Here is a 1,082,596-nt window from a genome sequence, read left to right as displayed (position 1 = left end):
GACACTAACTTTGCGGTATTATCAATTGTTTTTAAACGATTCTTATTAGATTTCGTCGTTAGTGATTGATTTACAGCTTAAGTTTAGGCCGAGATGATAATTGGGCGGGTTTACCCGTGGTTTAAGCTGGTAGTTGACACTAGTCTAGGGTGTGTCGTTTGCCCAAAAGTATTGGCTATAACCAGAGCCACTAACAAGGCTAAAAGAAGAAAGAAAAAAACATCTCTAGATGAATTTGGAGTGGAAAAATTCACCAGTTAACTTTGTAATAATTAGCTAAGTTGATATGACAATTTGTGACAAAGACAGACAGACATTCTTCTCTCTACAAACGCGTGAACATGCATCCAAGCAATCCAACCTGTTCAATCTATACATTAACAATATCAATCAGTTATATAGATTAACAATAACAATATCAATATCAATCAATACACACTCAAGTCTAGATACTAGGTAAATACTAGGTACAGTCAAGTCTAGATACTAGGTAAATACTAGATAACTACAAATATACTGAGAGATGACGTGGAAAAAGAAGTTTTACAGCCCAGTATAACCAAACTTTAAACTTTTGCTTGGAAAATGAATGCACCACAAAAGATTGTTAATCTTATATGGCAATTAATTTTAGAACAGATAGCGGTCACAATGAATCTCATACGCCGCAATATGCGATGTGATAACTACTAGTGGAGAGCCAGAAGAAACTGTTACTCATGTGATCTTTGAATACCCACCGGCTTTACAAGCATGGGCATTATCATCAACACCGTTAAGCTTTCAAACTTTTCATATCTCGAGCATCTACGCTAACATGGACTATATATTCTGGAGGAAGAATAGTATTATGAAGCCAGAGGATGATAGAGACCCTTATCCTTGGATAATTTGGTACATTTGGAAGGTTAGGAATGATAAACTATTCCGAGGTATAGATAGGGACCCATTAGAGTTAGTCAGATATGCAGAAAGTGAGTGTCAGACCTGGTACGATGCAAAGGATACCATACATGTTCCTCCACAGACACAAATTGTTGAAGAACCACAAGCCTTAACCTTGGAAAATATTTGCATGGTGGATGGTTCAGGGACCTTCACAAATCAATTCAGTGGAATTGGATGGGTTTGAAAGGATAAAATGGGAAAGATCCAACTTATGGGGACACAAAACATAAGGAGGCGTGAGACGACACTACACTCGGAATTGGAAGCACTAAGATGGGCAATGGAGAGCATGCTACAACATTCTGACTGCAAGAGATTTAGGACAGATTGCAAAGGCCTGATTGCAATGGTAAAGGACTCACAAGCTTGGCCAAATTTCTCAACTGAGCTGGAGGTCATCCAAAATTTCAAGATGTGTTTTTCGGACTTCAAGATCAGCTACTTCCAAAGGACGCATAATGAGACTTCAGACTCGCTAGCTAGGAATGCCCGTTTTTTTCATAGATCTCTTTGTTTTATTGGTTGTTCTATTCTGGTCTAGTTAACGAGACTACCTCAAGTTTGAGTAATAGAATAGTCGTTTGCTACCCAAAAAAATAGAAAGAAATAATATAGTATACACCATGCTTTGCAAATCAAAACTGAGAAGAAATAAGAAGAGCCAAACAACAATGACAGATATGATGATTTTGATGGAAATAAGTTGTCTTGAGATAACAAAACATAAAACTGGTTGGTTTTCTTAATTTGGCATGTGCATTCACCGACTTGATCTTTACTTTTTCTTTTTTTTCTTGAGAAAAGGGTTTCTATTAAAATGCAAGTAACCATTACCACCATGAGAAAAGTCATACAGTTTACATTGCCAAATAAAATGCAAGTAACCATGCTAACCACATTACCAAGTTTTACATAAAGCTTATAAATCTAAGAAATCCTAATTTTTCGAATAAAAAAGAAAAAGAAATCCTAACCACATTACCAAGTTTTACATAACAATTTCATTGATCTAGAACAATCAAAACTTTTTAATGCTAGTTTGATCAAAAAAATTAAGAACACGTTTTAATTTAATTTTCTTTTGTTGTTTATTTATTAATTTTAGAAATAATAGTAATTAACTATTATTTTTCTTTTTGTAATAGCATGCAGATGATACTTTGAGATTTGTTACTAACATGGTGTAATTGATCATTCAACAGATGTCATGTTTTAGGTTAAAGATGAGGATTTAGCAAACCACGTTGAAAATGCACCTTATATTCCATTTGAATCAGTGATACTTACACCATACAGCATACAATCTCTACTATATTGTATACTAGTGGTTGGATTGCGCTACGTGAGGAATTACCTTATAATCTCTAACTGTGATGCAGTTTTTATGATTCTTAGTTAATCTTTATATGAGACGTTTTGAATGACATACCTCCTCGATAAATCATTTGAATAGATCACCTAAATGGATTATGAAGATGGCAAATGTACAAACGAATATCCCTAATTTTTTTTGGACACAAAGAGGAGTTTTCTTATAATTTATATGAGACCTTTACATGAACTTGTTGGTGAATGATGAATGATGTGGTCAAGTATCTGTTGAAAGCGATATTGTGCATACTTGTTGGTGAATGATGAATGACTCGGTTGAAAGAAAGATCATGGTTAAAGGATCATTTCTTGAGGGTTTAGGGTTCCTTTAGGTTTTAGGTTTAGGGTTCCTTTAGGTTTTAGGTTTAAAGTTTAGGGTTTTAGAGTTTAGAGTTTAGTTAACATAACAATGTCGGCGTTGGCATCAAAAAAATATTTTTCTTTAGTAATTGTACATGGCATTTCTATTGGTGATAATAGGTGAGGTGAAAATGTAAGTATTGTTCTTATGGGTCCATCACATTGTATCATTGAGATTTTAACAAATATTATAAACCCTTTCAGCCATAAAAAATAAAGTGTGCTAGATTTTTCTTATACTATAATACAATATTATAGTTTTTTTTAATGAAATAACTCATTGTAAAAATTATATAATGTATGGTAATTAAGTTTTCCATTGATTTAAATTATTTTTTCTTAACAAAACAAAATACATTCAAATATGTAATTAATTTGATTTTTAATATTCAAATTCACAAATTTATTACTCCTTCCGTTTCAGTTTAATTGTCATTGTAGAGTAAAATTTTCGTTTCAAAACAAGTGTCATTTTATAATTTTAACCCAAATTTATGAACAATATTCTTTAGTTTATTTTTCAATTTGTTGAAATATGGTTAGGTATATAGTTAATGATGTTTGTATTTCTGAAATATGTAAATATTAATTGTTTTTCTTAATCTATGTCCATAAACCTAAAACAACAATTAAAATGAAACGGAATGAATATGTATGAGCCAAAATAGGATAATCCATCTACTAAATTTTTGGGGAATTTGCCAAATATGACTCAAAACTTGATTCTAAATGCAAAAGTATACCCAAACTTGAATCAAATGCAAAAGTAACCTAAAAGTTTTGTGAAATTATAACCCCTTATGAACAGACAAAAAACTAGAATTTATTTTTACGAATATAACCTTTTCGAAGGATCTGTGGAAGACTTAGGGGGTGTTAGTTATTGAATTAATGAATTTAATTCTATCGAATGTAACTGTCAGTAGGAGTACTTTAGTGGATTTGATTGGATTCTTAAAAAAGACAAAATGAATTTTAATAGAATTCATTGTAATTTCAAAGGAATAGAAACTCAGTTCCAAACGTTTAAAAGCTCATCTATTTTTTATTTCGGTCACATTTCGCTGGTTGATCTCAACGATATTCTTGGTTTTTTCCCATCTGTATCCAAATGAACAACACCATATCACTGAATCTTCAGCTGTTATCAATTACAAGGTCACAAAATAGCATCTTCGACTGTTATCAGTAATTTTTGTTACTTCTTGTGGTTGGACTCTTGTTCAGAATTTCTCTACCAATTACGGGGACATGCTTGTTTCTTCCAACAGATTATACTCTGAAAACTTTAAGAAATGTCAAAATCCATATTATAACGAATGAATAGCATCGAATTACAAGTCACAACTTAACTCGTTTCATACAACTCATGAATAGATTCATCTTTAGCATTACAGAGACACAAGAGAAGGCTGAAGATTATTTTTTTCTGAAAAATGATTTCATATATATAGTTATAAAGAAGCAAGTAAGAACTCAAAAAGAACAGAGGGAGAGAGAGAGATTCAAACATATAAGAAACTTCTGAATAATGACAAATGAGAAGAACATTATTATACCACGTAACCATCCACTTCTGAATAATGACAAATTCTTTTCTACGGGAAAGGAATAATTACATGATTCCTTTACGGAGCCAAATTATATGGGTTAATCGGTAGAGGCGGTAGCTTTAGATTTTTTGCTTTAAAATTTAAACCGTAGATTTTATGGTTTTAGCTTTAAATTTTAGTGTTGTAGGTTTATTTTAAAGTTTTAAAAACACTAGAGCCTGTCCCGAGCTACGCCCGGGTTTTTTTCTATAATTTTAGTTAAATTTATAACTCTAAATTTGTATTTGTAAATGTACATTAGAACCTATCATAAAATACCAATTAATAGAGAAATCAAGTTGTTTATTTATTCGTTGTTCTTTTTCAATGAATTAAAATGGTTAAAACTCACAATTGTTGTGTTGTTCATTAGAAATTGTATATAATATGAAGTTTGTGTTTAAAAAAAAGTGTTTTAAAAAATGGTCAAAAATGGACTGACAGTTATTTAGCTTTAGTAATGTTCAAAATTTTTATTTTATTGATTATTTTTAATGTAAAATAATTAAATTCACAAATGATTTAAAAATTGTTATTTTAAAATTATTGAGTTCACATTTATAGGTCTTCCGTCTTCAAAAGGAACTACAAAGCTACATATTAACCGGCTTCTTACATGGTCTATTTCAATTGATAAATTAAGTTCATAGGTTTAACTAAGTTTATAGCTACGCAATCTTGGTTTATGATACATTTTGAAAATGTTTTATAAGTGACTGAAGAAAAATAATCTCTAGAAAAATTGTTAAATGCCATTGATGAGATATCGGTAGAAATAAAGTAAATGAAATCTGAAAACTATAGTCTTTCTAAGCCAAACCCGGGTTCAAATCTCCACAAAAGCAGCCAATTTTTTATTTTTCAAAAAGAAATTGATTAACATTGTTTCTGACTTTAACAAACAATTATTTAAATCTGTTACTTTTTTATACTAAATCGAACCATCTTCTGATAGAGAATAAGTTGAGTCGAAATATCACCAAAACTAAAAAAAAGTATTATCCTCCAAAACGGGGCATAGTTCATGAGAAGACAATACAAATGAAAAATAGGACACAAGCTAAACCAAACCAAATAACGCCATGACTGCAAATTAAGAAACACGACATTTTCTCAAAAACCTGACCCTCTTTTTTTTCTTAAATAAGTTATTTTTCTTTGCCGGAAAATAAGATCCCTCACTCTTGCTTACTTAGTGAGGAAACTATGCTATTATTTCTTGGCATTGTCCCATCATCACTTGTTAAATAAACGTTCTTCTTCTTTGCTACTGGCTTTTATTTTTTCCTTTTTGGTTGTAAAACATCTAACGTTTGTCAGTAAAAATAACATCTAACGGTTTACGCCTTTCCTCGAGAATCGGAACATTACCTTTGGTATTGATAGTTGATACAAACCTATAAAACAATAGTAATTATGTGAATGCCACTTCATAATCATTCTTCAGCAATTATTATTGTCAATCATCAATCATCATTCATTTTAGTCAGACCAACCCAATATATGATTTGGAGGAACTTGATAACAACATTCATACCTCAGTTAAACAGTGCCATGTTCTTGTACGTCAATATCTTTGATCCAAGTCCTGTGCGTTCATCCAAATTTATGTACCTAATTCTGTTTAATGCAATTTTGTTTATTAGAACGGAGAGACCCCACTGCAGTAGTTGGTATGGTAATTATCTTTCCATGCAAAATTCACTTTACTCCTTTAGTGTTAAAACCATTCTATGAGAACGACCACAACCCGTTTCTTGATTTTCCTGCTGCATAATTCTAAGAAAAAAAAAGGCAATTTATTAGTTTATTGTTAGTGTATTTTGTCTCTTAAAGAACAAATGACAGAGGCAAAAGCTTTGATGCTTTTGCTTTTATTTCCCCTTCTTGGGGTGCATTTGCTTTATTTTCCTTAACATATTAATTTGAATTTGTATATATGCTCTTCTTCGTTGATATCATCCGCATTATCATCATTGTATGTCATCCATCTCAAGGTCGTTTGCGGCAACAGCCTCACCTATGAACCACGAGACACATGGAAGATGATTTTTTTTATTTAATGGGTTGATCTATGTGATAAATAGTGCACATACTCAGATCTTGAAACTAAAGTAACATGCAAAGAGAACTAAAGATAATATACAAAGGTACAAACCCGATATCATAGTCGTGCTCCATTTGCCCTCGGTAAAACTGCTCTTGGGGAATGCCATACCATGTCTACATCAGGATCCTACTCGTCATCAGGAACTTGAGGTGGACTGAAATAATTGAAGAAACTCCCCCTCTCCTCAGTCTTAGTGATGGGATTTGTGAGTTTGTGATTTTGGATCCCTTCTTTGGCTTATTTTAAGGACCTTCTGATCCAAACATTCTATAGGACACCACTCAGTCTCCGTCCTGTACAATAGTTAAGGATGAGTAAATCTTTTTTCTTAAGGAAAAAAAAGGCAAATACATGAGAAAAGAAATAGATCACCCAATGGCCTTCTCGAGGATTGAATCTTCTTCAATCATGTGATTTGTCTTATTCACCACAGTGTTTTCCAAATAAGGGTTCTGAGCAACGAAAAAGTGAAGCTTGAACTCTTTTGAAGGAACTTGATGTTTTACCCAAGTGTCAAAGGAATAAATAAAATAAAATGTATTTTGAAGGAATATATCTATAAGATTCAACGCATATGTATTAAGATTATATACCCAGGTGTCAAAGGAATAAATAAAATAAAATGTAATTAAGTCAAAATGATATTTAAAATAAGAAATGTATAACAATTATTGCCTAAAGTTTTATCTTCTCACCGTTTATCTCTTTAATAACAATATTCTGTTAAACCAGATTTGCTCTTTTTGGTTTTATTTTATCCCGGAGTTTTAGAAAAAAAATAATTTTTATTATATATAATATGGTAATATTATACAAATATAAAACCTGATAGAAAATCAAAATTTGTTATATTTTAAATATAATATATATGAGATGGATAGGAGCAATAATGGGAGTATGCGAAATGAATAAAAAATTAATTAAAATTTATCTCTAAACCATATAATTATTTATTTTACATATTTTGTTTCTCAAGAAAATAAATTGTTAACATTTAATTTGCAAATAAATATTTGCAAACCAACGATGGTAATATAGTGACTGGAGAATAATTTTCAATGGTCTAGAAAGAGAAATACAATCTCAATTTAATGACAAAAGTCAAACAAATGTCCAACAAACAAATCTCAAACCAAACATGGTCATGTTGACCATTCTAATGACAAAAGTAAAAAAAAAAATTAAGAAATGTCAAGTTTCGCTCGATTCGTCATTAGCGGTTTGAATGTTATTGTTAACATGGTTATTTTTGTTTCTTGTTACAAACAATAATAACAGATTCCCGACGGTAATGGAAACAAAACACATAACCAGTTAACTAATGGTCATAAATTGTTTAGAAAACAGGGTAGAGCTACAACGTGAGAGAGGTCTGTTCTTGTTGGTCTCTTGATCGCATTGTCGTGTAAGCTCTTCTATTTCTACGGTCATGGACGGTTTAGAAATTTGTGTAGCAGGTTCACGCAGCCATTGCTTCAACCTAACCGCTCCCATGTTGCATTTGGGGGGGGTGGGGAGGGGGGGGGGGTGGTAAATACATTGCCCTTGAAAAGTGCTTAAACAGCTCGCCTTAGAAATCCATCTTTAAAAACTTTGCTGGAAGTATTGGAGTTATAGTGGGGTTAGGTTGGAAGTTAAGAGAAAAGCTCTCTGTATCTTACCTCATAAATTTCGGTAACTCATTCCCTTCAAAGACGATGAAATATATGTTTAGCAACCAAGCATGGATCACTGGCCATGCAGTACCAAAATATATAAGGTGTAAGTCGAAGCACAAATTAGAGACCACACGTTCTCCCAAACTTGTCAGAAACAACAGACCCAAGCTAAACTTTTACATGAAGATGTAAATATAGATGTTGAACACTTCAAATACCTTGTGAAATCTTCTTTGTCTTCTACAAATCCTTTCTTCTTACCGTTCTGTTCTCTCCATGTTTTCCCATCCAAACTTTCTCGAATGCAGGGTCGCAAGTTCTTCAAGAAGCTATCGTATATATTCTTGAAATGGAAAGTTTTAGAATCAGATATAATAAGCCAGTCATGCTTAAAAGAGACTGAAGGCCAAACAAAGGATTCTGTAATAAAAATCCAAGAGTCATATGGACCAAGCTACTACTTCACAAAAAACCAACATTAAAGGTTACCTTGGCGATTCTCCGCTCAATACGCGAGCTTCGTTTGTTGCTCTCCGCTCATTAGACACATAGGAGCAATTGCTTTCTTCATATGACCAAATTGAAGAGACGACTAAATCAGAATTCAGAAAGATTGATTTGACGATTAAGTTTGTAACACTAACAGATACAACAACAATTATTACCTATCCTTCCTCAATAGCATCTTCCTCCATGTCCCATGAAATACCATCAGCCGTTGATGCTTGCTGTCTTGCTCGGCAAAGTGGCTTGTTGTTCCGACATCTACTATCTCAACTTAGCTACTGTTATTAACTGCAAGTGTTGATAGTAAAATCCAACATCAGAGGCACATCAACAAAAAGTAACGAACAAAAAAAGTTTTTAAAAGTTAGCGATTAACAAAAAAAATTCCAACACTTAGCCTCTACAATATCAGTGTGACTTATACCTGTATGAAATGCCAGAGCATATCTATTTTGCTTAATTATTCACCTGCACCGGTCGGTGTTTCATTTACCATTCGTTGTGATAAGATGCTGCATGTTCAGATCGTGTGATGGATAAGGAGAATGAATGAATTACTAATCAAATAGATGAATGGAGTTATTGAGAAAACAAAAAAAAAATTTAGTGGTTTTGATATTTCTTTACAAGGATCTCACTTGGAGGTGGAAATAGCCTTCCTAGTATCCATGGAAGAGGTGGAACCGGTGTTGCTTAAATCAACCGTGCAACTGATTTCGCCGGAGCCTTCATCAGGGATTTGAACGGTGCTTTGGTGGTGGATTTCTCTGGTAATTTTGGGCTGGTAATCGCCTTCTTGATGCATTAGATTAGGTCTGGGATCGGTGGGACTATATATACATGGAGATTGGTGGAGATGAATGGTTGATATTTTAAACGGCAAAGGATACGAACAGAGACGTCCACATCAGTGACGTGGCCAAAAGTTCTTCTTCTGATTGGTTAACTAAATTTGCTGAGGTGGACATCTTCTCAGCTCACGATATCGCCTTTTTAGTAATGTGATTAAACCTAAAACTGTAGAAAAATTGATTTCTAGAGCCATTATATTTTCTTTTAAAGATTTTGGACTCTAACTTTAGTTTTTATTAATAAAACTTGATTGCTTAGATTTTATTGCTTTAGAAAGAATTATGGTTGTGTAGAGAATTATGGCTATGAAGTCTTCTCGTATAGTAGATCTTAAAAATAATTTATAAATTTTATAAAAATTATTTTGAAAGAAACAAAATTGAAATTATGTAATTATAACCAATCGTAAGTGATATAAATTAAGATATAATAAAATTAGAAGTAGTGAATCATGATATTCTTTGGTTTATGGTTTGACAACATTTGTTGTAGTATTGTATATATTTTTAGGGTTAGATTTTGGAAGCTTAACATTAAAAAAATAAATAAATTTTGATCTATATGTATTTAGTTTTGTGTATATTAAACACTTTTAAGTTGTATTTAAGTTTAATGAATTATTTGAGCTTATGGTATATTTAGGGTCTAGACGACTTCTAGAAAATCTTCTAGATGACTTCCAAAAAGTCTATTTTTACGTTAGAAGACTTCCAAGTCTTCCGAGTTTAAAATATTAAAGTGTTCTTATTCCCGCTAAAAATACTTTAGTTTCCTGTTAAAACTTTGGAAGTGAGAAAGTCTTTTTGTGTGTTTTTTTACGTTAGAAGAAAGTCTTCTGAGTTAAAAATATTAAAGTCTTGGGTAAAATATTTTTAGTTTCCCGTTTAAATATTAAATTAATTTATTTTTGTCAAAAAGTAGTATTAAACTAAAAATATAAAACTTTTTTTTCCCAAATTATGTTATATTAATATTATGGCCCAAATCCCAAGTACCTCAATACCAACAAAAACCACATAAAACCAATGAGCTACAAACGATCAGGCCTAAACCCAAATACACTAAAACGGGCTCAAGGCCCAATATCTAAAGACAGCAAACCATCGGCCCAAGGCCCAAGCGAGAAATAGAATTCAGCCGCTTCCATTGCGAGCCGCAACCTCACGTCCTCCTCAACTACTACCGGAGAATCACCACCGACTCACCGCGCCACACCGGAACACTTAGGCTCCTCACCTTCTTCACCGCGACCGCCAAACCTCCCCGGTACGTCTAATCTCGGAGGGAATCAATCGTGACCGAGATCTCATCCGCGCAAGTTCAAAAGAGAGACCAAGGAGGAGGCTTCGCTCAAACATCGATCTTTCCAACTAAAAATATAAAACTAAAAATGTAAAACTCAAAAGCCTAGTTTCTTTTTGTCCAAAAAAAAACCTCGACTCATAATTTTTTTTTTCTAGTCTCTTCCCTCGTCGTCTCTCTTCTCACCGCTCTACCTGAGACACAAGACATCGAGACAGAAGAGAGACGAAGAGAAGAGAGAGAGGAGACAAAGTCCGGACATGAGAAAGGAAGAAGAAGAGGCGACGGCCGGAGTGGTGTCGACGACGACGGAGAGAAGACAGAGATCTCGGCTTGGTCGGCAAAGGCGATAGCTTGGGTCGGATACTCTGAGATTGAGGCTTCTTCTGTAGATTAGACTCTAAAGGTATGTCTCTCACTCTCAGATTTAGTTTCGTTTTTTTTTCATTTAAGATACTGATTTGGAAGCTGTTGACGATTTGTGTACAGATCCCGAACTTCTCTTTCTGATGAATCTCCTCCTCAGTAAGCTATGAAGACCTAAGGGGAGTAAAGAGAAAGAAGGAGAGATGGGAAACGAGATGAAATCCCCGCAGGAACAGAGCTCTTAAACCGTTGAGCAGATTGCCTTTTCCAGGTGTGGCCACTGCAAGTCTCTTGCTCCTGCAAACAAACGTAATGCTTTTATTTATTTATTTCATATTGTGATTCCTCTTTGGGTTTTACTGAGTGAGTTTAACCTTCAGTGTTATGATTTTCAGGGTTTCAACAAGTAAAAGAAGAAGAGAAAAGCATATTGGTTGGTAATGTTTTCATGAGCTGTGGCTTGCAGAGGCTGTGGAAGGAAAGGTTAGACTCTGTGATATTTTGATCACTAGTAGTATGATTAGCTCGTGTAAAAATTGACACTTTTGGTGGTCTTTTGACTTCAGACTCTTGGGTAGCTGAGTCCATTTGCAGGGACTACACATCTTGATGTGGCCGTGGAACGGGTTAGTGAATACAATTGATCTTCTTCTTCTTTTTTTCTCATAGAGTTTTGTAGTTGAAAATGTCTATTCTCTTGTCATACATATTGTTCAATAGATTATTTTTCAAATGCAGGTGATGTATTTTCAATATATATTAGCTGCCTAGTCAATGTTTATAATATATATATTCATTATATAACAGTTCTTTACAGTGAGAGATTCTGCAATTGAGGTTGTATGTGCGGAGAACAGTGAGATTGTTTTTCAAATGCAGGTGATCACTTGATTTCAGTGGTTATGCAATGCGGACAAGTCACCACATGAACCTTGTTTGGCTTGTGAAGTGAGTCAAAGAAGATCATCGATTGACTAGCTTTAAAAATTCAAGTTGTTGTCTATGTAATGTCTATGTTTTAGCCCCTGTTCGGGAACGCGCTAGTCGGGCGGTCGGATTGGGCCTAGCGCCTAAAGAGAAAATCGAAGATTAATCGGAAATTATACAGGGCGGAATTTTTAGATGGTTTTTAAAATTACTTGTACCTATATTTGTTACGCTCTGTACAGTGTTTGTTACGCTTTGGTACAAGTTGTACAGAGCGTAACAAACACTGTATCTTCATCTTCTTCGAGTGTTCTCTAATTTGAGAGAGAGCTCGACCTTCGTTGATAGTGGATTGCTGGCTCTGTCCAGCCCCGGTGATATATAGCGGCTTCTCCATTTCGGAGGAGTGCGGTGAACACCAGGTGAACATACTTCTTGTGTCCTTTATTTTCTTGCTTCGTTTTCTTTCGTACAAACTGAGAAAGAGAGTTTCTTGAGCTGAGAGAGGAGTGATCGTAATCTGAATAAAATACTTAGGGTTGTTAACTAGAAACATTAATAAACATGAATGTTGTTAACCTCATATTTTCACCAATTAAGTTATGAATTTCATTTAGGAGCCGCAATATTGACTAATATATATGAATTAACGAAAAATGTTAAAAGTCTTTATAGTTTTAGAGAAAATAAAGACTTCTTTGGAAGTCACCCTTTGTAAATATTGACTTACTTTTGTTTTCAAAGAAATCTCGAAAATACCAGAGAAGACTTTTCGGTAAGTCGTCTAAGATAAACATGTTAGTTTTACATTTGACTGGATTGTGTCAGAAATTTGACTTTTCCTAGACGGCATATGTAATGTCTATATCACTAGCTCTTCCAACATATGTAATGTCTACCTTCTTGCTCCCGCTGGAGATATGTGAGAACCTCGCGAATTCCATTGCACAATTCTGGTGGGGTTCAAACTCCCCCCCCCCCCCCCCCCAAAGAGAGGAATTCACTGGGAGAAATGGAAAAAGATCTGTTTACCAAGGGAGGAGGGAGGGATTGGCTTCCGCATGATCCATGAGTTCAACCTGACTTTACTAGCAAAACAACTATGAAGACTTGTTCAATATCTTGATTCGCTAGTGGCTCGAGTTTTGAGGAGAAGATACTACCAAATGAGTTCGCCTTTACGAATAATCTCTGTAAGCAGCCCATCATATGTGTGGACCAGCATTTCAGCGGCTCGAAATCTACTGTTATTGGGAATCATACATAAGATTCATTCTGGAAATCAGGTTAAAGTGTGGGAGGATCCTTGGATCCTTACAATACCAGCTAGGCCGGCTCGCCCTTCAGCCCCAGTTTTGCAGCCGAATATGAGAGTCAATGACCTTATTGATCAGGAATCAAATGAATGGAATGCTCGACTACTGGAGGATTATGTTGCCCCTACAAATATACCTCTCATAAGGAGTTTGACCTAAGCTCAACTCATCGACGTGATTCATTCTGTTGGAACTAAACTAAAAATGACCATTACGCGGTTAAATCTGGATATTGGGTAGCTCATAATTTATTAAGGACCCAAGAAGAGAATGAAGTACTGGAACCCAATATAACTAAGCTCCAAGACTTTATTTGGAAGGTAAAATCACCTCAGAAGATATGTCATCTTATATGGAAATTGATAACAGGTTGTGTGGCAGTAACGAAAAATTTGATACGACGTAACATGAGATGCGATAACTATTGTATGCGATGTGGTGAACCAGACGAGTCTGTTACTCAATACCCCCAGCTTTACAAGCTTGGTCCCTATCTTCAACACCAACAAGTCTAGATATATTTTCGATACCGAGTATCTATGCTAATATGGATTGTCTATTCTGGAGAAAGAACAGCATTGCCGAGCCAGAAGTAGACATGGATCCGTATCCCTGGATAATCTGGTATATTTAGAAGGCACAAAATGACAAGCTCTTTAGGGGGATAGACAGGGATCCATAAGAGCTAGTTCGTTATGCAAAGAGTGGGTGTCAAGTCTGGTTCAACGCAAACGAAATGGTGTCACCTACTCCGCAAGATCATAGTATTGAGGTATCCCAAGTCTTAGTCTTGGGTAATATCTGCATGATAATGGGTCATAGACATCCACATCACTGTTCTGTGGGTGTGGATGGGTTTGGATGGATAGCTTAGGGAAGGTTTAACTTATGGGAATACGAAATTATCTACGGCGAGAGTCTGCCTTGCATTCATAAGTGGAAGCACTAAGATGGGCGAAAGAGCTTTGGGACGGATTGGAAGCATTTATTCGCCATGATTAAGGAGCCCAAAGCTTGGCCAAGCTTTGCAACAGAACTGGAGAGAATAGAGACTCTGCAGAGATGCTATCCGGACTTCAAGATCATTCGTATTCCACGAGTGCAAAACCAGATTTCTGATTCTTTAGCTAGGACTACGAGGTCCTTCCATAAGGAATTATATTTTATCGGTTGTTCTATTCTGGTGTTGTTACCTAGTCTGTCAAAAAAAAAATTGTATTTTTTAAAAAGTACCACAGTACTATTAACACGATCAAAATATATACGCGACAATAAAAACATGAATTACAAAAAAAGACACTTTCAAACATCAGCTCTGCACATAAACAACTTAAAAAGGATTTACAATTACTAAATTCAACCAGTCTACAATTAACTAAATCAAAGTAAAAAAAACTATTAACATTGAAAATGCATCACACTTTATACAAAAAAAATAAACCAACACTAATATCATATGCATAAACAACCATATATTTAAAACCCAAAATCAACAAAACAAAACACAAATGTAAGACATCCTACATGTAGCACGGATCGATCCTAGTCTTTTATATATTAAAGTACAAATCATTCGAGCAATAAAAACTTGAGATGTAAAACATCAAAATTATACACTTTAATTAATTGTTAAATATTTTCTGTAACTAGAAAAAGTTCCTATTTTTATTTTCTATATATTTTATTTCTTTTTCTATATATTTTATCTTTCTCTTTTCTCGATACTTTCAGTAGTTTATTTTAGTTTTGAGTGTGGCAAAGATTTTATTAATTGTTATACTTTCAGTAGTTTTATCAAAATTATACACTTTAATTAATTGTTAAATATTTTCTGTAACTAGAAAAAGTTCCTCACTTTTTCTATTAACTCTTCCATTATATTTTCTCCATGATTCAAGTTGAAGATTTTATGAGAATATACTTTTATTTTTGTAGCTTAAGTTTTCACAAAATGGTAGAAAATCAGAGTTTTGTTTCACAAAATAAACTATTGGAAACATGAAGTTATTATTAGTATAAAAGCTATTCTTATGAAAAAAGATAACTACATATACAATTAAAATTTGTTTAACGAGATGAAACTTAGCTATGTTTAAATATGTTTAAATTGTTTCCTTTGATTGTAGTATCGATCTTTTAATCTATTTGTTGGATTTTTGATATCAAAATATTTTCAGTTAAATTCTAACTCATCATAATTTATTGTTTCTTTTATTTTATTTTGGTCAATGATTTCATTTTTAATTTGTTACTAGGTGATTATTCCGGGCTCATGTACGGATATAAATATTTATAATAATTATTTAATATTTTATTTTCAGTTTAAATGATTTTATAATTATATGTATAATTTATAGGGATAATTTGTAAACTACCCTATTTAAAATTGTAAATTTGAAAAATACATTGTTATAATAATATTTTGCAAACTACACTTATTTATGCACTATAAGACTCTTTTGCCCTTATTTAATTTTAAATTCAAAACGTTTTAATAATAAAACTCAAAATTATTTGTATTATAAATTTTTTGAGATAATTATATTAAATACTAATATCTAAAATTATATATGGATAACAATTGAATATTTATAACGGTATCTCCGAAACATATCTGATATAAAGATTTTTCGAAAAACCCTTCTATCATATTTTCTTATTAAAGCTTTGTGAATATAAAATATGTTGTTTACTCATGAAGTTTAAAAGAGTTGAGTATATAAAACCTAGCCTAGAATATAATAAATGATATGTTAATTGAGTTTTGAGAGACTAAAAAAAGTCAAAGAGTTCGTGATATATAGCACATCCGTTACATATATAGGTCAAAAGATTGCGAATGTTTTCAAGAAAACTGTGGTGATTATAAGTATATTTAAGAGTCTAAATTATAACAAAAAATCATCAAACTCCAAAGTTCATGTTGACAATGACACGATTGTGTATTCCTCCTAAGATACAAAAAAAGAACTACAACTTTTAAAAAAAGTACGAAAACCAAGTTTAAAAAATTACTAAAACCCAGAAGTTTAAAAAAAAAATTAAATTCCGGAACTTTTTGTTGTATAACTTAGAACAAAACACAGAAATCATTATGTTTATTTGTTCTATTTCTATTAACTTCTTATTTAAGTATTGAAATTATTATACTCTTAGTTAGGTTAATTAAGTAATTTCACTTATAAATAAGTGTAGTTTTCAAAAATTTAAAAATATAGTGTACTTTTCAAAATATATTCTCATTTGATGGCATTTTTCCAAATTTTCCCTAATTTATATTAATAATATTATGTTATTTTAAATAGATATATTTTGTATACGTAATATCTAGTCGATTTAGTCATTGTATTTTAGATTGCTTGTACTTTTCTAAATTCAACCATAATATTTTTTGTTCTAAATGGATTTTAAAATTTTGATTAAATTTGCTATATTTTAGTAAGATTATGTATAACATATTTTAGAGTCAAATAGACAAAATAAACTAAAGTATTAATCAATTAAAAATTACATAAAGGAACATAAATATAATATTTTGAAATTTCATTCATATATAGTTTACAAAAGAAACATATTGTAAATTTTTTTAATGTTTTATTTATTTATTAATATGTTTTGAGGTATCCTGTAATTTATATGTATAAAATAAATACATAATTCTGTAAAATAGTATGTTTTATTCTAGTTAGACCTTTGATTTTGGATATAAAAAATGGAATAATTCTGTTACTTACTTTGTGAGTTATTGAGTATATTTTGATAATATTTTTCTTGATATCAAGATTATTTCTTTATCAAAAATTTTAATTAGAAATTTGTTTTGGATATAAGAAATTTGATTATTTCAGTTTCGCATTTTGTGTGTATGTGGAGATACATATATTCCATGTATAATTATTTTTGATTCTAATAAAATCAAACTGAATTGTTTTTTTATTGGATTAGTTCAGTTTTTCATCTTAGATGTATAAGTAAATTTTAATAATATATTTTTAATATTAAGATTATTTTTGTTAATTTTTTTAAAATCACATTACATATATATATATATATATATTTTTTTTTTAAATATCGTTTTTAACTTTATAAATATTTCCTTTTTATTATATACTCCTTCCGTATCAATATACTTGATGTTGTAGGAAAGATTTGTTGTTTCATAATAAATGATGTTTGCACAAATCTATGTAACTTTAACTTTATCAAAAACTATGTAACCAATTGAATTTTTATTATTTTTATTTATAATTAAATACAAAATTTTAAATTGTAACTCAATGATAATTTTGATTAAAAAAAATAGTTTTTCTCAATATTTGTGCATTGGAGTAAAACATCAAATAATATGGAACATATGGAGTATGTTATTTGAAAAAATAAAAAAAAGGAAAGTAAATTAAAATCTAATTAACAGAAACATATAAATAAAAAAGAAACTTTTTAAATAAACGTAATTAGATATAATGTAATATTTTTTAATTCACTAAGGGTCAATCATCATAGGAATTAATACGAGAGAGACATCTAAAAAGTGACTTATCAGATAGTATTATAGAAATGATAACATGAATAGGTTTATATTTTAAAGCAGTATCATAATATTTACTTTTGTGTGTTAGCATATATCTTACTTTTGTGTTGTTTCTTCTAACTCTGTCCAAGGAGTTCTCCAGGTCTTCTCTGGACTAGCCATAAGTGTGGAGAAATCCTGCTTCTTTCCAAGTGGGTTAACTGAAGATGAGACGACTTCCATTGTTTCTACCACTGGCATCCCTGTTGGTCCCCTTCCCGTACGATACCTAGGCCTACCGCTTAACTCCAAGAAGCTCTCAATTGCCAATTGTGAACCACTCCTGCAACAGGTCAGATCCAAAATCAACTCATGGACATCAAAATATTTATCCTTTGCAGGCAGACAAGTGCTCATTTCTACAGTCATAGCTGGCATAACGAATTTCTGGTGTGGAGCTTTTGTCTTACCAAAAGAATGTATCCACGCAATAGATAAAATGCAACGCATTTCTCTGGAAAGGCACCCTTGAAGGTATATATGTGGCTAGAGTTGCTTGGGACAAAGTCACCCAGCCGAAACGTTGTGGAGGCTTAGGTCTCAGGAACCTAGAGCTCTGGAACACAACTTGTACCATCAAACTCTTATGGTTGCTCCTGTTCGAACGGAATCAGTGTGGGTTGCTTGGATACACCAAAATGTTATAAAAGATGAAAGCATTTGGCAAATGAAACCGAAACAGTCTCATACCTGGCTATTCAAGCAGATCCTTGCGATCAGGCAAACTGAAATTCAATGGGCAATAATAGATCCATGCAATGGCATTGATGTTAGCTTCTGGTTTGATCCGTGGACTAAGTGGAGGAACTTCAATCAGCTCGCTCCAACCGAATGGAGGAACTACTAACTCATTTGACAACGATCAACCTCTCAGACACACCAAGCTTCCCACAATGGATTGTCAATGGCAGACAACAGCGATCCTTCTCAAGTTCTCTCATCTACCAATCTCTACAGGAGCCTCTTCCCAATGTTCCTTGGTACCGCCTGATCTGGATCAAGAAAGGTATTCCTAAACACAAATCTCTGGCATGGCTGATGCTATTGAATCGATGCCCTACTCGGGATCGTCTCTTATCATGGAACCTTCAAACAGACCCATCTTGCCTCCTTCGTAATCAAGCGAATGAAAGCAGAGGCCATATCTACTTTACCTGCTCCTTCTCGAGTGATGTCTGGAACCATTTCTCTTCTCGATTTAACATTAACTCAACATCAAGTTCATGGGATGACATTGCTCAATCTCTCCTGTCTCAATCTACCTCTGCGAATCATAAATACCTCTCCATTCTTTCTTGGCAAGCGGTGATTTACAATATATGGTGGGAAAGGAACGAACGGCTTCACCGCGGGAACCACCGATCCGTGGATCAGATCATAGCAAAAATCACCGCAATCATCAAGAACAGAATCTCCGCCATGCGTCCTGAGAACAACTCACTAGCCAGTGATCTGATGCAGTACTGGTTTCTCCATTTCCCGTGATACTTCGTCGTTAGTTTCGAGTCGCGTTCCAATCGGACTAGGGTTCCGTCTCATCTCGTCTCTCGTTTCCTTTCTTTAGTTAGTGATAGCTGGATTGGGCCTTCATTTTCTAAAATGGGGCGGGGGTTCTTATTGAGTTTCTAAAGGGTTTATTTCTATTGTTGGTCTTGTAACCACTCTTGCCACAATATTTTAATTTAATGCACAAATCAGTTCAAAAAAAAAAAAAACAAGTGTGTTGCATATATTTTTCTTATCTAGATTAAGAAAATATACAAGTAAAATAATAAGGGATAATACTAGTCTATATCCCTGTTCTAAAACGCGGGCAAATCGGCCGTTTAATCGGCGCTTAAACGTTACTCGGTTGTGCACCATGGCGGATTGGACCAATTCGTCCTAAAACTCGGATTTTTCAAAAAAAAAAAAATTTTAAGAACATTTTCAGGTTATAATCATAGTTATGGTTGAAATCCCATTACAATTGAACAAAACCATTAGAAAAGAGGTTGAAATCGTGAAAAGAATGGTGAGATTCGAAATTTAGGGTTTGCAGGTCAAAATTGGGGAAGATGAAGAAGAGGGTATTTGTGTAATTACATACTCATTAAAAACAAAAATGAAAAAAAAATGAAGCAAAACAACCATTTCGGGGCTCGATCCCGCAAACCTCCAAAGCTTGGATATGCGCACTAACCACTAGACTACGTTACACTCACTGATTTTTTTTACGGATACTAATATATATATATATATATATATATAAACCCTTATAATTAATCTCCAATTAATCTACGATTAATCTCTGATTTTTTTTTATTTCGCTAGGCTCGGACGGCCGCACGCGTTACGCACAGCGCATTCCCGAACATGGGTCTGTATTAAACCAATGGAGTTTTATTTTGTTTTATTTGCAAAATAATGAAAAACTTTCGAACCCTCGATTTGGTCAATTTAGAAGTGGTCCCATACGACATCGTTTTCTGCGGGTCGAGAAGCGAAGCATAGAAAACCATCGGATATGCGTCATCTCACTTTCCCATTTCCGAAAATTTAGGGTTCGTAAATCCAAAACAATCTCCCTAAATCCAAAAAATCCTCTCAAATGCAAGTCACTCTCGTCCCTGAAGTTCAGGCACACTTGGTTTTCTTGGAGGGGGGAGGCTTCACGGTAGTAATTCCACCTGGTCATGGTTTTACATTGAATGTAAATGCGGCGGACATTGGAGCTGGAGGTGCCGGAGCCGCTGGAGCTGGAGGTGCCGGAGCCGCCGTTGCTGCCGGTGAAGCAATAGCTGCCATCACAGGTGTGTCTTTTATGAATTGCTTACTCTGTAAATTGCAGCGATTTATTTGATTTCTTTCATGTTCGATTTTTGTTCTGCGCTCTTTGTGTCTTGGTAATGGTGTTTAATCACTTGACTTCACATCGCCCGACTCTCTTTTATGTTATATCCCCAGCCGGAATCGAACAGCATTCCACTGAGAACACACTCTCCACAACTCAAATACTGCACATGCTTATGATTGACAACACCTATGAAGTGCTCGACATTCATGTACACACTCCAATTGATGGCCTTTACCTCTACATCACTCCTATTCGACGGCGTCAGGACTTCCATGCGTACGGTTTGTCTTGAAACTTTCTGATACGTGTTGGCATTGGTTGACATGGTAAAATCATGATTTGGGAGGGCTTGATCAATGTTTGGTTATTATACTATATAAGTAACGAGGGAGGATTAGAGAGAGGTATCTAGTGGTTAGATCACTCTTGTAACTTCTTTATATCATCAATAGAAAGTTGTTTCTCTTGTTCATCTCTCTAACTACCAGAATTGATACTTGATCGCATCAACATCACAATGCCTCGAGTTTAAATTCTTTGGTGTCTCTTTGTTAACTTTTTGTCATAACCTTTCTTTTTCTTCTGCTTACAATAGCTTGGTGCCGGTGCTGCCCCATTGGTGATCCGTTACCGTCGTGGAGTAGCCCCACACCCACACCCTGAACTTTTTCCACATCTCCGCGTCGTAAGCCGGCGATATCATATTGAAGGACAACACCGTTTCCTATTGCACTATCTCCTTGAACATCAAGACGACGCTGGCGAAATGCCACCAGAACCACTCATTCCGCTCGAGCCGGTGGTTCCAATACCATTTCTTGCATGAGATCCTTAATTTCTATGAGTAAGATTTCATGTTTTGTAATAAAGAAAAAAGATTTTGCCGGATATTCCCTTGTGTAGACTCTTGTTCCATTTTCCGTCATCAAGACCTGAAAGTTAAAAAAAGTCATTTCGCTGGATATTGTTGTCCTTCATTTTTTCTGTTGAGATCCTTCTTAATTATTCCTTTGATCTCGAGGTTTGTGGAAATTGCCAATCGAAGCTTGAGGATGCCACAGGTGTCACCCTAGGTCACACCATAGGAGCAACTATTTGAATTTGAAATTAAATATAAGCTTATTCTTAGTCCTTTTTTTTTTTTTTTTTTTTCTTGACAACTTAAGTATAAGCTTATTCTTAGTCAACATATATTTTTCTTCTCTCTTAATTAATAAATGTTCATACATGATTCTTTCCCATAAGTAGACAAATGATACTTCTGTTAACTAAAAACAAACCAAAAAAATGATTTCTATTATTACTGTTGCTGGTATATAAATCTTTCTCTAAACGTTATAACCTAAAATATACTTTGATCTAGAAAAACTAGAAAATATCACCAAATTTAGAAATACAGAATCCCCTATATATTAATTGAGGAACATTTGAAAAGATATAACCTCAATTTTGTATTAATTAAAATAGGCCCCAATGCATAGGTGGCACTCAATTAGGTAGTCAATTACATTCAATTGAAAAATAAGTAGGTCCACATTCGATTTTTATATGTTGTTAGATACATAAGTTGGTCAAACTATATGATATAATGATATGATATGTTATTTTCTTTCCTTAAATCAAACCTACGGAATTACCATAAATGACTAATATATATATGACAATTAATGATTTTAATAATAAAGATTTGATAACAATTTATATCTCCTCCATCATTTTTTGTTTAATTTTATATTATTAAAATAAATTAAACAATCAAATTAGCTATAAAAGTAAAATTTAGATTTTTTCGTATATGTTATATTTTGAATTTTTAAAAACGACAATAAATGACTAAAACTATTAAAATTATTATGTTCAAAATTAATGATCAATGGTTTAACATTTTCATTATAAGAAGATACACATGATTTTAAAACCATGTGAGTAAAAAATATCATTTAATAATAAAATAAATATATATATATATATAGATTAAACACTATATACCATAGGATTACATAAATATTTTAATATTAAAAGTTTCAATGAATTTTCAAGAACATTTATAAATTATAAACTTATTAAAGATTTCAGATTGAAAATTTTGTTATCGATGATTTAAATATTTTGTTATAAAATGATATGAATGATCATAGAACCGTATGATTATAAATTCTTATTTAATAAATAACTATATAAAATATACTATTCTTAGAAAAATAGGTTGGTCCATCTTAACTTATATTACACTTTTTATTAAACTAACTATCGAATTGATAAATAACGTACCAAAAAATGTTTTGCACTTTCCTTAAATAAAAGCTACGAAATTACCTAATATGATTAACACATATGTGAAAATTAATTATTATGAATAATAAATATTTGATAACAATTTTTGTATCTTAGTTCTTTTTAAAAATTTTATATTATTAAAAGATATTAAAAATCACATTAAATATATAATAAAAAACATTTATATTTTTTTATATGTTATATTTTGAATTTTTCAAAACGTCTATAAATTATTAGAAATTTGAAGATCACCACTCTTAAAATTTTGTGATCAATAGATTATTTTTTTTGTCATAATAAGTTACAAATGATCATAAAATTGTATTAATATGAACTTTTATTTAATATTATAAGAAGATACACATGATTTTAAAACCATATGAGTGAAAAATATCATTTAATAATAAAACATATATATATATATATATAGATTAAACTATATACCATAAGATTACATAAATATTTTAATATTAAAACTTTCAATGAATTTTCAAAAACATTTATAAATTATAAACTTATTAAAGATTTCACATTGAAAATTTTGTTATCGATGATTTAAATATTCAGTTATAAAACGATATGAATGATCATAGAAGTGTATGATTATAAATTCTCATTTAATAAATGACTATATAAAATATACTTTTCTTAAAAAATAGGTTGGTCCATCTTAACTTACATTATATTTTTTATTAAACTAACTATCGAATATTCGAATTGATAAATAATCTACCAAATATTGTTTTTGCACTTTCCTTAATTAGAAGCTACGAAATTACCTAATATGATTAACGTATATATGAAAATTAATTATTATGAATAATAAATATTTGATAACAATTTTGGTATCTTAGTTCTTTTTTTAATTTTATATTATTAAAAGATATTAAAAAAATCACATTAAATATATAATAAAACATTTATATTTTTTCTTATATGTTATATTTTGAATTTTTCGAAACGTCTACATATTATTAGAAATTTGAAGATTCTCACTCTGAAAATTTTGTGATCAATAGATTATTTTTTTTGTTATAATGAGTTACAAATGATCATAAAATATAACGCATATGAATTTTTATTTAATAAATATTCAAACTAAATAATATATATATATATATATATACTAATGATTTAAAGCAACAAGATTGGCTGATCAATTTAGTTGTCCAGTTGAAATCTTTCAAAAGTATGTGAAAGACTAAAGTCAAAGTAAATATGGATTTAGAATAGTAGTTATATTTTACTAACCAAAATACCGCAAAAACCGAACCGAATCAAAACCAACCCGATATCTGGATTGAACACCCCTAATCCAAATGAAGCCAAACTATTGTTTCATTCTCCAAAATATAATAAAAATAATAACTTAATTCCGCGCAAGGCGCGGGTCTTATCCTAGTCTATATTAAACGATGTATTTAGATTATTCCGAGAAATAATTATATCGGATCACTTTCTCAACATTTTAGCTCACATAAAAGAGAAGGATACAATTTATGTAACAAAACATTTACCAAAATTCTTCTCTTTCTTTCCCTTGCTAACTTTTTCGTCCGCTATCCGCTTTCTCTTGCGGATCTACTAGAACTAACGTGGATCTAGCGGTACAAGTACAAGTCAACCGAATCAAACAGTCTAAAATATTTGTTTGAGTGGTGAAAGTGCATAAAAGATGGTTTAAATTATAATTTCATAATACATTCTATATTCTATATAGAATATTTTTATTGCCCCATAATGCATTTGTAATTTGGAAAAGCATAAATAATCCTCCATTTTTTTTCCAAAATCCAAATGTCATTTCCATAACTGAACGCAAAGATGCATGCCAACGTTTAAAATTTTTTTGCTTGTTATGAAGAGTAGGAGGAGCATTTTTACTGAAATACCATATTTCATGAAGATATGTATGGAGAAAGAAAAACTTGTTTTATTTAGATAGCCAGAGTCAACAACATAATAATTATCCGATGGTGGTAAAGAAAATTCATGATCATTTTTTTTGCGCCATCCTAAGAACTGTTGACAGATCTTGAAGCTCAATTCTAAACATATGTGAACAACATATTTAAATCACAAATGGTCATGATATTAAATGATATTCTATCATGTCGATTCCAATACATTCTTTGTAACACTTTGAAGATTATGAAGCAAAATAGAGATTGAAGATAAGAGAATTTGTAGTTGTGCAGAGAGGAGAGTCAAGATACGATGCGAGCGTCAACCGCGCTGCCACGGCGTCGATTAATGCTAGTGCAAAGTTGTGAGACCGACAACACTTTCAAGAATTGCATTTCCTTATTTGCAAAGAAGGCCCTGGACTTGTAAACCTATTTATTTCTTTTATGCAGCCACTGTTTAGGCTAAGATTTATTTTACTCTGGAGAGGTTTTTGGAGAGAAGATCAGAACTCCTTCAGAGATTGATTGGAATTCCAGTATTTCTTACCTTTCATCTTTATGCAATTATTTCATATTATGATTGTGTTTTTTCTATCATATCTAAATAATTCACTTGTTAGATCTAGGAATTGTCTAAGGTCTTAATGAACTTGTGATAGATAGATCTGCTAATGTAATCCATTGTCTCTTTCATCAAGATTGTTCTTATTGTTTGTTATTATGATTACTTAATAGAACCTGATATTAGGATAATTGGAATAAAATTAGAGTGTGACAGATATCCTGTTCTGAATCTTGCATGAGCTAAGTTGAGAGATACAACAAGAGTTGGCTTAGATAACTTAGTGAACATATCGAATTGAACCTTAATACTTGTCTAGAGAAATTGGTCGCGCAACGAGAATTGGACTTCGAGGATCTAGATTTAGATAGTTGTCGCAACGAGAGTTGGACAGCTTATAATTGAATTCAAGTTCTAGGATTGAACTTAGTAAACCCTTAAAAACTGTTAATCTGAGTTTTGATTACATGTTTGATTTTCCTGGATCTAGTGGTTTCCCTCATTGTCTACGAACTGATAACTTATTATGTTTGCTTTACTGCTTTCCATTTATGTTCTAGCTTTACCTAAAGCTGACAGTCTGTTGTGTGATCCATGCTCTCTCTGGATTCGATCCTCAAGTACTGCATTTGACCTCTTATTTGAGAGAGTGTTCTTGTGGTAATTTGAGCATATCATCTGCTACAACGCATTCTTCTCCCGACAATAAATTCTGCAATGAGTATCATCGTCAATTCAAGTTTGCTGCAACCTTATAAAATGCTTAGAAAACAGACGACTGCTCACTTTCATATTCACCTCTAGAATGTCCGTCGCCATTCCCATCAACCACAATATTTTTCCTTCCAACCATGAAATTGTCTATGCGGTTGAATGGTATTTAGCAACGCCAAAAGCTCCGGCTGTTGCAACGAGAACGAGCTCAGTGAACCACTCTCTAACACTCAACTCATCAGAACGAGTATCTTCTAAGTCTTAGCTACGGTTATCGGGAGTGATTTCCTCTCTAGTTGTCTTGGAATCCACACTGGAAACTGGTAGGAAAAAAGAATCAGAGTCTTTTCTTCTAACACGTACCGCATCCTCATTATGCTCATCAAAGACTCGAAAGTTTCGTTTTTTTTGAATCATCGCCCCAACGCCAACATCATTAGGATCTAGGTCAAATCTTCAGTTGTCGTTATCTTCTCTATTAAACTCTCTACACCACAATTGCACAAACTTCCCCATCTGCAATACTAAACATCGGATTAAGAATACCAGATTTAGGAAAGGAACAACTTAAAGGCTAAAACAAAATGTACCTTGAAATGTCTTTTAGAACGGAAAGCTTTAAATGTTTGATTGTAATAGGATATTAGATCGAAAAAACATTTAGAGTTGGCAATAAGTTGCTCTGAGATTGTTAAGATGGTGATCCTTCACGCCAGCTTAGCCATTATTAGGCATGGAAATTTGGGGTCCCAATCGGGTCTCAGTTTTTTGGGTTTATCAAAATCAGCCTCATTCGGGTTATGTGAAAGTTTGGTTCTGGACCGGTTCGGGTTTTATTGAGTTTATGTTGGGGTTAGTAAATCTTCAAAGAACCGCTACAACCCAATATAGTTTTGGGTTCGGGTCCCAATCGATTCTTCGGTTTAAAAGTACCTGATTTGTACCTATTTTGTAACCAAAACATAAGTAAAATCGGTTCTTCGGTTTTAAGGTACTCGGGTTGTACATATTTTTGTAACCAAAACATAAGTAAAATCAATTCAAAAATAAGAAAAGAACATCAAACGTGATCATTCAAAATCAGACGAAAGGTAAACATAATTATTGATATAAATAAAACCAAATAAATGAAAGCATAAAACAAAAACCTAGTTCTCATGAAATGAGAAACATTATTCAATGAAAACAAAACCAAAATCTAAAAACTTCAAGCTTCAACCGCACACCTTCAACCATCAAAATTCACGTAATATATAAGATTATTTTAGATGTTCAATAATATCTTAGTGTATTTTGGATACATATTAGCAATTGAGTTCATGTTTGGTACAAGTTTTTTTTGGGAATTTTGAATGTTTCAGGTTCAATCGGATATCCATTTAGGTTTGGGTTCGGTTCAGATAATACCCATAATCCAAAATACCATAAAACAAGATATATTCAGTATTTATCTCTGATTCAGATCGGTTCGGATTCATTTTTCTCGGATCAGATTCGATTTAAGTTTTCGGGTTCGGTGTATCTGCCCAGCTCTACCTATTATATAAAGCATAATGTATACACTCGGTGTATAGATTATGTTGTAATGTAAACATGTGTTGTCAGATAATACATGCTATCCATATACACTCACGGTTGAAGATATTCTATAACCGTGACAGAAAAAAGTGATAAAAAATAAGGTTTTTAATTGAAAATATTGTTGCTTTATAACCACATGATTTGTTTAATGAAATTTTTTAGTTAAGTTAATTTTTAAAGAATAAATAATAATATAGGGATATCGATGGGTTTTACACAAGATGAAAATTGTAAAGCGTGTGTAGGAAGAGAGAGAAAAGTGTGTAAGGAGTGAAAACTGCCTCTCCGTGTTATAAGAAGCGTAAAACTGCCCTGCAATGTAATTATTTCCTTTATATATATATACTTGGGTCAGGGAAGTTATAATAAAAATTATTTTATATTAATTTATAAAGTATTTAAAAAATTTTATAGATAAAAAATATTATGAACAAACAAATAATAAAAAAATATGAGATCATAATAATAAATATTTTGTTTAGAATTATAACGACAATAACCTTCACTGTTCTTTGATAAATAGCATTATATTTTTAATATTTATTTTAGTTTCAAATGTTTAGTTTTATAATATATAGTAATCATTATTTATTATTATATAAATGTGCACATTACAATATATATATATATATATATACATATATATATACAGTGAAACCTCTATAAATTAATAACGTTGGGACTACACCAAAACTATAATTTTTATTAATTTATAGAGATATTAATTTATCGATATACTAATTGAACAAAAAACTCAATTTGGGACTATAAAATTTTATTATTTTATAGAGATTTTTAGTGTATATTAATTTATAGAGTATTAATTTAAAGAGGTTATAATGTATATGTTGAAGAAAATGACATAGAAGAATTATTGTCAAAGAAGAGTTATTTATATGAACATAAATTCACTAATCTGTTTTATCGGAGTGTTTTAACAAAAAAATTGAATTGTTTAGACTATTTTTATTTCCTAATAACAAATTTCGTAACACGCAGATTATATACCTAAATTTGTTAAACTTATAAAAAAAGATATGTAATATTTGCATTGTACATTATATTTAATTTAATTCTAAATTTTGAATAGTTTGTTGGTTTGACTTTGTTCTTCGAGTGGGTTAAGTTGATCCATAATTATTTTTTTTGTCTTTTTCATTTGTTTCATAATTATCGTCTCTTTATGAAAATAAAAACCTATCGAGTTTACTACTATTTACGTAAAATATGCTAGTTTGAATCGTCAAAGGCAGAGTCAACATAACAAAAAGTTCATCATGAGTGTAATAAATTGATTTTTTATATAAATTTGGAATTAATTTAACCCTGAAGTAATTTTATAATTCCATTTGCTCTGGACTCGATCCCTTTGAGATACTCGATCAAGATTCGCTTCTGGTATGAACCTCCTTCCTGGTAGGGCCATCAACATTACAATGGTTAAGTGTGAGGAATTTTAAAAACCGGATCAAACAATTGTATTATCATCTGGTTTAAACCCAATTTAAACTCGGTTAGCGTGTTAGACTTTCTTTCACATTTTTGGGTTTTTTATTGTATGTGTAAAGAGACATTACATAAAACAAAGTTTACGTTACGACAGCAGAAAGCTCATCAGACGTTACTTCAACTTTCCCGAGTGTTAATCCTTCTAAGAAAAACTTGTTCCATTGTTCCTCAGGAGCTGGAAAGACATAATAAACCAAATGTGAACTTCTTTGCGTCGACTGACTACATGGAAAATAGGGTTGCATAAAGAGATCTTTGATCAGAGTTTCCAGAAAATGCTCCTCCTTTACAACTTCGTTCCCTGTGATCGGATGCAAACGTGATGAGATTCTGTTTGTGGATGATGGAAGCTTAGAGTGAGCGAGTGACTTGAGAAATGTACCTTTCTTTGTGTAGCTATGCTTGGAGAGGATCGTAGCAGGATAGAGTTGTAGAACTTTTTGAAGCTTACCCGCAAGCCCTGGTTTGTCTTTATCTCCTTTTGCCTGAAAACAACCTCCAGCCTCTCAAACTATCATTAAAAAATACATTGATACTCTATTAAAGGAGAGACCTTTTGAAATAAAAGTCACTGTCTTACACGTGAAAACAACAATCATAACACTTTACCTGCCGTAGCTGAGCACTAACTTCTGAAAGAAACCCTTCGTTTAATTCCCCTTCTTTTCCCGTTGTATCAATTCATGTTAATACATTGATATCATCAGTACCTTTGTATACAAGATGTTGAACGTGGCTTGGTCAAAGGAAAGTGAACATATGTGTACACACCATTTCCATTTGATTGATAGCTTTAGGATTTCTTGGAGGCCATGAAATTTCTTCCACTCCTTCCACAACATGTCTTAATATCCCTTTCAGAACATCAGTAGACAACTCTATCTTCTCCTACATACATGGATACAATAAACGCTCAGTCAACTAACAAAAACTGGATATGTAAGGAAATGGAAAAATAAAAGAAAGAGAAGAAAAAAAAACAGAGTCTTATTCACAACGCAGTCAACTATGGTCATCACAGTTGCAGCTAACTCTTCACAATCCTTCTGCAAAGAGACATAAACGAAAAAAGAGAGCTTTTGAAAGTCTGCTTGATGATTGAAATAATAAAGAAGAATAGAAACGCTTGCCTTGTCATCAAATAATAAATAATAAAGAAAAATAAAGATTCACCCTGCAACATAGTTTCAAAGAGCATTTGCCGGATTTGAGGTCGGAGAAAAAAACTCTGGAATTAGCCATTTGAAAATATTTCAGTATGAGATGTAAGAGATAAGAAGAGGAGATGTGTTCAAGAGGAGGAATCCCACCTCTATTTATACAGATCCTGGCACCACCTCTAAGATCGAAAGGAAGCTTTAAATACACATCGTGATGGAGCCAATAAATATGATTTATGAGGAAGCCATTAACAACACCGTATCAGGTCGCAGAAGAAGCGCAGAGGTCACCGGCTGCCGCACATCGAGAAAAGATGAACTCATTTCCTTCGAAGTAAGATATTAGGGTTAGTGGGGGGGGGTCTCCTTCACGTTGGCCCAAGACCCTTACCAATTAAATAGCCCAATATCACCATATATGTCAAACGAAGCCCAGAAAGATAGATGTTAAATGAAGCGCTGTGTTTTGGATGCAGGGACAGGTGTCGTGCAGACAGAAATCGACTTTCCAAGCTGGCATCCCATGTGGCGCAAGGAGAAGGGATAAAACCCTCTTTTATATATATACTAGGGTCGGCCCGCTCTACGGGCGGGATCAAAATTAAAAAATAATTTAAATAGTTAGAATAAATTATTAATATTTTTTTTATTAATTAAAAATATACATTTTAGTTAAATTTTGTACATGTTATTGTATTTGAATACTAAATAAATCATGCTATCTGGAAAATTTAGATATGATTTTCTAAAATAATATTACTTTTTTAAAAAATATGATTTTTTCTGGTTAAAAGTGTTAAGATGATTTATTTTGTTAAGTAATCTATGTTTTAATTATACACTAGGGTTGGCCCGCCCTACGGGCGGAAAGTTATAATAAAACTATTTTATATGAATTTGAAATAGTTTATGAAACATTTAAAATTGTTATAGATTGAAAATAATGTTATAAACAAACAAATAATGAAATTTTTTTTGAGATCATATTGTTATTTTTAATAATATTTTTGGTTTGAACTAAATGACAATTACTTTCATTATTCTCTATATATATATTCTTACAATTCTATTCCAATTTGACATAATAAACAAATATCTAAAGTTTATATAAAAAATACTATATTTATTTCAACCAATAATTATTTTAATACTATATTTATATAAATTTTATATAAATAATACTATATTTATATAAGTAGTTTGGTGGGTTGTTTTTTATTCTGTTATTTAATAATGCTATATTTATTTATATAAAAAAAATAAAAAAATATTTTTTATTCTTTTTTTATTTTTGTACGGATCTAAACATATATTTGGTTAGAAGCATATTTTGGATACCATAACACCGAATATTCAGATGCTTCACCGAATATTCAGATGCTTCCAGCTCACTAAAGATCGAAAAGCTATCAAATCAGGAATACTTATAAAGTAATATTATAAGTAATATCTAATCAGGAATACTTATAAACATATATTCCAGCTCACTATTATGATATCCGCTCCCACTTCTAAGTAATATTATAGTTGTTTTTTAATGACCTTTGTTTTTTGTTTAATATTGGACGTATAGTTTATGGAAGTGTTTTACTAATTGTTTTGGATGTCATCGGCGCTTATGTGTACGTTGTTGAGTTGCGGTCTATCTGATGGATCTTTGGAATGCGGAGGCTGTCAATTTACTTTATTTAAGTAGTTTGGTGGGCTGGCTTTTAATCTGTTTTTTCTTAAATGGCTCTTCTTATTTGGGAAAAAATGACACTATATATATGTCTTGAATGACAAAACAAATGTCTCCATTGCTAATGTGCTATTAACCAATGTTGTAAACACACAGGAGAATACATGTGTAAGTGTTTGGCCCAGGTCTCACACACATGGCGTATTTGAGGTGGGTGTTAGAGGTTTAGCTGCATGGCAATGTTAGAGCTTATGGTTGCTTGCTGCGTGTCCATGGAGATTGCAAACAGGTGAATATTTAACTGTCAAAATTTGACCTGATTGGAGTTGTCTTAGAAGAGATGAGAATCTGGAATCTAGCAGTTGGTTAAACCACGAAGGAGTAACATTTTCAAAGAAACAGAGGCGACCAAAATGTATGCAAAGCCAATGGTGAAACACGTTTTATAATCTTTCTTCTGAAAGCATAAATTTGTATAGCATAGTAGGTTAATAAAGCAAGGTTGTGTGGAAATGGTCCACTCTTAAATCACCAGAAAATGTTAGTCTTTGAGGGATTAACTATCTGCCACGTCACTTTGACAGATTGTCAATGAATCATTTGTCACTACACTGTGACGACTAAAGTATCTTAGTATTCTTACTTTGGCTTCTTTAGGGATTTGGGGTCACATCCATGTGAAAATTCATAGGTTAACTTCACTCGAGTAATTGGATTTGAGCAATAAGTTTCTGTTTGGATCATACCACCCAAGTTCTCTACAATGGTAAAGCTTGAACTTTCTACAATTGTAAAGCTTGAACTTTCAGATTTGATCATAGCTTCTTCAATTGCATGTTACCTAGCTGGTCTGATTCTCAGTGAAAGTTCCTTATATGGCACGATAAGTTTGATAACATCTTCTCTGTGTGTTTCAGAAATCAGAATCATCATCTTTAGATATAAATTCTTAGACTTGCTTATAAACTTATTGTGCCATATATCTCTTGGATGGTCTTGACGGCATGATTCTCTTATCTGTGTGTCTCTTGAAACTTCCCTCCATCCAGATGCATTGTTATCTGATCCACAAAACAAAATTTTCATGATCAAAGTTAATCTTAAGATTGATCTTTGTGTTGCATACATTAACGTCACTCTGTAGACATACCTTTTTGCAGCCAAGATCAGAGGGAGTAATGGTAGCGGCATCATCAACAGCAAGCTTGAGTCCTGCAACCCCACAATTTGCTTCTTAAAGCTCTTTCTTCCAGCCTCAATGATCACCAGGGACAGAAGATGCATTGTTCCTTCTACAACTTCTTCTTTCACCCTGACCATCCACACAAACTCACCAAAGCATTCTACGATTGGAAAAACTCAAAACATGAATCGAAATGAAAAGAGAGATACCTCATCTGCTTGTTACACGAAATCGAAATCGAAGAAGATGATATCTCATCTGCTCTCCATTCAAAATTTTACCTACAAATTTCTTTGATCAGACCATCCAAACTCTGTTGTTTACTTTCCCCGTTCTTGCTAAGATGGCTCCGAGTAATATCAAATCCGGTGATAAGAGTACATCGAACCCGCTTTGAAAAGATGTTGAATGCATTCAGATGGTGGACATTGACGGTGGATTTCATGAGCGTCTGCTGCAAAACATGAACACAGTTAATCAAAATTAACTAATGAAAAAAAAACAGCTCCCAAAAATTGTGATAATCAGCTTATGTATTTTAAAATCTTTGTTTCTATGTGTTTCTAGGCTGGGAATATCTTAGCTTGCTGATACCTCTGAGCTCGCCACCGATTCCCAAAACTAAGGAGGCGGACAACTGCTACGGCAGACAACTGCTACAGCAGAGAAGAGAGAGTAATGAAACTTTAAAATCAGAAACGCCGAACATGTCTTATTATAGAACATATCTAATTGAGATTAAACATAAAGAAGAAATAATCGGAAGCGTTTCAGTGGTAGAGATGATACAGATGAAGATGACAAGTCTCGTAGAAGGAAGAAGGAGACGATCGCGAGAAGCCTAGGGTATACTTCCTTCAGTTACGGACCTGACTTCATATCAAGCGTAGCCCATCACTTTCACGTCCCAAACACACAGCAACAAATCCCCAAACAAAAAACCCAAACACACACCCGAAATATGAAGTTTAATGAAACGCAACGCAACCGCAACCGGACACTTGTCGACCTGTTAGGAGTTGAATTTCCTCCTAGGTGTCTTTCTAAAGAGAGGCTAAACTGTACTTTATATATATAGATTAAGAATTAGATGTGACATTTAAGGTAGCCTGTGGTTTGGGTACATTGTCATTCAGTTACGCTAATTCACGTTTAACAATTGTTTTTGATGTTTGAATTTTTTATGGTGTATTTTGTATATTTTTATTTTTACAAAAATGGATACTTGTTTGATTGTTGTGAGCAATGACCCTTTTAGAACAATGATTTAGATGTTATCATGTTTGAATTGAATTTGTGGTTGTTGTGAGCAACCACCCTTTTAATCATGTGAAATATTAAGTTAAAACTCCATTGTGAGATAAAATGTGGGGCATAATTATGTTTAGCAGAAAGCTCTTTGAAAACTTATTTAAGTTTTTTGTTATATTTTTGTCAGCGAAAAAGTAGACTTGCATTTTTTTACATTTTACTAATTTGTTAATAGACAACATACATTTTAAATGCATTTCTAACATTACATAGATAACCAATCAAAGTTTTATTTAGTTTTGATCAGTATTAAAATCTGTAATGTAAATATAATTTTAAATTTTAGATTTGATGTTTTGGCATCGGAGAAGAACATATTGGAAAAACCTTAAAATAAGATTGAATTTAAAGACGGCAAAAACCAACTTTAGTTTTTCAATTTTAATATGTTCCCTCAAACAACTTTCTATTTTCTCTACCCAAATTGAAATTACAAAGTGTTTATATATTTAAAAGGGACACGAATCTCTTTCTTTCTTGTTTTGGTTCCATATTGTCTTTGTCACTTTACAGCAAAGAAAAAAAGGACCGATAACAAATTACTAATTGGGACAAAGACTAAACAAAAAGCACAGAAGCTCAATGTGAAAATTATAGGAATCTAATAAATTTCTGTAGAAAAGTCACTCCACAATATTCACATGTCTATAAATGTAGATATATATATATATATATATGTCAAGTCTCCAAGCTATAACCAATTCCTGCAACAATACAATTGCATTAGTAACACATCACGTTGTTTCAATCATCAAGAGCAAATGCTGTCTTAGTTCTTACCTCTGTGTTGCTCATGTATCCAAAACCTCACATTCCTCCTCCACTGGAAATTTTACAACCCGAGCAGCCCATATGCGAATCTCCTCCTCTTGTAGACCTAAACCCATTCTATTGCTTCACCAACTGTTCTACACTTCTCTTATATGCTTCCTACTCCAGAAAAAATCGTGACATATAATAGAAGTTTATTCTTTCTTAACAAAAAAAATCTTACAAAACTGATTAAGCTTCTCGAAACACATTGACCAAAAATACATATCTTAAAACAAACACTCAAGGATCACTTTTTAATGCTTGAGAAGCCTATTGGCTTCCTTGAAACAACTAAACTAAGCACCAAGAATTGTAGAGTAGTGGGTTATATATGTTGCTTCCCCTGCAAACATGGCGTGAAGCTCATGAACCTTGGCTTGATCATGTAACTGACCCGAACACCCTTCTAGTTAACCCTGGGCAATGACTCAGCCATGGCGTCTAGGTCATCCCCACTTGATCTAACCGTGACATATGAATAGAGGTTGACCTTCTATTTTGTTCTTCAAGACCTTGTGATTTTCTCGACTTACTGCATCATCGTTATCATGCACAATGCTTTTTTCACTTCCTTTCCTGTCAAGCAAGAGATCATGGTCAAGACACCATATATGATCTTCTCATCGAAATTAAGAAAGAAACACTTGATCCCTTTCTAACATTTGATATTATATGTCAAGTAGATGCATTCTACTTAGATAAAGAGAGATAGAGTAAGAGAGTAAGGGATTTTAGTAACCATGTCATGAGTGAAATGATTTTGTTGTCTTTTGCATCCGTTTTAACAGTTTTCTCTTCCTCTTCTTCAACATCTTTATCCTTGCATAGTGTCGTTCATCTTTATACTCATCCCTGCCCAAGTCATGGTCAAAATATTCTTCATAGAATTGATCGTCTGCGTCGTCATACTCACCATTCTCCAGTTTGTTTCTGGGAATTTTCTGATTCACCTCTCTTGAATACCCCCTCTGATTGCAGTCCCCTGTTAATGTTTAAGGTCTTTGTTATTTAGAATCAAAGCTTGGGCAGAACATTAGTATAAACTTGTAAATGTGTTGTTACTTGAAAGTGTCTTCACAATTTGACTTACCTTCTTATGAAACCTTCTTCAAATATTTCCAGAAATCCAGTGACCCATCGATATGTATTCTCTATCCACTCGTTGTGCAGCCGTTTTACAGTTTGGATCTGAAAATTTTTGTTTAGAAATTAGCAGAACTTTTTGCTCAACATGATCATTACAAACACACAATATCTCTTTAAGACTAAGATGCGTGATTAACTGATTTGCAGAACCTCTTGTGGAACTCAAAACAAAAAAAAAAACGTTAAAACTAAACCTGGTAAAGTTTATTCTTTCTATTCTGTGGGCTGGACTTCAAATCGGAGAAGACCACCCTCGAGGAAGCCATTAAACAGTGAATTAGTATACTCTAAGGAGATAAGAGAAGAGTGATGAGGAGAGGATGATTTCTAGAAGAGAAATACGAACATATTTATACAGAGCTTCAACGACGCAAACTCAAGGGGGTATAAATATAGTGGGCGTCAGATTTGGGATTAAACACCAAGAAACCATAACTAAAACTGTTTCAGTAACGGTGAAGAAACTCTAGCGTCACCATAGCCGTCGCAGGCAGAAGAGAGAAGGACACACTTTTCCGCCTTATCAGATTAGGATTATGGGCCGAAAATACAGTACAAACTTAAGCCCATTATATCTAATTTAAATGAAACGGAGCGTTTCTTTTACATAGACACGTGTCAACGCAGGAGGCTTCCTATTTCTGACGTGTTGTCCTTGTTGTCAGCACCAGGAGTGATTGAAAGTCTATTATATATATATAGATAGATATATATATATATATATTTTAGCAGAAAATAGTGAAACATCGCTAATATAAATACTCAGATTCTTCATTAAAATTGAATGGAATAAATTTATGCATAATTTGGATAAAAAGTATTGATTATCAGTTTTAATGAATTGTTAGGCGACTTAGAGCATGATTAATGCGGATCTCTTAGGATGAAGTTTTTAGCGTAATATAAGATACGTCTTTTAGTTTTAACTAAGAAAATCTAAGAAATTTCTCTTAAAAAGAGATATAAGAGATGTCTCTTATTTTTTCTTAGTTAAAAGATAAATCAGAATGTCATGCTGCTACCTAATTCTGGTGCCTTATCTGAATGTTTTTGACATTCCATCTTAAAACTCTTCAATGGTTAGGCTAAGCAGGAACACAAGATTTCAAACTTAGTGCCATTTTTTTAATTTTTTGTCATCAAAAGCTTCATTCCAAAATCATATTGTTCCATACATGCTAGCTTCATGAGCTAGCCTCAAGGGGAGTTTAACCTCTACTAAAGGGTAGTCTTCTTCAAGTGTGATTGGGCCTCTTTAGCAAAAGTATCCGCACGAATATTCAAAGATTGGTGAATAAAACTAAGTGAGAAAGTATGAAAGGAAAAAAGTATTGAGCCAATTTCATCCAGTTCAGGATCAAAGGCAGGCCAAGGTTTGACGTGCTGAATAATGTACACCAGCTGTAGGCAATCACACTCAAAACTGATGACTTGTTGGAGACTTCGGTTGCTTATTTCCTTCATCGCCCAGCATATGTTCTCCGCTTCCGCATGAAGTGGAGATTTCAGCTGTTGGCATTTTCTTTGTCCGGTGATCACCTCTTTATCGAGCTACTAACCGCAAAACCTAATAATCCGATTATAATCAAAACAAATCTTCCGAATTTGTTCTCAAAAAAAAAAATCTGAATAATATAAAAATCAAGAAAAATCTTAACTAACTAGTAATTAATTAGCGTGATTTTTTTTTTAAATGTGCTTTGTATTTTGACTTCCGTTTCCTCTCCAAGATCTCGGAAATTTTCCTTTTAAACTTCACGGTCTTTTACCAAAAATTAGGGTTATAACTAGAAATATTAGGGTTATAAATATAAAATAGTAGGGTTATATGCGAGCTGTTTTTTGGGGGTGTGCTCGTATACTTGATACGATCAGGTACAATGTCGATTTCCTTCGAATACTACAAGATCTCTCTTTTGGAATAATTTATAAATCTTTTCAGAAACAATGATTTGGTTTCAGATCTGAAGTTTCTACAATCCACTGTGCTTTTTTTCATGGTGTGTTTTATATGAATTTGCTGGGTTTTTCTTTGACCAAGTTTAGCATCTCCTAGTTCTTACTGAATCTGACAATTCTGGAAGAAGCAAGAGTTCAAAATATCTTATATTTAATTTATAACTTGTGGCGATAATTTACATAATACTTTGCAATATGTCTACAATGTTATGTCTATGGAACTCTAGTAACGTGCACGTGCCTTTCAAACTTGCTCTGGTTTGAAAACATGATACTACTATCATACTATGTATATATGATTTAAGTCTCTCATATTTTAGTGTTTGTGCTTATTTCTTCTTCCATGATTTTTTAGTTATTATTGAGATATGGATCCATAGTTCAGCTAATAGTTCGGTGTTTTTTGTGTAGATATTTATCTTTGCCCACAAATACCTTTTTGACTTATTGGAATAAAATTTAAGTTTCGATTCAGGGCTTATGACGATGGTTGTTCCTGTGTTTGACGGGAGTCATTATGAATGTTGGAGCGTAAAAATGAAAACGTTTTTAAAGGCTATCGATCTATGGGATGTCGTGGAGACAGGAATATTTCAACAAGAGGAAATTTCATCGGCATATCAAAAATTTGAAGAAGGTTATGCATCATCATCATCCACTGGTCCAGCCTCGTGGAAACAATGGATGGAAATGAAGGACACAACAGCGCTTCATATGATCCAAAATGCATTAACCTTTGAGATTTTTCCGTGGATAGCTTCTGCTACATCATCAAAGGAAGCATGGGAGCTTTTGTTAGTGAAATCACTAGGCGGTCCGTTGTTTCAAGCTAGAATTAAAGCTTCTTGATCTCAAGAAAGAGTATGATAACATGAAAATGAGTGATGCAGAAACAATTCATCAATTACTGGGAAGCTAATGAAACTTGTGTTTCATATGAAGTCTTGTGGATGGGAGGTCGAAGATAAAGAAGTGGTGCAGAAAATTCTTTCCTCTTTGCCTTTAAGATTTAATGAATCGTTAGTCGAAGAAGCGGAAACACTTCCTGTTAGTGATTTTATTGATTTCTTGCTGGTTCATGAATACAATAAGAAATGGGCTCAAGAATCTGTAGAAGAATCGGTCACTGGTGTGAAAAAATGTGTCGGTAACAAACGTCAAACGTCAAACTCTTCGGAAAATGTCACTCAAAGCAAACGGAGCATCAGAAAGGTTAAAGTCTCCTAAGTGCCATCGACGGAGAGACCACGGAGAGAAGAGGAGCGGGAAGTAAAAGTTTTTTTGGTTTTGATTTCGTTTTTGGTTTCGATCTATCTTTTGTTCTGAACAAACGTTTTCAATTAAATGCATGAGAAAAAAGGAGAAAAAAATACAAGCCTTTAGTAAAGTTTTTAGTAAGTCTGGTTTGTAGCTAAATTGCATCATGTTAGAGAATAGTTGAGGGTTTGTCTCTGAGAGACATTCCGGTGATTACTGTGCTGTGATTCCTCTCTGTCCAGAGTAAGTAGAGCGTTTGTTTTGCCAGATGATGGGAATAAAGCATTCTTTGTTTTGGTGTTGACTTTAGTCAAGTGCTTTGTTTGGTCTAATTCTAATTGAGTTGATGAATGAATACATGATCTTTGTTAGTGCTGGTTTTATATATATTTTAAGAATTTGAGATATTGTTTGATATTTAAAATTTGTTTTTACGACCAGTTTTAGTTTTCTTTTCTTGATTAGTATCCTTATTAATTGGATCAGATGTTTAAAAACAAAACAAAATTTCGACCAAAGAAAAAGTAAAATACTTATATAGTTTTCTTTGAAAAAAATAATTATTATTTTAAGTAGTTTTTTATTTAAAATTTAAATATTGAGGTATAGTCTTCTTGAGTTACAATGTTGAAATCCTTTGGAGAGCTGTGCGTTAGGTAGATTTTCCATTCATGTGTCTTTGATGTGTATAATTGAGTTAAGAAACAAAGTCTTTTTCTCCTTTTCTTCCTCTTAAAACAGTGAAGAACAGAGTAACAAGTATAGATTTCTCACCGACACAAAGTCGAGATCGTATCTCCCGTTATTGCTTATATCTTTTGTTGCAGCAAAGTTGTTAGCCAGTATGGCTTTGTTATCATCTTTGTAAACAATTCCATAGAGACTACTTATCTATAAAATCTTGTTTGACCAAAAAAAAAAACCCCCCACGTCCTTTAAGTTCTTGAATCTTGTCCATGGTGTTGACTAGAAATCTCCAGGTTTGCTAAGGTAAAAGTAAAAGAAAATGGAGTTTTTGAGCTTAGTGTCTTCGGATCATGTTTAGGATAATTAGAAAACTATAGATCATGTGTGTAGTTTTGTGGATTTGTAGTTGCTTACGATTTTTGGTCTTCTTTTTTTTTTTGAATTATACAGAGGTATCCTGGCCCCACAGAAGTGATCCAGACTAGTCACGTGTTGCCATGTGTCGGTCCTCTGTCCCCCTGGCGATGCCGAAATGTTAATTCCCCAGTGGCCGGGATTCGAACCCAGGTGGCGGTACTCACAGCTGTAAGCCCTTTACCACTATAGCTAGAAGCTCCGGTTAACTTCAACAAGAAGAAGAAAGAATCATAGCTATGGAGGCTCAAACGCAGATGCAACAGCTTGTTCCGGTGTTCAATGGAAACGAATATGAGCTTTGGAGTATCAAAATGAGAACCTTATTGATGTCCCGTGACCTATGGGATGTTATAGAGAGTGAAACCTCGGATCAGCCTATGGAAGAAGAGTTGGTTAAGCCACAGAGAATCAAGGATATGTCGGCACTTTACATGCTTCAAATGTCGGTATCAGACACGATCTTTCTTCGGATAGCAAGAGCTACCTCGTCGAAGCAAGCATGGGAACTTTTGAAGGCGGAGTTCGGAGAAACCGAGAGTATTCGGGATATGAAGAAACAGAATGTTGGGATGATGTATGAGAATTTGATAATGGGAGAAGAAGAAAGTGTTGATGAGTTTGCTTGGCGAGTGATGGATCTTGCGAACCGGCTAAGGTTCTATGGAAGAAACATTCCTGATGATGATGTCATCTTTAGGATTATTACGAAGTTACCCGCCAGTTTTAATGAGTCTGTATCATACATTCGAACTTTAAAACACGTTACTATCACTGAGGTTGTTGAGATGTTGCGAGGTGATGAGTGGGGGCAAAGACTTATGGATGAAGAAGCTTCCGGGAGTGAAAAATGGTGTGAGTTTTGCAGGAAGAAGAGTCACGACACCTCAGAATGCTATTCAAAGAACAAGAAAGTAAGACGGTAGAGAGAATCCTTGGTCGTTTGCATAATTTTAGTTAAAGAAGCATGTAAAAGTTGTTAATCCAGCGACCTAAAGAGTATGATGTGTGTTGTTGTTATTGTGGATGAATTCGCAATTCATATGTTATATTATCTTGGAAGGCAACATTTTATGTTAAAAGAAAACAATGATTAATTTTAACTTAGAAAAAATCACCTATTTCACTAAAAACAAATTTCATTGGACTGGAATTGAAGTAACTGTATAATATGTTGGCATGATAAATCAAACATTGATGGTATATGATAAATCATAAAATCCTAACCATTGTACCCATATGAATCAACATGAATCTTTGACAAGAAAGGAATCAACATTATATTTTTCTAAATGCAGAAGAAGATAGAATCAACATTAATACATTATTATATATGAATCGTCATCATTGTCCTCCAATACTAATTACTAGTTCGACATTCCGAACTAAGCAATCCATATTGCGGACCAATTCTACCATTGATAATAAATAGCTACTTGCTTGTTGGATAGTAGTGCGTTGTCTACTATTGATTAATAATGTTATCGATTACACATATCTTAACAAATCAGGCAATCTTTTAAGTAAAATAAAATATAGTATGTGGATGACTCTTCCGTCCAACTAATATATTGGAAAACATAAGATCCAAATTATATTTACCATCAAAAAAAAAAAATTAATATATAATACGTCTTTGTCGAATAAATAAGGCTCTTTTGTCATTTTCTAGTTTACAAAATAGTAAATTAATGTAGTTTTGTTTTTATTTATTCACATTTTATTAGGTCATCCATGATCCAACTACACACCAGCCCAAGACTATTGGAGGATCCATGTCTTCCCTCTCTCAACCACGAAGCTACATTTCTTATGAAGGATGTAAGCCTTTATATGATACATATTTTTTGTAACTATAATTCATATGTATTCCCTTCTTGTTAATTGCTATGTATACCTCGTTCTCTTTTCAAATCACAGATTCTATAAAACATAAATTCAAAGCAAAATCAAGTTCAAATAAAAAAACTACGGGAAAAATAAACGAAGATTTCATTTTTATGACCACTTCAGTTAGATTATAATCTACATTTTAGTCCATATTAATGACAAAACCCCACTGATAAAGACAGCTTTCCATCCCCCTTTTCTAGCGTAAACTCGCATTTTTATTGGCTAAACATAGAAATACACCAACTTGGACTACATCATTTAAGTTGTTGCATCCTCCAATAAATAAACTTCGCCTATCCAATCATCTTCTATCTCTATGCTCTCCGCCATTCTACATAAACCCCAAAATCTCTCCTCATCATCAACATAATCTCTTTCTTTCTCTTTCCTCTTGCTTATTCATTGCAATGGGCAGGAAATGCTCACACTGTGGAAGCGTAGGACATAATTCAAGAACATGTTTTTCCAACAAAACCAGAGTCATTAAGCTCTTTGGTGTTCATGTAGACACCACAGGCTCTTCACCACCACCAGGTCCCAGTTCTCCTCCACCTCCGTCAATTTTGGCTGCCGCAATGAAGAAAAGCTTTAGCATGGATTGCTTACCCGCATGTTCCTCCCCTTCCTCTTCCTTCGCCGGTTATCTCTCCGACGGTCTCACCCACAAAACACCCGACCGCAAAAAAGGTTACAGCTTTGACATATTTTTACATTCTTGTTTGGGTTTGTCCGTCGGACTATGATAAGTATTGACATGTTATAAAGTTGCAGAATATATTATCATATAAAGTTAAACACTTCTCACAAAGATGTGCCATATAACCGTGTTATAATCAACTGTTCTGACGTTAATTAATCAAACAAGAATGGCATGCAATGCAACCGCTTCATTGCGGACAAAATAATATTGTATTTATAATCGTTAACTTTTGTTAAGGCTTTTTTAATTTCCCTTTATGAGTAGGGGTTCCATGGACGGAAAAAGAGCACCAGATGTTTCTAATTGGATTAGAGAAGCTTGGTAAAGGAGATTGGAGAGGAATCTCTAGAAACTTCGTCGTTACAAAATCTCCGACACAAGTGGCAAGTCATGCTCAAAAATACTTCATTCGTCAAGCCACCACTCTCCATCACAAGAGACGCCGCACTAGCCTCTTCGATATGGCAAGTTCCAATCTTATTTTCTTTTTTGGTCAACGTTCCAATCTTATTTTCTAATTTCTATATAACAAAAGGAAATTAAACTCTACGTAGGTTAGGCCTGAGACTTTTATCCGAGATCCGGATTCGATCCAAGATTCGATCCGGATCCGATCCGAAAATCCGGATATCCGGAGGGGCCGAATCCGGATCCGAATAGTAAAATGTTGGATCCGTCAAAGCCGGATCCGGATCCGGATATCTTAATTTTTAAGTCCGGATATCCAGATCCGTAAGTTTTATTAATAAATATTTCAAAAATAGTAATATCTATATATAAAAATTAATTTTATTTAATATTTTTTTATTTTTATAATAGTATATATAAATTTTATGTAAATTTTGTAATATTATACATAGAAATAATTAAAGACATTATATATATTTTTTTAAAAAATATTGTTAATATTTTATATATATATTAATATTATTTTTATTTATTTTAATAATCCAAATCCGGATCCGGATATCCGTCGGATATTACAATTTTTAGAAGGATATCCGACACTCGGATTTCTAAGAACCCCGAATCCGGATAAAGATAGTAAAATTATGGATCCGCCTTATAAGGATCTGGATCCGGATACTTTAAAATTGTCCGGATATCCGATCCGTCCGAGGCCTATCGTAGGTAAAGTAAAAAATTCAATGGTTTTAAGGAAAGTCCATAACGGAAAAATGTCACATCTTCAAAAGGATCAGGCATAATTTGTATGTTTTTAATAATATAATTTCCAAATATTCTTACCACTTTCTGACAACATTTTTACCACTCCAGATGTCAAAATCTTTATAAGCAAAAATGTGGATATTTTACTATAGTCTAAGCTTTATATAATAAGAATAGTATATGAAAATATATTTTCTTGATTTGTTATAAAAACTTAAAATCTTGAATTATCAATCTATATATTCAACAGGTTTCGGCAGGCAACGTTGAAGAAAATAGTTCCATTCCATGTAATGATGATGATCACACTGGGTCGCCCACAGAGGTTGTTTGGAAACAAGGATTGACTGATCCTTGTCTCGGACATCCAGATCCTGAAATATCCGTGTCGAGTAACACCGGTGGACTCGATCTTGATCTGAAGCTTGCGTCTTATCAGTCTTCCAAATCGAATATTAGACCTATAAGCGTTACGTGAAATACATATAACTCGTTAAATAATGGGTGTAATTAGAATAACTAAAATGCTTACATATATTAACCATCGATCCTATCTAATTTGAATCTGGTCCATCTTAGTTTTGGTGAATATTTCTTTATCATTGTGAGATTTTTGCCTTGCGTCCACATTTATTTCTATAAGCAATGATAAAGTTTTTTTTTTCAATGATAAAGTTTTTAACCAGAGATTTTTGCCTTGCGTGCCCAAAAGCGGTTCAGCAAACCTTTTTTTCTTTTGTCAACTTAACCGAATACAGTAGAGTTGTAACAATGCATACAGAAATCCTTAGTTGCCGAGCTATATCTTCTACATAGAATAATTTGGAATCCACTTTAATACAGAACCGGGAGTACTTTTCAGAATCGAAATAATTTAGTTGTTGGGGAAAACAATACACATTTTAAACATTTCTATAATAAAGTGCAAGCTGTGTTAATAGTGACACTACTATTGGAAAGGAAACAAAGTGATTGGAGGACTAAATGTTCTCCTTTTTATGTCATCAATAGATATGAAAAAGCCATTTTTCTTTTCTTGGTTGAGATTTGGATATTCGGATATCCCACTTGAACCAAGATCATATTACGACTATATTAATGAAACCACTAGCTTAGAGTTCTTTGTTTGTCCTAAAGTTTAGCAAGTTTGATATATATATTATTATTTTTTTGAAAAAGGGATTTCAAATAAAAATGCAAAAAAATACATGTATGAGTTTTCATACATGTATGGTCGCGAATACAGAGCACCAACACTTTGATTCATAATATAATTTTTAAATAACGAAGTTTTATCAGTTTTAATTATATTTTCCTCTTTTAATAGAACTATCTGAATAAAAAAGCTCCTTAATATGCTAACTAGCTTAATTTTCTGTCTTTGTTATTTGGGATGTGGATAACCTTAAATAAAATGAGTCATAGAACATTTTATGCAATCTGATATCTTCTTTTTAAGGAACTTGTCTAAGGTAAAAAAGGGATTTCACATTTGCATAATTGGTTTTTAGATTTAAGATTTGGAGATCTACATTTAATTCTTTGTAAGAAACCGATTTATATAAGTTAAAAAAATATTGGTCTCTTTTTGCGAAATCTAAAAGCAAAAGAAACTTTTTTGGGTAACCCATACATTAATAAAAAGTCTTACCCAATCAAGGATCCAATACAACAAAATGGTTCATGTCTGTTAATATGATATTCTTTTTTTTTCGCATAGCCTAAGAAAAATATTTGATATTCATTAGTGGACTGTAATGCCTTTCTATTAGTATAGACCAAGTTATCTACGGATACAAGCTCAAACAATCCATTTTTGGATCTGAATGTCAAGTTTTTATATGAAAATACCTATCGACCGTAGTCATTATATTAATCTCAAAGCAACAACTTCATAATGTGTGTTTCCGACATTCATCCAAATCTTTATGTTGCATCGACTGGCAACTAAACGAATGAGCAGTAGCGGATTTTGGAGAATTTTTAACTAGAGACATTATTATAAACAATCTTTGAATTAGTCAAATGAAGTTTAAGGAATTTAAGCGAATTATTTATACAAAATTAAAGTTTTTAACAAATTACATTAAGACAATCAAAGTTTTTAACAAATTGGTCCTAAGATACATCCTCTACAAATAGAAAACATCATTAACCAACTACTGTTACAAGTTTTTTAGCAAATCATGAGAGTAAATGAAAGTGTTAATAAACTAAGAGTTCGCTATATTCTATACAATCTCTATTCATCATAGTTTCAAAGTAACTTGGTTCTACTTCTACAAAAAAAAAAACAACTAACAAAAAAATAATTGAGAAAAACTTTACAAATTATCAATATAACCACATGTATAACTTAACAATGGTGCATAAATTCACCGATAAGTGACATCCCTTATGAAGAAGAAGAAAATCAAAAAAAAAAATCTGAGTTGTTTTCATGTGCCAATATGTGAACAACCATTGCACAAGTCTGAATTAAGGCTCGTCGCCCAATAATGAATAAGATCCTTTGTCAACAATCTTCTGTCTTTCACCAGTATGAGTCTTATTTAAGTGTAGAACTATGTCAAATTGTCATTAAAATGCTCAGAATCTACATTACTCGTATAGTGAAAATGTTAATTTTTCATGCAACATTGATTTTTTTGTCACTATAATATAATACACTATAGTGAAAAGCTATACATGACAATTTGTAAAGCTAGAAATGGAACCAAATTAACTTGAAGCAATGATGAATGGACATTTCTATTTTTGTGATTGCGTATAAGCATATCATTGAAAACTATTATTATGTGCAACGATATATCTTTTACAGTCTTGTTTTTAAAAAAAACTGTTCCAATATTATAATCTCAAAATGAAGGTTTGGCTCATCTGCAAAATGTATCAAAGGAGACAAATAAATTTGAGGCTGAAGCTTGTAGCACGATGAACCTATTTTGAGTTCCTTCCATCACAAGAAAACAGGGGAAAAAAATACAGAAGGCTTCATTTTTCAGCAGAACACAAACCTGTTTAAGTTCATTTCCGTGTCAAAAACACTAAGCCTGCAAAACCCACCACAATCAATGCACGCATCACCTGAAAATCACACATATACGATGAACATATTTTAAGTAATATTTGGTTAATGATGTATGTTTATGAAAACCTACATGTACAACAGGTCCTCTAGAACTTTCTGAATCTGCAGATGCCTGAGATTTCTGTTTCTTCAATCTCTCAATGTTCTTCCACTTGTTGTTGATATTCATTTTCTCAATGCTTCTGCAGCTTAATCCCCTCTGAAAATGTTACAGAGTAAACGCAGGATCTAAGATATATCATACACAGATTGTCAAAAAAAAGAAAACTCCAGGGCCACTGCTTTTGTACCTCACCGGTGTTTGCCTTCTTGGATTCTTCTGTCTTCTTCTGTAACACATCCTTTGCCTCATCAGGAAATATCCAGAGACGTGACCCTCGTGCATTCTCAAGATGAGAATCCTTCAAACGCACAGGTTTGCTCTGTTTCTTCTCATCATTGCTTACTTCCACCACCGAGCTTCTCTTTATTCTCTGCTTACTTAAAGAGTCACTTCTTCTAGCGCTCTCTTCAGGGCTCTTATGCTCTATAACCAGTGGCCTTTTCTCTCTTGAAACTGTTACTATATGATCACATATCTCTGTGGTATCAGAACTTATCTTCCTTTCTTTTGGTTTCTCTATATTAGCAGAGCTTTTTGGTTGTGACTGCGCCTTAGCCTTTTCCTTCACATCTTCAATTTGACTCTTCCCCATCAGAAGATTTGTATCCTGTAAAGAAAACCACCTAAAGAATCATTATCCAAAACGTTTTTAAAAGATCTTGATCACAAAGATTCATACTCAAACCTCCCCAAAAAGACATTATACCTGAGTCACTTTAACTTCAAAGGTGCTAATCATTTTCCGAACATTGCTCAAGTTTGTCTCTGACAAACTCCGGCGCATTGGCTTCCTATTAGCGATCTTTTCCGGTTTTCTCAAGCCTTTATCTTCTTGCTTCAGTAATGATACACTCTCTAGTTTCTTAACTTCCGGGAGCTTCTTGCTTAAAGAAACATCTGAAGAAGATGGCTGATTTTTCTTCTTCTTCTCAGTTATACCCTTTACTTCAGCCTTCCAGGTTATAAGATTTGACGAAACCGGTTCTCTATCTGCACTAGTCTAAACAGAATGAAATAATCAATTGCCACATATGAAATATTTTGAAATTTGTATGAGTGAAAGTGATTATCAAAGTGACTGATAATCATACTTTAACCTCTGTCTCCTGAGACAGAGCAAGAGTTGTCTTTGGACTAGCAGCAGCCAAGGTGTCTCGGGTTTGCATTGGACTTAGAGAAGACAGATCTCTCATAACATCAAGAGCAAGAAAAGAAAAACAAAATAAAAACATTTAGAAACAGAAACTAAACAATTTAAAAAACAAAACAAAACAGAGGAGTAACATTCTTGTTTTTTTTTTCATCTACTAACCTGAAGCAATGCTTTTAGATTTGGTAAAAGAACTGCCACCTACAAGCTCCTTGTGATTCTTTCTCAATGCAGATTGTCTCTTTGAAATCAATCAATCAAGAACCAATGGATTCATCAAGATTTTGAAATTTTGCAGAGCTCCAATGAACATAAAAACAGAGCATATCAACAAGTTGTTTACCAGGAAACGTATGCGGTTTCGATCTTCTTCACTAAGAACAAACTGCATTTTCAGCTGGACGTTTCCATAGCCATTGAATGAAAGTTTCTCTTCCAAGAAGCCACTCTCTATGATCATCCTGGTCTCTATCTCTAACCTCCGAAAAAAATTACACAAATTCAGAAACCCACAAGCATTTTTATCTCTAAAGGATTATAAACAAGTTACCTTTGTGTAATATTCCGTTACCATTGACATCTAACAATGTAACAATCAAGTTTTCCTGGAGCCTCGTGACTGGACTGTTGCCGAAGTTAAGTCAAAGAAACAAGAAAGTGTCAGACTTTCAAGAATTTTGAAATTTCAAAATTAATCAGAGCAGATGAATTACAAAATGTAGTCTCCTGAATCCGATGTTCGATACTCTATCTTCCCCATAGCAACTGCCAAGTAAAAAGAAGTTGGATTTTTTTGGTAAAGGAATGTAGAAAGCAATATAGGTAACAGAGTCAAGTTGATACCTTTAATGGAAGTGGTTGAAGAAGCTGTCTGAACATCAACAAGACCCAGAACTGAGGATTTGGACAGAACATGTATTTCAATAAGTGCTAAAACTATGTTAAAAGGGTATCTTTACGAGAAATCGACCGCTGCTGTTACCTGAAACTTGTATAGTTCCTGGCATTGATCGAATGTACACACACGCAGGATTTTTTTTTTTTATATTGTTATGGAAGAAGAGAAAGAGTGAGGGAAAATCGAAAACAGAGGATTAGATGGAAATATATGTTTGCGGTTGTAAATTGATTTTGAAATGTTGAGGGAGTTGAGAGGGGGACCCAATAATTATTTTTTTCTTGATGAGTTTCATTAATTAACTAACTAACTAACTACTCGTAGACGTATAAAATTCTCTTTAAAAACTGGTATTAGTGACTAAATAATTTCTAAAAAAACATTGGATTGAACACTTTACACTTTTTATAGAACCCATACATGGTTAGTAGGACACCATACCGTGGAGTAGGCCTCGGCGTTCGGGGCAAGTCGGTTTGGTGTTCGATTGATTCAGATTTTCGGATTTTCGGTGTTATGCTCATAAGTCTCATTCGGTTTTTACTAATTATCAGGTTGGGTTCGACTCGGTTCCTTCCAAATTCGGTTCGGATCGGATTGTAAATCGTCCAAAAATATATATATAAAACTTCAAAAATTGACAAATTTTTTTCAAAATATAGAAATTATTCATAAATCTAATTAAAAATTAGTAAGCTATCTAAATTAACTAAAAAGTATTCAAAATAACAAATAAAACAAACTACAAAAATATTTTGAATACTCTAAAATATCTAAATCACTTTAACATATATAAAACACTAACATATTTAACTAATTTCAGATATCTTCGGATCATAGTTTGGATTTCGGTCCGGTTCGGGTTATAACCAAACCCCAAAGTACTAAATTCATAAGTCTCGTTCGGATATTTTGTATAACAATTCGGATCCGGTTTCGATTTTTCGAGTTCGAATTTAGGTAGGTAGTTCGGGTTGGGATAAAAACGCTCAGGCCTACCGTGGAGACACTGACCCTATAAACAATAACGTAGCAGGAAAATAAATTAAAGACGAGAAAGGAAAATAAATAAAAACACTTTTTGAATCAGGTCAACCCCATGAAAACAAATTAGTAAGATAGTTTTATGATAAGTAGAATAACAAAATATGTGGGCTTGAAAATTTCTGAAGATCTCTTTTAACTTGATATGTCGTCGCTTTAAATGCAATTACACAAACACATTATCTTCTGCGCACATAATCTCGTCCTATACACACATTCATATGTTCTGATATCAACCATCTTTTCCCTCATCCGTCATAAATATGTTCAGAATATATTTTTTGTTTTTGATAAATATGTTCAGAATATTTTCACAAATGATTTTTATCCAATTGATATATATTTATTTTTAAGCCTTTTTAAGAAAATCGAATGGCTTGTTTATGTCACATTTAAAATCGGTCACAATTTATGATTGATCTAACATTGAGGTGGCATGTATAAAGATGAAAAGATAAATATTTTTTTATATTATTTCTCAAATCACGTAACACAATATAAAGATGGAATAACAAGAAAACCCACATTATCGGTGATCATTGCTCCATCAGGGAAAAAACACACACAACATAAAGTACTAAACCCTAAACCAAAATCTCCCAAAACATAATATAGAGCTATTAATTATTATATTAAACTCTCATACATTCTTATTATAAAATGTTTAGGCTTCTCATATTAGACATACTTGCAAAAACCACATGAATCACTCCAAGATTTAAAAATCTTATCATTATTTTGATTATTATGTATATATTTTTATAAAATTAACCTCCATTTGTCGTCAGAAGACTTTGTCATTATCTGATCAGCCATGCACCATTCCATACGACAAAGCCATGAGCAAAACAGCAGCTTCCTTCTCATCTTGTGGGAACACTTGTTGATAAGCTGAGCTTTTGCTCAACATTATCGTCAAGTCGTCAAAGCGAAGTTTGTTGGATGAAACTGAAGAATCAGAAGAAGTTGTTGATTTACTAATCTCAACAACCGCGGCCGCGTACTCATCTCCTTCTTTGATCTTGCACTTTTTTGTATAGGCCACTACATGGGGAGTAATATCGTAATTGTCTCCTCCGTTAGATCGCTTTTTCTTGTTTTGCAACTTCTTTTTCACCGGTAATTGCCGCATCCGTGCCGCCATCACCTCTTGGTCGCCCTCAGCTGTGGCTGCAGCCATTGCGGCCTGCCTCGCCTTTCTTTGTCTTATGCCACATGCGTTACAAAGAGACTAATAAAAAAAAAAGTTTGTGAATATTAATCATGTGCGTGTATGAGTTGTAGTTGATCAAATTATATAACATAATTTTAAACTCGTGTGTGTATCATTCAGGATAAAAGCGTCATTAAGTCTAAAGATGCATTAAACTTGAATAAACCAAATATAAGGTATAAATAGTATAAGATATAATACCAAAAATTAATTAATTTACCTTGGGACCTCGAGGCCCACTTCGCCAAAGAGGAGTCTTGGTGGTGTTACAATTGGAACAAACCCTAATCAGGCCATTGTTATTACCATAACCATTCTCGTTGATTGTACTGTAGCGATTTTCCCTGGCCACGGCCGTGGTCGTCCTGGGCGAGACTTTCTTGAGATCTTCATCGTGACCTTCTTCCAAACTAATATTCTGGTTTAAAAGGTCGTGATCTTCTTTATGATCATTATTATTTTTACTAGTATGATCGGTGGACTGTTTATTGTTGGTTATTGTATTCTTGATCAACCGCATCTTTGGGGACATCATCCACTTGTCGGAGTCTGAATTGGGTTTTGTCGGGTTTTGATGAAGAAAATCGGTTTGGTCTTCGTGATGATCTTTTTTCCTTATTGTTAGTTTCAGTCTTGTCTCCTTCTTTGGCACCATGTGATCGTAGGATGATGACGATCCACCGTTAAACATCTTGGCCTGATATATATCAAGGATCAAGGTTTATAATTAACAAAACAAAGTAATTATTTATGTGGTTTCTTAAGATTCTCCCTTTAACTCGACAATTTAAGTTTCTTTCATGCAATTTTTTCTCAATACAGATTTAAAAACTAAATATTCATTGTATGAACTTTGCATGATCAGGCATCATATCAACAACTTACTAAAAAGGCCAGATCATTTAAAATAACATATATATATACACGCAATTAATTAAGGTTGATATATGATTATAAACACCTATATATGTGGTGTGTGTGTGTATACCTTGAGGGGTTGAGAAAGATGGACATGATCAACATGATACGTGTTTTTGTATGCAACATGTTGGTCTTCTTGAGAGTTGATAAAGAAAGGAAGGTAAGAGGAAAGAGACGAAATGGATGAGGAAGAACATGACGAATTAGAAAGAACTTGATTATGAAGAAGAGACGAAGAGGATCCAAGAGGATAGAAAAAGGGCTGTTCATGATGGTTTTGTTCTTCGTTTAGATCTATAGAGTAATGAAAATTCGAACCCATTGATGAGAAAGAGAGATGAAAAATCAAATAGAGAGAGAGGGAGAGAGAGAGAGATCTTAGATGAGAAGCTGAGAGAGATCATAGCCGGCAAAACTAAAAGAGTCCAATCTGTACTATATATGATCCCTTTTAGATACGAGCCCAACATGGTTTCTATTATACATACATCAACTTGTGCAGTGAATTCTCGAAGACGTGGATAAAAATTACTGTTTTTAATTTCTACCCTCAGACTAGTCTGATCGTAAACCCACAACAAATATTAGTTCGGATTATCCTTTATATTGAAATTTTTAAATGAAAAGTACATGCTACAAGGATATTTTTAATAATAGATTAAGAGAAAGCAACTAACAGAATAAGAAAATTTATTTATTTTTATTCTTTTAAACACCAGAGAAATTATTTATATTTATAAATTTATCGTTTAAGTTATATGTAACCAATTATGTACCGATCTTGGTTGATCCAATGTTTTAGGATGTCCAATCCAAGATGAAAAAGTTATGCTCTTTTTATACTGTATGTTTTTGCTAGTATGGTCACTGGATAAGCTAGTATTTGTACTGAATAATTGTAACATCGTTATTAAAAGAAAGTAGAAAATTTACGTATATTTAATTAACTTAGCGGTTCACGTGAGTCCATGGCGCCCATAGGTACCAAACACATGCGACAAACCGTGTATATGGAATTGTAGCGGCGACTCCATTCAAAACAAACCCTATCTAATTTCCTTACCCCACTAGAGAAACAGAGAAAACTGAAAAATGAAACCAAATTTTATATAAATATTTGGAGGGTAAGAGCCACACAAATCTTGATAATAATGATTCTTTTAGTCGTAGTCTTTTCAAATCTAGGGTTCCTAGAATTCAAAGTTCTATTACAGTAAGGAAAAAAAGTCAATTTGGATTTCTCATGTTATTTTCATACCCCTTAAACCAAAAACAAAAAGGTTTATTTGGTTTATACTAAAAAGTTTAGATGTATCATCAACTTGCTGACTTTATTTTACCAAAAAAACTTGGTGACTTTTCTATTTTATGATTGTCTCTGATACTAGTATTGCCCTAACTAGTACCGATACTAGTTTAGAATATATTTGGTCAAAAATAGTAAAAATTTTATTCAACATTTATATTTAACCTGATTAATTGACTAGTGTTCATATATTTGTATATTGATAACAAAAACTGAAAACTAGTATTTTAATGGAGATATCCTCTCGATCGTATTAATAAACTAAAAAGTAAAAATCAGTTAGCGAAAAGAGAAAAGAGATAGAAACATAAATGAAAAAAGTTAGTGGATCTATTTAATTAACCCCCCGTAGTAGTAGTGGTTAGTACTTAAAGATTATAGATTTTATTGTTAGGACATTAATCCTAGCATTACTTGCTAAATATATATACAATAATTTATTTATTTATTATTTTTTACAAAAAATTCAATATTATTTTTAATTTACTAATAATAGTTAAAGTTGACCCAATGGATAGATCTTTCGAAACCGATAAATATACTTGATGTAGCTCGTGATCCTTTCAACACATGTGATCCATCAATAATCTCTTCCAGAGGAGAGAGAAACATGATTTGAGAGATTAGAAGTGAGGCAGAGGGAGAGAAAGAGAGAATAACAAAAGACAAGAGATAGGTTTAGAATGGTAAAGGAAGAACAGATCCCCACCTTAGTATTGCCAAACTTATTCAGTTCCTTCTTATCAATTTACAGATCACTGAGGACCCGCACACACACAAAGAGACAATTCGTTTTCATTTTCAAATTTAAAATCAGTCCATCAATATATATATTAATTCCTTAGGCTAAATTATCAAGCAACGATGTATACTTGTTTCTTTGGCAAACGTTAGCCTTGAATGTATGATTGTTGAAAACTTTGTGTTTTAAGTTATTTGAACGAAAGAAATAGTTGACAAAAAAAAAATTATCAAGCAACGATCTATACTTAGTAGTTTTTCTTAGGGAAATGTGAATGTGATCTATCACTCTCTCTCTTTTTACCATCAATTTCAAGTTTTGTTGCTATATTTTACCATATCCGATGACATATATGAAATTGATAAGTAACTTAGCTGTCCTAGACAGAAAATATTTGTCTAAATCACGGAATCCAAGTTCAAGCAACATTTTATGTATGAAGAGAAATAATTTATGCAAAAACATAAATTATCAATGTTTATTCTTAAATTGAAATGATCTAATATTGAAAGTTCCAATTAATAGGATGGTAAAAAAACTGGATTATCCTCTAATTATAAAGAAAACTTTTTAAAAAGTCGTGGATCATGTTGATCCAACTCAAAATTGATCTTATCATCTTTCTTTTTAGAAATGGACTGGTACTATCATCATCATACAAGCAATACTAACAAAATCAAAGGTTTTCATTAAAACTAAAACAAACGAAAGGTAGTTTGACTAGTTCTGTGACTTCTGTCTCATTGACTTGTTTCTTTGGCAAAGGCTAGTTCTCTTCTGCATAGGGTTCTTGAAAATCGAGCTGACAGGGCCGTTAATTGGATGACGGAGCGATGTACTGAGATCAATGTGAGAAGAGAGGTAGAGCCATAGAGGAAAGACAGAAATCTAGTAGAGCTAAATAGATGCTAGCTAAGCTAGCTTCTCTGAGCTCTTAAGGGTTTTGTTCTTTCATATGCTAGAAAAGGACACCATGCGATCTATCAATCTCCCTCAACGTTATGTTTACAATTTTTTTAATACATGTACCTGGAGATCTTTTATACCAAACTGAATCTTTATTCTTTCTCTACCTTTGAAGCTATTGTATCTTCATAATTGCATGGATTCAACATCTTGTAGTGGCTGAAAATTCCACAGCTACTAAACCTAGTAGTATATTAAGCTTCAAATATACATATATATACCACTTTTTTAATTGTTTTATAAAGTATGTATTTTTGTGTTGATTTTAACTTTTACTCTTGAAACCGAGACACTAAAACTGAAAGTCCTAGTCGAAGATGGATTGAACACCCTGCCCTATCTACGTTCAATGAAGAAGAAAATAATAATATGCTCTAATTTTATAATACTAGGAAGAAATGTGTATTACCATGATTTCCGAGGCGTTTTAGTACCTTAGCTAACACCTGTATCACAAACCAAAGTAATTTCAACGTGCAAAAATCGACAAACCGTAATCCCCCCCCCCCCCCCCCCCCCCCTCTTCATTTCATTTTCAAGAGAGAAAGCTCGATATGAACGGATTTTTTTCACATAGATATATCATGAGAAAGGGAAGATGCTAGATATGAACTGGGACCAAGCGAAATTATTAATAAAAGAATAATAAAATATTTGAATAAGAGATTGTAAAAACGGACTGAAAATAAGAGACTGGGACGGCCGCCATATATCATATAAGGTTCACAGAGAATGATGAATTGCCGATAAAGTTTTCGTTCTTTACTTCATATAGATCCCTGAATTTTTTTTAACGGACAGATAATGTTATAATTTATATGTTACATATATTTGCACCCAAAAAAGTTATTTTACATATTTCAGATAAAATATGAACGAGATTTGAGTACTATTATTTATCTGAATCGGAAACAAGAGGCGATATAGAGCATACGAAACTAACTCTTGTTACAAATTTTCTTGTCTCTTTCCGCAAATAAACATGATCTTATATTTGTCTGGAAAGTGGTCACACACTTCTCTTTACCGACAATTATTATAACCCGATCTCGGCTAGTTCGATATTAAAACCAATCTAACGATTACTAGATAGCATGTCTTAACCATGCTTGTTTATGTTAATTTTAAAATATAATAACTCCTAAAACAACTCTTAGATACATTTTCAGAAAATAATATTTTGTGTATTTCCAAACATTAATACCAAAATCCAATACTTCCATCAGTAACACAAATTTAAGTTTTTCGAAGTTTATGAATATGTACTGCTTGCTTCAGATATTCTTATTAACCTTCTAAGAAATCCTTCTTAAACCTATGCTAAGGTATTTGGAATTTCTATTAAAATTTAAAAACTTATGTTAAATCGTATAATTTTGTCTTTTTGCTCACAATTAAAATCGTATAATAAGTTGTCTTATTTTGTTAGCCTATATGTTCATATGTGATACATTGGTTTTGTCCTAAAAGTATAAGCTGGGCTAGTGTACGGGTTATTACACTGAGAAATGAATCACTAAACGTCTAGTCTAAAAAGACTGGTAACTGATATAATTCCGGGTCGGTTTCATCTGGTGCACACATCAAATAAGCCCTAATTAATTGCACCCACTGAAACATATTTTTAAGAAAATAGTCAATTATAGAGATTATAAAACAATGGATCACAATAAATCTAAAGTATATATAATAAGATATATACACGTACATATAACAAAAGATTGAGATCCAAGAAAAAATAAACGATAGAGAGATGGGCAACGTATGCGGCATATGGATCACAATATCCAAGGAAGTAAACACTTCTGGAAGCAACAAGACATAGATGCATATGTATGTATGTATGTATGTATGTGTATTATGAATTATGTCAATTTGAAGTGTCAGTACAAATGGAGCTATGTCCAACATTTTGGTACTCTTCATGACTAGTCTTTTTTGTTTCTTCCTAATAAAATACACTCAAAGGGACCATTGATCTTCTGATCTCCATTACCGTCTCCGTTGTCTCGTGACAGTTTGATTTGTGTGATTTGAAATTCTCTTTCTCTGGATCGAATGAGTCGTTTATTATCACAAATTGATTATTAGTATCTCATTCAATTTACATTAGATCATATTCCTCTCGCATAGAGAAAAAAGCCACATGTTATGATAATGGTGACAGTAATAACTAAATGAGGCGGTACAACTTAGAGGTGCAAAACCAAGCATGATGCTAAGGCGATATGAGAATGTACTGACTATCGGTGATAAACCAGATTTTAGTTTGAAACAGTTGTTTTGAAAAAACTAATTAAAGTAGTACTGAAGCGGTATTAAAATCCATACAAAAAGAAGTAGGATTTTTTCTAATTTTAACTAGGTTAATATCCGCGGAATGAACATTATACATCAAAATGATTTTTACATATTATTATTTATTTTGTATTCATTTACGTATTATGGATATAATTAAATTAAAGTAAGCACATAAATCAAAACATTAGTTCTTGCTTATTTACAATAATTGTTTTGGTAAATAAATAAAAACAATCATTTTATTTATTTTATATAGTATATCATCTAATTTAAATTGTATTGACATAAATATATAGTATATGTTAGTATAAATATTTATTATTGAGATTTTGTACTTATATGATTTTATTAACATTTATATATTTTCTGTAACAAACAAATTTAAACCATTAATCACAAAATTTTCGATGTGAGATTTTTTCAATGCAAAATTTCAAAATTAAAATATGTATGTATTTTGATATAGTATATAGTTTAATTTAAACGATATTAAAATATATATATATATATATATATATATATATATATATATATATTTAATATGAATATCTATTAAATGAAATTTCATATTCATACGATTTAATGATCATTTTATCTTGTTTTAATACAAAAAATTTAACCACTGATCACAAAATTTCCAATGTAGAACTTTTAACATTTTTAGTAGTTTATAGTCGTTTTAAAAAATTCAAAATAGAACATATAAGAAAAAATCTAATTTTTTATTATATAGTTAACGAGATTGTTTAATTTTTTTAATAATATAAAATTAAAGAAAAAAGAGAGGATATGAAAAATTGTTATCAAATCTTTATTATTCGCAATCATTAATTATCATATATATGTTAATCATATTAGGTAATTTCGTAGTCTTTATTTAAGTAAAGAATGTATAATATTCTTTTGTACACTATTAATCAATTTGATAATATATTATATATTAATTGAGAAACATTACAACATTTTTTGTAGCCACGTGTCACCATGAGAATGAATTTCAGAATTCTTAGAAAAATAGGTTGGTCTATCTTAACATATATTATATTTTTTATTAAACTAACTATCAAATTGATTATTAGTGTACAAAAGTATATTCTCGCACTTTCCTTAAATAAAAGCTACAGAATTACCTAATATGATTAATGTATATATGTAAATTAATGATTATGAATAATAAATATTTGATAACAATTTTTGTATCTTACATTTTTAAGTTTATATTATTAAAAGATATTACACAATCACATTAACCATATAATAATAAAAATTAGATTTTTTTCTTATATGTTACATTTTGAATTTTTTTAACGACTATAAATTACTAAAAATGTTAAATGTCTCACACTAAAATTTTGTGATCAATGGCTTAAATTATTTTGTAATAACAAAATACAAATGATCATAAAACCGTACGAATATGAAGTCTCATTTAATAGACATTCATATTATAAACATATAAAAATACATAAATATTTTAATTTCTAAATTTGTATTGAAAAAGTATTGAAACATTAATATTATAATTTTCAAATTTGCATTGAAAAAATCGCACATTAGAAATTTTGTGTTTATCATATGAGTACAAATCCCCAATAATAAATACTTATATTAAAATATTATATATATATATATATATATGTCCATGTCATTAAAATTTAGTTATATACCATATAAAATAAATAAAATGATTTTTTTATTTATTTACCAAAAAATATCATAAATAAACTAGAAGTATTGTTTTGATTTATGTGATTACTCTAATTTAATTATATACATGATACGTAAATGAGCACAAATAAATAATAATGTATAAAAAATATTTTTATATATAACATTCATCCCGCGAAATTGTGCAGGTCTTAACATAGTTAGCTTAATAAAAGTATAATATATGTTTAGATGAACCAACTTATTTTTCTAGATATTCTAAAAATCATCTTAGTGATGACATGTGGCTACAAAATTAAGTTGTAATGCTTAATATATAAGGGATTTGTTGATATATTTATGTGATTGTTGCATAGCTAAAGAGACACATAACATTCTTTATAGCTGGAGATTTTTCTAACCTGCTTGTTAAATATTTACTCTAACTATCACTTCCCATTCTTCTTAATTATTATGCACTCTAATTGCAGGAGAGAATCACACCCTGTGAGCTTAAAATTTATTCCTTAAAGTGCACTGAAATATATTTTAACCAATTTCATCTAGATTTTTATACATACTTTTTTTGCCTACGTAGATTTATTCATACTTTCCTTCTCTAAATTTAAATTCAGTCGTTTAAATAAGTCTAGAAAATAATGATGTAGATGAATTTGATTGGGCAGACTTATAGATATTATATCAAATTTGATTTCGGAAAAAAATCATTTATATATATATATATATATATATGTATTATTCATGATTTATGCTTTAGTTGGTACTAGTATGTCTTCCGTGCTATGCACGGACGTTGCTTTTTTATATATATAGAGAGAGAGGATTTACACTGAACAAATGTCATTGTGAATCATAAACAAATAACTAAAAATTTGTTATTTAATCTTAAACTGACATTGTGAATCATAAACAAAAAACTAAAATATGGATCTCTTATATTTACACATCGGTTTGATTCTTTTGCGGAGTTTAGGATCAGAAACTAAACAGAAAATAATATCACCACAATTCTATAATATTATAAATACATAAAATAAAATATAAGAAAGACCGTGGTTAAAAAATAAAAAAAGGATCAACCTGGTTAGGTTATTTTGATCGAGAGTAAACATGAGTCTTTTCTCGTCTCTCCTCTCACCCGAGCTTCTTAAGCTCTCATTGTTTTTTCTTCTTTTTCGAAAGCATGAAGCTTTATTAGTTACCTTCTAGTTATCACCACAAATCTGGACTGTTCGTGTAGTTTGCGATTGTCATTAAAGACAACGTTTTAAGGCCCAGAAGGTGGACATGGAATTTAAAGCCTGATTAGTTAGAAGCCCAATCATCTTTAATAATCCAAGAACAATGACTCAAAAACCCGAAGCACAATCTACTACCAGCGGACACTGTATACGTATAGAGGATGCACTTCTTTCTGTTTATTAGTTTATATGAGGTTGCACTTCGTTGTTCAAAAAAATGAGTTTGCACTTCAATGTATTTATAATTCCTTTGATTATCTCTGAGACTCTAACCATTATGCAGCTATTCGACACAAGATGGATATTAGTGATATATTCGAGTATTATTTACCTTGTAGAACGTTTTATAGATTTTTTGTTTAGTTCTTCATTTTCTATGATTTTTTAATTTACTTAGTATTTTCTGGTAATGTATATTCTGTAAGTTTTAATTTGTTGAGCTGTTTTGATTAGTATTAAATATTTTGTAACATCATGTGATACGTGGAAAAGGTTTAAGATAATTGATTTGACTATCTACATCACCAAAGTTGATTTATTTTTTCCGTCAAGCATCCGTTTAGAACTTCAGAGTTAAACGTGTTTTGGCTGGAGTAGTGAAAGGATGGATGACATATCGGAAAGTGATTTGCGATACCGTACGAGTGAGGTCAAAACATGGAGAAAGATCGAATGGTGATTGCAGGGTCAGTAAACAATGATTTCGGGTCTCGAAAAAATTAACGGACCGACCGTCGGATGGGACGGGGTCCATGGGCCGAGTGAGCGGACATGGATGATCCATTAGCCATGATGGGAGTTACATATTTTTTTAATAATTTTTTGATGTTCTTTCTTTAAAAGGAGAGAGGATATTTTTAATTTAATTTTTAGTTTTAAACCAGTCTAATAACTTAGTATATAAAGTTGGATACTTTCACCCGAATATAAATAATATAATACATATATAATCAGAATTTTCAAAATGATTTAGAAACCGATGATAGATAACTAAAACACATGGGATGATTGGTTGGGTTATATCGAATGTCTATATCTTTAGTTTCTATTTACGGCCATAAAAATTATTAATTATATTTTATTTATTTTAAAAGCTAATGCTATAAAGAAGAAAATAACTATACGAGCCATGTTTTCTAAAATAAAAATACTTTATTTTTATTTTTTGTAGCTATTACATACATCTATATTAAAAATTATACAAACTAAACTTTATATTAAAATTCTTACCGTTACAGTACAGCCAAACATCTAAATACGTGCATTCATTCATCAACAAAAAAGATGTATCATAAATATTGTGAAAAACAATTTTCGAACTTGAACAAGGTTAGGACCCGACATTCAAAAAACAGTCAGTTATCCACAAAACCATTGGATAAGATTAGTTTATCCATAAAAAGATTGGGTTATCCACTGATTGTTCGAAAGACGCAAGAGTCAATTTCGTAGTATATTTTAAATTATTCATATATTGTGAAGGTTCATCCTAAAAAGATATATGTTATCCACTTGAGTCAATATCACGATTATGAAAGATATGTGTCGCGTCTCCTTATCCTTAAAAGAAAGCAATAACTAATAAGATGATAAAGATATACGTGTTAACACAGACCAACTAGTATTACTTATTCACAATCCTTAAAAGAAAGCAATAACTAATAAGATGATAAAGATATACGTGTTAACACAGACCAACTAGTATTACTTATGTTCATATCATGCGATCTTAACGTTCAGAAGGTTAATATAAGTCGAATATCGTCGCTGCAAATATATATTCATAGGTAATTTACTTTTTTCATTCTCAATTGCTTTGCATGACCATCCATCTAGATGACTTCGATGGCTAAAACCGATATCTAAATGCCCGCGGATGAAATGGAATCACCCTTTTAGCCAAACAAATTACTCTGTACTCCGATTATTTTTAAATTTGTATATTAATATATTTAGTCTTTTGAAAAAATGGCACCTTAGAACATCTTACCGCTGATAAAAAATGGGGTTCTTAAAAATATTTATGGTCTGGGTCCCTACAAAAAGCATAAGACTCGGCTTTTCCGTGTGCAAAATAAGGAACGTTGTTTTTTCGATTTTTACACAGTTTGCGGGTTCCACTGACACGTGGCGGTCCGCGATTGGTTAGCCTTTTAATTTATTTTTTTAAGAAAAAAAAAATCAAATAAGAACCCTAATGTGAGTTATGCCATAAAGATGGTCTTATCTCTTAATTCTATTTTATGTAAATTCAGTAGGGCCTGGGCCCAACCATTTGGATAAACCTCATAAACCTACCACGAAGCTAGGAAAATTTCCAACAACAGAAGGGTAAAGGGAAATTTCTCAGTGACGGGTCATAATATGGAAGTAAATGGACATGATGATTTAAGTAATGAAATTTATCAAGAAAAGTAATGAAATTTATTAGGTTACAAGAAACAGTAATGAATATGGCCATGATTGATGAACACTTTTCCTGATGAAAGTTTTGGCCTTGGAAGATGAGAACGACAGAAAATGGAGTAGTATTGATATAAGATTTATTTGACGGAATGAAATGCACTAGTTTCGCATTTATCTATTCATAATGGTACTACTGGTACATTTACTGTGATGATTATTTTCATTATTCGGTAGTCTAAATTGGGCTCCAAACCTCTTAAGTCCAAACAATAGACTTTCTGAGTACTAGTTTAAGTTTATCATGTCTTTTCTTCCTGTATTTTGGACTAAATAGAATAAATTGAGAAGTTTTTGTAAGGATTAATGACTGAATACTCTATTAAAATAAGGTGTTACACAATATATAGGAGATTACAAGTAGGATTTCCTACGACAAGATATTTACATAAACTTATTTCCATATATACTCCACATACTTTATTTGTTGATTATGATTGCTATATTTTAAAAAAGATTTAGCTAATGCCTAAAACCGTGTGAAAAGGAGAGATTTAGCTAATGCATAATGGGTTAGGCAACTTTGCGTGTGGTGTGGTGATAAAATAAAAAGTTGAGCAATGAACCAAAGTTGGACTGGGTATGAACCATTGGCTCTGTGGGTTTATACGTGTATGGTCCAGTTAACCGACCCAACCAACTAAAAGCACAACACTTTTCGAGCCCCATACATTTTCCTTATATCACAAGACTTTATAAACCAACATATACCGGTAAAATCCATGATCCTCTCGTTGTGATGGTCCAATACTAATTTGTTTTGCCAATGCTAATTTCAGCCAAAATCTAAACATTTGCTAAATACTTCGAAAGGTTGATACGTATCTACTTACATTCTCCACTAAGAGGACACATCAAATCACAACAATGCATTGATGTGTGCGTGATAACAGAATATCACTTTCACAATGATCTATTTGATTATTGGGAGTAGTTTAGTAACCGAAGAAACGCATTAGTTGAAACTTATACATATTAATAAACTTGACAACAATAATGATTGCCGAACATTGTGTTTAAGTAAGAAGACTTATATATGTCACTAAATTAACTAATAAACCATTCAAACTGAACCACTTAAAGATGAAACCATTTTAACTAGGCATAGGACGGATCGGGTATCCAGGCAATTTTAAGATATCCGGATCCCGATCCTTATCCGGCGGATCCATAATTTTACTATCTTTATCCGGATCTGGGGTTCGCGGATATCCGGATATCAGATATCCTTCTAAAAATTATAATATCTGGCGGATATCCGGATCCGGATTTGGATCCTTAAAATAAATAAAAAATAATATTAATATATATAAAATATTAACAATAATTTAAAAATAAAAATATATATAATGTTTTTTATTATTTATATGCATGATATTACAAAATTTACATAAAATTTATATATATACTATTATAAAAATAAAAATTTATTAAATAAAATTAGTTTTTATATATAGATATTACTATTTTTGAAATAATTATTAATAAAATTTATGGATCCGGATATCCGGACTAAAAAATCAAGATATCCGGATCCGGATTCGGCTTTGACGGATCCAACATTTTACTATCCGGATTCGGCATCTCCGGATATCCGGATTTTTGGATCGGATCCGGATCGGATCTCGGGTCGAATCCGGATCTCGGATAAAAGTCTCCGGCCTAATTTTAACTAGTTGGTTTTATTTATCTCATATATTGGTACAATTAATTGAATAATATAAGACGAGAGGGAACTATCCACAGCCGCCTGAAAGAGACACCATTCAACATGCGACTCAATATTTGACCTTATTTCCTTTTTATACTATTTAGGGGACATTATATTTAAATCACTTTATTATGAAATTCTATACATATCCGAAAAGAAGCATATATATATATAATTATCCATATGGTGAGTCACATTAATCAGCATGTGTTTGTCTCATTTAGTATATCCGGCTTCAGTATAAACGAGATCATCTTCTTATTCAAAACAGATCACTTAGAATCTTATCATTTCAACACACACGCATAATATATGCTTTACGTGAAATGATAATTATTTATTTAAAAAATATTCGCCATTTTAAAGCAAAAGAAAAATATTACTGTGCCTAATTAAACCAGTATTTATGTTTATAATAAATATTCAGAAGTGATAATTAATTACCAATTGTAAATTAAGTTCAACGTGTAACTTTTTACCTTTCTATTTTTTTGCCAACCTTTCTAGTTTAAATTAACACCAATACTTGACGCTAGCTGTGCTAATTCTATAAAAATGTTTTTTTAGTAAACAAGAAAAAAATGATTTATCGTTTAACAAGATACGACTCAAACCTAACACCGCTAAAATAATTGACATTTCTTTTTGGTCAAATCTCCAAAATAGCATATTTCTAAGTTTATATCACAAAAATAGCACTCAAAAACTAAAATGACCAAAATAGCACATTTCTAAGTTTATCCTTTGAAAATTTTAATTTTTTTATTTATCAAAATTTGAAATCTTATCCCCAAAACCTCATTTCTCAACTCTAAACCCTAAACCCTAAACTCTAAACCCTAAACCCTAAACCCTAAACTCTAAACCCTAAACCCTAAACCCTAAACCCTAAACCCTAAAATCTAAACCCTAAACCCTAAACTCTAAACCCTAAACCCTAAATCCTAAACCCCACCCTTTAACTCTAAACCCTAAGTTTGTGACTTTTGATAAAACATTAAGTGCTATTTTTGTGACTTTTGACCTTAAGTGCTAGTTTGGGAACATAAACTTGATTTAGTGCTATTTTTATCTTTTTTCTCTTTCTTTTACAACTATATATTAACATATAATAATTTACGAGAGTGTCTCTCTCACGAAAATATGGTGAATGGCTACATAAAATGTGATTAAGACGTATAAGTCTAGCCTAAATATTGGAAAATGAGAGCCAAATTTAAAAGTTTTGTGTCCTTTCACAAAAATAATTAAATCTATTAGTTGGTGATCGAAGTTGTTACGTAACTATCGTTTTCTTTTAATATTTTGTAACTTTTTAAGTTTTGTAGATAAACATCAAAAAATTCATTCGTTAGAAAGACATGATTTGGTGGTTGATTAAGACATCGAATTGAATATTTGATAACACAAATTGTAAGTGATATAAGTATAATATTCAGTTCTTCTCACGGTGAAATTGAATATAGACCTATTAATACATCGGACTATCGGAGTATTTATCTATTTTGTGTCACGAACATTAGGTACCCAATATAGGAAGGATAAAATAGGCGGGACCCACTTGCGACCACTAGGAAGAAACAATTGCGTGACGTGGCTAACTAGTATACTTGGCGGAATGAAAGACAAATATCTGTTAGTAATGAATGTGGAAGGAATCAGACAGGCTTCAAAAGTTATCCAGTAGGTGTTTGCTTTGGGTTATCATTCCGAATCCTAACTGTGATTATGTGGGTCCCATTTTAATCTGACGTGGAGTTATTGGATAGATAAGTGTATAAATCTGTAATTTATGTTTGTGGAAGTAAAAAGATAGGAAATCTTCTTTTATTAACCCACTGGCGGTAGGCCTCAGATTTAATATCCGAGATTCGGATTTGATCAGAGATCCCCTCCGAAAATAGGATATTCAGGGTGCTCGGATCCGAATATAGATAGTAAAATCTTGGATCCGTACAAACCGAATTCGGATCCGGATCCGGATATCTTAATTTTTAGATCCGGATATCCGGATCCAGATCCGTATTTTTAAAATACATTAAATTTTTACATTTTAAAATTTTATTAATATTTATATTTGATATATTAATATTTATACATGAATTAATCTTATAATATTATATTTTAGTTTATACAATATTATAGACATATATAAATATATTTATGAATCTTGTATAAATATTTAATTTATGTATTATATTAAAAATTAGTATTTAAAAAAAATAAATTATTTTTAATTATTTTCACGGATCCGGATCCGGATATCCGCGGGTAATAGAATATCGAGACGGATATCCAAAATCCGGAAACCACGAATCTGGATTTGGATATTAAATCCACATATCCGTCGGATCCGGATACCCTAAATTTTCCGGATATCCGGATCTGTCCCAGGCCTAATTGGCGGTGTTTAGAAACCCGTCCCAGACATTGATCCAGATCACTTGATTATTAGGTCGACCGCAAATAAACCATGTATTAATAAATTAATTAATTTTATTATATAATAATATATTAGTTACTGAAAAATATAATAAATATTTTATGTTTTGAAACACATTTAGAAAAATATGTAACTGTAGTTTTCATTATTTTTATTTTCATTTCACATATAAAATATAAAAAAATTAAACTATTTAACAGTTTTTGTAACAAAGTTATTACATATAATAAAATTTATATTCAGATTTAAAATTCTTAAATATTTAAATGTATAATGTGAATAATAAAATTAAACTTTAAATCCAAATAAGCCAAAAATAAAACATAAAAGTGTAATAGAATATCGATAACAAAAATAACCTAATGTCAAATCACAGCAACTAGCTAGTTTTGTTCATAGATTCATAATCCATATAATCTTTTATTTTTTAAACTAAAAACCTAACTTCTTAATTAGAATACATAACATATTCTAATAAAGTCACTAAAAAATCTAAAACATAATAATTAAAATTTATCTATTGGTTCAATCAATAGTTCAACCGATAACCGAATTTTAGATTTTAACAGGTTTTTGCGGGTTTTATCAGATTTTTAAATAATGTTTTTCTACAATTTTTAAATAACCGGTAGCCGAGTCCAGCTCGGGTCTCAAAGCATTGCTCACCGGTGACGAGATTCCAGACCGCCATCTCAATTATCATAAAGTAACAAAAGAGTCAACCGATTCTGATTACTAATTTCATTTTAGCTATCTGCATAGAAAAATCTGAGATACATGACTTAACACTATTAGAATTATTTTAATTGAAAAGCAGGTTATAACTTAGTTTACAAGCCACTTGTAACTATGAATATTTTTCTATTATATTCTTTCCGATAACTCCAAAATCTTTTTTTAAGATACTGGAAATATTAAAAGTAGAAAATGACGAATAAAGAATAGAATTGTAGTAAGTTTATGAGTATGAATTAGATGTATAACTTCTACAAATTAGCATTTTTGTTATTTTTTCCTTTTATCCCATTTAATTTTATTAAAAAATATAAGCAAATGATGATAAAACGTTAGAGACAAAGAAATGTATTTGTCTATATTCAGTTCAAATAAAATTTATTTGGTCGAAATGATATTTATCCTACAAACTAATCTAAAAAGAAAATTGTTTTTTTTGTAAATTACGGGTTAATCTAAAGATAAATTTATGGCTAAAATCAAAGTGAGCTAAAATTATACTCCTTCCGGATTTAAAATAATGATGTTCTGGATTTTGTAAGATTATCGTTTTATTTTTAATTATTTCACTTTACTTTTAAACTAAAACAGAAATTAAATCTAAAAATATGAATGGTATAACTTTATTGGAAAGAAAATAAAAATTAAAAACATAACCAAAGAACAATAGACAAAAGTGCGTGTTTACTTTTTAATAATATGTATGCAAATGCTAAAACATTACTTTTTGAAATACATAGAGTATATATTAAATTAGAATTTTCTATTTATTTTATTCTTTTGAAAAAAGAGATCCAAACCAAAATAAAATCCAAATTTTTAGTACAAATAGTGAAATTTATTAGAGGTATGCAGGTATGTAATTATAGTCTTCTGGATATATCGTGTAGCGAGAGATATGCAAATTAGATCCGCATGTCTTTCTGATTCTCTAGGCCAAGTGCCGTGGAAGGTAGAGCTTTAACTACGTCATGAATGCGGCAACTTGGCTCGACTTACTTTCTCAAGACGAAACCAAAGAGCAAATACAGTATGTGGAAAAAAACTATCACATTATTACTTTCTTGCATTACGAAGAAAAGCAACACTTTAACATATATGTATGTCCATACACAATTGCTTTTTGCTTACAAAGAAAAAGAAACACCGTTTTGTACTCTTCCAAACTTTTTATATGTATTAGATGGTTGATAATACAATGAAAAGTGTAAATCATACCTTCCAAAAAGGATTGAAATTATAGCACAATGTTTTTGATTAAAATGTTTTTTTCTGTTGACAATATGTATACAGCCGGGTTTAAACCTGAATGGTAATACAATATATTTTAATATAATTCATTAGGCTATCTTTTCAATTAAGAGTATTTTTATTTATTTTCGTAGTAAATATAAAATTTCCAAAGCTTTATTATTCAAAAAGTAATTATTGACCATCATTTCTAGCGTGTTTTAATTTCAGAAGTAAGAATTCAATAGAGAAGTCAATTTTAATTAATTTCATTGTACTTTGACGAAATTATTACTCTCTTGATTCTTTCTCTTACAAATTTTAATTTGCAAGCTTTATCATCAAAATTATTTGTTTAAGCATATTTTATATTCATCATTGATAATTAAAAAAACTAATTCATTTCATATAAATTATTTATTACTCCATAAAACATTTGATTTTTATAACTTTTAAAATTACTGTTTTCAGGAAACAGATTTACAAATATCCGCCAGTGCCCTATTATATTACGGGTGAGCTACGTGGTCAATAATTTCTTTTTAAAAAGAAGTAAAATTACATGTTGCGTGACATTTCAAAGCCACCCGCACAAAGCAGAGAGATTAGACAGACTCAAAATAATTTCTATCTTTAACAGAGAAAATATTACTCTCCAGTCTCCATAAGCTATACATACAGCATCTTATATGTATCACCATCTCTGCCTCTCACCTTATATATATTACTCCAAAACAATTACCAAACCCAAAAACCACATCTTAACAGAATTTTCTTTTATTTGTCTGGGAAATCAAAAGAAATGGGGTCGAATTTTAGAGATAAAGCCTTGATTTTTCTGGCGTTTCTTTGTTATTCATCATTGATTTGTTCAGTAAAAGCAACAGTCTCTTATGATCGTAAAGCTGTGATCATCAATGGACAAAGAAGAATTCTTCTCTCAGGTTCCATCCACTATCCAAGGAGCACCCCTGAGGTAATTATCTTTATCACATTAATCAGTTTCATTTTAATCCAATGTTTCTTCTGCAGAACCTAAATGTGATTTTCTACCTTTCAATGGATTTTTGTAACTTCGGTTAAAGTTTCCTTCATTCTTCTTAGTTTATAAGTAGTAAAAAAAAAAGTTTCCTTCCTTCTCTCTGTTTTCTGAAATTGATCGGCTTAGTTTCATTTGTGTGTTTTTTCTCCAAGCTTTTTACTTCACATGCTTATTATCTACATAATCTATTAATTTTTTTTCTTATTCTAAGCAATAAATGCATGATTCATTGAATGCTCTGTTTTGTGTAGATGTGGTCTGGTCTGATACAGAAAGCCAAAGAAGGAGGCTTGGATGTTATAGAGACTTATGTTTTTTGGAATGGCCATGAACCTTCTCCTGGAAATGTAATTTAAGAAATATTTATTACTTAATTTTCTACTCTCACAAGTCGCATTCTTCTAATTTTTCTGTATTATTATTTTTTGTTCAGTATTATTTTGGAGACAGGTATGATTTGGTTAAGTTCATTAAGTTGGTACACCAAGCTGGTCTCTATGTTAATCTCAGAATAGGGCCTTATGTCTGTGCTGAATGGAATTTTGGGTAATATAGAATTACTATATTTCTAAAAATAATCTATTTGGTTATCTTAATTTTAAACTAATTTTTAATGGTTTCCTAGGGGATTTCCGGTTTGGCTCAAATTTGTTCCCGGTATGGCTTTTAGGACGGATAACGAACCCTTCAAGGTTCAAAATATAACCAACTACTTTTCTCTCATGCACTAACAATATTTCTTCTTCTTATTTGATGATTAATGTTAGCTTTAAATTATATTGTAAAGGCTGCAATGAAGAAATTCACTGAAAAGATTGTATGGATGATGAAAGCAGAAAAGTTGTTTCAAACCCAAGGAGGACCCATCATTCTTGCACAGGTTTGTTTCATACATTTGTTGTTGTTTGTTACAATAAAATACCATCATAAACTAATGATTAAACATGGAGGGCTCAAACTAAAAGATTTTCTTAATTATTGTGTAAAATGATTTTTTGACAGATTGAGAATGAGTATGGACCAGTGGAATGGGAAATTGGAGCACCAGGAAAGGCTTACACGAAATGGGTAGCTCAAATGGCATTAGGACTCTCAACAGGTGTTCCATGGATTATGTGCAAGCAAGAGGATGCTCCTTCTCCTATTGTATGTTCTTTCCTTTTCCTTCTTTCTAATTATAGATATCTTGTCAATAAAGTATTTTGGTTTTGTTAGGGAAAAAAAAACTGAATTTTGTTACTTCTCTAGTGTTTTAACTAATCTTTTGGTATGGCTGTGGGATTGAACTAGAAGAATATGAACCAAGCTTCTCCGATTTATGATAATTTTCTCTCTCTCTCTCCCTCTCTTTTTCGTATGCAAATTATAGATAGACACATGCAATGGTTATTACTGTGAGAATTTCAAACCTAACTCAAACAACAAGCCGAAGATGTGGACAGAGAATTGGACTGGTTGGTAAGTCACAATATATATGCCCAGAAAATAAAATAAAAATACATTTTTCCAGTTTTATACAAGTTGTAGATTTTAAGATAACATTTTTCTTAGCTTTAAAACAACTAACACAATATTTGAACTCTGTAAACTAAATATCAGGTATACAGAGTTTGGAGGGGCTGTGCCGTATAGACCAGTCGAAGATATTGCATACTCAGTTGCAAGATTCATACAAAACGGAGGTTCCTTCGTCAATTACTATATGGTAATAAAATCAAAACAGAGTTACAAATGAATGCACATCAATCTTTTGTTCTTCCGCTCAATCTTTGTGTATATACATTTTTATGTAGTATCATGGAGGGACGAATTTTGACAGAACAGCTGGAGAGTTCATGGCCTCAAGCTATGACTACGACGCTCCTCTTGATGAATACGGTAATAACTAAAACCCGTAAACACTGTTAAATCACCCTAAATGATCAGCTAAATCTGATTATGTTTACTTAAAAAAGGCTTAACAAGAGAACCAAAGTATAGTCACTTGAAAGCCTTGCATAAAGTCATCAAGCTAAGCGAGCCAGCTTTGGTTTCTGCTGATGCAACCGTCACATCTCTTGGAGCTAAACAAGAGGTACAAGATCAAATCATTTTTTGTAACTTGTAGCTGTGCTATACTCTGATCATTTGAATGTTGTTTTTTCAGGCTCATGTGTTCTGGTCTAAGTCATCTTGTGCTGCGTTTTTATCGAACAATGATGCAAACTCTGCAGCTAGAGTTATGTTCCGTGGATTCCCATATGACTTGCCTCCTTGGTCAGTCAGTATTTTACCTGATTGCAAAACAGAATACTACAACACCGCAAAGGTAATAAAATAAATCTTATTTTTCAATAAAAAAGTTATTTAATTTACCTTCTCTAGATTGAATTGACCTATGTGTGTTTAAACAGGTTAATGCACCAAGAGTACACAGGAATATGGTTCCAACTGGTACAAGATTCTCCTGGGAATCATTCAATGAAGCGACTCCTTCTGCGAATGAACGTGATACGTTTGCAAGAAACGGGCTTGTGGAACAGATAAGCATGACTTGGGACAAGTCTGATTATTTCTGGTATCTAACAGAGTAAGTATATAAACTTTGAAACACTCTTGACTTGGCTCAATCCACAAACAAACTCATGGTTCGTTTGGTTGTGGCTATCAGCATTACAATTGGTGCTGGTGAGAGGTTCTTGCAGACGGGTGATTATCCTCTTCTTACCATTTGGTCAGCTGGACATGCTCTTCATGTGTTTGTCAACGGCCAGCTTGCAGGTAATATAAGAGAAACAAATGGAAGCTTCTCATGTCTCATTTTTCTAGTCTAGTCATGTAACTTGACAACGTTGTCGGTACTTGTTTCTTTCAGGAAGTGCTTATGGAGGACTTTCTCACCCTAAACTAACCTTTAGCCAGAAGATCAAACTACATGCAGGTGTCAACAAGCTTGCTCTGTTGAGTGTTGCAGTTGGTCTTCCGGTTAGTTCCTCATGGGATACTCTATCTCTCTTAAAAGATAGGCTTAGGTTTTTGAGCTTTGTGGTTTTTGGTTTGTTTTCAGAACGTCGGTCAACACTTTGAGACGTGGAACAAAGGTGTTCTTGGACCTGTCACACTGAAGGGAGTTAACTCGGGAACATGGGATATGTCGAAATGGAAATGGTCCTATAAGGTATCTTCCCTGAAATTCAAAACCAACTATTAGCTCTTAGTTTCCTGGTAATAACAAAAAAATCAATCATAATAACGGATTATTTTTTTAAACAGATTGGTGTGAAGGGTGAAGCTATGAGTCTTCATACGGACAGTTCCTCTGTGAGTTGGAATCAAGGATCATACGTGGTCAAGAAGCAACCATTGACCTGGTACAAGGTAAAAGAAAACACTAGAATTACCATTCATGTTCCTAAATAAAACTAGATTTAATACAATGCAGAATAAACTGAAAAAACTTTCTCTTTTGGTTGCAGTCTACTTTTTCCGCACCAGGAGGAAACGAACCATTGGCCTTAGACATGAACACAATGGGGAAAGGTCATGTTTGGATAAACGGTAGAAACATTGGACGTCACTGGCCTGCTTATAAAGCTCAAGGAAACTGTGGACGTTGCAACTACGCAGGAACATTCGACGCAAAGAAATGTCTGAGTAATTGTGGTGAAGCTTCTCAAAGATGGTGAGTGAAGCCAAAAAGCTTCTTTGTATTTCCATCTATTTAGTACATATCTTGATTCATAGAGAGTCCCCTCGCTGTCTTTTTTTGCAGGTACCATGTACCTCGTTCATGGCTCAAGTCCCAAAACCTTATAGTTGTATTTGAAGAGTGGGGTGGTGATCCTAGTGGAATCTCGCTGGTCAAAAGAACATGAAAGCTTTCTTCTGGTTGATCCTGAGTTTTTATGACAGAAGAAAGCTTGTTTCATTGTTTGTCTCTCTGGCTCTGCTTTGAAGATAGAGACAGAGTTGGACAACAACAATTATTGAATTGTGCAGTTACTGTTACTACAACATACTATTATACAACATGTACATTACTGATTATAATCCAAATAAAATAAAATAATACCAGTGAGGTTTGTATATTTGTTAGACTTTCCCGCCAGTGTAAACGCGGATTAAATAAAGTTACTGGGCCCAATTAAATAGATCCATATCTTATCAATCACTGCTTTAGACGATTATCAATACAATACTCAAAGCAGAATAAGGGCTCCTCTCATGCTGTCCACGTTATCAATTATAATCAGCCAATAGGAAACCACCGTTGAGCCACGTCAGACGCGCTGCGCATTGCATTTGGGCCTCGCATCATATCGGCCCGATAATGATCGGAATCTGAAAGCCCGGAGAGTCCATGTCTCGATGAAGCTTCCTGATCGATTTTCGATCCCCTTTCTCTTTTTCTTCTTCGTTCCGTTGATCCCCTTTCTCTTCCTCTTCTCCGTTTACTACGTTTCACAAATCTTTCTCTTACCTTTCGACTTCCATTACTCTTCTCTCCAATTCCGTTTCAATGCATATCTCACCAGGCATATTCTAATTCTTCTACTCACCTCTTTCTGAGAAACTGAATCGTAAAGCGTTTTCTGAAACACTCGATCTCCTTCCCTCATAAAGCCAAATCCGATCACATATCTATATAAATAGAGATAGATACATGTTCAGATTCCTTAAAAAGCTAGGGTTTTATTTGAGATTTGGTAGATTGTATAATCGCGAGATGTCTTCCTCCGAAATTAGGGCACATAAGAACCAACCGCCATCTCTGATCTCATCTCTCCCTGAATATTTCTTCGTCGACATCGTAGCGCCGTGTCTCTCGATCCTATTACCCGAATCTCTCCCAAGCCTCCATGTGTTTCCGATCACTCATTGCTTCCCCGGAGCTTTACACGAGACGATCCTACTTGTAGCGCACAAAGAAATGCATCTACGTCGCCATCTCCAAGGATCAAACCTATGACATCCATTGGTATACTCTCTACGTCAAACCTAACGGAGAAACGAGTGAACATCGATTGGTGCACATCCCTTCGCTCCCTTTGATGCCTCTACATGGAAGCTACGTCGCCGTTGGTTCCAACATCTTCGTGATGGGTGAATTTCAAGATTGGAGCATCACGTCGACTGTTTCCCTCATCGTCTGTAGATCTCAGACGACTCAGCCTCTCTCTGACATGCTCAAGGCATGCAAGTTTCTTTTAATTACCAACTCCGGCAAAACTTTCCCCACCTTTTCAATGAGGAGAGTCACACTTTCCTGTGATTGATTTCTCCAAGATCAATGGTGAAGAAAGGGAGAAGACACTCTCTGACATCGCCAAAGCATGCGAAGAATGGGGTTTCTTTCAGGTTCGTATCTCCAACACACACACACACAAAACAGAGCTTTATCTCTCTGTTTTCATGAGATTTATGTCTCACTCTGTTCTCTCTGTGTAGCTGGTGAGCCATGGGACTCCACTGGAGCTTCTGAACAAAGTTAAGGAGCTGAGCTCAGACTGCTACAAAATAGAGAGAGAAGAAGCGTTCAAGACTTCAACACCCGTGAAGCTGCTCAACGAACTGCTTGAGAAAAACTCTGGAGAGAAGCTCGAAAGCGTTGACTGGGAAGATGTTTTCACTCTCCTAGACCATAACCAAAACGAGTGGCCATCCAACATTTCTGGCCTCAAGTAAACATTAAAACGCTTTTAAATAAATCAAATTCGAATTCAAAGGTTGTAACTTTATATGTACTCTGTTTTCTTCAAAAAACAGAGAGACGATGTTGGAATACATAGGAGAAGTGATGAAGCTAGCGAGCAAGATGATGGAAGTGATGGATTAGAATCTGGGTTTGCCTAAAGGTTACATAAAGAAAGCTTTAAACGAAGGGATGGAAGATGGTGAAGAGACGGCTTTCTTTGGAAAAGTTAAATGTGACAATACATTAACTATGGAAGGCATTTCCAGTGGGGTCTTTGGTTGTCCTTTTGTACCTCATACTACTTCTGGTTTCAGATTTTAACTCTGCAGGCATCAAATTTGACATCTGAAGATCTGTCTTTAACGGTTCTTGCTCCAACATCCTTCACATCACCTATAAGCCCATTCCTAAGATTCTTTGAGTTCACAGAGAGGGTACAAACCGAAAACGCAATACTACAACGTATAAGTTCCAGTCGTTACCCTCAATTCCACTAGAGCTTTTGTTTAAAGCTTCGAACTTGAAGGTTGGATTTTGTGGTTACTATTCTTAGAGGTTCACACAGTAGTCTAGAGGAGATTCAGTGCCGTAAGAACTGCTAGACAGACTGTGGAGCTGTTCTTGCTGTTGGCGCAACTTTAAGATCTGAAGCATTGAAGGTATATAAAATTTAATCTACTAGACAAATCTTCAAGCCTTCTTTATGCCTTTTTATCAAGGTTTAGTTAGAATTGCTACTTTTTCATTTTTCAGGAATAAGTATTAGCAACGAGTCTTCTAGAAGACAATCCCTTGGCGGAGCTGATATTATACTCAAACTGAATGGCTTCTTCACCACTTACTATCCTTCGGAGGCCACTAGAGCTATTGTAAGTTAAGTTTGTCATTTTATTTTATGTGGTTGACATATACCTAGATTAATCTCTCTCTGTCTCTTGCAAAATTGTTGATTTAGTTGATTTGTGGCATTTTATTTTACGATTTCTATGGCTGTTTTGAAAGAATTTTTGCATTTTACAATTATGTTTCTTACTTTGGTTACTTTTTTGTGTGTATATTCTTCACAAAATTACACAAAAATATTTGTTGCCTTTTTGTGTAATTTTCTTCATTGTTTGATTGAGGCTGATTTGTATTGCGTTCTTTGTGTTGCAGTTTTAGTAGCGACAAGAATCTATATCCTACAAATAAAGATGACGAACTCCCCAATCTCCCCGCTTCATCCAAGTCATTACAATATATTCCTTACAAACCTTAGAACTTTGAAGATATGTGGAGATTCCCTCTTTCATGTAGGATGCAACCAAATTGCAGTTACATTACATACTCATCTTAACTGCATAAGATTCGACCGAACCATCTTCAACTTCCCTCACGCCGGCTTCCTAGGCAAAGAGACTGATTCAGGTCTTACAGACTAAGAAACGCTCCAGCGTCGTTTGTTTTTCAAATAAACCACGACTGGTATCAAGACAACTTAAGACATCTGGATACGCTTAGATATACTGAAAGAAGCAGCATCCGGTTTCATGAGGAAGAGCGGTTCCTTGAATGCTCCGTTTCAGTGGAGTTCTGCTTGATATTTATAACTGGAATACACATAGTATGCTAACCCGGACGAGCTATCCTCATCAGTACACTGGAGAATCACAAGAAAGACGCCATGTCGCCATCTGCTTCGTCAAGACTTTCCGGTTCAAGATAGTCAAGAACCTTACTCGGAACGCTCTAAACGTTTAAGTATTATATATGTTTTTTAATGTTTTCGTTGTTACTATGTGGAAACTGAAAATGAGATGTTAGATTATATAGGAAAATATGTACTTTCATTCAATACAGTCAACACTAAAAAGATTAAAAAGTTTAGTTATTTCTTTATTTTTATTCTTTAAATAGAAAAACAATTCCAGAAAACATTTGTATGGAGTTTGGTTCACCTTAATTTCTTGATTATTAATGATTAAGGTACATTTAAATTATTTGATATAATGGTATATGAAACTCAAGTAATATTTTGTTAGAAATGTAATACTTTTAACTATAAAAATATTTTCACATGAGAGAAATTTCCAACAAATATTTTGAATAAAAGTTCAACAAATGCTAAAGTATTTTACAGAAGATAATTAGTAAACACTAAAATTAAAGAAACTTTCATTATAAATTGAAAAACTAATATAAACTGAAACAAACATGTATTATAAAACATCATTTGTTGTTATATAATAAATACAAATTAATATTTTGACATTATTAAAACTATTTATATATTACTTTAAAATATAAATTTTGTAACTTTATCACATTATTTTTAATTGGTTTAGCTTGGAGGTGGGTGTATTAACTTATTATCATGAAAAATTTGTTAGAGTAATAATATTAAAATCTAATACTCTTAGAAGTAAAAAATATTAATTATTCTCACTTAAGATTTTCTTCAACTATATCAAATTGAAATAGAAATCAAATAGAAAAATAAAAATCATTACATTTTCATAATTTTCTTAAATTTAATAATTTTGTGTTCTCTTACAATAATCAGTTGATAACTCAAAACAATAAGTTTAATTAAATTTACAATATAATTTTTAGAATAAAACAGATTACATTTATTAGTTTCAACATATTGTAAATTTTAAATAATTATAAAATTAATATTTTAAAATAAAATAATTTTATTATAATTTTACTTTTATACTAATTTTTTTATGATATTGATATGATTTTATAAAATAAAACTAAAAACAAAAAGATATACAGATACTTTATGAAATTGAGATTGAGATTTATATAAAAGGGATTTTTTTGTTGTTAAATTACATGTTTTAATATTTTTACTTTTAAGATATTGATTTTTTGATACTTAATTTCTGTATGATATTTATATGATTATTTATATATACACACATATATATATATATATATATATTAAAAACGAAAATAAAAATAGAAAAAACATATTTTAAAAATATATAGATATTTCTTTTTTTTTGTTTAAGAAAAAAATATTAATAAAAACTAAAATAGAAATCTTGATAGTGGCAATTAACAAAAAAAAAATTATTAAGGTTAACAATGTAATTAACCATCATGAAAATTAAGGTGAGGACGGCACATAAGAAACTGACTTCTCAAATAATATTATAGAGATCCGTTTGTTTTAATTAATTTCTTAGTCTTATCATAAATTCATATCCAAAGCTGGTTTAGGTTTCAATACGATCTTTCTCATTAGCTCATCATTTAGTCTATCGTGTGTAAATTTATAAAAAAATATAGAAAAGTTAACGAACTCAACTTGCTACGAATCATATTTTAGTTAAACCCAACGATGATGTTTATTGGCAGTTTCAGAAAAAAACATATGCATCAAATTAAACAATATATAATTAATATGAAAATGCAAAAAGAATATAGAAGATCAAACATTAAATTCAAAAAGACAACAATATAAAAAATCTATTTTCATTTGCGTTAATGTTGTTGGCACTTTCCGATTTATTGATTTTAAATTATTTATAAATAATAAAAAAATTATAAATAAATAATCGGGGCGTAGTCCGGGCAAACCCTCTAGTAATGATAACAACCAAATATAGAGATTCGTTCGTTACTTTAACGGGGGATTTAATACTTGCAAAATTTACATAATAGCTCCCTGAAGCTAAAACCATATACTCATTAGTACCGTCACGTGACATGATTTAGCATAATGGTCAACATTAAATTACGCAGCTACTCTACTCCTTAGTCCTTGCTACCATTCGCTGATTTTTTCCTTTTTCTGCTCCTATTAACAACCAGCGGTAAGATCATTTTCACTTAGCTACAGTCCATCGAATTGACCAAAATGCCCCCGACCTCTTGGAAAGCTTTCTCCGCAAGACGACACACATTGGTCAAACACTGTCTTCACCTAGAAACCTTGCCAGCAAATCGTCGTCCCACTCGCACTCACTCGCTCCTACATTGTTTGCACCCCACGCTCCGCCTTTTTCGCCGTTGAAACCGAGGCAGCAACCTCTGAACAGTCCACTTGCGTCGACGCTCGCCATGGCGGAAGCGTCGCTGTCCGAAAACGAAGGACCACAGCTCTCCTCGTTCACGTTGATCGTGATGTAGCCGGAAGATGACTGGACAGCCACCGGAATTTCGTACGGATCGTCGATGAACCTCACTCTGAAACTCGCTTCGCCGGGAAAGTTAGTTCCCTCGGTGTTCGTCGTCGTCGGTGAAGAAGACTCGACGAGCTGCATGATTTCGTCCGGGGTATACTCGTCCTCGTTATAGTCTCCTCCGGAGATTATCACCGGCGTCGGCATTTCCTTCTCCGCCGTGTCTTTTCCCCTCTCATCTTCTGTCTTCCGCGTTTTGTCCATTTCTCTCTTTGTTAAACTCTGACGAGAGAGAGAGAGAGAGAGAGAGAGAGAGAGAGAGCGAGAAGACAAGACAGTAATTGTAACTTTTGTTGTGATCTCTTCTTGCACATTTAAATACACAAATATAAATATAATATTTTATGATAATATCCATTAATACAGTGATTAGGTTTGTAATGAGTATGAAATTATGTCTGTAATCAAATCAATTATTAGATGTCTGTGGCAAGTATAAACGCTTTTTTTTGTTGGAATATGTTTCACGTTTGTCGTTTTGATAATAGGTTATTTTGTTAGTTAACATAACCAAATCAAAACACATGTTGATTGTCGTTTGGATAGAAGTCGTAAAGAAATAATTATAAATAGTTTTTTTTTTGTTTGCTGCTAAATAACCATCTCATAATTCATATTTGATACTATTATCTATAATTTGTAAGAGAAAATAAATTCCAGAAAAGGTGTGGAAAAGTTAATGAGGAGATACCAAATTTAGGAAGGTGGTCGGTGAGTAATTTTTTGAAAAACTGGACTTTTCTTTGATAAGTCCAAAGTGGGTAGATTTTTCTTTAATGTCACCCACCATATAGAACGAAAATGCAAATAAAGTCGACAAAACTAGTGATGTGAAAAGACGTTAACAGGCATTTGAATTGATGTTGAAACATACAGGGACGTGCCATCTGTTTGGTCAGTGCGTAGAGAGAGTTCAGACCTTTCTTCTCTCGCTATCTCTTCCCAAATATTATACCCTTGTCGATATAATTCATATAACATAAACTAAATTCAAATATGTCACGCTTTTATATCATATGATTCCAGTGGCCATACGAAGTTTACAAATCAGAATATGAATGGCTTCATGAGCCTCAGAATCGAATATAGACTGCCGAACGGGTCTGTACCGGAGATGTAAAGGAAGGTGCGATGCCTTTTGCATGCAAAGTGATATGTACAGTCAAATAGTCTCTTGTTTCTTGTAAGATACAAATATCTTTCAACCAAAAATTGAACCGGGAGTGATCTATTCCGATTGTTGCTTAACCGGTCTCCAGAAGCACTGTGTGAACAATAGAAGCAAATTAAAAAAAATGAAACGAATAAAATTAAAGGAATGAGTGGAAATAATTGTTATTCCTCAAATATAATGAAAAATAATTTTGCTTTGTTATTTTCTAGAAAAAAAAAAGAATGATAAGTAATAGAAAAAAAAATTAATTATTTATGAATGGTGTATTTTTATGGAAACCATAAAGAATTGAATATTTCTTTTCATTCTCTTGGTCACCAATTAGACCTCGTACAAGACACCTTTCTTTTCTTACCTTAAAAGGCAATCAAAAACTTGAATGTTCTGTAACCGGCAGAAGACCGCTCAACGCGAACCAGATAGTATGACCGATGATAAGTCGTGCTCCCTCAAGCTTCCGGATGATAATCTCCTATCTTTTACTAAAAATCTCTTGCCTCGACCCGAGTTAGACTGTCTCTCTAAGACTATGACCTCCCGGAACCGGTGAACATTTCCCACACAGGAAGTCCTCTCCCGTGTCAGGCTCAGATTCGTAATTAGGTTGCAACGGATACTGAGCCATCCTCCTAGAGCAGTCAAGAGCTCTCAGCTCGAGTGTCTTCTCTCAGACCATCTTGAGTAAGCAAAGTTACACAGTTAAGTTCGGTTCTTTCGAGTCCCGTAAATTTGGACCCATATAGTTACCTATAATTTTTCGGGTCGGTTCTGGGTCGGATCTTGTCGGGTATGGATCGGTTCGGGTCCATAATTCCAATATCCGTAAAATAGCCATAATTTTTGAGTCTATTTCGGATACGGGCCGGTTCAGGTATTTAGGACCCGAAAAGAACCCGAAATACCCGAACTGGATCTGAAAGTTCAAAAAAAATATTCGAAAACCCTAAAAATACCTGAAGAATACCCAAAATTTACCCAATATTAGACCCAAAAACCCATAGCCAAAATTTACCCGAATACCCAAATTATATTTTTTAAAAATCTAAAATTTTACCCGAAAACCCAAACCCGAAACTTAAAAATATCTGAAATACCAAAAATATACCAAATCACCCATATACCTAATATATATAATAAATTTTGGGTACTTTGGGTACCCAAAAGGTCTCGGGTAGGATCCGGACCCGAACCGAGACCCGCGCGCGGGTCCAAAGAAAAAAGATCCAACAGGTACTTTATCATGGAATCTGACCCGGACCAGAACCTATATTTTTTGGTAAATTCCAATTCGGGTCTTCGGGTCCGGGTAAAATACCAATGCCTGATAAAAATGATTATGAGATTGAGAATAATTATATTGGTGTTGAAGAAGAATTTTAAGTAGTATTTAAAACGTCGTTTAGCAAGTTAACAGACGTTTACGGTTTAATAGTTGACTTTCTAAGTTTCTACAATGACCGATTTTTTTTATTTAATTTGAAAGTTGGAGGTTTTTGGCAGTTTTCTCGATCTAAAAGTCCTATAGGAGGTTTCTTTTTTTCATATTGTTTCCTTTACTCGTTTGCTAATGCTGCCATACTAAAAAGGAAATTTGGTTAAACCTTCTAATGAAAAAAAAAATTTTTTTTATGTTTTATAGGCTTAAAATCAATTCGTGATAACTAGATTAGCTCAAACCTTTTATATTATTTACGTTCCATCTACATTATTAAAAGAGAAGTACCCATTAAAAATATCCCTAAGTTTTCTAACTTATTTATATTTCAATGCCACTGAGAATTAAATTTAACTACCTATTTTAATGTTTGTCTTTTCCAGTTAAATTAATGAGTTTTCCTTAATCAAATTTAAATTTAATGTCATTAAATGAACCTAAATATTTTAATGTTTGTATTTTTCAGTTAAATTAACGAATTTTCCTTAATATGATTTTTTGGTTTACATGTCTGTCTATGTTTCTCATGGATAATGACTACTTTAGGTGAAAACAGGCTGATCACATGCTTAGGCGGTGATTACTCTCTTCTTAAAGAAGTAGTATTACAAAGAAAGTGACTACAAGAAAATAGTAAAAGTAACTAACTAAACACATGCAAGAGGCTTTTAACTAGCCAAGATAACTAAACTGTTGATGAACATGTTCCTAAAGATAGAAAGACGAACAAAGCTTTCGTAGACATCGCATGATTCAACTTCCGACATAGACAAGATATATATAGTGCGAAGAGCGTTAGTTTGGAAGCGTAATTATCAAAATATATCGGGCCGTATGCAGCCTACGAGACCCGTGACGGGCTTTTCGGGTGATGTTATTGAGTCCTTTATATATGTTTCTTCACGGACAAGTTTCTCGTTTCTTTCTGTAAAAAAAACGATTAATTATTCTCTTCTCCTCCAAGAAAGTGCGTTAGGGTTTGGAACATGGAGGATTCGGTTTTGGCGGAGGTTAACGTTCGTCCTCTTAAGATACCGAAATATCACGGAGCTTTCGAAGGATCATCGAAATCAGTTAACAAAAAGCGCGATCTCAAGTACAGAAAATTGGGAGACGATGAATATTTGAGGCAGTACTTGCAGTTTTACTATCAGTTCCAGAAATCTGAGGTAAAAAACCACCCCTATATTCATTTAACTATCCTAATCTCGTATGAAAGTTAGTATTATGTTTGGCTTAATCATGTTTTGGGGGTTCTGATATATTGGAATCTGTTTGTTTGGTTAATTAGGGTTTCGCGGTTGAATGGGATCAATTTGATTACGCCTTCCACACTAGATCGTTGGACAATCCACCACGAGGTTTTTGCACTACACGAAGCCCTGCCGAGTTGGTTCGTGAGGTGACACTCCTTACCATAGAGAAACAAAACGAAGCTAAGGTCAGTCTTTGGATCCTTCTTCCTTTGTTGGTTTTGATTTTGGAGAGGATTAACACATTTAAGTTTTAATTAATTAATTCAGGGAACAAAACTCGTGTTGGTGGAGCACATTCAGGCGAATTTCCAATTTGCTAATGGTCTTTTGTGCTGGCTGTCATTCTGGGCTATGGATATGAATTCATCATCCACCCCTGAGTCCAAAATCTATCAAGCTAAACTGTGGAAACGCGGAAAAGAGCTTGAACTTCACCTTTTCAAGCTCAAGCCGACAGAGGAAGGTGATTTTTGGCTGCTCTCTCTATATTATATTCCCATCTTAACTTGTGTGTGTGTTTGTTCGTGCGCAGAGATTGTTTCTATTGAAGTGCAGCCTCCTTCTCCCATGCAATGTGAAGACTCTGGTACTCATTCTCTTCACTCTCTGACCTAAGTTTAGTATGAGTTTTATATTCTAATCAAAATGTGGTGTATGACGAAGGGAAAGAAAAAAAAACATTAGCAGAATATAAGTATTACATTGAGTGTGTTGTGTTTTTCTCTTGTGTAGAGGAAATAGCTGTAGTGTTTGCCCGAGCTGGTCCTGAAGATGATCCTGGAGTTCCCTTTGTTTTCCATCGAACTGGAGTTGATCCTGGAGTACCCTTTGGCTGGTCTCGATCCTGATAGCATAGTTCCCTAAGAGAAAAAAATTAGGATAAACCATCGATAGTGTTTTTTCGAGCTAAAACAAATTTAGGTTTTGTAAAATAAAAATAGACAGTAGTGATTTCAAAACATGTTAACTTGGGAGGACCAATATACTTAATCGATGATATAGAGTCGGTGTAATTGTTAGTTTATCTTCAGATTATTTGTTTCTGGCTTTCATCGTAATCAAGTTACTTGTATCACAAGTTTAGTTTCCTGCGTGTGTTGGTATGCGGATACACCTCTCGTAAAACGAAGGAAAATGATTGCGGCCCTGTTCGTTTGTCAGTCGCTAGCGGCAGCGATCAGCGGCAGCGGTTAATCTCTTGTTCGTTTACCTATCGCTGTACGAGCGATCAAACGCGGCGGCTTATCGCTAGCGGCAGCGACAAAAAATTTCAATCGCTATTTTTTCCAGCGTTTGTTTTATTATTTTAATAATGAACCCATTAAATGACAATGTTACCCTTGGTTTTTTAATGAAACTACTAATGAACCTAAACCTAAACGTAATATTTTTTATAATTCTCTTGTCGCCGTCAAGCTGTAACGATTCTCAATCCTCCACTTTGATTCTCTCTCGTGGCCAAGCTTGTTGGGTTTCTCAGTACTCCACTTCGATTCTCTCTCGCGGCCAAGGAGCTTCGAGCCGCGGCCAAGCTTGTCGGTTTTCTCTCTTACGGTAGCTCTTTCGTTTTGCTCTTTTTGGTGCTTATGGATCTGTTGTATTCTTGGCTATTTGTGATTTCAATTTGGTTGGTGGTCATGGGTCTGTTTCAAGTTTAGTTTACCTCATACTTGTTGTGTCTGTTTGTGATATTATGGTTCTGAATTCGTATATGAGTATGTTTGTGCTAGTGTTGAGTTTCTGTGAATGAATACATAACGCATTGTTTTTGATGTTTATTGTTGCTCCTTCTTGTATCCTTTCCAGGTTTTAGGAGGAATCACTCTTAAACAAGGATGTCAAAGTTGACTAATGACGTAAGTCTTTTTTTTGTTAATTATTCTTTGGCTGAATTTGTGCTGCTTGGTTTGGTTGGTTTTTTATTTCATGGCTGAATTTGTCTTGATTGGTTTGGTTGGTCTTATGATTTCATGGCTGATTTATTAAATTAAAACTGGACCGATGAGGAATGTCGTTTCTTTTTTCAACTGTTCTTGGAAGAGAAAAAAAAGGGAAACAAAACAAGGAATGGATTGAATCCAACTGCAAAAGAGTTCATTGTGAAGACATTTGAAGAGAAATACGGAGAGAAGCATATATGGGACAGATTTAAGAACAAGTATGATACTTGTAGAAGGGTTTACGTAAGCATTAAGAAGCTGATTCATAACAAAACCGGAATGGGCTATGATGATATGGGAAGAATAAACATGTCTGATGATTGGTGGTAAGAACGCATAAAGGTAACTTTTGTACGTTTTTGTTTTTAAACTATTTTCTTTTCCATTGTAGTATTTGTTATGGTTAAAAGCATAATGTTTTACATTGTTTAGACATGTGTATTGTTTTAGTATCATTTGAATTGACCATGTGATGATTTGTGCTCTGACCCACCATCCACTTTATGCCGTTTAGTGCTCTGATAATATTTTTATAATCATGAGGTGGTTGAGGAACATGACTCATGCTACGTAAGAGATTATTAATCAGTAATTTTTTTCAATCTTACAGGAGTGGCCTGGAGCTAGGAAATACAAAAACAAGCATGTTCCTAATATTGATCTTTTTGAGGAAGAGTTTGGTGCCATTACTGTCACTGGGGCAGAAGGGTGGAGTGCTCAGCAAGGAGAAGCTAGCTTAGATTCCAGAGTGAGTGGAAACAATGATGAGGAAGACGACTGTACAGATATGCCACCACCAGTTGGGGATATACAAAAAAAAAATGGAGGTTCAAGATCAAAAAGGAAGAGGAAGGAAGTTGATCCGAGTACTGAAAATGCTGCTAGATGTAATGTAATTCTTGATGAGAAGAATCAACTGATGGGAAAAATGATCTTACTGATGGAGCGTGAGAACTTACGTAGCGGAGAGCGTTGTGTGGAGATCCTTAATGATTTGCCTGGAGTAAAAAAATGGTCTAAGTTTCATCTGGCTGCAGTTGATCATTTGCTAGCTGATCCAGCAAATAGACAAGGGTTTCTTGCATTTTCTAGTGCTGAAGATAAGATTACCATTTTAGAACATAGGATGGGCATAAAACTTGACGATTGATGTTTGTTTACGACTCTTCTTATTGATGGCTTTTGGTTAATGTTTTGTTTATTTACGACTCTTTTTATTGATGGATTATTATTATTATGAAAAGATCAGCTTATTAATTTTTGGATTATTATTTTGGTTTTGTAGATGATTAGATGGATGTGGTTGAATGATGATGATGATGATGATGATGATGATGATGATGAACGTGATTTGTCGAATACTCACAGAGTGATTCAAAGGACTGATAGAGGTGCAGGATGGCGTCATGTTCAACAACTGATGCATGGATCAGATTAGCAATGTTATGATATTCTGCGAATGAATCAAAGGACATTTGAAGATTTATGTAGGATGCTCTCTACAAGGTATGGATTACGAGAGACTGATAATGTCTACTTGGAGGAAAGTGTTGCAATGTTTCTTGAAGCGGTTGGTCAAGATAAAACTAAGCGGGTTCTTGCAGACAGATATCAAAGGTCACTGGATACAATACAAAGAAAACTTGATGAAGTTTTGAGTGCTCTTCTCAAGTTTGCAGTTGATACGCTTAAGCCAGAAGAAGGAGAATTCGCAAGGGTAAACCCTATCTTGAGGAATGATGACCGTTATTACCATATTTTAAAGACTGCATTGGAGCACTTGATGGAACTCACATCTCAGTTCGTCCTCCAAGTCACAATGCAGAAGCATACAGAGGTAGAAAGCAAGAACCGACAATGAATGTCCTTGCTATATGCAACATGGTGATGGTGATGATGATGAATCATGCTCATGGTGGATATACATCATGGTGATGGTGATGATGATGAAGATGAATCACCTGATGATAGTAGTGATGATGATGATCATGCTCATGGTGGATATACTCCTTATGAACCAACAGGTGATAGAGCTATGGAAGGTGTACGTGACTACATTACAAATGAGATGGGTAGAGGAGGTCCTTTGCCATACTAGAAAACCTTTTGTAACGCTTTATTTAAGTTTTATATTTACTTTAGACTTTGTCTTTATGAAACTATAATATTTCATTTGAGGTTGCATTTATATTTTTATGTCATTTATAAGTTTAAAGTAATTTTATTTAACGTTCAGTCATAGAGATAGCATAACAAACAACTTAGCAGCAGATCAGTCGCTAGCGGCAGCGATTACTAACCGAACAATCGAGCGACTATCGCAGCGACTATCGCATTGAGTAAAAAACGGGTTGGAAATTAAGTGATGTGTTGATGCCTTGATGGTCTTGTGCAGAAGAAGCTGAGCAAGCTAGTCATCTATGTTTGATCTGCTAGACCTTCAAAAACCGTACCAGACAACACAAGTCTATTTCATGCAGAGACTTCTTAGTTAGTCTTCTGATATCTTGCATATTTGCATTGTTTTATCCATTCATTCATAAACATTTTCATCATAGAGATTAGGATTTAGACATGTTTAGGTTGCATTTTGCATACATGAGTCTCTATTAGGTACTGGAGTGCCACATGGAGTTCTTGGGGACATTTGGATGCATTTGGAGCTCGAAGGAGGTGAAATAGGTGATCATTAAACGAGCAGAGCATGGGAGCAACCTCCCGGAGCGACATCACGAAGTCGCTGTGTCCCACCTCTCAGAGCGACCTTCCTAAAGCGACGCCATGAAGTCGCTCGCGTTCTCGTTACTCCGAACCGTCTTAGATGACCCTGGAGCGACCTCTCAGAGCGACCTACCAAGGTCGCTCCCGATCCAGAGCGACCCGTTGGAGCGACACACCAAAGTCGCCCGCGACCTCTCACCCGGAGACACCAAAAATCGGCCTTGGAGCGACTTCCCGGAGCGACACCTGCAAGTCGCTCCGCGTTACTTTGCTGCCGAAAATCATGATTTCCCGAGGACCTTTTTGCAATTTATTTTGGACGTTTTGCACTTGGAAAAACCTATGTTTTAAACATCTTTTGTAGCCACGAGGCAGACTATCTTTTGATCTATGGAGAGATACACAAAAACTCTCTTGAGAAGTTCATCTCTTGGATTTTGATTGTTATGTTCTTGTGTTATTGTTGATTTCTTATCGATTTCTCTACATGATTAATCTGAAATCCAATATGGGTTTAAGAGGAATCATGGAGATTAGTGAGTAATCACCTTTTGAATTCATGGGTTAGGGAGATTAAGGGTGATTAGGTTAGTTCTAGGATGTTTTAGTGTAGATAATTCTTGTTCCTTGCTAGTAGAGTATTCTTAATGCATCTTCTGAGTTGGCCACTCAAAAGTTGATCAATAGGCATTTTCCACCCGAAAGTTGTTTGATGAAATGCCTGAGACAACTCTCCTAGGCTTTTAGTATACTTTGCCAAAGACATTAGTTGTTAAAGATGCTAAGATAGCTAATAGACTTGTTAGTAATGATTGCTTTCATATTATTCAACCAAAGACATTTGATGTTTGGGATATGTTAGCAAATGAGCATTCATCTAGACATAGAGCTTGTTTAGAATTGTGTCTAGGCTTAAGGTTGATAGTTTGATTGATCATTTGCCATCCTTAGTTCGATACTTGATCACCCAAGGTCTAATCCCTATGCCCATGAGTTCTCTTTTCCCTTAGTCAAGAAAGTATCATTATGTTATTGCTTTCTAGTTTTAGTCATAGCTTAAAACCCATCTAAATCATTGGTTGCACTTAGATTAAGTGAGTACTTGCATTCTCAGTGCTTTGATATCCCTCAGAACTGGTTCGACAATCACTATACTACAACATTTGTCTTAGGAGCCTTGAAAACTCCTAACATCAAATTGGCGCCGTTGCCAAATTCTGAGTAGATTTAAACATTGAGATTTAGTCACTTGTTCGGGACTAAGTCATTTTAATTTTGTTTTGTTACTGATTCTTCTTCTTCACCTACCTTTCACTTTCAGGTGTATGAACTTGAGGAGCAGGGGTCCATCAAACCTAATTCCAATAGTAGCAGACATCAGAGCTTTTGAGAGGGAGTGTGCTAGAGCTAGAAGAGAAGAAGAACACCAGGCCCACTTGGATATTGATATGGCAGATCCACCGCAAGGGGCAGAACACCAACCGCGGGCAGCTCGACCCATTGGCACTTACGACCGCCCCAACATACATGGTCACAGATTCGGAATCCGAGCACCAGCTGTGGCAGCCAACAACTTTGAGGTCAAGTCAGGACTCCTCAACGTGATCGAGAACAACAAGTATCATGGCTTGGCTCTGGAGGACCCATTTGATCACTTGGATAGGTTCGACAGCTACTGTGGGTTGTCAAAAACCAATGGTGTGTCCGAAGATGCCTTAAAGCTCAAGCTATTCCCTTTCTCTTTGGGGGATAAGGCACGTCAGTGGGAGAAGTCTCTACCCAGCGACTCTATCACCACTTGGGATGAGTGCAAGAGAGCATTCTTGGAGAAATTCTTCTCATCCTCAAGAACTGCTAAGCTGAGAAATGAGATCTCCAGTTTCCAACAGAAGAACTTGGAAGGATTCAGTGAAGCCTGGGAGAGATTCAAGGGCTACCAAGCTCAATGCCCACACCATGGTTTCTCTAAGGAGAGCTTGCTGAGCACATTCTACAGTGGTGCTCTTCCTAAGTACAGGGCCAGACTGGATACAGCTAGCAATGGGTTCTTCTTGGGGAGAACTGAGGAAGATGCAGAGGAGCTGGTTGACAACATGGTAAAAAGTGATGCAGTCTACAGTGGAGACCACGACAGAAGCAGTCGAACAGATGATAAGCAGACGAGGAAGGAGTTGAAAGCTCTACAGGATAAGATAGACATCCTCCTTGCTGATAAAGCCACACAAGAGCAGCTGCACTTTGTTGGTAACCCAAGCCAAGATACACCACATGTTGTCCATGAGGTTGAGGGTTTGGAAGGTCAGGAAGAGCTGTGTTTCATCAACAACAATGGTAGCTGGTACAAAAAAGAGCCCAACTTTCAGTACAACAACTACCAACAGAAATCCTATCCCAACAACCAACAGAGTGGTTATCCGCCTCGAAACAACCAGCAAGGCAGCTATCAACCTCAGCAAAACCCTCATCTGGTTCCTCTGCTCCTCAAGAGAGCAGCACTGACACCCTGCTGAAACAAATCTTGGAGTCTCAGACTAGAAGTGAGAAGCATGTTGGATATGAGTTGAAAAACCTTCATTCCAAGATTGATGGGAGCTACAATGAGCTCAACAACAAGTTCTCACATCTTGCTTCTACAGTCAAGAATTTAGAGAATCAGTTTGCTTCCATGAACACTCACCAGACTCGCCAGCAAGGATCTCTACCTGGAAAATCTTACCAAAACCCCAAGGAGGCCAAAGCTATCACCCTTAGGAGTGGTAAGCAGTTACCTCCTACAACCCTCACCAGGGATGCTGAGAAACTAGGTGAGGAGGTGGCCATCAACTTAGATGATGAAGTGGTGATTGTTGATGAGAAAATCAATGATGAAATCTTGGAGAAGATTGTGGAAGCCAAGGGTAAAGAAAAGGTTGGGGAAGAGAAGAAAACAGTGAAGGATGGTGAAGTTCTTGCTCCAGCAAGTGAGAATTCTTTTGTTCCTCCTCCCTATGAACCCAAACTACCATTCCCTGGTAGATTCAAGAGGCAGCTGCTAGAGAAGTACAAGGCTTTGTTTGACAAGCAAATGAGTGAAGCTCAGGTTGCAATGCCCATCATCGATGCTTTCATGTTGATTCCTCAATACAACAAGTTCCTGAAAGATGTTGTAGCTGCAAAGAAGAAGGAAATGGAAAGCATGATGATTCTTACTCATGAGTGCAGTGCCATCATCCAAAGGCTTGATGTTCCAGAGAAGTTAGAGGATCCAGGATGCTTCACACTACCTTGTGCTCTTGGACCTATGGTATTTGAGAAATGTCTCTGCGATTTGGGAGCTAGTGTCAGCGTGATGCCTTTGTCTGTTGCAAAGAAGCTTGGATTCACTCAGTACAAGAAGTGTAAACTCTCTCTGGTGTTAGCTGATCGTTCAGTGAAGTACCCTGTGGGCATCTTAGAGGACCTACCTGTGAAGATTGGAAAATATGAGATACCTACAGATTTTGTGGTGCTTGAGATGGGTGAGGAGGCTCAAGACCCATTGATTCTTGGAAGGCCATTCTTAGCTACAGCAGGAGCAATTGTTAAGGTGAAAGAGGGCACGATTGATCTCCATTTGGGTAAAGGGCATGTTCTCCACTTTGACATCAAGGAGAAAATGAAGAAACCAACTGTGTTCGGGCAAGCCTTCTACATTGAAGAGATGGGCACTCTTACTGATGAGCACCTTGAAGAGTTACCACCTGAGGACGACGAGGAGGGAGCATCTCCCTCTACTCATTCTCCATAGAAGGTAACCCACTACTTTCCCTTGTATATACCATTTCGTTTTTGCATATTAGTTTTCTCTTTTTGGGTATCTCTCTCTCCTTGACAACACAGAGACTGTGTCATTTAAGTTTGGGGGAGGTACCAAGTATTTGATCACGTTTGCTTTGATGATTTGAGTCTCATGCATTGCATTATACATATATATTTGCATAAAAAAAAATTCATTTAGTTTGCATCATTGGCATTTCTAGGAGAGTCTAGAGCATATAGGTTGCATTGGGAGCAATGACTTTAAATGCCTTGTAAAGAACACTACGTTGCACCTGAGTAGCTTTTGCACCTCTCAAAAACACTTGTATGCTTCGAGCCTTGAAGACTCTTCCTGAAACTTGTTGATTGCTGAAACTCAGTCTTTGAAGCCAACTACAACCTTATTTGAACTGAACGAACTTAATGCTTCTTGCTCATGGTCCCTTGTGTACTGAGTCATGGCTATACACACTTGAGTTGTCACATCCTTTATGCCAATCTTATTTTGACAAACTCTAGTGGTAGACCACTCCCAAAACATTTCCCTTCTTTTAAGCTTTCATTGTTTGATGAGTGAGGCCCTCTTCGGAAAGTCTTACATGTGCATAATGTTGAGAGTATCGGGAACGACAATGCTTGATCTTCATTCTTGCTAGATTGGGCACTTTATTGTCTAGCTATAGGTGGGGGTGAGAGTTGTGATTATGATTTGGGAGCAATGAAAAAAGAAAAGAAATGACTCTTTGTGTTTAAGTGAATTGTCTTATGGGATAAGTAGAAAAACCTCTAGCTCAAGTTATGAAAAGTCTTGGCCCCCATTAAAAAAAAAAAAAAAAAAAAAAATGAAAAGAAAAGAAAAAGAAAGAAAAAGGGGGCTAGCAAAGTTGTTAGGAGCTAAGTAATGTTTTGAGGTTGTGAAAAATCCCTTGTATATTTCAAAGAGAAATAGTTAATGTTCTTAGGATCTTTTGGTGAGAGATGTGAGTTGGTTTTGACATTGGGAATGATTGTGTGATTTGTATGTTTGGGAAAAGGGTAGAACAATGGAGATTGAGCATTGTATGCATGAGTTGGTCTCTTTCTTAGATATATTATGTGCAATGTCAAGGCTACTTGTTTCGAGAGTAAACCACCTTAAAGATCATATATCTTGAACCTCTTGACTCTCTTGAATAAAAGCCTTCCCCTACCCAACCAAATGATTTGGACCAATTGACCATTTGCAAGAATTCACCTGATGTTTTGTGCTTAATGAATGTGAGAGTTGGTTGATTTGAATGTGTGGATGCTTGATGACGAATGTAAGGGCAAAAAGAGTTGAGATAGGCCTAGAGAAGCTAGAGTGTAATAAGAGAGTGTGCTCATGTTGGATTAGATGTTGAATTGAGTTCTAGTTGTGTTTCTTTTGGCTAAGAGCTCCCATCTTCAAACCTCTCTCCCTATGAGTTCTAGAAAGTTCACTTGTGGACAAGTAAAAGAACAAGTTTGGGGGAGTTGATATCTTGCATATTTGCATTGTTTTATCCATTCATTCATAAACATTTTCATCATAGAGATTAGGATTTAGACATGTTTAGGTTGCATTTTGCATACATGAGTCTCTATTAGGTACTGGAGTGCCACATGGAGTTCTTGGGGACATTTGGATGCATTTGGAGCTCGAAGGAGGTGAAATAGGTGATCATTAAATGAGCAGAGCATGGGAGCGACCTCCCGGAGCGACATCACGAAGTCGCTGTGTCCCACCTCTCAGAGCGACCTTCCTAAAGCGACGCCATGAAGTCGCTCGCGTTCTCGTTACTCCGAACCGTCTTAGATGACCCTGGAGCGACCTCTCAGAGCGACCTACCAAGGTCGCTCCCGATCTAGAGCGACCCGTTGGAGCGACACACCAAAGTCGCTCGCGACCTCTCACCCGGAGACACCAAAAATCGGCCTTGGAGCGACTTCCCGGAGCGACACCTGCAAGTCGCTCCGCGTTACTTTGCTGCCGAAAATCATGATTTCCCGAGGACCTTTTTGCAATTTATTTTGGACGTTTTGCACTTGGAAAAACCTATGTTTTAAATATCTTTTGTAGCCACCAGGCAGACTATCTTTTGATCTATGGAGAGATACACAAAAACTCTCTTGAGAAGTTCATCTCTTGGATTTTGATTGTTATGTTCTTGTGTTATTGTTGATTTCTTATCGATTTCTCTACATGATTAATCTGAAATCCAATATGGGTTTAAGAGGAATCATGGAGATTAGTGAGTAATCACCTTTTGAATTCATGGGTTAGGGAGATTAAGGGTGATTAGGTTAGTTCTAGGATGTTTTAGTGTAGATCATTCTTGTTCCTTGCTAGTAGAGTATTCTTAATGCATCTTCTGAGTTGGCCACTCAAAAGTTGATCAACAGGCATTTTCCACCCGAAAGGTGTTTGATGAAATGCCTGAGACAACTCTCCTAGGCTTTTAGTATACTTTGCCAAAGACATTTGTTGTTAAAGATGCTAAGATAGCTAATAGACTTGTTAGTAATGATTGCTTTCATATTATTCAACCAAAGACATTTGATGTTTGAGATATGTTAGCAAATGAGCATTCATCTAGACATAGAGCTTGTTTAGAATTGTGTCTAGGCTTAAGGTTGATAGTTTGATTGATCATTTGCCATCCTTAGTTCGATACTTGATCACCCAAGGTCTAATCCATATGCCCATGAGTTCTCTTTTCCCTTAGTCAAGAAAATATCATTTTGTTATTGCTTTCTAGTTTTAGTCATAGCTTAAAACCCATCTAAATCATTGGTTGCACTTAAATTAAGTGAGTACTTGCATTCTCAGTGCTTTGATATCCCTCAGAACTGGTTCGACAATCACTATACTACAACATTTGTCTTAGGAGCCTTGAAAACTCCTAACATCATCTTCTCGATAATCTTGTTCAGAAGCTCACAACATTTCGAGATGCTCATTTCTGTTGGGTTTAGCTTCACATACTCTTCCCTCACCCTCCTCAAGCAATCGACGGTTTGGCCAATGTAGAAAATTTCGAAAAAAGTTTCAGGTGTGATAAAATGAGTAAGCGTGAAGAACAAACAAACCTATATTGAATAACATCAATAACAGAGCATTTCAAAGCTCAAAATAAACTCAGAAAATTGAAAAAGATTATAAAGAATCGTGAACAGTTATGCGTGGAATGGTTGTCCAATTCCATAATTCACAGGAAAAGAAAAGAAGCTACAAAAATGAGAATGAAATAAATAAGAATTGAAAAAAGATTGGTAGTTTATTTTATGTTATATACATTTTTCCTAAATTATATCTACTAGATTATTAAGGAAATTTAACTATCAACAATATTTTAAACTTAATGTTAACACTTCAAATTAAAATCTATTTTAGTTTGAGAATTTCTATATATTCTTATTATATTTTTTATATAACTCTAGGTTACTTTGATAATATCATATTAGCGCATTATACATTTTGAGCTTTGCCTTACTAGTTGAATATACTTGGCTAGAATAATTTTAGATAAGTAAATTGGATCGAGAAAGCTTAGTATATTATATATGTATAACTGGCCGAAATCCAAATCAGTTTTCTGGTGCGCAAATGAATTTGTTTGCACGATCAATTTTCCTTCATGTATTTATTTGTTGAGCATCCGAACAAGAGAAGGTCTTCAAGTTTATAAATCTTAGTCACATTTGATTGAATTATTTTAAAATCACAGAATAACCTATACTTTCACTCGTAGAATATTTAGGAATATATGTAAATTGATTACAGGAAAGGAACAAAAAGAAGATGATTATCATTTAGAGATCACAAATCATATGAACTTGGGACATCGAATGAATTTATGTATTACATATACGTTGTGTTTACTATTATCGCATTAAGCTAAATATGTTGTGTGTCTTGGTCTTTAGTTCATATTATGTTTTGGATATGCCTTTATTCAATTTGAATGTATCAAATGGCATTAAAAAAAGTTTATAAAAATGGATTTCTTCCAATGCAAAACATCGAGATAAAAAAGATAAGGTAATTAAAAGATAATATACTTGAAGAACATATACCAAGTTTACTATAAACATTAGAGGGAAGCCGCTGAACACAAATGTAACTTTGACTATCATGCGGGAAACCAACGAGAGAGAAAACTCTTAACTTTTAATTGCGTGTAGAACAAGAGGTAATTTAGGATAACGCAAATCTCCATAGTGGTTAGCCAATCCCATAAATCACATTACCACATGAGGAGAAGAAACGGAACTATACTTTTTGTTTTTTTTTTTTAACGTCTGATTAATTATGCTATTACAACGATGATAAATATTACATACACGATTCTACAGCCGACAATTCTACCATCATATGAGAATGCACGTCTGACTGCATCGCTCGAGCCGCCCTATGAGATCCATGTTCGATGATACGCCCTTGCACCATGCTGAAGACCTCTTGTAATCATTTTCTCCATGATCTGCATAATTTGCGTTTTCTGGGGTTTGAACCCCAGACCTCCTGGTGTAGAAATATTAATGAACCCTTAGTCAAACCACTGGACTAAGGGGTCTTCCACAACTAGGCTTTTTGTTTGAAACCGGTAAAACGAAATTAAAATTTTAGTTGATAGATTTAAATTTAAAATTAACCAAATAATAGTTGGGAAGGTTGTCATTAAATTACAAAAGCTAGATATGGGGTACGATCTCACAAAATTTAAAACATTTGGGGCTTAGTGCTATTAACTGTAAAATGCGAACCAAAATAAAAAAAAAAAGTATATAGAGAAGATAGATTTTGAGGGAGAACGAGGAACAATAGTTTTGGCGGTATTAGGGTTTGACATGGCTTCATCGAGTAGAAAAGATTACGAAATCATCAGTGATCCGTTCGATCCACGATGTGTGGTTGCATGCTTTATACGTCTCCAACGACAGACCGACAAGGAGAAGCTTCTGTTGGAGAGGATCCGAGGGAAAGAGGACAGTACGAGTCAGAAGTACACAGATCAGGAGGAGCGCAGTCTCATCAACGAACAGATAAGTAAGAGCCAGGTCTCTCTCTCTCTCGATCTATTACCTTCTCAGAATATCTGATTTGATCTGATTTGATAGTTTCTAGGTTGTTTTTACTTTTGTTTAAATAAGGGCTTTGACGTCGATTTTTCCATGTTCCGATGCCTTTTCAATTTCTACCCTTTGTTTCTCGATGAAAACAATTCAACCTTAATAAGAGAAACTGATAGGCAGTTTTTCGGAAGATTGGCTCAGGAATCCATTGCAGCTTACAACATTAGAGAGGTGTGTCCTGTTTCCTACCAATTACAAGTTCAGTTCAGTTGTCCATTTCTTGTTATTTTATTTATTATATTTGTTTTTATTTTTTTTTCTAAAAAACAGGGGACCAGTTTTGAATTTGTTGAGGTCGAGAAAGCAAATCTGTACAGGAATAAAGGGTACATTTACTTCATCACATTTGTAGCCAAGGATCTTTGCGACCAGACCAAAGTCTTTCAAGCTAAGGTCTGCAATGTTTTCTGTAGAGAGATTGAGCACAGCTTCTGCAGGCTTAAACCAGGTCAACAAGGTACTATAACCATATCTCAAGTCTGTTATAGACATTGTAGAAAGTCTTAGAGAGGAAACTTGTCCTGTGTGTTTGCAAGAGATTATGTTTTAATGTTTCATTTCGTTTTTGGCAGTAGAATGCAAGGAAGATTCTAAGAGAGTTGTGAAGAAACCAAGGTATAATACAAGATCGAACAAGCGTGCGTGCCGATGTCATTAAGGGATTGATTTCCTATTTGTAGGACAACTACTAAAATATAACAAAAAAAATTATCCATTTGTTTTGTGTCCAGACGTTTACATCTTACGATGATAGGATACCAGCCAATAATTAATTAGCGGTAGATAATCATCACAAACGAGTTTTGAGTTTTTGGGCTCGTGAGCTCATAAGCTTGATGGGCATTACTATTCCATGTTTCTCAAAACCATACATTACAAAAAAAATATACTTCCAAACAAACGTTTGAGTTCAAAAACCCGTTTCTAATGATCTTGGAGACAGAGCATGTTTCGAGGCTTGCCTGAGGTAGGAGTGAAGAAGAACATGATATAGCCTCTTGACAATATGAAACGATACAGAATTGTGGACTTTGTTGAACAATGTATCCTTCGATTTTGTATGCTTGACACTTGTTTGGTATAGTTTTTGATAATCACCGATTTGAATGGTTTGATTGTAATTTTCCTTCTACGATTAATAGTTCTGATTTTGTAAATTATTGATGTGATATGCTTAAACAAGGGAATGGTTGGATGCTTTTCAGTTGTTGCGTTTATGATTTTGAGCAAAATTGGCAGCCATTCATCGTGAATGATGATGACATGATATATCTCCTGAAAAATAGTTGTTTACCGGTTAATAAGCTTTGCATGAAGTTTGAAAAAGAAGATATGCACATCACGACAATGAACATAGGCCACAACAAATTTTAAATTTTCGCTTTTCATTATGGAATAATGCACGTGAAAGTTTTTGAATAAATTAAAAGCATCTAATTTGGTGTGAACTGGATATACTCATCCACCATTATGTGTTTTTTGTAAGACTATTTCAACTGATGTGTCCACTCCACGAGATGGTTTCACATAGGTACAACTAAGAGTGGCCCAAGCTTGAAGAAAATAAGCTGTGATGAAAATAAGTGGGTCGGAAAACCGGGCCTCGTGGTCTGGTGGTAAATGAACTTCGGCTGAGGAGCCCGTCATCACGAGTTCGAGCTCCGGTCACAGCGGATTTAACATAGTTTCCGTTTGGCCTCCAAGACCTTCCTCGCCAATTCCGGTTGGACGCAGTGAGATAGTCGGACTAAGTGAAAAATCCAGATACCTGGATTATCAAAAAAAAAAAGTGGGTCGGTTGCACTAATGCGAACGATGATAAGAGAATAATGTTGTTCATATCGATGATGACCTTAATTATCGGTTGCCCATAATTAAACCTGATTCTAACAAAGAATTTATTTTTCAAAGCAATGCTGGAGTTAAAGATTTGAAGGTTGTATAAATAAAATAAAGAGTGACTCTAAATACCATACTAAAAATATAGTTTTTCATATTGAATTACGATAAACGTACACAATTAAAAACAATCTTATGAAATGCAAAACGTTGAGAAAAAATATACCAATTAAATAAAAGATGATATACTTGTGAAAATATATCAAGTTTACTACCAAGTACCAACTTTAGAGAAAACTCTTAATTTTTAAGTCTATGTAAAATAAAAGATAATTAAGATTACGGAAAAATTCCATAGTTGTTATCCAATCTTACAAAATTCCAATTTTAGTTGACGGGTTCAGAGTTGGCCATGGGTTCAAACTTTACCAATGGATAGTTGGGAGGTTTTCATTAAATTTCAAAACTAGTTATGGGGTACATCTCACATAAGCTGATAATTTGGGGGCTTTACTGCTATTAAATGTAAGATGCGAACCAAAATAAAAAGAGTATCTTATAGTTTTGTTTTGAGGGAGAACGGGAACAATTAGTTACGGCGGAAGTAGGGTTCGTCATGGCTTCATCGAGTAGAATAGACTACGAAATCATCAGTGATCCGTTAAATCCTAGATGCGTGGTTGCATGCTTTAACTACTCTATCTTTGGAGAAGTGACCGAGGAGGATAAACTTCTGTTGGAGAGGATCCGAGGGAAAGAGGACAATACGAGTCCAAAGTACACAGATCAGGAGGAGCGCAATCTCATCAACAAACAGATCAGTAAGTCACAGGTTTCTCTCTCTTTCGATCTGTTATTACATTCTCAGAATCTCTGATTTGATTCGGCAGTTTCTAAATTGTTTTTACTTTTGTTCAATAAAGGGATTTGACGTGGATTTTTCCAAGTTCCGATGCCTTTTCGATTTCTACCCTTCGTTTCTTGATGAATGCCATTCAACCTTAATAACAGAAACCGATAGGCAGTTTTTCGGAAGATTGGCTCAGGAATCCGTTGCGGATTACAACGTTAGAGAGGTGTGTCCTGTTTCCGACCAAACACTACTTCAGTTCAGTTGTCTATTTCTTATTACTTTTATTTTAATATATAATATATATTTTTTTTTTAACTAAAAAACAGGGGACCAGTTTTGAATTTGTTGAGGTCGAGAAAACAAATCTGTACAGAAATAAAGGGTACATTTACTTCATCACATTTGTAGCCAAGGATCCTTGCGACCAGACCAAAGTCTTTCAAGCTAAGGTCTGCAATGTCTTATGTAGAGAGATTGAGCACAGTTTCTGCAGGCTCAAACCCGGTCAGAAAGGTATAATCATTATATGGAGGTTTTTTCAGCCTGTCTAATTAATTGTTCACTTGTTTTGGAGAGGAAACTTGTGTTTTATCTTTTAATGTTTCATATCGTTTTTGGCAGGAGAATGCAATGAAGATTCTAAGAGAGTTGTGAAGAAACCAAAGTGTAACACAAGATCGAACAAGGGTGTCATTACCAATGTGTCTTAGATAATGCATCAACCATTGTCGGAGATATTGTCCTATTTGATGGGAATTATGTCCCTTTTATATGTTATCATAACTTTATGTATGACTTTTCTAGGACCAACTACTAAAATATAAAAAACTAGGGGGTGTTCGCGCGGAATATTGTTTTATTGTTGTTAAAAGTATGATTTTTTGGATAATGTAATTATGTGATCACTTTTATTTGTTAAGAATGTTATTTGGTGTTTTTATTGTGTTATGTAGTAGTAATAGTGATATGTTAATATATTTTGTCTTTGTTTTTTTAATAATGTGTTTTGTCTGTATAGTATTTGTTAGCAGTGAAGTGAGCCTCTAATATAAAAATATATTGAATTTCAATAACTTTGCATTTATGCATTTGTTGATTCTAAGATTTACGGTTTCAGCGTCAAAATTTTCTTTTAATTTTTTTATATTTTTGAACATTATAACTTTCAAGATGTTTTCGTTTTTTCCCATATTTTTACATTGAGCCTTCAACATCTATGTATTTTCTTTACGTTTCTGGTATGCGGTGTTTCTCATCATCACCAAAAAAGACTCACCTCATGCTCTTGTTCTTTATCGCTTTCTTCACCTTGAGATTTCTGGTATTTATTGTAGATCGGGTTTAGGAGTTCCCAGTTGTGCGGTTGTTTCTCGCATCATTTTAGGCTACTCCATGCAATATTGGATGCTCCTCTTCTTCCTTAGATTTTAGCTGATGTTAGGAACTGCATCTCTTTGGGTTGAGTCAGAGTTTAGTCGTCTTTGAAGTTGTTTTCCTCGTCGTTGGCTTACCATTGTTACTCCCCTCTCGTCTTGGTTTTCAAGATATGGTTTTTGGTGATCTGACTTCTATAGCTCGAGGACGGCTCCACGATTTGATGATTTCGTTTTGTCTACCTTTCCAGCTATGTTCTTTCATCTCGTTGCAGCTTTCAACCCTGCTTGCGTCTCTGTGACTCTCTCTCTCTTTCGCCATGTTTGCCACTCTAGGTTTGGATAGTGTTCTCCTCCGAGTATGCTCTAAAGATTTGGAAGATTGTTTCTGGTCTCAAGTCTGGACTCATGTTTCTCGGGGGTTGGCTTCATTTCTCCCTCACTCATGTTGTTCTCTTCTTCCCTTAGTATAAATGTGTGATATTAGACTCTTGGAGCTTTGGTCCCTTCTATCCAGAATTTTGTGGTTCTTCCCCGGCATAGGTGTCTTGTTTGTGCTTGTTTAGTTTGTGAGATGCTTCTTACCTCTTAGCTGGTGGTTGTGCTTATCGTTTGTTATGTATGTCTCTTCCTGCTTCGTGGTGATTTTGGCCTTCTGTTGATTATTCTTACTCTAACCCGCTTTCTTGGTTCTTTGCATTGGTCCTTGATCACGCTCATTTGTGTTCGAGGGATTGCTTTATCTGAAGATTATATTTCTACATTTTACTGACTTTTGATTGTTCTGGCCAAGATACTCTATGATAAAGTGGGGTAAGTTAGTTTTCGTTCTTGATCGCCTTTGAGCTCTGGACCTTTATTGAGTTAGTGTTTCTTTGGCATTTTTTTCTCTGGGATTATGGTGGTTTTATGTTTAAATTATGTGTTCTGCTTTAGTTTGGTTAATATTAAGATAAATATATAGTTGTAAATGAAACAATAGAAAATAGTAAAAAATAATAAAATAACGAAAGTTTATGTTATTTTTAGCTGCGAATAAATTAAATATTTAAAGTACATTTATATTTTTTACTTATTTCTTTATTTGTTTTGCAATTTTTTGAACAATAAAATAGATTAAAATATATTAGCAAAATTCAAATGATGATGGTTAGTGTGAGAAGGATTAGATAATGTATAATTAGAAAATAGTGAACCAAATTGCAATAATCTAAAAGAAGAAGGATCTAAAATGTAAAAAGACAAAAAGATGACACGTGGCAGCAAACCCCCCCTGCCACTTGTCGGAAGAAGGGAAAAAGTCTACTTTATATATAAAGACTAGGGATTAACCCGGGCTACGCCCGGGATTTTTATTTTTTTTTCTAATTTAAGTTGTTAAATTATTTATATTTAGGTTATGATACATATTTATATAAATGTTAAGATGCATGTCATAATTAAAATTTATTTTTAAATTTTAACAAGTTAAATTAACATATTTTTTACTATTTATATATTTTTTTGTAATTTTGTTGGCTATCTAGTTATCATATTTAGCAAAACTATCTGTTGAGTGTTGGAATAAATGTTTAAGATATTTAATTAAACTGCAAAGTATTTTCGGATCGACCACATGCTCGACAATCGATCGATCCGTAAAAAGATGGTCGATCTCCTTGGCCAGGTAAGTACAATTTTAGCAAAAATATCTTTGATTTTCAAATATTAAGTATATAACTATTCTTTTGAATATTTTTTTTGAATTGTATTTTTTGATTAAATTATTGTATTATAATGTTTATGTAAATATTTTTTGTGATGTTTGAATTTCTGCTGTTAGTATACTTAACCTAGATGATATTGATGTTTAACAATTTTTTTTTCCTGGAAATAGAAAATAATGATATATCAAAACGTATCTAATACTTGTTAAATGATAGTATAATGTAAATTACATCCATTATTTGAAAATAACCATTTGTTGTTTTTATTTTTTTTAAATCAGAAATTATTTTTATTTAAAAACATTATTAATATATAATATAATAGTTTAAGTTTGGAAGATTAATCTATATATATAAATTATGTATATTTAAAAAAAAAATAATTTAAGATATTATATATTGAGTAACTGAATAAAAGCTGAATTTCTTATCTTGAAAATGAAACATTTATATTTTTGTCTTCATGTTATACTCACCAGTCCAGCATTGATATTTATAACTCAGTATGTTTTTTAAAAAAACTTAGTTTTAAGTAATAAATGAATTTAATAAATTAAATTCATCACCTATAATGTTCTGTAAACTATATTTGAAAATTCTCTAAAATTATATTTTAAGCATAATATTACTATTATTTAATTTAAGTTATTTTAAGCATAATATATGCTAACCAAACTTAAATTATATTTACAATAGGACCATCCTAAACCGGTTAATAAACTAAAAACAATACTAAACCAACATGAACCAATACCTAATTCTGCGAGGAAATAAGTGTTTCGGGATAAACGCTTGAATGGTTATTAACTGTAATGGTTTGATCATGAAAGAGTAATATGAATATTAACAATAAAATTATGGATTAGATTAATTTAAATTTGTAAGAATACCTTTGAGTCTATGAAAAGCAATTCAATTTCCATGAATAAGTTTGGCTTTTGGAAGTTGCGGGTTTTCCAACAATGAATCCACCTAACAAAAAGTTCGTTGTTATAAAAAATCTCCTTCAAGGTCATTAAAGGTTTTTGGGACGGCAAGAGTTGATGGTGGAACCATTTTTTTGCTCGAGTGCTTTGAAGTTTTCCTTAATAGTGTGAGGTTGATGTTGATGGAATAATGAATTTTATAGGGACTTTCTTGTTGTAAAACTATACATTTTTTTTTTTTGTCTAATGTGGTATTTCCAGTTTTATATAATTTACTACCATTTTAAGATAGATGTACATTTTAAGATAGATGTTTAAATCTTAATGTACTTTTTCCATTTTTAAAAATGTTTATTTCCATTTCTTATATTTTTTATTTACGTAATATCTATATTTATATTTTATATTTTAAAATAGATATTTAAATCTTAATGTACTTTTTCCATTTTTTTTTAAATTGTGTATTTACTTATATTATATATTTTACATTTTAGGATAGATGTTTAATGCTTAATGAACTTTTTCCATTTTAAAAACAAAATTGTGTATTTACTTATTATTATATATATAATTCATATATTATATATTTACATTATTTACTTATTATTTATTTTCCTGTATATGTATTTCCATTTCTTATACTTTTTATTTACTTAATATCTCTATTTTATATTTTAAGATAGATGTTTAAATCTTAATGTACATTTTCCATTTTCTTTAAATTGTATATTTCCATTTGTTATACTTTCTATTTACGTAATATCTATATTTTAAATTTTAAAATATATTTTAAAATCTTAATGTAATTTTCCATTTTTAAATTGCGTATTTACTTATATTATATATTTACTTATTATTTATTTTTCTTTATATTGTGTATTTCTATTTCTTATACTTTCTATTTACTAATAATTTTATATTTTAAGATAGATTTACATTTTAAGATAGATGTTTAAATACTAATGTACTTTTTCCGTTTTTTTTAATTGTGTATTTCCTTTTCTTATACTTTCTATTTGCGTAATATCTATATTTTACATTTTAAGATAGATGTTTAAATATTAATATACTTTTTCCATTGTTTTTAAGTTGTGTATTTCTTTTTTTTATACTTTCTATTTACTTAATATCTATATTTTACATTTTAAGATAGATGTTTAATATTTAATGTACTCTTTCCATATTTTAAAAATTGTGCATTTACTTATTATTGTATATATAATTCATATATTTATATATTTATAATATTTACTTATTATTTATTTTTTTACATATTGAGTATTTCTCGTTCTTATACTTTATATTTATTTAATATCTACATTTTATATTTTAAGATAGATCTTTAAATCTTAATGTTTTTTTTCCATTTTTAATGTAAAACGGCAATGTTTAATAGAAGAACTTGGACAAATTGTCAAATAGTTATATTTATGTTTTTTTTTCTTTTTTTATAAAATGGTAGTGTTACATTATGGAGATAAGCCATTATTTTTAGTGAAAAATGGTAATCTTACATATGTTTAATGTAGATTTTCCATTTTTTTATGTTGTATGTTTACATATTTTTGTTATTTTTAAATGTAAAATGGTAATCTTACATATGTTTAATGTAGTATTTCTATTTTTTATGTTGTATGTTTACATATTATTTATTATTTTCGAAAATATATATAATGTGTTTTTTTTTACAAAATAGTAATGTTACATTATGGAGATAAGCCGTCTTTGTTTTAGTGAAAAATGGTAATCTTACAAATGTTTAATGTAGTTTTTCCATTTTTTATGTTGTATGTGTACATATTTTTGTTATTTTTAAATGTAAAATGGTAATCTTACATATGTTTAATGTAGTATTTCCATTTTTTATGTTGTATGTTTACATATATTTATTATTTTCAAAATTATATATAATGTTTTTTGTTTTTTTTTTATAAAACGGTAATGTTACATTATGGAGATAAGCCGTCTTTTTTTTAAGTGAAAATGGTAATTTTACATATTTTATTGTAGTTTTTCCATTTTTTATGTTGTATGTTTACATATTATTTATAATTTTCGAAAATTAGTAATATTAAAATGTAAAACTATATTTTATGCCACGTGTCATCTTTCGGGATAAGTTTTTTTGCTGATGTGGACGCTCTATAGAGCCTCAAAAGGTCCCTTTTATTAGTAAGGAAGGTCCCTTTTATTAGTAAGGATTATTTTTCTTTATATTGTGTATTTCTATTTCTTATATTTTCTATTTACTAATAATTTTATATCTTAAGATATATTTACATTTTAAGATAGATGTTTAAATACTAATGTACTTTTTCCATTTTTTTAAATTGTGTATTTCCTTTTCTTATACTTTCTATTTACTTAATATCTATATTTTACATTTTAAGATAGATGTTTAATATTTAATGTACTCTTTCCATATTTTAAAAATTGTGCATTTACTTATTATTGTATATATAATTCATATATTTATATATTTATAATATTTACTTATTATTTATTTTTCTATATATTGAGTATTTCTCTTTCTTATACTTTATATTTAGTTAATATCTATATTTTATATTTTAAGATAGATGTTTAAATCTTAATGTTTTTTTCCATTTTTAATGTAAAACGACAATGTTTAATAGAAGAACTTGGAAAAATAGTCAAATAGTTATATTTATGTTTTTTTTTCTTTTTTTATAAAATAGTAGTGTTACATTATGAAGATAAGCCATTTGTTTAGTGAAAAATAGTAATCTTACATATGTTTAAAGTAGTTTTTCCATTTTTTTTATGTTGTATGTTTACATATTTTTGTTATTTTTAAATGTAAAATGGTAATCTTACATATGTTTAATGTAGTATTTCCATTTTTTATGTTGTATGTTTACATATATTTATTATTTTCAAAATTATATATAATGTTTTTTGTTTTTTTTTTATAAAACGGTAATGTTACATTATGGAGATAAGCCGTCTTTTTTTTAAGTGAAAATGGTAATTTTATATGTTGTACGTTTACATATTATTTATTATTTTCGAAATTATATATAATATTTTTTTTTACAAAATAGTAATGTTACATTATGCAGATAAGCCGTCTTTTTAGTGAAAAATGGTAATCTTACATATGTTTAATGTAGTTTTTTCATTTTTTATGTTGTATGTTTACATATTATTTTTTAAAAATAAAAATGTAAAATGGTAATCTTACATATGTTTAATGTAGTATTTCTATTTTTTATGTTGTATGTTTACATATATTTATTATTTTCGAAATTATATATAATATTTTTTGTTTTTTTTACAAAACGGTAATGTTACATTATGGAGATAAGCCATCTTTTTTTTTAAGTGAAAAATGACAATTTTACATATGTTTAATGTAGTTTTCCATTTTTTATGCTGTATGTTTACATATTATTTTAATTTTCGAAAATTAGTAATATTAATATATAAAACTATATTTTATGCCACGTGTCAACTTTCGGGAGAAATTGTTTTTGCTGATGTGGACGCTCTATGGAGCCTCAAGAGGTCCCTTTTATTACTATTGTATATATAATTCATATATTTATATATTTATAATATTTACTTATTATTTATTTTTCTTTATATTGAGTATTTCTCTTTCTTATACTTTATACTTAGTTAATATCTATATTTTATATTTTAAGATAGATGTTTAAATCTTAATGTTTTTTTCCATTTTTAATGTAAAGCGGCAATGTTTAATAGAAGAACTTGGACAAATAGTCAAATAGTTATATTTATGTTTTTTTTTTCTTTTTTTATAGGTAATGTTACATTATGGAGATAAACCTTTTTTTAGTGAAAAATGGTAATCTTACATATGTTTAATGTAGTTTTTCCATTTTTTTTATGTTGTATGTTTACATATTATTGTTATTTTTAATGTAAAATGGTAATCTTACATATGTTTAATGTAATATTTCCATTTTTTATGTTGTATGTTTATATATTATTTATTATTTTCGAAATTATATATAATGTCTTTTGTTTTTTTTTATAAAACGGTAATGTTACGTTATGGAGATAAGCCGTCTATTTTTTAAGTGAAAAATGGTAATTTTACATATGTTTAATGTAGTTTTTCCATTTTTTATGATGTATGTTTACATATTATAATGTTTTTTTTTTACAAAATAGTAATGTTACATTATGGAGATAAGCCATCTTTTTTTAGTGAAAATGGTAATTTTACATATGTTTAATGTAGTTTTTTTCATTTTTTATGTTGTGTGTTTACATATTACTTTTTAAAAATAAAAATGTAAAATGGCAATCTTACATATGTTTAATGTAGTATTTCCATTTTTTATGTTGTATGTTTACATATATTTATTATTTTTGAAATTATATATAATGTTTTTTTTTTATAAAACGGTAATGTTACATTATGAAGATAAGCCGTCTATTTTTTAAGTGAAAAATTGTAATTTTACATATGTTTAATGTAGTTTTTCCATTTTTTATGATGTATGTTTGCATATTATAATGTTTTTTTACAAAATAGTAATATTACATTATGGAGATAAGCCGTCTTTTTTTAGTGAAAATGGTAATTTTACATATGTTTAATGTAGTTTTTTCATTTTTTATGTTGTAAAATGGTAATCTTACATATGTTTAATGTAGTATTTCCATTTTTTATGTTGTATGTTTATATATATTTATTATTTTTGAAATTATATATAATGTTTTTTGTTTTTTTTTATAAAACGGTAATGTTACATTATGGAGATAAGCCGTCTTTTTTTTAAGTGAAAAATGGTAATTTTACATATGTTTAATGTAGTTTTTCCATTTTTTATGATGTATGTTTACATATTATTTATAATTTTCGAAAATTAGTAATATTAAAATGTAAAACTATATTTTATGCCACGTGTCATCTTTCGGGAGAAGTTTTTTTTGCTGATGTGGATGCCCTACAGAGCCTCAAAAGGTCCCTTTTATTAGTATAGATTCTAATATTACGATAAATATTTAATTTAATATTTAATTTAATATTTCTATTTCTTATATTGTGTATTTAGTTATTATTTATTATACTATATATTTTTTCAGATATATGTTTAATTTAGTTTTTTTATTTCTTAATTATATATTTACTTATTATTTATTTTTCTTATATTGTATATTTACTTATTATTGTTTAATGCAATGTTTCTATTTCTTATATTGTTTATTTACTTATTATTTATTTTCTATTTTTGAAATAATAATGCCACGTGTCATATTTTGAGAGAATTTTTTTCCGCTGATGTGGACGTCCTACGGAGCCTCAAAAGCTCCCTTTTATTAGTAAGGATTTATCCATTTGTTTTCTGTTTTCTCACTTTCTGGTATCTTCTTTTTCCAAAACATGCTTTCTTATTTGTATCCAAACCTATAATCGTAACAAACGGCATTTGAGCTCATAATGATGGGCCCAATAGATAAATAAGCAAATTCTTCCAAACAGACGTCTGAGCGCAAGAGCCTTTTCTACGAATTTGTATTTTTATTTTATTCTGATTAACCAAAAAAAAATCATTTTGAGTTAAATTGGATCGAAAAAAAGCTTAGCATATGATATGTTAACTGGTCAAAATCCAAATCAGTTCCCTCGTGAGCAAATGATTTTTTTTCACGATCAAATTTTCTTCATGAATTTGCTTGTTTGAAACAAGAAAGGGTCTTCAAGTTTATGAATCTAAGTCACATTTGACTGAATTGTTTTTAAATTGCAAAATAACACATACTTTCACTTGTCAAAAGGTTAGGAAATGAATATATGTAAATTGGTTGTCATAAAGAAAAGGAACAAAATGAAGATGCTAACAATTTAGAGATCACAACTCATATGGATTTGGGGACATCGAATGAATTTATGTATTACGCATGAGTTGTGTTTACTATTATCGTTTTACACTGAATATGTTGTTTCTTGCTCTGTTTTGGATATGCCGTTCTTTAGTTTGAGCTTTTTGTAGATAAAATGGTATTAATAAAAAAAAGTTTATCATATCACCACTTTTTTTGTAACTGACCACATATTCTCTATGGTTTTCTTCCAATGAAAAGCATCGAGTCGACATATAAAAAGACCACGTACATAATAGATAATATACTTGTGAACATATACCAAGCTTACAACCAACTTTAGACGCTAAACACAAACGTAGCTTTGACAGCATGAAACAAATAAAAGGGAAAACTTTTAAACCTTAATTGTGTAGAAGTAGAACAAAAGATAATTTAGGATAATGCAATCCTCAATTGTGGTTATCCAATCCAATGAATCATAGGAGGAGAAGAAACATTTTTTTTTTAACAAACCAAACTAAATGGTGACCAATTGAATGAAAAGATAATTTAGGAGGAGAAGAACCAAACTAAGGTTTTTTATTTTATTTTTAAAAATCGGTAAAACAAAATTACAGATTTTAAATGGTGATCAAGTCAATGAATGAAAATAAATTTCCTTAAAATTACACTATTTATTTGAATTTTTCATATGATTCTCTTCCATTCATCCTTTTTTGTATAAAAAAAATTATAGAACTAATACATTTCTTATCAAATTTGATAAGAAACAATTGATAACATATATTCTTTTTCATTCTTATTATTTTGTTTTCTTTCATTCTTTTTATATTCATTTCTATTGTTAGTTTAGAGCCTACAATTTTAGTTAATGGGTTCAAACTTCAAAGTTAACCAAATGATAGTTCGGAAGTTTTCATTAAATTACAAAAGCTAAATGATGTGTACGATCTCTTAAATATAAAACTTTGGGGGCTTTAGTGCTATTAACTGTAAAATGCGAAGATTAAAAAAAAAAAAAAAAGTATATAGATTTTGAGAAGAACGGGGAGCAATTAGTTACGTCGGAATTAGGGTTTGACATGGCTTCATCGAGTAGAATAGATTACGAAATCATCAGTGATCCGTTCAATCCACAATGTGTGATTGCAGGCTTTATACCTCTCTGGAGAGATAACGAGAAGGAGAAGCTTCTGTTGGAGAGGATCCGAGGGAAAGAGGGCGATACGAGTCTAAAGTACACACCACAGGAGGAGCGAGATCTCATCAACGGACAGATAAGGAACTCGCAGGTCTCTCTCAGAATCTCTGGTTTGATTTGATCTGATAGTTTCTAAGTTGTTTTTACTTTTGTTTTAAAAAAGGGCTTTGACGTGGATTTTTCCAAGTTCCGATGCCTTTTCAATTTCTACCCTTCCTCTCTTGATGAAAGCCATTCAACCTTAATAAGAGAAACCGATAGGCAGTTTTTCGGAAGATTGGCTCAGGAATCCATTGGGGATTATAACATTAAAGAGGTGTGTCCTTTTTCAGACCAAATACTAGTTCAATTCAGTTGTCTATTTCTTATTATTTTTATTTTATTATATTTGATTTTGGTAAAAAAAAAAAACAGGGGACCAGTTTTGATTTTCTCGAGGTTGAGAAAGCAAATCTATACAGGAGTAAAGGTTACATTTACTTCATCACGTTTGTAGCCAAGGATCCTTGCCACCAGACCAAAGTCTTTCAAGCTAAGGTCTGCAATGTTTTCTGTAGAGAGATTGAGCACAGTTTCTGCAGGCTTAAACCCGGTCAACAAGGTACTATAACCATATCTCAAGTCTGTTGTACACATCGTATAAAGTTTCAAAGAGGAAACTTGTGCTGTGTCTTTGCAAGGGAAGTATGTTTTGATGTTTCATTTTCGTTTTTGGCAGTAGAATGCGATGAGGATTCTAAGAGAGTTGTGAAGAAACCAAGGTATAATACAAGATCGAACAAGCGTGCGGATGTCGGAGATATATTAAGGGATTGATTTCCTATTTGTAGGACAACTACTAAAATATAAAAAATAAATTATCCATTTGTTTTCTGGTGTCCAGACGTTTCCATCTTATGATGATGATAGGATCATAGGATACCAGCCAATAATTAGCAGTAGATAATCATAGCAAACGAGTTTTGAATTTTTGGGCTCATGTGCTCATAAGCTTGATGGGCATTACTATTCATCAAAACCATACATGGCTCATGATTGAAAAATAAAATAAACATCAAATTTGGTATAGATGAACTGGATATACTCATCCACCATCTGTGTTTTTTAGACACACTATTTCAAGTGATATGTCCACTCCACGAGATAGTTCACATAGGTGGCCCAAGCTTTGAGGAAAAGAAGCTGTGGTGAGAATAAGTGGGTCGATAGCACTAATTAAAGCGATGATAAGAGTATACCTTAGAGTACTCAAGGTTCGTCTCTTCAATGGCTCAAATGGTGTGTTGAAAAAGAATAAGTCCTTAGAGATTCCATGTCAAGTGTTTTTTTTTTTTTTGAAGATAGTTTGATAATGTTGTTCACGTTGATGAGTACCTTAATTTTCAAAGCAATGCTGGAGTTAAAAATTTGGAGGTTGTATAAATAAAATAAGACTGACTCTAAATACCATACTAAAAATATAGTTTTTTCATATTGAATTATGATAAACCTAGACAATTAAAAACAATCTTATGCAATGCAGAACGTTGAGAAAATATACCACTTAAATAAAAGATGTGATACACTTGTGAAAATATATCAAGTTTACTACCAACTTTAGAGGCTTATATGATGACATGTGAAACAAGGGAGAAAACTCTTAATTTTTTTTAATTCTATGTAAAACAAAAGATCCCACAAAGTTACAATTTTAGTTGACGGGTTCAAAGTTGGCCAAGAAAAAGCTATAATGGGTTCAAACTTTACCAATGGATAGTTGGGAGGTTTTCATCAAAATTTCAAAAACTAGTTATGGGGTACATCTCGAAAACGCTAAAACATTGGGGGGGCTTTAGTGCTATTAAATGTAAGATGCGAACCAAAATAAAAGGAGTGTCTATAATAGTTTTTGAGGGAGAACGGCGGAAGTAGGGTTCGTCATGGCTTCATCGAGTAGAATAGATTACGAAATCAACAGCGATCCGTTCGATCCAGAATGTGTGATTGCGAGCTTTAATGCTCTACTTGGAGAACTGACCGAGAAGGAGAAGCTTCTGTTGGAGAGGATCAGAGGGAAAGAGGACAATACGAGTCCAAAGTACACAGATCAGGAGGAGCGCAATCTCATCAACAGCCAGATCAGGAAGTCACAGGTCTCTCTCTCTCGATCTATTACCTTCTCAGAATCTCTGATTTGATTTGATTTGATAGTTTCTAAATTGTTTTACTTTTGTTTTAAATAAGGGATTTGACGTGGATTTTTCCAAGTTCCGATGCCTTTTCGATTTCTACCCTTCGTTTCTTGATGAATGCCATTCAACCTTAATAACAGAAACCGATAGACAGTTTTTCGGAAGATTGGCTCAGGAATCCGTTGCAGATTACAACGTTAGAGAGGTGTGTTCTTTTTCCGACCAAAAAACTAGTTCAATTCAGTTGTCTATTTCTTATTATATTTATTTTATTATATTTGATTCCTGTAAAAAAACAGGGGACCAGTTTTGAATTTGTTGAGGTCGAGAAAGCAAATCTTTACAGGAATAGAGGATACATTTACTTCATCACGTTTGTAGCCAAGGATTCTTGTGACACGACCAAAGTCTTTCAAGCTAAGGTCTGCAATGTTTTCTGTAGAGAGATTGAGCACAGTTTCTGCAGGCTTAAACCCTGTCAGAAAGGTATGAAATATGAATCATTTCTCAAGTTTGTTATAGACATTGTTTTGGAGGGAGAGGAAATTTGTGTTTAATCTTTTTGCAAGGGAAGTATGTTTTAATCTTTCATTTCTTTTTCTCAGGAGAATGCCATGAAGATTCCGAGAGAGCTGTGAAGAAACCAAGGTATAACACAAGATCAAACAAGCGTGCGGGTGTCTTTACCAATGTCTCTTAGATAATGCAACAACTACTGTCGAAGATATTGTCCTATATGATGGGAATTATGTCCCTTTTATGTTATCATAACTTTATGTATGACTTTTGTAGGATTAACTACTAAACTAAAATATTTAAATTGTTTCCATTTGTTTTCTGGTATCACCAATGATTAGACATGAAGGGCTCAAATTAAAAGTTCATGTAACCTTAGGGATTTGAATGCTATTAACTAAAATATGCGAACCAAAATAAAATAAATATAGATTTGAGGAAGAACGGGGACCACGAGAACAGTAATCGATTGGCTGTATTTCGGAAGATTGGCTCGGGAACTAGGAAGCCATGGCGGATAACAACATTAGAAAGGTGTGTTGTTTCCTACCAAAGACCAAAACACTAGTTCATTTATTGTCTGTTTCTTATTTATTATTATTATTATTATTATTATTTGATATTGTCAAAACCGTGAATTTGATTTGCTTGTTTGTTTTTATTAAATGTCTCTTAGATAATGCAACAACCATTGTTGGAGATATTGTCATATTGGAGGGGAATTATGTCCCTTTTATCTCTATGTTTACATAACTATAAAATCAATTATCAACGTTTTGCAATTCATCAAATTTTAAAATTTTAGGATAGCTTAAGTTTGTGAATTCTAAAGATCTCTTCAATATGTCTTGAATTTTGATTTCATTCAGTTATTCTTAAATTCCACAATAGATAATTTAAAATAAGTTTAAAATACAAATAAATTAAAATCTTTAAAAATTTAATAACACTAGATTTTAAAATTTTGATTTAAATCATTCATTAATTAACACTAGATTTTGATTCAATGGGTAATTTAAAAAAAAATTAAATTAACACTACATTTTAAAATAAATTTTAAAATAATCATTCAAACAACAATGTGGAACTATATTAAATGTAGAACGCAAAAATTTAAACTATATTAAAATACATGTTTGAATAAAATTCCTTAATCAAATGTGGAACGTAAAATAACTACTAAATAGTGTTTTTGTAAAACATACCACATGGTAGACAATTTATGAGAATGGAGAATGATAGCCTTTACCACGGCTAATTTTTCGAGCTATTCTCCCAAATCATTTATCTCCCCCACTTAACACCCCACATGTTTTGTATGATTCAGTAGTGTTGACCATTTGTACTATTGTACCCGGTAACTAGAACCAAATGATTGCATTGAGTCTTTTCTTTGAACATATGAGCTATATAAAATATCTCACAGTTTCTCGAAGGGCTTTCAGTTCATCTGTTGCATGTATGCTTGCCATCAAATGGCTATCAATTTCTCTTCGTTAACCATTTTGGTTGAAACCCACTCATCCATCTTCAGTACACCTACATTTGGTTCCCTAACATGTTTAGTCATTTGTTCAGTCTCATCTATCAATTTATTTTTTCCTTCATTTTTCATTTAATTTTCCTTTTTTTTTTTTCAATTTTCCTTTATTTTTTAATTGCCAACTTTGAAAATAAGCTTGGTTATATGCCAAAGTTAGTTGAAACAACATCAAACCTTACAATATGTGTTTCGATGTTACGAAATAAAAAATTTCAAATGTGGAGGACATTTTTAGTACACTAATTTTGAAATAAGCATCATACGGAATAAGTATGTTTCTTGTATAACAAATGATATATGTGATTGATTCCAATATATGTGATAATAAATATCAGAAGCTATAAGATTAATCTCTAAGTCAATTTCATCTCATCCATTTTATATATAACCAATGATGTATTTGCTCTTAATTTTATTGAAAAAATTGTAACTATTTCATAGTTCGCCATTGTCATTACTCTTACATATTTGGTGTCAAATGCTTCTTCTAGAACTTTTTAAATAATTATGAAAGTTTATTATCGAGCTAGTCATGGAATTATTAGATAGTTACACATACCCAAATCATTCATCTCTCTAACTCTCTCACATTCACAATCTTTATCTTGAACAAGCCTTCATTCTTCAAGAAACTCTTAAATTCTTCGAAATTTTTGATCACTTCGTTGCTCATTTTCTAGTAAGGTTATGGTAAAGATGTTTCACCGATAGCGATACATTTAGGCTGAATTTGATCTTTAGCAATGCTTCTAGATTTTTAGTGGTTGCACGAACCCAACATGTATCTCCAAAAAATAATAATATGTAAAATTTTATAATTTTTTTCTTTTGATTTATGTAAGAAAAGTAGACAAATAAAGTAAAGTATAGTCTATTAAACTGAAGCACAAAACAATATTTGCCTATTTTTCAGTTAATTTTTGACACATTTTCATTCCATTTTTAATTAGTTCTAACCACTTTATTTATAATATTTTCTAAATAATTACACATCACTTATTACAAAACTACAAAACAAAACTAACCTATTTTGAAGTGTTTTATATATCTTTTACATTCTTTTTCTCACTCTTTTTAAGTACCTCATTAATTATCTTTAATATAATATTTTGACATCATTTATTTACATATAACCATAATAATTTGACATGTTTGAATGCAATTATTCCATTTGTGACAAGAATTCAAAATGATTAACAATGAGTTATTTTTTATTTGTTTACAGAATCAGTTGCACATACATTCGGGTACCCGCTTAGGTACGAATTGTTTATCTTGGGTGTTAATTTTTGTTTTGTTTTGAAATTAGACTCATTCAAGTATTATAAATTTTCCGGTGGGTTTGAGTCGAGTATTCAGTTTTGATTGACATAAACCTAAAAATATCCAAAACTAATATGTCTGAAAGATTAATTGTTAGATATTTGTATCAAAATTAACCATATTTCGGTTTGGGTATTTGAATCAAACTAAAAATAACTTAAAAACAAACAAATAACCAACATCAACCATGTTATCTAGTTTGATTATGGTACAATTTTGATGTATAGGAATCTGAAAATATTCAAATACTTATACAACTAAATATACGATGACACATAGAATATGTAACACTTATCACAAAAACAAAATAACAATTTATAAAATTAAAAGTGTGACACCCGCAATAACTTCTCCATATAAAAATAATGGGGTTGGCAATTTGCTATTGAGGTAAACAAAATCTATACTATGGGTGTTTGAGGCTGGCGATAGAAAAAAGAAGTTTAAACCTATTTGTCAAAGTAGTAATAGTATTAAACTATTAATAAAGCTAAGGAATAGTGAAAGGACAAATTAAACTTTCTAGTTAGATATACTAGATTTTTTATTCGCGCCCTGCGCGGATTGTTTGTTATAATCAAACTTATATTTAATCATTTATTTATGTTTATTTTAAATAATTTATAATATTATTTGTGAAGTGAGTTTTTTCATCTTCTAAACTTTCACTTTAAAATGTAGAGCGGCTAAAATATTTATTATTCTTAATGAATAATTAGATTTGTTAATATATAATTAACCATAAAATTTTTAAAATATTAGTTTGATAATTATCATTGTCCAAAACTAAATTATACTGTGTTACAAAGTCTTTATTAACTTTAATAAATAATTAAATTTGTTAATATATACTTAACCATAAATTAGAAATGAATTTTATTGATTTGATAATTATCATTATATATAGTTTGTATTGTGTTATCATTAAAAAATATTTTACATCATATATTTTTTAATATTTTTTCAAAAGAGATAAATGTCTACACAGATTGTATATAATTTTATACATGGATGTTTTCAAGTTTTTAGGTGATAAAAGATATTTTTTTGTCATATTAAAAAACTGGATACTTAATTCTTACTAAATATTTCAAATGCATTTCAATTTATTTTACGTGATAAAAATACTTATGTTATGATGAAAATTTTGTAGATATAAAAAATTTGTTGTTTAATTTATTATTAAATATTTAGAACGTATGAACAATAACTTATTCTAATGGGATTTGAATTGATAATGTATTTGTTTCTAAGACTTTGGGAACGTGTTTAATGAATAGATGTGTTCAATTTCAAAACGTGAATAAATGTATCAATCCGAGAAGTGTACAAACTTAATTCAAACGTCCACTATATCCACTATTTAATACAACTTCTATTACCTTTTCTCAAACTTCTAAAAATTACCAAACGCTTTCCAAATCCGACTTCATCTTCTTCTATAGAATATAGTAGCCTCGTGATGATGATTCGTAGTGATAAGATTGATCATGAGAAGCTGAGTTTTACAAAGATATAAAAATACAACTGGTTCTAATCGTTTTGCTTCGTTCTATTAAAATTTGACTGAACTGGTTTAGTAATGTTTTAAACACTCCACTATGTAACAATAACAAAGAAGCATTTTGGCAGGAATATAGATTTCTGGTTTCAAAATCGAAGAATCATCAAGCCATCTGACACTACAATATGCTTATAATCTTTTGAGAGAAAGGATTCCATTTCTTAAAACCAATCAACCGGAAAAACAAAGAAGAAACAAAACTCTAAGCTTATATTGTATGAATCTACCAATTGATGTCTCTAAACTCTAACTCATTGGTCTCCAATATTTCAAGCAGAAGAGGCGACCCATGCTGAGCAGTCCCTTGATTTTCCCAAGAGTGATTATGTCTATCGACATCTCAACCACCGCAAAGAAAAGTGTAGCCATGTGCATCGAGGAAGTGAAAGAGAGTCACAATCACACCTAATCAAGGTCAAAACGCAGCTGTATTTTGGTATTGACAATGAGCCTAGAGGTAAAAGAAAAGGTTTATAGCAGAACATGTAATAATGTGGATGAGTCTTTGTTGTGGAAGACCAATACTTGTGTGAATCGAACATAAGAAAGCCAAAGAGAGCACTGAAGAGACTCGCACACAAGCCTTTGACGCGAAGGAACTTTGTTTCTTGATTCTAAACACAGGAGCCGGATTCATATGTGTACCTGCTTGACTTGGAATGGACAGAAGCCTTTGTCACTGAACGGAACAACTCAAACGTTAATTCAAGACTTAGACCACGTGACCCTCTCAGCTGTATGCGCGGTTGTCTTTTGTATCAGCTAATTAACGCCAGACTCTGTTTGTTAATCAAATGACAGTTATGACTAAACCGGTGTAGGGAGATGGCTACAGAGTTCGGTTTTGACATGCACAGGTAAAATTGTACCTTCACTGCCTTGATGTTCCGCAGTTATTGTACCTCTGATGAGATCATCATCTTCGAGCTGTTTCTTCAGATTTTCAAGGTCGTGGTCCTCCGCCTCTCCAAATCCTATACATATTGGCTTCACATACTTGTTGGTAACTGGAAGCTTCCGAGTAAGCCCTTCAGGAAATGTATCGATACACCACAAAATCGAATTAGAGTATTGTCGGAAGAAGACTTAAAACTTCGATACATTATCACATATTAAAGGTCCAGAGAGTCCCATATCTAAAATACCTGAACTTGAGGTATCTTTTGTGATAGCTTGTCATTTTTATCGTCAACCACACTTATAAAAAGTCATAAAATACACAACTAATTATAAATCATGTAATATTACTTGATGAAAATTCGATAAGTAAGGTTGTATTGTGATAACTGCTTCCCATAACGAACATGAGTTCTTATCTTCGGTACAAAACACAACGTCATTCACCAAAACTTAATCTGGAATTTTACCAAACTATGACATTAGTGTGGCATCCACTTGCAAGAGATAGAGAGTTGTTTCAGGTTACCTTCATGAATTCTCTTCTCCATGGAGATCCGTAAGAAGCTTTTGTATCTATCTACATCACAAGATTATAGATTAATCCAAAGACACAGAGAATATTTGCAAAGTGAATTCCTGTTTCCTTTTATATACTACGTTCTGTGCTTCATGAAATAGAAAGCCAAGTAACAACCTGAAAAAGAAGACATATGCAAGCGAGTTATTTTTGATCACAGTAATGAACATTAGGCAAAGATTAAAAAAGTGAAAGAAATTGACTGGAGGCTGAACAGAGGACGAATTTGGAATCTTACTTTAGTTGCTGTTGAATCGTAATCTGTGTGTATTGGCCCATAATTATGTATACTAAGAGCGTACGATTTCAAAGTCAATCTCTCCGGTTTGAACTCGAAACAAAATCTCCCAGAGTCGATCTCATCCTCCCAGCCAAGTAAATCAAAAACATCACTGCGGAACAAAAGTCCCATGTCGTATCTTGTCGCCCTTCAAGCCGGGGTTGAAGAACTCCGGCACCGGACGATACAGCCTCAACGCAGCCGATAAAGCCTCTTTAAGAAGACGAAGCGAGCCCAAAGAAGTGAGAGCTTACGATTGTGAAATCCATTTTCGGGTTTCAATTCCAAACAATAACCTCCTCTCCCCAAGTCGATCTCATCCTCTCCGCATATTAAATTGAAAACATCACCAACAGGCAACAGCATGGTTGAAGAAAACATTGAAGGCTTTATGAGAGCACATTGAAGTACCTTGGCCGCTAAAGAAAATCAAAATTTGGGGGAGAGAAAGAGAATCGACAAAGAGATCGAGAACGGTGATTAGGGTTAGTGATTTTGATATTTCAGAGAGGACAGCGATGTAACCCGAACCGTATCAAGAGATGGGTAATGGGCTGCCACCAATACGGTATGAAGAGAGGCTCGGGAGAGATGGGTCATACGGGCCACGTAGGTGACAAATTTTTTTAAAATTGTAAGCCCACAAAGATGACCTGGCACTTTGGTTGGTCCTGAATATTTGTGCACACGTGGATAGCTTTAGGAAGCTCAAATTTAGCTTCTTTTATATAGTGGGATGTTATGATCAAATGAATGATAACGGGCCTTATACAGCCAATGAATGATAACGGGCCTTATGCAGTATTAAAAAAAAAAACAGAAACGATTTATTATTATCTTCTCTCCTCTGCTCTCTTGTCCTCCAAGAAAGTGCATTAGGGTTTTTGTGATCATGGCGGACTCTGTTTTGGCGGAGGTTAACGTTCGTCCTCTTAAGATTGCGAGGTACCATGGAGGTTTCGAAGGAGCATCGAAATCAATCAACAAAAAGCGCGACCTCAAGAGCAGAAAATTGGAAGAGGATGAATACGTGCGACAGTACCTGCAGTTTTACTATCAGTTCCAGAAATCCGAGGTATGAATCGATCTTTAGGTTCATTCAGTTATCCTAATAATCTGATATGAAATTTGGGGTTCTGTTTGCTCAATCAGGAGTTGTTTAAGTAGCTCGATCTCTATCACTTTACTGTTTTGATACATTGGAATATATTTGTTTGGTTAATTAGGGTTTTGCGGTTGATTGGGATCGATTTGATTACTCCTTCTTCACTAAATCGTTGGATAATCCACCACGAGGTTTTTGCAATAGAAGAAGCGCTGCCGAGATTGTCCGTGAGGTGACACTCCTTGCCATAGAGAGACAAAACGAAGCTAAGGTTAGTCTTTTGGATCTTGCTTCCTTTGTTGAATGTATATGATTCTGTAGAGAATAGACTCCAAGCTTTTAATTAATTATTTAATTCAGGGAACAAAACTTGTGTTGGCGGAGCACATTCAGGCGAATTATCAGTTTGTTAGCGGTATTTTGTGTTGGTTGTCATTCTGGGCTGTCGATATGAATTCATCATCCACCCCTGAGTCCAAAATCTATCAAGCTAAAATCTGGCAACGCGGGAAAGAGCATAAACTTCTCCTTTTCAGGCTCAAGCCCACCGACGAAGGTGGTTCCTTATTTGTTTATGCTTTACTCTTCTTTTGGCTTTTATCTTTATATTCCCATCTTAACTTGTGTGTGCAGAGATTGCTTCTGTTGAAGTGGTGCCTCCTCCTCCCATGCTATGTGAAGACTCTGGTACTCTTTTTCTCTTCACTCTCTCAAAAACACATTAGTTGATAAATCGCTACTTTACCTGATTACGTTGTGTTTTGCTCTTGTGTAGACGAAGAAGCTGTAGTGTTTTCCCGAGCTGGTCCTGAAGATGATCCTCGACTCCCCTTTGTTTTTCATCGAACTGGAGCTGATCCCCGACTCCCCTTTGGCTTCGTTCCGTGAGAGAAAAAAAAATGTGGATGTATCTCGTTTACATTAATGTTTCCTAATTTAGTTGTCAAATCTGGGCAGATTAATACTTTATTGCTTTTATATTTAAAATGAAGATCTTGAATATGATATCAGTGATTACCCCAAATCTTACCTTTATATATGGGTTTTGTAACGAACAAGTGATTTCTACTTCTAATCACATGAGATAGCAGATATAAATCCAAATCTTGCCCGACTTATAACATAAGTTCCCATTTGAAAAACAACCCTTTCTCTTTCTTCTTCAAATGTTCTATAGACAGACATTTTCCTCTTTCTCCACAGACTCTTTTGTCCGGAAAGAAACCTTACTTACAGGCACAAGTACAATAAGAATTTGCGAATCAGGTAAAACCACAATAGCAGCCTATTTGTTTCATGAAAACCACCAAAAGGCCCTGTTAATGTCTACCAAAACTTATATAGATTCGATTTCATCTTTGCTTAGTTCTAAACGAATAAATACCGTAGCTAAATCTCTCCTCTCTCTTATGTTTCTAATAAACTAGTCAAGCAAAACTGACTGAATAAAGTGTTACATTATTCTGTTCATATTCTTGTCTTCTACAAAAGGACACAATGACCACATCAAGTTCATGTCGTCAAACCAAATTGCACGATCTCTCAAATTTTTCATGCAAAATAGTAGTATCATCATTCACGATCATCCATGTCTCTTCAATAAGACTTTTGAAAGTTTAAAGATCAAACATGCACAGTGTCTAAAGGATCAAAATCTCATACACATGCATGAGATTGAGAGACCAAATTAAACCATCATGCTCCGCTCTTTGGTCCGGGAGGTCTCGGATGATCTCTCTTGTTAGGAATAATGATCTCAGTGAACTGAGAGATAGAGCGACCACGTATTGGCTGACGATACACATACGCATATCCTCCATCTCCCCAATCTTCTCCCCATGAATTTCGCACAATCCAGTAAGGTCTTCCGTTGCGGTTTCCAAAGCCAACAATAAGGACGTTATGCACTGCTGGGTCAGGTGGATCTGTGGTACGGTCATGTTGATATATCATCTGCAAAATAAACATATCATTAGATTTAGCTTAGACCAAAATAATCAATAATAAAACAAGTTTGAATTTTAACTTACGTCTCTTTTAAAGTCATAGTAATGTAACTCGTCATTGATTGGTATGAGACCAATAACAGGTTGCCTCCTAACTATGTCTTCAAGGTCTGCATCTTCAACGTCGATCAAATGAGTGAAGCCATCCACCTTGTGATAATTGATATGCTGAAAACATAAACAAGATTTAGTCAAAACCTGTTATCTGTATAGTATCATTACACACCTGAGAAAATAAATAGTTTAATTACTTACCTGTTGATGAGTGCAGTTCTTCCTCACTAGTTGTCGACCGTGACTACTGCATCGACTTTCCAAGCAAACTCCGGATGATTTCATGAAACTAAGGGCGTTTCTGATGTTGTTGATGTCTCTTTCTGCATCAAAATTCACATGGTTGACTATGTGTTGAATAGACAACTCAAGTTGTTGTGGCACAACGACGCCAATGTTCAATAATGCTTGAACCACTCTCACTATCGCTACTGCCCAACAAGTTGCTTCATAAAGGAAAATGTAAAATAAATCAAACATCAAATCCCATTGCAAAAGTGAAAAATAAATATCAGACTACAAGACTAATAGTCAAAAGCTCCAAGCAAGACGTTAGAAGTTCAAGAAGATGGTTCAAATATAGCTATGGTTAGTATAGAGTTTGATTAAACAAACCCAAAAATTTCAGGAAATGAAGTGGACACTTGTCAAGGGAAGAGAAAAGCATATCTCTAGAGGTCGAGGTAACCGCAATTCCTAAGACGTTGACGTTATTTCATTATCTAGGTGTTATTAAGATTTGTTTGGGTTTGCAAATTAATGTTGTAATACTCTATGGTTTCCATTAAACTTGTAACAAACTGTATAGCCTAAAAGTTATATCAGTTACATTTATTTTAATGCATCAAATTAGTTTAAGAGAAAAGACTAATTGCAACGTTGAATGAAAGTAGTCTATTTAGTTTTTAATACAACAATATTAGTCTTCAGTTTTATATCAATTTATCAATTTTGAAATTCTGTTTTTTTTACCAAAACTGAAGCATTTACTTTGTGTTATTAATCTTAATGTGTTATTAAGCTTTGTTTGGGTGTGCAAATTAATGTTGTAATACTCTATGGTTTCCATTAAACTTGTAACAAACTATATAGCCTAAAAGCTATACCAGTTACATTTATTTTAATGCATCAAATTAGTTTAAAAGAAAAGACTAATTGCAAAGTTGAATAAAATTAGTCTATTTAGTTTTTAATATAACAATATGAGCCTTCAGTTTTACATCGATTCATTAATTTTGACAAGTCTATGTTTTTCTAAAATTGAAGCATTTACCTTGATCTCTTTGATCTATTACGGGTCCGAGAACACCATCGTAATCCCTCCAGTCCCAACAATCGTCGCTCTGCATATATGAATTATAAAATACTAAGACACTCTTTTTGTAACTATAGACATTGTGGAATTGTTTTAATAAACCATAACATTTTACCTCGTAATCATAATAGTCATAATAGGCTCCTGACCCCACATTTTCGTAGTCTACTTCAGTATCCTCGACTCTAGATGAACTAGTTTCTCCAGTAGTAAAGACCTATTTAAACATATAGATATCAATAAAAATTAGCTAAACAATGAGAGAAACTAAATAGACTTAGATCTAACTAGGGTTTATGACTTACGGTTTCTGGTTCTTCATATATCTCTTTTCCTTTCCTTTTGTTGTTGTCCATCTGTAGTTACAGCTTGTATAACCGAGAGACAGAGATCTTTCTTTACTGATTGGAAACGAGCGAGAGAGTGTGACAGAAAGAGTGATTTGAACGAGAGATTAGAGAGAGAGAGAGAGAGAGAGAGAGAGAGAGAGAGATTCCTTTACTGACCAGAATTAAACCGAACTAAAACTCAAATGAAATTAACAATTATAGCAAGACGGAATGATTTTGGAAGACGGAATCATCCACCATGTGGTAATTGATTCACTAAAACCACAAACCAGATTTAATCAAAACTACTTATAAAAAATATCATTACATAGCTAGGAAAATAAAGAATATAGTTTACTTACATGATGCATGACGACACCGATGTTAGAAGACATACTTATTTTTCGACTTTCTTTATTGTATTGTTATTCGTTTGTGTGTATGGTACATGTCTTTGTTGTTGGTTTCCAAACAACTAATTGTTAAAAACAATTTTATTGGTCTTAACTTACGTATTTTCTTAGTGCACAAAAAATGTATGTATGTTCTGCTTGCATACTCTGAAAAAATAAGACCAATAGCACACTGTGAAGCCTATGGTATAATGGTTTGGGACCATTACGTTGATGATTGAATGATAAAACTACCAAAATAGGCTTGTACAACTGTATGTTAGAAATTTTATTTTGCCTTGCTTGTCTCGATCAAAGTGTTTTATATTTCCAAAACGCTTACCAAAATACTTACATTTTAATTAGAAAATCTAGTTTCTAATCTGAGCATTGAATTTAAAGAAGTCAAAAGAAAAGTGTTCATTGAAGATCTTTCTTTGATGCATTTTTATTTCTTACATAAGAAAAAAAAATCAAAACTTTGTTTAAGATCCATGTTCGTAGTATAACTTGTGAGTTCCTCTTTACTTTAAACATCCAATTTTATAACCATATTCCATGGTCTACAGTCTTTGAATCCACAAGCTGAGATCTTTAAAATTAGAAAACCATACCAAAAAAATGATTTGCCTTTGACCAAAAAAATGGATCAAACACTAATTTGGTATCAATGGTTGGACCAAGTTCTTATTATATAATGTAAAAACTATTTACGTAAATAAAAACATTTCACTAGATGCAAAAAATACATATAGACACCAAAAAGAAAAATGAGAAATAGCAAAGCATTAGGGATATTTAAATAGTGCATCTCAACTCTCGTCTTTAATTCATTATTTGTTGAAAGACATTAATAACTAGGACATTACGGTTCGACGATGTGTTCGCGCCACATTTTTTAATCAAGTGGGTGAATCATATCTTACAAAATTCACAATTCTTTCAAATTATATTAATATCGGCTGCAATTGTTGAGTTTGATTTAACAAAATTCTGTCGAGGGGATTTAACAATCTGAATCAATTGCTTTTGTATGTCACTGAAACACTGCTAAAACTCAAATTTGTAAGACACATAGGAGTTGATAATATAATCAGCAACATAAAATTCAATCTCCTTTACCTACATTCAACACCAGAACAAGTAATCTTACTTGCCTCATCTCTTTTTTTATTCAATACCTCTTGTGAGACATGAGACTCATCCTGCCTTTTGACTGGTAGATCATCCTATAAGCATGTTGTCGTTATCATCCCATTCGTCAGACATTTTCTTGTACGACCATCGGAGGAATATTAGAATTTGCCAAAACCTGACTATTAGTATCATGTTTCTCCAATTCCATCTCTTCATTGTTATAGTCTCCAAGAGTACTTTACAACTTACAACTTCATTAGATTCAACTAATGTGGACTCTTCCTCTATTACTCCCACTACTATATAGTAGTAGATTCTGAAATCTTGTTATAATATTCTACTTAATTTACGTGAACTTCAATTATAATATGTTCGATTTGACATATGCGAAAGCGGAGCGATAGAAAATTTCATTTCTTTACCAGAAAACATATTCACATTTGTTTAGCCGTGGAGCTATTTATTAATGGGATTATTTGTGAAATAACAAAAAAAAAAAAATCATAATTAAATAACAGAAAAGAGAAGGTGATTTTGATTAATCGGTGAATTTAAGTTTTTTATTTTCAGGATAATGGAGGCAATAATGTCTGTTTATTAGTTCTCTTGGAAACACCCTCTTCAAAACTTAAACTGCGCCGTGAAAACTTCTTCTGATAAATATGGTTTCGACTTTTGACTTGCTAGACGAAAACGTTAGAGCTGATGTCGTGAAACGGTGTCGTTCCGAATAAAAGACAGAACCCCTAATTACAAATTTATCAGAACTGAAGCTCCTCAGTCTCCCCCCACTCTTTCTATCAACCAAAATCGAATTTGGTCATTTTATAACTTTACAGCGAACATGGTTGTACGGCTGCGACTATCGAGAGACTAGGATGCAAGAATCGACCGAGATCACCCCGAGACGGGAAGCAAATCGAGGTCTTTGGGTTACTTCAATCCTTTGCCAGGTGAGTTCATCAATTAAAGCGTATTCTGTCTTTGGAGTTGATAATTGCTATCTTCGTTTGGTATTTAAACGATCAAACTTGAGACCCATTCTCTTACCACCGTCCTGCTTTACGGTTGAATATGTGAATCAAAGTTGGATTAGTTAGGACACTCTGTTATAACGAATCTCTCTGGTTGTATTAATCTGTGAATCTCTCTGGTTAGGATACATTACTCGGAAGCAGTCTTAGTTTGGTTACAATTTACGTTTTGGTTCTTTGCTCAAAGTAGAAGAGCGATGTTTTTTTTAAAAAAAAATTTCTTCTTCTTCTTCTACTTACTTGAATCACTGTTCTGAACCTCTAGGTTTATGCATGTGAATGTTTTGGTGGATTGACATAAGTCATGGCTTAGCTACCTCTAAAAATCTTAAACCTATGGTTCTGTAGTCACCTTGAATGGTATGTATTACCAAAAGGTTAATGTACATGTTTGTTTTAGATCATTTTTCTTTCTAATCATATGCTATTTAAGTTGTTAGCTGAAGGAATGCTGTAACTCATTGAAATCCAACCTATTACTACTTTAAGGGGGCAAAAAAAAAATGAATTTTGTGGAAATGCTTTAACAAACGTCAAGTGTTAGCTGAAGGAATGCTTTACAAAAAAATCCAACCAATTACTATAAATCTGTGAATGGAGCTGGTTACGCTACATTATTTGGAAGCAGTCTTAATATGACTCTGAGATTACATGTTAGTTTTGTGAAAGTAGGTTCTTTGCTCAAAGTAGAGGAGAAGCAATACGTTTTTGAATTCTTTTTTCTTCTTAAGATTCTGTTCTGCTTACTTGAATCACTGTTCTGACCTCCTGGTTTTCTGCATTTGCAATTTTTATGGTTGATTGCTTAATTAGCCCTAAGATATCAGTCAGGGTTTAGCTGCCTCTAGAAATTTCAAATGCATGGGTTCATAGTCAAATTTTCGTTATACTTAACTGTTTTTCGACCTAATACAAAATGATATTAACTGTTAGCTGAAGCTATGCCGTAACACATTGAAATCCAATCAATTTTGTGTAAATGTACCATATCAAATGAAACTCTTCCTGGAGTCTTGTGTGAACTTCTGAATTTCTGGGCACAGTTGCTTCCCACTGCTGTAAGATGACGATGTTTATAGATTCTCTGTTCTTAAATATGCTTGCATTCCTATACAACCTCTTTGTTTAAGTAATATATATGGTCATTTAGCTTTAGAATCTTGTCATGCTCTTTTGCATCATTATAAGTTAAAGAGTTTATGACATCAGGATAGTAGCTGAACTCATGCCAAGATTAACTAGAGGCTAGAGCCTGGTCATATAATCAAATTTCTTGTTCTGAATGGGATCAACGAAAGATGCGTCTAGTTTTGATTAATGGAAATCTTGTTCGTTTTTTTTTCCAAAATTAGTTCTTCAATCTGTTTGCAGCTCTTAAAGACGAGGACCGAGAAGGCCTTGTCAACGCTCTCAAGGTGAGCTTCGTGCTCTATGTTTGTGTTGATTTGTTGTATGTTTTTGATTCACAGAACAAGTTGCAGATTCTGGCTGGACAGCATTCGGACGTGCTTGAGAATTTGACTCCTAAAATCAGAAGGCGTGTTGAGGTCTTAAGGGAGATTCAGGTTAGGTAGTTTGAAGTTTATGCTGCTCTTATTACCTACCTATATATGAGCTATTGTTTTATGGATTAGTGTAGATTGATACGGTTTCTTCTTGTGAACATGAACCCGTTTGGTAATTAATATAAGGATATCTTTTGTTCGTAGTCTAAGATGATGAATGTTAAATTTGTAAATTGATAAGTCTTCTTGTGGATGTGATCTTGAATTTGTGCTCGTTAAGAATATCTTTTGTGCATAGTCTAAAAAGATTAACAAAGGCATATCACATGATCGATGAAGATGAGCCTCTGCTTGAGAAGGCTATTGGGTTCTTCTATTGTTCCATAACATATTTCGTTCTGAGATGCGTACGAGGAGCTACAGAATCTTTCACTGATCTATATTGGGTTCTGTTTCTGTGTTATGTCTCTCAGGAGAGAGATTGATTGGTATCCTGGAAAATGCTTAACTCAGAAGATTCTCAAAAAGAAGCCTAAGAAAGGGGCGAAGAATGCCAAGCCAATCACCAAAACTGAAGATTGTGAAAGCTTCTTCAATCCTCCCCAAGTTCCTGATGATGATGAAGACATTGACGAGGATAGAGTACGTTTGGTTTCAAGACACGCCTTTGATTTGACCATGTTTAAATAAAACCTTGTACTAACGCTTTTTCTGTCCTTTGTGCAGGCTGAGGAACTTCAGAATCTGATGGAACATGATTATGACATTGGGTTCGTTTTCTTCTTAACATTTAACTCTGTCCGTCTTTATATTTTTGGGTCTATGTGGTTAGCTCTAGTTAGTATCCAGTTATCCATTCTTGTGAAGCTATACATTTTTTAATATATGATTTGAATATTCATCGCTTCCTGCAGTTCTACAATCCGGGAGAAGATTGTACCTCATGCCGTCTCATGGTTTACTGGTGAGGCTATTGAAGGAGAGGAGTTTGAAATAGACAATGACAAAGATGATGATGATGATGACGAAGATGATGACCAAAAAAAGAAGGTGTTGAATTCTCCTTTTATTTAAAGTAAACCGCATCTATTTCTCTTAAATTGATTACTAATTTCTTGAAATTGGTTAAATGTTAATGCAGCCGTCAATCCTACACAAGGTACATAACCGGTTTCCTCCCTCATGTTAGTATTTCTATGAGTTGAAACGTAAATGTTAAATCGGGCCAAAATGTTGAAAACTAGTGAGATTTTAGGCTTGAACAGAACCATGAACACAAAATGAGAGAACCGGAGTCGTATATAATTAGAGATAGCTGAAATAACTGTTTAGGTACATTAATGCACGGATCTGTGAATCATAGAAGCTTGAACATTTATATGACTGAAGTTGAATTACACAGACAGACTTATTGTCATGCATATACAAGCGTAGACTAAATCTAGTATTGCAAATCAATGTCTTATGTTTGTGATGATGAGAGAAGATCAATATTTATGTTCTCTTTGGAATCAAATTGCAGAAAGGAGGCAGACCTCAGCTTCACGATGGGCAACAAGGGGAGAGGCCTCCTGAATGTAAGCAACAGTAAACAAAATCAGGCAAAAGAGCGTTGGGTTTTGAGTGAGTTCCATGTAAAATGTTTATGAGGACTGCACATTTAAGTTTAGCTGTATGTTTGATGAATTTACTTTTTTGGCTCTTCGTTTTTGTTGTTGTTTTTTAAAAAAAAAACAACCTTCGTGTAAAAATCAAGTAATTATTAACAGTTTTAAATGATATAAATTAAGATATGATAAAATTGATTTATTTTGAAGATAGATGAGTGGAAGTAGTGAATCATGAAATACTTTGGTTTAGGAGTTTGACAAACATATGTTGTAGTATTGTATGTATTGTTAGGGTTAGATTTTGGAAAACTAAAATGTTTTTTTCAAAAATTAGTTTTCACCTATATGTGTTTATTTCTGTGTATAGTAAACACTTTTCAAGTTTGATTTGGTTTTATGAAGTGTTTAATTAGATAAATAAGTTTAGGGGTTATGTTTAGGGTGTGGACGACTTATATTTCAGTCGTCTGTTGAATAATTTACCCGGACGACGTATATTTCAGTCGTCCACATCGTACCGAACCTTTAATTTTACCAATGTACGTTTTAACCTAACCGGATCATTTTACTCGGACGACTTACATTTCAGTCGTCTGGTGAAGAAATTAAAACAGACGACTTACATGTAAGTCGTCCAAATATTCCCGCCTAAATTTTTTTTTAAAAATTATTTTCCCGCTTAAATAATTTAAACCAGACGACTTACTTGTAAGTCGTCTGGAAAGTCTTCTATTTTAGTTTCCCGCTAAAAATATTTAATTTCCCACTAAAAATATTAAACTCTTCTGTCTGTTTTAATTTCTTCAACAGACGACTGAAATGTAAGTCGTCTAGGAAGTCGTCTGAGTCAAAAATATTTAACCTAATTGGATTTTTTGTCTCCCTATATAAAGAAAAATTTACACATTCTCTCTCCTCCTCTCAAATGGCTGCAACAAAAATGTAATGTTCATCATTCTAAAACTCTCAAACCTCTCTCTAATCTCTTTGAATTGAAAACACCAAACTTTATATGAATTTTTCAGTTTTGTCACATGTATTTCTTACTAATCTATCTCTTTTGCAGGTTTTTAATCAAATGGTACTCATCTTCCACTAATTTAAAGGTAGATCTATTAATTTTAGATATGTATTTTTGTGTGTTCTATAAATGTAGATTTATCTAATTTTCCACTCATTTTCTCTATTTTTAAGTCATTTGAACGTTTTTGGATATGCAGGTTTTTCAGATCTGGATTTGATATGCAGGTTTTTCAGATCTGGAAGACTTTTGAGACGACTTACTTGTTAGTCGTCTGGAAGTCGTCTGGAAGTCGTCTGGACTTCTTGGAAGTCTTCTGACAAAGTCGTCTGGACTTCCAGGAAGTCGTCTGGACTTCTAGGAAGTCGTCTGGATTTTTCTGAGCGTTTTGGTAAGTTCTTATGTCTGATTTTTCTTCATTTGGTAACTTCTTGTTGTATAAAGTTCTTATTTTTTTCCCAAACTAAAACTCTCCAAACCCACTCTAATCTCTTTGACTTAAAAACACCAAACTTTATATGAATTTTTCAGTTTTGTCTCATGTCTTTCTTACTAATCTATCTTTTTTGCAGGTTTTTAATTAGATGGTACTCATCTTCCACTAATTTAAAGGTAGATATATTATTTTTAGATATGTATTTTTGTGTGTTCTGTAAAGGTAGATTTATCTAATCTTCCACTTATTTTTCTGTTTTTAAGCCATTTGAACGTTTTTGAATATGCAGGTTTTTCAGATCTGGATTTAATATGCAGGTTTTTCAGATCTGAAAGACTTCTGGGACGACTTACTTGTTAGTCGTCTGGAAGTCATCTGGAAGTCGTCTGGAAGTCGTCTGGAAGTCGTCTGAAAGTCGTCTGGACTTCCTAAAAGTCGTCTGGACTTCCTGTAAAGTCGTCTGAACTTCCTAAAAGTCTTCTGACAAAGTCGTCTGAACTTCCTGGAAATCGTCTGGACTTCTTAGAAGTCGTCTGGTCTTGTCTACTCAAGTGGAGTCCAAGCTTGTCTACTCAAGTGGAGTCCAAGCTTGTCTTTGTAGAGGAATGATCTATAATAGTTTTGTTTGTGGTCTGTTTTGTGAATTGCATGTCTACTCTTTTAGTTGTGAATTTTTTGTAAAATCAGTAATAATGTTTTCCAAGATGTATTAAATGTGCTAACAATGTGTTTACACATTTACAAATCATTGAAATAATAGACTTCAGTAGCCTTTTTCTTATCTTTGGATCTCTCATATGCAATAATAAACTCCAATGGCCTTTTCTCATCTTAATAAACAAGAATGTTGGTAGCTTCATATTGATACAACATTTTAAGAAGCATTTAACCCTTCTTCCAACTCATAACAATAGTCATCATTATTGTCTATAACAATAATACTTAAGAGATAGAAACAAACAATAGTAACTAGTCAAAGCATATCATATTTTTTTATAAGTTTGCGTTGAAAAACTTAGTCAAATTTAGTAAAACTAAGGGAGAGAACATATTTTGTAAATATGAGTTTTACATATCTTGAAGTTATTTATCACTCTTAAAAATACAAGTTATTCAAAAACTAACGTAGAAGACTTAAAAACTAGCGGAGAAGACGCGGACGACTTCAATCTAAGTTGTCCAGACGACTAAACTATACGTCGTCTGGTCAACGCAGAAGTTATTTTTGCAATTGGCTTTGAAATCTGTTATTTCGGACGACTGAAAAATAAGTCGTCTACTATTGTTTGGTTAAAAAAAAACTCCAAAAAAGCTAGACGACTTACATTTCAGTCGTCATAAGTTAGTTTTGCATTTGACTGGATTATTTCAGAAGTTTGACTTTTCTGGACGACTTACATTTCAGTCGTCTAGTGAAAATTAAAATAATAATATTTTTTTTAAAGTAGACGACTTACAGTTAAGTCGTCATAGGTTAGTTTTGCAATTGAAAAAAAAACTTCAAGATTTAATTATATACAGACGACTTATAATTCAGTCGTCCACGAGACGACTGAAATGTAAGTCGTCCAGGATTTACGAGGTTTGACCAGAATCTCGGAAAAAAATCCTCGACGACTTACAAGTAAGTCGTCTGGTGGATGACTGAATTATAAGTCGTCTGTATATAATTAAATCTTGAAGTTTTTTTTTCAATTGCAAAACTAACCTATGACTACTTAATTGTAAGTCGTTTACTTTTAAAAAAATATTATTATTTTAATTTTCGACAGACGACTGAAATGTAAGTAGTCTGGGGAAGTCAAACTTCTGTAATTATCCAGTCAAATGCAAAACTAACCTATGACGACTGAAATGTAAGTCGTCTAGGTTCTTTGGAAATTTTTTTGAAACCAAACAATAGTAGACGACTAAACTTTCAGTCGTCTCAGGTTACAGATTTCAAAGTCAATTGCAAAAAATAACCTTTGCGTTGACTAGACGACTTCCAGGTAAGTCGTCTACAGCCAGACGACTTCTAGTTAAGTCGTCTACAGCCAGAAGACTTCCCAAGTAAGTCGTCTGACGAACAGATCTGGAAAAAAACTCGATGTCATACCTTAAATTGGTGAGATAAGTTCCTTAGCATACATAAGGCTTCTCCAAGCACACAGAATCACAAACGAAAGTCACCCACCCAGAATCGTTAGCTTCTATGACTCTATGAACCATAAAAATTTTAGAATCAAAATCTTGGGTTTTTTAGCTCATTGTGGAGAGAAAGTGAGAGATATGTTGTGTTTAGTTCACAAGAATGGAAAAAGAAGAAGGGTAAATCGATTTTGGGAGCATTAAGAGCTTCAAATTGGTTGTTCATGGTGGTTGTGGTATTGATGACAATGGCAATCTTGTAATTACTTGAAGATGATGAGGGTGAGAGAGTAAAGATGTCATTTTCGAAAAAAAAAGAAAAAAAAAAATTGATGGCATTTTCGTAAATTATATGAACTTGTGGGGTGAATAGGGCAAAACCAATTTTCAAAAAAAAAAGAGGTTAGTTTTGTGTTTGACTTTAAGTTGTAGGTCAATTTTGCAAAAAGCCCGATTTTGTAATACAAATAGTGCGTATAAATCCAGAAACAAGGTAGAAGGACCGAGGCTTAAATATGAACAAAGTCTGTTAATGTAACAATTCAGTGCCTACAAAGCAACAAACTCAATGAAACTCAACCAAAGTTTGTTCACAACAATTAGCAAACAAGTTCATGATCATCAGTCAAAATGAATATAACTCAATCGTTTTTATTATTCCCCCAAGGAGCACAAATCTTTTCCAGCCCCTTTCCAAGAGAGCATCCGAATCCAGCTCTCTCCTTCTCCGGTGAGACAGACCGGGAACGCTTAGGAGAATAAGAACCGTCAGTCTCCTTCTTCTTGGAATGGATGGTGTCGATGACGGCCTCGATCTCTTCCTTGGCTCTCTCGAAAACATTGGGAGCCTTCACTTCATCTACATGTGTGTTCTCATCGATATCATCACTCCTTCCATGAGTTTCTTTCTGATGACGAGTATTAGAGTACACAAGACAAGCCCAAGACAATATCAACAAGCCCATTTCTATGTTATAAACCCATGTGTGTTAGGGTTCCTTTGCAAGTGAATTAGTAGTATAAATAGGATTGTAATGTGTTATGATAAGAAAACTTGGCTGCCATGAAAGACAGCCACTCTTATCCTTAATGAAATATCAGTTTAAGTTCTTGTGTTCTTGGTGACAAAGCTAAAGCATTTTCCTTTCTTTACTTTCTTGTTCAATAAAGCAAGCTATTTCACTTCTGTTTAAATAAAGCTCTTTGAGCTCAATCTTTCTAGTTTCATAAACGTTCACAACGAGGTTTCTCCTTGGAATGGAACAGAGATTTGATTTCCTCCTTGGCCTTTCTCATCATATTCGGTTTCTTATTCTCATCTTCTGTTTAAACCATGTGAAACAAAACAAGAATCAAGAACAAAGACACAAAACTCATAAACTACACAAACGTTGGTGTTATTGATGTTTATGCAATGATGCGAGACAAATCGAACCTGGTTTCTCGGATTTGAATTCCATTTGATCAGACTCGTCCCTGAAAAAAGAAACAGGATTTATAACACATGAGAAAACTTCTTGTACACGTTAACTGATGCCAACGTAACCAATTGCATAATCAACATGATTATTGAATCCTCCTCAATCATCAGCATTAGACAGAGAGAAAGAAAACAAACTTGGAACTCTTGCGTTGATGAACAGCCCCAACAACAGCATCGAACTCCTCTTTGGCCCGTTCAAACATGTTTGGCGCTTTGACTTTGCTCTCATCAATCTCACCACCATTAACCTTCATGTCACCTAACACACACACACCAAATTTCAAATCATCACTAAACCATAGAAAAATCTGTAATAAGTAAAATGGCTTGTAAGAATTACAAAAAAAAAAAAAAATTCAATCATGGATCGAGTCAAAAGCGAAGAAGGAGATTTCATCGTATCGATTTGATAAGAGAGAAAGAATAAATCAACTAATGAGCGAGATTCATCGCGACTGTGAAAGAACATAAACCCTCGAGAAGAATTTACCAGTCATCTTCTTGTTTGGATGACGAGAAAATGGGAGAATTTAGGATTTTCTAAGGGTTTTCCTGGGAAAATCCGTCGAAGGAATTTGTAAATTGGTCTCTCCAACATGGAATTGGTCTCTTCTTATTTGAAACACAACAACCTGTAATAAAAGAGCCAGACTGTATTACCAAAATATTGGGTCCCACACTTAATAATGTTTTTAATGCTAATTAATCCCTCATTTCTTAATTTGCACCGCCACATCATAATTCATAACCACCTTCTTATGGGCCTCCAATATTATTTGTGCCACGGACACTCGCCGAGTTACAAATGGTGTTGGGGATTAGCATTTTTGGGAATGGGATCAGGACCTTTAGAAGCAGAACGAAAAGCTTTGTTAATGGTTTATTCAAAATGTAATGCTTAATTATGTGGTTTGTCTATCAATTCGTTTATTTTCTCTTATCAGAGCTTTCCCTTGATTATTTTGGGTATATGCTCTAAAAGTTCGGAATAGTTTAATTTTGTAGTTTCACGGCCATAAAACCTTTTTATTTACTATGTAACATCCGGTTTTATAAAACCTTGTTAGAATGATGTCAAAAAAAAAAACCTTGTTAGAACAATTATAATAGAATCACACATACTCTTCTTAACGGTAGATTCACATAGAAATATAGAATTTGAGTATGAATGCCGGATGTAGAAAATGTTTAGATCATACTCCATGTTAATGTATGATTAATTGCTCCTCGAAACCAGTTATTATTCCAACCGACCACTGTACAATTATTTAAATCTCCTCGTACGACGTATGATTAGAATTTAGACCAGCAAAGTCAAAATACGGTGGAAAATATGCATCACGTGCGTATTACTTTTGACTCGGTAGATATTTTAGAAGGGTGGAAGACACGTGACAAACGACCTTTACCGCTCACCCAACGAGCACGCGTAGCTCTCACGCTTGGTCACCCATTTCTCCCTCGTAGCCAATCCCAAATTAATTATTTTTCTTTTAGTTTTTTTTAAAATGTTTTTTTCACTCCCACGCGTGATGTACGTATAAACCAAATAACCGATATACATCACTCATATTTAATACCAGTTAATAATTCGAAATTCGAATTAGTGAGATCCTATATCCACGAATTGGTGACATAACGTATGGTTTGAAAAACAAAAAAAATGATTATTGACAGTGTTTAAATGGAGAATCATTAACCGGTTTAACGGTTATATCGAACCGGGATATTTGGAATCGTGTAGAGGTGAGAATACACTTACCCGCAAGGAAAAGAGAAAAGAAAAGACCCAAACTTTGAGAAACGACACCTTTCTTCTTCATTCATTCATCAAAGCTTCCTTTTTATCCATTGCGCGTGAAGAGAGAGAGAGAGATAAAGCGAAGGAGACAATCTACATTCCTTTTGTTGTTCCCCAGATCACGAGAAGGTGACTATTGGGTTCCTCTGTTTTCCCCTGTTTCAACCCTAATTCCCCAGAAAATTCGATCTTTCCTTGCTTCTTTCCCTGAGATAATTCTGGGTTTGCGGCTCTGACTCCGTTGGATTAAAGGGTTTTCTTCGAAGACGCATTTTGGTTTCGATAGAGGATAAAAGTTTCCTCTTTTAAGTCGGCTTTGGAGTTGATGGAGGCTCGTGTGGGAAACAAGTTTCGTCTCGGACGCAAAATCGGGAGCGGTTCTTTTGGAGAGATCCATCTCGGTTCGTCTTTTTACTCCCAATTGATTCTGTTCACATCATGTTCTTGATATTTTCTCAATCCCTTCCTAACATTGTTCTTGTATTTAGGTACTCATCTTCAAACCAATGAAGAAGTTGCCATCAAGCTTGTGAGTTCTTGCTGCTAATATTCATTTTTGTATCTTGTTAGTATCATGTGAAGGTTTTAATTGCAGATAGAGACAACGTTTGTTCTTTACTATAAAAGAGAACATTGGCTAGAGCTTAAATACATTTTAATAAGTTACTTGAATTAGATCAACATTGAAGATAATGTGGTATTGTTTACTATATAGATGACATTGGCTAGAGCTTTACAAACATTTACTAGAGTTACTTGAATTAGATCAATATTGAAGATAATGTGGGACAGACAATAGTCTGATTTTCACTTATTTTTCACAGTTTCTTTCACATCTATGGACAATGTGTATGTCAATTTAGTATGATTTTCTTACTTTTCCGGGTTTATTTGTTACTTCTTGTAGCCTTTTGATGAAATATTCAGCGTGTTGTCTTTATTTGTTTTTGCAGGAAAATGCCAAGACAAAACATCCGCAGCTGCTCTATGAATCCAAGTTATACAGACTTCTACAGGGAGGAAGTAAAATGCTCATCTCTTGATTCTCTGTTTTTTTATTTTTGTAACTATGTCCTTAGTCTCTAATGAACCTTTGATTATGGCAGCTGGTGTTCCAAATGTCAAGTGGTTTGGTGTTGAAGGCGACTACAATGTTCTGGTCATGGATTTGCTTGGACCTAGTCTTGAAGACTTGTTCAATTTCTGTAGCAGGAAACTTTCTCTCAAGTCCGTCCTCATGCTTGCTGATCAAATGGTACATCTCTCTCGCTTATCCTTTATATGTAACTCTTTTTTTCCTTTAGAGACTAGTTTACTGATTTTGACTCTTTTACTGTATTCAGATAAACCGTGTTGAGTATTTCCATTCGAAATCTTTCCTTCACCGAGATCTCAAGCCTGACAACTTCCTCATGGGGTTAGGAAGACGCGCCAACCAGGTTTCCTTCTCACCTTCTGTTCTCACTTTACTTTTGAAGTTATTATCTCGGAAGTGACTCCTTTTTTAACTTTCTGTCTAAAGGTATACATCATCGACTTTGGTCTTGCTAAGAAGTACAGGGATAACACTACTCATCAGCACATTCCTTACAGGTGGGATGATTGGATTGTAATCAGTCTTCCTACGCACAACTCTAAACTCGGTTCTCATTTTCTATCTTGTAGAGAAAACAAGAATCTCACTGGAACTGCAAGATATGCTAGTATGAACACTCACTTAGGAATTGGTAAGCTTTGACTACAAAACTGCTCTAGATTCTTGGTCTTCTTATATTAATACCTTTTATACTATCATACAGAACAAAGCAGAAGGGATGATCTGGAATCTCTTGGTTACATTCTCATGTATTTCCTTAAAGGAAGGTGAGTACTATTTACATGCCTCGTTTGTCTCACTTCCTTCTTCACATTTACTTATTATAAATCTCTTTTCTCAGTCTTCCATGGCAAGGACTTAAAGCTGGAACCAAGAAACAAAAATATGAGAGAATCAGCGAAAAGAAAGTCTCTACATCCATTGAGGTAAACTCTCTCAACCACAAAAGTTTGATCCTTCTACTTCTTCTTTATTAACACAAACTTGTTTCATCTTCCCTCCAGTCCTTATGCCGTGGCTACCCATCTGAATTCGCATCTTACTTCCATTACTGCCGCTCCCTCCGGTTTGATGATAAACCGGATTACGGTTATCTCAAAAGAATATTCAGAGATCTCTTCATCCGCGAAGGTTCTTGAAAGCTTTTGTCTTCTTCCTTCTTTCCCACAAATGCGCACACTTTCTTACGTTTTGTATGACCACAGGGTTTCAGTTCGATTATGTGTTTGACTGGACCATACTGAAGTACCAACAGTCACAGCTAACAGCTCCTCCAACACGTGGCCCTGCGGCTGGAACCAGTTCGGGTTTGCCTCCAGGATTGACCAGCATTGACAGATACGGAGGTGAATATTTTTCAAAACAGAGGAGCACACTTTAGTTCAATGAGATCTTTAACGCTTTGATTGTTTTTTTGTGTTTAGAGGAAGATGGAGGGAGACCACCGATGGATTCATCAAGAAGGAGAACATCAGGAGCTCTCGAGAACTCATCAGCTGCTGTTAGAGCTCCAATGGTATCAAACACTGCTCTCTTTTCTTATTTTTTTTTCTCAAGGAGAGTAAAAAAGCTTATAGACTTTTTTTTTTTATATTGTTGACAGATGCCAAGCTCGTCGCTGTTCGGACAATCAGCAGGATCATCGAGGAGAGTAACGTCTGAGGAGCTGCAGAGAAGCCGTACGGGCAGTGGATTGAGAAACTCTGCGATGGTTTCAACGTCTGAGAGGAAGAGATCTTCTTCCACTAGGAAACAGTATGATTCTGCTATTAAAGGCATTGAGACTCTCCATGTCTCTGACGAAAGGTATCACCACCATTGATCTATCGGTTAGAAAGAGAAAAAAAACATGTCATATTTGTATTAATCATATAAAGCTTCGACTCTCTATATTAGAGAAACCAGTAAATTTGCTGATTTTTTTTTTTGTGTTGTTTTTTAATCTTCTCATTTTTACGTGCAAGTCTTCTTTGTTTTTTTTGTTTTTTTTGTTTTACTACGAAGTTACATTAAATTCAGTGTTTGGAAATGGAATCATTGTGTATATGTATGTTGTAATTGTGGATCTTTTAGCAATAGTAAAAATGTTTTCTCTTTACGGAAGATAATAATAAGCCTGCAGGCTATAAAGCTTAGTGAGAAGACAGACATGATGGTTTGAAAAGCATACTGGTTGCAGCCATATTCATCGTTTACCACATTAAATTCTGAAAACTAAAGACCATATCAAGCCATTCCAAAATGGAAACTGCTTCACAGATTCTCAACAAACTTAAAAAAGATTTTGTTTTGTTCTTATTTATCGGATCCCATGAATTAACTGAGTTTAGTTATTTTCTTACAAGTTGTTAAGGTGGACATTGATATTGCCTATAGCCTTTAATTCGAAATGAGGGTTTGATCTAAATGATCTACCAAAGAGGAATATGATTCATGATTCTCTTATTTTGGGATCTTGTGTGTCTAACCTATGAACATCTTCTCCCATACTCTTGAGGTCATGTCTATGTGATCCACTACCTTTGTATCCGTAACCTAACTTTCTTACGTGTTGGATTTAACCTACTATATGTGGAAAATGTAGCCAGTCTTTTCTTGAGAGCTGCTCGTATCTAAGATTTCTTATCTTGGGAGTGTGAGGAGGGAGTTAGTAGTATCTTTCCTGGACCACATGGGGTGTCTAACATCCCTAGAGTATGTTACATTATAATATGCATAGGTAATTACAGAAACAAGGAAGATTCTGTCATTGTTAAGCAACTCCTTAACTTTGCAAGACAAAAAAAAAAAAAAAAACTTTGCAAGACTCTCTACCTCACGCCTAAGTAATGATTATTCTTTGTTTTTCATGATTATCATAGGTTGTTAGAGAATCATGTTTGTTACTTTTTTGTCAAGACCGAATGTTAGTCTAAAACAAAAACACAAAAAAGATTAATTTGCATGATTTGTTTCTTACATTTTCGTTTTACTTGAACCTGAAACTCATCATTTATTAACGAATAAACCTTTCAAAACTTTATAACAAAATAATAAAACTCAAAGATATATAGTCCCTCCTAGTTAAAATAACGGTTTAAGTCATAACCAAACATCAAATGGAAATTGGATTAGCCCAACAATACTTTCATGTATTAAATACATTTGGTACTAAAGATAAAGGCCCGTTCCTCATATAGCCCAACAATACACGTTGGTAACGTCCTTTTTTGCATCCGACGTAAATAAGCACGAGCCAATCAAATCACTAACACGTGTCTGTGTAGGCGAAGTACGTTTACGCAGAGCATGTTCATGTCTTAACGAATGAAATCATTACACGTGGCGAATAGAGTCCCTGTGGTTCTATCCTTCTTATCGTCCTCTCGTCTCTCTAAAGCCCTTTTCCAAGTCATTGTGAAAAGGAAACATAACGAAGGAAAAAGCCAGATTCCCTTCCCTTCTCTGCTACTTATACTCTTCAATAGAACAGCAACAATGGTGTGAGAGTTCGTCCTCTTCTCGCTGAACTTGTAAAATGGAGTGTGTTGGTGCTCGCAATTTCGCTGCAATGGCGTTCACAGCTTTTCCTTCTCGGAGCTCCCGACCGGCGGTGAAGAGATACAGTTTTAAGAATCTTCGCTGCGGTTTGTGTAGTAGAGTCGTCAGAGCTAGCGTCGGCAGAGGAGGAGGAGGCTCCGGTAGCGAGAGTTGCGTTGCGGTGAGGGAGGATTACGCTGACGAAGAAGATTTTGTGAAGGCTGGTGGTTCGGAGATTATGTTCGTTCAAATGCAGCAGAACAAAGACATGGATGAACAGTCTAAGCTCGTTGATAAGGTCAGTTCATGTTCTGCCTTTGACTTGTTTAGGAAGAAAACGAACTGTCTTATATAATCTAGGTTACATTCATAGCCGGCGTAAGTAATTAAAACATTGGCTGCCTAAACCTCCAAATATTTTACAACTCATACACATAAACATAGTCTCTGAATTAATAAAAAAAATATATATATTAACTTTATTAAAAAAAATTACTATTTGTCTATATAACCAGCTCTCTTACATTGCTTGAGAAAAGGAAACAATTGAATTGATGTCTGGATTTTAAGTTTTTTTGGTTGTGTTATGTTTATAAACAGTTACCTCCTATATCAGTTGGTGATGGTGGTGCTTTGGACCTAGTGGTTATTGGTTGTGGTCCTGCTGGTTTAGCCTTGGCTGCAGAGTCAGCTAAGTTAGGACTAAAAGTTGGACTGATTGGTCCGGACCTTCCTTTCACTAACAACTACGGTGTTTGGGAAGATGAATTCAACGGTAATAAAACAAGACTCAATGGGATCTATTGTCTAGCAGTCACTATCTTGTAATAACTAGTTTGTGTTTGTTGTTCACTCTTTTAAAGATCTTGGCTTGCAAAAATGTATTGAGCATGTTTGGAGAGATACTATTGTCTATCTAGACGATAACAATCCCATTACCATTGGCCGTGCTTATGGAAGAGTTAATCGACGGTTACTCCACGAGGAGCTCTTGAGGAGGTAATGAATGGTTTTCACTTTGCAAATACTTTTCACTAGCTTATTGTTCATCTTCTGATTAGATGCATATTCTGTTATTAATGTTTCATATAGGTGTGCCGAGTCAGGTGTCTCGTATCTTAGCTCAAAAGTTGAGAGCATAACAGAAGCTCCTAATGGCCTTAGGCTCGTTTCCTGTGAAAGAAACACCGTTGTTCCGTGCAGGTACGTGAGTGGAATACTATTCTAGTTTTAATAAGAACGTTTTGGGAACAATGTCTAGGTTCTGACTCTTTTAGCAATCCAGACTTGCCACTGTTGCGTCTGGAGCAGCTTCAGGGAAGCTCTTGCAATACGAACTTGGAGGACCTAGAGTCTGCGTCCAAACTGCATATGGCGTGGAGGTTGAGGTATAATATGAATATGAAATTCCAGTGTAATTATTAAAATCATTATTGTAGAAATTGTTAGTCTTTCGACACTATTTAATTTGAAAACTTTTAGGTGGAAAACAGTCCATATGATCCAGATCAGATGGTTTTCATGGACTACAGAGATTATACAAACCAGAAAGTTCGATGCTTAGAAGCTGAGTATCCAACGTTTCTGTACGCCATGCCCATGACAAAGACAAGAGTCTTCTTTGAGGTTCTCCTCTCTTGTTTCTTTCTCTCCTTCTATTATTCACGCAAAAAGTCTGTTGCTCATCAGCTTGAATAACTTGCAGGAGACATGTCTAGCCTCAAAAGATGTCATGCCCTTTGATTTGCTTAAAAAGAAGCTCATGTTACGATTAGATACACTCGGAATCCGAATTCTAAAGACTTACGAAGAGGTAAATAAATCTATACAATTATGAACAAAAAATAGACCTTTACTTTGTTAAAATTTGTTAATTTTGTTTGAGCATTGCACTACAGGAATGGTCTTATATCCCAGTAGGTGGTTCCTTACCAAACACTGAACAAAAGAACCTCGCCTTTGGTGCTGCAGCTAGCATGGTACATCCCGCTACAGGTTGTAAGAACAAAGCCTTAACTTGAGTTCTTGTATTCAACATCTTTTAGTAGCATTAGTGACATAACTTTCTTTAATAACAGGCTATTCAGTTGTGAGATCTTTGTCTGAAGCTCCAAATTATGCATCAGTCATCGCGGATATACTAAAACATGATACTACTTCCTTCACCAAACACATCAACACCAATATTTCAAGACAGGGTAGAGAGCTTTTACACCTTTCAGCTTTCAGACAATTTATAAAACCTTTTTTTTTATAAACTTACATTTTTGTTTTGGCAGCTTGGGATACTCTATGGCCACAAGAAAGGAAACGACAAAGAGCATTCTTTCTCTTCGGCCTTGCGCTCATAGTTCAACTCGATATCGGAGGCATTAGGAGCTTCTTCCACACTTTCTTCCGTCTTCCAAAATGGTAAAAAAAATCCTCATTGATTCTTGATGCATATATAACAAAACGATGTAAAGAATATCAAGAAAAAATGATGTTTTTGGTTTCCTTTTGCTCAGGATGTGGCAAGGGTTTCTAGGATCAACATTAACATCAGGAGATCTGGTTCTGTTTGCTTTCTACATGTTCATCATTGCACCAAACAATTTAAGAAAAGGTCTCATTAATCATCTGGTCTCTGATCCAACCGGAGCAACCATGATTAAAACCTATCTCAGAGTATGATTATCTCTCATCCACTCTTGGGTTTGTATATAACAAGTTATCGATCTAAGGATGGTATGGTATGTTGGTTACTAGGAAAACTGGTTACATTCGTGTATAGAATCTACGGGTCATTTTTCTTTTTGTGCTGCATTCTCATTAAGAGTTAGATTCAAAGTAATGTATGTCAATCACTAGTCACCAATGAGTGATACAGTCATTTATTTGTATTGGTATATAATGCTTCAAATGTTTAAATTAAATCTTGATTCAGGCTTTTAAGGCTCATAAGTATTTTTTTTACTTACAAAACTTTTAGGTAATATAAATCTAAGTTTTGTACATAATTAATATATTTTTAAGATTTTACATAATTTTAAGCAGCGACCAAAATAATCATGAACTTGAGAGATCTTTGTTCTGAATATCTATCCTCTTGGAATGCAGAGAGGATATAAATCTTATATACTATAATAAAAGGTCTTGAGATTCGGAAAATAAAACCCATAAACTACAAAAATAAAGTCAGAGAAAAGGGAAGAAGAAACCTAAGAATCTCATGCGTCTTCTAGAGAGACACACACACCACATCACATAAGAGTTTAGTCAAACAATAACTGACTTGTCTCTGAAACTCTGTTTAGATTCTTCAACTTTCTGAGCATGTTGTGATGTTTGTCTCCACATCTTGTTGAGAATGTTGCCGTCTTTAAACATGTAGCGTTTGCTAGTATGTACGCAGCCATACTCCTCTCTTGCTCTGTGCCTTCATATTGTCTCCATTCCATGATCTCGAGATGCGTCGATAAACATTCCGGAACAGCTGTTGGTTCCTTCCAGAGTATCATCTGATCATTGTAATGGGCACCATGTTGCTGAGAGAAACATTATGTGTTAGTATTATAGGTTGTTACTATACTGTTCATAATAACATACTAGTAAAAAAAAAAATCACATACTACATACCGACTTAAGCTTGAGATATTTGAGTGTTGGAGCGTCTTTAAGTATACAAACAAGTAGATTGGCCCATCCGGCACAACGTGTACATAGCTCTAGATGTTCAAGATAAGGGAAGGTAGTGCCACTAGGATATGGAGTCTGCAATTGAAGTATGAATAATTCACTAAATACATGTTTTAAAAAAAGAATAATTCACTATATTAGAAACAATCTAACATAGAAGGAAATCCTGAGTTATTGACATTTTTTGAGTAACAAAGTTTTTACCTCTGAAGATAGGGAACATAGAGAGAGATGACAGATTGAGGTAAGAGACCCTATGAAGTTCTCAGGCTGGCCACAAATAACGTGGATATTCGCCTCGATCACCTCCGGCATATGCTCAAACACTAGACAGTTACTGAATGTATCTTTAAAGTTCATTTTCTCCAAAGAAGGAGCATTTATCACAAACCCATGATTCTCCTCAACGTAGGTACGTTCCCCTATAGAGTTATCAATAGATAAGCTCCTCAAAGAAGGCGCGTTGATGTTGAATATCATCACATTGTCATCTCTGGTTTTGTTTATAACCAAATCTTCAAGAACCGGACACCTTTGTATAAGCTTGGAAAAAGATTCATCGCCCGAGAAATTAACCGATAAAAGGTGCAGACTCTTTAGTGATGGCAAACAAAACCAAACCGGAACATCTTCCAACACCACACTGTCGTCTTCGGTTTGGTCTACAACCAAATATTCAAGAACAGGGCAAATCTGTAAGAAACTTGCAATGGATTCTTCACCCGAGAACTTGACCGATAAAAGGTGCAGACTTTTGAGCGATGGCAAGCGAAACCAAGGCAGAACCACCTTGATACTTAGTTCACTGAGCGTCAACGTTTTTAGTTTTCCGCAACTACTCATAGTACACTCATTACTATCGAATACTTCTGTTTGGTTTACGACCAAACCTTCAAGAAGAGGACAGATCCTTAAAAGACTTTCAACTGATTCGCCTCCCGAGAACTTAACAGATAAAAGTTGCATAGCTTTGAGTGATGGCATGCAAAACGACGGTGGAATAACGTTGATAGTTAGTCCACGGAGTATCAATGTTTTTAGGGCTCTGCAAGTGATAGAAGCAGGCACGTTATTACTGAATACTTTGGTCTGGTTCACAACCAAATCTCCAAGAACTGGACAGATTCTTAAAAGACTTGCAACAGATTCGTTTTCCCAGAAATTACTCGAAAGAAGGTGCATGGTTTTGAGTGAGGGTAAAAGACACCAAGGCAGAACAGTCTTGAACAACACGTTCTTTACAACCAAGCATTCAAGATCCGGGCACGATTTTAAAAAAATTTCAAGAGACTCGTAGGCTGAGAACTTGACCGAGAAGAGGTGCAGACTCTTGAGTGATGGGAAACGAAAGCAAGGAGGAACAACCTTGATCCTTACTTGATTGAGTATCAATGACTTTAGGGTCACGCAAATATTCAAGGAACTCGGCAGTTCTAGGGTTTTTCCAGACGTCTGGATCCTCAGCCTTCTCACTGACCGCTTAACCGCAAGTTTTACCAAAAAGTTGATGTCTGAAGCTGGCTAAGCTTGATGTCTAGAATTTGAGACTTATTGAACACCAAAGATCCGTAAACAAAACTCGTAAATTTCACTAAACTCTCATATGATTTATCATTATCATCAAACATGAGATCCTCCCAACGTTTTGTTAAGAGATTTGTTGCAACGCTCTCTTTGAAAAACGGAAGCAATGAGAATATCTTCAAGATCAAATCATCTGGCAGCTCAGTGAGGCTCGGTTCCTCCATCTTTTTTTTTGGTGTCTGAGAGAGTTTCGCCCTCTGTTTAGGAAAAACCTAATTAAACTGGAGGACGCTGACAAATAACCCTAGTCAAATTCTGTTGCGATTTTTTTCAGAATGTACTTGTGGAAAAAAAGTTAGTTGTAAATCGTAATTTAAGGGGTGTTCGATTTGGGTTTTGCTTTGGTTTTGACTCGGTTATGATTAGATTTGTTTGATTTTTTGGTTTATAAAAATTAACTATCGTACTATTGCTATATTTATTTTGGTTTGGTTCGACTTAAATATTTTCAGTTTTAAATTTTATTCGGTTTTAAACTAAATTCTTTTTTTTTTAAATAGAAATATGAATTTTATTCTTATATAGTTAGAACTAAATTTATTAAAAATGAAAAATATTTTTTGCTCTAATTTTTAAATATATTATTTGATATTATTTAGTAGATAATGGTAATAAAAATATTAAAAAGAAACTTAAAATTGTTCATTAAAAACCACGCCAGAAATGTATATTACTAATAATTAGAAATCAAATAGATAAATATTGAATAGCATACGATTTGTATAAATAATATTCTCTTTTAGTACTAAGTGTGGCCCACAATATTTTGATCCAAAAAATTGATGCCAAAATTATTTATAATGACTTATTAAAAATGATATAAATTTCAATTTTCAATTTTCCGTAATAGCCCACATAAATTTAAGGTTAGTTTCATATTAGTACTTTTGTTTTAAAAGTACAGATGATAAAATAATGTTTTTTGGTAAAAATGATAATATAATGTTTATAATGATTTACTAAAACTCATCAAATGATGGATGCATTGCATTAATCTACTGATAACAAATTACAAATGCTACGAGTTAAGATCTGTGTATGAAATTTAATGCATTATTTTACTGGTTGTACAAAGTTTTATTTCATACATAATATGAATACACAAAACTAATTACGTGTCCCACAATGTTGAACATCGTTTTGACCCAGCTTATTTGGTAGAGAAATTCGACGGTTGACATTTATTTAAATACGATGAATTTCGTTGTTATTTGTTGCAAATACTCATTGTAATCTTTGCACTTTCTCTTTTTATACCTTATAAATTTTCGTATCGGAGACTGAGAATATCGGATAGTGGAAATTGCAAGTGGTTTATGTGCCGTCTTAAATCATTTAATTAACAAGTCCTAAGAACAAGTATATGTTCGATGCATCACAGACAGAATCTTAGAACAAGCTATATATATTAGATAATTAAAATTTCTTAGTCCAATGAAAATTCTATTCACCCTTTATAAAAGAGTTGCTAATCATAGTGTCATTTTAAAATTCACTATATGCACATTTATTCAAATGTATTATATGAAGTGCCGTGCAAAGGACTTTGGAGGCCTAAGACAAATAATATAGTTTTATCTAGTTAATTTTTTAAAATTCTTTATTTTAGAAAATAAAGCTATATAAGTGTTTATTAATATATATTTGTAAAAAATATACTTTTATAATTATAAAATAATATATATTTTTTGAAAATTATAAATAAGATAAGATAAATATAAAATAGTAAAGATATATATTTATATTTATCTACAAACATGATAAATAAAACTACATATCAATTTATAAATTTATATCGTTAATTCACAAATTTAAATAGAAAAAGTTAGTTGTAAATATATTTTATAAAACATGTATAAACAAAAATAACTAAAAGGGTAAATATATAAACTTAGCATATAAACTAGTTTATAGTAATAAATAAGACAAATAAAAATAAAAAGATTGTCTTAAAGAAATGTTTTTGTACAAACTACCATGTGATATATAACAGATAAACTAAATTATAAAAGTAAATGTAATCTTTATAATATTATTTGAGAAGTCAGTTTCCTATGTGTCATTCTCACGTTAACTCTCACGATGGTTGATTACACTTATACCTTTAATGAATTTAAAATATTATATATAACATACTATTATTTATTTTTTGTTTAGTTTCCTTTTTAAAAATTTTCAAAAACATATACATATAATAAAAAAGGATTTTTTTTATAAAGTAAAAAAAAAATACGAATTGAAAAATAAAAATATATGTATATATAATATGATTCCATAAAAAAGGGAATTTCACAAAACTAATAATATTACATTTAAAAAAGATATTTTCAAATAACATAATAAAATACTTAATTTATATCTATATTTTCTGAGATGTAAAATATAAATTTGTATATAATGTTATTAGAAAAAAAATTTAAAACATAATTTAAAACAATACGAAAAATTCAAAGTAAAAGAAATATTTTTATATATCTATCTATTTTCTTAGATGATTAAATAAAATAATTAAGTAACATAAACTGATATATGTTTAATTGAATAAAAATAGTTTATAATTAGTATTATTGAAATGTTTTATTTATTTTCATATATTTAGTTGATTATAATATATTTCAATTACAACAAAAATATCGATAAAATATATTTTACTTAATATAATATTATTTTCAAATACAATCACAATTTTGTTTACTACTTACTTTTAAGAGTTATTAAAAAACTAAAAATAAATTTAAAAATAGTTACAAAATAGTTTAATGAGGTAGATATATTATATTTTATAATTACTGAAGTTATTTGCTTTCTTGATATTAAGTTTGCTTTTAAATTTTATGTTTTTATGTTTGTAGAACTTAATAGAACCATAATCAAAATACCAAAGCAAATCTGAATTCTCATTTTTAAGATTATTTAAAATAAATTTCAGTTTCCATTCAACAAATCAAAGGCATAAAGTTATTTAGAATTTATAAAATATTTTTAATTATTGTAAATATTGATATGTGTTGATAAGCTTCCAAAAATATATCATCTACTTATGCATGTAACTTCCTATTGATCATCACTTTATTTTTCTAATATTTTTTTTTAAAAAAACATCAACATATAATTTGATAAATATTATGAAAATACATGGACATTTCAACAATAAACAAAATTGATTTGCTTTTACTTAATTATAATAAAAATAATTATACTACATTTTCAATTTAAATAATATATGTAACTACGATATCTAAAATCATAGATTTAAATATGATAAAATATATAATTTTATAAGAATAGTAATTTATTTTATAAATATAAATCATAGGACAACTCAAAACATATTAAAAATGAAAACAAAATATTAAACAATTGTTACAATTTAGTTCTTTTTCAAAATTTATATATATGCATGAGACTTCAGAATATTATCGTTATTATTAATTTATGTAATTTGGAATCAGACAATTTAGTTAATTTTTTATTTCGTTCTAAGCAAAATATATCTTAAGTTATACATAATATTCATAAAATATATTTACATTTCTAAGACAACAACCACGTAAATGCAAATAAGAAATTAATCAAAATTTTAATATAGTTAGAATAAAAATATTACAGTTGAATTGAGAGATGCAATCCAATTTACCCAAATGATAACTAAATCGACTGTAAAAACAACAAAACCGATTAGATATAACATATATAAAATCATGTATATAATTAAAGTAATATAATATTATTAATATAAATGATGCATACAAATTATAAATTAATTTAAAATTAAAAGTAAATAGCAATCAATTATTATAGTATATTTACTTTAGAAATATTTATACATTTGGATGAGCACGGAAAATCACCTAGTTTACCTAATTAATTAAACCAAGTAATAGGGAAAAGAGGGGCCCTGAATTTAACAAGTTTAGAGGGGGCCTAAGGCAATTGCCTCATTGTATGCTTAATGCACGCCTCTGATTATATGCTTGGTAATGTCAACCCCTATAATTTACGGAACATTCTTTTAACGATTCCTTAATCATCTTGCATTTTTTACAATTAAATTAATCAATTACGTAGTCCGAATGTTATAATATATCAATATATTGGGGATAATTGTTGAAACAAAAACTTATGAATGTATATTTTAATTTTGTCTGAAATTAATACTCATCTCAAATTGTAGATTTGTTAGGTCTAATCTGTTAAAACCAAAACAAAAACGTACAATCGTAAATTTAACCTAAATATAAGCCCCACAATAACAAAAAAACCCAAATAATTTTCGAAAAAAGACTTTTCTAATAAAGTAGGCGCTTTAATTTAATAGTTCCCACGAGTCGATAAATACATCACCAAACCAAACTTTTCTTTTCTTCAATCCATAAAAAGTCAAAATCGAGAAGAAAGTTTCATGGTGGTGATGTCGAACAAGTTCTTCGAATCGATCGGCGGAGCTCCGACTTACTCAATGGTAGCCGTCGCGGTCAAAGGATCCGTCGGCGACGCAGTAGGAGGAGCTGCTAGCCGCCGCGCTCTTCGCTGGACCGTCGAGAATCTCCTCCCCAACGTCGATCGGTTGGTTCTAGTTCACGTCATGCCTACCGTCACCACTATTCCATCTCCTTGTAAGTTCGATCTCGCGACTCAATCACTATCCTCCATTTCGTGATCTCTCACCGTTGATTTTGTTTGTTTTGAAGCTGGATCGAAGATTCCGGTGGAGGAATTGGAGGAGAGTGTTGTGTCGATGTATAAGCGAGATCTGAGGAAGGAGTACGAGCAGGTCTTCGTGCCGTTCAAGAAACTCTGCGGTTCGAGTAAAGTGAGTTTCTCTCTCTATTGGTTATTCGAATTTTTGTGAAACTGTTGAGTGAGTCTCATGGAAGTTTTTACTGGTTCAGATTGAGACGTTGTTGATGGAACATGATGATCCCGCGAAGGCGCTTTTGAAGTACGTATCAGATAGTGAGGTTGAGTGTTTAGTGCTTGGCTCTTGCTCCTCTAGTTTCCTCACAAGGTATTGTTTCCACTTTGAGAGATTTGCCGAATGTTGTATCTGTGGAATCTTGAATATCTTTTCTAGATAGAGACTTATGATCGGAACTTACTAATTGCGCCACTCTCGAGTTAGCTTTTGGGTGTGAGTTATGCCCATTAGCAAAATATGATATCTTAGTCCAAAGATTCAGTTTCCTGATTGTCGCATATCGGTGGATTCCACTCTTGAGTTAGTTTTGGGTGTGAGTTAGGTTCATTACTAAATGGGTATCAAAGTCCAAAGGATTCAATTTTCTCGATTGTGGCTTACTTATGGATGTCTAGTCCCACAAACTAATGCTGAGCGTGAGAGGGTGTATTAAAAGTCTCACATTGAGTGTTTAATGCGAATGAGAGTGATATATAAGTTTGTGGTAATTTTCCGCTCTTGAGATAACTCTCGGGTGTGAGTTAGGTTTATTACTAATTGAACGATTTTTGGCATGATCAAATTGCTTAGACGTTTGACTTTGTTTTGCCAGGAAAAAAGGACAAGAAATGCCATTAAGAGTATTACGAGAAGCTCCAGAGACATGTGAGATATATGTTATCTGCAAAGATAGAATATTAACCAAATCAACCAATCAGTTATCTCCAGGTATTTATATGCATCAGTCCCTTGAATTTCACGTTCAGTGATCTAAAATGTGAATTCAAGATAATGAATCTATTACACTTTCGCCAGATTCATCATCTAGTTTCCGTATACCACAAGGAGCAGAAGCTTATACAGAAACTTTCAGCCGCACACGCTCAGATAGGACAGGCTTGTCAGCTTCATCCATGTCATCCTCAGGCAGGAAGCACAGTCGAAGGCCTGCCTCTTTGCCGCATAGTAATCCAGTCTCTCGAGTGTTTTCCGATGCACAGTCTTCCACTGACATCGGTTTGGTCGATGACGAACACACCCGTTCTGTTATTAGACATAGTATTGTCTCCGGTAATAAAATGCAGTTGAATCCTGGAGCTAACATAAAAACACCAAAGGTAAAAGCATTTCACGTTTACGTTTTTACCCACTCTGTTGCGTGGATTCTGTGATTTTAATCTCAAGGCCTGTTTTTGCAGTCTGATGTTAAGTCTGAAGTAGCGCAGCTAAGGAAAGAAGTAGAAACCACTCTTTCCATGTACAAACAAGCTTGTGAAGAGCTAGTTCATAAACAAACACAGGTACAAGCTTGTCTTCAGTCCTTTAATTGATTCATAAACTAAACCAACCCACATTGTGATCTCAGGTCAAGTCTCTTTCCTCTGAGTGTATTAAAGAAACGAGAAGGGTCATAACTGCTCTGGAAAAGGAAGAAATGCTGAGAAAAGCAGCAGCAGAAGAGAAAGAAAAGCATCTAAAAGCCGTAAAAGAAGTCCAAGAAGCAAAATCAATGCTGGCCAAAGAGTTCTGCGACAGGCAACTAGCCGAGCTAAGCGCTCTCAAGCAATCCATAGAGAAACAGAAAGTCATCGACCAGCTCTTCCTGAAAGACGGGCGATACAGAAAGTACACAAAAGAAGAGATAGCTGCAGCCACAGATAACTTCTCTTCCCGTAAAATAATCGGTGAAGGAGGATACGGTAAAGTATACAAATGCAGCCTCGATCACACCCCGGTGGCTCTCAAAGTTCTCAAACCTGATTCTATCGAGAAGAAAGAAGAATTTTTAAGAGAGGCAAGTTACAAACTAAACTGCCTTTTAATTCTCCTAAGATCTCTGAAATAACCTGTCCAATTATACTTTACAGATCTCTGTCTTAAGCCAGCTTCGACATCCTCATGTTGTCCTTCTCCTCGGTGCCTGTCCTGATAATGGCTGCCTTGTCTATGAGTACATGGAGAATGGTAGCTTAGATGCTCACATCTCTCCCAAAAAGGGGAAACCATCTCTGTCATGGTTCATAAGATTCAGAATCATCTATGAAACGGCATGTGGCTTAGCTTTCCTCCACAACTCAAAACCCGAGCCAATCGTCCACCGCGACCTCAAGCCGGGAAACATTCTCTTAGACAGAAACTTCGTTAGCAAAATAGGCGACGTCGGACTCGCCAAACTCATGTCAGAAGAGTCACCAGACAGCGTCACGGTTTACAGAAACTCGATCATCGCCGGTACACTCTACTACATGGACCCTGAGTACCAGAGAACCGGGACCATCAGACCGAAGTCGGATCTTTACGCGTTTGGAATCATAATCCTCCAGCTTTTGACCGCCAGGCATCCCAACGGTCTTCTTTTCTGCGTTGAGGACGCGGTTAAGAGAGGCTGTTTCGGAGATATGTTAGATGGATCGGTCAGAGACTGGCCCATGGCCGAAGCGGAAGAGCTGGCTCGCATCGCGATCAAGTGTTCGCAGCTCAAGTGCAGAGACAGACCGGATCTTGATACGCAAGTCTTGCCTGCTCTCAAACGGATTCTTGAATCTGCAAATGAGAGACTCAAGAGAGAACAAGATAACGTACGACCACCAAGTCATTATTACTGTCCAATTCTTAAGGTAAACCGAAGACAACGAACATATAATTCTCTCACAAGAAAACACAATACTTAAATGGTCCAGGTTTAAAATTTGCAGGAGATAATGGAAGATCCATATATAGCAGCTGATGGATTCACGTACGAAGGAAGAGCGATAAGAGCTTGGATTCAACATAATCAAAATGTGTCTCCTGTGACTAAACATCGGCTCAAACATTGCGATCTCACACCAAACCATACACTCAAATCAGCTATACAAGAGTGGCGATCTCGTTCACGCCTAGACCTCTCTACTACTCTTGGCTCCTTTTGATCACAAACATATATCTATAATAGTTTAATTTGTATATATACTAAATACCCTGAAACTTGTTTGAATCGTGTGGTTCATCATCATCATGTCTGTCTGTAACTTCAACCAGTTTATGTTCTCTTGTGTTGTGGTAAAAGAAAAAGAAAAAGAGTAAACTATATTTACAAGTTAGGAATTGTGGTTTCGTTTTAGTGTTCAACTCACACATGAATACTTTTCATATTCTTCTTATCTTTTACTTTTGGTTTGATTGTAATGTTCAGATACACTTAATGGATATAAATAAAAAGGTAGGATGGTTAATGGAATTGATCCTAACACAATTCGGAGGTGAGACTTGAGCAGTATCGAGTATCAACAACTTATATCACCAAAGAGGAGAGACTCAGAATCAAACTTGAGTAAACTCAAGAGCGTTTGTGTCTGGATCACGAGTGAATATCGCTGGCCTCCCTGACTTACTCATCGTATACGCAATCCCTGCACACACACAAACCATCTTCATTTAGAACAAACAAATAAATAAAAAACATCCTTAATTGAATGATAAGAAAGAAAAGTATACACATACCAGCTTTATCCAGAATCTCTTTCAGAACTGAAACATCTCGGATTGCGATACAAGCATGTCGATCTCGACCACCGTGCTCGGGTCTACCAGTTAATGGATCAGGATTTGGAAGCTCCATTAGATGAATCATCTCTGAACCTACCCATAACCATGCTCCTCTATAGGGAAGCTTATCGTGTGGCCTCGCCTCGTTGATCTCAAGGCCTAGAATCTTCTGGTAAAACTCGAGTGACCGTTCTAGGTTTTCACACAGCAGACCAACATGGTGAACCCCTACAACTCCATAATCTAAGTACCAAACACAACCAATAAATTACAAAACGGCACGGTTTAATCCAAGATTAAGGTTGTAAGATTTTAGTTACCGGTTTTGTTGTTAAGCTCTTTCTCTTCTGTAACCACACTAGTCCCTTGTGCTTGATTAGCTTTAACTCCACGTAACCTAATGTTGAGCTTCTCTTTTCTCAGACTCTTGTTGTGAAACTCAAGTCGTTCTTTTGTGGAGAGATTCGTGCAAGTCACCTTCCAGTTACCAAAACGATTTATCATCAGTCACAATCCTAATTTTCTCATCTTAATTTCAATTTATTAAAAACTGAGCACAAAATTAGCGTCTAAAAGAACTATGAGTGACTGAAGAAGCTTGAGTATTACCTTTGGTCGTAGGTCTAGTGAAATTGAAGGTCTGAAAATAGACGCCATTCAAGAGAAGCTTCGATGTCTGTTTTTTTAAGACTCAACACACAAGAGATTCGTGTCTCTGCAAAATGTAAACTCATATTTCTTATTTTATTTTATTTTACGTGTCAAGAATATTGACGAGCTCAAAAGAACCTGAGCCGCAGGTTAGAGGTAAGGTAAGTGAGAAGAATATGACATCTGTGCTGATCCTCATTGATGGATGATTTATTTTCGTACTATTTACACAAATATCGGTCCATCATCACATGTGAAAACCAATTTTGTATTGTGTACTGAGAATTAATTGTTTTCAAAAACAATATCTAAGTAAGTTATGATGGTGGGTAAATCTCTTTTAGAAAACCCAAAACAGGTACTCAGGTAGTAACATTATTACTAATTTTCATGCTTAATTTTCTAACTTTCCTATCATCATTTAATATTTCCTACTAATATGAATGAGTGTATATCATATTTTGGGTCTAAAAAACAATTTTCCTTATAATTTAACAGTATGGGAGTTTTCTTTTTTTTTTAAAAAAAAACAAAAAAACTCCCATACTGTTAAATTATAAGGAAAATTGTTTTTTAGACCCAAAATATGATAATTATGTCCTATTAGGCTAATCTCATATACTTTATGTTCTATTAGTCTAAATATTTTCAAAACGGCAATACTGCCATTAATTCCAATTAAAAATTCAAAATTACGATTAATAAAACAATTGTTAAATATTAAAATATAATTTTTAATTAAAATAATTAAAAATATATAAAAATCCCCCCAAAAAAACTTAAAGTTCGAAGTTTTTTTCTCAAAGGAATCGATCGATCATGTAAGCAACCGTTCGATCTGAACGGGTCGATCCTGATAAATATATCCAGAACAACGAAAATATGCGGACCATATACTGATCGACCAAGCCCATGTCAGTCGATTGCAAAAGCTCGATCCCACTTCGATCGATCGATCGCGTCATCGGGATCGATCGATCCCGTGCCCAGGTAAGTCTTTCAAATTGATTTTCTGGTTTTCGTCGGTTAAATCCGGTTGAACTCTTAAAACTCGATTTCTAATAAATCAAACCCGTTTTTCTCTTTTCCTTGGAGAACAAAGGGGAGAAGAAGATGGCATGAGAGGAAGTTTCCAAATCGATGTTTTAATTTTTTTAATTTAAAAATTGATTTTATAAATCACGATATTTTTTAAATCGATTTAATAAATATGAGGAAACTGAATATTTCTAAATATTATATTCCCATATTTTTGGAACTGATTATCATTATCCGTAGAATCTGTATTCTACTATATGTAGAACATAGTAAACATGTTTGAAATCGATTTCTACTAGTTTTAGATTTATAGTAATGTGTAGATTCCGATTTCTACAGGTTTTAGATTTATAGTAATGTGTAGATTCCGGATTCTACAGTTTTTAGAACGATAGGTTAAGCGCAGAATGTGTTTTCCAAATATTTTTATATTACTATTATTTACGTAGATCACATATTCTAAACATATTAGATTCAATGAAAAGGGTGGATTACATTTTCTACTGTGTAGAATGTCAATTCTACTTTTTGTAGAACAAAATATGAAATTATGATTTAAATTTTTTAGAACTGGAAAAAATACCAATAAGTTGATATATGTATTTTATCAGTAGTTACTATTTTTTGAAAAAAAAATTTGTTTGTATAACTATTTATTTGATCTATTTTGAAAAAATACTAAAGAGTATTAGAGGAAAAATGATACAAAAAAATAGCCTAATAGGACATAGTTATCGTTTTTTTGGCAAAAAAAAACAATTTTCCCTGTAATTTTCCCATAAGGTTATTATTGGTTAATACCAACTTTAGAAATTTCTTGATTTTCTTTCTGCTCTTTTATGTTTAGATGTCTCTCTTTTATGTAACGCACATAAGATGTTCGATGAATTTCCCATTAGAGATTTGTAATCAGGTTTGCTCTTTCCTTTATTGTGCAGAGTTTACCCACCGGTGGAAAGTGGAAAAGTGCCTAACAAGGAAGGTGCTGCCAACAAAGTTTGAAATGTCTTTCAGTAATACTATCAACTTCTTGTTTTGGATATCTAAAAACTTTTAAGTTACTTTATTTTTATTTTTCTGCTTAAATTTTATGTTAAACAAACATGGATTAGAGTTAAAATCCAACAAAGAGAAAACATACAAATAAAGTTTTTTTTTTCTCCATTAGTTATTGTGTTCTCATTTTAGCAATTCTAGAGATAGGTCGAAGTAAAAATCGTGTCTTATTGATGCGGGGGTAAAAATTAGGACAAACTAGCTTCACTAACCGTTCTTGCAGAAGTCTCAAAGCCTGATGGGAAACTAGTCCTATATTGGACTTTATACAATACTATAAGCTACTCTCTGTATCTCAACAATCAACATAGATGATATTCTGGTTAAAAAATGTCTTTCCTCCCTAGTTATTAATTTAAATAAATCAAAATCATTTAACTAATCATAAAAATTTGTGACACAGAATCAATCAATTTTTAAATATAAATTTAATCTAGAAATCTGAAAACATAATCATAGATGTTATTCTGGTTAAAAACCTTTTTTCTTCCAAAAATATTATTTAAAATAAATTAAAATCATTTAGCTAATCATAAAAATTTGTGACACAGAATTAATCATTTTTTAAGTAAAGTTAAATTTATTCTACAAATATCAAAACATATTATGTTTTGAAACGTCATACATTCTTTATAACATCATCATATATTTATGTGACATATAATTGAACATAATTTTATTAAAGTTGAATTAATCTAAGAATATCAAAACATAATACATCATAAATTTTAAAACATAGGAAATATTATTTTTAGCTTATTTTTTTTTCTTTTTAGTATATTTCCATGGAGTTCACTTACATCAGTTCTAGTTCCTTTTTCACAAGGTAAGATCTCGTCCTTTATGTGCTACAAACCTGTTGCACGGAAGCTTCATCGGACGTTCGTTTCCTGCTTCGGAACCGGAATCGGAATCAGAACCTTGTGGAAACTTACGGAATCTCGCTTCCAAAACGCTTCTAAAATATTCTCTTTAAAAACACGTTGGAAGCTTACGATTCCGTTTTGGAATCACGCTTCCATTCTTTAAAAAAAAACTCAATGTCTTATATCAATAAAAATATAAAATTATAATTTTTAATTTATATAAAATCTAAATTTTAATAGTAGTGAATAGAGAGAATAGATATATACAAATATTAAAATTAATATTATAAATTATGTCAATTAATTATAAAGTATTAAAATAATTAATATAATAATTTATTTTAAATTTAATTTATGTGTATTTCACAGTTTTAATATGAAATCATTTCAAAATTATTATAAATATAAATGCTTTATTTTAAATTTAAATCATATAATTTTTAGTTGTACATTAAAAAAATTTGTATATATGTGTGTATATATATATGCATACGCTTCCAATACGTACCCGTTTCCTAATTTTTTTAAAAATCTCGCTTCTGCGTTTTCATATGCTTCCGCTTCCACGTACCAGTTCCCGTTTCCATGTAACAGAAAATTACTTCTAGTCCTTTGGTTTTATCAATTCAGATTTCAGATGACCAAAAAGGGAAACTAACCGAATACGGTACTTATAAAAGTTGACAAAAAATTGTATACAGTACTTGAGAGACGCGGGATGTTCAGCTTTATGAGAAATTTAAAAAGTCCACTAGGCCCAATCAAAGCGGCGTGATGAATACGTCTGCGCAATATGAAAATACGACAATTTAAATATGAAAGCAAGGAGGCTAATTATTCATCTGGTCCGATCACCAATGTCCTTGACCATAATTAATAAAATCATTAAGGTTTCAAATTGAAGAAAGAAACATTATCTTCTTTTCTTTTTTTGAAAAAGGGCTTAAAGAAACATTATCTTAGAGTAATGAAGATGCAAATTTCAATTACAAAACTACAACGGTCTAAAATTAAATTAATTTCGTCCTTATCAAAAACCAGATCTTTAATTGTATTCTTCCTGATTAAATATCAGATCTTTACAGAAACCGCAGATCGCTCAGAAACTTTCAGTAGATGCCATCAACACCATGTGCATGCATCAACCTTCGCCGTATCAATAGCTTACACACAAGTTTTATTTTTATATGATATAAAATATCTAAATTTACCATCTAATACTTGTATATTGAATTACGTATCTATCTCTATTTTAAGAATCTAACATTTGTGTTAATATAATCTCCAAAACATTAATTTCATCATATTATAGACCAATCCTCCTTATCCCAAGACAAGATTCCCTGTTTCTTTTTCGTGTTTAAATATAGCAGCTTCGTGCAGAAAAAATGCTATATTTTTTTCTTTTTTGAGGAACCCTATGATCCAGTCGGTTTCGGGAGGAACAAACTTAGTTCTACATGCTATACTTGAGGTTCAAAATTTCTTAAATCCTTCCTTATAACTATATACACATACCTAGGGTAAGAAAATAATGTGTAATATAGTACGTGATTTGATCATTAATTGCGTACATACATATATAATTTTTTATGCAATTATATGATCTAGAGGAATACATTTTCTAAGGCAACTCTACAAATTTGCATTTCATTAAAACAAAAATAATTGTATTTTGATTTAGTATGACCATATTCCACAGTTTAAAAAGTTTGATTTTTGTATTAATGTTAAGAGTTTTATTAAGTTACCAATAAAAATATCGCAAACACGTCTTGGTTTCTATTTTGCTTAATAATATTCATTGTTTGAACACGAATCACATGCATTATTATACTATTAACATTTATGAATAACACAAACATCATTAATTAATATCCTCTAAAATGAAATCCTACCAAAAAATATCCTCTAAAATGAACTTCACTTCCTCCATAAATACCTTATACCACTCCACAACCTTCTTTTCTGTCCATCTTTGATCTCTTCTCTCGTCTCCCAGGGAAATAAATCAAAATGATCACCGGCAAAGACATGTATGACGTACTAGCGGCAATGGTGCCGCTATACGTAGCTATGATGCTTGCCTACGGTTCGGTACGGTGGTGGGGAATATTCACACCGGACCAATGTTCCGGTATAAACCGGTTCGTTGCGGTTTTTGCGGTTCCTCTTCTGTCTTTCCATTTCATTTCCTCCAATGATCCTTATGCCATGGATTACCAATTCCTCGCCGCCGATTCACTTCAGAAAGTCGTCATCCTCTCCGCACTCTTTCTTTGGCAGGCCCGTCTCTTATAATAATCTCTATATGCATATATCATAGCATAATAGTTAATTTTCAAGCACCTAGTCTAGTTTCATTTTTATGTGTGAAGTGTTGGTAGTCTAGGAATAATTAACCTAACCGCATCTGGTTGGTCATTTAATTAGCTTTGAGAATGAGCATCTAGTCCTCTTTTTATGTTCGTATTTTAAGTTTAAAGATTCACCACCAGCATTTGATAATACAATGAAAATATACTTAATTATCAAACCTTAAGAGATATGAAGCTTGTTAATACACTCACACATATGTTTTTGTTTTGGTAACTAGAAGTTCCGGACTTTATACGAACATATGTTGATTTGTATTTTTGCTATTATTTTTCAGGCGTTTAGTCGGAGAGGAAGTCTAGAATGGATGATAACGCTATTTTCCCTATCGACACTGCCCAACACGTTGGTAATGGGAATTCCATTGCTCCGGGCGATGTACGGAGACTTTTCAGGCAACTTAATGGTGCAAATCGTGGTGCTTCAAAGTATTATATGGTATACACTAATGCTCTTCTTGTTCGAGTTCCGTGGTGCTAAGCTTCTCATCTCCGAGCAGTTCCCGGAAACCGCCGGTTCCATCACTTCTTTCCGAGTTGATTCTGACGTTCTATCTCTCAATGGCCGTGAACCCCTCGAGGTATACGGATAATTTACACAAATGGCTCTTTGTATGTATGTTCAAATTAACCACGCGGTTAACTCAAGTAAACGAGAAACTTATTAATTACACTTGATAAATATAGTACTTAATTAATGAAATGTCGTTGTTGGGTTTCTATATATATCAACTTATTAGAAATATTTTGACTAATTCATTTAGCTTGATTAATGGACAAAGTAGAAATTTCGAGTAAACGGCATTGAACTTCCGGTTCGGTTATTAATTTGGTTATGTCCGGTTTATTTCCTAGTGACTCAAAACATCGTTTTGTTAATCAGACCGATGCGGAGATAGGTGACGACGGAAAGCTCCACGTGGTGGTCCGAAGATCAAGCGCTGCCTCATCGATGATCTCATCGTTCAACAAATCCCACGGCGGAGGACTTAACTCCTCCATGATCACGCCACGTGCCTCAAATCTCACTGGCGTCGAAATATACTCTGTCCAGTCGTCTAGAGAGCCAACGCCGAGAGCTTCGAGCTTTAACCAGACAGACTTTTACGCTATGTTTAACGCAAGCAAAGCTCCGAGCCCTCGTCACGGCTACACCAATAGCTATGGAGGCCCCGGATCAGGCCCCGGAGGAGATGTTTACTCTCTTCAGTCGTCTAAAGGAGTGACGCCGAGAACGTCAAATTTTGACGAGGAAGCTTTGAAGAACGCGAAGAAAGGAGGTAGAGGAGCGAAAAGTATGAGTGGTGAATTATACAACAATAACAGTGGTACGTTTTTAAGTTTTATATAGATTTAGGGTGCAACTGGTTATTCCTAATAGGAATGTTAGGAATAAAAGGAATGATTTTTTATGGAATAGGAAAAATTGGAATGATGTTAAAAATGGAATCAAAACTAAAATTATAAATGGAATAAAGATTCCATACATTCCATTCATTCACGGAGGTTTAGAATCATGAATAAAAGGAATGATTTTTACAAAGGATTTATTTTTTTGTTCCATTCCAAAAATGGAATAAGTGGAATTGATTTTGGAAAACATTCATAATAACTGGTAACTAATTCATGGAATCCCATGGAATGATGCATTCCAAATGATTTTATTCCAAAAAATGTCACTCCAGTTGCAGCCTTAATATCATTTCATAAACTGTTAGAAACTCGTCATAAACTTAATATTTATCGGTTGACAAAAAAAAACTTAATATTTATCGTATTTAAAATTTAAAATTGATTTTTTTAAAAAAATTATTGAAAATATAATATTTATGTTTTTTTTTAAGCATGGAAATGTAAAATGTAAAATTTAAAATATTATTGGACATATTTTCTTCAGTTCCGTCGTACCCACCACCGAACCCGATGTTCAAGGGGTCAACGAGCGGAGCAAGTGGAGTCAAGAAAAAGGAAAGTGTAAGTGGTGGAGGAGGCAGCGGCGGAGGAGGAGAGCAGAACAAGGAGATGAACATGTTTGTGTGGAGTTCGAGTGCTTCTCCAGTGTCGGAAGCCCACGCGAGGAACGCTATTACCAGAGGTGCCTCCACCGATTCATCCACCGACCCTAAAGCTTATCTTCCACCTCACGAAAACCTCGCTTCCAAAGGTTAGTTGATCTTCACACTCATTATTATTAATTCGATTTTTTCTAAGAATTTTATACGCTTTAAAATCGTTTTTAGACTTGAGTTTAAGTATATTTGATTTATTCGGACATAGATGAATGAAACTCATCGTCCATTTCTGTTTCCAAATCCATTTTCAAGTCAACAGTATGAATTGATATTATGATCGGATTACTTTATTGAATAGGGCATCAATGCATTCAATACTAAAAATGAACTTATAAAATATACTATATAGTAATAGTTTCTCTTCGAGTAAAGGACATAATCAAAGAATAATAATATTAATTCTTGAAACCTTGATGATGACAGCGATGCACAATCTGATAGAGAACATGACACCCGGAAGAAAAGCACATGTGGAGATGGACCAAGAGGGTAATAACGAAGGGAAGTCAGGGGTAAATTCGTCACCTTACAACGGAAAGAAAGGCAGTGACGTGGAAGACGGTGGTCCCGGCGGTCCGAGGAAACCACAGATGCCGCCGGCCAGCGTGATGACGAGACTAATATTGATAATGGTTTGGAGAAAACTTATTCGAAACCCTAACACTTACTCTAGTCTCTTTGGCCTTGCCTGGTCCCTTATCTCCTTCAAGTAAGTACTTACCATATATCACAATTCTAACCCTTTCTCAATATTTCTACATTTTCTTAGCCATTTTGCATAGATTTATAATGGCAAACTGAAGTTGATTATTAATGATTTCATGGGACAGGTGGAATATAAAGATGCCAACAATAATGAGTGGATCGATTTCGATATTATCTGATGCAGGTCTTGGCATGGCTATGTTTAGTCTTGGTATTGTTCGCTCCTCATCGTATGTTATAAGTCATTTATTTTTGTGTTGCTCAGTTCTACTAATGATCATGGTTAACATTACATAAGTGATAAGTCATTTATTTTTGTGTTGCTCAGGTTTACTAATTTATTGATTGTTAATAACATATAGGTCTCTTTATGGCATTGCAACCGAAGATAATTGCATGCGGAAAATCAGTGGCAGTCTTCGCGATGGCCGTGAGGTTCTTGACCGGACCAGCTGTAATCGCAGCCACCTCGATTGCAATTGGTCTTCGAGGCAGTCTCCTCCATGTCGCCATCGTTCAGGTTCATTAATCTTAAATTTTTATAACCCTTTTTCTTTAATTATCTCATATATATATGCACAATTATTGAGAAGAAAAACATATATTTTTGAAGGCTGCTCTTCCTCAAGGAATCGTTCCTTTTGTTTTCGCCAAGGAATATAACGTCCATCCTGATATTCTCAGCACTGCGTAAGTTTGTATTTATTTGCTTTGTCATACTAAGCTGATCAACATCTAAATATATTACATTTGTGGATTAATAATACATTCTAAAAAACATTTATATTCCATAAATCGAATTGCTTACGGTTTTCCTTGGTCTGAAATGTTTCATTTTTAAAGAAAATTCTCAAACTTCATTTGAGATGTATATTTTTTTGTCGAAGCAAACTATTCAATATTTTTAATTCTAACTTAGATGTATAATGTTTTGCAGGGTTATATTCGGAATGCTGGTTGCTTTGCCTGTAACAGTACTCTACTACGTTCTTTTGGGCATTTAAGCTATAATCAAAACGTAGTGGCAAATCAAAGGCGATCGATACGACCAAAGGTGAATTTTTAAAACATAAAGATTTACTAAGAAAAACCAAGACTAATTCATCCAGGTCAGGCTTAGGTGGATGGACCATCATGCAATGTCGCATTAAATTAATTTATAGCATTTGGTAGTAGAGATTTTAGTTAGTTTGGTGTAATTTATACGCACATGCATGTACGTGACTCTATGTAACATTTATTAAAATTTTGGGATGTGCGTACAATATTTTTTTTTTAAATTTGTTTTTGTTTCTTCTGTTTATCGGTGATCTTGAATTATGTTATTAAATCGTAGTAATAACTCAATCATATATACTAGATCGCGCAGAGTGTGTTTAGATTAGGTCATGTGCTTTTGCACATCTCTAGACCATCTAAAATGCATTAATCCTTCCAAATTCAGCCTTTTTGCAGTTCTTTTATCTTATTTTCGTCTGTATGCGAGCGAATCGGAATATTCAATTGAAGGTTTAGTCGAATTTTAATATATTGATGAGTAAAGAACAAGGAAACTTAATATATATGATTTAATTTTTTTTTCTATATAAATATTCAAAAGAACATATGAATAATATATGAGGTGACAGACTATGACTAGCTAGGGATGGTAGACTTTTTCTCTCTCTTCTCTCTCTGAGATTCCGAGAGATTAAGAGTCGCGGTGGTCCCTTCGACGGTGAAAAATTTCGATTCTGGTACACGGTGGTCCTCTCGACGGCGTGTAGCCGGCTCTTGTTTCTAGTGGTTCGCGCTCCCTCTAGCGGAACTATCTGGCTTCCGTTTCACGGCGATGAAGCTCTGACGGCGTTTATGTGCTCTATCTTGAGCCAGTTCGGTCGTCTGCGGTGGTGATCGCTGGTTATAGTATCAAATGTTTGGGTTGGTGCGACCGAGATGTGTGACGGGTTCTTGGTGTGTGAGGGCCTGAGCTTGGATGAGCTCTCGATTTCGTTTTTCGATTGAGCTCTCCATCGCGTTCGATTGAAGAAGCTGATTCCAACAATCTTCCAATACAGTCGTTGGAGGTAGATTCGGTGGCTTTGGTTAAGGTCCCGGTTGATTTCGGTGTTGTGGGTATGATTCCGGTGTGGTCCGGCGAATCTTGCAGTTCTTTCTCGTCTTCGCCGACGGTAACTTAGTGATTCGGCCACGTTCGGTGACGGTGTTTGGTTGGGTGACGTGTGTCTTCCCTTGTTGTTAAAGGTTGACATGTGTCCTTCTTTTTCGTTAATCTTAACACGCGTTTTGTTGGTGTGTTTTCGTCGGTTAGGCCGATTAGGTAGTTTGGGCCGAAGACCCTGTTTTGTGTTTGGGTTTTATTTGGTCTTTTGGTTTAGGTTTTGAGAAGATGAGCCTTGTTGTACGGTTTTGTTTTTGAGCTGTTGCTTTTAAATAAAATTTAGATGGAAAAAAAAAATGAGGTGACAGACTGACAATTATTAGATACATTGTATGTACGTATGAGGTGCTCATAAATAAAACTTATGCACCAACATAAACGTATTTTTCACCTCTAAGATAATGTTACACTTACACCGACGGTTCATTGAATGATAGATAGAACTCGAGTGGATAAAGATGGATGTGTTCAGAAGTGAAAGTGAATCAGATTCTTATGTATATGGACTTCCAGAATATACAAGTGCACTTGTCACTCTTTTTGTCTGGATCGATGAAAGCATTATGGGTAATAAATTACTCCCTCCGTTTTTTAAAGATACATATTATAGAGAAAATTTTTGTTTCTAAAAGATTCATTTTTTACATTTTCAATGCACGTTTTATTAACTAATTGCAAACTTTAAAAAACTTAATTGCACTAATTGATTTTTTATTGGCTTAAAATTATAGAAAGAAGATAAACACAAAAAATTATGTAAATTTAATGTGTTTTATTAAAATGTGTGAAAAAACTAGAATATAAATCTTTTAGGAACAGAGTGAGTATGTACTTAAACACATGCCAATATTACGTATTTCACGGTTCCAGACAGATTGTGTAGACTTGCTCAATGATATGAGAGCATTATTAAGAATGGTTAAATTTTTGTACTATGTAATTCTCAAGCTAGCAAGTTTAATTCTGTTAACATTTAATCACGAAGGGTTAAACCCGGATCTATTAAAGACACAAACCTAACCTCCGAGTGTGAAGGGCAGTCCACGGATAAACTTTCTTCCGGGTATTCAAATGGACTGAAATGCAATAGTCCATATCCGTATAGGGTGACCAAAAAAATGTGATTTAGTTTCGCATGTAAGGTAGATTGAACCTAAAATGTGGTGACATCCCAAGCTTTTCCTCTTAACACTTGACCACAAGCTCCCAAACATTTAACCATGAATCCACGATATGTGTTTTTATTTTCTAAGGTATTCCGCTCTATATTTGTTTGCTAATTCTGCTTAATAATGTATAATATAGTATTTTGATAAAAAAAATGTATAATATAGTAATAAATACGTTAGAAAGAAGAAGACTATTGCTTTGCGTCGTCTGGAGGCGTTGACTGTATGTATAAAGTGAAAACGATCACGTGGGATATGAGAACGAAGCGATAAACGTTGGAATTCGCTCTCTGGTCGGGACGTAAATTGAACGAACAACATGACCACATGAAATTCAGTAACCATTTTCCTTTTGCTATGTAGCTGTCCTGAATTGTGACTTAGGCCCCGTTCGTTTGTGCATCAGGAAGATTCATCCGGATGATGTATCTAGATGTCTTATCCAGATGCTTCATCTGGGTGTTGTTCGTTTCTTCATTTCGTTTATGCATGTAGATGAATCATCTGAATGCAGCTATGTTCATTTTTTTAACTTGTATTTACATCTAGGTGGACTTGTTAATAAAATGACTAAAATATATTTTTTTATGTTTCGACGGAAAAATATCATTTTTATGTTTCGACAGAAAAATAGTATTTTTACGGTTTTGGCGGAAAATGTGTTTTTAACGAAAAAATGCGTTTTGCGGGTTTGACGGCAAAAGTTTTTTTTCGCGATTTTGGCGGGAAAATGCATTTTGCGGTTTTGGCGGAAAATGTACATTTTTGCGTTTTTGACGGGAAAAGTGCATTTTCGCGTTTTGGCGGAAAATATTTTTTGCGGTTACGGCGAAAAAATATGTTTTTTTCGGTTTTGGCGGGAAAATACGTTTTTTTGGTTTTGGCGGAAAAAGCGTTTTCCGGTTTTGGCGGAAAAATGCGTTTTCCGATTTTGGCGGGAAAATCCATTTTTCCGGTTTCGGCGGGAAAATGCGTTTTCCCGGTTTCGGCGGGAAAATTGCGTTTTTCGGTTTCGGCGGGAAAATTACGCTTTTCGGTTCGGCAGGAAAATGTGCTTTTCGGTTTTGGCGGAAAAATGTGTTTTTCCGGTTTTGGCGGGAAAATCGGTTTTGGCGGGAAAATATGTTTTTCCGGTTTTGGCGGGAAAATGCGTTTTTCGGTTTCGACGGGGAAATTGAGTTTTTTTTTTAGTTTTGGGGGGGGAGGGAATGTGTTTTTCTGGTTTTGGCGAGAAAATGTGTTTTTCCGATATTCACAGGAAAATTGTGTTTTCCGGTTTTCGCGGGAAAAATGAGTTTTTCCGGTTTCGGCGGAAAAATGCTTTTTGCGGTTTTGGCCGGTAAATGCTTTTTGGAGGGTTTGGCAGGAATATGCGTTTTTGGGTTTTAGCGGAAAAATGCGTTTTTCCGGTTTCGGCGGAGAAATGCGTTTTTCCTGGTTTTGGCCGAAAAGTGCGGTTTTACTGGTTTGACCGAAAAGTGCGGTTTTACTGGTTTGACCAAAAAGTGCGTTTTTACTTTTTTTGCAGAAAATGCATTTTTGCGGTTTTTGCGGGAAAATTTGTTTTTAAGTTTTGGCGGAAAAATGCATTTTTCAGTTCTGGCGGAAAAATGTATATGCAAAAAAATAGAATTTTTGGTTTGAAAATAATATTTTGATTTTAAAAGATTATTTTTGTCATTTATCATTTTGGACTGAACTAGATGCATCTGCATCCAGATGTACCATCAAGACTCACCTTCGTTTGGGTGAGAATTTGAGATGAGGTTTTAAAAATTCAGTTGGGTGATCCATCTGGATGTAGCATTATAATGCACAAAACGAACATCGCTTTGCATCTTCAACCCAGATGGATCACATGGACGAGCAAACGAACAGCAATTTATATGACAAGGATATTTTTAAATTTTAAGCGTAAATTATTGATGGGTAACAGAATAACATATTTATACTAGGAGCACAATATTTATAACGTTTTGAAGTTTACAGAAGTTTTTGTGAATAGAGTAGGAAACAAAATCTGTTGAGAAAGGGCCTTCCTTAATGTTCATACTGTTTCAAATTTGATATGATCAGACATGAGCATGTTATAGTCACCAAATCTTGTTTTAAAACATAAGTTTAATTAATCACATGCGAAATCATCGTTCACTCGTTATCATACAATTTAGGTACGGATAAGAAAACTAGTATTTCACTTCGACGTGTTTTTTATTCACTGCATAAGTTTGTATGGTAGTAACTAACGTACTATAGTTTAGAGTTAGAATTTTTTTAATTTGATAAATTGTGAGATTTCCCATTCCTGCTTGTGCACACTATCTCACCAAAGCAAAAAGGAAAAATAACACAGAATCCAACTCGTCCATACATCTTAATATTATTCCTCATGATTATAATGCTGCTCATATAGCAGATTAAAGGGAAAAGGACTCAAAATCGCAGATACTGTTGTCTGGACCTGAAAGATTTACAGAATAATTTTTGTTTGTCTTGAGAACTCAGTGACACCAAAATACCGAGCCTGAAACTAAGATAATCAGTATTCACTATTTGATAACTTGAAGATTATTAGTAGAGTACCTCAACTTAAGGGAGAGAGGATGGTGAGTGGGTTCAGTTTACTTTTTCCTTTCTGCTTAAGAGTAATCTTATCTCCAAGACTAGGAGAGTAAGAGCAATCCCTTGTGTATTGCTTTGGATACTTATGTAACCGCTCAGCTTTTCATCCGTTGTTTGTTTCTCGATACTCTCATTCAGATGACATTAGTTTGTTACATCACGCATTAAGAACGAAAAAAACAAATGAGCCTCAAAACTGGCCCATTTCATTTTGTAAGTTACTCAGCCCTCAAAGCCTAGATCATTCAGATGACATTAGTTTATTTGTTTTTTTTTTGAGTAAAAAAAAAAAAGGTATTTTCAGTGTTCTATGCATACTGAATGTTTCATTTGCTAATGTATTCATACCAAATGCAGGCAGGCAAGAAACATTAAAAATAGTTTACACTTTTGTTGAATTTAAACTATGAGATATGTGATTATATTTTAATAATATAAACAGAATAAGTTAGTATATAACTGTTGTATTCACCTGTCAAATACCGTTATATATACATACAGAAATACCAATTTGATTATTAAAGTCTTTCTGGATTCTTATTTTGTTAGAAAAAAAATTCCAAAACATATATTATAACTTGAAATAGTGGGAAACTAAATTCTTCATCTGAAAAATTATTAAAATTTCAAAATACAGCACATATACATCTCCAAAACTTGACAAAAGAAAAACAGAACATAACCGTTTAATTGAAAACACTTGCTACCAAAATGGTTTACTTTCAGGGATAAAATTAGAAGTTAGAATCAACACAGAAAAAAAGAGACCAAAAAGTTGAAAATACGAATCTAATAAGTAGTGAACGTGGAAAAAAAATCAATTAAAACTATACTAGAAAAGAAACGTTAAGAGACTAGGCTAAACCGCGTCAGAGCCGTAAGGTTCAAGAAGATTCTTCTCATCATCCTTAAGCTCACTGAATCTTGACTTCTTGTCCAAAAGAGAAGAAGAAGAAGACGAAGCCTTAAGAGATTGACCTCTCGTGTTAAGGTAAGTATACAAAGACGTCCCAATAATCGCCACAATCGCACCGCAAACGCTAACCACACCACTATTCGACCCGAAGATGTAGAAATTCCCAAGGAGGAGGACACATGTCTTGAACTGTCCCAAGACAACGTGCGTGATCGCAGAAGTTGCTCTGCAGAAAATGGACAACATATAAGTATTGCGTTCCGACCACACTAATTAACATTACATGAAAAAGGTTAACCCACCCGAGAGCTAAGGCTCCTGACCACTGAAGAAAGAAACCAAGAAACGCTGAAAGGAAAATGGCGGAGGTATTGGCAAGGCTCCAGTCGAAGGACAGAGCGCCAGGTGGATCCAAGAACGGTATCATTGACACTAGAAACAAGAGGGTGATTGGTGTTGTCTTCCACATCAACCTGTTTAATTCATAAAGAGATATGTTGATGATACAGGGAGAATAAATGAAATTAAACATAATAAGAATATGATTTTGATTCAAACATACGCTAATGCGGTCCAGTTCTCTCGTTGTTGCATATTAGACCATAAGATTTTGTTGGTAGCGCTGGGTATGATCCACGCTAAAGCCACACAAGCACCAAAAAGACTAAACTGTAAATCCGTTACAGTCGCAACCGCAACTCCCACTGATACAACTGTCAGTGCAACCACCTGGAAAAAAGTAACATCAGCCACAAAGTTAGTTACTATACCAAAGCCTTTCTCTTTGCTCCTAATGAATCATTGCAAATCCAATTAATTAAATTTTGCACAAGTGATGATTAATTAAATTTGCATGTCACACCCCTTAATATTTCTAATGCGCCTTAACCTTTTTGTAACTGCACCCCTAGCAATATGTGCAACTAATTTTAGAGAGAGAATCTCAGCTAACCTTCATGAAAGAAACTCTCTTTCTATACCACAAGAACTCTGCAAAGACTATAGAAGGCGTGACCGCGATTTTGGCCATCTGGTAGAATCCAACACTGTGAAACAAAACACCACCGTGGTGAGAGAAACGTAATGAGACTTACCAGAGGAGATAGAGAGGATAATTCACAAAACCTGTTGTACTTGAGGCTAACATTAGCGAGACCAGTAGAGAGCGACATAACAATGCCGAGAGTGTAGAGGGAAAGAGAGGATGACTTGGAGGAAGGAGGTGGAGCGGGGAGAAGGGAGAATGATTTGAGAAGAGCCATTAGAATAAAAGCTACAACGTAGTGGATGAAAGTGAGGAACACTGGGAACTCAAAGCCTATGTTTTTAAGCACCTGCCGAATTAAAAAAAAAAACAAAATTCTTGATTAGTTTTGATGAATAGAAAAGAGTTTACAAAAAAAAGTGAGAGTTACCCATTTGTTCATGAAGATAATGCTAATAGCAACGAAGAAGTTGAAAGTGAGAGCAACGGTTGGGCCACAGACACGGTGTGTCTGCTGCTGCTGCTGCTGTCTCTTTGGAGTCTCCGGCGAACGGAATCTGTTGAACAACGAAGCTCGCAAGTCCTCTAACGCTTTCCCTGAAACCGAGAATCAAATCAAATCACAGCTCAAAGATCGTTTCTTGATTTAGTAACAAAAACCCTAATTGAGTAAAAAAAAAAAAAGGAAGTACCTTTTTCACCAGCATCACTGTCTTTGCGTTTGAGAATCTTCTTCGCATCTTTGCCGAGCCAGGAGCTAATCATCATCTTCGGCGTCAATAACATTGTTCAGATTCGCAACTCGAGCGCCGAGAGGAGAGAGAAATCAACACTGACCCACCATAGCAAAAAGGGTCTCTCTCTGTTTCGATTGACTCAGAGAGAGAGAAGAGACAGATGGGGAGAAACACGTGGCGGTAATAACGGGAGGATGGAGATTGATAAATTGAGAGAGAGAGAGACTTTTGTGTTATGTTTTTGTCTAGATTTGGAGCAAATCACGGTTCTTCACCGACCATTAAAGAAAGAAACAGAGTGACGATGATGTCTCTAAAGAAGGAGAGAGTAGAGTAGCAGTGTTTGTAGAGTAAACGCGCTTCTCTGTACATTTCACGCGTGATTTTTTTTAACCTATTCTTTTTTCTTTCCTCGGCGTCCTTTTTTTATTTTTGAAAAAAAAAAAAACTTTATATTTATCGACCGCATAATTAAAGGGATGAGTCGACAGAAAAACAAAAGACCGACTGTCTCTTATTTGGCTTTTCGTCGAGTGATTTCCGTGTCCGATAATGAGAATAAATCTGACCTTGACTTGAGAGAATGTGGGACCAAACCTTACGGTTTCTAACGGTTATTCACCCTCCGTTTTGATCGATGTTTATCCTATAGTGTAGGATAGACTTTATCCCTAGTGTTTGGGCCAATCTAAGGCCTAGGTTGATGAGGCCTCGATTTAATTTCAATTCCATTTTTTTCTTCTTACAACACAATTATAATGATATATATATCATTCTAAGTTGACCAAACTTCGTAGTAAAGGTTTATGAGCTTCTCAACATAGTTACGTAGAGAATAAGGCTATATACACTGGAGCTGTTGAATGAATATTTTCAACAGTTGAAAATATAAGAGTCAAAATAATGAGGCGGTTGGATGCTTGCTCGGATTTAACCGGTTGAAAGAACAGATAGTGAGCCTCATTTTTCACATGTGTCTTTTTGTTGTACGGAGAACTTTTAACAATATAATAGATTTGAATTTTACTTAACAAATTTATTGTAAAATAAATAAAAAATGAATGGGTGTTGAATTGTTAGGTGGAAAAGAGAGAAAATGAAATGGAACGTAAAAAGTAGAAATTAGGATGTTGAATTTTTCATACCAATGTACATATAGTCTAAGATATGAAAATAGTACCCCATAAAGCTTTCTTATGCAAGAAATGTAAAGGAAAAAAACTTCATGATAAAGCTTTATGAGCTACTATTTTTCATATTTTATTCTTTATATTGTTAAACTCATTTGAGCACAAATCCTTTGCTTTCAAACTACTTTCAGTGAGCATCTAACTCTAGTACAAGTAAAAACTATCTAATTTCCTCTTTATGAAAACAATCTAGAGATTTGATCTTGAAGACACTCTAAAGTTTTTCTTCTTCCTTTACATTTCTTGCATAATAAAGCTGTAAAGCTTCTATATTTTCTATCTTAATAAGCTTATCTGAGCACAGATCCTTTGCGTTCAAACTACTTTCAGTAAGCATCTAACTCTGGTACAAATACAAACAATGTAGTCCCTCTATGTTCCAAAAAGAAAACAATGTAGTCCCCTCTTATGTATTAAACAAGCATTTGGTATGTGGGCCCAAATTGATTGGGTTTAGGCATAGACAAGCTTTCTGTATTCGGATACATATTGCCTTCTTAAGTTTGGGCCGATGCTCGATTCTATTTTCACAACCCAAAAAACAAAAATATCGTTTTGAACATGAAAATAGTTAAAGCTTAGTCTTCGACATCACCAATTCACCATCATCTTTTGGGTTGCCATATAGCTTCAGGTGTACTTAAAACTTAAGAGAATAAGAGAAACTTGTTGAGGGATCATCATCTTTTTGTGTTGTTCTCGCGGTCTCTATGCTTTTTTTAATCCATTTGAGATGGTTAAAGAAGCTAATATGGTGATTCAATAGTGAGAAATGATTTCAAGGTCAGGGCATGGTTGTTCGGAAAGAGATGTTTAGCTTCAGGATTTATAGTTGTTCAAAAAAAAAAAAAAAAAAAGGTTCAGGATTTATTCATACCATCAGACTAGCTCATGTTTATAATATGATTTTGATAATATAAAGTCTAGCGTTGGGTTTCTGTTGATTTTTTCGATATCGTGATTTGCGTTTGCTGATGCCAACTAAATTTATCAACTCATGATCTCTATGTCACATTGTCTGTGTGTTTGGGAAGTGAATTTCAAAAACAAAATATACTAAGAAACTGGAAAATCTTGAACCGAAGCCTAGACTAGTCTACAAAACATATGTAAAATGCATGATAATTGAAGGCATTTTTTTCTTTTTAAGTTAGAAAATTGATGAGAACTCCTCTTGTCAGTATCAAAGTCGATTTTACTTGTTAATTTTAGATTGGTTATGCCTTTTTCCACATGTGAATATTTGATAATGTATACATTCTATATGTGTACAAGTGTCCAAACACCTTTTTATCAGAGATTTCTCACAAAATTTTCAACACCTTATATCAAGAAATTCTTTGGTAGAAGCATACTTTGAAAGAACATGAAAACAACTGAAACTCTGTTGGCTGAAAAAGAAGAATACAAACTTATATAGCAAAAAATATTATTAGGTAATAAAAAAAATCATATTTTAGAACCATGTATAGATGCAGCCTTTTACAGCCTGTAATATTTGACGGCAAAGAAAATAAATCTGAATTTGTTTCTTCATGCGGCTCAGAAAGAAATACGATTCTGGCCCACGTTCGTATACAAATTCTATAACTAGTTTATCAATATTCTACGTGCTTTGTTTCAGAATACTTAGTACATGTCTCTTAGAAAAAGTCTTTTAACAAATATAGGAAATATTTTTTTAGCTTTTAACTAAAAAACATCTCTTATATCTTTTATTGAAAAAATGTCTCTTAACTTTTTTTAATTAAAAACTAAGAAACGTCTCTTATATTTTCTAATAGATCTTCCTTAAAAGACCTGCATTAATCGTGGTCTTATAACATTAATAGAAACGTGGTTTACTATAGTTAGATTTAAATCCAGCTATCGGTAACTTAGTGTAGAACTGGCATACATATTATTAAAAACTGTTATGGACCTTAATGAGAATCAGAAACCTAAAGTTTTATCGTTAGGCAAAAAAACATAAGAGTTTATATAAGCTATCATTTACACAATCTATATAGATAAGAACTGTTTCATAATTTTCATTTCGTTTTTCACTAGATATATAAGAGTATAGAGCTGTTTATAACCTCCCAAAATAAGAGTACTATTTTCTTTTCCCTGTATTTATTTTCTTTTGAAATTTTCAGAAAACAGTTTCTGTGCTCCCGACTTAAAAAGTAAATAAACCACTCACTGACTCTGATGTCATATTGCATGTGACAGAATCAGTTGTGATCTTTTCACGAGAAAATATTACACAACCATCACAACAAGTGAATCTTAATTTGTTTAAAAAAAATATCTTCAGAATTTCATACTGTATTTAATTAGAAGATCCGTATCGATCATTAACTGTGATGTGACGCTACTACCGTATCAACGCAAATTAAGATGTTGATACGCAAATTAAGATGTTTTTTTTTTTTTTATGTTGAAACGATCATAATCTTGAATTAGGGACCTCGAGATATCGTCTAAACATTACTTAAATATTAAAGATTTGTCCGCGATCGGTGGTATTCCTACTATCATTACAAATTGATACATATCTTACAAAGGTTTAATGCTATAAATGTGCATTAAGCATTTTAGTGTACGAATGGTAAATTGTTTGAAGTAATAGCGTTGTTAGCGTAATAAATGTAGTCACCATTTACACCATTGATAAACTCGGGTTCAATCCAACATTTTCGACACCGTTCTTGTTTTCTCTCGTCGTGATTTGTACTTTTCACGCGATAAAAATAACAAGACGTCCAAAAATCTTATCGAACTGAGATCAAGCAGATTTGACACCCGTACTTGCATGCAAAATTATTTGTTAATATATACATAAAGTAAAGTACACAAATGAAATGGATTGCAAGATTGTAGACACTAGAGATCATATACACTGACGGTTCGAACATGCTACCGTATAGAAAAGGAAATCGCCAGAATTAAGTATACCAAGCTAGAGATTTATCATTACATTTAAAAGAACCATTACACATAACATTAATTTTGGACCGACTTAAGAAGACACTGCAGACAAAAGAAAAGTACATCATATTTGAACATCATATCGAGAGACTTCTAACTTCTAAAAGATCAATGTCGGTTTTACACGACACATAATACTAAAAACGTACCAAAAGCCACCGACTAAAATTATTTAAAATGCTAATTAATCTACTTTAATATATCAATATTTAATGATACAAAACGAGACGACGATCACAAGAAGAACACAAATACTTCCTCTTGATCTTGAAACAGAGGGGAACGAAACAAAACATCCATTTTCTTTCGACATCAAGCATTTGCACTTTACCTCCACAATAAGGACATAACCCAGGTGCTTGTTGTCTCCCTAACTCTGTCTCTTCGTCATCGCATAAACACACCAGACACATTTTTTTTCTCAGATCTGATGCTTCTCTTTTTCTGTTTTTTCTTTCTGGGGATATTTATAGTTTTTTTCCGTCTTCTCACTGTTTCTGAGAAACTTCTTACGGAGGCTTTTATTGAAAATATAATGTCTTGAAGTTTTTTTTTCCTGCGTCTCATATGGCATATGAACGAGACTTTATAAAGAAAAGATGAGAAATACGGATTTGCTTTTTTAGCCGTATTATTATTACTTTATTTAGGGTATGATTGGTTTTCCGCTAACATCTGCAAATATAGTTTTTACTATCAGTAACGGTTGTTGAAGTTTTGAAACAATCACTGAAAACGCTATAAATTGATTCAAACCGTTATGAACTTCATAAATTTAAAAGCGGGTTCTAGTTAGCGTTTGCGGAAGCGGAAGAGTAATCTTTTTTACAAAAAACTATATAAATATAAAAATAAAATATTCAATTAAATTTTAAAACTGAAATAACAGTAATACTAAAAAATATATATATTATATTTTAATTTATACTATATCTATATTTTCTTAGATGAAAATATATATTTGCATATAATGTGATTTCATAAAATAACATTCACACACATAATCTTGATATTAGAAAAAAATATATTATTTCTTTTAATACATAATTTTAAACAATACAAAAATATATATTTTCAAAGTAATAGAAATAATTGTTGTATATTTATCTATTTTCTTAGATGATTACATATAATAATTAAGTAACATAAACTGATATATGTTTAATTGACTAAAAATAGTTTATAATTAGTATTATTGAAAAGTTTTATTTATTTTTCATATATTTAGTTGACTATAATATGTATCAATTACAACAAAAAAATCTATAAATTATATTTTTACTTATATAATATGATTTTTTAAAATACAATCACACAATATTTTTAAACGGTTTATTTTTAAGAGATATTAAAAAAGCATTGACAATAAACATCTTTGAAACAAATAATTACAAAATATGTAGATATATTATATTTTTTATCATTATTAAAATTATTTGTTTTCATAATTTTAAATTTGCTTTTAAATTTTATGTTTCTATGTTTGTGGAACTTAATATGACTAGAATTAAAATACCAAAGAAAATATGAATTCTCATTTTTAAGACTATTTAAAATAAATTTCAGTTTACCATTTTAGTTTAATTATGGTAAATATTGACATGTGTTCATGAATTTCTAAAAAATGTATTAGTTACTTATATATGTAACTTCATATTGATCATCGCTTTATTTTATGACATTTTTTTAAAAAAATCAACATATAATTTGATAAATATCATGAAACTATATTCACATTTAAACGATAAATAAAATTAATTTGATTTTACTTAATTATAATAAAATAATTATACTTCAGTTTGAATTTGAAAAAAAAATATATAACTCAATATACTCACAACATGAGTGACTCGACTAATCCAACTTATATCTAATATCATTTATTTAACTACAATAAGAATATCTAATTTATAATAATAATTTATTTTATAAATGTAAATTATATGATGACTCAAAACATATTAACAAATGAAAATAAAATATTATCCAACTATTATAATTTAGTTATTTTGTAAAATTTATATATATGCATGAGACTGTAGAATATTTTCGTTATATTAATTTACATAATTTAGAATCAGACATTTTAGTTTATTTTATATTTCATTCTAAGACCAATATATCTTAAGAAAATTTATCATAATTTTAATATATTTAAAATTAAAAAAATGGTATTGTTGAATTCAGAGACATAGATGCAATCTAATATACCTAAATGATAACTAAATTGACTCTAAAAAACAACAAAACCAACTAAATATAACATATCTAAAATCATATGTCTAATTAAAGTAATACAATATTATTAATATAAATTATGCATACAATTATAAAGTAATTTCAAATTAAAAATAAATAACAAGAAATTATTATAATATTTTTATTTTGTAAATATTTATATCCGTGCATGAGCACGAAAAAATCACCTAATATGTCATATTTGGTCATTTATATTGAAATAAAAGTAATAAATAGTTTGAGAATAATATATTGCGAAATGCCTTATATATATTCTTGTTACTTAATTCAATTTTTCTTATCAATGCAGGTACAATTTTTATATTTCAAAAGTATGTTAATTTTCTTCTTAAGCAGTTTCAACCCTAATCCTGAAAGTTGGTTAAAGAAAACTAAAATTAATTAAAAAGATGATTCAGTCATATAATTATATATTTATATATATATATATTAATTAACTATAAGTTTTCAGATTTTGGTTCAGTGTATATTTTAGTTGAAAACCAAATTTGATGATATGGAGCATATTCAAAAATAATAAACAACTAGGTGATTATATATTCGCGCACATGCGTGGAATGAAATGCATATTTTAATAATTGTTGAATATGAACTTTGACCATAATTATATCATTCATAAGCCACATATATATATTAGTCTGAATATCTATTAAATGTGATTTTTGTTCATATGGTTTTATGATCATTGTATTTTAATATAACAAAAAATTTAAACTATAGATCATAAATTTTTTAGTTTGAGACTTTTAACAATTTTTCGTTATTTATAAGCATTTTAAAAGTTCAAAATAGAACATATACAAAAATCTAAATTTTTATTATATGGTTAATATGATTGTTTAATTTATTTTAATAATAAAGCATTAAAAATAATGGAATATATGTAAATTGTTGTCAAATCTTTATTATTAAAATCATTAGTTGTCAAATATATATTAATTCACTTTTGGTAATTCCGTAGCTTTTATTTAAGGAAAGAAAAAAATAATAATAATTTTAGATTATTAATTAATTTCATGGTTAGTTTAATGAGAAGTATATAATATATGTTTAGTGGACCAATATTTTTCTCTAAAAAGTTTAAAAAGCATCGTAGTGATGACACGTGTTATAGTTAAAATGTTGTAATGCTTCAAATTTAATATATATGAGATATTCTATAACATCTTTAGAAATAAAAGACTTAAAAACTAGTAGAATTATTTTTTTTGTTAAAGTGAGTAAAACTTAATGCATACTGTAGTTTTTTTTTTTTTTTTGAAAAATTGCGTACCATCGTTGCAATTTTTTAAATGTGGGAACCACCCGTGCGTGTTGGATTGAAAATATACAAGTAAAATCGAAGGGAAACAATGCAAGCTTAAATTGTACATTTAAGAGCAAACAAAAAGTATGATTACGTTAATGGTCGGGGCTCATGTGTTCGTAATGCGATAACACAATTACGTTAAAAAGGTTAGAATGTAGTAATGCATGTTGACGTCTACAACCCCACAAGTTTACAAGACGACAATGTTCTCTGTTAGCTTTTACTTTGATTTCATCGCCTATTAATTGTCACTTTTCATATAGAGTGCAGTGAATTACGATTTTTTCTTTGTGTGGGAGATGATAAGCTTGATAGCTTAGGCAATAATGGCTTGAGAAGACATTTAAGCAGTAGTTCCGACGTTGGGGCAATGGTTACCTTTCGTTGAAATATTCAAAAATCTTCTCATTGTGCATGGCGATGACGGCAATTCCAAAATTTCCCATTAATCTTCTTTCAAATTATCACTATATCTCACCATAACTTCCATCTATTATCCTTTATGTTATTTTCCGGCTCTCTTCAGTGTATATCTATTACAGTATATCTCTCTCTAGTATTTATTACAGAAACATCAAAAATCTATATGATATAGGCCTTAAAATGTTATATGAAACAATGCATGGATTTGGCATTTCATTAGACATTAAAAATTGGCACTACTTGGCAGTCTATGCCAACCAATTATAGAATATGTAAAGTGACTGTTACAACTTACAAGTGGTGCGTGTGCCAAGAAAACGCTTAAAAAGCTTGCCAAAGAAACATTTGGTAAGGTAAGTTCGAAGAAAATGGATCATGACCGTTAGATCGGCATCTATACACTGGATATCGAGGATCCAATAGGAAAAAATCGACGGCTCAGAATACTATGGTCCCATTCGCCATAAATTTTAGTAACGTACCCTCTTGTATTTACAAGCCAACAGAATCTCTGGCCCAAGGTTTTACACCACACCAAAAGTTTTCTTTGCTTAGATAGTTTTTTTTTTGCTATTTGGTTTAAGAAAACATAGATTATTACTTGCTCAGAAGTTAAGTACAATTTTCTGGTTAATGCTGGTGGAATATATTTGTTTGTACTATACTACATATTTTTACATGAGCTTATGGAAAACTTTCCTTAGAAGAAATGTATCATATGGTGAAAGATGTTAAGACCCAAGTTTTTTCAAATCATTGACACCAATTTTTTTTTTTGTTCATTGACACCAGTTTTAAACTACAAGCAACTTAAAAATGATCTCATGCGACAGACAACATTATAAAAAAGTATCTCGTGTGCTAGCAAATGTTTACACTAAAGAGATTACATATTTGTTTGGCGTAAACGATCATCCAACTTCTGAGTGCTGGGGAAAGTCACACGGCGCAGCGGAAATACTAATGGTCGTGTTTCCATGACCTTGTGTGAACCTGTGAAGAAAATACTTTGACGATGGCGGAATGTGATATGTAGAAAAACGTAAATGAGACACACAATTTTTACGTGGAAAATCTCCTCGATGTGAGAAGGAAAAACCACGGGACCATAGTCCACTCAAAAATCCACTATATAAATAGTATGAGTACAACCACGTCCTCCCTGTTCAACAGCCTGAACAGAACAGAGAGTATAGCTACAAAGAGCTATCACCAACACAAGCAACAACAATAACAAGAGAGCAACACAAATTAAGCTTCAAAACTGGCAGCAACCAAACGACCTCAGCTCACAATGATTCCAGCATCCAGAGACTAATCCAACCATACAAATCCAAGATAAACTAGTCAACAATACATCTGCCAAGTTTCAGCTCAAGAAGAGAATATCTCACCGTCGGATTTACCAAACACTCAAGACTGCTCAGCTGAAGAACTGTGACGATCCGCTTCACCAAAACCCAGACAACAGAAGATCCAACCGTTGAAATCCAAATCCCTTCGGCGAATCTCTAACCCACTGACTGAACAAGCTTCCAACAAAATATCAGCCCGATCAAGTTCCGTTTGATCCTCCAAAACCAGTCTTGAAATAGTCTGACGAGTTTTCTCCTTCTCTCTTCTTTTTCTCTTTTTTCTCTCTCTCTAAACTATATTATTGTGAGTATACAGTGCAAAGGGGAACATCAATAATTACTTAAGGTCATGAGAATTATTATGTCTCATGACCACTTGGTTCTCTCCATCTAGGAGGGACCCAACAAACTCCCCCTCCGACTAGATGGAAGAAACAACCATTTCGGCTATCTCTCGGCATACCTCAAGCTTCCCCCTCGGTAATGACTTCGTCATCATATCAGCTCCATTATCACCCGTATGAACTTTCTCAAGTTCCACTTCCTTAGAAGCAACCACATCACGTATCCAATGATACCTCCTCTGAATGTGTTTTAACTTCGAATGAAATGTAGAATTCTTCCCGAGACAAATAGCGCTTTGACTATCACAAAGCAACATATATTTTTCTTGCTTGAAACCGATCTCTTCACAGAAGTTCTTCATCCACAACAGCTCTTTACAAGCTTCAACTGCAGCAATGAACTCTGCCTCAGTGGTAGATAGTGCAACACACTTTTGCAACCTTGACTGCCATGCCACAGCTCCACCCGCAAATGTTGCCAAGTAACCCGAAGTAGATTTGCTAGAATCAGCATCTCCCGACATGTCAGAATCAGTGTAACTGACAAACAATGGCTTCTTACCTCCAAATGTAATCTTCAAATCAGAAGTCCCTCGGAGATATCTCAAAATCCACTTCACATCATTCCAATGTTCTCTTCCCGGATTGGAGAGAAACCTGCTGACAATTCCAACGGCGTAGGCTAAATCCGGTCTTGTACAGACCATGGCATACATCAAACTACCCACTGCAGAAGCATATGGAACCTTCGCCATATCTTCATTCTCCGCATATGTCTTCGGAATTTGTTGACTGCTCAGTCTTAAGTGTGGAGCAAGAGGAGTACTCAACACGTTAGACTTGTCCATGTGAAACCGCTTAAGTACTTTTTCAATGTACTTCTCCTGAGATAAGTGAATCAGCTTCTCACCTCTATCTCGAATAATTCTCATACCGAGAATCTATTTCGCTGGACCCATATCTTTCATGGCAAAGGGCATGCTTAGCTGCTCTTTCAGCTCCTTAATTCTGTCCATGTTTCTGTCCACAATCAACATATCATCGACATACAACAACAAGATGATAAAATCATCCTCGCCGAACACCTTCACAAATACACAATGATCTGAATCAGTCTCTGCATAACCATGCTCCCCCATAATAGACTTGAACTTCATGTACCACTGCATTGGTGCTTGCTTTAATCCATAAAGGCTTTTCTTCAAGCGGCAAACCAAATTTTCTTTGCCCTTTTCCACATAGCCTTCCGGTTGTTCCATGTAGATCTCTTCCTCCAAATCACCATGAAGGAAAGCAGTCTTCACATCCATTTGCTCAACCTCTAGATCAAGGCTCGCTGCCAATCCAAGTACAACCCGAATGGATGACATCTTCACAACAGGAGAAAAGATTTCATCATAATCAATTCCTTTCTTTTGTTTGTAGCCTTTCACAACCAATCTAGCCTTGTGTCGAGGTGGCAAATTCTCATCCTCATGCTTAATTCTGTACACCCACTTATTAAGCAGAGCCTTCTTGCCCTTAGGTAATTCCACCAACTCAAAAGTATGGTTCTCCTCAAAAGAATCCATCTCCTCATCCATGGCTCCAAACCACTTATCCTTGTGTTCATCCTCCAAAGCTTCTTCATAGCTTTCTGGCTCTCCCCCATCAGTAAGTAATACATACTCACTAGGATCATACCTTGTCGACGGTCTAAGACCTCTCTCGGATCTTCTAACAGTAGTAGGTTACGTTGGTTCTTAGCAGCTGGTGTCTCACCATGATCGTCACCATGATCACCACTACCATCTTCATGTGCGAGAGCATCTGCACTGGGTGTATTATCCTGAACCTCAACCTCAACCGATGTAGAATGAGTAGCCTCTGTATCGATCAAACCCTCAAAAATCTGAGTTGGCTTTTTGGACTTGTCAATGTCCCTAATCGTTTGATCTTCCATAAACACAACATCTCTGCTCCTTACGAGTTTCCTCTCAACGGGATCATAAAATCTGTACCCGAACTCATCCTGACCATAACCAATGAACACACACTGCCGCGACTTCATCTCAAGCTTCGATCTATCAACCTTGGGAATATGAACAAATGTCTTACACTCAAAGACCCTCAAGTGACTGTAAGAAACATCCTTACCACTCTAAACCCTCTCTGGAACATCACCATCCAATGGAGCAATTGGTGACAAATTCAGCACATGAACCACCGTGTTCAAAGCTTCTGCCCAGAAAGTCATCGATAAGCCTGACTGTGAGATCAAACATCCCATCCTCTCGACAATCGTCCGATTCATCCTTTCAGTCAACCCATTCAACTGTGGAGTATGAGGTGGCGTGAACTGATGCCTTATTTCATGCTCTTTGCAATAAGCATCAAATGGTCCAAGATACTCTCCACCATTATCACTGCAGATACACTTCAGCTTCTTCCCCGTTTGTCTCTCATAGGAAATATCCCAGTACATGATCCTTCGTCCTCATAGGAAATACCCACGACTTCCTTGAATGATCATCAATGAAAGTCACAAAATATGATGGCCGCCAAGAGATCTTGTCTTCATTGGACCACACACATCTGAGTGTATCAAATCCAGTACCTCGAGTTTCCTATAAGGTGCGGAAGACTTGAACGATACTTTGTGTTGTTTTCCCGCAAAGCAATGCGAACACTTCTGTAGGTGCAAACCAGAGATTCTTGGAATCACCTCATTCTTAGACAACACAGCCATTCCCTTCTCACTCATGTGACCGAGTCTCTTATGCCATAACTCCATGGCATTATCATTCTCCACCGCGTTAACAACATCTTTGGAGACCTTAGCCTGCATCCAATAGAAAGATGAAGACTTCTCACCTCGAGCCACAATCAAAGAACCGCAAGAGAGCTTCCATTTACCACCACCGTGCAAACTGAAATAACCCTCATCATCAAATCTTCCCGTCGATATCAGATTCATCCTAATATCCGGAACATGCTTAACATCCTTAAACACCAGCCTAGTACCAAGACTAGTCTCCAAGCAAACATCACCAATGCCAGCAACCTGAGCCATCACATCATTCCCCATCTTCACAGAACCATAATTACCTGTAGTATAGGTAGAAAACAAATCCCGATGTGATGTAGCATGAGTAGTAGCTCCACTGTCAATCACCCAACTGGTGTCCTGGCATGCGACATTAATGGCATCACCCTCAAGAAGAATCCGAAACTGATCTTCGGTGACATTCACCTGGTCCACCTTTTCTTCTTGATTTCCTTGCTGCTTATTTTTCAACTTCCAGCAATCCTTCTTCATGTGCCCTTTCTTATGACAGAAATAGCACTCCATATTTGCAAATCAATTAGACTTTCTCCTGCTCCTGTTCTTGTGTCTCTTGGGATCTCTACTTGTACTTCTCCCCCTTGACTCAGTAACAAAGACATCTGAACGCGAATTGCTAGCATTCGACTGCTTTCTTGCTTCCTCATTAAGAACACTGTTCTTCACTGAATCCATCGAAATAACACCTTCCGGCGCGGAGTTACAAAGAGACATCCTGAAAACTTCCCAAGAGTCCGGTAAAGTACCGAGAAGCCACAGACCGTGAATCTCATCATCAAACTTGATGCCCATATCAGACAACTTGTTGAGCAATCCCTGAAACGCATTCAAGTGATCCGTCATTGGAGTCCCCTCCTAATACCTCAGCTCAATCAACTTCTTGATCATGTACATCTTGTTGTTTCCGGTCTTCCTAGCATATAACTGCTCCAGCTTCTTCCATAAAGAACGAGCATCCGTCTCAGACTCAATATGATGCAACACATTATCATCTACCCATTGCCTTATCAACCCACACACTTGGCAATGCTGCAGCTTCCACTCTTCATCTGTCTTTTTCTCATGTTTCTACTCCTCGAAGACTGGAACATGGAATTCTTTAACAAAGAGCAAATCCTCCATCTTACCCTTCCATAGATGATAGTTAGCACTATTCAAGCTTATCATCCTGCTCATATTTTTCATCTTTCACACAAGCAAATAATAACCCAAAGTTATCAAAACCAAAGCTCTAAAACTAGAAGCTCTGATACCACTCTGCTGGGGAAAGTCACACGGCGCAGCGGAAATACTAATAGTCGTGTTCCCCTGACCTTGTGTGAACCTGTGAAGAAAATACTTTGACGATGGCGGGATGTGATATGCAGAAAAACGTAAATGAGACACACAATTTTTAAGTGGAAAACCTCCTCGATGTGAGAAGGAAAAACCACGGGACCGTAGTCCACTCAAAAATCCACTATATAAATGGTATGAGTACAACCACTTCCTCCCTGTTCAACAGCCTGAACAGAACAAAGAGTATAGCTACAAAGAGCTATCACCAACACAAGCAACAACAACAACAAGAGAGCAACACAAAGCTTCAAAACCGGCATCAACCAAACGACCTCAGCTCACAAGGATTCCGGCATCCAGAGACTAATCCAACCGTACAAATCCAAGATAAACCAGTCAACAATACCTCTGCCAAGTTTCAGCTCAAGAAGAGAATATCTCACTGTCGGATTTACCAAACACTCAAGACTGTCCAGCTGAAGAACTGTGACGACCAGCTTCACCAAAACCCAGACAACAGAAGATCCAACCGTTGAAATTCAAATCCCTTCGGTGAATCTCTAACCCACTGACTGAAGAAGCTTCCAACAAAATATCAGCCCGATCAAGTTCCGTTTGATCTTCCAAAACCAGTCTTGAAATAGTCTGACGAGTTTTCTCCTCCTTCTCTCTTTTTTTTCTTTTTTGTCTCTTTCTCTAAACTCTATTATTGTGAGTCTACAGTGCAAAGGGGAGCATCGATAATTACTTAAGGTCATGAGAATTATTATGTCTCTTGACCACTTGGTTCTCTCCATCTAGGAGGGACCCAACAAACTCCCCCTCCGACTAGATGGAAGAAACAACCATTTCGGCTATCTCTCGGCATACCTCAAGCTTCCCCCTCGGTAATGACTTCGTCATCATATCAGCTCCATTATCAACAACCATTATGTCTCATGACCACTTGGTTCTTTCCATCTAGGAGGGACTCAACACTGAGATCTAAAAAAGAGATGCTCAAGTTTTACGAGTATGTGTAAGGTGATAATTTAAGAAAAATATATTTTTTAAGTTTAACTCTTATAAAATTAAATTTATAATGACTTTTTCTAATATTCTACCTTTTCTCAATATCTCACAAAATATAAATTTACTCTCACATTGATTTCCGTCCCCACTATCTCTTACAGTTTGGAATTATTGACGAAGTACGAACCCATAATGTCGACAAGTAAAAATCAAATAATGGACAATGGTCAAGGACATAAATCTAACACATGGCTAGTAAGCCTAGTATAGATGCTCTCGTGTTCAGTTCTAGGGTTTCGTACATTTAAAGTCTCCGCTAAACGACAAACAATAGCGAATTATTACTTCAAATTTGAATTTCATGACCAATAACGAAAGAATTTCGTGACCAATAACGAAACATACTCGTGTATCATACGGTCATACGGACGATGTATGAGTATGATGGCTTTCAGGACTCAAGTCGGGTTTCGCTGATACCAACAAAAATTGATGGGCTTGATCACTGTTTTATAACCAATGTCCAATCCAATATCGAATGTCTTTTGGAACGTTGGAACAGGCCTGGAACCACATAATTCGTTTCCTAATGTGCTATACAGTCATCGAGTTTTGGATGATTATATAACTTGTTTCTTTAAAAGGGTTTTGTTAAGATACTAGCTTCTTTAAAAGGTGGTGCCAAAATTCATATACGATGATTGATAGCTATCAGATACCAACGTATCCCTAGAAACCATATCAAAAGCTTAATTTGCATTCCTCGCTAAACTAATAAGAGTTTAAAACTAACTAGATCTCGATCCGCGCAACCGCACGAGTTTTTGTTTTCATTTATTTTTATATAAATATTTTGTTTTTAACTCTAAATTGGTATATATTATAATATATGTGTCTATCAATTTTTAAAACATAATAAATTTACGGTATATTTTTTTCATTGAATAGATTGTTTCAAACTTTCACATGTATTTGTATCTTCTTATATATATATATTTTTGGATTATTATTTCATTGTTAAAATCGTAATTATATATGTAAAGATTAGTAAAATATTGTTTTATTGTCATATTCAAAGATATCGTAACATTTCACAAATTTAGAAAGTTTTTAAAAAATTAAACTTTTCGCTTCATAGATTTATATTATCGTGTAAATAATTAAATATTTAGTTTTTGTTTAATTTTTAAAATAAATTATATAGTTTAAAATGTGTTTTCATTGGTTTAAGGTAGTAAAGATTAATCATTATAATATAATATAATTTATGTTATTTAAATATTTTTTTTTATAATTTTAAAAGTTAACATCGACAAATATTTAACATATGGAGGTATAGTATTACAACATTAAATTATATCTATTTAATTTATACTCTCTATAAATCCAATGGATCATCTATTGTTTAAATCCAATTATTGAGAGCCGAATAAAAATTTCTTGTAGGTCCAAAATTTAAATGATAAAATTAGAGATTAAATGTAACATGATTTTCTAAGAATAAGTTCATTAGGTCCATTAATCACACATAAATCAAGGTTGTGACTTATGTTTTAATATATAAGATGAGAGTTTAAAGCTAATGAAAAGTTATATTTTGTACATTTAAAAATTAAATAAAAATCTGTTAATTCGGAATAAGTAAATTGAATATCTTTTTATTAATTTCTCACATGTACAAAGTTTTTAAAATTAGGAATAATTATGTTAAATTGGTGCATATATTTAATTTTAATTCGAAGATACGGTCTATTTTGCTTATTTAGATTTCAATTTTTCAATAATTAACCCATTTTAAAAATATTCATTTTTTTGTCACTGAATTTTCATTAGAAAACTAAGATAATGAAAAGAACAAAAAACGATGGCCCAAATCATGATGTCCATTACAAACAGAAATGTGCTTGGAGAGCCTTTTTGCTAAAACAAGTACCTAAGATGTGCGATCTACAAACATGATAACAATAAATTGCTGCAAACCCAGAGGAAATCGATCGGATGTCTTTCACAATTCCGATGACTTCTTTTGATTGGAAATTGCCGGAGATAGCTTTGATGAGCGTTAAACTGTCGAAGAAAACCTTGAGTGTGAAGAACTCCAAGGTTAGCTCCATGCTAAGCGGGGATCGAATCGCGATGGCCTCTGCAATAAGGGGTGAGCTGATGAAGATCTCGACCGTAAGTCCATGGAATGGAGTCTCCAGACCTGGACCCAAGAAGACCCATCCCAAACCTGGGGTCAATCTGTCTTTGTTCCAGGCAGTGTCGGGATGGCTCCTTGGTGCTTGTCTGACCCGATCTTGATACGTATCATCAAATCAGTTTTCTTATAATTAATAATATTTTATACGTACAATTATATAAATAATCACATATATTATATTTTTAAATTTCAATGTGAAATATAAAAAATCATAATTTAAGTTGGTGAATTGGACTTTGTATTGTATTTTTCTTATATATATTGAAAATATTTTTATAATGGTTATTGGAAAATATGTTAGTAAAAATCAAATTTTGAATATATATGTATATTTTTGAATGAATTTTTGGTATAAATTAATTTTAAATTATTATTTTGATTTGAATACGTATATCAAGTAACATAAACCCATTACTTTTTAATATAATGTAATGGACTTCCAATTTTTTTAATAGTATAAACCCATTACTTTTTTTCTTTTTAACTTACTGTTATTTATGTTTTCAAACAACACTATTTTTTTAACTGCTATTTATGTTGTGAGACAAAAACTTAAAGTACTTCTACTTTAATAGGAGAGATAAAGAACGGAAATTTATTTGAAAATTGAATAAATAAAATAGTATAATTTTTTGTTTATTTTTTTCATCAAAATTGAAGGAATGTCATTTTCGTAGATTCTTTTATAAATGAGGAAATAGAAGAAAGAAAGATCAGTGTGTCGATAATTTGACAAAAAAAGTTCAATCTGATCAGTATAAAATTTAAGTAACAAGAAATTCATCATTTTCTAGTCACTAATTGAAGCTGTATTTGTAATTAAAAACAAATTAAAAAATGCTGAAACATGAACAAGCTCTTTTGATTCAGAGCCAGGGAAATGAAATTGGGAAGCTGAACGCTGCTGTTCGTTATCTAGCTAGCAAAGACTACCGTGGCTGTTGACTGGTGTAAAACTCCTTTTATCTTCGTTCTTGTGTAATATAAAATTATCTCAATTATAAATGCGTTTTAAATTTGGCAAAAAGAAAATGTGTTTCAGTGGAATCGTCCGCTTTGTTTGTTTTTGAGCGACATTTTTATTACATACGAAAGAAGGGGTATGCTTTTGTTAAATCAAAAGGGAAATTTGACCTCATGTCTATAACAACTCAAAAATAAGATTCTAATCATAGAGGTTTTTAGGGTACGATATTGTGTATATTTTATGTATAATACCCAAAATATCTCATTATGCGCGTGAAAAATGGTAAGGTCCACCGTCTCTTTACTTTTCGATAACCTCTGAAAACTTTGTAAATGATCCCAATTTTCTATTGAAACGAAGGAATCAAGGTAAGTCCGGTAAGATTGAAGAGCATGGTAGTCTATCTCAGAACTTTCGAAATCATCCCACTGTGTATTACATGCACTTACATTGGAACCGCCGTTTTTTTTTGCAGATCCAATTTTAATGGTTTTAAGAAGATGAAGAATCAGAGGATTGACTAAATTGGAGAAGATAAACAGTAGTTTTGTGTAATGTATTATATTCTATTTTATACTCATAATATAGTATGTTACGATTCTCCTCTTGCTCTTTGGCAAATTGTATCTTTTTCGCCTTCTGACTCTTCTCCTTCACTACTCCACTAGCTCCATTGTGTTTTTCTTCAGCACCGTCGCCACTCATCGCCATCCCAGAGTCAGATGCTGGATTGCATTTGAGAAGTAGAACAATGCTCTCTATTAATATGTTTAATTCTATACTATTGTAACAAATGGAATAGAATGCAAAGTCAGACAAATGTTAAAAGTTGCGCTGAAATAAATCGTCTGTTTTGAGTTCTCTAAAGATAAAAATTTATATCTACTGCGCACAATTTTTTTCCATGAACAATCCATTTCGATGAAGAATATATATCAATTCTTGCATAAATTATCGTAAATTTTATAATATACTATTCTATTGTCAAAGTATAATATATATCAATATTTCTTCTTCTCTTTTGTTTCTAGTCTGCATTCTATTCCCCATCTTTTTCTTCTCTTAACTTATATTTGTCTTTTTTTCATCCTCAATATTTTTCTCTCTCAGCAACAATGCAATTAATTTTTTTTTGCTAACATAATCTGTATTATAGTTGTTATAGTACTAGTATAAAGTAATTGCAACAATGCAAATAAGTTTTGTTGATATACTATGTATTCAATATAACAGTATAATACCATGTTAATTGTGCAGATCATGTCTAAGGCCGTCATTTTTTTTTTCTTTTTCATTCTCCTCGAACATATCATTGTCACCATCGCCACTATTGATTGTTTCATGGCAGCCGTCATCTTCTCTTTCACCACAGTCACCACCCATCATCTCTTCCGCTTCTAGTGTACAAACGTACCCACGCCTCCACTTGAATTACTTGTTATACCTTCTCCAACAAAATGTTTTTCTATAGCAACATCGGCAGACTATACTATATCACATATAGTATACTAAAATTTCCACCCTTATCGTCCTTATCTGTTAGCATATATATGTCTCGTACACAGTACAGTCCAGCACTTTCAAGCCTTTTATGGTCACCACTGCTATAAGGTTTATCTTATTGCACTGGAGTCCACCTTCGCGCCCCAGAAACACCTAGGCTAATGGTCTTTTTAGCTTTTGTGGTGCTAATACTACATCATATATATTATAGTATAGTGTTGCTTATCGTGTAATACACTTATAAAAGACGTGTTTCCAGTTACATGAATATAGTAAGCTAATGGTTACGATAGAAATGTGCCACTCTCTTTATCTTCACGCGCATGCGAGTGCAAGGTGAAAAATATCAAGAATTGGCTCTAATTGTCACATCCCATGACTTCCATTTTACTATGGCTATATTCTTTATTTTGGAGGTTGTTACGAATATTGAGCAAAATCACCCAAATCTAAAAGGGGTATGGTTTTGTTACGGTGGCACGTGCACATGTCTCAACCCAAAAGTTAAACATAATGAGGAAAAATCAGTGCGGTGGAGGATTTGGATACCATGTTTATGGATCGAAAGACCATATATGTACTAACACATGAGCAATATTGATAGAAGCTAATTAGCTTGGGAAAGGACGAGACACATGGACAGGAGTTAAACGTGTCAAGAAGTGGAAACGTCTCCACGATGAAGACTTGATTAAGGTAGAAGAACAAGTCTTATGGGAAGCGACTGTTGAGACTTGAGCAAGATAGAGGACCAAGTCTTATGGTGAAGCTTCCTACACAATTCTCAACTGACCGAGGGACAAGGAAAGTAAGGTATTTATTTCGTTATTTCATAATTACCCCCATCTTTTTGATGTTTTGTGTGAGAAATTTTCCTAGTCTCTGCCGTTAGGCTTGGGTACCTAACGTCATGCATTGCTGTGGATACATCTGTGTCTGTTGGTCGTTAAAACGTTTTTCAGATGGTCACAAACGAGATCCTTTTTGACATCATCTCTCGTTAGGGACCATTCCTGCCGAAACATATGTGAAATGAAACACCGAGTTTGTTTGATATTCTTTGACTTTGGCTCTTTCGGTGTGATCCATTTGACTATTATATTCATTTTGTTGATTATGAATAAAATTATTTGATATTTTTAAAAATGTGGTTTTGATTTTTTATTACCTAAAATTATTTAATACTTTTTTAAAAAAATATTTGTTTTTTTTGTAGAAATAATTTCCTTATTTTTGGTTTTGTTTTTGCTATTTGTTGGGTTCACCATTTTTTGTTAGTTTGTTGCTAGCTTGTCTTAAAATTGTTTGTTTCTACACTTATTTTTCCTATCTTTTTCTTTTTGATCATATTTTTAAAGTTATTATTTTAATATTTTTAGGGGGGTTTTTTTGGGTGCTCACATTGTAGATATTGACACCGGGTACTGTACAGTTAAGCTAAGACTACGAAGAATAAAGTCCTCGTGTCGAATATCATCCTAAATACTCTCTATAACGTTAGACTAAGTCTTATTTGGTTTTTTATATTTTAAAATATAAAATATCTAGATTTTTTTATTAGCCAGTTACTGTGTACATGTTTTTTATAATTAACATTAATTTTGTATAATGTTATAATTAACATTAATTTTATATTTTTTTCAGTAAGAAACAACGCAGCGGGTGTGTACATGTGTATAGTAACTGGAAATCCAGGTTGTTGTCTCCCGAGATTTGGTGTGTCTCATTCTCTCTTTGGCCTTTCTCTATATAAAGTTCACAGGTCGAGAGAGACAAGGGACACCACTTAAACGATCAGACAGTTGATTAGAAAGAGAACTGTCGGAAAATGGACGATATCAACCAAGAGTTCAACAATTACTGGGAACCCAGCTCCTTCCTCCAAAACAAAGAGTTTGAATACGACAGGTTTTCCTTCTTTTTCTTGATTACTTTCTTTGAAGCACTTGAGTTTTTGATAATTTTTCTTGTTGATATAAAAAGCTGGCCGTTGGAGGAATATGATTCGAGTTCTCCTGATGGTGCGGCCTCGTCCCCGGCTTCAAAGAATATTGTGTTGGAGAGAAACAGAAGGCAAAAGCTTAACCAGAGGCTCTTTGCTCTTCGATCTGTTGTTCCTAATATCACTAAGGTTCGCAACTCAAAACTCTTTGTCTTCTAGTTCCAAGATCCATGCTTATTATTATGGATTTTATTTTTATTTTATGGTAGATGGATAAAGCATCAATAATCAAAGATGCTATAAGTTACATACAAGGGTTACAATATGATGAAACGAAGCTTGAATCCGAGATTAGAGAACTTGAATCTACACCAAAGAGTAGCTTGAGTTTCGGTAAAGATTTTGATCGTGATCTACTGGTTCCTGTCACATCCAAGAGGATGAGGCAGCTTGATTCTGGCTCTTCCCGTTCTCTCATAGAAGTTCTTGAAGTAAGTTTCTTGGTTCCTAGTTGCACCTTGAATCACAAATTTAAAAAACGGTTGGTACTAAAAAAATAGTGGGGTTTTGGGTGATTGAAGTTTAAGGTAACATTCATGGGAGAGAGGACAATGGTGGTGAATGTAACATGTAATAAGAGGACAGACACAATGGTGAAACTGTGTGAAGTTTTTGAGTCATTGAATCTAAAAATCATCACTTCCAATCTCAACTCTTTCTCCGGCATGATCTTCAACACTCTCTTCATTGAGGTCAGCAATTAGTTAATTAATATTAAGAAGTAATGATTACAATTAGTCAAGTAGTGGATAGTAAACTTTTCAAGAAAAAAAAAGTAAAAGGAAGCATTCAAATAGTAGTATATTATTACTTTAGTTAACTTTTCTTAAAGTCTCCATCATCCAATGCTAATTATGTTAATCGCACCATACTACTAGTTTCTCTTGTTTCTCAAGAGATTCCTAATTTTTTTTAATATAATCTCGTCTAGATTTTTGAAGGATTTTGTGTGGTTTAAATGCTCTTGCCAAATTATTTTAACACTAAATGCCTTGTGGCTTGTTGGTGACGCTAGCAATGATCCATTGTGGTATTACTTTATTCGTTTACTTGAGAAAAGAAATATAAATACTTTTCCATAATGTAAGATTTATTGATTTGATACTGATTTAGACGACATAGACCTTTCTGGTTGATTTAAAGTAAAATCTTATTAGAGTAAAGTAATGATTAAATTAGGAGAAATATATTCGGGTTAGCTTAAGTTTTTTGGGTTTGGTAGTCTGGGTACTAATACATTTTCATGTTTTTCTGTCAGTTGATTTTTTTTTTAAATCCTTTGTTATACTAGTTTCTAATGGTTATAACATAAATAGATTCCATATCGGAAGCTTCCAGTGCGGACCAAACATTTATTGGAGTGTTGTTTCAGTTTATCCTTTTTAAGAAATTTGGTCCCACACTCATTGGCTGGTCCATTTGGCTACTAAAAATAAAATAATGCTATCTATGTGGTAAGCAGAATCTGATTGCTTTGTAGTGAATGTTGCGAATTAAATAACAGTGCATTATAAATGATACAACATATATAATTCTGCTAAATGTGTCATATTGTCTGGAGTTAATAAAAGTATAGCTGATTCCACCAAATGCCTCATAAAGAAATAGAGAAATAAAGAAATTTATTTTATCAAAAAAATGAAATAAAGAAACTTAGAGTCAAAAGTATTGGAAATGAGATTATGATCGCAATTGCTAATATAATAATACGTGGTGGCTTTATCTTTGGTGAAACCTGTCTCTTACATGACTATGTCTAGGTCCGGTTCTATGTATTTGGATGCCTAAACACGAAAAATATTTGTCCATTGATGCCGTAAATTTTTTATATAATTTTACAAATTCTGGCACTTAAATAGGTGTTTTGTGAGCTTTAATTCAGAACCAGTCCTGCTCATTTCTTCATTTCAGTTTTCAATTTGTAATGTCCTGTTAAAGCATTGATGATATAATTAATAATAAAAATATTCTTTCATTTAACAGGCAGATGAAGAAGAACAAGATGTGTTGAGGTTGAAAATAGAATCAGGAATAGGAGCTTATAATGGAGCTCAGAGCCCCACTTGGAGCATGGAGTCTCTATACTAAAAAGTTTGTATTTTTTATTCTCTCTTTACAAAGAAAAAAATAGTATGTTTTTTTTTTCATTTTCTCCTCCCTTCGTTTTGTTTTTCCATCACGAAGACTTCTTTGCGTTTATGCAATGTCTATAATAATCGTACACATTGTTTTTTTTTTGTTAATTTTTATTTAATTTTGGGGGAGGGGGGAATGGTATGTTCGTCCTAAATAGAAATCAAAAGGAGATTTGCTTCTTATTTTTCACTGCTAGATAATGCAATCTTAATAGTAAGGTAAATGAAGAGAGTGGACCAATGATTGATTTACGCTTTTGTCAACAAAAGAAACTGATAACATGCCATTTTTGTTAAGTCAAGATAACAAGCCATTTTACATAAAGTGTGTGACTCATAAGTGACTCATCCGTTCATGAATACGGATAATAATGGTTTGGGATAAAATATTTAGATCTTGTTCTATGGGGTTTTGTGACAAATGGATTAGTTGAGGATGTGTGTTTATCTAGTGGAGGGGATGACGAACGATCTTCTGCATGGGCAGTTGGTTGTTCTTATGGCCATCAGGGCATGCCCACAAAGATCTATGAAAATGAGAATAATGAATTTCTCACTCGAGAACTCTTTAATACTTAAGTTAATATACTTAACTAATACGTAAGTTCTTAACATTTTTACCAAAAAAAAAAAAAAAAAAAAACAAATACGTAAGTTAAAATATTTCAAATTCGAGTTTTTTTTTTTTGGGCCGGTTATTTTTGGTTAGGGTTATTTTACCTCTTTTTATTTTATCTATGAGAACATTCCTATACTTAATAACGCTTGTTCAATTAAACATAATATATTCAGAAAGTATGTAGGGTTCTAGCGAGGAACCTTGTTTGTATATCATAACTCCTTTCTGCTTTAAATGTTTAGATGTGAAACATGGTGGAATTGTAGCGTGTTGAAACTCTCATCTCTATCCGAATTATATGAAAAATGAACCTCTCCCGTCGTCTTTCTTGGTATTTCTCTTCTTCAGACAAAACAGAAACAGTGCTTTTTAGATTGTGGAAGTTGAAATAACGGTTAAGTAACGCAAAGGCTGACCCCCACCAATCCGCTTTTAATTTAGTGCTATTTTCTTTTCTTTTTTAATCGAATCAGATTTAATATGAACCAATCCGAAAATAATAATTTTAATGGACTAGTGACTACCATACGGACCATCAGCATTTACATGCCCACTCTAAAGCCCATTTACAGAAAAAGGAAAGCAACCAGCATTACAAACTATTTTCATAACCTCTTCTTTCTGTGTAAAAAAGATAATGTTGGATTGAAGTAACCTTCACCATTGATAGACAGTGATGACTTACTGCCACTGGTGACTCTTCTTCAATACATCTACGCATTGTAAACTAACCACTCAGTGAGCCTTTTCCTTGGGTGGGTGCTGGGTCTAAATAAAATAAACCCACAAGCCGCAGAGATAGAACAAAAAAAAAACGCATTGGCTCTTGCAATATATCCACCAGGTAGAAAGAAAAACATATAGTAAAATCTAAACATTCTCATACATTTCCATTGTAGGAAGAGATCAAAATTGATAAACACTTTCTTTGCAGGACATGAAACTTCAGGCCCATCTAATAGTTTTAGCTTAAGAGGCTGGAGGAAGTGGTTGGCAGCTTGCACTAACAACAACAACAATCCTCGTCTCGCAATAGCAACAAAACTCGTAAGTCATCTCATTCGGATTTAAACTAAAGAGAACTTTCTAGTTCTAACTCACATGATGTCATTGTTTATAGGGCAGAGGATTTGACAATCTTCTGCTAGACAGTCTCTACAAAGACGATATAGCAAGCAGACAGATTCAATTAACCAATGCTGGTTACGGATTTGGAGCAACGGCTACAACCGGAGAACCAGCCTCATCTAACCCCAACCCGCTCCGGATGCAACAAGATATTTTCTGTAAATATCCGAGACCACTTTACTGTTCTCTAAGCAACCCAAATCCGAGTTAAAGATTTGAGTTCATAATTTCACATACAATACAATACAATACAATTTCACATATTAGAGTAAAGGCCCAAGTGAGTGAAGACAAGCCCAAGGTCCATGTAACTAGGGTTTCTTAACACGAAGAGTTCATATAAATATAACTATAATGGTCTTGTGCAGGGGAACAAAAGGCTGCGTTTCTAGCAGCCAAACCTTCGTCTTTATGATTATCAATAAACAATATATTTGTGCTTGGTGACAATCTCAAAGCTTCTTCCTTTCTTATTTATGCATCTAAATAAAGCTCTCTGAGCTATTTCTATTTCAATAAAACTTTACAAAGCTATAATCTTTCTAGGTTTCTCAAATGTTATCAAAATATTCACTATGTTGTGATTCGTTTACTTTTTAGGTGGTAAATAAATATTATCGTATAATTAATCGTAAAAGAAAAAAAGAAAAACTGTGTTTAAAACAAGAAAGATATGATTTCTCCACAAATCATCAACAAACTGAATATTCCTACAATATACGGATATATACAGATCATATGATCAGTCAGTCATATCAGATGATACGTATATACGACTACCTCACAGTTTCCTGACCACGTCACATTTTTATATATGTGAGGCCACTATCTCAAAATCTTGTATCACCTCTATTCGATGGAAATATTTTATTCGTATTTAGACTTCTTAGGTACAGTTAACGTTAAGAAAATGATAACTAATACACACTTTATAGCCTGGCTAATAATTATAAGAATTCATATGCAACTTTCGATCGTAGTGAACAAAAGATATATAATAGCATATTTATTGCAGGTCTTTTAGGTTGGATAGGTTTCTTAACGTAATATAAAACTAGATTTTGACCCGCGCTTAAAAAGCGCGGATTTTTCTTTGGACTGTAAACAAAATTTTTGAATTAGTATTTTAAAATTGTTTTCTAATATCATGTTAAAAAGTCATATTATATTCAAAAGAAATTTTCTTAAAATTATATAATTTACCAATTAGTTTATTTAAGATTTTGTATACATGATCTTATATAACTCTCTCTTAGGCCTAGACATTTACCAGACCCGGAAATTAAACCGAAATATAGGTGCTATTTGGGTTTCGATCCATGGTAAAGTACATATTTTTCTGGACCCGCGGATCCTTGTTCGAGTCCGGATCCTACCCGAGGGTTGATTAGTACCCGAAGTACTTGAAATGTTTTGTGTAAATTAGGTATATTTGGATATTTTGAGGTATTACATATACTTTTTAATTTTGGGTTCATTTTTCCGATTACGGGTTTCGGGCAAAATTCCATATTTAAAAAACATATTTCGGGTATTGAAAAAATTTCGGTATTTTTCGGTTCCCCTGGTCAGATTTTAGGTAAATTTATGGGTCTTTTAGGTATTTAAATATTTTTTTGTATTTGTTTGAGTTTTCAGGTTTTTTGGTGTTTTGGTATTTTTTAGGTTTTCGGGTACTTCAAATTTTTCGGGTCTTAAATACCCAAACCAATCCATTCCCATTTTTTAACACATCCAGTCCCGTTGCATATCCAAAAATTATAGGTGTTTTACAGGTATTTGAATTATGAACCCGAACATATCGGAACCCGAAAGAACCGACTTGGACACATACCAGAAATTTTCAAATACCTAGTTATGTCCAGATTTTTAGGATCAGAAGAACTCAGACCCGAAAGAAACCGATTTGTACCCGACTCGAATGCCCTAACCTACTCTTTGATTATTTTTGTGTGCATTTTATAAGACCTTAAGATTTATTTAGCAGATTTTTTTGGCTAATTTAATAGTATAGATTTGTAAGGTTTTTAATAAATTTTAAATTTATCTTAAATAACATTTTTTATTATAATTTTTTTATAGAGAATAATTTAATGTAAAATATATAATTTTGTTTTTAACAGGTGGTTACTTAAGTTTTTTTTATTAAATTTGATTTTGTAAAATATTTGGATCTATATAATGTAAGATGACATAGTATAATATAACGTATGATATATGTTAACTTTTAAATAAGTTTCAAAATATATTAATTGGTTTAGAAGTCGATAGTATAGGAATGATATTGTTTTGGTTCGTGGGTTAGTCGACCAAAATAGTTGTATTGTTAGCAAATTGTCCAAGTAAGATTACCGTAATATTTGATAAATAATATGGTTAACTCACTAAAGGAAATGAGTAAAAGTTGGTATATACGGTGTAATGTTATAGACTAACATTTTGTTACAAAAATATAAGGTAAGACCAAAAAAATAGGTAAGTCTAGTGAAAGAGTCCAAACAACCTTTTATAAGTAGATTTTTTAGAACTCCTTCCCTTTTAATAGTATTGATATATAATATTATATATAATATTACCTCAGTAGATTCAACCAACTCTGCAAGATTTTTCTCCTGGCATTGCATCCACTTGTGGCTGACCAATTTTTTATCCAATTTGTTATCGCCTGAATCGGATATGGTGATGGCTAGACTGTCACCAGAATCACTGAAAAAAATCGTATTTGTAAGTAATATACATTACGTTTTCAATAAATATATTAGAAAAATATAGATCAGGAATGACAAATCACATTTTTCTAAATGCTTGTGCTTCCTGTATGTCTGGATTGATGAAGATTTTACTTGAATCATAAGCATTTGAGATTTGGACTTCTCCTATCATTGTTGAACAATTTGAATGTTATTTGTCACAAAACAAAAAAAAACGTGAATATAGGATATAATCTGATTTATAGGAAATTATTTTTATAGTATTGATACCTCTAAAATGACCAATCTTAGCGAATCTTAGAAGGCATACAATAAACCCATCTTCAGCTTCTTGGCAAGCATTGTAAACATTCTCAGCATATGTTCCCCAAAGGCAGCAAGGCAACCTTAGATCACTTTATTTACAAACAAAAAAAAAGACAACTAATTAGAGCTTATATATCTTAAAAACGGGTCAAAATCCAAAGGTGGTGTTGAATTCACTCAATTAATGTCTCTAAGTGTAAACTCCAACTTTTTCCTTTCTTTTCCTCCAGTACAATGAACTGTATCAAGATCACCCAAGTCCAAAACCTGTCCAATTAAATCTGAAAAAAAAAACACAATGCATATGATTATCTATCAAACTTTGCTAATATAATCAAAACTTTAAATATATCGAAAATGAATTGCCAATAAGGATGTTCGTATTATGCTTGCCAGTTAGTATGGTTTCAAAATCAACCAAATCCAGAAAATTATCATCAATCCGGAGAGTTGACTCCGAGATGTCCGTGTTGTGAAGGAAATTCATTTTCAAAGGATTTTTGGTTGTTCGAAATGTACGGGGAGCATTCGTCAAACTGAAGTTATCAATGTTGATCCACTCTCCAACAGGAACTTTCGTAGCCAACTCATCCATGTAAGTCTTCTTACACGATGCATGAATTTTTGTACCCTAAAAATACCATAGATTCAAAATTTACGTTGATTAGAATATAGACCAAAATCTTGAAAATAACAAAAACATATAAAGAATAACACACTTACATGAGCATCAGAAAGGACTAATTCGAGTGAGTCACCAGCCATTTTAGTCCATTGTCTCCATGAATGCAGAACTTTGACTTGTACCCGATAAGATGTAAAACGTGGTTTGATATCGTTCAAGAAGGTAATCTGCATATTGTTAACCATGATTTTCTGAATCGTTTTTTCTTTTCTTGTGAGGAGTTTGAGTTTGATTTTGATAAAGATGGATGTTAAAGGGTTGAGAGTAAGATTGTATTTATAATATAGGAGGGGTTTATAGTCGATCAACCATAATTGAATATTTTGTAATCAAATTGGTTATCTTATTTTAAGGAATAAAATCTAAGCAAGCATCAATTAGTTATTTTGGTTGATAGATTTTAGGTAAATTGTGTAGTTAGCCGTAATAAATAAACTTGTAGAGGAAAGAATTTAGAATATTGGTTAAGGTAATTACGTGATTGAGAATAATATCATTGATTCTTAATAATGATTATTTAAACGTGATCTTAATCAATAATATCCTGTGGAGGAAGGAATTAAGATTTTTGGTTTAGGTAATTACGGGATTGTGAATATATACTATTGATTTTTTTGTTTACAAAATCACTATTGATTCTTAAACGTGATCAATATTCAAAAAAATCTTCGAATATATACACTTAGCATATTTAGTTTTCTCTTCGTGATCATTTCGTATCAATGTAAATAAATGTTAGTTACCGTATTTATAGAAATAAAATCTAAGCTTTTAAATTTTTTTGTTGTTGACAATAATAAATAAACTTGTAGAGGAAGTAATGAAGATATTTTGCTTTCACTTAGCATATTCGTTAGTTTTTCAGTGTTCACATTTATTTAGTTGTTAATTCTTCTATAGTTATTTTGCTTTCTAAACTTATGATAAATTGTCTACTCAAATATAAGCAAGAGATAAAAGCAAGTCATTTCTATAGTTATTTTGCTTCCTAAACTTATGATAAACTTGTAGAGGAAGTATTGTAGTTGTTTTGCTTCCACTTAGTATATTCGTTTGTTATTCAGATTTCACATTTATTGAGTTGTGTTTCGTGCTTCAAACCGCAATTTTAATGCCCCTTTATTATTAATATAAATTTATGACAAAATAAAATCCCCCTTTGTGTTTCGTGATATTTTATTGTTTGACAAAATCAAATTGTAAATCTTCATAAGAAAACAAATGAAAAGTACAAATGCATTTTCCTCTCACGTACTAATAATATAATCTTCATAAGAAAACAAATGAAAAGTACATTTAGAATATTCTTCAAATCTCGATGTTTGCTTCCCAGGTAAGAGATATTGGATTCCAAACAAAATTACATTTGGCACAGCAATCTGGATTATCATTATCTTCTACTTCAATAATATCCTTGTTATTTTCCATCCAAACCATAAACTTGTTGTTTTCTGAGGTTGTGGACAAATCTTTTTGTTTTGTGGAGAGCTGAAACATATAAGAAAACCATAATAAGAGATCTGAATATATAATGAAAGTAAACATGTTAGCCGCGATTTCTAAACACATAGTCCCATAGTTCAACCATGTAAAAATGTAATACCTTATCATGAGGGGGAGATGAGGATTGCAATGACTTAAAAAAACAGGATATGAACCACTTTAGCATTTTTTGGTTTCCTTGGGTCTGAGCCTCGGGTTTTATGTTTTTGATATTGGTGATATATGTGATGCTCTTGAGTTTGGTGAGAGGTGGGTTATATAGGATATGAGATGGCGATTTCTGGTTAGATAATAGTCTATTTTATTAAAATGAAATTTAAAGTAGATGTCAACTTAGAATATTCTTTTCGAATTATTTGGGTTACAAAGGTCGTAGATGCTGTTATAATAGATATGGTTAGACCCAAAAATGAAAAAAGGAAAAGGTCCAAAATGACTTTCATAGGTAGCTTTATTTAAACTCCTTCTCTTTTAATAGTATAGATACATTTTCTTAGCTTTTAATTACGCTAAGAGACCGTATCTTATATTACGCTAAGAGACCCAACCTAAAAGACCTTAGATAAACATGATGCTCTGTCTCCTCTTTTTATGGCATCCTCATTTTTCTCAAATTTACATTCCACCTTTTGTTTCAAAAAAAAATATATAAGTAATTTGACCGCAATAGTTGAATATTTAATCAAGCAAGACTTTACCAATTGAGTTTGTACCGTGATACTGATAACGAGACCTTGAATTATTGATACAAATTGAAAAAAAATCTTGAGTTTGGCTTACTTAAGATGGCGGGTCAATACGACTACCTCCATGTTGCATTATCATCAGTCATACAAGCTTACGCAGCTATAAGCTTAAGGAAAGAAGAAAAGAACTGTTTTTACATCTAAATTTTTTTCTTAACTAAATTAACTATTGATTATTAGTTTGCAACAGTTTGGTATATATAGGGAACCAAATTTTAATCTCTCTATTTTCCACATTGAAAATTTAAAGAAAAATATGAGAATATGTATTTTAATAAACAATTTATTAATGAAATGAGAAATTATAGGTTTCACCCATTTCAGTTAGTTCTAACTTGAAAATTCATAAAAATTATTATACTTCACAACTTATAATTCTAATTTTCTGACCATGGGCTTATTCACAGTATGATAAACTCCATGTTTTAGATTTTCTTTTTTAAAAATAAAAGTTTGAATTATAATATTATAGATATTTCATATCAAAAATTGAAAGATTTGTAAACTAATATATGAAAGTTTGTAAACCAGTTTATTTATTATTATTTGGTATGAGTTGTAAATCTGTAAGAATTAACTTGTTATCAAAATCAGAATTTGTGGAGGTAGGACAGCCCAAATAAAACATATTGTACATCTATATAACACATGATATGTCGACAACAAAAAATAACACATGGTATCAAAATCATTGATATTATTGACTATAAAGGGAGATTCAGTCCAACATAAGTTAAAAATTATCATTTAAAACAGAGAAATTTTAGAAATTTCATTCATTACTAATCAGTTCAAATTAAAGGCTCACAAAAAAACTTAAAAATTGATGATGTGTTAATGATAAACTAAGTTTCATATAGGTAGTTGGAGAAATAAATAAGTTAGAGCCTATCCAGTTATAATTTACTGATTTTATGTTCGAATATCAAAAAATAGTATTATAATTACTCGATATTGGTCTATTCTGTATATGTTTTTATAGTTTCCCACGCTTAACGTATAGAAAAGTGTTAATGAATGAACTAGGCGTCACATATTGGTAGGTGAAAAAAATAATTAACTGTTATCAATCCACTTATAACTTCGCTTTAAGTTAGAAGATGAGAAAACTTAACATGATGGATCTATAACTCATATGTACTAAACTGAATTATACCATTACTAGTAAATATAAACGTTGTTGGACCAAATCCAAATTTGACCACCACTAGCAACTGATAAGCAAAAATCACAAAAGTGTAAGTTTTAAATTCAATCAAATTGTTACAAAATTCCATAGTTTTTTGTTTGTTTGCTAAGATACAAATTTAATACTTTTTTTTTTGAAAATAAATTTAATACTTTCATTTATTACTATCAAATTTTCTCGAATTTAATACTTTCATTTATTAATATCAAATTTTCGCGATGGCAAATCACAACAGAAAAAAATTGTGGTCGCAAAGTTGTCTAAATTTTGCTTCTGATTGTTTTGATCGGTCAATTACGGCGGACACGCATAAGCACATATTGGTTACCATTGCAAGTTTGTTGTAAATTATATTTTGTTTGGATCAAATTGTAAATTAAAATTTAATACATGATTTTTGCTTATAGCTATCAAAGCTTTGTCACTATTGCTGAACTGTAATTTTATGTAGTGATACATAGTCATAATTCACATTATACGAAACCATGGTCTTCGCAAATACATATCATAAATCATGGTAAGGTAATATTTTTCTCACTAAACTATAGAGTAGATTTGATCTCCTTACAACAAAACACTTTTTTGACAATATTGAAACAAAATAGCTAGCATCCTACTTTGACGCAGTTAATTTTATTTTTCTTTCAACAGAGAAAATTTCTTAAGAAAAGACTTATAATTCAATAAATCATTTTTTCTAAATAAATCATTTCTTATTCATTTATATTAAGTTCATTAAAATCACTTAATTGTTTGTTTTTCCAACGGATATCTAGAGTGGCGGGCGCGAGCCGATTGCTTGATACATACGTAAATCGGAATATGTACTTCATAAATAAACAATTACCTTTTTTGTCAACTTCAATATAAATAGTTTTATTTTATTATGTTGAAATGATTCATCGTCACATTCTATCCAAACTAATAATAATATTAATCATAAGTATAATTATTATTATTATCTGAATTGTTGTTTTTTTTTTTTTTGCTAAACATTGTTGTTGTTGTTGTGGTATTCTAAACTTAACGAGCAGCCATATTTGAGAATTCATAAAGGGGGATTAGTTTTGCATATGAACACTATCATTACTTTTTTCAAACTGCTACTAATTACAAAAAAAGTAAATTATTATTGTTATATTGATATTCAGGTAATTACAAAACGAATTAATTAAAAAAACAGACAATAATAATTTACTTTTTTTTGTGTGCACAATTTATCCTTACAGATAATAATATTAATTTGAAATGATATTTTGAAATTTATAAAGAGAATAAAAGTCACATAAGTTCTATGAAACTCAAATCATTTCAGAAGACTGATTGAATACTCACTTTGTAATTAAAAAAAAAAAGAATACATACAACTCTGTAATGTTTGGACTAGAGACCAACAATAAAATCCACCATATCCTTGTATCAAAAATATCAAATCAAACATCTCTCCTCAGATCTCTATGTCAAAAGTTCAAGGAGAATTCATATGTTCATATGTCCACCACCCTTTTCATAATTAATAACCCAAAGATAGCACAATAACCAGTGAAACTCAAAGAACAGTTGTATGAACAAGGTATCACTTTTTCATCGTGAACAAGGTATCACATAAAAAGCTTGATTTGGTATGAATAAAAAGGAGAAAGAAAACATAAAAAAAGACTGAAGAGTTCACGTTCAAAACATGCAGTCTTATTTAAATTTATTTTCACATACAGTAAAATCTCTATGCATTAATATATTTGAACTTTAAACGTTTATCATTATATAGATATTATAATCAATCAACAAATAATATTTATTAATATATAGAAAACTGTTTAATCTATACATTAATTTTAAATGATATTATTAAAATAAAATGGTGAATCTACTAACAAAATGAATTACAAAATTTTGAAATTATAATTAACAATCTGACATATCATAACAGAATAGATGATGATATTCTATTTGCCTATAATATAAAAGTGATGTATGTTCATCAAATCAAAATTAATAAAAATAATGATCATTATTATTAATGTTGATGATCTATGATTTATTTAAAAGCAATTATGCATAAAAGTTAGTTATTGCATTTAAAATTGTTGAAAATTTGGATATAAATTGAAAGATAAAAGTTTTTTTATGCAATAAGTAACACAAAATTAGAAATTTTCACTAATAAGATTTCAGCTTTAAATAGAAACAAACAACATTATATTCTTATTTTAGTATATTCTATGTCAGTTATATAAGAATAATTTTACATAATTACGATTTATGTTTTAAAAAAAAACATATATTCATATAGGAGGTTCTGAAATAATTATTTTATACTGTAAATTATTTTACATTAGTTCAACTCATGACCAGCATAATTTATATTTTATACTTTAATTTAGTGAATATTAATTTATAGAAGCTTTACTCTGTAACCAATCCATATATATACATACATAGCCAATCACCTTTTTGCACTTAAACCTTTGTTAGCTAAAACAAAACCAAACAAAAAAAAACATGGATTACGTTTTGGTTTTGTTGCCAATCGTATTGTTTCTATTAGCTTACAAATTCTTATTCTCCACCAAAACCAAGCGTTACAATCTCCCACCAGGACCAACTCCCTTTCCCATCGTCGGCAATCTCCACCTCGTGAAACCGCCGGTCCACCGTCTCTTCCGCAACTTTGCGGCAAAATATGGCGAAATCTTCTCCCTACGTTACGGCTCTCGCCAAGTCGTCGTGATATCTTCTTTGCATCTCGTCAGAGAATGCTTCACCGGTCAGAGCGACGTCATTTTAACAAACCGGCCGCATTTTCTGACCGCCAAATACGTCGCCTACGACTATACCACGATCGGAACCGCCGCTTACGGCGACCATTGGCGTAATCTCCGCCGTATTTGCTCTCTTGAGATCCTTTCCTCTCATCGTCTCACCGGACTCCTCTCCGTTCGTAGAGACGAGATCCAACGGTTGCTCACGAGACTCTCGCGTGACTATAATGGCCATGTCGTTGAGCTTGAGCCTCTTCTTGCAGATTTAACTTTCAATAATATTGTCCGTATGGTCACAGGAAGACGCTACTACGGAGACCAGGTTAGTTTCATCTAAACAAACATGTATCAACGTTTAATACAAACAAATATTAAAAAAAAACCGTTAGTAATTGAGGTTTATAGGAATTAGTGCTTAGCTGTATGCATGGGTCGCATAGACCGATTTTCTAAATATTGTTTCGTAATCGTTTTGCCTTTAGACACCGTCTATATCGATTTTTAAAACGCTGAATACTAATAACCTCACTCTTCCGATATACTTCTAAATTCTAATGTTGTTGTAGAATATATTAAATGTTTACATACCAAACATGGACCTGCTATATATGTATTTATGTAATTGGTTTCTCTACTTTTTGTGCATGCGAATTCATTCGATGTCGAATATATCGGCTAATTGTTTTGCTTATATGTTTGTTTCTTAAAGGTTCACAACGAGGAAGAGGCGAATCTATTCAAGAAATTAGTGACAGAGATCAACGACAATAGTGGTGCGAGCCATCCAGGAGATTATCTACCGATTCTCAAAGTTTTTGGCCACGGCTACGAGAAGAAAGTGAAAGCACTTGGCGAAGCCATGGACACTTTCTTGCAGCGGCTACTCGATGATTGCCGAAGAGATGGGGAAAGCAACACAATGCTTAGTCATTTGTTGTCTTTACAACAAGACCAACCCATGTACTACAGTGACGTCATCATCAAAGGCCTCATGCTCGTAAGTACTCTCTCGTACATATAGAATTTAGACAAATCATATAAATTGACCCCTTTTGTTTCTCGACCTGTGTATGCGTTCACATGTTATATGCTTTTCTTCTATTAAATATTAGTATTTTTGTGTGTCTAGTCAAAATGTAATTACAAATGCAAACATAAAGAACTGAAGAAAGATTGATGCATGGTTTGTGCTTTACATTTTATATTTACAAAATATGAAATATAAGATGAACTAACATATTTGAATATGTATTATATGTTTTTCTCCAATAAAATATTAGTATTTGGTGTGTGTTTATCAATATTTAGTTATAAATGCAAACATAAAGAACTGAATGAAGAAAGATCCATGGTTTGTGTTTTACATATAATATTTACAAAATATGTATATGTAAAGATGAACTAACATATTTGAATGTGCATATAGAGTATGATGCTTGCGGGAACGGATACTGCAGCCGTGACGCTAGAATGGGCCATGGCGAATTTGTTAAACAACCCTGAAGTGTTGAAGAAGGCAAAGGCCGAGATAGACGTTAAGATCGGACAAGAACGTTTAGTCGACGAGCCGGACATTGTGAATCTCCCTTATCTCCTGATAATTTGTGGGATTATGAGAGCTTCTAAGTGTTTTAACCGTGATGAAGCACACGAACAAAGTAAAAAAAGGAGTGAAGTAACCGTAAGTATTTGAGAGAGAAGAGAAATTTGAGAATTTAAGAGAATGAGAGGATTTGTGAGATTGAGAGAATGAAAGAAATGTTTGTATTGAATTGTATGTTTAATTGTGTAACATACATGGTGTATTTAAAGGAAACAAAAGCAATAAGCACTCAATGGTGGAAGAATAAATAACTAGTAGTGGACTAGCCACTCCTCCCCATTTGGTAAGTGATATGGCCACTCCTCCCACTTCCTCCACTAACTAGTAGTGGACTAGTCATTCCTCCCCATTTGGTAAGTGATATGGCCACTTCTCCCACTTCCTCCACTAACTAGTAGTGGACTAGCCATTCCTCCCCATTTGGTAAGTGATATGGCCATTTCTCCCACTTCTTCCACTACTTCCCTTTATTTAATTCTTCATGTCAACACTCCCCCTCAAGCTTGACAGTAGTGAGTGTCAAGCTTGGAAAGCCATGAAGTATTCCCTCATTAAAACCTTTTCTTGGAAAAACCACTTGGGATAAAAACCAAGCAAAGGAAAAAGAGTAGAATACTCCACGGTGAGGAGATCATTGACATGGAAGGTTTATGAGTCCAAGTCTTGGAAGAATGGACTCACAAACTTTGCTACTGGCCGCCTTGGTGAAGATGTCAGCCAGCTGATCTGCACTTCTTGTATAACATGGGAGAATCACTTGCTGCTCCACTGCTTGTCTGACCTTGTGGCAGTCTACTTCTATGTGCTTTGTCCTTTCATGAAAGACTGAGTTGGATGCAATGTGTATTGCGGCTTGGTTGTCACAGTGCATGGTCATGGGAGAGGTGATCTCAATTCCCAAGTCGCCTAAAAGCCCCTTTATCCAGATAAGCTCACTGGTTAGCTTCCTCATTGATCTGTACTCTGCTTCTGCGCTTGAACAAGATACTACTTTCTGTTTCTTGCTCTTCCAAGTGACAAGATTCCCTCCAATGAATGTACAATAACCGGTGGTTGACCTTCTGTCTACTCTATCTCCAGCCCAATCTGCATCACAGTATCCTATCACCTCAGTGTTCTTGTTGCAAGCCATCCATACACCTTGTCCTGGCGCTTCTCTTAAGTATCTTAGAATCCTCTCCACCATGTTCCAGTGATGAACCTTGGGAGTTTGCATGTGCTGGCTCACTTGATTAACTGCGAAACACACATCTGGCCGAGTGATGGTTAGATAGATCAGCTTCCCAACCATCCGTCTATACTGCTTGACATCTTCAAATGGAGTGTCTTCATACTCCCCCTCTCGCAATACCTTGTAACCTTCTTCAAGTGGTGTCTTGGCATGTCTTCCTCCAAGATCTCCTGCCTCCTTTAATATGTCCAGGGTATACTTTCTTTGGGACATGAATAATCCTTCCTTTGATCTGCACATCTCAATGCCAAGGAAGTACTTCAGTTCTCCCAGGTCTTTGATGTCAAATGCGGCCTTGAGAAATGTCTTGGTTAAACTGATCCCCTCCTTGTCACTACCCGTGATGATGATGTCATCCACATAGACTAGAATTACCGTAATTCCTTGCTTGCTGGTGAGAGTGAAGAGTGTGTGATCCGCTTGAGACTTCACAAATCCCCTTCCATTCAATGTAGTGCTTAGCTTGTGGTACCAAGCTCTTGGTGATTGCTTCAAGCCATAAATTGCCTTTCTGAGTCTAAGAACATTCCCTGGTTTCACCATTTCTTCCATCCCCGGAGGTGGTTTCATATACACTTCATCTTCTAGTTCTCCTTGCAGGAAAGCATTCTTCACATCCATTTGCCAAAGGTCCCATTCTTGGTTCACTGCTAATGAGAGTAGAATCCGGATTGTATGAAGCTTGGCCACTGGTGCAAAGGTGTCTAGATAGTCCTCTCCATACACTTGTGTGTATCCTCTTGCCACCAGTCTGGTCTTCTTTCTTTCTGGCTTCCCATTTGCAAGATACTTAATGGTATGTATGAGTCTGCTGGTCACGGCTTTCTTCCCTTTTGGAAGTTCTGTCTCATACCAGGTGTTGTTCTTCTCCATGGCCCTCATTTCATCATCCACCGATATCCTCCATTCATCATCTTCCATAGCTTCTGCATATGTTCTTGGTATCCATTCCAGGTCCAATGAACTCATAAAGACTTGATGTTCTTCTGGATAGTGAGCTAGGGAGCATAATCCACTTTCTGGATGTGCCACAGCTTGAGCATTGTAGTAAACAAAATCATTTTTAACCCAATCTGAGGCTGGTCTTCTGATCCTTGTACTTCTCCTTAGGACTTGTGTCTGCTCAGGTTCATTACTGCTGCTTGGTTCTCCTTCTTGAGCTTCAGTGTCTGCTTGTCCCGTCTCATCTTGATCATGAGATAATACTGGGTTTTCTTCAGGTTGAGCTTGCGCCGGTTGATCTTCATTCCCCCCTTCATGGTCAGGATGAGAGTCTTCAGTGTTATGAACCATGGTCTCTTTATAAGGAGTAGTGTCCCGCCCTTTCTCTGGTTCCTTTTCTAGGTTAATGCCGAGTCTTTCCATAAGAATCTTCAGGTTGTTAGCTCTGTCCGAGGCAGAATGAGATAGATCTTTGAGTTCCTCCCAACTCTTCTCATCATAATAGGCCTTGGATTCCATGAACTTAACATCTCTGGATACTAGGACTCTCCTTGTCTCTGGTACATAGCATTTGTACCCCTTTTGGTGCGTAGAGTATCCAATGAACATTGCCTTTGTGCTCTTTGCCTCCAGTTTGTTTCTTAGTTCTCCTGGAATCAAAACAAAGCACACACACCCAAACACACGCAAATGATCAATTGATGGTCTAGATTTGTTTAGTACCTCATATGGGGTGGCATCAAAGAGGACTCTTGTAGGTGTGCGGTTGATTAGGTAGGTGGCTGTGACTACTGCATCCCCCCAAAACCGCTTGGGTACATTTGTATGGAACATCATACTCCTTGCCACTTCCATCAAGTGTCTATTCTTTCTTTCAGCCACACCATTTTGTTGGGGTGTGTAAGGACAGCTGGTTTGTTGAATGATTCCATGTGAGGCTAGATGTTGTTTGAAGGCTGTGCTAGTATATTCACCACCATTATCTGATCTAAGAATTTTAATCTTAACATTGAAATGGTTAGTAATATAGTTCTGAAAATTTTTAAATGCTTCTAGCACCCTATCCTTAGATTGCAACAAAGTGATCCATGTGTATTTAGATTTTTCATCAATGAATGTCACAAAATATTTATGCTGTTCTCTAGATACACATGGAGCAGTCCACACATCAGAGTGAATCAAATCAAAGCAGTTTTCATATTGGGTTTTTGATTTAGGAAACACAGTTCTGCAATGTTTTCCTAATATACACGCTTCACACTCATTTTTAAAAGAAATACTAGGCAACAGGATGTTCAAGGCACGAGAATGGGGATGTCCTAGTCTAGCATGCCAGATTTCATCTTTAGGGAATTCAGAAACAGAATGAAACACACACGATAATTGAGATACAGGTCTTGTGTCCTCAAGTAAGTACAAGTCTCCCTTGGTAACACCTTTGCCAAGCAACTTACTAGAATCAATATCCTGAAAGTATACACTGTTAGGCGTGAAAGTAACTTGACAATTGAGATCATTAGTTACTTTTTTTTTAACAGACAGTAGGTTTGAGGCAAATGTAGGCATATAGAAAGCTTTAGATTCTTTATCAAACAATCTAAGTTCACCTACACCTTTTATTGGAATTTGATATCTTGTGAATTTACATGTTTTTAACTTCTTATTCTTGCATGGTTTGGTCATTTAGAGCATCATTTAGGCACATTTAGGTTGCATATCATTGCATTTGTACATATCAGGTGTTGGAGAGCACCATGGATGAATTAGAGGACCATTGGTGGGATTTTGAGTGCAATTGGAGTCCAAAAGAAATGTTAAAAGTGATCATTGGGCGAGCACCTTACCAGAGCGACCATCTGGGAGCGACACCACCAAGTCGCTCTGATCACCAGTCTGGAGCGACCTCCCTAGAGCGACAGGGAAGAGTCGCTCGCGTATTGATCACCCGGAGACAACGAATCCGGAGCGACCTCTCGCAGCGACACAGCGAGGTCGCTCCCGAATCCGGAGAGTGAAAGATGAACACGGATGAAAGCCTTAAAGATCTTTTCTGAAGCTCAAAATTGGTGGAGACACTGGAAATTGAGTTAGCTTTCCAATGGAAGTGGTTTCAAGTCATTTGGAGCTGTATTGGATAAGTTATAATCGATTTACTACAGGTGTATCAACCCTTGCCGGGGACCACTGGAAAGTTGATGGGATTAACCAACTTCCCACTTTCTTCCACCCACCTTACCTTTGCACGATTTTTCTTACTTTTATGTATAATATCTGCTTTCTTTTTATCATAAGAGTGGGCAAGAAACATCATTATCCAACTTTGTAATAATTTAACTTGTCAAAACTCTCTCTCTTTGAAATATCATTGTTCTTAGTGTTCTTGAGCTGTTCTTCAATTGTTCATCATCTGTTCTTGAGTTTTAATTTCGTTTTGCTTATTTAATCCTTGTTTATCTTTATTCTCTGTTGTATCTACTTGAATATGCTTCAATCTATTATGAGATTAAGTGTTTTCATGAAGATTAGTGAGTAGTTTTCTTAAGAATTCATGGGTTAGGGAGATTAGAGTAACTTAGTGAAGATCTATGGTGTTATTGTATTAGATCCTTGTATGAACTTGCTTGTTGAGTATTTTTAATGCTTGTTTAGTCTTGATCACTCTAAACCTGATTTCTAAACACTTCTCATCAGACATGATTAGATGAAGTGTTTGAATCAACTCAACTAAGCTCTAGTGAGATTAGCCAAGGACACTTGATGTTAAAATTGCTAGATAGTTATTAAACTTGAACTTAAAGATTGCTTGATTGAATTAAGCCAAAGACATTTGATGTTTAATGATTTCTAAGCAAATGGACATTTACCTAGACATAGGACTTGTCTAAAATTGTGTTTAGACTTAAGAGATTACTTTGATTGAAAGCTTGTCACCTAGATTGGATCTTAGTTACTTGAAGTCAATTCCCTTAGCCCATGGATTCACTTGTTTATATTTCTAGGATATTAGTTTGTTACAAATCATCTATCTTCTTGTTTGCTTAGATTAGGAAGGTTTGTGTATTCTTGGTGTTATAAGTCTCTAGTTCTCTGTGGATTCGATCCTAAAATGCTACAATGACATACCATTCGATTGTGGTATTGTTGGCACATTAGGTTAATTGGTGTGTGCTTAAACGCGTAATCAATTTGGCGCCGTTGCCGGGGAACTAAGTAGATTTGTCATTAAGATTTCAAACTTTCTTGAGATTAAGCTTTATTTTCTTATGCTTTGTTTTGCTTTTGTATAGCTACTAACCTCTTCTTCTAGCTTTTGTTATTTGTAGAGATGGCTTCAAGCTACTCTGAGAAGCCACAAGAAGAGGAAGAGACATTTGAAGATCGCATTGAAGATCAGCCATATGTGAAGCCACCACCCTTTGATATACGCATACTCACACCAGACCAAAGGGATGAGTTGCATCGGCTTCAGAGAATGAAAGAGAATCGGGACAAGACAAAGAGAAACCTAGCACAACTTATCCGGATACACCTCATTAGGGACCGAGCAGAGTTTGAAGAAAGGGAGGTTACCCAGTATGAGTTAGATGCTGCTTGTGCCCTTAATGAGGTAATGTATTGGGCTCCACCACTCCAACTGGAAGGTATAGAAATTTCCACTTTAAAACTTCAACTCGAGGAAATATGCTTGCCTTGTGGTGAGAATAATATCTCTGGTCTTAATTCTCTTGTGCTCATGAATGAATGTCTTGATCTGATATGTGAAACTAAGAAACTAGATGAGTTGAGAATAGAAAAACTTGTTAGAGATCATATTGAAGTTTGTTTTGACAAGAGCTATCTATGTGCTTCATTTGATCTTGAATCTGAGTTTTTCATTCTTGATGAACCTAGACCTCTTCTTGAACTTCCTGATTTAGGGGATGAACTTGATGTGGATAAGCTCTTGCTTGAGATAGAAAACCCCCATGCTGAAAACTATCATGAGAATGTGAACATTGTGTATTATTTGATTGATGGAGATAGAGTTGACTACTTTGTTAAAACCTCATTTGAACATGTAGTTGATTTTGTGTTTCCACCTAATGCTTTTGATTCTCATGATCATCTGAACCTCAAGGAGCATTTCATAACTCATGTCATATCTTTAGTGAAGCTCTTTGAGGAAAAATCTGTCTATTTTCTATGGACAGTAGTGTGCTCCTTTGCATACTTGGTTCCTTGTTCTTGGAGGAGAGGGACCAAAGGTGCATTGGCTCAACCTTTTGATACTTATGATTAGCAAGCACACAAAGTCAAGCTAGAGACTTAAAACAAGCTCACTTGGGAGGAAATCTCAAGAGTATCCTTTGTATATATGTGTGAATGTTTTTAATAAATTGTGTGAACTATCCTTGTTTGTGTGTTTGTTTGTGTGAATTGTGTGTCATTTCAGTTTGGAAGGTGCTCAGGAAAAGGAAAGGATTCAAAAGAGGCTAGGAAAGAAACACAAGTGTTGTGGAGACATGCTCATAGCGACATATCCATAGTGACATGCTCAAGTCGCTACAGTCACAAGGTAAGTACTCTAATCCGGTTTAAAATCTCTCCACATCTCTAGTAATTTTTATTTTACTTATCATGTAAACCACTCCAAATTCAAAGTCACACAAGAGACTGTGTGATTCGAGTGTGGTGGGGGTACTATAAAAACTGATCATTTTGCTTGGTTTTATTTGGATGATTTGCATTTGACATATCTAGCACTTTGCATCTGTGTGGATTTTAATGATTTGCATTTTGGATTTTCTTGTGATTTCTAAAAAAAAAAAAAAAAAAAAAAAAAAAAAAAATTTAAAAAGAGTTGTGAGTTTTGAATTATGCATAGGGAGCCATGATTGAAATTGCCATGAAAAGAACATATCTACAAGCATCTCTTGAGCCTTGAAAACTCTTTTTGAAACATGTTGCTCATATGATATTGACATTGTTCTTGAAACCAATTACAAACTGAACTTGAGCATAATGAATTTAATCTCTCTTGCATATGGGCACTTGCATACTTGATCATGGATTTCATACACATTTGGGTTATCTTATTCCATGTCTTATCCTTTGATTAACCCAAATAGCACTCCCCTACCCTTGAACCCTTGCCATTCTTTGAAACCAATATCGATTTGTTGAGTGAGGTCTCTTATTGATAGCTTGTCATGTGCAAAATCTTGAGAGTATTGGGAGCGACATATGTTTGTTCTCATCTATTGCTAGCATAAGATCCTCATTTGAACTAGCATCTAGGATAATGAGTGAGTTTGTGTGTTTTTAAGTTGTTATATCTTGGGTTTGAGAGAAGAGAAAAAGATCAAAGAGTGTCAATAAGAAAAGAAAACCAATAGGAACCAAGAAAATAAAAGAAGAAAAACTCTTAAGTGTGTCAATTAGAATTCCCCAAAGTAAAAAAAAAAAAAAAAAAAATGAATGAAAGATCATAATGGGGAAAGAAAAAGAGTGTCAAGTTCTTAGTTGGTTGATCATGTAAAAAAAAAAAAAAGAGAGTTCACTTGGTGAGAAATGTGAGTGAAGTGTATATACTTGGGTTTTGAAATATAAAAGATGGGTAGAATTTGTAATCACTTAGGAAGAAGAGTAGAATGATGAGAATGAGCTATGTATGCATGAATTGCTCCTAGTCTTAGATAAATTTTGCATAATGATCATGCTCCTTGTTCTTGAGTGATTGCCACCATTAAAAAGATTGTATTTGAACCTTTCTTTTTATTCATAAAAGACCATTAATCTACCAAGCCAAGTGATTGAGATCATGTGCCCATTTGTGAGAATCCACCTTGTGTGTGTGTGTGAATGAATGTGAGAATTGGTTGAAGTTACTTGTTGATTGATGAGCATTGCACTTTGTATAAAGAAATAAAAAGAGGTTGATAGGCATTGAGAAGCTAGACTGATAAAAGAATGACCAATGATTGTTTGCTATGATCATTTGGAATGTTGTAGAAGAGCTAAGATGTGTGTCTTTTGGCTATGAGCTCCCTTTTTCAAACTTCTTCCTTCTTAGGACTTGAAAGTTTACTTGAGGACAAGTAAAGGACTAGTGTGGGGGAGTTGATATCTTGTGAATTTACATGTTTTTAACTTCTTATTCTTGCATGGTTTGGTCATTTAGAGCATCATTTAGGCACATTTAGGTTGCATATCATTGCATTTGTACATATCAGGTGTTGGAGAGCACCATGGATGAATTAGAGGACCATTGGTGGGATTTTGAGTGCAATTGGAGTCCAAAAGAAATGTTAAAAGTGATCATTGGGCGAGCACCTTACCAGAGCGACCATCTGGGAGCGACACCACCAAGTCGCTCTGATCACCAGTCTGGAGCGACCTCCCTAGAGCGACAGGGAAGAGTCGCTCGCGTATTGATCACCCGGAGACAACGAATCCGGAGCGACCTCTCGCAGCGACACAGCGAGGTCGCTCCCGAATCCGGAGAGTGAAAGATGAACACGGATGAAAGCCTTAAAGATCTTTTCTGAAGCTCAAAATTGGTGGAGACACTGGAAATTGAGTTAGCTTTCCAATGGAAGTGGTTTCAAGTCATTTGGAGCTGTATTGGATAAGTTATAATCGATTTACTACAGGTGTATCAACCCTTGCCGGGGACCACTGGAAAGTTGATGGGATTAACCAACTTCCCACTTTCTTCCACCCACCTTACCTTTGCACGATTTTTCTTACTTTTATGTATAATATCTGCTTTCTTTTTATCATAAGAGTGGGCAAGAAACATCATTATCCAACTTTGTAATAATTTAACTTGTCAAAACTCTCTCTCTTTGAAATATCATTGTTCTTAGTGTTCTTGAGCTGTTCTTCAATTGTTCATCATCTGTTCTTGAGTTTTAATTTCGTTTTGCTTATTTAATCCTTGTTTATCTTTATTCTCTGTTGTATCTACTTGAATATGCTTCAATCTATTATGAGATTAAGTGTTTTCATGAAGATTAGTGAGTAGTTTTCTTAAGAATTCATGGGTTAGGGAGATTAGAGTAACTTAGTGAAGATCTATGGTGTTATTGTATTAGATCCTTGTATGAACTTGCTTGTTGAGTATTTTTAATGCTTGTTTAGTCTTGATCACTCTAAACCTGATTTCTAAACACTTCTCATCAGACATGATTAGATGAAGTGTTTGAATCAACTCAACTAAGCTCTAGTGAGATTAGCCAAGGACACTTGATGTTAAAATTGCTAGATAGTTATTAAACTTGAACTTAAAGATTGCTTGATTGAATTAAGCCAAAGACATTTGATGTTTAATGATTTCTAAGCAAATGGACATTTACCTAGACATAGGACTTGTCTAAAATTGTGTTTAGACTTAAGAGATTACTTTGATTGAAAGCTTGTCACCTAGATTGGATCTTAGTTACTTGAAGTCAATTCCCTTAGCCCATGGATTCACTTGTTTATATTTCTAGGATATTAGTTTGTTACAAATCATTTATCTTCTTGTTTGCTTAGATTAGGAAGGTTTGTGTATTCTTGGTGTTATAAGTCTCTAGTTCTCTGTGGATTCGATCCTAAAATGCTACAATGACATACCATTCGATTGTGGTATTGTTGGCACATTAGGTTAATTGGTGTGTGCTTAAACGCGTAATCAGAATTTTATCTCCATTTGCTATCATCACATTTCCTAAAGCCGGTTCTATGTTCTTAATCAGTTCTAAATCACTTATCATGTGATGAGAAGCACCAGAGTCTATAACTAAGGGCTTAGCCGATTTAAAACTATTCATAGAACCATTTGCATTGTGAGAAGTATTAAGGGAGATACCAAGAGTTTTAGATATACCAGATTCCTTGAGAGCCTTGATGAGAGCGGTTAAGTCAGACTTCTTGATGGTCTCATCTAGATTGGCTCTTGGCGTGGCATAGCCTGATGTGGAGGCAGTAGCTCTTCCCACACCTAGGTTGCTTATACCCATGGTGATTGGTGTTGTTGGCTCAGCACCATCAGTTGAGAAGTTGGCTCTTGCATCTTGGTATTGAGGGCGGTTGTCCCTAAATTTGTTGGGCTTGAGGTGCGGATGTAGTATCCAGCATTTGTCCTTCATGTGGCCCTTCTTCTTGCAGTGATCGCAGGTCAAGTTTTTCTTCTCATCTAGCTTGTAAGCTGCCTTGTTTGACACGGCTCGTTCAGCTTGATGTGCCATGTTTAAGTCTCCCTTGCCTCCAAATAAGCCCACAGAGCCTTCTTCCTTCTGAATTTGAGCGCATACTTCATCCAGGTCAGGTAACTTGTCAGCTCTCAGGATGTGCTTGATTAAGCTCCCATAAGATGGATTAAGCGTGAGCAGTAGTCCAAACACTCTGTCCTCTTCACGCCTGGTTAAGAGAGTGGCGGGGTCGGTAGTATGTGGTCTGAGTAGTTCCATCTCTGCCCAAAGAGACCGGAACTTGCCAAAGTGACGCTGGAACTCCATATCTCCTTGGTTGAGGGTATTGATAGCTCTTTTTACTTCAAAGACCCTTGTAAGGTTGGAGGTATTTCCATACACTTTGTAGAGTGTATCCCACAGCTGCTTGGTAGTTTCACAGTAGGAGTAAGACTCCATGATGGCGGGTTCTAGGGAGCTAAGGAGCACTGTGAGAACCATGAGATCTTCCTGAGCCCATTTGTCTTCATCAGTAGCTACCACAATCTCCTGTCCATCTTCTCCTTGGGTGGTTTGTTTTGGAGCTGCTTCTGCTGAGACATGACTCCACAAACCCTTTCCTCCAAGGGCAATCTTCACCATCCTGGCCCACAAGAGGTAGTTAATCCCCTTCAGGGTCACAGGTATGCTGATGCGGTTGTTGTTATTGTTGTTGTTGTTCTCCATCTTGGGGATTTACTTGGTCAGAGGTAGAGTTTAAGAACTAGAAACAGAGTTTTGATTTTGCGGAATTTAGAAAGGTTTCAAGATTGTTGCTGCTCTGATACCATGATAATTTGTGGGATTATGAGAGCTTCTAAGTGTTTTAACCGTGATGAAGCACACGAACAAAGTAAAAAAGGAGTGAAGTAACCGTAAGTATTTGAGAGAGAAGAGAAATTTGAGAATTTAAGAGAATGAGAGGATTTGTGAGATTGAGAGAATGAAAGAAATGTTTGTATTGAATTGTATGTTTAATTGTGTAACATACATGGTGTATTTAAAGGAAACAAAAGCAATAAGCACTCAATGGTGGAAGAATAAATAACTAGTAGTGGACTAGCCACTCCTCCCCATTTGGTAAGTGATATGGCCACTCCTCCCACTTCCTCCACTAACTAGTAGTGGACTAGTCATTCCTCCCCATTTGGTAAGTGATATGGCCACTTCTCCCACTTCCTCCACTAACTAGTAGTGGACTAGCCATTCCTCCCCATTTGGTAAGTGATATGGCCATTTCTCCCACTTCTTCCACTACTTCCCTTTGTTTAATTCTTCATGTCAACACAAAACATAGTCTCCGAGACTTTTAGGCTGTGTCCTGCCGCACCACTCCTTGTCCCGCGTTCTCCTTCTGAAGATCTCAAGATTGGTGGACACGACGTGCCACGTGGCTCTATCGTAATAGTGAACTCTTGGGCCATACATAGAGACCCGAAGCTCTGGGATGAGCCCGAGAAGTTCATGCCCGAGCGGTTCGAAGACAAAGAAGCGGCGAACACTAATAAGCTGATGATGTTTGGGAATGGACGAAGGACGTGTCCGGGTGCGGCTTTGGGACAAAGGATGGTGTCGTTGGCTTTAGGATCGTTGATTCAATGCTTTGACTGGGAAAAAGTCAACGGTGAGAAGATTGATATGACCGAGAATTCTGGAATGGCTATGCGTAAGCTCGTGCCGTTACGAGCCGTTTGTTATCAGCGTCCCATTATGGCTAGTCTCTTTGCTTAAAGTTACAATATATTAAGTTACTTGGTTCACCCTTTAAAAGTAAGCGCTTCAAGTGTCATTTTCGGGTTTCTTTTTAATAAGTTTGGTATGATTGTTTTAAGGATTAAATAATACTTAGAAAATGTAAGATTCGATGGATGTTATGATGTTAATACTAAGATTCGATTCACGATAAAACGATAGTTTGTTGATACTGTGCATTGGATACTACCAATAAAATAAAGAGCTGTAGATGACCAAATTCTTAATAACATGAAAATAACATATGTAATTCAGTAACGAAAAAAATAACATTTGCACATCGATCATGCTCTACTTTCTGAGGTAGCCGGACACATGGAATGACGTGAAAGATCATGTGAAGATATAACGGGTCACATGGAATATGTCACATTGAGATGTTGCATCATAAATAGAGTGAAAACATTATCCTATATAGAATGGAATCAAAACAGTAACCAATTATATTTTCAGTTAAATTGGTGGCATTTTTTAGAAAAAATAAATAAATATGTGTTTATTTAGACAAACATCATATATTACAAAACAAAAGAAATATTGAATATGAATTTTTTTTTTTTGAAGAATATGAATTTTGATTTGAACGCTTTGGTTCTCCCTCCAAAAGTAAATGTGATTTTTAAAATCTAATAGTATATGACTTATTATATAAAAAAATATTTTCATCGTAATCAGTCGATCTCTTTATTTGGTGAATAAATAATATTATCATTATAATATATTCAACTGACATATCATACCTACATTATCAAATTGGTTACACATCCGGGGGGGGGGGGGGGGGGGGGGGGGGGGATGTCATAAAAATAATACTTATAAATTTGAGCAAAACACAACACCAACTTTTTCATCAATCAAAAATGTCAATTACTTGAATCCCCAATTTTGTTACATCGTCAAAGAGAGTTTACCTGGACAACTATGAATTCTAATATAATTTAGCAAAAAAAAAAAAAACAAACTATGGATTCTAAAGCATTTCTCTGTCGTTCGAGCTGGTAAGAACTAGTTCATTCATGGTTATATGAAAAAGGTTAATGTCTAGACAAAAGTAGTTTGCAACATGTATCATACATTTTTCTGTTATTAAATTATGTAGTTTTTGAAGTGTGTAGTCATTTAATATAACTCATGTAAGTAGCAATTTTTCACTACAAACTCCAAAAATCAAACAAAAAAACTGGAATAGACACCCGTTGGGTTGTGTCTAAATCTTTTACACTTTATTCGTTACAATGTCTAAATTTTTTACACTTTATTCGTTACAATTTATTTCATAAAGTAAACTATAAACTATAGACTTAGTTTTATTCGACCAAACAAAATATAGGCTTAGTTTAGATCAAAGATCTAAAGATTTCACAGGAACAAGTAGAAGATCATGTTTCTTATGGGAAGTTAGTCCAGAAGCTTCATCCATGTCAATATCTTCAACACCTTCTGGTATCTTCCAATCAAATTGATACAAGAGATTCGCAAGACCAAACTCAACTGTTGTCGCCCCCATGTACATTGCTGGACAAATTCTTCGACCACCTCCAAACGGTAGCAACTCAAAGTGTTGCCCATTTGCCTCAATGTCACGGTCCATAAACCTCTCTGGGATAAACTCTTCTGGATCTTTCCATATCTGGGGATCGCGTCCAGTACCCCATGTGTTGACATGAAGCCTTGTCTTTGGTTGAATCGTGTACCCGTTGATCTTGAACTCAGATATTACTTCTCTTGCCACTAGAAGAGGTGACACTGGATGTAACCTCCATGTTTCTTTGATCACCATTTTCAAGTACTTGAGTTTATCTGTCTCATCTAAGCTTATGACTCTTGCTTCTTTGCTTTTCCCTATCTGCTCTCTGATTTCGGATTGAACTTTCTTCATCACTCGTGGGTTTCTTGCGAGTTCCGCCATTGCCCAAGTCATGGTTATTGCAGAAGTATTGATTCCCCCTAGAAGAATGTTCTACAAACAAATATAGTTAGTATCAAACATTAAAAACCCTACATGACAAAAACTAATTTTTATTTTTATTTTTATGAATGAATAGAAAGTTATGAGTCCAATAGCGCTTACATTCCTTATAGCGAGGCCTATACCATGTTAACAGAAATTAAATCTATGATTCTAAAGACTTCTACTAGGTAAGTCAAAAAATATCTGTAGTAAATACATGAAACTATTTGCTTATTGCTAAATGATTCTCTTACCTCATCCTTGATTTTTTTATGGCTTATTATACTTACCATCAAGATAGCTTTGATATGGTTTCTTGTGAGTTTGCCATATCCAAGGACAGCTTCTTCCTTCTCCAGCTTCAGAAGCAAGTCCACAAAGTCATCTTCACTTCTTTCTTCTCTATTTTTCTGTAGATGTAAATCAATCATCTGTTCATAGAAAGCATCAAGATCTCTCACACTTCTCTCTCTCCTAGCATGTAAACCTGTGAACCAATCAAAGATCCACCCTATATAGGGGAAAAAATCTGAAGCAGAGAAGCTCCCCAGCATCTCAATAGCCTCATGGACTAAACCTTGGAACTTTTCATTGTTGAGCACAGTCCCTTGAAAACTCACACCAAATGATGCCTTGCAAACCACGTTAACATTTAGGGAAAGAAACGTCTCGCTAAAGTTAACCGGAGTTTTCTTATAAGCAGATTCAGTGATTGAGTGAATCAGCTTCTTCATCTCCATCTTCTTGATGGGTTGAATCAAGTTCACTTGCTTAGTACTAAAGAGTTCCTGAACACACAGCTTCCTTAACTCTTTCCAGTAATCATCATATCTAGAGAAAGCAATGTCTCTAAAGTTATAAGAAAGCTTTCTTGCGCCTGGAGACAATCAGAACCTAATTAATAGAATCAGAGAAAGACATAGAATAAATATCATGAAAACATATATAGATACCTTCCACGCTTGGACGGCTACAACAATTTAGGTCATGATCTCTAAGAACTTGTTTTGCGGTTTCAGGGGAAGAGACAATAACGGTTGGAACTCTTCCAAGATTCACTAACATTACAGGACCATGCTTCTTTGAGAGTTCCCACAGAGACTGATGTGGTAATGCTCCCAGCTGGTGCAAGTTCCCGATGAACGGTAAACCAGGAGGAGATGGTGGTTGCCGACCGCCGCGCTGCTTAGTGCGCTTCACGGCGGTGATAAGGATAGAGATGATGAAGAGAAGCGATAGAAGCCAAATCACTGCCATGTTCTTAACACGTTTCACGTTTGTAAATGAGCAAGTGATGATGAAGCAAAGCTCTTGTTTTTTATATGCATAAACTTTGTAACAGATTTGTGAAGGGATAATGCTTTTTTAAACTTGACATTAATTATCATGATGTCAACAACAAAAATAGTCTAAACTGGCATTTACTGCTTCACAGAGCAAAATTATATTATATTTGTATCATATTATATGGCACAGAATTCTTCAATATATATACATATATATGGCACAAAACATAGCAAGAATGAACGCAAGCCAAATACGTGCTATTCTACGTACATTTGACAATTGGTTTATTTTGTACGAATAATAATTTTCACACTTGTACTTGATTTGTCGAAAAAATACTACAAAAAATACTTGTTATTTATTTCCAATAACTTACACAAAAATATATTTCTTACATGTTATTTGTCTCACTTGATTACTTGCTACTTGCAATGTACTTTTGAATGATGTAGACATATTTTTGAGTCTTTAAAAATTAATTTCTAGATAATATTTCATTAGAAAGGGATATGAAAATTTGTTTTCATCAACATGAAAAAACACGAGAATTACTCCTAACAAAATACTTGTATCTATTATAATGAAGAAGAAAAAAAACAAAAGACAAAAAATTTGGTATGAAAATATTTAATACTTCTTAGAGCATCTTTATCCCTGGGGTTTCTTATTTTTTTTTTCTGATTAAAAAAAAAAATTAAAAACGCACTAATCGCGGGCTGCCATGCGTCGGTGGAGCCCCGCGAACAATGCAAAAAACACACAACACCCATCTCTTATTTTGCACACTTAGCATACGGTTTTTTTTCTGAAACGTGGTCTCCCTTTAGAGACGCTCAAAAGTGAGCGATGAAGATGCTCTTATGACAGAAAAGTATTTTCTATTTTAAGACATCCATTCTTATGTTCTAAATATCATTATTCTTATACAAAACAACTAACGGACAATATTAAATCGAATCGCTAATTATTTTTGTTATACTTGTTAGTTGCCATGTATTTCAAGTAGCAAAACTTAAGAATTTGATATTTGACATGACAATGAGATGTACTTGAAAAATCTAGACAAGTCAGGGATATAAAACAGTGACAAATATTGTGACAACCCGTCCCACGACAGGTCTCAAGACGCCTCTCAGGTCAGAACTGAGATGGCTAACCAGCTCTGATACCACTTATAACGCCCCGACCGCCCACAGCTAATGGGACACCCACGTCCGCTCTCTCGGCCCGTGGGCCCATCCCGTTCCAGCGATCGGTCCGTTAATTTTTCTAAAGGCTCGAAATCATTGTTTACTGACCCTGCAATCACCACCCGACCTTTTCCCATGCTTTGGCGAGTGAATCACTCGCACGCTATCGCGAATCAATTCCCGATAGGTCACTCATCATTCCACTACTCTAGTTCAAGCACACTTAACTCTGGAGTTCTTTCAGGATGTGCTCCGGAAAAGGTAAGTCAACTTTGGTGACATAGGTAGTCAAATCAATTCTCTTAAGCATTTTCACATGTTACAAATATTTGTACCCAGGCTCTAGAACATAGTAACTCCTTGTCCTTAAAACTACTAATAGCTCAAGTTACAACAACACAAAACGGTACACGCTAACCGAACCATGGTTAACATCATAAATAACCAATCCTTAAACCAAAAAAAACCTCTGCTTATACTACTACTGAAAGCAGAGTAACCTGTCTCATCAACAAGCATTTTCAGATTCTTCAGAAAATTTAGCCATCCAATCCAATCTCAAGATAATCAGGAAGTGTTTCGTTCCTGTTTCAAGAATCGTATGGTTCAGTTGCGAGAACTTGAGTCTGGCTTCATCTCTCTCAGACCACTGTGCTGGTGTAGTTTGGGAAGAGTCTGACAAGTTTGTTAACAGAATCTGAGTGGAACTTCCTTGCGAATAGATAACATGGTCTTCTTATACCGTTCCATGTACATGGCCAACGAAGCTCTTCTCCACGCTAAGACAAAACAAAACAGAAGATAAATGAAGAGAAAAAAACATCACAGTTTCAGTGTTTTGGAATACGAAAAACGAGCAATGTACCTTGCCAACGCTTGTCACATGTACACTCACGTCATCAGACTACAAGAAACCAACGAAGGAAAGTATAATGTCAAATAAAAAAGGCTAAGAAACATAACAAGATGTCATGTATTGAAAGGAATGGTGTTGTGACATTATTATTACCGTGATATTTTTCAAGAACTTGAGTGAGATATCGCGAGCTCTGTATGTCTTTGGATGCCATCTACGCTCAGACCAATCAACATATGTGACTGACCAGTTCGAGATTCCTCCCGGATCAAGCATCTTTTGAAGAAGACCAACAAACATATCATTAAGGAGGAGTAGAATCAAAGTTATATAAGAAAGAGAGAGTTGCATTAATAGATCCACTCACATGGAAGAATGTAGGTAGGTAATGTTCATCCGCAATGCAGTTCTTATTTGCTTCTACCCCAGGCTGCAAATTTTGTTAAGATTTATCAAAATCAAAACTGATACTTCAAACTACAGAGCTAAGGCGATATAATGGCTACAACTATGCAAACTTACTCTGCAGAACTGGCGGAATTTAGAGTAGTAGAGATTATCAGCCATCACTATCAAAGCGTGTTGACGCTTCATTGTGAACCACTGCACCAAAAGAAGAATAGTGAGAACTATAGTTCACAAATTTTCAAACTTTCATAACTAAACATAAACTCAGGGAAGAAGTTAAAAGAGTAGTTTTACCTGAGCACCCTTTCTGAAATCTTGCCTTGGGATCTCAGGTAACATGTGATCCATGTGTCTCCCTGTCCCATGAGGTCCACGATCCTCAAAACTTGACACGGAGAGAAAGAGAGCAAGCATTGGTGAATATTAATGGTATAAAGATGTTCTAAATGTTTTCTAAGAGTCATTTACTTTACCTATCAATGAAGCTGACATTCCCCTGCATCAAATATCTATAAGTGTAGTCAAACGTATGCAATGGTATGCAGCTGCAAAGTTACAAAGAGAGAGTTGTAAGGACAATGTTTTGGTGTAAATGCGATAAGTTTAAGATGAATCAATCACCTCTCAGAAAGAAGAACAAAGTGTTGGTTATCAGGATCCTCAAGAGCATTTGCAAGAAGCCGTCTCTCAGCATCAACCATAGAGATCCTCCCCCACGTGACCTGATCACTATGAATCTCCCGGTCCGAAAAGTGACGGCTGATGTGAACCGGTCTCAGCCTCGACGGGTGGATGTAAACACTGAACCTCCCTTCTTGACCCTGGAGAAACTTATCCCACAGCTTCTCAAACGGCAGAGTCCCAGGGGTCAAGAACATGAAAGCTATCTTCGATTTAGAGGTCAGAGCAGGTGGAGTTCTGAGTATGTCTCTGATCACGACTCGAGCCGCGACTTCCTCGTCAGTGTGTTTCCTCACGTGAACATCAAGCCATCCGGAGAGAGCAGCTTGGCAGCCTCTGGTGGATAAGCCCTCGCAAGCGAGGCTCTTGACTTTGTGCTGTGGGTACATGTAAGTGCAGACCAAGAGGATGCTCGTGGTGCAGACTAGTAGAACTATCAGTAAAGGCTTCTTGAGAGAAGAGCGGTTACGTAGAGGCAAGTGCAGGTTCTGTGACTCCCCCATTGAAAGTTTGAATCTTTATTAACTTTCTTTTACATTTAGCTAAAACCTGAAGATGGAAATGGAGTTATTTTAGAAAGAATTGTATTGAAAAGCATGAATCTTTATCAGTTTTTAACACAAATCCTTAAATCTACTATATCTTCAGAAACAAGCAACTAGAAACATGAATTAAATACGCAAGTCCCCCACACGTTTGGTGTAACCCTGTTTTAAGGGAGCAAGTGCACGTTGTTCTTGTGGTTGAAACAAAAGATTCTCACCCCACAACGTACGACGCAATCAAGACTTTACTTCCTCGTGATTCTTTTTGCTCCACAAGCTAATGCAAAGACAAACAACACACAACGTAGAGTTAATTTGCAAATTAATCAGATTCGGTTTTACAGAAAAAAAAGAGTAAAGTTCACATTGGACCAAAGCATTTTATCAGAGGAACGAAACTAGAGTTATTACATTACCTGTTTGATTCCAGCAGAATAGGTAATGAAAGAGAAGATGGGTAGATAAAAATAGAATCTTTACACGAGCCCAGATCTCAAAAATGAAAGCTTGATTATCTTACGTTAAAGCAAAAAAATAAAAAATAAAAACGACAAGTCAAGAACTTAAAGGAGAAAGAGATAAGAGAGTGATAGAAATGAATGTTTATATATGGGATTTGTGAGTGGCGAGTGAAGAAGATACAAGTGTGTGTATTTGTTTATTGAGAAGACGATTCAGATCCTCGATTTGTTTTCTCTCTCTTCGCTTTCAAATTACGAAAAATAAAGAAAGAAATCAGACAAGTGTGTTCAGAGACTTTTCTTTTTCCTTTTTAATTTTGGATGAGACTAGAAGCATTATTATTATTGGTCTATAATTCATCCATCGGTTCTAAAAATACATGATGTTTTGCGAAAAAAATTATGTTTCAGAACTCGTAATATTTGATATTTTTATGTTATTTTAATTTTATTGAAAACTGGACGACACTTATAAATTTTTGATGATGGACTGAATTAGTTTTTGTTTATTTTTTAGTGCTACTTTTTTTTAAAAGATGACATCTCTTAAATTTTGAACTTTCAACTAAAACATTTTTTTAACATCAACTAAAACATTTTTTTAATTTTAGCTATTTTGAAACAAATGAGTATATATTAATAGACTTTTTGGTTACTGTTAAATTGTAAATATCAAAAATATTTCTCCTACGGTTTATCCATAATGTTGCAGCTTACCAAAAAAGTTTCCATAATATTACTATAAATATTGTTCAACAAAAGTTGAAATTTGTTACCTGCAACTGTAATGTAAATAAGTCATACAATGAAAATTCACTGAATTAAACTAATAACTGGAAATGAATTGATTTTTTTTTCTGTCGACTAATTCTGGAATGATACAATGAATTGAATTTAGGCCGAAGAAAGAAAATAGAATTTTAAACTTTTGTCAGTTAAAGCTAAACAATGACTACAGAAAGCTAACCATTTAAGCCCAAACAAACTTTTTAAGTTTAGGCCCGTAAGAGAAAACTGGAGAAACTAACCAAACCGAAAAATCTGAAAACCACACTGATAGAGTTGATATAACCGGTCCGACCACGATCATCAACCGGACTTTGGCAAATATAAGTTTTGATTATTTCCCTTCGTTTTCCTAAAACCCTAAAAAGATTCATCGCCGTTCGTCTTCTTCCGCCTCACGCTCGTCTCTTGGTAAGAACCTTCTTTGATTCCCAGCTCAAATCAGTAATATTCGTATTCGTTTATCTCAGCTCCCAAATTAAATCCACAGTTTTGCGCAGCTCCAGAATCGGGACAGCTCTAAAACGCTTAAAATGTCGAGTCGACCTGAGTTTCTAGCGCCGCCGGAGATATTCTATGACGACTCCGAGGCCCGCAAATATACTTCTTCCTCACGTATCGTCGAAATTCAGGTGCTTTAATTCTTGCCCCTGAAGAAAATAGCTCTCATCAGTTTCTTCTGAACTCAGGCACTTGTTGTGATCTCTTACATATGTAGTCCTTATGGTTATTGTAGGCGAGGTTGTCTGAGAGAGCTTTGGAGCTTCTTGCTTTGCCTGAAGATGATGTTCCTAGATTCTTGCTCGATATTGGTAAAAAAAAAAAAAAAAACTTAATTCCTTTTCATCTACTTAATATGATGAGCAATGTTGATGATGACTAAGAGCAAAAGAATCTGTGTATCTAAATCCGCTTAGCTGCTTTCTGTATAGTCAATGGATATTAGTCACATCCAAAGATTTCTTCTTTTTTATATTTGGATGGTGTGCAAGCTTATCTGTTGCAAACGTTGAGTGTGACTAATAGTGTTTGTTTAGGTTGTGGATCTGGCCTGAGCGGGGAAACAATCTCTGAGAATGGGCACCAGTGGATTGGTCTTGACATCTCAGCCTCAATGCTTAGTAAGTTAGAATCATTAGTTTGCCAAGGATTCTTCAAGCCTTAGAATCTCTATGACAACTGTTATCCTTTAATAACAATGTAGACGTTGCTGTTGAACGAGAAGTTGAGGGTGATCTTTTACTTGGTGACATGGGCCAGGTATCTCTCTCTCTCTCTCTAAGATTTTGTGGGTGGTAATATTCTTTTGAAAGATGGATGATTGATGTCTTAGCAAATTGCTTATCCGTGTTTTATTATGTCTCAGGGCTTAGGTTTCCGTGCAGGAGTCATAGACGGAGCCATCAGTATATCGGCTGTTCAGGTCTTACTTCTCACACTACCTTATGCTTTCACTTGATTATCCGGAAGATATGATTCTTTGTAATATATACTACCATTGTTTTTAACCAGCCATTTCTCTGTTTTTTTTTTTTTCATATGATTTCAGTGGTTATGCAATGCGGACAAGTCATCGCATGAACCTCGTTTGAGGCTAAAGTATGTGCAAATCATTCTACTTCAGCTTGAATCAATAAGACAGCGTCTAATATTTGATCATTCAGGGCTTTCTTTGGGTCACTATACCGATGCTTATCAAGAGGAGCAAGGGCAGTTTTCCAAGTGTACCCTGAGAGTATCGCTCAGCGTGAGTTGATCCTTCGCCAGGCCTTACAAGCTGGATTTGGTGGTGGACTCGTTGTTGACTACCCTCACAGGTACGTTCTTGTGGAAGCTATTTTGTTTTGGTTTCACATTTGACTGCGCATTAACACGTTGGATGTTCTCCAACAACCTGTAGTACTAAGAAGAGAAAAGAGTTCCTGGTCCTCACATGTGGTTCTGTTCCAACTAGTATTAACGATGGGCATAAAGAGGGTGACTCGGATGATGACGATGATGATAGCGAAGAAGAAGAGAATGGAATGGTAAATGATATATATATATATATATATTGAAGTCTCCTTACCGTCTTACTTGCTACTATATATATAGAAGTGTTTGTTTACCATTCTTTGTTTTGTTTGTGGAAAGGTATGTGTGTCGGATAGGAGTAGGCCAAGGAAGAAGCAGAGAACGAACAAGAAAGGGAAAGGAAGGGAATGGGTTTTGAGGAAGAAGGAACAGAGTAGAAGGAAAGGAAACGATGTTCCTGCTGATTCCAAGTACACCGCAAGGAAACGCAAGTCGCGTTTCTGATTTTTTTTTACTAGTCTTAAAAAAGCGTTTTATTATGTTACGTCCTTACTCTTTCTACATTTCGTGTACTCGGAAGTCAAAACCTGTGGCTACTTCTCAGGTGCGTCTTGTGATTTGCATTAAGCTTTGTCCTCTTCTATTTTAAAAATTAAATCCATTAGTTAAAATGATTAAATCAAACGAGTAAAACAGTAAAAGGAAAGATGTATCTTTCTCGTCAAGGCAAAGCAGCTAAGAATAAAGAGCATTGCCTAATCTGTCTCAACGATGTAATCCTGATCTCAATGTCCAAAACCGAGCCTTTTCGTTGTGGATCATCTTCTGGACTTGGAAGATTTTTCAGATGCAGTGGCAAGTATATAGTAAGCTATTGTTTGTAACTAGAAGCTGTATCCAAATCCTTGGCAATTCTAAATGGGTTTGAAACAAGAAACCAAACATGATATTGAATTATATAGTCTACTGAATCTTTGACGTTCCATCTCAAAACAGAGATCAAAAACTAAAGAGTGGTTGACGTTTGTTAGCTTAACCAAAGAGATCAAATCCAAAGTCTCCTTCCTCCTCTTCAGATTCTTCCTTCTTCTTCTTCTCTTCCTCCTTTGTGGCTGCGGCGGCCTCACCTCCACCACCGCTTCCTCCAGAAGCTGCACCTCCACCAACAGCACCACCGATGATCACCTGCTCCATTTTCATTTCCTATTATTAGCTCAACAGATTCCAATACGCATTTCAACAACGGAAACAAGCATCTTCACCAAATTCAAAAATAACTTCTTGTTAGGCATATATATATATATATATCACTAAGGATTAAGAAACAATGTAGTAATTATATAAGATAATGAGATTTTGAACATTTGATCAAGATTCATAGATTCATCTTAACCAATTCCTATCACAAAGTGATCGTAACAGATCTAGCTATATGCATTCTATAATGAGAGAGAGAGAGAGGGGAAGCAATTAAGAAACCTGGCAGACGGCGGAGGTAGGGCAGACGAGAGAGAACGAAAACTGAACGCCACCGGAGGAATCGGCTGAGAGAGCAGTCTGTACAAGCTTCCGCTGGAGATCGTAGGTGGAAGAAGCGGATGCTTCGAGGTCTCCCTCGTGCTGCTTAGCGGTCCCTCCATTCTCCGCCTTTGCTCTCGCAAACGAATGTGAAAACTCCCATCTTCTTCTTCTAACGCCGGCGAGGTTTCTCAGCTGAATCCGACGGGGACAAGTGCTTACTATATTTATATATGAATGATTTCAGTGAGCCCATCAAGAGAGTACTCTATTGGGCCCAATACAGAGCCCATTCAGTAATGGTCTCCTTGTCTGTGTACTGTAGTTTTTTTAGCCAGGTTTTAACAACAGTGCAAGTCTTTTAGTTTTATGTAATTTTTATTTAGTTTGCTTGTATGGTACGTCTGCTTAGTTGTAAAGCTTAATTGTTGTTAGGGAGACTTAAACCTCAACAATTGTGAATCAAATTCTCTCTTTATTTCTACCTAAGAACTTTTACAGTTTGGGGTTTTGAAACAGAGAAAATGGACAAGCAAAAGAAATGAGAGAAAGGTCAGAGCTTTATGGCAGAGTGGATGGCGACAACTCCACCAACAAGGTTCTCGTACTCTACCTTCTCAAATCCTGCATCCCCTATCATCTTTGCAAACCGCTCCTGCATTCATTTTTATTCAATCTAGGCATTACAAACAGAGGCTTAAAACTTAAAAACGACACTATCTAAACTTCAAACCCATCTTCTTACATGAATCTAACACCAACCATCAACTACGGATTCGATCACTGCATGTTACTAATGTTGTTCAACAAACCCACCAGTGAACTACTACATCATTTTTATCCAAACCATGCAGTAAACAATCTCTATAAACTACTAAGAAATTTTCCAAGAAAGGTAACAAAAAGTTGAACCTGAGGAGGAAACCGACGAACACTCTCAACCAAGTACTGGTAAGAATCCCGGTCACCGGCAATTAGTTCCCCTAAGTTAGGAATTACCTGGAACGAATACAAATCGTATCTGCAACACAAGAAGAAACAAAGTGAGATCATCAAAGAAAAATAAAAGACTTAGGGACTTGCTTACTTCTACTGTTCGACATCATGTCTAGTCATCAAAACTTACAGTTCTTTGAAGACTGGAATGTCTACATGGCTGAGCTCAAGGCACAAGAATCTCCCTCCTCGTTTTAGTACCCTGACACAGTGTGAAGAGTGTTACAAGATCATACATAAAACACTGAGACATGATATTACATCCGAATGAATGCTTTCCCAAGTCACTAAAATCAAGCTGGTGTGTATATATTTGTGTACCTATAAGCCTCTGCGAGAGCCTTTTCGATGTGTGTGACATTCCTTATCCCAAATGCGATAGTGTATCCATCCATTGAATTGTCATCGAAACTCAAGGCCTCTGCATCTCCTTCGACCCATACGAGTGACTTGTTGTCTCTCAAACCTATTCAAGATAGCAGAGGAAGCTTGAAATGTAAGGGATTCAAAGAGGAAAGAGATGTGATGCACAATCAGCACAAACAAACATGTGAGGTGGTATCACCTCTGTCAGCAGCACGTTGTTTCCCAACGTTCAACATGTTGGGATTAATGTCACACACGTAGATCTGAGTTTCTTCGAGTGAAGCCTCGTCAACTTTCCGCAACGCTCTTCGTTTGACACTGTTAACAGCATCAAAGATCCTAAACGCAACATCACCTGCACATTAGAAACAGCCCCTTAGCAATATCTACGACAAGAGTATAGTTAAACAAAAATCAGTTGTATGGACTAACCTGTTCCACCGGCTACATCAAGATGCTTCATCCCTGCGAATGGGCTAAGCTTCCCAACGAGTCTGAGATCAAAAAGACCACCAAAAGTGACAATCTTTATACAAGAGGATATCATAAAACACTTGTGATATAAAAGTATCACCACAAGAGTGTAAACCTTTCCTTCCATAGCCTATGCAAGCCAGCGCTCATGACATCATTCATAATATCATAACTGGAAGCTACATTGGTGAAAACGTTGCCAACCAACTTGCTTTTCTCTTCTTCCTTTACTTGTTGAAACCCTGAAAATCAAAACAGTAAAGGTTAAACTCAGACAGAAGAAATCACAATCTGAATACAACTTGAACACACATGATCTTTAGGCATTCAAGAGAATACTAAACAGACAAATGAAGAGAGTGATACCAAAACTTGTGGCATGAGAATGAAGCGAGGCACGGTAGCTCAAAATCCTGCTCCCAAGCGTCCTCCTGCTTAGTAATCGAAGTGCCATAGCTTGTGTTCTGCACACCGGAAAGAAAACCAAAATCCTAAATTTGACAACGTAACCTTCAAAATTTTAAGCTCGACGACGAAGGGACTCGAGAACTAACGAGGAATCAAGTGTAATAGAAATGGGAATCTAATTCATGAAAAATCCCAAATTTCGTCGACTCGCAGCTCCGAGATCGAGTCAGTGCAGACGTCGTTACAGAACATACCGGTGCCAGAACCAGACCAAAGTTTGACCGAGCGAGTATTTGACTCTCTAATCGCGAACGGAGTACATATTGGGCTTTTGTAAAATAAGTTTAGGCCCATTATGAGTTTTTAAAACTGTTAATTAATATGAGACCCAATTAGTAAAAGATCATTTGTGGTTTTACGCCGCCGCGTAAAACAAATCGCCGCTCAAGGCTACGGTTAAGGTTGAAATTGATCGACGATTGTTTGGATCCGCGATGGGGGAAGAAGAAGGGGAAGACGAAACCGAAGGAGAAAAACTGACCTGCGACGGAGGAGGTCAAGTGAAAGTGACGAACTGGTTTACACGTTAGTGCATTCTTCTAATTTTGTTTTTGGCATGAGAGAGTATGCGTTAATTTAGGGTATATGGAGGGAGGGAAGCACGATTAATCATGCCATTCATAGAAATTGAAAACTTCTCTACTTTTTTTTGTTTTTGCAAGTCAAACGAATTTTAATTTAAGTTTTTTTTTCCTATGTCCTCCTCGAATTTAATATGAAGCTCAATCTAGTAATAAAAAATAAAAAGAAAAAGAGAAAACTAATAATGGGATGAAACATTTGATTTTGTCTCCACCTGAAAAAGCGGGAAGTCTCACCACAAAGTTCGTTTTTACTTTCTCGGATCATCACATTTTCCCTTTTCCTTTTTACTTTCTCCGCAAAATAATTTTTAGAAGCATTGCACCTTGTTCTTGACAAAATTCTGTAAAAAAAAAAAGGTATTATCTTTGTTTTAGTTCATGGTTTGATTTACAGAGACAATTGATTCGTAATCCATGTGACAACAACACTAACAAATTGTTTTGAAGTCCCACCTTCATGCATCAAGTTTATCATCGTCCAGCTTGTTTTTTTTTTTTGTTTTGCATGTGGGGTTTGATCGCCTCCAAATCAATTTTATTTTTTCTTGCGAATCTGGCTGCATGTCCATTTCTGATATGAATCTACTTGCTTGTATTGAATTTTGCTTTCCATTTCTTGTTGTTTGATAGTGTATATCCTCTGTTGTGGCTTCTTTTTGGGATCATGGTACTTTTATCATGTTTTCGTTGAGTGGATTGATAGAAAAATGTTTGTGGTGGTAGTAAAATACGAATCCCTAGAAGCTTTGTGTCTCAATTACTATGGTGATTCTGGAGAATTCTCCTTTGGTTTCAAGTACATTGTGTAGATTAAGAATAATCTCCTTTTGTGTGTGTTTCTTGTTACATGCATTGATACATCTAGAAGAACTCTGCTGTTTACCTTTCTTCCTCCCAGTTCAAATGTTGTCCCTTCATTGCTCGTTAAATTGTATTTGCAGGTTTGGTTTGTTTTATAAAACTTAAGAAGCTGAGGAGAGTTTAAGCTTTTCAAAAAACTAGAATGACGACGTTTTCGATGAGAGATTTAGATGAGGCTCTCCAAGGATGTGGCCAGAAATCGTAACCTTCTCTCTCACTCTTTTTTTTTTTTTTTTTAATTTTATTCCTTGCTGTATTGCTTTTAGATCATCTGCATATTCTTGTTTGTTGCATTTGCAGAGGGGTTGAAATATGGCGCATTGAGAACTTCAAACCTGTCGCTGTTCCAATAGAGTCCCATGGCAAATTTTTCAGTGGAGATTCCTATATCGTCTTAAAGGTTTGTGTTTATATCTCTGGTCGATCATATCATAGTTCTCGATAGTATCTAAAACCTTCTTAATCTAACTATCTCATGCCAGACTACTGCGTCAAGAAGCGGTTCTCTGCATCATGATATTCACTACTGGCTCGGTAAAGGTTCCAGTCAGGTAACAACAGTCTCTTCATATTCTTGCTTATTCTTTAATGAATAAGAATAATGGTGGTCTTTGTGTTGATTAAAACAGGATGAACATGGTTCTGTAGCCGTTATGACAGTCGAACTAGATTCAGCCTTAGGTGGGCGTGCTGTTCAGTACCGAGAAGTACAGGGTCAAGAGACCGAGAAGTTCCTTTCCTACTTCAAACCTTGCATTATACCTCAGGAAGGTGGAGTTGCTTCCGGGTTTAACCATGTCAAGCCTGAGGAGCATCAGACGCGTCTGTATATCTGCAAAGGAAAACATGTCGTCCGTGTCAAAGAGGCAAGTCATTTTACAGTGTCCTGAAATGGTTTTGGTTGGTTTTCTATGTTTCATCTTCGTTTGCCTTCCTTTTCTCATTTACAGGTTACGTTTGCTCGATCGACGCTCAACCACGACGACGTTTTCATTCTTGATACAGAGTCTAAAATTTTTCAGTTCAGTGGTTCCAGTTCGAGTATTCAAGAAAGAGCAAAAGCTCTTGAGGTTGTTCAGTACATTAAAGACACGTACCATGATGGAAAGTGCGAGATCGCAGCTGTGGGTGAGTGAACTTAACTGTCACATAACAAATGGAGGCTAAGGTTGTCACCAACTTGATTGAGTTTTAATGACTTTCTTTCTTGTAGATGATGGGAGGATGATGGCTGATGCTGAAGCTGGAGAGTTTTGGGAATTGTTTGGCGGGTTTGCTCCACTTCCTAAGAAATCAGCAGTGAGTGATGACCAAACCGCTGAATCTGACGGGATCAAACTCTTCAGGTAGAACACCTTTGATCTTGCATTGTAACTAACCAATTACTGGCACAGATGATTATGTTCTGACATGAAACATGTTTGGTCTTTTCTAGTGTGGAGAAGGGACAGACAGAAGCCGTAGAGGCTGAGACTTTGGAGAAAGAGCTTTTAGACACTAACAAATGTTATATTCTCGATTGCGGTCTCGAAGTGTTCGTTTGGAAGGGACGAAATACTTCAATTGATCAAAGAAAGAACGCGAGTGAAGCTGCAGAAGTACATTACTTCACATGCACCAAACCAATAGTCTTGTTTTGATGACTTTTGTTCACTCACTGTCATATTGTCACTCTTAATTTTTTTCAGGAATTTTTCCGTTCGTCTGAACGTCCAAAATCAAACCTGATCAGTGTGATGGAAGGGTTTGAAACAGTGATGTTCCGATCTAAGTTCGATTCATGGCCGACTACAAGTACAGTTGCTGAGCCCCGGCAAGGCAGAGGAAAAGTTGCAGGTGTAGTAGACTATTAGTTATACTAATCAAATTGCTGAAGTTTTAAAGATTCAGTAGTGAGATACTTAATCTCTGTTTGTTTCTTCACCAGCCCTTTTGCAAAAGCAAGGAGTTAACGTTGAGGGCCTGGTTAAGACTTCTTCACCTTCTTCTAAAGACGAACCCAAGCCATACATTGATGGCACAGGAAATCTACAGGTAGTTGCTAATACATTGATATGTTCAAGTAATCAAATCTTTTGGTTGGTAACTATGAAACTTTGCAGGTCTGGCGAGTCAATAACGAGGAAAAGATCCTTCTCGAAGGAGCTGAGCAATCAAAATTCTATAGCGGAGATTGTTACATACTGCAGTACTCATACCCCGGAGATGACAGAGAGGAATATCTAGTGGGCACCTGGTTAGGAAAGCAAAGCGTCGAGGTAAATTTCATCACATATATATAGCTTATTTCTCTCTATATTTGTGCTCACTGATGATGATGATATATATAGGAAGACAGAGCGTCTGCCATTTCCATGGCAAGCAAGATGGTTGAATCCATGAAGTTTATGCCGGCTCAGGTGCTTCTTCCCGTTGTTTCCGTTATAGATTCTAATATCAATATACATTTTGGATATGAATGTATTAAGTCTAATCCGTGCAGGCTCGCATTTACGAGGGAAAAGAACCGATTCAGTTTTTTGTGATCATGCAAAGCTTCATCACATTCAAGGTATTTATCTAAGTTTGAATTGATCTTTTGTCGCAATCTCTGTAAAAAAAAAGTCGTTTTCATTGTCTCAGGGTGGTCTAAGTGATGCGTTCAAGAAGTACATAGCAGAGAACGAAGTCCCTGATAATACTTATAATGCAGAAGGTGTTGCGCTGTTTAGGGTCCAAGGTTCTGGACCAGAGGACATGCAAGCCATACAGATAGATGCGGTACGCATACTGAAACTCTCAACTAAACAGCCTTCTGGTTCGTCAGTTTAGTACAGGTAATTCAATTGGTATCTGGTTGCCAACAGGTTTCCACAGGGTTGAATTCTTCGCACTGTTATATATTACATGGTGATTCTACTGTTTTCACTTGGTGTGGCAATCTAACTACCTCGGATGATCAAGAACTTATGGAGAGAATGTTGGATCTGATTAAGGTAATATGTGTTAAATGAGTCTTATTGTACATTTGGGAGCTTGCCTCCTCATATCTCCTCATTTGCTGGAACCTCTGGCTCTTGTTTTTTCCTTTTGTTTTCTTCTATACAGCCAGATGAACACACCAAGGCACAAAAGGAAGGTATAGAGTCTGAACAGTTCTGGGAATTATTAGGAGGAAATTCAGAATATCCGAGCCAGAAGATCAAAAAGGATGGAGAGAGTGATCCTCATCTCTTCTCTTGCACCTTCTCAAACGGTAAAAACCATTTGCCAGCACATGTTCCTGCTTTGTTGTCCCAATCCAAGAATTGATCTAAATTGTTGGTTGCATTTTCCGGTGGTTTTTGTTCTTGTGGATGTTGCTATCTTACCAGAAACTCTAAAGGTAATGTATGATTTTCATTTTTATAAACCATATTTATGTTATGATCTTATTGAGACTCTTCTTTCTTTTTATTCCCATATATAGGTTACAGAGATCTTCAACTTCACTCAAGATGATCTGATGACTGAAGATATCTTCATTCTTGATTGTCACACTGAAGTATATGTCTGGGTCGGGCAACAAGTTGACCCCAAGAAGAAACCGCAAGTGTTAGCCATTGGAGAGGTACTTTAAGATTCATTCAACTAGATATAGATTAAACGTTACTCTTCTTATAGATCCTCTTCCTCAACAGAAATTCCTTGAGCATGATTTCCTCCTAGAGAATCTAGCAAGCGAAACACCGATATACATTGTAACGGAAGGAAACGAACCTCCATTCTTTACTCGGTTCTTCACCTGGGACTCTTCTAAATCTGCAGTAAGTCACTTCTCTATATACACTTGCTCGCTTGCCGATGTCTAACTCGTATATGTAACCTCTTCTTGCAGATGCATGGAGACTCTTTCCAAAGAAAGCTCGCAATACTCACAAACAAAGGAAAGCCGCTTCTAAACGTAAAAGCTTCGCCTCATTTAGTTACATGTTTGCAGAATCATTCTTTTGGTTTCTGTCTTTAGATGTTGTGTCCGTTTTTCTACTCAGAAACCTAAAAGGAGAGTACCAGTGTACAGCGGCAGGTCCAGCGTTCCAGACAAACCGCAGTCCCGGTCAAGGAGTGTGACCTCTAGTACAGACAGATCACGTGTGAGGGGACGGTCTCCAGCTTTCAACGCACTTGCAGCAAACTTTGGGAACGTAAGCACAAGAAACCTATCAACTCCACCTCCTATGGTTGGCCCAATGGTCCGAAAGCTTTACCCCAAGTCTCATGCACCAGACCTCACAAAGCTCGCACCCAAATCCGCAGCTATTGCTGCCCGCACAGCGATTTTCGAGAAACCCAAGCCTACTCCTCCTCAAGAAACACCAACTAGCCCCGGTTCATCTGAAGGTCTGCTGCAAAATAAAAACTTTACATTTGAACACCCCAAACTGTTGATTTGGTGAGATAACTTGAGTTCTAGAGCTTAACATTCTTTGATCTTTTTTTTTTTGATGTATGAAGCTACAAACGGAGCAGAGACGGCAGAGGATGGATCAATGAGCAACATTAAAGAAGAAGAAGCAGAAGAGGAAAGCAACCTCCCTACATTCCCATACGAACGCCTCACAACCGAATCAGAGGATCCTGTTCCAGATATTGACCTCACTAGAAGAGAGGTTAGATTCTTTTAAACACTTATAACATATTACAAGATTCGTTTATCGGATTTGTGTGTTAATGGAGACAGATTCTGTTTGCAGGCATACTTAACTGCAGCAGAGTTCAAGGAGAAATTTGAGATGACAAAGAGTGAGTTCTATAAACTGCCAAAGTGGAAACAAAACAAGCTCAAAACGGCTGTTCAATTATTCTGAACACACTTCCCTCATGAACTCAAGTCTTCTTCTTCTTCATCATCATCAACTTAACCCCAAAACCCGTAAGTTGGATCCATTTTTCGTCTTGTGTTTACTCTTATTGATAGATTTGATTGATAACTCAAAATCTTCATCATGTTTTGATGCAATGTTTTATCTATTGATAGACCAAGAAATCATGTTTAGTATAGTCTTAATCTTTTCTTTTTTTTTTTTACAACAAAAGGCTAAGAAACTAAGAAGAAGATCTCTTAATGTTTTCTTCCTCTTCTTTTGCAGGGGAGGGCATCATACATATTTCAGTTTTAAGCTACTTTCAAATAATCAAATATATATATTCTCTATATATTTTTATATATACATAATTCAATTTTTTTCTAAAATGATACTTAGGATTACATTTTTGTATTTGTTTGTTTTATTATCTATCAGACTATCAGTGTGTGTGGCTATGGTCTTTTTTCCCCTGGACTTGACTTTTCTCTGTTGGTTTTTATACTATTATTGAAGAAACAATGTGAATAAAATCTAATCTTTAATCAGGTGGTCAGTAAATCTTCATTAATCCCATGTTTTAAAATTTAATTCTGTTACTTTATGTTATAATAATAACCCAAATAAAACGGAGTATAAAAAAATAAAATAAAAACATCAAAAAAGTTGCAAAAAGTGAGAGGAGTAGTGAAGACGAAGTAGAAGTAGAGTAGAAGCGACGGTGGGTGTACACGGTGATATCGATCTCGTTAATTGATTCTAATAGTTTCGTTCTGTACTATTATCCATGGCGACGGAGCGTCCTTCTTTTGAGCTCGCCAAAGGCATCAATGGCCTCGACAAAATCATCCTACGCGAGTCTCGCAACCGCTCCGCCGAGGTAGTTGCTGCTTCTGCTCCGCGGAGATTGATCTGAGATTTTAGATCTTCGATGTTCTCGTTTGATTGCGATTGTTGATTCTCCTAGCTCGTGTGATTGTGTTATGTATATAGTTTATGCATTTGATTAACCGGATCTGTGCCTTTATATTGCTGATCAATGTTTAAATGTAAGCGTAATCTATGAATCTACAGGATAAGATAAAGAGTATTGAGAAACCATTTGGCGATGATGATAGATTGAGTTTTCTTAGAGAGATGATGTGAAATTAACAAACAGAGTGTTACTCATCTCTGTATCAAAACTTTTCCTTTAATTTTAGTGATCTTGATCGAAATGCAGGTATACTTGTATGGAGGACATGTGACTTCTTGGAAGGATGAGAATGGAGAAGAGTTACTTCACCTCAGTAGCAAGGTATTGCAGATCAATACCATCTTATTTAAGATTGTTTCAAACTACATTAGAGATGCTTAAGGTTATGTCCCTTTTAACTTGACTTTGTGGAGAAAATAAAATGGTGCCTAAAGAATTCGAAGTTGGATGCTAAAAATTTATCGTTATATGCATCTCATGTTCTTTCTCTGTTTGGTTTTAGGAAGTTGATGAAAGATTTGGGGAAAAAATTGTTTAAATTTCATTCTTTACATCGATTGTTACTTTAAAGGAAAGGAATCTTCACTTCTTTAGCTTAATTTCCTAAAGAAGTATGTGAATGAATAGATATTTTTTTTTATTTTGCAATCTAGTGGTTTGCTCATACCAGAGTAGTTTTTGTTTTGCCTGGTTACGTGTGTGTATGAGCTCAAAGCAATAGAGATCTGATACCATGCTCTATGCATTGTGCAGGCTGTATTCAAGCCTCCAAAACCAATCCGTGGAGGGATTCCACTATGCTTTCCACAAGTAAGTGTATATATTTCTTCCTTTGTTAGTTTCATTTTAATATTCAAATATGCTCACAAAATTATGTTTTTTTTTTGCACGTGCAGTTCAGTAACTTTGGCACACTCGAATCACATGGATTCGCTAGAAACAGGATCTGGGAAGTCGATTCTAGCCCACCTCCTTTGCCAACGAATTCTTCTTCTAATGCTTACGTTGACCTGATCCTAAGGCCAAGTGAAGATGATCTGAAGGCATGGCCTCACAAGTAAGGTTCTTCACTACTGAACAGTATCCACGTATTAAGCTAAAAATGTCTACATAGAATGCTGAATACTTTTTCTTCATCAACTCTCACAAAGAAGAGCTGAAGAACATTACTAACTATCATCTTGGTATGTATTCAATTTCAGTTTTGAGTTCCGGATGAGAGTAGCCTTGGGGTCTGAAGGAGAACTGACACTGACATCCCGTATCAGGAACACCAACTCTGATGGAAAGCCGTTTACATTCACATTTGCTTATCACACCTATTTCTCTGTCTCGGACATCAGGTAATCTCATTTTGACATTCATGTATTTTCATGCCAACTTGGTGCAATTTTACTTGTCATTTTACCAAAGTTTGGAGCTATCTTGTATTGAACTCCTACATCTATCGCTCCAGGAAGGTCTAGAATAGAGATACTAACATGCATTGGTTTGCTTGTGTTCAGTGAAGTACGGGTTGAAGGGTTGGAGACGCTGGATTATCTAGACAACTTGACGAACAGAGAACGTTTTACGGAACAAGGTGATGCTATAACTTTTGAATCCGAAGTAAGTTTGCAATCCCAATCTCTCCGTTCTTTCTGAGATATCTATTTGTATCATCACTCAAAAAAAAAAAAAACTTTTACTTGTTCAAGACTGACAAGATCTACCTGAGCACTCCTGCGAAGATTGCTATTTTGGACCACGAGAAGAAGAGGACGTTCGTTGTTCGCAAAGACGGACTTGCTGATGCCGGTAAGACGTAAAACTAGTTTTATATACACTATATCACGAAGCAAAAACTGAGCCATACTCATATTTTCAGTGGTGTGGAATCCATGGGATAAGAGGTCAAAGACGATATCAGACTTGGGAGATGAAGACTACAAGCATATGCTTTGTGTTGAAGCTGCAGCTATCGAAAGGCCGATCACATTGAAACCGGGTGAAGAATGGAAAGGAAGACTCGAGCTCTCTGCGGTTCCTTCTAGTTACTCCAGTGGACAGCTTGACCCCAAGAAAGTCCTCGAGTGATACTCCTCCCTTTCTCGTACAGGTAACTTCAATTTACATTTCTTTACCTTTAGGTATTTTCTGAACACTTTTGCGTGTTTCAAAACTTCAAATATTTCGTTTATACAAACAGAATACTAGTTTTTTCCTCTATTTTACATATTGTGTCATTTCTTCAAATGATTTTGCTAATACCGTAGGGTTGATAAAATTACATTTGGATTGTGCAGTACTATGAAGAAATGAGTGAAGCGTGGTGTGAAGATGTTCATCGGATTATTATACTATAGAAAGAAACTGAGTTTGAATAAAAAAATATCGATTTGTGGATCAAAGACGAGAGACTTGCACTCGTTAAAGTATTGTGGTTTCATTATATTTAAAGGTACATTTGACCAGCAACCAGTGCTTGTGTCTAGTAGCCCTTTGTCCGAGTCAGATCCAGAGGTATTTCAAACATCTCACGCGAACTGTTAATTTTATGTGCGTGATCTCCATGCTCTTAACTTTTAGAGTAGAACTTAGTTGAAATTGGGCTATTTCGTTTTGAGTTTTGCACTATAAATTAAAAGCAAAGTTGTGTTAGAGAATTTCATATTTTCATTCCAAAATATCGTTATGGTTTAGATAGATTAAGCAAGTTTGATAGGGGAAAAAAGACGGATTTGTAAGGATTTAATGCCAGAGCTTTAGGCAGATTCCAGCAGGTACACCACCAGTTGTTGATGATCTCTTGCTCTGTACACATTCTGAGAATGTATCCACAAGCTGTTGTCCCAAAGAAGACAGATCATCCTTGAAAGTCTCTACAAAAACCTTCACTACTTTAACTTCTCTATGAGTAGCTCTTAAGCTATACCATGTCAAGAACCTTTCCCTGAAACTCTTGTCTATATGCCCTTCTTGCTCTAAACATCTAATGGTCTTCACTATATGACCCAAGTCTTTATCTCCTCCCACTCCATTTTCTGCTACATTGGTCTCAGGTTTCTTGGTTGATGTTCTTGATTTGGATCTTTTATTCCCTCCTTGCTTGCCGTCAAATGCGTCTCTCTTGCAGGGTGTTATTACAAGCAAGTCTCCTCCCTCTATCTCGTTGACTTTCCTTTTTAAGACCCTCTCCTCTTCAATCTCAGATTCTACTTCTCCTGCACTACAGTGTTCAGCGTTGTTATTGTCGCTATTTTCTTTGCAGCAGCTTTTACTGACATTGTTGGATTCATCTTCAGGCAAAGATGGATTACTACAAAGACCACTGCTAGAGTTTGTCAATAGGCGTTGCCTGTTCCCTGCTTCATCTCCATCATCCTTCACACCCGTGATCTGGTTTTGCGAAGAAGAAGACGGCTCCTCTGAGTCTAATCTCACAGTGACTGATCTTGCTTGGATCTCTTCTACTCTCACGCTCAATATGTCACCTAACGAGAGCCAAAGTCAACATCTTCGGACTTCAAAACATAAGTAACGAGTGAACAGAGAACTAACCTTGTCCTGAAACAGATTCTGACAATGGTGAGACCATTTTGTCAAGAGCTTCCATTGCCAGATAACACAGCTTCTGAACTTGCGATCCCGAAGCAAGTCTATTGACGATACCTCGAGCCATCTTCATCTCCCAACTCACTAACGGACCCACATCACCCTCCAGCTTCTTCACCGCCTCATCCATGAGCTCCAACAGATTCTGATACCTCCTTGTACCTCTCAACAGCTTCTGTCCTAAAGAAACACGGTAACAAAGAACATCTACATGCCGAGTCTCCTTCGCCACATTCACTTGCTTCCTCCAGCATCTGTAAGTCCACACACATCATTATTACATTACCTTCTCCCAACAAATCTATACCAAAAGAATCTTACCCGAGAAGATCACTATCTTTGCCGCAAAACACGCAGTGAAAACTACCATCATTAAACCCAATCCCATACCCATCTTCCTTCAAAGCACACTCCAAATGACAAGACAAACCACAACCCTCACAAGCAATCCATAGACTCAGATCTTTATTCTCATCAAAGTTCTGACAAACACAGCAAGAACATCTTCTACAAAAGGTATCTTCACTTCCGAGCGCTGCTCTACAAGCTAAATTCTCGCAGCAGATGATGTAACTAGTAGTCGTCTTCTGTTTCTTCCTCGAGCCTTTACGGTTAGGACACGAGGTTTCACCGAGAGGACGAGAGACGAGATTGAGTAGGTTTTCAATGAGTTTTGGTTTGGCTAGACCAGTGTACTTTCTCTCTTTACCCATCTCTGCGCATATGATCTTCATTATCTCATCTCGGCTCCACGAGTTTAAAAGCTCCGAAGCTTCTTCTGGCTGCTTGGACAATGCGTGGATCAGTTCTCTTCTCTCGCTTACACTCAAACCTTTCTTTTTAGGAAACTCGGTGCACACGACACCTGCAAAGGCAAAAGCAAAAGCTCAATACTTTAACCCTAGAACAAGTGTGGTAAGAACAAAAGTTTTAAGCTTTGTCAACGAAAACGATAAGTCTCAACAACCCAAGAACCAAAAAATTTCAACAATGACGACGAACGAAAGAATCCAACGCGAGAAATAAAGCGTTTATGTTCATATATTAAACAGTTTCGTCAATGAAAACGACGTCGTGTTAGCGACCTAAAAGCTTCACAAAATAGACGCATGAAACTAGAACAGTGAGAAGACAAAAGACGTTCACGTCGACATGAAGAAGAACTCGTACGTTGAAATGAAGAAGGATCCATGTCTTCTTCTGGGCCCACATTACTATCAAAACGCCAGATCTTTGAGAGCTGCAGATCAGTTTTCGGACAAAGAATTAAATAATGTAAAGTTAAGAACCCATCACAACAAAGTTCTATGAAAAAAACAAGGGATCAAAAATGTATTAGTACCCATGATCCGGAAGAACAAAAGAGATCGATAAAGCTCAGATTTTTATTTTTCAAATTTTTTTTTTTCCAAAATTAAAATATTTAAACAGCCAAAAGGCAAAACCATGAAGCTCTCATTCTCTTAAAGAACATGTATAAAATGAACGTATAGACATAGAATCCAGGAGTACTCGGTCTTCAAGCTCTATAAAAGAGCCATACAAGAATAAAACATTGAGAATTTTAGAATATTAAAAAATAAGTGTATAAAAATAAAATAAAATAAAATAAAATGAGGATTGGTTCTTTGTTCACCGAATGAAAAACTTCCAACAACAACATCGAACAAAGAAAGGCTTATTACCGAAGCAGCTTGCATTTTTCTTCTTCTTTGTGTTCTTCGTTCTTTTTGTTTTCTTCGGTCTTTCTTTCTTTCTAGGTTATCTTGTGTGTGTAGTTTGTGGAAAAGAAAATATATTCCCTCTTTTTCTAGATGTTTCTATTACAGAACCCTCTGATGAATAATGAATCATCTTCTTCTCTGATGAAAGCTTTTTTTCTTTAAAGTTTGGTTTTATTCTTTAAATATAAAGACAAAAAAAGTTGTAAATATCTGATAACTTCACGTGGTCTCGAAGATATTATACATACACAAATACTTTGAAGTGACTGGCAACCAGTGCTGGGCTTATAATCTTTAACTTTTTATTAATATATCCCAAGATATTACAGAATATTCCAATAATGATACATGAACCAAAAGAATTGACTACGTGTAGAACAACTTGAGATCGAAATAACATTGACACTTAATTAGTAAATACTTGGGTTTATGTCATTAGCAGTTTAGCAGCCTATTTGGTTAGCAATCCCATTGCAAACCATTTGAATTTTATTTTGTTAAAATGTTATATAAGTATTGATTAACTTACATAATTTATTGCCTCAGTTTTTAAAATGTATCCACTACGTCGGTCACTCTACAAATATAGCTTACTATTTAGCTATATATAGTACAAATAATGATAGTAACACTTTAATAGATGTCAAAAGTTAGAAACATATAAATTTGCCCATAAAGGTCGGTCCGAAAACCAAGAAAGGTACTACTTGCCATGAGATGGTGTTATCTTATTAGCATAGTGCATTCGATTTCTTCGACTAGTTCTAGAGCGGATAAAGTTTTGGTAAAAGATAATATAGTAAGAAATATTCGATTAGGTAATTGTGCTAGAATACACAAACTAGTGATTTGGAATAGAACGTTTACAGTTAAAATCAATGTTTTAAAACCCAATCCGAACCTACAGTCAAACCGGTATATCCGATGAACCAATATGTAATCAAATATTTTATTTTATGATGAATGAAAATTGAAATTAAAACAAACTTTAAAATATATATTTGATTATGTAAATAAAACTTGATATCATCTTATATTTTTTAATAGTTAATAATATTATGTTTATATATGTATTACAATTTATTAATCTATTGACTCACTATCCAACTACGGTTGATCCAGTGATCCAATGATACAAAGTGTAATTCGGTTTCACGTCCGAATCGGGTTTAAAAACATTACAAGGAAGAACGCGAGAAAATCACATTGAGATATTATTAAGTCAAATATATATACATATATAATTAACAATATTAAGTATATTGATAAAAGTATAATGTCATTTGTATTCTTATTTCTGAAATGATTTTTTTGTTTAAGAGATCTCACTGTAATTTAGGTTAACGTCGTTAATATATTTAATCAAAAGTTATATATAAACAAATAATTTCGAATTTGTAAATAAACGGCTTATTTCGACTTTAAGATAAGTTATAAATACGAAATTTTAACTGTACTTTTTACAACTGCAGTATGAACTTGGTAGGCTAGTAAGATATAGCTTTCTAGTGAGCTTGTGCTTGGTTTAAAACAAATAGTAGAGTCCATCATACATAATAATAATAACTAGATAGTGATCTGCGCGCAGAGTGAACTACTTAGAATTTTTTTTTTTTTTATCGTCTACCCATCTATGCTAGATCAAGTGGAGAACAGACGAGCCGATTGTCCGAGGAGCATCTCCATCTGTCCATGTCTGATCTATATGGGAGAAAATATAGCTTCTGGCCCTTGCATTTTTTGTTAATGCATCTGCCCAGCCATTCCGACTCCGAGGAATATGAGACAGTCTCACATCGTCGAAATCATTCTGTAACCTCTGGAACTCCTCGATCTCTGTCGCGAATGCTGGCCAGTCCATCGGATTTGTAGTCATGTCCACTTAGTCCGAGCAGTCCGTCTCGAACCTTACCGAAGTGATCCTTCTGTCTCTCATACACGAGGTTGCCCAAAGTAACCCTTTCATCTCTGCATGCAAAGCTGAGAGGCTCCTGTTATACGCCCGTAATCCGAAGTATTCTAAGCCCATTTGATCCTTAAGACTCCACCCTAAGCCAATGACCTTGCCATTATTGATCCATGATGCATCAATTTGACATGTAGAGATTTGAGGTATCCAAGGGGGCACTGTCTCAAACTCTCTGGTAGGAGAATCGTCATGATCCTCATTTGCTTCCTCTTTTTCGGTAGCCTTCCTCCAACATTCTGCTTCAAGAGACGCATGTTGGAGAGTGTCAATCGGGGATACGACTTTTCCATTAAAAAGTTTGTCGTTTTTCGCCTTCCAAATGGACCAGCAGATCCATGGGAAGGTATCGAACTGTGGTCTGAGTGGAACCACTTCTTTTCTCTTCCAAAACAGAAAGTTCATGTTTTGGTACATAGATGTACTTAGAAAATATTTATGTTACATAGTTGTAATTTTGTTTAAATGTTTTAATTTTGTTGATTTTTCAGTTAATAGAAGTTTAATTAAACATGCATAAAACCAGAAAATATATTCACTGCTATTTTGAACAAAAATTGATTAAAAAAAATATTAAAGGCATTTTATAATGGACAATTCTCATAAATAGACAATTTTCAAGTTTTGGTCACAAAAATAGATCACAAAGAGGAAAATGACCAAAATGTTTCATTTAATAGGTAAAAAGACACTAATAACCTAGATATATAAAAAAATAAATAATATAAAAATATAAAAAAAATATAAAAATATAAAAAAAATATAAAAAAATAATTTTTTTTATATAGTTTTCGATTATATGTTTTCAAATTCGAACTTTTTATAATTTTTTTTTGAATTTTTTTCGAATTTTTTTTTTATTTTTTTTCAAATTTTCTTTTTGTAATTCGAAAATACTTTTTGAAACTATTTTTAAAATTTTTATTTTAAAATTTCCAAATTTTTAATATTTATTTTCTATTTTATAAAATTTTAAACATCAATCTTAAATCTCCACCCTTTAACTCTAAACCTTAGTTAAACCTAGGGGTATAAATGTATATTTACCTATTTAATGAAACATTTTGGTCATTTTAATTCTTAGAATGTATATTTGTGACATAAATTTTTTTAGTGTTATCATAGGCTATTTCCCATTTATAATCGTACATGTATCATAGAGACTTAACAAATATCAAATGTTTTAGGCTTTACTTCATGGGCCATCCACAGTATAGTTATTGAAACTCGCCAAACTAAAAACGGAAATAAAATCTGATTTTATCATATAAAGTAGACTAATTGATTCGTATATTGAGTTACCATATAAGACTATAAAATCAATTATTACTTACCAAATTTAGCAATATTTTCGATGTTACATCGATAATATTACGTTATTACTTCTTGGAAACTATGGTCGTACACTCCATATGTTATATACGTATTTTTAAAAACTTAACCATATAAGTGATATTTAGTTTATAATTTAATAATATCATTTAGCTCCTGGGACTGAAAATGTTGGTTCAAGGGATGCATTCCGAGCCACGCCTTCGTGATGGAAATAGAGCTGATCACAAACCATGTAGAATTAAAACTTTGATTACGTTAACAACATATATATGGTTACGTTTCAGTGGTTTAAACTTGTTCGAATATTTCTGTTGACATTCATAATGATCAAGCTTGGTTCACCACTGTTTTTTTTTGTATGTCTCATTTTTTGATAATAGTTTCTCATGAAAAAAAAAACACTTTTAAAATCAGCTACAAAATCAAATCTATGGTATGCATATTAAAACTTCGTATACAAATATTACTCGTTAGTCATAAAAAAAGTCCAATGGTAATGTTAAAAAAAATGACCAATGATATTAATATATCGTGACTTATTCTTTGACTTAAAATCTTTATATATAAAAGAATGTTTACTCTCTCCTTAGAGAGACACCTCAGCATCCAATAAGTCGTGCGTCACGGAGCTGACACGTGTCGGCTCTCTCAAAACACAGCGTTTCATTAATTGGCAATCCTGACAAATTGGGCTAAATTCGTTTGACGTCTAACCTGAAGTATTTTGGACCAATAAATTGGATGGGTGTGTGCAGCGGGATGACCCATTATATTGAACCTTAATTGTACCAACGCGAAGAAATCTTCAATGCGGTGTAAGCCGTCGTTGTGTCCAACCGACTGTTCTTTTCCTCCTGCAATGCAAAATTGGCAACGTTACATAACTCAATCAGATTCAATCAATGTCATTTAAGTTCTTTTTAACTCCATATCTCCACTCTTTCCGCAATTTCTTATTCAATGTTCTCATCTTCAAGTCGGTGAATCTACATATATAAATAGGGGAGTCTTTGATCTGTAAACCTCATCATTTTATCCCCCCACAATCACACTAACTCTAAAAACTTTTACAGAGCACGATGGCAAACAGAGCTCTCGCATATAAGAGGAATCCCGAGACTTTCCAGAGATAGACATTCGTTGGAAAGCGATAGCAGAGGAGAGGAGGATCAAGGCAATGAAGGATATGGCCAAAGCCATTGACGATTGTGAAGAGTATAGAGAGAAGAGAGTATAAATGGAGAGTGTGACAGGAGGTTTCGAACGTCGCTACATCACAACCATCGCCACCACAATTCTCTGATATTTCTACAACACATTCAAAACTCGAAATCCAAAAACAAAACAAAGAGCCAATGTCTTACCGATCTGAAGGTGGTTAACGCGGCGATAGAAGCTGTGTTGTGGTTTAGACGGTGAAGAAGTTTGCCGGTGGCTAAAAAAGGTGAAATCAACGGTTGTGCCGGTGAATAGCATGAAGACGCTGAAACTGCCAGCGATTGATAACGTGAAAGAAGAGTTGATGCTAGCGATACATCAAGATTAATTGGAGACGAAGAAGCGATTCTAGATAAAAAAAAAAATGAGTGTACAATTAACAATAGTTCTGAGATACGAAACTGGATAAAGCATTCACTTATCTTTAGATGATCTTCTTTTCCTCACTGTCCTCATCTTTCTTTGATTATCGGCTCCTCGAAAGTAACTCCGGATCCGTCTCGCATGCAAATTTTCCGCCGTCACTTTTCTATTGGGTTCAAAAGAGATCTTTCATGAGTTCTGTATTTGGGCTGCTTAATTTACGGGGCTTTTATCATTTAACTGGGTTGTAACATTGACTTTTAGGCATATAGCTTGCACCATTTTATCTTTCACCTTTTAATATGAAAAATTTGAGATAAAAAAGAAGACTGAACATTTAATAAATTGACTCATCATCTATCCAGTTTCAATCACAGTCTAAACTCTAAAGAAAAGAACCCAGTTTCAGTTTTGGAAAAAAAGGAAAATAAATAAATATAGATTAGTTTTTCATATAATATTTGTAATTTAAAAAATATCACAAAGCCAAGTGCTACTGATTTAAGCTACAAAAAAAAAAGTGTTCCTGATCAAATAAATAGAACAATAGTTTTTCCACAGTTAGTAACTCCAATGGTTAATTTAGACTATAAATTAAAAATATTAAAAAGTTACATTATGTTTTCCTTTAATTTTTTCTAAAAAAATTATTTTGTTAACTCCAACTGTTATTTTAGAACTTGCTTTGGATATTGAAAGTCGACTAAGTTTATAAACAAACAAAATATAAACTACTATGATAGTTTTTAAAAAAAAAAAAAAAACTATTAGAAGAGCTGTTAACAGAAAACCAAACTTGATCAAATATTCGGAATGTAATGTGGTGACATACACCCAACATCATCTCTTATTAACATATATCTACAATCCCTGTTCCGGAACGCGGTAGGCGCCAGTCGGGCGGTCGGGTTGGGCCTAGCGCCTAAACAGAAAATCGGAGATTAATCGGAAATTATGCGGGGCGGAATTTTTAGATGGTTTACTATGTTATAAAACATGTTAATCTTTAATTGTGTATAACATTAATACATTTTCATGTTTAAGATTGTATAAAACACACAAATAGAATATATAAACTTAATATAGTGTAATTTTCATCAAAATTATGAATATAAATGATATTTATAAAATTTTAGATCAAATAAACAAATAAAAATATTATTAAAACTAAAAAAAAAAAAAAAAAAAAAAAATAAATAAATAAAAAAATAAATAAATAGATTAGACGGCCGCCTAGGCGGCTAGGCGGTCATTTAGGCGGCTAGGCGGTCATTTAGGCGGTCTAGGCGAAAAAAATCGGATATCCGATTTTTTAAACCGATTTGGTATAAATCGGGGCGGAAAAGTGACGCGTAGCGCCTAGGCGGCCGATTTTTAGAACAGGGTCTACAATCTTAACATCCTTTTTTCTCCCACTACTTAAAGATACTATAACCGAGAATTTTTTTAACAAACAGAACATCGACACACATAATCAACCACTTTCTTAACACAACAAAACAAAAGATATGTTTGCATCCCGCGCGAAAATCATGATCTAAAAGAAGTGAAGTTCAAGGAGGAGTCTGCTTTCTTCCCCAGGCCAGGAGTCGTTTACTTTTGGGAGAGTGGACAAGACCGTCTTGGTAACGGTAAGTATGGCTCAAACCAGTACCAGAGCCACCATGTTTTTCAAATGGGAATCAGTGGTCGGACGGAGCTGAAAACGTGACGTAGTGTCCGATTAGACCAAAGAAGAATCATATTTATAATATTGATCTTAAGGTCAAAGAAGGAACGATTTGGTTTCACACCCATAACCAATACATGCCATAGTCCATGGAGCGTTTATTCTCTACCCATTTGCGCCTCATCTAACCTTTTTCCAAGTCTCGCCTCTAAATTCTTCTCATCTTAGGTACCCATATACTGCTGGGACGTAAAGCGTCTTCTGTCACGATAGTTTTGTGTGCTAAGCATGTAATAACAATAAATCAAGTTTTTAATATTGTCAAAGAAATCATGATAATGAAACATATTTTGACAACTAACAAGTGAATGGTTGAAGAAGCAAAAACATAATGGAAATTACAGAAAACCAGAGGTGAACGGGCGATCTCGATATATATACCATAAAACAATATGGTTTATCTTTACCCTTTCTCAAAATCAAGCAAGTCTCTTCCGGATTATAACACAAGCTCAAAACTTTAATCAATCTAAATGGCACCAACATTATATTTTTGTGAATTTAACTCAGGGATCCCACTTCCTAAGAAAAGAATTATACTTACTATTCGAATTAAGATAAAAAAAAAACAGGCATATTTTATATATGTATATTTTTAGTTATTAATACTTTCAAATTATGTTATTCATTATTCGTTTATTTACTTTTGTAAATATTCCACCTAATTAAATATTTATTTCAGTTTTAGAATAATATATATATATATATATTTCTCAAAATCAAGCAAGTCTCTTCCGGATTATAACACAAGCTCAAAACTTTAATCAATCTAAATGGCACCAACATTATATTTTTGTGAATTTAACTCAGGGATCCCACTTCCTAAGAAAAGAATTATACTTACTATTCGAATTAAGATAAAAAAAAAACAGGCATATTTTATATATGTATATTTTTAGTTATTAATACTTTCAAATTATGTTATTCATTATTCGTTTATTTACTTTTGTAAATATTCCACCTAATTAAATATTTATTTCAGTTTTAGAATAATATATATATATATATATATATATATAAATATTTGATGCCAGATTCCAGTTCTTAACCCCTGGAAAACATGACGCTTTGTTGTCCTCTACATTTGAAGATCATATATTACTTTTATTGTTATATAATTTATCATCTGGGATTGTAGTTTCAACCTCTCAGATTTAATCTCTTTTAGAACGTGGGTGGTAATCAAATGGTTCGAGGACCAACAATACGATCAAAAAAATTCTTACTCTACTGATCAACTGTCTTATGCAATAGCAAAGAGAGTTAAGTTCAAAAAAAAAATAGCAAAGAGAGTTTTTTAGTTTTTGATTGATCATTTTGTCTTAAAGAGTTGTAAATTGTTTTTTTTTTCATTTTAATTTTTATCTAAGAAACATATTTTTGTGAATAAACGTTGATTAATCGGAAGTTATAGTAAATATTTATTTTACCATGTTAAATATAGACTAGAATTTTATTTTAAATAATGGATAAATTTTAACAAATAATTAAAATATTTAATAAAAATGTAATAAGCTTCTCAAAATATATATGAATTTATTCTATATGAGATAGTCAATTTTTAAAAAAAAATATTCGAAAATAATGAGTAAATTTATTTTTAAAAATATAATCGATTATGTGGATAATAATGTTTATTTAGTCTCTAGATATAATAATATAAAAAATCCAGTAATATATTTATCTGAATAATAATAATTCATATTTTGTTTTCATTGTATTTACCAAACTTAAAACAGTTTAATTTTCATTGTATTTTATAAATTCCTAATAAAAAAGTTATATTCCATTTGCTATATATATATATATATATTTATTTATTTTTTAGAAAACATTTAAGAAACTATATAACAATTACAATAATGAAAATATTTTCTTCCTAATACAAATTATTATCTCTAACAACACTAATAAAAATATAAAAAAATGTTAATTTTAATTAGAAGTATACAAAGATGAGTTGAGGATGTGTTTACATTAAAATAAAAAGACACAACAGATAATAATTAAAATAGTACAATGTCGTAAAATATATTTGACAACAAGCAAAAAAACGGAAAACACATAAAAAAATAAACAAAATATATAATTTAGTAAACATAGAATACAAATAGATATGCAAGACCTATTATAAACACTAAAAGTATTGATCATAATTATATAAAAGATCGTTTCAGAATATGTAAAAATAAGATAAAGTTATACTTGAATTGTACACAAATATATTTAAATAATTCAGAATAATTAATCTTTTAAGTTGAAGAATTAGAATATTATCTTCACATTAATTTTTTAAAGAAAACGGCTGAATTTAATAAGATTATTAAAATCTTTAAAATAAACTAATGAATAAACTAACATATATCCTCTACACACCAACATTCTAAAAAAACTTAAATATTATAATACATGTCTCTTCCAAAAACTCATAGAACACATTAAAAATAAGATGCAATTCTATAGCTTCATACATCATGCATAAATCATATCCCGCGCGTAGCGCGGACCGACCCTAGTCTATATATATAAAGTAGATTTTTTTCTCTTCTTATGACATGTGGAAGGGGGGTTTGTTGACATGTGTCCTCTTTTTCTGTCATTTTACATTTCAGATCATTCTTCTTTTAGACTATTGTAATTTGGTTCATTATTTTCTAATTATGCAGTATCTAATTCTTCTCACACCAACTATCATCATTTGAAACTTGATAATCTATTTTATTGTTCAAAAAATTATAAAACGAATAAAGAAATAAGTAAAAAATATAAATGTATTTTAATATTTAATTTATTCACTGCTAAAAATAACATAAATTTTCGCTATTTTATTATTTTTTACTATTTTCTATTATTTCATTTACAACTATATATTTATCTTAATATTAACCAAACTAAAGCAAAACACATAATCTAAACATAAAACCTCCATAATCATAGAGAAAAAAAATACCAAAGTAACACTAACTCAATAAAAGTCCAGAGCTCAAAGGCGATCAAGAACGAAAATTAACTTACCCCACTTTATCATTGAGTGTCTTGGCCAGAACAATCAAAAGTCAGAAAAATGTAGAAAGATAATCTTGAGATAAAGCAATCGCTCGAACACAAAGGAGCGTGATCAAAGACCAATGCAAAGAACCAAGAAAGCGGGTTAGAGGAAAAATAATTAACAGAAGGCTAAAATCACCACGAAGCAGGAAGAGACATACATAACGAACAATAAGGACAACCACCATCTAAGAAGTAAGAATCACCTCACGAACTAAACAAGCACAAACAAGACGTTTATGCAAGTGACGAACCACAAAACTCTGGATAGAATGGACCAAAGCTCCAAGAGACTAATACCACACACTTATACTAAGGGAAGCAAGGGAAGAAGAGAACAACCTGAGTGAGGGAGAACGGAAGCCAACCTCCGAGAAACCAGAACCCAAACTTGAGACCAAAAACAATCTTCCAAATCTACAGAGCATATTCGGAGGAGAGCACTATCCAAATCTGGAGTGGCAAACATGGCGAAAGGGAGAGTCACAGAGACGCAAGCAGCCATGAAAGTTGCAACGAGATGAGGGAACATATATGGAAGGGTAGACAAAACGAAATCATTCAATCGCGGAGCCGTCCTCGAGCTATAGAAGTCAGATCACCAAAAACCATATCTTGAAAACTAAGACGAGAAGGGACTATCGATGGTAAGCCAACGACGAGGAAAACAATTTCAAAGACGACTAAACTTTGACTTAATCCAAAGAGATGCAGTTCCTAACATGAGCCGAAATCTAAGGAAAAAGAGGAGAAAAAGGTGAGGAAAAATAAGAGCACATATGTGAGTCTTTTTCGGTGATGGCGAGAATCACAGCATAACGGAAAGGTAAACGAAATGCATAGATGGTGACGACTCAACGTAAAAATATAGGGAGAGAGCACAAAACATCTTTAAAAAGTAATATTCAAATAATTAGAAAAAAATATTAATTTTTACCCTGAAACTATTAGCCTTAAATTCAACAAATGCATAAATGTAAAATTATTGAAATTCAATATGCATTACATCACAAGCTCACTCTACCACTAATAAGGTACTATTATACCTACACCAACATACTATTAAAAAAACAAATACATAATATGTTAGCATATCACCTATTACTACATAACATAATAAAAATACCAAATAATGTTCTTAACAAATAAAGACGATCACATAATTAGCTAGCTATATCATCCGAAAAATAATAATTAACAACGATAAAACAATATTCCGCGCGAAGCGCAAACATCCGCTAGTAAGTAATAAAAGATAGCATTTTCTTACTCATAAGTATCATGATTACATCATAAACATAGTCAATAGCATATACAATAGGTAAGACAAATAGCATGTTTTGTAGTTAGTCTAATAAATGATGGCTTTTTAATTTAATGATGTGAAATAGTCTACTAAAATGACATATCAGCATAATTGCTAGCAATTTTGTTAATAACTCACAAAAAAAGAAAGATTTTGATTCTCCAAAAGGAGTAAGCATCTTTGATAGTGACACAACTAAAAGCTGAATATACATAACTAAGATAATCCAAGGAGAGAGGTTTGGTGATGGTCAAATACAATACTACCACGACTACTACATTTTCTGACGGTCTCTTAATGCAAACTAACTTCACTTGGATCCATGGTTTTCGAGTTCCAACATCCTCATACTCCCTGTAGATAGAGAGATACATTATATAAGTAAAAGATGATACACCAAAACAGTTTAATAAGAGTACAACAGAGATATGAAGACGAGATACCTCAGCTGTCAATGGAACCATGGATTCCCTGCAACAAGTTTGTCAATTGTTAATTTGATTCGCACTATCATCTTTGTTTAATCCAAAGCTATGTGCTAGTTTCAAAGATAGAATACCTTTCGCTGCTCTGATTTTGGGAGGTGTTTACACATTATGGACTCCTGCAAGGATAAAAAGAACATCATTGTAGAAGGAAATAGATGCTGGACAAAAATGTCTAAGTGGGCAAGTAAAGAAAGAGGACCTGTTCTTGGATTATGCTTCTTGCCTCGGCTAGCTGAGCTTCAAGTTCAAGCTCTCTCTCTGTTGCTTCAGAAGTGACAGATGCTCCTTTAGGTGCATCTTGTAACTGAACCATGCGTTCCTTTATTTTATCCCACCAAGGGAAATAAGAAGAAAGAAGTTAGTTAGGCACTGACAAAGATTGATATTGCGTAAATGGAAATGCCCGTGATAAAAAAACCTTTATGGAAGCCATCTTAGTGCGCAAACTTTCTTCTATTTGACCTCTAGCCATACGGAAAGGTAGATCAAAGACATCCTGTGTAATGACTACAATTAGATATTGGCCAATCAATTATCTACCATGAAGAAAGATTCAAACATACCGTCTTTCCACCCAGTGGAGATTGTGAAGGATCAGCCTCACGTTTCTCATTGCCAGCCAATGAAGGATTAGCTGACCCGTTTGGAGCGTTTAAGAAATCACGCATATCTGTCTGCAATATAACCAAAGACAAAAACTTGCTTATGAATAAACATGTTACCACACTGAGATTAAACCAAGTGTGAAGATAGAGCTTACCTGCATGGATCGAAGCAGTGCTCTTAGGTTTGTGTTCTCAGCCATTAACTCTTGGTTTTTTGCTTCATATGCATCCACCTGCAGGGATGACATTTTTAAAGAAATGACGTTGAAACTCTGCGTAATGTTGATGAAATTTTTATAGTTAGACTCTTACTATCTTTTTGTAGAAGTCAGTATCAGTCTTCTTGCCATTCCAGGTCCCACGCTGCCTCCCTTCTTTCTGTATACGCACATCAGATTATCAGTCAAGTGGAGAGTCCAACATGCATCATCAAGGATCGACAAAAACAATAGGGATGCTAGTAAAGGACCTGTAGCAAATTCATGATCTCCATTCCTGATTTCGATTCTTTCTTTTTCTCCATCAATACTTGATTCAACCGTTCCTGCAAGAGAAACACAATTTATCTTTCATGCTGCAGATCAAACATAATACAGAAGAGTCACGGCACGAAACAGAACCTGTAATTTAATGTAATCCTTTTCCTTTTTCTTCATTTCATGGATCTGTTGAGCTTTGACTTGCTATTCAGAGATTGGAATAACAAATGCAAGACAATCCATCAGTACAGTTACATCAAAATGAAGTAGTAAATCCAAGCAGCATCAAGAACTAAACAAACCTGGTTACCGATCACCATTCTTTGAAACTCATCTCTCTCCTGCTGTAGCTTTTCAATCTGCGACTTCAAAGCCGCTGTGTTTTTCGCTTCCTGTACATCGAGTTAATCCACAATCAATCAAGAGTCTAAGCAAAATATCCAAACCAGCTGAAACTTGACAAGACTCACTGTTCTAGTAATCGTGGCGATTTCCCTGTCCTTGTGTTGGAGCTGCGCATCGAGCCTCTCAACTTTAGCTTCAAGTCTAGCTATATCCGATTGTTGTCTACATACAAGGCAACCCACACAAACCATAAGGAAACCATTTAACAGTTCCAAGAACCAGCGTATGTTTGAACATCAAAGTAGCACAAAACCAATACAGCTACAACATTTAGCTAATAAACTAAATACGATAATCTTGAACTCTGTATATGTTCCATGGGACCAAGATCCCAAATTTATTGATGGACGTAAAATATTATCATAGCTGAAAACACTAAATAAGTAAACAATGACTAATATCCATACCCCAATCATCAACCCATCTAAGTGTAAAAGGTTCAGTAAACGCAAATGCAAAGCATATTGACAAAAAAAAAAAAAAAAAATCGAAAAGCATTCACTCACCTCTGCCTCAGCTCATTAGCAGATTCTCTAAACTCCAAGTCGCGCTGTCGCTGCTGAAGCAACGAGTACATGCAATTACAGGTCCTCGAGATAGAAACCTAATCAACAATAAACCGTCACCACAACAAAAGATTGCAGGAGTTAAAGACGAATCAAACAAACAATTAAACACACACCGGATCGTTGGAGAAGAGATCGAGCGAGGCCGGGAATCCAAATGTAACCATCGTCTGGTTCAAGTACTTTGCACAATGCTCCAGATTGTCAACGTTCGCGAATGTGTAATCGCTTCTCAAATCCCAGAACACACACAAAGTCATAAACCCCTAACTATTCGGAGAATATATAAAACCCTAAGGAGGAAGGGAGAAGAGAACTAACCCCGTCGCGGACTGAGGCAACACCTGTGAGGCAAGCAAGAAACGAAATGAATTACGAGAGGTTCAAATTTCGAGAGGGATATAGAGAGAACGCATCGGAAGAGAGAGAGAGAGAGAGAGTAATCTTACTTTGGGATCGAACTCAGCATCAGTCGGCGGCATTTTCGAATGAAAGCAACGGCGTGAGGCGACGATGAATCACAGGAACAGATCTAATCGAGCAGAGAGAGAGAGCGAAAGGAAATTCAAAAATCAAATTATCTGAAACGGAATGTTTCTGGAGAATTGCAGAAAAAAGGTTTAATTAAAAGTTTAAAACCTCTCTCTCTCTTTGCTTTTTATTTCAGTAATAATCATAGTGATTTTTTTTTTTTTAATTATGAGCTCTCATTTGCTGATGGTGGTGACTGTGATTCAGTGTAGTACTCATCTTCAAGCAAGGAGAAACATGGGCCCACGCAGTTTAAATTGGGTATAATGGGCTTATGTTAGGCCCAAATTGGTGATGTTTTTGACTTGTGCTGTGCTAATGTAGAATGAACACATTGACAAAATGAGGAGTATCATTGTATAAGAGATGAAAGGAAGGACCGAAAAACATTTATTATATTGCTACAACGAATCTCAAATACAGAATCAACCTACAAGACATGAAATGAAACCGCATTTTTCTACATAACCGAGACAGAGAATCAAACCAAGGCACAACCACGTTCATGCATCTAGACCAACAGTTCGCCAGACAAAGCGGGGAAGAAGACAACACCGTATCTGGTCCTTCCACCACATAAATTTGAAGAGGTCAAAGATATGTGACTAAACCTCACCAAATCAACCACAAAGCTAATAGCAATCACAAGGCTCAGGCAAAAGAAGAAAAAAAAACCAGCAGAACGTAGACAGAAACAAAGAAAACCAAAACCAGAAAAATACTAAAGAGGCACAACACTAGTGCTAAAACGTTACGTTGGCCAGACAACCAGAGCCGACTAAAAAGTTTGTTTAGGACATTTGAGTTGCCAATATGCCAAAAGAAGACAACAAAGTATATTATTAGTGGCACTCCTTAAGGCATGCATTACCGTTACAGAATCAGAGAACAAAATGAGAAGCACGCAGTAAACTTCCATTGCAAATCATTATCAATATAATCAACTGTATAGGATTCATACAGAAAGCAATGGCTTGAGGAATAAAGTTTATAGCATGATTATAAACTAAAGAAAAGCAAAAAATGAGATTCTTAAATATCACATGTACACAAGAGGAGAAATATGAAAGAACCTGACTTGCTGCAACCCATCTCCCTCAGAAAAAATCTACATAAACATCACTCAAAAGTCCAAAAAATCGTGATGCTCCACCTAAAACTACCTTGCATAGCACCATGGATCACCTAACTCCACAAATACCGTCTCGTGTGATCATGAACTCGCAAGACGAAGGAGGCAAATGAGGTGAGAAAACAATGTCAAGCCGTCTCCTTGCTCTTCCAGACACCAAACTCGAACCACTCTCATCATCATCCCTTCTCTCTTGGCAGACAATATCATCACTTCGTGAGATGAAAACTCTAGAGTTCACACAATTGGCCCAAGCCAACCCCAAAGCAGGAACAACTCGTCTCCCAGACGAATACAAACACCTCAAATTCCCAATCCTCAACCCACTCAACCCATCAGAAGACTCAACAAAATCAGTGACCTGATTCGTAATCACCACAGCCAAACCAAACTTATTCGCCAGCTGCTTCAACTTCCCAGATATCTTGAAAAAACAAGAAGCTCTCTTCCTGAGATCAGACGGCGTGTTCTCAAACTCCGATCTGAACAACGCCGCGACGGAATCAAGCACAATCAGCTTCAGAGGAAGCCTCGTTTTCGAGTTTGTAACAAAAGATTCTATTTTAGACATTACGTCGAACAGGTGGTCTACAGAGTGGACGTTTTGTATAAACACATGATCGCAAGGATTATCGTTGTGGTCCGCGTAGATGCTAGGGTTCGATAGATGAAACGATCGAGAGAGCTGATGGAGACGGCGAAACGGGAAGGGAAACTCGGAGTGGAGATAGAGAGCTGAGCCGTCGAGCCCGCCGTTTGAAATCGGAAGCTGGGCGCAGAGCGAGAGCTGAAGGCAGAGCTGTGTTTTCCCGCAGCCGCTCTCCGCTACGATTTCTGTGAGAGAGTCGCAGGGAAATCCGCCGCGGAGACATTCGTCGAGGGTTTCGCAGCCGGTGGTTAGCTTCAGGCTCGTCGGCGATTGTGAGAGGAGACTCCGCGGCTTCATTTTCCCATTTCACCGCCAAAAGCTATCATTTCAAATAGAAAACAAAAGTAAAAGTTGCTCTTCAATTGGGCTTTTCAAAACTTATCCGTAGGCCCAAAAAGGTTGAGAGTGGTGTAGTAAACAATGTCGTATTATGGATACCACCCCTTCAAAAAAAAAACCCCCATTAGTTAGACATGGCAAAAAAATCCTGAAACCTGACGTGCGTATTCAAGATGTAAAAGTATCTGAAATTCATATCTATACTCGATCTAAGCTATAAAAAATAGTAATCTATACCCGATCCGGTCCAAGTTGTAAGAATATTTGAATGCATCAACATAATATAGTATTTTAAATTGGGGGTATTATACAATGTTTTAAACCAGACCGGCAATCGAACCACAAAGCTTTTAGATCATAGTCCAACCCGTTTCAACTAAGTTTAATATTTTTATTAAAAATAATATTATAATTAATCTTATACTTAGGAATATAATATTTGGTGCATATATATATATTCAATAAAAATATCTATATATGCGAAAATTTGTTAGGTGCTATCAGTGCAGCAATGTCGGGCCTAACGATTTATCAGAAACTCGAAGAGCATTTGGAAATTTCTTTCTGTTTTTGAGACTTTAATATCTATATTATTTATATATGTGTAAAATAACAATAAGTTCAGCTTGGTCTAGTTGTCCGTTTATTATATATAACACTTTGGAACTTGAGTATTTGTTAGTTTTAACAAATGAATTTCAAAAGATTGTTATGTCCTTGTCTTCAAACTAAGCTATATCCATGGAGGCTGTAACTTTTTGGATATTTCCGATTTGGTTCTATTCGCCATAGGTCTCTACCAGCAAGTTTGTGATCTTCTCATCTGAGTTTTAGAACATGGGAAAATATTAACCAAAATATATCATAATTTTAAGATTTAGAAAGTGACACACTTGAATTATCTTCCATTCAATATTACAATACAAAAGAATTTGAAAATAAAAAAATACATGAAATGATAAGTTAAGATAATTATCTTCATTAGAAATCATTGAGAATCCAAAATAAAGTGAAAAAGTTGAGTAAGTTCCACATGATATTTTAGTTTAGGTTTCAAGTTTAGATTAAAGGTTTGTGTAACTTGTAGAAATTGTGTAAAATAGTTAAAACCTTGAACAAGTATAATGGTGAAAACTTAAAAACTATGAAAAGTTCTTCGAAGATTAATATATCTAAAAGAGATTGTTAGACAAAAAGAAAAATAGTTTAGGAAGTAAAAGTAATTGTCAAGCTAAAGTTCAAAATTTTGCATTTAATAATCAAACTCAATTCAAAACTAGTTCAATAGTTCGTCGATTTTCTTTTTCTCCTGGTTAATTTCCTTTAGATTCTATCATCAATCTAAATTGACTATGTTTTCGGTTAAAGGTTGAACGTTGGTCTAGTCCGGTATTATATAAACTCGATACAAGTCTAAATTGGTATTAAAAAATAATTTTAAATATTCAATATAACATTCATTTTATCTGTGAGGGTCTACAACTGAATCTGAAATGAGCTATGATCAGAAATAAATATAAACTAAAAGTATAGATTATGAAACTGAATTTTGATTATTTATGAAAACTGATTAGTTGGTAGATCAAAATTATTTATGAAAACTGATTAGTTGGTAGATCTCTGATAAAGGAACGAGAGGATGCCTATAGAATTAGAGATGAGATCAAGCTACAATCAAAGATTGATAAAAGAAAGAAACATAAAATATATGCTACTTCTGCCATTAGCTATGGGTTCGAATCTAAGGGGAGTGTTATTGAAATGATGAATTCAATAGAATTTAGTGTAATTATAACGGAAAGTTTTTTATTGGACTTAATTGAACCTTTTAAAGTGCCTTCAGAATTTTAGTTGTTTTGATTGTTATGGATTTTAGTCGACTTCTTTGGAATTACAAGTCAATAATTTTTAATAATTTATTTATTAGAAATCAGGGGTTTGTAGAGAAAATATCTCAGAAGACATGCTTGGTTCAAAATATATCTCAATTCATTTTCCAAATCACATACCCTCTTCATCTGTTCATACCTAGCATGTGACCTCTCTTTTCTTTTGACCTTAAATCTCATTTTCATCCTCAAATTGAGTGAGATGATGATAGCCTCATAAGCAATGTTGAAAATAAATGATTGCTGCTCATCTCAATGAACCTGGTGATGAAACTGAGAAATGTAATAAATCTGACCTAGTTACTCTTTAACGTTAACGGCCTGGACGTCCTCTTTAATAGTTGATTATAGTGAAAATGATGTTTTTTCTTATGTTTCCAAATGAAATGAGATTAGTCTCTTTATATATAGATCATAAGAAATAATGAATTTTGATATATATTTTTTTAAAAAAATTATATAATAAATGAGTTCGAATTATTGGGTGTGGATAAAAAAAACTGCACAATATTTCTACACATTCAATTTGTGTCACATCGCTAAGCGGGGTCACATAAAATTTTATCAACATGTTGAAACTTTACAACACCCTCGAAGCCACCTAGATAAGATACAAAATTTCAACAACCTCATTGTGGAGTATTCAACAATTGAAACTTGGTTTCAACGCCCCCCCTTCCCCTTCCAGAGACACGCTCGTTGCCGGATTGATTTTGTTGCTTTCCCAAGAACAAGAGTGTTCCCAAGCATGTCCTATGGCCGCAGTCATCCCAAGCCTCCCCAGCCATGACCATCACCTATCGGTCCTATGGGTGGTTGCCGCCGCGTCCCTTGTACCACCGTCCAGTCGAAGCTAACAGGAACCACCTTGACCCATTCATCCTTCCTTTCATCCTGGCAATAGTGGTGGTTCTCCTAGTACGCTCCACTTAAGTTCTTAGCAGAAGTGGCGGTGGTTCAGGTTATGATCTTATTATTAAAAAATCAATGTCAAAGGGTTATTTTGAATGTGATTGATCTCTTCCTCGACAAAACTAGATATTAACTTTCTTTCTTCTTTACATCAAATCTAGTTTCCCTCATTATCTTGTTCGTCAATTTCGATGATGTTTCTTAGGACGTCGGGGAACCATATGTTTGTTGTTTGATCTTTTTGATGCAGACAAAAAAAAAACTTTCTTTCTTCTTTTCTGGGTGTAAAAGTTGTTATTAATCTCGGTTATCTAATCTTATAATGAGGTTATCTAATCTTATAATGTTGGTTATTTAATCTTATAAAAAAAACTTTCTTCCTTTTGATACAGTTAAAATGGATTTGAGGTCAAATCATTTTCAAGAGGGAGGGAATGATGCGCCCTTGGATAGTGCACCGAACAAAACAGACATGCATGGCTTGATCATGGGGAGCTGTAAAGATATATGTTCATTGTTTGATTTGTATCTTCCAAACCACGAGGCTTATACGTATGAAATCACTTGGATAATGTTATCAACTCAATTACGGAACTACTCGAAGAAGAATCAGATCAAATGGAGTTCATATGTGGTAGTTATGCCATTTGCAAATCAGGTGATCTTCAGTTCTCGCGAATTCAGACCACCCGAGAACGTGGAAATGGTTAACCTTCTTTCTGATGAACCAACGACAAATTCTATCATTCCAAAGGTGATTATTCATGTTCTAAATGTCTACTAAGAAAGCCTTGGGCTTGATGGTTTTCAAAAAAGATTCAAAAACAAACTTGTTTGGGCCAAATGGAGAAACTGATAAAAATTGGTTAAGGAAAAAACATGGATTTCGACCAGGCTTTAAAGAGACATGTCTTGGCCCATTTCAGGAGTATATTCTTCACTTCACCAAGTCAAAGTCGTGGCTATATCAAGAGGCAGTCCAAGTTTTAGTCAAAGACTTTATTTAGTCAAGTCTTTGTTTCTATTTTCAATGTTTTGTTTTTAGCGCATTCTTCTTTGGATTTTTATAACTTGTAATCCTATAAATAGGGCCTATGAGCCAAAAAATAAAACATTATGTTTTCCCCTTTTTTTGTGAGTTTATCTTATTTGTTCTTTGTAGAACAATTCTTGTTTCTTGTTGAGGTTCCTCCAAGTAAACATTCTCTATTTCGTTGGACTTGTGCGTCATATCAAGCAACGTTTAGAAACCCTTCTTTTGTTGGACTTGTGCGTCATATCAAGCAACAACTGAAGTGTGGTAGTATCAAGAGACTTTCCACACCTCTTGTGTCACCAGTCAATCCACCAGTTCTCCCTTTTGGCTAGTTCATATCCCTTCAGTCCATTTGAGTGATTCTGTTCGATCTAGGACGTATCAAGTGGTATCAGAACCACTCAACCGGTACTATCTTTCTCATCTTCCATAAAACACTTCTTCTTCTTCTTCTTCCTATCTCAAATCTGGACCATTACCTTATCTATCGTCATTCTTCTATAAAAAAAAAAAAAAAAAGAGTAAAAGACCTATCGAGAAAAAAAGAGAAAAAAAAAGAAAGAAACAAAAGTTTGATTTATTTGGCTAGACGGTGGAAGATAAATTCTGCTGGCCGAGGAGAAATCTAGTCTTCGAATGGTTAATACGGATTTCAAAAACAATTCTCTTTTCTTTCTATCTTGTGTTAATCTCTTGTTTCTTTGGAGAAGCCATTAGATTACTTGATTTATTCTCTTAAAGTTTTTATCGTTTTTCTTTGTCGTGGATTGTCCAGAGAGAACAACAAAGCATCATCTCTGCTTAAATTACGTCAAAAACCAGATAAAAAGCATGGATTTGTTTGCTCTTGTTCTTCAAATCCACAAGTTGAATAATATTGGATTTCACTTTAGATTTAAATTCCATCAAAATATTTGGATTCAAAATATTATTAACCGAAACATACAAAACCCGAATGGACCTTGATGCTGAACCAGAAACCTGAAAAGTGGCAAACCATTTCTCTTCAATTAGGCCTATGTTCCAGCTCAGTTTTAGGCCCAATACAGTAAAACAAGAATAATGTAGCAAACGATGTCGTTTTACGAATATCGCTTTCTTTTCCTTTTCCTTTTCCTTTTCATTCTTCTTCCCCGATTGTTCTCAGATCTGATGATGCTCTGAATGATTGATTAATCGAACGGAGGCTACATCGAGATTGAAGATTCGCGAGCTATAGAATCTCACAGATCAAATTCGAATCGCGATCATGTCGTGCCTAGCCCTAGCTCTTCAACCGGTTAACGGATCTGACATTCTACTCCAAACCAGAGAATGGTTCCCACCGGCACGAGCCCTAATCGCTCTCTCCTACTTCCGCCAAACGCGCCAAGCATTCTCCTCCTCTAAGCAGCAACAACCTCCTCCCAATCGGAAACACACTCAACCTTCCTCCTCCTCCTCCTCCTCCGCCGCAGATCCCGACGACGCAGCCGCGGCGGAATTCGTAGGCGACGATCCCCTCGCTGCTTCAAACGGACAAGTAATCGTCGGCGTGGAGAGCAAGTACCGCGTCGTCTACCGCCTCGTGAACTCGATCTACATCCTCGGCGTAACCGTCGCCGATCACGACAACTCGATCAACGTCTTCGAGTGTATCCACATCGTGAACCAGGCCGTTAGCGTTATCGTAACCGCGTGCCGCGGAGTCGAGGTGACTCCCGAGAAGCTTGGGAGGAAGTACGCTGAGGTCTACATGGCGCTTGACATCGTCTTGCGTGGTGTTAGTAACATTCGTCTTGCAGCGATGCTTGGTGCGATGCACGGAGATGGGATCGCGAAGATGGTCCACTCGGCTTTGGATACGGAGAACAAGATCAGAGGAGCTGATAGCTGGATGGCGGTGGAGTCTCACGCCGCGGAGCATCAGGCCGCTGTGAACGCGTTCTCCAACGCGAGATTCGAGTTGCCGGCGGAGACTATCGCCGCGGGGGATGAAATGGCTGCGAGCTTGGCTCCTGTGGTGCAAGAAGCAGAGCAGGTGAAGGAAGAGCCGGAGGTGGAGAATAAGGATCCTTTCGCGGCGAGTGAGGAGATCAATAAGGAGAAAGAACTTGTAGGCGGGTTCAAGAAGACGAAGGATCCTTCCTCACAGGATCTGACTTTAGCTTTGGCGGGACTTGAGGTGACTACATTGCCTCCAGCGGAAGCAACGCAGTCTACACACATCAACGTGGAAGGGTTCGAAGGGGAGTACGGTGGGATTGCGTTCAGCAACGAGCAGGCCACGATTGGAGAGACTTTTGAAGCGTTTAGTGATGCCTGGGGAGGTGGGTTGGATCCTTCGGAGTTCATGGGACCAAAGAAGATTCAAAAGAAGGAAGGACTCGGCGGGCTTGAGCTCTTGCACACCAGTGATCCCAAGGCAGTGGAGGGAAAAGATGGAGGTAATGTCGATAACCTTGTTAAGAAGCCTGAGATGAAAGGTCCTGAAATGTATATCTCTGAGGAAATTAGAACCGAGTTTAGGGAATCATTGCTTGCTAGAGTAGGACTAATGGGTGTGATCTATCTGAAAACAATGCCACCTAAAGGCTCTGGTGAAGAGAAAGAAACAGAGTTCTCGTTCCGTGTTGAAGGTACTACTCCTGTTAAGAGATTCTCTATGCAGAGTTCTCGGATCAGTAGCTTAGGGAACGGTTTGTTTCACGTGAGAACCGCTCCTTCAGAGGAACCAATCCCTATCTTGAAGTATAGCTTGCAACCTAAGCTAACACCTTTGCCTCTTAGAGTCCGTATGGTGAAACGAATCAGTGGGACTTTACTCTCGCTGATGATACAATACGTCTCAAGCCCGGACCTACCTCAGCCTCTGAAAGACGTCGACTTTATTCTGAAACTCCCTGTTGATCCCACGTTGCTTAAGGTTTCTCCTAAAGCGATACTGAACAGAACCGATCGAGAACTGAAATGGCAAGTCCCTGAGATTCCTCTCAATGGAAGTCCCGGGAGGCTAAGAGCTCGGATGCCTTTAGACACAGATAACAGCGAGGAAGAACCAGAGATCATCTGCTACGTGAAGTTCTCAGTTCAGGGAAAGAGTTCTTTGTCTGGTATCAGTCTACGCCCAGCTGCTGAAGGCAATACTGACTTTTATGAGGTAGATCACAGGTTCGAAACCGGAGTCTACATGTGCAATTGATAAAGTTTCTCTTAAGAGAGTTTCATTTGTCTATAATTTTTTTCTCAAATGTCATAATGAGTTTGGCCGTTGTTGGAAGTTAATTCTGTTTTTCTCTTTTTCATGTAAGGTTTTGTGTACTTGTGTATCTTGACATCCGACTCATTGTTATGTTCTGTTTTTATTACATTTGTTTTTACATTTAGTTTCGATTATCATTACTGGAATATGTTACACAATATTAAGTTTATCATAAAATATACTTGGCAAAATTCTTTCAGTCTGTTAATCATTCGCAAATGATAGTTGATATAATTGAATAATTGTAGTTTTTTTTTTTTTTTTTTTTTGAATAATTGTAGTTTTGTTGAAAAGATAAGCTATTTTATCCTATAAAGACAACATACAAACAATTTTGAAATGGTTTCTCACTAAATATTATTACATTGCAAATATAAGCATAACAAATGCAAAATGTTATACACTGACATGAACATATAATGTGTCGTGTGTGCAAGTTTACACGCATAAAACAAAAAAAATCTGATCATGAGGATGTTTTGGTTAATGACATTTGCTCTATGGGTTTAGGCCTTTGCATGTTTCTATAATAAGGCTTTGTTGAAGGGTCGTAACTCCAGTAACGATATACATTTCTTTTCTTTTTTAAAATATGAAACGCACTATACCAGCCGAAATACAGCAATGAAACATGTCATTCTTATGCCCTTTTTCAAAGAAGAAAAAAACATGTCATTCTTAGGTCAAATATCCACCATGACATTTCTTTATTTTCTTTAAAATAATAATGTCATGTGAATATTAACACCAATTGCAATCCGTCCTAACTACGGTTTGCAGAAATAAAACAATAACAAGAATTTACAAATTTGTGTTTTATTCTAGAGTGATGTCTAGTGGTCAAGTTGATTATAAGAAATCAATTGAATAATAACATAACTATTTTAAACACAAACCTCCAAAGAGATGAAAACAGAGATTTTGAGCAACTTGGTCTACCAAATCGTTAACTTTAAGTCTTTAACACTTCACTTTTGATTAAAAGAACATATAAAAACATGTGTTCATTGACATATAAGAACCTACGCATATTAATATATTATAGTGGAAAGATGATTATAAACTCCTTACCTAATAATACATGACAGCTATATTGTCACCACACAAAACTACCAATTATAACAATCACAGGATTAACAAATGGCATTGCATGCGTTACATGAAGGTAGCGAGATGTCTGAAACCGTTTGCAATTATCCATTATCGTCTTAGTGCGAGAATCATGTGTTCTTTAGAGCTTTAGGTACTATAGTAATCAGTTTGATCCCTTATCATCTATGAAAAGACAATTGTAGTTATTGTGATTTTAATATTTTAGTAATTGAGTTAAATCCTTGAGACTGGATAACTTATGTTTGAAAATATGTTTTGGAACTTAATTGGTTGAACTTTCAGATATTACAATATTTCAAACTATAGAGATTTCAAATATCTTGACTTAGACCATAGACTTTTAAAAGAATAGTTTGAATCGGTTGTTTCAGATATTATAATATTTTAAAATATATTTCCGAGTTCTGATATATTTTCAGTCATGGTTGGCTTACACTTAGTTTTAAGCACAGTACCTATCCAAATTCTTGTATAGGTTTTTGATAAATTCCGTCAATATTTTCTTAAATCATATAAACTTGTTGAGTAAAAATAACAATATTACTTTGGATGGATAATTTAAGTACTTAACATGTGATTACTATTCATTATCCAACCCAAATCCTACAAATAGTATGATAATCAAACCATGAGTGTACATGATATAATAACCGTTATAAAACGAATCAGCTGGTACAATCATGTACATATGGCTATATAACTGAGTAACGTTGGAAACAAAAACTAACACTATATACATATGTTTTAATTTAAATTTAGGAGGATCCTCGATTTCAATCCAAAATTTCGCAGTAATATAAGAATGTATACTTTAAATACTATAATATTGACAACACATGGTTATAATTTGACTAATTTTTGGTCCAATATTATTTTATAGTTGACAATGCTAATTAATAGTACCCAATGAGATAAACATTTTGCATTTTTCATTCCCATTTCCCACATACAATATCCTCATCAACCATTTGCCTTACTGACCACCTTTGTGAGACTTTTCCATCACTTTCGTTTAGTTAAAACTTTCACAACTCTAACATGTTCTAGCTATGTCACTTTCAGGGTTTCAACTACCACTTCAACAACCAAAATAAAAAAAATAGAAAACCCATATCAAGTAAAGAAAAGAAGAAAGATAACAAGTTTTCACCATTTTCTTGTACATTGTTTATTTTGAATCCTCTCTAGTCTTTACCAACATTGTCCACGAGCTCAGTTTCATCTTCAACATCATCACCATCTTCATTTTGACTATCTATAGCCCTCTTCTCTTCTTCCTCCACAATTTCCAACTCCCTCAAATTTCCACTTTGACCCCTCAACTTCCCACCTTTCACATTTCTCTCCCATCTACTCTTCAACTCCACCAACAACTCCCTAACCGCCTTCTCCTTATCCCTCCTATTCTTGATCAAAGCCTCACTTACATCCGCAGGCGTCATCTCCGCCTTCTCAACCACTCTCTCCATCTCCTTCAAAACGTCGTCGTCCACGTCTTCCTCCTCGTACCCTAAATAGTTCCTCAACAAAATCTTCAACGACGAGAAATCACAGTAACTCATGCACACATGCATGTCCATCCTCCCACTCCTAAGCAACGCAGGATCAAGCTTCTCTATATGATTGGTCGTAAAGATAAAGATCCTCTCGCTTCCACAACAAGACCAAAGCCCGTCCGTAAAGTTCAACAAACCAGACAACGTTATTGTGTTCCCATTACCAGACTCTTCACCCGAACCTGACCCACTTCGTGTTTCAGAGCCGATCCTGAGATTTTGGAGGTCTTAAACGATTTAGTATAAATAATTTTTAAAACAATTATTAAAACTAATATTTCACTTGCCTATGCTCAGGACCGGCTTTGAGTCCACTGCTCTTGTTCCGGTTCGTCAAGTTGATAGAACAGTCGATGTCTTCGATAACAATTATCGACTTAGAACTCGTTTTCATCAGCAGCTTCCTCAACTCCGAGTTGCTATGCACCTCAGTGAGTTCAAGATCGTAAATATCATAGCCTAGATAATTCGCCATGGCTGCGATCATACTAGACTTACCGGTACCCGGTGGCCCATACAGCAAGTAACCTCTCTTCCAAGCCCTACCTGTCTTCTGATAAAACATTTGACCTAACACAAAATCCTTAAGATCATCCATGATCTCTTGCTTCTTTTTCGGATCCATCGCAAGAGTCTCGAACGTGCTCGGATGCTTGAAAGGAACAGACTCCCAAGGATGCCCTCTCGAGTCCAGAGACCCGCCTCGCGTGTTCGTGTAAAGCAACCGGTCCTGGTTCTTCCGACGGATCTCCTTAGCTTTCTCCGCGATGAAATCAAGATAAGAGTTTAAGATCAATGTTTTGTCTCTCTTCTTGATACGGAGAGTGAACCCACGTTTCTCTTCAGGTAACGGTCTCCACGCGAACGTCTGAGTTTGTCTCTGAGTGACGACGTGCTCCCAGAGGACGGTGGCGTTGTTGAAAGTGTCGACGATGGAGTCGTTGTTGGAGAGACCGAACGTGATGGAGGAGGAGTTGACGGCGCGGGTGAGGCTTAAACGGTTGCCGGCGATGGAAACGGAGGTGCTGAGGTAGAGCTGGACGGCGTTGTAGAGCTCGTTGGTGTTGACGCCGTCGAGCTCCGTTATGTCGAAGTAGCAGTAGGAGGAGAAGAGGTGGAAGGTTCGGTTGAAGAATTTGAGGAAGGCGAAACGGAGCTCCGGTGGGATTATTGATTGCATTAGGCTCTGACAGAAAGCTAAGACGCCGAGGAGTGATGCTAGTGATGTCCAATACTCTTTCATTTTTTTTTTGTTTATTTAGATGAGATCAAAGCAGAGACAAAAGGGAGAAGAGAAAACAGAGGATTTTTGAGAAAAGTGTGTGAACTAAGGAGAAGATTCTTTTAAAAAGTGAAAGCTTTGAGAGATCAAGAAGAGATGGTCTCTTTCAATTTATAATAAGGGTTCTTTTTTCATTTTCTTTGACAAATTTCGCGAGAAAAACTTTACAGAGAGAGTTAAATAGAAAAGGAATAGTTCAGAAAAAAATGTAAAGCTATGTTAGAGTGTGGTGAATGGTGATAGTGACAAATGCAAAGAGGTTAAGGAACAAGTGTAAAATGAAAGAGAAGAGAAAAACAAATTTGAGTTTTGTAATTTTCTTTGAATTTATGACTATTAATGAGGTTGCTGAATTTGAATGATTTATGGTCAAGATTTGTTTGAGACATTTCTGTTCTTTTTTTTATTATTGGTCAAATTTTTCGTTTTTTTTCTTTAAAAAAATGAATCAATGTTTACTATTAAAGTTTAGATATTATAAACCGTAAAAAGTTATTTGATTTTAAGATTAGTCTCATAGGAAAGAAAATTTTAAAATATGGAAGGTAATTACTATTATGGAAAATGCAAGTATACTCAATGCTGAGGTGGTGAAAACTGATACCTTTCAAACATCACTCCGTTTGTTTTGCTTAGATTATTTAGGTAGTGAACTCTCAAATCTCAGTGAGACAAAAAAAAGATAATAGAAAAGACTGGCTAGATCTTTTCACCAAGGAATGCGTTGTCAGAACAGATCTCTTTGGTAGACTAATGAATGATTGGTCTTAATAAGCAAGACAGAAAAGTTTGAATTTGCAGAATTACTCTTAGCCAAATCTTTTATTGATTGATGATATCAGCCCATCCTGATGGACTATATCTATGTTGGCCTACTGTATTTGTATCTCTACAAACTGATCAACTTGAAACAGAAGTCTAAAGAAACAAAAACAACTTTCTTTTCCAAAAATGGGGTTTTCTCACTCCCTTTTCTTTCATATCACACCATGAAAATAAATAAAGCAAAAGATTAGTGCAAAAGTGATTTAATAACCCAAAATACATTTCTTTGGGCATGGTGAAAAAATTGTATTCCAAGTTGAGAGAACACTTGCTTCTTTTATGGTTTGAGGGCGAGAGCGAGACCAACCCTCGGTGAAGAGTTCACAGCCTTCGAGTCATATTCAGCTGAGAGAGTTATGAGAGACTTGGGTCTCCATTCCCTTTGTACCACCATCCCTGCTTTCCCATTGTTAGAGAGTCTTGTCTTCACCGTTGTAAAAGGATCCACGGAGTAAGAGCTTCCGATGGTGAAACTGTTGGCATGATTGGAAAAGCGACGGATCAGTTCTGCACCAACGGATGTGGTTGGATTCACCGTGTGGACGTAAGTAGCTCTTAGACTCTCCCCTTTATCCTCCCTACAAGTTATATCACTCTTTTCAGTTCCATAAAAGGGTTTTAAAGGGAGGAGCATGGTGTTTGTTGTTACTTACAGCATGAGCGCAGCAGAGAAGTCTGGCTTGTTGAAACTAATTCCAGCGTTGTACTTGGTTAGTGACGAGGAAGCTGTGTCGAAACCAACTTCACCACCAAGGGAAACAGTCTGGCTTCCGATAGTTGCTGACAGATCAAGCAGAGGAGTTGGGTTGAGGCCAATGCTGGAATTGAGCGTCGCATGGGGATGAACGTATTGCACATCCAGCTGAATTATAACAGAGACACATGTTAAGACTAAAGCGTGCAGAAACTGACTGAGACTAGAGTAGTCGTTTCTTATATGGGTTATAATGCACTGACCTTGCCAGACTTGTGATCAGGTATTTTGAAGCTGATAACAGCTTTAGCAGATGGCATGAGATTTTTGACAGTTACTTTTGTCGACACCTGCATAAATACGTTTCGGTAATATGGTTTAAGGACAGTTAAGGTGCAAAAGATCAGAAAGCATGCATCACTACATATATTTACTTACACTTGAGTGGCTGTCGATTTTCAGATCAACAATGGTGTTTTGACCTTTATATAGTGTGCTTATGTCGCCAAAAAATAAATCATCCTTCTGCAAACCTGTCGCCACGAATTCCTGTTGGAAAGAAAATTATATTACGGTATAGTTAAATAGGTTCAAAGTTAATTAAGTGCAACTGTTTGAAGTAGAAACTGAGCCAAACAATCATAATTAGCTGACAACAAAACTACAACAAATGTTCTCCAGCTTACGAAGTCCATGTTTTTGGAAACCAGAGTATGTACATTAACTACGAAATACGAGCTATCAAAGAACCTGCTTCTACGAACTAGTGCAACAATTTTACGAATCAAATCAAAGGCATGCAGAGCAGCTATTCTGAAGTACTCCTATTTTTAATTGAGTTGACTGCTTCTTTCTAATAACGAATTTTATGGTATGCATCTCTAACTTTTGAACCCCCACCCCCAAAAAAACATTTACCCGCAGAGATTCTACATTGAAGGCATGATAATTTTCAGCAGGTCATATAAGCATTTAGCCTACTAAGATTGCAGCTGATATACGACATACCGTTCCAGTGGCACTCAGCATTGTCAGAGTAAACTTCTGGTCGAAAATGTAATCCTTGTTCAGGAGATCTGCAAATTATCAAATAGTAAATAAATGGCCAGCACTGAGAAGCAAAAGGGAACCACAAACACAGAAAAAGCAATGACAACGATCTGCTAAACTTACCTTTGGCTTTCCTGCCAATATCCGGAAACGGAGCTGGACTGCTTCCCATCTTCTAGTGTAGAAAAGAAGCTCAGCAAACAAACACTGACCATTCAGAAGCAACACATAATCAAAGGCATGTCATCAATATTGAACAATTCACAAAAAGATATGTTCCAAGTTCTAACACTGCTCTGAGCTAATCAACCAATCAGAATCTTCAAATACCTAAAAGTTAAAGCTATCTTATAGCAACCGCAACAACAGAGGCTGCAGCAGAAAGCAATTCTTCATTGCCACAAGAACCATGCCTATACATATGAAACTACAATCACGAATAAAATCAAAGAGAATCACAACAAGCAATGAGTGTAATCACAATACGTACTCCTCAGGTTTACCGAAACTATCTATGGAAGTAAACACACACACACATACAAATGGCGAGAAACAGATCGACAGAATCGAATCGAATCGAATCGATCAAAAGCCAATCTCACGAAGTCCACATGAATCAACAAAGAACGTTAGCTCGTTATCTAGATTCCTTACCAAATCGGAAGATCGACGAATAGTATCACCGAAACGGTTCACGGTCGATTGATAAACCCTAGCTGCTCCGTCGCCCTCGATGATGGTGGAATCAGGCGACGGCGGCTTTGAAGAAGAAGACAGTAAGTAGTAAAAAAGGCCTCGATAAACTCAAAGGGAGACGAGACGAGGAGGCCAACGTTCTCGCCGTGAGCAATGATAATGTCACCTGGCGTTGAGGTTCGTTAGGTCACGAGCTCGCACGCTTTTTTTTTTTTTCTTGTTTGAGAAAAGCCTTTTTGCTAATTCGCCTGTGATATAGTGTAGGTTCTGTCACAGACAAAGCTGTGTCCAGCTCGTGAAGCCCATTTTGATGGCCCAAGCCGACTCGCTTCGTCAGCTGCACGAAATGACGATACGACCCCTGCAATCGGTTTGCATGGAGCTTCCCTTGTTAACCCGGTTTTGTTTTATAATTTCAGTAAGCAGATTAGTGAAGAAAAATAAAATTTCTAACATTGTGCAAACAAAACCGTGAGACATAAAATTTTATCAAATGGTTCAGTTTAGTTTGGTGTGAATAAAATTATTTTATAGAATTATTGGATGTAAATATCGTCTATATTTTGGTGTATAATAAATTAGCATTAAAAAGTAATGTAATGTACTTAAACTGATTATAAGATAATATATATTGATGTTGAACATTGTTTTTTTGGGCCACCATGAAAACGCCCACAAGTATTCTAAGACTATTGAACATATCTGAAATCCTTAGTTAGACAAACGATTGTTTAAACTTTAAAAAGACATTAACGATCACAAAACCAATTAAAAAACAAGTATGAATTATAATAAATCAGATGGATCTATCTACGGTATGTGGTATAATTTAGAAGGCTTAAGATTGCTAGTAACATTGAAATAGTTCAATGTCCGTATCCACTTCTCTTGGTTCTTCAACAAATGAACCGCAATAGTATCAGGCCATAGCTCATGTGTGCATCTAGTCGGTGGCTCGGGGAAATTATACATGGACCATTTAGCATTAAACCGGTTCTTCCCTCGTCTTCCTTCTCGAATCCAGTCGCCAAACACTTTGTCTTCAGGACCTTCTAGATGTTTCTTGGGAATTTCAGAGTCTTTGAGCCAAACTGCGATGTCCCACGAGACTAAGTAGCCCATTCCTGACATGTAATGTACGAACGGGTCCATGCTTGGACATGGAATGACATAGCCGTAGTAGAGATCTTCTCGAGGTAATGGTCTTAAAGATGCTACGAGGCTTTCTTGTCTTATATACGTGTCATCATCGGCTTTCATTACGTAGTGGTATGGTGGGTTTGGTGCATCGGTTTCGTTGAATAAGTCTGGTAAGCTTGAGAAGTATGTGTAGGTCTTGCCTGTAAATAGAAGAATTAAATTAGTTAAAAAGTGTTACAACTATTCCAATCGGTTAAGCTAGTCCAAATCGAACTGAAAACTGAACCGAAAGAGATAGAATAAATTCAACTGGAATTTTGTGTGTTTATATAGTAACAAATCCTAATATAAAGTGAAACAAACTTCTTTTGTTTTTTTGCTAAACTGAAATAAATTAAATATATAGAAAATTATAGCCTAACTGCGCTTGTAAATTCTCTAAATAAACGATTTTTTATAAAACAAAAATTGAAACCATGTTAAACTGAATTGAACTATAATCTAAAATGTTTTTTTTCAAAAAAAAACTTTATTCTAAAATGGTATACCAAATCAGAACCAAGCCTGTATATACCAAACCAAAACCTAACAAAAATAACAGTTGCTTGAATTGGGAAATTCGTTTTCAAAGCGAACTAAATAAATCAACTTCAACCCAAATCGAACCGAAATTGACTATAAACCGAGATAAACCAATTACCTTTATTCATATTCTCGTTGCAATTGAGTATAATGATGTCATCATAACGCATGATCTCCAAAGCGACAAGCACTTTCTGGTCTTCTTTAGTCAAGTTACAGAACACAAACTTCACGTCGATCTTAACGCCGGCGGGAACATCCTGCGTGCCGTAGATCATCCGGAGAAAATGCCGACGTGGGTACTGATCGGGAAGTGTAAGAATCCCAATAAGTATCCTAATCTCATCATCATCTGAAGAAGAAGACAACAACGGTGTCTCCAATGAACTGCTGTTCCTCGGAACATTCGACAAAGCACATCGTCCGAAACTCAAGAAACTGTCGAATCTAACTTCGTTGATGAAAGCTAATACACAGAGAGCCACGATGAATAAGAAAGAAGGGATGATGAATTTTCTGCCGTCCGATCTTGGAGAATATTTCATCTTTATTTCTTCAATATAGACGTGGAGATGTTGCAGCAGAGGAAGAAGATGAAGAAACTAAATAAAAGCAGAAACTATTTTACCTTAGAGGAGACGTTAAAAGAACTTTTGAGAAGCTTAAGGAACGTGAGGTTCAAAGCAGAGTTTGTAAACGAAGCAAGTGCTGTGCTTCAGTATTTCACGCCATTTAACATGCGATTCTCTATTTTATTTATTTTTTTATACAATATTAATATGATACTAGATTCTGATTTACTCGTGAATAGTCCTTTTTGTTTAGGTACTTAAAGTGCATTCAGCCTAAGATAGTGTGGTCAATAGTCAATAAATAAATAGATGAAAAGATTTCTATATCAGAATACAATATATACTCCATAGCCATTAACCATAATATGATATCGGAGTTTTCGCCGTGATTTATGAATGCTTTATCAAAAAAAAAAATATTGGAGTTTTCAGAGTTCAATAGTTTCACAAGAGTTATGTCTAGTTTATTGATCCATATATTTTTAGAGTGAACATTTATTTATTTTTATTTCTTAAACTTGAAGATGTAATCCCAATTTTTAATATAATTTATAATTTTAAATATTATGGTAGCTTATAGTTTAAATGAATTAGTATCATTAATTGTTTTTTATAATCAAATTTGAATTTATTGGTGTTAATAATCAAATACCAATTAATTGTTTTTAATAACTAAGTCATTCTGATGGGAATGATCATCATATGTATTGGCTACAATATTTCAACAAATATAAGTCAAATTAGATCAACTTGAAAACATTATATGAGAAAAAGCGGTGGATCTAAGCCTAACGTTTGTTAATATAAATATTTTAAAATTTAAACATATAGCTTTGCAAAATCGAAAGTTTGGTGATTGGAGTCAAATATAAAAATTTGGTAAAATAAAACTAAGAACGTGGTCGGCTTCGAACTTCGTGACCCGCAACAGTCTCATCTTGCCACTTCCTCTCTGTAAAGTTAATTAACGAGTTGACTTTTTAGAGATCTCATCGTACTGTGTTGCCTTTTCCTCTCTTTACTTTTTTTTTGGTAAAAATTCTCTCTCTACTTGCTTAGATCTTTTATGAATCACCTCAAATTTTCACACAATACTTTTTTTTTACGCTTTTAGAAATATTTTTCATATGAAATTCCAAATTATATGCGTAAGTATTTTAGGATGCCTAGACTTAATTTCCAAAGTCAAAACGAGGAAAACTATATGGGAACTTTATATTCTTCATTTAGTCAACGATGTAATTTGGAACTTTCGTGGGCCCAAAAGGAAGGTCAACATAGCCATTTTCCCATAAAGACCAATATTCAAATTAAGCCCAACTAGGTAAAATATCCATGATCCATCCGAATAAAGTAGGCCGAGGGACGGAAAACTCAATTGTAAAATCAAGAAAAGAGGATATGATGATGGTTGCAAGATATGATCGGTGTAAGTCTAAGGATATATGATAAGAGGATATGATGGTTGCTCTAGGTAACGAATAAAACTTGAAAATGTCTTCGTACAACTTAGATTTAAAAACAATAGAAGAATATAACGAAACCGGTAAAAATATTATGATGTAGTCACTAGATTTTGACATGCACGCCCGTGCAAGTATTTTATTTAATTTTTATATTGTCTAAAATTTATTTTATAAGATTGATTATAAATATATATATATATATATATATATATATATATATATTAAAAACTTACCAATATGAAATAATTATTTAATATGTAGTTTTTAAACACATAATTTGATAAGAGAGATCGACAATAATTTTATTTTATTTTCAACAGCAATAATATTAGCCAATTTTATATATATTTGTCTTGTTATATTTTCTTTCCAATAGAATCAATAACGTAAATATAAAATTCATATGTATAAACATTTTTTTATTTTACATAATTATTTTCCAGTTGGTGATATTAATTGATTATTTACATGTGTTTTAAACATTTTTAATCTTTAGGAATAAATAGTTAGGTATCAGATGCTATTTTTAAGACAAAATATTTCACATTTTTTTAAAAAAATTTTAATTTATAAAATATTTTACGATAAAATATTTCATATTAATTTAAAATATTTTATAGTAGATCATATTTGGTTAGTTAAGATTTTATATTATGATTTTTTAATAGAACATTTAATTTTCTACTATGAAGTAGTTTTATAAAAAGAATATTCGTGTTTCAAATATTCAAGTAAAGAATATAGATTGTATACAAAAGATTGATTTTTTTCTTAATTAATTTGATAGCAATACATTAGGAATGCTTTAATTTGGAATGTTTTTGATATTAGGAATATTTTGTGGAGTTAATTTTAAGCTTTTAACATTTTTTTTCTGTTTCAAAATAGATTTAGAACATACATTTATTTATATGTAAAAGACAAATAAAACTTAAAGATATGTTCATTAAATATATTAGTGACATTGAAATGTAAATAACTTGCAAAATTAACGGGGGCTTATTGAACTGAGGGTTTCATCAAATAGTAGAGTTTTACCAAATCCTCTCTTATTGGATATGATATTTATAAAAACTCTTATAAATCCTAGGTTATTGGATATAACATTTGTAAAAATCCTATCAAATCTATCCTTATTGGAAAATATGGATTTCATCAAGAGCTAATTAGCTCAAAACCAATGAAAGACATGGAAATTAAGTATATACCAAAAACAGTAAAACTTTGGGCTGTATAGTGTTTCAGAGTGATGCTAAATGACTTTCCTATCCCTTTTTAAGCTACTTTCGTTTTAATCTTTAGGCAAGTAGGTTTTTAGGTGTGCAGTAGTAGGATTTGGAAGATATTTTATAGATTTAGTTAAGGTTTTGTTTAGTTTTTCTTTAGACAGAGAAACCATGTAAAGAATTAGTGAAACTTTTTGATTTCTCTTCCACAATCCTTTCCATATCTACTCCTCCGTCGTGTTTTTATCTGAGAAGATTATTTCAGCAATCGCAAGGAATCCTTAACAACTAAGATTGCACGACGATCCACGTTGTTCGGTTGTTGTGTTAAATTCTCGGAGAAGATTTTGTTGTTTTCCTTTTATTAACAGTGGTCACAGTACACCTATAGATTATGAACTCTTTGTTATTATTGTAGGTTTATTTCTCCATCGAATTCCTCGTTTGTTCATCGTGAAGGGTGTGATAGATATCAGATTTGAGCTTTTCTTCCCGTTATAGCCAATAGTTTCATCCAAAATTAGAAACCTAGATCAATGATCACTGCTAGTTTTTGGTAGATTAAATTCAAGCAACTTCGGTGGCGGTGTAGCTTTTGGTGGTAGAAGAAATTCCCAGTGGTTCAAAGTGACGCAAATACACATCAGCAATGGATCTGAAAGACATATGTGCGGGTTACAAACTTGCATAAAAAATATTACTGGCCAATAACAAAACCTGGACGGCTAATTATATATTTTCATCGCTAACACATTATTTTTACATATATTCTAATAGATAACCTTAAATAAAATACAATAGTAGATATCCATATAAAGTTAGGTAAATGAAAAAATATAAAACATGATGGTTGCAAGCTAGTTAAATGAAGTTTAACATTCAAAATAAAAATATCATTTGTAAATTGAATCAGACAAACATATGAATAATTTGAAATGTTATACTAAGATGGTGTATAGTCGGCTAAAAATTTATGTGTTTTTTAAGCATAATATTAGTTTCAACAAAAGGAAATACAAAATATTTGAAAATGTTGTTAACCGGATATAATAGGCAAAGCTCAGCTAAAAATAGTTTTAGCTCACAATAAGAAAGGTTAGACGTCTAAATGACTTAGTATCATCAAAACTTGTTTTACCTTAGGCTGTGTAAAAGCTCTTTGATATTTCCATTGAAGTTAATTGAAATTTAACATTCAAAATACAAATATTATTTGTAAATTCTATTAGACAAACATATGAATAATTACAAATGTTATACTAAGATGGTGTATACCCTACTAAAAATTTATGTATTTTTTTAAAAATAATATTAGTTTCACCAAAAGGGAATACAAAATATTTGAAAAATGTTGTAACCAGATAAAATAGACAAAGCTCAGCTAAAAATAAATTTACCTCGCACTAAGAAAGGTTAGACGTCTAAGTGACTTGGACAGCTAACATAATATATACACGGTTAGAAGATGAGTTATTTGGGATAACAATTGATTTGTTTGTATTGTCAAGTTATTAGACAGTTAATAGAATATTTGCACGGTTAACAAACAAGTTATTTAGATAAACTCGTTCGATTTTGAATATCACATTCTTTGCTATCATAAGAATCAAGCTCATAGCTATGATATATGAAATAAATATACAAATAATGCTTTGGAAATATTTTCTTTGGTAAATGACAAATTGTTAGACAGCTAATATAATATATACACCTTTATAAATGAGTTACTTGAGACTAAAACTGGATTTTTTTTTAGTATCAAGTTGTTATACAAGCAATATAATATGTACACGGTTAATGAAGATCTTATATGACTTGTCAATCCTACAACATATATAACTTAAGGTTTCACTAGAGAAGGCTTCAAGTGGAGATGCAAAGGCAAATAAATTTCACGGGAGACGCAGCGGCCGAAGGCTTCATTAGAGGCGCAGCGGCAGAGAGCTTCACCGGAGGCGCAGCGACGAAGAGCTTCACCAGAGAAGCTACGGCCGAGAGCTTCACCAGAGACGCGCGGCAGAGAGCTTCACTGAAGACGCGTGGGAAGAAGAAAGTGATCGGTGATACAGAGACGGTGAGCTTCATCGGAGACGTAGCTGCGGAGAGCTTCACCGGAGACGCATCAGCAGAGAACTTGAGAGTTGAGTATTTGTCTGATACCGCATGCGAACCCCCAAAGTTTTTTCACCGGCAGCGAAAAAATTCTCTCCGGTAAATCCAACGGAGGTGGTTGAATAGCCTCTGATTTCATCGTCTCCGGTAAATCCAACGATGATGGTTGAACAACTGATCTAGAAATTAAATATGGAATCTGGGAGAGAGTTACAAAAGAAAGATGTTGAAATGAGAAATGAAGTTTCGAAATTGACTCTATCTACATGACATAGAAGAGACGGTACGTGTTTGCTTTCTGACAACAATATATTTGAGAAGATTTTGTGACAGCTTGCAAAATCCGCGTAAAATCTTCGTATAAGATCTGGCCTATCGAGATTGTCAGTTGGAGAGAAGTAAGGGTAGGGGCTTTTGTGTATTAATAAAAAATGCACAGTGTATAAACGCTTAAGGTTGGTATTTTGCTAAATACGCTATACTTTGTTGGTGTAGCTCCTAATTTCTCTTTCATCAATGATACATATCAAGAATTTTTGTGAATTATCAGAAAAAATTATTTACACTTGAATTACAATAGCAATGAATACCATGTAAAGATATGGAATTTCAAAAAGAAGAAAAAGGCGATTATTATATCTCCTCACTTTAAACCTACAAACCCAGAAATAAAATGATCAAACCATAGAAATGGTTTGTCGCTCTCGTATGTTCGTAAATTGAGAAAGAAATGAAGGGGTCAAAAATCAGATCAAAGAGACCCTTTCAAAACAAGAAACCTTTCTTTTCTGGTGATAGTACGGACGGCGAAGTTCTCAGTCACAGTAGACTGGCAACATCGAAAGGTAACTCCTTAACAACAATGGTATATAACTTCTGAATAACATAACTATCTCATCATCACACGTCACAAAATTGATTGACACACCTTTTCTCTCGAAGACCCGAACCTTCCACTTCCTATATACGGACATTGATACCGAGTGAAACTTGCTGGCCACTGATACCACAAGCCAAGGATCTGTGGTGATGAGAACATGCAAAGAACCGGACGTAACTGCCTCATGAATCATGAGTCATGATGATGTCTCTTGTGTTCTGGTCCATGTCGCCGTGAGTAGCCGAGACAGTATGGTCGCAGCCTCTCATTTTGTCAGCGAGCCAGTCCATCTTCGAATACAGCAAACACTGCATATTTTTTGCCAAGTGTGTGGACCAATTTGATCATCACTATTATAAGATTTCAACTGAACTGTTGTTGAGTTTTATACCCTTCAGTCTTATGGTTATATGGACTTGTGTGTGCAGTGACTAAACAATTACATTGGGAAGTGGAATTACTGAAACTTCTTCTGTCTTATGGCATCAATTGTGGGACATACATAGTGTTCTGTGTGTTTTAGTACTTCGATTTACTTGAAGATCTTTGTTGTCACAGTCTAGATGAGTTTTGTTTTGCTCGCTTAATCAAAATTGAGTAGAAATCAGTCCCCTTTAGATGATTACAATATTGCTATGCATTTGGTACGAAGTTGTCTATTGTCATTAGTTATTATCTCTTTGTTTTGCTTGCGGGAAAATAAAAGTGATCTGTGAGGGTTAATCAGATATACAGTTTCTAACTAATGTATTGAGACCCCATCTTTGCATATGTAATTGAGAAAGATTGTGTGTTTTTTCTCAAAAAAAAGATAGAGTGGTTTGCTACATGTACCTAATGGCCAAGCCACAAATAGTGAGTATAATCTTGATGATTTCAGATGTAGTTTTCATATCTTCTGGGCAAGTATAATAATGTGTCTGTTTTAAAAAAAAATGAAATTCAAATTATTCATTTTATTTTTTTTCTAAAATCTCCAAATTCCATTCTAATTACCTCCTAAAATTTTTCTCAAATCCCAGTTTCTTATAAAACCCCTTGAATTTGGTATATCTCCAAATCCCCACAAATCATCGATCCAATAAGCCCCACTAAGAGTATTTTTATTTTATACTCTTGTTTTAATAGATCAGATGAAGTGAAACTGGAAAAACTAAAGTTTTAAAACGAGTATCAATATGATATAGCGAGTGAAAAATCAAATTTTCTAAAAAACAAAGTGGGATGCAAGTATGTTTTCGAGCATATTATATAGTTTATAACATTTTTTTTCCGTTTTTTGCTTTCTCATTTCTAAAGCTTCATTAATCTAATGGTTACTCGTTACAAATCATTCATACATTTATTTGTTTAAGCTCCCTGCATGGAACTCTTACCGGTTTTAATTGATTCAACGCCTAGAAATGTTGTTGCAAAGATGTTTTTAGTGAAAGCAAGAGATCGTGAGCCGTTTGTTAACTAAAGCCCATTATCACTAAGGAACTCCATACTTAACAAGAGATTCAAGGCGCTTAGAAAACCCAAAGTTGTGTATTTTTTTTTTTCAAAAACCGTAAATTTGAGGATTGGCTATATACCATTGTTGTGCGTGTAGCATACTGTACATGATACCGTTGTATAAAGTAATTGAAAAAGGTGTAAGAAAATGACACGACTTGAGATAATTGTTTCTGTTTTGCTTTGCCGGATACGTACGGCCCTTTACTTTTTCTTTTTTTTTTAACATCAGATGCTTATATTAAAACTAAATGTCCAATGGACTAAGTCGGTTACAACTGGAGAGATTTTCGACGGTAAACTGATAAGCAAAAATAACTAAGACATGACGAAAGATAGATGTGACTAAAGAGAGAAGAGATCCGTAGAAAAGCTTCACCTGTAGTCGTAAAATCTGCGTTAGAAAAAACGCAAAGAAGTCGAATTCGACGTTGAAGATCCCAATCAATGGGTTTTGAGAACAATAAATCTGTGAACCTCCGTAGATAAAGAACCGTGGATTTACAATATGACATTCACATACATTGTTAATGACATTAAAAATATTAAAAATATTAAAAGCTAACGATTTTAACCTCTCATAACAACACCAAAAAGAAACAAAACAATTAAGCGTATGGAATAAATGACAATTGACAAGACATCAGTTTCATGTTCACGCTTGGAGATTCGAATAGTCAACTTTGTTTCACTCTTTTGTCTGCCACTTTTTTTTGTTTGAAACTTTTGTTTAACAAAGTTAACAGAAATGCATATACACTTTGATTGTGTTCTCTTCTCGTCTTTTTATCAGCCATGTCCTCTTCTTTTTATTCTCCTTATTTTCTTTGATAATCCCATCTAATCATCTATTCAATTAAACCTACCATATGCAGGAAAACTTTATAGGCAACATCTTTTTGACTATTCTACTGCATGAATCTTGAATTTCATGGTCACTTGTTTTCCTTAATACTATATTTAAATCAGAGTTATTTTTGGGTTTATCCTCTAGAGTAAACTTATAGGTTCAGCAACCAATAAGATTTTGTTATTTCATATTTGATATCTTAAAAAAAACAAAATATTGTCAATTTATATTATGTTTTTAAAATAAAAAGATAAAAAATAAATAAATATAATAGTAATTATAAAAAAAAATTCAAAAAGATATTTTTAACGTTGTCAACAAAAAATTAAACCCTAAACCCTAAATCCTAAACCCTTGGGTAAACCCTAAATTTTTGGATAAATCCTAAACTCTAAATCAAAAAAACTAAAATACTAAACCCTAAACCCTTGAGTGTTTTAGTGTTTAGTGTTTTTTATTTATAGTTTAGGATTTAGTGTTTTGCTGACGACGTTAAAAATATTTTTTTATAATTACTACTATTTTTTATTAATTTTTTTTTTATTTTAAAAACATAATATAATTTGACAATATTTTATTTTTTTTTAAAAAAAATATTGAATATGAAATAATACAATCCTATTGGTTTGTGGAGCTAAAGGTTCATCCTAGGAGATAACCCAAAAATAAGTATTTAAATCACATGTTTATTCTTCTTCTTAGGTTCTAAATTTTGCCTATGTGCTTCAGGCCTTTTCGAATGCTTCTTTGGCAGCATTTTGTCCTGCACAAAAGAATTCCCAACGCTACATTTTTGAAGGTTTATATTATAATCATTGCTATATTTCCAATTCCAACCAAACCAATGTAGATTCAGTAACTTTCTAAATATGTTTTAGTTACTATATACAATACATGGCGTGGCTTATAGTAAAACTACAAATGATTATACAAAATCTAATTGTGACCCGTTGGAAAATGTACACAAAAGGTCCAAAACCATTATAATTTAGCATTGTTTCATAGCCAAACAATTCATATCACTAATCTGTCGCTATTTTCGATTGTTTAAGGATATGTTAACTCTTAGTGGATGGATATATAATCAAGGTAGGATAAGACGCTATAAGAAAGTGACATGGAGATTCGGATAAGAACGCAATAAAATGATGAACTGAGATTACATTATGCATAGTATCCTCCTCTATGCATAAGAATATATATACCTATATATATATATATAAGAACACGAATTTGTTGTTTATAATTTATCCACTAACAAGTTGAAAGTTTACAGCGATTGAAGCTTGCATAGTGACTTGCACCATAAGATACAGTTCTCTTTTCTTAAGTATGTTGTCTTTTACGTGGTCCATCGCGAAATTCTTTGTTTCTCTCGATTAAATTTCTAAGTTGAGATTCTAGGTCATGGACCTACCAATAACGATACAGGAATTGTTATATAGCATATATAATCACACTTTGGAATGGTGATTTTACATGTTTATATTATTCCCTAACATTTATCATATAGTTTTTTTGTTTGTTTTTATTTTACAATTTCTGAAAGTGATTTCATTGAGTAATTGATGAGTGCTTATTAAAACAATAATTTTAGCATTCAACAATATACCTTAATATTTGGTCAGACAAAATAAGACATATCATCAACCACAATTGAGTTCTATGTCCCTGCTCGGTTTACACTCAACTAACGTTCCAAACAATGATTTATCATGTGTGGAGATAATAGTATGGGAGACGGCACCATCGAGGAAACTACCTCCTTATAATAGACAAATTGGTATGTGATCATATTGACCTTCGCTACAGAGAAGCTACAAACTCTCTTCTTCTTTTTTTGCTAAAAGTTAAATATCATAGATATGAAAAGAGATTTACAGAAAATAGAATCTAGAGCATCTTACACCATGGCAAAAAAAATAATAAAAAAACATAGTGATAATAGGTTGATCAACGCATCTACTTGGACGTGAGACTTAGGAAGTGCTTCCTCTCTCGTCTGCAGTGATAGTATTGCGCATCTCTTTGTCTATAAGCCGGTGGATAGAATCTGGAGGCAAGACAATGCGGTTGTGCAAGGACATTGTTTTCCTGTATCTACAAGTGGTAAATTACAGATTGTGCAGCTGGCTTCCTGTAGACATTGTTTCTCTGTTTCCACAAGTGGCTACCAACTCTTACATCGGTGATTTTGAAAGAAACTTCATTAATACTATGTGCTTAACTATCTCTCCTTGATAATGTAAAGTGATATTCTCTATTTATGCTATATAATATAAAACCTGATAAGACTTGGAGGTTTTATATCATACAACTTGAAAATGTAAAGTGATATTCTCTATTTTCCTATACTTTTTATATTATCTTAAAAAACTTATATAACGTAGCTCAACTCTTCGACTATAAAATGTCTGAACCCTGTAACCTGTTGACAATAAAAGAAAGTATGCATCTTACATATGTATGTTTATGATTTATGAATGAATAATAAGTATTTTCAGAACACAAACTTATTATTTCACATCACTCTATCAACATGTATGTATCATAGTTATATCATCTTTTAATACTGTTGAATTGATATGTGGAGTGCAAGCATGTACAGTGGTATGAACTCTTTTCACAGATATATTGAATATAGTTAATTTTAATATTAATTTCCATCATAAAGTAACTATGTATACTAAGTATTAATAGTTATACTATTATCCAATATCTCTATTTTACTATTCATTATGCAATTGCAATAGCGTGCCATTCACGAACACAAGAATTTGAGATAAAATTTGGATTTTATATTGAAGTAAGATATTGTTATTAGAAGTGGACAAAGGAAAAACATGTTCGCAACCATTCCCGTCTAAGTTCTTTCAAAAGATGTACATAATACTGATAACATATTTCTACAAATCGCTGACCAAATATTTGTTACAAAGTACAAATTTTATATGCTTTGACTGATTAGAGTATATATATATATAAATATATATATCGGATTAACATTTATTACCCCCCCCCCCCCCTTAAATATCTTAATTTATAATCTGTATAGAACTTATCAAGAAAATTAACATGAACATAACAAATCATGCGAAACAAATCTTGTTGTGTTGTGTCTGTAATAAAGAGACAAAATGCTCAGCGCAAACTTAGCCGATTGTTTAGATTATAATCCCACAATCATGGTCTAATCTTGTTCTAATCATTCCCTTATTCTTCTTTCTAAGAAAAAACGATTATGAATTAATTAATTTTATAGTGATCAGATCTGATCTTTAGTTTTTATTATTTATTTTTGCTTCAATCTATAGGTAAGTGGACATTATGGGAGCGTTATGTGTGTCATTGTTGCTATTGGTTGAAGTCGTACGGCGAATTTACATAAACGAATCAACTTGATGAATATTTTTAGCTTTATAACTCAGTCCCATTCAGGCATTCACTTCCCATGTGCCATCCTGAGAGCAACTTTGCTATAATTATTTAATCATATATATATTTAACAAATGATATACTCGGTTCAACATATACTCTACCCCAATACATGTAAGGGATCTAATTTGTAAGACAACGAAGCGTTTCATGTTTCTCTATTTTGATATTTTGATATTTTTAAAAATTAGATTTAAGTTAACCAATTATTTTGGCAATTAAGATAATAACTTTATTATTTATAGAGATGCAATTACAATAGGAAATTATCAATCAGTTATGGTTTTTTTTTGGGTAAAAAGTCAATTATAGGGGGTTGGTGGTAGATGCAGATACTTTAGACATCCAAAATTTAATCAAAAATCATGTATATTAACTAATCAAGTTTTGCTTTTCTTTAAAAAATTTACAGTAAAAAAATCTCTACAAAATTAAAAAGAATAGAGATCTTTATTTTTATAACAAAAAAATACTGATTTACAAAGTTACATTAAAAAAATTCACAAAATAAATCTATACAGCTTAAATTCTACAGCAAAAAACACAGATCTACGACTCATTCCAATCACTTCCATAATATTTTTTTTTTTTAAGTTAACAGCCAGTTATAGTTTCACAGAAACTAATCACAAAATTGAGAAATTTCACAATTAAAGTTATAGTTTCACATAAACTAATCACAAAATTGAGAAATTTCACAAAATTTTAATTCTTGATGGCAACTTTGCAAAAACCCATCAATATAATTATAACATTCTTATGATAAATTTCTAAAACAGTATAAGAATGGATGATATGAAGGTACATGCATAGTGTTATATAGACATTCTTCTCCATTAAAAAAGCGTCATAATGGTGGACGCAATCTATCGTATAATTATCCGTATGCGTTTTATCCAATACATAGTAAGGTATATATAAAGTACATACTACATATTATGTATTGTAGACTAATCGTCATTCGTCACATGAAGTATTAATGTCGTCCCATCGTAGGACAAATAGATTTGAGGTGAACAACAACATAGTCCAACCATCCTTTTTAACTTTATTTTGGTCGCTTCATCTTACACGTCTCCTCATAATCAATCACATAAAATGCATTCAGTTTCCATGACACCCCCCCCCCCCCCAAAAAAAAATGTAGGGGTATTATATTTTACCATGGCTTATCATAAACTACTGGTACAAAATAACTAAGTACATATGAGAAAATGATTTAAATCACAATGCCTCAATATATGTATCTAAGTTTTTCTGGATCTTTTTGAGTTTTTTTTTTTTTTGACATCGGAAATAAAACTTATACGAAACTAGTTAGCAACTTCTTGGACAGCGTCTGGAGCTAGCCAACTTGGTGCAAAGCAGTTGACGAACGATGATCCGAAAACGCGTGATCTTCCCCCTTTGGCTAGAGAGTCTGCACGTATGTTCGCAGATCTTGGAATGTATGCTATGGAGAAGTCAATAAACTCAGCCGATAAAGCTTTGATCTCGTCTAATTCAGATGCCATTGCAGGCCAATCTTCGTCATCCCTTATCAGCTTGATTAGTTGTTCACAATCAGACTCAAAACGTACCGCTCTGATTCCTTGCCTCAGCACTTCCTGCATCGCCCACAGTAGCCCTTCGGCTTCGGTGTGGAGTGGGGATACGGCGACACTTAGTCCATGTGCTCCAAATAGAATCGGTATGTCGTCCTCCAGCTATACGAAGCCCATTCCGACTCTGTCTCTTTCGTTTATCCAAAATGCATCAGTTTGACATCTCCATCTAGCTGTGAGAAGCTCTTGTATACTAGTACTGTGTCGTGTTCTTCGTTGTTCGTCCCTCTCACCCTCTGTGTCTTCCGATATTCTCTGCGCTAGTGTCCAGCTCTCTGCTTCTTTAACCGCAAGTTGCAGTGAGTCCAACAGCGTGATATCCTTGTCTTTGAAGATCTTCTCGTTACGCGCTTTCCAGATATACCAAACGATCCATGGGAATGCGGCCAGTACCTCTGACCTCACTCCAGTTTCTTTAGCACGAAATAACAAGAAATCTATGTTTGAGTATAGAGAGTTACTCGGGAACAGCCCCGGAGAAGATGGTATATCAGATAGAGCCTAACATTGTAGGGCCGGTGGGCACTCAAAGATTGTGTGATTGATAGATTCATTTTCATCACCGCATCGAACACATATACTTTCATTAGCACAATGTCTCACTTTAAGTTGCTTCGCCGTCGCTAGGTATCATGTTGTAACTTGCCATAGAAAGTGTTTAAGTTTTCATGGGGCTTTGAGCTTCCATGTTGCTTTCTTCAGTTCCGTTGTACTAGGTTCCGTTACAACGTTCGGGTTGGCCGCAGAGTGGAGCTCGTGGGCTCTTTTGTAGCCTGATCGCACCGAGTATACTCCGGACTTCGTAAAATCCCAGAAGTAACTATCATGTCGACCTGTGCGGCTCACCCGGAGTGATGTAATCCTGGGAATATCCTCCGTGGCGATGACTGCGTTTAGTATCTCTAGATTCCAAGACTGATTCTGAGCATCAATTAGATGATGAACGCGGAAGTCTTCGTCTCAGACGTTGTCAATGCTAAGTGGTGCTCTCGCTGGTTGCGTTGGGAGCCAGGGCTCCTCCCATACTTTCGTTGTATGTCCATTTCCTATCTTCTTCCGGAGACCCTTGTGAAGAACTTCTTTTGAGGCTAATAAGCTTTGCCATCCATAGGATGGGTTGTTTGCCTTCTGCACATTCATCGGGTTTGTGTGTCTGTAATATCTACCTTTTAGAACTCGAGCTAAGAGAGAGTGAGGATACTGAAGTAATCTCCACAACTGTTTTGCTAGTAAGGCAAGGTTGAACGCGTGAAAGTCACGGAAACCAAGTCCGCCCTCGTCCATAGGTACACAGATTTTATCCCAAGCTACCCAATGAAGTCCCTTATTATTGATCTTGGTGCTCCACCAGAAACGCGAGACTGCACTCATTAATTTCTTCGTAATTCCTTGTGGTAAGAGGTAACATGACATGGTGAAAGATGGTACCGCTTGGGCGACCGCTTTGATCTGGATCTCCTTACCACCTTTTGATAGCAATTTCGTCGACCAAGAGTTTGTGCGATCATTCAATCGCTCTGGACGTAGCTAAAAACTTGTTTCTTAGACCCACATATCTTTTCAGGTAGTCTGAGGTACATACCCATTCCACCTTCTTGATTTATGGCTAGTGACCTTTTCAGGTCATTTTTTTAGAACGCTACTACCTTAGAACCGAACATCACTGAAGATTTTGATTTGTTCAGTTGTTGTCCTGAGGCGTTGCTGTAGACGTCAATGATTTTCATCAGCTCACTGCATTCTCCCTGGTCCGCCTTGGAAAAAACAGGTTGTCATCGGCAAAGAGTAGGTGCGAGACTGGCGGGCTGGCTCGTGCAATCTTTAGGCCAGTGAGCTTCTTTTCCTGCTCCGCATTCTTAAGCTGAGAGATGAGCACTTCTGTGCAAAGTATAAATAGAAATGGTGACAGAGGGTCACCCTGTCGCAGTCCGCGAGATGGTGTGATATTTCCTTTTGCTTCCCCATTGATGAGGACTTGGTAAGATACCGACGAGATGCAGCACATGATCCTATTGATCCATCTCCCGTTGAAGCCCATCCTTTCCATTAGTTCTTCCAGGAAACTCCATTCCACACGATCATAAGCTTTACTCATATCTGTCTTTATCGCCACATATTTGCTTTGGCAGCTCGGGTTCGTACGTAGTGCGTAGAACATCTCTTGCGCGATCAAGATATTATCTGTAATGAGTCTACGAGACACAAAGGCTGATTGTGTTTCCGAAATTAACTTGGTGATAATTTTGTTCACAAGATGATCTTGTAGCTTACGTTGCACAAGCTCATAGGCCGGAATTCAGACATTGATCTTGGCCTCTCCGTCTTTGATATCAGACAAATATTAGTCTGATTAGTTTATCTGCGTTTATTCACACCATTCAAAAATAAATTTTTTGAAACTAAAATTATATTGGTAAGCTTTTTCTCACCAAAGGAATTTAGTTTTATAAAAGTATAAACTGTCCACAACTCTAAAACATATATTGATTTTATAATTGTTTTTTGTTTAGATTTTTCTAGTTATTAGCTGCTAGAAATAAATAATTGATCAATCAGTTTTACTTGGCTGGTTAGAAAGTACCATAAATTTAAAAACCGATCGGACCCAAAAGAACTTAATTAAAGAAAGCGAAACAAGCATGAGAGATTAGTACGAAAACGTAATCTTTTTCAATCTTTAAACGACAAAAGTCTTAATGAAACAAATGTACAGATGACACCGATGTGTCCTCATTGATCTTAAGTAATTAAAATTAATTGAATTCTTTTGAAACAATTCAAACTGAAATGACTTATACGCTTATAAACTCACGCAAGGCAAAACGTGATATATCATATATCTAAAGTGGGTTCACTGTGGTGCAGTCCACATCTTATCTGGTACGAACTCCTTGTGAACCGTTGGTAGATATATTGATCGTACGGTGAGCGATGATTTAATTTATTGGGGGTTAACATCATCTTACATGTTTAAGCCGAGTCAAAAGCTTTATCACGGCAAGTGTTCATTGCCATTACTGGAAATTTGATAAGAGAGCTTTAATCTTAAGTCTTTCTTTTGTCATAAGTTAATGAACCTAATAGCTGTTTTGATTGAAATCCTATTCACATTTGTGTATACCTTTTTACGATTAACTTTTCTCTTAGTTCCATTTTATGTTTTTTTTTTGACTAAATCCATTTTATGTTTTACTGACCAATTATACATCTTAATATTTGGAGATTGAAAAATGTAACCCTTAAATACAAATTTATGAACTACATTATCTTTTTTTTTTTAAATGTAACCCTTAATACAAGTTAATGATATAATCTATATAAATTTCTGAAACTTGATGCATGCATTCAATAAACTTACAAAGTACAATAGAATTAATTTGAGTGAGTTCATTTTCTCAGAATATACAAATTAATGATATAATCTATATAAATTTCTGAAACTTGATGCCATTAACAAACTTACAAAGTACAATAGAATTAATTTGAGTGAGTTCATTTTCTCAGAATCAAACGGCTTTAGATAAAAAAAACAATTATTACAATCACATGCATAGTTACATACTTCATTTTGATTTTTGAACGTGACATCATCTTAAAGGTTGCTTAGCAAAGTCATATAAATAGAATTTCTAATTATGTGATCATCTTTATCTCATGTTATTTTTGGTATGAATTAAATTTGAACATAAACAGATTTCTTGGTTATGCTTAGAAAACTTTGGTATAGTTTTGGTATGAATAGAAAATTCTAAGGATTTTGCACATACCCTATAGTAATTTACGCAAACATATGGTGTAAATAAATTTCAAATAGAAAAGGCATAAAACCTACAACACTCAAACTAAAACTGATATCTTCTATGTCTGGTCTAAACAACTACCACATGGGATATAATTTTTAAGGTGTTCAACACTCTGAAACGATACCATTAAATATAATTACATGTATTGAGTAAAATATAATTCTCTGAAGGAAAATAATATTAGATGGACCGACAAAGGGTTCAAAGGGTGCCATTAATGGAGGCGACAACACTCGGATCCCCACTGATTCTTCCAGCTTCCATGTCTCATCTCTATAATCTCTCTCTCTCTCCCCATAATTTACAGTCGAAGTTGCACCCAACATGAGTTTTGAGGAAACCTATACGCACCTTTACACCTTATATATAAGGCCCCTCATGCCCGAAACCTTCAAACACACTTCTCTCTTCTTAATTATCTCTCTAACCTCTCTCTTCTCTCTCACTAAACATTTAGGTATGGACTTTCAGCCAAACACATCCCTACGTCTAAGCCTACCAAGTTACAAGAACCATCAACTAAACCTGGAACTTGTCCTTGACCCTTCTTCTATGTCCTCCTCTTCCTCATCTTCCACAAACTCATCATCATGTTTGGAGCAGCCTAGGGTCTTCTCTTGTAACTATTGTCAAAGAAAATTTTACAGCTCTCAGGCTCTAGGTGGCCATCAAAACGCTCATAAGCTAGAGAGAACCTTAGCCAAGAAGAGTCGTGAACTCTTTAGATCCTCAACTACTGTTGATGTCGATCAGCCTTATCCATTCTCCGGCCGGTTTGAGCTCTACGGCCGTGGCTATGAAGGATTTGTCGAAAGCGGTGGCCCCAGGGACTTCTCAGGCCGTCGTGTGCCGGAGAGTGGTATCGATCAGGATCAAGAGATGAGTCACCTTGACTTGTCGTTAAGGCTTTAAAATAATGTTCTAGTCGTATAATCGTATCAATGTTTTTTTTTTCTTTTTTTTTTTGAAAAAAATCGTATCAATGTTAATCCTTTAATTAATTGCTTTTCGATAAGTCTATTGTTAAGCTAGACGGACTTTCAACCTAAAACCAATTGGTGATAAGTGGAGTGGTCCATCTATCTTATATATTACTTAGGATCCCTTCCAACTACCGATGTGGAACACTTTTGTGTCTAATACGCCCATTCGAGATGATGGCTCTTTGAGCGTCAATCTCGGAATGCTCGGGCAAGGATCGATAGGCCAACTTTGGGCCAGATCGATGGATCGGATTAGACTTCGTGGATCGGGCTCTGATACCATGTTAAGCTAGACAGACTTCCAACCTAAAACCAATTGATGATAAATGGAGTGGTCCATCTATCTTATATATTACTTGGATCCCTTCCAACTATCGATGTGGGACACTTTTTGTCTAATATCTATTTCTTATGTTAAATCGAGCTCACGTTGTAACTATAGTCCTCAATTTAAATCAAACTCTTGTTTTGAAAGACGGTACCTATATTTTTGCGTTATTGATTAATTTTCGAACTAAAAAGCTTTTTAAAACAAGTAAAAAATGCAGGAACGGTTATTTTAATTATGCATAGTATGAGCCCACATATTACTGGATTATAAAATGGATGAGTGTCGCTTATATATCATACATTATTGATCAATATATCAATGTGCCCCGACAAGGAGACATCTGCTGCGAAACTATACTTAGTTAAGTAAATTTCTATATACGTATATATATACTTAATATTTATCCACACACATGACATCAACAAAAACATACCTATACGTATATTTCCGTATATTTCACTAATAATTATATATTCCTCTCTTGAGTACGTCACCAAGTCATAAGTTTTGTTTTTACCTTTTTCTCACTAGTATTTTAACGAATATCCGAGGTTTTCATGATATTTTCTCCTATATGTACACCATGTTTGGACTTTCTGACAAGTTTGATATATCTAATTATTGAATAGAAACTACATGTACAAAATTTATATGTTATCTATACTATAATTCAAAATTTTGATGCGGAATTGGAAAGAGTAATCTTGACTAACCAAGAGATTAGAATTATAACTACTGATAAGAAAATAAAAATGAGATGCATGGTATACTTTTACTTTTTAGTTTTTACTATCACAAATCAAAGATTTTGTTAAGTACACACCATACAAAAATAAAATAACAAAAGTCGATAAATCAAATGCCACATGACAATGTTTTCAACTAGCTGCAGCTTATTCTGTTTATTATTATTATATTACAATTTTTTTCACTAATTTTGGCCAACTTATAACATCTTGCTACAAATTGTACCGTTCTAAAAGTAAATTAATTAAGAGAGGACTTATCACGAAAAAAGGTTGTTGGTGTATCGTTATTTGTTGAATTGTAAAAGCTATCAGCCTCCTAATACGGAAAACTAGTTTTGAAAAGCTATTACTTGTACTTGGTCCTTTATTATTCATCACGCAGTTGCTTCTTGTTTTTAAGCATATGACAGCCGGCACCAGGCAACACCATAGTTTGCAGTGCCATATTGAAATGAATAAAACATGTTAGAAATTTTGTTTTATATAACCTTGAATATAGCTAAAAAAAAATACTTCGAAAGTTCATTACATATATAAGGTGCAAATATTAAAATGCATTCTTATGCTGGTACATTGCATAAACATATATGTGGCTATCTAATTTAATTTTGATTGGTCTAGCCGGTTATTATTTTGACTTGATATATGGACTTGAACAAAATAAAATTGACCCGACCGAAGGTATATCTGGTGGCGTGTATTAATTAGATGAGAGAATGCACGGAATTAAAAATATGACTTTTAGATTCAATAATGCAATGTCTGAATTGAGCAAGTCACGATGATCACTTCGTGAAGATAATGTTTCCCTTCTTCATGACCCTAAAAGTGATGTTAATTTGAACACAAGAAAAAAAAAATCACAAAGAAAATGAAAAAGCGAACTCCGTTTTTGATTCTTAGTCGTTTCAGAATTCTACTGTTTTAAAAATAAATTATTTTTATTTTTATATGTATAGATATAGATATTGTTCCTTTTTATTAATTTACTCTACATTAATTAAAGATAGAATTTAAATAACATTTAAGAAACAAGGTTAAGATGGTTATTGTTAAAGTTTCATGATAATATGAATGAAAAGTTTAGAACATCTAATAACTGGAAACGGAAAAACAACTAATTAAAAGATGTTTCAGTTGCATAATTTCAGTTGCATAGTTCAGTTACAAAAAAAAAAAAAAAACTATTAGGTTTCTTGTAATAGCTAAGTAAAAAAAAACCTATTAAGTCTCATCTTTATTTGTATGTAAAGTCTAAAAACCGTATTGTCTTGTTTAAAAGCAAAAATTATTGTGAAGCACGTATACTAAGTGTTGGAAACATAATTCAACTTGTTTTACGAATAAGTTTGGTACTATCATGTATACAATTTTTTGAAACCTCCGATAATCATGGGTTTACAAATCTGTGGACAATGAATTTTCCGGAGTTCAATCTTTTTACTGGAAAGAAATCTAAGACCGAGTAACAAAAAACATAGATTTTATTTCCCGATTTGGGTAATAATTTGAAGTTATCGTCTTCCATTTCTTATAATTTATAATAACCTTTTTGCAGGGTCAACAAATAAAATAGTTTCAAACCGTTTCATTGTTAAAATACTAATCATCTCTTTCACGTCTAAATCGATACATTGAATCTTGATAGCTTTTGTTGACATGTGATTGAATAGATGTTTAAGAGATGAGTGTTATCGTCCAAACACGAATGCAACCTTCTAAACTTTATTAGTTACCAATCTTGTCCATCATTTACAACAGAACAACAAGCTTTTTCTAGTGGAACTTGCTTTGTTATCATCTCATTTTTATCGATCTTCGTTTTGTTTTGCTTGTTCTATAAATACCGAGTAAGAGTTTAAGACGGAATGAATTAACATGCGGATCCAAAAGTGTCGTATCAATCTAAGTCTTTTTTATAAGATATATACAATGATAGTTTTTCAACATATATTATAAGAGCGAGACAGATGCATGGGATATGAGTTAGACTAGTTCAACTACAATGATTACGTTCTGATTTACGATCAATCAGACGTCAGAATTCTATATGTTATGCATGTGAGTTTAAAAGGATTTTATACATGTAGTTGAATTATCAAGTGACGTAGAGTTAAGTTAATCCAGGTTTAAGTCTGATTATGGGCTTATTTATGTGTCAAAAGCCCACTTGCTCTAGCTAGGGTTGAATCAAATATTATTAATGTTTTAAGATATGAAAATCAACAGTGTAATCAAATTATAACAGATGATGAGTTGATGACCCAAAAATTAAACAATTACTCAATATGGTAAGCAAATCTTAGAAACTCAAAAGAATAACCAAATCAAATAAAAGAATCATGAAGTTAAATTAAAAGAAAGAAACTGCACCAAGCTCTTGAATTTTCCCGGTAACACGATATATCAGCCGAGGTTGCATTCCGTGGGTAGACCTTGAGGGAACCTCTTGAAATCATTACAATAGTTATAGATCATGTAGTCATCTTGTACCCACTTCATCTGTCCAAGCTGATTGGAGTTAAGTGTTGTCCACATCCACGAGTTGCTATTCGCATTGCACGTAACCCAATTCCATACTGAAGTCCTGCTACAGCAGTCCACATCATTGAAACTCCTGTAAGAAGCGCTGAATGGAGCGTTAGTCCAATCAGTCTTGACTCGACCACCCTGAGTTGCCCAATCATCAGCTTCCCATAGGCTTGAGTAGATCTTCATCGGCTGGCTCTTCGGGTAAGCCACACCGTGAGCCTCATTGTTCTTGAACACCCTGATTGGGATACCGTCCACTAGAAAGCTTTTGAGATTCCAAGAAAAACAAAACACCAAATCAAAAACCATTACAAAAACCATTTGTTAGAATATTTTTAATAATCCAATGGATTGAGTAAAAAGTAAGTCTGAATAGATTTTTTATTAGTGTTACAAAAAACAAAAAGATTTTTTATAAGTTAAATGGATTGGAAACAAATTTGCTTTAATGTGAAGTAAAATGTTGGTTTTAATATGGAGAATAGTCATCATATTTTATAAGCCCGGTGCTTCATGGATCAGGTGGTTGAACCAAATTATACTTACATGATGTTGAGAGGGTTCCAAAGGACGGTGTAAGTGTGGAAATCCGCCGTTGGATCGAACCAGAGATAGAACTGCATTTCACGGTTACCTTTACCTCCTGTGAACACATTTGTATGGAGAACATAGGGCTGTCCAGTAACATTACCCAAGAACTCGAAGTCGATCTCATCCCATGTCTCGCCTTTAGAGGAAAGCTGCGAAAACATTCTTTAAATCAGATTCAAAAATCATACAATCAACGTCACAAAATATAAGCATGAAAAGAGATAAATGTTTACGTACGTAGTAAGCAGTGACGGTTCCAGCTGAGTTTCCGGCAACAAGTTTCATCTTCATATCGATCTTTCCGAATAGATACTCTTTCTTGGATTGAAAACCTGAACCGGAGATCTTGTCGAGAGTGCAAGTTAATAGGTGTCCAGACTCAAATATGTTGGCACGACCATCGCCCCATGTGATATCGAAGTTGTCATAGAAACTTCCGGTGGATACGCCGATCAAGAGCAGGAGAGACGACGACAACAACAACATAGACTGTTTGGTCGCAAAAGCCGCCATGTTTCTTTTCTCTTTGGTCGTTGTTGAAAAGAAAATGTTTTCTGATGGTTTGAAAATGATCGGAGCTTTGTGTTTATATAGGGAAAGAAAATTTGAAAATGAGTGCAATATTATAGGTTCATGGAGTCCCATTATGGACGTGGTAGCTAGTCTTACACTAACGATTTTTAATTGTCATTATATGAATTGAGTTATGTCGGCCTATAAACATACATTAGTCGTCCACCTTACGTATAAATTATACATGCAGGTGATATTTTTCCCTTCAAAGTTTTTTGTTTTGTTTTTGAAGTTTATATTTTTGCCATATTTAATCTTCTTTTCTTTCTTTTTGGTTCATGCATTTTGGCTCGAATTTGTAAGTTTGGTTCATATAATAAATTTGGAATAAATAATGCTTTTTAACAGATCAGTACCATGTTTAGTTAATGTGTACAATTAATTAAGCAACAACTGGAAATATATGTTTTGTTTTTCACATTTTTGGTAAAATACACCGGCGGTTTTTTGTCTTTTTTTAAAAAAAATTTAGGACGGACATGTCAGCCACATATATTATGTAAGGTGACTACGTGATTTATTCTTCGACTCTCTCCCATGTTTTGCATAATAATTAAACAAAATTCAGAATATTCATTTTCAGGTGGATATACCTCAACTCAATCATAGTTCAAAAAAAAAAAATGCATTTGATACGACAAAACAATGTGGAGTACTATGCTCTATTGAATTCTCCAAGCCTTTTGTAGAGCTTAGACAGCAACTCCCGGCAAATTTCAGGAGACGTGCAAGGGCCACACATGAGGTATACAACGTTTCCTAGAGGCCGCATGAAGATTCCATCTTCCCTGAGCATCTCTAGAAGAGACTTTGCGTACAACGAAGCATACCTGAAACAAATCACTATGAGATACCAACAGTTTGTGTTCTTCAAGACAATGCTTTTCTAAAGAGATTCATACGATCTTTACCCGGAGTTGGAAGCATCTACTTTAAGTTCTAGAGCGAAAAGGGTTCCTAATACAACCACCCTTTGAACCACAGAGTGACATGATATTTTTTGCACCAGTTCTTCATCCCACAGCTGCACAAAAACACGTGTATGGTTGAAACCCATTTAAAGATGTTTGCTTACTGATCATCTGCCACAAAGATGTTTATATTTTGTCTTAGTACCTCTCTTAAGATTCCTCCTTGAGGGATGATGTTATGGTTAGTCTCTATATCTTTAAACCATTCGATGGCTTTGGCGGCTGTTGCGCATCCCATAGCATGAGCTGAGTATGAGTGACCATGAAGCAGGGCTTTAAGCTACAACCAATAAAGAGCATTAGATGGCTTCAAGCGGAAGAAGAAAAAAAAAGCATGAAGATGGTTCTTCTACTTTTCTTACCTTTGAATCTCCAGAAAATGAATCAAACACAGCATCTGTGGCAAGAGTGACAGCTAAAGGAATCATTCCACCAGTCATCAGTTTGGCGAAGCAAGCTATGTCCGGTTTGCAACCGAGAAGTTCAGCAGTAGTCTTTGGTAATATCATTGTAACTTTGTTAGCAGAGTGTAAATATTTAACACAGGATGACATAAAATCAAAGTAACAGCTCACTACCTCTACTCCAAGACGCCAGAAACCTGTGAACACTTCATCGAAAATGACTGGAATTTTTCTATTCCGGCACTCATTGACCAGAACTCGTTGGAAGAGCGGATCAACCATGTGCATTCCCCCAGCACCATGGATTACTGCAGATACAATCAGCCACCTAAATAAAAGAGTAGTTTGAAGATTCTAAACTTTGCTGGATATAATATCATACCTGGTTCTATTATCAGTGCTCCAACATGGGCGGATTGTGCAACTCCAGAATACTCTTGTAGCTGTTTTGATACATAGGCCGAATAGATTGTTGCAAGAATTGATGTGTCTCTACTCTTGTCGAAAATCTCATCACGAGTGCTGAAGGCTGTAAGGGTTTGGGAATATTAAATCATACAGCTAAAACATATATGTTATAGAGGATAGCAGAGAGAGGAAAGGATGATAACTTACTTCCATATTCTTCTGGGGCTATTTCAGAAAAACTTTCAGGGAGGGAGAGGTTCCAAGCTCCATTGGAGAGAAAAACAGTAGGAGGATCCAGAAACAGACCTCTTCCAGTATACCTACAAATACAAAGATAGATGCAAACCTAATCAGAGGGAAGCAAGACAATGTGAATATTCACAGGTGATGTAATCATGATATTATTCATCCTTAAGGAATGATATTTCTATTTAAGCAATAAAATTCAATAGAGAATTTTCAAGTCGGAATCATGAAAAGCGATAAAGGAAAAAACTCCTCCATACCACGGCTGCTGGAGGAAGCCTGTGTAAGGTGATGGTGCTTGTGCTTCCATTGCTCCTAAAGTATCCCCATGGTAAGACCCTCTAAGAGCTAGGACCTAAAAATACAACACACATCTCAGTAAGTACACACTGTTTAAGTCTAACTTACACTAACAGATACAACATTAAAGCGTCGAAGTATCATGGAGCATCAGCAAGATGATTGTACCTTAACCACAATATGCTTTTTCTCTTCACTGCCCTCAGAAAAATTCAATATGGCCTCATGATCAACACAAAACTTACGAAACGCCATCTTCAAGGCAATTTCGATTGCTGTGGATCCATTATCCGAGAAGTACACTCGAGAAGCCCAGCCTGCATGCATAAAACTAATTAGCCCTCCCATCAATGCTTGAAGAATGTGACAGAACAAACCTTTTCCCACTCCATCTAACAAAATCTCAGCACATTTCAAGGCAGGTTCATATACATTCTCAGGGAACATGACATGCCCGAACCTAGCAGCAGTGTAACCCATTTCTCTAGCCAGCTCAGCCTGAAACCGCCTAAACAAAATTTCAAAATAAACTTCAGAAGATTCACCACAAGGAAAGAGATAATAAGCATTAAGATACAAAACAATAGGCACAGATGACCTGGAAAGCAGGATCTGGCCCCTGTGTCCACCAGCTAGCACAAGCATCAAACTGCTGGGTAATAGAATTGTTACCAGAAGCCTGAAAATGATGAAAGTGGCAAAGTTCTAGATGAGCTAAAAAAAAGTTGGACATGTCAAAAAAAGGGATGTTTGCATACAAACCTTGTATACTGAAAAGTTTTCACCACAGCGAGAGTCAATCACCGTCACAGTTTCTTCAGGCACAAGTTTATGCTGAGTAAACGGCCACCAGAAAACCTCTCCCGCCTGCTTCGCCATGCCGTTTAATCTCTTCACTCTCTCCAGATAAGCTGACACCATTACCTCTTTCAAAGCCTTAAACACGCCATCCGATTCCACAAACCATTCTATTAGATCATCTGAAGGGTCCTTGGGAACAGGCGGAAGCACAAGCACAGGGACTCTAGTTTTTCAAACAAGTGTAACTATGAGACATGGTTCAAAAAAAGAACATAACACTGATAAAAGGCACTGAAAAAAAATTTACTTGTTCCTTAGATATGACGTTAATGGAACTTCATTAACAAGGCCGTGATCCTCAAAGACAACAGCAGCAACGTCGTATCCTCGAAGTTTTAGACTTTCGTAAGCTGCAATGGTCCCGGAGATACCACCGAGCCTGCCGTCTCCGACGAGAACTCCAGGCAATCTAAGAGGTCTAATCTCAGGAAGACAAAACTAACATGAGTAAGATATTTAACCAAATTTACCTCCTATGTGTTGCCTATAATCTCAAAGGAGAAACCAATGTTGTAATAAGAGGCGGGCTGCTAAAACGGTTATAACCGAAAATGATTTTTTCTAAAAATTGGTTTAGACGGCGCCTAGGCAGCAGCTCGGGAATTAATCTTCTATAAATTGTTTAATTACAGTCTAACAATTTCTTGAATTTGGGAATAACCAGTATTCTAAAAATCGGTATATGCGCGTCTGCCTAATCGGCAAATTAGACCTAAACGAAACGATTTTTCGGTAGTCTAGACTGTGCCTAGACGCCAGCTCAGGATTAATCTTCTATAAACTGTTTACTCATAATCACAAATAAGCCTAACTGCCACCTAGCGATTTCTTGAACATAGAGAAAAACTGTTACCTGTAGAGGTCGCACTGAAGAGAACCCGATGGGCCTGGACTCGCGACTCCACCGGCAGTCTCCACCAAACAAAGAAGATTAGTTTTATTTCCACACTCCATCTCCTCCCTCAAACACTGCTCCACCATCTTCAACACGTCAGAGTCTTCCACCGGCGCGTTTTCCCTCTCCGCTGCTAAATGCGGGGAGATAGCCGCCTCCCAGGCATACAGCGTCTTGCAGGATAGCTCCGCCGCTGCGCCGGTGACTACCTTCTCCTCCAAGAAGTTCAAATCGCGCATTCCATTCTCTCTGATTCCGCTGCGGGGGAGTGAAGAGCGGAGGACGGAGTTGGAGACGGAGAGAGGAACGCGGAGACGGAGGGAGAGGGAGTCGAGCTTGGAGAAGACGAAGCGAGAGTCGGAATCGGAAGGGAAGCCGGTTTGTAATGGTTTTAGGTAGAGGAGTTTTGTGGAGTGCGAGGCGGGGGATGGAGGTTGGAGGAGGAAGGAGGCGGAGATGCCGGTGGAGACGAGGGTTTTGCCGAGGGAAGTGTTGGCTGACCAGATTAAGTAGGTAGGGTGGTTGAGAGGGAGGTGGTAATGTTGTGGAGTAGATGGAGAGGTGGACTTGAGCCTGATGTGGTGGCGCAAGTGACGGAGACGGTGGCGGTGGCGGTGGCGGAGGAGAGTGGCTGTTACCAGTAACATTGTGAGAGGAAAGAGAAGTGACTGAGAAAAAATTGTCGCTGGGTTATTCAACTACTAGTATTGACCCATTGAGCATGGGAGTAATTTTGCTTGCAAATAAACGCATTTCAGTTTTTAAAAATTGACATGTATAACATATTTTATCAGATAAAGTAAATGCGTATACACTAAAAATAATATGAACACACTTATACTTAAGTAACCACAAACATATAAACTAAGCTTGCTTTTTGTTTATAAATTTTTACATTGACCTTAAATAGTTTGTTGAATGTAAATATTAGTATGAAGCTTTTCTACTTTACTTCGTTTTGTTCTTTCAATATTTTCTCTAATTGTATCCATGTACAAACTAAAATAATGTTACAAACCCAATGAAAGCATTTAACATTATTTTAGTTTGAGAATAGGTGATTGTTGCTACTTAATTTTTGTTACTATAGACACAAATTATAAGCTCATGTCAAACATAACTAAACCATTGAAAGTGGATCAGACGCTTTTGATATCACAGAAGCGTAATGGTTTTTCCATGTTTTAGATTTTTTCAACCGTTCTTTTGAAGTTATATATGTAATATATTTAAGTATACACACCAGAAACATTTACCTTTTAACAAAAGCCTTTCTATCAAAATCCCTTCTTCTGATTCTACAACGTTTGCATCTTCATTTGTGGTTGACTTCTATCCTCCTTATATTTCCTTCTCTTTCTTCACGTTAAAAAGTCTATTTGTTCGAGTTGAATCTCCAGCCATTCAAATCCACCATGTCCACTCTTTCTCGAGCTTTCCTATCCCTAAACCGGTTCCCAAGAAGCATGTCCTGCCCTGCCGTAATCAACAAAAATGTACAAAGGAGGGAGATAGCCCCATTAGGAATACATCCTCTATCAGCACTCGCTCTGTGACTCAGGACATTCAAGATGACCCCAAATATGAATTAAGATTTTGAAAGCAAAGAAGAAGAATACATCCTTTATATTCTGTTTTTGATCGATCAAAAAGGTTTCTCTAATTTTCTTTATCGAATGTGATAAAATTTTGGGAGATATAAGAGAATGAAAAATTAAAGATCGTGGTTAAAGTATGATCGTGGGTAGTTTACATATCACTTTTTTTCTTTCTTCTAAATATTATTTTTTTGAGTTCTTTTTTCTTAATTTTTTATATTTATTATGTGTCAGAATATGATTGGTTGAGTGACTTGCAATTTAATATATAAGGGATGTCTAGCGGGATCCAAGCCATCGTTGAACAGTCGGTTAGGTTAGGTTGGATTTGGTTTGGTTCGGTTTGACTTTTTTTTATAGAATTTCTGGATTTTGAAAACAGATCCATTATAGTCGAATTAATTATATCATACTCTGGTTCTATTTGGGGATTCTGGATTTTTTTTCTCCCTTTTTTTTAGATAGGAGGATTTTGGGTTCTAAAGAATTGTATCTGAAATCCAGTTATATTTTAGTTTGATTTTGACAAAATATCATATACAAAAACAATAATTAATCTATTATTGTCATTTTCTAATATATTTCAGTTTTATATGTATATATCCAATTAAAGTTATGAGCTTTTAATAAATTTTGATTAGTTTATTTTATTTTCAAATTTTGATTTTTTGGTTTAGAATGAAGCACAGTGTATCTGTATTTTATAATTAGGTTTCAATTTTTTTTTTGATTTTTTTTCTACTTTGGTTCATGAGTTATCAAAAGGTTGGATCTATAGTTTTGTTTATTTCTGTTTATCACTTAATCAAGAAAATTTAAAACAATTATGCATATTAGAAAATTTTACTACAATTTTTCAAATTTTAATGATTATTATTGTAAAAATGCAAACACAACTAGAGAAAATATGTTTTTTATTTAAAAAAAGCATATTTGTGTTTTCTCATGTCTTTGGTCACACTATCAGAAAAATAAATAAAATAATAATAATAATAATATGTTTTTTATTCATTTTTACGTTTAAAAAGACGATTCTGGATTGAGAAGAAAGTTGTTTTACGGCAACTTTGGTTTTTAGTTGTATTTTCTCATGTCATTACACACACTTATACATATAAGAAACTATCTTTGCTTAAAACTATATATTATATTACATAGACTATTGTCATGAGATTACACTTCGTAGCTTTATCTTGGATTTGTGGTAGATAGTTGTTTCCGGCGAGACAAACATCGAAATATTTGCATTGTCATAGTCCCGACGGACCTGGCCCCGCTTCTTAAACTTAGTCATCTTTGATGAACGGAGTTTGGAAGATGAAGATCCATATTAAAAATTCAAAATAATAGATATTTTTGTAGTATAAGATTAGATAACCAAGTCCCAAATGTTTGTACGGGCGAGTTGAAGATCACGGCCCCTCATTACCGAAGTTGCTAATTGCCACGATCATGTGGTTACCGGATGGAAAATGATAAAATGACCCATTTATCAACTTTCATGAAACAGGTTATGCCGAAGTGATATCTTACACCAAGTAGAAGTCAAGTAGGTATAGGGTGTAACCTAATGTAGTGGTGGCGCAAGTGCCTGAGACGGTGGCTACGGGCAACACTATCGGTGGGAAACTAAACTGAACAGAGATAGTAGGGCTTTAGAATCAGAAGTGAGTGGAGCTAGAAACTGACGTTGGCGTGTGATGAGCACAAACTAATTAGATTAATGGGTTGGAGCCATAGTCTTGTTTACATCTGAGCTTATTGTGTTTATCACCTGGTAGGAATATTTAAAATAATTATTGGCATCTTAAAACGTATAATGATTTTTTTCAATTTCTAACAATTCTCCTTTTGTAGAATCCAAATGCGGATATCCAATAGAGAATATATGATTACGTTTATAATTAACAAATTGATATGTTGAAACGTTTACGTTTTAAATGTCTACCACAACGCTTTCCGTGTCATGAGTCACTGCATGATAAACCAATCCCCGGATGATTCCACCTAGCAAGACGTATATTATATTTGCACTGCCAAGATCCCTCATCTAGTAATCTCACTGCCAAAAACGCAACCATCTTTGATAAACGTAACATCAATAATAGAAAAATGCATGTGACAAGTTAATAAAGAAGAATTCTAAATGCTGGATGAGACTTTATTTTTTGTTGCATACTTGCATGCAACACTACTAATGGTCATATCAAATAACTACGTCCCATTATGTCAGCCAGTATGTCACTTAGATCGTCAAAGCAATAAACATAATCATTAATCAAAACATCGTGATAAAAAAAATCATTAATCAAAAACATGAATAGGAACAATTATTTTGTTTCTCATATTTTAAAGTGCTCTATCTGGATTTTGGACTTTAAATGGTAAAGAAAAATTAAAGTTTAAAGTTTAAAGTTTAAAGCACTCTCAGCTCATGCCATAAGCCATTTTTAAAATTTAGAAGATACATACATTTTAGTGTAAACTTTAATTTTTTTTTGTACTCTAATTTTTAAATTTTTAAAAAATGTAAACTTTGTTAAAAAATTAGGGTTCTGATTAGTTTTAGTGCTCTAATTTTTAAATTACAATAATACAACTACAGAATTTGTGAGAAAAAGTTGGTTTGAGTCCTAAGTTTAATGAGCCGGGCCTGCCTGAAAGTATGGAATGGCTAAGAGGAGACGATAAAGGAGCCCACGTGATGAGGCGAAGGAGAGAAGATCCAAAGCCACGGCTAAAATGGTTTGATCCCACTTCATATTTAAAAATAAATAAATGCGCGGGTGAAGAACACGCGCAGGGGCGGTGAGCACAAGGAATCTGCGGACTAGGAAGAAGCATATGCCCCACTTGATCATGATCATGATCATGATCATGATATATGCCACCATACCGTGGGAGAAAATTTAAATATATTCACATTTCAATTTTTTTTATTAAATAAAAATAGCCAAAAACCGCCACGTGGATCACTACCTGGCGTTACAGAAGCATCGCATCTTCTAGTTCTTAGCCCAGAAACCAAAAAAAAAAAAAAAAAAAAAAGTTCCTCGAAAATAAAAAGATTTTATATATATTTTTTCCTCCTCTCCTCATCAAATCAAAAACCAAGATAGATCAGAGGCTCGAAGCGTGATTCTTCATCATATTCAAAATCGAGATTCGTATTTCTTCTCCGAGATTGAAGGTAAATTGATTCCTCTCTCTCTGTAGCAGATGATGATTATCGTTAGATTGATTCGTGTTATTGCATGTCTTTCTCCAGAGAAAACTGGTGAAGATTCGATGGAGAATCGCTCCAACGAAATCTAATAAGCTTGCGGATTCGAGTTTTTTTTTCCATGTGCAGCAGTAATCGAGTAATCAGATTCGCCATGGATTCCGGTTCCGTGAACTCATCTTCCGTCACTAGTCCAGGCTCCAGCTTGAACGACGAGCCGCACCGAGTCAAGTTCCTCTGCAGCTTCCTAGGCAGTATACTGCCTCGTCCTCAGGACGGGAAGCTGAGGTACGTGGGCGGGGAGACGAGGATCGTGAGCGTGGCGAGGGACGTTAGGTACGAGGAGCTGATGAGCAAGATGAGGGAGCTTTACGAGGACGCGGCGGTTTTGAAGTACCAGCAGCCTGATGAGGATCTCGATGCTTTGGTTTCCGTTGTGAATGACGATGACGTGGTGAATATGATGGAGGAGTATGATAAGTTAGGCTCCGGGGATGGGTTCACTAGGCTGAGGATCTTTCTGTTTTCGTCTCCTGAGATGGATGGTTCCTCGGGGTATGATGATCAGAGGGAGTCTGAGAGGAGATACGTTGATGCTCTTAATAATCTGGTTGAAGGGACGGATTTTAGGAAGGTGCAGCAGTATCCTGACTCGCCTCGGTTCAATCTGAATAATGACGATTTTTCGATGGTGGAACCTTTTAATCAGCTGGCTATTGAGAGTGGAGGTGGTGGAAGTCAGAGGGGTAACGAGATACCTGTTGCTCAGTATAATAATCTTCACCAGCTCAGGATCCCTCGTGTGGGTTCCGGGCAGATGATTGCAACGAGGTATGGTGATGTAGAAGGCACATGGAGTCCTTACTATTCTCCTCGGCATCATGGTCATTTTCAGGAGTTTCCGTCTTCGCCTTCCTCTGCTCGTTACCGGATGCCGTATGGGGAAGTTCTTGATAAGGGGTTTGATAGAATGCCTGAGGATTACGCGAGGCCAGGTCATCATCCTTTATATGAGCACCAGGGACAGGTTCCTGATAACGTGGTGTGGGTCCCGGCTGGAGCTACGCCGCTTGAGAGTAAAGGAGGTTTTCCTGGGAATGTTCTTCACGGTGGTCCAAGTGGCTATGAAGGGGGTAATATATGCGAGAGCTGTCGTGTACCGTTTCATAAGAACCATCAGCCGTTTGAGCAGCCTAATGGATTTCAACCGGTTCCTTCTGCTCATTGTGCACAGTGTCCGCCCAACAGGGAAGCTTTTATGCTTAACGCAGACCCAAAGCCTCCTACTCCTCATGGGGCTTATGCAAATGAGACTTTCGGGCATGAAAGAGGATGGATAGGTCAACAACAGGTGAATCCTAATCCTAATCCTCCACGTATTGATGAAGGGAGGCCACTTTTATCTAATGTTGGAAGACCAAGTGATCATTACACTCTTGATGGTCCTGGGATGAATTATCCTTTTGGCCACCGACCTGGACCCGAAATTTCCAATGAAGGGTTTCACGATAAACCTCTTGGTGGCATTCCCTTGAACCCGTCCAACCCTTCTGCTGAGGAACGTGGGTTTCACTATGGGAATAATCTGTATGCTCCAGGACCTGAAAGTGTTCACTCAGCAAGTCATAGCCACATCTACCCGCAGCAAAATATTTGGCAGAACGTTCCAAACCATATAAGTGGTGCTCCAGGCTTGCCTATGCAGCAAGTCAATGGCACAGCCAATCAAACTGTTATCAGGAATCCGATGGACAGTGCTTCTAGATATTCTATTGGAGTGGAGAATCAAAGTGTTTTAGTCGGTTCTCCACAAAACATTTCAGGATTTGATGCAATGTCTTCTGCTGGCCAGCCTTACTACCCAAATCCTCATTTTCAAGATAGAGCTTTCCCTTTAGACCCAAATTGGGTGCCTTCTGAGAACCAGGCTGTGCGTAGCGAATATCTGCAGGGGTTTAAGCCTTTGTCAGGGCCCATGCTACAGACAAACCTCGATGGTGCACCAATTATGCAGACACCAGATTGTGTTGAAGTGGTGAGGCCCGTGGAAAGCAAGGTTGCTCAGGGAGGTGAACACATTAACTGTGTTGATACTGGTGTTTCAGACGGTGTTCCTTGCCTAGATAAACATCAACCCTTAGCTGAAGGAAAGAATGATATGGCAGAAGTTAGTCCTTCTGCTGCTGCTCCTCCTGAAGGGGCGGAGCTATCAGTCGAGCGTTTGAGTTTCTTGCCCGAGTTAATGGAATCTGTGAAGAGGGCGGCACTTGAAGGAGCTGCTGAGGTGAAAGCTCATCCAGAAGAAGCGAATGACCCTGTGAGGCCAGAATTGGTGGAAAACGAATCAGAGCATGTGGTGAGTATCATGAGATTTGAACTTGTTATGAGGACCTTATGATATAATCCTTTCGTCTGATCCTGCAACAACATATTTTTTTTCAGAATGCTCAAGTCGAACATGAGGACTCTGATAGCGACAATCCAAACAATTTTAAGATTGAGCCAACAAAGGCGGAGGCTGAAGCTCTATCTAGGGGACTTCAGGTTTTGTATAACATTACTTTGTTAAAAAAAAAAACTAAACACATTTTCCCATTTTTTTAGTCCTTTTGACTGTGTTATATCACCTTGTTCGTCTAGACTATAAGAAACGATGATCTGGAGGAGATTCGAGAGTTAGGTTCTGGAACATATGGATCTGTTTACCATGGCAAATGGAAAGGCTCAGATGTTGCAATAAAGAGAATAAAAGCAAGTTGTTTTGCAGGAAAACCTTCTGAAAGGGAACGTTTGGTAATATTGATTTCCTTTATTATCAGTTGGCTTTGAACACATTCATCAAAGTTAACTCCAGTATTATTCTCTTTCTGTTGCAGATAGAAGATTTTTGGAAAGAAGCTCTGTTACTGAGCTCATTGCATCACCCGAACGTTGTATCTTTCTATGGGATAGTTCGTGATGGTCCTGATGGTTCTCTAGCAACTGTTGCTGAGTTCATGGTTAACGGATCTTTGAAACAGTTCTTGCAGAAGAAAGACAGGTAAAAAGATTTACAGAGTCATTGAATATTATACTAATTTTACAGAGTATCCAAATATCTGATACCTTATTGGTTGACTCATCCAGAACTATTGATCGTCGCAAAAGACTCATCATAGCCATGGATACTGCTTTTGGGATGGAGTATTTGCACGGAAAGAACATAGTTCATTTCGATTTGAAGTGCGAGAATCTTCTAGTGAACATGAGAGATCCTCAGCGTCCTGTGTGCAAGGTTAGGTTTTTGATCATCTCATCTCCCATATAATGAGAACCAAGCTTATATATTTCTGACCTATCCGTTTCTCTCTCCAGATCGGTGATTTGGGTTTATCTAAGGTGAAACAGAAGACTTTAGTGTCTGGAGGTGTTCGCGGAACATTGCCATGGATGGCACCGGAGCTCTTGAGTGGCAAAAGTAACATGGTCTCTGAAAAGGTATAACTAATCTCTTATAAAGTCTGCAGATTTTTTCCTTATACAGCGACTAACCAAACCAGTTATCTCTGTGTCAGATCGATGTTTACTCGTTTGGGATTGTAATGTGGGAATTGCTCACTGGTGAAGAGCCTTACGCAGATCTGCACTGTGCTTCTATAATAGGTAATCAACTAAAACTTTCTTTCTCAACTAAAACATACATGCATACTACTAACGATTGATTCATGAGATTGGTGTTTAATTTATTACAGGAGGAATAGTGAATAATACATTGCGTCCGAAGATCCCACAGTGGTGTGATCCAGAGTGGAAAGGATTGATGGAAAGTTGTTGGGCATCTGAGCCAACAGAGAGACCATCCTTTGCTGATATATCGCAGAAGCTCAGGAATATGGCTGCTGCTATGAATTTGAAATAAACAAATAATGAGAGAAGAATAAAGGTGATTGTTGATGATGATGAAGAAAAAGAAGATGGCGATGGTGCAGGGCTTCTATTTACTTTGGGTTTTTATAAAAAGTATAGTTAAGCCTATTTTAAGTTACCACTTGGTTTTGCGGTTGGAACGCGAATACTAGCGTTTTTATTGGTATATATAAGTTAAAATCTTGAATTTAGAGGATTTTGTTATGGATCAAGCAATGTGTTAGTTGCTGCACTTGAGGATCATTGAGCTCTCTGTCTCTGGTTCATATTGTTTTCTTCTTTCTATTGGGGTGTATATAAAACTTGTGGTTGCAGACAAGTTACACGTTTAGATTAGTCTTTCCTTCTTTGTTTTGGTTAAGAAGGTTAATAATAATATTTTGTTCTTAAAAAATCGAGAGATGGATACATGAACCATTAGTCCTTCAAAGATTTGCCTATGGTGGATCTTCATATTGCATTCTCGGTGAGATAAGAAGATTACAAAGCATATAAGCAGTTGATCTCTTCTCTTTGATTTTTGCATTATGGGTGTGATTGAAACGTTATTTGTCAAAGATTGGTAGACGTCCACAGGCATGAAGTCTATTCATGGAATCTCCTCTTCCCTACTTACAATCCCACGTAAGTTTAGTTTTCGGAATATTTATAGGAAAGCAAGTGTTGATGATGGCTTAGCTAAAATGGCTAGACATAACTCCTAAAACATCGCAGTCCTTGTAATCTTGAGTGTTGTATAACTGAAGTATCCAAGTTGACTACAAAAGGAAAAAGAATCACAGTGTTAGTCATGCATAAGATGTAATGGAACTCTCGCTGGGTCGGTATTTTGGACCAGTGACCAGGAGGTTTGAGTCCACTAAGATCACTCATATTTATTGCATTCAGAAGACTCGGACTTTAGTCCCGTAAGATGAATCACTTAACCATTGAACCACAATGAATTTTGGTTACTAGTTAAGAAGTTACATAAGTCATAAACGTTACTTAAAAAAATAGTAATGCTTGTTTGACAATTAAAAATAACATGGTCTGAGAAGCTCCCTAAAACGTGGTCGTCTACCACAAAAGTTCCCAAGATTCGAACAAACCCAACCCAACCCACAAACTAAACAAAGAAATTAGTGTTGTATAGAGATGAGGTTAGGTAATGGATTAAAGGGTCCAAAGACACACTTGAGGGATAGCAACAAAGTTTGACAGGACTGCAATCCTTTCAATATCTCTGTCTCAAATAGTTAGTAACTTATTAGGTTTGACTTAATGATTTGTTTGATTCTTAATCAATAAATACCGTAAATTATTCTAATAAACAATTGTACCGATAGAAAAGTCAGCCCCTTGCATGTACCAAAGATCTTTTTAATTTCTTGTCAATTAAATACTCTGCAAGTGAAGTAGGAGAAGAATTAAAGCATGACATTATCAACTCCGATGTCGTATCTTCCTTGTTCACAGAACAGATTCTTTTAACCAATTACCAGTTTTAATATAGGAAAATTATACAAAATCTTGTGTTAATCATACATTCATATGGACCCTGGACTTAATAAATATTATGTTATCTATCGACCTTCAAAATGACGAACCGTCCAAGAAAACAAATGTTCTTTGTAATTTTTGTTAAGAGTCAATATGTGATGTATCATGTATGAATGATGTATACCATTTAATACGGAAGCAAATTAAGTAAAGTGTGTATATGAAGACTACAAGCTTTCTAAGTACACTATAAGTAATGGTTGAATTCTAAAAAATAGCCGTATTAGTATCTAGTAATATAAGGCAAATGCGAGGTTAATTAAGGAGAAGTTACTGGAAGATGAATTTTTATAGAGTTTGTGAATTTTAATAGTTGATAAATTTTAAAAAGTCATGTAGATTGTGAGAATTTATATACATTGACTTATGAAATTTGATCATAATTTTTTTAGGTTGGTATAGATTTTCATTAATTTGTATTACCTATTTTCTATCGTTTTTTATAAAGTAAATATATAATTTATTTTTTTTCTAAATCATATAGCATGATTATTAATTTTTTTTTCTTTCAAATTAAAAAATAATAATAGTGATACATACAAAATTGGAAAAAATTTATGTTTTGAATTATATGTTTTTAAATTCAAACTTTTTCTAATTTTTTAAATAATTTATTCGATTTTTTTCAAAAAAAATGTCAAATTTTCTATTTAGAATTCAAAAATGCTTTTTGAAACTATTAAAAAATTATTTTAAAATTTTAATAGATATAAATATAATTATTATATTCAAAAACGATAAAACAATATAAAAATAATTATATATTCAAAAATGAAAAGTATTTAAAAATGTAATAAATTATAGTTTTGGACATATAATTTTGATTTAAAGTGAAATATATATTTGGTAAGTATAACTATTTTGTTTTCTAGTTTTTTTATCACATGGATTTTGAAAATCACATGAATACATATGATATTTTGAAAGTTAAATCTTATGAGTAAAAATGGATAGAATTCATCTCCCAATAACACTAGATTTAGTTAAAATTATAGAATCAATGATAACTAAATTTTTTGAATAACAAAGAATTTGAATGAATTTTGAAAATTCTTAAACCAATAACAATACATTCTATTAAGATTTTTGAAATCCAAAAACCAATAACAATATAATCTCAAATTTTTTAAAATTTATGAGAATTCACTTGCCAATAATCCCCTAAAACACGTGACACCATTTAAGAAACTAATGTCTTATCTTCTGCAACATATACACATATACGGTATGTTTTTGTTTAATGTTCTAAAATACGTGCTATACGGCCGTACATGCGCTGACTATACGTTATACGCAGCCTTGCTGTACCGAATTTCACAGTTCGGTTAATCTAAACGGTATAACGTGTTTTGGAAGTTTTAACTTGAATTACGAAGACCAATGACGACAATTACTTTACTTTGCTTTGGTGAATCCATATTTTATAGGAAAGTTGGTTTAAAGTCAATCTTTTTCATCTATCCTTTTACCAATCGGGAAGATAAAAGTCTGGAAGTTGTTTCTTTATTGTCGTGAACATTTTTTATAATGTAGTTTCTTTTTTACATCCAGTTTCTACAAAAAAATGATCTTAGTATGTATTTGAATTTTTACTCTTTATTTTGGACTAGAAAATATTTAGACTATATAAATTTATGACATATATTTTAAATTTTATCACTATAATTACTAAATATTCTATTTTTCTTTATAAAATATTCACTGTATATGCCCCGCGTAAACGTCCGTATATAAAATTAGGCGTTATACGGTAGTTCACCGTCTGACCAGCGTATAGCGTATTTTAAAACACTTTATGACCTAATCTTTATACAACACCTAACAAGCGCTAATGACATTTTTCATATGCCAAACTCACACGTACACACCCACACGTACCATATTTATATACTATTCTTTAATAAAATTATATGAACCAATAGCATACAGTTCATCAAATAAATATTACAAATGAAATATGATGTCTAAAGATGCCTACATATAAAAGGAAAACAATCATTTACCGTCTCATTGCAAAGGAAGTTACGTACGGTATTGTGTTAGTCAACCCAAGTGACGTGATGATGAGTGACACTTTTCTTGGATTAGTTTTTTGCTGGTAAAAAGACAATATTCTTTATAATATAACTGGTAAACTGAATTCTTATCTTGAATTTGTTTGGGGGAGGGGAATAACAGAGATTTTTACAAGAAAAATAAAGGCCACATCATAAAAATGAAATTTACAAGTGAAAATATGTTATTAAATTTTTGTTTTTTAATCATATTATAAACTCCATCATCTTTTAATTTATTAATTGTAGTGGAACGTATTTACTCAAAGTTATGATCCTATTAAATTTGTTGTTTGTTTTGTTGCTATGTCTTCTAAACTCTTCTAATATGTTGATAACTTGATATTAGACTTAATCCTAAGGCTTAAAATGTTTAAGATTTACATATAAGTACAAACTAGATTTTGATCCGCGCGCGCGGATGTATTTTTTAAAAAAAATATTATGCTATTTGTTTTTATGTCACTATTTAAGGTTGGGCAAAAAACTAGAATTTGAATAATCGAACCGATCCCAATCCGAATAAGTAGTACCAAATCCGAACCGAAATTGATTAAATATCCGAATTATTCAAAATTTTGATATTTGAAGAATTGAAACCTAATCTGATCTGAACCGAAGTATTTTTGGTATCCAAAATAGATTTATATAAATTAATTATTTTTAGATTTAATATATATAAAAACATCCAAAATATATATATGATACTTTTAAGTACGTTTAAATACTTAAAAATATATACAAATAATCAAACGTAAATATCTAAAATAGTTAAAATATACTCAAAACTCTAAAAATACATAAATAATTATTAATTCTCTTTCCAAATATTTAAACCAAACCAATTTAAATTGGTTATCCAAATCCGAACCGAATCCTCAAAGATCTGAACCGAACGCGAAATTCCAAACAGAACCGAACATGAAATCCCAAACAGACCCGAAAACGAACTTGAACGCCCACCCCTAATAACTATTATATATCCTATATGTATCATCATAGGTTACATAAATATGTGTTATCATATAATTAATTATATTTTATACGTACCATCAAATAAGTTTTCGTATAATTAATTATATTTTATACGTACAATCATATAAATAATCACATATATTATATTTTTAAATTTCAATGTGAAATATAAAATCCATAATTTAAGTTGGTGTTTGAAATTGAGTTTTGTATTGTATTTTTCTTATATATATTGAAAACATTTTTATAATAGTTATTGGAAAATATGTTAGTTAAAATAAAATTTTGAATATATGTATATTTTGGAATGAATTTTTGATATAAATCAATTTTAAATTATTATTTTAATTTGAATATGTATATCAAGTAACATAAATCCATTATTTTTTAATATAATATAATGCTTTTAATTTTTTTAATAGCATAAGCCCATTATTTTTTTTCCTAACTTACTGTTATTTATGTTTCCAAACAACACTATTTTTTTTAACTGCTATCTATATTGCCAGATAAAAGATTAAATTACTTCTCCTTTAATAAAATAGATGAACAGTACATTTGAATTCGAGATTAGTTGGATCCAATACTTAAAATGTTTTTCTTCCTTAAAATAAAATTTGCTACATGATTATTTTGTTTTTAATACGAGAAACATAAAGAACCCACTAAATGTAATGAATTCAGGAAATAGTAAGACTATAGGTTGTCCTATACAAACATGATAAACTCGAATCAATGTTGATTCCGCTATTAGGCTATTAGCATTTAGCAATGACTTTATAAAGCATAGGGATCAAGGTTAGAAATGAATTGGATCGGACATCGTAGTTTTTTTTAAGTATTCGGATCCGATTCATTTCGCCTGGATAGATAATTTTATGATTCATTTTTATTTGATTTATTTTGGCACCATCTGAATATTTGGTATCCGGATATCTAATAAAATATGTATTTTAGAGATATTTGATTCGTAAATATAAATAAAATAAATTTTTAAAAAAATCTTAAAAAGTAAATTTAATGAAAAAAATATTTCATTATAAAAGCTATAATCTCTTAAAATTGTAGTGAAACAAATATTATAAAACTTTTATTTACAGGAATAATATATATTGCCAAGAATATTAAAGAATAATTATGTAATAATTTTAAACTTCCATTAAAAATAACTATGAAACTTTTTAAAAGTAATTACACAATATATATAGTATCAACTTTATATATATAAAGAACTGTAATTAATATATTCACCAAAACCGACATTATACCCTAACAATATATATATATATATATGATCATATCGAATATCCGTGTTTTAAATTTGTAGTATTTGTGACTTTATTCGTTTTAACAGTTATTGTATATTATTATTTGATTTAATGTCTAGGACCGTGGATATGCGATTTTTTTTATTAAATAAAAATAGATAACAAATGCAATCAAAATTTACTGATATTTTGCTGCCTCTGATAACATCAGTGACACATGAATAAATTATAATTTTATGTGTACACTAGTCATTATATGTATATATGCATATATTTAATCACTAACCAGCTCGATTGTTATGTCTTAAAGCTTGGTATTTATCTAATGCATCGATTCTATGGTTCTGAAAAAGGACAACAAGAAACATTTGCGTTGCTTTTATTAAACTCTGAATTTTCTGGTACTCTTCAATCTTTTATTATTATATTTACTACATAAAATCTTTTATTTTATTGTAAGGGATATTACATATAAATAATATCAGTTGCTCCTTTTGAAAATTTGATGGCTTCCTCTTGTTATTTTGTTGCATGGTTGTGGTTCCTTATCTCACTTGATTATTTAACTAACTAATAACAATCTTTTGAATGAATATATTATTTAATAATAAGATTTAAACATTTCAAACAACATCTTTGTGATCGATCAAGGCCAATTAGTGTAAGTTGTCTGGTTGTTCCGATCAATTATTGTATTTAGGCTCCTCACTTTTCATTAAGAAAAGTCTTTGAGACCAATCAGTTTAATTTCCACAGTTTCATCGGAAACATTAATAAATCCTAAATAAACGTTAGAAAATATTACTAAATATAAAAATCATATACGTATAGAACACACACACACATATATATATATATTAGAAAACCAAACTAAATGTTATACTGCGAAGGAATCATATTAATATTTTAGTTACTAGTAAAATAAACTTTACTCACTTTAAAACGCAACTCTTGTATGGTTGGAAAAGCCATTAGCATTTTTAACTAATCATCGTTGATCTGATTCATGCAAAGTAATTTTGATATATATATATAAACCATTTTAGCGGTATCTAATCATGGTTATAAGAAATTTAAATTAATTTGTAAAGGGAATCTAGATAAATGACATCTGTTAAATTACTATTAGCAAATAACGAAATGGTACCTAAAACTAAAAGGCTTATATATAAGAAATTTAATGCATGATTTAGTTGATAGTACTTTCAAAATTGTTTTCATTGAGTATTTTTGTAGATGGTTTTAACGAAAGTTTACATACATGAGGGTATAAAATTTTAAAACAATAAATGTCAAAGTTGCACGGCGGTAATGGAAATCCATTTAGTTTTTTAATGTCTAAAGAGAATTTCTTTAACAAATTAAAAAGGAATGTTAAGGAAAAAAATCAAACGTGGTTACCTAAACAAGACAACCCTCAAAATGATCAGATTTGTTGATTAAATCGCTAAAACTGAACTTTCTTCTGATATGATTATTGTTTACACGATTACACTTCTGAACATTTTCATATTTATATATTTACGTATTCCTATTAGATTCTATTTGAAGTAGAAAATACACACATTGCATGTATATTATAGCATCCATATAAACAGTATATATTAGTATAGTATACTCGTATGTGTTATTGTGCATATGTGTAAAAGAAACTATAAGTCAAAGAACAAGAGTTTCTAGAATCAAACTGAGAAAGAAATTAACGGCCTAGACATGGAAATAAATGCTTACTTTGAGATGAAGTCAAACTTATTTTGCAAGGAGTCATATAACCGTATATATTTGGTCTTTCTCGATATCGACGTTTCTCCTTACGGCACACGCATTTTCATACTCATCATGTTACATCATCGGTTAATATCTTAGAAGCTTCGTCAAACTGCAGTTTCTATAATTGAGCACTGAGTGTTTTTAACAGAGTCAGTAACCAAGAAATGTTTTATCTAAACCGAAAACTACGTGGTGGGTGAGAGTTGCATGGTTGAAAGAAAAAAATACAATGGAAACACATTGTATTATTCTGCCTTTCTATGGATTGATAATTATGATTTTACTGTCTTACTTCTGCTAGTTCACGTAGGATGTATTTAACTATAACAGAATCCCAAATATATAATGTCGCGGGGGTTTGGTAAGTAGTCTTACTGGTAAGAATTTATTATTTTTCTCAAATTCTTTAGTCAAGAAAAATGGTACTCAAATGTTCATACTTCTCTTCTAAGAAACTAAAAATTTAACATGCTTGAGTTTCTTATTTAGGCCACACATTAATAGATTATGCAAGTTCTGAAAACTCTCTTGGCTTTTTACTCAAAAAATTCTGTCATAAGAAAGTCAAGAGCTTGTATACCTTTTCTAACAGAATTCACTTATTCAAACCATTATCTATAAAGTTAAGCAAATTATCCAAATTCAAGAGGTACGTCAGAAGTTAAAAATAACTAATTAGCGATGACATTTGATTGGCTATAGAGGGGAACATTTCAACCCAAGTCACGACAAATCAAGGCGATGGTTTTTTCCTGCCCTCTAATTTGATCAGTTAATTAAAATATATAAAGTGCTATACAATTGGACACAATTTCACGCAAGTCTTTCTTTGCGCTAATGATTATTAAAACTGAGACAACTTTTCACATTTTTTAAATAGATAAAGAAAGAAAGGTTAGAAAACTAATCCAAAAAGCAGAAAAAGCAAAACCCTACTCAGAAAATAATACAATTAGGGTTGAAGTAATTGAATTATGAAAAAATAAATAGAAGGCGGGGAAGACTTTTTTATAAACTTTTATTATTACATTTTCAGTTATAATAATCATCAATTAACACCTTCCTTTTCTCGTCTTTATAAACCATCCCTTCTCAGCATTATATCATTTCATCATCATCAAACATAATAACACGTCGAAAAAGAAGAGCAACAAGAACAAGAAAAGACAAAAAGATTCGTAAGAAAATGGGAAGAGCTCCATGCTGCGACAAGGCAAACGTGAAAAAAGGGCCATGGTCGCCTGAAGAAGATGTGAAGCTCAAGGACTACATCGACAAATATGGCACTGGTGGCAACTGGATCGCACTGCCTCAGAAAATTGGTAATAACTACAGTAGAATTTATACTTATCATTAACTGGATCTAGCTTATTTTAACCATGTTATAATCTAAAACTTATAATCTTAAGAAAAATTTGAACATTTTTATATATCACTTAATTGGATCAATGAAAGATTCACTAAATCAACCCCTTAGATCTTAATCTCTGGTTTGCTACCCGGCCCAATTCGTTGTCCTGATTTTAGGATTTTGTGTGAATCATAGGGTTGAAGAGATGTGGTAAGAGTTGCAGACTGAGATGGCTTAATTACTTAAGACCAAACATCAAACATGGTGGCTTTTCTGAGGAAGAAGATAGTATCATCTTGAGTCTTTACATCAGCATTGGAAGCCGGTAAGTGATTCATCCATATCTTTAAATTCCTATTAATTAGATAACTAAATTAATCAACACATCTTAGTTAATATATAATATATTATTGGGTTCAGAATTGGAGGTAATTTCTGTAAAAACTAAACTTGACCACCCTGTCTTTTTACCTTTTGTCTATGAATCTTATGCTGAAACACATGCAAGCCCATGTTTCAAGCTATGGCACATCTTACAGAATTTAGGGTTTATATTGTCTCTTTCTCCTTGTTTTGGTGTTTTTGGAAGCACCTTCATACATTTACATGAAATATGAAGTTAATTAGTGGTCTATAAAGAAGATAAGATTCCTATAATTAATTGTAATCTTGATTAATGTGATATATGTGCAGGTGGTCTATAATTGCAGCTCAGCTTCCTGGAAGGACAGACAATGATATCAAAAATTACTGGAACACAAAACTGAAGAAGAAGCTGCTCGGAAGACAGAAACAAATGAATCGTCAAGACTCGATTGCTGATTCGAATGAAAACAATATCAGCAGCAACAACAACAAGAGTCCTCAAAATCTTAGTAATTCGGCACTAGAGAGGCTTCAACTTCACATGCAGCTTCAGAATCTACAAAGCCCTTTCTCTAGTTTCTACAACAACCCTATGTTGTGGCCCAAGCTTCATCCACTACTGCAGAGTACTCCAACCACTCCTGATCAAAACTCTAAACTTGGATCCCAAGAAAGCTTCCACCCTCTAGGAGTTAACGTTGTTCATCAGAACAATAATATCAAGCTAGCTGAGATCAACGATGGAGTCTCTCCTCTCTATTCAGAGAACGTAGAGCAATCCCTAAACCCTACTCACGGATTTCAACCTAATTTCGGTTTTTCGCAGGATCTTCAGTTAGATGATCATAACATGGACCTTATGAACAGAGGTGGTTCTAAAGAATTGTTTCAAGTGGGAAACGAGTTTGAGCTAACGAACGGTTCTAATTGGTGGTCGGAGGAAGTCGAGTTAGAGAGGAAAACAACATCGTCGAGTTCTTGGGGATCAGCTTCTGTTCTTGATCAGACGACTGACGGAGTGGTAATGCTTCAAGATTATGGTCAGATGAGTTACCATAGTGTGTAATAATTTATGTCATGCATATATACATTTATGTATAATTATAGGAATGAATTATTGATGATTATGTATTATTACGATCATAAGCTTATAGCATGTGTCGAGCGTGAAAGTTTTTTTTTCTTCATAATATGTTTTTAAATGTAACGAGTTGTGGATAATAATGAATTCTACTTGCTTCTCTTTTGTTCTGGAACGAATACAAAACACTTGGATGGATTTTAAAATAATTTCTGACCCATTTTATGATGATATGTTAACATCTTACAAAGTTTTATTGATTAGTCGTGTTTGATAATTTCTGTAGTTGCTAATCATGGATTACTGGACTAATTACTAATTAAGCCATGAAATAGTGGGCCTGGCAGAGTTTCATTTCTAAAGGCCCATCCAAAGATGCAAGTAGTTGCTGAGAGTGACATGGCAACAGCATGAATCGCATGACATGGAAGCAGGTAAAGAAAAATTAATTAATTTATTACTCAACTAGAAAGTAAAATACTTTTGTACATTTGACCAAAACGTAATTTTGCATATAATAAAAGCCATGGAAGCATTTAGACTATAGCTAAGGTGATCATAAAACTTCTAAATAAAACCATTAGATAAAAGTCCTTATAGGGAACATTCTTAGGCCGGCTATATTTTGTATTCAGTCATCTCCAATCTATTATCCGTTAATTGCTAAATAATATATTTAGATCCATGTAAACCTGATAAATTTGATTAACTATAAGCATAATTAAAAGGTCACGGACGGTCACATTTTCTTTGCGCCACTTGATATTAAGAAATCAATTAAAATTCAATCCATAAATTTTTATTGCACACTTAAGATTATAATTTAGTTCCATCACAGCATTTAATTACATATGAGATAACAGTTAAATATTTTTATCGTTTATAGATACACCTACATTTTGCAAAGAGCAAAACATAACTCGGAATTTAAAATGCAGACATAATTTATTTATTTTTAACTTCGAATCCATATTAGTTTTTTTTAAGCAACTGGATCCTCATTAGTTAATCAAGAAGTTCATATACATGCACATAAAGGTAATATTAAAAACCCACAAAATCCGTTTAACTAAAGCGAAACAAAAAGAGTGGTAACCATAATCGAACATGGAAGCCACAATGTAGTTGACATCATCCTAAAGGTCCAAACTCGTTATTTAATTCATGAAAACATAACTTATAAATAATCACTCGCCAAAGTCATTTCTCTTCACCACCCAAATCCCATTTCATAGTCATACCACAAGATGGCGACAAGTTCATCGACGAACAAACTCATTGTCTTCACACTTTCTCTTATCTTGGTCGCCTTCCAAGTAGTCCATGCAGACTATTACCGTCCAAGGCCACCGGTTACCCCTACCCCCTACGTCCCTAAGCCATGGATCCCACTTCCGAGCCCTAAGCCTGTTTATCGGCCTCCTACTATCCCGAGTCTACCAGCTGGCTCAATCGCAAGACAGTTCCTTGACCCACATAACGCTCTACGGTCTAGACTAGGTATTTAATTTATTAGTTATAAATATTGTTCTGTGACAAAAAAAAAGTTATAAATATTGTTACATTTCACCATTATGGTTGGGTACTGTATATACTATATACTTCAAATGAAAGAAACCTTGGGTTTTAATAATGGTTAGTACATCGATTCCTCCAGTTATTTTTTGTGTTACGACCATGATGGCTAGTCTTGAATTTTGGTGCAAATTAGGTTTCCACTGGTTAGGTATTTAGGTTTGTATTTAGGTTTAGTTTTACATGTAAATGTATAACCAATATTCATCTTTTATATGTGTAATGTGTTTCTTTAGAAATTGAAATTTCGTGCTTTAAATCCATAATCTCTCGCAAGTTCGGAATCCACTTTTAGAAATTCTGATTTTCTTTATATAATGTTATTGCTATTGATTTTGATGAAATGAATCACATTTCTGATCAGGTTTACCTCCACTGGTTTGGGACAGCAAGCTAGCGAACTACGCGAAATGGTGGGCGAACCAAAGGCGTTACGACTGCTCGTTGACCCATTCCACAGGCCCATACGGTGAGAATCTGTTCTGGGGAAGTGGCTCGAGCTGGGCACCAGGATTCGCAGTGCATTCATGGGTGGTTGAAGGAAGCACATACAACTACAACACCAACTCGTGTGACGGAAGTGGAATGTGTGGTCACTACACTCAGATGGTGTGGCGTGACACCAAAAGGCTCGGGTGCGCTAGTCTGGTCTGTGACAACGGTGCAGGAGTTTTCATCACTTGTAACTACGACCCTCCGGGTAACTACGTTGGCGAGAAGCCTTACTAAGAAAAAAAAATGCACTTTAAACGGTGTTTCTTTTTTTTAATACTTGATTCCATTTAATTTCTATATATTTCTGTTTCAAATATCTCAGTGAAATTAAAATTTCCGAGACATTTAATATGTATAATGTATGGATCATCGTTTTGTTGTTGTTGTTGATGTTTCTAGTGTCCTAATGGTGGTCATCCTCAAATTTTTGTGGACTTATTATGTAAACATAGTAAATCAATGAGGTTTTTGTGGGTGTAACATATGAAATATCAGTAACATGACAATGATAGCTTAACATATTTCACCAAAAGAAAAACTTGACAATGATAGCTTCTTAGCTTTCATGTAATTTTTTTTGGTTTAACATAAAAAAAAAGAAAAGAAGAAGAAAAAACACGATGTTATTCGTTGATCAAATTAAACTGCTCTGAAGACTAGTTGCTTCCTCTCCACGTCATCTATTGAGCTTATACATCATTCATACTTCAGAATACCATGGTTCTTATAAGCAACTCTGGCAAACTTGTCTTAGTGTAAAAATCACATCTCACTGAAACACTAGTGCCTGGAACAGAAGCTTGTGCTCTCAGTGTGCCCATCTGAAAGTTTCACGTGCAAAGTAAAGAAACAAAGATCCAATAACAAATGCTCGTGGTCACACAACACCGAAAGGTGCCTGAGAAGGAGTTGTCTGCAGAGTTTGGTAAGCATCCAAAACAGAGAAAACAGAACACACCTCGTGTGCGTACGGGAGAAAGTTCTAATGATTAGAATGCATGTGAGGAAGTGTGAGTATTCATAATTAAATTGTATTCAAGATCCATACAACTTTATTATTTTGAAAAATATTGGCCTGCTTCATTTTTATTCTTAAGATATTACTATTTAACATTTTGCTTGGAAAAAATCATTATTTTACACCCTACGAGATCACCACACGATATGAATTACTCTTTGAATCCATTCTCTCCATGTCACTGCAACTTCAATCTGCAACATATGCTTTATTTTCTTCCTATATTCATCGCCTTTCACGACATTTAACTTGAGAATCTATGGTCCCTAGCTTACTTCCGCCGTAAGTAAGCTGGATAAACTCTGGCAAAACTGTCACGTGAACAAAAACAGTCTCATACAATCAGATGACTCTATGTAAAGTGTTATATCTTCTTTTTCTTGAAAGAGTTTAGTAACTTTTGTTCAGTTTACCTCCATGTACAGTCTTAACTCGCCTGCGGATTTTGATATTTCTATCACACAATTGGTTGGAGTCACCTCAATAACCTCTGCTGATAATAGGTCAAAAGAAGATCTTGATCTTATCTCTTTTGGCTGAATCTTAACCTGGTAAATAAACAACAACAACAAAAAAGATGCATATATATGAGACCTTTGATTAGACTTGATGATCTATATAAGAATCTTCAGTTATTATACCTTGAAATGCTTTATTCTTTCAACTGATAAACTGGCATAAGTAGCTGCAGCTTCGATCTTCTTGATTGTTTCTTGTGCAGTGTTCTTGGACCCAATTTTGGTTTTATAAATCTTATCATCCTGAGAGATAACAATAACATAAAGTTTCAAGGATTAGTATCTTTTTTGTTAGATTAGTTTAAAGATTTAACCAATTTTGATGTCTTTTACCTGTTCTTCTAAGAGACCTGACAAATCTAGATCACTGGACATTGCTATTATCTGAAAAGCGTTTATGAAATTTGAAGACGCGGTTTCTGCATTTATCTCAGCAACATTTTCCTGCAAGATCAGATTCAGATAAGTTATATACAGAGCTTTGAGAATAGTACATAACAACCCAAAGCTATTAGCATTTCAGACATCTAGGGAATCAACTTGCCTTGATTGAGTCTGGGTGATGATAAGCTGGTGTATAACCTAACTTGAACCAGGAATCTTTAAAGATTATCTCAGCTAGTTTCATACGCTGCATCCAAATGTTCTCAAACATTATTACTCAATTTGGCATTGACAATGATGAATGCATATTTGTATATTCTATCTTGTGTTATACCCTTTGAGGATTTGGGTCAAGAATGTTAAAGATTAGCTTCTTCTGTGCTCCAGTGAATGCTGGTGGGAATGTGTAATCTGCTCTGAGTATCTTCTTATACAAAACCACAAGTGTATGATCATCAAACGGTGGATAACCAGCAAGCAACTCAAATAGAATAACTCCACAAGACCACACATCCACTGCTGCTCCTGAGTAGCCTTTGTTCATAATTAGCTGTTTCATTAACAAAAATCAGCTTCTCAAGGTTCAGATATTTTTGAAACATTATGCAAAGTAATTATTGTTATTACCTCAGGTGCTATATAGCACGGAGACCCACAAGCTGTAGAAAGCATATCCCCTGACTGAATTTAATAGCCAAAACCTTATTTAGTACTTGATTGTTTTCACAAGCAATGATTTGGTTGGTAAATACTAAATAGAAAGTTATATGATCAGAATAAGAAAGTGTTACTTTAGGAACTGCACTTAGTCCAAAGTCAGAGACTTTGAGATTTCCCTTTGAATCTAAAAGCAAGTTTTGTGGCTGCAAAAAGAAAAATCAAATCATCTACAAAGTTTCCTACAAAAAAAAACAGAGAGTTTGCAGAATCTTATAAATTTCATTTCTTCTCTTAACCTTAAGGTCTCTGTGGTAAACTCCTCTGTTATGACAATAGTCAACAGCATCAATCAATTGTTGGAAAAGCTTTCTGGCATCTGATTCTTTCATCTTATGTCTACAAAGTTTGTCTGAAAGCTGGCCACCAGCAACATATTCCATCACAATACAGATCTTTGTCTTGGTCCCAATCACCTGAAGTTTAAATTTCAAGAATTAAAGAACAAGAAAAAATTAGATTTTGAGGAGACAGAGAGATAGAGAGAAACACAAAACCTCATGTATCTGCACGATGTTGGGATGGTTTAGAAGCTTCATGGTCCGTATCTCTCTCTGGACTTGAGACTGTAGACCCTTTTGGATAACCAGAGCCTTGTCTATGATCTTGACAGCAACGTAGGTACCATTGGTCGTGTCGTAACCAAGTTTCACTTTTGCGAAGTTCCCTTCTCCGATTGTCCTTCCTATCTCGTACTTGCCGATCTTCTTCGTCCCAAACAAACCCATCTCAGAGATGGAGAGAAAGAGAGAAGAAAGAAAGAAGAAGATGTTTATGAGCTCTGAAGGGTCCAGTTTGTGTCTGAAAGGGAAGTTAACTCAACTAATGAAGGCTATGAAGAGTTTTAGATGACTTTTAGATGATAGCGACCGTTGTTGGAAAGTAATCAAAAGAAAGATATTTATATGTGTGTTGTTTTTGACCGATTGGCTGGTGAGCTCGTGACTCTCGCAGGGAGAATGTGGCATCATATGCTCTTTTTATAGCTTCTCTTTTCAACAAACTGAAGATAAACAACGGTTTTTGTGTGGATATATCTTCACTGTTCACAAGCTGGTGGTAGCTAGGTGGATTAGATTGCCATAGTTGCTTTTAGTCTATCTTTCCTTCTTTTCCACCCCGCCTTTTAAATTTAGAAAATTGAAAGATATTTGTTTCTTAATTGGTCGAATAATATCTGATTTTGGATAAATATCTATTTATTTCTATCCACTAAATTTTCAGATTTAGCAAAAAAAACAGATTCTTTTAGGTTTTTTTTTATCTTTCACGTTTTAAAATAGAAAACCAAAAATAAAAAATATCAACCCAATCATGCCAGTTTTTCTAAGAGAAGTTTTTGTCGGCTTTTTCCTTTTTGGTGAGCATATTGGTCCACAAGTGGAGTGTTTTGGAAAAAGAAAGTACATATTCCCAAGATATTTTATTTTCAAATATTGTAAATATCTGAACTTCGTGATATGTTATATATTATATATATTGTTTTAAATTGATCTAAATATATTAATTTGTTTTCAAATATTTATACAAAAATATGATATTACACTTTAGTAGGCCCAAATGCTAACTCACTATATGCCATATTGCTAAAGTATTTGGTTTAGCGGGAGATAATACGAATATTGGCCCAGATCATAGATCCCGATTACATTGATAACTTTTTAGGCAAAAATAATAAAAAGTGCACATGGGCCAAAAAAAAGCTCTTGCAAACTAAGAGCATGTCCATCAATAAGAAACTTTTATGAGTTCTAATCAATAAATTAGTAATAAATATAGTGATTTGACAGATTTAGAATTTTTGTCAATCTAATTTAATTGTTTCTCTTCCAATGGTAGAATCTCACCAAGGTTCTTAATTTTTTTTTTTAAATAAAATGATTGGATTTCATAAGAACACAAAATTTTAATGAAACATAAAATTTTAATGAAAATTTGGAAAATCATCATTTTTATAGATAAAATAATAGTGAAAATGATATAGTTAAGTGAAATGCTTAGTGAAATGCAACAAACAAACAAAAAAACTAGCCAAGAACTGAAGTAAAGTCATCAAGAGTCATATACTTTCCTACAAAGTCGGAGTTATAGAACTACTTATTATAGAAACCGAAATCAATAAGAATACATGTTATCATGATAGCCCCATCAGCAGGGTACAAGAATGATTCATCTTCAGTCAATGTACTATTAAACATTGCTGGTGTTGATGCTAATCTGCAAAGCAAACACAAGGGTTGTGTTTCAATGTCAAGGGTTTCAGCATCTGGCTTCACTCCATACTTCTTCATCACGTTTCATCACTCAACGGAATCAGAGCTGATGAAACGTGACAACACAAAAACCAAGAGTCAAACAATAAAAAGATCATTGTACTAGGAAAAGACTTGAACTCAAACCCATAACTCGAACACTACTAACAAGTCAAAACGGTGCATGAGTAAAAGTCAAGTTCCTTCAAAACAGAGACTTCTGCTAGATCAGATAAAAGGCTAAACCAAGTAGAATTGGTGTGATCATGTGAAGAGGAAGAAGACAAAAGTCACCGTTAGTTAGCATTAATTGATACATATCCAATTAGAGTGAGTGAGATCATCTTCTACTATATTTAGAGCAATCAATAATCACCGATTCCATATACTTACACATCTCTTAAACTCTATACGATAATTTAAAAAACTAGACTATGAATCTCTACTTCCATCTGGATCTCTTGAAGATCATGAGGGATAGAGAGAGGAGATTTACGTACCGATCTGATGAGATCGAGGTTGAGTTCATCGGGACGGAGCAACATATCGGCGCTATGATTCCGGTAAAACATAAATTCCCGATCACCGTCGGCCTTCAACGTCACGAACGCCAAGGCGGTTCTGGCTCCGGTATCGAAGTTGATCCCCTGATCAGCGACGCCGTTTTTCCTCAGGATCCCAGCCAACATGTGTCCGAACTCGTCGTCGCCGAGTTTTACGATGAAGGCGGATCGTCCACCGAGGCAAGAAACGGTGATGGCGACGATAGCCGGAGCGCCGCCGGGAGCTTTGAGGAAACCTGGAGCCCCGGCGAGGGAGACGCGGGATTCGGTGGGGACGAAGTCGATGAGCATCACGCCGAAGCTGACGAAGTCGGTGGGGGGGGGGCTGTCCAATACCAAACCGACACGTCAGGGATTCTTACCAGTTCTAAAAAGCCCAAGTTAAGCAGCGGTCCCATCTTTTTTTTGGGCTTTTCCAATTATTTTTTTTTCACTTTTGTTTAGAACCTCTTCTAAAGGACCCCGATGGAGGTGGTCTAATATGCTTTGATACTTTTGTTGCTTCCCTCCACGTTACATATCAGAGGAGCTTCTAAGAGCATAATTAGTTAAAAATTAAATAGACGGTTTATTATATTACGCTAAAAAACTCCTCCTAGAAACTTCTATTAATCATAATTAAAGCTCTAATGCTTTTTTTGGTAAAATTAAAGGAAGCTCTATAATACTTCCGAATCTAAATGGTTCGATAAGCTCTAGCAAAGTTTATACGAATCTTAATTTACTACAATGAGAAAAATGATATTTATAAAAATAATAAAAACATAGATTTAAATTACAATACCAACTAGGGCTGGCAAAAAAATCCGGATCCGAAGAACCGAACAAAACCCGATCCGAAAAAATAGTATCAAATCTGAACCGAAATTGATTAAATATCCGAACGGGTTCAAAATTTTGGTATCTAAAAAACCGAAACCGAACCCGATCCGAACCGAACTATCTCGGGTACCCGAATGTAACCGAAATAGATTTATATACCTAAATATATCACTTATTTTTAGATTTAATATATATTAAAAACATCCAAAATATATAAAAAATACTTTAAAGTTTTCTAAAATACTTGAAAATATACATAAATAGTCAAAAGTAAATGTCTAAAATGGCTAAAATATATTCAAAACACCAAAATGCTTGAAATATCTATTGATTTTCTATCCAAATATTTAAATCAAACTAATTTATATGTTAATTTTAGGTATTTTGACATATATTATACAAATTTATATGTAATATATTATTTTGATTTATAGATTTTGAGAAATTTTAATCATATAATGAATATTAAAATTTTAAAAATAATTTAAATGGGTTATCCGAACCCGAACCGAACCCGCAAAGATCCGAACCGAACCCAAACCGAAATTTAGAAATATCCGAATGAGGCTGAAATCTTTAAACCCAAAAATCCGAAACCCGATTAAAATCCGAACCGAACCCGAACGGGTACCCGAACGCCCACCCCTAATAGCAACATATCTTTTCCACTATTGATTTTGCACACACGGTTTAAATTCGAAACGAAATCCAAACAAGATTTCATAAATACTCAAAAAGATCATGGGTGTAACTGGATTACTATTTTTTGGAATAAAACTGTCTGGAATAGCTTATTCCAAGAGATTCCAAAAAAAAATGCACCATTTAAGTTGAATTAAAAACAGTTGTCATTCCATTAATTCCTGTGAAATAGGTGGAACCAAATGGAATCTAGTTATAATACTTTCATGATAAAAAAAGAACGTGAATGACTGGAATGGAATCAAGTTAAATCAAAAATAAAATTTTAATTAAGTTTAAATATTTTTCTTGTTATTCATCGCAGTCAGATAGTAGATTTGTTAAGGTTTTAAAATTTAAAATTCTGTTCTGGTAGATTTTTAAGGTTTGTTACTAACTAATAGCAACATCTTCTTCTTATTTAAACATTAATACGTAATCAAACCCACCGATCAAAATTTGCTTTCTCCTGGTAAGTCTTATTTCCTTCATAATTGCTATACTGTTTTTTTTTCTGAGAAAAAGCTTAAATTTTACCGTTTCTTGATCGTTACGTTGTATATAGCCTAGTACGTTTTGTTTGCTACATATCGAAGTTGTGTATAATCAGTGCTTTAGTGATCAATATTGTTGTTAAGGTTTTATAAAAAAGGATTAGTATTGTTATTATGTTAGTTATTCAAAGCTTTAGTTATTGCAGATGACACTTCCTCCAAAGTTACTTTTCTATTCTTTCTTCATGCGATCATGATTCTAATCATACTCCATATTTTAAATAATGACTATCCTTTTTCGACAGCAATATGATGAATAGATCAGGAAGCAGCAAAACATGCAACAAAAGTCGACTAAGGGGCTGTTTGTTTCACCATTTGCCATCTCCATCCAAATGATTCATTTGTATGATCTATTCAAATGATCCATTCAGATTTTTGTGATTGTTTGTTTGTCCATCCACATAGCTCATCTAGATGAATCATCTAAATGGATCTTATGTTTGTTTCTTTATTTTCATTTCCATTCAAATGAGTTTAGTAAAGAAATTACCAAAATATCTTTGTGTTGATTTAATCATATGTTTAATATTAATTTTAACTATATTACATTTAATTATTTAGTTTAATATATTTACATTAGAATTATTTCAAAATTAACGAGTTTTCTTTTTGCGGTTTGGGCGGGAAAACAAGTTTTTTCGGTTTTAGCGAGAAAACACATTTTTTTTTCTTTTGGCGGAAAACAAGATTTTTCGGTTCTGGTGGGAAAACGATATTTTTCGGTTTTGGCGGGAAAATACAAATTTTTGGATTTGGCGAGAAAACAAGTTTTTGCGGTTTTTGCGGGAAAACACGTTTTTGGCGAGAAAACACGTTTTTGCGGTTTTGGAGGGAACCACGTTTTTGTGATTTTGGCGGGAAAACGCATTTTTGCGATTTTGGCGGGAAAACATGCTTTTGCGGTTTTGGCGGGAAAACGCGTTTTTGCGGTTTTGGCAGGAAAACGCGTTTTTGCGGTTTTGGCGGAAAAACGCGTTTTTGGCGGGAACACGCGTTTTTGGCGGGAACACGCGTTTTTGCGGTTTTGGCTAGAAACCGCGTTTTTGCGGTTTTGGCGGGAAAACTCGTTTTTGCGATTTTGACGTGAAAACGCGTTTTTGCGGTTTTGGCGGGAAAATGCGTTTTACGGTTTTGGCGGGAAAACACGTTTTTGGCGGGAACACATTTTTACGGTTTTCGCGGGAAAACGAGATTTTTCGGTTTTGGCGGGAAAATACATTTTTTGGTTTTGGCGGGAAAACACGTTTTTGCAATTTTGGCGGGAAAACACGGTTTGTGACTTTGGCGGGAAAACGTGTTTTTTTGTGTTTTGACGGAAAAATGTATTTTAGGGTGTTGGCGTGAAAACATTTTTTTGTGATTTTAGCATGAAAACATGTTTTCAGTTTTTGCGGAAAAACACGTTTTTGCAATTTTGACGGGAAAACATTTTTTTGCAATTTTAGCGGGAAAATGCGTTTTGGGGTTTTGGAGTGAAAAAGTAATTTTTAGCACGAGAAAAAGTGTTTTTGTAGTTTTGTCAGTTTTCGTTTGTGACAAAAATGATATTATCTTTAGGTTTGTAATTTGTGAATTACATTAGGGGTATAATAGACATTATACTATTTTGAATGAACCATCTCCATTCAAATGATCCAAATTGGTTCAGCTGAATGGACTTTAAAATTAAGCCTAAATTTCCAAAAGTCATCCGGATGATCCATCTGAATGAATTGCACTTTTAGTGTCTAAACAAACAAAACTCTCATCTCCATCCAGATGGTCCATCTAGATGGAGAAACAAACAGGCCATAAATCGTAAGGATAAGTCACATGCTGAGACGTCAACAAACCGTGATGGAAATGGAGGTCGACTTAACCGCAAAGACAAATCCACTGATGACACACCAGCAAACCGTGCAGGAAAAGTAAGTTTGACAACACAAATTTAACTTATTTTAGTTTATTGAAAATTACATATAACATATACTTTTATAATTATTTTAGTGTATAATATTTGTGTTTCTTTTTAACATTATTTAATTTAGATTAAATGTTATTTTCATTCCATTCCATTCCATTCTATTCCTTTAAAAAGTTACCATTTGTGTTACAAAAATATTTCTCTGCAATTATCCTTTCCATTTATTTCATTCCATAACTTCCATCAATCCATTAGTTGGCATTCCATTTTTTTTAATTCCTTGCATTCATAGCATTCCTAAACTTGATTACCAGTTACACCCCATATATTTTTTTTACCGGAAAACTAAAACCGAATCGGAATCATACCAATAATACAAAGAGCACCAGACAGCGCATGAAACTATTAATTGTATCATCTTCAGGAGAGTTGAAACGATCTGCTCGACCACGATTTTAAAAACGCAAAACCGAACTAATTTTCAATAGATAAAAAAAATATATATGTAAAGAAAGGTCCTCAGTTAACTTCAGTTTTGGAAGGACATGGAGTTCTCTTTTTTTTTTTTTTGAACAACGGACATGGAGTTCTCATAATGATCCGAAACAGATACAGAAAAAGAATTAGAAAAAGAACGAGTCTGGGCTTTCTTAAACTCGGACATAGGCAGTCCTTCAATTGTAACACTTCTCATGCCATTTTCCTCCAAATTGTAATAGAAAATACAGAAGAGACAACTCTTTCGGAACCAGACAAACCTCGCCGGTTGAAAAGGTTTCCATGACCTTGAAGTCAAGCCCAGCAGCAGATTCAGGCAAAGCAAAAGTGTTCATAGACCAAACCTCTTTCTCAGCATCTTCTAGAACCCACAATCGAAAACTACCCTCAGTTGATTAAAGTTTTTATAACGCCGACCGCCCACAGCTAATGAGCCACCCACGCCTGCTCTCTCGGCCCGTGGGCCCCATCCCATCTAACGGTCGGTCTGTTAATTTTCCAAGGTTCGAAATCATTGTTTACTGACCATGCAATCACCACCCGACATTTCCCCGTGCTTTGGCCTCACTCACACGGTATCGTGAATCACTTCCCGATAAGTCACCCATCCTTTCACTACTCCAGCTCAAGCACGCTTAACTCTGGAGTTCTAAACGGATGTGTGACGGAAAAGGTAAGTCAACTTTGGTGACATAGGTAGCCAAATTAATTCTCTTAAGCCTTTTCACATATCACAACTCGAGATGTTACAATTCACCCCCTCTCAAAGAACGCAACGTCCTCGTTGCACCCCACGACAAGTCTCAAGAGGCCTCTCAGGTCAGAACTGAGATGGCTAACCAGCTCTGATACCACTTGTAACGCCCCGACCGCCCACGGCTAATGGGCCACCCACGCCCGCTCTCTCGGCCCGTGGGGCCCATCCCATCTGACGGTCGGTCCGTTAATTTCTGAAGGCTTGAAATCATTGTTTACTGACCCTGCAATCACCACCCGACCTTTTCTCATGCTTTGGCCTCACTTGCACGCTATCGCGAATCACTTCCCGATAGGTCACCCATCCTAGTACTACTATCGCCCAAACATGATTAACTTTGGAGTTCTAAACGGATGTGTGACGGAAAAGGTAAGTCAACTTTGGTGACATAGGTAGCCAAATCAATTCTCTTAAGCCTTTTCACATATAACAACTCGAGATGTTACAATTCACCCCCTCTCAAAGAACGCAACGTCCTCGTTGCGCCCCACGACAGGTCTCAAGACGCCTCTTAGGTCAGAACTGAGATGGCTAACCAGCTCTGATACCACTTATAACGCCCGACCGCCCACAGCTAATGGGCCACCCACGCCCGCTCTCTCGGCCCGTGGGCCCCATCCCATCTAACGGTCGGTCTGTTAATTTTCCAAGGCTCGAAATCATTGTTTACTGACCCTGCAATCACCACCCGACCTTTCCCCGTGCTTTGGCCTCACTCACACGGTATCGTGAATCACTTCCCGATAGGTCACCCATCCTTCCACTACTCCAGCTCAAGCACGCTTAACTCTGGAGTTCTAAACGGATGTGTGACGGAAAAGGTAAGTCAACTTTGGTGACATAGGTAGCCAAATCAATTCTCTTAAGCCTTTTCATATATCACAACTCGAGATGTTACAATTTGGCTACATATGTCACCAAAGTCGACTTTTTATGTGACAACCCATCCCGCTCACTCGGAATCCGGCTCACAGCCCTGCAGGGCACTGACTCCAACCCCTTCATTATGAGTTCTCTCTGACTCCATAATTAGGTTGTTGGTGAGTCTCGAACCTAGGACCTCACCCTTTAACAACACTCCTCCAGGATGAGTTGTCACCAATTGATCTGCAATAGTAACATCCCGAGTTTTGATATGTGAAAAGGCTTAAGAGAATTGATTTGGCTACCTATGTCACCAAAGTTGACTTACCTTTTTTGTCACACATCCGTTTAGAACTCCAGAGTTAAGCGTGCTTGAGCTGGAGTAGTGAAAGGATGAGTGACCTATCGGGAAGTGATTCACGATACCGTGTGAGTGAGGCCAAAACACGGAGAAAGGTCGGGTGGTGATTGCAGGGTCAGTAAACAATGATTTCGAACCTTGGAAAATTGACAGACCGACCGTTAGATGGGATGGGGCCCACGGGCCGAGAGAGCAGGCGTGGGTGGCCCATTAGCTGTGGGCGGTCGGGCGTTATAAGTGGTATCAGAGCTTGTTAGCCATCTCAGTTCTGACCTGAGAGGCGTCTTGAGACCTGTCGTGGGGCGCAACGAGGACGTTGCGTTCTTTGAGAGGGGATGAATTGTAACATCTCAAGTTGTGATATGTGAAAAGGCTTAAGAGAATTGATTTGGCTACCTATGTCACCAAAGTTGACTTACCTTTTCCGTCACACATCCATTTAGAACTCCAAAGTTAATCGTGCTTGGGCGAGAGTTGTACTAGGATGGGTGACCTATCGGGAAGTGATTCGCGATAGCGTGCGAGTGAGTCCAAAGCATGAGAAAAGGTCGGGTGGTGATTGCAGGGTCAGTAAACAATGATTTCGAGCCTTCAGAAATTAACGGACCGCCCGTCAGATGGGATGGGGCCCACGGGCCGAGAGAGCGGGCGTGGGTGGCCCATTAGTCGTGGGCGGTCGGGGCGTTACAAGTGGTATCAGAGCTGGTTAGCCATCTCAGTTCTGACCTGAGAGGCGTCTTGAGACCTGTCGTGGGCGCAACGAGGACGTTGCGTTCTTTGAGAGGGGGTGAATTGTAACATCTCGAGTTGTGATATGTGAAAAGGCTTAAGAAAATTGATTTGGCTACCTATGTCACCAAAGTTGACTTACCTTTTCCGTCACACATCCGTTTAGAACTCCAGAGTTAAGCGTGCTTGAGCTGGAGTAGTGGAAGGATGGGTGACCTATCGGGAAGCGTGCTTGAACTTGTAACGCCCCGACCGCCCACGGCTAATGGGCCACCCACGCCCGCTCTCTCGGCCCGTGGGCCCATCCCGTTCCAGCGATCGGTCAGTTAATTTTTCTAAAGGCTTGAAATCATTGTTTACTGACCCTGCAATCACCACCCGACCTTTTCCCATGCTTTGGCCTCACTCGCACGCTATCGCGAATCACTTCCCGATAGGTCACCCATCCTTCCACTACTCCAGCTCAAGCACGCTTAACTCTGGAGTTCTTTCAGGATGTGCTCCGGAAAAGGTAATTCAACTTTGGTGACATAGGTAGCCAAATCAATTATCTTAAGCCTTTTCACATATCACAACTCGAGATGTTACAATTCACCCCCTCTCAAAGAACGCAACGTCCTCGTTGCGCCCCACGACAGGTCTCAAGACGCCTCTCAGGTCAGAACTGAGATGGCTAACCAGCTCTGATACCACTTATAACGCCCGACCGCCCACAGCTAATGGGCCACCCACGCCCGCTCTCTCGGCCCGTGGGCCCCATCCCATCTAACGGTCGGTCTGTTAATTTTCCAAGGCTCGAAATCATTGTTTACTGACCCTGCAATCACCACCCGACTTTTTCTCGTGCTTTGGCCTCACTCACACGGTATCGTGAATCACTTCCCGATATGTCACCCATCCTTCCACTACTCCAGCTCAAGCACGCTTAACTCTGGAGTTCTAAACGGATGTGTGACGAAAAAGGTAAGTCAACTTTGGTGACATATGTAGCCAAATCAATTTTCTTAAGCCTTTTCACATATTACAACTCGAGATGTTACAGTTTTATTCGTAAGACTACTCTCACGAGGTTCAGCAAGCCACATACTATGATAACCCGTCGGTACAAGTCTGCTTGGTACTTTGATGATGGTGAACGTTTCAAGCCTAACATCAAATCTCCCAATTATAGATTTTGTTTTTTTGGAATTATAGGATCATGCGGGGAATCAGTATGATAAGCCCCGTAGTATATGGTTCCGTTCATATACAAACCCCTTGTACAAACAACGTGGGGATATGCTACACATGGAGCCTCTCTCCAAGTTTCTTCCTGATCCCAATACCGCAACCTTGTGCTCCAATCTCGAACGCCAAACATCAAGGGCAAGCACTTTGTATTGATCTTCAACAGGATCGTACCCCAACATATACATGGGGCGTGGAAAATTTTGTGGAATATATTTGAATCGGAAATAGGGAAAAGTATGGACTTGCCTTTTTTTGCTTTTTCTTTTTTTTTTGGAACACTGCCTATTTTTGCTAGGGTTACAAATTCCAACGTCCTTGAAACCGGCCCCGATGCAGATCAAGCCCTGACATGCGTTATACACCTTTTTGCCTTCAGTTTTGACTATTATCAGATCTTTGTTCGAAGAAGAAGAGTGTGAAGGTGCGTTTGGGTTAGGCGTCGAGGCTACCAGAATCTTTTCTCCGTAAAAATCAGCAAAAACAATGAGGAGACGAGGGGGAGCTGTGATATTCAAGTGCATGTTTCTGAAATCTCGGCTAGTGATGATAGATGACCAAAGCTTGGAGACGCATCGAAATCTCAATAGAGTTTTTAAAGGCAACCCTAAGAGTATATTGATCTGGAGATCGAGAGGGATATAGAACGGTTTCATCGTATAGATATCGATGCTTGCTTGGGACAGAAGCTTTGTGTCTTTACTAAACCCTATAAAAAAAAGAGATTTGATTTACTTTATAGAGAACTAGGGTCGCTAACCCGCTGATATTTTAACAAAAAATTATTTTATAAGTAAATTTATGTTATGTTAACAAAATTATAGTTAAAGAAAATTATATAGTTAATATTAGCTAAGCAATGAGTTATATGAAATTTGTAAATTTTGAATCACATTTGTTAGTATCAATAAATCAATTATGAAGCATTGCCAAATTTTAAAGATGTTCCAAACACGGAAAAGCAAACATCAACAAATCAGTATGCCATTCGAAAAATTATGAAGTCTCCACATTTACTTAGTGGTGCTTAGCGAATGATGCTCTTAGTGATCCAGCCATCTTACTTCAAATTTTAATCACCTGAAGTTTAAATTTCAATCACCTGAAGTTTAAATTTCGAGAATCAAAAAACAAGAAAACTGTATATAGTTTGAGGAGACAGAGAGAGAGGGATACAAACCTCGTGTATCTGCACGATTGTTGGGATGGTTTAGAAGCCTCATTGTACGTATCTCTCTCTGGACTTGAGACTGTAGACCCTTTTGGAAGGCATACCGTTTATATGCACACAAAGTGAATATAACGATAATTGGCCTAAATGAAGCCCACCAATACGAGCCAACTTCTTTTACGGCATAGATACCAAATAGTTGGAAGGTATTTTACAAGATGATTCAGAATTTTTTTAACATCTAAGCATGATTAACGGGGGTTCTTAGAGTGGGTTCTTAGCGGAATATAAGAAATCAACTCTTAATTTTTAATTAAAAAAGTTAAAGAACCGGTTCTTTAATATCTTATTTAAGAACCAGTTCTTAAATTTTTTACTTAAAAGTTAAGAAACGGTTTCTTATATTTCGTTAAAAACCTCACCCTAAGAATCCCCCATTAATCATGCTCTAACATCGGGTCTCACTCAACATATGTCCTATCCGGATTTAAGCCGAATAGCTTGCCGAGATGTGGGCCGTAGAAATAAATTTGATAAAATAATCCATGTTTTACTTAAAAACAAAAAATTTAAAATATGCAACTAAAGAGGATATAACCGCTATTTGGCAACAGAAGTTTGTCGGTTATTCATAAAATTTAATTTATAAACATAATGTATAATTCACAATAATAGTTTGGTAATCCATATTAATAGCATGATTTGAAAATGTGGATGAATGTATATTTGAAGAAGGCATAGCTTCGAAGTAATAGAAAGTAGAAACCTAGCTTAGGCCTACAAAAAGATAAGATAGCATATGAAAAAAGAAACAACCCTAAAGATGTTAATGTCATTCTTCAAACTTGTAAATATTCCTTTCTTTTTTGTTTTGAACACCCCTTATAAATATTCCTTATTATTTACAGAAGAGATTATGCAAAAAGGAAATAAAATTACACACTAACCATTGATTGAAACTACTGCTTCACCTCGCCGCATCAGAGACACACCTAATTAAAATCAGACTATGTTCTGCATATGTGAAGGCACGTGCCTTTGGTGCTGGCTTCAATTTTCTATCCTGAAGACTCTTCCAAACCACTTGTCACATTAACCCCACGAGAAAACATGAACTGGTCCTGAGTCCTGACCATAACATCACAATTATAATTCTTTTTTTCTTAAAAAACATTACAATTATAATTATATAGTATTGGAAATTCTATTTACATTTTAAGTTTAAAAATCATAAATCCATTCAAAGTCTCTGAAATTTACAATTTTCCGATATTTTTCCATTATAACTAAGAAATGGAACAAAACTGATGAATTACAAACTTACAACTTAAAAAGCCTAAACAAATTAATGCAAAAGCTGAGATTAAATAACATAAATCAGAACCAATTCTTTCTTTTTCTAAGTTTTTTGGCCACCTTAAGAGTCAGACTATATAACTATAAATCTCATCATGCAAAGCTCTGAGCCGACCCGAATACCAGAACCAACCGGGTCAGATACAAACAATTATCAAGAACTGTCCACCTAAGACGAGCCTCTGTTTTTTTCTCTTCAGATAATACTCTATCTCTCAATGTGTCGAACCGTTACTCTCAGTACTCCGCCGCACCACCTGATCACCAGCCTTCACGTCATCATCACCATCTTCATCATCGTCACAAGTACAGCTCTTTTCAGCCGGCGTCGCCAAGCAAGTAGGTTTCACGTCTCCGGCCATAATCACCAAGAACTTCTCCGGCAAAGGCACAGCCTTCACCGCCTTATCGGGTTTCACATCTCCGGCCTCAAGATCTCTGTCCCTGCTCTGGTCCTCCTGACCGTCGAGATAACCGGATAGACGCCAGTAAGAGCAGGCGAGGATCAGAAGAGCGAAAGCTATGAGACCAAGCATCGCCGCTAAACCACCGAAAAGATAAGGAACCGGTGAATGCCACGGCGAGTGAGGTCCTCCCAAGGTTGTTCTGTTCCCGTCGACGTTCTCTCTTGGAGGGTAATATTGTCTTCCTTCCATTTTCTTAGAACTTAGACAGAGAAAAAAGTGGGTTTGAGTTTTTTTTTTTTTTAATAGAAAATGTTTTGGTGAGAGGAGGAGAAGTGTGACGATGGGATTTATAGAAGAGAGCAAGCGAATTAACGTTGTGGATTGCGTGTGACGTATAATATAATTCATTTTATTTTATTTCGTATGAGATCCTTTTTGGTTAATTTTTACTACTAATCTTCTGTATATTATAAAAATAAATAACAAGAGAAATAGCATAGGATAGCAATGAAACATATTTTTATAAAGATAGTATACAAAGAATTTTTCCTAAATAGTATTTATTAAGAGTTCAAAGTAATTTTAAATTTTTTTATTTATTTATGATTTACTATTTAGCGGGTGAAATTATGGTAAAATTTAGGGTTTAAATAATTTGACTATGTTATCTTTTAATAAATGTAATTTTGGAATTATTCCCTTTGTATATATTTTGTAATAATTTTTATATGCTATATACGATATTTTCCCAAAACAACAAATTCAGTTTATGTTTATTGATAAATCAAATTATCTTTAATGATGATTGTGTGGGGAGTCGTGACGTTAATATATAACTATGATTTGTACTTAATTTTGTACCGTTTTCTAAGAATTGGTAATGTATCCAAATGGAACTAATTAATCTGATGTGAATTCGTAACTAAAAAAGCACATCAACTCATTTTTCTTTGATTTCTAAAACTTATAGAAAATAAATTGTGCTATTCAAATTGATGCATCAGCAAACGCTTTAATCGACTAGAATTTTTCTTGTATTGTGATTTTTGCGGTTGCAAAGATTTAAAATTATTGCAGCTTTTTTCAACCTGCAACTAATTCTACAGTTTCTAAAATCGCCTACATAAACATAACTCACATTATAGTTTCTATTGGTGACATGTAATATTAGAGCTGAGTTACAATAAATATTATAAATCAAATTATTACGATCAAATGTTTTACTCAGAATTTTACATCAACAATTTATATTTACATTCGTATCAATAATGATTATCCATGTGAAAGCCAAATATTATAACGAGTTTCTAATTTTATGCGTATAATTAAGGTTAAGCATGCATCTGTATATACATATAGGGAGACGCCGAGACGTCTAGTGTATGTGACCCAAACAAAGGTGGTGTATTGGTTAGGTGATCAGTTGGGACCCAAATAAGGTGGTGTGTTTCTTAAAAGTATATGTTACTACATTAAAGCTTAATCAGTGGATGGTTTCGAAAAATATATTCGATTCAATCATACTTTGAAGATAAACACTGTAATTATAATATAAGTAAATCATTAATGTGACGCTAAACACTGTTTTGGATAACTAATAACCATTTTCATAGTGTCTAATCCACTCAAACACCCTCGATTAAAATATTGCAAGACTTATATGATAATATCTTCTTAGTACTAGCTAGCAGTTATGCTATTCTATAGTATTAATAGTCTCAGTGTTAAGCAGTTTAAGTGTCACATTTCTGTTCTCCCAAACCGAAATGGTTTTATTTTTCTTGATTATTAACTTGATTTAGACCAAAGCCCATTAGCTTTTATCCTTCTTTTCTGGCCCGTGTAGTAAACCCTAAGGTTTCCTCTTCTTTTCTTATAAAAATGAGCCTCCTCATTCTCTTCTCTCCCATTAGAAATCAGAGCGAAACTTTGCAAAGTTCCAGAGAGATCTGAAAACCCTAGCCGTCAAGGTTTCTCTTTTCTTCTCTCTCGTTCTCTCTCGCCTGCGTCTCTCTCTCTCGCCTGCGTCTCTGTCTCTCTCTTTCTCTCTCTCCCCTTGGTGTTCGCCGTTTGCTGAAGGCTGGAGCCAAGCCGTTGGAGATCCCCGATGAACCGATCCAATTCTATGTCCAGATCTCTCCTTGTCTTCTTTCTAGATCTTGTCGCTGGTGAGGTAAGGAACCCTAGTTCTCGTTTCCTCCATCTCTTTGTTCTCTTTTATGTTGGATCTCTCATCCCATATTCTTTGGTGGTAGCACCAATCCTTTTTGTTGTAGATCTGGTTCGTGGAAAGCTATAAGCTTCAGATCTGGTTCTACTCTCTTTTCCATTCTCAGATCTAAGGCCAAGGTGAGGGCTTGTTGCAATCTCTATCTCCTTCTATCATTATCTCATCATGGTAGAAGTGTCTAGGTTGATCATTCATCCTTACTTGTTACTTTCTATAGATCTACTAATATAAATAACTATACATATGATATATATAAATATCTTGATGCTTGATGTGTGAAAAACATAGATCTATTGCTAAGGTTGTTAAAATATGGTTGAATGATGTTTGAGGATTGAATGTGATGATTGTATTGATTGGGGTTATTATATAAGAGGATGATATCTTTATAATTGGGAGATGTAAATGAGTTAGAGAAAGGCTTTAAGGCCTATGTGTGCCGGTGTAACGTGGTGGAATGACATATATGTATGTCTCGGGCATTATATCGTTTCTTGTTGGGTCATGTGGCAATCGTTTGAGTTGGCATGATTCATCGCCGGAGCGGGCATGCGGCGTGCCTGTAAATAAAGTAACGTAGAAGCGTGATGTCGTGGAAACAACGTGGAACGTATGAACATGGTGGCGGATCAAGCGTGAACCGGTGTCGGTAACTTGATTGCGTGAAGGCGTGAGACAGCGGGATGTCGTGGAGACAACGCAACATGAAAGTTCTCGCGCGACAACATGAGGAACGCGGGTACCGATTTAGGCGGCGTGGTCTCATTGTTGGCACCGCCGGGGTTTATCCTCGTTTCTTGTTGATTGCTTTTGATTTACTGAATGTTAAAGTTAGATGCTTATGCTATGTTGTGTGTTGATTGTCGGGTGATTGATTTCGGGGCTCCTAGAGCTTCCCTCACTGAGCTTTTGTCGAAATGCTCACCCCTCCTTCTTCCCTTTTCATTTCAGGTTCGGCTCATATTGGTGGATTTTTGTCTAAGACGTCCTGGGATCCTAAAGACACATTGTTTCGGTCTTGTGGCTGGAGACAAGTGTCATGATATCGCCGACCATTTCAGCTACGCTGGTTCGGGGTGTTACATTAAGAACATCTAATTGATTAATAAGTCTGTTCTTCTAATTCACAGAAGAGAAGTAAAACGCGAAACACGAGTCATGAAATTGATGAAGAGATGGTTTAGAGGCCTTTTAGGGGAAATAGACAAGGACAAGAGACTGACCGTAAACGGTTCCTTTAAAGTAGCTAAAATTAGGTGAGCGATGCAAACGTGAAGGGATGGCCGCAAACGTTGTAGCCGTTAACGCCAAACAAATAAAGCGAGCGTTACCTAAAACAACTAAAAAGACTATAGCATACATACTTCAGCTCTCGGAGACATTGGATTTTAATCTATGAACTTTATACGTAACATATGGGTGATTCTAAAGAAAAACAAAAAAAGAAGAAAACAAACAAACAAGCGAATACGTATGGGACATGGAAACTCGGAAAGCAAGGGATTAAAGACTAACATTCACAACGGTTTTTTTTTTTTTTTTTGTAGAGTTAGTTATCAGATGTATTTTAATCGATTTTTTTACATGTATCCTAATAAATAGCAACATAACAAAAAATAAGAATCAAAATATTTTCTTCAATTATTATGACCTGAGAATCTAAAATTATTTACTTCACACCCAAGTCAATTTAATTTAGAAAAATTAGACCAAAGAACAATCCGTCTATAATCTAACAAAAAAAAGTGATTTGGAAACTGAAATTTAATCTCGGTAAAATATATTTGTATGTCCACGAACATGAGTTCAAACCGAGCTAAAAGAAAACTGAATCTATTAATTACTTAACTTGATAATCATCCATTTTTCTTTTCTATGTTTTATTATCATAAATCATGTGGAAGATAAAAAATATTTCAAAAATTGAAGATATAAGAGAATTCATTATTCATGGCAAAACCACCAAGATAAGTGGTAACCTTTTTTTTTTTTTTGGCAACAAATAAGTGGTAACCAACAACCATAATATGCTTTAACAAATGATCACTGTCGATTTTATGAGCACTATGCATATCACCGCAGTAACGAGAAACATTCCAACTTTTACGTTTTAAAATGATCTGAATGTAAATATTAGAAGAATACAAAAAGAAAATATATAAATTTTTAAAAGGAAAAGTGGAACCCCCTCAACGAAAAAGCTGGAAACAACGTACCAAACCATATCCCTGAGGCCTCAATTATCTCATCAATGCTAAAGATATATACCTTGTAAAATATACATGAGATAACTAAAAGGGTCCCTCACATTTTTGCACCCAGTCTATTTGGATCAAACTTTACTTGGTCAAGTTCCTATCATATGCTCTTTTTTTCTGTTTAGTCAGACACATCGAGAAAACGATTAGAATCACTGAAAACAACACAACTCACTCTTGATGGTGTTCATATTCTTTTATCCATCAGTTTGTTTCAATTGTTAAAAAGCTAGCGTTCAAAATTGTACGCAACTCGTTTTAAGATATTGGAGAATCATTCATGCATATTTGTTTACTAAAATGCTGTTCAGAATTAAGTTAAACAACAAACTATATAGACCAGTACACTATTAGTAAGTTCAGTATCATTTTTAAAATCAAATCGTTCAAAGTAAATCATTTAAATGATAAGTAGTAGACGCGCGACCTTCTTTTTCTTTCTATATTTTGCCGGGAGTTAACTTCCCTTCCCACATATAACATAAACCATGTGAACACCACTAAACATTTGATCCCCCAAACTCGATCGGCGCTTGCTTGAGAAAATCTACAAGCTATTCCCTGCACATTATTTTATCGCTTTTATTTTACTATTAGCAAATCCTTCCCTATTATGGTAATTTAGCTGTTTACATTTCAAAAATATATAGTATGTGATATATGTATTATTTTATTTGTTATATTAAAATCCTGGCAATGAAAGAAAGAATTTCTGCGGAATATTTGTTGTGTTTGTTCTTGTCGTCTAACGAAGTTTCGTACTATTCGTATGATAGATATGTAATTGAATAATGATTTGTTGGAAATATTTGAATAAATAATTGATAGTAAGGGCCCATTTCTCAGCGTCAGCTTCCACTCAGAGGTAAACGTCAAGGACACGAGATAATTCCATCATTTCCAATCACTTGCGTTTTTCTTTTTTCTGTCTATTCCAGTCGCTTACGTTACGTCCTCATTTCCACACTTTTTTTATTTTTATTTTACCATTACTGATACAGATATAATGGTTATTTGGTGAGTCCACTTATTATATTCTGTTAATAATCTTCTACGATCTATAATTGAATATAGAAGCGAACATTTATATATTAAAAGCTTCCAAAGTAAACAATGTTCTGAAAAAGAGTCCAACCAAATCCCACTCTTTCATTAATCTATTGCGATTAAGTTAAACTCTCGTTGTCACTACTATTTTTATATACATGGATTCTCTAAAGTAAAGCCCATGGATTAGGATCCGATGGGTGTACTAATTATCCCAAATCATATTAACAGTAATTAGGAGCATGCTAATTCCTAAGTATAACAATAATTAAAACAGGAGTATAAAACTAATAAAGAATTATGTGGCTCGTATCTATTCCCTAACATGAGTTTAGTAATCAGTATTCGCCTATATTAATTGTGTTAATGCATGAATCTACATATGGACTCTATTAAAGAGACACGTCTGAACTTTGAATTGTGGATAATATAGAAAAATAACTTGGGAATACACAAGTTTCTTAATTAATTTAATGGTAGTAAGTTAGTAACTGTACGATAAAATACATCCTTTTTTTTTCCATCTATTAATATCAAAAAAGGACTAAAGCCCAGAACCAAAAAAATATAAAATCCAAAAAAAGGTAAAACAAAAGGACTAACATTGGATTCAAGCCCAATCGTCTATCCAAAACGGGCTACAATTAATACACTCAGAAGCCCAAAGGACTAAAAACCCCAGCCCACGAACACCTCGCGATCCACGTGTTGGAGAAATAGCGAGGCAAGATCACGTGTTGCAACCTCAACTGCGAGGAAACACGCGTTACTCTACCCTTCACACGTCATCGCCGTTCCGAGAAGCCAACGCCGGTTTCACTCGCCGACGTTTCACCGCAAACACCGGAATCGGAAACACAACGCTCATCTCTTAACCCTTCCACAGAGAGCTTCCATCGACCAATCGAGATCTCATCCGGGAAACACCACCACACTCACCACGCTTTTGCTTACAGATCTCCGTTCATCGGAGATCAACCTGGCGGATCTACGAATCGACGAAAAGCATCAACCACCTACAATCGATCCTACAACTCCGAGTATCATGCATGACCGATACCCATCAAAGCTTGAGAAGGAGAGGCAGTGAGACAGAGAAGAACATAGTCGTAGATCGAACGGAGCCGGGAAAAAACCCGGACTTTAGCCGGCGATAGCGATGCTTGAAGGAGCCATCACCTCCCGGAAACAAAGCCGGCCGTCCATCGCCGGAGAAGAAGGCGAGAACGCCGGAGTCAGAGCCGGTTGGATAAAATCGAAACCGGAAACCAAAAAACCCGACGGTTTCTCTCACTTTCAAGACAAGATCTAATCTCTCTGAAAGATTTTTTTGAAGATAAGAGATAAAGATTGTTTGAGAGAGAACTCTCTCTAGAAGAGGAGAGAGACTCATTTACGATAAAATACATCTATATTTGGAGATAAAGAAAGCTCCATATTCCATTTTTCGTTTTTTTCTTTCTGAGAAATGCTTTTGCGCAGAGAATATTTGTAATAATAAAAACTATAATAAATTTAAAGAATATGGAGTCTGCTAGCAAAGAAAAGAAGACTGAAGAGTAATAAAATGGTTTAGGATAAAAAATACAAAAGATTTTTTTTTGGGTAAGATAAAAAAAAAAAAAAAAGATGAAAAGCATGTGAGATGGAAGTACAATAATTATAGGAGACATGAATAATTTGATTGTTTTCTTACAAGAAATGTAGTCCCACGTCTTAATAATTTGATTTTAATCTTTTTGGAACAACATTATTTTGACCCCCACATATAATATATATACAGTATAATACTTCTTGGAAATCTAATTTTTTTTAAAAAAAAAAAAATCATTTTCCAGTATTTTTATATAGACATATAGAATAAAAACCTTGTGTTTTTTTTTCCAATCAGATTTAACACGCTACAATAAAATAGTACTCAACAAAATTTAAGACAAACAAGAAATCTAAAAGAAATAGGGATATACAAACAAAAATAATAATTAAAGAGAGAAACAAATAATAAAATCGAAGCCGAATTAAAGCTAGGTTTAAATTTTTATTTCCTGTTTTTAATTAGTAATATATCTAAAATTATCAGTATATGTCGTCATTTTTTTTCTCTATAGGAAGATTGTTTGAGATTCAATAAGCGTGAAGGAATCGAAAGCGTTAACTAGAAAATTCCGTGGTTGAATCTTAGTAGCTTGGTCACTCTAACATTTTCATTGAAAATTTTGTAACGATTTTTGAATAAGCCAATATAGGGAGAAAGTTCCATTTTTCTTGCTAAGAAGCTCAGACACTTAGCCAGGCATGCTCAGTTCATATTGAGGCTGATAACATATACAAGCTAGAGTTTCAAAAAAAAAAAAAAAAAAATATATATATATATATACAAGCTATGGTCTATGCGTTTATGGCGTAGCTTGCAACTGTAGCCCAACACACTCAGAGGCCTAAGCTGATAACAAAACAGAAGTTGAGGCCTTTGAACAAGTCAGCCAACGGTCATCTGGTCTTCAGAAAGCAGCAGGACAAAAGAGGTGTACGGAGAAGAAGACAATGGAGCTCTGAAATAGATTTGATCCGTTGGTAGCAATACCAGCTGGTTGAATCACCTTTACATCTGTGAATCTTATCGTTAACATTGGTATCTAGATTGTTCTGATGAACACTATAAGTGTGTGATGTAAGTCATTGGTTTCAAGTAAGCAAAATAAGATTATTCAAAGAAAACCCTATCTTGTGTTCAGTTCTTCACATGGTATCAGAGCCAGGTTATATGTACCAGCCTGATGGGTTTGTTGATGAAGCAAGACCGAATCATGTATGTCGTTTAACTAAGGCGTTGTATGGTCTTAAGCAAGCGCCTAGGGCCTGGTTTGACACTTTCAGTGGCTTCCTCATAGAGTTTGGGTTCTCCTGCAGTAGGTCTGATCCTTCTTTATTCACTTATCACAAGCAAGGCAAGAGTTTAGTTCTGCTTCTGTATGTAGATGACATACTACTATCTGGTAGTGACGATGAGCTACTAGACAATCTACTTCAAGCTTTGAACATGAGGTTTGCTATGAGGGATTTGGGAGAACCAAGTCATTTTCTTGGGATTCAAATGCAGGCCTACACTGATGGTATTTTCTTACATCAACAGGAGTATGCGCAGGATATACTTCATCAAGCTATGATGGCAGACTGTAACCCAATGCCAACCTCCTTGCCAGTGAGAATTGAGGATAATGCGTCCTCACTATTTCCTGAACCTACGTATTACAGAAGTCTCACCGGCAAGCTGCAGTACCTAACAATAACGAGACCAGATATTTAGTTTGCGGTAAATCTAGTCTGTCAAAGGATGCATGCTCCTACAGCTTCGAATTTCAGTTTACTGCAAACGAATCCTCCGTTATATTAAAGGAACGTTGGAGTATGGTCTGCATATCAAGAAGAATGAAGGTTTGGTCTTATCAGGGTACTGTAATAGTGATTGGGCGGGCTGTAAAGAGACGAGAAGGTCAACCACATGCCCGTGTACCTTACTTGGACCTAACGTTATCTCTTGTTCTACCAAAATACAGCAAATGGTGTCTAGATTGTCAACGGAGGCGGAATACAAAGCACTCTGTTCGACGGCTCAAGAGATAACTTGGCTCTCGTCCTTACTCAGAGATTTCCAGCTACCTCAAACTCAGACGACGATGCTGTTCTGCGACAACCTCTCAGCGGTGTATCTAAGCGCCAACCCAGCTCTACACTCAAGATCGAAACACTTCGACACCGACTATCACTACATTCGGGAGCAAGTGGCGTTAGGCCTTATTGAGACACAATACATTCCGGCAGAGAAACAATTGGCTGACATTTTTACAAAGTCTCTACCTCGACGTCAGTACAATGAGCTTAGAGGCAAACTTGGCGTTGGTGTTGCCCCCACCTCAAGTTTGAGGGGAATGTAAGCCCAACACACCCAGAGGCTCAAGTTGATAACAAAACAGAAGTTGAAGCCTCTAAACAAGTCAGCCAACGGTCATCTGGTCTTCAGAAAGCAGCAGGACAAAAGAGGTGTACGGAGAAGAAGACAATGGAACTCCGAAATAGATTTGATCTGTTGGTAGCAATACCAGCTGGTTGAATCACTTTTACAGCTGTGAATCTTATCGTTAACATTGGTATCTAAATTGTTCTAAGCAAAATAAGATTATTCAGAGAAAACCCTATCTTGTGTTCAGTTCTTCACCGCAACTAAAAACTTATTTTTCCATTTTTGCATCGTAATATTTGTTTTTCTTTAAAAATTTACGTCGTAATATGAAGCATCAAGACACGAACCCATGCAAGTAAGAGTTATATTCAAGTAATCAATTTAGATTTCTAGTCTAGTTTCTTTGTAGTCGGCACGTATTTTTCTTGCCTTATCCCATTTCCATATCTCGTTTTTTCATTAGAGTTAGTATTTTATTCTTCTGTTTTCTTATGGTTGGTTCATGAAAATTTGTACTCGAACCATAAATAGTTCTATTTGGATTGATTTATATTACGGTTTGAATTGAATTTTTCAAGACAATTAATACAGCAGTAAAAAAAGTAAACAGAGAAGTTCAAAGTAAAAATTTTAATTTAGTCTACTTCACAAGATCATACTAAAATAGGATCGAAATTAGCAAATAAAAAAATAACATTTTCGAATTGACTCGACTGAGTATAATTCATTTATGTTTGTTTCGTATGGAAGAATTTCATAAAACCGATCATAGTACATAAACGATTTATTAATAGTAAAAATGTTTTACCCCTTATATATTAGTGGATTTGGTACTAAAAGACACTACTGAGAAATTGCAAGTGGTTCGCACGTACAAATAGCAATTAGTACTTTTATGAAAGTTATGTCCTATTGATCCAATCATATATGTTCTTCTACGAGTGTCCATCTACTCATCATCCACTCCAAAATCTTAGTTACTTCTTGTCTGAAACCAGCCTTGCCAATTTGGTCTTCTTTAATTATTTCGTAGTATACTTGTTCATATGTTTTTTATGTGGAAGTGGTCATTCACAATTACAGTGCTGACATATATGATAAGAAGTGATTAGTTTAATATAAACAAGTCAATCTCCTTTGACGACCAAAGATTGGTGAGGGACTCTCTTGATGTCAACAAAAGTAGAGTAGTCTTTGCTCATTGGCTGTTTCCATGGCTCCCCATCCATTTGCATAAACGCATCTTTCCATTCTCCTCCTCTTATCTCTAGCCGTATCGCAGCCGCCTGTTCGTAATAAACAATTTTCAATCATCCAAGTTTCATGACCAATAAAAAGTAAAGTAAAAACTATCATCTAGTTCCTGTCCCAGTCCTAGACGAGATTTGAAAACTTATTTTCTAAATAAGAATGCATTCTTATATGAAATTTACTATTATATATGAGAATAAAAATCAAATATTGTCCGGTCTTACTTATATGGGCTATAAGATCACAACTAACGAGGGTAATAATGGAGTTTTTTAAGTGGTGGGTCCCATTTTTTTTTTGTAAAAATAGGTGATAGAAATGATGAAATAATGATCGATTTTGGTTAGTTTCTTGCACTGTTCGCGGGCTCTACTGACACGTAGCGGTCCGCGATTGGTGCGTTTTTAAAATTTTTTTTTTAAAAAAATATATATATCTCTTAAAAACCGTGCACTACGGTTTTAAAGTTAAAAATGGCCTAGGCCTGGGCAAAATAACCGGAACCGAAGAACCGAACCGAAACCAAACCGAAATATCCGAAACCGGAACCGGACCAATACCCTAAAATACCCGAACGGTTCCTATATTTTTATATCCGAAATAACCGAACCAAACCGGAACCGAACCGAGAACCGAACGGGTACCCGAATATATAAAAACATTAATTATATATACATATAACATCACTAAATATATATTTTTAATTTAAAATTCTATTAAAAGTATTTGAAATAGTTGAGGATAACTAAATTATTATAAACTATCCAAACTACCCGAAAGTATCCGAAACTATCCGGATAGTTTTATCCGAAATATCCAAAATAATCCGAAATATCTAAATTTTTTAATCTAAATCATCCTAATTATTTGATATTTTACCTTAAATAACCAATATTTTATCCAAATTATCCGAGCTACCCGAACTATCCGAACCCGAACCGGATCCAAATGAGAACCGAACTTTTTTCGGATATTTTCCGGTTCCTATATTTACTATCCGAACCGAACCGAACCTGAAACTATCCGAACCGAACCGGACCGAAAATAGGTCAAGTACTAAATGGATCCTCTAGCCCCTATCCGAACTATCCGAAACCCGAAATACCCGAACCGAACCGAACCGATACCCGAAATGCCCAGGCCTAAAATGGCCTATGGTCGGTCCATATGGATAAGGACCAGGGGCGAAGCCACAGCCAGCACAATGGGTGCATGTGCACCCCCTATTTTTTCAATTTTTGTTTATTTTGTAACGTAAAATGGTAGAAAATATTAGCTAAGAAAGAAAACTCTCTTTATTGCACCCACTAATTTATTTTATACGCTTTGATGCACCCAGTAAATTTTATGTCTAGATTAGCCCCTGATAAGGACTAGTTCAAAATTGGCTAATATATTAGACCTAAAAGTCTAGTCTAGTCTTGAGACTTGAGAGCCTAATAAAAGTTAGCTTGTTAACAACAAAGCAATAATAGCATGTTTGATGGATCCCATCCGTCTTGGTTATGGGGATTGGTATTATATGTTGTGCACCGTGCACGTGGCTGGTCCTGACCCTAATTTATTTCATAATCTAAAAATGGATCCGGTTCTGACTAACCGGATTCGGGCTATACCAAAAAGAAGTACCTGTGCAATGTGTTTGGCAGAGATGAGTTCAACCATAACGAAAGAAGCATGCCATCCTTGCTTTAACCCAAAGATCTCAAGAAGCCCATCATCGGCTTGAGCTTCCACAAAGCCTCTCTGTTACGTACAGCCCAAACAATCGTTAATAGTGTGAATTATGAAGAAGAAAAATGAACTGAAAATGAGATTTGTTTTACTTTCTCAAGATAGTCTTGTTTGAGATTCCCCCATGGGTTTCTTCCACTTCCATAGCTATGTAGATTTAATGCAACCACTGCTCTTACACTATTCCAAAACAGAAAACAAAAACAACAGTTTTATTAGAAACCCAATTAGAATGTGTCTCATTTGTGTTCTTGTCTCATAAATATTATGTAGAGATACCTTTTGGGAACTGGTACTTTCTCCCACTCGGATGAGTCTAACTTTTTGATATGCAATGTCATTATATTCTTGAGACCCCTAAAATCCCAAAAACACAAATTAGTTTAAACCCCATGATTTTGAGGTTGGAACATATGTTGTTCTTGTATTCTATAAAGACCTTAAACCCGGATCATTTGTGCAATGCGTCATGAACCAACCCTGAGAGCAACCATAGCCTGAATATATAATCTGCAACAACAAAATGTTAGATTCCTTTCTAAATAATCAAACTCTCATTAGATTTGGTATGTACCTTATTGGCGATAGGGCCATTCGCAAGGTTAGGCTTTTCATTGCGCAAATGGTGAAAACCGTAAGCCACTTGAGCATCCATACCTATACTAAAGTAATTGTAGAAGACTCCTTCATATCCGTTCCTGGATGGAGGAAGCTCTCCCTCTATCTCCAAACTCTGCCACAACAAAAAAAATTGACTTATCAACCATATTCCATCATAATTTTTTTTGTACAAATAAAAATCAAACCTGGTCAATGATACATTCTTGTGTGGTCTTTAGAGAATAAGGAGGATCCTCTATTTCCCCAGAAGGCATTGTAATCAAAATATTCCAACTACATTAATATTTCAAACATTAAAACATAAAGCAGACAAGAGATTTGTTCATATCATGATTTTATGTTACTAATCTTACCTATCTAGACGGCTTACTGGAGCAATACTTGCCCTATAGAGTGTTCGTTTTATGGCAGACTTCCATGCAAATGGGAAAGAACCTCCCTAAAACACCATTACAAATGTAATAAGAACAGAGCTTAGGAGACAAGTAAAGACAATTAAGAACTCTTTTACCCATCCGAAGCTTCTTGAAAGATCGTTTCCAGTTCCGAGTGGCATTATAGAAACCGGAGGAACAGGTTGCCGGTTTTGTACATTGAGTTCACCGAGACATCCTAGAACCCAACCAACAGTTCCATCTCCACCTGCAACCTGTAATAAAAGTGATCAAACAAACCATTGGCAATTAAAAACTTTTAAATTAAAATAATTAACAAAACTAAATTAAAGTTACCACAATCCTCATCCTCTCACGAATCTCTTTAGCACATTCGTCTCCTCGTGCTGCTAACACCTCTAAGCAGCCCAAACCATATCTAATAAACTCGTTAGGCTTCACTTCCGTTAGATCAAACACCTGTTCTTCGCTGATGAGATTCTGGAGACGTTCTTTTATAAGTGGACCTTGACGACCACCGCTTTTGGGGTTAACGAAAACCATCAGAGGAACCTCCGGCGTTAGGTAGGAGGAGGAGGAGGAAGCGGGGGAGGAATCGTCTTTACGGAGGATGCAGTCGCGGATGGCGAGACGGAGGTATTTGGGAAGCATAACTCTTTGACGAAGCTCTGCTTTAGAGACCCTTATGCTTGCGAGGTTGACAAGTTGAACGACCTTCATCGCTCCGAAGGAATCTAGCGATGAATGTCGTGGAATCATCCTCGCCGTTAATGAATCTCCACTCGACGACGGTGAGTCCATCTCTTATCTCTGTTTCTGGATGAAACCACTAAAAAGATTGAAGCTTTTTAATCTCTGTGACGAATCTATGGAAGGGGTATGGAACTCGATGACGAATCGATCTGGGTTTGTGCGTACGTTTGCAGACGACGAGACATGAGTAAGATACGAAGCTTTGAATGTTTTTTTGTTTGTTTGTTTTGATCAGAGAGGAAGAGAGGGAGAGATTTGCTCTGTTTTTGACCCTTTTGTTATCGACCGTTGAGCTTATTTTCAGGATTAATTAATAAAATAACATTTGTCATTCCCACCAGAGTTCGTTAACTGTTCGTTAGGAGTCGTTGTCTTTATGGGCCTAAGTGAAGCCTAGTAATATTGGGCTTTTATCAGGGGCCGTTTTAAAAAAGCCTGTGTATTTAGTCTGTTATTGCAAAGGATTGTCGATGGCGGATCTGACACTGTCGTTACCGAACAAGAAGAGTAAACTCAAACTGAAACAGAAAGTCCGAAACTTTTAAGGTAAGCTTCTTCTCTTGTCTTCCTTTAGTATTCTTAGGTCTCTTCGGACACTTGTAGTTGTGATTGCCGTTGACTTTTTTTTCCTGTTAATGCCACTGGTTATTGGGAATTGGGATGTGAAGTTATATAGTATCTGAGATCAAAATATGTGTTGATAGTTTAGAATAAGTTTCCAGTTGATCGGATCTGGAAGCAAGAACTGTTAGTTTGGTGATGAAACAACTTACCAATGATTTACTCTTTTTATAGATAATGTTTGATATAATTGTGTGAATTGTATATTTCAGATGACAGTGACAGATTTCAAAGTGGTGCTAGAGACATTGACATTCCCTGCTGGTTCAGCTCCCTTCAAGAGTTGTCATGCATCTACCATCGTTGAGGTTAAGACCACTACAAGTCTCCACTGTTATTCTAGAAGTTTTAGTGATGTATAAACTTAGGAGTTTTTTTTGTATATATATTTTTGTTAAAAAAGGTTGAAGAAGATCACTTTTTGGCTGCTTATTTCGGAGGTACGTATGAAGGAGCATCTGATGTCAAAATCTGGTTGCAGCATTTCAAGGTAAGATTACATAGTCATAGTGTTGACTCTTGAGATCATAAATATGACTAAACAGTTGATTGGTTTCTCAGGATGGTCAGTGGGAATCACCGGTTATTGTAGATGAAGAGCCAGGCGTTCCAATGTGGAACCCTGTCTTGTTCAAGCTTCCTTCGCAAGAGCTCTTATTGTTCTACAAAATCGGCCAGGAGGTTCAAAAGTGCTCAAAAAAATAATATCACTAGCTCTCACTTTTACAGAACACAAGTCTCATTTGCTTGTTTCATGCCTTTGATTTGTTTTTTTTTTCTTTTTCTGGTGGAACGCTTAGATGGAGCGGTTGCATGAAACGATCATATGACAAAGGTAGAACCTGGACCAACAGAGAACAGCTTCCTCCAGGGATTCTCGGACCCATTAAAAACAAGGTCTCCTTCTTCTTGTAGCTTCCTTTTGATTTCAACCTTTTGTATTTGCTCAGAGACTCTTACCTTCCTTCTCCTATCTTTCTGCAGCCTATCTTGCTGGAAGACGGGAATCTCCTCTGTGGATCATCCGTTGAAAGCTGGAACTCTTGGGGAGCGTGGATGGAGGTTTTGTTTCAACCTTCCTACATCCATCTAAGCATATGCTGCATTGCTTTTAACCCTGAAACGTGTGTGTGCAGGTCACTTCAGATGCAGGTAGATCATGGAGAAAGCATGGCCCTATATACATTCAAGGAAAGAGTCTTAGCGTGATCCAACCGGTTCCATACCAAACCGCAGCTGGGACATTACGTGTTCTACTCAGATCATTCACCGGCATTGACAGAGTCTGTATCTCAGAGTCTTCTGATGGTGGTGAGAATTGGAGTTTCGCAACAACGACTGTTCTCCCAAACCCTAATTCAGGTTTCTTGAAACCCAAGCAATTCGTTAAACAGAAAGTCTTGGCTTTTAGGTTTTGATTCATTTATGAGTTATTCATGGACAGGTATTGATGGAGTCAAGCTAAAGGATGGTAGGCTAGTGCTTGCTTACAACACCGTATCAAGAGGTGTGCTCAAAGTAGGTGTTTCTTTAGACGATGGTGATTCTTGGACCGATGTTTTAACGTTGGAGGATACTCCGGGAATGGAGTTTTCGTATCCGGCGGTTATACAAGCCGGAGACGGGGATGTCCACGTCACTTATACGTATAACAGGACACAGATTAAGGTATGATTAAGACAAACTAATTGTGATTAACAAAAAAGAGGTTAATGAGTTTGTTTTCTTATTATTCAATCACTTTGAGTGGTCTCTGTACGCAGCATGTAGTGCTCAAGAGTGCGACAGATATTGATTCAAGCTATACCGGAAACACTGAGAAGATGGTGGAGGACTCGTGGGTTTGGGTTAGTGTCTGAATCATTAATGTGGAATTGGACATTTTCTTTGAATAAATGTAAATAAATTAATTTAACTCAAAAACCAATTTTTACAATGGTCGGAAACTTGTTTTTGAAAATATTGATCGGGAATTTGAAAGATGCAAATTTCTTAGTTATTTAGAAGCTAATCATGTCTATATAACACTTTTGCAGAATACATGAGATTTCAGCTCGTGAGTTGATCATTTGTTGGCAGCCTGTTATGTATATACGTAAACACATCTTTTGTATCATTCTCGATCAGGTTCAACATCTTAACTCCATGTCGTCTTCTTCTACGGGTCTGGAGAAACAATACCATCATGCCATTGAGCTGAATACCCAGACTTATGTAACTTCTAACTCAGTTATATAACTTACCTTTAAAAATAAACAAAATATACGAAACTATGGAAATGCCGTATAAACAAAAGGAAAACTTTTTCTTTCAGTTACAAAAAAAAAAAAAAAAAAAAAAGGAAAACCTCATTTTACAAAATATTTTTAACTGTTTATAAAAAAAGAGATGAGATAATTAATTATTTTTAATAATTAAATTATATTAACAATTAGACTTGGAATATTTCGATGTTTAGTACAGTTCAAAAAAAATATTTTGATGTTTAGTAGTATTTTTGTTAAATAGTATATTTAGTCACTATTGATTTTACAATTTTACAAATCTATTTTGCAGTAAACATGTAATTAAAGTTTAGAGATCTAGAGTTTAGCAATTCAGGCGTCAGGTCTCTCTTCCCCAACGGCGATGGAATTAAAGAAAATGTTACTAGGATCGTCCATATACTTCCTCGACTCTTCACATCAACTAGTTGCATGTGTGATAATTTTCCAAATTGACAAGAGATCATCTTTTTTTTTTTTGGAACACGACAAGAGATCATCTATTCCTATTAGTTTCTCAAAAAAAAAAAGCATCTATTCTTATTAAATAAATTAGACAAGCAAAGTCGTCCTGTCACACTTTCTATATTGGTATAAGAGATTCTTTGACTTAGATAATCTGAACATTGAGGAATCGGTAATAAGCATGCATGCGTACTACTTCAATTTTGAAAACCTACTTTCCTTTCCTTATTTCTGGAAATAGTTAAGAAATAATAACAGTATTAAAAGCCCATCAGAGAGAAGAACAGAGAAAGAGACAGGAGCTTGACAATGTATTGTCACATCTCAAAGTATGTGATGATTACACCTATTTATGCGTTTGCAGCTTTTTCTTTGTACTCCTCTTTCATGTAAAGGGCGATTATATACAATTAGATTGAATTGCAGTAATCACTCACCCGTATCTTATGTTTGAGAAGAAGATAAAAAGCTTATTAGCGTTCATCTTACAAAAAGAAGTATTTCCTAAAACAAATATAATATTCTTTTTTTTGAAAAGGTAAATATATATATATATTAGTCATGTACATTGCACTATATATATGTGTCTTTTTGAGAGAATACAAATATATTAGTATTTCTTCAACTAAATACTATCAGAATAGAAATATATGCATGTATAATGGACGTTACCACTGTGTTGATTACTACACAAGAGAAGGTAGGGAAGGACAAAAAAAACCCTATGAATCTCCTGTCTAGTTTTATATAAACAGAAGTATTTGATTAATTTTTGAACTAATTCAATGTATTATAATAAACATGACCGATATTGTTTTTTTAAGCCATAAATTTGTTACAAGTTTGATGAAGACATTTGACAATTGTTTGGCGGTCTTGTGTCTTTTCCTATTTTCTGAAAATGGAAACCCTAATTTTCTTAAATGCTACGTAAAAAGAGAAGAGAAAAAAAATTAAAGGTAAAATATTCCTCCCATTTCGTAATCCAGACGGCAAAAAATGTGACAGAAACCAACAGTCTCAGCTAAAAGTAAAATCTTAAAACCGAGGCATATCTTGATAAGAAAAAGGTGCAAACTATTTTGGAAATAAATATTTTTTTCCGTCAAAATCTCAATCTGAAATCTTAAAACCTATTTTTCGTCAAAATCTCAAACTAAAATATACTAACAAACAAGTTAAGAAAGCCAGTTCAAAAAAAAAGTTAAATATGTTATTTAATATTGGGGTTTTTGCCAAAACTAGCCCACAACTTGATTTTAACCCCAAACTTATACCCAAACTTGAATCAAATGCAAAACTAACCTAAAAGCCTAGTGAAATTACAGCTCAGCCCCTTGTGACCAAACAAAAAAACAGAAGCCATTTTTACGAATATAGCCCTAGTAAATCGTCTGAGTCGTCTGAGATGTTGGAAGTCGTCTGGACGACTGAAGTGTAAGTCGTCTGGTACCGGTTTATTTTAAAAATAATTTATAAATCTTGTAAAAAAATATTTTGATGCGTGAAAAATAAAAATCAAGTAATTATAAACAGTTTTAAGTGATTTAAATTAAGATATGATAAAATTGATTTGTTTTGAAGATAGATGAGTGGAAGTAGTGAATCATGAAATATTTTGGTTTAGGAGTTTGGCAAACATATGTTGTAGTATTGTAAGTATTGTTAGGGTTAGATTTTGGAAAACTAAAATGTTTTTTTCAAAAATTAGTTTTCACCTATATGTGTTTATTTATGTGTATAGTAAACACTTTTCAAGTTTGATTTGATTTTATGAAGTCTTTAATTAGATAATTAAGTTTAGAGGTTATGTTTAGGGTGTGGACGACTTATATTTCAGTCGTCTGTTGAATAATTTACTCGGACGACGTATATTTTAGTCATCTGTTGAATAATTTACTCGGACGACTTACATTTCAGTCGTCTGGTGAAGAAATTAAAATAGATGACTTACATGTAAGTCGTCTAAATATTCCCGCCTAAAATTTTTTAAAAAAATTATTTTCCCGCTTAAATAATTTAAACCAGAAGTCGTCTGGAAAGTCTTCTATTTTAGTTTCCCGCTAAAAATATTTAATTTCCCGCTAAAAATATTAAACCCTTCTGGACGACTTACATGTAAGTCGTCTGTTTTAATTTCTTCACCAGACGACTGAAATGTAAGTCGTCCAGGAAGTCGTCTGAGTAAAAAATATTTAATCTAATTGGATTTTTTGTCTCCCTATATAAAGAAAAATTTACACATTCTCTCTCCTCCTCTCAAATGGCTGCAACAAAAATGTAATGTTCATCATTCTAAAACTCTCCAACCTCTCTCTAATCTCTTTGACTTGAAAACACCAAACTTTATATGAATTTTTCAGTTTTGTCTCATGTATTTCTTACTAATCTATCTCTTTTACAGGTTTTTAATCAAATAGTACTCATCTTCCATTAATTTAAAGGTAAATCTATTAATTTTAGAAATGTATTTTTGTGTGTTCTATAAATGTAGATTTATCTAATCTTCCACTAATTTTCTCTATTTTTAACTCATTCGAACGTTTTTGGATATGCAGGTTTTTCAGATCTGGATTTGATATGCAGGTTTTTCAGATCTGGAAGACTTCTTGGACGACTTACCTGTTAGTCGTCTGGAAGTCGTCTGGACTTCTTGGAAGTTTTCTGACAAAGTCGTCTGGACTTCCAGGAAGTCGTCTGGACTTCAGGGAAGTCGTCTGGACTTCCAGGAAGTCGTCTGAACTTCATGGAAGTCTTCTGACGAAGTCTCCCTTTCATAATAGATCTGAGCGTTTTGGTAAGTTCTTATGTCTGATTTTTCTTCATTTGGTAACTTCTTGTTGTATAAAGTTCTTACTTTTTTCCCAAACTAAATCTCTCCAAACCCACTCTAATCTCTTTGACTTGAAAACACCAAACTTTATATGAATTTTCTAGTTTTGTCTCATGTCTTTCTTACTAATCTATCTTTTTTGCAGGTTTTTAATTAGATGGTACTCATCTTTCACTAATTTAAAGGTAGATCTATTATTTTTAGATATGTATTTTTGTGTGTTCTGTAAAGGTAGATTTATCTAATCTTTCACTCATTTTTTCTGTTTTTAAGCCATTTGAACGTTTTTGGATATGCAGGTTTTTCAGATCTGGATTTAATATGCAGGTTTTTCAGATCTGGACTTCTTGGAAGTCTTCTGACAAAGTCATCTGGACTTCCTGTAAAGTCGTCTGGACTTCCTGTAAAGTCGTCTGGAGTTCCTGTAAAGTCGTCTGGAAGTCGTCTGAACTTCCTAAAAGTCTTCTGACAAAGTCGTCTGAACTTCTTGGAAGTCGTCTGGACTTCTTAGAAGTCGTCTGGACTTCTTAAAAGTCGTGTGGTCTTGTCTACTCAAGTGGAATCCAAGCTTGTCTTTGTAGAGGAATGATCTATAATAGTTTTGTTTGTGGTCTGTTTTATGAATTGCATGTCTACTCTTTTAGTTGTGAATTTTTTGTAAAATCAGTAATAATGTTTTCCAAGATGTATTAAATGTGCTAACAATGTGTTTACACATTTACAAATCAATGAAATAATAGACTTCAGTAGCCTTTTTCTTATCTTTGGATCTCTCATATGCAATAATAAACTCCAATGGCCTTTTTCTCATCTTAATAAACAAGAATGTTGGTAGCTTTATATTGATACAATATTTTAAGAAGTATTTTAACCTTTCTTCCAACTCATAACAATAGTCATCATTATTGTCTATAACAATAATACTTAAGAGATGGAAACAAACAATAGTAACTAGTCAAAGCATATCATATTTTATTATAAGTTTGCGTTGAAAAACTTAGTCAAATTTAGTAAAACTAAGGGAGAGAACATATTTTGTAAATATGAGTTTTACATATCTTGAAGTTACTTATCACTCTTAAAAATACAAGTTATTCAAAAACTAACGTAGAAGACTTAAAAATTAGCGGAGAAGACGCGGACGACTTCAATCTAAGTTATCCAGACGACTAAACTATACGTCGTCTGGTCAACACAGAGGTTATTTTTGCAATTGACTTTGAAATCTGTTATTTCGGACGACTGAAAAATAAGTCGTCTACTATTGTTTGGCTAAAAAAAAAACTCCAAAAAAGCTAGACGACTTACATTTCAGTCGTCATAGGTTAGTTTTGCATTTGACTGGATAATTTCAGAAGTTTGACTTTTCTGGACGACTTACATTTCAGTCGTCTAGTGAAAATTAAAATAATAATATTTTTTTAAAGTAGACGACTTACAGTTAAGTCGTCATAGGTTAGTTTTGCAATTGAAAAAAAAAACTTCAAGATTTAATTATATACAGACGACTTATAATTCAGTCGTCCACGAGACGACTGAAATGTAAGTCGTCCAGGATTTACGAGGTTTGACCAGAATCTCAGAAAAAAATCCTGGACGACTTACAAGTAAGTCGTCTCGTGGACGACTGAAGTATAAGTCGTCTGTGTATAATTAAATTTTGAAGTTTTTTTTTTCAATTGCAAAACTAACCTATGACGACTTAACTGTAAGTCGTCTACTTTTAAAAAAATATTATTATTTTAATTTTCGCCAGACGACTGAAATGTAAGTCGTCTGGGGAAGTCAAACTTCTGAAATTATCCAGTCAAATGCAAAACTAACCTATGACGACTGAAATGTAAGTCGTCTAGGTTCTTAGGAAATTTTTTTGAAACCAAACAAAAACAGACGACTTAACTTTCAGTCGTCTCAGGTTACAGATTTCAAAGTCAATTGCAAAAATAACCTCTGCGTTTACCAGACGACCTCCATGTAAGTTGTCTACAGCCAGATGACTTCCCAAGTAAGTCGTCTGACGAACAGATCTGGAAAAAAACTCGATGTCATACCTTAAATTGGTGAGATAAGTTCCTTAGCATACATAAGGCTTCTCCAAGCACACAAAATCACAAACGAAAGTAACCCACCCAGAATCGTTAGCTTCTATGATTCTATGAACCATAAAAAATTTAGAAACAAAATCTTCGGTTTTTTTAGCTCATTGTGGAGAGAAAGTGAGAGATATGTTGTGTTTAGTTCACAAGAATGGGAAAAGAAGAAGGGTAAATCGATTTTGGGAGCATTAAGAGCTTCAAATTGGTTGTTCATGGTGGTTGTGGTATTGATGACAATAGCAATCTTGTAATTACTTGAAGATGATGAGGGTGAGAGAGTAAAAATGTCATTTTCGAAAAAAAAAAAGAAAAAAAAAATTGATGGCATTTTCGTAAATTATATGAATTTGTGGGGTGAATAGGGCAAAACCAATTTTAAAAAAAAAAAGAGGTTAGTTTTGTGTTTGACTTTAAGTTATAGGTCAATTCTGCATAAAGCCCTTTAATATTTTTGCCCAAGGGTTAAATATGTTATTCAAAACACAGTCTTTACGATTTTAAAATGTTTCTCAACTCGAAATTCGTTTAACGTGTGACTTCGGCTATCATTTGCATGGGCACTTGTGAAATTAAATCTTTATATATTTTTGACTCTCTCACTATTGGTGAAATAAATTATCATAAACCGATACTAGGGGGTGGACATTTTATCCGTTAAATTTGATTTGATTCGTTATTCGTTTCGATTCGATCCGAAATTTTTGGATATCCGTAAACTTTCGAAGCAAATCAAATATTAAAAATCAATATTCGTTAAAATCGAAGCAAATCACAAATATTAAAATTTTGGGAAGTGGATATCCGATCCGATCCGTCAATATATAAATACATGTCTATCTTGATTATATTTAAAGTTTTTAATGTATAAAATTATATAATTATTATTTTAACATATGATTTGATAAAGTCTATTCACATTATTACTTAGATAAAAATATTACATAAAAGGAAGAGAACACATTTATGACAATTATAATTTTTTCTTAAGTTTTGTGTTATTATAATTGTTAGCTAAGTTCAAAAAATTACAAAATATGTAGATTCATTACTTCTTTTAATTTTTATCATATATATCATGCAAAAATATTTTACAAAACAAAATTATATCAAAATTTTAAGATTATTTGTATTAATCAAAACATATGAGATACCCATAAGTATTTGTAAATACCCGTAAATATCTTTTTTTTTTCGGATATCCGTTTTTCTGAATATCCGTATTTTTCCGAAGAAAAACAAATCGAAAAATTAGATATCTGTGACATACAAAGCCAATCACAAATACCTTTAAAAACCCGGATATCCGATTCGTGTTCAGGCCTAACCGATATGTCTTTTTTTTTTTTTTTAGCAACCAACCGATATATGTCTATAAGAGCAAACTTAACGGGGACGTCTCTTCAATATTTAAACAAATAAATATAGTAATTTTATTTACATTTTTATTAAGCAATTTAATTTTAATTTAAAAAGCCATAAAGCCACTAAAAAGTAGCCATATGGACATAGCGTTGGAAGTGCTCTGATAGTAATTAATATAGTATATACTCTATCTATTACTGTTGGTTTTGTTTTATCATCTCAGGCTTCCATTGTTTTTTTTAAAAAATTTAGCAAAAAGGAAAGAAAGAAAAAATGTCTAGCTTTTATTTAATAGAGGTCTAGCTTTCCGTTAATTCCATCCTCTTATCTCCCTTTATAAAAACACAACTAACCTGCCCCCTCACATCATCACTTGATTCACTTCAGAGTAAAAAGCATCTTATCATTCCTCTTCCTTCTTGATAATCATATCATTCCTTTTCTTGTTTGATCATGAGATCATCATTGTCGTAATTATCATGATTTATGATAATAACGATGATCATATTTCTTTTTCAAGTTTTATTTCTTCGTTAGACCATGGATGTACTTTGGAATGCATAAGAATCTCACCGAGAAGAAGATTCCTTGAATACTAGTGTTCCATTGGCATTATCCTTGCTGAGCGTTTTTTTGTTTTTTATAAAGAAAAAAAATATTTTTCTTTTGTTTCTACTAAATTATCAGTAGATTTTTTTATGTTTTATGCATTTTTTTCTTGACCTTGCAAGGCTTATTAGTTTTGTATTGTTCTTTTGTTTTCTTTGATCTTTAGTTACTTGTTGTATCTTTTTTTGTGTTCTTTTTGTTCTGTTTATTCCTCCTGAGCTTTATGTAATTTTGATATTATCCCATAATTTTCCACTTGTCATGTTCTCTCATGAGTCTATCTATAGATTTGCAAATCTTTGTTTGTATTAAGCCTAATAATATTATGTACACACCATTACTATGTAAGCGGAAAAGTCAAATTAATTATATTTGTTTTTTTATGAGAAAGAATTAATTATATTTGTTACAACATTTTCAATAATTACAAAATGAAAAATCACCACCCCATTCAAAAAACCAGTGCACCTTTTTCTTCAAAAAATAGGAACAAATTTTTTTAAAGAAAAGGGCGATGTGTTAGCGTTAGCAAGTACTTCCACCGGTTGTAACACAATAGGTTAAGAGTAGAAAACCAAGAACGTTTTCCAACAACCTTTGTCGTCCATCGCCTGAACCATAAACCAGATCTTGAATATGATCCATTCATTAACTGTCTTTGGGGTTCATCAACAATTCAACATCTGAGCCACCGAGGGAGAGACTTGAAGCAAACCGATGTTAGCTAAGAGACCGAAACTATGATGATCCATCATTCAATGAACCGAGATGTTCGGGAACTGGTTCTTGAAACAACCGGTTTACAAATTACAATAGTGAGGGTTGATGATTGAGCTGTGTCCAAAACATCTGAGGAGCAAAGCAATTGTAGAAGGACATAGAGTTCTTGTTCTTGATGATGTTGTTGTTGTTTAGTAAAAGAGACAATGTTGTAGCGACAGGGAGGTCATGGGACTGAGCCTGATTTGGCTTGTAATGTCTTTGACGATGTTATGTTTGTGGTGCTTAGGTATAACTGCATAACTGCATAACTCATGACCATCTTGTTATGTCACACACGCACAATCAATTAAATGTTCTATTAAGCAGATTGTGATTCCATGTTGAGTTTTGAAGAATCCGAAGTGATGGGCTTATTAATTGAGTCAGTGTGGAGCATGTACTCTTGTAACCAGTCGGCCCATTTTCTTTTTTCAATAACTCATGCATTCTAAATGGAACCATTCTAAAGTTTAAACAACAAAACAATAATGGCATAATGCCAGACATGAGGATTGAGGACCACAAGAGATGCATTGAACATTAAACATTGCAAGGGTGGATTGGCATGGACATGATCAATGGTTATGGCATTGATATGGGTTCCTTGTCTCCTTTTCTCTGTCAAGAATTTTATCCATACAACTTGTTTTGTTCCATATTTTAGCCACTCTCACGGTTTCTTTATATATGCATGGCCTTGTATCTAATAAGTCTGGAGTGTAAGGCGTGATAAAGATGGTGAAGTGCAAGAAGGTGAAGCAACATGGTCGCTTGGGACGAAAGGATAAGCCGAAGTTTGGTGAAACTTGTATACGAAGAAACCTGGGGATTCTGCGCAGCGTTTTACCAAGTTGTGAAGAGGTGGATGACGAGGAAGTCTTGATCCTCAAGTCAATTCAGCATCTCATGCTTCTCAAATCTCAGGTTACTTTACTGAGAAAGCTAGCCGAGGTTTGTGGACTCTAAAAGAACGTTAGTTCTCAAGTTGTTATGCATTATGTTATAAGATCTAAACGGAGAAAAATAAGAAAGAGGAGATCAAATAAACATGTAAATTAGTAAACATGTAAAAGTCCAAATAAACAGAAATGTTGGGTTTTTGTTGCTTAGGCTTGGGCTTCACATGTAAGTTCATTTTATGTCATTTTGAGCTATTATAAGAACGGTAACGTAAGAAGACTTTTAAGAGCACTTTTAACGGGAGATTCTACCCATTGGAATTCTAAACTTTCATATATGTATATGTATATATTATATTTATGTATGTAATTGTTGAGTCCATTAATTTACGGAAAACCAACCCAAAATTTCTTAAAACATACATACATATATATAAAAGTTTAGAACTCCAATAAGTAAAACCTCCATCGGAAGTGCTCTTATATGACCCATTATTTGGGCTCACTATTAGCCTAATAACTAATGTGAGTATCATAATATTAGGACATTATTGCAGTGAGTTACAATTTTTTCAAAACTATGTTCTGCTTGAGAAATTTTTTGAATGTCTCCATTATATTTTGGGTGATCTACGCCCTACAGATATTGTTTACTTAAGAGCTAAGACCGTCTGTTTGTTTGCAAGTAAGTCTTAACACAAAGTTTGAATCCTAGATTTTCTAGAGTGGTAACTTATTGATAGTTCGCTAATTGCTGTTGAAATTGATATGCAGACGTAGCTAATTTAATCTCTGAATTTATTACGTATTTCTGAAATACATTTTTATATATAAAAAAAGTTTATTTTGTTATTAGTGCACAATCTAAAAGGCCTTTTACAAAATTTAATTGCAAATGATACATATATGTAAGAGATTAGTTTGTAAAACATGTACGAAATGTTAGATGTAGAATTTCACGGCTCGGTAAAATCTAAATGTATGACTTAAGTAATGTATTAGTGCATACCACATATAGTAAGATTATAGAATGGCGTCCAAAATATCTTTGAGATTAAACCATATACTCAACCAAGTGATATTATTTCACTTCGAAAGTTGTTATATGTAATATAGTGTTATCATATAATAATAAATATGTACATGAACTTATATCTTAATCATATTAGGTACTTCATATTCACAAGAGTGTGAAATGCATGCACATTTATTTGTTCCTACGGTCACTCGGTAAGTCTCCGGTGTCTGAATTCAAATAGACGTCTGCGATGGTTGGCATAACGTCAACTCGCGCTCGGAGATAAACAATATAATCAAGTGTCTATTTTATCAAATAATCATCGTTGTCTTTGTCTATCAACTCGCTTCCTGGCACTAGCCTCTTGAGCAACTCCATACGTTTTCTCACTCTGACATTCGCAGTAAAGTTAGCATTTCATCCAATAGTTGTACAACGATTCTTTACCCTATTTCGAGCTTTCTTGAGTATTCGACGAACCACATGTTTGTTGGTTGTCCTGTTTCTGGTCAACCTCCATATGGTTGCGCCGCTTCTTGCAGCTGCAATTGCTGTGTCCAACGATAGTCTTATCATGTCTTTCCTTACGTTCGTGGGATATCCAACAAAAGAATCTAACATGTGTAGAGTAGTTATCCATTTCTTGAGAAATTCTTGTTTAACCATGTTGTACGTGTTCATCCTAGTAAAATAAACACAAATGGATTATATATATAATAAACTAAAACATAGAGATATATCAGAAAACAAAAAATATATAGTGAACGCAAAAGCATATTATACATATACTCGGTGCTATATTCACCCACATAATTTTAAAGGATATATATAGTTACACCTAGTTTCGTCCTAATATTTCATTTAAATATTCGATACATATTTTGATTATGAAGGGAAGGCTAAGAATGAAATATGATTGAAAAACAAATGTGAAGTTAATGTAATCAGTCAACGCTTACCTTATGTTTGTTTCTGTTTCTAAATATCCAAGTAGCTCGAACCCTAGCTAGGAAGGATTGAGAGAGAAGGAGATAGATTAGATTGATGAAGTAGAGTATTTGTAGAGGAGATGAGAGTTTGCAGGCATTTATTGGACCAAAAGAAAGAAGAGAACGTAAGAGTGGGTAGGCCACGTTTATTTGGGATTTTTAAGATGAGGTTTTTATCGTAATATAATAACCGATTCTTAACTTTAACTAAGAAAAACTAAAAATCGTCTCTTGTGTGTATACTCTATTCACATACCCATAAAAAGACAATTAATTAGTCCAGCATTGATTATATCATATATGGATTTTCAAACTTGTATGATTTGATATGTCCACCATCATTATAACGTTAAATAGAATTTTACCAGGAGTTGAATCCCATGATTCACGGATGATACATAGAAGAAACAGCATGACACCGAAAAATGTGGTGAACTCTCAAGACTTTCATGCAATGGATCTACTCTCCGGAAAAAGGTAATTCAACTTAAATACGGGTCGTTAGTTCCACATGGATGGACGATTATTTATATTTAACTGAGTTGACTTTCATTACATGGATCATCTATTTATATTTAACTGAGTTTACTAAGCTGGTGGTGTGTGAATAATATCTAATATTCTGTTTTTTTTAAGTCTAATATTATGTTTTTACCCGACCACTTATGCCTTTGTTTTGTTTTATGGTCTAGCATTACGAAGATTTGGTTTCAATTCAAGTTGAAGTTTTTAATTTTTAATGTATCCATTGAGAGGATAAAGGGAAAATATAGGTCCAAAATCTGATGGGTCCATCAAAGAACGAAAATTTAATCAAACAGAATTCTATCTGAATGAAAGGATACCCCTGTATAATTAAAAAAAGTAATTGTTTGACTAAATTTCTTATTTAAACTAAGCAAAACCTAATATAAATGAAACATTATTAGGACTAACTTTTCGCAAAGTCATGTTTAGCATAATATACATCATAAAATCAACTATTTATATATATATTATATATGTTTAGTTGAAAACTTATATATTAAATATTTTGAATAGGAATTTGTGCCTTCATCGTCTAGGAATTTAGCCTCGGGATTATACGTCAGATTCGACCTCCTGGATTCCCGTTCTGGTCACGGTTATGGCAATGGAGAGGTAGGCTTGTTGATTACATTGCTTTGATAGACAGGTTAGAAAAAGGCTCGTGTGGATAGAATAGCTGTGTGTCGGCGCTAGTTTTTAAGAGAAAATTTGATTGCAGGTGGTCAACTAGACTTCTTTTTCTTTTTTTTTTACCTTTATTCATCTTTTCCTTCTCTCCAAATGAGACATCGTTTCAAACTCTTACAATCCAAAAGATGAGAAAAAAGGAAGGCTAGAACCTCCAAAAGCAACATAATTCTAAATAAATAATAACTCCTAACGAAAGCGGGCTGTGGAAGAAACGATCATAGGTCATAGGTACATGCAAAAAACTTCATTTTACACCTGAAAATGTCCAAACCAGAGTTGGAGGTAGGTAGTTGGTGGTGATACTGATGCACTCCGCAGCTGTGGGGGAGATGCATTCCGATCCAAACCAAACAGCTTTGCTCTGATCAGTAGATGAACTTCTTTTAATAGAGTAGAAATAGATCTTGAGGTAGAGTTATGGAGTCTCGTGTTCCTCTCCCTCCAGATGACATAGACTACAGCCTGAAAAAGGAACTTACAAATCAATCGGATCCTCTTATTTGAGGGATTAGCACGCAGCCATTCCAAAACAACGTCGAAAAGCTAGCATTCCAAAACATCGTGGTCAACTAGACTTCGGTTTGGTGTCGTTGGCCGCGGCCTTTTGCTAATGACGAGAATAGGTGATGATAATTGAGAAGGAAGTAGGCTTTGAAAGAGCATTACGGGCCCATGCACGTGTTTACGTCGAGTTGTTTTAGCTGCCTCGCCGCGTGTTACATAATTTCTAAATCATTAATTTATTGAATTCTCGTCTAATTTGTCATTTATTGACAATCAAAATTAAGTATCATGATTAGAACAACACCGCTGGTACGAAACTACATGGGTTTCTTAAAACATCAAAATATTAATTTTTTAAATAAACTAATTTTTTTTGTCAATTTAAACAAACTAAATTACCTAAATGTTTTTTTTTTTAAAATAACAGCCAGTATTAAAATGATATGTGGACAATAAACTAGATATGGGTATCTGATAATATGGCCTACAAGATGGTCTCCTTTTTTCTCTTTTCTGTTTTTCTTTTTTTTATTATTTTTTATCTATCAGATATTAAGGTGATGATTGTTTGGATGGTTTTTAGATTTTAGTTTTTGGTTTTTGGCTTTTGGTTTTTAGTTTTTAGATTTTGGTTTTTAGTTTTTGGTTTTTGATTTTGCAGTAGTTTTTAGATTTTGAAAAAAACTCGAATGGCAATTTTGGTTTTTAGCTTTAGATTTTTGATTTTACTGTAATTTTAGTTTTTAGAAAAATACAAATGATATTTTTTGCAGGTTTTAATTAATTTTAGTATATTTTAGTTAATTATTTTCTGTTATTTTTTTAAAACGTTAACTTATAATTTAATTTATTTTTTAAACAAACTTAAAATTACTATAAGAATATATCACAATTTTCAATAAAATAACACCAATAGATTATTAACAAAACATGCAAACTTTACATAAAAGTAAATTTAAATAATTAAATTAATTTTAGTGGCAAATTTAAAATAATGTTCTTAATATATATTATTTTGTATTATATATGTTAAACAAATTCTTAGTACTAAAACTTATTTGCTCATACTTATAGTAGTTAGCATTTTATTTATTTATTCCTATATTAATGCACAAATGTAACAAAACTTTTAAATTAAAATAAAAAAGAAAAACAAGAAAAAGCATCGTGAGATGTAGAAACCAAGAAAATTGAGATTTTGGTTTTTCTTTAGAAAATGACAGTTATTTGAAAAACTAGTTTCCCTAAAATGTAGGGAATCTATTTTCTTAAAAACTTGATTGTCTAAAAATTGGTTTTTCCAAAAACAAAAGCCAAAAACTACTTCAAAATCTGTAAACAATCAACCTCTAAGTTATAACCTCTCGATAATCATGTTCTAAAAATTCATAATTTAAATTCAAAAATATCTTTTATTCAGTTATCACTGTCTCGCATCATACATGGATTAAATAAATCTTACAAAATGTGTAAAATTTTTAAATTTATTAACCAAGAAAGATCGAAGGAACATATTTCCTCCTCGCCCAAAAAAACAAAAAAAAAAAGAGTGATAAATTTCACTAGTTTATGGTTTTGTCTACAGAAGTGAGAAATTTTCTTACTCTAGCTATCCCTTCCCATTTTTTACTATTCAAGTACTCTGTAAATTTTCCTATTATTGTTTTGTTACACCAATCCTAGCAGCTGTTTAGAGGTATACATTTTTATAATGAATTGTTTATAACATTTTATGCATTCTATTTCATTAGATCTTTCACAGTTACACAAATGAAGGTTAAAGGAAAAAAAAAATTGATGTTTAATGGAAAGGGATCTCATCTTATATTTATTATAATTAATTATATAATTAAATTAAAAAATAATTAAAATAAATTTAGTTTTATTTAATTTTTTTGCCAATTCATGAGTAATCATATGTCAAATGAGTGTCTAATAGAGTTTAAAAAAGATCTTTAATGAAAATCCTTGAATCTTCCTCTATTTGTTTTTGTTTTTCTGTTTTTTAATTCATGAGATATGATCTCAAATACTAGCGCCGGAGACTGGAGGTGACGTTATGAAGTGCATGGGCACGTTGAGAGAAAGTTAATCATTAAATGGGTCTTTGACTTTGAGCACATACATGATACAACAAAAACAACATTTTGGTGAATTATTCCATCTTTATGTTATAATAATATTTTCAGTTTTTTTTAAAACATTGTCTTTGCTTTTAATATATCATACTAATATAGAGTATTTTACAAGGAAGATTTCGAACCAGGTTTAGGATACGACACTCGTGCACTACAGAGTCACTGGAATCTCTCATATATGCGTTTCCTAAACAAACAAAAATCTCATATCCTTAAAAAAAAAAAGTCTCATATCTTAAATTAAGACCGTGGAGTGTCGCAGTCTAATTTATTTGATAGCTGATATTGTTATAGATCGAGTTGGTAAATGCCATATAATTTGTCTGATTTTTTTTTTCTTTTTTGAACCTATATTTGTCTAATTCGTAAATGGAGCAGTCGAACATGGTCCAAAATTTTAGAGGGTCCATAATTTTTTATTATAAATTTAAAATCATATATTTATAAAAAAAATCAGATAACTATATTTAAATTTAATTTTAGTATTTATTAACCAGTAAATATAAATTACAAATTTGATTTTGTTTACATAACCAACAAAAATGTAATAAGAAATGAAATAATTAACATTTATATCAATTATGTATTTTGGAAAGTAAAAAATCGTCGTTGGTGTTTGTTTCAATATTCAATGTAAATTTAGAAAGTTAATAATTTCATTATATTTAGGAAACTGTTCTTAATTAGTGATTATAAATAAGGAAATAAATTTATAATTTTTCAGCAACTTTTACAAAAAAATAGTAAACACAAAGAAGAAAGACTAGTCTGAACTTCTGTCGATAAGAAAAATGAATAATCTTCAACTACTTGTTTAATCAAATCAAGAGTCTACGGTTTTTTATCTAACCACTATCCAGGTTCTACTGATTTATTAGTTTTTTTTATAGATTATAACTCCCGATTGTAGATACAAAAAAAAAAATGAAAAGAAAAAGAAAACTGAAAAATACATAGTTTCAAAGAAGTGTTTTCATAAGTTTTTAATTATAAAACCAAAAAAATGTTTCTTCCGGTCAAATTAGATTAGTGTATTTATTATATATTATAATAATATTTTGTCAGAAAAACATAAATTATTTCAAGTTATTATAAAGGGCCTTTTTTTTTTTTGAACAGGGTTTCTATAAAGTTTGAGACGCCCTGCCATCTAGTCAATTCAATTATATCCACCTAATAATTAATTACTTCTTGTTAGATACATATGAAATTGTACTCTCGCAAAACCTGTGTCGTGACTGACATCGACATGGCCTTGATCAGTTCAGGTACTCTAGTTGTGGATACTTTGTAGCAAAAGATTTACCAATAAGAGATGCTCATCTTTAAATTTGGAACGTAGGACGTTTTAACCAAATCAGGATATCTAATATTATGAAATTTTGTTTAGGGGGATTATGAGATATTGTTCGTATGGTATGGGTACTAGACACGCGGTCAAAGCTGCATGCATGTAAAAGGACTACTCACAATTCACAATAAAATACAACACAAATATAAATCCACATAATTACATCAAATTATAGAGTAGGCATCATAATTTACGAGTAACCAATAGCATTAAATTAAGAAAATATATAGAGAGACTAGACGTTTGTTCCACGATTATACCGTTGCTTCGTTTATTTCAGCCACGTGAATATATGGTTATGGATCTTCGATCTAAAGACCACATAAAGAAGAAATACGACGAAGAAGTTGGACTCTTGCTTGGAGTAGCAAAATGTGATCAGCCGTGAGACGATAAAGTGTGTTACTGTCAACTTCACCTGAATAAATCATTTCCGGAGCAACCATCTGCCGGAGACGGGTCATGAGCTTCCTTGAGTTCACATTAACCATTACTCTCTTTCTTATCCGAACTTGAAGCCCTCTACACCTCATCCTTTCGCACACGAACGGTTTTCTTCGTACGTATTACGCTATCGTAAAAAAATCTAGAGAGAGTGTGGGTGTGATAGTTAGAGAGATGATATGTGGATTAAACAAGAAACGATGTGATTTTATAGATAAGTTGGACGAAGACACGAATTAACTCTTTTCTGCGAAAAAAAAAAACATGAATGACTCTCTCACGCTTGATGTACGATCAGCCCACGTGTGAATGACAATTGTAATGGATTTTTTTTTGATAACCGAGTATCATAGCCCCACCGTGGTGGTCTAAACTAGAAACCGAAGCGAGCAAGGACGCTACCAGGACGTCACCATGTGGCTCACCGCGAACGGTCTTTGGTCTCAGGCGCTGGAATTCCGCATGTGAATTCTCTAGTGACCGGGTTTTGAACTAAGGTGGCGGAACTCACAGCTGTGAGTCCTTTATCACCAGAACTAGAAGCCCCGGTTGTAATGGATTTATACTAGCGCGGATGATATAACTTAAGTTTAAAACTATTTTGTCAATAAATATTATCCAAATAGCCTGTAAATTGAAGTTCATGTTTTTCTCTTTCTTGTCGAAAGGGTATGTAGAAGCTCTAACTATTAAGAGCACTTCCAATGATGTGTTACACATGGGAGTTCTAAAGATTCATATATATATAAATATATATTGTATATGTGTATGTAGGTGTGGGATCTATTATTTTGTTTTAAGAACTTTAAAGATGGGTTCTCTACAAAATAATGGACCTCACACGTACATACATATATACAACATATATTTATACGCATATGAATCTTTAGAATTCCAATGGGTAGAACCCCCAATGGATAGAACTCATAAGATTTACCGAGGCTTTTAAGCTGATATTTATTTTTCTCACCATTGTGAATTAAAATCATTTTTTTCTAACAATATTTTCCTTTTCCGCTAAATAAAAACAATTGCACAAGATCTTCAAAATTACTAAGCTTGAGAAGATTCTCTTAAACACACAAAAGCAAAATAAATGTCTCATCATATTTTAAATTATAAACTACAGCATCGAAAGTTTTTAATATGGACAATGGTGATAGAAGCTACATGGTGCTTTTTGATAAAGAAGCTACATGGTGTTGTGTTTTGCAAACATTTGAATTCTTATTGTATAGATATTGTTGTTGCTCTGTTGATCCAATAATACACGGTTACATTAATGGGTAATTAATTAGTAATGCACATACGACAGAGAACACACCCGTATTGACCAAAACCCATCCATGAGTGGATAGCAATTCGGAAGACTATGAGTCGGTCCACGTTCTACGCTTTGCCTCCACAGGCCAAACCAACAAATAATTCTAATACTTACAAAAAGCCTCATATTATTGATGATTACTATTTCAACAACAAACTACGTTGTATGCATCGATTTCTCATCAAAATAGTATCGTACGTATAGTAGAGCCTGTAGAACACTAGTCAACAGCGACTAGCGGATAACGATGACGAATAATCCGACTAGATGGGATTTCTTTCAATAACCAATAAAAACTTGATGTATTTTCTTCAATGTACGAACCCTAGTGATATCTATGATTAATATAAGAATTTGAAAGGACACCATGTGTAGAGGTACATTAGGTTGTGAACAGTTCCGCAACAAGTGGCTGCACTAATATTCATCAATTAAGATTCGTAGTATGTTGGGAGCGATCTGAAAATGGCTTAAAATCACAATTTATAAGAACTAAAAGAGCTACACGTAAGTTTAATATCGATCTTATCATCTTACAATCAAGGATGCGGGGCCTTTGTTCAAAATCAATTTGTGTGCTGAATCTCATGAAATAACAGTTTTAAACGTCCAAATTCATATTAAAATATAAGAGTATATATTATGACATTGTAGTGTAAGTGTTTATTGGTAATACTTTATTACATAGGACCGGGTATCTCTGGAACAAAGATTTCCGATCTAGGGTTAAATGTATAAATTGTTTTTTTTCTACTAAAGGGCTTTCAATTTTTTTTTTTTAAACATAAATTGTTTACAAGATAAGATTGTCTTTATAGATGGGAAAAGCTTGCATGAAACAATCTCCATATAAGTTAAAATCTCATACCTAAGAAACAACTAAGGTAGAGATTAGAAGAACCAACAGAGCATTGAAAAATAGATACTAGTGGTAAGAGCCATGACCACACCGACCATGCTAAATGTATAAACTGTTACAATCCCTAAGTTATACTATTCTATTGTGCGCAAATGCGTGACAACTTTTTTCAAAAAAGAAAAAAGCGTAACAAATTGGTTACTAAGACCGTGATTAACCCGGGGTTCTTAGAATGGGGTTTTTATCGGAAATTAAGAAACTGTTTCTTAACTTTTAACTAAAATGGATAAAAACCGGTTCTTGAAGTCCTTATTTAAGAATCGGTTTTTAGTTTTTTTAGTTAAAAGTTAAGAAACAGTTTCTTAACTTCCGCTAAAAAACACATCCTAAGAACTCCGGGTTAATCACGCTCTAAGAACACCTCCGTCGGTGTATCCAAAAAGGAGTTCTAAAAGAAAAGTAGAAAAAAAAAATGAAAAAGGCATTAATTAGTTAAAACCAGTGCTTAATTAAGGGTAAATAGAATTGGTAAGAACTGCCTACGTGGCACACACGTATTGGCTTCTTGTTTCTATTGGTCCTCTCTCTCTCTCTCTCTTCGTCGGGTTTTTTTGTGTGAGAAATCTCGTCGTCTCTCCTTCTCCAAATCCATCCATGAAATCACCTTGAAGGTTCGAATTCTTTGTGTTTTTTGTAATGATTTGAAGTTTGTGAATCTCGTTGGAATTGAAATTTGGTTTCGTTGGGTAATGATTAGGGTTTTTGTTTGAGAAGCGAAATTAGGGATTGCGAGTTGATTGTTCGATTGATTGCAAGTTGAATCAAATTGTATTCATCTTTTTTTTTTTGTATGCAACATCGGTTCCTAGAATCAAAGCACGAAGATGTTTCAAGGTAGAGACAATATGTGACTTCAATGAAGAAAATGGATTACTTTCTGCTTCTGGGTATCATCATTCTCCTCTTCCTCTCTGGGTCTGTAGCTTCAGCTCCTTCGTCAACTTCACCAGCGAGTTAGTCTCACTCTGTTTTCTGCAATGTCTGTGATTCTTTTATAATGCTTCTTCTTAATAGTTAACTTCCCTTTTGTAGTGCTCCTACTATCTCGGACTCGGAGAGATGTCTCGCCGCAATTTCACAACAATCACTGGTAATCCTCTGCATGAAACAATATTTATTGTCATCTGTGATTCTTTTGTTTTCATTGCAGAGTCCGGCGCTAAAAAAAACTTTGGATTCCACGGATACATGTGCAAACATGTTCATCTTGAGCATGTCTGGATATATGTGTTACACTTATTTGGGTATATTTTTATTAGTCATTTTTCTTTAGCTCATCATTATTTATGCACCGGCGAGTCTTTTTCTTCTATTTTGGATACATTCTGAACATCAATAGGGAACTCATAGAGGTCTGGAAATGTAATCCTCATGAATCGCAGCTCCATGAGTGAGATCTGTTGCATTTCTGAGTTTTGGAATATTAAGCTTGACTATTTCCTTTTTATTATAGTAGTCTGTTCATGATTGGCTACAAAAAAACCGTATATGGTTTTCCAAGTACCAACTAGATTTATACATTTCTTTTATATTTGTTTAAAATTTTTAATTATAAATTTGTATTTTATTTTTAATATGTTTTTATGTTATATTTGTTTGAATTTTATGAAATCCAATAATTTATAATTTTTGTAAAATTTAAATTTAATAATTTAATTTCTAAGAAAAAACAAAAATTAAGAACCTCATACGGTTCTCCCAATGGACCTTCTCAAAACAAATTACAATATTAAAAGTTCTAAACTTCATAAAGTACACAATTAATAATTAAATTAATTTTAAGAATTTATTAAGGGTTCTAAGCAATGGAGGTGGTCTAAGGCTTTGAGTCTGGATGTTTTATATGTGGTAAATTTTCAAAAATTTCCTCGACCAGGGTCTACTCATGTAGAGTTTATTCTCGCGTCGACTAAAGCCTAAACATATCTCGGAGGCTAGATCTTAAGTAAATGCCACTATCAAAACCGCTGTATTTTCAGACATATGAACTAATTTGGTTGAATTAGATCACCACCACATCAGTCGATGGATGTATTGAGAAAATAACATTATTAATAAAGACAATATTCATAAATGGCCGTATCTGCAATGAAGCCCATGCATGCATGTCTATTTTACATATAAAAAGACACATTACGTCTTTTTCTTCGCTGAGTTGTTTCCTCTCTTCTCTTGCTCACTCACATTCATAATAATACTTACAAAATTAATTATCTAGTCGTAATAATCCGCGTCTTGCACAGAATATGATTATTAGTTTCGTTATTTTTAATAAAAACACATTAAATCTGTTTGATCTGGATATCGGTTCGGTTTTAAGTTATTTTTTTGTTTTTAATCTCCTAAAATATAACTATTATTTTAAATTAATATTTATTTTAGTTTATTCGGTTAGAATGTTTGATTTTTTAGTTTTTTCGGTAAAAACCAAAAAAATACTATTATTTGTTTATTTTCATGTTATGAATTTTAGATAGTCGTCATGTCGAACTAATGGTTTCATATCATAGTTTGTAAACGGATAATAGTTCAAGAAAAAGAAAAGAAAATTATTAAGACAAAATCATTTCACTACAATTTGGTTAGTAGTGAAAGAAACATTAAGAAAAAAATATTTCAACTTCTAGAAAAAAATAGATATTTCAGTTGTGATAAATACTTAGTCACAAAGTGCTCACATCAATGTGCACATATATGTGTATGTAAAAGTATATAAAAATAGTTGACAAATATATACAAATATTGTTAATTAATATTAAATGACATTTTTGTTCAAAATAATACATGAAAGATAAAATTTAAAAGGCCTTGACATAAGTGAATTTTTTTCATATAAAGAAAAACAAATTTTCATATAAAGAAAAATAAATTGTATCCATAAATAGAGGTGGACACATATCGAATATCCGGGTATTTGGAGGTATTCACGTCGATTCAATCTTTAGCCACCTGGATAGTCGGTGACTCTGATATCCGAAATGATTTAGAATTTTAAAGAATATCCGATTTGATACGTAGATAAAATAAAATTTTAAAAATAATTAAAAAATTTTAATAGTAACATTTTATTACAAAAATAAAATATTATTTAAAATTTAAAATTTTAATACCTAATATAATAAATTTAATTCATAAAAATATTGTAAAACTTATATAAACTATAATATATATAACATATATATATATAATTCGGTACATATATGTGTATATGTGCATATAACAGATCGAATTAGATATTCGTTCCTAAAATATAGGTATTTATGATTTGTTTTTTTTTTAATTGTATTTTAGTATTTGATTTGCTTCGTAGCGTTACGGATATCCATATTTTTTGGTTCAAATCAAAACGAATAACGAATCAAATCAAAATTTATAAATATTTTGCCTAACTTTATCCGTAAACAATAAGAATAATATATATATATATATATAGTTTAGCTTTTGATTCGTTATATGTTTTGATTCGAACCGAAAAATCTAAAGTTCTATTGAAACTATGTATGTGAGTTTTATATTAAAAAATACGAAATATATAGTGTGAACGCGTTAACATATTTATTATCAAATCATTGTGATGTTGCTACATGTCTATTACAGTATGAAAACATTTATTAAGATGTTTCTCTTTTAATTTTAATATATAAAGGGTAATGGATGAGATTACGATTTTGTGAGTGTGCACGTACATGTGTTTCTATCTCTTACAATAGTTTCCGTTTTTCTCGGGCTCATGTGCATGCTCCAATACGACTGTGTCATATCACAGACATATCCCATTTACAGATTAATAGTATTCCATACATCTCATAGTAATCGTCCTATCTCTTCAATTTCTGATTACTCTGTCTACTAGTTTTGCATTATTTTGAAACTAGACTAGGGACTTTGTAACATTGACAGATGATGTACTTTGACAGATGATTGCAATAATGAACAACGTATACATAATTACATACACCATGCCAACGTGTATACATATAGTCTGAAAAGCTTTCTTGCATGCGCGTGTTGAGATGTCATATGGGGAAGGGTCTGCGATGTGGGACACAGAAACTGAATGAACCTCACGTGCACACGATTATTACTTTGAAGTTTGTAACTCCTTCCCCTTCTCCTCTCCAGCTTCAGTCCTTTTCACCACTTTCACAAATCAATTATGGATCCTACTATTTTAGAACTCCTTAAATTTTTAAAAAATATAATTTGTAATCACTCTTTCTACACCAAAATATCTGTAAGAAATAAACAAGTTCCACTTAGTATTTGCTTGCTAGATCATAGTTGATCAAACTTCCAATTTTAATTACAAAAAATTGAAGTGATTTGTTTTTAATTAAACTTCCAGTGGTGAATTAGCAAAAAGGTATCACAAGCTATTCCAGAATTGTAACAGTTTTCTCGACATACAACTACTTATCAAAGACTAGACAGGTAACATGGCAATATGTTCAGACAGACACATCTTTGTCATCCTAATTCATACATCATATCCTACAAGCTTATCAACAAGACACGCTTTCCAGTCACACAATAAAACCAATTATTTCTTCCGTCTCAAAACTATTGTAATTATTGTTATACAAATAATTAAAACGGAATTTTACAATGATAAGCTTGACTATTATGCCTACATTAACTTTACTCAATTGGAACTCTCCTTGGTGGATCTGGCTTCACCATTTCCTCTGTCATATAACAAAGAGAAACAAAACCCTTTAGCCTGTTTTAGTAATAACAAAACAAGCCCACGAATTTTACAAGCAGCCTCATCGAATTTAAAGTTTAACAACTCTTAAAAAGGCTTGATGCATTCAGAACGTATGATTTTCAGTATATTCAATGAAGTTTTTCTACTTAACATGTCTCATTGGTGGATAATTAAACTATGAATGTTATTGAGTAGTCCTATGTTTAAAAACCCATTAACAACTTCTCTTATTACAACATGCATGATTGAGGCAAAAGAATCAACATACCTTGAAAAGAGGAAAAGGCAAGTGAAAGATCTGTTTCACGGATTAGTCAAATTCGCTGTCCTTCTAAGATAACCAGTGCTGGCTTTGGAACGCTAATCCTTCCGTTGTGCATTGCGTGTTCTGCAATGTCTGACATGATATTCCTATAGTTGTTATTATCTTCCCTCACGGTTGCACTCCTCGCTGATACTTCCATCGTAACCAAGTTCGTGATTTGTAATGTCCCTACTTCAGAAACTATCTTAGCGCCAATGCATTCAAACTAGTTCGATGCATGCTTAGGGTTAAAAAAAGCTCTCACCTTTAAGAGCAGAGCCAGGCTTCGGAAGCGAGATCATCGGTCTGTACATATGACAGTCAGAGTTTAGATATTCCTTCACTTTCTCCGACAGTCTTTTCTTGTTCTTCTTTACCGCCACCTCCGCCTTCAATGACGGCGGAGGCATCTGTATCTGCGGCGGGAGCGGTGAAAATTTGGAAAACAGAGGAGCGAACAAGTATGCATCTGATTTGAGGTAGGCGACGACATTCCTGACAAGTCTTCTGTTTGTCCTCTTTGGTTTCTTTCGCACGCTCAACGGAGTTCTCCTTCCTCCTTCCATGTAAAGTCAACCTCTTGTTTCTTTGGCAAAACGATGGACGTAAATATAGCACCGACGTCGACGGAGAGAAGAAGAAGATTGAGAATCACACGCGCCACCATGATATCACGGTCCTTTGACAGATAGAGGCTAAAAGGAACTGACACATGTTTTGTTCGACGTAAGCTATACGGAAACTTTTGGATAAACAGAGAGCTTTGACCTTTCTGGGCCTAGTCCATACTTTAAGCCCCTCATAATTTCAAATGCTAAAGCCCATGATAAAAGTCAAATTTATTTACAAAACTAAGCCGATCACAGAGAAATGCATGAGAATCTTGTAGTGTACATAAAAAACAAACTGAACCGAAAATTGTCAAACTGAAAACGAGTTTAGTTTTGTTTCTACTGGAATAAATATGATAATGAAACTTTTATATTTCCTCTGTTTTGTCATTTTAGAGTAAAATTTAAGTTATAAACAAATGTCGTTTTATAATTTCAATGCAAAATTGATTAACTTTCTATATTATATAACTCTATATAGATTGAAATAAAATTATGTGTATAGGTATATGATTTTTTTTAGATATACAAAATTAAATATTTTTTTAATATATATGTATAAAGCGAAAACTACACTTAAAATGAAATAGATAAAATAATGACTAACAATCCGAATTTGGTGCAATCGAACATAATATACCTTAATTTATTTTAAAATCTTAAACCGAATAAATTTGAACAAAACAAAAAGATTTTCATGTGAAATGGATAATTTCTTCCTTTTTTTTTCATGTTATCAGAACGAAGGTCGTAAGCATCTAGACTAGTATCAACATTATACGACGCATGTTGGATTGTCGTCGTTGGGTCCAAGTCCAAGCCATTTGAAAATGCCCATTGACTCTTCAACTCCTCTCCTCTCCTCTTGATTTGTACGCATCCCTCGTATACTAAAGCACAAGTCACTCAAACAATAAAATTTTGACATGTGTAATTGTTTTTACAAAAAAAATTAGACCAAATTCTTTGATTTCAAATATTTATGTAATTACAAAATTATTAAATCACTGTTTTTCTTCGAACTGATATCATCACACGTTCCATGAATTAGTAACTCCTGATACCAACTGCCCATCTCTCATATATAGAGTTCAGTTAACTATTTTTATCTTTCGATTCTTCTTTTTTGATTCTTCTTGGTAGTTTCACTTTCTTTATCTTTTTATGTAGGTTTTGAGTGCAGCAAATATCTTTATTCAAATCGATCATTTAAAAACAGTTTTCTATGATTCTTTCTACATGATTCAAGTTGATATCATAGTTTACTTCTATTTTGTATTCTATTTTTTTTTTAAAAAGTGAAAACCAGAGATTTGTTTCAAAGGATATTACTATTAGAAGCATGAAGTTATTTGATTCTCAGCGTGGTTATTCCCGTGAAAGAGGTAAACTGATTACATTTAAAATTGTAATTATCTAAAATATGTTTAGAAAGATGAAGCTTTGTAGACATTTTTAAAAAAGTTAGAAGAAAACTAGAAAAACAGAGTGCGGTTTAAACATGTGTTATCTAGGTTTAGAAAATATGACTCTGTATGGGAAACATATGTATATCTTATTTATAGTTTGTTGATTTTACTATCTTTTTAACATCACTAATTTTACTAATCTATCAATGAAATTTCTAGGAGAAACATATTTTAATATGAAAATGGTTGCAAGTAAATATTCAGTGAAGATATTTAATCAAGTTTTACATGTGTTATCTAAGTTTTACATGTGTTATCTAGGTTTAGAAAATATGACTAAAATAAAATTTTATTTTTATGCTTTGAATCATTATAAGTTATGATCAGATAATTTGGAAAATAATGAAAGTAACCCGTGCTATAATACTAGTTGTATATATACACACGCACATGTGTTTTATCTCTAGATTTACGGAATGATCCCCTACATTTCATGCAACCTGAATAGTTTCTCATCGTTAAAAGAATAAAACATTTGTTTTAGGAATCTTGGTCTTGTATTGTTGAATGTATGGCGTTCAAAATTTTCAGAATAATACACACTAGATGACTTCTCGCTACTCGCTAGGATACTTTATTATTAAATACTAGATTCCTTATAGTATCTTATAAATTATAAATTTAATTTTTTTTTAAAATATTTAAAATTTAATTTATATTATTTAATACCAAAAATCACAAATATGGCTAAGAATTGGTTGATTTTATTTGTGATTTTTTGACAATATTAAATTGATTGATTTATTGCTCATAGTTAACAGATTTGTTTGATTGGTTTTCAGTTCATAGTAATGTATCCTTTATATACTAAAGCACAAATCACATGACCAATAAAATTCTGAAACATGTTATATATTTAAATTTTTTTTTAAAAAGCAAAAAAAAAATGAAAAACTTAAATGATTAAAAACAGTTTTGTTTAGTAACCGATTTCTATTTATTTATTTTCTAGGTAAAAGAAAATGATAATATATCTCACACTACACCCATGATCCCACTATCTTGAAACTGTGTATTTTTCTGTAGATTAAATTAACTCACGATGTCCTAAATCTAAATTCATTTCATCTTGCAATTATAAATTGTAAATTTTAAAAATCTCTGGAACGGCTTTGCTGATTCTCTTAAATTTCAACTTCTACCAGAAAATTTTAAAACTTCTAATGATGTATGTACATCGCCAAATCTACAATTCTAAATCCATATCGAAATAGTTTTGGCCAAATGATGTTGTGGATTGATAGACGTACTGCAAAGTTGGAAGATGAATGTTAAAGTCCAGGTTAGTAAACTAAAAACGTCTTTAATCCCCATGCTCAAAAAGTTTCTTTTCTCTTTTTTCATGAACTTAGAACATATTTATAACTTTTCTACTTCTTTATGTACTATTCAAGATTCATAGCATAATAAACAAAAATGCACAGCATATTTTTTATTTATTTTTTGTATTAATGTTAAATATGCACAACATATTTGTTCACGAGACAACAAATAGAGTTTAAGAAACTCAGGTGATAGAGAACACGATAAATATTCAGGTCAACTTTCTAGATCTACGAAATTAAGACATTTTCGGTATTTTATGCAAGAGATATTATTTCTTACACCAAAAAAAAGAGATATGATTTCCTCTATTAATTTTTTTTTTTGAAATGATTTTATTGGGGTTTAAGAAGATATTAATATGTAACGTTCATGTGTCCATACTGGAGATATAAACAACAAATTTTTAATTTTATTTTAAATTTACCAGAAAATATAACCTTTGAAATACATTTATTTTCACTGTAAAATTATATAACCCTTGAAATAATATTCTTTCCATTTTAAATCATGAAACAATGCCAGTGCGCAGCACGAGAGGTAAACTAGTAGTATTATATTTGGTGACTGTATATATGTTGTGTTGTTCCAATATTTGAGTTTTCACGTTAAAACAATACTATTCAAATTCATGACTTTTAACGATTAAATGTATGTTTTGTTGTTTTCTCTTGTATACGTACAAATTTTATTATTTTTTTATTGAAAGTTTTGTTTATTGATCATATGCGTATTAATAAAAAAAAATTATCTCGGAATTTTACAGCATTTGTTTTTGTATGATGACATTTTTTTCATATTTTCAGTACCTAGTTATACAAATAATATGTACATGTGTTTTTTAGAAGAAGTTTTGATCCCGCAAACTTGAGGAAAACTCTTCATCATGTCAGCTCATCCATGTTTTCCTATAACATTAGATTCATTAGATGCCTCGTTAGAACCCTTTACGTATCCACATATGGTTTTGCCTATTAATTATATAAAAGAGATTACATTAGACTGAAAATGGTGACTGATAATAAACCAGTTAACAGATATGTTTATTTGTGTACGTGCAAATCTTACCTAAAAAGCAAAGTGCAATTTTATTGGTTGTATACAAAATATGTCTTGAAATCGTAACAGAACTATCTTATCTATTAAAATCAAAACAAAAGAGTAAAGCTTCAATTCTTCAATACACACAACCTAATTACATATCTGATTGATGCCTTGAGCTAGACTCATACGAAGAAACACCATGTCATAAATCTGCGTAGAAGCTTGATTTGCTTTGACGGGGATTTGTCAGTGAACATAAGTCCAAGTGTAATTATTTGCTTAATTTTCCCCAACGTTCTCTCTTCAATCTTCATATTCTCATCAACCACTCTCTCTCTAAGTTATCCGACCATAAACTCTTATTTACTCAACATACCTCCTTTCTGGATCTTCTTGTTCCTCAACAGGTTTTAGATTTATAATCCTTTCCAAGATAAACAATCCAAAGTTAAATATATCTGTAGATGATAACACAAACAAAAACACACGTAACTTGAAATTTTTGTATTTTATATTTTCGAAGAAAGAGCCATTACTTGATGAGTAGGTTTCATCTCCAATCTTGGATTGAGAAATCAATGGTTCTTGATCATCATCGATAACAAAACACTACTTGCATTCAGATCAAATATAATCTCAGACCATTGTTCGAATAGATAAAACATACCTTCTACAACTCCTATAACCACTCCTAATCTTCTTCTCCATGACGAAGCCAATGAAGAATTGAGCGTAAGTCTCTAATATTTTCTCCACCGGTCGATTCTGTAACCAAAGCGATCAAGTTACTGCTAAAAATCTTACCAAATTCTTGTGTCTTAGCTTAAAAAAACACGTCTTTTCTCTTTCGAAACCATCTTTATATAAACCTAACATGTCCCGTTTCTTAACGTTCCTCTGTAGTCTGTAGATATCCGCTCCATTGCTCTTTCTCACAATTTTCTGTTCCCAGAACTCATTTGACACTGCATCGAGCATAGGCGGATGTGAATTCTGAGGGTTCTCCGGCATGTTCGTGGTAAGCAATCATGTATTTTTGAGAGATAACCATCCTAAGCAACAGCAAAACGTAGATGTCATAAGAAAATTAGAAACTTAGGAACCTTTGATTCCTATCAGTTTTAGAGACTCCATCTATCTTTAAATCAAGCTTAAGTAGGCGTCTTTATCTATTTAAGAAATGAGAATCTGAACGTAGAGTTAATCATGGAAAAAGATAAGTGATACCTACTACACGTTTCACTGAATTTTCGGTAGAACTCGCCAGTAGGGAACTCTAAGAATGTAGTGGGAAAAGGGAACATGAGAGAGCCGATGTGGGTGATGATCATTAAAGAAATCGACTATCACGTACTTGGTTCTGATAAGGATGCCTCCTTTGAAATTATTGCAAGCTTCCCAGAAATGGATTAGCCTAAACATCAACTTGGAATCTCCTGGTCCTGCTGAAACAAAAGTGGAGAATGGCTTGTATTGTACGGTGGCGACTGCGTTTGATTTGCCATAGTGCTGGGATGCGTTTGCTGAGGAAGAAATTGTTGGGTTGGGATATATATATATAGTCTCAATAGGGAAAGGAGAGAGATGAGATGCGTTTCATTTAAGTGATTAATTAAGGGATCTTCAAGAGGCATTGATATCATTGAGTAAGAGGAGGGATGTGGAGAGTTACACGCCGATTTGTTTGGAGGATAGCTTTGATTCATTATTGTTGCCGTCGCAGGCGTTATACGGAGGAGATGGGAAGACGATGAGTTTTGGAGGGTATGTAGATGCCGTGATAACTTAGGTTAGAGGAAGATGAAAGTAAAACAAACTGGTCATTAAAATTAATGGACCTATTACGTAGCACAGATTCGTGGCCCAATAGCTTAACATCCTTGATGACATGGACAAATGATTGGTTATGAATATTTTGTCCTATGACATATCTAGAATTGCTTCAATTTAGTTCCTTTTATATAATAGAGATAAATCCTCGTGAACTCGTGAAGTGATCACATTTTCCCATACAAGGCCCGATGTGACCTTGTAAGACTGTAATCAACCTCCATCAAATTACAACGGCAGATAAAGATAGTAGCTGCTAGTTGGGGGAACTCGAAAGTCACAGGTTCTGTTCGTCTTCTCCTAATTCCTGGTTTAACGGATCTTTCCATTTACTTAACATAGCATCCTCCGTTTATTCAACCGGTTAATGAATAACTTGTACTCTCTGTTTCAGTTTATATATCGTTTTAGTTTTTTCATATAAATTAAGAAAATAATTTAATTTACTATTTTACCTCTAATTAATACATTTTTATTTGATTATGTTAATTAACAGTTAAAAGAATAGATTAATTGAAAAAATTATCAAATAAATGTATTGATAACATAAAATGACACTCAAAATGGAATAAAATTTTAACTTAAAAACGACAACTAAACGGAGAGAATACATATTTATTTAAATAATATCAAAAATTGATTAGAAGAAGTAAATAGGAAAAAAAAACGAAAAAAGGAGACACCTTACATTTCGTGCCAATCAGAAACGTGTTACAAATTCAGTGTGGAGGGGGGGGGGGGATGGGTGATGAAATGACGTTTTTTATCCTATTACTTCTCAGTTTACAAATGAAAGATAAGCTGTTTCCAGTATTGTTAAACGTCAATTTTAACATAATTTATGAAGAAGCAAGCCCATAAATATTCCTCCTCTTACCTGTGATTTCAATATTATCAAAATAAATATCAATTAGTAAAATAAAAGATAGAAATAATGAACACTAATCCTTGACGCAATCATGCATGGTTTTTAGTGAATGATTGACTATTCCCGAATTTGTAAGTGCATGTCAATGTAGACATATCTATGAGGAAACCAATCCCATATAAACTCATCTTATGCGTGGAAGCAATATTAATTGATAACCAATTAGTAATCTCTAATCAAAGTATATAATAACTGGCACTAATCATTCATATTACATAACGATGTTCTTTTCAATTTTAAAGAAAAACGACTGTTGACAACAACATAAAAATGCTTGATGACGTATTAAAAATGTTATCATATTAAAGTTCTGAAAATAAGTTTCTTTTGAGAAAAAGTTCTGAAAATAGTTGTGAGATTATTTATTTCTAAACTTTTTCAAAATAGTAGCCTAAACTTAGCAAAAGTAAAATTTAAGCGACTAAGCCCTTTCAAATATTGTTAAAGAAGCCCTTTCTATCCTATAAGTCGAACGCATGTGCTCGTCATGTGTATATGTTATATGGAACTTGTTCTTTGTTTACGGAACTTATTTATCTATCCTGAACGAAGCCGAACGCATGTGCTCGCTGTGTGTATGCATGTATGTTTTACGGTACCTATATCAACAAATTCATTTAATGTATCATGTATCATAAATAGATCGACCATTGACAACTTCAGAATGATTTTCTACATTTTTTAAAAAGTTGTCTTTAACTTGAAAACAAATTGTTTGACTACAGATACAACGAATCGTCGATCAATAGCAGTGTTTTGTATATTCATGTTTTACTGAAAATTCTAAACATAAAACTAGTACGATCATTGTTTTTTTTGTTTTGAATGATATTATATGAATAGCTAGTGTTTTCCTTATTGATGCGCTGCCTTTTAATTTCACTAATTACCATTATTTTAACATAATTAATGATTTAATTCATTTTATAATAGCTTTATAGTTTTAACAGAAATAATTATATTGGTGATAGAAAATGGAAATATATATTTCCAACCCTCTTTTGTTTATTATAAACTGAGCCCTATTTTAACCCAACCCTATTTTAACCATATTATAATCAAGGGTTAGAGCTGGTACCAGGGTTAACTCATTTAATTAAAAAAAATATTTCATTTATTTTTGTTTTTAAATTTTAAAGATAAACCTATAAAAATTAAGATATGATATTATTTTTTCCTCCGATTTGTTGAGCATCAAAATCAAAAGTTTTCTTCCCAAAATCGCAAAATCGAGTTTTTGCTCCACAACTAAGAATAAAGTTTTCTGTCAAAAAACAAAAATTGTGTTTTTTTCCGCCAAAACTTAATTTGAGTTTTTACACCAAAACCACAAAATCAAGTTTTCCCGCCAAAACCGCAAAATCGAGTTTTCCCGCAAAAACCGCAAACCGCAAAATCGAGTTTTCCCGCAAAATCGAGTTTTCCCGCAAAAACCGCAAAATCGAGTTTTCCTGTCAAAACCGGCAAATCGAGTTTTCCCGCCAAAACTGTAAAATCGCGTTTTCCCGCCGAAACAGCAAAATCAAGTTTTCCGCCGAAACCGGCAAATCGGGTTTTCCCGCCGAAACCGCAAAATCGAGTTTTTCCCTCAAAACCGCAAAATCGAATTTTCCCGCCAAAACCGCAAAATCGAGTTTTCCCGCCAAAACCGCAAAAACGAGTTTTCCCGCCAAAACCGGCAAATCGAGTTTTCCCGCCAAAACTACAAAATCGCGTTTTCCCGCCGAAACAGCAAAAACGAATTTTCCGCCGAAACCGGCAAATCGGGTTTTCCCGCCGAAACCGCAAAATCGAGTTTTTCCGCCGAAACCGCAAAATCGAGTTTTTCCGCCAAAACTAAAACCCCAATATCGAGTTTTCCCTCCAAAACCGGCAAATCGAGTTTTCCTGCCAAAACCGTGAAATTGAGTTTTACGGGTTTTCCAGAAAAACTTAATTTTACGTTTTCACGGGAAAACTCGATTTTGAAGTTTCGACGAAAAACTCGATTTTGCGTTTTTGGAGGGAAAACTCGATTTTGTTGTTTTAGTTGAAAACACGATTTTGCGGTTTCGACGGAAAATTTCGTTGTTTAGTTTTTGGCGCTCGACTTTTTTTTGGGTGAAAAACATTATTAAATATTGTATAATAATGGTGTGAATCAAAATAAAAAGGTTAGAATTTAAACTCTGGTCCTATTAGGGCCAACCCTGTTTAAACCATGTTTAAAAATTGAAGGTTAGAGTTACAAATGAGTTTGAAGGGTTAGGGCTAACCCTGTTAGGTTGAGACCATATTAACATCCCTAGGTATATGGCATGAATCGCATATATCATTCCATGACATGCAATTTTTAAGAAGTAACAAAATGTTCAGGTCAAACAGGTCAACAATTCTTTTTTTTTTTTTTGTAAAATGTTAAATTATTTTACTAAGGTTTTCAATCTGTTACAGACGCACGCGAAGATATTAATAGCAGATTAATATGATATAATGTTTTTGAATTTTTGATGATTAGGTCATGGAATACATAAAAGTTAATATGATATGATGTTTTCGAAATTTTTATGATTAGGTCATGGAATACAAAAAAAAACTAATAATATCTGTTTGGTTTATAAGAACTATCTTGTTCTTCTTCTTTTTTTAAACATGGATATGCCATTTCTAATGGTAAAGTTTTCTCCTCTAAGAATAGTAGAGGTGTGGATCTCAACTGCTGCCCAAAAGAAATTTAACAATCGATTCTTGTTTCTGATCCAAAAAATTTATGGATTTCGTCTTTGAGATTCTTACAGATCTTCTTTTTTTGCCATTAACACTAACAAAACAGTGAAGATACTTGTGATTTCAATTCGTTTTGAACCTTTTGGTAAATAATGTAAATGAAATTAGGTATTTGAAAGGTTTGAGTTCAGATCTAGGTAGTTAAATTTTGGATATGTTGATCGGTTATGGATAATATTAAAACGCAGATTTTAAAATAATATTAAATTTAGTTATACATGTATAACTATAATTTGATGAAATACTAGATCAAATTTTTAGTTCTTTCATTATATATCTATTTTTATTTTTGTAACTGATAACATTGTGCATTCTACTTTCATTTATATAGTTTTCCCAAAAAAACATGACATCATTTTCATGCTAATAATGACTATTAAAAAAAAATATAATGATCAAAAGTGATAGGTTTAAATGTTTGCTTTTCTTAATGAATTTATGAAAATACTAATGTGTATTTTTTTTTTGTTTCTCCATTATAGTGCTGATGTTATTTTATTGGCCACAAAACTACTTTTGTGGCATATTTATAGTTTGATATATATATAAAAGATTTGAAGTTGCAATCAAAATGGAAAATTAAGATCCAAATGTTTCTCCGACCTTTTTTGTTTGAACAAACCTAAATAAACTCCAAAACATCTACTATTCACCAAACTAAAAATGTTGATACCAAATTTGCATTAGCTTATGAATGTAGTAAACAGAGTAAATTAATTATCACTGAAACAGTCAACTTGGCTGTAACAGTTTTATTTTCAGGCAAACAATGATTTAGTTATTTTTAAATTCAGACTTAAAAAACGATTTTGCTCGGCATATTGAATAATTTGAATGTCGTTATGGAGATAAATACCACATTTAGGGTCCTAGTTGGCCATCCTAGTTTCAATGCTTATGTAGGTAAATAGAACTAGGCTCTCAAATCTCAATAATGTCACATAAAGTTATAACACAACAAGGCCTAGTAATTTTCTGGGGTGTTTTAACTCTTTCAACGAACTAAAATCTCAGCCAGATCTCCATCCTCTCCCTTGACACTTAAAAAGAACCCACCGGTTAATTCTCTCTCTCTCACTCCACAAACAGAGCAACATCTTGTTTTCAGGATTGCTTGAAAATTGGAGAAATCTTCAAGGTTATAAACCAAGAAGAGAGAGGAGGTAACAATAAGGATTTGAGAGAGGAAGAAGAAGAATGACTACTTTATCAGCTTGGCCATGGGAAAACTATGGCAATCTAAAGGTTTGGTTTTTCTTAAAGGAACAAAACGTTGCTCTAAGTTTTTTCAAACGTTCGGTTTATCTTCTGAATCTCATTGGCTTGTGTGTGTGTGTGTTTCTCTATCTGTGAAGTATCTTCTATACGCTCCGTTAGCTGCACAAGTAATGTATTCGTTAGCATACGAAGAAGATTACTGGAGGGCTTTTTGGTGTCTCAATATCCTCATTATCTGTGGACTCAAAGGACTCGTTCATGTCCTTTGGAGCACGTACAACAACATGCTTTTCTTGACTCGCACGCTAAGGATTAACCCTAAAGGTGTTGACTTCAAACAGATTGATCACGAATGGAACTGGTAAAATTAAAACCTTTTTAACCACTTTTCCATTTGTTTCTCTGTTCTTGGTATAGTTTTGATCTGTGAGTTTTATTTTAGGGACAATTACATACTTCTTCAAGCAATACTAGCTAGCATGATCTGTTACATGTCTACACCATCGATGATGATTATCAGTACTATTCCTCTGTGGAACACGAAAGGACTCATCGTATTGCTTGTGCTACACGTTACCTTCTCGGAGCCTTTATACTACTTTCTTCATAGATCTGTTCATCGTAACAACTACCTCTTCACCAATTACCACTCTTTCCACCACTCATCTCCTGTTCCAAATCCCATGACTGGTAAAATTTTCACTAATAGACTTTCTTCTTGTTCGATGTGAGTAACAATCTTTGATACGTTGGGTGCAGCTAATAATGCGACGTTGTTGGAAAGCCTTCTCCTCTGTGTGGTAGCTGGAGTTCCTTTGATTGGATCTTTCTTGTTAGGTGTTGGATCAATAAGCTTGATCTACGGATACGCTATCACGTTTGACTTCCTAAGATGTTTAGGACATTGTAACGTTGAGATCTTCTCTCACAAGCTGTTCGAGACTCTTCCAATCCTACGATATCTCATCTACACTCCAACGTATGTTGTTAACGACTTAACGTTTATCTCACCCTTTCTTCAAAATATTCACATGGAATTTATTCATTTGAGTTAGATACACACATGAACCTACGTGACTTAATTGGTAATATTTTTACTTTTAAGATGTGTATAGGAAGTAACTGGTGGCTTCACGTTTGTAGTTGCATCTATTATAATTTTACTTGTGAAAATTATAATGTTATTGATGGGATCATGCAGGTACCATAGTCTGCATCATCAAGACATGGAGACCAACTTTTGTCTGTTCATGCCTATCTTTGATGTTTTAGGCAGCACACTAAACCCAAACTCGTGGGAACTCCAGAAAATGATTCGTTTAGCTGCAGGTAATATTATAGCGTAACTACTCCATGAGGTTGCATATATAACCCAAACCTTTAACACACAAAGCTATTACAATACAAGACTAGTTGAATAAACTTTAGTTTTCGCTATAAGTTAAGCAGGAAGACCAAATAGTTTTAAGCCAATTTATGACTAGACATTAATTAATAAATAAGTTAGGCAGGAAGACCAAAGTAGGTTTTATAGATCATTACCAGTTTTATAATTTCTTTAGTGGCGTATAAACTCTTATAGTTTCTTACCAGTTTAGTATTGATATTTTCACTTAATTTAGTTAATGATTTAACATTACTAAAAAGAACCAATGAAAAAGTGCAAGCTGTCTATGTAGTTTCTCACAAACGAAAGACCTCTCTTCCTTGCGATCGATTCTCAAGCATGATTACTGAGAGTTCTTAGGGTGAGAATCTTAGCGAAATATAAGAACCCGTCTCTTATATTCTTTCTTAAGAACATCACCTTAAATTACTACACCAGAGACTATGGGGGGAGATACCTGCAATGCAGGTGCTATCTAGAGTCAAACCTTAGAGCCGACGCATAGAAAGACATTATTACCCTTTCTTCGACCTCAAAATTTCAGTTTTTTAAAACTAAATTGATCTCCGTGTACACAGGGGAACCGAGGAGAGTGCCAGAGTTTGTGTTCCTGGCTCATGGAGTAGACGTTATGTCAGCGATGCATGCGCCATTCCTGTTTAGATCGTTTGCTTCAATGCCATACACGACGAGGTTCTTCTTGCTGCCGATGTGGCCAGGGACGTTCATGTTAATGTTGGTCGTGTGGCTTTGGTCAAAGGCATTTCTTTGCAGCTTTTATACCCTCAGGAACCATCTTTGCCAGACTTGGCTCGTTCCAAGACTTGGCTTCCAAGTAACGCTTCTCTCTGTTTTCTTTCATTCTTGCCCTTTAAAGACAGAGAGAACAGAGTGTTTCATAGTCTTTTTTCTTCTTTTTCTGGCAGTACTTCTTACCGTTTGCTAAACAAGGCATTAATAATCTTATCGAAGATGCGATTCTGAGAGCTGATAAGCTTGGTGTTAAAGTTATAAGCTTGGCTGCACTCAACAAGGTTGTGTCAGAAACAAATCTCAATAAGTCTAAAACTTTTGAGTGAGTGAAGTTACTAAAAGGGTTTAGTTTTGTGCAGAACGAAGCTTTAAATGGTGGTGGAACGTTGTTTGTTAACAAGCACCCTGACCTTAGAGTTCGTGTGGTCCACGGCAACACTTTAACCGCAGCAGTGATTCTCAATGAAGTTCCAAAAGATGTGAAAGAGGTGTTCTTGACAGGTGCCACTTCTAAGCTAGGACGAGCCATCGCTCTTTACCTCTGTCGTCGGGGAGTGAGAGTTCTCGTAAGTTTTCTTACTAATCCTTAACCGAACTATTGTCCCAAAGTCTAACAGATGTTAGACGATTGACAGATGTTGACGTTATCGACGGAGAGGTTCCAAAAGATTCAGAAAGAAGCTCCTGCTGAGTTCCAGAACTACCTCGTACAAGTGACCAAGTACAACGCTGCTCAGCACTGCAAGGTACTGTATCAATTTCTAACTGGTTTATTTTTGTTGATTCTTGAATGACTTAAATCTCGGTACACCAGTAAAAGACATTTGTGGGCATGAATTTTAGTAGAGAAAGAAGTTTTCTTATTAAAAAAAGAAATATCAAATGTTAAGACTATGTAAATATGTGTCTAACGTTTTGCAAAAGTATTCATTTACATAATCAATTTATAAACTTTTGAATGTGTATTTTGTCCTAAGTATTTTCTCTCCAAGTGTTCTTACTTTCTTCGTGTTTGATTCGCATTTGTTTCACAATCTACTTTTCTTAAATGTAAATGTTTGACATTGGGGACTCGGAGTTATATATATTTATATGCAGACTTGGATTGTTGGGAAATGGTTGACGCCGAGGGAGCAGAGCTGGGCTCCTGAAGGAACGCATTTCCACCAGTTTGTGGTGCCACCAATCCTAAACTTTACAAGGAAATGTACGTATGGTGATCTAGCAGCAATGAGGCTCCCTAAAGATGTTCAAGGAGTCGGAACCTGCGAGGTATAAAGAACGGTTTGGTTAACGATCAAGTTCTTGTTTGCCCTTTGGCACAACGGACTAACTATGTGTTTGTGTGTTGGTACAGTACACGATGGAGAGAGGGGTGGTCCATGCGTGCCATGCTGGAGGATTGGTTCATATGCTGGAAGGTTGGGAACATCATGAAGTTGGAGCCATTGATGTTGACCGTATTGATATTGTGTGGGAAGCAGCCATGAGAAACGGCCTTAGCTCTGTTTCTTCACTCACTGAGTGAGTATGAGAGGCCCTCCTGATTGTTCTCTCTGATTCTTCGTAGATTGGCAATTATTTGTACAGATGAAGGATGCAAGCAGGGAAAAAAGTATTAGAATTTCACCTTAATTAAGTTATTGTTTCACCTTTGATTAAAGATACCAAATGAATGTTGTACTAAACAGAGTAAAATTAATTATCACTGCATATAGTCAGCATTTAATTGCTGTAAGAGTTTTAGTTTCAGGCCAAAATGATTTAACTTTTTTTTTTAGTTTCACAAAAAAAAAACAATTTTGCTCAATATATTGTTTTAAAATTATTTGAATATCGTTGTAAAGTTAAATAACACATTTTGGATCCTAGTTGGCAATTATAATTTTATGGGGTTTTAACTCTTAGCTTTCAAGTTCAACGAAATAAAATCTCAGCCAAAAATCTCCATCCCTTTCATTGACGACTCTAAAGAGTGAAAGGACGTGGTGCAATTGGCGTGAGTATAAAACAAAGGAGATGTTACTGTTGGTGGTTTAGTTGTATAGAATTATGCTGGTAGGAAAAAAACAATAAATAGTAGTTGCTCTAATAATTTTATAAATCTAAATAAGAGTGGTAAAAACATGTGCGTGATTGATACTATACAACAATTGTTGATAGCATCTTTTTTAGTGAATGAATTCTAGACATAGTATCGGGATGTAGGAAACAGACTCCATTAACGTGTTCTTTATTCTATGTACTTACATACTTGTACATGAACATACTTAAATAAGAACATATAGACTATCCACGAATCTGAACTTTCAAAGAGAACTCCACCACCACCGGTTTTCTCTCCCCATACAAAGCAACATATTTTTCTCAGGATTGCTTGAAAACTGGAGATCTTTAAGGTTATAAATCGAGATTTGAGAGAGAGAGAGAGGTAACCATAAGGATTTGAGAGAGAAGAAGAATGGTTACCCTATCAGCTTGGCCTTGGGGAAACTATGGCAATCTAAAGGTTTGTTTCTTTCTCTTAACAAGAACCAAAACTTTAAGAACAAGAACCAAACTTTAATCTGAGTCTTAAAGTGTTAGTTTCTCTTCCGAATCTTATATGGCTTTTGTATGTCTTCTCTATCTGTGAAGTATCTTCTGTACGCTCCATTAGCTGCACAAGTAGCGTATTCGTTAGCATACCAAGAAGATTACTCGAGGGCTTTTTGGTGTCTCAATATCCTCATCATCTGTGGACTCAAAGGCCTCGTACATGTCTTTTGGAGCGTATACAACAACATGCTCTGGGTGAGTCGTATGCTAAGGATTAACCCTAAAGGTGTTGACTTCAAACAGATTGATCACGAATGGCACTGGTAAAATCAAACCTTTTTATTACCACTTTTGGGTTCTTTTTCTCTGTTCTTGTTATAGTTTTGATCTGTAAGTTTTATTTCAGGGACAACTACATACTTCTGCAAGCAATACTAGCTACCATGATCTGTTACATGTCTCCTCCGTTGATGATGATTAACAGTACTATCCCTCTGGCCATCCCTCTGTGGAACACAAAAGGACTCATCGTGTTGCTTGTGCTACACGTGACCTTCTCAGAGCCTTTATACTACTTTCTTCATAGATCTGTTCATCGTAACAACTACCTCTTCACGCATTACCACTCTTTCCACCACTCGTCTCCTGTTCCAAATCCCATGACTGGTAAAAAAAAATTCTAGGAGATTTCGGAGATTACGAGATCGTTAACTCAAAACCAAATATAGGTTAAAACTCTGATACCATGTCAAAAGAAAAACTTTGTACAAACTTAGGTTTCTTAACGTGGTATCAGAACTCTATCCTATATTTTGTTTTGAGCTAACTATCTTGTAATCCCCAAAATCTTCTAATAATTTTCACAAATAATTCTTATTCTTGTTCGATGTGAGTAACAATCTTTGATACGTTGGATGCAGCTAATAATGCGACGTTATTGGAAAGCCTTCTCCTCTGTGTAGTAGCTGGAGCTCCTTTGATTGGGTCTTGCTTGCTAGGTGTTGGATCAATAAGCTTGATCTACGGATACGCTATCACGTTTGACTTCCTAAGATGTTTAGGACATTGTAACGTTGAGATCTTCTCTCACAAGCTGTTCGAGACTCTTCCAATCCTACGATATCTCATCTACACTCCAACGTATGTTGTTAACGTTTATCTTACACTTTCTGCAAAATATTCACATGGCATTTCTTTTTGTGTTACAATTTTTGGATTTGGTTAGATGTTGGCTCCACCCCCATATGTTTCCAATAAAAGCTCTCTAACGTTATTCATTGATTTTTTTTCAGAAAAAAAAAACGTTATTCATTGAATAAGGAACATAGGAACCTGACTTTCTTATATTTTACTTTAAGAAGAAAATTTGCCAAGATTGTATTTGCTGGCAGTGATGTGTGTAGAAAGTAACTGGTGTGTTTCACGTTTCTAGTTGCTTAAATAATGATTTTAATTATTTTGTGATGATTAAAATGTTATTGTTGGGATCATGCAGGTACCATAGTCTGCATCATCAAGACATGGAGACCAACTTTTGTCTCTTCATGCCTATCTTTGATGTTTTAGGCAACACACTAAACCCAAACTCGTGGGAACTCCAGAAGAAGAATCGTTTAGCTGCAGGTAATATAGTGTAACTACTCCACGAGGTTGCACATATATATCCCAAAGCTATTACAACTACAAGACTAGTTAAATAAACTTTTGTTTATGCTATAAGTTAGGCGGGAAGACCAAACTGTTTTAAGCCAATTTATGACGTGACATTAGTAGATTTAGGATTTGAATGGTGACGGAACTCACGGCAGTAACAAAAATCTTTACATATACCTACGGATTTATATGTTTTTGTTATTATTAGAACCGCACAACAGTTGTCCCGCATGTTACCATTCAAATATCTATATATACCTATGTATCTATATTTTTTATTATTATTAGAACCGGACCGCAGTTGTCCCGCTTGTTACTATTTGGACTCTTAGAGTGTGTACTTGTGCAGCCAAAATTACAGTTTTCTTAAAACTAGATTGATCTACGTGTACAGGGGAACGGAAGAGAGTGCCAGAGTTTGTGTTCTTGGCTCATGGGGTAGATGTGATGTCAGTGATGCACGCACCTTTCGTGTTTAGATCGTTTGGTTCAATTCCATACACCATGAGGTTCTTCTTGCTGCCGATGTGGCCAGTCACGTTCATGGTAATGTTAGGCATGTGGATTCGGTCAAAGACATTTCTTTTCACCTTCTATGCCCTCAGGAACCATCTTTGCCAGACTTGGGCCGTTCCAAGACTTGGCTTCCACGTAATGCCTTTCTCTTTTGTTTCTGTTCATTTCTGCCCTTGAAAACAGAGAAAACAGAGTGTTTTATTGTATTTTTTTTTCTTCTTGCAGTACTTCTTACCGTTTGCTAAACAAGGCATTAATAATCATATAGAGACGGCAATTCTGAGAGCTGATAAGCTTGGTGTTAAAGTTATAAGCTTGGCTGCTCTAAACAAGGTTTGTGTCAGAGCAAAATCTCAAAAAGGCTGAAACTTTTTAAGTTTTTGAGTCAAGTTACTAAAAGGGTTAGTTTTATTTGTGCAGAACGAAGCTTTAAATGGAGGTGGAACGTTGTTTGTCAACAAGCACCCTGACCTTAAAGTTCGTGTGGTCCACGGCAACACTTTAACCGCAGCAGTGATTCTCAATGAAATTCCGAAAGATGTGAAAGAGGTGTTCTTGACAGGAGCCACTTCTAAGTTAGGACGAGCCATCGCTCTTTACCTCTGTCGTCGGGGAGTGAGAGTTCTCGTAAGTTTTCTTATTAAATATTAATCCTTAACGAACTATTGTCTCAAAGATACGGTTTGCTATATAGAGTCCCAAAGTCTGACAGATTATGGAACAACTTACAGATGTTGACATTATCGGTGGAGAGATTCCAAAAGATTCAGAAAGAAGCTCCCTCTAAGTTCCAGAAGTACCTCGTACAAGTGACCAAATACAACTCTGCCCAGCACTGCAAGGTACTGTATTGATTCTTAACCTGTTTTCACTTCTTGCGTAAATATATTGATTTTGAGTGTTAATGAATGAATGAAATTTCACATTTGATAGTTAGAAAAATAATTAACTAATATCTAAAAAGTATGGACCAATCCACTTATTGCCGATTAGTTTAAAGTTGGAAGCCCGTAATTTAACATTTGGGGGTCTGTATTATATATATGCAGACTTGGATCGTTGGGAAATGGTTAACGCCGAGGGAGCAGAGCTGGGCTCCTGCAGGAACGCATTTCCACCAGTTTGTGGTGCCACCAATCCTAAAGTTTAGAAGGAACTGTACTTACGACGAACTAGCAGCAATGAGGCTTCCAAAAGACGTTCAAGGACTCGGAACCTGCGAGGTATAAAGAACAGTTTGGTTAACAGTCGAGTTCTTGTTTGTTTCTTTAACTCTTTCGTACACCGGACTAAAACTCTGCGTGCGTGTGTGTGTGTTGTGGCAGTACACGATGGACAGAGGGGTGGTCCATGCGTGCCATGCTGGAGGATTGGTTCATATGCTGGAGGGTTGGGAGCATCATGAGGTTGGAGCCGTTGACGTTGACCGTATTGATATCGTGTGGGAAGCAGCCATGAGACACGGTCTTAGCTCTGTATCTTCACTCACAGATTGAGTGGGAGAGACCCTTTTGGTATTGTCTTTGATTCTTCCAAGATTGGCCATTCTTTGTACAGGTGAAAGATACAAGCAGGGAAACAAGTAGAATTTCACCTTATGTTATTGATTCACCTTTTAAAAAAATGTATTTTCTATTGTCCACTGAATTAGATGTTTTACCATTTTCACACACTTCAAAAGAAATTTGTCATACCAAAAATAATTTTCTTAATATCATAATTTTCAAAGAACTAACTGATTATAGATAGTAACAGTTTTAATTTAATAGGATAAAATGGATTCAGAAAAATTGTAATCTTTGAAAACATACAGCTTCTACTTTTGTGAAACAAATTAAAATTTCAAAAATATCCACTTATAAAATTTTCTTCAATATTTACTGGGGGTGATTGGTTAGCCTGTAACTGTATAAATTTTACTGTAGAATTTGGGCTGTATGAATTTTTGATTTAGATTTATGGGATGTAGCTTTAAAATTTCATATAGCTAAAAAAAATGAGGTTTTAGAAAATAAGGTTGTTACAGCTATTTTTTTATTTTTTTTGGTTGTAGGTTTAAAAACCAATATAAAACATGATTAGTGATTTTAAAGACTGTAGGTAAAAATTAAAGTTAAAGCCACTTCGTACAGCCCAACCAATCACCCCATTATATATATGTATCTAATTTCCAAGAAAAATTGTAGTTAGGACAATCAAAGAACAAAGTGTCTTCAAAGTTACTGTCCTCAGTTACATTTGATTTGATTAGTCATGGAGGATTTAACATTATCAGTTGAGAGTTAAAGAAGGGAATATCACAGGAACATAATACCTAAAAGGTACCTTTCTGCTCGCGTTTTGAGACCAAAAACATTGGTCCAACGTTGAAGAGCAAACCAAACCAGATACTTTACTCGGTACATCGAGTTCGATAGGTCCCTCATTGGTCAATAAAGCAGTGCCAAAGAATATCTATCTTCTGATCCAGAACAGCCTAATGCTTCTTTGTGCAGCTACAAGAGCAGTGCATGCTGGCTTGTGGTCATGTCTACCACTAAAAATGTTTGAGAGGCACCACTCTTGATTTAAGATAATTATTCTAGGGATGAAAGAACCATACATGTTGATCAACTTTAGTTACTTCTTTTACCATCCATGTCTCTTTAGATTAGGCAGAGATGTAAGATTTTCTCTCTCTCACAATGCTAATGTAGTTCCATACAAATACTAGAGATTTACTCTTGGAAGGTTAAATATCTTAGAATATGAAACTAGAACCACGCTGCAATCAGGGGCGAAACCAGGCTATACATTATGGAGGCATGTGCACCCGTAATTATTATATATAGTTTTAATTTAGCTAAAGAAAACAAATAGAATCTGTTGGATCAAATGGAAAAGTGAGGTTGTGCACCCACATTAATCTGGGTTCGATTCCTTCTTCTTTTCATTTTATGTTTTATTAATGATAGTGCACCCACTAGATAAATTGTCTAGCTTCACCCCTGGCTGCAATGTAGCTTCTAAAGCCAGAAGTGAATCATGGCCTATCCAAGAAACAAAACAAAATGTGTATAAGTTTTGAATATCACTTCAAGAATCTCTTATCAAGTAGAAAGAACAGTGATTATTACCTCTTGAATTGAGTTAATGGCTCGATCCTCCTCACAATGAGAAACAAGTCGAGTTTGATGCAGTTCTGATCTTAAACTTCTCATCTCTGACTGCATTTCATTAATCTGCTCTCTAATCTCCTTTAGCAAACTCATATGCTCTGCCTCAATGCTCGTATCTTTTGGCGGCTTACTCACATTTCTTTTGTAATCACTACTCACCATCTTGCCTCCAACCTGTGATTATTTCTACTTATTATTAACACAAACCATTTTTCTAGCAAATATGATAATGATGAGGACCGGTCCTGAACACAGGCTGTTGAAGCATTGTCTTATGCCTCCAAAAAATTTCAAAAAAAAATTATGTATATAAACCTTCAAATTTGTTTTAAATTTTTTTTATCCAAACTGTTAATAAATTGTCTATAGTCCCAAAAGTTTCAAAAGCGGTGACTTACATTTCTTTCTTCCGAGATGATTGTAAGGCTCTCCTTGGTCCTTGGAACCTCGTCTGAAGCAGTGAACCTTTCAGGGTTTTTGATCATCTCCATAATCGAACTGACATCACTCTTGGCTGACTCTAGGATAGTATTACTCACCTGCGAAACCAATGCATGTGAAATAGACTCACGCCTAAGCAAATGCCATTTAGATCCCTTGGCAACATCTCTCGACTCCGAAACCTCTCTCACATGATCGTCTATTCTTCTGATCTCTTCCCAACACGCGTTCAAGTCTTGACGAGGAGATAAAGAACTACTCTCAACACCTTTCTTCTCCTCGGCCTGTACATCAGCGCAGCCGAGGCTGAGTAGTTTGCATCTGTAAGCCTGAACCTGAAACTCAAGAGACGCCATCTCCATTTCCTTGCGGTAAATCAGATCTTCGAAGAGCGTCAGAGAAGTCTCAGCGTGGCACATCTTCTCCTCGGACATTCTCTTGTACTGACTAGTCTCCATCTCCAACGCTGCTTTCTCTCCCTGGAGGCGTAGAATCATTGACAAGGCCTCTGAAGCTGCTGTTGAAGAGGCTTCCCGTTCAGCGTCGAGCTCATGAGTGATCTTCTGAAGAAGCTCCTGCTGCGCTCGCATGGTTTCTTTGTTGACTCCCACACCTAGACTCATCGTTCTCTCCACCATCCTCTCTCTTATCCCAAATCTTCGATTCAAAACTTGCGGTGTTTTTGATTTATGGTCAACGTGAGAGTGTCAACCTATGAGATAAGAAAGCGGGAAAGAAGAGATGAGATCTAAAGCCGACCAAGTATTGTCCAAAGTCCACCCAGGAGTGGGACATGCTAACGTGCAGACATGCTCTTTGTATTTTTTTTAAACAATTGGCCAATAGTTTGTGAATTGACTTGATTGATATTGGATTAATTAACTGATTGATAGGGCTCAAACAGAAGACAAAGTTATTCAAAGAGAGGCATAGAAGCCACTTTACAAAAATTTAACTGGATTATTGGCGGGTTGAGCCAGCCCGTGCAATGGTGCAACGCATGGGCGACTCGTAGAAGCCCAGATAGCAAGCTATATTAATGGGCCTCCTCCCTTAAAAAATAGAGTTAATATCGTGTGACCCAATGGGCCACATATCAGATATTAAACTGATAAGAACAGATACTACACTTGATCTTAGCCAAAAGGCCGAGAAAGGTATGATTTGATATGACGCATTGCATCTTTATTTATACTACTCCGCTCTTCTCCAAACCAGCTAAACTTGCCGATGTGGGACAATAAAAACAAACACAACTGAGATATAATGTTTCGATTTTGTCACAAAGCCGACATATAGAGAGCTTCCTAAACTTACCAAGCTGAGTGTCTTCTCTAAACACATGAACACAAGAAAGCTTCCTTCTTTAAACACATAAACACAACTGAGACGAAAAAGTTTGGGATTGTCACAACGCAGATACATTGAGAAACTCATAGAAGAGCTTCTGAAATTTACTAAGCTGAGTCTTCTTTAAGCACATGAACACAATAAAGCTTCCTTCTTCGTCTAAGCTCATACCCACAAAACCTTTCCCTTCATTCAAATGTGAAGTTCTCTTGAAGAAAGGCCTTCCCCATCCAAAATCCAATTCATAAACTGTCTGTTTGAGTAAACCAACGATGCAGAAGTTTGCTGCACAGCTGAAGATCGGATTGCCTTCACCAGGAACCAGCTGATCAAGATCAGGATGTGTCTCTAAGGAGTCAATCGCTGATCTCAAGTACTCGTTGTCCATTTTCTTTATCTCTTCATGAACTCTCTTCACTGTTGCGCTGAAAGGCTCTCTGAGAAACTCACCCAGCAGGGATATGGGACGAGCGTGGAAGAGAGTGTTCCCAATGTATCCTTGGGGAAGCTTCGGTTGTAGTCTTGACCTCCCATCAATTATTATATGCAACCTCGTCAAGTGCTCTTCTCCTAAATCTGTAAAGTGAAAATGCTAGGCAAGTGTTAGTAAGAGGTTTTAGCTTCCAAATAAGGTTCAAGTTCATTACCTTCATTTGCAAAGCAAGCACAACGCCAGATATGAGCCACCAGAAGCTCATAAGTACTACCAGCAACCTCTGCCTTGGCTCTAAGAGCTTTCACTTGGAGACGTGTGAGCTTGAGGCTGGCAACTCCAGAATCAGAGTCAGGATTTGATCTGTAAGCCAGGGATTCCACGGGAGGGTTGTGGAGCGGAGGCGGTTTGTATTCAGTGTGTGGAAACACAGGGGAAGGAGGGTCTCGTGCACAGAGAACTGTGCGGTCGAAGAACGGAGATACCTTAACTTGAAGTCCCCGAGCAGTTCTGGACCATGCTTCCATGAAACATACAAGAGAGCCAGCGTCTCCGAAAGTATGGTGTATTGAGTTTCCAATACAGATGGCTCCACATTTGAAGTATGTAACCTATCAGTAACCTATCTGTTAAATAATCTTTCATAAAAGTCTATGTGCATGTAATGTCTATAGAAAGAGATGGGGTAAAAGCTTACCTGTAAGAGAATAAGAGGTACAGAGGAGATGTCTCCTGAGTAGTCAAGAGTAGGCATAAGTTGAGAGAGATCCAAATTTTGATTGAGTAAGCCAATGTCTTGTAGAGTAGAATCAGTCTCAGCCTCTACAAGCAATACTCCTTCTCCATTGCATAGAACCTCCAGCCTCCCATTCTTATCTACCACATATACAGAAGAAAGAAACATAAGAAAATGATAAGAGAGGTTGTTTAATCAGGGCTTTATTAGAATTTTCGAAGTCTTACCCTTTTGTAACCTCCCAGCGGCAGGATAGAAGAGGACAAGAACCTTTCTCAGAGCATCGATGAGGGATTCAGTGTTGGGGAGACTTGAGGAGGAGGAAGAAGGGTTGTAAAAGTAGAGGATGCCCATGTGAAACCTCACTTGTATCAGGTCTAAATTGGAAAGCCATAGACCGTGTCTGGGTGTTTCCTCAGCTGGCTTCACGATCGTAGCTTGCTTCACATGAATCTTCATCTGATCCACGATCCTCTAAGGCTCCTGCTTCATAAGAAATCTAGGACGAGGCTAAGAATACGCCTGAGCTGATTGATACAGGGAAAGTGGAAGAGATTGAAGAATGAGAAAAGTCTAAGAAGGAGCTTTACCACTTTTGTCACCACCTCAACTTTGGAAAGACAGAAAAATAGAAAAGAAGTTTGTGGAGTAGACGCTACACAGCACATGTCGGAAACGGGTCCCACTTAGAAGTGAACCTTTATTAGATAAATGGAATTGTATGTTTTGGATACAGCTTCAAGTTACAATAACCGCAAAACAATTAAATAAAAACAAAGTTGATCGTCTTTGGTGAGCAAAGAGAATGGTTTGCCTCAGTATGGAACAAGCACACGAACAGAAGGTGGACCAGGACTCATGTCTTCCAGCAACAGATCCAGTAGGGCCTTGGCTAGGACCTTCTTAGGCTGAGTCAAGATAAACAACAAACACATCTTCAATTAGCCATTCATAAACCATCAAGAACGTCAGAAATTGATAAGTGAAGCTTCTAAATCTTACCATCAGCAATAACTTCTTCATCCCATTGAATCACAGGTTTGACGAGAACTCCGCTTCCAAGAAGCATCATCTCATCACCTTTCTTTTCATCTTCGACTGTCATATCCATAACTCTCACACTTATGAGCATCCCCTTGCTTACAAGCTGTTCAGCGAGTGTAATCGTTCTCTTCGCAGTACACCCATTCAAAACATTATCAAACCGCGGCATCACAAGCTCCTTACCACCGTTAACAACAAACGCCACGTTCATGTTTGGACCTTCTGCTATAATAAACCCATCGTTATCCACCCAAATACCCGCATATGCTCATTTTGCCTCTGCCTCCATTTGTGTGAGCGCAATCTGATCTTCGTAGTATAAGACCATCTAATCATTGACCCTTATATGTGATCTACTATAAAGATCAATAAAACTTGAGATTTGGCGGCATGAACCAAGCTGAGTTTTCTTTAAACACATGAACACCAGAAAGCTTCCTTCTTTAAACACATGAACACAACTGAGATGAAAAGTTCACAACGCAGATACATTGAGAAACTCATAGAAGAGCTTCCTGAACTTACTAAGCTGAGTCTTCTTTAAGCACATGAACACCAGAAAGCTTCCTTCTTCATCTAAGCTCATACCTACAAAACCTTTCCCTTCATTCAAATGTGAAGTTCTCTTGAAGAAAGGCTTACCCCATCCGAAATCCAACTCATAAGCAGTATCCTTGGGTAGACTGACGATGCAGAAGTTTGCTGCACAGCTGAAGATCGGATTCCCTTCACCAGGAACCAACTGATCAAGATCAGGATGTTTCTCTAGGCAGTCAATAGCTGATCTTAAGTACTTCTTGTCCATTTTCTTTATCTCTTCATGAACTCTCTTTACTGTTTTGCTGAAAGGCTCCCTAAGAAGATCACCCAGCAGGGATATGGGGCGAGCATGAAAGAGAGCGTTCCCAATGTATCCTTGTGGAAGTTTAGGTTCTTCTAGTCTTGACCTCCCATCAAGTATTATATGCAACCTCGTCAAGTGTTCTTCTCTTAAACCTGTTGGTGAAAAAAAGAAAGAAAGTGTAAAGTGAGAATGTTGGGCAAGTGTTAAGATAAGAGCTGAATCATTCATTCCTGGATTCTCATCAAGAGAAGGCTTTCCCAACAAGATCAAACTCGTTACCTTCATTTGCAAAGCAAGCACAACGCCATATATGCGCCACCAGAAGTTCATATGCACTGATCGACTTATGATCAGCAATCTCGGCCTTCGCTCTAAGAGCTCTTAGTTGGAGACGTGTGAGCTTGAGACTGACAACTCCAGAATCGAAGTCAGGATTTGATCTGTAAGCCAAGGATGTCACCGGAGTATTGTGAAAAGGAGGCGGTTGGTATTCAGTGTGTGGAAACAGAGGAGAGGGAGGGTCCTGTGCACGAAGAACTGTGCGGTCAAAGAAGGGAGTTGGTGTAACTGGAAGTCCCCGGGCAGTTCTAGACCATGCTTCCATGAAACATGTAAGAGAGCCACCGTCTCCGAATGAATGGTGTATCAAGGTTCCAATACAGATGGCTCCACATTTGAAATATGTAACCTTTGTAAAAAAAATAATGTAAGTAAGCTATCTGTTAAATTATTGTTCATAGAGTCCATGTGCGTGTAATGTAGATAGACTCAATATAAATCAACAGTTCATTGCGTCCATGTACAAAACAAAGCATTTTTAAAAGAAACAGATGTGGAAAAGCTTACTTGAAAGAGAAGAAGTGGTTGAGAGGAGATGTCTCCTGAGTAGGCAAGAGTAGGTACAAATTGAGAGAGATCCAAAGCTTGAGTGAGTAAGCCAACATCTTGAATAGTAGAATCAGTCTCAGCCTCTACAAGCAGTACTCCTTCTCCGTTGCATAGGACCTCTAACCTCCCATTCTTATCTACCAAATATACAGAAGAAAGAAACATAAGAAAATGATAAGAGAGGTGTAATCAGGGTTATGTAAGAAGTCTTACCCTTTTGTAGCCTCCCAGCAGCAGGGTAGAAGAGGACAAGAACCTTTCTCAGAGCATCGATGAGGGACTGAGTGTTGGGGAGACTTGAGGAGGAGGAACAAGGGTTGTAAAAGTAGAGGATGCCCATGTGAAACCTCACTTGTATCAGATCCAAATTGGAAAGCCACAGACTGTGTATAGGTGTTTCCTCAGCTGGCTTCACGATCGTAGCTTGCTTCACATGAATCTTCATCCTGCTTCACAAGAAAAAACAGGTACGCGACTTAAGAATACAACTCGATTAAGCCTGAGCTGATCGATAAAGAGAAAGTGGAGGAGACTGTAGGAGAAGAAAAGTCTTAACAAGGCTTTTACCACTTTTGTGGTGGACTTTTGTGACCACCACAACTTTGGAAAGACGGTAAAAATAGAAAAGAAGTGTGGGGAGTAGACGCTACACAGCACATGTCGGAAAAGGCCCCACTTACAAGTGAACATTTACATTTTACAACGTTGATTGGATACAAATGGAACTGTGTGTGGCAGGACACAATTGGATATAATCTCAAAATTACAATTAACAGCAATGCAATAAAACAAAACTAAACATAAGTTGATTGTTTTTGATAAGCAATGAGAATGGTTTGGCTCAGTAAGGAACATGCACACGAACAGAAGGTGGACCAGAGCTCATGTCTTCCAGCAACAGATCCAGTAGCGCATTGGTTATAGGACCTTCTTTCCCTAAGTCAGATAAACAACAAACCCATCTTTAATCAACAAGAACGTCAAAATTTTGATAAATGAAAGTGATTCTGCGCAGTGAAGCTTCTCAATCTTACCATCAGCAATAACTTCATCATCCCATTGAATCACAGGTTTGACGAGAACACCGCTCCCAAGAAGCATCATCTCATCAGCTTTCTTCCCATCTTCCACCGTAATATCCACAACTCTCACACTTTTAAGCATCCCCTTGCTTACAAGCTGTTCAGCGAGTGTAATCGTTCTCTTCGCCGTACACCCACTCAAAACTTTATCAAACCGTGGCATCACAAGCTCCTTATTAACGACAAACGCCACATTCATATTCGGACCTTCTGCTATAAACCCATCGTTATCCACCCAAATACCCGCATACGCTCCTTTAGCCTCAGCCTCCATTTGCGAGAGCGCGTTTGGGAGATAGTTGACGCTTTTCACTGTTGCGAACTCTGGAGGCTTGATGGGGATGGAGGATGTCACTACCTTGACACCTCTTCGGTCAACGGTGAAGTCCTTTTGGTAGACAATGGCGTAAAGAGATGGTTTGGGACATTGAGATGGAGATAGTGAGAAATCCCCTGGGCCAGCAGAGAGCCAGTATCTTAGAGAGCCATATCTACATCCAGAAACGCTCACGGTTTGGATGAGAATGCTTCTGATAGTTTCACGGTCGAAGGGAAGTGGAATCTTAGCCATGGATGCAGATCGTAAGATACGGTCAAGGTGCTGATCCAATTCATAGAGGTATCTGCGTTGGTTACAAGGTAAGGAAAGCAAAACTGAGATGATTGAGTAATAAGACTAATAAAGGTTTTGGATACTTTAAGTGACTGACCCTTTAATGACCATGGCGGTATCAAAGACTCCATGACCACGATGAACCATGTGATCATCCAACGGAAGAACCATAGCAGCTGGATCAGTTGTGATTCCGCCGACAACGCTTGAGTACATGGCCAAGAACTGTTTCCCTTTTCCTACTAGTTTCAGCCTCTCAACAACCTCGTACAACACCAAACACAGTTCAATGATATACACAATCAACGCCTCGAGAAACATAAACAGACAAGCAACTATGCCTCAATCATTACAGCACTACATCTATAATATATTTTTGACAAAACTGAGAACAAAGCCTGAATATGTCAATGACCAAAATGAGAGCAGCTTTGGTGATTCTTTCAGACATGATGGACGAGTAACAGACATGTAAAAGCAGAAAATGGAACAAAGAAACACAAAACTACCTCATTGCTGGACAGAACAGGAACATTCCACGAGTGAGAGCTCGAACCTGTACAAAAAAGGATTCAGATTTCTCAAAATCCCAATAAGACCATAATAAATCATCAATTCGAACAATTCTTTTTTTTTTTTTTTTTTTTTTTTTAATTCGAACAATTCTATGGTAATTAAAATAACAACTGATTTAACAAATCCCAATCCAGACAACAATGCCCAGAAAGGCCACGTAATCAAAGGTTAGAGACCGTGAAGTAAAAGTCGGAAGGCAGAGAATAATATATTTCATCACTAAGAAAACGGGTTGGTATAATATCACGCCAATTTCGAACCTGAGCACATGAGTGTCCTTCCTCGTGTACGAGGGAGTCGAAAGCCATGACGACCTGAAGAACATGGAGCTCGTGACAAAAAGTGGAGATTACAAGTGTTAACTGACGACAGCTCCGGCAAGAAACCGGCGATAGGCCCAGGGAATGAAACGAATCGAGATGTCATCTGAAATAGTGAGATGGAATTTGACTCAAAAAAGCATTATAGTTTAGGCCAGTCATTTGGGCCGAAAGACCCACTTCGATTTAATTCGCAGTCTGAATAATAGTTACGAAAGGCCCAAAATATAAAATTAAACTGGATTAGTGGCGGGATGAGCCAGCCCGTGCAGTAGTGCAACGCATGGGCGACTCGTAGAGACCCAGATAGCAAGCTATCTTAATGGACCTCCTCCCTTAAAAAATAGAGTTAATATCGTGTGACCCGATGGGCCACATATCAGATATTAAACTGATAAGAACAGATACTACACTTGATCTTAGCCAAAAGGCCGAGAAAGGTATGATTTGTTCAGACACCTCGCCTCTTCTTTTATACTACTCTTCATGCCTTCCATTCTTATTTCGTGGCCGATGTGGGACTTTTAAAAGAGTAACACAAGACAAATCAAAACACTCTTTTTCAGCTAGCGGGTTTAGACGAGGCTTAACTGACAAAGAGTCTTTCGTTCTTCGTTCTTGCCTTGTTCAGCTGGAGTCTGAGAAGAAGAAGCCAAACTTCCTCAGATTTTCCATTCTCGTGGTCAGTATCCTTAATTGATCTAGATCATTCGATTTCATTGTTATCTAATTCGAAAGTCTGAATCTTTTGGCGTCTGTGAAGCAGATTTCCCCCGGAAAGCAATCACAATCGGCTGCGGAAGAAGAGAGGATTGTTCAGTCGTTGTCTTGCCATGGTACTACTAGGTTTTAGTTTGATGGGTTTGATTTATCTTAGCACAGTCATCTTTATTCAATCGTTATATACTTATTTAGCTGGGAAAGTTGAGAGCTTTAGCCTTGGGACTGATTAGTCTGCGTTGATCTTGATTTGCAGGCCATGTATATCCGTGTGAAGCGCATGAAAGCCACTTACTTTATCCAATGCGATCCCACAGAGACTGTTTTGGATGTTAAGCAGAAGCTCTTTACCCTCATTGAGCAACCTGTTAGCAATCAGCGTCTCATCTTAATGTCTACCGAAGAAGTATTAGAGGATTCCAAGTCTCTAGCCGAGCAAAAGGTATCAAACATTCTGAATGTATCATATATTATATATGCAACAATTGTTCAAGTATAAAGAGCTACACCTTACTCATCTTGTTACTGCTTACTGTATTCTTTGTTTTGTTGTTCAGGTTGAGAATGATGCAGTCGTGGCTCTGACTTTGAGGAAAGGTACTTGACTCCTTATTTTCCTTTGCTCCTTGTAGTACTCTGGTTAATCTAGCGCCTTGTTTGGTATCTAGGTAGCCTGGACTGGTCGTAATGGAATATACATCTTGGTTAACTAGTAACCACGGTTTTTTATATGTTTCTTTGGTCTGTGAACCCCTTCAAACTCTATTGATTTGTATCGAGACTGTTGAAACGTGGCCATCTCTACAACCTTTGTGACTGGATATATCTGAACGTGGTTCTGTTGTTTATATCCCTTAGCTCTTATATTTAGCCCTCGTTAATTACAACAATTGTTATCATTGATTCATTCTTTCTTGTGCAGACGATGGCGACTTTGAGGAGGTTGACATTGCACAGCCCACCGACTTTTCTGTTGCATGATGGATGGAACAGGCTGTATCAGGAGAACCTTTTGCTTCAACAGGATAAAATATTGATGTTGTTAACACTTAACACGAGGAGGAGTCTATAAACGCTTCAAGTTGTATCTTTCTCTCTGCTTGTATCAATAACGCCTCTTTAGTTGTTACAAACAATTGTTGTAAGTAAAGATATTGAGATTTGGAAGTGCGAATTGCAGTTTGCGAGATTATAAGTTGTCAGTGAAGTCTTTCATGTTATCTCTCACATGTTTTCAATTGCTGCCTCTGAGGAGTTACAATGAACTAGAATATGAAGAGGAAGCAGAGCAGCTACGGATATCTATACATTTACTTCTGGGATTGTCTCAAGCAGACTCCAATGTTAGGCTTTGTAGCTTTAGAGCTCTTCCCTTAATATGGGACTCTTACATGCTTTGCAACATTGAATTGAACTCGCTTCTTACGTCTCAGTAGGTCTTTAGTTTCAGCAATTGGTCACAGCAGGCTGTAGATTTCATACTAGGTTATATTATTCAAACTCCTGAGTTGCAAAAAAGGATATCTAAATCCTAAGCTGCAATGCCCTTTTATTAGAAAGGCTGCTTTGCACTTATGAAGCTAACTTGTGTACTCGTTGCTTCATCTTCTCGCAACAAGATGCTCTTTTTGGCATGCCCAAGCTTCACCAAAGAAGCTGATATCTATGGCTAGGAGCTTGGGATCTGTTGAAGAATCTTTTAGTTCCATGATTACACAATTGATCAGAAGAATGTTCACCCATTAGATTATTTGCTGTTCTCAGAGAATATCCATTTTAGCCGAAAACTTTAATGGTCATGGATATCATTCCCTGAGATGGATGAGTGCATGTTTATATAGTAAGTATTTCAAATTCTAATAATGAAAATGATTTTCTATGATACATAGGACAGCTGAGCTTGATTATGTTATCTTATGAACCTGCAGGATACAGCTTATTGAGTTATACAGTTACCCTGGGCAAGTTGAAGCATTTAAAGATGTTATTATTCGTATCTATGGTATTTAAGCAACAAATCAGAGTGGCGCAGCGGAAGCGTGGTGGGCCCATAACCCACAGGTCCCAGGATCGAAACCTGGCTCTGATAAATGTATTTTTTATTTCTCTTTTTGTTATTTTCTGTTTTATATGCCATTTTCTGTTTTGTTTCCATTTCTGACACATACATATTCCATTCGAGGAAAGCAGTAGCTGCTTTTGGAAGAAAGAAACGGGCTGTGTCTTCTTTACATGGACCGATCCACATGGGAATTAGCTCAAACCATTTTGGATAAACTCTTAGCCTACACAGAATGGTACCTTTCCAGGCTCTTGTTTTCAACTCGGACTCAGTGCTTTGTCTTTGTGTTCGGTATACACGAAATGTTTCTTTTAAGACACGTCTGAACACTTTCTGACCGTTGGTCTTGTTCCTGGACATTTTGGATCGCTTTCTGTAAATTTGCTTAACGGCACATGTCCAATATACAAAATGTCTCTTCTAGTCTTCTCTAAGGCGCCACTTCAAAGAATTTGACAAGATTTTTCAAGTTTCAAGCCACAATTGGATAACGTTTTTTCAAAAGAGAAGATAAGCAAATGATGCAGCTAAATTGATGTGAAGCTGTATATTATATGTTACAAGATACGTTGACTTGCGGAAGAAGAAAAGTATTCTTTTGACTTTTAGACTCTGAGAGGTGCAACAGGATCTTGCCATGAAATTTTCCTCTTATTTGATCCGTTTTCTCCATTCCTGCAAGAAGACAGCTTCATCTCTTTCTGCTGCTGCATCTCGATGATGCTCATTCTCTTACTATCTTCCACTCTCATTCTTTCTTCACTATTGTTCCCTGCTTCTGTTTCTTCCTCTTCTTCTCCCTATAATCAATATAAGAGGTGTTCAAGGTACTAAAGACAAGTTGGTTTATTTGTCCACATTGGGAGAGTGAAAGATGGTGCTTACAGATATTTGGTTTAGATCAAACAACGGGACTCTTTTCTCAAGACTTGTTTTGGTTTCATTTCCCGTGTGGTTTAAGTCAGGAAGTGAAACATGTTTAACTTCTGCTTCACTTCTCTTACTATCAGGAGACACTTCAACTCGAACGATTTGCGTCTTACTCTTCTTCCCACCATTTGATCTTCCTCTGATCTTTTTAACACCTGGTGGCTGCTTAACAGGCTGGTCTTCTTGTCTCAAATGTCTGTATCTCCGCCGCAGAAATCTGATTAACAAACGTAAACACTTGAGAGAAAACAACATCAAAGACATAATAAAACATATTGTCAGGGAATGTAAGTATCTATACCTGACTTCGTCCAATAGTGTTGCCTTCCTGTTTAGCATAGTCTTTAACCTTTTTCTCATTGCTACAGTATCCTTTGTGTAATAAAACAAACAGCAACACGCGTTAAACTATATTAGATAGATCCAAGTGATCTTAAAGATCAGAGAAACAAACACTAGTCCTCTGATAATATGGACACAGCAAAAGACTCTTTTGATCAGTTTAAGACTAACAAAGATTTGCATAGCTACACATGACAAAACAAAGTAATAGTCTAATGTTTCATCTTTTTATTTAACACAAAAAAAAAACATAATCCAAATTTTTCAGGTGGAAACAGATCAAGGTTAAAAAAGCATATTTTGAGCAAGTCCTTTAGACATTCTCAGATCCAGAGACAGTATAGACCAGACCCATAAACTGAAACTTAATTTATTAACTCAAGAAAAGAAAAAAAAAAGGAGTTGGTACCATATGAAGTTCTTGATAGTCTTGCATAAGGCTATGATGCCTAAGTCTTACTTTCAGATCCTCACAAGGATTAAGGTTGGAGGTAGTGAACTCGGCGTGAGTTGGATTCATCATATGAACACAAGATGTGTGATTACAGAATCACTGAATGGAGATAGATGAAGAAAAAGTTCTTGAAAGAAGGAATGGGAAGAGAGAGAGAGAGAGAGAGGAAGGTTCTGGGTTTCGTGTTGTATTTCCAATATCAAGCTTATGAGAAGTCAGAGAAGGACAAAGAAGCAGAAAACAAGGACACATCATGTTGTTGTTAGTGTTGCTGTGAGAAAGGAAAATAAAATAAAAGCAAAACTGCTTTTCTTGGATGGGTTATGACTTATGACAGCAGTGATGAAGATGGAAGCAGACTTGTGCACTTAATTGGTGGTGTTGGGTCAAGAGAAAAGCTAACTTCTTTTTTCTTTCTTTTTTAAAAATTATCAACAACCACCTTCTCCTTTTATTTAAATGGAGTTTCGTTGAAGAAACCTTGAAGAAAACGTCTCTTTTTTTTTTTTTTTTTTTTTTTTTTTCTTGTGTTAAATTGTCCTCTGTACAAAAATAAACCATTCAAACTCTGGGTCCACTGAAAAAGAGACCGATGAGAATGGAGGTTGAGATATAAACTTCAGTCTTTATCAAGACAAGAAAGTCAGATGGTGGACGAGACAAAAAAAAGCGTGATAAGATTCGTCTTTTAAAGCTATATTATATACGGATTGTGCAGAAACTCTGACTTGACTGTGTGGAAACTGGTGCTGGGTTTTAGAGTTTTTATTTTCCTGTCACATGCATTCCATTTACTCTGCTTTAAGAAAAAAATAGTTTAAATGATTCTAGTGTGTGTGTTTTAATGCAGCGATGACCCGTCAATCTGATGGAGGAGGGTAAACGCAATAGTGAAAGTGTTTGGGTTTTGGTCACAATTAACACACAGCTCTCTGTAACGTTTAGCTTCTTTCATTTCACGAGCTTTGTTCTTGATGGTCACGTTTTGCTTCATGTAAGAGATTTGTTTGGATTCAAGTAAGCCAAGTAAGCAAAATATATATATATATATATATTTTTGGCGAATCCACAATACACACAAAAAACATCATCAAAAACTCACAATGTCTTCGCTTATGATATGTTATTTGTTTCTGTTGTTATGTTTGTTATGTGAAGGCAGGGAGATTCTAGTGGGAGGCAAGTCCAACACATGGAAAGTTCCAGAGTCTACAGAAGAAACACTAAACCAATGGTCAGAGAGAACACGATTCAAAATTGGAGATGCTCTCCGTAAGTAGTAGTTGATTTCACTTCACTATGGTTACATGGCCATGTTCTGTTTTCTCATATACTTCTTGTTTTCCTTCATTAGTGTGGAAATACAATGCGGAGAATGACTCAGTGATGCAAGTGAGTAAGAAAGATTACGAGAGATGCGACAGATCAGAGCCTATAAAAGGATACAAAGATGGTCACACGAAGATAGAGCTAAAGAGATCAGGTCCGTTTTACTTCATCAGTGGCGAAGATGGGCATTGCCAAAGAGGAGAGAAGCTTCTTGTTGTTGTCTTGTCTCCAAATCACAACAGAAGCTATACAGCTGATGCTCCTTTAACCACACCGGTCACAGACAAGGGAAGTGATCATGTTCTGATCAATCAAGCACAAAGATCCATTGCAACTGCTTGTTTAATTTTTCTTCTTCCATTAGTCCTTTTTGGTTTAGTCTTGTTACCTCTTTGATCATTGTAATGCAATCACTGCATGGAACAATGTAACATGACCCAATTTGGTTCAGACAATAAATTTTTTTTTTTTGTCAACTACCCATACAATTAGATCAAGTTCTTGACGAAAAGTTACTTCGAAGAGCACCTCCATCTGACCATATTTGATTTAAATGGGAAAATAATAAGCAGCTGATCATAACCTTCTTTGTTGGTGAGTCCGCACTGACATTCCTGCTCCTGTGGACATGAAACAAACTTCTCCTGTAAACTTTGAAAAGAATTAATCTCTGAAACGAAGACTGACCAGTCCACCGGATTTGTAGTCTACTAGATCTGAGCAGTCCGTCTCAAATACGACCGAGACAAGTGGAATTGCATATCTGAAAATAGTGAATTTTTATCCCTTATTATAACAAATAAAATAAAAACATTGAACAAGCAAGGTTTGTAAAAATCCAAATCCAAGATTACAAAACTAAACTGCATATCGATAGGTATAATAGTCCAAAGAAGTAGCATCACTTCTTCTAATCTTAACAACTTGTCCTCTCTTGAGTCCATAATATCTAGCAACAGGATCAGAGACAAGGATACGAGGAAGCTGCGTGTCTTGCACCGTGTACTTTTGAAGCAGTTCCTTCTTAGCTTGATTGTCAAGTACATAGTACTTGTTGATAAGTTTATGCTCAGTGATATTAGTCACCAACTCAGCTTCCTCAAAGACTTCAATAGTTAAAATCTTGTTGAGCTCTATAATAGCGTTCTTGGCTGCACCGGTTATGGGCTGTGGAACAACTATGATCCCTCGATTGACTTTATCGTCTCTCATCTTCATCACCACGTCTTTTTTAATGATTGGGACTCCCACTTTAGGACCTTCCGGGTAGAACACGTATATCTACACACCAGAGTCGAAAGATTTTGAGTATAAAGCTTTTCATTATGACTATGTTGTTTATTAAGTTAGATGTTTACCTTGTCATCTGGATTTGGTCCCTTGTCGGCTTTCACGAATAGAGCTTCCTTGTTGACTTTGTTCATAGCTTTGCAAAAGTTTTGAACGAAGTCTTCTCTTTTCAACTCTATGTCAGATTCTTCTATGTTGTAGCCTCTGTCCTTCAGCATCTGCAACACCGTGCGACGTACCTTGAAGACCCTCGTGATCTCATCCTCCCCCTCCGACATTGTCTTGTAAGTTTTTTTTTGAGTATTTTGTTATGCCGGCGAGTTAGTAAGAGATGAGCCTTCAAAAGAGGGTTTACTAGGGTTTAGGGGGCTCTATATCATGGTTTATATTTAACTCTTTGGATGTTCACTTATAGATCTGAATCTCTGATTCTGACACGACATGATTGTCTCTTTTCTTGCAATGCTAATGATAAAATATTATTTCATGAGGATATATTACTACAAGGTGTAATTATAGCAAGAACCAAACCTGTGGAGAGAATGAAAGATTGCATTACTAGAGGCTAAAACAGAACAAAACTTAAGAGGAAAAAGAGATGCACAAACATTATTGTTTCTTTTATTACAATGCTAATGCTAAAATGTTATTTCATGAGGATGAACCTGTGGAGAATCAAATATTGCATTACTAGAGACTAAAACAGAACAAAACTGAGGGGGAAAGAGATCACAAAACGATCTCCAATGTCAGTAGCCTCTCTCTCTCTTTTCCTCTGTTGTTACCATTACTTTCTGCCAAATACAGCAACAAGTGGATTACATATTCTTTTTTTTTTTATAGATTATGGATCCATTACTCATATCCGGAAGCCCGTCTTTGCGGTATTCATGCGTTGTGTCCATTTCTTCTTTGTATCTGTTTGTTGTTTCTTTGAAGCAATCATCTGGAACGGGTTTGGCCCTTTATACATCTCTTCTTTAATTCGTATCTTCTTTTTCTTCCCTCTATCATATTCTTCATCCCTGTCACATTCCAATACCATTGATGTGTTAAACCAACTGCCTAATGAAATTAACCAAATCCAAAGCAATGACATAAAACCTCAAACTCACCACTCATCTGCTACATAACCGATTCTGGTGCCTTCATTCATTCCCATCTTCTTAGAAGCCGAGACTTCTTCATCCCATTTGGCAACTGCAATGGTGATCAGACTTAACTCCATCAAAAACAATCACATAGACTAAGCTCTTTGAGGTCATAAATGAAGGTTTGATAATCCTTAAAAAGATTAAGAGTTGGAGAATGACAAGTGTTACCTCCTAACTGAGTTCGCTATCATTAGCTAGCACTAAGAATTACAAAAAAATTGAAATGTCATAAGATGAAAAAACGGAAAACTTACCAACTGTCTCCGGCAAACCCCGCGTGAGAATCGTCGGCTCATCTTTTTGCAACACGATTTGTTCATCTTTTGACGACTCTCTCTTTCTTTTGGCGATTTGGCTTGCTTTAGATAAGTCAGAACTCCTCAACGGTGGTTTTTGGTCTGACGCAAGAACGGCACCATTTTCATTAGTTCTCTCCTTGAGATCTCCAGTCGCAGAGCCAAGCAACATATTCCCATTACTATTCCTTCTCCTTTCATTATGGACACTGACAATGTTATCCTTCCCAGGCAAGCAAGAAGAGCCAGAAGCAACTTCGCTAGTTATCTCTGAAGTTGAACGCTCTTGATCTGTAGCTCCTTTCTTGGATCGGAGCTCCTCAGGAATAACCTTAACAGCACTTGATCTCCCCCTTTTCTGTTTCATCTTTTTGCGTACGCCAAGGGCCAGCTTAAAAAGTTTTAATCCCACCTGCAGGGTTTTTGTTTTACCCTTGCGAGTCTTTCTCGGTGTGGTGAGAGTCTCCTCATCTTTATTAGCTACAGAAGTAGGCAAGTTCACAAGAATTTGAGCGTTTCTGCTGCCATCCAGTAGAGGGGCAGCCTTCCCTGGTAGTGTCACGCATGGAGCCTTTATCTTCTCCTTTACCAAAGATCTTTCCCCATTAGCCTGTGATATTGGCAGTTCCTTCTGAAGGTTCTCTCTGGCATTTGAATCTTTCTGGGATAAGACGGCAGTAGCACTTAGACCATTTTCCCTCTTCAGGATCTCTTTTGCCTCTACACTGCTTGGGGGATCCTTCTGAGTCTCTTTGGCATTCAAATCTTTTCGGTTAAAGACAGCAGGAGCACCTTGATCACATGATCTCAAGGGTGCTCTACCATTGGCACCAAGACCGTTCAAAATAGATGCTTTCATGACTGTTGAACCACTCACTTGATCATTTCCGTTAGAAGATATAATCATAGAAGCTCTTGCTGTCGGAAGGCTCTCTTTCTTAACCATGGGAACCACATTCTTTGGGGCTGTGTTCTGTCTATCACGAACATAGAAAAGCATATACGCCTTCTGATTGAACACATTCTTCTCACTAACTTGCAAAACCTACAGCAACAATGTAACGAAGAACTTTACTACTAGACACGTCAACAAGCAGGTTATCAAACAAAAATTTTGCAACCCAAAGAACGTACAACACTGCTGCTTACCCTGTTATCATCAAGGGAGTACCACATGCCACTTGAAGTGCGAACAAAGCACGCATAGTGACCAGAATGAATACTTCGACCATAATGAACTAAGACACCATATAGAGTGTACTTTAAATTACCTTCCTGTTCAACACAAGTACGGCACTGTTATAAGGGAAACCATGAAGCTCAATGATTAAAAAAAAAAAATACAAGACGAAGTTTACTTACACAGGGACCACTGACAAAAGGTTTCATATCAACTGCAGAGGCAAAATCGACTTTCTTGTCGATCTTTTCGGATCTATGCGCTTCAAACCGCTTGAGATGTACAGTGAGAACATACGGCGCCTTAGAAACAGTCAGCTCTTTTGTAGCCTTAACTTTCTGCTTGCATCTTTCGCACTGGTAAACCTTTGCACCGTTATCTAAAAGCTCAACAGCAGTGAAACGCGTAAGCGCTCTCTGCAAGGAATCCGCCTTCGAAATGTCTAGACTCAAGTCAAGAAACGGATCAAACTTGTCAGAGCAATGTGAGCATTGCGCGCATTTCACCTGAATAAAAAAATACACAACATTAGAGAACGGTGCTTAGGCAATTTTGATCTTTATCATAGAGGTTGTTACTTTACCCGACTACGGAGGCTACCACCGAATATTTTGTGAACCAAGCTGCTCCTGTAAGCATCAGAGGATTCGCTTGACACACCAGACGGCAGACTGCACTTGTGCATGCACTCTAGGAGATTGATCATGTACTCATGAGCATCTTCCTGCCGACAGTTTCTGAAGTTTCTCGAAACGCCTAATTAATTAAGCAGTTGAAGAATCCTCATTAGTCTGATTAGTAATTGGCATACTAAATAGTGCAAAGCAGACAAGGTCTGAAGAAGCATACATCGCAGGTTTGAGACCAAATATTTCGGTGCTAGTATTTTGCCAGTGGCTTGAAGGGCATTCCTCACATGCTTCTGCATTGCACATAAAGCACAAAACCCAGCCACGTGGCCTACACAAAACGATTTGATATGAACATTGTATCAGATACTGAATAAAGGACTTGCCACACACAGAAACTAATCAAACAGCATCTAAATGCAACTTACAGCGTTTCTCATGGCCAACATCATGCAGGTAAGCAGCTAATGGCTCCGTGTATGTCAAACATTGTAATACCGAATTAAGAAAACATGTATTCCCGAGATTCTCCAAACCAGCACCCTACAAATCAAACAAAACCAAAAAAGTAAATGTCTTTCCATCGATCACAAAGTTCGCATGAAAACGAAAGAGAGGGAAGGCTAAGCAAACTCACGATTTTGCGGATCGTTCTATTAAAAGTAAGCTCCCGATCTAATCCATTCTCCAACAGATCAGACCCGTCTCGCTTCTTAAAGGACTGTGAGGAGAAGAAGGCTTGCTTGTTGGCAGAGGAGGAGCTGGGATTCAAAGTCTCAATCTTGAAATCGGATTTACCGTTAGAGAAGCCATTGAAGGGCTTCCTCGCGGGGTGAAACTCGATCTTTCTAAAGACGGCTGAAGCTGAAGAGGACGAAACGGCGCTGGATCCGTTACTCAAAGCCTCCATTCGGCAAAATCTAGAGGAATCGAGGATTCGAGTTAAGACAAGACACACGGTTTTGTGATTTTGTCGGGAGTGAAGAAAAAAAACTGTGTAGAGAACGATGATAAAGACGATAGCTTTTACGGCTAATTTCGAAAAGAGAGTGGTCCGAGTGGCAGCTGCAACGCGCTATTAAACCCTAGCAAAGACCCATCCCGACAATACTTTCTGCCACTTGTGTTTTTTTCATACAAAACAAAACAAAGGACACGAGCTTCTGTTTCTGTTACGGTGGTCTATACCGCGCCGGATTATCACCCGGTCAACGCAAAAAAGTATTATATAGAGTGGACTTTAAGTTGGGTTTGCGTTTACTAATGAGCCCAAATTAAAAGCCCATTTAATATGAAAAAGTTTTACTATGGGCCCTTAACGAGCCTCATTTACATAACCACCTGGCGCTCGTGAAATATCAATCGGAGCAACCACTTCACTGTTAAACACCGTCGTCGAGGCGTATCTCCTCCTCCGTCGTCAAAACCTAATCCCGATTTGAGTGTTCTCTCGCCATTGGCGGACACCAAGTAGAAGGTGTTCTTCCGTACTCTTCTTTCATACGTTTCGTTTCTCTGCGATTTCAATTTCGCAGTTCCATTCATTTGTTTGTTTATGATTTAGGTTTTAATCAATTTGTGACTTGTGAGTGGTTTTCAGATGAGTGTGGCGAGTGATTCACCAGTGCATTCTTCCAGCAGCGATGATCTTGCTGCCTTCCTTGAAACCGAGTTGGACTCTGACTCAGATTCTTCCTCTGAGTCATTTCCCATCGAAGAAGAACCGGAGGATGATGCTGAAGTTTCCAATCATAGGTTCAATGCTTGTTTTTTTTTCATATCTGAATCTTAAAGCACTAGTCTTTTAGTGTGTGTACTTTCTCCATAACATGTTTCTCAATCATCTTTTAGGTTAAAGAGACGAAAACTAGACCATCTAGAAACCGTGGATGAAGACGAGATTGAGGAAGTAGCTTCTGTGAAGTTTTCACAAGAAATCTCAGGTGAAAGTCTTTCTCTTTAACCTTACTTTGTATCTCTGTTATCTGTTCTTCTAACATTCGAATTTGCTATTGCTTGCAGAAGCATCCTCAAGCAAGTTACCATGCCAACACCCAGGCACTTTTGGAAACATGTGCATTGTTTGTGGCCAAAGAGTGGAAGAAGAAGAAACTGGTATTTCATTCACTTACATACACAAGGTATGCCAATCTATTCAATTTTCTTACTAGTTTCATTAGAGCGTTGCTTTAGCTATTGTTAATGAGCTTTGGGGAAATCTGTTTTCTTTAGGGTATAAAGTTCCATGAAGATGAAGTAACCCGGATGCGTGATATAGATATGAAAATGTTGCAAAGCCAGCGGAAGTTATGTTTAGTTCTTGATCTAGACCACACTTTGCTTAACTCAACCGTACTTAGGGACCTGAGACCAGAGGAGGAATACTTGAAAAGCCTTACACATTCTCTTCAAGGTAATACACCTAAATCTTTTGTTTGTTTGCCTTTTGTGTTTTTCCACCTAGATGTTTGCATGTGTTATACAGTTCTAGTAAGTTTGTTTTGCTGATCTCAGATGTTTCTGGTGGCGATCTCTTCATGTTGGAGTTCATGCATATGATGACCAAATTAAGGCCGTTTGTTCATTCGTTTCTAAAAGAAGCCAGCAAGATGTTCGTATTGTATATTTACACAATGGGAGATAGGCCATATGCACGACAGATGGCGAAGCTGCTGGACCCAAAAGGAGAGTACTTTGGGGAACGGATCATTTCTCGAGATGATGGCACGGTGAGACATCAAAAAAGTTTAGATGTGGTGCTGGGACAAGAAAAAGCTGTTCTGATTCTTGACGATACAGAGAATGTAAGTTTTTTTTGCCTGCTTTGCCAATTCTTCATGTTAATTATAATCATGATATTCTTGTCTTAGATTAGATGTTCTGATACTTGGTTTGATGCGCAGGCATGGCCAAGTCATAAAGACAATCTGATCGTGATAGAGAGGTATCACTTTTTTGCGTCAAGCTGCAAACAGTTTGACCACAGATTCCAGTCTCTCTCGCAGCTGAAGAGCGATGAGAGCGAACCAGATGGGGCGCTTGCCACTGTTCTTAAAGTCCTTAAGCAAACGCATAGTCTGTTCTTCGAGGTATGCTCAATAATCAATATATAAAAATGAAAAACTTTTCTCTTGTCTGGATTGCTTTCTGATAACAACTACCTTTTCAGGATGGAGGAGAAGACTTATCCGGCAGAGACGTGAGGTCATTACTGAAGCAAGTGCGTAAAGAGATACTTAAAGGATGTAAAGTGGTGTTCAGTCGAGTGTTTCCAACGAAGTCTCAGGCCGAGGATCACCCGCTGTGGAGGGTGGCTGAGGGATTGGGAGCCACGTGTGCAACGGAAGTGGATGAATCTGTAACACACGTGGTGGCAATGGATGTGGGAACAGAGAAGGTTCGTTGGGCGATAAGAGAGAAGAAGTTTGTGGTGCATAGAGGATGGATAGACGCAGCGAATTACCTGTGGAAGAAGCAGCCAGAAGAGAACTTCGGGTTGGAGCAGCTCAAGAAGCAAGGAGCGGAAGAAAAGAGCGATGATGTACCACTTGAAAAGTAAGTAGACTGAGGAAGAAACAGATAACCTAATGTAATTGGATTTTGATTATGAAAGTACTTCGAAACAAAGCAAGTTCTTAACAAGAGACTAGTTTGGAGTCCAACCAATGTCTGTGTTAGAGCTGGCATTCGGCTCAAACCGAACTGAGAATTTTTGTTTTTTGGTTTGACATCCGGTTCTGCCAAGAACTGTTAAGTGAGATTAAAAGATTCAGTATGCTTTTTGGTCTGATACTTGTAAACCAAATGGTTCGATAAACATCAACTAAATAAACTGAAATTAACCGAATTGTACCAAATTTCACCAATAAGTTATCAGCCAGATAAACCGAGGAATAAAACGATTTCGATTCAGTTCAGAATACAATATAAAATCCAAAACCGAACTTTATAAACTGAGTATCAAACCGAACTGAACCAAAATATAGTTCGGTTTAATTCAGTGGCATTTTTAAAAACTGAAAAAATCAAAAAAACCGATCGAGTAAACCGACCAAAAAACCGAAAAACCGAATGCCCATGTGTTCTCTACCGACTAGTTTGTTGGGCCGAAACAGCCCGTCTATTAATGAATAGTGGCCCACATCCATAATCTAATTAATTGTTTTCTCTTTTTTTCTGGTTGCTCACGTCGACCGGCTCTCGTTTCTTCTCACCGTCGCTTGCTAAACATGGTGCTCGATGCTTATGCTTCGGCAAACCCTAATCTGGTTCACGAGGACGTTCTTCAGAAATCTAGAGATGCGTGCTACAAGGTCAGTTCTATTCCTACTCCCTTGTAGTTGTTGCGATCGATTGCGAGATGGGTGATTAGGGTAAATCGTTAATGGTGTCGAGTGATCACTAATTTTTGCAGGCAAGAGATGCTTTTTACACATGTCTGGAGAAGGAGTCTGGTAAGAAACCCACTGAGATCGCGTCCGTAGGTCTTCTCTACCCTAAAGAGTGTAGCCTTTCCAGAACCGAGTTCGTCAAGAGCTGCCGCTCTTCCTGGGTATCTTCTGTTTCTCTCTCACTCTCTCAGTTCCTTTTATGGGGTTGATTTGATCTAATGGATGTAATAAAAAAAATGAAGGTGAAGCATTTCGATAGGGAGTACTGTCGGAACAAGAGAGTTCAAAGGCTGCTAGATGATGGAGATGAGAGGAAAGGTCCAATGTCACTCCCTCAGCCTTACACTTTCAAGCCTTCTCCTTCTACTTAGATCCCTTCCTTTCCTGGTAACAACGCAATATTTTTACTTTGTTTCTCTATCTGTCCTTATATGACTTCTGTTTAACTCTCTGTCTTCTCACCATTGTTTAGCTGATCAAGATTTGACCTTGTCTTTGATTACATCACATCATGTTTTCGCTCATTCTGGGAAGTTTTTGTTTTGTCTTTGTTGTGTAGTAAGAGGAAGAGGAAGATCACTGAGTAATCCCTTGGTAGCACTTACTGTTCCTGAAGCATAGGACTCATTTTCTTTGCCGACTTTTTTTTTTAATATCCCTTAAAAGTCTTGTCTTTATTTGAGTTTGTAAGCCTACAACATGGGAATAATAAAGTTGTGCTTTTGAAGGAACCTGATTCTTCTTTGCCTATTATCTATTGCTCGCAATCTGCAAGCATTTAGTTTACAGTATACTGATATATAAATGATTATTTTGTTTAATGAGTCTGCTGAATCAGTAAGTCATCTATATACTTGGTTTGTTCCAAACTGGTCTGGAAACTTAGAAGTGTTTACTTATGTATCTTCCTCTGCCTCTCATGTATAAGCCCTATTCTCACAAATGGTATTCAAATAATGAACTTGAGCCTGAATATAATAAATTGTAGAAAGTGGGGAGCTTCAACTTGGATAGAATATTATACTGGTTCAGGTTACATTCGATTGCCCAAACGGTAGCAACGTTGACAAAAAGTAGTGGGACGCAATGTCTCTTAGTTTTCGGTCCCACCACCTCTGTTCTGTATGGTTTCTGCCTTGTCGGTTATGTTAGTTGTTGTACATGTTGTAAATTAAGTATTTTTTATTATTTAATCCTTAACAGTGAAAATAGCAGATAGATAATGAATATTAATGTTTGACTTTAAATGGAAAAAAAAATGAAGAAACAATGAGAGATCCTATGGTTTAGGCCTTGTTGGAGGCAGAGACATCATCCATAGGGGAGGAGGCTTCAGGTGCAGCTGCTACTACTACATTTGCCTCCTCTGTTGCTACGACATTTGAGGTAGGGTTGAAGAGAGCTCCACGAGAGTGAGCAGATGAAGATGACATAGCAGTTGCGAGAGCGATGGGCATAAGACAAAGCCCCTTCCCTTGAAGGTACTGCATTGCTGATCCCATGTCTTCTTCCATCAGTTTCGCCACCCTCTGTTCCGTTGTCCTTAGGCTCTCATTGGATGATCCTGTTGCGTTTCCATTCCCATTTACTACACCATTGGATGATCCTGTTGCGTTTCCATTCCCATTTACTACACCATTGGATGGTACGGAGAGTGCGTTGAGCCGTCCTCCTACCTACGTTACCAAAAACCATGATGATGTTTGGTGCTATGTCACTTTAAAAAGGCATTAAGGGACTTAGAAACTGACATCAGAGGTGAGACCATTGAGGCGTGGACGAATTCCCCCTGCAGCTCCCAATCTGCTCATGCTTAGTACTTTGACTTGAAGCTGAAGGAATCTAACATACTCTATGATCTCATCCAGCATTGATGCCTTGTCCGTCTGCATTACATCATCAACCAATTCGGTTATTGTCCAGATTCAGACAGTCACTTGTAAAATCATGATAATATTGAGTACCTTGTTGGTGTTGGGAACCAGTTCTTGGAGAGACTTCATCCTCTCTGCAATGCGTTCCCTTCTCAACTGCCACAAAACAATACAATCAGAAACACAAACAGAGAGGAGATGGGAGTTAAGTGAACAATGGAGATACCCGCTCAGCAATGCTGTGAGGATCGGTGGCTTGGCCTCTCCTGGCTCGCACCCTCGGCTTTTGGCGGGCCACAGGTGGGCTCGTGGTGGTCGACACTGTCCCTTGTGCATGCTGCAACCCATCTTGGCTACCCGTTGTTGGACCACCAGACTCCTGACATTGACAAACAACAACACAAAAGATGTCATTTGAGGAATCATAAACATTAATACATTTTGGTGTTTTGGTGTTTTGTAATGTAAGGTAATAGTTTGGTGCCTGAGGTTGATGGAACTTGTCGGGGACGGTGAGAGCGTGGAGGAGTGAATGCGGCGGAGGAGAAGGGGGAAGAGATGAGCCCCAGGGAGGAGGAAGAGAGGAAAGCATTGACATGGAGTCATGGAAGAAACCGTTACTGTTTTGGTTTATGAACTCCCCCTTTCCTTCTCCATTCCCCTTCTCCATCTCTTCTTGTCTTCTGTCTTTCTTCCTTTGCTTCCTCATGCATTTTTATCCTCGTTTTTAATTATTGTTTTAAATTTTAATTTTTCAATTTTCTGGCCGTTTCGTTTTCTTTTTAGAATATTTATTTACTCCCTTAGGTATGTATTTGGGATGTTTAATATGAGTTTCGAATCTCTCAAATATATTATCTCACAAAAGTCGTACGTAGCCGGCCTCTTTTTATATTTGCTTTTGTTGTTCAATTTTTTTTTAGAACAATTTGCTTTTGTTGTTAATAGTCCTAAAATCCAAATCTTGATTTACTCGAATCTGCATAAAATCGATTGTACATTATTTTTGTTTATATTTTTTATAACATTTATAAACACATCACATTTTAATAAACATTTTGCCCTTTTGAATGAATAAAATGTTCCTTGTTTTGCAGTTAGTTGTTAAAAATGTGATATTTGCATTTGTTAAAATGTGATATTTATGCAAATCCCAAGACAATAACATAAGGAGAGTTGAATAAAAGGGCCAAACAAACCCACATAGAGAAGCCTTTAAAGGTTTGTAATTCTTTTGTAACCGGTGGTGATTGGCAAAGAGACAGATGGATGATGTGAATGGTGTTACCGTGAAGAAGTTCAAGGCGGGGGATGCAGTGCCGGTTAATGCTACCAAGGAAGTGTATGCTTCTCTCTTTACTTCCTCCAAGAAGAAGTCTGATTTCAGAGAGACTTACTCTTGCAGGTCACTCTCACTCGGCAGGAACTGATTTGATATCACTTGTTTTCTTTGTAATTGCACTGAACACATTGATATATCAATCTGCTTTTGTAACTTCTACACTGGATAATGTCATGTTTTAACTCTGGTTACGCAATTGGCATAACCATGTTTGCATACACTGTTCTAAAACTGGTAAACTGTTGTATCAGCTAGAATTGTAACAAGAGGGTACGTATGTAGTTTACATCAATCAACGGACAAGGCTTTGCAGCTCAATTCAAATGGTTATAGTATACGTTAAACCAAAACATACAGGCAAGACTTGCACAAGCAGTTCACATAAAGGCAACAGCTCCAAGAACATGATGTGGCAACTCGTACAAAGAGTGCACTCATTGGCTTAGCCGTGCCTCTCTTTTAAGCACCTGTGCAGCATGGATGGAAGTAGGTAAACCAGGTGAGAGATTGAGCTTCTCAAGGTAAAGATAAATCATATAGAGAGATGTAGAGATACTAACCTCATCAGCAAACTTGATCAAAATGGTAGTCCGAGGACGTTGTTGTCCTTCAATGGGTACAAAATGAGCCGTTACCACAGCAGGAAACCCTGCGTTGTCCAAAACTCCCTGCATAGAGAAGATGGGCGGCTGCCTCATTGCCCACTTCTTAAACCATTTATATTTCATGAAAATGCCAAGATAGCACTCACCTTCACTATGCCGGCCACAAACGCCCCGCAGTTGAATGTTCCCATGTCTTTTGGAATCGAAATGAACCTACACTTTCACATTTTTTTTTATCAGTTCTCTCGCCTTTATCTCGAGTGTTAATGGAAAGAGCTGGAGGAATCTAAACCTGTTGACGAGAAGCTCCTTTTCACTGATCATGTACTCATCTTCATGTTCTGTTCCTTTTTCAAGTGAATCAGCAACCTAATGGCATGTTCATTAAAGCGCTAGTCAGGATCCAGAAACACTCATGTCCACAGAAAAACTCTTAACAACTAATTAAATTTTTGAAAATCACCACTCACTCACCTTCCCAAACAACACCTTCCACACGGTGCTGTGGACGAAAGACAGAATCCCTAGTAACCGTGTCTCTCTTCTGTTACCCTGATACAATATGAGAGAAATATATCCATAGAATCGTCACTGAACTCTGCATTGCTAAACTTATATGAAAGGACACATTGACTTTTCAGTCTTTCAGACAAAAAGTCTCAGACATTTTGGTAAAGCAAAACGTACCTTCTCTCGGTTGCAAAGAAGCTCCAAAACTCGAGATCCAACTGCATACCCAGCATCCTCTAGTCTGCGAGAGAGTCAACATTACCAAGAACAAAAACACATTGTTAGAATGTGAATGATTCAGACTAAAAAAAAGAAAGTAAAGATCATATCTTGTTTGCTCACCTTCTTTCAAGTTCAGCAATGTTGTCAACCTGGGTTTGATTGTACTGAACTAGCTCCGAGAATAAGAATGCAAACGCGCTCAAGCTCACCTGCAATGCACGTAGAGTTTCAAAGCCACTAAAAATTTCAGAATTAAACGATCGCCACAAAAGAGATCAGATCGTAAGCCGAATCGAATGAATGTTCTCATTTCCAATACTCTCGGTCCAGTATCTTGATTTTCCGAGAAAATGTCTGAGATTGAAGAAGTAAAGCGGATCTAGAGGGAGAGCGAGAGATATACCTCTTGTTTGCCTTTGCTGAGTGGCTTGTCAAGGACGTTAGAGTACTGCTTCATTTTCCCTACTCCGATCATCTTCTTCTTCGCTTTTCTGAACCCTAAACAAACACAGATTCTTTCTTGTTTTTTTTTTTCTGGGGAAATTTACGCTTTTCCGGGAAAAGAATCTGTTTTATTACAGCCGGTTTTGTCTTTGGTTTGATGATTGAGGGGAAGCGACTAATTTTAATTTTATCGGTTTGGTTGGTTTGGTTTAATGTGGTTTGGTCAGCTTCACCGTCTCTAAATTATCGGTTTGATTTGATGTGGTTTGGTCAACATAAATTAAGCTTTACCGTCTCTAATTATCGGTTTGGTTTGATGTGGTTTGTTCATATAAATTAAGCTTCACCGTCTTTCTTTTTTCTCGTGCTTTATCGTAATCGGCTGTTCTTCGCTTACTCCAATGGACGAAGACGATGAGTTCGGAGATCTCTATTCCGACGTTCTCCCGCCCTTCCAACCTCCTCCGCCTCCTCTCCGTTCAATCGACCTCAACCTCCGATCACACGAACAAGATGCGGCGGAACCTAATTCACCTTCCGTCGCTAGGGTTTCCGAAACCACCGCCTCCAAACCATCCACCACTCCCTCTCACGACGCAATTGGCGACGACAAGGACATGAACTTCGACATCGAAGAGCCCTATGCCGCCGATTCCACCCCTGCGATTCCTGGTTTGGGTACAGATCGAGAAGGTAGGGCGATCATTGAGCAGGTTGGCGATGGAGGCTACGGAGGACGAGGAGAAGGAGATGATTGGGATAGCGACAGCGAAGACGATCTGCAGATAGTGTTGAACGACAACGTCATGATGGGAGCTGATAGAAGAGCAAGGCTGGGAGACAACGAAGATGATGATGAAGAGCCGCTTGTTATAGTGGATAAAAATCAACCTATGGAGGAGCAGCAGCTCTGGGGAGAAGAAGAAGCGGTGGATAGAGATGGCAAAGAAGGAGGAGAAGCTGTGAAGGGGAGTGCTGCTGGGTATCATCCGTTTCATTCTCAGTTTAAGGTCAGAGTCAATGCACCAATGTTGTCACTGGTTACTTTACTTAATGGCCGAGGTTCTTGTCGTGGCCCTGTTTTCATTTTCATATCTCCTTTGTACTTGTACATAAAGGTCCTGAATGCAAATGCAAAGAGTATATTGATCAGAGAACATTGGAGTCTTCTCCTTCTGTTTTTTTTTTTTTATAACCATATGCAGAGTATGTTTGGTCATAAAATTTAAGAATGTGAAAGGAAGATAAGAACGTTATCCTCTGCCCACCATTAATCTAACTTTAAGAAGAACAACAATCTCTTCGGACCCTAACTTGCTTTATGAAGCCAACATATCGTCAAAGATTTCATTTCTTTGGATTAGTCATACAAAAAGTTACAAAACAAGGCTTGGTATTTGATCTACTTGTACATAATTATATTTCTATTGCAGTATGTAAGACCCGGTGCATCCCCTATTCCTGGAAGTGTAGCATCTGCTGCAGGTCAGGTTCGTCCTCCCGCCAACCTTGGTCCTATGGCTGGTCGTGGCAGAGGAGATTGGCGTCCAATGGGAATGAGGAATGCTTCTGCTGCTCAGAAAGGCTATCACCAGACTTGGGGTGGTAATGCAGCTGGGCGGGGACTGGACTTTACTCTTCCTTCTCACAAGTAATTTTTTTTTTATCTATTCTGAAGTGTGGAGATATTATTATTATTAGTAAGCACCACGTTTTGATTGGTACACAGAGCTGCGTTTCTTTTATTTGAATGTCTACCTTTTGCGTATATCTAGGACTATATTTGAGTTCGACATAGACGCTTTCGAGGAAAAGCCCTGGAGATATCAAGGAGTTGATATCACAGACTACTTCAACTTTGGACTGAATGAGGAGACCTGGAAAGACTATTGCAAACATCTGGTAATTAATAACTGTGATTCATATCCTTATTTCAGCGAATGAAAAGTACTAAGAGGAACATCTTTTAATTCTTACAGGATCAACACCGTATAGAGACTACTATGAAAAGCAGAATACGTGTTTATGAAAGTGGCAGAACAGATCAGGTAAAACTGGATCTTGGCTTATTATTATGGCACAATATTTCGTCAATAACAAAAAGGGTGACATTGCATTCCTAATCATTCTCCTGTACGATAGGGTTATGATCCATATCTGCCCCCAGAGTTAGCTGCAGCAACAGGAGCGCAAGTTGTTCCTGTTGATTCCTCAAATTTAGTGAAGCTTGACACTGCTCAAGGTGACTCAGCTAATATTCGACCTCCACTGGTATTTTTCCTCCTGCTTTGCTCTCATTTAAAGTAGCATTGTCTTTTTTGGTTCACTATGTAGACTAATGTGGACGTACATTTTTCTTGTTAGTATCTAAAGCTTGAGAATATTTGCTGATTTTTTTCTTCTCTCAGCCCCCTGGAAGACCAATACCTGTGGAGACTGGTTCTGTTGAGCGTCCATCATCCATTGATACACGTGCTCCTCGAATGCGTGACCTAGAAGCTATCATTGAGGTTGAATACGATTCAAATCTCTCTTAATTTTGGTTTTACTGGTGTGGTATGTTTCCATGCTATACTGACTGCTACTAACTGATATTGATTTTGTTGCCAGATTGTATGTGAGGATTCGCATGAGGATGAGCCCTCGGGTGAAAACGGCGCAGAACAAGCTGATAGTGGCCAGAGTTTTCGTTCATCATCTCCTGTTGGAGACAGAGGCACAAGGTCATCAAGTGTTGATCGTGAAGATGTGGGAGGTGAAGCTGGCAAAGATTATGAAATAGAGGAGGAGCATAAAATGAGTTCTGCAGTCCCTCGGTCAGCAGTTGAAGAAGATGATGGAGGGGGATCAAAGACAGAGAGAAGTAGTGAAAGCAGTAAAGCAAGATGTGGAAGTCACAGAGATCATCAGCAACTGAAGGATAGCGCGGAAGAGGAAGTTATTCAAGATAGGAACCATTGTACTCGACCAGCTAGCAATAAGAAACATCACGTTAACAATGCACAGCATCAGAGCAGAAAGTATCAAGACATAGGGAAAGAAATGGAAAGAACTCGAGCGGGGAGCAAAGGTGAAAGTGGAGAGGATTTTGATAAAAGGAAAGAGCGAGATGTTGATGGGGGAGTCTGGCGCAGGAGAGAGGATGACACATTCAGTAGAAGAGGTGGGGATGAAGGGTCTAGAAAAAGGGACCGTGGAGATGATCATGTTCCTTCGAGAAATCATGTGGATGATGGTGGTTTGAGAAATAATTATGAACTGGATGATCACATCAGCAAGAGGAGGAAGGTTGAAGAGTATGTGAGAAGAACTCGCTCTGAGAAGAATAAAATATCATTTGGTCAAAGAGAAGAATCAATCAGCCGCTTGAAACGAGAACGTGGTGATAGGTTGGACTATCAAAAGAGAGACGTCCAACATAAAATCAGAGATGATATATACGACCACGCTTCTCTAAGGCACAGAGATGATTTCTATATGCAGAGAGATGGTAATGAGAGGTTGAGAGAGCGTGGGGATTTGGATAAACTAAAACTAACTCACGAGGATGGTTTATCAGCACCGGGAAGAGAGAGGCAGGTGGCTGCAAGGGGTCATAGAGGTTCAGAAGACCGATCATCTTCAAGGATGAAGGATGAGTATAAAGAGCATCTCACCAAGGATACAACAAGGCAGACTAAACAGACGAAGAAAAGGGAATACCCTGGTGAAGAAAGTTCTTCCTATCACAGAGGACACGGAGACGACATTGTAAGCAATGAGAAAAAAACAAGGCTGGAGAGGACAAGTGCTAAAAGTGACAAGGTTGTGGAATCTTTAGATGGCCAGCGATTTCAAGATAGAAACCATAAAGATTCTAGACGAAAGATTAAAGAACAAAGCGAAGACACAGATTCTTTGAGGAACAAGCAAGGAGAACAAAATGGCAGTTCCCAAGTGACTGTATGCCTCATCAGCTTATGAAATAAATTTATTAATATCTCATCCAAGTTTTGCAAACTTAACTTAGTTATTGTGAATGCAAATATTATCTTGCAAACTTTTTTGTTCCGTTGCCAATCTTACCTATATAATATATCTCATGGTTTTGTCACTTTTAATATGCCCTATGGTCAGTGTTGATGTTTCTTGGATGCCTTTCAGGGCTTAAAGAGAACCAACGAAGCAAGAAACTACAGGAGTGAGATCCCACAGCAGCACAACGCCACCAAAAGACACAAGGAAAACGCTTCCTCTGGTGATGAGCTACAAGATTCAAAAAGAGGACGTACGAAATTTGAGCGTTGGGGAAGCCACAAAGAGAGAGATGATGATGTCACTGCCAAGGGATCTTCATCCACTTCTTCAAAAATTCAAGAGAAGGAAAGTGGCCATGACCTTGCGGAGACCAAAGATGGAAGCAAGAAGGGACAAGGAGACCAGCACTTGGACACGGTTGAGAAACTCAAGAAACGCAGTGAACGGTTCAAACTTCCAATGCCCACGGAGAAAGCCAACAAAGCAGGAGTAAAGAAAATGGAGTCTGAGACGCTTCCCTCTGAAAAAATTGAAGGCCCTGCGGATTCAGAGGTGAAAGCAAAGCGGCCATCAAGGAAAAGAAGGTGGACAAGTAGCTGAGAGTCATAAACTGAAGTGGAAATAAAAAAGTTGAGGAACTGGCTCTATTAGTTTGATGCCCCATGTAGCTGCTTAAACGTATGTCATGAGATTCTCTCATTCCACGGAGCAGTTGTGACGGTATCCAGATGGAGGATCAAAGTTCAATGACGATTTGATTAGGAGACTAGCAAGAATGTGTTTGGGAGGAGCTATGTTGCGTAAGAATAGGCCATAAGGGTGACTCTGAGAGAATACTCTTGTACTAGTTGATGTAGCATTTTTCAAATATTATTGGTCTTTTAGTTTTGTTCTCATACAAAGTGCCTCAAGAGAGCAGGAATATTTTAAAAATACTTAATGGCATTGTGTTATATATGCTGTATTAACTTTGTTACTCTGTTCTTGTAAACGACCTATAAAGACTTGATCATTGGTGTTTGCCTTTTTGCTGTTTACTATGTCTTAGACAGTATAAAAGTAGAGCATGCTATCAAGATTCAAAATTTTTACTGAAACCAAACCTTCGTATCACAAACAAACAAAGTTTCTTTAGAGCTTTAATCTATAAACAACAAATCATTTTATGCTTAACACGAGGAAAACATAAAATAGCTTGTGTGTCAGTTTAGAATATGCTGAGGAAGAAAGAACATTTTACTCAACCTATGAAGTTATACCGTGTGATCACTCTTTACTCAGCAGCAAAGAGGAGTCCCAAGACCAGTATTGTCAGCAAGGAAAGGCCAAGATTAGCAGTGGCGGCAATGGTGCCTGAATGACCAGGAGGTTCTCCACTTGCATTAGCGGAGACAATGTTTGCAATAGGAGGAAGAGGCGGATCAATCACGTCTCTGGCGTCCAGAGGTGGGTTTGGAGCACTAGCTGGTGGCTGTGCTTCCTTGGCCGCCACGGAGAGTAGAGCGCCAGCCTCTGCTGGTAAGATGGCATAGGGCTGCTCTTTGTTCAAATCTGAGCATGGACTCCCTACATTTGCCATCAAACACATTTTATCAGCCTTATCTTGATTATATATGTACACTGTTGTCAGGCCCGGTCATGGGCATAGGGCAGTCAAACATTAACTTAGCCTCCAATTTTTTTGAAAAAAAATAATACAGACGTAAGTTTATTAATTTTTTTTATTAAAATCCTTACTAAATCGTCTAGAGGTTCAAAACTTACTCAAGTATCTGGTGGCTGTGACAGGGAACTCTGTGACGACTCCATCAACGCCATTCCCTGCGATGAATGTGGCAATCTCTACCGTGGGATCAGAGAAGTAGTCAAACGCTATGGAGAGGTACTCGTTTCTTAGCACAGAGACGTATACAGATACATTCCCCTTGTGCATTTCCTCCACTACGTTGGTCTTCCCTGTGGCAAAGCTTTCAGAGGTGGTGACTAGAGAACTTCTCTTGAGATTGACAGCTTCTGCATGCTTCTTGATTTCGTCAATGGATGGTTTGGGAGCATCTCCTATTTCCTTGTCGATGGTCAAGACTCTTGTGTAGGGAGGAACAGCTGCGAAACTGGACAGAACAGAACTGTCGTCTGACTGAATCAACACTTTTTGGGTTAGTTGCTTGTCGAGTGTGGACTTGGTGATCGCAGACTGGACTGTATCTACTATTCCTAGACCTTTCTTTGAGGCTAGATAAGCAGCATTCTGTCAACAAAACACGGCGTTAGTGAAGCTGCCTCGAATCTAATTTATGGTATTTCAAGCAATTTCTCAAGCTGCATTGAATAAGTTATAGAGCATTTAAGCATTAAAGTGAAAAGACTTGCCTCGATGTTGATAAGAACTCCAGTGACAGCCTTTTCTTTGCTGAACTCAAGGAAGTCAACGAGAGTCATAAACTTACCAGCATTCTTGTTTGCTGGATTTCTCTGGAATCCCCCTTTAGTTAAGAAGGGGCTCAGGATTTGAGCTGGAGACAATGACATACCAGTTAGTTTCATGCAACTTTGGAAAAGAGATCAGTTACTTACGTTTTAGAGACTGGATCTCTGCCCAAGTGAGATCAAAAGAGAAAATGCCATTGGTAGGCTGGATCTCAGGAACGCTGGTGGCACGTGAAATGAACGTGGTCATGGCTGTGGTACTTGCTGTTAAGTCTGCAGAATCATGACAGAAAGCTATTCCATCTTTGGACATTTGGACAGAACAGTCTATCACATCTGCTCCATCGTTGACCGCCTTTTGATAAGCCATATCAGTGCAGCCTGGATAGTCTCCACTTGCTCCATTGTGAGTTATGACCAATGCATGGTTTGCTTTAGGGAGATTTCCCTGTTGGTGAGACAAACAACCTGCAAGAATACAAAACACATGGGGCATGAGAAGACATGTGCATATGTGTATGATGTGTATCTATATACAGGGTCGGCCCTGAAGTTTTGGAGGCCGTAAGTGATATAGTAAAGATTTTAATAATTTTTTTTTACAAATTTAGAGTTTTGTATTTATGTAAATTTTTCAAAAAAATTTGGAGGCTAAAAACAACTGTTTCATTTGGCTTTACCAAGGACCGGACATGTCTATATATGATGATGGTGGATGGCAATTTAACTTACTGATGGCTTGTGATGCTGTTGGCGGGAAGTCAGTGATGAAACCATCAACAGAGAACTGTCCATTGTCCACAAACTGAAGATACTCAGCGGAGGGATCATAGCTGTAGTTGAAGCTGGTACGCAAATCATTGGCAAAACCTGAAGCGTAGACCTCTAGACCAGCCTTGTGTGCATCAGCAACAAAGGTGGAAGCGGGCTTAAGGTAATTAGCAGAGTCAAGTGGCCAAATATAGTCTTTGGGGACAAGAACGCCTGATGCAAAGGCCTTGATGGCTGCAAGGTCCAGAAGAATCTCGCTGTACTTCTTGTTGGTGGTTGGCTCAATTGCCTCGGGGTCTTTGAACTCGAATATGAGCTTTGTCTTGGACATTCCTGCGTCCATCCCTATGCTTTTCAAGAAGGCTATCTCTGGAGATGAGATGAAAGTAATGCCACGGAATCGTAAGGTTTTCAGGTACTCAGCTGCACTCAGCTTGTGTTCCATGTAGAAGGAGTCGTACTGCACGTTTAAATCAATGTTTGTTTCTTTATTTGTTTTTTTTTCTAAGAGGTTCAGCGGTAATCATTTTAGACCCGAAACCACATCATGTAATATTAGTTTCGTCTCAGACTCACACAATGGCCATGAGTCTTTTCCAACTGAGCTAATATTTATTTATTTGTTGAATCAACAATGACTTTCAAAGAGAGTAAGAAGAGAAACCTGAACGCTCAACCAGAACTTGGGAGGCTTGGTTCCTAGGACGTCCTCCACGGCAGATATCGGCATCTGACCGTCGAAAATGCTGGGCCGAGAGAAGATGTTCTGGACCACTGTTCAACAACAAAAAAACATCAAAAGCTGTGGTGGTGTTGGGGAGCATTGGAAGGGAGGAAAAGAGAAGAAGACATACAAGAGACATTGGAGAAAATGGTGTCGGCAGAGTAGTCAAGGGCAAACCAGCCCTTGAGGTCCTGACCGTTGACCTTGTAGGTCTTCTGAGCTTTAGGGAAGAGCGTGGAGATGGTGGTTGAATTGTCAAGCCTGATATCAGGCAAGCAGATACCAACACCGTCCTTTGTCATCTGAAGGTTGCACAACATAGTGAGGCCAGGGGAGCTGGTGCTAATAGCGAAGGCGTTCGCAGAGGCGCTTGACTCAGGGAAAAGACCTGAAAATCCACCTCTAGCCACAACCCCAGGCTCTTGTCCTAAAACACAGATCAAGGATAAAACAGGCATGAGCTTTTACAAAACAAACATGTTACATGCAGTGACGGATCTAGGAGAGTTTATAGCTGGGGGCACCATCATAAAATTTGAACTAGTTAGGGGCACTAGCACAGGATTTGAATGAGTTAGAAACTATTCTCACAAGATTAGTTACGGAAAATAACAAATGAACTGGGGGCACGTGACCCCGTTGGTAACCAACGTACATCCGCCCCTGGTTACATGATATGGGCAGTTTCATATATATATTCGCTAACTAGGAATAGTTTGGATCTTAGACCATAATCTTCCTCCTTACCCGAAACCAGCTTTTGTTAAAATCAATAACACGACGTATAACATTCATTCCACCGAGTTTTGAATTAGGAGCACAACATCACCAACATTTGCGTTTAAATCACTAGCCTACTACGTTTTGTGGTGTAAGTAAGATAATTGACACATACCGTTAAGGGTGAGCCATTTCTTGGCAGGAACAGCCGCCACAGCAGCTGGAGTCTTGGGAGCCGCAACACAGGAGTGTAAGAAAAGGGAGAAAATAATGAAAGACCTCAGCATATTTGTCTGTTTATTTGATTGATCTCCTGCATTTACGTACCAAAGCAAAGTCAGATACATTCACAATACATAATCTATATACGCTTCAGCAAATAAAAGAGAAAGAGATCTCACAGCAAAGAAAAGAAGAAGAACATCAATCTCTTCTTCCGCTTGTTTTCCTCGTCGTTATGTTTTTGACAAAACGGAAAAGAAGCGAAGAAGAAAAAGAAAGATGGTCAAACAATGTAATTAATGTGGTATCAAAAGTAACTTGCTCGTATCATCTCATTTATAGCCATTTAACTCTCTATTTTTATCACTTTCCCCCCTCCTTTCGCTTTTAACTGTTTTCTTGTTTATTTAGACATTGACATTTGTAACTAAATCCGAGATTTAAACTTTCTTAGACCTTAATAGAAAACTCAAACTTTAAATTCATGTCTGATTTGATATGTATAAAATGACTTGAATGATCTTGTAAGACAGTATCAGACCTGGTTTGTGGTCTTCACCAAATTTAGTGTTATTAACAAATCTAAAATGACATATAAAACACTCCCAACAACGTTCGCCCTAGCTAAACACTCCCAAGCGCAGTAATCGAGACAGCCGCATCTCGTCCAATCTCCGACGTCGACGGTGTGAGAGGCCGTCGGCGTCGCCTCCTCCGCCCCTTCTTCTCAACGTCGTCAAGCTCCTCTGTTTTTGGTTCCGTCTACACTTTCTTTTCGGGTCTTGTTGGTGTTAACTCGTCAACGAGAGAGAGATCCGTCGAAGAAGCCTCTGTTGCAGAGCTCGTTCTTCCGCTGGTCACTTGCCAACTTTGCCACTGTCTACCCTCCTTCAGCCTTTCACTCTGCAACTCGTTGAAACCGGATCTGTCCATGGATAGTCCCGTTTCTTCTCGACCGTTTATGTCACGGACGCCTTGCTTCAACCTCCAAAGATTGTCTCCCGACGCGTTCAGCCTCTCGAGGTGTCTGTCCTCGTCGATAGAGTTCTCAATCCGTTCACCGTTCGCTGTCTCTCGCCGCCAAGCTTCCCATGTCCGACTTGGAAGCTCCGGATCTGAACCTCATCCCGTTGGGGATCTGTTCCGCTCCTCCTCCGACCCTTACACATCCGCTTTACCACAACCTCTCACGCCTCATCTCCTAGTAGTCGCCGTGGTTGAAGTTATGAAGCTTACCATAATCTGGAGACGCCGTTCACATAGCGGTTTTAACACCACGGTATTGACTCTCCCTTTGCGCCTACCTCCCCTACCTCGTCTCTCACCCTCCGCCTCTCCTCCATTCCCTCTCGTGTTAGTCACTACTCGCCGCGTTTCTGTGCGTAAACCCGACATATCTCTTGATTTGAACTTTCATTGTGCTGTAATGGACTTGCGGTTTAGCTCAGGTCTCAACGAGAGCTTTCTATTCCGATACGGTAATATTGGAGTTCTTTTGCTCAGTTGGATCTCAGTCTGCGTCCCCTTATGGATAATGGTCAAGAGCATCATTTCATCTCGGCATCGCCTCTACTATACACCCAACATCAAGGCAGCCCCATCTCACCAAGGTTTCTATGGAGCTAAGCTACTTCGGTTAAATCTCTGTCTCCTAGTGACCGCCGGATCTATTGTGCAAGAGTGTTGTTTCGCCAGATTTGTTTACGTCTTTCTCACCGTTGCGTCTCTATCACACTATACCGTCTCAAGCATCGACGGTTCTTCACAAAGTCGGATTTGTGGCCTTCCCGATCTCCTCGTCGCTGGAACTATTGTGCAAGAGTGTGGACTCGCCAGATTTACTAACTACATCACTGCTGCGCCTCCATCACATTACGCCGTCTCAAGCATCGACGGTTCTTCACAGAGTCAACTATGCGACCTTCAAACCGGAATTGTTGCACGTAGACCCATCGCCATATCAAGTCAGATAGGACTTCAAACTTTCAATGGTTCCTACGGTTCTAGAGCTTCTCACCTAAAGTTCTTGCCAATCAACATTCCAACTTCTTCCTATAGGTGTATCAACGTCGTTTTCGACTATCAATTGTTCTTTCGAACAATAGCCATGAGATCAAAAGTGAAGCTTCCTTTTGGGTTTCTTCATTTCGCTGAGCATGACTCGCCATTCGATGGTTCTATCTTTAGTTGTTTTGTCTTGTTTTCTAGCTTCTTTCTACCGTCGAGTATGTTTCCGGGATCTTTTGATTCAGTTGTAAACTCTCATGCTCTTTGAACTTTTAATATAAGTGGTGTTACAAAAAAAAAAAAACAAATCTAAAATGAATTCGAGTAACTTTTTATAAAAAATGTGTTATAAAATCTTAAAAATGTGTTATAAAATCTTCTCGAATCCAAATAATTATTTGATCAAATTGGTCCGACATATATATATATATATATCAAAACCGTATGCGAAAATATTTTTAAAAAGATTAATACAAACTCTAATGAATACAAAACCTATTTTTATGAATTGTCAAAAACTAAGTCTTTCTAAATATTCTTATGTGTGATACTAGATTAGTAGATTTCTTCGTTTATATCTATATTATTAAAAGAGAAGTACCCATTTGAAAACGAAAAAGAACATTTGGCTTGAAAAACAAACAGATTAAAAAAAAGGTTTCTATCCCAGGCACGAGCTCCCAGGAAAGTCTTTAGCCAGTAACTTTTAAACCTTCCCTCCTTTTACACGCTGGTTTCTTATTCTTTTTGGGTCTGAACCTCCTGTAATCCTGCAAATTTTTCAAAAATTCCCCTGCTTTGATCTTTAACTGTTGGTCACTCCACTGAACTCGTCGGAATCCTTACCGCTTGAGCTCTTATCGGCCGGGTTCAAGCCCCCGACTCGGGTCGGAGGGTTCCTCTTCCACCAGCTCCTCCGCAACGCATCCGACATCCCTCAAAAATGGAGTCTCAGAGACCCTCTCCTTGTGCAGATAGAATCATTCAAATCTCATTGATTGACTACCCCATCTGATAATATTAGAGATTCAGCAAGTACACACTCTGAGAGGAGTTACAAGTTTATTTAGAAAACGGGAATCCGTTACCTACGTTTGAAGAATTAAGAGAAGAACTAGCTCATCTGATCCCCATCTTGGGTTGGAGGCAAATGACAAAAGGAAGACTTTCCAAAGAAGACAAGGGGAAGAGTCTCGTGCTGGATCCTTTCCAAGCCCCTAGAACAGCGCGAGTCAAAGTCCAAGTCCCTGATAACTCAAGGAAGCTCCATCAACACTCGCTAACCCTGATAGGGCGTGTCACGAACCAATCGGTGCAAAAGGTTTGGTCAGTTATTCCCTTCTTCACCGAGCTGTGGAAAACAGAACACAGTCCTGTTGGCTCAGATCTTGGAAATGGAATGTTCCAATTTCAGTTCGCCTATGAAGCGGACCTACTAGCGGTGCTGGAAAAAAGACCTTTTCACTATGCTAAGTGGATGGTGATAGTCCAACGATGGGAACCTACTGTCTCGGAAGCTTTCCCATCTCTCATCCCGTTTTGGATCAAAATACAGGGCGTTCCTATCCACCTTTGGTCTGAGGAGACCGCCCGCAGCTTAGGTGAAGATATAGGAATATATGAGAAGGCGGAAGTAACACCTCTTGCTATGAAGATGAGGGTCCATATCAATGGACGTCTACCTCTAATAAAGACTTCAGTTATCGAGTATTCCAACGGGGACGAGGTCACAGCTATATTTGTCTATGAAAAGTTAGAAAGGCACTGCTCCAAATGTTTTCGCTTGGATCATGATATTAAAGATTGTCTAGTGGCAAAACACCAAGAAAGAGATCTGAAAGTGCATGAAGATACAGATAATAGCATGAAGCTAATTTCACAGAGAAATGGAGGGAGAGAAAAGACATCACCAGATGCTGGAATCTTTAGGTTCTCTGCTACAGAGGACATAGTCTATGAGCGAAACAAAAGCCAGCGATACAGGTCTTATGACCCTCACTATGATGCAAGGCATACTATAGATTCTCAAAGAAGATATCGATCCCTGATTGAAGCGAACCGACAGCACCGCTCCAGGGAACCATCACAAGAGTGGCAAAGAAACCATTATAGTGACACCTCCCAAAACAGAAGAGAAAGCCCCTATAACCGCAGAGTGGGCGAAGCTCGTTCTCCTCTGCGAAATGATAACCACAACCACAACAGCATGGAGTACGATTCTGCTCTCTCGGGAGCTAGAGGAAGAGATATGATGCGAAGAGAAGAATCAAGGTCCTCAAGAGGAGGTAAATCTTTATCAATAAGAGGGAATCCTCTTCCGGATGCCAAATCACCAGCACCTCAAGAAGCATTCAATGAAGCTTTAGAGGAAGTGAGAGAAGTCATGGTCCAGTACACGCAATGTGCTGACCCCTCGGAGAGTGCCACTCGTAGAGAAAGACTTTGAAAGGCAGAAGAAGAAAGCCAGCTTGAAGAAACAGCAGCACGTATGGTTCAGGCTTCTTTGGGTGATAAGGCTGACGTTCACCATGATCCTCGGGAAACAGAAGAAACTCCTTCAGCAGAAAGGATACCTATTGCTCTTAGACTTGGGCCTATGGCCCCACAAACGAGTACCCCTGATCAAAATACGCTGGCTGTGGTTTCAAATCGTAAACCAGGGCGCCCCCCAGGAAAAAGAACAACTCCAAATAGCCCTAAATTACTCAGAGGAGCTAGCTCTCGAAAACGAAAAATCCCAGCGCCTAATCCTCCACAAGCTCGGAAAGTGAAGAAACCAGATATTCCGACTGTTCGAAATGCAAAGTCTAGAGCTGGAACTTCCCGAACAGCGAGTAGAAAACCTCCTTCTGCGTCAAACTCAGAGGATCAACCATTGTGCAACATGATCCCAGCTTCTACTAGAAGAAAGATGGATTTTCAAAATCCATCTTTTCCCGGTCCTTAAAAATAGGGAGCTGGAACTGTCAGGGGTTAGGGAATCCCCAGACAGTTCGTAGGTTACAAGAGATGAAGAAGAATATATTTCCAGACATCTTATTTCTCTCTGAAACCAAAAATCCCGACAGCTTCGTACTTAACAAAACGAAGAAACTCGCGTATGAAAACTATCACCTAGTCTCTCCGACGGGACATGGTGCAGGAGGACTGGCTCTCTTTTGGAAGCAGGAAATCAAATTAAGTGTAATAAGCTCATGTGCTAATCTTATTGACACTTTCGTTGAATATGAAGGGAAAATCTTTTATGCTTCGTTTATATATGCTGATACCGATAAACCGACGAGACGCATCTTCTAGGATCAGCTCCTATCCCTAAACTCAGCTTGCTCAGCGCCATGGTTCATCACAGGCGATTTCAATGATCTGACCTGCAATGCTGAGAAAGTAGGTGGACCCGAAAGACCTGAAAGCTCATTTACCGACCTGCGCACCTTTCTCGCTGAAGGCGATTTATATGATCTGCAACACTCTGGTGATTGCCTTTCATGGCGTGGAAAAAGAGGAGATTATCTGGTCCGGTGTAGACTAGACAGAGCAGTTGCAAATGGTGACTGGGCGGAACTCTTCCCGAAAGCACGATCACAGTACTTGACTTATGAGGGCTCAGACCATAAGCCAATAGTCTCCTTTTTTGAACCTGACAAGTGAAAGCGCCAGGGTCTGTTTCGCTTCGACAGGAGACTAAGGGATAACCCTGAAGTGAAAGCACTCATAAGCAAGGAATGGAGCTCAACAAGATATATGTCTGTCAATGACAGAATATGCTCTGTTCGATCCGCCATTGTTGATTGGAGCAAGCAACAATACCACAACAGTAGGCTCCTCATTGAGAAAAAGAAAGAGGAATTGGAAGAGGCATTGACAAGCCCTGCAAACGACACTGAGCTGATAGATAAAGTGTCCCACGAACTAAACTCAGCTTATCTCGCAGAGGAAGCTTACTGGAGACAACGGAGCCGTCTTCTTTGGCTTAGCCTTGGAGACCGGAACACGGGATTTTTTCACGCAACCGCAAAGAACCGGAAGAGAGCTAATGCTTTCTCGGTGATTGAAGATGAAGAAGGCACAACAGTCTATCAAGAGGACCAGATTGCTGAGGTTATTGTCAAATACTTCCAGAAGTTATTCTCTTCTATTGCCGGTAGAAGAGAAGAGACAGTCAATTACGCCTTGTCGCCTATGGTGACGGCTGAACAGAACGAAAAGCTGATACAGGTCCCATCAGCTTCAGAGATTAAGGAAGCAGCTTTCTCTATACACGCAGATAAGGCACCAGGCCCGGATGGATTCTCGGCTGGGTTTTTTCACTCGAACTGGGACAACATAGGCGGGGAAATTGTCAAGGAAATCCAGGAGTTCTTCATCACTGATAGACTGCCGGCAAAAATTAACGACACTCATATCCGTCTCATACCGAAAGTTTAGAGCCCACAAACGGTAGCAGAGTACTGGCCCATCGCACTTTGTAATGTGTATTACAAGATAATCTCGAAGATTATGACGAACCGTCTCCAGCCCCTTCTATCCGGGATCATTTCCGAGAACTAGTCTGCTTTCGTCCCGGGACGAGCCATCTCAGACAATGTCTTGATCACACATGAAGTCCTCCATTATCTCAAGACTTCGGACGCGGAAAAGAGATGTTCTATGGCGGTAAAAACCGACATGAGCAAAGCCTATGATAGGTTAGAATGGGAGTTTATCCAGTGTGTGCTGCACCGGTTGGGGTTTCACCCGAAATGGATTGCTCTATTGATGCAATGTATATCCACTGTTACGTACTCTTTCCTCATCAACGGCTCGCCTAGAGGAAAAGTCACACCGAGTAGGGGAATCCGTCAAGGAGACCCACTCTCACCATACATTTTTATACTGTGTAGTGAGGTTCTCTCGGGTCTATGTAACAGAGCGCAAGCGGAGGGTTCTCTCAAGGGAATTTGTGTAGCTCGGGGGAGTCCTCGACTAAACCACCTACTCTTTGCCGATGATACTATGTTCTTCACACGAGCAAGTAAAAAAAGCAGTGAAGCTCTTCAGAAAATCTTAACTCAATATGAGGAAGCCTCTGGTCAGTCAATCAACACCGAAAAGTCCACCATTACCTTCTCGAAAAGAACTCCGCTATCGCTGAAAACTACAGTCAGGGACACTCTCTCGATCCAAAAAGAAGGAGGTACGAGCAAGTACTTGGGACTCCCCGAACTCTTTGGCAGGAGAAAACGAGACTTGTTCTCTTCCATTGTCGATAGGATAAAACAGAAAGCGACCGGATGGTCCAACAGATTCCTCTCCACAGCGGGAAAGATGACGATGCTCAGAAGTGTGCTTTCCCCAATCCCGTCATTTGCCATGACTTGCTTTCAACTCCCAGTTTCTCTTTGCAAGAGCATCCAATCTGCATTGACTCGATTTTGGTGGGATAACAGTAGCGGCAGTAATAAAATAGCTTGGATAGCCTGGTCGAGATTTATTCTCCCCAAAGAGGAAGGTGGTTTAGATTTCAGAGACATCCAGAGCATCAATGATGCTTACTTAGCTAAACTCAGCTGGAGACTCTTTTGAAATCCCGACTGCTTTCTTGGAAGGATCCTGTTTGGGAAATATTGTCCCTCGGGAGATTTTCTCTCGGTCTCTATTGGTAGCTCGTGCTCTCATGGATGGCGTGGTATTATGAGTGGAAGAGATATTATAGTTGAGAACTCTGGATGGGCAATTGGGGACGGAGAAAGCCTCAACGTTTGGGATTCTGCTTGGCTGAGCCTCTCCCAAAAAGAAAGTCCTATGGGTTATGCTCCCGAGGCTCTCGTTGAGCTTAAGGTATCTGATCTCTTTCTAGCAGAGAAAAATGAGTGGGACCTTGCGAAGATCCGCCAATTTCTCCCCTTTGAGGAAAACAAAATCAGACTTCTGAAACCAAGCTTGAGTGGAGCTCCGGATAAACTTATGTGGTTGAAGTCTGCAACAGGAGAATTTACGACAAAGACAGGTTACTCTGCTGCTCTACCACTACACTTGGATCAAGCACTTCTGCCCCAAGGAAATCCATGCTTTAATTGGAAGAAAAACGTCTGGAAACTTCACACTGCACCGAAAGTAAAACTCTTCGTGTGGAAAACCCTTCATGGAGCCCTGCCGGTTGGTGAGCAATTGGTAGCAAGACAGATTAAAGTCGACGGAAAGTGTAAATTATGTGGTCTCCCCGAATCTATTGATCATCTGTTCTTGCACTGCAACTTTGCTAAACATGTCTGGAAATCAGCACCAGTGTGGCCGAGCATTGACTACAGCGGAACAATAGAATTGCGGAGTGAATGGAACAACCTATGCTCTCGACAAAACCTTCCTCCTACGGGCCTCTCAATGGGAGCACTAGCACCCTGGATTCTCTGGCAAATTTGGAAAGCAAGAAATAGCTTGGTCTTCAAGGATAAAGGTTTCATGGTGACTGAGGTCATGTCAATGGCTATAGCAGCAGCCAGGGAGTGGAACTCCAGTCAAGGGCTAGCCCCTGTACCGCGACGTAGTCAACCTGTTAGAGTAATTCCGCAGGATAATTGTGTACTGGTACGATCGGATGCGGCTTGGAATGAAACTAACAAAATTGCAGGGCTTGGCTGGACTATTAAGACACAAAACAGAGTATCCTCTTTCTCCTCGCCGATGCGTTTTGTAGGCTCTCCGCTTATAGCTGAAGGACTGGCGTTACGAGAAGCCGTGGAGAAATGTAGAGACCTTGGTCTCACAAAGATTCGCTGCGAGTCTGATTGCGCACAACTCATCAAGGCTTTAACCTTTGACCACCCGCTGGCCGAACTCTACGGCATTGTAGCTGATATTGAAGCCGTTGCTTTATCTTTTGATTTTGTTTCCTTTACCTGGATCTCTCGCGAGAGAAACAGAGATGCAGACTCTTTGGCTAAGCAGGTTTTGTCTGCTGAGCTAGCCTTAATGGCTTCACCAAACAATGTTTAGAGCATTGAATGAATGAAAGTATGTGTTTCAAAAAAAAAAAAAGTACCCATTTGAAAATGTTCTTACTTCATTAATTAAACTTCCTATTTTTTTGCTTGTCTTTTTCAGTTGCATTTATGAAATATCATAAAACGAATAAAACTGCCTAATTTATTACTTGTCTTTTCAGTTACATTAATGAAATATGCTTAAATGAATTTAAACTTCCTATTTTATTGTTTGTCTTTTTCAGTTACCTTAAACCTTAATGAAATATCCTTAAATAAATTTGGACATAATGTCATTTAATCAACAAAAAAACTCATGAATTATCCTTACGTGCATAATTTTAATAATGGAGATTTTAAAAAATGTGCATCATTAAAATGTTACCTAAAACATACAGCACTAATATATAACATGCATCAATAAAACTAGAATTTGACTCACACAATTGTACGGATATTATTTTCAGTTGATTAAATTAAAAAATATTTATTTATTCAAAAAATATTTAAGAATGACTATGTTTTTAAAAATTATATGGTATTATTTGCTCATAACTCATTTGTCATTTGCTAAATTGTTAGAAATAAATTTTTAGCATAATATAACTCAGTTGTCATTTGCTAAATTTATGGTTTTTATTTATATTTTTTATTATTTAATTATAATTTTTTTTTATATTTGAAAGAGAAATGAATTTTCTTTCAAACATTATTTTTGTAAATGTATTTTTTAAAAAATAATCAATTTAAATTGTTATTATCATTGAATATAATTATTTTTGACATAATTTGAGTTTTCGTTTACATCAAAACTTATCATATTTTAGGATAATTTTAATTTAAAATGTAATTTTCATATTTTTCAAACAAATTCTAAAAATATTTTTAATATTTTGTTATAATTTTTTTAAAAATATTGAGTTGCATTTCAAATAAAAAGGTAAAGATATTAAAAATATTCTAATTAAAATATATAAAATTTAATATAGTTTTAAGGAAATGGTCAAAATAAAAAAAAATACACATAAAAAAATTATGATTTTTGTTAACTGGGCGGATCATTATTTATATGATATCGCAAACGAAAGAAAATTTTATGTTTTTACAATTATCTAATTAACTATGTATACTCATTTTTTTTATATTTTTTTATATGATATCACACATTCGTAAAAAAATAGATAGTTTAGGATGCAAAAAAAAAAATATTTACTTAATGAATATAATATGAATGAATTTTACAAATACATTATTTAATAAAATAAATAATTAAAAACTGAAAATTCATATCCGCGCTGGCGCGCGGATCAGGATCAAGTGTTAAATTAAAATGGGTTGACCATCTATTTTTCCCTGGAAGTATCATATATCACTACATACACAGACTTTTGACCACTTTCTATTTCCCCACAAAATGAAAGTTCGAATCTTATATCCCTCTATTACAAAGATTGAATTCTTTTTCCCCATATCTTCGAACTCAGACTTCACCCTTTAACAACACTCCCACGGGACAAGCTGTCACCAATTGAGCTGCACGGCTGTGAGCCTGGTATCCTAGTGAGTGGGACGGATTGTCACAGATTCATGGACGATCACTACCCTCTTCATAGTGCCTTTTCTCTGCTCGATCAGGTCTCTCATTCATTATGTTCAAAAGTCACTCCTTGTGTAATTTGGTTGTACTCAGGACAGGAGGAAATTATTTACTTCTCAGGTTATAGATGAGTACCAGAAGAGTTTTGGTGAGACATGGAAGTCTACTAGCCTTGGCCATACTTGGGCGATGCTCTTACCAAATTCCAGGTTTGTAACTCTATTCTCTCATGTGGAACTTGTTGTAAAAACACTGTTGGTATTAGCTCTATTGATTAGATATAAGAAATAATCCAACTTTACAGTCTTCTCAGTTGATATTGTGTGGGTTTCGTTGAGTGATATTCGGTCTCTAAAGTTCTTCTGTTCTTGCCCTGTATTTGTGATCTTCAGGACCCAGCAGAGGCTGATAAGCTGTTGAAAATCCAGAGGGAGTTGGATGAGACCAAGATTATCCTTGTAAGTGCACTTCTCTCTTTGCCTAAGCTTCTCTAAACATGCCGACAGACAGAGTGGTCTATTATGCATAAATAAATGCTGTCCCTAAATAGTTATGATGTTCTGTCAATGAGCTTCGTTTCTTCTGCAACTTCAAAACAAGAAAGTCCTGCAGATACCATAGTTGTTTTGCCGTCTCTCCAAACCTCTGAATATTTGTTATTTGTTACAGCATAAAACTATTGATAGCGTTCTAGCCCGTGGTGAGAAGCTAGACAGCCTAGTGGAGAAGAGCTCAGATCTGAGCATGGCATCGCAGGTAACATTCTAACAATATTTCCATACTAGCTTTTCTTTTCCCTGCTTAACTTTCTCACTGTCTCGGTCCCTAGCCTTAGTTGGTTAACTCGGTAGAAACGAAAGGATCATATGAGCGATGAGCTTGAAAGCTTTGTAGATATAAGTAGAGGAACTTTTGCATGCTGGAAACTATTGCATATCACTTGTTGGGTTTATAGGAGATATATAGAGGAGGTATGTGGACTCTGAGACGAGAAAAACTGATTTTGGTTTTTTGGATGAAACAGATGTTCTACAAGAAATCGAAGAAAATGAATTCATGCTGTACTATTCTGTGAGCTGCAACTCTGGGTGTCCCGGGTATATATATAGTCATCCAAACTTTTGCTTGGAGAGAGATTGTTTTTCTTTTATATCTACTGATTCCGCGTCTCTAGTTTGCATAACGCTTTGGAATTCTATAAGACTCGAGTCGTGTGATGTGTCATCGAATTACAAAATGTCAATTTCAAACCGTCTTTGCCATATTATATGATTTCTTTTGTTTAAGTTCTCTTATGGTAAATATTTATTACACATTCTTTTCTGGACTCCGTTACTCTGTTACGCAAATAGATTTAGATGTTTAAAAACCAACAAAAGTAGGACGTTCATTACTGGAGTAAACAAAAGGGGTAGTATATTACATAGACAGAGCAAGTACAAGGAGGTGAAACAAGTCTTTTAATGTGTCAGGTAACTATTTGCCGAAGATAGATTTGATCCACCAAATACCCTTGGTGTCGTCAGGAGCAGCGTCGGACTCGGGTGGTGTGTCACTCTGAGCTGTCTTGCGAAGCTTGCTAACATCATACCCTTGCTCCACCGCCTTCTCCACCAGCTGCTTGTATGTCTCTTCCTCCACGTGCGCCGTCCTGCTCAGGATCTACACAGCCCACATATAAGTCAATATCAATCCTTGTTAGCTTTTTTTTTTTATTATTCATCATAAAACAAAGAAACCTACCCAGAGATAACTCCTTGAAGGCTGGCCAATGACGGCATGCTGGTACTCAGGATCGATATACAGCACCCAGTAGTCGCCGGTAACGGGAATGATAGGGAGGAAAGGAGGGACGTAGAACCTGACTTTGAACTTGGCCTCGTCGCTCTTAGGATCGGTTTTGAAAGCTGAGCCTTGGATGAAACCTCTCTTGCCTCCGTCCCACGTCTCGTTCAAGACTTTCACGGTCCCGTCGGGGTTAAGGGTGTAGGTGGCGCGAGTGTCTGCACCGTTCTTGGGTTGGAACCTGGAAGGGAAAGAAGCAACCTCGTACCAACGGCCCATGTACCTCTCCAAGTCTAGACCTTTCACCACTTCCATCTCTTTCTTCTCGGTCGTCATCTTCTCTTCTCTTTTCCTTCTTCTCTAAGATTCAAGATATTTTATTTCCTCTGAGGTAATGGGATAAGAAAGATGGGTTCTATTTAACGAAGGAGATTTCCGTGGGAGGAGAGGCTGACACGTGGGAAGCGTGTAGGGCAGATGGTTCTAGCGGCATCTATGAGTTACAATGCGAAAGTTAAACACAAATGTCTCTTTTTCTTTTCGTTGTTCGGTGGGGTAGAATACAAAATACAATGGGCGAGAACGTGACACAAAAATGGTATTTAACTGAAGAAAAATAGATGCAACCGGTAGAGGGGGCCATGGACTAAGGCGGTAGAAAAGAATCAAGACCAAATCTAGTAGCCACTGACACCATTCCGTTACTCTCATCCTGCACCAAAACGTAATCTTAAAGTCAGAAGGATAAAGACATGTTTGAACGAAACGTAAGATTATAGAATGTATTTTATCCCCTTTTTCTTCAGAAAGGTTATGTAACATATGCTTAAGAATGAAATACTATTGTTAGTTTGTTACTAAGCATATTTATTTCATCCTACCAGTAACATTGCCTGATTTTTTTTCCAATCTAGTTTTTATTTATGCTAAAAAGTGGTCGTCACACTAATTGTATTTGATGTAGAAAGTTTGACCAAAAATCAAACTACTAGGAATGAACAAAACATCCATGAAATTTGATTCAATTAATTATATGTTTTAAGTCCGAAAAATCAGAATATCCAAATCACTGAATGTCATCCATTATCCATGTTCGAAAATGCGGTCTAGGCGTCAGGATTCTCGGCGTGGAAGTGCTAGGCGACTCTTCGCCATGGTGTTTACGGTCAGTTCGGTTGATAAATTGGAGCTACAAAAAAGCCACTTTTTGTTCAGTTTTATGTTAAAACATGTTTGTATTTGTTAGATCTATTAAGTTTTAACTAGATTAAGTGAAAAATGATGGAAAAGAATGAAAGATCTGAAAAAATAATAGAAGCCACCATTTTTATAATCAGAAAATCCCAGATTTAGATGGAAGAAAACGAAACTGAATTGACCATTTTAACCTTCATTAAGAAAAAAAACAAAAAAAAAAAAAAAACTGAGAGAAAATGCCTGGAACTTGGGTTAATTGGTACATAAGGTAGTAACTACCATCTGTCCCACTGTGTTCTCTTGTATCATCTATCCTTCGTTATTAATCCCCGATTACTTCCCGATTAATCTTCGATTTTCTATCTAACTCGTTAGGCGTATGCCGACCGTCCGACTCAAGCCTAACGCGATTCCGAACGTGGTCCGTTACAAACAGCTGCAAGTGGAACTCAAGGCACTCAAGGATGGACTTTCTTCATTATTGTTACCTTCCCGGAAGCTCTATGTTCAGCAAGCATAGTTTGTTGAAAAGATAACAATGGACAATAATAATAACAGAAGATTGAAAGAAGCTTCTTGTGTTGGGTCACGAGTGGGCCTGGCGAGAACAGTACTATCTTCAACTAATCTCGAAATAATAGAAAACTTAGATCATCTGAGAAGTTCCCGAGACATCGGAGAGAAGGGGAGAGAGAGAGAAGAGGAAGCGAAAGAATGGAGCGAGAGGGGGAGGAGGAGAAGAAGAAAGAGGGATCGTACAGGTATTGGGTGAGAGAAGCCACATCAGACGCAGCTCCTCCTCCTCCTCTTCCTCAGAAGCTCACTAACAACGACGTCGTCGCTCCCAATGCTCCTGCTCTCGGCTCGCTCTGGAACCAGGTTTTGCTGTATTCCTTTTCATCTCTCAACTTCCTTCTATACCATTCTTTACATCTCTTCTCTTGTTTCCTCAGGCGGGCACTTGGGAGGAGAAAAATCTCACTAAATGGGCCACTGATAGATTAAAGGTTTCTACTTTCAGTGTTCTTTTGTGCTTTCTATGGCGAAAGTATTAATCTTTGGTAACTTTGAAATCGAATCGTTGCTCGCAGGAGCTGCTGCGATCAGTGGGTTCTTTGCAGTTTTCTTCTGGAAAAGCTGAGATTGTTGATGTTAACAGATGTGTTGGAGATGTGAGTTTTCTCATCTTTGTATTTATTCTCTATGTTTGTTATGGAACTGATGATGATGATGATGATCCATTCTTCCTCGCTAGGCTTTCTTGGTGACAGTTCGGAACAAGAAAAGAGTTGGCTATACTTACGAGCTTTCCCTCAAAGTCCAAGGTAACACTCTCCACTCATTCACTATTGTATGTGGATAGTCTTTCGATTAAGATGTACTGCATTTTGAGTTTTGTAGTTCCTACAGTTTGTCTTTACTCATGTGAACTACATCTTGTTTGCATGCATGATTGGTGATTTACTCAGGAGAGTGGTCATTTGAAGAGGAAACGAAGAAGGTGAAGGGGAGTCTCGACGTTCCTGAGTTCTCATTTGGCGAGCTTGATGATCTTGAGGTAACGCCATCTATGCGTAGAGACTTTGATATGATTAGGGAAGGATGGTTAGGATGGGTTAGGATGATTGGATGGTGATACATGTATGCACTTTGTGCATTGGAGCAGGTGGATGTGAAGGTTAGCGATGACAAAGAGCTTTCCCAGCAACTGAAGCAGCGGATTAGGCTGGATTTGAAGCAGTTCCTGGAGCCTATACGCCTGAAACTCGGCCAGTTCGAGCAGGAACTCAAAGATCGATAGTGGTTGGTTGTTCTCATTGTCTTCTTCTTCTTTCCATTTCATAACAGCCATTTTCAGTTAGGGTCGAGAACGTGGCCAGACATATAGTATTACATCTTACCAGTTCTTCTTTTGTATTCATGCTACATCTGTTTACCAACACGTCTCCTTTGATTGTTAGCTCAATTCATCGATCAACATTTAGTATTTTACCTAATGGGAATGGTTTCTATAGTGTATGTCAATAACTTTAAAAAATAGAGTATCAAAGCACAGAAACAACAGAGGAATACATAATTTGAGTACCAAATCTTTGAAAGAGTTGAGTAATACTGAATGAAGCTTTCTTGTAGCTGACCAGCTGAGCCATGAAGAACCTCCTGCTTCCAACAGAGCTTTCGCTGCCTTTTCTTTGTTCACGTCATGAATGATCCCACATCATCATTCAAAACTAAGCTTTCTTTTTCTGCATTCAAATCCTCTGCTACATTCTCATCCTTTTCCATGTTCATATTGTCAATCTCACTATCTCCCTCGGAAACACCACGCAAGTTGCCAGAAACTAGATACGCTACTGCTGTTCCCATTAGACCATAAGTGCTTCAGTTTCTTTGTTTCCCCCTTAACCTGTACATCTTCAATAACAAAGCCCGTTATTGAAGGCTTTAATGGGGGGCTTTAAGCGGGCAAAGATGAGGCCAGTAATATCCTGATGAGGTTTCTTGTTGGGTGGGTGGGGGGTCCCATTTATTAATTCAGCATTATTTTGAAACAGACAAGACAATGAATTGACGAAAGACAATGAATTGACGAAAGACAAATCCTTGTTTCGTCGTCTGCGAAAGGATCTCTCGGAGAGAAAGATACAGTCGTTTACTTAAACGTGTTCATTTTTCCTTCTAGTCAGATGGCGCGTGGGCTACTACAACACTCGTGAGTTTACTTACTGGGTTCTAACTTTTTTTCACTTTCTGCTATGTCGGACTTCTTGTTTATCAAACAGTTACTGTAATGAAAAATAGATGTAATAAAACTTGTGATGTTAGAAGAAAAAATGCAAGGAAGAGGAAATGATGAACATGAGTGCACGTATTAGAGCAAACAGAGTGTGTGGTCCTTTTTTATGAGAGATGGGTCCATGTGAGTTTTGTATAAAGATAGCGATATCTATCCTCCCAGGCTTCCGCATTATCGCTCATTTGCAGCCTCAGAAACATGATTGTTTGAAAAAAACATACCATAGGTTAGGTTCAGACTTTCAGTGCAGTTGTGAGTTTCTTTGTCCCTTTTAAAGCAATTTACTATGTATCCATGAGCTGCAGCTCATAAAGCTACACGTCTAGTAATTCTTTTTTTGTTTATTTTTATTACCAACTTCATCTTTCTTTAACGTGTTTCTTGATCACTTTAACGGCTTTTATTGGCTGTTCCTGGAACCTGCAGGTGTGATTGCCCCCATCCATCTATCTAACTCTTTGTTAAAACTTGTCTGGTTTTGAATTTCCCAACCAATTCATTACTCTAAAGAAACGGTATGGAGAGGCCAAGAGCCCCTCCTTCTTCCTTGACCGATTTGGAGCCGTTAAGTGAACGCAGATCCCTCGAGGTCTTCAACCCCTCGAGTGGATCTTCTTCTTCATCAAAGCCTCACGATGGCAACGGCAAAGGCAGCAAGTGGATGGAGTTTCAAGACTCTGCAAAGATAACTGAGAGAACCGCTGAGTGGGGATTATCAGCTGTTAAGCCGGAGTCAGGAGAAAATGGCATTACCTTCAAGCTGTCTACTGAAGCTGAACGAAGCAAGATGTCTAGGAGGTCATCCGAAGAATCAACGTCCTCTGACTCTGGAGCCTTCCCTAGAGTATCCCAGGAGCTCAAAACCGCTCTTTCCACCTTGCAGCAGACCTTTGTTGTCTCTGACGCCACGCAGCCGCACTGTCCCATAGTGTACGCCAGCAGTGGATTCTTCACTATGACTGGTTACACTTCCAAGGAGATTGTTGGAAGAAACTGGTACGACTCCCTTCTCATATCCTGTTTTTTAGATTCATCCATGATTGCTACTTAGCATAATGTTGTTTTTGAAACCCATGCTTAGCCGGTTTCTGCAAGGACCGGACACAGACCAGAAAGAGGTTGCCAAAATCAGAGATTGTGTCAAGAATGGAAAGAGTTACTGTGGAAGGCTCTTAAACTACAAAAAGGACGGAACTCCCTTCTGGAATCTTCTTACTATCACTCCTATCAAGGATGACCAAGGCAACACCATCAAGTTCATAGGGTACCTTCCTGTTTTTTTTTTCCTTATTTAAACGACTGTCTACTCTATCATTCATTTTCACACTTTTTTTCATTTGTTTGTTTGCAGGATGCAGGTTGAAGTAAGCAAATACACAGAAGGCGTGAACGATAAAGAATTGAGGCCTAATGGACTCTCTAAATCCCTTATCCGATATGATGGTTTCTGCTTCTCTACATCTTTCTATAGAATTAACACTTAGATATACAAAATGCTAACATGTCTTGTTCTTGATGTTGGTATCAGCTCGCCAGAAGGAGAAAGCTTTGGATTCCATGACAGAGGTCGTGCAAACAATAAGGCATCGCAAGTCTCAAGTGCGGGACTCCGTGAGCAATGATGTTTTGGTTAAGCCAGATAGTGCTACTACTACACCTGGTAGACAAGCTATACAATCAGACGAGGCTTCAATGTCAGCCAAAACACCTGGACGTGTTTCTACTCCAGCGAGGTGAGTCTTATTCAGCACCATATCCTTAAAGGCATGTCTCTTGCTCACAAAAGTGTAACCACTGACATGGATTAGTTAGTTAATTCTGATGCTGTACATTGTGGTCAATCCTCATGCAATGTGCAGGTCAAAGAGCAAATCACTTAGCTCGAATAAAAAGCATGAAGATGTTCCTAGTGTGGAGCCTGAAGAACTGATGTTAAGCACAGAAGTTATAGAGCCGAGAGACAGTTGGGACCGTTCAGAAAGAGAAAAGGATATACGCCAAGGGATTGATCTTGCCACCACTCTTGAGCGCATAGAGAAGAATTTCGTCATCAGTGATCCTCGTCTCCCTGATAATCCCATTGTATGTTTATGTTAATCTGCTACTATGTTTGGTGCAGACACATGTGGTAAGCATGTAGCCTTGAAATGATGATGAAAACTGATCTCTATGCAGATATTTGCATCAGACAGCTTTCTCGAACTGACAGAGTATACACGTGAGGAGATTTTGGGAAGGAACTGTCGGTATGTGAATATTCTTCTCGGATGTGTTTTTCTTATTGTTGTGATATGAATCTGTGCAAATTTGTTGGTCTCAGGTTTCTTCAGGGGCCAGAGACAGATCAGTCAACTGTCCAGAAGATAAGAGACGCAATTAGAGATCAAAGGGAGATAACTGTACAGTTGATTAACTACACTAAGAGCGGTAAGTTATCTGATAATGAAACATTTTTTTTTAAATTATCTTGCAAGTTTCCAATTTGGTATGCTCATCAAAACCTCTAAATCAATGCAGGAAAGAAGTTCTGGAACTTATTCCACTTGCAACCTATGCGTGATCAGAAGGTCGCCATGAGATTATTGTTATGTCTAGATTCAGTTCCTTGGAAGAAAACTGTAAAGTGTTTGCTGACTACATGATTTTTTCATCATTAGGGAGAGCTTCAATACTTCATAGGTGTGCAGCTTGATGGAAGTGATCATGTGGAACCTATCCGAAACCGTTTGTCTGAGAGAACAGAGATGCAGAGTTCTAAACTGGTACGTGGTTCATCCCTACTGCAACTTTTAAAAATGATCTTTTCCATCAAAGGAGGCTCTCACATTGGTCATAATCCAGGTGAAAGCTACAGCAACAAATGTAGATGAAGCTGTCAGAGAACTTCCAGATGCTAATATGGTAAGGTATACTAATTCATGATTACTTCACAAAAGATGTCAAACATATAAACTCAATGGATTTGTCAATGTGTTTTAGACGCCGGAAGACCTGTGGGCTGCACACTCAAAGCCTGTCTATCCCCTGCCTCACAAAAAGGAGAGTGCTTCCTGGAAAGCAATACAGAAGGCATGCATCAAAAACCACATTACTTTTGACTTTGTTTCTCAGTCATTGTGTTTTGATTGCAATATTCTCTTTTGTAGATCCAAGCGGGTGGAGAAACAGTGGGACTACATCATTTCAAGCCAGTAAAACCTTTGGGGTCTGGTGATACTGGCAGGTACCATCTCCATTGTATTCATTTAAACTTGAAATCAAAACTGTTCTTATACTTAAATGATTTTACAATTTTTATTGGTTGCAAAGTGTCCATTTGGTTGAACTTAAAGGCACAGGAGAGTTGTATGCCATGAAGGCAATGGAGAAAACTATGATGTTGAATCGTAACAAGGTATGTGATGGAGAATGAGTTCCAAAAAAATGAAATTTATATTATATCTCTCTCATTGACAAGGTGCAGTTTTATACAGGCTCACCGAGCACGCATTGAAAGGGAAATCATTTCCCTTCTGGATCATCCTTTTCTTCCCACTCTCTACGCTTCCTTTCAGGTATAGATGTTTTTTTTTTCTTTTGTTTGTATCAGTTCAGTTCTTGCGTCTCATTGCTAAAACGTTATGTTCCTTCTCCAGACATCTACGCATGTTTGTTTGATTACAGACTTCTGCCCTGGTGGAGAGTTGTTTGCATTGCTTGACAGACAACCCATGAAGTTTTTGTCGGAGGATTCAGCAAGGTACCCCTATCCATATGTTTATTACGTGTAACACAAGATACACTTGTCAGAAGCAAATATCAGTGCGGTATAATGACTAAATAGGGGCACTATGACCTCATGAGTTACTCTAATCAATTTCTTTCTCATCAGGTTCTATGCAGCAGAGGTCGTTATTGGCTTAGAATATCTTCACTGCTTAGGTAATAATCCTTGTCTCTGTTGACCTAAACATCTCTTGTTCATACATTTAGCCACACAGCTTGAATAGAGTCTCTTCCTTCTTCAATATTAATAGCAGCTTCGTCATATATATGGTCCATAAAACAGGAATAGTGTACCGAGACCTGAAGCCGGAAAACATACTGCTTAAGAAGGATGGACACATTGTATTAGCAGACTTTGATCTCTCATTCATGACGTCCTGCACACCCCAGGTTCAACTCCATTTTTCTTTTCTAATTCAGCCCCATTAGTATTGGTAATATAAAGAAATGTGATGATCAAGAGAATAATGGAGTGTGCAGCTTATTGTTCCACCTGCACCTAATAAACGAAGGAGATCATCGTCATCCAAGAGCCGGGCATTACCTACATTTGTTGCAGAACCAATCACCAAGTCAAACTCTTTCGTTGGGACTGAAGAATACATTGCTCCTGTACGGTGATGCACTTAATGTTTATCTCTTGAAATCTTCGTTTATAGCTAGGTTGTAACTGCATCTTCAGCATGTGTAAGATTTTGGGTATTCTGCTCATGGTTTATATATTTATTTCAGGAGATCATCACGGGTGCTGGTCATACGAGTGCTATAGATTGGTGGGCACTGGGTATATAACCTGTCACCATCTTACCTAATTATGATAACTTACCTCACAACCCCTTTTTATATGCTGATCTTCTTTTTGTATATATGTATGTTTGTTTTAGGTATCTTGTTGTATGAGATGCTTTATGGTCGTACACCTTTCAGGGGTAAGAATAGGCAGAAGACATTTGCCAACATCTTGCACAAAGATCTCACCTTCCCCAGCAGTATCCCTGTGAGCTTATCTATCTTGTAACAGCCTATGCGTCTTTAGAAAATTACTAACCATGTATTGTATTGTGCAGGTAAGTCTTGTAGGTAGACAGTTGATCAACATGTTACTAAATAGAGATCCAAGAAAACGGTTAGGTACCAAAGGTGGGGCAAATGAGATAAAGCAGCATGCTTTCTTCCGCGGGATCAATTGGCCTCTCATACGGGACATGGTAGGACTACCTAATATAGCTCTTATATATCAGCTCGTGTCACACACTTGTCTTTCTTGGCTAATGTATGTAGGGTGGTTGCAGGTCCCTCCACCATTGGATGCACCATTGCGTATAATAGAGAAAGATCCAAAAGCCAAAGATAGAAAGTGGGAAGATGATGGGGTGCTTGTTAATTCTATGGACATTGACATTGATCTCTTTTAAACACCCACTCTTCCTTTCTTCTGCCTTTGAATCTCATTTTACTGCAAAACTCTTCCTTCTCAATAAAACAAAGGCGTTGTATTCTCTAGTTGCTTACATGTATATAGTCCACTCAGACATAAATGACTCTTTCGTGTTCACACTAAAATCTTCAAATGATCAACAAAATAGAACATACATACTTTATGACCATGTTAGTATTGTCCAGTATGTTAAGAGAGTATCACACAATCTACCACTTCTAATCTCCAAATCATCAACATTATAATACAACCTTTATAACCAAGTTAGTATGTAATTGTGACGTTATGACGGTGAAATGTCTTTGAGCAGTCCAACTACCTGCTGCATCGTGGGTCGCTTCCATGATAGATCAGCCGTGCACAAGTAGCCTATCTTCACAGCTTCTGCAATCTGCTCCACCGGACCTGTCCCTTGCAGCGTCGGATCTATGGCTCTAGATCCTTCTCCTTGCCTCACCAACCCTCTCACCCAGTCCACCAAGTCCCATTCCGCCTTCTTCCCGCTCACAAGCTCAAGCAGAACAACTCCAAAGCTGTACGCATCTGATTCCAATGTAGGTGAGCCATGTTCCTCCAGCTCTGTTGGTGTGTAGCCGTCTAAATCACCGAGAAGTCCCTCGTTCAAGAGTTTGGCCAAACCAAATTCTGCTAGTTGAGGCTCCTGGCTAGAGTCTAAGAAGATTGTTCCAGCCTTCACTTCTCCGTGCACCACCGGAGGAATGCAGCCATGGTGGAGGAAAGCCAACGCCCTAGCTGTCCCCAATGCTATCTTATGCCGGAGTATCCATGATAATGAGTCATCCGTGTTGTGAAGTAAAGTATGCAAGTTAACATACTCTAGGTGCTCGTAGATCACTATTCTTTGCTCTGCAGCTATGCAGTACCCAGAGAGAGGGACAAGATTCGGGTGATTGATCCTGGCAAGGCGTTCGAAAGTAACCGAGGCTTCATGATCACTCAACGTGGCTCCACTTGAGACAACTTTCAAAGCTGCTCTGAACCCGCCGGGTAAGACTGCTTCATAAGTAGGACCAGACTTGCTTTCCCACAACAATGCGCCACTATCAAAGTTAAGAGTGGCAGCCTTGAGGTCTGCAAGCGTCATCTTCATCAAAGGCTTATCAATCATCACAACAGGGACATAAGTTGATGAATCCCCTTGGTCTAACAAGTTTGGTTCCGCTGCTTGCTTCGTCGCCCATGTTCTTGATTTTCTTCTACCTCTCATTGCCACAAGTATAACCAACAGAGCAACAAGCAAGAAGGCCATGGAGATAGCTAAAGTCAAACCAATCTTAAGCCCTGTCTTCTTCTTGCTCACGCTCTCCCCCTTTAAAACATTTGGCTTTGCAGCAAAGGGGCAGTTGTTTGTGGAGCCAATGAAGGATGTCTGAATCATCCCTTGTGAGAGGTTAGGGTCACAAAAGGTTAGATTGTTGAAAGAGAAGTTAAACCTCTCCATTACAGGGAGCTTCTCCAGAACCGTCCTTGGAATGTCTCCTTCTAGCTTGTTGAGCGAGAGATCAAGTACTTCAATGTTCTTGAGAGGTAACAAAGGTACATTCCCAGTGAGGTTATTATAGGAGAGATCAAGAACCTTGAGCTGACTCAGCTGAGTGATTCCACTCGGAATGGAACCTGCCAGATTGGTTCTTGATAGATTCAGATAATATAAACCTGAAAGCTTTAAGATTTGCGGGAACTCTTGTACTCTGAATCGATTTGACGCGAGGTTGAGGTGTCCCAGCTTCTGAGCTGAACTCAAACCGTTGAGAATATGCCCCACAAAACCATTCTCAGACAAGTCAAGATGAATTAAACCAGACAGGTTGTGTATAGGTCCGGCTATTAAATGCAATACATGCCCATCAAAGCGATTTTTACTGAGATCAACTGTCTCCATGTTTCCATGCAAGACTCCATTCACCGAGCCCTGTAACAGATTACGCGAAAGGTTCAGACTTTTCAGCTCCGGGAAGGCGGAACCGAACTCAGCAAGGAGAGACCCGGTGAGGCGATTCGACGAGAGGTCGATGGAGACTAAAGATCTGCAGTTGAGAAGTCCTGGAGGGACAACAGACTGAAAGCCGTTGTTGCTGAGGTCGAGAGTTGTGAGGCCGACGAGGGAGCTTATGGAAGCGGGGATTTCGCCGGAGAAGGTGTTGAAAGAGAGATCGAGGGTCTGGAGGGAGACGAAGTTGCCGATGTTGCTGGGGAGAGGGTCGGAGATAAGGTTGGAGGAGAGGTTGAGATGCTCGAGGGAGTCGAGACTCCAGAGGTCTGAGGGGAGAGAGGTGATTTTGTTGCGGCTGAGATCTAAAGACTGGAGCTTTATCATTTTTCCGATGGTGTTTTCGGGGATGGCACCGGATAGGTCCGACCCGGAAGCTGAGAAGTGGAGGACGTTCTGTTTTTGTCTGTCGCAGACTACTCCTGGCGAAGAACATAACGAAGAAAATGTGTAAGCTTTGGGTGAAGAACTCATTTGGTTGAAGAAGTTAGAGAGATGAGAGGCGTCAGTGTTGGGATCTTGGCTCTTGGCTTGCTTGACGAAGAGGGAGAGGAGAATGAGAGTTCTCCATATACACAAGCGGCCCATGTTTTTGGAGTTTGGAGAAAGGTGAGGATGATCTCAGATTCTCAGAGAGAAGACAGACTGTGTGAATGACATAATGGAATCACGAGGTAGAGAGATGTGATGGTTTGGATGGAATACATTGAGAATCCCTTTTCACGTGAACAGCTTCAAGAAACCAGAGGTTAATCAGAAAGAAGATAAGGGGTTGTAAAAGGTTTTTTGGGGGAGAATTGAGAGTGAGTTTGGCTGTATCCTCCTATAGAGAGGAGAGAGAGAGTCTTTGAAAGTCAAAAAAAAAGATTGGAGTTAGGTAAAGTTTTTTTCTTTTCTTCTTTTTGGCAGAGAGAGTAAATGGAATCTGTCTCAGAGTTTGAAATCCCAAAGTTGTCAAATGGATTTGGTTTGAGTGGGAGAGTGGGTGGTTGTGGTCTCTCATTTCTGCAGAGAGAGAGGATTTGGTGGGTTTCTTCTCTCTAGTGTTAAAAATATCACACCCTTTTTCAGTGGTTTCACACCTTTTTATTTTGACTCTTTCACGCCCCCTCCCCTTGGAATCATTCATCTCATTAGTCCCTAAACTAACGCCTAAACATGCGCCAAATAAGGAGAAAAAAAACAGAGAAAGTAGCCAAACTTACTATTTTAAGTAAAAACTTTATGCCAAAGCAGATCTCTCACAGTTAGTTAGTATCCGTCGTTTTTTGTTAGGGTTTGAAGTCTGGAAGCTCAGACTTCAGAGCTACACAGCCACTAGAGAATTTTGAAGCAAAGAAACAGTGCAAAGGTTGAAACAGAGCAGAGGGAGGACTTGAGTTTTGCTCTTTTGCTTAAGTGGGCTTCATAACGGGCCTAAATGAAAAGCCCATTAACATGAACTGGCCCCGATAGATCAATGCCGGTTTCGCCGTAGATGAGAGAACGCGCGTGGCGAATCCGGTGGAGAAATCGTTGGGTCCACGTACAAAAACGCGCCAACTGACCTTCTTCCTGGATAAAGCACACAACATCAAACACCATTTTAACAGATTCAAAAAGGAAACTTTCTTTCAGCTTCGAGTTCTTGAACCTAGACGAAACACACAAGGTTGTCTATTTACGAACGAGAATAAAGAGTTTTAGGGTTATGATAAAATGGCCTTGTTTCACAAGTTATTCTACTGCAAACCTCCAAATTTATCATTGGATGAGAGAACTTGGTCATAAAAATAAATTATGTTTAGGAGGAAGAAACGTGGATGGTTTGATTCTCTACTTTGGTGAAGATCCAGCTAAGTGCCCTTTTGAACAAGGTATGTATGTGTATACAAAAAAAAAACACATATAGGTAGCTTAATGTGAAACAAGATGTTTGAATCTAGCTAGTGGTTGAAAACTGCAGTGGGGTGTCGACTCTTCTAAACTTTGTAAGACTGTTCAATTGTGCGCATGAAGAAAACGGAAAACAACTTGAAGCGGAAGCTAAGAAGAAAGGCTGAAGAGGAGAAATCAAAAACAGGTGGATTAGATAAAGAAAGCATGAAGCCCTTGTCATTGGAGGAACAAGTTAAGAAGGAGACAAGACAACAAAAATAAGTGGATTATATCAAGAAATGAAGGAGCCACTGGAGGAAGGCACTGACTGCATGAAAATAAAAATTCTTCATATTTCTTAGATGGCAAAGTCTAGGACTGGATTGGACCAGTGAAGATGAGCATGGCCCATGGGGTTCCAGACAACAGGAGAAGTGGGAAGGGATGTTAAGGGCAGCAATATTTTCTATCTTCTTTTGACTTGTAATTTAACAGCAAAGCCAACTTGTAAAATAGGCAGGGGTATAAAATATTGTAATTAGAAAGCAATAGACACACAAAGACATCACACATGTCTGGTCAAATACCTTTTTTTTTGGGGGGGGGGGGGGGGGGGGGGTTGGGGCTTTGCTGGCTGCAATAAGCAAATGACATTTGTTTTATAAGGCAAAGTGGCTTCTTGGAATAATTTTTTTTTTCTTTTTTCTCTGCGTGATCCTTTATATACTAAAGCGCAAGTCGCTTGGCAAATCAAATCCTGACACGTGTGTATATATTTTTTTAAATGATCAATTAAAAATCTACTCTCGATCATATTTTTTTAGCAACCGTAAAAGTCTAAAGCCTTAAATTTCTCATATCACTAACACGTTCAGATTTTTCAAAAAATCATGTCAACTATAACTTCCAATCACGTCACATGTTCTGATAGTTTCTATCTCTTAGCTTCCAAGCAATCTTCTTTTTGTCACTGAAAATTCCATTAAAATGATAGAAAAGCACCACAGAGGTTGATCCTCATACAGAGGCTCAACAAAAACCCCGACAAAAAAAAAAATAGAACGGTGCAAATATAGAGTTAAAGTATAATTTTTTTTGTGCCAGTACCAGTAGGTAACAGCAACATCAAACCCTCATCAGATCTTTCACGGAGTTTAGACACCAGGTAGAGGTCAGATCACACTCCAAAGGTGCATAGGATTTATTCTCCTTCTCTTTTATTTTCTTTCTATCATTTATTTTTTTATTTTCATGTAGCAAAAAAATCCATACGGCCTTTATTCAGATTTGTTTTCTTTCCTTCTCAAATTAACATTCTCTAATTCTTTTAATTCTCTTTACATGAGTTGGAAAAAAAAATTCTCTTTGCATGATTCAAGTTGAAGATGGTTATATTTCTACAGCAAATCTTCAAAAGAATTCAGAGTTTTGTCTGCATCTTGGTAACAGTAAGTATATCTGAATCTGATATGAATCGAGTACTTACGTTAGTTATGGTTTGAAAAGTTTTCAAATATAGTTTTAATAGCATAACATATTCTTAAAACATGTGTATGTGTCTATTATACACAAATCAATTAATATATATATAATATATATATATATATATATATATATATATATATATATATATATTATATCCTTGAAGTTCCAGATTAGAGATGATTTCACAAGAAGGGAATCGAGAACAATACCAAAACTCAAGTTCACAAAAAAAAAAAAAATCCCAAGATATGTTTTCTGTTATTTTTAGTAGGACATTTATCTCTTTACTCGGCATGAGATTTTAATACTTTTGAATATAATTTTCAATAAAAAAATATTTTTTAAAAGATTTTATTTTAGTTTTTAATTTTCATATACTAACAGTAAATATACTTATATTTTAAATACTTATTTACAAAAAAATATAAACAAAACTAAATGGATCATATATGATATTTTAACTATTTCTTATGTGTTGATATTTATTTATTATTTTTGATAAAAAATTTATTCCAAAAATGGATCTCTGAAAAAAAAATCAAAATCCAACTTACGTTCTAAACTGTTGTGTTTCAGTGTAAATGTGCGACACTCTAATTTTAGCTTTACCCGTTTATCCAATTTCAGAGAAATGTGACAAAAATAATATTTAATTTTGATATAAAAGTAAAATATTCGTTCGAAATCTATAAAACAAACTAATTTGAATGCAAGCAAAATTAGCCCGTGCATAGAACGGGATGTTAATACTAGTTGTCTTATAAAGCAGCAAACCTTGTTGGTGGGGAGTTGTGAGCAGACGTGACTGGACTTTTATCCTTCCCTCTCGTAAATCTTTAATTATCTTTCTACTTGTTTCAGGATGGAATAATTTAATACTTACAATATAAATTCTATAAATTAATGTTTGATAAATTAATAAACAAGCTAAATTAATAATATTTTTGGTTCCGAATTGGACCGATTCAAAAATATGACACAATTCAATAAAATAATGTAATTACTTTTTACAAAATTCTATGTAAATATATAGTCCTACTAAAATCATAAATTGATAATTTATATATATAAAGTTGATACAAGTATAACAAAAAATTGTATTATTTGTGTTCTATTCACAATGAAGTTTATCTCTATTTTTTCTTAACACTCCAATATATTTTGATAATATTTAGTAAAATTATATTTAAAAATACATTTAAAATTTTATGAAACATATTTTGTATACACCAAATAATATAACAAAAACGATATAAAGTTGAATTTCTAAAATTAAATTAATATACATGACAAAATCAACTGTTTTTCTTATTTAAAAATAAATATTCTAAAAATAGAGAAAATTTTTAAAATAATGTTGTATAATTAAAAAATCTCATAGTCCTAACATTATTAATTTAAAGAGTTTTTTTTTACTGTATTTTACCATAACATTTGAATCGTTAATGAGACCATCTTGATGAAGTTTCCTAGTTCACAATCTTCTTATCGATTCAGGATCTGCGTTTTCTTCTGTTGATGTCTACCCTTTTGCGTTATTTAGCACCATAGGAACATCTTTGAGATATCCAAGAATGAAAATAAATTTTAAGGCTAGAACTTAGAAAAATGCTTGTTGTCCCCCTTGGATAATTTTACAAATTACTCAACGCGCGAAATGAGAAAAGGCGAAACGACGCGAGTGGTTCGAATTGTAGTGATTGGTTGGGGACATTGAAACACAAACCGCCTTAAAAAAAGCGAATCCTTAAATACTGGGCCCCGCGACAGTGATGCAAAGAAGCCTTTTTTAAAAAGAAAAACCTTTTCCTATCTCTCTCGCTCTCTCTTAGATCTCTCTCTTCCCTCTTCTTCAATGGCTGATCCCGCTTCTTCCAGAAACCAGCGCAACCGAATCGTCTCTTACGGTACACTCCTCGTTTTCCTTTGCTCTCTCTCTCTCTCTATCTATCGCAATGAACAAAATCCCTAATTAGACTCAAACCCTAGAGAGAGCCGTTAATTTCTCTCCAAATTGTTCGTTAACGAGTTATGTTGACTTCGCGCAGGCGTCAAGGGCTTCGTCGAGCAGCAGATATCTCCTGGAGATGAACTGATTGTCTCTTCGTCTTCTACTTCCGTTACTCATCCTCCTGATCCCTCCCTGTATCATCAGAACCCTACCAATCTCTATCCTTACGGTTGTAATGTTGCACATTCTGGTAATTATGTCTTCTCTCCTCTTCCCTATGTTTAAATAAAACAATGTCGGTACTGTGAGTTGTGCTCAATTTGCATTATTGATTTCTAGGTTATGCTCAAGGCATCAACACTTGGGATGGGTATCCACTTTATGCCACTTCCCCTGAAGGCCTGCATATCCCACAGGTTTGTATGACTTTCCTTATTATATGTTCTCTATCCTTGCTCTCTTGTTATATAATCTCTTTTTTGTTCTTCTTAGGTTGTTTACAGTGAAGATTCGTCTCTTATGTACCAACCTGGTTTTGCTTACAACCCTTACCCGTCTATGATGCTGGAGAGCCAAATACCAATCTCCCCAGCGTATTATCCACAGTTTGGGATGCATTTTAGCCACTCAGAATTTGGTGGTGGCAGCGACCCAACATCTGCTTATATGATTCCTTTTGGTGGATATGGGGGAGGCAACTTATCTGGGAATCAAGGGGACAACTCTTTAACATATCCTCAAGCGATGGGTATACTTGGGCCATACGACCATAATGCTTCACAGGTTTATTACTCTTTCTATCTGCCTCTTTTGTTAAAAAAATAAATTTATGTGGCTCATGTACACATCCTTTGTTTAGGTTGGTTAGGTGAAAGTTTGTTTTCAAAATAAATAAATTGCATTAAGTGTGTGTCACTGCAATAAAGTATCACTAGGGAGGTTCCCTGCAAAATTATGAAAATATACAAACACACAAAATTTAGAAGTACCATTTAAAATTTTGTTGTTAAATGGTCATATTCTGTTTTGGCTCTCAATATTAAGTTTTTTCTTCCATTTAAAGGTTTCAGAGAAAGGCATCTTTGGCATGCTCATTTAATTCTTGTTACTGCATAGTTTTATGGCTTATCACAACTTTTTTTGGTACCTTGTATCAGTTACCGTTACATGGGAATGGGGTTGCTTCAAGCTCTTCTTTGGGAGGATATTATCCTGTAGGATCTTACCAGAGTCCCAGCTCTATTGCCTCATACTATGGAGCTGATAATCCAGTCAGATTAGCCTCTGACATTGGTAAAAGGCGTGAAAAGGAGTACAGTTCTGTACCTACCACCAGTGATCTCTATGGTAATCGAGGACCGAGATCGTTCACCAGGGTAAAGAGCAAGAACGGTTCTGGACTTAGTTCTTCTGCTGGTGATGCAACAAATGACTCGAGCACAGCTGGATCAAACCCCAGTTTGTACAATCATCCAGAATTTGCGACGGATTATAAGAACGCCAGATTCTTTATCGTCAAGTCGTTTAGCGAAGACAATGTCCACAGAAGCATCAAGTATAATGTCTGGGCCAGCACTCCACATGGCAGCAAGAAATTGGATACTGCTTATAGAGATGCTGAGAAGATGGGTGGAAAATGTCCAATCTTTCTCTTCTTTTCGGTATGGCTTTTTTGATAAGTTCTCTTTATATAGTCATAAGAAGATAACCCTCTCTTGCTTCAAGGGGACAGTGAGCTTTTAACTGAGTTTGAATGTTGCAGGTAAATGCTAGTGGACAATTCTGCGGGGTGGCGGAAATGGTTGGACCTGTAGATTTTGAAAAGGATGCTGCTTACTGGCAGCAAGGCAAGTGGAATGGACAGTTCCCAGTGAAGTGGCATATTGTGAAAGATGTACCGAATAACCGATTTAGTCATATTCTCTTGCAAAACAATGACAACAAGCCGGTGACACACAGCCGAGACTCTCAGGAGGTGCGCATTTACTTATGTCGGAACCTTGCATGTGTTGTCTTATGAACATTCATTTAGGGCGGAAGTGACTTAATTTATTTGATGAAATGTTGTAACAGGTGAAGCTACGTCAGGGGATTGAGATGCTGAGAATATCCAAAGAATATGAAGCGCACACATCAATCCTCGATGATTTCAGCTACTATGATGAAAGAGAGAGTGAAAAGGTGGGAGAAGATGGGGTGAGGAAAGAAGAAACCTCTGCTGTGGAACAGTTATCAGAGCGTCTTCAAGCTGTCTCAGTAGAAGATGGAAAGGAGTGGGAGAAAGAAGACTTGAAAGAGAAGACCTGATGTAAGTGATTGATGCAGGCAGTAATAGTAACTAGAAGCATTCTTTTGGTAAAAAACGGAGGTTTTATGTTTTTTTTTTTCCTTAGGTTGGGAGCTGTATTCTAAAATGTCTGTCTAAAGGATAACGAATGCAATTCCTTCTACTTTTGTGGCATTATGCGTTTTTTTCATCAATGAAAAGCTTAGCTATCTTTTTACTCTACATCTCTGTTGTAATAGGATGTATCTGAAGATAACTAAGATGAGCAAACGAAGTCATAGAGATGACAACGTTTTACAAGGTTGTAAGAAAAAGAAAATGATTGGATCATGCTTATTTTTCCCGTCGAAACGAACAGAACAATTCTGGTCTATTTTCTCTTGTCCGAATTGCTGTTGTCGGAGACGTTATTTCCTTTCGACTCTCTTACACCTTTTGTAATGTATTTGATTTATTACCATTTAATCTTCTTATTATTCTGTTGAAGCATGGCTTCTAAAATCTAGATGAAAGAAATGAAAGGCTCTCTTTGGCTATGTAGGTCATTTGATTTCCTTCATCTTCATAAACCCTTTCCTTATACATTTTCATCCTTTATTCTAATCACACGCCACCGTAACAAAGGGACAAACAGTGACAAAGACGCCGTCGTATTAATGGGCCGTTTTTTTGTGTGTGTGAGTGGGGTCCATAAATAAAAAGGATAAAATTTACTTTACTTTACCGGCACGCATAATAGAGAGAAGTCGATGGGCCAGAGGAACGAGCCCATTTAGTTTAGGTAGAAAACCATTTAATCTATTTCTGAAAATTGCAGACGAAACCGGAGCCCTACTTGTCGTCCTCGCCCTGTTTTTAGTGTCTCCTCTTAAACCCCTGCAACCTTCTTGGTCTCCGACGGTGGTGATTGACTCGTATCTGGAGGTGAGTCTCTTAAAGGTCTTTTATGTCTCGATCCAAAGCTAAGATACTCATAAGATGAATTATAGACACTAAAACTCTACTTTGATCAGTTGCTACAATAATCGTAATAGTATTTTGAGAATCTCAATCAGAAACATAATCAAGTTATGGACTTGTTGTCGGAGTCTCTATCTTCGTAAACGACTGAGTGTGCAGTGATGATTCTGAAGCAGCTTAAACAAATCACCTGTAAGTAGTAACATTAGGCTATACACCCTTTCCTTTCCTTACTCATTTGTTTCGTTCAAAATGTCTGGACTGATTATATGTTTTGTTTGCAGTGTCTGCTACGCGCAGAAACGCTCATCTCCTACGGCTTCCAAGGCTCTACAGCTCTCCTGCTGTTTCTCAGTCTTTAACAACCTCCAAGCCTTCTAAAAGGCTGTCGAGAGATGATCGACGACTTGTGGTTGAGTCTTTTGTCTCCAAGTAAAATTCATCCTCCATTGGCTTTCTTTTCTGTTTTTTTATTATGCTTCTCTTGTGTATGTGGACTTGACTAGATAGATATCTACTGTCTTGTGTGCAGATACAGAGCAGCTAATGCTGGGAAGTTCCCTACATTGAAGGTTACTGTCAAGGAAGTGGGAGGCGGTTATTACGTTGTCAGAGATATCCTCCAAGAGCTTAAACTCAGACCAAATGCGCCAATCTCACGAGTCCCTGCTTCTAATACGAATGATGCTTCCTCACTGAAGCAGGATCAGACGTTGGAGTCTTCTCATGACAGAAGTGAAACCGTGACAGCTTCTCTGGACAAAGATGTTTACAGTAAATATGATGGCAGCACTCATCTTCCAGAGATTCAAACGTTGAAGGTATCAGAGGAATGTTTGAAGAGTAAGGAAGAGGGAACATTGACGCAGATAGCTAGTCAAGAGCCAAGAGCAGACCATATCCAAGGAGCCAACGTTTTGCCTACTGGGACCAGTTATCAGTATAATGTCATCACTGCAACACTTGAGAAAGGAGAAACCAAGCCAGCTCCTCCTAGCAATGACGTTGACAGTATATGTGATGAGAGTCCTCATCTTCCAGAAAGTCAAACGTTGAAGGTAGCTGAGGAGTGTCTAAAGAACTCTGAGACTACGGATGAGGGAATATTGACGCAGTTAGTTAGTCCAGAGCCTAAAGCAGACCATCTTGAAGAAGCCAATGTTTTGCCTGCAACACATCTCAAAGGAGAAAGCGAGACAGCTCTACTTATCAATGACGTTGACAGTAAATGTGATGGCAGTACTCTTCTCCCCGACAGTCAACAGTCCATGCTATCAGAGGAATGTCTTAAGAATTCAGAGACTAAGGAAGAAGGAAAATTGACGCACTTAGGTATCGAAGAGCCAAAAGCAGAAGACTGTCATGAAGGTGGTGCAGCTTCAGCCAGTGTTTTGCCTACTGAGACCAGGTATCTTGTGCATAAAACTAGGTCTCTCCCTAGCTGGTTGGATACTTGTATTATACAGAAAAATTTAGTTCATTTGATGGGTTCTATTGTTCTTGAGTAAAAGAAACAAATTAGTTCAAGCCGATGGTATTGGCCACAGCGTCACTTTGAATTCTTATACGTGTGTTCTTTTTGCAGACAAGTTCCAGAGAAAGAGGATGGTGAGGTCAAAACAGGAGAGAATGCAAGTGCTTGGAGCAATATAATTTCATTTGCGAAAGGACTTGCCAACTTTTGGAGGAAAGGGTAGATAAACTAGATATCATCAAGGAGGTGAAATAGGTACTTTAGTGCAAAAACTTAAGAAACAGCTTGTTACTTTTGACCATTTTGTAGAGGCTATATGTTTTGTGGTTAGACCGTTTTGTGAAAAAAAGTCGGTTCAACAAGGTCACAATACCAAAGAAATACACAAAGATTCTATCTTATACTTGAGCAATTTTGATCGATGTCCATATTTCAATAACAAGACTAGACGAAGATAGCTATGAAGGTACGTGCTCGTACTCCATAAACACATTCGAGATACCAAACTGACTCCTTCACTTGTGCAAGATGCAAGTCTATTAACTGGGCCTTTCATGGGCCTTTAATGGACCATTTACAAACTACATTATGCGCCGTTAATCTCTCTCTTCTTTAACTTCATCTTCTTTAAATAATGACAAAAACAGAAGCTTTTGTAGTTTCCACCACTTTATACAGACAAAGAACCGATCTCTTTGGTTCTAGGGTTTCGTCACCATGGGGAAAGACGAAGAGGAGATGCGAGGAGAGATCGAGGAGCGTCTAATCAACGAAGAGTACAAGATCTGGAAAAAGAACACTCCTTTCCTCTACGATCTCGTCATCACTCACGCCCTCGAGTGGCCTTCCCTCACCGTCGAATGGCTCCCCGACCGCGACGAGCCTCCCGGCAAAGACTACTCCGTCCAGAAGATGATTCTCGGCACCCACACTTCCGAGAACGAACCCAATTACCTCATGATAGCTCAGGTCCAGCTTCCCCTCGACGACACCGAGAGCGAAGCTCGTCAGTACGACGACGAACGCTCTGAGTTTGGTGGGTTTGGCTGCGCCACCGGAAAGGTTCGACCTTTATCTTTCTCGTGTCAAGTTCTCAGTTTGAATTTAGGGTTCGATAATTAAAGTCGATTACTTTGTGTAGGTTCAAATTATCCAGCAGATAAATCACGAAGGGGAGGTGAACCGAGCTCGGTACATGCCTCAGAACCCTTTTGTGATTGCTACCAAGACGGTTAATGCGGAGGTGTATGTGTTTGATTACAGCAAGCACCCATCTAAGCCGCCGCTTGATGGAGCTTGCAACCCTGATTTGAGGCTGAGAGGTCACAGCTCTGAGGGGTATGGTTTGTCTTGGAGTAAGTTCAAGGCGGGTCATTTGCTTAGTGGCTCTGATGACGCTCAGATCTGCTTGTGGGATATCAACGCTACTCCTAAAAACAAGGTCATTGATGCTCAGCAGATCTTTAAGGTATATGCTTTGATTCATGTACAAGATATTGAGTGATGTTAAGTTTGATTCATGTGTGTTTTCGTTACTGATTAGTTGTTTGATTTTAAGGCTCATGAAGGGGTCGTGGAAGATGTTGCATGGCATATGAGTCATGAACACCTGTTTGGATCCGTTGGAGATGATCAGTACCTTCTTATATGGGATCTGCGTTCTCCATCTGCCAGTAAGCCAATACAGTCTGTGGTTGCTCACTCCATGGAGGTGCGTTTACAATAAACTGAATATTAAGAGCCTAAGAGACTAGTGTGCTTGGTCCATCTTATCTCATTAGTGAACTGGTCTGTATCATATCTTTGTTTTGTTTTGAAATGCCTCAGGTTAACTGTTTAGCCTTCAATCCAATCAATGAGTGGGTTGTGGCAACAGGGTCAACTGATAAGACTGTTAAATTATTCGATCTACGGAAGCTTACCAGCGCTCTTCACACGTTTGATAGCCATAAGTGAGAATATTTTACTTTCATTATCTGCTACTAAGAACTATTTAACTCAAGTAAACGCAGCATTGCTAATAGATATTATTTACTTTGATCTCCAGAGAGGAGGTTTTCCAAGTTGGTTGGAACCCGAAGAACGAGACTATCTTAGCCTCATGCTGCCTTGGTAGAAGGCTTATGGTTTGGGACCTTAGCAGGTAGACTTCGTTGCTTGGTTATATAATGTTCTTGTTTCCTGATGAAAGAGCAATATTAATGTGTTTGAGGGTGTTTTATGACAGGATCGACGAGGAGCAGACAGCAGAGGATGCAGAGGACGGTCCACCGGAGCTGCTGTTTATCCATGGCGGCCACACCAGCAAAATATCAGATTTCTCGTGGAACCCATGTGAAGATTGGGTTATTTCCAGTGTAGCTGAGGACAACATACTCCAAATATGGCAAATGGCTGAGAACATTTATCATGACGAGGATGATGCTCCAGGGGAAGAACCAATAAAAGGTTCTTAGCTTTAATGTTAGGTTCCCTATCTTATGTGACATTAATTTTCTCTTACTTATCTCTCTGCCTTTGATCTGTTGGTCTGTTCCAAGTATTTAGTGTAAGTTATGTAAAACGAGACATGAAATGAGTTTACCCTTTTTTCTTCAATCCACATCTTGCTTCTTTAGAAACCAATTTGTTTTGCTACTTACCAAAGAGATTACAAGTTTTGATTTGAAGTCACTAACATCAACCTCAAAACTGTGGGATGCCAGCCTGTCACAATTGTCTTATCACTCTTTGCCAAAATAGCTACACGTTAGCTTTGCTTTTATAACTAGCGATCGAAAAGAGATGTATTTTGAAGCCTCGCTAGCCATCTCCTCAATGCTCTTATCAACCAGGTGTCTTTGTTTAGATCAAGCTTCTGCTTCAGTTCCTTCTCATCAACTACAACAAGATGGTTCCTGTAAACCTTTCCCCTCTCTTCCTCATGGGTAATACAAAGGCCCCTTAACACTACTTGGGCCTTTTATATGTTTGTCTTGGGCTCAAATAACTTATTTAATCAATTATGGGGAAATAGAGAAGATGATAGATAGATAATAAAAGATAAGATTTTTACAGATTCTTCTCGATCAAAGTCAAAACATTCTAATCAGCTATGTGGAGCGTCACCGGAGCATTGTCCGTGGCGGTGCCTACCGCCGCCGCATTCCGTCCTAAACCATTTCTTGTATCCTCTAACCTTCTTCCCAATCAGACGAAGAAGCTCCATCTCTCTCCTCCGCAGCCTCCGGCTCTATCATCGCATTTCTCCTCCTCTTCTTTCAAAACCGCCGCTACTTCCGTTCAACAACAGTCAGATGATAAAAAGGTTTCTCCTTTACACTCTCTTCTCATTCTTCTTCTCGACACAATTAAACCAAGAAGCTTGCGTTTTTAAGAATGCAATGTGATCGTTGATGCAGGGAGAGAAGAGCACTAAGTACTACTTCCTTGTTGCAAACGCCAAGTTCATGCTCGACGAAGAGGAACACTTCCAGGAACAGCTGTTTGAACGTTTGAGATACTACGGAGAGCGTGACAAGGAGCAAGACTTCTGGCTCGTCATTGAGCCTAAGTTCCTCGACAAGTTCCCCAAACTCACTCAGAGACTCAGTCGCCCTGCTGTTGCTCTTGTTTCCACCAATGGCCCCTGGATCACGTAAGAGACACTTCTAAATCCCTAAGTCTCTCTCTCTCTTCACAAAGTTACATCTTTTGTTGTTATTGTTAGGTTTATGAAGTTGAGATTGGATCGAGTTCTAGCTGAATCATTTGAAGCTGCCTCTCTGGATGAAGCCTTGGCCTCTAGTCCCACCACTCTAGAGTTCGACCAGCCTGGAAATTGGGTGGCGCCATACCCAAAGTATGAACCTGGATGGTGGGACACCTTCTTGCCCAAAGCAAAACAAGAATCTCTAGCATAGAACTTTGTCTCTCTTTTTCTGTCATCGTCCGAATCCAGCTTTTTCTTAGTGCTTCTATAGTTTGTATAACTGAGCTTCTTGTATTATCAAAATATGTTTGCAACTCAGTTGAGTCTACTGACCAGAATTGATCTCTACTTGGTGTGTGTTTCTGATCAATCAAGGGTTATGAGTTCTGCGTCTTGATCGCCTTTGTCCCATCAGTCTTGCTATGACAAATCAGAATGGAGATTATACTTTAACTACCAAGTTGCATGCACAAATTTCAAATTTTACAATGTGTTCCACATTACAGTTGTAGGAGATGGTAATCATGATAAATTATACATATGGTAAGCTCTCCATTGGTGCATGAGTTCATTACGTTACTCTTGTGCAGCTAGTTCTGCAATTTCTGCAAGGGGCTTCCACATGAACTTTCTCCTGCAAGGGGGAATGAGTTAATGTGGTCATGCAACGTGCAACAACCATAGATGACTGATTATATAAAAAAGGGATGATATATGCTTACCAGTTGCCACATTCAGCAACAACCCTGACATTAGGACGGAGAGAAGGAAGCAAAGCCAGAAACTGGAGTTCTGACTTTGATAGGACCTGAATTGTTGATAAGATAAAAAAGTAAGATGTAGCAGACAGATTAAATCAAAATGAGAGAATACACAAACCTTCGCTTCGATGATCCAGACCACAAGTCCCTTGGCACTAGGAGGAAGAGCAGAGAGTCTGTAGTCAACTTCTGGTGGATAGTACCACCTTGCTATAGGTTGTTTCCCAAGGTGAGCCTAGTAGAAGTAGAAGACAACATGGTTCAAAATACTAAAACAAGAAGATAGATAAGAAGAGGCAAACTTACAGGGCAAACAGGGTAGGGGTTGAGGAGTGTGGTCTCTGGATCACCAAGTCCTCGAGCAGAGATGTCAAGAAAGTAGTAGCCTTGTTCTTTAAGACGGTTAAGATACCTACCTTCGTATCCACCTTCATGAGGAGTGTAGATGGCAATAGCCTTGTGCTTTTCAACATCCTCAAGCCAACGACCGATGTCTGGCTTCACCAGGTCTCCTCCGATGAAGTCAACGAGGCTGCACCTCACGCCACTGCTTCTTCTCTTCCTTCTAGTAATATTCACAGAAAAGGGGCTAATTGTTTTGCTCTTATTCGCTAGCGAGGCTTCGAAACACGGTGGTGCCACACGTTGAATGCACACTGCATGGCTTGCCATCTTCTTACTAGCAGTGGTATGTTTGAGTGGCTTGTAATAACCATTGCTGGATGATGATGAAAGAATGGTGGAGAAATGATCACTCACCCAACTAGGGGATAGACCTTAATGGGCTTCAAAGCTGTTAGACTTTGATTCGTAGGCCCACTTGCTATGACATTGATTCCGGTTTGGCATGTCGGATCATCATCATCAAACTCCGGTTATTTCGGGTAACTCAAGTAAGGGAGTTCAAGATTCATTTAAGAACTGAAAAGAATTTGGTATGTCGGATCAAATAGGTTTGGATAAAATGCTTAGGACATATAGAGAATTTATGTTAATTTCGGTTTGTTGTTTTAGATAATTTGAATAAAACATTGAATAATTCAAATATAATATTGCTTAATTTGAATAGTTCATGTTATTTTGGATAAAATATTTAAATAATTTTGAAACAATAAATAATTAAGTTACAAAATTTTTGATATTCTTATTAGGAAAAAAATTATATTTATAGGTTTTTCATAACTTTATATTCAAAGCTAATTAATATTTTGTGTATAAAAATTGTATGTTGTAAATTTGGAAATTTACGAATATAGAAATATATGAACCATATGTATATTTGTTGGTTTTCTATTTTTATTTTTTCGGTTTGGTTATTAACTTCAAACAGCACAAAGGTGTGAGAGACAGGATCCGAGTTAAAGTCAGACACGAAAGAAATCTTTGCCGGAGCAAACTGTCTAAAACACTTTCAATCGAAGAAAGGAAGGGATGTCGAGGGGATCTCGGCTCCTAAGGGCTCCAAGCCTCTTACTCCGTCACGCTTACACACGCACTCACCCAAAGCCCCCATCTTTCTCCTACCGTCTCCGCTCCGATTACCTCCTCCATCACCATGGCTTCTCCTCCTACACCAGACGTAGCTCAATCAACGCCTTCCTCTCCGATCCCTCCCCGTCCCAATCCCCAATTCGCTTCGTCCAACGGAGCTCCATGGTTAACAACGGCCGTCTCCTCTTCTCAACTTCCCCTCCCAAACCCGACAAAGAAACGGACAAGCCCAAGCAAATCAAGACGGTGGCAAATTCGGACATGGCTGACATGAAGATCCTCCGCACGCTTGCTGGCTACTTGTGGATGAGGGACAACCCTGAGTTCCGGTTCAGGGTCATCACCGCCTTGGGGTTTCTAGTGGGAGCTAAGGTCTTGAATGTTCAGGTTCCTTTCCTCTTCAAACTGGCTGTTGATTGGCTCGGTTCCGAAACTGGAAGTGGTGCCTCTATGTCGGCCTTTGTGGCTGCGAACCCTTCTCTTGTTGCTGCTTTTGCTACTCCTTCTGCTGTCCTCATTGGATACGGCATTGCTAGGACGGGGGCTTCTGCTTTTAATGGTAACACTCATCTGAATTTGAAGTCAGTTACTGATAAAAAGAATGCACCTTTTTAACTCTTGTTATCATTGCAGAACTTCGTACTGCTGTGTTCTCCAAAGTAGCTCTCCGCACAATACGATCTGTTTCTAGAAAGGTATGATCTTGTTTCTCTTAACAGCCTTGTTAATGCGTTCTTTGTTGTACCAATCCTTGTCACTTGTTGACTGTGCAGGTGTTCTCACATTTACATGATCTTGACCTTCGTTACCACCTGAGGTAACTGTCTCTCATCTCCTACCCTTGTGAGTAACAATCTATTTCATCTCATTCGTAACTTTTTTACTTTGTTGCTCTTGTGCAGTCGAGAAACTGGTGGTTTGAATAGGATTATTGATCGTGGTAGCCGTGCAATTAACTTTATCCTCTCAGCTATGGTTTTCAATGTTGTTCCTACCATTTTGGAGGTAAAAGCTTATCACACCGCTTGGTGCTTTATTTTTGATCATCGTTTTGACTAATTTGATATCGGTTTAATAGTGTGGATTACTTACTACTCCTTTGTCTCTCTTAAAACATTCGACGTAATTAATATATATCTTCCAGATAGCTATGGTATCAGGTATACTAGCGTACAAGTTCGGAGCTGCTTTTGCCTGGATTACTTCTCTTTCTGTTGGAGCATATATCGCTTTCACCTTAGCTGTCACACAGGTACTGTGCATTCTTCAGCATATTCCCTATGATGAAAAACTTGCGTTTTGTCACATTAATCCAGCACTGACTGTAATAATATGCTTAAGACACTTGAACTTGTTATTAAGCTTCTCCGATCTTAATTTTTTTGGCTGAAAAAATCATCCGAGCTGTGATAAATGGGAAATTCTTGTAAAAGGATGATTGTCTCATAATATTCTATTCATTTATTTTATTTTATCCAGTGGCGAACCAAGTTTAGAAAGGCTATGAACAAAGCTGATAATGATGCTAGCACAAGGGCCATTGATTCTCTGATAAATTATGAGGTAAATTTTCATTCTTTCTAAAGTAACTTTTGCTTTGAATAACAGTTTTGACAGAACCTCTGTTTCGTTTCAGACGGTTAAGTATTTTAACAATGAAGGTTATGAGGCTGAAAAGTATGACCAGTTCCTGAAAAGTAAGTAACTGTACGAACTGTCCTAGCATGTGATAAACAAATGTATCTTAATTTCCACACAATCATGTTTTAGAGAGCGTTCTTTGCACTAGCAAGAAAACATTTTGATGCCTTATCATAATATACCATTGATCAGTCCATTTACCTTGTGACGGTTCTGCTGCTTATATCAGGATATGAAGATGCTGCCCTGCAAACTCAAAGAAGCCTTGCTTTCTTAAACTTTGGGCAAAGTATCATATTTAGTACTGCTCTTTCAACAGCAATGGTGTTGTGCTCTCAGGGTATCATGAACGGCCAGATGACAGTCGGGGACTTGGTCAGTGCCTCCTTTGGTTTTTCCTCTCCATTGACATTTTATGTTTCTGTTAAGTTCCTTCTGCATTTTTACGACGCAATTTGTCGTCTAAAAAGTTTTTTTTTCCATGTTTGGGGCGTTGCAGGTTATGGTGAATGGACTTCTCTTTCAGTTGTCCCTTCCTCTAAACTTCTTGGGTAGCGTTTACCGTGAAACCATTCAGAGCCTTATAGACATGAAATCAATGTTCCAGTTGTTAGAGGTATATAAGGATGTTATAAGTGTTAATTTAATCTCTACGTCAACTTTTTTTATGCTAATGCTTCTTCAGTCAAGAAGCGATATTCAGATGCATGCTGTTTAGTATTGGACTCCTGGCATGTTGAATTGATAATTTGGTATTCTCTTACTACTCAGGAAAAATCAGACATCAGGAATGTAGATGACGCAAAGCCTCTTGTTCTGAAAGGTGGAAACATTGAGTTTGAAAATGTACACTTCAGGTAGGTGTTGATTTTTGTGGAACATTACTGTCATACTAATCGTAAATGCCATGCTATCTCGAGCCTGGAAGTTTGTTGCCACTAGCTCTGTTTTCCTAAGCTGTCCTAGGAAACAGTCATGGACACAATTTGACTATGCTAGTTACCGAAAAAACAAACACACATGAACGAAAACATTAACCAATATAGGAACAACTTCTTCAAATAAGGGCCCATTGCATGATATGGATATTAGCTTCATGTTGTGCTTGAATACTCATGTCTATTGTCACATAATCATTCTCTTTTCTACAATTACAGTTACCTTCCAGAGAGAAAAATCTTAGATGGAATTTCATTTGTCGTACCGGCAGGAAAGAGTGTGGCAATCGTTGGTACTAGTGGGAGCGGTAATACCTAAAGCTTCTTTATTTCAGCATCTAAATCAAAATTTATTATTTTTGTTATACCATTGTAAATGTGATGCTTGTTTTAATGCAGGCAAGTCAACAATTCTTAGAATGCTTTTTAGATTCTTTGACACAGATTCCGGAACTGTAAGCATCGTTCTAATTTGTTTGGAAGCATTGTTGCAATAAAAAGCTTGGTTTCTAAATGACTTATTATCTCATTTTGGTTAACAGGTGAGGATTGATGGGCAAGATATAAAGGAAGTGAGACTAGATAGCCTCCGAAGCTCTATAGGAGTTGTGCCTCAAGATACTGTAAGTTGGTGTTGTGTTACCTATATTTTTTCTGTTTATAAATTATTATACAAAACATTGACCTCTACTGTGTATCGCAGGTTCTCTTCAATGATACAATATTTCACAATATTCATTATGGACGTCTTTCAGCTACAGAAGAAGAGGTACATGACCATCTTATTATACACAGTGTAGTCGTTGAGCTAGTTATCGATGATTCTTATATCTAACACACTGCTTCAATCCAGGTTTATGATGCTGCTCGGCATGCTGCAATTCATGATACCATCAGTAATTTCCCTGATAAATATTCCACTATTGTTGGAGAAAGAGGGCTCAAGGTCAGTGTTTTTAGTGTTATATTTGAATTGTTTTGAATATATTAATGGGGTTGTGATGACGATAGTATTGTGATGCTGTGTGCAGTTGAGTGGTGGAGAGAAACAAAGAGTGGCACTTGCTCGGGCATTCCTGAAATCCCCTGCGATTCTGTAAGTAATCAAACATTGACTGTGCTTATGTGACTAAGTAGGCGTTGAGAGTCCTCACATACATGAGAAAATTTGAGATGAGTTGGTGTAAATTTGGCATAGGTTGTGTGACGAGGCAACAAGTGCACTGGACAGCACAACAGAGGCAGAGATACTTAACGCATTGAAGGCACTGGCGAGTAACAGGACATCCATCTTCATTGCCCACAGGCTGACCACAGCGATGCAGTGTGATGAGATAGTAGTGCTGGAAAACGGGAAGGTGGTTGAGCAGGGTCCACACGAGGTGCTGTTGGGGAAGGCAGGAAGATACGCGCAGCTATGGACACAACAGAACAGCACTGTGGATATGATTGATGCGGCTATCAAGTTGGAAGAGTGAATCCCAGAGGCAAAAAAGAGTGTATAATCGGATATTTATATCTCATTGATTCTTTTACTCTTTGAATGAATGTAGTTAATACGTTTCCCCAAAAAGACAAAACAAAGAAATATAATAATGTTGAATGACAAGTTTTGTATGGATGATGGTGAGAATTAACGAAAGCAAATCAAAGGCTATTATGTTTTACCCTCAGTTTTGGTTTCTACGAGGTTTTGTTTTGTCCTTTGAACTGTGTAAACTGCCAGGTTTCTTCACTTTGGCCTCTGTTAGCGCAATCTTGGGTTGATTTGGCAAAATGTTTTTCAAAGGCGTTTGTTTTGTTCTAGAAACATCTCACTACTCTACACTACCAACTCCCTCGAGGGTCTCAACACCTCTTTTAGCTTTCAGGTCTCATAGCTACCAGATGTGACTTGTGTCTAGTTTAGTCATCAAACGTTTCCTCTTTTACTTTTCTCCACCAAATATGCAACTGTTAATTCATTGGCTGAACTTCAGGTAAAAATCAGTACACCACGAACTACCAACATTTTAACTAATCGATAGGATTTTTGCATCTATATTATTAAAAGAGAAATATCAATTAAAAAATACCCCTAAATTTTCTAACTTATTTACACTTTTATGTCACTGAGAATTAAATTAAACTACATATTTTAATGTTTGTCTTTTCCAGCTAAATTAATAAGTTTTCCTTAATCAAATTTAAACTTAATGTCATTAAATGAACCTACATATTTTAATGTTTGTCTTTTCTAGTTAAATTAATGAGTTTTCCTTAATGAAATTTAAACTTAATGTCATTAAATGAACCTAAAAATACATCATATTTAACGTAGCTTATTACGGACGAGTACGACCCAATAATGAAATTTTATTTTTACGAAAACGTGAATCACTTGACTTATGCAATATTTAAAATATATTTACTACAATATAACAAATGCATATAACCTACCTATACTTTAGTTTGAAATGATCATGCTCAAGTTTAGTATAGTCAACTTACATCATGCATCGATCGATGTACAATAGTCAAACCACCTATAGTTTTCTTTTTCTTTATAGGATGTATCAATCAACCGATCATCCCACTGATTTTCTAAGCTTCATAAAAAAACAAATCAATAAATACAAACTCAAAATCCAATATCTTCTATTAATCAAAACATAATATCTTCAATGTCGTATCTTTAATGTACCTATTAAATATAGAAATTGTACCCATAATTACACTAATTATAAGAATATATTTGATTCCAACCAATTGATCTATTACTTCGGTAATTGATTTGCTTGCAGAAGAGGAAAAAATAAATTTAAAATTTATAAGAATATAAAAATATAGAGATTCCAACCAATTGCCTATATTTGCGTATGATTTTCGCATAATAAGCTTCAAATTGAACATTGAAAAAGATAGACAGATTTTTTTAAATCTTTTACCGACACAGAACTTAAACAAAACGAAGAGTTAAAGGTAATTTTTTTTTGTTATACTTCCCGGAAAAAAAAACGGTTACAACATGGGCTTTCATAATATGGCCTTTTAACATATTAATGTTATGAACATTTAATAATTATCTTGACGAATAACAAAGACTATAAATAATTTATTATTAACAAAATTATGAAATTATTTACAATTTGAAGACTAATTCATCACCCTTTTTTATATGTTAATTTTTTCATAGAAGTTTAAAAATCATTTTATTTTCTTTAAACATGTATAACTAATTTATAATCTTTTATGTCATACTAAGTCATGATATAATATTTCTTCATATTTTACATTAATGACCATTGTTTTTATATATTATCTACAATTCTCTAATTACGTCTATTTGTTCAATTTTGTACATGATATCGAATATTCATCATAAATAGATGGTTTAAGATGCCAAAAAATTATTTACTTGGTGAATATAATACATCAAATATTACAAATACATCATTTAGTTAAATAAATAACCAAAAATCGAAAATTCATACCTGCGCTGGCGCGCGGGTCAGGGTATAGTTTTTTTTTAATATGAATGATCCAATCAAAGACCATGATTGAAAATTGTTTGATAGCCTATAAATAAGGGAAAATTCACAATAGTAAATTCCTTTTTGAGTTTTGCACAAAAACAAAAAAAAAAAGTAATTCTTTTTTTGAGTAAATGCAAAAAGGAAAAATACTAAGGCCAAAAATGAAAAAATGGAAATTAAAAGGCCCAATATCAAAGCAGTCGGCCTTTTTAAAGAGAGCACAATTTTATTTTATTTGTTCGCAATCAATCTTTTCTTTCTCTCTACTCCATCCAAGAACTCAACTCCACAGATCTCTCTCCGACAATGGCTGCAGCGATGGTTCTCGACCCCAAAGCATCTCCTCCGCTGATGGATCTCTCTACAGCCGACGAGGAAGATCCCTACTCCCGCCTCAAATCGCTCGAACGGCAGCTAGAGTTCACCGACATCCAAGAGGAATACGTGAAAGACGAGCAGAAGAATCTCAAACGCGAGCTCTTGCGCGCTCAAGAAGAGGTCAAACGAATCCAATCCGTGCCCCTAGTGATTGGCCAGTTCATGGAGATGGTCGATCAGAACAACGGCATCGTCGGATCCACCACGGGGTCCAATTACTATGTGAGGATTCTCAGCACCATCAACAGAGAAGACCTGAAGCCTTCTGCTTCCGTGGCCCTTCACCGTCACTCCAACGCCCTTGTTGATGTGTTGCCGCCTGAGGCTGATTCTAGCATCTCTCTTCTCAGTCAATCTGAGAAGCCTGACGTCTCCTACAATGTAAAGTTTCTCTCTTTTCAAGTCTTGATCGCTGATTCTTCTAGATTAGGGTTTGGGTTTTGTTAAAGGTCTTGCCTTTTTGTTGATTAGGGTTTGGGTTTTTGTAAAGGTATTGGCTTTTTGTAGATTAGGATTTGGGTTTTTGAAAAGATGTCGTCTTTCTTTTTTTGTAGGATATTGGAGGATGTGATATACAGAAACAGGAGATTCGGGAGGCTGTTGAGTTGCCACTTACACACCACGAGCTTTACAAGCAGATTGGTATTGACCCTCCACGAGGTGTGTTGCTCTATGGACCCCCTGGGACTGGGAAGACTATGTTGGCTAAGGCTGTTGCTAACCACACAACCGCTGCCTTCATTAGGGTTGTTGGCTCGGAGTTTGTGCAGAAGTACCTCGGCGAGGTATAGGTTTCTTCATTGTTTGAGCTTTTTTATTGGGTGCGTGTACTTGAGGCTTAACTTGCCCTTTAATTGCAGGGACCTCGTATGGTTCGTGATGTCTTCCGTCTTGCCAAGGAGAATGCTCCAGCTATCATATTTATTGATGAGGTTGATGCCATCGCCACTGCTAGGTTCGATGCTCAAACAGGAGCTGATAGGGAAGTTCAGCGTATTCTCATGGAACTTCTTAATCAGGTTAGAACAGTAATTAGAGATGCAACTTGGTATCTTCTTAGGTTGTAATTGATATCTTTTTTTGTAGACTAGTGGACTTAAAAAACTATGACTTGTGATCTATAGTTGGCCTGATGCTTTTTCAGATTGAGCTATGTTCTAACTTGTTTTGTTGAATCTGATGTAGATGGATGGATTTGACCAGACCGTGAATGTCAAGGTCATAATGGCAACCAACAGGGCAGACACTCTTGATCCTGCTCTCTTGCGTCCTGGTAGACTTGATCGTAAGATTGAGTTCCCCCTTCCTGATAGACGTCAAAAGAGGCTTGTTTTCCAGGTTAGTTAACTATTAAATGTACTTGAACGTTGAATGAGCTAGTGAAAAAGATGTGAAGCCAATTTTTTAAAAAAAAGAAAGTTTGCTCTCACTCTTTAAATACAGCACATTTAGGTTTGCTACCGTTTCTGTTTTACTGACTTTCTTTTTTCCTTGTGTAGGTATGCACCGCCAAAATGAACCTCAGCGATGAGGTTGACTTGGAAGACTATGTTTCACGGCCTGATAAAATTAGCGCTGCTGAGGTTAGTTTTTCTTGCTTACTATTCTATGCTTTCCCACTAGAGTTGCCTTTCCGAAGATGTATGTAGCGCCTCCATAGTTTCTAGATCACCACCTAATAATGGCTGTTTTGGGCAATATGCATGGATGTGTTAGTTGAGTCGCCAAGTGTCCTGAATTGAATTATTGAGATTCAAACCTTGACAGTAAGATTGTTTGATTTACTTGATAATGTACATTGAGAATCAAATCTTGACAGTGAGATGGTTTCATTTACTTTAAAGATTATAAATATTTATATAACACACTAATTCGATATTATGTTGAACAATGCAGATAGCAGCAATCTGCCAGGAAGCTGGAATGCATGCGGTGCGTAAGAACAGATATGTGATACTGCCTAAGGACTTCGAGAAGGGTTACCGCTCAAATGTGAAGAAGCCAGACACGGACTTTGAGTTCTACAAGTGAGGAGAAAGCCGAGATGGGAACCAGATTATGCGTGTTGTTAACACTCCAGTGTTTTTTTTTTTTTTATAATATATCTGCATGGATCTGCAGTTTAATGTATGAACTAAGTTGCATCTCTAGTTTATGAAGCTAAAGTTCACATATGTTTTGTGTTTTCTAGCGTCCCGGTCTTTACAGTTCAGTTTATAAGAAAACAGTGGCAGTTTGATTAAATGAACCAAGTTGCATCTCTACAAGCTAACTTGAGATTGTGTTTAGTCTCTTGCCATTTACAGTTTTATCAGTTCAGGACCAGTAAGAGGAAGCACCAGGTAATAATAGTACAAGGTGAAGTGACGAGATAAGTAATAAATGTCCTGTTTCTGATTAAAGAGACAAAAATGTCCATAAGGAGTTGGATCTTGTTTTGGGATTTGGTAGATGATGAGATGACTAGTTTAACTTTTACATAGTATCCGCAATAAAGAATGATGCAAATCGAGAGAAAAAATAGCAATAGGAGTGGTTGGACAGGTTAGGACTATTATTACCATGCTCGAATGATTTCTTTACAAATATAAAAATGTAGGCTTTACTTTGGTAACAAAATTTGCATCTGGCCGACTGTATTTTTCACTTTGCTAACTCTTAAGAATCTCAAGATTGGTCAATCTCTGGATTACTCTCTACTCTAGCGTTTGTTGCGGTCAAAACACATTAGCATGATTTAATCTAAGGACTCACTGTCTTACCCTTAACAAGTACGCTTCTTACTTCACCACTTTATCTCCAACTCTTTCTTTTTCCTTTTCTGCTTCTTCTTCTTCTCTTCGTCTCTACCGCTAGTCCCCACACACATTGCCTTTTCTTCTTTCTTCTCTTTCATCATTTCAAGATTTGAGTTATAGATTGTTCACGCCAGGCATCATTTCTTCCTCCTCTTCCACCTTCATGATTTCATTAACGCCCACAATTTTCTTACTTCATTAGCTTGCATCTCTACTCTCAGGTTTCCCTCTCTCTCTTTTTATTTAGTAAGTTTCTGTAATTTGTCTAGTTGTGGACTTAAACTTCATAGCATCATTTTCTCCAGCTGGTTGGGTAGGAAAGTTTCAAGACTTGACAATCTTAGTTTACTTAGCTTTGTTAGATACATGTTGTTTGTTCAACCAACTCTGGTAAAATTAAGACACTCAAACTCATCTTTATTTACTTACCGACATTGTCCACAAGATGGAGATACCTCTGATTCTTTCTCTATATCTTTGGCGAAAAGGAATTGCTTTTCTCTGCACATCAATTCTTTTTTTGTGTTAAAGTTTGGTTCTTCTAGTTGCTCAAAAAAAAAAAAAAGTTTGGTTCTTTAGCTTTATTCCTTTTGCTTTTTTTTAGTTGGATGCCTCAGTCTCTTATCTTAACCTCCTTGGATTTTTTAATCTCCCAGTGATAAAGATAGGCAATATCATACTTTTTTTAATCTTTAAGAACTTTTAGTGTTGTGGGAGTATCCTAAGGAAGCCTCTTTTCCAGTACTAAGTGTTGCAATATTGGCTTGTGTGGTGAAAATCACTGCTCATCATTTTATATATCTCTCTTTTGAAGCAGGAGGGACAGGAAGTGATGCTGATGATGCAGCTCCATTTCCAGTTTGATGTTGGTCTAGTCTTTACATTGAACTCCTCAAAGAGCTTCTTCTCTGCTTGTCTTGTCTCTTTTTTGTTTGTCACAACTACTTTCTCCTCTTCTGCTCTTGCTGACCTGAACTCAGATAGGCAAGCTCTTCTCTCCTTTGCTGCTTCTGTTCCTCATCTTAGAAGACTCAACTGGAACTCCACTAACCATATCTGCAAATCATGGGTTGGTGTCACTTGCACTCCTGATGGTACTCGAGTCCTCGCTCTCCGCCTTCCTGGTATAGGACTCGTAGGACAAATCCCTCCAGACACACTTGGTAAACTAGAATCACTCAAGACTCTCAGTTTGAGATCAAACCTCCTAGGCGGTAACCTTCCTCCTGATATTCCATCTCTCCCTTCACTGAGTTACCTCTATCTCCAACATAACAACTTCTCCGGCGAGGTTCCTTCCTTTTTGTCTCAGCACCTTGATATCTTAGACCTTTCGTTTAACTCTTTCACCGGGAAGATACCAGAAACTTTACAAAACCAGAAGAAGCTGACAGCGTTGAGCCTCCAGAACAACAAACTATCTGGACCAATACCTGATCTTGATACTTCAAGACTGAGACGTTTAAACTTGAGCAACAATCATCTTAATGGTTCAATACCTTCTGCACTTGGTGGGTTTCCAAGATCATCTTTTACCGGAAACACATTGTTATGTGGACTTCCTCTGCAGCCATGTGCTCGACCTTCCCCTCTGACTCCGCCCATCTCCTCACCTCCATTGCCGCCGTTTCCTCACAAAGAAGGTCTAAAAAAGAAGTCACATGTAAGCACTATCATTATCATTGCAGCTTGTGGGGCTGCCCTTCTGCTGTTAATCACTGCAGTCATCTTATGTTGCTGTAAGAAAAAGGACAAGAGGGAAGACAGCATCGTCAAAGCAAAGACTTTGACTGAGAAAGCAAAGCAAGATTTTGGAAGTGGTGTACAAGAACCTGAGAAGAACAAGCTGGTGTTCTTTGAAGGATGCTCGTATAACTTTGATCTAGAAGATCTGTTGAGGGCATCAGCGGAAGTGCTAGGAAAGGGGAGTTATGGGACAACGTACAAGGCTGTCTTGGAGGAATCCACTACTGTTGTGGTGAAAAGGTTGAAGGAAGTGGCAGCTGGAAAGAAGGAGTTTGAACAGCAGATGGAGATTATAAGCCAAGTAGGGCAACACCCTAGCGTTGTTCCCCTTCGTGCGTACTATTACTCAAAGGATGAGAAGCTTTTGGTTTATGATTATTACTCTTCTGGTAACTTATCATCACTCCTCCACGGTTAGTCCTCTTCCCATCTTTGCTCAATGGTTTAGATTTTACATTGTTTGTGTTCCTTATGGTTTTGATGCTGTGACAGGTAACAGGGGAAGTGGGAGAGAGCCTCTTGACTGGGAGTCCAGAGTGAAAATCATACTCACAGCAGCAAAAGGTGTAGCTCACCTACATGAAGTTGGAGGTCCAAAGTTCAGCCATGGAAACATAAAGGCATCAAACGTAATAATGAAACAGGAGAATGATGTGTGCGTTTCTGACTTTGGGTTGTCTCCTCTGATGTCGGTGCCCATTGCACCAATGAGGGGTGCAGGCTACCGTGCACCGGAAGTAATATTAACAAGGAAACACACGCATAAGTCAGATGTTTACAGTTTTGGTGTACTTATACTCGAGATGCTGACTGGGAAGTCTCCGGTGCAGTCGCCGAGTAGGGAGGACATGGTTGATCTTCCGAGGTGGGTGCAGTCAGTGGTGAGGGAGGAGTGGACAAGCGAGGTGTTTGATGTTGAGCTTATGAAGTTTCAGAACATTGAAGAAGAAATGGTGCAGATGCTGCAGATTGCTATGGCCTGTGTGGCTCATGTGCCTGAGGTGAGACCTAGCATGGATGAGGTGGTTAGGATGATTGAGGAGATAAGAGTTTCAGACTCTTCTGAGACAAGGCCGTCTTCGGATGACAATAGCAAACCCAAGGACTCTAATGTTCAAACCACTCCTTGATTACTCTTCTTCCTCTTTTCTTGTATGTGTTTGAGTTTGCAAGTCTTTTCTGTTGATTGTTTGGAGAACACTCGCCTAAGTAGTAAGACATAGTTGGAGGCAATTGTTGTAGGATCCTTTCTCTGTGTCATAATATATATGAATATGATCCCATTTTATTCAAGTCGCTATCCAAAATGACATGACAGGGGCCAGACGCAGAAGTGTGGAATCATGATATACATGAATGTATGAATGAATGAATGAATGTAAAATTCTTTAAAATTTTATGGTGGCAAAGATCATAATAAAGAGTTTGGTAATAAAAGATTACCTCTATGGTGCTCTCGTTCTCGTTGTAATACTTGTCCCGGACATATTCAGGTTTCATCATCATGCTTGCTGAGAAGGGAAGTCCCACATGGCAGCCGTCATGTTCCCTTCTCCAACGCTATGGCTCACAAAAAATGACCTTTTGGTCAAGGGGAAGTTGGGAGAGGAAGTCACTCAGAGGCTGGTTGTAGTCATCAAGAGGGGAGACGGTGTTTGGATCAATTTGGTTGATCCCATCGCCCTTGAGGTCAATGGAGGTGGCCTTATGTCCATTCTCCTTCAGTGAATAGGCGAGTTTGTACCAATTCTCCTTCAGTGAATAGGCGAGTTTGTACCAACATCATCCTCCATGGCCTGCACCGTGCACAAACACAAAAATGCTGCTCATTCAGCTTCAAATCTTCTTCTCATACATCAAGTATTTTTTCCCTACGGTTATCTTTTGTAGCTAGGTAATATTTCTATATATGGCTGTAATGTGTTTGTCATCATGTCAATTTGTCTTTATTTAAAGAACGATTGCGAAATGCAGTTTTCTCCAAACTCACAACGATCATCACATTCTTCTCTACCGTACAATGTTTTACATTATACGTATCAGTAAGTTAGCACTCTCCTCTTGAATTCTTGATATGTGGTGGTCAGAATATGTTTCAATAAAAGTTATATGATACTTACAATGATTAATACAATAAGATTTGCAAGATTTGAGTCAAACAAAAGGGAAGACTTGCAAGATAATGTTCTCTATTTACATCAGCTAATTTCAATAAACTATATCTAAGTCTACCAGTTTTCTTAAATTTTACATGTAAGTAAATAAATAAATTAAAAATATTTAGTAATCACTAAGCAATTACATTTGCTTTTAAGTATTTTGTTGAGGATTTTGATGAGTTGTGCCTGTCAGCAAATCATAAATAAATTATTTAAATTATAAAATAGATAGATTTTTAATGCATAAAAATCTCAAGTGAAATGAAAAGCTAAGGAAGTGGAGAGCCACAAAACAACATTTTACATTTGTGTTGGCTGGCCTTTTGAGTCTTAAGACACAAAGATAACGCGTTTACTCCCCTAAATTCTGAACAAGTCTTCCCATTCAAATTACACATTTTTAAAAAGAAAAAAGTCCTGATTTTAGACCCAAAAATATTAGGAAAAGGCAATTTAAAATATTTAATGCCTGCAAAAATGATATCCTGACTGTGTGATGACCTTCAAGAATGTGTTTATGGCAACATAATAATAATAGACGTAGAGGAAATAGTCTTGGATGACCATTAATTGTATGAATAGTCGGTTTGATTAGTGGGAGAGTGGTCAAATGACAACGGACAACCTCTTAATCTCTCGTTAGGTATTTTATCCATTAAATTTGATTTGATTTGTTTCGATCCGATCCAAAAAATCCGTTAAATTAGAAGTGAATATCTGCTCCGCTCCGACTTTTATTCAAATAGATGTATATTTGCAATTTAATATAGAGTCTTCAATGTGTAATTTTACATAATTATTATTTAACATATAATTTTATTTATAAAATTACTTATAAAATATATTAAATTAAGAAATAAATGTAAAATCTTTATGAAAACTAAAAAAATTCTAAAATTTTGTGTTTTATTTTAAAAATATATGAAACATATAGTTTCGCTAATTTAACTTTTATTTTATATTATATAAAATATATATTTTTGAAAACAAATTTAAAATATTAATTAAAGTTGATGAGATATCCGTAAAAAATTCACAAATATTCATAACTTTTTTGGATATCCGGATCTCCGAAGCAAATCAAATAAAAAATCAGATATCCGTTGAATAGGAAGCAAATCATAAATATAATCCGCTTCGTGCCCATTCCTAATGCCTATTATAAACCTCATATATCTCCACATGGGCACTGTGGAATTGGTTTTTACATATTTAATAACATAAAGATCACAGAGAGACAAAACCAAACATTTGGCCACGTTGAGATTGCTAAGTACTAGTTCCGTAATATCTGTTTGTCTTAAGTGTATAAAATCTTTTGATCTAAAAAACTTTTTGCATCTTCCTCTGCTTTCTCCTTGCAACCCTTTTACATCTTCTTCTACTTCTTGTCAGGTTCTCTTCTTTTCTTGTCCTTTTCCGTGTATAGATATTTCGAATTGTCATGATTCTGACAAAGTCTGACACACCAAATCTGTATTATTTGTCTTCTTTTTTTCTTTTTGTCTTTTTCCATTGTCTCATGATTGTCTCTTGTGTGTTTCCAGCTTTGCATAGGGTCCATCGACTTTGCAACCATGGATTATGATCTGGTAACATCCAAAAACAAAAAGAAAGAAACGTTTTGTCTTTTTTATACCAATCCTCATACAGTCATTCTTGATTCTGGGTCTTGCTAGGTTCGTTCCAAGAAGAGTATCAAGCGAGCAGAGTCCACAAAATCACATCTCTGGTGGTGGGATAGTCATGTAGGCCTCAAAAACTCCAAATGGCTCGAGAATAATCTCGATGGTGAGTACTAGTCAGTCCATCTCATTGTGTCTTTAGAGTGGTTGGATAGTCTTTTCATAATGAATGTTATTTTGTGGTTGTGATCAGAGATGGACATGAGCGTGAAACGGATGGTGAAGTTGATAGAAGAAGATGCAGATTCATTTGCCAAGAAGGCAGAGATGTATTACCAAAAGAGACCTGAGCTTATTAGCCTTGTCGATGAGTTTCACCGTATGTACCGTTCTCTAGCCGAGCGTTACGAGAACATCACCGGAGAGTTGAGAAAAAGCTCCCCATCAGAGCTTCTTCAGTCACAAGGCTCAGGCTTCTCTGACGTCTCCTCCTCTGACCTCACCACTGAGGTTAATAGGTTAGGACGTCCTCCTTCCCGTCGTGCTCCTGGTTTTGAATACTTCCTTGGCTCTGGTGGACTTCCCTCTGATGATTCTGCTTCTGTTACAGACTCTGAACTCGAATCAGATGATTCTTCTGTGATTAATTGCTCTGGTTATGTGAGAGTTGCCTCTGACTTTCAGTCTTTGAGCAAAAAGGTCGCTGATCTTGATCTTCCCGCTAAACTTGCTGCTTGTGAGCAAGAACTGAGAGATGCAAACGACAAGATACAGAGCTCAGAGGACCAAATCTTTATGTTAAAGAGTCAGCTCGCTAGATACTTGCCATCAGAGTTGGATGATGAAGAGCCAGCAGCAGCAGCTTCTACACAAGACATGGACGTTGAGACTTTGTCTGAAGAGCTGAGAGTTACAAGCCTGAGGCTTAGGGAGGCAGAAAAAGAAAACAGCAACATGAGAAAAGAAGTTGAGAAGCTCAAGAGCCTGCAAAGCCTGCTTGACTCGGCGCAGAAAGAAACTGCTGCGTGGAAAAGCAAGTCTAGTGCAGATAGAAGAGAGGTGGTGAAGGTGCTTGATAGAGTCTCCATGTTGAAGTCTAGCTTAGCAGGTAGAGATCATGAGATCAGGGATCTAAAGACAGCTTTGTCTGACGCAGAAGAGAAGATATTCCCAGAGAAGGCGCAGGTCAAAGCCGAGATATCAAAGCTCTTGGAGGAAAAAACACACCGCGATGAGCAGTTCAAGGAGCTGGAAGCCCATGTGAGTTATCTCGAAGAAGAGATAAGAAGAGTGGCCAGTGAGAAAATGGAAGAGGAGGAAAGAATGAAGGGAGAAATCGAGGTGCTGGCAATGGAGAAGGCAGAGAAAGAGAGATGCATAGAGACATTAACCAAAAGAGTGAGTGAGATAGAGTCAGAGATGAGTCGGCTTGGAGATGAAATGAAACAAAAAGACAGTAGGAGAATAGAGATGGAGAAGGAGCTAGAGGAAGTAGCAGAAGAGAAGAGGGAAGTGATAAGACAACTCTGTTTCTCACTGGACTACTGCAAAGACGAGTGCAAGAGACTACGTGATGCCTTTTCAGGGGATCAACCAATAAGACCATCCTCCATTCTTGCTTCTTGATTCTGATGTATAGCAAATATATATATACTCTTTGTAACTTTGTTTTTGTATTATCTTAGCTGTTTTGGTTTTGTTTTGGCACAAAAAGGATTTTGTTTTTGACATCAAATATGCATTCTCTAGTCTGTGTTCTGAAACTCAAATAAGCAGTGGACATCCAAGTGTTTACACTTTACAGACACTATTGTATAACATGAGTTGGGTCCATTGCTCAAGTAAACTCACATACATGTATAAATAAAAGTGTGAAGAGTTTCATCCACTTATTCCGACCAATCAACATGTATAGCTAACAACCCAGAAGAGAGCGCTTACTTGAGATGCTCAACGCCTTCACCAAAATCAAACTTCACCAGGAAGCATAGTATCTACTGGACCAAGATCACAGAAGGCAATGCCCTGAAACATACATCCATGAAGCAACTAAAAGTTAGCTTCTATTCAAAATCGTTTTAATTGAATAGACAAGACAGATACATACATCTCCAGTGAGGTGTGCAACACATTTCTTCTCAGCCAAGAGTTCCGCTTCCGACTGCAATGTTTTCATGTCTCAGTTTAACTTCTAGCATCTAGACACAAAACCTTCAAAAAGACTTATCTCTGAGAAGGCAATAATACCTTGGCGATTCGGTTGCGTAGGTAGTCATCAATTTCTACATCCTTGACAAGCTCATAATCTCCATCTCCCTAGAAAAAAAAACACAACTTTGAGACTTACCACTAGAGAAAAGCTTTTCATGTATTAAGGACAGAACATAACCTTTGACCGGCATGGCATGCTGAAGACGAGGTCCTCTGCAATACCATAAGGATTTCCATTTGTGTACACCTAAAAACATTACATTATCAAAGTCTGAACCAACATAAGTTTACTAAAATGCGTGTAAAAGAAGATGGTACCCCAGTGGAAAACCAGTCGCCCTCAGGAGTAGGAGTTACAAGAGACTTTATGGCATCAACAATGGAAACAGCTGTAGAAGCAGCAGAAGATCGACCCCATTTCTGAATTAGTAAGCCACCTCTCTGCAAAAACAAACACAATAGTGTTATCTCCCATTGCATATATCATCACAATATCAGAGGAAACGCCATGTTACCTTCTGCACACTCTCAGTGAATCCCTCTTCTAACCATTTGTGATCTGTGATAACCTCCTTCACTGGGAGGCCATTGATTCTGGCATTTAAGAAGTCTGGCACCTGATTCACCTCTAAAAGATAAGAGAAACATCCCAAAATGTAGAGAAACAACAAATGACAGTAGAGCAAGCTAAGGCAAACCTGAGTCGTGGAGTGATTCCCCCATATGGTCATGTTAGAGACTTTGTCGTAGAAGACTCCAGCTTTAAGAGCAAGCTGCAAAATTAAATTATCAATCATATGTTATTAAGAAATTCATATGATCACATACATGTATGTGTGAAATGTGGTACCTGGCACTTGGCTCGGTTCTCGTCCAACCTCGTGAGGGCATGGAAGTTCTTTGCAGGAATGTTTGGAGCATTTTTAAGACAAATCAATGCGCTGATCAGACAAATCAAAGCATACTTAAGATGTTGAGCAATGATTAAGATATGAAGAGTGGTGAATTTTAAGGAATGTTAACTTACTTGGTGTTGCATGGATTCCCCACTACAAGAACCTTGACATTAGGAGAAGCAACTGCGTTAAGAGCTTTCCCTTGCTCAGCAAATATCTGTCCATTAATGTCCAACAAAGCAGCACGTTCCATTCCAGGTCCTCGAGGCTTTGCACCAATCAGAAGAGCCCAGTCCACATCTTGGAACACTTCATACGGATCCGTTCCTATATCAACTTCTCTCAACAAAGGGAACAAGGAATCCTCCAGCTCCATTGCAACACCTTCTAGAGCTTGGATTGATCTCTCTGATCCAAGCAGTTTCAAAGCAATGGGTTGGTCTGGTCCAAACACTGAACCTGAAGCAAGCTACATAGAGAAAAACCAAGTTGGCATAAGATAAGACCAAATGGTTGTTAAGTAAAGTAATCATATCTAAAGGAAGGACTTACTTTGAAGAGAAGGTGGTTTGAAATCATGCCTGCAGCACCTGAAACTGCGACATTGATCATCTTCTTCCATGATTTCGTCTCCTCTTCCTGCAAACACACACGTTTTGTTAACTCAAAATCAAAGAACAAACAGTTGCAGAGGTTGAAACTTTACAAAACAGAGAGAAAGTAAAGATTACAGCTTTAAGGTCATAGGTGAGACAGAACACTCCATAACACTCTTTCTTCGTCTTCACAGACCCATTTTCTTGAACCGCGACGGGTGCTTGGTTACTTTCATCATCATAGATTCAAAAACAAGCATCTGATCAGATAAAGGTTGAAATTTTAATAGAGATACTAGCGTGAAGAGACTTACTTCTGAGAAACAGAGCAAGAGATTTTGGAGATGGAAGTTGCGTGGAGAGGTGGAGGAAGAAGATGAAGATGGCGAAACTGGTTTGAGAGATGCAGCTTGGAGGAGAGGCGAAGCTGAGACGAAGAGCGGAGGAAAGGCGACGTCGTTTTGGGGGTTGTGAGGTCTGACATGGCCATTATTGCACAGACACAAGCTGTGAAAGTGAGAACTGTTACGGAACTATGGAGACAGAGAGAGAGAGAGAGAGAGAGCGCGCGCCAAGACAGAGAGGATTAGAGAATCTGTGGATAAGGCTCAGGTAACGACACTTGTCAATTATCTGCCAATCCACATTGACTATCTTCTTTGACTTTAGGCCCATGTTAAGGCCCATTAAAAATATCAGGTGAGTTCGGTTATTTACGATACAACCGGATTTTAACAAGTAGATCAGAACCGGATTCTAAACAATTCGGTTCTTTGGATATAATCGAACCGATCTAAACCGGAAATGTACCAATTATTACCTGATCCATAATTCTAGATTAAACCGCTAATCGGAGCTATTCGTCTTCTCCGGCCAAATTGCAAAATTTCATCGGCGGGAATCTAGCGAAAGGGTTAATTTTGTTCGCTGAAGCTTAGAAAATGGAGGTTATCGACAAATTTGTCGCTGACATGTTCATTCGTCGTCAACACAATCCTAGAGTTTTCCCCTACGTACTAACCTGCTTTCGTCGCTGAAATTTGGTGACCCGTGAGCTCTTGAGTATCCTGAGCTCTATCAGCGGATTCGTGAGGCTACAGTCAGGTACAAACAAGATCATCTCTTGACTAACTCAGCTTGTCAAAGAGCAATGGGGGCACTACTTGAGAGTTCCTTTTCTTGAATCAGTCGCCTGGAGGTGTTTTCTTAAGCGAATGGCTGAGACCAACGTCGAGAGCGATAGAGAAGATCCAAATGCTGTTGATGTATAAAGCACGAGGCGTTTGGAGAGTGACATCAGAAGAAGTGGAAGCTCTGAGGGAAGGAGTTAAAAAAGTATATTCAAACACTCTTTGCCAAGTCCCGTACGTGCTCTACTATCAACTGCTCAATACCTTAATATGTTAGTAGCATTTGCATTTTGCTGTTGTGAAAATATATAAAGAATTGCAAAACCCTGCAGGGTGAGCACGTCCTTTTCTAACCTGAATTAATTAATATGTTAAGTGTGAGTGATATAAAAGGTTGTTGGGGGAACTTAGTTCGGTAGAGGTAGCCTCTTTTAAAAGATAAATGGGTTTTGAATTGATGTGGGGTGAATGGTAGTCAATGTCAAACTTATACGGCTTTTCTTGTTTAGGATTATATTCCAACCTTATCTTCATTTTTATTCTCTCTCTCTCTCCTTCCTTTTCTACGTGTCAAGTAACATCTAGTTGACAACAAAACAGTAGTCAAATATGCGTAACATATCCATTTACATCTATGTTGTTGCCTGTTAGCATTCGGACCCTCCTTAGGCACAAAGCTAAGATCATGAACATATATATGTATTGGCTACTGCATATTTGTTATGTGTTGCGAGTTTATTACAGAACCATGAACTCCTTGAGAGCTAAAGGAAGTCGTCGCCACCAACAACAAAAAGCAAATCTTCAATGGTGATGTCACTATCTCTTCTATTCTCGCCGGGTTCCCCACTTCTGTTCTGACTTTTCCTCTGTTTTGTCGTTTTTTCTTTGTTATTTTGGATTCTTCTGTCCACCAATATAATAGTTGGAATCGTGCAGTTTCCCGAAGCAACAAAACTCTTTCCTCCCAAGTCTTGCATTTCCAGTAAGTTACAGTTTCTCAAGTCTCATCCTCTTTGCTATTATGTTTGTGGCTCACAAAATAAAACAGGGCATATTCTCTTACCGTTTAGCTTACTTACCCATTTGTGTTTACAAAATGATGTGGTTTGAGTGTCTTTGACTGGCAACTAAGGTTTGTCAAAGTTTTGAATATTGTATATTTTACAATTTGGGTCAATAAAGATAATGATCTTCTGAAAAAAAAAAAGTTCAGGCCAAAGACTGTTCAACATATATTATCTGCTGACGCTTCTTTATGAAGTACAAGTAGAAGAAGAAGTACGTAGGAAGAGTTTTGGCCGCCAGAGTTATCTCGTCCTCTCAAAAATATTCCTGGGATCATAAATCTATCTTTGTCAACCATGAACACGCATCAAGTTCCAGAGTATGTTGAAACCGATCCCACTGGACGCTACGGACGTGTAAGTAGGAAGAGACAAGAGTCTATGTTCACGAACCAAACCACTTTGTAACACTTATCTTTTTTTAATGTTGGAACAGTTTGAAGAAGTTCTTGGAAGGGGAGCGATGAAGACAGTGTACAAAGCAATCGACGAGATGCTGGGAATAGAAGTAGCGTGGAGCCAGGTGCAGCTAAAAGAGGTTCTCCGTTCCTCTGTTGATATACAGAGGCTCTACTCCGAGGTTCATCTTCTCAGCACTCTAAACCACAAATCTATCATTCGTTTCTACACTTCCTGGATCGATGTTCGTTCACACACTCTCAACTTCATCACCGAGTTGTTCACTTCTGGGACCCTCCGACAGTAATATTCTCTTACACTGTTTCTTCTAAAACGATTACTCAAACTTTTCTTTTTATGAACATGTCCTTTTTTCCTGTGTAGATACAAAAACAAGTACTTGCGGATAGATATCCGAGCAATCAAGTCCTGGGCTCGGCAGATCTTGGAAGGGCTTGTTTATCTCCACGGCCACGACCCTCCTGTTATCCACAGAGACCTTAAGTGTGATAACATCTTTGTTAATGGACATCTTGGACAAGTCAAAATAGGCGATCTTGGTCTTGCAAGAATGCTCCGGGACTGCCACGCTGCCACTAGTGTCATCGGTATGTAGCAAAAAATTGTTTGTTCTCACTTGTCCAGATTGTTTGCTCTAGACAACTTTGTGCTTCTCTTTGCGTAGGCACTCCCGAGTTCATGGCTCCAGAACTATACGAGGAGAACTATAACGAGCTCATTGACGTTTATTCCTTTGGTATGTGCTTTTTGGAGATGATCACCTCTGAGTTCCCGTATAGTGAGTGCAACAATCCAGCGCAGATTTACAAGAAAGTTGTTGCGGTATGTCTTTCGATCTGTGAGCATATGGATGAAGCTATCAGTTGAATCAGGCATAAGCTTTGTAATGTTTTTTCTTTCCAGGGGAAGCTACCAGGAGCCTTTTACAGAGTTGGAGACATAGAGGCACAGAGGTTCATTGGGAAATGCCTGGTGCCTGCCTCAAAGAGAGTGTCAGCAAGAGAGCTATTGCAAGATCCATTTCTCGCGTCTGACGAGTCCTGGATGGTGTACGCTAGAGGTGCTGAGAATCTGAAGCCTTTCTTGAACGAGAATGAAATGAAAAGACTGAAGTTGAAAGATGATGAGTTAGGAAGGAGCCGTATGACCATCACCGGGAAGCTGAACGCTGAAGATAACACAATCTTTCTGAACGTACTAATCGCAGATGAAAATGGTAAAAGGAACTTAGTTGATTAAGCTGATCATATCTTGTTATGGTTAGGTCACATAACTGTTTCTTTTTTGTTTGTTCAGGTAAGGCAAAGAAAGTTTCTTTTCCCTTTGACATCATGAATGATACTTCTATTGATGTTGCCAAGGAGATGGTAAAAGAACTCGAGATCACAGATTGGGAGCCAGTCCAGATTGCTAAAATGATTGATGGAGAGATCTCTTCTTTGGTGCCTGGTTGGAGGTACGAGGAGGGAGATGCTCATGATGAGACGAATTCTCAGAGTTCTTCCAATTCAGGGTCCTATTCCAACGTCAACTACATATCTGTTGATGAGCACAGCTCCCAACCTTCTGCTAAGACCAGAACTCACAACGTGACGAGGTTCTGCCCCGAAGAAAGCTCTCATCTACATTCAGGACGCGCCAACGTATGTGCAGCTTCCAGTTCAAGTAACTGGAGACTGGCATCAGACAATCGCGCACTTACAAGGAACCGCTCACTTGTAGACGTGCAGAGGAAGTCACTGCAGCGGTCGCTGGTGGAAGAGGGTAGGAAGAGAAGGTTGTTCAAAACTGTTGGAGACGTCGAAAACGTTGGGTTTCAGTCTCCTTATGCTGTTTCGAGGAGGCCACTGAGCTCAAGGCGCTAAGCTTCTCCCATATTTTGAACATACTGTAGATTTGTATTCATGTAAAATCTATAGTGTAATGTGAACATACTGTAGATTTGAACATACGGCTTATGTTTCCATGTAATAACAAAGGGGCTTATTTACTTCAGACCGTCAATTTCTTCGGTCTTGGTTAGAAAGTCTGCCTTGTTGGTTTGCCAGGCTATGGCTTCGTCTTTGCAAAAAGATGAAGTTAAGGAAGCTTGGAAAGATCTAGTGAGCATCTGCCTTTGACTATAATTTCAACTTATAGTGCTGATTTTCTGTGCTCACTTTTGTTTCTTACTAAGCAGGTCAGTGGTTCCTATGTGTTTAACATTGATCAATGCAGGTAGAATCTTAAATGGGTATGTCTACTTGTTGACACCAAATGGGGTGTGAAGCCAAGAGACCAGGAACTTAGTAATCTGATGGAGAGGTAATTATTGCTGTAGCTCACTTAATCTCTGTTTATGTCATGTAGTTAAGTGTTTTTACAGGCTAAAACTGAAGTGCAGATCAAATACAAAGTATCAGACTGAATGGCTCGATGAAAATTCGACTAAGTTAGTGAAAGGTATCAACAACCCACTTTGGTTTCTAATTTGTTTGTCAAAACAATCATCACTTAAGAGAGCAATGTGGTCATTCGATAGTATAAAATAACTAGTGATGATGTGACGATTAGCCATCTAAATGTGTTATTATTATATGATATTGAAATTCTTGAGTTAGACTTTAGGTAGTTAGTGGCCTACCTGCTTTGGAATCTCCCCTGCTTTGGCACTTCTTCAACAGCACCCTTTGAATTTTTCTTCTCTTCCTTTCCTCCTTTTCCATCATTTTTTATTTGGTTTTTTCTTTCTTTCCTCCTCACCTCTCTCTCTTCTTTGTCAACTTCTATTTCTTTCTCTCTCCTCATTGCCTTCAAGCAAACCAAGAGAGGAAGGAAGAAGCAAGAAAGAGATGTGTCCGTTAAGGCTGATCCTCATATTCTTGTCGGCGACTCTTGCTGGGTTCTTTGTCCTCAAGAAGCTCAACAATTCCTACGACGATCCCCTCGCCGACCCTCTCACCGACGACGCTGATCCCGCCGACTCTGACTCCAGATTCTCAAAGGTCTCTTCTTTTTTCCTCTTATCTTCATTCTCTCTATTCAGGACTCTCATTTTTTTTCTGGGCTCTCAGGTGGGAATGGCAATGAAGACTGGATTTTGGACATGCGTTGACATGGCTAGTGGCCGCTATCTCTGGAACCATCTCTGTTCCAATTCCGACAGCTCTTCCTGATTTTTCTTACTGTCTGTCTCTATCTCTATTGTCTGTAACTGTCTAGTTGTTTCAATGGACAACACCAAAATCGCATATAGTCAGTCCTCTGTACTATATTACAGATCTCGTTTTCACCACTAAATTCTGAGCCTTTTTCTCACTTTCTACCTCTCTTTGTAGCTAAAGTATGTGTTGTTTGGACAAATCTTGTTACTTCTTCCCTGTTATAATGTAAGAGCAAGCCATTGAGATCAAAACTATAATTATATGGCAGGATGTTGTTACCTTTCTTTTTCACAAACGAAAATATCAAAAACTCTCATATACGTTTTACCATCAGACTTAACAAAATTCAAAACTTGATTACAAAAAAAATCTCAAAAACTACAATGCGTCTTCTTCTTCCTGTTGTTGTGAAGCAGGCATTAACTGCTCATCTTTGTCACTCTGCCAAACCCACACTATCTCCATTACATTTCTTCAGTTCCACCATATGAAACGTCGGCGTCACTTGAAATATCTCGGCATCCATCGACACAACTCCTTTTCTCCCCTCCTTCACACGCAGTGCCGGCTTAGATTGGAGGCTGCAACCGCCCCGGCCCAATCCGTTGTAACTTATTTCTTAAAAGATAAAGGGTCCCATTTAAAAAAAAAAAGTACATGTATTTTTATATTAAAAAGGGCCCAAATCATTTTTATACGAAAGTATTTTATTATTTCCATAGATTTATTTTTTAGAAATCAAAGAAATCAAAGAAAATCAAAGAAAATTTTAGAAATCAAAGAAAATTTCTTCAGATAGTTTAGAAATCAAAGAAAATTTTTTGCCTCAAGGCCATGATGATGACACCTTTGAGCCGGCCCTGTTCTCACGTTCCAGTTTAAACAACCCCGCTTCCCTCTTCCTTACACTCAGTTTCAACCGCTCCGCCACCTCCTCCGGCTTAGAAATAATCACCGAAGCAGGCTTCCGAGACGTGAATCTAGATTCTCTCTTGTCATGCACATCTCCAAAAAAGAGAAGACTACTTTCTCCAAGCTAGCTTAGAGTTGGTGCTAGCTCATGGCCTCAGGAGCTTGTGCAACCTGTGAAGCAAAAATAAACAGAGCAATGAATGAGATCTCTCTGTTATGCAACAATCAGTAAAAAAGAAAGGAAAAGCTGATCACATTGAATACGAATAAGAGAATGCGAGGACGAAAGGATTATCGATCGTATGGTGACGTAATCTACACAAACTCTAAAGCTATATAACAGAGCAGTGAGATCTCAGTTATGGAATTGACGATTCTCCCGAGGAAGAGAATTACCGCTGACGAGGGATCGTATGGGAATGAATCGGAGATCTCGAATGAATACGTGTGCAGATCTCTCTACCTTCCTTGGAGTTCTTACAAGCGTCTTCTTCTATTCCTTACTTGTTTCTGCTGTTTTTTTTAAGACAAGCAAACACAATGCAGAAGAAGAAGGATGAAAATGGATCAAATGCTGATATAGACCACTTTGTCTAAAAAAAAATTCCCTTATATTTTTATTTTTACTTTGAATTAATTTTAAACAGAAAAATAGTCAAAAAGACTTCAAAACCCATAACCTTCTATTTATTTACCAACCCAACCACTACCTATCCAAACCCAATAATCCGACCCAACCCAATCCGGATCCCTAGACCCCCAAATCTCTCCTTCTTCTCCAACATCATTTTTTACGTTCTTCATCTCCATTTTTTCATCACCATTTCTTAAAAATCAAACTCAAACTCAAACTTAAGTGTCATTCATCTAATCCCTTCCATATTATCTTTTTCATTTACTTCATCCGGATTCAAAACCTTAAAAAACCCCAGATTTTAAATTTCCATTTTAACAAATTTCTCCATTCCATAATCAAAATCAAAATAAAAAAAAAACTCTTCAACCCTTACGAATTTTCGATCTTATCTCAAATCGATCAATTCTTCATCATTCCCAATCCATTTTCTCTCATATAAAATTGAATCTCACTTTTAAATACAAAATTTTTGACAGTGAAGAACGCAAAGTGCTACTAGTACACATAGTACAACTGAAACTAGTATAACTAGTACAACTACAACGAGTATAACTAGTATAATTAGAACAACTATAACTAGTACAATTTTATAACTAATATGGCTATATTAGGGTTTTTGTTTTCAGCGAATAATGTTATAGAAGAGGATAATGTAGAACCAAAATGTTGGTCTAATTTTGCCATGCATGAATTTGTCAATATATGTTAAAATTTTGTTTTATATAATATGTATTTGAATAATTAGTTGTTTTACCAGTTGTACTAGTTGTACTATTTACAGAAAAAATCATTTTTATCCTTTTGCTCTCGAAACCAAAGAAGACAATTGTCAAACCGAAAAATGTTGCAATAGTAAAGGATTAGAAGAATATATTCCAGAAGATAACACAAAAAACATCAAGAGTTCAAAATGATGTATAAGCATTCATGTTTGGTGTTTGGATTACGATAATAATAGTCTGACTGATACAACTGGTTTAACTACAATAATAGTATTACTAGTTTAATTGTGGCAACATTTGAGTTGCGTTGTTTTAAACATTTACCAATTTGGCCAGCTGATTATTTTTTCATATGTAGTACCAAATTGAATATTTAAATTTCAGAACTTGAATAGTTGTCCTAGTTATACCAGTATTAATAATGTGTTCAACCCCAATGTTTAAAATATGATACACATTTAAAACGTGGTGAACATTTAAAACAATATTAAATAAAATAACAAGTAGTTGTACCAGTTTTCTAGTTGTACCTTCTGTACATAGTTGTACCTTTGGTACATAGTTGTACTAGTTTTTGAGTTGTACCAATTTGTGTATAGTTGTACTTTGACGGTGAAATCAAAAAATATTAGTTGTACCTCATAATAAATATATTTACCTCAGTTGTACCACTTATTTATGTGTACATAGCTTTGCCCAGTTACAATGAAATCATCAATTTCGTAAAAATATATTTCATGTATGTTTTCCATAAATTATGTAGACAAACAAGTTAATAAACCTTAAAAGTATAAGGTAGATCATGTAAACTTATGTGGTGGTGTAAGAATTGCTAAAAACAAAAAAAAAAACAAAAAATCATTAAAAATAAGGAATCTATCTAAACAGTTACCAGTTTGGTTATTTGATTGTTTTTACATATGGAATACCGAATTGATTTTGTCAATATTTCCTGCTTGCATCTGTCAAAATACATGTATAACTAGAACAACTAAAAAACGTATAATTACTATAACTTTACAATTAATATGATTATATTTGATTAAATAATAACTAGTAAATAATATTAAGTCAAATATATTGCAAGAAATATTAATACAATTAATACATTATTTTTAATTTTAAAAAAGATATCAAATATATTCATAGCATAATTTTAATCTATAATTACATATTTAAATGGGATGATATATTTAAGTTACAACATAATGCATATTTAAAATAATACTAAATTAAATAACAAGTAGTTGTACAAGTTTTCTAGTTGTACCGACTGTACATAGTTGTACTAGTTTTTGAGTTGTACCAGTTTGTGCATAGTTGTACTTTGGCAGTGAAATCATAAAATATTAGTTGTACCACATAATAAATACATTTACCTCAGTTGTACCACTTATTTATGTTTACATGTCTTTGCCCGGTTATAATGAAATCATCAATTTTGTATAACTACATTTCATGCATGTTTTCCAAAAATTATGTGGACAAACACGTTAACAAACATTAAAAGTATAAGGTAGATCATGTAAACTTATGGAATTGTGTAATAATTTTTATATTTTTTTTCTAAAACTTCAAATTAAATTAAGAGAAATTTTATGAGTACATACCAACTGAGATATATGATTGTTTTTCTCATATGAAATACCAAATTAGTTTTGTTAATTTATGAAACGTCAAAGTTGTACTAGTTGTACCAGTAATACTCGTATAATATATATATAAGTTATATATATATATATTGTTTATATGTCTAGTCATAAGGGTTGTACCAATATTTTCACATCATAGCTTTGTAAAATATGTTCGATGTTTGATTATCATAAAAATGTGGCTAATATAGTTAATAACCTTAAAAGTATAAAGTATATAATATAAAATTAAGTGTGTAATGCAATAATTTAACAAAAAATGAAAAATCTTAAATTAAATAGATGACATTTTTGTCATCATATACCAATTAGAATATTTATTTGTTTATTTCATGTGTAAATTATAACATTTTTATACCGATTATATAATTTTTTAAAATATTTAGTTGTACGAGTTATACTAGTTTTACCAACTCGAATGAGAGAATGAGATAAGAAAGATTGTGTGGATGTGAATGACCGAGATTAAAGAAAGAGAATGAGAGAGAATGAGACATATGTGAAATTGTATGGCCAAGATTAAAACATAGATGTGATGATCCAATGGCTCATATCACTCTTTCATTAATGGCAAAATTGTCATTTACCTTTAATTGGTCCATGTAAATTTTTTTTGGATGTTGTAGATTTTTGTCCATGTAAATTTTTTTTGGATGTTGTAGATTTTTTTTTGACCATTTGGTCTATAAGAGATTTTTGTCCGATGAAAACGAAGCTAAACGTCATTGGCGGTCTCCGCGTACTTAGAGCATCATTATCCCTATATCCCCATTTGAGTTTCTTAATGACTTATTTAATAATAAAAATTAGTTAAGAAATTTAGTTAAGAAACCCATAGATTTTGTGTTCCATTGGGAGTTTCTTAATCAATAGTTCTTAATTTTTTTTTGCATAATTGAAATATTACTTACTCAAATATTTATGCATATTGTATCGTAATACTATGAAATACGTTCTCGTGAATTTCATCTTTGAGCACAAGAAAAAGTCTTAGAAGGAAACACAAATTTTTTGTTCTCCAAGTTCAGTAGTATGCACAAAAAGATAGTATATGACCGCCAAAAAGTCCCCTTACATAAAAAATTTTCCTTTTTTTTTATATTATGTATCGGCAAATGATAGCAATTTCTAATGCAGAAAATTTTCATTTGGCCATATTTTTTATTAAGTCTTTGTTCTGAGAAATACCAGATGGATTCAGGTTTGAGGCCCTAGATGTTGTAGTAACAGAGTCAGATAAAGCAAGCTTTGCAAGTGTCTTAAACTCTCCAAGCTTTGATCCAGAAGAGAATCTTCATGGATATAAAGAAGCCCTCTTGCAACTCCTTCTATGATTATACACCTCACGTCCCAAGTAAGTAGCCAACGTTTGTGTTCATCTACAGATTCACAAAGAAAAAAAAGGATTTATTTTTCCCTAGTCTGATAAAAGTCTTATAATAAAAATACATTACAATTGGTCGTGCCAAGGCTTACCGAATATAAAGTGATCAAGACTTGAATTAGGGACATGCTCTTAAACAAGAATCTCTCCATCTCCTTCATTACAGAAGCCAAGAAGCTTAACCAGATTCCTATGTTGGAGTCTTGTTAAGAGTAAAACCTCATTCTTGAACTCTAAGTCTCCTTGTCCTGACCCTCCAGCTAATCTCTTTACCGCTATCTCTTGTCCGCTCGGTAAAATCCCCTGAAATCGGTATGACATCATCGAAAAATATAGATGTTTTGAAAACATATTTTACAATGAAAAGTTCATACCTTGTAGACAGATCCAAATCCACCTTGTCCAAGTTTATTTCCCGCTGAGAACTCATCGGTTGCGATTAAGATCATGCCGAGATCAAATCTTAACATAGATTGACCATCCGAATCAGACTAGAGCAAAAACATTGGCTTGGAGAGCTTTATCAATTTCATCAAAGGCAATAGCTTTAGTTTTTCCCTCTTCAGCAAGAACCTAAACAATAAGTAAAATCCATATCTCAACTTAAAAAAAAACAAAAGAGGTTCTCCTAATTAAAAAACTCTCATCAATGTAAAAAAAAAAGAATCACCTTTGTGATTGCAGCAGTTAAAGTAGTCTTCCCATGTTCTACATGCCCAATTGTTCCCACATTTACATGTGGTTTACTGCAAGAAAGAACACCATTATTAAATCAAGCTGCAACCAATTCAAAAATACAATCAAACTCACTTTCAAGTGGATGTGGCCATCGATCTCCACAGAGAAGTTCTGAAACTCAACAGAGGAGAGAGATCATCCGATCGAATGAGAGATCCACGGAGAAGGAGACAGAGATAGATTTATCGAGTGTAGAGGAGGCTTAACGAAGTGAGATGGGGTTTTAGCTTTCGTTTGAACCTTGTAGGTGTGAAGGAGAGAACGAAAAGCCATCGTCGTCCCGCGGAGAACACAGGAGGAGACGGAGAAGACGAGGCACGAAAGAGAAGAGGAGAGAGAAAAAAAATGCCTCATTATTTAGTTTGCTGACACGTGGCTTAGAAACCCCCTTTGTAATCGGTCACAGAAATCCTATATTAAGGATCGATAACTGCAATTTTCTTTAGTTTTGATTTAATTAAATGCTTCATTATTTTTAAAAACCCTCTTAAGAACCCTGGTTAATGGTGCTCTTAAAAATATATGTATATACAGTAAATGGAACTTGTTCTTCTGCGTTCTTTTATGACTTTTCATCACTTCTCTCATTTGCCAATTTTCCATCTCATCCCACGGCTCTCGTTTCACCGCAGAATCAATACCATTAAAAATGGATCATTCTCATTTTATGCCCTTAACGAAATATTTCAGTTTTTCAAAATTGTTCTTAATTTTGTGAACAAACTAAAATTTTCATTAATGACATTATCGTCTTTCGGTTTTTGGGCCTACAATTATATTTAAATGGACTTGATGTTGTACAACAAGTATTTTTTAACATTCTAACCTATCATACATTAGATCCTCTGTTTGTTAATTTTATTTTGTATCGCGTTGCTCATCACATTACATCGTTAGCAACATGTTACTATTATATGCATGTATTTTGAATATAACTACATGTGACAAAAAAAAAAAAGTCGGTAGCAATACTTTTATATAAATCTGAGTGCACATAGATTTAAGGTTAGAAAACTTCGTATTTACATATACATTGGATAGCATACTTTCTTATTTTAGCTCATGTTTGTGAAATAAATTAGATATGGTCCAAATTTGTTAATTAATTAGATGGGTTATGTTTATATATAATCCATTTCATAGCCCATAATTGTTTTTGATAATAACAAATAAATTAAAATCTGCAATAATTTTAAAAAGTAATATCAGATATTGAAATTTTCTAACTAAATGATTTAAAGATTTTATCTCAAAACTAAAAAACAATTGGGCCACTTTATATGTTTAGAAATACAACCATTGTTTTGTTTAACTTATTTACAAACATAAAACGGTCGTGTGAGACATTGTAAAATAAATATTTCTTCATACTGCACACTCTATAAAATTTCTTATTCTATATAATCAAATCATATGACTTATGTTTAATTTATAGAAATAATCAACAATTCATATACCCGCACTTTTTATATAATTAAGTAACAAATAACAGACCCGCATAATTGAAACTTGATCATGTGATATTTTATATAATCAAAACAAAAAACTTATCAATCCATTTGTAGATAAAACAACAAAAATACTAACCGCACTTTTTATATAATTAAGTAACAAATAACAGACCCGCATAATTGAAACTTGATCATGTGATATTTTGTATAATTAAAACAAAAGACTTATCAATCCATTTGTAGATAAAACAACAAAAATAGTACCCGCACTTTTTAAGCGCGGATAGTATTTAATTATTTTTCTATCTGATTATGATATTTTTGTTTTGGTACGAGTTATTTATGCATGATTGGATTATAATTGCGTTTTAGAACAAAACAGCAGCATTTACACAGTTGCATTAAAACTTTATTTCATTGAATAATAATAGCTTTAGAGCATTTCCAATAATGATTCTTTAAAATTATTTATATAATAAAATAATGAAAAAATAAAAAGATTTATTCTCGACTGAGAAATCTATTAAAAAGGAACTCTTCAGCAAATTGATATCTTAACAATCATTTATTGAATTATATTAAAATAGTAATATTTTATTTGGAAATGTCAGAATGTGTTTTTTGAGCAGTGGCAATACATTTTTTCAATATTGTAGAGCCTAATGTGACAACTGCGAGGAGACGGAAACATAAATGAAAATCGAATAGCCACAAACTTAACATGATCTCTATTATATTATGTTTTTATAATGGAAATGCATATTCAAGGAGTTGACGTAGAAAACACGTAAAAGTAATATAAGTTATATAACACAAAAAGAGGTAAGAGATTCAATTGGGTCTGCGACAGTTGTTACGGATCTCGCCGTTGGATCCAGTAAGGGGTTTGATATCGCCCATCTTAACCATACCCCTTACAAAATCACGGTAAAAGGCGTTCAGACTACGACTATAAGACACGACAAGCGAGTCAGTTGAACCGCCGCTGTAAAGAACTTGGTCAGAAGTGAGAAGACCCCTGTGGTTGAGAAGCTGTCTGTAGTAGTTGAGGTCAAACCTTCCAGGAGAGTGGATATCAAGAGTGGCTTCATTGTTGTCGCTAGAGCCAGAGGCAGCCGAACAGCTCCTTTGTCTAGACAAGGCGAAAGCAAGTTCAATGTTGTTGCTTTCGTTGTAGATACGGTCTCTAAAAGTGACGCATCTAGCTTGTCCAATTGTGTGTGCACCAGAGAGGGCCACCATGTCGCGTGAGGATAAACCTTGTGCTCTAAAACGGTTGATGAGGTTGTCGAGAGTAGAGGTTGGAGGAGGGATAACGCCTGAATTGGCGGTCGTGAAACTCGCTGTGGTGGAATCTCTTCTTCCAAGTTTTACGCTCCAACCAGGGCCGTCCAACTGTTTAGTTCAAAATATGTGATAAAGATCATATATTAAGATACGTTCACGTACACTATTTATTCACAAACAAAAGAGCACATATATAATGGTTCAGCTACCTGGTTGGTACAAACTACATAATATATATACACAAACGAAAGTTTCAATAGTATAATATATAAAATTACATGCTTGTTTCTTGTCAAACCTTTTATATAATTTCCTAGAGCTAGTTTTAATATAAAACTGTAGGCAAAGTATGTAACTATTTTTTATTTTATCTAGTTAGTATATCATTGTAATTTTCAGTTGAAAACAAAATAGAATGAACACAGACAGGTATCAGTTATATATAAATGTGTAGCATATATACATAGAACACGGTGATCTCAAATTATTATAGTTTTTTTTGTAACCATGTGCCAGAAAAAGAATGTAAAAGTATTTGATGCATCAAAAACTATTAAGCTGAAAATATATAGATCCGAATGTTCTAGTTGGGAGTTTAACAGTATTGTCTCGTCTTAAAGAGTAAAGGTAAAAGTGCTAACGAGGAGGACAGAGTCACGAGCAATGATAGCGAGAATGTCTGCGCATGAGACGACGCCTGGGCATAGTCTCTCAACCCTCGACTTGATTTTGTCAACAACGTCAAATCCCCTCACAGAATTATTGTTTGGGCCTGCCGTTTTCTCTCCCATAGATGAGGAAGTATCGTCCAACAATATTGATCCGTCACACCCCTGTAAACCATGCATTTTGTAAATTGTTAGAGTAAGGTGATGTTCCTTTGCTCATTCAAGTGATCCATTTGGGTGAAGATGCAAATCGATGTTCGTTTTGTGCATTATAATGCTACGTCCAGATGGATCACTCAGCTGAATTTTCAAAAACTTATCTCAAATTCTCACCCAAATGAATGTGAGTCTTAATGGTGCATCTGGATGCAGATGCATCTAGCTCAGTCCAAAATGATAAATGACAAAAATGATATTTTAAAATCAAAATATTATTTTCAAACCGTAAATTCCGTTATTTTGCACATATATTTTTCCGCTAGAACAAAAAAATGCATTTCCCCGCAAAAACTGAAAAACACTTTCTCGCCAAAACCGCAAAATGTGTTTTTCCGCAAAAAAACGTAAAATGCACATTTCCATAAAACACACTTTTCAGCCAAACCAGTAAAACCACACTATTCGGCCCAAACCAGAAAACCACATTTTCCCGTCAAAATCGAAAAACGCATTTTTCCGCCAAAACTCCAAAATTGCATATTCCCGCCAAAACCCCAAAAAACCATTTTCTTGCCAAAACTGCAAAAAGCATTTTCTCGACAAAATCGGAAAAACGCAATTTTCCCGCCAAAACCGGAAAATGGATTTTCTCGCCAAAACCGGAAAAACGCAATTTTCCCGCCAAAATCGAAAAACGCTTTTTCCGCCAAAAACCCAAAATTGCATGTTCCCGACAAAAACCCAAAAAAGTATTTTCCCGCCAAAACCGAAAAATACATTTTCTCGCCAAAACCGGAAAACACAATTTTCTTGCCAAAAACCAGAAAAGCGCATTTTGAGAGCCAAAACCGGAAAACATATTTTCCCGCCAAAACTGGAAAACATATTTTTCCGCCGAAACCGTAAAAAATAGTTTCCGCCAAAAACGCAAAAATTCACTTTTTCCGTCAAAAATGCACATTTCCCGCCAAAACCGTAAAAATGTTATTTTCCGCCGAAACATATAAAAATATATTTTAGTCATTTTATTAACAAGTCCACTTGGACGCAAATGCAACCTAATAAATAAAAAACAAACAAACATAGTTGCATTCAGATGATCAATCTGGATGCATAGACAAAATAAAAAAAACGAACATGGAGAATCTGGATAAGATATCTAGATGAACCTTCTGGATGCATCTTCCAGGTGTACAAACGAACATGACCTAATTAACGGAACATGTCAACCATTTGAGTCATTAAAAAACACACAGAAATCTTACGTTGACAAAACAGTCGTGAAAGAATAGCCGGAGGAGAGAAGCAGCCATGCGGCGCTCCCTTGTCACCGCTCGCTGCACCTCGCGTCTCACTACATAGAACAATGAGGGACAGCTTTCCTTGTAGAAGTCACTGCTCAGCTGGGCGTGGCTGTAACAACAGCTCCACATTATTATAATCAACATTACAGTTAACATAGTTCTTTGCTTATTGTACTCCATTCTCTCTTTGCTTCTGTTTGTATTTGTTATTAGAGTTGTGGTCAGAAAAGAGAATGAGGGCTTTATAGAGGATTGATTAGTTAACTACATGTAGTTTTCTGTACGGCGATAAGTTTCTTCTCAAATATCCACTCTATTTCATTTCTAACAAACATAAACACATCAACAATATTACCGGGGTCATGATCCTTTGGCCTCCTCTACCAAATTCATGCTTTAATTCCTTCCCCTTTTTTCTTGCTTACATTTCCCTTTTTGTTTTGTTTTTTACCAAACATTTATATATACATTAGATTTTTTTTTAATTACTTGATGGTTAGGTTTATTGTTTCATCCTCCAATTTTGGAGGTATAGGCAATTTGAGTTAAAAGATTTTAAAAATCCTAACAATTTATGTTTTATGGATATTAACTTAAAAAAATTTAAATGTTCGAAACTAATGCTCTGCTTGCCTATATTTCTAAGATGGGTAGTCGTCAGAAAACCTAGGTTTAATATAGAAGGTTTAATATAGAATTTTTAATATGAAAAACAGTATTATATTTATTGCCCAAGCCACGGTATCAAAATCTGTGATATATGGTGTAATTTATGCAGATAATAGTATTCATATCAATAACATAACTGTATATGGATATGAATGGTGATAAAAGAAATGACCGACAATAATGCATTTTCTAATTTTCTTTAAAAAAATTACTATTCAGAAGGAATAATTTTTCCTTCTCATTCTTTTTTTGTAGAAAAATAAAAAACAAAATTATTCTTTGTTAAATTTGAGAAGAAACAACTATTTTTTTTTCATTCCTACTATTTTATTCTTTTACGTTTCTTTCATATTCGTTCATCTTGTTTCCAGAATGGTCACCAATCGGACTATAGTGTTTTTTTACTTCTTTTTTGGATCAAAACTACTATAGAGTTTTTTTTTGGTCGATGGTTAATTATGCTATTGCAAACGATGAGAAATATTACAAGACGATTCTACGGCCAGTAATTCTACTTGTCTTATGAAGATTCACGCCTGACTACATCATCTTGAGCCGTCTTATGAGATTCATGTCAGACGGTACTCTTTGGGCCATGCTGAATATCTCATGTATGTTTTTCTCCATAAATCTGCATAATTTGTCTTTGTTGAAATTTGAAACCTAGACTTCCTAGTGTAAAAATATTAATGAACCCTTACTCAAATCACTGGACCATTGGAAGGGGGCTTCCACCAACTACTATAGAGTTAAAGTATAACTTTTTCGTGGCTAATGTCTTATTGATGTTAATTTTCCTAAAATATATTGGAAATTATGGAACTTGTTAAAAAGGCAACGTGACATTTCCATTTTTTCCCTTATGTCTAAAAGTATAAGTTGGGCCCTAGATAACTGGGCCTAACTCAGCTATCCAAAACCAACTAATCAACACGCGCTCGACCGGACAAGCTCTTCTCTGACTCCTGCTGCGACGGCGACACGACCGTACCGCCACCGCCTTCTCCCTCCGATCCTTTAACTTCCATCTAATTACTTCTCTGCTACATATCAAATCCATCAATCGCTCTTTCTCTCTCTTCCCAATATTCGCATACTTTTTTTCCCGTCTAGATGGGTAGACCCAAGGGAGATGCTGCAAGGAGCAAGTCTCGTCCTTCAAGCAGCAGGTTAAATCATCCTCCAATCTCTCTCCACGCCTTACCTTTTTTGAGTCTATGCTTCATTGGGCTTGGTACTAATTTGACTAATTGAGTTTTGTGAAACAGCTTGGCAGCTTCTCTGTTGCCGTCTGGCTCTGCAGCCGCCGCCGTAGGTTTTGGCGGCTATGTGGGCAGCTCTAGATTCGAAGCTTCTCTTTCGAACGAAGACTCTGCTCCCTTCTTGGTATGTTTGTGCCTCGTTGCATGATTCTGCCTCAGTCTCTCATCTTTGTTGATGGATTGTAGGATTTGGATAGTGAGATGGCCCAACACTTGCAACGTCTCTCAAGAAAAGACCCTACAACAAAGGTAATGCGCGTTCTTGATTATTCAATCGAGTATCTTCTGAGTTTTTTTTAATCGTGATTTGTTTGTTTGAACAGATTAAAGCTCTTACTTCTCTGTCAGAACTGGTTAAGCAGAAGAAAGGGAAAGAACTTTTGCCATTAATCCCACAATGGGTATGTTTCTTTGTCAACGTACTAGTGCTTTGCAGCGTGTTGATCCTTGTCTTTCCTCACGTTGCAGTGCATTTGGTTGTTCTTTGACTTTTTTTTTTATGTTTACTTGTCCAGACGTTTGAGTACAAGAAGTTGATACTAGACTACAGTAGAGATGTCCGGCGAGCTACGCATGACGTCATGACTAATGTTGTCACTGGTGTCGGGTTTGTACTTTGGTTCTCAGCTTTCTTATGCACGCCCTTTTTCTTACCGTCATTGGGATGTAGTGTCTCATTTAATTTTTCTTTTAGTATCATACGCTTGAATGTTAGGTAGTCTTCTTATGTCGTGAGTGATATGGTTAAGCTTTGAGGTTTTCCTAAAATCTATATCGAATGAATACATGATTTTTTCTTGGCATGAATCTTTTGTTGCTCAGTGCTGCAGAAGCTTGACTATGTTGAGTGTGTCATATAGGGAATATGTCTTGATATTTTCTCAGCATGCATGCATCGGATACTTCTCTTTTAGTCTTTTATGCTTTCTCCCTGGATGACTGGTATTCTGCATTAACTCTTATTTTCTTACATGTTACTCAGGAGAGATTTAGCACCCCATCTTAAGTCTATAATGGGCCCCTGGTGGTTTTCACAGTTTGATTTGGTTTCTGAAGTTTCTCAAGCAGCGAAGTCGTCTTTGCAGGTTGGCAACTCGTTTCTGAAGTTTCTCTTTTTAAACTTTGTGTTTAGATGCCGCTCTTTCAATTATAAACTCTCTTTTGGTCTTATTAGAGACCAGTAACAATTTAGTTCTGGTCAACTTGCACTTTTTTATAGAATCCGTTTTCAGATTTTCATTTAGCTGCATAATGTTTAAACAGGCAGCTTTCCCTGCCCAGGAGAAGAGATTAGACGTCTTGAATTTGTGTTCAGCCGAGATTTTCGCTTATCTGGAGGAAAATCTGAGACTTACACCTCAAAATTTATCTGATAAAGCACTTGCTTCAGATGAATTAGAAGAAATGTACCAGCAGGTACTTCATCTGGGGGAATCTGTACTTTAAGGCACAACTTTTCCTTCTATCGATATAGAATTTTTTCCAGCGTCTTATTTTGCGTTGTTTTCAGATGATGTCTTCATCTCTGAGGGCGTTGGCTACACTTCTAGATATATTGCTCCACGAACCCAATAAAGCTGGCTCAGAAAGTGTCAATGCGGAATCAAAACTGGCCTCAAAGGCTAGGAGAGTAGCAACCTCCTCAGCTGCGAAGTTGTTCTCTTTCCACAAATGCTTTCTGAACTTTCTAAAATCTGAAAGCTCTAGTATCCGATCAGCGACTTATTCTTTGTTGAGCAGCTTCATTAAAAATGTTCCAGAAGTCTTTAGTGAAGGCGACGTTAGATGTCTTGCACCAGCCCTGCTTGGTGTTTTTCGAGAAACTAGTCCAATTTGCCACTCAGCAATGTGGGAGGCTCTCTTGCTGTTCTCCAGAAAATTTCCTCAGAGTTGGACCTACTTAAATGTTCATAAGTCTGTTCTGAATCACGTATGGCAGTTTCTTAGGAACGGATGCTTTGGATCCCCACAGGTTTCTTACCCTGCATTGATATTGTTCCTTGAAGTTATGCCAACCCAATCTGTGCAAGCTGATAAGTTCTTTGTGAATTTTTTCGATAACTTACTAGCTGGGAGGAGTATGTGTGATTCTTCAAGCGCAGATCAGTTATCACTTCTCCGTGCAACCACTGAATGTTTCCTCTGGGGATTACGTAATGCTTCAAGGTATTGCGATGGTCCCAGCATTCACGATCTCCAAGTTGATCTAATTGATAAAGTCCTTGTGAAGAATCTATGGGCAAACTTCTTTGAACTATCTAAGGACAGTACTCCACATATTCAGAGGAAGCCATCTGAAACTCTAAGCATGAGTGGTTCAGTTAATTTTCTGCAAGAGCTAGGAAGATGCATCTTAGATATTCTTTCAGGAATCAATTTACTCGAACAGAACCTGCTGTCTTATTTCCTTAAAACTGTTCAGGAGAGCTTCTTGAATATGCTTCAGCAGGGAGATACAGAGACAGTTACCGGCAGCATGAGAAAAATGATTGATTTTCTCTTGTTATTGGAGAGATACTCAGGTCTGGAAGGTGAGAGTTGGCCTTTGGATCAATTTATGGGGCCACTGCTGTCCAAGGCTTTTCCATGGATAAAATCATCTGTAAGTTATTGTCCACTATTACCCAATTATGTCATGTTAAGCCATATGATGTTTTTATGTAAGTAACTCATGTAGTTTTTATTTCTGTTTTCAGGAATTGATAGATGGTTTGAAGCTTTTGTCAGTTTCAGTATCAATATTTGGACCGAGAAAAATAGTTCCGGTACTTGTAGGTGATATAGAGACTTATACCCTTCTCTCTGTTGAAGAAGGGAGGGATATGAGCCCAGAAAAGTTTATTAAAGTTTTCCAAGAAATCTTTATTCCTTGGTGCGTGGATGGACATGACTCTTCGACTGCAGTTAGAGCTGCTAAACAAGATCTCCTGCTTTCATTACTTGATGATGAATGTTTCTCTCAGCAGTGGAGTGGTGTAATTTCTTATGTATTTGATCAACAACATCACGGGTTCGATAAGCTGGCTTCTATGGAATTGCTTTTAGAGAAGGCAAGGGATCAAATTACAAAAAGAAGTTCTGGGCTGGAGTTGAGTCAAAGAATAGGCTCTAAGCCAGACCATTGGCATCATGAGCTCATAGAATCGACTGCTATAAGTCTTGTACGTTCCTCCCCGGTGACTACAACCTCTGCTACTCAGTTCTTGTGGTAAGTTACTCAATCTATAAAACAGTATCAAATAAAGCTAATATTCATATCAAATTTGATTCAAGCTCACAATCAATCCAAGATTTTGCATTTACACTTCTCAGCCGAGTCTTGAGACTGCTTGTTTGCTTGCTCTCAGTACTTATTTTATATTTCTTTGTATGCAGTTCAGTTCTGGGTGGTGCAACGGAAGACAGCAGTATTTCTTTTGTGTCAAGAAGCTCATTGGTCTTGATATATAGAGGGATCCTCGAAAAGCTGCTATCTTTTATCAAACAGTCACCATTATGTTCAGTTAGTGATACATGTTCCTCTCTTATCGTTGAGGCTGTTGATATAGAGTTTGATTTGAGCAGTTCCGTCGATGTGATCGCCATAACTAAGTTTGCAGCAGAAGTTATTGATGGTAGTTTGTTCAGTTTAAAGGCTCTGGATCAGGATGCCACTCTACTTTCAACTATTTTGTCTTCTGTCTTTATCATTGACTTGGAGAGTAGAATATCATCACTAGTGGACAGTACTCTGAATGAGTTTAAAGAGAAGCAAAAGGATCGGAATATAGTGTGTGGTTTTGTTCATGCTGTTTGCTCTAAGATGAATAATCAGTTCTGGAAATCTATAAACTATGATGTCAGAAAGAGTTCAGCAAAGATTTTGGCTCAGTCCGTAAGGTCAGTTGTCCAACTTGAGGATGATCTGCAACCTTGTCAACTTACATTACTATGTGCTTCATGGATGCCTGAGGTGTTGGAATATCTTTCATTGGATCAAACTGATGAAGAAGATATCTGTGGACTGCTCCTGCGTGAGAGTGATGTATGGCCTATGTGGATCAGCTCCAGCTCGCTAACTAGCATTAATACGCATGGTGTTCCTGCTCACGTGTGCGATTTGAGGACATCCAAGAGTCGAAGATATGTTTCTTTCATTGACAGCCTGATCACGAAAATGGGGATTCACCGATTTGTTGTTGGCCACAAAGATAATGGATTATCCCCTCAAGCTTGGCTTTCCGCAGAAATACTCTGCACGTGGGAGTGGCCAGGGGGTAGTGTTCAAACGTCTTTCCTGCCAGCACTTGTCTCATTTTGTAAGAGTGAACCAGCTTATGGGAGTTTATTAAACTCCATTTTTGACATTCTACTCAATGGTGCTCTTGTGCATGGAGAGGATGAGATAGACAGCTCCGGGAACATGTGGGTTGAATTGAATAACCAGATAGAGGACGTCAAGGAACCGTTTTTGAGGGCTCTGGTGTCATTGATTTTCACTCTTTTCAAGGAGGACCTTTGGAGAGAAGAAGAAGCCATGGCTGTTTTCAAAATGGTCACAGATAAACTCTTCATCGGGGAAGAGCCGAGCAAAAACTGTTTGAGAATCATTCCTTTCATTATGAGCATAATAATTTCACCACTACGTAAAAAGACCAAATCTAGTTTTTACGGTGAAGATACTGTGCTGCCACTGGAAGCTTTCCTTGGAGGTTGGCTGGAGAGGTCTTTGTTGTTTCCTCCTCTAGTCCTCTGGCAACGTGGGGAAGGTGAGTCCCCATTTAATTTTCATGAATTTTCTTTTGGTCTTTCCTAGCGATCACATTGTTATTTTCTGTCATTGCTTAGACTTAAGTTAAGGATTAGGCTAAAGAGCAAGTATTTTACTTATGAAACAAGATCAACTTACCGATAATTTTGAGGCTCCACTTGTCAGGTCCTTACATCAGGGTTTAGGGACCTGAGAAGTGGTTATAGTTGGCATTAGATGGACATTATAGGAAGCAATTTAATGTGGGATTGGTTTCTTTCTTTAGCTTTTACTTTGCATGCGCAGCTTATTGTTCTTTCGTTGTGTTTATCAGATATGCAGGATTGGTTTCAGCTTGTTATATCTTGTTATCCCGTAAGCGAAAAGGCTGAAGAAGATAAGGCACTAAAGAGGCATGTGAGCAATGAAGAGAGAACACTCCTGCTTGACTTGTTTCGCAAACAAAAGCAAATTCCTGGTGCATCAAGCGTAGTTACCCAACTTCCAGCTGTCCAAATTCTGCTGGCAAGACTAATAATGGTTGCAGTTAGCTACTGTGGAAACGATTTTAATGAGGAAGATTGGGATTTTGTCTTTTCTAATTTGAGGCGACTGATACAGTCTGCAGTAGTTGTGATGGAGGAAGCTTCTGAGAACGTCAATGACTTCATTAGTGGTGTTTCTTCCATGGAGAAGGAGATTGATACTCTTGAGGGACTTGGGCTTATTGTTTCTATATCGGATCCTTCTTTAAACAATGCTAAGAATGCTCTCTCAGCATTTTACTTGCTTAAATTAGTAAAAGATAAATCGGTTCCAGATGAAGACTATTTGTATTCCTTGACAAATGAAATATGGTACCCAGTTAAAGATCGGATACTTGAAGGTGTTCTCCGTCTTTTCTTCTGCACCGGTCTTGCTGAGGCTATCGCTGCTTCATATTCCCCAGAGGCAGCATCTCTTGTTGCTTCCTTTCGAGTTGATCATTTGCAGTTCTGGGAGTTGGTGGCTCAGCTTGTAGTCGACTCTTCTCCACGTGCAAGAGATAGAGCTGTCAGAGCAGTGGAATTTTGGGGTCTAAGCAAGGGAGCCATAAGCTCTTTGTATGCAATAATGTTCTCCTCCAAACCAATCCCTTCGCTGCAACGTGCTGCATACATTGTTTTGTCTACCGAACCTATATCCAGGCTGGCCATAGTTGCTGATGGGAATGTGTCACCCAGTGATGAGTCTCTCAGTGACCAGGACTCCAGCAACGTTGGCTTGCCATCTGAAGAAAAGCTGCAGCTAAGAGATGAAATATCTTGTATGGTTGAGAAGTTAAATTATGAACTCCTTGATACAGATTTAACTGCACCAGACAGGGTAAGATTTAGTTTCAAAAGCTTTCTTTTCTTTTTTTGTCCCTCTTCAGACAAACCTTGGACTGTATTGACTACTTCTAATGGCAGGTGCAAACATTCCTGGCATGGTCTTTGTTGCTCTCGCATGTTAACTCTTTACCTTCACTAACCCAAGGACGAGAGAGACTGGTGCAGTATATCGAAAGAACTGCAAATCCTTTGATATTAGATAGTCTCTTCCAGCATATTCCTTTAGAACAATACATGGCACAGAGCTTGAAGAAAAAAGATGGAGATATTCCATCTGAATTATCTGTGGTAGCATCTGCAGCAACTGATGCGATTACAACTGGTTCGTCCCTGTCAACAGTAAAGTCACTTTGGCCTATTGAAACCGGAAACATGGCCTCGCTTGCTGGGGCGATATATGGTCTGATGCTACGTGTTCTTCCGGCTTACGTTAGAGAATGGTTTAGCGAAATGCGTGATCGATCTGCATCATCTTTGATTGAAGCATTTACAAGAACGTGGTGCAGCCCTTCTTTAATCAAAAACGAACTGTCTCAGGTATGTGTAGTGAAACCTTTTCTCATCTCTTATAGTTGCAGTGAAGATGCATTGGCAAATATTCCCGTTCGTTGTTTATGTGAGCCGCAGATAAGGAAGGCAGACTTTAATGATGAGAGCTTTTCAGTAAGCATAAGCAAATCGGCAAATGAAGTAGTTGCTACATATACAAAGGATGAAACGGGGATGGATCTCGTGATCCGTCTTCCAGTTTCTTACCCACTGAAGCCTGTTGATGTCAACTGCACAAAAAGTATCGGAATAAGCGACGCGAAGCAGAGGAAGTGGTTGATGTCTATGCTAATGTTTCTTCGTAACCAGGTACTGTAATCTATAAGCCATGTAGATCTTTGTTATCCTGCATGATTTCCATATTTGAGTGAACTTTCAGTGGCAAGTTTGTAGCTGAATGTTTTCTTTTGTATTCAATGTGGTGAATGGAAGCAGAACGGGGCTCTGTCGGAGGCGATAAGAATATGGAAGAGGAACTCGGACAAGGAATTTGAAGGAGTAGAGGACTGTCCGATATGTTACAGTGTGATCCACACAGTGAATCACAGCCTTCCAAGGCGGGCTTGCGTGACATGCAAATACAAGTTTCACAAAGCATGTTTAGACAAGTGGTTCCTCACATCTCATAAGAAAGTCTGCCCCTTGTGTCAATCTCCTTGCTAATTCAACAAAGAGGCTTAGCATACGTTTTTGTGACATTAATATGTGAGTTTTGCTTTAACTTTTTAATACTCGGAGGAATGTAGGTGGCATTTGATATACAGAGATTTATGTGTGAGAATTTTGTTTCTTGGAATGATTCAGTATATACATGTGGACAGAGCCGGTCCCAGTATTTATGAGACCAGAAGCAAATATTAATAAAATGGCCTATAAATTAGTTGATTCTAATATTTTTTAAAAAGTTAAAGAGGAAGAATCGAACCTACTTCCTCTTGTCCACATAAGAGCATCGCAACCATTAGTGCTGTAGAGAACTTTTGTTAAATTTGTGGCCGCTAATTAACATAATCTCACGGTGGCCGGAAGCACAAGCTTCTTCCGCTTCCGTCCAGGGCCGGCACTGCATGTGGAAGATAACGAAAAGGGTAATAATAATATATAGAGAAACTTACTTCCCGCTCTCTGTATCTGCCTTGGGTTTATACTGTGAAGTTAATAGTTAGTGTGGCTTGGGGTGCTCGTATTTGGATTGCCTTCGGCCCTTCTCATCACTCAACTCAGCTGATTCTTCTTCAATTTTACTCAAGACTTCTTAATTTCGCTCAACATTAACTAAATAATCAAATGTAAAACCTACAGTAACTACATTAACTAAAAGTGTTTCATAAATTCTGTTATACTAAATAGTTTTTTATAAATAATATTTGAGATCTCTGGTAAACTCGTGTATCCGCATCTGCACTAGTTTAAATCAGTCAAGTCGGATTTTGAAGTTGTGTTCTTCCTTGAAACTGATAGAAAAATGGACTAACCATAAGGCCTAACAAAAAAAGAAACTAATGGGCCGAAACCTTAAAGAGCCCAAAACACCCTAACATCAGTGTAGAAGAGGGTATTTAAATACAGTTAGGGTTTTACTCGTCTTCTCTCACAACCTTCACCACTTAAACGAGAGAAGCCGTCTGTATCGGCGCTACCCTTCCGAACTCCAAACATGGTTCGTCTTCCTCCCACTCTCTTTCTTTGTACCTGTTGTTAATTTAGCGATTCATAATCGAGCTGCGAGCTTTCTGTTACTGAGCTAGATAATCGTTAGCTTAGCTTCAGAGCAATTGTATTTATTAGATCTGACTTACTTAGATCTCAGATGTGGTAGGTCGTAATTGATTATGTAAGCACTGAAAATGTCATTTGTATCACTCTCTAACATATATGTTTATATAGCACTGACAAGTATCACTTATATAGCACTAACATATGTGTTATGTTCGATTATTAAACAGGCGAGAGGTTTAAAGAAGCATTTGAAGAGGCTCAATGCCCCTAAGCATTGGATGCTTGACAAACTTGGTGGTGCTTTTGTATGTTTTCTCCTCTCTTTGTTTGCTCAGTTTTTTTATTCTGTTTATATATATGCTTTAAATAACGTTGTTCGTATTGGTTCTACACAGGCCCCCAAGCCATCTTCTGGACCCCACAAGTCTAGAGAGTGCCTTCCTCTCGTTCTTATCATCAGGAACAGGTTGAAGTATGCTCTTACTTACCGTGAAGTCATCTCCATCTTGATGCAAAGGCATATTCAGGTTGACGGCAAAGTCAGGACTGACAAGACCTACCCTGCTGGTTTCATGGATGTTATCTCTATCCCCAAGACTAACGAGAACTTCCGTCTTCTCTATGACACCAAGGGTCGTTTCCGTCTTCACTCCATCAGGGATGAGGAAGCCAAGGTTTAGATCTTTCTCCCTCTCTCTCTCTCTTTCGTTATCATCATCTAGAGTAGTGCTTGACATGTATGTGTTTCTCTTTACAGTTTAAGCTTTGCAAGGTTCGAACTATCCAGGTCGGACAGAAGGGAATCCCTTACCTGAACACATACGATGGTCGCACCATCCGTTACCCTGACCCGCTCATCAAGCCTAACGACACCATCAAGCTCGATCTTGAGGAGAACAAGATTGTTGAGTTTATCAAGTTTGATGTCGGCAATGTTGTGATGGTTACCGGAGGAAGAAACAGGGGGCGTGTTGGTGTGATTAAGAACCGTGAGAAGCATAAGGGAAGCTTTGAGACTATCCACATCCAAGACTCTACGGGACATGAGTTTGCGACAAGGTTGGGTAATGTGTTCACCCTTGGCAAAGGAACAAAGCCGTGGGTGTCTCTTCCCAAGGGTAAAGGTATTAAGCTTACCATCATTGAGGAGGCCAAGAAGAGGCTTGCTGGTCAACAAGCTGCTTGATTTTGTGATTTTCCACCTCTTTTATTGTCTTTTTTAGACGTCTTATGTTTTCGGAGACTCTCTTTGCTTCTATTTGTTTGGGAACTTGTGTTATTTTCTCTGTTTCAAGAATTCAACAAAAAAAATTTCAAACATCACATAGCCTTTTGTTGTGTTCTGTTTCATTGCAGTTTTAATGTCTTCTCGAATAAACCTTTGTGAATTCGATCGTCTTATAGGGACTTGAAGTCTGTTTAACAACCGACATTAGCGATGATGATAGAATCACTTACATTGAACATGCCTTGAACGGGACTGACAATGAGAGGTTAAAGCACATAAACCCTAATTATTTTGATACGAGAAGAAGCTTAAGAGAAGATAGAGAAGGATCAAAGTAATGGTCGCATAGTATCACATGATCATGTTGGTAGCTAGAACAATGAGAAGGAGATGTTGCTACCTTGAATAGAAGCAGACTAGAGAGCATCTCTTCTTCTTTAGCTTGAGGCACAAGCAACTTGCTATAGACTCCCTACTCCACGGCGGGTGTGGTATGACTGAAGCTTATTAGTTTGGAATTTATTTATTCTTAAGTGGAAATGTGGAATTAGCTCGTCCAAAACCAATGAGAGAGGGGCTAAAGCTAGAGAAGTCTATCTTAAAAACTAGCATATGCTTACGAGAACCAAGTCTATCACATATCGACTGAATGACTCAATGAAGGTAGGCACAAACATATAAAAATCAGCCATCCGCATAACTTCGCGATTGGCTATTATTATTTATTTAATAATTCCTGTTATTATTTATTTAATGAGTTAATTCCTTTTATGAAACTTAAAATAACATAATTATTATTTATTTAATAATTTAATTCCTTTTATGAAATGTATATTTAACATATCAAAGATTTTTAATTTTTCATTATATAAATTAGCTGAATTATTACTAATTTATTATAATATTATATTAATTATTTAATTAATTATAAGTAAACATTAAAAAATAAAATATAATACTATATATATACATATAATAGATACTAAAGATTTTATTAAAATGAAATCTTAAGAAAAAATTTCAGAATATTTTTTAATTATTTTATTTAAAATTATTTCAAAAGTTTCATGTTTTATGATCTACAACCAAATAACAAATTACCTTTAATAACATACTAACATCATTTTAAGTTTCAGTGTCTTTAATATCCCATGTATAACCAAGGTTAATTTCAAATGTGAATGAATCTGTTTTTATAAGATAGATATATTGAAAGTGGAAAAGTTTTGTATACAAATTTTTAATGTAGATCCAAAATCAAAGATAATCTTTTATTTTCCATATCTTATCTTTTTATTTAAAATATAAAGCTGAAAATGTCTATAAAATATTTCAAAGAATTTTGCGTAAAAGTATCAATGGATATATCTCAAATATTACGATTTGATAGTAAGATAATTAAACAAAAAATAATAATAAATTACTATAATTTGTTAATATATGGAAAAAGACTCACCAAAAATAAACAGAGTCATCATCATTGAAATTGACTATTCTTTTGAACTAAGTATAAGATTGACTTATATAAGCGTATATCAAAACTACTAATTTATACATATATTTTATTATATATAGATTTTATTCATTAGTAATATTTCAAATCAAATATTCAAATATTCAAATATTTCCTACCAGTGTTTTTAAAGCATTCAACAATCAAACATAAAAGAAATCAGGTACTTCATACTCTTCATCGTTCTTTTAAGTGTCACTACTGTGATTGGTGCTGGAGTTAAATCAAATATGTTCGACAAGCTCAACCATCAATCAAGATCTTCTCGAAAAAATTACAAGAAAAAACAATAAAAATTGGAAAGATGAAAGATAATTTTCAGATTGATGAAAACTTAGTTCTAATTAATAATTTAGACCAATGTGCAATCACCACTTTTGTGATCTCCTTTCCACCAATTCTTTTTTGATGTCTTTGGTGCACTTATTGCGCAAACAGCCTCATATAGATTTATGACATGAGTTAAAATAAATATCTGCATTAATTCCCTTCTTATCAATGGCGAGATCATTGTAAATTAATCCACATGAATTTGGAGGAGAGATTGACTAAGAAAAGTTTATTTGAAATATTCAAATTAACAAAACAAACCAAATACAAAACTAATGATTTCGAGTTTGTTTGTCTGTCTATCTGTCATCTCTATCCAAATAATATATTTAGATAGTTCATCTAAATGATATATTCATGTAATCTATCTACATAATTCATATGGATGATGCTCTAAATTGTTCATTTTTAATTATAGTGGTTCATCTAAATTAATTAGAAATTGTTTGTTTGCTTTGTTAATGTACATCTACATCTTTTAGTCTTAATTTTAGATAATTTAATAAAAACTAACTCAACTATTTTTATTTTGATATAATCATATATCTAATCTTTTAATTTAGAGTCCTAATTTTTATCTACTATTTAAAAATTTTAGTAGGGCCATTTGATTAATTACTTAATATGACATAATGATTATTATTAGTCTAACAAATCTATTGAGAAAATATATATTTAAATTTTATTTTTAATTATAACAAAATCTGTTGAAAAAATATCTACCCAAATCTTATTAAAAGTTTTAAGTATTTTCTTAAAATCATGCAATAATTAATTTCGTAATTTGTAATATAATATGATTATACATTAATATTAATTAAATTTTTATTATAAAACAAAAAAATTCTTTGATATTTTTATAAATTTTATAATATATTATATAAAATAGAAGTAATATAGAATTAAATAAAAAGAAAAGTATATAAAATTGGTAAATTAACCTATTTTATTTTAAAATTGCTTTCAAAATAAATAAAATAAAGTATCATTTCTTTCATTTAAATAAATAAAATAAATTATCATTCACAGTTAAAAAGGGTTAAATTCATAAAGTATGTATATTTTATACAAAAAAATATTAGCATATGTTAAACTTTTATATCTACAACTATATATTATTTAATTAATTTGAAATTCACAACAATATATTATCTAAAATGATTATATACAAAATATAATAGTCATAGCTAACTTTTAGATCATGCGTTATTTACCAAATAGGATATCAGAAAAAAATAATTCAAAAGATATTAATGATATCTCTATGTTTTTAATTACAAGCATGGCTCATAGCGTGTTTTTTTATCATTCGACGATGGTGTCTGAAACAAAGTAAAAAGTATAAAACAAATGATTATATATTAATAATCCTGAATTAAAAACTAAACAATAAATTTATAAAGTTACACAATATATAAAACTCAAATGTAAATCATATATATTTAAAATGTTTACAATAATGTTAAATATATACATTTATAAAATAAAAATATATACGAACGTGCGGGTCAAATTCTAGTTTAGTCTTAATTTTAACTATATTTATTTCTACTATTAAGCTGAAATATATTTTAAATTTGCATTGGAATTTATAAAAAATCAAATTTCTAACAAACATAAAGTTTTGTAAAGTTTTATGAAACAACTCCAAGTAGAACATACGAAAGCCATACATAAAGTTTAACAAAATCTAAATAGCTTAAGAACAAAAATCTAAAAATTCATGCTTCAATCTTAAAAAGCCTGAACCATCTTGAGTCTTCGCCATCTTGCGTCTTTACCATCGTATGTATTGATTCATTTATATTTGCCACTGATTTCTCCTTTATATTTCTAGCTCCAGGCCATCCCTGAAAGCAGTGAACTGAAAACTCTATAATCATAAACTGATGAAGAGTTATAACGTACTCATAATAACTATTAATATACACATATCTGACGCACGCACTCATAATCATTACAAGAATGAAGAGGGATTATCAATGAATTGAGAACACTATAATCAGAAGCGGTCAGAAGAGATGGGAAGATAGTCTTGAAAGTTATTTTAAAAACAAAGAACTAGATGAAGAGGGACAGAGATAATTTTGCTTTTCATATTTCCCTTAGATGTCAAAGCAAGTTGAGAGATCACAATCTAAAATAAGAAAATGAAAGGCAAGACATATACCTTACACAGCTCATTCCACCAGAAATCTGACATGTCTATAAACCTAGTTTGATCAATAACAAGCCCAGTTCTGTTGCGAGTCAGTATATTAAAAGACTCCTACTCCTTGCAAGTAGTATACAAACAGACACTGAAGAGAAGAAAGAAAGAGAGCGCTCGAGAGTGAGTGAAATAGAAAGCAAGCTCGAGAGGAAAAGAAAAAAGAGAGATCTCAATATCTTTTCATGGAGGCTACGAGATGAACTATCTTCATCCAGATGGTTCAAATTGGTTTAGCCAACTGGTTTTTAAAACTTTACCTAAAGTTATGAAACTTATGTAGATGAACAATTTGGATGGTTCATTTTTTGAACATCTCGAGGAGAAACGAAGATCATTTGTTCGGTTCCAGCTGCAACTATGTCCCCACCTCCCTTCAGAAATGTAAGAACTTAAGCTAAAAGGCCTTCTTTTTTATCAAAAGCTAAAAGGCCTTTATATTGCTCAACATTCACTAAAACCTTTGCTCTTTGATTTCACCTCTAAATCATTATAAATGATCAAGGGAGTATCGGGATTCATGTCATTCGCTTCGACTGTTTCTTCTTCTTAATACAATACAACATAACACAAACACTAACATAGCTGTTCAAAACCATACATTTTACAAATCCACTCTGCAAGACTCTCTCTACTGGTCATCAGCATGTGGTTCGTTTACAAACATCTTACAAGTGGGAGCTCTCCGTGTTGTACCTTCATTTTCTTGCGGTCGTCGTCCCTTTGAACAGCTCGTTAACACGCGCCTCAATATCCTCAACACCATACTTGATGTACCTATCTGCATTTTTCCCTATATCTCCAAGATTCTGAAACCTTCCAATAAATTTCCCGTAAGCCGGCAACAACAGCCTAGCCAGCGAGGTTCTCAGCTCCTCTCTCATCTGCTCGTCAAACACAACCCAAGTCGAGTGAGCTTTACACACCTCATCAAACTGCATATTAAACTCCTTCAGCTTCTCCTTCATCGTTTTCCCCAACCCGTTCATCCCCGCCGCGGAGTTGTCCACCTTCAGCAACCCAATCATCTTATTCCACGAGCTTCTCTGATAACTCATATGGTATTGCTTCACTTTAGCATTATGTTTCCGAATCCAATCCTCTCCCAAAAGCACTCCAAGCTCGCCGTCTCTCACTTTCTGAACAATGTATCTCCCGTTGTTCATCAGAAACACATAGCTCAACGCCGGATCTTTATACACTTTAGACTTCACTTCGAGATTACTCTCCAAAAGCTCCATGATCCAAGACATCTGCACAGTCAACAGAGTCGAGTCTTTCGACGGCACACCATTACTCTCCTCAAACACTTGCTCCAGAGTCTGCCGCGACCTGCACGCCGCGCGGAGGTAGTTCATCACGTACCGAGTGATCGGATGCAGACCACCGCCAGGAACAGCAGCTTTAGCCGGATCTCTCCGGATCAGATTCTCAAGCTCCATGAATATACCTCTAACCGCCTCCCCCAACCGCTTCCAAATCGTCACAGCTTCGTTTCTAAGCACTAAGCAAAACTGATCAGAGAACACAGACTCGAACTCAACCATCAAATCCCTCATCGTCTCGAACACGTCGAGCACTTTAAACAGCCTCTCTGGAGACCTACTTCCAATAGCAACCGCGTCCGCGAAGTTCAAGAGCTGGATCGTGGAGCCGCGGCACACCTCCATGAAGGAGAGATCAGCAGCCGAGGAGAAGCCGAAGAAGACACGGTCGCAGAGACGGCGCTCGCTAGGGAAGAGGATGCGGAGAGCGACGTTGGCTGCTTTGATCCAACGGTCAATCTCATCCTCGAGCTCCTGCCACTGCATCTTATGAACGTCTTCGATGCTCAGCTTCTGGAGGCCTAACCTCGACATGCTCTCTTCGAGAAACTCTCTCCGGGACCCACTGTACACGTGGGAGCACGATTTGCCGAATCCAGCAGCGAGCATGCGCTTAGTTATCTCGTGGAGATCGTTGATCGTTGCCGAAGAGAGCGCGTCGATGATTAGGTCGTAGTCAGTTAGTGGCTGCGCGACTGGGATCTGAGAATCGTCGCAGTCTTCTTCTCCATCATCAACATCGTCTTCCTCCTCCGATTCGTCGAAACGGTGGCTCACCGGGAACGACTCGGCGCCGTGGTCCATGAGAGACCTGAACTCCTCCTCGATGCGGAACATGGCCTGCTGCATCATGTCGTCGGCGCGTGAGAGGCACGCGCCGATGGGCTTTTCTGAGGACGCGTGGCTCCACTCTCTGGTGAGGTTCACGAGCTCGTCGATGGAGTCGAGGAAGGCGGCGGAGTCGGCGGGATCGGACCAGATCGGCTGATCGGAGGCGACGAAGCGGGAGATCTGGGAGTCTAGCGAGTTGAGAGCTCGCTCGAGGGCGGCGACTCCTCCGGATCCGTCTTCTGAGGGTTGGTCCTCGGAGAGCTTCTCGCGGGAGAATCTGCCGTCGAAGGTGGAGAAGATCTGGAGGATGTCGTCGGCCATGGACTCGTTGTGGCCGAGGGTCTTGGCTATGTGGCGCGCTACGGCGAGTAGCTTTTCTTCGCCGTTCTCTGCCATGTTTTGAATAGAGAGGTGTGAAAGCAGTAGAGAGCTTTCTCTGTATTGGTCAACAGCGAGATCGACGGGGGAAGCAAGGAATCGAAGACGAAGAAAGTTGCAAGGAAGGGAGGACGAAGACTGGATGGATAGAGAATTGTACAATGACGTAAATACCCCTCAAAACAGACGCTATCTTTGACTTTTGCCTTTTTGTCTGAAAGTGGCACGGGCGTGTAATATTGATATCTTTGTGACTTCACTGTCACTGGTAGCTTACTTTTGTTTTCAACCGGGTTGTGGGTAGGTGTAAACCGGGCGGTTTGATAAAATAAGGTTGTGGTATGGAGGGCAATGCAATATCAGATATGCTGCTGCGAATGGTTATGGAGAAGCAATTTAGCAAAGAATCAAGGGGTTGGACATCGCATCTTTGAAGCACTGAAAACATGGAGCACAGTAGATTCAGCACGTAAAACAGTCATGGCGCAACAGAGTCCTTAGTGAATTTCTCCAGAGCTGGGGAATCTAAGAGAAAGCTACTGGAAACGCTCAAACAACAGATGTCCCACGTTCGATCCTCCAAAATCATAAGAACACTTTAGAGAGAAACGTGATATTTCATCTGACAACACATTCATTACACAAACAATGAGACTGATGATGTTTCAGTACAATGCTACTCGATTCCTATGCAACAAACTTCTGACAACGAGTATCCTTGTGAATGTTTTGACAACGAATAGAACAAAACCGCATCCCACATAAGCAGCAACTATATCCCGCAATGTACCCACAGACTGTACAGAAATGGCGACGAGAAGACGAACTAGGAGGTCCCACGGCTGCTTTCAAGTAAGTGGGCACATGCGACGGTAAAGATTCCAAATTCGCCTGAAAGAGAAACCATATCAGCTGAGCTTAGCTGCAGAAACAATAACAAAGAGTTTTAATCACTTTTACCTCCTGCAAGAGCTCAGTGAAGGACTTATGATGAGCTTTACGAGCCTCCAAAGCTTTTGCTTGTCGAGTTTTACGCTTTGATCCCTTGTGTTGCTTCTTCTGCACGTAACCTGCAACAAACCAAAACACATGATTAAAACTTGAACTTCAGATCACAGAGAGAGAAAATAAGTTTATTCACCGAGATCATCGTCTTCGTCAAGAGACGCTTCTCCATCATCGTTCAAATCAACCACCTCCACAGCTCCATTATCGTTCTCCAAAGCTTCCAGCCGTGCAATCGCAGCCTATAATTAAACCATTAGAAATACAACTGAAATTTTTTTTTCTTCTCGAAATCAAACAAAGCACCTGCGTTCGATTATCGGTCCGCCATCTTCGAAGCAACCTTGCGAGTCCGACTCGACACTCTACGATTCGCCATTTCTTCCTCCATTCCGCCAAGAAGATTCAGATTACCGGCGACGGTGGAAGTGCTGCGGCGGCGTATAGGCTTGGAATTGACGACGGTGACTCTTTTAGCTCTGGTCTCACAAACAGTTTGATTCAGATTCTATAAAGGCCCATTGGGCTTGTGGTTTAATAATTTACAGATATTCCCTACTTATAAATGCTCAATGCCAAAGCCTAATGTTTCGTTTATGTATTTCTTTTCATTACATTTGTGGTTTTTTTATTTTTGTTTTGGCTTATAAATTTTGTGCATGCTTTTGTTCATGTCATTTGCTTTTTGAAAATTATGTTCATGTCATCTTCGCAAAACTAATTGTAAAAAGAAACGATAAATGAAAAATGGTTTTAAGGGCATTTTCGGCTAACTCCATTTGTTTGCTCTAAAACGAAGAAACAGAAAATATGATTTCAATCCAACTTTATTTATCACTCTATAAAAAAATTTATTACATAAATGAAGTAATCAATTTTTGTTTGTTCGTTACTCTTTTATAGAATAAAAAATAAAGTAGGATTTGAGCATTTTAACTCTATATTTCATTTTATTCCACTTTTAAAAAAGTGGAATTTTACTTTATAGATACTCTAATTACGGTAGAAATCATGTATACTGGCTCTATTTTTTTTTTTAAATGACATTAAATGATTAGAACGAAAAAAGCCATACAAGCTGATCCAGTATTAATCCATATAGAATTCACGTGCTAAAGAAAGGGTAAAGTATTTGGGATTCGAAATTCCTCTAAAACCCAATATATACTTTTACAGTTTATAATTTAATATAATCGAGCCGGTTAGTTGGTGATTGAGCCGATTAATTGGTAGACAGACCGATTGTTGGTTAAAGGGCCGACTAATCGATTTAATGGGCCGGGTAATCGGTGTCCAATTTTGTTAGACGATCATACCGAATTTGCTGCAGGAGATGTCCAAGTTGCGCATACTCCAGCGCCTAGGCCTCTAGGCAGCCACATTTTTTAACAGGGCTCATTAGTCATTGACTCATTACACAAGAACAAAAAGACGAAGAGACGTTCACAAACCCTAAATTTTCAGGGAAAAGATTACTGAATCAAATCAAGGTATCAGGAGATAGCTTCAATGAAGCAGTTCTATAAGTACCAAAAGCGGTAAGCTCCTCTCTGATCTTCTCTCTCTCCTTCCTTACTCGTTGCGCTGTTGAAGTTTCGATTTTTTTTGTAATAATGGTATAAGTACCAAAAGCGGTAAGCTCCTCTCTGATCTAGATCTGTTCGAGAACGAGAACAAGTTGTTGTTATCAGTGGAGAAGATAGGATAAGCTTTTTACCTGAACCGTTGTTATGCCACATACTCAGCTTTCTCACTACTGAGCAAGCGGTTTGGACGAGTGTTCTGTCCTCTAGATGGAGACATCTCTGGAAATGGGTTCCTAGGTTAGAACTAAACACCCTTGACTTCACAAACGACCAACTCTGTGTCGATTTCATCCACGAGTTTCTTGCTTTCCAAGGCAAGCACTACTTGCGTGAGTTCAAGTTGACCATTGACCACGATGGCCTTAACAGTGAGGTTTATCTTTACAAGCCGTGTCTCGGTAAAGTGTTGGATATGCGGAAGCTTGAACGTTTCCAATTCCAAGTCGAGAATAAGTTTGGTGCCATTGACGACATTGATGACGTCATCCGGACACCCTTAACGCTTTCCGCGTGTGAGGCATTGGTATGCTTAAAGCTCCATCACGTTAGCCTGTACGAGCTCGTGTCTCTCTCCTTGCCCTGTCTCAAGATCATGTACTTGGAAGACGTTGTTCTCCCTAGCGATGCTGCTGCGGAGGCTCTCATCTCTTGCTCTCCGGTTCTAGAAGTTTTAAAAATATGTCTTAGCAAAGATGATTCTGTAGTAGCGCTACGTGTCCGCTCGCTCTCGCTAAAGAGCTTCGTTTTAAGACGAGCGGAGCCTTTTTATGCTCGTGGACGTTCGGTTGTGATCGATGCCCCGAAGCTTGAGCGTCTGAGTCTCATGGATTACTACCATTTTAGAAGGTTTGAGATAATAAGTAAGGCTGAGTCTTTCAAGGTTGATATTGATGTCGAGTTTGAGCTGATGAGTGATAATTTGTGGGATTATGAGAGCTTCTAAGTGTTTTAACCGTGATGAAGCACACGAACAAAGTAAAAAATAAGTGAAGTAACCGTAAGTATTTGAGAGAGAAGAGAAATTTGAGAATTTAAGAGAATGAGAGGATTTGTGAGATTGAGAGAATGAAAGAAATGTTTGTATTGAATTGTGTGTTTAATTGTGTAACATACATGGTGTATTTAAAGGAAACAAAAGCAATAAGCACTCAATGGTGGAAGACTAAATAACTAGTAGTGGACTAGCCACTCCTCCCCATTTGGTAAGTGATATGGCCACTCCTCCCACTTCCTCCACTAACTAGTAGTGGACTAGCCACTCCTCCCCATTTGGTAAGTGATATGGCCACTTCTCCCACTTCCTCCACTACTTCCCTTTGTTTAATTCTTCATGTCAACACTCCCCCTCAAGCTTGACAGTAGTGAGTGTCAAGCTTGGAAAGCCATGAAGTATTCCCTCATTAAAACCTTTTCTTGGAAAAACCACTTGGGATAAAAACCAAGCAAAGGAAAAAGAGTAGAATACTCCACGGTGAGGAGATCATTGACATGGAAGGTTTATGAGTCCAAGTCTTGGAAGAATGGACTCACAAACTTTGCTACTGGCCGCCTTGGTGAAGATGTCAGCCAGCTGATCCGCACTTCTTGTATAACATGGGAGAATCACTTGCTGCTCCACTGCTTGTCTGACCTTGTGGCAGTCTACTTCTATGTGCTTTGTCCTTTCATGAAAGACTGAGTTGGATGCAATGTGTATTGCGGCTTGGTTGTCACAGTGCATGGTCATGGGAGAGGTGATCTCAATTCCCAAGTCGCCTAAAAGCCCCTTTATCCAGATAAGCTCACTGGTTAGCTTCCTCATTGATCTGTACTCTGCTTCTGCGCTTGAACAAGATACTACTTTCTGTTTCTTGCTCTTCCAAGTGACAAGATTCCCTCCAATGAATGTACAATAACCGGTGGTTGACCTTCTGTCTACTCTATCTCCAGCCCAATCTGCATCACAGTATCCTATCACCTCAGTGTTCTTGTTGCAAGCCATCCATACACCTTGTCCTGGCGCTTCTCTTAAGTATCTTAGAATCCTCTCCACCATGTTCCAGTGATGAACCTTGGGAGTTTGCATGTGCTGGCTCACTTGATTAACTGCGAAACACACATCTGGCCGAGTGATGGTTAGATAGATCAGCTTCCCAACCATCCGTCTATACTGCTTGACATCTTCAAATGGAGTGTCTTCATACTCCCCCTCTCGCAATACCTTGTAACCTTCTTCAAGTGGTGTCTTGGCATGTCTTCCTCCAAGATCTCCTGCCTCCTTTAATATGTCCAGGGTATACTTTCTTTGGGACATGAATAATCCTTCCTTTGATCTGCACATCTCAATGCCAAGGAAGTACTTCAGTTCTCCCAGGTCTTTGATGTCAAATGCGGCCTTGAGAAATGTCTTGGTTAAACTGATCCCCTCCTTGTCACTACCCGTGATGATGATGTCATCCACATAGACTAGAATTACCGTAATTCCTTGCTTGCTGGTGAGAGTGAAGAGTGTGTGATCCGCTTGAGACTTCACAAATCCCCTTCCATTCAATGTAGTGCTTAGCTTGTGGTACCAAGCTCTTGGTGATTGCTTCAAGCCATAGATTGCCTTTCTGAGTCTAAGGACATTCCCTGGTTTCACCATTTCTTCCATCCCCGGAGGTGGTTTCATATACACTTCATCTTCTAGTTCTCCTTGCAGGAAAGCATTCTTCACATCCATTTGCCAAAGGTCCCATTCTAGGTTCACTGCTAATGAGAGTAGAATCCGGATTGTATGAAGCTTGGCCACTGGTGCAAAGGTGTCTAGATAGTCCTCTCCATACACTTGTGTGTATCCTCTTGCCACCAGTCTGGTCTTCTTTCTTTCTGGCTTCCCATTTGCAAGATACTTAATGGTATGTATGAGTCTGCTGGTCACAGCTTTCTTCCCTTTTGGAAGTTCTGTCTCATACCAGGTGTTGTTCTTCTCCATGGCCCTCATTTCATCATCCACCGATTTCCTCCATTCATCATCTTCCATAGCTTCTGCATATGTTCTTGGTATCCATTCCAGGTCCAATGAACTCATAAAGACTTGTTCTTCTGGATAGTGAGCTAGGGAGCATAATCCACTTTCTGGATGTGCCACAGCTTGAGCATTGTAGTAAACAAAATCATTTTTAACCCAATCTGAGGCTGGTCTTCTGATCCTTGTTCTTCTCCTTAGGACTTGTGTCTGCTCAGGTTCATTACTGCTGCTTGGTTCTCCTTCTTGAGCTTCAGTGTCTGGTTGTCCCATCTCATCTTGATCATGAGATAATACTGGGTTTTCTTCAGGTTGAGCTTGCGTCGGTTGATCTTCATTCCCCCCTTCATGGTCAGGATGAGAGTCTTCAGTGTTATGAACCATGGTCTCTTTATAAGGAGTAGTGTCCCGGCCTTTCTCTGGTTCCTTTTCTAGGTTAATGTCGAGTCTTTCCATAAGAATCTTCAGGTTGTTAGCTCTGTCCGAGGCAGAATGAGATAGATCTTTGAGTTCCTCCCAACTCTTCTCATCATAATAGGCCTTGGATTCCATGAACTTAACATCTCTGGATACTAGGACTCTCCTTGTCTCTGGTACATAGCATTTGTACCCCTTTTGGTGCGTAGAGTATCCAATGAACATTGCCTTTGTGCTCTTTGCCTCCAGTTTGTTTCTTAGTTCTCCTGGAATCAAAACAAAGCACACACACCCAAACACACGCAAATGATCAATTGATGGTCTAGATTTGTTTAGTACCTCATATGGGGTGGCATCAAAGAGGACTCTTGTAGGTGTGCGGTTGATTAGGTAGGTGGCTGTGACTACTGCATCCCCCCAAAACCGCTTGGGTACATTTGTATGGAACATCATACTCCTTGCCACTTCCATCAAGTGTCTATTCTTTCTTTCAGCCACACCATTTTGTTGGGGTGTGTAAGGACAGCTGGTTTGTTGAATGATTCCATGTGAGGCTAGATGTTGTTTGAAGGTTGTGCTAGTATATTCACCACCATTATCTGATCTAAGAATTTTAATCTTAACATTGAAATGGTTAGTAATATAGTTCTGAAAATTTTTAAATGCTTCTAGCACCCTATCCTTAGATTGCAACAAAGTGATCCATGTGTATTTAGATTTTTCATCAATGAATGTCACAAAATATTTATGTTGTTCTCTAGATACACATGGAGCAGTCCACACATCAGAGTGAATCAAATCAAAGCAGTTTTCATATTGGGTTTTTGATTTAGGAAACACAGTTCTGCAATGTTTTCCTAATATACACGCTTCACACTCATTTTTAAAAGAAATACTAGGCAACAGGATGTTCAAGGCACGAGAATGGGGATGTCCTAGTCTAGCATGCCAGATTTCATCTTTAGGGAATTCAGAAACAGAATGAAACACACACGATAATTGAGATACAGGTCTTGTGTCCTCAAGTAAGTACAAGTCTCCCTTGGTAACACCTTTGCCAAGCAACTTACTAGAATCAATATCCTGAAAGTATACACTGTTAGGCGTGAAAGTAACTTGACAATTGAGATCATTAGTTACTTTTTTAACAGATAGTAGGTTTGAGGCAAATGTAGGCATATAGAAAGCTTTAGATTCTTTATCAAACAATCTAAGTTCACCTACATATTGGAATTTTATCTCCATTTGCTATCATCACATTTCCTAAAGCCGGTTCTATGTTCTTAATCAGTTCTAAATCACTTATCATGTGATGAGAAGCACCAGAGTCTATAACTAAGGGCTTAGCCGATTTAAAATTATTCATAGAACCATTTGCATTGTGAGAAGCATTAAGGGAGATACCAAGAGTTTTAGATATACCAGATTCCTTGAGAGCTTTGATGAGAGCGGTTAAGTCAGACTTCTTGATGGTCTCATCTAGATTGGCTCTTGGCGTGGCATAGCCTGATGTGGAGGCAGTAGCTCTTCCCACACCTATTAGTTACTTTTTTAACAGATAGTAGGTTTGAGGCAAATGTAGGCATATAGAAAGCTTTAGATTCTTTATCAAACAATCTAAGTTCACCTACACCTTTTATTGGAATTTTATCTCCATTTGCTATCATCACATTTCCTAAAGCCGGTTCTATGTTCTTAATCAGTTCTAAATCACTTATCATGTGATGAGAAGCACCAGAGTCTATAACTAAGGGCTTAGCCGATTTAAAATTATTCATAGAACCATTTGCATTGTGAGAAGCATTAAGGGAGATACCAAGAGTTTTAGATATACCAGATTCCTTGAGAGCTTTGATGAGAGCGGTTAAGTCAGACTTCTTGATGGTCTCATCTAGATTGGCTCTTGGCGTGGCATAGCCTGATGTGGAGGCAGTAGCTCTTCCCACACCTAGGTTGCTTATACCCATGGTGATTGGTGTTGTTGGCTCAGCACCATCAGTTGAGAAGTTGGCTCTTGCATCTTGGTATTGAGGGCGGTTGTCCCTAAATTTGTTGGGCTTGAGGTGCGGATGTAGTATCCAGCATTTGTCCTTCATGTGGCCCTTCTTCTTGCAGTGATCGCAGGTCAAGTTTTTCTTCTCATCTAGCTTGTAAGCTGCCTTGTTTGACACGGCTCGTTCAGCTTGATGTGCCATGTTTAAGTCTCCCTTGCCTCCAAATAAGCCCACAGAGCCTTCTTCCTTCTGAATTTGAGCGTATACTTCATCCAGGTCAGGTAACTTGTCAGCTCTCAGGATGTGCTTGATTAAGCTCCCATAAGATGGATTAAGCGTGAGCAGTAGTCCAAACACTCTGTCCTCTTCACGCCTGGTTAAGAGAGTGGTGGGGTCGGTAGTATGTGGTCTGAGTAGTTCCATCTCTGCCCAAAGAGACCGGAACTTGCCAAAGTGAGGCTGGAACTCCATATCTCCTTGGTTGAGGGTATTGATAGCTCTTTTTACTTCAAAGACCCTTGTAAGGTTGGAGGTATTTCCATACACTTTGTAGAGTGTATCCCACAGCTGCTTGGTAGTTTCACAGTAGGAGTAAGACTCCATGATGGCGGGTTCTAGGGAGCTAAGGAGCACTGTGAGAACCATGAGATCTTCCTGAGCCCATTTGTCTTCATCAGTAGCTACCACAATCTCCTGTCCATCTTCTCCTTGGGTGGTTTGTTTTGGAGCTGCTTCTGCTGAGACATGACTCCACAAACCCTTTCCTCCAAGGGCAATCTTCACCATCCTGGCCCACAAGAGGTAGTTAATCCCCTTCAGGGTCACAGGTATGCTGATGCGGTTGTTGTTATTGTTGTTGTTGTTCTCCATCTTGGGGATTTACTTGGTCAGAGGTAGAGTTTAAGAACTAGAAACAGAGTTTTGATTTTGCGGAATTTAGAAAGGTTTCAAGATTGTTGCTGCTCTGATACCATGATAATTTGTGGGATTATGAGAGCTTCTAAGTGTTTTAACCGTGATGAAGCACACGAACAAAGTAAAAAAGGAGTGAAGTAACCGTAAGTATTTGAGAGAGAAGAGAAATTTGAGAATTTAAGAGAAGAGAAATTTGAGAATTTAAGAGAATGAGAGGATTTGTGAGATTGAGAGAATGAAAGAAATGTTTGTATTGAATTGTGTGTTTAATTGTGTAATATACATGGTGTATTTAAAGGAAACAAAGGCAATAAGCACTCAATGGTAGAAGACTAAATAACTAGTAGTGGACTAGCCACTCCTCCCCATTTGGTAAGTGATATGGCAACTCCTCCCACTTCCTCCACTAACTAGTAGTGGACTAGCCACTCCTCCCCATTTGGTAAGTGATATGGCCACTTCTCCCACTTCCTCCGCTACTTCTCTTTGTTTAATTCTTCATGTCAACAATGAGTGATTACTTGTCGGAAACGAAGATCATTTGCAATCTTGTCAAGGATTTTTCAGGTGTTAAAGATTGGACCATATCATGGAAAACTCTGGAGGTATTTATAAACTCATGACACGCTTTTGAACTTTCCCATTATTTCTTATTCTCACTTTGTTTGTGCATGCTCTTCTCTTTGCTTACAGTTTATATATATTTACCCAATCCCCAAACTTCATGACTTGACTCGTTTGCGTGCCGCTATGTGCTTAAACGCATCCCCTAAACTAATGCCAATCGTTCTTGAGAGCTGCCCCAATCTAAAACACTTGAAATTGGTAAACAATTTTGGCTTAAAAACTTTTCAATTCCTGAGATTAGTCCTGGATTTAAATTCTGTCAGATTTGTGTTTGCAGGAATTGGTTATTGATTCTCCATATGCAGTGAGTACTAGACTCTCCACTGTGCTGCCTCGTTGTTTGTTATCGTCTCTCGAATCTGTTGAAATGGAAACCCCGGTCACGGAGATTGCTACTGAACTGAGTTTGGCTAGATACTTTATGAAGAACTCGAAGAAACTCGAGAAGCTCGTGCTACGTTTGGATGAGTCTACTGGAGAACAGCACAAGCCTGGTGTCTTGGAACGACTCGTGAAATATTCAAGGCGATGTAAATTGTCTCAGTTCGAAGTTCTTCCAGTGGTTCCAACTCCGAGTCCATGGCCTGGGTATGTTCATGTAAAATCCAACAGGTTCTAAAGGCTGGAGTTTAAGATGAAACTATATTCGTTTTTATTTAAATATTCCTCAAAACTCATAGTAAAAAAAAAAAACAGTTTTTGATTCATAAATAAACGCTAAAGCTTTTTCATTTCATCTATCCTTTCACAACTCAGGTTTAATGAAAATAAAAAGAAACCTAACCAAGTAAAAATCCATCTAACAAATCATCATCTATAACACGACCAAGAAGACACTAAACTCTTGTAATCAAACTTGCCATTCAAGAAAGCATCACCACCCTTCCGGTTCCTCACCTGTTGCTGCACTACTAACACCGAACCCTCCGACGCAAATATACTCCCAGCCACAGTTTCTCCGATGACTCCCAGCTGATGATTCTCGCTCCACTCCGCAAGCCCTTCTAAAATCTTTGGATTGATTCCTTCTCTCTTCCCCGTTATCCACAGATCATAGTCGTTAACGTTCATCGCCTGAATCGCAGCAAGCGTCTCCGCACCGTTCTTGACCACAACCTCCTTGTAACTAACCCTATCTTTACCTTCATTCTTGACCCAAAACCACGTCACCACCCCATCGTCCAGCTTCTTCTCCTTCTCGTCCTCTCCTTCGTGGTTGAACGCCAAGAACCTGATCACCGTCAAGGTTATGTCCGGGTTTACAGTCATCCTATCGGCCAGATGGAGAGCTTCTCTATTATCAGCTCCTCCAAGGAACAAAACCACAAAACGGTACGTTTCTTGTCTCACACGGCTCAAAGAAGTTGAATGTTGCTGGACGTCATCTAAGGACCGAAACACCGCGTTTTTAAGCCTTCCTTTGTCGTAGTAAATACAAACCGAGCATGGCGTGTGCGCCAAGACATCCGCGTTCACTGATAACATCCCGGAGTTACGTAGCTCAGTAGGTGCAGCATCATCAAGACGCTCTTGTTGATAAGGCAAGAGAATGAAAGCTGTTTTCTTGACCAAAGCTAACTCGCAAATATCTTGATACATTAAACGCTTTGGAGCATGAGCAGTGTAGGCATGCAACGTTACACATTCATTTCTATTCTCCTGGTACAACTTAAATGCGCTTTGCACTTGGTCAACACGTCTGCTTCGGATACGCTCATGATGCTCTTCTTCTTCCCCCTCCTCAACGTCTTTCTCTTCAATAAAAACCGGTGAAGCTCTCCCCATGAGTTCCACTAACTGAATAGCATAAATAGAAAAAGGACTACTCGTAGTGGGATAAGCTAGGTCAAGGAAAGTGATCAAACCAGACAAGGCTTCATGGTCAGACACGGCAAGAACCAAACCCATCTCGGTGGAAGGAGGAGTGTGTTGGATGGTGCGGTGCTTGCTGATTCTGTAAGGACGGTTTGGATCGTAAAGGAAGCTGATAAGAGGCGTTGATATACCGGTAATCACAAGCGATTGCAACACCAAAACAGTAAAACCGGCTAAACCAACAATACGTTTGTCTATCCAATGCAAGTATAGTAACATATCAATCTGGCCTCTCAAGTTCATCATGAGACCAAGCGTGAGACTATCTCTAGTAGGGACTTTAAAGAAGACAGCAGCGGCAACAACAGCGATGAACTTAGTGATGAATCCAACGATGACCATGTAGACGAGGGGAGATAGCTCTTGCTCCAATATATCGCTGGTAAGTAAGTATACATTGGTGTTCAAACCCACTAAACCGAAGGAAAAAGGCATCAAGAACTCATGGATAAACGTCTCGCTACGAATAGCCAACGTGGAGCCCAAAGGTGGACCATGAGGGACAACCAACCCTAGCCAAATGGGTCCCACGCCTATAGACAAACCAAGCATGTCCGTGAGAAAACAAGCGACAAGAACACCCATGAGAATCATCACTATATAGTTTTGGTCCACAAGTTTCCCCTCTGGGGTGTGGGAGACCACCCACTCAAGAGCTCCTCTCACAACCAAAAGCATAAAACCACTGAAGATCACTACCGATACAAGGTACCATACTATAGCCATGGCTCCTCCTCCGTCGCCATGCATCATGGCCTCGAAAAAAGTAAGCACCAAGATCGCTGCCATATCTCCAAGAAGAGCCACCGACATGGCGAACTTGCCCACCTCTGAGTTGACAAGGTTCATGTCTCTTAAAATAGTGTAGATGACAGGGAAAGAACTAAAAGCCAAACCAAACGCAATAGCTCCAATAGACGAGATCTTCCTCATGTTCTTGTCCATTTTATGTCGCATTGCCATCCCAGTGACCCAAACGCAGAGGGCAGGGATGAGAACACCTATGGCAGCGATGTATTTGTGCTTTCTTGGGGACTTTGCAACGGATGTAACATCGGTCTTGGCCCCAGTGATGAAGAAGAAGTAAAAGAAGCCCATTAGTCCCAAGTTTGCGCATATGTAGTTTGAGATAGGTGGGAACACGTAGTAGTTGAAGTTTCTGCTTCCTCCAAGCATCGACGGTCCTATCATCATTCCACCCTTCAGAAAACATAAACCAAACCATTCTTTTATTAATATTCTAACAAATTCAAGATTTTAATAATTTTATAGTAAGAGGAATTAGTGACGAACAATGATCTCGCAGACGATACGTGGTTGACGTAGAGGTCGAAGGAGGAAGCAAGTAATTTTGATGAAAAAGATTATAATAACTGCTTCGAGCAAAAATGTCGAAAATGCATAGTTCATAGCATTTTCGCCTCTGAACATTCCAAAAGGTTGCTTACTGTGAATCTGTCGGCACACCACTGGAAGTCTGGCCGAGAAGGCTCGAGTACTAACCTCACCCCCGGTGTTTGGATTCTCCGGCCAGAACCCGAGATGGACTGGCAAGAGAATCTGGTCATTGTTGTTGGGGAAATACCTAACCATGCAAACTATTCTTGCAGATCACGGTTTGTTTAATCTAAAGCGTAACGACACTACTGATCATTGAGAGACAGAGAGAGAAAACACTAGATCCAAGATTGATGTTCTTTTTGAAAGAGATGTGGACATGCGTCATTTTGGGAACAATTCTAGTGTTTGCTTACTCTTTATTTTCTTCTTCAGTGTATTATTCTTTCTTTTCGCTGTGAGATTTTTAATATGAAAAAACAACGTATGGTATTATCATTCATGATGTGTATTTAGCATAGTTAGAGAATCTATCGAATTGAAGTGCATTTTTTATTTGTTTTCTAACATATATATATATATATATATATATATATATATATATATATATATATATATATATATATATATATATATTAACAATATACTTATGTTTTTCTTTCTTTTCTTCTTTTTGTTAGAAAAATATCAAAAAATATATCTACTCTGAAAAAGTATAAATTAGAGTATGTTTCTTTTCATATGAAATGCTGAGGAAACTGAGAAACTAAATGAAATTTGAATAGATTCAATCTTTCATGGCTTTGTTTCTATTTTTGTTTTTACAGTGTTAAGGAACATGTGAGGTTTAATATTTGGAAAATGTCACTTTATCCTTAATTATGCAATAGCCCTTTCTAATTTTTTTTTTTTTGAGTTATACATGGATATTCTGCCCTTACAGAAGTGGTCCAGACTAGTCACGTAGACATATATATATATATATATATATATCATTATTGTCATAAATAATATTTTGAAATGACATTACTCTATTGTCATAACTCATATTCCCTCCGTTTCAAATTATTTGTCGTTCTAGAGAAAAAATTTCGTCACAAAATAAGTGTCGTTTTAAAGTCTCAAAGTAAAATTTATTAATCTTAATCCCCTATTAATTTTTTCTATTGGTTGAAATATGGTTAGATGTATAGATAATAATGGTTTTCTATTGAAAATATACAAAATAAATATTTTTTAATCCGTGTGCATAAACCTAAAACGACAACTAAAATGAAATAGAGGGAGTAAGTAATATTTTGAAATGAAAGACAAATATAAATCCATCTACAACCAATATTTAATGCATCATCGCATTTACGTTCTTCCACACACTCAGTGTCTGGTCCAACCGACGATTTGTGGCCGTGCTGAGTTTGCGCCGTAGAGAACATAAAAGCGTAGCTACCAAATCACTATCGTATAAAATACTATATTATGGAGCCAGTCGCTACACTATATACCTAGACGTATTTCTTGCTAAATAGTACTTCTTTTTTTTTTTGTAACATGCTAAATAGTACTTTATACATATAATCCGACGAAGTGATATGGTCCAACACGAATCTATAAATCATATCGTTTATTATATGCAATTTTAATGAAAAAGAGTACCAACAAATCTTATACTATAATATATATGTTAATCACTGGTTAAAGCTCTCCACCATGAATGATATATTCTCTCATCTTCCTATTTTTTGGTACATAAATATTCTAAAAATATTTGTGGTGGGTATGGGAATGCTTAAAAATGTGATGATATTAGAAAGATTGGTACATTATTGGTGACACTTTTTTTTTTTGGAGAAAGGGCTTCATTATTGGTGACACTTGAGACTATAAATATACATCAACGTGATCCACGACCAAGCTCCTCTCTAATATAAACATACAAGTACTTGACATTACATATCTACTATATATATAAACACATGGAGACCAAAGAGAGGAAGATGAATATTCATGCAAATTTCAGGTGATGTAGTTGAGAAGTAGCTGTAAAGCTCAGGAGGGATAGCGCCATGTCTCACCGGTACTATAAAATGTTTGTATATCTATATTGGCGCTATCCATCCTGAGTTCTATGGGTTCTTCTTGCTTTTATCCTGAGATGGTAAGGAACGGGTAAGATTTACGGTTTGTGTAATATTTTACTATCTTTTTTTGTTGTTGTTGAAGAGGACGTCGAATGCATCAGGTTCATTATACAATATGACTTTCAGATGTTAGGTATAACAAGAAATAATAAATGATCGACAAAATTTAAATCGTATGGGAGTTAAGTAAAAAGTAAGAAAAATTACGGGTTTGGTCTTTACAGACATTTGGATATTAACTTGTGAATCTAGTGTGATCTCAAGAGCTCATCATTTGGAAAAATAATATGTATGGCCTTCATAACAATAGAAAATTTAGATTTTTACAAATGTTAAAAGTCGCCCACTTGGTTTGAATCACACTGTCGTAGGTATAAAGGTTATAAATCTGTACTGATTCTTACAAGCGTCCGCCAGGCCTCTGTATTGTTCCAATGTTGGGCTCGTGAGAGAATGTAACGGCGCCAAGTGGTGGATGGAGCCTTTAACCAAAACAAAATGTGGTACATGGGCGATTGATCTGGTGAACGTGAAAATACACCGTTCAGAAGCAGGATCCTCAGTGGAAATGATCAAGAACATCACGAAATCCATTATTCTTCCAAAGAATGTTGGTTCTCCTTTAAAGACACCCTTCCCTTTAGCCTCTGAAATGTAACAAACGTGATGCATTATTTCTAATTTTGTATTGACCTAAAAACGCCACTCTTTTTGTAATACTCATCAAGTAGCTATAGCCAAAAGGGTCTTATAATACCCGGACCTAGTTAGTACTAAATTCACAACTGCCTCCTTCAGGCTGTACGGATTAGACACAAATGTAGCTGGTCCCTACTCCTGCCGTTTCTCACGTAATAAATCTACGAATTGTATGTTTGCCTAGATGAGTGCATAATACAAGATGAACAGAGTCAAAAAGAAGATTCAGGAAGAGAAACAACAACGGGAGTTATGTGCTTGTCAAGAAAGTGAAAAAGAATATTAATGCACTCACCTGAAAATCATCATGAACCCTTACCCACCAATTTGCAATGCATTTTGGAGTTAATTTTCCACTTCCTTCTATTAAAAACAACAAAATTCACACTGTGAATAAGTCGAACTACGCATGTGCATAAATAATAGATCCCCAAAGAAACGGTACATAGAAAGACAAAGAAAATAAGGTTCAAGGCCAAAGTGAACAAAAACCTACCTCTTGTTTTGTTTGGTATCTCCAACATGTGATTGATTCATATAACATCCCCCCCCCCCCCCCCCCCCGTACACACACAAACTCTTATAACACATAATAACTGATTCATTGATTCATCTCTTTCTCTCAATATGGACGAGACCGGTTTCCCCCATGGTGGTTTCTGTCTGGTCCTGAACCATAGTTATCTCTTCTTCTGTCTCCACCACCATAGCCGCCTCCTCCTCTACCACCACCGCCTCTGCACCATTTACAAGTTTTTGCAAGGACCACATTATTACCAACTAATAAAAGATCAGGTTACTGCTGAAGATGATGTGACTCAAACACAAGAAGGTCGAGTCTTATAAAGCATGGAAGACCACCAACTAAAGAAGCAACTTATTTGGGGAATTACTATATTAACATACTTTATATTTTGCCAAAATACTCTTGGAAGAAGCATGAACAAAATAATCTTCACAAATCAAAAGCAGCCATAGACACAGCTAAAACTAAAAGATATGTTTATAAACGTGGTTTATTTCCTATTTAGACCTACACGTAGCTTGATGGCATACAAAACTCCCTAATCTTTCTGTCATATCCAAATGAGTGTACTATAAGATGTAGTAGAGTGACTGGTGTGACAGCTAAATAGTAATGAGAAAAAAATCTGAAGTACTTATAAAGAATCAAGAAAGCTACCTCTGGTCAAAAGTAGGAGCTTTGGGAGCAGACTTCTCTGCCATCGTTACACCAATCTTGTTCCCCCTCATTTCATAATCTACAAAACAATCAACCACCGTTCATTCAAATAGAAATTTTAAGGAATGCAATAAACTAGACTGCAATTACATGGTACATACTGTTGAAAAAGCCGCCTGCTGAGTGTGCGGCGCTGGGATCTTCATAAGCCAGACATGCATCACCTTTATTCTTTCCCTTCTCATCAGTGTAGATCTTGATGTTATAAGGCCACTGGTCTTTGTAACCACGTTTCTGCTTGATTCTTCCAACCTATCATAGATCCATCAGGTAGTGCACTCCCAATCAGCACACAAATAAACAAATACAGAAACAAGAATCTAAGGAAAGGGAAAAGCTCATTCCGATAAGTAAAAGAGCAGTGTTATTACTTGGCCAATGCCACCAAAGAGATCCTTGAGTTCATCAACGGTCACATCCGGAGGTAAATTAGAGATGTATATTCTGGCATTATCACAAGTTTCATCACAATTCTCGTCGCACTGCTTGACCTTTTCAGCAGGTACATCTCCATAACTAGGCTCCTGGCGTCGAGGAGCACTACCACCATCATATCCACCACCCCGACCACCATCATAACCCCCTGAAGGACCACCATAAGAAGGGGGACCGCCAGCATAGCTTGAAGGCGGGGGAACTGCTTCCATTCCATACCCCATGGGTGGAGGAGGGTAACTGCCAGAACCATCATACGATGGAATAGCAGCCAGAGGTGGAGGACGCTGACTATAAGAACCATTATCCCTATGTTGACTATTACTACCGTACGAGCCACCACCAACACCATCACCTCTACTCCTACTGCCACCATCATATCTACTACTCTCATAGCTCCTACTACCACTATCACGATCACTGGCCCCTCGGCCACCTCCTCGGTCACCAGTGCCAGAAGGAGCAGGCGCACCACACTTGTTACATTCAACTCTCCTTGCAAAGTTCACGTTCCCACAACTATATATATCCAAACAGTTCCGGCAAGAGATTCAATTTCATAATCCTAAACAAAACGAAGATTTATGCAATAACTACCTTGGGTTAGGGCAAGGCCAATCACCATCTCTGCCACCACCACCTCTTCCGCCGCCGCCACCTCCTTGATATCCACCACCGCCTGAATCGAATCAAATTATTAACAGATGGGAAGCTAAGCAAGGAATAGAGAAATCTAGAAAAGCATAAGGAGGAATCCTTCAGATCTGGAAGGATCAAAATCACATACCTCCGTTTCCTCTACCGCCACCGCGTCCGCCAGAAGCACTGCGTCCTCCGTATCCAGCATCACGGCCTCTACAACCTCCATCACCACCGTACGACGGAATAGGCGCACCACCGCCGCCGTCTTGATTGTACATACCAGACATGGCCGAGGGTTTGCTATAGATAACAGACCAAACTCTAAGCTAATTGTGTGCCTTTTTAGACTTCAAAAAAATATTGTCGCATTTTTGCCACTAATAGAAAGGAAGGAAACCAACATAAATGTCAATGGAAAACAGATAAGGAAACAATCGCCGCTTAGATTATGAGAATGTATCAAGTTTTAAGAGTTTTCAACTTTGCTTACTAAACAGCTTGTCGATATGTCCGAGTGGTTAAGGAGATTGACTCGAAATCAATTGGGCTTTGCCCGCGCAGGTTCGAATCCTGCTGTCGACGATTTGTTTATTTTTCCATTTTTTTACCATTCTTTTCTTGTGTTTCCAAAAAATACAACGATAACGGACATCACCTACTCTAGTAGTGACAAGTGCAAATGTGCAATGTGATTTTCTTGTGTGTTATCATATAGTTTTACTGCAGTTAAAAAGATTATGGAGTCTTCTTATTTCCATAATAATTTTTAACAACTATCGACCTTACCCAATTTTCAAAACTAGTCTCTTTTCTTCCGGAAAATAAATGGCAAAATTTGAAAACGTGTAAAATTTAAACATGCAGGATCAGCATTTCAGTCTAGCATTTTGCTAATTTGCACGTTTGAGATTTCTTCATTTGCTAATTTTATATCAAATAAAAATGTGTTGATGATATCGAAAAATGAAACAAAAATAATAATTAATCGCAGGAAGTAACAGAGAGTGCAACGCGGAGGTCGTCAGATGTTCCAGAGACGTACATTCGGTGTGTCTCGATTTCTTCCCCTCTCCCGTCACCTCTGGCCGCCACGTCAGCAGCGGCCGCATAATGAATTCCGTTGTTAACATCGTCTCCGGTGGAGAAAATGATCTCCCTGAGAACTGGTTCGTGTCCGTTTAGAAGATTTCCCATGCTCAACACTTTTCTCCACGACTGGTTCGCTGACGGCGGCGAGAACAGATGCGACACCACTTGTCTCTCTCTCAAACCCACTTCCTGACTACCTACTTCCATCTCCTGTGTTTCAAATGACCAGACACGTCAGTTCATTCCCATAAGAGAGATTCTTGTTAGTGTAACGAGGACTCACCGTTCTGTTTTTGTTCTCTTCGTCGTTTGAGTTTATTCCCATAATCACTGGATCATAAGTGCCGTAGAAGTCACTGAATATACCTTGAGCAAGGCGTGGTGCTTCAAGGAACTTTCTGTGAAGAGACGCTGCGACCGTTACCAGTTTCTCGACGTGTTCAAAGACCACGCAGAGACGTCTCAGATCTTTGACCGTCTGTTCTCCATCTGGAACATTGTTGCCTGCATCCGATCATCTGTCATTATAGAGACAATAGGGCCACAATAAAAATTTAAAAGAATCTTACGTTGTAGAACTCCCAAAGTAGATCTGATGATGAGGTAGAGTTGCTCCAATTTAGAGGTCATTTGTTTCATGTCCCCGAAGTTTGTCAGGTTAAGAGTGTCGGCTGATCCTCTGAAGGCTGTGCAGACCATTTGCTCAAGAAGCTGATGGGGGCGCACTGTTTCCAGGTAATGAAGAATCTGAGACATTTGTCAACACAATGAGGTCAAACAAAATCTCATATAACAGGTTAGGGAATAATCTCAAAAAGACGCTCACCTTTTCTCCCTCTCGGTTAGGGTCTAGGAGGGGCTTTTGGTCATCGGCTGGCAAAGCGGGTGCATCGTTCCAACTTTTCCTCCACAGATTGCCTTGATCAGACATCCGTTGGGAAAGGCGGCCATGAGGAGGCCATTTATCCTCTGAGTCTTCAGTGATGGAGCCTGCTGATTCTTCGGCGGTTTCAGGCTCAGAGCTCTCCCAATCTCCAGGTGAGTGCCATCTGATAAAGTCTTCAAACACAGCATCTGGGTTTGCTGCTTTGAATGCTGACATATCTGCAATCACCTTCGTGAGATCAGAAAAATAAGAAGAAGGAAAATTATTTACTCCCATTGGTCCCTCTCAATAAACTCAAACAAAGAAACAGAGAAGTTTAGTGAACATTTATTCGCCGTAACAATCTCTAGACAACAGAGATCGAAATTTGAATCTTACCAGATAATAAGATGTCTTTCTCCAACTGGCCAGGAACGTTCTGAAATTCAAAAGGAAAAATGAGTTCTGTAATTGTTAGAAAAATAAATGAACCAAAAAAGCCATAAACATATTTGTCAAGAAATATTACGCTTATAGAGAAGTTCTTAGTAGATAACCAAACAATATTCACTTCTATTGGGAGAGAAGTTGGACTTACAAGGGAATCACCAAACGCCTCAACAGCCTGGAGTCTCTCTTCGTGCATGTCTTCCGTCATAAGAGGTGGATCCTGTCATAACCCAGGAATTATGAGATTGTCAACGACAATATAGGAAATAGACAAAGGTCAAGTTAAATACAAACTTGGGTAAATGGGGCATGGAGTCGCTCATGTGACTTCAGGAGCATCATGGTCCCCACTGGTCCAGCTGAACCCCTCCTGATGGCATGTGTTGGGCCTTGGTTCACAGAATTTATGCTTTCAGTATCCATCTCATATCTGAGTCGATCAGATGAATCTTCTGTGATTGAGCTGTATACAAGAAAAATGGACTTAAAACACTTAGCACTGGTCAACATTTCCTCTCTATGAACTTAAATATTTAATCAAGAGTTACTATCACTAAACTGGAAATGAAAGAACAAGAAAAATAATAAGTATTTCTAATAATATGCAATCAAGGTTTAATCTATTTAATAACAACCAGAACCTAAGAGCTCTCACTTGCTAAGTTCACCTGTCACGTTTCCTCAGCAGATCTTCTGAGGATGCATTTCTTGTCTCGTCGACCTTGTGGTGTTCCTGAAGATTTATTCAATGAAATGTTTCAAGCCAACAACACAGAGCTCTCAAAAGAGTTGGGATCTTATATGGGCTTGTTGGAACTCCCACACCTTTTATAGTTTGTATTTCGGTTGCTTTTTATTTAAGTAACACACATATTTGGCAGAACACAACAAACTCAAAAAGATACACAAATACTTGGCCAATCACCTCTACAGGATCAGAAGCCTCTGAACTGTCTTCTTCACTTCCTATACAGTCTAGGAACTCTTCGTTCATTTCACACTTTTTCTCAATGCAAATTGCAAGCTGGTCATCAAAGAAGAATCTGTTAGTATCTTCAAGAAACTTGACTTTTCCGATAAGGTATGTATAGTGGATTACCAGGTGCAACTTCTGGTTGATCAAACAAGTGGACAAATCAATAGAACCGTCAATTGGCATTTTTGGCAGCGGCTGTGACTCTTCCCAACACCAACGAACTTCACGGACAAACTCTACCCAGAGAAAGGCAATGGCTAGAGATGCGATGGAGAAACCAAAAGAAAAATACAATACGTCTATTAGTCAGTAAACTCGTTTCCTTTTGTCACTGGCAATTTAATCCATTTTGACTATAATGATGCATGGCTAACCAAATGTGGCATGGTCTACCGCCACATACCACGGATATTGCAGTTGCCGAACCACAGTGAGTGCAAACAGAACTGTGTAAACAGGGATTCAAGTGGTGCAGCCTTAAGAGCTCGAGAAAGCCTGTGTTCACCTTTAGTAAAATCTGGGAGTTTAAATCCTGCGAAATTAGATTGGAAAAAGGTGAAACAATATCACATAGCTAGATTATAACCAATGTTTGGGACCTAAGGCGTAAATTTTCAAATGCTCCCAGCCAGTTGCAAATTTTAAAGCTGAAGAAACAGAATTTTGAACATTTCAAACTGAATAATATTATACGGTAGGAATAACCCTTAACTCAGCCATGATAATTAATATTTGTAACACAAACACGCTTGTCTCCATTTTACCATAAACATAGGTCGTATACATGCATCTATGTCCATAACAGAATATAGTGGAAGAATACCCTGACGAAAGAGATCTTTAATCACCCGATCAAGAGCTGTTGGAGGAGGTATGACCACTGAGGTCTTCAAACTTTCAGAGCTTTGATTTTCCACTGCGAGAGATTAAGAAAATAATACGCAGTAGAAATGTCAGGGAAAGCAAATTCTGTAAGAGAATATAGGGGAAATTAATTATATTCTATAACTCAATCCCTTCCTAAAGGAAATTTCTACAGGTGTTTGAAAAATGAGGTAAAACACACAAAATTGCACAGACCTGACACGAAATCCTCCATAAACTGAGCTATGAAGGACGCATCTAATGCTTCAACCAAGCAAAGTAGTTGGGAAGCAAAATCAATTCGTTTCCCATGAGAAGGCTCACCCCTGGTAAAAATATGTGTTATAAAACTGTAAGAGAAAATAATAGACCACAACACATACAAACTACTATTCTGTCCTAGACGGGAGAACTATGAGAAGCATTTCTTGCAGACTTACAGATATGGTGAGAGGATTGGGCGTAAAATCCACTTCTCAGCTTCATGGGGTGAATCATTTTCAAGTTCAGCCATCTCAAGTGTGTTTTCTACATTCCTGTCAGCCCATGTGGCCACCAATTCGAATCCTGTCCATATCAACCACAAAGTTAGATAATGAATTCCTGGAATACCAACAGCAAAGACCAGAATATGCTTGAAGAAAGATACAGGGCTATCAGCACACATCAGTTATCAAAATGTTTGAATACAGAGGTGTGTAATGACCAGCTAATAAATAACTGTGATGAATAATCACGGAAAACACACATCCGTAACTAATCTTTAGACCGAGAGGTAAATACAAATCCTAAAGGCAATTATTGTGAAGATTTTAGCGTAAGTTAACAGACAAAACATATTTCATACGGATGTACCTTTAAGTGGATCTTCAGCAGAGTACCACTCATTCCAAGGACAATCATCGTCCCAGTTAACCTTGTTGCGAGACTCAGAGCCACTGTGTTCTTCAGTGTCAGCTTTGTCACCCATATATTCAGCCATATCACTTTCCTCATCCTCCTCTTCAGATGTGAAGGTTTGGTATTTTAGTCTCATCATAAAATGAACTTTGAAATTATGCATCGAGAAGTCCACTCCAGAATAAACCTTCAAAATTAAACCGTTGTTGATTAATAAAATCTATAGCAAGACAGTTTAATCACGGGATAGAATAAGCCACATTGGAGCGGATCTCAATTTAAGGTTAAAAAAATGTTTCCCCTGTACCAAGCTTGAAGCATTATATATAAAGTACATACTGCAATATAGTATGTGACGAGGAAAAGAACATTAAGAACACCTAAACTGGAAACCAGCTTTTCATCAGTGATAGCTAATGCTTGGTAAGTTTTCAAGTTCGCTTTAATATCCAATAACCGTACTAATGAACATCACTAAGTAGGAGCCACAAAGACTTACAAATTTAGAAACAAACAACTCATATAGTCCTTCTAGGTGCATGAGTTTCATAGGGACTTGACTACCAATAAGATCTGCTTCAAATCTTCTAGTAAAAACAGTGCCCATATTCTGGATTCCAATATATGCTTTCCGTGAAGGGTCATGCACAGGCACAAAGGCTGGCCACAGGCTGCACACCAAAGTCGTATGAAATTATTAAAAACTCAACCACATATGCAGCCGTTATCTCTTAGCAAATGTCCTCAGGGATACACATTTCTATCAATTTCGATTTCCAAGACTTCGGAGTACTTGATAGGTGATTTGGTATCAACTTAAAGAAACACTATGTTGTAAGAGTTTCACTTGATGAAGCTAAAGCCAAAGTGGTGTTACTGGCGAAGAAATCAAACCTGGCACAGTTAGACAAAGCAATAGCAACGGCACTCAGAAGCTTGCTAGACTCTGGTGCATCAAGAAGCACCCCACTGGCACTTTGTGGAGCAATCAACTAGAAGATGCAATAATAATCAATCAAATATCGAAAATGTATAAGTGCACTAACTATTTAAACTAAAAACTGTAAATTTAAAGCGTACCAGAAAGTCTTTCACCCCAAAGCAAAGCTGGAGATCATGTAAACCACTGTTCCAATCACCAAATCCCGCTGCATCAGTCAAATACCGAATCATGAAACAGAAAAATGCAGTTTCTCCAAAAACAAAGCGCATGTTACCCTGAAATCATATACCTTGTTGGTTACTATTATCGTCAATTTGGAAGTAGAACTCCATGCAGTAGCTCTTTTTCACACTTCTCAAGTCGTTTTTAACCTTAAACAGATTCTTGGAATCCTCCATAGCAACAGCACCCTTTTCCTGCACTCAAACGATGACCAAACTGAAAGTATAATTCACACAATACACGTCTGGTTCCATCATTGCACATAGTAAAACTAGCTATAAGGTCACGCATACGCACCCATTGTGAGTTTTAATGAGGTGAAATAATTTGGAAAAGCAAAACGTACCACGAGGTTTTTGGGACCATCGGCTAACCATTGACGACAGATTGCTTCAATATCTGAAATGAACCTAAAAAAGCAAGTGGCTAGTGGTGACATTCTAAACTCTAGAGAACAAATAATCCAAATTGTGAAGGTGGAATACCTTTCCCAGGAAGACGCAAGAGTAAAGTCAGCGAAATGTTGCACCTGAAAAGATAAATTCTGATCCATGAATACAAAACAAAGAGTTTAGGAGGTAATGGTACGTAGTAACTGCCGTACCTCTTCTTCCGTTTCGTCATCATCTTCTTCGAGAGGATTCGGTCTGCTCGTCGAAGCCATATGAATTGAGTAGCGTGTTTCTCTTGCAGATCCTCCGATCACAGAGATCCGCTCCGGGAAAGCTACAGATGGTGAGAACAACGCGTGCCGTTTCGTTTGATTAAAGACGGAATGCAGTCTATTTACTACGTTTCCTTTTCCTGATCCGATGGTCATAAAAAGGCCAATAATAATGGGCCTAACATTGTCCCATCAAAATACAGAACTCTGTTTTTAAGTAAATAAATAAATTATAATTTCATCAAAACTAAAATAAATATTTATATCATATACTCCATTTGGTAAATAATTGGTTATCTTAAATTAATCATTCTATATATTACTATGCTAATATATTTTTACAATTTTATAATTTTATTTTTTATTTTTTCATTGAATCTGCTAATTAATCATTTATAAAGTTATAGGTAACTGCATCAATTATACTATGTGACTAGGTTAAGATCCGCGCCTTGCGCGGAATGAATATTATATATATAAATTATTTTATATATTATATGTTTATAACATATTATGAAATAATAAATATATATTGAATAATTAAAAAGTCATTATCTACTACTTATATAATTAAATTAGTGCGGACATATAAATAAATTTTATAAATCGAAAAAATATTTTTTCTATTTGATATGATGTATAATTAAATTTAAATGATAGTAACATACTTATGATATATTTTAATATTAATATTTATTGGATGATGTTTTTTGTTCATATTTTTTTTTATCATTTGTATCTGTTATCGCAAAAAGTCTAAATTAGTGATAACAAAATTTTCACTGTGGGATTAATTGTTTACGTAATTTATAACATTTTAAAAAATTAAGTCGTCAATATTTTTTCAAAATTTTTATCAAAAAATGTTCAAAGTAAATTTAAAAATTAAGATATTTATGTATTTTTATATGGCATATAGTTTAATTAAAAATGATACATAGATTTATATATCTTTTATTTTTGATACTTATTAAATGAGACTTTCAACTTATATATTTTTTAATTATTTGTATCATGTCATAACAAAAGTTTTAAATCTTAGATCACAAAATTTGAATGTGAAATTTTTAACAGTTTTAGTAATTTATACTCGTTTTTAAAAATTCAAAATATAATATATAAATAATTTTTAAAATTTTTATTATATGGTTACTATGATTGTATAATTATTTTAATAGCTTAAAATTAAACAAATATAATTATAATACACACTTATTTTTATCAAATCTTTATTATTCAAAATCATTAATTGTCATATATACTTTAGCCACATTAGGCAATTCCGTAATCTTATTTAATGAAATAATGAAGCACATTAATATTGTATTTATTGTGGTTTGATAAAAAGCTTATTATATATTTAGATGAACCAACCTATTTTTCTAATGATTTTAATAATCATTCTAGTGATGACACGTGGTTACAAAAAAATGTTGCAATGTTTTTCAAATAATATATAGGGAATAGATCAGTTAAAATGTTTAGAACTACAATATAGTCCGCTTCTACTATTTCTTTTTTCCATTTGCGCTCATAGCATTTAGACGACTCAAGCATGAAATAAAATAAATATCATCCTTAGTGTTTTAAAACTTTTTCCAAGTGTGAATATTAATCTTTCTTTTCGTCCTAACTAAATTCCTAAATCTTAATAACTGTAATTCTTTTGAATAACTTTAATAATTGTAGAACATTTTTGTATTTATATGGATTCGATGATCATTTAGATAAACACAATTATGTTTGCAGGGACCACCCTCCACAACTAAGATCCATCTAATTATCCGAAATAAATTAAACAAAAAACATTTGTTTCGTCGAACATTATAATTTTACGAAAATAAAATTAAATCAAACAATAATAAAAGGGACTGAGGGAGAGTTTTTAGAGTGTCCACGTTGGACAGAAAAATTAGCCAATCAGAGACTCTCTTTTTGACACGTCATTATGCCTTCTTTTGTATGGGCTCAATTGTTCAGATTTCGTATGGGCTTTATTGTTCAGATTATCCTGCGGCCCATTTTATCATACCCACAAATATGATCTCTCTTCCACCGTAGAAAAGCTTTCCTCCGAGTCTTCCACCTCCGACTTTTCCACTTCATCTTCTCCCACGCCTGCCTTTTTTCCCACAACGTTCTCAATCAATTACACTGTTAAAGATGGTCTTCAATGTTGTGATCCATCTCCCCTTTACTTCTCTTATATATAGCTCTATCCCTAAACCTAATTTTACCCTAAATAAAAAAACCTACTCTGCAAAAAAAAAAAAATCTATAGCAATGAAATCCGCCGTAAAGTCTCAGCTTACCACCGGAAAAGCTCCCCTCGCCATGTATTTCAATGACATCTCTCCAGGGCTATCAGAGTCACAGCTCCGATTTCGAGTAATCCACTTTTGGGAGGCAAAAAAATATAGTGAATGGGACCCTCATTGGGATAGAGCTCCTGCTCATCGACGAACAGGTATAAGTTCTAATCTTCAACTTTCATTCCATTGTATTATAAACCACCATGCTTAACTTGAATTATTTCAACTCCTGCAGGGGACTGTGATGCAAGGATTCATTTCCTCTTCTCGTGCTCCAACTTACACCCTTCAGAATTTTTTGGCTGCCACAAGCAAGAAGATTTACCGCGTCGCTGATCAGAATTTAACAATTTCATTCTCGAACGGCTCTGTTCTTGCTCCTCTCGACGACATCCCCGTCTCCATCTCTTTTCCAACCGACAGGTTCAGGTTCCACACACATGAGGATTTCCAAGCTCACCGTGGTCTCAGGGGCGATCTCTACGGTAAAATCTGCTCTCATTTAGTTTTAAAACTGCGTATTGATTCTTATTGGGGCTTCTCTACTAATCTTCATATACAATGTTTTAGATGTCGTTGGCCACTTGAGGCTGGTGAATGGTCAGTCTCTCATTGACCGCCCCGTCCTTGACGAAGCCGAAGTAATCAGCACGCGTCGTATTTTGGTTCATTTGCAATCAAAAGAGTATGTGTTTCAATCGTTATAATTTTAGCTCGATGTCATCTCCAAATACATGTTTAGTATTTTTTCATGTTTTATTTTATATGAGATTAGTAATATGATCGCTTTTTGTTATTGATTTCAATATATCTGAATCATATAGATATAAACATATACTCATACGTTCTGTTTTACAAAATAAATCAGCTAAGTTGTTTTAGTTTGGTGATAAAATAAAGGTTATATATTGGGCTGACGCCCTAATGCACTGCAAAACTTACTCCGTAGGACAGCTTATTAAATCTTTCTCTGTTTTAAATATTTTACAGTGGACCTGTTACGAAGCTTTACCTTTGGGACCAGGCTGCAAAGGACTTTTACAAGAAATTCACATCCAGTGAAGACACTCCCACCATTCTTTTGGTCACGACCGTTAACCCAAAAGTTATAGCAGGTAATCAGTTACTCCCTTATCATCACCGAACAAAACAAACGATTAATCCCTATCATCACCAAACCACTGATAATACAAACGTTAATGTTTTGCCATGCTGTTTGTCTTCGGTCTCTACTGTTTACTTATCAAGTTATCCAACACGTTTGTGATCCAATATAATTAAAATAACCTGGGTCAATTTTCTCAGGTCCATGATCCATCCTTTATCAATTACACTTTCATTACAATGTGAATGCTTGATTGTTTCAGAAAGCATTAGGTTGCGTTTGTTTGCTGTTGTGTTACACTGAGTTGAGCTGCGATATGTGGTCATCTTCACTTTCCGAACTTTCAGACATTCATGATAGTGTCACTAACGTGTGTTTTAATGTGTTAACCACAAGAACAGGTAATTTAGCTCTCAGTTCGATGGCCTCCTCCCGTGTCTTTATAGACAAAGATATTCAGCCCACGATTGATTACTTCAGATGGTTAGTCACTGTAGAGACAACAGTATTGTGTTTGTCAGTTCCAATTAGTGTTCTGTTCAGACTCAATTGAGTGAGCCTTCAATCTCATGTTTTGTAAATTGTCTCAGGTTGGTTTCTAACCCAGAGATTGCAAAGCGGGTAAATGCAGATGAGGTTACTAGGTCTGAGACAATGAAAATTGGGCAGATCTATGCTTACATCAAGCAGGAAAATGCCAAGGTAAAATGCAAGCTCAAGATAACTCTGTGAAAAAAATATTCATGTGATTCAATTGCCTCTAACCTATTGCAGGAAGCTTCTTTCGACTGCATAGCAACAATTGATGATGTTAAGCGTGACAGTACATGGTACTATATTGGCTGCAGCGGTTGTCAAACAAAGGCCACCAGAGGTTCTTCTTCGTTAATGTGCGCCAAGTGCGGCAAAACTAATGTGTCTGGTGTAGCGAAGTGTGCATTCTAACCGCCCAACTTCATGTTTCATCTTTTTTTTTTCATGATCATGTTTCATTTTCTACAATTTGATTTCTGTTTACTTTTATTTCAGGTATCTCGCAAAGATCTCTGTCTATGACAAAAATGACCAGGCTGTTTTTGTCCTACTTGGTGATGCAGGAAGTGAGTTGACAGGAAAGCATGCGGCAGAATTGGTTAACAACTACTTTGAGGTACCTAGCCATCAACTCAAACACTCTCCCAGTTCATCTAAAACTAACTTTATTCTTCCTCGAATGTTTTAGGCTAATCAAGACCTTGGTGCTGGCCATCAGATGCCTGTCCCCCAAGCATTAATCAACACCATTGGCCAAACACATAAGTTCAGGGTCAAGGTGTCTAAGCTCAACTTGACAGGCAAGATTCAGGCCATAACCGTTACGAAGATTGTCTCACCAGAGGTTCTGCCACCTGTGCCAACTCCAACTGAAATCTCACATGATGTGGAAGATGAAGTTGCCTTGCCTTCTGCAATTGTCATTGATGGCTCTGGATTCAAAGCTGATGATGCGGACGGAAGTACCAGCAGCAGGGATGAATCACGCAAGGCTAAGCGTCCTAAACATGGCAAATATAATTTATGCCACTCATTTCATACATGCTAAGTGATCGCCTTTTTTATTTTAGTTTGAGTTAAGACTATGCTTTTTTGGTTATTTTAGACTTTGCTTCTACAGAACAACTTCGTTTTTTTTGTAATGCCTACTGTCCTTCAGATGAGTCTATACAATTGAGGCAACACTCCTTCTCTGATCAATTAGATACATATCACGGACATATTTTACCTTACTAATGTCAACACTAACGCAATCAAAGTTTTGAAATACAATTCAAGTTTGAATAAACTAAGCGATATAACATTAAAGCAATGTTAAAAATATATCGCCGACCAAAAAACATTAAAGCAATGTTAAAAATATATATCGCCTACCAAAAAAAAATTTACGCTCACCTCCAAATAAAAAAATAGAAACATAATATTTTAAAAATCGTAATGTACCATAAATATTCCACCATTAGACGAACGTGATTGGCGGCATAAATTTTGCACCCAAACATTAAGTCAAACCCAATTGTTTTGATAAAATCTTCTTCCGAAAAAACATAAAAAATTAATTATACTATGTGTTTTGCCGACGAAATCAACGCTTATAAGTTAAAGGTAAAACAACTCTTATATATATATATATATGTTAGGAATATAATGTAATATTATATCTATATTTAACAAAGGCTGCATAACCGTAAAGTTAATTAAATCAATTAATCTATTTAGTCAATTAAAATATACAAAATACGGAGTTGGTTCTTTCTTCTTTAGATAAAAGAAAAAAATGTGAATTTTCATTTAAAAAAAAATTAAGTTGTAAGTTTAATAATGGTTAATTATTTTTTCATCTTATTCACAATTCTGTATATAATTTTGATTATAAAATATGAAAATATCTTTTCTAATGATTTTAAATTTGCTTTACAATATAACCAGTTTCAATATATGTATATGTATGTGTATATATATTAAAATAAAAACTCACAAATTTTTGAATAGCAGCCCTTACTAACGCTTAACTCATTAATTATTTTATTCCTACAGATTCAAAAGAACCGATCATGTCATGAAAAAAAAGTCCGTGTAAGAGAAAAATATTTGAGAAGATGGATATTTGGGGTTTTAAAAGTATTTGTGATCTGATATATATCGTCGAGATAATAGTTATTATATCCAATCCACTATGTATCTATTTGTATATTTGGTATTCGAATATCCAATTTTTTCATTTTAATTTTTATTTGAATAAATTAAATTAAACTAAAAATAAGTACAAAATCCAAAAATATTATAAAATAATAATATTTATTACAAAATATTACTTTTAGCATATTGATGACGAAATGATCGATTTAAAGCAGAATACATTTAACTTACAAAGTTAAAGGTAAAACAACCTTTAACTGATGAAATCAACGCTTATAATATTTCCCAAACAGATGGAGTCTCAACAGAGTATCTCAGCTTAGACAGCTTTGAGATATCAGACACTCATTCTAAACAGAATGAAACTTTATATGCAGTTGAGTATCTTAATTCTTTAGATTTTCCTGGTTTGCCTTCTCATAAGCTCACGCTCAAAATTAGGACTCCTATTATGCTTATACGGAACATTAATCAGAAAGGAGACTTATGCAATGGTACACGGTTAATTATCACTTATTTGGGCCACCGGAATTCTAGAAGCGAAAATTATCACCGGTTCACACGTGGGTAAAAGAGTTCTCATACCACAAATCGTCTTCCTCAAACCTGAAACAAATTTCCCGTTTACTTTGCGAAGGCACCGGTTTCCTATCAGACTATGTTATGCTATGACGATAAATAAAAGTCAAGGATAAAGCTTAAAGGGGTCGTTCTGTATCTGCAAAAACCGGTTTTCACTCATAGACAACTATATGTGACTTTTCACGTGTTACAACCAAGTCTGGTTTGAAGGTCATTCAAGGAAAAGATGCACATGCTCTGAAGGCGAAGAACATAGTCTGCAAGAAAATTTTCAACGATCTAACATTGTATCAAGGTATGGAGACAATTATGTTTTCACATTCAAATAAATATGTAACTGGTTTGTTAATTTTAAATTTAACATTTTATGTTTTCTTATGTTTTCTTATGTTTAGACGTTCAAGATGGTATAATATCTTTATGTTTAGACGTTCAAGACGATATAATATCTTCTCCCTCCCATGCAACATCATCAATCTCAAAGTAACTCCTATCAAGTAAGTCAACTTAAATTATATTCTAACATGCAAAACATGTATTTTTACATTTTAATCGCTGATTTCTATTCAATTTTTACAGGGCTTAATTTTTCAACCATTCTTCTTTTTGGAAATTCTATACCAATTTATCAGAGTCTATTTATCTCATATATTGTCCAAACTTTGTTTGATAATTAAACTTTTTCAATGTTTTTTTACGACAACAAAACTCACAATCACTGATTTTGCACAGATCAGTTTTTCACACTAAAATTATCGCAAATGAAAAAATAAAAATCCATTTTCCGCGCGTAGCGCGGAGATGATCTCTAGTAAATTATAGAGGAGCGTAGTAGTAGTAGATCGAGAAAGCAGACCGTCTCAAAAATCGTACTTGTCTCACATAAATGCAGTCGTACTCTCTTTCACTTAACGCTCAAACGAAGATGAAATCTGAAAAAAAAAAAATATCTGAAATCTGAAGCAACACACACTCCATCTCTCATAGCTCTACAGTCATTGCCTAAGAGTAACGAACACCTTACACAATGGCTGCAGCTCTGGAGTGCTGGTCAAGCCGCGCCGGAGCCGGAGACGCTCTCGACGACGATCTAGTGGATCAGGTCCTCATGCGCACTCACGACAGGTCCGAGTCGCTCATCACCTCTCCCCCCGAGACGGCTCTGAACGTCGAAGGATCCGCGCCGGTTCTCGATCAGAGCTCGTCCGCTATGCAGAAGCGGTTTCAGCGTCTCAGCCGCAACGTGTCCGGCGCGATTGCGTCGCTTAAGAACTCGCTCAGTCTCGATTCAGCTCGGGACAACAACAACCAGAGCGGCGGCGGCGGAGGAGGAGGAGGAGGAGGTCCGTCTCCGAGAGCGGATGTCGGCGGCGGGAGGAAGCTACTGTGGGCTACTGTAGTGAGGAACCTCGCGAAGATGTATCCTGGGAGTCAGTTACCGGAGAAGCTCGTTTCGAATCTAAAGAAGCATTACGATTCCTTGCCTTTCAGGTAAATTCAGATTTAGTAGTTTCTATTTAGGGAAACTCATGGAGTATTGATTATTGTTGCTTGGTTGTTTTCAACAGTTATAGTCAGGCTGGTTTCGATATGAAGGAAGTCTTTCTACACGTGAAGCTGATAGAGCAAGCTTCTGGAGATGATAATCCCGTCTTTATGATTCAAGAAGTGTCTAGTGAAGGAGCTCGAGGCTCAGTTCTCAGGCTCACGTTCGCTTGTAACTCTTCTCTTTCGTGGTCAACCATGTCGGGGGCTCTTGATGGTGCTTCGATTAGCTGCAAGAAGATACAGATCTTTGAGAAGAAAGGGTTGACTCTCGGTGTTGTTCTTCTTCTGGACCAGTCTGGACAAGAGAGTTTGTTTAAAATTCGTGTAGAGAACGCCCTCAAGTCTGTGACTAGAAAGCCAAGACCGACTTCGACTTCCGTTAAGCTCCCTTTCGGGCTTTGTGGCTGTCAAGAGCAGAACGGTGGTGTAGGGGAACTTGGTGGTGTTGAAGAAGAGTCCATTCAACATGGTAATAGGCTAGGGGTAGAGAGTATGAACAGTGTGATCCAGCTTCAAGTTCCACTTCCGAGTTCTTCGTTTGCTGTATCAGTAGATGAATGGCAGACCATACAATCAGGTGGGAGTGCGATCGGAAAATGGCTGTTGAGTTCCGATAGTTTTGAGTTTGGTGATCAGATTGGACCGAGTTCTTTCAAAGGAATCTTCCGAGGGAAAAGGGTGGCAATCGAGAAACTAAAAGGTTGTGATAAGGGGAACTCATACGAGTTTGAGATCCGGAAAGATTTCTTGGAGCTGATGACGTGTGGACACAAGAGCATTCTGCAGTTTTACGGCGTCTGCATCGACGAGAATCATGGATTATGCGTTGTGACGAAACTGATGGAAGGCGGGTCACTCCATGAACTGATGTTGAAGAACAAGAAGCCTCAAACCAAGCAGATAATGCGGATCGCTGTTGACATAGCCGAAGGGCTGAAGTTTGTGAATGATCATGGTGTTGCGTATAGGGATCTTAACGCACAAAGAATACTGCTGGATAAACATGGCAACGCATGTTTGGGGGATATTGGAATAGTTACAGCTTGTAAGAGCTTTGGCGAGGCCGTAGAGTACGAAACTGATGGCTATCGGTGGCTTGCACCTGAGGTCTGTGCTCTTTAACTCTTTTCTTTGTTCAACAGATTACTTGAGACTTAGATTGTGAAGAATCATCATAATTGCCATTTCCAGGTTTATTTTCTAACCTTTAAGCGAAATGATACAGAGTTATCTGCTCCGTTATCATAATTTTCGTACAAACAAGTCGCAGACTATACATGCATCATCTCTGTTGTCCGGATATGACCCACTGCATCTTGTTTTGTTTTTGTTCGTTTTGAACAAAACAGGTTTATTTTGCTTTTGGCCATATCTGCTTTACCTTTTTCTGTTTGTCTAGGCAGTTGTTGGATGTTCACTTTGATTTGATATATCCAAGACAAGTGCAAATCTTATTAGGTTCTGTCTAATCTTCACAAAAGCGCCTTAGACACGTCCAATTTCGTCACTTCATTGATTGAGAATCCCAACCGTTTTGAGTTAAATGAATTATTCCAATTGATTTGAACCAAAAGATCATTTTTACTAGAACACACTGGTTCTTGGTTTTGCATATCAAATCATTTAGCTTAGTTCTGGAATCTGGAGATGAAGTTACTTGATTTCATCTGATGAAACTTGTAAAATATTATAATTCTGTTTGTTTATTGGCATGGTTGAAACCAGATTATAGCTGGTGACCCGGAGAACACAACAGAGACTTGGATGAGCAATGCTTATAGTTTCGGGATGGTGCTGTGGGAGATGGTAACAGGAGAGGCTGCTTACGCCTCTTGCTCGCCTGTGCAGGCGGCTGTTGGGATAGCCGCTTGTGGCCTAAGACCGGAGATCCCAAAGGAGTGCCCTCAAGCTCTCAGAACTCTGATGATCAATTGCTGGAACAACTCTCCCTCCAAACGCCCCAACTTCTCCGATATACATAGCTCGTTGCTCCGCGCCATGTCACGCTAAGTTTTTTTTTTTTTTTTGTATTTGGTAAGGTCATATTGTATATCCAGACTGTAACACTAAAAAGTCGTAAGTAACTAGTATTGTATCCATCATAATAGTGATATGATAATGAATGGGTTGGAAAGAGACAAGGACATAAAGGGGTTCTGTAAGTTTGGTTTGACACGGCCTCTTTGGTCTGTTTTAGGCCGAAGCTCTTTATATGAAAGGACAATATCATCTTGCTCATCTTTCACTACTTACAATGACATTGTGGAAGATCTCTGTAAAACATGACTACTAAAATGCATATGAATTAGGGAAATGTACATTTTAGGTAACAAAAGATAAACATCTCTAACATTCAGACTAGGCTCGTGTCTGATGTTATCAACTTTTAAATGAAATGAAGAGTCTAGTTCCAGGTTCTTGACCACTTGTTTGGCATCTTTGAACTAAGTCACTAACAAGTAGCAAGATTACAACATTAAACAAGCAGAGGACTGATTCACAACTAAAGGCCAAGCCCAAAAGTTAAAGATAGTGTGGAGAGGGCAGAAACAAATTGCAGACCAATTCCTAGAAGTTTATGCTTAAATAGATTTGGATTGTTTGAGAGGCCCGTCACAAAGCAAATCCATAGGCCTACACACACACACACGTATAAAACTAGTATACTGTGAGAAAGAAGATAATTGGAGGAATATTGGGTTTCGGGGAAGAATAGAGACATTTCATCTTTAGCTTTCGTCAAAGTGGTGGTGCCACGTGATACTTTTCAGAATCCACTACTCCACGTGCCCTTTTAGTTGTACCCCCTCCTCAATCCACAATTATTGATTTTTAATCATAGATTAACCTTTTGGCTCTCCTCATGTCTTTTTCCCAAATGAATCCCATTTTAAAATCTTTTTGTTGTGTGTTTGTGTAATCTGATATACAACAAAATTGGCCTGCAAAATAAATACTAAGCTATTAATTTGTGTGGTCATCAAAAGTTGTCAAAGACCTTTTTCACTGAAAACCAACTTAGTCTCTGTATTTATAGATAAGATCATAAGAGTTAAATGTTTCTCTGTACTTTTGTTACAGTAATCATTTTGCTTCGGGTCCTGCCTCATGTGATTATTCCTCTTTGCTCTTACTTCTTATTTATCTCATAGTATAAAAGGTTCAATACAGCTGTATTTTATATAGAGTATTGTATATTCTATGAACACAAAATCTGAGTAACCATCGCCAGCTTCCCTCTTTGACTTCTGCATTGTATTTACAAAACTAAAAATGGTTTTAGTACAGAATAACAAAACAGTTTCTGTAATTGATTTCACATGACAGTTTCTGTAATTGATTTCACATGTTGTGTTTTTGCTCTCGGGAAGGAACTAAGAGGAAGATTGAACGACACCCTTTCATTACCTGTTGTCACCAATAGCCTTTATTATTCGGTACTAGTATTATTAAAGTTCATAGTGTATCCAATTTCTGTAGTACAAAAAAAGATTGTCCAAAGTGCGTTGAGACAAAAAAAAAATTGCATAAACATACAAATTTACAATTTAGAAAATTTAAAAATATCAATGTAGTAATAACATATAGTCAAGAAAATGAGATGTTATATAATTTGTAGCTAAGTTTAATTGCAAGTCCCTTATAACAAAAAGCTTCAATTAAATTTCCTAGTAATAACAATTTATGCTTGCACCTGCAATTTATTTCATAAGATTTATCTAAGTTCCATCTCTATTACTACTAAATTGTCGAAACACTATCAGGCCATGTGCTATTAATTCCTAATTTTTCTTCTAATATGTGTGATAAAACTAAATATATTTGTAAAATGAAAAAGGCATTAAAACAGAATAACAACTATAATTAGCCACCTAATTATAATTAGTAACGTTAAATCACCTGTTTTTACACAACCAATGTTTAACAATAATAAAAGAGAAACGAGAGAGAGAGGGTTTAACAATACCAACCACTTTTGTTTTAACCACCACCCGTCCCTTCTCTCTTCCCAAACTCCATTTTTCTCTGCAAATCTCAATACACACAAACCCTAATTTACTCCGCCGTTCTACACCGTCAATGTGGCGGCCGTGGCGTAAATCGTCGGTTAAGATTCACAACACCTTCTCTCCCACCGCCTCCTTCAAAGACATCCACCACCTCTGCACCACCGACGATTCATCTTCCTTCCCTTCATCTCCTTGCGCTTCTCCCTCTCCCTCTCCCTCTCCTAACCACGTTTCTAGAGTCTTCCACCGAGTCTGCGCCGCGAATTTGATCCTCCGTTCCTGGCCGACTCGTCCGTCTAACAACCTCCTCCGCGCAGATTCCGAGCCTATACGTCGCAATCCCGAACCGGATGCTATACGCATTTCAATCCCCGGCGCGGAGAGCAGCATCGTCGTCTACTTCACCAGCCTCCGCGTCGTTCGTCCCACGTTCGAAGCCTGCCGAGCCGTCACCGCGATCCTCCGCAGCTTCCCCGTGCGAATCGACGAGCGAGATCTCTCGATGGACGCGTCGTTCGCAGCCGAGCTGGACCGGATCTTCGGCAGCGGCGAGAAGGATTTTCCGAAGACGCCGAAGCTGCCGCGAGTCTTTATCGGCGGCCGTTACGTCGGAGGAGCTGAGGAAGTGAAACAGCTTCACGAGATCGGAGAGCTGAAGAAGCTCGTGCAAGAGCTGCCGAGAGTTGAGCCAAGCGTGTGCGAGATTTGCGGCGGTCACAGATTCGTACCGTGCAACGTCTGTCACGGTAGCCATAAGGTGCACACGGAGAAGCTAGGGTTTAGAACGTGCTCGGCCTGTAACGAGAACGGTCTCGTCAGGTGTTCGTCTTGTTCGTTTCCGCATCTTACGCCTGACTCCTAGATTTTATTTTACTTTTTTTTTAGTTTAATATTCTACATGAAGAAGATTGGAATAATTAAGAATAATTGTTTTGTGTAATTCAGAAAATTCCAATTTGTAAAATTCGAAATGGAAAGTGGTAGCTTCAGCTTGTCTTTAGATAATTAGATTCGTTAGAAGAAGAAAAATAAATCATTATATCAGTTTGATGTGAACGTGATTAGCAGCTCAGTAGCTAGCTAACATTATTTTCTTCTTAAAATAACGATCAGTGAGGTTGAACAAAAACAAAAATAATAATAATAATGATCAGTGTGATGTGAACGTGATTAGCAGCTCAATAACTGTTGTTATATTCACAATTAAAAATATTTAATACTGTATAATATAAAATAATGAACTATATGATATTGATAACATTTTCGACCATATATAAACATAAAGGTTAAATGAGATAGTTTTGGAGTGTTAACCTTTTTCCTAAGTTAAAAGTTTCAGTGATCATGTTTGAAACTTGAAGAACATGTTACGAGAAATGAATTCATTGTATGGTGGATGAACTAATCAATGGAAATATAATGTTAATGAAAGTAACGTTGGATCGATACTGACTCCGTGTAATGTGTGGCATTGTGGTATGGGCGAAGCGCTCTTTAGTCCTTTTGCAACTCACTTGTAGACATTTCATAAAGAATGGAAATGGTTTATTAGAAATATTAATAACACGTGTTCTCTTTATTTTCCATATCCTGTAGCACAATTTTTGATTAATTATATGCAATCGATTATTTTTTTTCAATTGATTAAGTTTTTATTACATATATTGGTTAATGGTTATATTATATATAGTTAAATCCTATGGTTTTCTAACAGTAGTAACTAATACAAGAAATTGTAACTAATTATATATACAAAACATATAAGTGTAAGGTATTTTATAATACCTCTTTTACTATTTCTGTTTTAATTGTTATTTTGATTTCCATTTATATTATATATATCTACTATTATTTGACAATTAACTTTGATGATTTGTCATGTTTTTCATAATTTAGGTTTAATCATATTTTATGTTTTATTATTAATTTTCAAAAATAATTTGAGTGATTAGCAGATAACTTATCGTTATCTTGTGAATAATTAAAAACTTCAAACGATAATATCATAGTTAAATATATTATATTTGTTGACAAAAATTGGTAATGTTATAATATTATGTAATGTGTATATATATATATATATGTTTATATTATATTTGGTTGATAATATTAAACCGATTTTATTTTAATATATATTAACCATTTATCTTATAAGACAAATTTCACAATCAAAGTCACTCATTATGATAATTCTGAAAAAAATTGACAAATAATTCAAAAATATTTATAATATCATTTGTGAAGTAAGTTTTTCACTTTCACGCTAAAATTTAAAGCGTTTAAAATCTTTATTACTTTTAATAAATAATTGGTCATATTTTTTAATATACAATCATACATAAATAATTGGTTATATTTTTTTATTAAGTTAATAATCATTATTATCTAAAACCATTATATATTATGATTATGTATATATGATTGTTTTCAAAAATTATTTACGTAATAAAAGATATTTAATTAAAATAAAAAACTTTATCTTATATAATTTTTTAATATTTAATTAATTATTAAATATTTAAAAATCATATTTATTTATAAATTTTTGTGAAACTATTAAACCCTCAATTGCTGATAAAACGCCTAGTGTTTATTGTATAAAAGTTAACATATTTTATATGGGTTCCCATTTATCAATTTAAAAGAAATCTTCATATAAAATTAATAAATATTTATTTATTTTCTTAATACATATATATTTTTTTAAATATATACAATTAGCAAATTATCACAAATAAAACAGGAAATATATCTTCTTATCAATAAAAAAACAGGAAATATATCTTTTTTTTGGCGACAGGAAATATATCTAATCTCTATTTAATTGCTGTCAAGACTAACAAATTTTAATTATACATTATTTTCTGGTTATTTGCTTCACAATATATAGTTAGCGACTCTCTAGGGTTTTGCTGTCACTAGGGCACTCTCAGACGATTTGAAGACCAGAGTTTCGATCTTTTAGGCTTCAACATGACTCAAAACAAGAAGAAAGTTAACTGGTCGGAGCTTTGTCCTGAGTTGGTTCAATGTGTTTTCGAACGATTGAGTTTCACAAATCTGAAACGAGGAAGATCAGTCTGTTCTTCGTGGCGCACTGCTTTGAGAGGTTGCGTCCCAAAACGTAATCAGATTCCATGGCTGCTTCTCTTCCCGCAAAACGACAATAACAACGAAAACAACAACACCAGTTGCGTGTTGTTCGTTCCAGAAGACAGAGACAAAACCTACAAAACCAGAGATCTCGGTGCTTACTTTGTTAAGAGTAGCTGTGTTGCTACTTATGGAAGCTGGCTCCTGATGTTGGACACTCTTTGGAATCTCTACATTATAAATCCTTTGACCGGTGAGAGGATTGAATTACCAACCACTGACTATGCTCAATACGAACGACCTTCTGATATAAAACCCCAAGACCTCGTAGCTTGTCTCTGGATAGACGACATAAGCAAAGATTACTTAGTTGCGTGTGTAATGGGTTACCCTGTCTTTACAAAGAAAGGGAACCACTCGTGGCGAAGGATCTCCTCTCGTTACGGGGAAGGGCGCTACAAACAAATGGTATACGAACCCACATCCCAACAGCTCTACGTTCGTCGTTACTACAATTATCCTGTTAAGGTCTGGTCTTTCTCGGGAGATGATCCACAACAAGTCTCTGAAGATAATTATCCTCCAGTTGAGTATGCCTTTTGGGATTTCCTCAGCAAAGACAAAGAGTTGCATCTGAAAGAAGAAGAGTTTTATGTGAAAGAGTATGTTGACAGCAGGCTATACATTGCAGTCAGTACAGTCTCTGGACAAGTTTTGAAGGTAGTTAATGTGTTGCAGAAGTTCAAAAGATGGCGCTTTCTCGTCTACAAAATGCACCCTGTTGAGCTTACTTGGGAAGTAGTCGACTCTCTGGGCGATGAGGCGCTGATCTTAGACATGGGTATCACTGTTGTAGCCAAAGACATTCCAGGGATCAAGAGGAACTCAATCTACTTTAGTGGTCTCGATAATGGCAGCACAAATCCTGACCATATATTTGTGTTTGATCTCACCACCCATGAGATTGAACCTTTGCCTCAATGTGTTTTCTCCTCTGTTCGTTTCTCTGATGCTCGATGGTTCTTCCCGGGTCTAGACCCGTAGTCTAACTGTGCTGTTTGCACCTCATCATGTCTTAGTTTTTGTTTTGTTACTTCTAAATGGTGAAATGATATATAATGTTGATTTACTGTCATACCGGAGTCTTTGTTGTTAGGAGTGTTGTTAGTCTCACAATTCTGTGCGATGAAGCGCTGATCTTAGACATGGGTATCACTGTTGTAGCCAAAGACATTCCACCAGCGAGATTGAACCTTTGCCTCAATGTGTTTTCTCCTCTGTTCATTTCTCCTATGCTCGTTGGTTCTTCCCGGGCCTAGACGTTTAGTCTTAACTGTGCAATTGGCTTCATCATGTCTTAGTTTATTTTCTACTTCTAAATGGTGAAATGATATTTATGGTGATTCATTACCATAGCAGTCTTTGGTTTTTTTGTTGAGAGTTTTGTTAGTCTCACAATTCTATGCAATCATATTACTATTAACTAAACCCAATTTGGGGGATGCGTATAGAGAGGTATTATATGATTCTTAGATGAAAATAAGGTTTGAATGTCATTTAATTCCCAAAACAGAGCAACAAAGAATCATTACCGCATCAATTGTTCACTTTCTTCCATGTTTGCAAAAAGCTGGACCATATTAATGCAACATTACCATTACATTACTAAGAGGAAGAAGAGAAGTTGCTTTGCAATTGCGCGATGCCTTGTGAACCAAGAAGTGTGGTGTCCCCCTTGAGGAAAGCAGAGTACCAATGAGCAGAGAGTTTTGGAGATCTCGTGAGATGAGTATCGCTGAAATTCACATAGTACAATCCATATTTAGGACCGTATCCGCCAAGTAACTCGTAAACATCCATGAATGACCATATGAAGTATCCCTTTGTGTCAGACCCATTCCTACACGTTACAATAGTAATGTATATATCTTTTTTTTTTTATCATATCGACAAAAGAGAAGAGAAGATGCAGTAAGAAACACTTTACTTACCTAACGGCATTGAACACAGCACCAATGTAAACATGTAAGTACTCAATCCTTGGTGTATCCTTCTGTTGCATCTGAAAATCCCCCTTCATCGATTTACCTATTTGTTTGCATTGGGAAGAGTATTAAGCAGACTAAGACCAAAAAAAAAAAAGAACGAGAGAGAGAGAGACCCATAAGAGAAGAGAGTGAGACCATTCTCAAGAATGTAGACAGGAGGATTGCCATAGCTCTGCTTTATATACTCCAGAACACCTTCTAAAGCCCATGGAGTTACAGCACACTTATCAAAACAAAAATAAAACAACTAAGAAAGACTTTGCTAGTATTAAAAAAAATTTGCAACTAAATTTGGTAGCCTCAACCCAAACTCTTACTTGAGAAGTTGTAATATTACAAGTGTCTGTCCTCCCATGCAGTAAAATGAAGAAGAGATAATCAGCAAAATAAATCAGGATAGAAAATCAAAGGATGAAAAAAGATTGAAGTGTTTGATTCCTACTTGACAAAGTTATGCCACAGTCTGAGTAGAAATCTGAGTATCCTGGAAAATAAGGTTTGGTGTTTGTGACATTAGCTGCAAGGTAGTGAATGATTCCTATAAAGTCAGAGGAGCCTTTAACTAGCTCTGATTCTTCCTCTGAGAACTTTGGCAGTCTTGATCCGACGGTTTTTCTCATTACATATGGATAGTCTCCGTATACAAGAGGCTCAAGCATCCTGAATTTAAAAGTGCAGATTGTTTTCTTTTCAGCATAAGAAAAATGTTGAAAGATATTTTGGAACCGTTTGTAGTGTGACTCACCAGCCCAAGTAGAAATCTCTGGCTCTTTGAGCTGCCATTTCATCATCTTTGGAGCTTGTAGCAGGAGAAAACCCTATTGCATACAAGCTTAAGGCAACGGAACCTCCTTGCATATTCTGTACATTACATGTAACATGTTTCTCCTTCGTCTTAAACTCACATTTTCAAGTGAGAGTTATATATACATGTATAAGCAGGTTTACCTTGTACTTTTGTCGATACAATCTTGAAGCAGAGGCGTGTGCAAGAAGCAAGTTATGACCTACTATATATGGTTCAGTGGAAGAGTTCCCTGACATGCAGTTCCCGGAACAACGACCAGGCCCAGTTATCCCATCGTTGTAACTTCCGATAGTGAATATATTAGCCTCGTTGATCGTTGTCCAGAATTTGACGTGACTCCCAAACTCTCTGAAGCAAACGTCTGCGTAAGCAGTAAAATCTTCACTGCAAAAGACAGATAATTAACACCAAGTTTATTCTTTAGAATTGCCTCCAATTTTTTTATATATCAAAAATCGGTTTAAGAAGGTATGTGAATGTTGCTTGGTTTACATGATAGTACGGTTGAGCCAGCCTCCATAGTCATCCTGGAGAGCTTGAGGTAGATCGTAGTGGTGCAGTGTAACATGTGGTTCAATTCCTGTTATAAGTTTACTTAAGTCCAAATCATAGGAACTATAACCAAAAGAGTTTCCTATTAGTGGATATTAAGAAAGTAAGGTCTTACCGTGGGTTACAAGTTCTTGGATGAAGCTCTTGTAGAACTGAAGACCCTTTGGGTTAACAGGACCTCTTCCATCTAATTAACGAGGTAGTATTAGCCTCAACCAAGTAAAAAAAAAAAATTAATAACAGGTACAAGAAGTCATACTTGGTATAAGCCTGGACCAAGAGATGGATAATTTGAAAGCATCCAAGCCAGTTTCCACCATGAGCTGCACATCTTCCTACATATTCAGACAGGAAAAAATCTTTGATGTGATGACGATAAAAGTAGAAACTAGTTCACTTTAGGAAAGGGAGGCTTTTAGTAGACAGAAAAAGACAGAACCTTGTACTTGTGATACCCATCACATGCTATGTCTCCATTTTCTAAGTTACCTGCCAAGTTCAGGAAAAAAAAACAAAACAATCAATCTTCTGTTGAGCTGCCACAATCACAATTGCTTGGATTTTCAAACTTAAAAAGAAAAAGCCATACGAGAGTTGACGAAAGTATCCCAGATGCTAGGCTTTCTCCCGTCCTCTGTAGCAGCACCTTCCCACTTTCAAAGACCACCACCAAGGCAAGCATTTCAATTGCCTCTTCAAACAATATCAGAATCCGAGTAGAAAGAGAAAGCTAGGGAAAGGGTCAAACCTGATAAGCAGAAGTACCAGATCCGAAAGCGAAGTCCTTAGGGAAATCACTCCTGGTGTAAACATAGCTACATCTAACAGTAAAAGGAAGAGCCAATGAAATGGTAATGATGAGAGACAAAACCCAATCCATGTGGTTCTTTCTCGCACTTTCTCTCCATGTTCGTGGATATGTTATAAAACAATAAGTAGACCCTCAGCCTCCAATCCTATCTCACTAGCTTTACCCCACACCAGAGAAGTTTGAGTGACGAAGAACTAAACAACTGTCTCTTATCGTTATTTAATAACTGGACAAATAAAAAAGGTTCACTTCATTCACAACTCTTTTTTTTCTATTGTAAAACTAGAAAACAAAATTAAAGAAAAAAAACCAGCTAGAGTTTTTCTTAGTTCGATTCATTTATAGAAAACATAATAATAATAATAATAATAATAATAATAATAATAATTAGGTAATTAAGTCAAAAAATACCCTAGCCGCTCTCTCAGACACGAACATCGAGTAGATCTTGCGATTCACGATCTCCGACGCCGGTGAGGTTCTTTATCGCCGGCGCTGGCCACCATTTCTTCTCTGCTCTCTGCTCTATGCTCTTCACGCTACTGCTTTGTTTTTGCTCTGCTTTGTTTCTCTTCATGTTCTGTGAAGGAAGGAGATCCCGACGAAGCACACGACGAGGACCATCGATCTGGTTCTCCGTTCTCGTCCTCTTGGTGTCTCTTCCCTATCGTTTGTTCTGTTCACCAGCAATGAGTCGGGAGGACTCTCCCACCGCTGCTGTGCTTTGTTTATGGGGGGTAATCTCCGTTGAACCCATGTGTTATCGCCGACGGACAAGTCACACGGAAGGCTTTGTCCAAGTTCTTCAATCTGCCATGGAGCATCATGTTCATCACTTGTGCTCTCCCTTTCTTCAACAAGGAAAAGCTGAGTCCAAAATCTTCTCGGGTTTTGCTTCCCTCCAGTTCCAGCGCCAGATCCGTAGCATCCTCCGACCAGATCCAAGTTTGTTTGGCAAACTTATACCGTCCTTGACAACCTTACAACCATGTCTTCATCTGTTTGTGAATCTGATGTCCGATGTAGGTGGGAATCCACTCCGGCGTCTAGCTTTGAGCCATTTGTTTGTGAATCTGGTGTCCGATGTAGGTGGGAATCCACTCCGGCGTCCAGCTCTGAGCCATCAAAAACTAGTAAGGTCATGTTGTCTGCGCACAACTTCCATCTCCTCCTCTGTTGCGGAGAGTATTTCACTACCATATCTCTTTTCTATGAATGGAGCAAATTTCTCGGATTCTTTTTCGAGTTTTAGTTTCAGTTTACTCACCGGTTTGTTACCTTGCGGAGCGGTCTGTACGGGGCCTGAAGGTGCAATCGAGACTACTTCGGTTTTTCTTGTTGGTGAGAACTGTCTCTCAACGTCACTTGTGACTATCTCTAAGCTGTCCGACTTTGTCTTGAAAGCTTCCCCGACGCATTCAAGCATCGTCTCGAATTCGCTGTCATCTTCGGTTGAAGACTTATTTCGTTTAGCTTATTTATTTGTTGCATTTTATGCTTATGGACAAAGAAGATGGGTGATTCCCTCTTTTTGTTGTATGGAAGAAGATTGAGTTTTTAATGAAAGTAAGTTTGTGTTTCAAAAAAAAAAAAAAAACATAATAATAAAACGGTTTAGCTGCTTTTTGAGGTGTTATGTGAGTGAGATCTCTTTTGTATTTATTTGATTTGTTTGGTTCTGTATTAAGCTAAACATGGTTTATTGCCCTTGTTCCGTAAATAACAAATTCTAGGAACGGTGAAATGTTGGAAATGTAAACTATAAGAAAGCCATTAGAGAACAAAGTACGAACTGAAGTGGCTCAATCTACCAAGATTTAGTCGTATGACTTGGTCAAAATGCTACAAAGTACCAAATTATTAAACCGGGCCAGATTCATCGTACTAACATATAAATGCAACATTACAAAGAAAACCAGACGGGAATTCTCTTGGTTGGTGGACTTTGAGGAGTCCCAAATTCTAAACAACTATGCTTTGATTCTTATTTGAATACCTAGAAAATGAATATATCTGTGCATTGCACATTTCCTTGGAGAACTAATATGGATTATTCAATAGATCTGAGATACCTCCCGGTTAATAAAAAAAGAACATTACAAAGAAGATGTGGATTGAGTAAAGCTTGGGATGCAATTGATATTACATTATGTGGTTTCAAACATAAGAGGATTACGGACATAGGGATTGAACTTCCTTGTATTTTTTTTACAAAAAAGATTAAAAAGAGGAAGAAGAGGAGTTGCTTTGCAATTGCGTGGTGCCTTGAGAACCAAGAAATGTAGTGTCTCCCTTGATAAAAGCAGAATACCAATGAGCAGAGTGTTTTGGAGATCTTGTGAGATGAGGATCACTGAAATTCACATAGTACAACCCAAAGCTAGAACCGTATCCGTCAAGCAACTCGTACAAATCCATTAATGACCATACAAAGTAGCCTCTCGTGTCCGATCCATTCCTACACGTTACATTAATAGAATAATAGTAAATGTATTTCTTCTTTTTATCATATAGGACCAGAGAAAAAGAGAAGATGCAGTAAGGAAACACTTTACTTACCTAACGGCTTTGAGCACAGCACCAATGTAAACCTGTAAGTACTCAATCCTTGGTGTATCCTTCTGTTGCTGCTGAAAATCCCCTTTAAACGGTTTACCATTCTCAAGAATGTACACAGGAGGGTTGCCATAGCTTTGCTTTATATACTCCAAGACACCTTCCATACCCCATGGAGTATCATCACATGTGTCCAAAAGCAACTAAGAAAAAACTTGACAGTATAAATAACTTTGGGAGTTTTGCATTTGAATTTGGTAGCCATTAATCGAAATCTTACCCCAGTAGATGAATCATTACAAAGGTCTGTAATCCCAAGCAGTTAAAACCAAAAGAGATGATCAGCCAAAAAGGGAAATAAAGCAAAAGGATTTGTTTAAGATTAAGGCTTTGGTTCTTACATGTCAATGTTATGCCAGTGTCTGAGTAGAAATCTGAGTATCCTGAAAAATAAGGTTTGATGTTTGTGACAATAGCTGCAGTGTAGTGAGTGATTCCTACAAAGTCAGAGGAGCCTTTTACTAATTTTGATTCTTCCTCTGAAAAATATGGCAGTCTTGATCCAACGGTTCTTCTCATTACGTATGGATAGTCTCCGAATACAAGAGGCCCTAGCATCCTGGATTAGAAAGTGCATACAGCCTTATTTCTCTCAGCATAAGACATTATATATCTTGCCCAATTTGAAAGAGTTTTTTTTTTACACCGTTTGTGCCTGACAGACACTGACTCACCAGCCTAAGTAGAAATCTCTGGCTCTTTGAGTTGCAATTTCATCATCCTTGGAGGTTGTGGAAGGAGAAAACCATATTGCAAACAAGCCAAAGCCGACGGAACCTTCCTGCATATCCTGCACATTATATGTAATATGTTTTTTCTTCCTCATAAACTCACTTACTTTCAAGAGAGGGTTATGTCAATTACATAGATACATGTATAAGCAAGTCTACCTTGTACTTTTGTCGATACAATCTTGAAGCAGAGGCGTGTGCAAGAAGCAAGCTATGCCCTACAATATATGGTTCAGTGGAAGAGTTCCCCGACATGCAGTTCCCGGAACAACGACCAGGCGGTGTTATCCCATCGTTGTAACCTCCAATAGTGAATATATTAGCCTCGTTGATCGTGGTCCAGAATTTGACGTGATTCCCAAACTCTCTGAAGCAGACGTCTGTGTAAGCAGTGAAGTCTTTGCTGCAATGGTAGAAAACATCAAGAGCCTGAGGATCAGTATAAGAAGAAGCTAAGTAAATGTCGGTTGTTGTTAGCTTACATGATAGTGCGGTTGAGCCAGCCTCCATATTCATCCTCAAGAGCCTGAGGATGATCGTAGTGGTAGAGTGTAACATGTGGTTCAATTCCTGTGATAAGTTTACTTTAATGTTCAGCTAGTGGGAACTAAAAAAAACAAAACTCAAAAGAGTGCAAAGCGTTGCTTAGTGGATATGAAGAAGGGGTCCTACCGTGAGTTACAAGTTGTTGGATGAAGTTTTTGTAGAACTGGAGACCCTTTGGGTTAACAGGACCTCTTCCATCTAATTAATGATAGTATAGCTCATTATAAACTTGATCCTTTCAAGTAATAAAAAATAAGGGGCACAAGAAGAAGGCATACTTGGTATAAGCCTAGACCAAGAGATGGAGAATTTGAAGGCATCTAAGCCAGTTTCCACCATGAGCTGCACATCTTCCTTCACATTTAAAAAGCAAAAAGAAAAAAAAAAATTATGTTATGACAAAAAGTAGAACTAGTTTACTTTAGGAGAGGGAGGCTTTTGGTAGAAAGGACCTTGTACTTGTGATAGCCATCACATGCTATGTCTCCATTATCTAAGTTACCTGCCAAGTTCATTAAAACAATTTTTTTTTGTTTTATTAAATTTCCAAAACAGACGCAAAAGAGTTTTTTTTTTTTAATTACCAGTAAGTTAAAGCCTATAACTTCCTATACTTAAAACCAAAATATGCAGTATTAGTTTTGTTTCATGCATCATCGCCATCATGTCACTTCTAGACTTTGGTTTGGTTGATGTAATAACATTCAGTAGTTCTCAAAAAAAAAAAAAACATTTGGTAAAGAGTATGGTTCTCTAACTAAAAATCCAAAGACCAAAAGAAAGATTACGAGAGTGAACGTAAGTATCCCAGATGCTCGGGGTTCTCCCGTCTTCATCAGCCGCCCCTTCCCACTGTCAGAACCCATCAAACATTTTTCTCGATTCGAATCAAAGCAGAATCCGAGTACATAAATTACAAGTTGAATCGAAATAACGAACCTGATAAGAAGAAGCACCGGATCCGAAAGAGAAGCCCTCAGGGAAATCACTCCTGCTGTAGACATGGTTGCATCTCCCAGTAAAAGGGAGAACCAGGGAAATGGTAATGATGAGAGACAAAACCAAATCCATTTTGCATTTCTCTCTAACTCCATAGAAGTTTGAGTGACCAAGAACTAAACAACTGTCTCTATCAAAATTTAATAGCCATTAATGTGAGTGTCTCTTCTTCTTTCTCTGATTTGTTTGGTTCTACTATACTATATATAATCTAAACAAGTACTATTTCAATCACTTAAAAATCCGAATGATGATGGATGGACCTTTTTAAACACATGAACTAACTTGAGTTCCAGTCACTAATCTCGGTTCGTTTAATTATCATTTATGTTATTAATATTTGTCTTAAACAGTAAAAAATTGTTAGATTACCCCAAATACACTCTTCCAAGAGAAAACAAAACAAAAGACAATTAACACCTTTTAGGGAAATAAATAATGTACCAAACTTTTGTGTGCTTGAGCGAGAACTAAATAACAACCAATCAGTACCGTTTATTTAACGCAGTTGAAATAGTATTTGATAGAAAAGGTTGTTCGTTGGGATTTGCAGAGAAAATGTATACTAAGAGCTTCTCTCTCATTTTATCATCTCCGCTTATCGTTGACTCTCCTTCTTCTTCTTCTTCTTCTTCTTCCTCTCTCGCCGTCCCTTGCTTCTTCTCTCCGACTAGTCTTAAACCATCAAGCGCCAGTCTCCCGGCGACGTATTTCCACAGGTACTCTCATCCTCGGAGTCTAAAGTCTTCGCTCGCCGCCCTAATGTTTCCGGAAAACTCGGTACTCTCAGATGTCTGCGCGACAGGAATCTCCGGCGTCGTCGCGTTCTCGTGCCTCGGTTTCTGGGGAGAGATTGGCAAACGCGGCATCTTCGACCAGGTCACTGACATTTCAATTCATAGACCTAAATTTTATACGTTGAATAGAGGCGTCACAACTAATTGAATCTATATGATAAGTCTTTTGTGCTTTTTTTTTTCAGTATGTCTTGTCTGATCTAGGACTTAAACAGAACAGAGTAAGGACTTGTTTTTTTTAAGGCATATATGTGACTGACCAATTACATTTTCATGATTCTGTTTTGTCAGAAACTTATCCGGAAGCTTGTGCACATAAACATTGGCCTTGTTTTTATACTTTGCTGGCCACTCTTCAGGTAATATACCTTTATACCTATCAAACATTTATCCAATATGACCGGTGCATCTTTGGCTCTTCTGCTTCATCACTTCAACTCACTCAACTACCATCAATTATTTCAGTTCTGGACTCCAAGGAGCGCTTTTCGCTTCTCTTATACCTGGACTCAATATAATAAGGATGCTGCTTCTTGGCCTTGGAGTCTACCAAGACGAAGGAACTATCAAGTCTATGAGCAGACACGGAGATCGCAGGTTACCTGAGTACTTGACATAACATCTCCTTTTGTCAATTCACAAAGTGTGTCTATAATTGCTATCTGAACCAGGGAACTACTTAAGGGACCGCTTTATTATGCACTCTCCATCACATCGGCCTGTATCTTCTATTGGAAGACATCCCCATCCATTGCAGTGGTATGCAACCTCTGCGCTGGAGATGGTACGTACATTTAGCCTTTTGAATCCATTGGATGATGAGTCTTATACACTCATGTTTCCTCACATTATCTTTAAAAGGTATGGCTGACATTGTTGGGAGGCGGCTTGGAACAGAGAAGCTTCCTTACAACAGAAACAAGTCAGTAGCTGGTAGCATTGGGATGGCAATCTCAGGGTTCTCAGCATCCGTTGCGTATATGTACTACTTTGCTTCATTTGGTTACATCGAGAGGAGCGGGTGGGGTATGATTCTTCGCTTCTTTATCATCTCTATAGCATCGGCTTTTGTGGAATCACTCCCTATAAGCACCGACATTGACGACAATCTCACCGTTTCCTTAACATCTGCCTTGGTCGGTACTCTACTCTTCTAATAGTAGCACCGGCTCTCTTGCCATGTATCATCAAATACAGAGTCATTGAGCTTGATTGCCTCTGTGGAGTAAATCTACTTGTTAGTGAATAAACCTCATTATTGATCTCTTTTTTAGTGATCTCTTTTATTTAGTGTATATTGAGAGCATACACCATCAAGAAAGAAGCCTAGAAGAATCCAAGAAAGAAATTCAATCAAATTCTATTTCAAATCCTTAAATTAATTAAGAAGATTAATGTGTTAAAAATGAAAATTTGTGATCTTATTAATAGTTCACTGAAATATCATTAGGTTATTAAGAACTTAAATTTAAAAACACACAGTAAAAATCGTTAGATTGCCACATATACACTGTTTGAAAGGAAAGGAAAAACAAAAAACAAATTTCACCTTTTCGAGAAATAAATAATAATAATATAATCAGCAAACCACCAAATTTTGTGTGCTTCAGCAAAAAACTGTCAAAAACTAATTTAAAATATTTGATGAGATGTAGTTTGGTCGTTGGGATTTGCAGAAAATGTTGTTAGAGGAGGAAACTCCCTCTTTTTATCTTATTTTATCTCCTCCCCATCTTGTTGTTGTTGTTGACTTTCTTCTTCTTCTTCTTCGTCCTCTCTAGCCATCGAACTCTTGGAATCTCGACTAGCCTTTAGATCAACAAGCCGTAATGTTTCAGGAAAACTCAGTACTCTCAGATGTCTGCGCGACCGGAATCTCCGGCGTCGTCGCGTTCTCGTGCCTTGGTTTCTGGGGAGAGATTGGCAAGCGCGGCATCTTCGACCAGGTCACTGATACTCTTACATTTATACGTAGACTACAAGCATCACCACTCAGTTAGTTGAATCTATATAATAACTCTTTTGTGCTTTTTTTCAGTATGTCTTGTCTGATTTAGGACTTAAACAGAACATAGTAAGGACTTGTGTTTTTAGGCATATATGTGACTGACCAATTACATTTTCATCATTTTGTTTTCGTCAGAAACTCATCAGGAAGCTTGTGCACATAAATATTGGCCTTGTTTTTACGCTTTGCTGGCCACTCTTCAGGTAATACTTTACTTCCTATCAAACATTTATCCAATCTGACCGCTGGCATCTTTGGCTCATCACTTCACTCAACTACCATCAATTACATCAGTTCTGGACTCCAAGGAGCGCTTTTCGCTTCTCTTATAATTGGAGTCAATATTATAAGGATGCTGCTCCTGGGCCTTGGTGTCTACCAAGACGAAGGAACTATCAAGTCTATGAGCAGACACGGAGATCGCAGGTTTGCTGAGTTTCACATAATATCTCCTTTTTTCTTTTGTCAATTCACAAAGTGTGTCTATAATTGCTCTCTGAACCAGCAGGGAACTACTCAAGGGACCGCTTTATTATGCAATCGCCATCACATTGGCATGTATCTTCTATTGGAAGACATCCCCAATAGCCATTGCAGTTGTATGCAACCTCTGCGCTGGAGATGGTACGTACCTTTAGCCTTTTGAATCAAGTGGATGATGAGTCTTGTACACTCATGTTTCTTCACATTATGTTATAAAAAGGTATGGCTGACATTGTTGGGAGGCGGCTTGGAACAAAGAAGCTTCCTTACAACAGAAACAAAACAATAGCTGGTAGCATTGGGATGGCAATCGCAGGGTTCTCAGCTTCTGTCGCGTATATGTACTACTTTGCTTCATTTGGTTACATTGAGAATAGTGGGTGGGATATGATACCTCGCTTCTTCATCATCTCTATAGCATCGGCTCTTGTGGAATCACTCCCGATAAGCACTGCCATTGACGACAATCTCACTGTTTCCTTAACATCTGCCTTGCTCGGCACTCTACTCTTCTAATTGTAGCACTGAGTCTCTTTTCCTGTATCATCAAATACAGAGTCATCGAGCTTGACTGTCTCTGTGGAGTAGAACTACATTCTTTGTTCCCACTTGTTAGTGAATAAACCTCATATTGGTGTTGTTGTTGCTGTAGACGATCTTATTTTTTCAGCTGCAATTCTGTTGGTAAAATTTTGTAATGTAGTGAGATATGTAGTGTACTACAGACACATCTATAAAGTGTACTAGAAACTCAATACATGCATGATTGTTGTTTAGCCTGTGGCTATTTCGAAATTGATTGTATGCTTACTACAACAGGTGATGGCTTCACTCTTCCACCACAGGAAGCATAAAGGCAAAGCTACTATTTTGTGGTAGCAATCTTCAAATACAATACGTTGTATGCCTGCCTGTATTGATTGAGTGATTCTGAAAGAGATAATTTAGAGAAAAAATGCAGACGTGTGCGCCAAACCAAGGAGAATAGCCGATCGAGGATTAAATGGGCCTTATGGTGGGCTTTTACATATATAACCCAACTTACGACGGTGAGGAGTGCGGTCTTTTTTCATCCGCGGAAACGAAAATCCTGCCGTTTTGTATGTTAAAAAAGGAAACGCCTTGCCGTTCAACGAAATTTGTTGCCTCGTTCTCCTCCTTCCTTGTTTCTCCGCCGAGTGTGTAAAGCTGTACAGATCACAGAGGCGAAAAACTTCCTCTCTCCCTCCTCCGTCCCCCGCCGCTACTCGGCCCCATACTGTAAGCTTTCTGATTCCATTGCGATTTTCGTTATTCTGTAAATTGATTAAGAATCTCCAGAACGCATCTGTTAGATAGTGAATCGCCTTTGTTGAATTCCTCTAGATTGTCGTTTCCGATTTCTTCACACGGGCTCGTGATGGAGAAGGAGTCTCTAATTACAGCCACTATAATACGATTTGTTTGTTTCGCAGAGCATTTTAGGCATTTCGTGTTTAGAGGATTGCAATGTCTAACGCAGAGGATAATAAACCTTCCCATGATCAGGTATCTCTTTGTTCATTAACGGACTTATCTGCTAGTGAACACTGTTTCAACGTTTGACTTATGCTTATTTCTTGTGTGCAGCTCTCGTCCCAGGTTTTTCTCGATCTTGTGGACTCAGTGATTGCTGATGTAGCATCTGAGTGTCACCGTGTAGCACGACTAGGGCTTGACCGAGACTTGGAGGTAGTTGAAGAAGAGCTGAGGCTATCAGTGGAAGCGCGCGCCAAGGTTGCTGATCCTAGCAATAACCTAGAGACCAATACTAAATACGTTGTTGATATATTTGGTCAGAGTCACCCTCCTGTAGCTACTGAAGTGTTTAACTGCATGAACTGTGGGAGACAGATCGTTGCTGGAAGATTTGCTCCTCATTTGGAAAGATGCATGGGGAAGGTGATCTGTTTATGCCCTTTGAGATATATAATGTCGCAAAATGTGTAGTTTTAGTTGAGCCTCTGGTCCTTGATTTTGTTTGTCTTTTGCGGTTACGTAACAGGGAAGAAAGGCTCGCGCCAAGGCGACCAGGAGCACAACTGCTTCCCAGAACCGGAACTCACGACGCAACACAAGTGATAACAACCAGTTAGCAAGTGGTCCTCCTGGTTTTGAAGAGAACGTGAGAAGGACTTAAAGGACAACCTAGGAGAGGCTTATTGCTAAACTGCATTGTGGCTAGTAGCTGCCTCGACCGGATTGGTATGAATCCGTATTGCTAGGTTTATATTCAGTGTGCACAAAGAGAGGAAGAAATAGCTGAGTTTCATGATGTAGCTATTTCACCAAGTTACCAGCCTTGGCATGCCAAATTTACAGATTGAAATGAAATGACTCTTTGGGTACTACATGCACCATCATATATATATTACAAACTATTATCAGAAAAACTTTGTAGATTCACCTTGTTGGAAGAAAACTTAGCAACCTCATCACTGACTATATCCACCATTGCCTGTTCTTATTTTCCCATTGTGTGACCACTCATCTCTGCACCTTATCTTCTTTAATTGAGAATGAATAGTTTAGTTTTTGTCTTTGGGTATATTGGATTGAATAACGTGAGACGTTTCAGGGTCATGTCTACAAATACAAAGAATGATAAAAGAGTAAGCTAATAAAAGAAGTAGACCATTTGAAAACAACCTCTCAGCTCATCTGATGTGGAAAATTCATACTTTGATTGAACTCTCAAATATCATAGGTTTATATGTTGTGGTCATTACAAAGTTGACGTCTTTCTTAATTCATCACTCGTTTTCTCCATCTCTTTGTTTATTCTGTGTTATATGAAAACGACTAGTCTTTTATAAAACTGCAAAAAAGGTGTCCTACTGAATATGAAATGATTTTGAAAGCTAGAAGATGCCAAGAATAAAGCATAGTTTACAGTTTGCAAACAATGAGTGAAACAGTAGATGCTTTGACCTCAACTGCCAAGTGTGTGATGTAGCCCTCTGAGATTCTGTCACATCTCATCAAAGCTGTAGATTGTTTACATGCGATAACGAGATCCCATAGAAATGACAATTAAGATACATGGTTTTGCCTTTTGGTTGCACAAGTAGTATTGATTTGCATAGGCAAGTCAAGTCAAGTCATCATAATCATTAGCTTCAACCAGAGCTTAATCAACTAGATTAATACAAGGCTTTGTTTATTCATTTTAGTACATTTCCAAAACTGTTTACAAGATTTTTATTTATATATGTTTAAATTTACGGAGATGAATCTTGCGTCGCCGACGGGAACACCTTGCTACACTCCGGTCTACTTCTACTACTCAACATCCTCTTCAACGAACTCGACGCCATCGAAGACGTTGATCTCCGATGGCCTCTTGATCCTCCGCCGCTGATCTCCTCATCCAACACTTCAATTCTAACCTCTCCTTCTCCGACACCGTTACAGTCATCAACCCCTGTTTTGAGATCATCTTCCATCAAAGCAAGAGACGCGACATTCTCATCTTCTCCGTCTGGAAACAAATGCAGTCTAAACTCCTCTTCTTCTTCTTCTTCTTCCAGTACATCGACATCGTCGTTGATGACCGGTCTGAGATTTTCTTGATCGGAGACGGCGAGAACAGGGGATCTACAGAGAGGACAAGTAGAGTGAGAAGACAACCACATGTCTATACACTCAACGTGAAACCCATGTCCGCATGTTCTCAGCTTTCTTCCCAACTCTCCCACTTCCCACAAACCAAGACATATCACACACTCCTCCTCTTCTTCTTCTTCGTCTTTCTTGTCATCGTCGTACATGAACAGAGGAATCGAAGAGATCACTGAAGAATCCAAACCTTTGTCATCGCTTGTTGCAGCAGCATCAGTAGCAGGAGAAACCCCACCGTCGAAACCTCCGAGTGGGGCTGGAGGTATGATTCTTGTAGTTGTGACGGTTCTTCTTCTTCTTCTCCGGCGGCGTCGAGCGGAGGAGAATTCTTGGTCGGAGTGCGACCAGAAAAAGCGGGCGTAGAAATGGAGAAGCAAGACGAAGAGGACGACTAAGAGAAGGAAGACGAGAGCAGCTAAGAGGACATTGGAGTTGTAAGAAGACAAGACTTTGAGGAAACTCGAGAGACTGCTTCTCCTACTCATTGACCCTTCTTCTTCTTCTACTCCCATAGTGTCTATGATTTTTAAGAGTTATATTTTTCTTTATCAATGTGATTTATTTAGTTGTTTGTTGGAGGGCTGATTTGTTTATATATATGTGTGTAAAGTGAACGGTATAGGGAAAATCAAAAGCACGTATAAATGCTATAAAAAGACGCGATTCATAATAAGATAATACTCCCTATGTTATAACTATCACTTACAAACTTTTAACACATATTAAGAAAATGATTGAAAAATATTTTTGTTTTCATTAATTACATTCAATTTGACCAATAATATTTGAGATAAATAAATTTATTTATTAGATGAATACATTTAATAATTAATATTCAACTGAAAGTAATTAAAAATTGCATTGGAAATCAAAAACGATATTTTTTATGTAACAAGAAAAAAAACTAAAGTGACACTCTTTAAAAAACGGAGGGAGTACTACAGTAATATGTATGGAAAACAAAATGAAATAAAAGACATTAGTCGTTTTCATTTGATTATATACAAATACGTTGTGAAAAAAGATTATATACAAATACAAACCCACATAATAATCAGGATATTTGGTCAATAATATAGTTTGTAAATTGTAGAAAATATATATATATATATGTATTACATGCATAATCTTGGTTTGGAATATTGATGAAATGTGATGTGTAGAAGTACTTGCAGGGAAAGGCTGTGGGTCTTTTATCTTTTGGTGTGTTGTAGTTGCAACCAAATAATGGAGTGGAGGTTGTGAGTTCAAGAGACGGGTGGGGTTTGTTTTTGTATGCACATCTCTCTACAACTATATGCTATGAATCAATCTCTAAATTCTAAACATAAGTTATTGACTCATACAATGCACTAGATTGGTATGGAGTTATAACAAATATTTTTTAAAAAATTGGAGCTATTAAATATAGTTGTTTAAAATTTAGAGATCAAACTAATGTTTGATTAGACTGTTTGTCCATGACTAATCTTTGAGTACTATGAATCAATCTCTGACCATCAAATTTGTAGTGGCAAGAGTAAATTACAGGTAAGGTGGGAAAATAAAGAAAGAGAACAAGAAATACTAAAAGAAGAGAAGTGGGTAATGGAGGTCACATGAAAGGTAGCTTAGAAAAGAAGAGAGATCGGAAGAGTTTACGTGAATATAAAGCAAAAAGTAGAAGACGAGGAACGCTATGCCTATGCAACTACTTCTAGTAAACATATTTACACGTTTCTCTATTAACCAATCTACTATATTTTATTGGTAAAAAACAATATATTCGATGTTCTCAGGACCTAACCACGAGGAACCGAGAAGGGTCAAAGTCCTTAAAATTAAATGACTCCTCAAGGCAACGGAGTTTACTCCAAAAGTATCAAATCCCCATGACTTTTTAAAATGATTTTTTCTTGTTTAGTATAGAATATGGTTCCTAATTTTCAGTTTATATATTGTTAGTCAAACATGTTTTTATATTTCATAATCCTGTTTTTGTTAAGGGAACATAGAGTACTTAGAGCATGATTAATCGGAGTTCTTAATTTGAGGTTTTTAACTCATGATTTGACATTTTTTGTTTTTTGTTTTTTTTTTACATTTTTCTGCTAAGAGTCGGTTCTTATATCTTTTATTTAAGAGACAGTTCTTAGTTTTTTTTAGTTAAAAGCTAAGAAACGGTTCTTAACCGAAGCTAAGAACCTCATCCTAAGAATCCGGGTTAATCATGGTCTTAGGACATGTTTAATGGGAGATCGTTAGAGTGATGTTCTTAACGGAATATACCGGTTCTTAGTTTTTTTAGTTGAAAGTTAAGAGGCAGATTTTTTATATTCCGGTAAAAATCTCACTCTAAGAACCCCGTTAAACATGTTCTAATGGCATTAATAATCGTTTTGCCGATGGTTGTAAGAAAATGACAATACTTGAAAATGGAAGTCAAGGGAAGGACATAAATGAAGATAGGTGAGGAGGAGGGGATTCTCTATAAGAACTTTATTGACCAAAAGTCACTCTTCTTCCCATAAAATAAGGGTCGAAGTAGCAGCTGCAAGCCTTCCTTTTTCCATCTTCCAGGCATTTTTAGCCTTTGTGAGCTTATATTTTTATTATTGTTTTGCCATGTTAATGTTTTTCCCACCCTTAATGAAGAAATGAATAATATTTGCCTACCACGTGCAATTTGACGTACACAATAAATAACCTCTTACATCAAACCTTGAATAATTTATCGTATGAAGATGAAATCTTAATATGTCTTTTAAATAATCAGTTCCTTCCTTCTCTTGATTCACAGCAACATCCACCTAGTTACCTACTAGTAGTATTATGAAGATGAAATCTTAATTTGAATATTCAAGGCAGGAACACCTCGAAAGTGTCCTATTAATACTTTTGTGGACAGGAATTTAAAACACAAGACAAGGCAAGAGATAAAGGGCTTTAAAACACGGTAGTGGAGCCTTTCGTATTTTGGGTCCAGGGCTCATATAACTTTGTTTGGACCCTAAATAAATATTTCTCTTACTTTTTAGAACCACCTTATTTGCTGCAACAAACAAACACAAACCACCTTATTTGCTTCGACCAAAGATGCGTCAATACGAGTTTGAAATTAGGGCTGGGCAAATAAACCGAACCCGAAAATCCGAACCGAACCCGATCCGATGAAAATGAATCCGAACCGATCCGAACCCGACATAAATACCGAATGGATCTTGTTTTATGGTATTTCGGGTTATGTGTATTATCCGAACCGAACCCGAAATTAAATGGATATCCGATAGAACCCGAAACATTCAAAATGCCAAAAAAGAACTTGTACCAAACATGATTTCAATTCCTGATATGTAGCCAAAATACACTAAGATATTATTAAACATCTACAATAACTATCTACTACATGAAGGTTGATGGTTGAAAGTGGCGGTTGAGGTTTGAAATTTTTAGATTTTGGTTTTATTTTCATTGAATATTTTTTTTTCATTTCATGATAACTTAATTTTTCGTTTTATGATTTCATTTATTGGTTTTCTTTCTATCAATAACAACATATACCTTTCGTTTGACTTTGAATGATCATGTTTGATGTTTTTTTCTTATTTCTGAATCGATTTTACTTATGTTTTGGTTACAAAATAGGTACAAATCAAGTACTTAAAACCCGAAGAACCGATTTTACTTATGTTTTGGTTACAAAATAGGTATAAATCAAGTACTTTAAAACCGAAGAACCGGATGGAACCCAAAACCCGAAAGTACACCGGGTTGTACCGGTTCTTTGAAGATTTACTAACCCCGATCCGAACCCGATAAAACCCGAACCGGTCCCGAACCGAATTTTTATATAATCCGAATGGAGCTGATTTTGATAAATCCAAAAAACCGAGACCCGATTGGACAAAACCGAAACCCGATTGGGACCCAGAATGCCCAGGCCTATTTGAAATCTTCTAGTTAATCCGGTTCGGAGCTCTATATTTGCAAATCAACGTGAATGTTTTTATTTATTTATAAAATGAAAAAATAATCACATAATCACATTAGGATAACATAGTATATGGTCTGAAACAAGGTTGAAATCTCCAATAATAATATAATTTGATGAGAAACAGTATCTTCAGACAAAAGACAGAGTAAAGAACTCAAGTCAAACACTTGTAACAACAACAATATATCGTACGTAATACTCTCTTCTATATAACACATGGCCAAGAATGACTCCTTTTGAGGCAACTATCATGTCAATGCCAAGTGACCAAATAATTTGTGATGGCAACAACTACAAGCCTCATGGACAATTGGATTGGATGTCTTCAGGTGCTCATCTTTTTTTTTTTGTTCTTCCTTCTCCTCCTTTGTTTCTTTCTCTTCCTTACCAGGGCTTTCTCTTCACTTTTCTTATCCTCAACCGAAATATTCTCAAGTAAACCAGCAGCCTCATCCCCCTCTGTGCTATTTTTCCCTACTTGCTGGCTTTCAGCTATTTCAGTGACCTTCTCCATAAATATTTTGCAGTCTGCTGATGAAATGCAACCACTTAAGGATCTGAAACCAGATAAATGGTGCAGGCAGCACAATACCTAACAAAATTCTTCTACTCTCAATTGATTTTCAATCATCACAGCTAAGAATGAGCACCAGTACATTACAGAGTTAGTCAGCATAAATACGATCATGATAGTTATTTAACATCTTACGTAATACATAACCATTTTGTCTCTTCTTTTAGTGATAAGACTAACAATCTCAGATACCAACCGAGTCTTGGTCAATGTCCTGGTCCATTTTGTCTCTTCTTTTAGTGATAAGACTAACAATCTCAGATACCAACCGAGTCTTGGTCAATGTCCTGGTCTAATCAAGTACTACCACTAAAAAGCACAAGTGCTATTCATTTCAGTCACGAGCAAAAGAGGTGAAGTGGCTACAAAACTCCAATCATCGCATCTGCGGTATTACGATATTTTTTTTTTCAAACTACTTTCGCTGATACATTCAGCTACCAGTGATTACAACTGGAAGATTATAAACCCCCAACACTAAAACTAACGACATTCAAACCCTAATGAGAAAATCCACAAGACAAGTAAACTACTTACTCTCATATGACAGCATATCTAAAATGATTTCAAACGATTCATTAAATGCAACTAACAAAAAGAATCGTAAAAAGTAAAAAAATTAAATCGAAATTAATTGGTATTTGTTGTGTCAGATTACAAATGAATCATCAGCGGGATTAAATCCTCAGCCAGGGATAACTGTTTTTCATATTTGTTCTCATCATCCACAACATATTTTCACTGAATCCGAATCTTTCAATACAAAAAGAAAATCAGACAGAAGCCTTGGACAGGTCTAGTCAAAATAATTTATATTTTATCTTCTTAAGCTTCTTACTTGAATTAACAAAAAGAATACTAAATCATATGTCAGCGCAATATCAAAACAATGAAAACTAGGAAGAACTCAGTCCCTTAGATGTTCATAATGAAATGCGATCATTACCGCAATCATTACAGGTCTGTAAATTGACTCATCACTGTTCTTCCCACAATCCGTATAAAAAAAGATAGATTAAAATATATATGTAGCTGCCCAAGTTATGCTCCCGAATCAGGCATCATACTAGAATTACCAATATGAAATAATTAGGGAGAAATTGATCAAGTCAAGAGCAACACGAGCGATATTGCTTCAAGGGAACGAATCATATGGGAACGGACAAATCGACATAGACTATCTGATGAAGCCAATCAAGTACGATGAACAACAAAATACATACACTAAAAACTAGTAACAAAAGAAAAAGACATGGAAAAACTCAGTCCCTTAGATGTTCATAATTAAATGCGATCATAACCGCAATCATTACAGGTCTGTAAACTGACTCATCACTGCTCTTCCCACTACATAAATAAACAAACAGATACAGCCTAAAAAGACATGTAGTTGCTCAAGCTATGCTCCCTAATCAGCAGCATCAAACTAGAACTAACAGTATTGATACTGGAATGGTTAGGGAGAGTATATATATAAATAAAACAAAAGCAACACGATTAGTATTGCTTCAAGGGAACGAACATATCCGCATAGACTATCTGATGAAGCCAACTTTTAATCCAGAGATGAGACACAAAACCAATATCCTAACTAAATCTACCAACAAAGAGTCGATACATAACTGTCGCCAGTGATTCGATTTCGTATATAAAGAGGTCGACGGTGGAGAATGCCAGCCAGTCTTTAGGATGTTTACGAACGGCTGCTATTTACAAAACCCTAAAAGGCTTATTAGTAAGCCCATTGGATTGTATTTTTTTAACAAGCTTAGTTAATCCGTGACTACTATTGGCCGTTTAGCAAGCCCAATATGTTTTAATCCCGCGCACGACCTCCGTCGCTTCTCTTTGTTTGATTAATGGGTGTTAAATTGTCACTTTAAAAACTTTTGGGCCTAATTGAATAGAAATGAAAAGTATTACCCGCTTTATGTCAATTCTATTGATTAATGTCTAGTGTTATTCCAGCATCCAGACAAGTCTAATATATTTGTCTAACTTGGATCGGGTTTTGTTTTGTTACTTGGTGGTCTCTCTTCTGACTCTGTTGATCATCGGAGATTGATATTCGCCATGGACAGAGCACAGTTGATATTGTTGGGTTTACCGATATTCTTGTTTTGCTCGGATCTCTTCAACCTATTCACTCCTCCGCCTCCGAAACCTCCGCCTAACCGTCCTCATCAGCCACAACCGCATGTCCCTCACCAGCAGCGTCCGGCTGGGTTCACACCCGAAACCCTAGATTTCCCTTCTCAGGTATAAATTATCGTGTATGTTTGTTTGTGATCTCTCTCAGTACTTATATCGCCCTTGGATCCTTGCAGAAACAAAGTGGATTAGGAGCAGTTGGTTATGGAAACACCGTTGAGATCAACTTCTGCGTCTCCTGTTCTTTCAAGTAATTCTAACTTTATTTTATTCATTGTTTTCTTTTTTTTTTGCTTTTTGTTTCAATGTTGCTTCTTGTAATTTAGTCTAGCCATGGACTTTGGACAGTGCATTATAGTTAGCTACATGAATGTCCAATTAGTCTTTGGTATGTTACAGTGTCTTCAATTAGTAAAGTCATTGCCTTTATGCAGTTTCACTGTCTTTAACAAGTAAAAGTCGCTGCCTTTAACATGTGTGTGTGTGTGTGTGTGTGGAGAATTTCTAGAAAATTTGAATTTCTAGAAAATTTTCACTGGGTAATGGGAATGATTCTTAGATGAAATCATGAAATACAACTTGACAAAGCCCTGATTTTTTTGTTTCTTATGTATCAATGCTAAACGACATGCTTGACTACTCTTTTAAGATTTATTTTTAGCTGCAACACTTCTTGAGTCTTACTTAACACATCAGATTCCTATTTCCTGTTGATATGCATGTATGTTAGTAGTTTGGCTACTCTTTCTAGATCTATTTTTTAGCTGTAACACTTCTTGACACATCAGATTCCTGGTGATGTATGTATGTTAGAAGCTGATGATACCTTTTGAACTTCTCTAGCTTTTTAACAGTGGGTCACTGGTGCTTCTGCACATTTTAAAAAGCTTGTTCGTTCTCTCCGTGCAGGGGAACTGCAGTGACCATGAAGAAGATGTTAGAGACGGAGTTTCCGGGTTTGGATGTGATTCTCGCGAACTACCCAGCACCAGCACCAAAGCGCCTTCTTGCTAAGGTTGTTCCGGTTGTTCAGATGGGGGTTATCGGTATGATAGTTGCAGGTGATCGTGTTTTCCCCATGATTGGAATTGCGCAGCCACCTGCTTGGTTCAACTCCTTGAGGGCCAATAGATTTGGATCCATGGCTTCCACTTGGCTTGTCGGAAACTTTCTGCAGTCTTACCTTCAAAGCTCAGGGGCCTTTGAAGTTCTCTGCAACGGGGAACTGGTCAGTAGTATAAACTCACTTATCAATGAATGTTTCAAGATGTTAAAGTTCACTAGTTCAGTCATAGTAACTTGTACCACCTGGTGGTTCTATGTGCAGGTGTTTTCTAAATTGAAAGAAGGTAGGTTCCCGGGAGAGATCGAGCTGAGAGATCTCATCAGTAAGAAGTTGACAAGACCGAGCATCGTCTCAGGTAGCTACTGAGGTAGTATCATCATCAGAAGAAAGAAGATGTCGATAATGAAAGGTGTACCCTTTCCACAAGTAGTGTTTCGATCTCATGTGCCCAAAAAGCTGCTGATGTAGCAATCAATACCTTGTTCCTTTGGTTTTAGCATGTACTCTTTCATTCAATCATTTTGGTTACATCACCCTCTTCAAGAAACTTTATTTATAAGAAATTGTGTGGAAATGACAAGACACATATTGATATCAATATACATATTGGAGAAAGGTGTAGTAGAAACAGAGAATTTTCATTTCTTCATCTCGGACAAACTGAACATGTAAAACTGAGAGATTCATTTCTTCTTCCCTTGTGGGTTAATTAAAGTGGTAGGTCACCCTCTGCCGGGGCTGCGTTGGCTGATAGTAACCGGAGGAGTGCCTGGATTGTGTTTTGGGTTTGCAGACGGACCATCATAATCCTTGACGTTGACTATCAACGACCTCCTTTCGATTCCAATCTTCCCAACAACTAGACAAACGAAATGAAATCAATCAGAGATCAAGAAACAGATTTGAGTAGAAACCAACAAAAACGAAAGAGAAGAGATCCAAACCTGGAACAGAAACGGAACTAGGGGATGAAGATGTAACTGTAAGCGTCAACAGAAGAAACACAGCAAGACGTACAACAAAACTCATCTCTCTTTTGGTCAGAGAGACTCGAAGCTTTTTTTGTTTTTTTTTGTTATGAAATTAATCTTATAAAATTTCTGTTACAGAGTCGTGTCGTGTCGTGTCGTGTCCGTCATGTGTTTATAAAGAAACGACAACTGAGTGTTATATTGCGTCTATCCAACTGATTTTACCTTTCAAATCTCAATCAATATGTAACGTACTTTTTCCTTTTAAAACTCCCGAGTCAAAATGTGATTGAGTTGGAGTATTGGAAGGATGCGTAACCTATCAGAAGTTATTCGCGGTACCGTGTGTGAGTAAGACTAAAACACGGAGAAAAGTTATGTGGTGATTGCAAGATCTATAAACAAATTTCTTGGACTTTGGAAAATAAACGCACCATCTGTCATATGAAATTGGATTTACGGTCGAATGAGCGGACATGGGTGGCTAATGCCCATTAGCCGTCGGAGCGTTATACGGTATAAAAAGCAGAGGCCACAAATATTAGGACACATGTTATGAGGTTTATGTGAAACTAGGGGATGACGTGTACAAACCATGATGTCATGTCGGCCTGAACATTCTTTTTCCAGTTTTTTGGACACCATTCAAAACGAGAGCTTACGTGATAGAATTGGGTGATTGTCAAATTCAAAGTGAAAGGCCACGTGATAAATTTGGGTGAGAGATCAATTAAAAACAATTTTGTTCATATTCAACATTTGCTCTATGCATTTACTCTTTAGTGATAACTGCCCTGATAAAGTAACTTTGCTTTTTGGTATAAATTTTCCATAAGAGCACCATAAACACTAAAATCCCATTTGGGGGTTTTTTTTTTGTCTAACTTTAAAAAAGAAAAAAATTAAAAACAAATCAATCACGGGCCGTCACGTGTCCGTAGGGTCCGCGAACAGTACGAAAACTCACCAACAATCGCCTCTTAATTGGTAACTGTAAGAGACGGTTTTTAAAAAATTGGTGGAGCCTACATATACTTTTTTACCTAAGAACTCTTTTTACATCTCGCGTTAATGCTGCTTTAATGGCACAATGAAGTTTTGCTTTAGTTTGAGTTGCCATAATGAAAACAATTGGTATTACTGGACCACATCATCTCTTTAAACAAATATTATTATCAGCTGTTTGAAATTTAATAAAATTAAAACCACAAATTTAATAATTTTGCTCATCTTAATCAATTATTCTAGCATCTCTTGCTTAGTACGTACGACTAGCTTACCGTCACTTAATTTTTTAACACACGAGGCTCGAAGACAAACCGCACGAGCAGTCTCGCGTGCTTGAAGACGTCTCCGAGACGATCATGGAGTCGGACGGCACGAATTCCGGGCCTGATCTCCGACAACGGAAGACATGTCTGGCCGGCGAAATCGTTCTGAGAATTCTTGTCGTGGTCTTTGACTGTGATACACAGGAGGGCTAACTCCGGAACACGCAATGGGAACTCGAATTCTTCATTCCAAACCGGAAACCATTCGTCTGTATCTGTTTCTGTTCTGTAACTTATTGTGTCTAAAGGTATTCCTGCGATTCCGACCTGAAATTTTTAAAAATAAAATAATATAGCAGGTGAAGTGACTTGAATGACAAGTAACCTATTAGGGCTCCTGTAAACCGAGTTATTTTATTAGCTACTTCATATTAGCGAACATTCACCCTTGCGTAGAAATCGGGAGGAGAGTATCGATCAAAATGATCTTGAGAAAAATCTAGATTCCATCCTTCTCCACTGTAAATCTTCACCTAATCATATACACATTCACAAAGTAAGATGCTTTCTTGTGGACCAAGAAACGCATGAAAAGTTGACAGACAGAGACAAAACCTTAAGAGTTGTCTTGACCTGGAGATCTTGACTGTAAGGGTTAAAATTTCCACCTCCAGGACCATTAGAGAGCAAAACATCAGGCTTTTTCACATAACCACATCCACCATTGGCTTTAAACATTCCTTGCATCATCCACAAGAACTTCCCATGACTCTGCGTTTTAATAAACAAGGTTAACAATCTATTTCCCACATAAGAAGTATATTATAGCCCTAGCATTAGATATCTCTCAAACTAACACCTCGTGTTAAATCTCTTAACATCAAAACATCATGATGATTAGTACCCATTATACTTGTCTAAAAGCATTCTTTATTTTTGAATTAACTGGTGTCCGGCGGCCGAGGTCAACCGACTATTCTGTGGATCTCAGAAATGCAATGTTAAATTATCTGGTGGTCAACGGGGATCGAACTGCGGATTCACCGTATTGGGGTTATCCCTCAAGTGCCACTAGCCCAAGGCCCGGTGGTTCTAAAAGCATTCCTTGTATAACTGGTATATACTAATCTTTCCTTTCTATTGAAAATTTATATCTATAGTGGAGAGGAGATGATATCTAAATCTCTTACTTGCATATTGAAGGCAACCATTTGAGCACCATGAATCCATCCAACGAGAGGATCATAGTTTGATGAGTCAAAACGTGTAGTCTTGGGAAATATCCTCAGAATATTCCTCTGAGTGAACTTTACTATATCGGGTCCACGAGTTTTAGCCAGAGTTTCTAGCCACTGCTCGCTCATGCTTAACCGCATGACTCGGATAGGATCCCCATTCAAGCAGTTCTTTAGTCCTCCTTTACGGTTACCAGCGTGAATCGAGATCAAATCTCTGTATTCCACTGCTACAGTCTTGTCATCTTCATCTTGAATCAGTTCTTCTGCATTTACAGATTCATTTGTTGTTGCTCCTTGAGAGATATGGGTCTGGAGATACTCTTTTGGTGGCTTTGTTGAGATCAAAATCTTATTCTTGAGTGCTTCTGGCGAAGGAAAACACTTTTTGTATTCGCCCCTGCATCGAAACAATGTTCTTCCAAAAGTCTTACTCACCATCTACAAAGAAACATTTAGTTAGAAGGTGAGGTGCCTGGAGTGACAAGTAAACTATTAGGGTTCTTAAAAACTGAACTTCTTTAATGTTTCACCATCAATGAAGCTCAGTGATTTAAACAAGATTCCATGATTTATCAGAATCTTACCTTCGCGACTTTCTTCTGAAGATCTGGATTCAAATGGTCTTCTAAAGTAAGTACAACAGGATAGTCAGACACCTCAAATGCGTTCTCCTTTACCGCGTTAAGACATTTCTGAAGATCTTCGGTACTTGTTAACGTCCTGAGATCAACTCAAAACAGACTGTTACAGACTTCTCTAAGGACTAAGTCAATGAGTGAGTCAAGAAGGGTTTTAGTTAATGGTTAGTATCAGACCCGCCATGACGAACTTCAGCTTCGGTTCCTGAAGAGTTAGGCCATAAATCAAGCTCGATGACACGAACTCCTCTTTTCAGAGCCTTCACAATCGGCTCGGTGCTGCTTCTACTGTTGAGTTGATTCCCAGTCAAGTAAGAGTTATGTCCCGTGTACAAGAAGTAATGCGATAAAGGCTGACTCATATCTTGCCAAACCTAAAAACAAAAATCCCATAGAAACATATCCAACTAAAAAAATAAAATAAAATTTATTGTAAATTTTATCTAGCCAGTTTTATAATTTGTAATAACATAATAAACTAGCGTAAAAAAAACTTTACCTCGCCGGAAAGAGGTAATGGAGAGTTGAAATCGCTGAGGAGGTAACGGTAGAATTCTTCAAGATGAAGCCCACCAGGGTGGAAAACGCCGTGATGTTTGAGCATGTTGAACATATCCTTCACGTAGTTTGAATCAGCGTGTGTTTCTCCTTGCACTTGGATCACGAACCTGAGCATTTCATCTTCAGATATCCTGCCGTTTTGGGAGTAATTGTCGAAAAGTGTTTTGATTTCTTGAGGTGGCTCACTTGATTTAACTTTGAAGCTTCTTGCACAACAGAAACACACTTTGAATGTCACCTTCATTTTTGTGTTTCTTGTGAGAGTTATAACTGGATAGAAAAGAAACAGAAGATGCTGTCCCAAGAAGGAAAGAAAGTAAACAAAGAGATTTTATGTGCTTGTGTAACACATGTGTTGCTCTAGACTGTGAGGTTTCGTTCTCATATATTAACAATGAACCTCTTTTATACTATTAAAAGAACTATTCATAGTAAAAATAATCTATTTAAACTATATTAAAATCTGGACGCGCGAGAGAGATGTTCTGTCGGCTGTCTGAATTGAAGTTAGTATTTAAAGCCAAACAGAGCTGTTGATCAAAAGTAAAATAACGTGGTACAGTGGTAGAGCCAATGGCTGAGAAACTGGTGTTACGATCGCAGTCGTCCTCAAAAATAGAAAGATGAAAACTTTATTTATCATCTACATCAAATCATTAAAACAGCTAAGGCGTGATTGGTGAGTATTAAAATAATTTAAAGTGGAAACATTGAAGAAATACTATAGGGTAAATAGTGAAGGATAAAGAAAAGTCTAGGGTTGCCAAAAAAAAAAAAGAAGTCCAGGGTATATTTTTCTACTTCACATTAGATTTATGAAGAAAAAAGAAAAATATTATATTCTTTGTTGAATACTAACCAATATAAAATAATAAAATTTATTAATTTTTATTTAACTGTTGTATTACTTGTTGAAATAAGAGCATCTGTTTTTCTTGCTCAAAATTTTCTTATATATATATATATATTTTTTTTTTTTTTTGATAATCCAGGGGTTTCCCACTTACGCGGATCATTCCCCTAGATTCGGTTAAGCAGCGGTCCACTTTACCCGGGAGGGCTTTACCTGGGCTGGGGACAAGGCCCAACACCCAGTACCGCATTTAGTGACAGAATGGGCAGTTCGTCTCCGCCTAGCGTCGAACCCGTGAGCATGACAATTGGCCCACGGGGTCCTTACCAAGTGAACTACCTCATCCCGTCTTATATTTGTTTAAATCAATCAGACCCCTGACGGCATGGCATGCACATTAGAAAATATTTCCATAAGTCTTTTAAAATAAAGTTATTAAAAGTAATTTAAAGAATGTCAAAAGGTGAGAACGATTTTTTTCCAATGGTGAGAACGAATTCGTTCTAGTTTTTTATTAGTTAATGTTTTTAGCTGTTAAAATATATTTTGAGAAATTTATTACAGTTTCACCAATAATAATGGTCTAATTCTAATATATTGTTTGACAAGAAAAAAAAAAATTCTAATATATTGTCATTTTGTAAAAGAAAAAATATTCTAATATATTGTCATTTTGTCACCAGTACTGTATTTACTGTCATAGCCCATAGGAAACAATCAAACATATATGTTCTTTCATACTTTTCAATTGCCTATCAACACTGTTGAAGATGTGACACCTAGTTCACACACAAGGATTGGTAAGTTTGAAAGTCGTGTTTCTACATGTTTCAGGATACCTCATTGGGTTTTTTTTTTTTTTAAGTCTTCGTACTTAAATTTTTTGTTCTAAAAAAAAGTTACATGCAGCTAGAAAATAAAAGGACAAAAAAAAAATAAACGGGTCAAATCAAAGAACATGTTGATCCAAACCGGAACAAACAGAGTATAGCGTAAAACAAGATTTTCCGGAAGCTGAGAAATTCGTCGGGACTATACTACTGGAGTGCCACATCGACCAAGACCTTCGTCTGCCGTAGATCTGTAAAGCCGAACAGAGTCTGCTACTTCCAACAGAATAAATCCAGTCTAAAGCAAAAGAAAACAGAAGAAACGCAAAGACATCCTGTCAAAACCACCACCACCTCATTTGTTTTTTTCTTTCGAATAATCAAAAAGATTTTGATAGAAACATATTAGAAAAGATTAAGAGCTTCAAAACGTTATGGATCTATAATTTATTCAAAAAATTATCTAGGAGGACACTTAATATTATTAATCATCTTTGTACCATAATCTGTAAAAAAAAACACAGTTAATTAGTACCATGTCTAACCAATATGGGATCTATTTCCTTCGGTATTGCATTTGTTTGTGTGTTGTTCTCCATTATTGTATGTCGAAGAATCTATTGCCTTTTTCTTCTTCTCGTAGTTGGCTTACTAGTCCTAGGAATCGTGTTCTCTAAATCATTCACACATTATTTCCTAAAAAGTCATTACTCGTGTTAATGCATATTTCGTGTACACATTTGGTCGGTTTCAGGCAAAATCTGATGAAACATTTATCTTGATTCTCAAATTAAAGAATTAGTATACATGTCCCATGGCATTCAAATTATAGAAACTTTTAATCAAAATTTATTTTAAAATATCTATGCTCCATTAAATCTGTGAGGATCGGCCATGACTACACATTCTATACAGCTTTTGGGTGCTAAACACATGGACAAACATTTGTTTTATGCAATTATATATGTTTATGGCCAGTTTAAGTATACTACCGAGCATGTCAAAATTTATTATATGGTCTTATTAGAAAAGAAGAGACAACTTGTTAAAGAGTAGTTTAGTATATCCGCACACTAGATTTAGTTTGCTTAACAAAGCTGAACATGGTTACAGAATCAGGTTTGACCATGAGTACTATGATTTAACATGCGGGTGTGGTCAGGTGGTACGGTGGACTCAAAAATGTATGGCCCATATCTTACAGGTGGCGGAATACGATTGGATATCGACGTGTTCTTTGTTATGCACAGGTGGAAAATAAAAGTGCAAAAAAGTTGACAGAAGAATAGAGAAAAACAGTTTGCGAGTGAGATGGCGAGGTCAGTGAAGCTGCTTCTGTGGAGTCTTCTTCTTCTGGGAACCCTAAGCGCTATTCAGGTACATTTACGAGACTCATTATTCGATCTATTGCAGCAAATATGTTGTATTGAGTTATCACAGGTCAGATCTCTAGATAGATATTACCGAATTGAATTGCGATTGTTTATGTCTTGTGGTAAATTATAATGGTTTAAACAAGCGATGTAAGAGATTCAGGAAGTGGAATAACATACCGTTGTCTGAATTTGTTCCTTTTAAGATGGGGTTGCATGATGTGTCACAAATGTATATGTAAAATGAGGCTGATGATGATAGTGATTTGTATTTGATTTGTGGATGTTTCAGGCCAAAAAGTCAAAGGAAAAGATCACAAACAAGGTTTATTTCGATGTCGAAATTAATGGCAAAGAAGCAGGTAATGTGACCTTATGATGATGATGCATCTTGGTGGTGCACTTACTACTTGTGCTGCTTTGTGTTAAAAAGACTTCTCATCTTTTTATTATATTTGTGCAGGTCGTATTGTCATGGGTCTATTTGGCAAGACCGTACCTAAAACTGCAGGTACCTTTCTTGTTTGTGAGCTTAACCTCTGAGGAAAACATTCATTAAACGACTTAACTTTCTGATTTTTTTCTGTTTGTTTCTGCAGAGAACTTCCGAGCTTTGTGTACAGGTAAGTAGAAGCAAAAAACTATGTCAATCAAATAATCTATACCTTGAAATGAACGCTTGCCTTAGACCGTATTCTCTCACAGGGGAGAAAGGAGTAGGTAAGAAAGGGAAGGCTCTACATTACAAGGGGAGTTCCTTCCATAGGATCATCCCAAGCTTTATGCTCCAGGGTGGCGACTTTACTGATGGAAATGGTATGGGTGGTGAATCTATTTATGGCGAGAAGTTTGCTGATGAGAACTTCAAACTCAAGCATACTGGTCCAGGTTGGTGCTTTTGCTTCTTCACTTCACAAAGTCAAAGGCCTAAGTGAAGGTTTAGTATCCTGATCTGTTTTTTTTTAAATTCACAGGGTATCTATCAATGGCAAACGCTGGTGAAGACACCAACGGATCACAGTTTTTCATCACGACAGTAACAACAAGCTGGTGAGTACATGATCAGTGGGATTTCAAGATATGTTTTTTGATCATTTTTTTTAATTAGAAAACTGGGGACTTGTGTACAGGTTGGACGGGAGGCACGTAGTGTTCGGGAAGGTAGTGACCGGAATGGACGTGGTGTACAAGATCGAAGCTGAGGGGAGTCAGAGTGGAACTCCGAAGAGTAAAGTTGTGATCGTTGACAGTGGCGAGCTTCCTCTGTAACTCAACTCTCTCATGTAGTTGTTTTCTCCATCTGATCCTCCATTGCTCCTGAGCTTAGTGCTTTGAACGACTTTTATGTTTAAACGACTATCTTAGCCACTTAATAAAAGATTCAACCATTTGCCTTTTTATTTCTTCTCTCTGCTTATAACTCAAATCTACATTACAATTAGATTAGTTATGTAAATGACAGAACACAGGAGGTGTGTTCTAACCTATTATCGTCAGTATTTAGACCAAGTAAAAAGTTTATGAAAATATATTTACCGTCTTGTGTCAAGCCAAAGTGTTTCATAACTCTTAGATAACGTGAAAATATAAAAAAGGAGGAAGAGAAGTGTTGCTTAACATTTACTTTACACACAGCTAGAATGAGATATAGACAGAGATATAATTATAAGATCTAAAGCTAAAACCTGAGTTTAGTTTTAGTTTTAGTTTTAACTTGAATCAGAGTCACTCTCTGTGTCTAAGAAACTGAACTCTCTACTACATCCCTCAAGCTTGATCAGTAATGTTCCTCTGTTCTCTTCACAATACCCAACTCCTTCTCTTTCTAGCAGCTTCGTCACCTGATCATCAACAATCATTATACCCTTAACTGCAGTACTCAATTCTTGGATGTGGTGTTGAAGAAACTTACCGATTGTTTCACTTTGGACTTCCCAAACCCATGAGACCCACATCCTGTGATCACACGTAGTGTCTGAATGGCTGGATCATTTCACAATTTGTTAGAGAAGGCAAAGAATATATCGTAAAAGAAGAAAAGACTTGTAACTGAGTTTGGTGAGTACACTTACAAGGGACATATGCTCCGAGTAAGAGATGCATCTTCAATAGCTTCATTGCTTGTTTAACATGTTGACCATGAAGATCAATGGTTATCACATTCTCTATCCCCTTGTTTCTGCATTAATATAGATCCAACGATGGCTTAGTCCACAATAAAAATCCAGGGTGAAAGCATAACATCTATAATGCCTAAAAACAGCTAACCTAGCGACGAATATATCTTGGCTTGCCCTCTCATCTGCTCGTTGAGCCAATTTAGATGCCGCTCTCCCCTGTAAGAATAAGGACACAAGGTTATGACTCACTTCCAAAGAAGTTGCTCTAATAGCATGAAACATATAAGACCATGAGGTGCACCTTGTCAGAAAGGTAAGCCGCATGAGCCCTTCCTCCTTTCGAATATGCTTCTGCAGCCTTCGACCAAGTTATAAATGCATTAGTTGTTTTTTTTTGTTAAGGAGTCCCCACCAGTGCTAGAGATACAGAAGCAAGTAAAACTTACTTTTTGATAGTATGACTTTGTGACATTCCACTGGTCATTTGCACCTTTTCTAAGTTCATGATATCCATCATCCTTACCTGCAACCCATGTATGGATTGGTTGGTAATGCAATTTATGAGTAATAAAAAATAATCCAAGAGTTGCAACACAAGCAAGCCGTCAAGACCTCAGATGTTTTTGCCAATGACACCATAACAAATATTGCCAAGTGTTTCATCGGGTAAAACACAAAACATCAGAAGCTCAGAGCCTGCAAACTCATGGCAAAATGAGCCTGCCAATTAAGCAGATACTAAAGTCATAGTAAAATACCATAGTTTTCAGGCTGGGACCCTTCACCACTAGATGAAGAAGCATCAATCCCAAGTGACTGCATTTTCTTTGCGACGTTTCCCCAACTCATCGTCTTTGGCTCGTGTTTAGTACTATGGGGAACGTTGAACAGAGACTCCAACACCTTTTGTGGATGAAAAGGCTCACAACTTCCTTGTCTAGTTGCAAAAGGATCACTCATGAGAGCTTTCGAGTAATCCCTACCATGAGAAAAAACAACAAGCCATATTTTTAGTTATGACTTCTTCCACAATGTTGAACAAAAGCAATGTTTTGACTGTGTCAAAAGTTAATTTTAACCATCGTATGTTCATGAACAGAATCCTCCACAGTGAAACAGTTCGTTTCTTGTGCTTTTGTTGAAGATGGAAAGGACAATATACGGTCAACAAAGGAACAGCAATAAGTAGAAGAAGAAGGCCTATGAATCAAATAGAAGTACCTTGGACTATAGCCTCCCCAGAAGCTTGGCTCACTTTCGGAAGTATCAGTATCAAATGATGTATCCGCCAGCTGCTAAATATTGTCATTGCACTTTATTCTGTCAAAATATATCAAACAGATCGGTAAAGAAAACAAAAAAAGGGTAAATCACTTACACTATCGCTGAATCCTATGCCAGAACATCTACCACTTAATGAACCATCATTAGTTGATGAAGAAGAAGACATGTCAAGAAACACATTCAACGCCTAAGGAGAACAAAAATATCAAAACTTTAAAATACATAGACGGGCCAGTATCAGCATAATATACCAATACTGCCCCCATGTAAGTCTGAAGACAATCTGCTTACCATGTCCACATCGTAGCCACATTGACCTGCAAAAAAAAAAAAAAAAGAGACTTTCATGTCAAACAACTAAGTCTCTCCTCATGGCACATTAGGTATGTTATTTAACTCACAGAGGACATCTCTAACAACAGCCATGCTAAGCTCACAATCATCACCAAGCATCGAAGCTAAGAACTGTTCAGCTTTCTCTCTATCCCCAGCTTTCTTCCCAGAGAGCTCTTTAGACCTTTCCACAAAAGAAGGAAACTCTTTCTTCGGGTTCAAGTAATCCTTGGCAATCACGGAAGACACCATCCCCGTTGCAGCAATAACTCTACTCTGCTTGCTTCGTCCTCCCATAAACAACTTCTCTCTCGCCACGTCATCACCGCAGCAGCTGGAGCTCGACCCAGCCCCGTACTCAGAAGTAGACCCGGTTTCCTGACCCGAACTCGTCGACGGGTCATCACCGTTTTCCACCAGATCCGTCAAAAGCTCGGCTGCTTTGTTCAAATCTCCGGCAGCATCCTTATAAGCAGACGTCGCTTCCTCCCTGGAAACAGAGCAGAAGGCATCCATCAACGATTCGATATGCCTCTTCTCTTCATCCAACTCTTTTGTCTTCACGCCGGACGTTTCTCCGTCACCGGAGGAGGGCCTCTTCTTCTTCTTCCTCCTCTTATGCTGGCTATCGTGGAATCAATAGAGTCTCTTCCGATGTGTGCAGAATAAAACTGAATCCCAAGTTTCCGACGAGAAGCGTCGGAGAGAGAGGGAAAGAGGAATATATATATAAACTGAGAATCAAATCTGGTTCTTTATCCTACTAATCGAAGAAGTTTCCCAATATCATAGGAATAGAACCTTTTTTTTTTGTTTTGTCTCTTCCTGATTTGATTGGGAATCGGAATCTCCGTGTTGAACACGCGCTGATGGTGACCACGTTTTTCGGACACGCACACCGACCGGTTTGCTTCTTGGTTGTGCCTATTGACCGGTTTATCCTAACTGACCACGACAACGCGCGGCCGTGATATTTTATAGTACTTGACTTTTCCTAGTTTTATTTTCTTTTCAGCATATTTCTTTCAATTGTTTTTTTTTGGCCAAAAAAATGTTTCCAATACCTTTTTTGAACTGTTTTAAACTTTTTAACACATTTATTATAATTTTAAAATTATAAAAATATTAAATAGACGATTTGACTGATACCCGACCGTACCATCTACGTTAAGTTGTAACAACTTATCCAGAAAATATAATTAGAAATATTCAAACTTTTCGCAAAATTTCTTAGGAATTTGTTTGAACTTTAAGTGGCATTTTGATTTTAACCTGATGAAAAATATCCAAAAAAAAAAAATGTTAAAATATTCCCATTAGATAGAGATTTTCAAATCAACTAAAACTTGAAACTTGCTAACAAAAATCTTACATTGGCAGAGCCGCAAAAGGGCGTTTGAAGACACTAGGTATCGCGTTTATACACTAAACAAATTTCCCAAAATTCAATAACGTGGAAGCTTACACAACTCAAAAGAAATTCAATAACGTGGAAGCTTACACTAGAAGCGTGTGTGGCAAGCTATCAAAGCTCTCATCATTCATGATATACTTGAAAAGAAAACTACAAAAACAAATCATCTTTTAAGCAGTCGAGGGACTCTCAAGGCAGAAGCAATTCCCCAAAAGACGATTCCTAAACGAACGAGGATTCAACTTGGCCTTCTAGATTTTCAACTCAGCTTTGAGACCAGACTTGGCAAGCTCAAGTTTCTTGACCTCTTGTTTGAGTTCCACGATCCGAGCTTCACAAGCATCACGTTTCTTCCTCTCAAAGTAAGCCATCCGAGCTTCATAAGCATCGCGTTTCTTCCTCTCTAAGTAAGCTTCACGTTTCTTCACCTCGAGATTTGGCCGCAACCATTCCACGTTCAAACCGGCTTCCGTCAGATAAGCCAATTTATCCGAAGCTCTCCTTAATTCAGCATCAGAGAGCGTTCGCTGATGGCCAAGTTTCCGGATGATATAGGAGATATCGCTCATCAGATCCATATGCCCTGTTCTCTGGCTTCTGATCATTTAAAACCGATTGCAGTTTCTGGGTGTTTCTTAATAATCCACTTGACTAAATCCTGATCCCACCACACAATTCCGTATTCGTTGTCGACTTCGGTCCTCCTTTGCGAGTTTGATTTCGGAAGCAGAAGAAGCATCATAATAGCAGCACTCATGGTGAGAGATCTTTATAAAAATATTGTTTTCAAGAGTTTTTCTTCGTGATATGCTTTCCATTGGTATCGCGCGCCTTCTCTTTCTTTATATAGGCAGCTAAAGACCGACAATTACTTCGAAATCTATAACATTAAAATTCGAATCTTATTGGTGAATCTTTCAGATTTTAAAATGGAAACTACTTAAGTAATAAAACAAAAACAAAATCTAGATCTAGAAGACATTAAAAATGGAAACTAATAAAACGAAAACAAGAATATAATTAAACAGAGACGAAACAAGACGCGTATATGAGTGAATAAGCTTGTTCAAAATGAGTCAAATACACAGAAACACTCACAAAGGTCGATCAAAATAAATAAAACGTAGGGATATTTATGATATGAAAAATATAATAAAATAAAACCAATTATTAATAATGTAAAGAGAAATACTGATCCAACTTAGTAAATACGCAAATTATTTTTGTATACATGCAGAATCCAAAAAACGCACTTTAAAATTACTCCCACGTAAAAGATAGCGGTTCAGTTGAAAACCGCACATGTGTAATACTTTTTGTAAAGTCACTTGTGTTATGCATGGTAAATATTTTTCTTTTAAATAATAAAATCTACGTTATACAACATTTCTTACTAAAACATCAACACATATGTATTTTAATATTGTAAACTTTTTCACTGAAATTATAATTAATAATAATTCTAACAAAATAGTATACATTCATTTTATTTTCTAAATTTTAGGTATGTTCTTCAAATTTTAACATATTTTATTATATTCATGTTTTAAATATATTATTTAAAATTTATATTTATTTATATTTATAAACGAATTTGACAATATTATTGAAATAATATGTACTTATTGTGATGTGTTTAACTATTTTGTAATTATATATATTTTTATTTCTTTTTCAAAAATATGTATATTTAAGAAATTTTAATTTTAAAGTACATTTATTACATTGATATATTATTTATATTATTTAAATTATATATTATATACTATTTTATTTATAACTTAAATAATTATTCAATACCGCAAATACATATTGTCACCAATCAAACAATATTCCGCACCGCCTTTTACATAAAACCACAGTTGTACCGTACCGCACTTTAATTCTGTTTGAACCGCAGTTGTGCCGTACCGCATTTTAATTCCGTACCGCTTTTTTTACCAAATCCGCCGTCACCATTCGTACTTTTGGTTTCTTTTTCAACTTGGCCTTTTCCTCTGACATGGGTAGCTTTAGTTCTCTTTGGCCCCTTGTGATGACTGATGAGAAATAACAGAATATATTAGGTTTCTATCCTAAAATCAATCAAAAACCACTTATCTTTTTTTTTAATGAACAATCTGTATATTTAAACAAAAATACTAGTAAGAAGTTGTGTTCACTAACTAAGCAATTCATTAGCCTGTTAGAGCACAGTTATTGGGGTTTGTTAATGAGTTTCTCTACCTGTAGGCCCCACAAATTTCCTTAAACGGTCACCAAAAGCGTGAAATGAAAACCGCTTACTTTGGGTTTTATGCACTGTTCGTGGATCCCACAGACACGTGGCGATCCACGATTGGTGCACTTTTTAATTTTTTTTTTTTTTAATCCGAAAAAAAAAAATTAAAGAAACTCCATTAGAGTTTAGGGATAAAGATGCTCTTAATCTCCAGTAACATTAAAGAAGCAGTCTGGATATTCAAGTCTTATACATGGTAGAAGAAACAACAAAAGGCATGTTATCATTCGTGACATACATGAAAAGAAAACTACAAATCATCTTTTAAGCAGTTGAGGGACTTTTATGTCTATAGGCAGAAGCAATTCCCCAAAAGATTCCTAAACGAACGAGGATTCAACTTGGCCTCCTCGTTTTTCAACTCAGCTTTGAGACCAGACATGGCACCCTCAAGTTTCTTGAGCTCTAGTTTGAGTTTCACAAGAATCGCGTTTCTTCCTCTCTAAGTAAGCTTCAATTTTCTTCATCTCGAGCTTTGACCACAACCATTCCACCTTAAAACCGGCTTCCGTCAGATAACGCAAACTCTCCGAGGTTGTGATTAGTTCAGCATCAGAGAGCGGTCTCTTGTGGACAAGTATCCGGATGGTATGCAAGAGAACGTTCATAAAATATGTCCTGTGCTCTGGGTTCTGACATTGAACACTGAGTGCAGTTTCTGGGAATGTTTTAAAAATCCAGTGGACTAAACGCTCATCGCACAACTCAACTACGAAGCCGTTGATATTTGTCGAGTCAATTAAGACGCCGTTGGAATTTGTCGAACTATTTCTTCGCAGGTGTTGCGTTGTCATCATCATCGCAAGAGCAGCATTCATGGTGAGATCTTATAAAAATAATATTGTTAAAGAGTTTTGCTTCGTGATATGCTCAATTAGGTATAGCCCTTCTCTTTATATAGGCAGCGAAAGACCGACAATTATTTCGAAATCTATAAGATAAAATTCGAATCTTATTAGTGAATGTGAATCGTTTAGATTTCGTTTTGATATATGTAGAGTTTTGATAATATCAATATAAATTCAATAATCTATTAAGCATGAATTGTCTGTTTATATTATTTGATCTCTTATTAGATCAACTCCTCCAAACTTTTTTTCAATCTACCTTTTCATCTCAATTAAAAATGGAAACTTGCTAATAAACCTCCTGCATTGGCTGCCACGACGAAACGCTAGGCATCGCTTTTATACAGTAAATAAATTTCCAAAATTCATTAACGTTAGAGAATCATACAAAACTCAGGAAAGCGTTGTTAGTAATCAAAAGGTGATTCTCACAAGAACCGTTGAGCAGTAACTTTGGTTGAAGTGAAGAGTTTTGAAACCGGGCTGGAGTTAGATGCGCATGAAACTCGTCATGCTCACATGAGTGACCATTACACTGTTTCTTCCTTCTATGCACCTCATCCTTTACCCTCTGCATCATGGAGAAAGACAATACAGAAGGAACGCATGAAAACGTGAAAATAGCATATGAAAGTTTTTTTTTTTTTAGCATATGAAAGTTGTGTGTCACTACATTGATCACAAGCAAGCTACAAGATGCCAACTGCTACTGTCCTGTATCTTGATAGGTCTATGATAGAGGTAGGGGCGAAGCCAGACTTTTTTTTCCATGGGTGCATACAATAATAAAAGTTAAAATAATTAATAAATATAGTAATGGACGGGAGCATCGAACTCAGGTTCTTTGGAAGATGAGGGTGCATTTTAACCAAATAGGCTATATGAACCTTAATGTCCAATTTAAAATTTTGCAAAATCAAAATAATAGGGGGTGCACGTGCACCCTTACTCTTCCACCTAGCTTCGACGTTGGAGACGAAAGAGGCGCCGCCGAGGGTTTCGGCTACGATGGATCCGTTTTGGATGAGGACGTCGTGGCAGTAGTTTCCGACGATGAGGACTCGGCGGTTGGGAATTGGATGGGGGTGACTAGGTGAGTGGGGAGGGTTCAGCGTCATGATGGCGGATTGGGGCAGAGGATCATGGAGAAAGGTGAGCTTAAGAAGAAGGTAATGAAAGTGGAAAGAAGAGGAAGAGACAAAAGCTTTATACGTAAATACTTGAGATTCGTTCCTTTGTCTGTTTTATGATATGTGGCGCGGCGGGTCATATTCTGTTAATGCAGCTCCGACTCTAAATTAATTATTATTCAAATTAGATACGAAAAGAACATATAAGAGCATGTTCAATTAGGCCTGAGACTTATTATCCGAGATCAGCTCCGGATCCGTTCCGAAAATACAAAAATATGATATTCGGGTGTCTAGATCCGAATCCAGATAGTCAAATCTTGGATCCGTCCAAACCGAATCCGGATATCTTAATTTTTAGGTCCGGATATCCGGATCCGTATTTTTACAACATATTAAATTTTTAAATTTCATTAATATTTATATTTTATATAATAATATTTATACATAAATTAATTTTATAATATTATATTTAGGTTTTACAATATTATAGATATATATATATATATATATATATATATATATATATATATATATATTAATAAATCTTGTATAAATATTTAATTTATGTATTTATTTTTTTAAATAGTATTTTATAAAAAAATTAATTTTTTTAATTATTTTTGCGGATCTGGATACGGATATCCGCGGATAATAGAATATAGAGACGGATATGCAGAAACCACGAAAGGAACTTTGTTATTAGGGTTGAATTTTCAGTCTTGGGGCCTCAACACCTAGGTAGTGACGTCTCTTGCTAGGTCTTCCATAAGGAATGGTGGATATGCGAGCATGATAACTTATATGTTGTTATATATCTCCATGAATCTAGGAACTTTTGCTTGCATTATATTATTTGGTCTCAGATCCGGATATTAAATCCACGGATTCGGATACCCTAAATCCACGGATCCGGATAGAAGCTATCTTATAGGGTAAACTGGGTGATCATTATATTATTTGGTCTCAGATCTGTAAGACATTTTATTTCTCTCTAGTACTTTTAATATTTTTTTGTAAAAATCTCATATTTTTAATTATTTTTTTACATTTTAATAGTAAGAGACCGAAACTTGCATTAAACATGCTCTAACCAAGCTGCCACGTGCTGGAATAAGATTCAAAGTGGAGATGAATGCACGGACGGCTCTGTTAACTTGTTTGATGTTCTGGTGTTGTGGTCGGGAATATAAGAATAACTAAACAGAAACTAAAGTCATTTCTTTATTTGTGTGTTAAATAGCTTAAAGACGAGATTACATGATTCCTACTACAGAAGAGAATCAGGGTGTTTATTTATGCGCTATTGGACATTTTTTTAACTCTCTGATAGAAAGAAGAGTAGGGCTATAACTTAGTCAGAACGAATACCACCCATGAAGCTCCTCGGATCTGGACAATTACCCGTCAACTCAGCTTGCGAAAAGTCGAATCCTGGGTTCTGCAATAACCGATAGAGACGGAACATGTAAAGAAAGATCGAAAGAAGCGATGTATACAGCTCGAACCAAAACGTCTATGCCCATGCTTCATTTGCTCAATGCATTTCCAATAAATTGTTAGTTAAGACAAAGAGTAAGCAATTTCATCACCAAAGTAAGTAAGACAGCCACCTCAGGCAGGTTACACTTTTGGTTAACTATATAAACTTGCGTATAGAGTTCATCCATTAACATAATAGATTGGCAACTTGAGAAGAAACAATAATATCAGAGCTTGAACAAAAAGAAACAATAAAGTGTAATTAGACAATCAAATGTAATTATGTTTTGACAAAGATTCATTCTATCAGGTAGGTGGTGCCCAAGTTTTGATTTATTGGGTAAACTGGGTGACCAAGATAGCCTCCAAAAAGAAAAAGAAAAAGAAAAAACTAGGAAAGAAGAAACCATATCAAATCAATAAGAGCATCATTATCTAGGGTTTCTTAGGGCGGGGTTTAGAAGCTATCTTGATCACCCAGTTTACCCTATAAAGCTTTTACGCATAAGAAACCCTGGATAATGATGCTCAAAGGCATTTACGCATACTAACCTCTTCTTGAAACCTCTGCGGCATGAGACGCTTCTGTTCAAATGACAATCCTAAATCTACAATTTTTCTCTATAAATATGATGACCTTAATGTTAAAAAAAAAAGATGACCTTACCTAAAATTATAAATTTTTTAAAAATATTTAAAATACAAAATTTTGATAAAATTTTCTAAAAGGATACACATCTATCAACAAATTCTTTTGTTATCCTAATTTCTAAATCACAATCCCAAATCTACAATTTTTCTCTATAAATATGATGACCTTCCCAAAATAGTAAGTTTTTTTAAAAAATATTTTAAATACAAATTTTTGTTAAAAATTTCTAAAAGATTACTTATCTATCATAAAAAATTCTTATTGTCCTAATTTCTAAATCACAATCCCAACTCTACAACATTTCTCTATAAATATGATAACTTTCCTAAAATAGTAAGGTTTTAAATAATTTATTTAACATAGAAATTTTTGATAAAAAAAAATTCTAAAAAAATACTCATCTACCAACAAAAATTCTTATTATCCTAATTTCTAAATATCTCAGATCTACAATATCTCTCTATAAATATGATAACTTTCCAAAAATAGTAATTTTTTAAAAAAATTATTTAAAATACAAATTTTGATAAAAAAAAAATATAAAAGGATACACTTCTATCAAAAAAAAATTCTTGTTATTCTAATTTCTAAATCACAATCTCAAATCAACAATATTTCTCTACAAACATGATGACTTTCCAAAATAGTAAGTTTTTAAAAAATTTAATTAAAATACAAATTTTAGCTAAATAATTCTAAAAGAATTCTCATATATCATAAAATTTTCTTATTGTCCTAATTTCCAAATCACAATCTCAAATCTACAACATTTCTCTATAAATATGATAATTTTCCAGAAATAGTAATTTTTTAAAAATTTTATTAAAATACAAATTTTGATTAAAAAAAATCCTAAAAGGATACACATCTATTAACAAAAATTCCTATTATTCTAATTTCTAAATCACAATCTCAATTCTACAATATTTCTCTATAAATATGATGACTTTCCTAAAATAGTAAGTTTTTTAAAAAAATATTTAAAATACAAATTATGGATAAAAATTTCTAATAGGATACGCGTATATCAACAAAAAATTTTGTTATCATAATTTCTAAATATCCTAAATCTACAACATTTCTATATAAATATAATAACTTTCCAAAATAGTAAGTTTTTTTAAAAATTATTTAAAAAACAAATTTTGATAAAAAATCTAAAAAAATACACATCTATCAACAAAAATTCTTGTTATTCTAATTTCTAAATCACAATATTTCTCTATAAACATGAAGACTTTCCAAAAATAGTAAGTTTTTTAAAAAATTAATTAAAATACAAACTTTGGCTAAATAGTTCTAAAAGAATTATCATCTATCATCAAAAATTCTTATTTTCCTAATTTCCAAATCACAATCCCAAATCTACAACATTTCTCTATAAATATTATAACTTTCCAGAAATGGTAAGTTTTTAAAAAAATTATTGAAATAAAAAGTTTTGATAAAAAAATCCTAAAAGGATACACATCTATCAACAAAAATTCTTGTTATTCTAATTTCTAAATCACAATTCCAATTCAACAATATTTCTCTATAAATATGATGACTTTCCCAAAATAGTAAGTTTTTAAAATTTTATTTAAAATACAAAGTTTTGATAATTTTTTTAAAAAGAATACTCATCTATCAACAAAATTATAGTTATCCTAAATTCTAAATAACAGTCCCAAATCTACAACATTTCTCTATAAATACGACAATTTCCCAAAATTGTAAGTTTTTTAAAAATAATTTAAAATACAAATTTTTGATAAAAAATTCTAAAAGGATACACATCTATCACAAAAAACTCTTGTTGTCCTAATTTTTAAACCACAACCCCAAATCTTCAACATTTCTCTATAAATATGACAATTTCCTAAAATAGTAAGCATTTTTAAAATACAAATATTTGATAAAAAATTCTAAAACAATACTCATCTATCAACAAAAAATCTTGTTATCCTAATTTCTCAATCACAATCCCAAACCTACAACATTTCTATATAAATATGATAACTTTTCAAAATTAGTAAGTTTTTTAAAAAATTATTTAAATTACAAATTTTTGATAAAAAAAAAATCTAAAAGAATACGCATCAATCAACACAAATTCTTATTATCCTAATTTCTAACTCACAATCCCAAATCTACAACATTTCTCTATAAATACGATAACTTCCCAAAATAAATTCTTTTTTATAAAATTATTTAAAATACAAATTTTGATAAAACAAAGTGTAAAACAATACTCATCAATCAACGAAAATTCATGTTATCCTAATTTCTAAATCACAATCCCAATTATACAACATTTCTCAATAACTATGAAAACTTTCCAAAGATAGTAAGTTTTTAAAAAATTTATTTAAAATACAAATTTTTGATAAAAAAAATTACAAAAGGATATACATATATCAACAAAAATTCTTATTATTCTAGTTTCTAAATCATAATCTCAAATCTAAAATATTTTTCTATAAATATGATAACTTCCCAAAATTATAAGTGTTTAAAAGAATACTTAAAATACAAATTTTTGATAAAAAATTTCTAAAATGATACACATCTATCAGCAAATTTTTTTTGATATCCTAATTTCTAAATCACAATCCTAAATCTACAATTTTTCTCTTATGACCATCCCAAAATAGTAAGTTTTTAAAAAAATTATTTACCCTACAAATTTTTGTTAAGAAATTCTAAAGGAATACTTATCTATCACAAAAAATTCTTGTTATCCTAAATTCTAAATGACAACCCCAAATCATCAACATTTCTCTATAAATATGATAACTTTCCTAAAATAGTAAGGTTTTAAAAAATTTATTTAAAATAAAAAGTTTTGATAAAAAATTCTAAAAAAATAAATATCTATCAACATAAATTCTTAAATCAACAATATTTATCTATAAACATGATGGATTTCCAAAAATAGTAAGTTTTTAAAAACATTAATTAAACTACAAATTTTGGCAAAATAATTCTAAGAGAATTCACATCTATCATAAAAAATTCTTATTGTCATAATTTCCAAATCACAATCCCATATTTACAACATTTCTCTATAATTATGATAACTTTCCAGAAATAGTATTTTTTTCAGAAAAATATTAAAATACAAAATTTGATAAAAAAATATCTTAAAAGGATACACATCTATTAGCAAAAATTCTTGTTATTCTAATTTCTAAATCACAATCTCAATTCTACAATATTTCTCTATAAATACGATGACTTTCCAAAAATAGTAAGTTTTTTAAAAAAATATTTAAATACAAATTTTTGATAAACAAATTCTAAAATGATACGCTTATATCAACAAAAATTCTTGTTATTTTAATTTGTAAATATCCCAGATCTATTATATTTCTCTATATTTTTGAATTTTTTTTTAAAGAATACTTATCTATCCACAAAAATCTTGTTATTCTAATTTTTAAATCACAATCTCCAATCAACTATATTTCTCTATAAACATGATGACTTTCCAGAAATAGTAAGTTTTTAAAAAATTTAATTAAAATAAAAAATTTGGCTAAATAATTCAAAAAGAATTCTCATCTACATCAAAAAATTTTATTATTCTAATTTCTAAAACATAATCCCAAATCTACGATATTCTAATTGAAAAACAAATTATTGATAAAAAATTTCTAAAATGATACACATCTATAAACAAAATTTCTTGTTATCCTAATTTCTAAATCACATTCTCAAATCTACAATATTTCTCTATAAATATGATAACTTTCCCAAAATAGTAAGTTTTTTAAAAAAAATTGTTTAAAACACAAATTTTTAATAAAAACTTATAAAAGGATACACATATCTCTAAAAAAATTCTTGTTATCCTAATTTATAATTTACAATCTTAAATCTACAGTATTTCTCTATAATTATGATAACTTTCCAAAAATAGTAAGTTTTTAAAAAATTATTTAAAATACAAATTTTTTGATAAAAAGTTCTAAAAGGATAACAAGAATTTTTGTAGAGATATGTGTATCCTTTTAAAAGTTTTTTAATCAAAAATCTGTATTTTAAATAAATTTTTAAGAACTTACTATTTTAGGAAAGTTATCATATTTATAGAGAAATATTTTAGATTTGGGATTGTGATTTAGAAATTACTTAGGATAACAAGAATTTTTGTTGATAGATGAGTATTCTTTTAGATTTTTCTTTTGCAAAAAAAAAAATTTTAAATAATTTTTAAAAAAATTCTTGTTATACTAATTTCTAAATCACAATCCCAAATTTACAAGATTTCAACATAAATATGTTAACTTTCCTAAAATAGTAAGTTTTTTTAAAAAAAATTTAAATAGAAATTTTGATAATAAATTTTAAAAGGATACACATATATCAACAAAATTCATGTTATTCTAATATTTAAATCACAACCCAAAATTTAAAGCATTTTTCGGTAAATATGATAGCATTCCCAAAATAGTAATTTTTTTTTGAAAATATTTAATATACAAATTTTAATAAAATTATTTAAGGAATAATCATCTTTCATCGAAAATTTCTCAAATCTACAATATTTCTCTATAAATGTGATAAAATTCCTAAAATAGTAAGTTTTTAAAAAAAATTATTTAAAATATAAAATTTTGATAAAAAACTTTAAAACAATACTCATTTATCAATGAAAATTATTGTTATCCTAATTTCTAAATCACAATCCCAAATCTATGACTTTTCTCAGTAAATATGATAACTTTCCGAAAATAGTAAGTTTTTTAAAAAATTATTAAAAATACAATTTTTTGCACAACAAATCTAAAAGAATGCTCATCTACCAACAAAAATTCTTGTTATCCTAATTTCTAAATCATAATCCCAAATCTACTATATTTCTCTATAAATATGATAACTTTCCCAACAGGTAGGTTTTTAAAAAAATATTTACAATACAATTTTTGGCAAAAAAAAAATAAAAGAATAATCATCTATCATCAAAAAATCATATCGTCGTATTTTTTAAATCATAATCCCAAATCTACAACATTTATCTATAAATGTGATAACTTTCCAAAAATAGTAAGTTTTTTTAAAAAATATTTAAAATACAAATTATTTAAAATACAATTTTTTGCAAAAACAAATATAAAAGAATACTCATCTATCAACAAAAATTCTTGTTATCCTAATTTCTAAATCACAATCCCAATCCTACATTATTTCTCTATAAATATGATAACTTTCCCAAAATATTCGGTTTTTTAAAAATTTATTTTAAATACAAATTTTGATAAAAACTTTTAAAAGGATACACATATCTCTACAAAAATTTCTTTTATCATAATTTCTAATTTACATCCCAAATCTAAAGTATTTTTCTATGAATATGATAACTTTCCCAAAATAGTAAGTTTTAAAAAAATTATTTAAAATACAAAAATTTTGATAAAAAATTCTAAGAGGATACACATCGATCAACAAAATATTTTCTTATCCTCATTTCTAAATCACAATCCCAAATTTGCAATATATCACGCTAAATATGATAACTTTCCAAAAATAGTAAGTTTTTCAAAAAAATATTTAAAATAGAAATTTTTGATGATAAATTCTGAAAGAATACACATATATCAACAAAATTCTTGTTATTCAAATATCTAAATCACAATCTAAAATCTACTGTATTTCTCTATAAATATGATAGTTTTCAATAATTATAAGTTTAAAAAAAAATATTAAATACAAATGTTGATAAAAACTTATAAAAGAATACTCACTTATCAACAAAAAAATTTCTTTTCCTAATTTCCAAATCAGAATCCTAGATCTACAACATTTTTCTAGAAATATGAATTCTTTTCAAAAATAGTAAGTTTTTACAAAATTTATTTAAAATACAAATTTTTGATAAAAATCTAAAAGGATACGCTTATATCAACAAAAAAATTTTGTTTTCCTAATTTCTAAATTATAATGTCAAATCTATAATATTTCTCTATAAATATGATAATTCACCAAAAATTATAAGTGTTTTAAAAAAAATATTTTAAAAACAAAGTTTTGATAAAAAAATTCTAAAAGAATACACATCTATCAACAAAATTTCTTTTTATCCTAATTTCTACTCTCTATAAATATGATAACTTTCCCAAAATAGTAAGTTATTTAAAACATTATTTAAAATACAAATGTTTGATAAAAAATTCTAAAAGGACATACATATCTCTACAAAAATTCTTGTTATCTTAATTTCTAATTTACAATCCTAAATCTAAAGTATTCATTTGTACATATGATAACTTTCCAAAAATAGTAAGTTTTTAAAAAAATTATTTAAAATCCAAAATTTTTGATAAAAAATTCTAAATGGATACACATCTATCAACAAATTTTTTTTATTTTCCTAATTTCTAAATCAAAATCCCAAATTTATAATATTTCAAGGTAAATATGATAACTTTCCAAAAATAGTTAGTTTTTAAAAAAAATATATAAAACAAAATATTTTGATAATAAATTCTAAAAGGATACACATATATCAACAAAATTCTTGTTATTCCAATCTCTAAATTACAATCCCAAATCTACAACATTTCTCTATAAATATGATGACTTTTCCAATTTCTAAATCACAATGTCAAATTTACAACTTTTCTATAAAATTCTTAAAATAGTAAGTTTTTTAAAAAAGTTATTTAAAATACAATTTTTTGATAAAAAATTCTGAAACAATACTCATCTATCAATGAAAATTCTTGTTATCCTAATATCTAAATCACAAATCTCAAATCTACAACATTTCTCTATAAATATGATAACTTTCCTAAAATAGTAAGTTATTAAAAAAATTATTTAAAATACAAAATTTTGATAAAAAATTCAAAAATAATACTCATCTATCCACGAAAAATCATGTTATCCTAATTTCTAAATCACAATCTCAAATCTACAACATTTCTCTATAAATATGATAACTTTCCGAAAATAGTAAGTTTAAAAAAAAATATTTAAAATACAGTTTTTTTGCAAATAACTAATAAAAGAATACTCATCTATCATCAAAAATTCTTATTGTCTTAATTTTTAAATAACAATCCCAAATCTACAACATTTATCTATAAATATGATAACTTTCCAAAAATAGTATGTTTTTTAAAAAAATATTTAAAATATAAATTTTTGCAAAACAAAATCTAAAACAATACTCATCTATCAACAAAATTCTTGTTATCCTAATTTATAAATCACAATCCCAAATCTACAATATTTCTCTATAAATATGATAATTTTCCCAAAATAATAAGTTTTTAAAAAATTTATTTAAAATACAATTTTTGCCAAAAAATTCTAAAAGGATATACATATCTCTCCAAAAATTCTTGGTATCCTAAATCTACAGTATTTCTCTATAAATATAATAACTTTCCTTTTAAAAAAATTATTTAAAATACAATTTTAGCAAAAAAAATCTAAAAGAATACTAATTATCAACAAAACTTCTTGTTATCCTAATTCCTAAATCACAATCCTAAATCTACAATATTTTTCTATAAATATGATAACTTTCCCAAAATAATAAGTTTAAAAAAGAATAATTACAAATTTTTGATAAAACTTCTAAAAGGATACACATATCTCTACAAAAAATTTTGTTTTCACAATTTCTAATTTACAATCTCAAATTTAAATTTACAGTACTTCTCTATAAATATGATAAATTTCCAAAAATAAAAAGTTTTTAAAAAATTATTTAAAATACAAATTTTTTGATAAAAAATCTAAAAGGATACACATCTATCAACAAAAATCTTGATTATCCTAATTTTTAAATCACAATTTAAAATTTCCAATATTTCACGGTAAATATGATAACTTTCCAAAAATAGTAAGTTTTTTTTTAAAAAAATTTAAATTAGAAATTTTTGATAATTAATTCTAAAAGGATACACATATATCAACAAAATTCTTGTTATTCTAATTCTAAATAACAATCTCAAATCTATAATATTTCTCTATAAATATGATAACTTTTCCAAAATAGTAAGTTTTTAAAAAAATATTTAAAATAATTTTTTTTTATAAAAATTGTAAAAGAATACACATCTATCATTAAAAATTCATATTGTCCTAATTTCTAATCACAATATCAAATCTACTACATTTCTCTATAAATATGATAACCTTCCTAAAATAGTAAGTTTTTTAAAAAAATATTTTAAATACAATTTTTTTGATAAAAATTCTAAAACAAAACTCATCTATTAACGAAAATTCCTGTTATCATAATTTCTTAATCATAGTCCCAAATCTACAACATTTCTCTATAAATAAGATAACTTTCCTAAAATAGTAAGTTTTAAAAAAAATTATTTACAATACAATTTTTTGCAACAAAAATATAATGGAATACTCATCTATCATAAAAAATTCTTATTGTCCTCATTTCTAAATCACAATCTCAAATCTACAACATTTATCTATAAATATGATAACTTTCCAAAAATACTAAGTTTTCTAAAAAATTATTTAAATTACAAAATTTTGCAAACAAAATCAAAAGAATACTCATCTATCAACAAAAATTCTAGTTATCCTAAATTCTAAATCACAACCCCAAATCTACAATATTTCATTATAAATATGATAACTTTTCCAAAATAGTAAGTTTTTAAAAAATTATTTAAAATACAATTTTTTGATAAAAACTTCAAAAGGATACAAATATCTCTACAAAAATTCTTGTTATCCTAATTTATAATTTACAATCCCAAATCAACAATATTTCTCTATAGATATGATAACTTTCCAAAAATAATAAGTTTTTAAAAAATTATTTAAAATACAAAATTTTTGATAAAAATTCTAAAAGATACACATCTGTCAACAAAAATTCTTGTTATCCTAATTTCTGAATCACAATTCAAAATTTACAATATTTCACGGTAAATATGATAACTTTTCAAAAATAGTAAGTTTTTTAAAAACATATTTAAAATATAAATTTTTGATAATAAATTATAAAAGGATACACGTATATCAACAAAATTCTTGTTATTCTAATCTCTAAATCACAATCCCAATTCTACAATATTTCTTTATAAATATGATAACTTTCCAAAAATAGTAAGGTTTTTAAAAAATATTTAAAATAATTTTTTTTTATAAAAAATTCTAAAAGAATTCTCATCTATCATCAAAAATTCTTGTTGTCCTAATTTTCTAATTACAATCTCAAATCTACAGTATTTCTCTATAAATATGATAACTTTCCTAAAATAGTTAGTTCAAAAAAATATATTTAAAATACAGTTTTTGATATAAAAATTCTAAAACAATACTCATCTATCAAAGAAAATTCTTGTTATCATAATTTCTAAATCACAATCTCAAATCTACAATATTTCTCTATAAATATGATCACTTTCCTAAAATAGTAAGTTTTTAAAAATTATTAAAAAAATTCTAAAACAATACTCATCTATCCACGAAAATTCATGTTACCCTAATTTTTAAATCACAATCTCAAATCTACAATATTTCTCTATAAATATGAAAACTTTTCCAAAATAGTAAGTTTTTTACAAAATATTTAAAATACAAATTTTTGATAAAAAAAATCTATCGGCGAAATTAAAGAGAGGGAGAAGGAAACCAGACATGGAAAGAGAATGGAGAGACAACCGGTGATGGAGGTAGCGAATCTGCCGGAGCCGCCACCTGCCGAAGAGGCACAAGGTAAATCAGAGTCACCAAGTTAGAGAGGGAAGAGAGAGTTATACCCACTAAAGGGTTTATTATTGAATTCGATTATGTTGTCAGGACTCAGGAGAATAAAAGAGTAAGCTCAACGTTGACCTTGATTATCAAAAATACAAAAATTAATATAATCGCAATAGTGTAATTGGGATATTAGATGATTTAAGTTAATTAATCGAATCTAAACCAAAAATTAAAAAGTTGATTACATTTACTTTAAAAACTCTAAATTCAGAGTAAAACCCTTAACAATGAAACCTTATTTGTCCTAGTGATTTGATTTAAAAATTATTAATGTTCTTACACAGATTTGAATTTCAAATCAAAATAATAGTTTATCAATACTTATAGTATAGTTTAAAAAATGAATATTACAGGGACTATAACGAATCCGGGTCTTTGGAGTTACGAAGGGATAGCCGGAGCACATATCGTGTTTTCTGGCTTGTGCTTCTTGGCAGCTATTTGGTATTGTGTATATTGGAATCTAAAAAATTTTTGTGATGAACGCCCGACAGGCTAGCGATCAGAAAAGAAAATAGATTCTAATCTCTCTCGGCAGCTTGACAACGATGCCGAGGAACGCCTCAGCTTTGCGATTTTTTTTATTTCATTTACTAAGTAGGTTACTGTAGGAATCTTCATTTAAATCGCCGCCGTTTCTTTGACTCTTTTTTATTCTTTATACGTAGGGTTAAGTGCTATTAACTCACTGATCATACATGTGTCAAATATTTTTTAAGGACAACCATAATGTATGTCATATTTTTTATATTTGACAAGTGGCAACCCTGTAATGGAAACCGACGAAAAACCATGGGTAGTGCCCAAAACAAGATAATAAAACCCACTATCGAAAATAAGGGCATAACCGTCAATTACCTTCTAATTCGCGACTTTTCTCGAAAAAGCAACTTCGAGAGAAGCGTAACCGATTAGCGCTAAATAAGAGAAGATAATATTTACAAAAACGCCACTTTTCCTTTTTCTCTGCCTTCATTATTAGTGTTAAAAAAACTTTGATCATCGGATTGGGTGAAACATCTAACTCCAATAAAGATAAAAATAAAAATATTGAAAGTTTGATTTGAGAAACAAGTGTTAAAGTTTTCTTGATCCTCTTCTCTCTCTTTTGATGGGAGTTACTGTTTCCCGGAAAATTCACTCTTGCCATGGCTGCTAAACTGTCATTCAAGGACTCTCTAAAAGCTCTAGAAGCCGATATTCAACACGCTAACACTCTGTAAACTCTTGATTCCTCTGTTTATTCTTATCATAAATTCTCGATCTTTCCGCTTTTTTAGCTGTGTATTTTAGGTTATGTCAGGTCGGTATTGCTTTTATCTCTCCCCCCCCCCCCTTTTTATTTCTCCTCTGTTTGGTTTGCATGTAAGAGTTCCTTCTTGTTTGAATTGAAATCTGTGATGAAATTTTCAGATTCTGTTAGTTGATTAGTTCCACTAGTGGGTTTATGTGGTTGAAAAATTGTACTCTTTTATTTTTCTGGTAATTCAGTTGATATAGGGCTTATGTAGATACTAACTGTTTTAGCTCACCAGCTGTGTCTTGGGATTCTTGTTCTCAACTAAGTTGACTTGAAGCTGAACATCTCAGTGACTTCTTTTTTTTTAGCTAGATCATTAATGTTTTATTGAAACCGATCCATGTCTGAGCTGCATCAGCTTTGTTTTGTGTACTGTGTCATCCATCTTATTACTTGTTATACCCCTACATGCATACTTGCATGTTTTGATGCCTTGACCAAAAAAAATATGTCTACTGTTAGTGGCGTTGGTAATGACTTATTCTTCTTCTTCTTCTCTTTTTCAAAATGAATATAAAGAGCTTTGGATTACCCGCGGGAGAAGGACGGAGCACGTGTTCAGATGAGATTATCATACAGTCCAGCTGCTCAGTTTTTTCTTTTCCTTGTACAATGGACTGATTGTCACCTCGCTGGTTCCCTCGGCTTGCTCAGAGTCCTTATCTATATGGTACCTCTTTCCCTCCTTTTAGTTTACTACATTCACCATGTTCTACTTCTTGATTGTTTGATTAACTCTTTGAGCTATGTTTGGTTCAGACTTATGCGGATGGGAAAACCACAATGTCGGTTTACGAAAGAAAAGCCAGTATCAGAGAGTTCTACGGTATATGTTCTTTTTTGCTTTTATGTAATTTTTGATATTGCTTATGCTTATACTCTTTTTTTTTTTTTTTAATTTGTAGCTGTTATATTCCCATCCTTGTTGCAACTACAAAGGGGAATCACAGACCTCGAAGACCGTAAGCAAAAAGAAGTATGCAGCATGCGATACAGAAAGAAGGACGAGGGCAAAAAATGTGAGCTCTCCGAGATTGAGATGGAGAGGGAAGAAGAATGTGGAATCTGTATGGAGATGAACAGCTTGGTTGTGCTGCCTAACTGTACTCACTCTCTGTGCATCAAATGCTATCGCGATTGGTAAAGTCACTAAAGTGCTCCTCTCTTTTCTTTTGAAGTGTTCTCTTTTCTGAGGAAAGTGTAATGTTTATTTATTCTCAGGAGAGGGAGGTCACTGTCATGCCCTTTCTGTAGAGACAGCCTTAAGAGAGTGGACTCGGGCGATCTCTGGATGTTCTTGGAGAACACTGATACGGCGAATCCCTCTGTGATTGCTAGAGAGAATCAGAGAAGGTTGTTTGTGTACATAGAGAAGTTACCACTGGTGGTTCCAGATCAAGCGTTTGCTTCTTCTCCTTACGATTCTCATGTGAGGTGAAAGAAGTAAGAGAGGCGTAAACCGGGTCTGGCGAATCTTTACATGTATCTATTTATTAGAAGTTAGCAGAAGTATTTGTAATCTTGTCTTTTTAAACTCTGCTTCTTTTACCATATTTTCTTGGGAAAGTTCCACTTCCTACATGCTTTTTGTACATTTGGTTTGTGGTTCCCATTACGAACATAAACCCTTTTCTTCATGAAGTGTTTTTCACAATCAAACCATGGTTGTTACTTGTTAGCCTATTCAATTATTAAGATCAGACATTGTGTACTGCACAACCATGGTGGTAAAACAACTGTTATCCTCTTCTACTAAATGTTGTAATAAGGTTAAAACTATTTTCTCAAGGTTCTAGCTAAACGAAATCTTCAAAAGTTTAGATTAGTTGAGATGAGAAGTTTTGAAGTTTTAAGAAACGGAAACTAAAATTTAAACTATTGCCATTCAACGTCCTAATTATATGACAGTTTATCTTGCTATGGTCTATGATCTAAGGTTCACAACTTATAAAGCAAGTTACAGAAAAAAAATGGTTCACAACTTATAGGCTGTTCGAAAAAGAGAGAAAAAAAAAACCAAAAACTAATATCATGGAGGGACACTTTTATGTTGATATCAAGTGGTAATGACTTTGCATGGTCAATAGTTTCTCAGTTGGAGCTAGAATCTTTGGTAGATAAGATTCGTTGATCATTAGCCTACACAGATGCTTTTCTCTGTAAATGTGAAGTTTATTTTACAGATTGATTAATATATGAAACACACAGTCCACTATTCGGTTCTAGTCAGGAGACTGCTTCCTGAGCTTCCTGCCTATAGCTGCAAAGTACACAGGAGACTGCTTCCTGAGCTTCCTGCCTATAGCTGCAAAGTACTTGCCATTTAAATTTGCCTACTGAATCTCCATCTTAGTTTATTCTCGTGACCCATCAGCTCCATACCTATTCTGCTATACAGTCAGAACCAAACGTTATACACAAACAATTATGTATATGTATATCATCAAAAACCGATATATCGGACCATATTAGTTTTGTTTTTGGTTTTATGGTTTATCTCTCTTTAATGGTTAGTAATGTATAATAAACAAAATGGTGCAGTAACTTTTATATATATATATATATATATCTATCTATTTATATAAAGTAGTGTTTATTCACTCAAGAGGCTGTCACATCAGATTCCAGCTAGAAAAGTCGAGCATTCTCAAGGTGACACGTGTCTCATCCCTTCGAAGTCTGCGTTTCATTAACGGGAAAATGAAATTGATGCGGGCTTATTTTAGTCACTTGGACTGCAACTTACATGATCTAAGCCCACCATCTTTTATCTTCGTTTTCTAAACCGTGAAAAAAACATGTCTAGGTTGCGGCTGTTCTTGAACTCTGTGATTTTGAATTGACAATGGAGCTCCAGTTAAGTTACAGAGGACGACTATTCCGGCCAATCTCCGTTGTAAGCAATTAAAATCAGAAACGGTACCTAATCCAACCGGATTCAATCAATGTCATTAAAGTTCTTCTTAACTCCATCTCCTCCACTCTTTCCACAATTTCTCATTCAATGTTCTCATCTTTCTTCAAGTCGGTGAATTTACATATATAAATAGGTGAGCCTTGATTCTGTAAACCTCACCATTTCATTCTCCCCCCTCACAATCATATTAACTCTAAAAACTTTTCAGAGAACAATGGCAAAAGAGCTCTGGCATATGAGAGAAAGCCCAAAACTTCCCAGAGAAAGACAGTCGCTCCAAACCCTCTGTACTCATCATGCTCGAAAAGCTCTGCACTCCTCTCTCTGCCGCTGCCTCTGAAGAAATCACCCTCACTACTCCTCAGCACCACCACCAAGTTCTCTCCGATCAAAACGAAGCCGTGGACAACATAGCTGGCATTCCAGATGAAGTGAAATTGGAGGAAGATGAAAGTACCAAAACAAAAGAAAAGGAGAGGAAGATAATAACAATGGCGGCGTTGATTTCTATAGAAGAAGAAGCTTTAAATAATTAGGTTTGTAGGCACACGTACACACATGACACACGGTGAAAGAGACCACTTTGGTTCAACAGTTAATTACCAATTGGTTAAGTAAACCAGTTCGCTACAGTTTAAAAAAAAACAGAGAATGCTTTGTTAACAAAACCAACTGGTTAAGCAAACCGGGTTAAGTAAAATTTTATGTTATAAATAAAAAAAAATCAAAAAATCAATACCTCAACATTCTAAATATATATATATATATATAAATAGAATGAAATGATTTATATATATAGAAAATTTTATTATTTATTTTATATTTTATATTTAAATGTACTTATTAAATATCTCGAATGAATATAATCTTAATTAATTTTTAATATATATAGGCAATTGTATTATTTATTTAAATTTTAAATTTAAAACTTTAAATTCAATGTATATTTATTTAAATTTTAAATTTAAAACTTTAAATTCAATGTACTTATTCAATTTTAAAATGAATGTAATTTTTTAATTAAACAAAAACATTGTTTTCATCAAAATCCTAGGATAATAAAATTTAATACATTTCTATTTCGTATATTTTCAAATACGAATTTAATATTTAAATAAATATAAATGCAGTAACAAACATTTTCATCATTATAATATCCAATTTTATTGTTTTAAATAATTTTATAATATTCGTATAAATATTTATATATATATATAGATCTAATAAACAAAAAATTATTTAACAGTAAATACAATCAAGTTACTCAATACATAATTAAATTATTGTAAAAATTATATTAAATAAATTAGTTAGTAAAAATTATTTCAAAAATTCTAATCAATTATTTTGATACTGTGGTTAACTTCATATTTATATAATAATACATATAAGATTCTAACAAACATGTGTGTATATATATATATATATATAAGTTATTTCTTTTATATCATCTAAAGATTTAATTTTAGGAAAAAATGTATAAGAAAAATAAAAAAAACAATTTATTTCATGAAAAATATATATATATATGAGAGAAAAATAACTTTATTTTACTTATTATTTATAACACCACTGATGACAAAAAAAAAACCACTGAATTCAATCCATAGTAGTGTTTTTTTTATAAACATTACGTATTTTTATTAAATTAAAATAAAAATTAAGAGAAACCAAATAATTATAATTTAAAATATTGTAATAACTCGACATAATAAAATTCTAAAATGAATATTAAAATAAATAGTTAAAATAATTGTGAAAAAATTATGAAAATAAATTAAATTTTACTTCCAACTTAAGATACTTCAAATAAGTTTATAGGTGTTCAGTTTGGAGCTAATATTTTTAAATGAAAATGGAAGTTGAGCCGAGTGCTGAATATACATGCCCAGCAGACACTTAAGATCCCAAATTAGAGCAACTCACAATTAACCAACAAATTATGAATCACTAATTTTAAAAAAAAAATACAATAAGAAAACTCATATACACCTCAAACATAATTCCAACAAACTCTAATATTAGTTGAGACCATAAACGTCAAAATATATCGCTCTTGCAAAACGAACATAAAATACACACATGAAAATATACAATTATATAATTAAAAAAATTACATGCAAATCAAATTCCGCGCGTAGCGCGGACCGACCCTAGTATATATATATATATGTGTGTGTTTATATATGTATATTATTTGTTGCTGGTCTCTTTCATCAAGCCCGCCTAATCTGAAGAAACATCTAGTAAGAAAGGACAACACCCAAATCATAGCTTTACTGGGAAAACATTAGTTAGAACTTAGAAGGTATTTATTTTCCTATAGTTATAAGCAAGACATTATTGAAAATTTATGTTTTAGAGTACGTTACTCAAAAGCATTTAGTATAAAAAAATTGCAGTCAAGTAGTCAACTAATAATTAATTCCTTGCATAACTATATTCCATGTTTTCATTTGGTGGCTTTTAGATTACCATTGATGGGTCTCTCCATCTACTACTTCGTCAGTTACACATTTACAAAAATAATTTAGATTACCATTGATGGTCTTTTCGGGATATAAATAATTTCTTAGATAATTACTACTTAGCTAAAGATTAACCCACTAATCCTTCCCGCCTTTTCATCCCTCCTCTCAACTTCCATTTGACACATTACACGTTGTTGACTAGCTCATTATATTATTATCAGTCTTTGCTATTTAGATATTATCATTTAGTTGAAATGTGTTGCTTATATTGAACAAAAGAAAATGAAGACTGACAAAAATTCATAAGTTTTATGCCAAACAAGTAATCTTTAGAAAATTATTGGATATTATTCTATAATCAACTTATATTCTTCAAAATAATAATGGCGTCATATAGAGTATATTTGTAATTGGAAGGATTTTGGAGAAATATTGATATGAAATTTTGTGACTAATAGGGATGGATACATATAGTAATCAATTAAATATCAATATTTTGTATTTATCATATTTTGTAGTTTTTCTTATATATCTTTTTTATTTTTGACTTCGAAGAAATAAAAATTTATTCTGTATAAACTAAAAAATTGAGACCTATAACGTTAATTTATAAACAAAATATCAGAATTAATGGAATTTAATGGCTCATTGAGTTTATATTCCTTGTTTACTAGCTAAACTTCTCTCATATTCCTTGTTACTTAGCTAAACTCACTCCTTTGTGTTCACCACTCCATTCTATTAATCTTCTCTCTCTTTTTTTTCCATGGAGCACCGGCGCATTGCCCACGGCGCAGCGCCTCCGTTGACCGCCGTGGAGAGATTTTTATACGGCCAAAACAATGATGCCTTGAGTACCAAGAAACAAAAGGCTCCTAAAGAACGACAACCACCGATCGTGAGAAGGACAGCGGTGACTGAGATTGTAAACGATAACAAAGAGAACACGACGTTTGGTCCAAAGAAGGAGAAACACTTGGTCGTTCATGGCCGAAGCCCTAATGGGGGCATGGTCGTCAAAGATGCAACCACGAAGAAGCGACCATACAAGAATCTTATCAAAGGGCAATGGACAACGGAAGAAGACAGGTATATACTGGTAGATATGTATTTATGCTTTTTACATAGATTTATGCATGCGTCTATATGAAAAATCTAAGTTTATAGTTATGCGTTTGTAATTAAACACGAACATATATGCATAGAAAGTTGATTAAGTTGGTGAGGCAACATGGGGAGAGGAAATGGGCAATAGTCTCGGAAAAACTTGAGGGAAGAGCAGGCAAACAATGTCGTGAGAGATGGCATAATCATCTCCGTCCTGATATCAAGGTTTTTTCTGACATCTCTCTATATATTATAGCTTTTTTTTTTTGTTTTATATGTAACGTAAGTTTTATTAGATCTAGGGTTCTAACATAAGTCTCTATCTTTCTATGTGTTTTGTCGTTTGCCTTTCCAGAAAGATGGATGGAGCGAAGAAGAAGAGAGGGTTCTTGTAGAAGCACACACAAGAATCGGGAACAAGTGGGCAGAGATCGCAAAACTCATACCTGGACGCACCGAGAACTCTATCAAGAATCATTGGAACGCGACTAAACGACGCCAAAACTCAAAACGCGAAAAGAAACGCCAAGCAAACGCTGATAATAATGATAGCGATCTCTCTCCACCAGCTAAAAGGCCTTGTATTCTCCAAGACTACATCAAAAGCATCGACAACAATAACAAGGACAATGACGATAACAAGAATGAGAACTCCATTAGTGTTTTTTCTACACCAAATCTCGATCAGATCTATTCTGATGGAGATTCTGCATCGTCGGTCCTTGGCGATCCGTATGATGAAGAGCTGGTTTACCTACAAAACATCTTTGAAAACCACCCGGCTTCTCTTGACAACATGGGTCTGAGCCAAGCATCTGATGAGGTGAACCAGTCTTCATCATCTGACTTCATGATCAAGAACCCTAACCCTAACTACCACAACGTTGTTCAGACTCATCATCATGATCAGGGAATGGTCTCCGTTCCAGCGAACACTCCGCACCTTGCGTCTGATATCTACTTGTCTTACTTGCTGAATGGTACGACGTCGTCCTACGCCGACCCTTATTTTCCGTCTTCCTCATCTTCCACGTCATCCACCACCGTTGAGCAGGGAGTCCATTACGAGTTTCTTGTGCCTCAAGCTAACTCTACTGGTGAAAGGAGAGATATGGATCTGATAGAGATGATCTCTGCTTCTACACAAGGGAGCAACATCTCCTCCTTCCCATTATTCTAGCTGCCAACATGATCATGTGATACTATGCGATCATCATTATGATCATTCTCTATCTTCTCTCCCTTTGTTTAATGTTTTGTTTTCTTAAAAAATTCCCTAGATCATAAGATACAAGCTTCTTCTCGTATCAAAATAATTAGGGTTTATCTGGTTCTTTTTTATCTAATACTTTCTTCGTTTTATTGGTTAATCTTTTTTTCATTTCAACTTATGTTTTTTCACGTAATTTACTGGTTGTTTAGTTTGAGATTAGTGATTCTCACTTACGTTACGAAATTGATATATTAGTCTAAATTAAGTCCATTAATTCAATTAAAAATATAACCACTAGACTTTTATTCAAAAAGAGTTGAGCAAACTCAAACAAACAAAGGTACAGAAACTGCATATATTATAATACGTGTCTTGCAGTGAAGTAAAACAAACGAAAAGTAGGTTGCTTACAACAATTTAAACTTCAAATGACAAACATATTCTCCAAACTCAAACATATATATTATCTTTAACATTAATCACGCACTAACCACCTCACCGCGAGGCTGCAAGTAGACATGTAGCCCGTTCTTCATGAAGAGCGACAGCGACATCTTCTGCTCGACGCGGTGACCGGGAACTGGAAACAGCCGGTAACGGAGGAGAACGGCTGAAGCCACCGACTTCATCTGGAGATAAGCCAAGTCTTTTCCCAAGCAAGTCCTTGGTCCGGCGTTAAACGCTACGAACTTGTAACCATCATTAGGAGTCTCGAACCGGTCACCTTCGGCCGTGAGCCACCGTTCTGGACGGAACTCGAGACAGTCTTGGCCCCAAATTGTTTTCATTCGTCCGATCGAGTAAATCGAGTAGGTTACCGTCGAGCCTTTTGGCACGAAAGTTCCGTCAGGCAAAACGTCGTCGGCGATGACGTACTTGAAATCCTGCATGGTATTTGGAGCGTTACTGATTATTAACCTGGACTCTTAATCAGTCTTATATCTAGACGGTTCTTAACTTTTCTTTGTTAAAAATTAAGAAACGGTTCTTAGCCAGCCCCAACCTAAGAGTTCGTGTTAATCATGGTCTTACGATTTGAGTGACAAAAACAGCTAAAATAAATTTAATGATTGTTTTGCGTCAAATTTTGCCATGTTCTTTTGGTAAACAATAACTCAAATTAAGTAAAAGTCAAATGTGATTTTAACCGTCATTTGATAGTACTAGCTAGCAGCCAAGGGTTAAGAAAAATAAATCTTTGAATTGTGATATTCAGCTTAAAAAGAAAATTTATATTCAGCTTAAAAAGAAAATTTTTATTCAGCTTAAAATAAAAATTAATTGAATTAACTAGTCAATTTTAGAGAATTATTTCAGGAACTTTTGTGAAACTTAGTATGTAGTATATATTTAGAAATATATCAATATTTACGTAGTAATTAATTATGACTACGTTAATTTTACGCATCTCTCCTGGCCATATGCGTTATGAATAATATTCCCATGAACGAAATAATCAAAAATTAAATAATTGTATTTTCACCTGAGGCACAGAAGGGTATAAACGCAGCGTTTCAGCCAAAGCAGCCTTGAGGTAGACCAGCCTATCTGCCTCGTCGAACTCCAACGGCGTCTCCGTCCACTTCCCCTGATCACTACCACGTGTCTCTTTCAGAACCGTCGATAACTCCTCAACGATCTTCTTCTCCACCTCAAAGTTGTTCATGACGAGCCAAAAGAACCAGCTCAGAGCAACTGAAGAAGTGTCACGACCCGCGAGGACAAAGTTAAGCGCGATACGCTGAAGAACATCAGTCGCAAGAACGTTACCGTTAACGTCACGTTTCTTCATGAAACGTGACAAAAGATCATCGGAAGGAGAGTTTTTCCGAGCGTCGATTGCATCATTCATGTAAGTCTCAACGATCTCAAGGCTCTTCTTGAGCTTATCCTCCGAGCCAATCTCCATGGCTTTCTGAATCCTCCACAAGAAACCGGTGTAGAGAAGCCTCTTTAGAGTAGCCTCGGTCGCAGTGTCAAACGCCACTGAGAATGGATTCACCGGGAGGTCCGGTGATAGCGTCTCCGGATCTTTCCCAAAAGTCAAACCACAAATATTGTCAAAAGTCAACCTCAAAAACAAATCTTGAAGATCAACCGGTTTGTTGTCCTTAACCGCCCGGTCTAATATAAGCCATAACCGGTTCTTGATAGCCCCGTTAACCCACCGAGCCATGGCTTGTCTAAGAGTCCTTGTAGTGAACTCAAGCGCTGCGGTCTTACGTTGCATGAGCCATGTGTCACCATCGCTGTTGAAGATTCCTTGTCCTAATAGATCGTGGAAAGCCGCTCGCCACATCGGACCTTTTGGGTAGTTATCGAACCTTGTCTTAAGAATATGCTCGACGTTTTTGGGGTGACACGTCACGGTGTAAAAACCTTGCGTCTTGGCCACGAAAGGTATCACCATGGTGCTTGTTTGGTACGTGCCGCCAGTGGCTCGGAGGTTATCAGCGATCCAATCATGGACTCGGTTCCGGTTAGCGATCAGATACGGCAGGCTTCCGACGATAGGTAAGACTTTGGGACCGGTTAGTCTCCTGGAGATGAAGTAGAACCATATAGCGTAGATCGATATAGCGGCTACGGCGTAGCCGGTTAAGATAGGGTTTAGGGCTTCCATTTTTGGGTTTAGGCTATTTGTTTTTGTTGTATGGAGAGATTGGTGCGAGACATATATATGGTGAAGGAGAGGGGTGTGTTTTATATGTAGAAACGAGAGATATTTTTTACCATAAGCTATAACAAGAAAAGCATTTTTGTTTTCCAATTAGGAGAAAGTAGTTGGGACATTTTTAATTTGGGTTGATAAGAATTTTATGTGTATGGTTTGGGTTGGGCTAATAGAACACGAAAGCAAAATTAACTGTCCCGTTTGAATTTAGTTATGATTTTTTGAGCATCGAATATCCAACTTATTTATCAATAAAATACTTTATTTTATATGAAATCAGCCTAGCAATGAGATCTCTGCTTCGAGAATAAAGATTTGGTCAATGGTAGTTTAGCCCACTATAAGAAATTCAGTTTGCTTGGAGTCGAACACTTCCAGAGTAAAAACACACTTGCGAAAGATTGTTTTCCATTTTCTTTTATTTGTCGCATTATTGTTGATAATAAATTAGACATTCAGACTCGTATAAAATTTTGGCTGGCCATGTTCGTTTTTGTATATGTCTCAAAAATCAGAATACCTAGGAGAAATATTCAGCTGATAAAAACATGAGCTAATCCAAAATGCTATACACATTTCAAGTACTTAGCTATTATCTAATCCAAGAAAATATTTTAGAAAACCTATGCTTGAAGATATATTCCCAATATAAGCCTCAGTAAAAGAAAAGATACATTGCCAATATGTTTTCCAAAACTCTTTGCAGTCAAAATTTCAGATCACCCAACCTAACAAAGAAATATGTTTCCTCCTTTATTAAAATCTAATAAATCATGATATTATTCCTTAAGATTCACTAGCTTTTGGGATTATATGGGTTAATAGTCTATTAATTTTTGTTTTTTGGCTAAATAATATATAATTTGTTTATTAATTTAGTTACTAGAATTTCTTGTGTTGGTTGTTCATGATTTATATTTTAACTTTTGATAAAATTTTAACTTTACATAAGATTTTTATTGATTTGTAAGTGTTTTTTACTTTCTTAATTTTAAAATCTACTTGTCTGATCTAAAGATTTTGGAAAATTGGATTTGTAGATTTTATTTTTTTGAAAAACTGGGCTGTTTTAAAAATGAATGAAAAATAACCAGAGTTATTAAAAAACTACTTTTTTATCAACAACTAAATTTGTTTTTTTCTGGTTTGTCATTTTTATTTCCTCTTATACAAAACAAGCATGGAGCGAAAATGCAAACCACCTGAAACAGAGGATCTCCAGACAATGAAAAGCTGTCTAACTTTAGAAACCCCATTTATCAACTTTTTGTGTGATGCTATACATTCTTTGCTAGATCTTGCAATGAAAAACACCCAAATATTGATCATGTTTCTATAGATTTTTTTATCGATCTCGTCTATAGATAGTGATTGTATGGAAAATGGGTATTAACGTGAAGGAGACCGGTGCAACAATATGGAAAGTTTTTAGATTCTCAATGAACACAAGCATCAAATTCATGAGAAACCACCCGGTCTCGTCAGGGGTTTCCATGTTTTTACTTGCGCTATACGTCATCCTTCCTTCATTGTTCTTCTTCTTGATATACTCGTCGCCGGTTCTTGCTTGTGGTGTAGTGTATGCCCGAGAAAAGATGGGATTGAGTATTCCATCTTCAGGATCAAAGAGTTGTGGAGGAGAAAAGGATGGTGTTAGATGTTACTTAAGACAACAAAGAAGTGTTAGACGAAACGCTAGAATGCAAGTTGAAGAATGGGACTCACAAACAAGCGAGGAAGAGAAGGACAAAGTTATCTTGACCTCTCTTTACAATGAACTTCTCGGTCGTAAACCACATTTCGAGGAGTCTCCTAAAGCAATAGAAACAGAAGTTGTAGAAGACAATGAGAAGTCTGTTGGTGAGGAAGACTCGCAAATGTCTTATGTTAACGTTGAAGAACCAATGGTTTGCAATAGGGTCAAAGAAGAGAAAGAAGAGATGAGGGAGGAGATGAGCAATTCTAATGAACATGGGGTTTCAGAGATTGATAGAGATAGGAGACTAGAGAGTCTAATAGCAAGAAGAAGAACAAAACGTCTCTTCAAACTAGCTCTTCATCAACATAATAAGCATCAAGCTGAGGAAACAGCTAGGTCTACACATAACAGCAACCTTCGTGTTAACATTCCAGGGAAAAATAACAACAACCCTTTTGAAAAACGTCGAAACTACTATCCATCAGATGATGATAGTACTGTTATGGGATTACAATTTCCATCCTCAGCACCTTCTGTGATGTTACAAGCTAGAAACCCTTTTGACATTCCTTATGATCCTCAAGAGGAAAGACCTATTCTTAGTGGAGACAGCTTTGATCAAGAGTTTTCATTTTTGGACCATAAAGATATGTTCCTCTCTCGTCATGAGAGTTTCTCTCGCTTTGATCTTTTCTCTCCAAAACGTTTAGGTAACATGTTCTTAAAGTTATTATTTGTATATACTCAATGAGTAATGATTTTTTTTTGTTTTCAACAGATTTGGAGAATGAATATGAACAAAATACAATAGAAGATGACAATAAATGTGTTGAGAGTGGAAAGCTAGAAGTGAATAATGAGACAGATTCAAACAATGAAGATGATGATGATGATTCAAGCTGTTCAGAAGAAAGTGAGTCAGAACACAACCGTTTCAACAAAGCAGAACTCAGAGAAGCTATTAGCCACACCATGGATAACTATCCTAGTTTTCTTGTGAATCAAGCAAGAAATAACATCCCAAGCCCGTTACCTAGAGGCTTAGCACCGCCAAAAATTGATGATAACAATATGTTTTATGCTCGTAGACGCGAACATTCGCACAGTAGAACATTCTCCATGGCCTCAGATATGCAAGTGGAGGTTTCAGAGATTGGTTCACCTCCTACTATGGTTGATTGGCTTGATGAATGGTCTAATGACGGGGAGTCCTATATTTATGATACTGATATTGATAGAGAAGTCATACGCGGTGAAGAATCATGCAAGAGTGTCTCTAGCCAATGTGAATCAAAAGAGGATAATAGTTGGCTAGAGACTAAACCAGTGGCAGAACACCTAAGAATGACTGATGATATGTATACAAGAAGTCAAGCTGAAGAGAATTTTGACCAGAAATTTTCTAGTTTGAGTGATGTTTCTAAGCCAACAAGAGGTTTGTTGTTCCATACAAGCGTGTCATTGTCGTCTATAACAGAAGAACCTGAAACAATCTTTGACTCGGTGGATGGGGGAACCTCAGAGAATATGAACATCTTGACTACAAATTTAGCTGACCAGATATCTCCAGATTCATCTAGGAAGAAGTTTCTTGATGAGGAAGTTATTGATGTGCAACCATTAGAAAATAGTGATCTTTGTGGATCTCCTAAGATTATGGATTCAGATATCATTGATCACCAACAGAAAGACCAAATATTGAATAGTATTCAAGGAGAGTATGGTACAAATCAGATCCATATGAAGAATGAGAACACAAAACCAAAGGAATATGAGGCAACTCAGAGCTTATTGGATGCTTCTTTAGACATTCCGTATATACAATCATTTGAAAGAGAGACAAATGAAGAAGAAGATGATGAGGAACCAGAGTTAAATAATTTTACGAAAGAAGTAACAATACAAACAGAAGATAAGACACTTCAAGGTGACTTGAAGAGTTCTCCATCCCATGTTCTTACAAAACTACTAGAAAGTGAGGCCACGGTAGAGAACGGTCTGGAATTAGGTAAAAGTACTGATGCGTATGCAAAGCCAATAGCGCTTGAGAAAAGACATGACGTCTTGGAAGCATCTTCGAGCCATTCTTCACAATTACTTGAGGATTACGGAAATGCAGAAAATGGTAGTGATTTGTTTCTTCTACAAGTTCAAGACTCTTATAACTCAGCATTGGATGAGTCAACTGAACATCCACTCTCTAATGAAGTAGAAAGTTCACGATTATCGAAAGATCTTTGTGGTGAATCAGCCCAAGAGTTCAACAATATAACGAATGTTGAGGAAGAATCAACAGCTTCAGAAGGGACTCATAACTCACAAGGTTCACAACCATGGACTCAACAGGTTTTACCCACTTTTCTAATCATCTTTGAAAACAAGCTTTCTTTCACTATTGTTGGCTTATGATTCCAAGTTTTGTAATTGTTTTTATTTATTTATTGAATAGCACGGTACTGATTCTTCTGAAAGAATATCAGCTAGAACATTAGAGATCACCCAGCAACCAGAGCATAGTGATGCTATTTATTCAAACACCGTCTCTCAAGATACCACTGATGAAGATATATTTGCCAAGGACTCAACTGCTACTGAGAAGAATGACGAAGAGAAACTAAAACCTGATGAGCAAGTTATAGAACAAGCTGTGGAAAAGGAATTAGAGCTTGATTTACAATCAATGCACCATAACACTGGTTTAGTCTCTAAAGAAGATGATGAAGAATCCAAGAAAGTGAATGGGGCAGTGCACAAGGCCGAGACCACGACAGCAAAGACAGAAACAGAGACTTAGGGTTAGTCACGTAATTCATATTGGACATAGTTATGAGGGAGAAATCATAGATAATCACAGATAGTTCATATTCATTTTTATAACCAAATGCTTATTATTTTTCGGAAGACTAGCGTGTTGATGCTACACACATATCAGATAATATTTTCATTGTTATATATATGTTGATTACTAATTTTGTTAGCTTTTAGTATTATCAATGCAAAAAGCAGGGCAGCTATGTATTATATGATTAAAATAGTCTATTTGTTGCAACACAATACACTGAACAAATCTCTGCAAATACGACTAAAGGTGGCTTAGTATAGAGAGAATTGAACCCAAACAATGAACAAAAGAAATTAATAAGGACGTATATCTTTGGTCCTGCAGAGATAGAAAAGGGGGTACCAAATTATTGTCAATAGATTGATTGCATTGTTCTCAAACATTGTCCGTGTTATAACTTCAAGTGGTTTTTTTTTTTTTTGCTTTAACTTCAAGTGGTTGTTGAAAACATTGTTTGGTTGATTGAGACGAACCAATGAATAATGCCATAATGCGTGATGCATAAGTTATTCAAACATTAAACGACAGCATTTGAATTCTAGAGATGACCTACTAAGTTTGTGTCTTTTTGAACCTTTTGGCTGCAACTTGTATAACATAATTTTTTTTTAATTAATTGTTTTTCATCAACAACTAACACTCGCACACTATGGAATTTTAATTCTGATTATGCATACTATTACATATATCAGACGGTGTAATGTTAGCAACATGCCAACATCTATCGTGCCTTTTCTTTTCTTCACATCAAGTGTTCTTTTTTCTTTTGCAATTTGTATTTATTTGAAAACCTTTAGGTGTAAACCATATAATAAAACATTAACGGCTTAACGTTGTAGATGAGTAAAATAACATTTAACAAATTACTAAAAAGACTAGGTTAGTAACTATCTGAACTTGGAATCAATGAAAACAATGGACGTTTATTATAACAATTTTTCAAATACGATTGTTTCATCCATATGTAAAATTAAGAATTTAACGTACACCCTTTAATTAGAGATCACGCACCACTTATAGCTGAAACATTGTGTTCTGCGCGTCATAGCAAGAATCCACGGTGTTAAACGGCCCTAGCAGAGCCTGACCATAAGAGTGAACGCCACTAATAGCGTTTCCAATCGTTATGTTGAAAGCGTCTGCATGCGTTCCATTGTTGTCCGTTTGGCTCCAAGGAAACGCGGCTAGTCTTGAACGCTGCTCTCGTGCAACGATGGAGCTCTTGCTGGTTTCCAAAGAAGCTTCGTCTTGGAGATTCACAGTGGTTATGTCGTGTATGCTTGCTCGTCTCTTGTCCTTGCCGCCGGAATGTTGCCGGATAAAGTATTTTTGGGCGTGACTAGCGACTTGTGTCGGCGTTCGTGTTATCACAAAGTTTCTAGATATGTTCCTCCAATCTCCTTTCCCGTACTTCTTCAAACCCATTAGAAATAACCTGAATATATTGTCACAAATATTTAATCAAATATATTTTCATAAAGTTATATACATTACAATTTACAAATAATATAAAGATGTAACTTGGTCAATTCAGGTTTCATAATGATGAATGCTTATAATATAGAAGAGAAATTTGTATAAAATCATCTTAAATCCGGTTTAATTTCAATTCCTAGTAAACCGGAAAAAGGACAGATGCTTACTTGTGTTCTTCCTCCGTCCAAGGAACACCTTTCTTCCGCTCCAACTCCGGCGATCTTCCGGCCGTCGACCTTTTATTACCAACCGGATGACCCGGTTTAAATCCATCACAACCACCGCCGGCGGCCCAATCAAGAGTGAAAGGGGAGGTGATGTAACCGGGAACAGGGATTAAACCGGCCTCGATGCTGCTGAGGTCAGCTTCCAGGTCGTTATACTGTTTGATGACGTCACTCACGGTCTTCCCCGGAATCGCCGCCGCTACTTTCTGCCACCGGTCAGGAGTGTTGTCGTCGTAAACTGCCAGAGCATTCTCGAACGCCTTGTTCTCAGCTACCGTCCACGTGGCGGCATCGGGAGAAGCTGCCAAGGGGACGTTGCTCTCTGTCTCCTCCATGAGCCAGTTGCCAACGGACACGTGAGACGTCGTCGCCGGTCTCAGAATCTCCATGGCCGCAAAAACTATAAACCAGCTCTGTTTTCTTTTTTCTTGTTTTTATATGAAATAATCATAGAAAGAACTCAAGAATCACTGTCAAATGATACTTCATTTTTATTTTGACTAGTGAGCTTATCAGAAATCTTTGAAATATATTGCTTAGACCCACCTTCAAGGAATCTTGAGAAGTTTCAACCTTTTTTGAGAAATAACTGATAAAATCTAGGCAAGATCTGGGTAGTGAGTCAAAAGAGAGTTTTTTTCTGGATAGCTTTGAGATTTTGCAGAGGAAAGAAAATAAATCTATTGGTTTTCCAGATTTGGTGGAACTAAAGCATGCGTGGGTTTTAAGTAGCAGAGACTCCAGAGTTGAGATTTGGTGTGGATAAAATTTCTCGGGAAAATAAACATATGGCTCCAGAAAATGAAAAATAATATTATTAATACAATTGAAGAAGCTACCTTGGAGCTTACCCAATTAGGAAAACTATAACGTGCAAGAAGAAGCAAATAAATCCATAAATGGAAAGAAAACTAACACCGAAAACCAAATTCTGAAATCTTTCTCTAGTAAAAAAAAAGAGAGAAGATGCAGAGAAAGTAGGCGATTATTTGGGTTCTTGAGAAATTAAATCTTGGGTGATGCTGTCATTTTCTTCTCTAATTATCACAGACAGTAAAAATACTTAGATTCTCGTTTTTTACTCTTACCTACTTTTCGTCACATTACATATGATTTCAGTGTGTACATCATCACCAAACTAGGTTTCTATTTTTAACCCTGTTTTAATTACATATTCCCAAACTAGGGTTGTAATGTAATTATTTCTTTTAGAAATTTTAAAAAATTCTAAATAGTATATTTTAAAAACTTTAAATTTAAGTGTTTGTTATTTATTTTTATCTTGCTAACCAGTTTTACTGTTTAAAACTTTTGTCACCATTCATAAAACATTGTTCGCCCGCTAATTAGAGGTCACCTTTTTCTTTTAATGCTCTTTCTCATTATTAAAATATGTTGTTATTGTTTGTTAAAGTAATCTTATTAAGTTATGGCTACTAATCAGACCCTAAATGTTAGCCGTTGTTGATCTTAATGAAGATAAGTTGTGTTATGAACTTGTACCTCTGTGAAAGAAAATAAAAAGAATTGAAAGAATAATTCCGTGACTGCTATGATTACAATAATAATGATGGTGAACACTGATATATTGCGAAATACACAAATAATTGTCACTGAAACCAAAGAAGAAAAATGAATTTATTTATTGAATAAAAATACACGAAGTTGACATTTTCTGGGAGTATACGATGCCTCGCATAACAATTACAAATTTTCAACATCCTTATTAAAATAAGTTTTAAAACTTTTTTTTTGAAAGGCAAAATAATACTCTATCTGTTCTAAAAATACTTGATGTTTTAAGTGAATACACAAGAATTAAAACATACATTTTTTCTTAAAAAAATAACATTAAAAATATAAAATAAAACTAATTCAGACAATCATAAAAATAAATATAAAATATCATTGGTGACACAGTTTTCTGTAAAATTAAAACTAATATACAAATATTAAAATATCAAATATTTTAAAACATTTTAAACTTTCCAAAACATCATTTATTTTAAAACCTAGAGAGTACTATATTCCAAAAACATATACGTTATTGATGCTGCTGTACTTTAAAAATTTTATTTGCACTGATTACGTACAACTTTTTATTTATTTCGAAATTTGGGATTTTATGTGTCAGTACAGAAAAAGCAGCCGCCAAATGAACGGTCGAGATCTGCGGTAACTTACATGGCCATGTTGTACTTAGGGGTCCACGTGAGATGCGCGTTTTGCATTATCATTGGTCGGTCTCTCACTTTAATTGTCTTTTCTTCTGTATTTAAGATCTCGAGGAATCTGTCTTTTTCATTATGATTTGTTCACGTGGCAGCATTCTATATGTTCGATCTACCCTTACTAAGGGTGGGCACTTCGGTTATTTCTCAGTTCGGTTCAGATTCAGTTCGGTTTGGTTAGTTCGGTTCTAGTATTTTTCCAACTGAAATAAACCATAGTTAGTTTGATTTGGTTCGGTTCGATTTGTGTTCGGTTCGGTTTATATTCGGTTCGGTTTGTATTCGGTTCGGTTTATATTCGGTTTAATTAGAATCTTTTTACAAAAAATTATGTTTTAAAACATAATTTATGTAAACATAACCTATGTGAACTAAATTAGATATAAAACTGAAACAAAAACCTTTAAAAAAGTCACAAAAGTATATAAAATTAAAACAAATGAAAGTTAACTAAAAAAACCAAACATCATTAGTAATGTCTCTTATATCATTATTAAAAAGTTGCAATGAATCATCTTCCATGTGACGCTATGGAGAAAAAAAAATTGTTTTTAATAAAATTTGCTTTAGGTTTTAGGTTTTAGGTTTAGATTTAACATCCACGTTTACATATATAAGAATATAAAATACAGAGTTTTCTATTTTTTAAATCAAATATTTTGATGATTACATATTATGTTAGAAGAATATATGTTAATGAATGAAAATGGAAAATACGTGGTTTGGTATTAGAATTTTAGTATATTGGTATTACTAATATTTTTAATTTAAATAATTACAAAAACACATCGATTTCTCGGTTCGGTTCGGTTTTTAACCAAACCGAACCGAACCATTCGGGTTGGAGAAATCTTCAACCGAATGGTTTGAAATAGACTTTGGTTCGGTTTGAATCGGTTTCGGTTCGGTTGGTTCGTTTTGATTCGGTTCGGTTCGGTGTTTTTGCCCATCCCTAAGTCCCTTACGAGTTCGAGTATATATAGAGCATGATTAAATCGGGTTCTTAATTTGAGGTTCTTAACTCATGATTTGACACTTTTTTATTTTTTTTATTTTTATTTTATTTTTCGGCTAAGAACCGGCTCTTATATCTCTTATTTCAGAGACAATTCTTAGTTTTTCTTACTTAAAAGCTAAGAAACCGTTCTTAACCGAAGCTAAGAATCTCACTCTAAAAATCCGGGTTAATCATAGTCTTCGACGGGGCTCTTAATCGGTTTGGTAAAGTTTTATTGCACCTTTACAAGATGTCTACATGGTTACATGGTGAATCACTAACCATTTCTCATATTTTTCTCTCTTCGGCAGCAAAAGTTCATTTCACTGTAGTTATGAATGGTTATGAGTCTCATCACCGAGTCTAACACATCAATCACCGTATGTTTGTCATTATGGAGCTCACGATAATCAAACCAATCACCTTTCTAAAAGATTGAAATCTACGATTGAATTTCCAAATGTTCTTCGTTGCCGTAAACACATAAATGAGTTAAGAAGATCTAATCAGATCACCCTTTTGTAAATCAAATTACTTCTGTACATGGTTTGGTGAGATTTACAATCTATATTTATATATTGCATAATTTGTCCCAATCGTTGACCTTAGTGTGAGTTGTTCTCTATTAAAAATGCAATAATGATTTATTTAAATACAATATTTTATGTTTTATATAATGAAGAATCTTGGAACATGTCAAAGAAATCCATTACCCTTTGACCAAAACAAAAGAAATCCATTACCTACAGAGTTTACTACGACATAGAATCTCGGAACTAAAGGAACGTTTTCAAGCATTTTATCTTTCATATATTTTTATTACAGTGAATAATTTTATAAAAAAATAAAAAAATAAGTGCCATATATTTGTTTGGGACGGCACTGACCAACATGTTAGCTAGGTAAGAGTATTAGATTTTCGAATTGATAATTGTTTTTAATTGTTCTAAAATGTCTTGTTGATACATAAAAAAATGTTTGTAGTCACCTTGGTCGTATATAATTTAGATGCCACACAGTGACACAGTAGACATCTCGAGTGATAGTAACGTACGGCTAATATATATGCTTGTAAATTCCATTTCGTATGTATATATAATTAGAAGTTCCTCAATTACGTAACATTTTTAACTCTAATCATTCTACTCTTCTTAATATATCTAAATACATGCTTTGGAAGTATTCTTATCCAATACACGTTTGAATCATCTATGTCATTGCTTATTGAAAAGGAGTTTAAAGTAATCATATATTATAGGAAAACAATTAGTCAAATTCTAAAATCTTTCGCGCATGTTTCATATATGAAAAACTGCTAAATCAATTCTATGTATGAGGTGTGGTCATGCAAGATTGCCACACAAAAAAGTATGTCACTTTCAGAATATATGTATGTTTATTGAGCATATTAACGATTTAATCTAGTTTATTATCAAAAAGCATGCTTACATAGTTACCGTATTCAAAATATGAAAAAATAATTTATATTCAATGGCCCTTTGGACGTTCCAGGAGCTATATGTAGGGGAAGGTCTGAATGTTGGAGATACATGTCAATAATTGAATATATTTTTTTGCCATTTCTGGTACAACTAATATTCTCCAAACACTTAATCCAATATTATAAGTTTTTCAAGTTAAATACTCTTTTACTCATTTGAACACTTGAGTATTATTTCAAACAAGGAATAAGTTAGAAAACTGTTTAAGCAGAAAACTATAAGGTTTAAGTGCACCAAGGGACAAACGTCTTGCGAACTGGATGAAACAGCCAAAGTATTTTGGAATCGATTCCCTGACATTTTTTCTCTTAATAAAATATTATGATTATTTTCATGGAAATTGTGATTCCAGTTAAGCTATATATATACATGCATAACCGATTCTGAACTTTTGAGACGTAAACAATTTAGTCAAGATTTTTTTTTTTTGTAACACTCAATTTAGTAAAGATTTTAATAAATATTTTTTGCTTAGTTTAGAGGTCTATGTTCTATATATGTTCTATATAGTAACTCAATTTTTTGGAGATTTAAAGCCAATATTAGATTTGGCTATACCTAGAACTGGCTCTGTATACAAATATACAATATACACCACTAAACAACTTTAAAGTACACCGACGACCGATCGAACCTTTTGATTTTGCTAAAGAGGATCCGTGACATTGTCCGTCGAGCACCGTATGGGTTTCTTTTTCTTATTTTCTGCTGGATAAATCTAATTGCCAAGTTGCAACGGAAATTAATAGTTAAAAGGAAAAGAAATAGAAGCCTAGCGATGCATAAGAATAACGTTTTATGAATTAGTTTATTATATAAAATGTCCGATCTTCCAAAGTTTTTTACATGCAAATTATTCTAACCATGCACCTTATAGGTACTAAGTAGAAACTAAAATTACCAAAAAAAAAGTCCTAACACTGGAAAGATCGGTGGGTGTAAGAAGCAGTGACAGGTCACGGCCCATGACCTGTCCACGACGAATGCCATCTTTAGTCCCCTAGTTGTATGCAGTTGCCAAAAAAAAAGAGTCCCCTAGCTAGTTGTATGGATTTCCAAGTGACAATGCACGAACCATACCCCTTTATAATATTTAACAAACAAAAACACAATTTGCATAAACTTCAGCAAGTTGGACCGAATATTTCGATAAATAATACGCTGCACGATTATAAAACGAAATAAATAATTCATTATCGAAAAGTACTAACTGTTTGACAAAAGTAATGCATTTTTTATGAGCAAGACAAAAGTAATGTCATAACCTACACCTTTTATATGCAAAAAACACCTCATCATCTAACTAAGCCCACACACACTTGCTCTGCAAAAGTGTATATAAACTTGTGCTGAACCTATGAACTTGCTAGCAAGTGTAATTAACTAAAAACAACTACAAGTGATTACTCTGTTGCGTTCGTGTTTATGTCTACATATAGCATTTTATTTTACCCAACAAATTCGTAAGCTTAAGCGTCTTAATTAGTGAAATCTATTTATTCACTGGATACTGAACTAATCCCAAGCAAACGTGTTATGTCATAATATAAGAGAGCATATTCCTTCACAACAAACGTGATTTAACATAGTTGAAGACTTTTAGACTTAAAAAAAAAAGACTTTTAGACTAATTCAACTATTCAAGTCACACCACATCTTGATGTAAATCTATTTGAAGTAAACACTCGTCTAAAACATAGTAACAATTTACAAATATAATTTAATATAGCTAGCTAGGTACATATATACATAGATATAAGTATATATAACTATTACTTACAATATTAGTTTATATATTGTACAAAACGTCTTATGCTTCAAACTGCAGGAATCTTTTTTAAAGATTGATCTGAAATAATATAGAAAAGGTATATAAATAAGAGAAAAAGAAAAAAATAGCACTAAATCAAGTTTTTGTTCCCAAACTAGCACTCAAGGTCAAAAGTCACAAAAATAGCATTTAATGTTTTATCAAAAGTCACAAACTTAGGGTTTAGGGTTAAAGGGTGGGGTTTAGGATTTAGGATTTAGGGTTTAGGGTTTAGAGTTTAGGGTTTAGATTTTAGGGTTTAGGGTTTAGGGTTTAGGGTTTAGGGTTTAGAGTTTAGGGTTTAGGGTTTAGAGTTGAGAAATGAGGTTTTGTGGATAAGATTTCAAATTTTGAAAAATTAAAAAATTAAAATTTTCAAAGGATAAACTTAGAAAGGTGCTATTTTGGTCATTTTAGTTTTTGAGTGCTATTTTTGTGATATAAACTTAGAAAGGTGCTATTTTGGAGATTTGCCCTATAAATAATGCCTTACAAGTTATCAAATAGACAAAAGTATATGGTCATGTACTCATTGACATTTGACATGGAACTTCAATCATTCGTTTGAAAGGTGAGCTACAAGCTACTTTTAAAAATTGTTATATAACAGCTCATCTAATTCAATTATATAAATTCCCTCCCAAAAAAAAAACGGTGATTATTCACAAAATTAATTTAATAAACCGGAGACTAGACATAATCAACATGGCATCGTATTAGGCTCAGTGCTACTAAACAAGCCCACATGTCCTAACCACTACGTAAACGAAAAGGCCTAAAACAAAGTTATCAAGTCCAATAGCTTTAAAACGACAGCGTTTTCACTTGAGCGTTTCTGTGTTAGTCTGATGTCGTTGAGCTCAGCTCATTGATCATCGTGCAGAAGCTTGGTCCTCGACTCCTGGCTCTTTTTTTTTTTTTTTTTTTTTTTTTTTTTTTTTTTTTTTTTTTTTTTTTTTTTTTTTTTTTTTTTTGACTCCTGGCTCTTGGAGAAGAAGATGGTGCGGAAACAGTTTCAACAGGCTAAAACGGGTGAGATTTCTCTTCCATCCTTGACTTATTTCCCGATCTAATCTGCCTATGTCTATTGTCTTCTTCCCGTATTATGTACTTAAGATGAAACTCATGGGGTTAGATCCCTGAAATTACTGTCCATTGTTCGTTTATATCACTGGGAATTGTGGGTTTTGTCAAAGGTTTAAGCTTTTACTCTTTTTGTGTGTTCCAAGTTTGTGTTGGCACGTAAGCTGTTCGATGAAATGCCTGAACGAAATCATGTAACCTCATTTTTTTTTATTCTGATTGGTTGTTTTGTGTGTGTGTGTGTGTGTGTGACAGGAGTAGAGGCATTGAAGGCAATGGATGCAAACAAGTACCTGAAGAAGGTTGGATTAGGGCGTGATGATATGTTCTTTTGGAAACAAGTGGGGAAAGCATTGCTATGCACCTACACAATCTTCGGCATGGCGTGGTTATACAACGAAACGTCTCCTTTAGGGTGGTGGACGCTGAAGCCGAGACCAAAGGAGGAGAGAGAGTTGGCTCATTTGTATGAGCGGCGTGAGTTTCCTTATCCAGGTGATACAGAGGCCATGGAGGATTTTGTTGCAAAGGGAGGGATGATCGGGACGGCTATTGGGCCTAAAGGGGTTGTTGAGTCCGAAGGCGAAGGTGATAATTACCAGAAAGAGATGGAGAAGAAGAAGTTTGACAAAGAGGCTCAGAAACTGTGGCTGAGGATGAGGAATGAGGTTATGACTGAGCTTCAAGAGAAAGGGTATGATCTTGAGTAAGGTACACAAAGAGTTGTGATACAATAAATTTGTGTAAATTAGGCTGTGTGTAGGTTGAACTATTGGTACAAGTATCTCTATTAGAGGAAAGTACAAAACTTTATATGGCTCATCTGTGTTCTACGGTGCCATTGATGTTTTAACTCTTGGGAAGTAGCTGTTGTCGGCTTGATTCATCTTTTTGGCGTATACCCTCTGGAATATAACTTGATGCTTTATGCACTCGTATTCAATACCATGAGATTGAAACTATTGTTTTTATTAGCCTAGGAACTGTTGTATTGATCAGACCCAACACAACCACATCTGTATTGAACTCTTGAGACCTTAAAAAGTGGAAGGAAAGGGGAGACGGAACAAGATGGGCATAAGATCTTACTTCATATATATACAGAACAATACAGATAATAAGTAACATACATGGTAATGGATGGCTAATTACAACACAATATTTAATATAATACATCACAGATCAGACTAATGAATCAGCCTACTTTTCCCAGAGTTGCTTGTTGTGTGGCTCTTTACTGGCGTCAAGTAGAATCTAACCATACTGTTTCTGAGGTTATCTGGCGAGTAACTCCCAAGCTTAGCATCTCTCTGAAGAAGATGATTCCGCTTGCCTTCAATGCTATGAAAGAATCCATCATCGCACGAGCTTCTTCTTCTTCTTACAGTCTCAACGCCAGTAACAGAGCCATGAAACAGACCATCACAAGAGCTTCTTCCACCTTGGAAGCCATCAGCAATAGAAGCACCATGAAACATGCCATCACAAGACTTCCTTGCGCTAACGCTGTAGCTTCTCATGAGTTTCTCGCTAACATCACCGTTGCTTTCTCCTTTAACCACTCTCCTAAGCTTCAGCAAAGACTCAACAAAAGGACCCTCCATTGCATCGGTTTTGATTTCCTTCTTCACCGCATCAGTCTTCCTCTGAATCAAACCCCAAAGATTCCATCCTTTGGGCCATTTCTTCTTTACCCTAAACCCATCCTGCTTCACCTCACCAGCAGCAACACAACCAACGCCTTTAGAAGCTAACTCCACGCTCTCCGGTTCGATGGAATACCAATTCGAATCCCTCAGTTCCCTCTCAGTAACAAGCAACTTCGCTCCATGAAACAAACCAACACCTTCAGGTGACAACTCACCTTTCAACTCATCAACCTTTAGCATTCCATGTCTCGTTGATCTATCAAAGCTTCTTCTCCTTCGTGAATCAAAGTAGTAATCCCTTGTCTGAGCTGTCCCGCCTGGATCCTTCTCCTCCGGAGAGGCTTTAGCATCTTCAGTCACAGCTGATAAAGGAACCACCAGCTTTGGATATGTCTTTCCGGTTAAGCATCCGTCCCATGACGCTCTAGCTTCCTCCAAAGAGATTCCACCCAAGTCTTGAGGCAACCTTGGATCTACATCACATGAGCTACGTCTAAGACTTGTGTCTTGATTGTTTCCGTTCATGGGAAGTTTGAGTGAAAGCTTCTTAAGCGTTCTGGTGAGAACCGAAGCGACGTCGTTCTTCTTGATCTGGTGAGTTTTTGATTCAAGATCTATAAACTCCTTCATTGTCTTCTTCTCCTCTCCGTCTTCCGTTTCTTCTTCTTCCAAGAGCCTCAAACTGGCTCTACCTTCTTCTTCTTCTGCGGCGGAAGCGTCACTAACACGGCGGAGCTCAGGGACTTGATCGGAAGAGAGAGCTTCGATGGTGGAGAGGCGTTCGCGGAGACAGGCGGCGCATAAACCGGCGGTGGGGTTGGAAGTGGGGTGACGGTGGCAGACGGCGGAGTGACGACGGCGACGTCGCTGAGTTTGGTGGGCCATTGCTAATAAGGGCTCAGGGGTGGTTCAGTAGAATGGATGGAGTTGAATGGGTCAGAGTGACATGTCTAGGATCTCGAGAAAACAGAGAGTTGAGTTGAGTTGCGTTGCGTTGCGTTGTCAACACTTTAACCCTTTTCGTTTTTTAGCTGTCCCTTTTAGTGCGTGTTAAAACGGATTTATATTAAATTCGTGCGTTATTTATTTACTTTAAAATATAAATTACTCAAAAGTTTAATCAATAACTTTGTCATGTTAATGATTATATGAATATTTATCAAATGTTTATAACAGCCAATCGATCATAAATATACGTTAATAACAGCCAATCGATTAGCTTAATTTGGTCATTTATTTGGTTAGATGTTAAAAAATTAACCGGTGGAGTAAATATTAAGATCCATTGATTTGTTTTAACATACATGCTTTTCCTGATAAATTTATGATTTGTTATGTAGATACTTTAATGATGTACTTAATTTAGTTAAGTGAACTTCATGTTGTATTTAAATAATGCAGGAAGGGAGAGAAAATAGTATAACAAGTGTGACACATGACTGGCAGAGAGAAGAACCCCCAAGGAAGATGTGTACAAACACATCCCATTATGGGCCACTATAGAGTATTTGTGTTTTTTTACCTTTTGGGTAAATGGGGTAAATATTTGGCTACTTCCATCACTTCTTTGGATTCCCTTTGAATCAGTAAATAAAACTGGGGTTTTGATTGGTTGATTTTCAAGTAGATAGCAACAAGAGTTTAGTGCACCAAGATGTAACATTTGAACAAACACATTTTTGTCTTAAGCAACGACCTTAATTATTTAAAATAAAGTGTGTTGTTCAGATCTTACATCATTATCACCAACTAATGTGTGTTATTTCATTACATTATAGTAAAACAGAGAAAAAAATTACTGTATTTTATAATTAAATATTTTTAAAAATTGAATTACAGTCAACAAGATATTGCAAAAAATATTATTTTATAGCATTTACCTAAGATAAAAGAGAATAATTTTCTCTACAACCATCTACATTTCAATTCTCTGTTTTCCTCTATAGAAAAAATTAGAATAGAAGCGAGATTTCGTTTCAATGTGTTTCTTTATTCCAAAGAAATGTTATCTTTTATCTATTTATAGATGAATGTTATATTTATTTTCCTCTAGATAACTGTTATATGTTGACAAAAAAAAACTGTTATATTTTGCTGGGACTAAGTCGAAACGTTGGTGAATCCCATAAACATCGAATCACAAAACCATTCCCCAGTTTGATTGTCATTACACAACAAATCTAGAGAAGACGATGAAAGATTACAGATCACATCACAACCCACAAAAACAGGACAGGATCATACAACACATCACAAATACAAAACCTTTTTGTTTTGTATTTTACATATAAATTTACAAAAAGACACTCTTACAACATCTCTCAAGCGAATTTAGGCTTCGGCAAAGCCGATCCACCAAGAGCACTGCTGCTGCTGCCTCCTCCTTGGGCCGGTCCAAGTTTCTGAATCCAATGTTTCAGACCTTTCCTTGGATCCTTGCATATCTTGTTCGAAGCCAGATTTAAACACCCTTCACGTTCCAGTGAATCCTCAAACTCCTCAAGCACTTTCACTATCTGCCAAAACTCAGGTCTCTTATCAGGTGCAACCGACCAGCACTGCTCTATCAGTGCCTTCATAGCCGCTGGACAATCTCCCGGAACAGCCGGCCTAATGTTCTGAACCACAAATCAACGTTTATAAGATCTCAAATGGTTGAAACAACTGAACCATAATAGTCAGAACACACTTTACCTTGTGCACGACTGCAAAAGCAGCTTGAATAGGATTCATGTCCTCATAAGGGATTGCTCCAGCTACCATTTCCCATAAAACGAGTCCAAAGCTATACACATCAGCCTTTCTCCCGTGCGGTTTACGTTTAATCATTTCAGGTGCCATCCACCTGTAAGTCCCTGGATCATCAGCCAACATGTCACAGTACTCCTCCTCGCACGCTATCCCAAAGTCAGCGATCTTCAACTGGAAGTCTTCGTCTATCAATACATTTTCCGGCTTAAGATCTCGATGGATTACTCGTCGTGAGTGGATATATTCCATTCCTCTTGCGATATCTAGAGCAAACTCTATAAGCTTCTTCAAAGAAAGAGACCTATTCTCAGGCTTGTGTAGAAAAGATCTTAAAGATCCTTCAGGTAAATATTCAGTGAGGACACAGTATACAGGCGGATCTTTATACGCTCCCACAAACTGTTTTAGCACACAGACAAGAGAAGAAAAGTTAGAACAAACCATAGACATCATTCCACCTATATTGGCCAAAAGAGAGTGTAATCACCTTGATAACATTTGTATGAGACAACCGAGACAAGAGGGTGACTTCCTTGGTGAACTGTTTCTCTAACCGTGCTCCCAAGCATCCATTCTCGTCATCATCAGGGACAGTGATAAGCTTCACAGCAACAGCCTTATCTTCATACTTTCCATGGTACAGTCGGCTGTACAGCCCATGAGCGAACCTAAGCCCAAAGAAGAGCTTCGACATATCAATACGGTACTCCTCAGAAGCTTCAGCAGCACTGACTCTACGACCACTACCGTTATCAAAAAGCTTAGACCATCCGGTGTCCTTCTTGCTCTTGCTCACCCTCTCTTGAATCCTCAGAGTGCTAAGATCTCTGATGGGAACCGAAGGAGACCGCAAGTTGAACGATCTCCTCTTCTCAAAGGAGTCTTTATGAGATAACTTAACCTTCATTCCCTTTTCAGAGTCCATTCTTCTCGGATGCGGAGTGGAGAATCTCTTACGCTCAGACCTAGCTTCCTTAAAGACATCAGGGAGAGACATCTGAGGGGAGGGAGAGACGGATCTCTGTTTATTAGTTACAGGGTTTGTCTGTGTTTCCGAATCAACAACAACACATACATTCGGTGAACTACTTGAAACCAACTTCTGGGGCCTTGTTTGAAGTTGAGAAACATTATCTTGGTTGACCTTAAGAGGGAAAGAGGCTAGCTTTGAGGAGTTGAGACGGTAAGAAACAGTATGAGAGAACTTAGTCCTCCTAATCCAAGAAGAAGCCTCTTCATCCATAGTCCTCCTAAGTCCAAAGTCGTATGCTTTTAAGCAATCTCCAACAAAACCTTTTCAAAACCCTATCTTTCTTTCTCTCTTCAACCATTAACCCTACAAACCAAAAGAGATAAAGCTTTTCTAGTTTTCTCCACGCATCCACCAAATCGCCGGATATCCTGAATTAGACCCAATCATACGCCAAATAAACAGAAGCTATTGCGGATGTTTACGGTGGGATCTATCGACGAATTGGGGAAGCTAAAATGTTTACCTTGAAACAGGGAATCAGGGACCCATGAAGCGAGGGAGAAGGGAATCGGAATCGAGAAGATCCGGCGATTTGAAGGCGGAGGAGGAAGGAGGAAGGAGGAATCGATGGGAGGAGCTTAAACCATATATGACGGTTTGGATTCTGAGAAGACCTTTTTGACACCTCTTTTTTGGAATTTTTGAGAAAGTTACGTGTAAAACGACACCGTTTTCGAACTCTCTTATTGATTTTTATTTTTTTGTGTGGGTCGAATCTGTCAGCATCTATGATATGCTTTTAATATTCTATCTGGTGGAGAAGCTTAAATTATTATTTTTGATGTTTCGGAACTTCAGATACTAAAATAAATTTTGAAGGCTTAGTTTTGGCCCAATATAAATCTTCCAAGGATTCGATCGACCACGAGAAGTTTTACATGGACTGGAAGCCTGTCTTCTCTTATCAGCCCTGATCAATGCCGTCGTGACTTGCTTTGCTCAGTTCAAAGACATGAAAGCAATGGATCGCATGGAGCTTCTTGGGGTCTTACCGACTTGCCATTTTGGTAAGTTCTGCTCCCAAGAAGTACCTTTCCGTCATTCACCACAGAATGTAAGAGTCCTTGTTCGGGGACTTGGAGCAGCGGGAGATGGTTTTAGCTGGTAACCATCCAAGAAGTCAGTTCTATGGAGAGTTTTTTGGGGTTGGCAAAAGCGGTCTGGCTGCTTCATCTCCTGGCCTTTTCGCTCGATCCATCCCCGAGTCACTATGAAGCAAACTGTGGAGCCGAGTTTCACTCTCAGTACATGGAGAGTGTGGTGAGGTTCTTGGATGGTCTTGTTCCTGCGATTTTGACAGAAAACATGATTTTCGGTTAGGCAGAAAATGATATTTTGTGGATTTGACGGAAACATGGGATTTCAAGATTTGTAGGAAATTCAAAGTTATGAAATAATTACATGAATTTAAAATTTATATTGAAATGGACTGTCCATGCGGCATATTTTTATTGGGCATTAACAATTTTGGACTACTATCCATTATGGACCGACTAATGTCTAAAATACAAATGGTCTGCATGGGCAAGCCTAATTGGACGTTGGACAGACAATTTGATAGCTCTAGTTATATCATGTATTTTTTGAACGAATATACATTTGTTCAAATCAAAAATAAGACGAGGATTGTTCAGAAAAACAATCCAAAATATATATGGACAAAGATTTTAAAAACGTGTAAGCTTGACCGTACATGTATTCAAGTTTGTCTCCGTATCAAAGAAAATTTAAAACCAAATAGAATTTATTAGGAATTCGATTCATATAAGTTAAGAAATAATTTGAAAGAGTGCGAACATATTTACTTAATATATTTCATATCTGATTAATTAAAAAGGCCAAATTACTAATTTAATCAATAACTACATAATTGTTTTAAAAAGTTTCAAAAGCGTGAAATTATCTAATAATTTTAAATTTTGACCTAATCTAGTTATATATCTTACATGAACTTTTGAATAAGAAAGAAATCTATATAGACAGAAAGCTTGACTGTAGTACATGTATTCAAGTTTGTCCTAGTATCAAAGAAAAGTTTAAAACCAAATAAATACCTATATAATTACAGCAACTCCTCAAGTATTGTCATCTCCGGTCTCGACTCTCTTCTCTTTCTCTCGGCGATCGTCAGTTTTCTCACAAGTAAGTATCATGTAACATCCATCAACAACGCTTCGTGATCTCGTCGTTTTCCTTTGTTCTAGTTCAAGTTTACTTACATTACACTGCATCTCGTGGTCACTTCTCTCTTTGTATTTCCATGTGGTGACTGTGTTAATTAATCTCTTTTCTTGGTGGAAATCGCAGTTGCTAGAATCTTTAGTATATGTTTTATGAGAGATCAGTCTAGTGTGAATCTACCTACTAATTTTGAATTCTCCATTTGTTATTTATCTCATAGACTTAAAAGCTGCTTTGTCATTAGGCCACGACAGCTCTTGAGATCTGAGAACCAATGGGTTTTGACATTCAACGCATAGCGAAAATTGAATCAGTTCCCGGGGAGCATTTCTGTCCTGTTTGCCAACTTCTTATCAACCCAAATGAAGCTCTCCAATCTATGTGCGGTCACTTATAATGTAAGCCATGTTTAGCTTACGTCGCAAGCACCACTAAGGCGTGCCCTTATGATCGTTACTTAGTCACAGAAACTGATGCAATGGTTTGTTCTTCATCTTTCAAAATAAGTTATTTGTTTTTTCTGTTTGCTTAGTTGGTTGTTTCATGTTTGCACACTAAAGTTATATGCCATCTTTTTACAGCCACTCGTGGAGTCAAATAAAGTGTTGGCTGATACTATTGGCAAAACCGTGGTCTACTGTTTATACCAAAACAGTGGATGCACATGGCTTGGCTCTCTGTCTGCTAGTTCATTACATGACTTGAGGTGTGCATTCGGCAACTCTCTTGTTATGTGTACCAGGTGTGGAGTTAAAACTGCGCACCTTCAATGGCATGAGCATGCTCAAGTTTGTCCTGTGAGAGTTTTAATCTATATTTACGCAAAAATACAGTATAGATTTCTTTGGTTCTTACATGTATATATTGTAATAAATGCTATCAGGAAATGCAAGTTCAGATGCATGCTTACAATGAGGCTAATGTTGTTATGGCCACCTCTCATGCGAGTGAACAGGATCATGGTGTAGCTGCTGCATCGCTGACTCAAGATCAATGGTACCAACAACCATATCAGCAGGATTACCAAAACGATGATGGATACTCCATGCATCAACAACGGTTGCACCTTCCAAGTTTAGCTCCCCAGCATCAAGTACTCTATGCACAGCCAGAAATTCATTATGGGGCTCAAACTCACTCTCCTATGCAAGCTCAACCACAGCTCCAATCTCAGAGCTACCCGTCAGTGCCATCTCACCCGCAACATCCATCACTGACATTTCCAGCTTCTCAAGGTCTCATAAACGTACAAGCTCAATCACATTTCCAACAAGTGCCGGATGTTCACCCACCTCAGCCTCTGCCTACTATGCACAAACAACAGCGTTCGTTACCAAGTCAATTAACAAGTGCTCAATATTGGAAGCAAATGGTGCGTAAGTATGGAAGACCCCCAGTCTCTGAAAGCTCATCAGGTTTACATTCTTCACAGCAACCCTTGCCAAACCCTTCATTGCCCCAACAGCATACGACGGCACCAACAGCTGATGTAGTTCATAAACAGATGCATCAGGGAGGCCATTTCCATAACCAACATCTAGCAGTGAAGTCTCATTTGTGCCCCATAGGCCTAGCACAAAGGTTGCAGAAGTATCCACAGGTGCATCAGCCTGTTACTCCAATTCCTGGATTCCAACATAAAATGAACCAACATTCTGCTAGTGCATCGCAGGTAGGCTCAGGACCGGCTGCACCGAGCTTGCCAGCTGTGAAAGAGTATCCTTCTCTGAACACTCCACTACTAAAACATGCCTTATTAGAGCAAGATGGACGTAGACATTTGAATACTGTTGTCCAGGAGTACCTCAAGACTGTTCACCTACGCAGTGAAGATGTTGAAAGATCAGGAGATTATTTTTCAGGATTATCGGATAGAGACTTTGACCAGATATCACCAATTAGAGCTAGAGAAGAGCATGAGGCATATTTCGAGTTTAGACCTGCTTCAAGATTCTCTCAACCTTCCATTGACTTGGGAGACAGACAGTTCAGAGGTGGACCAAGCATTCTTAATGGTCTTCGGCTTCCAGATATTGTTGACTTTAGGAGTAAATATACTTCGCAAGGATTTTCTGGTGATGGTGGATCATTTCCAGTTAAGATCTTACTGTCTCTCTCAGCAGTTTATGTATATTTTAAGCTTGCTTTTAACGTGTCTTTTTTTATTTATTTCTTTGCTCTAAAGGGAGATGTGGAATCTTCTCTTAATTCTACAAGAAAGGCGACAGGAACCGTTGAAGGTTTAGACTTGCACTCTCAGACCAGGGGAAGGGAGCACCAACATATAAGGACGTCGTGATCAAGCAGGAAGCAAAGGAAACTTAAAATGTAAGTTCATTCAAGTTATTCTGCAGCAGACTTCAGGTTACATTTGTATCATTTATCTCTAAATTGACAAAAAAAAATGTTTGCTATATCTTGTAGAGCTTCTGAGAATTCTTCTCTTTTTGGTAATCCAAACAAAAATGAAAAAGAAGATTCAGAGCTTTAGGATATAAAGAGAAGAAGCATTCCATTATACACTATCAAATGTGAGTACTCAACTTCCTCACAACAACATAAAAATACTGGTGAACATTCTCCAGCATCTCATTATGACATTAATATCCTATCAGATTTCTCATTTCCTAGTATAAGCTTTTACTTCTTGTATTTCCATAATATGTAATTTGGAAACCTTTGTTTTACTTTTATTATTATCGAATAAAAATGAATTCAATTTCGTATGTCTACCTGCATTACATATTATTTTGACCTAGTTAATGTTTTTGGTATGCTTTGGTCGTAAACAATTACAGTCAACTTACGTAAGAAAAAGTAATGATGCTGAAGGAGATTTAGGCAACTATTACAGTTTATTTTCTTGTTTAAGAGTGCTATAAAACAAGTAGGTTAGGGACTGCGATATTTAATTAGGTTGCCAGCCCTAAGTACAAGCCATACAAGCATGTGCTTCCGGCCATTTTTATAATATGTATTATTTCGGCCCTAAAATTTCAAAATCTCTAGTAGACAAGTTGGTTTAGCAGTAAATTTAGTCTGCTCTAGGTGTCTGGTTCGAACATCCATTGCTACCTCCTTATTTTCTTTTCTTAATTATTTATGATTACTAAATAATATGCCCAATTTTTTTTTTTGCTTCCAGCCCTTAAATTTTTCGGGCCGGACCTGGTTGCCACAAAGCACCTTGAACCGGTGTATGAAACCTATGATCATATATCTTTCTTCTTTATTTTATTTTTTTTGGTCAAAATATGATCTCCCACTTATTCATATTTACTTGCATTCTAAAACAAGCTTATTTTTGGGGTCAAATCATCCTAAGACAAAGTTTGAATGTCATTTCTAACACACATCGACCGACACAGCCCCAGAGAAAATAACACTACTGATTAGGGACTGAAAAATATAAGCAGAAAATGTCGAAATGCATAAGTAACGGGGTCAAACTGTAATTTATCAAATATTTATGGTTCAGTATGTGAATAAATCAAAAACCTGTGGGTTCGTTCTCTTCTCCTAAACCTCAATCGCCGATCAACCAGAAACCAATAGAGACGGCGTAACGAGCGAGAGAGAGAGATACAATGGCGGCGAGCCTTATGAACAGAGCCGTTTCTAGAACCGAAACCATCGGTGCTTTCAGACTCTCGCTCAACCTCCTGAGAAACTTCTCATCGCCGGCGGCGGCATCTCCGGCCACTGCAAACCCTAGCTCCGATCCGATTAAAGCTAAGCGAAGGAAGAAGAAGAATAAGAACCTAATCGAAGTCGCTCAGTTCTTACCCAATTGGGGAATTGGATACCATATGGCTAAAGCTCACTGGAACGGAGTCTCTTACGAGATCACTAAGATCAATCTCTACAAGGTTTCGCCTTTTCGCTCTCTTATGCCTCTACTGTGAATTTTATGTTATGGGTTCTCATCGTTTTCCTCATTGCATTCGTTTCATGATTGAAAGGTTTAACATTTGGGCGCTTTGAAAAATGTTTCCTTCACCAGATCATTAGGGTTCTTTGTTTGATTGATTGATTGTGGATTCAAATGCAGGATGGTAGACATGGAAAAGCGTGGGGGATTGTTCACAAAGACGGTGAGTTTTTGTTTTCATCATCTCTTCTATGTTCCTTCCTTCATCTGCCCTCGTTGAAGATGCTGATAGGGAGAAAAGACTTAATATTAGTATAAAGGTTCTTTTCATGTATAAGAGTATCCACTAATGAAACTAGATAGTCAAAGCTGCATTGGTTTGTTATGAGATGCACTTGTATTTAGTCCACACACTAAAGTTATTGCAGCTTCAGTCTGACTAACATATTTCTCACAATGCAGGCTTGCGAGCTGCGGAAGCTCCAAAGAAGATAAGCGGAGTTCACAAATGCTGCTGGAAGTATATCCCTAACCTGTCAAAGACCACACCTGCAACCGCCCCCCAAGTAGAAGCTGCCTGATCTGTTTACTTCCATTGTTTTTGGGTACTTCTTATATATATATATATATATATATATATATCTGTTTTCTCAAGCATGAAGAAGGAATGATACATAATTTTCGGATGATAGTTGGTTTTTAGGTTCATCTTATTAAGACGTTGACGCTTCTTGAGATGGATTTTGATGTGCCTGCAACAATGAGCCTAGAGTTTAGCTACTAAATTTATTTTGTAGGATAATTCTGCTTTTTTAATAAACCTCTAGTTACCAATTGCAGGGTTTCGTTTGTAATCGACAACACTTTTGTTTCGTCATTGAGAACCGACCAGATCAAATAACTATTGTTCTGTACTTTCTTAAAGTGTCTGAAATTTTGTTCTGTATACTTCTGTTTCCATATAGTATGATCCAGCAAAATCCAATCTTCTCTGCATCCCTCTGTAAAACGAAGATCTGTATTAGTCTTGCCACAGTCATCCTAGCTGCTCTCACCATATGCTCAGGTTTCCTTTCGGTGATATCAGAGATACATTTGCGTCAATCAATGCTTGTTTGTTACGCTTGACAACTTTTGTTGGAAGAGTGACTCGTTCCCTGAATTCCAAAATCTTCATATGATACAGAGAGTTATTGGTGTCATTTGATAAATCTGAGTATTATATAAACTAGAATTAACAAGATTCTAAATAAAATTGATTTACAGTAGGGCATATTACCCTAATTTTAACATTTTAATTTATAACTAATTTTATACGAACATTTATGATCTACTAAAACCCTCCATGTGATTGAAAAATAGGACTATGATTGATATTAGACTAAACTAAAAAAAGGAGAATTCACAGTTTATATAGTTACAAAATAAACATATGTAATTCCAAATCTAAATATTGTAACAATAAAATCAAGAAAATTGACATTTTTAATCCCAAGTGTAGTTATGTAAACCAGGATAAATCTTTCAAAATGTGGTGTCCTTTTATTTTCGCAAGAACAATTTTTTCTGATAAACAGTTTCGTTCGAACAATTATTAAAGAAACAGTGAGTTTCCTCTTAGCCAACATAGTTACATCCTGCCAGTCACTGGTACCGACAGTGACTACTGTGATTAGTTTCATCAATGCCCTTCATCTTTTATATAATTTATAATTTGACCTCCTTTGTACCACTCACCTCAATACAAAATTGCTTTTTGTCTCCCTCAAGTTTTAGTTGATTCCACATTGAATTTCCTCAATAAGTGAATTATAGTTTCATAGTTTGCAAATACTCTTTAATTAGTACGAAAAATAAGAAAATCAACCTTACTCTGAAAGTAAAAAAAAAAGGGAAAATTATTTTTTCAGAGCAAAAAAATGATAACTATGTCCTTTTATACTAATCTCATATATTGTATGTTCCATTAGACTAATTATTTTCAAAATGGCAATAATACCCTTAAAATTGTAATTTTTAAATATAATAAATAATGGATTCGATCAAGCGGGATCGATCGATCCGGAATTACAAGGTCGAACGGATCGATCGATCCTGATCATTATGCAAGAAAAAACGCGGAGCATATACTGATCGACCTGGTCTATTTCACTCGATCGGAAAAGGTTGATTTCATACAACCGATCTCGAATTATAGACCGATCGATCAATGGAAACATAGATATGAATCATGGTAGAAATAATGTGAAAATTTTGTGAAAATTTTGTGAACAATCACTAGAATATAGAAGACGGCGTGACTTTTTTTCGATTTTTTTTGTTTTAATTTTTTAAAAATTAATTTTTTTCAAAATATGAAAGTGAATATTCTCAAATATTTTGTTTCCATATTTTTATGAACTGATTTCTTATCCGTAGAATACAACTAATATGTAGAAATCGGTTTCTACAGGTTTTTAGAATTATAGTAATGTGTAGATTTTGATTTCTATATGTTTTAGATTTACTGTAAATCTGTAGAAGTCGGTTTCTACGCGGAATGTGTATTCTAAATATTTTTAAAATACTTTTATTTACGTAGATCACATATTCTAAACATTGTACATTCAATGAAAAAAGTGGATTTCGTTTTCTACTTCGTAGAATCACTACAAGAAAACGTGCCCATAACAACGAACATTTACAGCGAAAATATTTCGTCGTAAATTTACATGGTGTTTACAACGTAATTACGAGGAATCCAACTTTCGTCGTAAACGCCATGTAAATTTACGACGAATAGATTTCGTCGTAAACTCCATGTAAGTTTACGACGAATGTACGTGGAATGAGAAATACGTCGTAATCATTACATCGACATTACAACGAAACATGTTACCGTTATATTTAGGTGAAAACGTGTATTCAATGTGCTTTAACTTACCTAATTTCGTCGTAAAGTCGTTGTAAATAATATGTTAAAACCATGTAAAATCCATGTAAAATATTCCTTGTAAAATCGTTGTTATATTTCATCTACCCAACTCGAAAATTTCTCTATATATATGTCATTTCCCACAACTCTCTTCCTCACAACACACAAACGGGAGAAAAAAAATCCGAAAAAAAATCAGAAAAAAAAATCCGAAAAAAAAAGATTTCTAAAAAAAATCTAAGAAAAAAATGGCCGGTGGCGGTAGTATTTACGAGTTACGGAGTTGGATGTATTTGCACAAAGATTCCGACGGGAGGGTGACGAACGCATTTCTGAGCGGGCTAGAGACATTCATGCACCAGGCGGGCTGTACCCCGATCACACAGGAATGCGGTAAGATGTTCTGCCCCTGTCGGAAATGCAAGAATTCAAAATTTGCTGGTCGGATTGAAGAACGGGAGACGCAACTAACCCAGGAGTCTCCCAATGGATTACCAGTCACATTGTCCACCCAAGAGGTCGACAGAATCTTCGAAGAGGTAACTTAAAATTTTTGTTTACATTATTTTAAATATTTTAACATAATTAACTATATTAATATATGTTTTGATTTTATAGGTGGCTCCTAAAAAGAAGGGACGGATAGTCGGTATAGGCTCTGTTAACGAAGTTGCAAGGGCAACTTCGTCATACACTTCGAGACGGGATGAAGAGACTGCTCAGATGAAGGCTCGAATGGATAGCCAGCAGGTTCGTTTAGACTCTCTTGAGGATTTACTAGACGTGATGGCCGTGGGAAACCCGATTATGTAGAGAATGTTGAGTGAGAGACGAGCCGCTCTTGGAATGCCACCACGAGATCCCCAAGAGTCCGGTCCAACCCGTCAACAGCCGAGCAACCCCACCAACTACTTCGAGAATATGTAGTTTTTTTTTATTTTTCTGTTTGTATTATGAATTTAAATATTATTGTATGACTTTTTAAAATATGTTTTCCAATTTCATATTTCATTTTAAAATTTAAATTATTTTAAATTCCGAATATTAAATATAAATTAAAATCTATTATATATTAATTAATAATAATATAATAAGAAACGATGTAAACTCCTCGTAAACATTACATGGAGTTTACATCGAATGTTTACGAGTGATTAACATCGAAATATTTACGAGGGTTTTACATCGAAATGTTTACGAGTGATTTACAACGAAAGTATTTACGTGTGCTTTACATCGAAATAATTACGTGGGCTTTACGACGAATACTTACGTGGCATTTACGACGAATCCTTTCCCCGCGCTTTACGAGGAATATATTTCGTCGTAAACGTAACGAGTCGTTTACGACGAAACCTCCGTTACGACGGACGTTTAACAACGAAACGTCTTTCGACGTTAATTCGTCGTAACACCCCGTTTACGACGAGTTTACAATGAATACTGCCCTAGTAAAAAATATGTTTTCTTGTAGTGAATGCTTTTTCTACTTTATTTAGAACATAATCTGAAAATTATGATTTAAATATTTTTAGAACTAAAAAAATACCACTAAGTTCATATATGTATTTTATCAATAATTACTATTTTTCCAAATTTTTTTTGCTTGTAAAACTATTTATTAAATTTATTTTCAAAAATATTAAAAAGTATTATAGATAAAAATGACACAAAATAGATATTAGTCTAAAATATCTTGCTTATCATTTTCTCTCTCTAAGAAAACAATTTTCTCAAAAGAAAAAGATTCCGTACCACGGGATCTAACAATGGTTAAAAAGCAGTCGGTCTGAAATAAATATCTTCCCAAACTTGAGGGAGACAAAGAAGTAATTTTGTTTTTTAAGAGAAAAAAATAAAACAATTAAAAGAACAGAACATAACAGAAGCTGCTCTTTTGTCCTAAGAGAAAAGAATAAGCTTCTTCCTTTTCACTTTCTCCAACATTTCTTCCCTCTGCAAGTACATAAACCAAAATAAACAAAATTAGCTTTTCTGTAATAATTGTTTTCTATTTTCTTTTGTTTTGTGTCCTTTCCTCGTAAAACCCATGACCCTTTTGCTTTAATCTTCAAGAAACATGCCTTCTTTTGCTTTTGGATCTCCACATCACCATTTGGCGACTCTTAGAGACTCGCCGTACTCAGTCGAAATTAGCATCGACGGCGAGTCCTCCGACTTGGAATCCTTGTCTGAAGTCGATTTAGAGAGCGGTGGTGTGACGCGTCCAGTGAAGAAGCTACATTCTGGTGGCGGTAAGAAGAGAAGGGCGAGGAGGAGAAAGAAAAAGAAGAAGAGGAAAGAAGGTATAGATTGCAGGATCTGTCATCTGCCTTTGGAGACTAACAAAGAAGATGAAGAAGAAGATAGTTCTGATGAACAAGAAGAAGAAGATGATGTTGAAGAAGAGTATTATGGTTTGCCTTTGCAATTGGGTTGCTTTTGTAAAGGTGATTTGGGTGTAGCTCACAGTAAGTGTGCTGAAACTTGGTTCAAGATTAAAGGAAACATGTAAGTTTTTTTTCTTTTTTGTTCACAAAGGAAACATGCAAGTATCCTAAATTATTCTCAAAGACTTCATTTATTTTTTCCTCTTTTATTTAGAAAATTCTACATATTCTTATGAATCTGTGGAAAAAATTAGTGATGTGTGAAACATAATGAGGAAACAAAATTATATGTTTTATGTCCTTTGATTTATTCTCTTGTCTGATTTCTAGAGATCTATATGATTGTTATCAACTGAAGCTGGAATCTACAGTTTAGGCGACACCAATTATTCAGTTTTTATTACCATGTGTTGAAATTATGTCTTATCTTCTTATTTTCCTGCAAATTTGGACTGACTGTTTTTTTTCTCAATTAAATCCTGTTTCTGTGATTGGCTTTGTATTGAGAATCTTGCAGTCCCTTTTGCTTAGTTTGATTCTCTTACCAGTCACCACTATACCAATAGTTCTGTCTAGGGTCTTTGCATTGTTTTAAGCAGTAGTAACCGCCTAACCGGTTAGAGTTAGATCTTCTTCTTCTTGTGTGTTTGGAAGTTGAAGTGAGTAAGACTATACTGATATGGTTTCTGTGAATCTGAGCAGGACATGTGAGATATGCGGTGCAATGGCTATAAACGTTGCTGGCGAACAGTCAAACCAAGAGAGCAATGCCTCTGCCCATTCACAAACAACTGCAGGACAAACTCAGACAGAGACACGGGGAACCTGGCATGGTCGCCGTGTTATGAACTTCTTACTTGCCGTTATGATCTTTGCCTTCATTGTCTCTTGGCTTTTCCATTTCAAAGTCCTGAAATGAAACAATTTCCTTCTCGCTCTCTCTTCTTCCCCTGTTCTTGAGCTGTTTGCTTTCGCTAAATCAATCCCTCCTGTCGCTTGATTGTTCACACGTTTTGTAGCTGTAAAAACTTGGTAGTAGGTTTTTAGATTGTTGTGACTTGTGAGCCTTACATCTTGTATAATATTTATCTCTGTTCCGGCTCTTTTGGTTCCAGTTATAAACATCTTTGGCTTTGAAAGACTGGTAATATAATAGATAGCTGTCTTACGAGGAATCACATTTGACTCTGAGTCACCCTATGGTATTAACGTTTGACAGTATAGTATGCTGCACAATGAATTCTTAAACAAACCACTGGACTAAGTAGGTTTCCATATAATCATTTGAATTTTGAAACATCTCTTCAAAATTAGAACTCACAAATTTTAGCATGAGCGAAGCTCAAATGCTTGATGAAAACAAATTACCATTCTGATATGAGCAATATATTCAAAGGGGGTAGATGGTCATTGACTCTTGACTAGAAAAGAGAAAGTAACTATAGTTAGCATAAAGTAATCATGGTTTAGTTACTGTCTTTCATGCTTTATCTATATATTAGAGGAGAGATTGGAAGAGGAGGTATGGAGGGATTGAGTGAGCAAATAGATGAGAGAGTGTTGTGCTGAGATGATCCTTGTGAGAGAGAGATCGTGATCAGAACCTTTGTAATCAGTCTTTCTCATTGAATAAGAACACTTTACCACTTTTATTCATAGTTTGAGATCCTACTAGTAACACATTTGCTCACGATAAAAACGTTATTGTTTTGCCTTGTCTATTACTCTGAATCAACAACCAACAAATATATCATCTGTTCTAATAGTTATTCCGGATACATCAACGGTTACAGTACAACTTTTATCACAAGTCATCCTCTGTATAAAGTAACATCGAAATTTAACTGAGACTTTTTTTATGCACGATCGTCAAGGAGCCCCAAAATTTTTCCTTTGATGCTACCCAAACAGAACTGCAAAACCAAAGACAAATGTGCAAAGATTTGAATAAGATTTAAAACCACAAGAAAAAAAAACTAATTATATTTAAGTTGCACTGTGAGTAGAGTTATGGATATGGTGCGCACGATCTCATTGGCAACAAAACTGACGGTTGTGATCTTTAGTAACACTTCACATTCTTTCTGGATCCTAACCTGCAGGAAGACATTGGAATATATAAGGTTTTCTTGAACAAAGATGGGAATATATACTGGTGATTACAAGAAACAGAGAAACGAAACACACTGATGCATCTGATGATGTGTAATTAGGCATGTCACCAGCCTGATACTCCATACCATCTGGCATCTCCTGTGTTGAGGAGAAGACGAGTAAAAGAAAGCACATAGAAACCAAAACGAAAAGAGGCAGTAGCCATGATATGTAAAGCAGCTTCTTACATGATTGAACACAAAAAGCTGAAGAGGGCCAGCTTCGGCGAAGAATCCGTTCTGTAACATTTGTTAGGAAACTTGCATAACTTGTGATTGCCACTAAAGACAATATAGAAACTGTATATTACCTGAACGACCCGTGTGACAACAGCTTCCAAAACCTCGCCTTCGAAAGGTCTGATAATTCTGATGAACAAGAAGAAGATGATGAAGCAAGAGAAGATGATGTTGAAGAAGAGTATTATGGTTTGCCTTTGCAATTGGGTTGCTCTTGTAAAGGTGATTTGGGTGTAGCTCACAGTAAGTGTGCTGAAACTTGGTTCAAGATTAAAGGAAACATGTAAGTATCCTCAATTATTCTAAAAAACTTCATTTATTTTTTCCTCTTTTATTTCTAGAAAATTCTACATATTCTTATGAATCTGTAGGAAAAAATAGTGAAGTGTGAAACTTAATGAGAAAACAAAATTATATGTTTTATGTCCTTTGATTTATTTTCTTGTCTGATTTGTAGAGATCTATATGATTGTTATCTACTGAAGCTGGAATCTACAGTTAGTATATTGAAATTATGTCTTATCTTCTTATTTTCCTACAAATTTGGACTGATGGTTTGTTGTCTCAATTAAATCCTGTTTCTGTGATTGGCTTTGTATTGAGAATCTTGCGGTCCCTTTTGCTTAGTTTGATTCTCTTACCAGTCACCACTATACCAATAGTTCTGTCTAGCGTCTTTGCATTGTTTTATGCAGTAGTAACAGGTTGGAGTTAGATCTTCTTGTGAATGTGGAAGTTGAAAAGTGTCTCTAAAGGCTATACTGATTAGCATTTCTCATATTGTTATGGTAATCTGAGCAGGACATGTGAGATATGCGGCGCAATGGCTATAAACGTTGCTGGCGAACAGTCAAACCAAGAGAGCAATGCCTCTGCCCATTCACAAACAACTGCAGGACAAATTCAGACAGAGACACGGGGAACCTGGCATGGTCGCCGTGTTATGAACTTCTTACTTGCCGTTATGATCTTTGCGTTCATTGTTTCTTGGCTTTTTCATTTCAAAGTCTTGAAGTGAAACAAATTTCATCTCAGTCTCTTTCTCCCGCAGGCAAGCACACGCTCACTCTTCTTTTCATGTTCTTGAGCTGTTTGTTTTGCTACATCAATCCCTCCTGTCGCTTGATTGTTCACACGTTTTGTAGCTGTAAATACTTGGTAGTAGCTTATTGTTGTCACTTGTGAGCCTTACATCTTGTATAATATTCATCTCTACTCCGGCTTGGTGAAACCTCTGCGCGACCAAGAAAGTTTATCTTGGCTCTTTAGTTTCCAGACACAAAACATCTTTGGCTTTGAAAGACAATAGCAGATAAGGATCTTGGACATAAATGAGCAAAATCCTTCTTTTATTGATTTAAATTACATTTGGATTTTGACTCATCTCTTCGAATTAGAACTCACAAATTTAGCATGAACTGAGCTCAAATACTTGATAAAACAAAAGACATTGAGGCATTTTCAGAATCCAATCAGAAAAACGAAGACGAGAAAGAAGAAACCTATACACTTGAAGTTTTCAGTTTCTTGGCTTCCAAGGAAGTTCCATCCGAATGCCGCTAATAAGATTATCCAAGTATTGCCTGTAAAAAAAGGAAGCAATTTAGTGGTCAATGTCCTGAAAGAAAGTAGTCTGAAACTCAATTGCCCACAAACACAAATCACTAAACAGAGTTTTTAATTAGACACAACAATGTTGGTCTAGGAAACAGAGTAAGAACATCTTGACAAAGGTATACAGGGTTCATAGTCTTTGAGTTACTTGGAACAGAAGCTAACGGTGCAGCTCTTAGGATAATGCATAAAATAGGTGAATTCTTCCTGCTCTGAGACTAGGTGCGGATATGAATTAAAACCTCAAGACTTCTTAAAAGCTTTGACATCATAAAGAATGGTGGTGCCATACATTAATTAATCCCTCTGTTTCGATTTAATTGTCGTTGTTGGAGGAAAAAAATTTCGTTTCAAAATAAGTGTCGTTTCAATGCAAAATTTATCAATAAGATTCACCATTTTATTTTTCAATTTGTTGAAAAATGTTTAGTTGTATAGGTAATTGTATTTTTGTTTAAGAAATATAAATTATATATTTTCTTAAACTGTGTGCATAAACTTATAACGACAATTAAAATGAAACGGAATGAGTAATATTCGACTGCAACACAAACAGTGAATTTTTTGGGGGGGGGGGGAGAGAGTGAAAAATTTTGTGGACAAACATTAAATAAAATAAAGTAAGTTGATCATTTTCTCCGGTGACAAGTTTTCCACGACAATTCCTCTCTTTTACTAAATCAACGTTCTCGGTCTCGGTCAATGTAGACAGAGTCAACGTTTTGCATACCTAAACTCCTCCACATATCTTGCTAGAGAGCTTCTTGGTCTCTCTCTACCACACACAAAATGACCTCTTCTTTTCTCCTTCCCACTGTTGCTGCTGCAGCAGCAGCAATTAGCTTCTTCACGCTTTTAAGAAAGTTCAGATTCCATAAAAAACTAGATTCTTCTTCTTTATCTCTTCCATCAACTCCAACTACTCTGTCTCACAATTGGACACACCATGTCTTTCCAAGCTTCCGTGGGGAGGATGTCCGCAGAGACTTTTTCAGTCACATTCAAAAGGAATTTCAAAGAAAAGGAATCACACCGTTCAATGATAATAAGATTTTTTTTTTTTTTTTTTTTTTTTTGGCATCAAACTAGCTTAAATATATAGAATCATACTGGTTCTTCATGGCGAGCTTCTAGAGCAGGCAAGAAGGGGACCAGGGAGTTTACAGCCGCAAAGCAGTACGCACGTGAACGTCCTCCTTTAGCCAAGGAGTCCGCACGGATATTACAAGAACGCGGTAAAAAGATTAATCCAACACTCTGAAACTTAGACAACAAGTATTTAATTTCATCCAACTCTGTTGATAGCGCAGGCCATACTTCATCTCTGTTCACTAGGTTCACCAGTTGTTGACAGTCTGAGGCGAAGGTGATATCATCAAGACTTCGAGCTCGAGCTTCTTTCATGGCCCAGATGATACCCTCCGCTTCGGCATGTATAGGTGACTGAACTCTGTGAGTACAACTCTGTCCTTGAAGGATCTCTTCCCCCGCCACTAAGATAACAAAACCCATTCCCATCCGTTCGTCACTCGCTGCCCACGAGCCATCTACTTGGCAAGTGTACCGACGATCCGTTCTAGTATATGACGGCGATAGGGATTGGTTTCTTTGTGCTGGGGGTTCTTCTTCTTCTGTAATCTCGTCTCCCAGCTGGGCGACCTTCCATGTTACAGCTTCTTGTTGCGCCATTTGAAGGGAATCAAGAGGGGATATATCTTTTGCATTGAAGCACTTCTCATTCCTTGCCTTCCACACATACCAAATCAGCCAGGGAAACATTGAGAAGCCATTCTCTCCTTCTGCTGTAGCCACCTGTTGCAAGAGATATTCAAAATTCGCATATAGGGAAGTACACGGGAAAAGCCCCGGAGGTGTTGGTATCGGCGAAAGAATCCAGCATTGAAAGGCAGGTGGGCATTCAAACAGTATATGATTTATACTCTCCATCTCAGCTCCACATCGTTGACAGGTAGTATCTGTCCCACAATGCCTTTCGACCAGCTTACTTGCCGAGGACACACAGCCTGAAAGGGCTTGCCAAAGAAAATGTTTGATCTTTCTTGCCGTTTTTAGTTTCCACACTAGTTTCTTCAAAGGTGTTATGCTTGGTTCGACTAACGGATTGAAGCTTTGGTATCTCCTCTGTTCGACTGCAACATCGTAACCTGATCTGACCGTGTAGTGTCCGGACTTCGTATGTTTCCAGCAGTACCCATCTGATCTCCCTGTTTTACTTATCTTAATTGCCATGATACGCGGTATGTCCTCAGCGTGAATCACCTCAGAGATGAAGCCCTCATCCCATTCATTTGTTTCGAAGTTTATCAGATGATGAACCCTTAGCTCTGGATCAACAACCGCATGTGCACTTTTCGCCGGCCTTGCTACTTCTCCGGGGATCCAAGCATCGTCCCACACTTTAGTTTCCGCCCCTGTCCCAATCGTTCTACATATATTATCTTCAAGAACCTGTTTTGCCGCCATCAAGCTTCTCCATCCATACGATGGAGATGAGGCCTTACCCGTTCGCAAAGGGTTCGAATGTCGATAATATCTTCCTTTGAGGACGCGTGCCAGGAGAGAATTCGGGAACACCAGCAGCCTCCACACCTGTTTCGCCAGCAAAGCCAGATTAAAATCTCTGAAATCTCTAAATCCCAGACCTCCTTTCTCCAGGGGAACACATATTTTATCCCAGGCGATCCAATGAATCCCACGGTTATTATCTCTTGTACTCCACCAAAATCTCGCCACTGCGGCGGAAAGCTTTTTACAAATTCCCTGAGGAACAAGATAACAGGACATAACAAAGGAGGGGATCGCTTGTGCCACTGATTTAATTTGTACCTCTTTCCCTCCTCGTGATAACAGTTTCCCGGACCAGTTGTTGATCCTTCCATTCATTCTTTCTTGGACAAAAGCAAACACTTGAGTCTTGGAGCCACAAATCTTTTCTGGCATTCCTAGATACATTCCCATGCCCCCTTCTTTCATAATCCCTAGAGATCTTTTCAGATCAAGTTTTGAGGACGTTACGACCTGAGAACCGAACAGAACTGAAGATTTGGATTTATTCAGTTGTTGTCCTGAGGCTTTACCGTAGACGTCAATTATTCGCATCAGTTCCTCGCATTGAGGTGCATCTGCTCGACAGAAGAACAGACTATCGTCCGCGAATAAGAGATGTGAGATCGGGGGGCATTCTCGTGCAATCTTAATGCCGGTTAAGGTAGCTGTAGCTTCAGCGTTCTTTATGTGTGAGATCAAAACTTCAGTACACAGGATAAACAGGAAGGGTGAGAGCGGGTCGCCTTGCCGTAGTCCTCGCGAGGGTACGATATTCCCTTTTGCTTCACCATTTATCAGTACTTGATACGAAACTGATGTTATACATTTCATGACTCTCGCGACCCATTGCTGCTCGAATCCAAGTTTTAGAAGTAAGGCCTCCATGAAACTCCATTCCACTCTATCATAAGCTTTACTCATATCTGTTTTCACAGCTATATATTTTCCTTTACAGCTGGGGTTCGTACGGAGGGCGTGGAACATCTCCTGCGCAACCAAGATATTATCTGTGATCAGCCTTTTCGCCACAAAAGCTGATTGGGTCTCGGAAATCAGTTCCGGAAGGATACGTTTCAATCTCGTAGATATGATTTTCGAGATGATCTTGTATCCTACATTGCACAGGCTGATCGGTCTAAACTCTGCCATGGTTGCCGGCCTATCTGTCTTCGGAATAAGACAGATGTTTGTCTGGTTTAGGCGTTCATCTAGTTCTCCTGTCTCGAAAAACGTCCGGACCATGCTGCATACGTCATGTCCGATTTTGTTCCAGAAGCGTTGATAGAAAAGACTCGTCATCCCATCTGGGCCTGGTGCTTTCTCCGGGTTTATAGCAAAAGTTGCTTCCCTTATCTCCTCATCATGAGGGATTCTTAAGAGTTGCTGATTCATATCATTGCTAACTGTCGCGGTAACATACCGGAGGGAATCTTCGATATTAGTCGGATTAGACGAAGAGAAGAGTTGATCGAAATATTCCGTCGCCACCCTTTCGATACCTTCCTCGGATTCAACCCACTGGCCCATCGAATCTTTTAGCCTTGTGATTCTGTTTCGAGCTCGGCGTTGTTTCGTCTTGGCATGGAAATATTTAGTATTCCTGTCTCCTGCTCGTAACCAGAGTGCGCGGCTTTTTTGTTTCCAGTAAAGCTCCTCATCTCTATAGGCAGCACATAACTTCCATTTAATTTCCAGTTCTTCCTCACTTGATATAGTGTCGTCTGCCTGCACCCTGTCCAGTTCCTTCTTGAGCTTTTCGATGAGCTTTGCGTTGTTTGTGACATTCCTCCTCTTCCACCGGGAGATGGCTGTTCGGCTCTCCTTGATCTTGTCACACAGGGTGGCGTCTCTGTCAAAGTTTGCAGCATCCCAGGCTCCCTGAACCGCTTGATTAAAACCAGCTTTTCCTATCCACCGTTTATCGAATTTAAAGCCCTTCTTGTGCCTGTTCTCTCTCGACTGAAATCTCGCAAGTATAGGTCTATGATCAGAACCCCAGCGCATCAAATACTCCACATACGTGTGGGAAAACAGTTGGTGCCAATCTTCATTTCCAACCGCACGGTCTAGGCGGCATTGAACTCTCCCTGCTCTCGTCCGACCTGCCCATGACAGGGAATTACCAACAAAAGGAAAATCAATCATACCACAACATGTCAACATATTTTTAAAGGGTAAAAAAGATGCATCCGATCTCTTTCGTCCTCCTTTCTTTTCACCATTGTTTGTGATCTCGTTGAAATCTCCCATGATCAGCCAAGCTCCTGATCTGTTCATACTCATCCTCATTAGGCGTTCCCAAACATTCTCACGGTATTCTATCACCGGATCTCCATACAAAAAGGTAATATACACTTTCTGTCCTTCTATCTTTGCCTCCACATCTATCATACGATTATTGGAAAAACCAATATCGACCTCAGCATCATTCATATAAAATAAAGCCAGTCCACCGCTCCTACCAACAGGATCTACGGTGAACAAATTATCATAACCAAATTCAAACTTAAAATCTTGCATAAAAGAGAAATTGTTTTTTGTTTCTGAAAGGAAAAGAAAATTAGGATGAAAACAGCGGTGCAACTCCCGTAGGTGTTGCTTTGTCAGGTAGGCTCCTGCCCCCTGACAATTCCAGGCGATTGCACTCATATCTGAGTACTGGGTGGTTTCTGGGACCCCACCGAACCTGATACAGCAGTAGATTTCCGGCCTTTAGCAGCCGAAGGATACACCTCAAAGCGAGGGATTGGCATCGGGTCTGAGACTTTCAACGAACTGAGCCGTCCATGTCTGACCAGTTTGCCTTTTGGTGAGGCACGTCCTCTGATAGCTAGTTTCTTTGACGCTGCAACACCTTTTTTGTCAGGGCTTCGAGCTCCCCGACGTTTGTTGATACTTATCGGTGGCATCATGTCCTTCTGAGCCTTCTTACTTATTTCCTGCTCTTTACTGGATTCAGGACGCAGTGTCTTTGTCATTAACTTCTCCTTTTCTTTCTCTTTTCCCACATCTCTCCCAGCTCTGGCTTCCTCATGTTGTGGTAGAATAGGCTGCACTCCAAGCTCCTGCGTCTCTGGTATCACTGTGTTCTCCTCCAATTCTTCGTCTAGCAGATCATCTTCATTCAACATGTCCTCATCCATCTCTAGATCCACACTAGCATACTGATCCGCCATCTGGTTAATCTCCTCCTCAGTTAGGAGATCAGTATCCTGTGCTGAAGATTGTTTTCCCATCAGTCCTATCTTTAGCCTCTCACTCATCGGGATCTGACTATCGCACTTCTCAGCCTGTTCAGGAGAACTAAGCGATGGGATCTTTTGAACATCTGCGCCGTTCTCTTGAGGTTGAGTAGACTGTATATTCTGGATTGTGTTCTCCTGAGTCACAGGGATCTCCTTTAGTACTGTCACACTGTCTGGTAAAGGATCATTTGTTTTAAGAGTCCCGCTCGCTTCCCCCCCAAAATTCCCATTACCTTCCTTGTCACCTGCGTTCCTTGCGATGGCTTTTCCTTTGATTCTTCGTCGTCTATCTTCTTCTGTTTCTGTTTCACGCTCCATCTCTTGCTGATTTGTTTGCTCATTGACATCACGGTGTTGTTCCTCCCGACTCCTTGTAGCGATACGGACTGGTTGCCATTCCAATCTTGGCTCATACCTTGAGTGTTGCCCAGTTCTTCGCCTGTAGGAATCACTTCTCTGTATATGGTGTGATTCCGAGATAGTTCTCTGAGAATCAGGCGATCGGTTTGAGCGTGATGGGGGATCAGGACGTCTCCATTCCCTAGATCTTTCTTGAACACGGTTCTGTTTCTGGGGGCTAGAGCCCTTTACTCTCCAACTGGAGGATGAAGCCGAGTCCCCGTATCGGCCTTGTTTGATGGGGGTCTCTGTGGTTCTCTTAGAATATCTAGAGTCTTCGCGTAAGTCCTTCTGGTACGGATGATATCTCTCCCGATCTCGGGGAACTTTTCCAGCAGAGTTATGATCAAGTCTATTCCAGACAGTTCTCGCAAGGCTTTCTCTTTTATCTGAGATTCTGAATCGCAGATCATCATGTACTGGGTTTTGTTTGTGCTCTGTTAAGTAGCTGTCACTTCTATGCCTGTGAGAGTCCAGAGGTTTCTTGTCTACATCATAGGTTCGATAAATCCTTGCTTGGGGATCATTCCTCGCGTGTGCTTCGAGACCTCTTATCGGAACAGAGAAAGCTTCTCTAGCAGCCAGCTCATCCTTCTCTTTTTGTTTAAGACGAGCAATTCTATTAGTTTCTCTCTGTTCCAGTGAGAGCTCAGGACAAGTACCTTCTTCATGTGAGATTCTCTTGCAAGTGTAGCAGTAACGATGAAGTTCCTCGTAATACAGGGTTACGTTAATCACGTCCCCATTAGCATACCCAGCCTTCCGTTTAAATTGCAGAGGTTCATCAACGTTTATCCGTACCCTGACCCTTCCATTATCGACATCAACAGAGTCCACCTCTCCAAGGGCCAACCCAATACTCCTAAAGGATTCATCTTTCTTGTAATGCGTCGGTACACCAGTGATCGTGACCCACAGGAGCATAGAGTTTGGGAAGTCTACCTCGATTGTTGGGGTCCAACGTTCCAGTGAGAAACTCCATTTATTGAAATGACAAGGGCGACGGAGAAGAACTTTTTGTAGATCCTCCTCTCTATCAAAGTCGAACTGGAACTTATTGTTCCCTAGGTTAACTCCCCGAACACGACCTTCAACGTCCCAAATCTTACGTTTTGGCATATGTTTTATCAATGCATCCACGCTTCTTCCATCTTGATGGAACATTCTTCCCACCAAAGAGAGTTTGTATTTTTCCACAAGGTCCGTAAAGTCAAACTCAGGAACTTTGATGATTTCCTCGTCGTCTCTCGAGCTTCGCCGGGTGTGACGTACTGTTCGGGTTTGTTGAGAGCTTTCCGCCCTAGAACGATCATACCTTTGACGGTACATCGTGTTCACTGAGATCTCGGTGAAACACCCTAATAAAGGGGAATGAGATTTCTCTGAAACGTGATATCTGTTTTGCCTTGAGGAACACGGAACCGGTAAAGGATTGCTAACGCTGTAAAACTAATGAAACACTGCAGGGGGCAGGAAAAGCACAGGAAGAGAGGAGTGTGGTGTAGTCTCCCTCTCTCCTGTAACCACTGGAGAACGTTAGATCCGGCGTCTTCGACGAAGTGAGCTCAGATCTGACGTCGCCTCAAAATCGCCAAAACCCTAGCGCCGCTCCCTCCAGGTAAGCCATTTTTAATGATAATAAGATTAAGAGAGGAGAATCCATTGGTCCCGAACTCATACGGGCTATTAGAGGATCTAAGATAGCAATCGTCTTGCTCTCGAGGAACTATGCTTCTTCGAAATGGTGTCTTGACGAGTTGGTGGAGATTATGAAGTGCAGGGAAGAGTTGAGTCAAACTGTAATGGCCATTTTCTATAAAGTAGATCCATCTGATGTTAAGAAGCTCACAGGAGAATTTGGAAAGGTTTTCAGAAAAACTTGTGCGGGTAAAACTAAGGAGGATATTGAGAGATGGAGACAAGCTTTGGCAAAAGTGGCCACGGTGGCTGGTTACCATTCAAGCAACTGGTTCATAATTTTCTTTTTCTTTTGCTTTTAGTCTGTCAATCTAAATACTAATAAAATTATTTTATAATTTAGGATTATTTACAAAAGTACCATAAATTTGATAATTATCGTTTGTGATATTTTGGGGAATTTAGGATTTTGGTTGGTATTAGTATTAGGTATTAGCAAACAAAACATTTTTCTTAACGAGAACAAAACATTAAATGTTGTTATTTTGAGATATTTATATATGTATGTAGATTTGACACAACAACTACTAATTCGAATGTGTTAACCGATGTATTCATCTTTAATTTCCTTTTGTTAGGGATAATGAAGCAGCCATGATCGAAAAAATTGCCACTGATGTTTCAAACGAGCTGATCAATTCCACGGTATCAAGTGATTTTGATAGTTTAGTTGGGATGAGAACTCATATAGAAAATGTGGAACCACTTTTACACCTAGCATCTGATGAAGTGAAGATGATAGGGATTTGGGGTCCGTCTGGAATTGGTAAGAGCACCATCGCCAGAGTTTTATTCAGCAAATACTCTCATCAGTTCCAACTTAGTGTTTTCATGGAGAACATCAGAGTGCGATATCCAAGACCTTGCTACGACGAGTACAGTGCGAAACTGCAGTTACAGAAAGAGTTCTTGTCTCAAATAATCAACCAGGAGGATATCAAGCTTCATCATTTGGGTGTTGCACAAGACAGGTTAAAAGACAAGAGAGTGCTAGTCGTTCTTGATGATGTGGATCAGTTGGTGCAATTGGATGCAATGGCCAAAGAAACTACGTGGTTCGGTCCTGGAAGTCGGATTATCATCACCACGCAAGATAAAAAGATTTTGAATGCACACAAGATTAACCAGATTTACCATGTGGATTTTCCACAAAATGATGAGGCTCTTCAAATCTTTTGTATGTATGCTTTTGGTCAAAAGGCCCCAAATGATAGCTTCGAGCAGCTTGCTTGGGAAGTTATAGAACTTTCCGGTAAACTCCCACTGGGACTAAGGGTTATGGGATCTTACTTCAAAGGAATGTCCAAGGAGGAATGGACTAAGGCACTACCAAGGTTAAAGATTAGCCTTGACGGAGATATTGAAAGCATTTTAAAGTTTAGTTATGATGCCTTATGCTATGAAGATAAAAATCTATTTCTTTATATAGCCTGCTTTTTCAACAATGAATGGGTTGAGAAAGTGGAAGAGCATCTTGCCGAGAGTTTCTTTGATGTAAGACAAGGTCTTCAAGTCTTAGCTGAGAAATCTCTTATATCAGTCAGCTCGGGATATATAAGGATGCATAATTTGCTAGCACATTTGGGTAGAGAAATCGTCCGTACACAATCTATTCATGACCCTGGACAGCGTCAATTTTTAGTTGATACAAGAGATATATTCCAAGTACTGAACAATGATACACCAGTAAGTTTTCACTTTGGTCGCCCTTTACAAAATTTGATAAAACTAATCATCTTTACTTATATGCGTCTTTGGATTCTTTTACAGGGTAGTAGAAGTGTTGTCGGCATAGATTTCAAGTACTCGGAGATCACAGATGAGTTATATAGAAGTGACAAAGCCTTTGAAAGCATGCCTAGTCTTCAGTTCTTAAGACTTGATGGTAACTATATTGAACCCATATCGTACTTGTCACAAAGTGTGAACTATCTACCTAGAAAAGTTAGACTACTGCATTGGGAACATTTTCCTATGAAGTGTCTGCCTTCTAATTTTAGCCCACAGTTCCTCGTTGAACTAAACATGCCTGACAGCGAGCTTGAGAAATTGTGGGAAGGAACTCACGTAAGTAATTTTCTTATCATCATTTCTTTTGCATACTTTATTTGTATACATCAATTTAGTTACTATGATAAATGTTTTTTGTTTGTACAATATACTTTATTTATGATTTTACCATACTGTTTTCTTTGATGAGTTCACTAATAAGTCTTCTTGTGTGTTGTCTTTTTTTTTTGTATAGACGATTAGAAACCTCAAATGGATGGATTTGAGTTTTTCCATAAATTTGAAAGAGCTTCCTGATCTCTCAACTGCCACTAGTCTAAAGAAGCTGAAGATTCCTGGTTGTTCAAATCTGCTTGAACTCCCTTCTTCTATTGGGAATGCTACTAATCTTGAGGGACTGGATCTCAATGGGTGTTCAGATCTTGTTGAGCTCCCATCCTCTATTGGTAATGCTATAAACCTCAAGGATTTGGATCTTACGAGTTGTACAACTCTTTTGAACCTGCCTTCTTCTATGGGATGTGTCACTGCTCTGGAGAAATTAAACCTCAATGGATGCAAGCACCTAGTTGAGCTCCCTTCCTCTATTGGTAATGCAACTAATCTCAGAAAATTGGATCTTGAGAATTGCTCAAGTTTGGTGGAGCTTCCTTTTTCCATTAGAGATGCCGTGAATCTCAAGCATTTTATTTTTAGTGGTTGCTCAAGTCTTGTGGAGCTCCCTGCTTTTTGTGGTAATGCTACTGATATCAAAGAATTTAATCTGAGAGGTTGCTCAAGTTTAGTGAAGCTCCCTTCTTCTATTGGGAATATCACTAGTCTCAAGAATTTGGATCTGAGTGAGTGTTTTAGTCTTGTGGAGCTGCCTTCTTCTATTGGGAATATCACTGATCTCAAGAACTTGTATCTTTCTGAGTGCTCAAGTCTCTTGGAGCTCCCTTCCTCTATAGGATATATCACTAACCTTGAGAATTTGTATCTTGACGACTGCTCAAGTCTAATGAAGCTCCCTTCCTCTATCGGGAATATCACTAATCTTGAGAGTTTGGATCTCAATGAATGTTCAAGTCTTATTGAGCTACCTTTGTCTATTGGGAATATCACAAGTCTCAAGAAACTGTATCTTAGTAAATGCTCAAGTCTGGTTGGGTTACCTTCCTCTATTGGAAATCTTCACAATTTGTTGACGTTGCGGTTGCAAGGTTGCTCAAAGCTTGAGGCTCTTCCTATCAACATCAACATGAAGTCTCTCAACGAACTTGATCTTACTGATTGCTCACTGTTGAAGTTCTTTCCTGAGATTTCTACGAATATTAAGTATCTAAGGCTCAGTGGAACTGCGATAGAACAAGTGCCTTCATTAATCAAGTCATGGTATCGTCTGGATGACTTGCATATGACATACAGTGAAAGCCTTGGGGAATCCCCACATGTTTTTGACTGCATCACAGAGTTGCACTTAAGCGATACAAGAATACAAGAAATTTCTGTATGGATCAAGGAAATGTCACGTCTACATAAACTTGTGATCAAGGGTTGCACAAAGCTAGTCTCTCTCCCACAGCTTCCAGACTCCATAGCCTTTCTTGATGCAGAGAACTGTGAGTCTCTTGAGAGACTAGATTACTCTTTTCACAATACAAAGTTCATTGATCTAAACTTTGTTAAATGCTTCAAACTGAATCAAGAAGCAAGAGACCTTATCGTCAGGACACCAACTTGTAGATTTGCGCTCTTACCAGGACAAAAAGTGCCTCCAAAATTCACCTACCGAGCCACTGGGAGTTCCCTTTCAGTGAAACTGAATGGAATTGATACGCACTTCCCTACGTCCTTGAGATTCAAGGCTTGCGTCTTGTTGGTTAACAAGGATAACGTTGAGGCTGGTCAGTGGAACGTGATGGAAGTGTTTGTTCGCATCAAGGACGAAAAGAATGGTGTCGGTGTTATGTGTAGACCAAAAAACTACCACCTTCTACCTGCACTTTTACGGTACATGTTCACTCCACGTTTAAATGAGCATTTATACATATTCGAATTTGATAATAAGGTGAGTTCCAGTGAATTATTGTTTGAGTTTGAAGTCCACAATGACAAATGGGAGATTGGTGAATGTGGGCTACTTGCTCCAACGGTTTGGGTGCCTCGTTATGATGGAAGCTGAAAAAACAATACATTTTTGCTGTAAAGATTTTTACAACCCATATTATTTCTAGAGCATAAATCCTTTCCAATCATGTTGTGTTTTGTAAATATTTTTTAAAACTATTTTTCTTTCATATTTGGCGGTAGAAAGTGTAGATTCTAAAATCTACACTAGGGGGGGGGGGTTATTGGTAGATAGAGTCTAGGTGAATTATAAAATTTTGAAAATCCATCATTATTGGTTGATGGATTTTTAAACTCTTAGTAAACTCCATTGTTATTGGTTTAAAGATTTTTAAAATCCATTCAAAATCTTTTGTTATTCAAAAAGTTTACTTATGATTGATTTTTTAATTCTATCAAACTATATTGTTATTGGGATATAAATTCTTTATTTTTTTACTCATGAGACTCAACTTTCAAAATCTGATGTATACCCATAAGAGTTTTAAAATCCATATAATAGAAATCACACTTTTGATTCTGTAGCGTCACACAAACAAGTAATAATTTCAACATTTGCCCATTTATTTCAAAACTGTAACAACAAGAAAATCATATACAAAGAAAAAAAGCAGCGATGATGTTCTTACACCATAACAAGAAGCATCAATGCTTGAGTGTCATCATCTTGGCAGAATAGCGTAAGCAATAGTGGTGGAAAGCTGTCTTTCATGGCTGATGATCCTTCTTTCTACCAACTCATTCTTCGAGGCGCAGCTCCTATTGTTGCCATGGACAGAAAACTACCCAACACTCATTTATCATTTCCGAAACATTCATCATCTCCTTGTGTCTTTTCGTAGTGGAAATTGGATCATGTGGGTGAAGGAAGGACTGAGGTGGCTCAACTCATCGCTTCTAGTGTTACTAAGGAACATCGATTCCAATCGTACGTAGCAACATGAGGTCCAAGATGGCTACAATAGATTATCCTCAAGAGTTGATCTCGATCGATCTTGTGACTTGATTCGGCCACGAAGATTTCTCAGGGACTTGTTGTACATCATCTCTGATCCGTATATCATCTCTTACTATCGTCTCTACTTACAGAGAGCTTTTAAAAAATTGAAAAGTTTTCTAAAAGAACTTTTACATATTTCCTTAAAAGAATTTATAAAAAAAAACAAAATGTATGCAAATCTATGAAGATCAATCACAATCAATGGAAATCTATGTAAACTATTTGTTAAGTTTACTTAACTTTTAAAAGTCCATCAACTTTTAAAATCACTAAATTCCATACAAATTCTTGTTTGAATAAGCTCCCCTAAGTATTTGATAGTGATCGGGAGTTTAATCTAGGGAAGATAAATGATGTAGGCAACGATATCTTTAGAACACAACCATGTAATCAGTTTCCAGTAGGTAAAAATGGACTTTATTGATGAATAAGGTCGAATACCATGAGTTGAACTAAATCGAATGTTACAAATGAGATCGATAAAGAAATGATCTAAAATAGGAATGAAAACAAGGCCGATGTATGTGTGTAACTCTCTCTAGGGTTTTCAACGCCTCATGCTTCATGTTCGTTCCTCTCTTTATAGTGAGTCAACTTCGTCATCTTCGTAACTGCTCCGCGATCTTCGTCTCTTGTTCCGCGATCTTCGGGACCTCGAGGACTTCGGCCTTGCTCCGGGCGATATCCGAAGTATGGTTCGCTCGTCTCGAGCTCGCATGCTTGCTTTGGGCCTTAATTCCTCACTGCTCATATCTTTGATCGCGGCCCATTAATGAATTGACCGAAATTGGGTCCAACAGAAGCACTAAACCTAGAACACTTATTTTCAACTTTAGAGAATTTATATGTAAATCACTAAATCTTTTCAAATCTACATCCAAAATCTTACAGTAAAATTATCTACAACCACTTAAAAAAATCTGGAATTTTAATTTTACAAAACAAAAAAAAAAACTACATCCAATCAACCCTCAGAAGAAATCACTAGATTAAATGAGAAAGATTCTTCTTTTGTTGATTCAAATCACATTTGAATTTCGAATCATCTCTTCAAAGCTAGCTAGAACTCACAAATTTAGCATGAGCTAAGCTCAAATGCTTGATGAAAACAATTACCATTCACCTACGATAAAAACGTTTTCAGTAATTAATATTTCTTTATATTATTGTTTTGCCTTGTCCATTACTATGAATCAACCAACAAATATATCATCTGTTCTAATAGTTATACCGGATACATCAACGCTTACAATACAACATTTATCACAAGTCATCCTCTGTTAAATGTAACATCGAAGTCTGACTGAGACTTTTCTTATGCAACGGCTCCAGGATCGGTTATGAGCCCCAAAAATCTTTCTTTGATGCTACCCACACAGGACTGCAAAACAAAAGACAAATGTGCGAAAATTTTGAATAAGATTTAAACCCACAAAAAAAACTAGTTATTTAAGTTGCACTGTGAGTATAGTTATGGATATGGTGCGCACGATCTCAGTGGCATCGATACTAAAGCCAAAGATCTTTAGTCTCACTTCACAGTCTTTCTGGATCCTAACCTGCAGGAAGACATTGGAATATATAAGGTTTCTTGAACTTTAGATGGAATGTATACCGGGTGAAAACAAGAAACACACTGATCCATCTGATTTTGTGTAATTAGGCATGTCACCAGTCTGATACTCCATATCATCTGGTATGCACTGTGTTGATTGAAAAAAGGAGAAGACGAGTAAATATTTATATATAGGAGAAAAGCACATAGAAACCAAAACGAAAAGAGACAGTAGCTCTAAACCATGATGTTTAGCTTACATGATTGGACACAAAAATCTTAAGAGGGCCAGCTTCGGCAAAATAATCCGTGCTGTAACAACATTTGTTAGGAAACTTGCATAACTTGTGATTGCCACTAAAGACAATAACAGAGAAACTGTATATATACCTGAACGACCCGTGTGACAACAGCTTCCAAAACCTCGCCTTCGAAAGGTCTGAAAACAACGCATCGGTACTTAACAGGGAAGGTGACGAAAGGAGTCCCGTCTCGGATCAATCCTTTTCCTATGCTTTCTATTCCAGTTACCGCTGATACAAACCCATGTCGGCCACTGTCAAATCAATAGGAGGACATTGTAATTGAATGAATATGCATATCTTAAAAATTCAAAGGCCTCAAAGGAACTTTAAAGTAGTTTAAACAAAATCTTTACTGGAATTGAACAAGAGAGAGGTTCGGGTTTCGAGAAAACGAAGCCTAGCCCTAGAAAAGTGTTGGAAGGAAACCTGATAGTGCCCTCGACATCTTTTATGAGCTTAGAGACGAGGTTTTCACGAAGGTTTTGACCAAAGAATCGTGGATGTAATTGCATGTTGCGCTCCAAAACTATGTGGAAGAACACTCTGGTCTTAATATTTTTGATTGTGTTGTGTATTGTTTAGTGAAAAATACTCTCAAATCACATTAATTTTTTTTTTATCACAAAATAGGTATTAAGGGTCAAATAACTAAAATATATTCCATTAAATAGGTAAACAAAAACTATACTCATGACTCTATAGATTTATAAAATAAATAAATATTTAACCATATATTTTAGAAAAAGTTTTTTTTTAAATTTTTTTCAGAGATTTTTTTTTTAGAAAACCATTCTTTTTAAAAATAAAGTTTAGGAAAATCTTCTTCAATATGTACGATATCTCTCTGAATTTGAATTTAGAAAGAGATTTTAAATATATATAAATGATATCTTTCCGAATTTAAGGTTATAAAAAAATTTCGTAATAAGCATAATATCTTCATAAAATTTAGAAAAACTTTATAAATATGTATTTAGGAAGATTTTCATGGATATATATTGATGAATATTTTACTGAATACGAATTATATGTATATTTAATAAATTATCCTTAAATATGTATAACTTCTTATCAAAGTTTTCGGAAAAACTTTATGAATTTGATATCTAAACTAGTTCTGCTTAATCTCTTCAATATTTAAGAAATTTGCATCTACAACCCACAGGCACAACTAAGCAAAGAGTCTGTTTCTCAGTTAGGCAGCATTCATGGAACCGATTATTCCTTTTAAGTTTTAATTGAATGAGTGTGAGAGCAAGAGTATAGACTGTATAGTATATACCCTACTGAGGAGTTGGTAAATGAAGAATAAAAATTTGCAAGACATTATTTTGTCAATGTCTAATAATGAGTCGGAGAAGAACATAAAAGGTTTAAGAAGAGAAATGGTAAGAGTTCAAATAAGATGATGATAATTTAACATATAAACTGTTTTTTTTTTGCCTCTGGACAAAGCCTCAGGGAGCTTCAAATGTCTCTCCCGCCAGGTTCTAACTGCAAAATACAAAATCAAAGAATTCTTCAGTGAGTGATTGATTGAATCTGATAATCCGAACTCAGAGCTCACAATATCATAAAGTTCAAAACTTTAACCCCTGTTCTAAAAATCGGCGCCGTCTAGACGCTACGCGTCACTCTTCCGCCCCGATTTATACCAAATCGGTTAAAAAAATCGGATATCCGATTTTCTCCGCCTAGACCGCCTAAATGACCGCCTAGCCGTTTAGGCGGCCGCCTAACCGCCTAGGTGGCCGCCTAATCTATTTTTTTAATTATTTTTAATTATTTTTAATAATATTTTTATTTATTTATTTGATCTAAAATTTTATAAATATCATTTATATTCATAATTTTGATGAAAATTACACTATATTAAGTTTATATATTCTATTTGTGTGTTTTATACAATCTTAAACATGAAAATGTATTAATGTTATACACAATTAAAGATTAACATGTTTTATAACATAGTAAACAATCTAAAAATTTCGACCCGCATAATTTTCGATTAATCCCCGATTTTCTCTTTAGGCGCTAGGCCCAACCCGACCGCCCGACTAGCGCCTAGCGCGTTCCCGAACAGGGATTTTAACAAAGAGACCAAAAGTGAAACAGAACTTGAACAAATACCTCTTTTGATCATAAGAACCGGGGCCTCCGATCCGCAGGCTTAAGAATTTGGAAAGAGCACATTAAACTCTCATCAACACTCATCATCGCACCAGCATTGTCAAACTCACCACAGTAGTTGGGAGCTGAGAATATAGTAACAAGCTGTCTATCCGCAAAAAACTCATACCCATCCTCTACAACCTAAAAACACGTTTTCATTTAAAACCTTCCACGAAGAGAAACATGAATATAGTAGTAGTAGAGCAAGACCAAACCTGGTGGGCACGACAGATGAGATCCATATCGTTCTTGATCAGAAACTCAGCAACTTTGTCAGGCCCAAACGTGTAAGAGACACCACGGTCGTTCATACCCCAACCTTTGACATCTTTGCTCGGATCAGACCAAAGCAGATCACATAGCAAACCGGTGTCCGGAACATCGGTAGGTCGCTTGATGGTCTTAATCTGTTCCACGTTGGTCAAATCGGGAGAAAGTCCACCGTGCATACATAGAATCTTATCGTCTATTACTGCGGCCACCGGGAGGCAGTTGAAAGAATCTGTAAACACTTTCCAGAGCCTCACGCTGAAGCGACGTTTGCATTCGTCGTAGAATCCGTAGATTCTGTTGATGGAAGCGCACTCGTGGTTTCCTCTTAGGAGGAAGAAGTTCTCAGGGTATTTGATTTTGTAGGCGAGGAGGAGACAGATCGTCTCCAAGCTCTGCTTCCCGCGGTCCACGTAGTCTCCTAGGAACAGATAGTTAGCTGTGGGAGGGAAGCCTCCGTACTCGAACAGCCTCAGTAGATCTGAGTACTGTCCGTGAATATCACCTGAAAGAAACCGAACAAAAAAACATTAACAAATCTGTCTGAAATTGAGATAAATCAACAATTCAGACCAAACACACAAACACCTGTCTGAAACCTAATCAAGACAGAGAAAAAAAAGAATACAAATTTGTTGGAAGCTCATCTAAGATAAAGGCTATCATGGTGGACCTCAGATTCCATGATTGATAAAAAAAAGAAGCAAAAAAAAGTGATTGATTACCGCAGATCTTGATGGGAGCTTCGAGCTCAAGGAGGTTAGGCTGCTGAAGGAAAATCTCTTTGGAGACGAGACAAAGCTGTCGGATCTCAGACTCGTTGAGCATGACCTGTTTGGTTCCAGGCTTTGGGTTTCTGTAATCCAACAGACGACGAATGATGTCGTCGAGAACGGCAGGGTCCATGCTTCCCTGCGCCATTCAAAAGACCCCCACACGATCCAAAACGACACCTAATCGTGTTCTGTCTACACAAAAGTTTCAACCTTTCGGACAATGATCGATCGCCCAGATGATCTTGTCTCGATCTTGGGACCAAAAAGTTTGCGCCTTTGTTTCCTCCAAGTTTACTTTTTTTTTCTTTTCTTATTTCCAACGAATATCTGTGTGATGGGTGAGTTTATCAAAGGTTAGTGGTTTTCACTTACTTTTCCTTTGGTTATTTATTTATTTATTTTATTTTTTACTTTTATTTCAAATTTAAAATAATAATACATTGATAATGGCTTATGTAACTCTCTCTGCATAATGTTATAATCACCTCTCTGTTCGTGTTCTTCCATTTTTGTATGGATTTGCTGGTCCCCACTATTAGCACACCACTTATGATTTTCTTTTAGTGGAAATATTATTTTCACTGCAAAGAATTATTTCTTTTCATGTTACTTTGCTTTGGTTGAGTTCTTTTGCATTTCTTCATCATTTTCTTATAATATATTTGATAAAATGAATTTATTAGTTTATTGCGTTGCTTTTTTTTTTGCCCTAAAATTTGATCATCGTGTATGCTATTAACTAAAACACACTAAACAAAATTCTAGTGATTTTTTAAAGAAATAATGTTACTATTAATTTTAAATTTAATTTAATTTAATTTATTTTAACATAAAAATATAAAAATATAAGAATCGAACGCTAGAAATACGTTAAATTTTAGATTATATTTGGTTCTATTCAATATATGTGTTTTCCGTATTTTGTAAAGAGTTAAAATTATACTCCAAAAAATATCATGTAGATATCCATCTACATGATAGTACTAGCTCTGTGTATCAAAAACGTATTTCACCCCTGTAAGTTTCCTTTGGATGAATGATGAATGATCCTTTAGTGTTAAAAAAATGTGTAATCCATAAGAGGATTATTAGAAATAAAATAAATTAATGAAACTAGATTTTTTAACCGCGCTACGCGCGGATAAGATATTATATGTATTTCTCAATTCTAAAAAATAATGTATAATATTGTATTATATTATTTAAAGAATATAAAATAAGACCACATAATATAAATATATTTTTTATATTTTCTTTGTGAAAATCATTATGTTGTTTGATTATTGTACTTAATTCACATATTTGCATAGATATTTGTGATAGATGAATAACTATATTTTTATTATCAGTAAATAATATATATTTATTATATAATATAAGAAAAATGGAATTATTTACTTTTTAACAAACTTGTCTCATGTTGGGGACTCGGTTATAGACATATCATATTCGAATGAAACATTTTTACACTTATCAATCTTCTTAACAATCAAGAAACAAATCTGAATATCAAAACAATATCTCATACGATCTCTTTGTGGAATAACTGCTCTGAAGAAATTGAATTTATGCATCAAAAAGGACTGGAAATGGATGTGCATATGTGTTATCTAAGTCAGCTTTACAAAAAACTATTTATAGTTCATATATCATTTATGTCCATCCTATTTTTTTGTCCATCATTTCTTAAACATCTTGAAATAAGTAATGCTAATTAATAATAAACTTTTTACTCACAAAATAAAAATCAAATTTGTCTAATTATCGCTTAATTTGTCTAACTGATATATGTATTTCTCAATTCTAAAAAATAATGTATAATATTGTATTACATTATTTAAAGAATATAAAATATGACTCATAACATAAATATATTTTTTAAATTTTCTTTGTGGAAATCATTATGTTGTTTGATTGTTGTACTTGATTCACATATTGCATAGATATTTGTGATAGATGAATAACTATATTTTTATTATCAGTAAATAATATATATTGATTATATAATATAAGAAAAATAAAATTATTTACTTTTTAAACAAACTTGTCTCATGTTGGGGACTCAGTTATAGACATATCATATTCGAAAGAGACATTTTTACAGTTATCAATCTTCTTAACATTGAAAAAACAAATCTACATATCAAAACAATATCTCATACGATCTATTTGTGGAATAACTACTCTGAAGAAATTGAATTTAAGCATCAAAAAGGACTGGAAATGGATGTGCAGATATGTTATCTAAGTCTGCTTCACAAAGTACTATTCATAGTTCATATATCATTAATGTCCATCTTATTTTTTTGTCCACCATTTCTTAAACATCTTGAAATAACTGATGCTAATTAATAATAAATTTTTTGCTGGAAAAAAATCAAATTTGTCTAATTATCGCTTAAATATTTTATTAATATGGTCTAAGAAGCTTTTAAGTGATATCATAGTTTAATTTATTAGTTTTTTTTGTTAATTTTTAGAGGTTTTTGTATTTAAGATTTTTTTCCATATTAAGCTTCTATTTCTTTCACAGAATTGATATATATATATATATCATAAAAATTACCATCAAATCAGTTTTACTTATTTATTATTTTGTTTTAACGAAAATACACTTTTTAAATAATTTAATTTAAAATAAAATTATATATTAATTTGCTGTATTTTAACAATTTCATTGATTTAATTAATTTGCTTTGGTGGATAACTTAAAAAGTTTTCATATGAATCGGGGAAAGCAAGCTTATGTTGTTATATTATATTTATTTTGTGTATATAGAATCTATATACAATGCTAGTGTAATAAAGAAAGAACATTATTTTTTTGTAACTTCAAAAAGATACATTATTACAATTTGAAATGAATCAAAATTGAATAAAATGGTAATTAAATATTTGTAAATCTAATTGTTTAGTTGGATTCTCATGAAAAAAAAATCGATTGGTTAAACAAATGTTTCAAAATTTGTTGTGGTATTGTTTTGTCTATAAATTATAAAATTTATTGAATTAATATATTTAATTATTGCATCCTTAAATAATATTTTATTAAGACATTAGAAAAATATGTTTTGAGTTGTTTTGTCAAATTGTACAAAAATCTATGCTTTTTCATATTTGTAACTTCAAAAAGATACATTATGACAATTTGAAATTAATCAAAATTGAATAAAATGGTAATTAAATATTTGTAAATCTAATTTTTTTTTATCTTGTTTAGTTGGATTCTCATGAAAAAAAATCGATAGGTTAAACAAATGTTTCAAAATTTGTTGTGTTATTGTTTTGTCTATAAATTACAAAATTTATTGAATTAATATATTTAATTATTACACCCTTAAATAATATTTTATTAAGACATTAGAGAAGTATGTTTTGAGTTGTTTTGTCAAAATTTTACAAAAATCTATGCTTTTTCATATTTGTCACGAAAATTTATATGTTAAACTTACTTTTACAAAATTCTTAACTTTGTCACGAAAACAAAAATCTATGCTTTTTCATATTTGTCAACGTTCTCACACTTTCTAAGAATATATTAACTTAGCCACTTACTTTTTTTTTTTTACAAAACAAAGTATCGGAGTCTTGAAAGTTGAATTCATATTATTGTAAATGTACATAAAAGATTGTGATTATATACTTAGTGGTTCTTTATATGTGTCCAAGAAAGTGTCAATGGCTTAGTGGTAACTGTTCTATATATATATCATACCAACCCGGGTTCGATTCTCTCCTTCGCATTGTTTTTTTTATTTTTTACGAAAAATAAATGAGATGACATGGCAATTTCGGGTTCTCTGATTGGTTGATTTTTCTATCCTATGTGGACACCCTCTCCATGGCTTATATCCCCCTTTTAGTATAGTATAGATGTGCATACAGGTAAACCAAACTCCACTACTTTTTCTTGTTAATTCCTTTTACTGTTTTGAAGTCATCTTGTTGATCCTTCAATAGTTACACCTATAAAACGTTGGATGGCTATATATATTATATAGGAAGTGTTATAAAAAGATATCATCATCGTTCTAACATGTCCAAAACATTCTTAGATAATTATCACACATATAAACAATGATCTAGGCATGGGTGTTTGGGTCTTCGGGTCGGGTTCGGGCCGGTTCTTTTCGGGTCCTAAATATTTAGACCCAATAGGTACTTAGAAATTTTCGGTTCGGGTTCGGATCGGTTCTTCTCGGGTCCGGATCGGTTCGGGTCTATAATTAAAATATCCATAAAATAGCCGTAATTTTACGGGTCCATATCGGGTCCGAGTCGGGTTCGGGTATTTAGGATCTGAAAAGGACATGATATACTCAATTCCATCAACTTTAGTTGAATATTTGTCATATATATCTAAAATTTTATAAAACAACTTAAATGAAACTATTAATAATTAAAATAAAACATTTTAAAACTCTAAATTTTACATTTTAAAGCTTTATATTACTGTAAAAATGTTAAAAGATAATAACAAATGTTGTTAACAAAATATATTTTAACTAAATCATAAAATAATATATATAAAATAGAACACAAAAACATCGTAGTTTTAGATATACATGTTTTTAAGTCGGGTAAAAATCGGTTCTTATCGGATCGGGTCTATTCGGGTCGGTTCTTTTCGGGTCCGGGTCTATTCGGATCGGTTCCTTTTCGGTTCCGGTTCTTTCGGGTAAAAAAATTTAGACCCTAAAGGTACTTGTAAATTTTCGGTCAGGTTCCAGGTCGGGTATTTTTTGGTCGGTTCCGGTTCGGGTCTTCGGGTCCAGGTTAAAATGCCCAGGCCTGCTGAATGATCTATAGTTGGAATACTACTCATGAAAAATAAATAAGAGAAGTATACTAACAAGCTTTTGTTATTTTTTTTTTGTTTAGTTTTTTTTTTAACACAAACCCACCAAAGATGGTAAGACAAGAGTAGTTGAAGAGAAGTATTCTACATGCTCTTGCATTGTTACATTTCATCAGCCAAAAAAATTTGAAAACAAAAGAGAGAGAGAAGTAGAAAGTTTTCAAGAGGCAATTAAGTAGAGCAGCAACCTCTTTTAGTAGCTCCAGATGTGTCATCAACGTTTATCGTTGTTCGTTGCCCTGGAATCGAAGAGTTAGCAGCTGATGCTTCTTGAGCTGCCAAAGCTTTCTTGCTGATGATGTGGTAAATCTCTGTTAACACGGTCTGAAATGCTTTTTTAACATTTGTACCTTCAAGAGAAGACGTCTCCAAGAAAGATAGACATTCTGCCTCTGCTAGATTCTGGCCGTCTTCCTCAGCGACCGATCTCAGGTGGTTTAGATCGGATTTGTTCCCAGTCATCATCATCACAATGTTGGAATCCGCATGGTCTCTTAGTTGGCGTAGCCACAATGTTGGAATCCGCATGGTCTCTTAGTTGGCGTAGCCACCTTAAGGCATTGTCAAAAGTCTGTCTTTTGGTGATATCATAGACAAGAAATGCGCTTGTGATGGCTCTGTACCCCTCTTGCCCTGCAGTGTCTCATATCTGAGCCTTTACAGTCTTTCCTTCAACCTGAATAACCAGAGGAGAGTCATAAGAAACGCACACTAGTTAACAACTGGTTAGGTCTAGTTTTCAGGCTTTCATAAACAAGATTTGCAGATTGTATGACCCTCTTACATGCTTTAACAATTAACAAGCGAGAAAACTTGAGGATTTGTATGTAATATAACTATGTAATATGTATCATAACTCTTTCTCAAGAAATTAATATTTGATGAGTTGACTTTTTAAGGGATAAAGGGTTGACTTTGATGATCACTAAAAAACACTATTGGGGACAAGTAGTGGGAAATTTTAATTGTATATTGGTTCTTTCCACCATTCATTCATAGTCATAGACACAATAAATTAAGCAAAAGCATTGCTCATGACTCATGGCCAACACATTTAAGATTCTCACTTGATATAAAACTATCTCAGATAAATTTTAAACTACTCAAATCTTAAGAAACCTCAGAACTTTCATTAATTAAATCTTATATGTTGCTCACGTCATGCAAATTCAAAAGAGCAAAAAAAAGTAGTAAAATTAGAACTCAGCCGCATCAAATGAACTTATAACACTTGAATTTCTTTCTTTTTTGACTGAACCTTTTCAAACACCTGAATTTATACACCCTAATGATGAGATCATGAAGTGGATAGCAAACCAAATGGCAAAGATGAAGAGGAAGCAAATACTTCACGGTTTAGGGCTGATTTAGTTTTAAAAAACAGAGACAGAGAAGACTAAAAATCACCACAAATTGCAAATCCTAACATATAAACCGCATAAAGATCACGTGAAAAAAATGAAAAAGAGCTTGAATGGACACATGGAAAGATCACAGACACACCCAGAAGCGAGAAATATGATTTTGGTTCGAATTGTCTCTTATACTGAAACCATCACTTCTCATTGAGTTGATTCTCCCACCACAAAAGGGAAGAAACTTGGAATCACCTGAAGAGTTCTTGTGGCGAATTCAACACCAATAGTGGACTTAGACTCCAAGAAAAAATTCATTTCTGGTGTAGATTACAGACACCGGAATCAATCACCTATCAACACGATCTTGAACAAATTAAATAATCGTAATCCTGTTCTACTCTATGCGCCATTTCTCCTCTTCGGTCTCACAAAAGAAACAACCTTCACTTAAACAACCACTGAATGAACCAACGATAATAGAAAGACAACGGATCCATCGAAGTGATCATACCCTTTTTATTTAACTGAATCGTGAAAAAAGAGTTTTCACCCTCTTTGGATCGGCTTAGGGATGAAACTTCCCTTGAAGGAAACACTCTTCCGATCATGAAAAATTTCAACTACTGTAACTGAGGAAATTTTGAGGAAAACTGGTATAATTGTTCTTAGGGTTCGTATTATAACTCTTTCTTTCTTACAATATACGACAAAACGAACGACAACGTATTAAAGAAAATGACAAGAGGGCTGACAAAAGTAAGAGGAATGTTTCAGGGGTATCGTAGGAATTATATTTGTTGTAGAAGCAAAGAAAAAGGCCGAATAGTATTTTTATTGGGCCTATACACATCAAAATGGGCCTGGTAGTTAGGGGATATCTCTACGAGTTAACTCACGCGCGGCAGAGAACAGAGGAAGCCAAAGGCGACGAGAGAGACGACGACGAAGATGAGAGAGACGGTGAAGTTGATAAGCATGGAGGGTTTCGAATTCATCATCGACAGGGAAGCCGCCATGGTTTCTCAGACTATCCGGAGCATGCTCACTTCTCCAGGTTCCTCCTCTCCTCTGTTTTTCTTGATCGCAATCCCGCTTCCTGTTCTTCTGATCTTACTTGATTTTGATAGTTTCTGTCAAATCTTGGTTATGAATCTGAATCGAATTGAGCGAAATCTTGCTCAATTCGAAATTCAAATTGTGTAATTGAGCAAACCTAAAGTCATAGCCTTTTATCGTTTTCTCATGAGAAACTAAGAGTTGTTTAGATATAGACGTGTGATTCCCTTTGTTTGGGGCATTAAAAAGTATTGATCTTGCGATAATGCGTTCAGTATTCGAAAGAGATTGCAAGAAGCTCTGTTCTAGATGCAGAGTTTATGGAGATCTGATCTGAGGAATACACTCTGTTTTCTTATTGGTTGTGTGCAGGTGGCTTCTCGGAATCGAAAGATGGTGTCGTGACTTTCCCTGATATTAGCACCACGATTCTAGAGAAGATCTGCCAGTACTTTTATTGGTCTCTACAATACTCCAGGTCACCTTATCTTTCTCTCTTTCTCACCTTATCTTGATCTCTAGAACATGGCATTGTAGCCTCTCGTAGACTGACCACACTGTGAAGAACTTGATCACGATTTGTAGCTATTTAAGTTTCACCTAGTGGATGGATGTTCCGTAAGAATAACCCATCTCGTGGAGAAATAGTTTCATTACAAACTCTTTACATCTGTTGCATATCAATTTAGTTGGCAGTAAAGTTTTCATCTTTAGGAATGGTTGTGATTGCAGTGTTAGGGGAAAGTATTGTTTGTCTGAGCTGACTTTGATTTTACAGAGGCAAAGAGACGGAGTTCCACATTGAACCTGAACTGACTTTGGAGCTAATGATGGCTGCTAACTATCTTCACACTTGAAGACTTAAAAAGATAACGCTGCTGGATCTTATTGGAGTAACACTGGTGTGGGGGTTAAAACTTAAAGTTTGACCCAAAAAAAATATGCATTGGGTTCTTGCTGAATTATTGAATAGCTCCAAGGGAACTCGTCTACTTTGTTTACTAGCTCATGACCATTTAATATAATCAAAGTTCTTGTGGCATTATTCGTTGCTTATGTTCAAACCGCTTACAATGCTTTATAATAAGCAACAAACATATGTCCTAATAACGGTTGGTGTCCCGAATAGGTTTGCTATTACTTTCCAAACATACCAATTTATAGGAAGATTACAAAACACAAATCGTGACACACAAAAGGACTGTGCTGTTTTAGCAATGAAAATAAAGCTCACACTAGTTGGCTCGTTGTCTTGTGCAAACAAACAAACAAACAAACAAGGGTCGAAATGTATTTTTCCCTTGCTTATGGTGTCACGTGTAAAAAGCTATGCAGTTATCTGTCTGAATCAGAACCCTTGCAGCACTATCATGTTACATTCTCAAAACCAAGGTTGTCTAGTCACATTTTCCAAGATGAGGATGTTGGTTATACACCTTGCTTGTGACGGACCAGATGCTCTACTAGAACCAAACCGGATGGCCGTGCTGGAGGCCAGACGCTCAACTAGAGCCAAACGTCCGTCACCAGATGTCCAACCCCTCGCTTAATATGATATTGTCCGCTTTGGACCTAAGCTTTCACGGATTTGTTCTTGGGTCGTTACTCCCAAAAAGGCCTCAAACTAAGTGGGATTGGACCAGCTATATATATTAGACTTTTTCTGTCTAATATCCGATGTGGAACTTGGATAGTTTTTTTATTTATTCTGACAATCCTCCCCTCAAACTAAGAACCACATAACCTTGGCTCTGATACCAATCTGTTGTGACGGACCAGATGCACTCCTGGGCCAGATGCTCTACTAGAGCCAGACCGGATGTCCGTGCTGGAGGCCAGATGCTCAACTAGAGTCAAACGTCTGTCACCAGATGTCTAACTCCTCACTTAATATGATATTGTTCGCTTTGGGTCTAAGCTCTCACGGATTTGTTTTTGGGTCGTTACTCCCAAAACGTCTCACAAACTAAGTGAGATTGAACCAGAGATATATATTAGATTTTATTCTGTCTAATATCCGATGTGGAATTTGGATTCCCTTTTTATTTATTATGACATACCTCCAAAGTGTTCCAGAACTCGTGGATTCATTTTGGCTCTCTAAACTGTCGGACCACTTTCAAACTTTACTACGCATAGCATGCCACAAACAGAGTCCCAAGTGTCACTTGTTTTTTTTATTTAAGATTTTTATTGGAACTCGCAACATGTTAAAGATCACAAAACTAGATTTTAATTTCACTATTTTCTTGACTTTGTCCATATACGATATTTACTATATAAACTCCTCTGATACCCAAAGAAATAATAAACCAACTTTAACCAGTTCTAAAGATGGTGAGAAGAGGAGCTTTCTCATGCTTCCTCTCATATCTCCTTCTCTTGTTGTTCTCATCTTCAATCCTAGCAATCACACATGATCATCTAGATAAACAGGTACAAATGATCAAAATCTCGAGTTAGCTATATATGTGCATTCCTTATAGATGATGATTATGTTGATAAATGATGATTATTGTTACATTAAGGAGTATATCGTCTACATGGGTTCACTTCCTTCTCGAGCAGACTACACACCAATGTCCCATCACATGAGTATTCTTCAAGAGGTCGTCGGGGAGAGGTGTGATTTGATTTATTCATTCTCTAACTATTATATTTAAATTATGAGGATTCTAACAATGGCATATGTAATTACTCTAGTTTGATGGATGGACGTTTGTTGAGAAGTTACAAGAGGAGTTTTAACGGGTTTGCGGCCCATCTCACTGAGTCAGAACGAGAACAAGTAGCCGGTGAGTGTTCTTCAAGACCTGAATAATTAAGCATACAGTCAAATGATTTCGTTCTTCAGTTACCCTATTGTCATAACGAGTAGTCTTCATTTTTATATTTGATTTTGTTTACATTAGTGTGGATCTTTTTAGATGATTTATACCATTCACCCTCTGAAGCCAATATATATGTGAAAACTGACACTTTATATTTAAAAATATACATTTCTTTTGAGTTTCTTTTTCCACAAGTAAATTTGATCACAATCAAGACTAAAACCCTTTGTGCTATTTTTAGGTATGGAGGGAGTTGTGTCTGTGTTTCCAAACAAGAAATTAAAACTCCAAACGACGGCGTCTTGGGACTTTATGGGGCTAAAGGAGGGAAAAGATACCAAGCGGAATCCATCTGTGGAGAGTGATACAATTATTGGAGTTTTAGACGGTGGAATATGGCCGGAATCAGAAAGCTTTTCTGACAAAGGCTTTGGTCCTCCTCCAAAGAAATGGAAGGGAGTTTGTGCCGGTGGCGAGAACTTCACCTGCAACAAGTAATAGTTTTATACTATATGTTGGAAGTTGATCAAAACTCCACCTTGTTTGCACACATGTTTTATACATGATGGCTTGTGCATATACATATTTCCTGTGAGCTCACAATTTAAAACATTTTTAGCATATTAAACGTAAGTATCAAATTCAAACGATATGAAAACATATATTTTCATGGTTTATTGTGTATAGTCCATACGTAAATGCCAATATTTCAGAAATATATATATTATTAAAAAAATTACAAGCAAAGTAAATGTAAAAATTACGTTACGTGAGTCAGAAGCTTTGACTCGAGGGGTTGAATATAAAGTCTTGCTTTTTTTAGCAAGCTGATTGGAGCAAGGCACTACTCACCAGGAGACGCTAGGGACTCAAGTGGCCACGGTACACACACCGCATCAATCGCGGCTGGAAACGCAGTCCCGAACGCCAGCTTCTTCGGGCTCGGCTATGGAACCATGAGAGGTGCCGTTCCAGCGTCTAGAATCGCCGCTTACAGAGTCTGCGCGGGAGAATGTAGAGACGATATACTACTCTCTGCGTTCGATGACGCTATCGCAGACGGTGTTGACATCATCACCATATCTGTAGGTAGTATCGATGTGTACCCGTTGGAAGAAGACCCGATCGCAATAGGAGCATTTCACGCTATGTCCAAAGGGATACTCACTGTGAACGCGGCTGGGAACACTGGTCCGAATATAGCCTCTGTCACGAGCTTAGCACCGTGGATGTTAACCGTTGCAGCCAGCACAACGAACCGTGTGTTTGTCACCAAAGTGGTTCTTGGTGATGGCAAAACACTTGTCGTACGTATCAAGTAACACGTTTAGTATCTTCTTGTCCGTTAAATTACCAATGTCTCTTCTTTTATGTTGTCATAATAGGGAAGATCAGTGAATGTTTTTGATCTTAAAGGAAAGAAGTTCCCTCTGGTGTACGGAAACACTGCTGCTTCCTCTGCCTCCAATGCCAAATGCGCCGAGTAACTTCCTCCGCAAGAAAAGTCATTGACATAGAAATAGTTTTAAATTTGTGATTGGTGATGATGAGATTTGCCTTTTCTTCTTCCAGGGATTGCATGCCAGATTGTCTTGACGCATCCCTGGTGAAGGGAAAGATCTTGGTGTGCAATATATCTTTCCCCTACGTAGCCTATACCAAGGGAGCTGTTGCAGCTATTGTTAAAGATGGATCAGACTGGGCTCAAATGGAGGGTTTACCTGTATCTGGCTTAGAAGAAGATGATTTCGAGTCTTTCCTCTCTTACATTAACTCCGCAAAGTAATTAAACATTCATCCTCTCTCTGTTACACGCTTTGTTGTCTATATATTTCAAATTTTCTTTTTATTGTCTCTGATTTCTGATTATAGATCCCCAGAAGCTGCTGTTCTTAAAAGTGAGACAATCTTTAATCAGACAGCTCCCAAAGTTCTTTCTTTCTCTTCTCGCGGTCCAAACATCATCGTTCCTGATATTCTCAAGGTATGTATACTATATAACTAACTGGTTATGTTAGGTTAATGTTTTTATGATATGAGACAGTGGTGAATGAAAATACAGCCGGATATAACAGCACCAGGACTGGAGATTGTGGCTGCAAATTCACTTAAGGCATTACCGTTTTATGACGACACCACACATGTGAAATACTCTGTTGAATCAGGAACTTCAATGTCTTGTCCACACGTCGCAGGAGTAGCCGCCTACGTCAAGACGTTTCATCCTGAATGGTCTCCTTCCATGATAAAATCTGCCATTATGACAACAGGTGAATGAAAACTATATATTAAAGTAATTAATCATACTTTCTTGTCCCGCAAGAAACCCATCAAACTTTTGTTCTTCTTTGGTTATTCAATCTCGCAGCTTGGTCGATGAACGCTTCACAAATTGATTATGCATCAACCGAGTTTGCTTATGGATCTGGCCATGTAGATCCAATAGCTGCTACTAATCCACGACTCGTCTACGATATAACCAAAGCAGACTACATGGCCTTCCTATGCGGCATGAACTACAATGCGACTACCGTGAAACTCATCTCCGGGGAAGCCGTCACTTGCACTGAAAAGATCTTACCTAGAGATCTCAACTATCCATCAATGTCGGCTAAATTGTCGGGATCGAATGTTTCCTTCACCGTTACTTTCAATAGAACCGTCACTAACGTCGGTGGCTCCAACTCTACATACAAATCAAAAGTTGTTTTAACTCACGGATCCAAGCTAAACGTCATGGTCTCGCCTCGTGTTCTATATATGAAGTCTATGAACGAAAAGCAGTCTTTCACTGTGACTGTTTCTGGCCGCGGTCTTGACCCAAAGATGCCTTCCTCTGCAAGTCTAATCTGGTTTGATGGGACTCATCATGTAAGAAGCCCCATTGTTATTTATGCTGGTATCTTCCGATCATTATCACCTTAATTAGTCTTCATCGTCACCATGGCCATCGGCCATCATAAATCATTGGAGTGTTGTTTTTATGATTTATGACATTCTACGTTTTGGTTATATCATTGCTCTATGATTTCTTGACATCCTATGTGTATTGTTGATGTTTTAGGAGTCAGGACATCGAATGAGATAATTCAACTTTTGTGTTACTCATAGGACATGTTCGTCTTATTTTGAATATTTTCCTTTCAATGTTGGATTCGTCAAGTAGATATTAAAAGCCGTCCATCTATCATAAATGATATATTATAAATCGAACAAACATCCAAACATGTGTAACTGTTACATTAATGTCATATATCTATTCTATTAAACAAATATTCGTGCGGGTCTAGTTGAGTTTTAATTTGATTTCTTCTCTAATTGAGTAGAACTTTTTGTGAAAGAATCTAATTGTGTAGACTTTAGCTGATAGATCCATATCATATCAGCTAAATTTAGCTTCTAGATTCATATCCTAAATTGATACAGATATAACAATTTAATTGATACAGAGATACAATTATAGTCAAGTATACTAAAACTGATTTTATTTATAATAATTAAAGAAAAAATATTTAGATTCTTTAAATTTGATACGGTGCATGTATGGTCTCTCATTTATAAATATACATATATCTTTCATGTTGACCTCAACAGAAAGTGAAAGAAAATTGCAGTAACCTTCAATTCATTTTAGAAGAAAATGGGGAAATTACGAGCAGCTTCCTCTTGCCTACTCTCCTGTCTCCTCGTCTTGTTCTTCAGTTCAGTTTCAGCAGACACGGATGATCCTCAAGATAGACAGGTATTGTTTTTTTTTTTTTTTTTTTTTTTTTTTTTTTTTGACAGGTATTGTTATCATCATCTTGTTTCTCCATATGCTAGACATGCATGATCATAATGTTGATGAATGATTATTACATCGATTATCGATGAATAGAAGGTGTATATCGTCTACATGGGTTCACTTCCTTCACGAGCGGACTACACACCAATGTCCGATCACATGAGTATTCTTCAAGAGGTCACTGGAGAAAGGTGTGTTTTCTCTATAATTAATTGATTATATTATAATCATGATTAGTTTTTTTTAACACATAATCATGATTACTTCTAATCAGTTTATTGTTATGAAGAGTCTAACAAGTCATAATATAACTGTAGTTCAATCGACCGTTTGGTGAGAAGTTACAAGAGGAGTTTCAACGGGTTCGCTGCCAGGCTCACTACGTCGGAACTTAAACGAGTAGGCGGTGAGTGTCTTCGATTGAGACAGATTTATATTGGAATGTTTTTTTTTTGGGTCCAAGTATGGTTGAATAACTAGACCATTTCTATTTTTCCTTAGAAATGAAAGGAGTTGTGTCTGTGTTCCCGAACAAGAAGTTACGACTCCAAACGACTGTGTCTTGGGACTTCATGGGTTTAAAGCAAGGCAAAAGCACAAAGGGGAACCTAAACGTGGAAAGTGATACCATTATCGGAGTCCTCGACAGTGGGATCACGCCAGAATCTCAAAGCTTTTCCGACAAAGGCTTTGGTCCTCCTCCTAAGAAATGGAAAGGTGTTTGTTCTGGCGGTCAAAATTTCACATGCAACAAGTAATTCTCATAAGCTAATTTCTTTTTAATTAGGTGTTTTATCGTACATACGCGCTTAATCATTTTATAAATATTTATTAGCATATGTATTAGAAATTTGAAGACCAGCATGATAATTATTTGTTTTAAAGGCATATAATCTTTTGATTACAAATTTAAAAGTATCGGTTTATTAACTTTTTTTCAGTAAATTGATTGGGGCAAGAGACTACACAAGCGAAGGTGCTAGGGACACTGAAGGCCATGGTACACACACAGCATCCACTGCTGCTGGAAACGCAGTCGCGGACACAAGCTTCTTTGGAATCGGCAACGGAACCGTAAGAGGAGGCGTTCCAGCCTCTAGAATCGCCGCTTACAAAGTCTGTAACCTGGCAGGATGTAGCACGGAAGCTCTCTTGTCTGCATTCGACGACGCTATAGCAGACGGTGTGGATATAGTCACCATCTCCATCGGTGATATTGGAGCGTCCAAGTTCGTAGACGACCCCATCGCTATTGGGGCTTTTCACGCTATGACCAAAGGTATTCTCACTGTTGCCGCGGCTGGTAACAGCGGTCCGCAAGAAAGTACAGTCTCTGCTGTAGCGCCATGGATTTTAACGGCTGCAGCTAGTACCACGAACCGTGGGTTTTTCACACAAGTTGTTCTAGGAAACGGCAAGACACTTGTCGTGAGTACCACGTAACACTCTCGGTTCTATCATTTGTCCCTTTTGATGATCAATGACGATTCTTAACAGGGGAAAGCGGTGAATGCTTTCGATATGAAAGGACAAAAGTACCCATTGGTGTACGGAAAGTCTGCTCTTTCGTCCGTGTGCAACACGGAATATGCAGAGTACCCTCCTCAAGAAACCCTAACTTGATTGTGATGACCTATTTTTTTTAATAATGTGATTAAGGTGATTTATTTTCAGGTCTTGTGAGCCACAGTGTCTAAGAGAATCACTTGTGAAGGGAAAGGTCCTAGTGTGTAGTAGTCGGGATACTGTTGGGGCGGTTGAATCAGTAGGAGCTATTGCAATCATTTACAAAAGCGATAAGCCTGACGTTGCATTTATTGACCCTTTACCTGCTTCCGGTTTATCAGAAAAAGACTATGAATCTCTCGTGTCTTACATTGAGTCCACAGAGTAACCAAATCATCTTCTCTATGATCCAAGATTCTTTCATCTTTATCCTGACATGTCTTTTGTTTTGTTTTCTCAGTTCTCCACAAGCGACTGTTCTAAGAACTGAAGCAATCTTTAATCAGACTTCTCCTGTTATTGGTTCTTTCTCTTCTCGTGGTCCAAACACCATTGCTATTGATATTCTAAAGGTATATATATACGAAACATTATTATCAATGATTCTGTTTATTCCTCCACTCTGAAAGACAATGGTTGATGAGTTGCAGCCGGATATAACAGCACCGGGGGTGGATATCCTCGCTGCATATTCACCTGTTGGTGAACTGTCTGATCAAGATACTAGACATGTGGATTACACTGTTCTCTCCGGAACTTCCATGTCTTGTCCGCATGTTGCAGGTGTGGCTGCCTATGTCAAATCGTTTTACCCTAAATGGTCTCCTTCCATGATTCAATCTGCCATCATGACAACTGGTAAGCAAAAACTTTATCCATTTTCTGTTCTTTCTTGACACACAAGTAAACGCTTCTTTACATACAAGTAAACGTTGTCGACGCTGTTACTTATAGGGAAAATGGCATTAAAAACTTTCAAGGTGGTAGCCACTCACACTTTAAACCCTGAGAGTATTTCACAAGCAACTTAAACCTTCAAAGTGACACTTTTATCAAAAGAAACCTCCAACCTGACTTACTTGTACATCAAGTCAAAACGGTAATCGGTACTCTTCAAAATCGATGACGTGTCGTTTTTTTTTTTTTTTAATTAATAAAATAAATATTAAAATAAAGAAAATAAAAAAATTCATAAAAAAATTCAAAACAAATCATCAAAATCACTAAAAATTCACAAAAAATCAAAATATTCACCAAAATTTTTTAAATTATTTTATTAATAAAATAAATATAAAAATACAATAATATAAAAAATTCATAAAAAATTCAAAAAAAATCATAAAAAGTCAATAAAATTCACAAAAATTCAAAAAATTCACAAAAAATATTTTAAATTATTTTATTAATAAAATAAATATAAAAATAATCATAAAATTTTACAAAAATAAAAGATTCACAACAATATTTATATTATTTTATTAATAAAATAAGTATAAAATACAGAAAATATAAAAAATCATTAAAAAAATCGAAACAAATCACAAAAATCAAAAATAAAATTAAATGTGGTTTTATAAAAGCAACTAAGGAATAACGTGCATTGAGTGCTATAAACGGGCTACCCTCAAGCTATCATTAATATACATTCTCCCCTTCAACAATCCCGAACTTTTCCAAATCCAACCAACAAACACATAGAACATAATAGATTAAAAAAATCCAAAATAGCAGTCAATCTCTGGGTTATGATTACTCTAATTCAGATTAGAAAAATTCATTATCTTCAAATGATTCTTGTGAATGATTTGTTTAATTTTTTTTTATGAATTTTAATATTTTCTGTATTTTTATATTTATTTTATTAATAAAATAATTTAAAATATTTTTTGTGAATTTTTTGAATTTTTGTGAATTTTATTGACTTTTTATGTTTTGTTTTGAATTTTTTATATTTATTTTATTAATAAAATAATTTAATTTTTTTTGGTGAATATTTTTTTTTTTGTGAATTTTTAGTGATTTTTATGATTTTTTTGAATTTTTTTATGGATTTTTATATTTTATACTTATTTTATTAATAAAATAATATAATTATTGTTGTGAATCTTTATTTTTGTAAAATTTTATGATTATTTTTAAATTTATTTTATTAATAAAATAAGATATAATATTTTTTGTGATTTTTTTGAATTTTTGTGAATTTTATTGACTTTTTATGATTTTTTTTTGATTTTTTTATGAATTTTTTATATTATTGTATTTTTATATTTATTTTATTAATAAAATAATTTAAAATTTTTTGGTGAATATTTTTATTTTTTGTGAATTTTTTATTGACTTTTTATGATTTTTTTTTTTTATTTTTTATGAATTTTTATATTTTCTTTATTTTAATATTTATTTTATCAACAAAATAATTAAAAAAAAAAAAACCGACACGTCATCGATTTTGAGCAGTACCGGTTACCGTTTTGACTTGATGTACAAGTAAGCCAGGTTGGAAGTTTCTTTTGATGAATATGTCACTTTGAAGGTTTAAAGTGCCTGTAAAATACTCTCAGGGTTTAAAGTGTGAGTGGCTGCCACCTCGAAGGTTACTTATATGGTATGTTTACAAATCTTTGCAGCTTGCCCGGTAAATGCTACTGGAACTGGCATTGCATCGACCGAGTTTGCTTATGGATCTGGACATGTCAACCCAATAGCCGCTCTAGATCCTGGACTTGTCTATGAACTAGGCAAAGAAGACCACATTGCCTTTCTCTGTAGCTTGAACTACACGTCAGATACCCTTAAAATCATCTCTGGTGAAACAGTCTCGTGCTCAAAAGAAAACAAACCCTTACAAAAAAACCTAAACTATCCTTCCATGTCCGCTCGATTATCAGGATCTGATAACTCCTTCACGGTCAGTTTCAACAGAACAGTCACCAATGTTGGTACACCGAACTCTACATACACATCAAAGGTAGTCGCGGGTCATGGATCTAAGCTCACCATCATGGTCACGCCTAGTGTACTGTCTTTTAAGACAGACAACGAGAAGCAATCGTTCAAGGTAACTGTTACAGGCAGTAATCTCAGTTCAAAACTGCCTTCGTCTGCAAATCTAATCTGGTCTGATGGGAGACATAATGTCAGAAGTCCCATTGTTGTTTATACTGTTAGTTACTAGTGATGCATCATCAGCTCGCCATTGTCATCATAAATAAATCTGTATTGTTGTTCTTATATTTCTTCACTCATGTTTAAAGCTAGTTTCTTTTAAAGAAGCGAATGTTTTAACAGAAACAACCATACAATAATAGATTATAAAAATTTTCATATTTTTTTGAACGTTTAGTTAATTATGCTATTATAAACTAGATGAGGAATATTACATTGATGATTTTACAGACACAATTCTACCACTTTATGAAAATTCATATCTGATTGAACTAAACTACTCAGTATCGTCCTATAAAATTTCTGTTCGAAAATACGTCATACCAAACTGAAAATCTTTTGTAACTTTTTTCTTTATCATTTGGTGTAGAATCATTAATAAATCTTTCAAACCACTAGAACAAGAGAACTTTCATCCATATTTAAATTTTGTTAATCATCTTTTTTATAAATGTATTATTTAACGACTGTCAACAAGGTTTATCTCCATTGGAAGGTTTATCTCCATTGGAAGAATAAACCATAAAAAGATATAACCACGTTTATGTCAACAATGACTATAGAAATATAAAGAAATAAATTGTTCTTCGTGACAACGTTTATGGGGTGATTAGAATAAGTTGTAACTTTACATTTTTGGCAATAAAATTTAAACCGTAGATTTATTTGTTGTAAATTATTTTGTTATAATTTTGTAAATCACTTTTTTTGTTCTGGATATAAAGATCTCTAGGTATTGTTTTAAAAAAAAATTGATTTGTTCACATATATAGCTTTATACTAAATTTTGTTTGTTCTACGGTTACAACCAATCACCCTATGCTTTAACATTGTTCTAATATGGTCTATTTACCTATCTTTTTTTGTAAACATTTTGTTTGACGATACAAATCTAAAGAAATAAATTGGAAGAGTATGTGCATTGAATCTTTGACCAAAAAAGATATTATTTTATTATGTTTATTTATAAAATCTGATCAGCTTCAGTAGAGAAAAAATCGTAACCAAAAAGAAAGACACTATCATATAATGGCTATCACCAAAAAAAATTTGGTTGCATTTGTTCTTACCATCCTCTGTGTCATATCTTTTCTACGATGCCATAAAACATCTGATAGAACTTCTGGTACTGACTTGTTAAACTCTTTACTTCCATTTTTTCTATATTACAGATAACTTGATTATTTTTGTGATCATGTGTATATACCGGTGTAATGATTATTATTTCAATAGGTTTTGGAGTAGAGAGTGATTATAATTGCTACACAGTAGCTCCCTGTGAAGGCGGAGGGGAAAGAGGCTGCACTGCGTTTTGTAAGAGAATGAAGCTTATACCAATGCCCGGCCGAGGCGTGTGTAATGCTGAAAACGTATGTTGTTGTGCTATCAATTAAGTATTCTTCTCAGATGAAAATAATATACACAAGGAATTTAGATCATAACAGATTTTACGTGGTTCTTTTATAATACAAGAAAGTTAAAGTAACAAAAAAACTTGTCCCAAGTCGTAACTAATCTAATTAAAAAAATCTAACATCTAAAATTTAGAGGATTACCATGATTTTACAAAAGTGACTGAACCACTGAAGTTCTGACATATTCATCAGTATGATCCAGACATTACCGCTTTATTCGTGATATTGTTCTTTTTGCGTCTTCACCAAAAGATTGATATCATATCACATTATGGTTTCCCACAGAAAGCAAGAAACGTTATTTTGACGTAGTTAAGTTACCGAACTTTATCTAAAAGAATCACTTGTGAAAGGAAAGGTCCTAGTGTGTAGTAGTCGGGATAGTGTGGGGATGGTTGAATCAGTAGGAGCTATTGCAATCACTGAAGTTCTAACATATTCATCAATGTGAACCACTGAAGTTCTAATATATTCATCAATGTGAACCAGACATTTCCTCTTTATTCATTTTATTTATCATCAAACGACACTACGCCACTATTGAACGTCACCCTTTCTCATTGCTTCGTAGTGTCACCGGGAAGTAAATGATTTCATATTTTGTTCCGGGTTTTAGAGCCAAGGTCTCTCGATTAATTGAATCGGCCCAGTACAACTAAATTATAACACTCCTCGTGCATCTTTCTTTATTCTCGTACTAGTTTAAGAGCGTCTTGCGCGAGACGAATATTCACATTATTTTTACGTATTATTATTTGTTTAACGTATTTTTACATATAATAAAATAAATGAATAAATATATATTAAATAATTGAAAAATTATTAACTGTTACTTGTATAATTAAATTGACACAAATAAATAAATTAAGGAAATCACTTTGTTTTATTTACAATTTTGTGGTAAATACATTTAAACAATTATTTTCTCTATTTGTATTGTATGTAATTAAATTTAAATAATATTAACATATATATATATATAGTATATTTTAATATGACTATCTATTAAATGAAACTTCATAATCATATGATTTTATGATCATTTGTATTTTTTAACAAGTTTTTTAAACCACTAATAACAAAACTTTTAGTGTGAGACTTTAAATATTTATAATAATTTATAATCTTTCTTGAAAATTCACTGAAAATTTTGAAATTAAAATATTAATTTCTCAGTTTCAAAATTTTTAAACCATTGATCACAAAATTTTCAATGTAAAACTTTTAACAGTTTTCGTAATTTATAGTCGTTTTTAAAAATTTTAAATATAATATGTTATTATATGGTTAATATGATTGTTTAATTTATTTTAATAATATAACATTAAATAAAAATAATTGAGGATATGTAAATTGTATCAAATATTTATTATTATTAAAATCATTTATTCTCAAATATATATTCTTTTCAATTTTAGTAATTTCGTAATTTTTATTTTAGGAAAGAATAAAAAACATTAATTGTACATTGTTAATTAATTTATAATTAGTTTAATGAGAAGTATATAATATACGTTTAGTAGACCAACATATTTTTTTAGACATTTTAAGAAGCATTATAGTGATGATATGTGTCATAACTAAAATGTTGCAGTGCTTTTTTTTAGTATATAGAGAATATATATAGGATATACAACCTATTACTTGATGTGTATATTTACTAATTAGTTACACACCTAGCCAAATTGTCACCAGCTACGGGTTGTCCTTCGACGGGTTTGAGCCATGGCTCACTGAGGAGGAAAGCAATAAGCTTTCATGTAAAAAGGTTACAAACTTTATAAACAACCAAACAAGATCAAAGAGGGACTAACAGATATATATGGTGTAATTAAATGGAAAAAGTATGTTTGGGACTTTGAGTCACTGACATATTGTGACTTAGGAATTAGGACTGAGTATTAATTGAATCAAAATCACCAAACAGAACCCAACGAAAACTTAATCCTAAATTTCACGCTAAGCAAATCAAATCCGAGTTATGTTCAAGTTCAAACAAGTCAAATTTGGTTAGTATAGCCAATCTCCTTTAAAAAAAAATCATTCGAAACTTCACCAATCACCAGGCTATGTTAGAATTTTGGGGTTAAGTTTTACAAGATTGGTCTGAGTTTGTTACCCAAAACTTGTAAAAGATAATCCATAGAAGACTAAAACCTGTAGTTTGTGTTTATCAATAATGGTCATTTTTTTTGCTTGAAATTGAATTTTATAGCAAAGGGAGACGTAGTTTCGGTTTTCCCCAGCGTGACGCTGAAACTTCACCAGCTGGACGTGATTAATGAGTGTGGCATACACCCAGGACTAATAACTCATATTTGGCTCCTTAGTGACCTGTAATCATTGATTTTTGTACTTGATCATACATTTTTTTTCTAATGAAATCCTCATTTCATAGAGTTAGTCAAAAAAGAGAAGGCGTCTAATAACAGAATATCTGCGAGAAAAAGAAAAGCGAGAGGATTTCACAATATCAATTTCTAATCAGGAGTCGCTCGAGTATGTTTTTAATTAGTATGTTTTAAATAAGTCACAAAACAATTGTTTATTTTTTGTGATTTATAATGTTATTTTTTTTATCACAATGTTGTTAGTTTAGGATTGTTTTTACATTGTTGGTATATGTTGGGTTTTAAATAACACTAGATTTTGGTCAATAATTTTGGTCAATAATTTTGGTCAATATTTTTTAATTATAATATTAGGTATTTTATATAAAATAATCTAACATATTTTATATATTTGTTATGTATTTTTATAATTTGTATATATTTGTTATGTATTTAGTATATTTTTGGTTACATATTTTTATAATTTTTTAGTATAATCTTGTATCTAACGAAAGAAAATGAAAATCTATAACTACATGTGTTTTGAATTAATGAGTGATTTTTAAAAGATATGGCAATATAAAAAACCAACTAAAATAATAAACTGATCTATTTTTGCGGGCAATATAATAGATCTGGTGTATCAAGACTTTAAACCGGAAATAAATCTGGTGTCATACAATTAAAACAATTTCATATGGTCAAATTTCAATATAAATAAAACGTATGAATATTTATGTTTTCATGGGTGACATCTTGACCCATCATATGGATATGGTCAGTTTCAATAACTGAGTTCTAAAAAAAATATGTACAATTTGCTATTAAATGTTTTCTATGTTAATTGATTTGGAACATGAAATCATAAAAGGAAATATGTATATATATTTCGTGAATAGAATAGGTTAACAGAGATTATATTAATTGAATTAAAGATATTAATATTAAAAACTTAATTTTGATTGGTTGAATTTAAAAGTGGGAAAATAACTAAAAATTCTAATAAAAATGGCATGCCATTATAATTAACTTAAAAATTTAAGGGAAAATATTATTATGGATTTTGTTTTAATAGTATAAATACTAAATTTTTGAAATTGGTCCAATGAAAATTATATTTACTTTCAGATGAAAATTAATTGAAAACTCTATTGATTTTGTAAATAATTCTATTTATCTCAAATACTATTAATTAGAGAAGTATAATTAATAACATCTTACATATTTTTTCCGTCACTTTCTTAATATGTGTGAAAAATGTCAAAGTGATACTTATTTAGAAACGGATAGAGTAATATGATTATCCGTTATTAAAAAAAATTAACCACGTTTGTGAAATTATTCGAATCTTCCCAAGATATGCATATATAGGGAATGAATGTAATTTCCCTTTTTATTAAACCGATGCGAATATCTGAAGTATTATGCGATCATATCGAATGTTTTATCATCCTTCTAATAAAATACGATATATACAACACATCTTGGACTCTAAAGTCTGTAACTGTACATAAAATAATAAGCTGTTTATGCGTTCAAAGATAGAAAACGCTTTTACTACAGTGAGAAACTTTGTAGAAAATCTCCAGAGACTGTAGACGATTCCCAGCTATTATTTTCTGTCACATAAACGATATTAATAATATAGAGTACTGTTTTTTTAGTAATCTTGATTTTCTTGGATAAAAGACAACTTGATAACCAGAATTCAAATAGGCTTAAGCAAGAGAAGACGTTATACGACTCTCATTCGCTTACATGTGAATGTCAATTAATTTTACGATTTTCTCCAAATCCAATTAACATTTTCTTCTTGATAAAAATTCCAATTAACATTTTGAGCTAATTAATTATCAAATACCTATCTTATCTTATACAGATAATTAAATTATCAGTTAAATACTATCAGTGCCCAGAGATCATATAAAACTCAAAAGAAGATGCTAGCAAGGTATAAAAAGAGTATTTGACAAATTCTTGTTCTCGAATAAAATGAAATAAACATGTTTAATAATTGGCGGCGTATAATCTACACAATAAAGTCAAACAAATCTGCATATTAGAGTTAAGAGAATATTATCTAATCTAGTCATTTAGATATCATTCCTTTAATTACCAAACAAAAGATACGACTCCATTCTTCTTCTTCAACCTATTGACTAAAATAGTACTATATTAGAACTTATCCCTAACGCTTAATGTGTAATCTCAATCAAGCATCAAACTTTAGCTAGTATCTTTCATCGATTCAAATATCTATTTCATCGATTCAATTATCTATCTCGAATATTTATTATACAAATAGATTATAATGAAGAGGTGATAATCCTGTCAAAACTTCTATTGATCTCGAGAACAGTTGATTACAAATCCAAAGATTTCTTTTTTCTTTTTAGGGCAAGACATTCATTAGAAACATAAGCGATTACATGATGGAGTTACAGGATTGCAGTGTAGCTTTTGCAAGCGCATCTGCTGCCCTGTTTTCAGTCCGAGAAACATAAGTTTTTTTTTTTAAATTATACCAGGGTATTTTGACCCCACAGAAATAGTCCACACTAGTCATATGTTAGTACGTGTCGGTCTCATGTTTCTGGCAGTACCGAAATGATAATTACGCATATAACTTCACATATGACGTCAACAAAACACACACATGGTGCACAACGCACGTATATGAATTCGAATATGATACAAATACACACATAATATATATATATATATATATATATACTATATGGTATTGACTTCCGTAAAGAAGTAAAATAGGGACCAGTGAGAAGAATCTCTTACATGAGAATATATCTTATCAAGAACTAGCATCTGCCCGTAAGGACGGGCAGGATACACTTTAATTTTGATCTAAGTTATTAACTTTTGTACGATTTTGTGGTTTGTGTTTTAGGTTTGTAATTGTAAGAGATGTGTATGATAATGATTTTTGTCTTTTAAAAAGTTTTAGGTGATAAACGATTATATGTGATAAGACATATTTTGATTGTTTACAATTATTGTTTATTTGTCCAAAAAAATATTGTTTTTTGTGTATGTTATAAGAGTGATTACTCTTTTTTTTTTTTTTGAAAATGGTGATTATTTGAAATTGTATTTCTTATTAAGAATATTATATCCAAAGTGAAAAATGCAGTAAAGAAAAGCTAATCAAAATAAGAAAACATTAAACAATGTTTATTGGATGAAAGCTTTCCTTTTTTATAGCTATCCACAGACTTGTCGAGAGGGAAGATACATTGCATAACGAATCGTGTTTGGACTGGGTTGAAGGAGTCAAGAATGTCGTTATTGGCAACGATATGCATTTTTACGGTGTCGAAGAGAAGATACATATACAAAACGACACGAAGACTGCTCAATCCAGAGATTCATCATGATCCAGAGTCTCACATAACCCTCCTGAAAACACCATTGTCGATTTAGCTAGTCAGAGACCGAAGAACATTATGAACCCTAGATGCAGAAGATAATTCGTGAAGGATTTTTAACAGCCAAAATAAAGACAAGGCAATCCCAACAATATTAAATGTGAATGTTTGTATAGAAACAAAACCAAACGCAATTAAACTCGAGTAGAGGCTTAGCAATGAAATTGTGATAGTCCAAGTTGAAACCATCAATTTTAAAATGAATCGACGACCTAGCATCACCAGGATTGAAGAAACAATACTCTAATTAACACTAGGGTATAACCCATCCGACAGGCGGGTAAGCAATATTCTTGTTCTCTAGCAATATTTTTGTTCTTTCCAATTTGGAAATAATATTATTCTCGCTAGCTTATTCTTTTTACTTTATTATATATCATTTGTTCGTCAACAATCTTCATAAATATGTAATTTCTTTTTATTTCAAAATTTAAGTCACTTTAGTTATATTAAGTAAAATATTTTTTTTAAACACAAAATTATGATTTTTTTCTTATTCGTGTACAATTATTTTCTCAATCAATTGGTATTATCATTTTCTGATTTTTCTTAAATTTGATTTAGAAAATTTAGGATAAAAATTGATTCACTGTGATAAATTAAACATCATAAAATTAGCATTTTTAGTTACTTTTTTTACAGCAAAAAATTCACAGACTAATGTAGACTCTGTAAACCAAGGTGATAACTCTTCATCCATGTGTACGACGAAAGGCGGTTGTTTCCTAGCACTGTGTACCAAGCGATCTGCCCTTATGTTTTCCGCCATAGGTACATGAACGATATCTGAGTTGGTGAAGCTCCTTCTCAAAAGTTTAATGTCTTCCTGGTAGCTTACAAGCATTTTTAGTTACTATTTAAATATATTTTTTATGTTTCCTTATTTTATGGTCATGTAACCCATGTAATCTAAATACGTGACTATAATTTTCTGAGTAAATGCTACTGATTAATTTTTAGAACATAGTGAATAATTTTTAATTTGTTCTATTAAATTTTATATTTGATTTTTTTAAACATTAGATGTATTATATCTGTAACTATAATCATTTATAGTTGAAAAGAAAGTTTTACTTTGTAATTATGAGATATTTGGGTATTATTAGAAATTATTTTGTACATGAAATATCAGAAAGTAGATTTTTATTGCAATTTGGATTGAATAATTTTTAATAATTTTAACTTTAAAATTTAAAATTTATCTAATGTACAACAATGTTGTTTTATGTTAGGTGGTTATGACCAATGTTATTATAATACATTATTTATATAGATGTAATAAAATAAATGAATATCTTAATTAGATATACATATAAAAGTATTGTTCGTTACTATTTAGTATTTATTTTTTATTTTATGTTTTCTTATTTTATGATCAAGTAATCTATGTAATCTAATAACCAATTAGAATTTTCAGAATAAATGCTATTGATTAACTTTTAGACAATAGTTTATTTTGTTCTATTAACTTTTATTGGTTTTATTAATGTTAGATGTATATATATGTTACTAACTTGTTATATATTTAAAATAATTTATTATAATCATTTATAGCTGAAAAGAAAAAAGTTTTATTTTGTAACCATTAGATATTTTGGTATTATTTGAAATTCTTGTATATTAATCTATTAATATAAAGAACAGTTTATTCTTTTTTCCTTAGCATCAATGTTGTGTATATCAAGAGCATCATGCCTTTTTTTTAGTTCAAATCAAGAGCATCATGCCTTTTTTTTTAGTTCAAATCAAGAGCATCATGCCATGCTCGGTTTTTCTCAAGACAATTGTACTTAACTTTTTTTTCTCTGAAAAAAACCATTGCCACTAACTTAACAAATCCAATTCACATTGCTAAAGGTTAACGATTCATATTATTCACCACAATCCGCATCCGTTGTCTGCATTCTCTAACGCATTCATCTCCTTTCATTGCAAACATCTTCATACACACCAACATGTACCGTAGAGATTAACTGGATTTCACTCCTGAAAGATCAAATACATGTAATTGTATATCACCATGAGCTCACACAGCAAGTACAACTCTTATGAAATCAAGCAACAACAATCCATTAATAAAGTTTCTTACTTTTCATGATACGAAACGTTATAACTTTATTTTAATTACCCGGAATTTTTTTTTTAATACGGAAATCTAAATCTTCAGAGCCAAAACAGTGTATAACTTCTACAAATTAGAATTAAAAAAGACAGAAGATTTGATCATGATAGAACAATAAGAATCTTGTATCTCTCAAACCCACACAAGTTCTACTTGTGCATATACTTTAAGCGATTCCATTCACAATCTAAACCCAAATCCGGTAAAGTAGATATAGATCCTCTTCATATAAGTAAGAAGTAACGACACAAAGTAAGGTGAACTCAAAAGTTACAATCTTTAATATCTGATACAAAAAAAAAAAGAAAAACAATAGACACATACCTGTTTGTTGAAGACTCTCTTTAGGAACATAACCAAATTAAGGATCGAGAAGAATGAAATGATGAATTTTACAGGAAGAAACTTACATATTTATAGCTGCAGATTCTGATAATGAAAGAAAGGCGGAAATGTAGTGAATGACAAATCGTGCGAGGAGTGGGAAAATGGAGTTAATTAAAGTATAAATGAAAATAATTGAATGCAATCAAGTTCCGTAACGTTGCCATTTTTGATACCCGTTGAGAAGACCTTCAAGCAATTCGACAAAGACGCCGGCTTCCAACAGAAGGTCGCTGGAAATAATCATTTCTCGACGGTTGGCTAAACGAATCTGAAGTTCCGACGGTACTCCAAAAATCAGTTCTCTGGTAAAGTGTTGGAGATGAAGCCAAATACCTATTGGACTCGGTTATGTGTAACTGAAGCCCACCTTATCAATTGTCTGAGGCTTTACTCATTAGTAAAACACTAAAACCCCACGAACGAAGACCATCGAACAAACAAAAGAGAAAAAGCAGACTGCCACGTGTCGAACCGAAAGAACTCGATTTATCTATGTGGATGCTGACGTAGCACAAGAAGAAAAGAATAAACTGTACTTTATATATATAGATAGATAGACAACCGTTCTCAGTCTTTACATGCTTTTACTCTACCACTATATAAATTGACAAATGTACGAATATTTGAGTAAATAGTATGTGTAACATTTCCATAAATATTGGTATGTTTATGATGCTTTTGAAATATTCGCAGAGGGACCGTATATGTGCCAATTTTTCAAGGTAGCTAGAATTTTTGGTCTCCAATTTTAGATAATTATAGCATAAGATGAGATATCGTTATGAGTACTATTCCCGGGAACTGAATCTTTTCTTCCGAATCTCTCTTGCCAACTCCGTGTAGACAACGTGTATATATCATCATCACGTGATACATTTTTTTCTTTAAACTAATGCGTGATACTTTGCGAGTAAGACATCCATCTATAGATTTTTAGAAAAAAACAGATCATTCTTTTTTTCACACTACTTTCCCCGTTTTTTGATTTTTATTATGTGAATTCTAAGTTTTTTAAGCTTATCATATAAATAGAGAGGACATTGTATTTTTTTTGTCTTATGATGAGATATCATTTTGAGTTAATTAAGAGACATTAATATCTAAAGTATTCCAACACATATATGTTTATGTTGTTATCACTTAATAATATCTAGAGATACGACATTATTTAGAACTATCATAAACTTTTGAGTTCGAGAATACTACAAAACAAATTTTATGAAAGGTTCCCAATTTGTTCATAACTGTTCGTTCATTCAACTAATTTATAATTATCTTATTTTTAATCTGAAGCTTTATAATTTGTCAAGGAAGACCACTAAAATTTAGTATACATGAAACAAAATGACATTTATGTTGATTAATTACTTTTATTGTTAAAAAACCTTCCAGATATTTTTTTCATTATATTTTTTGAAGAAGTATTGATTAATTTGTGAGCCTTCAAGATAAAGAAGCAGAAAACGAACCAAGCGCTCGTAGCTTGGTGGTAAAGGAGGTATAGCTGTATTGTCCGCCACCCGGGTTCGAGTCTTGGCCACAACGGATTTAACATCCCTTCTGTTGGGGCGCTGGACCCCTTTCGGAGGGATAGTTAGGAATGTGGCTGTCCAGATACCTGAGTTATTAAAAAAAAAAAAAAAAGCAGAAAACGAATAGACTTCAACAAGTGGAAAATTTGTGTGGACCTCATCTTCTTTGATTAAATGTTATTTTCTTTTTAAAAAAGTAATTATTATACATATAAAGATGTATATATATAATATACATATAAAAATATATATTAAAGTTATATATAACTATTGTTTTTGGGTAGTATTACGTGCTTATGTTTAAAATGGCAACTATTTTAGATTAGAAAACGGATCATATGAACAACATGCGTGAGATTTAAAGAGCTCAAATTCTTCTTTTGTTTTCTTTTCAACTTTGGCCCTATGTGACCAAGGAGGGTCGGCAACTTATCTTCGGAATTGCACGTGGCCACATAGGATTGGTTGGATATTAGATCCGGTGCCGGACTTATCCTCTTTAAGATAGCTCTTTTTGTTATTACAAGAGAAACATTGAAGTCTTTCAAGAATCTAACTGTTCGCGTCTTTATCCGGAAGAGATAAAGAATCCAAATTTGTCAATAGGCTTACTACAAACTAACATTTAGAGGAAAATCTAAAATAAATCGTTACAAGTTAAATAAAAAAAAACATTGGCAAAGAATAAAAGATAGCGAAGCTTCTAAATTTCTCTTACAAGGAAAATAAATTGAAGTAATTTAAAACGAGAAATAGGAAAAGAAGCAATAGTCTTTTCAGCATCAAAGAGAGAAAACATACCCATAATAAGCTACATTTCTTGATGGATGCTGATCATGATCATGATGGCTCCACTATCTCCATAACCTAATCCCTTGTAGCATTATGTATATATAGCCCCATTGAGATCTTATTGCAATATCACAAACCTTACACAAGTATCCCCCTCTTCATTCCAAGTTCTCTTACATAACAGAATCACAAAGATAATCTGTTTCAAAGTGAGTAGAGTATAAACTTTGAAAATTAATAATGGAAGGTAAAGGACGAGTTGTATCATCAACTTCTTCTTCTTTAACAACCGAACTATTCGGCTCCAAAGATCCTGTGCCGCCATCTTCTTCCTCTGGAATCTTCTCCTCCATTTTCCCTCATCCCTCCAAGGTTATATTACCTTCCTTTTCTTCAAGTTTTGTTTCTTGAGTAATCAGAATGATTCTTGAGGCTTAAACTTCGGTTTCTTTATTTTATTTCTCAGGGCGTTACAAGAGATGGTCAAAGCTCCAAACATGGCTCACAAGGTCAGTGAGAAAGAAAAAAATTCCTTCTTCTTTGAATTCTCAAAGAATGGCTGTGAGTTCTTTTTTTTTTTGAACAACTGGCTGTGAGTTCTTATGAATATGCTTTCTTACACAGCTCAACGTAGAGAAATTTCAAATGCACAAGACAGAGTTGAGCCATGCAATCTAAGCTCTTCTCTTTACTACGGTGGCCAAGACGTATACCCTCGATCCACCACCAACCAAACTTACCCTACAGTGAGTATTCTTAGCTAATGTATATTTTGCAAATAACTTCCAAAACAAAAAAAAATAAAAAAATCAGAGGACTTGGCTGATCAAAGAAACCATTACTCAGGTTAAAAACGAGGGTCCAAGAAGCCAAGAAAACGATGCTAATGGACATAACTCGCAAGATGTTTCAAGAGGAAACTGGTGGCAAGGTTCTCTTTATTACTAAAGAACCAGTTTCTTTGTAAATCTCTCATAAGCTCAAGTCATATACTAATTATCAACCAATCAAGACTTTTGTATAAATAAGCTTATGCAGGACAAGGGATAATATATTCGGCGATAATATTGAAAGGGATCTCCTAGTAAAAGTGTGTTGATAATGAACTGTATCAGTATTTACTCTGCTTCTCTCTTTCTCATGTTCAACAAAAAATATGAAATATGTAGCATTTTTTTTGGTAATCAAATATGTAGAATTTTACCAGTGATCAAACCAGACAGACATCTTTACGTCGGAACCAAAGCCTTAACTCATTATTTAAAAACTGGACCATCTCCGACGACATTTTCTCGTGGTTTCTTGTTTTCTTCAAACACTCTTTTAAAACTGAGAACATTAAAGGATGACCATATCTCTCTTCTCTCACTGACCTCCCTGCGATTCCAATAACCAGAGGAGTTTATTTTTGTTCTTGCCGCTTCTAACGAATGAGCTTCGTGCCAGAGATGCTGGACGTCGCAGGTGATTGGTTAAAGAAAGATCTGCCGTCTTAAGCGAGGAAAAACGCCGGTGTCTTGTCCTGTTCAAAACACGACAACGTACGTGTTTATAGAAAGGAAAAAAATAAACGCTGTTGCCGGGCATCGAACCCGGGTTACCCGCGTGACAGGCGGGAATACTCACCACTATACTACAACGACATTGTTGTTTGAGTAATCTATATTACATTTATATACAGAGCAAGTCTAAAAGTAGCATCTACGTTCAGGTTCAGTTGTAAAGATGTGCATACAATTCATATTTTCTATGGATGTGCCTTGAAAAACAGTTCTAATAAAAATGTATTGTTTTAAAACATTACATCCAGGAAAACATGTCAGTGTTAGAAGTTTGATTATCCCATACTCGAAAGTCCAATATATACATGGTTGATGGTTGTTAGATAAAGACTTTACAATAAAGGTATTTTAGACCTACTTTCGTCTAATAAAAATCAACTACTATCAATTATAGAGTAAAACGTTGCAGAATCGGGAAACCAATCAATATTTTTTTCTCAATTAGAATGTGAATTCCAAAAGCAATTAGCTAGGGGTAGTAGGAAGGAGCTATCTTTAGTATATTTATATACCAAGAAAAAGAGTGCTTACTTACGTTTGGTCAGCTCTTGAAAGGTGAACCTAACATTCGTTACTTCAAAACATCGCATAGAAAGAAGAAACATATACTATAGTTTTGTCTCCGGAAATCCGAATAACTCATCCCGAGCTGCATGAGTTGACTTAGAGTCACATATATATATATCACCTAAACAAATATAGTATAGAGATGCAACCCCATATGGCTAGCACATAAGAAATTTCTATCATAAATCGATTTAATGTTTCTATTTAAATATATTTCAAAGTGAAAATTACAGATTTACTTGGTATTGGATATAAAATTGTATGTTGTTTAAAGCTGTACAATAAAAAAAAATTATGTATTTATAATAATTGATAATGGAATCTTAGTTTTATTGGTTTCGATTTGGTTATAGTTAGCAGCTCTTCATTAGTTAGAAGTTAGGAGAAGAATGATATTTTATGTCATGGCTACCAGAATTTGAGGATGCAACACATAACTTCTATTACAAGTTATACTGCACATTTTTGAATTTTGTTTAATTTTATTGGAAATCTTATTATGATAATTGATAAGTCCGTTGATGTCTTAATAGATGGGTTCATCTATCGAAAAATAAACTTTGCATATTGATTCAAAATTCAAATCATGTGCAAGAGTTATTCAGTAGCACCAAATGTCAACAATGTTAAACAAATTGTGCATTTTAAATTTGATTATTAGTTAACCAACTTTGTTTGAAAAAATTATGTGAGATAGAAAAAGGAGATCCAAAACTTGTAATTTGTTTATACTTATTTGGCACTTTTTTTTTTTTGCTGAAAGTTTATTTGGGACTTACCATCAAAATAAATTTGAATACTAAACACGGCATATAAACGAAAATAACGTGACTTTAAAACATTGTTAGACAAATTTAAAAACGTTAATTGACAGGTAATAACTGAATAACATTATTACTTTCCCAATTAGTCTCTCATATTATTAGTTATTGAAGCTTTAAATAGTAGGAAAATCAATTTAGGTTGAATACACTATTTTAAGAGAAATTTTATAAAGATTCACCTAAAACAGTTAAATAATAAATAAATGCATTCATATTTCAGAAAAAAATGATAGAAAATAAATATGTGTACATATAGGGATACTTTTTATAAATGCTTTCCTTAGTCCTTAACTCTCTCGTGAGTCGCAACTAGCAACAATTGACAGGTGAAATTGTCGTAACGCCTTCTGCTAAAGCTGTCTTCTTCTTCCTTCTTTATATATCTCTCTTTCGCACAAGCTTCTCTCTCTTCTCTTCTCTTCTCTTCTCTTCTCTTTGTGCTTGCTTTACTCTGTTTCTCTCTCTGTTCTGTTTGTATCTACCCAAAGATTTTCCACAAGAATCATCAGATGGAATACACTGAACTACAAGACATAGATTTCTTTAGCTCTTTTTCTGAGCACACAACCCCAACTTTCTTCACTCCAACCACAAGCTCCCTCCGATCCGACTCGGACCCGGATTCACCAAAGCCACAAAACGAGGATGAAGACGAGTACGTCGCCGAGTTGACTCGTCAGATGACTAACTATATGCTTCAGGACGATGAAAAGCATCAGAAGGTACAAGCTTTTTAAAAACCCAACAGATTCGATTCTTTACTCTTTTATTCAATCTCATATTCCTTAGTAAGCTTTCTTCTTCTTCTATTCAGTCTTGTGGTGGTGGCTCTGGCTCTGGCTCTGGCTCGCCGCAGTCGACTCTTTGGTCACCATTCGCCTCAGGTTATAGCAGCCCTGTCGGTCCTTCCCGAGAACCATCACCTCCTTTAACTCCGGCCGTGCAAGCGACGGTGGAAAAGAGTCCTGTTATAATTCCTTTTCAATCAAAACAAGCTCTCATCGATGAACAGATCCGATCTGTTCAAGCTAACGTGAGCTCATTTTTATCAGTTGATAATTACTTGGAATCTTTTTTTTTTAAAATTGTCGGTTATAATACAACGGTTTAAAATTAACCGTAACGAAAACAGAGTTTTGTTACCACCGTCGGGTGCAATGATGATGTTAATTTTGTGTATATAGTTCCGGAAGATCAAAAAGGAGAAACACAAGGAACGCAAGGATGATGCATTAAGACACAAAGAAAGAAGCTACCACAACCTACAGAGACCAAAGTCCGCCGTGAAGGCGGTGTTCGTTGACGGGTTGGGTTCGAGAGCCGGGTCTGGTGGAACTGGAGTGTTCTTGCCACGCAGTCATGGTACTGTTGTGGAGTCTCGCAAGAAATCAGGTTAGAGCCAGCCAATAGTTTCATATTAATTTAGCACTAAGTTTATGTTTTGATTTTTTTCGACGAAATGTGATTTTAAAGAAGGTTATAATGGACGACAGATAAAAATAAATATGAAATGACGTCGTCGTCTAGCTTTGAGATTCCTACTTTGTTTTATAGGGGTTGACATAGTGGGGATCTTGTGTCTATATTAGATTTAGTAATTTCATTAAATTGTAACAATAAACCACTGAAAACATTAGAGTTAGTTTTAGCTTAAATGTTATCTTTAAATTTAGAGTGCGTCATTCTTTTTTTCTGTGGTCGACTATCTCGATTGCTTAGATCTCAATTATTTAGGACCAAGATATAATAAGAATCTTTATCTTACGTTGGTACATTGTTTGACTGAGTAGATTCCAGAGATTCCTTCTCAGCAATTAATCTCTTTTCTTTTGAAGTTGTTTTTTTTTTTGTGGCCGCTGAATTAACAGTTATGCCCTTCATAAATATCTTGCCTCTCTGCTTGTTGGTCCCCATTGTTACTCTCTTTCCCTTTCAACAAAATAAACCATTTAGGTTGAAAATCATTATCATTCATTTTGTTTTCTTAAAACCCCAGTTGTTTCATTCGATAGTGGATGATAATCTACGATAACCTTGATAATTACTCGTCTTGTGATTCTTTGTTATGTCATTATTCGATCATTGAGTCATTGACAATACCCAATGCTATAACTAAACAACATAGTGTACTTTTTTCTTCTAAATATAGTACTATATTCGAGTTCGTACTTAAATAGCTAGGCACTTAAAGTTGTAAGTCGCACACCAGCATGTATTACACCAACCATGATTTTTTTTCATTTTCTTTTGGTTTTGAAATTGAATCGGTGGTCTTAGTGATCTAGGAGTCGGTGGATTTGTAAATTATTGCATTTCAACTCTTAACCGTTACCCAATCAAGGTGTCGGTGGACTTGTCAACAAATATCGTCTTCCTTTCTTAATAAAATTCCTTTCGGCATCATTTGATTTAATGTGGCTTAGATATTGGTGGGAGGTGGTGACAATTTAGATGATATCGTATTGTTGTTATTAAGATTTGTTGTCGTTCTATGAAATTAATGTCTCAACCAGACAGTTTACTGAAAGTTTGACTTTTGTTCTTGAAAAATATTGGTTGCAGGATGTTCAACAGTAATAATACCAGCAAGAGTAGTGGAAGCCTTGAAAATTCACTTTGACAAATTGGGCGTTCCTTCTACATTATCTTCTGATATCCCTCCCTTTCATGGTACCAACCCCATCTTTTTCGTTATTTATTCTTGTATTCTTTTGAGTGAACTTATGATTTACAAGTATTAATTATATTTAGATATAAACAGTACAAAACCTCTCAAAGTCGCTGAAATTTTGGAATTCATTGCTATGCATGTTTATAATTATTATTTAAAGTTCTACTATATTACATCATATTAGACACATGCAAGTATGTAACTTATATGTAAATTTTGGGTTTTGAGTGTATCTTTTTGATATGAGTGGATTCTTCATATTCTTTTTCTTTAAACGACCGGTTAATGCTTTTGATTGATAATATTTACCATATAGATGCTTTGTTGGTGTCCGTAAAGAACAAAAACAACAACATTCACAAAAGTAGTTCATCAACCCGGGCAGAGAGTGGGCCTACGCACATGGCGGAGACGTCGGCCGAGAGACACCAAGAACCGCTGGCAGATTTGCCACATGAATGGACGTACTGATCGAACATTGGAATGTTATTGGTTGCTGAAACTATAGGTTTTCGAAAGGTAATGTTTTTGGATTGAATATTTTATAGTGGTCAGAATGTGTGACAAATTTTAAAATCATCATTTTTATATAGATTTTAGAAGGGAGAGAATTTGTTATTTTTTATTGGTGGTTCCTTAAGATGGTTCTAGTAAAATCAGTAAGTCTTCTGATAAAAGAACAATAAAATATGCATATATGTGTTCATATAATATGCATGTCTATTGTAATATGCATATATGTGTTCATATATATTGCGTGTCTATTGTAATAAAAGGGACGGGTTGTTTTTTTTTTAATGTAAGATTCCTTGTGATAAAAGCATTATATACATCTCGCCAGTATAATAAAAAGTCTTAATTTGATTATTACGTCTTCATTCTTATGTCCATCTCCTTAGTATGCTTAAACTTCCTTTACAAATTAATGTTTTAGAATTATAGTTATGGTTTTTGGAATAACTAGTTTAGTGTCTCAATGTTCATCCAACGGAACGCGTTAAGATGTGTGGAAATGTGAAAAAAATATGACATGCTCGTGGTGGCATCGTGGCCGGTCTTAAATCCTCCGACTTCTTCGTATTCTTCGTACTTTCACTTTGGAAGGTTCATGTGCACTTATTCTTTACTTTCACTTTATAAGGTTCATGTGCACTCACGTTTTGCCATTACTCAAATTAATTGTGAGCCAGTGACGGTGTACATTGCTCCACTCTCATGTGACTTCTCTTTGTTTTCTTCTTTTTCTTTTCATTGTTTACTTGCACCGACAAGTAATGTATGGGTTTTTATCTACGCATTTCTATAGCAATTGATCCAAGCAACTATATATTCCTCTAGGCCCATGACGTCTTTTCTTGCTTATATCCAAACTAGTTTTCCCTAAATATCTGCTTAATAGAAACAAAACAAACAAATCCGATAAAAGAGGAAGAAATATTTACTTTATTTTCATTCGAGAGTGACATCAATACAGAATTCTTGCTTGCATATCGCAAGTAATTAGGTATACATTAGTTGACCAAAGATAACAAAATTACATTAAACAAATCCAGGAAAAATCTGACTTCTGCACAATCACCAAAGAGAGATAGTTATGTAGATCAACGTTTTTATTGAACTAAAACTGATCACAAAATATTAGACGTAAACAAGACCATAAATGAGAATAGTTGTTTCAAAAAAAAGAGAATAAATATACTGAATTCCAAAAATGTGATTTTATTTTCATTATTATTATATGCTCACCGGAAGTCAACAATGTGATTGAACGTCGGTGTGGGTGTGATTACCAGCAGTGTCCTTAAAAGCCCTACTTCCAAAAATCATAAACCCTAATCCAAAGCCAGCCATTGCAGCTAAGAAGACTCCTCCATTGAATGACATTACAGCCAACATGATCAAATAAGATAAACCAGCCCTCACGGTGTAAGCCACCGTCTGGACTATCCCGCCGCCAAAGCTAGCCGGACCGGCTTTCATGACCCCGCACCGCGAAATCCATTCTGACAATGCTGAAAAGGCGAAAATGGCGGCTAGGCAGACCCAATACATGGTCAGACTGGTCCCTGGTCAGCCGTCAAATAGAACCTCGGTGTTTTTTCCCCAAAAGAAAGTCATGTGCATCATGCCACCATGATGACGGTGGCGATGTTGGAAGAAAGCCGACGGCGAAGGTGCAGGAGCCGCCGAAGAAGATCCACTCATGCCGTTCATATTGTTTAGAAATATTCTTAACTTGATAGGTAAGGTTTTGGCCGTGTGTGTGTGTGTGTGCAAGTAGTGTTAGGGTAATTATAAGGGATTTTTTCTTGGGTTGGAGTTCGTGTGTAGTACAATGTACATTTTTACAACAACAACAATGCGATAATTGTGTGTATATTCGAGTATAAAATGTACTTGAAAGAGATTTAGTTGAGATCAAAAACTATTTAGTTGAAAGTATATTGGTGCTTTTAGAAGTCTAACAAATCAAATTTGAAGAAGTAAAACCCAACGATGGTGCAAACTATAATTTTTATTACCTAATTTGATTATATTTAGGTATTTCGCTTGTTTCTAGCTTTACCGTTAGAGTAGATCATTTGTTCACATAATTGAAGGTGTGTGGATTTTTTTTGACATCAAGTGTGTGGGATTCTTACATAAACCAAACAGAGAAATTGCATAATCTCACAAATCATTTCACAGTATTTATTTATACACCACCGTATAAATTCGTTTAAATAATTTTTTTTAATTATTGTATTCCCCATATGTAACAAATAATCATATTTTAAAATTCTCGATTGTCTTGACTCTTGAGACCACTGGTTATATTTTGAAACAAAATTAAATTTCTTTATATCATAAGCAATTAGAAATTCTTATAATTCCATAATAGTGAAATTTTTGATTTTTCTAAGAGTTTATGATGCCGTATTTGTAAACCAAGAACCAAATATAGTAATTAATTAAAGGGTCCCTTAATTAATATTATAAATTTAGAGTACATTAATCTCTCCTTCTGTATTTTCTAAGTATCACCCTTGTTTTTTGTACGATAAAAAGTTTGACAAGTCTTTTTTTTTACACGACAAGTCTATAAAAACAAGTTGTACAATAAACTATAAAAACAAGTTACACAAAAAGAAATTGAAAAAGAAGGAATCTCAGTAAATGCCAATAAATACAAAAAGGCCTATTCGAACATTCTCATTCTCCTCCCAAATAACATACAAGAGACCCAAGAACAAAGAAAGCATGGATCATGATGACGTGCCTCCACCACCATCATCATCCATAATGAACAATGGTTCCATGAACGGTGGAGGAGGAGGAAATCAAGAAATGATGATGATGCACATGACTTTCTATTGGGGCAAGAACACGGAGGTTCTCTTCTCCGGCTGGCCGGGAACAAGCTCCGGCATGTATGCTCTTTGTCTCATATTTGTCTTTTTCCTAGCCTTTCTCACCGAATGGCTTGGTCAATTCTCTTTCCTCCGTGGGACCACCGAAGATTCAGCTAATGCCGCCTCCGGACTCGTCCAAACAGTCGTGTACACCCTCCGTACCGGCATCGCTTATCTAGTCATGCTCGCCGTCATGTCATTCAACGCTGGCGTGTTTATCGCCGCCCTAGCCGGTTATGGCATCGGTTTCATGTTGCTCGGAAGCCGAACTTTCCGGAATCCCTCCGGTAACAGGGAAACTTACGAGATTCCTCCCTCAGTAATTTGTGCTTGTTGATTGTGATATATGCATAAATTGATCCATACGTGTATTTCTAACTAGAGATGTAGGCATTGTAGTTTTCTTGGATTGTTTGTCACAAAACTTTTGTGGGTTGTTCTTGAGGTTCATGTATGTGTTACTAGTGTGAGGAGGAATTTTTTTTTTCCCTTGCGATTTTTTTGTTTTCTTCAGGTTAATATGATTATTGGTGAAAGCTGGATATATCAATCTGTAGAGAATCCTTCCATCTTCGTAATAATGTGACATATCATTTTATGGTTCTTAGGGCATGATGCTACAAAGTCAGGGTATGAGAGAAAACGCTGGCCTATTAATCCGTACATTAATTAGTGAGAAATACTATAGCACAGTACCTAGTAAAACAGTTTGGCTTTTAAAATAGCACATAAAAGGGAAAATCTCCAAAAATTATCAAATACTTAAAAAAAAAAAATTATATGTTCTATTTGTATTTGGGTTTAGTCATTATTTATTTAGTATTTAAAAATTAGAATTTTGATTCAGGAGTTAGAGTAATTTAGTCGTTTCTTTGTTAAATTAGGGTTAGTTTAGAAATTTTGATAAGCTTTTTAAAAATAATATTTTAAAATTTAACCTTAATAAATAGCCGTATATTTTAAAAAATATTAGAAAAACAATTAAACTATTCAATGGGTATATAAACATAATTGTTTTCATGAATTAAAAGTTACGAGTATTTGTTTCTCGGCTTGAATGGACGGCCCTGAGATTTTAGAGGCTTGTGGATGTGTCTATGCAAATTTTTTTTTTTACAAATTTGGGGGTCTAAATTTTGTTTTTAAGGGCTATTTGTATATAATTTTTTTCAAAAATTTTAGAGGCCTGTTGCGAATGTTTCACCTAGCATGGTCCGGTCCTGATCAGTCTTCGATTTTCTTAAGGGATGAAGAAACTTTGTTTTCATCAGCTGCATTCACTTTGCTACTCTCTAGCTCTGTATCCACTGAATCAAGAACACTCAACAAAGATTTTGCCACAGTCGAATACATACGCCTCAAGAGAATAGATAATGTAATACGATTTAACAGGCAGGTTTACTCGAAATCTTCAGGAAGCTCATAGTCGTAGCTGTCATGGCGGTCATATCGATTGTTTTCTTCCTGGATTCCTATTGAGGATACCTTCTTTTTACTCTTACAAATTGCTTGGTCAATGGAATTGATCACGTCGCAGGACGTCCCTCAGTAAAGATTTCAGTAATTTTTAAGTGTTTATTTTTATATAATTTTTCAAAAACAAATTAGGGCCATAAGCCAATGCTTGACTGGCCTATGCTCAGGATCGGCCATGTCTCGGCCTCAGGTCCACAATGGCCTTGAGTATTGAGTTGGGAAAGTGAGGCCCTCTCTTCTTCTTTGCTTAGCTAAGTTGTGGAATTGGATGATGATTTCCTTTTCAGTGCTCCCATGGCTGTCTGCTTTTTCTTCTGAGTGAGATTGGGAGAGGCACATTCGTAGGGTTTCTCACGCTCTTAAATACTCAATCAAATAGAGTCTGATTGGTTTAAACTAAAACCTTAATTACAAGCTCTTTAGCCTCTTTTAGCCAATACCTCATCTCTCAGTAACTTCATTATTTTTCTGGAATGCTCCATATGGAAACAGTTGTCCATCTCTTTTTTGAGTGTCCTTATTCAAAACAGAGGAGTTCTCAAGGAACATTAGACAGAGGGTTGGACGGAGATAGTGAGGTTTATCACTGACTCAGGTCGGAATAAGCTTCAGCTATTTACAACCCGATATATGTTTTAAGCGGCTGTTCATAACATTTGGAGAGAGAGAAATAGGAAAAGACATGGAAAAAAGGAGTCTCCACCAACTCTTTTGGCAAGCATGATTGATAAAACTGTGAGAAACAAGTTCTCTATTGGTTTGGAACCAAACAAAGCTAAAAAAGGTTGAAGTTTGAAGATAAAGAAGAGATTAGTTTAACTCTTTGAAGAAATTTTGTATAGAGAATAAGAAAGCAAGCAAACTGATATAAAAAGATTTTTTTTGAATTAATTTAACAATCAATTCAAATAATAATAATAATAATAATTGTTTGAACAACATATTTAGACTACATTTATGACTTTTTCACTTAATTATGATACTAAATGACCATCAAGAGTCACCCTGACAAAGATTTAGTTTCATCTTCCTTGCTCCGGTCTCAATAAACCTCCATCACCAAACTTAGACTTTGCTTCATGTTTAACAGGAATGAGGAAGTCTTGTTGGTAAATTTCGAGCGTCTGGTTACAAATTTCACACAGTTGACGTTTCGTTACATGGAACTCTAGCCACCAATCTTTCTCCCCATCACATGGTATCTTCACATTAGTCATGCGCGAGCCAAGATATATAGCAGCCGCAGCGATCTGACTCGGCCTGAACTGCAAACAAAGCGACGACCTTAAACCGTCGTTGAGGAAATTCCACGCAGCCTGAAACAATCTCTTAGCGTCCATCTCGACCTTAACCCATCTCCTAACCCAATCCAGAGCCGGTTCATAAGGGTGTTCGATTTCGAGATCAAACCTTAACGTAGAGAGCACAAACTTCTCACCGGTTAGCACAGCCCCCTTCAATCTCGCGCACACCTCTGTCGTTGGTTCCTTGCCATGTAAAACCCTGTAACCCTTGGCGATGACGTCATCCACCGGTCTCGGAGACCCTTCGACTTTTCCAGCGATAAACATACATATGATGCTGATTGTTTTGGGGTCGTTCTTCGCCAGAGATTGGAGAGTGAAGAATCTTTGACATAAGACTATCGATGTAGCTATGGATCTCTGAGGATTGTTGAGTCTCTGGCCAAGCTCCTGGAGGAAAGTAGAGTAAGACCAACGTTGGAAACTCTCTTGCTTTGAGTCGATACCGTCTACTCTCGATGGGGACTTTACTTCTATCTCTTCTCTTGTCTTATACCAACTTGTTTCTCCCATTGTTTAACCTCTTGCTTCTTTTTTTTTTCTTTTAAGAATCCCGATATCGCCTGATTGATTATTATCAGAATTTGAAGATCGTATGTAAAGTAGCAAGATGATTATAACTGATGCTAACGAGGATAGCGGAGGATTTAAATAACTATATTGTAGGACAGGGTATAAACTGAATTCTTCCTCAATTTAAATACCCAAAATATAGGAAAATCTAGTCAAGTTTTTAATAGATGGATTTAAAGTCAATTCCGTTTTCCTTAAATGTTTATACATTACCAAATAAAAATGTTCTTCCTTAATTTTGACTAAGAACAATTTGCCAAAAAATTATTCAATTCTGAATATGAAGATTTTGTCAATTCTTTTGATTTATTTTATTACTATTTTGACCTATGAGGAGTGCAAAATAAGTGAACCAAATCTTATATATTGTTAATGAATCTTGAATGGTTTATCAAAATAATTATTTGAGATTTAGTTCTTTTTGAATACTCTTTGTCAATATATAATTAGATTTTCCTTTTTTCAAGATTGCATTTTCTGTTTAATTAGTACTCTTCTTTATTGATTAATACTATAATAGCTCTAAAATCATAATAATTACAAGGGGGACCTGTGGTCCACTATTAAGAGTAACATTTAGTGATCATATATATGTTCGAAATTATTTTTTGAATTTTTTTAGAGTTTTATATGATTTTACAAAAAAAATAAAAAAATCTTTTTTTTGCAAAAAGTTCATTTTAAAAATGAAAAAAAAAACTTTTTAATTTCAAGATTGTTTTTTCCAAAATTCGATTTTAAAATTTTTTCTAGTTTTTCTAATTTTTATTTATGCTTCCTTTTTTATTTCTTATTAATTGCTTATATTAACTAAGTAAACAACAACAAATTAAAAAAAAAACAAAAACAAAAAAACTAACACGTCACCTTATTTACAGGTTAAAATGTCACATTTTGGACTCGTTCCTCTCTAAGAATTTCCCAACTTATTTTTCTACAACCAGAAACAATACATGAAACCCAACCATTACATTGTATATATATAATAAACACCATATACTTTCGAAAGCTGACAACTCTTAAACTCAAAAAACGTGTCTGCGTTTTCTTGTGTGTTCAGTGCACAAAGTGTGTGCACAAAAATGTACATCAGTGTGTTATGTATATTGTTCCATTTTTGGATTCTGGAATAAAAAGATTTAATGATACTAAGGAAAATTATACAAAGTAGACTGTGACATGAAACATGCCCCTTTTTGTGTGTTCATATACATTTCTAGCTAGTCCTAAAGGATTACTTACATTAATAAAAAAGTCTTAGTAATCATTTCCTCAAATTTTTGTAATGTGTAATGTTCAAAAAAGATTGTAATGTGTTTCTTGTTTTGTGTGAATTTTTTTTTTCGTGACTGCAAGTCTTATTTTTAGTTAGAATTGTTTGGAAATTAATTCATTAAGCAATGAAACATCATTGATAGCACATATGCTAGTTATAATTTGCATGGTTACGTCCTTTTCCTTTTGGTTGATGACTCATTACAGTATACTTAACAATGAGTTGATTGTTCGTGATGGTAATGTTACGGTTACTATTAGGACATGTAAACTTTCTTTAAAGCTTTAGGGGTCAAAAATTTCAAAAAGAATGAAGTTTGGCCATATTGAATAATACTCCCTCACATGTAAGAGCATTATTAACGAGGAATTCTTAGGGTAGGGTTCTTATCGGAATATGAGAAATTGTCTTTTAAATTTTAACTAAAAAAACTAAGAAAGAGATCATTAGTCTCATATCATGGTATCAATGTCATCACTAAACTAGTTTTTATCTGAAGTGTGGGATTATAGATCACTATCATAACACTATCATTTTAAAATATAGGAGAATGTTTGCTCACTCCTAGCAAAGATGGTTATTTTCACTCGTGTTAGATAGAATTAGAGTTAGAGTTAATACACTAAATTGGTCAGTTTGTAAGACGAACTAACTTATCTATTAGTAAACATCAAAAACTCCTTTTAGCATTCATCTTAGATAAGCATGATGCAGTTAAACACGTACATATGTTCCATCTTTCTTTTTCTTTGAACAACATACACATGTGTTAAGTATGTAAAGGTTGTATATACAGTGCTTGAATTTTTAATAGTTTTAATATAATAAATTTATAAATAAGAATATATGGAGAAAATTTGATCATTTAATTATTTTAAAATTTTGAACACTCAATTAACATTGATTGGATTTTGTTTTAGTTAATTAAATAAATCGTCTATTGGGTCAAAAACTCAGAAAAAAAAAAAGACATTATAATATGATGAGCTTACCACAATATATTCAAACAGAAACGAGGAGTTCCTCATTGAAAAAAAACTTCTCAACTTATTTTTCTACAACAAAACAAGGATCAATAAAAATACATGAAATCAAACGCAGTGTAGTACACAATGAACACCATATAATTTCAAAAACTGACAAACTCGTAAACTCAGAGACATGTTTTTCAGTTTTTGGGGACGTTAAGCCTTAGACGGAAATCTTCTTCCATGAGAGGAAGTCCTTCTCTGAGCTTCACCTTTGGCTCCCAACCCAACACTTCTTTGGCCTTGCTTATGTCTGGTTTCCTCTGTCTTGGATCGTCCGGTGTGTTCTCCACCATCTTTATCTCTATGCTCGGGTTAATCAGCTGCATGCGTTTAAATATATATCATTAAGAACCAAACAACACGAACTAAAACTCGAGATCCATCATATCCTTTAGACAAAACTGATTCTAACCTCCTTAACCGTCTCAGCCAGTTCCACCATTGTGAACTCACCTAAGAAACACAGAGAGATTCAGAGACACAAGCCTAAACAATGAGATAGATACGATCCCTCCATAGTGTTCTTTAAGGAGTACCTGGGTTACCGATGTTGATAGGGCCAGTATCATCTCCTTCCATGAGACGGATAAGTCCATCCACCATGTCTGATACATAACAGAAACTGCGAGTCTGTGTCCCCGGTTTCTGAACTGTCAAAGCCTCACCTCGAAGCGCTTGAGCAATAAAGTTGCTCACCACACGCCCATCATCTATGTTCATCCTAGGACCATACGTGTTGAAGATTCTAGCAATGCGGATTTCTACAAAATAGCAAACGGATACAATGAGAATCGGTTAAGTGAGTTTGGTGAAGAAGAGACACAAAACTGACCAATGCCATGTTGTCTGTGGTAGTCAAACATCAACGTCTCAGCCACACGCTTGCCTTCGTCGTAGCAACTCCGAACACCAATAGGGTTGACGTTTCCCCAGTAGCTCTCTGGTTGAGGGTGGATGAGAGGATCTCCATAGACCTCCGACGTAGAGGTGAGCAGGATTCTGTTTTAAGAGACAAACACACTGTTTAAGAGATGAACAAAGAAGAAGATTTGATTAACAAATAGGGAGCTAGCAAGAACTAACCTTGCTCCAACACGCTTGGCAAGACCGAGCATGTTCAGTGTACCAATCACATTGGTCTTTATAGTCTGCAAGAAAAAAAAGATTAGATATTAGAGAGAAAAAAAAACTAATGCTTCTGATGGATGTTAAGAACATTATATATGTTTCTGCACAAACCTTGACGGGGTTGTACTTGTAGAAGATAGGAGAGGCAGGACAAGCAAGGTGATAGATCCGATCAACCTCGATTAATAAAGGCTCCGTAACATCTAACATATCAAATACCAAAAGCTAAATGGATGACGATCATGTTGACATAAAACAAGAAGATATGAGTCTTGAGTCTTATACCGTGACGAATGAGCTCAAATCTTGGGTGACCGATCCACTTCTTGAGGTTTTCTTTCGATCCAGTGAAGTAGTTATCAGCAACAATGACCTGGAGAATAATAAACTGATCAAAATATGTACGAAACATAAGAGACATGTCGGTTTTGTTGAGTGTAGACACATATACAAACCTCATTCTTCTCGTTTTCCATGAGCTTATCAACCAAGTGAGAGCCAATGAAGCCAGCTCCTCCAGAGATCAAGATCCTCATGTTAGGCTACACAAACAGCAAGAAAGTAAGCAACTTTAAACTCACATCAGAGCCAATCAGATCAAACTAATTAACCACAAGATCTGATAAATAAGACAAAAGTTATTTCATAGATCTAAGTCGCATAAACATGAGTCGATTACAAGGATCTTCATTACAATACCAAAGACATCAAGTTAAGATCCTTGTAACATAGCTGATTCGATTTTGACCAAAACTAAACTATGCAATTGACAACAAAGGACTCACACCATCAACGAATTATACAGATCAGAAAACGGATTCAAGCGTGTAACTACACTGGACGGCGACGAATCTCAAAAGGATATTCACCAAAATCGAAACTTGAAATCTAAAATCAAAGTTACAAACTTTTTCACCTGACAGAACTTGGAACTGCGGAGAGGAGAAGGCGTGGGAGGAGGCTTTGAGCTGTTGTTCTGTTTCTCACTTGTAGCCGCCATTTGCTGAGATCTCTCAATCCTTCCTGACAAAAAGATTGAGACATTTGCAAATGAGAATTACGATCAAGGAGATGGAAGAAAGATGATTATATTACTAGAAGCTTCGAGGTAAGAGGTAGAGAAACCTAAAGTCCCAAATCTTCTGATCTGATGAGAAAGAAAAGACACGGAGAGATCGTCTACTTATACTCCACACGTGTCTGAAACTAGTGAAGATTTTTTTCAGTTAAATTAAATAAAAATAAAATTCTACATATTAAAGCCATTTATGTTTGAGCAAATTGGGTCAAAACCCATGGAAAAAGCCCAAATTAAGTGTTTACCAAGAACAGTAGGAGATGGGAAAAGTTTGCGAGAGAAATATACGGTTGATGACCCAATTGCCCTCACCTCTTAATGTTTCGACTTCCCCGGGTTGAGGTACGTAGGGTTTTGTAGGTGTATGACAGAGTTATTTAGATTTTGCTTAGATTATGTTTAGATATTGTGTAGATATTAGAAGATATTATTAGATTGCATCGGTAAAGAAAACTGAAACAGTGGGAGTGCTGATAACTTACCGTCCACACAAATTCTGACGCAACCGGCGCATGCCAAAAACGAATCGACCAAAAGATTTTCGTCCTCTACTTATAGAAAATGTGTAAATATAGGTTTGTATAGTCTTCCACCTTTGGGACCTCTATAAAACGGAAGAGACGGTTTCAGCTTTTGGAAGTAAAACACAGAGAGAAAGTGGAGTTCAATCAGAAAGCCGTTTAAGATATTCAGCGAATCTTGGTCGAGCTAAGAGACTTTCCCAACTGTAAGTCTTCATGAAACCTTTAATCCCCTAAACGATTCCGTTGTAAACCCTATTGCATTTAAGATGTCGATTCTGTATTTCCCTCACAATAAATACGATTGTCGGAGCATTTAAAGTGGCTCGTTCTAAAATGTCATTGTTAGAAGATTACTCTTTTAATTTGTGTTCTATTAAACCTAATTTTGTATGAGTCTTGTTGAATTTTTTCTTGGTTATATACGTAAAACGTTTTTCGGTAGAGACTAACTTATTGATTAACCGCAGCAGATGGGGAGACTGTTTCGTGTGTTTCGTGGAGATTGGAAGAAAAACCAAAGGGACCACTGGCATTTCCTCCCTTCACCCACCGATTTTGGGTGGACTATGTACGTGGAGGAAGCAGAGAATTACGAAGTCGTTGAAGGCGCCATCAGGGAGCAGTATGGTGTAGGTGAGACAACCCCGGTGGTTATCACCTATGGGATGCCTGAATGGATGGTTTTCCCTAGTGGAAACATACCCCCACTGGCGATATCGACATCTCATGATCTTCGCTCTCTGTTAACGGAGAGGCCATGGCTGACTGAGGTTACTTTACTGGCTACCCTTGGAGCGAGGAGCGTGGCGGAGTACAACTTCCTCCGGCGTTCAAACTTCACTATAGGTGCAACAACCTATGTAGTTAACGGTGCTCAGGATGAAAGAGAAAGAGCCATATTTGAGGGTGCCTATCTCACTCCCCTTCGTACTTTGTGTAGTAGAAACGTTAAGCTTTAACCTTATGATTAACGTCATAAATTGATTACAGGTTTGATTTATGGACAACGCCTTGAAACAAGTGAGAGAGTGATGAGGGAGATATTTGGAGAGGAGGAGATGCAACTTCTCTACCGAGTTGCACTAGAGATGGCTCATGTTGACAGGGATGGGGGTTTCAATGCAATAAGTGGCGTTGGCCAGGGGATTGACGTTATACACATTGATGATGATGAGGACATGGCGGATGTTGCTAACGTGGGAGGGAATACTCCTGAAGCTGTTGCCGCTGTTGGTAAGATGATTTTAGAACTGATCCTTGTCTTCATATTGAAGAAACTGAAACTGATTTCTGGAGAGCAAATGTATATTAAAATGATCTTCGGTTTTGTTGATGAATAGGAGGCCTCAATACTCTTTCTCCGATAGGTCGCCAGCAGGTTCCAATCAATGCTTCCCAAGCACCATCTGTTCTCTGGGACGTGGGGTTAGACTTAGTCAACTATCCAGCTTTCATAAACACGAGAAGATGTGGTGATCCCGACCCAAATGAAATTGATTTCTGGAGAGGTTTAATGGAAGAAGAGGCTAGAGCAACTGCGGGAGTGGGCGTCAATGGTGAAGATGGTGAAGGTGGTGCTACCGGAGTGAAACTACCCACTGTAGAGGCTGAGAGGGCCAATGTCGAAGGAGCCTCTTCTACAGGGTCCACTGCAATTGTTTGTTCTCAATATGGTGGCAGAGCTTCCGCTCCAGTTAAGGACGTGGGAGAAGTTACCTCAAAGAGTTACGGTGGGGAAGAAAATGTTGGAGCTACTAAAAAGAATGAAAGTTAGATTTTAAATAAGTGACAAATAATTTGTGCTTTATCACTTGCAATGTCTTTAATCAGTTACAAACGAATGACTCTTTCATTGTTTTTCTTCTATGCAGCTTCTGTTGTGGATGTGACCATACAACTTAGCGACTCTCTCCCCAACGTCTCCTCGGCATCTGCTTCTCCTTTACCGAGTCTCTCTCTCCCAACTGATCCAGTCTCGGGAGATCCGACAGAGGCACCGCCGAAGATGAAAACTGAGAAGGCCGTGCAGACTTCATCTGAAGGTAGCGACACTGAGGGTGGGTGATCATAAGTTTGGGTTGGGATGGTGAAACACTTATGTAATATATTAATGTTTATGTTTTCTGTTAAGGGGGGTTTGTTTTTTGGGAAAACGGTTAACATAAAGTTTGACCAGGAAGGATGTTTCCGTTAGGTTAAACTTTTGTGTAACCGTTTACGTTTGAGTGTTAAGAGAGTATGTGAAGCAGATCTTTATGATCATGCAAGGGAAATTAAGTACACGGTTAGTTGTGGGTTGGCAAAGGTGGTCTGTTTTTGTTTGCTGAAACTACAATGTAACCGTTTCACTATTAATGGAAAAACATATCTTCTGTAATCAGTGTTTGCTATGTCTTGGTCACTATATTTGAGTTAATTGCATACCTTTCTTATGTTATACTTGAAAAAGTAGAACCGATTTCGCTTAAAGTGAAGGAAGTTTATAACAATTTAACGAAACTGTTAATGCAAGATTTTATGTATGGGATCTTATGCCCCCAAAACCATGTTTTCGTCTTCATCATAGTCTATGTAGTAAAAAAGGGTCTTCATTATTGGGTTTGACGTAGCACATTATATATCTCAAGTGTAACTTTTAATTGAAAAAATATGGACATTTTGCAGGCGAGATGGGTGATAATGTGCTTCAACTGGCCGTTGGAATGATGTTTCGGAATAAAGATGGTTTCAAGCAACATATGGCGTTGTATGCAATTGAGAATAAGTTTTGCTTCAGAAGTCCAAAATCCGACCAGTCGTTGGTGATCCTAGTGTGTCAAGGGACCGGTTGCCCTTGGCGTGTTTATGCAGCCCGGTTGAAAGATTGCGAGGTTTTTGAAATAAGGAAGGTTTGCAGCTATCATTGCTGTTCCATAAACGACCGCGCGGGTTACCAAAATCAAGCGACGGCTTGCGTTGTTGGAGAGCTTATGAAGACCAAATTTGTGGGAACCGGCGGAGGCCCAAAACCAAGGGAAATAAGACGTATGATGCGTGGGGACCATAACGTCAATATCTCCTACTGGAAAGCATGGAGATCCCGTGACTTGGCTGTTGATAACGGGCAAGGGACGTGCAATGCTTCATACGTTCAGCTCCCGTACTATCTAAACGAACTTGTCACCGCTAATCCTGGGACGGTGGCGGATTTACACACTGAAAGCAATGATCAGGGAGGGGAGCGTTTCAAGTACATGTTCGTGGCTATGGGGGCCTGCGTAAGAGGATATCAGTTCATGCGAAAAGTAGTCGTCGTGGACGGGACACACTTGAAAGGCAAGTACGCAGGTTGTTTGCTTACGGCATCCGCCCAAGATGGTAATTACCAGATTTACCCGTTGGCCTTTGCAATTGTTGATAGTGAAAACGACATGTCCTGGGAGTGGTTTTTCAAGAAACTATCCACTTTTGTGACCAACGAACCCAGCCTGGTGGTGGTCTCCGATAGGCATCCCTCTATATTCAAGGGAGTTAGCAAGGTACGTTATATGTAACGTTTTGTACAATTTTATAAAGAGCTAATTTACAATTTAGCCGTTTATGTAACCCCCTTACCAAGCTATATATGTAGTTGTGATTTACAAGATAACTTGGCTGACCAAAAATTTCTATCGCAGGTTTTTCCTAGCGCCGGCCATTGTGTTTGCGTTGTCCACCTTAAGAGGAACATTAGGTCCAACTTTAAAGGTAGCCACTTGGGATATCTTGTTGCAAAAGCAGCACGGGCCTATCGCTTGCAAGATTTCTACAAAACGTTCAATGAGATTAAACTTATGGACCCGGCATGTGCGGCTTACCTAGTCGACCTAGGCTTCCACCACTGGGCTCGCTCCCATTTTGATGGCAACCGTTACAACATCATGACAAGCAATTTAGCCGAGTCTTGGAATTCTGTCCTGCTTGAGGCCAGGGAATTTCCAATAATCCCGTTGGTGGATTTCATTAGAGGTAAACTAATGAGTTGGTTTGCCACAAGGCGTGATGCAGCAAATAAAAATTCGGACATTCTGACTCCCCGAGTTCTTCGAATTGTGACAAGGAACTTCGAGTTAACCGGCGGGTATGAGGTAAAAGAAATAGCTGAGAAAGAGTATGAAGTACGAAACAAGATGGGAAGTAGCTTCCATGTAAACATTGGTACTCTCAGTTGCAGTTGTTTTGAGTTTCAGATGCTGTCAATCCCATGTTCACACGCGATTTCGGCTGCATTGAGAGCCAATGTTGAAGTTGACACACTTGTTACAGAAGCTTACAAGGTTGCCTTTCTCAGGCGTGCGTATGAAGGAAGTATAGCTCCGGTCACAGATTATACAACCCTCTCGGACTTGCCAACTGCTTTCTCCTCACTTCGATTATCACCACCTGCTACTCGTCGCCCACCTGGAAGGCCCAAGAAGCTGCGTTACTTCTCTCGGGGAGAGAAACTGGTACATATTATATTCTTGAACTTTATATAAGTTAACAAGTAGAGGACTAGAGATTGAAATTTGAAACGGTTTATTTACCTTGCACGTTTCGATGTCTAATAGGTGAAGAGCTTTCGTAGGAGAATTGCATGCAGCCGTTGTAAGGCGCTTGGACACAACAAAGCGACTTGCAAAAACGCGATATAAGATTATCTGTGACGTAATGTAATGGAGGGGAAGCTTAACGCGAAGGTTGAATTGTATGGAAAGAAGGTGAGGCGATGGATGGACAAAGAAAGAGATGGTTTATGTAAAATAGGAGTAATGTCTGTCCATTTTGGGTACGTAGGGGATTTGGATATAGCGTTTTGTTATGAGAAATAAAAGTTTCTCCCTCATTTATTAACCGTCTAGTTAATATCCACTATACGTTATTTATCGACTTAGCAGTTATATGCACAATAGGAAGTCTGTTCCGTACCATATATATTTGCAACCGTACTATGTGTCAAAATATGGCATGATGATTATATCTCCGTTTACATCTAACTTGGGTTCACCTAAAATATTTCCTAAAAAGTCAGCTTTCGCTAAATTTGGTGCTACCCAAAGCCTAACCCCTTATCAAATGAGAAGTGCTCAAAAATATTAATCATTAAACTCTATGACGCTTGACATCTACATAATGATGGACAGATATACAAAAAACTCAAAGAAGGAATACGCAGCTAATACATTGGACTCGCTAACATTTAAAACATAAGTATACAAAATCCATTATCCGCCTATTAGGTATAAGAAGACTTAAGTTGAGAGGGTCCACGAAAACATAGGGAAACCATAAACTATAATCCCTAATCCCTACACCCTAATATTAAACTCTAAACCATAAACCCCAAACCCTAAACCCTTCTTTTTTTTTCAGTAAACCTAAACCCAAACCTTGAAACAAAACAGCATACTACCAGACACGAATTAACGGAACATACTAAAGTAAAATGCATCCAATACAATGGATATATCGCTAACATTGCAAAACATAAGGATATGAAATCAAATATCTGGCTAGTTCTCTTTTTATACATGTAAACTTCGTAGTAGCTTGATAATTATATGACTCAGTGAGCATGTTCATTCTAAGCCGTAAACCTTTAACTTAAACAATAAACCCTAAACCGTAAATCCTAAACCCCAAACCCATACCAATACACCCTAAAACGGAAACCCTTAACCGTGAAAAAATAAACCCTAAACCCACAAAATAAACCCTAAACCGTAAACCCTAAACCCTTTCCTTTTTTTAGTAAACCTAAACCCTAAACCCGAACCCTAAAAACTAAACCAAAAGCCTAAACCCTAAACCTAAACCCTAAACCTGAACCCTAAAAACTAAACCTAAACCCTAAACCCGAATCCTAAACCCTTAACCCTAGACCCCAAACCCCAAACCCATAACAATAAACCCTAAACACTTAACATTTAACCCAAACACTAAACCCTAACCACTACACCTTTCTTCAGTAAACCTAAACCCTAAACCCAAAACCCTAAAGTCTAAAGCCTAGACCGTTACCCCTAATCCCTAAACCCTTCCCCTTTTTTTAGTAAACCTAAACCCAAACACTGAAAACTAAACAGAATACTACCACCCACGAATTAACGGAACATACTAAAGTTAAAAATTTATATAGCCAACCCTTACTGAAAAGGTTACCACAACGATTATCCATCCCAACTTACACCGGTAAAATGCATCCAATACAATGGATATATTGCTAACATTGCAAAACATAAGGATATGAAATCAAATATCTAGCTAGTTCTCTTTTTATACATGTAAACTTCGTAGTAGCTTGATAATTCCATGAATCAGTGAGCATGTTCATTCTAAGCCGTAAACCTTTAACTTAAACAATAAACCCTAAACCGTAAATCCTAAACCCCAAACCCATACCAATACACCCTAAACCGGAAACCCTTAACCGTGAAAAAATAAACCCTAAACCCACAAAATAAACCCTAAACCCTAAACCATAAACCCTAAACCCTTCCCTTTTTTTAGTAAACCTAAACCCTAAACCCGAACCCTAAAAACTAAACCAAAAGCCTAAACCCTAAACCTAAACCCTAAACCCGAACCCTAAAAACTAAACCTAAACCCTAAACCCGAATCCTAAACCCTTAACCCTAGACCCCAAACCCCAAACCCATAACAATAAACCCTAAACACTTAACATTTAACCCAAACACTAAACCCTAACCACTACACCTTTCTTCAGTAAACCTAAACCCTAAACCCAAAACCCTAAAGTCTAAAGCCTAGACCGTTACCCCTAATCCCTAAACCCTTCCCCTTTTTTTAGTAAACCTAAACCCAAACACTGAAAACTAAACAGAATACTACCACCCACGAATTAACGGAACATACTAAAGTTAAAAATTTATATAGCCAACCCTTACTGAAAAGGTTACCACAACGATTATCCATCCCGACTTACACCGGTAAAATGCATCCAATACAATGGATATATCGCTAACATTGCAAAACATAAGGCTATGAAATCAAATATCTGGCTAGTTCTCTTTTTATACATGTAAACTTCGTAGTAGCTTGATAATTCCATGACTCAGTGAGCATGTTCATTCTAAGCCGTAAACCTTTAACTTAAACAATAAACCCTAAACCGTAAATCCTAAACCCCAAACCCATACCAATACACCCTAAACCGGAAACCCTTAACCGTGAAAAAATAAACCCTAAACCCACAAAATAAAACCTAAACCCAAACACTGAAAACTAAACAGAATACTACCACCCACGAATTAACGGAACATACTAACGTTAAAAAATTATATAGCCAACCCTTACTGAAAACGTTACCACAACGATTATCCATCCCGACTTACACCGGTGAAAATGCATCCAATACAATGGATATATCGCTAATATTGCAAAACATAAGGATATGAAATCAAATATCTGGCTAGTTCTCTTTTTATACATGTAAACTTCGTAGTAGCTTGATAATTCCATGACTCAGTGAGCATGTTCATTCTAAGCCGTAAACCTTTAACTTAAACAATAAACCCTAAACCATAAACCCTAAACCCTAAACCCCAAACCCATACCAATAAACCCTAAACCCAAAAAATAAACCCTAAACCCGAACCCCGTAATGATTAATTAGTAAACCCGTAAACCCAAACAGTAAGCAGTAAACAGTAAACCCAAATAACGTACTAGCAACGTACCTTCATGGACGATGGATCATTATATCTTGCTAACATGTACAAACTTATCGCTAGAAGGTAGAGTACACGGTTAGTGGATATTTTGGACGTCCAATTGTTTTAAATTTACATTTAAATAAACTGTTATCTAGATCCGATAAGTAAGCAGATAACAGGCTCTTGGATGAATTCTCACCCAGTGCTATCCGTTTATGTAACTTTATCATTTACATTACCTTAATTGGTCGTGAGTATTTGTTAAATTGATAAGGCACATATGTTGCTGCATTTACTGAAGCACAATATATTAAACATTGATAACATATGTGTTCCAAAATAATACAACAACAAGACGCCCGGATCGAAAGATAAAGGTCAGGTTCACCAGCACACTGGCATTAGGGTTGAAATAAGAGCAATAAAGCAGGGACCGAAAATAAACATACGCAGCTAGATAAAAGGATTCAGTAGATAGAAGAGAGAACCCGATTATTTCTTAGACATGGTTATGATGATGGCCGTTGCGGCAAGAAACCCTCCCCAGGAAATCAGAAGCACTTGTTGTAACATTCGCTCTCTCTCTCTCGCCTTCAATGCCTCTGCCTCTAGAAATTGGGTTTCTCCAGACACCTCCTTCCCTGCCTGAGTAATTTCGAAATTATCGCCGGACACCGTCTGATGTGGAGGCTTCTGCTGCTTCAGAAGCCTAATCTGGGCTTTCAGTTTTTTTATTTCACCTCGCTGTTGCTGGATCTCATCTCGAGCCTCGAGCAGACTAATCATCTGCCAACCATGGGGGTCCTCTTTGTCGAACCAAGAGGTGAAACCGTGAACGGCGCACCTGAAAAAGCGTCTCCCCGGATTTTCGTCTGTCCAGGCTTTCAGCAGATTAGTCGATCTGCCACAGCGGCAAGGTGGCCCGTTTGAGCCGTTGTTGTCGTTGTTGGGGAAAGATGATGAATCTCCTCGAGAGGCATGTGATGACTGCATGTTGACAGAAAGAGGCGACAAGAGACTATGGAAATAGATTTCAGGTTTACAACTAGGGTTAGAGAATTGTAATGGTTTATATACAGGAGGCTAGATGGGGTCGTTAAACTCTTGCACGTGTTTAAAAAGTTGTTTCGTATCATAACAGTTGGTATTGCACTTAACATAAAAAAATTAGAGAAAATACAAGGAAATTTAAACGGCTAATTTAATTTTAGTTTGTATCCTCCTTTATTGGATTGTAAACATTTTAAATATCAGTGCAAGTATGGTTTTAGCCATTAAAAAATTAGAGCAGAATTTATCTTGATAATTGGAAGCGCAAGGTTTTATCATAAAAATTTTAGTTTGTATCCTCCTTTATTGGATTGTAAACATTTTAAATATCAGTGCAAGTATGGTTTTATCCATAAAAAAATTAGAGCAGAATTTATCTTGATAATTGGAAGCGCAAGGTTTTATCATAAAAATAATTGGTTCAGCAACTACAGATATCCAAATTATAAGAGCAAACGGCTCAGACGCAAACATTGTTCATCAAAGGGAAAACACGAAGCAAATATAAGACATGGGAACAAAGGTTTTGGAGGAGCAAGGGTAACAATCATTTCAGAGGGGGCCAACATTTCCTTCATACAGTGTGACGGCAAGCTTTTCCACTTCGGTGTCCAGAACATCAGCTGTTATGCATTTGCAACCATCAACCCCGGCAACAGCATGAGCTTGAATAAACAATATTGCTGAGACAGCCGAGTCTGGTAGGGAGTTATTTTGCGGTATCCATCGGGGCCTTTCAATTGCAAGGGGTTTTCCATCTTCGGATGCCCCCTGTTTTCCCAGCTGCTTCGCAAAATAAGGAAACATCTGTGCCATAGGCCTTATCTCTTTATTCATCATGTAGTCCGACCTGATAGAGATGTTGCTATCTAACACTGAAATGGCCCACGTACTCATATTGACGCATACTCCTACCCAGTACTTGTTGTCGAGATTGAACGGAAAATAATATCGATCAGCTTCTGCGAATGAAGTGTTTTGTAACCCAGCGTCTAAGACAATGTCAGGGAACCGGAAGCTCTCTTTCTTCGACACCTTCGAGAACTTGGTATATACCTTCGACATTTGAGAAACAAATTGGGAGTCGAGAAAGGCACATGTACTCTGATGGTTGGGTTGTGAGTTAGACCGGAACAATCCACTAATATGGGAGATGAGGACATCAACAACCTGAAAATATAAGACAACAATTTAACCAACTTGCAACATGTCTCGCAATGTTTTGCATGAAGCTAAAAGTCAAAACAAAGGAAAACAAACCTTCGCCGACAGGGGAGTCGATCGTTCCACCATTTCATAAACCTCACTGCTGTCAAGCGACCACCTAGCAGTAGTTATCGAGCTGTTCCACAATGAAACATTCGTAACTTAGCCGGTTATTACCAACGTTGGACAGATAATTAATTTTCTACGAAGCTATTAACCATTTTACAAACTTACCAGGGTGTTTTCATTTTGTCAAGCAGAATAGAGAACTTAGCTGAGTAGTCTATGTTACCCCCTGAGGTGTTTGAGTCTGCAGCCGCTTGTCTTCCAAGGTTTAAAAACCGTTTATCGCATTCATAATTTCCTAGTAAGGACTTGGGGGGGTTTTTCTGACGTTTACTCTTCCTACAACCCAAACCAACCTCCTCCGGCTGAACCTGAATGTCATCACTTCCATCGCCTGCACCGCCCTCGTCACTGCCACCAATACATGCATTGACGACTTTGTCTAAAACCCCGCGCTCCTCCTGTGTTAATCCTAAAGAGAAACTCGGCTTTGGAAACAACAACGCCGGGTCCAGACTCTGATCAATATTTAGACGACATTTAGTTACAGTTGTTGTTCGTCGGTTTAGCAATTTGGGAATATATGTGTTAAGTAAGAAATGCATACCGAGTCAGACACAACATCCCCAATGATCTTCTCAATGTGCTCTTCCCCGGATCCACAATGGGGTGATAGGCCTGCTGCGGCGACAAAACCTTCTCTTCTATTCCCTACCTAGAACAAAAGTCATCTCACTATCTTTTATGACGAATGAATTTCACATTGATATCAATATTTTAGTGAATTAAACTAACTATTTTGGTTGTCTCAGCGATATCTACAGACGAACAGACGGCCTGATGAACGTCACTGTCGTCTCTTTGTGCAAACCCCTGGACAAAAAATCCGGCTTGTATTTGCGTTACATATGCAATACATATAATACACGGCTATTCGGATAAATAAACATCCAACTTAATACTTACATCAACTTGAGGAGAGGTTAAATGGTTAATAGGTCGAACTGTTTTTCCAACGAGGGTGGAAAAATCAATATCCGTCTGTGTCGCAGCATTCGCAGTACAGGCTGTTGGGGTTGCTCCTGCATGGGATCCTTCAGCTCCAAAAATAGGGTGTCTCGCTGAACCTTGGCTCAACAATGCGATGTTCTCACTGCACTCTTCTACCTTACTCAGCATTTCCTTGAGGTCAGAGAGGACTTGGGTTTCCAACGAACGGGTTGATTCACGTAATGTGACAAGCTGACTGTTGACGCGACTGAAGTCGTCCTTAACACTATCCTTCACCACAACAGCAACAACTTCTATATCAATACCATCAGGTATTGTGGAACAAGAGCTATGCTTTCTTTTACTAGTTTTCCTGTTCAAGGATTCGGCTTTAGTCTCTTCACGCAGCCTAATAACGTCCAATTTGGTTACACCTCCCGTGAAGCTTGAATGGGTAAATTGATAACCCTGCTCAATCAGATTCAACAAATTATCTACTGATGCATCCTCTTCATCGTCGGACCACTGAAACTCTAGGTCCTCGTTTACTCCTAATACCCCACTCGAGATTATCGAACGCACAATGGCCTGGCCGTAGTGATTTTCAATACAAACAAACGTGTTTAGTTACTGAGGCAGGGGGTGCAATTTTCGAGGTTAAACCAATTTTAAATCAAATACATACCTTCCCAGCAGCATCTATATCACGCGCATGTCCAGGGCTGATACTTTTCTTCTCCGCGTTTTCATCATCTATCATGTCTTCCTCTTCCCCAACATCATCTTCCGAACCAGATGAGCTCCTGTCTTGAACCACCTCAGTAAGTGCAGGTACGGCTTCTATCATTACTAACTGTAATGAGAGCACAAATCCTTTCAATGCAATGGTGTTTTGCGAGAGGGAAACTTCCTTCCTTTCTTTTATACTACTCATCATCATATCAAACGATACCCTCCCCCATGGATAGGCAAAAAAGTTATCAAGATCTTTTATCATCTCCGCATAATCGTGGGAGATCCTAGGAGCATGGGTCGTCGGTAGTATCACAGACGACAGCAAAGCGAGATACGCATATTTCAGACGCAACTCCGTCCCAGTCACTGTTTTCTTCTTCAGCATACGGATGACTGACGACACTGGAACCTCTTTCAGAGTCCCAAATAGTTCTCCCCAGTATGGTTTCTCTGTTATGTTCCGGTTGGCCCCTCTTTTCTTGGACCGTTTCCTGAATTTTCCACAGTTGAGCCCTGTAACTATAGCAAACTCTCGAAGAGAGAACCTAATTGGTTTTCCGGCGAACACGAACCACACCTCATGTTTCTTTGCAACCTTCAACTGTCTTGAAATGATATAGCGACCAAATCGACCAGAGAAGGATGACTTATCAGCAAGCTCTACGATTTTCCCGAAAGGAGATGCCTGTATTTTCTCTATTTCTTCGGGCTCCAGAGCGTTTAGAATTTGTCTGGTACCACACGGTTTGTGGTACGGGGTCACCCTAACACCAGTTGGTTCTTCACCAGCCTTGAATATTCTCTCTGGTATATCACACGGCGGAGCTCCCGATCTCTCCTCCATTCAAACGATTATGTTACTATCTGGAATTTTTTAGGGTTTTTGATTTGCAATTGAGATTTGTGCTTTTCGGAAAGAGATATGGAGAGATACAAGCCTACTCTGTGTATTAGATTGAGAAAATAATTGTTTCTCTGACACGAGGATATTAGCAAATTTTTGAACAGGAAATATAAGATCTTTTGGAATCCACGTAAAAGATTTCGCAATGTCCCTATCAGATTTTGGCTACTGAACAGTGGTCTTTACGTTACACTCCTATAGGGGTATGAAGGTCATAAGCAATTTCGCATCGTCTCCAAACAGTGCGATTTGGTAATCCGTTAATTACGTAATAGTTTGTTGGTGCAGACCCTAATTTCTCTTTATGTTTTATTAGAGAGAACTTCAAAAGCACGAAATAAGGGAAAATAACACCCAGATCACGACATCGTTTGACCTAACATGAATTTGACGTTGCATTATTTAATATTTTCTTTTCCTTATTTATGTCACCTTTCTTTTAAATAGTATACTACAAGAGATAATTACATCACGTGGACTCACCTTTACGTATTTATCTTTTCATCTATTTTTAGATGATTACATGACGTGGAATCATCTTTACTTTACAAATTGGTATCCATCATCTAATACATATGCAAGAGTTATTGGAAAAAACATGCTAACGATCTAAGAAATTGTAATACACCAGATAAAACTAGAATACATCAAATAAGTTTAGGAGACAACAATTGTCCAATTGAGTAACACTTACGTTTTAGTTAACACCAACCAAACTAGAGTATGACTTACGTTTTGATCAAAACAAAACTCTATTGAGTATTGAGTGAACCCTTTTTTGATCAAACTTTATTCTATTATAAATCAGGAAGAAATTGTTTCGTAGCTTTTAGTTCTACTAATACAATGTCCCATTATTCCCCTAAGAATTTAGGCTTATGCCCTTCAAATGACAATAAAGTGGACCCGTGTTTTCAACTTTAATAGGAACTCCATGCCGGTTTTTATTGGATATACCAACAAGGCGTGTGAAGACATGAGAAACTAGAAAATAAACGATGTCTTTTAAAGCACATAACGCTGGTCCTACAAGTTTGAAGGCTAGAAGCCAAAATAAAATAAAGGCCGAAATTAAATGTACGTGTTACTGGGACGTTGAACCCATGACCTCTAACAAGAGCCATTAATCTCAAGATCACCAGACTAAAGTCACATTTGGTAATTTTGTGGCCGCTAAAATATTTAATTCTGTGGTGGCCGGAAGCCCATGCTTCCCCTGCTTGTGGCCAGGGCCGGTCTCTTTACTAACTATATATCATTTTTACCTACAAGGGAGAAGTCAAGCAAGAGAAGGGGAGAAACAAGCCGGGCCGGTCATAAAATAGCACGTAGTAACCTTTGTCGTTGGCCTGTTTCAGTCTATTTCAAGAGGGAACCTGAAAAGATCAGCTCAAAAATGAAAGAATGTTCCCAACTTGGGTAAGAGGATTAAATTGCCTGCACGCATTTATGAACAGAGAGCCTAGTTGTTACATCTATCTTATGGAAACAGGTTGATGAATATACCATGCACACCTAAGCACCCATCAGGACCCAACCCAAGAGGACATAGCCCCTCACAGGTCAAACCCTGAGTCCATAACAGTTTAGCTGTTACAGCAAAACGAGTTTACAAGTCAATGTCTGTTGTAATAAGGAGTGAAGTGATCTACAAGATGGAGAGGAGCTAAATTTACGGATTCCAATGAAAATGAAAATAAATACCATACCCTAGGAGACGTATTTAGTGAAGAGCTGAATGATACTTTTTGTTATCTAAAAACATGGGAGGCCACATGCATGTATCTTATTAAAGTAAAAATAGTTAAAGCTTTTGTTTGACAACATAGATACCAGTTAAAAGAATATATTGTTGTTTGGAAACATGGATATGACTTATGCTATTAAAAAAACTAGGTAAGGAATCCACGCGATATCGCGTGTGAACTCATTTTTTATAAATAAATATATCATATTATATAAAAAATAATAATTTTATTTTCAAAAAAATTCTCATGTCAAAACGTAGAACATATGTGTTTATATTTATTTATAGATAATATCAAAAACGTAAATTCTATAATTTTAAATTACAACTAAAATACAAATACATCAATACTTATAAAATTATACATTTTTTATTATTTTAGGTACTCTAAATTTTAAATTATATCAATTTATAATAAATAAATAAAATCTCTTATTAAACATAAAAATCTTTTAAATAAAAAATGTATCGTTTACGTTAGACGGTTGTGTCGTCAACGAAAAAATACGAACGACTCATAACCTAAGAGGTACGAACACGTCGTAATCTAAGGGATACAAATATGATGTGATTCAAGAGGCATGAACTTGTTCCAAGGGGTGAACGAATGTACCTTGACCGAAGGTATGAATGTGTCATGACCGAAAAAGTGTAAATGGCGTGAACGAAAGGGTGTAAATTGAAATTGAGATCCATAAGACAAAAAAGTTTCTGGATGGGTAAAAACATGCAAAATCTAAGAAATATTAAGAAAATAATATATTCTAATTTGGATAGACTTTTTATGCTGTGGAGAAAAGGTCATACTCTTATATCACCAGCACCATGGTTGACCATAAGACAAAAAAGTTTCCGGATGGATAAAAACAAGCAAAATCTAAGAAATATTAAGAAAATGATACATTCTAATTTGGATAGACTTTTTATGTTGTCGAGAAAAGGTCATACTCTTATATCACCAGCACCATGGTTGACATTTAACATTCTCTCAGCGATGTCTCGTTCGCACTTTTTCAGTCACAATCTATTATTACCTCTTCGGTCATGATTCATTGGCACTCCTTTGGATACGATTCGTTTGCACCCTTTCATTCACGATCCATTCACGTTCTTTCAGTTACGTTCCGTTCACACTCATTTGGTCACGATCCGTTGACTCCTTTTGGTCACGACACGTTTGCACTTTTTTGTCACAACCCATTCGCAATCTTTCGGTCACGACCATTTGCACCCTTTGGCCACGACCCATTTGCAATTTTTCGGTCACGACCATTTGCAATCTTTCAAACACGACCATTTGCACCCTTTCGATCATAACCCATCTGCACGTTTTCGGTCATAACTCATTTGCACGCTTTCGGTCATAACCCATTTGTACCATTTTTGTCATGGTCAAGATCCATTCGTATCCTTTCAATCAGGATTAATATCACATCCTTTTGGTCAAGAACCGTTTGCACCCTTTCGTTTATGACAGTTCACTGCCTTTTGGTCACGATTCTTTTGTACATTTTCGGTCATAATACATTCACACCCTTTGAGTCACAATACTTTTGAACCCCTTGGAACATGATACGCTTGTACCTCTTAGATTATGACGCGTTCCTATCTCTTAAATTACAACACATTTATTCATCTCTGTTGATGATACTATATAAATATTTATAATTTTTAATCAGTGTTAATATGAAAAGTAAACGTATATGATTTTTTTTGTATTTATTAGTATTGAGATGAAAATTTATGTCTTTTTTGTTTTTACTTTACTCATATCTATATATTAATACTTCATAAATATTTGTAATTGTTTTAAATAGATTTTTTATGTTGGCCAAAAAAGATCATACTCTTATATCACTAACATCATGATTGACCTTTAGCATTCACTCAGTGATGTTTCGTTTGCACATTTTCAGTAACGATCTATTCTTACCTCTTTGGTCATGATCCATTGGCAGTGACACACATTTGGTTACGACTCGTTCGCACCCTTTCAGTCAAGACCCATTCACACTCTTTCGGTAACAAATCGTTCACAACCTTTCGGTTACGATCCGTTCACACCATTTTTTGGTCATGACCCGTTTACACTTTTTCGGTCACAACCCATTCACAACCTTTCGATCACGACCATGTGCACCCTTTGGTCACGACCTGTTTGCAATTTTTCGGTCACGATTATTTGCACCCTTTCGGTCATATCCCATTTGCACCCTTTTGGTCACGGTCAAGATCTGTTCGCACCCTTTCAGTCAAGATTAATTTCACATCCTTTCAGTCAAGATCCATTCGCACTTTTTCGTTTATGATCATTGGTAGCCTTTCGGTCACGACCGTTTTGTATATTTTCGGTCAAAATACATTCACATCCTTTCAGTCACAAAACATTCATACTCCTTTGATCATGATATGTTTGTACCTCTTGGATCACAACACGTTCATACCTCTTAGATTACGATGCGTTCATATCTCTTAAATCACAACACATTTGTACCTCTTCGTTGATGACATCATGTAAATATTTGTCATTTTTTAATCATTGTTAATATGAAAATTGTGTGTCTTAAGTTTTTTTATGAAAAGTTATTTTTATTTGTATTAAAATGAAATTTTATGTCTTTTTGTTTTTACTTTATTCATATATACGAATAGTCACATCTTTCAATTTAAAGGTGGTTATGTTGAAATGATACTTATATGAATAATCACAACTTTTCAATTTAAATAGTCATATATTTTCAAATTTAAATGTAATTATTTTGAAATGATAGAAATATGAATAGTCACAACTTTTCATTTAAATAATTACATATTTTAAAATTAAATTCTAACTAATGCACAACTCTTGAAACAAATAACGAAAAGACACAACTTTAACAAGAAATAAAATTTCTATAAAAATGCATAACTTTTCAACATTGTTTGGGTTTTTCATGTAAAGCATTTAAGAGATGTAACTTTTATGTATAAAACTTAAGAGATTCAAATTTTCATATTAATCAATACACTGATTTTTAGAAATAAAACAATTGCAAATATTTATGAAATATTAATAAATAGATATGAACAAAATAAAAATGAAAAGACATAATTTTTCATCTCAATACTAATAAATACAACTTTTCATATAAAAAATTAAGAGATGCAACTTTCATATAGATGAATAGTCACATTTTTTACAGTTTAGAAGTGGTTATTTTGAAATGATACTTATATGAATAGTCGCAACTTTTCAATTTAAATAGTCACATCTTTTCAATTTTAAGGTAGTTATTTTGAAATGATACATATATGAATAGTCACAATTTTTCATTTAAATAATTACATCTTTTTAATTTAAATACTAACTAATACACAACTCTTGAAACAAATAATGAAATGACATATCTTAATATATAATGAAAAGACACAATTTTTAACAAGAAATAAAATTCCTATAAAACACATAACTTTTCAACATTGTTTGGGTTTACTATTATTAATTGGTTTTTTCTTCGTCATTTTATTTGATTACTGAAAATTATGTTTTGAGAAAGCATGGACATTGGACTCTTTATAGATTTTCAAAAATTTGTTTGAAGAGTCACATCTTTTGAATTAAAAGGTTGTGTCTTTTTGTAATAATACTTATATGAAGAGTTATAACTTTTCAATATAAATGGTCACATTCTTTCAATATAAATAGTTATTTTTAAATAAAAAGACACAACTTTTAATTATTGAAAAGACACATCATTTCAACATAAGTGGAATTCACAATTTTTTTATTTAATTGGGATTGTTATTATTAGTAGATTGAAAGTTCATCACATTATATTTAAAAGATATACATATTCAAATCAAAATATTAATTTTAAAATATACATATATTCAAAATTTGATTTTTACTAACATATTTTCTAATAACCATTATAAAAATGTTTTCAATATATATAAGAAAAATACAATAAAATGCTCAATTTCAAACACCAACTTAAATTATGGCTCTTATATTTCGCATTGAATTTTAAAAATATAATATATATGATTATTTATATGATTGTACATATAAAATATTATTAATTATAAGATTACTTATTTGATGGTATATATAAAATATGATTAATTATATGATAACACGTATTTTGTAACCTATGATGACACATATATGATATATAATAGTGATTAGGGGTGAGCGTTCGGGTTCGTTTTCGGGTCTGTTTGGGATTTCGTGTTCGGTTCAAATCTTTGAAGATTTGGTTCGGATTTGGATAACCAATTTAAATTATTTTAAAAAATTTAAAATTTATTATGTGCTTTAATTTTAAAAAAATATATAAACAATAAAATATATTACATATAAATTTGAATAACATATGTCAGAGTACCTAACTTAACATATAAATTGGTTTGATTTAAATATTTGGATAGAAAATTAATAATTATTTAAGTATTTTTAGAGTTTTGAGTATATTTTAACTATTTTAGATATTTACGTTTGATTATTTGTATATATTTTCATGTATTTAAACAAACCTAAAAGTATCATATATATTCTTGATGTTTTTATATATATTAAATCTAAAAATAATTAATATATATAAGTATATAAATTTATTTTGGATACCCAAAATACTTCGGCTCGGATCGGATTAAGTTTCAGTTCTTCATATACCAAAATTTTGAATAATTCGGATATTTAATCAATTTCAGTTTGGATCTGGTACTACTTATTCGGATTGGGATTGGGATCGGTTCGGTTCTTTGAATTCGAGTTTTTTGTCCAATCCTAAATAGTGATATAAAAAACAAATAGCATCATTTTTTTTAACTACATCCGCGCGATCAAAATCTAATTACAATTAAAGATTGTACAATACATGTTTTTACCCTTTATACTAAGAAAATAATAAGTAGCTAGAAATTAATGTAAATTATTCACATCAGTGGCTGATCTCGTGTGATTGAGTAATTAACGTTAATATTATGTCATTGGATAATTGACATCTTAGAAAATATACCGTGATTAGTAGTAGCACTCCTAGCTTTACAAAGAAAGATTTGTAGGTAAGCCCTTTCTCAAAAAAAAAGGAGATTTGTAGCTAAAATCGTCGTTGATTAATATCTATGATGGCGTTGGGGAAATGATATAAAGAGAAGATAATTAATAAGGTAGAATTATCATCTCTTAAACATAATTAAGATACAATGTAGAGCAAAATATTACAAAGTAACATAGACAAACATTTTCAACAACAATATAAAAACAAGACAATAATGGATTCTACATTAATTTTTATCCAAAAAAAAAAAAAAAAAAATAAAAACAAGACAAGTAAACCATTAATTCATTTTACTTATTGTAGACCATACTCTTCATCCTCACGACGATACATGAGTTCCGCTTAACTTGACGCTGCAACAATACAAACAACAGAGTAAGTTTGACTCATTAAAAAGAATTAAATCGCCGTCTCTAGCTAGATTGGGTAACTAATCACGTAAGAGAAGAAAACAAAAGAATGTGAACTTGCACTTAACAAAAAGCTTACTTGTCGCAGTTCATGCTATTGGAGATGGGATAAGGAAGGCTAACACCGCACTTTCCAGGAAGCCCAGATGCTATATTTTGGTTGAAACCAGGGACATATTTTGTAAAGGACTGTACGCATTTGCATGCTTGTTGACGATCTGGTGTGGTTTGAGCCATACCGTTCAAATTTCTTACTCCCCCACAGCATGAAGGCGGCACAATCCCGCCTTGCCTTAGGTAAAAGTAACAAGGACCCAAACTACTTACCACTGTGTCACATGAGATTGCTGCATCTACTGAGGCAACTATGCACACTGCCAAGACAAGACATGTGAAGAATCTCAGAGCCGAAACCATTGTCTCTTGCTTTTCTCTTCTTTTTGTGTGCGCTAAGAAAATAGAGACACTTTGCTTTTGCGTTTCTAAGCTTCTTCTTTTGTTGTTGGATGAGAAAAGTGTGAGTTGATGAATGGATTTATATTAGGATTTGTACTCTGTATGTATCTTGATTTCAGACAATCAATAATTTATCCACTAGTAGAGGTTTGTACTCTACTACTGTGCGACTTAAATTTGAATACAGTCCAATTAAAGGCAACACCAACCATTAGAACTCTCCCAACTAACCCCATCACCTTCTTCATTAATTCCACTGGGACCTTCTATTTGTTTTGCCATTAATTAACTGAGGAAATTTTTTACTATGGCCTGTGTTTTTTTTTTAACTTTGTGCGGCAAACTATGGCTATTAACGGAAAAAGTACGAATGCATCAGAGCTGTCATACTAAGTATGCATCATCTTTTCGTATGGAAAAATCCGGGTGAAAGGAGAAAGCTAAGTATAGTTAAGTGAATAGCGTATCTCATCAACTGAAACTTGACCTCGACAAAATATCAAGAAAGTTAAAGTTTCGTTATCTAAGATATCATATGAGTGAATATACAAGCACACAGAAACAATATGTCAATTAGTATAAGAAACTAAAACAAAATTAAGTAAATGCATTCCAACTACCAACAAATTAACCCTGCTTAGTCACTACCTTTACCATCTAAAATTCCTATTTAAACCCATCATGAGCTTCTTCAGATCTCATATCAAACAACAAAGCATAACTAGAAACAGGTAAACAGAATATCCATATTCTTCATCAAACAAAGAAAAGCAAAACAGAAATGGCTTTGGCCCAGAGGTTCTTCACATGCCTTGTATTGACGGTGTGCATAGTTGCATCAGTAGATGCAGCAGTCTCATGTGGCACAGTGACAAGTAGCTTGGCTCCATGTGTATGATTTAGCATAAATAAAATAAAACACGTCTATATATGGACGCTTATCTCACACTATGTCTTTGTCTTATGGCTTGGTGATCTTTTGTTTTCCTCAGTTGTATTTTAATATGTTTTGAGATATGATGATGTTATCTTAATCCTATAATTTAATACCTACATCCAATACTGGCGGGAGATTTCTATATATAGAGTCTAACTGAAACTGTTATGGTTAAAACTATTAATTATCAAAATATACAATGACACATACATTGGTCTAACGATGACGAATGTAAACAAGAAACTTTTTCCCCCACCCCCACCCAAATAACAACAAATATATATATAGATGGTTTTTAACATTTTTGTGGATATAATTTATAAATAAAGAACGTACGGTGTTTGTTATACAGCCACAACGATCTATAGAATATATAATATTCACGGTGAAACGAGGAGAATATGTGTATGCATGCCCATACAATTACATAGTAGATAGTACTACAACTAATAACCGACCAGCGATAGAACCTGCAGCTATCCTCCCCTGAGTTTACAACATGACAAATATTTTAGTCTATTTGCATGTATATAAAAAGCTGTGTCTACTAAAGAAATTCTAAGAGTGAATATGATTTTTACTATAATCCTTTTTATTACATTATCATATACCATCTCCGTTTCAAAATGATCCATGCTTTTAATAAAAAATTGTTTAAAAAGATATACTTTTATATATTTTAATATATATTTATTAGATAATAATGATAAACTATAAATTTTAAAAAATTGTGTTTCTTAAACTTGTATCGGCTAAAAGTTATAGAAAAATTAATCACAAAAAAAAAATTCTAACCAAAATTTAAAGTGTGTAAACTCTTAAACATTTATCAATTTGAAACGGGAAGAATATGTGCGTAGTGTTGAGAATTAAATATATCTACATCTTTGCAATACCACTAAAAAAACTTTTGCTGAAAAATTATGTTTCTTTTATTATTGTACCTGAAAAATACATTATGTTTTTTTAGCCTTCATAGCGGGCATTCGATTTCGATGTATCAGTCATCCAAGTTCAAAGCGAGATAGACACAACTCATATTATTGTTACAAAAGAAACTAGCATTCTATCGTACGTGGCATACCCTGTATATTAAAGGAGAAATATTTTTAAAACTTACCTAAAAAGTTTATTGGCAAAGAATGTGACGTGGTGACGTGGTTTCACGAAAAACTTTTATTTAGTAAAACGCTTAGGTGTCACGCAGAGAACGTTTCTCACCAAAACAGTGAATTTAATGCGTTCACACTAACATTCCTTTAAATAACTTCATACCATCTACAATTTTCTTGACGAACACTTTTACGTGATAAACCTTCAGCTTCAAGTTCGATTAGTTGATTTATCAATCCTTTCAATATAATCATAGCATCAATAAAGCTTCCTTATTCTTCTATACGTTTTTGTTAAAAAAAGTAACTCATTCGATCTATCGCCATTAAGTCGACAGATCTGTAGAGACGACAAAGCGATGAAACTTTAGTATGATGCCAAGTATTACTGAAAGAACCATTTTCTCCATACTGTCTTCATGCATTTAGCAGAGCACTCACATTCTTGAGAACCGCTTCTCATTACTGAAAGAGGACGTTGAGAATCTATTTTTAGATAAATGTGTCATACTCGGTTTTGTTACGGCTCGATGAGATGATATATGTTTCGAGGAGATTGAATCACTATAAATCATCCCGCCTTAGTGTATTAGTCTTCTCGAGCAAGCAATATAAGCATGCGAGTGTCACCACCTTTGCCGCCATGAAAGCTTTGCATTAGACGATCTTGAAGATGAGAAGAAACTTCTAGGAACGAACCACCAGCAAGTCTCAAGTGCTGGTCGCATATGGAACAACCTTTACAGTTTAGAGGATCGAATAACTTTCAATTTCTTTTATTATGCAACTATGTTTTTTTTAATTTAAATGAGCTATATTTTTTTTATTTCACACAGTTATTGTTTTGCTTATAATATGTTATTGATCCAATTTTTTTTCGAATTTATTTGTTAAACCCCAAAGTCCGTAACTACTACAACGTGATAGGCGAAATATACAAAAAAAAATTTCCAAAGCTTCTTCTCAAACTTGCAAACACCATATATCAAATTTTAATATTAGTGCACCCATTATAAAAAGTCTATAGCTTCGCCCCTAATAACAATTATACCTTTAGTTCTATCGCTTAAAGTATACATTATGTTATACATAATCATAATATATAATTTTAACATTAATATAGACGTCTTATTCCGCGCAAAACGCGAGTTACTATCTAGTTTTCTAATTAAAGCTGATGGAGCTGAGATTTCTGAAGATAAATTTTCCATTAATTCTACTATACTTAACTTTATTTTCTGACAACTCCACTTCAAGTAAAAAATCTATAAATTAATAACATATGAATTTATATACTTTATAGATTATTATTTTGAAAGATTTTTTATTCATATTTATTTTTTATTTAAAATATGAATAATATTTACTTTATAATTTTATATATTAGTTACTTGAATTAGATATTTTATTAGATTATTTAGTATTTTTGGAATATCACATATCATAAAATATATACATGTCTTAGAACCAATCCAAAAAGATAATACGAAAATACTTGAAATGAAAAGAAAAAGATAATTTTGTCTTGAATAAAATTAAAAATATTTTTTGTCTTTACATTTATACAAATTCTATATATAGTAATTATTTATAATTTAATGGAGCTATATATCAACTTAAATTCTTTTAAAAATTATTATCTTATAATTTTATCGAACAATGTTATTTTTTTAACTTGACCAATTTAGAACCAAATAATTTATAATATTCTTCTATTGTATATAAAATAATTTTTATTAATATTATACAATCATGAAAAGATTTTTGTTAAACAAGTTATATATATATATATATATATATATTTACGAGATTTTAACATGGAATTTTTTTCTGAAAAATTAGTTTGGATTCCAATTTGAATGATCTGACTGTATAAAAATATATTCATACTAGAAACTATAATCTTTCTTGTGTTCATATACACAATTTGAGACCTAATGAAAAGTTGAGTAAGTTCGTCCCCAGAGTTTTATCAACGTGTTGTCTTGCACATTTGGAAATATTGGTTTCAGTGGGCCAAAACTCGTTAGGTTTTTCTATTAAGATAAGAGGGGATATATAACTTTCTGTCATTATAATAATTTTAAAACCACCGATGACAACAGAATCGAAACAAGAGGGGAAAACAAACAGCTAAAATGAGTTTGTGGGCGACGGTTGTCTAACCATTGGCTCTGTCTGTTTATTATCTTATCCAGTCATATGTTCTGTGTTCCCCTCGTGGCACCTCCAATTATTATTCCTCACAAAACCTTCAACCTTTTAAAAACCGTTTAATATCTGGTCTGAATAATTCCCTTCCCCTCTTACCAGTTTATTCTACCACCAACAATCAAGGTTTAATCAATTCTGCCGCAGCCATTCATGATAAAGTTACCCAATACATTATTGTGTTGCAGTTTAACCCGTTTATATAACACTAATTGTAGAAACAAACCATTCCATGTTAACATGTCTAACCAAAAAAACAAAAACAAAATCATTTCATATAGCTGCAAAACGTTTTAAATAGTTCAAAAACTTTCTTTCTAAACATTTTTTCAGTGGCATGTAGTCAGTGAAACTATTTTCTTTTATTAAAATTTATCATCATTGTCAAAGTATTCTTTTACAGAAATTAATTATATTTTTTACTCGATCGATCGATGCGTTTTTGGACATATATCCATCGATCGATCTGTTTATAAAAAACGTTCGGAATATACCGAGGGACATCTTCCTCGGAATATTCCGAGGAACATGTCCCTCGGTATATTCCGAGGAAAGGTGTCCCTCGGTATATTCCGAGGAAGATGTCCCTCGGTATATTCCGAACGTTTTTTATAAACAGATCGATCGATGGATATATGTCCAAAAACGCATCGATCGATCGAGTAAAAAATATAATTAATTTCTTCGGAATGTAAAAAATATTAATTTTTTTAAAAAAATAAAAATTTTGAAATTTAAATTCGAAAATATAAAATTAAAATCATATTAATTAATATTCAAAGTTTCACAAATAAAAATAAAACATTCCGAGTTTTTGGAAAAAAAAAAACTACGGGTCTGGCACGTCCGGGAACACCTCGTTCGGGTACATCCTCTGCATCATCTCCATCATTTGCTGGTTCAGCCTCCTCTGTGCCTCATAGCCCGCCTGTTGAGCCGCCATCTGGGTCTCCAACAAAGATATGCGATCATCCTTGTCCTTCAACTGAGCCGTAAGTACTTCTGGATCAACAAAGGGCGGTGGTGCAGAAGAAGGAGGAACCGACCGGGTGCGACGACCCAAACCGACCAAACGTCCCTTCTTCTTTGGAACCGACTGAATAGAAAACAAATTTACAAATTTAAACCAAGAAATAAATGAATTGAACTTAAAAAAAAAAGAACTTACGGATTCAACGATTTCGTTGATTCGAAACCGGGACAAGTTGGTCGAAGCCGTCGAAGCGTCATCCTCGGTTTGAAGCTGAGACACTTCGTCTACCACCTGAGTTTGGACCAGGTCGACCATGTCCCTCACAAGACCGTCATCAACCTGGCCGGTCTTCTTGTTGGTATACGTCCTCCTCATTAGGACGAGATCATCAACCGGCTCGCCATCATTTTCTTCCGCCTTGAAAAAAACATAAATTAAAGAAACATTAGAAATTAGAAGAAATGCACAATAAATTAAATAATTGAAGAAAAAACGGTTGAACTTACCATGCAATTTTCCAGAGTGGCAATAGATTGAGCACCTAAGTTATGCTTGTAGATGCCCTTCCCTTTACGGTCGCTCCTGCGGTTGGTGGAGTTGGTGGAAGAAGTTTCTTTCGTCTCTTCCTTATCCCAATGCGCACACAACTCCTTCCAGACCGTGTCGTTCATCGACTTTGGGACCTTTTAATAAAAAAAAAAAGAAAACAGTTTAATAAATTAAAAAATTGTTTAATAAATTAAAAAATTGTTTAATAAATTAAATCGAACCTTATTGATTTCCCACTTCTTCTTCCACTCGTGGATCTGCTTCCCATAATTGTCCATAACTTTATGGACGAAGTGGTGATAGATAAAGAGCGTCTCATCAGAATTCCAGTTGAACTCTTGCTGGAAAAAAAAAACACAATTAGTAGAAAATTTATATTAAAGATTAAAAATATAAGTAAAAAATTAGAATACTTACCGCAAACTGACGAAACCACATAACCTGCTTGTCGGTAGGGAAGTGAGTGAAAGTCGGATGTCCCCTGTCGAGTACATCATACGGTTGATCCATGCGCTGATCCCGTTCCCGGATCGGCTGAACCTAATAAAAAGAACAAACGGTTAATAATGAATCCAAATTTAAAGAAAAAAAAATGTTTAATTGCCATGTTTAACCCCGTCCATGTGGATACAGAGTGAGATACGGATGATGGTCACGACCGGGCTGTTGAACCAACTCCGCAACACTCATCACTCCCGGAGGACCCGGAGGAGCAGGAGCGGATGCAGCAGCGGGAGCGAGAGGAGCAGGAGCGGGTACAGCAGAGGGAAATGTATGGTTGGAGCTGTGGGGCGAAGGGGAATCCTGAAAATGGCTGGAATCCCGAGACTGGCTCCCCGTACCACCACGACCACGACGCTATCGAGGCCGGGTCTGATCATCATGAGACCTGTAAATTAAAAAAATATATTTAATAAATACAGAAATATATAAATTAATTTTTTTTTTTAAATCCCAAATAATTTAATCACAAAAAAAATTTATAGATATTAAAAATATTTAATAAATATATAAAAATAGTTCTAATAAACAAAAAATAGTTTTAATAAATAAAAAATAGTTTAATAATTACAAAAAAATAGTTTTAATAATATATATATATATATATATTAAAAATATTTTTAAATCCCAAATAATAGTTTTTAATCACAAAAAAAGTTTTATAGATATTAAAAATGTTTTGTAAAATCCAAAAAATCGAATTTCTATACAAAAAAGATTTTGTAAAATCCAAAAAATCGAATTTAGATAGAAAAATCGTTTTGTAAAATACAAAATCGATTTTATATACAAAAATCGATTTTATAAATACAAAAAAAAATAAAAAAATAAAAAAAAAATTCTAAATCAATTCAACAAAACAAATTATTCAACCAAATCACAATTCTAAACCTATTATACAACCAAATCACAATCCTAACCAATCACCCTAACAAAAATCTATCAAAACTACACAAAAACCTAACAAATAGAACCTAAGAGAGTGGGATAGGATCCTTACATGATTTGTGTAAGAGAAGGGGGAGATCGCCGGAGATATCGTCGGATTTCAGGGGGAAATCGCCGGAGAGAAGAGAGGAGTCGCGCAGAGGAAGAAGAGAGAAATGGGGAAGAAGAAGGGGCTCGTGGTTATAAAACCTAGGGTCCGACGGACATTATCCGTCGGAATTCCGTCGGAATTCTAATTTCAATTTTTGCGAAATATTTGCTCGGTAAAATGAGAATATTCCGAGGAAATACCGAGGAACTAGTGTTTGGGGTTTCAAAACATCAATTTTTTTTTGTCGTATTTCATTTCTTATACAATTGTAATGCATACCATTGAGGATTCTTTGTATAGATGAGCATAAACCATGAAATAACAAATTTCAAAACTAATTTAAAGTATTCCCTTTACCGTTCATTAAAAGGTATAAGTGTTTCTCTTATGTTGTGGGATTTCGTTCATACAATCGGAAAAGTGTTAATTATACGGTAAGGAACAAATTTTTGACTTCATAATGAACGTAAGACACTTAATAAGGGTTATATAGGTGTTATTCAAACCGCAAAACGTTGTTTTCGGTTTAAAAACCATATTTCCTCGGAATATCCCCGGATTATTCCGAGAGAATTCCGAGGAAACCCTTTTCTTCCTCGGAATTCCGTCGGAATATTCCGAGGAAATTCCGAGGAACTAGTGTTTGGGGTTTCAATACGTCAATTTTTTTTTAAACGGATCGATCGATGGATATATGTACCAAAACGCATCGATCGATAGAGTATATCAGGTGTTCCTCGGAATTTCCTCGGAATATTCCGAGGCTTTTCCGAGGGGTAACAATGTGATCGATCGAGAACAAAATCTCGTACGTTTTTTTATAAACGGATCGATCGATGTATATATATCCAAAAACGCATCGATCGATCACTAAGATGGACCAAAGCGTAACAATGTGATCGATCGATTAGATTATCCCATCGATCGATCGAGAATCTCAAGCGTTCCTCGGAATGTCCTCGGAAAATCGTGTAAGTTTTTTTATAAACGGATCGATCGATGGATATATGTCCGAAAACGCATCGATCGATCACTAAGATGGACCAAAGCGTAACAATGTGATCGATCGATGAGATTATCCCATCGATCGATCGAGAATATCAAGTGTTCCTCGGAATTCCGTCGGAATATTCCGAGGCTTTTCCGAGGAAAGAGGGTATATCAAGTGTTCCTCGGAATTTCCTCGGTATTTCTTTAAAAAAAAAAAAATCAATGGTAGTCTGTTTCCGAGTCATCATCACCAGATGAATCTGAATCTGGATCTTGGTGAAACTCTCCAACCACTGGTTTACCCTCTACGTGAACGATGGCTTCCTCTCCGAAGTCGGTTAAATCGACTACAAGGCCAACTCCAGCTAAATCTTCTGCTGCACTTAAGTTGCCGGATGTGCTTGGTTGTAGTGGGTCTTCCAGCTCAGAACTTCCCTGAACTCGGCCTCTCGGGTTGAGTCTTGTAACAGTAACCCATGGATCATCTCTGTTCCTTACCCGGGGGTACTTGATTTAACAAACCTGTAACATTTAAAAAATTATTAGTAAAATTATAAATTAATACACATGATGATGAATCATTCTGAATAATTAACATTTAATTACCTGATCGGCCTGAAAAGCAAGAATGAAAGGATCATAATATTGTAGCTTTCGCCTCAAATTTACTGATGTAACACCAAATGCATCTGTTCTCACACCTCGATCTGGAGTGTTGTCGTTCCAACCACAAAAGAAAACAGTACAGCGCAATCCAACCATGCCCAAATACTTGATTTCCAAAATCTCATGTATGTGTCCGTAGTATACATCATCTCCTGATGCAGAACAAACGCCAGCATCATAAGTCGTACTCGAACGTCTCCTCTTCTGAGTTGTGAATGCATATCCTCGAGTACAAAATCTCGGATATGACTTCACAACAAAGTTTGGTCCAACGACCATCTCACGTATCCAATCGTCAAATGTTTCACCTCTGGCCAAACCAGCAGACACCTATTAATAGCACATATATATATGTTTTATCAATAAATGTGAATTATTATAAATATGTGATAAAATATATTTTAATTTGTTTAAAGCACTCACATAAGTAAACATCCATCCAGTAAATTCTCTCTGCTTCATTTTTTCTAGTTCGTCCTCTGTGGCGTATCTATACTCGAACCGCTTTTCTGCCATGAAAATCCTGTATATGATGACAATAATGTAATTAATTAAGATTTAAATTTCAACTTGTTAAAATAAAATTTTTTAAGCTAATTTATTTACCTCTCATATTGAAGAACGTCTTCGCAGTTGGTGAGCAAATATGTTTGCAAATGACTGCGCTCCTGGTTAGTAAGTCGACAGTCCTTTGGTTTTCCGCTAAGTCGTCCAACGTCTGTGAAAATGTCTGGAACCGTAACATGATATGTTGCCCGTTCGCCTCTATCATCATGCCGAGCAGGTCTTCTGTTTTTGGTCTGAACTTCTGCTGGAAAGTAGTACTCGGCAAAGTTTGAAGTTTCTTCATTGATCATCTGTGCGACTATAGAACCTTCCACCTTACTTAAATTTTTCACCATCTTCTTCAAATGGAACATATACCGCTCATACAGATATATCCATCTATACTGCACAAGACCACCAAGTTCCAATTCTCTTGCCAGGTGAATAACAAGATGCTCCATAACATCAAAAAATGAGGGAGGAAATATCTTCTCAAGGTTGCACTGAGTCACGGCTATGTTAGTCTTCAAATTTTCAATACCTTCAAGAGTCACTGATCTCGTGCATAAATCGCGGAAGAAACCACTTATCCCTGCAATTGCTTCATGAACATTTCGTGCTAATAGTTCCTTGAAGGCGAACGGAAAGAGGCGCTGCATCATTACATGGCAATCGTGGCTTTTCAAGCCAGTAAACTTTCCTTCCTTTCTGTCGATACAGTTACGCAAATTTGATGCGTAACCATCTGGAAATTCCACACCGTTTGAAATCCAATCAAAGAACCCATCTTTTCCCTCTGCATCAAGTCGGTATATGGGAAAAGGAGCCCTACCATTCTCATCAACATGAAGTTCTGAACGAGCACATATATCGACTAAATCCAGTCTTCACTTCAAATTATCATTTGTTTTACCTTGAACATTAAGGATCGTGTTCATGAGATTGTCAAAAAAGTTCTTCTCAATATGCATGACATCTAAATTATGCCTTAGCAGATGATCCTCCCATTATGGCAGATCCCAGAAAATATTTTTTTGTGCCAGTTATGTAGTTCTCCAACAGCATCTACCGGAAAACGCTCATGTCCACCGACGTCTGGCGTCCTTTCTGCACCAAAATCTCTTAGTTGTATCTTCAAATCTTTCCCACAAATTTTCGGAGGTGGACTGTCAAACACCCTCTTGTTCTACGTAAACAAATTCCTACTCCTACGATATGGATGATCAGGTGGTAGGAATCTCCTGTGACAGTCAAACCAACACGTTTTCCTTCCGTTTTTTAGTTGGAAAGCATCAGTGTTATCTTGATAATATGGACATGATAGCCTTCCATGCGTTGTCCATCCAGACAACATACCATATGCTGGAAAATCACTTATTGTCCACATTAGTACTTCCCGCATTTGAAAGTTTTCTTTACACGAAACATCGTATGTTTCAGCACCTTGAGCCCATAGTTGTTGCAACTCATATATTAGTGGCCGAAGAAACACATCAAGTGATCTCTTAGGATGCTCTGGTCCGGGAACGAGAATCGAGAGAAACAAAAACTCTCGTCGCAAGCACAAGTCTGGGGGTAGGTTGTATGGTGTAAGAATGACGGGCCATAGAGAATACTGTCTTCCACTCTTGCCAAACGGACTGAAACCATCAGTACATAATCCAAGGTAGACATTTCTTCTCTCATACGCAAAGTCGGGATACTTTGATTGGAAATGCTTCCACGCTTTTGAATCTGAAGGATGTCTGATCTCACCATCTGTTGAGTGCTCCGCATGCCATCTCATTGGTTACGTTGTGCGTTCAGACAGATACAACTTCTGCAACCTTTCCGTCAAAGGTAAATACCACATCCTTTTATATGGCACTGGAACTCTTCCACTCGTATCTTTATAACGAGGCTTTCCACAAAATTTGCATGTAACCCGCTGTTCATCCGCCCTCCAATAAATCATGCAGTTGTCGCTGCATACATCTATTACCTGATACGATAAACCAAGACCAGCTACGAGTTTCTGAACCTCGTAGTATGAACCAGGAGCTACATTATCCTCGGGTAGAATACATTTTACAAAATCAGCAATCGCATCCACACAGTCTTCAGCCAAATTATAATCTGTTTTAATGCTCATCAATCTTGTAGCAGATGATAAAGCTGAGTGACCATCTCTGCAACCTTCGTACAATGGTTGCTTTCCAGCATCCAACATATCATAAAATCTCCTAGCTTGTGCATTGGGTAAATCTTCCCCTCTAAAATGATCATTTACCATCTGCTCAGTACCTACACCATAATCTACATCTGTTCTAATTGGTTCTTCTAATCTAACCGCTGGCTGAGGTTCGCTAGTACTATCATGTTCATAATCAGTTTTCCCATGATGATACCAAATTTTGTAACTTCGTGTAAACCCACTCAAATATAGATGAGTCCAAACATCCCACTCTTTAATAACCTTTCTATTTTTACAATTAGAGCAAGGACATCTTAACATACCTGTTTTTGCTTCCGGTTGTCGGTGAACTAACCCCATGAATTCGGTTATACCTCGTTGGTATTCTTCCGTAAGCAATCTCGTGTTCGGATCCAAATGAGGTCGCTCGATCCAAGAACGAAAATAATTTGAAGAAGACATATTTTTTATGAATCAAATTCGTGTGTAAATAGAGTAAGAGGGAGGATGAAGATATGGAGTGAATGAAGAGGAAGAGGACTGCTTGTATTTATAGTTTAAATCCTGCCGACAGACCGTGGAAATTCCGACGCCAACGGCTAGTTCGTCGGAATTTCCTCGGAATTTTGTAAAATCCCCCAACGGCTCTCCAACGGCTATAATATTTCCTCGGAATTCATAGGTTTTTTCCGAGGAACACATTTTTCCTCGGAATTTCCTCGGAATATTCCGACGGATTGATATTTTCTCGGAATTCCGTCGGTATATTCCGAGGAAATTCCGAGGAAACCAAATTTTATGTTTCCTCGGAATTTCCTCGGAAATTCCTCGGGATTATCCGAGGATTTCATTTTCCGTCGGAATGTCCGTCAGAATACCGATGTTTTCTTGTAGTGTTGAGCTTTTAAAAAATCTAATAACAATACAATATGTATCAACTTATAAACATAACTGTTTAAGTATAATATGTTAGAACTTAGAAGGCAAAAAAGAACATAAGATTTTATAAAGTGTACCCTAATTTTTACCAAAAAAAAGTGTACCCTAATTTATCTTTTTCAAAAATCTTGTGTTAAAGGCACCAAGAGCTGGCCCTTTTGTGCCAAGTATTACAAGGAACCCAACTTGTGAACCTAAATTACGTTGAAAGAGAAGTTATCTATCTATATCACACATACACACACATACACAAATCTGTCTTTCTCTTTCAATCTGCTTACTATCAAGGCAAGTTTCCATTTTCTGCTCCTCTAACAATATCAATTGCAGCTCAAAATATCTCTTGTTTCCAAAATCTTCACACATTTTGGTTTCATTTTCTTCATGTGATGTGAGAATTTTGAGGTTACAAAAATGAAGACTATAAGTGGGTTAGGGATAGGGTTGAGTTTGGTGTTTGGGTTGCTTCTCTTAGCACTTGTTGCAGAAATCTTTTACCTTCTGAGATGGAAGAAGATCATAAGCCAAGAGAGCCAAGAAGAAGAACAACAAGCTGGGTACGCTAAGGAACTTATCCAGCTCCTCTGCTTCAAAAACCATCAACCTTTACATGCCAACAATGGCGGAAGAGAGGCGGAAATCTCGAGGACACAAGATATAGAGCTCGGGTTGATGAAACACTTGGGTGGAGGAGGAGGAGAGCTAGGGTTTGAAGCAGAGCTCATGAAGCTTCATAACCAGAGGTTTCTCTTCACAATCATAGAAGAAACAAAAGCAGATTTGGAATCTGATGATGAGAAATCAAGAAGCCTGAGTGATCTCCCGGTTGGAGTAAATGACTGTACTACCCCTGGTTTCACTCCTCTGGCTTCTCCTTGTGCCCCGAAGTCATCTCCTTTGGAGTCTTACTCGCACCATGGATTCAATCCTCTGTTCGAGACAGAGGGTGAGCTTGAGTTTAACAAGTTCTTCAGGTCTTCTTCTTCTTCGCCTCCGCCGAAGTTTAAGTTCTTGAGGGATGCTGAAGAGAAGCTGAGGAGGAGAATGGTTGAAGAAGCTAGAAAGAGAGAGGAGACAGAGGGTTCGTTTCTGAAGTTCTTGAATCCTGAGATGATGAACAGAGAGAAGAAACAGAGTAGTCAAGAATCTGATGAGACGGTGTCGTTTTCAGTTTCTTCTTCTTCATCAGGTACAGATCTTAGAACGTTGGACCGGAGATCAACACTGGTTGTTTAGTGTTTGGACTCTCTTGCTCTACTACTTAATTTTTATTTTTGTTGAAATTTGTAAAAGTAATTACAATTTTAACTGTGTGAATTATCTTTGTTTTCTATCATTCTGATTCTTTGTGAATGATGTCTTCTGTACGTGCCAATCTGAAAAAGTTTGCAGGTGCTTCTTTTAATTCGGTTTGAGAAAAGAAATTAAGCTAGAATTTGGCTAGGAAATTTTGTATTGTGTCCTCTTAACCAAAAGAATATCGTAATTTGTATATAGTTTTGCAAAATTAATTAAAATGTTGCCTAGGCATATCGGTTTAGTTTCGGGTTCGGTTTGGTTCAGTTTGGTTTGGTTAGTTTGAGTTTTATAAAACTCATCCCAATTAAAACCAAAGTAACTTTGGTTTGAGTTCGGTTTGGGTTTAATTTGGTTTGGTTTAGTTCGGTTTGATTTAGATTTAGTTTGGTTTTCTTTAAAAATCTATCAAACAAAAAACAATTGAAAACTCTTAACCACGTCAAAGGAAGAAATACATAATAAACAAAGAACAGACTATTTGTAATCTAATTAGCGTAACAAAGACTTGTAAGCATTCCAAAACCTATTAACTAAAAGACTATTTGGATCTACCTTTTTGTTTTTATTGATCCTATAATAACTTTGCTACATAATTTAGAGAATGAAAATTGGAGAAGATGAACGAAACAATATGACTACGATTTAGATGCTTATAGTTTTTAGTTTTTGTTTTCAGTACAATCTTTAGGTATTAGGATTATTTGAATCATATTTGGATTTTTTTAAAAATATATGGAAGTTAAGAAAAAATGGAAAACAAAACTTTAACTAAAATTTACAATACGTTAACACACATATATATATTTATTTATTTATTTATTTATTTATAGATAAAAATATATTAGATTATTGGTTTAGTTCGGTTTGAACCCAAACCAAACCAAACCATTCGGGTTGAGTAAAACATGAACCAATTGGGTTATGTAAAGAGCACAGTTTGGTTTGAATCGGTTTAACTTCGATCGGTTCGGTTTGGATCGGTTCGGTTTGGGTTTTTTGCGACCCTTACTAAAAAGCTTAAAATAAAATTGTGTTAATTATTCAAATCTTTACGGCGCCACAAATTTGAACTTTCAGCTACTTCTATGTTATTTTAATCTACCAGTCCGATTAGAATAATACTATTTCAAGTAAACGATAAAAGGTGCAAAGTTGTTTGATATGATTACTATAAATGCTTTTAATCCCGCAAATTATGCACAATACATCATGAATAAATCTTTTTCACATATTTGCGATTACTACTTAATTTTAATGCTTTCTACTTTATAAAAAATGCAAATAAAACATAACAATGTATATATTTAGACTACTTGAATGGATTATAAGCTTGTAAAAAAAGAAAATTGTATACATTTTGTGTTGTCTGAACTAGAAAAATTCATGGCATCTTGCGATGTATCGCCGAAAGGTTTATGTCATTAATAATCATAATCTGAACCTCGAATAGTTTTCAGTTAAAAGGTCTTGTTGGACCACGTAACTACTTGTCAAAATACTTTATCACTGGTGAGCGACGTTTTTTTCTCGTCAGAAAATCTATCAATTTCAATCACTATGACAAAAACGGGTGTTAAAATGCTTATGCATGAATATATTGTACGACTAGTAATTCAAATCTACCCAGTAAAGCACTTTATAAGTGTATGGAGCATGTAGACAAACAATTATCGTTACATATATTTAGAATGAAATATCTTTTAAAGTCGCAACAAATGAATTCTTCTGGATGTATAAACCATGTATGTATAAAGAGCAACTAAAAATATATTATGCTAAAGTACATATACATAACCAAGTTGTTTTGGTCTAGTGGTATAGGAGTTCCAGCTGGAGTGTCCGCCCCTGGGTTCGAGCCTTGGCCACTGCGAAAATTTACATGCGGACTGTAGCATCCGAGATCGAAGACCGTTACACGGTGAGCCACATGGTGACGCCCTGGCAGCGTCCATGCTCACTTCGGTCTCTAGTCTGGACCATCTAGGTAGGGCCAGGATACTCGGTTAGCAAAAAAAAAAAAAAAAAGTACATATACATATATACATACCTATGTACAATTAGTCAATTAGTAGTATACATTAAACATACTGTTTGTTATACATATATATGTACGTATTCTATGACAACTGTGAACATGGCGACACGTGAAGGAAGAACCAAACTCAAAGAGACAGGAAAAGCGAAGGGGTCCGAGAACACACGTCAACATCGTTGGCCTCATCTTAATTGCAATTTCAAAATTCGCGTTGGATACTGGAGCCCAACTTTGCCATAATTAACTATGATACGTTTGGTAATCCTTGAATAAAGTATATGTGTTTGTTTGATAATGGGACTGTAGTGGACCAGAAAATAAATGTGTAATGTGTTACTTCTATTGGAATTATTTACAAGAATAAAAATAAATTAATTAGAAGTAAGAGAGAAAGTGAAGATAGGTTCTCAAATGAGACTTTTTTGAGAAATTCTATGAGATGTGTTTTACACATACTAGTTCAATTATTTAAAATAACTAAAATTTAATTATTTAACTAAATTATAGTAAAATATTTAAATAGTTTTTGTTTGAAAAATTATTAGAGGTTCTAAGCAATAAGGGTGTTTTTATAACATCTTCGAATGCTCTGACATAATTAATAATTACACATGCAGACAAACAACAAGAAAATACAAAGATGCCAATCTCAAGAATTAAACTTTGAAATAGAACCATAGCAAAAATAAGTATAAGCCCTTGACACATGAATGTGGTTATTTGTTACGTCACAGTTATCATCTTAATAATCTCACGGCTCAATGATCCATATTTCTCAATTCAACAACGAGTATCCACTAACCCGATTCTTCCGGCGAACAAGGACCAAAACCGCCATTCTCGTTCAGCTTAGGGCACCAGCATTAGGAATTCATAAGGGGGGTTCACACGCTTTCCGGAAAAAAAAATTATTAAAATATGCTACAGTTACGACTCTGTCTCGCAACGTTCCTTCTGCATGAACCCGGGTCGTTACTGTTCAGCGGGCCCCACGCCACGTGGCAGCCCGCTATTGGTCAATTTTTTTTTTTTTAAAAAAAAAATCAAACGAAAAATGAAAAAAAAAATAATAAAAAATTCACATGATGAATCCAATCGGGGGTTCATTAATGCGGCTGCTCTTAGGCTGTAAAATATTCCCTTAATTGCCCAAAATAGGTGAACACGTGTTGTCACACTCTTACATATAGGTTCCAGCTAAAAACTAACGGCCAAGAACTGTTTGCATTGAAGCGATATAACGAGAAGCTCGTTTCGTAAATTCATAAATTTGGAACCCATAGGAGGCGTTTCAGGATCCAGTTTTGTGATTGAAGAATGGCCGACGGTGAAGACATTCAACCGCTTGTTTGCGACAATGGAACTGGAATGGTTAAGGTAATGTTTCTCTAGACGATATGTGTTACATGACTATTACTATAAAATACTAAAAATAAAATATGAGTGTAGGCCGGATTTGCGGGTGACGATGCACCAAGAGCGGTTTTCCCGAGCATTGTTGGCCGTCCTCGTCACACGGGTGTTATGGTTGGGATGGGACAAAAGGATGCTTATGTCGGAGACGAGGCTCAGTCAAAACGTGGTATATTGACTCTCAAGTACCCTATTGAGCATGGAATTGTTAACAATTGGGATGACATGGAAAAAATTTGGCATCATACTTTCTACAACGAGCTTCGTGTTGCCCCTGAAGAACATCCGGTTCTCTTAACCGAAGCTCCACTTAATCCCAAGGCTAACCGTGAGAAGATGACTCAGATCATGTTTGAGACATTCAACACTCCTGCTATGTATGTTGCCATTCAAGCTGTTCTATCACTCTATGCCAGTGGCCGTACGACTGGTTAGTATCACACACTTTCATTTTTTAATTTCCTGAACATTTGCAATTTTTCATGAATTCACTTTGTGTTCAATTAATGAAGTCGATTGGTACAAAGCGTTGCATTAGGTTTCTCGGTTTAGTTTAGTCTTATAGGTTTTATAAAAAAGATGTTAGTTATAACTAAATTTGTTTTGGATTTGTTTGAATAAAAATTATTTCGATTTAATATTATATATCATAAAAATAATTTTTTTAATCAAAAGTACTGCTTAAAAGTATAAATTATTAATGAAAAGTGTTGTGGTTTTAACACACGGTTACATACTGCTAGATTTAAAGAACAATGGTATGGTTTCCGTTTGAAAAATTTAATGATCCTTTTGCAAAATGTTTTATTAGGTATTGTTTTGGACTCTGGAGATGGTGTGAGTCACACGGTTCCAATATACGAGGGTTATGCTCTTCCACATGCAATCCTACGTCTTGACCTAGCAGGGCGTGACCTCACGGACTACCTCATGAAAATTCTAACAGAGCGCGGTTACTCTTTCACCACAACGGCTGAGCGTGAAATCGTTAGAGACATGAAAGAGAAGCTTTCCTACATTGCTTTAGACTACGAACAAGAGCTAGAGACTTCCAATACAAGTTCTTCCGTAGAAAAAAGCTTTGAGCTTCCCGATGGACAAGTGATAACCATTGGCGCAGAGCGGTTCCGGTGCCCAGAAGTTCTGTTTCAGCCATCAATGATCGGAATGGAAAATCCGGGAATCCATGAAACCACATATAACTCTATCATGAAATGTGATGTGGATATAAGGAAAGATTTGTATGGTAATATTGTGCTAAGTGGTGGAACCACAATGTTTGGTGGGATTGGTGATAGAATGAGCAAAGAGATTACTGCTTTGGCTCCTAGTAGTATGAAGATTAAGGTTGTGGCTCCACCTGAGAGGAAGTACAGTGTTTGGATTGGTGGTTCTATATTGGCTTCACTTAGTACTTTCCTGCAGGTGAAATCATAACATAACTAACATTTTCTGTTCGATCTCAATATTAATACTTATAACATTTTGTCTCTGACATAAACATTGTTGTGTTTAAAATTTTTACAGATGTGGATTGCGAAAGCAGAATATGATGAATCAGGACCATCAATTGTGCATAGGAAGTGCTTCTAATCACACTTCATGGAAGCACCAAAGGAAGATTGAAGTAAAAGATAAAAACACCTTTGAGCTTCTTTTTAACAGCCTACTACCAATTGCCAGATTTTTTGTTTAATCACATTTCTTCATCCAAATTGTTCTTTGTAATTTTGATTTGAAGCAACTGAACTCAAAGAAAGACATTCAATTTCTTTATTAAATTATGCATACACACCAATTTATTTATTTTATATTCTTTTTGTTTGAATAGAACACTAGTTGTCAAAGTAGATTGACGTCAAAAAAAAAAATTGTTAAAGTAGATAGTTAATTTCTATTGATATTTTTCTCCTATGCATACCCAACTTTCAAAATTTACTTTACCCATTGAGCTACCAGATTTAGGCAATTTATCGAGCAACTGTTCAAAAATAAAGACAATAAATCTTTCAGTTTATTAGTGATAAAAGGCATAACTGATATGGCACTGATTGATGTGGCAGCTCGAGGAAATTTTGGTAAGAATTGCACGTGGCGGTGATGGTATTGGCAAAAGAGGAGAACTGATGTTAAATAATGAAGCTAAGAAAAATGCTTGGCTGAGTGTTCTTGTGTGCCACAAAAATCTGACAGCGATCGTGGAGTATTGTATGCTTTCCATTTTCCACTGTCGTAATGTTGTTGTTGCCAAACATGTTGGGAATGCTGTTTGTGTTCAGATTACCAAAAAAAAAAAAAAAATGCTGTTTGTGTTCTCATTAAAGAAAGAATATCGTAAGTAGTAAATGAAACAGATTAAAGATTCATCTTATCCGTTAAACCTTAACATTTTCATTTTGAAAACGTCTTAGACACACTTATTGAACCCAAAATCTAACTTAGTTAGCATACCGAAAAGTTAAAAATCAAGTAAGAACCGAGATATACGTAACGTTGATGTGAAATGAGTACGGTTCGGTATAGTATGGCGTAGTAATACGAGCCAACTTGTCGCGTGCCCCAAATGTGAAATGCGAAATCTCTTATGGGCTCTTAGAGTCTCTTATGGGTTCGGTATAGTATGGCGTAGTAATACGGATATTAAGTTGCTGGTTTTTATTATTCGATTTCGGTTTAGCTAAACCGAAGTGGAAACCAAGAAACACATAAATCAAACAATAGTTGTTTTAACTTTAAAAGCGCCATCTCCTCGACTCCCATCGCCGGTGACGGAACCCTAGTAAGTAGTGCGAAGCAGCGACCTAATCAAGGAGGAAGGCGAATGTCGAACGGTACAGAACAGGTGAATCCATCGCCGGATATCTCGGCTCAACAATCGGAGTCGAAGTCGAGGAAGCGTTCGGCGCCGTTAGACAGTTGGTTGCCTGATGGTTGGAGAGTTGAAGATAAGGTTCGAACCTCCGGTGCTACAGCTGGTTCGGTCGATAAGGTATATATGAAATCTCTTCTCTTTTAGTCCTGCTCTGTAGCTCGAACTGTTTCACATTGAAGATTCTCTGCTTCAATGTTGTTAGATAAGAAAAAAATTGCATCTTTGATAGTGTGTAGTGCGTTCTTGTAGTAGAGAGTACACACAATGCTTAGAAGGAAGAACATGGATTAGTGTGTTTGTTTATGGGTTAAATGTGATTAGCATTAACTTTGATTAATCTTTTGTTTGCAGTACTATTACGAACCAGTTACAGGGCGTAGGTTTCGGTCGAGGACCGAAGTGCTGTACTACTTGGAACATGGAACCACCCCTAAGAAAGGAAGCAAGAAAGCAGATTTCAATCCAGACGTGAGTTTAACATTCTTTAAAGTTTGAACCTTTCACCGCCGTGGTTAATATAGAATCTTGTTTTTGCACCATTTGGAAGGCCAGGGAAGAAATAAATCCAGCAGAAAAGCTAAAGAGCAGCCGCCGCTGCCACCATCACCACGACCATTGAACTTTGATTTTGAGAATGCACCAGAGAAGGTAAGTTGGTCTATGGCGAACTCTGGAGATGAAGCTTGGTCACCTTTTCTTGGGGAAGACAAGGTTCAAGATTCGGTGAGACTAGATTGGTGCGCTGCCTTCACCGCTGTCACGACCAAAAACCCAAGTAAACTGTCGTTGTAGAGAGGATGATGTCTCGGTGGTGATTTTTGGGCTGTGGCATTTATCGTAGCATTGACGGAGATGGTAGAGTTATTTAAGATGTGGGATGTGTATTAACATTACCCCTCGTTAAGAGAATGTCATTCTCATCCAATCAGATATTTTATCCATCCTCGTATGTAAATTAAACGCATGTTTGGTATCATGCGGTCACCGTTTCTCCCACTTTCTTCTTCTTCTCCGGCGAGTGAAGAAGATTAGATACTCTGATTCCATGGCGGGCACTTGCACCTGATTGGCTCTTCTTCGATAGTTGAGCTTTCCAGGTTGATTAACCCAACAGGAGCTCCTTTCTCTGTTCGGATCTCCACCACAAGGTCAAGAACCAGAGGCCATGGAGTTGGTTTCACTGCACCAGCTTCCTCACGTCAGGAAGGTCCTACCTGCATCTTTGTGAATTGATTCTTTCTGTGATGTGCAAATCATGGTTTGGTTTTGTCATTCTGTTTCAGAAGTGTGCGTCAGGGTTGGGTAGAAAATGGGTATACGGCGGGATATACCTTGTTTCATGGCCAAGGAGAGATCGGCGTTCCAAGTTTACATATTTCTAACCAGAAAGAAGAACATAAGTTTTGGGGACGGTTCTCTCAATTAGTGTTAACGAAGAAACCAGAGATTCATGACATCACAGAATTTCTACTAATGATTGAGGTTTAAAAGCAACGTGAGCAAACACTGTACGGAACATCCTCAATCTCTCTGTTCTCATACGCTCAAATCGAATTTATGTTTGTATATAAGGGAATAGTTTGAAGAAGATTAAACCGCCAAAAAAACACCAAGAAACTCATAACAATTCACATATCAATTCCAGCACTTGTTGACTTGGTGTGTCAATGCAAGTTATTCTCTTCAGAATGATCATAAGTACATTCCTCATTTAAGAAGTTATATTGCTTTTGGTGGGCCATGCAATTCATAGTATCTGTTTCTTCTCAGTTTTCTTGAATGCTTAGAGCACCCGTAGTAGGGGTTTTAGACGGGTTCATGGGCTCGGGATCTTAGGCCCGTGCGATTAAAAATAAACGGAAAATGGGTAATTTGTGATGAACCGGGCCTTACGCATGAACCCGTATGGAGCGGATTTTACCACGTGTCGTGCTCTCGTGTCCGCGTTGACGAGGAGGAAAGACGGGGACTCTTCGCTATTCTTATCATTTCTCTTCTCCCCGAAAAAACTAGGGTTTCTCTGTAAAAGGCGATTCTCGTGCGACGAAGACTCCCGGCGATTTTCTCCATCTAATCGACCACATAATCTATTATCCACGAGCTCAGGTAACTATCTCTGTCGATTACGGTTTCTTTGGGTCGATTTTGGGATCGGAATCATCTTTTGCGATTTTTTTTTTTAAATTGGGGGTTTCGAGAAACGGATTTAAATCGATAACTGGGTTCGATAAAGGGTTGTAGATCGTGATGGTAGTTTGTTTAAGGGTTTCGTTTCGCTGAGATTTCAAATCGAGTTAGGGTTCTCGAGTAATGATTTTTAATCGATTTGTGGGTTTCGTTTATTCATTTTGTTTGGTTATTGTTTGACAGATGGATCCGGCAGAAGATAGAAGCCATGCAAAGAGGCAAGATCACCACATCAACATGTTAGGGTTCCTGGCCGATTCAGAGTACGGGATTCCTAGAAGGTGTCCGTGTGGTGGGAGACTCATTAATGAGGTTCGCGGGATTGAGAACCACGACACTCTTCCTGGGAAGCGGTTCTTCACGTGCATAAACTATGAGGTAATAAGGCATGCTTGTTGACCGTGTGCTTATCTTTTATGTTTTTTATTTCTAAGTTGAAGAATCTGATTATGTTATATGTTGTAACCAAGGCTGATGGGTTCCATTATCGTCAGCCTTGGGTGATAGGTATGCAGGAGGAGCTCGAAAGGCTGACTCAACGGGTGGAGGAGGCTGAGCAGGTGATAATGGGGATTCCGAAGCTCACTAAATAGATTGAGACGCTTGAGGTACGCTCTTTCATTGATGTCACATGATTTTTTTCACATTTTATTATCGTGACTAACATAATTGTTTTCATTCTTTTTTCAATGTACAGGAACAGGTGAAATTCCTCACTGATCAGGTCTATGAGCTCACTGTGCAGATCGCAAACCTCGAGAACGTCTGCTTCGATTGACATCCAAAAGGTCAGTATCTCTGCTCATTGCTATCTCTCGGTTGAAGTAGAACTAGTACTTGAGCTAAATGATAACTATAACTAGAACTACACATAGACTTTATTTTAAAAAAAAATTCTCGGTTGAACTTGTAGTTATAATATATAACTACAACTACAACTAAATGTAAAGTAAACATGAAGGAGAAATAGAAGTACAAGTAGTTATTATTAAAACGGTTGGCTGGTTGCTTGAATTAAATTTTAATTGTACTTAGAAGTAGTAAATATTATCGCCTGATTTGATGTATATTGACTGCTAATTGCTAGCTAGTTGTTGTGTAATGCCTTCTGTAATGAACATTGGTAGGTAGAGTGCTTTTAATTTGGTGTTATTTGGAACGTATTAACTAGTTTAAAAACATAGTAAGGCCACACTTAAAAATCACAGAAACATCTAAACAACAAACCAAACCAAAACACAAAAATGAACCCTTTTTCCCCAAACTCCTCAACCGGGTTTGTTAACCTTCTAGCTTCGCAAAGCAGTCCACCTATAGACGTAGACTCTGCTGTGCCAGCTGTTAAACCCGCGGAACGGAGAAAGTGGTCAACAAAAGAAGACATAGTGTTGATCAGTGCTTGGTTGAACACCAGCAAGGATCCCATAGCGAGTAATGAACAGAAGTTAGGCAAGTTTTGGAAGAGAATAGAGGACTATTTCAATTCAAGTCCTCAGCTCATTGGCTCCCTTCCTAGACCGTGGGGTCAATGTAAGCAGAGGTGGGGAAGGGTTAATGCGGAGGTCTGCAAGTTTGTAGGATGCCATGAAACCGCTCAGAAGGAGCAAGCGAGTGGCCAACAACAAGCTCTCTTCCTTGATCGTCTCTTAGCAAAAAATATTGACACACTAACTGATCATGAAGTGGCTCTCAAGAATAAACTCATCTCTGAAATGCTTGATGTCTAGTGTGTATGATTTTGATCTTCTTTATTGCATATGTTCTGTTTTCTTTGTGTTGTTGTAGTGTATTATTGTGTTTTGCTTTATTGAATCTGTTGTCTTTTCTTTTGCAGGTCACGGGTTGGAAGGTTTTTGGTGGTTGCGGTCAGTTGTAGCCACGGGTACTAGGAGTAGATGTCAGTTTTTAATCACGGGAAGTTTAGGCTTTTGTTTCATTCTACACTTTGGCTTGTTGTGTTTTTAAAATGTTGTAACTCTGCACTTGATTCACGGATGTACTATAACTCTCTCTATATAAGCTTGTTGAAGCTTTGTGTTTTCAATATGTCTCTCTAGATTCACTGATATAAACTATGACTCTTCTCTTCTCTTCTTTCTTTCTCCATAACAACAAACAAGCAACAAGCAAGCTTCAAAGCTCGTGACCAACAACAAGCTCTCTTCTCTTCTCTTCTTTCTTTCTCCACAACTCGCAACAAGCAAGCTCCAAAGCTTGTGACCAACAAGCTCTCTTCTCTTCTCTTCTTTCTTTCTCCACAACTCGCAACAAGGAAGCAACAACCAAGTAACAACCAAACAAAGCTCGTGACCATCAACAAGGAAAGCTTCAAAGCTCTGTTCGAAGTGAATTCAACCAAGCAAAGGTCGTGCCCTTCAAACCCACAAGGTAAGTGAAAAAACTGCAATTTATGAAAAAAAAATTACTGAAACTATATAGATTAATGTAAAAAAAAAAGGATTGTGAAACAAATTATAGTTTTAAATGAAAGAAAACTGAAAAAAAAATTAAAGATAGAATTATAGTTTTGAAAAACTGAAACTATATAGATTAATGTAAAAAAAAAAGGATTATGAAATAAATTATAGTTTTAAATGAAAGAAAACTGAAAAAAAAATTAAAGATAGAATTATAGTTTTGAAAAACTGAAACTATATAGATTAATGTAAAAAAGGATTATGAAATAAATTATAGTTTTAAATGAAAGAAAACTGAAAAAAAAATTAAACTATATAGATTAATGTTTTATAGATTATAGTTTTAAATGAAAGAAAACTGAAAAAAAATTGGATATAGCCAAACTTTATAGATTAATGAAAAAAAAGATATTGATAGAATAAATCATTTTATTTCATTTTAGGAAGAAAAAAATCAACTATGTCTTCCTCATCAAGTGATGAAGTAGATGAAGCTTTAGAAGAAATGGTCGACCAAGTAGTTAATAATTTCATCGACTCAGTGCTTCATGCTCCACCCAACAAGTCGATGAGACGAGCTTATATCGAAAGAGATTGGGAAATTGGACACAATCAACTATGGAACGATTATTTCACGGAAAATCCTACATACCCACCGGAAATGTTTAGGAGGCGTTTTCGAATGAACAAGTCATTGTTCCTCCGCATTGTCGAACGTATAAGTAATGAAGTTCCATACTTTCAGCAAAGACGAAATGCTTGCGGAAGGAACGGCCTATCTGCACTTCAAAAGTGTACGGCAGCTATACGTATGCTCGCATATGGTCAGTCGGGAGATACATATGACGAATACCTCCGACTTGGTGACAGTACATCACGTTTATGTTTGGCAAATTTCACTGATGCAATAATACAATTGTTTGGAGATGAGTATCTACGAAGACCTACAGCCGAGGATCTTCAACGATTACTCGATGTTGGAGAGGTACGGGGGTTTCCGGGGATGATAGGCAGCATCGACTGTATGCACTGGGAGTGGAAAAACTGCCCAACGGCTTGGAAAGTTCAGTTCACACGTGGTTCAGGAAAGCCGACAATAGTCTTAGAAGCTGTGGCATCACAAGATCTTTGGATATGACACGCATTTTTCGGCTTACCGGGTACCCTCAACGATATCAATGTTCTTGATCGGTCACCTGTTTTTGATGACATCTTACATGGTCGAGCACCTAAAGTTAAGTTCAAGGTGAACAACCACACTTATCGTATGGCCTACTATCTTACTGACGGAATTTATCCAAATTGGGCAACATTTATCCAATCCATCCCACTTCCTCAAGGTCCTAAAGCCGAGAAATTTGCAGAGAAGCAAGAATCTGCCAGAAAAGATGTCGAACGAGCTTTTGGAGTATTGCAATCGAGGTTTGCAATTGTTAGAAATCCAGCTCTACAATGGGACAAGGAAAAGATAGGAAAGATAATGAGAACTTGTGTCATATTGCACTATATGATAGTAGAGAATGAACGAGACGGATACGCTCAAATTAATACATCTGAGTTCGAGTCAGGAGAGTCCCGCAGAAGTTCGAGAGTGAGAAGTAGAGATAGTATTCATGTCAATGATATGTTAGGCGTCCGCAGCGAAGTTCGAGATTTAGAGAAGCATGATCGTTTGAAAGCTGATTTAGTGGAAAATATTTGGCAAAAATTTGGTGATGAAGATGAATAAACTTTGTATGTTCTTGAATTTCTCTATTTATGTAATCTACTCTTAATGTATTAAATAAAAAGTTTTTTTTTTTTTTTTTTTTTGTCAGCAACAAACCAGACTCATATAGACTCTGTAAACCAAACTGGTAGTTCTGCATCCATATGGACTACAAACGAGGGTTGCCTTCTTGCACTACGTGCTAGACTATCCGCCCTTGAATTATGCGTCCTTGGTATATGAATGAGCTCTGAGGTGTGGAAACTTCCTTTCAGGATCTTTATATCTTCCAGATAACTTGCAAATGCGGGCCATTCCTCGGGTTCAGAAACCATCTTCACCAACTGAGAACAATCCGTCGCAAAAGTGACAGTAAACTGTCTTAAGTTCCTCATACATTCCATTGCCCAAATGAGCGCCTCTATCTCCGAATGAAGTGGTGATTGACTCACTCTAGTGTTCCTTGCTCCCATTAAACTATCAAAACCTTCCAGAGTGCTGCACCATCCTTGTCCTGAAAATCTATCATTTTCTTTCCAAGATCCATCCGTAAAGCACCACCGACCAGGGATAATTGGAACCGTCTCGTTCACTACCGATCGGGCCTGATCAGTTCTCTGTGCATGATTAATTTGCGCCTCGGCCCATAGAGCGGACTCTGTTTCAGCCAACTTAAGAGTATCTCGAGGGTCAATATCCAAATTGCTAAAAACCTTATTATTTCTCCCTTTCCATATATACCATAGAATCCATGCGAAATGGTGATCCTCCATTGCCGGAACCACCCTCCAAAATAAGTGGTCCATGTTTGTAAAAAGTGATTGAAGGGGAAAAATATCCGGGTTAGACGGAATCCGTGAGAGAGCCCAGACCTGGATTGCTGGGGGACATTCAAAGAAGACATGATTTATGGATTCCTCAGGTGCTCCACACCGTACACATATAGTATCCCCTTGGATTCCTCTTGAACGTAGATTATTCTTTACCACTATGCAGCCTGTTACTAGTTGCCAAAGAAAGTGTTTTAACTTAGGTGGGCATCACACTTTCCAGCAGTGTGCTTTCAATAAAGAAACTGATGGACCAAACTCTGGAAGTGTCCTAACTTTATCTGGGTACACCCGCTCCACCTCATAACCTGATTTAACCGTATATCTTCCATTATGTGTGAAATGCCATCCGTCCCGATCTGCTATCCGAAACCGGCTTAGAGGTATACTCTCAATTAACTGGACATCGTTCGGGTCCACCAAAGCCCTAAGAACCTGTGAGTTCCATGTTGTTGATGTTTCAGCAATAAGTGAATCCACTGTAAGATCCGGGTAAAGATTGTGTTGATTTTTGTTTGCTGGTCTCGGGCGGGTGGATGAGAGCCAAGGATCATTCCATACTGAGATAGAAGATCCTGATCCCACCCTTTTGATTAGTCTTTTATTCATGTAATATATTTTATTCATGTATTCTGAAAAATTTATATTTTTTTTTTATAAATTAATATTATTATTTTATTCCTATGAACTCTTTATTCGGGTTCACTAATGCAGAAAACAACAAATACAGGTTTATAACTGTTCATGGTCTCACAAAAAAATATTTAAAAAATTGGATGAACCCGCAAAAGGGGGTTCACCAATGCTCATGCTCATACACCTAGAAGGAGAGCTCCAAAAATATAAACCAGAACACAGATGGATCGCAAATCATAACAAGGGAGTGACTAGTGTCTATCTGATGAATTCAGTCATATGTTATGTAGGGCGAAAATCAAACCAAAAATAAAATAAAATTTACAAAATTCTAATTTTTTTTTTTTTTTAACAAGATTTTTAAATATTTTTAACAAGATTCCTTTTTAAGAAAACATACATATCATTGTTGCTATAACATTTTCAAACCTATCACTGATGACGACGATGGTTTCTCCAGAATCTTTAATAATGACAATTAAGAGTTATTTAACTGGTGTTAGTTAAAAAAGTTAAGGATTAAAGTGTCTTGCCACTTTTATATTTTTTTATGCAAATTTCCCTTTTTTAATTTTTTTTTCACTATATATTTATTTTCTGCAAACCGTGATTACCGAAATCAAGCGAAATAATTCAAAGAGACTTTTCCTACTCACCACTTCGTTTGGGCACTACTTTCTCTTTTTACCTTTAGATAAATCAGAATCGCTTGTCTTTTTAGTCTTGACCTTATTGGATTTTTGAAAAGTCTTTTGTATATGTATTTGATTTTTGAAAAGTCTCTTTGCATTTCTTGCAAAATACGAGAAACATGAAACTCTTTCTTTTCCTTTCTTTCAATGCTCTGATGTTACTTGCAGCATTCGGGAATACCTATGAAACTGATAAGCAAGCATTACTCAAGTTCAAGTCTCAAGTTTCTGAGGAGAAAAAAGTTCTGCTGTCTTCATGGAACAACTCGTTCCCTCTTTGCAGATGGACGAGGGTTACATGTGGCCGCAAACACAAGAGAGTTACTGATTTGGATCTCGGTGGATTCAAATTGGGTGGAGTGATATCGCCATTTATTGGTAATATTTCGTTTCTCATATCACTTAATCTCACTGATAACTCTTTTGGTGGAACCATCCCTCAAGAACTGGGAAACTTGTTTAGACTTCAGCACTTGGATATGAGCTTTAATTTTCTGGGAGGAGGGATCCCAGCAAGTCTGTTCAACTGTTCTAAATTGTTGGAGTTTGATTTATTTAAAAATCATCTTGGTCAAGGTCTTCCTTCAGAACTAGGATCATTGAGTGAGCTTGTTATTTTAGACCTTGGTACAAACAATTTGAAAGGAAAACTCCCTGTATCTCTAGGAAACTTGACATCCCTCACACGGCTTTCCTTTGCAGAAAATAGTCTGGAAGGGGAAATTCCTGATACCATAGCTAGATTGACTCAAATGGTGGTTTTTGTGCTAGCAACAAACAGTTTCTCTGGTGTTTTTCCTCCTGCAATTTACAATTTGTCCTCACTTACGTATTTGAACATGTTTGGTAATTATTTCTCTGGTAACCTGAGGCCTGGTTTTGGTAACTTGCTACCAAACCTAGAAGGATTGTCTTTGGGACAAAATTCTTTCACAGGAGTCATTCCATCAACACTTTGCAATATTTCAACTCTTCAATATCTGGCCATGGAGTTTAACAGTCTGACAGGAAGTATTTCTCCGAGCTTTGCAAAAGTACGGTATCTGCAAGAACTATACCTTAATGAAAATTCTTTGGGGAAATTTTCAGCTGGAGATCTTGAATTTCTTATTGGTTTGACCAACTGTAGCCAACTTCAAAGCTTAGATGTGTCATTCAATAAGCTTGGGGGTGACTTTCCTGCCTCCATTGTCAATCTATCTATGACCCTCATCGAGTTTTACATTGACAAGAATTTCATATCTGGAAGCATTCCCCATGAAATTGGGAACCTTATAGGCCTACAAACATTTTGGTTGTCCGAAAATCTATTGGAAGGACCAATCCCAGTCTCTTTTGGGAAACTTCTAGGATTGGTGGGTTTAAGTGTCCATGGAAATAGAATGTCAGGAGAGATACCATATTCTTTAGGCAACATCACTCGGTTAGAAACACTATTTTTGTCCAACAATAGTTTTGAAGGAATCATACCTCCAAGTCTTGGTAAATGTAGCTATCTGTTACGTTTAGATATCGAGAATAATAAGTTGGATGGTATTATACCTCAGGAGATTATGCAAATTTCGACCCTTGTTTCCCTAAAATTGTCAAATAATTTATTGACTGGCTCTCTACCAAAAGATGTTGGACGACTTGGAAATCTTGGTATGTTATATGTTTCTCATAATAAGCTATCAGGGAAACTCTCAGAGACTTTGGGAAAGTGTCTCAGAATGGAAAAACTTCACTTGCAAGGAAATTCTTTTGATGGAATCATTCCAGATATAAGTGGACTGGTGGGAATTAAGGAGGTTGATTTCTCAAGCAACAATCTCTCTGGAAGAATCCCAGAATATCTCGCAAACTTTAGCTTGTTGGAATATCTCAATCTATCCTTTAATAACTTCGAAGGAAATGTGCCAACAGAAGGAAAGTTCAAAAATACTACTATAGTCTCTGTATTTGGAAACCCAAACCTCTGTGGAGGAGTCTTGGAACTGCGACTACAGCCATGTTTTACGCAACCACCAAGAAATTCAAGAAAGAAACTTGTGACTGGGGTAAGCATAGGTATATCTTTGCTTGTGCTTTCATTCATAGCTTCAGTTTCTTTTTGTTGGTTAAAAAGCCGAAAGAAGAAAAATACCAATGAGGCAATTCCTTCCACCTTGGGAGCTTTTCATGAAATGATAAGTTATGGAGATCTTCGAAATGCGACTGAGGGCTTCTCTTCAAGTAATTTGATCGGGTCAGGCAGCTTCGGTACTGTGTTTAAAGCACTGTTTCATGCAGAGAACAAGGTCGTTGCAGTGAAAGTTCTAAACATGCAGAGACGTGGAGCAATGAGGAGTTTCATGGCAGAATGTGAATCCCTGAAAGACATTAGACATCGTAATCTTGTGAAACTTTTGACAGCTTGTTCCAGTATTGATTTCCAAGGAAATGAATTCAGAGCACTAATCTATGAATACATGCCAAATGGAAGCTTGGATATGTGGCTGCATCCAAAGGAAACAGAAGAGATTTCTAGGCCCTCAAGAACATTGACACTTTTAGAAAGGCTTAACATAGCGATAGATGTGGCTTCTGTTTTGGAGTATATTCATCTTAATTGCCACGAAGCTATTGTTCATTGCGATCTTAAACCAAGCAACGTTCTTCTAGACGATGATCTAACCGCCCATGTTAGTGACTTTGGTCTTGCTCGGATCCTTCTCAAATTCGACCAGGAAAACTTCGTTAACCAACTTAGCTCAGCTGGAGTCAGAGGAAGCACTGGCTATGCGGCACCAGGTAAACCTATCACACATATAATGTTTAAATGAAAAAAGCTAATACTCCATTCGTTTTCGAAAGTAAATTTTCTATATATTTGTTTATTCAATAAAGATAAATTTTTTATATCAAGTACTTTGATAGTTATTGGAAAGTGTATAATAAAAGTAAATAATCGTTTCAACTATAAACATTTATTATATTTTTAATATGCGTAAATACCTTTGAAAATTCTTCATTTGGTAACTGAGAAGCATATTTCTTGCCCCAAACATGTTTGATATGACTTATGGTGCAGAATATGCAATGGGAGGAGAAATATCAGTACATGGTGATGCATATAGTTTTGGGATTCTCATTTTCGAAATGATCAGTGGAAAACGACCAACCGATGAGATATTTGGCGGGGACTTTACCCTCCGTAGCTGCGTCAGGTCTGCATTGCCAGAGCAAGTTTTGGATGTGGCAGATGAATCGGTTCTTCACAACGGCCTTAGAATTGGCTTCCCTATTGCTGAGTGCTTGACAAAGGTTTTAGAAGTGGGACTTGGGTGTTCTGAAGAGTCTCCAGCAAACCGCTTGGGAATGAGTGAGGTTATAAAAGAATTAATCTCAATCAAGGAGAGGTTCTTCAAAACCAGAAGAGGAGCTAGACATTGAAGTGTCTGTCTCGTATGCTTGCTCCTCTACAAACTTGAAGACTTGTTAATGTATAATATTTCTTTATAATAGGCTTTGAATGTTTACAACTTAATGCTACGTTATTAGCAGACAAAAGATGAACGTTGTGTTAGCAATTTAATATTTGTAATTTGGAAAACATTGCTTTTGAAATTTGATATCTAATACTACATGTTTACTAGTTTCTACAAGTTTCAGAGCTTTAGCGTTTCCACCACTCACTCAAGCGTTCATCATTTCGTTGGGAGAAGAGGTTCTTCTTCGTTCTTTTTAGTTATAGAATTGTTTTCACTTGCTTGACCCACAAGTTACTAACATTTTGAAAGTCATTGATGGAGGAGAAGCTCAAAACAGGTCTTGGAACAGTTTGTCGAGAGAATATGTAAGTGGGTGCAAGATATCAATGCTGCCACTTATTCACTGCTATTGGTTTTATTAATTAGTAACTGAAATGATCCGCCAAAGCATATGTTCTGGGCGATTGAGCAAAGAGAATAGGCCACATGTCCGTGGTGTGGTGGCTGCCACCACGAACGCCAAGTCTCCAGCTTGAGGAGGAATCAAGAAATCAGATTTCAATCCAGACGTGAGTTCAACATGCTTTAAAGTTTGAACCTTTCACCGCCGTTTTTAATTAAACTCGTGATTAATATGGGATCTTGTTTTTGCAGCATTTGGAAGGCCAAGGAAGGAGTAAATCCAGCAGAAAAGCTAAAGAGCAGCCGCCACTACCACGGCCATTGAACTTTGATTTTGAGAATGCACCGGAGAAGGTAAGTTGGTCTATGGCGAACTCAGGAGATGAAGCTTGGTCACCTTTTCTTGGGGAAGACAAGGTTCAAGATTCGGTGAGACTAGATTGGTGCGCTGCCTTCACCGCTGTCACGACCAAAAACCCAAGTAAACTGTCGTTGTAGAGAGGATGATGTCTCGGTGGTGATTTTTGGGCTGTGGCATTTATTGTAACCTAAACGGAGATGGTAGAGTTACTTAACTGGGTGATGTTGCTTAGTAGTATTCACATGATTTACGTTAGCTGTACTGTAACGTAAACTGAGATGGTCAGACTTACGTTAGTATTCACATGATTTAAGTTAATTGTACTGTAATTTTCCTAACATTTTTGGTGGATATGTTTCCACCGTCAGGGTTCTACTTCTACACTTGTTGTCTAGGTAAGCAATATATGTCACAATAATATTTCTAGAAAAAATAAAACGTGGCTGTAGGACATCAAGCGTCTGTAGTCCAACGGTTAGGATAATTGCCTTCCAAGCAATAGACCCGGGTTCGACTCTCGGCAGACGCAGGTTTTTGGAGACTTCCATAACAACTATGATATGAGTTTTGTATATCAACTAACTTTGATCATTAAGATGTGTACACCGTTACTGCTTGTTAAGAGAATGTTAGTTTCATCCAGTCAGATATTTTATCCATCATCATATATAAATCAAACGCATGCTGCGTCCGCGCATCGAATCGTATAGTATCTCACCGTTTCTCGCATCTTCTTCTTCTTCTTCTCTGGCAAGTGAAGAGGATTAGATACTCTGTTTTCATGGTGGGCACTTGTAATAGACTGCGGTCCACGGATCAGTACATGGAGCCGAACCAGCATGGAAATCAGAACGTTCTGAAGATTTCAACTGAGGTTCATGTTTTTCACCATACTGACCAGACTGACCGGACTGTACTTGACTGTCCCACATGCATCCGGATGGGAGCTTTGGCTGGAACCATGGCCAGATGACCGATTTCACCGTACTGAATTTGGTATTCACCGTCCTGTTTCCCATTTCATGAAGAACAGTCGAGACGGAAAAACATTCGGACACACCAATCTTGAGATAGGTCATCGCTATTCATTTCTGGACAGTCCGCACGAACCGCCCGTACAACCAGATTGGAACTTCAGTATTATCCACGACCAGATGATCGAATCTTCCGAACTGAATCTCGGCTTTCCCGACCTGTTTTGCATTCTAAGAAGAATGGTCGAGGCAGATTTCAATTTGATCGAATGGATTTCAAGTTAGGCCGTGCAACTTCATTTCCGGCAAGTTTGGACTGTCCTGGTCGCGTACTGGCCCTGTCCGCGGGACATGCTGAAGGTTCATTGAATCTGGACGGTGGAATTTGAAGGGTTCACTTGCAGTCAATGTTAATTTTCGTGCTTGACCAGATCTGGTCAATTTTATCATTTTCTATGTTTAGATTTCCCACATTTTTCTTTAAGTCTTTTGACTAGAACTTCTATATAATGTAACCATCAGATCTGAATAAGATAATTTCGTTTTGCTTTCATTCTTTTGAGTTTTTACTCTCTTTGTTCTTTGTTAGAACATTTCTATAAGTTTCTTTGGTGTGGTTAGCTCCAAACGAACACCTCTTTCTTGTTGGACCGGTGCGTCACATCCGGCAACAGATCGAGATCATCTCTCCTACGGACCTGTGAGTCATATCAGGCGTTGAAAGACACTTACACAGTATCATTGGGTCATTCCGCAGCCCCTTGTGTCGTCATTCATCCCACCAGTTCTCCTTTCGGAGTTCATATCCCCCTTACCGGTCGAGTAGCGTTTCCTAGGGTCTATCAAGTGGTATCAGAGCCACTCTTCCGGTAACTCTATTATCATTCCATCTTCTAATCTCTCCATCTTCTTCAAACACTTCTTCTTCTACCTTTCTTGAATCCGGGCCTCTCATTACCATCCATTTATAAAAAAAAAAAAAAAAGATTTAAGATTTGATTCAAAAAAAAAAAAAAAAAGAAGAAAAAGTTCAAAGTTTGTTTTGTGGAATGGTGGTGGAAGAGAAAGCCTGCTGGCTGAGGAGAAATCCAGCCTTTGAGGTGGTTAAAACGGATTTCAAAAATCAAAAATCTCTTATCTATCTATCTTGAGAAAAACCCTTTGTTTGCTTTGGATCTACCCATTGGGATTCTTGATTTGTTCTCTTAGAACCTTGAGAAGAAACTTGAGTGATTACCATAAAATCTGAGAGAAACACTTGAGTGGGTGAGATTAAACACTTGAGAGAGTGTGAGAATTTTTATCTAACTTTTTTGTTGAGAATTTTCAGGTTATGATGTTTGGTCTCCAAAGGAAAAGTAACAAGGAGAAGCACCCACGACTTTCTGTCTCTCAAACCGCCTTTAAATATGCTTTGAATACTTTTGATGAGTATGTTGATGTGCAGGAAAAACCAAACCGGTGGAGCAAAGAGCATGTCAATACCTCCAAAGATGTGGCTGATCCAAAAAGGAAACATTTCAGTTTGATGTCCAACAATTTTGTGATAACTTTGTGAAGGGTGTGGACAAAGCCCTCAAGGACGTCAGCAAGAACCAAAAGAAGAGCACATCCACACGTGCCCCAGTAGCTGAGCCATCCTTGTTCATCAGTAAGGAAACCCAAGGTGAATCTGAAAACTGTCTCGAGAAACTTAAAGATTTTTCAGATTCTATACCCATTTTTGATGAATCTGATGAAGAACCAATTGAAAGCTTGATAATTTGTGAGCAAAGCTGTGATCTTTCTTCTCTTGAACCTGAGTTTATGGTTGATAATGAACAGGCTATTGTAGAACTAACTGTTTTGCAACAAGAGCATCCGAGTAGCTTTGATTTGTTTCAACAGGTTTTTAAGGAAGATCCACTGAATTTTCCACATCAGTGTCCGTGTCTTGACACTTGGATATCTTTGGATGATGGTCCAGATCCTATGTTTGATGAGGAGGACGAATCTGGTCCAGTATTTGATGATGAAGAAACAAGCATCATGTCCACCTTCATGAAGAGCCAACTATGCTTTGATTCCAGCACATCTCCTACCCCTTTGTCTTTTGAACTTCAAGAGTACTGTGAGGAACCTTCTTTTCTTAATTCTCTACCTGACATGTTTGTCAAGATCAGTACTCATGATGTGATTCATTTTGGCCTTGACAAAATGAAAGAATTTTGTGTTTCAAAATCTGTTTTTGATAACATGATTAATTCTTTTAAGGTCTTTGAACCTGATAAATTTCTTGATCAACCACGTTTTCAAAATGTCAAAGGCATTAATTCTGGATTTATCTTGTGTTTTGATCAGTTCTTAGAAGATAGCCATGGTTTTGATCATTTTGAAAAGTCTCTTGAGCTCGATTTGAAACAAACTGTTTTCTGTTCTAATAAATCTTTTGATTCATTTGTTTTCAAAGAAAATAGCTTTGATCTTAACTCTTCTAGACATAAACTGATCACTGATCATTTGTTGCCATCCTCTTGTGCCTTGGACAAAATTCTGATTCAGAAGTTGCTGGAAAATAAATCACTTAAAACTGAAAATGATTTTTGTGATCTTGATTTTTGTGATTTTATTTCGCAGCCTGATCTTGTGTGTTCTAAATATGATAAAACTTGGCATCTTTTGAAATCATTTCGTGATCAATGTGTTGTCTTGAGCCTTGATGATATAGCACTACAAGAAAACAGGGGGATTCTGATGGCCGAAATCGTCGGAAATTCGTCGGAATAGACTGATTCCGACGAACCTGTCCGTCGGTATCGTTTTGTCGGAAAAAAAAAATTCGTCGGAATTTCGTCAGAACTTCCGACGACTTTCTAACGAATACCGAGAAACGTCATTCTGACGAACTTCCGACGATATTACGATGCGGACACACGAGACCAGAGTTCATCGGAAAAACTATGTACCGACGGAGAATGTTCCTCAGACAATTCCGACGTAGTGGATTCCTCGGTGTATTCCGACGGACAATGGTCGTCGGAATATACCGAATTATATAAATTTTAAAAACGAATTGATTTTGCAATTTTATATATTTTTTTATATTAATAAATTAAAAAAATCAGAAATTTAAAATTAATAATATTATATAATTTAAATTCATACAAACCGAAATAGAAAAAAAACATTCAGAAAGTTTAAAATTCATACAAACCGAAATAGAAAAAAAAAACATTCCGAAAGTTTTAAAAAGCCGAAAAAACTAAGATGAACTCGAAGACATCAAGCGATCTAGCTTCTGCATTATCTCGGTGTTGAACTTCTTCTGGGATGCCAACTCAGCAAGGATAGTGGCATTCTCCGAACGGATAGTGGCATTCTCCAAAAGGATAGTGGTGTTCTGCTCCTCCAATGCCCCAATCCGTTCATCTTTGTCATGTAGCTCCTCGAGAATCATGGGATCGGCATACGGAGCTTGCGAAGAAGATGCCGGATATGAAGAAGCACGGCAGGCCAACCCAACTAAACGGCCTCCTTTCCTTTTAGGAACCGCCTACAAAAATATTTAAAGTAAGTAAATAGGGACAAGTTAGTAATCGACATTATAAAAAAAATATATTAATAAAAAAAATTACCTTTTCAACCATCTCATTTATTTGCAATAGAGACAAGTTGGTTGAAGCTCCCGTAGAGTCGCTGTCATCAGAGAGAGGCTGAGATTGAGAAACTATTTCAGCTTCCACCAAATCAACGACACCTTTGATCACGGGGTCCTGAATTTGACCCGTCGTCTTGTTAGTGTGAGCCACCTTAATGAGTTGGAGACGATCAACGGGATTACCGTCATTTGCTTCGATCTAAAAAAACCGCCATTATTAGCCAAGGAATATATAAAATATTTATTTAAAAAATATAAAGATAATAATAATAAAAAACTTACAAGTTCATCCTCCTTAGTAGACATAGAGCAAGCGCCGAGGTTGTGCACATACATACCTTTCCCGCCACGATCGCTCTTCCGGTTCTTGGAGTTCCTAGAAGACGTCTCTGCAGTTTCTTCCTTCTCCCAATGAGCTATCAACTGCTCCCACACCGTCCCGTTGATGAACCGTGGCCTCTTGTTCTTCTGCCAAACTGTCTTCCACGCGTTTATCTGCTTTGTATAAGAGTCCATGGCCTTTTCGTTGAATTTCTTACGGACTGTTTCCGTAAGATCGGAGTGCCAGTTGAACTCTTGCTACAAAACAAACACAATTTAATAAGTAAATATATTAAAAAAATGTAAAAACTTTAAAAAAATAAAGAGTTACTATACCGCAAACTGACGAAACCACAACTCTCGTTCGTCGGAAGGGATCACACTCCACTTTGGATATCCAAAACGGAGCATGGAGTACATCATCTGGTTGATGCTCCGGCTAATGCCATTTTTCGACTTGGTGAACCTTTAAAAAAAATACAAGTTAGCAAGTTAATTAAAGGAAAAAACATAACGGTACAAATAAAAAAAAATACTAACCAAGTGCTATAGCCTCGTCGTGGGTTGGGTTGGAGAACCGGGAGATGCTCTCGACCTGGTTGTTGAACCAATAGATGAACCGGCATGACCCCCGGATCCTGTTGAGCAGCAGCGTGAGGGGCAGCGGGAGCTGGAGCGGGAATATATGCGGGAACCGAGTCATGAGACGATCCCGATGCACGGGAACTGCTCACCGAACTACGTCGAAGACGGGCTGCGGGGCGGGGTTCATCCTCGGCCCTAAAAAAAAAAATTAATACATCAAACATATTTTCAAATCATTTCTATTTTTAATGTTTTCATTTATATATTTACAAAAGGTTTTATAAACGTTTTAAAAAAAACTATTAAACCTTTTATTATACATAGTTTATTACTAGAAACTTATAAAAAATAATAAAAAAATTTAAAATTTTTTATTATACATGATTTTTTTTATATATATATATATATATATATATATATATATATGTATACACAATTATAAAAAATTTATAAATGAAGAAATATGTTGTTAAATATTTATAAATTTTTTAAAAAAAAACGTTTTATTATACATAGTTTATTAGTGGAAACTTATAAAAATTATAAAAAATTTAAAATTTTTATTATACATGATTTATATATATATATATATATGTATATAAAATTATAAAAAATTTATAAATATAGAACAATGTTGATAAATATTTTTAAAAAATTTTAAAAACGTTTTATTATATATATTTCATTACTGGAAACTTGAAAAACGTTTTTAAAAATAAAAAAAATGTTTTAAAAAATCAAAAAACGTTTTTAAAAATAAAAAAAATGTTCCAAAAAAAACTAAAACAACAATCCAAACAACAATCCTAACTTATATATCCTAAACTATCCATTCAATCCTAAAATTTTCACTCAAACAACTTAAAATCCGAGATCTAACTTCCAAAACCCTAAACAATTGATATAAAAGAAGGTTTGGGATGATTCTTACATGATTTGGGGCTTGAGGAAGAGATATGAGGGTGAGAAGAGGATTCGCCGGTGAAGAGAGGTGGAGAAGGGCCGGAATCGCCGGAGAGATGGAGAAATCGCCGGAGAGTGTTCGTTTTGAGAGAGAGAGGCCGCGGAGATAACGAAGAAGGAAGAAGGAGGGTTATTATATCCGAGGATTCCGACGGACACGGGTTCGTCGGTTTTCCGTCGGTATAATTAAAATATACCAAATGCCGATTCGCTAAAATTTTCAAGCGGTTTGGTTCTCCCGGGCAAATTGAATTTCCGACGGAATGTGTCCGTCAGTATATTCCGACGGAATTCCGACGACTTAGTGTTTAGGGTGTTGATTTCAAGTTTCTAAATGCAAAATCCAAATCTTTGATAATATATATAGTATTTGCATAAAGATTTAACAATAAAAATGTTTTATAACGCGATTTTACACAACAACTTTTTTTGTAGTGTAAGCTTATATGAATATGATTGTATAAATATATAATGTTAAGATGAGATGTTATGAAAACAATGATATGCATACATAAATATTTTAATGAGTTGTTATATTTGAACGGTTGCGATCTAATACTATACTAAACACTTATTATGTGTTATTTTCATAGTTTTGGCATCTAAATTTATAGATTTTTATGATTGAAATTTTATAGAAACACATGTCGTCGGTATATTCCGACGAATTACCGACGACCTTTCCAAATTTCAATGAAACTCAATGTCGTCGGTATATTGCGAGGGATTTCCGACGGACCAATAAAAAAAAAAAAAACTAATCAGAATCTTCTGAATCTTCATCAAACTCCCCAACCTCGGCTTCTGACTCTGAATGTACGACAGCATCATGTCCAAACACAGTCAAATTCTCAACGAGTTGAACATTTTCCAAATCTTCAACTGCCTGGGCGTTGCTGGTAGACTCTGGTTGCAATGATTTATCATCATCAGAAGTTCCATCCACTCGTCCTCTTGGGTTGATTTGCGTTACAGTAACCCATGGATCGTGTCTGTACGTCACCCGAGGGTAACTGATGTAGCACACCTATACATATCAATTATACAAGTATTAGTAAAATATATAACATTAATTAATTATATTGGTAAAAAATTATGAATAGATTGACATACCTGATCAGCTTGCGAACCAAGAATGAAGGGATCATAATATTGAAGTTTCCGGCGCGAATGAACTGATGTAACACCAAACGCATCAATCTACACTCCTCTATCTGGGGTGGTGTCATACCAATCACAATAGAATACTATACAACGCAATCCAACCATTCCAGGAAATTGGATTTCCAATATTTCTTTTATGTTGCCGTAGTAGACATCGTCACCAGAAGAAGATGAAACACCAGCATCATATATTGTCTTAGAATGACCTTTCCTTGTGAATGCATATCCTCGCGTACAAAATTTAGGATATGATTTGACCACATAGTTTGGTCCCTGTACAAATTCGCGTATCCAATCATCGAACACAAGACCTCTGGCCAAACCATCATTCACCTATAAATTAAAAACATATATGATTGAAAAGTTAATTAGTTTATATATATTAAATTTAAACTAATCATTTGCATAGGGTAATATGATATATGACTCACATAACTACGAAGCCACGCAGCAAATCCGTTATCTCTAAGTTGTCGAAGCTCATCTTCTGTTGCATGCCTGTGAGTCATACGCAACTCCGCCATATATACACTATATACAAAAATATTATCAATATGAAATAAATTTATTGAATATTAATCTAACAATAAATGAATAAATATTTTTACCTCTCATATTGTAGAACATCTTCACAGTTGGTGAGCAAATATGTTTGCAAATGAGCGTGCTCAGTGTCCGTAAGTCTCCGCTTCGTGAATTTTCCACTAAGTCGTCCTATTTCCTTGAACATGCTTGGGACAGTAACATGATATGTTGCTCTCTCCCCTCTATCATCATGCCGAGCAGGTCTTCGGTGTTTTGTATGCACTTCTGGTGGAAAATAATTTTCAGCAAAGATTGCAGTTTCTTCATTGATCACCTGTGCCACTATAGATCCTTCCACCCTGCTTTGATTTTTGACCATCTTCTTCAGATGATGCATATAACGCTCAAAAATATACATCCATCTGTACTGCACAGGACCACCAAGTTCCAATTCTCTTGCGAGATGAATAGCAAGATGTTCCATTACATCAAAGAATGATGGAGGAAATATCTTCTCAAGGTTGCACATGCTGACTGGTGCGTTTGTCTTCAAATTATTAATACCCTCTTCAGTCACTACTCTGCTGCATAAGTCGCGGAAGAAAACACTAATCCCTACATAGATAAAAGACATAATTTTCGTAAGTATTAAGTTTTTATAAGCATAATTGTTAAATATAAAAATAAATTAAATTTTAAAAATATAATATACCTGCAATTGCTTCATGAACATTACGTGGCAATAATGCTGAAAAAGCAAACGGAAGGAGGCGCTGCATAATTACATGACAATCATGACTCTTCAAGCCAGTAAACTTTCCTTCGCTTCTATCAACGCAGTTCCCCAAATTTGATGCATATCCGTCAGGAAATTTCACTTTATCTGTAATCCAATCAAAGAACTCTTCTTTTCTAGCACCATCCAGCCGATAAATGGGAAAAGGGGCCGTACCGTTCTCATCAACGTGAAGTTCAGAACGATCACAAATATCGACTAAATCCAACCTTGACTTCAAATTATCCTTCGTTTTACCTTGGATGTTAAGGACTGTGTTCATCAGATTATCGAAGAATTTCTTCTCAATATGCATGACATCTAAATTATGCCGCAATAGATGACTCTCCCAATATGGCAGATCCCAGAAAATACTTTTTTTGTGCCAGTTATGTAGCTCTCCAACCGCATTGACTCGAATGTTTTCATGTCCACCTACATCTGGCGTCCTTTCTGCATCAAAATACCTAAACTGCTTCAACAAATCTTTCCCACTAACTTCCTCAGGTGGACCATCAAACACCTGCTTGTTCTTCGTAAACGAAGTCTTACTCCTGCGGTATGGATGATCAGGTGGTAGAAATCGTCTGTGACAGTCAAACCAACACGTTTTCCTTCCGTTATTTAGTTGGAAAGCATCTGTGTCATCTTGACAATATGGACATGATAGCTTCCCATGTGTTGTCCATCCAGATAACATACCATATGCTGGAAAGTCACTTATTGTCCACAAAAGTACTGCTCGCATCAGAAAGTTTTCTTTGCACGAAACATCGTATGTCTCAAAACCATGCACCCATAGTTGTTGCAACTCATATATCAGTGGTTGAAGAAACACATCTAGTGATCTTTTAGGATGATCTGGCCCGGGGACGAGAATTGAGAGAAACAAAAACTCTCGTCGCATGCACAAGCTCGGCCGTAAGTTGTACGGTGTCACAATAACTGGCCATAGAGAATACTGTCTTCCATGCTTTCCAAATGGGCTGAAACCATCAGTAGATAATCCAAGATAAACATTTCTTCTCTGTTCCGCAAATTCTGGATATGTTGACTGGAAATGTTTCCAAGCCTTCGCATCTGAAGGATGTCTAATCTCACCATTTGTGGAATGCTCTGCATGCCATCTCATTGCTTTTGCTGTGCGCTCACACTGATAAAACCTCTTCAATCTTTCCGTCAAAGGCAAATACCACATTCTTTTGAATGGGATCGGAACTCTTCCCCTCGTCTCCTGATAACGAGGTTTTCCACAAAATTTGCATACATTCCGTGTCTCATCCGCTCTCCAGTAGATGATGCAGTTGTCAATACATACATCTATCACTTCATACGGTAGTTGAAGACCTGCAACAAGTTTCTGAACCTTGTAGTATGAACCCGGTGCAAGGTTATCCTCAGTTAGAATACCTTTGACCAAATCAGTAATCGCATCCATACATTCTTCAGCCAAATTATAGTCTGTCTTAATACCCATTAATCTAGTTGCAGATGATAAGACTGAATGACCATCTCTACAATTTTGATACAAAGGTTGTTTTCCTGCATCCAACATGTCAAAAAATCTCCTAGATTCGGGATTTGGTTCTTCCCCTCTATAATGATCATGTACCATCTGCTCAGTACCTACACCATAATCTATATCCGTTCTAGATTCTTCTAACCTAATATCATGCTGAAGTTCACTAACAGGCTGAGGTTCGCTAGTACTACCATATTCATAACCAGTTTCCCCATGAAGGTACCAAACTTTATAATTACATGAAAACCCTTTCATATACAAATGAGTCCAAACATCAAATTCTTTTATAGCCTTATTATTATTGCAAGAAGAGCAGAGACATCTTAACATACCACTTTTTGCATCCGGTTGCTGTTGAACAAGCCTCATGAATTCTCCAATCCCTTGAACGTATTATTCCGTAAGCAAATTGGTGTTCGGATCCAAATGAGGTTTATCCATCCACGAACGATAATAAACTTCTGAAGACATGATTTTCACGGAATTTTTATGACTAAAGAGAATGAAGAGAGAATGAAGTGTGAATGAGTTGAATGAGGAGGGGTTGTATTTATAGGAAATTGCTTACGGCCCTCCGACGACTTTCCGACAAAATTCCGACGGATGTAAAGCACTCCGTCGGAATTCCGTCGGTATTGTCCAATCTCAAACGGCTATACAACGGTCATATATATTTGTCGGCAACGGTCACATGGTTCGTCGGAAATTCGTCGGAAAATACCAACGGAATTCTGACGACTTTACTGTTAATCGGAATGTCGTCGGAAATTCATCGGAATATACCGACGAACTTCTGACGACTACAACGGTTACATTTTTTATCGGAATGTCGTCGAAAAGTCGTCGGAAAATTCCGACGACCCTTGTTTCGTCGGAATTCCGTCGGACATGGCCGACGGAATTCCGACGACTTCATTTTTTTGGATTTGGTCGGAAATTGGTCAGTAATCCGTCACAAATGTTTGACGACATTCATGTCCGTCGGAACCTCCGTCGGAATTCGGCGTGTTTTCTTGTAGTGTAGTGGTGTACAACACTTTCTTTGAAACATACCTTGAATCTTTTATATTTGATTCCAAATCTGAACTTAAGCTTGTGTGTTCAGATGTTGAGCCGGATATGCACGTTCTGAAAATGTCTAATATTGTTGCATGTCTTGAAAAAAATTTGGTCTGTAATGTCTATTTTGTTGAGCACCTTGAAAGGCTTAGATGTGTGCTGCTTGTTCTTGGAAAAGATATTTTGATGTTTGATTTCAACAAGTATATCTCTTGCACATTTGATCCTGGTATTTTAGTGTTTGTTTTGAGTATCCAGGAAAGACAGGTTCAGCCTCTGAATGAAAGCATTGGCCGTGCCCAACAACCTCAGATTTGGAGAAGCTTTGTTGTTCAAACCGACTACCTTGGTGCCAGTGACAGAGGTTCAGTCCAAGAAGGATATCTCAACAGTCCGAAGGTCTTTTGTCTTGACTCCAATTTTACTCGAACACCGAGTCATCAAGGATTCACTGAGGCTTAGAATAGCATGAAAAGCTTCACGGATGAAGAAGTTATGAATTTTCCAAACCAGAGGTTCTTCAGTCCGTCTATCCGCGAGTACCAGATTTCTAAAGGATATTCATGCCCCAGAAAGAATCGGCCTGAGCGAAAACCGATCCTCCATGAACCAAAGTTTCTAAGGAGAGCAAGCACCAATGGACGCCAAAGTACTTGGAATTCCTTGATAAAAATGACTTCAAAACTCCAAGGAAGTTTCTGTCCATTCTATTCATTTACTGAATTTCCCTAGAATTTTAATTCCTTTGTATCTGATTTATCTCTTTTTGATATATGTATATTGGATTTGAGGACAAATCCTTTTGAAGAAGGAGGGAATAATAGACTGCGGTCCACGGATCAGTACATGGAGCCGAACCAGCATGGAGATCAGAACGTGTTGAAGATTTCAACTGAGGTTCATGTTTTTCACCATACTGACCAGACTGACCGGACACTGTACTGGACTGTCCCACATGCATCCGGATGGGAGCTTTGGCTGGAACCATGGCCAGATGACCGATTTCACCGTACTGAATTTGGTATTCACCGTCATGTTTCCCATTTCATGAAGAACAGTCGAGACGGAAACACATTCGGACACACCAATCTTGAGATAGGTCATCGCTATTCATTTCTGGACAGTACCGCACGAACCGCCCGTACAACCAGATTGGAACTTCAGTATTATCCACGACCAGATGATCGAATCTTCCGAATTGAATCTCGGCTTTCCCGACCTGTTTTGCATTCTAAGAAGAATGGTCGAGGCAGATTTCAATTTGATCGAATGGATTTCAAGTTAGGCCGTGCAACTTCATTTCCGGCAAGTTTGGACTGTCCTGATCGCGTACTGGCCCTGTCCGCGGGACATGCTGAAGGTTCATTGAATCTGGACAGTGGAATTTGAAGGGTTCACTTGCAGTCAATGTTAATTTTCGTGCTTGACCAGATCTGGTCAATTTTATCATTTTCTATGTTTAGATTTCCCACATTTTTCTTTAAGTCTTTTGACTAGAACTTCTATATAATGTAACCATCAGATCTGAATAAGATAATTTCGTTTTGCTTACTCTCTTTGTTCTTTGTTAGAACATTTCTATAAGTTTCTTTGGTGTGGTTAGCTCCAAACGAACACCTCTTTCTTGTTGGATCGGTGCGTCACATCCGGCAACAGATCGAGATCGTCTCTCCAACGGACCTGTGAGTCATATCAGGCGTTGAAAGACACTTAGACAGTATCATTGGGTCATTCCGCAGCCCCTTGTGTCGTCATTCATCCCACCAGTTCTCCTTTCGGAGTTCATATCCCTCTTACCGGTGGAGTAGCGTTTCCTAGGGTCTATCAACTTGCACCCCCTTTGGCTCTTCTTCGATCGTTGAGCTTTCCAGGTTGATCAACCGAGCAGGAGTTCCTTTCTGGATCTGTACCAGAAGGTCCAAGACCCGAGGCTATGAAGGTGGTTTCACTGCACTAGCCTCCTCTTGAAGCTCTTTATCTTCAAGTATGCATAGCCGCAACTCTGTTTTTTTTTTTTTTTTGTTCTTGAAGTTAGAATGGGGGAATTCATTCATTTTTTTTCTTTTGCGATTTGGAAATAACGATTTAGTCGAGGGGTGCTTATTACAATGGAAAGCCTTTGATAGCTGATGACATGTTTGGCAGAGTTTAGGTAAGAGAATGATCACAACTAGTTATGCTTCTAAAAATCCTCTGGTTTTGAGTTTTGATGAGTTTTTTTTTTTTGTAGGTTTTTGCGTTTGTGAGATCTGATCTATCAAACTGATTAGCTCACAGAGCCGACTGTCATGTCTGTGAATGCATCTTGTAGCTTTCTTAACAACAAACGATGGTTTGGTTTTGTCTTTCTGCTTCAGAAATCTGCGTCACGATTGGGTAGAAATTGGGTATACGGCGGGATATACAAGGAGAGATCGGCATTCCAAGTTTTGGGGACGCTTCTCAATTGTGTATTCATTAGAAAAGGGATCTTAGAAACTAGAAAGCTTTTGTAACATTCAAAAGATTCATAAAGGTGTAACTCTATAGAAACATTTCCTCTTTGTAACCTATTTCTTCAGACTCGTGTTATTTCTTGCTAAAAAATGCTAGTAGATTTACTAAATCTAGCCGTCTCATATGATCATGTAGAATAAAAAAAAAGTTTCTGTTAATAATTTTCTTAGATATACGTTTGATAAGATTGAAATATACATTTACTTCTATTTATATTCAAAATCAAATTTATCAATTGTTGTCAAAAAAAAATCAAATTTATCTTTTTCATTACATATTGCAAACCGTAATAAACGAAATCAAGCGAAATAAATCCAAAGTGACTTTTCCACTAACGACTACTCACCACTTCTCTTGGGTACTATACTTGCTCCTTTTCCCTTCAGATATTTCAGAATCGCTTGTCTTTTTATTTTTGACCTTATCTGAAAAGTCTTCTGTTTTTGAATGGATCAGTGTGAAAGATACTAGCCCAATAATAAATGTTTGAAAGATATTCATCATTCATTTTGCTCATCTCTTTGTGCTCATTTCCTCCAAAATATGAGAAACATGAAACTCTTTCTTTTCCTTTCTTTCAATGCTCTCATGTTACTTGAAGCATTCGGGAATAGCCATGAAACTGATAAGCAAGCATTACTCAAGTTCAAGTATCAAGTTTCTGAGGAGAAAAAAGTTTTGTTGTCTTCATGGAACAACTCCTCCCCTCTCTGCAAATGGACGGGGGTTACATGCGGCCGCAAAAACGAGAGAGTTACTGGTTTGGAACTTGGAGGATTCCAATTGGGTGGAGTGATATCGCCCTCTATTGGTAATCTATCGTTTCTCATATCAATTAATTTCACTTATAACTCTTTTGGTGGAACCATCCCTCAAGAGCTGGGAAACTTGTTTAGACTTCAGTACTTGGATATGAGCTTCAATTTTCTGGGAGGAGGGATTCCAGCTAGTCTCTTCAACTGTTCTAGATTGTTGAACCTTGCTTTATTTTCGAATCATCTTGGACAAGGTCTTCCTTCAGAACTAGGATCATTGAGTAAGCTTGTTACATTAGAACTTGGTCAAAACCACCTGAAAGGAAAACTCCCTGTATCTCTAGGAAACTTGACATCCCTCAGAAAACTTTCCTTTACAGATAATAATCTAGAAGGAGAAATTCCTGATGCCATAGCTAGGTTGACTCAAATGGAGGATCTTATACTTCATTCAAACCATTTCTCTGGTGTTTTTCCTCATGCAATTTACAATTTGTCCTCACTTCAGTCTTTGGGAATGTATGGTAATGCTTTTTCTGGGAATCTGAGGCTTGATTTTGGTAACTTGCTACCAAACCTTCGAGAATTTTCTATCGGAAGTAATTCTCTCACAGGAGCCATTCCCTCAACACTTGCAAATATTTCGACTCTACAATATTTGGTCATGGAGTTTAATAGTCTGACAGGAAGTATTCCTCCATACTTTGCAAAACTACAATATTTGCAAACGCTATCCCTTGGTGACAATTCTTTGGGAGGTCTTTCAGCTGGAGATCTTGAATTTCTTATTACTTTGACCAACTGTACCGGACTGCAAATCTTAGATGTGTCATTCAATAGGCTTGGGGGTGACTTGCCTGCCTCCATTTCCAATCTGTCAATGAACCTCGCCATGTTATCTCTTAGAGATAATTTCATATCTGGAAGCATTCCGCATGGCATTGGGAATCTCATAGGCCTACAAGCATTAGTGTTGTCCGGAAATCTATTGACAGGACCAATCCCAGCCTCTTTAGGGAAACTTTCAGGATTGATGGGATTAAGTGTCCATACAAATAGAATGTCAGGAGAGATACCGTATTCTTTAGGCAACATCACTCGGTTAGAAAGACTATATTTATACAACAATGGTTTTGAAGGAATCATTCCTCCAAGTCTTGGTAAATGTAGCTATTTGCTAAATTTACATATCGAGAATAATAAGTTGAATGGTATTATACCTCACGAGATTATGAAAATTTCAACCCTTGTTTCCCTACGCATGTCAAATAATTTATTGACGGGTTCTCTACCAGAAGATGTTGGACAACTTGAAAATCTTGGTAATTTATCTGTTGCTCATAATAAGCTATCAGGGAAACTCCCAAAGACTTTAGGAAAGTGTCTCTCGATGGAAAAACTTGATCTTCAAGGAAATTCTTTTGATGGAATCATTCCAGATATAAGTGGGTTGGCGAGTATTAAGGAGGCTGATTTCTCAAGCAACAATCTCTCCGGAAGAATCCCTGAATATCTTGCAAACTTTACCTTGTTGGAGTATCTCAATCTTTCCTTCAACAACTTCGAGGGAAATGTGCCAATAAATGGGAAGTTCAAAACTGCTACTATAGTTTCTGTTTTTGGAAACAAAAATCTTTGTGGAGGCATCTTGGAACTGCGACTAAAGCCATGTTTTACGCAACCACCAGGAAATTCAAGAAAGAAAGTTGTGATTGGGGTAAGCATAGGCATATCTTTGCTTTTGCTTTTGTGCGTAACGTTAGTTTCTCTTTGTTGGCTTAAAAACAGAAAGAAGAAAAATACCAATGAAGCAACTCCTGCCACCTTGGGAATTTTCCATGAAATGATAAGTTATGGAGATCTTCGAAATGCGACAGATGGCTTCTCTTCGAGTAATCTGATCGGGTCAGGCAGCTTTGGTACCGTGTTTAAAGCCTTTCTCCCTGCTGAGAACAAGGTTGTTGCAGTGAAAGTTCTAAACATGCAGAGACGAGGAGCAATGAAGAGCTTTATGGCAGAATGTGAATCTTTGAAAGACATTAGACATCGTAATCTTGTGAAACTGTTGACAGCTTGTTCGAGTATTGATTTCCAAGGAAATGAATTCAGAGCTCTAATCTATGAGTACATGCCAAATGGAAGCTTGGATATGTGGCTGCACCCAAAGGAAATGGAAGAGATTTCTAGGCCCTCAAGAACGTTGAGACTTTTAGAAAGACTTAACATAGCGATAGATGTGGCTTCTGTTTTGGAGTATCTTCACGTAAGTTGCCATGAAGCTATTGCTCATTGCGATCTTAAACCAAGCAACGTTCTTCTAGACGATGATCTAACCGCCCATGTTAGCGACTTTGGTCTTGCTCGGATCCTCCTCAAATTCGACCAGGAAACCTTCATTAACCAACTTAGCTCGGCTGGAGTCAGAGGAAGCATCGGCTATGCGGCACCAGGTAAACCTATCACACATATAATGTTTAAAAAAAGAACTAATACTCTTTTCCTTCTCAAAAGTAAAATTTTCTATTTATTTTCCTTATTCAACAAAGATAAATTTTCTATATCTTTAAAGTACATTTATAATTATTGGAAATATCATAGTAAAAGTAAATAATCAGTTTAATTGTAAACATTCATTATATTCTTAATATTCATAAAATACTATAGAAAATTAATTCTTATTTGATATGACTTATGGTGCAGAATATGCAATGGGAGGGGAAATATCAGTACATGGTGATGCATATAGTTTTGGGATTCTCATTCTTGAAATGTTCAGTGGAAAAAGACCAACTGATGAGATGTTCGGAGGAGACTTTACCCTCCGTAGCTGCATCAAGTCTGCATTGCCAGAGCAAGTTTTGGATATGGCAGACGAATTGGTTCTTCACAACGGTCTTAGAATAGGCTTCCCTGTTGCTGAATGCTTGACAAAGGTTTTAGAAGTTGGACTTGGGTGTTCTGAAGAGTCTCCAGCAAACCGGTTGGGAATGAATGAGGTTGTAAAAGAATTAATCTCAATCAAGGAGAGGTTCTTCAAAGCCAGAAGAGGAGCTAGACGTTGAAGTGTGTCTTGTATTTATGCTTGCTCCTCTATAAACTTGAAGGCTTGTAGATCTATAATGTTGTGAAACATAATGCTATGTTATTAGCAGACAAAAGATGAATGTTGTGTAAGCAATTTGATATTTTGTAATTTGGAATTTCTATCGGTAAAACATTGCTTTAGCAATTTGATATCTAATTACACATGTTTACTAGTTTCTACAAGTTTCAGAGCTTTACCATTGCCACCACCATCCTTGAACTATCTCCACCCGCACACACTCAAGCGTTCATCACTTCGGATCATGGAGACTCGTAGCTTTTCTTCCGAGAGCAGTGCAAAGTCGAGAGGTGCATTGATAGTTGGTAGAAGCAGGGCCGGCCGTGAGATTTTGGAAGCACGTGGTTGTGTCTATGTAAAATTTTTTTTTTATAAATTTGGAGGCCTAACTTGGGTGTTCACAACGGCCTTTTCCCTGCTGCTGCGTGCTTGACACAGATTTTACAAGTGGGAGCTAGACGTTGTGAGTGAGGTTGGAAATGAGTGAGGTTGTAAAAGAATTAATCTCAATCAACGAGAGGTTCTTCAAAACAAGAAGAGGAGCTAGACGTTGAAGTGTATCATGTATGCTTTGCTCCTCTACAACCCTGACGAAGGCTTGTATATGTATTCTATTTCTTCATGATTTGCTTTGAATGTTGTGAAACATAATGCTATGTTATTAGCAGACAATAGATGAATGTTGTGTTAGCAGTTTGATATTTGAAATATGAATTTTACATGTTTCAGAGCTTTAGCATCCGCTTTATCTATCTAACAAGTCGCAGTTAGATGCATGGCCTAACATTGATTCACGAAAAAAATATAACGATGTATATAGCAAATATATGATGAATGAGTGCTAAAGAAATCGTGAGGAAACGTTAAATATCTTCAAAACCTTGTTGGAATGACAAATTGTTTCCTCGTATATCTGCAGTTAACACAAGCGTAAAACAACCAAGTAGAGAGTTCAAAACTTTTGACTATTAACTTATCAAACGGATACAGACAAGCGGGAAGGAGTGATCTACTATCACATATGAACCGATATGAACTAATTGCAAGGTAGCTGCAGTTAGCTAATTCTAACCCTTGTTGGTTTGAGGTTTTGGTGGCTTCAGAACGCTCCAAGCTGCCTTCAGGCTCTTAGGTTTCTTGAAACCACCGCCTTTTTTGTTGCTCGGTGAAGGTTTGTCACTGCTCGTCGGTGACTTGCTTGGATGGTTTTGTTCCTCAGACTGTTTCCTTTTCAAGTCACCATTTGTTTCCCGACTTGGCTCAATCTTCGATTCGCTGAAAGAACAATGTATGAATGTATCTCCCGTTAGTTTGTTGAATGCACACTCGCTTGGGAAACTAGTTTGTTTAGAACCAAAAGGTATATAAAACCGAAGAATACCAACCTAAAAGACATTCTTCCTCCATTACCGCTAGAGCTTGTGGGGGAAGCATCTGTCTCTCGACTGCTTAACGCTTCTTCATTCAGTTTCTAAAGAAAGAAGAGTTTAATACTACAGAAAGCTAAAAAGTAGACGAGCATCAACCGTAAACTATCTCAGGCCTCAGCGTCCACAGAAACAAACCTCAATGGAGGGGTTGAAAGACTGAAATGACATGCGTCCTAGCAATGCTCCTGGCTGAGGATCCCAGTCTGTTATCACCACACTGCATCAATTATCATCAAATCATTCATATAGAAAACCAAAACCAAAACCAAACACATGATATCAGATACTGACAAATAACCAAACTACCACAGGCTATTTCATGATTCATGAACACAAGGAAGTAATTAATCAAGAGCCCAAACCCAAAACAACAAAACCAAAAGGGTAGACAACAACACATACACAACTATAGCAAACAAAACAAAAGAAGCATAGGCTCTTCATCAATCTTCTTCTTCTTCTCCTCTTTCACATCACAGCAGACCTTTGCATAAACTAGATACAAAGAGCACCAAACTATTACAAGTTCATTGTATCTCATCCTCAAACTATAAGAGCTACATATTTGATAACGCAGTTTCTTTAAATGAAAGTTCGGTTCCAGTTCAACTCTATAACTTGTGCTAAGCTCTAAAGTTTTAGTTTTTTTTTTAAACTCGAGATAAAAAGCAAAACCAAACCCATTCCAGTAATAGAGTATTTCCCTTCAATTTCGTGAAGACGCAAACACGAGTCATTAAGTCTATATTAATGGATAAAGCTACTTGTAAGGATAAACACATACCTTTAGATGCCTCAAAGTGCTACTAATCTCACTCTTCGCCATTTTAGATTTCTTCTCAGATTAACCCAACACGAGATTTCAGGTACGAGAGAGGATGAACAAATCGAGTGTTATCGTTTTTTATTAGGTTTAGTTTCCGACAACAACAAGAAGAAGAAGAAGCTCAAGTAACTGGTAAAAACTAACCGATTCAAACCGCACTAAATTGAAAAAAAAAAAGTGATTACTAAATCGAAATTGAATTGGTTTAGTTTTGGGTATCTGAAAACTAAACCGGAATCTAATCTGAAAAAACAAAGTCAACGGAGAGCAGTAACTTACTTTTATCTCCAAGGATCAACGATGGAGAAAACGACGGATTTTCTCGGAATCGATCTTCGCTGCGCGGTTGGGTCTCTCCGAAACGGCGAGTTTCCGGCGAAAGGTTGTCTCTTTCCTCTCATGTCGAAGCTGCTCGGTTACTTCCTCGTCGCTGCTTCAATGACCGTAAAGCTTCCTCAGGTTTAAGCTTAACCAATCAAATCTCACTCGCGTATTGAGTTGATAAGAAGCTTCCCTTCTCAGTATTTGATACTGCTGTCTTCGAAAGAATTTGAGAAACAAGAGCACTGGGCAGCTTATAAAAAGATGTCATGAAATTCAGAAGAAGTTTACATTCAATTTTTTTATATCATTAATTAAAAACTCAACTTGTTTCATTACATACCATGTTTGTCTCAATAAAAAGCTTTTAGATTACACTTATTATTTTCTCCTCCAAGAGTGAGTAATTGTGTTACTATCAGCTGATATGAAATGTTTGTTTAAGCAATGGTTTCAATGGCAACCTTTTGCCTGCCTCTAATCTCCTCGGCTTTGTCGTCAACAACATCCCACAGTTCAGGAAGGGCTTCACGTATGTTGTGAATATGCTCCAATGCAATATCAACTCCTTCAGCTTTGTGTGAGGTCCCAACCTAACAATACAGAAACGAGTGGTCAGCTTTGAGATTGATAGGTTCTGTTTTAAGTCTCTGCTTCTTTTTTACTTACCAATACGGTGTGGAGACCCACACGTTTCCCGGTTTGAATGTTACGAATGCTGTCATCGAAGAACAACTGAAAAAAAAAAACACCAAAGAGTTTTGTATCTAATTAAGGTTTAGTGATTAGGTAATAAAAGAACAAGAAGGGGTGTAGATTTGATTGTGTTCTTACTGTCTTGTGAGGATTGATGTTGGTCCTCTTGAAAACCTGTTCGAATGCTCCTTCAGATGGTTTGCATATAACCGGAGTCTTTGGGAGTTCGATGCTTGGGTCAGGATTTGCCATGTAACTGCTTATGTCGAAGATCTCTCTGGTTTCAGTAGCAGCAACAGCAGACTCAGTTTTGGTGGTGGGGTTCAGAGTCTCGAAAGATATGATTCTTTCAAAGCAGTCCTCTAGGCCTAGCCTAGCAATAATCTTGGCGGCATGAACCTTGTCTGCATTAGTGAAAACCTGTGTGCAAAAATGAAGATTGAGAGAGTATATAGGTGAATGGGAAACTAAAATGTAAGAGGTTAGTAAAAAAACACATACAACTTTGCGTATAGGCAAGCTGAGAATAATGTTCCTCAGAACTGGGTCAGGCTTGAGTGTTGCGTATGGCAATCTCCCATGAACAAAACTGTGAAACAAAAGGAGGAGTTTCAAGTTCTAACCACCTTTAAAAGAAGTGATAAGAAAATATAAAAGGGGGAGGTTAAGTTAGAGTACCGATGGAAATCATCATAGTCAAAGTCATAACCCACAGCCTGAAAGAATCAAAACCATTATAAACAAAGGGCATGCAGTACCCAGATGGATACACAACACAATAGTTATTGTAAAAGATACCCACCTTGAGGCCAGCCATAGTAGTTCCATAGATTTTGTAAAGCGAAAGGCAGAGTTCTTGGACTTTATCTTCTTCAATACCAAGTTTCTGAGTCATGTACTCTGAACAACAACAATAACAAAGACAGTTTAAGCTATAACATGAACTAACAATAAGAAGAAACAAAAGAACTTTACCTTGAATGTTGTTTTTAACAAGCGTAGCGAGACCAGAACTGAAAGGGTAAAGAGTATCATCTATGTCTGTATAATCAGAAAAAGGTTGAAACTTTAAACCACAATTTCTCAATCACAAATCAAATGTTTAACATTCAAAATAAAAGTAATCATATTTTTATCTTCTTACCGAATAAAAGACAATCATACTTCGGTTCGGAAGTTTTCTGAAAGTTTTCCTCGTACGCCATTTTTAAATTGCAAATTGACAAACACCTGAAAACAAATTATTAACAAACCTTAATCTCAAGTGGTTCAAAAAAACAAACAAACTTTAATCTCAATCTCATATTCCACAAAACTTGGAACAATTACACCAGATCCCAACAACATACATCTAAGTTTCTACCACTAAGTCATCACCGACAACAGATACATATATATAGATCAACTGAAAACATACACACTCACGAATCGAAAGCATCAAAACAGTAAATGCTACAAAATGTAACCATCCAGATCGAAACAGTAACTATAGCGAAAAGAAATTGAAACCTAACCAATGAAGAAGTGATTTTTTTACCTTTCTTTTTTTCTGATCCAATGAAACTTCGAGAGAGAATTAAAAAGATGGAGAAGATTTGAAGGAGAATATACTTTTTAATAAATAAATAATTATAAATAGAAGTCGAAATGTTTTGAGAGCCAAACGTTTCAATGGGTTTTCATGACACATCCATTGGTTGTCGTTCAATCTGGAGGGACAAAAGCTTTCTTTCACTCACGTCCACATCCCAGGATTTCTCCACGTGTCATTTTCTTTTTTTTTCATTTACTTTTCTAAGCGAGTAGTCGGACGGCACGCGTAGGTTTTAAGAGCCGACATCAAACACTTTTTCCAAAGTATAACGTGCGCCTTAATTTTATTCCTCCTTGAAACTCGGTTCCGGTTTACATTGGTGTACCACTCCGGTCTATACGTACCGGATACTATTATCACCAATGATGCTTTACATTGATTCTGAAAAATGCACTCCATGTTAGGTTAATGTTTGGATCAATATTCTTAAATCCAGACCGACCCGATGGTTAGACATCGACTATAAACCAGTTACGTAGTCGGACTGGGCCTTAAAATAATTAAACTAGATAAAAATCATTAAAAATCCACGGTGGGATGAAAAAAACAATCTAGTTGATATTTCATATAATTTGTATTTGATATTTAGAAATATATGTTTTATATTTACTATAATTACTTTTAATTTATATACTTAAATTTATATATAAAAGTCTAAACCAGGTATAATCGTTCAAATTATATTGAACTGTGACCTAAATAATTATTCGGTTCAACTTATGGTTCAGTTTTAAAACATTGGTTTGAATGTTTTCAGGTTTTGTTAATGAATTTGCATTTAATACAATAATTCTTTATGTTTTGTGTTAAAAACAAGTGTTTTGGTTTAAATCAATTTAACTAAACTCAATCCAATTTGAGTAAACTCAAACTGAAGATGAACTGATTCACTAGATTACAAAAAGAAAAAAATTAAATTGTGTTCAAAAATAAAGAATTTAAATTTATGTTCCGGAGCCCGAAATTCAAACCAAAAATGTAAAACCAACCATATACAGTATATTCTTGATAAATAATTAAATATAAATAATAACTAAATATTATTTGATATCTCAAAACAGAAGAATCTGAATCAATTTATGTTTTGCGATATCTAGTAATATTGAACTAATATTTTGTATTTAAATTTTCGTTAAGATACCAAATATGAACCTCCCCAATGAAGATATCCCAACATTTATTATATTAGAGCACAATTATCGGGAGGCACAAGAGGGGTTTTTAAGTGGTGGACCCCACTTTTTGAGTAAAAATCGGTGATAGAGGAGATGAAATAAAGATCGACTTTGGTATGATTTTTGTACTATTTACGGGTCCTACTGACACGTGACGGTCTGCGATTGGTTCTTTTTTAATTTTTTTAATTTTTTTTTACTAGAAAAAAAAAATTAAGAAATCCGAAAAACAGTGTTACCTATAATCATGGTCTTAAAGAATCTCGAAGGACCCTATTTCTGGAACACTAAACTAAAACTCGATAGTAAGGAGATGATCTGATCTGATTTCGAGAAGGTTCGTTTTCAAAAAGTTTAACGATTTTGTAATTGGTTTTGTTTATTACGTACGTGTTAGCTGCTTAATTATTATGCGTTTACGTGCAATTCCTTATAGACCATTCAATTATGAATAAGCACACGATCATTTGTTTCTGTCAATCAGATCACAACGATGGGCGTAGATGTTCCACGCGAATTGGAAGATGAAATCCTCTCAAGAGTTCCAGAAAAATCACTTGCAAGATTCAGATCTGTATGCAAGCAGTGGAACACGCAGCTTGTAGACGAGACCTTCATCGAGCAGCACTCGTCTCGTATGGACTACAACTATGACGCAACTATGACGAGATGCGCAAGAGGATCAAAGTGTACAAGATTGTTCACTGCACTGGTCTACTATTGTGTGTCATGAACAACCAGCTTTTGGTATGGAATCCGATGTTGAAAGAGACACGATGGGTCAAATGCGGCAGTGACTTCCATTGTTTTGATGATGCCTACGGTCTTGGATTCGTCCGCCAATCACCACCAACCCATCGCAGCTACAAAATCGTTAGGTTTCGATGTGCTCGTAACGACAGAGATCGACCTCCAAGGGTTGAAGTCTACGAATTCGCTTATAATAGTTGGAAGGTTCTAGCTGATATTACTTTTGATTGGCATCTTAAATTACCACTGTCGAACGTGTGTCTCTTGGGGGAAATCCATACTGGATTGGTCTTTGACAAAATGATGCTTTCATACAAAGCTTCGATTTTTCCAAAGAAAGATTTCACACTACAAGAAAACAGCTGTATTCTGACGGACATTCCGACGGAAAATGAAATCCTCGGAATTTCCCGAGGAATTTCCGAGGATATTCCGAGGAAACTCTAAATTTGGTTTCCTCGGAATTTCCTCGGAATTCCGTCGGTATATTCCGAGAAAATTCCGAGGAACACTTGATATACTCGATTGATCGATGCGTTTTTGAACATAAACGGATCGATCGATGCGTTTATAAAAAAAACGTTCGAGATTTTGTTCATTCTATCTATTGGATATCCACATCGATCGATGGGATAATCTAATCGATCGATCACATTGTTACGCTTTGGTCCATCTTGGTGATCGATCGATCCATTTTGGGATCGATCGATCACATTGTTACCCCAAACCCTGTTTCCTCGGAAAAGCCTCGGAATATTCCGAGGAAATTCCGAGGAACACTTGATATACTCGATCGATCGATGCGTTTTTGAACATAAACGCATAGATCGATGCGTTTTTGAACATAAACGCATCGATCGATGCGTTTATAAAAAACGTTCGAGATTTTGTTCATTCGATCTATTGGATATCCACATCGATCGATGGGATACTAATCGATCGATCACATTGTTACCCCAAACCATGTTTCCTCGGAAAAGCCTCAGAATATTCCGAGGAAATTCCGAGGAACACTTGATATACTCGATCGATCGATGCGTTTTTGAACATCAACGGATCGATCGATGCGTTTATAAAAAAACGTTCGAGTTTATCAAGTGTTCCTCAGAATTTCCTCGGAATATTCCGAGGAAGATAAGGGTTTCCTCGGAATTCCGTCGGAATATTCCGAGAAAATTCCGAGGAAATAAGGTTTTTAAACCGAAAACAACGTTTTGCGGTTTGAATAACACTTATATAACCCTTATTAAGTGTCTTAGACTGATTATGAAGTCAAAAATTTGTTCCTTACCCTATAATAAACACTTTTTCGATTGTATGAACGAAATCCCCACAACATAAGAGAAACACTTATACACTTTAATGAACGGTAAAGGGAATACTTTCAATTCGTTTTGAAATTTGTTATTTCATGGTTTATGCTCATCTATACAAAGAATCTTCAATGGTATGCATTACAATTGTATAAGAAATGAAATACAGCAAAAAAATTGATTGTTTATTATTTTTGTATTTACAAAACGTTTTTTCTATATAAAATCGATTTTACAAAATGTTTTTGTATATAAATTCGATCTTTGGATTTATAAAAGATGATTTCATATTTATAAAAATATTTATATTTATTAAAACTAATTTTGTATTTATAAAACATTTTTTTGATTTATAAACACTATTTTTTTATTTTTGTATTTATAAAAACTATTTTTAAATATACAAAATGTTCTTTGTATATAAATTCGATTTTTGGATTTATAAAAGATGATTTCATATTTTAAAATTAATTTTGTATTTATAAAACATTTTTTGATTTATAAACACTATTTTATTATTTTTTGTATTTATAAAAAACTATTTTGTATTTATAAAAAGATTATTTCATATCTATAAAAATATTTATATTAATTAAAACTAATTTTGTATTTATAAAACATTTTTTTGATTTATAAACACTATTTTATTATTTTTTGTATTTATAAAATCTATTTTGTATTTATAAAAAGATGATTTCATATTTATAAAAATATTTATATTTATTAAAACTAATTTTGTATTTATAAAACATTTTTTTTATTTATAAAAACTATTTTATTATTTTTTGTATTTTAATATGTTTTCTATTTTAATTTTAATTTTATATTTTCGAATTTCAATTTAAAAAAAATAAATTTATAAATTTTTTTTTTAATTTTGGAAATATTCCGAGGAAGTGTATCCCTCGGAATATTCCGACGACATCTTCCTCGGAATATTCCGAGGAATTTTCGACGAAAGAAGTCCTCGGAATATGCTCGATTTCAACCCCGACTGTTTTCAATTCCGTCAACCCTTTCCTGAGCTCACTGGTTGATAAAGTTCGTCAGCTGAAAGTTAAGCCCTTGAATGCTGTAAAGTTAACTCTTTTGCTATCAATTTAAACTCTAGTTCCAAAAAAGGTAGTGACTTTAGTCTTCAACCCCTTCTTCTGGATGTATTTCAGCTGGACATGGCTGTTTCTGGCTTTGGTTTATGGCTCTGTCTCTCGCGGGTTACGCCATTTACTTCACCAAGCCAACGCCTTTGAGCAGCTTGGTATAGAACTTCACTCTTACATAGCTTACACTTGTGCCTCCTGCTTATTTCAGCGGTTAATCTTGAAGGCTGGCCTTTTGTGTTCTTCTTAGCTTATCATTACTTCTTCTTCTTTAATGTAACAGTCAGAAAACGCCTCTATAGAGATTACTACGCTCGCACGCATGATCCCAAATGGGATGTGGACACGCCTCTATGGTCTAAGGTTTTGTTTGGTGTTGGTGTCATGGTTGGACATTGGCTTGCGACTTTTGAAGGGCCTGAGCTTCACCGTCTACCAGGCGGTTGGGTTAATGTAGGGATATGGGGTTTGATTGTGGTTACAATGCTTATTATGCAATACGATTCAACGCTTTATCTTGCTAGATATTCTGATGATGGATTATGCATCCGATATATGCTTCTACGATTCTTCTTTCCGCGACGTACTGCAACGCTCTGTTGTTTCTTGTAGCGGTTTGTTTGGTGTACTACGACAAGAAGGCAAAGCTGGAGGAAGAGTTATGATGGAGAGTTTTGGGAAAAGCTATTTGGGTTATGTTAATAAGGTTAGGCACAAGTTCATTCCTTTTGTTTACTAGTGCGTTAGAGGAACATGTGTTGTCGTGTCTAATTATCTGGTATCTATCAGTCAAAGATGTATGAATGAAAGATGAGTTGTATTGTTCCATTTTTATTGAAAATGGATATGCTTTTATGCTATTCGTGGCTCCCCTTAATTTTCTAAATCTCCTGATCTTAACTGATTCCCTGACTTAAAAAGTATATCAAGACATCCAGTTAAAACCTAAAGCTGTTTGCTTTCTGAGTGTTTTCGCCTTTACACGTAAGGAACCGCACAAGGAACAATCTTAATCATGATTAGTTTGATAAAGTGACCATCGTTAAATCTAATTATATTCCTAATCCCACTTGTTCCTCACTAATCAATCATGATTAGTTTAATAAAGTTCTTTCTGCTGATTAACCTTTGATTAGTGGCCCTTTGCATCCCATTAAGCATCTCCACCTGGAAATGCTTCTTTAATTACTTATTCATAGTACTTTTGTGAAAAAAGGTTTGAGGTTTTGTGTATAAAAACATTTGAGTTCTTCAGATATTTCACATGAAAAAAACAAACTCTTTAGCTTTGTCCTCTATTCCTGACAGGCTGACACTTGTGCACTGAAGTGGGCTTGTTTTGTATTGATGTGATCTCTCTCTCTCTTTCTCTCTCTCTCCCGTTCAAAGGTCAATTATCTTCTAGGTTTTCTCCTGCTGCTAGTTATGTCCCTTTCCAAGTGATTTTACATTGACCAACTAGCTTTCTTCATTTTAGTGTATATATTCATGCACCTATCTCTCTCTCAATTGGTTACCCTTAAAATCATCTTGCTGATTGATTGGCTTTCTGAATCCTCTTCCTTTTAGCTTTGCGTATTCGTTTGGTGGTGGCCATAAAATCATCTTGATCTGTTTGGGTTCTTGATGAAAAGGCAAAAGACCTAGCCTCTGATAGTTGCTAACAGCCGGTAGTTGCAAATGCAGCATCATTAAGATTCACAAGAGATGTGGTTTTCTTGTTTTCTCGCCTCTTGGGAATCTTGATGATGCTGCATCAGCAACTACATGGCTACACGTTTCAACGTTTTTTCGTTCTCTAATGAAGAAAGTAAAGATGTCTTGGGGATTTGAGCAAGGACTAAAAACATAGAAGGTAAAGTTTTTTTTTTGTTCTTGTTTCCTACTCTTGCCAATTTCTTGGTCATGCACATGTTTCTTTCTTGCTGTTGTGATTGGCAAGACCATTCACATGTAGCGCTTTCGACGGATCCCACATGTGCTTTTAAAAGACCAAACAAAATCGTGACAAATATATTTGTACCAATTATATTGCGATAAATAGACTTTGATAAGCTTGTAAAATGAATGTGAATAGTGAGGAATTCAGAAGTGAGAAGTCTCTTGTGATTATGGTTTGTGGGAACTCACATGGTCACATGACTCACATGTGTAAATGGTCTTTGGTCAATTATTTGCGTATGGTTCCAAGGTATATCGTCTATTTATATAGTTTCTTTCACTCGACAAAGAACAATAAAACATTTTTCCACATGGGTCATATGAATCTCGAGGCTCATTTTCCTTGTTAGAACAAATTTTGCTATGGGGAGAAACTAATGTATACAGAAAGTGAAGATAATAAGTAAATTTCAAAGTTAGAAAAAAGTGTATGTATATTGAATTTTCGAAGTCTACATAAGTTGGTGGGTTTAATTGTGGAAAAGTAAAATTTAAATATCAGTTGCTGTTTGTTTTAACATCTCTACAATATACTTTGATGTTCTTTTCCCTCCAACTCCTAAAACATTTTTTTGAAGAAGAAAAAAAAGGTTTTTTTTCCTCCAACTCCTAAAACATTATTTAAAATATATTCAATTCAAACATCATGCATCAAACAAAAACACTTACACAAGGAATCCACAGGCAATGCTCACTGATATCGCGTAGGTACAATCACTTGCATCTCCTTGGCTCGTGGCATTGATGCCAATGCCAATCTCAACTCCCAAAGGACTCGAAATCCTTCTAACGATACCAGTATTACTTAATTAGTATGACATTTGGAAAATATGTGATCTGTTTAGCTAATGATTGACATATATATACATTATGCAGACTAGCTAGTTGTAATGAATACTATATAAGTCACGAGTTTATTTGTTATGATTTGATCTTACAAAATCATGCATGCATGGCGCCATTTTATCGACCTCCAAAAATACAAAACGTTAGCGCATTAAGTTCCTAATCATCCAAGTTCTGAATATGCCTTTTATTAAACCTTGCGTCGAAGGGTAACACGTCCACAAACCCAACACACATCTTTCATTAGAAATTGAAACATAAAATAATATAATATATAGACCGTGCCTGTCTTTTGATATTCAATTATACAGTTAGTAGATGCATGACGAATCCAAGCATAGTGACAAAATTATAAAAATAAATATAAAAATGGTGTAGTACTCTTGATGCTGATGAAAATAGCTCTTTTTGTCTAAAAGATGAATTGAAGAGGTAAATGAAAGATCCAAACACAGAGTAGCTCAACACATACACTGATACACACGCATACACACATAGGCTATGTTTTCTTACCTTCGACACTGATAACACACATAGGCTATGCTTTCTTATTTTTGATACATTGGGTTAGCTACTGCACAACCAAGAACAGAGTAGCTGATCATGCACTTAATTCATATCCTAATATTTGATAGATAGGATGTTCCACCGAGACCTTTCACAAAATAACCCTCTGTGTATTCTTTTATGGTTATGTCTCTGTATTTTGGAGGGTTTTCCTCAGACACAAGCTCTTTCATTGGTCCATAAACTGTTGAACTGGGGAGTGCACTTGAGCTGAAAAAGCTCGCTATTGAAACCCTTGGCCCTTCTCTGTTCGCAGGCACTCTATGGTTGGCGCTCACAAATTTATCGTTCGTTATCAGCTGCAAAACCAAACATATATAAACAAATTAAAGACATCTTAATTTAAAGGTTTAGGTTATTTACTTTAAGATTTTTAACCTGACCTGCAAGAAATCTCCCATGTTGATAACAAGAGCTCCGGGAATAGGAGAGACATCAACCCAAGAATCTTGATGAAGAATCTGAAGACCGCCGATGTTGTCCTGAAGAAGAATGGTGAGGAAAGAGTTGTCTGAGTGTTGACTTATCCCCATAGTTAGGTCAGGTTGTGGACAAGGTGGGTAATAATTGCAGATCATAAGCAAACTCTTCAAGCAGTCCATGTTTTTCATGGTCTCAGATTTCAAACCTAGTGCTTCTGAAAGGAGCTCAAATAGCAAATCACCTAAACTCATCACATGCTTTGTGTATTCCATCATAGCATCCCTGGGTCAATCAAAAGATGTTGGAAAATCAATCACTATGGCTTTCAGTTATTATATGTTCACTTCTGAAAAAAACATAACTAGAAAGATTTTTTTTTTAAGATTAGGAGGTTCTTGGTTAGAGAGTCCGTATAATCTCATAAAACAAAGTTCATACCATGATTTTTTTTTACTCTTTTTAACCGAAAATCAAGCTTATGATTTCTTAGTAGTGATCCAAGAGTTTTAGCCAATAGGTCAACTCTTTGCAGGTAATCAGACTTAACCGATTGAAACTTCAATAATTTCCAAAAAAAAAATTGAACAGAATATAATAACAATAATTTCCAATTAAAAGGAAAAGGAAGTGCTAGTCTGTTTACTTCACCTGCAAGCCACTGGGAGATCCTCAGGAGGTGGAGGATCTGGAGCCATGTAACAAGAGAAAGCATCTCTCCAATTAACAGATGGAGAAGCACTGTATAGATCGAAGTTACTATTGTACACGAATTTTTTCTTGTTGAAATCACGCGAGAAATATCGTTTCTTGACCTCAGGATCTTCCTCGTGAAACCTACGAACTCCATCTTCAATCTCTTTAAGAACGTTCAAAGGAATACCATGATTGATCACCTGGAAGAATCCCCACTTCTCCGCCGCGTGTTTGACCTTCTCTACCACGGCTTCACGTGACGCTGTGTCGACGTGAACGCTTGCAAAGTCGATGATAGGGATCTCTAGGTCTGAAACAGAGGGTTTCTTGTCGGTCAAGGAACCTTGTGGGACATGGAAGATACGTGGGACTTCGGTGATTTTAGCGTCGACAAGCCCTTTGACTCCTTCTTTCGTCTCATCGAAAGCCTTTCGTTCGATATAAGGATCGAATTCAACAGATTTTTTGGTCACCATTGTTTTCTGCTTAGGAGAAGAAGTAGCAATGTGAAGATAAATAAAAGAACGACTGAGAATCGACGGTAGGAGAGTCTGGTCTTCGGTGTGTGGGACCAACTTTGTCCGTTTTCGTGGGTTCTGACTGTAACTGATGATTAATTTACATGACTATGTTGTCTCTTTCTTTCTCTGACACACACTCACTTTCAACGAGGACTTGTCGTAGTTGAATTTTCTTCACCGCTTTTGTGGACTAATTACATTAGTTAATTACTCGAGACGTTGATAACATTTTTTTTTAAAATGTCAGCTAGTATACCGGATGAGCTATTCGTAGACTCGTTACTGTATGCAAGTAGGAGTCAACATTGTTTGTTAAAGTTGATGTGGTATATACTCTTGATGCTAAATGCTAAGATCATTTCCAACGTATACTCTATTTTCTTCTTAAAAATATAGTTACTTCATAACAGAGTTGAGTTTTACTCTAATTCTCTAACATTTTAGAAAGAAAATGGATTAATAAGTTAAAAATAAATGAACTATTCCATTTTTGAAGTAATTTTATTTTGACTCTATCATAAAATGGAAAATTGAGCAGATTTTGAAGATGATTTTACTCCAACATCTAGTTTGGAGTAGAATATGAAATATGGTTGGACATGTTTTTTTTTTGAACAAAAGCTTTCAATTAAAATGCATGAAACAAAATACAGAGCTATGACTTTTTCAAATCGTACAGTTGTGGAAGAAAAACATAAAGTTTGAAGAAATCATACAAACATGTTTAAGATCACATCTTAACAAGTCATAACTTTAAAATAAAAACAGAACAAGTGAGAGAAAGCTGAGTTAAGAAAGAGACAAACATGGTTGGACATGTTCTAATGAAAAACACTTTATTATTGTCTTAGTCCTGGCATTGGGGTTTTTGGTTCGGGTCGGTTCGGTTCGGTTTATTCGGTTTTCGGGTAATTTGGGTTATTCGGGTTGGGATATTTAGGAACCATTTAGGAACCGGACATTTTTCGGATCGATTCGGTTCGGATAATGTCGGGTTTGGGTCGGGTTTCTATTTTTTTATAAAATCCGAAGTGGAACCGTATTATAAATAAATCGGGGTTAAAGCCAAAAACCAGAAAAAAATTCTGAAAATCCGAGTTAAACCCGGAAACACCCAAAAAATATTTGGGTAATTCGGATAGTTAGGATTTTTTGGGTTTAGAAATACAGGAACTGTTTGGGTTTTTATAATTTTCGGTCTGGTTTTGGTCTCGTTTTTTCTTTTCAGTTCCGGTTTGGTTTTCGAGTTTCAGATAATATGCCCATGACTATGACTAGTGTTAGTTCTCAAACATGAATTGAAGAGGTAGTAAGCAAATAAAGTTTTCAATCTTGTGACTATTCAGTCCAATGCATTTTAAACTATGTAGTCTGATACATATGACTAAACTGGAAAGATTCAAAATAGAGTAGTTCAACACATACATATACTGGCTAACTTACTGCAGAGGGATTGATGCTAAGAAACACCACATTTTTTGTCCTGTGGTTTTGTTTTCAAATCCTGAAATTCAAGAGATGTGATGTTCCATCCAGACCCTTCTTAAAGTATCCTTCTGTGTATTCTTTTATGGTAATGTCTCTGTATTTTGGAGGGTTTTCTTCAGACACAAGCTCTTTCATTGGTCCATAAACTGTGGAATTGGCATGTTTACTTGAGCTAAAAAAGCTCGCAACTGAAATCCTTGGTCCTTGTCTATTCGCAAGCACTCTATGTTCCAAACTTACAAATTTATCGTTCGTTATCAGCTGCAAAAAAAAACGAAGACATAAATAAACAAAAGGCAGTTGGTATCTCTGTTTTTTCAGATTCTTACTTTACCTGCAAGAAATCTCCAATGTTGATGACGAGAGCTCCAGGAAGAGGAGCGACATCAACCCAAGAGTCTTGATGAAGAATTTGTAGACCACCGATGTTGTCTTGAAGAAGAACCGTGAGGAAGGAATTGTCTGAGTGTTTACTTACCCCCAAAGTTAGGTCAGGTTGTGGACAAGGTGGGTAGTAATGACAGAGCATAGACAAACCCTTCAAGCACCCCTTGCTCTTAAGGATCTCAGATTCTAGACCTAGTGCTTCTGAAAAAAGTTCGCAGAGTAAACCACCTAAACTCATCACATGTTTTGAGTATTCGAACACAGCATCCCTGAGTCAACCAATGATGTTAGAGATCAATAACACTCTCTTGAAACAAAACAAAGTTTATAAACTGATGATAACAACATGATTTCAAACCGATGTCTGCCTGGCTAGGCTGATCAATCTGGCTTAACCCAAAACTAATTAAGACCAAATTGGCTGTAACAAAATATAACTTTAATCTCTTCGAAATCTTTCAAACTTGAGACATATCTACTGTTTGAACGGGAAACGGTACTAGTAGTGAAATGTTCGATTTCAGATGTGGGTTTAAGCAAAGACAGTCTTATTGATGGTCGGAAAAGCCTTTAGCCGGTTACAAGGGAAAAGAGATGTGCGACAGAAAGGGAAGCTTGCCGAAATCACTCTCACACACTCGGCGGCTTTACTCTTATCAAACTTTAGAAGCTTATACTTCTTTAGCTACAATGAAATGTATCTATTGCAGCTCTGATTGATGATTAGGGCTTCTATATGTGACCTCTAATATATAAATAAGTAAAAAATGAAAATGAAGCTAAGTCTGGTTCCTTTACCTGCAAGTGACTGGGAGTTCCTCGGGAGATGGAGGATCTGGAGCTAAGTAACAAGTGAAAGTATCTCTCCAGTTAACAGATGGCGAGGAACTGTATAGATCAAAGTTACTATTGTAGACAAACTTTTTGTTGGCGTTATCACGGGTGAAGTATTGTTTCTTGACCTCAGGATCTTCCTCGTGAAACCTACGAACTCCATCTTGAATCTCTTCGAGAACGTTCAAAGGAGCACCATGGTTGATGACCTGGAAGAATCCCCACTTCTCCGCCGCGTATTTAACCTTCTCTACCACGGCTTCACGTGACGCTGTGTCCACGTGGACGCTTGCAAAGTCGATGATAGGGATCTCTAGATCTGAAACAGAGACAGAAGGTTTCTTTTCGGTCAAGGAAGCTTGAGGAACATGGAAGATACGAGGGACTTCGGCGATTTTAGCGTCGACCAGCCCTTTTACTCCTTCTTTGGTCTCATCGAAAGCTTTACGCTCCGTATAAGGATCGAACTCGATCGATGTTTTGGTCACCATTGTTGTCTTTCTTTTCTACACAATATGTTTGCTTAGAAGAAAAAAGATAAAGCAAAATAAGGATTAAAAAAGAGGAAAGATTGAGAACGGAATCAACGGATGGTTGGAGTTTGGTCAGTAGTGTGTGGGACCAAATGTGCACGGTTTTGTTGGATTTTTCTGACTGTATCCATGATTTACATGAATCTTGTCTTGTTCTGGACACACCACTGGCTTTGTGACTTGTTGTAGATGAATTTTTCTTCTCCACTTTTGTTTTATATCAAGGTGCATATAGCCCTAGATTAGCGCTGAAAATAAGGAGATACTTTCTCTTTTTACATCTTACAAAAAGTGGATTAACTATTAATAAACTACTATTTAGTGTTAAACTTTTTGAAAATATACTTATTATTTTATTATAAATTATAAAATTTATTACACAAATTATTTACAACGGATAATTTTATATATTTTATGAGAATTCATGTCTATTCTATTGGTATTATCTTGAACTTCTTTACAAAAATCTATGCATGGTGATTTTACTTGTATTATACCAACGATTCTATGTAAATTATTTCTATGAATTTGTATAATTGTTAATAAGTTGTTTTCTTTGGAATTTGAAACACAAATCTTTTGTTTTAGTAAAAGACAAAAATTTAAGACTAATATCCTATAATGTTATAGACAAAATATACATACAATTATACTATGAGCCCGTTATTTTAAAGAGAATTTAGGCGGTATACACACATAAAATCTAGTTATTGGTAGAGTACCCAGGATACTGTTTTTTTTTTTTAAATACCGAAACATCCCTATACGACTAAAGCAACTTTATCCTGTACTCCTTGTAGATTATGTGTCAGAGCCTATAAACTATGACCTTATACACGTCACATGCTGTACTTTACTTCTTTCTTTGAAGCCAAGGACAAACAAAAAAGCCAACAATTACTCATCTTTTAGTTTATTACCTGTGTTTGTAAACATAACCTATCATTTCTCTTTCATAATAAACTCAGCAGGTTGAAGAGATTAAAGAGATCATTCCTCAGATTAAAGAGATTGTAAGCTTTAACTTAGTTACTATCGCTAAAACTTTTGTTACTTACTAATGAACATCTATACTAGTCTTAGTAGTTGGAACTTCAAAACGTAACTGCTAAGAGCATATAGTATTGTTACATTATGTAGTTAACAATAATGTTATACCGCCACTTTGTTTGATTCTGTTGGGATTCTCCTAAGTAACCCTGCTGGAATCTATTAAGTGCTGCATCGGTGGGTTTTATTTCTATTAGTTATAGTAGACGATATTTCAACACGTAACTGCTAACCTATACGCTGTAGAGTTTAAGCTCTAAGTCGAGTAGCTATAGTAGCCGATATTTAAACACATAACTGCTAAGATTTTTCTGGTAACTATCAAAACACGTACGTGCTAAGACTTGTATTAGCGCTTTCATATTTCCTTGCGGCTTAGTGTAAATAATTATATGAAGTGTTACCATATCTGATAGATTATATCACTGGCTGCATCGGTAGAGGCCTACGCCTACTAGTGACCACTACATCTCATAATAACGTTCAATGCACAAAAGTGTTCATGAATTCGATTGTCTGTATTGGCAGGTTGAGTTGATATCCACGATTGAGGATACAACACACTCCCCACAAGACCTGATCTAGGATGATGAAGTTGAGGGCAAGACTGTTGAGAATCTTGTCCGGCTATAAATGAAGACCCATTTTTTGAAAAAACAATGTTTGGTGGAGTACTCACTCCACCAAACCTGGCTCGTATTAAAGTTGGCATTCCCTTAGTTACATATTTTATCTATATTTTAGAAGCTACATATATGTCATCTAAAATGATACATTCATGTACTTGTAACACATGTAATGATCGCACCACCTTATTACATTTAACAATACGTTTATCCGGTTAACAAAAATCTTAAACCAGTTTTCACACTTCTCTCTTACCACTAATTTTTTTTTTTTTTTTTTGTAAAAAACTTTCATATTAAAATGCATAAATGGTACAAATATGAGTTTTCACTCATAAGTTTGAGAAAGTTTGCAATAAGAGGAGGGTTTTAGCACAACCCGAGTGAAGGGTTTACAAATAAAACTTAATAGGAAAGAAAAAAAAGACCAAACTAGTGGAAATAGTTTCCTCGGCCACGTCGACCTTTTTTACCCCTTCCTCTAACATTTGTCCATTCTTATCACTAATTTTACCAGCATATATACGAAAGATTTTAGCAATTAATTGTCCAATTAGCAGTTAAATATATGTTTCATTTACATGTTAACAATATAACATAGACTTTGCATTTTCTATTATCTGTTAACTAAAATTATACTTACTTGGTTAAATTATTGGTATGACTTTTTTTAAGAAGACTCAATTTGTTGACAAAAAGACTTGATTTATATTACATTGTTAACATATAATACAAATACTTTACAATTAACAATATATTTACTAATACACTAAGAATTACCTCTTTTTTTTGTTCAAACCTTACTTAAATAGAAATCGGGAACATGAGTTACTCCAGCAAAGGAGGAGGTACAGAAAAAGAGTACAAAGCTGCTTTAGCTATTCCATCAGCGGTAATATTACTTAGTCTATGGACAAATTTAAAACAGATAGAGGTAAAGGATCTACTCAACATGCAAATGTCATGGAGGAAATTTGATGGAGATCTCAACGGACTGATCCTTGAGAAGAGAGACAAGACATTTGGAGTCTGAAAAGACCACCATGTCTTTGAAGTTTGATGCAATAGCATCCTTTAGAGCTTTGATGCAATAGCATCCTTTAGAGCTTTCTTTAGGGCCCATGCTTCAGCAGCCAGAGCCGATGCCACAAAGGGGCGGTGAGCTGATCCTTGCTTGCAGATTGTTGCTGATCCACCCTGGAAGCACCAGCCCAATCCACTATTTCCTGACTCCTTGTCCCAAGCTGCGTCAGAGAAACATTGTATAACAGAGGGAGAGACAGCAAGGTCGGTGGGATGAAGCGGTAGCGTCGGTGTTCGGTTTGGTAAAGCCTTTGGTAAGTTAGCTTCTTGCCATTCGCGAGCCAGACGAGTAGCTCTCACCAGGACTTCATTTTCTGTGAACATCTTATCCTCAAACAAGTATTGGTTCCTACTCGTCCACAGCGACCACAACAGCCATGGGTACAAAGGGACAGAGACACAAGGTGGGAGATTGATGATATTCCTGCAAAGAGTCAACAAATCTTCCAAGGAGTTGCAATTCATAAGAGATGGTTTATTTAGCGCAGGCAAATTGTCCCAAATCCTTGAGGCAAAAGGGCATTGGAAGAACACATGCATCTCACTTTCTAAGGTACCACATCTTTTACATGTTCCAGTTACTGTCATACCTCTTCGGAGGAGAGCTTCTCCAACTGACAGTGACTTGCTTTTGAGTTTCCACAGGAACTGCTTGACTTTAGGGGAACAATTTACTTTCCAAATGCTTTTTGCGCCAGTCAAAGGATACAGCTCCTTGCCCTGCCATATTTACTTTGGCGAGTGCATAACCTGATTTCGTGGAGTAGTTTCCGGACTTCTCAGGCAGCCAGACAATTTCATCTTCCATCGCCATTGAACTTAGAGGCAGCTTGAGAATCTGGGCTTCATGGTGAGGTAATAAGAGTCTGATAGCTTCCACATTCCATTCCTTTGTGGTGTGATTGATCATGTCTTGAACTAGGAGGTTTTGTGTTTCTGCAGTTGGAGGGCCGACAGGGCGTTACATGTTTTGTATATAATCACTAACTTTCTCACTTCTCTATCCTCTTTAGTTTCACCAGGATATATACTAATGAGTAACCATTAATGTTTTAATTAACAGTTAAGACATTTGTTAGCCACTGATGTCATGGTGACAAAATTAGACTTATCCTTTGTCATACCCTTTAGATGAAATTGCTGACATTTAACTTTCATTAAAGACCAGTGACAAGTTTGTCATCAATACAAATATGTACTAACGGTAGCCGCTAACGATCCAATTAACAGCTATGATTATGTGATAAGTTTGAATAATGTAAATTTAGTTTATCATATAGCAGCTAACCTATTAGGTTACACATCCAAGATATTATAATGGTTAAGTTTGGTATTATCGTCTGTTGAATATGTTGGTTCACGAGATGTACGAGAATCTCTTAAGATTTGTTGAAATCACGAAATATAAATGATCGTCATTTCCTCTTCGACCTTAGTAGCAAATCTCCACTGCGAGGATAGATGGATCATGATCAAATCAAAGTATTTACTCTGAAACCGTATTAAGATTCATCATTAAATTTTTGTGGAAAAACAGTAGAATAAAAATGATTATTTGAGAAGAATTTCTAATACACATAAGAGCTGTATAATAAATCTGTTTCTAAGGAGTTGAAAAGAGAAAGAGAATGGTGATCATCGATGTATGAAAGAAAGAGGATGGGTGAGAGAATTTGACAGAGAGGATGAAGAATAAACTATTAAAGAAATATATTTTTGTGGTAATCACTCACTCGTAACAGTAAGCTGCAGAGAACTACAGTCACCTAGTAGAGAGTTATAGCCATCTATATAGCAATGTGGCCTAGAGTAAAGGACAATATAGAAAATCATGACAAAATTGCTACGGTCATACGGAGTTTTAAGTGTATTGGGGGACTTTCAATTATGTATATTTAGCAAATTGTCTCTATTTTAAATCTAATTTTTTAATTTGTATTTAAAGGTTGGACTCCAAATTATTAGAACACATCTGGCTCGCACCTCTTGTCCCCTGCTAAGCTTTGATGTTCTTATGACCAATTCGTGCAGTGCATTTCACTTCTGTATGATACATATGACCAGAGTAGAAAAGTCCACATATAGGCTCCGAATGGTAACAGCGGGTTGAGCGGGGCGGGACAAGCGGATTGGTTAGTGCGGTGCGGTTTATGTGCGGTTTGCGTTAGAAAAACAGTGCGGGACAAGTGCGGTTCGTTTAAAAGAAGCGGTTTAAAACAAAATGTGAATGGTAACATGTGTAATGAATAGTGTAACTGCAGGATACATGATATATTTATATTTTATAAACTAAAAAATCAGTAATACTAATATAATTTTAATATATTAGTTTATATATCTGAAATATGAATACGTTATTTCTAAGTTTTTATAGCCAATACTTTATTGTATTTTAAAAATTATAATTTGATTCGCACTTTACATTCAAAGTCTATATAACTGAACACCACTAATTATATATACATGTTTTCTCATGTTTTTGTTAGCACAAAAACTGCCAAAATTGTATTAGTTATCACTTAAACAAAATTAAATAATTTATGATATTTTTATAATTCAAAAATAAAATTAAGAATTTAGTTGATAAATAAAATTTTTATCATAGTTAAAATTTTTACCCAAATAATTTTCATTAAAACTTTAGTTTATGTATATCGGGTGTGATTGGTAGTGGTTGTAGGTATTGTCCATAGTCTCATTTATTTATATATCACTAAATTCAGATCAATCACGCTTTAATAAAAATTTCAAATCACAGCTCTTAAAATAACCTACAGCTGTACAAGTGTTCTGTAAAGCCAGAATCCAGAGCAATTTTTTGGAACTTTTCATAAAATTTTACAGCAATAAAATCTAAAACCACAACAAAAATTCTACAGATTTTTTTTTACAGCAAAAGTTTTAATTACCAATCGGACCCACTGTATAGACAAAATATTAGTTGATGTATTTATATAAATATTTTTACTAACTAAAAACAATAAATTTTGTACCTACAGTAATATGTCTAACTAATAACTACACTTGACAAAAAAAAACACTAGTAACCACATCAAATTGGGTGTTTTCATACGAAGGTGCGGTCCACGCTTAAGTCTGTCCCGCATTCCATATTTTATTTTCTTATTTATTTAATTTTAACAAAATTGGAAGCAGAGAAGATTATGTTGAATGGCGACACATTCTTCGTCCCGCAGTGCGTTCTTCTCAAACCACAACCAACACTCAAGGCCATAGTCTTATACATGACTAAAGTATAATGATACAAATATAGTACTGTATGACACATAAATACGCACACACATGCTATTTGGTACACTGATTTAATTATTGCAGATCCAAGAAAAGGGTGATTGGTGCTAAGAAACACCATAATTTTATTTTTCTGTAGGTAGTTTTGTTTTCATATCCTGAAATTCATGAGATATGATGTTCCATCCAGTCCTTTCTCAGTGTATCCATCTGTGTATTCTTTTATGGTTATGTCTCTGTATTTTGGAGGGTTTTCTTCAGATACAAGCTCCTTCATTGGTCCATAGACTGTGGAATTGGCACGTTTACTTGAGCTAAAAAAACTTGCAACTGAAATCCTTGGTCCTTGTCTATTCGCAAGCACCCTATGCTCCACACTAATAAACTTACCGTTCGTTATCAGCTGCAAAAACCCAAACATGCACATAAATAAACTAAATATATTTGGTATTTATTTATTTTTCCAGTTCTTACTTTACCTGCAAGAAATCTCCAATGTTGATAATGAGAGCTCCAGGAAGAGGAGCCACATCAACCCAAGAGTCTTGATGAAGAATTTGTAGACCACCTATGTTGTCTTGAAGAAGAATCGTGAGGAAGGAGTTGTCTGAGTGTTTACTTGTCCCCAAAGTTAGGTCAGGTTGTGGACAAGGTGGGTAATAATGGCAGAGCATAAGCAAACTCTTCAAGCACTCCTTGCTCTTCAGGATATCAGGTTCCAAACCTAGTGCTTCTGAGAGAAGCTCAAAGAGTAAACCCCCCAAACTCATTACATGTTTTGAGTATTCGAACATAGCATCCCTGGGTCAATCAATAATGTTAGAAACCACTATCCGAATGAAATGAGCTCTGATTGTTGAATAGGGCTTCGGTTTGTGGCCTCTAATAAAAAAATAAAAAGAAAGAAAATGAAGTTAAGTCTGTTTCTGTTACCTGCAAGTCACTGGGAGTTCCCCGGGAGTTGGAGGATCTGGAGCTATGTAACAAGCGAAAGTATCTCTCCAGTTAACAGATGGTGATGAACCGTATAGATCGAAGTTACTATTGTAGAAAAAGTTTTTGTTGGCGAGATCACGCGAGAAGTATCGTTTCTTGACCTCAGGATCTTCCTCATGAAACCTACGACCACCATCTTCAATCTCTTTAAGAACGTTCAAAGGAATACCATGATTGATCACCTGGAAGAATCCCCACTTCTCCGCCGCGTGTTTAACCTTCTCTACCACGGCTTCACGTGACGCTGTGTCCACGTGGACGCTTGCAAAGTCGATGGTAGGTATCGCTAGGTCTGGAACAGAGGGTTTCTTGTCGGTCAGGGCATCTTTGGGGGCGTGGAAGATACGAGGGACTTCAGTGATTTTAGCGTCGACCAGCCCTTTTACTCCTTCTTTCGTCTCGTCGAAAGCTTTGCGCCCCATATAAGGATCGAATTCGACCGAGGTTCCCATTTTCTTATTTTCTATTTCGAGATGTTTGCTTTTTTTTTTTTTGACAGCTCGAGATGTTTGCTTAGAAGAGGATAAAGCAATATCAATAATACTTCTTCTCTTTAAATGATGTTTTGGATGAAAGCACAAAAATTTAGACATACACATTTTCCTAAAAAGTAATACTAAAAATATAAAATAAATCTAATTTAACCAATCATCAAAAATACTATAAAAACACAGTTTTCCATAAGCTTTAAATTAATTAAAAAATATCAAATATCATGTATTTTGAAACATTAATAACTTTTCAAAACATCATCTATTATGAAACGGAGAGAGTATATAAAAAGAAATATCCGACTTTGTTGAATTCTCTGACCGTAAGTGATCGGTGGATGATTAGTTGGGTAGTAGCTTTTGACTCTTCACTCCATCTCACTTACACCCACAAACTTAGTGACTTGTCCTAGTTGATTTTTTCTTTTTTTTTTTTTTGTAAACTAGTTGTTGATTTTTTCTTCTCCGTTTTTCTTCTATGTTAATGACTTTTGTTGTCGTAGTTGAATTGGGGAGAGATTTTTTACAACTACAAACAAGTGGATTAACGTAGAGAAATTTGAAGATAGACTTGAATTTAAGTTATAATTCACCACAATTACAATAAGACTTACATGGTTGCCCTGACCCAGCATTTTGTCGCATTACTTTTCTTTACAAATACTAGATTTTTTAAGTGTCTTTAGCTTTAATTTTACTTATAATGACAACCATAAAGGTTACCAGTTATGATTTATTTAGTGTCTAAGGCTACATAAAGAAAAATAAAGAAATGAATGTATGAACCATATTTTCTAAAACATTATTTAGTAAAATGCAAGAAAAATATATTTATGTAGAATTTTTTTATTTTTTTTTCTTTTTCATTTAGTTCTTAAACTTACATCAGATATAAATACACCAAAAATCCTAAATATTGAATTTTACATTAAAATTTTTAAAATTACATCCCAGCCAAACATCCATATAATCCAAGTCTTTTTCTTCTTTTCTCTCTTCTCGCGATTTGTTATTTCAATTCTAGTTTATCACTAAAAAGACATGTGTTTGTTGGAACTTTGAGCAAAAGAAAATCAGACCTTCGATATACATATTTGTTTGAAATTTTTACTACATGTTTATAAACAAAAATTACAACTAATATTTTTTAAAAGTTATGTTATAAAATAAAAATCTACATATACAAATATAATTATATAATTTGAAATTTTTTAAATGTATTTTTAATATAAAACATCTATATTTAAAAGTAAGACTCGTAATTATAATAATTAATTATAAGAACATAGAGGACTTCATATTAGACCCGGGGGAGTTTTATCGCCTTGTAAGCCTGCTCTGGATGTTCTTATGATCAATTCTTGCAATACATTTCACTTCTGTATAGTCTTGATAAATATGACTAAAGTAGAAGTATCCACATATAGAGTCTGATCCATATGACTAAAGTAGAATGATCCACATATAGAGTCTGATCCATATGGCAAAAAATTAATACCGACAAATCTTCAATCACGTTCTCCTCCAAGACACCAGAAGAAACAAAAGTATTAGTCAAGGAAGCTCTTGGAATTGCAAATGAAGGAGGACAAGGAAAGTATCTTGGGTTACCTGAACATTTCGGGAGAAGGAAGAAGGATCTCTTCACGGCGCTAGTGGATCGTATAAGACAGAGAGCCTCGAGTTGGTCGACAAGACACCTCTCCAAAGCTGGTAAACTAACCATGCTGAAAGCGGTCCTAACGGCAATCCCCACATACATAATGTCTTGCTTTGAGTTACCTGTCAGTTTGTGTAAAAGGATTCAGTCAGTTCTGACTCGTTTCTGGTGGGACACGTCTGATGGAACCAAAAAAATGTGCTGGGTGGCTTGGGACAGACTCACAAAACCAAAAGCAGGTGGGGATTTAGGACTGAGGGATATCAAATTATTTAATCAAGCTCTACTGGCTAAACAAGCATGGGGGATCTTAACCAACCCAACCTATCTAGTAGCGAGAGTGTTACTAGGCAAATACTGCCACAACAAAAACTTTATGGAGGTTACCATCCCTACGGTTTGCTCCCATGGATGGCGAAGCATCCTACATGGTAGGGAACTCCTAAGAGACAATGTGGATAAAGCAATAGGAAACAGCTTAGCTACCAAGGTGTGGAAAGACTCATGGATATCATTGGATAAGAACCTCAAACCATTTGGACCTATCCCTGAAGCGGCTATGGATCTTACGGTTTCAGACCTTCTAACCTCAGACATGAAATGGAACAAGAAGAGAGTAGAAGAATTGTTACCTCTTGTGGCAGAGGAAATCCAGATGATCCACCCAGGGAACCAATCCACGGAAGACATCTATGTGTGGCAACCACTACAAACAGGCAAGTACACAACAAAGTCAGGTTACTATACAGCGGCTATGAAAGGGCAACGTATACAAGAACCTATGCCTGATGCCTTTGAGTGGGTAAAAGATATATGGAACGCAAAATGCTCACCAAAGATGAAGCTCTTCATGTGGTCCATCATACTAGAAGCCATTCCCCTCGGAGAACTACTGCAACGAAGAGGCATTCAATCAGAGGCGCTATGTGTAAGATGCAAAGGGGTAGAATCTGTAATGCATACCTTTTTCAACTGCCCTTTTGCTCAGGAAGTCTGGAAACTAATCCTTTTACGACAAGTAGTTCACCTAGCTACGGAGGTCGACTTCAAGAAGGCGGTGATTGCGTTTAGGAGAGTAATCTGCCTCTCACCTTCGGGAGTCTCCTCAACTATTCTCCCATGGGTGTGCTGGGCTTTGTGGACAGCTCGTAACACGCTCTTGTTTGAAAAGCGAACCCTTACTCCTACAGAAGTAGCAACCAAGGCGTTAAGACTGGCAAGAGAATGGATAAATGCACAATCTCATCAGATACAATCAACGAACGCCTTACCCCAATCGAAGAGAAAGCCTCAGACCAGAAGCAACACCGACGATACACCGATATGCAAATCGGACGCAGCTTACGATGCTCAATCAAGGAGAGCAGGCCTCGCATGGATCATCAATAAGCCATCAGAAAGCATGATCTACCGAGAATCGAAGACCCATGGATTTGTACCCTCACCTCTAGTAGCGGAAGCGCTGGCGCTCCGTGCTGGACTGATCGACGCAGTGAAGCTCGAGCTCCCTAAGCTCCGGATGCTCTCTGACAACTCAACGCTCATTAGAGCAATCAACAACGACGCGCAGGCGAAAGAGATCTTTGGTATCATCAACGATATTCAACAAATCTCTTCTGCGTTTGTCGAGATATCGTTCTCACACATCTCGCGTTCTTTCAACGAAGATGCCGACCGCTTAGCTAAACTATCTCTTTCAATTTCATAATTTCATTTATGCTTGGACATTTTTGGGTCTGAGGCCTTTTAATTAATGAAAGTATTGGTGTTACAAAAAAAAAAGAGTGTCTGGTGCATCGATACGAAAAAAAGAGTAAATGATGCTAAGAAACACCATAAAATTCTTTCTTTTTTTTTTTGAACTGGCTTTCAACACCATAAAATTCTTTTTAGGTGATTTTGTATTCAAATCCTGAAATTCAAGAGATGTGATGTTCCATCCAGACCTTTCTCAAAGTATCCTTCTGTGTATTCTTTTATGGTAATGTCTCTGTATTTTGGAGGGTTTTCTTCAGACAGAAGCTCTTTCATTGGTCCATCAACGTGGAATTGTGATGTTTACTTGAGCTAAAAAAGCTTGCAACTGATATCCTTGGTCCTTGTCTATTTGCAAGAACCCTGTGCTCCACACTTACAAACTTATCGTTCGTTATCAGCTGCAAAAACCCAAACACATAAATAAACTAAAGATATTTTGTATCTGTGATTTTTTTTCTTCTTTCAAATTTTTGCTTTACCTGCAAGAAATCTCCAATGTTGATGATGAGAGCTCCAGGAAGAGGAGCGACATCAACCCAAGAGTCTTGATGAATAATTTGTAGACCACCGATGTTGTCTTGAAGAAGAATCGTGAGGAAGGAATCGTCTGAGTGTTTACTTATCCCCAAAGTTAGGTCAGGTTGAGGACAAGGTGGGTAATATTGGCAGATCATAAGCAAAGTCTTCAAGCACTCCTTGCTCTTAAGGGTCTCAGATTTCAAACCTAGTGCTTCTGAAAGAAGCTCAAAGAGTAAACCACCTAAACTCATCACATGTTTTGAGTATTCGAACATAGCATCCCTGAGTCAATCAATGACATTTGAAATCAATAACAAGCTAAACAGTTAGAATTTTAAAGAGACTAATTGATAACCACATGCTTTGACAACCGATGTTTACCTAGCTAGGCTGATCAATCTGGCTTAACCAATACTAAGAAATACTAAACGGTTTGGCTTTAACCAATTAATTAAAACTTCAATCTCTTTGAAAGTCTGTAAAACTTGAGACATATTTTGCTATCCAAACATAAATAAAAATCGATCCTATCAAACCGAAATAAACAGGAATTAAGTATGTGACACTTTAACCACATTGAAATTTATCTACCTATTGCAGCTCTGATTGATGATTAGATTCAGTTTATTTGTAACCTTCTATACAATACAAAAAAAAAAAAAAAGAAGAAGTTAAAAGTCTGTTTCCGTAACCTGCAAGTCACTGGGAGTTCCTCAGGAGATGGAGGATCGGGAGCTATGTAACAAGTGAAAGTATCTCTCCAGTTAACAGAAGTCGAAGAACTGTATAGATCGAAGTTACTATAGTATACAAACTTTTTGTTGGCACTATCACGCGAGAAATATCGTTTCTTGACCTCAGGATCATCCTCGTGAAACCTACGAACTCCATCTTTAATCTCTTCAAGAACGTTCAAAGGAACGCCATGGTTGATGACCTGGAAAAATCCCCACTTCTCAGCCGCATAGTTGACCTTCTCTACAATGGCTTCACGTGACGCTGTGTCCAAGTGGACGCTAGCGAAGTCGATGGTAGGGATTTTTAGGTCTGAGACAGAGGGTTTCTTGCCGGTCAAGGAATCTTGAGGGACTTGGGTGATTTTAGCGTCGACCAACCCTTTTACTCCTCCTTTCGTCTCATCGAAAGCTTTGCGATCCATATAAGGATCGAATTCAATCGAGGTTTCAGTCACCATTGTTGTCTCCTTTTCTTCACAAATGTTTGCTTAGAATAGAAGAAGATAAAGCAAGCTAAAAGAGGAAAGATTGTGGATGGAATCAACGGATGGTTGGAGTTTGATCATTAGTGTGTGGGACCGAATGTGTCTATGATGATTACATTAATCTTGTCTGTTTCTCTCGAGACACCACCGGCTTTGTGAGTTGTTGTAGACTACAAGTTGTAGTTTGGATATTTCTTCTCCAATATGTCTTATTACTTTGTAATGCACATAGCCCTAGATTGAAGTTGAGATATTTTTACTTTTTTACATCTAACAAAAATGTATTTACTATTACTGTAAAATAATATTGTGTTAAACTTTTTAATACTATTACTGTAAAATAAATATTTATTATTTTGTTACAAATTATAAGAATTATTACATGTATGATTTTATTACCAATACTTTTATATTCTTTTTTTTTGTCAACAAACGGCTATTCTATTACTCAAACATGAGGTGGTCTGGGTAACCAGACCGGAATATAACAACCAATAAAACAAAGAGATCTATGAAAAGATCGAGGATTCCTAGCTAAAGAATCAGCAATTTTATTATGTGTTCTTGGCACATAGGTGATCTTGAAATCCGAATAACACATGAGGATAATTTGAATGGTTTCCAGCTCCGTTGAAAAGTTTGGCCAGGCTTGGGGTTCTTTTATCATGGCTATCAGGTCCTTGCAATCTGTTCCAAAGTGTTGGCAGTTTGAATGTTGAAGCATGCTTTCCAGTGCCCATTTCAATGCTTCCAATTCCGAGTGTAGTGTTGTCTTCCGCCTCCTTAAGTTCCGTGTTCCCATAAGTTGGATCTTTTCCGTGTTATCCTTCCATACCCATCCAATTCCACTGAAAAGATCTGTGGATGTCCAAGAGCCATCCACCATACACATATTATTCAAGCTTAAGGCTTGTACCACTTCAGTGTTTGGTGCCTGTGGGGGTATAGGTATAGACTCCTTAACATTATACCAAGCCTGACATTCACTCTCTGCGTACCTGACCAGTTCTAAAGGGTCCCTGTCAATCCCCCTGAATAGCTTATCATTCCTCGCCTTCCATATGTACCAGATTATCCAGGGGTAAGGGTCTCTATCATCTTCTGGCCTTCTAATTGTATTTTTCCTCCAGAAAAGGTAGTCCATATTGGCGTACATACTCGATATGGGGAAAGTTTGGGGGTTTGACGGCGTAGATGATAGTTCCCATGCTTGTAATGCTGGTGGACATTCAAAGATTGTGTGGGTTACATTTTCCTCTGGCTCTCCACATCTTGGGCAATAATTATCACACCGCAGATTGCGACGTATTAAGTTTCTTGTTACTTTTATATTCTTTATGAGATACATATTTGACAGTTTTATTTGTACTAAGTTACCTTATGTCTGACGGTTTTACTTGTATTAACGAATATTCTATATAAGCATTTTTTCTATTTTTTATTATTTTGTATAATTGTTACTAAATCATTTTAGAAATTTGAAATATAAATCTCTTGATATAAATGCATTAGTAAATTATCAGTCCCAAATACAAACCTCTTGATACATATGACTTCAGTAGAGAGATCCACATATAGTCTGATATATATTGCAGATCCAAGAAAAGAGTAACTGGTGCTAAGAAACACTTTTCTGTAGTTTTGTTTTCATATCCTGAAATTCAAGAGATGCGATGTTCCATCCAGACCTTTCTCAAAATATCCATCTGTGTATTCTTTTATGGTTATGTCTCTGTATTTTGGAGGGTTTTCTTCGGACACAAGCTCTTTCATTGGTCCATAAACTGTGGAATTGGCATGTTTACTTGAGCTAAAAAAGCTTGCAACTGAAATCCTTGGTCCTTGTCTATTCGCAAGCACCCTATGCTCCACACTCAGGAGGGAAGGGGTGCACATGCACCCATGATTTTTTAAAAAATTAATGTAATTGTTAAGGAATTTTAAATGTGCACTCACTATAATTCATGATATTGCACCCACTAAAATTTACATTAAGCCCAAATGAAAAAATTAAAAATAATTTACCCCATCAAAAATTAAAATTGTCTTTAAAGCCCAATTGTATTCTCTATTTTTTTTTGTTAAAATCCTAACAATTCGCTCAAAAAATTTAATCGCTTAAACTTTTTTTCTTAAACATGCAAGTGCAAACCATCAAATCAAATTAACAAAGTTTTATTGTATTGTCTACCATACAAAACTGGTAACTAATTTAATAATCTTTATGTTAATGTTTTGAGTTGTTCTAACAATGTCTACGATTTGTAATTATTTAGATATCATCTAAGTTTTTTATTCAGTAGTAAAAGTTCAAAAGTCATAGAAGTGGCTTTACTCTTTGACTACAGTTGATGTTTGGAGGTTTTACATGTTTGTAATTTATTTACGTTTCATTAATCATATTTTTGGTAGATTTCATATTTGAATTATGTTACGTTTTCAGTTTTAATTAGATTTATCTCGACGATGAAAAAAATAGTTTATTACTTAATAATTTTTATTTTTAGTTTATAGATTTTTCAAGTTGATTTTGACTTTACAAGTTGCAACGATAAGTATTGAAAAATATTTTTCTGCAGTAGAAATAGTATAAACAACTTTACGAAATTGAATGAAATATTATTTTTAAATGATTGTTCATTTTTATTGAAAACAAAATATTTTTAATATATATCTAAAATAGTTTATTTAATGTTTTGTTTAATATTTTATTTAATATTTGTGTACCCATTATAAAAAAATTTCTGGCTTCGTCCCTGTCCACACTTACAAACCGATCGTTCGTTATCATCTTGTTTTTTTCCCACAAGATGTTTGCTTGGAGATAATGAGATTAAAAGAGGAAAGATTGAGAACGGAATCAACGGATGAGTTTGATCATTGTGTGTGGACCGAATGTGTCTAGGTATCTTGTCTTGCTCTCGACACATTACTGGCTTTGTCAGACTACAAGTTGTAATTGAATTTTTTTTCTCCACTTTTGTTTTATGCTAAGGTCTAATCACCTAATAATGCAAATAGCCCTAGATTCACCTTTAATTACTGAAACTCAAGTGCTGAAATTTAGGAGATACTTTTCCTTTTTACATCTAACAAAAATGCATTTACTAATATAAAATAGTAATTAATGTTAAACTTTTTTAATAATGATTTATTACAAATTGTAAAAATTACGTACTTGATTTATAATCAATAATTTATACTATTTTCATTTCGCAAAAAATATCGTTCTGGTATCTTTCACACACGTACAAAAATTTATAAAATATTTACTATTATTTAATATACAATTAATTAAATGAAAAAATAATTTATATACAAATATTTTGGTTATTTTAAAGGGTGAATAAGAGATTAAATATATAAGTGATATTGTAAATACAAAATGACATTCTTTTTAAAACTAAAAAAAATGAATGATAGTTTTTGTGAAACATAAAAGTATGTCATATAAAGATAAATAAGAAATTAAATATATGTCCGACAACTACCATCCGTCATGAATCTTTTTGACGAATTTACGATAAAACAATATATATGTTGTAAAATACAAAAATATCTTTTACCAAAAAAAAATACAAAAATCTCTGAGGAACTCCAATCAGCAAGCATTATTTTTAATTTCTTTGATTTACCCCATCAAGAAAAAAAGAGCAAAAAAATAAAAATGAACTTGAATGAACATTAGACATTTTTTATGTAATGTAAAATGTGGAAGTTCTTATGATCAGTACATGCAGTGCATTTCACTTCTGTATAATCTGATACATATGACTAAAGTAGAAAGATACAGACTGATACATATGACAAACGTATAAAGATCCACATATAGTGTCTGGTACGTATATACGCACACACGCAATTTGGTACACTACTGGTTTAATTATTGAAGATCCAAGAAAAGAGTAATTCATGCTAAGAAACACCTTAAAATTCTTTTTCTGTAGTTTTGTTTTCATATCCTGAAATTCAAGAGATGTGATGTTCCATCCAGACCTTTCTCATTGTATCCATCTGTGTATTCTTTTATGGTTATATCTCTGTATTTTGGAGGGTTTTCTTCAGACACAAGCTCTTTCATTGGTCCATAAACTGTGGAATTGGCACGTTTACTTGAGCTAAAAAAGCTTGCAACTGATATCCTTGGACCTTGTCTATTCGCAAGCACCCTATGCTCCACACTTACAAACTTATCGTTCGTCATCAGCTGCAAAGAAAAAAAAAACGAAACGCATAAATAATCTTAACATTTACACCCAAAAAAAGACACACATAAATAAACTAAAAAAAAAAAAGAAACTAAATATATTCTGGTATTTATTTATTTATTTTTTCAATTATTACTTTACCTGCAAGAAATCTCCAATGTTGATGATGAGAGCTCCAGGAAGAGGAGCCACATCAACCCAAGAATCTTGATGAAGAATTTGTAGGCCACCGATGTTGTCTTGAAGAAGAACCGTGATGAAGGAGTTGTCGGAGTGTTTACTTGTCCCCAAAGTTAGGTCAGGTTGTGGACAAGGTGGGTAATAATGGCAGATCATAAGCAAACTCTTCAAGCACCCCTTGCTCTTCAGGATATCAGGTTCCAAACCTAATGCTTCTGAGAGAAGCTCAAAGAGTAAACCACCTAGACTCATCACATGTTTTGAGTATTCGAACAAAGCATCCCTGGGTAACAGCCACTCAATGATGTTAGAAATCAATAGCACTCTCTTGAAGGAAAAAAAAAGTTGAGAACTTAAAAGCCACTCATGATTGAACTATGTAACAAGTCACTGTAACCTTCAATACAAAAAAAAAAAAAAACGAAGTTAAAAGTTTGTTTCTGTCACCTGCAAGTCACTGGGAGTTCCTCAGGAGTTGGAGGATCTGGAGCTATATAACAAGCGAAAGTATCTCTCCAGTTAACAGATGGCGATGAACCGTATAGATCGAAGTTACTATTGTAGACAAAGTTTTTGTTGGCGAGATCACGCGAGAAATATCGTTTCTTCACCTCAGGATCTTCCTCGTGAAACCTACGAACTCCATCTTGAATCTCTTCAAGAACGTTCAAAGGAACACCATGATTGATCACCTGGAAGAATCCCCACTTCTCCGCCGCGTATTTGACCTTCTCTGCAACGGCTTCACGTGACGCTGTGGCGAGGTGGACGCTTGCAAAGTCGATGGTAGGGATCTCTAGGTCTGTAACAGAGTTAGGTTTCTTGTCTGTCAAGGAATCTTGAGGGACATGGAATATACGTGGGACTTCGGTGATTTTAGCGTCGACCAACCCTTTTACACCTTCTTTCGTCTGGTCGAAAGCTTTTCGCTCCATATATGGATCGAACTCGACCGAGGTTTTGGTCACCATTTTTTCTCTTCTATTTTGAGATGTTGGCTTAGAAGAAGATAAAGCAAGGGGAGGAATATATAGAAGGAAAGATTGGGAACCGTATATATCCGTTTTTATTGAATTTCTGACAGTATGTGGTACGATAACATGAATGTTGTCTCTCTCACACTCACAACCACAAACTTAGTGACTTGTTCTAGTTGATTTATTCTTCTCCATTTTTCTTCTATGTTAGTGATTTTCGTAGTTGAATTGGGGACATTTTTTTTGTTTACGTCTACCAAAAAATGGATTAGAGAAATTTGAAGATAATATCATATCTATCCTCACCCGATTCTTATATTTTGACGTCACTACAAAAAATATCATTATTGGTAGCACCCGAAAAACGCTACTATAGAGCTTTCGTAGCGTTTTTGTAAACGCTCTGACAGCCGCAGTTATAATAGACACCCCACTTTATTGTAACGTATTTTCGTGTGCTATAAAAAGTATAGATATTGTAGCGTTTATTTATGAGCTATAAATTAATGTTTTTTATTTTTTTATTCGTGCTATGATTTAGTTTTTCATGGCATTTTTTTAATGTTGTATAATATTTTATAACGACATTGATATAATGCTATTAAATCTCATTTATATTTTAAAATTATTAATTTTATATCTCATTTATATTTTAAAATTATAAATTTTAATTATTTATTTTTAATTATTAATTAAAATTAAAATTGATTTATAATATAAATTAAATAAACCAGAACACATTAACCAAAATCTAATTAACGCTAAACCAAAATATAAACATAATTAACCCTAAACCTAATCTTTCTACTGCCGCCTCCTTGCTCATTTGCCTCTTTCTTCTCGATGTCTTCGTCTATTCATCTCCATCTCCGGCATCATCGATGACTACAGGGACGAGTTCGAGACCGGTGAAGACAAGCTCAAGACCGGTGACGACGGGTCGTGACGGAGGCGAGTTCGAGATGGGTCCTCTTGCTCACGGCCACGACCTTTACTAAACACAGAAAAAAATCAGATTAAAAACAAATAGATAGAGAGAGATGAGAGATGACTATTACAGATTAAAAACAAAGCCAAACCTGTTGAGGAATTTCGAGACTTTGAAGTCGTACGAGACGAAAGGGTCTGCAGCTAAACACATGCCGTAAGGAGAAGGTAGTAGATGAAAGACACAAACGCAGAAGCTCTTGTTGTTGTTGACCCAAGCTCACGTCTCTTTCTGGTCCTTCATTGTCTTTGTCGATTGGTGAATAAAACTCATTGCTACTCCTCCTGGTCTAAGATACGAACACGAAAATAAAGGAGATAGATTCAAAAGAATAAGCTTTGCCGATGAATCTCTACATAGAATCTATAACTTTTGAGAGAAAAATGTTGAATCAGGAAAAGAAGAGACGTAAGAGCACCCTCAACGCAAATACTTATTTCCTATTTTTTTTTTTTTTTGATTTAAAAAAAAAAAAATTAAAAATGAATCAATTGCGGATCGCTACGTGTTAGTAGGACACGCAAAACAGAGCAAAAGACGTCTCTTATTTCGCGATAGAAGACAACGGTCTCGCCTAAAACCCCCCGGTAATTTTCTTCTAAGACATAAACAACTTGCAGACGGAGAGAGATGAGCAGAAGGATAAAATGTTTTTAGCCATTGGATCATGATTAATGAATGGCCACAGATTGTAATCCATGCCATCAAAAATTGACCAATGAAATATTTTATTTTAGTTTATATTAAAAAATGGGTGTTTCAATGCATTTTAGGCCACTCGTTTCTGATGCGTGGAAGTCAAAGATAATGCCTTTGTCGCAAATTGATCCAGTCCGTTGGATTAGAAGATATGAAGATATCAAGGGCTCGTAAGGTTATCTTGTGTTTGAGATATTAACCAATGACAGATTTTCTTTGTTTTTCTTTTTTCTTTTTTCTTCCACTTTGTTTTAAGTAATCTCTACCGATCAGATCTATTGATTTAAGTTGATTTTATATGTATGTTATATATGTAATAGTCAAATTTAGGTTATAGATGTTGTTAATGATTAAAATTTCGATTTATTATTTATAATTTTACGTTTATGATTAAGATTATATAATTTACTCTTTATGTTTTAGGGTTTGGGATATGGGGCTTAGGGTATAGGTTTATAAAGTATTAGATTTGAAATCATGATTCATGATACGGGGTTAAGGTATGAAAGAAATACTTATATATTGTTTTACACAAAATAGTATCTATTTACATTAAATTATCTATTTACATTAAATAAAATTTTAAGTTAAAATTATAATTGAAAATATTTAGAATTTAGAGTTTAGAGTTGATGTGTTCTCTCCATTCCTTAAAATTACATATTATAGATTTTTCACACATTTTAATAAAACACATTAAATTTACATATTTTTTGTGTTTATCTTTTTTCCATAATTTTAAGCCAATAAAAATTCAATTAGAACAATTAAATTTTTTGAAGTTTGCAATTAGTTAATAAAATATTCATTGAAAATGCAAAAAATTGATCTTTTTAAAACAAACGTTTTCTCTAGAATATGTAATTTTAAGGAACGAAAGGAGTATGGTTTATATTTGAAGTTAGGATTTTGGGTATTGAAGATTCAAGATTTAAGTTTTGGAATTTATAGATTAAAATAAAAATTTTTTTGCTAATTTAATTTTAAATTTTGGATTCAAAATCTGAAAAAATTATACTTAGAGATTTTATTTAGTACGTAGAATATCATTTAAGTTTGAGTTTATGGTATTATATTTAGGGTTTAGGGGTTAAAAATATATTTAGGGTTTATGGGTTAAAAAGGAAACCTAGCTAGTCACTTTGTTAAAATTATATATCCCTAAATTTATAAATAGAAATTATAATTTAATTTTTTAAAAATAATATTTATAATATATATATTGCAAAAAGATTAATAAATATAATTTACTCTAACAAAACACAAGTAAATCATAAAATACCATAGGCTTTTCCTTTAAATATTCAAAACATACAAAATCAATTCATGAAAGACATGAACTCCATAAGAGAACATGTAACCATCAAATCTAGTCATAAACAAAATCAAAAAACAAGTTAAAATAACTTAATACTAGTAAAAAAAGCTTCTCGCTCCTCTTCTCTTTCTCAATGTCCTGAAACACAAAACGAAAACTAGAATCTTTCACACTGTTATTCAAGAAAAACAACAAGACATCCAAATAAGAATTGTAGTTACTGAATAAATTTATCCCTAAAAGCTTTGTCATTGTTCCAACGAGAACATAAATTTACCAATCTATTGAAAATACAAGACACAAAGACAGTACGAACACAAGCTCAAATCTCAGAGACAAACATATACACACCCACCCAATAAACTGACAAAACCCTCTGAATCCGAAAGTTCTTCAGGATCTATAACGTTTCCAGAAGTAGCTAATTCTATGGCATTCTTCATGACAACCTAACACAACATATAAAGAAAAAGCCATTTGAGCATCCAACAACTCCATTTCCATCTTAATCTCACTTAATCTCTCACTCAAGCTATTAATTTCTTTATCCTTCATTACATCGTACCCATCAAGTGATGACACCAAACTCTCAACTGAAGCAGGCAGAGAACCTCTCAGCCTACACCAAACAAACCATTCAATACACTTGTGATAAAAATGTATAAAATCAACCAAAAAGACTCAAAGGAGGAAGCTTTACCCTTTTAGCAATGAGAATCTTCTCATTGTTACAATTATAAATCTCATCATCAGCTTCATCGATCTTAGCCTTAATCTCCGGGCCATCGTAAGCGAATTGCTTAACCAAGTAAAAACAGAAACGATTCTCTCCACACCACACCACTCCTCTTCCTCCTCCTCTCCATCACCGGAAACACACCGTATTCTTCTTCCTCGGTGGTTTCTCTCGACTCGACTGATCTCCGTTTGACTTCCCCATTAGAAGTAGTCGTGCATACAAGCCGTTGCACAGTGGAACCGGATAACCCATTTGGTCCTGTACCAGGAAACCGACAAAAGACAACAAAGATCAGAACTTTATATCAAACCCATGAACAATCAGCAAGATTTAGCTCTTAACTACAGATTCTCATAAGGAGACGACAGGTGTGGAAGAAGATTTAACAAGGGAAGAGTAGTTCAGAATCTTACTTTACCTGCACGAAATCTCCAATGTTGATGACGAGAGATCCAGGAGAGGAGCCACCTCAACCCAAGAGTCTTGATGACGAATTTGTAGACCACCGATGTTGTCTGGAAGAAGAACCGTGAGGAAGGAGTTGTCTGAGTGTTTACTTATCCCCATAGTTAGGTCAGGTTTTGGACAAGGTGGGTAATAATGGCAGACCATAAGCAAAGTCTTCAAGCACTCCTTCCTATTAAGGGTCTCAGATTCCAATCCTAGTGCTTCTGAGAGAAGCTCAAAGAGTAAACCACCTAAACTCATCACATGTTTTGAGTATTTGAACAAAGCGCATCCCTGGGTAATAGCCACTCAATGATGTTAGAAATCAATATCACTCTCTTGAAGGAAAAAAAAAAGTTTAGAACTTAAAAGCCACTCATGATTGAACTATGTAACAAGTCACTGTAACCTTCAACACAAAAAAAACGAAGTTAAAAGTTTGTTTCCGTCACCTGCAAGTCACTGGGAGTTCCTCTCAGGAGTTGGAGGATCTGGAGCTATGTAACAAACGAAAGAATCTCTCCAGTTAAGAGAAGTCGAAGAGTACTGTATAGATCGAAGTTACTATTGTAGATAAACTTTTTGTTGTCGTCATCACGCGTGAAATATTGCTTCTTGACCTCAGGATCTTCCTCGTGAAACCTACGAACTCCATCTTTAATCTCTTCAAGAACGCTCAAAGGAACACCATGGTTGATCACCTGGAAGAATCCCCACTTCTCAGCCGCGTGTTTAACCTTCTCTACGACGGCTTCACGCGAGGCTGTGTCCACGTGAAGGCTTGCAAAGTCGATGGTAGGGATCTCTAGGTCTGAAACAGAGGGTTTCTTGTCAGTCAAGGAATCTTTGGGGACATGGAAGATACGAGGGATTTCAGTTATTTTAGCGTCAACCAGCCCTTTTACTCCTTCTTTCGCATCATCGAAAGCTTTGCGCTCCAAATAAGGATCGAATTCGATAGAGGCCATTTTTTCGTCTTGTTTGTGTTTCACAAAATTGCTAAGAAGAAGAAGATAAGGATGAGAATTATATAAAAGGAAAGATTGAGAACTGATGGTTAGGGTTCGAGTGTGGGACCGGATATGTCCGTTTTTGTTGAATTTCTGACTCTATGTGATATGATTACATGAATGTTGTCCCTCTCATACACACTCAACCACAAACTTAATGACTTGTCGTAGCTGAACTTTTCTTCTCCAATCTCCATTCTGGTCACCATTTTGTTGTATTGTTTTTGTTTTTTCACAAAAATGTTTGCTTAAAGGGCAAAAATTGAGTACCGATGGTTTGAGTTGGAGTGTGGGACCGGATATATGACTGTTTTTGTTGGATTTCTTACTGTACATGATTTTCCTCTCTTACTCATTCTCTGACAGACACAACCACAAACAGTGACGAATTGTTTTAGCAATCAGTAAGTATGGTGTTTAAAAGAAATCAAACCGAATCACATCGATCTTAACCAAATTGTGAACTGAACTAATAAATTAACTAAAATTTTGATCCAAACTAACCAAAAGAACTGAAATTTTTCTACCTTTAACTGCTTTAAATTAAAAATCTATTCAAAACTTAAAAAATCAATAAAATCCAGCAGAATTTGTACAAAGTGAATGCTAAATTATCAGGCTGAATTAGTTTTTGGTGCAGTTTGGCACAATTAATTATACACTAACCGAACTAAACAAAAACTGAACTAAACCAAAACTTAATTACCCAAACGTTCAGTTCTAGTTCAATATATTTTTGACCGGGTCGACCATTCCAGACCAAATTTAACTTGTACAGTCGAGGTATGTACTAAAAAGACTTGCAGTTGAATGAAATTTCAAATTTGGCAACTTGACTCATTTCTTTTTATGTGCATCTCTTTCTCAACTAGGCCTTCTCTGTCGAGCATCCTTTTACTTTATCGGAAACCAAAACAGACAAAATCTCGGGAAAAGTTTCCAGGATTTGGCTCCAGGACAAAAAGCTAGTACAAAATAAAAAATGATGAAAACTTGAATGAACATTAGACATTTTAATGTAACATACAAATAATCAAATAATATTCGGATTTTCTTCTGAATATTCTTATATTTACATTGTTGAATGATGAACACAAACAAACAAAAAAAAAAAAGATAAATCAATCATCAATGCAGAACTGAAGAATCTCTGTTACTTCTGCTTCGCCCAAAGTATCTTCTCAGCACTGAATTCGACCGATCCATAACCCTAGTTTCTACTTCACTGTCCACACCCAGTTGATTCGAAGAAGACGAAACAGCACGGTTTGGTCTCACTCTCCTCATCAATGACACCATTCCACGAACCATCCGTCTCAATCTACCTCCCGAGCCAGAGCCACCACCACCACCGTTGCTACTACCTGATTCAAACGTCCCATTAGCTCTAACCCATGAGATCCTTCTAGGACCTTCACTATTACCACCAACCCCACCACCGTCCATCTCCGTCAACACAACCGGCAACACTCTCTCCCCTTCTCTCATCGCTGCGTTAAACCTCCCCACCGCGAATCCCCCTCCGGGGAGTCTCCATATCGTCATCCCCACGGGGTTGTTATCACCTTCCTCGCCGTTAGACTCCGAAGGCAGCTCAAAACGGCAGACGGGGCACGAGTTTCGTATCGATAGCCACGGAACGATACAGTCCTCGTGGAAAATATGCTTACACGGCATCTCACGCGCCTCACTCTCCGCCTCGAAGACCTCAGTGCACACAGCGCAATTAGCCTCCGCGCCCACGTGGCAATCGGAGATTTCGACTCTCGGCAAAGACTCAATCGCCGATTTCGACGCCGGAGGGTTCCCAGATCTACCGAGTCCGATCCCCGCCGCGGCGTCGATCTGACTTAACTGCTCGAGTAACCGCTCGAACCCCGATCCCATCAAGATCTCCGATACAGAATCGGGAAGAGGTCTAAGACCTAATCCGGATCCGTCGTCGTAGTAAAACTCGTACGCGCGTCGTCGATCTCTAGCCTCTTCTTCTTCTCCATCGTCTCTCTCGCCGTCGCCTCCTTGGAGGACGATGACTGGATTAAAGGAAGGATGAGGAGTGGATCTCCGGCGTCTGATTATAGATCTGCGGTTGTTGATGATCGATCTGACTTCGGTGGAAGGTGGAGGAGTTAGTTCGGCAGCGGCGGCGGAGGAGGGATCGGTGATCTCTTCGATGAAACCGCCGTCGCAGTGCGGACAAGAGACGCTGACGGTGGTGGCGCCTTGTTCGGATTCGGACCAGACGCTGACGAATCGCATGCAGCTGTAACACCAATACGACGACGTTATGGGCGTTGACGGCGACGGCATCTCCAAGACCTTCTAACTCGGTGAGAGGATCTGAGAAAAGAAGAATAAACGCAGTTAAATGAAATAGGTTGGGATGAGAAAATGAAAACGTGGTTTTTAAGGCGGTCGTTGGAGGGTGTTTCACGACGTTTGATTAAAACTGTGAATAGACACGTGGTGAGTGTTTGACTGGGTATGAGATAGCGGAGGTATTAACAGTCGTGACGTATAGAGTAGGGGAGTTTTGAGTCTTTTGACCAAACGCGGAAAGTGGAAACGCCGTGTTTGCTGTTTGTGGGGGACCTTTGTGGAACCCATTTGATCTCCGTTTTTTCTGGGAAAGCCAATGAACTACGTCGTTTCCACCTGTGAATCGTGCCAGAAGTACAAGTGTGCTGACTGCTGAATAATGAAATCATTTTTGTTAATTAAAGGTTGTACTTTACATTTTTTAAGTTAAGTTAGATAAATTGTGACAAATGTTATAATGTTTGGCAATGAGGGGGTGGGTGGAACTCTTTAGAAAATTATTATACTATTTTTTAACACATTGATGGCTCAACAAAATTACAGGTGCCAAATTGATAAAATGCTTAACATAAAACAACTTATATCTATACGCATTGACTAAGTACGTATATAGGTGCCAAGCTGATAAAATACATACATGGATAAACGTGTATCTGTATGTATTGACTTTCGTAATTATCATTTCATATAACAAAATAAAATAAAGATTAAAAGTTGCTCAACTCACTTTTGTCTGTGCTTTCTCTCATTTGTTTGGAGCAAAACCAAAACAAATGTTCAATACATGTTTATGTCTGTGAGGTAAGTGAACATACCCTTATCAGAGAAGGAGAGGTTAAGTTGTAGCTTTGGACTAACCAGCTTGATTTTTCCATCAATGGTCAATACAGGATTTAAAGCATCCAAAACTTAAGAATAAAAAACAAGATGAAACTTAGGACATAAAACCATTTGATACATAATGGTCAATGAATCTCTTACACTTTTGACTTTGAACAGAGACAATCTCATTGCTGCATGAAATTCTTGGTTTTCAAGGAGTTGACAAAGTTGTCTAATGAGCTGCATGAGGAACCTCCACTTCTGACAGAGGCTTCGAGCTTCTCTTTCAAATCCATGGCTCTCTTCCTCATATCTTCTCCTTCTTCATCCACAATCAACCTCTTCACAACTCTCTCTCCACAGTTTCTTTCTCCAGCTCTCCTTCCAAACGAATCCCAATTCTCCAAACACTCTCTAAGTACCTCGCATTAACTTTCTGATCTCCTGTAATAGGCCTGCAGATCATTGGAACACCTTCCCCAATACTCTCCAATGTTGAGTTCCATCCACAGTGACTCCAGAACCCTCCTACCGCACGATGTCTAAGAACTTCCATCTGCGGGGCCCATTTCACAATGTAACCTCTCTCTGAAACCAGCTTGCTGAACTCCTCTGGTAAGGACTCTGTCCATTCTGACCCGGGAACGGAACCTGGTCGGATCACCCATAAGAAAGGCTGGTTGCAATTACTCAACCCCCTAGCCATCTCCAACATGTCTTTGTTTTCCATTAGACCTAAGCTTCCCAAGCTTATGTAAACCACTGAGCTTGGTTTCTGCTTGTCCAACCACTCGATGCAGCTTCTGTCTTCTACTAGTAAATTAGAAGGCGCCGAAGCTGCAATGTGGAGTGGACCTATGGGATAAACCGGAACTTGTAGTTCTCGTTGCAGCCGTGACAAAGACGAGCTCTCTAGACAGCTAGCTGAGATGATGATAACCGTTGAAGCAGTTCGAGTGTTAACAGCTTCACTGTAGAGATTGATGCTATCGTCTAGTGTCCCAAATGCTGAAGTTGGTAGGTCCTTGTACCTTAGAGGATCCAACCCTGGAAACAAACTGTTTTGCACTTCAGGATCTGCAAAGTGAATAGCATTTTCATTGGTTATTACTAAATCTAAATGGGGTTTTTATAACTGATGTAAAGAGCTACAATACCTTTCATGTCGATCAAGAACTTGTCAGCGTTGAATTTGGACAAAGCAGAGCGACAGACAAAGGCAGTAGCATTAGTAGTACTGAAGATAACACTGGGAAGTTGAAACTCCTTAAATGCAGCTGCAGAGAAGTACATATACTCATCGTAGATGACACAAGCAATATCATCACGGCTGACTTGTTCTTGCAATAGTTGACCAAAACAGTGCTTGAAGCTTGCCTCGCAGATTTGGTTGAGTTTTATCAGAAAACGGAGTGCTCCGAGGTTGTTAAGATCAGAGTCAGTTAAAGTACCTGGGATGGTGAGAAACTGAAAATCAGAGAAGTCTTGGGAAGAGCTAACTCGATTGTACTGTGTCTGAATAACAGTGATGGAGAAGCCTTTGGAGTGAAGAGCCTTCCCGAGTTGCATAATAGGAGTGACGTGCCCTTGTGCAGGTACTGGAACCAACACTATCCTTCTCTTCACTAGCTTTTCATCCATTCTTTCTTCAGTGTGGGAATGAAAAGAAGTTCAAGTAGACAGATGGAACCTTCAGATCTGATGCATTGAGGATAGGAAAGCTTCAAAAACTTTATCAATTGTGTGGAAGGACAAGCACGTGGCTCGTGGCTGAGCTTTGTTGTGATCGGACATATTAAAGGCTTGCCTTGTCTTTTTCTGATAAGTCTATCTAAAATGTTTCTTTGCCACAAATATAACCAGAGGTCATAACATTGAACACCACCAAATCTTGTTCAGCCAAATCCTTAAACACCTTCCTCGCATTCTCCACCTCCCCCCAAACTTCGAATACATATCAATAAGCGAGCTAACTTCAAAACCACCAGAATTAAACGAGCACTTGATAACATACAATGTATCATCTTCCTAAATTTTCAGTAAAGCAGATTGCAACTTGCTTTAAGAAGGCTAGGGATGATGAAAAGCATCAAACTTCAAACCCTCTTCATTCATTTCTCTGAAGTTAATACCCGTTTCGAGCACAAGCCCCAATCATGACAACACATCCACTAATATCTCTCTTGGGAATTTCATCGAACACCTACCTAGCATCTGTAACACTCCCACATTCCAAGACCTTAGCTGCAGAAATTCACGTCAAGCGAGCAGTACCAGATGTCACGAGATGAGCATGAAGCTTTCGTCCTTGGCATAGAAGTCGGTTCAGCATAAGAACCGATTGACACTAACCGAAAAGACACACGGAATGTTGGAGAGTTTGTTCATGTGTGAAGGAAGATCAAAGCTTTGAAATGCTGCGGTTATTGACAAGAACAGTACGAACCGGCGTAAATGCCACGGTTAAGAATAAACCGGAAACCGCTTAAATTTGTCGGTTATGATGTAAACCAATTCAAATTTGATTTTGGTAGTTTGCTTACTTAAATAAATGGTTTGACCAGAACAAATTTACATTTAATTGAACTGTAGACTATTATTATAGAATCAAAACATTATTGAATTTGTATTATTGGTGTTGTGTTTGATATAAAACTATATGTTTAAATATAGTGATTAGTATTAACATATTACTAACAACACATAATATAAATAGGCATCATCATTCATCATTCCACATATCTCAACAGTTTCTCATTCTCTACAATCACACTACCAAAACTCAGAGTCAGAGAGAAGTTAACGTATATAATGGCAAACCGCGGCGATCACCCGACGGTTCCTCCTCCTCGTCGACGATTCACCTCACCACCAAGAAGAGTCACTCTCACTGAAGAGAATCAATCTTTACTCAACTCATTTCGCTCCTCCGCCGCCTTAACTCCTCAAGAAACGGCCACGTGTACGCAATCCTTGTTCAACCTAATGACTAGCAGCGACGCGTCCCAGTTCAGAGAGCTGGTCTCAAGACTAGGCTACGGAAGCGATCTCCGGAGGATGGTCTCGCTGCTGACGTCGAACACCGCTCCCTTCTTGCAGACCGCAAGAAACGCGAACGGCTCCAACCGCATGCAAGACCTCATCGGCAAAACAGACGACGTAGACAACCTCTTCTTGATCGCTATCTTGCGCCGCTTCTTCGACGTCATGTGCGACTGCGACTCCTCCCGCGTCGCGTTACGAGGGTTGCGAGTGTTCAGCCAGGAGAAGAGAGCGGCGATGCACGACCACGTTCTCCACGGCGCGGTTGACCTAGCGCTTGACCCTAACGGCTACGTCGTGCTGAACGAGATCATAAACGGCTTGGACCCGCGCTCTTTCTACGGAGACCGGCTCTTGTACGTGGTGGCGCGCAACGCTCACCAGTTAAGCGACCATGCTTTTGGAAGCCGTGTGGTCCAACGCGTGCTTCAGCTCAATGACTTGCGTTGCACGCGTGATGTTGCGGTTAGCCTCAGGGGCCATTGCGTTTACCTATCGCTTACAAAGTATGGAAGCTACGTCGTGGAGATGCTTTTGGATACGGAGGAGGAGGCGGTTATGGTGGCGGATGAGTTTTTGTGGGGGTGTAATGGAGAGAAGTTAGCGTTGCTGGCGAGGAATGAGTTTGGGAGTTTCGTGGTGTTGAAGGCACTGAGAGTGACGCGGGAGATGTATAGGAGGGATCTTTTTGGGGTTTTGGTGGATAAGCTCATGCCCTTTGTTCATCACTTAGGTGGGTTTCATGGACGCGTTCGAGCATTCTTGGACTCGCTTTAGCCTTTACAATTAGTTTTTTTTTTGTTTCAAAAGATTGCTATGATACATATATACTGAAAGTTGTCAGATTCTATGGTTTCTTAATGAACTCTTGTAATAAGATTTGTTACTAATAATGGTTTAAGCGATCCACATTCGATTCAACACAAGTGAGTGTAAATGGATTATTAGCATTGCCTGATGACCATGATCATGAGGATGAACCAAAAAGCTTGTTGGTGGATTCAGTCATTCACAAATGTATGGGAAGAACAAAAAAGAAGAGAGGAAACATTTCATTTCAAACATAAGTATTTCCATTTATTTTTCATGGTTTCAACAATTGCACACATCATGTTGTTATCCAATAATCCAATTTATCCTCAATAAACTTATTACACATTTATTTTGTTTTTCATAATAATCAAATCTAGTAGAGGAGTTAATTAGCAAAAACTTAGTAGTTGGTGCATGCATGTCTCCTAACGTGAATTATAAAGGGGGAGGGAGATGAGTGAAGTTTTTCGAAGTAGTAACGATATAACCTAACATTAAAAAACGAAGTCATAATGATAAAATCAGATTCTATTAAAAACGTCGCCATTTATATGCATTTACGTTCATATAAATAGGCATTATCTCAACACTTTCTCATTCTCTACAATCACACAACCAAAACTCTTTATCCTTCCAAGACACACAGAGTAAAGAGTTAACGTATATAATGGCAAACGGCGGCGATCTTACCGCCACAGGAGCATCCATCGAACAAGAGTCTCCGGTGGTTCCTCCTCCTCCTCCACGTGAAATCCCCACCGCCAATATCCCTCCTCCAAGATTCACCGCACCAAACAGAGTCAATCTTACTGAAGAGAATCAATCTTTACTCAACTCAAATCGCTCCTCAGCCGCCTTAACTCCTCAAGAAAGGAACACGTTGTTCAACTTAATGACTAGCAGCGAAGAAAACGGTGCGGCTCAGTTTAGAGAGGTGGTCTCAAGAAGCGATCTTCGGAGGATGGCCTCGTTGCTGACGTCAGATCTCGATCGTTTCTTGGAGATGGCAAGAAACAAGAACGGCTACAACCGCATACAGGAGTGAAAGTGGAAATATTTCCCCTTGAATTCACATACATACAGATTTACATCAGATTGTATACACAATACTGTTACAAAGTAAGTAGGATCATGTCCACAATTTTAGGAATATATTCTCAACAAGAATAGGAATATTCTCGATAGTATAACACCCTCCCTCAGTCGCAGCGGCGAGTTGCGAGACGCCAAGGCTGGATCGGAAACTTTGAAACAGAGACGTAGGCAGGCCTTTGGTGAAGATGTCTGCATACTGCGATGCTGCGGGGATGTGAAACACTTTGACATGTCCCATTTTAACTTTTTCTCTGACAAAGTGGATGTCAATCTCAATGTGTTTTGTGCGTTGATGTTGAACCGGATTTGAGGATAAGTAGACAGCGCTAATGTTATCACAATAGACGATCGTTGCGCGTTGAAGAGGACAATGCATTTCTAGAAGAAGGTTACGTAGCCAACAAGTTTCAGCGACTGCATTGGCGACGCCTTTGTATTCGGCCTCTGCACTAGATCGAGACACCGTTGGTTGTCTCTTTGCTGACCAAAACAGAAGGTTATCGCCGAGGAAGACACAGAAGCCTGATGTAGAGCGACGAGTTGATGGACAACCAGCCCAGTCAGCATCTGAGTATGCCGTTAGTTGTAGCTTTTGTTTCTTGAGTAGTTGAAGTCCTTTGTCCTTTGTTCCTTGTACATAACGCAATATTCTACGCAATGCTTGTAAATGAAGATCTCTTGGATCATGCATGAATAAACAAATTTGTTGAACAGCATACGCTATGTCCGGTCTTGTGAAAGTTAGATACTGGAGAGCTCCAGCTAGGCTTCTATACTGTGTAGGCTCATCAACTGGCTTGCCCACACCCTCCGCTAGTTTTGATTTCAAGTCCACCGGTGTTGAAACGGGTTTGCAATCTTGCATACCTGCACACATCAAAATTTCCTCTGCATACTTTGTCTGATGCAGAAAGAGACCTTTATCGTTGTGGATAGCTGCTATGCCCAAAAACGAGTCAATCAATCCACCACCTGTCATTGGAAATTCGCGCTTCATCGCCGCAATAATCTTCGAGGTTAGCGCTTGAGAAGAAGTGGTGAGGATGATGTCGTCTACGTATAGGAGGAGGTAAGCCATATCAGACCCTTGCCTGTAGACAAACAGAGATGCATCACTCTTACTCTGTTTAAACGCTTGAGAGGTAATGAAGGTGACAAAGCGTGCATTCCAAGCTCGAGGGGCTTGCTTAAGTCCATATATAGAGCGATTGAGTTTGCACACATAATCTGGTCTCTTCTTGTCAACAAAACCAGGCGGCTGTGACATATATATAGTCTCATCCAGGGTTCCATGAAGGAACGCATTCTGTACGTCAAGTTGATGTACCGGCCAGTCGTTAGCAAGAACAAGATGGAGTACACTTCTTATAGTTGCTGGCTTGACAACAGGACTGAAAGTCTCTGAATAATCAACGCCTTCTTCTTGAGACTTCCCATTTGCTACGAGTCGTGATTTGTGACTCTTGAAATTACCCTGCGCATCATATTTATGCTTATGCAACCAAAGACAACGGATGATGTTAGTGTCTCTTGGTTTCGGAACCAAATCATAAGTACCACTCTTAATAATGGCATCATATTCACTAGTCATCGATGGTGTCCAATTGGGATCAGTGAGAGCTTGTTTATAGCTTTTGGGTAAGGGAGATTGTGTTTGAGTAAGAAGAGAGAGAAGTTGTTTTGTTTTGCGAATACCATTCTTAGAGCGTGTGACCATTGAATGTCTTGGTACCACAGTGACTGCGGGTTCGGTATGTGTTGACTGATTCAATGTTGGAGCTGTAGTGGTGGTAGCAGCTGGAGATGTCAAGATGCTCTGAAGGAGAGGTGAGTCATCTGATTCATCGGTTATAAAGTCATACGTGGACACAACTGGTTTGCGAGAGTCGTTGTACGGAAAGGAAGATTCATCAAAGGTAACATGTCGTGAGATGATGATCTTTCTGGTCTGTAGATCGAAGCATCTGTAACCTCGATGGTAGTTGGGGTGACCGAGGAAGATGCAACGAGAAGACCGAGGTGAGAGTTTAGAAGTAGTTGCATGGTTTTGATTTGGAAAACATAGGCAGCCAAAAACTCTGAGGTGAGAATACGAAGCTGGCCTGTGAAAAAGCTTAGTATAAGGAACTTGATCTTTTATGGACTTGGAAGGAAGAAGGTTGAGGATATGAACAGATGTATGAAGTGCCTCAACCCAAATGTAGACGGAAGATTAGCTTGAAAAAGCAAGGTTCGAACAGAGTTGTTAATCGTCCGTATCATCCTTTCGGATCGTCCATTTTGTTGAGACGTATAGGGACAAGAAAAACGAAACTCGATACCTTTTTGCGCGAACAAGGTATGAAACTTAGAGTTGTTATACTCTGTTCCATTATCGCATTGAAGGTTTTTGATTTTAGAATTGAAATGAGTTTCAACGTAATTGGAGAAGAGAAGAAACTTCGAGTACACGTCTTCCTTAGATCTTATTGGAAAAACCCACAAAAAATGTGTGAACTGATCCAAGAAAAGAACGTAGTATTTCATTCCACTAAGATTAAGAACTGGAGATGTCCATACGTCAGAGTGGATGATCTCGAAGGGAGCAGTAACAGTTGTATCCGAATTTGAAAAAGGTAACTTTATTTGTTTTCCAATTTGACAAGCGTCGCAAACAGACGAAAGATCATGTTTATTACAAAGCAAATTGTTGGAAGAAATCAAAGAAGAAAGTGTTTGGTTGCTCGAGTGAGCTAAGCGACGATGCCAAGTGTTTGCGGAAGTTGAAAGAAAAGCTGAGTGCCCAGGAGTGAGCTTATTTGTGGATGAAAAGACAGGATAGAGATCCCCTGTACTGTTACTGCGGAGAATCGTCCGTTGAGTTCGAAGGTCCTTCACAGAAAAGCCAAACGGATCAAACTCAATAGAACATGAATTATCTTTGGTAAACTTACGAACAGAGACGAGATTTTTAATAATGGAAGGAGTAACCAAGACAGAATTAAGCTTGAGAGGTTTATAAGGAGTATGAAAAGAAAGACAACCCGTTTTAGTTATTGGAATACTTCCCCCATTGGCGACCGTGACAGTGTGATTGGTGCCAGTGTTAAAAGTGGTTCTTAGATTACCTGAGTTGTTCGTCAGGTGAGCGGTAGCGCCGGAGTCCATGTACCACTGATGATCAGACGGCTCCATTAGCGTCATTGTGTTAAACGCAGACGCAAAGTCCGTAGTTGGGACGAGGTTAGCAGCACCAGGGAGTTGAGCTTGCGTTTGGAGGTGAAGCGCTTGTGGAGTGGAGTTTGGGCGCGGTCCAAGGATGCCAGGAGTGGAGTATTGTGCCGGAGAAGACCACTGAGGAGCTTGACTGTGTCCCCAAAACGGATAAGCATTTGGCCAGTATGGCACACCCCATTGATTGTACATAGGGCGTTGTTGGTTGTTGCGACCACGGCCTCTGTTTTTGCGGTTGGAACCTCTGTTATTGAAGAACCGTTGCTGCTGTTGTGGTTGAACGGGGCGCGATGATTGAGAAGAATCCGTGACATTGAGAACCTTGACCAGTGGAGACTTGTTTCCTTTGTTGAGACGCTCTTCCTCTAGAACTAGCATTGAACGAGCTTGATCATAGGTAGGGAACGGTTGGCGATGCATGATGACGTTGATTATGTTGGCAAATTTGTCACTAAGCCCATTGACCATGTAAGTTACCAGAGTCCTCTCAGAAACTGGAGCATCAACATTGGCAAGTAGATCGGAGATAGACTTTAGGTCCTGGCAGTAATCTTGAATTGTTTGATCGCCAATTGTTTTGGTGCGCAACTCATGATCAAGTCGTATGGCACGAGCCTCCTTGTTGTCCCTGAAATAGTTCTCGATGCGAGTCCATATTTCTCTAGCAGTTCCTCCGGTCTTGAAGACTATGCGGAAGAGATCTTTGGAGAGTGTTCCATAGATCCATAGTTTGACCAACCCGTCACGTTTGGTCCATTGTTGATCGTTGTCATTGGTTGGGAGAAGAGTACCGTTAAGGTGTCCATCGACATCAAAACTTTGGCAATGTGTGAGAAAAAGCTCTCTTCATGCGTCATAGTTGAGTTCTTTGTTGTCAAGGATGACTGGGATGTGATTTTTGATGTTATTGACACCGTAGATGCGTTCAAGATGATTCGCGGGAGCAGCAGGGGCAGCCATGAGAGAAAGAACGAGAGAGAGGTGAAGAATAGAGATTTTAGAAGAAAGTAGGGAAGAAATGGTTCAGGATCGATGAACCTTCTGATACCATGAAAGTGGAAATATTTCCCCTTGAATTCATATACAGATTTACATCAGATTATATACACAATACTGTTACAAAGTAAGTAGGATCATGTCTACGATTTTAAGAATATATTCTCAACAAGAATAGGAATATTCTCGATAGTCTAACAAGGAGCTACTCGGAAAAACAGATGAGGTGGACACCTTCTTCGTTAACGCTATCTCGCGCCGCTTCTTACACATCATGGCCGACTTGCACGCTTCCCGCGTTGCGATGCAAGGGATGCGAGTTTTCAGCCAGGCGAAGAAAGCAGCAATGTACGACTATGTTCTCCACCACGCGGTTAACCTGGCGTGTGACCGAGGCGGCTACACGGTGCTGAAACAAATCATAAACGACTGGTGCGCCTTAGGCCACTTTTTCTACAGAGACCAGCTCTTGTACATAGTCGCGCTAAACGCTCTCCGCTTAAGCTACGATCCTCATGGGAACTACGTGGTCCAACACGTGCTTCGACTCAATGACTTGCGTTGCACGCATAACGTTTCAGTTAACCTCAGTGGCCATTGCTTTGGCCTCTCGTTTACGAAGTTGGGAAGCTACTTCGTGGGGAAGCTTTTGGATACTGAGGAGGCGGGAGAAGTTGTGGTGGGAGAGTTTTTGTGGTGTTATGGAGAGAGCTTGGTGCAGCTGGCAAGGAGTGAGTTCGGGAGTTTCGTGGTGTGGAAGGCACTGAGAGTGATGCAGGAGAGGAATGGGGATTTGTTTTGGCGTTTGGTGAATAAGCTCATGCCCTTTATTCAGCTCTTGCGTGGACACAGAATTGGAACATTCCTGGACTCGCTTTGTTAGCTTGGTCACAGTGTCTGCAGGTTCTATTGCTACGATATATGCTGAAAGTTGTTAGATTCTATGGTTTGCTTAATAAACTCTTGTAATGAGATTTGTCACTAATGATTGTAAACCATCTTCATTCGATTCAATATAACACAAAGTGAGTGCAAATGGATTATTAGCATTGCCTTATGACCATGATCATGAGGAAGAACCAAAAAGCTTGTTGGTGGACTCAGTCATTCACAAATGTATTGGAAGAACAAAAAAAAAGAGGAATTAATTCATTTCAAACATATCGAGGAAAACACTGGACAACATATATAAGTAAAACCTGCAGGTTTGACAAATTTAAATTATCTTGACAATTTTAAAAATTTGAACTAATATATAAATTACTATTATTTTTTTAATTAACAAATCTTAATTGTAGTTAATATGGTGAATGAGATTCATATGAGCCTTCACATGCTTACACTGATGGATTTTTTAATACATTTATCATGTTCTACAACATTTTCGTTACAACACTTTAATTAAAGTTATTTACAGTCCATGTTGAAAAATTTATTTCCAAAAATGAATTTATAAATAATAAGAGAATTTCTACCAATAATAAAGAAAACGAAAAGAAATTCGCTAGATGATTTTATCACTCATTACCCGAGGAATAAATTGGATTTGAAGAAACTAAAACAATTTCTAAGTATAATTCGAAGTAGCCGAATTTGAAACTTGCTACTTTGGAAGCAATTAAATCTTTAGAAAGACTTAATTTTTTTATAAAGGAGGAAAATGTATGAGTGATTTGAAAAAAAAAATATAGTAACGGTTAGCCTGCCAGATCTCTTAAAGTTACTATGTAGTCATAACCTCCTTACTAGTTTCAAACAAATCATTAATATTCACTAATCACTAATCTTCTCCTTGTTATTATAATTTACTTTATTAATTTAGTAAATAATTAGATATGATTGTGTTTGATTGTTTTTATTAGTTTCAAATATGTTAAGTTATATTTGAGATTTCGTAAATAGGGTACCTAAGCTAATAATAAGAGATATATTTTAATTAGTGCTGACATATTTGTATTTTAACTACAACTTAAACCTATAAAACATATTTGTATTTTAACTACAACTTAAACCTATAAAACAAATATACAATTTAGATATGTGGAGTGATGAATTATCATAATCCAATTTATCGTCAATTTTTTTTATTAAACCTTTATTTTTTATAATAATCAATCTAGCAGACGAGTTAATTAACAAAAACTCAGTAGTGGTGCATGCATGTCTCCTAACGGGAATTATAAAGGTGGAGGGAGATGAGCGAACTTTTCAAAGTAGTAACAATATAACCTTACAGTCCCTTGGATGTTGGGAGGTGACTTCAATCAAATTATCCATCCTTCTGAGCACTCAAGTACTGAAGTTGATCACTTAACTGCCAGCATGGTAGAATTAAGCGACTGCTTCCACCACATGAGCTTGTATGACCTACGATATCATGGCTCTCACTTCACCTGGTCAAACAAACAACCTGATTCCCCTATCACCAAAAAACTCGACCGCCTTCTCATCAATAGCCAAATCCTCAACCTCTTCCCTAACTGCACCGCTTCTTTCCTCCCCTCCCTTACATCTGATCACTGTCCCTGTCTTGTTGACCTAGCCTATAAAACTCCTTCCCATGGAACCAGACCCTTTAAATTCTATAACTACCTAGCCAAACACCCCAGTTTTCACCAAGTGGTATTAGAAGCGTGGACACAAGCCGGAAGCACTGCCTGGAATCTCTCAGCCTTATGCTGGAAGCAGAAACAGATAAAGAGCACTTTAAAATCACTAAATAAAGATAATTTTTCCCAAATTCAGTTGAGAGTTAGTGAGGCTAACCGTTTGTTTCAAGTTGTGCAGGTGCAAGCAATGCAATCCCCAAGTTCTGAGCTTTTTGAACTGGAAAAAGAAGTGTCTCAACGCTGGCATTTCCTGAGAATGATTGAAGAGAGTTACTTTAAACAACGCTCCAGAATCAATTGGCTCAAAGAAGGTGATCACAATACCACTTACTTCTTCCGGATCGTACAAACACGGATCAACTACAATACCATCACATCCTTCCTCCTCTCCTCTGGCGTCATCTTATCAGATCCACTCGACATGTCTTCGCATGCGATTCAACACTTTACCAGCATCCTTGGGCCTTGCCCTACTCCTATGATGGGAATTAACTCTCCACCAGCTTGGTTCAACTCTCTGGTCCCCTACTCATGCTCCCCTACTGAGAGCCTTCTCATGACTTCAATACCTACATCAGAGGAAATTGCATCAGTCGTGCAAAAGCTCAGTGCAAACAAAGCTCCGGGTCCAGATGGTCTAACCTCGGGTTTTTATAAATCTTCTTGGGTTATCTTGGGCTCTGAAGTTGTCAACTCCGTTCGCCAATTTTTCCTCACCTCCTTCATGCCTTTAGCCACAAACTCCACTATACTCTCCCTCGTCCCGAAGCATCCAGGAGCGTCGAAGATAACAGATTACCGGCCCATCTCCTGCCTAAACACTATCTATAAGGTCGTGTCTAGGCTACTGGTGAAGAGACTAAAACCTATCTTGTCCTCGTTGATAGCCCCCAACCAAACTGCGTTTGTGAAAGGAAGGCTATTAGTTGAGAATACTTCACTTGCGGGAGAGCTAATAAATGGATATCACAAGACAAATGGTACAAAAAGAATAACAATCAAGGTTGATATAGCGAAGGCTTTCGATACCTTGTCTTGGGCTTTCCTTCTCTCTTGTCTCGAGGGATTAAACCTCCCGCCGCTCTTCATCTCCTGGATCCGTGCCTGCATCTGTACTACGAGTTTCACAGTAGGCTACAATGGCGAGGTCAATGGGTACTTCAAAGGGACTAGAGGCTTGCGTCAAGGGGATCCTCTCTCCCCTTATCTCTTCGTAATTGCCCTGAATAATCTGTCTTTCATGCTAAAACAAGCTGCACAACAGATGAAATTCAATTACCATCTAAACTGTGCATCTACTAAAATGACCCACTTATGTTTTGCTGATGACTTACTGATATTCATTGATGGAACTTTGGACTCGGTTCAAGCTGTTCTGCAGGTCCTCAGGGATTTCGAACAACGTTCTGGTCTAGCTGTGAGTGTCCACAAAACATCATTCTTTGCCTCGGGTCTAACAGCAGCAGAGACCGACCTGGTGCAATTCTCCACGGGTATGCCTCTGGGGTCCCTGCCTGTGCGGTAACTGGGAGTGCCATTATGTACCCAGAAGCTTACTCTCCTTAATAGTGAAGGCCTCCTGCAACAGATCAAAACAAAATTCTCATCATGGAGTGTCAAGTCTCTATCCTTTGCAGGTCGGTTGCTACTAATAAAAACGGTTATTGCTGGAATAACTACCTTTTGGTGCTCAACGTTTATCCTACCCAAGGCGTGTGTCAAGCGTATCAACTCTTTGTGTGGCGTGTTTCTCTGGCAAGGAAACATTGAGAGCCATCACTCCGCAGGAGTCTCTTGGGAACATATTACCAGACCAAAAATTGAAGGAGGCTTAGGGATAAATGACCTCTCTCTTTGGAACAAAGCCTGCTGTCTCAAGCTCATTTGGCTCCTCTTCTTCCAAGCTGGTTCTGTTTGGGTTGCTTGGTTTTGAGAAGAAGTTCTACAAGGTGATCTGAGTAACTTATGGACAGTATCTCCCCGCAGGCGCTTCTCCTGGCAAGTTAACAAATTGCTCAAGCTCAGTCCCCTTGTCTACAATTGGATCAAACTCAGAGTAGCAAATGGACTAACCTGTCGTATTTGGACGGACAATTGGTCTCCAGTTAAGAACCAACTCATCACTAGGGATTCAAGACATGGCAACTCTTGCATCGCTTCACTCCAACGGTACTTGGCTTCTCCCTCCTGCTCGATCGGATAGACAGGTTGAGGTTCAAGCTCTGCTCACTACAATCCATCTTACAAATGAGGACGACTTTTACGAATGGGAAATTGAAGGGAGGGTTCATCAGAACTACTCGATTGGAATGGTTTACGCTAACCTGCGTGTCCAAGGCCCAGCGGTAACTTGGTGTAACATTGTCTGGAACAAGGGAGGAATTCCTAGACATAGTTTCCTCACTTGGCTCTTTGTGCTCAACCGCTGCCCAACCAGGGACAGAATAATCGGTTGGGGCCTCCAAACCTCTTCTTCGAATGTCCCTACACTTGGAACATCTGGAGTGTGATGGCGTTACGTTGCGGGATAACGCCAGAGCGTAATTGGAGCAGATCCCTTGACCAACTTCATGCAATGAGCAGCAGATCGCCTAAGGGAATATTAACACTACTCTGTTGGCAAGGATGTATTTACTGGTCAATGGTCGACTACATCGAAACATCTTCCGATCACCAGAATCAATGTCTCGGTTCCTCGACAGGCAGATCCGTGATCGTATTCTATCATTCCGAGAGCAAAACCCTAGGGCATCATCTACAATGATGCAGCAATGGCTGAGTTGAGTATCTTCCATCACCGATTCTGTCCCTCTCCTCTGAATCATCGTCGCGTTTTCTCCCCGACGTTTCATTATTATCAAAGCTCTCTTCTTCTATATGTGGGCTTGGGTTAAGTTAGGTTTATTGATATGAGATTCTGTCTCTGGGCTGGGCTGGGCTCTTAAAACAAACTAAAGCCATTTGGGTTTGTAACATTTTATTTCCTTTTGTTTTTAATATGAAAAACCAGGTCAAAAAAAAAAAAAAACAATATAACCTTACATTAAAAAACGAAGCCATAATGATAAAAAAAAAGACTCTATGAAACGGAAAAGAATACTCCAGCAACGTCGCCATGTATATGTATATACGTTCATATAAATAGGCATCATCATTCATCACTCCACATATCTCAACACTTTCTCATTCTCTACAATCACACAACCAAAACCCTTCATCCTTCCAAGACAAAGAGCAAAGAGTTAACGTATATAATGGCAAACGGCGGCGATCTCCGTTCTACCGCCGCAGGATCATCCATCGAACAAGAGTCTCCGGTGGTTCTTCCTCCTCCTCCACGTGAAATCCCCACCGCCAATATCCCTCCTGCAAGATCCACCGCACCAAATACAGTCAATCTTACTGAAGAGAATCAATCTTTAGTCAACTCATTGCGCTACTACACCGCCTTAACTCATCAAGAAAGGGAGACGTTTATGCAGTCGTTGTTCAACTTAATGACTAGCAACGAAGAAGACGGTGCGGCTCAGTTTGGAGAGGTGGTCTCAAGAAGCGATCTTCCGAGGATGGCCTTGTTGCTGACGTCAGATCTCGATCGTTTCTTGGAGATGGCAAGAACCAAGAACGGCTCCAAACGCATACAGGAGCTACTCGGAATAACAGACGACCTGGACACCTACTTCTTTAACGCTATAACGCGCCGCTTCTTCCGCTTCATGACCGACTATGAGGCGTCCAGAGTCGGGACGCAAGGGATGCATGTTTTCAGCCAGGAGAAGAAAAAAACTATGTACGAGCACGTTCTCCGCCACGCGATTCCCCTGGCGTGTGACCCAAGCGGCTTCGCCGTGCTGAAAGAAATCATAGACAGCTTGGGCAATCCTTTCTACAGAGGCCGGCTCTTGGACATAGTCGCGCAGAACGCTCTCTACTTAAGCTACAATGCTCATGGGAACTACGTGGTCCAACACGTGCTTCGACTGAATGACTTACGTTGCACGCATAACGTTGCAGTTAGCCTCAGGGGGCGTTGCTTTGGCCTCTCGTTTACGAAGTTTGGAAGCTTTGTCGTGCAGAAGCTTTTGGATACAGAGGAGGAGGCGGTTATGGTGGTGAGAGAGTTGGTGCGGTGTGATGAAGAGAGTTTGGTGAGGCTGGCGAGGAGTGATTACGGGAATTACGTGGCGGTGAAGGCACTGAGAGTGATGGAGGAGAGGAATCGGATCGATTTGTTTTGGGATTTGGCGAATAAGCTCAGGCCCTACGTTCATCTCTTGCGTGGACGCAGAATTGGAGCAATCCTGAGCTCGCTTAATTAGATTTGTCTCAATGGCCTGCATGCAGGTTCTATTGCTTACGATATATGTATGCTGAAAGTTGTTAGATTCTGTGGTTTGCTTAATGAATTCTTGTAATGAGATTTGTCACTAATGATGGTAAGCGAGCCACATTTGATTCAACACAAAGTGAGTGTAAATGGTAAAATGGATTGTTAGCATTGCCTTATCACCATGATCATGAGGATGGATTCATTCACAATGTATGGGAAGAACAAAAAAAAGAGAGGAATTAATCCATTTCAAACATATTGAGACTGGACCAACATAAGTAAAACCTGCAGGTTTGACAAATTTAGTTATCTTGACAATTTTAAAATTTGAACTAATATATAGATTACTGTTACTTTTAATTAACAAATCTTAATTGTAGTTAGTATGGTGAATGAGATTACGTATGACGGTATGAGCCCTTACATGCTTATACTGCTGGATTTTGTTTTATATTTTTCAAGTTCTACAACATTTTAATTAAAGTTATTTACAGTGCAATGTTGAAAATTTTATTTCCAAAAATGAATCTATGAATAATAAGAGAATTTATACCAATAGTAAAGAAAACAAAAAGAAATTCGCTATATGATTTTATCACTCGCTACATGATGAGGTAATTGGAGTTGAAGAACAAAAACAATTTCGAAGGATAATTTGAGTAGCCTGTCATTAACATTAAAAGTCCAAGATATATTCAGTGAAACATTTGGGAAGAAAGAACAAATGAAAATTCTTTCAAATTATGGAATGGTATACCAAACTTGCTACTTTTGAAAGCAATTAAATCTTTAGAAAGACTGAATTTTATAAAATATACAAATAATAAAGGGGGAAAATGGGTGAGTGATTTGAAAAAAAAAGGTATACGTTAGCCTACCAGATCTCTTAAAGTTACTATGTAGTCTTTTTTTTTAAGCCGATAATTCTACCTGTCGCGTACGAGGATTCACTTCTGAATCCATCGCATGAGCCGCCCTATGGGTTTAGACTTGACGGTACTTTTTGCGCCATGCTTCAGATCTTTTATAAACTTTTTTTTTCTTAATTCGCATAATTCCGCATTCTCCGGGAATTGAAACTCAGACTTCCCAGTGTAAAAGTATTAATGAACCTTTGGTCAAACCACTGGAACAAGGGACTTCCACACAGGTTACTATGTAGTCATGACTATATATATATATACATCCTTACTACTGTAGTTTCAAACAAATCATTAATTTTCTCCTTGTTATTATAGTTACTTTATTCATTTAGTAAATAATTAGATATGAATGAGTTTGATTGTTTTTAGTTTCAAATATGTTAAGTTATATTTGAGATTTCTTAAATATTAACTTACCTAAGCTAATAATAAGAAATATATTTTAATACTCTTCTGAAGGTTAACCGCTCATAGGATGAACCTCTAGGTTCACCACTAAAATAACCAATAAAAAGTTGACAACTCATACTGTTTAAAGAAATAAGATAAACAATAGTTATAAAATAAAATTAATTACTGAAAAATAAAAATTTTAACATTGTTAACGCCGTCAGCAAAATACTAAACCATAAATCTTAAACACTAAATCCTAACGGCTTTAACAACATTAAAAAAAATCTTTTTTTTAGACAATTACTACTATATTTTTATTTTTTATTTCAAAAACATAATATGGCTTGACAATTTTTAATTGTATGGCAAGCCTAAAGATTTACACTAGGGGATGAACCCAAGACTAACTCATATTTTAATTAGTGTTGACATATTTGTATTTTAACTACAGCTTAAACCTATAAAACAAATATACAATTTAAATATTATCTTTCTTTCTTTTTGAGAAAAATTAAATATTATCTTTAAGACAATGGTGATGATTGGTTCAACTGTGGTTCTAAAAATTTTACTGTAAAAGTTTAGCCGTAGGTAAATTGGTTGTAGCTGTAAAGTTGTTACTCTAGATTTTTTTGCAGAAACTTTTGTTGTAGTTAAATTTGTTGTAGCTGTAAATTATAAGCTGTAGATATTTTAAAATAAAATATGTAAAATTTGTAATGTATATATAAAATAATTATTTTTTATCAATTAAATAATTTATATTAATATTTTTTATAAATTCTCAAAGTTTATTGCTATTTAAAATGTGATATGTAAATAATATATATTTTTTAAAAAAATATTTCAATAATTTTTACAACACCCAAAATTGAATTAAATATTTATAGATGTTTTTAACTATGATTATCTAATTTTGATATTAGAGATAAATTTTTTTTTTTTTACAGATTCTACAGCCTATAAAAGAAATTTTTAGGTTTTTTACCTAAAATACATTAAAAAAAATTTTGCTTTAATTTTTTTGCTGTAAGTAAAGCATGATTGGTAAAAGTTTATAGAAACTTGATTTAGGCTTTAACTATTAAAAATAAAGCTACAACATGATTGATAAAGTTCGGTGATTTAAAAATAAATAAAGCTAAAGTAACGAGATAAAGCCCAACCAATCATCCCCGATATAGCCACATACAATCTACATCAACGATATAAAACCTTCTCAGGACAAAAATAAGCAGTTTTATATAGAAATATAAGTTATAAAATATAGTATATTTATTTTTATAAAATTAATTTCTGTGAGATATCACGCATGTTCATTACTTAATAATATTATAATTATGTTAAAAGAATATTATAGTTTATTCTTGTAATTATTTCCATTTATTTTTCATGGTTTCAACAGTTTCACACAACATCTTGTTATCCAATAATCCAATTTATTCTCAACACACTTATAACTTATTACACATTTATTTTTTATTTTATTTTTTATAATAATCAATCTAGTAGACGAGTTAATTAACAAAAACTCAGTAGTGGTGCATGCATGTCTCGTAACGTGAATTATAAAGGTGGAGGGAGATGAGTGAAGTTTTTCGAAGTGATAACAATATAACCTAACATTAAAAAACGAAGTCATAATAATGATAAAATCAGATTCTATTAAAAACGCCGCCATTTATATGCATTTACGTTCATATAAATAGGCATTATCTCAACACTTTCTCATTCTCTACAATCACACAACCAAAACTCTTTATCCTTCCAAGACACACAGAGTAAAGAGTTAACGTATATAATGGCAAACGGCGGCGATCTTACCGCCACAGGAGCATCCATCGAACAAGAGTCTCCGGTGGTTCCTCCTCCTCCACGTGAAATCCCCACCGCCAATATCCCTCCTCCAAGATTCACCGCACCAAACAGAGTCAATCTTACTGAAGAGAATCAATCTTTACTCAACTCAATTCGCTCCTCAGCCGCCTTAACTCCTCAAGAAAGGAACACGTTGTTCAACTTAATGACTAGCAGCGAAGAAAACGGTGCGGCTCAGTTTAGAGAGGTGGTCTCAAGAAGCGATCTTCGGAGGATGGCCTCGTTGCTGACGTCAGATCTCGATCGTTTCTTGGAGATGGCAAGAAACAAGAACGGCTCCAACCGCATACAGGAGCTACTCGGAAAAACAGATGAGGTGGACACCTTCTTCGTTAACGCTATCTCGCGCCGCTTCTTACACATCATGGCCGACTTGCACGCTTCCCGCGTTGCGATGCAAGGGATGCGAGTTTTCAGCCAGGCGAAGAAAGCAGCAATGTACGACTATGTTCTCCACCACGCGGTTAACCTGGCGTGTGACCGAGGCGGCTACACGGTGCTGAAACAAATCATAAACGACTGGTGCGCCTTAGGCCACTTTTTCTACAGAGACCAGCTCTTGTACATAGTCGCGCTAAACGCTCTCCGCTTAAGCTACGATCCTCATGGGAACTACGTGGTCCAACACGTGCTTCGACTCAATGACTTGCGTTGCACGCATAACGTTTCAGTTAACCTCAGTGGCCATTGCTTTGGCCTCTCGTTTACGAAGTTGGGAAGCTACTTCGTGGGGAAGCTTTTGGATACTGAGGAGGCGGGAGAAGTTGTGGTGGGAGAGTTTTTGTGGTGTTATGGAGAGAGCTTGGTGCAGCTGGCAAGGAGTGAGTTCGGGAGTTTCGTGGTGTGGAAGGCACTGAGAGTGATGCAGGAGAGGAATGGGGATTTGTTTTGGCGTTTGGTGAATAAGCTCATGCCCTTTATTCAGCTCTTGCGTGGACACAGAATTGGAACATTCCTGGACTCGCTTTGTTAGCTTGGTCACAGTGTCTGCAGGTTCTATTGCTACGATATATGCTGAAAGTTGTTAGATTCTATGGTTTGCTTAATAAACTCTTGTAATGAGATTTGTCACTAATGATTGTAAACCATCTTCATTCGATTCAATATAACACAAAGTGAGTGCAAATGGATTATTAGCATTGCCTTATGACCATGATCATGAGGAAGAACCAAAAAGCTTGTTGGTGGATTCAGTCATTCACAAATGTATTGGAAGAACAAAAAAAAGAGAGAGGAATTAATTCATTTCAAACATATCGAGGAAAAGACTGGACCAACATAAGTAAAACCTGCAGGTTTGAAAAATTTAAATTATCTTGACAATTTTAAAATTTGAACTATTATATAAATTACTATTATTGTTTTAATTAACAAATCTTAATTGTAGTTAATATGGTGAATGAGATTACGTATGAGCCTTTACATGCTTACACTGATGGATTTTTTAATATATTTTTCATGTTCTACAACATTTTCGTTATAAGACTTTTAATTAAAGTTATTTACAGTCAATGTTGAAAATTTTACTTCCAAAAATGAATTTATAAATAATAAGAGAATTTCTACCAATAATAAAGAAACACACAAAGAAATTCCCTAGATGATTTTATCACTCATTACATGATGAAGAAATTGGAGTTGAAAAAAACAATTTTCTAAGGATAATTTGAAGTAGCCGAATTTGAAACTTGCTACTTTGGAAGCAATCAAATCTTTAGAAAGACTTAATTTTTTTTATAAAGGAGGAAAATGTATGAGTGATTTGAAAAAAAAGGTATACGTTAGCCTGCCAAATCTCTTAAAGTTACTAGGTAGCCTCCTTGCTAGTTTCAAACAAATCAGTAATCTTAACTAATCACTAATCTTCTCCTTGTTATTATAATTTACTTTATTAATTTAGCAATAATTAGATATGATTGTGTTTGATTGTTTTTATTAGTTTCAAATATGTTAAGTTATATTTGAGATTTCGTAAATAGCGTACCTAAGCTAATAATAAGAGATATATTTTAATTAGTGCTGACATATTTGTATTTTAACTAAAACTTAAACCTATAAAACAAATATACAATCTAAATATTATCTTTAAGACAATATATAGCCACATATATACAATCTACATTAATGATACAAAAACTTCTCAAAGACAAAAAAACAGTTTTATAAAAACAATATAAGTTATAAAATATATTATATTTTTTATAAAATTAATTTATGTGAGATATCACGCATGCATGTTCATTACTTAGTAATATTATAATTATGTTAAAAAGAATATTTGTTTACTCTTGCAATTATTTCTATTTATTTTTCATGGTTTCAACAGTTTCACACATCATCTTGTTATCTCATAATCCAATTTATCCTCAAATTTGTTTTATTAAACCTTTATTTTTTATAATAATCAATCTAGTAGACGAGTTTATTAACAAAAACTCAGTAGTGGTGCATGCATGTCTCCTAACATGAATTATAAAGGTGGAGGGAGATGAGTGAAGTTTTCAAAGTAGTAACAATATAACCTAACATCAAAAACGAAATCATAATGATAAAAATTAGATTCTATAAAATGGAAATCAAAGAATACTCCAGCAACGTCGCCATGTTGTATTTACGTTCATATAAATAGGCATCATCATTCATCACTCCACATATCTCAACACTTTCTCATTCTCTCCAATCACACAACCAAACCCCTTCATCCTTCCAAGACAAAGAGCAAAGAGTTAACGTATATAATGGCAAACGGCGGCGATCTCCGTCCTACCGCCGCAGGATCATCCATCGAACAAGAGTCTCCGGTGGTTCTTCCTCCTCCTCCACGTGAAATCCCCACCGCCAATATCCCTCCTGCAAGATCCACCGCACCAAATACAGTCAATCTTACTGAAGAGAATCAATTTTTAGTCAACTCATTGCGCTACTACACCGCCTTAACTCATCAAGAAAGGGAGACGTTTATGCAGTCGTTGTTCAACTTAATGACTAGCAACGAAGAAGACGGTGCGGCTCAGTTCAGAGAGGTGGTCTCAAGAAGCGATCTTCCGATGATGGGCTTGTTGCTGACGTCAGATCTCGATCGTTTCTTGGAGATGGCAAGAAACAAGAACGGCTCCAACCGCATACAGGAGCTACTCGGAATAACAGACGACCTGGACATCTTCTTCTTTAACGCTATAACGCGCCGCTTCGTCAACTTCATGACCGACTATGAGGCGTCCAGAGTTGGGACGCAAGGGATGCAAGTTTTCAACCAGGAGAGGCAAAAAACTATGTACGACTACGTTCTCGACAACGCGATTCACCTGGCGTGTAACCGAACCGGCTACGCCGTGCTGAAAAAAATCATAGACGGCTTGGGCCATTTGTTCTACAGAGACCGGCTCTTGGACATAGTGGCGCAAAACGCTCTCCGCTTAAGCTACCACGCTCATGGGAACTACGTGGTCCAGCACGTGCTTAGATTGAATGACTTGCGTTGCACGCATAACGTTGGAGTTAGCCTCAGCGACCGTTGCTTTGGCCTTTCTTTTACGAAGTCTGGAAGCCACGTCGTGCAGACGCTTTTGGATACGGAGGCGGCGGCGGCTGTTATGGTGGTGGAAGAGTTGCTGCGGCGTGATGAAGAGAGTTTGGTGAGGCTGGCGAGGAGTGAGTACGGGAATTACGTGGTGTTGAAGGCACTGAGAGTGATGCGGGAGAGTAGGAATAGGATGTATTTGTTTTGGCGTTTGGCGAATAAGTTCAGGCCCTACGTTCATCTCTTGCGTGGACGCAACGTTGGTGAATACTTGTACTGGCTTCGTTAGATTTGTCACAATGCCTGCAGGTTCTATTGCTACGATATATGCTGAAAGTTGTTAGATTCTCTGTGGTTTGCTTAGTAAACTCTTGCAATGAGATTTGACACTAATGATGGTAAGCCATCTACATTCGATTCAAGATAACAAAAAGAGAGGAATCAATCCATATTTCAAACTAGCAATGTTTCGAGAAAAAGACAAAAGATGAAAGGAAACGAGAGATCAACAATAAGTATGTAGGATTCTCTCTTTTATGTTTATTAGAATAACTCTGAAAGCACTCGCGCAATAGATTTCACTTGAGTAGATCACCTGAAAAAAATTCATGAACAGGTGCAGAGGATGGTTAGTGTTAGTAAAACCTGTACATATATACATATCAGAACCAAATCAATCAAGGATTCAAACTGAGACTGTTTTGTCAGAGTAACAGTGTTTAGAGGATGAGTGCACCTCTAGCTAAATATGAATGAATGGCTTATAGTACATCAAGCAAATTCAAGAAAAAGATACAGATCTACCAAACACTAGGCATTGTGATTAGGAGAAAGTGTTAGTTAAGAGACATTAAGCTAATAGTAATGCGATTCAATTAACATTGTGCTGAGCAATCACATTCAATTTCTGAATTTCAATTCCCAAATGGCAGATGAAACATTAGAGAATTCAAAAAATCTGAAATGCGACGCTAGTGAATCGTGATTGATAGAAAGAGTAAGACGATTACCGCCTGTGTTGCTGGACGAACTTGGAGTTCTTGGCGTCTTCCTCTGCAAATTCAATCAGCGGATTTATATAAATTATGGTTTCCACAACCACGAGATTCACGATATATAACAAAGGGACTCGATTATATCCGATCTAGTTCAGAAGATAAGGATCGATTAAGGATTGGTTTCTATCATTTCTATAGAAGAATCGGTCAGATCTGAAAAGAGTTTTACCAGTGAATCCAGCGGTGAGCTTGGTGATGAGGACGCCGGTTACGGCGAATCCGGTGAGAAACGGCCAACAACGTTTCCACTCCCTCTTGAAGAACACTGGCCATGGATCGAACAACCTCATCTCTACTCTCTCTCTCTCCAAAACTTTGGTTTCAGATGACTGCTTCGCGTTAGAGTTTAGACGATGGAAAGTCACGACATAGGTTATTGTTACTGGATCCAACTCGTTCTGGATAACCATAGTTAACTATTGGGCCGTACATAATCAGCCCAAAACGTCTTTCCGTTTTTTTTTTTTAATGGAATAGCTTTTAAAACGCCGCGTTTCCAGCACTCCAATGGTATCATTTTTTTTTGTGATCGGCAGTTTCTTTGTAAATGTACCATATTGTCTGACCAAGTTGCCACCAAATGTAACAATGTCGCAAATCAAGTACTCTAGAATAATACGTACGGTGAGCTCTTATAACTCACATAACTATAGCCTTAAACCAAATAAATGAGGCCAAACTCACTTGACTCAGAAATTAGCGAGAGCGGTCAAATAAAGAAAGGAACTTCCTCTTGGACTTATCTTAGATAATTGATCCTTCTTTGATATAGCACTTTATTGCCTGACGTGCTTCTTGGTCCGTTCCCTATTTTCCACTATATATAAAGTGATGTTGAAACATTGTGGTCGTGTTAACTCTTAACTCTTTCCCTTGGTGAAGGTGGCACTAGAAATCACATTCACCATTGATTTGGGAAAGTTTTTCTTATACCGTGCGATTTGAGTTTTGCTTATTTATTCGCTAATTTACTTTTCTCCTTGCTGCATGGTGACAAACACGTTGACTTGTAGTAGTCTTTTGCGGTTTGCTTGTTTGTTCGCTATTTATCTTTCATAGCATAGCCAATGGGTTTGTTGAGATTTATTTTGAGGTAAGAGAGTATGGAGAGATCTTGTGTTGGGATTTTGCTGGTTCTGATAGCAGCTTTGGCAAGCATTCATATTGTTCATGCTCAAGACCAAGAAGGTATAATATTATCTTATTTCTTCTATATACACCTTTGCTACCTCTTCAGCACAAGTTTTTTTTTTCTTGACAAATACCCTGGCAAACGTTTTGGTTATCAGAAGTTCACTGGTTCTAACGGCTAATATCTTCTGCTATTAGGGTTCATCAGTTTGGATTGCGGGTTACCGACGTATGAACTGTCTCCTTATATAGAAATTTCTAGTGGAGTGTCGTTCTCTTCGGACGAAAAGTTCATACAGAGTGGAAACTCTGGTCGAACCCTAGAAATGCCTAAGGGATACTCAAAGCAATACAAGACGCTGAGATATTTTCCAAATGGAACACGAAACTGTTACAATCTAAGTGTGGATAAGGGACGCAAATACTTGATCAGAACTAGCTTTTTGTATGGAAATTACGATGGTCTTGATATTAAACCGATCTTCGATCTTTATCTTGGACCTAATCTCTGGGCCACGATAGATTTGGAGACACTGGTGAATGGTACACGGAGGGATATCTTACACATCCCAACATCAAACTCATTGCAGATTTGTCTTGTTAAGTCTGGCACAACTACGCCGCTAATATCCACTTTGGAATTACGGCCGATGGGAAATGGTTCTTATATCACGGAATCTGGCTCCCTGGAACTTCAGCACTGGTATTATCTTAACAATACAGGATCTCGTATACGGTACGCCAACTTCGTCTTTATGCTCTGTCATGTTTTGTTTTTCTGTGCATCAGTTTAATTTGCTTATTTATGTTCTTGTGTCTTCTACACCTTTGTGCTCTGTTTCCAACAAAGGGCTTGTTTTGTTTAGGAACCTATATATGTGAGCATGTTTACTAGTACAACAGTTGTGGGTCTCCCAAGAAAATAAAAAATGTTAAACATTTGATTGTATATGCTTTTTTAAAACTGTTTGAACCATTATGTTGTTGACATGTGGCCTGGTTTCTCAAAACTTGTTTAATAGTCTTTCTTCAGTATCTATCATCATTGAAGAGCATAAATACACCCAAAAATCATTAGATACAATAGAAGTGGAATTTACCCCATTCCCTCCATTTATTGTATTTCTTTCAGATCTTATTTATTCATTTTCAGTTATGTGACTAAAGTTGAATAAGTCATGTGCGCGATACAAATTGCATAACTCAGCTTTTAGGAATGAGACTTTAATTATTTTGTTTGTTTGATCTAAAACAGAATCGAATTCAAAATATAGCAACCTGATTGATGCTTTCTCAATTTGGATTTCTCATCTTCAAAATAATTAGTATTTTAGTATCACATCATTAAATAATTAAATTTAATTATAAAAAATATTACTTTAATTATAAATCATCAACACATGGCAAAAGAGTTTCTGATAAGTTCTCATCTATATTATTAAAGTAGGATTCTATTGTTCTTTTTACCTTAACCTGTTTTTTTTTTACTAACATTGCATGTTTCATTAAGAGCAATCAAATAAGAGAAATTGCACCATATACACAAAACTTTCTTGTTAATTAGGTGGATACCCTAAATCCCACATGATGGTACCTTAATTACTAGACACCAAAGTTTACTATTATAAGCAGATTGTTAATATCCATGTTCTTTTTATATTATGAGCAAATTGACTCATCAAATAATATTAATAACACATCTATATTGGGTCATTTTTTATGGATCCAGCATACATCAGATCTCTCTTGGACCATTTGAGCCGATTAAGAAATCAGATTCAATTTTCACATTTTTTTTCTTTTGGGTCATTGAATCCAAGTTCAAATAATTTTTTTCAACTATTCTTAATTATTATTTTTTCTTTTCTTAATATAATTTAAGCATTCATAAAAAATTAAATTTTTTCATTGAAAAGTATAAATCTTTATTAAAAGTATATAATTTTTTTATTAAAATATTAACCACATAATAAAATTAATTTATCAGAGTTATACCAACTTAATTCATTAAAGAAATAAAGTTTAATTTTTTAAACATAAATAGTCATTTAAAATGAAATACGATAAATAAAGATAAAAAATTTAAGTTTTTTATAAAATAAAACACAAATATATGAAAATATGACATTTACTAAATAATTGTCAATTGAAAAAAAAAATAGATCCGCGCGGGTCAAAATCTAGTATTATCTTAAATGAGATAATCTCATTCGGTTGTTCAAAAAAAAAAAGAAGATACTATCTCATTCTCTCATAATTTTCTTTTTCTAAAGAGTGAAATACTTTCTTAGATACTGATCCCATTGGAAGATATTACTTTTTTTTTTGTTATTCTCGTCTTTCTTAAACTATTTTTTTTTAGTTTTTGATGCCTACTCAATCCATAAAGGCATTAGAAGATGTCATAGATGATGTTTTAAGATAATCGATTTGATAAGATGATAAACACCGCGAGTGGTTCTTATCAAGATGCTAGCTTATTCGAGAAAACTAACACAAACTCCTATTCTAGTAAATTAGTAATCTGAGAAACTGAAACTCTCCTAAGAAAAAAGGTCAACTCCTTTATTGATCATTTTAATGAATGATCTTTATTAGAATTAAGGATCTCTCTGTCCAAACACGGAAGAATGACAATGATCATCTTATTTTGCTAAAATAACATTGTTGATTACCACCCTCAGGTACTCCAGTGATGTATATGATCGCATATGGGTTACGTTCTTCAAGAAGGAATGGACACAGATATCCACCTCTCTCGAAGTGGACAATTCCAACCATTATGTTCCACCAGAAGATGCACTAAAAAATGCTGCCACGCCTACTAATGCCAGTGCGCCATTGACGATTGAATGGATCACAGAAAATGCTAATGAGCAGTATTACTTGTACTCACACTTTGCTGAGATCCAAGAGTTGCATACAAATGAAACCAGGGAATTCAACATTGTATGGAATGGAAAACTTTATTACGGTCCTGTAATTCCAGACAAGCTTAAGTTAACTACTATTCAAAGCCAGTCAGCCGAAACTTGCAATGGAGGGAAATGCAGCTTTCAACTGATAAGAACCAACAGATCAACTCTTCCACCTCTACTTAATGCTTTTGAAGTTTACACTGTTATTCAGTTTCCACAGTCCGAAACAGATGAAAGCGACGGTATGTGCACGTGTTCCTTTCAAAAGTTATGCATGTAAGGTCTATGCTTTGTTATGTTACTAAAGAAATAAATCATGAACACCATTAAGTATTCAAGACATCAAAACCACATTTTGCAGTGGCTGCTGTAAAAGACATTGAAGCCACCTATGGATTGAGTAGACTCAACTGGCAGGGTGATCCATGCGTCCCTCAACAGCTTAGCTGGGACGGTTTAAATTGCACGAGCACGGATGTTTCAATACCACCGAGAATCACTTCTTTGTAAGTCATAATTTTAAATGTACAGACAACCACTTTTCAAGATCTTTCTTGATTATGTTTTGAATTTGATTTTGGTATTTTGTTAGAAACTTGTCTTCATGTGGTTTAAATGGACCCATAGCAGTTTCCATTCAAAATCTTACACAACTAGAAAATCTGTAAGTATTTCCATTGTTAATAGAAAGCGGATTTTTTTTATTATTATACAGATTGGAATAAACTGGAAAAACTTTAATTTCATTGCTAATAGGGACTTGTCAAATAATAACTTGACTGGAGGGTTGCCAGAGTTTCTAGGCAACATGGAATCATTGTCGGTCATGTAAGTTCTCTCAAACATATTTTCTAATGCTCTTCAAATCCACCTCAGGTCATGGTTGTTTAAACAGAAACTTAAGCGGGAATCAACTTAATGGTACAATTCCTAAAGCTCTTCAGAGGGAAGGACTAAAGCTATTGTAAGAAACTTTCCACATAGAGTTCTGAACTTTTCTTAGTTTATTATCTACAACCATTTTTGTGCATTTGATGTCCTGAACAACCCTTGTCTTATTGTAGTGTTGAAGGAAACCCAAGGCTTTGTGTTTCTGATCCATGTACAAAACCACTACATAAGAAGAAAGTTCTTGTGCCAATCGTCTCATCAGTTGCTTCAGCAGTCTTTGTCACTGCTGTGTTGGTTCTTTTTCTCGTACTAAGAAAGAGACATTCAACGGCTGAAGAAGGTACTTGCAAGAGAGGCATCAAATAAGATGAAACTTTGTGAATATTGTTACTTCTTGCATTAGAAGAAAAAAATTTACAAACTAAAAAGAAACGAAATGACAAAGTCATTACTATTATTTACAGGTCTGCATCTGCCACCGAGGATGGCAATGGGGAACGATACATTTGCTAATTCACCTGAACCTTCATTTGATCAGAAAAGCACAAGGTTCACTTATTCAGAGGTTATCAAAATGACAAATAACTTCCAAAGAGTTTTAGGTAAAGGAGGGTTCGGCTTCGTGTATCACGGTACGGTAAACGGTTTAGAAGTGGCCGTTAAAGTACTCTCTCAACTTTCAACTCAAGGTTATAAACAGTTCAAAGCAGAGGTACTCTTAGTACTGTAACCTTTGAACTAAATTATATGATCTGCTTTTAAAATTGTAAAATGAGATTTACTTGTATTGCTTGATTGAATGCCTTAGGTTGATCTTCTTCTTAGAGTTCACCATAAAAATTTGGTGAGCCTCGTGGGGTATTGCTATGAAGTTGATCACTTAGCCCTGGTCTATGAGTTTCTACCCAACGGAAACTTAAAGCAACATTTGGCAGGTAACATTTCGAGTAATTCTTTTTTTTTTAGTAATTGCTTGCTAGCTCATGGAACTTGGAAAAATTTAAAGGATATCTAACGATCTAATATAACAGGAAAAGGAGATAGATCTGCCATCACCTGGGGTAGTCGACTACGAATAGCCATGGAGGCAGCTTTAGGTGTGTACTAAAAACCTTGTAGAACGAGAAGTAATTCAATTGGTTTTGCGATACTATGTCACATTAAGTATGTTAAGTTATATGAGTTTTTAACCAAAAACCAATTAGAAAGTAGATTGGATGTGTGAGACTTTGACTTTATCTCATATACTCTCTCCGTTTTATATTGTAAGTAGTTTTAGCAAAAAAATGTTTGTTTCACAATATAAGTAGTTTTCATATTTCAATGCACATTTTCTCTTTATTGGATATTGGGTAACCAATCAAATAATACTAGCTTTTTTATAATAGGTTGAGTTTATTAATTAAATAATATTTTTTACAAAAACAACAATTTCTTAATATTAGTGCTTTTAACTAAAACTACTTACAATATGGAACAGAGAGAGTATTATTTAGGATTCTTTACAACTACCAATGTGAGAGATTTTTGTCTCTAATAATATGTTGATATAGATGACTCATTTGCATAGGGCTGGAGTATTTACATACTGGATGCACACCGAGAATGGTTCATAGAGATGTCAAAACTACAAACATATTGCTGGATGAGCATTTCCGGGCCAAACTTGCAGACTTTGGGCTATCAAAATCTTTCCAAGTTGGAGACGGACCTCATGAATCAACAGTGATTGCTGGTACTCCTGGATACCTTGATCCCGAGTAAGTATTGTCAGTTTTCACATCACAGTAACTGTGTTGGAACAGTATGCCTTCTTCAACATATGAAATCATATATATTATGCATGCCTTGCAGATATTACCATTCAGGTCGGTTGGGTGAGAAGAGTGATGTCTACAGCTTCGGGATGGTGTTATTGGAGATGATAACAAACCAACGTGTAATATCTGAGAAATCTCACATAACAGAATGGGTTGCCTATAAGCTTAACCGAGGCGATATTAGTGGGATCATGGATCCAAACCTTTGCGGGGGTTATGACACTAATTCTGCATGGAGAGCTCTTGAGCTAGCAATGTCATGCGCAGATCCTCATTCTGCACACCGACCAACCATGTCTCATGTTATTATCGAGATTAAAGAGTGTCTTGCGTGTGAGAATTCGAGGGTGATTAAGAATCAAGACTTGGAAACGCAAGAGACGATCATGAGGTTGGAGACGTCAGTGGTTCCTGGGGCAAGATAGTTGCAGCAACTGATCACAACCGTGTCATTCCTTAAGTTTATGTTTTTAAGTTGTGTCTGCCTGCTTATGCGTTAGTACCAATATAAAAATAAAACAAGGCAAGGATTTTGGTTACAAATTTGTAAGATTAGTTAAACAAATATTTTTTAATTTAAAAAGTGCATGTTTTCCAGTTTAACTTTCATTTTTCAAAAAGCAAATAACATTGTCTGCATTCGTCACCAATTCATGCCACAAAGCTGGTGTTTCAAAAGGAAGCATAGCAGTTATCAGTTATCACCATGTTATATATTACCTTTGCATATATCACCATACAAGCAGGTTGGTTGAGAAAGTGATGTGTATAGTTTCGAGATTGTGTTGTTGGACATGATCACAAACCAACCAGTGATTGGAGGAGATATTTCCAAGATCATGGATCCAAACGTTCATGGGGATTATAATTTTCGCTATGCATGGGGAGCTCTTGAGCTGGCAATGTCGTGTGAAGATCCAGCTGTGTCTACATGGGTCGATATCTCAGCCGCTTGATGTACTCTGCGATCTGATTGCTCAAACTCTTAAGGTTCCCGTCTTGCCTATAAAATCAATTTCGCTTTCTCACCTCAATTAAACCCGTAACTCAGATTCTCATTCAACAGAAATTTTCTCAAGAATAATCCAATTTTCATCAGAGAATGTCAGGTCGTGGAAAGGGAGGGAAGGGTTTGGACAAAGGAGGAGCCAAGCGTCACAGGAAGGTTCTGAGAGACAACATCCAAGGGATCACCAAGCCGGCGATTCGGAGATTGGCTCCGTAGAGGTGGAGTCAAGCGTATCATTTGTTCTGTATAATCAGTTGTAATCAGTCTTGTGTCGATCATTGTGCCTTGGTGCTTACTGGATTACCTTTATGCCTATAACATCTGGACTCGAAGCTATTCTTGTGAATCAAAAATTTTAAAGCTTGTTTCATCAGACAAAATATTGAAAATGGACCAGTTCAAGTCAATGACAACTACAGACTCATCCATCCCCCTCATCATTCTTAAAGTATTACCTAGAATGACCAGCTAAGATCAATTAAAATGATACTTTCGAATAACAAATATGCCTATTTTTTTGACCAAGATATTAAGATATGTTTCTTTTGATAATATTGTTAATAAAGTTCCTGATTGTGATGTTGGAATATTATTTTCTCGTATTCTTGTCTTTTTCCATTATAAAATACATTATCATTCCTTCCATTGATTTACTTATTATATTTGCACACTGAAGACATCTTCCCATAGAAAAGCGGGACTGGCATGGACAATGCAGGCGACATCGACCATCCTCCGAATAAAGCAATTTAGTGGACATGTAGCTTCCCCACTAATGGCAGAAAGCCTTGCCTTACGCGAAGCGGTACTCTTCTGCAGGAACAAAGGTTTCGCATCCATCCGGTTTGAATCGGACTCCGCCCAACTGATCAATGCCATCAAGAAAAATGAGGCAATATCTGAACTGCATGGAGTCCTCTCTGACATAAGGAAGCTGAGCTCCTCAGTTTCTCCATCATGCTCCTTCAATTGGATCCCGAGAACTCAAAATGTTGTTTGTGACTCTTTAGCTAAAGAAGCATTATGTTTGGTTGAGACATTTATGCCAACCACCTAAATTTTATGGTTGGAATTTAATGAGAATGTGTTAAAAAAAAAAAAAAAGACATCTTCCCATGTCACCCTGAAATAGCTTTGGACGATGTTATTAATATAACTGCTCATCTCTCAGAACTTGGTCATTTGTAGTGATTTGATAATTTCTTGACATGCAAATAACTATGGAGAGTCCTCATCTGGTTTTGATGGCGGTATTAGGAACATTGGCTATTATTCATCTTGTTCAAGCTCAAGATCAACAAGGTATCCACATCTTACTTGCTCGTTGTTATATATATGTGCCTCTTGAAATGGTACATTTTTTATGGTTGATATATTCTATTTGTTAACAGGATTCATCAGTTTGGATTGCGGGTTACCTTCAAGTGAACCGTCTCCTTATGATGAGGCGATGACCGGTATACGCAGGCCTGGGTATACGGTTCTCTTCTGACAAAGAATTCATCCTAAGTGGAAAAACTGGTCGAGTCCGAGCAAATGCTGGCGTATATCTGAAGCCATACGAGACACTAAGATATTTTCCAGACGGGTTTCGGAACTGCTACAATCTAAACGTGGAGATGGGAAGAAAACAGTTGATCAGGGCTTACTTTTTCTATCAAAATTATGATGGTCTTGACATTAAGCCGAAGTTTGATTTGTATATTGGACCAAACCCATGGACCACGATAGATTTACAAAAAGACGAGAATGGTACACGGAGAGAACTCTTGCACATTCCAAAATCAAACTCGTTGAAGATTTGTCTTGTTAAGACTGGGGAAACTACACCACTGATATCCAGCTTGGAAATACGGCCGATGGGAAATGGCACTTATATCACTAAGTCTGGCTCCCTGACTCTTTTCAGTAGGATATATCTCAAAGACTCACTGACTCACATAAAGTAACTCAACTTTTAAAACTGGATTGTTCTCTTCTTTTTGATGTGTTTGATCTGCTTTGCTCTGTTTTTGTGGTTATGTTTTTCGGAAAGAAAAAAATCAATCTTGAATTTGGTCTAACCCGGTATAGTACAATAATCTTATGCAGAGTAGATTTTGAGGGGTTTGAAACATTTCTTAAAAACTTTAGTAATTTTTTTTTGTATTCTGCGTTATCACCTTTATTAGGCTTAAATAGTTGGCGATAGAGTTTTAAAAAGGGATACTCATACATATATATTGTGTTCTTGTAATCCTAATTGTATATTGAAATTGTTTCCAATAATAATATTTCCACATTTGGTGAACTAAGTTAAATCTTTGTTTGTTTTACTTATCATATTATTGCATTGTCTTTTTGCATCCGTTATAACAAAAATTATAATACAAATTAAAAGACAAAAACGGTGAAGCATGCCAATGTTCTTTAAAAAAAATTACAACCAATTACAACTCCCCAAAGTGCATGACATATGATATGTTCCGTCTTATTTACTTATGCCACTTCTACAACCAATCTCCACGTACCCGAACGATGCATATGATCGCGTATGGCCTCCGTACTTCAGGAGCAAATGGACCCAAATTTCAACTACTCTCCAAGTGAGCAACTCAAACAAATATCTTCCACCAAGAGTCGTACTCCAGACTGCTGCAACGCCTACTAATGCCAGTGCGCCATTGACGATACAATGGAGTCCGAGTAATGTTAATGACCAATATTACTTGTACGTACACTTTGCTGAGATACAAGAGACCAACGGTACCAGGGAATTCACCGCGGTTTTGAATGGAGACACCTCCGACCCTAAAATTCCTCCTAAATTAAATATACATACTATCTTTAGCCTGTCTCCAAGTACTTGCAATAATGAGATATGCATTTTTCAGCTGAACCAACAGATCAACCCTTCCACCTCTTCTTAACGCTCTTGAGATGTACACAGTTACACCGTTTCCGCAGTCTGAAACAAATGAAAGCGATGGTATGTGCATATAAGGTCTATGCATTTGTTGTATGTTCAAAAAGAGAACATGACCACAATAGAGTAGTCAAGTCATTTAATATCGCTTCGTTGGATCTGCTTTGATTGCAGAGGGTCTAGCGTTGAGAGAAGGAATGACAAGCTGCAGAGATATGGGACTCAGGAAGGTGCGATGTGAATCAGACTCAGCCCAACTGATTAAGGCGATCAACTCAGGAACGTTTCACCCGGAACTTTACGGAATTATTTTTGATATCTGTAGTTTATCTTGTTCTTTTGATGAAATCTCTTTCTCTTGGATCTCAAGGGAAAAAAACAAAGCAGCTGATAAGCTTGCAAAACTCTGTCTGGTTGGAGAGGAGGCCATTATGGCTGACACCTAACTTTTGATTTGCATTAATATACGTGTTTCAAAAAAAAAAAAAATCATGTTAGTGGCTGCTGTTCAACACAGCCACCTATGGAATCAGTAGAATCAGCTGGCAAGGAGATCCATGTGTCCCTCAACCGTTTATGTGGGACGGATTAAACTGTAGAAACACCGATGTGTCTACACCACCAAGAATTACTTATTTGTAAGTCATCAGATCAATATAGTCACACATTTTCTTCAAGATCTGTTAGTAGTTATGATCAATGATTATTTACACTTTTCAATGTGTTTTTGGACTATCACCAGAAACTTGTCTTCAAGTGGTCTAACTGGAACCATAGCGGCTGGAATTCAGAATCTTACACAACTAGAAATCTTGTAAGCTTGTTCATTGCTATATTCCTGGGAATAAATTGGTTGAATTTGATTTTTTATAAAATTCAATCTTGAAAAATTTAGGGACTTGTCAAATAATAATTTGACTGGAGAGTTGCCTGAATTTCTGAGCAACATGAAATCTTTGGTGTTCATGTAAGTTTATCTCCACGTTATATTCCTATTATCTTCCAAATTCCACGTTAGTTCCTTTTCCTTTATGTATGTATGTATGAAGTGCTCTGTTTTTCTTCAACAGAAACATAAGCTGGAATGATCTTAATGGTTCAGTTCCTCAGCTCTTCGGAGGAAAGGACTTGAGTTATTGTGAGAAAATTTCACACATATTTTTGAAAATTTCTCATTGTCTAGAACCCATTTCGTAACTGATATCTTGAAACTATTTGTGTCTTCTTGCAGTCCTCAAGGGAACCCAAGGCTTTGTGCCTCTGTTTCATGCCTACCACCCAAAACCAAACCATTTCCAGTGGCGACTGTAGCGTCAGTTGCTTCTGCTCTGGCTATTATCATTGCTGTTTTGGCTCTTATTTTTATTTTCAGAAAGAAAAAGCCGGATGTGGGAGGTAATGTGCAAGAAACCAACTCCAAGAGCTATAAATTTCTCATGAATAGTTTGCTTATACTCCATGCTGCTTTCGTATCCACAGCATTGCAACCGCCACCTAGTACACCGCCAGTTGCGAATGTTACATATGCTGATTCACATGTTTCATCAAGTGTTTTATCAATCCAAACAAATAAGAGAAGGTTTACTTATTCAGAGGTCATTAACATGACAAATAACTTCCAAAGAGTTGTTGGAAAAGGAGGATTTGGTGTTGTCTATCATGGTACTTTAAACGGATATGAACAAGTAGCCGTTAAAGTGCTCTCTCAATCATCGACTCAAGGCTATAAGCAGTTCAGGGCAGAGGTAAGCATAGCTTTAAATTTCATTGAAATGTTTATGATCATCCTTATCATCACAAGCTTATGGATTTCATGTGTGTTTTTATGGATGATTAGGTTGATCTTCTTATGAGGGTTCACCATGCAAATTTGGTTAATCTGGTTGGATATTGTAGTGAAGGAGATCACTTGGCTCTCATCTACGAGTTTGTGCCCAATGGAGACTTAAGACAACATCTGTCTGGTAAACCTGAAAATAAAAATTGTCATTAACATATTATACTTCAGAAAATGAATCTAACAATTAATATACAGGAAAAGGAGGTAAATCAATTATCAAGAATAAGTTATACCATACAACAAGAACTTATTCTTTCTTCCATTTTCCAAGTTTCCATAAAAGTTGGTTGCATAACGCTAATAATAGATAAATCCGTTGAGCAGGATTGGAGTATTTACATTCTGGGTGCATACCGCCAATGATTCATCGAGATGTGAAAACTACAAACATTTTGCTGGACGAGCAGTTCAAAGCCAAGCTTGCTAATTTTGGGCTATCGAGATCTTTCCCAGTTGGAGGTGAATCTCATGTTTCAACGAAGGTTGCTGGTACTCCCGGATACCTTGATCCCGAGTAAGTATTGTTAGCTAACATCACAATGTGGTGAAACAAGTTTTCTTGTTTTTTTTCAATGGTAGGATACCTATAGAAAACAATATACTATGTTGTTTTGCCTTGCAGATACTACCGTACAAGTCGGTTGACTGAGAAGAGTGATGTGTACAGCTTCGGGATTGTGTTATTGGAGATGATCACAAACGAACCTGTGATTGACCAAGCCCGTGCAAAGACTCACATAACACAATAGGTTGGGTTTGAGCTGCATAGCGGAGAAATTAGTTGTATCATGGATCCAAACCTTTACGGAGATTATGACTCACGTTCTGCTTGGAGAGCTCTTGAACTGGCAATGTCATGTGCAAATCCTTCCTCAGCAAAACGGCCAAGCATGTCTCAACTTGTTGTTGAACTAAAAGAGTGTCTTTTGTCAGAAAACTCAAGGAGAAGTGTGAGTAGAGGCATGGACTCACAAACTTCCTCAGAAGTGTATGATCATTGACATTGGAATGTTCCTATGGCGAGATAGTTTGAGCTGCTGCAGCTAACATGTAAAGAAATTGCAATACTAAATCTGGTCACATTGATTTGGACCATTGACATCATATCCTATGAATCTTTGGTGATTTTTGGTTTAATAATGAATGTGTTGATTCTTGTCTGCCATGATGTGAATGTTTATAAGAGAATGTGGAGATTTCTCATGGCTTTTTGTTGGTGCTAATCGCCATGATTTCATATAGTTCAAGATCAGAACCAAAAAAATATAGTCTTAGAGCATCCACAACGATAATTTTTCAACAATAGTATTATTATAAAAGGTAAGAGAGATGAAGAAAGACTTAATAGCATGATTAACCCACAATCCTACTTAGAGTCTCTTAGTAATTATTTTATTAATTAAATGTAATTAAGAACCTTAGTTAAGAAACACTTTGATTTTGTGTTCCAACAGGAGTCTCTTATTTAGAGGTTCTTAAAAAAAAATAAACATTGCTCAAACATGTGTATGGTTCATGAAGATTGGATACAAGCATGTAGAGATGTTTATAGATATGCAATACACAGGGAGCAATTGGCCTGCAATTTGAGACCTGACTCAGAACAATAAAGTTTTTTGTTGTTATACCACAAAAAAAACATTAAACATTGCTCAAACATTTATATGGTTCATGAAGATTGGATACAAGCATGTAGATGTTTATAGATATGCAATACACAGGGAGCAATTGGCCTGCAATTTGAGACACCTGACTCAGAACAATAAAGTTTTTTGTTGTTATACCACAAAGAGTTCGACCTTTACAGCATATTTACAACAAAATCTACACAAGAGGGGAATGGAGAGAACTAGAAGAGAAAGTCTCCGAGGTATTACTGTGGACTCTGAGTCTTGTTCCTTGGAGTTAAAGGATGAAGAAGGGGAAGACACGCCTCTTCCATAGAGAGGAACCAACGAGGAGATGACAATGTTGGATTTGCAGACAGGGCAGCTGTTCTGGTGGTGGTGATCAATGGAGACAGAAGACAACTGAACATGTAACCACTTGTAAATGCAAGGCCAGCAGAAAAGGTGTCCGCAGAGAGTGACCACCGGATCAAGGGATTAAAGCAACAAACTTTCATTTCAACAAAAGAACTAAGAAAATGATTATATGCTAAATCATGATCCTTTTGAGTGACCACAAAGACTCAGACTATACAGTTGATTGTTGATTGTTTGAACTTGTGATTAGAACTAACCACACCAAGAAAAATATTTGGAAACTAGATTAATACCAAAGCCGTCCAAGGTTTACAAGACAACAGACTGAGTCATACTACTGCAGTAAGCAAACTAGGAATAAAACGACCAAACTGAAAAAACACCAAACCAAAAGAGAAAAAACAACACATACGTCCGTCCACCATACGACTTACGTCCAGTACCAAAGTGAAAAGCATAGAGCCAAACTAAAAGGTGAGACTACCTTCAACCACATTCAAACGCAGAGCTGGTCCTCTCTCATCCCACACATGCTCCCCAAACACAGCCCCAGTCCTGTCGTCAAACGTGCATTTCTTTGGTGGTTCCATTCTTGCCGTATAGCCTCTCGCTGTCAACTGATCAAAACTCAGCACGTTCTCCTTCAACCCAGGAACGAAAAGAAAACTTGATGTCGTAATTCCAAACCAAGTTCCTGTTAAGCAGAACAAAATCAGAATACCACTAATCCAAACTCAATATATCATATCGCCATTTCCTAAACAGAGTGATCGATATTCAAAGCTGAGTACTTGTCGTTTCAGTTCAACAAACTTCCTCAAAGCTAATCATTTTAAGCCTGGAATTGCCACAAGTGTGGAAGTCTGGATGATCAATGAGACGGAACCGCTGAGCTTTGGATCAATAACCAGACACTTAGCTTTAAGGAATCATTTCAAGAGGTGTTTAAGGTTTTTGCACAAATATTAAGAAAATATAAATTTTTATGAAATTGTTTTTGGTTACATAAAATAATATTAAATTAGACTAATTCAACCAATAAAAAAAAGATTCAGTATTTTATAATTGGTCAAAAATTTCAAATGATATTAAATTTCATTTAGAATTGTGAGAACATCACTTATTTTGAAACAAAATCAAAATCCTTAAATACCAATTAAACTGATACGGAGAGAGTATACTTAGTTGCAACGTCGAACCTGATAATTTGGGGACCTTAGACCAATTAGTAAAGATTTCAAAAATTTAGGGGCCTAAATTTTTTTTTTTACAAATTCGAGAGTTTTTTTACATATAAATTTTTTAAAAAAATTTGAGGGCCAAGAAGAATGTTTCGTTGTATATATTATTTCCTTAACACTTAGTTCCACGAATCTACAACCAAAAGGCACCAAAGAGAAAGGACAAGACATTAGTTCTATTCTGAAAGTTCTTATTTGTTCCTACCCAATTGATAATTGATAACAAGGACCAAGCAAGACATTGCGATTCGTATCCAAGAGAGTAACGAGATTTACGTCTTTAAGCAAGTTTACGAGCTCCCTCTGAGACTTCTCCCTGAATTAGAATTGAGCAAACATATGAGAGGAGAAGGAGAAAACCATTCAAAGTGTTGACAAGGGACTCACCTAATGGATTTGAGATTGAGAGGAGCATTTTTCTTTTAAGAGCATTTTTCTTTTAAGAGCGGGTTCTTCTCCCTCTTAATTAAGAGTTGTTCCTTACATTAATATTTTCTTTTCTTTTTTTTTAATTATAAAATATCTTAAGAAACACTTTTAAGAGCCCCAGATAATTTTACTCTGAGGAGAGAAGAGAGAGGGTGCTCTCAAACGACAACACAAAAATCAAAAGTAAGAACATGCTCTAATAGCTGTCATGATGCTATTGGTTTGATTTTATTTGTGTTAATTTAATTACAGCATACAATTATATTATTTTTATAATTAGAGAACAGTTTGGTAGAAATTTTATTGTTGCTGATGCTCTTATGTGTTATTTATGTTTTCTACTAGTTTAATATAATTACTAGATTTTGACCCGCGCTTTGAAAACGCGGGTTTATCTTTAAATTAAATAAATTGTTTTTACACAAATTTTTAAATAAGATAAAATATAGATTTGAGCATATTTATCGGAAACCAAGAAACCGAACCGTACCATAAAAAAGAAAATTAAACTGAATTTCATATTTAACCGAGCGGATCCAATATCTCTAGAACCAAAATACCAGGACAGAACCAAAAACTAAAAGTATCCAATTTTTTAAAATACAAATTATATACCAAAAAATATTAGTTATATTTAATTTTGAAATAGCCAAATATCTAAAAATATTATTTATAAACCAACTTACCCAAAAATCGAATTACCCAATTTTCTTAGAAATATTAAAAATTATCTGAATTATTAGTATTTTGTCCAAACAACCTGAATAACCCGATATTTAAACTAACCAACCCGAATTATCTAATATTTTTATTATAAATCTGAAATGACCAAAAACTATATCGAACTGGAAACAAATTGGACCCGGATTTTTTTTGGATATTAACTGGTTCCTAACTTTGGCACCCGAACCAAGCAGAAACCAAAATAACTTAACTGAAAGCAGACTATACTTTGTAAGTACCTGAAGAATTTCTAAATTTACAGAAACTAAAATAACTTATCTGAAAGCAAACTATACTTTGTAAGTACCTTAAGAATTTCTAAATTTCTAGAAACACAAAGCAGAAACCAAAAATGTGATTAAACTTCTCATATACTTTTTATTAGTATAAATAAATTAAATAAATTATTTGATTTTTCATATAAAGTAAATACATTGTATTTATGTTATGAATTTTAATTTATGAGTTTTGTAATGAGCATATTAAAGTTACATTTGTGAGTTTTAAAATTAATATGAGATTTTAATCATTTTAGTTATATTATTATATTAATATAACTATGTAAATAGATGAAATCTCTTTTTTTTTTCAGGTGAAATTGTTTTAGGATTCTCTTACACTCTCATATTGTGTATATATATATACTAACGTGTGTTGTACACTATTAGTCTATTATAAATGTATTTGTTAATGTCCCACACTGAAGATTAGCCAAATAAAAATGTCACACGGTTAAACCATTTTGTAATGGTTTCCTCGCTTTTAATGAGATAATTTTTAATAAATAATTATATGCCATAAGAATCAAAACAATCGGTAATGTTTTGTTTGAATTAATTGTAGGACCAAAATAATAACTAATAGTAATAGTATAGATATTAATTAGATTTAATTTTATTTAACAGCTTTTAAAGATTAATGATTTCAATTACAGCTTAAACTAAGTAAGAAGATATTGAAATTGAGTTTACTTGGAGATGAACAATGTTTTATTTCTTATTCTTCTTTACTTTCGGTAACCAATTATGATTATCGTCTCTCAAGCCACAGGGCAGTGAACTAAAATTCAGAATGACAAAAGATCAAACATATGTTGCAACACATATCATAGTTATAATTAACCTTTACCAAGTTTCGGCTTTCACTACTTTAAGACCTTTCTTATACCTATTAATCGTAGCTTTGATATCTATCATTTTCAAAAGATCAGGTTGATCACCTCTCACAAAGTATTCCTACGTTGTAAGCAATTTTATGCTTCTGCTTTAGCTTTCATTTGCTTTAGAACTTTTCTTAAACCTATACAACATAGCTTGGACATGCATTTTCTTCAAAAGCGCAGGTTGACTTCTTACGTCTAAATTCTAAAGGGTTGCTATTGATTACTCTAACTGTTACTATCCTCTCTCACAATAACACATGTCTGGTTATCTTCCAACATCGGTTCAAATTCAAACCCAATCCTAGGGAGCCTTCTTTACCTCTCGTTCTTTTGGGTAAACACGGTGAGAGATTCAGAGGAAACCCTGGTTTTTCCTACTTGAGAAACATATAAGACCATTGCTTTTTTAATGCTTCTCCATGTGGTATAACTTACATTTTAGTTTATTATCTTGTTGCTCAAACAGTTCTCGTTCCTCCTCTTGTTTTTGTAACTCTTCAAGCAACCCCAGTCACTCTATCTGACTATTCATTTCTTGTTGCTCTCAATCCGTCAATGTGTTATACTGAATTTAGAGATTAGGTAGAGTCATTGTTAACAGGTTTGCATCTATGAATTTTCTTGGATAAGATGAGTTTCCCCTCCCATGAAATCATCATTCGCTAACTCCCACTGCTGATCAGTGTTCTAAGACCCTACAAATATAAGTCCAGCAAAACTTAAACCATAAGGAAGATAGATCACCTAAATCACAGAAAAAGAAGAAGTCAATACTCCCAAATTCGTATTTTAAAAAAGTTACAAAAATCTAAATTCAAGTAAAAGAGGGGAAATCCCTCGAATCTATGAGAATAGAATAAGATGATCTTCTCGTGATTTCTAAAGGCAATTCAATATGATTGATTCAGCTGGGGATTTAGGTTAGAAACTTTCACGGGATATTTCGTGAAAATGATTAACCTTATTTTGTTGATGATTTGGATTTTCGATGTGCATTTTGATATCTTCAAAGCATGAACTTTTGATTTCTGATGATTATGTTTTGTTCATTTTTTTTACTCATAAGTCATGTATAATCTGGAAATATCTTTGCTTGTTCGTGAAATTAGGTACCAAAAAAACACATGACTTGATAAAATGTTAGTTTAATAAAATGGGCCTTGTGTAACGTTATGGAATCTCTTTGGTATGTCACATGATATATTGGTGTAATAAATGAGTTTGGTTAAACTATTTAAGTATAGTTAGAGAAATATAAAGTAAAACCAAAAATTATAATTACTTAGTGAAAGGGTACAAACAACCTTTATAAGTAGATTTATCAAGATTGCTTCCTTTTTAATAGAATAGATTATTTTTTTGAATGAAAGTTTCATATAACTATTACGATAAGAATTTTTGTTATGTATATATATATATGATTTGTTTGTAAATATAAAAACAAATATTACAAACTAGTTTTTAAATCAGATCTACCGTATCATACACGCATTTTTACGTGCGTTATGGTGCTATGTCTAGTGGCTATTGCAGGCTTTGCAGCCAATTTTCTTGATAACGACGATTGAGCATTAGTATCCTCTTATTGTTCGTCTTACGTCTTGCATGGAGAAGTACTAGAAAACACATTGACTTACAAAGTCTTTCTTTTTGAGTTTTCTGTTTTGTATTTTTGCTCTTATTTCTGTAAGTGGTTAAGTTCATGTAATTCCAGTCTCAAAACTAGTCTACTCAAAACCATGTTCCGCTAATGTAGAGGTGATGTACCAACAACATAAGGATCTCCATCAACCAAAAATAGCTTCCATAATCTCGCTTAGTCTATCGGAATTGGACATAAAAATTAGAATGAAGGTTATTAATTAAACAAAAAGGAGTAATAATAGTAACTGGATGTAACAAATTTAATTTGTTAATAGCATCTACGTAATTGACATTTTATGGGAATTAGTATGAAACAATAAGTAAGGGCCCATTAGTTTCTCCATCCGGATGAACCATCTCGATGGAGATGAGAATTTTGTTCGTTTAGACATTAAAAGTGCAACTCATCTGAATGGATCATCCAGATGACATTCGGAAATTTAGGCTTAATTTTAAAGTTCATTCAACTGATCCAATTTGAACCATTTGGATGGAAATGGTTCATTCAATTTGGTATAATGTCTATTATGCCCCTGATGTAATTCACAAATTACAAACATAAACATAATATCATTTTGTCACACACGAAAACTGACAAAACCACAAAAAAAAACATTTTTCCGCGAAAACCTAAAATCAAAATTTTCACGCCAAAACCCTAAAAATGCATTTCCGTACAAAATTACAAAAACGTGTTTTTCCGCCAAAACTGCAAAAATATTTTTTCATGCCAAAATCACAAAAACGTGTTTTCACGCCAAAACCCCAAAGCGCATTTTTCCGCCAAAACACAAAAACACGTTTTCCCACCAAAACCACAAAACGTGTTTTCCCGCCAAAACCGAAAAATGCATTTTCTCATCAAAATGCATTTTCCACCAAAACTGCAAAACGCGTATTTTCGTGAAAACTGCAAAAACGCACTTTCCCGCGAAAACCGCAGAAACGTGTTTTCCGCCAAAAACGCATTTTCCCGCGAAAACCGCAAAAACATATTTTCCGCCGAAACGCATTTCCACAAAATCCGAAAAAACACGTTTTCATGCCAAAACTACAAAAACGCGTTTTCACGCCAAAAACGTTTTTTCACGCCAAAACGCAAAAACGCGTTTTTCCGCCAAAATCGTAAAACGTGTTTTTCCGCCAAAACCAAAAACGTGTTTTCCCGCCAAAACCGAAAATCTCGTTTTTCCACCAAAACCGCAAAAACGCATTTTCCCACCAAAACCACAAAACGTGTTTTCTCGCCAAAACCGAAAATTGTATTTTCCCACAAAAACCGAAAAACACGTTTTTCCACCAAAACAAAAAAAAAATGTGTTTTCCCGCCAAAACCTAAAAACGCGTTTTCCCGCCAAAATCGAAAAATCTCGGTTTTCCGCCAAAACCGCAAAATGCTTTTTTTCGCCAAAACCAAAAAAATTATCCCCCCCCCCAAATCGAAAAAATCTCGTTTTCCCGTCAAAATCGAAAAATCTCGTTTTCCGCCAAAACCGAAGTTATAGTCGGTTTATTATTAATACTCTTTTAGTTTGAAACTCTAAAGTTTTTTTTTTAAATACATGTTTATCAAAAAAAAAAATTTGTTTATTAGAAGTTATTATTGTAGTAAATTTTAGATATGATTAAATCAAGACAAGGGTATTTTGGTAATTTGTTTACTAAACTCATTTGGATGAAAATAAATAAACAAACATAAAATTCATTTAGATGATTCATCTAGATGAACCATTTGGATGGACAAACAAACAATCCCAAAAATCTGAATGGATCATCTAAATAGATTGTACAAATGAATCATCCGGATGGAGATGACAGATGATGAAACGAACAGCCAGTGTTTTATTGCGTGAACATTCTTGGAAGGTAATACTAAGCAAGTTGTGCGTCGCTCCATTGTTCTTGATAATGATGTTCGAACATTGGCATCCTCTTAATTATCTTGTTTGCCGTCTTGCATGGTTAAGTTTCCACTACAAACCCCCTTGGACTTGACAAAGTTTTTTCTTATATATTATCGTATTATCATCCACAGACCAGCGTGGTTTCTTTTTTCCTTTCGAAGTAAGGTACTATGGAGATATCTCTAGCGCTTTTGTTGGTCCTAGTTGCCATTTCAGACATCATACATCTTGTTCAAGCACAGAGCCAGCCAGGTAATGCTAGTCAACATGTTTGTACTTAACCAGTTCCCTTTTTAACAGTCAAATATGTTAACAGGGTTTATTAGTTTGGACTGCGGACTACCTGCGAATGAACCATCTCCTTACAGTGAGTCGAAAACTGGATTGCGTTTCTCTTCGGACTCAAAGTTCATCCAAACCGGAGAAATTGGTAGAATCCAAACAAATCTAGAGAATCCCTTGAAGCCATACACGACGCTGAGGTATTTTCCAGAAGGAACACGGAACTGCTACAATCTACCCGTCGACAAGGGAAGGAAGTATTTGATCAAGGCTTGGTTTAGATATGGAAATTATGATGGTCATGACATATTAAACCCATGTTTGATCTGTATATTGGACCAAATCTATGGGCCACTGTTGATATGCAAAACCTAGATGGAAATAGTACAAGTGAAGAGATCTTACACGTTCCATCATCAGACTCGCTGCAGATTTGTCTTGTTAAGAATGAGGGAACTACACCGTTCATATCATCTTTGGAATTACGGCCGTTGGGAAACGATTCTTACATCACTCAGTTTGGTTCTCTCAAGCTTGTAAGTCGAGGATATTATACCACGTCAAAGAATTACATAAGGTAACCTAACTTCAAACAAACTTTGTATCTTCTTAGTGCTCTGTTTGTAGGTGCCGTTATGCTTATGTTTCTTGACGTGATGCTCTGTTTCCTCTTTCAAAGAAAGGACTATTCAATCCTCGACAATAAGTATACAAAATGAAACAGTCCAGGCGAACTAATTAAAATGATCGGCTATGGAGTCGGCTTTCTCCGTCGTCGTCGTTGACCTACATATCCACCACTAGCGATGTTTCTGATGGTGGAAATTACAATATACCAAAAGCCGTGGGACAAAAGGCTGCCATCCCCACTAATGCTAGTCTGTCATTGCTGATTCAATGGACTCCAGAAAGTTCTAATGACCAATATTACGTGTATTTACACCTTGCAGAGATCCAAGACTTGCAGGCCAACGAAACCAGGGAATTTTCCGTGTTCTTAGATGGAAATAGGTTATCTGACCCGATAATTCCTAAAAAGTTTGAAATAACAAGTATGCAGAGCCTAAACCCGAGAACGTGTGGAGGAGAGGAATGCAGTTTGAAGCTGACAAGAACCCAGAGGTCTACTCTTCCACCTCTACTTAACGCTTTTGAAATCTATAGAGTCATCCAGTTTATGCAACCCGAAACAAATGAAACTGAAGGTACGTTTTTGTATGTTTTAACAAGATAAACACAACAAGTTGTATTAATTTAGCTACATCCAGATCTAAGATTTTGGCACCCCTTGACATTTAGTAAGAATTTTATTTTTACAAAATTAAAACAATTTCAGAATATCTTCTATATATATATATATATTATATTTTACAATTTTGGAGGTTAATATCAATGTTTCATTGGGTTATGCTGATTTTAACTTATAATTTGTATGTCAGTGGTGGCTTTAAAAAGTATCCAAGACACCTATAAATTGATTAGAATCAACTGGCAAGGTGATCCATGTGTCCCTCAACACCTTATGTGGGATAATTTAACCTGCAGTAACACAACTATCTCCAGACCACCAAGAGTTACCTCTTTGTAAGTCCTAACTTCGCTAGTGCACACACATTCATCAAAATCTGTTAGTAATCATATGACCATCGACCCTTTACATGTCGTTTTTAAATTTTCACCAGAAACTTGTCTTCTATTGGTTTAACTGGAACCATAGCAGCTGCCATCCAAAACCTTACGCAGCTTGAAAAACTGTAAGTATGTTCACTGAATGTTGAAGGCCTTTTTTCTTGTGCAACACTGAATGTTGAAGACAAAAACCTGTTGCTATATGGATAATAATTAAATTAAAGAATCCCTGTTTTCTTGTTCTATAATGTAAACTTTAGGGACTTGTCGAATAATAACTTGACTGGAGAGGTGCCGAAATTTCTAGGCAACATAACACCGTTGTTGTTCATGTAAGTTTCTCTCAACATGCTTAGTGATGAGTTTTCACCTCAAATCATGTTTGCCCACGTAAAGGATTGCGCGTTTTCACAGAAACTTAAGCGGGAACGATCTCAATGGTTCGATACCTCAATCGCTTCAGAGTAAAGGCATAGAGCTACTGTAAGAATTATTCATACTATCAAATCCTTTTTCCATATGAGATAACTTGAGCTTCCCTAAAACCTAAGCTCTAAACCATAAACCTTCGTTGTCTTGTAGTCTTCATGGAAACCCAAGGCTTTGTCAGACAAAATCATGCACAAAACCACAAAGCAAGGACTTTCCGGTGGTAATTGTTGCAACTGCGGCTTCTGTGATCATTCTCATTGCCGTTTTGGTTCTTGTTTTTGTTCTTGTTTTCAGAAAGAAAAATCAATACACTGCTATGCAAGGTAACTCTCACCTAGTCAGTAAACAGTTAAGGCCTCACTCTCATGCGAGCACTCTTGTTTACAACTTATAATGTTTCTCTAATCCACAGCTCAACAGATGCCACCAAATATGCCGGCAGTGGTGAACATTGAAAATGCTAATTCACACGAACCGTTAAATGAGATTAAAAGGAGAATGTTTACATATTCAGAGGTCATTAAAATGACAAATAACTTCCAAAACAGTTTAGGTAAAGGAGGGTTTGGCATGGTGTATCATGGTTTTGTAAATGGTTCTAAACAAGTGGCTGTTAAAGTACTCTCTCAATCTTCAACCCAAGGCTATAAAGAATTTAAAGCAGAGGTATTCATCTTTATGAAATCTTCTCAACTTAATTATGATATGTTTCTCGCATCACAAATGTTATGGATACAATATATTGTTGACATGATATTTACTGTTGCTTTAGGTTGATCTTCTTCTGAGAGTGCACCATACAAATTTGGTGACCCTTGTAGGGTATTCCTACGAAGGAGATCACTTGGCTCTCATCTATGAGTTTTTAACCAATGGGGACTTAAAACAACATTTGACCGGTAATATCTTGCTACTGACTTCACGTGTAGCATTAGCGCTTGCAACTCAAAAATTCAAACGGATCTAACTATCTAGCATACAGGAAAAAGAAGTAGACCCATCATTAACTGGAGTAGTCGACTAGGAATAGCTTTGGAGGCAGCATTAGGTTCGTACTATTAAGTCAAACATCATGATACCATTGGGTTTACATAAATAGGTTAAAATAGATGATACCATTGTATAGGATTGGAGTACTTACATATTGGATGCACACCGCCCATGGTTCATAGAGATGTCAAAACTGCCAACATATTGCTAGATGATAATTTCAAGGCCAAGCTCGCTGATTTTGGGCTCTCAAGATCTTTCCAAAGTGGAATCGGATATCAGGATTCCACAGCAATTGCTGGTACTCCGGGATACCTTGATCCTGAGTAAGTATTATTAGTTTTGATATACACACATAAAAATAAAGCTTGATCTTACACTTTCTTAACTGTTAGAAAATATATACTATGTTGGTGTCTTGCAGATATAACCATTCAGGTCGATTGGGTGAGAAAAGTGATGTCTACAGTTTCGGGATAGTGTTGTTGGAGATGATCACAAATCAACCTGTGATTAGCCAGACGTCTGAAAATTCTCATATAACAAAATGGGTGAGCTCTAAGCTTAACTGCGGTGATATTATTGAGATTATGGATCCAAACCTTCGCAAGGATTATGACTCTAATTCTGCATGGAGAGCTGTTGAGCTGGCAATGTCATGTGCAAATCCTTCTTACTCAAAACGACCGTCCATGTCTCAGGTGATTAACGAGCTAAAAGAATGTATCATGTGTGAAAACTCAAGGTTAAGTAATAATCAAGGCTTGGAATCTCGAGCAATAAACATCGGCTTGGACTCTTCGGTAGTTCCTAAGGCAAGATAGGTTCTAGTGTTTGTCCACTTGTGGTACTAATAAAGAAAGCAATAAATCGATAATTAGTTCAATTTTAGCAAAATTTGTAAACTAGTAGAAAATTTTTAATTTTGCTTTGGCCCCATTGACATGTTCAGATCTTATGCTCTGTTATTTTGGTAATTTTGGGTTCTTTATGTGTCATGAGTACCACGAACAGGTCGTTGTGTCTGATATCCTTGTCTTGTCGTCTGGCCTTGAGCCTATTTCTTGCTTGGTTACCTCGAGAGAGGAATGTAGAGGCTGATACTTTGGCAAAGTGTACCTTGAATGTGTTTGTACCTTTGGGCGTTGGGGAGACTTTTAATGCTCTCAACTAACTATCAATTAAAAGTTAGTGTTTAAAAAAAAAAAGAGTACCACTAACAGGTCGTTTTGCTTTAACCATCGGCATTTCAAAGATCATCTTTCTGTTTTAGACTTTTAGTTACTTTGTGCGTGTAACACGTGTTTACTCTTGAGTTCCCTGAAAGTTCACAAATTGAAACTAACTTGAGAAACATATACAGAGAGATGTACAAGATACTTTTTGCTTGAACATCTGAAACAAAACTAGGTCTCTCAATCCTGAAAAGTTCTTTCATACTACTGCACACCAAATTCTTGATAAAGATGTTTAAAAAACAATTACCCAATTGAAACGCATTTACTCATTCTTTTCATTGATTTAAGAAAGTCTTTGTTTTGCTTTCTTATTTGATTTGTTGATATAATCACCTGAACAATGGTTTTCTACTTTTCTTTTATTTTTGCCTTTGGAAAAATGAGGATAAGAAGAGTTCACGTAGGCTTTTGTTTACCCTAAACAGAAATATCGGCCTTGGAAAGACGTTCAGTTAGTAATGATTCTTATTACTACGTTCCTTGAATCATTTCTTTCGGAGCAGTTTCGAGATTCACATAAGGTTAGACACTTTTTCACAACCATCTGTTGAGATCTAACCTTTCTAGTTCATGCTCAACCATCACCTGACCAACTTAACAAATAAATGGGTGGGATTGATTTACAGCCATAGATTTATTGCAATTTTGGACGGCTTAGATCTAATGTTATAGATCATGACAAAACTGATATATCTCCTATACAGATCTAATGTTATCCTGATTTTATTAGACTCATCCCTGTTCCATTGTCGTCGTTTCTTTCATTTTTTTTTTTCTGAATCTCTACAAACCAGAAAAATTTATCATTAATCTGTTGGTTTCACAAATCAGAAAAATCTAATGGGTAGAGAGAGCACTTGACTTACAGAGAGGAAGGAAGAAGATGAGTTGTGCTCAAGTCAAGATCGAGAACAAAGAAATGTTACGCAGACTCTGTTTACGCTATGATTCTCACAAACACCGGAGCTGCTCTCAGCATTACGCTCACGCCGAGTTCTAGCTAGTCTCTTCTCACTCTTCTTCATTCAAGGCCGCCACAATCGGTAACATTCCCTCAATTGCCACCGTCGTGTCTTCTTCTTCTGCAGCTGCGATGATCTGAGATGCCAAGAGACAGAAGAAGAAAGGATCAAAAGGGGATGGTTTCTCTACTGGGGAGGGAGTTTAAGAAATAGAGTGCTCAAATTTGCAGATTTTGGTGTTCAATGATTGTAAAGTTTCGATCTTGGCCTCAATGTTAGTTTCTATTTCATGTGACTGAGAGACTACTAATGTTTGTCACAATTTTCGAATTTATCCTTCGTGTAAAGTTTTGATCTTGAATCAAGAAACCTAATGTTTTGCTTTGTGGAGAATTGAGATATTGTGTAATATAACACCAAGTACATATGTACACCAGATCATGTGTACAACAAAATCGCACAAATCCATGCGTACAACCAAATCGAAGACAGCCACTGGAATTTCTCCATAGACAAACAGCACATGACAAGGATTGTGCCTCTTCGTATTGGCATACCCTTGACCTTTCTTAACCATGCTAAGCTCAACTCACCTTTCTTATCCATGCTAAGCTCCACATTATCCCTTGTACACATGTACAACTACCAACATGTACGAATCATGGTTACTCGGTTCTCTCGTACACAACAATCAATGTCCACTCATTCTTTTTATTACGTGTACAAATTCGACAGTCCGATTTCACCTGTTTTTCAAACAATTTACATTCACATGACTGACCTCAATCTTACAAAATATCATTCACTTTCACCTCTTATGTTCAAATACACATATTTTTATGTTACAAAAAACCCACTCGTGCAGCTAACTGGTCATACCTATTGTCATCTACTAAAATTGGCATTCTAAAGTACGTGCTAACCCGTCTTTGCTTCAACACATGCCCTTCCCCTGCATTGGTTGTCGAAGCAGCCCCCTGCTTCTTTCTCTTCTTTTCTGCCTTACGCTCCTGGTGATTGTACAGAACCTCTTTTGCATCACCCCATCCCCACTTGGACTTCTTGAAGTTGTGTCCGCCTACAATAAGCCCAACCATATATTCCACTTTCCTATCTTCTATCTCATCATCCCATTTCCCCACCCATATGACTTGTTTGTGCCAATCTCCATCACCGGCAGCACAATAAGCTGCACCCAGGAAAATATACGCATATTAGCATACCAACCCGTACACATGTACACTAACAAAACATTGCACATATGTACGCTACCCCAATAAGGACCCCGTGTACACTTTTCGAACAACCCTTACACGTGTGCAGCACCATAGTGCACTGAACACACTTGTACACAGTTACCCTTACACCTTTAACTCCCATAACGCACAGAATGAAATGCAAACCAATTACACCTTTACCTCTGAGCCGGTAAATCGAACAGCTTGCCAAAGCAGGAACCCAAAATACGATCCATCTCAAGCGTACCTCGAAGGACATCCCTCACAAAGACAAGGTATTCCAGTGTCGAGTAGACATTCAGTCGCTTGCTAGGTATCAGTCCGTCGCAAATAGCCTCTCCGGCAATCTCTCGTCGGGGCCATCCCCTCTATTTCCCTCCTCTGCAAATCAAGATACATTGCATCAAACATAGGATAACACTGGTACCAACGCTCTATTTAACCACACAACATCTAACAAAACCCTAGAATCCCAAACACCCACGATTGAGAAAAGTTTTAAAACTCACCGGCTGCAGGTTCTTTCCCTGCTCGTCTCCGTCTCGTCGTCATTTCAGTATCTCCTAAAGTCTCCACTCAAATCTCGTCGGAAACGCTTTCTCTGTCGCCTTCGTCGGAGCAAACAGAGAGAGCTCTTGGATCTGTGTTCGCGAAAATGAAAACGGTTTACTCCCCCTTCGTACCCTAAAGGAAATTTAAAAAAAAAAAACATTTTCTTACAGAACCCAACCCCAAGACCCAAATCAGATTTAATTTTTGAATTTCAAAACCCAAAAAGTTCTAAAGACCAAACCTAACTAAACCCACTCTAGTTTGCCTTTACAAGAGTAATATGGTATACAACCACACAATAAGTGTCTTAGAGCATGTTTATTGGTAAAACTCATTTGTGTCTCTTAAGTGGGTTGTAATGATTTTTTAATCACTAAAATTAAGATAAGAGACTTTGTTAAGAGACAATTAATTATAGTGGTTTATTGGTGGTATCTTAATTAAGGTTCTTAACAATAAAAAAAAGATTAAATTTTTTTATAAACATTAAATTTGAAACAAAGATTAAATTTATTTATTGAACAAAACAAAGTCAAACTTAACATTTTAAACATAGATATTAAAATAGAAACATAAAAACATAAAAAAACTTAGTATGGAAACAAACGATAATAATTTCGGGATATGTTGGAGTGTCGCTGAAATAATCATTCCATAACCAGATATGGCCTTCTTCACGATTTCGTTCGATAAAAACTCGTTTTTTTCTTCTCTTTCTTTCATCTTCTTGATCACCATGATAAATGAACAGATTTTCAAATGTTTGATCAAAATGTTGATCAAAATATTGATCGAAAGTTTGATCAATTGACTCTCCAAAAGTATTTTGAGAAGAAGATGCCATATATGTTTTAGACTTTGTGAATAAATGAAGAACAAGAGGAGAATGGGAAAGAAACTTTGTGAATACAAGAATAGAATGGGAAAGAGACTTTGTGATTTAAGAAGAAGAGGAGAAATCTCAATCTTTTTTGAAGAAGAAATCTCAAATGAAAATTCATAAAACCATATATTTGTGGTCTGTGATTGAAGAAGAAATCTCAAATGAAAGAACCCGAAAAATAAAGTGAAAAAAGAGAGATGAAGTTTGATACACACGGAGTAGAGAAGAAGACTATGATGTTTATAAAAAGAGATGATGACTGATGCTTTCATTAGAACAAACGGTCTGTGATACAACAAAACAAGATCAAAAGGTTTGATACACACATGATACAACAAAACCAAGTCCACTACAAAACAAGCAGCAGACTACAAGAGCTGACCACAAAATTACAAGAGCCCTACCACAAAATTACAAGAGCCTGGCCACAAAACTACAAGAGCTGACCACAAAACTACAAGAGCCTGATCACAAAACTACAAGAGCTGACCAGAAGAAAAGTTTTACCTGAAAGATTTGTGGTGACCAAACGCCTGAGCCATTCCCATTAATAGAGCCCTTCTCGGACTCACTCTTTTGATGGTCTCCAGTGTCTGCAGAACATCAGTACGCATACATCAATATACCCATAAGCTCACTTTTAAAATATTCAAACAAAAGTATATCATCAGAAAAATAAATAAAGAAGAAGCAAACCTTAACGATTTGGTCCTGCTTCAGTACTAGTAGAATCAGAGTTGCATTCTTAATCTTGGCAACAACAACTGCATTACAGAACTACAAAAAGAAAAAGAAGCCATAACTCATATTGATCCATGATAGGACAGCGAAAGGAGAGAACATCTGAAAAAAACAAAGTTAAAGTGAGATTTGCTACTAAGCTGACACAAAGACAAAACAAACCATTCTCTAATATACCAGAGACTCCACCCATGCGCCGCTCAGTGCAAGGCTTCCAAGAGCTGGAGTGACGCAGCTCCGCCATTGCTCCTCGCCAAAACAAACCACTATCGGTTCTTTCTTTCTTCTTCTCAATCTCTGTGGTTCTTACTTGCCATGTGAGGGAAGAGCTTGAAGGAGAGTACCGAACACGAAGACAACAAAACAAATGAAAAAGAATCAGAGGATTTCTATATTAAACTAATATACATGATTTTCATGGAATGAAAATTTTTTCATTGACTCAATCAATAAACGAAATGATCAAATGTGTGAATAAGCTCTCTATCAGAAATGAGAATTAACAGACTAAACAAGCGACGCGAACAAGAAGGAACACAATCTGGGACATGCAAAATTGAGGATTTCAAAAATAAAATCTAGATTTTGGAGCTTTACCTTTCGATTTAACTTGGCGCCGACCGAGGAGTTTGTTTGTAAAGGAGAGCCACCGATTTCCTCCGTCGAGGAGAGCCACAGAGATTCTCCGACGCTCATAGCCACCGAGATTCTTCTCCGAGCAACGCCACCGAGGTTCTTCTTCGAGGAGAGCCACGGAAATTGATCGTCGACGAAACTCTCCGGCGATTTTTCGGTTACGAAAGCCACAGACGAGATTCTTCCACGGTGAGAGTACCGAGACTCTTTCTCGCGGAATCCACCGTCATCTTCCTCCAATACTGTACCAACACGTGGCCCACAAGAGGCGTTGCTTCCACCCCCTATTTAGAATACGTCCCTTAAGTTAATGGCAATTTATCTTTTCTTTTAATTGCTAATTCCCTTAATAAACCCATCTAAGAGACCCCAATGCACATGCTCTTGGTAGTCCAATGTAACTTTTCATGATAGACAAAGTGGGAATGTGACCGACGCCTGCTTCCCTTGGTGAAACTGGCTGGCACTAAAAAATACATTTACTCCTTTCACTTATATATTTGATAGATTGTAGAAAGAAAGAAAAAAAACTAAAAAGGTTAAACAATTTCTCTCTTGAATTTAGTCATTAGTCAATAAACTTTTTTATACAAAAGAAACTTCAAAAGTAGCTATTAAGCCAATATTTTACTGCATGAAGATTCTTGGAATATAATACGGTAATCTAATGCCAATATTTTACTGCGTGAAGATTCTTGGAATATAATACGGTAATACCAAGAAAGTTGACCCTTGCTCTATTGTTTCTTGATAATGATGTTCGAGCATTGGTATCCCCTTTGTTATCTTCTTCGTCAAAGTCTTCTTACATGGCAGAGTTGCACCCCAAAACACGTCGACTTGACAAAGTCTTTTCCTTGTAAACTTCTAGTTTCTAGTTTTGGGTTTTTTCTTATATATTATCGCATTATCTTCTACAGAGTTACCGGAGTTGGAAGCATATGGAGATATTTCTTTCGCTTTTGTTGGTGCTAGGCGTTATTCATCTTGTTCAAGCACAGAGCCAACGAGGTATTCTTCTTCTTCTTCTTCTTCTTCTTCTTCTTCACCTTCTACGGTCGACATGTTTGTACTTATTACCAGTTCCCTCTTTTAACAATCAAATATGTTTACAGGGTTTATTAGTTTGGACTGCGGACTACCTGCGAATGAACCGTCTCCTTACAGTGAGTCGAATTACACTGGACTGCATTTCTCTTCGGACTCAAAGTTCATCCAAACAGGAGAAATTGGTAGAATCCAAACAAATCTAGAGAATCCCTTGAAGCCATACACGACGCTGAGGTATTTTCCAGAAGGAACACGGAACTGCTACAATCTACCCGTCGACAAGGGAAGGAAGTATTTGATCAAGGCTTGGTTTAGATATGGAAATTATGATGGTCATGACATTAAACCCATGTTTGATCTGTATATTGGACCAAATCTATGGGCCACTGTTGATATGCAAAACCTAGATGGAAATAGTACAAGTGAAGAGATCTTACACGTCCCAACATCGGACTCGCTGCAGATTTGTCTTGTTAAGAATGAGGGAACTACACCGTTCATATCCTCTTTGGAATTGAGGCCGTTGGGAAACAATTCTTATATCACTCAGTTTGGTTCTCTCAAACTTTTCAGACGAAGATATTATACCACGTCAGATGATTTCATAAGGTAACCTAACTTCAAACGAGTTTTTTCCTTCTTTAATGTTTAGAGATTCTGGCCGAAGCCAATCTATTTTAAATTAACTTTTTAGGAGATCAAACCCTTTTCAGCAGAATTTAAACCTTTTTTATCAACTCAGCAGAAATCAAACAAACGTTTTCTCTTCTTAAAGCTCTGTTTTAGGTGCTTTCGTTATGTTATGTTTCTTGATTATTCAATCCTGACAAATAAATAAGAAAATGAAACATGTGATGTTTATGATTTTGATATATATAAATTTGAGGAGATTTTCATCACTCCAGTCGAAACTAAAAATGATAAAAATAACAATCTTTTTTTTTTATATAATAACAATCTTATTTACTTACTAATGAATACGTGCACATCCTTAGGTACCCGGACGATACATATGATCGGCAATGGTTTCCGCGTTCTCTGTCGTGGTTGACCCACATCTCCACCACTAGCGGTGTTTCTGATGGTCAAAGTTACAATCTACCAAAAGCCGTGCGACAAAGTGCTGCCACGCCGACTAATGCTAGTCTGCCATTGACGATTTCGTGGACTCCAGAAAATCCTAATGACCAATTTTACATGTATTTACACTTTGCAGAGATCCAAGACTTGCAGGCCAATGAAACCAGGGAATTCGCCGTGTTCTTGGACGGAAATAGGTTTGCTGACCCGGTAATTCCTAAAAAGTTTGAAATAACAACTATAGCAAGCCAGATTCCGTTGACCTGTGAAGGAGAGGAATGCAATTTGCAACTGACAAGAACCCGGAGATCTACTCTTCCACCTCTACTTAACGCTTATGAAATCTACAAAGTCATGCAGTTTACTCAACCCGAAACAGATGAAACTGAAGGTACGTTTTGTTATGATTGAACAAGTCCCAATTAAACACAAACTTATATGTATTAACCTTAGCAGACTCATAAATTGTATTGCAGTGGTTGCTTTAAAAAGTATCCAAGACACCTATAAATTGATTAGAATCAACTGGCAAGGTGATCCATGTGTCCCTCAACACCTTATGTGGGATGGTTTAACCTGCAGCATATCACCAAGAGTCACATCTTTGTAAGTCCTAACTTCGCTAGTGCATAGACACTCTTCAGAACCTGTTAGTAATCATATGACCCATCCACCTTTTAAATATGGTTTTTTACTTTTCACCAGAAACTTGTCTTCTATTGGTTTAACTGGAACCATAGCAGCTGCCATCCAAAACCTTACGCAGCTTGAAAAACTGTAAGTATGTTCACCGATTGGTGAAGACAACAAACTTGTTGCTATATGGGTAATAACTAAATTGAAGAATCTATGTTTTTTTGTTCTATAATGCAAACTTTAGGGACTTGTCGAATAATAAGTTGACTGGAGAGTTGCCGGACTTTCTAGGCAACATAAAACCGTTGTTGTTCATGTAAGTTAATTTCTCTCAACGTGCTTGATGATGGCATTTCACCTCAAATCATGTTTTCCCATGTAAAAGATTGCTCATTTTCACAGAAACTTAAGCGGGAACGATCTCAATGGTTCGATACCTCAATCGCTTCAGAATAAAGGCATAGAGCTACTGTAAGAATTATTCACACTATCAAACCCTTTTTTTCAAACCCTTGAAAAAAAATTTTCCATATGAGATAACTAGAACTTCCTTAGAACCTAAACTCTAAACTGTAAATCTTTGTTGTCTTGTAGTCTCCATGGAAACCCAAGGCTTTGTCAGACAAAATCATGTACAAAACCACATAGCAAGGACTTTCCGGTGGTAATTGTTGCAACTGCGGCTTCTGTGATCATTCTCGTTGCCGTTTTGGTTCTTGTTTTTGTTCTTGTTTTCAGAAAGAAAAATCAATACACTGCTATGCAAGGTAACTCTCACCTAGTCAGTAAACAGTTAAGGCCTCACTCTCATGCGAACACTCTTGTTTACAACTCCTTATGTTTCTCTAATCCACAGCTCAACAGATGCCACCAAGTATGCCGGCAGTGGTGAACATTGCAAATGCTAATTCACACGAACCCTTAAATGAGATTAAAAGGAGAATGTTTACATATTCAGAGGTCATTAAAATGACAAATAACTTCCAAAACAGTTTAGGTAAAGGAGGGTTTGGCATGGTGTATCATGGTTTTGTAAATGGTTCTAAACAAGTGGCTGTTAAAGTACTCTCTCAATCTTCAACACAAGGCTATAAAGAATTTAAAGCAGAGGTATTCATAGTTATGTGAACTCTCAACTAAATTGTGATATGTTTCTCGCATCACAAATGTTCTGGATTCAATATATTCTTGACATGATTTTTACTCTTACCTTAGGTTGATCTTCTTCTAAGAGTGCACCATACCAATTTGGTGACCCTCGTAGGATATTGCTATGAAGGAGATCACTTGGCTCTCATCTATGAGTTTTTGCCCAATGGGGACTTAAAACAACATTTGACCGGTAATATATTGTTTTTCTTTTGAAAGAATATGTTGTTACGGATTACATGTGTAGCATTAACATTTGAAACTTAAAAATTTGAACCGATTTAACGATCCATACAGGAAAAGGAGGTAGACCCATCATCAACTGGAGTACTCGACTAGGAATAGCTTTGGAGGCAGCATTAGGTTCGTACTATTAAGTCAAACACAATGATACCATTGGGTTTATGAGTTAAAATAGATTCTACCATTGCATAGGATTGGAGTACTTACATATTGGATGCACACCTCCCATGGTTCATAGAGATGTCAAAACTGCCAACATATTGCTAGATGATAATTTCAAGGCCAAACTCGCTGATTTTGGGCTCTCAAGATCTTTCCAAGGTGGAATCGAATCTCGTGATTTCACGGCAATTGCTGGTACTCCTGGATACCTTGATCCTGAGTAAGTATTATTAGTTTTGATATACACACATAAAAATAAAGCTTGATCTTACACTTTCTTAACTGTTAGAAAATATATACTATGTTGGTGTCTTGTAGATATAACCATTTAGGTCGATTGGGTGAGAAAAGTGATGTCTACAGTTTCGGGATAGTGTTGTTGGAGATGATCACAAATCAACCTGTGATTAGCCAAACGTCTGAAAATTCTCACATAACAAAATGGGTGAGCTCTAAGCTTATCTGTGGTGATATTATTGAGATTATGGATCCAAACCTTCGCAAGGATTATGACTCTAATTCTGCATGGAGAGCTGTTGAGCTGGCGATGTCATGTGCAAATCCTTCTTACTCAAAACGACCATCCATGTCTCAGGTGATTAACGAGCTAAAAGAGTGTATAATGTGTGAAAACTCAAGGTTAAGTAATAATCAAAACTTGGAATCTCAAGCAATAAACATAGGCTTGGACTCTTCGGTGGTTCCTAAGGCAAGATAGTTTTCGAGTGTTTGTCCACTTGTGGATAATAATAAAGAAATCAATAAATCGATAATTAGTTACATTTTTTAGCAAAACTTGTAAACTAGTCGAACATTTTTACTTTGCTTTGGCCATTGACATGTTCAGATCATATTCTCTGTTATTTTGGTAATTTTGGGTTCTTTATGTGTCATGAGCACCACGAACAGGTCATTTTGCTTTAAGCATCGGCATTTCAAAGATTATCTTTCTATTTTTTAGTTACTTGTGCGTGTTTACTCTTGAGTTCCCTGAAAGTTCACAAAATGAAACTAACTCGAGAAACATACGCAGAGAAATCTACAAGATACTTTTTGCTTGAACATCTGAAACAAAAGTAGGTCTCTCAATCCTGAACAATTCTTCATACTGCACACCAATGTCAATTACCAAGTTCTTGATAAAGATGTTTAAGAAATCTACCCATTGAAACGCATTTACTCATTCTTTTCATTGACTTAAGAAAGTCTTTGTTTTGCTGTCTTATTTGATTTGTTGATATAATCACCTAAACAGAAATATTGGCCTTGGAAAGACGTCCAGTTAGTATAATGATTACTACGTTCCTTGAATCATTTCTTTCGGAGCAGTTTCGAGATTTACATAAGGTTATATTAAACTTTAGCTCAATATTAACTCTTCCTTTGTGCCTTATTGTTTACCGAAAAAATGGCCGTGATTTAGGCAATCAATAACTCGGTCTTCTGAGGCCGTCTCTTAGTATTATTGGCATTAAAAAAAAAAATTAGATTAAATGCAAAGTAACGTTTCTTATTTAGGTTCCTAGGGGCTACAAGAGACGTATTCTGAGCCACGTGTTGCTCTCTGGGCTTTCATCTCTTTGAGAAGAGAGAGAGAGTTGAAGCGATATCATCCATGGTGGAAGGGAAGCAGAGCTTCAGGCAAATTAACGAGATCGGTTAGCACCTTTTCACCGATTAAGTTCCCTCGATCTCTCGAGCTACGATCGGTTTGATTTGATCCGTCATTGTTGAAACCATGGGTAATTGTTGCGGGCCGGCGAGTTTTTCTCTTTGTTTATCTCCAGATTGGGCCGGCCTTTGGCATAAGCCGGTGAAGCGGTGGCTTAGGGCAGCAAAAAAGTTTTGGGCATATTGTAGTATCTTTTATTTTTAACATTTATAAATAATTATAGTTTGTAAGACTTTTCTTAGCTAAAGTGATACTTGTGGGCATAACAAATCAGAGTAACGTTTGTTGGATCTTTTAACAATATTAATAAACATTTTATTAACAATTATAGTAGTTAAATATATTATTAAATAGTTATTAGTAAGTTTTTATTTTAAATTATAATTAAAACCATAATTAAAAAAATTCTTTTTCTCTTTCGTTCCATGATGCCCCCAGTTTAGTTTCTATTGCTTTAGTTTTGCTATCATCGTCTTCGTATTGACAAGCTACGTGGCTAATTTATTATTTTCCAAATTTTTATAAAAACTAGCAAATTGTGACAAGAGCAGTAACGTATTAACATTGTTTGGAGTTGGTACGAGTTTTTTTAATTTTATTATTTTATTTTATTTTTACAAACATTTTTGTGAAATTAGATTGTTTTATGGAAGTTTAATTTTTTTTTTACTCTTATTATATGATTCTGAACAACACACATATATATAAGGGCATTGTTTTATGAATTGGGTTAGGGCATTGTTTAATGTTAGACCGGCATTTGGTCTATAGATGTTCTATGTCTTAGTTTAAGCTCGTGTGCTGCTCCTTAAACCTCGTCCCTTGACGTAAAACCCTTCAAAGGTTTCCATTTTTTTGTTTCATCTCTTACTTCTTCGTCTTTACCTTATTATCCATTAATCTGCTCTGTTCTGTAATTTGTTTTAGTGGTGTTTTGATTTTCAAGTTAGCTAATGGGTTTCATGAAAGATGATAGCTTTGTTCATGTCTTCAGTAAAGTTTTAATCTTTCTTCTTCTTCTTGGTGTCTTTGTTTGATGGTTTAGTTTGTTGAGATTTTACTTGATTGTGGACTAATCTGCTCTGTTTCATTGCATTTAGGCTCATTTTTCTCTTGTGGTTTTGGTTTTCAAGCTCGCTAATGGGCTCCAGAGGAAACACTCAATTCTGAGCGGTATGAGTTACTGGAGCCAATTACCAAAGAAACGTTTCAGATGAAGATAAGCAGCTTGAAGTGAAGAAGGAAGTAGTAGTTGATGTGAAGCAATATTCAGGTGTTGAGCTAATTATCAAGTCTGGTTTTGGTTCTACTCTGCCTTCAAAAGATGATTTGATTAGAACATATGAAAAATTTGGAGCTTTGGACAAAGAGAGAAGCTGTACGTTCGAGAATGACTCCTGTGCTCGCGTTAGCTTCTTGAATGTATCTGAAGGAGAAGAAGCCTTTTACGAGTCACTAGAGAAATGCCCGTTTGCTACTACTTCCACCGTTACATTCAGCTCAAGTATCCTTCTTCTGAGAACAGAAAGGGGGTGATGGAAATGGAGTGGTTGAAAAAGAAGCTCGAAGAGAGCTTTGCTTGATGAATCAGAGGGGGAGGAGAGGTTACGGAAAAGTTGAAGATGAGACTTGAGGAAGAATCAAGAAACTTGCTAGACAAGGTAACCAAGATGATTTGTCTGCTTCACTTGTCTTGTCTTTTTTTTTTTTTCTACCTTCAAACTGATGATGATGATCTTCTTGAGGAAAGACAAATCAAACTGATGATGATGATTTTTTTTTTAAGAACCTCTAAATAGGAAACTAGCATTGGAGTGAAAAATCAAGGTGTCTCTTAGATAGAGTTTTTAATTACATTTAATTATTAAAATATTTATTAAGAGACCTAATGGGGGTTCTGGGTTAATCATGCTCTTATATCTACTCGTAAGCAAAATCATTAGGCTCAACTAACAGTCACAAATAAGTGAGATGTATGATGTATCAAACCAAGAAAGGACATTTTTGTTGGACTAGTCTTTGTTATATAATTGATTGTCCTTTGATGTACCAATTTTATTTATTGCACAACGTGCTTCTGTGTCTGCTCCTTATTAATCTTCACATGCTTCCCTTGGTGAAGCTGGCTGGCACTAGAAAATACATTTACTCCTTTTCACCATTGACTCGTCAAAAGTCTTTCTTATACTGGATGGTCCGAGTTTGCTTATTTAAATGCTGTTTTATCTTCAACAGCATAGCCATCCGGAGTTAAAAGAATATGGATACTTCTCTTGAGCTTTTGTTGGTGCTAACTGCAATTTTGGCCATCATTCATATTGTTCAAGCTCAAGACCAAAAAGGTATCATATATCTTATTACATTCTTCCTACTTCTACAAACGTTTTTTTTTGTTTGCTTGACCAATTATGTTACAAATGTTTTGTTTCTCACAAGTGCACTCGTCCTAACGGTAAACGTTAACCATATCTGTTAACAGGGTTCATCAGTTTGGATTGTGGGCTACCCTCGAATGAATCTCCTTATAAAGAGAGTTCTAGTGGACTGTGGTTTTCTTCTGATGAAAATTTCACACAGGGCGGAAAAACTGGTCGAGTCAGAGAAACTCCTGAGAGATTTGCGGAGCAACTCAACACGTTGAGATATTTTCCAGACGGTATACGGAACTGTTACAATTTGAACGTGGAGAAGGGACGCAGATATTTGGTCAGAGCTACCTTTGTGTATGGAAATTATGATGGTCTTGGCATGAAACCGGTGTTTGATATTCATCTTGGACCTAATCTATGGGCCACCATAGACTTGCAAAAAGTGAATGGTACAGTGAAAGATATGTTACACATTGCAGCATCAAGCTCGATGCAAATATGTCTTGTCAAGACTGGGGTAACTGAACCTCTAATTTCCTCTTTGGAATTACGGCCAATGAGAAATGAGTCTTACATCACTGAATCTGGCTCCCTGGATCGTTACTTTCGGTATTATCTTAGCGAGTCAAGCTCTCAGATCCGGTAAGTCAACTTCGAGTGAACAATGCCTCTTCTTTCTTCCCTGTCTTGTCTTGATTGTGTCACGCACCGTATTGCTTCTGTATGTTCTCCTTTCTCTGTTACACCTTTTGCTCAACCTACAAGTGCAATATAAGATGTTATATATGATGCTTTATGATAATCGAACTGATAAAATGATAATTTTCATCTTATTTCACTGCTAAAAACATTATTGTTCTCCCCCGCAGGTACTCCAGCGATATATACGATCGCTTATGGGATCCATTATTCTTGAAGGAATGGACACAGCTTTCAACTGCGAATAATGTGGGAAATAACAACAGCTACCGTCCACCTGAAATGGCACTTAAAACTGCAGCCACACCTACTAATTCCAGTGCGCCGCTGACAATTCGATGGACTTCAGAAAATCCTGATGAAAGATATTACTGTTACGCACACTTTTCTGAAACCGAAGACTTGCAGGCAAATGAAACCAGGGAATTCAACGTGACATGGAATGGAATACGATTCTTTGGCCCATTTGTTCCAAGAAGGGGAATCATAAATACTATCTTCCGCACGTCACCGGCAACTTGCATTGGAGGGATATGTAGGTTCGAGCTGATAAGAACCGACAGATCAACTCGTCCACCTCTACTTAATGCTTTCGAAGTCTACACTGTTATTCAGTTTCCACAGTCTGAAACAGATGAAAGCGATGGTATGTGACTTTCTTTTACAGGTTATATATGCATATAAGGTCTATGCTTTCTTATGTTAGTAAAGAAATGAAACCATAATTACAATAGAGTACTCAAGACATCAAAACGTTTTTATGTCAGTGGGTGCAATGAAAAGCATCGCAGCCACCTATGCATTGAGTAGAATCAACTGGAAAGGTGATCCATGTGTCCCTCGACAGTTTGGGTGGGATGGTTTAAACTGCAGCAACACAGATATGTCCATGCCACCAAGAATCACTACTTTGTAAGTCAAGTTTGGTGGTACACACACTCTTCACGATCTGATTGTAATAATGATCATTCAACCTTTTAATGTAATTTTGTGACATTTCACTAGAAACTTGTCTTCAAGTGGTTTAGCTGGAACCATAGCCGATGCTGTTCAAAACCTTACGCAACTAGAAACACTGTAAGTATTTAGTATGAACATTCTTATAACGTAGTATTATACGAATGAGAATAAATTCACAAACTTCCATCTATATATTCTCTATTTCCAATCATTAGGGACTTGTCGAATAATAGCTTGACTGGAGGGGTGCCAGACTTTCTAGGCAACATGAAATCGTTGTTGGTCATGTAAATTTCTACCAAAATACTCTTTTATGCTCTTAAAACCCCACCTCATATCATGGTTGTTTTCAACAGAAATTTAAGCAGGAACAATCTCAATGGTTCAATTCCTCAAGCTCTTCAACGGGAAGGACTACAACTATTGTAAGAAAATCTCCACATAGACAAAACAAAAACTAAAAAACTCTCCGCATAGACGTGTAAACTTTTCTCAGTTGTTATCCACAACCCTTTTGTGCATTTGATCATGTCCTGAACAACCTTTTTTCCTTGTAGCGTTGAAGGAAATCCAAGGCTTTGTTTTTCTGATTCGTGTAAAAAACCACATAAGAAAAAAATAATTGTGCCAATTGTTGCATCAGTAGCTTCTGCAGCCATTGTCATTGCTGTATTGGTTCTTTTATTGGTACTCAAGAAGGGAAAGCCAGCGATTCTGCAAGGTATTTGCAAAAAAATACATCAAATAAGAACAAATATAAAGTGTAGATGTGGTTGCTATGTTGCACTAAAGCAAGATAGAGAAATAAAAAAATGATTTGATAACATCCTTAGTCTGATGCACAGGTCTACACCTTCTACCCAGGACGTCAAGTATGAATGCTACATTTGCTGAAAAGAACAGCAGAAGGTTCACATATTCAGAGGTCATCAAAATGACAAATAACTTCCAACGAGTTTTAGGTGAAGGAGGGTTCGGCATGGTGTATCACGGTTCTGTAAAGGGTTCTAAACAAGTGGCCGTTAAAGTACTCTCTCAATCTTCAACTCAAGGATATAAAGAATTCAAAGCAGAGGTATACTCATAATTCTGTAATCTTCCCAACTTCATATATGATCTGCTTTTATCATCAGTTATGGATTTTAATATTTTCTTTACGTGAATTTTACCTTAGGTCGATCTTCTTCTTAGAGTTCACCATACAAATTTGGTAAGTCTTGTCGGGTATTGCTACGAAGGAGATCAATTGGCCCTTGTTTATGAGTTTCTGCCTAATGGAGACTTAAAACAACATTTGTCAGGTAATATTTTCTAATGCTTTTCACATGAAACTCGAATGGATCTAACAATCTACTATACAGGAAAAGGAGGTAGAACCGTCATCAATTGGAGTACTCGACTACAAATAGCATTGGAGGCAGCATCAGGTTTGTACTAAGTTTTTTAAAAGCCTGTATGGAAACATATGGATTCATTTGTGCTTACAGCAAAACAGTTGACATAGATGATTTTTGTTGCATAGGACTGGAGTACTTACATATTGGATGCACACCGCCGATGGTTCATAGAGATGTTAAAACTGCCAATATATTGTTGGATGCAGATTTGAAGGCTAAACTTGCTGATTTTGGACTCTCTAGATCTTTCCAAGGTGGAGTCGAGTCTCATGACACAGCCGTTGCTGGTACTCTAGGATACCTTGATCCCGAGTAAGTATTATTAATTAGTTCTGAAACTTCATTTTCCTTCTTCAGTGGTTGAAAAGTACGTCTACATTATGATATTGTCCTGCAGATATCACAGTTCAGGTCGACTGGGCGAGAAGAGTGATGTCTATAGTTTCGGGATAGTATTGTTGGAGATGATCACAAACCACCCTGTGATTAATCAAACCTCTGAAAGTTCTCACATAACACAGTGGGTTGGGTTTAAGCTTAACAGAGGTGATATTGTAGAGATTATGGATCCAAACCTTCACAAGGATTACGACTTTAATTCTGCGTGGAGAGCTCTTGAGCTGGCAATGTTATGTGCGAATCCTTCTTCTTCAAAGAGACCATCCATGTCTCAGGTTATTCACGAGATAAAAGAGTGTCTTGCGTGTGCAAAGTCGGTGATAGGTAAGAATCTAGAATTGGAACCCCAAGAGATAATGAGCTCAGACACTTCCATGGTACCCATGGCAAGATAGTTTTGAGTAGGGTTGGGCACCACTGCTTGATACTAAGTGTTTACTTGTTACTCGCTTCATATTTGGTATCGTCTTTTTTTTTTTTTTTTTTTTTTTTTTTTTTTTTGATCAACCGTATTTGGTATCGTCAAATCAAGTAACAAGTCCATAAATCTTATTACTTGCAAGTACATATCAAATATTATTATTCTTTTCTATTACTTGGTTCGTTACTTATTTTACTACTTGTTACGTGGTTTCTTTCTATGTGTTTACTCTCTAGTGTGACGCCTTGAAATTTGTAAGAGCACTCACCAAATAATGAAACTGTGTATTTTGTGTTACAGGAACCACATTTTGTTTTTGATATGTCATATACTCCGTATTTTCCAGTTTCTTTGGTTGACTTTTGGCTCAGTGTAATACGTTTTTGACTCTTTGGAGCATCACGGAATGAAAATTCATAAGATGATGATTGCTGAATACTTTAATTTCGGGAAAGTGCCGATTTCGGTCGTGCTGAATACGATCCGAACAATTGATCAGTGTCAACAGATATAATTTTAACTCAATTATAATTCAAAAAAAACTATCAGAACATCTTAAAACGTGCCTAAATCTACATCGACTCTAACATAAGTTAGTCATCCGTTAAAAAGATATAACGTGTTGTTTTAATATACGAGAGAAAATGTCAATTTCGATCCCAATAATTTCAGTCGTGCCAAATAAAGCCTGAACAAATGGTTAGTGCCAAAAATGACTTCAACTCAATTATAATTTTTAAAAATTACCCAAACTTCACCTAAATTTACATTGATTTTAACGGAAGTTAGTCAACCGTTAACTAGATAAGACAACTTCGTTTTGATATATATATATAATTTAAAATTAGTTTATTCTAGGGCTCAAACCGTGTCGTGATACCCTTTTAAAGGGGCATACTAACAATTAAACAAAAATAACTTTTTGAAATATATAAAATTACAAATTTGAAATTATATAAACTACTATTTTTTCTTCATCTTATCCAAAATTTCAAATTGGATAAGATGAAAAAGAATAGTAGTTTATATAATTCCAAATTTGTAATGATATTTCAAAAAATTACAAATTTTAAATTTACTCCTTTAAGATTTATATAAGATTTACTTTTGTCTAGTTTGAGTCCAGAGTGAACTTATTATTATATATATATATATATAAAATCTATATCAAAAGGACGTCATATTATCTCGTTAACGGCTGACTAACTTTCATTAGAATCAATGTAGATTTAGGCACATTTTAAGAAGTTTGAATAATTTTTTAAAATTATAATTGAGTTGATGTTGTTTTGGCACTGGCCATTTGTTCGGGCCTTATTTGGTACGACTGCAATTGTTGGAGCCGAAATTGACACTTTTTCTCGTATATCAAAATGACACCGTTTTATCTTTTTAACGGTTGACTAATTTCTTTTATAATCGGTGTAGATTTAGACATGTTTTAAGAAATTCGGGTAATTTTTTTTGAATTATAATTGAATTAATGTCGTATTTGACACTGATCAATTGTTCGGGTAGTATTCAGTACGACCGAAATTGTTGAGATCGAAATTGTCACTTTCCTTCCCCCCCCCCTCCCCCCCTAATTTCAGCTTTTTGTGAATGTGAGCTAACAATACGGACCAAGAATAAGCTTTGGTTGTATTTTTAGTGTTTTTACTGAACGCATATGAAAAAGTTTCAAAATTTTGGCGCAAAACTGAATTGAGTTAAAAAAATTGGCGCTTTACTACCGTAATTCCTGGCGCCTCGTGTAAACAGAAAACGAATTCTTATTGGCTCACACTATCAACACGCGGATCACTAATATACACCGTTGATTAAACTAGATCGACGACTCAACGCATCTTTTCGCTGTATACACGGATCGACAAGCTGAGCCGTTAGATCAACTACGCGATCTGATTTCCTAAATTACAAGGTTCCCTTAGTTTCCTATAAAATCAATTTCCACATTTTTTTTCTCCACAATTCAACTCTAACCTCGATTCTTCTTCATCACAAACTTTCTCAATCGGAAAAAAATGTCGGGCCGTGGAAAGGGAGGAAAGGGTTTGGGCAAAGGAGGAGCCAAGCGTCACAGGAAGGTTCTGAGAGACAACATCCAAGGGATCACCAAGCCGGCGATTCGGAGACTGGCTCGTAGAGGTGGAGTCAAACGTATCAGTGGTCTCATCTACGAGGAGACACGTGGCGTCCTCAAGATCTTTTTGGAGAACGTCATCCGTGATGCCGTTACTTACACCGAGCACGCCAGGAGGAAGACGGTGACCGCCATGGACGTCGTCTATGCTCTGAAGAGGCAGGGGAGGACTCTCTACGGGTTCGGCGGTTAAGGGTCTTCTTAGATTCGCGTTTGCGTTTCTGGGTTTCTTTTCCGGAAATTTCTAATCAAATCATGTTCTACTTAGCGTTTGCGTTTGAATTATGTCTGGGTACGGCGTTTATGTGTTGCGGTAGCGTTTCGTTTTATATGTAATTGCGCCTTTTATCTTATGTTTTTAGCGATGCAATGTCGAAGTAATCCAAGGTTAAGTTTCTGGTAAAATATATTCGAATTTTTTTTTTTTTTTTTGTAAAAAAGGCTTTCATTAAAATTTAAAACAAAGTTAAATTACATAGTTTGAGAAAGTGTGATACATGAAGTAGACATTAAAAAGAGCTATAAAAGTTTGAAAACTTAGTACAACTCTTAGCTTAACCAAACTAAAAAAGATATTAATGCGCTTGATAGGAACCTTGACCTCTACTCGAATTTTATTTACACAAGGCAATCTATCGTTCTTCAGATTTCATTCATTGAAACACCTAAAGAATCATCAAAACATGACTCTATTTTCTTATAACCGTCCTTGTCTCGCTACTACTATATCTCGTTAACGCTCGTATCTCCGTGGTTGTTCTTAACTCTTAAGTAGTCACTGAACCGTAAAAGCAATTCACTAAAAACATGTTCACCATCAACGACGGCTTTTTCTAGCTGCAAAGCATAATCATTAATCAAGATTCCACAACACATCTGCTAACGACTCCGAATAAGTACATGTCTGATTTCTCTGGGAGCTGTTGTCTTCTGGATTGAGATGACCAACGCTTCCTCTGACAACAGTACTCAGAGGAGGCTGATCGATCTCTGGTCTTAGACAGTCCAAACTCTGCAACTTTAGCATCCCTGTGGAGCACAGCTTCGGAGTCAAATCCGTAAAAGTAAGGCTCTTCAGTGATATGCATTGATAACCTCTGACTCCCAATCGCACCACTCTCAGTCAAAGATAACTCGGAACGAGACCGGGCCTGTTCGAATGGGCCCAAACAATGGTCGGAATTAAGGCTTTTTCTTACAGAAACACTCTTGTCTGTTTAGAGTTTTTTGTTGTGTGGGACCCCCTCTTGAAAAAGATATTATTATTTTTTTCTCAAATCATTCGCCAAAAAATAAAAATATTAAATAATTTAATATTGGGTTTCTTCTATAATTCTAAATCTTGCTCATTCTCCTCCTTTCTATATCCGTTTTTCGATTTAGGGTACCAATCTCTGCGATCAAAATCTCCGATTCGCCGCACCATAAATCTTGTTCCGATCCTCAAATCCTTCCTTCGATTCATCTCCACTGTTCTCGAATCCGGCAGTGTTATCCTCTCCCTCCTCCTTTTTTGTACTGTGAGTGTTGTGTGAACATAAATCTCGCGATTCTAGGGTTTTCCTACTTCAATTTCCTTGTTTTACACATCGCCCTAGCTCGGGGTTTACTCACCGGAATAACCAGCCGCAGAGTTATTATTTTTAATTGGATCCTTGTCAATTTGGATAGTTTTAACATTTGTTGATTCTATTAGTAGCCGATCTTATTGTTTCTGGATGAAGAGTATATGTATAACTCTTCTGGTGCTGCTCCATTCTTATTTATAAAGATCGTGTTTTAATTTTGTGTCTTCACTTTCAGGTTGTTATCGTCACCGAATGATATTTTGTCTCGCGTGATTTTTCAGCTCGTGCAATGTCAAACCTTCATGTATATATATATACCTTTCTTTTCACAATTTAAGATGTTCGTTTGATTAATCTTTTTGTGCACCATTGATTTCTTTCTTGTCTTGTTGTCTTTTGCAGTCATCTCTTAATGGTTCAGCTTCAAATTTGCCAGATGGGTCAGGCAGATCTTTTGCTGGTTCCTATTCCGGACAATCTGGTGCACCTTCTCCTGGTTTTCATTCTGGTGGGATGTCATTCTTTTTTATTTATATTCTGCTCTCTTCTGATATCTTAACTTACTTAGATCATCACCGTTTTTGTTCGTGCAGGAAATCTTCAGGGACTTCATAACCTTCATGGGAGTTATAACCTTCAAGGTACACTCTCATCAAGAAACTCGAGTATGAATAGTCTACCATCCCCCGGTGTACAACAACCTAATGTGAGTTTTTCCACTGGAAGATTTGCTTCTAGTAACCTATCCGTTCCTCTCTCTCAGGTGCCTATCAAAACATCTAATACTCTTTTTTCTCTTAATATACATATCTCATGTTTTTCAGTTATTGTTTTATAGTTATCTCATAATAGCTCACATGGGCATTCGGGAATCCCGAATAGAGGAGGGATCAATGTTGGCAACCCTGGTTTTAGTAGTAACGCTAATGGAGGTGCCGGTTCTATTCCTGGGATTCTCTCCACTTCTCCAGGACTTGGTAACCGGAATAGTGTTCCGATGGGGATGTCCCAGCTGTTGGGAAACGCAGGTCCTCGGATAACAACGAATTCTATGGGGAACATGGTTGGTGGAGGTAACTTGAGGAATATCAGCTCAGGTGGATTGTCTATGCCTGGCCTTTCGACGTCACGACTTAATTTGGGAGCTAATAGCGGGTCAGGGTTAGGCGTTCAGGGCCAGAACCGCATGATGGGTGGACTTCCTCAAGGTATGTGGAACTATTGAAGGCGCCTTTATTATTCTTATGATTATGGGTCTTTGGTATTGTAACTAGGGAGTGCTGTTGAAATTAAGTAAAAATGTGATTTGCTTAATATCACTAGTTGGACTTATTTTGTAATAGAACCAACTGGTGATATAATTCACATACTCTGGGATTGTATGACGAGTTTGTTTATTTTACACTTTACAATCTTGTTTACGTGAGTATGCAATAAGATAGCAGCTTCTGTGTGTGGATATAGTAAAAATCTGATTGCAAAATTTACTGGTACAGGATCACAGGTCATGTCTATGCTGGGGAATTCCTACCATACTGGCGGCGGCCAACTTTCGCAGAACCATCTTCAGTCAGTTAACAATATGATGCTCGGTGATCACTCTAACGACAGTTCACTTTTTGACATCAATAATGATTTCCCCCAGCTGACAAGTCGTCCTGGTTCTGCTGGTGGCACTCAAGGACAACTCGGTAGTCAATTTAGCTACTTTTTAAAATTTGTATACTTTATATATAAAATAAGTTTTGGAAAATGTCTTTCAATTTCATTTCTTACTCCCTAATACTCTTGTGGTGGGGTTTTCTAGGTTCTTTGAGGAAACAAGGTTTAGGAGTCCCGCTTGCCCAACAAAATCAGGAGTTCCGCATTCAAAATGAGGACTTTCCAGCCCTACCTGGTTATAAAGGTGCTGGTCTTTTATTGTCAAAAGTTCCTCCCATGCTATTCGCTAAAATTTCAATAAAGCGCATTTCCAGATGGTCCAAGTACTTAGGAAGTTCATAAACTTCTTAAACTGCCTTCTTACTATATATATAGGTTGTTGCATCAGAAAGATTCTAAGATGTTACCGACGCATGTGTTTCAAAATGCTATAAGCTAAACCTGCTAAATATCATTCACAAGCGTAGTAGATTTTTCGCAGGTGGTAGTTCTGATTATCCAATGGACATGCATCAGAAAGAACAACTCCATGACAATGCTATGTCTATGATGCACTCTCAAAACTTTCCTGTAAGCTTTTAGACTGTTTCGAAATTTGAAAAAAAAAAATCCGTTTTTTTTTTCCTGAGGTAATTTATGTTTTGATATTGCAACTATGCAGATGGCTAGATCTGGTGGTTTCAACTTGGGGGAATCATATTCATCACACCGTCCACAACAACAGCCACAACATACTTCATCTGTTAGTAGCAGCTTCTCGTATCCCTATCTGAAATTCAAGCATTGCATAGCTCATATAATTTTCTATTTTGATACTAGACTGGTGGGCTACAAGGTCTTGGCTTGAGACCTCTAAACTCGCCCAACGCAGTTTCAAGCAACGGTTATGACCAGCTTATTCAGCAGTATCAGCAGCAGAGACAGAACCAATCCCAGTTCCCCGTGCAACAAATGTCATCCATGAACCAATTTAGAGACTCTGAGTTGAAAGCGGCACAAGCGGAGGCAGATCCTTTCTGCTTGCTTGGCTTGCTGGAGGTACTAAACGGGAGCAACCCTGAGTTGACATCTCTTGCTCTTGGCATCGACTTAACGACGCTAGGGTTGGATTTGAACTCAACTGGAAAACTTTACAAGACCTTTGCTTCCCCTTGGACCAATGAACCGGCGAAGACCGAGGTCGAGTTCACAGTACCAAGTTGTTACTACGCCACACCACCTCCTCCGTTAACTGTAAGTGCCCCTCTTATGCATTCTTTGATTCCCTTTTCTCGAGTATTATTTAATAACAAATGTGTAATCATTTCCGTTGGTTGCAGCGAGCAAGTTTCAAAAAGTTCTCTTATGAGTTATTGTTCTACACATTTTACAGGTTTGTTAAGAGATGAGTATTCAACATCTTATGAATCATCTTTGTTTTCAATCTAACACATTGACTTTGTTCTAATTATTGTCTCAGTATGCCAAAAGACGAAGCACAGCTATACGCAGCAGATGAACTGTATGTTTTCTTTTTTTTTTCTCTACCAACAATCTTGATTATTCGTTTACTTCGCTCTCTTGGGCTGAGGCTTTGATTGATTGATTATTTGCAGTTATGAAAGAGGTTGGTTTTACCACAAGGAACTGAGATTATGGTTCTTCAGAGTTGGGGAGCCTTTGGTAAGAACAGCTGCATATGAAAGAGGAACATACGAGTGCCTCGATCCAAACTCGTTCAAAACAGTCAGAAAGGTAAGTCGAAAATATGTATTTCTTGATATTTGGATTTAGATTGTAATTAGTGTGTAATGTTTCTTTTGGGGGGGATGGTTATTGCAGGAACATTTTGTTGTCCAGTACGAGCACATGGAAAAGAGACCAAGCTTGCTGCAGCATTGACTTCAAGTAGGTTTGTTCAATTATTAGCACCTTTACAATGTAAAGCTTTGTTCTCTTTTTTTCATGCAAGCTCCTTCCATTATTTAGGAACCAAAACCATCTTCACAATTTTCAATTTTCAATTTTCAACCGCAGAAGACTGCCATATAAGATTATATTTTAATTTTCTTCTTTTTCTGTCTCTTTTCATAAATGATATCTAGTCTCTTGACCAAGCATGCAAGAACGGGTAAGTAACTTGTTTAGCAATCAATCGAATAATCAATAAACTAGATTTCCTTTTTTCACTTTACTTGTTAAGTAATTGGTGTTTGTTCAAAGCAAAACGTGGCTCAGTTCTGATATGTATTTATACAAGATGTCAAAAACCCATTAATAGGCTGTTTAGTATTGCCAAGACCTATATTAATTTTTCTTGATTTTGTAACATTTATATAATTCGATATTAGCAGTTTCAGTATTGTATTCGAATAGACTTGTTTATTTCTGAAAGCTATGTTTTGTTTATAATCTCTAAAGGTACTCTGGTAATAAAGAATGTCTGATATATAGTATTTGGTTGTCTCAACGTTATAAACCTATAACTTTTTTTTTTTTTGGAACAACAAAGCTATAACTTTTATTGTCACTGTTATCAGAGTTCTGTTAGGTGCCGAGTATAATTTTGGGTCGTAAGCAAAATAATATACAAGATGGGCTTTAATCAAAAGCCATCTTCACGGAGCTCGTATCTCAAAGGGAGATATGATACCCAAAGAACAGAAAAACTGCACGTCGTTTACAAGTCAGCCAAGGAATGCACGTCGTCTCGTGTCAACAACCGAAACTTCCTGAAATGCCAAGAAAAATCTGGTCACTTTTAGAGACTCTAGACAATAAGCGAAGGTTTTAGAAAAAGTGTGCACTTTCTAAATTCTAATTCAAGAAACTCAGAGAACGTTCTCTCTTTATCCTCCGCTACCTTATATATACTGACCTTTCATCTGATCTAAGACATCAGATCAAGGAAAACAAGAATCAAAACCAAGCAAAAGTTAAAACTCACTCAAGAAACAACAATGTCTCTAATTCCAAGCCTTTTCAGTGGACGCAGATCAAACGTTTTTGATCCCTTCTCGCTTGACGCATGGGATCCATTCCAAGGATTCTTCACTCCTTCCGCGTTAGGAAACGCTTCCGGCTCAACCGCTCGTGACATTGCAGCGTTTACAAACGCGAGAGTTGACTGGAAGGAGACGCCAGAGGCACACGTGTTCAAGGCCGACTTGCCGGGGCTGAAGAAAGAAGAAGTGAAGGTTGAGGTTGAAGACAAGGACATTCTTCAGATAAGCGGAGAGAGGAGCAAGGAGAACGAGGAGAAGAGCGACAAGTGGCACCGCGTGGAGAGGGCAAGCGGGAAGTTTATGAGGAGGTTTAAGTTGCCGGAGAATGCGAAGATGGAGGAAGTGAAGGCGACGATGGAGAACGGTGTGCTTACGGTTACGGTGCCGAAAGCGCCTGAGAAGAAGCCTGAGGTTAAGTCTATTGATATCTCTGGCTAAGCCGCTGGGGAGGAAGATGAATGATTGAAGATTTGGTGTGTGGAATAAAAAGCGTGTTTGATTTCAAAGTTTGTGTTATCTTTGGGTTTGTTATGTTGTGAAATTGTGGCTTTTCTGAAACCGTGAATGTAAGATGTTATTACAATGAATAAACGAATGTTTCTATAGTCTCCATGAATGTAAGATATTATAAGTTAAGATAGGCTCATGATGTTAGTAGTTGTTCAAGCTGATAGACAGAAAACTTAGAAAACTGATGGACCTATTATCATCTTTTGACACTTCAATACAAAAGTTTCAAAAAAAAACAAGAAGACAAAGGTGTTGAAAAAAAAAACAAGAAGACAAAGGTAAACAGGAATGAAAAAGAAAACAACGAGAACAAAACAAGTGAGACACTAAAAAGCAATAACCAGTGAAGCAATTCATGATCTAGTCCTAGTGTCTTGTTAATTTGCTAGCAAGGATTTCCTGGTTGGATTTTAGTATAATATTCCAAGCTTTCTGACATTTTTTCAAAATGAACTATTAATTAACACAGTAAGTATAAATCAATCTATCTCAGTTTGAAGCATACTTTTATGAGTAATCTTTCTAGTAATACAGTGATCTTATATTGTTTTGAATTCTGAATTCTGTAATATTTTATTTTTTGTGCACTGGCTTAACTCATTTTTGATGTTTTCGGAAGGTTTTGTGGTGCACCACTTACCTCACCACTTTTTCTAAACTAAGCTGAGTAGTATAAAACAATCAAAATAAACACCTAGTGCATGGCGAAAAGATGTTAAAAAATATTGATTATAAACGAAACATTTAAAACACTATATAAACTTATGGCGAGAATCTCCGCATGGGGCTATTGGACTCCGACAACAACTCCATAATCTATATTGTTTTAAGCTTTAAGATCAGCGAATCATCTCAAAGACATCAAAAGTTGTTCCATTAATTTTACATGAGCTATCATCTGGCAGAGTCACCAAAATGCATTTTCTAATCAAGATATTCTTCTAGCTTAGCTATTTTTATTCATTACTGTTAAAGAGTGGAGACTGAGCTGTGATTTTGTTATGTAGGTTAAGAAATGCCTATAATTGTCTAACTAATTCATGATTTTTTCTTAAATCAAGGAGAATGGGACCGAAAATAGCAGACTTTCATAGTGTTGATGTGATTTATCAAAACCAACTATATATCATTCAACCAGTAATGTCTTTTTCTTTCTTAGTTCTTGTGGTTGCCAATGCGATCATCCTATAAAGGTGTAAACAAAACAATAATTATGTGAAATGAACATATAAAAAGTACGCGTAATTAACGCCAAATAATTTGTAAACATGCCACATAACGAGGAGATAAGATTTGTGTTACGTTTGTTTAGAACTATAACGTGAGGTTCCGTATCTCAAGTCTCCTAATAAAAGTCATTAATGAATACATATGATAAGATTCACTATCGTTCTCAGCCTCTCTGTCATGTTACAAATTTAATGCAATGCATCGTGTTTTATTCGGTACGCCATTGAATTCGTAACCAACTTGGAGTTAAATATACCACCAAAAATCACATTTAGTCAAAAGACTCCGAACATAATTTCAAACTAAAATTAGTTGCGAGACTGCGAGTGATAGCGACATATATACAGGTTTGTCTTTGTACTAACTATAAATCTTAAGCGTCGGAAACAATCATCGTATTTTCTTTTGTCGTTAATAAACACAAAATTCCAAAAAATTATCGAATGATTATTATGGTATAACGATAATTCGATTAATAATTTAACATATTATATGAATATATGATACGATCATACATCACTGTATGTACCTTAACAATATCACGATCACCACCTAAAATTAAACAAAAGAACTTAATATATGACGAGATTCTCATTCAATGGCTACGTCCTCCACGAGATTTAACCGTAGTCGACGAACCGGTTCCGGATCCGGATCCTGAGCCTTTTGTCGACACACTCCCTGACCCTCTACTTCCAAAGTAAAGATCCGACAAGTAGTTTCCAATATCTTCAGGGGTATACCTGACATTAAACCCGTCTCCTCCCAAACCGAACCGGTTCACCTCGTAAAACTCGGAACAAACCGGCACGAGTTTCCCACTCAACGAGATTTTGATCCAGTCCCTAAGTTTCGGGTCGGGCACCACCCACGACATCTGTCTCCGGTACGCCGCCTCGAACTCGTCGTTAAACCTACCGAACAACTCTCTAGCCTCCTCCGGCGCGATCTCCTCCTTAGGATATTCCGGCAACGACGTCAGCACTTTCCCCCACGCGAGCTTCTGGAACTTCTCCGCGTACTGCTTCACCTTCCCCTCGTGCCTCACCACCCAATCCTCCCCGAGAAGAACCTTCAAGCCAGACGACGAACGCACCTTAACGACGACGTATTGGAGATTATTCGCGAGGAAGAGGTAAGACAGCGCCACGTCTTTGTACGGCTGAGCTTTGCCGTCGATCTTACAAAGAGTCAGGAGGATCACCCACGCGATACGTACCGACACCGGAGACGAGTACAGCTCCTCCGGCCGAGCGTCGTCTCCGGCGAGAGACTCCGGCGACGGAGACGGCGAGGTTACCTGCCAGTTCTCGAAGATCACGGCGATGGACTCGTCGTAGTCCGCGAGGAAGGAGAGGTAGTTCATGACGTAGCGCGTGAGAGGGTGAACGCCGCCGCCGACGACCGGCGTTCTGGAGGTTTCCTTCTGAATCGCCGTTTCGAAATCCGTCATCATGAGCCTCGCCGCGTCGCCGAGTTTCGCCAGCGAGTTGATCACCTGAGCTCTGACGGCGGCGGCCGAGTCGAAGTAGAAGATGGACTCGATCTCGACGAAGAGGCTCGCGAGGGACTCGTACATGTCGAGGAACCGGAACATTTTCTCCGGCGAGAGTTTCTTGATCTTGGCCGCGTTCTCCGGGAAGGTGAAGAGAGTCAACGCTCCTTCTTGTGTGATGTCGGTGAAGGAGGATTCGACTATGTTGAGGGACGAGGAGAAGACGTGATCGGCGAGAAGCCTCTCTCCGAAAAAGAGGGACCTAACGGCTAGCTTGACAGCTGGCAGCCAGGTCCTGATCTTGGACTCGAGAGTGTCCCAATCCATTTTCTGAACTTGGTGGAGAGTGAATCTCTCCACCGCTAAGCCGTGGAGCGTCTCGTCGACGATCGATCTCCGCACGGTTTTGTAGACCTTGACGCATTCTTTGGCGTATCCGGTTGAGATCATGCAGTCAGCAATCATCTTGAGATCGTCCATTGCGTCGGAATCTCCGCCGGAGAATCTATGTTCTTCTGCGTTTTCTTCGTAAAAAGTTTCGTCTTCGGAGTCGGAGACGCTGGTGGGTGTCGATGCGAATCTTGACGATCTGTAGGATCGGACTGAGACGCATTCAGGGTCGAGATACTGTCGGTTCTCCTTCAACACGCGGTGGAATTCTGATTCGAGAAGGTTCATCGCTGATTGCATCAGGTTCTGAGCGTAGACTAGCTTTTCAGATGATGGATTGACGGCGGCTAAACGGTGCATCGTGCTGTGTAGATGCCTGACGGCTTCAGCGAACTCCTCTGCTTCGCGACGACTGTTGGTGGAGAAGAGGTGTGCGTCGGAAGAAGGAGAAGGAGAAGTCCATTTGGATGTGACTCTGTTGATTTTGCTCATACACTCTTGTACAGCTGACTCGGCGAGTGTTTGGTGAGCTGGCTGTTTCTCCTGTGGAGGAGATGACCGGAACAAGTGCTTCCCCATAATCTCAGAACTTTGTTTTGTGTGTTGCTCTGTTTATTTTGTTTTCTTGCCTCTTTGTTTCTTCTGTGAAAACAAAATACTTTTGTTTTTACTAAATAAGAGAAGTTTATGGTTTGTTTGTAATGAAGTGAAGCAGAATAGCAGATACGATAGGAGGATGGTATATATATATAGAAATGTAGTATTATTATTATGTAGATTATGTACGTATAGATATGAAGAGGGAAAATGTCCACTAGTCAAACGCGGCAACATATACGACGTGACATTTGATAAAGTCAAAGCAAGGAGTTAGTTTAGTCTATTCTGACCAAAGTTACATTCATTGCCTTTGATCTGCAGACTGCAGCCTGTGAATTTTTGTAAATTTACCGTTACAATTATAAGTGCTAGTTAATGTTGGAGCATAAGTTATAACTGACGTCGACTAATAATATAGTGAGTACTATTTTGTACGATTACTGTAACTGAATGCACCAAAATTGTTACAAATAATGGATTCGTAATAAGAATGTTAAGAACTTTATACACCAACGGTATCAATATTGAATGTCAACAAATTGTCAAACTTGCAGTACTATATATACTAGTATTATTATCTCAAAAATCATTGGCTTTTGTAAATGGGTTAGTTGTTGGAACATGATTTAACAAATAAATCTGGTTCAGTAAATATCTAATCGAAACAGGATAAATTGATAATAATCACATGATCAAGGACGAAGCCAACCGGGGCTTTTAGCTCTGGTGGTAAAGAGTTCACTGCTGTGAGTTTCGCCACCCGGGTTCGAATCCCGACCATTGGGAAATCCACATGCGAAACTCCAGTGCCCGAGACCGAAAACCGATCACGGTGGCCCACATGGTGACGAGCTCGTTGGTCTTTGGTCGCTTTGGTCTCTAGTCTGGACCATTTCTGTGGAGCTAGGACACTCGGTTATCAAAAAAAAAAAATCAACGACGAAGCCCAACTATTTCGATTCGAATGGCTATAGTTTAACAGATAATAACCAAGACTTAGTTATCTTGCGGTTAAACGGTTATGCAACATGCCGAGATCTCCGAAATAAAACACGACACATGCGTACTAGATAGGTGAAGTAGTTGGAGCAAGCTTGGTAGTATAAAAGATAAATACATGACCGGATGATTGTGGTCGAGTGGTAAAGAGACATGGTTGGGACACTAACACGTTTTATGTTCGATCCACTTGTTACATCTCTTTTTGGGTATTAGTCTGAACCTATACGTGAGCATGAGATACCCCAGATTAATCCAAAAAAAAAAGAAAATACAAAATCATCATTTCACACACTTTTTGACTAACTCATTTGAGAATACAAATATTTTTTCAAGTTGTATTATCTTGTTTTATTCTTTGTATTCAACACTTTTATTGTCAATAATATTAGTAAAATTCAAACAAATTACTTTTAAAATCTATTTACACAGATCTTTTCACTATTTCTCTAAAACTTACCTTGTTCACTTTAAAATTTCAATTGTAAATTTTAGTTTCCACATCTGTCAGTTATATTTGGACAGTTTATTTTATATGTATTTTATTGTTTAAATGAAAAATACAATTATATTTGAAAATAAAATGCAACTGTTAATTAGGTTTCTGCTAATCAATAAAATAGTGTGTATGTTTTTTTTTAACTGGGAAAATAGTGTGTTAGTTGGCTGATTTCTTTACTATTTTGGGAAACGAAGATTGTGAGGGAGGTTCCCTGCTTTAAAAGTTGAATGTCAATTTGCGTCGTGCCGCCAAATAAATGAAATCCACAGTTTTCAATAGTTGTTCAAAGATGCTAAACTACTACTTAGTCCATAGTTTATGGTCCATCTCTTAATTAAACATGCTTAATACAGAGGCCGGTAGAGACAAAACTTTCCATCCAAACTAAGACCATTTAAAATATAAAATTCCATCAACGAATATAATTAATCAAATATTAAAATTTTATATGGTTTTACTAAATTAAAAATATCCATATATACATAAAATCATTTTCTTTTGAACTTTACACAAAACCTTAGAAGTACAAATTTCCTTTGATAATTAAACTATAAAAATTTAACAATAATATATATATATATGCAAAAGTATACGTTTTTCCACTGTAATTTCTAACCTGACTAGTCATATCCTATTTGTTTAAACATCCAGAAATTAGTTTTTAATATGTACCTAGATCTAAGTAATTCGTACAAAAATATATAAATGGCAGTACGAATCAACCGACAATCCGTTAACTAAAAACCAACCTACATTCATCGAATGAAACGCAAGTTACAAAACTTAACGTGATGTTTTTTTTCCCTCACTTAACGTGATGTTAACATGTAGATATATGCTTGAAGAATATTTATATAATTGGTTCTTTAAGTTAGTTACAACACCTAATGATATGAATGATAGTACAAATCAACCGACAATCCATTAACTAACAAAAATAAATCAACCGGCGGTTGAATGAAACTGAAGTAACAAAATTCAACGTGATGTAAACATGTAATTATATGCTTGAAGAATATTTATATTATTGGTTTTTTAAGTTAGTTACCACTTAAGTTAAAGATACTATTACTTGTTTTTTTCGTGGACCAGTAAAATAATTTTTAAAAACAGGAAATTAAAAGACAATGAAAAAGAGAGATAATCAAAAGATGATTCAAAAAGTAGCACGTGAGTCGAGTGGAACTTACAGTCGAGGGATAAAAGCTAAAGCTCCCAAGCATTACAAAAAAAAAAACGCATGGTCCTCATTCTCCATGGTCCCTAATAGTGATTTGGAGAAGCATTAGACAAGATTCAAGAGCCGACTCTCTTGAGCACTTGGTTTTGTCTTTGTCCGAATGATACAACAATAAGGTGTTGACCTTACGAAGTTTGACCGTTTGATTACGGGTCTATCGAAATAACCTGTCGAACTTATGGATAGTCCACCAAAGACTACTTGTTGTTAAATAAAATATTATCTAATGACTAATTAATCATTAGTTCACTGCTAACGTTAGCAGAAATAATTGATCTTATAATCGTTATTCATGATTTCTGAGATGCTGTCTCTGTTACTATGAAGCAAAGATAGATCTCTTGTTGTAAGGTTTTAGTCTTGTAAGTTGTACCAATTCCAATCTATTTTTTTTTCTTTGTAGATTTTCTCACTTACACTATTCACACTAAAACCAAAAAAGCTGAGAAAGTCTGATCCGATCATAGAGTTTAACATATTGAACTGGTATCGATCTGAATCTAGCCGCATAATCGTATATATTGGTTATAAATGTTGTGTGTGGATCTTGTGTGCTTGTCTTAATCTGGACTGAATCGGTATTGTGGAGCAAAGAACTTGATATATGGATCCTAACAAGCTACCCCAAATCACTTGTTTCATGGTCATTCACCTAAGAGCCATTTACTCTATATAACCCCATTGTTATTGTTTTTCTCTACATACTTTTGAAGATAAAATTCTCACTTTATCCGTGACAACATATATATTAATTAAAGAAAGTCCCGTGTACGTGTATATCTTAGTTATATAGTACTCCCACTACTTATACATTAACAATTTGAATTACGTATGCACACATCTCACATGTATAAGAATGACACATACATATAGCCTGTACTATACGTATTATATACATGTAGTTAAAACCTTCCTTGTATGCGCACCGTTTGACTTTGATTTAGCAATAGTGAGTTGAATGAAACTACGTATCACACAAAACATTGCTTCTAGAAACTTTCCTTGAATGTTACTTGTATTGAAAAACTTGGTTCAAAGAAATATTACTCGTATATATTTGAAGACATTTGTTTTTTTGCTTAAATATTTGAAGACAAAACTGAAAGTTTGTTCACTTGAAAATGATTTTTTTTTTGTCTACGGAATATGTGATGAGAATCAGGACGAGTTAGTCTGGTGGTGTACGGCTTGCGGCTGCAAGTACGGTCCTTAGGTTCGATTCGCACTGGCCACCAGGGAATTTACATGCGGACTTGCTCTGGTGCCCGAGATCGAAGATCGTTGCCTGGCCATGACCCACCTTCGGGTGTGCGTCCGCGCCGCTAAAGGGTTCGGTCTCTAGCCTGGACCACTATGGTGAGGTCAGGACACTTGGTTATCAAAAAAAAAAATGTGATGAGATATGAAATATTTTGGAATATATACTTTATTTCAGGGTGTGAATTTTGGACCATTCGTTTCGGCGTCGTCATGTTTACGAATATTTAATTCACCAAGAAAACGTCTTTGGTCTCTCTATTTTACTCCATGTTTTTGCTTCATTTTCGGTTATGGTTATGTTATGTCAGATAATGATACCATATTCCAATGTGCACAGTTACGGCATGTTTATTGCAGGTCTTTCATGTTGGTTATTTTATCGTAATATAAGTAATATAAGATATTAAAAAAGCTAAGAGACGTCTCTTAGTTTTTTTAGTCAAATACTAAGAAAATTTTATATTACGCTAAGAGACCCGATCTAAGAAACCTACAATAAACATGCTCTTAACAAGGTAAGCATATCGCCGATTACCCTCTAGGCCTCTCTACAACAAAATTGTTAAATAACTTCTCTTAACGACTATCTCTTCGTTTGAAGTATTCAAGTGAGTGTGAAAATTAAGAAAGGTCCACGTAATAAGATTGACGGATACTCCACGGCGTCATCACCATTTAAAACATGTAAGAGAAGACATTATGATGTTTAGTTGTTTACTAGATCTCCATTGAATCATTCTTCTGCTGACCAAACATACTTTGTGAGTTACAAAAATATGATGTAACTTAAGAAGTAACAAAGAAGATAAAGTGCCAAAAAGGTCTGGCCGTTAGGAATCATCGAAACACATGTATATAACATACTACAAGAGAACCAACAAACTTAAATAATTAAGAGACGAAAAGAAATACAGAGAGTCTGACTATATGAATACTAGTTTCAGTTCACTATCAACTTGTTTTTGTTTTCAGGGTTAAATCAAGAGGAAAAAAGAAAAGAAAACCTCTAACTGGTTGTGAAAGTTCTTAAGAAGAGCTCTCAGGTTTTCCATACTGCGGAAGCTCTGGAGGTGGTGGCGGTTGAGTTTGTGATTTTTTGTTGTTGTTCAGTAAGTTTTTGGCGTATAAAGACCCGAAAACAATGACCTGATCATTGAATGAACTCTGTTAGTCAACGAATCAAATGTGTAACCTATAGTAATTGGAGAGCCTAAGTTCTAGTTTAAATGTCAAAGGATTGAAGGCATACCGATCCAATACATTGCTCCCAGCTAAGCGGATGAGAGAACCAAATGCATGAGAGCATGATGCTTGCAAGCTTTATTAAGAAAGACGGGTTGTGTTAGCAATTGAGATGGATTGGTCGGATCTAAGTTTGTTTATTTACCTGTCTTGTTGTCATGATAGCAGCGAACGTTAGAGCACCAAATGTCCTAATGGTGTAAGAAATGAAGAACTGGCTCGCTGTTGCAACCTGCTCATTAGTCTCCGGTAAGTCCAGTGGGAATCAGAAAGATAAGAGAGGAAGGAAGATCATGATAATCTCAATAGCTTGTTTCGGATAACAGAATCATGGGTTTGTTTGGATTACTAACTAGATTCAGTTATGTTTTATATACACATGTCAGTGGAGCTATTAGACTACATGATACTGTGTAATTGTTTGAACAGAAGAAGAGAGGAAACTGAAACTGAAACTGAAACTTACAGTGGAAAGGAGAGCGATGTCGAGTAGACAATCTCTATGGCGAGAAACAAAATCTACAGCTAGTAGCAAATGGCCTTGCAATACAAGTCCTACAAAAAAAAAAGATTTTAGAGGATGTAAGCAAAGAGCATGAATTAGACCAGATTGTGATCTGCTTTTTTGAAGTCTTCTTCCTATAGAATCTTCTCGCCGGAAAACGACCAACCAAGAAGGAAAAAGATGACAGTAACAGAAAGAAACAAGTAAGAGTCTCACCAGTGAAGCTGAGAACACAAGAACAAAGTGTTGTGTAGAATATTTGGTTATGTATCTCCATATTATATCCTTTAAACAGTTTGTCTTGGAATGTGCTTGTAAACCCATCAAACCTGTTAGTTAGCCAAATTGCCAAATACACAATCATGATCCAAGACTAATAACATAAACAGTGTAACGAGTGACAATGAAACACATACCCAAGATAACCAGCCATTAGGGAAACACCCCAAACAGTATTTTCCCTACCCTTATTGTACGGACTAATATCATCTCCTGCCTACAGCTCAGGTTTACATAAACAAAACCTCAGTACATACATCTTACGTAAATGTTCATAGTGACTGATGTACTTTTAGTTAACCGAAGCCTTTACCGGGAAAAGGATAAAGACAGAACAGCCAAGGGTCACCAAAAAAGCCACCAAGTAGTCAAACCCCTTGTACTTTTTCTGCATGATGAGAGTTCCCCATACCTGTACAGAGCACACAGATATAAGAATGGGTGTGTTGCTCAAACTCAAATACACTCTGCTGAAAAAAAATGAATGCCGCAGCTTACCATGACTGGTATCATTTTGGCACATTTTGCAAGAGTTTGGACAGGGAAGCTAACATACTTGAGAGCCTGGAGACATTACAGAGTGGATATACTAAGTTCACACATAAAGAGTCAGTGGAGGTGAAAGATAAAAGCCCTACCTCATACTGGCATGTTGTGGTTAAGATGTTAGTCACTGAGATAAGGCAATACTTGTAAACCGGAGCTACAGGATCCAAAGCTTTCTTGCTTGCCTACAAAAAAAAAAGACAAATAAGGTTGTACAAACTTTGGTAATGAAGGAATAATCATAAACACAAGTTGATATGGTATACCAGTAAAGCACCAGCAGAGACAGCTGAAGTAGTGAGGCGATTGCAGAAAACGAGAAACAGAGAGTACTTAAAGAACTCTTTGTTCAATCCATAAGGAACTCTCATTATCTTCTCCTAACAAATTTACAAAACCCATCAAGAAAGTTATAACCTTTAACCAAAGAACGGAACCGGTATGCATCATAACAAAGGAGACAGACCTGAAGAACACCGTAGATGACAAGAGTGGACATAATGCCGGAGACGGCGAATACACCTTTCCATAATTTGCTCTCCTTCACTCCGTTTACTGTTTCCGGCTCAGCCATGGCCCATCCACCGTCTCTCACTAGCTACCCAAAACGAATCACATTATACAAAAGCTCAGATTCGTAAATGTAAGCGTATGATGAAACTATCACCTTTGAAGCTCAGAGATTAGAAACTTACACGACGAACGGATACAATACAACGGCCGATCTGACTTGAACAGATTGATATCTCCGGCGACTCTCCGACGCGATCCGATTCAGCTCCACCGTCCTCTCCTCTCCTTTCCTTTAGCACTTTTTTGGATCTTCTAAAGTTGTGTTCTCTGGGGTTCTGTAAGGATCCGCCACGTCAGCACTCGATAATACGCATGTTTTAAAATAACGAGTCAAAATGGTCAACGAGAGACCTTCCAAAGGAACAAGAGGATTAGCCATAAAACAAAAGGAAAGAAGATATGTCATATAATTCTAAACTCGTGGTCGTGATTTTGTTCAGACAAGGGCGATGACGGTTCATCTCTCGAAGCCAAGCCAGATGAAAACAGGAGGCAAGGTCATGTATTCCCTCTCAAGGACAGAGACTTTGGATTTTTGAGGATAGCCAGTAACACTGACGCTTCACTACCATTGTATGAACATAACTTATGGTTTTAACTTTTAACTCGCCTTAAAGGAAAGGAAGATGACAGTTTATATTTAAAGCCCAAGCTTGTTTCAGAGCCCATGAAGAGTATTATTATTAAGTCAGCGACGCCTTTGTAATGGTCCTTTCGTTTTAGAGTCCCACATCGGGTAACAGAGAGAAATAAGTAGCGGAAGTTGCACTATTAATAAAGATCTCCTTCTCAGTTCACAGATCACGCAGCCATGTGGTGAGCACAAAGCGAACTATTCTTTCGCCTTTTACTAAAGAATACCGTGTGTTCTCTACGCTAAGTGGCATACGCCTATTTTTGGAGGGTCCCGCTTTCGAGTGGGCCCAACAACATATAGTTGAATATTTGGTTTGATCGTGTCCTTGATTCCAAACCGACTCTGGTTTGATGATTGGGTTAAGGTAACCATCAATTTCAATTTATTTCACTCCATCTACTAGTGATTATTTTAGCACTAAAGTCAAATGAATAGATTGATGATGTACTAAAGTCAATTTATTTCTCTTATTCAAATTTACAGGACACAAAACCAAACCATTCCAATCAGATGTCGATAATCCATTAGTAGAGCACAAACACAAGGCATTATATTTTCTTCTCATGATGAAAATCACGTGTACCTGGATGGCATAACATATCGAACTATCCTTTCAACTTGATTTTTTTTTCTTTGATAGGGTAAACAGCATACTAAGCCATCACTTCTAAAAGCAAAATATGTACACTATGAGATGTATTTCACCTGAGATAGGTTAGCCAATAGGGACCCCTACCGGGGCAAGTTAAATCATCTCGAGGATATCTGAATATCTGATCATCAGCACTCAAATCGATCACTCAGCTAAGACATAAGAGTAAACATCACTGTTTCATCTAAACAGTGCAAAATTCTGCTAAAGAAACTCTCTCTCACAATCTACTCTAATCACGAGCTAACAAGTTTTGTTTCAACTGTCACAAACTTGTCATTGGGGGTACTTCTCTACCTTATTGTAGTAATAGATTGATAAATATCTGAAGATCAATCAAACTCGTCTCGCCAAGACACCAAGCTACAACTGTTATTGAAAGCCATTGGGAATCCTGGACCTGAAAAGATGAACGTGAACGTAGAATCACACTGCTAACTTTGCTGAAACTTACTTTTCAGCTTACAAGGAAAACGCTCTACAGAGTAAAACCCACATAAAACCTCAATGATCTGTCCAACAGTAGCCAAAAAGTGGGTTCTTCCAATCTGTTGCATCAGAGGAGACAAGAAAACCACTCGGTGATTTTGTTTTTATTACATTCTTGGTACCAGTAAACAAAGCGAAGGAGACGAGAAGCAGCGGTTAAGCGCATCAATTTTTATTTTCATACAAAAAGATATCTTTTTAGTTTTGAAACAATTTTACTATGCAGCGTTGTTGAGCATCGTTCTAGCTTGGGCTAAAGAATATGAAAAGCGATTAAACAAAACTGTAATAACTAATAAGCAAATTTTATTTCGTGAACATCCGTTGGTTTTCAGTCGGCTTAAAGGAAGAAAGACAATAGTTTGTATTGAAGCCCAAGCTTATTTCAGGCCCATAAAAGTCCATTAAGAGTTGCGCCTTTGTGGTGGTCCTCTCGTTTAAAAGTCCCACATCCGATAACTGGGAGAAATTAGCAGTAGAAGTAGCGCTATAAATAAAGGTCACCTTCTCACTGTACAAATCGCGCCGCCATCTGGTGCGCACAACCCGTTATATTCTTTCGTCTAGGACTAAAGAATATTGTGTGCTCTCCACGCTAAGTGGCATACGCCTACTTTTGGAGGTTCCGCTTTTGGAGTGGACTCAACAACAATATGTTTAAATTTTGATTTATTTCAATTTTAATCCGGCTCGGTTTACTGTTTGAATTTAGATACCAATCAACTATTTTGTTTCGTTCCAGTTGTATACTTGTTACCATTTCTTAGGTTTTTCACCTTACTACTAAGTCAGACAATATCATATTTCTTCTTTGATCTGAGTAAGCTGGACGTTTTGAAATCTAATTTTACTTGGAGAGGATCATTATATTTGCTTTGAATTCAAGAACTACCATATAGATTGTGGTAACATTCAGCCGTAAGGGTTCATGCTTTGTCGTCTCAGTGGTAAATAATGGCTCCTAATACATATTCGAGAGGTTTGGTTGGTGTTTCTTAAGCGAAAATAATCATTAGAACAAAGTTATCGCTTATCTATTCTGAGTTCCAGTAGTCCTTTTCCGTTAAGACTAATGTTTACTTGCACAAAATACAATGCCACTTACAAGAACCAGCTTTTGGTTTGATCGTGTCAGGTTTCCTCTTACTCAGATATACATGAGAAAACCATTCCAATCAGATATCTCAATAGTTCAGTTGTTGTCAGTCATCCTCTAGTTTAGTCACAGCGCATAATATTTTCTTCTCGTAACTAAAACAGTACGTAGTTGATACATTGGAGAAACTGCGTTTTGGGGACACATTGAAAGATAAGAAACATGATTGAATTAGTTTATATGATTTGCAACTTAGCCCCTTGTTGTTCGTCTCAAATTAGGAGTGGTTCCACCGTTATATGTTGCTGCTAGTTCGTAGGCTCTTTTCGTTTCTTAGAAGTGGGATTGTTGCACTAATGAATGATAAGTTTGATAATTTCCTTGTGATTTAAAATTCTTATCCACTACTTTTTTTACACTCTTCCAATACGTTTGGGTGGAAAGAGGGTAATCTTATTGGGTGTTTTTGCTTATGAAATTTACCAATGAATTTGTTGTGTGATACTTGAAAATATTAGTCTGTGGATATTAATTATTTTATTCCCATCCATTTGTTCTTGTTCTTATTAGTGGAGGAAGGTAAGCAGGTAAAATCAAATTATGAAGGATATACCTATGCTCTAATTGTTTTTTCAAGTTATTATATTCCTATTAGAAGATTCAGAAAAATTGTTTGGTGAGAATCAGCCAGTCATTGCATCTTTGGTCATTACTTAATTTGTTTATTTTGTGCTGACTATCAATTAAGCTCCCTTATCCACTTGTTTGTTTGTTTTAAAATTGAAAAATTGGTTGCTTGCATACTTTTAAGCAGCCATCCTTTTCTTCCTTTTTTGTTTTTCTTTTTCATTGAAATTTAAAACATTTTTTCAAGGAAAAGTTGAAGCTCTAGTCTCTTAGTGGCTCGTATAATAAAGATATAAAAAATGATATCTTACCGTAAAGATTGATTAAAAGAGTGGGAACTGATCTTTTTCATCATGGAGAAATTTCTTAAACTGAAACAAATGAAAAAAAAAACATACTAATTTTACCAATAAGATGATTAAGCAGAAGAACACACTCTTTTTCACAAAGCTGGCTTGAGCTTTACAAGTCAAACCTATTTTCTTGGTTATTTAGCCGATGAATATGCCTTGTTAAGTCACGTTGCTACTTTCTTATTCCATTTTACTTCCTTCACTCTTGATGGTTTTAATAATGGGTCCTCGCATTTCTCTCATCAGAATTTAATTTCTAAGTACGAATTATTACAAACATTCACAGAAAATTCAAAAGTCTACATTGATGGATATGTTTTAACGTGTATTATACATGGTATCCATGAAAAAGCATCTCTTTACGCAAAAGAGATGGATATGATTTTTTTTTACTCATTCTACAAACTAACATATATGAAGGCATAGGATGATGATGATGATTACACATGATATTAGTACGGTGAGTGGTGTTTTTTTAATGTAAGTCATGGGAAACTACTGCAGTTGCTTGATAACATATAAATATGCTGCATATATAAACATTCAAATGAATCAAATCCTAGAGTAAAGACGACCACGATGATGATCTATCATGTTCAAAACTGAGAGGAAACTGATCAATGGCAAAAGAAGACATCTTACTTTCATCTGCATCCATGTTCCATATAGACTCCATGGAGCTTTCCCATGCTGGAGAAGCCAGAGGAGGGAAGTCCAAATAACAGCTTTGCTCAGAGTAGTAGATGTCTTTCACCGGTTTGATAATGTTTGATCCAGATTGATCAATCTCTCTCCATATGTCATCCATCGAGTAGTATCCATCTTCTTCGCATTCTTGATTCATTTTCACATTGGATCCTCCAGTGTCTTGAGTAGCTGCAGTGGTCATAGATGACGAGCAACAGTTTGAAGATGAGGATGTTGGAGACATAGGTCTCTTCTTCTCTTGTGCCTTCTTCCTCATATGAGTCCTCCAGTAATTCTTTATCTCATTATCGGTTCGACCAGGCAATTTCCTGGCGATTTTCGACCACCTGCGTATGAAGAATAATTCAAAAGTTTATACAAGTTTGAAAACGTATCTTTAGGGTTTCTCTGTTTCTTGAAGATATCTTCTGACCTATTTCCCCATTTAGCGTGAAGCTCAAGGACAAGACGCTCTTCTTCTGGAGTCATCTTACCACGTTTGAGACCAGGATGTAAGTAGTTAACCCACCTTAACCTGCAGCTCTTTCCTGTTCTATTCAAACCTGCAGCCAAAACCAAGTCATATCTTTTAATGGAAGGTCCTTTCCAAAGACCAACCATTTTCTTACAAACCAAAGCCTAAACCCTATACCTAGTCTTATGTTTCTCCCTCCACCTTCAAACCTGACACTTTCGCTACAAAATCCCATCTTCGATCTCCGAACATGTGGACAAAGTTGACCAAGAGGATGTCCTCTTGTTCTGTCCACGGTCCTTTACGGTACTCCTCTTGCACACTCTTCATCTCTCACTCTTGTTAACTCTTTTTTTCTCTCTGAATAGAAAGTTACTTCTCAGTTTTGTTTTATGGGAACCTTTGGCAATCTCTAAGACCAATATTTATAGAAGAGCCAACTTGAACACTAAGTTGTTGTGTCTACACCACGCGATAAAACACTCACGTTATTAAAATTCTCTAATAATTTGTTTTTCTTATCTCTACCGTCCATATGGGGAGAGATTATGCTGATGATAATGTGGGGTCTATTGTTTTATGATGCCATCAAGCCATTAGCGCATATATACAAAAAAAAGAACAAAGAAAATGATCGTCAATAGGAAATTGATGTACACTGATGTAACACTCCCACTAACTCTTCCTTTTTTGTTTGTCTTCTTGTGTGTTGCAATAAGAACACTTTCTTATATTTTCTTTTGGCAGGTCCCAATAGTTTCAACTGCATTATCTCTCTCGCGTCGGTAAAATATTCCAAACAAAACCAGAAGAGGAAACAAGGTAACCTATGTAATCCTTATTATCTAAAAATAAAGAAGTAGACAAATTTTTAGTTTCCTTTTATCATGGGGTTTTAATAATATGGAAGAAGTATGATTTGTGGGAGTAAAAGAAGGCTATAGTCATTTTGGTAGTACTATTTTTGGTGAGGTTATGGTTGTAGTTTGTCCCTTAGCTTTATTAAAGTTTGATCAAGATATCATTGTAGAAGCTTATAAAAGGCAAATAAAGAATATAAAAGGAGATACAAAATCTAAAGGCATATAGCAAAAGGGGTCGAATTGTTGCGAGTGTTTGATAAGTGGCCTTTAATTTGTGTATAGCAGCAGCACTTGAGATTGAAAGTTAGATACTTAGATATTGCTTTTAGGATTTCGAAATCGTTTTAAACACCCAACTTAAATAGTTATATAGATGAGAAAGGCCAATTTGATTTGGTTTGGCTTTGTAATTTGCCTCTTGGTGGTCTGTCTTCATGTCTGAAAAAGTTTCAATCTATTACAGTTTTACTCCATAATCTTGGAAACCTTATATATATATTAATTATTATGTGGTTTATTATTGGAAAGCCATTTACCTTACACATATGGTCATGTGTGTAATTTATATGGCTTACATCTTCTATATATGCATGAATTAAAGTAGAGTAATGAGGGTTTCTTACTTGTGTAGTTGTGTGTAAGTACCTGGTGTGCTGGTCCATAGAAGCAGAGAATACAGAGTATATATATTCTCCTTTTCTCTGTATATATCTCTGATTGGTAAAGAGTTCCCGAGATTCTTCAAATTGTTTTGTTCTGTAGAAAACTCTGAAAATGACTTACAGAAATAGAAATATGAGAGAATTATACTAAGATACGTTGAAGCAAAAATATACACAAGCACTAAAAAGGTTCCGGTTTAGGTATATATGGAAAACTCGTGGATCCAAGTATCCAACCCTATTGAAGTTCCGGTCTGGTCTTATTTTTACCGCCGTGAAAATTCAATACTGATTACATAGCTATTCGGATTTTTTTTTTTTTTTTTTGAAAAAGAGCATTTAAATTTAAAGACATAAAAACACACAAGTTATGGTTTTACAACCATAAAGTTTGAAAAAGCTATTCGGATCTGAATCACAAAAATTGCATCAACTAGGTCATTGCGAAAGTAACATGGTCGAGAGGTACCATTAATTAGCCCTAACATTGAGTAACAAGATTTGGTTATCCATCTACACCTTAATATAATTTTAGAAAAATTATTGTTACTATATATGGTTTTCTTCACATGGTTTTGTTTTTTTTTTTTCCCTTAAATATTATGTGGTTGTGCTTGTAATGCTTTTTTGGGCAACTCTTGTAATGCTTTAAATATCATATTCGAGGTTATTATGTTTTTGCCTGTTGCTTTCATATTCTTGAGTTGTCCATTGTCCAGTAGCTAATTATAAAATTCTACACACAACCACAATTGGAAAGCTACTTGATATTGTCATCGAGTAACAATTACATGATACATTTGGAAGATTATGATTAGTAGATGATTGAAGCCAAAAGATTAAATAAGTAAATATTAGTATTCTTTTGTTGATTGGGTTTGGTCATCATATCGAAAGTTCTCAAAATGTTAATCGGGAGTTTGGGGACCGCTCTGCACAACTTGATTATAATTTTTTGGAGATTTTTAGTGTATTCTCTACATTTTAATATTTTTTATAAAATATAGTATTATTTATTATAAACATTTTTCTATATCTATATTATTTATTATAAACATAATCCTAGGCGGGTTAATAGGCTGCGTAAAATACCTAGGCCAAAAATTGAACCTTTATTTACCGGTGTTTAATCGATTTGGTCAGAATCAGAGCATTTGAGTATATTTTGATAGCATAAACACATATGCGCCCGATTCAAAATATTGTTTTATATCTAATATTCCATGATATTATAAAAATAAATATTCTCATATGAGTTTTAGTTGCGTAGCACTGTTGAATTCGAGAATTGGCCCTTGTTTCTTTTGGGAGTTGTCTTTGTAGTGGAGGAACCAAAAATCTAAAGAGATTAGAGTAAGTAAGCAGACAGATATAAGACTTGAGTTACGTGGATGCCACCACTTCCTCTATGGCCAGTCCACTAAGTAAGATTTCCCCCCTTCAATTCCTTTGGCTCGTGACTTGCGACGGCATACGCACTTACCAGTTTAAGATAAGACACTTTTGGTCCCACATTATCTTTCTTTCGTTTCTTTCATCATAACATAACTTCAGAATCCTATGGTTTGTATACTTGTTTTCAGCTTGTTTGGTTGCATTGCATGCGTCTCAACTCTCTCTGTAAATATTCGCCATGCATGCCTACTTGTTAACGAGGTCATTCTCTCTTAACGTTAACGTTCGCCATGATTTATGTATGATCCATGTATGGGAAAAATGTTACATAAGCAATAGAATAATGCTAGTGCTTTAGGAAAATTAAAATACAAAATATTCATTTTTGGTTAATTAATTAGTAAAAGAGAGAAGATTAGAGCATGATTATCGGGGGTTCTTAGCGGAACCCGTCTCTTAACTTTTAACTAAAAAAACTAATAACCGGTTCTTAAATAAGAGTTTTAAGAGCCGGTTCTTAGCTTTTTAGTTAAAAATTAAGAGACGGATTCTTATATTCCGCTAAGAACCTCACCCTAAGAACCCCCAATAATCGTGCTCTTATGGACAAACTTAGGTTCACCCAGGGTGAACCTTTAAATTCACCATTCCTCTTATAACCAATCAAAGTGTCAGCTGGATTATTAATAAAAATATTAATTTCCTTTAAAAAAATCAAAAATAATTGAAAAAATAAAATGATGTCACTAACAAAACACTAAATCTTAAATTCTAAACCCTAAATCCTAAACCCAAACTCTAAACCTTAAATCCTAAACTCAAACTCTAGATCATAAACCCAAACCCTATATCCTAAACCCAAATCCTAAACCATAAACCCTAAACCAAAACCCTATATTCTAAACCTGAATCCTAAACCCAAACCGTAAACCCTAAACTCAAAAGGTTTGAATTTGAGTTTAAGGTTTACAGTTTGGTTTAGGGTCTAGGATTTGGATTTGGATTTAGAGTTTACGGTTTTGGTTTAGAGTTTAGGATTTGGGTTTACAGTTTGGGTTTAGGGTTTAGGATTTGAGTTTATAGTATAGGGTTTACTATTTGAGTTTAGGGATGGTTTGGATTTAGTATTTAGAATTTAGAATTTAGGATTTAGTGTTTAAAGTTTAGATTTTAGAGTTTAGAATTTAGAGTTTTGTTAGGCATCATTATTTTTTCAACTATTTTAAATTTTTTAAATAAAATTTAATATTTTTTATTAATTATCTAGGTGATACTTTAATTAGTGGTAAGAAATGCGGTGAATTTAAAGGTTACCGAGTTTGGTCCGAAGATTATTCCTCTCTAACGCATCCTGAAACCTTGCTACCGCTAATTATGAGACGCTTGTCTAGTCGTAATGCATAATATTATCTTTCTTTTAAAGTCCAATTCACCATGAATAAAATGTTATTACTAAAACGTTATTGATAGTCATCACACTATATATATACACACATATATATCATCACACTATATATATATGTTATATATATATGTTATATATATATGCGTGTGTGTGTGTTTCGATTACAAATTTACTTTCTTATCATATGGCAACAATAATTTATAATCATGGTATACGAAAATTTCATTTTTATTTTATTTACTTTATTGAAATGATTAGTCTATTAATTATCTCCTAAATCCTATTTTTTTAAATCATTCAGAACTATTTTATTACATTACGATTGGTGATCTTAACATTCACGATAATGAAGTTTATCTTCTGAGTGTTTCAATAAACAAGTTTTATATATCTTCTGCAACACTTTTAAATAGCAAACGGTAGCAATGATCCCATAATGATTGTACTCACACCATTATATATATATATATATATATATTTGTATAAAATGAAAAGTAAGTGTACGCAAAAAAAAAAAGTGTACGCAGATCACAATTTCGTATATAATCATCTAAGTGGTAAAATCATATAAACTCACGTAATCACTCCCTTATTCATCCACCATCTAAATTAAAACATCATCCCCTATATATTATCTGTGAAACATTACAACTTCTTTTTGTAACCATATATCATCACTAAGATGATTTTTTGAATTATTAGAGAAATAGGTTGGTTCAACTAATTATATAATAATCTTTTTATTAAACTAACCATAAATTTATTATTAATGTCATTTATTATTTCCTTAAATAAAGATTACGGAATTGCCTAATGTGGGTAAAGTATATATGACAATTAATGATTTTGAATAATAAAGATCTGATAAAAAAATAATGTATCTTCTATCAAATTTGTTTAATTTTAAACTACTAAAATAATTTTTTAAAAATCACAATAACCATATTATAAAAATTTAGATTTTTCTATATATGTTATATTTTGAATTTAAAAAAATGACTATAAATTACTAAAACTGTTAAAAGTCTCACATTCAGATTTTGCGATCCATGGTTTAAAATTTTTGTTATGACAAAATACAAATGATTACAAAATCATATAAGTAAAAGTCTAATTTAATTAATCATTAAGATTTAAAATATATAAGTATATATATCATTCTAAATTAAACTATAAACCATATTGAATGAATAAATATTTTAGTTTCAAAATTTATTTTGAATAAATTTTTTTGATAAAAGTTTTGAACTAACATTGATAATTTTTTTAAAAATTATCAATTACTAAAATTATTAATCCCACAATGAAAATTTATTATCAGTAATTTAAAATTTTTGCTATTAAAGATACACATGATCAAAAAAACATATGAGTAGAAATCATCATTTAATAGACATTAATATTAAAAATATACTATGTATGTTAATATCATTTAAATTTAATTACATATCCTATCAAATTTTTAAAAAAAATTGTTTGGATTAATAAAATTGATTTATACGTTTGCACCAATTTAATTATATATGTAATAGTTACTGACTTTTAATTATTCAATATATATTTATTATTTCATAATATGTAAGAACATATAATACATAAAATAATATATATATATATAATGTTGTTGAGCGGGATATCTTAATCTAGTTATAAGATAGTTTTAGTACACAGACAACACTAAGTGTTACCAAATGGTTTTAGTGTCGTCTCATATATTTCATTGTTGTTAATACTTTATTATTAAATTAAAAGGCCTCTCTTTTCTAGCTAAGGGTCCAATATACGATACCCCTATATAAATTTTGAACGATTATCTAACATTAACGAGTTGGCTAATAGTTTAAATATAGTTTGGTTATTAGATTATATTAAGTGAGAAAGTTAAATAGGCTTGAACATTTTTTAATACCACAGTCGACATAGGTGGAAAGTCTTTAGAATCTTACAAAATAAAAAACACCTTGACATGAAAAGATCTAACAGAATAAAACAAACAATAGTATACATCGTTAAGTCGACCTTGTATTATTCCTTACTTTGGAATTTACACGAATCACGCCATCGTCACTTGTGCTTAGTAACAATGGTTTATTTTCTCATCAAAATATTTAAATACATTGATGGATATCCAAAGCTAGTTGTAATTAATTAGTTTGGACTTAAAATATTTTTTATTAATTAAAAACTAGGATAAGGATTAAAACGAAATTATTAGATTGTCGTAAAGTCTAAATTTTTTTAACTAAAACACAAGTAACAAAACTTTACAAAAAATGAGGAGTTTATCGAAATTTAGGTATTTTAAATAAATTAAAGATCTCTTTTTTTTATAGCCTACCTTCATATTTGTACTTACACTTAATCGGTCCATTTTTTTTATGAATCAGGTAAGTATTTTCTTTTCATTGTTGACGTGTGTAATTAAACGGATTAATCTTAATTTTGGCATTTAATAAAAAGAACACAACATATATCTTCTTCATTTACCTTAAATAAGTTATTTCGCAGTGTTAAAAAGAGTTATTCCACATTGATGATTAATATCACTTAGAAAAGGCGTTGTCCAATTAAGCAGTCACTACTAGTTTTAGCTTTCGTGCTCGTCAAGAGAGATCAGGCTTCCATCAGCCTTATTCCAATACGATATATTTATAATTAAAGACGTTGTATATTAAACGGATAGTCAAATCTACACTACAATATTGATAAGTTTTGTTAATATATTTAGTTATGTACTCATTTGCATAATGATTGAAGGGTTTTTAATGTCATCCGACAAATGTTGGTTCGCTATTGCACATTATTCATGCCCGAATTGCCAAAACCCGGTACACACCGGGTATGAATTTGTAAAGCTGGTCAAACCGGTTATTAAGGCCAGTTATAAGCTAAACCGAAATAGAAACAACTTGTACTAGAGACTACTAACCAGGATAGCTTATTAACATTTAATCCAAAAAGTGATAAAACCGACAAAAAAGCCCAATCAAGGAATAAGCAGACATTGGTTAAACCCGTTCTTGGATCAGTGAGAGAAAAGCCTCAGACCATGTCTGTTGGACAGAGCTAGAGACGTCGGAGCCGCTAACATGCGCACTAAACATGTTTCCTCCTGGACCGGTCAGTACCCATTTAACTTTCTCTGGTGGGTTTGGGTCAATATCCACGCTCTCAAATCCGATACCATTCGGGTCCGCCAAAATCTGGAAAACAAACACCCATCAAACCGGTACAAACCACCGGTTCAACAAAGTACCTCTAAAAGATGTTAAAGCTTACCGAAAGCTGCCCGGAATCAACCGAGTCAACTGTACCGTTCAAGTATGTCTCAACAGCAGGCAGAGAACGGAACTTCTTCCCTGTTCCTGGCTCAATGTAAGCCTGCAAACACGGTTTTTGAGATAACAAGCAAACCAAAGACAGAGATGTGTATAGTGTATACCCTGTCTATTCGACCGGAATGTCTCCGGGGTTTCTCATCAACGAACCATCCATCAGGTAGATTGAAATCTTTGGAAGGGGCACGCTGATGGTGTAAAAGCACAAGCTGCTGCTGATCTTTACGGTTCCCTGATTCCTTCAAGTATCTCTCAACGGAGACAAGGGAACGGAACCGCTTTCCTGTTTTTCGCTCAACATAAAACTGCAAGGAACAATTCTTACTAACAGTTGCAGAGCATAAAAGAGATGAAAAAAGCTTCGCAATTCTAATTGGACTAAGGTTGATTGATGCGAATTAAATTAGCCAAGACAGCTCTACCTTATCAATAATGTAGGAGTTTCTCCTAGGAAACTCCTCAACGGTCCATCCTTTAGGCAAATGGAAACCCTTGGAGGCATAGCTGCGACGATCCTTTAAAAGCAAAAAAACAAAAACAAAAACAGTGAATAAGCTTTTTGTTTGGTTCTGTTTTGAGTTTATGTACTTTGAACCAAGAAAGTGTATGTAAGAGAAACGAATCATAGAGCCTCACAAGCATTTAACCACAGAGCTATTTTTACATTTTTCTATTGCACAAATGATAAATCTAAAACACACATCCAATAATCAATTCCTTTTCCAAATTCAATTTCAGAAAGAAAAACAAAACACTAATTTGTTCTTCTTGTGACAAAATTCAACATTGTGTGTTGGGACAATCTGAAAGAGATTCGATCTTTGTCAGCTCTCACTTACCGAATCGTCGACACCGCCTTTGCTTCTACGAGACGATGGTCGAGGCAGATTCAAACCATGCAAAGATTTCCGGGGAGATGAAGTGGGGTCCACGATGTGTAGCTGGGATTCGCGACTGTTACCCGCCGGAACCAGGTCACCGGAGGATGATGATCTCGTTTTCATCTCTTCGTTGCCGGGTTTAACCCGAGCGAGTGAAAGCTTTAGTTGGTCAACGGACACAACTAAAGCTTTAGTCGGGTTTAACCCGAGCGAGTGAAAGCTTTAGTTGGTCAACGGACACAAACTGAGTTTAAAGTACCACTTGTCACTAAACACTCGAGGATAGACACGTGTCAAATCCACAATTCCAATCGCTCCTCTCATTTTTTTTACTTAATTCTTAATATACTAGGATAAGACTCGCCTTGCGCATGGCGAATTTATATAAAAAATTATTTAATAAATACCGTGTGGAAAATAAAATTTATACTATTGATCGAATTAATATTTTTAACCCTTAAAAAAAATTTCTAAATTTTTTTTGTTAATTACATAATTTGTTTACTGATGAACTGATCTGATTTTTAAAAATATTTTATGTCAAAAAATCACTTATCACATAAGAACCTTACGTTGGGGCCGAAGAATCCTACTATTTGGTTACAATGAAACTATGTCAGCTCGATTTTATATCATGATTTAGCAATTTAAAAGTTAATTATAGTTATGAGAAGTTTACGTTCACTAGCCAATCCTACCTATCTTCAATATTTTTTTCATTTTTGTATCGTTTTTTTTATTTTGGTTATTGCTCGATATAAATATTGAATTTTGAGTTTATTCTCATTTTGTTATTTTGTTTTGGCTTGAGATTTGGAAAATGTTTAAGATTTGAAATTATTAAAGAAATGCATACTTAGGTTAAGATCACGCCTTATGGAGAATAAATATTTTATATTTATTCTTTTTATGTTTTTTTTGCATAAATATTTTATATTTATTTCTTTTTATAATTATATATTAAATAACTAAGAAACCATTTACTATTATGTAACAAATTAGCGTGCGCATATAAATCAAACGACAACTTTTGTTTATTCGCAATCATTTTAGGGTAAATAAATCAAAACAATCAATTTTATCTATCGTATATGATATATAATTAAATTTAAATGATATGAACATAGATATATAGTATACTTTTAATATGTATATTTATTAATTGAGGTTTCTACTCATATGTTTTTATGATTATTTACATATTTCTGTAACAATATTTTACACCAACGATTTTTTTTAAATGTGGAATGTTTAGTAGTTTCAATAATTTATAATCATTTAAAAAAACAATGAAGATTTCAAAATTAAAATATTAACTTTTCAATATATGCTCAACGCAGATATCACAATATAAGTATATATTTTCATATTGTATAGTTTAATTTAAACGATATGAAATATATATATATATATATATTAACATAAACACCTATGAAATAAAATTATTTATTTATATGATTTTATGATTTTATAATCATTGTATCTTATTATAGAAAAAAATCTAAATCTTGATCACAAAAGTTTATGTGAGACTTTTAACAGTTTTAGTAATTTATACTCGTTTTGGAAAATTTAAAATACAACATATACAAAAAATCTAAATTTTTATTATATAATTAATGTAATTGTGTAATTTATTTTAATAATAAATAATTAAAAAATGATATAAAGTATACAGATTGTTAGCATATCTTTATTATTTAAAATTATTAATTGTCATATATATTTTAATCACATTAGATAATTCTATATGTTTTATTTAAGGAAAGAATATATAATAATTTCAGTTTGATAAATGAATGGTCCATAATGGACAATTTAATTTTGGACTAACAAAATTTTCAATTGATTCTCATGTCGCCACGTAAGCAAAATTAGCATTCCAATTACGTGACAACTCAGCATGACGTTTTTTAATTAGTACAAACTAAAGGTTATAACTTTTTAAATGTTTCTCTATTAATATATATAGGAGATTCATTTCTCGATTTATTGTTTATTTCTAGTAACATCATTTAATTGATAAAATTTAAAATTTACACTCACTTATTTCAAAATTTTATATTAAACTTTAATTTTATTAAAATAAAATATTTATTACATCTATAAATTATATAATCACATACACAATAATATTAGTGTTTTATTTATAAAAAATAATTGTGTTTTCCTAAATTGGTATTAGTTATGGATTTTTAACGCCACTGCTTTTTTGTTATATATATATATATATATTTATAAAATTATGTTTTATATTTATGTGTTTAACTAATTTGTTATTTATAATTTGTTTTGAATTTTAATCATTGTATATATATATTAAAAACTTAAAGAGATATTTTGTGTAGATTTTTTGTTTATGCATAAAATAAAGTTTTGTCAAACTTTTATGTTCTGAATAATGTTTTTTTCAAATATGATGTAATACAATTCATATTTTCATTTTGTCTTTCATAATAATAATAATGTACCATAAAACAATTGTTTAATTTCTAATGGTTCTTTCATTTTGATGTACTATTGCGTTTTAAGAGCAATTCCAAAGTTTTTTTACCATAGAGTTCCAAACTTGCATATTAGTGTATGTATATATAATAACTATTATTTAATTGAAAGTATGTTGGAATTTTTGGAAATCCAATCAATAATATGTCAAATGAGATATTATTAGTTGAGTTTCCAAAAAAATTAACATACTCATCTATTAATTTATAATATTTGTATCTTTTAATAATTTTAGAATTTTTGGTTAGATACTCTCAATCCCAATGAGGATTGGGTGCTCTAACAAGTGATAATGTCTGGTCTTGTCTTCGAAGCTAGCAGAAGAGATGTGAACATCCCCATCAGTGGATAATTTATAACTGCTCTATGTATCTGCTCATCAAACAACAAGAGAGATGTTATCTTCGTTTGTGTTGCTTTTTTATTAAAACCAAACTGAAACTGATTTCCTTATTTTTTATGAAGCATTGGCACTGAGATTACAAGAGAAGACAGGAATAAACTTTACTCCAAATCATTTTTTATGCAGCATTTGGCTCCTGTAAGCATTCCAGAGCCAAACAATAAAATTACATTCACTGGGTATAAACATGGCTCAGCGAAAACAATGATCCGCTGTTAGGGTGTTATGGAGAAATAACCTGCCTCCGTATCAAGCAATATTCTCCAAGATGTCTTATGGGGAGAGCCAGATGCTTGACAAGGCATTTTATGAAGAAGATGTCAGGCGGCTTTGCTTAGCCTTTGAGTAGCAGCTTTGTTTCCGTACGAATTCCAAATCTTCAGGGTCTTATTTTTTGGTGACTCGGAACTGAAACCATATATGATTTATCATTCAAACCGATCAACATTAACTTTTTTTCTTCTTTTTTTTTGCTATCCTGTAAACCTGAAAGCTCAACTCAGACTTAAACGAAAACGTTGGAGTGAAGGCCTCTAGTTTTCATTTTTCATCTAATATCGAAATTATTGAATAGTTTTCTTTGTATAAAAACTATGGAAACAGATTCAGAATACAGAACGGATCAATGTATTGCGATATGGGCCAGGCCCTTGGGTCAATTCAAATTTGTCATTTCCATGGTTGTTAAAAGACGATTATGTTTTTTTAGTTGGTCAGGTAACTAAAACACTAATTTCCTATTTAATTATTAATCATCTAGGTTTATTCTAGGTACCAAGACTTTCTAAGAGTATCTCCAATATATACATTCATTAAAAAAATAGAATAATAACTTCAATCCTACCTTATTTTGAGTGAGATGAGTAGTCGCTCTTAGTAAAAATATTAAATATGATTAGTTTATTTTACAATTAAACCTCTTTTTATTATATTTTAGAGTGTAAAATGAAACAATACCACAGAATAATTATTCCAAATGAAATTGGTAGTATAAAATAAAATAAATTATAAATACTATAAAAAGTCAAGGATAAATGGCAATTTTGAAGTTTTTTTCAAAAAGATAAGATTTATTTTGACTGGTCTTATACACTCTAGAAGTATGATGAGTGCATACTATTTCTTTCTTTGGCGTACAAAGCACAATGGAAATTGATAGAGATAGGGTCAAACTAAACAAGTCGGGCATATATGTGATGTTTATCCGTTTATACGTTGGTTGGTGATCCTATCACCCAACAACCATATACGTGTCCAATCATATAAACTGTTTTTGAATAGACTTTTTGTACTTGACCTGAATCATCTAACTGATTATTCAATAAATGGAGAAGGTTCGAGAGGGGAATGTGAAAACAAGAACGTTAAGGCATATAAACAACTACTTAACCAAGTTTGGACCGCGTGAAACATGTACTAGAAGAAGATCCACGTCACCTTCCCCTTTTTAAAATTATCTACTCTTCTTGCTTCCCACGTTTACACCAAGTCTCCGTACATATCGCCTCGTTAATTTACTCTCACTTACTCCACACGGCGCCTAAGTTTCACGCATCTTGCTTTGTCATGCCTTCGCTGGGATTCAACTGTAAAATGGTCATTGCTGACATCAGTTTTTATAGAACATTCTATAACAAATTGTTCTTTTTCTTCCTCAAGAGATACAAACACTCTTTGCTAGCTATTCCAGTTTGTATCATACTTCTGGATAAATTATAATTTAAATAAGTAAATAAAAATTGCTAGAAGCAAAAAATATATACAAAAAAAAATAAACCAATAATATATGTTTTCTGTTTTTATTTTTATTTAGTATAAGCTAATAAAATAAGTTAAGAATCCAAACCATGATTTTAAAAGTACATTTGTATAAATCAAAAATATCCAGGAGGCTGATTATAAAATATAGTATCTAGAGACGGCTGAGAAAATCACGCGCAGGGTGTAGTAGTAAGTAGTAACTAGAAGACAATAAATCAAACTCAGAGTCTTAATGTTTTCAAAAGAAATACCTAAGTGTTCGAGAAAGCACGAGGAAGATTCTCATCCACACGAAAGTCTCCAAAGCTACGCGGTGTCGCAAGTCGTGACCACATAACTCGCATCTTCGTTATCTACCCCTTCATTTTCCACGTAATTACGATAACACCACATTACTTCCCAGCCACTTCCTTATCCACCAAGTCACAAGGGTATATTCTTCATCTTCCCACACGTCTTTAGTCCCACACAACTCCATATCTATAAATACATCCCAAACAAACAGACACAAACACAACAACAACTCACAACAATAACAATCACACCAAACACATACACAAACCTTTAATCGTTTCGTTTTATCATCTGAAAAAAAAAAAAAAATGGTTGCAATCTCTGAGATTAACCCGACGGTGGAGGCTACGGCAGCGAACTGTCTGATGCTTTTATCAAGAGTCGGACAAAAAGGTGCGGATCAGAAACGCGTTTTCACATGTAAAACGTGTTTGAAAGAGTTTCATTCGTTTCAAGCGTTGGGAGGTCACCGTGCGAGCCACAAGAAACCTAACAATGAGAGTCTCTCTGGATTGGTGAAGAAAGCCAAAGCTCCTTCGTCGCATCCTTGTCCGATATGCGGAGTGGAGTTTCCGATGGGACAAGCTCTAGGAGGTCACATGAGGAGACACAGGAACGAAAGTGGCGGCGGCGCAGCGTTGGTTACACGGGCGTTATTGCCGGAGCCGACGATGACGACGTTGAAGAAGTCGAGCAGTGGGAAGAGGGTGGCGTGTTTGGATCTGAGTCTGGGGATGGTGGAGAATTTGAATCTCAAGTTGGAGCTTGGAAGAACAGTTTGTTAATTTTTTTTTTTTAATGGATATAATAATTAGTTTCCTTCATTCTCTTGAATTTTTCCTTAATAGTTTAGATTTGTATATCTGCAGATTTAGGAAACTTTCATAGGGTGTAATCTTTTCTTTCCTAGTGAATATATTTACTTAGCATTGGAGATTATGATACCTTTTCTTTTTTTTTTGCAAAAGTTACTTAAAAAGTCACATATTAGTATATTACTCACTTTTGTTTAATTATCAAAACTAAATCGAGGGACAAGTGAGAGTTGTTTAACTGAGCTTTTATCTTGAAAAGAAATTTGTGAATGTCAAGTTTGAAGCGCAACTTAATAATATTACAGCTATCTAGAATGTTATCTAAGCAAAGTGATTTGGGTTCTGCTCATTCGCTAAAAAAAAAAAAAAACACCAAAAAGCTACATAACATAGAGATAGAGTGGTCACTTCAGTTGAACCTTTGGCGTTGAACGTGAGGGGGCTAAATCTATTTCTGACATCAAATAGCAAAGTACAAATGAGATATTCGGGCCGACAAGTCTTCTAAAGATGAACGGTCAAGATTAGACACGCGTAAGACCAGATCATGCGATTTTTGCTTCGATTAACTTTCTTCCCCGGCGAAATTACGCTCTCTCACCGGGGATCGAGTTTCCGACTAACAGTTGGGGTAACTAAACCTTCTGGTTTCTCCAATTTTCAGCCAGTCCCGAAGTCAAATTATCTTTCAGTTTCTTTGGAAAAAAAAAAACAGACTTTGCTATAAATTCGTTTTAAAGGTTTGGTTTTTTTCGAAAGGAGAAGATAGAAACTCGCACTTGCTCGAAACATCGCAAAGTTTCTTTCAAGATATATTGATCGATAGGTCTCTAATTGAAAAAGAGAATTTTGATATATCAGAAAAAACTAATTTTAAAAATAAAAATAATCCTTTTGCAAAAATATTTAGGAAAAATAATATTTTCTATGGAATTATGATGGGTGAATTACCTATTCCAATAGATGAGGCAGCTGGCACAGTCGCCTTATCATTGGTCAATAAAGAACAAATAAATGAACGACTAAAGAAGATTAAAGATTCCAAAATAAAATCCTCAATAAAATATATAAATATAAATACTATTCAGATAATAATAAAAGGATGATTTCGAGAAAGCATAGATACCCCTATGGACCTTGAATTAATCGATGATAGAATAAATGATGATCAAGATAAAATAATAGCCTTTGGAGCATGCAATCTAAAATTTGGAAAAGTAAAATTTGATGTTACTCTCCAAACAACTTTATCTTTATTAGACAGCGACCTTGATAAATCCATGCTAGTAAATTATGATTTCAAAAGAATTGATTTATTCAAAGAAGGAAATCACCCGTTTTCAATATCATATAAAATAAATTACGCACTAAGTAATTCATCCCATAGTGTAAGTTATAATGCCAATTCTGAAGGGATACATATTGACAACTTATTTAGTCCAATTATTAAACTAGAAAAACCAAATCAGGCGATAACTAAAAGGGACAAAAGACTGATTGAACGGAGACCATCTGTTTCTAAACCAAGAAACTCGAATGAAAGATTTATTGAACCAAGCACGAGTGCAACAAGAGTAAGTAATAATCATCGAGAAAAAGAATTAGAAACAATAAATATCAAACTAAATAGATTAGAAAATTCCCTTATGGACTTAGATAATAGACTTTAGTAAAAATTAGACAAAAAATGCAAACGTCCCAAATAAAAAGAGCAAGAGACAAAGAAAAATCTAAAGAAGTCACAGACAAAAGAAGCAAATATTTTACTGAAATATGTAAAATCATAAATAAAAATAATGGAAGAGCAACCAATTTCAACAAGATGGAAAAAGATATAATTAATATTAATTTAAACAAAATCAAAATAATAGAAGAATATCAAAAGTTATAAAAATGGATAAAATTATGGAACAAACTGTAGAGCATCATCCAGAATTATATTCTATACCAGGAATACCATATAAAGAAAGAATTATACCAATACAAAGAAATATGGCAGAAAATACTGAATATAATTTAGGCGCAAACATAAAAGAAGAACAAAAGATTAGTCATTCACTACGAATCATATGTGGAGTTTTAAATAATCATACCGAAATGTTGAGTAACATATCAATAAATCAAATTAAGATACAAGAAAGTCTTGATGATATAAAAAGTGAAATAAAAATTTTAGATGAACTTGATAGATTACAGGAATTAGATGATTTATTAAAAACAGTAAGTAATTTAACTAAAATAATGAATAAACTCACTGAAAAATTATGACTGAAAAAATTGGCGATCAAATAAAAATAATACTTGAAAAAATACAAAATATAGAAGAAAAACTAAACAATGATTTAAATAAGATGCAACAAACAAATGAAAAACTCAAAGAAAATATAAACAACTACAAGCAATTAAATGATAGACAAGTAGAAGAACTAGGTGAGCTTAAACATAGATTAGAGGAGTCAGAAAAACATAAATGCATAACTATAGAAGAATTAGAAAAATATTTTAAAAAAATAAAGATTTTCGACAACCAGTAGCTGCAACTAGTATAATAAGAGTAGGAAGATGAGTAATATAAATGAAAGTATGGATGAATTAAGAGAAATGATGAAACAGATAACATTACTAGATAATCCAGTTATGGAAGAAAATGAAGTAATTATTGACAACTCCTCAGAAGATGAACCCGATAAGAAGCTCTTGCATCCTCTTGAAGAGGGGGGTAGTGGGTTAAAGCCAGAAGAAAAATTAAATAAAGAAGAAAAATCAAAAAATGAGATTGAAAAGATTAAAAATAAAAAAAGGATATTTTAAAACAATAGATGATAAATATGAAAAATATGAAAAATACGAAAAATATAAACAATTTAAACCAAAAGAAATGAGAGACGACCTTCTTGATCTAGATTGTGTACAACAACAAGAAGGAAAAGCTAGACTTCACACTTGGGTTGCTGAACATCAAATACAACTACAACTTGATGAATCAATTTCAAAATTAAATGCAGAAAGTTATCTAAATCTACTCATATATAGAACCACAGGAATGGTTTTTACCTTTTTAGCTAGTTTAAAAGACACCGGAAAAATGCCAATCAATACTTACAGAACGCATAATGATATCCTAATAGCTATTGTCGAAACGCTTAATCAACAATTCCTCGGAGGATTAAATCTCTTAGGAAATGTACAAACTAATGAAGATGAAGATCAAATAATGAAGGTAAGGCATGTATTAAATAATATAGAGATATGTGATATATGCTATCTAAACGAATTTATATGTCAGTATGAATCATATTATTATCAACTACCTCATGAAGATTACGAAAAATACATGGATATATTTATCCAAAAATTACCTCAACCATTTAACGAAACCATTAGCAAGAAATTTAAAGAAAATAAAACAGAAGGATTAGTAGCAAACTCCTTAGGAGGAATAATAAAATCATTAAGAGACTATATAAGAAATTTATGTATTCAAAAACAAGAACTTAAAAAATCAAAAAGACCATTTAACCTATGCTGCGATAAATATGAAGATATACCACAAAGATTTGGCTGTGAACCAGAGAAATATAAAAAACGTAGAAAATATAAACCAAAATATTACAAGAGTTATAATAAAAGAAGATTTAAATACAATAATAAATATTATAAACCACAAAAAAAGAGATGGAATGATAAATATAAAAATAAAAAATATTTTAAGAAAAAATTTGATAAAAAATATTGTCCGCAGGGAAAGAAAAATTGCAAATGTTGGTTATGTCAAGAAATTGGACATTATGCTAATGAATGCCCAAAAAGAAAAAACTATAAAAAAGAGATTAAATACTTAAATTTGGCAAATCAAATAGGACTAGAACCTATTGAATCATCAGATAGTGAAATAGAATACTGTTATAAAATCATTACTGATTCAGAATCATCAGAATCCAGTTATAATAGATCATCAGATGAATCCGAATAGTACATTCATAAAAATAGAAATCGAAGAAACTAAGAAACTAACCCTAGCATATATAGATTTAGGAGCAACCCTTTGTATTGCTCAAGAAAAAATGTTGAGCAAGGAAACATGGAAAAAGTTACCAAAACCAATTAAAATTACAGTTGTAGATAAAAGTCAACATGAATTAAAATATGCAGCATTCCTAGTAAAAATAAAAATAATGAACAAAATATTTATTATTCCAAGCATATACAAACACGATACAGGACTACCCTTTTTACTAGGGAACAACTTTCTAAAATTATACAGACCTTTTTGTCAACATCTAAAACATATAACACTTACATGTCCAAAACTAAAGAACCAGAAGAAGGAAGAAATAAAAATACCTATATATAATTCAAAAAGATTATTAATAATAAATAACATAAATAATGTAATATTAAAAATAATAAGCAATAAAATGGTAACAGATAAACTTGACGAGGTTTGCAGTGAAGATCCATTAGACATAAAAAATACAAATAATCTTTTAATAGAAATAAAACTAAAAGACCCAAATAAAGAAATTAGAGTAAACTACAAAATGACATATACTGAACAGGACGTAAATGAATTTAAAGAAGAAACAAAGTTATTACTTAGCAAAGGACTGATAAGAGAAAGTTATAGTCCTCATTCGTCACCAGCCTTTTATGTTAATAACCGTAACGAGCAGAAACGAGGAAAACGAAGAATGGTAATAGACTATAGAAAAATTAATGAAGCAACTATTGGAAACGCTCAAAACCTACCACGAAAAGAATTTCTAATTAAAAAACTTAGGAGAGCAAAAATTTTCTCCGCATTAGATGCAAAATCAGGATATTGGCAAATACGTCTCCATGAAAATACAAAACCACTAACGGCATTTACTTGTCCACCTCAAAAACATTTTGAATGGAATGTTTTACCGTTTGGTTTAAAACAAGCACCAGGGATTTTTCAACAATTTATGGATAACAATTTGATTGGATATGAAGAATTTAGTTCAGTATATATTGATGATATTATAATATTCACAAAAAATGATGAAAATGACCATTTAGAAAAAGTCTATAAAATACTAGAAAGATGTTAAGAGAAAGGAGTAGTATTAAGTAAAAAGAAAGCACAGATATTAAAAACAAAAATTGAATTCTTAGGGTTAGAAATAACTAGCGAAAGAAAAATAACCGCACAAAAACATATATTAGAAAAAATTTATGAGTTTCCAAATAAACTAGAAGACAGAAAACAAATTCAAAGATTCTTAAGAAATCTTAACTATTTATCAGAACAAGGTTTCTTTAAAAATCTAGCTAAAGAACGAAAATCATTACAAGAAAAAATATCAGAAAAGGTACCATGGAAGTGGGAAGAAAAAGACAGTCAAACAGTAAAAAAATTAAAAGAAATGTGTAAAAATTTACCAGAATTATATAACCCGACTGATAATGACATTCTAATAGTGTCAACAGACGCATGCATTACACAGTGGGGAGCAACTCTTACAGCTTTAACTAATAGAGCCTTAGAGAAACCAGAAAAATTAAAAGAATCGATTACTCAGATAACAAGTCTAAAACAAGAAAAACTAGTTAAATATAATAGTGGGACATTTACAGCAACTCAACAAAATTACCCAATCCATGAACTAGAGACATTAGCAGCTATAAAAGCTTTTAAAAAATGGCAAATAGATTTAAGACCAATAACCTTTTACCTAAGAACTGATTCAAAATATTTAATAGGATTTCAGAAGTATAATATAAAAGCAAACTATAATCAGGGAAGGCTTATTCGATGGCAAATGCAATTATCTCAATATTCATATATACCAGTCTACATAAAAGGAGAACTCAATTCTATAGCAGATTCTCTTACACGAGAATATCGAAATCAACAGTCGAAAGACTGATTCAATTTATTAAAATATTTTAATAAATAACTCATGATCTTGAGTATAAAAGATCAACCATCGATAATTGGTAAAGATTATCAACAAAACAAACAGTCTTCGGACAATAATTAGCCACTTTGGCAATATTTGACAGGAACCATGGACTCAGTGATAAAGATGATGGAAAATACTATCAAACAGAAAAAAGAAAACCTCCAAAAACTCCAAGACGAAATTACCCAACTTGAAGCAACTGTCCAAACACTAAAAAATCAAACCCAAAACAGTGAAACAATAATATTACCAGAAAGTCCGCCTACAAGCCCAGCTACTAAAAAACCACATAAATATTATGTTATCTTCAACGGCCCAATGCGTGGAATATACGATGAATGGCATAAGGCCGCACAATTTATCACAGGGAGAAATATCACTCATAAAAGCTATGGCAACCTTGAAGACGCAAAACAGGCACTTGACGACTCGGCTCAGAAACAAAAAGGAATAGCCACTTCCTTCAAGGATCAACTTCTTCTTGGAGGGGGAGGAGGACGAACTCAGCTACAACCCGTAACCAGACTCACCCCTATCGGAAAAATTCCTACCATTGCCAAAATAGACACTACCCAAGCCATCCTTGAACAAATAAAACTAACCAAGGAAAAATTTCTCGAATACTTCGAAGAAATAAATACCTACCCAGAAAAAACCATCTACAAACATATATACCCAAAAAACCATCAAGGCCTTGGCCCAAAAGCAGTGGTACTTCCCGAAGCAGACCCAATACTTACAAAAAACCTCCATGAATATGGACTTATAGAAACCCTTTATATACGAAAACCCGATTACCAACTAAAACACTTCCCGATCGGATTAAAAACAGCTATTTCAAGGTATTTTTCAGGATATGCTAAAGGAAAGGAAGTATTTCTTCAGTATTATAGCAACCACCCAGAACTCAACCAAACAGGATTAAGCTGCCCAGCAATCAAATTAATAATAATGGGGATTAGTAACGAGCAATATCCAACCAAAGATGGTGCAGCAAACATTCACTACGATGAAGACGACCTGGTTCGAGTCGATGTTGAATTAACCATAGGAATACTCAGAAAACTTGTCTACATGAACGACTTCTTCCGACTCAACTACAAATCCGACTCAACACTTTTACTCACCAAATCAACCAAAGAATTCGACATCCAAGAAATTATAGGCCCGATAGTCTACAAAATATGGGACAATGGGATCATCAAAAGTCTGCAATATCATCAAACAATGTGTAGACTACTCATTCAAAGTCAGCTACATGACAAGATCAACGAAAAACACAAATGCTCGATCTGTACAGACAAATCCGAAGAAGCCCAAGAAGAAAAGGCCCAAGAAGACTCTAGTGATGACCCAATAATAGAAGACGAAGCAACACCGACAAAGGCAATAAACATGTGAGGAAAATAGGTCGGCAACCACTCGTAACCACTTAGAAAAATCAATAATGTAATCTTATCTTTTTCTTTTTATTGGCCGAGATAAGATTTCGATCTTATCTTCTTATCTTTAGTAATGTCTCCGTTGTAATATAAAAAGATGCATAAGGCATCAATGAAGAATAAGACTTAAGCGAGTTTGTATAATTTGGTTATCTAACCCTTCTGTTGAGACTTCGTCTCTGAATAGCAGAAAAAACAAATACAAAACTCGAAAATAATTTGGAAAAAACAAATACAAAACTCGAAAATAATTTGGTATCAGAGCCTCCATCACAAAAATATTCAAAAACTAGAAGTATCAATCCAAGAAGAAGCAACAAATCGAAGAGAATCAACTACCTTTGAAGAAGTTCATTCAGTTACCACCCTGCGAGAAAATAATTTGGTATCAGAGCTGTAATATTATTAAGTTGCGCTTCAAACTTGACATTCACAAATTTCTTTCCTAGTGAATATATTTACTTAGCATTGGAGATTATGATACCTTTTCTTTTCTTTTTTGCAAAAGTTACTTAAAAAGTCACATATTAGTATTTTTTTTTTTTTTTGATCAAAGTCACATATTAGTATATTACTCACTTTTGTTTAATTATCAAAACTAAATCGAGGGACAAGTGAGAGTTGTTTAACTGAGCTTTTATCTTGAAAAGAAATTTGTGAATGTCAAGTTTGAAGCGCAACTTAATAATATTACAGCTATTTAGAATGTTATCTAAGCAAAGTGATTTGGGTTCTGCTCATTCGCTAAAAAAAAAAAAACACCAAAAAGCTACATAACATAGAGATAGAGTGGTCACTTCAGTTGAACCTTTGGCGTTGAACGTGAGGGGGCTAAATCTATTTCTGACATCAAATAGCAAAGTACAAATGAGATATTCGGGCCGACAAGTCTTCTAAAGATGAACGGTCAAGATTAGACACGCGTAAGACCAGATCATGCGATTTTTGCTTCGATTAACTTTCTTCCCCGGCGAAATTACGCTCTCTCACCGGGGATCGAGTTTCCGACTAACAGTTGGGGTAACTAAACCTTCTGGTTTCTCCAATTTTCAGCCAGTCCCGAAGTCAAATTATCTTTCAGTTTCTTTGGAAAAAAAAAAACAGACTTTGCTATAAATTCGTTTTAAAGGTTTGGTTTTTTTCGAAAGGAGAAGATAGAAACTCGCACTTGCTCGAAACATCGCAACGTTGAGTTGAGATGATAAAAAAAAAATGGTAATGCTCCGAACTTTGCATTATGGTTTATATTTGCTTCTTTGATGGTTTGCATTCACTTCTGAGATTGTATCATTTTTCAGTCATATGAAAGCAATGGAGGGTCATCCTTATGGGAACAATGAGGACTCTCTTGGGATCACATTTGGTGATATTAGTGATGAACAAGGTGTTGGCTCTAGTTCTCATGTGGTCGGGAACTATCAGTCTTATGTTGAAGACCCAATTCGAACATCTGATATGGTGTATAGCCAAGAAACCGCACAGAGCACTGAAGAGCAAGTGGCTAGGCCAAGTTCGGAATCTCTTCCAAAGAACAGAGCATTTTCTAATGTCATGTTTTTTGTTTTGGCCTCGGGAACTTCAGCGTATCTATGGCAAAGAAGAGCGTTCCTTTTGAATTGAATGGTACAATTTAGCCACAGAATCAGCTACAGCGACATATGATTGTTTTAAAGATTCTATTACCCTCATGAACAAGCTAAAAACGCAAATTAAGAACAATCATCAATAGAAGAAAAAAATTACACAAGCACCCTAGACAAATCTGGTTTGTTCCATTTCAACTTCTCGACTTTAGTAACTTTTAAGTTCCACAGCATGCAGACTTCTGCGTGGCTTGTCCGGCTCCAGCAGCCTGGTCTGTTTGGCTTATCCTAATCGTCGCATGCTGCAATGAATGATGGAGTTGTGAAAAAAACAAAAAAGAGAGTCTTTAAAAAGGGCACTTTGTACAAACAAAAAAAAGTGAAGTGAAAGAGTTACTGAAGGAGAATGTAACAAGCAATTAATCACCTCTGCTCTCGAGTCAGTATCTGTGAGTCTCTGCTTAATGTCCTTTGCTATCGAGAAGAAAACCTCTTCCACATTTAGATTTGTTTTGGCACTCTGACATGTGAAATGACTCATTAGCCACCGTCAGCAAACAAATAACCAATGGAGTTTTATAAGTTTTAATGAGACATGTTTGCTTTACTGTTTCAAAGAACTTGATTCCATATTCATCAGCCAGCGCTTGACCCTTTGATGTTGGAACAGCCTGAAACACAAAAAAAATGTAAAAGCTATATAATATGATTAGTCATGAACCAGGCAGTTGTAAAAATCAGTATAAAATGAAACTCGCTTGTACTGTATACCCTCTTGCTCTCATCCATATCGGCTTTGTTCCCTACCAAGATCTTGTTGACATTATCCGAAGCGTGCTGTTCGATATTACGAATCCAGTTCCTAATATCTGCAATAAGGTCAAGAAAACAGGTCCAGAACAGAGCAAAAATGTAAAAATCAAAGATGTTAATGCTTAGAGAGAAGCAAAAATTACTGTTAAAGGATGACTCGTCTGTGACATCATAGACCAGCAAAATGCCCATTGCCCCTCGGTAATAAGCTGCAATGGAACTTATCAAGTTTTCAAAAAAAAAAAAAAACTAAATATCCTCAAAGCATCATCCATAGCATTAAGTAGACTGCTAGTGACACTTAATCCTCTCTAATCCAATTTCCCGTGGGACAATGCATGTTAGGTACACACTATTAGAACGAAAGTACACTGACTGACCAGTGGTGATGGTTCGAAAACGTTCTTGACCAGCAGTATCCCAAATCTGGAGCTTGATGCGTTTGGTATCAAGCTCAATAGTTCGTATCTTAAAATCAATGCTGCATTATAAGCCAACACACAAACACCAGTGTGAAACATCATTGCATCACCACAGTCTCTAATAGATGATTCTTAACATGGATGGATAAAGATAATACAAACCCAATGGTGGTGATGAAGCTAGTGGTGAAGGAGCCATCAGAGAACCTTAACAGCAAACAACTCTTACCCACACCTGCCACCAATAATCAAATCCCTAAGCTACAGAGATTTACAACACTCTCGTAATGATCTGAGGGATCGAGCATATGGGATTCAAATTCGTACCGCTATCACCGATTAGGAGGAGCTTGATGAGGTAATCGTAATCGGCTCTACCCCTAGCAGGTGGAGCAGCCATCGAATCTACCAATTGGGAAAGCTCAAAGGGTCAAAATCAGAGATAACTTTGGTTTCATCTAAATCGGAGAAACCAAGGTCACGACGAAAATGCGTACCGGATCAAAACGATGCAGGGAAGAGGACCGTGCTGAGCAGAGAAAGAGGAGAGATCAATGGATTTGGCGCACGGCTAAAATACGCCGATTATCCTGATAAGTAAATCTATTAATATTATCTAACTACAGGAAAATACATTATCTCATATTTCAATCTTCTTGCAAGTGAATGGATACGAACATTAAGGCTTCAAAATCTAAACGATTAGATTCAAAACCTCGAATAATTTGCAAAATAAAAGAGAGAAGCAAAGCTAATTTCGATAAAGTTGGTCAATCCATTGATTATTTTTCCATCTGATCGAAACAGTGTCTTATCTCTTCTTTATATAAGTAAAAATAAATACAAGTTTTACACTGAATTTTGGGGTGGTTAAAATATATTTACCAGTTTTATGTAAGTTGACACAAACACATATGAATGATGACTAGAGAGAAGTTATAACTGAAGAAAGTGTGTAACAGTAAACCTCTAAATTAATCGTACAAAAGGTAGATAGATATAAATAGCGACAAATCTCATAATCTTAATTTAGCATGCATACCATTGTGTAGTAGCATGCAAACAAAACCTATGACTCAAGGACTAATGTCTCGAGAGTCGAGAGGACCCGTTTGCCAAGAATAATAAGAAGTTGAATCCATCCCATCTGTCAGCCTATTGGGCAAGATGATCCATATATATAAAGACGAGATCTAGTTTAATAAGTGCTGTGACATTCATTACCATATTGTCGAAGTAGGTGGTCTATCATCAGTTTAGTTCAAGTTCTATCTCGTTATCTTAAATTCTTAATTATATGTATCCGATCTAATTTGGTTTTGGTTGACAAATGACAACCTTGATTTTGAAGTAACAACAAACATTTCTTATCATCTTATGGACTGTTTTGCAATTATCGAATATATCAATAAGTTAGTCTAAGAAAATAAATTAAAGAGAAGAAAGAAAGCTTTAGAAGTTCATCTCATGGACTCTTGTCGCATTTCAACGTGAACGACATTGTGCCTTCTAATTTCCCATTAAAATAAAAATAAACATGTGACGTATATTCATTTATCTAATTTCATAAGAACGACAGGAATACTAATATGTATGACATTTAGACACCATACGGCATGCAAACAACGAAATTAATAGACTCCAATTTTTTTTTGAAATTATTTTTTAAGAAATTGAAAAGAAAATTTAAAGTAAAAGTATGCTAACGAAGCTTGGAAAATTATAATATCCATTTCTTTATTCAAAGATATACAAAATAAACATGCAAATAGTGAGCAGTCCCATTGATCATTAACAATTTAAAAACTTTGTCTGATAACTATTATAAAATTTTATTAAAAGATGTGATGCTTTAGTCGAATAATTTACATAATTCATTTTCAAGAAACTAGTATAAAAAGTGTTGATATTTCTGGTTTTATTTTTTATAGTTGATTTTTAGTCTTTTAGACACACAGAAAGTCTCACCTAACGGTCCTAAACCAAGAGTTTTCACTATAAATAATTTCTTTTTGTAACCTCATTTTGCTCAACCCAAACAACCTCTTCTTTTGCAGTGTGTGCAAGCTTTTGAGTTTCTTTCTTCGTCTTCCCATAGTAACAAGCCTTATCGAAGCAATTAAACCTACTAAGAATGAAGATGAAGTCCGCTGTTGTGCAGTTTTACGTTATCTCTCTTCTCCTTTCATCTTCTTTGCTCATGCTTTCAAACGCCGATTCGTGTAAGTATACATAATTCATTTAGTTACTTTATATTAGAATCTCACCATACATCAAAATATGTAATTTTACATTTGGAATAATACATAAATTAGCACCATGCAACGGAAAATGCAACGTGAGATGTTCAAAGGCAAGAATCCAAGATCGGTGTCTAAAGTACTGCAATATATGTTGCGGGAAGTGTGATTACTGTGTTCCCTCAGGCACTTATGGAAACAAAGACGAGTGTCCTTGTTACCGCGATATGAAGAACTCCAAAGGCGGACCCAAATGTCCTTGAACTCGTTTTTGAAGATCATCCTCATAGACATCATATCTGCCATATTACAGTAGTGGTTGTGACACATCAAATAAATAGTTTGATATATTTCATGTATGAAAAATGTGAAAGATCACAATAAACAAAGCAAGTTTAGTTAAATATGGAATAATGAAGTTTATATGTATTAAGAATACATATTATGCTTGGTTAATCAAAACAATCTTGAGAAGATTATAACTAGAATGTTAAATCGCTTGGTAATTAACTAAAGTGCAATTGATTTTATTGTCAAAATACCTAATTATCTCTCAGGTAGAAGATTTGAACAAAGAGGTACAAGTCTCAAGAACTGAAGATAACTGCCATACATATGTTGATATAGTTTCAAGAAAACATAAACTGAAAATGACCGTCTAACTTTGCAAGTCTTTAACAACTTAGGCGCAAAACCCATAACGAACAAAACGGCATATCATCTAAAAAAACAAACGCAACAAAAACTCTACCACCCTTTTAACTTTGAGCTCAATTCGAATTCATCATCTCACACAAAGGACAAGTATAACCGGACAAGATGATTCTCTTGAAGCTCAGTAAAAGAACCCAAGGACTTTTCCACCAACGTTCTTCCTCCTGGCTTCCTCGTGATCCATGATCCCCGCGGAGGTGGTAAGAACAATGTAACCGAACTGCAATTATCAGATAACTCAAGCTATTATTAGACTCTTCTCTACACCAAACAAAGGATAAAGCTAACAAAAACTTTATTCAGCCATTGCATAAGTTTTGATCACGTGAATCATATAGCAAGGACTAAGGAACAAAGGATAAAGCTAACAAAATCTGTATTATGACATGAATCATTACGGTAAGGACAAAGGAACTGACCTGTCTGGAAGGAAGAAGGCGAGCGGTCCAACCTTCGATCTCCTTAACTCCGACGTCAAAGCGAGGACTGATGACTCCACATTTGTTAAGCCTCCCATTGAGCTCAACCACAATCTTACCAGACCTGTGGTCATCAACGTACTCGAACTCCCCAATGTAACCTGCCAATTTTCACCAAATAAGAACACTCACAAGCAAACGACAAATGAAAAAAAAATGCATATAAAACTTGGACAATGTAAATCATTTTCAACATACCGTGTTTCTGCATCACAATGAGGAACTTGATGATCACTTTTGAAGAAGGCCTGATCATCACCTGCCTCTTCCCTCTCTTCTCGGCGTTGAACATGCTCTTGAGAGCGTCGTTAAGCACGCTGATCCTCACCATTCTTCAAAAAACCTCAGAAGCTGGAATCCAAAACAACAAATCTCGGCTTAATCAATCAAACAGTGTGATAATCTCAATCGAGAATCGAAGAGTTTTGATTCCTACGCTAGATCAGATACAACAACAAGAACCTAATCACAAACGACGAAAACAAAAGGAGCTGAAAGCGAAACTTCGATAGATCTAATCGTATTTTTTTGATTCAAATACTATCAGTGTGCAAAACCGAGCTCAAATTTCAAAAACTAAGAGAATACTTTTACGACGTGAACTAGTGAGGCAAGAACGAAGATCCAGGAAGGGAAATGGGAGTTAAGCGGGGTGTTATGGAGATTGTTTCTAACCTTGAAATCGGAAGTGGCAGCCGCGCAAGTCTCTTCTGCTAACGTCGAAGAGACGAAGTTGAACAAGAGAGCTAAATACGATAAGTGAGTGAATTAGGGTTTTTGATTTATTGGGCCGCCGCTTTAATGGATCCGGCTTTTATTTAATCAGGCTCCTATGCGTATTATTGGGCCTTTCTTAAAACCTCGCTGACATCGTTACCGTCAATTCATGTAGCAATCGAACGGTAGAGAGTGAGTTATGTGCCATTCAGACGGGAGCATGTGGGTTGACATTAACCAAACCAAACCAACAATTACAAACAAAATGATATTTTGTGCTTGGTGTATACACTTCAAAATTGTTAAAGGCCGAGTTTTGTGATTCGAATCTTATTTCATATTTGATAATGGCCGATTGATATTTGTAGAGTTGCCGAGGAAGCACCAACAAACAAATATGAATAAAGCTTGACGAGAACATACAGTGTCAGTACAAATTACAAAACGACTTGAGTCTCTAACACCAAAAACTAACTTTGAGTTGTACACTGTTACAATTCGAAAGAGTAAATGCAGTGTCTTGAGTTTTTGGTGCTTCACCTACAGATCAGAAGTTTCAGTTGAGTTTAGAAATTGAGATATCAGTTCTCATTCTGATGTAAACCTCCTTTGGGTTGAGCATATTCGACTCTGATGTGTCTGCCCTCGAGTAACTGAACAAACGACAGATAAAATCATGTCATCATGAAGTATTGTAGTAAATTAAGAGTGCAATTCTCTGTGCAAACCTGATTGTCCATGGAAGCTAAGGCAGTTGCAGCAGCTTCTTCTGAATCAAACACCACAAATCCATAGCCTTTTGATTTCCCGCTCCTGTGATCGCATATAACTCTCACTGAACATTCAAAACAACAACAAAAAATCTCAGGAATTGCATTGGTTAATCTAGGCCTAGGTTAATCCATGGAGGAATTCTACAGAAGATTGATGGACTGCATGATGATCATACCATGTAAAACTTCACCGTACTTTCCAAACTCATTCTTCAAGACAGGTTCATTAGTGTCGTAGCTAAGCCCTGCAGCGATGTGTACCATTTTTCAATGTTTCTTTCACGCATTTAATCAAACACTTAGAGTGCACTTTACATCACGAATAGAAACAGATTTAATCAACACTTGTGTTGACATTACGAGTAGAAACAGATCATGAAAAATATATGTAGAAGGCAAATCTGTATGCTAATCAAAGATTGAAAGAGATTAAGCAGAGGTTATACCTCCAACGAATAATTTCGAACAAGAACCACGAGTAGTTGTTAGATGTCGTAATGAGGATGATAAATACATGCGACGTGCACACTGAGACACGAACATTTGTTATGTTCTTCGAGGGATTGAAAGAGGATCGAATGTGCAAATTGCTAAATGATACGATAGGGTTGGTGATAAGTTAACAAGGGAACTTAACGCAAATTGCAAATATTTTAAAATTCGTTACTTAGAGGAAAGTTGGACCTGAAGAGAAATCAAATCCGAAATACATAATTAAAAAAGATAGATTTTCTACATATAAAACACCCGAACACATTAACTAAACTGGTGAACGAAACCAACGCCGAGAACATTTTTAAGCTTTCTTCGGAGATTTAGCTGGGGACTTGGACGCAACTTCCTCAGTCGATTTAGCAGACTTCTTAGGCAAGAGAACAGAGTTAATGTTAGGCAACACACCACCGTGAGCGATCGTGACACCACTCAGAAGCTTCCCCAACTCCTCATCGTTCCTAATCGCCAAAAGAAGATGCCTCGGAATGATCCTCGACTTCTTGTTGTCCCTCGCTGCGTTACCAGCAAGCTCCAGAACCTGAATTCAAATAATTTCAAAATCAGAAAATGATTTTCGCTTTTAAACAAAATCAAATCTGAATTGAGAGACTTACTTCGGCGGCGAGGTACTCGAGAACGGCGGCCATGTAGACCGGAGCTCCACCACCGAGTCTCTGAGCGTACCGTCCCTTCCTCAGGAAACGAGTGATTCTCCCGACCGGGAACTGGAGACCGGCTTTGATCGATTTCGAAACCGATTTGGTCTTTGGGCCACCGGCCTTTCTTCCTCCGAAAGCCTTCTTCACTTTTCCGGTGGTTTCCATTGCACGGGATGAAGGTTTGCGCTGACTGAAAGATTACTGATGGTTATAGTGGAAGGAGATTGGAGATTTGTATTTTTGACTTAAGCGGTCTTCCGTGTTTATATAGGTGAAAGGGGAAAATAAATACATTTTTGTGTCCGTTGGATTTATTCTTATCTACGGTTGAGAGTCATTTAAGTGCGATCCGCGTCTCTTCGGATTAGCCAATGAAAAACGAGAATGTGTGTTTTCGAGATGGTGCCAGCTTTTTTGCCTAGTTGTTTAAGAAATTGCGTTTTTTTTTTTGCCTTTAGAAACTGGTAGTCACCCTTGACACATCAGATTTTTAAATGTATTAAATTAAGGGTATGAATGGTGACCAGGGAACGACGAGGAATAATGTATTCCCTGACGTTCCTAAAAAAAATTACCATTCACAAGGAATAATAATTTCCTCTCATTCCCTTTCATTCCCTTTTTTGTAGAGAATTAAAGAACAAAATTATTCCTTGTCAAATTTGATAAGGAATAACCATTCCTTTTCATTCCTGGTATTTTATTCCCGTACATTCCTTTTTTATTCGTTCCTCTTGTTTCCCGGATGGTCACCAGTCGGACCCTAAGTATAGTATAGTTAACCAATTGACTTTGAAAAATGTAAAAGTTTTTTTGGCCTTGTTCTATATCTTTTTTTTTGGACAAATTCTATTTCATTTTTTATTCCATTTATTCTCAAACGATTTACGAACAAAGCATTTTTGTACTTATGCTAATCAAATACTAAATCCAACTATTGAAATTAAGAAATCAATTACAATACAATTAATCAAATGGCTTTGAAACTGTAAATGCTTTTTAGTTTTTGATATTTTTTTTTATCCTCAAACTATTTACCAATAAGATATTTTACATTTATCTCAAAAAGTTTATAGTTTACTATTAATTTATACATTGAAAATGTATAAATATACACTTTTCAAACAACTTTTTCTTTAAAACATGAATATTTTCTGGAGGAAATAAAATCTAGAATTATTAGATAATTAATCCTTAACTTTTTTTTTATCAACAATTAATCCTTAATTTAATAATGTACTTCAAAATATTATGCGTCATGCATATGTATCAAATAAAATTAAATTAATTAATTCTAACCAAAACAATCCTAACATATATTCGGCTAATAGGCTTTCCGCATAAAGCTGGGGGAAAAGGAAGAGAAAAGAAAAGACGCACACCAGCTTCTTCTTCGTCTCTGAAACTAATCTGATTCATCCATGGTGAGAGCTCGCTTTGTTGGTTTTTGATCTCGTATATAGCTATTTTCTCTGATTTCTTTTACCTGATTGGGAGTTCGCTTCTCGATTTCGGTTTTGATTCTTCAAATTTCGCTTGTAGCCCAAAAGTTTGATTTGATTAGATTGGATCTGGAGGTGGACTTGCTCGTTGGTTTAGATCTCTGAGACTGTGTTGTATGGGTCAGGGGATGGACTGATTTAGGATAAGATTAGGATTGTAAGCTCTAGAAAGTTTCAGTGTGCTTGTAGTGATTAAACCAATTGATCTTGAAATCAGGACAAAGCTGCTTGTTCCACGTGAATTTCATTTGGATTTAGGTTTACAGTGATGATGATCTATCGATTTTGTATTCAATTTTATTTTCTCGCGTCTGTGTAAGTGTTGATTGTTCATTTCAGATGATTCTGATTCTAATAGATCAACATGTGCTCATGGTTCAGTTGCAAGAGATGATTAGTTTTTGTGGTGGAGTTAAGGTTTCAGAACATATCTATAACCTGAAACGACGTTTCGTGAAAATGTGTGTAGAGTAGAGTCTACTACTATGTGTGAGTGTTGTTTGAAGTGAAGTCGCGCATCTTAATGTTCTTTCATTGGTAACAGGCTAATGCAGCGTCAGGCATGGCAGTCCACGATGACTGCAAGCTCAAGTTTCTTGAACTCAAGGCGAAGAGGACATACCGTTTCATCGTGTACAAGATTGAGGAGCAGCAGAAGCAAGTGGTTGTGGAGAAACTCGGCGAACCTGGTCAATCCCATGATGACTTTGCAGCAAGTCTTCCTGCTGACGAGTGCCGCTACGCCATCTTCGATTTTGATTTCGTCACTGCTGAGAACTGCCAGAAGAGCAAGATTTTCTTCATCGCATGGTAAGCTCTTTATCTAGTTTCGCCTTCTTTTCGAGCTACTTAAAAAAATATATTCTTGTTGTTTTGGGCCAAGGTCTCCGGACACAGCAAGAGTGAGAAGCAAGATGATCTATGCGAGCTCTAAGGACAGGTTCAAGAGAGAGCTAGACGGGATTCAAGTAGAGCTTCAAGCAACCGATCCAACTGAGATGGATCTCGACATTTTCAAAAGCCGAGCCAATTGAGGAACGGTTGTATCAAACTTTGTCGCTTCTGTTATCAGAGTGATATGCTTTATCTTAAAGTTTGCTGTGACGCCACCAACCAAAACAGCTTCATTTGATCGGTCTTTGTCTTCAGTGTCTTTTCTTTTTCTTTTTGGTTCTTACAGTGTCTTGCTTAAAACTTAAAGAGATTTGGCCTGTGCTCTTTTATAATCGTGTAAGAAACCCAAACCGTTTATCAACAGATGATCCTATTGGAACATTGTCTCTCATCTACATGAGATGCCTAGTGATCCAGGGATTTAAACAAATGATATATGATAAGGTAGACTGTCTCGTGTATCAACAGATTAGATCTCTTGATCAGTACTCAGTAGATTGTACAGACTTGAAAAAATTTCATCTCGCACAATATATGACAACATTTTCTAAATCAGTGATGCATCCATTCCAGGCTTGTCTGAAGAACGAAAGTGCTTGTCCAATCGATTCTGGACCAGCGAGATTTGAAGAACACTAACCTCAAAGCACTAATCATATAGTTGAAGGTTTTTTGTTATTTTGGAAACAGATCCAACCAACAGTCAAATCAAGAAGACTTGGATAGAACTTATTAGATTGAGTAAGATATGAACTGTCAGAAATGTATGTTTACTTATACATATATGTGTATAGATCAACAGAAAACAATTTAAATTTATATGCTATATTTTCCTGTGGCTTATATTATTTGATCAGGACATTAGCCAAACTAAGGGCTGTACACAATAGAATGCATGTTATCAAAAATCTATAATACTAATATACAATGCATTTTCAAGGACTTTTGGACCCCCGATGTGGTGCCTTTTGAGGATTCTTCTAGGTACAAGTCATAATAGACATGGCAGTCGACAGTCGACAGAGTATGTTTATATATCGATATAGACAAGTATACCATATTGTCGAAGGTCGGGTCATATGGATCCGAAGCATTCGTGTATTACCCACGTACTTATGTACTATCTATTGTGCTACTTTGGTAGTAGTCTAGCAGACAAACGAATCTCGAAGGACACATGTGATATAAATATTTTTGCTCGATCCAAATTCACATGTTTTTCTTTTCTTCTGAGGGACTTCACAATTATTGGGGTGAGCAAAGGTAGACGTCTTAAGGCCATGTGGCCATTCACTCAGTGCACGCACCGACTTTTGTTCTTGGTACCAAGTAACGTGCGTTAACAAAAACACATGCTGAGGATAGCTTTATCTATATCAAGTTGGTCGGATTTTTGAAAGATGTCTAAGAACCCTTGTAAAATCAGACAAGTGTTTGACGACATAAAGTTTCCTTAAATTTAGTGATGTATATATTCAGTTAAATTAATTTACAGTTGACGCATGCAACAAATGTTTACGATGAAACCATACCTGGCCAACTTGTTTATTTTTTTTTAATTCAATCTAATGTTTTCAATGCTCTCTCTCATGTGTCATGCTTCCATTTACATGCTTAGTAGTATGTTGACTAGACTAAAACAAAAAAAATGAAACGCTGACTAAATAAATACATAAAGCAGAGTAAATGAGTTTCTCTATCTATATATATAATACGGAGTATAGCTTCAAAGCAACGCAGAAGAAAGGAAAAGAGAAGAAAAAAACATCCGTCTTCTCTCCGTCACCTTTCACCCGAAACTGTCTCTTGACAGCGTTTTGATTCAGCAACCATGGTGAGAGATTACGAGATTCATACTGTTTGTTTCCAGTTCTTCAATCTAAAGCTCACTTCTCAATTTTTGATTTGATAACGAAGTTGGCTCACTAGATCTGGAAGATAGGATTTGTTTTTTTTTTTAAATTCGATTATAGATCTTTGAGACTTTGCGATCGCGTTGCTAATGATGCGCTTCGTTAGGTAGAAATCGAAATCGTGAAGAATCTAGTTATTTTTCGGTGAAGTTTCGATCGAGTTCCTCATGGTAACTGCTACGAATTATTGAACGTGTCTACTGTAATATTATATTCGCTTTGCTTGATTCGATCATGACTTAGATGCAGTTTGAAATCTAGATCGTTATGCATTAACGAGTAAAGTACACAGTTTATGTGTTTGATTTTTTTGGTTTTAGGATTGTGTGAATATTATCTCTGTGATCTGAAAATGTTTTTTTTTTTTGGTGTGTGAAGAGATTTAATGAAAGCGTTGATGCTTTGGTTGTTGTATTGATTAATAATTAGGCTAATGCGGCTTCGGGGATGGCAGTCCATGATGACTGCAAGCTCAGGTTTCTCGAACTCAAGGCCAAAAGGACTCACCGTTTCATTGTTTACAAGATCGAGGAGAAGCAGAAGCAAGTGGTTGTTGAGAAAGTTGGCGAACCTGTTCTATCCTACGAGGACTTTGCTGCTAGCCTCCCTGCTGAAGAATGCCGTTACGCCATTTATGATTTCGACTTTGTCACTACTGAGAACTGCCAGAAGAGCAAGATTTTCTTCATTGCTTGGTAAACAAAACAAGACTAATCTCTCATTTCTCTGTTCTTACCTTTTGTGATGTGATGATTAATGGGTTGTGGTCTCTTGTCTTGTGCCAAAGGTGTCCGGATGTAGCAAAGGTGAGAAGCAAGATGATCTACGCGAGCTCCAAGGACAGGTTCAAGCGTGAGCTTGATGGGATTCAAGTGGAGCTTCAGGCAACTGATCCAACTGAGATGGATCTTGATGTTTTCAAAAGCCGCGTCAACTAAAAAGAATAAGCTTTTTCTTTGGCTCATATTCTATCTACTATTCCTGAATGGTGTTTGCTTTTCTCTATACAGTTTCTTGCAACTGTGATGAAAACCTAACTCCCCTTCACTCTATATCCACCTGGTCTGTCTTCTGTGTCTTTGTTACCATACAGTGTTTTATTTTATATTGAAAATGTCCCCGAGGTTTGTGCTGTGTTTGGATCCTATTGTGTAAAGATGTTTCCTTTAAGCGTTTGTTCTCGTTTTCTACCGTATGACAGAAAAAGTCCATATAGTGTAAAGCTTTATATATACTCAACTTATACGACCACATAAACCAAATGATCCCTCGACATCTCCGGTTTTGCTCTTTGCATCAATCATACCTGTATGTATCACATCATCAGGCTTGAGTCCTCTATCATGCATCTCCTTTACAAGTCCAAGATACATCTTTCGATCTTTGTGCTTTAAACTTCCATCTATAGAAACACCATAGCACACAAGGTCTAAATCCACCCCGCTTTGTACCATCTCCTGACAAACGCTTACCTCTGCGTGGTTTGCCGCATTTGATCCTCCATACATGGTTGAATTTTGTCTAGGATGATCTCTTTTCACGAGTGGAGAAAATCGATTTATTCCCCACTGGGTATGTGTGGGCCGGTGTGTTTAACCTGTTGAGGTTAGGTTTTGTGTTTTGATAACTATGTTTTGATAACCTCCATGCCCACTTCCATAACATAATGAATGTCTGTTATAAACTCAAGAGCTGCAAAAGAGGTTTCGAACGATCTCGCAAATAGAGTTTGCAAGTGACAATTCTTTGCCCAATCAAGAGATTCATATGAATATCTTGAGACCAACTTCTTATGATGACGAATTTAATCGAGTCAAGACTGATAGAATATGCCAACAAGCACCTCCGATATTCTTGGATCTTATATGTTTGAGCTCATGTATTTGTGCAACAGTCGAACAACTGTGTATATATTGCCTTCGTGATGTACATTGATAAAAGGAATACAAATCATTTTATGGTATCAGAGCTTTGTCATCAAAACACAATTGGTTCTGTTACTACTTTACAAAAGCTTATATAATACCGTCTTCGGGTTCCATTTGTGTATCCCATCAAATAAGCTCTTAAATTCACTCACATATATCGATCGAGTTATGGATACAATAACATCGACAACAATGTCTAAACCATTTTTTCACGAGCATCCTCTTTTCCCTTCAGCTCGGGTTGTTACCACCACCCCATATTGTGGATACTGCCATATAGAAGAAACCATGTACGGTGGCTATTATTGCAATGATCCTAACTGTTTTGCATGGTTCTTCCATAAAAAATGTGCCGAAACCCCATTGGAAATCAACCACCCTTCTCACCCCCATCATCTCCTTCTCACAAACAACTGGGTATTTGGTCCATGTGATTTGTGTGGAGAATATATACGCACTCCATATTATAGTTGTTCCACATGTGAATTCAAAGTACATTTGAATTGTGGGATGAAACCACCACCATCTGCTATCGAACATCCGGTATGTCATGACCACCCACTTGTTTTATTGAAGAAAGGAGTAGAAAAATTCCCTTGTGAGGTATGCAAGGAAAAATTTAGTGGACCATCATATTTATGTCATGAATGCAATCTCTACTTCCACCTAGACTGCGTCAATCTTTCAGAAGAGGTAAATCAATAAACCATTCACCATATACTTGAAACCATCAAATAATACTCTACAATGCATGCATTCGGTTACAACTTTGTTAGCAACTTCCAACGAATGTAGTTCGAGATTAAAGATAAGCCTTGAGGACTTCTTTGTACATGGCGACTATATGCTTGGTTGTGATGCTTGTGACTTTAGTTTATGCTTTTATTGTGCTAGTTTGCCTTTAAAGATATGGCACAAGAGTGATGATCACCCTATCACTGTATATTGTGGCGTAAAAGTGAGCATAAATAGTTGGTGCGACATCTGTGAGAGGGAACTGGACCAACGTAAATGGTTCTATACATGCTCTGATTGCGAAGTCACATTTCATACACAATGTGTACTAGAAGATTTCTCACGTCTCAAACCAGAGAAGCTCATTTTCTATGATGAAATTAAATTTGAGGTGGTTCGTAATAATAACAACACTCGGCTATTATGCAGCCAATGCGACTCTAGATGCAAGGTCTCTGTAGTTCTAGAGGCTCGTGACTTAGAGAATGGATACATCTGTTCCGGGTCATGTTTATCCAGCTATTTGAGGGTATAATTTAAGTTGTATGTGTTGGGGAAAGTCACACGGCGCAGCGGAAATACTAATGGTCGTGTTCCCCTGACCTTGTGAGAACCTGTGAGGAAAATACTTCGACGATGGCAAGATATCAAAGTTGCGATAACTAAATGAGACACACAATTTTTACGTGGAAAACCTCCTCGATGTGAGAAGAAAAAACCACGGAACCGTTGTCCACTCAAAAATCCACTATATAAATGGTATGAGTACAACCACGTCCTCTCTGTTCAACAGCCTGAACAGAACAGAGAGTCTAGCTACAAAGAGCTATCTCCAACACAAACAACAACAACAAGAGAGCAACACAAAGCTTCAAAACCGGCAGCAACCAAACGACCTCAGTTCACAAGGATTCCGGCATCCAGAGACTAATCCAACCGTACAAATCCAAGATAAACAAGTCAACAATACCTCCGCCAAATTTCAGCTCAAGAAGAGAAGATCTCACCGTCGAATTTACCAAACACCCAAGACTGTCCCGCTGAAGAACTGTGACGACCAGCTTCACTAAAACCCAGATAATAGAAGATCCAACCGTTGAAATCCAAATCCCTTCGGTGAATCTCTAACCCACTGACTGAAGAAGCTTCTCACAAAATATCAGCCCGATCAAGTTCCGTTTGATCCTCCAAAACCAGTCTTGAAATAGCCTGACGAGTTTTCTCCTCCTTCTCTCTTCTTTCTCTCTTTTGTCTCTCTCTCTAAACTCTATTATTGTGAGTAGTGACAAAGGGGGAACATTATTATTTCTTAAGTTCACCCCAATTGGTCCTCTCCATCTAGGAGGGACCCAACAAACTCCCCCTCCGACTAGATGGAAGAGACAGCCATTCCGGCTATCTCTCGGCATACCTCAAGCTTCCCCCTCGGTAATGACTTCGTCATCATATCAGCTCCATTATCATCCGTATGAACTTTCTCAAGTTCCACTTCCTTGGAAGCAACCACATCACGTATCCAATGATACCTCCTCTGAATGTGTTTTGACTTCGAATGAAATGTAGAATTCTTCCCGAGACAAATAGCGCTTTGACTATCACAAAGCAACACATACTTTTCTTGCTTGAAACCGATCTCTTCACAGAAGTTCTTCATCCACAACAACTCTTTACAAGCTTCAGTTGCGGCAATGAACTCTGCCTCAGTGGTAGATAGTGCAACACACTTTTGCAGCCTTGACTGCCATGCCACAGCTCCACCCGCAAATGTTACCAAGTAACCCGAAGTAGACTTGCTAGAATCAGCATCTCCCGACATGTCAGAATCAGTGTAACTGACAAGCAATAGCTTCTTACCTCCAAATATAATCTTCAAATCAGAAGTCCCTCGGAGATATCTCAAAATCCACTTCACAGCATTCCAATGTTCTCTTCCCGGATTGGAGAGAAACCTGCTGACAACTCCAACGGCGTAGGCTAAATCCGGTCTTGTACAGACCATGGCATACATCAAACTACCCACTGCAGAAGCATATGGAACCTTCGCCATATCTTCCTTCTCCGCATATGTCTTCGGACTTTGTTGACTGCTCAGTCTTAAGTGTGGAGCAAGAGGAGTACTCAACACTTTAGACTTGTCCATGTGAAACCGCTTAAGTACTTTTTCAATGTACTTCTCCTGAGATAAGTGAATCAGCTTCTCACCTCTATCCCGAATAATTCTCATACCAAGAATCTGTTTCGCTGGACCCATGTCTTTCATGGCAAAGGACTCACTGAGCTGCTCTTTCAACTCCTTAATTCTGTCCATGTTCCTGCCCACAATCAACATATCATCGACATACAACAACAAGATGATAAAATCATCCTCACCAAACACCTTCACAAATACACAATGGTCTGAATCAGTCTCTGCATAACCATGCTCCCCCATAACAGACTTGAACTTCATGTACCACTGCCTTGGTGCTTGCTTCAATCCATAAAGGCTTTTCTTCAAGCGGCAAACCAAATTTTCTTTGCCCTTTTGCACATAGCCTTCCGGTTGTTCCATGTAGATCTCTTCCTCCAAATTACCATGAAGGAAAGCAGTCTTCACGTCCATTTGCTCAACCTCTAGATCAAGGCTCGCTGCCAATCCAAGTACAACCCGAATGGATGACATCTTCACAACAGGAGAAAAGATTTCATCATAATCAATTCCCTTCTTTTGGCTGTAGCCTTTCACAACCAATCTAGCCTTGTGTCGAGGTGGCAAATTGTCATCCTCATGCTTAATTCTGTACACCCACTTATTAAGCAGAGCCTTCTTGCCCTTAGGCAATTCCACCAACTCAAAAGTATGGTTCTCCTCAAAAGAATCCATCTCCTCATCCATGGCTCCAAACCACTTATCCTTGTGTTCATCCTCCAAAGCTTCATCATAGCTTTCAGGCTCTCCCCCATCAGTAAGTAATACATACTCACTAGGATCATACCTTGTCGACGGTTTAAGACCTCTCTCGGATCTTCTAACAATAGTGGGTTGGTTCTCAGCAGCTGGTGTCTCACCATGATCGTCACCATGATCACCACTACCATCTTCATGTGCGGGAGCATCTGCACTGGGTGTATTATCCTGAACCTCAACCTCAACCTCACCGTGAACCGATGTAGAAGGAGTAGCCTCTGTATCGATCAAACCCTCAAAAATCTGAGTTGGCTTTTTGGACTTGTCAATGTCCTTTATCGTTTGATCTTCCATAAACACAACATCTCTGCTTCTTACGAGCTTCCTCTCAACGGGATCATAAAATCTGTACCCGAACTCATCATGACCATAACCGATGAACACACACTGCCGCGACTTCATCTCAAGCTTCGATCTATCAACCTTGGGAATATGAACAAATGCCTTACACCCAAAGACCCTCAAGTGACTGTAAGAAACATCCTTACCAGTCCAAACCCTCTCTGGAACATCACCATCCAATGGAGCACTTGGTGACAAATTCAGCACATGAACCACCGTGTTCAAAGCTTCTGCCCAAAAAGTCATCGATAAGCCTGACTGTGAGATCAAACATCTCATCCTCTCGACAATCGTTCGATTCATCCTTTCAGCCAACCCATTTAACTGTGGAGTATGAGGTGGCGTGAACTGATGCCTTATTCCATGCTCTTTGCAATAAGCATCAAATGGTCCAAGATACTCTCCACCATTATCACTGCGGATACACTTCAGCTTCTTCCCCGTTTGTCTCTCAACCAATGCCACAAAGTGCTTGAAATATCCCAGCACCTGATCCTTCGTCCTCATAGGAAATACCCACGACTTCCTTGAATGATCATCAATAAAAGTCACATAATATGATGCGCCACCAAGAGATCTTGTCTTCATTGGACCACACACATCTGAGTGTACCAAATCCAGTACCTCGGGTTTCCTAGAAGGTGCGGAAGACTTGAAAGATACCCTGTGTTGTTTTCCCGCAAAGCAATGCGAACACTTCTGTAGGTGCAAACCAGAGATTCCTGGAATCACCTCATTCTTAGACAACACAACCATTCCTTTCTCACTCATGTGACCGAGTCTCTTATGCCATAGCTCCATGGCATTATCATTCTCCACCGCATTAACAACATCTTTGGAGACCTTAGCCTGCATCCAATAGAAAGATGAAGACTTCTCACCTCGAGCCACAATCAAAGAACCGCGAGAGAGCTTCCATTTACCACCACCGTGCAAACTGAAATAGCCCTCATCATCAAGTCTTCCCGTCGATATCAGATTCATCCTAATATCAGGAACATGCTTAACATCTTTAAGCACCAGCCTAGTACCAAGACTAGTCTCCAAGCAAACATCACCAATGCCAGCAACCTGAGCCATCGCATCATTCCCCATCTTCACAGAACCATAATTACCCGTAGTATAGGTAGAAAACAAATCTCGCTGTGATGTAGCATGAGTAGTAGCTCCACTGTCAATCACCCAACTGGTGTCCTGGCATGCGACATTAATGGCATCACCCTCAAGAAGAATGAGAAACTGATCTTCGGTGAGAGTCACCCGATCCACCTTTTCTTCTTGATTTCCTTGCTGCTTGTTTTTCAACTTCCAGCAATCCTTCTTCATGTGCCCTTTCTTATGACAGAAATAACACTCCATATTTGCAAATCTATTAGACTTGCTCCTGCTCCTGTCCTTGTCTCTCTTGGGATCTCTACTTGTACTTCTCCCCCTTGACTCAGTAACAAAGACATCTGAACGCGAACTGCTAGCATTCGACTGCCTTCTTGCTTCCTCATTAAGAACACTGTTCTTCACTGAATCCATCGAAATAACACCTTCCGACGCGGAGTTACAAAGAGACATCCTGAAAACCTCCCAAGAGTCCGGTAAAGTACCGAGAAGCCACAGACCGTGAATCTCATCATCAAACTTGATGTCCATATCAGACAACTTGTTGAGCAATCCCTGAAACGCATTCAAGTGATCTGTCATCGGAGTCCCCTCCTGATACCTCAGCTCAATCAACTTCTTGATCATGTACATCTTGTTGTTTCCGGTCTTCCTAGCATATAACTGCTCCAGCTTCTTCCACAAAGAACGAGCATCTGTCTCAGTCTCAATGTGATGCAACACATTATCATCTACCCACTGCCTTATCAACCCACACACTTCGCTTGAGAAAACGGGTTTCATTTTCAGAAGCATGTGCAGGCAAAAGGGCTTTCTCGAGTTACGTTTTGTTACAAACTTACCGACTGATCATGAGGATTAAGTTGTATACAGAAGAGATTGATGTTTTTTTCTTTTTCATTAAAAGGATTCCTGGTAAAAAAAAATACACCATCCTCTACAGCAAAATGCATTGTGTACAATAACTAGAATATCATTTCAAATATATATTCTTTCCTTAATTTTTACTTTTTTTATTCACTAACGTTTTCTGTACTTTCTCATTTTCCTCTCTGCACAGTAATACCCTTAAGCACATTGTTCAAGGGTTAAACTCAAAAAGAGAGCACGAATCTGAGAGAAAAGCATTTTGTTTTATTGTTGTTGGAAGAGCATTTTTGCTTTGTTTGATGGGAAAAACACAATACGACTTATTCTATATCCCTCTATAAAGTAATAACAAAAATAATTGTTCAAGATTTATTTGCGAAATGGACATCACCTATATTTGATAAAGAAAACAAAAAAGAGAGTAAATTTTATTTTCAAAGGAAACAAAGAATCAAAACCTTTATTCGTTCATCAATATAACAAATCGTGTTTCGATGAAAATACTCGATTCTTTGTTTCTTTGAAAAGATAAAAGGTTATTTTGCAAATAACTCGTATATTGTTATTAGTTTACAAAGGCATATATAATACCGTCTTCTCGTTCCAATTCTGCATCCAATCAAACAAACCTCTTAAACTCACTCACATACACCAATCAACGCATGGATACAATAACATCAACAACAATGTATAAAACCTCCTTTCACGATCATCCTCTTTTCCCTTCACCTCGGTTTGTTATGGATTATTGCGAGGGATGCATAACAGAAGGAACCATTTATGGTGGCTACTATTGCAATGATCCTAATTGTACCGCTTGGTTCTTCCATAAGAAGTGCGCTGAAGCCCCATTGCAAATCAACCACCCTTCTCACCCCCAACATCTTCTCCTACTCACAAAGCAATTGGGAGATGGTGTATGTGAATTGTGTGGAGAAACTATACTCGCTCCATTTTATAGTTGTTCCACTTGTGAATTCAAGGTGGATTTGACTTGTGGGATGAAACCACCACCATCTGCTATCGAACATCCGCTATGTCATGACCATCCACTTGTTTTATTGAAGAAAGGAGAAGAAGATTTCCCTTGTGAGGTATGCAAGGAAATTATTTATGGACCATTATCATATTTATGTCATGAATGCAATCTCTACTTCCATTTGGACTGCGTCAATCTTTCAGAAGAGGTAAATCATCCTTGTCACTCTAATCATCCTATAAAACTTTTTGCATCTGAAAATCTTATGGATGATGCCGAAAAGATTTGTTTTTCGTGTGAAAAACAATCAGAAAAAATGCTTTATCATTGTCCCACTTGCAACTTCAGCATATGCCTTGTTTGTACTAGAAACCCACCACCTCTTGTAATTGACCATGCAAGGACCCACGTGCATCCACTTACTCTTCTTTCGAGAACAATGTCATTTACTTGTGATGTTTGTGGGGAAGATGGAAAAGGGGGGCCTTATGTATGTCTTCAGTGTGCTTTTCTCACCCATGGAGAGTGTATCGACTTACCTCGTATTATCAGCATCAATCGCCATGAGCATCGCATTTCTTTCACTCCTCATCTTGGTGCTGGATACTCGAAATGTGGAGTTTGTCGCAAAAGTTTAAATCAGTACCATGGAGCTTATTCTTGCTCTGTTTGTCAAAAATATGCAACTCATTGTAGATGTGCGCTAAGGAATGACTTATGGGATCATGTAGACTTGGAAGGTATCCCAAATCATGATGCCGAATATATTGCACCATTCAAAAAGGTGGGTGATGACTTGATAATTCATTTTAGTCATGAAAAACATCCTTTAAAATTCTACAAGAAGAACAAGATCCTTTATGATAAGTGGCTACAATGTGAAGCATGTATGTATCCACTTGTATTTGAATCCATCTATGTTTGTGAGGAATGTAGTTTTTTTCTCCATGATAAATGTGCGAATCTCCTTAGGAAGAAAAAACTTGTCTTTTTTCCCCCACCACAGTCGTTGGAAGTTACTAAAGAAGTTGTAACCGCATGTGAAGAGTGTGGAGTATTATTTGTTGGTTTCAATTACACATTTGATGGTGATTGGAGAGTAGATGTACATTGTGGTTCTCTCTGTGAGCCGTTTATCCATGATGGCCATTTACATCCCCTATATTTTTATGAAAGATGGGGTTCAAGTTGTGTTGCATGTGAGGTCATTGCACCTGTCAGCTATATGCTGGGTTGTGATGCTTGTGGCTTTTATTTATGTTTGTATTGTGCTAGTTTGCCTACAAAGATGTGGCACAAGAACGATGATCACCCTATCACTTTACATTGCGGTGTAAAGCTGAGCGAAAAAAGTCGTTGCGAAATTTGTGAGAGGGAGTTAGATCAAAGTAACAGGTTCTTCTATACATGCTTTGATTGCGGAGTCACATTTCATACACGGTGTGTACTTGGAGATTTCTCACGCCTCAAGCCAGAAAAGCTCATTTTCTATAAAGAAAAAAGATTTGAGGTGGTTCGTAATAATAAAAGCACTAGGCCATTATGCAGCCAATGTCACTCTAGATGCAAGGTCTCCGTCGTCCTAAAGGCTTGCGATGGGGATAATGGATACATCTGTTCCCGTTCATGTTTAACTAACTATTTGGGTTAAATGTGTGTGTGTGAAAACTGTAAAAATTTGTAATTATGTTTCATGATTGTGTTATTGCTATTTGCTTTCACTATCTAATTTGACAAATCTTATTTACAAAGTAGAGACTCAATTTTTCTCAAAGTGATAAGATCTTGGTTACTATTACACACCATTATATATATATATATATATATATATATATATATATATATAGATGCAAGAAGGTGGACAATTAAACTCATTGTTATATGAGAGCATGAATGATTAAATTCCAATTAAAGCAAAGACGAGAATACTAAGAACAAACTATTATTCAGCTCATATCATTCTTCATTGTATTGCTCTGGTTTTCTGTTTTTATAATAGACTAGGATAAGACCTGCGCAGGGTGAGTTTATTTGTATAAATTATCGATAGTTTTTTTTATATATGTGATCATTTTATTTATATATATAAAATATTTTTTGCTGTTATTATATAATTTCTTTCCGATGGATCAGATCAATTTTTATTAAAAATAATGGAACAAAACTATAATTAATACATCATGGGTTGATCAGATTGGACATTAAACAAATTATGACATAAAAACCTTATTTTTTCCCATCGAACACATTCTTGAAAAAAATGAACAGTATTGTTTTCACAGTTGAATTATTTTGACTTTTATCTTCCATATGGTTTTGAAACCTTTCAAATCAACCATCGAATTGATACATGTCATTTTAATGTTTTTAGTCGTATACTTAAGAAAAACTTACATTTTTGTAATTTAAAGTCGTTTTAAAAAATTCAAAATATAACATCTAAGAAAAAATCTAACATATAAGAAAAATCTAACATATAAGGTGTCCTCATTTTTGTATTTTAAAGTCGTTTTAAAAAAAAAATAACATATAAGTTTTCCTCATTTTTGTAATTTAAAGTCATTTTAAAAAATTCAAAATATTACATATAAGAAAAAATCTAATTTTTTATTATATGGTTAATGTGATTGTTTATTTTTATTAATAATATAAAATTAAACAAAATGAAGGAGGATGCAAAAATTGTTATCAAATCTTTATTATTCATAATCATTAATTGCCATATATATGTAAATCATATTAGGTAATTTCGTAGCTTTTATTTAGGGAACAAATACACACTTTTTATATTTTAGGTTAATATAATGTTCTCTAGTGGACATTAAACAAATTATGACATAAAAACCTTATTTTTTTCCTCCAACACAATTTTAAAAAAGTGAATAGTATTGTTTTCACAGTTGAATTATTTTGACTTTTAACTTATATATGGTTTTGAAAGCTTTCAAATCAACCATCGAACTGATACATGTCATTTTAATGTTTTTAGTCGTATACTTAAGGAAAACTTACATTTTTGTAATTTAAAGTTATTTTAAAAAATTCAAAATATAACATATAAGAAAAAATCTAACATATAAGGTGTCCTCATTTTTGTATTTTAAAGTCGTTTTTTTTTAAAAATAACATATAAGGTTTCCTCATTTTTGTAATTTAAAGTCATTTTAAAAAATTCAAAATATAACATATAAGAAAAAAATCTAATTTTTATTATATGGTTAATGCGATTGTTTATTTTTTAATAATATAAAATTAAACAAAAATGAAGAAGGATGCAAAAATTGTTATCAAATCTTTATTATTCATAATCATTAATTGTCATATATATGTAAATCATATTAAGTAATTTTGTAGCTTTTATTTAAGGAAATAATACACACTTCTTATATTGTAGGTTAATATAATGTTCTCTAGTGGACATTAAACAAAATATGACATAAAAACCTTATTTTTTCCAGCGAACACATTCTTGAAAAAAGTGAACAATATTGTTTTCACAATTGAATTATTTTGACTTTTATCTTCCATATGGTTTTGAAATCTTTCAAATCAACCATCGAATTGATACATGTCATTTTAATGTTTTTAGTCGTATACTTAAAGAAAACTTACATTTTTGTAATTTAAAGTCGTTTTAAAAAAATTCAAAATATAACATATAAGAAAATTCTAACATATAAGAAAAATATAACATATAAGGTGTCCTCATTTTTGTATTTTAAAGTCGTTTAAAAAAAATATATAACATATACAGGTTTCCTCATTTTTGTAATTTAAAGTCATTTTAAAAAATTCAAAATATAACATATAAGAAAAAATCTAATTTTTTTATTATATGGTTAATGTGATTGTTTAAGTTTTTTTAATAATATAAATTTAAACAAAAATGAAGAAGGATGCAAAAATTGTTATCAAATCTTTATTATTCATAATCATTAATTCCCGTATATATGTAAATCATATTAGGTAATTACGTAGCTTTTATTTAAGGAAAGAATACACACTTCATATATTTTAGGTTAATATAATGTTCTCTAGTGTTATATAATTATGGAATAATGTGACACCATTAGATTAAACTATACTTTATATTAGATGCTCTAGAATTCTTTGAAATGAAATTTAGAAGGCATTTCACTACAAGAAAGCACGCATGTTGCAAGGGAAATTTGCAAGGGAAAAATTTCCTCGCAAATTCGCAACGGATCCGCAAGGGCATTGCGACGAAAATAATTTTCCTCGCAAAACGCTCGCAAATTTGCATCGAAATAGTTTTGTCGCAAAATTGCAACCAATTTGCGAGCCTTTTCCGCAAACTCACGCAAACCCGTCGCAAATTTGCGATAGAAGCTATCGTCGCAATTCCGTTTCAAATTTGCAAGGAATTTGCGTGAGAATTGCAATACCATACATGTTCGTTGCAATTCCGTCGCAAAAAAACAGATAGGTTGGTGAACACGTTTTTTGTTTCGTGTAACTAATCTCGCAAAAAAAACGTATAGGTTGGCGATACACGTTTTTTGTAAGTGTAACTAATATTTGCAAGGGACAAATATCTCTCGCTAATCCCTTGCAAAGGGGAAAGGCATCGCAATTCCGTTGCAATTTCCGTCGCAATTCCCTTGCAAGTGTCTTGCAAATATTTTTCATATGTCTATATATAGCATCTGTGAGAAGTGAGCGACCATTGGAAAAGAAAACGAAAGAAAAAAACGAAAGAAAAAAGAAAGAAGAAAAAAAAAAAATTGAGATAAATATATTTGCCGTGTGTTGTGAGTAAGAAAAAAATAAAAAGTTGAGAGAAAAATGGCGTCCGGACATGAAATATACGCGCTACGGGCATGGATGTACAATCATAAGGATCCGGAGACTGGTGAAGTAACGAAAGAGTATCGTGCTGGACTACGAGGATTTTTACAACAGGCAACTAATCAACCATTCGCAAGGGAGCATGGTAAAATCTTTTGTCCCTGTAGAAAATGCAAGAACGACCCATATTTAGAAATAGATACTGTGAAGAGGCATTTATATAATAGAGGATTTAGACCAAATTACTACATATGGTTTTTGCATGGGGAAGGTGCATCAAGTAGTAGTACGGGTCAGAGATTTGAACTGCCAAATTAGAATGCAGATTATGTTCCTCGTGAGCCAAATATGTTTGGAAATAATGCGGGGGATGGGTATGAGCAAAATATGTTTGGAAAAAATGCCACCTAGGATTTGAGGTTTTTTTTTAATTAATACAAAATTAAGGTTCTAATTTTTCAAATGCTTCTCAATTAATATACAGGGGATATTGGAACCGTATATAACTGTGAGCACAAACAATTTATTGTCTGTTCAAGAGGTTGGTTCAAATTTCTAAACCCTAAAAACTATCAAAGGCCATTCCGTGTCCAGCACTACTGGATATGTTTTCCGGGAGTTCTGTTCATAACCAAGTTGATAAACAAATAAAAAAACTGAAGATCTTAATGCGGATCTTGATAAGTACCACGCAGGAGACATGGATACAAACTGAGGAACACTGCTGCCGTTTTGGAGTTAACGAGGAAGAGAAACTACAAACGTCTGCCAAGCCTTCATCGCCTTGTGTTGTTGATTTTGTTTTACTAGAATTGACTCTTTAGATTTGCGAATATATGCTAGACTATGAGAATATTGTTTTATCTTATGCCCTCGAGTAAAAAACCAGAGGAAGGACAACAGGTTTCATCTTCAGAAGCATATGCAGGCAAAAGGGCTTTCACAAGTTAAGGTTTTGTTACAAACTTACAGACTGATCATGAGGATTAAGTATACAGAAGAGAGTGATGTTTTTTCTTTTACAGTAAAAGGGTTCTTGTCAAAATACATCATCCTCTACAGCAAAATAACATCTTAACAATGACAACAAAACACGTCAGAAAGCTATCCTGTGGGATCTTCCTCAAAGCAGAATTTATGTTCTCCATAGAAAGCAATACAATCGTAGGTAAAGTTCTCTTGCTGTGCGGCCTCTTGTGACCAAAACCACATTCTATACACAAGGATTGCGATATTGCAGCAGGCTTCACCAATATATAAAAGGTATTTAGCTCTGCCTTGGCTTTTCTCGCCGTGAAAAGATGAGCCTTACGATGGAATAGAGTACCGCTTTAATGCAAGAAACCACAAAGTTCGAGCACGAGGATGGCCAGTACCACGGATACAGCAGCCTGAAAAATAGACTGATGAGATGCCTAGGGTAACGCCCAACCTGCAAGGCAAACATATCACAATGTTCCATTCCAAGCCTATCCATATTTGTGCTCTAAAGTCTTAGGTGATTTAAATAGTGTGATTTTTATTGCAAGGAAACACTTCTCACGGGAAAGAGGGAATCCAAGGCATCCCAGGCTGCATGACGGACAGCTCTTGTCGGGTACATTGGACCTCCAGGTGAGGTATGATGAATTACACATTAAAGCCTTTGGGACTGAATAAAAAAAAACATTAGAGAGAAGAAGCTCGCAATACCCATTTATGGAAGAGAAGGGAGAATATGTGGGATGCAAAGGACTGGCTCCAAAGCTGAACCATCAAATCAAGTATATCCTTCCCTCTCTCCGAGACATTGACATAATAATCAGCCTGATCTCCTTCATCAGAAATCACATCATCCTCTTCTTTGCTAAGAATCACATCTGCTTTCGTTAAAAATTACTGATGATCAATATCAATCTAATCGTGAACGTTGAGGAAAGGGAAAAAAAAAGAAAGGGTAAGACCTTTGGCACGTTGGTCGACTTCGAGAGCTAGCTATATCAGCAAACAAGTCTTGCAACAAGTTGCGTGTTTGTGCTCGTGATACTGTTGAAAGTTAAACTTGGTTTGGATAACATTTTGGGCTAATAATTTACTAATCATTTTATCTCAAACTTAGTCCAATATCTAGAATTATCCTCCACCTCCTTAGAATAAAAATCTAGATATTCTCATAGAATTATCTAGATAATTAAGATAAAAAAATGTTAGAACACTTAAACACCAAGAAATAATCCAAGTTATTCAAAAATCTCTAGATTTAGGATTAAAATATGTAAGATATTTTATATTTTAGAGGCTATAAATACCTCTGCTCCCCCCCCTTTCATTTTGAATCACCAAGAAATAATCCAAGTTTGTAACAAGTAATAAAATCCTCTTCTAAGTTATAAAATCTTTCTTCTTCACAAAGGTTCTTTCTCTTCAAACACTTAAACACTTTCTCCATCTTTATAAAGTTTTTTCATCCCAACAAAGTGGTATCAGAGCTACAAGTTCCTTTTAAAGATGGCAAACAATGGTGTTCCCTTCCAAGTTCCATTGCTCACTAAGAGCAACTATGACAATTGGAGTCTTAGGATGACGGCTATCCTAGGAGCACATGATGTGTGGGAGATAGTCGAGAAAGGCTTCAATGAACCGGAGAATGATGGTGGTCTATCTCAAACTCAAAAGGATGGTTTGAGAGATTCAAGGAAGAGAGACAAGAAGGATCTCTGTCTAATATATCAAGGATTAGACGAAGATACATTTGAGAAGGTTGCTGGAGCAAAGACGTCTAAAGAAGCATGAGAGAAGCTTCAGACATCTTACAAGGGAGCGGAACAAGTTAAGAAGGTACGACTTCAAACTCTAAGAGGAGAATTTGAAGCATTACAAATGAAAGAAGGAGAACTCATCTCAGATTACTTCTCAAGAGTCTTGACGGTTACTAATAACCTAAAAAGAAATGGTGAGAAGTTAGATGAGGTGAGAATCATGGAGAAAGTTCTTAGATCATTGGATTCGAAATTCGAGCACATCGTCACCGTGATTGAAGAGACAAAGGACTTGGAGACTATGACGATGGAGCAACTTCTTGGATCACTACAAGCTTATGAAGAAAAGAAGAAGAAGAAAGGAGATATTGTGGAGCAGGTTCTCAATATGAGAATTGATCAAAAGGAAGAAGCTGGCCGAAATCATCTGAGACGTGGTGGTGGTCATTTTCGAGGACGAGGTCATGGTGTCAATGGTCGAGGTTGGAGATCATATGAAGAAAACTTCAACCAAAGAGGAGAAAATTCTTCAAGAGGTCATGGAAGAGGAAATACAAAATCAAGGTACGATAAATCAAGCATTAAATGTTATAGTTGCGGGAAGTTTGGACATTATGCTTCTGAATGCAAAACTCCAAACAACAATAGAGTTGAAGAGAAGTCCAACTATGTTGAAGAAATGAGTAAAGAAGAACATATGCTATTGATGGCTTACAAGAAGGATGAACCAAATGAGGTTCACAAGTGGTACTTTGATAGTGGTGCAAGCAACCACATGTGTGGGAATAAAAGCATGTTTGTGGAGCTCGATGAATCAGTGAAAACCAATGTGGCTTTGGGAGATGAATCGAAGATGGAGGTAAAAGGTGAAAGAAATATTCTCATCCGCTTGAAGAATGGAGAACATCAATTCATTTCCAATGTTTACTACATTCCAAGCATGAAGACCAACATCTTGAGCCTAGGACAACTCTTAGAGAAAGGTTATGACATTCGACTAAAAGATAATAACCTTTCTTTAAGAGATAAAGCAAATAATCTCATCACAAAGGTGCCGATGTCAAACAATAGAATGTTTGTCATAAACATTCAAAATGACATTGCACGATGTCTCAAGATGTGCTACAAGGAGGAATCTTGGCTTTGGCATCTTCGATTTGGGCATCTAAACTTTGGAAGCTTAGAGCTACTTTCCAAGAAAGAAATGTTGAAAGGATTACCTTACAACAATCATCCAAATCAAGTGTGTGAAGGCTGCTTACTTGGAAAGCAATTCAAGATGAGTTTTCCAAAGGAGTCGGAGACAAGAGCAAGAAAGCCGCTAGAACTCATACATACAGATGTATGTGGCCCAATCAAACCAATTTCACTTGGTAAGAGTAACTACTTCCCTCTCTTTATTGATGACTTTTCAAGAAAAACATGGGTGTACTTTTTGAAACAAAAATCAGAAGTGTTTGAAAATTTCAAAAAGTTCAAAGCCCATGTTGAGAAGGAAAGTAGTCTTAAGATCAAGTCCATGAGATCGGATTGAGGAGAAGAATTCATGTCCAAGGAATTTCTGAAGTATTGTGAAGATAATGGCATCCAAAGATAGTTGACGGTGCCAAGAACCCCTCAACAAAATGGAGTTGCGGAAAGAAAGAATAGGACAATACTTGAGATGGCAAGAAGCATGCTCAAGAGTAAGAAGCTACCACAGGAGTTGTGGGCAGAAGCAGTTGCTTGTGTGGTTTATATATCCAACCGTTCTCCAACAAAGAGTGTTTTAGAAAAGACACCACAAGAAGCTTGGAGCGGAAGGAAGCCTGGAGTCTCACACCTAAGAGTCTTTGGAAGCATTGCTCACGCTCATGTTCCAGACGAGAAGCGGAGCAAACTAGATGATAAAAGTGAGAAGTACATCTTCATTGGGTATGATGCTAACTCCAAAGGCTACAAGCTCTACAATCCTGAAACAAAAAAGACAATCATTAGTCAGAATGTCATCTTTGATGAAGAAGGAGAATGGGATTGGAGATCAAATAATGAAGACTACAACTTCTTTCCATCATTTGAAGAAGAGAATGTGGAGCAACCAAGAGAAGAGCCAGATACACCACCAACTTCACCAACAACAAGTTCTCAAGGAGATGAAAGCTAAAGTGAAAGGACTCCGCGTTTTAGAAGTCTACAAGACATCTACGAGGTAACCGAAAATCAAGACAATCTTACTCTATTTTGTCTATTTGCGGATTACGAGCCTATGAACTTTGAAGAAGCCCAAGAAAAGAAGTCTTGGAGAAGTGCAATGGAGGAGGAAATGAAGTCAATTCAAAAGAATGATACATGGGAGTTAGCTTCACTTTCAAATAGACATAAGGCAATTGGTGTGAAGTGGGTGTACAAGGCAAAGAAGAACTCTAAAGGAGAAGTTGAAAGGTACAAGGCAAGATTGGTGGCAAAAGGCTATAGTCAAAGAGCCGGGATCGACTATGATGAGGTATTTGCTCCAGTTGTTTGCTTAGAAACAGTTAGACTAATAATTTCATTGGCAGCCCAAAAGAGTTGGAGGATGCATCAAATGGATGTAAAATCAGCCTTCTTAAATGGAGACCTTGAGAAAGAAGTCTACATTGAGCAATCACAAGGCTACATAGTCAAAGGAGAAGAAGACAAAGTCTTAAGGCTAAAGAAGGCGCTTTATGGATTAAAGCAAGCACCAAGAGCATGGAACACTCGGATTGATAAGTACTTCAAGGAGAAAGGCTTCATCAAGTGTCCATATGAGCATGCACTTTATATTAAAACTCAAAACAATGATATATTGATTGCATGCTTATATGTTGATGACTTGATATTCACTGGCAACAATCCGATTATGTTTGAAGATTTCAAGATTGAGATGACAAAGGAGTTCGAGATGACCGACATTGGATTAATGTCATACTACCTTGGGATTGAAGTAAAGCAAGATGAAAATGGAATCTTCATTACTCAAGAAGGCTATGCTAAAGAAATTCAAGATGGATGACTCAAATCCAGTTTGTACGCCAATGGAATGTAGAATCAAGTTATCAAAGGAAGAAGGAGAGAGTCTGGATCCAACACTCTTTAAGAGTTTGGTTGGAAGCTTACGATATCTAACGTGCACAAGGCCCGACATCCTACACGCAGTTGGAGTTGTGAGTCGATACATGGAGCATCCAACAACAACTCATTTCAAGGCAGCCAAGAGGATCCTACGATATATCAAAGGGTACAATCAACTTTGGCTTGTACTACTCTTTTTCTGATGATTACAAGCTTGTTGGATATAGCGATAGCGATTGGGGTGGAGACAGGGATGACCGGAAAAGCACAAGTGGCTTCGTGTTTTTCATTGGAGAAACCGCTTTCACATGGATGTCAAAGAAGCAACCAATTGTCACTATTTCTACTTATGAAGCGGAGTATGTGGCAGTTACTTCATGTGTTTGCCATGCTATTTGGTTACGAAACTTGCTAAAGGAGTTGAACCTACCACAAGAGGAGCCAACGAAGATCTTTGTGGATAACAAGTCGGCAATAGCATTGGCAAAGAATCCAGTCTTCCATGATCAGAGTAAGCACATTGATACTCGTTATCACTACATTAGAGAATGTGTTACAAGATGGATGTGCAAGTATGTGAAGACAAATGATCAAGTAGCTGATATCATCACCAAGCCACTCAAGCGAGAAGACTTCATCAAGATGAGGAGCTTACTAGGAGTAACCAAATCAAGTTTAAGAGGGGGTGTCGAAAGTTAAACTTGATTTGGATCACATTTTGGGCTAATAATTTACTAATCATTTTATCCCAAACTTAGCCCAATATCTAGAATTATCCTCCACCTCCTGATATTACGTGTATACGCACACTAATTAACCTAATGTGCACACTACCACAATCAAATGGTATGTCGATGTAGCTCTTTAGGATCGAATCCACAGAGACCAACGATTACACTTTATCCTTATAGGATCAATACTTAGCTAAAACAATGATGGGGTTTTGAGATTAAGGTTTCGTAACAAGCAAGTGATAAGATTAATTAAAGATTTCAGATTATTGAAAATGCTAGCTTAGGGTGGTTTGATCGGGTGTTAAGCAAGTGTGAGCCAAACAATTATTCAAGTTTAATTAAGAGCAAGTCTAGAACTCAGATCACTCAAGTAGAACAGTCCACTATCGTGGTACGGCCCCCTATGCTGATCGATCTTGATACCTAAACTCTCGTTTGGATCAAGACGCGACAGCAAGCAATAGAGATCAAGTCCGATATGCTCACAAAACACCATAACATCTACTTTCGCTGGTTAGGGATATGATGCTCATTCAAGTTATGTCTAGCAACCTATATCACTTTTGATGAATAGATTAAACCTAGAATCAGGCACTAAGTGGTTAACTTGATGCAAGCCTTAAGAATAACAGTGAATGAAGACAATCGATTTATAACTTATTTGTGTCAAGCTCACGGATCTAACACCCTAACACCCTAGACTAAGCAAGCTGACTACTCAGCCATGGAGCAAGAAAACACAGAGACAGAGATATAAAGCAACATGAAATATGACTGAAATAAAGTAATAGGGTTCAGGGGGTTCTTCTCGAAATCGAGAGAGATGGCCTTCTCCCTTTACAAAGTAGCAAAATCTCAAGTCTCCAACTCCAAGGTCTGGTTTCTTCTCAAAGAAAAAGCGTAGAATAGTCAGGACAAACAGAAAAAGAAGATATATCAAAGCCACAGGCGGCTGGGAGAGAAAAATAGAGAGATTAGGGCAAATCCCGAAATAGGTTGTAGTTTCCTTAAAAAATCTCTGCTGCTAGAACATGCATCAAGAACAGTCACTCGGGTTGCTCCGCTATCCGGAACAATCATCAAGACTGTTCTGCGTGAAAATCACCAAATTGCACTGTTTGCTGCCTCTTTTGTCCGAGCTGGTCCATCTCCCATCCAATGCAACTCCAGACCTGTAATGACTCGAAAAGAACTAGGAAGACTCAATAAAGACTTGAAAACCAATTGAAAGCATATATACAAGATGTATAAAACACCATATATCAATTCCCCCAGACTTAGATCCTTGTTTGTCCTCAAACAATGTCAAGTATCAAAAACAAGGAGAAAAGTTTGAAAGTGTGGCAACTCTCCTATTCTCATCAAACATACTTTAACCACGAATCTCTGAACCATACAAGCAGTAAAACTAGGACAACACACCCTTACCGGAACCCCACTGACTGCTGTTCAAAAATCGGCTCCATACTCTACATCTCAAACCTGAAAAAGCAACACTATCGAGACAGAACTCCGTACATTCATTTAAGAGTAGCGTGAGCTTCTCATCACAGACATCATTCTGGGTAGACGGTCTAGGTGTGAAACAGGCTATTTAATGGTGGAGTTAAAAGTGTTTAGAGGCTACCATTTCATTGAAGAGGATGCAGGATATCACACAAAATGGCAAGAGAGGATAGATCCATTGATGTCCACAGCCTCTACTCGTTTTTGCTCTATCTGGTGCGACTGTTCTGATGACGGAACATGCAACTGATTGTTCTGCGTTCCACTTCCCTTTTGGTACCAACTCCTTTGCTCGATCTTCCCAGTGGCTCATGTTTCTTTGATTTCTTCCCCTTCTACATCACCATATTTTGGTTTTTTTTTTTTTGAAGGCTGATATGGTGATATGACAAAGAAGGAGGTCATACATGATGGTTCTAAGTGCCACTGGTGGTTCTGATTTCGCAACCATTCTGGTTCTCCACCCCTGCTCTTGCGCAGTTCATTGGTTATGGAACAGTTGCTCCTTTAATCTGCTTGTTCTCCTTTCTGACTGAATTTCTGCAGTAGTAACGAGTAAGAGGCTGCGTTGATCCTTTCCTCTCCGACCTTTTTGCACATATCTGCACATATGACACTGAAAAACAAATGCATGAAGGTGGAATAAAGGCTAAGGTGCAGGGTGGGAACTAGCTGAAGATGAGCTAGCCACTCAGGATCAGCAAGATGGACAAAAAGGATAAGAAGTCCTGAGTGTGTTCTCGTTTCCCTGATCTAATGCCCATAACAAGAAGAATTTCAGTCAAGATTAGGTTCAAGTTAGGTGGAGTTAAGTCTACCCAGTGTAACCTGATCGGCTGAGAACTTCTGGAGAACCAAGTGAGATATGTCGGGGTGTTCCAGGTCCACATGTGTGTCTTTCGTCACTGCTAAGGTCACTGAATAAGATAACTAAAGCACGAGGTGGTCAGTGATCAACACGGAATAAGGTCCTAATTCCCAGAAAGTTTTGACTGACTCGATCATAAAAATTGACTTAAATTGACCCAAAAGAAAAACAAAAGAAAGAAACGAGTTAGTAAACAACGAAAAATCTCCCCCAGACTTACTTCACAACGTCCCTGGTGTGAAATTAAATCAGAAAAAGGTGAAAACAAGAATAAACATTTTTTTTGGTTGAGATACTTACCTGAGTGGAGTGGGCACTCCATGAAAATTCTGGGTGTTCTATCGTCAAATGGTCGCCTGGAACAGCCACTCTTTTCAGAGGGCAGGTTGTTCCATTGCTGCAACCCAGAATTTTTGAAGTATTTCGGGTTTTTCTGCTTTTTTGACCTGAGACTCAATAAACTAAAACAAAAAATAAATAAACAAAAACAAAACGAACTTATATGTACACTTACCAGTGGGTTGCCTCCCACCAAGCGCTTGGTTTAAGTCGCTAGCTTGACTTGGTGATAGGGATCAATCTGGTTGAGCAGGAGGGCCTGTTCCAAAACAAGCCCCACAATCAGACATGTTAGCTTCAAAACCCTGCTCAACAACCCTTTCACAGCAGCTTTCCCTTTCTCCTTCAGCTCACATGTGAGAATGGCTCTGACTTTAGAGAACGGTTTGGAGGTACCCTTGCACTTTACCTCATACTCGATGGAGTTCTCATCACACTTGAGAGGTATCAAAGTCATTGTAGGATCTCCCTTGACCCTTTTCTTCTGGACTTTCTGTTTCACCCTTGAATTCCCTCTGAATTTAGTAGGATCAGTGCTAGGATCTTCATCAGAGAACAACCTGCTCTCACCCTTATCACCATGCTCCTTCTCTAGAACAACCTTCAGCTTTTCTACATCGAACACTGAGATGCAAGAGGCGTGTGATGAGGAAGATCTGGTGGGTACAACCTTGTAGAAAACTTTCTTGTTGATGTTGGAGAAGCAGACTCTCTTGTTGGGCATATCGATGGTTGCTCCAACAGTAGCCATGAATGTCCTTCCAAATATCAAAGGCATCTCATGATCCTTATTCATCTTAACAACTTGAAACTCAGCAGGAACAACGCATTCCCCTACTTGAACATGAAGGCTGCGGATGGTTCCATATGGGACTGCTCTGGAAGAGTTTGCAAAGGTCAGGATCAGCTGAGAATGCTCAACATCAGCAATACCCAAATCGTTTACAATAGCCTTTGAGACGAGATTCACACAAGAACCAGAGTCACAAAGAGCGTCCTTGAAGGTTGTTCCTGCGATGGAACATGGGAAAACAAACTTTCCAGGATCATCAACTTTAGGCAATACCTTTAGTGCTGGTGTAGACAGTGCTTTGGTATAGAGGACCTTGATCTCCTCTTGAGTCTCTCTACAGTTTTTAAAGAACTTGAGCAATGGACGAATCTGCAGAGCATCTTCGAATGCAAGTTCTTTAGGAAGCTTTCTCACCATCTTGTTAAAACCTATCAGCTGCTCTTCACTAATGGGATCCATCAGATGTCTAGGTGGAATTGGATAGGGAACCTTGGGAACATAGACTCGAGATGGTGGAGTCTCAGCAGATTCGTCGGGAGCAGTTACTGCAGAGCTAGTAGGCTGCTCTGCTCTCTCTTCTGCGCCTGGAGCAGTCTCAGTGAACGGCTGCTCTATTGCATTACAGTGCTCAGTCCTAGGATTTTTATCAGTTTTTCCAGGGATCGTCCCTTGTTGCCTCTTGACACTCTCAGCTGTTTGAGCAAGCTGAACATCGATCTTTCTTATATGGATCGTTAGAGTGTCATACTTGTTATTCAGCTCAGTGAACATGTTGCCCATCCTGGTGTCCATTTCCGTGGTTACCTGATTCAACGCCTTGGCCTGAACCTGCTGACCCTGCAACAACTATTGCATCATCATACCCAGACCCTTCAGCTCATCTGGTTGACTGTTCCCGATAGCTGGAACAGCTTGCCGATTGCTCTGCGGTTGTCGCTGGTTCTGGTTCTGAATATGCCCGGCCGTAGTTTGCTCCATGCTGAAGACGTGCCCTTGGTTGTTTTTCAGTAGTTGATCAACCTTGGCAGTCAGCTCATCTATTTTCTGGGTGTCAGAACTGTTCCCTTTCATGGAGCAATCACTCTCCTCTTTCTTATTAGCTGAGCTAGCAGTCATGTTCTCAATCAGCTTAAACGCTCCATCAATGGTTTGAGTCATGAAGTCTCCATTGCTCGCAGAGTTTAGAGCACCTTGGTATTTCCAGTCCACTCCATCATAGAAAATGTCCAGGAGGTAATCATCATCAAATCCATGGTGAGGACATTCTCTACTATAGTCATTGAAGCGCTCCCATGCGTCGCAGAAAGGCTCATCAGTGAGTTGTCTGAAGGAGGTGATCTTGTTCCTCAATGCAGCTGTTCTCGCCTTAGAGTAGAAATGGCTGAGGAACGCTGATCGGACCTGTTCCCATGAAGTGAGAGAGCCGGTAGGGAGAGAGTTTAACCACCGTGCAGCTTTTCCATCAAGAGAGAATGGGAATAACATGCACCTGATGTAATCTGGTGGAACACCATTCGCGCGAGTGAAACTGCAGACTTTTTGGAAGCTCTCAATATGCTCCATTGGAATTTCTGTAGAGAGACCAGAGAACACCTTTCTCTGTACTAGACCGATCAAAGCAGGCTTGATCTCGAAGTCATGCCTGGTGCAGGGTGGAGGAACAATGGCAGAGCGTGTAGTAGGGATGTTACGCGGAAGGTTTCTCTGCCCGATTGGAACAGTCTGCGCCTGTTGTTCATGCCGCACGAGAGCAGCCTGTTCAGCAGCATCCTGCTGAGCTTGGATGGTCTGCTGCATCTGAAGCATCTGTTGTTGCATCTGTTGCAACAGAGTAGTGAGTTGCTCTTGATTTCTGTAGTCGCCCATTATGGCGTTGTTCGGCCCTGATTGTTGACGGTTTGTTCTTTCTAACCTTGCTAGCTCCTGGTTGCTAAATGTAGCCAACTCTCCTTATGCGTTTCTCTGAGTATGTCTACTGGTAATGCACCTGAAAAATTAGTTGCAACAAAAATAATATAGCAAGTTAGAGGTCTTAGACTAAATAAATAACCGAAAAATAAAGGTAAAAAGATGGTCCCCGGCAACGGCGCCAAATTGATATTACGTGTATACGCACACCAATTAACCTAATGTGCACACTACCACAATCGAATGGTATGTCGATGTAGCACTTTAGGATCGAATCCACAGAGACCAACGATTACACTTTATCCTTATGGGATCAATACTTAGCTAAAACAATGATGGGGTTTTGAGATTAAGGTTTCGTAACAAGCAAGTAATAAGATTAATTAACGATTTCAGATTATTAAAAATGCTAGTCTAGGGTGGTTTGATCGGGTGTTAAGCAAGTGTGAGCCAAACAATTATTCAAGTTTAATTAAGAGCAAGTCTAGAACTCGGATCACTCAAGTAGAACAGTCCACTGTCATGGTACGGCTCCCTATGCTGATCGATCTTGATACCTAAACTCTCGTTTGGATCAAGACGCGAAAACAAGCAATAGAGATCAAGTCCGATATGTTCACAAAACACCCTAACATCTACTTTCGATGGTTAGGGATATGATGCTCATTCAAGTTATGTCTAGCAACCTATATCACTTTTGATGAATTGATTAAACCTAGAATCAGACACTAAGTGGTTAACTTGATGCAAGCCTTAAGAACAACAGTGAATGAAGACAATCAATTTATAACTTATTTATGTCAAGCTCACGGATCTAAGACCCTAACACCCTAGACTAAGCAAGCTGACTACTCAGCCATGGAGCAAGAAAACACAGAGACAGAGATATAAAGCAACATGAAATATGACTGAAATAAAGTAATAGGGTTCAGGGGGTTCTTCTCTAAATCGAGAGGGATGGCCTTCTCCCTTTACAAAGTAGCAAAATCTCAAGTCTCCAACTCTAAGGTCTGGTTTCTTCTCAAAGAAAAAGCGTAGAATAGTCAGGACAAACAGAAAAAGAAGATATATCAAAGCCACAGGCGGCTGGGAGAGAAAAATAGAGAGATTAGGGCAAATCCCGAAATAGGTTGTAGTTTCCTTAAAAATCTCTACCGCTGGAACAGACATCCAGAACAGTCACTCGGGTTGCTCCGCTATCCGGAACAGTCATCAAGACTGTTCTGCGTGAAAATCATCAAATTGCACTGTTTGCTGCCTCTTTTGTTCCAGCTGGTCCATCTCCCATCCAATGCAACTCCAGATCTGTAATGACTCGAAAAGGACTAGGAAGACTCGATAAAGATTTGAAAACCAATTGAAAAGCATATATACAAGATGTATAAAACACCATATATCACCTCCTTAGAATAAAAATCTAGATATTCTCATAGAATTATCTAGATAATTAAGATAAAAAATCTTAGATATAAGGTATTTTATATTTTGGAGGCTATAAATACCTCCACTCTCCCGCCCCCCCCCCCTTCATTTTGAATCACCAAAAAATAATCCAAGTTTGTAACAACTAATAAAATCCTCTTCTAAATTATAAAATCTTTCTTTTTCACAAAGGTTCTTTCTCTTCAAACACTTAAATATTTTCTCCATCTTTATAAAGTTTTTTCATTCCAAGGGATACTACCGCCTTAAAAAAGATCAAACACTTTCTAAATCAGATTGGCATTGAAACACACTACTACCCCCCATAATTTCTAAATCGAAATCATCAAGATTTGTCAAAATGCATGTGTCTTTTATGAGAAGATTCAGCAGTGAGTGAAGATAAATGGAAAACGGATCAAGGGCTAACCCGTGTAAGCTTCTTCTTAATCTCCTGTGTAAGAGCTTCCAGATAAGCAGACCTCCGAGAAGACCTGAATGGTGTTTTCTTTTCTCTATACAGTTTCTTGCAACTGTGATAAAAACCTAACACCCCTTCACTTTATTTCCATCTGGTCTGTCTTCTGTGTCTTTGTTACCATACGGTGTTTTATTTTATATTCAAAATGTCCCCGAGGTTTGTGCTGTGTTGGATCCTATTGTGTAAAGATGTTTCCTTTAAGCGTTTGCTCTCTTTGTTACCACATGGATGAGAAATGCAAAAAGTATAAAGCTTTATTAATTAATACTCAACTTATACAATTACGAACGAGGCGTCATGGTTTCAAACAAGAATCATTCAAAGTAGTCAAACCACAGGTTTTGAAGTTATGCTTCAAGCCTTGTCTCAACATCGATCTCACTCCTCAATTAACATTCGCCTTATCCGTTTCACCCGACACGCAACAACCGTTTAACATTGTGTTAATACGCTACTCTATCAGGCCTTTCCATCACCAAGTTCCACAACTCAATCGCTTTCTTCGCATCATCGTTCTTCCTACGACACATTGATCGTTGTTGTGTAGAGGTTATATTAATACAATCAGGGGAAACACCATTGCTTGCTTGTCATCATCGTTGCAAGCTCAGAAGCTTCATTCATTCTCCCTTGTCTACAAAAATCCGCGGATCAAAGATATTGTATGTAGCAGTGTTAGCTAAAATTTAATATCGCATTAGGAAGGTCCACAGCTTTCTGCATGTCTTCTTCTTCTCCTTTGGTGAGAATGTCAAGAAAACAACCGTATGTTACTTGATTTGGAACTGAATTTCCAGGCCTCATTTTTGAACATAGAATCTCAGCTTCATTTACAAACCCCGTTTGCATAATCCGTTGATAACAGCACACTACAAGAAAACTGCGCGATACCGATGGACAAATCCGTCATAATCTCGTCGGGAAAGTCGCATACCGATGGAATACCGACGAAAAATGTCCGTCAGTATCATCTCGTCGTTATACTGATATTCGTCGGAAATTCGTCGGTAAATACCGACGAACATATTTCGTCGGTAAATACCGACGAACATATTCCGTCGGTTTTTTTCTAAAATTTCCGACGACACATATCCGTCGGTATTTATAGAGAATACCGACAAAGAGAATTCGTCGGAATTTTCAGAAAATACCGACAAAGGGAGTTCATCGGAATATTCAGAAAATACCGACGAAGGAAGTCCGTCGGTAACTGAAGATAAAACCGACGGCTGTATTCCGTCGGAATATCTAGAAAATACCGATGGATTTTATTCGTCGGAAATATGTAGAAATTCCGACGGATAACTGTATCCGTCGGTATTCCTTTTTTAATTAAAAAAAACAATTTTTATAATTCTTTATTTAATTTCATGAAAAAATTGATAATTTAGAATTTAAAAACATTATAGATATATAAATTCAACATTATTATACATTAAAGTTATAAAAAGTAATAAAAAGTTTTTGAAAATTAAAAAAACAACTAAAAGTCTTCACCGAATCGGGTCCTAAACTTCTGCAACAAGGTCTGGGTGAGAACATTGTTTTGCTCCATAGTCGTTCGGTTTTGCTGCAGCTCAACCCGGATTGCAGCATTGTCATTCTTCAGGAACTCAATCTCCGTATCCTTGGTCCTAATCTGCTCCATAAGCTCATCAACGAGTGGATAGTGAGCTGAAGAAGAAGAAGAAGCCCCTCCGGTCGAACGAGCCAATCCAACATAACAGCCCTTTTTCCTTGGAACAGCCTGAATGAGAAATAACAAATACATATCACACACATACGCGCGCACACACACATATCACACATACATAGCAAAAAGAAATTAGAATGTACCTCGAGAACAAGGTTGTTGAGTTGCTCTACGGTTAAGGAGTTGGAAGATGCAGAATCGCCTTCTTCACACATAGAAGCTTGAGTCGCGAGGAGATCCTCTTTTCGATTTTCCACGACCTGGATTACGCCCTTAATAAGTCCATCCTGAATCTCGCCAGTCTTCTTGTTGGTATAGGCATTCTTCATCAGGGTAAAATCATCTACGGGGAACTCCACCGTTTTCCTTCATCTAAAAACAATATATTTAGTATCACATATTTAAAAATGAATAAGAAAATCAGATTAGAAACTTACTAGCTGAAGTGCTCGGGTCTGTAAACTTGTTGCCCCTAAGTTGTGGACAAACATCCCTTTCCCACCACGCCCGCTACACCGATTTTGCGAGTTGATTGTCGACAAAGACTTTGTCTCATCTTTCGTCCAATGACCACACAAATCCCGCCAAACGTCTGGGTTGATGTGCTTCGGGACCTCACCAACATCGAATTTTTGCTTCCACTCATTGATCCGCTTGGTGTAGTGCGAAGCTGCTTTGCGGCGGAAAACAATTTTCACTTGTTCTGTAATCCCTGATTCCCAAGTGAACTCTTGCTGCAAAATAAATATAAATTTTTTTTTAGAAAGTTACAATTGTAGAATTTTTTTTTATAATATTAAAAATTGAGAACGTATACCGCAAATTGCCGAAACCAAAGTTCTTGATCTTCTTCAGGCATGTCATAGAAAGTTGGATAACCACGCTTTAGCATCGTGTACTCCATCCTAAGAAGGCTGTTGGTGATACCATTGCCAGACAAATCAAACCTACGAAATAAAACCAAACACAATTAAATGTAAAAGATGAATATAAAATGAAAGAACCTTTTAAAACAAATACTTACCAAGTGGTGTTTGGGACAATAAGATAATTTGGATCAAGGCGCTGAAGCGATTCTCGGCCAGGTTGCCTAACTAACTCCGCAACAGTCATCGTAGTAGGCAATCCTCCTCCTCTTGAACTTTGAGAAGGGCCGGAAGCTACAGAAGGGGGGGTGCGGGCTGCTGGAGGGGTGGGGGCTGCTGGAGGAGTGGTAGCTGCAACTGGGCTACTAGCGGGTGACGTACTCTGAGTGACTGAAGAAGTACCCCGGCGAGAACGACGTCTAAGTATAAGAGAAGGTGGTTCATCCCTACAAAAAAAAAACATTAGTAAGCTTTTTTATTATTTAGAAACGTTTTATAATTGTGTTTCAAAAAAAAGAAAAGAAACGTTTTATAATTAAAATATTTTTATAATAATTAAAATGTGTTTTTAAATTAATTTAACGAATTTTTATAATGAAAAAAATATTTTTTATACCATATGCTGATTTTTTATAAATAAAAACGATTTTTATATAATTAAAAATATTTTATTAAAAAAAAACTTTATACAAATTACAGAAATCTAAAATCTATAACTTCAATCACACAAATCCTAAATAAAAACTTCAATCCCGGCCCTAAACTAACTTCCAAATCCCTAATCAATCTCAAAATCACATGAACCCTAAAACTAACATTGTAACTATTGAAATCCCATGAGCAAAGTTAAAAGAATTGAAAATCTTACATGACTGGGTGAAAGAGGAGGTCGAATTTGGGGGATTTCGCCGGAAATCGCGAGGGAGGAGGAGGGAATCGCCGAAAATCGCAAGGGAGGAAGAGAGGCTGGGCGGAGAGAGAGAGAAAAAGGGGAAGAAATGAGGAAAAAGAAGAGATTTTCTCTTATGTATTAATTTAACAAACTGACGGATTATCGACGGGTTTTTTCCGTCGGTATTTTATCTACCCGTCGGAAATCCGTCGGTTTTTTAATATTGGCGGTTTGCCGAAATTTTGCGCGGCACAGCTTGACCCGGGTAATTTTCTAAATATCGACGACCTTATCCGTCTGTTCTTCGTCGGTATAGTTAATTCCGTCGGTTATTTGTCGGAATATTCCGACGAGATACCGACGGATTACGGTTTAGAGTTTACACAGGGTGTCGAAATTATTTATATTTGTTATACGACTTTCTAAAACCGATATATTATGTTATATAATCATAAAACATTCTCAAAAAATGTTCTAAATTTATTTGAGTGCTACAACTTCTGAGAACTGGCACATGCCAACTTAAAAGTGTATGATGTTGTTCGAACGGTTTTGATTGATTGATTATATACGGTTTTGATTGAATGATTATATATATGTCATGTTCAAAGTTTTAAAACTGTGAGAATACAATGGGTAGATTTGTTGTCTGATGTTATATATGATATTTAATACAACTGCAAAAAAAATCATACCTATAAAAAACCGAAACTTTAAATTGATAATGTCCGTCGGTATTCCCTCGGTATATACCGACGCATTTCCGACGAACCCCTAGGATTTGAGGGGTTCGTCGGAAATGCGTCGGTAAATACCGACGGAATACCGACGAACCCCTAGAATTTGAGGGGTTCGTCGGTATTCCGTCAGTATTTACCGATGCAGTTCCGACGAAACCCTCAAATTCTAGGGGTTCGTCGGAAATGCGTCGGTAAATACCGACGGAATACCGACGGACATTATCAATTTAGAGTTTCAGTTTGATTTTTGTTTTACAAATCTCACCATTGTATTCAAGCCAGTAAACTTCCCTTCACTTTTGTCAACACAATTACGCAAACTTGATGCATAACCGTCTGGAAATTTAACACTGTGTGTTATCCAATCAAAAAAATCTTCTTTTGCAGTTGCATCCAGTCGATATATGGGAATAGGACCTTTACCGTGCTCATCAACATGAAGTTCGGGACGAGCACAAATATCAACCAAATCCAGTCTTGACTTCAAGTTATCCTTCGTCTTGCCTTGGACATCAAGGATGGTGTTCATCAAATTGTCGAAAAATTTCTTCTCAATATGCATGACATCTAAACAGTGCCGCAACAAATGAGTCTCCCAATAGGGCAAATCCCAGAAGATACTCTTCTTATGCCAATTATGATTTTCCCCTACACCATAAATCGGTTCATGTCCGTTTCCACCCACGTCTGGCGTTCTATCTGCACCAAAATCTCTTAATTGTTCCTTCAACTTTTTGCCACTTACTTCTTCAGGTGGACTGTCAAACACCCTCTTGTTCTTTGTAAACAATGTCTTACTCTTACGACATGGATGATCGTGTGGTAGAAATCTCCTGTGACAGTCAAACCAACACGTTTTCCGACCATTTTTTAGTTGGAAAGCATCTGTGTTGTCTTGGCAATAAAGACATGATAGCCTCCCATGCGTGGTCCATCCAGATAACATACCATATGCTGGAAAATCACTTATTGTCCACATAAGTACTGCTCGCATCTGAAAATTCTCTTTCCGCGAAACATCGTATGTATGAACACCGTGCTCCCATAATAATTGCAGCTCATATATCAATGGCTGAAGAAACACATCCAGTGATCTCTTAGGATGATCTGGCCCGGGAACGAGAATTGAGAGGAACAAAAACTCCCGTCGCATACACAAATGTGGTGGTAAGTTGTAAGGTGTCAAGATTACTGGCCACAATGAATATTGTCTTCCATGCTTTCAAAATGGGCTGAAACCATCTGTGCATAATGCAAGATACACATTTCTTACCTCAGATGCAAATTCTGGATATGTTGATTGAAAATGCTTCCACGCCTCTGCATCGGAAGGATGTGTTATCTCACCATTTGTTAAGTGCTCTGCATGCCATCTCATTGGTTCTGCTGTTTGTTCAGACTGATATAACCTCTTTAATCTTTCAGTCAACGGCAAATACCACATTCGTTTGTATGGCACCGGAACTCTTCCAGTCGTATCCTGATAACGAGGTTTCCGACAGAATTTACAATTCTCCCTGTTCTCATCTGCTCTCCAGTAAATCATGCAGTTATCGATGCATACATCTATCACCTGATATGGTAAGCCAAGACCAGCGACCAGTTTTTGTACCTCATAATATGAGCCAGGTGCAAGATTATCTTCAGGAAGAACATCTCTAACAAAATCTGCAATCGCATCCACACATTCTTCAGCCAAATTATAGTCAGTCTTTAGCGCCATCAATCGACTTGCGGATGATAAAGGTGAATGCCCATCTTTACATCCTTGATACAATGGCTGCTTAGCTGCATCTAACATTTCAAAAAATCTTCTGGCTTCTAGATTGGGTTGTTCTCGTTCTCCTTCCTCTTCACATGGGAAATTTTCTAAATTGGGTTGTTCTTGTCTATCTCCTTCCTCTTCACCCGACGGTAAATTTTCTCCATATGCATCATATACCATCTGAACAGTCCCTATTCCAAAATCTACATCTGTGGTAGGTTCATCTAACCTATCGGCAGTTTGAGGTTCGCTACTACTACCATACTCAAATCTTTCTCCATGAAGATACCAAATCTTATAACCACGTGTAAATCCTTTCAAATATAAATGACTCCATACTTCCATTTTTTTGACACGGATATTATTCTTACAAGTAGAACATGGACATAATAAATACTTACTTGTTCTTGCTTCCGGTTGACTTTGAACCACCCCCATGAATTCTTGAATACCACGTGCGTATTCCTCCGTAAGTAAATTTGTATTTGGATCCATATGAGGTTGATCTAACCAAGAACGGAAATTATAAGGAGTACCCATAATTTATATTGTTTTGTTGTGATTTCAATGAATGAAGGAGAGGTCGTATTTATAATGAATCTGGAAAACTTCCCGACGGAAAATATTCGTCGGTATTCCGTCAGGAATCATAACGGCTAAATTAACGTCCTAAACCCGTCGGTGTTCCGTCGGTAATTTAAACGGATACTAACGACTACATAATTCGTCGGTATTTCGTCGGGAAGTGCAACGGCTGCAAATTCGTTGGTATTCCGTCGGGAAGTGAAACGGCTGTTCAGTCCGTCGGTATTCCGTCGGAATATACCGACGGAATTCTGACCGAATACCTAAATGGTCGGTATTGCGTCGGTATTTTGTCGGTATGTGTCAATTTTTTGCAACGGTCATATATTTGTCAGTTTTTTGTCGGTTTTCTGTCGGGATCGTATGAACAAATACCGACGAATGTATTCTGTCAGGATTTTCCGACGCAGTTCCGATGAATTTGCCGAAATATACTTCCGACAAGTTTTCGTTGGAATTCCGTTGGAAAATCCTGACAGATTTTTTTCGGTCGGTTTTTCCGTCGGTATTGTCCGTGTTTTCTTGTAGTGGCAGTGTAACTGTGTAAGTAACTTTTTACCCAAGTCCGTATCCGAACCTGACCCGAAAAACTTGAACCGAAATCCGAACTGAAATAGTAAAATATCCGAACGGGTATTGATCTAGGAGATATTGGACGGGTAATATCCAAACCCGAATGGATATCCGAAGATAACCGAATATCTATATATATAAAGAAATGTTCGTCTCTCTCCCGTGAAGCCACATCATCAATTTGTGCGTTCTGGGAGTGACACGTGTCCCATTTTATATTTAGGACTAAAATAAATGAATGCAGTTAAGGGTAATTGAACCCAGCACCTCTAGCACTGGTAATTTCTCTTAGAACCACTAGGCTAAAGTCACTTTTTATAAATATGTGGCCGCGAAAATACTTATTATCGTGTCAGCTGGAAGCTCATGCTTCTTCTGTTTGTGGCCAGGGCCGACACTAAACTGACGTCAAGATGAAGATCGTGAAGTTAAAAACTTTGCTCCAAACAGTTTTGCAATGTTTCCAACTTTTATAACTTGATGCATATAATATATATCAAAATACATTTGTTGTACACGCTTTTATTAGTTTTGCTTTTAAAAGAAGGTATTTACAGTCATAAATGTTTTGTGCCAGTGAAATAATGGTTGAAAAATCTCTATACATATGTCATTTTAAAATAACACCCAACTTCTATATATAATCAATACATATGTCCATGTTATATTCTAGACTAAATATTTTCTCTTTTAAAAATATAAAAAACAATTTTTGTAGTCTACAAGCAAATGTTGTAGAGCAAGTATGCATTATACAAAATAATATATATTTAAAATCTATACACAAAAACATAAAAGTTGTTATAGGCCTCTTTCTGACACATGCACACTCCACTATGAATAAAAATTAAAAAAAAAAACAGTATTGTCATCAAATTTTATCACAAATCCATATTTGTACATCTATAATTATGAGTTGGACAATTAGTTAATTTGATACAATACCAAAGCAAGAATAATCGAAAAACAACTATACCACCGCATACTAATAAGTAAGACATAAAAGATAACCAAATTCTTGAATCTTAAAACAAATTTTAACTCGAGCATTTAGTGAATATCAAATTAACTAATATCCCGCCCGTAGGGCGGGCCGACCCTAGTATATATATATATATATATATATACTTATCCTTATATTTTTTGTTTACATCTCTTTTTTATTTAAAATATTTATATTGATGTTACACATACTTTAAGATCATATAATTACAAAAAAATGATTTGTCACTCGATTAAAATGCATGTCAAGTTTTTTTGTTTCAAGTATTAACAAAAGTTACATTCGAAATTCCAAAACAATAGCCAAATTAAAGTTTATTTATTTTTGAAATGTTATCTCCAAATCTATCAATCATTCAATCTATTAAAAAATAAAATAATAGTTAAGTGAAATATATATTTTTAAATAAAATAAACCTAAAATTGATTTTTTTTTTCTTTCAAAATCTCAATATCTGAACCCGATCCGAAATAAACGAACTAAAAATATCCGAACCCGACTTGAAATATAGAAATATCCGAACGGGTTCTATACCTCTATACCAAAATATCCGAAAATTCAAAATACCCGATTCGAACCCAAATGGTATCTGAACCCCCGGTCCCTGCCACAGTGTCACTTATTTTACATGGGCCTAAAATTAGGCTTGTTATAACAGATGGGCCAATGTAGAAAGGCGGGGGCGGGAAAGAAATTTTTTCACGTGGATCATAAAATGCGCCAAAACTCGCCACGTCAACAATCCCCGCCACCAAGTTGCGAGAGCTTTCGTTTATGACCGTCGATTATTTTTCTATTAAAAAGAGGATCTAACGGTAAAGACGTACTGATCCGCGTCAAACTATTTTTATCCAATTATATCAATCCTTTCGATGTATATAAAAAAGCAAAATCTCTCGAGCTATTGTAAACAAACAACAAGCAAACCCAAAGCAATTTGACTTACTACTCCATCTAGAAAAATCAATGGCGCCCAAGGCAGCAGAGAAGAAGCCCGCGGAGAAGAAGACGGCTGAGAAAGCACCGGCGGAGAAGAAGCCAAAGGCCGGTAAGAAGCTCCCGAAGGATCCCTCCGCCGTCGCCGGAGACAAGAAGAAGAAGCGGTCCAAGAAGAGCGTCGAGACGTACAAGATCTACATCTTCAAGGTGCTGAAGCAGGTCCACCCAGACATCGGGATCTCGAGCAAAGCCATGGGGATCATGAACAGCTTCATCAACGACATCTTCGAGAAGCTCGCCGGCGAGTCTTCCAAGCTCGCGAGGTACAACAAGAAGCCCACGATCACTTCCCGGGAGATTCAGACGGCTGTGAGACTCGTCTTGCCTGGTGAGCTGGCGAAACACGCTGTTTCCGAAGGGACCAAGGCGGTGACTAAGTTCACGAGCTCCTGAACTGTTTGAGTTAGGGTTTTTATCTCTTGCGTTTTTGCAATCTCATGTTTTGTAAAGTACTGCGAATTGGTATGTTTCGAATCTAATGTCCCATGTCTTTGTATCTTTAATGCGTCGATATTGAGATCTATAATGAAGTTTATATTCGCTATTTGTGTCATCTTGAGCGTTGATTTTAAAGCTTCGGCGGTTTGATGTTTTCATGTGTTTTTAATGTAAGCTTCTAAGTGCTTTGCGGCATTTGATCCTCCATCCACAGTATATATTTTGTGTCTAAGATTATCTCTTTTCTAGAGTGGATCCTTTACAATCGTGTAGCCTTTGTCTATATGTCACTATGTGTGTGGGGTTAACCTGTTGAGGTTAGATTTGTGTTTGATAACTTAAAAGATGTCTTTGTCAAATGTGTGGGAGTCTTCTTACTTATCACAAATCTCCATGCCGACTTCCTTGAACAACCTGATGAGTCTCATTTCTCAACTCTCAAAATCAAATTTTTGTGCGTGTTGGAAGTGGAATTTTTTGTTAAATGTCAAAAAGACTAAATGCCTTAAGTTTGTTTGCTTATATTTCAGTTGGTGTTTACTCGTATTATATATTGTGTGCAATAACTTGTCTTGTATATTAAAGTGTATATATTCTCTCTTTGATTGTAATTTTCTCTAGAGGAAATGAAATATGATTGTATGTAACTCATGTTCGAAATTAGGATCTTTCAATTTTTGGAAAGGAATGTATATATTTAGGGGTTGAACATATCCGGTCGTCTCCTCTATGTTCTATGCTCGTCTACGTTGAAGGTTCTTTTTGTTAAGGCTCGTGATTTAGTTCTTGGTACGAGATTCAGATTTCTTTGACCTTCTGGATTTGGTTGATTATGAGGCAGTGACGTTTGAGAGTGTATTCATTGAGTCTTCGTTTGAGGACAGTAGGCTGTGGCCTATGATTCTTACTCCTGTCATCTGTAGCGTCTTCGTTCAACCGTTGGTTATGAACAGAGCTCAGAAGCAAGCTTGAATCATTGTTGGACATGGATTGACATTCGATTTTGTCAAGGTCGAAAGAAGTTTCTGTACATCCACAAATCATCATCATCCAGTCAAAACATTGTTAAAATTCTTAAACAACAAATAGAGAAAAAAAAAAAGAATTCTACAAAAAATGGACAGATTAAAAAAATTGAAATTATGGCTTCGCCCGGGTTCGAACCGGAGACCTTCAGTGTGTTAGACTGACGTGATAACCAACTACACCACGAAACCTTGATGACGCCTTCTCTCGCTCTACAGATTTAATATTATCCTTTTTAATGAGCTTTTGTTTTCTCCTTCTCTCGTCATCATCGCGCGCCTCTTGTAACTTTTAGATATGTCTCTCGACGACATGATCGCCAAGATCAAAGGTAAGCTGAGATTCTACTTCTTTGTTTTGTTTGTTGTTGCTCTCTGTTTTTTTTGGAGTCGTGAAGATTAATTAATCTTGTGAACTACTTAGGGAACTGCTGAAGTGGTTTTCTCTCGGCGTGGTGATGCGACTGCAGCTGTGAAGAAGTACAACGACGTTCAGCTCGATGGAAAGCCCATGAAGATTGAGATTGTGGGCAACAATCTTCAAACCGCTTCTGCCACGACTGGTAGACCCGGGACCGGGAGTAAAAACTTCAGTGTGGGGGATCAAATTTATACACTGGTCATTATGTGTTGTTATATGTAAAAGCTTCGTTGGTCTTGTGAGGTATATTGAAATTATGTTTGGTTAGCAGAGGAGGACAAGGGAGAGGTGGTCAACAACGTGGTACTGGTGGTCGTGGCAAGGGCCCAGCAGAGAAGATATCTGCTGAAGATCTTGATGCGGATCTTGATAAGTACCACGCAGCAGATATGGAGACTAACTGAGGAAGAGAAGCTACAAAACGTTTTGCCAAAAGCCTTCATGGCCTTGTGTTGTTGATTTTGTTTTACTAGAATTTGCGAATGTGTACTAGATTATGAGATTGTTGTTTTATCTTAATACCCTCGAGTAAAAAGGCAGAGGAAGAAAAACGGGTTTCATCTTCAGAAGCATGTGCAGGCAAAAGGGCTTTCACGAGTTACGTTTTGTTACAAACTTACCGACTGATCATGAGGATTAAGTTGTATACAGAAGAGATTGATGTTTTTTTCTTTTTCATTAAAAGGATTCCTGGTAAAAAAAAAATACACCATCCTCTACAGCAAAATGTATTGTGTACAATAACTAGAATATCATTTCAAATATATATTCTTTCCTTAATTGTTACTTTTTTTATTCACTAACGTTTTCTGTACTTTCTCATTTTCCTCTCTGCAAAGTAATACCCTTAAGCACATTGTTCAAGGGTTAAACTCAAAAAGAGAGCGCGAATCTGAGAGAAAAGCATTTTGTTTTATTGTTGTTGGAAGAAAGCATTTTTGCTTTGTTTGATGGGAAACACAATACGACTTATTCTATATCTCTCTATAAAGTAATAACAAAAATAATTGTTCAAGATTTATTTGCGAAATGGACATCACCTATATTTGAAAAAGAAAACAAAAAAGAGAGTAAATTTTATTTTCAAAGGAAACAAAGAATCAAAACCTTTATTCGTTCATCAATATAACAAATCGTGTTTCGATGAAAATACTCGATTCTTTGTTTCTTTGAAAAGATAAAAGGTTATTTTGCAAATAACTCGTATATTGTTATTAGTTTACAAAGGCATATATAATACCGTCTTCTCGTTCCAATTCTGCATCCAATCAAACAAACCTCTTAAACTCACTCACATACACCAATCAACGCATGGATACAATAACATCAACAACAATGTATAAACCCTCCTTTCACGATCATCCTCTTTTCCTTTCACCTCGGTTTGTTTTCAGTTATTGCTACGGATGCAAAACAAGAGGAACCATTTATGGTGGCTACTATTGCAATGATCCTAATTGTTACGCTTGGTTCTTCCATAAGAAGTGCGCTGAAGCCCCATTGCAAATCAACCACCCTTCTCACCCCCAACATCTTCTCCTACTCACAAAGCAATTGGGAGTTGGTGTATGTGAATTGTGTGGAGAAAGTATTCACACTCCATTTTATAGTTGTTCCACATGCGAATTCAAAGTGAATCTGAATTGTGGGATGAAACCACCACCATCTGGTATCGAACATCCGCTATGCCATGACCATCCACTTGTTTTATTGAAGGAAGGAAAAAAATTTTTCCGTTGTGAGGTATGCAAGAAATTTTTTTATACAACACCATATTTATGTCATGAATGCAATCTCTACTTCCATTTGGACTGCGTCAATCTTTCAAAAGAGGTAAATCATCCTTGTCACTCTAATCATCCTATAAAACTTTTTGCATCTGAAAATCTTATGGGTGATGCCGAAAAGATTTGTTTTTCGTGTGAAAAACAATCAGAAAAATTGCTTTATCATTGTCCCACTTGCAACTTCAGCATATGCCTTGTTTGTACTAGAAACCCACCACCCCTTGTAATTGACCATACAAGGACCCACGTGCATCCACTTACTCTTCTTTCGAGAACAATGTCATTTACTTGTGATGTTTGTGGGGAAGATGGAAAAGGGGGGCCTTATGTATGTCTTCAGTGTGCTTTTCTCACCCATGGAGAGTGTATCGACTTACCTCGTATTATCAGCATCAATCGCCATGAGCATCGCATTTCTTTCACTCCTCATCTTGGTGCTGGATACTCGAAATGTGGAGTTTGTCGCAAAAGTTTAAATCAGTACCATGGAGCTTATTCTTGCTCTGTTTGTCAAAAATATGCAACTCATTGTAGATGTGCGCTAAGGAATGACTTATGGGATCATGTAGACTTGGAAGGTATCCCAAATCATGATGCCGAATATATTGCACCATTCAAAAAGGTGGGTGATGACTTGATAATTCATTTTAGTCATGAAAAACATCCTTTAAAATTCTACAAGAAGAACAAGATCCTTTATGATAAGTGGCTACAATGTGAAGCATGTATGTATCCATTTGTATTTGAATCCATCTATGGTTGTGAGGAATGTAGATTTTTTCTTCATGATAGATGTGCGAATCTCCCTACGAAGAAAAAAATTGCCTTCTCTCGCAAACCACACTCGTTGGAAGTTACTAACAAAGTTGTAACCGCATGTAGAGAGTGTAGAGTATTATTTGATGGTTTCAATTACACATTTCATGGTGATTGGAGAGTAGATGTACATTGCGGTTCTCTTTGTGAGCCGTTTATCCATGATGGCCATTTACATCCCCTATATTTTTATAAAAGATGGGGTTCAAGTTGTGTTGCATGTGAGGACATTTTACATGGCCGCTATATGATGTGTTGTGATGCTTGTGGCTTTGATTTATGTTTGTATTGTGCTAGTTTGCCTACAAAGATGTGGCACAAGAACGATGATCACCCTATCACTTTACATTGCGGTGTAAAGCTGAGCGAAAAAAGTTGTTGCGAAATTTGTGAGAGGGAGTTAGATCAATGTAAATGGTTCTACACATGCTTTGACTGCGGAGTCACATTTCATACACGATGTGTACGTGGAGAATTCTCACGCCTGAAGCCAGAAAAGCTCATTTTCTATGAAGAAAAAGAATTTGAGGTGGTTCGTAATAATAACAGCACTAGGCCATTATGCAGCCAGTGTCACTCTAGATGCAAGGTCTCCGTCGTCCTAAAGGCTTGTGATGGGGATAATGGATACATCTGTTCCCATTTATGTTTAACTAACTATTTGGCTTAATTGTGTGTGTGTGAAAACTGTAAAAAATTGTAATTATGTTTCATGGTTGTATTATTGCCATTTGCTTTCACTATCAAATTTGACAAATCTTATTTCCAAAGTAGAGACTCATTTTTTTTTTCAAGTGATAAGATCTTGGTTACTTTTATACACCAATATATATATATATATATATATAGATTGAAGAAGGTGGACAATTAAACTCATTGATATATGAGAGCATGAATGCTTAAGTTCCAACTAAAGCAAAGACAAGAATTCTAAGAACAATCTATTATTCAGCTCATATTCATTCTTCGTTGTATTGCTCTGGTCTTCTGTTTTTTTATAATAGAGATTGGAACCGTACATAACTGTGAGCACAAACACTTTATTGTCTATTCAAAAGGTTTCCACTTTCGAGCACTAGTACTGGATATGTTTTCCGGGAGGGAAGGGAGCTCTGTTCATAACCAAGTTGATAAACAAAAAAAAAAAAAAAATGCAGTAAATGGCTTCGCGCGGAAAAGATCTAAACTCACTTACCAGTTACCTCTATATCTCTTTACATAACTCAATACACTAACCACAATATTGTTCACATGACACCCCAATATCAAATTGTCAATGTAACACTTACGCGTGCTATATTCGTCGTCATCATCACTCAGCAAATATCCTTTTGTAGACTGATCCTTGTATAATATCTCTAGCTATAATAGCTCGCAATACCCATTTATGGAAGAGAAGGGAGAATATGTGGGATGCAAAGGACTGGCTCCAAAGCTGAACCATCAAATCAAGTATATCCTTCCCTCTCTCAGAGACATTGACATAATAATCAGCAAGCACGTCGAAGAAACACAACGGACCATCCTCTTCTTCTTTGCTAAGAATCACATTTGCTTTAGTTAAAAATTAGTGATCAATAATCAAATCTAATCGTGAACGTCGAGGAAAGGGAAAAAAAAAGAAAGGGTGAGACCTTTGGCACGTTGGTCGACTTCGAGAGCTAGCTATATCAGCAAACAAGTCTTGCAACAAGTTGCGTGTTTGTGCTGGTGATACTACCGCCTTAAAAAAAGATCAAACACGTTCTAAATCAGATTGGCATTGAAACACACTACTACTACCCCCCCATAACTTCTACATAGAAATCATCAAGATTTGTCAAAATGCATGTGTCTTTTATGAGAAGATACCAGCACTGAGTGAAGATAAATGGAAAACAGATCAAGGTCTAACCCGAGTAAGCTTCTTCTTAATCTCTTGTGTAAGAGCTTCCAGATAAGCAGACCTCCGTGAAGAAGAAGAAGGCGGTGATCAATCGAGACTTGGAGGAGATTTTGATGATGATTAAAGATTGCTTCTTCTCAAAGACTCCAAGAAATCAAAATCGAAATCTGAATTTACAAATTGAGAGTGAGGCAGAATACAAACACCACTTGCTTGCTTTTGTTTCTCTCTTTCACACTGTGGACCCACTCGATACAGACAGGAGAGGAGAAATATTATGATATGTTGTTTGTATGAATTAAAGAAGCTGAAAACGACGTCGTTACTATCTGATTTCAGAGATGGCGTGTTGTTTTTAATAAAGACACGTGTAACCACTCCACGCCCTCCTGGTTCGTTAACTTCTTTCTTCTAATGATGATGATGATAGACATGGTTAAAGTATTCATTCTGAAATAAAGTTACGCAGATTCGGAATTAATGACATATATCGATTTAATGTCGTTTTCTACCCCCTTTTCTTTTTTCAAAATTTGTTATGCAATACGATCAATATCCCATTTTTAATTCATCAGAGATGCATCATACACTTGAAAATAGTTACCTATCTTTTTTTAATATTTACCTGTCTATAGTGCTCAGTTTTAATAGTGGATCTAGACCAATTATCACTCTGGCAACAACAAAATGTAAATGAAAGTAGAGTTTACGCGACACAGTAAAAGTTTGTAAAGCCTATACACGTATAAGTTGACTTGATATTTATGTCGTCCTGAAATTGTTCTATACGGGCCTGTCAATGTAATATTTGGCTCGGATTTAGAATTAGATTATGAGAATAACGAAAAGCCTAATCCGCATTAGCATTTGCCAAAACCAATCTAGAAAATTTAATGGCAATTTCTTATCAATAAAAAGAAGCTTCGAATATTTGTTGTGTTTTCTCAAACATAGGAAAACTAGAGAAAAATATGCTGGATATGAGGATATCCATTCTTATTTATTTTAGCTAGAATATATATATATATATATTTCACAGCTAAAATAAGCAACGTAAAAATGTTATTTTAACGGAAAGTTATCATACGTTTTACCCAAAAAAGTTATCATATTGACGCATGCCTATATAACGTTTTACGTGAAACTCATAAAGTTTTAGAGAATTTTATAATTATTCCGATCTTTTTATATATATTCATATAAAAGGTGGCTAGTAACTGTCCACACTGATGTGCATATATACATTGGTATGGTTTTTTTTTTTTTTGGGCAACTTAAGAGATTTCATCTAAAGATAAAAGGTTTAAGAGTTACACAGGCTTGGGCCAGAATGCAAGTAGGCTTTGGCATATAAGTCTGCAAGCCCATTAAAGTCTCTTTTGATGAACTAGAAACGACAAGAAGAAAAAGAAGATTGCGAAATCGTGGAGATGTCTGAGAGCACTCCGTAGAGTTCAATCGGATGTCGTCCCGACGAGATAGCTCCGATGAGCCCTTGTGCGTCTGACCGTAGCCAGATATGGTTGATGTGGAGGTCGATTGCCTGAAGGAGAGCGCTTCTGATCGCGATTGCTTCCGCCATGCAAGCCGAGCCGACATGATCTTGATATAGTCTAAGTACTATATATACAACATACAATGTGAATACACTATACTATATATTGTTGGAGCCTTAATCAGAAATCAAGGGTTGGTGCAACTACAATATATATGTGAAAAAATAAGATAAATGGTTCATCAAAAAAAAAGAAAAAAAAAGAAAAAAAAAGATAAACCTGTACAAGCATTCGCCAATTTAATCAAACCCTCTTCAAATACCAATCATGTGTATATCCCTGATCTTACTCGTATATAATTAAGGCATAGTTGAAATCGTTGAGAAATATTAGAACTTTGTTTTCAAATAATGTGTGACAGTGTGAGCTACCCGGACAGAAACACATGCGTAGCTAAATAAATATGTAGAACTATATTTACTATTATTATTGATTGTGAGTTACCAACTAAAGTATTGTTAAAACATAATTATAAACCTACAAATGGTTTGAACTACACACTAATGATGTGAACTTGTCACTCATCATTTACTCAATCTCTACTTTTCTTAATTGATTTTTCTTTTCTAGAATGTCACAAAAGAAGATGACAAAAAAAAAAGGATGTCACAAAAGAAAATTACATATTTTAATTACCGACTTCGCATGGTTAGGGGATGAGTTGATAACTACTTGTTAGCAATCTTTTTTTTTTGAAAAAACTTGTTAGCAATCTTGTCTACATCATATTTTGATTGTACATCGACTTTACATTGTCAAAACTATAAATATGAAAGACGAATAACAAGCAAACAATTTCTATATTTAGATTATTATTGCAAAAAAAAATCCCAATATATGGATAACAAGCAAACAATTTCCATATTTAGAGAAGCATATGTATAAGGTGGCTTGCTTGAGAAGTACAATTACGAACCTTAATTTGAAATTTCCTCAATGTTTTTGTAAATCCTGAACAATAAACAGCTTTCATGGATTTTGATATCTAACCCTAATCGTGACCTTCTATTGATAGCTACAATCTCCCTCTCTTTGCTTATTCCCCAAGCAATTTCAGCTTCAAATGTTTTTAGTCTTTTGACCAACTCCACATCGATTAACCTCCTTCAAGAGTTCACACCTTCAAATTAAACAATTAATAATTAGATGAAGTACTTATCACTTAAATTGCTTATGAAATGATGAAATCCATTTAGTAAAAATAATAACTGCTAACCACACAAGTTACCCTTCTAGAAGTTCTCAAGATTGATCAAGAAGTTCCCAAGAGTTGGTTTTTGTCGGGCCTAAACAACACTTAGCCAATAGTTCTATCAAACGATATTAACTGCCACATTTGGTCCGAGTACTTAAATTTTGAAATTTAAAAGTACTCAAAGCAGAACAGGAAGAGGAACTGTCATATCTGAGCAACTAAAACTAGCAACTTTGCATTTCATATTTAGAATCCATAAGCTTGAAAGGAAATTTTGAGGGATTAAACAGGTTGACTTATCTTTGACACCACTCATTCATAAGCTGTTCATATATATTCTAACAACTAGTCCTTGTCGAGAGTCTCCAATTACACAAACTTCTCTACCAATTATCATTTTGTTTTTACATAAACAACTACTAAATCTTATTTCTTCAACATCTCCAAGCAAAACACCTAACTTTCCTTCCTATATATACACTAAATGTTGAAACAATGAATCCACAATCTACAGCAAAAGAAAAAGAAATATAATAGCACAGGCAGCGTATTCAGTAGCCTTACCAGCTATAATCAACGCCTAATAAGAAATGGCGTTTTGGCTTCTCTTTGCTGTTTTCTCTAGTCTTCTTCTTCTTCCTGAACCTGCATTTGGGAAAACAAGGCATTATACGCTGGACGTACGTGAAGATTTGTTTATTCTGTGAAAAAATGTTGAGATTGTACCTGAAGGGTTGCAGATGATATCATTAGATGTTTTGTTTTTCTTTTGGCAGATAAAAATGCACAACGTGACACGCCTTTGCCACACAAAGAGCCTAGTTTCTGTAAACGGGAAGTTTCCAGGGCCTAAGCTTATTGCTAGAGAAGGTGACCAGCTTCTCATCAAAGTTGTTAACCATGTCCCAAACAATCTCTCTCTCCACTGGTAATAATAATCTTTAAAACACTTTTATCACTATTAATAGTAATGTTTGATTACTAATCCCTGAAAATCTCAGGCATGGGATCAGGCAATTACGGTCTGGTTGGGCTGATGGACCAGCTTACATAACCCAATGTCCTATTCAGACAGGGCAAAGCTATGTCTATAACTACACCGTTGTTGGTCAAAGAGGCACTCTGTGGTACCATGCTCACATTTCATGGCTCAGAGCAACAGTCTATGGTCCTCTTATCATTCTTCCCAAACACGGTGTTCCTTACCCGTTTCACAAACCTCACAAAGAAGTTCCCATGGTCTTTGGTGAGGATGATGACTAACAAACTGAGAATTTCAAAACATTATTACTGATTTTTTTTATGGTTGAGATTTTCAGGGGAGTGGTTCAACGCAGACACTGAGGCAATCATTCGCCAAGCAACACAAACAGGAGGTGGTCCTAATGTCTCTGATGCTTACACGATCAACGGTCTTCCTGGTCCGCTATACAACTGCTCAGCTAAAGATACTTTCAGACTGAGAGTGAAGCCAGGAAAAACATACCTTCTAAGACTAATCAACGCGGCACTTAACGACGAGCTCTTTTTCAGCATAGCAAACCACACGGTTACAGTTGTTGAAGCTGATGCGATCTACGTCAAGCCGTTTGAGACGGATACCATCTTAATCGCTCCTGGACAAACCACAAACCTCTTGCTGAAGACAAAACAAAGTTACCCGAAGGCCTCTTTCTTGATGACTGCTAGACCATACGCCACAGGTCAGGGAACTTTTGATAACTCTACAGTTGCAGGCATCTTAGAATATGAACAACCTAAACATACAAAGACCTTTATCAAGAAGAATCTTCAGCTCTTCACACCAGTACTCCCTGCTCTAAACGACACAAACTTCGCTACCAAGTTCAGCAACAAGCTGCGAAGCTTGAACAGCAAGAGATACCCGGCAAACGTGCCTCTGAAGGTTGATCGGAAGTTCTTCTTCACGGTGGGATTGGGAACAAACCCTTGCAACCACAAGAACAACCAGACGTGCCAGGGTCCTACTAACACCACAATGTTTGCTGCTTCGATCAGCAACATCTCCTTCACAATGCCAACGAAAGCTCTCCTTCAGTCTCACTATTCTGGGCAATCTAACGGAGTGTATTCTCCGAACTTCCCGTGGAATACCATTGTGCCTTTTAACTACACAGGCACCCCACCTAACAACACAATGGTTAGCACTGGGACAAACGTGATGGTTCTGCCTTATAACACTAGTGTAGAGCTGGTGATGCAAGATACTAGCATTCTTGGTGCGGAAAGCCATCCTCTTCACCTTCACGGGTTCAACTTCTTTGTCGTTGGCCAAGGGTTTGGGAACTTTGACGCGAAGGAGGATCCTAAGAAGTTCAACCTTGTTGACCCAATAGAGAGGAACACAGTAGGTGTGCCATCTGGTGGATGGGCTGCTATTAGATTCCTTGCAGATAACCCTGGTAAGAGAAACAAATAATAAACCAAATAAATTACATCTTCACATTATGAACAAATTTACAAAATGTTTGGACAGGAGTGTGGTTCATGCACTGTCACTTGGAAGTACATACCAGTTGGGGTCTGAGGATGGCTTGGCTTGTGCTTGATGGAGATAAGTCTGATCAGAAACTTCTTCCTCCTCCTGCAGACTTGCCCAAATGCTGATGATTTGTGCTTCATTCTTTTTTGTTTCTTGTCTCTTCTTTCTTCCAAGCTGCACGCATTTTTCTGTTCTTTTTTTTTTCTAGGCCATTTATCAGTTTAACTTGAGGTCAATTCCTGTTCAATAATTTGACATGAGGTCAATTTCTGTTCAATTATTTACTGCCGCAAAGCTCTGTTTTCTGTAAGTGTACATCTATGTAATGTAATACCATGCTAAATTAATATATGTACACAATTTAATTTGCAAAAGCTGGGGCTTACCTGCTATAGGTATTATCAGAATCCCTGTAACGGTTGAAGATATACACAAAATAGTTTGAATCAGATGGTCCATGTAAACAATGCAACAACACCCACATCTGCAAGAGTTAACAACATTGACTCTTTCACAAGTTCGTGGGAAGGACGATTTCCCACAACCTGAATCAAGGATTACAGGTGTCTAATAAGCTCAAGTTATTACGAACTCAAAAGTAGCCTTCTTATCGATAAGTATGAAGCTGAATCATAAAGCAACTAATGAATCATGCACACTGTAAGTTGGAGATACATGCCTTGTACGGTTCGAAAATGGATTCGCTACATTGATTAAAAAAATTATGAAGTCTTATGCATTCAATGGTTCAAGCATCAGACTTTCAAGTGTGTAAACAGAAGTGAGTTTTACATAAAACAGTCTAGAGGGAATGCTAAAGCTTTTTCAAGTGCCCATCTTCAGGTTTGAAATTCTAAAGACTACTTGCAAGTTGCAACTATGCATTCAAGAAACTTCAAAATACAGTAACGGCAAGTAAAACAACAATAACTCTCCATTGCATAACAGAGTGTTCCCAAAAATCAAATCGGTAATAGTCACCAAGGGACATCTTTAGCTACATTTGACCCAAAACTTATGAAAAGTTGAGCAAACCTTGAGCTAAAACAAAACCTTCAAGCATCAATCTCCTTTGATGATTTCCTCTTTTTCTTGCTCTTCCTCTCTTCTTCCAACTTCTCGTCAATAACATCTTCCTTTTTGCTCTTCTTCTTCTTATTCTTCTTTCTCTCTTCTTCCAACTGTTTGTCAATAGCATTTTCATCTTTGTTCTTCTTCTTTCTCTCTTTGTTCCTTTCCTCGTCTTCCAACTTCACCATCACCTTCTCCTCAACAACATCTTCTTCTTTGCTCTTCTTCTTATCCTGTTTCCGACCATGAACTGATTCCTCTCCGGTCACAGTTTCGTTACCCGCCAAATCATCAATCCCCTTAGCTCCACCCAGCTCCTGGAGCTCGGATTTTTGATTCGCCGATCGAATCTCTCTGTGGAAGCTCCTTAATTCGGTGAAGGCAGCAGATGCGCGTCGGAGGTACGCGCTAACGTCTGGAGAGGCCTGGGTCTCAGAGGAAACGAAGCCGTAGAGAAGCGTAGCCGCCTTAGAGAGGGAGATTGGTTTCGCACTGTTAACACTTCCGGTGACTGTCTTCATCGCAAAAGAAACAAAAAAAGCTCGAAAGATCGTCGCTGCGCCTCTAGAAATAAACTAGGGCTATTTCTCTCTCTAGTGTATTAATAATGTTAAAAAAAAAAAAAAATTATGATTTAACTTAAGCTCCGGGTCTTATTTTGGCCCATTCTTATTGTATAAATAAAGATAATAATAATACGATTCTTTTCAAACAGAATTAATTTATTTCTCCAATTGAAAAACTTTGGTGCCAAATCCAACGTTAGATGTTGTACTCATCAAAAGTACTCACAATGTTTTAACTACCTGATAATGTAAAATTAACATTTGAGAAATATGAAATAAACGTGCTTTGCTTGATACAAGGAGAAAATCTAAGTTTATTGACCGCTTCCACAACCACAACTATTATATTCGAATAAGCCTACACACATTATGGGCCTTGACATTTGGGCTTAGTATGAAACCCAAAACTTTCCCGCGTTGGTTAACTCCATATTGAAAACGCCATCACCATCACTGTAAACCCCTCTGCTTCTTCCTCCATTCCTATAATCTCTATAAAATATACAGCCTCCTCCCGCCAAATCACCGTCCATAATCTCAACGGAGAAAGAACAATCTTCACCAATGAACAGAGCCACATCTCTCAGTTCCCTCACCTCCTCCCATCTCTTCTCTTCTCTCTTCAGCTTATACACTCTAAACTCCACCGCAGACTTCGAAAACTCCGACTTGCACCACACGTGTTTCACGTATTTGTCCACAAGAAACACTCCTCCGCCGTGACATTCCACCAGATGCTTCTTGTGACCCCCTCCTCCGGGTAAACCTTCAGCCAAATCGGACACCTTGAACTCCACATCGTAAATTACGGTTCTACCCTTATCGTCCACGACGATGCAGTTCTCTCCGTAGGACATTATGTCCTCGTAAGTCACGTTCCACGAGTTATCCAAGATCCTCCATCTCTCATCGTCTCCGCTTTTCAAGAACCCTAGCTTTCCACCACTGTGGATGGCTATTACAGCAGAGTGTCCCCTTGAAGATAGAACCACCACTTTGTCGGAGCTCAGTGACCAGAAAGAAGACATCTCGCCACCACCTTTGTTTGCGTACTCCACTCGGTAAGATCTACGGACCAATCTCACATGAGATTCCCGCAGGTCGATTTTTTCCGGGAAGTTCTCTGGTTTGAAACAGATTCTGTCGTTTGAGAAGAGATCCAAGACTCGCATTTTCCCTGGAGATGTCTCCTGAAGCTTGACCAACCAGCTTTGTGAAGCTTCGAGTTTGTAAACACTGCTCTGTTTCAGAATGAAGAAGCCAGAGGATGAAGATGACCAGAAAGGGAGGAGAGGTGGAAATTTAGACAAAGGATTAGTGTTTTTGTTTGAGAGAGGAAGAGAGCGACGCCACGTGGCACATACAGAGCGGAGACGGAGGAGATCAACGGTGTCTGATGAACCGTCGTTAAGGCGGTCGGAGATCAATTCAAGAAGGTCTAAAGGAAGATCAGACCATTGATAACGGAGAAGAAGAGAAGAAGACTCCATGGAAGAAGACAAAAGTGGGGTATGGACTACTTGTTCTGTTTCTTGATTTTAGGAATGAGGATGTGACTTTATAATGGCAAGATAATGTCGTTATGATTCAGCTCTGATGTTGACATCATTTCCCCAAATTTTTTAAAAATAATTCATAATGTCTATTTCTGTGGTTGTCTTTGTGGTTTCATAACTTCAAATATGTTGCATGATGATGTAACAATGTATCATCATTGACCAATAGGGTTTTTATGAGTATAGTAATAGCAGCTTGATGATTTATTATAGTTTTGTTTTTAAGTGCAGAGATACACAATGATTTCAAGTTGTTCATTCATTTGATATTGTCCTTTTTTCTGAAAAAAAAAATTACAAAGTAGAACCACAAGCTGGTGTGTTAAACCAACTCAATTTCAGGTGATTTCTATTGCTCAAGTACTGTTCATTCAGTTCAGTTATACATTGGATTTTCTTTAACCATTGTCATCTAGGTTTAACTATTAATCAACAAAGTAGCTGATTTATCTATTTCCCATTATATTCAAAAGATATATCAATAACACTATGCTATATGTTTACACCGGTTGGAACTTGATTTAGAGTTTAATATTGCTACTAAAATATTAGATTAAAATGATGATGATGTTACAAAATTTATTATTTCCCATTATCAAAACATGGTTTATATATATAAATTAAAGAATAAAATAATAGCACGTTAGCTATACTTAGAAAAAGGTTGAGGTCATTCACTTATCAACTAGCTAATTTAGAAATTGCATCAATCATGTTTCAAATGGAAGTTATTTCTTAAAAACCTTGTATCTAACATTTTGTATAACAAACATGACTCGTGGCGATCGAACACCGTCGTGGAGTGGCCAATCATCCATGACCTTTTACCTTTCACAGAGTTGTTTGAATGCGATTTCTCACATTAGGGGATCCACGATTTCTTCTAGGATGAAACATACCAAATTGACTTCATCGGATATTGGTTTTTTAGATGCTTATTCTATTTTCTTTGATAAAGACCTGAAAGTTTTGTAACAAAAGAAAATATTTACCATAGAGAAAGAAGAGTATAATTTTTAATGTTGACACTAATGATAAACAATAAAACTTTCATGGATTAATATCCGTTGGTTACTTCATTTAAATATAAAAATCAACAACTTTTGTCATTAATGAATCATTTGAAAGTAAAATCAACTATTTTCTTTTCAATTTGGCGAATAAACTCAGAATGTATCACTCAAATTAATATTAAAATGATGTAATAAACCTAAACCAAATATTTTCAAGAGAACATATACCTTTCTATTTCTCCATTTAAACGAGATGAGGTCTACAATAATGCAAACACATCTTTACTGATGAGAAATGATTCATAGACAATGAAAAAGTTGTTGACAAAAGAAGTTTATGCTTAAATAAAATGACATCTTTCTTGTTCCAAATCATCAAGTATGTCAAATACGGCCACATAAAGTGGTAAGTATCAACAGAGAAATAACTTTGCTTACAAATCTAGATGAGCTGCACAGCCTTTGTTCAAAAAGAGTTATAAGAGCCAAAAGTCAGCTTCTTTGTCACATTTTTAGCATTTTGACTATTTAGATAATGTTTTTGAAAAATTAACTTTCACAATTATATTTAGGATAAAGATACGCTGACATATATTCGTCAAATCGTTGTAAACTAACTCATTTCATGTGAATTTTGTTTGTTGATGTATATGATTATTTCATTCATATCAGTGATACTTACTATTCTCTGTAACCATTTCAATCTAGTTTTATTATCATTATCTTCAAATTATATAGGTAAGTAAGTAGCTATACTATTTTGTATTACACCGGTGTTCAAACCTGATTTTGGAATTAGATGTTTGCTACTAAAATATTAATATTAAATTTTTTTGGTGTTGATACAAATTTTATTAATTTTCCAAGATCAATATATGGTTTAGTTGAATATGTAAGTTTGTGTTAGACAAGTGTATATAGTTACAGTTTTTTAAAAGTGGTTTAGCATATCACAAAATAAAATTATAATACATTAACAAAAATTGTCGACACAAGCTAATTTCTAAAAGTTATTTTGGAAAGCGGGTGACGCCATTCACTTATCAACTAGCAAATATAATAAAATTGCATCAAAAACATGTTTCGATTGAAATATATTTTTACTTTTAAATTTTTTAAACTATTTCTTTAAAATGTTATATAATTGACATGTTCTGTTTAGAATAAGAAGACTTTGATTTTAAATGTTAACACTAGTAATGATGACCTCGAAACCAAATAACACAAACAAAGATTTCAAGAAATAACCTCGTTATTTATTCCACACGGTATCAAGATCGAGACGTTAACTCAACACATACTCTTTGTCTCTTGATCACTAAATAGCATACATTCTCTTTGTCAAAATCCCAGAAAAATCCATCAATCCTGATTGTCTCGTTCTTGCCATTGACTCTCTCCTCGCGCTTCTTACATTCGAAGCCTCAATCCTATGCCTAATGACCCAATAACACATAGTCCCAAGTGTCGTGAGCATTATCGTCGCACCAAACACCGTTACTCCAACCGCTAGCCACCTCTCGTCCTCACCAACGACCACAAACGCCAATGCCAAAAACGCTACTGATATCAAAACGCAAGCTAGCCACATCAGCTTATTTATGATAGCCATCATATTCTTTTTCGCCTTGTGCTCAATAGCAACCACCGATGTTTGAACCACGACAACCCCTAAAGATATAAAAAGAGCGATGGAATCAAATATAAAGAAAATCGCAAACGCTGGATTATCCGCGATGTTAGCTTCTCCAAGAGATTGTCCCGGAGTGAGGGAACTCCGTTCGTCAGCGTATTGTCCCGGCACGGTGAAAATAGCGGCAAACGCGACCGTGGCGATTAGAACGGCGACGACTGTGGTGGAGTTAATGGCATTGTCTAGACCCTCGACGTGCATTTTGTTTATGCGTTTGGCGATTCCTTGAACGCGTTTCCTTGTCTCTCTTGCGTGTTCTAGCTGGTCGTGAACCTCGTGTTTGATGTCGCTCACAGTTTGTTTGAGCTCACGCGCCGGGTTTGGGCGAGTAGTGTTGTTGATGGATTTAGCTGAGGGAACGCCGCGGGTTTTGAGAACCGCGGCTAGCTGGGGGTGGCCGGTTTTCTCGGCCGTGTCGAGTGGCGTTTCACCGGCTCTGTTTATCGCTTTTGTGCTTGTCTCGTTGTTCTCTAGAAGCAATTCCACTATCTACAAATGACATTAATTAAAATCTCAATAAATTATATTATTACAATAACACAAATCATTAACCATGATTATCGCTGCACGGTTTGATAGGTCGATTTTTAATTTTTTTTTTTTTGCTGATTAAAAAAAAAATTGAACCAATTGCGGGCCGCCACGTGTCAGTGGGGCCCGCGAACAGTGCAAGAATTGCACCAAAGTCGATCCTTATTTAGCCTCTTCTTTCACCGTTTTTAACTCAAAAGGTGGGACCCCCAACTTAAAAACCCCAGTTAGAGCAGCATTACTGCAGGTTCCAAAAAGGTTTTTAAAGGTTTTGGGTCCCACAAAAGTTGAAAAACCGGTTGCAAAAAGCTTGAATGAAGAAAAGATCGTGGTGGGTTTTGTCAACTGTTCGCGGGCTTCACCGACACGTGGCGACCCGCGATTGGTTCATTTTTTAATTTTTTTTTTTTTTTAAATCAGCCGAAACAAAAAAAAAAAAAGTTAGAAACCCAAAAAGGGGTTTCACCGATAATGATGCTCTTATATCCTGAGATAATCCTGCCCTGACATGCAAGAACGTACGTACCTTAGTGCGACCTTTCCTAGTAGCAACATGTAACGCAGTGTTCCCTTTAGAATCAACCATATTCAACGAGGACCGATGCCCTTTCATTAGCTCAACGACAACATCAAGGCTTTGTCCTTTCACCGCCATGTGAAGTGCCGTCTGACCTTTTTTATCGGTCCTTGTCGCTGTGTCTGGTTCAACAGCCACTATAGCTTTCACTACTTCCGCGTGACCGTTCCTTGCCGCTGAGTGTAAAGCCGTTTTGCCGTTGCTCTTTGCAATCGCCGCTAGGCTACTCCCTGCGGCTTCAAGAAGGTACTCCACTACCTCCACGTGTCCTTGAGCTGCTGCCGTGTGTAGAGCTGTCGTATTTGATAAGTCCACCGTCATTGCTAGCTCCGGATGTTCTTCCATTAGTACTCTCAAAACCTCTATCAACATAAAAAAAGGTTTCGACTTCCATAAAGTAAATATTTAAATAAAATCTTGACCAAAAAAAGATTAAACAAAACAAGTATATTAGATTAGTAGTAGAACAAAACTGTCAAAGATTAAATAGCAAAAACACGTTGGTTCAACATAATGATCATAAAAACGTTACAAACTAGTATTGTTAGCTTAATAAATGATTTTTTTTGTGGTTACATTTTTGTATCAAATTCATTATGAATACATTGAAAAGTGTAACTATAATGAATAACGTTTTCAGAATGTGAAAACCAAAATTGCATACCTAATTCGCCTTGTTTAGCAGCAATGTGGAAAGGATCAAACCCATTTCTAGCTTTGGTCTCTGCATCATCTAAATCATAATACTTGATGAGCTCTGCAACCACCTCGGCGTCTCCATACTCTGCCGCCACGTAAAGCGCGGTCTCACCGCATTGGTTCTGTTTCTGCAACAACTCTCTTAGTTCCTCCTCTGATTCAATATGATCAATCAGAATCTTCTTCACCGCAGAGAAATCTCCGCGTCTTACAGCGGAGTGGAGCGGCGAATCTTCACGTTTTCCGGTAAATTGCTTCGACATTGTCTTCTTAACAACGGTTGGCTTCGCAGCCACCGGTGTTGATGTCGACGTTGATGCTTCCTCCATTAGATAAATAGATTCAATACCAACAAAAGATTCCTAGATCAAATGGGATCAAGAACCTAATTATAAACTGAAACATTCAAACATATGTGGATCTATACGTAATATCTAACAACGGGTAAAGCTTACTTGCGCAAGAAGTCTTCTCGTGGTTTCATATGATCAAAAGCTAAGACCTTTCACAACATGACTCGTACAGTTGCAGAAACATGGATCGGATCCAATTGATTTGAATCCAATGAAATTAAAAGATCTAATGAAATTCCAAAGGTACGAACTTTTCTGTTCTGTTTTTTTTTCCTCTCTCCTATATTAAGAAAGCTTGATAACAGAAACATTAAGGCAACAAAAAATCTTAAACATTACAGATGGCATTCTCAAAAGCCACACGCTGATTTCATCTCAGATCGTTAGAAGTAGTTGCAAAATCATCAGTAACACATCCAACTATGTAATATGTTTTTCATTAAAACAAAAAAAAAGATGTAGCCTCTATCTCATGAAATGTCACAAAAATCTTACAATTTTTAGCGATGATGTTGTGATTAAAAAGAATTGAAGTCAAACTATGAATATGCCTATACTTTATATACGGTTGAGTAATTTTGGTAACTGATTATCGGTTCACTTAGTTTCTTATTAAAATAATTAAAATTTTCCATTAGAAATCTCCATGTTTCTATAAGGTGAAATTTTCAAAATTGTATTAGCAAGATGATCTGAGTTTGATTTGTTATATATAATACGAGTATTAGCAAGATGATCTGAGAGATGAAGACAACAAGTTCCTAATAATTATTTAATGTTTTAAAAAAGAGAAAGTGGAGTGGAACAGTGAGGATCGGTTAGGTGCAGACAACTTTTTAGAGCATGTTTATCCGGGGTTTTTAGTAATGTTCTTAGTGCATGTGCCTCTACAAAACCTTTAAGAATCGGTTACAAAAACTACTAATTAAGAACTGATTTTAGTGAGTTTCTTACACTGTTCGCGGACCCCACTGACTCGTGGTGGCCCGCGATTAGTTTACTTTTTATTTTATTTTTTTAGACAAAAAAACCTAAGAAACCCATTTGGGTTATTAGGGATAAACATGCTTTAAGAGCTGAGATGGGTCTGCACGGTTTCATAAGAATTTTTTTTTATCTGATAAAAAAAAAATTAAAAATGAACCAATCGCGGACCGCCACGTGTTAGTGGAGACCCGCGACCAGTGTAAGAAACAAGTGAAGGTCGGTCTTTATATCAAAACTTTAGGGATCCGGTTTTTAAAAATTAGTGGAACCCATCCAATATTCTATTAGTTTTTGTTAAGGATTCTATTGTTAAGACCCTACCGTTAATGATGGTCTAAGAATCCTTTAGTATACTCTAGTGCCATTTGTATCTCTTTCATTGGTTCATTTTTTTATGTTTTAATTTATAAAATAATTATATTACTTTTGCATAGTATTAGCTAGATAATGTTGCTCATTAGCGGTGGGAGTTTCTAACCCAGTTTCTATACAACAAAATAGTAAGAAAAAGTCAAAAAATATGAGAGAGACATAAAATGTGAGGTAAAAGCACGTTTATCGCAGGTTATAAGGGGGGTTTTAACGCGTGGATCCCATCCGAGAGGCAAAAATTGGTAACAAAAGATATGAAATAAGGATTGATAATCCGTGGATTATTGCACTTTTCGCAGGTTTCACCGACACGTGGCGGTCTGCGATTGGCTCATTTTTTATTTTTTCTTTAAAAAATAAAAAAATCAGATAAGACAAAAAAAAAAAAAAATTAGAAACTCATTTTGGGTTTCACCCGATAAACATGGTCTCCGTGGGAAGAAACGTTAAAAAAAAATTGAGAGACTTTGGTTCGATGTGTTAATATCTTAGTGGTCTATGGTTTTTACAAATAAAATGTAATTAAAATTTTAATTGATTATAGTAGAATGTTGTTGAGGTACTCTAGAAGGTATCACCCACTAATGGTGCTCTTAAATTATCGGCACACCTAGTTTTTTATTAAAATAATTATAAATTTCTTTAGACGTCTTCATGTTTTAAGGTTTAATTTGCAAAGTTAGTACATCAAGATAATCTGGGTTTGATTTGTTATACAGAATACGAATATCACAAAAATCTTACAATTTTTAGTGATGATATTGTGATTAAAAAAAACTGAAGTCAAACTATGAATATGTTTATACTTTATATGCGATTGAGTAATTTTTGGTAACTAGTTATCGGTTCATTCAATCTTTATAAAAATATTTAAAATTTTCCATTAGACATTTCCATGATATTATAAAGTGAAATTTGCAAAGTCGGTACTAACGAGAAGATATAGGTTTGATCTGTTATAAAAATATGAATACTGATGAAATGTCACATTCTGCCGCGGAATGTGGAACATTACCGTACAATTCATCCAAATTTGTTAAAGAGGTCATCGGTTTAGCAGGATCTGTAGGGTGAGCTCGAGTTTTGAGTCCTAGTTGTCTGGCTTTTGCAATTTTTTTTTCTACTTTCTGGCGTTAACTTTTATGACTAATTTATCTCATATTCTCTTTCCTAGACCAACATGAGTGGCCACAGAGAGAACAATTATCCACTATTCATATTCGTATTACATCGCAATGCTTCCACCATTGGTGTTGAATCGCCACAAGAACTCTTACAGGTGATTCCACTTCCTTCTTTTTGGCTTATTTAAGCGTGAGTGAATGAACAAAATGATGATTCACAAGTGGTGGTATCAGTGTCAGATATAATTTGAACAAAATTATGTTTTTGTATACATTTTTGATCTTTGTCATGTGGATATTCACGCGATTTCTATTGGTTTCTGGTCTTTTTTTTTTGTCACTGTTTATATTTAATTTAACCCTAAGAACGAGAAGACTTTGCTTCCTCTTTGATTGTGTCTTTTTTTTGGCTAGCAGCTTCCATGATCTCATCATCAGCCTTAAGAACATGATGTGTGTTGGTGAGCAACATATAAGATACAACTAATGAAAGTCATGTGTTTTCTTAACATTTGAGTAGTTTAAATGTTATTTGAGAAAGTTTTATATCAAGTGAGAATCTTAGAGCATCATTAGCAATTAGCAATGCATCTCTACAAAAGAGTCTCTCAATATTATTATGTCAATATTTAAAATAGTTTAGTTATATAATTTAAATTGAATGATTAAAAATAATTAAATCAATTTTAAAAGGACATATATTGTAATGGTTAAAAGTTTTCATTAGACATCTTTATGATTTTTACTAGCAAGATGATCTAATTTTATTTGTTATATACAGAAACTGATATTGATGAAATTGTCACAAAAATCTGATAATTTTTAGCGATGATGTTGTCATTCATCTTATATATTAAAACAGAAGTCACAACCTTAATTCATGTGTGATTTTTTTTAAAATAGACCTAATAGACATATTCCTAGAAAGTCATGTTACATTTAATATCTAATTTTATCATTTAAATTTTAGGCCTACCAGAAATTTTTATTGGGCTATCAATAATTGGATTTATATCTTATATATTAAAACAGAAGTCACAACCTTGATTCATGTGTGATTTTTTAGAGAATGGACCTAATGGACATATTCCTAGAAAGTCATGTTACATTTAATATCTAATTTTATCATTTAAATTTTGGGCATACCAACAATTTTTATTGGGCTATCAATAATTGGATTTAAACAATAGATAATCCATTAGATTTATAGATAGTATAAATTAAATAGATATAATTTAATGTTGTAATCCTATACCTCTATATGCTAAATATTTAAATATTTGTCGATGTTAACTTTTAAAATTATAAAGATTTTTTTTTAAATAACAAAAATTATATTATCTAACAATGATTAATCTTTAGTACCTTAAACCAATGAAAACAAATTTTAAACTATATAGCTTATTTTAAAAATTAAACAAAAACTAAATGTTTAATTATTTACTCGATAATTTAAATCTATGAAGCGAAAAGTTTAATTTTTTAAAAACATTCAAAATTTGTGAAATGTTACAATATCTTCGAATATGACAATAAAATAATATTTTACTAATCTTTATATATATAGTTACGATTTTAATAATGAAATAATAATCCGAAAATATATATATAGAAGAAGATACAAACACATGTGAAAGTTTGAAAAAATTTATTCAATGAAAAAAATATCCAGTAAACTTATTATGTTTTAAAAATTAATAGACATATATATATATATATATATATTATAATATATACCAATTTAGAATTGGAAACAAAATATTTATATAAAAATATATGAAAACAAAAACTCGCGCGGTTGCGCGGATCGATATCTAGTTAAAAAGAATTAGAGTCAAAACTATGACTATTTGCTATACTTTATATGAGGTAACTTTTGGCAACAACATAAAATTTCCAAGACCAGAAGATTCTTTTTAATTTTTGGTAACAACATAAAATAAAACCCTTAAACCCGGTTGAAATCTACCGGTCTACAAAATTCAAACCGGTATGAATATATAGTATTCTCTCCGTTTCAAAATGATATATGTTTTAGAAGAAAAAATTGTTTCTAAAACATACATATTTTACATTTTTGATGTAATAATGATAAATTGTAAACTTCGAAAACATTAATTGTGGGTTACTGAACTTTAATTTGTTAAAAATTATGAAGAATAGTTAATCACGAAAATAATATATTTTATAATCAAAATTTTTGTGTTTATTTTAGCATGTGTGAAAACTCCGAAACATTTATTATATTGAAACAGATAGAGTAATAAAATTGGCAATCAAAGGGGCAATTTGAAAAGTTTTTCTGAAACTCTTTTTAAAATTTATTTAACGAAGACAGCAACGTGGATCTGGCAGAGAAATCAAGGGTTAAAAAAGAGGCGAAATCTCACATCACAAAATCACAGCCATCCAATCTCTCTCTGTTTCGCTCGCAAATCTCCAGCTTCGTTTTCCTCCTCATCTCACAAATCTTCTTTTCCCTCTGCAAAATCTCCAATCGAATCTTTCTCAATTTTTCGTATGTTTCTCTCGTTCAATCTCTTTCTCTCGTGGTGTTTGAATCTTCAAAACCCTAGTTCTGGGTTTTTGATTGGATCATCGTTTTTTATTGATTTGGATCGTAGGATTGTGATTGAGATTTTGGATTGGTTCATATGTTTTGTCTGTGATTATATCCGAACGATGTAAATTGAATCGGCACGGTGCGCGTGCGCAGATCGATTCCTAGGAGCTCTTCTTCGTAGATTCCTTCTTCTTTTTTTTAAATTCTTAGTATCGATCTGAAAGTTTGAATATTTAGAGTTAATTAGCTTTGATGAGATGATGAAGTAAACATAGAATATAATAGACTCTTAGGTTTTGATTGGGGATATGCTGAATTTGCATTGAATTTAGGTTTTCGAATACTTTTTGTAGGCCAGCATGAGTGACCAAGGAGAGAAGACTTGCCCACTATGTGCTGAAGAGATGGATCTCACTGATCAGCAATTGAAGCCTTGCAAATGCGGCTATCAGGTCTTCCCATCTTCTGTTTCTTTACATGTTGTTACTTCTTATTGCAATGTTAAATAGCAATAATCAGCATAACCTTTTCGCTTTTATCTCAAAGTTTCTTCTGCAATTTATCTGTGAAGCATTAAAAATAGAATATATGTGATGAGAAATGACTCAGTGGAACCTTTTCACGTCTCTTTCTGGCCTCATTGACCAATGATGTTTGCTCTGTTAATACAGATTTGTGTTTGGTGCTGGCATCACATAGTAGACATGGCAGAGAAAGATCAGATAGAAGGGCGTTGTCCTGCTTGTCGCACTCCATATGACAAAGAAAAGATTGTAGGAATGACTGTTGACTGCGACAGGTTGTTGTAATACTTGATCTTTTTGACGAAAGTAATATTTTCTGGGATAATCTTTCTTTATGCTCTCTTTTACTGATTTGCATATGTTTGACCTTTTTTAGTCTGGCCTTTGAAACCAACATGGAGCGCAAGAAGACTCAAAAGTCAAGATCAAAACCTTCTGAAGGGAGAAAGCACCTCACTAGTGTGCGCGTCATCCAAAGGAATCTTGTTTACATTGTTGGGTTGCCCCTTAATCTAGCAGATGAAGATGTATGGAACTCTTATCTACACTACACCCTTTTTATCATTTCTTTGTTATGTGACTAGGCTCCATTTTCCTTGCAGCTACTCTATCATAAAGAATATTTCGGTCAGTATGGAAAAGTTCTCAAGGTTTCCATGTCCCGAACATCATCTGGTGCCATCCAACTATTCCCAAATGATACATGCAGTGTGTGCGTTTCTGATTTTTCCTTTTATCATGAAGTTCATTGAGTTTTTTCTTCTCATTATTGTACTCATCTCATAATATTTTTTATTATTCAGATATATTACTTATGCAAAAGAGGAAGAGGCTGTCCGTTGCATCCAGGCCGTTCATGGGTTTATCTTGGATGGGAAATCACTGAAGTAAGTTTTGACTCGCTTCCTTTTTTTGTTTGAAACTATGTATTTGGTGTTTTTAGTTTGTTTTCATTCAGTTGTGGATAAGATGTATTTATATATATATATATTGCAGGGCGTGTTTTGGGACAACCAAGTATTGTCATGCATGGCTGAGAAATGCGGTACGCCTTCCCAAGTATTATTGTTCTACTTTCTGACCCCCTGAGTTTTTCTTTTGGTTACCTCTTTTCAGATAAAAAATTGAGATTGATGTCTTTGTAATGATTAATTGCATGTTTTTGTTTCCAGGCGTGTGTTAATCCTGATTGTCTCTATCTGCACGAGGTCGGTTCACAAGAGGATAGTTTCACAAAAGATGAGGCCATATCTTCCCATACAAGGTACGTTTATCGTCTTATCCTTTATAATTCCCTCTTGCGTTCATGATTGTTCGCTTTCTTGGATCCATTGCCTTTCTAGTATATATGTAATATGATGGCTGGTCTAGTATTTTTGGATGATTTGTTAATAATTTTGAAGGAGTAGAGTTCAGCAAATCACCGGAGCAACAAACATTCTGCATCAACGTTCAGGGAGCATGCTACCTCCACCACTAGATGATTTCTGCAGTGACAGTTCTTCTGCTAAACCAATTGCAAAAGTCCCTTCAAGTGTAAGTTCAGTTAAATCTCAGCTTTCTAGTGACATTATGTGCAATTTAGATTTTATTACACCATCTCCTAGAAGCTTTAGTTTCCATATTTGTTAAATCACAAAATATTACAAATCGGAAGGTTTCATGTTTGTTAAATCCTAATCGGTGACTAACTTAATGATGTGACATGACTAGCTTATGAAATCATTTCAGTTGACTAAGCTTACTATTTTCATTTCTCATTTTTTTTCTATGAGCAGAATGCAGTAAGTGTTGCCAGGTATTCTCCACCTAGTGGGAGTGGGAGCTCTAGCAGATCCACTGCTCTTCCTGCTGCAGCGGCATGGTAAGTTTTTCACTTGCTGCTTTTTTATGCGAGGTATTTTAATGGGTCAATATAACAAAATAGGGATATCTGCTGCAGGGGGACACATTATGCAAACCAGCAGTCTTTAGCAACTTCGGTTACCTCAAATGGATCTTCTGATATACAAAGAACGACCCCAGTAAATGGAACCTTGGCCTTTTCTGCTGTTGTTGCAAACGCAGCTCATGGCCCTGTATCCTCTAGTAACATTCTTAAAAGACCATTAGGCAAAGAAGAAAATCAAAAAGCTGTTGACAAAAGCAAACTTAGGGTTTTGAAGCCTTTGCAGCATAATGTTGTGGTTGGTTCTGGGTCCAAGAGAACCACCTCACCTGATAGAGATTCTCCTAGCAATCGGTTATCCAGTTCAACAGACTCTTCCTACGATGGCAGAGACATTGACAAGCCTTCAGCTGCTGTGAACTCGTCTGACGATTCAGAGGATGGTGTAGAAGATGACCCTACTGTAGGCAATTTGTCTCTTGGTGTTTCACAAATGGAGATAACTACAGATTCCAGAGATGACCGTCCTGATATTGTGACTGGTAGTGAGTGTGATCAAGATTCTAATAGACAATCTGATCATGAAGTATCAAAATTGCCAGAGCTAGAGCAATGTAAGATGAATAGCTCTGTAAACACTGATGAAAAAGCTATTCCATCAGAGACTGGGGTTCCCTGCACAAGACCAGAGTGGGATTGGAGATTAGATTTGCAATCCCAGATGCAAGTTAGCTCAAAATTGGATGTGGAGGATATGTCATCACTAGATAGACAAAGGCATCACCATGAAGAGGATGTTACCAACTCGCTGTTTTTGTCTAATTCTTCAAGTTCCATTTTGGATTCAAATCATCTGGCTTCTCGTTCTTCCCTACCTTGTGAACCGTCAGGTGTAAACGGTTCAGACTTGAGGTTCCCTTCGGATCAAGGCAGCAGCGATAGGTTGCATCTTCCAAATGGGTTTGGTGAGCAATCCATGTTCAGTGTGGAGCACTCTCTGTTTGCTAATGAAGGCAGGAACAAAGTTAACAGTGCAGAGGATGAAGTAATCTCAAACATTTTGTCACTCGACTTTGATCCTTGGGATGAATCCTTAACTTCATCCCACAATTTGGCTGAGTTACTAGGTAGAGTTGATCAGCGATCCAGTCCTCTAAAACCGTCAAATCTCCTGAAGCAACAAAACAGCCAGTCCAGATTTTCTTTTGCACAAGAATCTAGTAATCAAGCATTTGACAGAGACAACCATAGCATTTATGGGCAGTTTTCAAGAGAACAGCCTCTTCCAGAGTCTGTAGTTAGCCGAGATATTTATCGGGATAATCTCGGGAGTCTTAATGGATTTGCTTCAAACTATTCTGGTGGATTGGAATATGTTACTGCTAGTCCTTTGTTCTCATCCTACAAGACTCCTGGTTAGTATTTATAGTTGATGAGTTTCCGTTGTTTCTTGTTTGGATTGAATCCTTTTTCTGATATATTGCCGATTTGTTTCTCCGTTGTCTTGTTGCAGTTACACGACCCCAAGTTTCTGCTCCTCCAGGATTTTCTGCGCCCAGCAGGTTACCTCCTCCTGGCTTCTCTTCACATGAAAGAATGGGCCTATCTTCAGATACTGCACCAGGTAGTTCTTTACCTCTGTTTTATGGTAGCTTAGTGTGCGGCTGATGCTACATATACAGACTAAAACTCTCATGCTTCCTTGTATCTTAGGAACTCGTTTTCTTGACTCTGCTGCCATGTTGAGGAATGCATATCAAGTACCACCTCCAGTTGGGAATTCGATTGGTGCAAGTGATATAGAGTTTGCGGATCCTGCAATTCTAGCTGTTGGAAGAGGGATGATAAATGCAGACTTGGATATGAGCTCGGGTTTCTCATCACAAATGAATTCCTTTGGGAATGAGACAGGACTCCAAATGTTGAGACAGCAGTCTCTGTCTGCTGCACAACAACAAGTCAATGGGTTTCATCATGATCTCAGGAACTCATCTCCTTCACCTATCGATCCTTACAGATTTAACTCGAGGCTAATGGATCAACAGGCACAGGGAAGTAGCTTATCTCTTTTCTCACAGCACCCAAGACAACAACAACCATCTGCAAATCAAGCCTTGTTCAATGGTCACTGGGATAAGTGGAATGAAGGCCAAAATTTGAACTCTCTGGGCATGGCCGAGCTACTTAGGAATGAACGGCTGGGATTCAATGGGAGCCTATACAACAATGGATATGAAGAACCGAAATTCCGTATCCCAAGTCCCGGGGATGTGTATAATAGAACATATGGGATGTAATTCTGGCATGAAGAGAGGTATTCTACTTTGTTGGATTTGCTCGGGTTGGTCCCAAGTTTTACTGGAAGAATCATCAGAAACTGCTTCCAGTGCTGCGCAGAGTGAAGATGCATGGCCCCAACATAGTTTCACCAAGAGCATTTTTGAACTCTAAAGGTATTCAAACTTTTATCTTATAAAGTGTTAGGTTGGTTTATCCATTGTATATATGACCGGTGATAAATATGTTTTCTCTATTGCAGGAGCTGAAGATGTTATGTTTGGTTGCCTTGTTGATGCATGTAAATGTAAGTCCACTGGTAACTGAGGTAGAAGTTGTGTCTTCTTATTTGATTTCTTATTCAAAACTGTAATTCAATTTAGTTCTACAGAAAATAAAGTTTTTTTTTCTAAAACATAATTTTATACAAAAACAAATTGTTATAGCAAAAACATATATATAAAAAGAAATTGAAATATTACTGTTGAAGTATATTTATGCCCGTCTTTCCTACAAATTTATCATGAATAGTTCTGAAAATTGTATAATGTTTGAATTACTGCCTGCAATCGTTGTACAAAAAAATCCACACTGTTTGAATTAAATCAGGATCCTTGGACAAAAAAATCAATAACAATCTACTTTAAACCAGAATTCAGTAATCAACCATACAACATTCGAAAACTTTTAATTTGAGCATCTTGTATCCAATATGTTTGCAATGTTGCTTCCGTGAGACCTACGCTAAAGGTGGCGAAAGGGCATCAGAGGTAGAAGTTGTGTGGCCACTGGCCACCTCTTTATTTGTTTTCTTATTCAAAACTGTAATTCATTTTAGTTCTGTAGACAATAAAGGTTTTTTTAAAACATAATTTTATACAAAATCAAATTGTTATAGCAAAATCATTTAGAAAAAAAAATCTAAATATTACTATCTATCATTTATGGCCGTCTTTCCTACAAATTTATCAAGAATAGTTATGAATATTGTATAAATGTCAGAATTACTGCATGTAATCGTTATCTTTCATCACTTTTGATTTCAAGAATAAAAAAGTCTACTTTGAATTAAATCTGGATCCTTGTACAAAAGATCAAACCAAAGGCAAACTTCTTTTAACAAGAATTCATCAGAATCAACCATAGAACAATATGAGAACTTTTAATTTGAGTACCTAGTAGCTATAGAACATGTCTCCAAGACGTTGGCAATGTTGTTTCCGTGAGACCTAAGCAAAAGGGGGCGAAGAGGCATCAGCTTCTGCACCAGATCCCAAAACAAATCAACCCTATTCATCTCCTGCGTGACATTCAGTGCCTTGAGCACCACGAAATTCCCAAACTCACTCCTCGCCAGCCTCATCAACCTATCTCCATCGCACTTCAAAAGCTCCACAACCACCATACCCAAAGACTAACCGCCACGTGGTACGTGCAACGCAAGTCATACAGTTTAAGCACGTGTTGGACCACAAAGTTCCCCCAAGGATCGTTGCTTAGGAAGAGAGCGTCGCGCGCGACTACGTCTAGTAACCGGTTCCTGTAGAGAGGATCATCCGCGTCGGTTAAAACCTCGTTGAGCGCGATGCAGCCGTGTTGTTTACGCGCTATGTCGAGCGCGTAGTGGAGAACGTACTTGTACATCACATGTTTCTTCACCTGGTCGAAAACGACCGTAGCTCGAATCGCCACGTAGGATGCGTACTTATCAGTCATGATGTCGAAGAAGCGTTGCAGGATAGCACCGTAGAAGAACGCGTCCACGTCATCCGATATCCCGAGGAGCTTCTGCACGCGTCTCGATCCGTACTTGTTACTGACGACCTCCATGAAGTACTCGGAGTCTGACGTCAGCAACGACGCCATCATCTGAAGCTGACTTTGGTCAAACGTTGAGGTCAGATCCTTAAACTGTCCCACGCCTTCACATCTAGTCATTAGGTTAAAGAGCCGTTTTAAGCGCGTATCTGGTACGTCGGAGGCTCGTGGGGCGAATCCTCGAATATGTTGTAAAGCATTAGACATGGTTGACATGGAGAACGGATTGTTGTCGGGTGCCATTGTACATAAACTAATCTTGACTATAGCTTATGGGGATGTTTTGTTTGATTGAAGCTGTGAAGGGCTGTAGTGACCTATATTTATACTACTTTGTTAGAGGGAGTATTTGTTTTCTTACTAGGAAAAGGAAATATAAACCGCTAGAATTTCCTTTTTGCGTTTTGGTTTGCTAATATAGTTTTCATATTCAGGTTTCGCTTTTAATTAATTCGTCAAAGGTAGATTATATAATTCACTACCTGAATATATTTTGTTGTACATATGTTGATGAAACAACATGTCTCCAGTTTCATTTTTCCGTTTTTAAAAAAAAGGAAATTCCCTAACCAGATTGATTAATCATAATTCATCGGAGATTGATTAGATTTTGAATTATATCTTTGCTCTCCATTGATAAACTTTCTTTAAAATCGTAATTAGGGACAAAAACAAAGAGTTATTTTTATTTGATGGGTTAATATTAAGCTTATTGCTAACTAAATTTATAAATAAATCAATAACCAATTATTCTCATACACAAAAGTCCATCTAGGTGATAACTCTATATGGGTATAATTAAATAGTAAACAGCTATTAAAAAGACTATAAACTTATGATATCTACTTTTCAAGTAGGCAGTGAAAATAATATCAGGCACCGTAAGGTTATAGTTAATATGTTTATCCGGATTATTCGAATACATGAAATTACTATTCATAAAAGGTGGGAATACTAGCGGGCCAATATCACTTTCACGTGCACATAGTGATAAAAGGGAAAACCCCCTTTTTATTCTAAATATGTGAATTATCATAAAAATGAAGCAAGTTTTTTTTTTGTTTGGTAAAATAAAATGAAGCAAGTTTGTACATACGGAAGACCTCTTTGATTTCAGAGGAGAGTAGTTCTGGTAGTGATCCGTCGTTATAAAAAAATTGGGTGATTCCTCACTCACAACATCATCTCGAGGGTGGAGATGATGCTTTCATAGGAGGTCAACAAAGATGAAGCATCGGTTTACAAGAGAGGCCGCCTCAGTTAAAATGATGTCAAAGGTAATGATTATAACCGTACGTAGATGCAATAGCTACTGACTCCAACAAAATGAAGTATAAAATTTACCCCTTCTTATCACGAGCGTGGAAACGAAAAGTATAATATACCAAAAATAATGTAGCCTATTTTTAATAGTTAATTTCCAAGGGATTATATGTTATTGACCCTAAAGTCTCGACATTAGATATCGTTTAGTTTCCTATATACGAAGCCCTAACTCGAGCGATGGCCTTATCAAATATAATAATCTAGCCCCGACCAAAAACATTTCAGAAACCCCGAGGCTAGATACAAAACAAAGGCCCCTAAAGTCCTAATTAAACACACATTTATAACTAAAATAAATATTTTGATTTCATAAAAAAAAACATACTCCATCATGCTATGCGTGGAACGCATAAAACCAAAACGCTGAAAGAATTTTCATGTATCAAACGTTTCCTGTTTCCTTCCATGACCCTAAATTTTCTATAAGAAATTGAAAAGAAAATCAAGAAAATCATCGGCTCCTTTAGATTTTTCCCTACGCGGTTCCACTTTTCTCTGGAACTTGCCTGAATATTGTATATATAGGACTGTTGAGTAGGCCGAAACAATTAGAGACCCAATAACCAAACAGGAAAAGCTTGCGGGACTTTGTTTCCGAGCTGATCAATGTGCGGGTGGCATTGGTAATGGGACGAGCTGTTCCATTGCTTTCCACACGCGTAGCGAAACTCATATCCACACCTAACAGATTATCCATGAAATAAATATGAATCTCAATACTTATGTGCCAAACCATAAATAAAACTTACAAAAAGAAAAAAGATATTGATTGTCAAATATGTTAAGTCGAGATCTCTCTCTCGATATACATACCTACAACGCATCATGTTGCATCCGACAGAACGTTCGATCATGTGTTTGCACTTACCACATTGACGCCACCCTTTGCGTTTTGCCATGGACTATAACTTTGCAAAGTCTTCGTCAACTTGAGGATTAGGATACAACTTCTTGTATTTGTTGCACGACAGTGCACTATGCCATGGAACTTTGCAGTGTAGGCAGAAAGAGCCATCGCATTTGAAGCATCTCCTAAGTGCATATTCATCAGAGGAAGAAAGTTCGGTTTTGGACATTAGATAAGAGCAGCTTTGAAACGGACAATAAACTCTCTCGTTCAAAGGTGTTGAGTCTTCTTTAATCATCTGTTCCCACATCAAACTCAGCTTGAGATCAGTCAATAGCTTGCCACATTGAATACACTGCAGTTGGAAAATCAAGAACAGAGAAGAGAGTAGAAGAGAAACCTCTATTCATTGTCACCTCTTTGAGCTCTGATCTTAATTTATTTTGAGAAGTGAAAAGATCAGACAAGTTCTTTATAAATAGAAAAAAAAGAAAGCAAAAAAAAAAAAGGCATATTATATCTTTCCATTTCATGGCTTGCTTCAGAGATTGTGCCATTTTGCAGTATAAACACACAGGTCAAGTTTGCAAAGTTACTTCTTAATATGCTGTCATACAATTTTTGGTAATAACATGAAATTTTCAAGAACAATTTTTGGTAACAACATAAAACGCCTAAAAACCGGCTGAAAGCTACCGGTTTACAACCGGACAGAATCTAGTAATAAAACCGAACCGGACAGCAACGTGGATCTGGTAGAGAGATCAAGGGTTGAGAAAAAAGGCGAAATCTCACATCCCCCAAAATCACAGCCATCCAATTTCTCTGTTTTGCTCGCAAATCTCCAGCTTCGCTTTCCTCCTCATCTCACCAATCTTCTTCCCTCTGCAAAATCTCCGATCGAATCTTTTCTCAATTCGTATGTTTCTCTCTTTCTCTTCAAAACCCTAGTTCTGGGTTTTTGATTGGATCATCGTTTTTTATTGATTTGGATCGTAAGATTGTGATTGAGATTTTGGATTGGTTCATATGTTTTGTCTGTGATTATATCCGAACGATGTAAATTGAATCGGCACGGTGCGCGTGCGCAGATCGATTCCTAGGAGCTCTTCTTCGTAGATTCCTTTTTTTTAGAAAAAAAATTCTTAGTATCGATCTGAAAGTTTGAATATTTAGAGCTAATTAGCTTTGATGAGTAATAGACTCTTAGGGTTTGATTGGGGATATGCTGAATTTGCATTGAGTTTTATTTGTTCTGATGAGATAACTGATGTTTATGGCATAGAAAATGTTTATCTTTACGTTACCAAACAATAAGTTTTCGAATTCTTGTTGTAGGCCAGCATGAGTGACCAAGGAGAGAAGACTTGCCCACTATGTGCTGAAGAGATGGATCTCACTGATCAGCAATTGAAGCCTTGCAAATGCGGCTATCAGGTCTTCTCATCTTCTGTTTCTTTACATGTTGTTACTTCTTATTGCAATGTTAAATAGCAATAATCAGCATAACCTTTTCGCTTTTATCTCAAAGTTTCTTCTGCAATTTATCTGTGAAGCATTAAAAATAGAATATATGTGATGAGAAATGACTCAGTGGAACCTTTTCACGTCTCTTTCTGGCCTCATTGACCAATGATGTTTGCTCTGTTAATACAGATTTGTGTTTGGTGCTGGCATCACATAGTAGACATGGCAGAGAAAGATCAGATAGAAGGGCGTTGTCCTGCTTGTCGCACTCCATATGACAAAGAAAAGATTGTAGGAATGACTGTTGATTGCGACAGGTTGTTGTAATACTTGATCTTTTTGACGAAAGTAATATTTTCTGGGATAATCTTTCTTTACGCTCTCTTTTGCTGATTTGCTTATAATGGCCTGTTGTCAGTCTGGCCTTTGAAACCAACATGGAGCGCAAGAAGACTCAAAAGTCAAGATCAAAACCTTCTGATGGGAGAAAGCAACTCACTAGTGTGCGCGTCATCCAAAGGAATCTTGTTTACATTGTTGGGTTGCCCCTTAATCTAGCAGATGAAGATGTATGAGAACTCTTATCTACACTACACCCTTTTTATCATTTCTTTGTTATGTGACTAGGCTCCATTTTCCTTGCAGCTACTCTATCATAAAGAATATTTCGGTCAGTATGGAAAAGTTCTCAAGGTTTCCATGTCCCGAACATCATCTGGTGCCATCCAACTATTCCCAAATGATACATGCAGTGTGTGCGTTTCTGATTTTTCCTTTTATCATGAAGTTCATTGAGTTTTTTCTTCTCATTATTGTACTCATCTCATAATATTTTTTATTATTCAGATATATTACTTATGCAAAAGAGGAAGAGGCTGTCCGTTGCATCCAGGCCGTTCATGGGTTTATCTTGGATGGGAAATCACTGAAGTAAGTTTTGACTCGCTTCCTTTTTTTGTTTGAAACTATGTATTTGGTGTTTTTAGTTTGTTTTCATTCAGTTGTGGATAAGATGTATTTTTATATATATATATTGCAGGGCGTGTTTTGGGACAACCAAGTATTGTCATGCATGGCTGAGAAATGCGGTACGCCTTCCCAAGTATTATTGTTCTACTTTCTGACCCCCTGAGTTTTTCTTTTGGTTACCTCTTTTCAGATAAAAAAATTGAGATTGATGTCTTTGTAATGATTAATTGCATGTTTTTCTTTCTAGGCGTGTGTTAATCCTGATTGTCTCTATCTGCACGAGGTCGGTTCACAAGAGGATAGTTTCACAAAAGATGAGGCCATATCTTCCCATACAAGGTACGTTTATCGTCTTAACCTTTATAATTCCCTCTTGCGTTCATGATTGTTCGCTTTCTTGGATCCATTGCCTTTCTAGTATATATGTAATATGATGTCTGGTCTAGTATTTTGGGATGATTTGTTAATAATTTTGAAGGAGTAGAGTTCAGCAAATCACCGGAGCAACAAACATTCTGCATCAACGTTCAGGAAGCATGCTACCTCCACCACTAGATGATTTCTGCAGTGACAGTTCTTCTGCTAAACCAATTGCAAAAGTCCCTTCAAGTGTAAGTTCAGTTAAATCTCAGCTGTCTAGTGACATTATGTGCAATTTAGATTTTATTACACCATCTCCTAGAAGCTTTAGTTTCCATATTTGTTAAATCACAAAATATTACAAATCGGAAGGTTTCATGTTTGTTAAATCCTAATTGGTGACTAACTCAATGGTGTGACATGACTAGCTTATGAAATCATTTCAGTTGACTAAGCTTACTATTTTCATTTCTCATTTTTTTCTATGAGCAGAATGCAGTAAGTGTTGCCAGGTATTCTCCACCTAGTGGGAGTGGGAGCTCTAGCAGATCCACTGCTCTTCCTGCTGCAGCGGCATGGTAAGTTTTTCACTTGCTGCTTTTTTATGCGAGGTATTTTAATGGGTCAATATAACAAAATAGGGATATCTGCTGCAGGGGGACACATAATGCAAACCAGCAGTCTTTAGCAACTTCGGTTACCTCAAATGGATCTTCTGATATACAAAGAACGACCCCAGTAAATGGAACCTTGGCCTTTTCTGCTGTTGTTGCAAACGCAGCTCATGGCCCTGTATCCTCTAGTAACATTCTTAAGAGACCATTAGGCAAAGAAGAAAATCAAAAAGCTGTTGACAAAAGCAAACTTAGGGTTTTGAAGCCTTTGCAGCATAATGTTGTGGTTGGTTCTGGGTCCAAGAGAACCACCTCACCTGATAGAGATTCTCCTAGCAATCGGTTATCCAGTTCAACAGACTCTTCCTACGATGGCAGAGACATTGACAAGCCTTCAGCTGCTGTGAACTCGTCTGACGATTCAGAGGATGGTGTAGAAGATGTTTCACAAATGGAGATAACTACCGATTCCAGAGATGACCGTCCTGATATTGCGATTCGTAGTGAGTGTGATCAAGGTTCTAATAGACAACCTGATCATGAAATATCAAAGTTGCCACATCCAGAGCAATGCAAGATAGATAGCTCTATAAACATTGATGAAAAAGCTATTCCATCAGAGACTGGGGTTCCCTGCACGAGGCCAGAGTGGGATTGGAGATTAGATTTGCAATCCCAGATGCAAGTTAGCTCAAAATTGGATGTGGAGGATATGTCATCACTAGATAGACAAAGGCATCACCATGAAGAGGATGTTACCAACTCGCTGTTTTTGTCTAATTCTTCAAGTTCCATTTTGGATTCAAATCATCTGGCTTCTCGTTCTTCCCTACCTTGTGAACCGTCAGGTGTAAACGGTTCAGACTTGAGGTTCCCTTCGGATCAAGGCAGCAGCGATAGGTTGCATCTTCCAAATGGGTTTGGTGAGCAATCCATGTTCAGTGTGGAGCACTCTCTGTTTGCTAATGAAGGCAGGAACAAAGTTCATAGTACAGAGGACGAAATAATCTCAAACATTTTGTCACTCGACTTTGATCCATGGGATGAATCCTTAACTTCACCCCACAATTTGGCTGAGTTACTAGACAAAGTTGATCAGCGAGCCAGTCCTCTAAAACCTTCAAACCTCCTGAAGCAACATAACAGCCAGTCCAGATTTTCTTTTGCACAAGAATCTACTAATCAAGCATTTGACAGGGAAAATCATAGCGTTTATGGGCAGTTTTCAAGAGATAGGCCTATTCCAGAGTCTGTAGTGAGTCGAAATATTTATCGGGATAATCTCGGGAATCTAAATGGATTTGCTTCAAACTATTCCGGTGGATTAGATAATGTTTCTGCTAGTCCTTTATTTTCATCGTACAAGACTCCTGGTTAGTATTTATCGTTGGTGAATTTCCTTTGTTTCTTGATTAGATTGAATCTTTTTCTCATACATTCCACTTTGTTTTTCTGTTGTTCTGTAGCAGTTTCACGACCTCAAGTTTCTGCTCCTCCAGGATTTTCTGCGCCGAGCAGGTTACCTCCTCCTGGCTTCTCTTCACATCAAAGAGTGGGCCTATCTTCAGATACGGCACCAGGTAGTTCTTTACCTCTGTTTTATGGTAGCTTAGTGTGCGACTGATGCTACTGATACAGACTAAAACTCTCATGCTTCCTTGTATCTTAGGAACTCGTTTTCTTGACTCTGCTGCCATGTTGAGGAATACATATCAAATACAGCCTCCAGTTGGGAATCCGAGTAGTGCGAGTGATATAGAGTTCGCGGATCCTGCTATTCTAGCGGTTGGAAGAGGGATGGTAAATGCAGACTTGGATATGAGATCAAGTTTCTCATCACAAATGAATTCTTATGGGAACGAGACAGGACTCCAAATGTTGAGACAGCAGTCTCTGTCTGCTGCACAACAACAAGTCAATGGGTTTCATCATGATCTCAGAAACTTATCTCCTTCACTTGCAGAAACTTACGGATTTAGCTCAAGGCTAATGGACCATCAGGCACATGGAAGTAATTTATCTCTTTTCTCACAGCACCCAAGACAACAACCATCTGCAAATCCAGTCTTGTCTAATGGTCACTGGGATAAGTGGAATGAAGGCCAAAGTGTGAACTCTCTAGCCATGGCCGAGCTTCTTAGGAATGAACGGCTGGGATTCACCGGGAGCCTATACAGCAATGGATATGAAGAACCAAAATTCCGGACTCCAAGTCCGGGAGATGTGTATAATAGAACATATGGGATGTAATTCTGGCATGAAGAGAGGTTTTCTGCTTTGTTGGTTGGTCCCAAGTTGCTGGAAGAATCATCAAAAACTGCTTCCAATGCTATTGAGTGAAGATACATGGCCCCAACATAATTTCACCAAGAGCATTTTTGAACTCTAAAGGTAAACTTTTATCTTATAAAGTGTTATGTTAGTTTATCCACGAGGTTTGAATAGTATTTTGACCGGTAATAAAGATGTTTTCTCTATTGCAGGAGCTGAAGATGTTGATGTTTGGTTGCCTTGTTGATGCATGAAAGTGTCCAAGTCCACTGGTAAAAGAGATAGAAGTTGTGTTGCCGCTTCGTATTTGTTTTCCTATTCAAAACTGTAATTCAATTTAGTTCTAAGACAAATTTTTTCTTTCTCAAACATAATTTTATACAAAATCATATTGTTATAGCAAAAACATATATAAAAAGAGAAAAGAAATGGAAATATTACTGTTGAACAGTTGAACTACATTTATGCCCGTCTGTCCTACAAATTTATCATGAATTTTTTTTTGTTAACACAAATTTATCATGAATAGTTCTGAAAATTGTATAATGTTGAATTACTGCATGCAATCGTTGTCTTCCATCACTTTTTTATTTCAATTATTTTACTGAGAAAAATCTATTTTTTGAATTAAATCAGGATCCTTGCACAAAAAATCACAATCTACTTTAAACCAGAATTCTATAATCAACCATAACACAATCGAAAACTTTTAATTGGAACACCTATTAGCCATGGAACATGACTCCAAGATGTTTGCAATGTTGCTTCCGTGAGACCTAAGCAAAAGGTGGCGAAGAGGCATCAGCTTCTGCACCAGATCCCAAAACAAATCAACCCTATTCATCTCCTGCGTGACTTTCAGTGCCTTGAGCACCACGAAATTCCCAAACTCACTCCTCGCCAGCCTCATCAACCTATTTCCACCGCACTTCAAAAGCTCCACAACCACCACATCAATCGACACCTCAGCCTCCAAGAGCTTCTCCACGATGTAGCTTCCGTACTTCTTAAACGACAGATCAACGCAGTGGCCACGAAGACTAACCGCCACGTTGTGCGTGCAGCGCAAGTCATACAGTTTAAGCACGTGTTGCACCACAAAGTTCCCCGAAGGATCGTTGCTTAGGAAGAGAGCGTTGCGCGCGACTACGTCTAGTAGCCGGTTCCTGTATAAAGGATCATCCGTATCGATTATGACCTCGTTAAGCGCGATGCAGCCGTGTTGGTTACGCGCTATGTCGAGCGCGTAGTGGAGAACGTGCTTGTACATTACGTGTTTCTTCACCTGGTCGAAAACGACCACAGCTCGAGTCGCCACGTAGGATGCGTACTTATCAGTCATGATGTCGAAGAAGCGTTGCAAGATAGCATCGTAGAAGAACGCGTCCACGTCAACTGATACTCCGAGGAGCTTCTGCACGCGTCTCGACCCGTACTTGTTACTGACGACCTCCATGAAGTACTCGGAGTCTGACGTCAGCATTGACGCCATCATCTGAAGCTGACTTTGGTCAAACGTTGAGATCAGATCCTTAAACTGTCCCACGCCTTCACAACTAGTCATTAAGTTAAAGAGCCGTTTTAAGCGCGTATTTAAAAGGTGGATTTGTTGTAAAGCATTGAACATGGTCGACATGGAGAACGGACTATTATCGGACATTACCATTATACTGAAACTAATCTTTTGGAGATGTTCGAGTGTTAGGATGCTTTGTTGGATTGAATATTTGAATCTGTGAAGGTGAGTAATGACCTATATTTATACTACTTTTGTTAGAGAGAGTGAATTTGTTTTCTTACTAGGAAAAGGAAATATAAACCGCTAGAATTTCCTTTTTGCGTTTTTGTTTGCTATATAGTTTTCATATTCAGGTTTGGCTTTTAATTAATTCGTCAAATTATATAATTCACTACCTGAACATATTTGTTGTACAATATACCAATGATCTCCGCATACCACATGCCGACTCCAGTTTTCCTTTTTCCGTTTTTAACAAAGGAAATTCCTTAACAAGATTAATTAATTATAATTCATCGGAGATGTTGAATTATATATTTACTCTCTATTATTAATAAACTTTGTTTAAAATCGTAATTTGGAACACAAACAAAGTGCTAATATTTATTTGATGGGTTAATATTAGAGAAATTGCACTTTACACATAAGGTTATAGCTAATATGTTTATCCTCGAATACATGAAATTACTATTCATAAAAGGTGGGGATACTAGCGGACCAATATCACCTTCATGTGCACATAGTGATAAAAGGGAATCCCCTCCCCTCCCCCCACCCTTTTTATTATAAATATGTGAATTATTGTAAAAATAAGCGAGTTTGTACATATGGAAGACCTCTTTGATCTTAGAAGAGAGGAGTTCTGGTAGTGATCCGTCGTTATAAAAAGTTTGGGTAACCCCTCACTCACAACATCATCTCGAGGGTGGAGCAATAGCGGATGTAGGAACATAAGTAGTCGGGGGCACATAATATTTTTCATTAAGATTAATTTTAGAGTTGAAGGCATTTCATGGGCCAATAATTACTCAAGGAAAATTGAAAATCAGTTGGGGCATGTGCCCCCGTAAGCTTGCCTTTGCGTCGGTCCCTAGGGTGGAGTTAGATGCTTTCGTAGGAGTCATGTAAGCTTGCCTTTGCATCCGTCCCTGGGGTGGAGTTAGATGCTTTCGTAGGAGGTCAACAAAGATGAAGCATCCGTTTACAAAAGAGGTCGCCTCAGTGAAAATGATATCAAAGGGTAATGATTATAGAGATAACCGTAGATGGAATAGTTACTGACTCCAACAAAACGAAGTCATTTAGAGCATGGTTAATGGAGGATTCTTAGGATGGGTTCTTGTATTTCGCTAAAAACTTCACTCTAAGAATCCTCCATTAATCATGCTCTTACTTTTTTATCATGCACGTGGAAATTAGAGATGGCAAAATGGAAGCTTGTCCGCGGGCCTGGCCCATAAAGACCCAATGCGGGGCGGGATTGGGCACAGATTTTACGGCCCGTTTGTTAGCGGGTCTCGCGGGTTATGCCCGCAATGGTATTGGGTCGAAGCGGGTTGGGCCGAAGCGGGACGCGGGACAATTGGGTGGCCCGCTTGAATTTTCTCATTTCGTCTCTTTTGTAACACCGACAAGAGCTTAGAGCAAACCGGAGATGATTATGGTGATTCTCATTTTCTCCAAACGGTGAACCTAAACTCATCTACTTCAGTTGTGCCTCTTCCAGTTCGCTTTCAATCAAGGAATCATCTTTTCTCTTCAAGCTTTGCAATGTTGACCAGAACTCATTCACTTTCTTTGTTACTTATCGTAGGGAAAAAGAGTTTTTCTTTTTTTGAAGTGAGTGTGAGTGGAGACACGAAATTCTACACAAAACTTGTTTTTTATTGTTGTTTTTTTTCTGGAATAATCATTAGCTACGTGATGTAAAGCTTTTGTCTTGCTTTGGGACTTGATGGTAGCATAAGCTTTTACTATTAGTTACAAAAGCTTGCGGTTCCTATTGAATTTACTTAGTGATGCCAAGACTAATCTTTTTTTTTTAACTTATATATATATATCAACATGATTGTAGTAGGACAAGTTGATGTTTCTGGAGAACACCAATGGGTACAATGTCTTATGCTACAAACGAGAGTCGAGACAATATTTGTAACTTAATGTAATTGATCAACCTGATAACTTATTGCTGTCTCTTTCTTCTTGCAGGTTCACAAGACTGGTCAAGCTTTGAAGATATGGGCCCGCGGGCCGACCCGCATACCCGCTGCTATAGTGCGGGTCGGGATTGGTCATAGGGTTCAGGGCCCGCGTCCTGCAGCGGTACGACCCGCAAAGACCCAACTGAAAATGGTACCACAGCGGGACGGGACAAATGGGTTGCGGGTGAACCCAATTGCCATCTCTAGTGGAAATGAAAAGTAATTAATATATCAAAAGTTGACTTTTTAAACATAAATTTTTTTTAGCGCTTTTCTTAGCTGTCCCATATACTCCAATACAATGCTATAAATAATAATTTACTCTTTTTTTCTATAATGGTAAAGAGATCAGCAGAGCCAGACCTGAGATTTTCGGGATCCTATTAGAAAAAAGAAATAATTTTTGATTTTACCTAAGAATCAAAAAAAAAATCACTGGTTTTCTTGAACTTGCGTTACAAAGAAGAAGCTAAAGAGTCAGTTTTGTAAGTTTCTTCTGGTGAGTTAAAAAAAATTATTATAATATGTATAAATAATTTAAATAAATAGAAAATAGAAAAAGTCGAATAACTTACGCGCTAATGTTACAGACCCACATACTATTTTATTCTGCACACCACAAACCAAAACTTTGATTTTCAATTTGCCTTGCACTGTTGCACATAAGATTACATATATTAACATTACATAAGCAAAAATTGGAAGTGGGGGCCCCATTAGGTAGGGGTCCCATACCAATGTTTCCTGAGCCTTGGACTACTGAATCAACAAGTTAAACCAGTCCGGTGGGGGAGCCACATAGAACAAAACGGGGGCATTGAACCCAACAAAATTTAGGAAACTGATGTAAGTTATTAAGCTTAATCTATATGCCCCCACTCTAGATATTTTAGTTTAATATAGATGCCTCCAACAACAGTATTTTCTACCTCTGCTACTGCGAATAGGGTCAGAAAATTATACGTTGTAGGACACCAAAGCTCGACGAAGGTCAAGAGTACATATAATAATAATATTTACGTAGGTTAATTATTTATTTATTTATTTTTTTTTTTTTTTGCTCGCGTAGGTTAATTATTTGTGAATAAATTACATGTTCTATAAGATTGTACAAAGGATGGAATAGGTTTAATCCATTGTTATAGTTACAAAAATCCATTAGTGAAAAAGTCCATTAGAAACAAAACCTTGACAATAATAAACTTACGGTTATATTTATCACTGTAAATTTAAATCAAAAAATTGTAAAAAAAATAAATCAGTTGAAAGTGTCAGATCAAGAAGTGGGGTTTGTCTCATACGCAACCTTGACTCGGCATTGTCTTCTTGTTGGCTCAGCTTTGTATTATCTGGAGAGGAATGTACAGAATCATAATGCTTGATCGAGAAGTACTCAGCTCCTGTTCTGATCACTCTCACATCTGGTGGGTTCGGTCACATGCTTTACTTGTCATCCAAGCTAACCGTGGTGATCTGTTGGTCTCGTAAGTGATCAAATCTAAATACACAGATGTAATAATCAAACAGAAGAAAAGGAAAATTAAGGCTAATTTTTTTTTTTTTTTGGAACTAATTATATTATTTATTTTTCTAATTAACTCCTATAGCTCAAAAGTCAAAAGGAAATACAAAAAAAGAAAATCAATAAATATCTATGATTATCTTTGGCCAAAAAGTAAAAACACTTAAATTTAGTTATCGAGTCCTTCGAAGTAATTGTCGGTCTTTAGCTGCCTATATAAAGAAAGAGAAGGCGCGCGATACCAATGGAAAGCATATCACGAAGAAAAACTCTTGAAAACAATATTTTAATGAAGCCAGAGACCAGGGCATATGATCTGTTGAGCGATATCTCCTATATCATCCGGAAACTTCGCCATCAGCGAACGCTCTCTGATGCTGAATTAAGGACAACTTCCGATAAATTGGCTTATCTGACGGAAGCCGGTTTGAACGTGGAATGGTTGCGGACAAATCTCGAGGTGAAGAAACGTGAAGCTTACTTAGAGAGGAAGAAACGCGATGCTTGTGAAGCTCGGATCGTGGAACTCAAACAAGAGGTCAAGAAACTTGAGCTTGCCAAGTCTGGTCTCAAAGCTGAGTTGAAAATCGAGAAGGCCAAGTTGAATCCTCGTTCGTTTAGGAATCGTCTTTTGGGGAATTGCTTCTGCCTAAATACATAAAGACTGCTTAAAAGATGATTTGTAGTTTTCTTTTCATGTATGTCACGAATGATAAGAGCTTTGATAGCTTGCCACACACATGAGTTCTAGTTATGTCCTTTTGTTGTTTCTTCTATACCATATACAAGACGTACTTTTTCTTTATGTTTACTGGAGTTTAACAAGCTAATCAATTGCTTAGTTAGTGAACACTGAACACAACTTCTTAGTAGTATTTTTTGTTTAAATATACAGATTGCTCACTGAAAAAATAAGTGGATTTTGAATGATTTTAGGTTAGAAACCTAATGTATTCTGTTAGTCCTCATCAGTCACCACAAAGCTAACCAAGTGAGAGGAAAAAGTCAAGTTAAAGAAGAAACCAAGTTGGATCTGTACATCTCTTTAGATTATTAATAATCGGTTTTATTTTATTAGATTTTCTATATTTTTATATCTTAAAATATCCCTACTTTTTATTTATTTAGATGGATCTTTTATTTTTGATATGCCACATATGAATGATTCATTAGGTTTTATTTAGGTTCGAGAGCTTGCCAAACACACGGTTTAATTAGGGCTCTCTTAGGCTTTCCTTCGTAAATACTTTTATAATGTCTTTAAATTATACCGAGGGGAACAGAAGCCTTGCAGAAGTACCGAACTTGCCCTAACGGTATAAAGGATAAAAAAGACAAAATCATGCTTGTCTTCATCAACCTACTTGCAATATTCATCGTTCCATTCACACACAATCCTCATCACGATCATCACTATAATGATAAAGATATTGCTGATGATTATCATTCACACAATGGAGAGCGTGCTCGTGCAATCCATGTTTCTTCACCCGGTCGAAAACGAGCATAGCTTGATTCGACACGTAGGAGCGTCTGAACGCGTCTCGACCCGTACTGGTTTCTGATGACCGCCATGAAGTAATTGGAGTCTGACGTCAGTAAGGACACCGTCATCAGAACCTCTTCACGGTCTTGCTTTGAGATCACCACGCCTTTGCTGCCAGTCATTTTCATGAACAGCTTGTGTAGTCGCGTGTATGTTACGAGATAGGAGGTCAGTGGGGAGAATCCGGGAGGAGCAATGCAAGCGGAGATCCCTTTTGAGAAACATAAATGTTGTAATGCTTTGTGCATGGGCGACATCGAAAAGGGACAATCACTCTGTAATGACATTGTGCGATGATTAATCTTAATTAGGGAAATGATTATAAACCTTTTATTTATTTTGAGCTTTTGCGGTCGAGAAGATATTAGTTTTATATGATCTTGTGGGGGCGGGGGATAGTGTTGTGTATATACTAGTTAGAGAGTCTTAATTTCTACTTGGGGAAAAAAAAAAAAATCTACTTGGGAAAGGGAAATGTGTTTCCTATTTTTCATATAGTTTCCATATTGGTACAATATCAAGTTCGTTAATAAGATCACTTAATTTTGTTGTATTGTACATAGTTCAATTAATGATCTCCCCATCTACATGATGGAGCCTCTAATATCATTTTCGGTTTTCATATAACAAAGGAAATTCCTTAACCAAATTAAAAATGAAAAAGGTTGTGTATTACGATATCTAATATCCTTATTTTCATGAAATATGAAAAGAAGATGATAGTTTATTCAGGTTTCTCAGATCGTAGATGGATTAGACTGTGAATTGTATAGTTCAAAAGCAAAAATAGTTTGATAGTAAAAGATATTTGCGTAGATGTAATGTTGTTGGTTAAAATGTGCTTTCTTCTGTATATAAAAAAATGATTCACCAGTTTCCTTGAGGACCTCTTGGCCTTCCTGCATTGGGCATGGATCCGTTCACTTAGAGAGAACTGACCAGATCAATAAAGAATAAAATATTGTCCACGCCTAAATAAATTGACTTTCTTTTTATATGTTAGAATGAAACAAAAAAAAAAAATCGAAGTTGAAAAATTCATAAAGAAAGAAAATATTAAAAAGACAAAAAAAATTGATTTAACAAAACTGCAAAAGGATAAGAGAACAAAGGGAAAGCTTAGTGAGATTCAATCTTTTTCTTGTAGACATCGTGTGATTGAAACACTGTTGTTAGATTCTTAACATACATATTCTAGTAGAAAATCAAATTACAAGATCAGTTTTGTTAAGTGAAAATGAAAGATTAATCTCAACGCTGAAAGATCAAACTAAACTCGGACACAAAGGAACATTAAAGTTTAATTAGGGATGGCAATCAAGGACCTGGATCGCGGGTCTGGCCCGTAAAGGCTTGTTGCGGGGTGAGATTGGGCCTCCATTTGGTAAGCCCGTAAAATTGCAGGCCTCGCGGGACGGGTTCAAAGCGGAACGGGTCGAAAACGGGACGGGTCGAAAGCGGGATGAGCTTAACCTGCGGGATTTTGAAGACCCGCAACTCTAACTCCCCATTCTCCTTTCGCCTAAAACATTGAGAGAGAGAGAGAGAGAGAGAGAGAGAGAGAGAGAGAGAGAGAGAGAGAGAGAGAGAGAGAGAGAGAGAGAGAGAGAGAGAGAGAGAGAGAGAGTAAGAAGGCGATTCGACGTTATGTAGCTCCGATGATGGTGGTTTCAGGGTCGATGATGCTTCCGGTCTCCCAAGCACCTTCGATCTGCACCGGTGGAGCTTCTTCGAGTTATTATAAGAAATTTGAAAACTCACTTTCTACCGAATAAGAAGATCTAGTTCCCGCCATGGGTTCTTCATAGTTTTGCCTATATGTATTTGTTCATAATATCATACATTTTGGAGTTTTAGGTTTCAATATATTTTTATTATTCTGATTTGCAGAAGATGAAGTTGATGGTGAAGAAGATAAATTTCCATCTTTTTGTCGCTTGTTGGTGATAAAGATGAAGAACAAGAAGTGTGATTGGTGTTTTTTATTTATTTATTTTTGGGATTAGCATCTTTGATTTGGTATTGGTTTTATTTGATTTTGGTTTCTGAAAACTAAATCATTTGTTATGAACTTATGAGTTATAATATTTGGATTCAGCAACTAATATTGTTTATTTTTAAAATGTTTGGAGTCTAACAAAAGTAAATAAACTAGTGTTTTGATCCAACAAAATCTTCAACTAACAAGTGTATTGCTTTATTCAGTTCAATCCTCGACTAAACTCACTTACTGATGTGTCATGAAACTGATAAAGTGTCCTGAATCATGTCTTGAAGCGTTCAGAAACCATATGTCCGTTTGTAATTCTATGTCCCCGCGGGCCGATCCGCAAAGGCCTACATGTTTTGCGGTACGGGTTTGGTCAGCCATTTTGAAGACCGCAGCCCGCGCGGACCTGACCCGGTGTGACCCGTTCGAAGACGAGCCCGCTGCGGTACAGGACTGGACGGGGCGGATCAACCTGTTTGAGATCCCTAAGTTTAATACTCAATTATCCGGAGATTCTTTTTGTGTATTTTCATATTACAGTTTAATAATTTTTAAAAAATTTATCGTTTTTATCAAGATGCTAATTAATCAATAAATAATAGATCAATTACGTGAAAATATGTAAAATGTAAAAGAAAATTATACGATATGCATTAGAAGATTTGAATATCATAGACACATAAGGAAGCAATAATAAATTAAAGTTGTTAAAAAAAAAAAAAAAGGAAGCAATTATGCGTTTTAAAACTCCTTCAAAATTTCAGAAGATTGAGAGAGAAAATAGCGTAATAAATTGTTGATTGAAAGCCCTTTATTGTGGACAACGCGACTGGAAGCTGAAACGATCTAAGAACATCCAATCTTGGGCTCATGGGCCTTTAAGTAAGTTAGATTCCTTTTCCATTTGATACACCAAATCAACTTTCCTTTCTGTTTCTCTTCATTCTTTCTGGGATTATTATTATTATTATTATTTAACTCAGATTACAGTTCCTCCGTGGATTGATCTGATCCTTTGTCAGGCATCACGTATAGATTAAAGAGATTCAAGGTAACTGGTTATTCATTAGTTCGTCGCTGATCGTGAGTGAATGAATATGTTTACCAAGTTTCTGTTGTTTTTATTCCACAATTAATTTCTCTTGTTAAAATTCAATTTTGTTTCCTTTGCGTGATTCTTGTAAGAAAAATGTTACAATGAACGCAAACTGTTCGACAAAAAGCCTCAACGAATTGTTTTTGGTTTGTACTAACTCTTTGTTTGATTCATGTATATATATATATATATATATATATATATATGTTTGTTTACGCTCTTGTTTGTCTTTTAATTACGCAAAGTAGGGAAGAAACACACATTCCACTAGAACCCAAAGGTCATGTTTCTTGTATTGTTTATTAGGATAAACCTATAGCACTCACTCTCCCACCAAACCGTTAGCAACTATGTGTAATAACAACGGTGATAAAAGTTTCTCTTTTGACTTCGGTTTGTAGACTTGAACATGGCCGTGGTAGTTAGTAGCATTCTCTAGTTCCTCTTTCTGCTAGGCATTAAGCTCTGATTATGTCACTGATAATGTTCTGTCTTGTGGTTACGAACGATGATGAACAAACAAGATGCAATATCTAGCTTTAAGCTAACATAAAAGGTTGCTCATTGACATATTCGCATCTTGCAGATTTATTCTACATTCCTCCAGTGTCGTCTGCAATGGGATACAGTTTAGATGACGACAAGATCCTCAGCTACAACGATGTTGTCCTCAGGAGATCAGATTTGGACATCCTAAACGGACCCAATTTTCTAAACGATCGTGTCATCGAGTTCTACCTTAGCTACTTATCCACAGTCCACGCTTCACCTGCCATCTCAGTAATCCCTCCCTCCATTGCCTTCTGGATCTCAAACTGCCCCGACACCGAATCACTCAAAGACTTCATCGAACCCCTTAGGTTACGCGACAGCGACCTCCTGATATTTCCTGTAAACGACAACACCAATGTCGAGCTAGCAGGAGGAGGATTACACTGGAGCTTACTCGTGTATTACAGAGAAGCCAACTCGTTTTTTCATCACGACAGCCTTATGGGACTGAATCAATGGAGTGCAAAACAGCTTTTCGAGGCGGTTTCTCCGTTTGTGTGTGATGGTGATGCGATATACAGAGAGTGCAGTGATACACCACAGCAGAAGAATGGGTATGACTGTGGTGTTTACCTTCTTGGAGTCGCTCAGGTTATATGCCAATGGTTTAGCTCTGGAGGAGTGAAGAACCGGGATGAGTTGTGGTTTAATGATGTGACGGAGACTGTACCGGATCTAGCTAACCATTTGAGAGAAGATATATTGGGGCTAATCAGAAGGTTGATCTCTGAGAAGAGTGAGTAAAATGAATTAGAGATTTTATTGCATGATTTTACATTTGATATTTCGTTTTTTTATTTTTGAACAATTACATTTGATATTTCCTAATATTCAAATATGTGTAGTTAAGCCCACGAGCCCAAATTACTTCATTGTGATAAAGTTATTACAGGCCCGCGGTAGAAAATGCAATATCCGATACTTTTTATCACACGAACCAGTGATGCGTCTACATGACGACATCAATTTTGTAAAAGACATTCATATCAGACAAATTTAACAAATGAAAAACTATCTGTAAACTGAATAACTGATGGGATTATTTGAATTCTTGTCGATAACACATTTTCATTATAACAAAATTGCCAAATAATCGTATAACAATTTAAAAATACTCAATCCTCGCATAACGTAAATCTGTTATTTTATGTTTTTTTCTGTCAAGAATATTGTCAACCAAAGTTTTATGATTATTTGTGAGTGATGAGAAGAAGTTTTTTTTTAGACAGTTTTTTTTTGTTAAGCCATATTGTACATTTAAAAATGATTTTTAAAATGAATTTTGAAAGCAAATTGTATACATTTTACTTTAGAGAAACTAGCTTGATATAGATGAAAGCAAACATTTGACCAAAAAAAAAAAAAAAAGATGAAAGCAAACAAAAACAAGATGAAAGAAAACTTTCTATAAAAGAAAAGAGATCATACGTTTGAGTAAGAAGAGCACATCATAATAATACCAATCAAAACTTAATGAATGAATAAAAAACATACAGATCGCAAAACGAATCCATTTTCTGAAATCTAGAGAAATTTTCACTAAAGTGGGAAACAAACAAAAGAAAGCTCCAAAGAGCTACTATTAAAATAAATAAAAAGGGAACAAGAGCTAAAAAGAAAGAGCTGCATGGGAATCTACGCTTTGATGCTTTGCTTGAAGATGGAGGCAAGAATATATGCGAGGTCCCTTTGGGAATAGTGCCTCAAAATCTCTAATCCGATCCTAAATCTTCTTTTCGTTTATTTTATACACGGCTCTTGGTTAGTGTTCTTAACTATCAGAGCATGCAAGTTGTTTTGTAGAAACTAAAACAGTTCTAACTGAAAGAACAATAAGCCAATAATACAACACAAAATTAAACAATTTTGTTTACTAAGTCTGTACTATTCCAAAAACATAAGTGGTCATATATATATGATAACATTATAATTTTAAAAAGGAATCGAAAACATGATTACATAATATATTATATGAATATCTTGTCTTTTTTTTGAGCAACGTCTTATATATTGTCTAATATATGCCTATATATACAACCAAACTAGAGTATAATGAAATTTGATTCTAATGTTTTTGTCTGAGATTATTTGGAAATAGATAGATCTTGCTATAATGGAAACAAAGAATGAAAAAAAGTTAAAAGAGTTTGAAACCCTGACTGTGAGTGAGACAACACATGCAAAACCAATATGGCTGCAACCACTTGCTCTATCATTTTATCTTTCCTCGATTTCTCCAAATTATTCCTTTGCCATGCCGTCACGTGTTGCCCAATTACCCGGCATCAAGGTCCCACTTATACTGCCGGGCCAGTCACTCTGTTCCTCCTGTTGTTAAGGAATATATGTCCGGAAGTTTCAAGGTTCTTATTTGACGTTTATAATTCAGACGTTAGGGTTTATTATTTGATTCACATGTCAATTGAGCGAGTATACAACCGATGTTCTAATTATAGCGAAATAAAATATTCGCATATATCCATAATTATTAATGATTAATATATATATATATATATATATAATATTTGATTTCTAAATTAATTAAAAACTATATATTTTAGATCCCATAAATTTTAGAACTTTTTTTCCTACCAAAGTGCTCCTCGTAGTAAACTATCATATCTTAACAAAATACTACACAAATTAGGTTTAGAAAAGGTTTGTTTAAGTTGAGTCATTTATGTCAATTCCTAAAGCTTGTAAGAAGACTTCCTAGACCTACATTTTTGAAATCCAAATTAGTCTTTCCGAACAGAAATTCTAGCCCATTCTTGATCACTGTTCACTTACTAGTGCAGAAATAGACCAACGGTTTTTTTCAACCATTATTATGAGATGGACCAACTTGATTTAGCAAAAGTAATAAAGTTTCGATTGTCATCAGTTGCTTAGACCATCAGCTACTCCAACAAAACAATCATCAACGGCATATAATAATGATCATAAGAATTATTAAAAACTATATTTTTTTAATCGGGATTTATAGCTTTAGTGGTAAAGGACTTACAGCTGTGAGTACCGCTACTTGGGTTCGAATCCCGGCAACTGGGGAATTAACATTTCAGCATCGCCAGAGACAAAGGACCGACGCGTGGCAACACGTGACTAGTCTGGATCACTTCTGTGGGACCAGAATACTTCTGTAAAATTAAAAAAAAAAAGATTGGCATTATTTTACAACCCCCCAAGCATTATTAGCAATAACCATTCACTTTCGATAAATCAAATCAAAGTTGATATGATCAAACATCCAAATTAGTATTCATATATTTAAAACTTATTTCAAGTATCGAGCCATAAAGTCGAATCTCAATATAAAAGAAATTACTCATATACTTCTATATAGGAGTATGATAAATAGAAATTAAGATAGCGGATCACTCTATAAACTATGATAAATGAGAAGTACTATCACGTCGAGATAGATTGCAATATGATTCATATATTTGAGAGCTCTCTTATCAATACGATCTGCTTTTACTTCTTTTTGTTTCCCAAGACATTCCAGTTTTGTCACTTTGTCTAAAGCAACTGAAAATATAACAACATTGACTGGTCAACCACAAAACTCTATGTCTATTTTCCCGTGGTCCTACCATTCCGATTTAATGTCTAGACTCAGATTATAGTGTTCGATTCCTGATTGCTGATTTTGAATGGAAGATTCATGTTATGTGTATGTCATTCCCATCCCTGTTTCTTGACCTCCACATGTTTTGATTTCTGTTAAGTTTATATTAGTTTGATGAACCAATAAAACATCGTCTTTATCTTCTGATCCTCTTTCGTTATTTTATTTTCTTACAGCTAAACCTGTATAGTTCTTGTGAATAGCTACTTTCTTATACATCCATTATATTTAAGAGTTAGTACTGATCAAATTTGTGTGTTTTTCAAACATGTAAATACAAAATCAATTAATTAGATATTATATTTTCATCATCAAGTACTAACCGATATTTTTTTTATCTCTAAATTTAAGAAAGAAAAGCGGATTCATGATGAAATTAAGAGAATTGTGACTAAACTTTATACCTGGTATAATAGACGACATTTTAAATCGATAGATTGGTAGTACAAATTAGAATAATTTTTATATTCTAAAATGAGTTGAAACTGATACATAACATGTTAGAAGAAAAAATGTGAAACTATATCCTATCTGTTTTTTTTTCTGAACACCAAGAGGAACTACAGTTCAAAAAAAAAAAAAACACGAAGAGGAACTATTTACTAGTATCTGTTATCATATGCCAGATAGGAAAAAAGAGATTGGGAAATCGATATATGATCGAAAGATGTCTGAACTGTTAGTGCAATAACTTTATTATATAAAAAGTTATTAAATTTAAATTATCGTCATGATTACTTTGACGAAACCTGGGAGCCACAAGTAGGTAGGGTCTAAAGGGAAACATAATGATCACCAGTTATATGTGGAGACCAATGATTGTTTGAAATGAATCACCATTTTTCCTGGACGAAAACTACAGGCAGTAACAAACTGATTTTTTTCCCATCATATAATTTTATCGAATATAAAATGTGTTAAGTTTGGAAATATTTTCTTTTCAAAAAAAAAGTTTGGAATTATTTTAAATCTCTATACAGGACAGATATATTCGTAATCAAAATCAGAATATGTTTAATGTGATAAAAAACTTTTTCTAAAGGAAAAATGAATATCAGATTTTGATGCTTGCTGGTATACATACGGATTTAAAGAATTGTAATCTTTTCATTTATATAATCAATATACACATATTAAATGAGTATATGTTTCAATAGTGTTTGCTTTTTTAAGTTTCTTTGCTTAAGGTTAATTTGTATTTTTTGTTTATTAATAACAAAACGAAAGAAAAGTATGCTAAGTGGGCTTGATAACGGATTTTTTTTTTTAAGTTATACAATATTTTTGAAAATCGTATGCCATACAATTTCATTAAAAAACTAATAGTTTTTGTTTTTGTAATAAATAACATGTTTGTAGTAGACCAACCCAAACAAATCACAAGAAATCAACCATTTTTAATAATGGTACGAGTTAGTCATTCCCAATACTAACTACACAACGTTTAAAAGTCGTATATACTATCTGCAATTATGTATAACTCAATATAATAACATGGTGGATATGCGTGGATGTTGATATGGTCCTTAGACCAAATCTCGGTCTTCATAGAAGTCTCTTTTCCCGAAAACCGATGTGTTAGTGTGATTCGTCTCTCTATGATTTTTAAATTCCCATGGGATGATGCAACCACATCATGAGAGCTACACATTCTCCGGCCAATTCTCTGTTTTTACTCAAATATCATGTGTTCTATTTACATTAGATTTCGAATATAAAAGATATGCAACTAACAAAAGGTATCTTATTCACATTTTTACATTAGATTTCTATTATATATTATGTGATAACCCTGAGGACCTGAGGTATATATATCCATTATGCGATGGAGGTAATGCCAAATCTCTATTATCGTTAGTAACCTTTCTATATACATAATAAGGTTTAATAAATAACTTTTTGTTCAAACAATAAATCATTTATCTTAACGTCAATGCGTTTCCAACGTTCTGTCTAATTTTATATTAACATGTGTCAAACAAAATTATTCAGTTATAGATGATTTTTGGTCTTTAAGCAAATATATAATGGATCACAATTCACAACGGAAACTAGAGATGTTTGGCCACTCCTCTAGTAGTACACGAAGGTGCTCACATCGGTACCATAATGAAGAAACGAGACATCGCGATGAGTATGGGGTCCAACGAGGTGACAACTCAGCGGACCATTGGGACATAAAACATAAATTACAGTACGAATTAAGAACATGAGACTGTGGGATTGGGAACCAGACGTAGAACGCCATCTTTCATCCATCATCGTACGGTCACTTTCCATCTCGAATCAAATAGATGGAATTCATATTGTTGATAACGATTGAAACTCATCATCATATTGACCAATCCCTTATTGTGGAGTAACTTAACGACAACTTAACACATTATTATAGTTAAAAACCGATAAATAAATTTTTATTTTCACAAGTCTTAATATATATATATATATATTGTATGTACACAAAATAAATAAAAATGACCAGGAGAAAATCAATAACTGAATAAGAGTTAATTATATTATAACATGTAGTTCAATAACTTTTTGTGTTGTGTACAATCGACAAGCTAATCAAAACATGATTATGTCTGTTAAGACTCAAGACAAGAGACTGGAGAGAGTTTTTCAAATTTGGATTGCATATGTGAGAACATAGGCTGATTATTTTTCCTCAGTTTTAAAAAAATAAAAGACAAAATAGTACTTGCTATAACAATGTTTATCTTCTTTTGAATCAAATTTTAACATTTATTTTAAAAAAACTTTGTGTACAGAAAATAATTTCAGTGAGGTCCAAAACACTTCAATTGACAGTAAGATACAATTTATGTACATTAATAATATAATCAGAAGCGGCGGCTTTGTGGTCTCCAAGCCACCTTCCGAAGTTTGTTCACATCATTCTTCTTCATACTATTGTTTAACAATATAAAATTATACAAATAGTTTTGGATCGAGGCCACGACAATTATGTGCCTCTCTCCTCCCACATTCCCATCTATATATACATATGCTTGGCTTTTCCTTTTGTTCCACTTTTATACTCATATCCATCTCTCTAATCTCAATAAACAGTCTCCATCTCTCCTACACATAAACAACTCACACTCATCTAATAATCTTCCAGGAGCTTCTCTTATGGATCATTTGCTACAGCAACAGGTAAAGCTCCAGCAAACATCCACAACTTTTAACATCTTGATTGGTTTTGTTTATTTGAACTAAAACCTTGACGGGTTTTGTCTATTTAAATTAAAATCTTGATGTGTTTTCTTTTTTTCTTTTATTAAAGGATGTTTTTGGGAATTATAACAAAGCAAGAGAAGCCATGGGAGTAACCTGTTTGTCAAACCCAACACAATTAGACCAAAATGAGAAAAAACCTTCTCCGGAAACTGGGGCGGCGAGGCCACAGCCACCGGAGCTAGCCGTGAGATGTCCACGTTGCGACTCAACGAACACAAAGTTTTGCTACTACAACAACTACAGCCTCTCTCAGCCTCGCTACTTCTGCAAATCATGTAGGAGATACTGGACCAAAGGCGGAACCCTAAGGAACATTCCCGTCGGAGGCGGCTGCCGGAAGAACAAACGGTCGGCGACAAGAAGCCTTAGAACCACCCCGGAACCAGCGTCCCACGACGGCAAAGCGTTCTCGGCCGCGAGTTTCGGTGGATACAGTAACAATGACCACATTGATCTCAGCTTAGCCTTTGCATTGCTGAACAAGCAACCTCCGGGGAGTTCTTCGCAGCTAGGGTTCGGTAGCTCTCATCAGTCTGACATGGAGAGTGTGTTTGGAACAGGCCAGCAAAAGGGGAACGCTGGTTATGCGTTTGAAAACGGGTGCAGCGGTTTGGATATGGCCATGAGTGATCCAAACAAAGTCTTATGGGGATTTCCTTGGCAGGTGAATGGAGAGAGATTTGGGATGATGAACATGGGAGGAGGCGGTCATGTAGATCAGCTTGATTCAGGGAGAGAAATTTGGACCAATATGAACTATATTAATTCTGGTGCTTTGATGTAGTTCAACTTAAAACTCCAATTTTATTTGGGGTTTAATTTAGGGTTTGAGTTCCTTATAGTTATTGGGAGAAAATATGGGGGATATCATTATATGGTTATGGAAATATAGATATATTAGGGCTCTTTCAAAGAGTTTGAAACTTGCAATATGGGGGTGGGGAGGTTGGGGTGGTTTTATTTCTGTTTCTCATATAAATTGTTGCCTTTCTTTCTTTTGTATGTTCAGTATTTCACTCCTATGTTTTATTGAAGACAGTTCCTTTGTTTCTTAAGTTTTTTAAAAGAATTTATTTGCAAAGTTCATATAGTTTCTGGAATAAAGTGAAGGAGATATAAGCAGAACACCAGAGGTCCATACCGCAACTGAAGTAGTGAAGCCCAAAATGACTTATGCCCAAGCTGTAACGTGCTCCCAACGGTCAGATACAAAAGCCATAACAGAGGTGCAAGCTGTATGTACGGCAAAGCAAGGGACGCTCCTACCAGACCGGTTTGAAATACTCTTGTCACTATGTGAAGAGTAAAGTAAAAGAGAGCCAGCTGTGTAGATAAGAGCAAGAGAAGATCTAAAGTTTTCTGAGCTTTCTATAAAAGCATATGTATCCCCTCTTTGTAGGGTTAACCTTTGAGATAATAATAAGAGAAAGTTTCAGTATTTACGTTATCATTTACATGGTATCAGAGCTGTCCAAACCCTAACAGGTAAAGATGGCAGATCCATATCCGTTTCCGAGCAATGTTCACATCCTTAGCTCTGTCACGCTCAAGCTTAACAATACAAATTACCTCCTTTGAAAAACGCAATTTGAGTCACTCCTGTCTAGCCAGAAGCTTGTCGGCTTCATCAACGGTTCAGTCACTCCTCCAGAAGCTACTGTCACGGTGGTTAGAGATGAGGTCAATGTTCAAGAGTCAAACCCTCGTCATGAGTCGTGGTTCTGTTCGGATCAACTAGTCCGCTCCTGGTTATTCGGTACTCTCTCAGAAGAAGTTCTCGGTTATGTTCACAACCTTTCAACGTCCAGAGAGATATGGTTAAGCCTCGCTGAGAACTTCAACAAGAGTTCGCTTGCTCGAGAGTTCACGCTCCGACGCAACCTCCAGCTTCTCAACAACAAAGGCAAGACCTTGACGGTGTATACTCGCGAGTTTAAAACAATGTGTGATGCACTGAGCTCTATTGGGAAGCCTATCGAAGAGTCGATGAAGATATTTAGGTTTCTCAATGGTCTAGGAAGGGAGTTTGATCCAATAGCAACGGTTATTCAGAGCTTCCTCACCAAGTACCCTCCTCCTACTTTCAACGATGTTGTGTCTGAAGTTCAAGGCTTTGACTCCAAACTTCAGTCCTATGAGGATACCACATCAGTCTCGTCTCACTTTGCGTTCAACACGCAACATGTTCAGGATAATCAGACGAATGGGAATGCGCCACCTTCCTACAATCCAAACTACAGAGGTAGAGGCAGAGGAGGTTACAACAGAGGACGTGGAGGATACTCCTCGAGAGGAAGAGGTTTTGTGCAACATCAGTCTGCAGCCAACTCCTCAGGCAGTCGACCAGTGTGTCAGATATGTGGCCGTACAGGTCACACGGCTCTGAAATGTTATAACCGATTTGACAACAATTACCAGAGTCCTTCAGCCTTTACTTCTCTGCGCACTACGGATGAAATGGGTAAAGAATGGTATCCCGACTCTGGCGCTACACACCATGTTACAGCATCAGCACAGAACCTTCACCAAGCGCACCCATATGAAGGTGCTGACGTAATGATGGTTGGAGATGGTGCATACCTTCCTATCACCCACGTTGGAGCTTCTTACATCACTACATCGACAGGTACCATTCCTTTAAACGATGTGTTAGTTTGCCCTGATATGAAGAAGTCTCTATTATCTATCTCCAAGTTGTGTGATGATTATCCTTGTGGCATCTACTTTAATAATCACTCTGTTAATGTGATTGATGTGAAACGTCAGAAAGTGGTGTTAAGAGGTCCACGAGTTAAGGGACTTTATATGCTGAAGAATGAAGAGTTTGAAGTTCTATTCTCAAATCGTCAAACTGTTGCATCTGAGGCAGTGTGGCACAAGCGTCTTGGACATTCCAACTCAAGAGTTCTTCAGCAACTACAAGCCAGCAAGGATATTACAGTCAATAAGAACAGAACCACCCCCCTTTGTGAGCCTTGCCAGATGGGGAAGAGTAGTCGCCTAATGTTCTCGTCTTCTAGTTCAACTATTTCTGCACCGTTAGCTTGCATACATAGTGATCTATGGGGTCCTTCCCCGGTTGTCTCGAATCAAGGGTTTCGTTATTATGCTATCTTTGTTGATGAGTTTAGTAGATACACTTGGTTCTATCCCTTAAGAAATAAAGCATAATTTTATCAAGTCTTTGTTGCGTTTCAAAATCTTGTGGAGAACCAACTGAGTACAAAGATAAAGTTGTTTCAGTCTGATGGGGGAGGCGAGTTCATGAGCAAGCAATTTAAGGATCATCTCACTAAGCATGGGATTCAACATAGAATTTCATGTCCCTATACTCCTGAACAAAACGGCTTGGAAGAAAGAAAACACAGACACATCATAGAACTCAGTCTCTCTATGATGTTTGATAGTCACTTGCCGCTGC

The 1,082,596-nt window shown here is 35.9% G+C and overlaps 200 protein-coding genes, 17 long non-coding RNA genes, 13 other non-coding genes and 11 pseudogenes across 330 annotated transcripts in view; 124 read left to right on the top strand and 117 right to left on the bottom strand.

The window, feature by feature from the left end:
- Positions 1 to 2, top strand: part of LOC106387461 (peptidyl-prolyl cis-trans isomerase-like) — a 1,098-nt gene extending 1,096 nt beyond the window's left edge. Inside the window, exon 2 of the mRNA XM_013827323.3 lies at positions 1 to 2. This exon is cut by the window's left edge and continues 844 nt beyond it. The gene's annotated coding sequence lies outside the window, so the exon portion shown is untranslated.
- Positions 3 to 10,757: 10,755 nt separating this feature from the next.
- LOC125584202 lies at positions 10,758 to 12,424 on the top strand. 2 transcript variants are annotated; one of them, XR_007321188.1, is made up of 5 exons: positions 10,758 to 11,106; positions 11,190 to 11,375; positions 11,462 to 11,549; positions 11,633 to 11,692; positions 11,946 to 12,424. It is a non-coding gene; the product is annotated as an uncharacterized LOC125584202 (long non-coding RNA). The 2 variants fall into 2 exon arrangements; XR_007321187.1 differs by having other exon boundaries at positions 10,770 to 11,106; positions 11,633 to 12,424.
- A 6,286-nt stretch (positions 12,425 to 18,710) lies between these two features.
- Positions 18,711 to 19,364, top strand: LOC125582902. Its single transcript, XM_048749350.1, has one exon. The coding sequence runs from the start codon at positions 18,711 to 18,713 to the stop codon at positions 19,362 to 19,364; it is 654 nt and encodes a 217-aa protein (XP_048605307.1).
- A 906-nt stretch (positions 19,365 to 20,270) lies between these two features.
- On the top strand, positions 20,271 to 21,679 carry LOC125584201. Of its 2 annotated transcripts, none has more exons than XM_048752289.1 (3): positions 20,271 to 20,671; positions 20,826 to 20,996; positions 21,311 to 21,679. In XM_048752289.1, the coding sequence occupies exons 1-3, from the start codon at positions 20,470 to 20,472 to the stop codon at positions 21,376 to 21,378; spliced, it is 441 nt and encodes a 146-aa protein (XP_048608246.1). In that variant the 5' UTR covers positions 20,271 to 20,469; the 3' UTR covers positions 21,379 to 21,679. The 2 variants fall into 2 exon arrangements, with proteins under 2 accessions (XP_048608246.1, XP_048608247.1); XM_048752290.1 differs by having other exon boundaries at positions 20,273 to 20,671; positions 20,826 to 20,991.
- A 7,397-nt stretch (positions 21,680 to 29,076) lies between these two features.
- On the bottom strand, positions 29,077 to 30,434 carry LOC106383707 (the record flags this gene model as incomplete). The annotated part of the gene is made up of 8 exons (XM_048752288.1): positions 29,077 to 29,169; positions 29,221 to 29,265; positions 29,355 to 29,442; positions 29,521 to 29,566; positions 29,648 to 29,750; positions 29,875 to 29,938; positions 30,026 to 30,155; positions 30,248 to 30,434. Coding segments are annotated over 8 exons (756 nt in total), but the record flags the coding sequence as incomplete, so codon positions are not given.
- Positions 30,435 to 32,821: 2,387 nt separating this feature from the next.
- LOC125584200 lies at positions 32,822 to 34,212 on the bottom strand. 4 transcript variants are annotated; one of them, XR_007321186.1, is made up of 4 exons: positions 33,884 to 34,212; positions 33,499 to 33,743; positions 33,257 to 33,418; positions 32,822 to 33,167 (listed from the first exon to the last, which is right to left on the bottom strand). XR_007321186.1 is itself a non-coding variant. In XM_048752286.1 (4 exons), the coding sequence occupies exons 2-4, from the start codon at positions 33,732 to 33,734 to the stop codon at positions 33,164 to 33,166; spliced, it is 330 nt and encodes a 109-aa protein (XP_048608243.1). In that variant the 5' UTR covers positions 33,735 to 33,743; positions 33,884 to 34,212; the 3' UTR covers positions 32,822 to 33,163. The 4 variants fall into 4 exon arrangements, 2 of the variants coding, with proteins under 2 accessions (XP_048608243.1, XP_048608244.1); XR_007321185.1 differs by having other exon boundaries at positions 33,257 to 33,449; positions 33,571 to 33,743; positions 33,884 to 34,211; XM_048752286.1 differs by having other exon boundaries at positions 33,571 to 33,743.
- Positions 34,213 to 35,046: 834 nt separating this feature from the next.
- Positions 35,047 to 35,535, bottom strand: LOC125584199. Its single transcript, XR_007321184.1, has 2 exons — positions 35,381 to 35,535; positions 35,047 to 35,304 (listed from the first exon to the last, which is right to left on the bottom strand). It is a non-coding gene; the product is annotated as an uncharacterized LOC125584199 (long non-coding RNA).
- A 382-nt stretch (positions 35,536 to 35,917) lies between these two features.
- On the bottom strand, positions 35,918 to 37,109 carry LOC106359778 (choline-phosphate cytidylyltransferase 2-like). Its single transcript, XM_048752283.1, has 5 exons — positions 36,754 to 37,109; positions 36,504 to 36,601; positions 36,327 to 36,395; positions 36,153 to 36,265; positions 35,918 to 35,989 (listed from the first exon to the last, which is right to left on the bottom strand). The coding sequence occupies exons 1-4, from the start codon at positions 36,823 to 36,825 to the stop codon at positions 36,157 to 36,159; spliced, it is 348 nt and encodes a 115-aa protein (XP_048608240.1). The 5' UTR covers positions 36,826 to 37,109; the 3' UTR covers positions 35,918 to 35,989; positions 36,153 to 36,156.
- A 5,903-nt stretch (positions 37,110 to 43,012) lies between these two features.
- LOC111204356 (transcription factor MYBS3-like) lies at positions 43,013 to 45,324 on the top strand. The gene is made up of 3 exons (XM_022698839.2): positions 43,013 to 43,456; positions 43,734 to 43,933; positions 44,890 to 45,324. The coding sequence occupies exons 1-3, from the start codon at positions 43,177 to 43,179 to the stop codon at positions 45,115 to 45,117; spliced, it is 708 nt and encodes a 235-aa protein (XP_022554560.2). The 5' UTR covers positions 43,013 to 43,176; the 3' UTR covers positions 45,118 to 45,324.
- Positions 45,325 to 47,409: 2,085 nt separating this feature from the next.
- Positions 47,410 to 51,139, bottom strand: LOC111204355. 4 transcript variants are annotated; one of them, XR_007321183.1, is made up of 12 exons: positions 49,966 to 51,139; positions 49,827 to 49,877; positions 49,697 to 49,748; positions 49,534 to 49,607; positions 49,327 to 49,457; positions 49,146 to 49,224; positions 48,925 to 49,019; positions 48,540 to 48,833; positions 48,026 to 48,440; positions 47,801 to 47,929; positions 47,657 to 47,726; positions 47,410 to 47,519 (listed from the first exon to the last, which is right to left on the bottom strand). XR_007321183.1 is itself a non-coding variant. In XM_022698836.2 (12 exons), the coding sequence occupies exons 1-11, from the start codon at positions 49,988 to 49,990 to the stop codon at positions 47,667 to 47,669; spliced, it is 1,410 nt and encodes a 469-aa protein (XP_022554557.2). In that variant the 5' UTR covers positions 49,991 to 51,139; the 3' UTR covers positions 47,410 to 47,519; positions 47,657 to 47,666. The 4 variants fall into 4 exon arrangements, 2 of the variants coding, with proteins under 2 accessions (XP_022554557.2, XP_022554556.2); XM_022698836.2 differs by having other exon boundaries at positions 48,021 to 48,440; XR_002656720.2 differs by having other exon boundaries at positions 47,410 to 47,726.
- A 233-nt stretch (positions 51,140 to 51,372) lies between these two features.
- Positions 51,373 to 53,508, bottom strand: LOC125584198 (GATA transcription factor 21-like). Its single transcript, XM_048752282.1, has 3 exons — positions 53,127 to 53,508; positions 52,359 to 52,835; positions 51,373 to 52,156 (listed from the first exon to the last, which is right to left on the bottom strand). Exons 1-3 carry the CDS (start codon positions 53,379 to 53,381, stop codon positions 51,734 to 51,736), a joined length of 1,155 nt encoding a protein of 384 aa, XP_048608239.1. The 5' UTR covers positions 53,382 to 53,508; the 3' UTR covers positions 51,373 to 51,733.
- Positions 53,509 to 70,444: 16,936 nt separating this feature from the next.
- LOC106436460 (beta-galactosidase 4) lies at positions 70,445 to 74,974 on the top strand. Its single transcript, XM_013877427.3, has 18 exons — positions 70,445 to 70,841; positions 71,159 to 71,254; positions 71,341 to 71,453; positions 71,533 to 71,599; positions 71,695 to 71,787; positions 71,910 to 72,053; positions 72,277 to 72,365; positions 72,507 to 72,612; positions 72,701 to 72,785; positions 72,863 to 72,981; positions 73,054 to 73,215; positions 73,301 to 73,476; positions 73,558 to 73,667; positions 73,762 to 73,871; positions 73,954 to 74,064; positions 74,160 to 74,264; positions 74,363 to 74,568; positions 74,659 to 74,974. The coding sequence occupies exons 1-18, from the start codon at positions 70,668 to 70,670 to the stop codon at positions 74,759 to 74,761; spliced, it is 2,169 nt and encodes a 722-aa protein (XP_013732881.3). The 5' UTR covers positions 70,445 to 70,667; the 3' UTR covers positions 74,762 to 74,974.
- A 963-nt stretch (positions 74,975 to 75,937) lies between these two features.
- On the top strand, positions 75,938 to 76,722 carry LOC125582901 (1-aminocyclopropane-1-carboxylate oxidase 5-like). The gene is made up of 4 exons (XM_048749349.1): positions 75,938 to 76,078; positions 76,173 to 76,244; positions 76,335 to 76,567; positions 76,653 to 76,722. The coding sequence occupies exons 1-4, from the start codon at positions 75,938 to 75,940 to the stop codon at positions 76,720 to 76,722; spliced, it is 516 nt and encodes a 171-aa protein (XP_048605306.1).
- A 3,518-nt stretch (positions 76,723 to 80,240) lies between these two features.
- LOC111204354 lies at positions 80,241 to 81,052 on the bottom strand. Its single transcript, XM_048752281.1, has one exon. The coding sequence runs from the start codon at positions 80,958 to 80,960 to the stop codon at positions 80,481 to 80,483; it is 480 nt and encodes a 159-aa protein (XP_048608238.1). The 5' UTR covers positions 80,961 to 81,052; the 3' UTR covers positions 80,241 to 80,480.
- A 2,945-nt stretch (positions 81,053 to 83,997) lies between these two features.
- On the top strand, positions 83,998 to 87,818 carry LOC106379494. The gene is made up of 7 exons (XM_048752280.1): positions 83,998 to 84,534; positions 84,657 to 84,806; positions 84,889 to 85,084; positions 85,154 to 85,207; positions 85,354 to 86,175; positions 86,428 to 86,903; positions 87,172 to 87,818. The coding sequence occupies exons 1-5, from the start codon at positions 84,352 to 84,354 to the stop codon at positions 85,467 to 85,469; spliced, it is 699 nt and encodes a 232-aa protein (XP_048608237.1). The 5' UTR covers positions 83,998 to 84,351; the 3' UTR covers positions 85,470 to 86,175; positions 86,428 to 86,903; positions 87,172 to 87,818.
- A 3,320-nt stretch (positions 87,819 to 91,138) lies between these two features.
- On the bottom strand, positions 91,139 to 91,245 carry LOC125584658. Its single transcript, XR_007321568.1, has one exon. It is a non-coding gene; the product is annotated as a small nucleolar RNA R71 (small nucleolar RNA).
- A 5,968-nt stretch (positions 91,246 to 97,213) lies between these two features.
- LOC125584196 lies at positions 97,214 to 99,046 on the top strand. 10 transcript variants are annotated; one of them, XM_048752276.1, is made up of 5 exons: positions 97,214 to 98,109; positions 98,300 to 98,366; positions 98,466 to 98,521; positions 98,609 to 98,652; positions 98,771 to 99,046. In XM_048752276.1, the coding sequence occupies exons 1-5, from the start codon at positions 97,967 to 97,969 to the stop codon at positions 98,851 to 98,853; spliced, it is 393 nt and encodes a 130-aa protein (XP_048608233.1). In that variant the 5' UTR covers positions 97,214 to 97,966; the 3' UTR covers positions 98,854 to 99,046. The 10 variants fall into 10 exon arrangements, 9 of the variants coding, with proteins under 9 accessions (XP_048608233.1, XP_048608236.1, XP_048608232.1 ...); XM_048752279.1 differs by having other exon boundaries at positions 97,216 to 98,109; positions 98,327 to 98,366; XM_048752275.1 differs by having other exon boundaries at positions 97,216 to 98,109; positions 98,768 to 99,046.
- A 1,565-nt stretch (positions 99,047 to 100,611) lies between these two features.
- On the top strand, positions 100,612 to 101,823 carry LOC106436489. Its single transcript, XM_013877462.3, has 4 exons — positions 100,612 to 100,866; positions 100,958 to 101,110; positions 101,214 to 101,400; positions 101,509 to 101,823. The coding sequence occupies exons 1-4, from the start codon at positions 100,651 to 100,653 to the stop codon at positions 101,595 to 101,597; spliced, it is 645 nt and encodes a 214-aa protein (XP_013732916.2). The 5' UTR covers positions 100,612 to 100,650; the 3' UTR covers positions 101,598 to 101,823.
- A 9,880-nt stretch (positions 101,824 to 111,703) lies between these two features.
- LOC111204352 lies at positions 111,704 to 112,840 on the top strand. Of its 2 annotated transcripts, none has more exons than XM_048752269.1 (4): positions 111,704 to 112,007; positions 112,080 to 112,232; positions 112,331 to 112,517; positions 112,638 to 112,840. In XM_048752269.1, exons 1-4 carry the CDS (start codon positions 111,798 to 111,800, stop codon positions 112,730 to 112,732), a joined length of 645 nt encoding a protein of 214 aa, XP_048608226.1. In that variant the 5' UTR covers positions 111,704 to 111,797; the 3' UTR covers positions 112,733 to 112,840. The 2 variants fall into 2 exon arrangements, with proteins under 2 accessions (XP_048608226.1, XP_048608225.1); XM_048752268.1 differs by having other exon boundaries at positions 111,705 to 112,007; positions 112,635 to 112,840.
- A 948-nt stretch (positions 112,841 to 113,788) lies between these two features.
- On the top strand, positions 113,789 to 114,916 carry LOC111204353. Its single transcript, XM_048752267.1, has 4 exons — positions 113,789 to 114,048; positions 114,140 to 114,292; positions 114,387 to 114,573; positions 114,693 to 114,916. Exons 1-4 carry the CDS (start codon positions 113,836 to 113,838, stop codon positions 114,785 to 114,787), a joined length of 648 nt encoding a protein of 215 aa, XP_048608224.1. The 5' UTR covers positions 113,789 to 113,835; the 3' UTR covers positions 114,788 to 114,916.
- Positions 114,917 to 119,092: 4,176 nt separating this feature from the next.
- LOC125584195 lies at positions 119,093 to 121,437 on the bottom strand. 2 transcript variants are annotated; one of them, XR_007321180.1, is made up of 5 exons: positions 120,749 to 121,437; positions 120,460 to 120,627; positions 120,179 to 120,388; positions 119,903 to 120,061; positions 119,093 to 119,812 (listed from the first exon to the last, which is right to left on the bottom strand). It is a non-coding gene; the product is annotated as an uncharacterized LOC125584195 (long non-coding RNA). The 2 variants fall into 2 exon arrangements; XR_007321181.1 differs by having other exon boundaries at positions 120,179 to 120,627.
- Positions 121,438 to 121,597: 160 nt separating this feature from the next.
- Positions 121,598 to 122,919, top strand: LOC125584194. The gene is made up of 5 exons (XM_048752265.1): positions 121,598 to 121,865; positions 122,017 to 122,166; positions 122,256 to 122,451; positions 122,529 to 122,582; positions 122,671 to 122,919. The coding sequence occupies exons 1-5, from the start codon at positions 121,683 to 121,685 to the stop codon at positions 122,781 to 122,783; spliced, it is 696 nt and encodes a 231-aa protein (XP_048608222.1). The 5' UTR covers positions 121,598 to 121,682; the 3' UTR covers positions 122,784 to 122,919.
- A 613-nt stretch (positions 122,920 to 123,532) lies between these two features.
- Positions 123,533 to 125,626, bottom strand: LOC125584193 (procathepsin L-like). The gene is made up of 6 exons (XM_048752264.1): positions 125,576 to 125,626; positions 125,386 to 125,487; positions 125,229 to 125,298; positions 124,157 to 124,401; positions 123,926 to 124,069; positions 123,533 to 123,848 (listed from the first exon to the last, which is right to left on the bottom strand). Exons 1-6 carry the CDS (start codon positions 125,624 to 125,626, stop codon positions 123,591 to 123,593), a joined length of 870 nt encoding a protein of 289 aa, XP_048608221.1. The 3' UTR covers positions 123,533 to 123,590.
- Positions 125,627 to 129,573: 3,947 nt separating this feature from the next.
- LOC125584192 (nucleosome assembly protein 1;3-like) lies at positions 129,574 to 131,462 on the top strand. Its single transcript, XM_048752263.1, has 6 exons — positions 129,574 to 129,727; positions 130,141 to 130,309; positions 130,394 to 130,437; positions 130,582 to 130,717; positions 130,809 to 130,826; positions 131,190 to 131,462. The coding sequence occupies exons 3-6, from the start codon at positions 130,415 to 130,417 to the stop codon at positions 131,256 to 131,258; spliced, it is 246 nt and encodes an 81-aa protein (XP_048608220.1). The 5' UTR covers positions 129,574 to 129,727; positions 130,141 to 130,309; positions 130,394 to 130,414; the 3' UTR covers positions 131,259 to 131,462.
- Positions 131,463 to 135,332: 3,870 nt separating this feature from the next.
- LOC106387313 lies at positions 135,333 to 136,975 on the bottom strand. The gene is made up of 5 exons (XM_013827142.3): positions 136,838 to 136,975; positions 136,483 to 136,606; positions 136,300 to 136,340; positions 136,109 to 136,186; positions 135,333 to 135,783 (listed from the first exon to the last, which is right to left on the bottom strand). Exons 1-5 carry the CDS (start codon positions 136,842 to 136,844, stop codon positions 135,506 to 135,508), a joined length of 528 nt encoding a protein of 175 aa, XP_013682596.2. The 5' UTR covers positions 136,845 to 136,975; the 3' UTR covers positions 135,333 to 135,505.
- Positions 136,976 to 138,118: 1,143 nt separating this feature from the next.
- On the top strand, positions 138,119 to 141,340 carry LOC106383643 (casein kinase 1-like protein 12). 2 transcript variants are annotated; one of them, XM_022698832.2, is made up of 13 exons: positions 138,119 to 138,549; positions 138,637 to 138,677; positions 139,102 to 139,171; positions 139,255 to 139,403; positions 139,492 to 139,587; positions 139,671 to 139,741; positions 139,814 to 139,875; positions 139,948 to 140,011; positions 140,086 to 140,170; positions 140,249 to 140,375; positions 140,450 to 140,590; positions 140,669 to 140,760; positions 140,848 to 141,340. In XM_022698832.2, exons 1-13 carry the CDS (start codon positions 138,474 to 138,476, stop codon positions 141,064 to 141,066), a joined length of 1,293 nt encoding a protein of 430 aa, XP_022554553.2. In that variant the 5' UTR covers positions 138,119 to 138,473; the 3' UTR covers positions 141,067 to 141,340. The 2 variants fall into 2 exon arrangements, with proteins under 2 accessions (XP_022554553.2, XP_048608219.1); XM_048752262.1 differs by having other exon boundaries at positions 138,126 to 138,549; positions 139,671 to 139,875; positions 140,450 to 140,591; positions 140,667 to 140,760.
- A 1,282-nt stretch (positions 141,341 to 142,622) lies between these two features.
- On the top strand, positions 142,623 to 145,692 carry LOC106387316 (lycopene epsilon cyclase, chloroplastic). Its single transcript, XM_013827144.3, has 11 exons — positions 142,623 to 143,061; positions 143,364 to 143,538; positions 143,627 to 143,762; positions 143,856 to 143,966; positions 144,049 to 144,151; positions 144,246 to 144,389; positions 144,469 to 144,576; positions 144,662 to 144,758; positions 144,842 to 144,961; positions 145,043 to 145,175; positions 145,271 to 145,692. Exons 1-11 carry the CDS (start codon positions 142,762 to 142,764, stop codon positions 145,434 to 145,436), a joined length of 1,593 nt encoding a protein of 530 aa, XP_013682598.1. The 5' UTR covers positions 142,623 to 142,761; the 3' UTR covers positions 145,437 to 145,692.
- LOC106383646 lies at positions 145,465 to 150,175 on the bottom strand (annotated as a pseudogene).
- Positions 150,176 to 152,365: 2,190 nt separating this feature from the next.
- On the top strand, positions 152,366 to 156,058 carry LOC106387314 (U-box domain-containing protein 34-like). Its single transcript, XM_048752261.1, has 9 exons — positions 152,366 to 152,641; positions 152,717 to 152,838; positions 152,918 to 153,033; positions 153,536 to 153,651; positions 153,739 to 154,040; positions 154,122 to 154,223; positions 154,289 to 154,717; positions 154,791 to 155,540; positions 155,619 to 156,058. Exons 1-9 carry the CDS (start codon positions 152,428 to 152,430, stop codon positions 155,832 to 155,834), a joined length of 2,367 nt encoding a protein of 788 aa, XP_048608218.1. The 5' UTR covers positions 152,366 to 152,427; the 3' UTR covers positions 155,835 to 156,058.
- On the bottom strand, positions 156,046 to 157,299 carry LOC106387317 (glyoxylase I 4). The gene is made up of 4 exons (XM_013827145.3): positions 157,060 to 157,299; positions 156,771 to 156,927; positions 156,406 to 156,693; positions 156,046 to 156,314 (listed from the first exon to the last, which is right to left on the bottom strand). The coding sequence occupies exons 1-4, from the start codon at positions 157,105 to 157,107 to the stop codon at positions 156,226 to 156,228; spliced, it is 582 nt and encodes a 193-aa protein (XP_013682599.2). The 5' UTR covers positions 157,108 to 157,299; the 3' UTR covers positions 156,046 to 156,225.
- A 4,717-nt stretch (positions 157,300 to 162,016) lies between these two features.
- On the top strand, positions 162,017 to 166,567 carry LOC106387318 (auxin efflux carrier component 2). Its single transcript, XM_048752259.1, has 9 exons — positions 162,017 to 162,347; positions 162,715 to 163,017; positions 163,320 to 163,764; positions 164,334 to 164,600; positions 164,932 to 165,217; positions 165,339 to 165,424; positions 165,576 to 165,733; positions 165,827 to 165,903; positions 166,151 to 166,567. The coding sequence occupies exons 1-9, from the start codon at positions 162,078 to 162,080 to the stop codon at positions 166,215 to 166,217; spliced, it is 1,959 nt and encodes a 652-aa protein (XP_048608216.1). The 5' UTR covers positions 162,017 to 162,077; the 3' UTR covers positions 166,218 to 166,567.
- Positions 166,568 to 171,749: 5,182 nt separating this feature from the next.
- Positions 171,750 to 174,207, bottom strand: LOC106387319 (nucleotide-sugar uncharacterized transporter 1). Its single transcript, XM_048752258.1, has 7 exons — positions 173,759 to 174,207; positions 173,497 to 173,663; positions 173,207 to 173,415; positions 173,034 to 173,127; positions 172,644 to 172,810; positions 172,384 to 172,554; positions 171,750 to 172,307 (listed from the first exon to the last, which is right to left on the bottom strand). The coding sequence occupies exons 1-7, from the start codon at positions 173,850 to 173,852 to the stop codon at positions 172,025 to 172,027; spliced, it is 1,185 nt and encodes a 394-aa protein (XP_048608215.1). The 5' UTR covers positions 173,853 to 174,207; the 3' UTR covers positions 171,750 to 172,024.
- A 3,716-nt stretch (positions 174,208 to 177,923) lies between these two features.
- LOC106385391 lies at positions 177,924 to 178,539 on the bottom strand. Its single transcript, XM_013825315.3, has one exon. It carries the CDS (start codon positions 178,377 to 178,379, stop codon positions 178,176 to 178,178), a length of 204 nt encoding a protein of 67 aa, XP_013680769.2. The 5' UTR covers positions 178,380 to 178,539; the 3' UTR covers positions 177,924 to 178,175.
- Positions 178,540 to 195,106: 16,567 nt separating this feature from the next.
- On the top strand, positions 195,107 to 197,676 carry LOC106385475 (transcription factor bHLH35). Of its 2 annotated transcripts, XM_013825388.3 has the most exons (5): positions 195,108 to 195,350; positions 195,426 to 195,573; positions 195,654 to 195,875; positions 195,966 to 196,136; positions 197,428 to 197,676. In XM_013825388.3, the coding sequence occupies exons 1-5, from the start codon at positions 195,271 to 195,273 to the stop codon at positions 197,530 to 197,532; spliced, it is 726 nt and encodes a 241-aa protein (XP_013680842.2). In that variant the 5' UTR covers positions 195,108 to 195,270; the 3' UTR covers positions 197,533 to 197,676. The 2 variants fall into 2 exon arrangements, with proteins under 2 accessions (XP_048608214.1, XP_013680842.2); XM_048752257.1 differs by having other exon boundaries at positions 195,107 to 195,573.
- A 1,527-nt stretch (positions 197,677 to 199,203) lies between these two features.
- LOC125584189 lies at positions 199,204 to 199,863 on the top strand. Its single transcript, XR_007321179.1, has 2 exons — positions 199,204 to 199,245; positions 199,319 to 199,863. It is a non-coding gene; the product is annotated as an uncharacterized LOC125584189 (long non-coding RNA).
- Positions 199,864 to 202,113: 2,250 nt separating this feature from the next.
- LOC106411328 lies at positions 202,114 to 203,108 on the bottom strand. Its single transcript, XM_048749348.1, has 5 exons — positions 203,067 to 203,108; positions 202,737 to 202,974; positions 202,552 to 202,624; positions 202,308 to 202,432; positions 202,114 to 202,202 (listed from the first exon to the last, which is right to left on the bottom strand). The coding sequence occupies exons 1-5, from the start codon at positions 203,106 to 203,108 to the stop codon at positions 202,114 to 202,116; spliced, it is 567 nt and encodes a 188-aa protein (XP_048605305.1).
- Positions 203,109 to 208,833: 5,725 nt separating this feature from the next.
- On the top strand, positions 208,834 to 210,979 carry LOC106387320 (cytochrome P450 81F2-like). The gene is made up of 3 exons (XM_013827150.3): positions 208,834 to 209,550; positions 209,938 to 210,225; positions 210,655 to 210,979. Exons 1-3 carry the CDS (start codon positions 208,969 to 208,971, stop codon positions 210,919 to 210,921), a joined length of 1,137 nt encoding a protein of 378 aa, XP_013682604.2. The 5' UTR covers positions 208,834 to 208,968; the 3' UTR covers positions 210,922 to 210,979.
- A 13,142-nt stretch (positions 210,980 to 224,121) lies between these two features.
- Positions 224,122 to 226,237, bottom strand: LOC106386319 (cytochrome P450 71B10). The gene is made up of 3 exons (XM_048752256.1): positions 225,853 to 226,237; positions 225,190 to 225,776; positions 224,122 to 224,908 (listed from the first exon to the last, which is right to left on the bottom strand). The coding sequence occupies exons 1-3, from the start codon at positions 226,154 to 226,156 to the stop codon at positions 224,291 to 224,293; spliced, it is 1,509 nt and encodes a 502-aa protein (XP_048608213.1). The 5' UTR covers positions 226,157 to 226,237; the 3' UTR covers positions 224,122 to 224,290.
- Positions 226,238 to 227,661: 1,424 nt separating this feature from the next.
- LOC106387322 (glycosyltransferase BC10-like) lies at positions 227,662 to 230,616 on the bottom strand. The gene is made up of 10 exons (XM_013827151.3): positions 230,283 to 230,616; positions 230,085 to 230,143; positions 229,262 to 229,870; positions 229,114 to 229,185; positions 228,935 to 229,025; positions 228,755 to 228,835; positions 228,600 to 228,662; positions 228,386 to 228,508; positions 228,242 to 228,280; positions 227,662 to 228,155 (listed from the first exon to the last, which is right to left on the bottom strand). The coding sequence occupies exons 3-10, from the start codon at positions 229,822 to 229,824 to the stop codon at positions 228,018 to 228,020; spliced, it is 1,170 nt and encodes a 389-aa protein (XP_013682605.2). The 5' UTR covers positions 229,825 to 229,870; positions 230,085 to 230,143; positions 230,283 to 230,616; the 3' UTR covers positions 227,662 to 228,017.
- Positions 230,617 to 231,371: 755 nt separating this feature from the next.
- On the top strand, positions 231,372 to 233,586 carry LOC106383651 (18S rRNA (guanine-N(7))-methyltransferase RID2). Of its 2 annotated transcripts, none has more exons than XM_048752254.1 (10): positions 231,372 to 231,524; positions 231,604 to 231,745; positions 231,850 to 231,925; positions 232,151 to 232,234; positions 232,318 to 232,373; positions 232,480 to 232,536; positions 232,663 to 232,712; positions 232,778 to 232,930; positions 233,014 to 233,140; positions 233,247 to 233,586. In XM_048752254.1, the coding sequence occupies exons 2-10, from the start codon at positions 231,647 to 231,649 to the stop codon at positions 233,409 to 233,411; spliced, it is 867 nt and encodes a 288-aa protein (XP_048608211.1). In that variant the 5' UTR covers positions 231,372 to 231,524; positions 231,604 to 231,646; the 3' UTR covers positions 233,412 to 233,586. The 2 variants fall into 2 exon arrangements, with proteins under 2 accessions (XP_048608211.1, XP_013679180.2); XM_013823726.3 differs by having other exon boundaries at positions 231,381 to 231,524; positions 231,614 to 231,745.
- Positions 233,587 to 233,799: 213 nt separating this feature from the next.
- LOC106387324 lies at positions 233,800 to 234,706 on the bottom strand (annotated as a pseudogene).
- A 174-nt stretch (positions 234,707 to 234,880) lies between these two features.
- LOC106387328 (2-methoxy-6-polyprenyl-1,4-benzoquinol methylase, mitochondrial) lies at positions 234,881 to 237,401 on the bottom strand. 2 transcript variants are annotated; one of them, XM_013827158.3, is made up of 9 exons: positions 237,211 to 237,401; positions 236,628 to 236,725; positions 236,377 to 236,503; positions 236,220 to 236,281; positions 235,987 to 236,142; positions 235,743 to 235,887; positions 235,552 to 235,623; positions 235,338 to 235,446; positions 234,881 to 235,080 (listed from the first exon to the last, which is right to left on the bottom strand). In XM_013827158.3, the coding sequence occupies exons 2-9, from the start codon at positions 236,713 to 236,715 to the stop codon at positions 234,979 to 234,981; spliced, it is 861 nt and encodes a 286-aa protein (XP_013682612.1). In that variant the 5' UTR covers positions 236,716 to 236,725; positions 237,211 to 237,401; the 3' UTR covers positions 234,881 to 234,978. The 2 variants fall into 2 exon arrangements, with proteins under 2 accessions (XP_013682612.1, XP_013682611.1); XM_013827157.3 differs by lacking the exon at positions 237,211 to 237,401 and adding an exon at positions 236,816 to 236,956.
- LOC106387325 (villin-5) lies at positions 237,082 to 243,545 on the top strand. 2 transcript variants are annotated; one of them, XM_013827153.3, is made up of 24 exons: positions 237,082 to 237,254; positions 238,255 to 238,375; positions 238,475 to 238,574; positions 238,657 to 238,725; positions 238,804 to 239,040; positions 239,125 to 239,302; positions 239,388 to 239,520; positions 239,610 to 239,772; positions 239,863 to 240,010; positions 240,102 to 240,208; positions 240,277 to 240,432; positions 240,505 to 240,573; positions 240,657 to 240,725; positions 240,797 to 240,934; positions 241,021 to 241,149; positions 241,262 to 241,409; positions 241,528 to 241,538; positions 241,623 to 241,763; positions 241,834 to 241,959; positions 242,031 to 242,096; positions 242,185 to 242,533; positions 242,648 to 242,802; positions 242,887 to 243,065; positions 243,283 to 243,545. In XM_013827153.3, exons 2-23 carry the CDS (start codon positions 238,317 to 238,319, stop codon positions 242,998 to 243,000), a joined length of 2,865 nt encoding a protein of 954 aa, XP_013682607.2. In that variant the 5' UTR covers positions 237,082 to 237,254; positions 238,255 to 238,316; the 3' UTR covers positions 243,001 to 243,065; positions 243,283 to 243,545. The 2 variants fall into 2 exon arrangements, with proteins under 2 accessions (XP_013682607.2, XP_013682608.2); XM_013827154.3 differs by lacking the exon at positions 237,082 to 237,254 and adding an exon at positions 237,544 to 237,670.
- A 55-nt stretch (positions 243,546 to 243,600) lies between these two features.
- LOC106387327 (putative glucose-6-phosphate 1-epimerase) lies at positions 243,601 to 246,430 on the top strand. The gene is made up of 9 exons (XM_013827156.2): positions 243,601 to 243,877; positions 244,220 to 244,294; positions 244,727 to 244,783; positions 244,870 to 245,030; positions 245,176 to 245,316; positions 245,479 to 245,581; positions 245,671 to 245,770; positions 245,841 to 246,071; positions 246,259 to 246,430. Exons 1-8 carry the CDS (start codon positions 243,785 to 243,787, stop codon positions 246,047 to 246,049), a joined length of 939 nt encoding a protein of 312 aa, XP_013682610.1. The 5' UTR covers positions 243,601 to 243,784; the 3' UTR covers positions 246,050 to 246,071; positions 246,259 to 246,430.
- A 180-nt stretch (positions 246,431 to 246,610) lies between these two features.
- Positions 246,611 to 249,712, bottom strand: LOC106387326 (protein VERNALIZATION INSENSITIVE 3-like). The gene is made up of 5 exons (XM_013827155.3): positions 249,253 to 249,712; positions 248,738 to 248,807; positions 247,889 to 248,432; positions 247,514 to 247,821; positions 246,611 to 247,446 (listed from the first exon to the last, which is right to left on the bottom strand). The coding sequence occupies exons 1-5, from the start codon at positions 249,265 to 249,267 to the stop codon at positions 246,704 to 246,706; spliced, it is 1,680 nt and encodes a 559-aa protein (XP_013682609.2). The 5' UTR covers positions 249,268 to 249,712; the 3' UTR covers positions 246,611 to 246,703.
- Positions 249,713 to 253,000: 3,288 nt separating this feature from the next.
- Positions 253,001 to 254,912, bottom strand: LOC106385888. The gene is made up of 2 exons (XR_001277308.3): positions 253,957 to 254,912; positions 253,001 to 253,446 (listed from the first exon to the last, which is right to left on the bottom strand). It is a non-coding gene; the product is annotated as an uncharacterized LOC106385888 (long non-coding RNA).
- A 5,474-nt stretch (positions 254,913 to 260,386) lies between these two features.
- Positions 260,387 to 263,514, bottom strand: LOC106387329 (afadin- and alpha-actinin-binding protein A). Of its 2 annotated transcripts, none has more exons than XM_022698829.2 (16): positions 263,249 to 263,514; positions 263,121 to 263,143; positions 262,916 to 263,030; positions 262,740 to 262,837; positions 262,299 to 262,395; positions 262,131 to 262,220; positions 261,970 to 262,032; positions 261,819 to 261,893; positions 261,662 to 261,727; positions 261,505 to 261,582; positions 261,308 to 261,418; positions 261,163 to 261,240; positions 260,944 to 261,063; positions 260,816 to 260,860; positions 260,700 to 260,727; positions 260,387 to 260,610 (listed from the first exon to the last, which is right to left on the bottom strand). In XM_022698829.2, the coding sequence occupies exons 1-15, from the start codon at positions 263,279 to 263,281 to the stop codon at positions 260,701 to 260,703; spliced, it is 1,119 nt and encodes a 372-aa protein (XP_022554550.1). In that variant the 5' UTR covers positions 263,282 to 263,514; the 3' UTR covers positions 260,387 to 260,610; position 260,700. The 2 variants fall into 2 exon arrangements, with proteins under 2 accessions (XP_022554550.1, XP_013682613.1); XM_013827159.3 differs by having other exon boundaries at positions 262,916 to 263,027.
- Positions 263,515 to 264,243: 729 nt separating this feature from the next.
- LOC106385611 (DNA repair protein XRCC3 homolog) lies at positions 264,244 to 265,530 on the bottom strand. Its single transcript, XM_013825523.3, has one exon. The coding sequence runs from the start codon at positions 265,406 to 265,408 to the stop codon at positions 264,512 to 264,514; it is 897 nt and encodes a 298-aa protein (XP_013680977.1). The 5' UTR covers positions 265,409 to 265,530; the 3' UTR covers positions 264,244 to 264,511.
- A 2,806-nt stretch (positions 265,531 to 268,336) lies between these two features.
- LOC125584976 lies at positions 268,337 to 268,476 on the top strand. Its single transcript, XR_007321869.1, has one exon. It is a non-coding gene; the product is annotated as a small nucleolar RNA snoR136 (small nucleolar RNA).
- Positions 268,477 to 270,387: 1,911 nt separating this feature from the next.
- On the top strand, positions 270,388 to 272,652 carry LOC106387330. Its single transcript, XM_013827160.3, has one exon. It carries the CDS (start codon positions 270,537 to 270,539, stop codon positions 272,466 to 272,468), a length of 1,932 nt encoding a protein of 643 aa, XP_013682614.3. The 5' UTR covers positions 270,388 to 270,536; the 3' UTR covers positions 272,469 to 272,652.
- A 1,896-nt stretch (positions 272,653 to 274,548) lies between these two features.
- On the bottom strand, positions 274,549 to 276,922 carry LOC111210484 (AAA-ATPase At5g57480-like). Its single transcript, XM_022710893.2, has 2 exons — positions 275,485 to 276,922; positions 274,549 to 275,408 (listed from the first exon to the last, which is right to left on the bottom strand). Exons 1-2 carry the CDS (start codon positions 276,438 to 276,440, stop codon positions 274,826 to 274,828), a joined length of 1,539 nt encoding a protein of 512 aa, XP_022566614.1. The 5' UTR covers positions 276,441 to 276,922; the 3' UTR covers positions 274,549 to 274,825.
- A 476-nt stretch (positions 276,923 to 277,398) lies between these two features.
- LOC106387332 (mitochondrial outer membrane protein porin 4) lies at positions 277,399 to 279,958 on the bottom strand. Its single transcript, XM_013827163.3, has 7 exons — positions 279,703 to 279,958; positions 279,172 to 279,255; positions 279,007 to 279,074; positions 278,437 to 278,547; positions 278,262 to 278,348; positions 277,958 to 278,166; positions 277,399 to 277,882 (listed from the first exon to the last, which is right to left on the bottom strand). Exons 2-7 carry the CDS (start codon positions 279,218 to 279,220, stop codon positions 277,582 to 277,584), a joined length of 825 nt encoding a protein of 274 aa, XP_013682617.1. The 5' UTR covers positions 279,221 to 279,255; positions 279,703 to 279,958; the 3' UTR covers positions 277,399 to 277,581.
- A 554-nt stretch (positions 279,959 to 280,512) lies between these two features.
- Positions 280,513 to 282,281, bottom strand: LOC111210489. Its single transcript, XM_022710904.2, has 2 exons — positions 281,585 to 282,281; positions 280,513 to 281,084 (listed from the first exon to the last, which is right to left on the bottom strand). The coding sequence occupies exons 1-2, from the start codon at positions 282,009 to 282,011 to the stop codon at positions 280,555 to 280,557; spliced, it is 957 nt and encodes a 318-aa protein (XP_022566625.1). The 5' UTR covers positions 282,012 to 282,281; the 3' UTR covers positions 280,513 to 280,554.
- Positions 282,282 to 299,133: 16,852 nt separating this feature from the next.
- Positions 299,134 to 299,926, top strand: LOC106386126 (zinc finger protein 2-like). Its single transcript, XM_022698819.2, has one exon. It carries the CDS (start codon positions 299,236 to 299,238, stop codon positions 299,821 to 299,823), a length of 588 nt encoding a protein of 195 aa, XP_022554540.1. The 5' UTR covers positions 299,134 to 299,235; the 3' UTR covers positions 299,824 to 299,926.
- A 1,968-nt stretch (positions 299,927 to 301,894) lies between these two features.
- On the bottom strand, positions 301,895 to 304,670 carry LOC111204348 (putative xyloglucan endotransglucosylase/hydrolase protein 13). Its single transcript, XM_022698825.2, has 3 exons — positions 304,335 to 304,670; positions 304,053 to 304,246; positions 301,895 to 303,771 (listed from the first exon to the last, which is right to left on the bottom strand). Exons 1-3 carry the CDS (start codon positions 304,608 to 304,610, stop codon positions 303,381 to 303,383), a joined length of 861 nt encoding a protein of 286 aa, XP_022554546.1. The 5' UTR covers positions 304,611 to 304,670; the 3' UTR covers positions 301,895 to 303,380.
- Positions 304,671 to 305,208: 538 nt separating this feature from the next.
- On the bottom strand, positions 305,209 to 309,482 carry LOC106387199 (bifunctional dethiobiotin synthetase/7,8-diamino-pelargonic acid aminotransferase, mitochondrial-like). Its single transcript, XM_013827018.3, has 14 exons — positions 308,714 to 309,482; positions 308,108 to 308,278; positions 307,762 to 308,023; positions 307,598 to 307,678; positions 307,377 to 307,497; positions 307,168 to 307,316; positions 306,960 to 307,054; positions 306,661 to 306,773; positions 306,428 to 306,574; positions 306,220 to 306,353; positions 306,004 to 306,135; positions 305,787 to 305,921; positions 305,582 to 305,694; positions 305,209 to 305,500 (listed from the first exon to the last, which is right to left on the bottom strand). Exons 1-14 carry the CDS (start codon positions 309,400 to 309,402, stop codon positions 305,326 to 305,328), a joined length of 2,517 nt encoding a protein of 838 aa, XP_013682472.2. The 5' UTR covers positions 309,403 to 309,482; the 3' UTR covers positions 305,209 to 305,325.
- Positions 309,483 to 313,279: 3,797 nt separating this feature from the next.
- LOC106387198 lies at positions 313,280 to 317,801 on the top strand. The gene is made up of 9 exons (XM_013827017.3): positions 313,280 to 313,543; positions 313,622 to 315,932; positions 316,019 to 316,120; positions 316,217 to 316,369; positions 316,453 to 316,616; positions 316,703 to 316,850; positions 316,931 to 317,053; positions 317,131 to 317,218; positions 317,308 to 317,801. The coding sequence occupies exons 2-9, from the start codon at positions 313,698 to 313,700 to the stop codon at positions 317,472 to 317,474; spliced, it is 3,180 nt and encodes a 1,059-aa protein (XP_013682471.1). The 5' UTR covers positions 313,280 to 313,543; positions 313,622 to 313,697; the 3' UTR covers positions 317,475 to 317,801.
- Positions 317,802 to 324,967: 7,166 nt separating this feature from the next.
- LOC106386410 (transcription factor MYB36) lies at positions 324,968 to 327,995 on the top strand. The gene is made up of 3 exons (XM_013826260.3): positions 324,968 to 326,413; positions 326,638 to 326,767; positions 327,136 to 327,995. Exons 1-3 carry the CDS (start codon positions 326,278 to 326,280, stop codon positions 327,872 to 327,874), a joined length of 1,005 nt encoding a protein of 334 aa, XP_013681714.1. The 5' UTR covers positions 324,968 to 326,277; the 3' UTR covers positions 327,875 to 327,995.
- A 236-nt stretch (positions 327,996 to 328,231) lies between these two features.
- On the top strand, positions 328,232 to 330,441 carry LOC111203915 (pathogenesis-related protein PR-1-like). Its single transcript, XM_022698059.2, has 2 exons — positions 328,232 to 329,389; positions 329,829 to 330,441. Exons 1-2 carry the CDS (start codon positions 329,137 to 329,139, stop codon positions 330,191 to 330,193), a joined length of 618 nt encoding a protein of 205 aa, XP_022553780.1. The 5' UTR covers positions 328,232 to 329,136; the 3' UTR covers positions 330,194 to 330,441.
- Positions 330,442 to 330,960: 519 nt separating this feature from the next.
- LOC106436682 (CBL-interacting serine/threonine-protein kinase 21-like) lies at positions 330,961 to 333,564 on the bottom strand. 2 transcript variants are annotated; one of them, XM_048749329.1, is made up of 10 exons: positions 333,094 to 333,564; positions 332,836 to 333,012; positions 332,671 to 332,742; positions 332,507 to 332,560; positions 332,214 to 332,429; positions 332,040 to 332,126; positions 331,829 to 331,939; positions 331,619 to 331,738; positions 331,391 to 331,525; positions 330,961 to 331,288 (listed from the first exon to the last, which is right to left on the bottom strand). In XM_048749329.1, exons 1-10 carry the CDS (start codon positions 333,322 to 333,324, stop codon positions 331,244 to 331,246), a joined length of 1,248 nt encoding a protein of 415 aa, XP_048605286.1. In that variant the 5' UTR covers positions 333,325 to 333,564; the 3' UTR covers positions 330,961 to 331,243.
- Positions 333,565 to 334,624: 1,060 nt separating this feature from the next.
- LOC106394958 (probable fructokinase-1) lies at positions 334,625 to 335,879 on the bottom strand. Of its 2 annotated transcripts, none has more exons than XM_048752252.1 (2): positions 335,349 to 335,879; positions 334,625 to 334,915 (listed from the first exon to the last, which is right to left on the bottom strand). In XM_048752252.1, the coding sequence occupies exons 1-2, from the start codon at positions 335,700 to 335,702 to the stop codon at positions 334,910 to 334,912; spliced, it is 360 nt and encodes a 119-aa protein (XP_048608209.1). In that variant the 5' UTR covers positions 335,703 to 335,879; the 3' UTR covers positions 334,625 to 334,909. The 2 variants fall into 2 exon arrangements, with proteins under 2 accessions (XP_048608209.1, XP_013682468.1); XM_013827014.3 differs by having other exon boundaries at positions 334,625 to 334,813.
- Positions 335,880 to 346,201: 10,322 nt separating this feature from the next.
- Positions 346,202 to 347,068, bottom strand: LOC106385203 (protein GLUTAMINE DUMPER 3-like). The gene has a single exon (XM_013825148.3). The coding sequence runs from the start codon at positions 346,991 to 346,993 to the stop codon at positions 346,553 to 346,555; it is 441 nt and encodes a 146-aa protein (XP_013680602.1). The 5' UTR covers positions 346,994 to 347,068; the 3' UTR covers positions 346,202 to 346,552.
- A 1,096-nt stretch (positions 347,069 to 348,164) lies between these two features.
- On the top strand, positions 348,165 to 350,382 carry LOC125584186. The gene is made up of 3 exons (XR_007321178.1): positions 348,165 to 348,917; positions 349,000 to 349,093; positions 349,926 to 350,382. It is a non-coding gene; the product is annotated as an uncharacterized LOC125584186 (long non-coding RNA).
- A 6,858-nt stretch (positions 350,383 to 357,240) lies between these two features.
- Positions 357,241 to 361,128, bottom strand: LOC106387192 (diacylglycerol kinase 4). Its single transcript, XM_013827008.3, has 10 exons — positions 360,578 to 361,128; positions 360,358 to 360,495; positions 360,200 to 360,285; positions 360,032 to 360,119; positions 359,800 to 359,958; positions 359,665 to 359,735; positions 359,505 to 359,582; positions 359,318 to 359,405; positions 359,121 to 359,237; positions 357,241 to 357,526 (listed from the first exon to the last, which is right to left on the bottom strand). The coding sequence occupies exons 1-10, from the start codon at positions 361,040 to 361,042 to the stop codon at positions 357,368 to 357,370; spliced, it is 1,449 nt and encodes a 482-aa protein (XP_013682462.1). The 5' UTR covers positions 361,043 to 361,128; the 3' UTR covers positions 357,241 to 357,367.
- A 225-nt stretch (positions 361,129 to 361,353) lies between these two features.
- On the top strand, positions 361,354 to 364,427 carry LOC106387193. Of its 6 annotated transcripts, none has more exons than XR_007321177.1 (11): positions 361,354 to 361,540; positions 361,828 to 361,923; positions 362,019 to 362,105; positions 362,177 to 362,304; positions 362,416 to 362,512; positions 362,600 to 362,677; positions 362,752 to 362,977; positions 363,060 to 363,283; positions 363,379 to 363,462; positions 363,652 to 363,742; positions 364,172 to 364,427. XR_007321177.1 is itself a non-coding variant. In XM_048752251.1 (11 exons), exons 2-10 carry the CDS (start codon positions 361,828 to 361,830, stop codon positions 363,658 to 363,660), a joined length of 1,029 nt encoding a protein of 342 aa, XP_048608208.1. In that variant the 5' UTR covers positions 361,354 to 361,540; the 3' UTR covers positions 363,661 to 363,698; positions 364,172 to 364,427. The 6 variants fall into 6 exon arrangements, 4 of the variants coding, with proteins under 4 accessions (XP_048608208.1, XP_013682464.1, XP_048608205.1 ...); XR_002656715.2 differs by having other exon boundaries at positions 363,652 to 363,829; XM_048752251.1 differs by having other exon boundaries at positions 363,652 to 363,698.
- An 8,144-nt stretch (positions 364,428 to 372,571) lies between these two features.
- Positions 372,572 to 373,197, top strand: LOC111203553. Its single transcript, XM_022697424.2, has 2 exons — positions 372,572 to 372,605; positions 372,731 to 373,197. The coding sequence occupies exons 1-2, from the start codon at positions 372,572 to 372,574 to the stop codon at positions 372,970 to 372,972; spliced, it is 276 nt and encodes a 91-aa protein (XP_022553145.2). The 3' UTR covers positions 372,973 to 373,197.
- A 277-nt stretch (positions 373,198 to 373,474) lies between these two features.
- LOC106385207 lies at positions 373,475 to 375,258 on the bottom strand (annotated as a pseudogene).
- A 4,964-nt stretch (positions 375,259 to 380,222) lies between these two features.
- On the bottom strand, positions 380,223 to 380,771 carry BNAC03G12790D. Its single transcript, XM_013825146.3, has one exon. The coding sequence runs from the start codon at positions 380,654 to 380,656 to the stop codon at positions 380,435 to 380,437; it is 222 nt and encodes a 73-aa protein (XP_013680600.1). The 5' UTR covers positions 380,657 to 380,771; the 3' UTR covers positions 380,223 to 380,434.
- A 2,488-nt stretch (positions 380,772 to 383,259) lies between these two features.
- On the top strand, positions 383,260 to 384,413 carry LOC106385201. Of its 2 annotated transcripts, XR_001277122.3 has the most exons (4): positions 383,260 to 383,421; positions 383,620 to 383,763; positions 383,843 to 383,900; positions 383,961 to 384,413. It is a non-coding gene; the product is annotated as an uncharacterized LOC106385201 (long non-coding RNA). The 2 variants fall into 2 exon arrangements; XR_002656327.2 differs by having other exon boundaries at positions 383,843 to 384,413.
- Positions 384,414 to 387,190: 2,777 nt separating this feature from the next.
- LOC106386029 lies at positions 387,191 to 388,543 on the bottom strand. Its single transcript, XM_013825919.3, has 3 exons — positions 388,088 to 388,543; positions 387,787 to 388,011; positions 387,191 to 387,495 (listed from the first exon to the last, which is right to left on the bottom strand). Exons 1-2 carry the CDS (start codon positions 388,386 to 388,388, stop codon positions 387,833 to 387,835), a joined length of 480 nt encoding a protein of 159 aa, XP_013681373.1. The 5' UTR covers positions 388,389 to 388,543; the 3' UTR covers positions 387,191 to 387,495; positions 387,787 to 387,832.
- An 8,236-nt stretch (positions 388,544 to 396,779) lies between these two features.
- Positions 396,780 to 402,711, top strand: LOC106385198 (very-long-chain aldehyde decarbonylase CER3). Its single transcript, XM_048752247.1, has 11 exons — positions 396,780 to 399,038; positions 399,149 to 399,372; positions 399,454 to 399,701; positions 399,771 to 399,990; positions 400,213 to 400,340; positions 400,977 to 401,233; positions 401,325 to 401,432; positions 401,511 to 401,717; positions 401,787 to 401,897; positions 402,250 to 402,423; positions 402,509 to 402,711. The coding sequence occupies exons 1-11, from the start codon at positions 398,991 to 398,993 to the stop codon at positions 402,677 to 402,679; spliced, it is 1,896 nt and encodes a 631-aa protein (XP_048608204.1). The 5' UTR covers positions 396,780 to 398,990; the 3' UTR covers positions 402,680 to 402,711.
- Positions 402,712 to 403,767: 1,056 nt separating this feature from the next.
- Positions 403,768 to 408,349, top strand: LOC106385363 (very-long-chain aldehyde decarbonylase CER3-like). Its single transcript, XM_013825293.3, has 10 exons — positions 403,768 to 404,012; positions 404,096 to 404,355; positions 404,610 to 404,829; positions 405,185 to 405,312; positions 405,737 to 405,993; positions 406,084 to 406,191; positions 406,279 to 406,485; positions 406,590 to 406,700; positions 406,908 to 407,081; positions 407,184 to 408,349. The coding sequence occupies exons 1-10, from the start codon at positions 403,768 to 403,770 to the stop codon at positions 407,352 to 407,354; spliced, it is 1,881 nt and encodes a 626-aa protein (XP_013680747.2). The 3' UTR covers positions 407,355 to 408,349.
- A 225-nt stretch (positions 408,350 to 408,574) lies between these two features.
- Positions 408,575 to 410,492, bottom strand: LOC106387191. The gene is made up of 3 exons (XM_013827007.3): positions 409,415 to 410,492; positions 408,975 to 409,190; positions 408,575 to 408,887 (listed from the first exon to the last, which is right to left on the bottom strand). The coding sequence occupies exons 1-3, from the start codon at positions 410,093 to 410,095 to the stop codon at positions 408,864 to 408,866; spliced, it is 921 nt and encodes a 306-aa protein (XP_013682461.2). The 5' UTR covers positions 410,096 to 410,492; the 3' UTR covers positions 408,575 to 408,863.
- On the bottom strand, positions 410,424 to 410,618 carry LOC125584729. Its single transcript, XR_007321638.1, has one exon. It is a non-coding gene; the product is annotated as a U2 spliceosomal RNA (small nuclear RNA).
- An 80-nt stretch (positions 410,619 to 410,698) lies between these two features.
- Positions 410,699 to 412,600, bottom strand: LOC106387190 (shikimate O-hydroxycinnamoyltransferase-like). Its single transcript, XM_013827006.3, has 4 exons — positions 412,204 to 412,600; positions 411,938 to 412,116; positions 411,455 to 411,851; positions 410,699 to 411,383 (listed from the first exon to the last, which is right to left on the bottom strand). Exons 1-4 carry the CDS (start codon positions 412,433 to 412,435, stop codon positions 410,866 to 410,868), a joined length of 1,326 nt encoding a protein of 441 aa, XP_013682460.1. The 5' UTR covers positions 412,436 to 412,600; the 3' UTR covers positions 410,699 to 410,865.
- Positions 412,601 to 412,643: 43 nt separating this feature from the next.
- Positions 412,644 to 415,197, bottom strand: LOC106387189 (shikimate O-hydroxycinnamoyltransferase-like). Its single transcript, XM_048752246.1, has 5 exons — positions 414,966 to 415,197; positions 414,711 to 414,889; positions 414,144 to 414,552; positions 412,979 to 414,016; positions 412,644 to 412,884 (listed from the first exon to the last, which is right to left on the bottom strand). The coding sequence occupies exons 1-4, from the start codon at positions 415,195 to 415,197 to the stop codon at positions 413,496 to 413,498; spliced, it is 1,341 nt and encodes a 446-aa protein (XP_048608203.1). The 3' UTR covers positions 412,644 to 412,884; positions 412,979 to 413,495.
- Positions 412,792 to 413,231, bottom strand: LOC106383601 (D-amino-acid transaminase, chloroplastic-like). The gene is made up of 2 exons (XM_013823682.2): positions 412,992 to 413,231; positions 412,792 to 412,884 (listed from the first exon to the last, which is right to left on the bottom strand). Exons 1-2 carry the CDS (start codon positions 413,229 to 413,231, stop codon positions 412,792 to 412,794), a joined length of 333 nt encoding a protein of 110 aa, XP_013679136.2.
- Positions 415,198 to 415,410: 213 nt separating the features above from the next.
- On the bottom strand, positions 415,411 to 417,765 carry LOC106383599 (D-amino-acid transaminase, chloroplastic-like). The gene is made up of 5 exons (XM_013823680.3): positions 417,284 to 417,765; positions 416,957 to 417,003; positions 416,545 to 416,711; positions 415,787 to 416,457; positions 415,411 to 415,688 (listed from the first exon to the last, which is right to left on the bottom strand). Exons 1-5 carry the CDS (start codon positions 417,447 to 417,449, stop codon positions 415,594 to 415,596), a joined length of 1,146 nt encoding a protein of 381 aa, XP_013679134.3. The 5' UTR covers positions 417,450 to 417,765; the 3' UTR covers positions 415,411 to 415,593.
- LOC125584718 lies at positions 417,593 to 417,787 on the bottom strand. Its single transcript, XR_007321627.1, has one exon. It is a non-coding gene; the product is annotated as a U2 spliceosomal RNA (small nuclear RNA).
- Positions 417,788 to 417,831: 44 nt separating this feature from the next.
- LOC106387185 lies at positions 417,832 to 419,252 on the top strand. Of its 2 annotated transcripts, none has more exons than XM_013827000.2 (5): positions 417,832 to 418,025; positions 418,110 to 418,179; positions 418,320 to 418,505; positions 418,621 to 418,660; positions 418,986 to 419,252. In XM_013827000.2, the coding sequence occupies exons 2-5, from the start codon at positions 418,177 to 418,179 to the stop codon at positions 419,042 to 419,044; spliced, it is 288 nt and encodes a 95-aa protein (XP_013682454.2). In that variant the 5' UTR covers positions 417,832 to 418,025; positions 418,110 to 418,176; the 3' UTR covers positions 419,045 to 419,252. The 2 variants fall into 2 exon arrangements, with proteins under 2 accessions (XP_013682454.2, XP_013682455.2); XM_013827001.3 differs by having other exon boundaries at positions 417,859 to 418,025; positions 418,107 to 418,179.
- Positions 419,253 to 420,546: 1,294 nt separating this feature from the next.
- Positions 420,547 to 422,260, bottom strand: LOC106385197. The gene is made up of 4 exons (XM_013825143.3): positions 421,807 to 422,260; positions 421,357 to 421,427; positions 421,011 to 421,272; positions 420,547 to 420,925 (listed from the first exon to the last, which is right to left on the bottom strand). Exons 1-4 carry the CDS (start codon positions 421,918 to 421,920, stop codon positions 420,731 to 420,733), a joined length of 642 nt encoding a protein of 213 aa, XP_013680597.2. The 5' UTR covers positions 421,921 to 422,260; the 3' UTR covers positions 420,547 to 420,730.
- A 331-nt stretch (positions 422,261 to 422,591) lies between these two features.
- On the top strand, positions 422,592 to 423,656 carry LOC106441589 (early nodulin-like protein 1). Of its 2 annotated transcripts, XM_048752245.1 has the most exons (3): positions 422,592 to 422,868; positions 423,010 to 423,123; positions 423,206 to 423,656. In XM_048752245.1, exons 1-3 carry the CDS (start codon positions 422,720 to 422,722, stop codon positions 423,228 to 423,230), a joined length of 288 nt encoding a protein of 95 aa, XP_048608202.1. In that variant the 5' UTR covers positions 422,592 to 422,719; the 3' UTR covers positions 423,231 to 423,656. The 2 variants fall into 2 exon arrangements, with proteins under 2 accessions (XP_048608202.1, XP_048608201.1); XM_048752244.1 differs by lacking the exon at positions 422,592 to 422,868 and having other exon boundaries at positions 422,895 to 423,123.
- Positions 423,657 to 423,950: 294 nt separating this feature from the next.
- On the bottom strand, positions 423,951 to 424,902 carry LOC106386741 (DNA-directed RNA polymerase subunit 5-like protein 1). Its single transcript, XM_013826550.3, has 2 exons — positions 424,539 to 424,902; positions 423,951 to 424,461 (listed from the first exon to the last, which is right to left on the bottom strand). Exons 1-2 carry the CDS (start codon positions 424,746 to 424,748, stop codon positions 424,039 to 424,041), a joined length of 633 nt encoding a protein of 210 aa, XP_013682004.2. The 5' UTR covers positions 424,749 to 424,902; the 3' UTR covers positions 423,951 to 424,038.
- A 163-nt stretch (positions 424,903 to 425,065) lies between these two features.
- Positions 425,066 to 428,836, bottom strand: LOC106387184 (ubiquitin carboxyl-terminal hydrolase 23-like). Of its 2 annotated transcripts, XM_048752242.1 has the most exons (10): positions 428,367 to 428,825; positions 428,158 to 428,272; positions 427,950 to 428,060; positions 427,684 to 427,856; positions 427,283 to 427,606; positions 427,070 to 427,195; positions 426,465 to 426,965; positions 425,879 to 426,434; positions 425,586 to 425,670; positions 425,066 to 425,495 (listed from the first exon to the last, which is right to left on the bottom strand). In XM_048752242.1, exons 1-10 carry the CDS (start codon positions 428,637 to 428,639, stop codon positions 425,330 to 425,332), a joined length of 2,430 nt encoding a protein of 809 aa, XP_048608199.1. In that variant the 5' UTR covers positions 428,640 to 428,825; the 3' UTR covers positions 425,066 to 425,329. The 2 variants fall into 2 exon arrangements, with proteins under 2 accessions (XP_048608199.1, XP_013682453.2); XM_013826999.3 differs by having other exon boundaries at positions 425,879 to 426,965; positions 428,367 to 428,836.
- A 145-nt stretch (positions 428,837 to 428,981) lies between these two features.
- LOC106387183 (RNA polymerase II C-terminal domain phosphatase-like 4) lies at positions 428,982 to 431,519 on the top strand. Its single transcript, XM_013826998.3, has 8 exons — positions 428,982 to 429,206; positions 429,330 to 429,484; positions 429,581 to 429,672; positions 429,752 to 429,870; positions 429,962 to 430,142; positions 430,244 to 430,533; positions 430,633 to 430,818; positions 430,899 to 431,519. Exons 2-8 carry the CDS (start codon positions 429,330 to 429,332, stop codon positions 431,286 to 431,288), a joined length of 1,413 nt encoding a protein of 470 aa, XP_013682452.2. The 5' UTR covers positions 428,982 to 429,206; the 3' UTR covers positions 431,289 to 431,519.
- Positions 431,520 to 431,882: 363 nt separating this feature from the next.
- LOC106385194 (cytochrome c oxidase assembly factor 6-like) lies at positions 431,883 to 432,941 on the top strand. Of its 2 annotated transcripts, none has more exons than XM_022698058.2 (4): positions 431,883 to 432,042; positions 432,144 to 432,281; positions 432,363 to 432,507; positions 432,686 to 432,941. In XM_022698058.2, the coding sequence occupies exons 1-3, from the start codon at positions 431,959 to 431,961 to the stop codon at positions 432,489 to 432,491; spliced, it is 351 nt and encodes a 116-aa protein (XP_022553779.2). In that variant the 5' UTR covers positions 431,883 to 431,958; the 3' UTR covers positions 432,492 to 432,507; positions 432,686 to 432,941. The 2 variants fall into 2 exon arrangements, with proteins under 2 accessions (XP_022553779.2, XP_022553778.2); XM_022698057.2 differs by having other exon boundaries at positions 431,884 to 432,042; positions 432,680 to 432,941.
- Positions 432,744 to 435,036, bottom strand: LOC106386679 (transcription factor LRL3). The gene is made up of 5 exons (XM_022698121.2): positions 434,479 to 435,036; positions 434,221 to 434,373; positions 434,085 to 434,150; positions 433,872 to 434,006; positions 432,744 to 433,796 (listed from the first exon to the last, which is right to left on the bottom strand). Exons 1-5 carry the CDS (start codon positions 434,701 to 434,703, stop codon positions 433,407 to 433,409), a joined length of 969 nt encoding a protein of 322 aa, XP_022553842.2. The 5' UTR covers positions 434,704 to 435,036; the 3' UTR covers positions 432,744 to 433,406.
- Positions 435,037 to 435,562: 526 nt separating this feature from the next.
- Positions 435,563 to 437,239, bottom strand: LOC106387181 (trafficking protein particle complex subunit 5-like). Its single transcript, XM_013826996.3, has 8 exons — positions 437,077 to 437,239; positions 436,794 to 436,882; positions 436,629 to 436,692; positions 436,416 to 436,493; positions 436,234 to 436,310; positions 436,088 to 436,154; positions 435,897 to 436,004; positions 435,563 to 435,803 (listed from the first exon to the last, which is right to left on the bottom strand). Exons 1-8 carry the CDS (start codon positions 437,146 to 437,148, stop codon positions 435,771 to 435,773), a joined length of 588 nt encoding a protein of 195 aa, XP_013682450.1. The 5' UTR covers positions 437,149 to 437,239; the 3' UTR covers positions 435,563 to 435,770.
- A 227-nt stretch (positions 437,240 to 437,466) lies between these two features.
- LOC106387180 (FIP1[V]-like protein) lies at positions 437,467 to 442,159 on the top strand. Its single transcript, XM_048752241.1, has 8 exons — positions 437,467 to 438,127; positions 438,551 to 438,768; positions 438,893 to 439,019; positions 439,097 to 439,165; positions 439,260 to 439,388; positions 439,526 to 439,627; positions 439,728 to 441,059; positions 441,261 to 442,159. The coding sequence occupies exons 1-8, from the start codon at positions 437,519 to 437,521 to the stop codon at positions 441,732 to 441,734; spliced, it is 3,060 nt and encodes a 1,019-aa protein (XP_048608198.1). The 5' UTR covers positions 437,467 to 437,518; the 3' UTR covers positions 441,735 to 442,159.
- A 26-nt stretch (positions 442,160 to 442,185) lies between these two features.
- On the bottom strand, positions 442,186 to 446,313 carry LOC106386244 (glycerophosphodiester phosphodiesterase GDPDL7-like). The gene is made up of 9 exons (XM_048752243.1): positions 446,178 to 446,313; positions 445,952 to 446,089; positions 445,187 to 445,483; positions 444,997 to 445,106; positions 444,294 to 444,792; positions 443,709 to 444,029; positions 443,505 to 443,647; positions 442,899 to 443,382; positions 442,186 to 442,700 (listed from the first exon to the last, which is right to left on the bottom strand). Exons 2-9 carry the CDS (start codon positions 446,061 to 446,063, stop codon positions 442,408 to 442,410), a joined length of 2,259 nt encoding a protein of 752 aa, XP_048608200.1. The 5' UTR covers positions 446,064 to 446,089; positions 446,178 to 446,313; the 3' UTR covers positions 442,186 to 442,407.
- Positions 446,314 to 446,630: 317 nt separating this feature from the next.
- Positions 446,631 to 449,646, top strand: LOC111204341. Its single transcript, XM_022698800.2, has 2 exons — positions 446,631 to 447,376; positions 447,502 to 449,646. Exons 1-2 carry the CDS (start codon positions 446,930 to 446,932, stop codon positions 447,622 to 447,624), a joined length of 570 nt encoding a protein of 189 aa, XP_022554521.2. The 5' UTR covers positions 446,631 to 446,929; the 3' UTR covers positions 447,625 to 449,646.
- An 8,282-nt stretch (positions 449,647 to 457,928) lies between these two features.
- Positions 457,929 to 458,753, bottom strand: LOC106426081 (temperature-induced lipocalin-1). Its single transcript, XM_013866795.3, has 2 exons — positions 458,305 to 458,753; positions 457,929 to 458,223 (listed from the first exon to the last, which is right to left on the bottom strand). Exons 1-2 carry the CDS (start codon positions 458,680 to 458,682, stop codon positions 458,038 to 458,040), a joined length of 564 nt encoding a protein of 187 aa, XP_013722249.2. The 5' UTR covers positions 458,683 to 458,753; the 3' UTR covers positions 457,929 to 458,037.
- Positions 458,754 to 460,008: 1,255 nt separating this feature from the next.
- On the top strand, positions 460,009 to 461,540 carry LOC106387177. The gene is made up of 6 exons (XM_013826992.3): positions 460,009 to 460,422; positions 460,497 to 460,550; positions 460,635 to 460,715; positions 460,799 to 460,868; positions 461,013 to 461,101; positions 461,210 to 461,540. Exons 1-6 carry the CDS (start codon positions 460,258 to 460,260, stop codon positions 461,342 to 461,344), a joined length of 594 nt encoding a protein of 197 aa, XP_013682446.2. The 5' UTR covers positions 460,009 to 460,257; the 3' UTR covers positions 461,345 to 461,540.
- Positions 461,541 to 462,503: 963 nt separating this feature from the next.
- Positions 462,504 to 467,660, top strand: LOC106387174 (phototropin-2). 2 transcript variants are annotated; one of them, XM_048752240.1, is made up of 22 exons: positions 462,504 to 463,336; positions 463,422 to 463,604; positions 463,692 to 463,783; positions 463,869 to 464,073; positions 464,200 to 464,422; positions 464,516 to 464,586; positions 464,661 to 464,767; positions 464,858 to 464,907; positions 464,998 to 465,102; positions 465,182 to 465,241; positions 465,320 to 465,409; positions 465,487 to 465,563; positions 465,650 to 465,734; positions 465,814 to 465,894; positions 465,976 to 466,079; positions 466,212 to 466,261; positions 466,389 to 466,495; positions 466,586 to 466,717; positions 466,838 to 466,889; positions 466,990 to 467,102; positions 467,173 to 467,313; positions 467,387 to 467,660. In XM_048752240.1, exons 1-22 carry the CDS (start codon positions 462,858 to 462,860, stop codon positions 467,429 to 467,431), a joined length of 2,652 nt encoding a protein of 883 aa, XP_048608197.1. In that variant the 5' UTR covers positions 462,504 to 462,857; the 3' UTR covers positions 467,432 to 467,660. The 2 variants fall into 2 exon arrangements, with proteins under 2 accessions (XP_048608197.1, XP_048608196.1); XM_048752239.1 differs by having other exon boundaries at positions 462,506 to 463,336; positions 467,398 to 467,660.
- Positions 467,640 to 470,633, bottom strand: LOC106387175 (probably inactive leucine-rich repeat receptor-like protein kinase At5g58150). The gene has a single exon (XM_013826991.3). It carries the CDS (start codon positions 470,140 to 470,142, stop codon positions 467,827 to 467,829), a length of 2,316 nt encoding a protein of 771 aa, XP_013682445.2. The 5' UTR covers positions 470,143 to 470,633; the 3' UTR covers positions 467,640 to 467,826.
- Positions 470,634 to 474,652: 4,019 nt separating this feature from the next.
- Positions 474,653 to 477,356, top strand: LOC106387173 (YTH domain-containing protein ECT1-like). 2 transcript variants are annotated; one of them, XM_048752233.1, is made up of 8 exons: positions 474,653 to 474,803; positions 474,945 to 475,097; positions 475,187 to 475,263; positions 475,340 to 475,630; positions 476,005 to 476,508; positions 476,610 to 476,822; positions 476,921 to 477,155; positions 477,241 to 477,356. In XM_048752233.1, exons 1-7 carry the CDS (start codon positions 474,752 to 474,754, stop codon positions 477,152 to 477,154), a joined length of 1,524 nt encoding a protein of 507 aa, XP_048608190.1. In that variant the 5' UTR covers positions 474,653 to 474,751; the 3' UTR covers position 477,155; positions 477,241 to 477,356. The 2 variants fall into 2 exon arrangements, with proteins under 2 accessions (XP_048608190.1, XP_013682441.2); XM_013826987.3 differs by having other exon boundaries at positions 476,921 to 477,356.
- Positions 477,357 to 477,904: 548 nt separating this feature from the next.
- LOC106387172 lies at positions 477,905 to 479,966 on the top strand. Of its 3 annotated transcripts, none has more exons than XM_048752235.1 (5): positions 477,905 to 478,058; positions 478,190 to 478,286; positions 478,379 to 478,526; positions 478,627 to 479,502; positions 479,680 to 479,966. In XM_048752235.1, the coding sequence occupies exons 2-5, from the start codon at positions 478,256 to 478,258 to the stop codon at positions 479,789 to 479,791; spliced, it is 1,167 nt and encodes a 388-aa protein (XP_048608192.1). In that variant the 5' UTR covers positions 477,905 to 478,058; positions 478,190 to 478,255; the 3' UTR covers positions 479,792 to 479,966. The 3 variants fall into 3 exon arrangements, with proteins under 3 accessions (XP_048608192.1, XP_048608194.1, XP_048608193.1); XM_048752237.1 differs by having other exon boundaries at positions 477,933 to 478,058; positions 478,169 to 478,286; XM_048752236.1 differs by having other exon boundaries at positions 477,939 to 478,058; positions 478,148 to 478,286.
- A 243-nt stretch (positions 479,967 to 480,209) lies between these two features.
- Positions 480,210 to 482,166, top strand: LOC106387171 (histone-binding protein MSI1). Its single transcript, XM_048752234.1, has 6 exons — positions 480,210 to 480,630; positions 480,710 to 481,036; positions 481,127 to 481,279; positions 481,396 to 481,520; positions 481,616 to 481,711; positions 481,796 to 482,166. The coding sequence occupies exons 1-6, from the start codon at positions 480,286 to 480,288 to the stop codon at positions 482,022 to 482,024; spliced, it is 1,275 nt and encodes a 424-aa protein (XP_048608191.1). The 5' UTR covers positions 480,210 to 480,285; the 3' UTR covers positions 482,025 to 482,166.
- Positions 482,167 to 482,596: 430 nt separating this feature from the next.
- LOC106387169 lies at positions 482,597 to 483,607 on the top strand. The gene is made up of 3 exons (XM_013826981.3): positions 482,597 to 482,875; positions 482,970 to 483,205; positions 483,278 to 483,607. Exons 1-3 carry the CDS (start codon positions 482,663 to 482,665, stop codon positions 483,468 to 483,470), a joined length of 642 nt encoding a protein of 213 aa, XP_013682435.1. The 5' UTR covers positions 482,597 to 482,662; the 3' UTR covers positions 483,471 to 483,607.
- Positions 483,608 to 483,689: 82 nt separating this feature from the next.
- On the bottom strand, positions 483,690 to 484,756 carry LOC106387170 (NAD(P)H-quinone oxidoreductase subunit N, chloroplastic). The gene is made up of 4 exons (XM_013826982.3): positions 484,327 to 484,756; positions 484,139 to 484,255; positions 483,982 to 484,067; positions 483,690 to 483,893 (listed from the first exon to the last, which is right to left on the bottom strand). The coding sequence occupies exons 1-4, from the start codon at positions 484,690 to 484,692 to the stop codon at positions 483,836 to 483,838; spliced, it is 627 nt and encodes a 208-aa protein (XP_013682436.1). The 5' UTR covers positions 484,693 to 484,756; the 3' UTR covers positions 483,690 to 483,835.
- Positions 484,757 to 485,337: 581 nt separating this feature from the next.
- Positions 485,338 to 489,757, top strand: LOC106387168 (ABC transporter B family member 25, mitochondrial-like). Its single transcript, XM_048752232.1, has 17 exons — positions 485,338 to 486,070; positions 486,145 to 486,206; positions 486,285 to 486,328; positions 486,414 to 486,516; positions 486,656 to 486,763; positions 486,991 to 487,074; positions 487,148 to 487,208; positions 487,382 to 487,527; positions 487,652 to 487,768; positions 487,924 to 488,009; positions 488,310 to 488,398; positions 488,490 to 488,545; positions 488,633 to 488,713; positions 488,794 to 488,859; positions 488,944 to 489,036; positions 489,122 to 489,186; positions 489,289 to 489,757. The coding sequence occupies exons 1-17, from the start codon at positions 485,452 to 485,454 to the stop codon at positions 489,566 to 489,568; spliced, it is 2,160 nt and encodes a 719-aa protein (XP_048608189.1). The 5' UTR covers positions 485,338 to 485,451; the 3' UTR covers positions 489,569 to 489,757.
- A 2,069-nt stretch (positions 489,758 to 491,826) lies between these two features.
- On the top strand, positions 491,827 to 494,271 carry LOC106387166 (26S proteasome regulatory subunit 6B homolog). Its single transcript, XM_013826980.3, has 6 exons — positions 491,827 to 492,364; positions 492,538 to 492,768; positions 492,844 to 493,002; positions 493,169 to 493,321; positions 493,483 to 493,566; positions 493,880 to 494,271. The coding sequence occupies exons 1-6, from the start codon at positions 491,912 to 491,914 to the stop codon at positions 494,012 to 494,014; spliced, it is 1,215 nt and encodes a 404-aa protein (XP_013682434.1). The 5' UTR covers positions 491,827 to 491,911; the 3' UTR covers positions 494,015 to 494,271.
- Positions 494,272 to 494,619: 348 nt separating this feature from the next.
- LOC106387165 (probable inactive receptor kinase At5g58300) lies at positions 494,620 to 497,820 on the top strand. Of its 2 annotated transcripts, none has more exons than XM_013826978.3 (3): positions 494,620 to 495,002; positions 495,596 to 496,940; positions 497,020 to 497,820. In XM_013826978.3, exons 2-3 carry the CDS (start codon positions 495,614 to 495,616, stop codon positions 497,655 to 497,657), a joined length of 1,965 nt encoding a protein of 654 aa, XP_013682432.2. In that variant the 5' UTR covers positions 494,620 to 495,002; positions 495,596 to 495,613; the 3' UTR covers positions 497,658 to 497,820. The 2 variants fall into 2 exon arrangements, with proteins under 2 accessions (XP_013682432.2, XP_013682431.2); XM_013826977.3 differs by having other exon boundaries at positions 494,623 to 495,002; positions 495,599 to 496,940.
- Positions 497,226 to 499,591, bottom strand: LOC125584185. The gene is made up of 2 exons (XR_007321176.1): positions 497,971 to 499,591; positions 497,226 to 497,779 (listed from the first exon to the last, which is right to left on the bottom strand). It is a non-coding gene; the product is annotated as an uncharacterized LOC125584185 (long non-coding RNA).
- A 246-nt stretch (positions 499,592 to 499,837) lies between these two features.
- LOC106387161 (protein NETWORKED 4A-like) lies at positions 499,838 to 502,279 on the top strand. The gene is made up of 4 exons (XM_013826974.3): positions 499,838 to 500,081; positions 500,234 to 500,278; positions 500,366 to 500,477; positions 500,565 to 502,279. The coding sequence occupies exons 2-4, from the start codon at positions 500,264 to 500,266 to the stop codon at positions 501,935 to 501,937; spliced, it is 1,500 nt and encodes a 499-aa protein (XP_013682428.1). The 5' UTR covers positions 499,838 to 500,081; positions 500,234 to 500,263; the 3' UTR covers positions 501,938 to 502,279.
- LOC106387162 (malate dehydrogenase [NADP], chloroplastic-like) lies at positions 502,028 to 504,612 on the bottom strand. Its single transcript, XM_013826975.3, has 12 exons — positions 504,329 to 504,612; positions 504,150 to 504,243; positions 503,971 to 504,057; positions 503,550 to 503,887; positions 503,373 to 503,463; positions 503,221 to 503,295; positions 503,038 to 503,139; positions 502,841 to 502,963; positions 502,701 to 502,769; positions 502,559 to 502,627; positions 502,419 to 502,472; positions 502,028 to 502,336 (listed from the first exon to the last, which is right to left on the bottom strand). Exons 1-12 carry the CDS (start codon positions 504,502 to 504,504, stop codon positions 502,280 to 502,282), a joined length of 1,335 nt encoding a protein of 444 aa, XP_013682429.1. The 5' UTR covers positions 504,505 to 504,612; the 3' UTR covers positions 502,028 to 502,279.
- A 1,041-nt stretch (positions 504,613 to 505,653) lies between these two features.
- On the top strand, positions 505,654 to 508,635 carry LOC106387160 (probable serine/threonine-protein kinase WNK4). Of its 5 annotated transcripts, none has more exons than XM_048752230.1 (8): positions 505,654 to 505,954; positions 506,084 to 506,129; positions 506,409 to 506,568; positions 506,648 to 506,913; positions 506,995 to 507,218; positions 507,296 to 507,453; positions 507,535 to 507,847; positions 507,928 to 508,635. In XM_048752230.1, exons 3-8 carry the CDS (start codon positions 506,509 to 506,511, stop codon positions 508,494 to 508,496), a joined length of 1,590 nt encoding a protein of 529 aa, XP_048608187.1. In that variant the 5' UTR covers positions 505,654 to 505,954; positions 506,084 to 506,129; positions 506,409 to 506,508; the 3' UTR covers positions 508,497 to 508,635. The 5 variants fall into 5 exon arrangements, with proteins under 5 accessions (XP_048608187.1, XP_048608186.1, XP_048608185.1 ...); XM_048752229.1 differs by having other exon boundaries at positions 505,655 to 505,954; positions 506,361 to 506,568; XM_048752228.1 differs by having other exon boundaries at positions 505,655 to 505,954; positions 506,356 to 506,568.
- A 455-nt stretch (positions 508,636 to 509,090) lies between these two features.
- Positions 509,091 to 510,054, top strand: LOC106387163. The gene is made up of 2 exons (XM_013826976.3): positions 509,091 to 509,615; positions 509,685 to 510,054. The coding sequence occupies exons 1-2, from the start codon at positions 509,463 to 509,465 to the stop codon at positions 509,784 to 509,786; spliced, it is 255 nt and encodes an 84-aa protein (XP_013682430.2). The 5' UTR covers positions 509,091 to 509,462; the 3' UTR covers positions 509,787 to 510,054.
- Positions 510,055 to 510,058: 4 nt separating this feature from the next.
- On the bottom strand, positions 510,059 to 513,041 carry LOC111204342. Its single transcript, XR_002656713.2, has 2 exons — positions 511,083 to 513,041; positions 510,059 to 510,857 (listed from the first exon to the last, which is right to left on the bottom strand). It is a non-coding gene; the product is annotated as an uncharacterized LOC111204342 (long non-coding RNA).
- Positions 513,042 to 514,852: 1,811 nt separating this feature from the next.
- Positions 514,853 to 516,318, bottom strand: LOC111205219. The gene is made up of 4 exons (XR_007321175.1): positions 515,752 to 516,318; positions 515,456 to 515,654; positions 515,174 to 515,384; positions 514,853 to 515,076 (listed from the first exon to the last, which is right to left on the bottom strand). It is a non-coding gene; the product is annotated as an uncharacterized LOC111205219 (long non-coding RNA).
- Positions 516,319 to 517,878: 1,560 nt separating this feature from the next.
- LOC106386691 (peroxidase 68) lies at positions 517,879 to 520,987 on the bottom strand. Its single transcript, XM_013826502.3, has 3 exons — positions 520,650 to 520,987; positions 519,199 to 519,390; positions 517,879 to 518,665 (listed from the first exon to the last, which is right to left on the bottom strand). Exons 1-3 carry the CDS (start codon positions 520,866 to 520,868, stop codon positions 518,102 to 518,104), a joined length of 975 nt encoding a protein of 324 aa, XP_013681956.1. The 5' UTR covers positions 520,869 to 520,987; the 3' UTR covers positions 517,879 to 518,101.
- Positions 520,988 to 522,251: 1,264 nt separating this feature from the next.
- On the top strand, positions 522,252 to 530,161 carry LOC106387157 (E3 ubiquitin-protein ligase listerin-like). Its single transcript, XM_013826967.3, has 14 exons — positions 522,252 to 522,526; positions 522,626 to 522,743; positions 522,806 to 522,868; positions 522,943 to 523,020; positions 523,135 to 523,226; positions 523,602 to 523,704; positions 523,883 to 524,035; positions 524,130 to 525,221; positions 525,316 to 525,827; positions 525,995 to 527,367; positions 527,683 to 528,713; positions 528,800 to 529,258; positions 529,349 to 529,579; positions 529,706 to 530,161. Exons 1-14 carry the CDS (start codon positions 522,471 to 522,473, stop codon positions 529,931 to 529,933), a joined length of 5,589 nt encoding a protein of 1,862 aa, XP_013682421.2. The 5' UTR covers positions 522,252 to 522,470; the 3' UTR covers positions 529,934 to 530,161.
- A 644-nt stretch (positions 530,162 to 530,805) lies between these two features.
- LOC106387155 (40S ribosomal protein S4-2) lies at positions 530,806 to 532,312 on the top strand. Its single transcript, XM_013826966.3, has 4 exons — positions 530,806 to 530,930; positions 531,217 to 531,294; positions 531,385 to 531,663; positions 531,747 to 532,312. Exons 1-4 carry the CDS (start codon positions 530,928 to 530,930, stop codon positions 532,173 to 532,175), a joined length of 789 nt encoding a protein of 262 aa, XP_013682420.1. The 5' UTR covers positions 530,806 to 530,927; the 3' UTR covers positions 532,176 to 532,312.
- Positions 532,313 to 536,719: 4,407 nt separating this feature from the next.
- On the bottom strand, positions 536,720 to 538,980 carry LOC106387154 (exocyst complex component EXO70B1-like). Its single transcript, XM_013826965.3, has one exon. It carries the CDS (start codon positions 538,819 to 538,821, stop codon positions 536,968 to 536,970), a length of 1,854 nt encoding a protein of 617 aa, XP_013682419.1. The 5' UTR covers positions 538,822 to 538,980; the 3' UTR covers positions 536,720 to 536,967.
- A 324-nt stretch (positions 538,981 to 539,304) lies between these two features.
- On the bottom strand, positions 539,305 to 540,279 carry LOC106385394 (annotated as a pseudogene).
- Positions 540,280 to 541,317: 1,038 nt separating this feature from the next.
- LOC106383597 (F-box/FBD/LRR-repeat protein At5g18770-like) lies at positions 541,318 to 542,337 on the top strand. The gene is made up of 2 exons (XM_013823678.1): positions 541,318 to 541,346; positions 541,554 to 542,337. The coding sequence occupies exons 1-2, from the start codon at positions 541,318 to 541,320 to the stop codon at positions 542,335 to 542,337; spliced, it is 813 nt and encodes a 270-aa protein (XP_013679132.1).
- Positions 542,338 to 548,196: 5,859 nt separating this feature from the next.
- LOC106383595 (F-box/FBD/LRR-repeat protein At5g18770-like) lies at positions 548,197 to 549,069 on the top strand. The gene is made up of 3 exons (XM_013823676.3): positions 548,197 to 548,311; positions 548,400 to 548,531; positions 548,611 to 549,069. The coding sequence occupies exons 1-3, from the start codon at positions 548,207 to 548,209 to the stop codon at positions 548,950 to 548,952; spliced, it is 579 nt and encodes a 192-aa protein (XP_013679130.2). The 5' UTR covers positions 548,197 to 548,206; the 3' UTR covers positions 548,953 to 549,069.
- A 52-nt stretch (positions 549,070 to 549,121) lies between these two features.
- On the bottom strand, positions 549,122 to 552,099 carry LOC106383594 (cation/H(+) antiporter 24-like). The gene is made up of 2 exons (XM_013823674.3): positions 551,502 to 552,099; positions 549,122 to 551,408 (listed from the first exon to the last, which is right to left on the bottom strand). The coding sequence occupies exons 1-2, from the start codon at positions 551,799 to 551,801 to the stop codon at positions 549,144 to 549,146; spliced, it is 2,565 nt and encodes an 854-aa protein (XP_013679128.1). The 5' UTR covers positions 551,802 to 552,099; the 3' UTR covers positions 549,122 to 549,143.
- Positions 552,100 to 553,957: 1,858 nt separating this feature from the next.
- On the bottom strand, positions 553,958 to 557,142 carry LOC111213276 (transcription initiation factor TFIID subunit 15b-like). Of its 15 annotated transcripts, XR_007321169.1 has the most exons (9): positions 556,849 to 557,138; positions 556,659 to 556,740; positions 555,998 to 556,580; positions 555,728 to 555,878; positions 555,567 to 555,645; positions 554,880 to 555,120; positions 554,679 to 554,746; positions 554,448 to 554,563; positions 553,958 to 554,331 (listed from the first exon to the last, which is right to left on the bottom strand). XR_007321169.1 is itself a non-coding variant. In XM_022714997.2 (7 exons), the coding sequence occupies exons 1-6, from the start codon at positions 556,988 to 556,990 to the stop codon at positions 554,689 to 554,691; spliced, it is 1,095 nt and encodes a 364-aa protein (XP_022570718.1). In that variant the 5' UTR covers positions 556,991 to 557,142; the 3' UTR covers positions 553,958 to 554,544; positions 554,679 to 554,688. The 15 variants fall into 15 exon arrangements, 5 of the variants coding, with proteins under 5 accessions (XP_022570718.1, XP_022570717.1, XP_022570719.1 ...); XR_002663301.2 differs by lacking the exon at positions 554,880 to 555,120 and having other exon boundaries at positions 554,448 to 554,544; positions 556,849 to 557,142; XR_002663300.2 differs by lacking the exon at positions 554,880 to 555,120 and having other exon boundaries at positions 556,849 to 557,141.
- A 61-nt stretch (positions 557,143 to 557,203) lies between these two features.
- Positions 557,204 to 557,285, top strand: TRNAS-CGA. The gene has a single exon. It is a non-coding gene; the product is annotated as a tRNA-Ser (tRNA).
- Positions 557,286 to 557,612: 327 nt separating this feature from the next.
- On the bottom strand, positions 557,613 to 563,809 carry LOC106387151 (rab3 GTPase-activating protein catalytic subunit-like). Of its 2 annotated transcripts, none has more exons than XM_013826961.3 (22): positions 563,617 to 563,809; positions 563,498 to 563,541; positions 563,359 to 563,422; positions 563,080 to 563,206; positions 562,928 to 562,995; positions 562,742 to 562,839; positions 562,347 to 562,518; positions 561,803 to 562,034; positions 561,388 to 561,514; positions 561,164 to 561,273; positions 560,907 to 560,999; positions 560,487 to 560,615; positions 560,207 to 560,340; positions 560,033 to 560,131; positions 559,776 to 559,840; positions 559,402 to 559,570; positions 559,256 to 559,327; positions 559,057 to 559,096; positions 558,619 to 558,896; positions 558,362 to 558,539; positions 558,076 to 558,296; positions 557,613 to 558,002 (listed from the first exon to the last, which is right to left on the bottom strand). In XM_013826961.3, exons 1-22 carry the CDS (start codon positions 563,674 to 563,676, stop codon positions 557,685 to 557,687), a joined length of 2,898 nt encoding a protein of 965 aa, XP_013682415.1. In that variant the 5' UTR covers positions 563,677 to 563,809; the 3' UTR covers positions 557,613 to 557,684. The 2 variants fall into 2 exon arrangements, with proteins under 2 accessions (XP_013682415.1, XP_022570720.1); XM_022714999.2 differs by having other exon boundaries at positions 562,928 to 562,973; positions 563,617 to 563,808.
- A 2,292-nt stretch (positions 563,810 to 566,101) lies between these two features.
- On the top strand, positions 566,102 to 568,675 carry LOC106383593. The gene is made up of 8 exons (XM_048749347.1): positions 566,102 to 566,473; positions 566,559 to 566,673; positions 566,979 to 567,103; positions 567,495 to 567,576; positions 567,684 to 567,795; positions 567,868 to 568,025; positions 568,123 to 568,243; positions 568,316 to 568,675. The coding sequence occupies exons 1-8, from the start codon at positions 566,233 to 566,235 to the stop codon at positions 568,673 to 568,675; spliced, it is 1,314 nt and encodes a 437-aa protein (XP_048605304.1). The 5' UTR covers positions 566,102 to 566,232.
- Positions 568,676 to 571,203: 2,528 nt separating this feature from the next.
- LOC111213277 (probable serine/threonine-protein kinase DDB_G0282963) lies at positions 571,204 to 574,134 on the top strand. The gene is made up of 3 exons (XM_022715000.2): positions 571,204 to 571,839; positions 571,917 to 573,003; positions 573,622 to 574,134. Exons 1-3 carry the CDS (start codon positions 571,376 to 571,378, stop codon positions 573,904 to 573,906), a joined length of 1,836 nt encoding a protein of 611 aa, XP_022570721.1. The 5' UTR covers positions 571,204 to 571,375; the 3' UTR covers positions 573,907 to 574,134.
- A 1,725-nt stretch (positions 574,135 to 575,859) lies between these two features.
- On the top strand, positions 575,860 to 576,911 carry LOC106385191 (uncharacterized protein At5g39865-like). Its single transcript, XM_013825137.3, has one exon. The coding sequence runs from the start codon at positions 575,977 to 575,979 to the stop codon at positions 576,766 to 576,768; it is 792 nt and encodes a 263-aa protein (XP_013680591.1). The 5' UTR covers positions 575,860 to 575,976; the 3' UTR covers positions 576,769 to 576,911.
- Positions 576,912 to 578,763: 1,852 nt separating this feature from the next.
- On the top strand, positions 578,764 to 580,316 carry LOC106383592 (F-box protein At2g05970-like). The gene has a single exon (XM_013823672.3). The coding sequence runs from the start codon at positions 578,880 to 578,882 to the stop codon at positions 580,041 to 580,043; it is 1,164 nt and encodes a 387-aa protein (XP_013679126.1). The 5' UTR covers positions 578,764 to 578,879; the 3' UTR covers positions 580,044 to 580,316.
- Positions 580,317 to 580,533: 217 nt separating this feature from the next.
- LOC106387147 (beta-glucosidase 3-like) lies at positions 580,534 to 583,398 on the bottom strand. 2 transcript variants are annotated; one of them, XM_048752226.1, is made up of 13 exons: positions 583,156 to 583,398; positions 582,997 to 583,060; positions 582,847 to 582,896; positions 582,667 to 582,742; positions 582,523 to 582,594; positions 582,348 to 582,435; positions 581,996 to 582,239; positions 581,793 to 581,908; positions 581,490 to 581,707; positions 581,365 to 581,390; positions 581,183 to 581,270; positions 580,991 to 581,087; positions 580,534 to 580,899 (listed from the first exon to the last, which is right to left on the bottom strand). In XM_048752226.1, the coding sequence occupies exons 1-13, from the start codon at positions 583,285 to 583,287 to the stop codon at positions 580,665 to 580,667; spliced, it is 1,506 nt and encodes a 501-aa protein (XP_048608183.1). In that variant the 5' UTR covers positions 583,288 to 583,398; the 3' UTR covers positions 580,534 to 580,664. The 2 variants fall into 2 exon arrangements, with proteins under 2 accessions (XP_048608183.1, XP_048608184.1); XM_048752227.1 differs by lacking the exons at positions 582,523 to 582,594; positions 582,667 to 582,742; positions 582,847 to 582,896; positions 582,997 to 583,060; positions 583,156 to 583,398 and having other exon boundaries at positions 581,996 to 582,234; positions 582,348 to 582,423.
- A 1,861-nt stretch (positions 583,399 to 585,259) lies between these two features.
- LOC106409007 (beta-glucosidase 3-like) lies at positions 585,260 to 588,301 on the bottom strand. Its single transcript, XM_048752225.1, has 12 exons — positions 588,051 to 588,301; positions 587,900 to 587,963; positions 587,564 to 587,613; positions 587,390 to 587,465; positions 587,238 to 587,309; positions 587,048 to 587,135; positions 586,725 to 586,968; positions 586,509 to 586,624; positions 586,176 to 586,393; positions 586,055 to 586,080; positions 585,778 to 585,977; positions 585,260 to 585,676 (listed from the first exon to the last, which is right to left on the bottom strand). Exons 1-12 carry the CDS (start codon positions 588,180 to 588,182, stop codon positions 585,439 to 585,441), a joined length of 1,524 nt encoding a protein of 507 aa, XP_048608182.1. The 5' UTR covers positions 588,183 to 588,301; the 3' UTR covers positions 585,260 to 585,438.
- Positions 588,302 to 588,580: 279 nt separating this feature from the next.
- LOC106385190 (farnesol kinase, chloroplastic-like) lies at positions 588,581 to 590,202 on the top strand. Its single transcript, XM_013825136.3, has 5 exons — positions 588,581 to 588,989; positions 589,199 to 589,266; positions 589,373 to 589,504; positions 589,579 to 589,691; positions 589,769 to 590,202. The coding sequence occupies exons 1-5, from the start codon at positions 588,669 to 588,671 to the stop codon at positions 590,062 to 590,064; spliced, it is 930 nt and encodes a 309-aa protein (XP_013680590.1). The 5' UTR covers positions 588,581 to 588,668; the 3' UTR covers positions 590,065 to 590,202.
- Positions 590,203 to 590,370: 168 nt separating this feature from the next.
- Positions 590,371 to 592,177, top strand: LOC106385189 (farnesol kinase, chloroplastic-like). The gene is made up of 5 exons (XM_013825135.3): positions 590,371 to 590,853; positions 591,051 to 591,118; positions 591,210 to 591,341; positions 591,424 to 591,539; positions 591,619 to 592,177. The coding sequence occupies exons 1-5, from the start codon at positions 590,737 to 590,739 to the stop codon at positions 591,912 to 591,914; spliced, it is 729 nt and encodes a 242-aa protein (XP_013680589.1). The 5' UTR covers positions 590,371 to 590,736; the 3' UTR covers positions 591,915 to 592,177.
- A 294-nt stretch (positions 592,178 to 592,471) lies between these two features.
- LOC106385187 (SAGA-associated factor 11-like) lies at positions 592,472 to 593,851 on the top strand. Its single transcript, XM_013825134.3, has 4 exons — positions 592,472 to 592,658; positions 592,853 to 592,925; positions 593,007 to 593,318; positions 593,422 to 593,851. Exons 2-4 carry the CDS (start codon positions 592,887 to 592,889, stop codon positions 593,554 to 593,556), a joined length of 486 nt encoding a protein of 161 aa, XP_013680588.2. The 5' UTR covers positions 592,472 to 592,658; positions 592,853 to 592,886; the 3' UTR covers positions 593,557 to 593,851.
- Positions 593,852 to 594,422: 571 nt separating this feature from the next.
- LOC106387145 (RING-H2 finger protein ATL63-like) lies at positions 594,423 to 595,792 on the bottom strand. The gene has a single exon (XM_013826955.3). The coding sequence runs from the start codon at positions 595,547 to 595,549 to the stop codon at positions 594,638 to 594,640; it is 912 nt and encodes a 303-aa protein (XP_013682409.1). The 5' UTR covers positions 595,550 to 595,792; the 3' UTR covers positions 594,423 to 594,637.
- A 4,434-nt stretch (positions 595,793 to 600,226) lies between these two features.
- LOC125584898 lies at positions 600,227 to 600,317 on the bottom strand. Its single transcript, XR_007321803.1, has one exon. It is a non-coding gene; the product is annotated as a small nucleolar RNA R38 (small nucleolar RNA).
- Positions 600,318 to 600,485: 168 nt separating this feature from the next.
- LOC125584987 lies at positions 600,486 to 600,572 on the bottom strand. The gene has a single exon (XR_007321879.1). It is a non-coding gene; the product is annotated as a small nucleolar RNA SNORD25 (small nucleolar RNA).
- Positions 600,573 to 600,840: 268 nt separating this feature from the next.
- Positions 600,841 to 600,927, bottom strand: LOC125584989. Its single transcript, XR_007321881.1, has one exon. It is a non-coding gene; the product is annotated as a small nucleolar RNA SNORD25 (small nucleolar RNA).
- Positions 600,928 to 601,567: 640 nt separating this feature from the next.
- Positions 601,568 to 603,416, top strand: LOC106387143 (selT-like protein). The gene is made up of 4 exons (XM_013826953.3): positions 601,568 to 601,843; positions 601,912 to 601,985; positions 602,645 to 602,963; positions 603,063 to 603,416. The coding sequence occupies exons 1-4, from the start codon at positions 601,658 to 601,660 to the stop codon at positions 603,165 to 603,167; spliced, it is 684 nt and encodes a 227-aa protein (XP_013682407.1). The 5' UTR covers positions 601,568 to 601,657; the 3' UTR covers positions 603,168 to 603,416.
- On the bottom strand, positions 603,340 to 604,180 carry LOC125584182. The gene is made up of 2 exons (XR_007321166.1): positions 603,746 to 604,180; positions 603,340 to 603,660 (listed from the first exon to the last, which is right to left on the bottom strand). It is a non-coding gene; the product is annotated as an uncharacterized LOC125584182 (long non-coding RNA).
- Positions 604,181 to 604,858: 678 nt separating this feature from the next.
- LOC106383590 (phosphoinositide phospholipase C 1-like) lies at positions 604,859 to 608,466 on the bottom strand. Its single transcript, XM_022698056.2, has 7 exons — positions 607,419 to 608,466; positions 607,097 to 607,293; positions 606,866 to 607,001; positions 606,234 to 606,719; positions 605,659 to 605,814; positions 605,490 to 605,576; positions 604,859 to 605,370 (listed from the first exon to the last, which is right to left on the bottom strand). The coding sequence occupies exons 1-7, from the start codon at positions 607,722 to 607,724 to the stop codon at positions 605,059 to 605,061; spliced, it is 1,680 nt and encodes a 559-aa protein (XP_022553777.2). The 5' UTR covers positions 607,725 to 608,466; the 3' UTR covers positions 604,859 to 605,058.
- Positions 608,467 to 610,400: 1,934 nt separating this feature from the next.
- Positions 610,401 to 611,936, top strand: LOC106387142 (peptidyl-prolyl cis-trans isomerase CYP20-1-like). The gene is made up of 7 exons (XM_013826952.3): positions 610,401 to 610,540; positions 610,829 to 610,898; positions 611,000 to 611,047; positions 611,136 to 611,159; positions 611,242 to 611,424; positions 611,511 to 611,586; positions 611,667 to 611,936. Exons 1-7 carry the CDS (start codon positions 610,475 to 610,477, stop codon positions 611,803 to 611,805), a joined length of 606 nt encoding a protein of 201 aa, XP_013682406.1. The 5' UTR covers positions 610,401 to 610,474; the 3' UTR covers positions 611,806 to 611,936.
- A 145-nt stretch (positions 611,937 to 612,081) lies between these two features.
- Positions 612,082 to 614,909, bottom strand: LOC106387141 (SMR domain-containing protein At5g58720; the record flags this gene model as incomplete). Its single annotated transcript, XM_013826950.3, has 11 exons — positions 612,082 to 612,377; positions 612,449 to 612,519; positions 612,609 to 612,715; positions 612,805 to 612,872; positions 612,958 to 613,014; positions 613,103 to 613,179; positions 613,415 to 613,635; positions 613,878 to 613,948; positions 614,035 to 614,127; positions 614,232 to 614,257; positions 614,342 to 614,909. Coding segments are annotated over 11 exons (1,491 nt in total), but the record flags the coding sequence as incomplete, so codon positions are not given.
- A 1,029-nt stretch (positions 614,910 to 615,938) lies between these two features.
- Positions 615,939 to 616,265, bottom strand: LOC125582900 (MATH domain and coiled-coil domain-containing protein At3g58270-like). Its single transcript, XM_048749346.1, has one exon. The coding sequence runs from the start codon at positions 616,263 to 616,265 to the stop codon at positions 615,939 to 615,941; it is 327 nt and encodes a 108-aa protein (XP_048605303.1).
- A 16,503-nt stretch (positions 616,266 to 632,768) lies between these two features.
- On the top strand, positions 632,769 to 634,771 carry LOC106387139 (E3 ubiquitin-protein ligase AIRP2-like). Its single transcript, XM_013826948.3, has 5 exons — positions 632,769 to 633,031; positions 633,632 to 633,782; positions 633,872 to 633,938; positions 634,018 to 634,252; positions 634,334 to 634,771. The coding sequence occupies exons 1-5, from the start codon at positions 632,961 to 632,963 to the stop codon at positions 634,548 to 634,550; spliced, it is 741 nt and encodes a 246-aa protein (XP_013682402.1). The 5' UTR covers positions 632,769 to 632,960; the 3' UTR covers positions 634,551 to 634,771.
- A 432-nt stretch (positions 634,772 to 635,203) lies between these two features.
- Positions 635,204 to 636,740, bottom strand: LOC125584181. The gene is made up of 2 exons (XR_007321165.1): positions 635,859 to 636,740; positions 635,204 to 635,499 (listed from the first exon to the last, which is right to left on the bottom strand). It is a non-coding gene; the product is annotated as an uncharacterized LOC125584181 (long non-coding RNA).
- Positions 636,741 to 637,736: 996 nt separating this feature from the next.
- On the top strand, positions 637,737 to 640,875 carry LOC106387547 (transcription factor MYB119). Its single transcript, XM_013827429.2, has 3 exons — positions 637,737 to 639,589; positions 639,706 to 639,832; positions 639,963 to 640,875. Exons 1-3 carry the CDS (start codon positions 639,267 to 639,269, stop codon positions 640,785 to 640,787), a joined length of 1,275 nt encoding a protein of 424 aa, XP_013682883.2. The 5' UTR covers positions 637,737 to 639,266; the 3' UTR covers positions 640,788 to 640,875.
- Positions 640,876 to 641,161: 286 nt separating this feature from the next.
- LOC106387137 (cytochrome P450 86A1-like) lies at positions 641,162 to 643,692 on the bottom strand. The gene is made up of 2 exons (XM_013826947.3): positions 642,304 to 643,692; positions 641,162 to 641,704 (listed from the first exon to the last, which is right to left on the bottom strand). The coding sequence occupies exons 1-2, from the start codon at positions 643,441 to 643,443 to the stop codon at positions 641,300 to 641,302; spliced, it is 1,545 nt and encodes a 514-aa protein (XP_013682401.2). The 5' UTR covers positions 643,444 to 643,692; the 3' UTR covers positions 641,162 to 641,299.
- Positions 643,693 to 644,664: 972 nt separating this feature from the next.
- On the top strand, positions 644,665 to 647,987 carry LOC106383589. The gene is made up of 3 exons (XM_048749345.1): positions 644,665 to 645,925; positions 645,970 to 647,539; positions 647,643 to 647,987. Exons 1-3 carry the CDS (start codon positions 644,877 to 644,879, stop codon positions 647,985 to 647,987), a joined length of 2,964 nt encoding a protein of 987 aa, XP_048605302.1. The 5' UTR covers positions 644,665 to 644,876.
- Positions 647,988 to 648,938: 951 nt separating this feature from the next.
- LOC106387136 (transcription factor DIVARICATA) lies at positions 648,939 to 650,721 on the bottom strand. Of its 4 annotated transcripts, none has more exons than XM_013826946.3 (3): positions 650,590 to 650,721; positions 649,679 to 650,138; positions 648,939 to 649,470 (listed from the first exon to the last, which is right to left on the bottom strand). In XM_013826946.3, exons 2-3 carry the CDS (start codon positions 650,125 to 650,127, stop codon positions 649,050 to 649,052), a joined length of 870 nt encoding a protein of 289 aa, XP_013682400.2. In that variant the 5' UTR covers positions 650,128 to 650,138; positions 650,590 to 650,721; the 3' UTR covers positions 648,939 to 649,049. The 4 variants fall into 4 exon arrangements, with proteins under 4 accessions (XP_013682400.2, XP_022554525.2, XP_013682399.2 ...); XM_022698804.2 differs by lacking the exon at positions 650,590 to 650,721 and adding an exon at positions 650,285 to 650,561 and having other exon boundaries at positions 649,679 to 650,129; XM_013826945.3 differs by lacking the exon at positions 650,590 to 650,721 and adding an exon at positions 650,285 to 650,559.
- Positions 650,722 to 657,091: 6,370 nt separating this feature from the next.
- On the top strand, positions 657,092 to 658,323 carry LOC125584180. The gene is made up of 3 exons (XM_048752224.1): positions 657,092 to 657,174; positions 657,253 to 657,310; positions 657,617 to 658,323. The coding sequence occupies exons 2-3, from the start codon at positions 657,277 to 657,279 to the stop codon at positions 658,069 to 658,071; spliced, it is 489 nt and encodes a 162-aa protein (XP_048608181.1). The 5' UTR covers positions 657,092 to 657,174; positions 657,253 to 657,276; the 3' UTR covers positions 658,072 to 658,323.
- A 110-nt stretch (positions 658,324 to 658,433) lies between these two features.
- LOC125584179 (protein OCTOPUS-like) lies at positions 658,434 to 660,037 on the bottom strand. The gene has a single exon (XM_048752223.1). The coding sequence runs from the start codon at positions 659,893 to 659,895 to the stop codon at positions 658,549 to 658,551; it is 1,347 nt and encodes a 448-aa protein (XP_048608180.1). The 5' UTR covers positions 659,896 to 660,037; the 3' UTR covers positions 658,434 to 658,548.
- Positions 660,038 to 661,138: 1,101 nt separating this feature from the next.
- On the bottom strand, positions 661,139 to 663,454 carry LOC106387132 (serine/threonine/tyrosine-protein kinase HT1-like). 2 transcript variants are annotated; one of them, XM_013826940.3, is made up of 4 exons: positions 663,258 to 663,454; positions 662,249 to 663,162; positions 661,705 to 662,160; positions 661,139 to 661,628 (listed from the first exon to the last, which is right to left on the bottom strand). In XM_013826940.3, exons 2-4 carry the CDS (start codon positions 663,002 to 663,004, stop codon positions 661,332 to 661,334), a joined length of 1,509 nt encoding a protein of 502 aa, XP_013682394.2. In that variant the 5' UTR covers positions 663,005 to 663,162; positions 663,258 to 663,454; the 3' UTR covers positions 661,139 to 661,331. The 2 variants fall into 2 exon arrangements, with proteins under 2 accessions (XP_013682394.2, XP_048608179.1); XM_048752222.1 differs by having other exon boundaries at positions 662,249 to 663,452.
- Positions 663,455 to 668,475: 5,021 nt separating this feature from the next.
- On the top strand, positions 668,476 to 669,760 carry BNAC03G12240D. The gene is made up of 3 exons (XM_013825133.3): positions 668,476 to 668,844; positions 669,027 to 669,069; positions 669,309 to 669,760. The coding sequence occupies exons 1-3, from the start codon at positions 668,563 to 668,565 to the stop codon at positions 669,425 to 669,427; spliced, it is 444 nt and encodes a 147-aa protein (XP_013680587.2). The 5' UTR covers positions 668,476 to 668,562; the 3' UTR covers positions 669,428 to 669,760.
- Positions 669,761 to 673,547: 3,787 nt separating this feature from the next.
- LOC125584178 lies at positions 673,548 to 675,252 on the top strand. The gene is made up of 2 exons (XM_048752221.1): positions 673,548 to 674,271; positions 674,853 to 675,252. The coding sequence occupies exons 1-2, from the start codon at positions 673,841 to 673,843 to the stop codon at positions 675,067 to 675,069; spliced, it is 648 nt and encodes a 215-aa protein (XP_048608178.1). The 5' UTR covers positions 673,548 to 673,840; the 3' UTR covers positions 675,070 to 675,252.
- A 754-nt stretch (positions 675,253 to 676,006) lies between these two features.
- On the bottom strand, positions 676,007 to 693,738 carry LOC106386472 (DNA-directed RNA polymerase II subunit 7-like). Its single transcript, XM_048749344.1, has 7 exons — positions 693,730 to 693,738; positions 693,473 to 693,594; positions 693,132 to 693,297; positions 676,493 to 676,543; positions 676,338 to 676,403; positions 676,178 to 676,246; positions 676,007 to 676,063 (listed from the first exon to the last, which is right to left on the bottom strand). Exons 1-7 carry the CDS (start codon positions 693,736 to 693,738, stop codon positions 676,007 to 676,009), a joined length of 540 nt encoding a protein of 179 aa, XP_048605301.1.
- BNAC03G12230D lies at positions 676,627 to 677,827 on the top strand (the record flags this gene model as incomplete). The annotated part of the gene is made up of 2 exons (XM_048751230.1): positions 676,627 to 676,826; positions 677,345 to 677,827. Coding segments are annotated over 2 exons (417 nt in total), but the record flags the coding sequence as incomplete, so codon positions are not given.
- LOC106387130 (disease resistance protein TAO1-like) lies at positions 678,732 to 690,356 on the top strand. The gene is made up of 6 exons (XM_048752220.1): positions 678,732 to 679,392; positions 679,468 to 679,596; positions 685,836 to 686,338; positions 686,646 to 687,753; positions 687,838 to 688,134; positions 688,313 to 690,356. The coding sequence occupies exons 3-6, from the start codon at positions 686,139 to 686,141 to the stop codon at positions 690,239 to 690,241; spliced, it is 3,534 nt and encodes a 1,177-aa protein (XP_048608177.1). The 5' UTR covers positions 678,732 to 679,392; positions 679,468 to 679,596; positions 685,836 to 686,138; the 3' UTR covers positions 690,242 to 690,356.
- Positions 693,739 to 694,348: 610 nt separating the features above from the next.
- On the bottom strand, positions 694,349 to 696,732 carry LOC106387127 (serine/threonine-protein phosphatase PP1 isozyme 2). 2 transcript variants are annotated; one of them, XM_013826935.3, is made up of 4 exons: positions 696,214 to 696,732; positions 695,434 to 695,993; positions 695,177 to 695,359; positions 694,349 to 694,540 (listed from the first exon to the last, which is right to left on the bottom strand). In XM_013826935.3, exons 1-3 carry the CDS (start codon positions 696,407 to 696,409, stop codon positions 695,186 to 695,188), a joined length of 930 nt encoding a protein of 309 aa, XP_013682389.2. In that variant the 5' UTR covers positions 696,410 to 696,732; the 3' UTR covers positions 694,349 to 694,540; positions 695,177 to 695,185. The 2 variants fall into 2 exon arrangements, with proteins under 2 accessions (XP_013682389.2, XP_013682390.2); XM_013826936.3 differs by having other exon boundaries at positions 694,349 to 694,536.
- Positions 696,733 to 701,110: 4,378 nt separating this feature from the next.
- On the bottom strand, positions 701,111 to 703,268 carry LOC106387129 (ras-related protein RABA2d-like). The gene is made up of 2 exons (XM_048752219.1): positions 702,733 to 703,268; positions 701,111 to 701,798 (listed from the first exon to the last, which is right to left on the bottom strand). Exon 2 carries the CDS (start codon positions 701,648 to 701,650, stop codon positions 701,294 to 701,296), a length of 357 nt encoding a protein of 118 aa, XP_048608176.1. The 5' UTR covers positions 701,651 to 701,798; positions 702,733 to 703,268; the 3' UTR covers positions 701,111 to 701,293.
- Positions 703,269 to 703,333: 65 nt separating this feature from the next.
- On the top strand, positions 703,334 to 704,581 carry LOC106387125 (elongin-C). Its single transcript, XM_013826933.3, has 3 exons — positions 703,334 to 703,534; positions 703,909 to 704,014; positions 704,315 to 704,581. Exons 1-3 carry the CDS (start codon positions 703,429 to 703,431, stop codon positions 704,391 to 704,393), a joined length of 291 nt encoding a protein of 96 aa, XP_013682387.1. The 5' UTR covers positions 703,334 to 703,428; the 3' UTR covers positions 704,394 to 704,581.
- Positions 704,582 to 705,837: 1,256 nt separating this feature from the next.
- Positions 705,838 to 709,307, top strand: LOC106385971 (subtilisin-like protease SBT4.11). Of its 2 annotated transcripts, XM_013825872.3 has the most exons (10): positions 705,840 to 705,972; positions 706,065 to 706,159; positions 706,240 to 706,331; positions 706,609 to 706,861; positions 707,191 to 707,674; positions 707,753 to 707,850; positions 707,940 to 708,149; positions 708,240 to 708,351; positions 708,430 to 708,637; positions 708,736 to 709,307. In XM_013825872.3, the coding sequence occupies exons 1-10, from the start codon at positions 705,871 to 705,873 to the stop codon at positions 709,290 to 709,292; spliced, it is 2,211 nt and encodes a 736-aa protein (XP_013681326.3). In that variant the 5' UTR covers positions 705,840 to 705,870; the 3' UTR covers positions 709,293 to 709,307. The 2 variants fall into 2 exon arrangements, with proteins under 2 accessions (XP_022553774.2, XP_013681326.3); XM_022698053.2 differs by lacking the exon at positions 708,736 to 709,307 and having other exon boundaries at positions 705,838 to 705,972; positions 707,176 to 707,674; positions 708,430 to 708,645.
- A 700-nt stretch (positions 709,308 to 710,007) lies between these two features.
- On the top strand, positions 710,008 to 710,910 carry LOC125582899 (subtilisin-like protease SBT4.13). The gene is made up of 4 exons (XM_048749343.1): positions 710,008 to 710,109; positions 710,245 to 710,342; positions 710,469 to 710,557; positions 710,653 to 710,910. Exons 1-4 carry the CDS (start codon positions 710,008 to 710,010, stop codon positions 710,907 to 710,909), a joined length of 546 nt encoding a protein of 181 aa, XP_048605300.1. The 3' UTR covers position 710,910.
- Positions 710,911 to 711,014: 104 nt separating this feature from the next.
- LOC125582898 (subtilisin-like protease SBT4.13) lies at positions 711,015 to 711,594 on the top strand. The gene is made up of 2 exons (XM_048749342.1): positions 711,015 to 711,036; positions 711,113 to 711,594. Exons 1-2 carry the CDS (start codon positions 711,015 to 711,017, stop codon positions 711,592 to 711,594), a joined length of 504 nt encoding a protein of 167 aa, XP_048605299.1.
- Positions 711,595 to 712,158: 564 nt separating this feature from the next.
- On the top strand, positions 712,159 to 715,070 carry LOC125584177 (subtilisin-like protease SBT4.13). Its single transcript, XM_048752217.1, has 2 exons — positions 712,159 to 712,515; positions 714,285 to 715,070. Exons 1-2 carry the CDS (start codon positions 712,290 to 712,292, stop codon positions 714,830 to 714,832), a joined length of 774 nt encoding a protein of 257 aa, XP_048608174.1. The 5' UTR covers positions 712,159 to 712,289; the 3' UTR covers positions 714,833 to 715,070.
- Positions 715,071 to 726,731: 11,661 nt separating this feature from the next.
- LOC106385183 lies at positions 726,732 to 728,049 on the top strand. Its single transcript, XM_013825130.3, has 4 exons — positions 726,732 to 727,215; positions 727,310 to 727,352; positions 727,468 to 727,589; positions 727,690 to 728,049. Exons 1-4 carry the CDS (start codon positions 727,084 to 727,086, stop codon positions 727,789 to 727,791), a joined length of 399 nt encoding a protein of 132 aa, XP_013680584.2. The 5' UTR covers positions 726,732 to 727,083; the 3' UTR covers positions 727,792 to 728,049.
- A 2,069-nt stretch (positions 728,050 to 730,118) lies between these two features.
- On the top strand, positions 730,119 to 733,299 carry BNAC03G12110D. The gene is made up of 5 exons (XM_013826932.3): positions 730,119 to 730,518; positions 730,611 to 730,829; positions 730,981 to 731,188; positions 732,359 to 732,466; positions 732,784 to 733,299. Exons 1-5 carry the CDS (start codon positions 730,306 to 730,308, stop codon positions 732,936 to 732,938), a joined length of 903 nt encoding a protein of 300 aa, XP_013682386.2. The 5' UTR covers positions 730,119 to 730,305; the 3' UTR covers positions 732,939 to 733,299.
- Positions 733,300 to 733,748: 449 nt separating this feature from the next.
- On the bottom strand, positions 733,749 to 734,799 carry LOC106387108 (annotated as a pseudogene).
- A 793-nt stretch (positions 734,800 to 735,592) lies between these two features.
- Positions 735,593 to 736,472, top strand: LOC106386827 (copper transporter 1). The gene has a single exon (XM_013826644.3). The coding sequence runs from the start codon at positions 735,624 to 735,626 to the stop codon at positions 736,194 to 736,196; it is 573 nt and encodes a 190-aa protein (XP_013682098.3). The 5' UTR covers positions 735,593 to 735,623; the 3' UTR covers positions 736,197 to 736,472.
- A 1,513-nt stretch (positions 736,473 to 737,985) lies between these two features.
- LOC106386607 (putative cyclin-T1-1) lies at positions 737,986 to 739,896 on the bottom strand. Its single transcript, XM_013826437.3, has one exon. It carries the CDS (start codon positions 739,150 to 739,152, stop codon positions 738,358 to 738,360), a length of 795 nt encoding a protein of 264 aa, XP_013681891.2. The 5' UTR covers positions 739,153 to 739,896; the 3' UTR covers positions 737,986 to 738,357.
- A 1,542-nt stretch (positions 739,897 to 741,438) lies between these two features.
- Positions 741,439 to 743,912, bottom strand: LOC106387121 (UDP-glucuronic acid decarboxylase 3). 4 transcript variants are annotated; one of them, XM_013826928.3, is made up of 10 exons: positions 743,773 to 743,912; positions 743,564 to 743,670; positions 743,103 to 743,189; positions 742,933 to 743,020; positions 742,759 to 742,850; positions 742,603 to 742,667; positions 742,352 to 742,518; positions 742,056 to 742,280; positions 741,932 to 741,972; positions 741,439 to 741,839 (listed from the first exon to the last, which is right to left on the bottom strand). In XM_013826928.3, exons 2-10 carry the CDS (start codon positions 743,645 to 743,647, stop codon positions 741,657 to 741,659), a joined length of 1,032 nt encoding a protein of 343 aa, XP_013682382.2. In that variant the 5' UTR covers positions 743,648 to 743,670; positions 743,773 to 743,912; the 3' UTR covers positions 741,439 to 741,656. The 4 variants fall into 4 exon arrangements, with proteins under 4 accessions (XP_013682382.2, XP_013682383.2, XP_048608172.1 ...); XM_013826929.3 differs by having other exon boundaries at positions 743,743 to 743,864; XM_048752215.1 differs by having other exon boundaries at positions 743,564 to 743,666; positions 743,773 to 743,797.
- Positions 743,913 to 744,285: 373 nt separating this feature from the next.
- LOC125584176 lies at positions 744,286 to 746,763 on the top strand. The gene is made up of 5 exons (XM_048752214.1): positions 744,286 to 744,452; positions 744,720 to 745,155; positions 745,240 to 745,482; positions 745,590 to 746,018; positions 746,121 to 746,763. Exons 2-5 carry the CDS (start codon positions 744,720 to 744,722, stop codon positions 746,312 to 746,314), a joined length of 1,302 nt encoding a protein of 433 aa, XP_048608171.1. The 5' UTR covers positions 744,286 to 744,452; the 3' UTR covers positions 746,315 to 746,763.
- Positions 746,764 to 746,918: 155 nt separating this feature from the next.
- On the top strand, positions 746,919 to 748,901 carry LOC125582897. The gene is made up of 3 exons (XM_048749341.1): positions 746,919 to 747,767; positions 747,906 to 748,715; positions 748,818 to 748,901. The coding sequence occupies exons 1-3, from the start codon at positions 746,919 to 746,921 to the stop codon at positions 748,899 to 748,901; spliced, it is 1,743 nt and encodes a 580-aa protein (XP_048605298.1).
- A 3,304-nt stretch (positions 748,902 to 752,205) lies between these two features.
- LOC125584175 lies at positions 752,206 to 752,945 on the bottom strand. The gene has a single exon (XM_048752213.1). It carries the CDS (start codon positions 752,913 to 752,915, stop codon positions 752,415 to 752,417), a length of 501 nt encoding a protein of 166 aa, XP_048608170.1. The 5' UTR covers positions 752,916 to 752,945; the 3' UTR covers positions 752,206 to 752,414.
- A 399-nt stretch (positions 752,946 to 753,344) lies between these two features.
- On the bottom strand, positions 753,345 to 756,969 carry LOC125584174. The gene is made up of 7 exons (XM_048752212.1): positions 755,920 to 756,969; positions 755,211 to 755,822; positions 755,040 to 755,117; positions 754,852 to 754,959; positions 754,413 to 754,762; positions 754,233 to 754,314; positions 753,345 to 754,142 (listed from the first exon to the last, which is right to left on the bottom strand). Exons 1-7 carry the CDS (start codon positions 756,811 to 756,813, stop codon positions 753,525 to 753,527), a joined length of 2,742 nt encoding a protein of 913 aa, XP_048608169.1. The 5' UTR covers positions 756,814 to 756,969; the 3' UTR covers positions 753,345 to 753,524.
- Positions 756,970 to 763,749: 6,780 nt separating this feature from the next.
- On the bottom strand, positions 763,750 to 764,685 carry LOC106387122 (non-specific lipid-transfer protein 3). 2 transcript variants are annotated; one of them, XM_048752211.1, is made up of 3 exons: positions 764,152 to 764,685; positions 763,935 to 764,015; positions 763,750 to 763,874 (listed from the first exon to the last, which is right to left on the bottom strand). In XM_048752211.1, the coding sequence occupies exons 1-2, from the start codon at positions 764,487 to 764,489 to the stop codon at positions 763,982 to 763,984; spliced, it is 372 nt and encodes a 123-aa protein (XP_048608168.1). In that variant the 5' UTR covers positions 764,490 to 764,685; the 3' UTR covers positions 763,750 to 763,874; positions 763,935 to 763,981. The 2 variants fall into 2 exon arrangements, with proteins under 2 accessions (XP_048608168.1, XP_013682385.2); XM_013826931.3 differs by having other exon boundaries at positions 763,750 to 764,015.
- Positions 764,686 to 777,268: 12,583 nt separating this feature from the next.
- BNAC03G12040D lies at positions 777,269 to 778,500 on the top strand. The gene has a single exon (XM_013825128.3). It carries the CDS (start codon positions 777,579 to 777,581, stop codon positions 778,398 to 778,400), a length of 822 nt encoding a protein of 273 aa, XP_013680582.2. The 5' UTR covers positions 777,269 to 777,578; the 3' UTR covers positions 778,401 to 778,500.
- A 3,220-nt stretch (positions 778,501 to 781,720) lies between these two features.
- On the top strand, positions 781,721 to 783,688 carry LOC106386353 (actin-12-like). Its single transcript, XM_048752209.1, has 4 exons — positions 781,721 to 781,875; positions 781,948 to 782,341; positions 782,723 to 783,336; positions 783,439 to 783,688. Exons 1-4 carry the CDS (start codon positions 781,816 to 781,818, stop codon positions 783,502 to 783,504), a joined length of 1,134 nt encoding a protein of 377 aa, XP_048608166.1. The 5' UTR covers positions 781,721 to 781,815; the 3' UTR covers positions 783,505 to 783,688.
- A 1,998-nt stretch (positions 783,689 to 785,686) lies between these two features.
- LOC106387118 lies at positions 785,687 to 789,014 on the top strand. 5 transcript variants are annotated; one of them, XR_007321161.1, is made up of 7 exons: positions 785,687 to 785,990; positions 786,067 to 786,291; positions 786,554 to 786,889; positions 787,154 to 787,348; positions 787,441 to 787,578; positions 787,668 to 787,758; positions 788,805 to 789,014. It is a non-coding gene; the product is annotated as an uncharacterized LOC106387118 (long non-coding RNA). The 5 variants fall into 5 exon arrangements; XR_007321164.1 differs by adding an exon at positions 786,363 to 786,481 and having other exon boundaries at positions 785,688 to 786,278; XR_007321163.1 differs by adding an exon at positions 786,356 to 786,481 and having other exon boundaries at positions 785,688 to 786,278.
- A 3,941-nt stretch (positions 789,015 to 792,955) lies between these two features.
- On the top strand, positions 792,956 to 796,869 carry LOC106387117 (probable LRR receptor-like serine/threonine-protein kinase At3g47570). Its single transcript, XM_013826924.3, has 2 exons — positions 792,956 to 796,025; positions 796,306 to 796,869. The coding sequence occupies exons 1-2, from the start codon at positions 793,373 to 793,375 to the stop codon at positions 796,665 to 796,667; spliced, it is 3,015 nt and encodes a 1,004-aa protein (XP_013682378.2). The 5' UTR covers positions 792,956 to 793,372; the 3' UTR covers positions 796,668 to 796,869.
- A 1,056-nt stretch (positions 796,870 to 797,925) lies between these two features.
- TRNAG-UCC lies at positions 797,926 to 797,997 on the top strand. Its single transcript has one exon. It is a non-coding gene; the product is annotated as a tRNA-Gly (tRNA).
- A 13,885-nt stretch (positions 797,998 to 811,882) lies between these two features.
- On the top strand, positions 811,883 to 815,485 carry LOC106387116 (probable LRR receptor-like serine/threonine-protein kinase At3g47570). Its single transcript, XM_013826923.3, has 2 exons — positions 811,883 to 814,694; positions 814,945 to 815,485. The coding sequence occupies exons 1-2, from the start codon at positions 812,033 to 812,035 to the stop codon at positions 815,304 to 815,306; spliced, it is 3,024 nt and encodes a 1,007-aa protein (XP_013682377.2). The 5' UTR covers positions 811,883 to 812,032; the 3' UTR covers positions 815,307 to 815,485.
- A 712-nt stretch (positions 815,486 to 816,197) lies between these two features.
- On the bottom strand, positions 816,198 to 817,603 carry LOC125582896. The gene is made up of 5 exons (XM_048749340.1): positions 817,562 to 817,603; positions 817,200 to 817,261; positions 816,913 to 816,994; positions 816,733 to 816,818; positions 816,198 to 816,622 (listed from the first exon to the last, which is right to left on the bottom strand). The coding sequence occupies exons 1-5, from the start codon at positions 817,601 to 817,603 to the stop codon at positions 816,415 to 816,417; spliced, it is 480 nt and encodes a 159-aa protein (XP_048605297.1). The 3' UTR covers positions 816,198 to 816,414.
- A 607-nt stretch (positions 817,604 to 818,210) lies between these two features.
- On the bottom strand, positions 818,211 to 820,321 carry BNAC03G11930D (uncharacterized protein C24B11.05). Of its 2 annotated transcripts, none has more exons than XM_013826872.3 (9): positions 820,158 to 820,321; positions 819,765 to 819,850; positions 819,596 to 819,661; positions 819,423 to 819,520; positions 819,299 to 819,336; positions 819,122 to 819,209; positions 818,759 to 819,040; positions 818,594 to 818,659; positions 818,211 to 818,517 (listed from the first exon to the last, which is right to left on the bottom strand). In XM_013826872.3, the coding sequence occupies exons 2-9, from the start codon at positions 819,823 to 819,825 to the stop codon at positions 818,365 to 818,367; spliced, it is 852 nt and encodes a 283-aa protein (XP_013682326.2). In that variant the 5' UTR covers positions 819,826 to 819,850; positions 820,158 to 820,321; the 3' UTR covers positions 818,211 to 818,364. The 2 variants fall into 2 exon arrangements, with proteins under 2 accessions (XP_013682326.2, XP_048608165.1); XM_048752208.1 differs by lacking the exon at positions 820,158 to 820,321 and adding an exon at positions 820,046 to 820,104.
- A 1,561-nt stretch (positions 820,322 to 821,882) lies between these two features.
- Positions 821,883 to 825,374, top strand: LOC106363451 (annotated as a pseudogene).
- Positions 825,375 to 827,744: 2,370 nt separating this feature from the next.
- LOC106436155 (1-aminocyclopropane-1-carboxylate oxidase homolog 12-like) lies at positions 827,745 to 829,621 on the bottom strand. Its single transcript, XM_013877118.3, has 3 exons — positions 828,978 to 829,621; positions 828,290 to 828,611; positions 827,745 to 828,205 (listed from the first exon to the last, which is right to left on the bottom strand). The coding sequence occupies exons 1-3, from the start codon at positions 829,496 to 829,498 to the stop codon at positions 827,954 to 827,956; spliced, it is 1,095 nt and encodes a 364-aa protein (XP_013732572.2). The 5' UTR covers positions 829,499 to 829,621; the 3' UTR covers positions 827,745 to 827,953.
- A 1,240-nt stretch (positions 829,622 to 830,861) lies between these two features.
- On the bottom strand, positions 830,862 to 832,829 carry LOC106436147 (1-aminocyclopropane-1-carboxylate oxidase homolog 12-like). The gene is made up of 3 exons (XM_013877107.3): positions 832,217 to 832,829; positions 831,366 to 831,687; positions 830,862 to 831,292 (listed from the first exon to the last, which is right to left on the bottom strand). Exons 1-3 carry the CDS (start codon positions 832,741 to 832,743, stop codon positions 831,041 to 831,043), a joined length of 1,101 nt encoding a protein of 366 aa, XP_013732561.2. The 5' UTR covers positions 832,744 to 832,829; the 3' UTR covers positions 830,862 to 831,040.
- Positions 832,830 to 838,767: 5,938 nt separating this feature from the next.
- Positions 838,768 to 840,334, bottom strand: LOC106387053 (1-aminocyclopropane-1-carboxylate oxidase homolog 12-like). Of its 2 annotated transcripts, none has more exons than XM_013826865.3 (3): positions 839,730 to 840,334; positions 839,276 to 839,597; positions 838,768 to 839,199 (listed from the first exon to the last, which is right to left on the bottom strand). In XM_013826865.3, exons 1-3 carry the CDS (start codon positions 840,242 to 840,244, stop codon positions 838,948 to 838,950), a joined length of 1,089 nt encoding a protein of 362 aa, XP_013682319.2. In that variant the 5' UTR covers positions 840,245 to 840,334; the 3' UTR covers positions 838,768 to 838,947. The 2 variants fall into 2 exon arrangements, with proteins under 2 accessions (XP_013682319.2, XP_048608163.1); XM_048752206.1 differs by having other exon boundaries at positions 839,065 to 839,199; positions 839,271 to 839,597; positions 839,730 to 840,322.
- Positions 840,335 to 843,625: 3,291 nt separating this feature from the next.
- Positions 843,626 to 845,487, bottom strand: LOC106387048 (annotated as a pseudogene).
- A 3,628-nt stretch (positions 845,488 to 849,115) lies between these two features.
- On the bottom strand, positions 849,116 to 850,863 carry LOC106387047 (1-aminocyclopropane-1-carboxylate oxidase homolog 12-like). The gene is made up of 3 exons (XM_048752205.1): positions 850,278 to 850,863; positions 849,792 to 850,113; positions 849,116 to 849,649 (listed from the first exon to the last, which is right to left on the bottom strand). Exons 1-3 carry the CDS (start codon positions 850,799 to 850,801, stop codon positions 849,398 to 849,400), a joined length of 1,098 nt encoding a protein of 365 aa, XP_048608162.1. The 5' UTR covers positions 850,802 to 850,863; the 3' UTR covers positions 849,116 to 849,397.
- A 2,898-nt stretch (positions 850,864 to 853,761) lies between these two features.
- LOC106387046 (E3 ubiquitin-protein ligase RDUF2-like) lies at positions 853,762 to 858,644 on the bottom strand. Of its 8 annotated transcripts, none has more exons than XM_048752201.1 (5): positions 854,970 to 858,644; positions 854,513 to 854,809; positions 854,378 to 854,431; positions 854,168 to 854,261; positions 853,762 to 853,950 (listed from the first exon to the last, which is right to left on the bottom strand). In XM_048752201.1, the coding sequence occupies exon 1, from the start codon at positions 858,316 to 858,318 to the stop codon at positions 857,137 to 857,139; it is 1,182 nt and encodes a 393-aa protein (XP_048608158.1). In that variant the 5' UTR covers positions 858,319 to 858,644; the 3' UTR covers positions 853,762 to 853,950; positions 854,168 to 854,261; positions 854,378 to 854,431; positions 854,513 to 854,809; positions 854,970 to 857,136. The 8 variants fall into 8 exon arrangements, with proteins under 8 accessions (XP_048608158.1, XP_048608157.1, XP_048608159.1 ...); XM_048752200.1 differs by having other exon boundaries at positions 854,168 to 854,431; positions 854,970 to 855,292; positions 855,451 to 858,644; XM_048752202.1 differs by having other exon boundaries at positions 853,762 to 854,261; positions 854,970 to 855,292; positions 855,451 to 858,644.
- LOC125575660 lies at positions 854,961 to 855,966 on the bottom strand (annotated as a pseudogene).
- Positions 858,645 to 859,170: 526 nt separating the features above from the next.
- On the bottom strand, positions 859,171 to 861,186 carry LOC106387042 (annotated as a pseudogene).
- A 774-nt stretch (positions 861,187 to 861,960) lies between these two features.
- Positions 861,961 to 863,092, top strand: LOC106383551 (putative pumilio homolog 19). Its single transcript, XM_013823637.3, has one exon. The coding sequence runs from the start codon at positions 861,961 to 861,963 to the stop codon at positions 862,966 to 862,968; it is 1,008 nt and encodes a 335-aa protein (XP_013679091.2). The 3' UTR covers positions 862,969 to 863,092.
- Positions 863,093 to 863,671: 579 nt separating this feature from the next.
- LOC106383550 (putative pumilio homolog 20) lies at positions 863,672 to 864,049 on the top strand. The gene has a single exon (XM_013823636.2). It carries the CDS (start codon positions 863,672 to 863,674, stop codon positions 864,047 to 864,049), a length of 378 nt encoding a protein of 125 aa, XP_013679090.2.
- A 4,533-nt stretch (positions 864,050 to 868,582) lies between these two features.
- LOC106383549 (putative pumilio homolog 19) lies at positions 868,583 to 869,191 on the top strand. The gene has a single exon (XM_013823634.2). The coding sequence runs from the start codon at positions 868,583 to 868,585 to the stop codon at positions 869,189 to 869,191; it is 609 nt and encodes a 202-aa protein (XP_013679088.1).
- Positions 869,192 to 872,724: 3,533 nt separating this feature from the next.
- LOC106387041 lies at positions 872,725 to 873,464 on the bottom strand. Its single transcript, XR_001277646.3, has 3 exons — positions 873,242 to 873,464; positions 872,991 to 873,146; positions 872,725 to 872,912 (listed from the first exon to the last, which is right to left on the bottom strand). It is a non-coding gene; the product is annotated as an uncharacterized LOC106387041 (long non-coding RNA).
- Positions 873,465 to 873,497: 33 nt separating this feature from the next.
- On the top strand, positions 873,498 to 875,700 carry LOC106383548 (putative pumilio homolog 19). The gene is given in 4 exon segments (XM_013823633.3): positions 873,498 to 874,041; positions 874,044 to 874,088; positions 874,091 to 874,130; positions 874,132 to 875,700. Coding segments are annotated over 4 exon segments (1,233 nt in total). The 5' UTR covers positions 873,498 to 873,998; the 3' UTR covers positions 875,237 to 875,700.
- Positions 875,701 to 878,132: 2,432 nt separating this feature from the next.
- Positions 878,133 to 881,143, top strand: LOC106383547 (pumilio homolog 18-like). The gene has a single exon (XM_013823632.3). It carries the CDS (start codon positions 878,365 to 878,367, stop codon positions 879,412 to 879,414), a length of 1,050 nt encoding a protein of 349 aa, XP_013679086.2. The 5' UTR covers positions 878,133 to 878,364; the 3' UTR covers positions 879,415 to 881,143.
- LOC106387038 (putative pumilio homolog 19) lies at positions 879,834 to 882,308 on the top strand. Its single transcript, XM_013826858.3, is given in 5 exon segments — positions 879,834 to 879,850; positions 881,024 to 881,049; positions 881,052 to 881,096; positions 881,099 to 881,138; positions 881,140 to 882,308. Coding segments are annotated over 5 exon segments (1,239 nt in total). The 3' UTR covers positions 882,251 to 882,308.
- A 659-nt stretch (positions 882,309 to 882,967) lies between these two features.
- Positions 882,968 to 883,418, bottom strand: LOC106387040 (ATP synthase small subunit 6-A, mitochondrial). Its single transcript, XM_013826859.3, has 2 exons — positions 883,189 to 883,418; positions 882,968 to 883,014 (listed from the first exon to the last, which is right to left on the bottom strand). The coding sequence occupies exons 1-2, from the start codon at positions 883,307 to 883,309 to the stop codon at positions 882,968 to 882,970; spliced, it is 168 nt and encodes a 55-aa protein (XP_013682313.1). The 5' UTR covers positions 883,310 to 883,418.
- A 483-nt stretch (positions 883,419 to 883,901) lies between these two features.
- LOC106386831 (receptor-like protein kinase At5g59670) lies at positions 883,902 to 890,382 on the top strand. The gene is made up of 13 exons (XM_013826647.3): positions 883,902 to 884,207; positions 884,349 to 884,886; positions 886,835 to 887,310; positions 887,430 to 887,574; positions 887,661 to 887,732; positions 887,825 to 887,896; positions 887,964 to 888,032; positions 888,133 to 888,299; positions 888,424 to 888,671; positions 888,768 to 888,894; positions 888,991 to 889,056; positions 889,530 to 889,719; positions 889,814 to 890,382. The coding sequence occupies exons 1-13, from the start codon at positions 884,123 to 884,125 to the stop codon at positions 890,202 to 890,204; spliced, it is 2,646 nt and encodes an 881-aa protein (XP_013682101.1). The 5' UTR covers positions 883,902 to 884,122; the 3' UTR covers positions 890,205 to 890,382.
- Positions 890,383 to 892,008: 1,626 nt separating this feature from the next.
- Positions 892,009 to 896,698, top strand: LOC106386834 (annotated as a pseudogene).
- Positions 896,699 to 897,789: 1,091 nt separating this feature from the next.
- LOC106386840 lies at positions 897,790 to 899,203 on the bottom strand. The gene is made up of 3 exons (XR_001277607.3): positions 899,147 to 899,203; positions 898,965 to 899,075; positions 897,790 to 898,212 (listed from the first exon to the last, which is right to left on the bottom strand). It is a non-coding gene; the product is annotated as an uncharacterized LOC106386840 (long non-coding RNA).
- Positions 899,204 to 904,654: 5,451 nt separating this feature from the next.
- Positions 904,655 to 910,547, top strand: LOC106386837 (probable LRR receptor-like serine/threonine-protein kinase At5g59680). Its single transcript, XM_022698796.2, is given in 14 exon segments — positions 904,655 to 904,873; positions 904,938 to 905,209; positions 905,212 to 905,504; positions 905,633 to 906,108; positions 906,343 to 906,487; positions 906,586 to 906,657; positions 906,793 to 906,864; positions 906,947 to 907,015; positions 907,115 to 907,287; positions 907,377 to 907,630; positions 907,737 to 907,863; positions 907,947 to 908,012; positions 908,091 to 908,280; positions 908,379 to 910,547. Coding segments are annotated over 14 exon segments (2,691 nt in total). The 5' UTR covers positions 904,655 to 904,791; the 3' UTR covers positions 908,779 to 910,547.
- A 347-nt stretch (positions 910,548 to 910,894) lies between these two features.
- LOC106386835 lies at positions 910,895 to 914,543 on the bottom strand. 3 transcript variants are annotated; one of them, XR_002656705.2, is made up of 5 exons: positions 914,166 to 914,543; positions 913,524 to 913,897; positions 911,902 to 913,420; positions 911,573 to 911,773; positions 910,895 to 911,343 (listed from the first exon to the last, which is right to left on the bottom strand). It is a non-coding gene; the product is annotated as an uncharacterized LOC106386835 (long non-coding RNA). The 3 variants fall into 3 exon arrangements; XR_002656706.2 differs by having other exon boundaries at positions 913,731 to 913,897; positions 914,166 to 914,534; XR_002656704.2 differs by having other exon boundaries at positions 913,746 to 913,897; positions 914,166 to 914,533.
- A 511-nt stretch (positions 914,544 to 915,054) lies between these two features.
- LOC125584172 (probable LRR receptor-like serine/threonine-protein kinase At5g59680) lies at positions 915,055 to 919,488 on the top strand. The gene is made up of 13 exons (XM_048752195.1): positions 915,055 to 915,215; positions 915,320 to 915,863; positions 916,250 to 916,725; positions 916,811 to 916,940; positions 917,040 to 917,111; positions 917,215 to 917,286; positions 917,373 to 917,441; positions 917,565 to 917,737; positions 917,827 to 918,080; positions 918,186 to 918,312; positions 918,417 to 918,482; positions 918,555 to 918,744; positions 918,843 to 919,488. The coding sequence occupies exons 1-13, from the start codon at positions 915,146 to 915,148 to the stop codon at positions 919,240 to 919,242; spliced, it is 2,643 nt and encodes an 880-aa protein (XP_048608152.1). The 5' UTR covers positions 915,055 to 915,145; the 3' UTR covers positions 919,243 to 919,488.
- A 1,369-nt stretch (positions 919,489 to 920,857) lies between these two features.
- On the top strand, positions 920,858 to 926,738 carry LOC106386833 (receptor-like protein kinase At5g59670). The gene is made up of 14 exons (XM_013826649.3): positions 920,858 to 921,857; positions 922,432 to 922,538; positions 922,676 to 923,207; positions 923,435 to 923,910; positions 924,032 to 924,176; positions 924,270 to 924,341; positions 924,440 to 924,511; positions 924,581 to 924,649; positions 924,782 to 924,945; positions 925,070 to 925,299; positions 925,399 to 925,525; positions 925,586 to 925,651; positions 925,747 to 925,933; positions 926,019 to 926,738. The coding sequence occupies exons 2-14, from the start codon at positions 922,457 to 922,459 to the stop codon at positions 926,413 to 926,415; spliced, it is 2,619 nt and encodes an 872-aa protein (XP_013682103.1). The 5' UTR covers positions 920,858 to 921,857; positions 922,432 to 922,456; the 3' UTR covers positions 926,416 to 926,738.
- A 1,543-nt stretch (positions 926,739 to 928,281) lies between these two features.
- Positions 928,282 to 929,007, top strand: LOC106386836 (histone H4). The gene has a single exon (XM_013826653.3). The coding sequence runs from the start codon at positions 928,466 to 928,468 to the stop codon at positions 928,775 to 928,777; it is 312 nt and encodes a 103-aa protein (XP_013682107.2). The 5' UTR covers positions 928,282 to 928,465; the 3' UTR covers positions 928,778 to 929,007.
- An 875-nt stretch (positions 929,008 to 929,882) lies between these two features.
- Positions 929,883 to 933,866, top strand: LOC106386841 (probable NOT transcription complex subunit VIP2). 3 transcript variants are annotated; one of them, XM_022698793.2, is made up of 14 exons: positions 929,883 to 930,104; positions 930,388 to 930,456; positions 930,555 to 930,660; positions 930,746 to 930,858; positions 930,991 to 931,360; positions 931,649 to 931,843; positions 931,960 to 932,058; positions 932,296 to 932,384; positions 932,476 to 932,556; positions 932,634 to 933,047; positions 933,134 to 933,186; positions 933,274 to 933,315; positions 933,410 to 933,548; positions 933,636 to 933,866. In XM_022698793.2, the coding sequence occupies exons 2-14, from the start codon at positions 930,442 to 930,444 to the stop codon at positions 933,693 to 933,695; spliced, it is 1,776 nt and encodes a 591-aa protein (XP_022554514.1). In that variant the 5' UTR covers positions 929,883 to 930,104; positions 930,388 to 930,441; the 3' UTR covers positions 933,696 to 933,866. The 3 variants fall into 3 exon arrangements, with proteins under 3 accessions (XP_022554514.1, XP_013682109.1, XP_013682110.1); XM_013826655.3 differs by having other exon boundaries at positions 930,746 to 930,915; XM_013826656.3 differs by having other exon boundaries at positions 929,928 to 930,217; positions 930,746 to 930,915.
- LOC125584949 lies at positions 930,583 to 930,660 on the bottom strand. Its single transcript, XR_007321845.1, has one exon. It is a non-coding gene; the product is annotated as a small nucleolar RNA snoR35 (small nucleolar RNA).
- A 724-nt stretch (positions 933,867 to 934,590) lies between the features above and the next one.
- Positions 934,591 to 935,403, top strand: LOC106385357 (18.1 kDa class I heat shock protein). Its single transcript, XM_013825290.3, has one exon. The coding sequence runs from the start codon at positions 934,754 to 934,756 to the stop codon at positions 935,234 to 935,236; it is 483 nt and encodes a 160-aa protein (XP_013680744.1). The 5' UTR covers positions 934,591 to 934,753; the 3' UTR covers positions 935,237 to 935,403.
- Positions 935,404 to 936,964: 1,561 nt separating this feature from the next.
- LOC106386842 (exocyst complex component EXO70H1-like) lies at positions 936,965 to 939,187 on the bottom strand. The gene has a single exon (XM_048752196.1). The coding sequence runs from the start codon at positions 939,000 to 939,002 to the stop codon at positions 937,134 to 937,136; it is 1,869 nt and encodes a 622-aa protein (XP_048608153.1). The 5' UTR covers positions 939,003 to 939,187; the 3' UTR covers positions 936,965 to 937,133.
- A 4,639-nt stretch (positions 939,188 to 943,826) lies between these two features.
- On the bottom strand, positions 943,827 to 946,444 carry LOC106386843 (UDP-galactose/UDP-glucose transporter 5B-like). 2 transcript variants are annotated; one of them, XM_013826657.3, is made up of 12 exons: positions 946,292 to 946,444; positions 946,063 to 946,194; positions 945,863 to 945,976; positions 945,689 to 945,781; positions 945,549 to 945,614; positions 945,364 to 945,462; positions 945,188 to 945,267; positions 944,988 to 945,100; positions 944,733 to 944,821; positions 944,412 to 944,498; positions 944,274 to 944,342; positions 943,827 to 944,170 (listed from the first exon to the last, which is right to left on the bottom strand). In XM_013826657.3, the coding sequence occupies exons 2-12, from the start codon at positions 946,168 to 946,170 to the stop codon at positions 944,051 to 944,053; spliced, it is 1,038 nt and encodes a 345-aa protein (XP_013682111.1). In that variant the 5' UTR covers positions 946,171 to 946,194; positions 946,292 to 946,444; the 3' UTR covers positions 943,827 to 944,050. The 2 variants fall into 2 exon arrangements, with proteins under 2 accessions (XP_013682111.1, XP_013682112.1); XM_013826658.3 differs by having other exon boundaries at positions 946,063 to 946,190.
- Positions 946,445 to 946,976: 532 nt separating this feature from the next.
- LOC125584881 lies at positions 946,977 to 947,094 on the top strand. Its single transcript, XR_007321788.1, has one exon. It is a non-coding gene; the product is annotated as a U5 spliceosomal RNA (small nuclear RNA).
- Positions 947,095 to 950,367: 3,273 nt separating this feature from the next.
- LOC106386846 (transcription factor MYB59) lies at positions 950,368 to 951,635 on the bottom strand. Of its 2 annotated transcripts, none has more exons than XM_013826661.3 (3): positions 951,395 to 951,635; positions 951,144 to 951,273; positions 950,368 to 951,057 (listed from the first exon to the last, which is right to left on the bottom strand). In XM_013826661.3, the coding sequence occupies exons 1-3, from the start codon at positions 951,513 to 951,515 to the stop codon at positions 950,583 to 950,585; spliced, it is 726 nt and encodes a 241-aa protein (XP_013682115.2). In that variant the 5' UTR covers positions 951,516 to 951,635; the 3' UTR covers positions 950,368 to 950,582. The 2 variants fall into 2 exon arrangements, with proteins under 2 accessions (XP_013682115.2, XP_013682114.2); XM_013826660.3 differs by having other exon boundaries at positions 951,363 to 951,624.
- A 6,721-nt stretch (positions 951,636 to 958,356) lies between these two features.
- Positions 958,357 to 959,970, bottom strand: LOC106386848 (methyl-CpG-binding domain-containing protein 7). The gene is made up of 5 exons (XM_013826663.3): positions 959,688 to 959,970; positions 959,271 to 959,363; positions 958,953 to 959,153; positions 958,790 to 958,891; positions 958,357 to 958,713 (listed from the first exon to the last, which is right to left on the bottom strand). Exons 1-5 carry the CDS (start codon positions 959,850 to 959,852, stop codon positions 958,519 to 958,521), a joined length of 756 nt encoding a protein of 251 aa, XP_013682117.1. The 5' UTR covers positions 959,853 to 959,970; the 3' UTR covers positions 958,357 to 958,518.
- A 4,839-nt stretch (positions 959,971 to 964,809) lies between these two features.
- LOC106386850 (zinc finger protein ZAT12) lies at positions 964,810 to 965,631 on the top strand. The gene has a single exon (XM_013826666.3). It carries the CDS (start codon positions 965,001 to 965,003, stop codon positions 965,475 to 965,477), a length of 477 nt encoding a protein of 158 aa, XP_013682120.1. The 5' UTR covers positions 964,810 to 965,000; the 3' UTR covers positions 965,478 to 965,631.
- A 5,414-nt stretch (positions 965,632 to 971,045) lies between these two features.
- Positions 971,046 to 974,516, top strand: LOC125584171. The gene is made up of 2 exons (XM_048752192.1): positions 971,046 to 974,094; positions 974,178 to 974,516. Exon 1 carries the CDS (start codon positions 971,543 to 971,545, stop codon positions 972,836 to 972,838), a length of 1,296 nt encoding a protein of 431 aa, XP_048608149.1. The 5' UTR covers positions 971,046 to 971,542; the 3' UTR covers positions 972,839 to 974,094; positions 974,178 to 974,516.
- Positions 974,468 to 976,494, bottom strand: LOC106386849 (ras-related protein RABE1c). Of its 3 annotated transcripts, none has more exons than XM_022698791.2 (9): positions 976,376 to 976,494; positions 976,195 to 976,287; positions 976,025 to 976,102; positions 975,860 to 975,932; positions 975,656 to 975,756; positions 975,234 to 975,484; positions 975,071 to 975,133; positions 974,890 to 974,982; positions 974,468 to 974,764 (listed from the first exon to the last, which is right to left on the bottom strand). In XM_022698791.2, the coding sequence occupies exons 3-9, from the start codon at positions 976,095 to 976,097 to the stop codon at positions 974,681 to 974,683; spliced, it is 738 nt and encodes a 245-aa protein (XP_022554512.1). In that variant the 5' UTR covers positions 976,098 to 976,102; positions 976,195 to 976,287; positions 976,376 to 976,494; the 3' UTR covers positions 974,468 to 974,680. The 3 variants fall into 3 exon arrangements, with proteins under 3 accessions (XP_022554512.1, XP_013682119.1, XP_013682118.1); XM_013826665.3 differs by having other exon boundaries at positions 975,234 to 975,331; positions 975,419 to 975,484; positions 976,195 to 976,488; XM_013826664.3 differs by having other exon boundaries at positions 976,195 to 976,488.
- A 1,217-nt stretch (positions 976,495 to 977,711) lies between these two features.
- On the top strand, positions 977,712 to 978,341 carry LOC106395400 (gibberellin-regulated protein 10). The gene is made up of 2 exons (XM_013835869.3): positions 977,712 to 977,919; positions 978,013 to 978,341. The coding sequence occupies exons 1-2, from the start codon at positions 977,832 to 977,834 to the stop codon at positions 978,198 to 978,200; spliced, it is 276 nt and encodes a 91-aa protein (XP_013691323.2). The 5' UTR covers positions 977,712 to 977,831; the 3' UTR covers positions 978,201 to 978,341.
- A 181-nt stretch (positions 978,342 to 978,522) lies between these two features.
- LOC106386853 (40S ribosomal protein S15a) lies at positions 978,523 to 979,950 on the bottom strand. The gene is made up of 4 exons (XM_013826667.3): positions 979,806 to 979,950; positions 979,329 to 979,481; positions 979,071 to 979,231; positions 978,523 to 978,871 (listed from the first exon to the last, which is right to left on the bottom strand). The coding sequence occupies exons 2-4, from the start codon at positions 979,459 to 979,461 to the stop codon at positions 978,773 to 978,775; spliced, it is 393 nt and encodes a 130-aa protein (XP_013682121.1). The 5' UTR covers positions 979,462 to 979,481; positions 979,806 to 979,950; the 3' UTR covers positions 978,523 to 978,772.
- A 275-nt stretch (positions 979,951 to 980,225) lies between these two features.
- LOC106386858 (glycine-rich RNA-binding protein 3, mitochondrial) lies at positions 980,226 to 981,238 on the bottom strand. Its single transcript, XM_013826671.3, has 4 exons — positions 981,067 to 981,238; positions 980,797 to 980,865; positions 980,576 to 980,682; positions 980,226 to 980,500 (listed from the first exon to the last, which is right to left on the bottom strand). The coding sequence occupies exons 1-4, from the start codon at positions 981,161 to 981,163 to the stop codon at positions 980,429 to 980,431; spliced, it is 345 nt and encodes a 114-aa protein (XP_013682125.1). The 5' UTR covers positions 981,164 to 981,238; the 3' UTR covers positions 980,226 to 980,428.
- Positions 981,239 to 981,252: 14 nt separating this feature from the next.
- On the bottom strand, positions 981,253 to 982,030 carry LOC106386857 (probable histone H2A.7). The gene is made up of 2 exons (XM_013826670.3): positions 981,730 to 982,030; positions 981,253 to 981,653 (listed from the first exon to the last, which is right to left on the bottom strand). The coding sequence occupies exons 1-2, from the start codon at positions 981,937 to 981,939 to the stop codon at positions 981,417 to 981,419; spliced, it is 447 nt and encodes a 148-aa protein (XP_013682124.1). The 5' UTR covers positions 981,940 to 982,030; the 3' UTR covers positions 981,253 to 981,416.
- A 1,023-nt stretch (positions 982,031 to 983,053) lies between these two features.
- Positions 983,054 to 984,551, top strand: LOC106386861 (actin-depolymerizing factor 3-like). Its single transcript, XM_048752193.1, has 3 exons — positions 983,054 to 983,198; positions 983,821 to 984,086; positions 984,160 to 984,551. Exons 1-3 carry the CDS (start codon positions 983,196 to 983,198, stop codon positions 984,308 to 984,310), a joined length of 420 nt encoding a protein of 139 aa, XP_048608150.1. The 5' UTR covers positions 983,054 to 983,195; the 3' UTR covers positions 984,311 to 984,551.
- A 1,295-nt stretch (positions 984,552 to 985,846) lies between these two features.
- LOC106386860 (actin-depolymerizing factor 4) lies at positions 985,847 to 987,278 on the top strand. The gene is made up of 3 exons (XM_013826674.3): positions 985,847 to 986,004; positions 986,513 to 986,778; positions 986,871 to 987,278. Exons 1-3 carry the CDS (start codon positions 986,002 to 986,004, stop codon positions 987,019 to 987,021), a joined length of 420 nt encoding a protein of 139 aa, XP_013682128.2. The 5' UTR covers positions 985,847 to 986,001; the 3' UTR covers positions 987,022 to 987,278.
- A 7,224-nt stretch (positions 987,279 to 994,502) lies between these two features.
- On the top strand, positions 994,503 to 996,751 carry LOC106385139. The gene has a single exon (XM_013825093.3). It carries the CDS (start codon positions 994,681 to 994,683, stop codon positions 996,646 to 996,648), a length of 1,968 nt encoding a protein of 655 aa, XP_013680547.1. The 5' UTR covers positions 994,503 to 994,680; the 3' UTR covers positions 996,649 to 996,751.
- Positions 996,752 to 1,011,102: 14,351 nt separating this feature from the next.
- Positions 1,011,103 to 1,011,209, top strand: LOC125584792. Its single transcript, XR_007321700.1, has one exon. It is a non-coding gene; the product is annotated as a small nucleolar RNA R71 (small nucleolar RNA).
- A 3,846-nt stretch (positions 1,011,210 to 1,015,055) lies between these two features.
- LOC125584170 lies at positions 1,015,056 to 1,016,742 on the bottom strand. The gene is made up of 2 exons (XM_048752191.1): positions 1,016,385 to 1,016,742; positions 1,015,056 to 1,016,307 (listed from the first exon to the last, which is right to left on the bottom strand). Exons 1-2 carry the CDS (start codon positions 1,016,687 to 1,016,689, stop codon positions 1,016,157 to 1,016,159), a joined length of 456 nt encoding a protein of 151 aa, XP_048608148.1. The 5' UTR covers positions 1,016,690 to 1,016,742; the 3' UTR covers positions 1,015,056 to 1,016,156.
- Positions 1,016,743 to 1,022,665: 5,923 nt separating this feature from the next.
- On the top strand, positions 1,022,666 to 1,023,327 carry LOC106386867 (histone H2B.3-like). Its single transcript, XM_013826682.3, has one exon. It carries the CDS (start codon positions 1,022,751 to 1,022,753, stop codon positions 1,023,174 to 1,023,176), a length of 426 nt encoding a protein of 141 aa, XP_013682136.2. The 5' UTR covers positions 1,022,666 to 1,022,750; the 3' UTR covers positions 1,023,177 to 1,023,327.
- Positions 1,023,328 to 1,024,364: 1,037 nt separating this feature from the next.
- Positions 1,024,365 to 1,024,438, bottom strand: TRNAV-AAC. Its single transcript has one exon. It is a non-coding gene; the product is annotated as a tRNA-Val (tRNA).
- A 23-nt stretch (positions 1,024,439 to 1,024,461) lies between these two features.
- Positions 1,024,462 to 1,028,040, top strand: LOC125584169. Its single transcript, XM_048752190.1, has 2 exons — positions 1,024,462 to 1,024,578; positions 1,024,671 to 1,028,040. The coding sequence occupies exon 2, from the start codon at positions 1,025,979 to 1,025,981 to the stop codon at positions 1,027,938 to 1,027,940; it is 1,962 nt and encodes a 653-aa protein (XP_048608147.1). The 5' UTR covers positions 1,024,462 to 1,024,578; positions 1,024,671 to 1,025,978; the 3' UTR covers positions 1,027,941 to 1,028,040.
- Positions 1,024,545 to 1,025,071, top strand: LOC125582895 (THO complex subunit 4A-like). Its single transcript, XM_048749339.1, has 3 exons — positions 1,024,545 to 1,024,578; positions 1,024,684 to 1,024,873; positions 1,024,939 to 1,025,071. Exons 1-3 carry the CDS (start codon positions 1,024,545 to 1,024,547, stop codon positions 1,025,069 to 1,025,071), a joined length of 357 nt encoding a protein of 118 aa, XP_048605296.1.
- A 382-nt stretch (positions 1,028,041 to 1,028,422) lies between the features above and the next one.
- Positions 1,028,423 to 1,032,872, bottom strand: LOC106385141. The gene is made up of 5 exons (XR_001277105.3): positions 1,032,633 to 1,032,872; positions 1,032,471 to 1,032,551; positions 1,029,165 to 1,031,831; positions 1,028,905 to 1,028,993; positions 1,028,423 to 1,028,808 (listed from the first exon to the last, which is right to left on the bottom strand). It is a non-coding gene; the product is annotated as an uncharacterized LOC106385141 (long non-coding RNA).
- LOC106386869 (laccase-17) lies at positions 1,032,371 to 1,034,783 on the top strand. The gene is made up of 5 exons (XM_013826684.3): positions 1,032,371 to 1,032,586; positions 1,032,683 to 1,032,834; positions 1,032,908 to 1,033,152; positions 1,033,226 to 1,034,329; positions 1,034,404 to 1,034,783. Exons 1-5 carry the CDS (start codon positions 1,032,497 to 1,032,499, stop codon positions 1,034,532 to 1,034,534), a joined length of 1,722 nt encoding a protein of 573 aa, XP_013682138.1. The 5' UTR covers positions 1,032,371 to 1,032,496; the 3' UTR covers positions 1,034,535 to 1,034,783.
- A 542-nt stretch (positions 1,034,784 to 1,035,325) lies between these two features.
- LOC106385142 (protein MNN4-like) lies at positions 1,035,326 to 1,036,123 on the bottom strand. Its single transcript, XM_013825094.3, has one exon. It carries the CDS (start codon positions 1,035,999 to 1,036,001, stop codon positions 1,035,465 to 1,035,467), a length of 537 nt encoding a protein of 178 aa, XP_013680548.1. The 5' UTR covers positions 1,036,002 to 1,036,123; the 3' UTR covers positions 1,035,326 to 1,035,464.
- A 217-nt stretch (positions 1,036,124 to 1,036,340) lies between these two features.
- LOC106386439 (putative F-box protein At5g60060) lies at positions 1,036,341 to 1,038,052 on the bottom strand. Its single transcript, XM_013826293.3, has one exon. It carries the CDS (start codon positions 1,037,534 to 1,037,536, stop codon positions 1,036,436 to 1,036,438), a length of 1,101 nt encoding a protein of 366 aa, XP_013681747.1. The 5' UTR covers positions 1,037,537 to 1,038,052; the 3' UTR covers positions 1,036,341 to 1,036,435.
- A 635-nt stretch (positions 1,038,053 to 1,038,687) lies between these two features.
- LOC106386972 (ankyrin repeat-containing protein At5g02620-like) lies at positions 1,038,688 to 1,043,560 on the bottom strand. The gene is made up of 4 exons (XM_048752188.1): positions 1,042,571 to 1,043,560; positions 1,042,081 to 1,042,477; positions 1,041,366 to 1,041,778; positions 1,038,688 to 1,040,797 (listed from the first exon to the last, which is right to left on the bottom strand). Exons 2-4 carry the CDS (start codon positions 1,042,442 to 1,042,444, stop codon positions 1,039,934 to 1,039,936), a joined length of 1,641 nt encoding a protein of 546 aa, XP_048608145.1. The 5' UTR covers positions 1,042,445 to 1,042,477; positions 1,042,571 to 1,043,560; the 3' UTR covers positions 1,038,688 to 1,039,933.
- A 3,664-nt stretch (positions 1,043,561 to 1,047,224) lies between these two features.
- Positions 1,047,225 to 1,052,697, top strand: LOC106386871. Of its 3 annotated transcripts, none has more exons than XM_013826687.3 (14): positions 1,047,225 to 1,047,469; positions 1,047,868 to 1,047,966; positions 1,048,186 to 1,048,313; positions 1,048,415 to 1,048,565; positions 1,048,641 to 1,048,750; positions 1,048,842 to 1,048,925; positions 1,049,035 to 1,049,083; positions 1,049,211 to 1,049,302; positions 1,049,448 to 1,049,574; positions 1,049,817 to 1,049,902; positions 1,049,981 to 1,051,341; positions 1,051,440 to 1,051,550; positions 1,051,640 to 1,052,379; positions 1,052,466 to 1,052,697. In XM_013826687.3, exons 2-13 carry the CDS (start codon positions 1,047,874 to 1,047,876, stop codon positions 1,052,221 to 1,052,223), a joined length of 2,976 nt encoding a protein of 991 aa, XP_013682141.2. In that variant the 5' UTR covers positions 1,047,225 to 1,047,469; positions 1,047,868 to 1,047,873; the 3' UTR covers positions 1,052,224 to 1,052,379; positions 1,052,466 to 1,052,697. The 3 variants fall into 3 exon arrangements, with proteins under 3 accessions (XP_013682141.2, XP_013682139.2, XP_048608142.1); XM_013826685.3 differs by having other exon boundaries at positions 1,049,442 to 1,049,574; XM_048752185.1 differs by lacking the exon at positions 1,047,225 to 1,047,469 and adding an exon at positions 1,047,482 to 1,047,691 and having other exon boundaries at positions 1,049,442 to 1,049,574.
- A 248-nt stretch (positions 1,052,698 to 1,052,945) lies between these two features.
- On the bottom strand, positions 1,052,946 to 1,056,807 carry LOC125584168 (annotated as a pseudogene).
- A 159-nt stretch (positions 1,056,808 to 1,056,966) lies between these two features.
- LOC106386873 lies at positions 1,056,967 to 1,062,334 on the top strand. Of its 5 annotated transcripts, none has more exons than XM_013826690.3 (14): positions 1,056,967 to 1,057,113; positions 1,057,533 to 1,057,631; positions 1,057,851 to 1,057,978; positions 1,058,080 to 1,058,230; positions 1,058,307 to 1,058,416; positions 1,058,508 to 1,058,591; positions 1,058,701 to 1,058,749; positions 1,058,878 to 1,058,969; positions 1,059,109 to 1,059,241; positions 1,059,483 to 1,059,568; positions 1,059,647 to 1,060,977; positions 1,061,074 to 1,061,184; positions 1,061,274 to 1,061,995; positions 1,062,088 to 1,062,334. In XM_013826690.3, exons 2-13 carry the CDS (start codon positions 1,057,539 to 1,057,541, stop codon positions 1,061,852 to 1,061,854), a joined length of 2,949 nt encoding a protein of 982 aa, XP_013682144.1. In that variant the 5' UTR covers positions 1,056,967 to 1,057,113; positions 1,057,533 to 1,057,538; the 3' UTR covers positions 1,061,855 to 1,061,995; positions 1,062,088 to 1,062,334. The 5 variants fall into 5 exon arrangements, with proteins under 5 accessions (XP_013682144.1, XP_013682142.1, XP_013682145.1 ...); XM_013826688.3 differs by having other exon boundaries at positions 1,061,071 to 1,061,184; XM_013826691.3 differs by having other exon boundaries at positions 1,056,968 to 1,057,113; positions 1,059,115 to 1,059,241.
- Positions 1,062,335 to 1,062,474: 140 nt separating this feature from the next.
- LOC106386874 (pumilio homolog 18-like) lies at positions 1,062,475 to 1,063,946 on the bottom strand. Its single transcript, XM_013826692.3, has one exon. The coding sequence runs from the start codon at positions 1,063,539 to 1,063,541 to the stop codon at positions 1,062,585 to 1,062,587; it is 957 nt and encodes a 318-aa protein (XP_013682146.1). The 5' UTR covers positions 1,063,542 to 1,063,946; the 3' UTR covers positions 1,062,475 to 1,062,584.
- Positions 1,063,947 to 1,067,406: 3,460 nt separating this feature from the next.
- Positions 1,067,407 to 1,067,778, top strand: LOC106383508 (MATH domain and coiled-coil domain-containing protein At3g58270-like). Its single transcript, XM_013823596.2, has one exon. It carries the CDS (start codon positions 1,067,407 to 1,067,409, stop codon positions 1,067,776 to 1,067,778), a length of 372 nt encoding a protein of 123 aa, XP_013679050.2.
- A 3,599-nt stretch (positions 1,067,779 to 1,071,377) lies between these two features.
- Positions 1,071,378 to 1,073,155, top strand: LOC106385143 (NEDD8-specific protease 1). Of its 2 annotated transcripts, XM_013825095.3 has the most exons (3): positions 1,071,388 to 1,071,535; positions 1,071,637 to 1,071,704; positions 1,072,336 to 1,073,155. In XM_013825095.3, exon 3 carries the CDS (start codon positions 1,072,368 to 1,072,370, stop codon positions 1,073,043 to 1,073,045), a length of 678 nt encoding a protein of 225 aa, XP_013680549.1. In that variant the 5' UTR covers positions 1,071,388 to 1,071,535; positions 1,071,637 to 1,071,704; positions 1,072,336 to 1,072,367; the 3' UTR covers positions 1,073,046 to 1,073,155. The 2 variants fall into 2 exon arrangements, with proteins under 2 accessions (XP_013680552.1, XP_013680549.1); XM_013825098.3 differs by lacking the exon at positions 1,071,637 to 1,071,704 and having other exon boundaries at positions 1,071,378 to 1,071,535.
- Positions 1,073,156 to 1,078,850: 5,695 nt separating this feature from the next.
- LOC106386877 (dof zinc finger protein DOF5.3) lies at positions 1,078,851 to 1,080,225 on the top strand. The gene is made up of 2 exons (XM_013826694.3): positions 1,078,851 to 1,079,091; positions 1,079,222 to 1,080,225. The coding sequence occupies exons 1-2, from the start codon at positions 1,078,900 to 1,078,902 to the stop codon at positions 1,079,957 to 1,079,959; spliced, it is 930 nt and encodes a 309-aa protein (XP_013682148.2). The 5' UTR covers positions 1,078,851 to 1,078,899; the 3' UTR covers positions 1,079,960 to 1,080,225.
- Positions 1,080,226 to 1,082,596: the final 2,371 nt, after the last annotated feature.

The sequence above is a fragment of the Brassica napus genome, chromosome C3 (genome assembly GCF_020379485.1).
Source record: "Brassica napus cultivar Da-Ae chromosome C3, Da-Ae, whole genome shotgun sequence".
Classification (NCBI taxonomy): domain Eukaryota; kingdom Viridiplantae; phylum Streptophyta; class Magnoliopsida; order Brassicales; family Brassicaceae; genus Brassica; species Brassica napus.
This window is presented reverse-complemented; position numbering and strand designations above follow the sequence as displayed.

Excerpts from the sequence above, each read along its gene's own strand:
- LOC125582902 (XM_048749350.1), top strand. The coding sequence starts at position 18,711 with ATGGAGGAACTACTAACTCATTTGACAACGATCAACCTCTCAGACACA.
- LOC125584201 (XM_048752289.1), top strand. The coding sequence starts at position 20,470 with ATGCAAGTCACTCTCGTCCCTGAAGTTCAGGCACACTTGGTTTTCTTG. Across the intron at positions 20,672-20,825 it reads AGCAATAGCTGCCATCACAG|CCGGAATCGAACAGCATTCC; the intron begins GTGTGTCTTTTA and ends TTATATCCCCAG. Across the intron at positions 20,997-21,310 it reads TCAGGACTTCCATGCGTACG|CTTGGTGCCGGTGCTGCCCC; the intron begins GTTTGTCTTGAA and ends TGCTTACAATAG.
- LOC125584200 (XM_048752286.1), bottom strand. The coding sequence starts at position 33,734 with ATGAAATCCACCGTCAATGTCCACCATCTGAATGCATTCAACATCTTT. Across the intron at positions 33,419-33,570 it reads CTGATCAAAGAAATTTGTAG|GGTGAAAGAAGAAGTTGTAG; the intron begins GTAAAATTTTGA and ends GTGGATGGTCAG.
- LOC106359778 (XM_048752283.1), bottom strand. The coding sequence starts at position 36,825 with ATGGCTTCCTCGAGGGTGGTCTTCTCCGATTTGAAGTCCAGCCCACAG. Across the intron at positions 36,602-36,753 it reads GAAAGAATAAACTTTACCAG|ATCCAAACTGTAAAACGGCT; the intron begins GTTTAGTTTTAA and ends AAAAATTTTCAG. Across the intron at positions 36,396-36,503 it reads GAAGAAGGTTTCATAAGAAG|GGGACTGCAATCAGAGGGGG; the intron begins GTAAGTCAAATT and ends AAACATTAACAG.
- LOC111204356 (XM_022698839.2), top strand. The coding sequence starts at position 43,177 with ATGGGCAGGAAATGCTCACACTGTGGAAGCGTAGGACATAATTCAAGA. Across the intron at positions 43,457-43,733 it reads AACACCCGACCGCAAAAAAG|GGGTTCCATGGACGGAAAAA; the intron begins GTTACAGCTTTG and ends CTTTATGAGTAG. Across the intron at positions 43,934-44,889 it reads GCACTAGCCTCTTCGATATG|GTTTCGGCAGGCAACGTTGA; the intron begins GCAAGTTCCAAT and ends TATATTCAACAG.
- LOC111204355 (XM_022698835.2), bottom strand. The coding sequence starts at position 49,990 with ATGCCAGGAACTATACAAGTTTCAG. Across the intron at positions 49,458-49,533 it reads TAACGGAATATTACACAAAG|AGATAGAGACCAGGATGATC; the intron begins GTAACTTGTTTA and ends TTCGGAGGTTAG. Across the intron at positions 48,834-48,924 it reads CTCAGGAGACAGAGGTTAAA|ACTAGTGCAGATAGAGAACC; the intron begins GTATGATTATCA and ends CATTCTGTTTAG.
- LOC125584198 (XM_048752282.1), bottom strand. The coding sequence starts at position 53,381 with ATGGGTTCGAATTTTCATTACTCTATAGATCTAAACGAAGAACAAAAC. Across the intron at positions 52,836-53,126 it reads ATCTTTCTCAACCCCTCAAG|GCCAAGATGTTTAACGGTGG; the intron begins GTATACACACAC and ends GATATATATCAG. Across the intron at positions 52,157-52,358 it reads GTGGGCCTCGAGGTCCCAAG|TCTCTTTGTAACGCATGTGG; the intron begins GTAAATTAATTA and ends TTTTTTTATTAG.
- LOC106436460 (XM_013877427.3), top strand. The coding sequence starts at position 70,668 with ATGGGGTCGAATTTTAGAGATAAAGCCTTGATTTTTCTGGCGTTTCTT. Across the intron at positions 72,366-72,506 it reads ACAGAGAATTGGACTGGTTG|GTATACAGAGTTTGGAGGGG; the intron begins GTAAGTCACAAT and ends ACTAAATATCAG. Across the intron at positions 74,265-74,362 it reads AACCATTGACCTGGTACAAG|TCTACTTTTTCCGCACCAGG; the intron begins GTAAAAGAAAAC and ends TTTTGGTTGCAG.
- LOC125582901 (XM_048749349.1), top strand. The coding sequence starts at position 75,938 with ATGCCTCTACATGGAAGCTACGTCGCCGTTGGTTCCAACATCTTCGTG. Across the intron at positions 76,079-76,172 it reads CTCTCTCTGACATGCTCAAG|ATCAATGGTGAAGAAAGGGA; the intron begins GCATGCAAGTTT and ends GATTTCTCCAAG. Across the intron at positions 76,245-76,334 it reads AAGAATGGGGTTTCTTTCAG|CTGGTGAGCCATGGGACTCC; the intron begins GTTCGTATCTCC and ends CTCTCTGTGTAG.
- LOC111204354 (XM_048752281.1), bottom strand. The coding sequence starts at position 80,960 with ATGGACAAAACGCGGAAGACAGAAGATGAGAGGGGAAAAGACACGGCG.
- LOC106379494 (XM_048752280.1), top strand. The coding sequence starts at position 84,352 with ATGGAGGATTCGGTTTTGGCGGAGGTTAACGTTCGTCCTCTTAAGATA. Across the intron at positions 84,807-84,888 it reads AGAAACAAAACGAAGCTAAG|GGAACAAAACTCGTGTTGGT; the intron begins GTCAGTCTTTGG and ends TAATTAATTCAG. Across the intron at positions 85,085-85,153 it reads GCTCAAGCCGACAGAGGAAG|AGATTGTTTCTATTGAAGTG; the intron begins GTGATTTTTGGC and ends GTTCGTGCGCAG.
- LOC125584196 (XM_048752270.1), top strand. The coding sequence starts at position 97,967 with ATGTGTGGTTGCATGCTTTATACGTCTCCAACGACAGACCGACAAGGA. Across the intron at positions 98,110-98,299 it reads TCTCATCAACGAACAGATAA|AGAAACTGATAGGCAGTTTT; the intron begins GTAAGAGCCAGG and ends AACCTTAATAAG. Across the intron at positions 98,367-98,465 it reads CAGCTTACAACATTAGAGAG|GGGACCAGTTTTGAATTTGT; the intron begins GTGTGTCCTGTT and ends TCTAAAAAACAG.
- LOC106436489 (XM_013877462.3), top strand. The coding sequence starts at position 100,651 with ATGGCTTCATCGAGTAGAATAGACTACGAAATCATCAGTGATCCGTTA. Across the intron at positions 100,867-100,957 it reads AACAGATCAGTAAGTCACAG|GGATTTGACGTGGATTTTTC; the intron begins GTTTCTCTCTCT and ends TGTTCAATAAAG. Across the intron at positions 101,401-101,508 it reads GCTCAAACCCGGTCAGAAAG|GAGAATGCAATGAAGATTCT; the intron begins GTATAATCATTA and ends CGTTTTTGGCAG.
- LOC111204352 (XM_048752268.1), top strand. The coding sequence starts at position 111,798 with ATGGCTTCATCGAGTAGAATAGATTACGAAATCATCAGTGATCCGTTC. Across the intron at positions 112,008-112,079 it reads GACAGATAAGGAACTCGCAG|GGCTTTGACGTGGATTTTTC; the intron begins GTCTCTCTCAGA and ends GTTTTAAAAAAG. Across the intron at positions 112,518-112,634 it reads GCTTAAACCCGGTCAACAAG|TAGAATGCGATGAGGATTCT; the intron begins GTACTATAACCA and ends CGTTTTTGGCAG.
- LOC111204353 (XM_048752267.1), top strand. The coding sequence starts at position 113,836 with ATGGCTTCATCGAGTAGAATAGATTACGAAATCAACAGCGATCCGTTC. Across the intron at positions 114,293-114,386 it reads CAGATTACAACGTTAGAGAG|GGGACCAGTTTTGAATTTGT; the intron begins GTGTGTTCTTTT and ends GTAAAAAAACAG. Across the intron at positions 114,574-114,692 it reads GCTTAAACCCTGTCAGAAAG|GAGAATGCCATGAAGATTCC; the intron begins GTATGAAATATG and ends TCTTTTTCTCAG.
- LOC125584194 (XM_048752265.1), top strand. The coding sequence starts at position 121,683 with ATGGCGGACTCTGTTTTGGCGGAGGTTAACGTTCGTCCTCTTAAGATT. Across the intron at positions 122,452-122,528 it reads GCTCAAGCCCACCGACGAAG|AGATTGCTTCTGTTGAAGTG; the intron begins GTGGTTCCTTAT and ends TTGTGTGTGCAG. Across the intron at positions 122,583-122,670 it reads CATGCTATGTGAAGACTCTG|ACGAAGAAGCTGTAGTGTTT; the intron begins GTACTCTTTTTC and ends GCTCTTGTGTAG.
- LOC125584193 (XM_048752264.1), bottom strand. The coding sequence starts at position 125,626 with ATGGACAACAACAAAAGGAAAGGAAAAGAGATATATGAAGAACCAGAA. Across the intron at positions 125,488-125,575 it reads TATATGAAGAACCAGAAACC|GTCTTTACTACTGGAGAAAC; the intron begins GTAAGTCATAAA and ends ATGTTTAAATAG. Across the intron at positions 124,402-125,228 it reads AATAGATCAAAGAGATCAAG|CAACTTGTTGGGCAGTAGCG; the intron begins GTAAATGCTTCA and ends TCCTTTATGAAG.
- LOC125584192 (XM_048752263.1), top strand. The coding sequence starts at position 130,415 with ATGGAACATGATTATGACATTGG. Across the intron at positions 130,438-130,581 it reads GAACATGATTATGACATTGG|TTCTACAATCCGGGAGAAGA; the intron begins GTTCGTTTTCTT and ends CGCTTCCTGCAG.
- LOC106387313 (XM_013827142.3), bottom strand. Across the intron at positions 136,341-136,482 it reads CATCAACGCAAGAGTTCCAA|GGACGAGTCTGATCAAATGG; the intron begins GTTTGTTTTCTT and ends TTCTTTTTTCAG. Across the intron at positions 136,187-136,299 it reads ATTCAAATCCGAGAAACCAG|AAGATGAGAATAAGAAACCG; the intron begins GTTCGATTTGTC and ends TGGTTTAAACAG.
- LOC106383643 (XM_048752262.1), top strand. The coding sequence starts at position 138,474 with ATGGAGGCTCGTGTGGGAAACAAGTTTCGTCTCGGACGCAAAATCGGG. Across the intron at positions 138,678-139,101 it reads AAGAAGTTGCCATCAAGCTT|GAAAATGCCAAGACAAAACA; the intron begins GTGAGTTCTTGC and ends TTGTTTTTGCAG. Across the intron at positions 140,171-140,248 it reads AAGTCTCTACATCCATTGAG|TCCTTATGCCGTGGCTACCC; the intron begins GTAAACTCTCTC and ends TCTTCCCTCCAG.
- LOC106387316 (XM_013827144.3), top strand. The coding sequence starts at position 142,762 with ATGGAGTGTGTTGGTGCTCGCAATTTCGCTGCAATGGCGTTCACAGCT. Across the intron at positions 143,763-143,855 it reads CACGAGGAGCTCTTGAGGAG|GTGTGCCGAGTCAGGTGTCT; the intron begins GTAATGAATGGT and ends TGTTTCATATAG. Across the intron at positions 144,152-144,245 it reads CATATGGCGTGGAGGTTGAG|GTGGAAAACAGTCCATATGA; the intron begins GTATAATATGAA and ends GAAAACTTTTAG.
- LOC106387314 (XM_048752261.1), top strand. The coding sequence starts at position 152,428 with ATGGTGGTGATGTCGAACAAGTTCTTCGAATCGATCGGCGGAGCTCCG. Across the intron at positions 152,839-152,917 it reads AACTCTGCGGTTCGAGTAAA|ATTGAGACGTTGTTGATGGA; the intron begins GTGAGTTTCTCT and ends TTACTGGTTCAG. Across the intron at positions 155,541-155,618 it reads ATTACTGTCCAATTCTTAAG|GAGATAATGGAAGATCCATA; the intron begins GTAAACCGAAGA and ends TAAAATTTGCAG.
- LOC106387317 (XM_013827145.3), bottom strand. The coding sequence starts at position 157,107 with ATGGCGTCTATTTTCAGACCTTCAATTTCACTAGACCTACGACCAAAG. Across the intron at positions 156,694-156,770 it reads AGAGCTTAACAACAAAACCG|ATTATGGAGTTGTAGGGGTT; the intron begins GTAACTAAAATC and ends TTTGGTACTTAG. Across the intron at positions 156,315-156,405 it reads AGAGATTCTGGATAAAGCTG|GGATTGCGTATACGATGAGT; the intron begins GTATGTGTATAC and ends GTGTGTGTGCAG.
- LOC106387318 (XM_048752259.1), top strand. The coding sequence starts at position 162,078 with ATGATCACCGGCAAAGACATGTATGACGTACTAGCGGCAATGGTGCCG. Across the intron at positions 164,601-164,931 it reads CGAAAACCTCGCTTCCAAAG|CGATGCACAATCTGATAGAG; the intron begins GTTAGTTGATCT and ends TGATGATGACAG. Across the intron at positions 165,734-165,826 it reads TCCATGTCGCCATCGTTCAG|GCTGCTCTTCCTCAAGGAAT; the intron begins GTTCATTAATCT and ends ATATTTTTGAAG.
- LOC106387319 (XM_048752258.1), bottom strand. The coding sequence starts at position 173,852 with ATGTTATTGACGCCGAAGATGATGATTAGCTCCTGGCTCGGCAAAGAT. Across the intron at positions 173,664-173,758 it reads CAGTGATGCTGGTGAAAAAG|GGAAAGCGTTAGAGGACTTG; the intron begins GTACTTCCTTTT and ends TCTCGGTTTCAG. Across the intron at positions 173,128-173,206 it reads GTTAGCCTCAAGTACAACAG|TGTTGGATTCTACCAGATGG; the intron begins GTTTTGTGAATT and ends TTTGTTTCACAG.
- LOC106385391 (XM_013825315.3), bottom strand. The coding sequence starts at position 178,379 with ATGTGTCTGGTGTGTTTATGCGATGACGAAGAGACAGAGTTAGGGAGA.
- LOC106385475 (XM_048752257.1), top strand. The coding sequence starts at position 195,271 with ATGGACGATATCAACCAAGAGTTCAACAATTACTGGGAACCCAGCTCC. Across the intron at positions 195,574-195,653 it reads TTGTTCCTAATATCACTAAG|ATGGATAAAGCATCAATAAT; the intron begins GTTCGCAACTCA and ends ATTTTATGGTAG. Across the intron at positions 196,137-197,427 it reads TCAACACTCTCTTCATTGAG|GCAGATGAAGAAGAACAAGA; the intron begins GTCAGCAATTAG and ends TTCATTTAACAG.
- LOC106411328 (XM_048749348.1), bottom strand. The coding sequence starts at position 203,108 with ATGGCTGGTGACTCACTCGAATTAGTCCTTTCTGATGCTCAT. Across the intron at positions 202,625-202,736 it reads TTTTGAAACCATACTAACTG|ATTTAATTGGACAGGTTTTG; the intron begins GCAAGCATAATA and ends TTTTTTTTTCAG. Across the intron at positions 202,203-202,307 it reads TAAGATTGGTCATTTTAGAG|GAGAAGTCCAAATCTCAAAT; the intron begins GTATCAATACTA and ends CAACAATGATAG.
- LOC106387320 (XM_013827150.3), top strand. The coding sequence starts at position 208,969 with ATGGATTACGTTTTGGTTTTGTTGCCAATCGTATTGTTTCTATTAGCT. Across the intron at positions 209,551-209,937 it reads GACGCTACTACGGAGACCAG|GTTCACAACGAGGAAGAGGC; the intron begins GTTAGTTTCATC and ends TGTTTCTTAAAG. Across the intron at positions 210,226-210,654 it reads TCATCAAAGGCCTCATGCTC|AGTATGATGCTTGCGGGAAC; the intron begins GTAAGTACTCTC and ends ATGTGCATATAG.
- LOC106386319 (XM_048752256.1), bottom strand. The coding sequence starts at position 226,156 with ATGGCAGTGATTTGGCTTCTATCGCTTCTCTTCATCATCTCTATCCTT. Across the intron at positions 225,777-225,852 it reads TAGCCGTCCAAGCGTGGAAG|GCGCAAGAAAGCTTTCTTAT; the intron begins GTATCTATATAT and ends GATTGTCTCCAG. Across the intron at positions 224,909-225,189 it reads ATATCAAAGCTATCTTGATG|AACATTCTTCTAGGGGGAAT; the intron begins GTAAGTATAATA and ends ATTTGTTTGTAG.
- LOC106387322 (XM_013827151.3), bottom strand. The coding sequence starts at position 229,824 with ATGGGGGAGTCACAGAACCTGCACTTGCCTCTACGTAACCGCTCTTCT. Across the intron at positions 229,186-229,261 it reads TTTGTTCTTCTTTCTGAGAG|CTGCATACCATTGCATACGT; the intron begins GTGATTGATTCA and ends GTAACTTTGCAG. Across the intron at positions 228,836-228,934 it reads ATTTCAGAAAGGGTGCTCAG|TGGTTCACAATGAAGCGTCA; the intron begins GTAAAACTACTC and ends CTTTTGGTGCAG.
- LOC106383651 (XM_048752254.1), top strand. The coding sequence starts at position 231,647 with ATGTCGAGTCGACCTGAGTTTCTAGCGCCGCCGGAGATATTCTATGAC. Across the intron at positions 231,746-231,849 it reads CACGTATCGTCGAAATTCAG|GCGAGGTTGTCTGAGAGAGC; the intron begins GTGCTTTAATTC and ends TGGTTATTGTAG. Across the intron at positions 231,926-232,150 it reads TAGATTCTTGCTCGATATTG|GTTGTGGATCTGGCCTGAGC; the intron begins GTAAAAAAAAAA and ends GTGTTTGTTTAG.
- LOC106387328 (XM_013827158.3), bottom strand. The coding sequence starts at position 236,715 with ATGGCACTTCGATTACTAAGCAGGAGGACGCTTGGGAGCAGGATTTTG. Across the intron at positions 236,143-236,219 it reads TGATGTAGCCGGTGGAACAG|GTGATGTTGCGTTTAGGATC; the intron begins GTTAGTCCATAC and ends TCTAATGTGCAG. Across the intron at positions 235,624-235,742 it reads GCTCTCGCAGAGGCTTATAG|GGTACTAAAACGAGGAGGGA; the intron begins GTACACAAATAT and ends ACACTGTGTCAG.
- LOC106387325 (XM_013827153.3), top strand. The coding sequence starts at position 238,317 with ATGACGACGTTTTCGATGAGAGATTTAGATGAGGCTCTCCAAGGATGT. Across the intron at positions 238,726-238,803 it reads TCGGTAAAGGTTCCAGTCAG|GATGAACATGGTTCTGTAGC; the intron begins GTAACAACAGTC and ends TGATTAAAACAG. Across the intron at positions 240,433-240,504 it reads TAGGAAAGCAAAGCGTCGAG|GAAGACAGAGCGTCTGCCAT; the intron begins GTAAATTTCATC and ends TGATATATATAG.
- LOC106387327 (XM_013827156.2), top strand. The coding sequence starts at position 243,785 with ATGGCGACGGAGCGTCCTTCTTTTGAGCTCGCCAAAGGCATCAATGGC. Across the intron at positions 244,784-244,869 it reads TTCCACTATGCTTTCCACAA|TTCAGTAACTTTGGCACACT; the intron begins GTAAGTGTATAT and ends TTGCACGTGCAG. Across the intron at positions 245,771-245,840 it reads AGACGGACTTGCTGATGCCG|TGGTGTGGAATCCATGGGAT; the intron begins GTAAGACGTAAA and ends TCATATTTTCAG.
- LOC106387326 (XM_013827155.3), bottom strand. Across the intron at positions 248,433-248,737 it reads GGATCCTTCTTCATTTCAAC|GTGTCGTGTGCACCGAGTTT; the intron begins GTACGAGTTCTT and ends TTGCCTTTGCAG. Across the intron at positions 247,447-247,513 it reads AGAATCTGTTTCAGGACAAG|GTGACATATTGAGCGTGAGA; the intron begins GTTAGTTCTCTG and ends GGCTCTCGTTAG.
- LOC106387329 (XM_022698829.2), bottom strand. The coding sequence starts at position 263,281 with ATGCCGCCGACTGATGCTGAGTTCGATCCCAAA. Across the intron at positions 263,144-263,248 it reads ATGCTGAGTTCGATCCCAAA|GTGTTGCCTCAGTCCGCGAC; the intron begins GTAAGATTACTC and ends CTTGCCTCACAG. Across the intron at positions 260,728-260,815 it reads CAAAATCAGAGCAGCGAAAG|GGAATCCATGGTTCCATTGA; the intron begins GTATTCTATCTT and ends AACTTGTTGCAG.
- LOC106385611 (XM_013825523.3), bottom strand. The coding sequence starts at position 265,408 with ATGAAGCCGCGGAGTCTCCTCTCACAATCGCCGACGAGCCTGAAGCTA.
- LOC106387330 (XM_013827160.3), top strand. The coding sequence starts at position 270,537 with ATGTCGTGCCTAGCCCTAGCTCTTCAACCGGTTAACGGATCTGACATT.
- LOC111210484 (XM_022710893.2), bottom strand. The coding sequence starts at position 276,440 with ATGAAAGAGTATTGGACATCACTAGCATCACTCCTCGGCGTCTTAGCT. Across the intron at positions 275,409-275,484 it reads AAAGCCGGTCCTGAGCATAG|GATCGGCTCTGAAACACGAA; the intron begins GCAAGTGAAATA and ends CCAAAATCTCAG.
- LOC106387332 (XM_013827163.3), bottom strand. The coding sequence starts at position 279,220 with ATGGGAAGCAGTCCAGCTCCGTTTCCGGATATTGGCAGGAAAGCCAAA. Across the intron at positions 278,167-278,261 it reads CTGATCACAAGTCTGGCAAG|CTGGATGTGCAATACGTTCA; the intron begins GTCAGTGCATTA and ends GTTATAATTCAG. Across the intron at positions 277,883-277,957 it reads TTCTCTGCTGCGCTCATGCT|GGAGGATAAAGGGGAGAGTC; the intron begins GTAAGTAACAAC and ends TATAACTTGTAG.
- LOC111210489 (XM_022710904.2), bottom strand. The coding sequence starts at position 282,011 with ATGAAATATTCTCCAAGATCGGACGGCAGAAAATTCATCATCCCTTCT. Across the intron at positions 281,085-281,584 it reads CAACGAGAATATGAATAAAG|GCAAGACCTACACATACTTC; the intron begins GTAATTGGTTTA and ends TTCTATTTACAG.
- LOC106386126 (XM_022698819.2), top strand. The coding sequence starts at position 299,236 with ATGAGTTTTGAGGAAACCTATACGCACCTTTACACCTTATATATAAGG.
- LOC111204348 (XM_022698825.2), bottom strand. The coding sequence starts at position 304,610 with ATGGCGGCTTTTGCGACCAAACAGTCTATGTTGTTGTTGTCGTCGTCT. Across the intron at positions 304,247-304,334 it reads GAACCGTCACTGCTTACTAC|CTTTCCTCTAAAGGCGAGAC; the intron begins GTACGTAAACAT and ends ATGTTTTCGCAG. Across the intron at positions 303,772-304,052 it reads TGGAACCCTCTCAACATCAT|CTTTCTAGTGGACGGTATCC; the intron begins GTAAGTATAATT and ends GAATCTCAAAAG.
- LOC106387199 (XM_013827018.3), bottom strand. The coding sequence starts at position 309,402 with ATGTTACTGGTAACAGCCACTCTCCTCCGCCACCGCCACCGCCACCGT. Across the intron at positions 308,024-308,107 it reads ACGTCATATCTAAGGAACAA|AGTCCCTGTGCTTGTGCTTC; the intron begins GTAAATTTTTTT and ends TTGAAAAACTAG. Across the intron at positions 307,055-307,167 it reads AAAAGCATATTGTGGTTAAG|GTCCTAGCTCTTAGAGGGTC; the intron begins GTACAATCATCT and ends TTGTATTTTTAG.
- LOC106387198 (XM_013827017.3), top strand. The coding sequence starts at position 313,698 with ATGTGCAGCAGTAATCGAGTAATCAGATTCGCCATGGATTCCGGTTCC. Across the intron at positions 315,933-316,018 it reads AAAACGAATCAGAGCATGTG|AATGCTCAAGTCGAACATGA; the intron begins GTGAGTATCATG and ends ATTTTTTTTCAG. Across the intron at positions 316,121-316,216 it reads CTCTATCTAGGGGACTTCAG|ACTATAAGAAACGATGATCT; the intron begins GTTTTGTATAAC and ends TTGTTCGTCTAG.
- LOC106386410 (XM_013826260.3), top strand. The coding sequence starts at position 326,278 with ATGGGAAGAGCTCCATGCTGCGACAAGGCAAACGTGAAAAAAGGGCCA. Across the intron at positions 326,414-326,637 it reads CGCACTGCCTCAGAAAATTG|GGTTGAAGAGATGTGGTAAG; the intron begins GTAATAACTACA and ends TGTGAATCATAG. Across the intron at positions 326,768-327,135 it reads TACATCAGCATTGGAAGCCG|GTGGTCTATAATTGCAGCTC; the intron begins GTAAGTGATTCA and ends ATATATGTGCAG.
- LOC111203915 (XM_022698059.2), top strand. The coding sequence starts at position 329,137 with ATGGCGACAAGTTCATCGACGAACAAACTCATTGTCTTCACACTTTCT. Across the intron at positions 329,390-329,828 it reads CGCTCTACGGTCTAGACTAG|GTTTACCTCCACTGGTTTGG; the intron begins GTATTTAATTTA and ends ATTTCTGATCAG.
- LOC106436682 (XM_048749329.1), bottom strand. The coding sequence starts at position 333,324 with ATGGGTTTGTTTGGGACGAAGAAGATCGGCAAGTACGAGATAGGAAGG. Across the intron at positions 332,743-332,835 it reads TTTACCACAGAGACCTTAAG|CCACAAAACTTGCTTTTAGA; the intron begins GTTAAGAGAAGA and ends TTCTTTTTGCAG. Across the intron at positions 332,127-332,213 it reads TTGACCCAAATCCTCAAAGG|CGTATGAAACTAGCTGAGAT; the intron begins GTATAACACAAG and ends ATTTGGATGCAG.
- LOC106394958 (XM_013827014.3), bottom strand. The coding sequence starts at position 335,702 with ATGCTCATCGACTTCGTCCCCACCGAATCCCGCGTCTCCCTCGCCGGG. Across the intron at positions 334,814-335,348 it reads ACCTCGATCTCATCAGATCG|ATTAGCATCAACACCAGCAA; the intron begins GTACGTAAATCT and ends TTTGCTTTGCAG.
- LOC106385203 (XM_013825148.3), bottom strand. The coding sequence starts at position 346,993 with ATGGAAGGAAGACAATATTACCCTCCAAGAGAGAACGTCGACGGGAAC.
- LOC106387192 (XM_013827008.3), bottom strand. The coding sequence starts at position 361,042 with ATGGACTCACCGTCGTCGAGTGGAGATTCATTAACGGCGAGGATGATT. Across the intron at positions 360,120-360,199 it reads CCAGTAAGCCGTCTAGATAG|TTGGAATATTTTGATTACAA; the intron begins GTAAGATTAGTA and ends ATATTAATGTAG. Across the intron at positions 359,583-359,664 it reads ACAAATGATCCGGGTTTAAG|GGGTCTCAAGAATATAATGA; the intron begins GTCTTTATAGAA and ends TTGGGATTTTAG.
- LOC106387193 (XM_048752248.1), top strand. The coding sequence starts at position 361,828 with ATGACAGTGACAGATTTCAAAGTGGTGCTAGAGACATTGACATTCCCT. Across the intron at positions 361,924-362,018 it reads ATGCATCTACCATCGTTGAG|GTTGAAGAAGATCACTTTTT; the intron begins GTTAAGACCACT and ends TTGTTAAAAAAG. Across the intron at positions 362,978-363,059 it reads TCTCCCAAACCCTAATTCAG|GTATTGATGGAGTCAAGCTA; the intron begins GTTTCTTGAAAC and ends ATTCATGGACAG.
- LOC111203553 (XM_022697424.2), top strand. The coding sequence starts at position 372,572 with ATGGACATGATCAATGGTTATGGCATTGATATGG. Across the intron at positions 372,606-372,730 it reads TGGTTATGGCATTGATATGG|GCGTGATAAAGATGGTGAAG; the intron begins GTTCCTTGTCTC and ends CTGGAGTGTAAG.
- BNAC03G12790D (XM_013825146.3), bottom strand. The coding sequence starts at position 380,656 with ATGAGGTGTAGAGGGCTTCAAGTTCGGATAAGAAAGAGAGTAATGGTT.
- LOC106386029 (XM_013825919.3), bottom strand. The coding sequence starts at position 388,388 with ATGGAAGGAGGAAGGAGAACTCCGTTGAGCGTGCGAAAGAAACCAAAG. Across the intron at positions 388,012-388,087 it reads GCCTGGCTCTGCTCTTAAAG|GGACATTACAAATCACGAAC; the intron begins GTGAGAGCTTTT and ends TTTCTGAAGTAG.
- LOC106385198 (XM_048752247.1), top strand. The coding sequence starts at position 398,991 with ATGACTACTTTATCAGCTTGGCCATGGGAAAACTATGGCAATCTAAAG. Across the intron at positions 399,039-399,148 it reads AAAACTATGGCAATCTAAAG|TATCTTCTATACGCTCCGTT; the intron begins GTTTGGTTTTTC and ends CTATCTGTGAAG. Across the intron at positions 401,718-401,786 it reads GTCGGGGAGTGAGAGTTCTC|ATGTTGACGTTATCGACGGA; the intron begins GTAAGTTTTCTT and ends GACGATTGACAG.
- LOC106385363 (XM_013825293.3), top strand. The coding sequence starts at position 403,768 with ATGTCTTCTCTATCTGTGAAGTATCTTCTGTACGCTCCATTAGCTGCA. Across the intron at positions 405,313-405,736 it reads GAAGAATCGTTTAGCTGCAG|GGGAACGGAAGAGAGTGCCA; the intron begins GTAATATAGTGT and ends CTACGTGTACAG. Across the intron at positions 406,192-406,278 it reads GCTTGGCTGCTCTAAACAAG|AACGAAGCTTTAAATGGAGG; the intron begins GTTTGTGTCAGA and ends TTATTTGTGCAG.
- LOC106387191 (XM_013827007.3), bottom strand. The coding sequence starts at position 410,095 with ATGGTGGAGAGAACGATGAGTCTAGGTGTGGGAGTCAACAAAGAAACC. Across the intron at positions 409,191-409,414 it reads TCATCTCGGAAGAAAGAAAT|GTTGGAGGCAAGATGGTGAG; the intron begins GTAAGTCACCGC and ends AAATAATCACAG. Across the intron at positions 408,888-408,974 it reads CCATTAACTCAATTCAAGAG|GCCATGATTCACTTCTGGCT; the intron begins GTAATAATCACT and ends TTTCTTGGATAG.
- LOC106387190 (XM_013827006.3), bottom strand. The coding sequence starts at position 412,435 with ATGAAGATTCATGTGAAGCAAGCTACGATCGTGAAGCCAGCTGAGGAA. Across the intron at positions 412,117-412,203 it reads CGCTGGGAGGTTACAAAAGG|ATAAGAATGGGAGGCTGGAG; the intron begins GTAAGACTTCGA and ends TATATGTGGTAG. Across the intron at positions 411,384-411,454 it reads TGCTTGCTTTGCAAATGAAG|ATTTAGGAGAAGAGCACTTG; the intron begins GTAATGAACTTG and ends TTCACTTTACAG.
- LOC106383601 (XM_013823682.2), bottom strand. The coding sequence starts at position 413,231 with ATGAACGTGGCGTTTGTTGTTAACGGTGGTAAGGAGCTTGTGATGCCG. Across the intron at positions 412,885-412,991 it reads TGATTCAATGGGATGAAGAA|CCTAAGAAGGTCCTAGCCAA; the intron begins GTTATTGCTGAT and ends ATCTTGACTCAG.
- LOC106387189 (XM_048752246.1), bottom strand. The coding sequence starts at position 415,197 with ATGAAGATTCATGTGAAGCAAGCTACGATCGTGAAGCCAGCTGAGGAA. Across the intron at positions 414,553-414,710 it reads AACCACTTCTTCTCTTTCAA|GTTACATATTTCAAATGTGG; the intron begins GTAAGCTTTTCC and ends TTTTTTACAAAG. Across the intron at positions 414,017-414,143 it reads TGCTTGCTTTGCAAATGAAG|GTTTAAGAGAAGAACACTTG; the intron begins GTAACGAGTTTG and ends TTTCACCAACAG.
- LOC106383599 (XM_013823680.3), bottom strand. The coding sequence starts at position 417,449 with ATGACATCTCGATTCGTTTCATTCCCTGGGCCTATCGCCGGTTTCTTG. Across the intron at positions 417,004-417,283 it reads AAGGACACTCATGTGCTCAG|GTTCGAGCTCTCACTCGTGG; the intron begins GTTCGAAATTGG and ends TTTTTTGTACAG. Across the intron at positions 416,712-416,956 it reads CTGTTCTGTCCAGCAATGAG|GTTGTTGAGAGGCTGAAACT; the intron begins GTAGTTTTGTGT and ends GTGTTGTACGAG.
- LOC106387185 (XM_013827000.2), top strand. Across the intron at positions 418,506-418,620 it reads AGTCTCTAGCCGAGCAAAAG|GTTGAGAATGATGCAGTCGT; the intron begins GTATCAAACATT and ends TTTGTTGTTCAG. Across the intron at positions 418,661-418,985 it reads GGCTCTGACTTTGAGGAAAG|ACGATGGCGACTTTGAGGAG; the intron begins GTACTTGACTCC and ends TTTCTTGTGCAG.
- LOC106385197 (XM_013825143.3), bottom strand. The coding sequence starts at position 421,920 with ATGATGAATCCAACTCACGCCGAGTTCACTACCTCCAACCTTAATCCT. Across the intron at positions 421,428-421,806 it reads ACTATCAAGAACTTCATATG|GATACTGTAGCAATGAGAAA; the intron begins GTACCAACTCCT and ends TATTACACAAAG. Across the intron at positions 420,926-421,010 it reads TTGATCTAAACCAAATATCT|GGAGAAGAAGAGGAAGAAAC; the intron begins GTAAGCACCATC and ends TATTGATTATAG.
- LOC106441589 (XM_048752244.1), top strand. The coding sequence starts at position 422,955 with ATGTCTTCGCTTATGATATGTTATTTGTTTCTGTTGTTATGTTTGTTA. Across the intron at positions 423,124-423,205 it reads CAAAATTGGAGATGCTCTCC|TGTGGAAATACAATGCGGAG; the intron begins GTAAGTAGTAGT and ends TTCCTTCATTAG.
- LOC106386741 (XM_013826550.3), bottom strand. The coding sequence starts at position 424,748 with ATGTCGGAGGGGGAGGATGAGATCACGAGGGTCTTCAAGGTACGTCGC. Across the intron at positions 424,462-424,538 it reads GACCAAATCCAGATGACAAG|ATATACGTGTTCTACCCGGA; the intron begins GTAAACATCTAA and ends TCTGGTGTGTAG.
- LOC106387184 (XM_013826999.3), bottom strand. The coding sequence starts at position 428,639 with ATGGAGGCTTTGAGTAACGGATCCAGCGCCGTTTCGTCCTCTTCAGCT. Across the intron at positions 428,061-428,157 it reads TGTTGGCCATGAGAAACGCT|GCCACGTGGCTGGGTTTTGT; the intron begins GTAAGTTGCATT and ends CGTTTTGTGTAG. Across the intron at positions 427,607-427,683 it reads GTGGTAGCCTCCGTAGTCGG|GTGAAATGCGCGCAATGCTC; the intron begins GTAAAGTAACAA and ends TTTTTTATTCAG.
- LOC106387183 (XM_013826998.3), top strand. The coding sequence starts at position 429,330 with ATGAGTGTGGCGAGTGATTCACCAGTGCATTCTTCCAGCAGCGATGAT. Across the intron at positions 430,143-430,243 it reads CCTTACACATTCTCTTCAAG|ATGTTTCTGGTGGCGATCTC; the intron begins GTAATACACCTA and ends TGCTGATCTCAG. Across the intron at positions 430,819-430,898 it reads CGCATAGTCTGTTCTTCGAG|GATGGAGGAGAAGACTTATC; the intron begins GTATGCTCAATA and ends CTACCTTTTCAG.
- LOC106385194 (XM_022698058.2), top strand. The coding sequence starts at position 431,959 with ATGGTGCTCGATGCTTATGCTTCGGCAAACCCTAATCTGGTTCACGAG. Across the intron at positions 432,043-432,143 it reads CTAGAGATGCGTGCTACAAG|GCAAGAGATGCTTTTTACAC; the intron begins GTCAGTTCTATT and ends TAATTTTTGCAG. Across the intron at positions 432,282-432,362 it reads AGAGCTGCCGCTCTTCCTGG|GTGAAGCATTTCGATAGGGA; the intron begins GTATCTTCTGTT and ends AAAAAAATGAAG.
- LOC106386679 (XM_022698121.2), bottom strand. The coding sequence starts at position 434,703 with ATGAGGAAGCAAAGGAAGAAAGACAGAAGACAAGAAGAGATGGAGAAG. Across the intron at positions 434,007-434,084 it reads TGGTTCCCAACACCAACAAG|ACGGACAAGGCATCAATGCT; the intron begins GTACTCAATATT and ends GATGTAATGCAG. Across the intron at positions 433,797-433,871 it reads TCAATGGTCTCACCTCTGAT|GTAGGAGGACGGCTCAACGC; the intron begins GTCAGTTTCTAA and ends TTGGTAACGTAG.
- LOC106387181 (XM_013826996.3), bottom strand. The coding sequence starts at position 437,148 with ATGATCGGAGTAGGGAAAATGAAGCAGTACTCTAACGTCCTTGACAAG. Across the intron at positions 436,311-436,415 it reads GGAAGGTGTTGTTTGGGAAG|GTTGCTGATTCACTTGAAAA; the intron begins GTGAGTGAGTGG and ends ACATGCCATTAG. Across the intron at positions 436,005-436,087 it reads TTGTGGCCGGCATAGTGAAG|GGAGTTTTGGACAACGCAGG; the intron begins GTGAGTGCTATC and ends TTCTCTATGCAG.
- LOC106387180 (XM_048752241.1), top strand. The coding sequence starts at position 437,519 with ATGGACGAAGACGATGAGTTCGGAGATCTCTATTCCGACGTTCTCCCG. Across the intron at positions 438,128-438,550 it reads CGTTTCATTCTCAGTTTAAG|TATGTAAGACCCGGTGCATC; the intron begins GTCAGAGTCAAT and ends TTTCTATTGCAG. Across the intron at positions 441,060-441,260 it reads ATGGCAGTTCCCAAGTGACT|GGCTTAAAGAGAACCAACGA; the intron begins GTATGCCTCATC and ends GATGCCTTTCAG.
- LOC106386244 (XM_048752243.1), bottom strand. The coding sequence starts at position 446,063 with ATGCTGAGGTCTTTCATTATTTTCTCCCTTTTCTTACACTCCTGTGTT. Across the intron at positions 444,030-444,293 it reads AACAGCATCACAAGCCATCA|GTTGTTTGTCTCACCAACAG; the intron begins GTAAGTTAAATT and ends GTATTCTTGCAG. Across the intron at positions 443,648-443,708 it reads AGAGATCCAGTCTCTAAAAC|CTCAAATCCTGAGCCCCTTC; the intron begins GTAAGTAACTGA and ends CATTGTCTCCAG.
- LOC111204341 (XM_022698800.2), top strand. The coding sequence starts at position 446,930 with ATGGATAGTCCCGTTTCTTCTCGACCGTTTATGTCACGGACGCCTTGC. Across the intron at positions 447,377-447,501 it reads TCACTACTCGCCGCGTTTCT|TTGGATCTCAGTCTGCGTCC; the intron begins GTGCGTAAACCC and ends TCTTTTGCTCAG.
- LOC106426081 (XM_013866795.3), bottom strand. The coding sequence starts at position 458,682 with ATGACGACCGAGAAGAAAGAGATGGAAGTGGTGAAAGGTCTAGACTTG. Across the intron at positions 458,224-458,304 it reads CTTCAAGGAGTTATCTCTGG|ATCCTGAGCAGGACGGCGCA; the intron begins GTAGGTTTCTTT and ends TGGGCTGTGTAG.
- LOC106387177 (XM_013826992.3), top strand. The coding sequence starts at position 460,258 with ATGGAGCGAGAGGGGGAGGAGGAGAAGAAGAAAGAGGGATCGTACAGG. Across the intron at positions 460,551-460,634 it reads GGGCCACTGATAGATTAAAG|GAGCTGCTGCGATCAGTGGG; the intron begins GTTTCTACTTTC and ends CGTTGCTCGCAG. Across the intron at positions 460,869-461,012 it reads GCTTTCCCTCAAAGTCCAAG|GAGAGTGGTCATTTGAAGAG; the intron begins GTAACACTCTCC and ends TGATTTACTCAG.
- LOC106387174 (XM_048752239.1), top strand. The coding sequence starts at position 462,858 with ATGGAGAGGCCAAGAGCCCCTCCTTCTTCCTTGACCGATTTGGAGCCG. Across the intron at positions 463,337-463,421 it reads GAGATTGTTGGAAGAAACTG|CCGGTTTCTGCAAGGACCGG; the intron begins GTACGACTCCCT and ends ACCCATGCTTAG. Across the intron at positions 463,605-463,691 it reads AACACCATCAAGTTCATAGG|GATGCAGGTTGAAGTAAGCA; the intron begins GTACCTTCCTGT and ends GTTTGTTTGCAG.
- LOC106387175 (XM_013826991.3), bottom strand. The coding sequence starts at position 470,142 with ATGGGCCGCTTGTGTATATGGAGAACTCTCATTCTCCTCTCCCTCTTC.
- LOC106387173 (XM_048752233.1), top strand. The coding sequence starts at position 474,752 with ATGGCTGATCCCGCTTCTTCCAGAAACCAGCGCAACCGAATCGTCTCT. Across the intron at positions 475,264-475,339 it reads AAGGCCTGCATATCCCACAG|GTTGTTTACAGTGAAGATTC; the intron begins GTTTGTATGACT and ends TGTTCTTCTTAG. Across the intron at positions 476,823-476,920 it reads ACAGCCGAGACTCTCAGGAG|GTGAAGCTACGTCAGGGGAT; the intron begins GTGCGCATTTAC and ends ATGTTGTAACAG.
- LOC106387172 (XM_048752235.1), top strand. The coding sequence starts at position 478,256 with ATGATTCTGAAGCAGCTTAAACAAATCACCT. Across the intron at positions 478,287-478,378 it reads GCAGCTTAAACAAATCACCT|TGTCTGCTACGCGCAGAAAC; the intron begins GTAAGTAGTAAC and ends TTTTGTTTGCAG. Across the intron at positions 479,503-479,679 it reads GTTTTGCCTACTGAGACCAG|ACAAGTTCCAGAGAAAGAGG; the intron begins GTATCTTGTGCA and ends TTCTTTTTGCAG.
- LOC106387171 (XM_048752234.1), top strand. The coding sequence starts at position 480,286 with ATGGGGAAAGACGAAGAGGAGATGCGAGGAGAGATCGAGGAGCGTCTA. Across the intron at positions 481,037-481,126 it reads ATGCTCAGCAGATCTTTAAG|GCTCATGAAGGGGTCGTGGA; the intron begins GTATATGCTTTG and ends TTTGATTTTAAG. Across the intron at positions 481,712-481,795 it reads ATGGTTTGGGACCTTAGCAG|GATCGACGAGGAGCAGACAG; the intron begins GTAGACTTCGTT and ends GTTTTATGACAG.
- LOC106387169 (XM_013826981.3), top strand. The coding sequence starts at position 482,663 with ATGTGGAGCGTCACCGGAGCATTGTCCGTGGCGGTGCCTACCGCCGCC. Across the intron at positions 482,876-482,969 it reads AACAGTCAGATGATAAAAAG|GGAGAGAAGAGCACTAAGTA; the intron begins GTTTCTCCTTTA and ends TCGTTGATGCAG. Across the intron at positions 483,206-483,277 it reads ACCAATGGCCCCTGGATCAC|GTTTATGAAGTTGAGATTGG; the intron begins GTAAGAGACACT and ends TGTTATTGTTAG.
- LOC106387170 (XM_013826982.3), bottom strand. The coding sequence starts at position 484,692 with ATGGCAAGCCATGCAGTGTGCATTCAACGTGTGGCACCACCGTGTTTC. Across the intron at positions 484,256-484,326 it reads ACCCCTACCCTGTTTGCCCT|GCTCACCTTGGGAAACAACC; the intron begins GTAAGTTTGCCT and ends TACTTCTACTAG. Across the intron at positions 483,894-483,981 it reads GTTGCTGAATGTGGCAACTG|GAGAAAGTTCATGTGGAAGC; the intron begins GTAAGCATATAT and ends TCCCCCTTGCAG.
- LOC106387168 (XM_048752232.1), top strand. The coding sequence starts at position 485,452 with ATGTCGAGGGGATCTCGGCTCCTAAGGGCTCCAAGCCTCTTACTCCGT. Across the intron at positions 487,075-487,147 it reads ATTCTCTGATAAATTATGAG|ACGGTTAAGTATTTTAACAA; the intron begins GTAAATTTTCAT and ends GTTTCGTTTCAG. Across the intron at positions 488,860-488,943 it reads TTTCAGCTACAGAAGAAGAG|GTTTATGATGCTGCTCGGCA; the intron begins GTACATGACCAT and ends GCTTCAATCCAG.
- LOC106387166 (XM_013826980.3), top strand. The coding sequence starts at position 491,912 with ATGGCTGCAGCGATGGTTCTCGACCCCAAAGCATCTCCTCCGCTGATG. Across the intron at positions 492,769-492,843 it reads TGCAGAAGTACCTCGGCGAG|GGACCTCGTATGGTTCGTGA; the intron begins GTATAGGTTTCT and ends CTTTAATTGCAG. Across the intron at positions 493,322-493,482 it reads AAAAGAGGCTTGTTTTCCAG|GTATGCACCGCCAAAATGAA; the intron begins GTTAGTTAACTA and ends TTCCTTGTGTAG.
- LOC106387165 (XM_013826978.3), top strand. The coding sequence starts at position 495,614 with ATGCTGATGATGCAGCTCCATTTCCAGTTTGATGTTGGTCTAGTCTTT. Across the intron at positions 496,941-497,019 it reads CTTATCATCACTCCTCCACG|GTAACAGGGGAAGTGGGAGA; the intron begins GTTAGTCCTCTT and ends ATGCTGTGACAG.
- LOC106387161 (XM_013826974.3), top strand. Across the intron at positions 500,478-500,564 it reads GCTCGAGAATAATCTCGATG|AGATGGACATGAGCGTGAAA; the intron begins GTGAGTACTAGT and ends GGTTGTGATCAG.
- LOC106387162 (XM_013826975.3), bottom strand. The coding sequence starts at position 504,504 with ATGGCCATGTCAGACCTCACAACCCCCAAAACGACGTCGCCTTTCCTC. Across the intron at positions 503,464-503,549 it reads GGGAATCCATGCAACACCAA|CGCATTGATTTGTCTTAAAA; the intron begins GTAAGTTAACAT and ends TTGTCTGATCAG. Across the intron at positions 502,964-503,037 it reads TCACTGAGAGTGTGCAGAAG|AGAGGTGGCTTACTAATTCA; the intron begins GTAACATGGCGT and ends TTGTTTTTGCAG.
- LOC106387160 (XM_048752230.1), top strand. The coding sequence starts at position 506,509 with ATGAACACGCATCAAGTTCCAGAGTATGTTGAAACCGATCCCACTGGA. Across the intron at positions 506,569-506,647 it reads CCACTGGACGCTACGGACGT|TTTGAAGAAGTTCTTGGAAG; the intron begins GTAAGTAGGAAG and ends ATGTTGGAACAG. Across the intron at positions 506,914-506,994 it reads ACTTCTGGGACCCTCCGACA|ATACAAAAACAAGTACTTGC; the intron begins GTAATATTCTCT and ends TTTCCTGTGTAG.
- LOC106387163 (XM_013826976.3), top strand. The coding sequence starts at position 509,463 with ATGTGTCCGTTAAGGCTGATCCTCATATTCTTGTCGGCGACTCTTGCT. Across the intron at positions 509,616-509,684 it reads CTGACTCCAGATTCTCAAAG|GTGGGAATGGCAATGAAGAC; the intron begins GTCTCTTCTTTT and ends CTGGGCTCTCAG.
- LOC106386691 (XM_013826502.3), bottom strand. The coding sequence starts at position 520,868 with ATGGAGTACAATAAGCAAAGAACTATGTTAACTGTAATGTTGATTATA. Across the intron at positions 519,391-520,649 it reads TTCACGACTGTTTTGTCAAC|GGGTGTGACGGATCAATATT; the intron begins GTAAGATTTCTG and ends CATGGTTTACAG. Across the intron at positions 518,666-519,198 it reads CTCGTGACTCTGTCCTCCTC|TTGGACGGCCCTGGTTGGAG; the intron begins GTTAGCACTTTT and ends TGAACTAAACAG.
- LOC106387157 (XM_013826967.3), top strand. The coding sequence starts at position 522,471 with ATGGGTAGACCCAAGGGAGATGCTGCAAGGAGCAAGTCTCGTCCTTCA. Across the intron at positions 522,869-522,942 it reads GAAAAGACCCTACAACAAAG|ATTAAAGCTCTTACTTCTCT; the intron begins GTAATGCGCGTT and ends TTGTTTGAACAG. Across the intron at positions 529,259-529,348 it reads TCAAAAACGAACTGTCTCAG|ATAAGGAAGGCAGACTTTAA; the intron begins GTATGTGTAGTG and ends TGTGAGCCGCAG.
- LOC106387155 (XM_013826966.3), top strand. Across the intron at positions 531,295-531,384 it reads ACAAACTTGGTGGTGCTTTT|GCCCCCAAGCCATCTTCTGG; the intron begins GTATGTTTTCTC and ends GGTTCTACACAG. Across the intron at positions 531,664-531,746 it reads TCAGGGATGAGGAAGCCAAG|TTTAAGCTTTGCAAGGTTCG; the intron begins GTTTAGATCTTT and ends TTCTCTTTACAG.
- LOC106387154 (XM_013826965.3), bottom strand. The coding sequence starts at position 538,821 with ATGGCAGAGAACGGCGAAGAAAAGCTACTCGCCGTAGCGCGCCACATA.
- LOC106383597 (XM_013823678.1), top strand. The coding sequence starts at position 541,318 with ATGAAGCAGTTCTATAAGTACCAAAAGCG. Across the intron at positions 541,347-541,553 it reads TTCTATAAGTACCAAAAGCG|CTTTCTCACTACTGAGCAAG; the intron begins GTAAGCTCCTCT and ends CCACATACTCAG.
- LOC106383595 (XM_013823676.3), top strand. The coding sequence starts at position 548,207 with ATGTCAACAATGAGTGATTACTTGTCGGAAACGAAGATCATTTGCAAT. Across the intron at positions 548,312-548,399 it reads TATCATGGAAAACTCTGGAG|TTTATATATATTTACCCAAT; the intron begins GTATTTATAAAC and ends CTTTGCTTACAG. Across the intron at positions 548,532-548,610 it reads ATCTAAAACACTTGAAATTG|GAATTGGTTATTGATTCTCC; the intron begins GTAAACAATTTT and ends TTGTGTTTGCAG.
- LOC106383594 (XM_013823674.3), bottom strand. The coding sequence starts at position 551,801 with ATGGTTAGGTATTTCCCCAACAACAATGACCAGATTCTCTTGCCAGTC. Across the intron at positions 551,409-551,501 it reads GTATCGTCTGCGAGATCATT|GGTGGAATGATGATAGGACC; the intron begins GTTCGTCACTAA and ends TGTTTTCTGAAG.
- LOC111213276 (XM_022714994.2), bottom strand. The coding sequence starts at position 556,990 with ATGTCTGGTATGTACAATCAAGACGGCGGCGGTGGTGCGCCTATTCCG. Across the intron at positions 555,646-555,727 it reads AGCAGGCGGCTTTTTCAACA|ATTATGAAATGAGGGGGAAC; the intron begins GTATGTACCATG and ends ATTGTTTTGTAG. Across the intron at positions 555,121-555,566 it reads GCTCCTACTTTTGACCAGAG|AGGCGGTGGTGGTAGAGGAG; the intron begins GTAGCTTTCTTG and ends TAAATGGTGCAG.
- LOC106387151 (XM_013826961.3), bottom strand. The coding sequence starts at position 563,676 with ATGGCTTCGACGAGCAGACCGAATCCTCTCGAAGAAGATGATGACGAA. Across the intron at positions 561,000-561,163 it reads TATGGAGGATTTCGTGTCAG|TGGAAAATCAAAGCTCTGAA; the intron begins GTCTGTGCAATT and ends AATCTCTCGCAG. Across the intron at positions 560,341-560,486 it reads CGGCAACTGCAATATCCGTG|CCATTGCCTTTCTCTGGGTA; the intron begins GTATGTGGCGGT and ends TCGCATCTCTAG.
- LOC106383593 (XM_048749347.1), top strand. The coding sequence starts at position 566,233 with ATGCAAGGATTCATTTCCTCTTCTCGTGCTCCAACTTACACCCTTCAG. Across the intron at positions 566,674-566,978 it reads GTTCATTTGCAATCAAAAGA|TGGACCTGTTACGAAGCTTT; the intron begins GTATGTGTTTCA and ends AATATTTTACAG. Across the intron at positions 567,577-567,683 it reads ACGATTGATTACTTCAGATG|GTTGGTTTCTAACCCAGAGA; the intron begins GTTAGTCACTGT and ends AAATTGTCTCAG.
- LOC111213277 (XM_022715000.2), top strand. The coding sequence starts at position 571,376 with ATGGCTGCAGCTCTGGAGTGCTGGTCAAGCCGCGCCGGAGCCGGAGAC. Across the intron at positions 571,840-571,916 it reads TACGATTCCTTGCCTTTCAG|TTATAGTCAGGCTGGTTTCG; the intron begins GTAAATTCAGAT and ends TGTTTTCAACAG. Across the intron at positions 573,004-573,621 it reads ATCGGTGGCTTGCACCTGAG|ATTATAGCTGGTGACCCGGA; the intron begins GTCTGTGCTCTT and ends GGTTGAAACCAG.
- LOC106385191 (XM_013825137.3), top strand. The coding sequence starts at position 575,977 with ATGTGGCGGCCGTGGCGTAAATCGTCGGTTAAGATTCACAACACCTTC.
- LOC106383592 (XM_013823672.3), top strand. The coding sequence starts at position 578,880 with ATGACTCAAAACAAGAAGAAAGTTAACTGGTCGGAGCTTTGTCCTGAG.
- LOC106387147 (XM_048752226.1), bottom strand. The coding sequence starts at position 583,287 with ATGGATTGGGTTTTGTCTCTCATCATTACCATTTCATTGGCTCTTCCT. Across the intron at positions 583,061-583,155 it reads CTGGTACTTCTGCTTATCAG|TGGGAAGGTGCTGCTACAGA; the intron begins GTTTGACCCTTT and ends GGTCTTTGAAAG. Across the intron at positions 581,708-581,792 it reads AGAGATTTCTACTTGGGCTG|GATGCTTGAGCCTCTTGTAT; the intron begins GTGAGTCACACT and ends TTTTAAATTCAG.
- LOC106409007 (XM_048752225.1), bottom strand. The coding sequence starts at position 588,182 with ATGGATTTGGTTTTGTCTCTCATCATTACCATTTCCCTGGTTCTCCCT. Across the intron at positions 587,614-587,899 it reads GGATACTTACGTTCACTCTC|GTAACTTAGATAATGGAGAC; the intron begins GTAATCTTTCTT and ends TGAACTTGGCAG. Across the intron at positions 586,625-586,724 it reads TGTATCGACAAAAGTACAAG|GATATGCAGGAAGGTTCCGT; the intron begins GTAGACTTGCTT and ends TATAATGTGCAG.
- LOC106385190 (XM_013825136.3), top strand. The coding sequence starts at position 588,669 with ATGTATACTAAGAGCTTCTCTCTCATTTTATCATCTCCGCTTATCGTT. Across the intron at positions 588,990-589,198 it reads AACGCGGCATCTTCGACCAG|AAACTTATCCGGAAGCTTGT; the intron begins GTCACTGACATT and ends CTGTTTTGTCAG. Across the intron at positions 589,505-589,578 it reads AGCAGACACGGAGATCGCAG|GGAACTACTTAAGGGACCGC; the intron begins GTTACCTGAGTA and ends TATCTGAACCAG.
- LOC106385189 (XM_013825135.3), top strand. The coding sequence starts at position 590,737 with ATGTTTCAGGAAAACTCAGTACTCTCAGATGTCTGCGCGACCGGAATC. Across the intron at positions 590,854-591,050 it reads AGCGCGGCATCTTCGACCAG|AAACTCATCAGGAAGCTTGT; the intron begins GTCACTGATACT and ends TGTTTTCGTCAG. Across the intron at positions 591,342-591,423 it reads AGCAGACACGGAGATCGCAG|GGAACTACTCAAGGGACCGC; the intron begins GTTTGCTGAGTT and ends CTGAACCAGCAG.
- LOC106385187 (XM_013825134.3), top strand. The coding sequence starts at position 592,887 with ATGTCTAACGCAGAGGATAATAAACCTTCCCATGATCAG. Across the intron at positions 592,926-593,006 it reads ATAAACCTTCCCATGATCAG|CTCTCGTCCCAGGTTTTTCT; the intron begins GTATCTCTTTGT and ends TCTTGTGTGCAG. Across the intron at positions 593,319-593,421 it reads TGGAAAGATGCATGGGGAAG|GGAAGAAAGGCTCGCGCCAA; the intron begins GTGATCTGTTTA and ends GTTACGTAACAG.
- LOC106387145 (XM_013826955.3), bottom strand. The coding sequence starts at position 595,549 with ATGGGAGTAGAAGAAGAAGAAGGGTCAATGAGTAGGAGAAGCAGTCTC.
- LOC106387143 (XM_013826953.3), top strand. The coding sequence starts at position 601,658 with ATGGACAGAGCACAGTTGATATTGTTGGGTTTACCGATATTCTTGTTT. Across the intron at positions 601,986-602,644 it reads TGCGTCTCCTGTTCTTTCAA|GGGAACTGCAGTGACCATGA; the intron begins GTAATTCTAACT and ends CTCTCCGTGCAG. Across the intron at positions 602,964-603,062 it reads TTCTCTGCAACGGGGAACTG|GTGTTTTCTAAATTGAAAGA; the intron begins GTCAGTAGTATA and ends TTCTATGTGCAG.
- LOC106383590 (XM_022698056.2), bottom strand. The coding sequence starts at position 607,724 with ATGAAGGTGACATTCAAAGTGTGTTTCTGTTGTGCAAGAAGCTTCAAA. Across the intron at positions 607,002-607,096 it reads GCTGAAGTTCGTCATGGCGG|GACGTTAACAAGTACCGAAG; the intron begins GTCTGATACTAA and ends AGTTGATCTCAG. Across the intron at positions 606,720-606,865 it reads TTCAGAAGAAAGTCGCGAAG|ATGGTGAGTAAGACTTTTGG; the intron begins GTAAGATTCTGA and ends GTTTCTTTGTAG.
- LOC106387142 (XM_013826952.3), top strand. The coding sequence starts at position 610,475 with ATGGCGAGGTCAGTGAAGCTGCTTCTGTGGAGTCTTCTTCTTCTGGGA. Across the intron at positions 611,048-611,135 it reads GACCGTACCTAAAACTGCAG|AGAACTTCCGAGCTTTGTGT; the intron begins GTACCTTTCTTG and ends TTGTTTCTGCAG. Across the intron at positions 611,587-611,666 it reads ACGACAGTAACAACAAGCTG|GTTGGACGGGAGGCACGTAG; the intron begins GTGAGTACATGA and ends ACTTGTGTACAG.
- LOC125582900 (XM_048749346.1), bottom strand. The coding sequence starts at position 616,265 with ATGGATCTGATGAGCGATATCTCCTATATCATCCGGAAACTTGGCCAT.
- LOC106387139 (XM_013826948.3), top strand. The coding sequence starts at position 632,961 with ATGGCTGCTAAACTGTCATTCAAGGACTCTCTAAAAGCTCTAGAAGCC. Across the intron at positions 633,032-633,631 it reads ATTCAACACGCTAACACTCT|AGCTTTGGATTACCCGCGGG; the intron begins GTAAACTCTTGA and ends ATGAATATAAAG. Across the intron at positions 634,253-634,333 it reads ATCAAATGCTATCGCGATTG|GAGAGGGAGGTCACTGTCAT; the intron begins GTAAAGTCACTA and ends ATTTATTCTCAG.
- LOC106387547 (XM_013827429.2), top strand. The coding sequence starts at position 639,267 with ATGGAGCACCGGCGCATTGCCCACGGCGCAGCGCCTCCGTTGACCGCC. Across the intron at positions 639,590-639,705 it reads TGGACAACGGAAGAAGACAG|AAAGTTGATTAAGTTGGTGA; the intron begins GTATATACTGGT and ends ATATATGCATAG. Across the intron at positions 639,833-639,962 it reads ATCTCCGTCCTGATATCAAG|AAAGATGGATGGAGCGAAGA; the intron begins GTTTTTTCTGAC and ends TTGCCTTTCCAG.
- LOC106387137 (XM_013826947.3), bottom strand. The coding sequence starts at position 643,443 with ATGGAAGCCCTAAACCCTATCTTAACCGGCTACGCCGTAGCCGCTATA. Across the intron at positions 641,705-642,303 it reads TATACCCTTCTGTGCCTCAG|GATTTCAAGTACGTCATCGC; the intron begins GTGAAAATACAA and ends AATACCATGCAG.
- LOC106383589 (XM_048749345.1), top strand. The coding sequence starts at position 644,877 with ATGGGTATTAACGTGAAGGAGACCGGTGCAACAATATGGAAAGTTTTT. Across the intron at positions 645,926-645,969 it reads AACATGTTCTTAAAGTTATT|AGATTTGGAGAATGAATATG; the intron begins ATTTGTATATAC and ends TTTGTTTTCAAC. Across the intron at positions 647,540-647,642 it reads CACAACCATGGACTCAACAG|CACGGTACTGATTCTTCTGA; the intron begins GTTTTACCCACT and ends TTTATTGAATAG.
- LOC106387136 (XM_013826946.3), bottom strand. The coding sequence starts at position 650,127 with ATGGAGATTCTGAGACCGGCGACGACGTCTCACGTGTCCGTTGGCAAC. Across the intron at positions 649,471-649,678 it reads TGGACGGAGGAAGAACACAA|GTTATTTCTAATGGGTTTGA; the intron begins GTAAGCATCTGT and ends CAATATATTCAG.
- LOC125584180 (XM_048752224.1), top strand. The coding sequence starts at position 657,277 with ATGGTGCGGAAACAGTTTCAACAGGCTAAAACGG. Across the intron at positions 657,311-657,616 it reads GTTTCAACAGGCTAAAACGG|GAGTAGAGGCATTGAAGGCA; the intron begins GTGAGATTTCTC and ends TGTGTGTGACAG.
- LOC125584179 (XM_048752223.1), bottom strand. The coding sequence starts at position 659,895 with ATGGCCCACCAAACTCAGCGACGTCGCCGTCGTCACTCCGCCGTCTGC.
- LOC106387132 (XM_013826940.3), bottom strand. The coding sequence starts at position 663,004 with ATGGATGAAGAGGCTTCTTCTTGGATTAGGAGGACTAAGTTCTCTCAT. Across the intron at positions 662,161-662,248 it reads CTCATACAAATGTTATCAAG|TTTGTGGGAGCGTATAAAGA; the intron begins GTGATTACACTC and ends GTGCTAAAACAG. Across the intron at positions 661,629-661,704 it reads CTTTTGCAGTCGTGCACAAG|AACATTAGGCCGGCTGTTCC; the intron begins GTAAAGTGTGTT and ends TTTGTGGTTCAG.
- BNAC03G12240D (XM_013825133.3), top strand. The coding sequence starts at position 668,563 with ATGGCGGCGAGCCTTATGAACAGAGCCGTTTCTAGAACCGAAACCATC. Across the intron at positions 668,845-669,026 it reads CTAAGATCAATCTCTACAAG|GATGGTAGACATGGAAAAGC; the intron begins GTTTCGCCTTTT and ends ATTCAAATGCAG. Across the intron at positions 669,070-669,308 it reads GGGGATTGTTCACAAAGACG|GCTTGCGAGCTGCGGAAGCT; the intron begins GTGAGTTTTTGT and ends CTCACAATGCAG.
- LOC125584178 (XM_048752221.1), top strand. The coding sequence starts at position 673,841 with ATGCCTTCTTTTGCTTTTGGATCTCCACATCACCATTTGGCGACTCTT. Across the intron at positions 674,272-674,852 it reads TTCAAGATTAAAGGAAACAT|GACATGTGAGATATGCGGTG; the intron begins GTAAGTTTTTTT and ends GAATCTGAGCAG.
- LOC106387130 (XM_048752220.1), top strand. The coding sequence starts at position 686,139 with ATGAAGTGCAGGGAAGAGTTGAGTCAAACTGTAATGGCCATTTTCTAT. Across the intron at positions 686,339-686,645 it reads GGTTACCATTCAAGCAACTG|GGATAATGAAGCAGCCATGA; the intron begins GTTCATAATTTT and ends TCCTTTTGTTAG. Across the intron at positions 687,754-687,837 it reads TACTGAACAATGATACACCA|GGTAGTAGAAGTGTTGTCGG; the intron begins GTAAGTTTTCAC and ends ATTCTTTTACAG.
- LOC106386472 (XM_048749344.1), bottom strand. Across the intron at positions 676,544-693,131 it reads TTGTCACACGGGTCGTTCAG|AACGGATTCTTCGCCGAAGC; the intron begins GTATATATACAG and ends CAAATGTTACAG. Across the intron at positions 676,404-676,492 it reads AGCTTTTTGTGTTCAATCAT|GAGATGCCAGATGGTATGGA; the intron begins GTAAGAAGCTGC and ends TCCTCAACACAG.
- LOC106387127 (XM_013826935.3), bottom strand. The coding sequence starts at position 696,409 with ATGGCGCAGGGAAGCATGGACCCTGCCGTTCTCGACGACATCATTCGT. Across the intron at positions 695,994-696,213 it reads AGCTCCCATCAAGATCTGCG|GTGATATTCACGGACAGTAC; the intron begins GTAATCAATCAC and ends GGTTTCTTTCAG. Across the intron at positions 695,360-695,433 it reads TCATCTGTCGTGCCCACCAG|GTTGTAGAGGATGGGTATGA; the intron begins GTTTGGTCTTGC and ends ACGTGTTTTTAG.
- LOC106387129 (XM_048752219.1), bottom strand. The coding sequence starts at position 701,650 with ATGCGGATTCCAACATTGTGGCTACGCCAACTAAGAGACCATGCGGAT.
- LOC106387125 (XM_013826933.3), top strand. The coding sequence starts at position 703,429 with ATGAGAGAGACGGTGAAGTTGATAAGCATGGAGGGTTTCGAATTCATC. Across the intron at positions 703,535-703,908 it reads GAGCATGCTCACTTCTCCAG|GTGGCTTCTCGGAATCGAAA; the intron begins GTTCCTCCTCTC and ends GGTTGTGTGCAG. Across the intron at positions 704,015-704,314 it reads TGGTCTCTACAATACTCCAG|AGGCAAAGAGACGGAGTTCC; the intron begins GTCACCTTATCT and ends TTGATTTTACAG.
- LOC106385971 (XM_013825872.3), top strand. The coding sequence starts at position 705,871 with ATGGTGAGAAGAGGAGCTTTCTCATGCTTCCTCTCATATCTCCTTCTC. Across the intron at positions 707,675-707,752 it reads GTGATGGCAAAACACTTGTC|GGAAGATCAGTGAATGTTTT; the intron begins GTACGTATCAAG and ends TTGTCATAATAG. Across the intron at positions 708,638-708,735 it reads ATCTGCCATTATGACAACAG|CTTGGTCGATGAACGCTTCA; the intron begins GTGAATGAAAAC and ends TCAATCTCGCAG.
- LOC125582899 (XM_048749343.1), top strand. The coding sequence starts at position 710,008 with ATGGGGAAATTACGAGCAGCTTCCTCTTGCCTACTCTCCTGTCTCCTC. Across the intron at positions 710,110-710,244 it reads ATGATCCTCAAGATAGACAG|AAGGTGTATATCGTCTACAT; the intron begins GTATTGTTTTTT and ends ATCGATGAATAG. Across the intron at positions 710,558-710,652 it reads GGAACTTAAACGAGTAGGCG|AAATGAAAGGAGTTGTGTCT; the intron begins GTGAGTGTCTTC and ends ATTTTTCCTTAG.
- LOC125582898 (XM_048749342.1), top strand. The coding sequence starts at position 711,015 with ATGATAATTATTTGTTTTAAAG. Across the intron at positions 711,037-711,112 it reads GATAATTATTTGTTTTAAAG|ACTACACAAGCGAAGGTGCT; the intron begins GCATATAATCTT and ends TTGGGGCAAGAG.
- LOC125584177 (XM_048752217.1), top strand. The coding sequence starts at position 712,290 with ATGGTTGATGAGTTGCAGCCGGATATAACAGCACCGGGGGTGGATATC. Across the intron at positions 712,516-714,284 it reads ATCTGCCATCATGACAACTG|CTTGCCCGGTAAATGCTACT; the intron begins GTAAGCAAAAAC and ends AAATCTTTGCAG.
- LOC106385183 (XM_013825130.3), top strand. The coding sequence starts at position 727,084 with ATGGAAGGTAAAGGACGAGTTGTATCATCAACTTCTTCTTCTTTAACA. Across the intron at positions 727,216-727,309 it reads TTTTCCCTCATCCCTCCAAG|GGCGTTACAAGAGATGGTCA; the intron begins GTTATATTACCT and ends TTTATTTCTCAG. Across the intron at positions 727,590-727,689 it reads CCAACCAAACTTACCCTACA|GTTAAAAACGAGGGTCCAAG; the intron begins GTGAGTATTCTT and ends ACCATTACTCAG.
- BNAC03G12110D (XM_013826932.3), top strand. The coding sequence starts at position 730,306 with ATGGAATACACTGAACTACAAGACATAGATTTCTTTAGCTCTTTTTCT. Across the intron at positions 730,519-730,610 it reads ACGATGAAAAGCATCAGAAG|TCTTGTGGTGGTGGCTCTGG; the intron begins GTACAAGCTTTT and ends TCTTCTATTCAG. Across the intron at positions 732,467-732,783 it reads TGATATCCCTCCCTTTCATG|ATGCTTTGTTGGTGTCCGTA; the intron begins GTACCAACCCCA and ends TTTACCATATAG.
- LOC106386827 (XM_013826644.3), top strand. The coding sequence starts at position 735,624 with ATGCCAATAAATACAAAAAGGCCTATTCGAACATTCTCATTCTCCTCC.
- LOC106386607 (XM_013826437.3), bottom strand. The coding sequence starts at position 739,152 with ATGGGAGAAACAAGTTGGTATAAGACAAGAGAAGAGATAGAAGTAAAG.
- LOC106387121 (XM_013826928.3), bottom strand. The coding sequence starts at position 743,647 with ATGGCGGCTACAAGTGAGAAACAGAACAACAGCTCAAAGCCTCCTCCC. Across the intron at positions 743,021-743,102 it reads TGGAAAACGAGAAGAATGAG|GTCATTGTTGCTGATAACTA; the intron begins GTTTGTATATGT and ends ATTATTCTCCAG. Across the intron at positions 741,973-742,055 it reads TATCAACATCGGTAACCCAG|GTGAGTTCACAATGGTGGAA; the intron begins GTACTCCTTAAA and ends TGTGTTTCTTAG.
- LOC125584176 (XM_048752214.1), top strand. The coding sequence starts at position 744,720 with ATGGGGAGACTGTTTCGTGTGTTTCGTGGAGATTGGAAGAAAAACCAA. Across the intron at positions 745,483-745,589 it reads TGAAGCTGTTGCCGCTGTTG|GAGGCCTCAATACTCTTTCT; the intron begins GTAAGATGATTT and ends GTTGATGAATAG. Across the intron at positions 746,019-746,120 it reads AGCTACTAAAAAGAATGAAA|CTTCTGTTGTGGATGTGACC; the intron begins GTTAGATTTTAA and ends TCTTCTATGCAG.
- LOC125582897 (XM_048749341.1), top strand. The coding sequence starts at position 746,919 with ATGGGTGATAATGTGCTTCAACTGGCCGTTGGAATGATGTTTCGGAAT. Across the intron at positions 747,768-747,905 it reads TATTCAAGGGAGTTAGCAAG|GTTTTTCCTAGCGCCGGCCA; the intron begins GTACGTTATATG and ends TTTCTATCGCAG. Across the intron at positions 748,716-748,817 it reads TCTCTCGGGGAGAGAAACTG|GTGAAGAGCTTTCGTAGGAG; the intron begins GTACATATTATA and ends GATGTCTAATAG.
- LOC125584175 (XM_048752213.1), bottom strand. The coding sequence starts at position 752,915 with ATGCAGTCATCACATGCCTCTCGAGGAGATTCATCATCTTTCCCCAAC.
- LOC125584174 (XM_048752212.1), bottom strand. The coding sequence starts at position 756,813 with ATGGAGGAGAGATCGGGAGCTCCGCCGTGTGATATACCAGAGAGAATA. Across the intron at positions 754,763-754,851 it reads GGGATGTTGTGTCTGACTCG|AGTCTGGACCCGGCGTTGTT; the intron begins GTATGCATTTCT and ends AATATTGATCAG. Across the intron at positions 754,315-754,412 it reads GACAAAATGAAAACACCCTG|CTCGATAACTACTGCTAGGT; the intron begins GTAAGTTTGTAA and ends ATTGTGGAACAG.
- LOC106387122 (XM_013826931.3), bottom strand. The coding sequence starts at position 764,489 with ATGGTTTCGGCTCTGAGATTCTTCACATGTCTTGTCTTGGCAGTGTGC. Across the intron at positions 764,016-764,151 it reads AATAGCATGAACTGCGACAA|CGTCAAGTTAAGCGGAACTC; the intron begins GTAAGCTTTTTG and ends GTATTGTTGCAG.
- BNAC03G12040D (XM_013825128.3), top strand. The coding sequence starts at position 777,579 with ATGAAGACTATAAGTGGGTTAGGGATAGGGTTGAGTTTGGTGTTTGGG.
- LOC106386353 (XM_048752209.1), top strand. The coding sequence starts at position 781,816 with ATGGCCGACGGTGAAGACATTCAACCGCTTGTTTGCGACAATGGAACT. Across the intron at positions 781,876-781,947 it reads ATGGAACTGGAATGGTTAAG|GCCGGATTTGCGGGTGACGA; the intron begins GTAATGTTTCTC and ends ATATGAGTGTAG. Across the intron at positions 783,337-783,438 it reads CACTTAGTACTTTCCTGCAG|ATGTGGATTGCGAAAGCAGA; the intron begins GTGAAATCATAA and ends AAATTTTTACAG.
- LOC106387117 (XM_013826924.3), top strand. The coding sequence starts at position 793,373 with ATGAAACTCTTTCTTTTCCTTTCTTTCAATGCTCTGATGTTACTTGCA. Across the intron at positions 796,026-796,305 it reads CACTGGCTATGCGGCACCAG|AATATGCAATGGGAGGAGAA; the intron begins GTAAACCTATCA and ends CTTATGGTGCAG.
- LOC106387116 (XM_013826923.3), top strand. The coding sequence starts at position 812,033 with ATGAGAAACATGAAACTCTTTCTTTTCCTTTCTTTCAATGCTCTCATG. Across the intron at positions 814,695-814,944 it reads CATCGGCTATGCGGCACCAG|AATATGCAATGGGAGGGGAA; the intron begins GTAAACCTATCA and ends CTTATGGTGCAG.
- LOC125582896 (XM_048749340.1), bottom strand. The coding sequence starts at position 817,603 with ATGGCGAAGAGTGAGATTAGTAGCACTTTGAGGCATCTAAAG. Across the intron at positions 817,262-817,561 it reads GCACTTTGAGGCATCTAAAG|GTCTGCTGTGATGTGAAAGA; the intron begins GTATGTGTTTAT and ends GTTTATGCAAAG. Across the intron at positions 816,623-816,732 it reads GGAGGAAGAATGTCTTTTAG|CGAATCGAAGATTGAGCCAA; the intron begins GTTGGTATTCTT and ends TTGTTCTTTCAG.
- BNAC03G11930D (XM_048752208.1), bottom strand. The coding sequence starts at position 820,089 with ATGGTTACATTTTGTAGCATTTACTGTTTTGATGCTTTCGATTC. Across the intron at positions 819,662-819,764 it reads GTATGATTGTCTTTTATTCG|ACATAGATGATACTCTTTAC; the intron begins GTAAGAAGATAA and ends CTGATTATACAG. Across the intron at positions 819,041-819,121 it reads GCTTGCCTATACGCAAAGTT|GTTTTCACTAATGCAGACAA; the intron begins GTATGTGTTTTT and ends TTTTGCACACAG.
- LOC106436155 (XM_013877118.3), bottom strand. The coding sequence starts at position 829,498 with ATGGTGACCAAAAAATCTGTTGAATTCGATCCTTATATCGAACGAAAG. Across the intron at positions 828,612-828,977 it reads GATCTCCCAGTGGCTTGCAG|GGATGCTATGATGGAATACA; the intron begins GTGAAGTAAACA and ends TGATTGACCCAG. Across the intron at positions 828,206-828,289 it reads ACATGGGAGATTTCTTGCAG|CTGATAACGAACGATAAATT; the intron begins GTCAGGTTAAAA and ends TTGGTTTTGCAG.
- LOC106436147 (XM_013877107.3), bottom strand. The coding sequence starts at position 832,743 with ATGGTGACCAAAACATCGATCGAGTTCGATCCTTATACGGAGCGTAAA. Across the intron at positions 831,688-832,216 it reads GAACTCCCAGTCACTTGCAG|GGATGCTGTGTTCGAATACT; the intron begins GTAAAGGAACCA and ends TGGTTGACTCAG. Across the intron at positions 831,293-831,365 it reads ACATTGGAGATTTCTTGCAG|CTGATAACGAACGATAAATT; the intron begins GTAAAGTAAGAA and ends TTTTTTTTGCAG.
- LOC106387053 (XM_013826865.3), bottom strand. The coding sequence starts at position 840,244 with ATGGGAACCTCGGTCGAATTCGATCCTTATATGGGGCGCAAAGCTTTC. Across the intron at positions 839,598-839,729 it reads GAACTCCCAGTGACTTGCAG|GGATGCTATGTTCGAATACT; the intron begins GTAACAGAAACA and ends TGATTGACCCAG. Across the intron at positions 839,200-839,275 it reads ACATTGGAGATTTCTTGCAG|CTGATAACGAACGGTAAGTT; the intron begins GTAAAGTAAGAA and ends GGGTTTTTGCAG.
- LOC106387047 (XM_048752205.1), bottom strand. The coding sequence starts at position 850,801 with ATGGTGACCAAAACCTCGGTCGAGTTCGATCCATATATGGAGCGAAAA. Across the intron at positions 850,114-850,277 it reads GAACTCCCAGTGACTTGCAG|GGATGCTTTGTTCGAATACT; the intron begins GTGACAGAAACA and ends GCTGTTACCCAG. Across the intron at positions 849,650-849,791 it reads ACATTGGAGATTTCTTGCAG|CTGATGACGAACGATAAGTT; the intron begins GTAAAGTAATAA and ends TTTTCTTTGCAG.
- LOC106387046 (XM_048752204.1), bottom strand. The coding sequence starts at position 858,318 with ATGCCGTCGCCGTCAACGCCCATAACGTCGTCGTATTGGTGTTACAGC.
- LOC106383551 (XM_013823637.3), top strand. The coding sequence starts at position 861,961 with ATGGCAAACCGCGGCGATCACCCGACGGTTCCTCCTCCTCGTCGACGA.
- LOC106383550 (XM_013823636.2), top strand. The coding sequence starts at position 863,672 with ATGGCAAACGGCGGCGATCTTACCGCCACAGGAGCATCCATCGAACAA.
- LOC106383549 (XM_013823634.2), top strand. The coding sequence starts at position 868,583 with ATGGCCGACTTGCACGCTTCCCGCGTTGCGATGCAAGGGATGCGAGTT.
- LOC106383547 (XM_013823632.3), top strand. The coding sequence starts at position 878,365 with ATGGCAAACGGCGGCGATCTTACCGCCACAGGAGCATCCATCGAACAA.
- LOC106387040 (XM_013826859.3), bottom strand. The coding sequence starts at position 883,309 with ATGAGGTTGTTCGATCCATGGCCAGTGTTCTTCAAGAGGGAGTGGAAA. Across the intron at positions 883,015-883,188 it reads GCTCACCGCTGGATTCACTG|AGGAAGACGCCAAGAACTCC; the intron begins GTAAAACTCTTT and ends TTGAATTTGCAG.
- LOC106386831 (XM_013826647.3), top strand. The coding sequence starts at position 884,123 with ATGGAGAGATCTTGTGTTGGGATTTTGCTGGTTCTGATAGCAGCTTTG. Across the intron at positions 884,887-886,834 it reads AATACAGGATCTCGTATACG|GTACTCCAGTGATGTATATG; the intron begins GTACGCCAACTT and ends TACCACCCTCAG. Across the intron at positions 887,733-887,824 it reads CTTACACAACTAGAAAATCT|GGACTTGTCAAATAATAACT; the intron begins GTAAGTATTTCC and ends CATTGCTAATAG.
- LOC125584172 (XM_048752195.1), top strand. The coding sequence starts at position 915,146 with ATGGAGATATTTCTTTCGCTTTTGTTGGTGCTAGGCGTTATTCATCTT. Across the intron at positions 917,287-917,372 it reads ATAAAACCGTTGTTGTTCAT|AAACTTAAGCGGGAACGATC; the intron begins GTAAGTTAATTT and ends TCATTTTCACAG. Across the intron at positions 918,483-918,554 it reads AGCTTTGGAGGCAGCATTAG|GATTGGAGTACTTACATATT; the intron begins GTTCGTACTATT and ends ACCATTGCATAG.
- LOC106386833 (XM_013826649.3), top strand. The coding sequence starts at position 922,457 with ATGGATACTTCTCTTGAGCTTTTGTTGGTGCTAACTGCAATTTTGGCC. Across the intron at positions 922,539-922,675 it reads TCAAGCTCAAGACCAAAAAG|GGTTCATCAGTTTGGATTGT; the intron begins GTATCATATATC and ends ATCTGTTAACAG. Across the intron at positions 924,650-924,781 it reads CGGGAAGGACTACAACTATT|CGTTGAAGGAAATCCAAGGC; the intron begins GTAAGAAAATCT and ends TTTTCCTTGTAG.
- LOC106386836 (XM_013826653.3), top strand. The coding sequence starts at position 928,466 with ATGTCGGGCCGTGGAAAGGGAGGAAAGGGTTTGGGCAAAGGAGGAGCC.
- LOC106386841 (XM_013826655.3), top strand. Across the intron at positions 931,361-931,648 it reads GATGGGTGGACTTCCTCAAG|GATCACAGGTCATGTCTATG; the intron begins GTATGTGGAACT and ends TTACTGGTACAG. Across the intron at positions 932,385-932,475 it reads TGCACTCTCAAAACTTTCCT|ATGGCTAGATCTGGTGGTTT; the intron begins GTAAGCTTTTAG and ends GCAACTATGCAG.
- LOC106385357 (XM_013825290.3), top strand. The coding sequence starts at position 934,754 with ATGTCTCTAATTCCAAGCCTTTTCAGTGGACGCAGATCAAACGTTTTT.
- LOC106386842 (XM_048752196.1), bottom strand. The coding sequence starts at position 939,002 with ATGGGGAAGCACTTGTTCCGGTCATCTCCTCCACAGGAGAAACAGCCA.
- LOC106386843 (XM_013826657.3), bottom strand. The coding sequence starts at position 946,170 with ATGGCTGAGCCGGAAACAGTAAACGGAGTGAAGGAGAGCAAATTATGG. Across the intron at positions 944,822-944,987 it reads TTGTGTTCTCAGCTTCACTG|GACTTGTATTGCAAGGCCAT; the intron begins GTGAGACTCTTA and ends TTTTTTTTGTAG. Across the intron at positions 944,499-944,732 it reads ACATCGCTCTCCTTTCCACT|GTTGCAACAGCGAGCCAGTT; the intron begins GTAAGTTTCAGT and ends ACTAATGAGCAG.
- LOC106386846 (XM_013826661.3), bottom strand. The coding sequence starts at position 951,515 with ATGAAGAGTGTGCAAGAGGAGTACCGTAAAGGACCGTGGACAGAACAA. Across the intron at positions 951,274-951,394 it reads TTTTGTAGCGAAAGTGTCAG|GTTTGAATAGAACAGGAAAG; the intron begins GTTTGAAGGTGG and ends TTTTGGCTGCAG. Across the intron at positions 951,058-951,143 it reads CACGCTAAATGGGGAAATAG|GTGGTCGAAAATCGCCAGGA; the intron begins GTCAGAAGATAT and ends CTTCATACGCAG.
- LOC106386848 (XM_013826663.3), bottom strand. The coding sequence starts at position 959,852 with ATGAAAACGAGATCATCATCCTCCGGTGACCTGGTTCCGGCGGGTAAC. Across the intron at positions 959,154-959,270 it reads ACTCCTACATTATTGATAAG|TTTTATGTTGAGCGAAAAAC; the intron begins GTAGAGCTGTCT and ends TGTTCCTTGCAG. Across the intron at positions 958,714-958,789 it reads TTGATTCCGGGCAGCTTTCG|ATTTTGGCGGACCCGAATGG; the intron begins GTAAGCTTTAAC and ends TTTGTTTTCCAG.
- LOC106386850 (XM_013826666.3), top strand. The coding sequence starts at position 965,001 with ATGGTTGCAATCTCTGAGATTAACCCGACGGTGGAGGCTACGGCAGCG.
- LOC125584171 (XM_048752192.1), top strand. The coding sequence starts at position 971,543 with ATGGACTCAGTGATAAAGATGATGGAAAATACTATCAAACAGAAAAAA.
- LOC106386849 (XM_022698791.2), bottom strand. The coding sequence starts at position 976,097 with ATGGCTGCTCCACCTGCTAGGGGTAGAGCCGATTACGATTACCTCATC. Across the intron at positions 975,933-976,024 it reads CCTCCTAATCGGTGATAGCG|GTGTGGGTAAGAGTTGTTTG; the intron begins GTACGAATTTGA and ends TATTGGTGGCAG. Across the intron at positions 974,765-974,889 it reads ATACTGACTCGAGAGCAGAG|CATGCGACGATTAGGATAAG; the intron begins GTGATTAATTGC and ends CATTCATTGCAG.
- LOC106395400 (XM_013835869.3), top strand. The coding sequence starts at position 977,832 with ATGAAGATGAAGTCCGCTGTTGTGCAGTTTTACGTTATCTCTCTTCTC. Across the intron at positions 977,920-978,012 it reads GCTTTCAAACGCCGATTCGT|CACCATGCAACGGAAAATGC; the intron begins GTAAGTATACAT and ends TACATAAATTAG.
- LOC106386853 (XM_013826667.3), bottom strand. The coding sequence starts at position 979,461 with ATGGTGAGGATCAGCGTGCTTAACGACGCTCTCAAGAGCATGTTCAAC. Across the intron at positions 979,232-979,328 it reads CATTGTGATGCAGAAACACG|GTTACATTGGGGAGTTCGAG; the intron begins GTATGTTGAAAA and ends GAAAATTGGCAG. Across the intron at positions 978,872-979,070 it reads GCCTTCTTCCTTCCAGACAG|TTCGGTTACATTGTTCTTAC; the intron begins GTCAGTTCCTTT and ends TGATAATTGCAG.
- LOC106386858 (XM_013826671.3), bottom strand. The coding sequence starts at position 981,163 with ATGTTCGTGTCTCAGTGTGCACGTCGCATGTATTTATCATCCTCATTA. Across the intron at positions 980,866-981,066 it reads TTCGAAATTATTCGTTGGAG|GGCTTAGCTACGACACTAAT; the intron begins GTATAACCTCTG and ends ACATCGCTGCAG. Across the intron at positions 980,501-980,575 it reads TAGCTTCCATGGACAATCAG|TTACTCGAGGGCAGACACAT; the intron begins GTTTGCACAGAG and ends TCGTTTGTTCAG.
- LOC106386857 (XM_013826670.3), bottom strand. The coding sequence starts at position 981,939 with ATGGAAACCACCGGAAAAGTGAAGAAGGCTTTCGGAGGAAGAAAGGCC. Across the intron at positions 981,654-981,729 it reads TCGAGTACCTCGCCGCCGAA|GTTCTGGAGCTTGCTGGTAA; the intron begins GTAAGTCTCTCA and ends ATTTGAATTCAG.
- LOC106386861 (XM_048752193.1), top strand. Across the intron at positions 984,087-984,159 it reads AAGATTTTCTTCATCGCATG|GTCTCCGGACACAGCAAGAG; the intron begins GTAAGCTCTTTA and ends TTTTGGGCCAAG.
- LOC106386860 (XM_013826674.3), top strand. Across the intron at positions 986,779-986,870 it reads AAGATTTTCTTCATTGCTTG|GTGTCCGGATGTAGCAAAGG; the intron begins GTAAACAAAACA and ends CTTGTGCCAAAG.
- LOC106385139 (XM_013825093.3), top strand. The coding sequence starts at position 994,681 with ATGGATACAATAACATCAACAACAATGTATAAAACCTCCTTTCACGAT.
- LOC125584170 (XM_048752191.1), bottom strand. The coding sequence starts at position 1,016,689 with ATGTTTTTTTTTTGTAGGGATGAACCACCTTCTCTTATACTTAGACGT. Across the intron at positions 1,016,308-1,016,384 it reads ATTGTCCCAAACACCACTTG|GTTTGATTTGTCTGGCAATG; the intron begins GTAAGTATTTGT and ends TTTATTTCGTAG.
- LOC106386867 (XM_013826682.3), top strand. The coding sequence starts at position 1,022,751 with ATGGCGCCCAAGGCAGCAGAGAAGAAGCCCGCGGAGAAGAAGACGGCT.
- LOC125582895 (XM_048749339.1), top strand. The coding sequence starts at position 1,024,545 with ATGTCTCTCGACGACATGATCGCCAAGATCAAAG. Across the intron at positions 1,024,579-1,024,683 it reads CATGATCGCCAAGATCAAAG|TGGTTTTCTCTCGGCGTGGT; the intron begins GTAAGCTGAGAT and ends GAACTGCTGAAG. Across the intron at positions 1,024,874-1,024,938 it reads ATTTATACACTGGTCATTAT|AGGAGGACAAGGGAGAGGTG; the intron begins GTGTTGTTATAT and ends TTTGGTTAGCAG.
- LOC125584169 (XM_048752190.1), top strand. The coding sequence starts at position 1,025,979 with ATGGATACAATAACATCAACAACAATGTATAAACCCTCCTTTCACGAT.
- LOC106386869 (XM_013826684.3), top strand. The coding sequence starts at position 1,032,497 with ATGGCGTTTTGGCTTCTCTTTGCTGTTTTCTCTAGTCTTCTTCTTCTT. Across the intron at positions 1,032,587-1,032,682 it reads CAAGGCATTATACGCTGGAC|ATAAAAATGCACAACGTGAC; the intron begins GTACGTGAAGAT and ends TTCTTTTGGCAG. Across the intron at positions 1,033,153-1,033,225 it reads AGAAGTTCCCATGGTCTTTG|GGGAGTGGTTCAACGCAGAC; the intron begins GTGAGGATGATG and ends TGAGATTTTCAG.
- LOC106385142 (XM_013825094.3), bottom strand. The coding sequence starts at position 1,036,001 with ATGAAGACAGTCACCGGAAGTGTTAACAGTGCGAAACCAATCTCCCTC.
- LOC106386439 (XM_013826293.3), bottom strand. The coding sequence starts at position 1,037,536 with ATGGAGTCTTCTTCTCTTCTTCTCCGTTATCAATGGTCTGATCTTCCT.
- LOC106386972 (XM_048752188.1), bottom strand. The coding sequence starts at position 1,042,444 with ATGGAGGAAGCATCAACGTCGACATCAACACCGGTGGCTGCGAAGCCA. Across the intron at positions 1,041,779-1,042,080 it reads TGCTAAACAAGGCGAATTAG|AGGTTTTGAGAGTACTAATG; the intron begins GTATGCAATTTT and ends TTATGTTGATAG. Across the intron at positions 1,040,798-1,041,365 it reads CTAGGAAAGGTCGCACTAAG|ATAGTGGAATTGCTTCTAGA; the intron begins GTACGTACGTTC and ends TGTCATTTGTAG.
- LOC106386871 (XM_013826685.3), top strand. The coding sequence starts at position 1,047,874 with ATGAGTGACCAAGGAGAGAAGACTTGCCCACTATGTGCTGAAGAGATG. Across the intron at positions 1,048,314-1,048,414 it reads ATGACTGTTGACTGCGACAG|TCTGGCCTTTGAAACCAACA; the intron begins GTTGTTGTAATA and ends GACCTTTTTTAG. Across the intron at positions 1,049,084-1,049,210 it reads ATGCATGGCTGAGAAATGCG|GCGTGTGTTAATCCTGATTG; the intron begins GTACGCCTTCCC and ends TTTTGTTTCCAG.
- LOC106386873 (XM_013826688.3), top strand. The coding sequence starts at position 1,057,539 with ATGAGTGACCAAGGAGAGAAGACTTGCCCACTATGTGCTGAAGAGATG. Across the intron at positions 1,057,979-1,058,079 it reads ATGACTGTTGATTGCGACAG|TCTGGCCTTTGAAACCAACA; the intron begins GTTGTTGTAATA and ends GCCTGTTGTCAG. Across the intron at positions 1,058,417-1,058,507 it reads CCAAATGATACATGCAGTGT|ATATATTACTTATGCAAAAG; the intron begins GTGCGTTTCTGA and ends TTTATTATTCAG.
- LOC106386874 (XM_013826692.3), bottom strand. The coding sequence starts at position 1,063,541 with ATGGTAATGTCCGATAATAGTCCGTTCTCCATGTCGACCATGTTCAAT.
- LOC106383508 (XM_013823596.2), top strand. The coding sequence starts at position 1,067,407 with ATGAAGCCAGAGACCAGGGCATATGATCTGTTGAGCGATATCTCCTAT.
- LOC106385143 (XM_013825098.3), top strand. The coding sequence starts at position 1,072,368 with ATGGGATACAGTTTAGATGACGACAAGATCCTCAGCTACAACGATGTT.
- LOC106386877 (XM_013826694.3), top strand. The coding sequence starts at position 1,078,900 with ATGTGCCTCTCTCCTCCCACATTCCCATCTATATATACATATGCTTGG. Across the intron at positions 1,079,092-1,079,221 it reads ATCATTTGCTACAGCAACAG|GATGTTTTTGGGAATTATAA; the intron begins GTAAAGCTCCAG and ends CTTTTATTAAAG.